We start from the raw sequence: 1153433 nt of genomic DNA on the forward strand, positions 1-1153433 counted from the left end.
TGTAGACAAGATTGCCAGGTGAAAGTTGGGATCATGGGGGTGGCAGTGGGGAGAGAGAAGGGAGAATGGGAGGATTGGGAATAGGGATGAATGAGATTGAGGAAGGATGGATATCGGAGCAGAAAAGAAGATATCACAAGGAAGGGAACCATTTTAGGGTTGGCAAAAGACTTGGCTCTAGAGGGGGTCCCAGGTGCCCTGGAAGATGTCCCTAGCTCTTTCATCTTGCAGCAGATGAGGGTGTCCCTGAACTGGCCTTATTCCATAGCCCTACTGATAAATATCTTGCATATCACCTTAGAACCTTCATCTAGCAATGTATGGAGATAGAGACACTGACACACATTGGAGCACTGGACTTAGTTCCCAATGTTCAGATGAAGATCATAAGGAGAGAGAACATGAGTAAGGGAGTTAGGACCTCAAGAATTGCTTCCACACACAGAGACTATGGGACATATATAATAGAAGCTCAGCAAGTCCAGCTGGACTGATACTGAATGAGTATGTGATCAAACAAGATTCTCTGAATGTGCCTGACACTGAAAACTGACTGAGAAGCCAATGATAATGGTACTGGGTTTTGATTCTACTGCGTGTACTGATTTTTGCACGCCTAGTCTGTTTGGATTCAGACCTTCCTAGACATGGATGGAGTGGGGAAGGCCTCGGACTTCCCACTGGGTAGGGCACTCTGTAATCTCTGAGAACTCCAGAGGGACAGAGAGGGGGATGGCAGAGTGTGAGTGAAATTTGAAGAAGGGAAGTGTAAATTTTCAATAAATAAATTAAATAAAATAATACCATACCAAGAGATACATTTTTATCAGTGGAATTTTCTGCCTACCATTAATAAGATCAAGAGAAATAGGAAAAGATGCTAAAGAAATATATGATAGAGATCTTAGAGAAGAGATGATACATAAGTGATAAAGACAGATGATAATGAAGAGGTCATAGATAAAGAGATGACACAGAGATTAAAGAGCAAGATATGATAGAGCAAAAGATGATAGAAGAAGATATGATAGACAAAGAGATGCTAGAGAAGAGATGCTAGAAAATGTGATGGTAGAGTACGGGATGGTAGTGGAAGAGATGATAGAAGAAAAGATGAGAGAGAATCAGATGATAGAGAAGTGTTAGAGGAAATAATGATAGAGGAAATATGATAGAGGAAGAGATGATAGAAAAAGACATAGTAGAGAAATAGAAGATAGAGAAAGATGACAGAGAAATAATAGAGTAAGAGAAGTTAGAGAGATGGTAGAATAGGAGATGATAGACTGGAGAATGAAATCCTCTTACCACTGCTTTCATACTGTCCCATAGGTTTGAGTATGTAGAGTTTTCATTTTCATTGAATTCAAGAAGGACTTTAATTTCTCTATTTCTTCCTTGATCCAGGAGTTGTTCAGTAGTTGACTGTCCAGTTTCCATGAGTTCGTAGTCTTTCTGGAGGTAGCATTGTTGTTGAATTCTAACTTTAATCGAAGGTAATCTATAAGATACAGGTGGTTGCTAATATTTTTTGTAACTGAGGATGTTTGCTTTATTAATGAGTATGTGGTCAATTTTCGGTTCCATGAGCTGCAGAGAAGTAGGTATATTCTTTCCTATTTGGATGCAATGTTCTATAGATGTCCATTAAGTCCATTTGATTCATTACCTACTTCAATCCTCTTATTTCTCTGTTAGGTTTCTGTCTGATTGACCTGTCCATTGGTGAGAGAGGAGTGTTAACATCTCCTACATTAGTATCTATGGTTTAATGACTGCCTTGAGATTCAGTTATGTTTCTTTTACATGAGTGGGTGCTTTTATATTAGGGGCATAGATATTCAGGATTGAGACTTTGTCCTGATAAATTGTTCCTCTTATGAGTAAAAAATGACCCTCTCCATCTCTTCTGATTGATTTTAGTTTGAAGTCAACTTTGTTAGGAATTAGTATAGTCACACCTCATTGTTTTCTAGGTAAATTTTCTTGATAAATATTTTCCCAGCCCTTTACCCTGAGTAGATGTCTGTCTTTGTGGTTGAGGTGTGTTTCTTGTAAGCAGAGGAATGTTGGACCCTGTTTTCATATCCAATGTCTTAGCCTGTGTCTCTTTATAGGTGAGTTGAGGCCATTAATATTAATTGATATTAATTACCAGTGGTTGTTAACTCTGGCCATTTTTTCTTTCTCTCTTTTTTTACCCTTCTTCGAGTTGTGCTGGTGAAGGGTCATTAGATATCTGAGTTATTGTGGGCATTGTTGGACTCCTTCGGTTTTGATTTTCCTTCAATTACTTTCTGTAAGGCTGGATTTTTGGCTATGTATTGTTTAAATTTGTTTTTATCCTGGAAAATTTTGTTTTCTCCCTTTATATTCTATGAAAGCTTGGATGGGTATAGTAGTCTGGGCTTGCATCCATGGTCTCTTAGTTTCTGCAGTACATCTATCCAGGACCTTCTGGCTTTCATTGATTCCATAGAGAAGTCAGGTGTAATTCTGATAGGTTTACATTTATAAGTAACTTGGCCTTTTCCCTTTGCAGCTCTTAATTTTCTTTCTTTGTTCTGTGTGCTTTGTGTTTTGATTATTATGTGGCGAGGGGATTTTTTTTTTTTTGATCCAGCCTATTCGGTGTTCTGTATGTTACTTGAACCTTCGTAGCTATATCTTTCTTTAGGTTGGGAAAGTTTTCTTCTATAATTTTATTAAATATATTTTCTGGACCGTTGAGCTGCGCTTCTTCCCCTTCTTCTACTCCTATTATTCTTAGGTTTGGTCTTTTTATTTTGTCCTATATTTCCTGAATGTTTTGTGATGAGAGTTTGTTGGCCTTGCTGTTTTCTTTGATCAGCGTGTTTATTTTCTCTATGGTATCTTCAGAATCTGAGATTCTTTCTTCTATCTCTTGTATTCTGTTGGTTATGCTTGTTTCTGTAGTCTCTATTCATTTACCTAGATTTTCCATGTCCAGCCAGCCTTCTGTTTGTGTTTTCTTCTTTGCCTCCATTTCAGTTTTCAAAACTTGAACTGTTCCCATTATCGGTTTGATTGTGTTTCCTTGGTTTCTTAGGGAATCATTCACTGATTTACTCAATTCTTCAAACTTTCTGTTATACTTCTCATTCATTTCTATAAGGGCATTTTTTACATGCTGTTTAAGGGTGTCAAACACTTTCATAAAGTCAATTTTTTCTATTTCTTCATGATTAAGGTGTTCATCTTCTCCTGTTGTGAGGTCGCTGGGTCCTGGTGGTTTAATATTATTTTTCAGAATGTTGGATGAATTCTTGCATTGGTGATTGGCCATCTCTTCCTCTGAATGCTCTCCTATGGATCTTCTTTTACAGGATCAGGTCTCCTTGCCTACTGTTGTACCTTCCCAATGATAGTACTCCCCAGTGATCGTTCTCCTGGTGCTCCAATGATGTCTCTCCTGGTGACAATATCAGATCTCCTTGCCCAACGATGGCTCTCCTGGTGCCAAGATCAGCTCTCCGTGCTGGTTGGGTATTCATAAACAAAGCGCCTACCTTGCTTGTTGCAGGCAGGCCAGTGAAACAAAGGAACTCCTGCCTGCCTGTTTACCCTGAGGATTCAACCCAGCACCCAGACAGGCTGAGCTAGGTGGTGTTATGTGCCCAAAGAAGGAAGGGGGCAGAAGGAAGAAGGGTTCTGGAGCAAGCTGGGTGGGATAGGAACAGAGAGGCAGTCTGCAGGGAGTAGAGTCTCTGCAGGGAGCCCAGGAGGGGTGGTGGGTGAGGAACTTCTGAGTTCCCTGTCTGGGGCTGCTGCCGCGGGTCACAAACTCACCCCAATGATGGCTCTCCTGGTACCGAGCTCAGATCTCCGTGCTAGTTGGGTATTTTGTAAACAATGCGCCTACCTTGCTTGGTGCAGGAAGGCCAGTGAAACAAAGGAACTCCTACTCGCCTGTTTGTCCTGAGGATTCTCCCCCAGTGCCCAGACAGGCTGAGCTAGGTGGTGTTATATGCCCAAAGAAGGAAGGGGGCAGAAGGAAGAAGGGTTCTTGATTCAAGCTGGGTGGGATAGGAACAGAGAGGTAGTCTGTGGGGAGTAGAGTGTCTGCAGGGAGCCCAGGAGGGATGGGCTGATATATGGCTTTACATCTGCATCTTCAATTTGATTCCATTGGTCCACGTGTCTGTTTTTATGACAACACTTCTTCCACCTCTTAACCAAACCCTACCAGCAAGCCCCACCACAAACAGTTAGTTTGGTTTTGGTTTTGTTTGGAGACAGGGTCTCATTAGGTAGGCCTAGCTGACTTGAAACATTCTAGGTAGATTAGGTTGGCCCTGAACTCACAAAGACCAACCTGCCTCTGCCCTCCAAATTCTGGGTTTAAGGATGTACCACCACACCTGTTTGTTTTAATTAAAATAAAATCACATTATTTCCCTTTCCTTCCTCCCTCCATCTATGCACTACCCCAACTAACACCTTTTAAATTCCTGGCCTCCTCCTCTCTAATTGTGCGCTAATGTGTGTGTGTGTATGTGTGTGTATACACAGATAAATATAGAGATGCAATACTATCAGTGTTGATGTACATGATTTCAAGACTGCCACTTGGTTGCCAGGCCATGGTGGCACACATCTTTAATCCCAGCACTCAGCAGGTAGAGACAGACATATCTCTGTGAGTTCGAGGCCAGCCTGGTCTACAAGAGCTAGTTCCAGGACAGGCTCCCAAGCTACAGAGAAACCCTGCATTGAAAAACTAAGAGAGAGAGAGAGGGAGAGAAAGAAGGAGGGGGGGAGAAAAATAAGAAAAGACTGGCCATTTGGTATTGGAGAACTGACTTGGAGGCTCCCATGGGAAAGACTCCTTCTTCCTCTCTCTCTTTCTCAGCATTCCTTAGTTGCTTGTAGTTCTTCTCCAGGGCTGGGGCACCACCTGTTTCCCGCTTCTGCATTAGCTTGCCTATTGTTGTTTTCCTCAATCAGGTCTTGTTTAAGCAGCCATACAGTTGCATTATCACAGGTTTGGTTTCCCTGTGGCTTCTAGGAGACACAAACTCATAGCAGAATTCCTCATCTCTGACTTTTGAAATCTTTCTGAGGCTGTCTTCTGAAATGTTCCCTGAGTCTTGGGTACAGGAGTTGTGTTGTAGATGAATCCACCGGGGTTGGGCACCCATGATCAGTTGTTCTCTATATTTAGGCTACTTGTGTTCTGTAATGGTTACTGTCTGTTGGAAAGAGAAGTTCTTTGGTGAGGTTGGGAGTGACTTATAAAGTATTTAGAAGGCATTTGGAATTATACTGGTTTAATAAAGTAGCAGTAGTACACACTCCTCTATGACCCATAACCTCACTAGCCCAATAGGTGACTAAGTTTCAGTACCAGGCATGCTTTCCCCAACACCCCACCCCAAAGTGGGCTTTAAATCCCAGTAGACAACTTCTGGTTACCAACAAAACATAGAGTGTCATGAATGCACCTTAACAGAGATCTTCTATGCTGGTACTTGCTGTACTTCGTAGGACTATTGGTTGCTTCATTCTCTCATATTTTGAAAAATACCTTCCAGTTCCATGAAAGTTATTCCTCAGGGAGGAGAATTTCAGGGCAGATACAGCTCTGAGTCTAATGTCAAAAGTGCATAGTATATACAGCAATAGAAACTGAGCCCCACCTTCTGATAGCCAAGGCAATGACCATAGCCTGTACTCTTTCAGCAGTCTCTTGGACTACCACACTCAAAAGGGGGCTTTTCGTATTCATTACTGGGGTTCCTTATTAGGTAGTTTATAGCTCTTGAGGGGAAGATGGTCAGTCAAAGTGGCTTAATCTCATTTAAACTATTTCTTTGTTTGTATACACACATTTGTATTATGTGTAATTTTGGGTAAATGAAAAATATGATGCCACGTGGCCTTGTGAAGCATCCTTAGGAACCAGGTTTGGTGGCACATTCATTAGTTCCAGCCCTCAGGAGGCAGAGGTAGGCAGATCTCAATACCAGTATGGAAGTGAGACAGGAGGATCATTGTGAGCTGGACGCTAACACGGGTGTGTGCTGAGTGCCAACTTGGGTGGGAGAGTAGACCCTACTGAAGAGCCAAAGAAAAGAAAGATGAGAGGGAGGGAGAAAGGGAGGAAAGGAAACGAAGGCTAGAGGGAAAGAAAAGGGAGGGAAGAAGGGAAGGAAGGAAAGAAAGAAAGAAAAAGAAGGAAAAAAGAAAGCTACCTATATATCTTGGAGAGAAATTGTGCCACAGAGTGAATGCATTTGTGTGTTATTCTAATGTTCCACTGCTCTAACAATTCATATATCAAAAGCACCTAGAAAAACACATTTATTCTTTTTAAATACAGACTAAAGGTCCCAGCTAATTGCCTTGTTCCCCTGCCCTCTATCCACTCGAACACACAGCAACTGGTGAGTCTCTCTTTTCTGTGTCTTTCTCTGCCTCTGCCTCTGTGTTTGTGTGTTTTTCTTGCACATAAACAACTTTCAGGCAGGTCAGCTGATATGTACACTATCATATCGTCTGCAAATAATGAAAGTTTAATTTCTTCCTTTCCAATTTGAATCCCTTTGATCCCCTTATGTTGTCTTATTGCTATTGCTAGAATTTCAAGCACTATATTAAAGAGGTATGGAGAGAGTGGACAACCTTGTCGTGTTCCTGATTTTAGTGGAATAGCTTTGAGTTTCTCTCCATTTAATTTGACGTTAGCTGTCGGCTTTTATAACTAGCTTTTATTATACTTAGGTATAACCCCTGTATCCCTAATCTCTCTAAGACCTTTATCATAAAGGGATGTTGAATTTTGTAAAATGCTTTTTCAGCTTCTAATGAAATGATCATATGGGTTTTTTCTTTCAGTTTATTTATATGATGGATTACATTGATAGATGTTCGTATGTTAAACCATCCCTGCATCTCTGGGATGAAGCCTACTTGATCATAATGGATAATTTTTCTAATGTGTTCTTGGATTAGGTTTGCCAGTATTTTGTTGAGTATTTTGGCATCGATGTTCATGAGTGAGATTGGCCTGTAATTCTCTTTCTTGGTTATATCTTTGTGTGGTTTTGGTATCAGAGTAACTGCAGCTTCATAAAAGGAATTTGGCAATGAGTTCTCTGTTTTTATATTGTGAAATACATTAAGGGGTATAGGTATTAGGTCTTATTGGAAGTTCTGGTAGAATTCTCCATTGAAGCCGTCTGGACCTGGACATTTTTTTGGTGGAGAGGCTTTTTATAACAACTTCTAATTCTTTGCAACTAACAGGTCTATTTAGATTGTTCACCTGGTCGTGGTTTAACTTTGGTATATGGTACTTATCTAAAAATGTGTCCATTTCTTTTACATTTTCCAATTTTGTGGCATACAGGTTTTTGTAGTAAAATCTAATAATTCTCTGAATTATGTCTGTGTCTGTGGTTATGTCTCCCTTTTCATTTCTGATTTTGTTAATTTGCATATTCTCTCTCCGCCGTTTAATTAGTTTGGATAGGGGTTTATCAATTTTATTGATTTTCTCCAAGAACCAGCTTTTTGTTTCATTGATTCTTTGGATTGTTTTCTGTGTTTCTATTTTGTTGATTTCAGCCCTCAATTTGATTATTTCCAGTCTTCTACTTCTCCTAGGTGAGTCTGCTTCTTTTTTTTCTAAAGCTTTCAGGTGGGATATTAAGTCTCCAATGTGTGCTTTCTCCATGTTCTTTATGTGGGCACTTAATGCTATGAACTTTCCTCTTAGCACTGCTTTCAGAGTGTCCCATAGGTTTGAGTATGTTGAGTCTTTGTTTTCATTGAATTCAAGAAAGACTTTAATTTCTTTCTTTATTTCTTCCTTGATCCAGGTGTGGTTCAGTCGTTGACTGTCTAGTTTCCATGAGTTCATAGGCTTTCTCGGGAGACATTGTTGTTGAAATCTAACTTTATTCCATGGTGTTCTGATAAGACAGAGGTGGTTACCGATATTTTTTTGTAACTGTGTAAGTTTGCTTTCTTACTGAGTATGTGGTCTATTTTTGAGAAGGTTCCATGTGCTGGAGAGAAGAACCTATATTCTTTCCTATTTGAGTGGAATGTTCTATAGATGTCTGTTAAGTCCATTTGATTCATTACCTCCCTTAATCCTCTTATTTCTCTATTAGGTTTCTGTCTGATTGACCTGTCCATTGGTGAGAGAGGACTGTTGAAATCTCCTACTATTAGAGTGTGTGGTTTGATGACTGCCTTGAGTTTTAGTAACGTTTCTTTTACATAAGTGGGTGCTTTTATATTAGGGGCATATATATTCAGCATTGAGACCTCATCCTGAAGAATTGTGACTGTTATGAGTAAAAAATGTCCCTCTCCATCTCTTTTGATTGATTTTAGTTTGAAGTCAACTTTCTTAGAAATTAGTATGGCCACACCTGCTTGTTTCTTAGGTCCATTTGCTTAATAAACCTTTTCCCATCCCGTTCCTCTGACTAGATGTCTGTCTTTGTGGTTGAGGTGAGTTTCTTGTAAGCAGCAGAATGTTGGATCCTGTTTTTGTATTCAATCTCTTAGCCTATGCCTCTTTATAGGTGAGTTGAGTCCATTGATATTAAGTGATATTAATGACCAGTGGTTGTTAACTCCGGTCATTTTTCCTTTCTTTCTTTCTTTCTTTCTTTCTTTCTTTCTTTCTTTCTTTCTTTCTTTCTTTCTTCCTTCCTTTCTTTCTTTCTTTCTTTCTTTCTTTCCTTCCTTCCTTCCTTCTTTCTTTTGGTAGTTGAGTTTGTGTGTTTCCCTTCTTCAAGTTGTACTGGTGAAGGGTCATTAGATATCTGAGTTATTGTGGGCATTGTTGGACTCCTTGGATTGTGATTTTCCTTCTATTATTTTCTGTAACGCTGGATTTGTAGCCACGTATTGTTTAAATTTGTTTTTATCGTGGAAATTTATTTTTCTCCATTTATAGTGAACGAAAGCTTGGCTGGGTATAGTAGTCTGGGCTTGAATCCATGGTCTCTTAGTTTCTGCAGTACATCTATCCAGGACCTTCTGGCTTTTATGGTTTCCATATAGAAGTCAGGTGTTAGTCTGATAGGTTTACCTTTATAGGTAACTTGACCTTTTTCCTTTGCAGCTCTTAATATTCTTTCTTTATTCTGTATATTTGTGTTTTGATTATTATATGACGAGAGGATGTTTTTTTTTTGACCCAGTTGATTTGGTGTTCTGTATGCTTCTTGGACCTTCAAAGGAATATCTTTCTTAAGGTTGGGAAAGTTTTCTACTATAATTTTATTAAGTATATTTTCTGGACCATTGAGCTGTACTTCTTCTCTTTCTTCTATCCCTATAATTCTTAGGTTTGGTCTTTTTATTGTGTCCCAGATTTCCTGAATGTTTTGTGATGAGAATTTGTTGGTTATGCTTTTTTCTTTGAATATAGTATTTATTTTCTCTGTGGTATCCTCAGTGTCTGAGATTCTTTCTTCTATCTCTTGTAATCTGTTGGTAGTACTTGTCTCTGTAGGTCCTGTTCATTTATTCAAATTTTCCATCTCCATCCTTCCCTCAGTTTGTGTTTTCTTTATTACTTCTACTTTATTCTTCAAGTCTTGAACCGCTTCCCTTACCTGTTTGATTACTTTTTCTTGGTTCCTTTGGTTTTCTTGGGTATCTTTGAGGGATTTATTCATTTCCTCTACCTTTTTGTTTGTAATCTCTAATTGATTATGGCAGTTTTTCCCCTCCTGTTTAAGGTCCTCTATTATTTTCATATATTTCACTTTTGAGTCGAATTCTTCTAATTCTTCTGGATTATGGTGTACACTTCTTATTTTGGGATTCCTGGATTCTGATGATGTCACGTTGCCTTTCAAGTTGTTGGGGGAATTCTTGCATTGGCGCCTGCCCATCTCTTCCTTCAAATGGAGCCAGGAGAGGCCTGGTGTCTTGGACCAGTCTTTGCTGTGACTAACTCTCTGGGTGTATCTTCTCAGTGTAGGGGCAGGAACTGTTCCCTTCCAGATGAACTCCTCAACACCAAAACAGGGACACCTTGTATTCCAATGACCCGCGGAAAAAAAGGGCGAATGCATGGTTAGGGCAGGGTCAAGTAGAACACAGGCAACACTGCAGTACAAGCTGGAGGTGCCTGCGCTCCCTTTAGGGGGTTGTTGAGGCCTGCCCACTAGGCAGGCACTCACTGCTCTGGTTGGGTAGCCTTAGTGAAGGGGGGTTGTGCTCTCTACCGGGACAGTGTACTCCAGGATAGCACATACTCACCTGACCAGATGGAATTTCTCAGCACCTACACAGGGACTCCTGGTAGCCCCAATGAGCCAGGGACCAAGGGAAGTAGGAGGCAGGAGGAGCGGGTCCAGGAGAGCACAGCAGACCCAGCAGCCCCAGCAGCAAGGGCCCGCGTTCCCTGTCGGGGACCTTGAGGCCTGCTCTCTTGTCAGGCACTCACTGCTCTGGGTTGGTAGCCTTAGTGAAAGGGCAGGAAACTGTTCCACAGCAAAGGACCTTGCAGACAAGGCAGGCTTGGGGGTGGGGGTGGGGGCGTGTGTGAAGGAAAGAAAGCCCTACAGCAGGACCTGGGGGAGGGGTGTTTGTGCTCTCTACTGGGACAGTCTGCCCCAGGATAGCACACACTCACCCATTCAGATGGAACTTCTCAGCACCTACACAGTGACTCCTGGTAGCCTCAATGAGCCAGGGACCAAGGCAAGTAGGACGCAGGCAGAGCGGGTCCAGGAGAACACAGCAGACACTGCAGCCCCAGCAGCAGGGGCCTGTCTTCACTGGCAGGGACCTTGAGGCCTGCCCTCTAGTCAGGCACTCACTGCTCTCTAGTTCTATCTTCTTATTGGCTAATTCTCACATCTTGATTAACCCATTTCTAATAATCTGTTTAGCACCACAAGGTTGTGGCTTACCGGGAAAGAATCAGCTTGTCTGTCCTGATGTCTGGTTCCATGGCATCTGGCCCAGAGGGAAGAGGCATGGCGATTGCCTCCCTTCCCTCTTCCTCTCAGCATTCTGTCTGTCTACACCATCCACCTAAGTGCTGGCCTATCAAATGGCCAAGGCAATTTCTTTATTAACCAATGAAATCAACACAAAACAGAAGACCCTCCAACATCACACACAGAGTCTTGCCCTCTAAGTCATGCTGGACTGAAACACAGTGTGTATGTAGTCTAGGCTGACTTTATAGTCCTGAAGATACTGCTGCTTCAGGTCCTCCTTAGCTGCACTGAATCACTGTTAGTATTGTGGGTTAATCAAGGACTCATATAGCACAGGCTGGCCACTCTGTAGCCAGCGATGACCTTGAGCAGGATCCTCATCTTCTCAACTCTAACCGCCCACTGCAGGAATTCCTGCTCTCAAGCCACTCTGCCATGTTAAGTAGGAAAACCTCCAGGTCAGGGTAGGCATGGGTGAGTTCCAGGCTGAATGGAAACCTGTCTCCAAAAGAATATGCTAATTCTAAATGTTCTGAAGTATCAAATCTGGACACCAGGGCTGGCGAGATGGGTGGATGGGACTGTGTGGCAACAGGACATGCCAGCATCCTTGTGTCTTCTTCGCCTGCTGGGGAAGGGAGCAGGTGTAGGAACTTTCTAGCCCATATCAGTGAGACACCCTGTCTCCAAGATTAAAGTAGGGAAGCACCCATTTGCCTCAAGATGGGGAGCTAGATGCAGGCAGATCTCTGTGAGTTCAAGGATAGCCTGGTCTAGAGAGCCAGTTCCAGGACAGCCAAGTAAACACAGAGAAACCCTGTCTCAAAAAGAAGCAAAAAGATTTAAGGAATAAAAGCATTTGATGAATATTCCTGGTCTACGTTTGTGCTCAAAGGGTGAGGACACACAGACAGCCACACACAAACAACCACACACAGACTTATGGCCATGCATGTATCATGCACAAACACATATCCACATTTTGTAGAGTTCTTCAACCCTGTCCTTGTCTGTTCCCCTTCACTGCTGACTGTACCTTGTACTCATGGACTTCTTTTTTCTTTGTGAAACCACATGACTCCTAAACCTTACAGTGACATAACTATTAGTTCCTTATAATAAAGCAATTTTTTGAGGGTGTTCACAACAACATTCCAGGAGGGCGTGGTCTATCATACCATATTGGGATCGCTTAAGATCCGCAGGGTGTCATCGTCCCACCTAGCTCAGTCCGTAGAGCATGAGACTCTTAATCTCAGGGTCGTGGGTTCGAGCCCCACGTTGGGCGCCATTCTGTAGTAGGAGCTGCAGGCTGTGCTCCTGCTGCCACAGTTCCTGGTCGCCTGGCTAGCTTATGTCCCAAAATAACAACACACAAACTGTATTCTTTTAAACACTGCTTAGCCTATTATATCTAGCCTCTTCTCTGCTAACTCGCACCTGGACTAGACCATTTCTAATAATGTGTATAGCACCCCAAGGTGCGCTTACCGGGGAGATTTTAGCCTACTTCCATCCTGGGTCGGAGCTTCATCGCATCTTCCCCAGAGAGCAGAGCTAAGTTGTATAAGCTCACTTCCTCTTCCTCCCAGCATTCTGTTCTGTTTACTCCAGCCACCTATATACTAACCTATGAGGGCCAAGCAGTTTCTTTATTTTTTAACCAATGAACTTCCTCCATCAATTATGTATATAGAATTCTACCAGCATGTAATTTTGCATGCTAGAAGGTGGCATGAGATCTCACTAGAGATGGTTGTGAACCACCATGTGGATGCTGGGATTGAACCCATGTCCTCTAGAAGAGCAGTTCGTGCTCTTAACTTCTGAGCAATTTCTCCACCCCTGCATGGCCACGTGGAAAATGCTGTCCTTGAACTTACAGAAATCTGCCTGCCTTTGCTTCTCCAGATGTGATTAAGGCACTTACCAATTATGCCCAGCTGAGAGCTTCTTTAGAGGCTGCGGCATAAAAATACAGCTATACTTCAACCCTTGGCTGAAGAAAGTCAATTATCAGAGAGGGCCATCCTCTTAAGTGCAGATTGAGAAGGTCACACTTAGAACAGTGAGGAAGGAAAAGAACACCTTCCTGGCTAGCCATATCAGCCTGTCAATCTTGTGATCAATGGGGTTATGATGTCACCACCGTATTACCTTCACATCTCAAGTACTAACATTCTTATTCCAAATAAGTTGTGAACTGTAGCTCTGTTTTTCATTTTTCAAATCACATATCTGTATTTCTACTCTTATTTATCACATTATTTAACTAATAGTCATTTCCGTATTTTGCTTGGTGGGTCAGAGCAATTGGCATTCACTCTAATTGTACTTATAATTTTGTTTTTAAAATTTTTACCTTGAATAATAAAATACATTGCCATTTAAAAAATAGCTTTATAGCCATGTGTTCATGCATGTATCCCAGCACTTGGTTGGTGACAGCAGGAAGTCAGGGAGATAAGAGAGTCATCTTTGGCTACATTGCAAGTTCCAGACCAGCCTGTAGTATATGAAACACTATCTTTCAAAAGTAGCTTTACTGAGATATAATTCATATGATAGCATATGATCTACATATTGTTTAAAATGTGTAACTGCCTAGGTGGTGGTGATGCACACCTATAATCCCAGCACTCATGAGGCAGAGGCAGGCAGTTAGTCCCCTGTGGGTTCTTTCATAGCCAGGTCTGTTTCACATACAAACTGTGTCTTGAAAAACCAGAAACAAACAAACAAACAAACAAATAAATGTGTAACTGAGTGGCTTGCATTATATTGGTAGAGTTGTGCAGCAATCACCACAGTCTAATTTAGGACTATTTTACCTTCCCCAAACAAACACATATTCTTTGAGAATCACTGTTCATTATTTGCCTCTCTTCCATGCCATTCTTCCTTTCCTGTTTTGTTTGGTTTTTTCAAGGCTGTTCTTGAATAACTTTGAGCTCTAGATCTTTTTGCCCCACCTCCTAAATGCTGGAATTACAGTTGTGCACCACCACATTCGGTATTCCACTTGCTGCTTTGGACATCTGGCCATGTTGTGTAAATAAATTTATACAGGAATTATTTTTTTGCTACTTACAGAAATGTTTTCAAGGTTTATCCATATGGCTATGTATCTGAATTTATTTCTTTTTATTGCTGAATAAACTCCATTGTATGAATGTACTTGTATCACATTTTTTTGTTCATGAAGGTGATGCATATTTTGATAATTTCGATTTTGGGATTGTTGAGAACAATGTCCTATGTCCTTTTTTTTTGTGTGTGTGTGTGTGTTGACTCATGTTTTCCTTTCTGGTGATTAGAGCAAGCAGTTGTGATCATTGTGCAGCTTCCCTAAGGCAGTCCCAGAATGTTCCAAATTTCCAGTGGTGTAAGGCTGATTTGGTTGTCTGCTTGACTGACATCCCCTTTGCTGAAGGCACTTAGAGCAAGGGAGTGTATAGCAGCTGCCAATTAGAAAATCAGATTACTCCATTCTCCAAGATTTTTACTTATTAAAAAATAGACATCAGAAGAATGTTTCATTTTTATCTTTACTTTTTTTAATTAAGATTTTTTAAAACATACAGTCTCCTCCTTTTACATAACTATCCCCGTTCCCACCCCTTCCTCTCCTCCTGCTTCCCTCACCTTCCCCATTCCACTCCCCCATCCACTCTTCATAAAGGGTAAGGATTCCTGTGGGGAGTCAACAAAGTCTGACAATTCACCTTGAGGCAGGTCCCTCCCCTGAGCAACGTTATCCCTCCAAAAAGAATGTGCTCCTAGATGCCAGTTCAAGTACTAGGGATAAAACCTGGTCCTATAGCCTGTGGCCCCACAGACTGCCCAAGCCTTACACTGTCCCCCATATTCAGTGGGCCTAATTTGGTCTTCTGCAGGTTCCCCCGCTGTCAGTCCAGAGTCAGTGAGCTCTCACTAGCTCAGGTCAGCTGTTTCTGTGGGGTACCGGGCGCGACATTAACCCCAACCAGCCAGCTCCCTCATGCTACACCCGGGTTTAATTCCCAGCACCCACATGGCAGCTCGCAGCTGTCTGTAACTCCAGTTCAAGAGAATCTGACATCGTTATACCAATGCACATGAAACAAAGTTGAATATAGTTAAAAAAAAGATAAGTAATGTTGAAACTATTCTGGCTGGAACATTTATTTCTGACCAAGGAAATAATTTAATTGAAATGTTTGTAACTTATCCTGCTCCAGATGAAGTTTTTTTAAGTGTTTAGATAATTCTCAATAAGTGATTAATAAATTTAAGCATGTAATAGATATTTGTACAACTAATTTAGGACTTTAAAATATAAGCTACATATTGAAACATCTAAGCAGTCTAGAACACAGTTGTTAGCGTCAGTGTTATTTGTTTTGTGTTTTGAGACAGGGTTTTGCTATGTAGTCCTTTCTGGCTACGAACTCAAAGTATCTGCCTGTCTCTGCCTCCAGACTATAGAAGGCATGGGATCAGACACCCAGCTTTAGTGGTTTTTGTAATGGTGCATATAGAGTTAGGACTCTGTAAAGTGCTACATAAGGTTATGTCTTGAAGAGTTAACATGCATCTTGCGTTGTACTACATTTGGTTCTTCATTTAGTTATGTGCTTTGAGAATAGATTGGTGATTATGCAAAAGCTAAACCAGTAATAATAGCCACAAATAGTTCTAAGTATTTGGGTATTTATGTATTTAGCTTATTTATTTATTTATTTATTTATTTATTTATTTATTTATTTTGATAGTCTTACATAGTCTTCTGTGGTCTAAGCTGGCCTGGAACTCATGAAGTTTAGGATGAATCATTCCTGCTGCCAATTCTACCTTAATGCTGTCGTTATGGGTGCACATCACCGAACCTGGAACATTTGAATGTTTTCATTTTTTGGAGTTTAAGAATCTACGTAATTGTTACCTTGTATGTTAGATAAGTAATGATGTTCATTTGTCAAAATGATGTTTAATTAAAGTATTCCTTTATATAAAATTTTAAAAAGTTACGTTTATGTGTGTATGTGTGTGCATATGTTTGTGTGCTTTGATGTGTGTGTAGAATCAGAGTGCAAGTTTGCAGATTCTGTACTCTCTTTCCACCTTTATGTGGATTCTGGTGATTGAATGTATTTAATTAGGCATGTGCAGAAAGTACTTTTACTTGCTAAGTCATTTTGCTGCCCTCACTTTACATAGTTTTCTTTTTTGTTGTTGTTGTTAAAATTGCAGAAGAATAGACTTTATAGACCTGGTTTTGTAGGAGGTTTTATTGGCCTGATATGATCTCAAGCATGTTTGTTGTTCTGGTATTACAGAGTAGAATACCAGTTTCTTCATACATATTACCTGTCTAGTTTCATTCTTTTTATTGGCTGCATCTGTATTATTCTTTTGGGTTTTTTGATGCAGGGTTTCTCTGTGTAGTCCTGGCTGTCCTGGAACTTTGTCTGTAGACCAGGCTGTCCTGGAATGGAGAGATCCACCTGCCTCTGACTCCCAAGTGCTGGGATTAGAGGCTTGTCTCACCACTCCAGGCAGCGTCTGTACTTTTAAAACTTGTATTTTTCTTCTCTTTTGAAAGTTGTGTCTTTACTTGTTTCTTTACATTTGTGCTTGCCATTTTTAAAAATTCTTCCTCCTATTTCCTGTAATTTAGAACTTTGAAACACACATTGTTTGGTGAAATAGTCAAGTAAGTGAGCAACCATCATTGCTGTGAAAACAATGTGTTTCCTGGGGAAGCTTTGATGTAAGTAAACAGTAAACTTCAAAAGGTTCTGTATGGAATGTGATCTTGTCAAGCAATATGGATGTATAAAAATAACAGACTCTGGGCCTGATTGGTTTTCATACGGACTTTGATTTAAGGAGTGGCTTTTATGAAGCACATTTGGTAATAATAGAACCGGCCAAATGTTTGGGTTTGTGTGAGGTGAAGGACTTTATGACATTGGTAAAGAAGGGTGGTCAGTGGAGACCATGAGCCTTGGAGAAACAAAGAAGAAGGTGGGGTGAGAATAGCTCTTGAAGTCCAAAGGAAATATAATTGAAAGCATTCAGATAGTCATGGTGGTGCAAGCCTGTCATCCCAGAACTTGGGAAGTGGAGGCAGGAGAAACTCAAATTTGTATGCAGCCTGGTCTGTGTATCAAGTTCTAAGGTAGTCTGGGGTACACAATGAGAACCGCTGGCAAGAAAATATTTAAAATAGATGTGGATCTGAGTGAATGTATCTTTTAGGATTTGAATCATTTTTAGATGACTATAAATTTGCATGTAGTTGAACAAAATAATACAGGGATTCCTCTGTACTCTTTACTCAGTTTTCCCCATTGATAACATCTTATAAATACTACGATGTCAGGTCCACAGTATTGATATTGTACCTTGATAATTAAATTGACATACTTCATCATCCCAAGGAATGCTCAGGGTACCTTTCTTATAGCTTGGCCCATTTCCCTCTGCCTGTATTTTCTCTTCCAACCTGACAACCAGTCATGTGTTTTGTATCAGGTTTTCAAAGAACCATATCTTATATACCCTACCTAACATTCTAGGATTTACTTTTTCCACTTAGCGCTGAGGTTTATCCTTTTGTTATAATGTAGCAACAGTGTACTTTTTTTTTAATTGCTGAGTAGTTTGCCACAGTATAACTGTACCACCTTTTATCATTTACTCATGAAGACATCTTGGTTGTCTCTGGGTCTTGGCTATTATAAATAAAGCTCTTATATAAACATATACATATAGACTTGTCTTTGAACATATGCTTTTCTTTTCTTTTTTTGAATTTTGTTTTGTTTTGTTCTTTTCGAGACATGGTTTCTCTGTAGCTTTTGGAAACTGTCCTGGAACTACCCCTTGTAGACCAAGCTGGCCTCTAACCCACAGAGATCCGCCTGCCTCTGCCTCATGAGTGGTGGGACTAAAGCTGTGTGCCACCACCGCCTGGCTGAATATCTGTTTTTGATTCTTTTAGCTTATCCTAAATGTTCTAATTCCTTCATATCATTACTAGCATTTGGTGTTGCCATCTTTACAAGTTTGGTTAGTCTCTTATATATGTAACAGTTTTAACTGTAGGTGTTTTGTGTTTTGTTTTTTTCCAACTGGTTCTTAGGTAACTGAGGCTGCTCTTGACATTCTGGTGTTCTCCTGCCTCTATGTGAGCTACTGCATCAGGCTTCATTGTAGTTTTCATTTTAGTTCTTGTTGTTAATGATGTTTAACATTTTACCTGTGCTCATTTGTTTTATATATCACTCAGGGCTTCTTGCACTCAGGTACTTCACCACTGACCTCTACCTACTGCTTTTTTTTCTTTCTTTTTTTTTGGCATGAGCTAAATTGTTTTTTCCTGAAAGTTCGAGGTATTTTTTTTTTAGGAAAATGGTTTAATATAAATAAACACACGCATATGTGTGTATGTGTGTGTGTGTTAAGGAAAGGGGCAGTTGTACACACAGTAGTAAGGGTGGGTATAGACTTCTCAAGATAGAGTTGCCAGCAAGACACTGTTCTTTGCAATAATGTATCAGGATTAGCTTTTCAACTAGAAAACACCATTGTTTTTATTCTTTTTTAATTAATATTTCCACCTGCTCCCCGTTTCCCATTTCACTCCCCTCCTCCCAAATATTGCTCCCTCCCACCAACCCCTTCCTTCTATCCCCACTCCTCTTCTCTGCCCCCCCACCATTCCCCCTCCCTTTCGATACTGAAGAGCAGTCCAAATTCTCTGCCCTGCGGGAAGTCGAAGGTCTTCTATCTACATCCAGGAAGGTGAGCATCTAAAAAGGCTAGGTCCCTCAAAGCAGGTTCATGTATTAGGATCGAAAACTAGTGCCATTGTCCTTGGCTTCTCATCAGCCTTGATTGTCCACCATGCTCAGAGAGTCCAGTTTCAACCCATGCTTATTCAGTCCCAGAAGAGCTGGGCTTGGTAGGCTCCCAATAAATCAGATCCACTGTCACAGTGGGTGGATGCATCCCTCGTGGTCCTGATTTCCTTGCTCATGTTCTCCCTCCTTCTGCTCCTCATTTGGACCTCAAGAGCTCAGACCATTGCTCCAAAATGAGTCTCTGTCTCTACCTCGATCCATTGCCAGATGAAGGTTCTAAGGTGATATGTAAGACATTCATCAGTATAGGATAGGGTCATTTCAGGTTCCCTCTCCTCAGTTGCCCAAGGTACCAGCTGGGGACATCTCCCTGGACACCTGCGAACCCCTCTAGAGTGAAGTCTCTTGCCAACCCTAAGATGGCTCCCTTAGTTAGGATATATACTTTGCTGCTCCCGTAACCTCCCTTCCTATATCCCAACCATCCCAATCCCCCAAGCTCCTCCCATCCTCCCCTTCTCATGTTTCTCATCCCATTTCCCCTTTGCCCCATGCCACCTCACCGGCAAGTTCCCAGTTTTTGCCCTGCAATCTTGTCTACTTCCCCTCTCCAGGCAGGTGACTATACTATTTTCTTTGGGTTCACTTTCTTATTTAGCTTCTCTAGGATCACAAATTATATGCTCAATGTCCTTTATTTATGGCTAGAAACCGATTATGAGTGAGTACATCCCATGTTCCTCTTTTTGGGTCTGGGATACCTCACTCAGGATAGTGTTTTCTATTTCCATCCATTTGCACGCAAAATTCGAGAAGTCATTGTTTTTACTGCTAAGTAGTACTCTAATATGTATATATTCCACACTTTCTTCATCCATTCCTCCACTAAAGGGCATCTAGGTTGTTTCCCTGTTTTGGCTATTACAAACAATGCTGCTATGAACATAGTTGAACAGATACTTTTGTCATTTGATGGTGCATCTCTTGGGTATATTCCCAATAGTGGTATTACTGGATTTTGGGGTAGGTTGTTTCCAAATTTCCTGAGAAATCGCCACACGGATTTCCAAAGTGGTTGCACAAGTTTGCATTCCCACCAGCAACTAATGAGTGTGCCCCTTTCTCCACAACCTCTCCAGCAAAGGCTATCCTTGGTGTTTTTGATTTTAGCCATTCTGACAGGTGTAAGATGGTATCTCAAAGTTGTTTTAATTTGCATTTCCCTTATCGCTAAGGAGGTTGAGCATGACCTTAAGAGTGTTTTGGCCATTTGAATTTCTTCTGTTGAGAATTCTCTGTTCAGTTCAATGCCCTATTTTTAATGGGTTAATTATCATTTTAACATCTAGTTTCTTGAGTTCTTTATATATTTTGGAGATGAGACCTTTGTCTGTTGCAGGGTTGGTGAAGATCATCTCCAGTCAGTGGGTTGCCTTTTTGTCTTAGTGACAGTGTCCTTGCTTTACAGAAGCTACTCAGTTTCAGGAGGTCCCATTTATTCAATGTTGTCCTTAATGTCTGTGCTGCAGGGGATAAACGTAGGAAGTGATTTCCTGTACCCATATGTTGTTGAGTACTTCCCACTTTTTCTTCTATCAGGTTCATTTTTTTTCAGACGAATATTGAGGTCTTTAATCCATTTGAACTTGAGTTTTGTGCATGGTCTATTTTCATTCTTCTACAGGTTGACAACCAGTTCTGCCAGCACAATTTGTTGAAGATGCTCTCATTTTTCCATTGATACTTTTAGCTCATTTATTAAAAATTAGGTGTTCATATGTTTGTGAGTTAAAATCAGGGTCTTCTACTCGGTTCCATTGATGACTTCTCTGTTTTTATGAAAATACCAAGATGTTTTCAATACTGAGGCTCTGTAATAGAGTTTGAGGTCAGTGATGGTAATGCCTCCAGATGATCTTTTATTATGGAACAATGTTTTGGCTATCCTGGGTTTTTTGTTTCTCCATATAAAGTTGATTATTGTCCTCTTAAGATATGTGCAGAATTTTAATGGGATTTTCATGGGGATTGCATTGAATCTATAAATTGCCCTGGGTAGAATTGCCATTTTTACTATGTTGATCCTCCCAATCCAAGAGCAAGGGAGATCCTTCCATTTTCTGGTATCCTCCTCAATTTCTTTCTTAATAGACTTAAAGTTCTTGACAAATAAATCCTTCACTTCCTTGGTTAGAGTTACCCCAAGATATTTTATCCTATTTGTGGCTATCGTGAAGGGTGATGCTTCTCTGATTTTACTCTCTGCTTCCTTATCCTTTGTTTATAGGAGGGCAACTGATTTTTTGGAATTAATCTTGTATCCTGAAAGGCTACTAAAGGTGTTTATCAGCTAAAGGAGTTCTTTGCTGGAGTTTTTGGGGTCGCTTATGTACACTATCATATCGTCTGCAAATAATGAAAGTTTAACTTCTTCCTTTCCAATTTGAATCCCTTTGATCCCCTTATGTTATCTTATTGCTATTGCTAGAATTTCAAGCACTATATTAAAGAGGTATGGAAAGAGTGGACAACCTTGTCGTGTTCCTGATTTTAGTGTAATCGCTTTGAGTTTCTCTCCATTTAATTTGATGTTAGCTGATGGCTTGCTATAAATAGCTTTTATTATACTTAGGTATGACCCTTGTATTCCTAATCTCTCTAAGACCTTTATCCTAAAGGGATGTTGGATTTTTTTGAATGCTTTTTCAGCATCTAATGAAATGATCATATGTTTTTTCTTTTAGTTTATTTATATGATGGAATACATTGATAGATTTCGTATATTGAACCTGCCCTGCATCTCTGTGATGAAGACTACTTGATCATAATGGATAATTTTTCTAATGTGTTCTTGGATATGGTTTGCCAGTGTTTTATTGAGTATTTTTGTGTTGATGTTCATGAGTGAGATTGGCCTGTAGTTCTCTTTCTTGGTTGGGTCTTTGTGTGGTTTTGGTATCAGAATAACTGCAGCTTCAAAAAAGGAATTTGGCAATGAGTTCTCTGTTTCTATATTGTGAAATACATTAAGGGGTATAGGTATTAGGTCTTCTTGGAAGTTCTGGTAGAATTCTGCATTGAAGCCGTCTGTACCTGGGCTTTTTTTGGTGGAGAGGCTTTTTATAACAACTTCTAATTCTTTGCGACTAACAGGTCTATTTAGATTGTTCACCTGGTCGTGGTTTAACTTTGGTATATGGTACTTATCTAAGAAAGTGTCCATTTCTTTTATATTTTCCAATTTTTTGGCATACAGGTTTTTATAGTAAGATCTAATGATTCTCTGAATTTCCTCTGTGTCTGTTGTTTTGTCTCCCTTTTCTTTTCTGATTTTGTTAATTTGCGTATTCTCTCTCCGCCGTTTCATTAGTTTGGATAGGGGTTTATCAATCTTATTGATTTTCTCCATGAACCAGCTTTTTGTTTCCGTGATTCTTTGGATTGTTTTCTGTGTTTCTATTTTGTTGATTTCAGCCCTTAATTTGATTATTTCCAGTTTTCTACTTCTCCTAGGTGAGTCTGTTTCTTTTTTTCTAAAGCTTTCAGGTGGGCTATTAAGTGTCCAATGTGTGCTTTCCCTGTTTTCTTTAAGTGGGCACTTAATGTTATGAACTTTCCTCTTAGCACTGCTTTCAGAGTGTCCCATAGGTTTGAGTATGTTGAGTCTTTGTTTTCATTGAATTCAAGAAAGACTTTAATTTCTTTATTTCTTCCTTGTCCAGGTGTGGTTCAGTAGTTGACTGTCCAGTTTCCATGAATTCATAGGCTTTCAGGGATAGCATTGTTGTTGAATTCTAACTTTAATCCATGGTGTTCTGATAAGATATTTTTGTGTACCTGTGAAAGTTTGCTTTGTTACCGAGTATGTGGTCTATTTTTGAGAGGTCCCATGAGCTTCAGAGAAGAATGTATATTCTTTCCTATTTGAGTGGAATGTTCTATAGATGTCTGTTAAGTCCATTTGATTCATTACCTCCCTTAATCCTCTTATTTCTTTATTAGGTTTCTGTGTGATTGACCTGACCATTGGTGAGAGAGGAGTGTTGAAATCTCCTACTATTAGAGTGTGTGGTTTGATGACTGCCTTGAGTTTTAGTAACGTTTCTTTTACACAAGTGGGTGCTTTTATATTAGGGGCATAGATATTCAGGATTGAGACTTCATCCTGGTGAATTGTTCCTGTTATGAGTAAAAAATGTCCATCTCCATCTCTTTTGATTGATTTTAGTTTGAAGTCAACTTTCTTAGAAATTAGTATGGCCTCACCTGCTTGTTTCTTAGGTTTGTTTGCTTGATAAACCTTTTCCCAGCCCTTTACTCTGAGTAGGTCTCTGTCTTTGTGTTTGAGGTGTGTTTCTTGTAAACAGCAGAATGTTGGATCCTGTTTTCGTATCCAATCTCTTAGCCTGTGCCTCTTTATAGGTGAGTTGAGTCCATTGATATTAAGTGATAGTAATGACCCGTGGTTGTTAACTCCGCTCATTTTTCCTTTCTTTCTTTCTTTCTTTCTTTCTTTCTTTCTTTCTTTCTTTCTTTTGGTAGTAGAGTTTGTGTGTTTCCCTTCTTCAAGTTGTGCTGGTAAAGGATGCTTAGATGTCTGAGTTTTTGTGGGCATTGTTGGGCTCCTTGGTTTGTGAATTTCCTTCTATTACTTTCTGTAAGGCTGGATGTGGGCTATGTATTGTTTAAATTTGTTTTTATCCTAGAAAATTTTGTTTTCTCCATTTATAGTGAATGAAAGCTCAGCTGGGTATAGTAGTCTGGGCTTGCATCCATGGTATCTTAGTTTCTGCTGTACATAATTTGAATACCAGCATAGGAACACCCATACTGCAGGTGAGATATCTGGACATGGGATACTTCTACCCAATTCTCTTCATTTGTGATCAATATTTTGACTCCAAATTCTTCCAGAAACTTCTGGAAGTTTCATTGTCCTTACTTTCTGTCAATAATCTTTAAGATTAGTATTTATGTTGCCCCCCTATTGTTTGCATATTGGTTGCTCATTGCTCTTCTTACAGAAACTGCAGAGAAAAAAGGAAGCACACATTAATATTAGGAGACTTCAACACTCCTCTCTCACCAATGGACAGGTCAATTAGACAGAACCCTAACAGAGAAATAAGAGAATTAATGGAGGTAATGTATCAAATGGATGTAACAAACATCTATAGAATATTCCACCCAAATAGGAAACAATATACCTTCTTCTCTGCAGCTCATGGAACCTTCTCGAAAATTGACAACATACTCGGTAACAAAGCAAACATCCACAGTTACAAAAAAAATCTGTAACCACCTGTATCTTTTCAGATCACCATGGATTAAAGCTAGAATTCAACAACAATGCTACCCCCAGAAAGCCTACAAACTCATGGAAACAGAACAGTCAACTACTGAACCATACCTGGATTAAAGAAGAAATAAAGAAAGAAATTAAAGTCTTCCTTGAATTCAATGAAAATAAAGAAACAACATACTCAAACCTATTGGACACTATGAAAGCAGTCCTGAGAGGAAAGTTCATAGCATTAAGTGCCCACATAAAAAAAACAGAGAAAGCACACATTGGAGACTTAACAGCCCACCAGAAAGTTCTAGAAAAAAAGAAGCAGACTCACCTAGAAGTAGTAGAAGACTGGAAATAATCAAACTAAGTGCTGAAATCAACAAAATAGAGAAACAGAACAATTGAGAGAATCAATGAAACAAAAAGCTGGTTCTTGGAGAAAATCAACAAGATTAATAAACCCCTATCCAAACTAATCAAATGGCAGAGAGAGAATTTGGAAATTAATAAAATCAGAAATGAAAAGGGGGACATAATCACAGACACAGAGGAAATTCAGAGAATCATTAGATCTTACTACAAAAGCCTGTATTCCACAAATTGGAAAATATTAAAGAAATGGACACTTTTTTAGATTAAAAAAAGTCCAGGACCAGATGGTTTCAATGTGGAATTCTACCAGAACTTCCAAGAAGACCCAATACCTATACTCCTAAATGTATTTCACAATATAGTAACAGAAGAGTCATTGCCAATTTCCTTCTATGAAGCTACAGTAACTCTGATACCAAAACCACACAAAGATTCAACCAAGAAAGAGAATTACAGGCCAATCTCACTCATGAACATCGACGCAAAAATCCTCAACAAAATACTGGCAAACCGAATCCAAGAACACATTAGAAAAATTATCCATTGCAGGGCTGGTTTAACATATGCAAATCTATCAATGTCATCCATCATATAAATAAACTGAAAGAAAAAAAACCTATGATAGTTTCATTAGATGCAGAAAAAGCATTTGACAAAATTCAACCTCCCTTTATGATAAAAGTCTTGGAGAGATTAGGGATACAAGGGTCATACCTAAATATAATTAAAGCTATTTACAGCAAGCCGAAGCTAACATCAAATTAAACAGAGAGCAACTTAAAGCCATCCCACTAAAATCAGGAACACCCCAAGGCTGTCCCCTCTCCCCATACCTCTTCAATATAGTTCTTGAAGTCTTAGCAATAGCAATAAGACAAAGTAAGGGGATAAAGGGATTTTGAATTGGAAAGGAAGAAGTTAAACATGCGTTATTTGCAGATGATATACTAGTGTAGTTAAGCGACCCCAAAAACTCCACCAAAGACCTTATACAGCTTATAAATACCTTTAGTAATGTGGCAGGATACAAGATCAACTCCAAAATATCAGTCACGCTCTTATACACAAAGGATATGGAAGCAGAGAGGGAAATCAGAGAATCTTCACCTTTCACGATAGCCACAAACAGCATAAAATATCTTGGGGTAACTCTAACCAATGAAGTGAAAGATCTATTTGACAAGAACTTTAAGTCTTTGAAGAAAGAAATTGAAGATGATACCAGAATATGGAAGGATTTCCCTTGCTCTTGGATTGGGAGGATCAACATAGTAAAAATGGCAATTCTACCAAGGGCAATCTATGGATTCAATGCAATCCCCATCAAGGTCCCATCAAAATTCTTCACAGACCTTGAGAGGACAATAATCAACTTTATATGGAGAAACAAAAAACCCAGGATAGCCAAAACAATCTTATACAATAAACGAACTTCTGGAGGCATTAACATCCCTTACTTCAAACTCAATTACAGTGCTACAGTAAGGAAAACAGCATGGTACTGTCATAAAAACAAAGAAGTCGACCAATGGAATCGTATAGAAGACCCGGATTTTAACGCACAAACCTATGGACACCTCATTTTCGATAAAGGAGCTAAAACTGTACAATGAAAGAAAGAAAGCATCTTAAACAAATGGTGCTGGCTCAACTGGATGTCAAACTGTAGAAGAATGAAAATAGACCCATATCTATCACATACACAAAACTCAAGTCCAAATGGATCAAAGACATCAATATCAATCTGAACACACTCTACCTTATAGAAGAGAAAATGGGAAGTACCCTACAACATATGGGCACAGGAGATCGCTTCCTATGTATAAGCCCAGCAGCAGAGACATTAAGGGCAACATTGAATAAATGGGACCTCCTGAAACTGAGAAGCTTCTGTAAACAAAGGACACTGTCACGAAGACAAAAAGACACCCTACTGACTGGGAGAAGATCTTCACCAACCCTGCAACAGACAAAGGTCTGATCTCCAAAATATATAAAGAACTCAAGAAACTAGACATTAAAATGATAATTAACCCAATTAAAAATTGGGGCACTGAACTGAACAGAGAATTCTCAAAAGAAGAATTTCAAATGGGCAAAAGATACTTAAGGTTATGCTCAACCTCCTTAGCGATCAGAGAAATTCAAATCAAAACAATTTTTAGATACCATCTTACACCTGTCAGAATGGCTAAAATCAAAAAAACCAAGGATAGCCTTTGCTGGAGAGGTTGTGGAGAAAGGGGTACCCTCTTCCATTCCTGGTGGGAATGCAAACTTGTGCAACCACTTTGGAAATCAGTGTAACGGTTTCTCAGAAAAATTGGGATCAACCTACCCCGGGACCCAGCAAAACAACTCTTGGGAATATACCCAAGAGATCCCTTATCATATGACAAAAGCATTTGTTCAACTATGTTCATAGCAGCATTATTTGTAATAGCCAGAACCTGGAAGCATCCTAGATGTCATTCAATGGAAGAATGGATGAAGAAAGTGTGGTATATATAAACATTAGAGTACTACTCTGCAGTAAAAAACAATGACTTCTCGAATTTGGCATGCAAATGGATGGAAATAGAAAATACTATCCTGAGTGAGGTAACTCAGACCCAAAACGAAGATCATGGGATGTACTCACTCATAATTGGTTTCTAACCATGGATAGGGGGCCACTGAGTCTATAATTTGTGGTCCTAAAGAAGCTAAACAAGAGGGCAAACCCAAGGAAAAACATATAGTTATCCTCCTGGCTATGGGAAATAGACAAGATTGCCAGGCAAAAAATTGTAATCTTGGGCGTAGTGTGGTATGGGGTTAAGGGGAGATGGGGAGAGAAAAGTGTGAAGGAGAGGATGAGGGGAACTTGAGGAAACGGGATGATTGGGGATATCGGAAGTTTGGATAGGGGAGTAGGGAAACTCATATCTTAGTTAAGAGAACCACCTCAGGGTTGGCAAGAGACTTGAACTTGGGGTGGCTACCAGATGACCAGGGCAATGTCCCCAGTTAGTTCCTTGGGCACCTGAGGATAGGGAACCTGAAATAAACCTATCCTATAGCCATACTGATGAATATCTTGCATATCACCATAGAATATTCATCTAGCGTTGGATGGAGATAGAGACAGAGACCCACACTGGAGCACCGGACTGAGCTCCCAAGGTCCTAATGAGGAACAGAAGGTGGGAGAACATGTACAACGAAGTCAGGACCACGAGGGGTGCACCCACCCACTGAGACAGTTGGGCGGATTTATTGGGAGCTCACCAAGGCCAGCTGGACTGTGACTGAAAAAGCATGGGATAAAACCGGACTCTCTGAAAATGGCAGACAATGAGAGCTGAAGAGAGCCCAAGGACAATGGCATGGGGTTTTGATCCTACTTCATGTTCTGGCTTTGTGGGAGCCTAGAGAGTTTGGATGTTCAACTTCCTAGATCTGGATGGAGGGGGGACGACCTTGGACTTTCCACAGGGCAGCCAACCCTGACTGATCCTGGGACAGGAGAGGGAGGAGACGAGGGGTGGGGGGAGAGGGAGAGGAGTGGAAGGAGGAGGAGGGAAATGGGAGGCGGGGAGGAGGCGGAAATTTTTTTTTCAATAAAAAAAGGTCATATACCTATGGACATCTGATTTCCAACAAAGAAGCAAAAATTATACTTTGGAAAAATAAAGCATCTTGAACTGGATGTCAGCATGTAGAAGAATGCAAAGAGATCCATATTTATCAGTCTGCACAAAACTCAAGTCCAAGTGATCAAAGACCTCAATATGAAATAAGTATACTGAACCTGATAGAAAATTGGGAAATAATTTCTATTGCATGGTACATGCGGCAACTCCCAGAACAGAATAACAACAGCACAATATACAACACACAATTAATAAATGGGTCCTCATGAAACTGAAGTTTCTGTAAGGCAAAGGACACCATCAATATGTCAAAATGGCAGTGTATAGAATGGGACAAGATCTTTACCAAACCAACATCCGACAGAGGCCTGATGTCCAAAATATATAGAGAACTCAAGAAACTAGGTATCAACCAACCAAATAGTCCAAGTAAAAAAAATGGGGTGCAGATATAAGCAGAAAATTCTCAGCAGAAGAATCTCAAATGACTGAAAAACACTTGAGATGTTTAACATTCTTAGTCATCAGAGAAACACAAATCAAACTGACTCTGAGATTCAATCTTATACCTGTCAGAATGGCTGAGAATAAAAACACAAGGGGCAAGCTGAAGAGTACTTGGAACAAGGGGAACACTCCTCCATTGCTGGTGGAAGTGAAAACTTTTCCAGCCACTTTGGAAGTCAGTGTGGTGATTCCTCAGAAAACTGGGGATCAACCTACCACAAGCCTCAGCTGTACTGCTCTCGGGCATATACCCAGAGGATGCTCAATCATACCACAAGGACACTTGTTTAATTATGTTCATGGCAGTTTTATCTGTAATATTGAAAACCTGGAAACAATCTTCATGTCCCTCTACTGAGGAATGGATGAGGAAAAAGTGGTTCATTTAGACACTGGGATTATTACTCAGCTGTTAAAAACAAGGATACAAGGAAATTTGAAAGCAAGTAGATGGAACTAGAAAAAAAATAATCGGGAGTGAGGTAACCCAGGCTGATAAAGACACACATGGCATGTACTCACACATAGTGAATATTAGCTGTAAAATAAAGGCTAACTATACTAGAACCCACAGACCCATAGAGATGAGTTAACAAGAGAGCTCATGGCGGGTGGAGGGGCTACGGGGGCACATGAATCTCTATGGGAAGGGGAAACAGAAGAGATTTCTTGAGTGCACTGAGAGCAGGTGAAGATGGGAACTTGAGCAATCAGGTTGGGGGAGGTATGAGGAGGGAGAGTGTTGAGGGGGTTGGCTAGGGGTGGCATTTTGGGGTTGGCGCTGATGACTCTTCCAGGAGTCTATGTGGAGGATCCCATCGTAGACTCCTAGCAACAGTGGATAAGTAGCCTGAACTGGCTGTCTCCAGTAACCAGATTAGTGCTTGGCCCAATTGTCATCAGAGAGGTGTTATCAACAACTTATGGAGGCAGATGCAGAGACCCACAGCCAAACATTAGATGGAGTCTGGGAATCCTGCAGAGGAGGAGGAGGAGGAGGAGGAGAAAGATGTGTAGGAGCCAGCGTGTTCAAGGACACCATGGGAATGCTCACCCAGTCAACTAATTTGGGTTCATAAGGGTTCGCAGAGACTGAACCGAAAACCAGGGAGCCTGCATGGGACCTACATTGGCACTCTGCATATTCTACAGTTGTGGGACTCCTAATAGCGGGAACAGGGTCTGTCTCTGACTCTTATACTGGCTTCTGGGATCCAACTTCTCCTACTGGGTCGCCCTGCCCACCCTTAATACAGGGGAGGTGCTCAGTCGTACTGCAACTTGATATGTCATGATTTATTGATAATGCTAGGAGACCCGCTCTTTCCTGGATGGAGACTGAAGAGGAGGGGATTCAGGGGTGGAATGAGGGGTGGAATGAGAGAGAGGACTATGGGGAGAAGGTCAGGATGTAAAATAAATAGATAAAAAAAGAGGTTGAGGCAGAAACTGTCATCCCCTCAAACATAATACATGTTACATTTTGCAAACTGAACACGTTATATTTAGGAATATATATATATATATATATATATATATATGCATGTGATAGCAGTGAAAAGAGAGATCATTTTTTGAAGGAGATGGGGGAGGGGTATATGGGAGGCCTTGAAGGGAGGGAAGGGAAGGGAGAAAACTTGTAATTATATTATAATTTCAAAGGAATAAAAAGAGGTGGAGGCAGGAGGATCTTGAGTTCCAGGGCAACTTGGGCCTCATATTTAGGGGCTGTGGAGAAGCATCAGTTGATAAGAGCATTTATAACCCTTCCAGATAATTGGAGTTCCATTCCCTGCACCACAGAGCTCCTCACAATCATTTGTAGCTCCAATTCCAGGTGATCTGACACCATTTTCTAGCTTCCTTGGGTACCAAGCAAACTTGTAGGGCAAAATACCCATACACATTAAAAAACTGTGAAGAGTTAATATCACTGTCTGATTTAATGTCACTGTATACAGGTGTCATAAAGTGCTCTGTCTATATCAAAGTCGCAGCAATTGGCACAGATCCAACGATTGAAAGGATATAACCCAGCTTGGCGTCACTGAGCAAACTACCAATCCCATGCAGCAGTGCAGGATTCTCGAACGTCACTGGGGGCACGTCCTCCGAGGGCGGGGTCGCTCTGCAGGGTGGTGGGCCAGCAGCCTTGGAACCTAGGCTCAGGGAGCTGGGGGTCCCTGGTGAGCGAGGGCCATGCGGCCTTGCCCTGCAATGGAACAGGCAAAGATGGCGGAGGAGAGCCTGGAGACCGCCGGGGAGCACCAGCAGATCCTGAGAGTGATCGAGAGCACAGACATAGCCTGTATCTGGCCGCTCAGGTACCGGGGCGGGGCCAGGGCCAGCGGGAGCGGGCGGAGTGCAGTGGCTGGCAGAGGGGAGAGCCCCAGGTGTCCCGCATCCTGGACAAGGCTCTGCTGGGAGCCTGTCTGGAGAGAGGGTGAGGCTTGGCTCTGTTGGGCCGCAGCTACTTTCGGACAGTAGCTCTTCAGTCAGGAGCGGGCACCATCTCTGCATGCAGGGATGAGAGCATCCTGGTGATGTCATTCCTGGGGGAGAGTTCTCCCACCTTCTTTCACCTGAGAGCTCGGTTCGTGAGGACGACCTCACCCAACTGCAGCCCCGGGACCTTGCCAGCTCCTGGACCTGCTCCTTCTCCCTGCCCTGCCTCCTTCTCTGAGAGCTTCCACCAGCATTGCCTGTGGACCCATCAGAATGGACCCGGTTAATGACATTGCACTTGTTACACAGAGCGCAAGGCATTGTGCGAATTGCTGTGCTAATACCACTATGGAAGCCATTGAGCAGTCCTACCGCTGGGACACAGTTACTGTTGTCCAGTAGCAGAGGGCTTGGGGAAGTGAAGTGAATTGTCCAAGGTCATGGGGGAAGGAAACCGGGTTTCTAGTTCCCATCCCAGACTCTGCCTCCCTGGTTCTAGTCCTTGTCCTCCTCCTGATCTTCCTAGTCCTCCTTGTCCTTGTCCTCCTCCTCCTCCTTTTTTTGTGGCGCTGGGAATGGAACCCAGTGTGCCAGGCAAGCTCTTTTTAGTTGAACTGTGCCCAGCCCACAGATTCTTCACTACTTTGGTTCTGCCTTAGTTGGGGATTACCATATGCTATACTTCCTGTTGAAAATTGTCCACCAAGACCAATTTTGAATCCCCGCAGTTTCCTGGTGTCCTAGAACCAGTTCCTCCTGGTCCTTTCCTGTGGCGCTTTCTGGTCTCCATTCAGTCTGAATGGAAAATCGCTTTACCAGTCCTTGCACAGCATTGGGTCCACGTTCCTCCCTCCAGAAGGCATCACTAATCATTTCATGGGGAGACTTGTCCCAGGAAAGAGTGACCTAAGGCCCCGGACCTTTGCTTTTAGCTTTACTTGAATAGCTTTCTTCTCCAGGCTCCATTGTTAGTTTCAAGCAAGTTTTCTCAGTGTCCTATCTCCTGGAAATAACTGTCCTAAGTCATCTGTACCTCGATCTCCTTTTCCTTTTTTTTTCTTTTCCTGTGCTAAAGTTTGAACTAGATAAAGCAACAATGCTTTACCACTGAGTTGAATCCCCAGTGGCCTTTTAGCTCTCTGCCCCGCCCTTTTTTCTGCCAGTTCTTTCACACAATTGCCCTGTCCTCTTTGTATCATAATCATGCTCCTCTCATTCCCTGTTTTCTTGTGTTGTGGAAGGCCAGTGATTTTCATTTCATAGGCCTTTATAAAAGCCCAGGGCCCCTCACTAATCCTCTCCTAAATGCGTGGCTATTACTATTTGGCTTTCAGTGACTGGAAATGTTCTGTTCTCGTCTGTTAGGAAATCTGGCTGCTGAATTGAGTATTTAGGACCAAAGTTTAGGCAGGATTCCTTATCAGAGCAGCATCCGTGTTGTCTTGAGTTGCTTGTGGTTTTCAGTTGCTGTTGTTTTATACAATAAATAACTTAGGTAGTACCATAAATTTAGTTTACTGTGATTAATATGTTAATCCTCGGTGTAAAGCATTTTAATTTTTTACATGGGAGATGTAGTTTCCTGTATCCCAGGCTGTGATCATACTTGCCGGCTAGTTGAGAAAACCCTTGAACTTCTCATCCTCATCAAACCCACACTCCTAAGTGCTGGGATTACCGTCTAGGACCACTGTGCTTAGTCTTATGCCATGCTCGGGATTGACCCTACGGCTTGCTGCCTATTAGGTGAACATCCCATTAATTGAGCCACGTGTCTAGCACTAGTAATGTATTTGTAGCAACTGGATTTTGGTGGTTAATTTTCTGGCCTCTTGGCTTTAGTAATGTATATGTTATAATTTAAACATGTTATGCATTCTCCCCAGATTTTTTCATTATTATTACTGAACTCTTTTTCTTCTGGTTCTGTGCTTGTGCATGAATTACGAAGCTTTTTACTTTATGGGAACATTGTTAAGAAGCAACATAAAAGAAAGTTCAGGAACTATCACATGACCCTATATGTTTTAGTTGTTTTTCCTGACTATATTGTTAGTGGGTTTGGATTAAATTTTTTACAATTTATTTCATTTTCATTGGTGTTTTGTCTGCATGTATGTTTGTGTGAGAGTGTCATAAGCCCTGGAACTGGAGTTACAGAAAGGCTTGGGTGCTGGGAATTGAACCTGGGTTCTCTGAAAGAGCAGCCAGTACTCTTTTAAATATTTATTTATTTATTATGTGTAGTAGGAGCTGTGTGCTGTTTTCCTGCCACCCCAGCTCCTGGTCGCCTGGCTAGCTTATGCCCCGAAATAACAACACACAAACTGTATTATTTTAAACACTGCTTGGCCCATTATATCTAGCCTCTTCTCGGCTAACTCTCGCACCTGGACTAGCCCATTTCTAATAATGTGTGTGGCACCCCAAGGTGCGCTTAACGGCAAGATTCTGGCCTACGTCCATCCTGGGTTGGAGCTTAATCGCATCTGCCCCAGAGAGCAGAGCTAAGGTGTATGAGCTCACTTCCTCTTCCTACCAGCATTCTGTTCTGTTTACTCCACCCACCTATGTTCTAACCTATGAGGGCCAAGCAGTTTCTTTGTTTTTAACCAATGACCTTACTCCATCATTTCCCCTTTTTCTGTTTAAACAAAAAAAGGAAGGCTTTAACTTTAACATAGCAAAATTACATATAACAAAACAGTTATCAAGTAAGAATTACAATATTTACATCTATTTTATCTTTATCATAACTAAGGGAAACTATAACTATAACTAACTATTCTTCAACTCCATCAAAGACTCCAGAAAGATACAATATTACCTAAGCAAACAAGAAATAAGCAGCTTTCAAACTCATGAAATGACAGAGACATCTCGCTGCCTTGACAGTCACCCAAAGATTCTCTGTACCATTGGGGCATCCATCCTTGGCCTACAGGCCCTTAGCTTCCAGCAGACATTTCCATGAAGCAGGAAATTTCAAAGGCAGTTCAGTCACTATCTGATATGTCCTACAAGATGTCTTGCAGACTCTTTCATGAATCAGGAAACCTGAGCTCATCTCACCTTTAGGCAAGTTCAGCAGGAATCTCTTTGTGGGTTATTTGTGTCCAGTTTATGCAACAGTCCAGGCAAGAGCAGTTTCTTGCCCAAATGGCTATCAAACTCCATAAGGATCCTCTTTGATGCCCATTTTCTTCTTGAAGTAGATTGGTGCTGCCAGGAGCAGAGTGTCTCATTGTCATTAAAAGTCCTAAGTTATTTAAACATTAAATAGCATATTCTGTAGTCTTTGAAATATATGATGAATGTCTATCTAAAATATATCTATGGACATCTAGAAAATCTAACATGACTACAAACTTTACTATTATAGATAACTATTCATTAACAGCTTATATACATAATATTTTACATGAGCTACACAATCACAATATCTTAATCAATATCAGAAATACATATACATATAACAAATTGACCTTAAATTTAAATCACTGAAGAAAAATCTATATCAATGCAAATTATTCATACCTATATTGTATCCCCTTTTAAATGTAAAAGAACATTTATAAACAATATTTGGGAATATGGATGCAGTTATTTCTCTCCAAACTGCTTACTGCTGAATGGGGCTGCTGTCATTCAGGTCTTTTATGGGAAAACCTGTCTGCTAGTTTCATCTCAGTTGGCAGTTGAGCGAAGCAATTTTTTGAGGGTGTTCACAGCAACCCTTCAGGAGGGCGTGGTCTATCATACCATGTTGGGGTCGAAATAGCAATCCGCAGGGTTTCATCGTCCCGGCTAGCTCAGTTAGTAGACTCTTAATCTCAGGGTCCTGGGGTCGAGCCCCACGTTGGGCGCCATTCAGTGTTGGGACTGCGGGCTGTGTTCCTGCCGCCCCAGTTCCTGGTCGCCTGGCTAGCTTATTCCCCGAAATAACAACACACAAACTGTATTCTTTTAAACACTGCTTGGCCTATTATATCTAGCCTCTTCTTGGCTAACTCACACTTGGACTAGACCATTTCTAATAATGTGTATAGCAGCCCAAGGTGCACTTACTGCGAAGATTTTAGCCTACTTCCATCCTGGGTCGGATCTTCATCTCATCTGTCCCAGAGAGCAGAGCTAAGTTGTATGAGCTCACATCCTCTTCCTCCCAGCATTCTGTTCTCTTTACATCACCCACCTATACTAACCTATGAGCGCCCAGCAGTTTTTTTTAACCAATCACCTTCCTCCATCAATTATGTAGATAGAATTCTGCCTGCATGTATTTTTGCATGCTAGAAGGTGGCATGAGATCTCACTAGAGATGGTTGTGAACCACCATGTGGATGCTGGGATTGAACCCAGGTCCTCTAGAAGAGCAGTCAGTGCTCTTATCTTCTGATCCATTTTTCCTCCCCTGCGTGGCCACATGGATCATGCTGTCCTTGAACTTACAGAAATCTGCCTGCCTTTGCTTCTCCAGATGGGATTAAGGCCTGTACCAATTATTGCTGGCTGAGAGCTTCTTTTGAGGCTGTGGCATAAAAATACAGCTATACTTCAACCCTTGGCTGAAGAAAGTCAATTATCAGAGAGGGCCATCCTCTTCAGTGCAGCTTGAGAAGGTCACACTTAGAACAGTGAGGAGGGAAGGGAAAACCTTCCTAGCTAGCCACATCAGCCTGTCAATCTGGTGATCAATGGGGTTATGATGTCTCTGCCGATTTACCCTCACATCTCAAGTACTAACATTCTTATTCCAAGTAAGTTGTGAACTGTAGCTCTGTTTTTCATTTTTCAACTCCCATGTCTGTATTTCTACACTTATTTATCACATTATTTAACTAATAATCATTTCCGTATTTTGCTTGGTGGGTCAGAGAAATTGGCATTCACTCCAATTGTACTTAAAATTTTGTTTTTAAAATTTTTACCTTGAATAATAAAATACATTGCCATTTAAAAAATAGCTTTATAGCCAAGTGTTCATGCATGTATCCCAGCACTTGGTTGGTGACATCAGGAAGACAGGGAGATAAGAGAGTCATCTTTGGCTACATAGCAAGTTCCAGACTAGCCTGGAGTATATGAAACCCTATCTTTAAGAAGTAGCTTTGCTGAGATATAATTCATATGATCGCATATGATCTACATATTGTTTAAAATGTGTAACTGCATAGGTGTTGGTGATGCACACCTTTAATGCCAGCAATCAGGAGGCAGATACAGGCAGTTAGTTCCCTGTGGATACTTTTATAGCCAGGACTGTTTCACAGAAAAACTTTGTCTTGAAAAACCAGAAATAAATAAATAAACAAACAAAGAAACAAACAAATAAATGTGTAACTGAGTGGCTTGTAGTATATTGGTAGAGTTGTGCAGCAATCTCCACAGTCTAATTTAGGACTATTTTACCTTCCCCAAACAAACACATATTCTTTGAGAATCACTGTTCATTATTTGCCTCTCTTCCATGCCATTCTTCCTTTCCTGTTTTGTTTGGTTTTTTCAAGGCTGTTCTTGAATAACTTTGAGCTCTAGATCTTTTTGCCCCACCTCCTAAATGCTGGAATTACAGTTGTGCACCACCACATTCAGCTTCCCATTTGCAGCTTTGGACATCTGGACACTTTGTGTAAATAGATTTATACAGGAATTATTTTTTTGCTACTTACAGAAATGTTTTCAAGGTTTATCCATATGGCTATGTATCTGACATTATTTCTTTTTATTGCTGAATAAAACTCCATTGTATGAATGTACTTGTATCACATTTTATTTGTTCATGAAGGTGGTGCATATTTTGATCATTTCCATTTAGGATTGTTAAGAACAATGTCCTATGTCCTGTTTGTTTGTGTTTGTGTATGTGCATGGACTCATGTTTTCCTTTCTGGAGATTAGAGCAAGCAGTTGTGATCATTGTGCAGCTTCCCTAAGGCAGTCCTAGAATGTTCCAAATTTCCAGTGGTGTAAGGCTGATTTGGTTGTCTGCTTGACTGACATCCCCTTTGCTGAAGGCACTTAGAGCAAGGGAGTGTATAGCAGCTGCCAATTAGGAAATCAGATTGCTCCATTCTCCAAGATTTTTACTTATTAAAATAGACATCAGAAGAATGTTTCATTTTTATCTTTATTTTATTAATTAAGATTTTTTAAAACATACAGTCTCCTCCTTTTACATAACTATCCCCGTTCCCACCCCTTCCTCTCCTCCTGCTTTCCTCACCTTCCCCATCCCACTCCCCCATCCACTCTTCATAAAGGGTAAGGCATCCCGTGGGGAGTCAACAAAGTCTGACACTTCACCTTGAGGTAGGAACAAGGCCCTCCCCTTAGCAACGTTATCGCTCCAAAAAGAATGTGCTCCTAGATGCCAGTTCAAGTACTAGGGATAAAACCTGGTCCTATAGCCTGTGGCCCCACAGACTGTCCAAGCCTATATTCAGTGGGCCTAATTTGGTCTTCTGCAGGTTCCCCCGCTGTCAGTCCAGTGTCAGTGAGCTCTCACTAGCTCAGGTCAGCTGTTTCTGTGGGGTACCGGGTGCGACATTAACCCCAACCAACCGGACCCCTCATGCTACACCCAGGTTCAATTCCCAGCACCCACATGGCAGCTCGCAGCTGTCTGTAACTCCAGTTCAAGAGAATCTGACATCGTTAACCAATGCACATGAAATAAATTTAAATAAAGCTAAAAAAAAGATAAGTAATGTAGAAACTATTCTGGCTGGAACATTTATTTCTGATTAAGGATATAATTTAATTGAAATGTTTGTAACTTATCCTGCACCAGATGAAGTTTTTTTAAGGGTTTAGATAATTCTCAATAAGTGAGTAATAAATTTAAGCATGTAATAGATATTTGTACAACCAATCCCCCGAACTTGTCCCATCCTCCCCTGCTCATGTTTCTCATCCCATTTTCCCTTTGCCCCTTGCAATCTCACCCACAAGTTCCCATTTTTTGCCCTGCAATCTTGTCTACTTCCCCTCTCCAGGCAGATGACTATACGATTTTCTTTGGGTTCACTTTCTTATTTAGCTTCTCTAGGATCACAAATTATATGCTCAATGTCATTTATTTATGGCTAGAAACCAATTATGAGTGAGTACATCCCATGTTCCTCTTTTTGGGTCTGGGATACCTCACTCAGGATAGTGTTTTCTATTTCCATCCATTTGCAAGCAAAATTCGAGAAGTCATTGTTTTTTAACGCTGAGTAGTACTCTAATATGTATATATTCCACACTTTCTTCATCCATTCCTCCATTGAAAAGCATCTAGGTTGTTTCCAGGTTTTGGCTATTACAAACAATGCTGCTATGAACATAGTTGAACAGATACTTTTGTCATTTGATTGGGCATCTCTTGGGTTTATTCCCAATAGTGGTATTACTGGATCTTGGGGTAGGTTGATCTCAAGTTTCCTGAGAAATCGCCACACTGATTTCCAAAATGGTTGCACAAGTTTGCATTCCCACCAGTAATGAATGAGTGTGCCCCTTTCTCCACAACCTCTCCAGCAAAGGCTGTCATTGCTGTTTTTGATTTTAGCCATTCTGACAGGTTTAAGATGGTATCTCAAAGTTGTTTTAATTTGATTTCCCTTATCGCTAAGGAGGTTGAGCATGACCTTAAGTGTCTTTTGGCCATTTCAATTTCTTCTGTTGAGAATTCTCTGTTTAGATCAGTGCCCCATTTTTTATTGTGTTCATTAGCATTTTAAAGTCTAGTTTCTTGTTTCTAGTTTCAAGTTTCCTGTTACGAGTAAAATATGTCCCTCTAAATCTCTTTTGATTGATTTTAGTTTGAAGTCAACATTCTTAGAAATTAGTATGGCCACACCTGCTTGTTTCTTTGGTCCGTTTGCTTGATAAACCTTTTCCCAGCCCTTTACTCTGAGTAGATGTCTGTCTTTGTGGTTGAGGTGTGTTACTTGTAAGCAGCAGAATGTTGGATCCTGTTTTCGAATCCAATCTCTTAGCCTGTGCCTCTTTATAGGTGAGTTGAGTCCATTGATATTAAGTGATATTAATAACCAGTGGTTTTAACTCCGATCATTTTTCCCTTTCTCTCTTTCTTTATTTTGGTAGTAGAGTTTGTGTGTTTTCCTTCTTCAAGTTGTGCTAGTGAAGGGTCATTTGATGTCTGAGTTATTGTGGGCATTGTTGGACTTCTTGGTTTGTGATTTTCCTTCTATTACTTTCTGTAGGGCTGGATTTGTGGCTACATATTGTTTAAATTTGTTTTAATCCTGGAAAATTTTTTTTCTCCATTTATAGTGAATGAAAGCTTGCCTGGGTATAGTAGTCTGGGCTTGCATCCATGGTCTCTTCGTTTCTGCAGCACATCAATCCAGGACCTTCTGGCTTTCATGTTTTCCATAGAGAAATCAGGTGTAAGTCTGATAGGTTTACCTTTATAGGTAACTTGACCTTTTTCCTTTGCAGCTCTTAATATTCTTTCTTTATTTGAATGTTTTGTGTTTTAATTATTATATGACGAGGAGATGGTTTTTTTTTTTTTTTGATCCAGTCGATTCGGTGTTCTGTATGCTTCTTGGAAACTCAAAGGAATATCTTTCTTAAGTTCGGGAAAGTTTTCTTCTATAATTTTATTAAATATATTTTCTGGACCATTGAGCTGTACTTCTTCTCCTTCTTCTATCCCTATTATTCTTAGGTTTGGTCTTTTTATTGTGTCCCAGATCTCCTGAATGTTTTGTGATGAAAATTTGTTGGTTATGCTGTTTTCTTTGATCAGAGAGTTTATTTTCTCTATGGTATCTTTAGTGTCTGAGATTCTTTCTTCTGTCTCTGGTAATCTGTTGGTGGTACTTTTCTTTGTAGTTCCTGTTCCTTTATCCAAATTTTCCATCTCCATCCTTCCCTCGGTTTGTGTTTTCTTTATTACTTCCACTTCAAGTCTTGAACCGCTTCCCTTACCTGTTTGATTTCTTTCTCTTGTTTCTCTTGGTTTTCTTGGGTATCTTTGAGGGATTTATTCATTTCCTCTACCTTTTTGTTGGTAATCTCTAATTGATTATTGCAGTTTTTCACCTCCTGTTTAAGGTCGTCTATTATTTTCATATAATTCACTTTTGAGTCGAATTCTTCTAATTCTTCTGGATTAGGGTGTACACTTCTCATTTCGGGATTCCTGGATTCTGGTGATGTCACGTTGCTTTTCAAGTTGTTGGGGGAATTTTTGCATTGGCGCCTGCCCATCTTTTCCTTCAAATGGAGCCAGGAGAGGCCTGGTGTCTTGGACCAGTGAATATTTCCATTCTTTTGGAGTTTAAGACTCCATGTAATTGTTACATTGTATGTTAGATAAGTAATGATGTTTGTTTGTCAAAAAGGATGACCTTAATTAAAGTATTGCTTTATATAAAATTTTAAAAAGTTACTTTTTTGTGTGTATGTGTGTGCATACGTTTGTGTGCTTTGTTGTGTGTGTAGAGTCAGAGTGCAAGTTTGCGGAGTATGTTCTCCCGTTCCATCTTCATGTGGATTCTGGTGATTGAATGTAGTTCATTAGGCATGTGCAGCAAGTACTTTTACTTGCTGCCCTCACTTTACATATTTGTTGTTGTTGTTGTTGTTGTTAAAATTGCAGAAGAATAGACTTTATAGACCTGGTTTTGTAGGAGGTTTTATTGACCTGATATGATCTCAAGCATGTTTGTTTTTCTGGTATTACAGAGTGGAATACCAGTTTCTTCATACATATTGCCTGTCTAGTTTCATTCTTTTTATTGGCAGCATCTGTATTATTGTTATTCTTTTGGGTGTCTTTGATGCAGGGTTTCTCTGTATAGTCCTGGCTGTCCTGGAACTTGCTCTGTAGACCAGGCTGTCCTGTAATGCAGAGATCCACCTGCCTCTGACTCCCAATTGCTGGGATTAGAGGCTTGTCTCACCACTCCAGGCAGCATCTGTACTTTTAAAATTTGTATTTTTTTCTATTTTGAAAGTTGTGTCTTTACTTGTTTCTTTACATTTGTGCTTGCCATTTTTAAAAATTCTTCCTCCTATTTACTGTAATTTAGAACTTTAAACACACATTGTTTGGTGAAATAGTCAAGTAAGTGAGCAAGCATCCGTGCTGTGAAAACAATGTGTTTCCTGGGGAAGCTCTGATGTGAGTAAACAGTAAACTTCAAAAGGTTCTGTATGGAATGTGATCTTGTCAAGCAATATGGATGTATAAAAATAACAGACTCTGGGCCTGATTGGTTTTCATATGGACTTTGATTTAAGGAGTGGCTTTTATGGAGCACATTTGGTAATATTAGAGCTGGCCGAATGTTTGGGTTTGTTTGAGGTGAAGGACTTTATGACATTGGTAAAGAAGGGTGGTCAGTGGAGACCATGAGCCTTGGAGAAACAAAGAAGAAGATGGGGTGAGAACATCTCTTGAAGTCCAAAGGAAATATAATTGAAAGCATTCAGATATTCATGGTGGTACAAGTCTGTCATCCCAGAACTTGGGAATTGGAGGCAGGAGAAACTCAAATTTGTATGCAGCCTGGTCTGTGTATCAAGTTCTAAGGTAGTCTGGGGTACACAATGAGAACCGCTGGCAAGAAAACATTTAAAATAGATGTGGATCTGAGTGAATGTATCTTTTAGGATTTGAATACTTTTAGATGACTATAAATTTGCATGTAGTTGAACAAAATAATATAGGGATTCCTCTGTACTCTTTACTCAGTTTTCCCCATTGATAACATCTTATAAAAACTACAATGTCAGGTCCACAGTATTGATATTGTACCCTGATAATCAAATTGACATACTTCATGCTCACAAGGAATGATCAGGGTACCTTTTTTATAGCTTGGGCCATTTCCCTCTGCCTGTATTTTCTCTTTCAACCTGACAACCAGTCATGAGTTTTTGTATCAGGTTTTCAAAGAACCATAACTTATATACCCTACCTAACATTCTAGGATTGACTCTTTCCACTTAGCGCTGAGGTTTATCCTTTTGTTATAATGTAGCAACAGTGTACTTTTTTTAATTGCCAAGTAGCTTGCCACAGTACAACTGTACCACCTTTTATCATTTACTCATGAAGACATCTTGGTTGTCTCTGGGTCTTGGCTATTATAAATAAAGCTCTTATATAAACATATACATATAGATTTGTCTTTGAACATATGCTTTTCTTTTCTTTTTTTAAATTTGTGTTTTTTGTTCTTTTCGAGACATGGTTTCTCTGTAGCTTTTGGAAACTGTCCTGAAACTACCTCTTGTAGACCAAGCTGGCCTCTAACTCACAGAGATCCGCCTGCCTCTGCCTCATGAGTGGTGGGACTAAAGCTGTGTGCCACCACGGCCTGGCTGAACATCTGTTTTTGATTCTTTTAGCTTATCCATGTGTAGAATTGCTAGGGTTATAGTAACCAACTTGCTTGCCAAAAAGTTCTAATTCTTTCATATCATTACTAGCATTTGGCATTGCCATCTTTAGAAATTTGGTTAGTCTTTTATATATGTGACAGTTTTTCATTGTACCTGTTTTGTGTTTTGTTTTTTCCAACTGGTTCTTAGGTAACTGAGGCTGCTCTTGACCTCCTGATGTTCTCCTGCCTCTATTTGAGCTACTGCATCAGGCTTCATTGTAGTTTTCATTTTAGTTCTTGTTGTTAATGATGTTGAACATTTTTCATGTGCTCATTTGTTTTATATATCACTCAGGGCTTCTTGCACTCAGGTACTTCACCACTGACCTCTACCTACTACTTTTTTTTCTTCATTTCTTTTTAAATTAAGGATGAGCAGAATTGTTTTTTCCTGAAAGGTTGGGGTTTTTTTATTTTTTTTATTTTTTGAGGAAATGGTTTAATATCAATAAACACACGCATGTGTGTGTGTGTTTGTGTGTGTTAAGGAAAGGGGCAGTTGTACACACAGTAGTAAGGGTGGGTATAGACTTCTCAAGATAGAGTTGCCTGCAAGACACTGTTCTTTGCAATCATGTATCAGGATTATTTTTTCAACTAGAAAACACCATTTGTATGGAGCAGGGAATTGCTAAATGTTTCTTGCATAATTCTAGAGGAAGAACGTCTTTCTAAGTAAGGGCTTTATTTTGTTTGAAATTTTTAAGTCAGTTTTAAACTATAAGTACTTATATGTGATACTAGTAATGAATCAGAAAGTGGCTTCTTTTTAAAAGTTCTATGAAAAAATACTTGATATCACTAATCATTAGAGTAATGAAAGCAAAACCACAGTGAGATATCATGTTATTGCCTCTTCTATGTTCAGAGGGTCATTGTGGAAAAGACAAAAGAAGTAAAGCTTGTGGTGCACACCTTAATCCCAGCTCTTGGAAGGCTGAAGTGGGAGAACTAGGAGTTAAGCCTAGGTAAGTGTACCGTTGCCTAAATAGTGCATAGTGAGCTCAAGATCACCTTGCAGTATTAACCCCCCCCCCAAAAAAAAAGAATAAAAGAAAAGAAAAAAAAGACAAAGTCATTTTGGTAAAGACATAATAACAATCTCTATAGGCTGTTGGTGGAATTATGGCTTGGTACTGTCATTATGGAAAATAGTATGGAGATCCCTTAGAAAGTTAAAAGTAGAAACAAGATGATCAACAATAGATAACGATAGCATGGTGTTTACAAGCATGCATGTATACACACAGTGGAAGACAACTCATACTTAATGAAGGGAATCCCATCATTTTATGTGATCTAATCTGGAAGACATTATAATAAATGAAATAAGCCTAGAACTGAAAGACATGGACATACTGATTGTTTTAACTTATAAATACAATATAAAAAGTTGAACTCAGAGACAGAGGCTAAAATGGTGGTTATCAGAGGCTGCCTGGGAGAGGAGATAGAAAGATATTATTCCTTAGGGTACAAAGTTTTAGTTAGGCTGAGTATGTTCTAGAGGTCTATTATACATCACAATTGCTATAAACAATAATGTAGCTCTTTAGAAAGGCTCAGTGATTGATGTACCATCACAGTTTGTACAAACTGCCTCTGACAAAACTATGCTGTAATAGATTGGAATAGAAAACCCTTGTAATAGAATTGGTTACTTTCATACAAAGAAGATTGAGAAAACGCCAAAATCTGCATGCGGTGTGTGCCCATTTCATCTTTAAGGGGTTTGTGTGGTGAGATTCATGACACCATCTAAATCAGAATGGTTCAGCAGGGCCTATATTGAATCCATGTATGCTAAATATGTTCATGACAAGATCCAGGATACTTTCCTTATTGAAGATCAGAAATCACTGTAAAAGTATTGTAGCCGAGAATTATAAAGCTAAAAAATGTAGTCTTTTTAAGGAATAAGAGAAACACATACTTGAAAATTGCAAAGAGTGTGGATCTTAAATGTCAGCAATAAAATGTGATAGGTAAGTGAGATGATAGTTGGTTACTTCATCTTAGACATTTTGTAATGTTTATCTGCATTAAGACCTTTACCCTGTAAATTTATCTGTTGGTTATACTTTAATAAAGCTGAGTAAAATTGAAAAAAATGAAAGTATGCACTATCATCATTAGAACAAAAAAAGACATTGACCTCTTTCTATAAGTTAAATTCTGGCAGATTGCTAGCGTAGGAAAATTAAGCCTTTAGTGTTTTATCAGCTGTCAGCTGTCATGCTTTGGACATCATGGCCTAGAATCTGTTCTTGTTATAGGCTTATTAAAGTAAGCTAGGGGTTTATTATTAAAGTTAATTCTGAAAAGAATCTCTTGGGCCATATTTGTATTTTTTTATTAAATATCCTACCCTCGACTTGTTAAGAAATTTTATTTTTTTTACACTACAGTAAACTGGGTCCTGGAAGCTCAGTTTTCTTGCTGCTCAATTTTTTTTTATTTTACAAATTTTTTAGTTTACAAAGTTTGTTGATAAGAGGGGAGAAATTGTCAGGATATATGAGACAGGGTCTCAGAGGGTTCTCATTTCCTTCATTTTCTTCTGTTTACATTTTTATTGATTATTTGGGAATCTCACATTATATGCCTCCATGGTGCTCACCTCCCAGTCTTCCCATGTCTATTTCCTGTCCACCATGATCTCCCCACTTCAAAAAAAAACAAATCAATTTTGTATTGACTGTATATTCACTGAAATGGTAAAATTCTTTGTGGACAAGTTCCCAAAGGAAATGAGTCTTTCTCAGCCTATATCCATGCCAGAAACCATCCATCAGCTGAGGAAACTTTGCAGTGGCTGGGATGGGGCAGGACTAGATGTCCTGCACCCATTCTACTGCCTGTATTGCCTGCACAGAAGGGCAGAGCAGGCTCTCCCATACTCACGGACATTAACATGGCTTCAGACATCAACTCTGACCATGGGCTTCCTCATGGACTTTGGTGGTAACTTGGACCACAGACATCAACCTGGCTGTTGGCCATATCAGAACCCTAGGGACTGCATGGACCGTGTCCCTCACACATGGTCTCAGGTGGTTACACATGCCACTCACACGGGCTTGGTGCACCAAGACAGCAGAGCCTGAGGACATCACCAAGGCATTGGAAAGTAGCACAGACTGTGTAGGTCCATGTGGATCTCAGGCTTCATCTCTGTCTGGGAAAGCAGCATGAACCTCTAACACCAACATAGCCTCTTGTGCTATCGTGGACAACACTGGTCCTTCAAGGAGGTCCAATCCAGAAGATGAATGTTGCCTCACGTCAGGTCTCCATTGGTGCCCAGAGCCAGGAGGAACTGCTGCCTGCCAACAGCTTGAAGGCTGTTGTATATCATGCTGTACTTGAACTTTTTGTGCATACCCTGCCTCCAAACTAAGCATCCCCTGCCTCAGCCTCTCAAATGTTAGGATTATAGATATGACCCTCTATGTCCAACAAAGCAGACTGGATATTTTTCTTCATTTTTAGGGTACAACCTCGATCTTATACATACTAGACAAATTCTTAGCTTCATCTTCAGACCAGAGAACTTGGTTTATTTTATAGATTGATTTTATTTTTATTTTATGTGTGACTGTTTTACCTGGATGTATATTCTGGGTGAAGTGCCCAAAGTGCAGAAGAGGGTACTGGAGCCTCTGGAACTGGAGTGATGATTGCTAGCCTCCATTTGGGTGCTGGGAGCCAAACCAGGGTCCTCTGGAAACGCCATTATGTACTCTTAACCTCTGAGCCATCTCTCCGGCTTCGAAGAAAGGTTCTTTTAATTGAATTTTCTGTGTTTAGTTCATTCACAGGTTAGCAACTCCAAAGTCTTAGAAATGAAAAACTTGCTTTCAGTAGATGACTGTACAGTTTCCATGAGTTTGTAGGCTTTCTGGGGGTAGCATTGTTGTTGAATTCTAGCTTTAATCCATGGTGATCTGATAAGATACAGGTGGTTACCTATATTTTTTTGTAACTGTGGATGTTTGCTTTGTTACCGAGTATGTGGTCAATTTTCGAGAAGGTTCCTTGAGCTGCAGAGAAGAAGGTATATTCTTTCCTATTTTGGGTGGAATATTCTATAGATGTCTGTTAAGTCCAATTGATTTATTACCTCCATTAATTCTCTTATTTCTCTCTTAGTTTTGTGTCTAACTGACCTGTCCATTGGTGAGAGAGGAGTGTTAAAGTCTCCTACTATTAATGTGTTCTGTTTGATTGCTCCCTTGAGTTTTAGCAATGTTTCTTTTACATACATGGGTGCTTTTATATTAGGGGCATAGATATTCAGGATTGAGACTTCATCCTGATGAATTGTTTCTGTTAGGAGTAGAAAATGTCCCTCTCCATCTCTTCTGATTGATTTAAGTTTGAAGTCAACTTTGTTAGAAATTAGTATGGCCACACCTGCTTGTTTGTTAGGTCAATTTACTTGATAAGCCTTATCCAAACCCTTTACTCTGAGTAGGTGTCTGTCTTTGTGGTTGAAGTGTGTTTCTTGTAAACAGCAGAATGTTCGATCCTGTTTTCGTGTCCAATCTCTTAGTCTGTGCCTTTTTATAGGTGAGTTGAGTCCATTGACATTAAGTGATATAAATGACCAGTGGTTGTTAACTCCGTTCATCTTTTAGTAGTAAATTTTCTGTGTTTGCCTTCTTCGAGTTGCGCTGGTGAAAGGTCTCTAGTTGTCAGAGATATTGTGGTCATTGTTGGACTCCTTGGTTAGGTTTTTGCGGTTCCTCCCTGCCTCCTATTTCTCTCCCCCTCCGCCATCCCCTCCCCCTCCCACCACTTCTCTTCTCCTCCCTCTCCAGTCCCAAGAGCAGTCAGGGTTCCCTGCCCTGTGGAAATTCCAAGGTCCTCCCCACTCCATCCAGGTCTAGAAAGGTGATCATCCAAACTGTCTATGCTCCTACAAAGCCAAAACATAAAGTAGGATCAAAACTCCGTGCCACTGTCCTTGGCCTCTAGCATCAACTCTAATTGTCCGCCATGTTCAGATAGTCCTGTTTTATCCCATGCTTTTTCAGTCACAGTCCAGCTGGCCTTGGTGAGCTCCCAATAGATCGGCCCCAATGATTCAGTGGGTGGGTGCACCCCTCGTGGTACTGACATCCTTGCTCATGTTCTTCCTTTTTCTGCTTCTCATTAGGACCTTGGGAGCTCAGTCCAGTGCTCCAGTGTGGGTCTCTGTCTCTCTCTCGATCCATTGCTAGATGAAGTTTCTATGGTGATATGCAAGATATTCACCACTATGGCTATAGGATAGGTTCATTTCAGATTCCCTATCCTCTGGTGCCCAAGGAACTAACTGGGGACATTGCCCTGGGCACCTGGTTGCCACTCCAAGCTCAAGTCTCTTGCCAACCCTTATGTGGTTCCCTTAACTAAGATATGAGTTCCCTGCTCCCAGATACAACCTTCCTATATCCCCAATCATTCCGTTTCCTCAAGTTCCCCTCATCCTCTCCTTCACACTTTTCTCTCCCCATCTCCCCTCACCCCCTTCCCACCCCACCCTCAAGATTCCAAATTTTTGCCCAGCAATCCTGTCTATTTCCCATAGCCAGGAGGATAACTATATGTTTTTCCTTGGGTTTACCCTCTTGTTAGCTTCTTTAGGATCATAAATTATAGACTCAGTGGCCCCTATCCATGGCTATAAACCAATGATGAGTGAGTACATCCCATGATCTTCTTTTTGAGTCTGGGTTACCTCACTCTGGATAGTATTTTCTATTTCCATCCATTTGCATGCAAATTAGAGAAGTAATTGTTTTTTACCGCTGAGTAATACTTTAATGTATATATATTCCACACTTTCTTCATCCATTCTTCCATTGAAGGACATCTAGGATGCTTCCAGGTTCTGGCTATTACAAATAATGCTGCTATGAACATAGTTGAACAAATGCTTTTGTCATATGATAGGGCATCTTTTGTGTATATTGCCAAGAGTGTATTGCTGGGTCCAGGGGTAAGTTAATCCCAATTTTTCTGAGAAACTGCCACACTGATTTCCAAAGTGGTTGCAAAAGTTTGCAGTCCCACCAGCAATGGATGAGGGTACCCCTTTCTCCACAATCTCTCCAGCAAAGGCTATCCTTGGTGTTTTTGATATTAGCCATTCTGACTGGTGTAAGATGATATCTCAAAGTTGTTTTGATTTGCATTTCTCTGATCACTAAGGAGGTTGAGCATGACCTTAAGTATCTTTTGACCATTTAAACTTCTGTTGAGAATTCTCTGTTCAGTTCAGTGCCCCATTTTTTAATTGGGTTAATTATGATTTTAACTTCTAGTTTCTTGAGTTCTTTATATATTTTGGAGATCAGACATTTTCTGTTGCGGGGTTGGTGAAGATCTTCTCCCAGTCAGTAGGCTGCCTTTTTGTCTTAATGACAGTGTCCTTTGCTTTACAGAAGTTTCTCAGTTTCAGGAGGTCCCATTTATTCAGTGTGCCCTCAATGTCTGTGCTGCTGGGGTTATACATCTTGTTGATATTTCTATAATTAGATTAAGAATTTTATTTGTTCTTTTGAGTCACACTAGGTAGGGCTGCTTACTTTTCATAACTTGTACTATTTGGAGTTGTTTCCATAATTAGATTGGGATTATTATTTGTTCTTTTTGAGTCACACTAGGTGGGACTGTTATTTATGATATTTTAAGTATTTATATCTTTTAACTATTATCAGCAAACAGTACATTATTAGGACTTGGCTTTCATTTTTGTACTACTAATAGTACCAAGAGGTGTTTAATAGACCTTTTTTTCCTATATGATGCAGTGTAGATCCAGGCTGTGTGCTGACATAAGCATTTTGTTTACAGCTAATCGCTTTGAAAGGGGAGGTCATCAGGTTTTGTGTTTGTTTTAAAAAGTGTTTTTTTAGCTTTACTTATATCCATTTGTAGGGCTACATCTCTGATTTGACCCAATAGATTCCACTTCAGTATACCTGTGCTATAGCCACAACTTGTTATTTCTGTTTTCTGTAAGTTTATTCCACACAGCATCACTTGAAAGGGAAGTCAGTTGGTTAAGTGAGTTAAGGCGTGGTGGCATGACTAAGACCCTAAGCAATAGAGGTGAGGCGGCCAGATCTTGAGTTGCCCTCTATCCAGAGTCATGATTATCATAAATATCACCATAGAACCTTCATCCAGCAACTAATGGCAAAAGAGGCAGAGATCCACATTGGAGCACTGGACTGAGCTCCCAAAGTCCAGTTGAAGAGTTTAAAGTTGTTTTCTTCTACTTCTTTTGGGTTAGGATTATCAAGTCTTCCTGTTGTGTGACCCCTGGCTTCTGGTGTTACCATGTTGATTTTTAGGTTGTTGGAGGGATTCTTACTTTGGCGCCTACCCATCTAGTCCTTCAAATGAGGCCTGCAGTGTTTTTGTGTCTTGGTCCAGTCCTTGAAGTGGCTGTCTGAGTGTTTGGGAGTCTTTCTTGATATGCTTTACTGTCACTGTCTGTCTCAGAAGCGTCTGAGGTCTCTATACGCCTGCTCTCTAGGTCTTCTTTCCTGGTTTGCTCTCTTGGTGCTCTCTTAATCCCCTCAGTTTTGTAGCAGGCTCTTGTTCCCCTCAGTATTATAGCAAGCTTTCAGCTCTTAGGCAACGTGTGGCTAGTACCTTGGGGGTTGTCCCATGGGTGGGATTGGGTTTGAGGGTATCCTAGCCACAGGAAACTCCCTGCTGGCTGGCTAGAAAAGCCGAGGGAGTTGGGGAGGGGCCTGGAGTTTTGTCCCACTTGGGAGGTCCTAGAGAGTGGGGCGTCCTGCCATGTGACTGTTCACTCACCTCTTAAGTCCCCTCAGTATTGGAACAAGCTGTGTTTTAAAGTCCAACACAAGTTGCAGAAGAATAGCCTTTATTATTTTTTAAAAAGATTATTTTAAAAAGGATTTATTTTATTTTATGTGTGTCTTGAGTATGTACCAGGTATGTGCTGGTGTCTTTTGGCATGGTGAGAAGAGTTCAGATATCCTGCAACTGGAGTTACATGTCCATGAACTTACTCATGGGGCTGCTGTGATCCAAACCCAGGTCTCCTAGAAGAGCAGCAAGTACTCAGTGCAAAGCTATCTTCTCAGCCCCACCTTGAGTACATTGTTTTACAAAAAGTTAAAGTGTAATCTTTACTATGTTGGTAATAAATTAAAGAACTAGGAGTTTTTTACATTTATTTCCATACACAGGTTGGGGGGAGAGAAAGAGAGAAAGAGAGAGAGAGAGAGAGAGAGAGAGAGAGAGAGAGCACGATACCAAGCTAATTTATAAAAGAAAGCATTTTACAGTTTCAGAGGGTTAGTGCATCACTGTGACTCTGGAATCTCCAACATCTTGGATCTTTAGTACAAATCCAAGCATCATGTTCTCAGCTTTATATGATGGCGTCTATGGGCCTGCATGCCACATGCCATCAGGGCTGTAACATTTTTTTCTGAACTAATGAGGAAGATTTCACAACCTCTTAACTCCAGTATTTTGGATTCTAAAGTCAGGCAAGTATTGTTGTACATTTTGGATGGAATATGGCTCTCTCATTGGATTCCATTTGTATAAACTTTGAACTCTTGGTGTTTTCCTTTGTTGAATAAGCTTTACTTTGTTTTTGGAGTAGATTCTCCAGGGATTTTCTTTTTGCAGGTTTCATGGTTAGCTAGGTGGGATCTTTACCTTCATTCCATTTATCTGTACCTCTTTCAGCACAAACCTAGGTGTAGGTATTTTATATCCTGGTCTTCCTTTTTCTCCTCAGATTGTGCATTTGTATTTCTCTTTGCCCTGTTTCCACTTTTCTTTCTTTCTTTCTTTCTTTCTTTCTTTCTTTCTTTCTTTCTGCCTCACTTCCTTTTTTTGGGGGGGACAGTGTTTCTTTGTAGCTTTGGAACCAGTAGTTGGGGTTTTAGGTCAGTGGTAGAACACTTGCTTAGCACTTTTTCATTTTAGAGCTGCATTAAGAATGATTACTAATAACGATGAGTCAATACTGTCTTGAATGAAATCTCTGCCAATAATATTGTTCCAAAACTCTTCAATTTAGCCTCAAGCAGGTTCTTAGGACTAGGGCCAAAAGCAGCCACATTGTTGGCTAAAACATTACAAGAATTGTTTTTATTCCAGTTTCTTTTTAAATATTTTTTTATTTTTTTAAAAATAATACCATTCAAAATTTGCACTTCCTCCCCTCCTCCCATTTCCCTCCTACTTCCCCACTCACTCTCCCCCCTCTCCCCCACACTTGAGAGGGCAGGATACCCTGCCCTTTGGGATGGCCCTCCCCCCCTCCATCCAGGCCTAGGAAGGTGTGCATTCAAACAGACTAGGATCCCCAAAAGCCAGTATATGCAGTAGAGACAAATCTCAGTGCCATTATCATTGGCTTCTCAGTCAGCCCCCATGCCTCCAGCTGGATTTAGCTCAGGCACACTGTCTAAGTGGGTGGACCAACCCCGCCTGGTCCTGATGTCCTTACTCATCTTCTCCCTCCTTCTGCTCTTCAACTGGATCTTAGGAGCTCAGTCTAATGCTCTGATGTGGGTCTCTGTCTCTATCTCCATGCATCGCTGGATGAAGGTTCTATGGTGATATTCAAGATAATCATCAGTGTGAGTATGGGACAAGGCCAGTTCAGGCACCCTCTCATCTACTGCCCAAGGACCTAGCTGGAGATATCCCCGTGGACACCTGAGAATCCTTCTAGAGCCAAGTTTATTGCCAACCCTAAAATGGCTCCCTTAATTATGATATCGTCTTCTCTGCTCCCATATCCACCCTTCCTCCATTGCAACCATCCCACTCTCCCAAGCTCTTCCTAATTCTTCCCTTCTCCCTTCTCTCTCCAACCTCCCCTTCCTCCCACCCTATCCCCACCTTCCCAACTTTTTCCTAGTGCTCTTGTCTGCTTCCAGTTTCCAGGAGGATCTATATGTTTTTCTTTGGGTTCACTTTATTCCAGTTTCTAATACTGTTTCACCCTGAAACTACTTGAACTGGGCCTCTATATTCCACAATGCTCTCAGTACTACTGTCTTCAAAGCTCTTATAGCATTTTTACAGCCCCACTTAAAACATTCAACCACTTCCCTCATGCAGAGTTCCCAAGTCAACATTCCTCTAACAAGCAGCTTGAACAGTCCTGTCACAGCAATACCATGTAACAACTTTATCATAGTTACTTTTTTATTGTAGAGAGACACCATAATGAAGGCAGCTTATAAAAGAAAACATTTAATTGGGGGCTTGCTCATGGTCAGAGAGTGAGTCCATGACCATCACGTCATGGGGCATGGCAGCACACAGGCATGACACTGGAGAGTAGCTGGGAGTTTTAACCTGATTTACAAGTTGGTAGCAGAGGTGGTGGAGGGGGGGGCTGGACCTCTCTTAGGCTTCTGAAATCTCAAAGTCCACCTCCTGTGAAACACCTGTCCAACGAGGTCACATCTAATCTTTCTCAAAATGGTTCCACCAACTAGGGATCAAGCATTTAAATATAGGAGCTTTTATGGAACTATTCTCTTTCAAACCACCACATTAATCAAAATACCATTTTACGACGCAAATTGCTTAATATTATATGATTAAGAAACAGCAAAGCAGATTCGGAGACTACTAGAGAAAAGAAATATATATTATAAGCATTATAAGCAACTTCTAAAACTTGACAGAGATATCTTGCTGCCTGGACAGTAACCCAAAGTTCTTCTGTAACATCGGGAAATCCTTCTTCAGCCTACAGGCCCATAGTATCTGGCAGACTTTTCCATGAAGCAGTGAATTTGAAAGACTGTTTTGCCTCTATTGGCAGTTTGTCAGTCACTTTCTTCTGTGTCCTGCAGAATGTCTGGAACATTTCATGAAGCAGGAACCCTGAAGGACTCAGGAGACATTTTTATGGTGTTGGTTTTCTTCTACTTTATGCAAGTTACAGGGATCAAACTCAGTTTTCCAGGCCTTGGTGGCAAACAACTTTGCCTGTTGAGCCCTCTTATATTTTCATTTATCTTTTTTCTCACACTGGACTAAGAGAATAGACTTCCTCCCTTTCCTGAAGAATCAAAGAAAAGGCCTTTACTTTTAGTGGGGCATGAGAATGTTTGGAGTTGGAGTATGGAAGGATGTTTTGCACACATTTTCTCTGTCTCTTCAGAAAACTGCCCTTGTTGAGGGACCAGGTGTATGCCAAGTTTGCCTGTTTAGTATTGGGAGTGATAAGCCAGAGAAAATGAGGGGGTTGTCTGAGTTTCCTACAGGACTCAGGCATTGAGATCCAGTATGGTGTTTTCCAGCAGTAGTTTCTTTTCAATTCTATTTTGTTTCTAATTGCCGTTTCTTGAGAAGTTTCTTCAGGTACTTAATGGTCTTTGGGCTTCCCCTCCTGGGAAGTACCTCATATGTTTATTATTTGTTTGTTTTAAAGTTTTTCTGAGGTCTATATTTGAACATAATATGCAGCCGAGGCTGGCCTGGGACTCAGGATCCTTTCCCCTCAGTCTCTCATGTGCTAGGATTACAAGCATGTGCCACCAGTGTCTAGCACTGAGCAATACTCTAGCCTGAGATATTTGAACAACATCAACTTTGACCCACTGGGAAGTGTACTTTGTGGTATACTTTTTCCCTCTTGGTAATTGTCTCTTTCTTGTTCTTGGGTGATCTCTTGAGGCCTGAGTGAAACTGGTGTGGTTGAAGACTGAGTCAGAGGAGCTGAGGGGGGATGCCCAGGAGAACTCTTCATCCAAACTGTAAATACCCATTGATGCAGAGTGACAGGGGGAGGACTTGTGTGTTGTAGTGGTGAGCTGAGGGCCTCTACCCACAGCCGGGCTCATGGCTGCCTGGCTAGCTCATGCCCCAAAATAACGACACACAAACTGTATTCTTTAAAACATTGCTTGACCCATTATCTCTAGCCCTTACTGACTAAATCTCATATCCTGCAATGAGTCGGATTCCCATGAGCTCTGTCACTGTGATCTCACATAGATAACTCATTCAGTGTTCACTTCCAGGACATTGAGTTTTAATTTTTGTCCTAATCTGATAAAGAAAAAAAGATGAGGAGAATAGAGGAGCCTTATGTAAGGCCTCAAAATGGGTCATTTGAAAAGGTAAGACTGCCTGCCTCCATGTGTGCTGCCAACCTTTATTAGCAAATCCATCCTTCCATAGATTAGCTATACACAACCCAAGTGTCCAGCAAACTATAAAACACAGGTTGGTACCTAACTGCCTTTAATTTCTGGAGCAATTGCTGTCCCATCAAGGTCTCCTAACAACACAGCGAGTTATGTAACAACGCCCCACCACCACCTTAGAGGAATTTCAGGACCCCAAAGTGGCAGCAAGTTATCTTTATTGGAAATACAAATGTTTCTGCAGGGACAAAATGATGTACATGAAAAAACAGATTGGTGTACTCACTATGATTGTATGTGATATGCCACACACAGGATTTTGTTTCTGAATACTTGGTCACTAGGAGGTTTTTAAGGTTGTGGAGAATCAGAAACTTGCTGGAGAAATTGGTGTCTGGAAGGATTAGCCTTGATTAATCAGGGCATCTTTCTTTGGTCCCCAATGTTTACTGATTTCCTTACAGAGAACAAGAAGCCTCCAACTCATGCTGCAATGGCTTCTGCAACATGAAATTTGAGAACCCCCTCCACACCCTGGTTGTTTTCATCACCAAGAAGGTGTAACTCACAAACAATCTCCCACACCAGTTTAGAATTATGATTCATAAAATGGTTATTTCTTTTAAGGGGAAAAACTTAAAAATTACCATGCCAGACAACAGCCATCTGCAGGATCAGGAGGGGAGCCTAATTGCTGGATGAAAAGGTGCATGAAAGAGAACAAGCTGAAGGCAGTTGCTCCTTATTGAAAGAGAGAGAGAGACCACACCCCAATGGCCTTTATCTCAGTTGCTATAGCCTGAAGGAATAGAAGGAGCTCCTGCAACACACCTATTTGGACATAGCACCATAATTTACAAGTATGTGACAAAACCTATTTTACTTTACTGTTTTCAGTCTTTCAGGATACACGGCAGAGACAGAATCTGCTTCATGCATTTGTGTGACCAATGATTTCCCTGTAAGAAAAAACCCAAAAACACTCCCAACAACATCACCAGCATTCAACAACATGTCCATGATTTCTTTGCTTTGCCTTTGATGGAGTGGTAAATCATGCTGCTAGTTAATCTGTTCAAGCAATGTGAATTTCCCTGTGAATATATAGAGAAAATAGACAGTTTATCTTAAAAATGTCAGGTACAGGACAGAGATAGGATCTGCTTCATGCATTTGTGTGACCAATTATTTCCCTTTAAGGAAAACCCACAAACACTCCCAAGAACATCATCAGCATGACGAAAGGAGATGCAGTGTGTGGAAGAGGACAAGATGGCTGATTAGGAAACAGAGGAGAGTGGCCAAAAAGATGTAGGATCTCAGAGAGGGATAATGCGTGAGGGAAAAACATGTCATATGGAAAGATATGACATCGAGGTGTTGGGACTTAAGAGGATAGAGAGTGATCATGAAGGGTCACAAATGTGTACTCAGAAGCAAAGAAAATTGGGTTTCATTTGATTAATGGTTTAATTCATACCATCTGGAAGTCACTGGGTATATGAACTCCACTGGAGCATGTTGAGTGACCCGGATCCTCCTGCCTAAAGAAAAGTGTCTCCTCTCAGTGGCTCTTCTGCAATGGGGTGGACCTCAGGCTACCTACTTACTTTTGCCAGGCTTCTATCTACTACCTATTTTGTCATGCCTGGATTCTTTCTGTCTTGCACTCTCACAGGTCTTATGCATGCCATTCAACCCCTGTGAGTTCATTTAAACAATTGGCCTGCCTTATCTGTAAAACACTGTTCCCATGTCATTGATCATGTTCTGTGGGATTTGGGCTATAAAACTCATAAACAGACTCACCCGCACCCAGGCTAAACTAGTAGTACATTGAATCACATTGGTGTGTGACATGCACAGATATGATGAATGCACCGAGCTCCATAAAATCAGTTACCTAGGGAATCAGTGATGTTTGGTGAAGTGTGCAAAGACCCCACAAACCCATCAGACCCGAGGATACCAGTATGATATTGATGCCTGACTCCCATCATGCAAGGATCCTGACATCTTTAACAGGGCAGTTTTGGTTCCTTCATCTTCAAAAACTTGGTTAGTAAGGTTGTAGGTGTCAAACTGCCATTCAGGGCCCAGCATGTAGGTCACCTGTGCCAGGTCAGGTGATTTGGCTACAATGTGGGTGAAAACTTGTACGAGGGCATGCTCCTCAACATCATCATCACTCTCCTGGGTGGGTCTAGAGCACAAAGAAGGCAAAATGGACTAAGCTTCCTCCTTAGTGGATAACCTTATCTACCCTCAATTTGGACTGACTTTCAGAGGGCATGCAGCACATTTTATCCTATTAGCCATCTCTTTCATTGGATCACTCACTTATCCAATGAATGATTGAATTTATCCATTCCTCCATGTCTCTATCTTCTTCAATCCCTTCTTCCATTTCCCCATGTCTTGTGTCTACAGGTTGCCAAGATAAATCTACTATGTCTCTTCTGTTCTAGAAACTTTCATTTGTAAAGAACTTGCCCTCTCGGGTGGATTTTTCTGAGTTCTCTGTAGATGGAGACCATACGAGGAGGAACAGAGGAGCAACCATGACAACACCTGCGCAGTAGAGTTAGGCAGATTACAGATTGATGCCTGGCAAGCCTGTACAATGAGTCAGATTCCCATGAGCTCTGTCACTGTGATCTCACATAGATAACTCATTCAGTGTTCACGTCCAGGACATTGCGTTTTAATTTTTGTCCTAATCTGGTAAAGAAAGCAAGATGAGGAGAATAGAGGAGCCTGATGTAAGGCCACAAAATGGGTCATTTGAAAAGGTAAGACTACATGCCTCCATGTGTGCTGCCACCCTTCTTAGGAAATCCATCTTTCCATAGATTAGCTATAGGCAACCCAAGTGTTCAGCACACTGCTAACCACAGGTTTGAACCTAACTGCCTTTGATTTCTGAATCAATTGCTGTCCCGTTAAGGTCTCACAACAACACAGCAAGGTATGTAAGAATGCCCCACCATCACCTTAGAGCATGATCAGGACACCAAAGAGCCAGCAAGTTATCTTTATTGGAAATACAAATGTTTCTGGAAGGACAAAAGGATGTACATAAAAAAAAAAAAAAACGATTGGTGTACTCACTACGATTTTATGTGATATGGCCCACACAGGCTTCTGGTTCTGAATATTTGGACTCAGGAGTTTTTGTAGGTTGTGGAGACCCAGAACCTAGCTGGAGGAATTGCGGTCTGAAAGCTCAAGCCTTGATGTTTCAGGGCATCCTTTCACTGGTCCCCAATGTTTACTGATTTCCTTACAGAGAATGAGAGGCCTCCTACTCCTGCTGCCATGGCTTCTGCAGCATGAACAGTGAGAACCCCCTTCACACCCTGGTTGCTCTCATCACATAGGAAGGTGTAAGTCACAAACAATCTCCCACACCAGTTTAGAATTATGATTCATAAAATGGTTATTTCTTTTAAGGGGCAAACCTTACAGGTTGCCATGCCAGACAACAGCTCTCTGCAGGATGAGGAAAGGAGCCTAGTAGCTGGATGTGGAGATGGATGCAAGAGACCAAGCTGAAGGCAGTTGCTCCATTTTGAAAGAGAGAGACACCACACCCCAATGGCCTTCATATCAGTTGCTATAGCCTGAAGGAGCAGAAAGAGCTCCTGCAACACACATATTTGGACCTAGCAGCAAAATTTACCAGTATGTGCAAAAACCTATTTTAGTTTATTTTTTTCATGCTTTCAGGTACATGGCAGAGACAGGCTCTGCTTCATGCATTTGTGTGACCAATGATTTCCCTTGAAGAAAAAACCCACAAACGCTCCCAACAACATCATCAGCATTCAACAACATGTCCATGATTTCTCTGCTTTGCCTTTGATTGAGTGGTAAATCATGCTGCTAGTTAATCTGTGCAAGCAATGTGAATTTCTCTGTAAATATATAGACAGAATTGACAGGTATCTTAAACATGTCAGGGGGTCACACTGCAATGGAGTGGGTTAATCATCACCATGTGACAGTGACATATTTAAGATCTCTCCTTTGTCATTAAATCTCAGAATTGTCAAGATGTTATGTTTTTGTGCAGACTTCTCAGGGATTTCTCCCATTCATGGTTTCCATGGATGTTTGCTAGTTACGCTTACATGTCTTTTGCCAGATTCTGTCAGTTTTTGCCATGCACTCTCAGCTCCACAACTTCTCCTGCCCTAAGATTCTAGTTCCAGGCATTTTAGACACTTGTGACTGTTGCACGAGTGTCTCATGTTCCGCCTAAATGATTTGGAATGTTATTTAGCCTGAGTTTTAACTTCCATCCCTGAGTTCATTGACTTTCCTTGACCATCTTTCTTGGGCCACTGAGCTGAACTACTAGGGGTTTGCTCCAGTTACTTCTCCATGCTGAGACAGCCTACACTCTCAGTACAACTGTGATAGTGTTTCTGTAGCAAGTATTCTTCTCAAGATAAGAAGAAATTTCAATATTATAATCCATCTGCTGTTATTGTGTCTTAAACACACAAACACACCCCCATAAGTTAATGCACACACACTGTTGGTATCTCAACCTTAGGGTGCCGTTCTGGGGTTAGTAAGAGGCTTCTCTCTAGAGGGGTTCCCAGAAAGCCATGGGGTGACACCAACGAGGACCTTGGGCAGGTGAGATGTGGGTGCCTGCACTGTGCCATGTTCCTAGGCACTACGGGTGCTTTGTCCCATAATTAGACTGATGACTATCTTGAATATCACCATAGAACTGTTGTACGGAAAAGGATGGAGATAAAGACAGGGACCCACATCAGGAAACTAGACTGAGCTACCAAGCTCCAGTTGAAGAGCTGAAGGGGAGAGAATAAGAGCAAAGAACTAAGGAATACAAGGGCTTGGTCCACCCACTGAGACACTGTGTCTGAGCTAATGGGAGATCAACAAAACCAGCTATGCTGGGACTGACAGAGCATGGGATCAAAGTGGAAGCATTGAATGTGGCTGACAATTGGGCAGAAGGAGAACCCAATGATAATGGCACTGGGATTTGTCTGTACTGCACATACAGGCTTTAATCGATCATATTATATGTAGATGCATACCTTCCTCAATCTGGATGGAGGGGGGGCAAGGGCTTCCCACAGGTCAAGGTACCCTGCCCTCTGTTAGGACTGGATTGGGAGTGGAGAGGATTGTTGGTTGCGTGAGTAGTTAGGGGGAGGAGGAAAGGAAGTGGAAATTTGAAATTTATTATTTATGAAGGAAGAAAAAATCAATAGAAGATAACCAATGGAGAGATGGGATCTTAGAAAAAAACATTCATGTGATTTGTTGACTCAGACACCACAGACTTTTTCAGAAAAATAAGATACAGGGATTGAGTTGCTTGGGCAATAGTGTGACTTGAGTAATTGGGAAGATGAGTGGGGGCTTATTTTGGGTCCCCTTGTGGCTGTATACAGCTTTTGAGGAGCTGAATGCTGGATGTTTCTGTGGGTATATAGGGAAGTAACAAGCTTGTGAGGGGATTTCTGACATAAGTAGAGCCTTGGTGATGTCACAAAGCCTTGGTTCGTTGGGTAGCAACTCTGTTCCACTCAAAGCACTAGTCTTCCATGAAGGTGGGTTTATTATCCTCACAGTGCCTGAGGAGGACAGTTCAGCTCCTGGTCTCCACAACTGTTCAACACGCTTTTTGCACCTGAACATTTCCCGAAGATGGAATCTGGAGAGATAGGACATTTTCTTTTCGTAAATATGTTTCCAAAGTAACTAAGACCTATGTAGTACAAAAATGTTTTCCTTCAAATGTCCTGCGGGTCCACCATTTCTGTTGTTACCAGCTCCTATATTTGATAGCTGTGGGGATGGTGAATGCCAGCTATTCTTCCCACTTTATCTTTGCTAACAATATCAAATTCATCAATCCACTAAAATGGCAAAGCTCCTCTTTGTCCATAGGTGTTTTAAAAGATACTAATTATTTCTCAATGGCTGCTGTTGCCCAGAATAATGAGTCTTTCCGGTTGAAGTGGGTCTCACAGTACTCACTTCCACAATGAAGACACAGAATGGCTTTATGTAATATACCTGGGTCTGGATCAGGAGACCCAATACAGAGAGCCAGTGGATTGGAGTGCCATGACCTTGGGCAGGCTGTCTTGTTTGAGCCCCCTACCTATTAGCTTGATCTTGAAGGAGACGTGTGGATGTCCTTCAAATTCTTTTTTATCTGTTCAGATTTTTCTTACTCGTTTCAGGGATAGGCATACCTTCTCCTCTCATTGACTTAGTCAGTCAGAAAGTAGGTTTCTCAGCAGACGTCATTTGCCTTTGGGCAGCAGGAATGTGTCTCTGAGATTGATATACTGAGCTGTAGAGAAAAATTTGCAAATTGTCCTATTTATTTCTTAAGAGAAAATTACAGTTAGGTATGCAAACCTGTTGATCAATATCTTTGTCTCCTGCACCACAGTTCTTCCAGAAAAGAGCCTTGACCTCATAGCCTCCCCTTGTTATCCTTGCAGGCACTCATGGTTGAGGCCACGACTTTGTTTCTGAATTAAACAGAAGGAAAGTTCTTTCAACCTAGAGAGTGGGCAGCTATGAAGCCCAAGCACAGAAAGATATCTAAGAAACAGCGGACCAGGAGGTCAGTGACCTATCTCAGTAAGTCTACAGCCATGATGAAGATGCCTCTTAGTATGAGATGCATGCCACCTGTCAAGAAGAGGAATGGGTCATCTCTCCAGAAGCAAAAACTGAGTGGGCCTTTTGAGGCCCTGGAGAATATTGTCAGCCGCCGAATTTCTCACGGCTGGAAGGAAGCCAATGATCCAGTCACCCAGTGGAAAGCCATCATCCTAGATCAACTGCCAACAAATCTCTCTCTCTATTTGTTGAAGTATGATGGGATAGATTGTGTCTATGGATTGGAGCTTCACAGTGATTTAAGGATTTTAAAGCTTAAGTTCCTGCCTAACAACGTACCATTTCCTCAGGAGACAGACACTCATCTCTCAAACACCATAGTTGGCAGAGCAGTGAAACATACATTTGAGGGCACAAATGGCTCTAAGGATGACTGGAAGGGGATTGTCCTAGAGGAGGTGCCAATCATGAAGACCTGGTTCTATATTACCTACAAGAAAGATCCGGTCTTGTACGTTTACCACCTCCTGGTTGACTACCTTGAAGGCAATCTCCACATCATGCCAGCTCTATGGAAGAGTGTACTGGGGTAGTCCAAGATGAGGTGCATATTATGGAGACCTGTTTCTACATTACCGACAAGAAATATCCAGTTGTGTACCTTTACTACCATCTAGATGACTACATTGAAAGCAACCTCCACATTATGCCAGGATGTCCTCCAATAGGGGTGAATTTGGAATTAGGCAGGGATTCCTTGGCAGGCAAAAGCGTGCAGCACAACGAAAAAGATGGAACCCAAAAGATAGGTAAAATTATTTACCAAGTTCCCACCAAACCTTCCGTGCATTTCATCAAGTTTGATAATGACTTCCATATCTATGTCTATGATTTGATGAAGATCTGTTAAAGAGAAATTCACAAATTTTGGGGGTGAGACTTAAAACTGTGTTTGGGGAACTCTTTTTTTCAAAAATACCTCAGGTCTTCTATTAATCCTGGTATCTTTCCCAATGGAATTTTTTTTTGCTCTAATAATACAATTTGTGAAGGTGTTATGTTGTTTGGTCAATGATGGAGTTTCTGGTGGATGGGACATCACAGAAAGACAGGCCTCAAAACAAAACAGGATTTATGGTCTTTTCCCCTTGGAGAGGGAATGACGAAAGGAGATGCAGTGTGTGGAAGAGGACAAGATGGCTGTTTAGGAAACAGAGGAGAGTGCCCATAAGATGTAGGATCTCAGAGAGGGATAATGCGTGAGGGAAAAGCATGTCATATGTCAGGCTACACTCTCAGTACTATTATGACTCTGTTTCTGTAGCAAATATTCTGCTAAAGAAAAGAAATTTCAATATTACAATCCCTCTATTTTTATTGTTATTTAAACACATATACACACACACAATTTAATGCTCACCAACTGATGAGAGCTCAACTTAGGGGGCCATTCTGTGGTTGGTAAGAGTCTTATATTTAGCGGTGTTCCCATAAGGCCATGGGGTTACTCCAACTAGGACCTTGGGTTGGTGAGGAGAGGGTGCCTGCAGTGTACCATGTCCCTAGGCACTAAGACTGCCTTGTCCCATAATCCGACTGATGACTATATTCAATATCATCACAAATTTTTGTTTGGCAAATGATGGATATAAAGACAGTGATCCATATCAGAAAACTAGACTGAGCTTTCAAGCTCCTGTTGAAGAGAAGAAGGGGGGAGAATATGAGCAAAGAAGTCAGGAATATAAGGCTAAGTCATTCCACTGAGACACTCTGCCTGAGCTATTTGGAGCTCAACAGAACCAGCTCTGCTGCGACTGACAGAGCATGGGGACAAAGTGGAAGTGCTAAATGTGGCTAACAATTGGGGCAGATTGAAAACCCAATGATAATGGCACTGGGATTTGTCTCTACTTCACATACAGGCTTTATGTGATCCTATTATGTGTGAATGCCTACCTTCATCAATCTGCATTGAGGGGGACTACGGTTGTCCCGACTAACGAATCTTTTATTTTGCAGTGGGTCTCACAGAACTCACTTCTTTAAAAAACACACAGAATGACTTTATGTAATATCCTGAGTCTCAATGAGAGGACAAAATACATCCAGTCAGTGGACTGGAGTGCCATGACCTTGGGCAGGTTTTCTTGGATTCAACCACCTAACTATTAGCTCAATGTTGAAGGACAGGCATAGCTGTCCTGCAAATGCTTTTCTATCTGTTCAGATTTTTCTTACTCATTTTGGAGATAGGCATACCTTCTCTTTTCATTGACTCAGTCAGTCAGGAAGTAGGTTTCTCAGCAGAGAACAAAATACATACATCCTTCCCTTCTTATGCTTGCTTGAACTCATAATGGAGACAACGAATTTGTTTCTGACTTAAACAGAAGAGTTTTTTCAACCTAGAGAGTGGGCAGGTAAGAAGCTCAAGCACAGAAAGATAGCCAAAAGACAGCGGACAACTAGTGAACCTGATAGAAGGGATAGAAGGAAGTACTCTACAACATATGGGCACAGGAGAACACTTCCTAAATAAAAACCCAGCAGCACAGACATTAATGGCAACTTTGAATAAATGGGACCTCCTGGAACTGAGAAGCTTCTGTAAAGCAGAGTACACTGTCACTAAGACTAAAAGGCAAACAACTGACTGGAAGAAGATTTTTACCAACCCCTCAACAGACAAAGGTCTGATCTCCAAAATATATAAAGAACTCAAGAAACTCAATGTTAAAATACTAATTAACCCAATTAAAATTGGAGTACTGAACTGAACAGAGAATTTCAACAGAAGAAGTTCAATGGACAGAAGACACTTAAAGTCAGGCTCAACTTCCTTAACAATAAAGGGAAATGCAAATCAAGACAACTTTGAGATATCATCTTACACCTGTCAGAATGGCAAAAATAAAAGACACCAATGATAGCCTTTCCTGGAAAATTGTGGAGAAAGGTGTATACTCATCCATTGCTTTTGGGAATTCAATATGTGCAACCATTTTGAAAAGTAGTGCTTCTGGTTCTGAGGAAATTTTGGATCATCATATCATTTGCTCCAGCAATACCACTCTTGAGAATATACCCAAGAGATGCTGTATCATAAAACAAAAGTATATGCTCAACTCTGTTCATCGCAGCATTTTTTGTTATAGCCAGCACCTGGAAACAACCTAGATGCCTACCAATGGAAGAATGAATGAAGAAAGTATGGAATATATACATGTTAGAGCACTACTTAGGAGTAAAAATAAAACAATGACTTTTTGAATTTTGCATGCAAATGGATGGAAATATAAAACACTATCCTGAGTGAGTTAAGCCAGACCCAAAAAGAGGAACATGGGATGTACTCACTCATATTTGTTTTCTAGTCATAATTAAAGGACATTGATCCTATAATTCATGATCCTAGAGAAGCTAAATAAGCAGGTGAACCTAAAGAAAAACATATAGGCATCCTCCTGAATATTAGCCTTCATTAGGCGATGAAATAAGACAGAGACAGAACCCACATTGGAGCACTGAACTGAAATTTCAAGGTCCAAATCAGGAGCAAAAGAGAAAAGAGCACGAGCAAGGAACTCAGGACCGCGAGGGGTGTACCCACACACTGATGCAATGGGGATGGTCTATCAGAATCTCAGCAAGTCCAGCTGGCATGGTTCTGTAAAAGCATGGGATAAAACAGGACTCGCTGAAAATAGTGGACAATGAGGACTACTGAGAACTCAAGAACAATAGCAATGGGTTTTTGATCGTACTTCACGTACTGGCTTTGTGGGAGTCTAGGCCATTTGGATGCTCACCTTACTAGACCTGGATGGAGGTTGGTGAACCTTGGACTTCCCAAAGGGCAGGGAACCCTGATTGATCTTAGTGCTGAGGAGAGATGTGGACTTTTTTGGGGGTAGACGAGGGAAATGGGAGGCGGTGAGGGGAGGAGGCAGAAATCTTTAATAAATAAATAAATTTTAAAAATTGCTTTGTCTATCCTGGGGTTTTTTGTTTTTCCATATAAAGTTGATTACTTTCCTCTCAAGTTATATGAAGAATTTTGATGTGATTTTAATGGGGATTGCACTGAATCTATAGATTTCTTTTGGGAGAATTGCCATTTTTACTATGTTGATCCTCCCAAACCAAGAGCAAGGAAGATCCTTCCATTTTCTGGTATCCTCTTGAATTTCCTTCTTAAAAGTCTTAGAGATGTTTTCAAATACATCTTTGTCTTCCTTGTTCAGAGTTACCCCGAGATATTTTATGCTATTTGTGGCTATCATGAAGGGTGATGCTTCTGTGAATTCCATCTCTGCATACTTATCTTAGTGTATAGGAGGGCAAGCGATTTTTTTAGAGTTAATCTTGTATCCTGCCACATCACTAAAGGTCTTTATCAGTTTTTGAAGTTCTTTGGTACAGTTTTGGGGTCACTTATGTATCATATCATCAGCAAATAATGAAAGTTTAACTTTTTCCTTTCCAATTTGAATCCACTTGATCTCCTTATGTTGTCTTATTGCTATTGCTAGAACTTCAAGCACTATATTGAAGAGGTAAGGAGAGAGTGGAGTCACTTATCTATCATATCATCAGCAAATAATGAAAGTTTAACTTCTTCCTTTCCAATTTGAATCCACTTGATCTCCTTATGTTGTCTTATTGCTATTGCTAGAACTTCAAGCACTATATTAAAGAGGTAAGGAGAGAGTGGAGTCACTGTCACAAGCCTTTGCAGGGGCTGCATTAACTGAGAAATTAGGGCACTCTTTTGAATATAGTGATCAGAGCTCTAAGGCTCAAGTCCCAGCCTGAGTCCTACCTCTTTGTTGGTCTACATGGTTTTCACATCAGAAGGATGTGGAGTTTATGAGGCAAGTCCCAAGAGGTTTGAAATACTGCAGGAATTGATATGCATGAAGCATCTGGGTGCACAATAAATGCTACTCTTTATCTCATGTAAAGTTGGTGCCTAGCATGTTGTGGTGATGGCTGCTTGGTATAGTGTAAGCATCAAAAGTCTGATCCCCCAGAAACCCACTTGGTGTTCTGGCTAAAGAGTCTGGCCTCACTGTCAATGGATATATTTGTTTAAGAAGTTCTGCATGAATGACTGAGGTTAGAGAATTACTGAGCTTTACTCCCAACATTGATCTCTGTGCTGCTTAATTCATGTTCACACATACATGCATGTGAACCCACACTTGAAGAAACATGCATACACACATATACGCTGTAAGTAAACCACACACAAAATGAATAAAAGGCAAAGAATGCCTAAGTCTCTGTTTGATCCCAGAGTACCCCAGGAAATGGTAATTGGGGTCTTTTATAAACCTCTTACAAATGACTTCAAAGAATGTCTGTCTTCCCAGGCCATGACATTATGTTTCAGTACCTTTAGCATTCCTCATCAGACCACACTGGGATCTGTCCATAGAACACTTGCACAGGACACTCATGTTGAAATGTTACCCAGATAAACTGAGAAGATAGTTAGCATGATCCCCACCTCATCACACAACCTTCATCTAAGGGAAAAGTTCTCATAAGCTCAATAAGCCAGCATTCTTTCACACCTTCCTGACATCAAACACAGACTTACGGTCATATTTCCTTCCATGAACTTTCAGGAGAAAAGCATGGAGAAAAACATCAGATCTAAGGAAACACCTGGCCATGCTTCATTCCCTCAGGACCTTTCTGATCCCTTTGGATATGCCAAAACCTTATTCATCCCTTTAACACTTACTGAGAGCCCTGAATTTGTAAGGTACCATTGAAACTTCTGGGACTGGGAGGTGAAAATAGAGACATATCTATGGCCTTCAGGGAACTCATCTTATATTCTAAAGAGATGTCAGATGGAAAAGTTTGTCCTAGATACTGTGAAATTTTTAGAGTCAGAAGAAATTTCAGCTGTAGCTGATACGAAAGCCCCTGCCTAATTGAGGGTGCAGGAAGAAAGTAGACATTGGAGATGGCCGGAAACCCAGTTCCCTAAGAATTTTCTTGAGTCCTGTGCTAACCCCACTGTATCCTGCAGGCATTTTTTGTAAGCTGGTGCCTCAAGAGTTGTAAAACTCCAATGAGGTATGCTTAGCTAACACAGACACACCATTATAGATACCACCTACATTCTGGACTGTTCTTTATCTGCAAGAGAAGCAAGTGAATTGAGGGAGAGCAGCAACATTCCTATATTTCTTTGGGTTTTACTCTTAGATGATATTGAAGTTTTTGCCTTCAACAAAATCTTAAAGAACATACTGTCCACCAAGTCAGCCACAGGGGGAGAAAATTCATCACTGAGTGAATTATACCCTCCTCCAGGGGCCTCTGATACCAGTTGTCAACTAGGTGCTTTTTGGGTCTGGCACAAACTTCTTACCCTTCCCTCTTATGTAGGACAGGTGAAGGAAGCGATATGCTTACTCCAAGACCAGACAAAACTCTCTGTATTTAAGAATAGTCAGTTAAGCTCAGCAGAGAGACACTACCAAGGAAAAGCACTTCAGTTATTTCCATTTTAATGTCCCTGGTACATTCTAAAGTTTCAGCAAGATAGGTATAAAGTGAATAGTTAAATACCTGTCTCTTCTATACCAAAGAGCCTACATTTACACTTGACTCTCCCTCGACTGTTGACTCCAATATAGACCCAAGCTGTGTGTGTTGTTTAATTTATAACTTTAAAATTTCGGCAGTCCCTGCAGCACAAGTGTAGTGGATGCCACTTGCTAACTTGCTTGCAGCCTCAAACTCAGCTAGGTTTCATACACAGCACATGACCACTTCCAAGGGAATGATGCTACCCACAGTGGACTGGGCTTGATTAACACTTGACTAACAGTCATGCTTACAGACCCACCTGATGAGGCAATTCCTCAACTGAGACTCTTATCTGCTTCTAAGTTGGGTCAGGTTGGCAGTTAAAGCCTAATGTGATAGGGATGATGCGTAATTTTGATAAATTAATATATTGGTAAAACACCTATAATATAAAAAAAGGCTATTTGATTTTCATTAAAATATTTACCTTTCATGGACATCCATTACTGCTCTGAAAATTTGTTAGGACACGTCTGGCAGAGGTTGACCCTCTTGTGTCATATATATCCTTGTCACATATAACCTCTCCCTAGATACACTCCTACGTGGGACTGAATCTTAGATGTGTGTGACTTAGTTGAACTTGGCAGCTTGTTTCAATTCATGCCAATATAGCTGATATCTCCACCTACAATCAAATTACACTTAGGTCAAATAAAAAATACATTTGATATCACGGAATGCCCAGGGAGCACATGTCTAGGAGACAATAATGTATCTGTTGATGTCATGGGTAAGAGCAACCAGATCTGCCCAGGTCTTTGTAAAAAGAACGAGAGCAACAGGTGTTCAAATCATAAAATGGTTGGGAAGGAAGTGCAGGTGCACAGCTCCTGGGAGAATCCAGAGGAATGTAGGTTTGAGCTGGCTCACTCCAAAATTGCCCAGATATCTGCAGAAGTAGTGCCAGGATTCTTATTTCTTAATTAGAAATGTCAAAGATGAAAAGGAACAAATGCTCGGATTGATGTTGGAATTGTAATGAAGTTTACAGAACAAAAGATTGAGAATACAGCAGTGTGTATGCCTGACCAATATATCACAGATCTCCAGCACAAAATGAAACAATAAACATCCAAATTACCAGCAAAAGGAAGGACAGAATTCAGGAACAGCAAGAGCCAAACTGCCTGACAAATTGTTCTTACCTGTATGGCTCCTGGCAATGTGGCGCAGGAAGGAAATTTGTTCCCAAAGATAGACAAAGAGTGGGGCTTTTTTATATAGAATATTTTTTGTGTAAAGCATTGTACATTGCAAGAGGAAAAAAATGGCTTTAAATCTCTGATTTTTTTAGCACTCTCTCCATGTTCTTTCAAGTCAAATTGAAAGAGGCAGGTGGTGGATTTGGGTTTCTGTGTTGTGAAACAATAATGAGAATAATAGTTGCTCATTCCAGAATTCATCCTTTTCCTTTCAAATAGCCCTCTCCCTGTCTCTTACACCTGGCCTGTTCCCATTGCTTGAGGGCTGATGTCAACTCATGTGTCTCCCTGAGGAGCCCTCTCAGAACACACTAGCCTTCCATTTAATCTACTCTGGAAGCCCAACACTTAGGGTGACTTTGATCACACAGCCTACTGTGGTTGCACACACTGACACAATAAAGCTGTTACTGTGGGTCTGGCTCTCATTTCCCATGGAGCTTCAGTGACCAGCTCCTCAAACAGCTCATCAAGCTAGAGAACACTTTATCCTTTTCTGTGTTATTCACTTCGTTGCCTCTTCTCTCCCACAAACCAGCTTCTTCCGAAGCAGGATCCTTGATTGTGGTTAGACTTTAAAATATTATATTTTAATAAAATATTAAATAGACTTTAAAATATTAAGATTGATTAGACTTTCAGGGTTGCATTATTATGAACCAACCTGATACCTATATGTTATGCATGTAATTATGACAGCCTAAAGTTACAGGAGCCATTTTCAAGTTGTGCATGCATTTATATTTATCTCCCCCTGAGTATAACAAGCTGCCCATCATGGGAGATAATAGATTTTACTGGTTAGTTCTGGAATCTATTGGCATAGAACATGTTGTGGTTTGAGTGAGAAATGTCCCCCATAAGCTCCCATATTTGAACATTTTTTCCCAATCAGGTGGTGCTCTTTGAAGTGGTTGCCGGACCTTTAGGAGGCAGAGAATTGCTGGAGGAAGTGGACACTGAAGATAGGCTCTAAGAATCTATAGACTCACCCGACTTCCTGATCTCTCTCTGCTTCTTAATTGTTAATGCAATATGGCCAGCGAGCCTCAGACTCCTGTTGCTCTACCATTTCAATAGCTATTGAAACAATCCCTCTGAAATGCTGGGCAAAATAAAACCTTCTCTCCCTTAAGTTGTTTTTGTGTTGATGTTTTTTGCTGGCTTGTTTATTTGCCACAATGTTTTGCATAGCAGATGGAATGAAACCATTACATTTTGTAAGTACATACATGAGATTAAAACAAAAACAACCCTAAGAAGGACAGATGCCCAAGGATAAAGAATATTTAACATATTGTAATAGCATTTCATTTCCTTTCTCTCAAGATCATTAAAGATTCTATTTAACAAAGGAAAAACCAATCACACAGGGTCACCTAAAATGTAGTGACTCCTGCCAAGTAACACAGTCTTAATCCTGAGAATTTGTAAATACACAGTACAGCAGGAAACCAGGACATAAAAGTGATATATCCAAGTTTTAGCTTCCACTGAGAGGGATCATAATTTAAAAATATTACTTTGCAAATAGAAGCTTAAGATTCACAAAAATGTGTCATCTCAGGATAAGATGGTCTTTAAATTCAATGGCAAACCTCTGTATCAAAAGAGACACAGGGAAACAGTGGTGTGCTCACAAAACAATGGAGACAGTAAGAGAACTGATACATACTGAGGAATATCAAAAGCCAACTTTCCTAGCACATCTTGAGGAAGGAGGGTCCCCACCAACACATTTATTTCAGATCCTGATAATAAACATCAACCCCTTTCAAGTATTTGTTTTATTAGAAAATTTTATACCAGTTCTTGGAATTAATACATTGGACAACGGGTTGGTTTGGGAAGTCCTTCTGTCTATGTTTGCTTTTATTGGTTAATGAATAATGTTGTTTCAGACAGTAGCTTAGCAGAATAGACCTAGGTGGTAAAAGTAAACAATGATAGAAGAAACAGGGTAGGGTCAGTGAAAAGCCACATAGACACCACCATGGAAGAACACCTTCTCTGGAGTTGCCAAAAATTTGTTGGTAAGACATGAACTACTGGTGATACAGATAAATGCAAATAGGTTTGTTTAGAATAAGGGAGGAATCTAGAAATACGTTTAAGCTATTGGCCAAACAGTGTTGTGAATAATATAGGTTTTATGTGATTATTTCAAGTCAAGGTGGTCAGGAAACTAACTAATGAGTGGCCTCCACCAACAAAGGGTATTGCAGATTCATTGACTATCCTGAGATGGCTTGTCTGGGTAAAACCTATGTTGTATGAATAAATTGGCTACACACCAGAGATATGGAACTAACAATAGACAAAGTCTAACTAGGTGAACCAATGAATAATTTTCGGGTTACTTACAGGAAAATCGGTGAGCGAGAACTTACAGTAGAAATGACTCAATAGCAGTTGGTTCAACAAAGCCCACCCCAAGTGATGGAGTGTCTGGTAGATGGGACATCACAGAAAGATATGACTCAATACAATACAGAGTGAGCACGAACAAGGAACTCAGGACGGCGAGGGGTGCACCCACACACTGAGGCAATGGGGATGTTCTATCGGGAACTCACCAAGGCCAGCTGGCCGGGGACTGAAAAAGCAGGGGCAAAACCGGTCTCGCTGAACATAATGGACAATGAGGACTACTGAGAACTGAAGAACAATGGCAATGGGTTCTTGATCCTATTGCACGTAATGAATTTGTGGGATCCCAGGATGTTTGGATGCTCTCCTTAATAGACCTGGATGGAGGTGGGTGGCCCTTAGACCTCCCACAGGGCAGAGAAACCTGCTTGCTCTTTGGGCTGAGGAGGAAGGAAGACTTGATTGGGGGAGGGGGAGGGAATAGGAGGTGGTGGCGGGTCTCTGAGTCTCACTCTTTGGTCAAGGGGAATTGGTCAGCTCCAGGTTCAAAGAAATGATGTATCTTAAACATGACAGAGAGTAACTAAGAAAGACACCCATGGTTAATTCTGGCCTCTGCATGCATGCATACACATTTCCATAAAATGTTACACTCGAGTTTCCTGCCCTTTCACTAAGGCTACCAGCCCAGACCAGTGAGTGCCTGACTAGAGGGCAGGCCTCAAGGTCCCCACCAGGGGAAGCAGGCCCCTGCTGCTGGGGTTGCAGTCTCTGCTTGTGATCTCCTGGACCTGCTCTCCCTGCCCCCTATTTCCCTTGGTCCCGGGCTCATTGGGGCCACCAGGAATCCCTGCATAGGTGCTGAGAAGTCCCATCTGGATGGGTGAGTGTGTGCTATCCTGGGGCGCACTGTCCCGGTAGAGAGCACAAACGCCCCCCCCCCCCCAGCTCCTGCTGCAAGGCTTTCTTTCCTACACACCCGCCCCCCACCCCCACCCCCAAGCCTGCCTTGTCTGCAAGGTCCTTAGCTGTGGAACAGTTTCCTGCCCTTTCACTAAGGCTACCAACCCAGAGCAGTGAGGGCCTGACTAGAGGGCAGGCCTCAAGGTCCCCGCCAGGGAAAGCGGGCCCCCGCTGCTGGGGCTGCAGTCTCTGCTGTGATCTCCTGGACCTGCTCTGCCTGCGCCCTACTTCCCTTTGTCCCTGGCTCATTGGGGCATCCAGGAGTTCCTGTGTAGGTGCCGAGAAGTTTCATCGGGACGGGTGAGTGTGTGCTATCCTGGGGCGGACGGTCCCGGTAGAGAGCACAAACGCCCCTCCCCCAGCTCCTGCTGCAGGGCTTTCTCTCCTACACACCCGCCCCCACCCCCACCCCCAAGCCTGCCTTGTCTGCAAGGTCCTTAGCTGTGGAACAGTTTCCTGCCCTTTCACTAAGGCTACCAGCCCAGACCAGTGAGTGCCTGACTAGAGGGCAGGCCTCAAGGTCCCCACCAGGGGAAGCAGGCCCCTGCTGCTGGGGTTGCAGTCTCTGCTTGTGATCTCCTGGACCTGCTCTCCCTGCCCCCTATTTCCCTTGGTCCCGGGCTCATTGGGGCCACCAGGAATCCCTGCATAGGTGCTGAGAAGTCCCATCTGGATGGGTGAGTGTGTGCTATCCTGGGGCGCACTGTCCCGGTAGAGAGCACAAACGCCCCCCCCCCCCCCCAGCTCCTGCTGCAAGGCTTTCTTTCCTACACACCCGCCCCCCACCCCCACCCCCAAGCCTGCCTTGTCTGCAAGGTCCTTAGCTGTGGAACAGTTTCCTGCCCTTTCACTAAGGCTACCAGCCCAGAGCAGTGAGTGCCTGACTAGAGGGCAGGCCTCAAGGTCCCCGCCAGGGAAAGCGGGCCCCTGCTGCTGGGGCTGCAGTCTCTGCTGTGATCTCCTGGACCTGCTCTGCCTGCACCCTACTTCCCTTTGTCCCTGGCTCATTGTGGCATCCAGGAGTTCCTGTGTAGGTGCCGAGAAGTTTCATCGGGACGGGTGAGTGTGTACTATCCTGGGGCGGACGGTCCCGGTAGAGAGCACAAACGCCCCTACACTAAGGCTACCCAACCAGAGCAGTGAGTGCCTGCCTAGCGGGCAGGCCTCAGCAACCCCCGAAAGGGAGTGCAGGCACCTCCAGCTTGTACTGCAGTGTCGCCTGTGTTCTACTCGACCCCGCCCGACCCCTTGCATTCGGCCTTCTTTACGCGGGTCATTGGAATACCACGCATCCATGTTTTGGTGTTGAGGAGTTCATCTGGAAGGGAACGGTTCCTGCCCCTACACTGAGGAGATACACCTAGAGAGTTAGTCACAGCAAAGACTGGTCCAAGACATCAGGCCTCTCCTGGCTCCATTTGAAGGAAAAGATGGGCAGGCGCCAATGCAAGAATTCCCCCAACAACTTGAAAGGCAACGTGACATCACCAGGATCCAGGAATACCGAAATGAGAAGTGTACACCCTAATCCAGAAGAATTAGAAGAATTCGACTCAAAAGTGAATTTTATGAAAATAATAGAGGACCTTAAACAGGAGGTGAAAAACTGCCACAACCAATTAGAGATTACAAACAAAAAGGTAGAGGAAATGAATAAATCTCTCAAAGATACCCAAGAAAACCAAGAGAAACAAGAAAAAGTAATCAAACAGGTAAGGGAAACGGTTCAAGACTTGAAGAATGAAGTGGAAGTAATAAAGAAAACACAAACCGAGGGAAGGATGGAGATGGAAAATTTGAATAAACGAACAGGAACTACAGAGACAAGTACCACCAACAGATTACAAGAGATAGAAGAAAGAATCTCAGACACTGAAGATACCATAGAGAAAATAAACACTCTCATCAAAGAAAACAGCATAACCAACAAATTCTCATCACAAAACATTCAGGAAATCTGGGACACAATAAAAAGACCAAACCTAAGAATAATAGGGATAGAAGAAGGAGAAGAAGTACAGCTCAATGGTCCAGAAAATATATTTAATAAAATTATAGAAGAAAACTTTCCCAACCTTAAGAAAGATATTCCTTTGAAGGTCCAAGAAGCATACAGAACACCAAATCGACTGGATCAAAAAAAAACATCTCCTCGTCATATAATAATCAAAACACAAAACATACAGAATAAAGAAAGAATATTAAGAGCTGCAAAGGAAAAAGGTCAAGTTACCTATAAAGGTAAACCTATCAGACTTACACCTGATTTCTCTATGGAAACCATGAAAGCCAGAAGGTCCTGGATAGATATACTGCAGAAACTACGAGACCATGGATGCAAGCCCAGACTACTATACCCAGCCAAGCTTTCATTCACTATAAATGGAGAAAACAAAATTTTCCAGGATAAAAACAAATTTAAACAATACGTAGCCACAAATCCAGCCCTTCAGAAAGTAATTGAAGGAAAATCACAAACCAAGGAGTCCAACAATGCCCACAATAACTCAGACATCTAATGACCCTTCACCAGCACAACTTGAAGAAGGGAAACACACAAACTCTACTACCAAAAGAAGGAAAGAAAGAAAGAAAGGAAAAATGACCGGAGTTAACAACCACTGGTCATTAATATCACTTAATATCAATGGACTCAACTCACCTATAAAGAGGCACAGGCTAAGAGATTGGATACGAAAACAGGATCCAACATTCTGTTGCTTACAAGAAACACACCTCAACCACAAAGACAGACATCTACTCAAAGTAAAGGGCTGGGAAAAGGTTTATCAAGCAAATGGACCTAAGAAACAAGCAGGTGTGGCCATACTAATTTCTAAGAAAGTTGACTTCAAACTAAAATCAATCAAAAGAGATGGAGATGGACATTTTTTACTCATAACAGGAACAATTCACCAGGATGAAGTCTCAATCCTGAATATCTATGCCCCTAATATAAAAGCACCCACTTATGTAAAAGAAACGTTACTAAAACTCAAGGCAGTCATCAAACCACACACACTAATAGTAGGAGATTTCAACACTCCTCTCTCACCAATGGACAGGTCAATCAGACAGAAACCTAACAGAGAAATAAGAGGATTAAGGGAGGTAATGAATCAAATGGACTTAACAGACATCTATAGAACATTCCACTCAAATAAGAAAGAATATACCTTCTTCTCTGCAGCTCATGGAACCTTCTCGAAAATAGACCACATACTCGGTAACAAAGCAAACTTACACAGTTACAAAAAAATATCGGTAACCACCTGTGTCTTATCAGATCACCATGGATTAAAGTTAGAATTCAACAACAATGCTATCCCCAGAAAGCCTATGAACTCATGGAAATTGGACAGTCAACTACTGAACCACACCTGGATCAAGGAAGAAATAAAGAAAGAAATTAAAGTCTTTCTTGAATTCAATGAAAACGAAGACTCAACATACTCAAACCTATGGGACACTATGAAAGCAGTGCTAAGAGGAAAGTTCATAGCATTAAGTGCCCACATAAAGAAAACGGAGAAAGCACACATTGGAGACCTAATAGCCCACCTTAAAGCTTTAGAAAGAAAAGAAGCAGACTCACCCAGGAGAAGTAGAAGACTGGAAATAATCAAATTGAGGGCTGAAATCAACAAAATAGAAACACAGAAAACAATCCAAAGAATCAATGAAACAAAAAGCTGGTTCTTGGAGAAAATCAATAAGATTGATAAACCCCTATCCAAACTAATCAAACGGCGGAGAGAGAATACGCAAATTAACAAAATCAGAAACGAAAAGGGAGACATAACCACAGACACAGACGAAATTCAGAGAATCATTAGATCTTACTACAAAAACCTGTATGCCACAAAATTGGAAAATGTAAAAGAAATGGACACTTTTTTAGATAAGTACCATATACCAAAGTTAAACCAGGACCAGGTGAACAATCTAAATAGACCTGTTAGTCGCGAAGAATTAGAAGTTGTTATAAAAAACCTTCCCACCAAAAAAAGCCCAGGTCCAGACGGCTTTAATGCAGAATTCTACCAGAACTTCCAAGAAGACCTAATACCTATACTCCTTAATGTATTTCACAATATTGAAACAGAGAAGTCATTGCCAAATTCCTTTTATGAAGCTGAAGTTACTCTGATACCAAAACCACACAAAGACACAACCAAGAAAGAGAACTACAGGCCAATCTCACTCATGAACATCGACGCAAAAATACTCAATAAAATACTGGCAAACCGAATCCAAGAACACATTAGAAAAATTATCCATTATGATCAAGTAGGCTTCATCCCAGAGATGCAGGGCTGGTTCAACATACGAAAATCTATCAATGTAATCCATCATATAAATAATCTGAAAGAAAAAAACCATATGATCATTTCATTAGATGCGGAAAAAGCATTTGACAAAATTCAACATCCCTTTATGATAAAGGTCTTAGAGAGATTAGGAATACAAGGGTCGTTCCTAAATATAATAAAAGCAATTTATAGCAAGCCGTCAGCTAACATCAAATTAAATGGAGAGAAACTCAAAGCTATTCCACTAAAATCAGGAACACGACAAGGTTGTCCACTCTCTCCATACCTCTTTAATATAGTGCTTGAAATTCTAGCAATAGCAATAAGACAACATAAGGGGATCAAAGGGATTCAAATCGGAAAGGAAGAAGTTAAACTTTCATTATTTGCAGACGATATGATAGTGTACATAAGCGACCCCAAAAACTCCAGCAAAGAACTCCTTCAGCTGATAAACACCTTTAGTAGCGTTGCAGGATACAAGATCAATTCCAAAAAATCAGTTGCCCTCCTATACACAAAGGATAAGGAAGCAGAGATGGAAATCAGAGAAGCATCACCCTTCACGATAGCCACAAATAGCATAAAATATCTTGGGGTAACCCTAACCAAGGAAGTAAAGGATCTATTTGACAAGAACTTTAAGTCAATGAAGAAAGAAATTGAGGAGGATACCAGAAAATGGAAGGATCTCCCTTGCTCTTGGATAGGGAGGATCAACATAGTAAAAATGGCAATTCTACCAAGGGCAATTTATAGATTCAATGCAATCCCCATTAAAATCCCATCAAAATTCTTCACAGATCTTGAGAGGACAATAATCAACTTTATATGGAGAAACAAAAAACCCAGGATAGCCAAAACAATCTTATATAATAAAGGATCGTCTGGAGGCATTACCATCCCTGACCTCAAACTCTATTACAGAGCCTCAGTATTGAAAACAGCTTGGTATTGGTATAAAAACAGAGAAGTTGATCAATGGAACCGAGTAGAAGACCCTGATTTCAACCCACAAACTTATGAACACCTAATTTTTGATAAAGGAGCTAAAAGTATTCAATGGAAAAAAGAGAGCATCTTCAACAAATGGTGCTGGCAGAACTGGTTGTCAACGTGTAGAAGAATGAAAATAGATCCATATCTATCACCATGCACAAAACTCAAGTCCAAATGGATTAAAGACCTCAATATTAGTCTGAACACACTGAACCTGATAGAAGAAAAAGTTGGAAGTACTCTACAACATATGGGTACAGGAGATCACTTCCTACATTTATCCCCAGCAGCACAGACATTAAGGGCAACATTGAATAAATGGGACCTCCTGAAACTGAGTAGCTTCTGTAAAGCAAAGGACACTGTCACTAAGACAAAAAGGCAACCCACTGACTGGGAGAAGATCTTCACCAACCCTGCAACAGACAAAGGTCTGATCACCAAAATATATAAAGAACTCAAGAAACTAAACTTTAAAATGCTAATGAACCCAATAAAAAAATGGGGCACTGATCTGAACAGAGAATTCTCAACAGAAGAAATTCAAATGGCCAAAAGACACCTAAGGTCATGCTCAACCTCCTTAGCGATAAGGGAAATGCAAATTAAAACAACTTTGAGATACCATCTTACACCTGTCAGAATGGCTAAAATCAAGAACACCAATGATAGCCTTTGCTGGAGAGGTTGTGGAGAACGAGGCACACTCATTCATTGCTGGTGGGAATGCAAACTTGTGCAACCACTTTGGAAATCAGTGTGGCGATTTCTCAGGAAATTTGGGATCAACCTACCCCAAGATCCAGTAATACCACTATTGGGAATATACCCAAGAGATGCCACATCAAATGACAAAAGTATCTGTTCAACTATGTTCATAGCAGCATTGTTTGTAATAGCCAAAACCTGGAAACAACCTAGATGCCCTTCAATGGAGGAATGGATAAAGAAAGTGTGGAATATATACATATTAGAGTACTACTCAGCAGTAAAAAACAATGACTTCTCGAATTTTGCGTGCAAATGGATGGAAATAGAAAACACTATCCTGAGTGAGGTATCCCAGACCCAAAAAGAGGAACATGGGATGTACTCACTCATAATCGGTTTCTAGCCATAAATAAAAGACATTAAGCATATAATGTGTGATCCTATAGAAGTTAAATAAGAAAGTGAACCCAAAGAAAATCATATAGTCATCCGCATGGAGAGGGGGAAGTAGACAAGATTGCAGGGCAAAAACTGGGAACTTGCGGGTGAGGTGGCATGGGGCAAAGGGGAAATGGGATGAGAAATATGAGAAGGGGAGGATGGGAGGAGCTCGGGGGATTGGGATGGTTGGGATATAGGAAGGATGGATACGGGAGCAGCGAAGTATATATCCTATCTAAGGGAGCCATCTTAGGGCTGGCAAGAGACTTGACTCTAGAGGGGTTCGCAGGTGTCCAGGAATATGTCCCCAGCTGGTACCTTGGGCAACTAAGGAGAGGGAACCTGAAATGACCCTATCCTATACTGATGAATTTCTTGCATATCACCTTAGAACCTTCATCTGGCGATGGATCGAGGTAGAGACAGATTCTCAATTTGGAGCAACGGTCTGAGCTCTTAAGGTCCAAATGAGGAGCAGAAGGAGGGAGAACAAGAGCAAAAAATCAGGACCACGAGGGATGCACCCACCCACTGTGACAGTGGAACTGATTTATTAGGAGCCCACCAAGGCCAGCTGGTCTGGGACTGAATAAGCATGGGTTGATTCCGGACTCTCTGAGCATGGCGGTCAATGAAGACTGATGAGAAGCCAAGGACAATGGCACTAGGTTTCAATCCTAATACATGAACTGGCTTTGTGGGAGCTTAGCCTGTTTAGAAGCTCACCTTCCTGGACGTAGATAGAAGACCTTCGTCTTCCCGCAGGGCAGAGAATTTGGACTGCTCTTCAGTATCGAGAGGGAGGGGGAATGGTGTGGGGGGAGGAGAAGAGGAGTGGGGATAGGGGGAGGGGAGTGGGGGGAGGGGGCAATATTTGGGAGGAGGGGAGGGAAATGGGAAACGGGGAGCAGGTGGAAATTTTAAAAAAATAAATAAAAGAAAAAAAAAAAAAAAAAAAAAAAAAAAAAAAAAGTAGAAAACATTCTTAGCAGTGCAGCACTGTTTGGAAGCAGAGCAAGGAACCATGAGTGAGACATCAAGTAGTTATGAAGTCACGATTCCACTCTAGTGTGAGTATCGCCTATTTGTTGATCCATGAGGTATCCTACAGACGAAATGTTGATATATTCTTACTTGAAGAGTTTATCAATGTGTCGAGTTTATAAAAAATGAGTAAGCTAAGAACCGGGGTTAGTGTGACTTGAGAGAAAATATTAATGAGAGAGACGGGGGTGGGGACAAACTCAAGAGAAGGACAATGAACACTGCATGAGTTCAGTTCAAGTCTGACAGACTTAGCCTCTCATTTAGGCCGTGAAAGATGGAAAAAATTGTTTGGCTTTTCCTTTCTGCAATCCAGTTGGGTAATAGGGAAGAAAAGGTCAAATAAAAGATACATTTTAAAAGCCCTATCTTAATGTCTGCTTTTTTTGTTGTTAGCAAGAAAAGATGTAAAAATAAATATGCTATTACTTCTATCAATAAAAGATGTAAAATGGATAATTTTAATAAATGCAAGCAAACCGTCAGTGAAAAAAAAAAAAAAAAAAAAAAAAAAAAAAAAAAAAAAAAAAAAAAAAAAATGTTACACTCATCTTTTTAAACAACTGTGTTTCCAATTTATATTATACACATTTCAGTGGCAGAGCTTTGAGCTTAACTTTGACTGCTCTTTGGTGTTATAGGAATGGCAGGCTGCATCCTGCCACCTGTCTCCAGCTCTGGCTAGCTTTTCCAGAAATAATTTTACAGAAACTGTATTCTTTTAAATACTGCTTGACCCATTATTTCTAGCCTCTTATTAGCTAATTCTCACATCTTGATAGAGCCCTTTCAAATAATCTGTGTAGCACCATGAGCTGCTGGCTTACCAGGGAGATTCTTAAGCTGCTTCTGTCTCAGAGAGGGGTGGCATGGCGTCTGTCTTACTCGGCTTCTTTCTCCCAGCATTCTGTTCTGTTTACTCTGCCTATCTAACTTGCTTTCCTATCAAAAGGGCCAAGGCAGTTTCTTTATAAACCTATAGACATACAGCCCTCCTCCATCTCTTTGGCCTGCCTCACACAATGACATTAGAAGAAATCTTTCTATAAGAACCCTGTTCCCTATCTCATTTGGCCTTTTGAATCCTGTCTCCTCTCTTCCTAAGACATAAGGAAGCTAGGCTCAGGCATGTTACACAGTCTAACAAAGTTCCAACAGAAAGGAAGGATGGAATCAAGATCTGAATTTATTGCCAAAGTCTAAAATCTTAACCAAGGAACTCAGTGTATGACCATACTTTTCGTTCCACTGAGAATGAACCCACACTCTGAGGAGCTGAAAGGCAAATTCATATTGCATCTACCCCACATTGGTCCTTGACAGATGTGAAGAACTTTATGATGGCCCCTGATACAATGACATTTTATTCCTCTGGAGTTGACTGGCCAGTTGGCCACCTACCTTACTCAATATTTCCTTCTGTGATTGGATTTCCAGAATCCTCCATCCCTTCACATCATTGCTAAGTCACACACTTCCCAATGCCGCTTTCAGATTTTACATAGACAGACTTTGCCACCAGAGTGATGGGATGAAGTGTAGTATGTGTCCCATTATTTTATAAAAGAGGTGCCCTGAATAATAACCTTTCTATATTCCTGCAAAATCTAAACCAGAAAATCAGCATGTAAATGTGACATCCCTGCACCCCCACAAGGAGTTAAACTGGTGGTGTAGATTGCAGTGAACAGGATTGACATTCCAATGAAGGGGCATCTCTGCCCGACTTAAGAAAAGTCTCATAGGAAGTGAAGTAGATCTGTGGCCATACAACCTTGGAGGATTTTATGAGGTAGAAATACAGATTTCTATATGAATAGACAATATATATTGTTAACTTCCTTAACAATAAAGGGAAATGCAAATCAAGACAACTTTGAGATATCATCTTACACCTGTCAGAATGGCAAAAATAAAAGACACCAATGATAGCCTTTCCTGGAAAATTGTGGAGAAAGGTGTATACTCATCCATTGCTTTTGGGAATTCAATATGTGCAACCATTTTGAAAAGTAGTGCTTCTGGTTCTGAGGAAATTTTGGATCATCATATCATTTGCTCCAGCAATACCACTCTTGAGAATATACCCAAGAGATGCTGTATCATAAAACAAAAGTATATGCTCAACTCTGTTCATCGCAGCATTTTTTGTTATAGCCAGCACCTGGAAACAACCTAGATGCCTACCAATGGAAGAATGAATGAAGAAAGTATGGAATATATACATGTTAGAGCACTACTTAGGAGTAAAAATAAAACAATGACTTTTTGAATTTTGCATGCAAATGGATGGAAATATAAAACACCATCCTGAGTGAGTTAAGCCAGACCCAAAAAGAGGAACATGGGATGTACTCACTCATATTTGTTTTCTAGTCATAATTAAAGGACATTGATCCTATAATTCATGATCCTAGAGAAGCTAAATAAGCAGGTGAACCTAAAGAAAAACATATAGGCATCCTCCTGAATATTAGCCTTCATTAGGCGATGAAATAAGACAGAGACAGAACCCACATTGGAGCACTGAACTGAAATTTCAAGGTCCAAATCAGGAGCAAAAGAGAAAAGAGCACGAGCAAGGAACTCAGGACCGCGAGGGGTGTACCCACACACTGATGCAATGGGGATGGTCTATCAGAATCTCAGCAAGTCCAGCTGGCATGGTTCTGTAAAAGCATGGGATAAAACAGGACTCGCTGAAAATAGTGGACAATGAGGACTACTGAGAACTCAAGAACAATAGCAATGGGTTTTTGATCGTACTTCACGTACTGGCTTTGTGGGAGTCTAGGCCATTTGGATGCTCACCTTACTAGACCTGGATGGAGGTTGGTGAACCTTGGACTTCCCAAAGGGCAGGGAACCCTGATTGATCTTAGTGCTGAGGAGAGATGTGGACTTTTTTGGGGGTAGACGAGGGAAATGGGAGGCGGTGAGGGGAGGAGGCAGAAATCTTTAATAAATAAATAAATTTTAAAAATTGCTTTGTCTATCCTGTGTTTTTTGTTTTTCCATATAAAGTTGATTACTTTCCTCTCAAGTTATATGAAGAATTTTGATGTGATTTTAATGGGGATTGCACTGAATCTATAGATTTCTTTTGGGAGAATTGCCATTTTTACTATGTTGATCCTCCCAAACCAAGAGCAAGGGAGATCCTTCCATTTTCTGGTATCCTCTTGAATTTCCTTCTTAAAAGTCTTAGAGATGTTTTCAAATACATCTTTGTCTTCCTTGTTCAGCGTTACCCCGAGATATTTTATGCTATTTGTGGCTATCATGAAAGGTGATGCTTCTGTGAATTCCATCTCTGCATACTTATCTCAGTGTATAGGAGGGCAAGTGATTTTTTTAGAGTTAATCTTGTATCCTGCCACATCACTAAAAGTCTTTATCAGTTTTTGAAGTTCTTTGGAACAGTTTTGGTGTCACTTATGTATCATATCATCAGCAAATAATGAAAGTTTAACTTCTTCCTTTCCAATTTGAATCCACTTGATCTCCTTATGTTGTCTTACTGCTATTGCTAGAACTTCAAGCACTATATTGAAGAGGTAAGGAGAGAGTGGAGTCACTGTCACAAGCCTTTGCAGGGGCTGCATTAACTGAGAAATTAGGGCACTCTTTTGAATATAGTGATCAGAGCTCTAAGGCTCAAGTCCCAGCCTGAGTCCTACCTCTTTGTTGGTCTACATGGTTTTCACATCAGAAGCATGTGGAGTTTATGAGGCAAGTCCCAAGAGGTTTGAAATACTGCAGGAATTGATATGCATGAAGCATCTGGGTGCACAATAAATGCTAGTCTTTATCTCATGTAAAGTTGGTGCCTAGGATGTTGTGGTGATGGCTGCTTGGTATAGTGTAAGCATCAAAGGTCTGATCCCCCAGAAACCCACTTGGTGTTCTGGCTACAGAGTCTGGCCTCACTGTCAATGGATATATTTGTTTAAGAAGTTCTGCATGAATGACTGAAGTTAGAGAATTACTGAGCTTGACTCCCAACATTGATCTCTGTGCTGCTTAATTCATGTTCACACATACATGCATGTGAACACACACACATGAAGAAACAAGCATACACACATATACTCTGTAAGTAAACCACACACAAAATGAATAAAAGGCAAAGAGTGCCTAAGTCTCTGTTTGATCCCACAGTACCCCAGGAAATGGTAATTGGGGTCTTTTATAAACCTCTTACAAAGGACTTCAAAGAATGTCTGTCTTCCCAGGCCATGACATTATGTTTCAGTACCTTTAGCATTCCTCATCAGACCACACTGGGATCTGTCCAGAGAACACTTGCACAGGACACTCATGTTGATAGGTTACCCAGATAAACTGAGGTGAAGATAGTTAGCATGATCCCCACCTCATCACACAGCCTTCATCTAAGGGAAAAGTGCTCTCCAGCTCAATAAGCCAGCATTCTTTCACACCTTCCTGACATCAAACACAGACTTACAGTCATATTTCCTTCCATGAACTTTCAGGAGAAAAGCATGGAGAAAACCAGCAGACCTAAGGATACACCTGGCCATGCTTCATTCCCTCAGGACCTTTCTGCTCTCTTTGGATATGCCAAAACCTTATTCATCCCTTTAACACTTACTGAGAGCCCTGAATTTGTAAGGTACCATTAAAACTTCTGGGACTGGGAGGTGAAAATTGAGACATATCTATGGCCCTCAGGGAACTCATCTTATATTCCAAAGAGATGTCAGATGGAAAAGTTTGTCCTAGATACTGTGAAATTTTTAGAGTCAGAAGAAATTTCAGCTGTAGCTGATACGAGAGCCCCTGCCTAATTGAGGGTGCTGGAAGAAAGTAGACATTGGAGATGGCTGGAAACCCAGTTCCTAAGAATTTCCTTGAGTCCTGTGCTAACCCCACAGTATCCTGCAGGCATTTTTTGTAAGCTGGTGCCTCAAGAGTTGTAAAACTCCAATGAGGTATGCTTAGCTAACACAGACACACCATTATAGATACCACCTACATTCTGGAGTGTTCTTTATCTGCAAGAGAAGCAAGTGAATTGAGGGAGAGCAGCAACATTCCTATATCTCTTTGGGTTTTACTCTTAGATGATATTGAAGTTTTTGCCTTCAACAAAATCATAAAGAACATAATGTCCACCATGTCAGCCACAGGGGGAGAAAATTCATCACTGAGTGAATTATACCCTCCTCCAGGGGTCTCTGATACCAGTTGTCAACTAGGTGCTTTTTGGGTCTGGCACAAACTTCTGACCTTTCCCTCTTATGTAGGACAGATGAAGGAAGAGATATGCTTACTCCAAGACCAGACAAAACTCTCTGTATTTAAGAATAGTCAGTTAAGCTCAGCAGAGAGACACTACCAAGGAAAAGCACTTCAGTTATTTCCATTTTAATGTCCCTGGTACATTCTAAAGTTTCAGCAAGATAGGTATAAAGTGAATAGTTAAATACCTGTCTCTTCTATACCAAAGAGCCTACATTTACACTTGACTCTCCCTTGACTGTTGACTCCAATATAGACCCAAGCTGTGTGTGTTGTTTAATTTATAACTTTAAAATTTCGGCAGTCCCTGCAGCACAAGTGTAGTGGATGCCACTTGCTAACTTGCTTGCAGCCTCAAACTCAGCTAGGTTTCATACACAGCACATGACCACTTCCAAGGGAATGATGCTACCCACAGTGGACTGGGTTTGATTAACACTTGACTAACAGTCATGCTTACAGACACACCTGATGAGGCAATTCCTCAACTGAGACTCTTATCTGCTTCTAAGTTGGGTCAGGTTGGCAGTTAAAGCCTAATGTGATAGGGATGATGTGTAATTTTGATAAATCAATATATTGGTAAAACACCTATAATATAAAAAAGCCTATCTGATTTTCATTAAAATGTTTACCTTTCATGGACATCCATTACTGCTCTGAAAATTTGTTAGGACACGTCTGGCAGAGGTTGACCCTCTTGTGTCATATATATCCTTGTCACATATAACCTCTCCCTAGATACACTCCTACTTGGGACTGAATCTTACATGTGTGTGACTTAGTTGAACTTGGCAGCTTGTTTCAATTCATGCCAATATAGCTGATATCTCCACCTACAATCAAATTACACTTATGTCAAATGAAAAATACATTTGATATCACGGAATGCCCAGGGAGCACATGTCTAGGAGACAATAATGTATCTGTGGAAGTCATGGGTACAAGCAACCAGATTTGCCCAGGTCTTTGTAAAAAGAACGAGTGCAACAGGTTTTCAAATCATAAAATGGTTGGGAAGGAAGTGCAGGTGCACAGCTCCTGGGAGAATCCAGAGGAATGTAGGTTTGAGCTGGCTCATTCCAAGATTGCCCAGATATATGCAGAAGTAGTGCCAGGATTCTTATTTCTTAATTAGAAATGTCAAAGATGAAAAGGAACAAATGCTCGGATTGATGTTGGAATTGTAATGAAGTTTACAGAACAAAAGACTGAGAATACAGCAGTGTGTATGCCTGACAAATATATCACAGATCTCCAACACAAAATGAAACAATAAACATCCAAATTACCAGCAAAACGAAGGATAGAATTCAGGAACAGCAAGAGCCAAACTGCCTGACAAATTGTTCTTACCTGTATGGCTCCTGGCAATGTGGCGCAGGAAGGAAATTTGTGCCCAAGGATAGACAAAGAGTGGGGCTTTTTTATATAGAATATTTTTTGTGTAAAGCATTGTACATTGCAAGAGGAAAAAAAATGGCTTTAAATCTCTGATTTTTTTAGCACTCTCTCTATGTTCTTTCAAGTCAAATTGAAAGAGGCAGGTGGTGGATTTGGGTTTCTGTGTTGTGAAACAATAATGAGAATAATAGTTGCTCATTCCAGAATTCATCCTTTTTCTTTCAAATAGCCCTCTCCCTGTCTCTTACACCTGGCCTGTTCCCATTGCTTGAGGGCTGATGTCAACTCATGTGTCTCCCTGAGGAGCCCTCTCAGAACACACTAGCCTTCCATTTAATCTACTCTGGAAGCCCAACACTTAGGGTGACTTTGATCACACAGCCTACTGTGGTTGCACACACTGACACAATAAAGCTGTTACAGTGGGTCTTGCTCTCATTTCCCATGGAGCTTCAATGACCAGCTCCTCAAACAGCTCATCAAGCTAGAGAACACTTTATCCTTTTCTGTGTTATTCACGTCGTTGCCTCTTCTCTCCCACAAACCAGCTTCTTCCGAAGCAGGATCCTTGATTGTGGTTAGACTTTAAAATATTATATTTTAATAAAATATTAAATAGACTTTAAAATATTAAGATTGGTTAGACTTTCAAGGTTGCATTATTATGAACCGACCTGATACCTATATGTTATGCATGTAATTATGACAGCCTAAAGTTACAGGAGCCATTTTCAAGTTGTGCATGCATTTATATTTATCTCCTCCTGAGTATAACAAGCTGCCCATCATGGGAGATAATAGATTTTACTGGTTAGTTCTGGAATCTATTGGCATAGAACATGTTGTGGTTTGAGTGAGAAATGTCCCCCATAAGCTCCCATATTTGAACATTTTTTCCCAAACAGGTGGTGCTCTTTGAAGTGGTTGCCGGACCTTTAGGAGGCAGAGAATTGCTGGAGGAAGTGGACACTGAAGATAGGCTCTAAGAATCTATAGACTCACCCAACTTCCTGATCTCTCTCTGCTTCTTAATTGTTAATGCAATGTGGCCAGTGAGCCTCAGACTCCTGTTGCTCTGCCATTTCAATAGCTATTGAAACAATCCCTCTGAAAAGCTGGGCAAAATAGAACCTTCTCTCCCTTAAGTTGTTTTTGTGTTGATGTTTTATGCTGGCTTGTTTATTTGCCACAATGTTTTGCATAGCAGATGGAATGAAACCATTACATTTTGTAAGTACATACATGAGATTAAAACAAAAACAACCCTCAGAAGGACAGATGCCCAAGGATGAAAGAATATTTAACATATTGAAATAGCATCTCATTTCCTTTCTCTCAAGATCATTAAAGATTCTATTTAAGAAAGGAAAAACCAATCACACAGGGTCACCTAAAATGTAGTGACTCCTGCCAAGTAACACAGTCTTAATCCTTAGAATTTGTAAATACACAGTACAGCAAGGAACCACACCATAAAAGTTATATATCCAAGTTTTAGCATCCACTGAGAGGGATCATAATTTAAATATATTACTTTGCAAATAGAAGCTTAAGATTCACAAAAATGTGTCATCTCAGGATAAGATGGTCTTTAAATTCAATGGCAAACCTCTGTATCAAAAGAGACACAGGAAAACAGTGGTGTGCTCACAAAACAATGGAAACAGTATGAGAACTGATACATACTGAGGAATATCAAAAGCCAAATTTCCTAGCACATCTTGAGGAAGTAGGGTCCCCACCAACACATTTATTCCAGATCCTGAGAATAAACATCAACCCCTTTCAAGTATTTGTTTTATTAGAAAATTTTATACCAGTCCTTGGAATTAATACAATGGACAAAGGGTTGGTTTGGGAAGTCCTTCTGTCTATGTTTGCTTTTATTGGTTAATGAATAATGTTGTTTCAGACAGTAGCTTAGCAGAATAGACCTAGGTGGTAAAAGTAAACAATGATAGAAGAAACAGGGCAGGGTCGGTGAGAAGCCAAATAGACACCACCATGGAAGAACACCTTCTCTGGAGTTGCCAAAAATTTGTTGGTAAGACATGAACTACTGGTGATACAGATAAATGCAAATAGGTTTGTTTAGAATAAGGGAGGAATCTAGAAATACGTTTAAGCTATTGGCCAAACAGTGTTGTGAATAATATAGGTTTTATGTGATTATTTCAAGTCAAGGTGGTCAGGAAACTAACTAATGAGTGGCCTCCACCAACAAAGGGTATTGCAGATTCATTGACTATCCTGAGATGGCTTGTCTGGGTAAAACCTATGTTGTATGAATAAATTGGCTACACACCAGAGATATGGAACTAACAATAGACAAAGTCTAACTAGGTGAACCAATGAATAATTTTCGGGTTACTTACAGGAAAATTGATGAGCGAGAACTTACAGTAGAAATGACTCAATAGCAGTTGGTTCAAAAAATCCCACCCCAGCATGGTTAATAGTTCAGTAAGGCTGAGAACCTGAAATTCACTGTGCAGCCTTGAGGCAGATCAGTGATCTGAAGAGTGTTTTTTTTTTTTTTATCTTTGGCTCAGTTGATCTGAGCCTCATCTAAGCATCTCTATTTGTCTGTGATGATTGCTCGGTTATATATTTACTGCCAATATACTCTTTGGAGGACGTTGCCTTGTGAATCTGCTCAGGTTATCAAACTCTCTATAGCTAATTTGAGTTGTTTGCTTCCTATCTAAGTAGCTTTCCTGCAGGATAGAGTCTATCAACCAAAACTACATATTGGCATTAAAGAACTTTATATGTGGAGATGGAAGGGTCAGAGTCAGATAAGAAAGTAAAAGTATGGGTTCACACAGGAGAGATAAAAGAAAAGGAGAGGGAGTATGAGAGCACTACCCTGTAGGATTTCAAAATGGAAGAGGAGACCTGAGCTAAGTAGGAAACAGCCACAGCATTTTCCATAGTCACTACTCCTGTTTAGACCACAAAATCTCCAAGCAGCTAGCTCAAGCATTGGAAGTTTCTACTCTGAGAGGGCCACCTAGGGTGTGGCACAGATGACCTTTTTCCCTGGAGTTATCCTCACCATTGGCATAAGGAGGCATATCTCTCTAGAGTCTCAACAAAAAGTCTCACTGATGTAACAAACGGCTTATGAAGGACCCTTGGGGAAGATTCAAAACTAACATAATTGGGAAAAAATGCATCTTCCAGGATGTTATGATGTCAGTCTACACTGTCACATCTGCCTTTCTTCTGATCATATGAACAGGATGCTTGCTGCTTGGGGAAGCATCTCATCTGGCATTGTAATACCAGGGCATCAAAATGCCCTCTTTGCTCGTCTTCTCCCCCAGAGGAGTCTCTATCTCAGGTACAGTGCATTGAACCACTTGCAGGAATAATAAAAACAGATAGAGCATCCAGCTTGAGATATGACATACATGGCCACAATCACATTGGCAGCAACAAGAAACAGATGAAGAATTCTGAGCATCAATGGAAGCTGAGGACGTAATACCAAAGCTAAGACATGTAACACCATGGGGAGTTGCAGAGTTCCAGAGAATATATTCAGTTACATTCTGGAAGAAGTTAAGACTGCAAAAGATGGCTTTCCTAATCAGAAAGTAGAAAAACTGAGACTATGCAAAATATAGGCAGTGATGAGACAAAGGTGGTAACTGAAAATGAAGAACCCCATGTCCCAATTCCAGGAAGATAATGAAAGCATTTTTAAAGGTTAATGAGCCACAAATCCTGGCAGTCAAAGCTCAGGAGATGGAATGCCATTTCAATCCCATGTAATGAATCTCTGCCTTAAGCATCTAAAATGATGTATCTCTGCCTTGAGCATCTGGAGCAATATTTCTTTGCCTTAAGCATCTATAACAATGCATCTCTGCCTTGAGCATCTGCTGTCATGCCCCTCTAAAATGAGCATCTACAGAAATTAACATCTGCTTTGAAATGCAATATACTACTGGGATAGACCAACCATAGCATGCTACTCTGGATGTACACTTTTATATATTTACACCCTAAATTTGATATCAAGATCTGAGCCCAAACAGACTTCACAGTTCGCCGTTTCCCCATGCTGTGATAATTCAGTGGCCCTCTGGACACATCCACCAGGAGTCTTGAGGGGAGGAAGCAAAGGCATTCATGTTTGAATGTCTCTCATCTCAATCTCCCCAACATTTCTTTTAAAGTCATACCATTCCCTTTTCTGATTCAGAATATTATCTCAGAGCTCAATACTTTTTAACCAACTGTCTTGTTCTTCAGCCATGGCTCAGTCAGTAAGGTGCTTTCCATACAAATGAAGAACATAAGCATCTTCAACAAATTGTGCTGGCAAAACTGGAAGACAATCTGTAGAAGAATGAAAATAGATCCATATCTATCACCATGCACAAAACTCAAGTCCAAATGGATTAAAGACCTCAATATCAGTCCAAACACACTGAACCTGATAGAAGAGAAAGTGGTAAGTACTCTACAACACATGGGCACAGGAGAACACTTCCTATGTATAACCCCAGCAGCACAAACACTAAGGACATCATTGAATAAATGGGACCTCCTGACACTGAGAAGCTTCTGTAAAGCAAAGGACCCTGTCACTAAGACAGAAAGGCAACCCACTGACTGGGAGAAGATCTTCACCAACAGCGCAACTGACAAAGGTCTGATATCCAAAATATACAAAGCACTCAAGAAATTAGACCATAAAAGGTTAATCAATCCAATTATAAAATGGGGCACTGAGCTGAACAGAGACTTTTCAACAAAAGAATTTCAAATGGCCAAAAGACACTTAAAATCGTGCTCAACTTCCTTAGCAATCAGAGAAATGCAAATCAAGACAACCTTAAGATAGCATCTTACACCTGTCAGAATGGCTAAAATCAAAAACACCATTGATAGTCTCTGCTGGAGAGGGTGTGGAGAAAGGGGCACTCTCATCCATTGCTGGTGGGAATGCAAACTTGTGCAACCACTTTGGAAAGCAGTGTGGCGGTTTCTCAGGAAAGTCGGGTTCAACCTACCTCTCGACCCAGCAATACCACTATTGGTAATATACCCAAAAGATGCTCAAACATACAACAAAAGTAAATGCTCAACTATGTTCATAGCAGCATTGTTTGTAATAGCCAGAACATGGAAACAACCTAGATGTCCTTCAATGGAAGAATGGATGAAGAAAGTATGGAATATATACATATTAGAGTACTACTCAGCAGTAAAAAACAATGACTTCTTGAATTTTGCATACAAATGGACGGAAATAGAAAACACTATCCTGAGTGAGGTAAGCCAGACCCAAAAAGAGGAACATGGGATGTACTCACTCATATTTGGTTTCTAGCCATAAATAAAGGACATTGAGACTATAATTTGTGATTCTGGAGAAGCGAAATAAGAAGGTGAATCCAAAGAAAAACATATAAGCATCCCCCTGAATATTAACCTTCATCAGGCGATGAAAGAAGACGTAGACAGAGACCAACATTGGAGCACTGAACTGAATTCTCACGATCCAAAGGAGGAGCAGAAGGAGAGTGAGCACGAGCAAGGAACTCAGGACCGCGAGGGGTGCACCCACACACTGAGGAAATGGGGATGTTCTATCGGGAACTCACCAAGGCCAGCTGGCCGGGGACTGAAAAAGCATGGGACAAAACCGGTCTCGCTGAACATAATGGACAATGAGGACTACTGAGAACTGAAGAACAATGGCAAGGGGTTCTTGATCCTATTTCACGTAATGGATTTGTGGGAGCCCAGGTAGTTTGGATGCTCCTCTAATAGACCTGGATGGAGGTGGGTGGCCCTTGCACCTCCCACAGGGCAGAGAAACCTGCTTGCTCTTTGGGCTGAGGAGGAAGGAAGACTTGATTGGGGGAGGGGGAGGGAATGGGAGATGGTGGCGGGGAAGAGGCAGAAATCTTTAATAATTAAATAAATTAATTAATAAAAACATAAAAAAATTTGATCCCTTCAACTTGTGCAAGAATCTCAGAATTAAAGATAAAAACGCACCACTCAGTTCTGAGGAGAGAGCCCCACCTGGGTCTCTGAGTCTCACTCTTTGGTCAAGGGGAATTGGTCAGCTCCAGGTTCAAAGAAATGATGTATCTTAAACATGACAGAGAGTAACTAAGAAAGACACCCATGGTTAATTCTGGCCTCTGCATGCATGCATACACATTTCCATAAAATGTTACACTCATCTTTTTAAACAACTGTGTTTCCAATTTATATTATACACATTTCAGTGGCAGAGCTTTGAGCTTAACTTTGACTGCTCTTTGGTGTTATAGGAATGGCAGGCTGCATCCTGCCACCTGTCTCCAGCTCTGGCTAGCTTTTCCAGAAATAATTTTACAGAAACTGTATTCTTTTAAATACTGCTTGACCCATTATTTCTAGCCTCTTATTAGCTAATTCTCACATCTTGATAGAGCCCTTTCAAATAATCTGTGTAGCACCATGAGCTGCTGGCTTACCAGGGAGATTCTTAAGCTGCTTCTGTCTCAGAGAGGGGTGGCATGGCGTCTGTCTTACTCGGCTTCTTTCTCCCAGCATTCTGTTCTGTTTACTCTGCCTATCTAACTTGCTTTCCTATCAAAAGGGCCAAGGCAGTTTCTTTATAAACCTATAGACATACAGCCCTCCTCCATCTCTTTGGCCTGCCTCACACAATGACATTAGAAGAAATCTTTCTATAAGAACCCTGTTCCCTATCTCATTTGGCCTTTTGAATCCTGTCTCCTCTCTTCCTAAGACATAAGGAAGCTAGGCTCAGGCATGTTACACAGTCTAACAAAGTTCCAACAGAAAGGAAGGATGGAATCAAGATCTGAATTTATTGCCAAAGTCTAAAATCTTAACCAAGGAACTCAGTGTATGACCATACTTTTCGTTCCACTGAGAATGAACCCACACTCTGAGGAGCTGAAAGGCAAATTCATATTGCATCTACCCCACATTGGTCCTTGACAGATGTGAAGAACTTTATGATGGCCCCTGATACAATGACATTTTATTCCTCTGGAGTTGACTGGCCAGTTGGCCACCTACCTTACTCAATATTTCCTTCTGTGATTGGATTTCCAGAATCCTCCATCCCTTCACATCATTGCTAAGTCACACACTTCCCAATGCCGCTTTCAGATTTTACATAGACAGACTTTGCCACCAGAGTGATGGGATGAAGTGTAGTATGTGTCCCATTATTTTATAAAAGAGGGGCCCTGAATAATAACCTTTCTATATTCCTGCAAAATCTAAACCAGAAAATCAGCATGTAAATGTGACATCCCTGCACCCCCACAAGGAGTTAAACTGGTGGTGTAGATTGCAGTGAACAGGATTGACATTCCAATGAAGGGGCATCTCTGCCCGACTTAAGAAAAGTCTCATAGGAAGTGAAGTAGATCTGTGGCCATACAACCTTGGAGGATTTTATGAGGTAGAAATACAGATTTCTATATGAATAGACAATATATTCATAATGATGGGATGGCTATTCTTAGTTGTCAACTTGACTACATCTAGAGTTAATAAGTATTTTAATGACTGGGCATATTTATGGAGGGGTATTTCTTCTTAATTTCAATTTTGAAGTGGTAAGACACACTCCTAATCTGGATCTTTGAGATAGGACTCTTTTGAGGTGGGAAGAGGCATTTTTGTCTGGGCCACACCATCTTCTGGCAGCTTATATAAAGGAGATGGAAGGAGGAATCTCTTTCTCTGCCTTCTTGCTCTCAAAGGCAAGGCTATTCCCTCACCAGCATTAACACAGAATTCTTTATAATCCTGGTGTGTACCAAAGACTAGCTGACACATTCAGAGTCTCGGACTGAATACCTACTTTGCTTTTGGACATTCCTTTCATAGTGGGATTAACAAGGCCACAACCTATAAACCATTGTGTTAAAACTTTTTCTATGAGTTCTGTTACTCTAGAAAACTATGGCTAATAGAAATGTTACTGAATTAAATAATAGTAACAATAAGTAACTCATGGGCCAGGAAGTTGGCACAGTAGGCAAAACACTTGCCATGAAAGTGAAAGGCACTGTGACTGAATTCTCAGAATCTACTTAAAATCAGGATGTGTACAAGTATCTGCAAGTCCAGTTCTCTTAAGACAAATTGGGAGGTGGAGACAGGAGACTCTTCAGAAGCTAGCTAGTGAACTAGCCTTGAATAAGCAACAAAAACAACAAAGACACCATATCAAACAAAATGGAAGGCCACCACTGATATGCTGGGCTGTCCTCCCCTCTCCTCAAGCCCACATGCTTACTGTGGCAATGCCCACTTGCACTCACATTCATGAATACACACACACACATATATACACACACACAAAGAATGAAACAGCTTCCATATGTATGAAGGCACACATACACATCCTTAGGCGCCTCTGGGCCAAGTCTGGCAGTAAGCTACCTCTCTTTGATCTAGAGTAACCATATCCATACTTATACACCAATTAGACCACCTGTTCTGGAAAAATCAGTAACCATCTGGTTAAATGAGATAACCTGTCTCAAATATATGGCTGTGTGTGTTTCCATGTGTGAAGATATGCATTGTCAGTCTGTCTCATATGTACCTATCTCCTAAACTCAGGTTTTTCTTGACTCCTAATATGGAAGCCCTTACTTTGTTTAATTTGTTATACCTAACGAGCACAAGGATTTCCAGGAGTTCTAAGGCAAGGCCATATTATAAGTATTAAACAAGCCCAGACCCAGAAAACAAAGACCCAGAGAGTGGAAGGAAGAACATGAGTCTAGACAGCTGTCTTGTAACCTCCACATTAACAGATGAATAATGTAAGTTGGAAAAGCCTAAGACCAGGTCTCATTTCACCTCTCAAAAGAAGCAGATAAGATGTGAAGAGGAGGATCTTTGGGTGATTTTAATTATCCTACACTATCTGAGCCAATTGGAACTGGGAGCTCTCTGATTGATTCAAATTTAGAACCTGTTTTCTCTGCAGTTTCTGTAAGAAGAGCAATGAGCAACCAATATGCAAAGAAAAGGGGGGCAACATAAATACTAATTTTTAAGATTCTTGACAGAAAGTAAGGACAATGAAATTTCCAGAAGTTTCTGAAAGAAATTGGAGTCAAAATATTGATCACAAATGAAGAGAATTGGGTAGAAGTATCCCATGTCCAGATATCTCAAATGCAATATGGGTGTTACTTTGCTGGTATTCAAATTAAGCCAGGATGTGCATGATGAGACTTTTTATTTTAATAGTCTTTTATTTTAATGTATATTAATAAAATTTTAACTTATCAAGCTCGTGTGTTTTATTATCTTACACTGACCCCAAAATAGTTTTAAGCCGAAGTAAAGAGGGTTTAATGGTAGGAGACTTCATCCAGATAATGCAGACAGCTGCTGCAGGAAAGTAGAGTACATAAAGAAAGCCGACTCAGTAAATAATTCAACTAGGCATCGCCAGTGGGTAAAACCTTCAATGATGTATTGGTTGCCAAATAAAGGAAGCAGCCCACTTAAGAGTAAGACAGAGAGGAAGGAAGAAGAGGGAAAAGGGAACAGATCATCCGTTGAGACAAAAAACCAGCAAAGGAAACAGAAGCTTCTTTGTTGACCATAATCTCCTCTTCTGTAAGGGCATTTCCCTTCCTTCAAATGACAGACATTCAGACAGAACATGCAAGAGAGAAAAGTGTGAACATGGTGGTGGTGAAGGGAGAGAAAAAGCTGTCTTCTGACCTCCACATAAACAGATGCATAATGTAAGTTGGAAAAGCCTAAGACCAGGTCTCCTTTCACCTCTCAAAAGAAGCAGATGAGATGTGAAGAGCAGGATCTTTGGGTGAATTTCATTTTACTACACTATCTGAGCCAATTGGAACTGGGAGCTCTCTGATTGATTCAAATTTAGAATCCTTTTTCTCTGTGGATTCTGTTAGAAGAGCAATGAGCAACCAATATGCAAAAAATAGTGGGGACAACATAAATACTAATCTTAAATTTTTCTGACAAAAAGTAAGGACAATGAAACATCCAGAAGGTTCCAAAAAAATTTGGAGCCAAAATATTCATCAATCACTAATAAAGAGAATTCGGGAGAAGTGTCCCATGTCCAGATATCTCAACTACAAGCTGAGTGTTCCTTTGCTGGTATTCAAATTAAGCCAGGATGTGCATGATGTGGCTTTTTATTGTTATTTCAATAGCTTTTACTTTAATGTATATTAATAAAATTTTAACACAGCAAGCTTGTGTGTTTTATTATCTTACATTGACCCCAAATTAGTTTTTAAGCCAAAGTAAAGGAGGCTTTAATGATATGAGACTTCATCCAGATAATGCAGACAGCTGCTGCAGGAAAGTAGCGTACATAAAGAAAGACTACTAAGTAAAAAATTCAACTAGGCATTGCCAGTTGGTAAAAACTGCAATGATGTATCGATTGCAAAGTAAAGGAAGCAGCCCTCTTATGAGAAAGACAGAGAGGAAGGAAGAAGAGGATAAAGGGAAGAGATCATTTGTTGAGACCAAAAACCAGCAAAGGAAACAAAAGCTTCTTTGTTGACAATAATCTCCTCTTCTGTAAGGTCATCTCCATTGCTTCAAATGACAGACATTCAGACAGAACATGCATGAGAGAGAAGTGTGAACATGGTGAAGGTGAAGGGAGAGAAAAAGAAAGAATACATTCTGGAGATTTAAAGACAGAGAGAATGAAACACCAGAGCATGAGTGTTTCTCTGGTACCTTCACAAAATCCTTATCAGGCCACTAGCATTCCAGATACTCCAAGACATCCAACACAAAATTTTCTTCTTGAACCCTATGACGTTTCCAGGGAGATTGGTGTTGTTCAAGAGTTCTGTTTCCTAAGCAAGAGAGAAAAGGGCACAAGATAGCAAGCAGGTGACAAGACTGAGAAGGGGAGGGAGGGCGACTGAGTGAGCCACCCACCACCTGGACTCCTGTTAGGACTACAAAATATCCTCCACAGGTTTTAGTGGTTAGGCCTGTTAGGCCTGTTAGTAATTAGGCCTTCCCCTGAAAGGGAACTATCATTCTTGCATGAGAGAGATGGCTCAGCATTTAAGGTCACTTGCTTGTCTTCCAGAGGACCGGGTTTCAATTCCTCCCACTCATACAAACATCTGTAACTCCAGTTATAAAACATCTGACCCTGGCCTACACAAGCACTGAATGCACATGGTGAACACACTAATGTGCAGATAAACTCACACTCATAAAAAGAAATTTAATCATTTCTATTAAAAATAGTAGTCACTCTTTTACTTCAAACAAGCAGGGAACTATATTCAAGAGCACAATGCTCTTACAGAATGGAATTATTCAGTTCTGAGGTAGCATGACTCCCAGTTTCATGAAAAACTGCCACATTGATTTCCCAAGTAGTTGCACTAGTCTGCATTCCCGACAACAAGGGATGGGTGTTCCTCTCCTCTACATCCTGTTCAGAATAGTCTATCATTGGTGTTTTTGATTTTAGCCATTCTGACAGTTGTAACATGGTATAGCAGAGATGTTCTGATTTGCATTTCCCTGATTGCTAAAAAGGCTAAGCATGACATTGTCTTTTGCCCATTTGAAAGTCTTCTGTTGAGAATTCTGTGTTCAGTTAAGTACCCCTTTTTAATTGCAGTAATTTAAGTGTTAATGTCTAGTTTCTGGATTTCTTTACATATTTGGAGATCAGAATTTTGATTACGGACTGGTGAAGATTTTTCACATTCAAAGGGATGCCTTTTTGTCTTAGTGACAATGTCTTTTGCATTACAGAAGCTTCTCACTTTCAGGAGGTGTCACATTTATTCCTCTTTGGTCTCATGGTCTATGCTACTCAGGTTCAACACTGGAAGTGGTCTCCTGGGTCCTGTCATGTTCACCTGCTGTATTTCTCATATAGTTCATTCTGCTCTCCCTCTTACTTCCAGGTCTGATAACGATAATGTGAATTTTTCAACTAATGTACCACACCCCTGATGAGCTGGCTTCTTTTCCCAACCACTCCAAAGCAGCTACAATATATTTAACAGCCAGTAGCAGTGACACTCTTTGAGACCTTATGGAGATGTTAATAGATGGAGTTCTTAAAATGGGATGGGACCCTGGTAGCTGGAAGATTCCAGAAAGTTGAGTGGGGTGAAGATAATTAAGCCACCCAATAGCAAAAATCTCATTATTCCCATTGAAGGGGCACTGTTCAATCATCTTTTCTTGCACAATGACTGACATTGACACAAAAATAATGCCAATTGTATTAACCAATTAGCATTTGTACATCTGCAGTTATGTTGTTTGGAAGGTTATTTGTGTGTGTGTGTGTGTGTGTGTGTGTGTGTCTGTGTGTCTGTGTGTCTGATTTGACCAAAGGACAACTTCAGTGGTCATTCCTCAGAAATCATCTACCATGCTTATTTAGACAGTATCACTTACAGGGACCTAGGATTTTCTGAATAGAAGATGCAGTTCGGCCAGTATGTACCAGAATCCACAGTGTCTGCCTCCCAAGCAGTGACATTACAAGCACACACTGCCACGCTGGAAAGCTTTGAATAAGGTCTCTGGAGTCTGAACTCAGGCCTGTATACACACAGCTGATTTATCACTGACAAAGAAAATCTCTTTTCAGTATGTTAGTCTTAATTTTAGAATCATATAGAAAGTGATTGCTCATTTTTGAATTCACAGCACAGTGACTACAGAATTCCAATGGTGTTCAAATTAAGAAAACAATATCACAAAGTTAAACAGAGTACTGATTATAAATAAAAACTTGTATCCTTCTACTAAGAGTAGTTTGTCAAGCAGAATTAAGGTCAATAATTTAATACCAGTGTTGTCAGAGGCTTTGGTTAACAGACAGATCTTGATCAAAATCTTATGGGCAAAACACAGGGAGAGAGTGGATGGTGGGAACTTTAAAAGGTTATGACTTAATACTGGGAAATAACAGATATGAAAATTGACAAGCACATAGAGAGATTGTAGATAGATAAAAAGTTATATAGATGGAAAATAGATAGAGAATAGATAGATTAATGGACAGAAAGAATTATATAAATGGACATTGATTAATATAATAATCAACATACAGATATATACAGATAGATAGATTGATACATCAATAGAATAATATAGAAACATAGAGGAAACATGTACAGAGGAATAATTATACATATCTTAGAGATACAGAGATAAATACATAGAAAGACTAATAGATACATAGATACACCTAATAGATTGAAAGTGTGATAAATAGGAGTTAACATAGGTAGATAAGTAGATAGATGGATAGATATATGACTGATAGAGTAACAAATATACACATATGTGACAGATAAATTATAGCGCGATGGTAAATAATAATTGATCATCCAAATATAAATGATTAATAGATATGTGGTCGTTTGAATGAAAATGATACTCTATCAGCCTATGGGGAGTGACATTATTGGGAGGTGTGGCCTTGTTGGAGAAAGAGTGTCACCAGAGATACTCTTTGATGTCTGAAGCTCAACATAGGTCCAGTGTCTTATTCTTCATTCCGCTCCCCAAGGGTCTGGATGTAGATCTATTCCCTTCTCCTGCGCCATGTCTCCCTGAAGTCTGGTATAATTCTGCCATGATGTTAATGGTCAGAACGCAATTAAATGCTTTCCTTTATAAGACTGATGGTGGTCATGTTATCTCTTCACAGCAGTAGAAACCATAACTAAGACAAGATAAATAGAAAGATAGATAGACAGAGAGACTGGTGTTAGAAATTTGGTAAACAAATGAGGAATAAATGGATAGATGGAAGGATGGATGGATAGATGAATAATAAGAGAGAGATGATATTAATAGATTAAAAGAAATATAATTAATACATTATTGAAAGTCTCATGGCTTCTAGGACCCAGGAAAAGACAGAGAAGATTCCTTCAGCTGCCTAGTTCTTGATATGCGGAATGAGTAATGTGCCTCCAATGCACAATACTACTAACAGTAGCTGTAAGTAACTTCCTGACACATTGATTATAACTTCTCAGAATAAAGATTCAAATTTACTCTATACACACACACTGAGCCCTGTTTAGATTGTGTCTTTCACAGTCTAGCAGGTGATTTAGCAATAAAACCATATCGGGATACTGAGGAATGAGAGCAACAGCTTTTCCACTAGAAAAGTGAGTCTTAGAATGGAAAGGAGATGCAATGGGAACTCTAAGCACGAAGTAGATCAGGGAGAACAAGTGAGAAAACTCATGTGCTGACCTGTAGGTGTTCACGTGTATACAGTAGTGAGTGTACGTGTGTTTATATAAAAGGCTTTTCCTGATGTTAGTTCTCTGAAAGGCCACAGATGCAAACATCAGACTCATTCAGTATTCATCATTCCAAGTGCTGGGGTTTAACTTCTGATATCATTCCCCGAAGAAGAAGATAACAGCACTCCATGGAGAAATGGTGGATTGATAGGCAGAGGGAAGCAGAAGGCAGAAGCCTAAAATATCTCATGCATCCAGGGAGTAACAAAGTTCTCAAACAACACAAATGTCAAAAGGAAAACATGAGATGGCATGAAGGCTTGTTGGTTGCCGACCAGAGACAATTTAACATCGCAGAAAACAATAATAGCTGCCATTTTAAATCTTTGGAAGAAAATGTTTCTTAATCCCAAGTGCTTTTATTAAAAAAACAGTGGAGGAGAAAACTGGGTCCTTGGGGTGGCATTCCAACTCATAAATGCAAAGGAATCATGAAATTAGAAACCCACCACCTGGCAGCCACCATATATGCCTTAATTGGCTCAGGTAAGAATCGTTAATGGATTCTGCCGCTGACTGGAAGTCTAAGAAAATGGCTATTTGCAAAGTGTCAGCATCTTGATGCAGAAGAAACAACTTTGAAATGAAGCAACTGCAGCTCATCCTGATGATCAAAGATACCATCACTTGTGAAGAAACAGCCTGGATATTTAAAAGGACCCATTGGAAGTACAAACAGAACTTGGAACAAGGACATGAAATAATACCAGCCAGAGGTTGTTCAACAAAGAGAGAATGAATTGTATAAGCGTGTCACAGTCTGAACACAAAGTGTGAGAATGTGCTATGGAATAGGGACAGGTCACATACAGTGTCTTAGACTAAGGCCTCAGTTGGAAAACAGTAATTTGGCTGCAATGAACACAATCAGACTAATAATAAAATGATTAGAAAGCATGGAGTTGAAGTAATCATTTGAAGTAATCTCTCTTTGTACAATTGAGAACCCCAGTGAATCCCTGTGGATAAGTTTTCAGGATAAAATCACAACAGAAAAACAACAACAATAATAAAAGTAACATCAATAACAATAGTAATAATAGTAATAATAATAATAATGTCATTTGTTTGTCTTGAGAAAGAACACTAACCATTGTGGGAATTCTGGAGGAGAAATTTGAGAAAGGAATTTTTTCAGAATCATGAAAGCAATCAAAAGACCAACAGAGCACAGCAAGGAGAAATAATCAATCAGGACTTTAGGTTGAAGTGCCTGATGAATATAAGTAAACACAGATAATGCTTTCTTAAATATTAGATGAGCAGCAGTTAATATGACAAGTGACATCTGTCATTTATTGAAATCTGATCTAAGAGGAAGTGATGAGGCATGTAAGCCATCATGCAGGCAATAAAGAAGGAAGGGCAGAGATGAGAATTGGGGGCTTCTGAGTCCTTGCTTGCATATGACACCTTCCTCCTCCTCATATGCCAGGATGCACCATGCCCCAGCAAAGAATCACCACTTTTGGCTCCTAGTGTTTCCAGTGGGTTTCTGTCACTTGCTGCTCATCACAGTTTGCTTTACCTTTAAACTAGCTATTAACCTTGAGTCATATGGAAAGATGGAACCGTGGCTATCTGAATGGAATAAGTGAATGTCTATGGGGCTATTACTGCTAATTGATACATGACAGTTATACCACTGTGGGTGTTACCTTAGTGCATCCAGAAGCAAGTTGGCCTAGGCAGTATAAGATATTGACTGGAAAGCACATCCTCCATGGCAGCTTCAACTGTCAGTAGTCTATAAGTAAAGTGATAGGGAATAATGCACTTCCTTGATTTCAGATTCAGCTGCCAGTACCTCCCCAATAAATGTCTGGGCCTCTTCTGGCAGTGGTTTTTTTCTTTCTTTTTTTTTCTTTTTAGGACAATCTCATTTTACATACCTGAGTTAAATCAATCCTCTGTCCTTCCACTCCTGCCAACTTCTCCCTTCCCCATCCTCCATCCACTACTCCAATAAGAACTCAGTGTTTGATGAGGCCAGGAAAACATATCTGATGGCAGTTTCAATTGCTAATAGCTCCCCAATAAGAGCTAAGGCCTAGAGCACCTGTCCTCGATGGCCACTTCAACAGGAAAAAGTTCTTCGCTTGGGCATAAGGCCACATATTTTGCCAACAACTTCAAAAGAAACAGGAGGGCTGGAAGAGCATCAAACTCATGATAGCTTCATTTGCCAGCTGTCCCAAGTATGCATATGACCTAAAAGATACTTTCCTAAGACAAAATTGCCAGTCTTACTACCATTAGCTCATAAGTAAGGGAGAAAACCTGGAGAGTTACCCACAGTAACTCCTCCTGTCAGCAACTCTTCAGTAAGAAAAAAAATCATGGAAGTTTACCACACTCTTTGAATCTTTTTCTCCCAGTAGCTCCCCTGGTTGACGAGAGGCTGTTGCTTTGCACAAGAGGCAGAATGGGCTCTCCTAAGTGTTTCTGGTACCACAAAGTCACACCACACATGGTCCAGCCTCTCAAAGGCCATTGGCCAAAGGAGTTTCCACATCACCTCCCCTTTTACCTAATAAGAATGTTCAAAACCAATACAGGACTACATATAATAAGAACAGATATCAAGTATAAAAGTTAGATTTATAGCCAGTATAGGCAATATTTTTCTCATTTTTTTTTATTCTTTTTTAATTAAAATTCCCAACTGCCCCCCGTTTCCCATTTCCCTCCCCCTCCTCCCACATATTGCCCCCTCCCCCGGCTATCCTCCACCTATCCCCACTCATCTTGTTCTCCCCCCAGTCAATTCACCGAGTCCAAATTCCCTGCCCTACAGGAAGACCAAGGTCCTCCCACTTCTATCTAGGTCCAGGAAGGTGAGCATCCAAACAGGCTAAGCTCCCACAAAGCCAGTTAATGTATTAGGATGGAAACCTAGTGCCATTGTCCTTGGCTTCTCATCAGCCTTCATTGTCCGCCATGTTCAGAGAGTCCAGTTTTACCCATGCTTATTCAGTCCCAGTCCAGCTGGCCTTGGAGAGCTCCCAATAGATCAGTGCCACTGTCACAGTAGGTGGGTGCATGCCTCGTGGTCCTGATTTCCTTGCTCATGTTCTCCCTCCTTCTGCTACTCATTTAGACCTTAAGAGCTCAGACGGTTGCTCCAAATTGGGTCTCTGTCTCTCTCTCGATCCATCGCCAGATGAAGGTTCCCGTGCCATTCTCCTTGGCCTCTCGTCAGCTCTCATTGTCCGCCACATTCAAAGAGTCCGGTTTCTTCCCATGTTTTTTCAGTAGCAGTTCAGCTGACCTTGGTGAGCTCCCAATAGATCGGCCCCACTGTCTCAGTGGTTGGGTGCACCCCTCATGGTCCTGACTTCCTTGTTCATGTTCTCTCTCCTTCTGCTCCTCATTATAACCTTGGGAGCTCCGTCCGGTGCTGCAGTGTGGGTCTCTGTCTCTATCTCCATCCATCGCTAGATGAAGGTTCTATGGCGATATGCAAGATATTCATCAGTATGATTATAGGATAGGTTAATTTCAGGTTCCCTTTCCCCAGGTGCCCCAATGAACTACCTGGGGACATTGCCCGGGGCATCTGGTAGCCATTCCAAGTTCAAGTCTCTTGCCAACCCTTAGGTGGCTCCCTTAACTAAGGTATGAGTTTCTCTGCTCCCCTATCCAAACTTCCGATATCCCCAATCACCCTGATTTCCACAGTTCCCCTCATCCTCTCCTTCACACTTTCCTCTCCCCATCACCCCTCATCCCCATCCCACCCCACCCCCAAGATTCCAATTTTTGCCCATCAATCTTGTCTATTTCCCATAGCTGGGAGGATATCTATATGTTTTTCCTTGGGTTTACCCTCTTGTTTAGCTTCTTTAGGGTCAGAAATTATAGACTCAATGGCCACTATCCATGGCTAGAAATCAATTATGAGTGAGTACATCCCATGATCTTTGTTTTGGGTCGGGGTTACCTCACTCAGGATCTTATTTTCTATTTCCATCCATTTGCATGCAAAATTCGAGAAGTCATTGTTTTTTACCGCAGAGTAGTACACTAATGTGTATATATTCCACATTTTCTTCATCCATTCTTCCATTGAAGGGCATCTAGGTTGCTTCCAGGTTCTGGCTATTACAAATAATGCTGCTATGAACATAGTTGGACAAATGCTTTTGTCATATGATCGGGCATCTCTTGGGTATATTCCCAAGAGTGGTAATGCTGGGTCCAGGGGTAGGTTGATCCCAATTTTTCTGAGAAACCACCACACTGATTTCCAAAGTGGTTACAAAAGTTTGCACTCCCACCAGCAATGGATGAGGGTACCCCTTTCTCCACAACCTCTCTAGCAAAGGCTATCCTTGGTGTTTTTGATTTTAGCCATTCTGATAGGTATAAGATGATATCTCAAAGTTGTTTTGATTTGCATTTCTCTGATCACTAAGGAGTTTGAGCATGACCTTAAGTATCTTTTGGCCATTTGAACTTCATCTGTTGAGAATTCTCTGTTCAGTTCGGTGCCCCATTTTTTAATTGGCTTAATTATCCTTTTAAAGTCTAGTTTCTTGAGTTCTTTATATATTTTGGAGATCAGACCTTTGTCTGTTGCAGGGTTGGTGAAGATCTTCTAACAGTCAGTAGGCTGCCTTTTTGTCTTAATGACAGTGTCCTTTGCTTTAGAGAAGCTTCTCGGTCCGGAGGTCCCATTTATTCAATGTTGCCCCTAATGTCTGTGATGCTGGGGTTATACATATTAAGCGATCTCCTGTGCCCACATGTTGTAGGGTACTTCCCATTTTCTCTTCTATCAGGTTCAGTTTGTTCAGATTGATATTGAGGTCTTTGATCCATTTGGACTTGAGTTTTGTGCATGGTGATAGATATGGCTCTATTTTTATTCTTCTACAGGTTGACATCCAATTGTGCCAGCACCATTTGTTGAAGATGCTTTCTTTCTTCCATTGTATACTTTTAGCTCCTTTATCAAAAATCAGTTGTTCATAGGTTTCTGGGTTAAAATCCAGGTCTTCTATAAGATTCCATTGGTCGACTTCTCTGTTTTTATGCCAGTACCACGCTGTTTTCATTACTGTAGCTCTGTAATAGGATTAGAAGTCATGGATGGTAATGCCTCCAGAAGATCCTTTATTGTATAAGATTGTTTTGGCTATCCTGTGTTTTTTGTTTCTCCATATAAAGTTGATTATTTTCCTCTCAAGATCTGTGCAGAATTTTGATGGGATTTTAATGTGGATTGCATTGAATATATAAATTGCCTTTGGTAGAATTGCCATTTTTACTATGTTGATCCTCCCAATCCAGAGCAAGGGAGATCCTTCCATTTTCTGGTATCCTCTTCAATTTCTTACTTCAATGCCTTAAATTTCTTGTCAAACAGATCTTTCACTTCCTTGGTTAGAGTTACCCCAAGATATTTTATGCTTTTTGTGCCTATCGTGAAAGGTGATAATTCTCTTATTTCCCTCTCTGCTTCCATATCCTTTGTGTATAAGAGGGTGCCTGAATTTTGGAATTGATCTTGTATCCTGCCACATTAGTAAAGGCGTTTATCAGCTGTAGGAGTTTTTGGTGGAGTTTTTGGGGTTGCTCATGTACACTATCATATCATCTGCAAATAATGCAAGTTTAACTTCTTCCTTTCCAATTTGAATCCCCTTTATTCCCTTATGTTGTCTTATTGCTATTGCTAAAACTTTGAGACCTATATTGAAGAGGTATGGAGAGAGTGGACAGCCTTGTCGTGTTCCTGATTATGTGGGATGGCTTTAAGTTTCTCTCCATTTAATTTGATATTAGCTGTCGGCTTGCTGTATATAGCTTTAATTAAATTTAGGTATGACCCTTGTATCCCTAATCTCTCCAAGACTTTTATCATAAAGGGATGTTGAATTTTGTCAAATGCTTTTTCAGCATCGAATGAAATGACCATATGGTTTTTTCTTTCAGTTTATTTATATGATGGATTACATTGATAGATTTGTGTATGTTAAACCAGCCCTGCATCTCTGGTGTGAAGCCTACTTGATCATAATGGATCATTTTTCTAATGTGTTCTTGGATTCGGTTTGCCAGTATTTTGTTGAGGATTTTTGCGTCGATGTTCACGAGTGAGATTAGCCTGTAATTCTCTTTCTTTGTTGGGTCCTTGTGTGGTTTTGGTATCAGAGTTACTGTAGCTTGATAAAAGGAATTTGACAATGACTCTTCTGTTTCTATATTGTGAAATACATTAAGGAGTATAGGTATTAGCTCTGCTTGGAAGTTCTGGTAGAATTCCGCATTGAAACCATCTGGTCCTGGACTTGTTTTGGAAGGTAGGTTTTTGATAACAGCTTCTAATTTTTCACAGATAACAGGTCTATTTAGGTTGTTCACCTGGTCCTGGTTTAACTTTGGTATGTGGTATTTATCTAAAAAAGTGTCCATTTCTTTTACATTTTCCAGTTTTGTGGCATACAGGCTTTTGTAGTAAGATCTAATGATTCTCTGAATTTCATCTGTGTCTGTGGTTATGTCCCCCTTTTCATTTCTGAACTTATTAATTTGCAAATTCTATATCTGCTGTTTGATTAGTTTGGATAGGGGTTTATCAATCTTGTTGATTTTCTCTAGGAACCAGCTTTTTGATTCATTGATTCTTTCAATTGTTTTCTGTGTTTCTATTTTGTTGATTTCAGCCCTCAGTTTGATTATTTCCAGTCTTCTACCCCTTCTAGGTGAATCTGCTTCTTTTTTTTCTAGAGCTTTCAGGTGGGCTGTTAAGTCTCCAATGTGTGCTTTCTCTGTTTTCTCTAAGTGGGCAGTTAGTGCTATGAACTTTCCTCTAAGGACTGCTTTCATAGTGTCCCATAGGTTTGAGTATGTTGTTTCTTTATTTTCATTGTCTTCAAGGAAGACTTTAATTTCTTTCTTTATTTCTTCCTTAATCCAGGTATGCTTCAGTAGTTGACTATTCAGTTTCTATGAGTTTGTAGGCTTTCTGGGGGTAGCATTGTTGCTGAATTATAGTTTTAATCCATGGTGATCTGATAGGATACAGGTGGTTATTAATATTTTTTTGTAACTGTGGATGTTGCTTTGTTCCTGAGTATGTGGTCGATTTTTGAGCTGCAGAGATGAAGGTATATTCTTTCCTATTTGGGTGGAATATTCTATAGATATCTGTTAAGTCCATTTGATTCATTACCTCCATTAATTCTCTTATTTCTCTGTTAGGTTTCTGTCTATTTGACGGACATTGGGCCTATAATTCATCATCCTACAGAAGAAAACAAGAAGGAGACCCCAAAGAAAAACATATATTTATCCTCCTAGATACTGGATGTAGACAAGATTGCCAGGTGAAAGTTGGGATCATGGGGGTGGCAGTGGGGAGAGAGAAGGGAGAATGGGAGGATTGGGAATAGGGATGAATGAGATTGAGGAAGGATGGATATCGGAGCAGAAAAGAAGATATCACAAGGAAGGGAACCATTTTAGTGTTGGCAAAAGACTTGGCTCTAGAGGGGGTCCCAGGTGCCCTGGAAGATGTCCCTAGCTCTTTCATCTTGCAGCAGATGAGGGTGTCCCTGAACTGGCCTTATTCCATAGCCCTACTTATAAATATCTTGCATATCACCTTAGAACCTTCATCTAGCAATGTATGGAGATAGAGACACTGACACACATTGGAGCACTGGACTTAGTTCCCAATGTTCAGATGAAGATCATAAGGAGAGAGAACATGACTAAGGGAGTTAGGACCTCAAGAATTGCTTCCACAAACAGAGACTACGGGACATATATAATAGAAGCTCAGCAAGTCCAGCTGGACTGATACTGAATGAGTATGTGATCAAACAAGATTCTCTGAATGTGCCTGACACTGAAAACTGACTGAGAAGCCAATGATAATGGTACTGGATTTTGATTCTACTGCATGTACTGATTTTGCGTGCCTAGTCTGTTTGGATTCAGACCTTCCTAGACATGGATGGAGTGGGGAGGGCCTCGGACTTCCCACTGGGTAGGGCACTCTGTTATCTCTGAGGACTCCAGAGGGACAGAGAGGGGGATGGCAGAGTGTGAGTGAAATTTGAAGAAGGGAAGTGAAAATTTTCAATAAATAAATTAAATAAAATAATACCATACCAAGAGATACATTTTTATCAGTGGAATTTTCTGCCTACCATTAATGAGATCAAGAGAAATAGGAAAAGATGCTAAAGAAATATGTGATAGAGATCTTAGAGAATGAGATGATACATAAGTGATAAATACAGATGATAATGAAGAGGTCATAGAGAAAGAGATGACATAGAGATTAAAGAGCAAGATATGATAGAGCAAAAGATGATAGAAGAAGATATGATAGAGAAAGAGATGCTAGAGAAGAGATGATAAAAAATGCGATGGTAGAGTACGGGATGATAGTGGAAGAGATGATAGAAGAAAAGATGAGAGAGAATCAGATGATAGAGAAGTGTTAGAGGAAATCATGATGGAGGAAATATGATAGAGGAAGAGATGATAGAGAAAGACATATTAGAGAAATAGAAGACAGAGAAAGAGATGGCAGAGAAATGATAGAGTAAGAGAAGTTAGAGAGATGGTAGAATAGGAGAAGATAGACTGGAGAATGAAGTGATGGCAGAAAGAGGTAATTGAGAAATGAATAATAGATGATCGAGAACAAGATGATAGAGTAAGTGATGACAGAGGTATTAGAGAAACTGATGATAGATAATAGACAATACAGAAAGAGATGATAAAGAAAATGATGTCATAGTAAGATACGATAGTAAATGCAATGATAGAGGAAGAGATGATGAGAAAGAGATGAAAGAGGAAGTGATGATAGACAAAGACATGGAGGAAAAAGTGATGATAGGGGAAGTGATGATTGAGCCATGATAGAGAAATAGAAGAGATGATACATGGGATAGAGAAAGGGATGGAAGAGAGACAAGAAAAATAAATGCTGTAGGATAGACATAGAGACAATAGAGAGATGATAGAAAATAAGATGATAATGAGATGACAGAGTGATGATAGAGATGATAAAGAGATGACAAAGAGATTATAGAGAGATGATAGACAATGAGATGAACTAGAGATAATACAGGAAAAGATGATAGTGTAGAAAAAGAAATGATGGAGTATAGAGATGATAGAGAGATGGTGAAAGGTATATGGAAAAAAATCGTGAAATACATACAGAAAGAAGAGCAAATTGTAGATACAGATAGCCCTTTCATTGCTTGGTCACGGAAACCCAAGTTTTCACACAGAAACTACATTAATTACAACCTTGTTTGTCCAGTAGCTCACAGATACGCCTAGCTAGCTCTTATAACTTAAATTAACCCATAGGTCTTATCTAAGATTAGCCTTGTGGTTTGGTAGCTTACTCAGTGCAGCATTCACATCTTGTTTCCAATATATCTGGATGGCGATTGCAGAATGAATATTTTCCTCTTCCCAGGATTCTACTAGTCTGTTTACCCTGCCTATACTACCTGCCTGGATTCTGGCCAATGAACATTTTATTGAACCAACACAAATAACAAATATATACAGGATATAAGAGCATTATTCCACAGTAGTAAACAAAATGTCCCAACACTTCAAGATAACTGAGTTCAAACCTGGCCACTTTTACAATATGGAGCCTTACCCTGGAATTCTGGTCTACTAAGTTACACTGTATCAAGACGCTTTTCCACAAGGTCAGGGCAATCCTTCAAACTATAAGTGGCACAGAGGTAAACTATCTTGGGAGTTCCCTCACTATATACATGAGCCAGCAGAAGCCATAGAAACAAATTTCTTGATACAGAGTCATTCTAGGTCTAAGCAAATGACTCTAAATATTCTGCTAGAAAATTTTTAGATGACCAATATGTGCAGGACTATCAGCTGTTAGCAAGACGAGGGCTCAAGTCTGATGCATAGAGTGTATATATATGACTGAAATTTCAAAACCCATCTATTCATAATTTGGTCTTCTATACTTCGAGACAAAAAGGATGCTTTTCTTTTAATTTCAGAAAGTTTGGCCAAGCTCTCAAACTCTCCAATCTCTGCCAAACTCCAGATAAAGGAACACATTAAATATGAATATTCAACTTCCTTGTGACTAACATGATATGCCTTCTCATTGGCTAAGGCCATTCACACCTATGGACTGCAACTTCTACCTTCAATATATATACTAAAGCTAAACAAATGAAATAAAACAGAGCTCTTTCTTTCAAAGAAAAAAAAGGGGAACTACTGTGGGATAACATTCTTGTAGACTATAAAGATTAGTCACTGGAAAGGTACAGACTTTCCTGTAACTAGGCAGGTAATACAGTTGAGGCTACTACACTAAGTGAAATATGGGAAGGGGATGGCAGAGTGACTTATCAGCTAGAGGCAGAAAAAAAATAATAAGAATGACTTATTGAGAAAAGGTAATAAGCCATGTTTCTAAACATAGATAAGAAATAAGGGTTAATATAAAATTTAACAGCTAGCCAATAATAAGTGTGAGCTAATCGGCCAAATAGTGCATAATTAATATAAGCTGCTGTGTGCTCTTTAGAAGTAAGTCACTCTGGGAATAGGCAGGATAAACTCATCTTTCAACAAGAAGGTAATATGGAGGATCTTAAGTGATGCATGCATGGATAGCCCTGGGAAGTAGAAACAGAAAAGAGCACCCGAAAAAATTGGGAACAGTGGAGGAAGAAAGGTGGGAGGAAGAGGATGGAGATGGAAGAAGGGGAAGGCAAGGAGAAATGAAAGAATGGGATGGTTGAGATTCAAGAAGGTCAGAGATGGAGAAAAATGAAGAAAATATCTCTTATTTATTTATTTATTTATATGTTTGTTAAAGATTTCTGCCACCACCCCACCACCACCTACCATTTCCCTCCCCCAATCAAGTCCCCATCCCTCATCAGCCCTAATAGCAATCAGGGTTCCCTGCCTTGTGGGAAGTCCAAAGACCATCCATCTCCATCCCATCTAGTAGGAGGAGTATCCAAACTGCCTAGGCTCCCACAAAGCCAGTATGTGCAGTAGGATCAAAAACCCATTGCCATTGTTCTTGAGTTCTCAGTAGTCCTCATTGTCTGCTATGTTCAGTGAGTCTGGTTTTATCCCATGCTTTTTCTGACCCAGGCCAGCTGGCCTAGGTGAGTTCCCAATAGAACATCCCCATTATCTCAGTGCACCCCTCACAGTCCTGAGTTCCTTGCTCGTGCTCTCTCTCCTTCTGCTCCTGATTTGGTCCTTGAGATTTCAGTCTGGTGCTCAGTCTGGTGGGTCTTTGTATCTGTCTCCTTTGATCGTGTGATGAAGGTTACTGTTCAGGAGGATGCCTATATGTTTTTCACTGTGTTCACCTTCTTATTTAGCTTCTCGAGAATCACAAATTCTAGGCTCATGTCCTTTATTTATAGTTAGAAACCAAATATGAGTGAGTACATCCCATGTTCCTCTTTTTGGGGCTGGCTTACCTCACTCAGGATACTGTTTTCTATATTTGTCCATTTGCATGTAAAATTCAAGAAGTCATTGTTTTTTACTGCTGGGTAGGACTCTAATATGTATATATTCCATATTTCTTCATCCATTCTTCCATTGAAGGGCATCAAGGTTGTTTCCAGGTTCTGGTTATATAAACAATGCTGCTATGCACATAGTTGAGCATATATTTTGTTGTATGATAAGGCATCTCTTGGGTATATTCCCAAGAGTGGTATTGCTGGGTCCAGAGGTAGGATGATCCCGAATTTCCTGTGGAACCACCACACTGCTTTCCAAAGTGGTTGCACAAGTTTGCATTCCCACCACCAATGGATGAGTGTACCCCTTTCTCCACAACCTCTCCAGCAAAGGATATAATTGGTGCTTTTGATTTTAGCCAATCTGACAGGTGTAAGATGGTATCTTAAAGTTGTCTGGATTGGCATTTCCCTGATCGCTAAGGAAGTTGAGCATGACCTTAAGTGTTTTTTGGCCATTTGAAATTCTTCTGTTGGGAATTCTCTGCTCAACTCAGTGCCAGATTTTATAATTGGGTAATTGGGTTGATTAGCCTTTTACGGTCTAGTTTCTTGAGTTTTTTATATATTTTGGAGATCAGACCTTTGTCAGTTGCAGGGTTGGTGAAGATTTTCTCACAGTCAGTGGGTTCCCTTTTTGTCTAGTGACAGTGTCCTTTGCTTTACAGAAGCTTCTCAATCTCAGGAGGTCCCATTTAATCAATTATGCCCTTAATGTCTGTGCTGTTGTCGTTGTATATAGGAAGTGGTCTCTTGTGCCCATGTGTTGTAGAGTACTTCCCACTTTCTCTTCTATCAGGTTCAGTGTGTCCCGACTGTTAGTGAGGTCTTTAATCCATTTGGACTTAAGTTTGGTGCATGTTGATAGACATGGATCTATTTTCATTCTTCTACAGATTGACATCCAGTTTTGCCAGCACAATTTGTTGAAGATGCTCTCTTTTTTCCATTGTATACTTTTAGCTCCTTTGTCAAAATCAGGTGTTCATAAGTTTATGGGTTAAAGTCAGGGTCTTCTATTAGATTTCATTGGTCAACTTCTCTGTTTTTATGCCAGTACCAAGCTTTTTTCAATACTGTAGCTCTATAATAGAGTTTAAAGTCAGAGAGGGTAATGCCTTCAGACAGTCCTTTATTGTATAAGATTGTTTTGGCTATCCTGGGTTTTTTGCTTTTCCATATAAAGTTGATTATTATCTTCTCCAGATCTGTGAAGAATTTTGATGGGGATTGCATTGAATCTAAAGATTGCTTTGGGTAAAATTGCCATTTTTACTATGTTGATCCTCCCAATCCAAGAGCAAGGGAGATCCTTCCATTTTCTGGTGTCCTCTTCAATTTTTTTCTTCAAAGACTTGAAGGTCTTGTCAAATAGATCTTTCACTTCCTTGGTCAGAGTTACCCCAAGATATTTTATGCTATTTGTGGCTATCGTGAAGGGTGATGCTTCACTGATTTCCTTCTCTGCTTCTTTATCCTTAGTGTATAGGAAGGCAACTGATTTTTTTGAGTTGATATTGTATCCTGCAACATTACTAAAGGTATTTATCAGCTGTAGGAGTTCTTTGCTAGAATATTTGGGGTCGCTTATGTATACTATCATATCATCAGCAAATAATGAATGCTTAACTTCTTCCTTTCCAATACAAATCACCTTGATCCCCTTATGTTGTCTTATTGCTATTGCTAGAACTTCTAGCACTATATTGAAGAGATATGGAGAGAGTGGACATCCTTGTCCTGTTCCTGATCTTAGTGGGATGGCTTTGAGTTTTTCTCCATTTAATTTAATGTTAGCTGTTAGCTTGATTTAAATAGCTTTTATTATATTTAGGTATTAACCTTGTATCCCTAATCTCTCCCAGACCTTTATCATAAAGGGGTGTTGAATTTTGCCGAATGCTTTTTCAGCATCTAATGAAATGATCATATTGTTTTTTTCTTTCAGTTTATTTATATGGTGGATTACACTGATAGATTTTCGTATGTTGAACCAGCCCTGCATCTCTGGGATGAAGCCTACTTGATAATAATGGATAATTTTTCTAATGTGTTCTTGGATTTGGTTTGCCAGTATTTTATTGAGAATTTTTGCGTCAATGTTCATGAATGAGATAGGCCTGTAATTCTCTTTCTTGGTTGGGTCTTTTGTCGTTTTGGTATCAGAGTAACTGTAGATTCATAAAAGGAATTAGGCAATGACTCTTCTGTTTCTATATTGTGAAATACATTAAGGAGTATAGGTATTTGCTCTTCTTGGAAGTTCAAGTATAATTCAGCATTGAAGTTATCTGCTCCTGGACTTTTTTAGGAAAGACTACTTTTTATAAGAATTTCTAATTCTTCGCGACTAACAGGTCTACTAGATCTTTTACCTGTTCTTGGTTTAGCTTTGTTATGTGGTACTTATCTAAAAAAATGTCCATTTCTTTGCATTTTCCAGTTTTGTGGCATATAGGCTTATGTAGTAAGATCTAATGATTCTCTGAATTTCCTCTGTGTCTGTGCTTATGTCCCCCTTTTCATTTCTGATCTTATTTATTTGCGTGTTCTCTCCTGTCGTTTAATTAGTTTGGATAGGGGTTTTTCAATCTTGTTGATTTTCTCCAAGAACCAACTTTTTGTTTCATTGATTCTTTGGACTGTTTTTTGTGTTTCTATTTTGTTGATTTCAACCCTCAGTTTGATCATTTCCAGTCTTCTACTCCTCCTGAGTGAGTCTGCTTCTTTTTTTTTCTAGAGCTTTCCGGTGTGCTGTTAAGTCCCCAATGCATGCTTTCTCCGTTTTCTTTAAGTGGGCACTTAGTGCTATGAACTTTCCTCTTAACACTGCTTTCATCGTGTCCCATAGGTTTGAGTATGTTGTCTCTTTATTTTCATTAAATTCAAGGAAGACTTTAATTTCTTTCTTAATTTCTTCCTTGACCCAGGTGTGGTTCAGTAGATTACTGTTCAGTTTCCATGAGTTTGTTGTCTTTCTTGGGGTAGCATTGTTGTTGCCTTCTAACTTTAATCCATGGTGATCTGATAAGACACAGGTGGACACTGATTTTTTTTTTTGTATCTGTGGAGGTTTCCATTGTTTCCGAGTATGTGGTCAATTTTCGAGAAGGTTCCATGAGCTGCAGAGAAGAAGGTATATTCTTTCCTATTTGGGTGGAGTGTTCTATAGATGTCTGTTAAGCCTTTACCTCCAACAATTCCCTTAATTCTCTATTAGGTTTCTGTCTGATTGACCTGTCCCTTGGTGAGAGAGGTTTGTTGAAGTCTCCTACTACTAGTGTGTGTGGTTTGATGTCTGCCTTAAATTTTAGTAATATTTCTTTTAGATACATGGGTGCTTTTAAATTAGGAGCATAGATATTCAGAGTTGAGACTTCACCCTGATGAATTGTTCCTGTTATGATTATAACATGTCCATCTCGATCTCTTCTGATTGATTTTAGTTTGAAGTCTGTTTTGTTAGAAATTAGTATGGCCACACCTGCTTTTTTTTAGAACCATTTGCTTGAAAATGATTTTCCCAACCCTTTACTCTAAGTAGGTGCCTGTCTTTGTGGTTGAGATGTGTTTCTTGCAAACAGCAGAATGTTGGATCCTGTTTTTGTCTCCAACATCTAAGTCTGTGCCTTTTTATAGGTGAATTGAGACCATTCATATTAAGTGATATTAATGACCTGTGGTTGTTTGATCCAGTTATTCTTATTGTTTGTGGTAGTAGAGTTTGTGTGTCTCCTTTCTTTGAGTTGTGCTGTTGAAGGGCTGCTAGATGCCTGAGTTATTGTAGGCAGTGTTAGCAATGTTGGATTCCTTGGGTTATGATTTTTCTTCTATTACTTTCTGCAGGGCTGGATTTGTGGCTACGTATTGTTTAAATTTGTTCTTACCTGGAATGTCTTTTTTTCTCCATTGATAGTGAATGGTAGCTTGGCTGGGTCTAGTAGTTTGGGTTGGCATTCGTGGTCTCTTAGTTTCTGCAGTTCCTCTATCCAGGACTTTCTGCTTTCATGGTTTCCATAGAGAAGTCAGGTGTAAGTCTGATCGGATTACCTTTATAAGTTACTTGCCCTTTTTCCTTTGCAGCTCTTAATATTCTTTATTTAATCACTATATTTTTGTTTTGAATACTATATGGTGAGGGGATGTTTTTCTTTGATCCAGTCTGTTTGGTGTTTTGGATGCTTCTTGAATATTCAAAGGAATATCTTTCTTTAGTTTGGGAAAGTTTTCTTCCAGAATTTTGTTATAAATATGTTCTGTGCCTTTGAGTTGTGACTCTTCTCCTTCTTCTATACGTATTATTCTTAGCTTTGGTCTTTTTATTGTGTCCCATAATTCCTGAATGTTTTGTGATGAGAATTTGTTGACTTTGCTGTTTACTTTGTTCAGTGCATTTACTTTCTCTATGGTGTCCTCAGAATCTGAGATTCTTTCTTCATCTCTTGTATTCTATTGATTATGCTTGATATTTTTTTTCTTTTTTTTTCTTGCTGATTTTTTTTATTTATTGATTAATTTAATTATTAAAGATTTCTGCCTTTTCCCCGCCAACACCTCCCATTCCCTCCCCCTCCCCCAATCAAGTCTTCCTTCCTCCTCAGCCCAAAGAGCAAGCAGGTTTCTCTGCCCTGTGGGAGGTCCAAGGACCACCCACCTCCATCCAGGTCTATTAAGGTGAGCATCCAAACTACCTGGGCTCCCACAAAGCCATTACATGCAATAGTATCAAGAACCCATTGCCATTGTTCTTCAGTTCTCAGTAGTCCTCATTGTCCATTAGTTCAGCGAGACTGGTTTTGTCCCATGCTTTTTCAGTCCCCGGCCAGCTGGCCTTGGTGAGTTCCCGATAGAACATCCCCATTGCCTCAGTGTGTGGGTGCACCCCTCGCCGTCCTGAGTTCCTTGCTCGTGCTCACTCTCCTTCTGCCCCTCCTTTGGATCGTGAGACTTCAGTCCAGTGCTCCAATGTTGGTCTCTGTCTCTGTCTTCTTTCATCGCCTGATGAAGGTTAATATTCAGGGGGATGCTTATATGTTTTTCTTTGGGTTCACCTTCTTATTTAGCTTCTCTAGAGTCACGAATTATATTCTCAATGTCCTTTATTTATGGCTAGAAACCAAATATGAGTGAGTACATCCCATGTTCCTCTTTTTGGGTCTGGCTTACCTCACTCAGGATAGTGTTTTCAATTTCTGTCCATTTGTATGCAAAATTCAAGAAGTCATTGTTTTTTACTGCTGAGTAGTACTCTAATATGTATATATTCCATACTTTCTTCATCCATTCTTCCATTGAAGGACATCTAGGTTGTTTCCATGTTCTGGCTATTACAAACAATGCTGCTATGAACATAGTTGAGCATATACTTTTGTTGTATGTTTGGGCATCTCTTGGGTATATTCCCAATAGTGGTATTGCTGGGTCAAGAGGTAGGTTGAACCCGACTTTCCTGAGAAACCGCCACAGATTTCCAAAGTGGTTGCACAAGTTTGCATTCCCACCAGTCTCTGCTGGTTGACCTAGATTTTCCATACCGATCTGGTCCTCAGTTTGTGTTTTCTTCCTTCCTTCCATTTCAGTTTTCAATTCTTGAACTGTTTCCATTACTTGTTTAATCGTTTTTTCTTGGTTTCCCAGGGTATCATTCACGTATTTTCCCATTTCTTCAAACCTTTTGTTATATTTCTCATCCAATTCTCTAAGGGCATTTTTTACTTGTAGTTTAAGGGACTCTATTGCTTTCACAAAGTCAATTTTTCCACTACTTCACTTTTAGGGTGTTCAAGTCCTTCTGATATAAGATCATTGGGTTCTGGTGTTTTCATGTTGTTTTCAGATTGTTGGGTGAATTCTTGCTTTGGTGCCTGCCCATCTCCTCCTATCAATGCTATCTAATGGGTCTTTTAAAGCAGGATCAGGTTCCCTGCTGGGCCAGTGGCCTCGCTTACAAAATACCCTTGCTCCGTTTCCTGTCTCCCACCACGGGCAAAGATCCTTCTCACCACTCAGAAGGGTCTTCAGGAACAGGGCCAGGCTCCCCGTTTGCCAGGGATCTCACCAACAAAAGGCCTACCACTCTTTGGGCCAGCCACCAAAACAGAGAATCTCCCACTGCCCTTTGTCCTGAGCTCCTGACCCAGAGCCCAAATAGGCTAAACTGGGTAATCCCATGGCCCTGCCTAAGGGAGGGAGAGTGACGTCGTCCCCTGGGCACAAGCTGGGCCAGGGGGAGAGAGGTCACAGCAGAGGAAGAGCAGCCCCAGCAGAGGGTACCAGCAGAGGGGTCAAGGGGGTCTGGGAATGCCCCTGCTACATTTCCTGTGGCCCGCCGTGGGCCAAGAACACTCTCCCCACCCAGGAGTGTCTTCAGGGCAGGCCAGTGGACCTCGCCAATACAAGGCCTCCCAATCTGCAGGTTAGGCCCCAAGAAACCTACTTGATTTAATAGTAGTGGGGCGATCTGCTCTCAGTGTGGGCTTCACTGTTTCATGCTTAGACTATCCCACCTCTGCTGGTCTCCACAGCATCTGCGCACCTGTCACTGCCGCTTCTGCCCGCAGGTCTCCACCGTGTCTGCATGCCAGTCTCCTGCCGTGTCTGCATAGCTGTCTCTGCCGCATCTGCCCGCTGGTCTCCGCCCGCAGCGTGCGTCTGCCCACTGGTCTCCGCCGGCACGTGCATCTGCCCTGAAAATATATTGATATAGAAAGCAATACTAGGCTTAGAGAGAAAACTGCTGCCAGAAAAATTCTCAGTAATCCATAAAAACAGTCCCAGATAAAAATTCTAGTACTAGTGGAGAGGGTTTTGAACTGGCCTGCATCTGTAATCACATTCTTGACCACTCTAATATCATCATAGAAGTTTTATTCAACCACTGATGGAAAAAGATGCTAAGATCCATAGCTAAACAGTGAGCAAAGCTACTGAGGTCCAGTTGAAGAGAGGCAGAAGAGAGTATACAGGCAATGGAGTCAAGACCACGGTGGGGTAACCCACAGAGACAGCTTACCTGAGCTAGTGGGAGCTCCCAGTCTCGGGGATGACATCTGAGAATACCACATTGAACAAAACTAGGTTGTCTGAATGTGACTGACATGTATATGGCTTGGGCAGACTGTGGGTCCACTGGCAGTAAGACTGGTATGTAATCCTATTTCTTGAATTCGTTTTTTCAACCCCATTTACTTTGGAGGGATGGCTATCATGCTCACACTAGATAAGGGGAGAGGGACTTGATCCTGCATCAAAGTGATGTATCAGACTTTGCTGACTTTCCATGAGAAGACTTTCCATCTCTGAGCAGTGGATGGGAGTTTGGGAGGGTATAAGTTGGGGGGAGTGTACGAAACAGAGGAAGTAAGAACTGGGACTAGTATATAAAATAGATTGTTTTAAAGTAATAAATAAATTAAAAATTTGTTTTTCCCTTACATGAGATCTCGGTCTGGCATATGCAGTGTTCTTTTTGTGTAGTGCATGTACACCAAATGAAAAATTTGGGTACAAATTTTAGTGATCTTGATACTTAGTGTAAAGCATTTTCTTATAATCTTCTTTCACAGTTATGTGCTCAAGAGTTAAGGTTACATTTCTCTGCATCCCGTTCTGCCCTATCCATAATTTTATGCTTTGTATTGAGTATGCTTCAACATAGAAATGCTTCTCTGCCTTTTAGTTGTCAATTCAAGGCTCACTAGAGTGTACTGATATGTTCCAATCAAATGACAATAGAGAACAAGTCTGAATTCATGTAATGAATGACCCTTGCCAAAACAAGCAAGTCACATTATTGTATATTCTTTCATATGCCTTGTTATTTAGATAGGAAAATAAATAAAGTCAGGAGGTGAGGGCAGCCAGGAAGGAATTTTGTTTGTTTCACTGATCTTCAAGCAGCAAGCTAGTCCTCTTATCTGTGAGTTCCCTGAACAGAAGGTGGTCCTGATTCTGAAGAGTAGATCCATCAGCAAGTTGAGTGTGCTCCTGAATGGTTGGCCAATGCTATTAATGGAGCACAGACACCCCCAAACGCCCTAAATTTTGTGGTCATTCTGCAGGAGCTTCTCTCCCCAGTTACTGCCTCTCTTATCCGATTCCATCCCAGCTTGCTCCCAGGAACACATTCCCTTCTGTGAGGCCATAAAATACCCCTGCTCAGACTGTTTGAGGGCTGAGGCTCTGGGATGGTGTGGTGAGTGCAACCGGGCAGGATTTTCTTTGTTTCACTCAGTTTGGAAACAGCAAGCTAGTCCATTTTTCTGAGATGTCCCTGGCCAGCAAGTGGCTCTGATTCTGTACCAGAAGATCCATTAGAAGGCAATGGAAGGAAGAAATGAGAAGACAATTTCCTCCACCAACCTGAAAAGCATGATTACACCAGAATCCAGTAAACGTACAACAGGAAGACGGGAACACACTTATGCAGAAGAAATAGAAAAAATAGACATTATGAAAATGATAGAGTCCCTTAAACAGGATGTGAAAAACTTCGTTAAAGAAATGGATGAGAAGAATAACAAAAAGTTTGAAGAAATGATTCCGAAAAGATACCCTAGGAAACCAAGAAAAACAATCAAACAGATAATGGAAACAGTTCAAGACTTGAAAACTAAAATGAAGGTAATGAAGAAAACAAGAAACAAGGGCCATCTGGATATGGAAAATCTAGGTAAACAAACAGAGATTACAGAGAAAACAAGCATAACCAACAGAATACAAAAGATAGAAAAAACTATCTCAGATGCTGAAGACCATATAGAGAAAATAAACACACTGTTCAACGAAAACAGCATATCTAAAAATATCTCATCACAAATCATCCAGGAAATCAGGGACATAATAAAGAGACCCAACATAAAAATAATAGGGGTAGAAGAAGAAGATAAATTGCAGTTCAAAGGCACAAAAATATATTCAATGAACTTCAAAAAAGGATATTCTTATAATAGTTCAAGAAGCATACAGAATACTGAATAGAATGAATCAAAAACAACCCTCACATTATAATAATCAAACAAAATACATAGAATATAAAGAAAGAATATTAAGAGCTACAAAGGTTACTCTCAAGTAAATTATAAATATAAACCTTTTAAAATTCATCTGACATGTCTATAGAAACAATGAAATCCAGGAGTTTTTGGATAGATTGCTACAGAAAGTAAGAGACCATGGATTCAAGGCCAGACTACTATACCCAGCCAAGGATTAGTTCACCATCAATGTAAAGTCAAACATTCCAAGACAAAAACAAATTTAAATAATATGTAGCCATAAAGACAGCATAACTAAAAGAAATGGAGGGAATATTACAACCGAAGAAATCCAACAACGCTCAAATAACTCAGACATCTAGCATATCTTTACAAATACAACACAAAAAGGGGTAACAAAATACTCTAACACCAAAAATGAAAAAAAAATAACCAGAGTTAACAACCACTGGTCTTAATATCACTTATATCAATGTATTCAATTCACCTATAAAAAAGACAGAGGCAAAGAGATTGGATGCAAAGACAGGAACCAACAATCTGCTGTTTACAAGAAGCACACCTTAACAACAAAGACAGACATCTACTCAGAGTAAAGGGTTGGGAAAGGTTTTTCATTCTAATGAACCTAAGAAACAAACAGGTGTGGCTATACTAATATCTAACAAAACTGACGAAAAACTAAAGTCAATCAGATGAGATGGTGATGGAGACTTTTTACTCATAAGAGGAACAATTCATCAGGATGAAGTCACAATCCTGAATGTCTATGTCCCTAATAAAAAAGCACCCACTTCTTTAGAAGAAAAATTACTAGATCTAAAGGCAGACATCAAAACCCAGAACTAATAGAAGGGATTTCAACACTCCTGTCTTACCAGTGGACAGATCAATCAGACAGAAAACAAATCGCGAAAAAAATAGAATTAAAGGAGGTAATGAAAAAAAAATGGCCTTAACAGACATTTATAGAACATTCAACCTAAAGGGGAAAGAATATACCTAATTCTGAACATCTCATGTTATCTTCTTTAGAACTGACCACATACTATGTAACAAAGCAAACTTCCTTAGATATAAAAAAAATTAGTATCCTCCTGTGTCTTATCAGATCACCATAGAGTAAAGTAAGAATTTAAACATAGTTCTACCCCAAGAAAGCCTAAAACTTATGGAATCTGAACAGTCAACTATTGACCACAACAGGGTCAGGGAAGAAATAAAGAAAGAAATTAATGTCTTCCTTAAATTCAATGAAAATTAGGACACATCATAAACAATCCTATGGGAAGCAATGAAAGCAGTGCTAAGAAGAATGTTCATAGCTTTTATTGCACACATTAAAAAATGGAGAAAGCTCACATTAGAGCCTTAATAACACAGCTGAAAACTCTAGAAAAAAAGAAGCACACTCACCAGGAGTAGTAGAAGACCAGAAATAATCAACCAGAAGGCTGAAATCAATAAAATAGGAACACAGTGAACAATTCAAGGAATCAATGAAACAATGAGCAGGTTCTTTTAGAAAGTCAACAAGATTGACAAACAATTTTTCAAACTAAACAAAAGGTACAGATATAATACCCAAATTGACAAGATCAGGAATGAAAAAGGAGACTTAACAACAGACACTGAGGAAAATCAGAGAATCATTAGGTCATTTTACAAAAGCTTGTATGCCATAAAGTTGGAAAAATAAAAGAAATTGACATATTTTTCGATAAGTACCATTTACCAAAGTTAAATCAAGAACAGGTGACCAATTTAAATAGACCTATAAGTCATGAGGAAATAGAAGCGGTCATAAAAAAGCTCCCAAGCTAATAAAGCTCAGGAGCAGATGATTTCAATGCTGAATTTTATCAGAACTTCTGGGAAAACCTGATACCTATACTCCTTAATGTGTAGCACATAATAGAATCAGAGAGTCATTCCCAAACTCTTTTTTTGAATTGACAGTCACTCTGATTCCAAAACCACACAATGACCAAAACAGGAAAGAGAATTACAGACCAATACCACTCATTAACATTGATGCAAAAATACTCAATAAAATTTCGTCATACAGAATCCAAGAACACATTTAAAAAATTATGCTTTACAATCAAGTAGGCTTGTTTCCTTTTTTGCCTGCTCATGGGCTACCAGGTGTCCCTGTTTAGGTGCTGAGGAGTTCCTTCTGGATGGGTTAGGGTGTGCAATTTAGGTGCTGACTCTCCTGGAAGAGAGCACAAATCACCCTCACCCAGCTCCTGCTGCAGGGCCCCTTTTTTACACATGACCCAGCTCCCATCTACCCCCCAGAAGCCTGCCTTGCTGTCTCTTAAGTTCTCTCCTCAAGAACAGTTTTCCCGTTCCTACACTAAGGTTACCCACCCAGAGCAGTGAGTGCCTGCCTACCAGGCAGGCCAGAAGGTTCCAAACAAGGGACCACAGGAACATTCAGCTTGGGGCTGCAGGGTCTCCTGTGCTTTATTGAGCACTGCCCTCTCTGTAACATTCTCCCTATAGTCCCTGGCTCATTGCGCTACCAGGCATCCCTGTATAGGTGCTGAGAAATTCCATCTGGATGGGTGAGTGTGTGCTATCCAGGGGCTGACTGTCCTGGAATAGAGGACAAACCCCCTCCCCCAGCTCGTGCTGCAGGACTTTCTTTCCTACCCACGATCAGCCCCAAGCCTGCCTTGTATGCAAGGTCCTTTGCTGAGGAACAGTTTCATGCTCCTACACTAAGGCTACCCACTCAGTGTGGTTAGTGCCTGCCTGCCAGACAGGCCTCAAGGACCCCCGAAGGGAGCAAATGAACCTTCAGCTTTGGCTGCAGGGTCTCCTGTGTTCTACTCGATACCACACTACACCCCACATTCGCCATTTTGTCCACAGGTCATTGGACTATCAGGCGTCCATGTTTTGGTGCTGAGGAATCCATCTGGAAAGGAACGGCTCCTGCTCCTACACTCAGATGATACACCCAGGGAGTCAGTCACAGCAAAGACTGGACCAAGACACTAGGCCTCTCCAGGCTCCATCTGAAGGAAGAGATGGGCAGGCAACAATGCAAGAATTCCTCAAAACATCCTGAAAGGCAACATGACATTGCCAGAATCCAGGAATCCTGAAATAAGAAGAATTGTATACCCTACTCCAGAAGAATTAGAAGAATTCGACTCAAAATTGAATTATATGAAAATAATAGAGGACCTTAAACAAGAGGTGAAAACTGCCATAAAAAATTAGATATTACAAACAAAAATGTAGAGGAAATGAATAAATTTCTCAAAATACCCAAGAAAACCAAGAGAAACAAGAAAAAGCAATCAAAGAGGTAAGGGAAACGTTTCAAGACTTGAAGAATGAAATGGAAGTATAGAAGAAAAAAACAAGGTAAGGATGGAGATGGAAAGTCTGGGTAAACAATCAGGAACTACAGAGACAAGTACTACCAACAGATTACAAGAGATTGAAGAAAGAATCTCAGACACTAAAGACACCATAGAGGAAATAAACACACTGATCAAGCAAAACCAACAAATTCTCATCACAAAACATTCAGGAAATCTGGGACACAATAAAAAGACCAAACCTAAGAGTAATAAGGATAGAAGAAGGAGAAGAGTACAGATCAATGGTCAACAAAATATATTTAATAAAATTAAAAAGAAAACTTTCCCTTCCTTAAGAAAGATATTCTTTGAAGGTCCAAGAAGCAATCAGAACACCAAATAGACTGGATAAAAAAAAGTCTCCTCATCATATAATAATCAAAACAAAAATCATACAGAATAAGGAGTGAATATTAAGAGCTGCAAATGAAAAAGGTCAAGTTACTTATAAAGATAAACATATCAAAATTACACCTGACTTCTCTATAGAAACCATGAAAGCCAGAAGGTCCTGGATAGATGCACTGCAGAAACTAAGAGACCATGGATGCAAGCCCAGACTGCCATACCCATCCAAGCTTTCATAGAATATAAAGGGAGAAAACAAAATTTTCCAGGATAAAAACAAATTTAAACAATACATAGCCACAAATCCAGCCTTACAGAAAGTAATTGAAGGAAAATCACAACCCAAGGAGTCCAACAATGCCCACAATAACTCAGATATCTAATGACCCTTCACCAGCACAACTCAAAGAAGGGTAAAAAAAGAAAGAAAGAAAGAAAAAATGGCCAGAGTTAACAACCACTGGTCATTAATATCACTTAATATTAATGGCCTCAACTCACCTATAAAGAGACACAGGCTAAGACATTGGATATGAAAACAGGGTCCAACATTCCTCTGCTTACAAGAAACACACCTCAACCACAAAGACAGACATCTACTCAGGGTAAAGGGCTGGGAAAATGTTTATCAACAAAATGGACCTAGGAAACTAGCAGGTGTGGCTATACTAATTCCTAACAAAGTTGACTTCAAACTAAAATCAATCAGAAGAGATAGAGAGGGTCATTTTTTACTCATAACAAGAACAATTTATCAGGACAAAGTCTCAATCCTGAATATCTATGCCCCTAATATAAAAGCACCCACTCATGTAAAAGAAACATAACTGAATCTCAAGGCAGTCATTAAACCATAGATACTAATGTAGGAGATTTTAACACTCCTCTCTCACCAATGGACAGGTCAATCAGACAGAAACCTAACAGAGAAATAAGAGGATTGAAGTAGGTAATGAATCAAATGGACTTAATGGACATCTATAGAACATTGCATCCAAATAGGAAAGAATATACCTACTTCTCTGCAGCTCATGGAACCGAAAATTGACCACATACTCATTAATAAAGCAAACATCCACAGTTACAAAAAATATTAGCAACCACCTGTATCTTATAGATTACCTTCGATTAAAGTTAGAATTCAACAACAATGCTACCTCCAGAAAGACTACGAACTCATGGAAACTGGACAGTCAACTACTGAACAACTCCTGGATCAAGGAAGAAATAGAGAAATTAAAGTCCTTCTTGAATTCAATGAAAATGAAAACTCTACATACTCAAACCTATGGGACAGTATGAAAGCAGTGGTAAGAGGAAAGTTCATAGCACTAAGTGCCCACTTAAAGAACATGGAGAAAGCACACATTGGAGACTTAATAGGAGGAGTAGACGTCTGGAAATAATCAAACTGGGGGCTGAAATTAACAAAATAGAAAAACATAACACAATCAAAAGAATCAATGAAACAAAATCTTGTTCATGGAGAAAATCAACAAGATTGAAAAACCCATATCCAAACTAATCAAATGGCAGAGAGAGAATACGAAAATTAACAACATCAGAAATGAAAAGGGAGACATAACCACAGACACAGAGGAAATAAAGAGAATCATTAGATCTTACTAGAAAAGCCTATTTGCCACAAATTTGGAAAAGGTAAAAGAAATTGACAATTTTTAGATAAGTTCCATATACCATAGTTAAAATATTACCAGGTGAACAATCTAAATAGACCTGTTAGTCGTGAAAAATTAGAAGATGATATAAAATTCCTCCAAACCAAAAAAGCCCAGGTCCAGATGGCTTCAAGTCAGAATTCTACCAGAACTTCAAAGAAGACCTATTACCTATACTCCTTAATGTAATGTATTTCACAATATAGAAACAGAGAAATCATTGCCAAACTCCTTTTATGAAGCTGCAGTTACTCTGATACCAAAACCACACAAACACCCAACCAAGAAAGAGAACTACAGGCCAATCTCACTCATGAACATGGATGTGAAAATCCTCAATAAAATACTGGCAAAACAAATCCAAGAACACATTAGAAAAATTATCCATTATGATCAAGTAGGCTTCATCCACTGATGCAGGGCTCATTCCAGATATGAAAATCTATCAATGTAATCCATCATGTAAAGAAACTGAAAGAAAAAAACCACATGATCATTTCACTGAATGATGAAAAAGCATTCAAAAAAATTCAACATCCCTTTATGATAAAGGTCTTAGAGAGAATATAGATACAAGGGTCGTACCTAACTATAATAAAAGCTATTCATAGCAAGCCGACAGCTAACATCTAATTAAATGGAGAGAAACTCAATGTCATCCCAGTAAAATCAGGAACACAACAAGGTTGCCCACTCTCTCCATACCTCTTACATATAGTGCTTGAAGTTCTAGAAATAGCAATAAGAAAACATAAGGGGATCAAAGGGATTCAAATTGGAAAGGAAGAATTTAAACTTTCATTATTTTCAGATGATATGATAGTGTATATAAGCGACCCCCAAAACACCTCCAAAAAACTCCTACAGCTGATAAACACCTTAAGTAGAGTGGCAGTATACAAGATCAAATACAATAAATCAGTTGCCCTCCTATACACGAAGGATAAGGAAGCAGAGAGGAAAATCAGAGAAGCATCACCTTTGACGATAGCCACAGGTAGCATAAAATACCTTGGGGTAAATCTAACCAAGGAAGTGAAGGATCTATTTGACAAGAACTTTAAGTCTTTGAAGAAAGAAATTGAGGAGTATACAAGAAAATGGAAGGATCTCCCTTGCTCTTGGATTGGGAGGATCAACATAGTGAAAATGGCAATTCTACCAAGGGCAATTCCTAGATTTAATGCAATCCCCATCAAAATCCCATCAAAATTCTTCACAAACATTGAGAGGACATTATTCAACTTTGTATGGAAAAACAAAAGACCCAGGATAGCCAAAACAATTGTATTCAATATAGGAACTTCTGGAAGCATTACAGTCCCTGACTTCAAACTCTATTACAGAGCTTCAGTATTGAAAACAGCTTGGTATTGGCATCAAAACAGAGAAGTCGACCAATGGAATCAAGTAGAAGACACTGATATTAACCCACAAACCTTTGAACACTGATTTTTGATGAAGTAGCTAAAAGTATTCAATGGAATAAAGAAAGCACCTTCAACAAATGGTGTTGTCAGAACTGGTTGTGAACCTGTAGAAAATGAAAATAGATCCATATCTATCACCATGCACAAAACTCAAGTCCAAATGGATTAAAGACCTCAATATCAGTCTGAACACACTGAACCTGATAGAAGAAAACGTGGGAAGTACTCTACAACACATGGGCACAAGAGAACACTTCCTACGTATAACCACAGCAGCACAAACACTAAGGACATCATTGAATAAATGGGACCTCCTGACACTGAGAAGCTTCTGTAAAGCAAAGGACACTGTCACTAAGACAAAAAGGCAACCCACTGATTGGGAGAAGATATTCACCAATCCGCAACTGACAAAGGTCTGATCTCCAAAATATATATAGAACTCAAGAAATTAGACCATAAAGGTTATTCAATCCAATTATAAAATGGGGCACTGAGCTGAACAAAGACTTTTCAACAGAAGAATTTCAAATGGCCAAAAGACACTTAAGATCATGCCCAAGTTCCTTAGCAATCAGGGAAATGCAAATCAAGACAACCTTAAGATAGCATCCTACACCTGTCAGAATGGCTAAAATAAAAAACACCAATGATAGCCTCTGCTGGAGAGGTTGTGCAGAAAGGGGCACACTCATCCATTGCTGGTGGGAATGCAAACTTGTGCAACCACTTTGGAAAGCAGTGTGGCGGTTTCTTAGGAAAGTCGGGTTCAACCTACCTCTCGACCCAGCAATACCACTTTTGGGAATATACCTAAGAGATGCCCTAACATACAACAAAAGTATATGCTCAACTATGTTCATAGCAGCATTGTTTGTAATAGCCAGAACCTGGAAACAACCTAGATGCCCTTCAATGGAAGAATGGATTAAGAAGTATGGAATATATACATATTAGAGTACTACTCAGCAGTAAAAAACAATGACTTCTTGAATTTGCATACAAATGGACGGAAATTGAAAACACTATCCTGAGTGAGTTAAGCCAGACTCAAAAAGAGGAACATGGGATGTACTCACTCATATTTGGTTTCTAGTCATAAATAAAGGACATTGAGACTATAATTTGTGATTCTAGAGAAGCTAAATAAGAAGGTGAACCCAAAGAAAAACATATAAGCATCCTCCTGAATATTAACCTTCATCAGGCAATGAAAGAAGACAGAGACAGAGACCAACACTGGAGCACTGGACTGAAGTCTCACGATCCAAAGGAGGAGCAGAAGGAGAGAGAGCACGGGCAAGGAACTCAGGACTGCGAGGGCAATGGGAATGTTCTATTGGAAACACACCAAGGCCAGCTGGGCGGGGTCTGAAAAAGCATGGGACAAAACTGGACTCGCTGTACATAGCAGACAATGAGGACTACTGAGAACTGAAGAACAATGGCAATGGGTTTTTAATCCTATTGCACATAATGGCCTTCTGGGAGCCTAGGTAGTTTGGATGCTCACCTTAATAGACCTGGATGGAGGTGGGTGGTCCTTGGACCTCCCACAGGGCAGGGAAACCTGATTGCTCTTTGGGCTGAGGAGGGAGGAAGACTTGATTGGAAGAGTGGGGGGAAATGGGAGGTGGTGGCGGGGAAGAGGCAGAAATCTTTAATAATTAAATTAATTAATTAATTAAATAATTAAATAAAAGATCTTTAACTTAAAAAAAAAACACCAAACCTAAGATTAATAGGGATATAAGGAGAAGAGTCACAGCTCAAAGGCCCAGAACATATTTTTTAACAAAATTATGGAAGAAAATTTTCACAACATAAAGATATTTTTTTGAATATTCAAGAAGCATACAGAACACCAAACAGTCTGGATCAAAAAAAATCCCCTCACCATATAAAAATCAAAACACAAACATACTCATTAAAGAAATAATAGTAAGAGCTGCAAAGGAAAAAGGGCAAGAAACTTATAAAGGTAAATCAATCAGACTTACACCTGACTTCTCTATGGAAACCATGAAAGCAAGAAGGTCCTGGATAGAGGTACTACAGAAACTAGGAGACCGTGAATGCAAGCCCGAGCTACAATACCCAGACAAGCTATCGTTCACTATCAATGGAAAAAACAAACATGTCAGCATAAGAACAAATTCAAACAATACGTATCCACAAATCAAGCCTTACAGTGTATAATAGAAGGAAAATCACAACCCAAGGAATCCAACATTGCCAACACTGCCTACAAGGACTCAGGCATCTAGCAAGCCTTCACCAGCCCACTCAAAGAAGGGAGACATAGAAACTCTACTAACAAAAACAATAAGTATAACTGGAGTAAACAGCTACTGGTAATTAATATCACTTACTATTAATGGACTCAATTCACATATAAAAAGGCACAGGCTGAGAGATTGGATACGAAAACAGGATCCAACATTCTGCTGTTTTACAAGAAACACATCTCAACCACAAAGACAGGCATCTACTCAGATTAAAGGGTTGGGAAAAAGTTTTTCAAGCAAACGGGCCTAAGAATCAAGCAGTAACTGCCCAGTTAAAGAAAACAGAGAAAGCAAACATTGGAGACTTAACAGCCCACCTGAAAGCTCTAGAAAAAAAAGAAGCAGACTCACCTAGAAGGAGTAGAAGACTGGAAATAATCAAACTCAGGGCTGAAATCACCAAAATAGAAAGACAGAAAACAATCCAAAGAATCAATGAAGCAAAAAGTTGGTTCTTGGAGAAAATTAACAAGATTGACAAACCCTTATCCAAACAAACTAAACGACAGAGAGAGAACACTCAAATAAATAAGATCAAAAATGAAAAAATCAAAAAAAAACCACAGACACACAGGAAATTCAGAGAATCATTAGATCTTACTACAAAAGCCTATATGCCGAAAAACTGGAAATGCAAAAGAAATGGACATTTTTTTAGATAAGTACCATATACCAAAGCTAAACCAAGACCACGCGAACAATCTCAATAGATCTGTTAGTCACAAAAAATTAGAAGCTGTTATCAAAAACCTCCCTTCCAAAAAAAGCCCAGGACCAGATGGTTTCAATGTGGAATTCTACAAGAACTTCCAAGAAGACCTAATACCTATACTCCTGAAGGTATTTCACAATATATAAACAGAAGAGTCACTGCCAAATGGCTTTTATGAAGCTACAGTCACCCTGATAACAAAACCTCACAAAGACTTAACCAAGAAAGAGAATTACAGGTCAATCTCACTCCTAAACAGTGATGCTAAAATTCTCAATAAAATACTGGCAAACCAAATCCAAGAATACATGAAAAAAATTATCCATTATGATCAAGTAGGCTTCATTCCAGAGATACAGGGCTCGTTCAACATAGGGAAATCTATCAATGTAATCCATCATATAAATAAACTGAAAGAAGAAAACCATATGATCATTTCATTAGATGCTGAAAAAGCATTCGACAAAATCCAACACCCCTTTATGATAAAGGTCCTGGAGAGATAAGGGATACAAGGGTCATACCTAAATATAATAAAAGCTATTTACAGCAAGCCTACAGCAAACATTAAATTAAAGTGAGAAAAACTCAAAGCCATCACACTAAAATCAGGAACACGACAAGGCTGTCCTTTCTCTCCATACCTCTTCAATATAGTGATTGAAGTTCTAGCAATAGCAATAAGACAACATAAGGGGATCAAGAGGATTCATATTCGAAAGGAAGAAGTGAAAATTTGTTATTTGCAGATGATATGATAGTATACATAAGCGACCACAAAAACACTACCAAAGAACTCCTATAGCAGATAAACACCTTTAGTAATGTGGCAGGATTCAAGATCAACTCCAAGAAAGAAGTGCCTTCCTATACACTAAGGATAAGGAAGAAGAGAGGGAAATCAGAGAAGCATCACCTGTCACGATAGCCACAAATCTGTCACGATAGCCACAAATAGCATAAGATATCTTGGGGTAACTCTGATCAAGAAAGTGAAAGATCTCTTTGACAAGAACTTTAAGTCTTTTAAGAAAGAAATTGAAGAGGACACCAGAAAATGGAAGGATCTCCCTTGTTCTTGGATTGGGAGGATCAACATAGTAAAAATGGCAATTTTACCAAAAGCAATATATAGATTCAATGCAATCCCCATCAAAATCCCATCAAAATTCTTCACAGCCCTTGAGAAGACAATAATCAACTTTATATGGAAAAATAAAAAAACTCAGGATAGCCAAAACAATATTATACAATAAAGGATTGTCTGGAGGCATTACCATCCCTGACTTCAAACTCTATTACAGAGCTACAGTATTGAAAACAGCTTGGTATTGACATAAAAACAGAGAAGTCAACCAACGGAATGTAAAGAAGACCCGGACTTTAACCCACAAACCTATGAACACCTGATTTTCGATAAAGGAGCTAAAAGTATACAATGGATAAAAAAGATCATCTTCAACAAATTATGCTGGCAAAACTCGATGTCAATCTGTAGAAGAATGAAAATAGATCCATGTCTATCACCATGCACTAAACTTAAGTCCAAATGGATTAAAGACCTCAATAAGAGTTAGAACACACTGAACCTGATAGAAGAGAAAATGGGAAGTACTCTACAACAGATGGGCACAGGAGACCACTTCCTACGTATAACCACAACAGCACAGTTATTAAGGGCCTCTTTGAAAACATGGGACCTCCTGAGACTGAGAAGCTTCTGTAAAGCAGAGGACACTGTCACTAAGAAAGAAAGGCAAACCACATACTGGGAAAAGATCTTCACCAACCCCACAATTGACAAAGGTTTGATCTTCAATATATATAAAGAACTCAATAAATTAGACCTTAAAAGGCTAATCAACCCAATTATAAAATGGGGCAATGAACTGAACAGAGAATTCTCAACAGAAGAAGTTCATATGGCCAAAAGACACTTAAGGTCATGCTCAACTTCCTTAGAGATAAGGAGAGTCCAAATCAAGACAACTTTATGATGTCATCTAACACCTGTCAGAATGGCTAAAATCAAAAACACCAATGATAGCCTTTGCTGGAAAAGTCGTAGAAAAAGGGGTATACTCATCCATTGGTGTTGGGAATGCAAACTTGTGAAACCACTTTGGAATGCAGTGTGTCACTTTCTCAGGAAATTTGGGATCAACATACTCCTGACCCAGCAATATCCCTCTTGGGAATATACCCAAGAGATGCCTTATCATACAACAAAAGTATATGCTCAACTATTTTCATAGCAGCATTGTGTGTAATAGCCAGAACCTTGAAACAATCGAAATGCATTTCAATGGAAGAATGGATGAAGAAAGTATGGAATATATCCATATTAGAATACTACTCAGCAGTAAATACAATGACTTCTTGAATTTTGCATGCGAATGGACAGAAATAGAAATACTATCCTGAGTGAGTTTAGCCAGACCCCAAAAAAAGAGGAACATGGGATGTACTCACTCATATTTGGTTTCTAGCCATAAATAAAGGACATTGACTCTATAATTCATGACCCTAGAAAAGCTAAATAAGATGGTGAACACAAAGGAAAACATATAGACATCCTCCTGGATTTTAACCTTCATCAGGCGATGAAAGGTGACAGAGACAGAGTCCCACATTGGAGCACCAGACTACAACCCCAAACCAGGAGCAGAAGGAACAAGGAACTCAGGATTATGAGGGGTGCACCCAAATACTGAGACAAAGGGGATGTTCTTTTGGTAACTCACCATGGCAAGGTGGACTGGGTCTCAAAAAACATGGGATAGTACTGGACTCAATAAACATAGCGGACAATGAGGACTGCTGAGAAGTCAAGAACAATGGCACTGGGTGTTGATCCTACTGCACATACTGGATTTGTGGGAGCCTAGGCTGTTTGGATGTTCACCTTAATAGACCTGGAAGAAGGTGGGATGTCCTTGGACTTCCCACAGGGCAGGAAACCCCGATTGCTCTTAGGACTGATGAGAGAGGGAGACTTGATTGGGGGAGGGGGAGGGTTATGGGAGTCAGTGCCGGGGAAGAGACAGAAATCTTTAATAAAGAAATACATTAATAAAAAAAACTGAAAAAAAGCCAACCGTGATATTGATGGTGAGTAATTTTGATAACATCAATGCATTGGAAAAACACCTATAACATAAAAGAAAGCCTAATCGGTATTCATTTAAAGATTTACCTTTCATGGACATCCATTACTGCTCTGAAAAGTTGTTAGGAAACATATGGCAGAAGTGGTCACTAGCCTTGTCACATATATCCTGTCCCTAGATACACCCCTACTTGGTACTGAATCTTACATATGTGTGACTAAGTTGAACTTGGCAGTTTGTTTCAATTAATTCCAATAAAGCTGATAGTTCCACCCACTATCTAATTACACTTACATCAAATAACAAAATGTATTTGAATCACTTAATTCCCAGGGAGCACATGTACAGCAGACAATAATTGTATCCATGGAAGTCATAGGTACCAGCAACCAGATCTGTCCAGGTCTCTGTCTAGAGAAGGAGAGCAACAGGTATTCAAATCATGTAATGGGTGGGAAGGAAGTGAAGTTACACAACTCCTGAGAGATGCTGGAAGTATGTAGGTTCAAGATGGCTCATTCCAAGATTGCCTAGATAAAGGTAGAAGTAGTGCCAGGATGCTTATTCTTAATTAGACAAAAATTAAAATATGCTCTAATTGATATTGAAAGTGTAATGTGTTGCAGGAGGTCCTTCTGCTCCTCCAGCCAATAGCCGCCGAGATACCAGCCCATTGGGGCATGGTCTGTTTCCCTTTAAAAACAAAGTGGCTACTTCCCTCCTCTCTCTCTTTACTTTCTGCTCCGGTTCCGGCGACTAGACTTCTTCCTAATTTTGTGCACAGAGGGCTGTTGTCTGGGACCGTGATCTGTAAGTTTATTCCCCTTTAAATAAATACCACCCTAATAATCACAATTCCAAACTGGTGTGGGATTGTTTATGACTTGCGCCTTCATCTGGCACCCAACGTTTGGTTTTAGGACCCCTCCTTCCCCCCCCCCCCCCCCGCTCGGCTGCCGGCCGCCAGTTGGGCCACAGCCTGTTCCTTGCGGCTTGTGCCTTGTGTGTGGAGCCAGCAGTTTAACATAAATCATCATGCAGTGGCTTTTCTTGCTGCAGTTTTTTATATTTTCCCTTTAGACACCTCAGATTGACTTCAAGTCTCGACGCAGCTTATCGTTTGCCTTGCTACGTGGATTTAAATTTCACAGGCCCACATAGTCTCTGCCCACGTGGTTTTCTCTTTTCTGAATCACTTTCAAATCTCCCTTGCAAGCGCAGCTCTTAAGCGGAACGAACCAGAGCACGCGGTTACCGGTTGCGGAATGCTGCAACCCCTTGGGACAACTCTGTCACCTGGAGGCATACACGGCTTTCGGGTTACTCTTCTCTACCCCTGGATTCTGGGTTTATGGTTCCATGTACGGAATTGATTTAATTACATTTACTTTGTTGAGCAACTGGCATTTCCCAGTTTTTAACAAATACTAGGCAGACACTGAAACAGGACCCTGTTTTCGTCATGACTTGGGAACAGCGCCACCTGCTGGATAATAGGTAATATGAAAGTTTTCGTTTCCAACATGAATTTTACTGTTTTGACTACCAAAACAATGGGTTTTTTCATGCAAGGTTTATATCACTATGGAGATAACTTAATTTACTGGTTACTAGATTTCAGTATTCTTTTGAATATTCTATTACTTAAGAAAAATATGGTCCTAAGAACCATACAATCTTTAACAGAAACTAATACAGGTCAAGAGATTCAGGATTCAAAAGCTTTGAAATCACAGGTGTAGAATGCGGACAAAAAAATTGATACCTCAGTGAAATCACTAGAAACACATGTAGCTCAGGAGAATCAGGATTTAAGAGAGAAAATGATAAGAAGACTTGAAATGATTGAAGAAATTATTGGAGTTGGTGAACAGAGTGAGAAGGCACAAGGACAGGATACAATGCCACCACCAGCTATTAGATCTGGCTTACCCAGGGTATTAGCGACATACTCTGTAATTCATTCTAATAAAGCGTCTACTTCTAAAGGCTCAAAGGGAGTCAGAGAAGCTAGATGGATGCCAATAGCAATGAATGATCTAAAAGAAATTAAGCAAGTTATTGTTACCTTTGGCTTGCACTCTGCATATATTAAGGAAATGATAAGGACTTGGGCTTCTAATGCTAGAGCTACCCCACACGATTTCCATCAGTTAGTGTCTGCAGTTGTAGATAATGGACCTTCCTTGATGTTCGGAATCTATTTCAGAGAAGAATCCAAACATATGGAACAGCAAGGAAGAGCAAAAGGTGTGGAGGTTTCCCAAGATCAAATTCTTGGTGTAGGACAATATGCTGATCCACAGGTAGAAGCTCTTTATGATGATGAAGTACTGTGTTTATGTCACCAAGCAGCTTTAAATGCTTGGAATAGGCTACAAGATCCAGCAAAAAGGGTTGAATCATATACCAGAATTAGGCAGGGACAGAGAGAACCCTTTATTGACTTTTTGCAAAGATTAATTAAGGCTCTGGACATAGGGCTAACAGACCCAGAAGCTAGACGACTACTTCTTGAATCTCTAGTTTTTGAGAATGCAAACATAGAATGCAAAAAGATAATTGGGCCTTTAAAGTTTAGATCAGCACCTATGGATGAATGGATTCAGCATACAATGAATGTTGAGACGTTTAGCTATAATGATGAAACTTGGGTAGGAGAAGTGATTTCCCAAGCAATGAGGAGACATCAAACTGCCAGGTGTTTTAATTGTGGTAAATTAGGACATCTGAAAAGGGATTGCAGGCAAAGGATTTCTAGGAATAATATCCCTTCTGGGAATGACAAAAATAGGAGACCTCAGCCTTCAGGTATATGTAGGAGATGCGGTAAAGGCCGACATTGGTCCAGCGAATGCAGGTCAACAACAGACAGACAAGGCAACCCGATACCGCTGGGAAACTCCTTGAGGGGCCTCTCGCAGGCCCCCAAGCCAACAGTGGCCCAGTCATTCCCAGTCACAGTAGAGAACGTGCCTCACCAAGAAAATTAAAAGCTCCAATTTCTGCCCTAAAAAATATTACTGGTCTAAATGATGAATTACGCATGGAGGATGAGTCAAAAAACCCAGTAGGACAGAGTAAATGCATATTTTGGCAGACTTCTATTAATGATCAAAGACCAAAGCTAAGAGTCTGTATAAATGGCACTTTTATTGAAGTCTTATTAGACACAGGTGTGTATGTAAGTATCATTACTCCAGAATCTTGGCATCCGAATTGGCCTCTTCAAGAGGTAGATGTTCAGTTCCTGGGAATTGGAACCCTATCTCGGGTAAAACAAAGCACAAGATGGGATCCTTACATGGGGTTAAAAGACTTTAAAGTATTAATATTGATTAGACTTTCAAGGTTGCATTTTTATGAATCTACCTGATGCCTATATGTTGTGCATGTAATTATGACAGCTTAAAGTTACAGGAGCCATCTTCAAGTTGTGCATGAGTTAATATTTATCTCTCCCTGAGTATGAGAAGCTGCCCATCATGGGTGATAATAGTTTTCACAGGTTATTTCTGGAAGCTACTGTCATAGAACTTATTGTGGTTTGAGTGAGAAATGTCCCCCATAAGCTCCCATATTTGAACATTTTATCGGCAACATGTGCTGCTCTTTAAAGAGGTTGCAAAACCTTTAGGAGGCATAGAATTGCTGGAGGAAGTATGCCACTGAAGATAGGCTATAAGAATCTATAGAATCACCCAACTTCCTCTTCTCTCTCTGCCTCCTAACTGTTTAGGCAATGTGGCCAGTCAGCCTCACACTCCTGTTGCTATGCCATTCCCAAAGCTATTGAACCAATCTCTCTGAAATGGTGAACCAAATTAAACCTTTTCTCTCCCTTAAGTTGTTTTTCTCATTATGCTTTTTGATTGCTTGTTTGTCACGATGCTTTGTCACAGCAAACGGAATGAAACCATGACATTTTGCAAGTACACACATGAAATTAACACAAAACCAACCCTCAGAAGGAAAGATGCCCAAGGATTAAGGCATATTTAAGATATTGAAATAGCATTTCTTTTCCTTTCTCTCAAATGCATTAAAGATACTATTTAACAAAGGAAAAACAAATCACACAGGGTTAAGTAAAATGTAGTGCCTCTTGCCAAGTAACATAGTCTTTGTAATGAGAACATCTGAATACACAGTAGAGTAGGGCACCAGGACATAAAAGAGATATACCCAAGTCCTAGTACCCACTAAGAGCATCACCTTTCACGTAGCCACAAACAGCATAAAATATCTTGGGGTAACTCTAACAAAAGAAAGTGAAAGGTCTCTTTGACAAGAACTTTAAGGAATTGAAGGAAGAAATTGAAGAGGATACCAAAAATGGAAGGATTTCCCTTGGTCTTTGATTGGGAGCATCAACATAGTAAAAATGGCAATTCTAACAAAGGCAATTTTTTTTTATTCTTTTTTAATTAAAATTTCCAACTGCTCCCCGTTTCCCATTTCCCTCCCCTCCTCCCACACATTGCCCCCTCCCCCAACTCACCTCCCCCATGCCCACTCCTCTTCTCCTCCCCCCAGTCCATTCTCCCTCCCTCTCGATACTGAAGAGCAGTCCAAATTCAGTGCCCTACAGGAAGACCAAGGTCCTCCCACTTCCATCCAGGCCCAGGAAGGTGAGCATCAAAACAGGCTAAGCTCCCACAAAGCCAGTTCATGTATTAGGATCGATACCTAGTGCCATTGTCCTTGGCTTCTCATCAGCCTTCATTGTCCGCCATGTTCAGAGAGTCCAGTTTCAACCCATGCTTATTCAGTCCCAGTCCAGCTGGCCTTGAAGAGCTCCCAATAGATCAGTTCCACTGTCACAGTGGGTGGGTGCATGCCTCGTGGTCCATATTTCCTTGCTCATATTCTCCCTCCTTTTGCTCCTCATTTGGACCTTAAGAGCTCAGACCGTTGCTCCAATTTGGGTCTCTGTCTCTCTCTCAATCTATCGCCAGTTGAAAGTTCCTGTGCCATTCTCCTTGGCCTCTCGTCAGCTCTCATTGTCTGCCACATTCCGAGAGTCCGGTTTTATCCCATGTTTTTTTTCAGTAGCAGTCCAGCTGACCTTGGTGAGCTCCCAATAGATCGGCCCCACTGTCTCAGTGGTTGTGTGCACCCCTCATGGTCCTGACTTCCTTGTTCATGTTCTCTCTCCTTCTGCTCCTCATTATAACCTTGGGAGCTCAGTCCGGTGCTCCAGTGTGGGTCTCTGGCTCTATCTCCATCCATCGCTAGATGAAGGTTCTATGGGGATATGCAAGATATTCATCAGTATGATTATAGGATAGGTTCATTTCAGGTTCCCTATCCTCAGGTGCCCCAATGAACTAACTGGGGACATTGCCCTGGGCATCTGGTAGCCATTCCAAGTTCAAGTCTCTTGCCACCCCTTAGGTGGCTCCCTTACCTAAGGGATGAGTTTCCCTGTTCCCCTATCCAACCTTCCTTTATCCCCAATCACCCCAATTCCCCCAGTTCCCCTCATCCTCTCCTTCACACTTTTCTCTCCCCATCACCCCTAATCCCCATCCCACCCCACCCCCAAGATTCCAATTTTTTGCCCATCAGTCATGTCTATTTCCCATAGCTGGGAGGATATCTATATGTTTTTCCTTGGGTTTACCCTCTTGTTTAGCTTCTTTAGGATAACAAATTATAGACTCAGTGGCCCCTATCCATGGCTAGAAACCAATTATGAGTGAGTACATCCCATGTTCTTCTTTTTGGGTCTGGGTTACCTCACTCAGGATCGTATTTTCTATTTCCATCCATTTGCATGCAAAATTCGAGAAGTCATTGTTTTTTACCGCAGAGTAGTACTCTAATGTGTATATATTCCACACTTTCTTCATCCATTCTTCCATTGAAGGGCATCTGGGTTGCTTCCAGGTTCTGGCTATTACAAATAATGCTGCTATGAACATAGTTGGACAAATGCTTTTGTCATATGATCGGGCATCTCTTGGGTATATTCCCAAGAGTGCTATTGCTGGGTCCAGGGGTAGGTTGATCCCAGTTTTTCTGAGAAACCGCCACACTGATTTCCAAAGTGGTTGCACAAGTTTGCAGTCCCACCAGCAATGGATGAGGGTACCCCTTTCTCCACAACCTCTCTAGCAAAGGCTATCCTTGGTGTTGTTGATTTTAGCCATTCTGACAGGTGTAAGATGATATCTCAAAGTTGTTTTGATTTGCATTTCTCTGATCGCTAAGGAGGTTGAGCATGACCTTAAGTATCTTTTGGCCATTTGACCTTCTTCAGTTGAGAATTCTCTGTTCAGTTCAGTGCCCCATTTTTTAATTGGGTTAATTATCCTTTTAAAGTCTAGTTTCTTGAGTTCTTTATATATTTTGGAGATCAGACCTTTGTCTGTTGCGGGGTTGGTGAAGATCTTCTCCCAGTCAGTAGGCTGCCTTTTTGTCTTAATGACAGTGTCCTTTGCTTTACAGAAGCTTCTCAGTTTCATGAGGTCCCATTTATTCAATGTTGCCCTTAATGTCTGTGCTGCTGGGGTTATACATAGGAAGCGATCTCCAGTGCCCATATGTTGTAGGGTACTTCCCATTTTCTCTTCTATCAGGTTCAGTGTGTTCAGATTGATATTGAGGTCTTTGATCCATTTGGACTTGAGTTTTGTGCATGGTGATAGATATGGGTCTATTTTCATTCTTCTACAGATTGACTTCCAGTTTTGCCAGCACCATTTGGTGAAGATGCTTTCTTTCTTCCATTGTATACTTTTAGCTCCTTTATCAAAAATCAGTTGTTCATAGGTTTGTGGGTTAAAATCCGGGTCTTCTATACGATTCCATTGGTCGACTTCTCTGTTTTTATGCCAGTACCACGCTGTTTTCATTACTGTAGCTCTGTAATAGAGTTTGAAGTCAGGGATGGTAATGCCTCCAGAAGTTCCTTTATTGTATAAGATTGTTTTGGCTATCCTGGGTTTTTTGTTTCTCCATATAAAGTTTATTATTGTCCTTTCAAGATCTGTTAAGAATTTTGATGGGATTTTAATTGGGACTTCATTGAATCTATAAATTGCCCTTGGTAGAATTGCCATTTTTACTATGTTGATTCTCCCAATCCAAGAGCAAGGGAGATCCTTCCATTTTCTGGTATCCTCTTCAATTTCTTTCTTCAATGCCTTAAAGTTTTTGTCAAATAGATCTTTCACTTCCTTGGTTAGAGTTACCCCAATATTTTATGCTGTTTGTGGCTATCGTGAAAGGTGATGATTCTCTTATTTCTCTCTCTGCTTCCAGATCCTTTGTGTATAAGAGGGCGCCTGATTTTTTGGAGTTGATTTTGTATCCTGCCACATTACTAAAGGCGTTTATCAGCTGTAGGAGTTCTTTGGAGGAGTTTTTGGGGTCTCTCATGTACACTATCATATCATCTGCAAATAATGCAAGTTTAACTTCTTCCTTTCCAATTTGAATCCCCTTTATCCCCTTATGTTGTCTTATTGTTATTGCTAAAACTTCGAGAACTATATTGAAGAGGTATGGAGAGAGTGGACAGCCTTGGCGTGTTCCTGATTTTAGTGGAATGGCTTTAAGTTTCTCTCCATTTAATTTGATATTAGCTGTCGGCTTGCTGTATATAGCTTTAATTATATTTAGGTATGACCCTTGTATCCCTAATCTCTCCAAGACTTTTATCATAAAGGGATGTTGAATTTTGTCAAATGCTTTTTCAGCATCTAATGAAACGATCATATGGTTTTTTTCTTTCAGTTTATTTATATGATGGATTACATTGATAGATTTGCGTATGTTAAACCAACCCTGCATCCCTGGTATGAAGCCTACTTGATCATAATGGATAATTTTTCTAATGTGTTCTTGGATTCGGTTTGCCAGAATTTTGTTGAGGATTTTTGCGTCGATGTTCATGTGTGAGATTGGCCTGTAATTCTCTTTCTTGGTTGGGTCTTTGTGTGGTTTTGGTATCAGAGTTACTGTAGCTTCATAAAAGGAATTTGGCAATGACTCTTCTGTTTCTATATTGTGAAATACATTAAGGAGAATAGGCATTAGGTCTTCTTGGAAGTTCTGGTAGAATTCCGCATTGAAACCATCTGGTCCTGGACTTTTTTTGGAAGGTAGGTTTTTGATAACAGCTTCTAATTTTCAAGACTAACAGGTCTATTTAGGTTGTTCACCTGGTCCTGGTTTAACTTTGGTAAATGGTATTTATCTAAAAAAGCGTCCATTTCTTTTACATTTTCCAGTTTTGTGGCATACAGGCTTTTGTAGTAAAATCTAATGATTCTCTGAATTTCCTCTGTGTCTGTGGTTATGTCTCCCTTATCATTTCTGATCTTATTAATTTGCAAATTCTCTCTCTGCCGTTTGATTAGTTTGGATAGGGGTTTATCAATCTTGTTGATTTTCTCCAGGAACCAGCTTTTTGATTCATTGATTCTTTCAATTGTTTTCTGTGTTTCTATTTTGTTGATTTCAGCCCTCAGTTTGATTATTTCCAGTCTTCTACCACTTCTAGGTGAGTCTGCTTCTTTTTTTTCTAGAGCTTTCAGGTGGGCTGTTAAGTCTCCAATGTGTGCTTTCTCTGTTTTCTTTAAGTGGGCAGTTAGTGCTATGAACTTTCCTCTCAGAACTGCTTTCATAGTGTCCCATAGGTTTGAGTATGTTGTTTCTTTATTTTCATTGTCTTCAAGGAAGAGTTTAATTTCTTTCTTTATTTCTTCCTTAATCCAGGTATGGTTCAGTAGTTGACTATTCAGTTTCCATGAGTTTGTAGGCTTTCTGGGGGTAGCATTGTTGCTGAATTCTAGCTTTAATCCATGGTGATCTGATAAGATACAGGTGGTTATTAATATTTTTTTGTAACTGTGGATGTTTGCTTTGTTACCGAGTATGTGGTCGATTTTTGAGAAGGTTCCATGAGCTGCAGAGAATAAGGTATATTCTTTCCTATTTGGGTGGAATATTCTATAGATGTCTGTTAAGTCCATTTGATTCATTACCTCCATTAATTCTCTTATTTCTCTGTTAGGTTTCTGTCTACTTGACCTGTCCATTGGTGAGAGAGGAGTATTAAAGTCTCCTACTATTAATGTGTGCGGTTTGATGGCTGCCTTGAGTTTTAACAATGTTTCTTTTACGTACGTGGGTGCTTTTATATTAGGGGCATAGATATTCAGGATTGAGACTTCATCCTGATTGTTCCTGTTATGAGTAGAACTTGTCCCTTTCCATCTCTCCTGATTGATTTACGTTTGAAGTCAACTTTGTTAGAAATTAGTATGGCCACCCCTGCTTGTTTCTTAGGTCCATTTACTTGAAAAGCCTTATCCCAACCCTTTACTCTGAGTAAGTGCCTGTCTTTGTGGTTGAGGTGTGTTTCTTGTAAACAGCAGAATGTTGGATCCTGTTTTCGTATCCAATCTCTTAGTCTGTGCCTTTTTATAGGAGAGTTGAGTCCATTGACATTAAGTGATATTAATGACCAGTGGTTGTTAACTCCGGTCATTTTTTAAGTTGTAAATTTTGTGTGTTCCCCTTCTTTGTGTTGTGCTGGTGAAGGGTCTCTAGTTGTCTGAGATATTGTGGTCATTGTTGGACTCCTTGGTTAGTGATTTTCCTTCTATTACTTTCTGTAAGGCTGGATTTGTGGCTACGTATTGTTTAAATTTGTTTTTATCCTGGAAAATTTTGTTTTCTCCATTTATAGTGAACGAAAGCTTGGCTGGGTATAGTAGTCTGGGCTTGCATCCATGGTCTCTTAGTTTCTGCAGTACATCTATCCAGGACCTTCTGGCTTTCATGGTTTCCATAGAGAAGTCAGGTGTAAGTCTGATAGGTTTACCTTTATAAGTAACTTGGCCTTTTTCCTTTGCTGCTCTTAGTATTCTTTCTTTATTCTGTATGCCTTGTGTTTTGATTATTATATGGCGAGAGGATGTTTTTTTTTTGATCCAGCCTATTCGGTGTTCTGTATGCTTCTTGAACCTTCATAGGTATATCTTTCTTTAGGTTGGGAAAGTTTTCTTCTATAATTTTATTAAATATATTTTCTGGACCGTTGAGCTGCGCTTCTTCTCCTTCTTCTATTCCTATTATTCTTAGGTTTGGTCTTTTTATTGTGTTCCATATTTCCTGAATGTTTTGTGATGAGAATTTGTTGGCCTTGCTGTTTTCTTTGATCAGCGTGTTTATTTTCTCTATGGTATCTTCAGAATCTGAGATTCTTTCTTCTATCTCTTGTATTCTGTTGGTTATGCTTGCTTCTGTAGTCTCTATTCGTTTACCTAGATTTTCCCTGTCCAGCTGGCCTACTGTTTGTGTTTTCTTCTTTGCCTCCATTTCAGTTTTTAAGTCTTGAACTGTTTCCATTATCTGTTTGATTGTTTTTCCTTGGTTTCCTAGGGTATCATTCACTGATTTACTCAATTCTTCAAACTTTCTGTTATACTTCTCATCCATTTCTATAAGGGCCTTTTTTACATGTTGTTTAAGGGCATCAATCACTTTCATAATGTCAATTTTATCTACTTCTTCATGATTAAGGTGTTCATGTCCACCTGTTGGGAGGTCGCTGGGTTCTGGTGGTTTCATATTTTTTCAGATTGTTAGGTGAATTCTTGCATTGGCGCCTGCCCATCTCTTTCTCCGAATGCTCCCCTCTGGATGTTCTTTTACCGGATCAGGTCTCCTTGCCTACTGATGTACCTTCCCAGTGATGGCTCTCTGCAGTGCTAGCTCTCCTGTTGTTCTAGTGATGTCTCTCCTTGCTTGTTGCAGACAGGCCAGTGAAACAAAGGAAGTCTCGCCTGCCTACTTGCCTTGAGGATTTGCCCCCAGCGCCAGACAGACTGAGCTGGATGGTGTTATGTGCCCAAAGAGGAAAGGGGGCAGAAGGAAGAAGGGTTCTGGATGCAAGCTGGGTGGGACAAGAAGAGAGAGACAGTATTGGGGGTATAGAGCCCCTGCAGGGAGCCCAGGGAGTATAGGGAGGGGGATGAGGAACTTCAGAGTTCCCTTTCCAGGGCTGCTTCCGCTGCCGCTGGTCACAAACTCACCGCACTGCTGTCTCTCCTGGTGCCGAGATCAGATCTCCATGCAGGTTGGGTAGTTCGTAAACAAAGCGCCTACCTTGTTTGGTGCAGGCGGGCCAGTGAGACAAAGGAGGTCTCGCCTGCCTACTTGCCCTGAGGATTTGCCCCCAGCGCCAGACAGACTGAGCTTGATGGTGTTATGTGCCCAAAGAGGAAAGGGGACAGAAGGAAGAAGGGTTCTGGATGCAAGCTGGGTGGGACAAGAAGAGAGAGGCAGTATGGGGGGGTAGAGCCCCTGCAGGGAGCCCGGGGAGTATAGGGAGGGGGATGAGGAACTTCAGAGTTCCCTGTCCAGTCACAAACTCACCGCACTGCTGTCTCTCCTGGTGCCGAGATCAGATCTCCATGCAGGTTGGGTAGTTCGTAAACAAAGCGCCTACCTTGGTTGGTGCAGGCGGGCCAGTGAGACAAAGGAGGTCTCGCCTGCCTACTTGCCCTGAGGATTTGCCCCCAGCGCCAGACAGACTGAGCTGGATGGTGTTATGTGCCCAAAGAGGAAAGGGGACAGAAGGGAAGAAGGGTTCTGGATGCAAGCTGGGTGGGACCTGAAGAGAGAGGCAGTATGGGGGGGTAGAGCCCCTGCAGGGAGCACGGGGAGTATAGGGAGTGGGATGAGGAACTTCAGAGTTCCCTGTCCAGGGCTGCTTCAGCCTCCGCTGGTCACAAACTCACCACACTGGTGTCTCTCCTGGTGCCGAGATCAGATCTCCATGCAGGTTGGGTAGTTTGTAAACAAAGCGCCTACCTTGGTTGGTGCAGGCGGGCCAGTGAGACAAAGGAGGTCTTGCCTGCCTGCTTGCCCTGAGGATTTGCCCCCAGCGCCAGACAGACTGAGCTGGATGTTGTTATGTGCCCAAAGAGGAAAGGGGACAGAAGGAAGAAGGGTTCTGGATGCAAGCTGGGTGGGACATGAAGAGAGAGGCAGTATGGGGGGGTAGAGCCCCTGCAGGGAGCCCGGGGAGTATAGGGAAGTGGATGAGGAACTTCAGAGTTCCCTGTCCAGTCACAAACTCACCGCACTGGTGTCTCTCCTGGTGCCGAGATCAGATCTCTGTGCAGGTTGGGTAGTTCGTAAACAAAGCGCCTACCTTGGTTGGTGCAGGCGGGCCCATCAAAATTCTTGACAGATATTGAGAGGACATTAATCAAATTTATATGGAAAAACAAAAAATCCTGGATAGCCAAAATAATCTTATACAATAAAAAATGTCTGGAGGCATTACCATTTCTGACTTCAAACACTATTACAGAGCTACAGTAATAAAAACAGCATGGTATTGGCATAAAATCATAGAATTCCACCAATTGAATCATATAAAAGATACTGATTTTAACCCACAAACATCTGAACACCTCATTTTCTATAAAGTGGCTAAAAGTATACAATGGAAGAAAGAAAGCATCTTCAACAAATGGTGCTGGCAGAACTCGATGTCAACCAGTAGAAGAATGAAAATAAACCCATATCTATCACCATGCACAAAACTCAAGTCCAAATGGATCAAAGACCTCAATATCAATCTGAACACACTGAACCTGAGAAGAGAAAGTGGGAAGTACCCTACAACATATGGGCACAGGAGATTGCTTCCTATGTATAACCCCAGCAACACAGATGATAAAGGCAACATTGAATAATTGGGACCTACTTAAACTGATAAGCTTCTGTAAACAAAGGACACTGTCACTAAGACAAAATGGCAACCCACTGACTGGGAGAAGATCTTCACCAACCCTGCAACAGACAAAGGTCTGATCTCCAAAATATATAAAGAAATCAAAAAACTAGACTTTAAAATGCTAATTAACTCAATTAAAACATGGGGCACTGAACTAACAGGGAATTCTCAACAGAAGAAGTTTAATTGGCCAAAAGACACTTAAGGTCATGCTCAACCTCATTAGCGATCAGGGAAATGCAAATCAAAAAAATTTTGAGATATAAACTTACACCTGTCAAAATGGCTAAAATCAAAAACACTAATGATAGCCTTTGCTGGAGAGGTTGTGGAGGAAGGGGTACCCTCATCAAATGCTGGTCAGAATGCAAACTTGTCCAACCACATTGGAAATCAGTGTGGCGGTTTCTCAGGAAATTTGGGATCAACCTAACCAAGGACCAAGCAATACCACACTGGGGAATATACCCAAGAGATTCCCTATCATATTACAAAATCATTTGTTCAACTATGTTCATAGCAGCACTATTTGTAATAGCCAGAATCTGGACACGACCTAGATGCCCTTCGATGTAAGAATAGATGAACAAAGTGTGGAAAATATACAAAGTAGTGTACTACTCAGTGGTAAAAAACAATGACTTCTTGAATTTTGCATGCAAATGCATGGAAATAGAAAACACTTTTCTGAGTGAGGTTTCCCAGACCCGAAAAGATGAAAATGGGATGTACTCAGTCATAATTGGTTTCTAGCTATAAACAAAGAACATTGCATCTATAATTTGTGATTCCAAAGAAGCTATATAAGAAGGTGATCCCAAAGGAAAACATATAGTTATTCTCCTGGATATGAAAGGTAGACCAGATTGTCAAGCAAAAATTTGGGATCTGGGGGGTGGGGTGGGATAGGATAAGAGGGGATTGGAGGAGAAAAGTAAGAAGGAGAGGATGGGGGGAACTTGGAGAATTGGGATGATTGGGATAAAGAAAGGATGGATATGGGAGCAGGGAAGCATATATCTTAATTAAGGTAGCCATCTGAGTGATTTTATTTAAAAAAAGAACTTTGTAAATAGAAGCTTATGATTCTCAAAAATTGGTCATTTCAGGTTAGGATGGTCTTTAAATTCAATGGCAAACCCCTATATCAAAAGAGTCACACAGGAAAACAGTGGTGTGCTCATAAAATAATGAAGACATTAAGAGAAGTGATACAAAATGACGAATATCAAAAGCCAAATTTCCTAGCCCATCTTGAGGAAGTAGGTTCCCCACCAACACATTTATTCCAGATCGTGAGAATTAACATCAACCTCTTTCAAGTACTTCGTTTAATAATAAATTTTTATACCAGTTCTTAGAATTTATACATTGGACAAAGGGTTGGTTTGGGAAGTCCTTCTGTCTATGTTTGTTTTTATTGGTTAATGAATAACATTATTTCAGCCAGTAGCTTAGCAGAATAGACCTAGGTGGTTAAAGTAAACAATGTTGGGAGAAAGGAGGTGGGGTCAGTGAGAAGCCACCTAGACACCACCAGGGAAAAACACCTACTCTGGAGCTACAAAAATTTTTTGGTAAGACATGAACTAGTGGTGATACAGATAAATGCAAATGGGTTAGTTTAGAATGAGGGAGGAATCTAGAAATATGGTTAAGCTATTGGCCAAAGAGTATTGTGAATAATATAGGTTTTATGTGATTATTTCAAGTCAACGTGGTCAGAAAACTAACTAATGAGTGGCCTCCACAAACAAATCAGCTTGTTGAACTGAAGAGTGTTTTTTTTTTTTTTTTAAATCTGTTTGGTCACTTGATCTGGGCTTCATCTAAGCATGTCTATTTGTCTGTGATGATTGCTCGGTTATATATTTACTGCCAATCTATTGTTTGGAGGAAGGGGTCCATTGAATTTGCTCAGTTTAATGGACTCTCTATAATTAATTTGAGTTGGTTACTTTCTATTTTATGTAGTTTCCCTGCAGGATAATGTTTACCAACCAAGACTACATGTTGGCATTAAAGATCTATAAATGGGGAGGTTGAAGGGTCAGAGTCAGATAAAAAGTTGCAATTGTGGACGCAGACAGGAGAGAAAAAAGAGAAGGAAAGGGAGTATGAGATCACTACCCTATAGTCTTTCAAAATGGAGGAGGGGACCTGAGCTAAGAAGGAAACAGCCACAGCTCTTTCCACAGTCACTATTCCTGTCTAGGCCACAATATCTCCAAGCAGCTAAACACAAGCATTGGAAGTTTCTCTTCTGAGAGGGGCAGCCAGAGTGTGCCACATATGACCATTTTCCCTGGAGTTATCCTCATCATGGACAGAAGGAGGCATGTCTCCCTAGAATCTTAACAACAATCTCACAGATGAAAATAAAAAGGCTTATTAAGGACACTTGGAGAAGCATTATAACTAACAGAGTTGGGAGATAATACATCTTCTAGGATGTGATGATGTCAATCTACACAGGCACATCTGCCTCTCTTCTGATCATATGAACAGAATGCCTGCTGGTTTGGGAAGCATCTCATCTGGGATTGTAATACCAGGGCATTAAAATGTCCTCTTTTCTGGTCTTCTACCCCAGAGTGGTCTCTCTCTCAGGTACATTGGGATGAACCATTTGCAGGAATAACAGAAAAATAGGTAGAGCATCCAGAATGAGGTATAACATACTTGGCCACAATTACATATGCAGCAACAAGGAAACAGATGAAGAATTCTGAGCATCAATGGAAGTTGAGGACCTAATACCAAAGCTAAGTCATGTAACACCATGGGTAGTTTCAGAGTTTCAGAGAGTAAATTCAGTTACATTCTCGAAAAAGCTAAGACTGCAAAAGATGGCTTTCATAATCAGAAAGTAGAAAAATTGGGACTGCAAAAAGGAGGCAGTGAGGGAGTCAAGGGTGGTCACTGAGCAATGAAGAACCCCAAGTCCCTATCCCAACATGATACTGATATCATTTTTAAAAGTTATTGAGCCACAAATCTTGGCAGTCAGAGCTCAGGAGCTGAAATTACATCTCAATCCCATGTAATGAATCTCTGCCTTGAGCATCTACAATGATGCATTTCTGTCTTGAGCATCTGGAGCAATATTTCTTTTCCTTAAGCATCTATAGCAATGCACCTCGGCCTTGGGCATCTGCAGTCATACCCCTCTAAAATGATTATCTACAGAAATTAACATCTGCTTTAAAAAGCGATATACTACTGGGATAGACCTACCATTGCATGTTTCCTTTGGATGTACACTTTTATATAACTACACCCTAAATTTGATATCAAGACCTTAGCACAAACAGATTTCACAGTTCACAGTTTTCCCATGCTGTGATAATTCAGTAGGCCTCTGGACACATCCACCAGGAGATTTGAGGGGAGGAAGCAAAGGCATTCACGTTTGAATGTCTCTCATCTCAATCTCGACAGCACTTCTTTTAAAGTTATACCATTCCCTTTTGTGATCCAGAATATTTGCTCACAGCTCAATATTTTTTAACCAACTGTCTTGTTCTTCAGCCATGGCACAGTCAGTAAGGTGCATTCCATACAGATGGAGACCATAAATTTGATCCCTTCAAACTTGTGCAAAAATCTCAGCATTAAAGATATCAACTCATCACTCAGTGCTGAGGAGACACCAACCCCTGGGTCTCTAAGACTCGCTGTTTGGTCAAGGGGAATTGGTCAGCTCCAGGTTCAAAGAGATGACGTATCTTAATCATGACAGAGAGTAATTAAGGAAGACACCCAGGGTTAATTCTGGCCTTTGCATGCATGTATACACATCTCCATAAAAAGTTACACTCATATATTAAACAACTGTCTTTTGAATTTCTAAATATACACATTTCTGTGGTGAAGTTTTGAGCTTAATTTGACTGCTCTTTAGAGTTGTAGGAACAGCTGAATGTTTTCTGCCACCGGGTTCCCGCACTGGCTAGCTTTACCCAAAATAATTACATAGAAACTGTATTATTTTAAATAATACTTTGCCCATTAGGTCTAGCCTGTTAGTTGCTAATTCTCACATCTTGATTAACCCATTTCAAATAATCTGTGAAGCACCATGAGCTTATGAGAATCATAAGCTGCTTCTGTCTCAGGGGCGAGGGGGGCATGGCGTCTGTTGACTAGGCTTCTTTCTCCCAACATTCTGTTGTTTACTCTTCATATCTAACCTGCTGTCCTATCAAAAGGGCAAAGGCAGTTTCTTTATTAACCTATAGACATTTAACCCTCGTCCATTGCTTTGGCCTTCTTCATACAATGACATTAGAAGAAATCTTTCTGTAAGAACCCTCTCCACTATCTCATTTGGCCTCTTGAATCCTCCCTCCTCTCTACCAAAGACAAAAGGAAGCTAGTCTCAGACATGTTACACAGTCTAAAAAAGGAAGGATGGAATCAAGATTTGAATTCATTACCAAAGTCTAAAATCTTAACCAAGGAACTCACTGCACGACCATACTTTATTTTCAACTGAGAATGAACTCACACTCTGAGGAGCTGAAAGGCAAGTTCATACTGCATTAACTTCACCTTGGCCCTTAACAGATATGCCGAGCATTATGATGGACCCCTCACCACTGATACATTGACATCTTATTCCTTTGTATTTAATGGGCCAGTTGGCCACATACCTTATTCAATCTTCCCTTCAGTGATTTGATTTCCAGAATCCTCCATCCCCTCACTTCAATCCTAATTCACACACTCCTCAAAACCCCTTGATGGGAGTCAGGTATCAATATCTTACTGGTATTTTCGGGTCTGATGGGTTTGTGGGGTCTTTTTCACACACCCCCTAACATCACAGATTTCCTAGGTAACTGATTCTAGGGAGCTCAGTGCATTCATCATATGTGTGCATGTCACACACCAATGTACATCAATGTGTACATGTTTAGCCTGGGTGCAGGTGAGTCTGTTCATGACTTTTATAGCCAAGTCCTACAGAACTTGATCCATGAAAAGGGTACAGTGTTTTACAGTTATTGCAGGCCAATTGTTTAAATGAACTCACAAGAGTTGAATGGCATGCATAAGACCTGTGAGTGTGCAAGACAGAAAGAATCCAGGCATGACAAAATAGGTGGCAGACAGAAGCCTGGCAAAAGTAAGTAGGTAGCCTAAGGTCCAACCCACTGCAGAAGAGCCACTGAGAGTAGACACTTTTCTTTAGGCAGGAGGATCCAGGTCACTCAACATGCTCCAGTGGAGATAATATACCCAGGGACTTCCAGATGGTATGAATTAAACCATTAATCAAATGAAAGCTAATTTTATTTGCTTCTGAGTATACATTTGTGATGCTTCACGAACACTCTGTATCCTTTTAAGTACCAACACCTCGATGTCACATCTTTCCATATGACACGCTTTTCCCTCATGGATTATCCCTCTCTGAGATCCTACATCTTTTTGGCCACTCTCCACTGTTTCCAAAACAGCCATCTTGTCCTCTTCCACACACTGCATCTCCTTTTTTCCTTTCCTCTCCAATGGGAAAAGACATAGATATGGAAGTCATTATCAAACATGATGAAATGCACAGAAGGTTTGGTGGGAACTTGGTAAATAATTTTACCTATCTTTTGGGTTCCATCTTTTTCGTTGTGCTGCACGCTTTTGCCTGCCAAGGAATCCCTGCCTAATTCCAAATTCACCCCTACGGAGGACATCCTGGCTTAATATGAAGGTTGCTTTCAATGTAGTAATCTAGACGGTGGTAAAGATACACAACTGGATCTTTCTCATAGGTAATGTAGAAACAGTTCTTCATGGTCTACACCCCATCTGGGACCACCCCACTCCACACTTCCATAGAGCCTGGAATGATGTGGACGTTACCTTCACGGTAGTCAACCAGGAGGTGGCAAATGTACAAGACTGGACCTTTTTTGTAGGTAATATAGAACCAGGTCTTCATGATTGGCACGTACTCTAAACCATCCCCTTCCAGTCATCCTTAGAGCCATTTGTGCCCTGAAATGTTTGTTTCACTGCTCTGCCAACTATGGTGTTTGAGAGATGAGTGTCTGTCTCCTGAGGAAATGGTACGTTGTTAGGCAGGAACAAAGGGTTTAAAATCCTTTCATCACTGTGAGGTTCGAATCCATAGACAAAGCTATCCCATCATACTTCAACAAATAGAGAGATTCATTGGCAGTTGATCTAGAATGATGGATTTCCACTGGGTGACTGGTTGATTTGCTTCCTTCCAGCCTTGAGAAATTCTGTGACAGACAATATTCTCCAGGGCCTCAAAAGGCCTACTCAGTTTTTGCTTCTGGAGAGATGACCCATTCGTCTTCTGCACAGATGGCATGCATCTCATACTAAGAGGCATCTTCATCATGGCTGTAGACTTGCTGAGATAGGCCAATCACCTCCTGGTCTGCTGTTTCTTGGCTATCTTTCTGTGCTTGGGCTTCATAGCTGCCCACTCTCTAGGTTGAAAGAACTTTCCCTCTGTTTAATTCAGAAACAAAGTCATGGCGTCAATAATGAGTGCCTGCAAGGATAAGAAGGGGAGGCTGTGAGGTCAAGGCTCTTTTCTGGAAGAACTTTGGGGCAGGAGACAAAGACAGTACTGAACAGTTTTGCATACGTAACTGTAATATTCTCTTAAAATGAATAGGACAATTAGCAAATTTTTCTCTACAGCTCACTATATCAGTCTCAGAGACAAATTCCTCCTGCCCAAAGGCAAATGAAATCTGCTGAGAAGCCTACTTTCTGACTGACTAAGTCAATGAGAGGAGAAGGTATGCCTATCCCTGAAATGAGTAAGAAAAATCTGAACAGATAACAAAGAATTCGAAGGACATCCACACGTCTCCTTCGACATCAAGCTAATAGGTAGGGGGCTCAATCCAAGACAGCCTGCCCAAGGTCATGGCACTCCAGTCCACTAGCTCTCAGATTTGTGTCTCCTGATCCAGACCCAGGTATATTACATAAAGCCATTCTGTGTCTTCATTGTGGAAGTGAGTGCTGTGAGACCAACTTCAACCAGAAAGACTCATTATTCTAGGCAACAGCAGCAATTGAGAAATAATTAGTATCTTTTAAAACACCTATGGACAAAGTGGGCCTTTGCCATTTTAGTGGATTGATGAATATGATATTGTTAGCAAATATAAAGTGGGAAGAATAGCTGGCATTCACCAACCCACAACTCTCAAATATAGGAGCTGGAAACAACATAAATGGTGGACCCACAGGACATTTGAAAGAAAACTCTTTTGTATTACAGAGGTCTTAGTTGCTTTGTAAACATATTTACCAAAAGAAAATGTCCTAACTCTCCAGATTCCATCTTCCGGAAATGTTCAGGTGCAAAAAGCCTGTTGAACGGTTGTGGAGACCAGGAGCGGAACTGTCCTCTTCAGGCACTCTGAGGATAATAAACCCACCTTCATGGAAGACTAGTGCTTTGAGTGTAACAGAGTTGCTACCATGAACCAAGGCTTTGTGACATCACCAAGGTTCTACTTATGTCAGAAATTTCCACACAAGCCTGCTACTTCCCTATTTACCCACAGAAACGTCCAGCATTCAGCTCCTAAAAAGCTGTATACAGCCAGCAGGAGACCCAAAATAAGCCCCCAGTCATCTTCCCAATTACTCGAGTCACAGTCTTCCCCAAGCAACTCAATCCCTGTATCATATTTTTTCTGAAAAAGTCTTTGGTGTCTGAGTCAACAACTCACATGAAAGTTTTTTTTCTTAACTCGCATCTCTCCGTTGGTTATCTATGATTGATTTTCTCTTCCTTCATAAATAATAAATTCCAAATTTCCACTTCTTTCCTCCTCCCCCTCACTACTCAGGCAACCTCCAATCCTCTCCACTCCTAATCCAGTCCTAATAGAGGGCAGGGTACCTTGACTTGTGGGAAGCCCATGCCCCACTCCATCTAGATTGAGGAAGGTATTAATCCACATATAATAGGACCACATAAATTTCTTCTTATCTTGAGAAGAATACTTCCTACAGAAACACTATCACAGTAGTATTGAGAGTGTAGGCTGTCTCAGCATGGAGAAGTAACTGGAGCAAACCCCTAGTAGTTCAGCTCAGTGGCCCAAGAAAGATGGTCAAGGAAAGTCAATGAACTCAGGGATGGAAGTTAAAACTCAGGCTAAATAACATTGCAAATCATTTAGGCGGAACATGAGACACTCGTGCAACAGTCACAAGATGTCTAAAATGCCTGGAACTAGAGTCTTAGGGCAGGAGAAGTTGTGGAACTGAGAGTGCATGGCAAAAACTGACAGAATCTGTCAAAAGACATGTAAGCATAACTAGCAAACATCCATGGAAACCACGAATGGGAGAAAACCCTGAGAAGTCTGCACAAAAACAGAACATCTGGACATTTCTGAGATTTAATGACAAAGGAGAGATCTTAAATATGTCACTGTCACATGGTGATGATTAACCCACTCCATTGCAGTGTGACCCCCTGACATGTTTAAGATACCTGTCAATTCTGTCTATATATTTACAGAGAAATTCACATTGCTTGCACAGATTAACTAGCAGCATGATTTACCACTCAATCAAAGGCAAAGCAAAGAAATCATGGACATGTTGTTGAATGCTGATGATGTTGTTGGGAGCGTTTGTGGGTTTTTTCTTCAAGGGAAATCATTGGTCACACAAATGCATGAAACAGAGCCTGTCTCTGCCATGTACCTGAAAGCATGAAAAAAATAAACTAAAATCGGTTTTTGTCACATACTGGTAAATTTTGCTGCTATGTCCAAATATGTGTGTTGCAGGAGCTCTTTCTGCTCTTTCAGGCTATAGCAACTGAGATAAAGGCCATTGGGGTGTGGTGTCTCTCTCTTTCAAAATGGAGCAACTGCCTTCAGCTAGCTCTGTTGCATCCACCTCCACATCCAGCTACTAGGCTCCTCTCCTCATCCTGCAGCGGGCTGTTGTCTGGCATGGCAATCTGTAAGGTTTGCCCCTTAAAAGAAATAACCATTTTATGAATCATAATTCTAAACTGGTGTGGGAGATTGTTTGTGACTTACAACTTCCTATGTGATGAGAGCATCCAGGGTGTGGAGGGGGTTCTCACTGTTCATGTTGCAGAAGCCATGGCAGCAGGAGTAGGAGGCCTCTCATTCTCTGTAAGGAAATCAGTAAACATTGGGGACCAGTGAAAGGATGCCCTGAAACATCAAGGCTTGAGCTTTCAGACCGCAATTCCTCCAGCTAGGTTCTGGGTCTCCACAACCTACAAAACCTCCTGAGGACCAAGTATTCAGAACCAGAAGCCTGTGTGGGCCATATCACATAAAATCATAGTGAGTACACCAGTCGTTTTTTTTTTTTTTTTTTAAGGTACATCCTTTTGTCCCTCCAGAAACATTTGTATTTCCAATAAAGATAACTTGCTGCCTCTTTGGGGTCCTGAAATTGCTCTAAGCTGATGGTGGGGCATTCTTACACACCTTGCTGTGTTGTTATGAGACCTTAACTGGACAGCAATTGTTTCAGAAATCAAAGGCAGTTAGGTTCAAACCTGTGGTTAGCAGTGTGCTGGACACTTGGGTTGCCTATAGCTAATCTATGGAAAGATGGATTTACTAAGAAGGGTGGCAGCACACATGGAGGCATGTAGTCTTACCTTTTCAAATGACCCATTTTGTGGCCTTACATCAGGCTCCTCTATTCTCCTCATCTTGGTTTCTTTACCATATTATGACAAAAATTAAAACTCAATGTCCTGGATGTGAACACTGAATGAGTTATCTATGTGAGATCACAGTGACAGAGCTCATGGGAATCTAACTCATTGTACAGGCTTGCCAGGCATCAATCTGTAATCTGCCTAACTCTACTGCGCAAGTGTTGTCATGGTTGCTCCTCTTTTCCTCCTCATATGGTCTCCATCTACAGAGAACTCATAAAAATTCACCCCTGAGATGGCAAGTTCTTTACAAATGAAAGTTTCTAGAACAGAAGAGACATAGTAGATTTATCTTGGCAACCGGTAGACACAAAATATGGGGAAATGGAAGAAGGGATTGAAGAAGATAGAGACATGGAGGAATGGATAAATTCAATCATTCATTCAATAAGTGAGTGATCCAAAGAAAGAGATGGCTAATAGGATAAAATGTGCTGCATGCCCTCTGAAAGTCAGTCCAAATTGAGGGTAGATAAGGTTATCCACTAAGGAGGAAGCTTAGTCCATTTTGCCTTCTTTGTGCTCTAGACCCACCCAGGAGAGTGATGATGATGTTGAGGAGAAGAAGGGGCGAGGGTACCAGCATGCCCTGGTACAAGTTTTCACCCATATTGTAGCCAAATCACCTGACCTGGCACAGTTGACATACATGCTGGGCCCTGAATGGTAGTTTGACACCTACAACCTTACTAACCAAGTTTCTGAAGATGAAGGAACCAAAACTGCCCTGTTAAAGATGTCAGGATCCTTGCATGATGGGAGTCAGGCATCAATATCATACTGGTATCCTCGGATATGATGGGTTTGTGGGGTCTTTGCCACACTTCACCTACCATCACTGATTCCCTAGGTAACTGATTTTACAGAGCTCGGTGCATTCATCATATCTGTGCATGTCACACACCAATTTGATTCAATGTGTACTAGTTTAGCCTGGGTGTGGGTGAGTCTGTTCATGAATTTTATAGCCCAAATCCCACAGTACATGATCAATGACAATGGAACAGTGTTTTACAGTTAAGGCAGGCCAATTGTTTAAATGAACTCACAGGGTTTGAATGGCATGCATAAGAACTGTGAGAGTGCAAGACAGAAAGAATCCAGGCATGACAAAATAGGTGGCAGATAGAAGCCTGGCAAAAGTAAGTAGGTAGCCTGAGGTCCACCCCATTGCAGAAGAGCCACTGAGAGGAGACACTTTTCTTTAGGCAGGAGGATCGTGGTCACTCAACATGCTCCAGTGGAGATAATATACCCAGGGACTTCCAGATGGTATGAATTAAACCATTAATCAAATGAAACCCAATTTTCTTTGCTTCTGAGTATACATTTGTGATGCTTCACGAACACTCTCTATCCTCTTAAGTCCCAACACCTCGATGTCACATCTTTCCATATGACATGCTTTTCCCTCATGCATTATCCCTCTCTGAGATCCTACATCTTTTTGGCCACTCTCCTCTGTTTCCTAAACAGCCATCTTGTCCTCTTCCACACACTGCATGTCGTTTCATCATTCCCTCTCCAAGGGGAAAAGACCATAAGTCCTCTTTTGTTTTGAGGCCTGTCTTTCTGTGATGTCCCATGCACCAGACACTCCATCATTGACCAAACAACATAACATCTTCACAAATTTTTATTTTTAGAGCAAAAAATATTTCCATTTGGAAAGATACCAGGATTAATGGAAGACCTGAGGTATTTCTGAAAAAGAGTTCCCCAAACAGAGTTTTAAGTCTGACCCCCAAAATTTGTGAATTTCACTTTAACACATCTTTATCAAATCATAGACATAGATATGGAAGTCATTATCAAACTTGATGAAATGCACGGAAGGTTTGGTGGGAACTTGGTAAATAATCTTACCTATCTTTTGGGTTCCATCTTTTTCGTTGTGCTGCATGCTTTTGCCTGCCAAGGAATCCCTGCCTAATTCCAAATTCAACCCTATTGGAGGACACCCTGGCATAATGTGGAGGTTGCTTTCAATGTAGTCATCTAGATGGTGGTAAAGGTACACAACTGGATCTTTCTCATAGGTAATGTAGAAACAGGTCTTCATGGTCTGCACCCCATCTTGGACCACCCCAGTCCATTCCTCCATAGAGCCTGGCATGATGTGGAGGTTGCCTTCAAGGTAGTCAACCAGGAGGTGGTAAATGTACAAGACCGGATCTTTCTTCTAGGTAATATAGAACCAGGTCTTCATGATTGGCACCTCCTCTAGGACCATCCCCTTCCAGTCATCCTTAGAGCCATTTGTGCCCTCAAATGTATGTTTCACTGCTCTGCCAACTATGGTGTTTGAGAGATGAGTGTCTGTCTCCTGAGACATGGTACGTTGTTAGGCAGGAACTTAAGGTTTAAAATCCTTTCATCACTGTGAAGCTCCAATCCATAGACACAATCTATTCCATCATACTTCAACAAATAGAGAGAGGGATTTGTTGGCAGTTGATCTAGAATGATGGCTTTCCACTGGGTGACTGGTTCATTGGCTTCCTTCCAGCCGTGAGAAATTCTGCGGCCGACAATATTCTCCAGGGCCTCAAAAGGCCTACTCAGTTTTTGCTTCTGGAGTGATGACCCATTCCTCTTCTGGACAGGTGGCATGCATCTCATACTAAGAGGCATCTTCATCATGGCTGTAGACTTACTGAGATAGGCCACTGACCTCCTGGTCCGCTGTTTCTTGGCTATCTTTCTGTGCTTGGGCTTCATAGCTGCCCACTCTCTAGGTTGAAAGAACTTTCCTTCTGTTTAATTCAGAAACAAAGTCGTGTCCTCAACCATGAGTGCCTGCAAGGATAACAAGGATAGGCTATGAGGTCAAGGCTCTTTTCTGGAAGAACTTTGGTGCAGAAGACAAAGATATTGATCAACAGGTTTCTGACTGACTAAGTCAATGAGAGGAGAAGGTATGCCTATCCCCGAAATGAGTAAGAAAAATCTGAACAGATAACAAAGAATTCGAAGGACATCCACTCGTCTCCTTCGACATCAAGCTAATAGGTAGGGGGCTCAATCCAAAACAGCCTGCCCAATGTCATGGCACTCCAGTCCACTGGCTCTCTGTATTGTGTCTCCTGATCTAGACCCAGGTATATTACATAAAGCCATTCTGTGTCTTCATTGTGGAAATGAGTACTGTGAGACCCACTTCAACCTGAAAGACTCATTATTCTGGGCAACAGCAGCAATTGAGAAATAATTAGTATCTTTTAAAACACTATGGACAAAGTGGAGCTTTGCCATTTTAGTGGATTGATGAATTTGAATTGTTAGCAAAGATAAAGTGGGAAGAATAGCTGGCATTCACTATCCCCAAACCTATCAAATATAGGAGCTGGTAACAACATAAATGGTGGACCCACAGGACATTTGAAGGAAAACTTTTTTGCACTACAGAGGTCTTAGTTGCTTTGGAAACATATTTACCAAAAGAAAATGTCCTAACTCTCCAGATTCCATCTTCCGGAAATGTTCAGGTGCAAAAAGCCTGTTGAACAGTTGTGGAGACCAGGAGCTGAACTGTCCTCCTCAGGCACTGTGAGGAGAATAAACCCACCTTCATGGAAGACTAGTGCTTTGAGTGGAACAGAGTTGCTACCACGAACTAAGGCTTTGTGACATCACCAAGGCTCTACTTATGTCAGAAATCCCCTCACAAGCTTGTTACTTCCCTATTTACCCACCGAAACATCCAGCATTCAGCTCCTCAAAAGCTGTATACAGCCACCAAGGGACCCAAAATAAGCCCCCACTCGTCTTCCCAATTACTCGAGTCACAATCTTGCCCAAGCAACTCAATCCCTGTATCTTATTTTTCTGAAAAAGTCTTTGGTGTCTGAGTCAACAACTCACATGAAAGTTTTTTTTCTTAGATCACATTTCTCCATTGGTTATCTTCTATTGATTTTTTCTTTCTTCATAAATAATAAATTTCTAATTTCCACTACCTTTCTTCCTCCCCCTAACTACCATGCAACCACCAATCCTCTCCACTCCAAATCCAGTCCTCATAGAGGGCAGGGTACCTTGACCTGTGGGAAGCCCTTGTCCCCCCTCCATCCCGTTTGAGGAAGGTATGCATCTACATATAATATGATCGATTAAAGCCTGTATGTGCAGTACAGACAAATCCCAGTGCCATTATCATTGGGTTCTCCTTCTGCCCCAATTGTCAGCCACATTCAATGCTTCCACTTTGATCCCAGGCTCTGTCAGTCCCAGCACAGCTGTTTTGTTGAGCTCCCATTAGCTCAGACACGGTGTCTCAGTGGTCATTACTATCACTTAATATCAATGGGCTCAACTCACCTATAAAGTAGAAATGACTCAATAGCAGTTGGTTCAACAAAGCCCACCCCAGCATGGTTAATAGTTCAGTAAGGCTGAGAACCTGAAATTCACTGTGCAGCCTTGAGGCAGATCAGTGTTCTGAAGAGTGTTTTTTTTAATCTTTGGCTCAGTTGATCTGAGCCTCATCTAAACATCTCTATTTGTCTGTGATTATTGCTCTGTTATATATTTACTACCATTATACTGTTTGGAGGATGTTGCCTTGTGAATCTGCTCAGGTTATCAAACTCTCTATAGCTAATTTGTGTTGTTTACTTCCTATCTAAGTAGGTTTCCTGCAGGATAGAGTCTATCAACCAAAACTACATATTGGCATTAAAGAACTTTATATGTGGAGATGGAAGGGTCAGAGTCAGATAAGAAAGTAAAATTATGGGTTCACACAGGAGAGATAAAAGAAAAGGAGAGGGAGTATGAGAGCACTACCCTGTAGGATTTCAAAATGGAGGAGGAGACCTGAGCTAAGTAGGAAACAGCCACAGCATTTTCCATAGTCACTACTCCTGTCTAGGCCACAAAATCTCCAAGCAGCTAGCCCAAACATTGGAAGTTTCTACTCTGAGAGGGCCAGCTAGAGTGTGGCACAGATGACCTTTTCCCTGGAGTTATCCTCACCATTGGCAGAAGAAGGCATATCTCCCTAGAGTCTCAACAAAAAGTCTCACTGATGTAACAAACGGCTTACGAAGGACCCTTGGGGAAGATTCAAAACTAACATAATTGGGAAAAAATGCATCTTCCAGGATGTTATGATGTCAGTCTACACTGTCACATCTGCCTTTCTTCTGATCATATAAACAGGATGCTTGCTGCTTGAGGAAGCATCTCATCTGGCGTTGTAATACCAGGGCATCAGAATGTCCTCTTTGCTCGTCTTCTCCCCCAGAGGAGTCTCTATCTCAGGTACAGTGCATTGAACCACTTGCAGGAATAATAAAAACAGATAGAGCATCCAGCTTGAGATATGACATACATGGCCACAATCACATTGGCAGCAACAAGAAACAGATGAAGAATTCTGAGCATCAATGGAAGCTGAGGACGTAATACCAAAGCTAAGACATGTAACACCATGGGGAGTTGCAGAGTTCCAGAGAATATATTCAGTTACATTCTGGAAGAAGCTAAGACTGCAAAAGATGGCTTTCCTAATCAGAAAGTAGAAAAACTGAGACTATGCGAAATGTAGGCAGTGATGAGACAAAGGTGGTAACTGAAAATGAAGAACCCCATGTCCCAGTTCCAGGAAGATAATGAAAGCATTTTTAAAGGTTAATGAGCCACAAATCCTCGCTGTCAAAGCTCAGGAGATGGAATGCCATTTCAATCCCATGTAATGAATCTCCGCCTTAAGCATCTAAAATGATGTATCTCTGCCTTGAGCATCTGGAGCAGTATTTCTTTGCCTTAAGCATCTATAACAATGCACCTCTGCCTTGAGCATCTGCTGTCATGCCCCTCTAAAATGAGCATCTACAGAAATTAACATCTGCTTTGAAATGCAATATACTACTGGGATAGACCAACCATAGCATGCTACTCTGGATGTACACTTTTATATATTTACACCCTAAATTTGATATCAAGACCTGAGCCCAAACAGACTTCACAGTTCGCCGTTTCCCCATGCTGTGATAATTCAGTAGCCCTCTGGACACATCCACCAGGAGTCTTGAGGGGAGGAAGCAAAGGCATTCATGTTTGAATGTCTCTCATCTCAATCTCCCCAACATTTCTTTTAAAGTCATACCATTCCCTTTTCTGTTTCAGAATATTAACTCAGAGCTCAATACTTTTTAACCAACTGTCTTGTTCTTCAGCCATGGCTCAGTCATTAAGGTGCTTCCCATACAAATGAAGAACATAAATTTGATCCCTTCAACTTGTGCAAGAATCTCAGGATTAAAGATATAAACCCATCACTCAGTTCTGTGGAGACAGCCACACCTGGGTCTCTGAGTCTCACTCTTTGGTCAAGGGGAATTGGTCAGCTCCAGGTTCAAAGATATGATGTATCTTAAACATGACAGAGAGTAACTAAGGAAGACACCCACAGTTAATTCTGGCCTCTGCATGCATGCATACACATTTCCATAAAATGTTACACTCATCTTTTTAAACAACTGTGTTTCCAATTTATATTATACACATTTCAGTGGCAGCACTTTGAGCTTAACTTTGACTGCTCTTTGGTGTTATAGGAATGGCAGGCTGCATCCTGCCACCTGTCTCTAGCTCTGGCTAGCTTTTCCAGAAATAATTTTACAGAAACTGTATTCTTTTAAATACTGCTTGACCCATTATTTCTAGCCTCTTATTAGCTAGTTCTCACACCGTGATTAAGCCATTTCAAATAATCTGTATAGTACCATGAGCTGCTGGCTTACCAGGGAGATTCTTAAGCTGCTTCTGTCTCAGAGAGGAGTGGCATGGTGTCTGTCTTACTCGGCTTCTTTCTCCCAGCATTCTGTTCTGTTTACTCTGCCTATCTAACCTGCTGTCCTATCAAAAGGGACAGGCAGTTTCTTTATAAACCTGTAGACATACATCCCTCCTCCTTCACTTTGGCCTGCCTCACACAAAACATTAGAAGATATCTTTCTATAAGAACCCTGTCCACTCTCTCATTTGGCCTTTTGAATCCTGTCTCCTCTCTTCTTAAGACATAAGGAAGCTGGGCTTAGACATGTTACACAGTCTAACAAAGTTCCAACAGAAAGGAAGGATGGAATCAAGATCTGAATTCATTGCCAAAGTCTAAAATCTTAACCAAGGAACTCAGTGCATGACCATACTTTTCTTTCCACTGAGAATGAACCCACACTCTGAGGAGCTGAAAGGCAAATTCTCACTGCATCTACCCCACATTGCTCCTTGACAGATGTGAAGAGCATTATGATGGCACCTGATACAATGACATTTTATTCCTCTGGAGTTGACTGGCCAGTTGGCCACCTACCTTACTCAATATTTCCTTCTGTGATTGGATTTCCAGAATCCTCCATCCCTTCACATCATTGCTAAGTCACACACTTCCCAATGCCGCTTTCAGATTTTACATAGACAGACTTTGCCACCAGAGTGTTGGGATGAACTGTAGTATGTGTCCCATTATTTTAAAAAAGAGGGGCCCTGAATAATAACCTTTCTAGATTCCTGCAAAATCTAAACCAGAAAATCAGCATGTAAATGTGACATCCCTGCACCCCTACAAGGTGTTAAACTGGTGGTGTAGATTGCAGTGAACAGGATTGACATTCCAATGAAGGGGAATCTCTGCCCAACTTAAGAAAAGTCTCATAGGAAGTGAAGTAGATCTGTGGCCATACAACCTTGGAGGATTTTATGAGGTAGAAATACAGATTTCTATATGAATAGACAATATATTCATAATGATGGGATGGCTATTCTTAGTTGTCAACTTGACTACATCTAGAGTTAATAAGTATTTTAATGACTGGGCATATTTACGGAGGGGTATTTCTTCTTAATTTCAATTTTGAAGTGGTAAGACACACTCCTAATCTGGATCTTTGAGATAGGACTCTTTTGAGGTAGGAAGAGGCATTTTTGTCTGGGCCACACTATCTGCTTAGAGCTTTTATAATAAAAAAGATGAAAGGAAGAATCTCTTTCTCGGCCTGCTTGCTCTCAAAGGCAAGGCTATTCCCTCACCAGCATTAACACAGAATTCTTTATAATTCTGGTGTGTACCAAAGACTAGCTGAAACATTCAGAGTCTCGGACTGAATACCTACTTTGCTTTTGGACATTCCTATCATAGTGGGATTAACAAGGCCACAACCTATAAACCATTGTGTTAAAACTTTTTCTATAAGTTCTGTTACTCTAGAAAACTATGGCTAATAGAAATGTTACTGAATTTAATAATAGTAACAATAAGTAACTCATGGGCCAGGAAGAGGCAGAAATCTTTAATAATTAAATAAATTAATTAATAAAAAAAAGAAAAAAGAAAAAAAAAGAAAAAAAATAAACAGAAAAAAAAAGAAAGTGAAAGGAACTGTGACTGAATTCTCAGAATCTACTTAAAATCAGGATGTGTACAAGTATCTGCAAGTCCAGTTCTCTTAAGACAAATTGGGAGGTGGAGACAGGAGACTCTTCAGAAGCTAGCTAGTCAACTAGCCTTGAATAAGCAACAAAAACAATAAAGACACCATATCAAACAAAATGGAAAGCAACTACTGATATGCTGGGTTGTCCTCTCCTCTCCTCAAGGCCACATGCTTACTGTGGCAATGCCCACTTACACTCACATTCATGAATACACACACACATATATACACACACACACACAAAGAATGAAACAGCTTCCATATGTATGAAGGCACACATACACATCCTTAGGCCCTTCTCGTCCAAGTCTGGCACTAAGCTACCTCTCTTTGGCTAGAGTCAACCATATCCATACTTATACACCAATTAGACCACCTGTTCTGGAAAAATCAATAACCATCTGGTTCAATGAGGTAACCCGTCTCAAATATATGGCTGTGTGTGTGTTTGTATGTGTGTTTCCATGTGTGAAGGTATGCATTGTCAGTCTGTCTCATATGTACCTATCTCCTAAACTCAGGTTTTTCTTGACTCCTAATATGGAAGCCCTTGCTTTGTTTAATTTGTTTAACCTAACGAGCACAAGGATTGCCAGGAGTTCTAAGGCAAGGCCATATTATAAATAATAAACCAGCCCAGACCCAGGAAACAAAGACCCAGAGAGTGGAAGGAAGAACATGAGTCTAGACAGCTGTCTTGTAACCTCCACATTAACAGATGAATAATGTAAGTTGGAAAAGCCTAAGACCAGGTCTCATTTCACCTCTCAAAAGAAGCAGATGAGATGTGAAGAGCAGGATCTTTGGGTGAATTTAATTTTCCTACACTATCTGAGCCAATTGGAACTGGGAGCTCTCTGATTGATTCAAATTTAGAACCTTTTTTCTCTGCAGTTTCTGTAAGAAGAGCAATGAGCAACCAATATGCAAAGAAAAGGGGGGGGCAACATAAATACTAATTTTAAAGAATTTTGACAGAAAGTAAGGACAATGAAACTTCCAGAAGTTTCTGAAAGAAATTAGAGTCAAAATATTGATCACAAATGAAGAGAATTGGGTAGAAGTATCCCATGTCCAGATATCTCAAATGCAATAAGTGTGTTACTTTGCTGGTATTCAAATTAAGCCAGGATGTGCATGATGAGGCTTTTTATTTTAATAGTCTTTTACTTTAATGTATATTAATAAAATTTTAACTCATCAAGCTCGTGTGTTTTATTATCTTACATTGACCCCAAATTAGTTTTTAAGCCAAAGTAAAGGAGGCTTTAATGGTATGAGACTTCATCCAGATAATGCAGACAGCTGCTGCAGGAAAGTAGGGTACATAAAGAAAGACTACTCAGTAAATAATTCAACTAGGCATCGCCAGTGGGTAAATCCTGCAATGATGTATCGATTGCCAAAATAAAGGAAGCAGCCCACTTAAGAGAAAGACAGAGAGGAAGGAAGAAGAGGGAAAAGGGAACAGATCATCCGTTGAGACCAAAAACCAGCAAAGGAAACAGAAGCTTCTTTGTTGACCATAATCTCCTCTTCTGTAAGGGCATTTCCATTCCTTCAAATGACAGACATTCAGATAGAACATGCAAGAGAGAAAAGTGTGAACATGGTGGTGGTGAAGGGAGAGAAAAAGCTGTCTTCTGACCTCTACATAAACAGATGAGCAACCAATATGCAAAAAATAGTGGGGACAACATAAATGCAAATCTTAAATCTTTCTGACAAAATTAAGGACAATGAAACATTCATAAGTTTCCGAAAAAATTTGGAGCCAAAATATTCATCGATCACTAATAAAGAGAATTCGGGAGAAGTATCCCATTTCCAGATATCTCAACTACAAGCTGGGTGTTCCTTTGCTGGTATTCAAATTAAGCCAGGATGTGCATGATGAGGCTTTTTATTGTTATTTTAATAGCTTTTACTTTAATGTATATTAATAAAATTTTAACACATCAAGCTTGTGTGTTTTATTATCTTACATTGACCCCAAATTAGTTTTTATTTATTTATTTATTTATATATTTATTTATTTATTTATTTTACCATCCTCGGCACCACTGCTCTTTATTTCACTTCTAAATATACTTAAATACCAATATACTATCACCAGCTTTACTTTAACAAGCTAATTAGCTTTATAGAATGTAGAACAACATTTTCAATTTCACATCATTTCTTTGCCTTTTAAGACCTAAATTTCCATGCGATGGCATTTTTCCTTTGGCTTGAAACTTTCATTTAGCATCTCTTATAGTGCTGCAACATTATCAGCAAATTCTCTCCGCTGTCATTTAGCTGAAAAAGTCTTACATCGCCTTAATTTTCTTTTTTTGCAATTCATCTGTTAAATTTATTTATTTTTTTATTCTTTTTTAATTAAAATTTCCACCTGCTCCCCGTTTCCCATTTACCTCCCCTCCTCCCAAATATTGCCCCTTCCCCAACTCTCTTCCCCCTATCCCTAATCCTCTTCTCCTCCCCCCACACCATTCCCCCTCCCTCTCGATACTGAAGAGCAGTCCAAATTCTCTGCCCTGCGGGAAGACAAAGGTCTTCTATCTACATCCAGGAAGTTGAGCGTCTAATCAGCATAAGCTCCCACAAAGCCAGTTCATGTGTTAGGATCAAAACCTAGTGCCATTGTCTTTGGCTTCTCATCTGTCTTCATTGTCCGCCATGCTAAGAGAGTCCAGAATCAACCCATGCATATTCAGTCCCAGACCAGCTGGCCTTGGTGGGCTCCCAATAAATCAGTTTCACTGTCACAGTGGCTGGGTGCATCCCTCGTGGTCCTGATTTCCTTGCTCATGTTCTCCCTCCTTCTGCTCTTCATTTGGACCTTAAGAGCTCAGACCGTTGCTCCAAACTGAGACTCTGTCTCTACCTCGATCCATCGCCAGATGAGAGTTCTAAGGTGATATGCAAGATATTCATCAGTATAGGAGAGGGTCATTTCAGGTTCCCTCTCCTCAGTTGCCCAAGGTACCAGCTGGGGACATATTCCTGGACACCTGCGAACCACTCAAGAACAAGTCTCTTGCCAACCCTAAGATGGCTCCCATAGATAGGATATATACTTCACTGCTCCTGTATCCTCCCTTCCTATATCCCAACTGTCCCAATCCCCCGAGCTCCTCCCATCCTCCCCTTCTCATGTTTCTCATCCCATTTCCCCTTTGCCCCATGCCACCTCACCGGCAAGTTCCCAGTTTTTTTCCTGCAATCTTGTCTACTTCCCCTCTCCATGCAGATGACTATATGATTTTCTTTGGGATCACTTTCTTATTTTACTTCTCTAGGATCACAAATTATATGCTTAATGTCTTTTATTTATTTATTTTTGTTTTTTTTTATTTTTATTCTTTTTTAATTAAAATTTCCACCTGCTCCCCATTTCCCATTTCCCTCCCCTCCTCCCAAATATTGCCCTCCCCCCACTTCCCTCCTCCTATCCCCACTCCTCTTCTCCTCCCCCCACTCCATTCCCCCTCCCTCTCGATACTGAAGAGCAGTCCAAATTCCCTGCCCTGCGGGAAGACCAAGGTCCTTCTATCTACGTCCAGAAAGGTGAGCGTCCAAACAGGCTAAGCTCCCACAAAGCCAGTTCATGTATTAGGATCGAAACCTAGTGCCATTGTCCTTGGCTTCTCATCAGTCTTCATTGACCGCCTTGCTCAGAGAGTCCGGAATCAACCCATGCTTATTCAGTCCCAGACCAGCTGGCCTTGGTGGGCTCCCAATAAATCAGTTCCACTGTCACAGTGGGTGGGTGCATCCCTCGTGGTCCTGATTTTTTGCTCATGTTCTCCCTCCTTCTTCTCCTCATTTGGACCTTAAGAGCTCAGACCGTTTCTCCAAATTGAGACTCTGTCTCTACCTCGATCCATCGCCACATGAAGGTTCTAAGGTGATATGCAAGATATTCATCAGTATAGGATAGGGTCATTTCAGGTTCCCTCTCCTCAGTTGCCCAGGGTACCAGCTGGGGACATATTCCTGGACACCTGCGAACCCCTCAAGAGTCAAGTCTCTTGCCAACCCTAAGATGGCTCCCTTAGATAGGATATATACTTCCCTGCTCCCGTATCCATCCTTCCTATATCCCAACCATCCCAATCCTCTGAGCTCCTCCCATCCTCCCCTTCTCATATTTCTCATCCCATTTCCCCTTTGCCCCATGCCACCTCACCCGCAAGTTCCCAGTTTTTGCCCTGGAATCTTGTCTACTTCCCCCTCTCCATGCGGATGACTATATGATTTTCTTTGGGTTCACTTTCTTATTTAGCTTCTATAGGATCACACATTATATGCTTAATGTCTTTTATTTTATGGCTAGAAACCGATTATGAGTGAGTACATCCCATGTTCCTCTTTTTGAGTCTGGGATACCTCACTCAGGATAGTGTTTTCTATTTCCATCCATTTGCAAGCAAAATTCGAGAAGTCATTGTTTTTTACTGCTGAGTAGTACTCTAATATGTATATATTCCACACTTTCTTCATCCATTCCTCCATTGAAGGGCATCTAGGTTGTTTCCAGGTTTTGGCTATTACAAACAATGCTGCTATGAACATAGTTGAACAGATACTTTTGTCATTTGATGTGGCATCTCTTGGGTATATTCCCAATAGTGGTATTACTGGATCTTGGGGTAGGTTGATCCCAAATTTCCTGAGAAATCGCCACACTGATTTCCAAAGTGGTTGCACAAGTTTGCATTCCCACCAGCAATGAATGAGTGTGTCTGTTTCTCCACAACCTCTCCAGCAAAGGCTATCATTGGTGTTCTTGATTTTAGCCATTTTGACAGGTGTAAGATGGTATCTCAAAGTTGTTTTAATTTGCATTTCCCTTATCGCTAAAGAGGTTGAGCATGACCTTAGGTGTCTTTTGGCCATTTGAATTTCTTCTGTTGAGAATTCTCTGTTCAGATCAGTGCCCCATTTTTTTATTGGGTTCATTAGCATTTTAAAGTTTAGTTTCTTGAGTTCTTTATATATTTTGGTGATCAGACCTTTGTCTGTTGCAGGGTTGGTGAAGATCTTCTCCCAGTCAGTGGGTTGCCTTTTTGTCTTAGTGACAGTGTCCTTTGCTTTACAGAAGCTACTCAGTTTCAGGAGGTCCCATTTATTCAATGTTGCCCTTAATGTCTGTGCTGCTGGGGATAATCGTAGGAAGTGATCTCCTGTACCCATATGTTGTAGAGTACTTCCAACTTTTTCTTCTATCAGGTTCAGTGTGTTCAGACTAATATTGAGGACTTTAATCCATTTGGACTTGAGTTTTGTGCATGGTGATAGATATGGATCTATTTTCATTCTTCTACACGTTGACAACCAGTTCTGCCAGCACCATTTGTTGAAGATGCTCTCTTTTTTCCATTGAATACTTTTAGCTCCTTTATCAAAAATTAGGTGTTCATAAGTTTGTGGGTTAAAATCAGGGTCTTCTACTCGGTTCCATTGGTCGACTTCTCTGTTTTTATGGCAATACCAAACTGTTTTCAATACTGAGGCTCTGTAATAGAGTTTGAGGTCAGGGATGGTAATGCCTCCAGACGATCCTTTATTATATAAGATTGTTTTGGCTATCCTGGGTTTTTTGTTTCTCCATATAAAGTTGATTATTGTCCTCTCAAGGTCTGTGAAGAATTTTGATGGGATTTTGATGGGGATTGCATTGAATCTATAAATTGCCCTTGGTAGAATTGCCATTTTTACTATGTTGATCCTCCCTATCCAAGAGCAAGGGAGATCCTTCCATTTTCTGGTATCCTCCTCAATTTCTTTCTTCATTGACTTAAAGTTCTTGTCAAATAGATTCTTTACTTACTTGGTTAGAGTTACCCCAAGATATTTTATACTATTTGTGGCTATTGTGAAGGGTGATGCTTCTCTGATTTCCATCTCTGCTTCCTTATCCTTTGTGTATAGGAAGGCAACTGATTTTTTGGAATTGATCTTGTATCCTGCAACGCTACTAAAGGTGTTTATCAGCTGAAGGAGTTCTATGCTGGAGTTTTTGGGGTCGCTTATGTACACTATCATATCGTCTGCAAATAATGAAAGTTTAATTTCTTCCTTTCCAATTTGAATCCCTTTGATCCCCTTATGTTGTCTTATTGCTATTGCTAGAATTTCAAGCACTATATTAAAGAGGTATGGAGAGAGTGGACAACCTTGTCGTGTTCCTGATTTTAGTGGAACAGCTTTGAGTTTCTCTCCATTTAATTTGATGTTAGCAGATGGCTTGCTATAAATAGCTTTTATTATACTTAGGAACGACCCTTGTATTCTTAATCTCTCTAAGACCTTTATCACAAAGGGATGTTGAATTTTGTCAAATGCTTTTTCAGCATCTAATAAAATGATCATATGGTTTTTTACTTTTAGTTTATTTATATGATGGATTACATTGATAGATTTTCGTATGTTGAACCAGCCCTGCATCTCTGGGATGAAGCCTACTTGATCATAATGGATAATTTTTCTAATGTGTTCTTGGATTCTGTTTGCAGTATTTTATTGAGTATTTTTGCGTCGATGTTCATGAGTGAGATTGGCCTGTAGTTCTCTTTCTTGGTTGTGTCTTTGTGTGGTTTTGGTATCAGAGTAACTTCAGCTTCATAAAAGGAATTTGGCAATGACTTCTCTTTTTCAATATTGTGAAATACATTAAGGAGTATAGGTATTACGTCTTCTTGGAAGTTCTGGTAGAATTCTGCATTGAAGCCGTCTGGACCTGGGCTTTTTTTGGTTGGGAGGTTTTTTATAGCATCTTCTAATTCTTCATGACTAACAGGTCTATTTAGATTGTTCACCTGATCCTGGTTTAAATGTGGTATATTGTACTTATCTAAAAAAGTGTCCATTTCTATCACATTTTCCAATTTTGTGGCATACAGGTTTATGTAGTAAGATCTAATGATTCTCTGAATTTCCTCTGAGTCTGTGGTTATATCTCCCTTTTCGTTTCTGATTTTGTTAATTTTCATATTCTCTCTCCACCGTTTGATTAGTTTGGATAGGGGTTTATCAATCTTATTGATTTTCTCCATGAACCAGCTTTTGTTTCATTGATTCTTTGGATTGTTTTCTGTGTTTCTATTTTGTTGATTTCAGCCCTCAATTTGATTATTTCCAGTCTTCTACTTCTCCTAGGTGTGTCTGCTTCTTTTTTTTCTAAAGCTTTCAGGTGTGCTATTAAGTCTTCTATGTGTGCTTTCTCCATGTTCTTTAAGTGGGCACTTAATGCTATGAACTTTCCTCTTAGCACTGCTTTCATAGTGTCCCATAGGTTTGAGTATGTTGAGTCTTTGTTTTCATTGAATTCAAGAAAGAATTTAATTTCTTTATTTCTTCCTTGATCCAGGTGTGGTTCAGTAGTTGACTGTCCAGTTTCCATGAGTTCATAGGCTTTCTGGGGATTGCATTGTTGTTGAATTCTAACTTTAATCCATGGTGATCTGATAAGACACAGGTGGTTACAGATATTTTTTTGTAACTGTGTAAGTTTACTTTGTTACCGAGTATGTGGTCTATTTTCGAGAAGGTTCCATGAGCTGCAGAGAAGAAGGTATATTCTTTCTTATTTGAGTGCAATGTTCTATAGATATCTGTTAAGTCCATTTGATTCATTACCTCCCTTAACCCTCTTATTTCTCTGTTAGGTTTCTGTCTGATTGACCTGTCCATTGGTGAGAGAGGACTGTTGAAATCTCCTACTATTAGTGTGTGTGGTTTAATGACTGCCTTGAGTTTTAGTAACGTTTCTTATACATAAGTGGGTGCTTTTATATTAGGCGCATATATATTCAGGATTGAGACTTCATCCTGGTGAATTGTCCCTGTTATGAGTAAAAAATGTCCCTCTCCATCTCTTTTGATTGATTTTACTTTGAAGTCAACTTGGTTAGATTAGTATGGCCACACCTGCTTGTTTCTTTGGTCCGTTTGCTTGATAAACATTTTTTAGTCCTTTACTGTGAGTAGATGTCTGTCTTTGTGGTTGAGGTGTGTTTCTTGTAAGGAGCAGAATGTTGGATCCTGTTTTTGTATCCAATCTCTTAGCCTGTGCCTCTTTATATGTGAGTTGAGCCCATTGATATTAAGTGATAGTAATGACCAGTGGTTATTAACTCCGGTCATTTTTCCTTTCTTTCTTTCTTTCTTTTGGTAATAGAGTTTGTGTGTTTCCCTTCTTCAAGTTGTGCTGGTGAAGGGTCATTAGATGTCTGAGTTAATGTGGGCATTGTTGGACTCCTTGGTTTGTGATTTTCCTTCAATTACTTTCTGAAGGGCTAGATTTGTGGCTATGTATTGTTTAAAATTGTTTTTATCCTGGAAAATTTTGTTTTCTCCATTTATTTTGTTATTTTAATAGCTTTTACTTTAATGTATATTAATAAAATTTTAACGCATCAAGCTTGTGTGTTTTATTATCTTACATTGACCCCAAATTAGTTTTTGAGCCAAAGTAAAGGAGGCTTTATTGGTATGAGACTTCATCTAGATAATGCAGACAGCTGCTGCAGGAAGTAGGGTACATAATGAAAGACTACTCAGTAAATAATTCAACTAGGCATTGCCAGTTGGTAAAACCTGCAATGATGTATCGATTGCCAAAGTAAAGGAAGCAGCCCTCTTATGAGAAAGACAGAGAGGAAGGAAGAAGAGGGAAAAGGGAAGAGATCATTTGTTGAGAGCAAAAACCAGCAAAGGAAACAAAAGCTTCTTTGTTGACAATAATCTCCTCTTCTTTAAGGTCATCTCCATTGATTCAAATGACAGATATTCAGACAGAACATTCATGAGTGAGAAGTGTGAACATGGTGAAGGTGAAGGGAGAGAAAAAGAAAGAAAACATTCTGGAGATTTAAAGACAGAGAGAATGAAACATCAGAGCATGAGTGTTTCTCTGGTACCTTCACAAAATCTTTATCAGGCCAGCAGCATTCCAGATACTCCAAGACATCCAACACAGAATTTTCTTCTTGAACCCTATGATGTTTCCAGTGAGGAAGGTGTTGTTCAAGAGTTCTGTGTCCTAAGCAAGAGAGAAAAGGGCACAAGATAGCAAGCAGGTGACAAGAGTGAGAAGGGGAGGGAGGGCGACTGAGTGAGTCACCCACCACCGGGACTCCTGTTAGGACAACAAAATATCCTCCACAGGTTTTGGTGGTTAGGTCTGTTAGTAATTAGGCCTTCCCCTGAAAGGGAACTATCATTCTTGCATGAGAGAGATGGCTCAGCATTGAAGGTCACTTGCTTGTCTTCCAGAGGACCCGGTTTCAATTCCTCCCACCCATACAAACATCTGTAACTCCAGTAATAGATCATCTGACCCTGGCCAACACAAGCACTGAATGCACATGGTGAACACACTAATGTGCAGATAAACTCACACTCATAAAAACAATTTAATCATTTCTATTAAAAATAGTAGTCACTCTTTTACTTCAAACAAGCACGGAACTGTATTCAAGAGCACAATGCTCTTACAGAGTGGAATTATTCAGTTCTGAGGTAGCATGACTCCCAGTTTCATGAAAAACTGCCACATTGATTTTCCAAGTAGTTGCACTAGTCTGCATTCCCGACAACAAGGGATGGGTGTTCCTCTACTCTACATCCTTTTCAGCATAGTCTATCATTGGTGTTTTTGATTTTAGCCATTCTGACAGTTGTAACATGGTATAGCAGAGATGTTCTGATGTGCATTTCCCTGATTGCTAAAAAGGCTAAGCATGGCATTGTCTTTTGCCCATTTGAAAGTCTTCTGTTGAGAAATCTGTGTTCAGTTAAGTACCCCTTTATAATTGCAGTAACTTGAGTGTTAATGTCTAGTTTCTGGATTTCTTTACATATTTGGAGATCAGAATTTTGATTACAGACTGGTGAAGATTTTTCACATTCAAAAGGATGCCTTTTTGTCTTAGTGACAATGTCTTTTGCATTACAGAAGCTTCTCACTTTCAGGAGGTGTCACATTTATTCCTTTTTGGTCTCATGGTCTATGCTACTCAGGTTCTACACTGGAAGTGGTCTCCTGGGTCCATGTACTGCAGACTCATTTCAACCTCTCATCTATCAAGTTCAGTGTGGTCAGATTAATATTGAGGTCTTTAATCCATTTGTAGTTGCATTTTGTGCATGCTGAACAATATGGATCTATTTTTCTTCTTCTACAGGTTGACACCCATTTATGCTGTCTGTCTTCACAAGTCTTTCTCCATGCTTTAAAGGAAACAAATTCTTCCCATTACAGCTCCTGTCATGTTCACCTGCTGTATTTCTCATATAGTTCATTCTGCTCTCCTCTTACTTCCAGGTCTGATAACGATAATGTGAATTTTTCAACTAATGTACCACACACCTGATGAGCTGGCTTCTTTTCCCAACCACTCCAAAGCAGCTACAATACATTTAACAGCCAGTAGCAGTGACACTCTTTGAGACCTTATGGAGATGTTAATAGATGGAGTTCTTAAAATGGGATGGGACCCTGGTAGCTGGAAGATTCCAGAAAGTTGGGTGGGGTTCTGCCTCACAATGAAGATAATTAAGCCACCCAATAGCTAAAATCTCATTATTCCCATTGGAAGGGGCACTGTTCAACCATCTAATCTTGCACACATGACTGCCACTTTACACAAAAATGATGGCAAGTGTATTAAACAATTAATATTTGTGCATCTGCAGTTATGTGGTTTGGAAGGTTATTTGGTGGCTTTTCCTCTCTCTCTCTCTCTCTCTCTCTCTCTCTCTCTCTCTGTGTGTGTGTGTGTGTGTGTGTGTGTGTGTGTGTGTGTGTGTGATTTGACCAAAGGACAACTTCAGTGGTCATTCCTCAGAAATCAACTACCATGCTAATTAAGACAGTATCACTTACAGGGACCTAGGATTTTCTGAATAGAAGATGCAGTTGGGCCAGTCAGTACCAGAATCCACTGTGTCTGCCTCCCATGCAGTGACATTACAAGCACACACTCCACCTTGGAAAGCTTTGAATAAGGTCTCTGGAGTCTGAACTCAGGCCTGTATACACACAGCTTCTTTATCACTGACAAACAAACTCTCTTTTCAGTATGTTAGTCTTAAATTGAGACTCATATAGGAAGTGATTGCTCATTTTTGAATTCACAGCACAGTGACTACAGAATTCCAATGGTGTTCAAATTAAGAAAACAATATCACAAAGTTAAACAGAGTACTGATTATAAGTAAGCACTTGTATACCCCATCTGCCACATGGACCTTCCTGCCCCTTCCCTTTAGTTCTCCCTGAAACTCTCCTCCAAATCCAGGCATGGGTGGCTTTTCCTGCCTTGCCGTGGCAAACTGTTGGACACTTTATGTTCTATCTTCCTCATTTAGCTAGACCAATATTTTATGGCATAATGTTTTTGTTAGAGTTACCTCAACTGACCACTTTAGGCTTTGTAAAAACTCAAATGACCTTAAAACAGCCAGGTAAAATATCCTAACATTGTGTCCATTATAATGTCAGTAAAAAAAAAATAGAAAGCAAGACCTGCATCCTGGTCAAGATTTTTTAATCACCATTCCAGTCCCCTCTGAAGGTTACTCACTGTCTTTTGATGCCTAGATGAATTTCGGCTTTAACTAAACTTTGCCTTTCCCTAAAGCCAGTTTGAATTGTGTTTTATCACTTGGAACTGAAAAGTCTCCAGCGAGACTAGGGGATATGATGGGCTCTGGAGAATGAAGCCAGCTCAATTATCCCTATATGTCCTAGGGGAGCTGTTAAAGAGACACTGATATTACTACCAGCTTGAGTTTCAAGGGCAAGGATAAGTATCCTATAGCAAATCAAGGCTGTCCCTGAATCACAACCCTGTTGTATATTTCTCAGTTTCACTGTTTCGGTGTTTCCTCTCTTCCTGCAGTTGCTTAGATTTCTGCTCCTTACCATCATCCATGTATATCTATCACTCCCTTCTCTCAGCAAATTGAAAAAGAAATTGCCATGATCAACATCACAGCACTATCATCCACTGCCGAAGATGCAAGGAAATCATCTGTCGGGGGAAATAACTCCTCATCTCCTGATCTGGGAAGGGTTAGACTTCACACTAATATGGGCAGACAGCCTTTCAGAAGTGTATTTCCATGAGTGTTCAACTGAATGATACCACAGAAGATGGCTGGGTAAGATAAGTAGAAAGAAGACTGTATGTCCTTTGAAAGCAACAAAGAAGCTGACAAATACCATGGATAACAATTATTCCAAATGCATATGAGACCCTTTTTTCAAGAATGAAGAATCTGGGCTTTTTAAGCAGAAGGAAACAGAGAACTCAGTGACATTTACAATAAGATCTCTCCTTGTCTCCAGAGCTACAGTGCTCTTAAACATTGTCATCTTACGTTCACAGGAATGCCTATAGTGTAGACACTACCTAATGGGTGCAGCTGGAGATTTTTCAATATCTCATCACAGTTGGACCTGCTTGGCATACTGTGTGAGATCTGAGTCTAGGTTCAGCAAATGTTAAATCCTTCTACTAAGAGTAGTTTTTCAAGCAGAATTAAGGTCAATAATTTAATACCAGTGTTGTCAGAGGCTTTGGTTAACAGACATTATTGGGAGGTGTGGCCTTGTTGGAGAAAGAGTGTCACCAGAGATACTCTTTGATGTCTGAAGCTCAACATAGGTCCAGTGTCTTATTCTTCATTCGTGCTCCCCAAGGGTCTGGATGTAGAACTCTTCCCTTCTCCTACACCGTGTCTCCCTGAAGTCTGGTATAATTCTGCCATGATGTTAATGGACAGAACCCAATTAAATGCTTTCCTTTATAAGTCTGATGGTGGTCATGTTATCTCTTCACAGCAGTAGAAACCATAACTAAGACAAGATAAATAGAAAGATAGATAGACAGAGAGACAGAGAGACAGGTGTTAGATATTCGATATACAAATGAGGAATAAATGGATGGATAGAAGGATGGATGGATAGATGAATAATAAGAGAGAGATGATATTAATAGATTAAAAGAAATATAATTAATACATTATTGAAAGTCTCATTGCTTCTAGGACCCAGGAAAAGACAGAGAAGATTCCTCCAGTTGCCTAGTTCTTGATATGCAGAATGAGTAATGTGCCTCCAATGCACAATACTACTAACAGTAGCTGTAAGTAACTTCCTGACACATTGATTATAACTTCTCAGAATAAAGATTCAAACTTACTCTATACACACACACTGAGCCCTGTTTAGATTGTGTCTTTCACAGTCTAGCAGGTGATTTAGCAATAAAACCATATCGGGATAGTGAGGAATGAGAGCAACAGCTTTTCCACTAGAAAAGTGAGTCTTAAAATGGAAAGGAGATGCAATGGGAACTCTAAGCACGAAGTAGATCAGGGAGAACAAGTGAGAAAACTCATGTGCTGACCTATAGGTTTTCACGTGTATACAGTAGTGAGTGTACGTGTGTTTATATAAAAGGCTTTTCCTGATGTTAGTTCTCTGAAAGGCCACAGATGCAAACATCAGACTCATTCAGTATTCACCATTCCAAGTGCTGGGGTTTAACTTCTGATATCATTCCCCGAAGAAGAAGATAACAGCACTCCATGGGGAAATGGTGGATTGATAGGCAGAGGGAAGCAGAAGGCAGAAGCCGAAAATATCTCATGCATCCAGGGAGTAACTAAGTTCTCAAACAACACAAATGTCAAAAGGAAAACATGAGATGGCATGAAGGCTTGTTGGTTGCCGACCAGGGACAATTTAACATCGCAGAAAACAATAATAGCTGCCATTTTAAATCTTTGGAAGAAAATGTTTGAATCCCAACTGCTTGGACTAAAAAAACAGTGGAGGAGAAAACTTGGTCCTTGGGGTGGCATTCCAACTCATAAATGCAAAGGAATCATGAAATTAGAAATCCACCACCTGGCAGCCACCATATATGCCTTAATTGGCTCAGGTAAGAATCGTTAATGGATTCTGCCGCTGACTGGAAGTCAAAAAAAATGGCTATTTGCAAAGTGTCAGCATCTTGATGCAGAAGAAACAACTTTGAAATGAAGCAACTGCAGCTCATCCTGATGATCAAAGATACCATCACTTGTGAAGAAACAGCCTGGATATTTAAAAGGACCAATTGGAAGTAGAAACAGAACTTGGAACAAGGACATGAAATAATACCAGCCAGAGGTTGTTCAACAAAGAGAGAATGGATTGTATAAGCATGTCACAGTCTGAACACAAAGTGTGGGAATGTGCTATGGAATAGGGACAGGTCACATACAGTGTCTTAGACTAAGGCCTCAGTTGGAAAACAATAATTTGGCTGCAATGAACACAATCAGACAAATAATAGAATGATTAGAAAGCATGGAGTTGAAGTAATCATTTGTAGAAATCTCTCTTTGTACAATTGAGAACCCCAGTGAATCCCTGTGGATAAGTTTTCAGGATAAAATCACAACAGAAAAACAACAAGAATAATAAAAGTAACATCAATAACAATAGTAATAATAGTAATAATAATAATAATGTCATTTTTTTGTCTTGAGAAAGAACACTAACCATTGTGGGAATTCTGGAGGAGAAATTTGAGAAAGGAATTTTTTCAGAATCATGAAAGCAATCAAAAGACCAACAGAGCACAGCAAAGAGAAATAATCAATCAGGACTTGAGGTTGAAGTGTCTGATGAATATAAGTAAACACAGATAATGCTTTCTTAAATATTAGATAAGCAGCAGTTAATATGACAAGTGATATCTGTCATTTATTGAAATCTGATCTAAGAGGAAGTGATGAGGCATGTAAGCCATCATGCAGACAATAAAGAAGGAAGGGCAGAGATGAGAATTGGGGGCTTCTGAGTCCCTGCTTGCATATGACACCTTCCTCCTCCTCATATGCCAGGATGCACCATGCCCCAGCAAAGAATCACCACTTTTGGCTCCTAGTGTTTCCAGTGGGTTTCAGTCACTTGCTGCTCATCACAGTTTGCTTTACCTTTAAACTAGCTATTAACCTTGAGTCATATGGAAAGATGGAACCGTGGCTATCTGAATGGAATAAGTGAATGTCTATGGGGCTATTACTGCTAATTGATACAGAACAGTTATACCACTGTGGGTGTTACCTTAGTGCATCCAGAAGCAAGTTGGCCTAGGCAGTATAAGATATTGCCTGGAAAGCACATCCTCCATGGCAGCTTCAACTGTCAGTAGTCTATAAGTAAAGTGATAGGGAATAATGCACTTCCTTGATTTCAGATTCAGCTGTCAGTACCTCCCCAATAAATGTCTGGGCCTCTTCTGGCAGTGGTTTTTTTCTTTCTTTTTTTTCTTTTTAGGACGATCTCATTTTACATACCCGCGTTAAATCAATCCGCTGTCCTTCCACTCCTGCCAACTTCTCCCTTCCCCATCCTCCATCCACTACTCCAATAAGAACTCAGTGTTTGATAAGGCCAGGAAAACATATCTGATGGCAGTTTCAATTGCTAATAGCTCCCCAATAAGAGCTAAGGCCTAGAGCACCTGTCCTCGATGGCCACTTCAACGGGAAAAAGTTCTTCGCTTGGGCATAAGGCCACATATGGTGCCAACAACTTCAAAAGAAACAGGAGGGCTGGAAGAGCATCAAACTCATGATAGCTTCATTTGCCAGCTGTCCCAAGTAAGCATATGACCTAAAAGATACTTTCCTAATACAGAATTGCCAGTCTTACTACCATTAGCTCATAAGTAAGGGAGAAAACCTGGAGAGTTACCCACAGTAACTCCTCCTGTCAGCAACCCTTCAGTAAGAAAAAAATCATGGAAGTGTACCACACTCTTTGAATCTTTTTCTCCCAGTAGCTCCCCTGGTTGACGAGAGTCTGTTGCTTTGCACAAGAGGCAGAATGGGCTCTCCTAAGTGTTTCTGGTACCACAAAGTCACACCACACATGGTCCAGCCTATCAAAGGCCATTGGCCAAAGGAGTTTCCACATCACCTCCCCTTTTACCTAATAAGAATGTTCAAAACCAATACAGGACTACATATAATAAGAACAGATATCAAGTATAAAAGTTAGATTTATAGCCAGTATAGGCAATATTTTTTCTCATTTTTTTATTCTTTTTTAATTAAAATTCCCAACTGCCCCCCGTTTCCCATTTCCCTCCCCCTCCTCCCATATATTGCCCCTCCCCCTGCTATCCTCCCCCTATCCCCACTCCTCTTGTCCTCCTCCCAGTCAGTTCACCCTCCCTCTCGATACTGAAGAGCAGTCAAAATTCCCTGCCCTACAGGAAGACCAAGGTCCTCCCACTTCTATCTAGGTCCAGGAAGGTGAGCATCCAAACAGGCTAAGCTCCCACAAAGCCAGTTAATGTATTAGGATTGAAACCTAGTGCCATTGTCCTTGGCTTCTCATCAGCCTTCATTGTCCGCCATGTTCAGAGAGTCCAGTTTCAACCCATGCTTATTCAGTCCCAGTCCAGCTGGCCTTGGAGACCTCCCAATAGATCAGTTCCACTGTCACAGTGGGTGGGTGCATGCCTTTTGGTCCTGATTTCCTTGCTCATGTTCTCCCTCCTTCTGCTCCTCATTTAGACCTTAAGAGCTCAGACCGTTGCTCCAAATTGGGTCTCTGTCTCTCTCTCGATCCATCGCCAGATGAAGGTTCCCGTGCCATTCTCCTTGGCCTCTCGTCAGCTCTCATTGTCTGCCACATTCAAAGAGTCAGGTTTCTTCCCATGTTTTTTCAGTAGCAGTTCAGCTGACCTTGGTGAGCTCCCAAAAGATCGGCCCCACTGTCTTAGTGGTTGGGTGCACCCCTCATGGTCCTGACTTCCTTGTTCATGTTCTCTCTCCTTCTGCTCCTCATTATAACCTTGGGAGCTCTGTCCGGTGCTGCAGTGTGGGTCTCTGTCTCTATCTCCATCCATCGCCAAATGAAGGTTCTATGGCGATATGCAAGATATTCATCAGTATGATTATAGGATGGGTTCATTTCAGGTTCCCTATCCTCAGGTGCCCCAATGAACTACCTGGGGACATTGCCCTGGGCATCTGGTAGCCATTCCAAGTTCAAGTCTCTTGCCAACTCTTAGGTGGCTCCCTTAACTAAGGTATGAGTTTCTCTGCTCCCCTATCCAAACTTCCGATATCCCCAATCACCCCGATTTCCACAGTTCCCCTCATCCTCTCCTTCACACTTTCCTCTCCCCATCACCCCTCATCCCCATCCCACCCCACCCCCAAGATTCCAATTTTTTGCCCATCAATCTTGTCTATTTCCCATAGCTGGGAGGATATCTATATGTTTTTCCTTGGGTTTACCCTCTTGTTTAGCTTCTTTAGCATCACAAATTATAGACTCAGTGGCCACTATCCATGGCTAGAAATCAATTATGAGTGAGTACATCCCATGATCTTCGTTTCGGGTCTGGGTTACCTCACTCAGGATCTTATTTTCTATTTCCATCCATTTGCATGCAAAATTCGAGAAGTCATTGTTTTTTACCGCAGAGTAGTACACTAATGTGAATATATTCCACATTTTCTTCATCCATTCTTCCATTGAAGGGCATCTAGGTTGCTTCCAGGTTCTGGCTATTACAAATAATGCTGCTATGAACATAGTTGAACAAATGCTTTTGTCATATGATAGGGCATCTCTTGGGTATATTCCCAAGAGTGGTAATGCTGGGTCCAGGGGTAGGTTGATACCAATTTTTCTGAGAAACCACCACACTGATTTCCAAAGTGGTTGCAAAAGTTTGAGTCCCACCAGCAATGGATGAGGGTACCCCTTTCTCCACAACCTCTCCAGCAAAGGCTATCCTTGGTGTTTTTGATTTTAGCCATTCTGATAGGTATAAGATGATATCTCCAAGTTGTTTTGATTTGCATTTCTCTGATCGCTAAGGAGGTTGAGCATGACCTTAAGTATCTTTTGGCCATTTGAACTTCATCTGTTGAGAATTCTCTGTTTAGTTCGGTGCCCCATTTTTTAATTGGCTTAATTATCCTTTTAAAGTCTAGTTTCTTGAGTTCTTTATATATTTTGGAGATCAGACCTTTGTCTGTTGCAGGGTTGGTGAAGATCTTCTAACAGTCAGTAGGCTGCCTTTTTGTCTTAATGACAGTGTCCTTTGCTTTACAGAAGCTTCTCAGTTTCAGGAGGTCCCATTTATTCAATGTTGCCCTTAATGTCTGTGCTGCTGGTGTTATACATAGGAAGCGATCTCCTGTGCCCACATGTTGTAGGGTACTTCCCATATTCTCTTCTATCAGGTTAGTGTGTTCAGATTGATATTGAGGTCTTTGATCCATTTGGACTTGAGTTTTGTGCATGGTGATAGATATGGCTCTATTTTTATTCTTCTACAGGTTGACATCCAATTGTGACAGCACCTTTTGTTGAAGATGCTTTCTTTCTTCCATTGTATACTTTTAGCTCCTTTATCAAAAATCAGTTGTTCATAGGTTTGTGGGTTAAAATCCGGGTCTTCTATAAGATTCCATTGGTCGACTTCTCTGTTTTTATGCCAGTACCACTCTGTTTTCATTACTGTAGCTCTGTAATAGGATTAGAAGTCATGGATGGTAATGCTTCCAGAAGATCCTTTATTGTATAAGATTGTTTTGGCTATCCTGTGTTTTTTGTTTCTCCATATAAAGTTGATTATTGTCCTCTGAAGATCTGTGAAGAATTTTGATGGGATTTTAATGGGGATTGCATTGAATATATAAATTGGCTTTGGTAGAATTGCCATTTTTACTATGTTGATCCTCCCATTCCAAGAGCAAGGGAGATCCTTCCATTTTCTTGTATCCTCTTCAATTTCTTTCTTTAATGCCTTAAATTTCTTGTCAAACACTTCCTTGGTTAGAGTTACCCCAAGATATTTTATGCTTTTTGTGGCTATCGTGAAAGGTGATGATTCTCTTATTTCCCTCTCTGCTTCCATATCCTTTGTGTATAAGAGGGTGCCTGAATTTTGGAGTTGATCTTCTATCCTGCCACATTACTAAAGGTGTTTATCAGCTGTAGGAGTTCTTTGGTGGAGTTTTTGGGGTTGCTCATGTACACTATCATATCATCTGCAAATAATGCAAGTTTATCTTCTTCCTTACCAATTTGAATCCCCTTTATTCCCTTATGTTGTCTTATTGCTATTGCTAAAACTTTGAGAACTATATTGAAGAGGTATGGAGAGAGTGGACAGCCTTGGCGTGTTCCTGATTTTAGTGGGATGGCTTTAAGTTTCTCTCCATTTAATTTGATATTAGCTGTCGGCTTGCTGTATATAGCTTTAATTAAATTTAGGTATGACCCTTGTATCCCTAATCTCTCCAAGACTTTTATCATAAAGGGATGTTGAATTTTGTCAAATGCTTTTTCAGCATCGAATGAAATGATCATATGGTTTTTTTCTTTCAGTTTATTTATATGATGGATTACATTGATAGATTTGCGTATGTTAAACCAGCCCTTCATCTGTGTGATGAAGCATACTTGATCATAATGGATAATTTTTCTAAAGTGTTCTTGGATTCGGTTTGCCAGAATTTTGTTGAGGATTTTTGCGTCAATGTTCATGAGTGAGATTGGCTTGTAATTCTCTTTCTTGGTTGGGTCTTTGTGTGGTTTTGGTATCAGAGTTACCGTAGCTTCATAAAAGGAATTTGGCAATGACTCTTCTGTTTCTATATTGTGAAATACATTAAGGAGTATAGGTATTAGGTCTTCTTGGAAGTTCTGGTAGAATTCTGCATTGAATCCATCTGGTCCTGGACTTTTTTTGGAAGGTAGGTTTTTGATAACAGCTTCTAATTCTTCACGACTAACAGGTCTATTTAAGTTGTTCACCTGGTTCTGGTTTAACTTTGGTATATGGTATTTATCTTAAAAAGTGTCCATTTCTTTTACATTTTCCAGTTTTGTGGCATACAGTCTTTTGTAGTAAGATCTAATGATTCTCTGAATTTCCTCTGTGTCTGTGGTTATGTCCCCCTTTTCATTTCTGATATTATTACTTTGCAAATTCTCTCTCTGCCGTTTGATTAGTTTGGATAGGGGTTTATCAATCTTGTTGATTTTCTCCAGGAACCAGCTTTTTGATTCATTGATTCTTTCAATTGTTTTCTGTGCTTCTATTTTGTTCATTTCTGCCCCCAGTTTGATTATTTCCAGTCTTCTACCCCTTCTAGGTGAATCTGCTTCTTTTTTTTCTAGAGCTTTCAGGTGGGCTGTTAAGTCTCCAATGTGTGCTTTCTCTGTTTTCTCTAAGTGGGCAGTTAGTGCTATGAACTTTCCTCTCAGGACTGCTTTCATAGTGTCCCATAGGTTTGAGTATGTTGTTTCTTTATTTTCATTGTCTTCAAGGAAGACATTTATTTCTTTTTTATTTCTTCCTTAATCCAGGTATGGTTCAGTAGTTGACTATTCAGTTTCCATGAGTTTGTAGGCTTTCTGGTGGTAGCATTTTTGCTGAATTATACCTATAATCCATGGTGATCTGATAGGATACAGGTGGTTACAGATTTTATTTGTAACTGTGGATGTTTGCTTTGTTCCCGAGTATGTCGTCGATTTTTGAGAAGGTTCCATGAGCTGCAGAGAAGAAAGTATATTCTTTCCTATTTGGGTGGAATATTCTATAGATGTCTGTTAAGTCCATTTGATTCATTACCTCCATTAATTCTCTTATTTCTCTGTTAGGTTTCTGTCTATTTGACCTATCCATTGGCGAGAGCGGAGTATTAAAGTCTCCTACTATTAATGTGTGCGGTTTGATGGCTGCCTTGAGTTTTAACAATGTTTCTTTTACGTACGTGGGTGCTTTTATATTAGGGGCATAGATATTCAGGATTGAGAATTTATCCTGATGAATTGTTCCTGTTATGAGTTTAAAATGTCCCTCTCCATCTCTTCTGATTGATTTAAGTTTGAAGTCAACTTTGTTAGAATTTAGTATGGCCACACATGCTTGTTTCTCAGGTCCATTTACTTGATAAGCCTTATCCCAACCCTTTACTCTGAGTAAGTGCCTGTCTTTGTGGTTGAGGTGTGTTTCTTGTAAACAGCAGAATGTTGGATCCTGTTTTCATATCCAATCTCTTAGTCTGTGCCTATTTATAGGTGTGTTGAGTCCATTGACATTAAGTGATATTAATGACCAGTGGTTGTTAACTCCGGTCACTTTTTTAGTAGTAGATTTTGTGTGTTTCCCTTCTTTGAGTTGTGCTGGTAAAGGGTCTCTAGATGTCTGAGTTATTGTGGCCATGGTTGGACTCCTTGATTAGGGATTTTCCTTCTATTACTTTCTGTAAGGCTGGATTTGTGGCTACGTATTGTTTAAATTTGTTTTTATCCTGGAAATTTTTTTTTCTCCATTTATAGTGAATGAAAGCTTGGCTGGGTATAGTAGTCTGGGCTTTCATCCATGGTCTCTTAGTTTCTGCAGTACATCTACCCAGAACCTTCTGGCTTTCATGGTTTCCATAGAGAAGTCAGGTGTAAGTCTGATAGGTTTACCTTTATAAGTAACTTGGTCTTTTTCCTTTGCTGCCCTTAGTATTCTTTCTTTATTCTGTTTGCTTTGTGTTTTGATTATTATATGGTGAGAGGATGTTTGTTTTTGATCCAGCCTATTCAGTGTTCTGTATGCTTCTTGAACCTTCATAGGTATATCTTTCTTTAGGTTTGGAAATTTTCTTCTATAATTTTATTAAATATATTTTCTGGACCTTTGAGCTGCACTTCTTCTCCTTCTTCTATTCCTATTATTTTTAGGTTTGGTCTTTTTATTGTGTCCCATATTTCCTGAATGTTTTGTGATGAGAATTTGTTGGCCTTGCTGTTTTCTTTAATCAGCGTGTTTTTTTTCTCTATGGTATCTTCCGAATCGGAGATTCTTTCTTCTATCTCTTGTATTCTATTGGTTATGCTTACTTCTGTAGTCTCTATTCGTTTACCTAGATTTTCCCTGTCCAGCCAGCCTTCTCTTTGTGTTTTCTTCTTTGCCTCCACTTCAGTTTTTAAGTCTTGAACTGTTTCCATTATCTGTTTGATTGTTTTTCCTTGGTTTCCTAGGGTGTCATTCACTGATTTACTCAATTCTTCAAACTTTCTGTTATACTTCTCATCCATTTCTATAAGGGCATTTTTTACATGCTGTTTAAGGGTGTAAATCACTTTCATAAAGTCAATTTTATCTACTTCTTCATCATGATTAAGGTGTTCATGTCCTCCTGTTGTGAGGTCGCTGGGTTCTGGTGGTTTCATATAGTTTTTCAGATTGTTGGGTGAATTCTTGCATTGGCACCTGCCCATCTCTTTCTCCGAATGCTCCCCTATGGGTCTTCTTTTACCGGATCAGGTCTCCTTGCCTACTTATGTACCTTCCCATTGATGGCACTCTGCAGTGATAGATCTCCTGGTGCTCCAGTGATGTCTCTCCTGGTACCAATATCAGATCTCCGTGCCCAAAGACGGCTTTCCTGGTGCTGAGATTAGCTCTCCCACTGATGGCTCTCCTGGTGCCAAGATCAAATCCGTGCAGGTTGGGTAGTTTGTAAACAAAGCCCCTACCTTGCTAGTTGCAGGCACGCCAGTGAAACAAGGGAAGTCTCGTCTGCCTACTTGCCCTGAGGATTTGCCCCTAGTGCCAGACAGACTGAGCTGGATGGTGTTATGTGCCCAAAGAGGAAAGGGGGCAGAAGGAAGAAGGGTTCTGGATGCAAGCTGGGTGTGACAAGAAGAGAGAGGCAGTATGCGGGGTGTAGAACCCATGAAGGGAGCCCAGGGAGTATAGGGTGGGGGGTGAGGAACTTCAGAGTTCCCTCTCCAGGGCTGTTTCCGTCTCCGGTCACAAACTCACCCCACTGCTGTCTCTCCTGGTGCCCAGATCAGATATCCGTCCCAGTTGGGTAGTTCGTAAACAAAGCCCCTACCTTGCTTGGTGCAGGCAGGCCAGTGAAACAAAGGAAGTCTCGCCTGCCTACTTGCCCTGAGGATTTGCCCCCTGTGCCAGACAGACTGAGCTGGATGGTGTTATGTGCCCAAACAGGAAAGGGGGCAGAAGGAAGAAGGGTTCTGGATGCAAGTTGGGTGGGACAAGAAGAGAGAGGCAGTATTCGGGGTGTAGAGCCCCTGCAGGGACCCCAGGAAGTATAGGGTGGGGGATGAGGAACTTCAGAGTTCCCTGTCCACGACTGCTTCCTCCACCGTTCACAAACTCACCCCACTGCTGTCTCTCCTGGTGCCGAGATCAGATCTCCATACAGGTTGGGTAGTTCGTAAACAAAGCGCCTACCTTGCTTGGTGCAGGCAGGCCAGTGAAACAAAGGAAGTCTCGCCTGCCTACTTGCCCTGAGGATTTGCCCCCAGCGCCAGACAGACTGAGCTGGATAGTGTTATGTGCCCAAAAAAGAAAAGGGGAAGAAGGGAGAAGGGTTCTGGATGCAAGCTGTGTGGGACAAGAAGAGAGAGGCAGTATGTGGGGTGTAGAGCCCCTGCAGGGAGCCCAGGGAGTATCCAGCATAGGCAATATTGAACAAGAAATATATGCTCAAAGTTTCAATGATTATTTTATTCCTAGGAGTCTTAGTCTTGTATTAGAAATGGGTTGGCTAAACCATAAGAGGAAGTTATCTACAACTATCAAGTCTTCAACCTCCATCAAGGCCTGAGAATTGAGATAGAATATTACTTGAGTAGCCAATAAATGCATTAAAGCTGTTTCCAAAATATCCAGTAGATTACAAAGACATATGTCTACCTGGGAAATCACCCAGTGTCTCATTTGCCATGTTGAAGCAAACCACTTTGGCTAAGTCCTAGAGTAACTGACAGCCCTTTTATAGAGGCAGGAAGATTTTGAAAACAATCTTACCCTATTTTGGCAAGGTTTGACAGTCATTTTTCTTGTATCTTGCTTGTCCAGTCCAGACACCATGCATTTTATCAGTCAAACAAGTGCAATTCCTTCACCAAAGACCAGTTTTGCAAAGAATAGTACAAACTCCATGTACAGTGTCTTTGATGCTCAACATTCTTTCAGGAATAGATCAGTGCTGCAAAGAGCCATTGTGTCTCACATCAACAAAACCCTAAGTTATTTAAATACCAGTTTCTGCAGTTCCTTTAAGTGTTTGATGATTACCTATCTGTACAGAATACAGTCTCTACGTATCATAAGAACCTGATTAGTGTAAATATATGTTTGGAAAACATGGGTGAATATTAACCTATAATACTTACTGCTTTAATATATAACGTAAAGATTATTACTTCATATTACAATATTAAACAATCTTTGAACATATGTGCAACAAATGATGACAACAGCCTCAAAAAGGAAGCAGCTTATAGATACCTTGACAGAAGTAGAGATGTATGATACATTATAATAGAGGAGTCAACCAACCTTGGAGTCCAGTAATTTCAATTTTGCGGAATATATCCAGAGATACCCAATCATACTACAAAAGCATTTGTTCAACTATGTTCATACCAGCACTATTTGTTATAGCCAGAACCTGGAAACAACCTAGGTGCCCCTCAATAGAAGAATGGATAAAGAAGGTGTGGCATATATTCACTTTAGAGATGCACTCAGTGCAATAAAACAATGACATTTTGAATTTTGCATTCAAAGAATGGAAATAGAAAACATTTTACTGAGATAACCTAGATACAAAAAGATGAATAAGTTATGAACTCAATCAGAAGTGGAATCAAGCCATAAGCAACGGACATTGGGCCTATAATTCATGATCCTACAGAAGAAAACAAGAAGGAGAACCCAAAGAAAAACATATATTTATCCTCCTAGATACTGGATGTAGACAAGATTGCCAGGTGAACGTTGGGATCATGGGGGTGGCAGTGGGGAGAGAGAAGGGAGAATGGGAGGATTGGGAATAGGGATGAATGAGATTGAGGAAGGATGGATATCGGAGCAGAAAAGAAGATATCACAAGGAAGGGAACCATTTTAGGGTTGGCAAAAGACTTGGCTCTAGAGGGGGTCCCAGATGCCCTGGAAGATGTCCCTAGCTCTTTCATCTTGCAGCAGATGAGGGTGTCCCTGAACTGGCCATATTCCATAGCCCTACTGATAAATATCTTGCACATCACCTTAGAACCTTCATCTAGCAATGTATGGAGATAGAGACACTGACACACATTGGAGCACTGGACTTAGTTCCCAATGTTCAGATGAAGATCATAAGGAGAGAGAACATGAGTAGGGGAGTTAGGACCTCAAGAATTGCCTTGACAAACAGAGACTACGGGACATATATAATAGAAGCTCAGTAAGTCCAGCTGGACTAATACTGAATGAGTATGTGATCAAACAAGATTCTCTGAATGTGCCTGACACTGAAAACTGACTGAGAAGCCAATGATAATGGTACTGGGTTTTGATTCTACTGCGTGTACTGATTTTTGCACGCCTAGTCTGTTTGGATTCAGACCTTCCTAGACATGGATGGAGTGGGGAGGGCCTCGGACTTCCCACTGGGTAGGGCACTCTGTTATCTCTGAGGATTCCAGAGGGACAGAGAGGGGGATGGCAGAGTGTGAGTGAAATTTGAAGAAGGGAAGTGGAAATTTTCAATAAATAAATTAAATAAAATAATACCATACCAAGAGATACATTTTTATCAGTGGAATTTTCTGCCTACCATTAATGAGATCAAGAGAAATAGGAAAAGATGCTAAAGAAATATGTGATAGAGATCTTAGAGAATGAGATGATACATAAGTGATAAAGACAGATGATAATGAAGAGGTCATAGAGAAAGAGATGACATAGAGATCAAAGAGCAAGATATGATAGAGCAAAAGATGATAGAAGAAGATATGATAGAGAAAGAGATGCTAGAGAAGAGATGCTAAAAATGCGATGGTAGAGTACGGGATGATAGTGGAAGAGATGATAGAAGAAAAGATGAGAGAGAATCAGATGATAGAGAAGTGTTAGAGGAAATCATAATGGAGGAAATATGATAGAGGAAGAGATGATAGAGAAAGACATAGTAGAGATATAGAAGACAGAGAAAGAGATGGCAGAGAAATAATAGAGTAAGTGAAGATAGAGAGATGGTAGAATAGGAGATGATAGACTGGAGAATGAAATGATGGCTGAAAGAGGTAATTGAGAAATGAATAATAGATGATCGAGAACAAGATGATAGAGTACGTGATGACAGAGGTAGTAGAGAAACTGATGATAGATAATAGACTACAGAAAGAGATGATAAAGAAAATGTTATCATAGTAAGATACGATAGTAAATGCAATGATAGAGGAAGAGATGATGAGAAAGAGATGAAAGAGGAAGTGATGATAGACAAAGACATGGAGGAAAAAGTGATGATAGAGGAAGTGATGATTGAGCCATGATAGAGAAATAGAAGAGATGATACATGGGATAGAGAAAGGGATGGAAGAGAGACAAGAAAAATAAATGCTGGAGGATAGACATAGAGACAATAGAGAGATGATAGAAAAGGAGATGATCATGAGATGACAGAGTGATGATAGAGATGATAAAAAGATGACAAAGAGATTATAGAGAGATGATAGACAATGAGATGAACTAGAGATAATACAGGAAAAGATGATAGTATAGTAAAAGAAATAATGGTGTATAGAGATGATAGAGAGATGGTGAAAGGTATATGGAAAAAATCGTGAAATACATACAGAAAGAAGAGCAAATTGTAGATACAGATAGCCCTTTCATTGCTTGGTCACGGAGACCCTGTTTTCACACAGAAACTAAATTAATTACAACCTTGTTTGTCCAGTAGCTCACACATATGCCTAGCTAGCTCTTATAACTTAAATTAACCCATAGGTCTTATCTAAGATTAGCCTTGTGGTTTGGTAGCTTACTCAGTGCAGCATTCACATCTTGTTTCCAATACATCTGGATGGCGATTGCAGAATGAATATTTTCCTCTTCCCAGGATTCTCCTAGTCTGTTTACCCTGCCTATACTACCTGCCTGGATTCTGGCCAATGAACATTTTATTGAACCAACACAAATAACAAATATATACAGGATATAAGAGCATTATTCCACAGTAGTAAACAAAATGTCCCAACACTTCAAGATAACTGAGTTCAAACCTGGCCACTTTTACAATATGGAGCCTTACCCTGGAATTCTGGTCTACTAAGTTACACTGTATCACGATGCTTTTCCACAAGGTCAGGGCAATCCTTCAAACTATAAGAGGCACAGAGGTAAACTAACTTGGGAGTTCCCTCACTATATACATGAGTCAGCAGAAGCCATAAAAACAAATTACTTGATACAGAGTCATTCTAGGTCTAAGCAAATGACTCTAAATATTCTGCTAGAAAATTTTTAGATGACCAATATGTGCAGGACTATCAGCTGTTAGCATGACGAGGGCACAAGGCTGATGCATAGAGTGTATATATAGGACTGAAATTTCAAAACCCATCTATTCATAATTTGGTCTTCTATACTTCGAGACAAAAAGGATGCTTTTCTTTTAATTTCAGAAAGTTTGGCCAAGCTCTCCAACTCTCCAATCTCTGCCAAACTCCAGATAAAGGAACACATTAAATATGAAAATTCAACTTCCTTGTGACTAACATGATATGCCTTCTCATTGGCTAAGGCCATTCACACCTATAGACTGCAACTTCTACCTTCAATATATATACTAAAGCTAAACAAATGAAATAAAACAGAGCTCTTTCTTTCAAAGAAAAAAAAGGGGAACTACTGTGGATAACATTCTTGTAGACTATAAAGATTAGTCACTGGAAAGGTACAGACTTTCCTGTAACTAGGCAGGTAATATAGTTGAGGCTACTACACTAAGTGAAATATGGGAAGGGGATGGCAGAGTGACTTATCAGCTAGAGGCAGAAAAAAAATAATGAGAATGACTTATTGAGAAAAGGTAATAAGCCATGTTTCTAAACATAGATAAGAATTAAGGGTTAATATAAAATGTAACAGCTAGCCCTAGCCAATAATAAGTGTGAGCTAATCGGCCAAATAGTTCATAATTAATATAAGCCTCTGTGTGCTCTTTAGAAGTAAGTCACTCTGGGAATAGGCAGGATAAACTCATCTGTCAACAAGAAGGTAATATGGAGGATCTTAAATGATGCATGCATGGATAGCCCTGGGAAGTAGAAACAGAAAAGAGCACCCGAAAAAATTGGGAACAGTGGAGGAGGAAAGGTGGGAGGAAGAGGATGGAGATGGAAGAAGGGGAAGGCAAGGAGAAATGAAAGAATGGGATGGTTGAGATTCAAGAAGGACAGAGATGGATAAAAATGAAGAAAATATCTCTTATTTATTTATTTATATGTTTGTTAAAGATTTCTGCCTCCACCCCACCACCACCTACCATTTCCCTCCCCCAATCAAGTCCCCATCCCTCATCAGCCCTAATAGCAATCAGGGTTCCCTGCCCTGTGGGAAGTCCAAAGACCATCCACCTCCATCCCATCTAGTAGGAGGAGTATCCAAACTGCCTAGGCTCCCACAAAGCCAGTATGTGCAGTAGGATCAAAAACCCATTGCCATTGTTCTTGAGTTCTCAGTAGTCCTCATTGTCCGCTATGTTCAGTGCGTCTGGTTTTATCCCATGCTTTTTCTGACCCAGGCCAGCTGGCCTAGGTGAGTTCCCAATAGAACATCCCCATTATCTCAGTGCACCCCTCATGGTCCTGAGTTCCTTGCTCGTGCTCTCTCTCCTTCTGCTCCTGATTTGGACCTTGAGATTTCAGTCTGGTGCTCCACTGTGGGTCTTTGTATCTGTCTCCTTTGATCGTGTGATGAAGGTTACTGTTCAGGAGGATGCCTATATGTTTTTCACTGTGTTCACCTTCTTATTTAGCTTCTCGAGAATCACAAATTCTAGGCTCAATGTCCTTTATTTATGGTTAGAAACCAAATATGAGTGAGTACATCCCATGTTCCTCTTTTTGGGGCTGGCTTACCTCACTCAGGATACTGTTTTCTATATTTGTCCATTTGCATGTAAAATTCAAGAAGTCATTGTTTTTTACTGCTGGGTAGGACTCTAATATGTATATATTCCATATTTCTTCATCCATTCTTCAATTGAAGGGCATCAAGGTTGTTTCCAGGTTCTGGTTATTATAAACAATGCTGCTATGCACATAGTTGAGCATATATTGTTGTATGATAAGGCATCTCTTGGGTATATTCCCAAGAGTGGTATTGCTGGGTCCAGAGGTAGGTTGATCCCAAATTTCCTGTGGAACCACCACACTGCTTTCCAAAGTGGTTGCACAAGTTTGCATTCCGACCACCAATGGATGAGTGTACCCCTTTCTCCACAACCTCTCCAGCAAAGGATATAATTGGTGCTTTTGATTTTAGCCAATCTGACAGGTGTAAGATGGTATCTTAAAGTTGTCTTGATTTGCATTTCCCTGATCGCTAAGGAAGTTGAGCATGACCTTAAGTGTTTTTTGGCCATTTAAAATTCTTCCGTTGGGAATTCTCTGCTCAGCTCAGTGCCAGATTTTATAATTGGGTAATTGGGTTGATTAGCCTTTTACGGTCTTAGTTTTTTGAGTGTTTTATATATTTTGGAGATCAGACCTTTGTCAGTTGCAGGGTTGGTGAAGATTTTCTCACAGTCAGTGGGTTCCCATTTTGTCTAGTGACAGTGTCCTTTGCTTTACAGAAGCTTCTCAATCTCAGGAGTTCCCATTTAATCAATGATGCCCTTAATGTCTGTGCTGTTGTCGTTGTATGTAGGAAGTGGTCTCTTGTGCCCATGTGTTGTAGAGTACTTCCCACTTTGTCTTCTATCAGGTTCAGTGTGTTCTGACTGTTAGTGAGGTCTTTAATCCATTTGGACTTAAGTTTGGTGCATGTTGATAGACATGGATCTATTTTCATTCTTCTACAGATTGACATCCAGTTTTGCCAGCTCAATTTGTTGAAGATGCTCTCTTTTTTCCATTGTATACTTTTAGCTCCTTTGTCAAAATCAGGTGTTCATAGGTTTATGGGTTAAAGTCAGGGTCTTCTATTCGATTTCATTGGTCAACTTCTCTGTTTTTATGGCAGTACCAAGCTTTTTTCAATACTGTAGCTCTATAATAGAGTTTAAAGTCAGAGAGGGTAATGCCTTCAGACAGTCCTTTATTGTATAAGATTGTTTTGGCTATCCTGGGTTTTTTGCTTTTCCATATAAAGTTGATTATTGTCTTCTCCAGATCTGTGAAGAATTTTGATGGGATTTTGATGGGGATTGCATTGAATCTAAAGATTGCTTTGGGTAAAATTGCCATTTTTACTATGTTATTCCTCCCAATCCAAGAGCAAGGGAGATCCTTCCATTTTCTGGTGTCCTCTTCAATTTTTTTCTTCAAAGACTTGAAGTTCTTGTCAAATAGATCTTTCACTTCCTTGGTCAGAGTTACCCCAAGATATTTTATGCTATTTGTGGCTATCGTGAAGGGTGATGCTTCACTGATTTCCTTCTCTGCTTCTTTATCCTTAGTGTATAGGAAGGCAACTGATTTTTTTGAGTTGATTTTGTATCCTGCAACATTACTAAAGGTATTTATCAGCTGTAGGAGTTCTTTGGTAGAATTTTTGGGGTCGCTTATGTATACTATCATATCATCAGCAAATAATGAATGCTTAACTTCTTCCTTTCCAATACAAATCACCTTGATCCACTTATGTTGTCTTATTGCTATTGCTAGAACTTCTAGCACTATATTGAAGAGATATGGAGAGAGTGGACATCCTTGTCCTGTTCCTGATCTTAGTTGGATGGCTTTGAGTTTTTCTCCATTTAATTTAATGTTAGCTGTTGTCTTGATTTAAATAGCTTTTATTATATTTAGGTATGAACCTTGTATTCCTAATCTCTCCAAGACCTTTATCATAAAGGGGTGTTGAATTTTGTCGAATGCTTTTCAGTATCTAATGAAATGATCATATGGTTTTTTTCTTTCAGTTTATTTATATGGTGGATTACATTGATAGATTTGCATATGTTGAACCAGCCCTGCATCTCTGGGATGAAGCCTACTTGATAATAATGGATAATTTTTCTAATGTGTTCTTGGATTTGGTTTGCCAGTATTTTATTGAGAATTTTTGCATCAATGTTCATGAATGAGATAGGCCTATAATTCTCTTTCTTGGTTATGTCTTTTGTGGTTTTGTTATCAGAGTAACTGTAGATTCATAAAAAGAATTAGGCAATGACTCTTTTGTTTCTATATTGTTAAATATGTTAAGGAGTATAGGTATTTGCTCTTCTTGGAAGTTCAAGTAGAATTCAGCATTGAAGTCATCTGCTCCTGGACTTCTTTAGGAAGGACTATTTTTTATAACAATTTCTAATTATTTGCGACTAACAGGTCTACTAGATCTTTTACCTGTTCTTGGTTTAGCTTTGGTATGTGGTACTTATCTAAAAAAAAATGTCCATTTCTTTGCATTTTCCAGTTGTGTGGCATATAGGCTTTTGTAGTAAGATCTAATGATTCTCTGAATTTCCTCTGTGTCTGTGGTTATGTCCCCCTTTTCATTTCTGATCTTCTTTATTTGCATGTTCTCTCTCTGTCGTTTAATTAGTTTGGATAGGGGTATGTCAATCTTGTTGATTTTCTCCAAGAACCAACTTTTTGTTTCATTGATTCTTTGGACTGTTTTTTGTGTTTCTATTTTGTTGATTTCTACCCTCAGTTTGATCATTTCCAGTCTTTTACTCCTCCTGAGCGAGTCTGATTCTTTTCTTTCTAGAGCTTTCCAGTGTGCTGTTAAGTCCCCAATGTATGCTTTCTCCGTTTTCTTTAAGTGGGCACTTAGTGCTATGAACTTTCCTCTTAGCACTTCTTTTATCGTGTCCCATAGGTTTGAGTATGTTGTCTCTTTATTTTCATTAAATTCAAGGAAGACTTTAATTTCTTTCTTAATTTCTTCCTTGACCCAGGTGTGGTTCAGTAGATGACTGTTCAGTTTCCATGAGTTTGTTGTCTTTCTTGGGGTAGCATTGTTGTTGCCTTCTAACTTTAATCCATGGTGATCTGATAAGACACAGGTGGAAACTGATTTTTTTTTGTATCTGTGGAGGTTTCCTTTGTTTCCGAGTATGTGGTCAATTTAGGAGAAGGTTCCATGAGCTGCAGAGAAGAAGGTATATTCTTTCCTATTTGGGTGGAGTGTTCTATAGATGTCTGTTAAGCCTTTACCTCCAACAATTCCCTTAATTCTCTATTAGGTTTCTGTCTGATTGACCTGTCCCTTGGTGAGAGAGGTTTGTTGAAGTCTCCTACTACTAGTGTGTGTGGTTTGATGTCTGCCTTAAATTTTAGTAATATTTCTTTTAGATACATGGGTGCTTTTAAATTAGGAGCATAGATATTCCGAATTGAGACTTCACCCTGATGAATTGTTCCTGTTATGATTATAACATGTCCATCTCGATCTCTTCTGATTGATTTTAGTTTGAAGTCTGTTTTGTTAGAAATTAGTATGGCCACACCTGATTTTTTTTAGAACCATTTGCTTGAAAAAGATTTTCCCAACCCTTTACTCTAAGTAGGTGCCTGTTTTTGTGGTTGAGATGTGTTTCTTGCAAAACAGCAGAATGTTGGATCCTGTTTTTGTCTCCAACATCTAAGTCTGTGCCTTTTTATAGGTGAATTGAGACCATTCATATTAAGTGATATAAATGACCAGTGGTTGTTTGCTCCAGTTATTCTTATTGTTTTTGGTAGTAGAGTTTGTGTGTCTCCTTTCTTTGAGTTGTGCTGTTGAAGGGTTGCTAGATGCCTGAGTTATTGTAGGCAGTGTTAGCAATGTTGGATTCCTTGGGTTGTGATTTTCCTTCTATTACTTTCTGCAGGGCTGGATTTGTGGCTACGTATTGTTTAAATTTGTTCTTACCTAGAATGTCTTGTATTCTCCATTGATAGTGAATGATAGCTGGGCTGGGTCTAGTAGTTTGGGTTGGCATCCGTGGTCTCTTAGTTTCTGCAGTTCCTCTATCCAGGACCTCTGGCTTTCATGGTTTCCATAGAGAAGTCAGGTGTAAGTCTGATTGGATTACCTTTATAAGTTACTTGACCTTTTTCCTTTGCAGCTCTTAATATTCTTTATTTAATCACTATATTTTGTGTTTTGAATATTATATTGTGAGGGGATGTTTTTCTTTGATCCAGTCTGTTTGGTGTTTTGGATGCTTCTTGAATATTCAAAGGAATATCTTTCTTTAGGGACTCTATTGCTTTCATAAAGTCAATTTTTTCACTACTTCTGTTTTAGGGTGTTCAAGTCCTTCTGATGTAAGTCATTGGGTTCTGGAAAGTTTTCTTCCAGAATTTTCTTAAAAATATGTTCTGTGCCTTTGAGTTGTGACTCTTCTCCTTCTTCTATACCTATTATTCTTAGGTTTGGTCTTTTTATTGTGTCCCATAATTCCTGAATGTTTTGTGATGAGAATTTGTTGACTTTGCTGTTTACTTTGATCAGTGCATTTACTTTCTCTATGATGTCCTCAGAATCTGAGATTCTTTCTTCATCTCTTGTATTCTATTGATTATGCTTGATATTTTAGTCTCTGCTGGTTGACCTAGAATTTCCATACCGAGCTGGTCTTCAGTTTGTGTTTTCTTCCTTGCTTCCATTTCAGTTTTCAATTCTTGAACTGTTTCCATTACTTGTTTGATCGTTTTTTCTTGGTTTCCCAGGGTATCATTCACGTATTTACCCATTTCTTCAAACCTTTTGTTATATTTCTCATCCATTTCTATAAGGGCATTTTTTATGTAGTTTAGGGGACTCTATTGTTTCATAAAGTCAATTTTTCCACTACTTCTGTTTTAGGGTGTTCAAGTCCTTCTGATGTAAGATCATTGGGTTCTGGTGTTTTCATGTTGTTTTCAGATTGTTGGGTGAATTCTTTCCTTGGTACCTGTCCATCTCCTCCTATCAATGTGATCTAATGGGTCTTTTAAGGCAGGATCAGGTTCCCTGCTGGGCCAGTGGCCTCGCTTACAAAATGCCCTTGCTTCGTTTCCTGTCTCCCACCACGGGCAAAGATCCTTCTCACCACTCAGAAGGGTCTTCAGGAACAGGGCCAGGCTCCCCGTTTGCCAGGGATCTCACCAAAAAAAGGCCTACCACTCTGTGGGCTAGCCACCAAAACAGAGAATCTCCCACTGCCCTTTGTCCTGAGCGCCTGACCCAGAGCCCAAATAAGCTAAACTGGGTGATCCCATGGCCCTGCTTAAGGGAGGGAGAGTGATGGCGTCCCCTGGGCGCAAGCTGGGCCAGGGGGAGAGAGGTCACAGCAGAGGAAGAGCAGCCCCAGCAGAGGGTACCATCCCTCATACACTAACTGAGGGGTCAAGGGGGTCTGGGAATGCCCCTGCTACATTTCCTGTGTCCCGCCCTGGGCCAAGAACACTCTCCCCACCCAGGAGTGTCTTCAGGGCAGGCCAGTGGATCTCGCCAATACAAGGCCTCCCAATCTGTAGGTTAGGCACCAAGAAACCTACTTGATTTAATAGTAGTGGGGTGATCTGCTCTCAGTGTGGGCTTCACTGTTTCATGCTTAGACTATCCCACCTCTGCCGGTCTCCGCCGCATCTGCGCACCTGTCACTGCCACTTCTACCCGCAGGTCTCCACCATGTCTGTGTGCCAGTCTCCTGCCGCGTCTGCATGCCTGTCTCTGCCGCTTCTGCCCGCTGGTCTCCACCCGCAGCGTGCGTCTGCCCACTGGTCTCCCCGAGCACGTGCGTCTGCCCTGAAAATATCTTGATATAGAAAGCAATACTAGGCTTAGAGAGAAAACTGCTGCCAGAAAAATTCTCAGTAATCCATAAAAACAGTCCCAGATAAAAATTCTAGTACTAGTGGAGAGGGTTTTGAACTGGCCTGCATCTGTAATCACATTCTTGACCACTCTAATATCATCGTAGAATTTTTATTCAACCACTGATGGAAAAAGATGCTAAGATCCATAGCTAAACAGTGAGCAAAGCTACTGAGGTCCAGTTGAAGAGAGGCAGAAGAGAGTATACAGGCAATGGAGTCAAGACCATGGTGGGGTAACCCACAGAGACAGCTTACCTGAGCTAGTGGGAGCTCACTGACTCAGGGATGACATCTGAGAATACCACATTGAACAAAACTAGGTTGTCTGAATGTGACTGACATGTATATGGCTTGGGCAGACTGTGGGTCCACTGGCAGTAAGACTGGTATGTAATCCTATTTCTTGAATTCGTTTTTTCAACCCCATTTACTATGGAGGGATGGCTATCATGCTCACACTAGATAAGGGGAGAGGGACTTGATCCTGCATCAAAGTGATGTATCAGACTTTGCTGACTTTCCATGAGAAGACTTTCCATCTCTGAGCAGTGGATGGGAGTTTGGGAGGGTATAAGTTTGGGGGGAGTGTACGAAACAGAGGAAGTAAGAACTGGGACTAGTATATAAAATAGATTGTTTTAAAGTAATAAATAAATTAAAAATTTGTTTTTCCCTTACATGAGATCTCGGTCTGGCATATGCAGTGTTCTTTTTGTGTAGTGCATGTACACCAAATGAAAAATTTGGGTACAAATTTTAGTGATCTTGATACTTAGTGTAAAGCATTTTCTTATAATCTTCTTTCACAGTTATGTGCTCAAGAGTTAAGGTTACATTTCTCTGCATCCCGTTCTGCCCTATCCATAATTTTATGCTTTGTATTGAGTATGCTTCAACATAGAAATGCTTCTCTGCCTTTTAGTTGTCAATTCAAGGCTCACTAGAGTGTACTGATATGTTCCAATCAAATGACAATAGAGAACAAGTCTGAATTTATGTAATGAATGACCCTTGCCAAAACAAGCAAGTCACATTATTGTATATTCTTTCATATGCCTTGTTATTTAGATAGGAAAATAAATAAAGTCAGGAGGTGAGGGCAGCCAGGAAGGAATTTTGTTTGTTTCACTGATCTTCAAGCAGCAAGCTAGTCCTCTTATCTGTGAGTTCCCTGAACAGAAGGTGGTCCTGATTCTGAAGAGTAGATCCATCAGCAAGTTGAGTGTGTTCCTGAATGGTTGGCCGATGCTATTAATGGAGCACAGACACCCCCAAACGCCCTAAATTTTGTGGTCATTCTGCAGGAGCTTCTCTCCCCAGTTACTGCCTCTCTTATCCGATTCCATTCCAGCTTGCTCCCAGGAACACATTCCCTTCTGTGAGGCCATAAAATACCCCTGCTCAGACTGTTTGAGGGCTGAGGCTCTGGGATGGTGTGGTGAGTGCAACCGGGCAGGATTTTCTTTGTTTCACTCAGTTTGGAAACAGCAAGCTAGTCCATTTTTCTTAGATGTCCCTGGCCAGCAAGTGGCTCTGATTCTGTACCAGAAGATCCATCAGAAGGCAATGGAAGGAAGAAATGAGAAGACAATTTCCTCCACCAACCTGAAAAGCATGATTACACCAGAATCCAATAAACGTTTAACAGGAAGACTGGAACACACTTATGCCGAAGAAATAGAAAAAATAGACATTATGAAAATGATAGAGTCCCTTAAACAGGATGTGAAAAACTCCGTTAAAGAAATGGATGAGAAGAATAACAAAAAGTTTGAAGAAATGATTCCGAAAAGATACCCTAGGAAACCAAGAAAAAACAATGAACAGATAATGGAAACAGTTCAAGATTTGAAAACTAAAATGAAGGTAATGAAGAAAACAAGAAACAAGGGCCATCTGGATATGGAAAATCTAGGTAAACAAACAGAGATTACAGAGAAAAGCAAGCATAACCAACAGAATACAAAAGATAGAAGAAGCTATCTCAGATGCTGAAGACCATATAGAGAAAATAAACACACTGTTCAACGAAAACAGCATATCTAAAAATATCTCATCACAAATCATCCAGGAAATCAGGGACACAATAAAGAGACCCAACATAAAAATAATAGGGTTAGAAGAAGAAGATAAATTGCAGCTCAAAGGCCCAAAAATATATTCAATGAACTTCAGAAAAGGATATTCTTATAATAGTTCAAGAAGCATAGAGAATACCGAATAGAATGAGTCAAAAAAAAAACCCTCACATTATAATAATCATTGGGAATAAAAATATATTCCCAATAGTGGTATTACTGGATCTTGGATCGAGGTAGAGACAGATTCTCAATTTGGAGCAACGGTCTGAGCTCTTAAGGTCCAAATGAGGAGCAGAAGGAGGGAGAACAAGAGCAAAAAATCAGGACCACGAGGGATGCACCCACCCACTGTGACAGTGGAACTGATTTATTAGGAGCCCACCAAGGCCAGCTGGTCTGGGACTGAATAAGCATGGGTTGATTCCGGACTCTCTGAGTATGGCGGTCAATGAAGACTGATGAGAAGCCAAGGACAATGGCACTAGGTTTCAATCCTAATACATGAACTGGCTTTGTTTAGAAGCTCACCTTCCTGGACGTAGATAGAGGACCTTCGGCTTCCCGCAGGGCAGAGAATTTGGACTGCTCTTCAGTATCGAGAGGGAGGGGGAATGGTGTGGGGGTAGGAGAAGAGGAGTGGGGATAGGGGAAGGGGAGTGGGGGGAGGGGGCAATATTTGGGAGGAGGGGAGGGAAATGGGAAACGGGGAGCAGGTGGAAATTTTAATTAAAAAAAATAAAAAATAAATAAAAGAAAAAAAAGAAAAAAAAAGGCACAGGCTGAGATATTGGATACGAAAATAGGATCCAACATTCTGCTGTTTTACAAGAAACACATCTCAACCACAAAGACAGGCATCTACTCAGACTAGAGGGTTGGGAAAAAGTTTTTCAAGCAAACGGGCCTAAGAATCAAGCAGGAGTGGCCATACTAATTTCTAACAAAACTGACTTCAAACAAAATCAATCAGAAGAGGTTGAGACTTTTTATACTCATAACAGGAAAATTCATCAGGATGAAGTCTCAATCCTAAATATCTATGCCCATAATATAAAAGCACCCACTTATGTAAAAGAATTATTACTAAAACTCAAGGCAGACATCAAACCACACACACACTAGTTGTAGGAGACATCAACACACCTCTCTCATCAATGGACAGGTCAATCAGACAGAAACCTAATAGAGAATAAGAGAATTATTGGAGGTAATGAAGCAAATGGACTTAACAGACATCTATAGATCACTCTACTCACATAGGAAAGACTACACCTTCTTCTCATGGAATCTTCTTGAAATTAAACAAATACTTGGTAACTAAGAAAACCTCCACAGATACAAAAAAAATCAGTGTCCACCCGTGTCTTATCAGATCAGCATGGATTAAATTTAGAAGGCAACAACAATGTTACCCCCAGAAAGCCGACCAACTCATGGAAACTGAATAGTCAACTACTGAACCACACCTGGGTCAAGAAAGAAATTAAGAAAAACATAAAAATCTTCCGTGAATTTAATAAAATTGAAGAGACAACATACTCAAATCTATGGGAAAGTATGAAAGCAGTGCTAAGAGGAAAGTTCATAGCACTAAGTGCCCACATAAGAAAACAGAAAAACCATACAATGGGGACTTAACAGCACACCTTAAAGCTCTAGAAAAAAAAAAGAAGCAGACACACCCAGGAGGAGTAGAAGACTGGAAATAATCAAACTCAGGGCTGAAATCACCAAAATAGAAAGACAGAAAACAATCCAAAGAATCAATGAAGCAAAAAGTTGGTTCTTGGAGAAAATTAAAAAGATCGACAAACCCTTATCCAAACTAACTAAACGACAGAGAGAGAACACTCAAATAAATAAGATCAAAAATGAAAAAGGGGACATAACCACAGACACACAGGAAATTCAGAGAATCATTAGATCTTACTACAAAAGCCTGTATGCCAAAAAACTGGAAATGCAAAAGAAATGGACATTTTTTTAGATAAGTACCATATACCAAAGCTAAACCAAGACCAGGCGAACAATCTCAATAGATCTGTTAGTCGCAAAAAATTAGAAGCTGTTATCCAAAACCTCCCTTCCAAAAAAAGCCCAGGACCAGATGGTTTCAATGTGGAATTCTACAAGAACTTCCAAGAAGACCTAATACCTATACTCCTGAAGGTATTTCACAATATAGAAACAGAAGAGTCACTGCCAAATTGCTTTTATGAAGCTACAGTCACCCTGATACCAAAACCTCACAAAGACTTAACCAAGAAAGAGAATTACAGGTCAATCTCACTCCTAAACAGTGATGCTAAAATTCTCAATAAAATACTGGCAAACCAAATCCAAGAACACATGAAAAAAAATTATCCATTATGATCAAGTAGGCTTCATTCCAGAGATACAGGGCTCATTCAACATAGGGAAATCTATCAATGTAATCCATCATATAATAAACTGAAAGAAAAAAACCATATGATCATTTCATTAGATGCTGAAAAAGCATTCGACAAAATCCAACACCCCTTTATGATAAAGGTCCTGGAGAGATTAGGGATACAAGGGTCATACCTAAATATAATAAAAGCTATTTACAGCAAGCCAACAGCAAACATTAAATTAAAGTGAGAAAAACTCAAAGCCATCACACTAAAATCAGGAACACGACAAGGCTGTCCTTTCTCTCCATACCTCTTCAATATAGTGCTTGAAGTTCTAGCAATAGCAAAAAGACAACATAAGGGGATCAAGAGGATTTATATTCGAAAGGAAGAAGTGAAAATTTGTTATTTGCAGATGATATGATAGTATACATAAGCGACCACAAAAACGCTACCAAAGAACTCCTATAGCAGATAAACACCTTTAGTAATGTGGCAGGATTCAAGATCAACTCCAAGAAAGAGGTGCCTTCCTATACACTAAGGATAAGGAAGAAGAGAGGGAAATCAGAGAAGCATCACCTGTCACGATAGCCACAAATCTGTCACGATAGCCACAAATAGCATAAGATATCTTGGGGTAACTCTGATCAAGAAAGTGAAAGATCTCTTTGACAAGAACTTTAAGTCTTTTAAGAAAGAAATTGAAGAGGACACCAGAAAATGGATGGATCTCACTTGTTCTTGGATTGGGAGGATCAATCTAGTAAAAATGGCAATTTTACCAAAAGCAATATATAGATTCAATGCAATCCCCATCAAAATCCCATCAAAATTCTTCACAGCCCTTGAGAAGAAAATAATCAACTTTATATGGAAAAATAAAAAACTCAGGATAGCCAAAACAATCTTATACAATAAAGGATTGTCTGGAGGCATTACCATCCCTGACTTCAAACTCTATTACAGAGCTAGAGTATTGAAAACAGCTTGGTATTGACATAAAAACAGAGAAGTCAACCAACGGAATGTAAAGAAGACCCAGACTTTAACCCACAAACCTATGAACACCTGATTTTCGATAAAGGAGCTAAAAGCATACAATGGATAAAAAAGATCATCTTCAACAAATTATGCTGGCAAAACTGGATGTCAATCTGTAGAAGAATGAAAATAGATCCATGTCTATCACCATGCACAAAACTTAAGTCCAAATGGATTAAAGACCTCAATAAGAGTCAGAACACACTGAACCTGATAGAAGAGAAAGTGGGAAGTACTCTACAACAGATGGGCACAGGAGACCACTTCCTACGTATAACCACAACAGGACAGTTATTAAGGGCCTCTTTGAAAATATGGGACCTCCTGAGACTGAGAAGCTTCTGTAAAGCAGAGGACACTGTCAATAAGACAGAAAGGCAACCCACATACTGGGAGAAGATCTTCACCAACCCCACAATTGACAAAGGTTTGATCTTCAATATATATAAAGAACTCAATAAATTAGACCGTAAAAGGCTAATCAACCCAATTATAAAATGGGGCAATGAACTGAACAGAGAATTCTCAACAGAAGAAGTTCATATGTCCAAAAGACACTTAAGGTCATGCTCAACTTCCTTAGAGATAAGGAGAATCCAAATCAAGACAACTTTATGATGTCATCTAACACCTGTCAGAATGGCTAAAATCAAAAACACCAATGATAGCCTTTGCTGGAAAAGTTGTAGAAAAAGGGGTATACTCATCCATTGCTGTTGGAAAAGCAAACTTGTGCAACCACTTTGGAATGCAGTGTGGCACTTTCTCAGGAAATTCGGGATCAACATACTCCTGAACCAGCAATATCACTCTTGGGAATATACCCAAGAGATGCCCTATCATACAACAAAAGTATATGCTCAACTATTTTCATAGCATCATTGTGTGTAATAGCCAGAACCTGGAAACAATCGAAATGCCTTTCAATGGAAGAATGGATGAAGAAAGTATGGAATATATCCATATTAGAATATTATTCAGCAGTAAAACAATGACTTCTTGAATTTTGCATTCAAATGGACAGAAATAGAAATACTATCCCGAGTGAGGTTAGCCAGACCCCCAAAAAAAGAGGAACATGGGATGTACTCACTCATATTTGGTTTCTAGCCATAAATAAAGGACATTGACTCTATAATTTATGACCCTAGGAAAGCTAAATAAGATGGTGAACACAAAGGAAAACATATAGACATCCTCCTGGATTTTAACCTTCATCAGGCGATGAAAGGTGACAGAGACAGAGTCCCACATTGGAGCAACAGACTACAACCCCAAACCAGGAGCAGAAGGAGAGAGAGCATGAACAAGGAACTCAGGACTACGAGGGGTGCACCCACATACTGAGACAAAGGGGATGTTCTTTTGGAAACTCACCATGGCCAGGTGGACTGGGTCTCAAAAAACATGGGATAGTACTGGACTCAATAAACATAGCGGACAATGAGGACTGCTGAGAAGTCAAGAACAATGGCACTGGGTGTTGATCCTACTGCACATACTGGCTTTGTGGGAGCCTAGGCTGTTTGGATGTTCACCTTAATAGACCTGGAAGAAGGTGGGATGTCCTTGAACTTCCCACAGGGCAGGAAACCCCGATTGCTCTTAGGACTGATGGGGGAGGGGGAAGGTTATGGGAGGCAGTGCCAGGGAAGAGACAGAAATCTTTAATAAAGAAATAAATTAATAAAAAAAAAACTGAAAAAAGTCAACTGTGATATTGATGGTGAGTAATTTTGATAACATCAATGCATTGGAAAAACACCTATAACATAAAAGAAAGCCTATCCGGTATTCATTTAAAGATTTACCTTTCATGGACATCCATTACTGCTCTGAAAAGTTGTTAGGAAACATATGGCAGAAGTGGTCACTAGCCTTGTCACATATATCCTGTCCCTAGATACACCCCTACTTGGGACTGAATCTTACATGTGTGTGACTAAGTTGAACTTGGCAGTTTGTTTCAATTAATTCCAATAAAGCTGATAGTTCCACCCACTATCTAATTACACTTACATCAAATAACAAAATGTATTTGAATCACTTAATTCCCAGGGAGCACATGTACAGCAGACAATAATTGTATCCATGGAAGTCATAGGTACCAGCAACCAGATCTGCCCAGGTCTCTGTCTAGAGAAGGAGAGCAACAGGTATTCAAATCATGTAATGGGTGGGAAGGAAGTGAAGTTGCACAACTCCTGAGAGATGCTGGAAGTATGTAGGTTCAAGATGGCTCATTCCAAGATTGCCTAGATAAAGGTAGAAGTAGTGCCAGGATGCTTATTCTTAATTAGACAAAAATTAAAATATGCTCTAATTGATATTGAAAGTGTAATGTGTTGCAGGAGGTCCTTCTGCTCCTCCAGCCAATAGCCACCGAGATACCAGCCCATTGGGGCGTGGTCTTTTTCCCTTTAAAAACAAAGTGGCTACTTCCCTCCTCTCTCTCTTTACTTTCTGCTCCGGTTCCGGCGACTAGACTTCTTCCTAATTGTGTGCACAGAGGGCTGTTGTCTGGGACGGTGATCTGTAAGTTTATTCCCCTTTAAATAAATACCACCCTAATAATCACAATTCCAAACTGGTGTGGGATTGTTTATGACTTGCGTCTTCATCTGGCACCCAACGTTTGGTTTTAGGACCCCTCCTTCCCCCCGCTCGGCTGCCGGCCGCCAGTTCGGCCATGGCCTGTTCCTTGCGGCCTGTGCCTTGTGCGTGGAGCCAGCAGTTTAACATAAATCATCATGCAGTTGCTTTTCTTGCTGCAGTTTTTTATATTTTCCCTTTAGACACCTCAGATTGACTTCAAGTCTCAACGCAGCTTATCGTTTGCCTCGCTATGTGGATTTAAATTTCACAGGCCTGCATAGTCTCTGCCCACATGGTTTTCTCTTTTCTGTATCACTTTCAAATCTCCCTTGCAAGCGCAGCTCTTAAGCGGAACTAACCAGAGCACGCGGTTACCGGTTGCGGAAAGCTGCAACCCCTTGGGACAACTCTGTCACCTGGAGGCATACACGGCTTCTGGGTTACTCTTCTCTACCCCTGGATTCTGGGTTTATGGTTCCATGTACGGAATTGATTTAATTACATTTACTTTGTTGAGCAACTGGCATTTAACAAATACTAGGCGGACACTGAAACAGGACCCTGTTTTCGTCGCGACTTGGGAACAGCGCCACCTGCTGGATAATAGGTAATATGAAAGTTCTCGTTTCCAACATGAATTTTACTGTTTTGACTACCAAAACAATGGGTTTTTTCATGCAAGGTTTATATCACTATGGAGATAACTTAATTTACTGGTTAGTAGATTTCAGTATTCTTTTGAATATTCTATTACTTAGGAAAAATATGGTCCTAAGAACCATACAATCATTAACAGAAACTAATACAGGTCAGGAGATTCAGGATTCAAAAGCTTTGAAATCACAGGTGCAGAATGCGGACAAAAAAATTGATACCTCAGTGAAATCACTAGAAACACATGTAGCTCAGGAGATTCAGGATTTAAGAGAGAAAATGATAAGAAGACTTGAAATGATTGAAGAAATTATTGGAGTTGGTGAACAGAGTGAGAAGTCACAAAGACAGGATACAATGCCACCACCAGCTATTAGATCTGGCTTACCCAGGGTATTAGCGACATACCCTGTAATTCATTCTAATAAAGCGTCAACTTCTAAAGGCTCAAAGGGAGTCAGAGAAGCTAGATGGATGCCAATAGCAATGAATGATCTAAAAAAAATTAAGCAAGTTATTGTTACCTTTGGCTTGCACTCTGCATATATTAAGGAAATGATAAGGACTTGGGCTTCTAATGCTAGAGCTACCCCCCACGATTTCCATCAGTTAGTGTCTGCAGTTTTAGATAATGGACCTTCCTTGATGTTTGGAATCTATTTCAGAGAAGAATCCAAACATATGGAACAGCAAGGAAGAGCAAAAGGTGTGGAGGTTTCCCAAGATCAAATTCTTGGTGTAGGACAATATGCTGATCCACAGGTAGAAGCTCTTTATGATGATGAAGTACTGTGTTTATGTCACCAAGCAGCTTTAAATGCTTGGAATAGGCTACAAGATCCAGCAAAAAGGGTTGAATCATATACCAGAATTAGGCAGGGACAGAGAGAACCCTTTATTGACTTTTTGCAAAGATTAATAAGGCTCTGGACATAGGGCTAATAGACCCAGAAGCTAGACGACTACTTCTTGAATCTCTAGTTTTTGAGAATGCAAACATAGAATGCAAAAAGATAATTAGGCCTTTAAAGTTTAGATCAGCACCTATGGATGAATGGATTCAGCATACAATGAATGTTGAGACGTTTAGCTATAATGATGAAACTTGGGTAGGAGAAGCGAATTCCCAAGCAATGAGGAGACATCAAACTGCCAGGTGTTTTAATTGTGGTAAATTAGGACATCTGAAAAGGGATTGCAGGCAAAGGATTTCTAGGAATAATATCCCTTCTGGGAATGACAAAAATAGGAGACCTCTGCCTTCAGGTATATGTAGGAGATGCGGTAAAGGCCAACATTGGTCCAGCGAATGCAGGACAACAACAGACAGACAAGGCAACCCGATACCGCCGGGAAACTCCTTGAGGGGCCTCTCGCAGGCCCCCAAGCCAACAGTGGCCCAGTCATTCCCAGTCACAGTAGAGAACGTGCCTCACCAAGAAAATTAAAAGCTCCAATTTCTGCCCTAAAAAATATTACTGGTCTAAATGATGAATTACGCATGGAGGATGAGTCAAAAAACCCAGTAGGACAGAGTAAACGCATATTTTGGCAGACTTCTATTAATGATCAAAGACCAAAGCTAAGAGTCTGTATAAATGGCACTTTTATTGAAGTCTTATTAGACACAGGTGTGTATGTAAGTATCATTACTCCAGAATCTTGGCATCCGAATTGGCCTCTTCAAGAGGTAGATGTTCAGTTCCTGGGAATTGGAACCCTATCTCGTGTAAAACAAAGCACAAGATGGGTTGAATGCATAGGGCCTGAAGGGCAAATAGGAAGACTAAGGCCATATATTGCCAATATCGCAATAAATTTCTGGGGCCGCGACCTGCTACAGCAATGGAATACCCAGATTAACATTCCTGTAGTTCCAGGAACTCATAATTCTGGGAAGGACATGATGAGATATTATGGGAAAACGTCACCAGCCATTCAGGCTGTACAAGAACATACAGCAAATACCGAACCTTTAGAGGTACCAACAGCCCTACCTTTAAAATGGCTAACTGAGAAGCCAATATGGATAAAACAGTGGCCTCTAGCTGAAGATAAATTACAGGCATTGGAACAGCTGGTGCAAGAGCAACTAGATGCTCACCATATTGAAGAATCAACCAGCCCTTGGAATTCTCCTGTGTTTGTTGTAAAAAAAAGAAATCCGGTAAATGGAGAATGGTGACAGATTTAAGAGCTGTCAACAAGGTAATTCAACCTATGGGCCCACTACAATCTGGAATTTCTTTGCCTTCTCTATTACCAAAAGGATGGCTTCTTATAGTTATTGATTTGAAAGATTGTTTTTTCACCATACCATTACAAGAAAATGATAGAGAAAAAATTGCCTTCACAGTGCCTACTTATAATAATTCTCAGCCTAATAGGAGATATCAATGGACTGTCCTCCCACAGGGTATGCTCAATAGTCCTACATTGTGCCAATATTTTGTAAGTAAGCCATTGGAAATAATTCGTAAACAATTCCCCAAGTCCGTAATTTACCATTACATGGATGACATCTTGTTATCTGATTCAAATAAAGATACTTTAGAAAGGATGTTTGAAGAAGTAAAGAAAGTCTTGCCTAGGTGGGGATTACAAATTGCCCCTGAAAAGATTCAAAGAGGAAATTCTATTAATTACCTAGGTTACAGAATAGGGTTAGAGAAAATTAAAACACAAAAGGCACAAATTAGGAGAGACCGGTTAAAGACTCTTAATGACTTCCAAAGATTGTTAGGAGACATTTCCAGTCTACGACCAGCTGTTGGCATAACACCTGATCTAATAGTTCATTTAAACAAAACCTTAGATGGTGATAAAGATTTGAATAGTCCAAGAAAACTGACAGCTGAAACAGAAAAGGAACTGACAATGATTGAGGAAAAATTACAGGAGGCACATGTGGATAGGATGAACCCAAATCTTAGCTGCATCCTAGTCATATTACCTTCCAGAATTTCTCCTACAGGGATTCTAATGCAGAGGGAAGATATTATTTTAGAGTGGATATTTATACCTAATAAACCAAGTAAAAAATTAAAAACTTATGTGGAAAAAGTCTCTGAATTAATTATAAAAGGTAAACTGAGACTTCATCAACTAGCAGGTATAGACCCAGCAGAAATTATAGTGCCTTTTACTACTGAAGAAATAAAAAAGTTATGGGAAGACAATGAACCATGGCAAAGAGCTTGTGCTAATTTTTTGGGAGAAATTAATAGCAACTATCCCAAAAGTGGTAGACTTAACCTCATAAAGAGAACTTCTTGGATTCTTCCTAGAATTGTACGTGATGCTCCAATAACTGGAGCCTGTACGTTCTATACTGATGCAAATAAATCAGGGAAAGCAGGTTATAAGTCAGATTAATTGAGTAAGGTGGAACAAAGCCCTTATAATTCTGTCCAGAAGGCAGAATTATATGCCATTCTTATGGTGCTAAGGGATTTTAAAGAACCTCTTAATATAGTTACAGATTCACAATATGCAGAAAGAGTTATCTTGCATATTGAAACCACTGAATTTATACCAGATGACACATAGTTGACTTCATTGTTTATCCAGGTACAAGACATAATCAGGAACAGGCTTTGTCCAATGTACATAACACACATCCGGTCCCATACAGGTCTGCCTGGTCCTCTAACACAAGGCAATGCTGAGATTGATCAATTATTGATTGGAAGCATGTTTCAGGCCTCAGAATTTCATAAGAAGCATCATGTCAATAGTAAAGGCCTAAAGAAAGAATTTTCCATTACATGGGAACAAGCTAAGGACATTATAAAGAGATGTCCTACTTGTTCCTTCTATAATCAAACACCGTTGCCTGCAGGGAGTAACCCAAAGGGTACTAAGAGAAATGAAATCTGGCAGATGGATGTGTTCCACTTTATGGAATTTGGTAAATTAAAATATGTACACCACACCATAGACACGTATTCAGGTTTTCAATGGGCTACTTCCCTGAGCTCAGAAAAGGCTGATTCAGTAATCACACATCTATTGGAAGTTATGGCCATCATGGGAATACCTGCACAAATAAAGACAGATAATGGTCCAGCATATGTATCTAAGAAAATGAAATGCTTTTTTGCTTATTATAATATAAAACACATTACAGGTATACCACATAATCCCACAGGTCAGGCAGTTATAGAAAGATCAAATTGTACTATAAACGATATGCTGAACAAACAGAAAGGGACCAAAAATACTCCCAGAAATAGATTACATAATGCTTTATTGACCTTGAAATTTCTTAACGCTAATGAGAAAGGAACGGCAGCAGCAGAAAGACATTGGATAATGGAAAAGTCTGCTGAACTAAATCAACCAATTTACTTCAAAAATGTCCTGACCTCTCAATGAAAGCCAGGAGATGTGCTACGTTGGAGAAGGGGTTTTGCTCTGGTTTCCACAGGAGAAGAAAAATTGTGGGTACCATCAAAATTAATAAAGGTTTGATTTGAAGAGAAGAAACCTCTTGGAAAGGAGAAATGACAACTCATCCACAATGATGATATTCCTACAGGTGGTAAGAAAAACATATAGAATGGGGGCAGGGTTCTGTTCTTATCTCCACAGGAAAACACTCATCTTTGAAAAATTCAAGGGATCCTGGATGTTTGGATACTGACAGATGGAAAAATACCTGCCCAATAGGAACTATCAAGAAAACTGAATAAGTTGTGTAAGTAAAATATACTAAACCATATTTCTAAATTTATAGAGCTGGTTTTGAAGGTGGACTCTGGCTCAGTCCCTCTCCAATTCCAAGCCTGTTGGTAAGAGAAAAACCCAGAGTTTCTGGAGTTTCTGTCTATTGTCAAGAGCCATGATAGGTGATAGAAAGAAATATGAGTTTAGAAAACATCTTGGCTTTTCTTAATATCTATCATACTTTTCATTGAATATATCTATCATTCCTTTCATTGAATATATATGTGTGTGTGTGTGTGTGTGTCTATATGATTAATGTTTAAGTTTTTCACAATGAACAATGAGTTTTTCCTGAAGTGACATTTAAAGTTTCCAGGAAGAAGATGGGGCCCCATAACAACGACTACACCTGGTTGATATGACGTCATGATACTGATAGAGCTACTACAAGACCTGTTTTGGGTACCAGCTGCACAAGATGATCCCAACTTGGTTAGCTGAAATGGTGCACCTCTTATACAACATTCTGGCCAGACTTGCACAATATGTCAGAGACGACTTGCAATTTTAAAAGACATCGATCTTGAAATTTAACCATCATTTTAATTTCACAGGATCCCCCAGAAAGTACGTCGCCCCCATGACAGCTAGAAGTAACTCTAGAGGACGACGTCCCCTCTCCCAGTAAAGTTTGCCCTTGGGTTTAGGGACATCATTTAGGGGTTGATTATAAATTGGTATATGGTTGAGGGTTGGGGAAAAAATTTTATAAGCTCGGGGATCATTTGGGAAAAAAAAAGAGGGATAATAGATTGGTACTTGTTGGTACTTGTGAGTTATTGTTTTGAGACAAATGAATTGGTATCGATTCTTATATATTGATACAAAGTGAAATTATATTGACTATTGTATGCATGCATGTTTCTACCTCTGTTTAAAAACATTTTTTATGTATTGACATATATTGTATTGATATATATTGTATATATTTACCATATTGCAGTGTACATTTCTACCTCTGATTAAGATACTTACATTTTGCTTGTGTATTGATATATATTTACCATACTGCAATGTATATTTGTACATTGCTTATATTTGGAGGTCATTATCCTCATTTGTTTCACAGTTGTTTATTGTCTTAGTCTTTAAGTTAGATAGGTATTGAGAATTATATAGATCAATAGTATTCTAAGTTTGTCATTTATAATTAGACTAATCAGGTTCTTTAGATACATAGAGATTATACTCAGTATAGATAGATAATCTTCAACCTCTTCAAAGAGCTGTAGAAAATGTCTTTTAATCTAACTCAGAGTTTTGTGGTAGTGAGACACAATTGCTCCTGGCAACACCGCTCTATTCCCGAGAGAATGTTGAGCACCAAAGACACTCCACCTGGAGCCTTTCTTCTTGGCTGAACTGGCCTTTGGGTAAAGAAATGCTCATACCTCAACCACTGACAGAAATACAGAGTATCTGTGAATGGAAAAAACAGGACTGTCATATCCTGCCAAGACAGGGTAAGATAGTTTTGACAAGTTTCTTGACGTTGAAAATGGTGTGTCAGTTATGCTAGGCCTTAGCCAAAGTTGGTTGCTTCAACACTGCAAAAGTGACCTTGGGTGATTGTCCAGGTAGCTAGTTGTCTCTGTGATTTGTTGCATGTTTTGGAAGGTGTTTGATTGCACTTTCTAATTACTCAGGAAACATTATTTCCCTTCACAGATCTTCGATGGGGTTGAAGACTATATAAATGTTGTTACTTTCGACTCATGACTTAGCCCAGCTATTTATTATATAAGACCTAAGCTAGTTAGATTCGGATATTTTTACTTATTGTATATAATTTCATAGTAGGTTTAGAACTCTCTTACTTAAACAAAAGGGGGGGGTGTTGTGGGACGTCCTTCTGCTCCTCCAGCCAATAGCCACCGAGATACCAGCCCATTGGGGCATGGTCTCTTTCCCTTTAAAAAAACAAGTGGCTACTTCCCTCCTCTCTCTCTTTACTTCCTGCTCTGGTTCTGGCGACTAGACTTCTTCCTAATTGCGTGCGCAGAGGGCTGTTGTCTGGGATGGTGATTTGTAAGTTTATTCCCCTTTAAATAAATACCACCCTATTAATCACAATTCCAAACTGGTGTGGGATTGTTTATGACTTGCGCCTTCAGTAATGAAGTTTCAGAAAAAAAAGATTGAGAATACACAGTGTATATGCCTGAACAATATATCACACATCTCCAACACGAAATGAAACAAAAAGTTTCCAAAGTACCAGCAAAATGACCAAGAGCCAAACTGCCTGACAACTTTTTCTTAGCTGTGTGGCTCCTGGCAATGATGGAAAAGAAGGAAATTTGTGCCCAGAAATAGACAAAGAGTTGGGCTTTATTATATAGTATTTTTTTGTGTGAAGCATTGTACATTAAAAGAGGAAAAGAAATGGCTTTGTCTCTTTGATTTTTTAGAATTCTCTCTATGTTCTTTCAAGTCAAATTGAAAGAGGCAGATTTATTTGGGTTTCTATGATGTCAAAATACAATGGAAATAATAGTTGCTCATTCCAGAATTCATCCTTGTCCTGTCAAATCCCCCTCTCCCTGTCTGTTACACCTGGCCTGTTCCCACTGCTTGAGGGATGATGTCAACTCCTGTGTCTCTCTGAGGAGCCCTCTCAGAACACACTTGACTTCCATTTAATCTACTCTGGAAGCCCAAATACTTAGGGAGACTTCGATCAAACAGCCTACTGTGCTGGCACACACTGATCCAATAAAGCTGCTACTGTGGGGCTTGTGCTCATTTCCCATGGAGCTTCACTGACCAGCTCCTCAAACAGCTGATCAAGCTAGAGAACATTTTATCCTTTTCCCTGTAATTCAACTTGTCGCCTCTTCTTCTATCACAGACCAGCTTCTTCAAAGAAGGATCCTTACATGGGGTTAAAAGACTTTAAAGTATTAATATTGATTAGACTTTCAAGGTTGCATTTTTATGAATCTACCTGATGCCTATACATTGTGCATGTAATTATGACAGCTTAAAGTTACAAGAGCAATCTTTAGGTTGTGCATGAGTTAATATTTATCTCTCCCTGAGTATGAGAAGCTGCCCTTCATCGGTGATAATAGTTTTCACTGGTTATTTCTGGAAGCTACTGTCATAGAACTTATTGTGGTTTGAGTGAGAAATGTCCCCCATAAGCTCCCATATTTGAACATTTTATCGGCAACATGTGCTGCTCTTTAAAGAGGTTGCAAAACCTTTAGGAGGCATAGAATTGCTGGAGGAAGTATGCCACTGAAGATAGGCTCTAAGAATCTATAGAATCACCCAACTTCCTCTTCTCTCTCTGCCTCCTAACTGTTTAGGCAATGTGGCCAGTCAGCCTCACACTCCTGTTGCTATGCTATTCCCAAAGCTATTGAACCAATCCCTCTGAAATGGTGAACCAAATTAAACCTTTTCTCTCCCTTAAGTTGTTTTTCTCATGATGCTTTTTGATTGCTTGTTTGTCACGATGCTTTGTCACAGCAAACGGAATGAAACCATGACATTTTGCAAGTACACACATGAAATTAACACAAAACCAACCCTCAGAAAGAAAGATGACCAAGGATTAAGGCATATTTAAGATATTGAAATAGCATTTCTTTTCCTTTCTCTCAAATACATTAAAGATACTATTTAACAAAGGAAAAACAAATCACACAGGGTTAAGTAAAATGTAGTGCCTCTTGCCAAGTAACATAGTCTTTGTAATGAGAACATGTGAATACACAGTAGAGTAGGGAACCAGGACATAAAAGAGATATACCCAAGTCCTAGTTCCCACTAAGAGCATCATCTTTCTCGTAGCCACAAACAGCATAAAATATCTTGGGGTAACTCTAACAAAAGAAAGTGAAAGGTCTCTTTGACAAGAACTTTAAGAAATTGAAGGAAGAAATTGAAGAGGATACCAAAATGGAAGGACCTCCCTTGGTCTTTGATTGGGAGCATCAATATAGTAAAAATGGCAATTCTAGCAAAGGCAATTTCTTTTTTTTTCTTTTTTCTTTTTTTTTTTTTTGGTTTTTCGAGACAGGGTTTCTCTGTGGCTTTGGAGCCGGTCCTGGAACTAGCTCTGTAGACCAGGTTGGTCTCGAACTCACAGAGATCCACCTGCCTCTGCCTCCCAAGTGCTGGGATTAAAGGCATGCGCCACCATCGCCCGGCCCATCAAAATTCTTGACAGATATTGAGAGGACATTAATCAAATTTATATGGAAAAACAAAAAATCCTGGATAGCCAAAATAATCTTATACAATAAAAAAATGTCTGGAGGCATTACCATTCCTGACTTCAAACTCTATTACAGAACTACAGTAATAAAAACAGCATGGTATTGGCATAAAATCATAGAATTCGACCAATTGAATCATATAGAAGATACTGATTTTAACCCACAAACATCTGAACACCTCATTTTCTATAAAGTGGCTAAAAGTATACAATGGAAGAAAGAAAGCATGTTCAACAAATGGTACTGGCAGAACTCGATGTCAACCTGTAGAAGAATGAAAATAAATGCATATCTATCACCATGCACAAAACTCAAGTCCAAATGGATCAAAGACCTCAATATCAATCTGAACACACTAAACCTGAGAAGAGAAAGTGGGAAGTACCCTACAACATATGGGCACAGGAGATTGCTTTATATGTATAACCCCAGCAACACAGATGATAAAGGCAACATTGAATAATTGGGACCTACTTAAACTGATAAGCTTCTGTAAACAAAGGACACTGTCACTAAGACAAAATGGCAACCCACTGACTGGGAGAAGATCTTCACCAACCCTGCAACAGACAAAGGTCTGATCTCCAAAATATATAAAGAAATCAAAAAACTAGACTTTAAAATGCTAATTAACTCAATTAAAACATGGGGCACTGAACTAACAGGGAATTCTCAACAGAAGAAGTTTAATTGGACAAAAGACACTTAAGGTCATGCTCAAACTCATTAGCAATCAGGGAAATGCAAATCAAAACAATTTTGAGATATCATCTTACACCTGTCAAAATGGCTAAAATCAAAAACACTAATGATAGCCTTTGCTGGAGAGGTTGTGGAGGAAGGGGTACCCTCATCAAATGCTGGTCAGAATGCAAACTTGTCCAACCACATTGGAAATCAGTGTGGCGGTTTCTCAGGAAATTTGGGATCAACCTAACCAAGGACAAAGCAATACCACACTGGAGAATATACCCAAGAGATTCCCTATCATATTACAAAATCATTTGTTCAACTATGTTCATAGCAGCATTATTTGTAATAGCCAGAATCTGGACATGACCTAGATGCCCTTCCATGTAAGAATGGATGAACAAAGTGTGGAAAATATACACAGTAGTGCACTAGTCAGTGGTAAAAAACAATGACTTCTTGAATCTTGCATGCAAATGCATGGAAATAGAAAACACTTTTCTGAGTGAGGTGTCCCAGACCCGAAAAGATGAAAATGGGATGTACTCAGTCATAATTGGTTTCTAGCTATAAACAAAGAACATTGCATCTATAATTTGTGATCCCAAAGAAGCTATATAAGAAGGTGAACCCAAAGAAAAACATATAGTTATTGTCCTGGATATGAAAGGTAGACCAGATTCTCAAGCAAAAATTTGGGATCTGGGGGGTGGGGTGGGATAGGATAAGAGGGGATGGGAGGAGAAAAGTAAGAAGGAGAGGATGGGGGGAACTTGGGGAATTGGGATGATTGGGAAAAAGTAAGTATGAATATGGGAGCAGGGAAGCATATATCTTAATTAAGGTAGCCATCTGAGGGATTTTATTTAAAAAAAGAACTTGGTAAATAGAAGCTTAAGATTCTCAAAATTGGTCATTTCAGGTTAGGATGGTCTTTAAATTCAATGGCAAACCCCTATATCAAAAGAGTCACACAGGAAAACAGTGGTGTGCTCATAAAATAATGAAGACATTAAGAGAAGTGATACAAAATGATGAATATCAAAAGCCAAATTTCCTAGCCCATCTTGAGGAAGTAGGTTCCCCACCAACACATTAATTCCAGATCGTGAGAATAAACATCAACCTCTTTCAAGTACTTCATTTAATAATAAATTTTTATACCAGTTCTTGGAATTTATACTTTGGACAAAGGGTTGGTTTGGGAAGTCCTTCTGACTATGTTTGTTTTTATTGGTTAATGAATAACATTATTTCAGCCAGTAGCTTAGCAGAATAGACCTAGGTGGTAAAAGTAAACAATGTTGGGAGAAAGGAGGTGGGGTCAGTGAGAAGCCACCTAGACACCACCAGGCAAAATCACCTACTCTGGAGCTACAAAAATTTGTTGGTAAGACATGAACTAGTGGTGATACAGATAAATGCAAATGGGTTAGTTTAGAATGAGGGAGGAATCTAGAAATATGGTTAAGCTATTGGCCAAAGACTATTGTGAATAATATAGGTTTTATGTGATTATTTCAAATCAACGTGGTCAGAAAACTAACTAATTGAGTGGCCTCCACAAACAAATCAGCTTGTTGAACTGAAGAGTGTTTTTTTTTTTTTAAATCTGTTTGGTCACTTGATCTGGGCTTCATCTAAGCATGTCTATTTGTCTGTGATGATTGCTCGGTTATATATTTACTGCCAAAATATTGTTTGGAGGAAGGGGTCTATTGAATCTGCTCAGTTTAATGGACTCTCTATAATTAATTTGAGTTGGTTACTTTCTATCTTATGTAGTTTCCCTGCAGGATAGTGTTTACCAACCAAGACTACATGTTGGCATTAAAGATCTATAAATGGGGAGGTTGAGGGTCAGAGTCAGATAAGAAGTTGCAATTGTGGACGCAGACAGGAGAGAGAAAAGAGAAGGAAAGGGAGTATGAGATCACTACCCTATAGTCTCAAAATGGAGGAGGGGACCTGAGCTAAGAAGGAAACAGCCACAGCTCTTTCCACAGTCACTATTCCTGTCTAGGCCACAATATCTCCAAGCAGCTAGCACAAGCATTGGAAGTTTCTCTTCTGAGAGGGGCAGCCAGAGTGTGCCACATATGACCATTTTCCCTGGAGTTATCCTCATCATGGACAGAAGGAGGCATGTCTCCCTAGAATCTCAACAACAATCTCACAGATGAAAATAAAAAGGCTTATTAAGGACACTTGGAGAAGCATTATAACTAACAGAGTTGGGAGATAATACATCTTCTAGGATGTGATGATGTCAATCTACACAGGCACATCTGCCTGTCTACTGATCATATGAACAGAATGCCTGCTGGTTTGGGAAGCATCTCATCTGGGATTGTAATACCAGGGCATTAAAATGTCCTCTTTGCTTGTCTTCTACCTCAGAGTGTTCTCTCTCTCAGGTACATTGGGATGAACCATTTGCAGGAATAACAGAAAAATAGGTAGAGCATCCAGAATGAGGTATAACATACATGGCCACAATTACATATGCAGCAACAAGGAAACAGATGAAGAATTCTGAGCATCAATGGAAGTTGAGGACCTAATACCAAAGCTAAGTCATGTAACACCATGGGTAGTTTCAGAGTTTCAGAGAGTAAATTCAGTTACATTCTGGAAAAAGCTAAGACTGCAAAAGATGGCTTTCATAATCAGAAAGTAGAAAAATTGGGAATGCAAAAAGGAGGCAGTGAGGGAGTCAAGGGTGGTCACTGAGCAATGAAGAACCCCAAGTCCCTATCCCAACATGATACTGATATCATTTTTAAAAGTTATTGAGCCACAAATCTTGGCAGTCAGAGCTCAGGAGCTGAAATTACATCTCAATCCCATGTAATGAATCTCTGCCTTGAGCATCTACAATGATGCATTTCTGTCTTGAGCATCTGGAGCAATATTTCTTTTCCTTAAGCATCTATAGCAATGCACCTCGGCCTTGAGCATCTGCTGTCATACCCCTCTAAAATGATTATCTACAGAAATTAACATCTGCTTTAAAAAGCGATATACTACTGGGATAGACCTACCATTGCATGTTTCCTTTGGATGTACACTTTTATATAACTACACCCTAAATTTGATATCAAGACCTGAGCACAAACAGATTTCACGGTTCCCAGTTTTCTCATGCTGTGATAATTCAGTAGGCCTCTGGACACATCCACCAGGAGACTTGAGGGGAGGAAGCAAAGGCATTCACGTTTGAATGTCTCTCATCTCAATCTCGACAGCACTTCTTTTAAAGTTATACCATTCCCTTTTGTGATCCAGAATATTTGCTCACAGCTCAATATTTTTTAACCAACTGTCTTGTTCTTCAGCCATGGCACAGTCAGTAAGGTGCATTCCATACAGATGGAGACCATAAATTTGATCCCTTCAAACTTGTGCAAAAATCTCAGCATTAAAGATATCAACTCATCACTCAGTGCTGAGGAGACAGCAACACCTGGGTCTCTAAGACTCGCTGTTTGGTCAAGGGGAATTGGTCAGCTCCAGGTTCAAAGAGATGACGTATCTTAATCATGACAGAGTGTAATTAAGGAAGACACCCACGGTTAATTCTGGCCTTTGCATGCATGTATACACATCTCCATAAAAAGTTACACTCATATATTAATCAACTGTCTTTTGAATTTCTAAATATACACATTTCTGTGGTGAAGTTTTGAGCTTAATTTTGACTGCTCTTTTGAGTTGTAGGAACAGCTGAATGTTTTCTGCCACCAGGTTCCCACACTGGCTAGCTTTACCCAAAATAATTACATAGAAACTGTATTATTTTAAATAATACTTTACCCATTAGGACTAGCCATTTAGTTGCTAATTCTCACATCTTGATTAACCCATATCAAATAATCTGTGAAGCACCATGAGCTTATGAGAATCATAAGCTGCTTCTGTCTGGGGGGGGTGAGGGGGGCATGGCGTCTGTTGACTAGGCTTCTTTCTCCCAGCATTCTGTGTTTTCTCTGCATATCTAACCTGCTGTCCTATCAAAAGGGCCAAGGCAGTTTCTTTATTAACCTATAGACATTTAACCCTCATCCATCACTTTGGCCTTCCTCATACAATGACATTAGAAAAAATCTTTCTGTAAGAACCCTCTCCACTATCTCATTTGGCCTCTTGAATCCTCCCTCCTCTCTTCCAAAGACAAAAGGAAGCTAGTCTTAGACATGTTACACAGTCTAAAAAAGGAAGGATGGAATCAAGATTTGAATTCATTACCAAAGTCTAAAATCTTAACCAAGGAACTCACTGCACGACCATACTTTTTTTTCAACTGAGAATGAACTCACACTCTGAGGAGCTGAAAGGCAAGTTCATACTGCATTAACTTCACATTGGCCCTAGACAGATATGCACAGCATTATGTTGGACAACTCACCACTGATATATTGACATCTTATTCCTTTGTATTTAATGGGCCAGTTGGCCACATACCTTACTCAATCTTTCCTTCAGTGATTTGATTTCCAGAATCCTCCATCCCCTCACTTCAATCCTAATTGACACACTCCCCAAAACCCCTTGATGGGAGTCAGGTATCAATATCGTACTGGTATTTTCGGATCTGATGGGTTTGTGGGATCTTTTCCACACTCCTCTTAACATCACAGATTCCCTAGGTAACAGATTCTAGGGAGCTCGGTGCATTCATCATATGTGTGCATGTCACACAAAAATGTACATCAATGTGTACATGTTTAGCCTGGGTGCAGGTGAGTCTGTTAATGACATTTATAGCCAAGTCCCACAGAACTTGATCCATGAAAAGGGTACAGTGTTTTAGAGTTATTTTAGGACAATTGTTTAAATGAACTCACAAAGGTTGAATGGCATGCATAAGACCTGTGAGAGTGCAAGACAGAAAGAATCCAGGAATGAAAAAATAGGTAGCAGACAGAAGCCTATTGGAGGACACCCTGGCATAATGTGGAGGTTGCTTTCAATGTAGTCATCTAGATGGTGGTAAAGGTACACAACTGGATCTTTCTTGTAGGTAATGTAGAAACAGGTCTTCATGGTCTGCACCTCATCTTGGACCACCCCAGTCCACTCCTCCATAGAGCCTGGCATGATGTGGAGGTTGCCTTCAAGGTAGTCAACCAGGAGGTGGTAAACGTACAAGACCGGATCTTTCTTGTAGGTAATACAGAACCAGGTCTTCATGATTGGCACCTCCTCTAGGACCATCCCCTTCCAGTCATCCTTAGAGCCATTGGTGCCCTCAAATGTATGTTTCACTGCTCTGCCAACTATGGTGTTTGAGAGATGAGTGTCTGTCTCCTGAGGAAATGGTACGTTGTTAGGCAGGAACTTAAGGTTTAAAATCCTTTAATCACTGTGAAGCTCCAATCCATAGACACAATCTATCCCATCATACTTCAACAAATAGAGAGAGGGATTTGTTGGCAGTTGATCTAGAATGATGGCTTTCCACTGGGTGACTGGTTCATTGGCTTCCTTCCAGCCGTGAGAAATTCTGCGGCCGACAATATTCTCCAGGGCCTCAAAAGGCCTCCTCAGTTTTTGCTTCTGGAGAGATGACCCATGCCTCTTCTGGACAGGTGGCATGCATCTCATACTAAGAGGCATCTTATCATGGCTGTAGACTTACTGAGATAGGCCACTGACCTCCTGGTCCGCTGTTTCTTGGCTATCTTTCTGTGCTTGGGCTTCATAGCTGCCCACTCTCTAGGTTGAAAGAAATTTCCTTCTGTTTAATTCAGAAACCAAGTCGTGGCCTCAACCATGAGTGCCTGCAAGGACAACAAGGGGAGGCTATGAGGTCAAGGCTCTTTTCTGGAAGAACTGTGGTGCAGGAGACAAAGATATTGATCAACAGGTTTGCATACCTAACTGTAATTTTCTCTTAAGAAATAAATAGGACAATTTGCAAATTTTTCTCTACAGCTCAGTATATCAAGCTCAGAGACACATTCCTGCTGCCCAAAGGCAAATGACCTCTGCTGAGAAACCTACTTTCTGACTGACTAAGTCAATGAGAGGAGAAGGTATGCCTATCCCCGAAATGAGTAAGAAAAATCTGAACAGATAAAAAAGAATTCGAAGGATATCCACACGTCTCCTTCGACATCAAGCTAATAGGTAGGGGGCTCAATCCAAGACAGCCTGCCCAAGGTCATGGCACTCCAATCCACTGGCTCTCTGTATTGGGTCTCCTGATCCAGACCCAGGTCTATTACATAAAGCCATTCTGTGTCTTCATTGTGGAAGTGAGTACTGTGAGACCCACTTCAACCTGAAAGACTCATTATTCTGGGCAACAGCAGCCATTGAGAAATAATTAGTATCTTTTAAAACACCAATGGACAAAGAGGAGCTTTGCCATTTTAGTGGATAGATGAATTTGATATTGTTAGCAAAGATAAAGTGGGAAGAATAGCTGGCATTCACCATCCCCACAGCTATCAAATATAGGAGCTGGTAACAACAGAATTGGTGGACCCGCAGGACATTTGAAGGAAAACTTTTTTGTACGACAGAGGTCTTAGTTGCTTTGGAAACATATTTACCAAAAGAAAATGTCCTACCTCTCCAGATTCCATCTTCCGGAAATGTTGAACAGTTCTGGAGACCAGGAGCTGAACTGTCCTCCTCAGGCACTGTGAGGATAATAAACCCACCTTCATGGAAGACTAGTGCTTTGAGTGGAACAGAGTTGCTACCCAACGAACCAAGGCTTTGTGACATCACCAAGGCTCTACTTATGTCAGAAATCCCCTCACAAGCTTGTTACTTCCCTATTTACCCACAGAAACATCCAGCATTCAGCTCCTCAAAAGCTGTATACAGCCACCAGGGGACCCAAAATAAGCGCCCACTCATCTTCCCAATTACTCAAGTCACACTCTTGCCCAAGCAACTCAATCACTGTATCTTATTTTTCTGAAAAAGTCTTTGGTGTCTGAGTCAAAATATCACATGAAAGTTTTTTTCTTAGATCCCATCTCTCCATTGGTTATCTTCTATTGATTTTTTCTTCCTTCATAAATAATAAATTTCAAATTTCCACTTCCTTTCCTCCTCCCCCTAACTACTCACGCAACCACCAATCCTCTCCACACCAATCCAGTCCTAATAGAGGGCAGGGTACCTTGACCTGTGGGAAACCCTTGCCCCCCCTCCATCCAGATTGAGGAAGGTATGCATCTACATATAATATGATCGATTAAAGCCTGTATGTGCAGTACAGACAAATCCCAGTGCCATTATCATTGGCTTCTCCTTCTGCCCCAATTGTCAGCCACATTCAATGCTTCCACTTTGATCCCATGCTCTGTCAGTCCCAGCATAGCTGGTTTTGTTGATCTCTCATTAGCTCAGACACAGTGTCTCAGTGGGTGGACCAAGCCCTTGTATTCCTTAGTTCTTTGCTCTTATTCTCTCCCCTTCAGCTCTTCAACTGGAGCTTGGTAGCTCAGTCTAGTTTTCTGATGTGGGTCCCTGTCTTTATCTCCATCCTTTTCTGTACAACAGTTCTATGGTGATATTCAAGATAGTCATCAGTCTGATTATGGGACAAAGCACCCGTAGTGCCTAGGGACATGGCACAGTGCAGGCACCCACAGCTCACCTGCCCAAGGTCCTCGTTGGTGTCACCCCATGGCTTTCTGGGAACACCTCTAGAGAGAAGCCTCTTACTAACCCCAGAACGGCACCCTAAGTTGAGATATCAACAGTGTGTGTGCATTAACTTATGGGGGTGTGTTTGTGTGTTTAAGACACAATAACAGCAGATGGATTATAATATTGAAATTTCTTCTTATCTTGAGAAGAATACTTGCTACAGAAACAATATCACAGTAGTACTGAGAGTGTAGGCTGTCTCAGCATGGAGAAGTAACTGGAGCAAACCCCTAGTAGTTCAGCTCAGTGGCCCAAGAAAGATGGTCAAGGAAAGTCAATGAACTCAGGGATGGAAGTTAAAACTCAGGCTAAATAACATTCCAAATCATTTAGGCTGAACATGAGGCTCTTGTGCAACAGTCAAAAGATGTCTAAAATGCCTGGAACTAGAATCTTAGGGCAGGAGAAGTTGTGGAGCTGAGAGTGCATGGCAAAAACTGACAGAATCTGGCAAAAGACATGTAAGCGTAACTAGCAAACATCCATGGAAACCATGATATGGAGAAAACATTGAGAAGTCTGTACAAAAACATAACATCTTGACAATTCTGAGATTTAATGACAAAGGAGAGATCTTAAATATGTCACTGTCACATGGTGATGATTAACCCACTCCATTGCAGTGTGACCCCCTGACATGTTTAAGATACCTGTCAATTCTGTCTATATATTTACAGAGAAATTCACATTGCTTGCACAGATTAACTAGCAGCATGATTTACCACTCAATCAAAGGCAAAGCAAAGAAATCATGGACATGTTGTTGAATGCTGATGATGTTGTTGGGAGCGTTTGTGGGTTTTTTCTTAAAGGGAAATCATTGGTCACACAAATGCATGAAGCAGAGCCTGTCTCTGCCATGTACCTGAAAGCATGAAAAAAATGAACTAAAATAGGTTTTTGTCACATACTGGTAAATTTTGCTGCTATGTCCAAATATATGTGTTGCAGGAGCTCTTTCTGCTCCTTCAGGCTATAGCAACTGAGATAAAGGCCATTGGGGTGTGGTGTCTCTCTCTTTCAAAATGGAGCAACTGCCTTCAGCTTGGTCTCTTGCATCCATCTCCACATCCAGCTACTAGGCTCCTCTCCTCATCCTGCATAGGGCTGTTGTCTGGCATGGCAATCTGTAAGGTTTGCCCCTTAAAAGAAATAACCATTTTATGAATCATAATTCTAAACTGTTGTGGTAGATGGTTTGTGACTTACACCTTCCTATGTGATGAGAGCAACCAGGGTGTGAAGGGGGTTCTCACTGTTCATGTTGCAGAAGCCATGGCAGCAGGAGTAGGAGGCCTCTCATTCTCTGTAAGGAAATCAGTAAACATTGGGGACCAGTGAAAGGATGCCCTGAAACATCAAGGCTTGAGCTTTCAGACCGCAATTCCTCCAGCAAGGTTCTGGGTCTCCACAAACTACAAAACCTCCTGAGGACCAAGTATTCAGAACCAGAAGCCTGTGTGGGCCATATCACATAAAATCGTAGTGAGTACACCAATCGTTTTTTTTTTTTTTTTTTGTACATCCTTTTGTCCCTCCAGAAACATTTGTATTTCCAATAAAGATAAATTGCTGCCTATTTGGTTTCCTGAACATGCTCTAAGGTGATGGTGGGGCATTCTTACATACCTTGCTGTGTTGTTGTGAAACCTTAACGGGACAGCAATTGTTTCAGAAATCAAAGGCAGGTAGGTTCAAACCTGTGGTTAGCAGTGTGCTGGACACTTGGGTTGCCTATAGCTAATCTATGGAAAGATGGATTTCCTAAGAAGGGTGGCAGCACACATGGAGGCATGTAGTCTTACCTTTTCAAATGACCCATTTTGTGGCCTTACATCAGGCTCCTCTATTCTCCTCATCTTGGTTTCTTTACAAGATTAGGACAAAAATTAAAACTCAATGTCCTGGACGTGAACACCGAATGAGTTATCTATGTGAGATCACAGTGACAGAGCTCATGGGAATCTGACTCATTGTACAGGCTTGCCAGGCATCAATCTGTAATCTGCCTAACTCTACTGCGCAAGTGTTGTCAAGATTTCTCCTCTGTTCCTCCTCATATGGTCTCCATCTACAGAGAACTCAGAAAAATCCACCCCTGAGAGGGCAAGTTCTTTACAAATGAAAGTTTCTAGAACAGAAGAGACATAGTAGATTTATCTTGGCAACCTGTAGACACAAGACATGGGGAAATGGAAGAAGGGATTGAAGAAGATAGAGACATGGAGGAATGGATAAATTCAATCATTCATTGGATAAGTGAGTGATCCAATGAAAGAGTTGGCTAATAGGATAAAATGTGCTGCATGCCCTCTGATAGTCAGTCCAAATTGAGGGTAGATAAGGTTATCCACTAAGGAGGAAGCTTAGTCCATTTTGCCTTCTTTGTGCTCTAGACCCACCCAGGAGAGTGATGATGATGTTGAGGAGAAGAAGGGGCGAGGGTACCAGCATGCCCTGGTACAAGTTTTCACCCACATTGTAGCCAAATCACCTGACCTGGCACAGGTGATCTACATGCTGGGTCCTGAATGGCAGTTTGACACCTACAACCTTACTAACCAAGTTTTTGAAGATGAAGGGACCAAAACTGCCCTGTTAATGATGTCAGGATCCTTGCATGATGGGAGTCAGGCATCAATATCATACTGGTATCCTCGGGTCTGATGGGTTTGTGGGGTCTTTGCCACACTTCACCTAACATCACTGATTCCCTCGGTAACTGATTTTATGGAGCTCGGTGCATTCATCATACCTGTGCATGTCACACACCAATGTGATTCAATGTACTACTAGTTTAGCCTGGGTGCGGGTGAGTCTGTTTATGAGTTTTATAGCCCAAATCCCACAGAACATGATCAATGACAAGGGAACAGTGTTTTACAGTTAAGGCAGGCCAATTGTTTCAATGAACTCACAGGGGTTGAATGGCATGCATAAGACCTGTGAGAGTGCAAGACAGAAAGAATCCAGGCATGACAAAATAGGTAGTAGATAGAAGCCTGGCAAAAGTAAGTAGGTAGCCTGAGGTCCACCCCATTGCAGAAGAGCCACTGAGAGGAGACACTTTTCTTTAGGCAGGAGGATGCGGGTCACTCAACATGCTCCAGTGGAGTTCATATACCCAGTGACTTCCAGATGGTATGAATTAAACCATTAATCAAATGAAACCCAATTTTCTTTGCTTCTGAGTACACATTTGTGACCCTTCATGATCACTCTCTATCCTCTTAAGTCCCAACACCTCGATGTCACATCTTTCCATATGACATGTTTTTCCCTCCCGCATTTTCCCTCTCTGAGATCCTACATCTTTTTGGCCACTCTCCTCTGTTTCCTAAACAGCCATCTTGTCCTCTTCCACACACTGCATCTCCTTTCGTCATTCACTCTCCAGGGGGAAAAGACCATAAGTCCTGTTTTGTTTTGAGGCCTGTCTTTCTGTGATGTCCCATCCACCAGAACAAACAACATAACACCTTCACAAATTTTATTTTTAGAGTAAAAAATAATTCCATTGGGAAAGATACCAGGATTAATAGAAGACCTGAGATATTTCTGAAAAAAAGAGTTCCCCAAACACAGTTTTAAGTCTGACCGCAAAATTTGTGAATTTCACTTTAACAGATCTTCATCAAATCATAGACATAGATATGGAAGTCATTATCAAACTTGATGAAATGCACGGAAGGTTTGGTGGGAACTTGGTAAATCATTTTACCTATCTTTTGGGTTCCATCTTTTTCGTTGTGCTGCACGCTTTTGCCTGCCAAGGAATCCCTGCCTAATTCCAAATTCACCCCTATTGGAGGACATCCTGGCATAATGTGGAGGTTGCTTTCAATGTAGTCATCTAGATGGTGGTAAAGGTACACAACTGGATCTTTCTTGTAGGTAATGTAGAAACAGGTCTTCATGGTCTGCACCTCATCTTGGACCACCCCAGTCCACTCCTCCATAGAGCCTGGCATGATGTGGAGGTTGCCTTCAAGGTAGTCAACCAGGAGGTGGTAAACGTACAAGACAGGACCTTTCTTGTAGGTAATATAGAACCAGGTCTTCATGATTGGCACCTCCTCTAGGACCATCCCCTTCCAGTCATCCTTAGAGCCATTTGTGCCCTCAAATGTATGTTTCACTGCTCTGCCAACTATGGTGTTTGAGAGATGAGTGTCTGTCTCCTGAGGAAATGGTACATTGTTAGGCAGGAACTTAAGGTTTAAAATCCTTTAATCACTGTGAAGCTCCAATCCATAGACACAATCTATCCCATCATACTTCAACAAATAGAGAGAGGGATTTGTTGGCAGTTGATCTAGAATGATGGCTTTCCACTGGGTGACTGGTTCATTGGCTTCCTTCCAGCCGTGAGAAATTCTGCGGCCGACAATATTCTCCAGGGCCTCAAAAGGCCTCCTCAGTTTTTGCTTCTGGAGAGATGACCCATGCCTCTTCTGGACAGGTGGCATGCATCTCATACTAAGAGGCATCTTCATCATGGCTGTAGACTTACTGAGATAGGCCACTGACCTCCTGGTCCGCTGTTTCTTGGCTATCTTTCTGTGCTTGGGCTTCATAGCTGCCCACTCTCTAGGTTGAAAGAAATTTCCTTCTGTTTAATTCAGAAACCAAGTCGTGGCCTCAACCATGAGTGCCTGCAAGGACAACAAGGGGAGGCTATGAGGTCAAGGCTCTTTTCTGGAAGAACTGTGGTGCAGGAGACAAAGATATTGATCAACAGGTTTGCATACCTAACTGTAATTTTCTCTTAAGAAATAAATAGGACAATTTGCAAATTTTTCTCTACAGCTCAGTATATCAAGCTCAGAGACACATTCCTGCTGCCCAAAGGCAAATGACCTCTGCTGAGAAACCTACTTTCTGACTGACTAAGTCAATGAGAGGAGAAGGTATGCCTATCCCCGAAATGAGTAAGAAAAATCTGAACAGATAAAAAAGAATTCGAAGGATATCCACACGTCTCCTTCGACATCAAGCTAATAGGTAGGGGGCTCAATCCAAGACAGCCTGCCCAAGGTCATGGCACTCCAATCCACTGGCTCTCTGTATTGGGTCTCCTGATCCAGACCCAGGTCTATTACATAAAGCCATTCTGTGTCTTCATTGTGGAAGTGAGTACTGTGAGACTCACTTCAACCTGAAAGACTCATTATTCTGGGCAACAGCAGCCATTGAGAAATAATTAGTATCTTTTAAAACACCTATGGACAAAGAGGAGCTTTGCCATTTTAGTGGATTGATGAATTTGATATTGTTAGCAAAGATAAAGTGGGAAGAATAGCTGGCATTCACCATCCCCACAGCTATCAAATATAGGAGCTGGTAACAACAGAAATGGTGGACCCGCAGGACATTTGAAGGAAAACTTTTTTGTACGACAGAGGTCTTAGTTGCTTTGGAAACATATTTACCAAAAGAAAATGTCCTACCTCTCCAGATTCCATCTTCCGGAAATGTTGAACAGTTCTGGAGACCAGGAGCTGAACTGTCCTCCTCAGGCACTGTGAGGATAATAAACCCACCTTCATGGAAGACTAGTGCTTTGAGTGGAACAGAGTTGCTACCCAACGAACCAAGGCTTTGTGACATCACCAAGGCTCTACTTATGTCTGAAATCCCCTCACAAGCTTGTTACTTCCCTATTTACCCACAGAAACATCCAGCATTCAGCTCCTCAAAAGCTGTATACAGCCACCAGGGGACCCAAAATAAGCCCCCACTCATCTTACCAATTACTCAAGTCACACACTTGCCCAAGCAACTCAATCACTGTATCTTATTTTTCTGAAAAAGTCTTTGGTGTCTGAGTCAAAAAATCATATGAAAGTTTTTTTTTCTTAGATCGCATCTCTCCATTGGTTATCTTCTATTGATTTTTTCTTCCTTCATAAATAATAAATTTCAAATTTCCACTTCCTTTCCTCCTCCCCCTAACTACTCACGCAACCACCAATCCTCTCCACACCAGTCCAGTCCTAATAGAGGGCAGGGTACCTTGACCTGTGGGAAGCCCTTGCCCCCCCTCCATCCAGATTGAGGAAGGTATGCATCTACATATAATATGATCGATTAAACCCTGTATGTGCAGTACAGACAAATCGCAGTGCCATTATCATTGGGTTCTCCTTCTGCCCCAATTGTCAGCCACATTCAATGCCTCCACTTTGATCCCATGCTCTGTCAGTCCCAGCATAGCTGGTTTTGTTGATCTCCCATTAGCTCAGACACAGTGTCTCAGTGGGTGGACCAAGCCCTTGTATTCCTTAGTTCTTTGCTCTTTTTCTCTCCCCTTCAGCTCTTCAACTGGAGCTTGGTAGCTCAGTCTAGTTTTCTGATGTGGGTCCCTGTCTTTATCTCCATCCTTTTCTGTACAACAGTTCTATGGTGATATTCAAGATAGTCATCAGTCTGATTATGGGACAAAGCACCCTTAGTGCCTAGGTACATGGCACAGTGCAGGCACCCACAGCTCACCTGCCCAAGGTCCTCGTTGGTGTCACCCTATGGCTTTCTGGGAACCCCTCTAGAGAGAAGCCTCTTACTAACCCCAGAATGGCACCCTAAGTTGAGATATCAACAGTGTGTGTGCATTAACTTATGGGGGTGTGTTTGTGTGTTTAAGATACAATAACAGCAGATGGATTATAATATTGAAATTTCTTCTTATCTTGAGAAGAATACTTGCTACAGAAACACTATCACAGTAGTACTGAGAGTGTAGGCTGTCTCAGCATGGAGAAGTAACTGGAGCAAACCCCTAGTAGTTCAGCTCAGTGGCCCAAGAAAGATGGTCAAGGAAAGTCAATGAACTCAGGGATGGAAGTTAAAACTCAGGCTAAATAACATTCCAAATCATTTAGGCGGAACATGAAACACCGTGCAACAGTCAAAAGATGTCTAAAATGCCTGGAACTAGAATCTTAGGGCAGGAGAAGTTGTGGAGCTGAGAGTGCATGGCAAAAACTGACAGAATCCGGCAAAAGACATGTAAGCGTAACTAGCAAACATCCATGGAAACCATGAATGGGAGAACACGCTGAGAAGTCTGCACAAAAACATAACATCTTGACAATTCTGAGATTTAATGACAAAGGAGAGATCTTAAGTATGTCACTGTCACATGGTGATGATTAACCAACTCCATTGCTGTGTGACCCCCTGACATGTTTAAGATACCTGTCAATTCTGTCTATATATTTACAGAGAAATTCACATTGCTTGCACAGATTAACTAGCAGCATGATTTACCACTCAATCAAAGGCAAAGCAAAGAAATCATGGACATGTAGTTGAATGCTGATGATGTTGTTGGGAGCGTTTGTGGGTTTTTTCTTAAAGGGAAATCATTGGTCACACAAATGCATGAAGCAGAGCCTGTCTCTGCCATGTACCTGAAAGCATGAAAAAAAATAAACTAAAATAGGTTTTTGTCACATAGTGGTAAATTTTGCTGCTATGTCCAAATATGTGTTTTGCAGGAGCTCTTTCTGCTCCTTCAGGCTATAGCAACTGAGATAAAGGCCATTGGGGTGTGGTGTCTCTCTCTTTGAAAATGTAGCAACTGCCTTCAGCTTGCTCTCTTGCATCCATCTCCACATCCAGCTACTAGGCTCCTCTCCTCATCCTGCAGAGGGCTGTTGTCTGGCATGGCAATCTGTAAGGTTTGCCACTTATAAGAAATAACCATTTTATGAATCATAATTTTAAACTAGTGTGGGAGATTGTTTGTGACTTACACCTTCCTATGTGATGAGAGCAACCAGGGTGTGAAGGGGGTTCTCACTGTTCATGTTGCAGAAGCCATGGCAGCAGGAGTAGGAGGCCTCTCATTCTCTGTAAGGAAATCAGTAAACATTGGGGACCAGTGAAAGAATGCCCTGAAACATCAAGGCTTGAGCTTTCAGACCGCAATTCCTCCAGCTAGGTTCTGGGTCTGCACAACCTACAAAACCTCCTGAGGACCAAGTATTCAGAACCAGAAGCCTGTGTGGGCCATATCACATAAAATCGTAGTGAGTACACCAATCGTTTTTTTTTTTTTTTCTGTACATCCTTTTGTCCCTACAGAAACATTTGTATTTCCAATAAAGATAACTTGCTGCCTCTTTGGTGTCCTGAACATGCTCTAAGGTGATGGTGGGGCATTCTTACATACCTTGCTGTGTTGTTGTGAGACCTTAACGGGACAGCAATTGTTTCAGAAATCAAAGGCAGTTAGGTTCAAACCTGTGGTTAGCAGTGTGCTGGAGACTTGGGTTGCCTATACCTAATCTAAGGAAAGATGGATTTCCTAAGAAGGGTGGCAGCACACATGGAGGCATGTAGTCTTACCTTTTCAAATGACCCATTTTGTTGCCTTACATCAGGCTCCTCTATTCTCCTCATCTTGGTTTCTTTACCAGATTAGGACAAAAATTAAAACGCAATGTCCTGGACGTTATCACTGAATGAGTTATCTATGTGAGATCACAGTGACAGAGCTCATGGGAATCTGACTCATTGTACATGCTTGCCAGGCATCGATCTGTAATCTGCCTAACTCTAATGCGCAAGTGTTGTCATGGTTGCTCCTCTGTTCCTCCTCATATGGTCTCCATCTACAGAGAACTCAGAAAAATCCACCCCTGAGAGGGCAAGTTCTTTACAAATGAAAGTTTCTAGAACAGAAGAGACATAGTAGATTTATCTTGGCAACCTGTAGACACAAGACATGGGGAAATGGAAGAAGGGATTGAAGAAGATAGAGACATGGAGGAATGGATAAATTCAATCATTCATTGGATAAGTGAGTGATCCAATGAAAGAGTTGGCTAATAGGATAAAATGTGCTGCATGCCCTCTGAAAGTCAGTCCAAATTGAGGGTAGATAAGGTTATCCACTAAGGAGGAAGCTTAGTCCATTTTGCCTTCTTTGTGCTCTAGACCCACCCAGTAGAGTGATGATGATGTTGAGGAGAAGAAGGGGCGAGGGTACCAGCATGCCCTGGTACAAGTTTTCACCCACATTGTAGCCAAACCACCTGAATTGGCACAGGTGACCTACATGCTGGGCCCTGAATGGCAGTTTGACACCTACAACCTTACTAACAAAGATTTGAAGATGAAGGAACCAAAACTGCCCTGTTAAAGATGTCAGGATCCTTCCATGATGGGAGTCAGGAATCAATATCATACTGGTATCCTCCGGTCTGATGGGTTTGTGGGGTCTTTGCCACACTTCACCTAACATGACTGATTCCCTAGGTAACTGATTTTATGGAGCTCGGTGCAGTCATCATATCTGTGCATGTCACACACCAATGTGATTCAATGTACTACTAGTTTAGCCTGGGTGCTGGTGAGTCTGTTTATAAGTTTTATAGCCCAAATCCCACAGAAAATGATCAATGACAAGGGAACAGTGTTTTACAGTTAAGGCAGGCCATTGTTTAAATGAACTCACAGGGGTTGAATGGCATGCATAAGACCTGTGAGAGTGCAAGACAGAAAGAATCCAGGCATGACAAAATAGGTAGTAGATAGAAGCCTGGCAAAAGTAAGTAGGTAGCCTGAGGTCCACCCCATTGAGGAAGAGCCACTGAGAGGAGACACTTTTCTTTAGGCAGGAGGATCCGGGTCACTAAACATCCTCCAGTGGAGTTCATATACCCAGTGACTTCCAGATGGTATGAATTAAACCATTAATCAAATGAAACCCAATTTTCTTTGCTTCTGAGTACACATTTGTGACCCTTCATGATCACTCTCTATCCTCTTAAGTCCCAACACCTCGATGTCACATCTTTCCATATGACATGTTTTTCCCTCCCGCATTTTCCCTCTCTGAGATCCTACATCTTTTTGGCCACTCTCCTCTGTTTCCTAAACAGCCATCTTGTCCTCTTCCACACACTGCATCTCCTTTCGTCATTCACTCTCCAGGGGGAAAAGACCATAAGTCCTGTTTTGTTTTGAGGCCTGTCTTTCTGTGATGTCCCATCCACCAGAAACTCCATCATTGACCAAACAACATAAGACCTTCACAAATTTTATTATTAGAGCAAAAAAAAAATTCCATTGGGAAAGATACCAGGATTAATAGAAGACCTGAGGTATTTCTGAAAAAAAGAGTTCCCCAAACACAGTTTTAAGTCTGACAACCAAAATTTGTGAATTTCACTTTAACAGATCTTCATCAAATCATAGACATAGATATGGAAGTCATTATCAAACTTGATGAAATGCACGGAAGGTTTGGTGGGAACTTGGTAAATCATTTTACCTATCTTTTGGGTTCCATCTTTTTCGTTGTGATGTACGCTTTTGCCTGCCAAGGAATCCCTGCCTAATTCCAAATTCACCCCTATTGGAGGACATCCTGGCATAATGTGGAGGTTGCTTTCAATGTAGTCATCTAGATGGTGGTAAAGGTACACAACTGGATCTTTCTTGTAGGTAATGTAGAAACAGGTCTTCATGGTCTGCACCTCATCTTGGACCACCCCAGTCCACTCCTCCATAGAGCCTGGCATGATGTGGAGGTTGCCTTCAAGGTAGTCAACCAGGAGGTGGTAAACGTACAAGACCGGATCTTTCTTGTAGGTAATATAGAACCAGGTCTTCATGATTGGCACCTCCTCTAGGACCATCCCCTTCCAGTCATCCTTAGAGCCATTTGTGCCCTCAAATGTATGTTTCACTGCTCTGCCAACTATGGTGTTTGAGAGATGAGTGTCTGTCTCCTGAGGAAATGGTACGTTGTTAGGCAGGAACTTAAGGTTTATAATCCTTTAATCACTGTGAAGCTCCAATCCATTGACACAATCTATCCCTTCATACTTCAACAAATAGAGAGAGGGATTTGTTGGCAGTTGATCTAGAATGATGGCTTTCCACTGGGTGACTGGTACATTGGCTTCCTTCCAGCCGTGAGAAATTCTGCGGCTGACAATATTCTCCAGGGCCTCAAAAGGCCTCCTCAGTTTTTGCTTCTGGAGAGATGACCCATTCCTCTTCTGGACAGGTGGCATGCATCTCATACTAAGAGGCATCTTATCATGGCTGTAGACTTACTGAGATAGGCCACTGACCTCCTGGTCCGCTGTTTCTTGGCTATCTTTCTGTGCTTGGGCTTCATAGCTGCCCACTCTCTAGGTTGAAAGAAATTTCCTTCTGTTTAATTCAGAAACCAAGTCGTGGCCTCAACCATGAGTGCCTGCAAGGACAACAAGGGGAGGCTATGAGGTCAAGGCTCTTTTCTGGAAGAACTGTGGTGCAGGAGACAAAGATATTGATCAACAGGTTTGCATACCTAACTGTAATTTTCTCTTAAGAAATAAATAGGACAATTTGCAAATTTTTCTCTACAGCTCAGTATATCAAGCTCAGAGACACATTCCTGCTGCCCAAAGGCAAATGACCTCTGCTGAGAAACCTACTTTCTGACTGACTAAGTCAATGAGAGGAGAAGGTATGCCTATCCCCGAAACGAGTAAGAAAAATCTGAACAGATAACAAAGAATTCGAAGGACATCCACACGTCTCCTTCAACATCAAGCTAATAGGTAGGGGGCTCAATCCAAGACAGCCTGCCCAAGGTCATGGCACTCCAATCCACTGGCTCTCTGTATTGGGTCTCCTGATCCAGACCCAGGTCTATTACATAAAGCCATTCTGTGTCTTCATTGTGGAAGTGAGTACTGTGAGACCCACTTCAACCTGAAAGACTCATTTTTCTGGGCAACAGCAGCCATTGAGAAATAATTAGTATCTTTTAAAACACCTATGGACAAAGAGGAGCTTTGCCATTTTAGTGGATTGATGAATTTGATATTGTTAGCAAAGATAAAGTGGGAAGAATAGCTGGCATTCACCATCCCCACAGCTATCAAATATAGGAGCTGGTAACAACAGAAATGGTGGACCCGCAGGACATTTGAAGGAAAACTTTTTTGTACGACAGAGGTCTTAGTTGCTTTGGAAACATATTTACCAAAAGAAAATGTCCTACCTCTCCAGATTCCATCTTCCGGAAATGTTGAACAGTTCTGGAGACCAGGAGCTGAACTGTCCTCCTCAGGCACTGTGAGGATAATAAACCCACCTTCATGGAAGACTAGTGCTTTGAGTGGAACAGAGTTGCTACCCAACGAACCAAGGCTTTGTGACATCACCAAGGCTCTACTTATGTCAGAAATAACCTCACAAGCTTGTTACTTCCCTATTTACCCACACAAACATCCAGCATTCAGCTCCTCAAAAGCTGTATACAGCCACCAGGGGACCCAAAATAAGCCCCCACTCATCTTACTAATTACTCAAGTCACACACTTGCCCAAGCAACTCAATCCCTGTATCTTATTTTTCTGAAAAAGTCTTTGGTGTCTGAGTCAACAAATCACATGAAAGTTTTTTTTTCTTAGATCCCATCTCTCCATTGGTTATCTTCTATTAATTTTTTCTTCCTTCATAAATTTCCACTTCCTTTCCTCCTCCCCCTAACTACTCACGCAACCACCAATCCTCTCCACACCAATCCAGTCCTAATAGAGGGCAGGGTACCTTGACCTGTGGGAAGCCCTTGCCCCCCCTCCATCCAGATTGAGGAAGGTATGCATCTACATATAATATGATCGATTAAAGCCTGTATGTGCAGTACAGACAAATCCCAGTGACATTATCATTGGGTTCTCCTTCTGCCCCAATTGTCAGCCACATTCAATGCTTCCACTTTGATCCCATGCTCTGTCAGTCCCAGCATAGCTGGTTTTGTTGATCTCCCATTAGCTCAGACACAGTGTCTCAGTGGGTGGACCAAGCCCTTGTATTCCTTAGTTCTTTGCTCTTATTCTCTCCCCTTCAGCTCTTCAACTGGAGCTTGGTAGCTCAGTCTAGTTTTCTGATGTGGGTCCCTGTCTTTATTTCCATCCTTTTCTGTACAACAGTTCTATGGTGATATTCAAGATAGTCATCAGTCTGATTATGGGACAAAGCACCCGTAGTGCCTAGGGACATGGCACAGTGCAGGCACCCACAGCTCACCTGCCCAAGGTCCTCGTTGGTGTCACCCCATGGCTTTCTGGGAACACCTCTAGAGAGAAGCCTCTTACTAACCCCAGAACGGCACCCTAAGTTGAGATATCAACAGTGTGTGTGCATTAACTTATGGGGGTGTGTTTGTGTGTTTAAGACACAATAACAGCAGATGGATTATAATATTGAAATTTCTTCTTATCTTGAGAAGAATACTTGCTACAGAAACACTATCACAGTAGTACTGAGAGTGTAGGCTGTCTCAGCATGGAGAAGTAACTGGAGCAAACCCCTAGTAGTTCAGCTCAGTGGCCCAAGAAAGATGGTCAAGGAAAGTCAATGAACTCAGGGATGGAAGTTAAAACTCAGGCTAAATAACATTCCAAATCATTTAGGCGGAACATGAGACACTCGTGCAACAGTCACAAGTGTCTAAAATGCCTGGAACTAGAATCTTAGGGCAGGAGAAGTTGTGGAGCTGAGAGTGCATGCCAAAAACTGACAGAATCTGGCAAAAGACATGTAAGCGTAACTAGCAAACATCCATGGAAACCATGAATGGGAGAAAACCCTGAGAAGTCTGCACAAAAACATAACATCTTGACAATTCTGAGATTTAATGACAAAGGAGAGATCTTAAATATGTCACTGTCACATGGTGATGATTAACCCACTCCATTGCAGTGTGACCCCATGACATGTTTAAGATACCTGTCAATTCTGTCTATATATTTACAGAGAAATTCACATTGCTTGCACAGATTAACTAGCAGCATGATTTACCACTCAATCAAAGGCAAAGCAAAGAAATCATGGACATGTTGTTGAATGCTGATGATGTTGTTGGGAGCGTTTGTGGGTTTTTTCTTAAAGGGAAATCATTGGTCACACAAATGCATGAAGCAGAGCCTGTCTCTGCCATGTACCTGAAAGCATGAAAAAATAAACTAAAATAGGTTTTTGTCACATAGTGGTAAATTTTGCTGCTATGTCCAAATATGTGTGTTGCAGGAGCTCTTTCTGCTCCTTCAGGCTATAGCAACTGAGATAAAGGCCATTGGGGTGTGGTGTCTCTCTCTTTCAAAATGGAGCAACTGCCTTCAGCTTGGTCTCTTGCATCCATCTCCACATCCAGCTACTAGGCTCCTCTCCTCATCCTGCAGAGGGCTGTTGTCTGGCATGGCAATCTGTAAGGTTTGCCCCTTAAAAGTAATAACCATTTTATGAATCATAATTCTAAACTAGTGTGGGAGATTGTTTGTGACTTACACCTTCCTATGTGATGAGAGCAACCAGGGTGTGAAGGGGGTTCTCATTGTTCAGGTTGCCGAAGCCATGGCAGCAGGAGTAGGAGGCCTCTCATTCTCTGTAAGGAAATCAGTAAACATTGGGGACCAGTGAAAGGATGCCCTGAAACATCAAGGCTTGAGCTTTCAGACCGCAATTCCTCCAGCTAGGTTCTGGGTCTCCACAACCTACAAAACTTCCTGAGGACCAAGTATTCAGAACCAGAAGCCTGTGTGGGCCATATCACATAAAATCGTAGTGAGTACACCAATCGTTTTTTTTTTTTTTTTTTTTTTTTTTTTTTTTTTGTACATCCTTTTGTCCCTCCAGAAACATTTGTATTTCCAATAAAGATAACTTGCTGGCTCTTTGGTGTCCTGAAATTGCTCTAAGGTGATGGTGGGGCATTCTTACATACCTTGCTGTGTTGTTGTGAGACCTTAACGGGACAGCAATTTTTTCAGAAATCAAAGGCAGTTAGGTTCAAACCTGTGGTTAGCAGTGTGCTGGATACTTGGGTTGCCTATACCTAATCTAAGGAAAGATGGATTTCCTAAGAAGGGTGGCAGCACACATGGAGGCATGTAGTCTTACCTTTTCAAATGACCCATTTTGTGTCCTTACATCAGGCTCCTCTATTCTCCTCATCTTGGTTTCTTTACCAGATTAGGACAAAAATTAAAACTCAATGTCCTGGACGTGAACACTGAATGAGTTATCTATGTGAGATCACAGTGACAGAGCTCATGGGAATCTGACTCATTGTACAGGCTTGCCAGGCATCAATCTGTAATCTGCCTAACTCTACTGCGCAAGTGTTGTCATGGTTGCTCCTCTGTTCCTCCTCATATGGTCTCCATCTACAGAGAACTCAGAAAAATCCACCCCTGAGAGGGCAAGTTCTTTACAAATGAAAGTTTCTAGAACAGAAGAGACATAGTAGATTTATCTTGGCAACCTGTAGACACGAGACATGGGGAAATGGAATAAGGGATTGAAGAAGATAGAGACATGGAGGAATGGATAAATTCAATCATTCATTGGATAAGTGAGTGATCTAATGAAAGAGATGGCTAATAGGATAAAATGTGCTGCATGCCCTCTGAAAGTCAGTCCAAATTGAGGGTAGATAAGGTTATCCACTAAGGAGGAAGCTTAGTCCATTTTGCCTTCTTTGTGCTCAAGACCCACCCAGGAGAGTGATGATGATGTTGAGGAGAAGAAGGGGCGAGGGTACCAGCATGCCCTGGTACAAGTTTTCACCCACATTGTAGCCAAATCACCTGACCTGGCACAGGTGACCTACATGCTGGGCCCTGAATGGCAGTTTGACAACTCCAACCTTACTAACCAAGTTTTTGAAGATGAAGGAACCAAAACTGCCCTGTTAATGATGTCAGGATCCTTGCATGATGGGAGTCAGGCATCAATATCATACTGGTATCCTCAGGTCTGATGGGTTTGTGGGGTCTTTGCCACACTTCACCTAACATCACTGATTCCCTAGGTAACTGATTTTATGGAGCTCGGTGCATTCATCATATCTGTGCATGTCACACACCAATGTGATTCAATGTGTACTAGTTTAGCCTGGGTGCGGGTGAGTCTGGTCATGAGTTTTATAGCCCAAATCCCACAGAACATGATCAATGACATGGGAAGAATGTTTTACAGTTAAGGCAGGCCAATTGTTTAAATGAACTCACAGGGGTTGAATGGCATGCATAAGACCTGTGAGAGTGCAAGACAGAAAGAATCAAGGCATGACAAAATAGGTAGTAGATAGAAGCCTGGCAAAAGTAAGTAGGTAGCCTGAGGTCCACCCCATTGAGGAAGAGCCACTGAGAGGAGACACTTTTCTTTAGGCAGGAGGATCCGGGTCACTAAACATCCTCCAGTGGAGTTCATATACCCAGTGACTTCCAGATGGTATGAATTAAACCATTAATCAAATGAAACCCAATTTTCTTTGCTTCTGAGTACACATTTGTGACCCTTCATGATCACTCTCTATCCTCTTAAGTCCCAACACCTCGATGTCACATCTTTCCATATGACATGTTTTTCCCTCCCGCATTTTCCCTCTCTGAGATCCTACATCTTTTTGGCCACTCTCCTCTGTTTCCTAAACAGCCATCTTGTCCTCTTCCACACACTGCATCTCCTTTCATCATTCCCTCTCCAAGGGGAAAAGACCATAAGTCCTGTTCTGTTTTGAGGCCTGTCTTTCTGTGATGTCCCATCCACCAGAAACTCCATCGTTGACCAAACAACATAACACATTCACAAATTTTATTTTTAGAGCAAAAAAAAATTCCATTGGGAAAGATACCAGGATTAATAGAAGACCTGAGGTATTTCTGAAAAAAAGAGTTCCCCAAACACAGTTTTAAGTCTGACCCCCAAAATTTGTGAATTTCACTTTAAGAGATCTTCATCAAATCATAGACATAGATATGGAAGTCATTATCACACTTGATGAAATGCACGGAAGGTTTGGTGGGAACTTGGTAAATAATTTTACCTATCTTTTGGGTTCCATCTTTTTCGTTGTGCTGCAAGCTTTTGCCTGCCAAGGAATCCCTGCCTAATTCCAAATTCACCCCTATTGGAGGACATCCTGGCATAATGTGGAGGTTGCTTTCAATGTAGTCATCTAGATGGTGGTAAAGGTACACAACTGGATCTTTCTTGTAGGTAATGTAGAAACAGGTCTTCATGGTCTGCACCTCATCTTGGACCACCCCAGTCCACTCCTCCATAGAGCCTGGCATCATGTGGAGGTTGCCTTCAAGGTAGTCAACCAGGAGGTGGTAAACGTACAAGACCGGATCTTTCTTGTAGGTAATATAGAACCAGGTCTTCATGATTGGCACCTCCTCTAGGACCATCACCTTCCAGTCATCCTTAGAGCCATTTGTGCCCTCAAATGTATGTTTCACTGCTCTGCCAACTATGGTGTTTGAGAGATGAGTGTCTGTCTCCTGAGGAAATGGTACGTTGTTAGGCAGGAACTTAAGGTTTATAATCCTTTCATCACTGTGAAGCTCCAATCCATAGACACAATCTATCCCATCATACTTCAACAAATAGAGAGAGGGATTTGTTGGCAGTTGATCTAGAATGATGGCTTTCCACTGGGTGACTGGTTCATTGGCTTCCTTCCAGCCGTGAGAAATTCTGCGGCCGACAATATTCTCCAGGGCCTCAAAAGGCCTCCTCAGTTTTTGCTTCTGGAGAGATGACCCATTCCTCTTCTGGACAGGTGGCATGCATCTCATACTAAGAGGCATCTTCATCATGGCTGTAGACTTACTGAGATAGGCCACTGACCTCCTGGTCCGCTGTTTCTTGGCTATCTTTCTGTGCTTGGGCTTCATAGCTGCCCACTTTCTAGGTTGAAAGAAATTTCCTTCTGTTTAATTCAGAAACCAAGTCGTGGCCTCAACCATGAGTGCCTGCAAGGACAACAAGGGGAGGCTATGAGGTCAAGGCTCTTTTCTGGAAGAACTGTGGTGCAGGAGACAAAGATATTGATCAACAGGTTTGCATACCTAACTGTAATTTTCTCTTAAGAAATAAATAGGACAATTTGCAAATTTTTCTCTACAGCTCAGTATATCAATCTCAGAGACACATTCCTGCTGCCCAAAGGCAAATGACCTCTGCTGAGAAACCTACTTTCTGACTGACTAAGTCAATGAGAGGAGAAGGTATGCCTATCCCCGAAACGAGTAAGAAAAATCTGAACAGATAACAAAGAATTCGAAGGACATCCACAAGTCTCCTTCGACATCAAGCTAATAGGTAGGGGGCTCAATCCAAGACAGCCTGCCCAAGGTCATGGCACTCCAATCCACTGGCTCTCTGCATTGGGTCTCCTGATCCATACCCAGGTCTATTACATAAAGCCATTCTGTGTCTTCATTGTGGAAGTGAGTACTGTGAGACCACTTCAACCTGAAAGACTCATTATTCTGGGCAACAGCAGCCATTGAGAAATAATTAGTATCTTTTAAAACACCTATGGACAAAGAGGAGCTTTTCCATTTTAGTGGATTGATGAATTTGATATTGTTAGCAAAGATAAAGTGGGAAGAATAGCTGGCATTCACCATCCCCACAGCTATCAAATATAGGAGCTGGTAACAACAGAAATGGTGGACCCGCAGGACATTTGAAGGAAAACTTTTTTGTACGACAGAGGTCTTAGTTGCTTTGGAAACATATTTACCAAAAGAAAATGTCCTACCTCTCCAGATTCCATCTTCCGGAAATGTTGAACAGTTCTGGAGACCAGGAGCTGAACTGTCCTCCTCAGGCACTGTGAGGATAATAAACCCACCTTCATGGAAGACTAGTGCTTTGAGTGGAACAGAGTTGCTACCCAACGAACCAAGGCTTTGTGACATCACCAAGGCTCTACTTATGTCAGAAATCCCCTCACAAGCTTGTTACTTCCCTATTTACCCAGAGAAACATCCAACATTCAGCTCCTCAAAAGCTGTATACAGCCACCAGGGGACCCAAAATAAGCCCCCACTCATCTTCCCAATTACTCAAGTCACACTCTTGCCCAAGCAACTCAATCCCTGTATCTTATTTTTCTGAAAAATCTTTGGTGTCTGAGTCAACAACTCACATGAAAGTTTTTTTTCTTACACCCCATCTCTCCATTGGTTATCTTCTATTGATTTTTTCTTCCTTCGTATATAATAAATTTCAAATTTCCACTACCTTTCTTCCTCCCCCTAACTACCATGCAACCACCAATCCTCTCCACTCCAAATCCAGTCCTCATAGAGGGCAGGGTACCTTGACCTGTGGGAAGCCCTTTCCCCCCCTCCATCCCTTTTGAGGAAGGTATGCATCTACATATAATATGATCGATTAAAGCCTGTATGTGCAGTACAGACAAATCCCAGTGCCATTATCATTTGGTTCTCCTTCTGCCCCAATTGTCAGCCACATACAATGCTTCCACTTTGATCCCAGGCTCTGTCAGTTCCAGCACAGCTGTTTTGTTGAGCTCCCATTAGCTCAGACACAGTGTCTCAGTGGTCATTACTATCACTTAATATCAATGGGCTCAACTCACCTATAAATTAGAAATGACTCAATAGCAGTTGGTTCAACAAAGCCCACCCCAGCATGGTTAATAGTTCAGTAAGGCTGAGAACCTGAAATTCACTGTGCAGCCTTGAGGCAGATCAGTGATCTGAAGAGTGTTTTTTTTAATCTTGGCTCAGTTGATCTGAGCCTCATCTAAACATCTCTATTTGTCTGTGATGATTGCTCGGTTATATATTTACTGCCAATATACTGTTTGGAGGATGTTGCCTTGTGAATCTGCTCAGGTTATCATACTCTCTATAACTAATTTGAGTTGTTTTTTTCCTATCTAAGTAGCTTTCCTGCAGGATAGAGTCTATCAACCAAAACTACATATTGGCATTAAAAAACTTTATATGTGGAGATGGAAGGGTCAGAGTCAGATAAGAAAGTAAAATTATGGGTTCACACAGGAGAGATAAAAGAAAAGGAGAGGGAGTATGAGAGCACTACCCTGTAGGATTTCAAAATGGAGGAGGAGACCTGAGCTAAGTAGGAAACAGCCACAGCATTTTCCATAGTCACTACTCCTGTCTAGGCCACAAAATCTCCAAGCAGCTAGCCCAAGCATTGGAAGTTTCTACTCTGAGAGGGTCAGCTAGAGTGTGGCACAGTTGACCTTTTTCCCTGGAGTTATCCTCACCATTGGCAGAAGGAGGCATATCTCACTAGAGTCTCAACCAAAAGTCTCAGTGATATAACAAACGGCTTATGAAGGACCCTTGGGGAAGATTCAAAACTAACATAATTGGGAAAAAAATGCATCTTCCAGGATGTTATGATGTCAGTCTACACTGTCACATCTGCCTTTCTTCTGATCATATAAACAGGATGCTTGATGCTTGAGGAAGCATCTCATCAGGCGTTGTAATACCAGGGCATCAAAATGTCCTCTTTGCTCGTCTTCTCCCCCAGAGGAGTCTCTATCTCAGGTACAGTGCATTGAACCACTTGCAGGAATAATAAAAACAGATAGAGCATCCAGCTTGAGATATGACATACATGGCCACAATCACATTGGCAGCAACAAGAAACAGATGAAGAATTCTGAGCATCAATGGAAGCAGAGGACGTAATACCAAAGCTAAGACATGTAACACCATGGGGAGTTGCAGAGTTCCAGAGAATATATTCAGTTACATTCTGGAAGAAGCTAAGACTGCAAAAGATGGCTTTTCTAATCAGAAAGTATAAAAAACTGAGAATATGCGAAATATAGGCAGTGATGAGACAAAGGTGGTAACTGAAAATGAAGAACCCCATGTCCCAGTTCCAGGAAGATAATGAAAGCATTTTTAAAGGTTAATGAGCCACAAATCCTGGCAGTCAAAGCTCAGGAGATGGAATGCCATTTCAATCCCATGTAATGAATCTCTGCCTTAAGCATCTAAAATGATGTATCTCTGCCTTGAGCATCTGGAGCAATATTTCTTTGCCTTAAGCATCTATAACAATGCACCTCTGCCTTGAGCATCTGCTGTCATGCCCCTCTAAAATGAGCATCTACAGAAATTAACATCTGCTTTCAAATGAAATATACTACTGGGATAGACCAACCATAGCATGCTACTCTGGATGTACACTTTTATATTTTTACACCCTAAATTTGATATCAAGACCTGAGCCCAAACAGACGTCACAGTTCGCCGTTTCCCCATGCTGTGATAATTCAGTAGCCCTCTGGACACATCCACCAGGAGTCTTGAGGGGAGGAAGCAACTGCATTCATGTTTTAATGTCTCTCATCTCAATCTCCCCAACATTTCTTTTAAAGTCATACCATTCCCTTTTCTGTTTCAGAATATTAACTCAGAGCTCAATACTTTTTAACCAACTGTCTTGTTCTTCAGCCATGGCTCAGTCATTAAGGTGCTTGCCATACAAATGAAGAACATAAATTTGATCCCTTCAACTTGTGCAAGAATCTCAGAATTAAAGATATAAACCCATCACTCAGTTCTGTGGAGACAGCCACACCTGGGTCTCTGAGTCTCACTCTTTGGTCAAGGGGAATTGGACAGCTCCAGGTTCAAAGATATGATGTATCTTAAACATGACAGAGAGTAAGTAAGGAAGACACCCACAGTTAATTCTGGCCTCTGCATGCATGCATACACATTTCCATAAAATGTTACACTCATCTTTTTAAACAACTGTGTTTCCAATTTATATTATACACATTTCAGTGGCAGTGCTTTGAGCTTAACTTTGACTGCTCTTTGGTGTTATAGGAATGGCAGGCTGCATCCTGCCAGCTGTCTCTAGCTCTGGCTAGCTTTTCCAGAAATAATTTTACAGAAACTGTATTCTTTTAAATACTGCTTGACCCATTATTTCTAGCCTCTTATTAGCTAGTTCTCACATCGTGATTAAGCCATTTCAAATAATCTGTATAGTACCATGAGCTGCTGGCTTACCAGGGAGATTCTTAAGCTGCTTCTGTCTCAGAGAGGAGTGGCATGGTGTCTGTCTTACTCAGCTTCTTTCTCCCAGCATTCTGTTCTGTTTACTCTGCCTATCTAACCTGCTGTCCTATCAAAAGTGCCAGGCAGTTTCTTTATAAACCTATAGACATACAGCCCTCCTCCATCACTTTGGCCTGCCTCACACAATGACATTAGAAGAAATCTTTCTATAAGAACACTGTCCACTCTCTCATTTGGCCTTTTGAATCCTGTCTCCTCTCTTCCTAAGACATAAGGAAGCTAGGCTTAGACATGTTACACAGTCTAACAAAGTTCCAACAGAAAAGAAGGATGGAATCAAGATCTGAATTCATTGCCAAAGTCTAAAATCTTAACCAAGGAACTCAGTGCATGACCATACTTTTCTTTCCACTGAGAATGAACCCACACTCTGAAGAGCTGAAAGGCAAATTCACACTGCATCTACCCCACATTGCTCCTTGACAGATGTGAAGAGCATTATGATGGCCCCTGATACAATGACATTTTATTCCTCTGGAGTTGACTGGCCAGTTGGCCACCTACCTTACTCAATATTTCTTTCTGTGATTGGATTTCCAGAATCCTCCATCCCTTCACATCATTGCTAAGTCACACACTTCCCAATGCCGCTTTCAGATTTTACATAGACAGACTTTGCCACCAGAGTGTTGGGATGAACTGTAGTATGTGTCCCATTATTTTAAAAAAGAGGGGCCCTGAATAATAACCTTTCTAGATTCCTGCAAAATCTAAACCAGAAAATCAGCATGTAAATGTGACATCCCTGCACCCCTACAAGTTGTTAAACTGGTGGTGTAGATTGCAGTGAACAGGATTGACATTCCAATGAAGGGGCATCTCTGCCCGACTTAAGAAAAGTCTCATAGGAAGTGAAGTAGATCTGTGGCCATACAACCTTGGAGGATTTTATGAGGTAGAAATACAGATTTCTATATGAATAGACAATATATTCATAATGATGGGATGGCTATTCTTAGTTGTCAACTTGACTACATTTAGAGTTAATAAGTATTTTAATGCCTGGGCATATTTATGGAGGGGTATTTCTTCTTAATTTCAATTTTGAAGTGGTAAGACACACTCCTAATCTGGATCTTTGAGATAGGACTCTTTTGAGGTAGGAAGAGGCATTTTTGTCTGGGCCACACCATCTGCTTGCAGCTTTTATTAAAAAAAAGATGAAAGGAGGAATCTCTTTCTCGGCCTGCTTGCTCTCAAAGGCAAGGCTATTCCCTCACCAGCATTAACACAGAATTCTTTATAATTCTTGTGTGTACAAAAGACTAGCTGACACATTCAGAGTCTCGGACTGAATACCTACTTTGCTTTTGGACATTCCTTTCATAGTGGGATTAACAAGGCCACAACCTATAAACCATTGTGTTAAAAATTTTTCTATAAGTTCTGTTACTATAGAAAACTATGGCTAATAGAAATGTTACTGAATTAAATAATAGTAACATTAATTAACTCATGGGCCAGGAAGTTGCCACAGTAGGCAAAACACTTGCCATGAAAGTGAAAGGCACTGTGACTGAATTCTCAGAATCAACGTAAAATCAGGATGTGTACAAGTATCTGCAAGTCCAGTTCTCTTAAGACAAATTGGGTGGTGGAGACAGGAGACTCTTCAGAAGCTAGCTAGTCAACTAGCCTTGAATAAGCAACAAAAACAATAAAGACACCATATCAAACAAAATGGAAAGCAACTACTGATATGCTGGGTTGTCCTCTCCTCTCCTCAAGCCCACATGCTTACTGTGGCAATGCCCACTTACACTCACATTCATGAATACACACACACATATATACACACACACAAAGAATGAAACAGCTTCCATATGTATGAAGGCACACATACACATCCTTAGGCACTTCTCGGCCAAGTCTGGCACTAAGCTACCTCTCTTTGATCTAGAGCCAACCATATCCATACTTATACACCAATTAGACCACCTGTTCTGGAAAAATGAATAACCATCTGGTTCAATGAGGTAACCCGTCTCAAATATATGGCTGTGTGTGTGTGTGTTTGTATGTGTGTTTCCATGTGTGAAGATATGCATTGTCAGTCTGTCTCATATGTACCTATCTCCTAAACTCAGGTTTTTATTGACTCCTAATATGGAAGCCCTTGCTTTGTTTAATTTGTTTAACCTAACGAGCACAAGGATTGCCAGGAGTTCTAAGGCAAGGCCATATTATAAGTATTAAACCAGCCCAGACCCAGGAAACAAAGACCCAGAGAGTGGAAGGAAGAACATGAGTCTAGACAGCTGTCTTGTAACCTCCACATTAACAGATGAATAATGTAAGTTGGAAAAGCCTAAGACCAGGTCTCATTTCACCTCTCAAAAGAAGCAGATGAGATGTGAAGAGCAGGATCTTTGGGTGAATTTAATTTTCCTACACTATCTGAGCCAATTGGAACTGGGAGCTCTCTGATTGATTCAAATTTAGAACCTTTTTTCTCTGCAGTTTCTGTAAGAAGAGCAATGAGCAACCAATATGCAAAGAAAAGGGGGGGGCAACATAAATACTAATTTTAAAGAATTTTGACAGAAAGTAAGGACAATGAAACATCCAGAAGTTTCTGAAAGAAATTGGAGTCAAAATATTGATCACAAATGAAGAGAATTGGGTAGAAGTGTCCCATGTCCAGATATCTCAAATGCAATAAGGGTGTTACTTTGCTGGTATTCAAATTAAGCCAGGATGTGCATGATGAGGCTTTTTATTTTAATAGTCTTTTACTTTAATGTATATTAATAAAATTTTAACTCATCAAGCTCGTGTGTTTTATTATCTTACATTTACCCCAAATTAGTTTTTAAGCCAAAGTAAAGGAGGCTTTAATGGTATGAGACTTCATCCAGATAATGCAGACAGCTGCTGCAGGAAAGTAGGGTACATAAAGAAAGACTACTCAGTAAATAATTCAACTAGGCATCGCCAGTGGGTAAATCCTGCAATGATGTATCGATTGCCAAAATAAAGGAAGCAGCCCACTTAAGAGAAAGACAGAGAGGAAGGAAGAAGAGGGAAAAGGGAACAGATCATCCGTTGAGACAAAAAACCAGCAAAGGAAACAGAAGCTTCTTTGTTGACAATAATCTCCTCTTCTGTAAGGGCATTTCCATTCCTTCAAATGACAGACATTCAGACAGAACATGCAAGAGAGAAAAGTGTGAACATGGTGGTGGTGAAGGGAGAGAAAAAGCTGTCTTCTGACCTCTACATAAACAGATGTATAATGTAAGTTGGAAAAGCCTAAGACCAGGTCTCCTTTCACCTCTCAAAAGAAGCAGATGAGATCTGAAGAGCAGGATCTTTGGGTGAATTTCCTACACTATCTGAGCCAATTGGAACTGGGAGCTCTCTGATTGATTCAAATTTAGAATCCTTTTTCTCTGTGGATTCTGTTAGAAGAGCAATGAGCAACCAATATGCAAAAAATAGTGGGGACAACATAAATACAAATCTTAAATCTTTCTGACAAAATTAAGGACAATGAAACATCCATAAGGTTCCGAAAAAATTTGGAGCCAAAATATTCATCGATCACTAATAAAGAGAATTCGGGAGAAGTATCCCATTTCCAGATATCTCAACTACAAGCTGGGTGTTCCTTTGCTGGTATTCAAATTAAGCCAGGATGTGCATGATGAGGCTTTTTATTGTTATTTTAATAGCTTTTACTTTAATGTATATTAATAAAATTTTAACACATCAAGCTTGTGTGTTTTATTATCTTACATTGACCCCAAATTAGTTTTTATTTATTTATTTATTTATTTATTTTACCATCCTCGGCACCACTGCTCTTTATTTCACTTCTAAATATACTTAAATCCCAATATACTATCACCAGCTTTACTTTAACAAGCTAATTAGCTTTATAGAATGTAGAACAACATTTTCAATTTCACATCATTTCTTTGCCTTTTAAGACCTAAATTTCCATGCGATGGCATTTTTCCTTTGGCTTGAAACTTTCATTTAGCATCTCTTATAGTGCTGCAACATTATCAGCAAATTCTCTCCGCTGTCATTTAGCTGAAAATGTCTTACATCGCCTTAATTTTCTTTTTTTCTTTTTTTGCAATTCATCTGTTAACTTTTCTTTATTTTTTTATTCATTTTAAATTAAAATTTCCACCTACTCCCCGTTTCCCATTTACCTCCCCTCCTCCCAAATATTGCCCCTTCCCCAACTCTCTTCCCCCTATCCCTAATCCTCTTCTCCTCCCCCCACACCATTCCCCCGCCCTCTCAATACTGAAGAGCAGTCCAAATTCTCTGCCCTGCGGGAAGAGGAAGGTCTTCTATCTACGTCCAGGAAGTTGAGCGTCTAATCAGCATAAGCTCCCACAAAGCCAGTTCATGTATTAGGATCAAAACCTAGTGCCATTGTCCTTGGTTTCTCATCTGTCTTCATTGTCCTCCATGCTAAGAGAGTCCAGAATCAACCCATGAATATTCAGTCCCAGACCAGCTGGCCTTGGTGGGCTCCCAATAAATCAGTTCCACTGTCACAGTGGCTGGGTGCATCCCTCGTGGTCCTGATTTCCTTGCTCATGTTCTCCCTCCTTCTGCTCCTCATTCGGACCTTAAGAGCTCAGACCGTTGCTGCAAACTGAGACTCTGTCACTACCTCGATCCATTGCCAGATGAGGGTTCTAAGGTGATATGCAAGATATTCATCAGTATAGGAGAGGGTCATTTCAGGTTCCCTCTCCTCAGTTGCCCAAGGTACCAGCTGGGGACATATTCCTGGACACCTGCGAACCACTCAAGATTCAAGTCTCTTGCCAACCCTAAGATGGCTCCCTTAGATAGGATATATACTTCGCTACTCCTGTATCCTCCCTTCCTATATCCCAACCGTCCCAATCCCCCGAGCTCCTCCCATCCTCCCCTTCTCATGTTTCTCATCCCATTTCCCCTTTGCCCCATGCCACCTCACTGGCAAGTTCCCAGTTTTTGCCCTGCAATCTTGTCTACTTCCCATCTCCATGCAGATGACTATATGATTTTCTTTGGGTTCACTTTCTTATTTTACTTCTCTAGGATCACAAATTATATGCTTAATGTCTTTTATTTATGGCTAGAAAACTATTATAAGTGAGTACATCGCATGTTCCTCTTTTTGGGTCTGGGATACCTCACTCAGGATAGTGTTTTCTATTTCCATCCATTTGCACACAAAATTCGAGAAGTCATTGTTTTTACTGCTGAGTAGTACTCTAATATGTATATATTCCACACTTTCTTCATCCATTCCTCCATTGAAGGGCATCTAGGTTGTTTCCAGGTTTTGGCTATTACAAACAATGCTGCTATGAACATAGTTGAACAGATACTTTTGTCATTTGATGGGGTATCTCTTGGGTTTATTCCCAATAGTGGTATTACTGGATCTTGGGGTAGGTTGATCCCAAATTTCCTGAGAAATCGCCACACTGATTTCCAAAGTGGTTGCACATGTTTGCATTCCCACCAACAATGAGTGAGTGTGCCTCTTTCTCCACAACTTCTCCAGCAAAGGCTATCATTGGTGTTTTTGATTTTAGCCATTCTGACAGGTGTAAGATGGTATCTCAAAGTTGTTTCAATTTGCATTTCCCTTATCGCTAAGGAGGTTGAGCATGACCTTAAGTGTCTTTTGGCCATTTGAATTTCTTCTGTTGAAAATTCTCTGTTCAGATCAGTGCCGCATTTTTTATTGGATTAATTAGCATTTTAAAGTCTAGTTTCTTGAGTTTTTTATATATTTTGGAGATCAGACCTTTGTCTGTTGCAGGGTTGGTGAAGAACTTCTCCCAGTCAGTGGGTTGCCTTTTTGTCTTAGTGACAATGTCCTTTGCTTTACAGAAGCTACTCAGTTTCAGGAGGTCCCATTTATTCAATGTTGTCCTTAATGTCTGTGCTGCAGGGGATAAACGTAGGAAGTGATCTCCTGTACCCATATGTTGTAGAGTACTTCCCACTTTTTCTTCTCTCAGGTTCAGATTGTTCAGACTAATATTGAAATCTTTAATCCATTTGGACTTGAGTTTTGTGCATGGTGATAGATATGGATCTATTTTCATTCTTCTACACGTTGACAACCAGTTCTGCCAGCACCATTTGTTGAAGATGCTCTCTTTTTTTCCATTGAATAATTTTACCTCTTTATCAAAAATTAGGTGTTCATAAGTTTGTGGGTTAAAATCAGGGTCTTCTACTCGGTTCCATTGATCGACTTCTCTGTTTTTATGCCAATATCAAGCTGTTTTCAATACTGAGGCTCTGTAATAGAGTTTGAGGTCAGGGATGGTAACGCCTCCAGACGATCTTTATTATATAAGATTGTTTTGGCTATCCTGGGTTTTTTGTTTCTCCATATAAAGTTGAGTATTGTCCTCTCAAGATCTGTGAAGAATTTTTTTGGGATTTTAATGGGGATTGCTTTGAATCTATAAATTGCCCTTGGTAGAATTGCCATTTTTACTATGATGATCCTCCCAATCCAAGAGCAAGGGAGATCCTTCCATTTTCTGGTATCCTCCTCAATTTCTTTCTTCATTGACTTAAAGTTCTTGTCAAATAGATCCTTTACTTCCTTGGTTATAGTTACCCCAAGATATTTTATACTATTTGTGGCTATCGTGAAGGGTGATGCTTCTCTGATTTCCATCTCTGCTTCCTTATCCTTTGTGTATAGGAAGGCAACTGATTTTTTGGAATTGATCTTGTATCCTGCAACGCTACTAAAGGTGTTTATCAGCTGAAGGAGTTCTATGCTGGAGTTTTTGGGGTCACTTATGTACACTATCATATCGTCTGCAAATAATGAAAGTTTAACTTCTTCCTTTCCAATTTGAATCCCTTTGATCCCCTCATGTTGTCTTATTGCTATTGCTAGAATTTCAAGCACTATATTGAAGAGGTATGGAGAGAGTGGACAACCTTGTCATGTTCCTGATTTTAGTGGAATAGCTTTGAGTTTCTCTCCATTTAATTTGATGTTAGCAGATGGCTTGCTATAAATAGCTTTTATTATACTTAGGAACGACCCTTGTATTCTTAATCTCTCTAAGACCTTTATCACAAATGATGTTGAATTTTGTCAAATGCTTTTTCAGCATCTAATGAAATGATCATATGGTTTTTTACTTTTAGTTTATTTATATGATGGATTACATTGATAGATTTTCGTATGTTGAACCAGCCCTGCATCTCTGGGATGAAGCCTACTTGATCATAATGGATAATTTTTCTAATGTGTTCTTGGATTCTGTTTGCCAGTATTTTATTGAGTATTTTTGCGTCGATGTTCATGAGTGAGATTGGCCTGTAGTTCTCTTTCTTGGTTGTGTCTTTGTGTGGTTTTGGTATCAGAGTAACTTCAGCTTCATAAAAGGATTTTGGCATTGACTTCTCTTTTTCAATACTGTGAAATACATTAAGGAGTATAGGTATTATGTCTTCTTGGAAGTTCTGGTAGAATTCTGCATTGAAGCCGTCTGGACCTGGGCTTTTTTTGGTCGGGAGGTTTTTTATAGCAACTTCTAATTCTTCATGACTAACAGGTCTATTTAGATTGTTCACCTGATCCTGGTTTAAATGTAGTATATTGTACTTATCTAAAAAAGTGTCCATTTCTATCACATTTTCCAATTTTGTGGCATACAGGTTTTTGTAGTAAGATCTAATGATTCTCTGAATTTCCTCTGAGTCTGTGGTTATGTCTCCCTTTTCGTTTCTGATTTTGTTAATTTGCATATTCTCTCTCCGCCGTTTGATTAGTTTGGATAGGGGTTTATCAATCTTATTGATTTTCTCCATGAACCAGCTTTTGTTTCATTGATTCTTTGGATTGTTTTCTGTGTTTCTATTTTGTTGATTTCAGCCCTCAATTTGATTATTTCCAGTCTTCTACTTCTCCTAGGTGTGTCTGCTTCTTTTTTTCTAAAGCTTTCAGGTGTGCTATTAAGTCTCCTATGTGTGCTTTCTCCGTGTTCTTTAAGTGGGCACTTAATGCTATGAACTTTCCTCTTAGCACTGCTTTCATAGTGTCCCATAGGTTTGAGTATGTTGATTCTTTCTTTTCATTGAATTCAAGAAAGACTTTAATTTCTTTATTTCTTCCTTGATCCAGGTGTGGTTCAGTAGTTGACTGTCCAGTTTCCATGAGTTCATAGGCTTTCTGGGGATTGCATTGTTGTTGAATTCTAACTTTAATCCATGGTGATCTGATAAGACACAGGTGGTTACCGATATTTTTTTGTAACTGTGTAAGTTTGCTTTGTTACCGAGTATGTGATCTATTTTCGAGAAGGTTCCATGAGCTGCAGAGAAGAAGGTATATTCTTTCTTATTTGATTGCAATGTTCTATAGATATCTGTTAAGTCCATTTGATTCATTACCTCCCTTAATCCTCTTATTTCTCTATTAGGTTTCTGTCTGATTGACCTGTCCATTGGTGAGAGAGGAGTGTTGAAATCTCCTACTATTAGTGTGTGTGGTTTGATGACTGCCTTGAGTTTTAGTAACGTTTCTTTTACAAAAGTGGGTGCTTTTATATTAGGCGCATATATATTCAGGATTGAGACTTCATCCTGGTGAATTGTCCCTGTTATGAGTAAAAAATGTCCATCTCCATCTCTTTTGATTGATTTTAGTTTGAAGTCAACTTGGTTAGAAATTAGTATGGCCACACCTGCTTGTTTCTTTGGTCCGTTTGCTTGATAAACATTTTTTAGTCCTTTACTCTGAGTAGATGTCTGTCTTTGTGGTTGAGGTGTGTTTCTTGTAAGGAGCAGAATGTTGGATCCTGTTTTTGTATCCAATCTCTTAGCCTGTGCCTCTTTATAGGTGAGTTGAGTCCATTGATATTAAGTGATAGTAATGACCAGTGGTTATTAACTCCGGCCATTTTTCCTTTCTTTCTTTCTTTCTTTTGGTAGTATAGTTTGTGTGTTTCCCTTCTTCAAGTTGTGCTTGTCAAGGGTCATTAGAAGTCTGAGTTAATGTGGGCATTGTTGGACTCCTTGGTTTGTGATTTTCCTTCAATTACTTTCTGAAGGGCTAGATTTGTGGCTATGTATTGTTTAAAATTGTTTTTATCCTGGAAAATTTTGTTTTCTCCATTTATTTTGTTATTTTAATAGTTTTTACTTTAATGTATATTAATAAAATTTTAACGCATCAAGCTTGTGTGTTTTATTATCTTACATTGACCCCAAATTAGTTTTTGAGCCAAAGTAAAGGAGGCTTTATTGGTATGAGACTTCATCTAGATAATGCAGACAGCTGCTGCATGAAGTAGGGTACATAATGAAAGACTACTCAGTAAATAATTCAACTAGGCATTGCCAGTTGGTCAAACCTGCAATGATGTATCGATTGCCAAAGTAAAGGAAGCAGCCCTCTTATGAGAAAGACAGAGAGGAAGGAAGAAGAGGGAAAAGGGAAGAGATCATTTGTTGAGACCAAAAACCAGCAAAGGAAACAAAAGCTTCTTTGTTGACAATAATCTCCTCTTCTGTAAGGTCATCTCCAATGATTCAAATGACAGATATTCAGACAGAACATGTATGAGTGAGAAGTGTGAACATGGTGAAGGTGAAGGGAGAGAAAAAGAAAGAAAACATTCTGGAGATTTAAAGACAGAGAGAATGAAACATCAGAGCATGAGTGTTTCTCTGGTACCTTCACAAAATCTTTATCAGGCCAGCAGCATTCCAGATACTCCAAGACATCCAACACAGAATTTTCTTCTTGAACCCTATGATGTTTCCAGTGAGGATGGTGTTGTTCAAGAGTTCTGTGTCCTAAGCAAGAGAGAAAAGGGCACAAGTTAGCAAGCAGGTGACAAGAGTGAGAAGGGGAGGGAGGGCGAATGAGTGAGTCACCCACCACCTGGACTCCTGTTAGGACAACAAAATATCCTCCACAGGTTTTGGTGGTTAGGTCTGTTAGTAATTAGGCCTTCCCCTGAAAGGGAACTATCATTCTTGCATGAGAGAGATGGCTCAGCATTTAAGGTCACTTGCTTGTCTTCCAGAGGACCCGGTTTCAATTCCTCCCACCCATACAAACATCTGTAACTCCAGTAATAGAACATCTGACCCTGGCCAACACAAGCACTGAATGCACATGGTGAACACACTAATGTGCAGATAAACTCACACTCATAAAAAAAATTTAATCATTTCTATTAAAAATAGTAGTCACTCTTTTACTTCAAACAAGCACGGAACTGTATTCAAGAGCACAATGCTCTTACAGAGTGGAATTCTTCTGTTCTGAGGTAGCATGACTCCCAGTTTCATGAAAAACTGCCACATTGATTTTCCAAGTAGTTTCACTAGTCTGCATTCCCGACAACAAGGGATGGGTGTTCCTCTACTCTACATCCTTTTCAGCATAGTCTATCATTGGTGTTTTTGATTTTAGCCATTCTGACAGTTGTAACATGGTATAGCAGAGATGTTCTGATGTGCATTTCCCTGATTGCTAAAAAGACTAAGCATGGCATTGTCTTTTGCCCATTTGAAAGTCTTCTGTTGAGAAATCTGTGTTCAGTTAAGTACCCCTTTTTAATTGCAGTAACTTGAGTGTTAATGTCTAGTTTCTGGATTTCTTTACATATTTGGAGATCAGAATTTTGATTACAAACTGGTGAAGATTTTTCACATTCAAAAGGATGCCTTTTTGTCTTAGTGACAATGTATTTTGCATTACAGAAGCTTCTCACTTTCAGGAGGTGTCACATTTATTCCTTTTTGGTCTCATGGTCTATGCTACTCAGGTTCTACACTGGAAGTGGTCTCCTGGGTCCATGTATTGCAGACTCATTTCAACTTCTCATCTATCAAGTTCAGTGTGGTCAGATTAATATTGAGGTCTTTAATCTATTTGTAGTTGCATTTTGTGCATGATGAACAATATGGATCTATTTTTCTTCTTCTACAGGTTGACACCCATTTATGCTGTCTGTCTTCACAAGTCTTTCTCCATGCTTTAAAGGAAACAAATTCTTCCCATTACAGCTCCTGTCATGTTCACCTGCTGTATTTCTCATATAGTTCATTCTGCTCTCCCTCTTACTTCCAGGTCTGATAACGATAATGTGAATTTTTCAACTAAAGTACCACACACCTGATGAGCTGGCTTCTTTCCCCAACCACTCCAAAGCAGCTACAATATATTTAACAGCCAGTAGCAGTGACACTCTTTGAGACCTTATGGAGATGTTAATAGATGGAGTTCTTAAAATGGGATGGGACCCTGGTAGCTGGAAGATTCAGGAAGTTGGGTGGGGTTCTGCCTCACAATGAAGAAAATTAAGCCACCCAATAGCTAAAATCTCATTCCCATTGGAAGGGGCACTGTTCAACCATCTAATCTTGCACACATGACTGCCACTTGACACAAAAATGATGGCAAGTGTATTAAACAATTAGCATTTGTGCATCTGCAGTTATGTGGTTTGGAAGGTTATTTGGTGGCTTTTCCTCTCTCTCTCACTCTCTCTCTCTCTCTCTCTCTCTCTCTCTCTCTCTCTCTCTCTCTCTCTCTGTGTGTGTGTGTGTGTGTGTGTGTGTGATTTGACCAAAGGACAACTTCAGTGGTCATTCCTCAGAAATCAACTACCATGCTAATTAAGACAGTATCACTTACAGGGACCTAGGATTTCCTGAATAGAAGATGCAGTTGGGCCAGACAGTACCAGAATCCACTGTGTCTGCCTCCCATGCAGTGACATTACAAGCACACACTCCACCTTGGAAAGCTTTGAATAAGGTCTCTGGAGTCTGAACTCAGGCCTGTATACACACAGCTTCTTTATCACTGACAAACAAACTCTCTTTTCAGTATGTTAGTCTTAAATTGATTCTCATATAGAAAGTGATTGCTCATTTTTGAATTCACAGCACAGTGACTACAGAATTCCAATGGTGTTCAAATTAAGAAAACAATATCACAAAGTTAAACAGAGTACTGATTATAAGTAAGCACTTGTATACCCCATCTGCCACATGGACCTTCCTGCCCCTTCCCTTTAGTTCTCCCTGAAACTCTCCTCCAAATCCAGGCATGGGTGGCTTTTCCTGCCTTGCCGTGGCAAACTGTTGGACACTGTATGTTCTATCTTCCTCATTTAGCTAGACCAGTCATTTTATGGCATAATGTTTTTGTTAGAGTTACCTCAACTGACCACTTTAGGCTTTTTAAAACTCAAATGACCTTAAAACAGCCAGGTAAAATATCCTAACATTGTGTCCATTATAATGTCAGTAAAAAAAAAAAAATAGAAAGCAAGACCTGCATCCTGGTCAAGATATTTTAATCACGATTCCAGTCCCATCTGAAGGTTACTCACTGTCTTTTGATGCCTAGATGAATTTCGGCTTTAACTAAACTTTGCCTTTCCCTAAAGCCAGTTTGAATTGTGTTTTATCACTTGGAACTGAAAAGTCTCCTGCGAGACTAGGGGATATGATGGGCTCTGGAGAATGAAGCCAGCTCAATTATCCCTATATGTCCTAGGGGAGCTGTTAAAGAGATACTGACATTTCTACCAGCTTGAGTTTCAAGTGCAAGGATAAGTGTCCTATAGCAAATCAAGGCTGTCCCTGAATCACAATCCTGTTGTATGTTTCTCAGTGTCGCTGTTTCCATGTTTCCTCTCTTCCTGCAGTTGCTTAGATTTCTGCTCCTTACCATCATCCATGTATATCTATCACTCCCTTCTCTCAGCAAATTGAAAAAGAAATTGCCATGATCAACATCACAGCACTATCATCCACTGCCTAAGATGTACGGAAATCATCTGTCGGGGGAAATAACTCCTCATCTCCTGATCTGGGAAGGGTTAGACTTCACACTAATATGGGCAGACAGCCTTTCAGAAGTGTATTTCCATGAGTGTTCAACTGAATGATACCACAGAAGATGGCTGGGTAAGATAAATAGAAAGAAGATTGTATGTCCTTTGAAAGCAACAAAGAAGCTGACAAATACCATGGATAACAATTATTCCAAATGCATATGGGACCCTTTTTTCAAGAATGCAGAATCTGGGCTTTTTAAGCAGAAGGAAACAGAGAACTCAGTGACAATACCCTAAGATCTCTCCTTGTCTTCAGAGCTACAGTGCTCTTAAACATTGTCACCTTACCTTCACAGGAATGCCTATAGTGTAGACACTACCTAATGGGTGCAGCTGGAGATTTTTCAATATCTCGTCACAGTTGGACCTGCTTGGCATACTGTGTGAGATCTGAGTCTAGGTTCAGCAAATGTTAAATCCTTCTATTAAGAGTAGTTTGTCAAGCAGAATTAAGGTCAATAATTTAATACCAGTGTTGTCAGAGGCTTTGGTTAACAGACATTATTGGGAGGTGTGGCCTTGTTGGAGAAAGAGTGTCACCAGAGATACTCTTTGATGTCTGAAGCTCAACATAGGTCCAGTGTCTTATTCTTCATTCGTGCTCCCCAAGGGTCTGGATGTAGAACTCTTCCCTTCTCCTACACCGTGTCTCCCTGAAGTCTGGTATAATTCTGCCATGATGTTAATGGACAGAACCCAATTAAATGCTTTCCTTTATAAGTCTGATGGTGGTCATGTTATCTCTTCACAGCAGTAGAAACCATAACTAAGACAAGATAAATAGAAAGATAGATAGACAGAGAGACAGAGAGACAGGTATTAGATATTTGATATACAAATGAGGAATAAATGGATAGATGGAAGGATGGATGGATAGATGAATAATAAGAGAGAGATGATATTAATAGATTAAAAGAAATATAATTAATACATTATTGAAAGTCTCATGGCTTCTAGGACCCAGGAAAAGACAGAGAAGATTCCTCCAGTTGCCTAGTTCTTGATATGCAAAATGAGTAATGTGCCTCCAATGCACAATACTACTAACAGTAGCTGTAAGTAACTTCCTGACACATTGATTATAACTTCTCAGAATAAAGATTCAAATTTACTCTATACACACACACTGAGCCCTGTTTAGATTGTGTCTTTTACAGTCTAGCAGGTGATTTAGCAATAAAACCATATCGGGATAGTGAGGAATGAGAGCAACAGCTTTTCCACTAGAAAAGTGAGTCTTAAAATGGAAAGGAGATGCAATGGGAACTCTAAGCACGAAGTAGATCAGGGAGAACAAGTGAGAAAACTCATGTGCTGACCTATAGGTTTTCACGTGTATACAGTAGTGAGTGTACGTGTGTTTATATAAAAGGCTTTTCCTGATGTTAGTTCTCTGAAAGGCCACAGATGCAAACATCAGACTCATTCAGTATTCACCATTCCAAGTGCTGGGGTTTAACTTCTGATATTATTCCCCGAAGAAGAAGATAACAGCACTCCATGGAGAAATGGTGGATTGATAGGCAGAGGGAAGCAGAAGGCAGAAGCCGAAAATATCTCATGCATCCAGGGAGTAACTAAGTTCTCAAACAACACAAATGTCAAAAGGAAAACATGAGATGGCATGAAGGCTTGTTGGTTGCCGACCAGGGACAATTTAACATCGCAGAAAACAATAATAGCTGCCATTTTAAATCTTTGGAAGAAAATGTTTGAATCCCAACTGCTTGGACTAAAAAAACAGTGGAGGAGAAAACTGGGTCCTTGGGGTGGCATTCCAACTCATAAATGCAAAGGAATCATGAAATTAGAAATCCACCACCTGGCAGCCACCATATATGCCTTAATTGGCTCAGGTAAGAATCGTTAATGGATTCTGCCGCTGACTGGAAGTCTAAGAAAATGGCTATTTGCAAAGTGTCAGCATCTTGATGCAGAAGAAACAACTTTGAAATGAAGCAACTGCAGCTCATCCTGATGATCAAAGATACCATCACTTGTGAAGAAACAGCATGGATATTTAAAAGGACCCATTGGAAGTACAAACAGAACTTGGAACAAGGACATGAAATAATACCAGCCAGAGGTTGTTCAACAAAGAGAGAATGGATTGTATAAGCATGTCACAGTCTGAACACAAAGTGTGGGAATGTGCTATGGAATAGGGACAGGTCACATACAGTGTCTTAGACTAAGGACTAATTGGAAAACAATAATTTGGCTGCAATGAACACAATCAGACAAATAATAAAATGATTAGAAAGCATGGATTTGAAGTAATCATTTGTAGAAATGTCTCTTTGTACAATTGAGAACCCCAGTGAATCCCTGTGGATAAGTTTTCAGGATAAAATCACAGCAGAAAAACAACAACAATAATAAAAGTAACATCAATAACAATAGTAATAATAGTAATAATAATAATAATGTCATTTGTTTGTCTTGAGAAAGAACACTAACCATTGTGGGAATTCTGGAGAAGAAATTTGAGAAAGGAATTTTTCAGAATCATGAAAGCAATCAAAAGACCAACAGAGCACAGCAAGGAGAAATAATCAATCAGGACTTGAGGTTGAAGTGCCTGATGAATATAAGTAAACACAGATAATGCTTTCTTAAATATTCGATAAGCAGCAGTTAATATGACAAGTGATATCTGTCATTTATTGAAATCTAATCTAAGAGGGAGTGATGAGGCATATAAGCCATCATGCAGGCAATAAAGAAGGAATGGCAGAGATGAGAATTGGGGGCTTCTCAGTCCTTGCTTGCATATGACACCTTCCTCCTCCTCATATGCCAGGATGCACCATGCCCAGCAAAGAATCAACACTTTTGGCTCCTAGTGTTTCCAGTGGGTTTCTGTCACTTGCTGCTCATCACAGTTTGCTTTACCTTTAAACTAGCTATTAACCTTGAGTCATATGGAAAGATGGAACCTTGGCTATCTGAATGGAATAAGTGAATGTCTATGGGGCTAACAATTACTGCTAATTGATACATGACAGTAATACCACTGTGGGTGTTACCTTAGTGCATCCAGTAGCAAGTGGGCCTAGGCAATATAAGATATTGCCTGGAAAGCACATCCTCCATGGCAGCCTCAACTGTCAGTAGCCTATAAGTAAAGTGATAGGGAATAATGCACTTCCTTGATTTCAGATTCAGCTGCCAGTACGTCCCCAATAAATGTCTGGGCCTCTTCTGGTAGTGGTTTTTTTTTTCTTTCTTTTTTTTTTCTTTTTAGGACAATCTCATTTTACATACCCGAGTTAAATCAATCCACTGTCCTTCCACTCCTGCCAACTTCTCCCTTCCCCATCCTCCATCTACTCCTCCAATAAGAACTCAGTGTTTGATGAGGCCAGGAAAACATATCTGATGGCAGTTTCAATTGCTAATAGCTCCCCAATAAGAGCTAAGGCCTAGAGGACCTGTCCTCAATGGCCACTTCATGGGAAAAAGTTCTTGGCTTAGGCATAAGGCCGCGTATGTTACCAACAACTTAAAAAGAAACAGGAGGGCTGGAAGAGCATCAAATTCATGATAGCTTCATTTGCCAGCTGTCCCAAGTAAAAATATGACCTAAAAGATACTTTCCTAAGACAGAATTGCCAGTCTTACTACCATTAGCTTAAGTAAGGGAGAAAACCTGGAGAGTTACCCACAGTAACTCCTCCTGTCAGCAACTCTTCAGTAAGAAAAAAATCATTGAAGTTTACCACACTCTTGGAATCTTTTTCTCCCAGTAGCTCCCCAGGTTGACGAGAGGCTGTTGCTTTGCACAAGACACAGAATGGGCTCTCCTAAGTGTTTCTGGTACCACAAAGTCACACCACACAAGGTCCAGCCTCTCAAAGGCCATTGGCCAAAGGAGTTTCCACATCACCTCCTCTTTTACCTAATAAGAATGTTCAAAACCAATACAGGACTACATATAATAAGAACAGATATCAAGTATAAAAGTTAGATTGATAGCCAGTATAGGCAATATTGAGCAAGAAATATATGCTCAAAGTTTCAATGATTATTTTATTCCCAGGAGTCTTAGTCTTGTATTAGAAATGGGTTGGCTAGACCATAAGAGGAAGTTATCTACAACTATCAAGTCTTCAACCTCCATCAAGGCCTGAGAATTGAGATAGAATATTACTTGAGTAGCCAATAAATGGAATAAAGCTGTTTCCAAAATGTACAGTAGATTACAGAGACATATGTCTACCTGGGAAATCACCCAGTGTCTCATTTGCAATGTTGAAGCAAACCACTTTGGCTAAGGCCTAGAGTAACTGACAGCCCTTTTATAGAGGCAGGAAGATTTTGAAAACAATCTTACCCTATTTTGGCAAGGTTTGACAGTCATTTTTCTTGTATCTTGCTTTCCAGTCCAGACACCATGCATTTTATCAGTCAAACAAGTGCAATTCATTCATCAAAGCCCAGTTTTACAAAGAATAGTACAAACTCCAAGTACAGTGTCTTTGATGCTCAACATTCTTTCAGGAATAGATCAGTGCTGCAAAGAGCCATTGTGTCTCACATCAAAAAAACCTAAGTTATTTAAATCCCAGTTTCTGCAGTTCCTTTAAGTGTTTGATGATTACCTATCTGTACAGAATACAGTCTCTATGTATCATGAGAACCTGATTAGTGTAAATATAAGTATGGAAAACATGGGTGAATATTAACCTATAATACTTACTACTTTAATATATAACGTAAAGACTATTACTTCATATTACAATATTAAACAATCTTTGAACAAATGTGCAACAAATGATGACAACAGCCTCAAAATGGAAGCAGCTTATAGATACCTTGATCAGAAGTAGAGATGTATGATACATTATAATAGAGGAGTCAACCAACCTTGGAATCCAGTAATTTCAATTTTGGGGAATACATCCAGAGATACCCAATCATACTACAAAAGCATTTGTTCAACTATGTTCATACCAGCACTATTTGTTATAGCCAGAACCTAAAAACAACCTAGGTGCCCCTCAATAGAAAAATGGATAAAGAAGGTGTGGCATATATTCACTTTAGAGATGCACTCAGTACAATAAAACAATGACATCTTGAATTTTGCATTCAAAGAATGGAAATAGAAAATATTTTACTGAGATAACCTAGATACAAAAAGATGAATAAGTTATGAACTCCATCAGAAGTGGATTCAAGCCATAAGCCACGGACATTGGGCCTATAATTCATGATCCTACAGAAGAAAACAAGAAGGAGAACCCAAAGAAAAACATATATTTATCCTCCTAGTTACTGGATGTAGACAAGTATGCCAGGTGAAAGTTGGGATCATGGGGGTGGCAGTGGGGAGAGAGAAGGGAGAATGGGAGGATTGGGAATAGGGATGAATGAGATTGAGGAAGGATGGATATCGGAGCAGAAAAGAAGATATCACAAGGAAGGGAACCAGTTTAGGTTTGGCAAAAGACTTGGCTCTAGAGGGGGTCCCAGGTGCCTTGGAAGATGTCCCTAGCTCTTTCATCTTGCAGCAGATGAGGGTGTCCCTGAACTGGCCTTATTCCATAGCCCTACTGATAAAAATCTTGCATATCACCTTAGAACCTTCATCTAGCAATGTATGGAGATAGAGACACTGACACACATTGGAGCACTGGACTTAGTTCCCAATGTTCAGATGAAGATCATAAGGAGAGAGAACATGAGTAAGGGAGTTAGGACCTCAAGAATTGCTTCCACACACAGAGACTATGGGACATATATAATAGAAGCTCAGCAAGTCCAGCTGGACTGATACTGAATGAGTATGTGATCAAACAAGATTCTCTGAATGTGCCTGACACTGAAAACTGACTGAGAAGCCAATGATAATGGTACTGGGTTTTGATTCTACTGCGTGTACTGATTTTTGCACGCCTAGTCTGTTTGGATTCAGACCTTCCTAGACATGGATGGAGTGGGGAAGGCCTCGGACTTCCCACTGGGTAGGGCACTCTGTTATCTCTGAGAACTCCAGAGGGACAGAGAGGGGGATGGCAGAGTGTGAGTGAAATTTGAAAAAGGGAAGTGGAAATTTTCAATAAATAAATTAAATAAAATAATACCATACCAAGAGATACATTTTTATCAGTGGAATTTTCTGCCTACCATTAATAAGATCAAGAGAAATAGGAAAAGATGCTAAAAAAATATGTGATAGAGATCTTATAGAAGAGATGATACATATGTGATAAAGACAGATGATAATGAAGAGGTCATAGATAAAGAGATGACATAGAGATTAAAGAGCAAGAGATGATAGAGCAAAAGATGATAGAAGAAGATATGATAGAGAAAGAGATGCTAGAGAAGAGATGCTAGAAAATGTGATGGTAGAGTACGGGATGGTAGTGGAAGAGATGATAGAAGAAAAGATGAGAGAGAATCAGATGATAGAGAAGTGTTAGAGGAAATCATGATAGAGGAAATATGATAGAGGAAGAGATGATAGAAAAAGACATAGTAGAGAAATAGAAGATAGAGAAAGATGACAGAGAAATAATAGAGTAAGAGAAGATAGAGAGATGGTAGAATAGGAGATGATAGACTGGAGAATGAAATGATGGCAGAAAGAGGTAATTGAGAAATGAATAATAGATGATTGAGAACAAGATGATAGAGTAAGTGATGACAGAGGTATTAGAGAAACTGATGATAGAAAATAGACAATACAGAAAGAGATGATAAAGAAAATGTTATCATAGTAAGATATGATAGTAAATGCAATGATAGAGGAAGAGATGATAGAGAAAGAGATGAAAGAGGTAGTGATGATAGACAAAGACATGGAGGATAAAGTGATGATAGAGGAAGTGATGATTGAGCCATGATAGAGAAATAGAAACGATGATACATGGGATAGAGAAAGGGATGGAAGAGAGACAAAAAAAATAAATGCTGGAGGATAGACATAGAGACAATAGAGAGATGATAGAAAATGAGATGATAATGAGATGACAGAGTGATGATAGAGATGATAAAGAGATGACAAAGAGATTATAGTGAGATGATAGACAATGAGATGACCTAGAGATAATACAGGAAAAGATGATAGTATAGAAAAATAAATGATGGAGTATAGAGATGATAGAGAGATGGTGAAAGGTATATGGAAAGAAATCATGAAATACATACAGAAAGAAGAGCAAATTGTAGATACAGATAGCCCTTTCATTACTTGGTCACGGAGACCCAAGTTTTCACACAGAAACTACATTAATTACAACATTGTTTGTCCAGTAGCTCACACATATACCTAGCTAGGTCTTATACCTTAAATTAACCCATAAGTCTTATCTAAGATTAGCCTTGTGGTTTGGTAGCTTACTCAGTGCAGCATTCACATCTTGTTTCCAATACATCTGGATGGCGATTGTAGAATGAATATTTTCCTCTTCCCAGGATTCTCCTAGTCTGTTTACCCTGCCTATACTACCTGCCTGGATTCTGGCCAATGAACATTTTATTGAACCAACACAAATAACAAATATATACAGGATATAAGAGCTTTATTCCACAGTAGTAAACAAAATGTCCCAACACTTCAAGAAAACTGAGTTCAAACCTGGCCACTTTTGCAATATGGAGCCTTACCCTGGAATTCTGGTCTACTAAGTTACACTGTATCAAGACACTTTTCCACAAGGTCAGGACAATCCCTCAAACTATAGGAGGCACACAGGTAAACTAACTTGGGAGTTCCCTCACTATATACATGAGTCAGCAGAAGCCATAGAAACAAATTACTTGATACAGAGTCATTCTAGGTCTAAGCAAATGACTCTAAATATTCTGCTAGAAAATTTTTAGATGACCAATATGTGCAGGACTATCAGCTCTTAGCATGACGAGGGCTCAAGGCTGATGCATAGAGTGTATATATAGGACTGAAATTTCAAAACCCATATATTCATAATTTGGTCTTCTATACTTTGAGACAAAAAGGATGCTTTTCTTTTAATTTCAGAAAGTTTGGCCAAGCTCTCAAACTCTCCAATCTCTGCCAAACTCCAGATAAAGGAACACATTAAATATGAAATTTCAACTGCCTTGTGACTAACATGATATGCCTTTTCATTGGCTAAGGCCATTCACACCTATAGACTGCAACTTCTAACTTCAATATATATACTAAAGCTAAACAAATGAAATCAAACAGAGCTCTTTGTATTAAAGAAAAAAGGGGAACTACTGTGGGATAACATTCTTGTAGACTATAAAGATTAGTCACTGGAAAGGTACAGACTTTCCTGTAACTAGGCAGGTAATACAGTTGAGGCTACTACACTAAGTGAAATATGGGAAGGGGATGGCAGAGTGACTTATCAGCTAGAGGCAGAAAAAAATAATGAGAATGACTTATTGAGAAAAGGTAATAAGCCATGTTTCTAAACATAGATAAGAATTAAGGGTTAATATAAAATGTAACAGTTAGCCAATAATAAGTGTGAGCTAATCGGCCAAATATTTCATAATTAATATAAGCCTCTGTGTGCTCTTTAGAAGTAAGTCACTCTGGGAATAGGCAGGATAAACTCATCTGTCAACTTAGTGCTATGAACTTTCCTCTTAGCACTGCTTTCATACTGTCCCATAGGTTTGAGTATGTTGAGTTTTCATTTTCATTGAATTCAAGAAGGACTTTAATTTCTTTATTTCTTCCTTGATCCAGGAGTTGTTCAGTAGTTGACTGTCCAGTTTCCATGCGTTCGTCGTCTTTCTGGAGGTAGCATTGTTGTTGAATTCTAACTTTAATCCAAAGTAATCTATAAGATACAGGTGGTTGCTAATATTTTTTTAACTGTGGATGTTTGCTTTATTACTGAGTATGTGGTCAATTTTTGGTTCCATGAGCTGCAGAGAAGTAGGTAGATTCTTTCCTATTTGGATGCAGTGTTCTATAGATGTCCATTAAGTCCATTTGCTTCATTACCTACTTTAATCCTCTTATTTCCCTGTTAGGTTTCTGTCTGATTGACCTTTCCATTGGTGAGAGAGGAGTGTTAAAATCTCCTACATTAGTGTGTATGGTTTGATGACTGCCTTGAGATTTAATTATGTTTCTTTTACATGAGTGGGTGCTTTTATATTAGGGGCATAGATATTCAGGATTGAGACTTTGTCCTGATAAATTGTTCCTGTTATGAGTAAAAAATGACCCTCTCCATCTCTTCTGATTGATTTTAGTTTGAAGTCAACTTTGTTAGGAATTAGTATAGTCACACCTCATTGTTTCCTAGGTAAATTTTCTTGATAAATATTTTCCCAGCCCTTTACCCTGAGTAGATGTCTGTCTTTGTGGTTGAGGTGTGTTTCTTGTAAGCAGAGGAATGTTGGACCCTGTTTTCATATCCAATGTCTTAGCCTGTGTCACTTTATAGGTGAGTTGAGGCCATTAATATTAAGTGATATTAATGACCAGTGGTTGTTAACTCTGGCCAGTTTTTCTTTCTCTCTTTTTTACCCTTCTTTGAGTTGTGCTGGTGAAGGGTCATTAGATATCTGAGTTATCGTGGGCATTGTTGGACTCCTTGGGTTGTGATTTTCCTTCAATTACTTTCTGTAAGGCTGGATTTTTGGCTATGTATTGTTTAAATTTGTTTTTATCCTGGAAAATTTTGTTTTCTCCCTTTATATTCTATGAAAGCTTGGATGGGTATAGTAGTCTGGGCTTGCATCCATGGTCTCTTAGTTTCTTCAGTACATCTATCAAGGACCTTCTGGCTTTCATTGATTCCATAGAGAAGTCAGGTGTAATTCTGATAGGTTTACATTTATAAGTAACTTGGCCTTTTTCCTTTGCAGCTCTTAATTTTCTTTCTTTGTTCTGTGTGCTTTGTGTTTTGATTATTATATGGCGAGGGGATTTTTTTTTGATCCAGCCTATTCGGTGTTCTCTATGTTACTTGAACCTTTGTAGGTATATCTTTCTTTAGGTTGGGAAAGTTTTCTTCTATAATTTTATTAAATATATTTTCTGGACCGTTGAGCTGTGCTTCTTCCCCTTCTTCTACTCCTATTATTCTTAGGTTTGGTCTTTTTATTTTGTCCTATATTTCCTGAATGTTTTGTGATGAGAGTTTGTTGGCCTTGCTGTTTTCTTTGATCAGCGTGTTTATTTTCTCTATGGTATCATCAGAATCTGAGATTCTTTCTTCTATCTCTTGTATTCTGTTGGTTATGCTTGTTTCTGTAGTCTCTATTCATTTACCTAGATTTTCCATGTCCAGCCAGCCTTCTGTTTGTGTTTTCTTCTTTGCCTCAATTTCAGTTTTCAAAACTTGAACTGTTCCCATTATCTGTTTGATTGTGTTTCCTTGGTTTCTTAGGGTATCATTCACTGATTTACTCAATTCTTCAAACTTTCTGTTATACTTCTCATCCATTTCTATAAGGGCATTTTTTACATGCTGTTTAAGGGTGTCAAACACTTTCATAAAGTCATTTTTTCTACTTCTTCATGATTAAGGTGTTCATGTTCTCCTGTTGTGTTTTCGCTGGGTCCTGGTGGTTTAATATTATTTTTCAGAATGTTGGATGAATTCTTGCATTGGTGATTGGCCATCTCTTCCTCTGAATGCTCTCCTATGGATCTTCTTTTACAGGATCAGGTCTCCTTGCCTACTGTTGTACCTTCCCAATGATAGTACTCCCCAGTGATCGTTCTCCTGGTGCTCCAATGATGTCTCTCCTGGTGACAATATCAGATCTCCTTGCCCAACGATGGCTCTCCTGGTGCCAAGATCAGCTCTCTGTGCTGGTTGGGTATTTTATAAACAAAGCGCCTACCTTTGTGCTGCTGCCATGGTTCAGAAACTCACCCCAATGATGGCTCTCCTGGTACCAAGCTCAGTTTTCCATGCTGGTTGGGTATTCATAAACAAAGCGCCTACGTTGCTTGGTGCAGGCAGGCCAGTGAAACAAAGGAACTCCTGCCTGCCTGTTTACCCTGAGGATTCGACCCAGCACCCAGACAGGCTGAGCTAGGTGGTGTCATGTGCCCAAAGAAGGAAGGGGGCAGAAGGAAGAAGGGTTCTGGAGCAAGCTGGGTGGGATAGGAACAGAGAGGCAGTCTGCAGGGAGTAGAGTCTCTGCAGGGAGCCCAGGAGGGGTGGTGGGTGAGGAACTTCTGAGTTCCCTGTCTGGGGCTGCTGCTGTGGGTCACAAACTCACCCCAATGATGGCTCTCCTGGTACCGAGCTCAGATCTCCATGCTAGTTGGGTATTTTGTAAACAATGCGCCTACCTTGCTTGGTACAGGCAGGCCAGTGAAACAAAGGAACTCCTACTCGCCTGTTTGTCCTGAGGATTCTCCCCCAGTGCCCAGACAGGCTGAGCTAGGTGGTGTTATATGCCCAAAGAAGGAAGAGGGCAGAAGGAAGAAGGGTTCTTGATGCAAGCTGGGTGGGATAGGAACAGAGAGGTAGTCTGTGGGGAGTAGAGTGTCTGCAGGGAGCCCAGGAGGGATGGGCTGATATATGGCTTTACATCTGCATCTTCAATTTGATTCCATTGGTCCACGTGTCTGTTTTTATGACAACACTTCTTCCACCTCTTAACCAAACCCTACCAGCAAGCCCCACCACAAACAGTTAGTTTGGTTTTGGTTTTGTTTGGAGACAGGGTCTCATTAGGTAGGCCTAGCTGACCTGAAACATTCTAGGTAGATTAGGTTGGCCCTGAACTCACAAAGACCAACCTGCCTCTGCCCTCCAAATTCTGGGTTTAAGGATGTACCACCACACCTGTTTGTTTTAATTAAAATAAAATCACATTATTTCCCTTTCCTTCCTCCCTCCATCTATGCACTACCCCAACTAACACCTTTTAAATTCCTGGCCTCCTCCTCTCTAATTGTGTGCTAATGTGTGTGTGTGTGTGTGTGTGTGTATGTGTGTGTATACACAGATAAATATAGAGATGCAATACTATCAGTGTTGATGTACATGATTTCAAGACTGCCACTTGGTTGCCAGGCCATGGTGGCACACATCTTTAATCCCAGCACTCAGCAGGTAGAGACAGACATATCTCTGTGAGTTCAAGGCCAGCCTGGTCTACAAGAGCTAGTTCCAGGACAGGCTCCCAAGCTACAGAGAAACCCTGTCTTGAAAAACTAAAAGAGAGAGAGAGAGAGAGAGAGAGAGAGAGAGAGAGAGAGAGAGAGAGAGAGAGAAGGAGGGGGGAGAAAAATAAGAAAAGACTGGCCATTTGGTATTGGAGAACTGACTTGGAGGCTCCCATGGGAAAGACTCCTTCTCCCTCTCTCTCTTTCTCAGCATTCCTTAGTTGCTTGTAGTTCTTCTCCAGGGCTGGGGCACCACCTGTTTCCCGCTTCTGCATTAGCTTGCCTATTGTTGTTTTCCTCAATCAGGTCTTGTTTAAGCAGCCATACAGTTGCATTATCACAGGTTTAGTTTCCCTGTGGCTTCTAGGAGACACAAACTCATAGCAGAATTCCTCATCTCTGACTTTTGAAATCTTTCTGAGGTTGTCTTCTGAAATGTTCCCTGAGTCTTGGGTACAGGAGTTGTGTTGTAGATGAATCCACCGGGGTTGGGCACCCATGATCAGTTGTTCTCTATATTTAGGCTACTTGTGTTCTGTAATGGTTACTGTCTGTTGGAAAGAGAAGTTCTTTGGTGAGGTTGGGAGTGACTTATAAAGTATTTAGAAGGCATTTGGAATTATACTGGTTTAATAAAGTAGCAGTAGTACACACTCCTCTATGACCCATAACCTCACTAGCCCAATAGGTGACTAAGTTTCAGTACCAGGCATGCTTTCCCCAACACCCCACCCCAAAGTGGGCTTTAAATCCCAGTAGACAACTTCTGGTTACCAACAAAACATAGAGTGTCATGAATGCACCTTAACAGAGATCTTCTATGCTGGTGCTTGCTGTACTTCGTAGGACTATTGGTTGCTTCATTCTCTCATATTTTGAAAAATACCTTCCAGTTCCATGAAAGTTATTCCTCAGGGAGGAGAATTTCAGGGGAGATACAGCTCTGAGTCTAATGTCAAAAGTGCATAGTATATACAGCAATAGAAACTGAGCCCCACCTTCTGATAGCCAAGGCAATGACCATAGCCTGTACTCTTTCAGCAGTCTCTTGGACTACCTGAACTAACACTCAAAAGGGGGCTTTTCGTATTCGTTACTGGGGTTCCTTATTAGGTAGTTTATAGCTCTTGAGGGGAAGATGGTCAGTCAAAGTGGCTTAATCTCATTTAAACTATTTCTTTGTTTGTATACACACATTTGTATTATGTGTAATTTTGGGTAAATGAAAAATATGATGCCACGTGGCCTTGTGAAGCATCCTTAGGAACCAGGTTTGGTGGCACATTCATTAGTTCCAGCCCTCAGGAGGCAGAGGTAGGCAGATCTCAATACCAGTATGGAAGTGAGACAGGAGGATCATTGTGAGCTGGAAGCTAATACGGGTGTGTGCTGAGTGCCAACTTGGGTGGGAGAGTATACCCTACTGAAGAGACAAAGGAAAAGAAAGATGAGAGGGAGAGAGAAAGGGAGGAAAGGAAACGAAGGCTAGAGGGAAAGAAAAGGGAGGGAAGAAGGAAAGGAAGGAAGGAAAGAAAGAAAGAAAAAGAAGGAAAAAAGAAAGCTACCTATATATCTTGGAGAGAAATTGTGCCACAGAGTGATTGCATTTGTGTGTTATTCTAAAGTTCCACTGCTCTAACAGTTCATATATCAGAAGCACCTAGAAAAACGCATTTATTCTTTTTAAATACAGACTAAAGGTCCCAGCTAATTGCCTTGTTCCCCTGCCCTCTATCCACTCGAACACACAGCCACTGGTGAGTCTCTCTTTTCTGTGTCTTTCTCTGCCTCTGCCTCTGTGTTTGTGTGTTTTTCTTGCACATAAACAACTTTCAGGCAGGTCAGCTGCTCTGTCATATGTTAAACCCCCAGGGAATCACCAAGCACTGAAGATGGCCATAAACAGCAATAATAATGCAAATACAATATAAAAATTTCAATTGGTTTAATAGACACAGAAAATTAAAACAAATAAACTGACATAATACCTTGAGTGACCCACCCTAAAAATTACACACCCACAGAAATATACTAAGGGAACACATTCTATCTGCAATCATAGATGAGAATTGGCTCTCATTCCCTGACAGGTATATTAAGTGTTAGGTGTGCATAGGAGGGCACCTGATTTTTGGAATTGATCTTGTATCCTAAAACGCTACTAAAGGTGTTTATAAGCTGAAGGAATTCTTTGGTGGAGTTTTTGGGGTCGCTTATGTACCCTATCATATTGTCTGCAAATAATGGAAGTTTAACTTCTTCCTTTCCAATTTGAATCCCTTTGATCCCTTTATGTTGTCTTATTGCTATTGCTAGATTTTCAAGCACTATATTAAAGAGGTATGGAGAGCGTGGACAACCTTGTCGTGTTCCTGATTTTAGTGGAATAGCTTTGAGTTTCTCTCCATTTAATTTGACGTTAGCTGTCGGCTTTTATAACTAGCTTTTATTATAATTAGGTATAACCCCTGTATTCCTAATCTCTCTAAGACCTTTATCATAAAGGGATGTTGAATTTTGTAAAATGCTTTTTCAGCTTCTAATGAAATGATCATATGGGTTTTTTCTTTCAGTTTATTTATATGATGGATTACATTGATAGATGTTCGTATGTTAAACCAGCCCTGCATCTCTGGGATGAAGCCTACTTGATCATAATGGATAATTTTTCTAATGTGTTCTTGGATTAGGTTTGCCAGTATTTTATTGAGTATTTTGGCGTCGATGTTCATGAGTGAGATTGGCCTGTAATTCTCTTTCTTGGTTATGTCTTTGTGTGGTTTTGGTATCAGAGTAACTGCAGCTTCATAAAAGGAATTTGGCAATGAGTTCTCTGTTTTTATATTGTGAAATACATTAAGGGGTATAGGTATTAGGTCTTATTGGAAGTTCTGGTAGAATTCTGCATTGAAGCCGTCTGGACCTGGACTTTTTTTTGGTGGAGAGGCTTTTTATAACAACTTCTAATTCTTTGCGAATAACAGGTCTATTTAGATTGTTCACCTGGTCGTGGTTTAACTTTGGTATATGGTACTTATCTAAAAATGTGTCCATTTCTTTTACATTTTCCAATTTTGTGGCATACAGGTTTTTGTAGTAAAATCTAATAATTCTCTGAATTTCGTCTGTGTCTGTGGTTATGTCTCCCTTTTCATTTCTGATTTTGTTAATTTGCATATTCTCTCTCCGCCGTTTAATTAGTTTGGATAGGGGTTTATCAATTTTATTGATTTTCTCCAAGAACCAGCTTTTTGTTTCATTGATTCTTTGGATTGTTTTCTGTGTTTCTATTTTGTTGATTTCAGCCCTCAATTTGATTATTTCCAGTCTTCTACTTCTCCTAGGTGAGTCTGCTTCTTTTTTTTCTAAAGCTTTCAGGTGGGATATTAAGTCTCCAATGTGTGCCTTCTCCATGTTCTTTATGTGGGCACTTAATGCTATGAACTTTCCTCTTAGCACTGCTTTCATAGTGTCCCATAGGTTTGAGTATGTTGAGTCTTTGTTTTCATTGAATTCAAGAAAGACTTTAATTTCTTTCTTTATTTCTTCGTTGATCCAGGAGTGGTTCAGTCGTTGACTGTCTAGTTTTCATGAGTTCATAGGCTTTCTGGGGAGAGCATTGTTGTTGAAATCTAACTTTATTCCATGGTGTTCTGATAAGACAGAGGTGGTTACCGATATTTTTTTTTTAACTGTGTAAGTTTGCTTTCTTACTGAGTATGTGGACTATTTTTGAGAAGGTTCCATGTGCTGGAGAGAAGAACGTATATTCTTTCCTATTTGAGTGGAATGTTCTATAGATGTCTGTTAAGTCCATTTGATTCATTACCTCCCTTAATCCTCTTATTTCTCTATTAGGTTTCTGTCTGATTGACCTGTCCATTGGTGAGAGAGGAGTGTTGAAAGCTCCTACTATTAGAGTGTGTGGTTTGATGACTGCCTTGAGTTTTAGTAACGTTTCTTTTACATAAGTGGGTGCTTTTATATTAGGGGCATATATATTCAGGATTGAGACCTCATCCTGAAGAATTGTTCCTGTTATGAGTAAAAAATGTCCCTCTCCATCTCTTTTGATTGATTTTAGTTTGAAGTCAACATTCTTAGAAATTAGTATGGCCACACCTGCTTGTTTCTTAGGTCCGTTTGCTTAATAAAACTTTTCCCATCCCGTTCCTCTGACTAGATGTCTGTCTTTGTGGTTGAGGTGAGTTTCTTGTAAGCAGCAGAATGTTGGATCCTGTTTTTGTATTCAATCTCTTAGCCTATGCCTCTTTATAGGTGAGTTGAGTCCATTGATATTAAGTGATATTAATGACCAGTGGTTGTTAACTCCGGTCATTTTTCCTTTCTTTCTTTCTTTCTTTCTTTCTTTCTTTCTTTCTTTCTTTCTTTCTTTCCTTCCTTCTTTCTTTTGGTAGTTGAGTTTGTGTGTTTCCCTTCTTCAAGTTGTACTGGTGAAGGGTCATTAGATATCTGAGTTATTGTGGGCATTGTTGGACTCCTTGGATTGTGATTTTCCTTCTATTATTTTCTGTAATGCTGGATTTGTAGCCACGTATTGTTTAAATTTGTTTTTATTGTTGGAAATTTATTTTTCTCCATTTATAGTGAACGAAAGCTTGGCTGGGTATAGTAGTCTGGGCTTGAATCCATGGTCTCTTAGTTTCTGCAGTACATCTATCCAGGAACTTCTGGCTTTTATGGTTTCCATATAGAAGTCAGGTGTTAGTCTGATAGGTTTACCTTTATAGGTAACTTGACCTTTTTCCTTTGCAGCTCTTAATATTCTTTCTTTATTCTGTATATTTGTGTTTTGATTATTATATGACGAGGAGATGTTTTTTTTTTTTTTTGATCCAGTTGATTTGGTGTTCTGTATGCTTCTTGGACCTTCAAAGGAATATCTTTCTTAAGGTTGGGAAAGTTTTCTTCTATAATTTTATTAAGAATATTTTCTAGACCATTGAGCTGTACTTCTTCTCTTTCTTCTATCCCTATAATTCTTAGGTTTGGTCTTTTTATTGTGTCCCAGATTTCCTGAATGTTTTGTGATGAGAATTTGTTGGTTATGCTTTTTTCTTTGAATATAGTATTTATTTTCTCTGTGGTATCCTCAGTGTCTGAGATTCTTTCTTCTATCTCTTGTAATTTGTTGGTAGTACTTGTCTCTGTAGGTCCTGTTCATTTATTCAAATTTTCCATCTCCATCCTTCCCTCGGTTTGTGTTTTCTTTATTACTTCTAGTTTATTCTTCAAGTCTTGAACTGCTTCCCTTACCTGTTTGATTTCTTTCTCTTGTTTCTCTTGGTTTTCTTGGGTATCTTTGAGGGATTTATTCATTTCCTCTACCTTTTTGTTTGTAATCTCTAATTGATTATGGCAGTTTTTCCCCTCCTGTTTAAGGACCTCTATTATTTTCATATAATTCACTTTTGAGTCGAATTCTTCTAATTCTTCTGGATTAGGGTGTACACTTCTTATTTTGGGATTCCTGGATTCTGATGATGTCACGTTGCCTTTCAAGTTGTTGGGGGAATTCTTGCATTGGCGCCTGCCCATCTCTTCCTTCAAATGGAGCCAGGAGAGGCCTGGTGTCTTGGACCAGTCTTTGCTGTGACTAACTCTCTGGGTGTATCTTCTCAGTGTAGGGGCAGGAACTGTTCCCTTCCAGATGAACTCCTCAACACCAAAACAGGGACACCTTGTATTCCAATGACCCGCGGAAAAAAAGGGCGAATGCATGGTTAGGGCAGGGTCAAGTAGAACACAGGCAACACTGCAGTACAAGCTGGAGGTGCCTGCGCTCCCTTTAGGGGGTTGTTGAGGCCTGCCCACTAGGCAGGCACTCACTGCTCTGGTTGGGTAGCCTTAGTGAAGGGGGGTTTGTGCTCTCTACCGGGACAGTGTACTCCAGGATAGCACATACTCACCTGACCAGATGGAATTTCTCAGCACCTACACAGGGACTCCTGGTAGCCCCAATGAGCCAGGGACCAAGGGAAGTAGGAGGCAGGAGGAGCGGGTCCAGGAGAGCACAGCAGACCCAGCAGCCCCAGGAGCAGGGGCCCGCGTTCCCTGTCGGGGACCTTGAGGCCTGCTCTCTTGTCAGGCACTCACTGCTCTGGGTTGGTAGCCTTAGTGAAAGGGCAGGAAGCTGTTCCACAGCAAAGGACCTTGCAGACAAGGCAGGCTTGGGGGTTGGCGTGGGGGCGTGTGTGAAGGAAAGAAAGCCCTACAGCAGGACCTGGGGGAGGGGTGTTTGTGCTCTCTACTGGGACAGTCTGCCCCAGGATAGCACACACTCACCCGTTCAGATGGAACTTCTCAGCACCTACACAGTGACTCCTGGTAGCCCCAATGAGCCAGGGACCAAGGCAAGTAGGAGGCAGGCAGAGCATGTCCAGGAGAACACAACAGACAATGCAGCCCCAGCAGCAGGGGCCCGTCTTCACTGGCGGGGACCTTGAGGCCTGCCCTCTAGTCAGGCACTCACTGCTCTCTAGTTCTATCTTCTTATTGGCTAATTCTCACATCTTGATTAACCCATTTCTAATAATCTGTTTAGCACCACGAGGTTGTGGCTTACCGGGAAAGAATCAGCGTGTCTGTCCTGATGTCTGGTTCCATGGCATCTGGCCCAGAGGGAAGAGGCATGGCGATTGCCTCCCTTCCCTCTTCCTCTCAGCATTCTGTTCTGTCTACACCATCCACCTAAGTGCTGGCCTATCAAATGGCCAAGGCAATTTCTTTATTAACCAATGAAATCAACACAAAACAGAAGACCCTCCAACATCACACACAGAGTCTTGCCCTCTAAGTCGTGCTGGACTGAAACACAGTGTGTATGTAGTCTAGGCTGACTTTATAGTCCTGAAGATGCTGCTGCTTCAGGTCCTCCATAGCTGCACTGAATCACTGTTAGTTTGTGGGTTAATCAAGGACTCATATAGCCCAGGCTGGCCACTCTGTAGCCAGCGATGACCTTGAGCAGGATCCTCATCTTCTCACCTCTAACCGCCCACTGCAGGAATTCCTGCTCTCGAGCCACTCTGCCATGTTAAGTAGGAAAACCTCCAGGTCAGGGTAGGCATGGGTGAGTTCCAGGCTGAATGGAAACCTGTCTCCAAAAGAATATGCAAATTCTAAATGTTCTGAAGTATCAAATCTGGAGACCAGGGCTGGCGAGATGGGTGGACGGGACTGTGTGGCAACAGGACATGCCAGCATCCTTGTGTCTTCTTCGCCTGCTGGGGAAGGGAGCAGGTATGGGAACTTGCTAGCCCATATCAGTGAGACACCCTGTCTCCAAGATTAAAGTAGGGAAGCACCCATTTGCCTCAAGATGGGGAGCTAGATGCAGGCAGATCTCTGTGAGTTCAAGGATAGCCTGGTCTAGAGAGCCAGTTCCAGGACAGCCAAGTAAACACAGAGAAACCCTGTCTCAAAAAACAAGCAAAAAGATTTAAGGAATAAAAGCATTTGATGAATATTCCTGGTCTAAGTTTGTGCTCAAAGGGTGAGGACACACAGACAGCCACAAACAAACAACCACACACAGACTTATGGCCATGCATGTATCATGCACAAACACATATACACATTTTGTAGAGTTCTTCAACCCTGTCCTTGTCTGTTCCCGTTCACTGCTGACTGTACCTTGTACTCATGGACTTCTTTTTTCTTTGTGAAACCACATGACTCCTAAACCTTACAGTGACATAACTATTAGTTCCTTATAATAAAGCAATTTTTTGAGGGTGTTCACAACAACATTCCAGGAGGGCATGGTCTATCATACCATATTGGGATCGCTTAATATCCGCAGGGTGTCATCGTCCCACCTAGCTCAGTCAGTAGAGCATGAGACTCTTAATCTCAGGGTCGTGGGTTCGAGCCCCACATTGGGCGCCATTCTGTAGTAGGAGCTGCAGGCTGTGCTCCTGCTGCCACAGTTCCTGGTCGCCTGGCTAGCTTATGTCCCAAAATAACAACACACAAACTGTATTCTTTTAAACACTGCTTAGCCTATTATATCTAGCCTCTCCTCTGCTAACTCGCACCTGGACTAGACCATTTCTAATAATGTGTATAGCACCCCAAGGTGCGCTTAACGGGAAGATTTTAGCCTACTTCCATCCTGGGTCGGAGCTTCATCGCATCTGCCCCAGAGAGCAGAGCTAAGTTGTATAAGCTCACTTCCTCTTCCTCCCAGCATTCTGTTCTGTTTACTCCAGCCACCTATATACTAACCTATGAGGGCCAAGCAGTTTCTTTATTTTTTAACCAATGAACTTCCTCCATCAATTATGTATATAGAATTCTACCTGCATGTAATTTTGCATGCTAGAAGGTGGCATGAGATCTCACTAGAGATGGTTGTGAACCACCATGTGGATGCTGGGATTGAACCCATGTCCTCTAGAAGAGCAGTCAGTGCTCTTAACTTCTGAGCAATTTCTCCACCCCTGCATGGCCACGTGGAAAATGCTGTCCTTGAACTTACAGAAATCTGCCTGCCTTTGCTTCTCCAGATGGGATTAAGGCACTTACCAATTATGCCCAGCTGAGAGCTTCTTTAGAGGCTGCGAAATAAAAATACAGCTATACTTCAACCCTTGGCTGAAGAAAGTCAATTATCATAGAGGGCCATCCTCTTAAGTGCAGATTGAGAAGGTCACACTTAGAACAGTGAGGAAGGAAAAGAACACCTTCCTGGCTAGCCATATCAGCCTGTCAATCTTGTGATCAATGGGGTTATGATGTCACCACCGTATTACCTTCACATCTCAAGTGCTTACATTCATATTCCAAATAAGTTGTGAACTGTAGCTCTGTTTTTCATTTTTCAAATCACATATCTGTATTTCTAATGTAATTTATCACATTATTAAACTAATAGTCATTTCCGTATTTTGCTTGGTGGGTCAGAGCAATTGGCATTCACTCTAATTGTATTAAAATTTTGTTTTTAAAATGTTTACCTTGAATAATAAAATACATTGCCATTTAAAAAATAGCTTTATACCCAAGTGTTCATGCATGTATCCCAGCACTTGGTTGGTGACAGCAGGAAGTCAGGGAGATAAGAGAGTCATCTTTGGCTACATTGCAAGTTCCAGACCAGCCTGTAGTATATGAAACACTATCTTTCAAAAGTAGCTTTACTGAGATATAATTCATATGATAGCATATGATCTACATATTGTTTAAAATGTGTAACTGCCTAGGTGGTGGTGATGCACACCTATAATCCCAGCACTCATGAGGCAGAGGCGGGCAGTTAGTCCCCTGTGGGTTCTTTCATAGCCAGGTCTGTTTCACATACAAACCGTGTCTTGAAAAACCAGAAACAAACAAACAAACAAACAAACAAATAAATGTGTAACTGAGTGGCTTGCATTATATTGGTAGAGTTGTGCAGCAATCACCACAGTCTAATTTAGGACTATTTTACCTTCCACAAACAAACACATATTCTTTGAGAAACACTGTTCATTATTTGCCTCTCTTCCATGCCATTCTTCCTTTCCTGTTTTGTTTAGTTTTTTTCAAGGCTGTTCTTGAATAACTTTGAGCTCTAGATCTTTTTGCCCCACCTCCTAAATGCTGGAATTACAGTTGTGCATCACCACATTCGGTATCCCACTTGCTGCTTTGGACATCTGGCCATGTTGTGTAAATAAATTTATACAGGAATTATTTTTTTGCTACTTACAGAAAGGTTTTCAAGGTTTATCCATATGGCTATGTATCTGAATTTATTTCTTTTTATTGCTGAATAAACTCCATTGTATGAATGTACATGTATCACATTTTTTTTTTCATGAAGGTGATGCATAATTTGATAATTTCCATTTTGGGATTGTTGAGAACAATGACCTATGTCCTGTTTTTTTTTGTGTGTGTGTGTGTGTGTTGACTCATGTTTTCCTTTCTGGTGATTAGAACAAGCAGTTGTGATCATTGTGCAGCTTCCCTAAGGCAGTCTCAGAATGTTCCAAATTTCCAGTGGTGTAAGGGTGATTTGGTTGTCTGCTTGACTGACATCCCCTTTGCTGAAGGCACTTAGAGCAAGGGAGTGTATAGCAGCTGCCAATTAGAAAATCAGATTGCTCCATTCTCCAAGATTTTTACTTATTAAAAAATAGACATCAGAAGAATGTTTCATTTTTATCTTTATTTTTTTAATTAAGATTTTTTAAAACATACAGTCTCCTCCTTTTACATAACTATCCCCGTTCCCACCCCTTCCTCTCCTCCTGCTTCCCTCACCTTCCCCATCCCACTCCCCCATCCAGTCTTCATAAAGGGTAAGGCATCCTGTGGGGAGTCAACAAAGTCTGACACTTCAACTTGAGGCAGGAACAAGGCCCTCCCCTTAGCAACGTTATCGCTCCAAAAAGAATGTGCTCCTAGATGCCAGTTCAAGTACTAGGGATAAAACCTGGTCCTATAGCCTGTGGCCCCACAGACTGCCCAAGCCTTACACTGTCCCCCATATTCAGTGGGCCTAATTTGGTCTTCTGCAGGTTTTCCCGCTGTCAGTCCAGAGTCAGTGAGCTCTCACTAGCTCAGGTCAGCTGTTTCTGTGGGGTACCGGGCGCGACATTAACCCCAACCAGCCAGCTCACTCATGCTACACCCTGGTTTAATTCCCAGCACCCACCAGGCAGCTCGCAGCTGTCTGTAACTCCAGTTCAAGAGAATCTGACATCGTAGGATTTGAATCATTTTTAGATGACTATAAATTTGCATGTAGTTGAACAAAATAATACAGGGATTCCTCTGTACTCTTTACTCAGTTTTCCCCATTGATAACATCTTATAAATACTACGATGTCAGGTCCACAGTATTGATATTGTACCTTGATAATTAAATTGACATACTTCATCATCACAAGGAATGCTCAGGGTACCTTTCTTATAGCTTGGCCCATTTCCCTCTGCCTGTATTTTCTCTTCCAACCTGACAACCAGTCATGTGTTTTGTATCAGGTTTTCAAAGAACCATATCTTATATACCCTACCTAACATTCTAGGACTGACTTTTTCCACTTAGCGCTGAGGTTTATCCTTTTGTTATAATGTAGCAACAGTGTACTTTTTTTAATTGCCGAGTAGTTTGCCGCAGTTTAACTGTACCACCTTTTATCATTTACTCATGAAGACATCTTGGTTGTCTCTGGGTCTTGGCTATTATAAATAAAGCTCTTATATAAACATATACATATAGACTTGTCTTTGTACATATGCTTTTCTTTTCTTTTTTTTAAATTTTGTTTTGTTTTGTTCTTTTCGAGACATGGTTTCTCTGTAGCTTTTGGAAACTGTCCTGGAACTACCTCTTGTAGACCAAGCTGGCCTCTAACTCACAGAGATCCGCCTGCCTCTGCCTCATGAGTGGTGGGACTAAAGCTGTGTGCCACAACCGCCTGGCTGAACATCTACTTTTGATTCTTTTAGCTTATCCATGAGTAGAATTGCTAGTGTTATAGTAACTAACTTGATTGCCAAAATGTTCTAATTCCTTCATATCATTACTAGCATTTGGTGTTGCCATCTTTACAAGTTTGGTTATTCTCTTATATATGTAACAGTTTTAACTGTAGGTGTTTTGTGTTTTGTTTTTTTCCAACTGGTTCTTAGGTAACTGAGGCTGCTCTTGACATTCTGGTGTTCTCCTGCCTCTATGTGAGCTACTGCATCAGGCTTCATTGTAGTTTTCATTTTAATTATTGTTGTTAATGATGTTTAACATTTTACATGTGCTCATTTGTTTTATATATCACTCAGGGCTTCTTGCACTCAGGTACTTCACCACTGACCTCTACCTACTGCTTTTTTTTCTTTCTTTCTTTTTTTTTTGGCATGAGCTAAATTGTTTTTTCCTGAAAGTTCGAGGTATTTTTTTTAAGAAAATGGTTTAATATAAATAAACACACGCATATGTGTGTATGTGTGTGTGTGTTAAGGAAAGGGGCAGTTGTACACACAGTAGTAAGGGTGGGTATAGACTTCTCAAGATAGAGTTGCCAGCAAGACACTGTTCTATGCAATAATGTATCAGGATTAGCTTTTCAACTAGAAAACACCATTGTTTTTATTCTTTTTTAATTAATATTTCCACCTGCTTCCCTTTTCCCATTTCACTCCCCTCCTCCCAAATATTGCTCCCTCCCCCCAACCCTTCCTTCTATCCCCACTCCTCTTCTCTGCCCCCCCACCATTCCCCCTCCCTTTCGATACTGAAGAGCAGTCCAAATTCTCTGCCCTGCGGGAAGACGATGGTCTTCTATCTACGTCCAGGAAGGTGAGCATCTAAAAAGGCTAGGTCCCACTAAGCAGGTTCATGTATTAGGATCGAAACCTAGTGCCATTGTCCTTGGCTTCTCATCAGCCTTGATTGTCCACCATGCTCAGAGAGTCCAGTTTCAACCCATGCTTATTCAGTCCCAGACCAGCTGGGCTTGGTGGGCTCACAATAAATAAGTTCCACTGTCACAGTGGGTGGGTGCATCCCTCGTGGTCCTGATTTCCTTGCTCATGTTCTCCCTCCTTCTGCTCCTCATTTGGACCTCAAGAGCTCAGACCATTGCTCCAAAATGAGTCTCTGTCTCTAACTCGATCCATTGCCAGATGAAGGTTCTAAGGTGATAAGTAAGACATTCATCAGTATAGGATAGGGTCATTTCAGGTTCCCTCTCATCAGTTCCCCAAGGTACCAGCTGGGGACATCTCCCTGGACACCTGCGAACCCCTCTAGAGTCAAGTCTCTTGCCAACCCTAAGATGGCTCCCTTAGTTAGGATATATACTTTGTTGCTCCCGTAACCTCCCTTCCTATATCCCAACCATCCCAATCCCGCAAGCTCCTCCCATCCTCCCCTTCTCATGTTTCTCATCCCATTTCCCCTTTGCCCCATGCCACCTCACCGGCAAGTTCCCAGTTTTTGCCCTGCAATCTTGTCTACTTCCCCTCTCCAGGCAGGTGACTATACGATTTTCTTTGGGTTCACTTTCTTATTTAGCTTCTCTAGGATCACAAATTATATGCTCAATGTCCTTTATTTATGGCTAGAAACCGATTATGAGTGGGTACATCCCATGTTCCTCTTTTTGGGTCTAGGATACCTCACTCAGGATAGTGTTTTCTATTTCCATCCATTTGCACGGAAAATTCGAGAAGTCATTGTTTTTACTGCTTAGTAGTACTCTAATATGTATATATTCCAGTTTGTAAACAAAGGCCTTACCTTGCTTGGTGCAGGCAGGCTGGAGAAACAAAGGAAGTCTCGCCTGCCTACTTGCCCTGAGGATTTGCCACCAGCACCAGACAGACTGAGCTGGATGGTGTTATGTGCCCAAAGAGGAAAGGGGGCAGAAGGAAGAAGGGTTCTGGATGCAAACTGGGTGGGACAAGAAGATTAAGCAGTATGCAGGGTGTAGAGCCCCTACAGGGAGCCCAGGGAGTATAGGGTGGGGGATGAGGAACTTCAGAGTTCCCTGTCCAGGGCTGCTTCTGCCGCCGCCGGTCAGGTCACAAACTCACCCCGCTGCTGTCTCTCCTCGTACCTAGATCAGATCTCCATGCAGGTTGGGTAGTTTGTAAACAAAGGCCTTACCTTGATTGGTGCAGGCAGGCTGGAGAAACAAAGGAAGTCTCGCCTGCCTACTTGCCCTGAGGATTTGCCCCCAGCACCAGACAGACTGAGCTGGATGGTGTTACGTGCCCAAAGAGGAAAGGGGGCAGAAGGAAGAAGGGTTCTGGGTGCAAGCTGGGTGGGACAAGAAGAGAGAGGCAGTATGCAGGGTGTAGAGCCCCTGCAGGGAGCCCAGGGAGTATAGGGTGGGGGATGAGGAACTTCAGAGTTCCCTGTCCAGGGCTGCTTCCGCCGCCGCTGGTCAGGTCACCAATGAAAATGAAATAAATTGTAAAAAATTTAATCCAAATCCTCTAACAATATAGTCACGAAAAACAACTAAAACATATAGGGTCATGTGATAGTTCCTGAACTTTCTTTTATGTTGCTACTTAACAATGTTCCCATAAAATAAAAGGCTTCGTAATTCATGCACAAGCACAGAACCAGAAGAAAAAGTGTTCAGTAATAATAATGAGAAAATCTGGGGAGTATGCATAACATGTTTAAATTATAACATATACATTACTAAAGCCAAGAGGCCAGAAAATTAAACATCAAAATCCAGTTGCTACAAATACATTACTAGTGCTAGACACGTGGCTCAATTAATGGGATGTTCACCTAATAGGCAGCAAGCCGTAGGTACAAACCCGAGCATGGCATAAGACTAAGCACAGTGGTCCTAGACGGTAATCCCGGCACTTAGGAAGTGTGCGTTTGATGAAGTTGAGAAGTTCAAGGGTTTTCTCAACTATCCGGCAAGTATGATCACAGCCTGAGATACAGGAAACTACATCTACCATGTAAAAAATTAAAATGTTTTACACCGAGAATTAACATATTAATCACAGTAAACTAAATTTATGGTACTAACTAAGTTATTTATTGTATAAAACAACAGCAACTGAAAACCACAAGCAACTCAAAACAACACGGATGCTGCTTTGATAAGGAATCCTGCCTAAACTTTGGTCCTAAATACTCAATTCAGCAGCCAGATTTCCTAACAGACGAGAACAGAACATTTCCCGTCACTAAAAGCCAAACAGTAATAGCCACACATTTAGGAGAGGATTAGTGAGGGTCCCTGGGCTTTTATAAAGGACTATGAAATGAAAATCACTGGCCTTCCACAACACAAGAAAACAGGGAATGAGAGGAGCATGATTATGATACAAAGAGGACAGGGGAGCAATTGTGTGAAAGAACTGGCAAAAAAAAAGGGCGGGGCGGAGAGCTAAAAGGCCACTGGGGATTCAACTCAGTGGTAAAGCATTGTTGCTTTATGTAGTTCAAACTTTAGCACCGGAAAAGAGAAAAAAAAAGGTAAAGGAGAGCGAGGTACAGATGACTAAGGACAGTTATTTCCAGGAGATAGGACACTGAGAAAACTTGCTTGAAACTAACAATGGAGCCTGGAGAAGAAAGCTGTGCAAGTAAAGCTAAAAGCAAAGGTCCCAGGCCTTCGGTCACTCTTTCCTGGGACAAGTCTCCCCATGAAATGATTAGTGATGCCTTCTGGAGGGAGGAATGCGGACCCAATGCTGTGCAAGGACTGGTAAAGCAATTTTCCATTCAGACTGAAGGGAGACCCGAAAGCGCCACAGGAAAGGACCAGGAGGAACTGGTTCTAGGACACCAGGAAACTGTGGGGATTCAAAATTGGTCTTGGTGGACAATTTTCAACAGGAAGTATAGCATATGGTAATCCCCAACTAAGGCAGAACCAAAGTAGTGAAGAATCTGTGGGCTGGGCACAGTTCAGTGGAAAAGAGCTTGCCTGGCACACTGGGTTCTATTCCCAGTGCCACAAAAAAAGGAAGAGGAGGAGGAGGAGAAGGAGGAGGAGGAGGAGGAGAAGGAGGAGGAGGAGGAGGTGGACAAAGACAAGGAGGACTAGGAATACTAGGAGGAGGACAAGGACTAGGACCAGGGAGGCAGAGTCTGGGATGGGAACTAGAAACCCGGTTTCCCTCCCCCGTGACCTTGGACAAGTCACTTCACTTCCCCAAGACCTCTGCTACTGGACAACAGTAACTGTGTCCCAGCGGTAGGACTGCTCAATGGCTTCCATAGTGGTATTAGCACAGCAATTCGCACAATGCCTTCTGCTCTGTGTAACAAGTGCAAGGTAATTAACCAGGTCCATTCTGATGGGTCCACAGGCAATGCTGGTGGAAGCTCTCAGAGAAGGAGGCAGGGCAGGGAGAAGGAGCAGGTCCAGGAGCTGGCAAGGTCCCGGGGCTACAGTTGGGTGAGGTCGTCCTCACGAACTGAGCTCTCAGGTGAAAGAAGGTGGGAGAACTCTCCCCCAGGAATGACATCACCAGGATGCTCTCATCCCTGCATGCAGAGATGGCGCCCGCACCTGACTGAAGAGCTACTGCCTGAAAGTAGCTGTGGCCCAACAGAGCCAAGCCTCACCCTCTCTCCAGACAGGCTCCCAGCAGAGCCTAGCCCAGGATGCCGGACACCTGGGGCTCTCCCCTCTGCCAGCTGCTGCACCCCGCCTGCTCCCGCTGGCCCTGGCCCCGCCCCTGTACCTGAGCATGGGCCAGATACAGGCCATGTCTGTGCTCTAGATGTCCCTCAGGATCTGCTCATGCACCGCGGTGGTCTCCAGGCTCTCCTCCGCCATCTTTGCCTGTTCCATCGCATGGCAAGGCCGCATGGCCCTCGCTCACCAGGGACCCCCAGCTCCCTGAGCCTAGGTTCCATGGCTGCAGGCCCACCCTCCTGCAGAGCGACCCCGCCCTCGGAGGACACGCCCCCAGTCATCACTCTGAGTGCGAGAATCCTGCACTGCTGCATGGGATTGGTAGTTCGCTCAGTGACGCCAAGCTGGGTTCTATCCTTTCAATCATTGGATCTGTGCCAATTGCTGCGACTTTGATATAGACATAGCACTTTACGACACCTGTATACAGTGACATTAAATCAGATAGTGATATTAACTCTTCACAGTTTTTTTAATGTGTATGGGTATTTTGCCTTACAAGTTTGCTTGGTACCCCAGGAAGCTAGAAAAGGGTGTCAGATCACCTGGAATTGGAGCTACAAATGATTGTGAGGCACCCTGTGGTGCAGGGAATGAAACTCCAATCGTCTGGAAGGGTTCTAAATGCTCTTATCAACTGATGCTTCTCCACAGCCCCTAAATATGAGGCCCAAGTCGCCCTGGAACTCAAGATCCTCCTGCCTCCACCTCTTTTTATTCCTTTGAAATTATAATATAATTACAAGTTTTCTCCCTTCCCTGCCACCCTTCAAAGCCTCCCATATACCCTCCCCAGTCTCCTTCAAAAAATGGTCTCTCTTTTCACCGCTATTATATATATATATATATATATATATATATATATATATATATATATATATATTCCTAAATATAACGTGTTCAGTTTGCAAAATGTAACATGTCTCGACCTCTTTTTTTATCTATTTATTTTACATCCTGACCTTCTCCCCATAGTCCTCTCTCTCATTCCACCCCTCATTCCACCCCTGAATCCCCTCCTCTTCAGTCTCCATCCAGGAAAGAGCAGGTCTCCTAGCATTATCAATAAAACATGACATATCAAGTTGCAGTTCGACTGAGCATCTCCCCTGTATTAAGGGTGGGCAGGGCGACCCAGTATGAGAAGTAGGATCCCAGAAGCCAGTATAAGAGTCGGAGACAGACCCTGTTCCCGCTATTAGGAGTCCCACAACTGTAGAATATGCAGAGTGCCAATGTAGGTCCCATGCAGGCTCCCTGGTTGTCGGTTCAGTCTCTGTGAACCCTTATGAACCCAAATTAGTTGACTGGGTGAGCATTCCCATGGTGTCCTTGATCATGCTGGCTCCTACACATCTTTCTCCTCCTCCTCTGCAGGATTCCCAGACTCCATCTAATGTTTGGCTGTGGGTCTCTGCATCTGCCTCCATAAGTTGATGATAACACCTCTCTGATGACAATTGGGCCAAGCACTAATCTGGTCACTGGAGACAGCCAGTTCAGGCTACTTATCCACTGTTGCTAGGAGTCTACGATGGGATCCTCCACATAGATTCTGGGAGAGTCATCAGCGCCAACACCAAAATGCCACCCCTAGCCAACCCCTTCAGCACTCTCCCTCCTCATACCTCCCCCAACCTGATTGCTCAAGTTCCCATCTTCACCTGCTCTTAGTGCACTCAAGAAATCTCTTCTGTTTCCCCTTCCCAGGGAAATTCATGTGCCCCCATAGCCCCTCCACCCGCCATGAGCTCTCTTGTTAACTAGTCTCTATGGGTCTGTGGGTTCTAGTATAGTTAGCCTTTATTTTACAGCTAATATTCACTATGTGTGAGTACATGCCATGTGTGTCTTTATCAGACTGGGTTACCTCACTCCCAATGATCTTTTTTCTAGTTTCATCTACTTGCTTTCAAATTTCCTTGTATCCTTGTTTTTAACAGCTGAGTAATAATCCCAGTGTCTAAATGAACCACATTTTCCTCATCCATTCCTCAGTAGATGGACATGAAGATTGTTTCCAGGTTTTCAATATTACAGATAAAACTGCCATGAACATAATTAAACAAGTGTCCTTGTGGTATGATTAGCATCCTCTGGGTATATGCCCAAGAGCAGTACAGCTGAGGCTTGTGGTAGGTTGATCCCCAGTTTTCTGAGGAATCACCACACTGACTTCCAAAGTGGCTAGAAAAGTTCTCACTCCCACCAGCAATGGAGGAGTGTTCCCTTGTTCCACGTCCTCTTCAGCTTGCCCCTTGTGTTTTTATTCTCAGCCATTCTGACAGGTATAAGATTGAATCTCAGAGTCAGTTTGATTTGTGTTTCTCTGATGACTAAGAATGTTAAACATCTCAAGTGTTTTTCAGTCATTTGAGATTCTTCTGTTGAGAATTTTCTGCTTATATCTGCACCCCATTTTTTTACTTGGACTATTTGGTTGGTTGATACCTAGTTTCTTGAGTTCTCTATATATTTTGGACATCAGGCCTCTGTCGGATGTTGGTTTGGTGAAGATCTTGTCCCATTCTATACACTGCCATTTTGACCTATTGATGGTATCCTTTGCCTTAGAGAAACTTCAGTTTCATGAGGACCCATTTATTAATTGAGTGTTGTATATTGTGCTGTTGTTATTCTGTTCTGGGAGTTGCCGCATGTACCATGCAATAGAAATTATTTTCCACTTTTCTATCAGGTTCAGTATACTTGTTTCATATTGAGGTCTTTGATCACTTGGACTTGAGTTTTGTGCAGGGTGATAAATATGGATCTCTTTGCATTCTTCTACATGCTGACATCCAGTTCAAGATGCTTTATTTTTCCAATGTATAATTTTTGCTTCTTTGTTGGAAATCAGATGTCCATAGGTATATGACCTTTTTTTATTGAAGAAAAAATTTCTGCCTCCTCCCCGCCTCCCATTTCCCTGCTCCTTCCACCCCTCTCCCTCTCCCCCCACCACTCGTCTCCTCCCTCTCCTGTCCCAGGAGCAGTCAGCGTTTCCAGCCCTGTGGAAAGTCCAAGGTCCTCCCCCCTCCATCCAGATCTAGGAAGTTGAACACCCAAACTCTCTAGGCTCCCACAAACCCAGAACATGAAGTAGGATCAAAACCTCATGCCATTGTCCTTGGTCTGTCGTCAGCTCTCATTATCTGCCATGTTCAGAGAGTTCAGTTTTATCCCATGGTTTTTCAGTCACATTCCAGCTGGCCTTGGTGAGTTCCCAATAGATCGGCCCAACTGTCTCAGTGGGTGGGTGCACCCCTCGTGGTCCTGACTCGTTGTACATGTTTTCCACCTTCTGCTCCTCATTAGGACCTTGGGAGCACAGTCTGGTGCTCCAGTGTGGGTCTCTGTCTCTATCTCCATCCATCGCTAGATGAATGTTGTATGGTGATATGCAAGATATTCATCAGTATGGCTATAGGATAGGTTTATTTCAGGTTCCCTATCCTCAGGTGCCAAACGAACTAACTGGGGTCATTGCCCTGGTCATCTGGTAGTCACCCCAATTTCAAGTCTCTTGCCAACCCTTATGTGGTTCCCTTATCTAAGATATGAGTTTCCCTGCTCCCCTATCCAAACTTCCGATATCCCCAATCATCCCGTTTCCCCAAGTTACCCTCATCCTCTCCTTCACACTTTTCTCTCCCCATCTCCCCTTAAACCCATACGACACTACCCCCAAGATTCCAAATTTTTGCCCGGCAATCTTGTCTATTTCTACCAAACCTGCACGGAGATCTGATCTAGGCACCAGGAGAGACAGCACCGGGGTGAGTTTGTGACCTGACTGGCGGCAGTGGAAGCAGCCCTGGACAGGGAACTCTGAAGTTCCTCATCCCCCACCCTATACTCCCTGGGCTCCCTGCAGGGGATCTACACCCTGCATACTGCCTCTCTCTTCTTGTCCCACCCAGCTTGCACCCAGAACCCTTCTTCCTTCTGCCCCCTTTCTTCTTTGGGCACATAACACCACCCAGCCCAGTCTGTCTGGCGCTGGGGGCAAATCCTCAGGGCTGAAACAAAAAGTTGGTTCTTGGAGAAAATCAACAAGATTGACAAACCCCTATCCAAACTAATTAAACGACATAGAGAGAACACGCAAATAAATAAGATCAGAAATGAAAAGGGGGACATAACCACAGACACAGAGGAAATTCAGAGAATCATTAGATCTTACTACATAAGCCTATATGCCACAAAACTGGAAAATGCAAAGAAATGGACATTTTTTTTAGATAAGTACCACATACCAAAGCTAAACCAAGAACAGGTAAAAGATCTAGTAGACCTGTTAGTCGTGAAGAATTAGAAATTGTTATAAAAAGTAGTCTTTCCTAAAAAAGTCCAGGAGCAGATAACTTCAATGATGAATTCTACTTGAACTTCCAAGAAGAGCAAATACCTATACTCCTTAATGTATTTCACAATATAGAAACAGAAGAGTCATTGCCTAATTCTTTTTATGAATCTACAGTTACTCTGATACCAAAACCACAAAAGACATAACCAAGAAAGAGAATTATAGGCCTATCTCATTCATGAACATTGACGCAAAAATTCTCAATAAAATACTGGCAAACCAAATCCAAGAACACATCAGAAAAATTATCCATTATTATCAAGTAGGCTTCATCCCAGAGATGCAGAGCTGGTTCAACATATGCAAATCTATCAATGTAATCACCATATAAATAAACTGAAAGAAAAAAACCATATGATCATTTCATTAGATACTGAAAAAGCATTCGACAAAATTCAACACCCCTTTATGATAAAGGTCTTGGAGAGATTAGGAATACAAGGTTCATACCTAAATATAATAAAAGCTATTTAAATCAAGCCAACAGCTAACATGAAATTAAATGGAGAAAAACTCAAAGCCATCCCACTAAGATCAGGAATAGGACAAGGATGTCCACTCTCTCCATATCTCTTCAATATGGTGCTAGAAGTTCTAGCAATAGCAATAAGACAACATAAGGGGATCAAGGTGATTTGTATTGGAAAGGAAGAAGTTAAGCATTCATTATTTGCTGATGATATGATAGTATACATAAGCGACCCCAAAAATTCTACCAAAGAACTCCTACAGCTGATAAATACCTTTAGTAATGTTGCAGGATACAATATCAACTCAAAAAAATCAGTTGCCTTCCTATACACTAAGGATAAAGAAGCAGAGAAGGAAATCAGTGAAGCATCACCCTTCACGATAGCCACAAATACCATAAAATATCTTGGGGTAACTCTGACCAAGGAAGTGAAAGATCTATTTGACAAGACCTTCAAGTCTTTGAAGAAAAAAATTGAAGAGGACACCAGAAAATGGAAGGATCTCCCTTGCTCTTGGATTGGGAGGATCAACATAGTAAAAATGGCAATTTTACCCAAAGCAATCTTTAGAGTCAATGCAATCCCCATCAAAATTCTTCACAGATCTGGAGAAGGCAATAATCAACTTTATATGGAAAAGCAAAAAACCCAGGATAGCCAAAACAATCTTATACAATAAAGGACTGTCTGATGGCATTACCCTCTCTGACTTTAAACTCTATTATAGAGCTACAGTATTGAAAAAAGCTTGGTAGGCATAAAAACAGAGAAGTTGACCAATGAAATCGAATAGAAGACCCTGACTTTAACCCATAAACCTATGAACACCTGATTTTGACAAAGGAGCTAAAAGTATACAATGGAAAAAAGAGAGCATCTTCAACAAATTGTGCTGGCAAAACTGGATGTCAATCTGTAGAAGAATGAAAATAGATCCATGTCTATCAACATGCACCAAACTTAAGTCCAAATGGATTAAAGACCTCACTAACAGTCGGGACACACTGAACCTGATAGAAGAGAAAGTGGGAAGTACTCTACAACACATGGGCATAAGAGACCACTTCCTATATACAACGACAACAGCACAGACATTAAGGGCATCATTGATTAAATGGGACCTCCTGAGATTGAGAAGCTTCTGTAAAGCAAAGGACACTGTCACTAGACAAAAAGGGAACCCACTGACTGTGAGAAAATCTTCACCAACCCTGCAACTGACAAAGGTCTGATCTCCAAAATATATAAAAAACTCAAGAAACTAGACCATAAAAGGCTAATCAACCCAATTACCCAATTATAAAATCTGGCACTGAGCTGAGCAGAGAATTCCCAACAGAAGAATTTCAAATGGCCAAAAAACACTTAAGGTCATGCTCAACTTCCTTAGCGATCAGGGAAATGCAAATCAAGACAACTTTAAGATACCATCTTACACCTGTCAGATTGGCTAAAATCAAAAGCACCAATTATATCCTTTGCTGGAGAGGTTGTGGAGAAAGGGGTACACTCATCCATTGGTGGTGGGAATGCAAACTTGTGCAACCACTTTGGAAAGCAGTGTGGTGGTTCCACAGGAAATTCGGGATCAACCTACCTCTGGACCCAGCAATACCACTCTTGGGAATATACCCAAGAGATGCCTTATCATACAACAAAATATATGCTCAACTATGTGCATAGCAGCATTGTTTATATAACCAGAACCTGGAAACAACCTTGATGCCCTTCAATGGAAGAATGGATGAAGAAATATGGAATATATACATATTAGAGTCCTACCCAGCAGTAAAAAACAATGACTTCTTGAATTTTACATGCAAATGGACAAATATAGAAAACAGTATCCTGAGTGAGGTAAGCCAGCCCCAAAAAGAGGAACATGGGATGTACTCACTCATATTTGGTTTCTAACCATAAATAAAGGACATTGCGCCTAGAATTTGTGATTCTCGAGAAGCTAAATAAGAAGGTGAACACAGCGAAAAACATATAGGCATCCTCCTGAACAGTAACCTTCATCACACGATCAAAGGAGACAGATACAATGACCCACAGTGGAGCACCAGACTGAAATCTCAAGGTCCAAATCAGGAGCAGAAGGAGAGAGAGCACGAGCAAGGAACTCAGGACCGTGAGGGGTGCACTGAGATAATGGGGATGTTCTATTGGGAACTCACCTAGGCCAGCTGGCCTGGGTCAGAAAAAGCATGGGATAAAACCAGACTCAGTGAACATTGCAGACAATGAGGACTACTGAGAACTCAAGAACAATGGCAATGGGTTTTTGATCCTACTGCACATACTGGCTTTGTGGGAGCCTAGGCAGTTTGGATACTCCTCCTACTAGATGGGATGGAGATGGATGGTCTTTGGACTTCCCACAAGGCAGGGAACCCTGATTGCTATTAGGGCTGATGAGGGATGGGGACTTGATTGGGGGAGGGAAATGGTAGGTGGTGGTGGGGTGGAGGCAGAAATCTTTAACAAACATATAAATAAATAAATAAATAAATAAAAAGATATTTTCTTCATTTTTCTCCATCTCTGACCTTCTTGAATCTCAACCATCCCATTCTTTCATTTCTCCTTGCATTCCCCTTCTTCCATCTCCATCCTCTTCCTCCCACCATTCTTCCTCCACTGTTCCCAATTTTTTCGGGTGCTCTTTTCTGTTTCTACTTCCCAGGGCTATCCATGCATGCATCACTTAAGATCCTCCATATTACCTTCTTGTTGACAGATGAGTTTATCCTGCCTATTCCCAGAGTGACTTACTTCTAAAGAGCACACAGAGGCTTATATTAATTATGCACTCTTTGGCCGATTAGCTCACACTTATTATTGGCTAGCTGTTACATTTTATATTAACCCTTAATTCTTATCTATGTTTAGAAACATGGCTTATTACCTTTTCTCAATAAGTCATTCTCATTATTTTTTTTCTGCCTCTAGCTGATCAGTCACTCTGCCATCCCCTTCCCATATTTCACTTAGTGTAGTAGCCTCAACTGTATTACCTGCCTAGTTACAGGAAAGTCTGTACCTTTCCAGTGACTAATCTTTATAGTCTACAAGAATGTTATCCCACAGTAGTTCCCCCTTTTTTTTTCTTTGAAAGAAAGAGCTCTGTTTTATTTCATTTGTTTAGCTTTAGTATATATATTGAAGGTAGAAGTTGCAGTCTATAGGTGTGAATGGCCTTAGCCAATGAGACGGCATATAATGTTAGTCACAAGGAAGTTGAATTTCATATTTAATGTGTTCCTTTATCTGGAGTTTGGCAGAGATTGGAGAGTTTGAGAGCTTGGCCAAACTTTCTGAAATTAAAAGAAAAGCATCCTTTTTGTCTCGAAGTATAGAAGACCAAATTATGAATAGATGGGTTTTGAAATTTCAGTCCTATATATACACTCTATGCATCAGACTTGAGCCCTCGTCTTGCTAACAGCTGATAGTCCTGCACATATTGGTCATCTAAAAATTTTCTAGCAGAATATTTAGAGTCATTTGCTTAGACCTAGAATGACTCTGTATCAAGTAATTTGTTTCTATGGCTTCTGCTGAATCATGTATATAGTGAGGGAACTCCCAAGTTAGTTTACCTCTGTGCCTCTTATAGTTTGAAGGATTGCCCTGACCTTGTGGAAAAGCGTCTTGATACAGTGTAACTTAGTAGACCAGAATTCCAGGGTAAGGCTCCATATTGTAAAAGTGGCCAGGTTTGAACTCAGTTATCTTGAAGTGTTGGAACATTTTGTTTACTACTGTGGAATAATGCTCTTATATCTTGTATATATTTGTTATTTGTGTTGGTTCAATAAAATGTTCATTGGCCAGAATCCAGGCAGGTAGTATAGGCAGGGTAAACAGACTAGGAGAATCCTGGGAAGAGGAAAATATTCATTCTGCAATCGCCATCCAGATGTATTGGAAACAAGATGTGAATGCTGCACTGAGTAAGCTACCAAACCACAAGGCTAATCTTAGATAAGACCTATGGGTTAATTTAAGTTATAAGAGCTAGCTAGGCATATGTGTGAGCTACTGGACAAACAATGTTGTAATTAATGTAGTTTCTGTGTGAAAACTTGGGTCTCCGTAACCAAGCAATGAAAGGGCTATCTGTATCTACAATTTGCTCTTCTTTCTGTATGTATTTCACGATTTTTTTTCCATATACCTTTCACCATCTCTCTATCATCTCTATACTCCATCATTTCTTTTTCTACACTATCATCTTTTCCTGTATTATCTCTAGTTCATCTCATTGTCTATCATCTCTCTATAATCTCTTTGTCATCTCTTTATCATCTCTATCATCACTCTGTCATCTCATTATCATCTCATTTTCTATCATCTCTCTATTATCTCTATGTCTATCCTACAGCATTTATTTTTCTTGTCTCTCTTCCATCCCTTTCTCTATCCCATGTATCATCTCTTCTATTTCTCTATCATGGCTCAATCATCACTTCCTCTATCATCACTTTTTCCTCCATATCTTTGTCTATCATCACTTCCTCTTTCATCTCTTTCTCATCATCTCTTCCGCTATCATTGCATTTACTATCGTATCTTACTATGACAACATTTTCTTTATCATCTCATTCTGTATTGTCTATTATCTATCATCAGTTTCTCTAATACCTCTGTCATCACTTACTCTATCATCTTGTTCTCGATCATCTATTATTCATTTCTCAATTACCTCTTTCTGCCATCACTTCATTCTCCAGTCTATCTTCTCCTATTCTACCATCTCTCTATCTTCTCTTACTCTATCATTTCTCTGCCATCTTTTTCTCTGTCTTCTATTTCTCTAATATGTCTTTCTCTATCATCTCTTCCTCTATCATATTTCCTCCATCATGATTTCCTCTAACACTTCTCTATCATCTGATTCTCTCTCATCTTTTCTTCTATCATCTCTTCCACTATCATCCCGTACTCTACCATCGCATTTTTTAGCATCTCTTCTCGAGCATCTCTTTCTCTATCATATCTTCTTCTATCATCTTTTGCTCTATCATCTCTTGCTCTTTAATCTCTATGTCATCTCTTTCTCTATGACCTCTTCATTATCATCTGTCTTTATCACTTATGTATCATCTCATTCTCTAATATCTCTACCACATATTTCTTTAGCATCTTTTCCTATTTCTCTTGATCTCATTAATGGTAGGCAGAAAATTCCACTGATAAAAATGTATCTCTTGGTATGGTATTATTTTATTTAATTTATTTATTGAAAATTTCCACTTCCCTTCTTCAAATTTCACTAACACTCTGCCATCCCCCTCTCTGTCCCTCTGGAGTCCTCAGAGATAACAGAGTGCCCTACCCAGTGGGAAGTCCGAGGCCCTGCCCACTCCATCCATGTCTAGGAAGGTCTGAATCCAAACAGACTAGGCACGCAAAATCAGTACATGCAGTAGAATCAAAACCCAGTACCATTATCATTGGCTTCTCAGTCAGTTTTCAGTGTCAGGCACATTCAGAGAATCTTGTTTGATCACATACTCATTCAGTATCAGTCCAGCTGGACTTGCTGAGCTTCTATTATATATGTCCCGTAGTCTCTGTTTGTGGAAGCAATTCTTGAGGTCCTAACTCCCTTACTCATGTTCTCTCTCCTTATGATCTTCATCTGAACATTGGGAACTAAGTCCAGTGCTCCAATGTGTGTCAGTATCTCTATCTCCATACATTGCTAGATGAAGGTTCTAAGGTGATATGCAAGATATTTATCAGTAGGGCTATGGAATAAGGCCAGTTCAGGGACACCCTCATCTGCTGCAAGATGAAAGAGCTAGGGACATCTTCCAGGGCACCTGGGACCCCCTCTAGAGCCAAGTCTTTTGCCAACCCTAAAATGGTTCCCTTCCTTGTGATATCTTCTTTTCTGCTCCGATATCCATCCTTCCTCAATCTCATTCATCCATATCCCCAATCCTTCCATTCTCCCTTCTCTCTCCCCACTGCCACCCCCATGATCCCAATTTTCACCTGGCAATCTTGTCTACATCCAGTATCTAGGAGGATAAATATATGTTTTTCTTTGGGTTCTCCTTCTTGTTTTCTTCTGTAGGATGATGAATTATAGGCCCAATATCTGTCAAATAGACAGAAACCTAACAGAGAAATAAGAGAATTAATGGAGGTAATGAATCAAATGGACTTAACAGATATCTATAGAATATTCCACCCAAATAGGAAAGAATATACCTTCTTCTCTGCAGCTCAAAAATCGACCACACACTCAGGAACAAAGCAACATCCACAGTTACAAAAAAATATTAATAACCACCTGTATCCTATCAGATCACCATGGATTAAAACTATAATTCAGCAACAATGCTACCCCCAGAAAGCCTACAAACTCATGGAAACTGAATAGTCAACTACTGAACCATACCTGGATTAAGGAAGAAATAAAGAAAGAAATTAAAGTCTTCCTTGAAGACAATGAAAATAAAGAAACAACATACTCAAACCTATGGGACACTATGAAAGCAGTCCTTAGAGGAAAGTTCATAGCACTAACTGCCCACTTAGAGAAAACAGAGAAAGCACACATTGGAGAATTAACAGCCCACCTGAAAGCTCTAGAGAAAAAAGAAGCAGATTCACCTAGAAGGGGTAGAAGACTGGAAATAATCAAACTGAGGGCTGAAATAAACAAAATAGAAACACAGAAAACAATTGAAAGAATCAATGAATCAAAAAGCTGGTTCCTGGAGAAAATCAACAAGATTGATAAACCCCTATCCAAACTAATCAAACGGCAGATAAAGAATTTGCAAATTAATAAGTTCAGAAATGAAAAGGGGGACATAACCACAGACACAGAGGAAATTCAGAGAATCATTAGATCTTACTACAAAAGCCTGTATGCCACAAAACTGGAAAATGTAAAAGAAATGGACACTATTTTAGATAAATACCACATACCAAAGTTAAACCAGGACCAGGTGAACAACCTAAATAGACCTGTTAGGTGTGAAGAATTAGAAGCTGTTATCAAAAACCTACCTTCCAAAACAAGTCCAGGACCAGATGGTTTCAATGCGGAATTCTACCAGAACTTCCAAGCAGAGCTAATACCTATACTCCTTAATGTATTTCACAATATAGAAACAGAAGAGTCATTGCCAAATTCCTTTTATCAAGCTACAGTAACTCTGATACCAAAACCACACAAGGACCCAACAAAGAAAGAGAATTACAGGCCAATCTCACTCATGAACATCGACGCAAAAATCCTAAACAAAATACTGGCAAACCGAATCCAAGAACACATTAGAAAAATTATCCATTATGATCAAGTAGGCTTCACACCAGAGATGCAGGGCTGGTTTAACATACGCAAATCTATCAATGTAATCCATCATATAAATAAACTGAAAGAAAAAAAACATATGATCATTTCATTCGATGCTGAAAAAGCATTTCACAAAATTCAACATCCCTTTATGATAAAAGTCTTGGAGAGATTAGGGATACAAGGGTCATACAAAATTTAATTAAAGCTATATACAGCAAGCCAACAGCTTATATCAAATTAAATGGAGAGAAACTTAAAACCATCCCACTAAAATCAGGAACACGCCAAGGCTGTCCACTCTCTCCATACCTCTTCAATATAGTTCTCGAAGTTTTAGCAATAGCAATAAGACAACATAAGGGAATAAAGGGGATTCAAATTGGAAAGGAAGAAGTTAAACTTGCATTATTTGCAGATGATATGATAGTGTACATGAGCAACCCCAAAAACTCCACCAAAAACTCCTACAGCTGATAAACGCCTTTAGTAATGTGGCAGGATACAAGATCAATTCCAAAATTCAGGCACCCTCTTATACACAAAGGAAATGGAAGCAGAGAGAGAAATAAGAGAATCATCACCTTTCACGATAGCCACAAAAAGCATAAAATATCTTGGGGTAACTCTAACCAAGGAAGTGAAAGATCTGTTTGACTAGAAATTTAAGGCATTAAAGAAAGAAATTGAAGAGGATACCAGAAAATGGAAGGATCTCCCTTGCTCTGGATTGGGAGGATCAACAGAGTAAAAATGGCAATTCTACCAAAGGCAATTTATATATTCAATGCAATCCCCATTAAAATCCCATCAAAATTCTGCACAGATCTTGAGAGGAAAATAATCAACTTTATATGGAGAAACAAAAAAAACAGGATAGCCAAAACAATCTTATACAATAAAGGATCTTCTGGAGGCATTACCATCCCTGACTTCTAATCCTATTACAGAGCTACAGTAATGAAAACAGAGTGGTACTGGCATAAAAACAGAGAAGTCGACCAATGGAATCTTATAGAAGACCCGGATTTTAACCCACAAACCTATGAACAACTGATTTTTGATAAAGGAGCTAAAAGTATACAATGGAAGAAAGAAAGCATCTTCAACAAATGGTGCTGGCATAATTGGATGTCAACCTGTAGAAGAATAAAAATAGACCCATATCTATCACCATGCACAAAACTCAAGTCCAAATGGATCAAAGACCTCAATATCAATCTGAACAAGCTGAACCTGATAGAAGAGAAAATGGGAAGTACCCTACAACATGTGGGCACAGGAGATCGCTTACTATGTATAACCCCAGCATCACAGACATTAAGGGCAACATTGAATAAATGGGACCTCCTGAAACTGAGAAGCTTCTGTAAAGCAAAGGACACTGTCATTAAGACAAAAAGGCAGCCTACTGACTGTTAGAAGATCTTCACCAACCTTGCAACAGACAAAGGTCTGATCTCCAAAATATATAAAGAACTCAAGAAACTAGACTTTAAAAGGATAATTAACCCAATTAAAAAATGGGGCACCGAACTGAACAGAGAATTCTCAACAGATGAAGTTCAAATGGCCAAAAGATACTTAAGGTCATGCTCAAACTCCTTAGCGATCAGAGAAATGCAAATCAAAACAACTTTGAGATATCATCTTATACCTATCAGAATGGCTAAAATCAAAAACACCAAGGATAGCCTTTGCTAGAGAGGTTGTAGAGAAAGGGGTACCCACATCCATTGCTGGTGGGACTGCAAACTTTTGTAACCACTTTGGAAATGAGTGTGGCAGTTTCTCAGAAAAATTGGGATCAACCTACCCCTGGACCCAGCATTACCACTCTTGGGAATATACCCAAGAGATGCCCTATCATATGACAAAAGCATTTGTCCAACTATGTTCATAGCAGCATTATTTGTTATAGCCAGAACCTGGAAGCAACCTAGATGCCCTTCAATGGAAGAATGGATGAAGAAAATGTGGAATATATACACATTAGTGTACTAATCTGCGGTAAAAAACAATGACTTCTCGAATTTTGCATGCAAATGGATGGAAATAGAAAATAAGATCCTGAGTGAGGTAACCCCGACCCGAAACAAAGATCATGGGATGTACTCACTCATAATTGATTTCTAGCCATGGATAGTGGCCACTGAGTCCATAATTTCTGACCCTAAAGAAGCTAAACAAGAGGGTAAACCCAAGGAAAAACATATAGATATCCCCCAGCTATGGGAAATAGACAAGATTGATGGGCAAAAAATTGGAATCTTGGGGGTGGGGTGGGATGGGGATGAGGGGTGATGGGGAGAGGAAAGTGTGAAGGAGAGGATGAGGGGAACTGTGGAAATCGGGGTGATTGGGGATATCGGAAGTTTGGATAGGGGAGCAGAGAAACTCATACCTTAGTTAAGGGAGACACCTAAGGGTTGGCAAGAGACTTGAACTTGGAATGGCTACCAGATGCCCCGGGCAATGTCCCCAGGTAGTTCATTGGGGCACCTGGGGATAGGGAACCTGAAATGAACCTATCCTATAATCATACTGCTGAATATCTTGCATATCGCCATAGAACCTTCATCTAGTGTTGGATGGAGATAGAGACAGAGACCCACACTGCAGCACCGGACGGAGCTCCCAAGGTTATAATGAGGAGCAGAAGGAGAGAGAATATGAACAAGGAAGTCAGGACCATGAGGGGTGCACCCAACCACTGAGACAGTGGGGCCAATCTATTGGGAGCTCACCAAGGTCAGCTGAACTGCTACTGAAAAAACATGGGAAGAGACCGGACTCTTTGAATGTGGCAGACAATGAGAGCTGACGAGAGGCCAAGGAGAATGGCACGGGAACCTTCATCTGGCGATGGATCGAGAGAGATACAGAGACCCAATTTGGAGCAACCGTCTGAGCTCTTAAGGTCTAAATGAGGAGCACAAGGAGGGAGAACATGAGCAAGGAAATCAGGACCACGAGGCATGCACCCACCCACTGTGACAGTGGAACTGATCTATTGGGAGCTCTCCAAGGCCAGCTGGACTGGGACTGAATAAGCATGGGTTGAAACTGGACTCCATGAACATGGCGGACAATGAAGGCTGATGAGAAGCCAAGGACAATGGCACTAGGTTTCAATCCTAATACATTAACTGGCTTTGTCGGAGCTTAGCCTGTTTGGATGCTCACCTCCCTGGACCTAGATAGAAGTGGGAGGACCTTGGTCTTCCTGTAGGGCAGGGAATTTGGACTCTCTTCAGTATCGAGAAGGAGGGTGAATTGACTGGGGGGAGGACAAGAGGAGTGGGGATAGGTGGATGATAGCGGGGGGAGGGGGCAATATGTTGGAGGAGGGGGAGGGAAATGGGAAACGGGGGGCAGTTGGGAATTTTAATTAAAAAAGAATAAAAAAAATGAGAAAAAATATTGCCTATACTGGCTATAAATCTAACTTTTATACTTGATATCTGTTTTTATTATATGTAGTCCTGTATTGGTTTTGAACATTCTTATTAGGTAAAAGGGGAGGTGATGTGGAAACTCCTTTGGCCAATGGCCTTTGAGAGGCTGGACCATGTGTGGTGTGACTTTGTGGTACCAGAAACACTTAGGAGAGCCCATTCTGCCTCTTGTGCAAAGCAACAGACTCTCGTCAACCAGGGGAGCTACTGGGAGAAAAAGATTCAAAGAGTGTGGTAAACTTCCATGATTTTTTTCTTACTGAAGAGTTGCTGACAGGAGGAGTTACTGTGGGTAACTCTCCAGGTTTTCTCCCTTACTTATGAGCTAATTGTAGTAAGACTGGCAATTTTGTCTTAGGAAAGTATCTTTTAGGTCATATGCTTACTTGGGACAGCTGGCAAATGAAGCTATCATGAGTTTGATGCTCTTCCAGCCCTCCTGTTTCTTTTGAAGTTGTTGGCAAAATATGTGGCCTTATGCCCAAGCGAAGAACTTTTTCCCGTTGAAGTGGCCTTCGAGGACAGGTCCTCTATGCCTTAGCTCTTATTGGGGAGCTATTAGCAATTGAAACTGCCATCAGATATGTTTTCCTGGCCTCATCAAACACTGAGTTCTTATTGGAGTAGTGGATGGAGGATGGGGAAGGGAGAAGTTGGCAGGAGTGGAAGGACAGAGGATTGATTTAACTCGGGTATGTAAAATGAGATTGTCCTAAAAAGAAAAAAAAGAAAGAAAAAAACCACTGCCAGAAGAGGCCCAGACATTTATTGGGGAGGTACTGGCAGATGAATCTGAAATCAAGGAAGTGCATTATTCCCTATCACTTTACTTATAGACTACTGACAGTTTAAGCTGCCATGGAGGATGTGCTTTCCAGGCAATATCTTATACTGCCTAGGCCAACTTGCTTCTGGATACACTAAGGTAACATCCACAGTGGTATAACTGTCATGTATCAATTAGCAGTAATATCCCCATAGACATTCACTTATTCCATTCAGATAGCCACGGTTCCATCTTTCCATATGACTCAAGGTTAATAGCTAGTTTAAAGGTAAAGCAAACTGTGATGAGCAGCAAGTGACAGAAACCCACTGGAAACACTAGGAGCCAAAAGTGGTGATTCTTTGCTGGGGCATGGTGCATCCTGGCATATGAGGAGGAGGAAGGTGTCATATGCAAGCAAGGACTCAGAAGCCCCCAATTCTCATCTCTGCCCTTCCTTCTTTATTGCCTGCATGATGGCTTACATGCCTCATCACTTCCTCTTAGATCAGATTTCAATAAATGACAGATGTCACTTGTCATATTAACTGCTGCTTATCTAATATTTAAGAAAGCATTATCTCTGTTTACTTATATTCATCAGGCACTTCAACCTCAAGTCCTGATTGATTATTTCTCCTTGCTGTGCTCTGTTGGTCTTTTGATTGCTTTCATGATTCTGAAAAAATTCCTTTCTCAAATTTCTCCTCCAGAATTCCCACAATGGTTAGTGTTCTTTCTCAAGACAAACAAATGACATTATTATTATTATTACTATTATTACTATTGTTATTGATGTTACTTTTATTATTGTTGTTGTTTTTCTGTTGTGATTTTATCCTGAAAACTTATCCACAGGGATTCACTGGGGTTCTCAATTGTACAAAGAGAGATTTCTTCAAATGATTACTTCAACTCCATGCTTTCTAATCATTTTATTATTTGTCTGATTGTGTTCATTGCAGCCAAATTACTGTTTTCCAACTGAGGCCTTAGTCTAAGACACTGTATGTGACCTGTCCCTATTCCATAGCACATTCTCACACTTTGTGTTCAGACTGTGACACGCTTATACAATTCATTCTCTCTTTGTTGAACAACCTCTGGCTGGTATTATTTCATGTCCTTGTTCCAAGTTCTGTTTGTACTTCCAATGTGTCCTTTTAAATATCCAGGCTGTTTCTTCACAAGTGATGGTATCTTTGATCATCAGGATGAGCTGCAGTTGCTTCATTTCAAAGTTGTTTCTTCTGCATCAAGATGCTGACACTTTGCAAATAGCCATTTTCTTAGACTTCCAGTCAGCGGCAGAATCCATTAACGATTCTTACCTGAGCCAATTAAGGCATATATGGTGGCTGCCAGGTGGTGGATTTCTAATTTCATGATTCCTTTGTGTTTATGAGTTGGAATGCCACCCCAAGGACCCAGTTTTCTCCTCCACTGTTTTTTTAATAATAGCAGTTGGGATTAAGAAACATTTTCTTCCAAAGATTTAAAATGGCAGCTATTATTGTTTTCTGCGATGTAAAATTGTCTCTGGTCGGCAACCAACAAGCCTTCATGCCATCTCATGTTTTCCTTTGACATTTGTGTTGTTTGAGAACTTAGTTACTCCCTGGATGCATGAGATATTTTAGGCTTCTGCCTTCTGCTTCCCTCTGCCTATCAATCCACCATTTCTCCATGGAGTGCTGTTATCTTCTTCTTCGGGGAATGATATCAGAAGTTAAACCCCAGCACTTGGAATGATGAATACTGAATGAGTCTGATGTTTGCATCTGTGGCCTTTCAGAGAACTAACATCAGGAAAAGCCTTTTATATAAACACACGTACACTCACTACTGTATACACGTGAACACCTATAGGTCAGCACATGAGTTTTCTCACTTGTTCTCCCTGATCTACTTCGTGCTTAGAGTTCCCATTGCATCTCCTTTCCATTTTAAGACTCACTTTTCTAGTGGAAAAGCTGTTGCTCTCATTCCTCACTATCCCGATATGGTTTTATTGCTAAATCACCTGCTAGACTGTGAAAGACACAATCTAAACAGGGCTCAGTGTGTGTGTATAGAGTAAGTTTGAATCTTTATTCTGAGAAGTTGTAATCAATGTGTCAGGAAGTTACTTACAGCTACTGTTAGTAGTATTGTGCATTGGAGGCACATTACTCATTCCGCATATCAAGAACTAGGCAGTTGAAGGAATCTTCTCTGTCTTTTCCTGGGTCCTAGAATCCATGAGACATTCAATAATGTATTAATTATATTTCTTTTAATCTATTAATATCATCTCTCTCTTATTATTCATCTATCCATCCATCCTTCCATCTATCCATTTATTCCTCATTTGTTTACCGAATATCTAACACCAGTCTCTCTGTCTATCTATCTTTCTATTTATCTTGTCTTAGTTATGGTTTCTACTGCTGTGAAGAGATAACATGATCACCATCAGTCTTATAAAGGAAAGCATTTAATTGGGTTCTGACCATTAACATCATGGCAGAATTATACCAGACTTCAGGGAGACATGTCGCAGGAGATGGGAATAGATCTACATCCAGACCCTTGGGGAGCAGGAATGAAGAATTAGACACTGGACCTATGTTGAGCTTCAGACATCAAAGAGTATCTCTGGTGACACTCTTTCTCCAACAAGGCCACACCTCCCAATAATGTCACTCCCCATAGGCTGATAGAGTATCATTTTTATTCAAATGACCACATATCTATTAATCATTTATATTTGGATGATCAATTATTATTTACCATTATTTATCTGTCACATATGTGTATATTTGTTACTCTATCAGTCATATATCTATCCATCTATCTACTTATCTACCTATGTTAACTCCTATTTATCACACTTTGAATCTATTAGGTGTATCTATGTATCTATTAGTCTTTCTATGTATTTATCTCTGTATCTCTAAGATATGTATAATTATTCCTCTGTACATGTTTCCTCTATGTTTCTATATTATTCTATTGATGTATCAATCTATCTATCTGTATATATCTGTATGATGATTATTATATTAATCAATGTCCATTTATATAATTCTTTCTGTCCATTAATCTATCTATTCTCTATCTATTTTCCATCTATATAACTTTTTATCTATCTACAATCTCTCTATGTGCTTGTCAATTTTCATATCTGTTATTTCCCAGTATTAAGTCATAACCTTTTAAAGTTCCCACCATCCACTCTCTCCCTGTGTTTTGCCCATAAGATTTTGATCAAGATCTGTCTGTTAACCAAAGCCTCTGACAACACTGGTATTAAATTATTGACCTTAATTCTGCTTGACAAACTACTCTTAGTAGAAGGATACAAGTGCTTATTTATAATCAGTACTCTGTTTAACTTTGTGATATTGCTTTCTTAATTTGAACACCATTGGAATTCTGTAGTCACTGTGCTGTGAATTCAAAAATGAGCAATCACTTTCTATATGATTCTAAAATTAAGACTAACATACTGAAAAGAGATTTTCTTTGTCAGTGATAAATCAGCTGTGTGTATACAGGCCTGAGTTCAGACTCCAGAGACCTTATTCAAAGCTTTCCAGCGTGGTAGTGTGTGCTTGTAATGTCACTGCTTGGGAGGCAGACACTGTGGATTCTGGTACTGACTGGCCAAACTGCATCTTCTATTCAGAATATCCTAGGTCCCTGTAAGTGATACTGTCTAAATAAGCATGGTAGATGATTTCTGAGGAATGACCACTGAAGTTGTCCTTTGGTCAAATCAGACACACAGACACACACACACACACACACACACACACACACACACACAAATAACCTTCCAAACCACATAACTGCAGATGTACAAATGCTAATTTGTTAATACAATTGGCATTATTTTTGTGTCAATGTCAGTCATTTGTGCAAGATTAGATGATTGAACAGTGCCAATTCAATGGGAATAATGAGATTTTTGCTATTGGGTGGCTTAATTATCTTCACCCCACTCAACTTTCTGGAATCTTCCAGCTACCAGGGTCCCATCCCATTTTAAGAACTCCATCTATTAACATCTCCATAAGGTCTCAAAGAGTGTCACTGCTACTGGCTGTTAAATATATTGGAGCTGCTTTGGAGTGGTTGGGAAAAGAAGCCAGCTCATCAGGGGTGTGGTACATTAGTTGAAAAATTCACATTATCATTATCAGACCTGGAAGTAAGAGGGAGAGCAGAATGAACTATATGAGAAATACAGCAGGTGAACATGACAGGAGCTGTAATGGGAAGAATTTGTTTCCTTTAAAGCATGGAGAAAGACTTGTGAAGACAGACAGCATAAATGGGTGTCAACCTGTAGAAGAAGAAAAATAGATCCATATTGTTCAGCATGCACAAAATGTAACTACAAATGGATTAAAGACCTCAATATTAATCTGACCACACTGAACTTGATAGACGAGAAGTTGAAATGAATCTGCAATACATGGACCCAGGAGACTACTTCCAGTGTAGAACCTGAGTAGCATAGACAATGAGACCAAAAAGGAATAAATGTGACACCTCCTGAAAGTGAGAGGCTTCTGTAATGCAAAAGACATTGTCACTAAACAAAAAGGCATCCCTTTGAATGTGAAAAATCTTCACCAGTCCGTAATCAAAATTCTGATCTCCAAATATGTAAAGAAATCCAGAAACTAGACATTAACACTTAAATTACTACAATTAAAAAGGGGTACTTAACTGAACAGAGAATTCTCAACAGAAGACTTTCAAATGGGCAAAAGACAATGTCATGCTTAGCCTTTTTAGCAATCAGGGAAATGCAAATGAGAACATCTCTGCTATACCATGTTACAACTGTCAGAATGGCGAAAATCAAAAACACCAATGATAGACTATGCTGAAAAGGATGTAGAGTAGAGGAACACCCATCCCTTGTTGTCGGGAATGCAGACTAGTGAAACTACTTGGAAAATCAATGTGGCAGTTTTTCATGAAACTGGGAGTCATGCTACCTCAGAACTGAATAATTCCATTCTGTAAGAGCATTGTGCTCTTGAATATAGTTCCCTGCTTGTTTGAAGTAAAAGAGTGACTACTATTTTTAATAGAAATGATTAAATTTCTTTTTATGAGTGTGAGTTTATCTGCACATTAGTGTGTTCACCATGTGCATTCAGTGCTTGTGTTGGCCAGGGTCAGATGTTTTATAACTGGAGTTACAGATGTTTGTATGAGTGGGAAGAATTGAAACCCGGTCCTCTGGAAGACAAGCAAGTGACCTTAAATGCTGAGCCATCTCTCTCATGCAAGAATGATAGTTCCCTTTCAGGGGAAGGCCTGATTACTAACAGGCCTAACAGGCCTAACCACCAAAACATGTGGAGGATATTTTGTAGTCGTAACAGGAGTCCAGGTGGTGGGTGACTCACTCAGTTGCCCTCCCTCCCCTTCTCACTCTTGTCACCTGCTTGCTATCTTGTGCCCTTTTCTCTCTTGCTTAGGACACAGAACTCTTGAACAACACCATCCTCCCTGGAAACGTCATAGGGTTCAAGAAGAAAATTTTGTGTTGGATGTCTTGGAGTATCTGGAATGCTGGTGGCCTGATAAGGATTTTGTGAAGGTACCAGAGAAACACTCATGCTCTGGTGTTTCATTCTCTCTGTCTTTAAATCTCCAGAATGTATTCTTTCTTTTTCTCTCCCTTCACCTTCACCATGTTCACACTTCTCTCTCATGCATGTTCTGTCTGAATGTCTGTCATTTGAAGCAATGGAGATGACCTTACAGAAGAGGAGATTATTGTCAACAAAGAAGCTTTTGTTTCCTTTGCTGGTTTTTGGTCTCAACAAATGATCTCTTCCCTTTTTCCTCTTCTTCCTTCCTCTCTGTCTTTCTCATAAGAGGGCTGCTTCCTTTACTTTGCAATCGATACATCATTGCAGGTTTTACCAACTGGCAATGCCTAGTTGAATTATTTACTGAGTAGTCTTTCTTTATGTACCCTACTTTCCTGCAGCAGCTGTCTGCATTATCTGGATGAAGTCTCATATCATTAAAGCCTCCTTTACTTTGGCTTAAAAACAAATTTGGGGTCAATGTAAGATAATAAAACACACAAGCTTGATGTGTTAAAATTTTATTAATATACATTAAAGTAAAAGCTATTGAAATAACAATAAAAAGCCACATCATGCACATCCTGGCTTAATTTGAATACCAGCAAAGGAACACTCAGCTTGTAGTTGAGATATCTGGACATGGGATACTTCTCCCGAATTCTCTTTATTAGTGATCGATGAATATTTTGGCTCCAAATTTTTTTGGAACATTCTGGATGTTTCATTGTCCTTACTTTTTGTCAGAAAGATTTAAGATTAGTATTTATGTTGTCCCCACTATTTTTTGCATATTGGTTGCTCATTGCTCTTCTAACAGAATCCACAGAGAAAAAGAATTCTAAATTTGAATCAATCAGAGAGCTCCCAGTTCCAATTGGCTCAGATAGTGTAGGAAAATGAAATTCACCCAAAGATCCTGCTCTTCACATCTCATCTGCTTCTTTTGAGAGGTGAAAGGAGACCTGTTCTTAGGCTTTTCCAACTTACATTATGCATCTGTTTATGTGGAGGTCAGAAGACAGCTTTTTCTCTCCCTTCACCACCACCATGTTCACACTTTTCTCTCTTGCATGTTCTGTCTGAATGTCTGTCATTTGAAGGAATGGAAATGCCCTTACAGAAGAGGAGATTATGGTCAACAAAGAAGCTTCTGTTTCCTTTGCTGGTTTTTGGTCTCAACGGATGATCTGTTCCCTTTTCCCTCTTCTTCCTTCCTCTCTGTCTTACTCTTAAGGGGGCTGCTTCCTTTATTTTGGCAACCAATACATCATTGCAGGTTTTACCTACTGGCGATGCCTAGTTGAATTATTTACTGAGTAGTCTTTCTTTATGTACCCTACTTTCCTGCAGCAGCTGTCTGCATTATCTGGATGAAGTCTCATACCATTAAACCCTCTTTACTTCGGCTTAAAACTATTTTCGGGTCAGTGTAAGATAATAAAACACACGAGCTTGATAAGTTAAAATTTTATTAACATACATTAAAATAAAAGACTATTAAAATAAAAAGTCTCATCATGCACATCCTGGCTTAATTTGAATACCAGCAAAGTAACACCCATATTGCATTTGAGATATCTGGACATGGGATACTTCTACCCAATTCTCTTCATTTGTGATCAATATTTTGACTCCAATTTCTTTCAGAAACTTCTGGAAATTTCATTGTCCTTACTTTCTGTCAAGAATCTTAAAAATTAGTATTTATGTTGCCCCCTCTTTTCTTTGTATATTGGTTGCTCATTGCTCTTCTTACAGAAACTGCAGAGAAAACAGGTTCTAAATTTGAATCAATCAGAGAGCTCCCAGTTCCAATTGGCTCAGATAGTGTAGGATAATTAAATTCACCCAAAGATCCTCCTCTTCATATCTTATCTGCTTCTTTTGAGAGGTGAAATGAGACCTGATCTTAGGCTTTTCCAACTTACATTATTCATCTGTTAATGTGGAGGTTACAAGACAGCTGTCTAGACTCATGTTCTTCCTTCCACTCTCTGGGTCTTTGTCTTCTGGGTCTGGGCTTGTTTAATACTTATAATATGGCCTTGCCTTAGAACTCCTGGAAATCCTTGTGCTCGTTAGGTATAACAAATTAAACAAAGTAAGGGCTTCCATATTAGGAGTCAAGAAAAACCTGAGTTTAGGAGATAGGTACATATGAGACAGACTGACAATGCATATCTTCACACATGGAAACACACACAGCCATATATTTGAGACACGTTATCTCATTGAACCAGATGGTTACTGATTTTTCCAGAACAGGTGGTCTAATTGGTGTATTAGTATGGATATGGTTGACTCTAGATCAAAGAGAGGTAGCTTACTGCCAGACTTGGCCCAGAGGCGCCTAAGGATATGTATGTGTGCCTTCATACATATGGAAGATGTTTCATTCTTTGTGTGTGTGTATATATGTGTGTGTGTGTATTCATGAATGTGAGTGCAAGTGGGCATTGCCACAGTAAGCATGTGGGCTTGAGGAGAGGGGAGGACAGCCCAGCATATCAGTGGTTGCCTTCCATTTTGTTTGATATGGTGTCTTTGTTGTTTTTATTGCTTATTCAAGGCTAGTTCACTAGCTAGCTTCTGAAGAGTCTCCTGTCTCCACCTCCCAATTTGTCTTAAGAGAACTGGACTTGCAGATACTTGTACACATCCTGATTTTAAGTAGATTCTGAGAATTCAGTCACAGTGCCTTTCACTTTCATGGCAAGTGTTTTGCCTACTGTGCCAACTTCCTGGCCCATGAGTTACTTATTGTTACTATTATTTAATTCAGTAACATTTCTATTAGCCATAGTTTTCTAGAGTAACAGAACTCATAGAAAAAGTTTTAACACAATGGTTTATAGGTTGTGGCCTTGTTAATCCCACTATGAAAGGAATGTCCAAAAGCAAAGTAGGTATTCAGTCCGAGACTCTGAATGTGTCAGCTAGTCTTTGGTACACACCAGAATTATAAAGAATTCTGTGTTAATGCTGGTGAGGGAATAGCCTTGCCTTTGAGAGCAAGCAGGCAGAGAAAGAGATTCCTCCTTCCATCTCCTTTATATAAGCTGCCAGAAGATGGTGTGGCCCAGACAAAAATGCCTCTTACCACCTCAAAAGAGTCCTATCTCAAAGATCCAGATTAGGAGTGTGTCTTACCACTTCAAAATTGAAATTAAGAAGAAATACCCCTCCATAAATATGCCCAGTCATTAAAATACTTATTAACTCTAGATGTAGTCAAGTTGACAACTAAGAATAGCCATCCCATCATTATGAATATATTATCTATTCATATAGAAATCTGTATTTCTACCTCATAAAATCCTCCAAGGTTGTATGGCCACAGATCTACTTCACTTCCTATGAGACTTTTCTTAAGTCGGGCAGAGATGCCCCTTCATTGGAATGTCAATCCTGTTCACTGCAATCTACACCACCAGTTTAACTCCTTGTGGGGGTTCAGGGATATCACATTTTCATGCTGATTTTCTGGTTTAGATTTTGCAGGAATATAGAAAGGTTATTATTCAGGGCCCCTCTTTTATAAAATAATGGGACACATACTACAGTTCATCCCATCACTCTGGTGGCAAAGTCTGTCTATGTAAAATCTGAAAGCGGCATTGGGAAGTGTGTGACTTAGCAATGATGTGAAGGGATGGAGGATTCTGGAAATCCAATCACAGAAGGAAATATTGAGTAAGGTAGGTGGCCAACTGGCCAGTCAACTCCAGAGGAATAAAATGTCATTGTATCAGGGGCCATCATAAAGTTCTTCACATCTGTCAAGGACCAATGTGGGGTAGATGCAGTATGAATTTGCCTTTCAGCTCCTCAGAGTGTGGGTTCATTCTCAGGGGAAAGAAAAGTATGGTCATGCACTGAGTTCCTTGGTTAAGATTTTAGACTTTGGCAATAAATTCAGATCTTGATTCCATCCTTCCTTTCTGTTGGAACTTTGTTAGACTGTGTCACATGTCTGAGCCTAGCTTCCTTATGTCTTAGGAAGAGAGGAGACAGGATTCAAAAGGCCAAATGAGATAGTGAACAGGGTTCTTATAGAAAGATTTCTTCTAATGTCATTGTGTGAGGCAGGCCAAAGAGATGGAGGAGGGCTGTATGTCTATAGGTTTATAAAGAAACTTCCTTGGCCCTTTTGATAGGAAAGCAGGTTAGATAGGCAGAGTAAACAGAACAGAATGCTGGGAGAAAGAAGCTGAGTAAGACAGACGCCATGCCACCCCTCTCTGAGACAGAAGCAGCTTAAGAATCTCCCTGGTAAGCCAGCAGCTCATGGTGCTACACAGATTATTTGAAATGGCTTAATCAAGATGTGAGAATTAGCTAATAAGAGGCTAGAAATAATGGGTCAAGCAGTATTTAAAATAATACAGTTTCTGTAAAATTATTTCTGAAAAGCTAGCCAGAGCTGGAGACAGGTGGCAGGATGCAGCCTGCCATTCCTATAACACCAAAGAGCAGTCAAAGTTAAGGTCAAAGCTCTGCCACTGAAATGTGTATAATATAAATTGGAAACACAGTTGTTTAAAAAGATGAGTGTAACATTTTATGGAAATGTGTATGCATGCATGCAGAGGCCAGATTTAACCATGGGTGTCTTTCTTAGTTACTCTCTGTCATGTTTAAGATACATCATTTCTTTGAACCTGGAGCTGACCAATTCCCCTTGACCAAAGAGTGAGACTCAGAGACCCGCCACCACCTCCTATTCCCTCCCCTCCCCCAATCAAGTCTTCCTTCCTCCTCAGCCCAAAGAGCAAGCAGGTTTCTCTGCCCTGTGGGAGGTCCAAGGGCCACCCACCTCCATCCAGGTCTATTAGGAGAGCATCCAAACATCCTGGGCTCCCACAAATCCATTACGTGCAATAGGATCAAGAACCCATTGCCATTGTTCTTCAGTTCTCAGTAGTCCTCATTGTCCATTATGTTCAGCGAGACTGGTTTTGTCCCATGCTTTTTCAGTCCCCGACCAGCTGGCCTTGGTGAGTTCCCAATAGAACATCCCCATTGCCTCAGTGTGTGGGTGCACCCCTCGCGGTCCTGAGTTCCTTGCTCGTGCTCACTCTCCTTCTGCTCCTCCTTTGGATCATGAGACTTCAGTCCAGTGCTCCAATGTTGGTCTCTGTCTCTGTCTTCTTTCATCGCCTGATGAAGGTTAATATTCAGGGGGAAGCTTATATGTTTTTCTTTGGGTTCACCTTCTTATTTAGCTTCTCTAGAATCACGAATTATAGTCTCAATGTCCTTATTTATGGCTAGAAACCAAATATGAGTGAGTACATCCCATGTTCCTCTTTTTGGGTCTGGCTTACCTCACTCAGGATAGTGTTTTCTATTTCCGTCCATTTGTATGCAAAATTCAAGAAGTCATTGTTTTTTACTGCTGAGTAGTACTCTAATATGTATATATTCCATACTTTCTTCATCCGTTCTTCCATTGAAGGACATCTAGGTTGTTTCCATGTTCTGGCTATTACAAACAATGCTGCTATGAACATAGTTGAGCATATACTTTTGTTGTACGTTTGGGCATCTTTTGGGTATATTCCCAATAGTGGTATTGCTGGGTCGAGAGGTAGGTTGAACCCGACTTTCCTGAGAAACTGCCACACTGCTTTCCAAAGTGGTTGCACAAGTTTGCATTCCCACCAGCAATGGATGAGAGTGCCCCTTTCTCCACACCCTCTCCAGCAGAGGCTATCAATGGTGTTTTTGATTTTAGCCATTCTGACAGGTGTAAGATGCTATATTAAGGTTGTCTTGATTTGCATTTCTCTGATTGCTAAGGAAGTTGAGCACGATTTTAAGTGTCTTTTGGCCATTTCAACTTCTTTTGTTGAAAAGTCTCTGTTCAGCTCAGTGCCCCATTTTATAATTGGATTGATTAACCTTTTATGGTCTAATTTCTTGAGTTCTTTGTATATTTTGGATATCAGACAATTGTCAGTTGTGGGGTTGGTGAAGATCTTCTCCCAGTCAGTGGGTTGCCTTTCTGTCTTAGTGACAGTGTCCTTTGCTTTACAGAAGCTTCTCAGTGTCAGGAGGTCCCATTTATTCAATGATGTCCTTAGTGTTTGTGCTGCTGGGGTTATACATAGGAAGTGTTCCCCTGTGCGCATGTGTTGTAGAGTACTTCCCACTTTCTCTTCTATCAGGTTCAGTGTGTTTGGACTGATATTGAGGTCTTTAATCCATTTGGACTTGAGTTTTGTGCATGGTGATAGATATGGATCTATTTTCATTCTTCTACAGATTGACTTCCAGTTTTGCCAGCACAATTTGTTGAAGATGCTTATGTTCTTCATTTGTATGGAAAGCACCTTACTGACTGAGCCATGGCTGAAGAACAAGACAGTTGGTTAAAAAGTATTGAGGTCTGAGATAATATTCTGAATCAGAAAAGGGAATGGTATGATTTTAAAAGAAATGTTGGGGAGATTGAGATGAGAGACATTCAATCATGAATGCCTTTGCTTCCTCCCCTCAAGACTCCTGGTGGATGTGTCCAGAGGGCTACTGAATTATCACAGCATGGGGAAACGGCGAACTGTGACGTCTGTTTGGGCTCAGGTCTTGATATCAAATTTAGGGTGTAAATATATAAAAGTGTACATCCAGAGTAGCATGCTATGGTTGGTCTATCCCAGTAGTATATTGCATTTCAAAGCAGATGTTAATTTCTGCTCATTTTAGAGGGGCATGACAGCAGATGCTCAAGGCAGAGATGCATTGTTATAGATGCTTAAGGCAAAGAAATATTGCTCCAGATGCTCAAGGCAGAGATACATCATTTTAGATGCTTAAGGCAGAGATTCATTACATGGGATTGAAATGGCATTCCATCTCCTGAGCTTTGACTGCCAGGATTTGTGGCTCATTAACCTTTAAAAATGCTTTCATTATCTTCCTGGAATTGGGAAATGGGGTTCTTCATTTTCAGTTACCACCTTTGTCTCATCACTGCTTATATTTCGCATAGTCTCAGTTTTTATACTTTCTGATTAGGAAAGCCATCTTTTGCAGTCTTAGCTTCTTCCAGAATGTAACTGAATATATTCTCTGGAACTCTGCAACTCCCCATGGTGTTACATGTCTTAGCTTTGGTATTACGTCCTCAGCTTCCATTGATGCTCAGAATTCTTCATCTGTTTCTTGTTGCTGCCAGTGTGATTGTGGCCATGTATGTCATATCTCAAGCTGGATGCTCTATCTGTTTTTATTATTCCTGCAAGTGGTTCAATGCACTGTACCTGAGATAGAGACTCCTCTGGGGGAGAAGACAAGCAAAGAGGACATTTTGATGCCCTGGTATTACAATGCCAGATGAGATGCTTCCCCAAGCAGCAAGCATCCTGTTCATATGATCAGAAGAAAGGCAGATGTGACAGTGTAGACTGACATCATAACATCCTGGAAGATGCATTTTTTCCCAATTATGTTAGTTTTGAATCTTCCCCATGGGTCCTTCATAAGCCGTTTGTTACATCAGTGAGACTTTTTGTTGAGACTCTAGAGAGATATGCCTCCTTCTGCCAATGGTGAGGATAACTCCAGGGAAAAAGGTCATCTGTGCCACACTCTAGCTGGCCCTCTCAGAGTAGAAACTTCCAATGCTTGGGCTAGCTGCTTGGAGATTTTGTGGCCTAAACAGGAGTAGTGACTATGGAAAACGCTGTGGCTGTTTCCTACTTAGCCAGGTCTCCTCTTCCATTTTGAAATCCTACAGGGTAGTGCTCTCATGCTCCCTCTCCTTTTCTTTTATCTCTCCTGTGTGAACCCATAATTTTACTTTCTTATCTGACTCTGACCCTTCCATCTCCACATATAAAGTTCTTTAATGCCAATATGTAGTTTTGGTTGATAGACTCTATCCTGCAGAAAAGCTACTTAGATAGGAAGCAAACAACTCAAATTAGCTATAGAGAGTTTGATAACCTGAGCATATTCACAAGGCAACGTCCTCCAAACAGTATATTGGCAGTAAATATATAACCGAGCAATCATCACAGACAAATAGAGATGCTTAGATGAGGCTCAGATCAACTGAGCCAAAGATTAAAAAAAAAAACACTCTTCAGATCACTGATCTGCCTCAAGGCTGCACAGTGAATTTCAGGTTCTCAGCCTTACTGAACTATTAACCATGCTGGGGTGGGCTTTGTTGAACCAACTGCTATTGAGTCATTTCTACTGTAAGTGCTCGCTCACCAATTTTCCTGTAAGTAACCTGAAAATTATTCATTGGTTCACCTAGTTAGACTTTGTCTATTGTTAGTTCCATATCTCTGGTGTGTAGCCAATTTATTCATACAACATAGGTTTTACCCAGACAAGCCATCTCAGGATAGTCAATGAATCTGCAATACCCTTTGTTGGTGGAGGCCACTCATTAGTTAGTTTCCTGACCACCTTGACTTGAAATAATCACATAAACCTATATTATTCACAACACTGTTTGGCCAATAGCTTAATCGTATTTCTAGATTCCTCCTTTATTCTAAACAAACCTATTTGCATTTATCTGTATCACCAGTAGTTCATGTCTTACCAACAAATTTTTGGCAACTCCAGAGAAGGTGTTCTTCCATGGTGGTGTCTATGTGGCTTCTCACTGACCCTACCCAGTTTCTCCTATCATTGTTTACTTTTACCACCTAGGTCTATTCTGCTAAGGTACTGTCTGAAACAACATTATTCATTAACCAATAAAAGCAAACATAGACAGAAGGACTTCCCAAACCAACCCTTTGTCCAATGTATTAATTCCAAGAACTGGTATAAAATTTTCTAATAAAACAAATATTTGAAAGGGGTTGATGTTTATTCTCAGGATCTGGAATAAATGTGTTGGTGGGGACCCTACTTCCTCAAGATGTGCTAGGAAAGTTGGCTTTTAATATTCCTCTGTATGTATCAGTTCTCTTACTGTCTCCATTGTTTTGTGAGCACACCACTGTTTCCCTGTGTCTCTTTTGATACAGAGGTTTGCCATTGAATTTAAAGACCATCTTATCCTGAGATGACACATTTTTGTGAATCTTAAGCTTCTATTTGCAAAGTAATATTTTTAAATTATGATCCCTCTCAGTGGAAGCTAAAACTTGGATATATCACTTTTATGTCCTGGTTTCCTGCTGTACTGTGTATTTACAAATTCTCAGGATTAAGACTGTGTTACTTGGCAGGAGTCACTACATTTTAGGTGACCCTGTGTGATTGGTTTTTCCTTTGTTAAATAGAATCTTTAATGATCTTGAGAGAAAGGAAATGAAATGCTATTACAATATTTTAAATATTCTTTATCCTTGGGCATCTGTCCTTCTGAGGGTTGTTTTTGTTTTAATCTCATGTATGTACTTACAAAATGTAATGGTTTCATTCCATCTGCTATGCAAAACATTGTGGCATATAAACAAGCCAGCAAAAAACATCAACACAAAAACAACTTAAGGGAGAGAAGGTTTTATTTTGCCCAGAATTTCAGAGGGATTGTTTCAATAGCTATTGAAATGGCAGAGCAACAGGAGTCTGAGGCTCGCTGGCCACATTGCATTAGCAATTAAGAAGCAGAGAGAGATCAGGAAGTCGGGTGAGTCTATAGATTCTTAGAGCCTATCTTCAGTGTCCACTTCTTCCAGCAATTCTCTGCCTCCTAAAGGTCCGGCAACCACTTCAAAGAGCACCACCTGTTTGGGAAAAAATGTTCAAATATGGGAGCTTATGGGGGACATTTCTCACTCAAACCACAACATGTTCTATGCCAATAGATTCCAGAACTAACCAGTAAAATCTATTATCACCCATGATGGGCAGCTTGTTATACTCAGGTGGAGATAAATATAAACGCATGCACAACTTGAAAATGGCTCCTGTAACTTTAGGCTGTCATAATTACATGCATAACATATAGGTATCAGGTCGGTTCATAATAATGCAACCCTGAAAGTCTAATCAATCTTAATATTTTAAAGTCTATTTAATATTTCATTAAAATATAATATTTTAAAGTCTAACCACAATCAAGGATCCTGCTTCGGAAGAAGCTGGTTTGTGGGAGAGAAGAGGCAACGAAGTGAATAACACAGAAAAGGATAAAGTGTTCTCTAGCTTGATGAGCTGTTTGAGGAGCTGGTCATTGAAGCTCCATGGGAAATGAGAGCAAGACCCACAGTAACAGCTTTATTGTGTCAGTGTGTGCAACCACAGTAGGCTGTGTGATCAAAGTCAGCCTAAGTGTTGGGCTTCCAGAGTAGATTAAATGGAAGGCTAGTGTGTTCTGAGAGGGCTCCTCAGGGAGACACATGAGTTGACATCAGCCCTCAAGCAATGGGAACAGGCCAGGTGTAAGAGACAGGGAGAGGGCTATTTGAAAGAAAAAGGATGAATTCTGGAATGAGCAACTATTATTCTCATTATTGTTTCACAACACAGAAACCCAAATCCACCACCTGCCTCTTTCAATTTGACTTGAAAGAACATGGAGAGAGTGCTAAAAAAATCAGAGATTTAAAGCCATTTTTTTCCTCTTGCAATGTACAATGCTTTACACAAAAAATATTCTATATAAAAAAGCCCCACTCTTTGTCTATCTTTGGGCACAAATTTCCTTCCTGCCCCACATTGCCAGGAGCCATACAGGTAAGAACAATTTGTCAGGCAGTTTGGCTGTTGCTGTTCCTGAATTCTGTCCTTCTTTTTGCTGGTAATTTGGATGTTTATTGTTTCTTTTTGTGTTGGAGATCTGTGATATATTGGTCAGGCTTACACACTGCTGTATTCTCAATCTTTTGTTCTGTAAACTTCATTACAATTCCAACATCAATCCGAGCATTTGTTCCTTTTCATCTTTGACATTTCTAATTAAGAAATAAGAATCCTGGCACTACTTCTGCATATATCTGGGCAATCTTGGAGTGAGCCAGCTCAAACCTACATTCCTCTGGATTCTCCCAGGAGCTGTGCACCTGCACTTCCTTCCCAACCATTTTATGATTTGAACACCTGTTGCTCTCCTTCTTTTTACAAAGACCTGGGCAGATCTGGTTGCTGGTACCCATGACTTCCACAGATACATTATTGTCTCCTAGACATGTGCTCCCTGGGCATTCCGTGATATCAAATGTATTTTTTATTTGACCTAAGTGTAATTTGATTGTAGGTGGAGATATCAGCTATATTGGCATGAATTGAAACAAGCTGCCAAGTTCAACTAAGTCACACACATGTAAGATTCAGTCCCAAGTAGGAGTGTATCTAGGGAGCAGTTATATGTGACAAGGATATATATGACACAAGAGGGTCAACCTCTGCCAGACGTGTCCTAACAAATTTTCAGAGCAGTAATGGATGTCCATGAAAGGTAAATATTTTAAGGAAAATCAGATAGGCTTTTTTATATTATAGGTGTTTTACCAATATATTAATTTATCAAAATTATGCATCATCCCTATCACATTAGGCTTTAACTGCCAACCTGACGCAACTTAGAAGCAGATAAGAGTATCAGTTGAGGAATTGCCTCATCAGGTGGGTCTGTAAGCATGACTGTTAGTCAAGTGTTAATCAAGCCCAGTCCACTGTGGGTAGCATCATTCCCTTGGAAGTGGTCATGTGCTGTGTATGAAACATAGCTGAGTTTGAGGCTGCAAGCAAGTTAGCAAGTGGCATCCACTACACTTGTGCTGCAGGGACTGCCGAAATTTTAAAGTTATAAATTAAACAACACACACAGCTTGGGTCTATATTGGAGTCAACAGTCGAGGTAGAGTCAAGTGTAAATGTAGGCTCTTTGGTATAGAAGAGACAGGTATTTAACTCTTCACTTTAGACCTATCTTGCTGAAACTTTAGAATGTACCAGGGACATTAAAATGGAAATAACTGAAGTGCTTTTCCTTGGTAGTGTCTCTCTGCTGAGCTTAACTGACTATTCTTAAATACAGAGAGTTTTGTCTGGTCTTGGAGTAAGCATATCTCTTCTTTCACCTGTCCTACATAAGAGGGAAAGGTCAGAAGTTTGTGCCAGACCCAAAAAGCACCTAGTTGACAACTGGTATCAGAGGCCCCTGGAGGAGGGTATAATTCACTCAGTGATGAATTTTCTCCCCCTGTGGCTGACTTGGTGGACTGTATGTTCTTTAAGATTTTATTGAAGGCAAAAACTTCAATATCATCTAAGAGTATAACCCAAAGAAATATAGGAATGTTGCTGCTCTCCCTCAATTCACTTGCTTCTCTTGCAGATAAAGAACACTCCAGAATGTAGGTGGTATCTATAATGGTGTGTCTGTGTTAGCTAAGCATACCTAATTGGAGTTTTACAACTCTTGAGGCACCAGCTTACAAAAAATGCCTGCAGGATACAGTGGGGTTAGCACAGGACTCAAGAAAATTCTTAGGGAACTGGGTTTCCGGCCATCTCCAATGTCTACTTTCTTCCAGCACCCTCAATTAGGCAGGGGCTTTCGTATCAGCTACAGCTGAAATTTCTTCTGACTCTAAAAATTTCACAGTATCTAGGACAAACTTTTCCATCTGACATCTCTTTGGAATATAAGATGTGTTCCCTGAAGGCCATAGATATGTCTCAATTTTCACCTCCCAGTCCCAGAAGTTTCAATGGTACCTTACAAATTCAGGGCTCTCAGTAAGTGTTAAAGGGATGAATAAGGTTTTGGCATATCCAAAGGGATCAGAAAGGTCCTGAGGGAATGAAGCATGGCCAGGTGTTTCCTTAGATCTGCTGTTTTTCTCCATGCTTTGCTCCTGAAAGTTCATGGAAGGAAATATGACTGTAAGTCTGTGTTTGATGTCAGGAAGGTGTGAAAGAATGCTGGCTTATTGAGCTTGTGAGAACTTTTCCCTTAGATGAAGGCTGTGTGATGAGGTGGGGATCATGCTAACTATCTTCTCAGTTTATCTGGGTAACCTTTCAACATGAGTGTCCTGTGCAAGTGTTCTATGGACAGATCCCAGTGTGGTCTGATGAGGAATGCTAAAGGTACTGAAACATAATGTCATGGCCTGGGAAGACAGACATTCTTTGAAGTCCTTTGTAAGAGGTTTATAAAAGACCCCAATTACCATTTCCTGGGGTACTGTGGGATCAAACAGAGAATTAGGCACTCTTTGCCTTTTATTCATTTTGTGTGGTTTACTTACAGCGTATATGGGTGTATGCATGTTTCTTCATGTGTGTGGGTTCACATGCATGTATGTGTGAACATGAATTAAGCAGCACAGAGATCAATGTTGGGAGTAAAGCTCAGTAATTCTCTAACCTCAGTCATTCATGCAGAACTTCTTAAACAAATATATCCATTGACAATGAGGCCAGACTCTTTAGCCAGAACACCAAGTGGGTTTCTGGGGGATCAGACCTTTGATGCTTACACTATACCAAGCAGCCATCACCACAACATGCTAGGCACCAACTTTACATGAGAAAAAGACTAGTATTTATTGTGCACCCAGATGCTTCATGCATATCAATTCCTGCAGTATTTCAAACCTCTTGGGACTTGCCTCATAAACTCCACATCCTTCTGATGTGAAAACCATGTAGACCAACAAAGAGGTAGGACTCAGGCTGGGACTTGAGCCTTAGAGCTCTGATCACTATATTCAAAAGAGTGCCCTAATTTCTCAGTTAATGCAGCCCCTGCAAAGGCTTGTGACAGAGACTCCACTCTCTCCTTACCTCTTCAATATAGTGCATGAAGTTCTAGCAATAGCAATAAGACAACATAAGGAGATCAAGTGGATTCAAATTGAAAGGAAGAAGTTAAACTTTCATTATTTGCTGATGATATGATAGATAAGTGACTCCACTCTCTCCTTACCTCTTCAATATAGTGCTTGAAGTTCTAGCAATAGCAATAAGACAACATAAGGAGATCAAGTGGATTCAAATTGGAAAGGAAAAAGTTAAACTTTCATTATTTGCTGAAGATATGATACATAAGTGACCCCAAAACTGTACCAAAGAACTTCAAAAACTGATAAAGACCTTTAGTGATGTGGCAGGATACAAGATTTACTCTAAAAAATCACTTGCCCTCCTATATACTGAGATAAGTATGCAGAGATGGAATTCACAGAAGCATCACCGTTCATGATAGCCACAAATAGCATAAAATATCTCGGGGTAACGCTGAACAAGGAAGACAAAGATGTATTTGAAAACATCTCTAAGACTTTTAAGAAGGAAATTCAAGAGGATACCAGAAAATGGAAGGATCTCCCTTGCTCTTGGTTTGGGAGGATCTAGTAAAAATGCAATTCTCCCAAAAGAAATCTATAGATTCAGTGCAATCCCCATTAAAATCACATCAAAATTCTTCATATAACTTGAGAGGAAAGTAATCAACTCTATATGGAAAAACAAAAAAACCCAGGATAGCCAAAGCAATTTTTAAAATTTATTTATTTATAAAAGATTTCTGCCTCCTCCCCTCACCGCCTCCCATTTCCCTCGCCTACTCCCAAAAAAGTCCACATCTCTCCTCAGCACTAAGATCAATCAGGGTTCCCTGCCCTTTGGGAAGTCCAAGGTTCACCAACCTCCATCCAGGTCTAGTAAGGTGAGCATCCAAATGGCCTAGACTCCCACAAAGCCAGTACGTGAAGTACGATCAAAAACCCATTGCCATTGTTCTTGAGTTCTCAGTAGTCCTCATTGTCCACTATTCTCAGCGAGTCCTGTTTTATCCCATGCTTTTACAGAACCATGCCAGCTGGACTTGCTGAGATTCTGATAGACCATCCCCATTGCATCAGTGTGTGGGTACACCCCTCGCGGTCCTGAGTTCCTTGCTCGTGCTCTTTTCTCTTTTGCTCCTGATTTGGACCTTGAAATTTCAGTTCAGTGCTCCAATGTGGGTTCTGTCTCTGTCTTATTTCATCGCCTAATGAAGGCTAATATTCAGGAGGATGCCTATATGTTTTTCTTTAGGTTCACCTGCTTATTTAGCTTCTCTAGGATCATGAATTATAGGATCAATGTCCTTTAATTATGACTAGAAAACAAATATGAGTGAGTACATCCCATGTTCCTCTTTTTGGGTCTGGCTTAACTCACTCAGGATAGTGTTTTATATTTCCATCCATTTGCATGCAAAATTCAAAAAGTCATTGTTTTATTTTTACTCCTAAGTAGTGCTCTAAAATGTATATATTCCATACTTTCTTCATTCATTCTTCCATTGGTAGGCATCTAGGTTGTTTCCAGGTGCTGGCTATAACAAACAATGCTGCCATGAACATAGTTGAGCATACACTTTTGTTTTATGATAGGGCATCTCTTGGGTATATTCTCAAGAGTGGTATTGCTGGAGCAAAAGATATGATGATCCAAAATTTCCTCAGAAACCGAAGCACTACTTTTCAAAATGGTTGCACATGTTGAATTCCCAACAGCAATGGATGAGTATACCCATTTCTCCACAATTTTCCAAAAAGGCTATCATTGGTGTTTTTTATTTTTGCCATCTGACAGGTGTAAGATGATATCTCAAAGTTGTCTTGATTTGCATTTCCCTTTATTGTTAAAGAAGTTGAGCCTGACTTTAAGTGTCTTTTGTCCAATTGAACTTCTTCTGTTGAGAATTCTCTGTTCAGTTCAGTACCCCAATTTTTAATTGGGTTAATTAGTATTTTAACATTGAGTTTCTTGAGTTCTTTATATATTTTGGAGATCAGACATTTGTCTGTGAGGGGTTGGTGAAAATCTTCTTCCAGTCAGTTGTTTGCCTTTTAGTCTTAGTGACAGTGTACTCTGCTTTACAGAAGCTTATCAGTTCCAGCAGGTCCCATTTATTCAAAGTTGCCATTAATGTCTGTGCTGCTGGGTTTTTATTTAGGAAGTGTTCTCCTGTGACCATATGTTGAAGAGTACTTCCTTCTATCCCTTCTATCAGGTTCACTAGTGGTCTGCTGTCTTTTAGCTATCTTTCTGTGCTTGAGCTTCTTACCTGCCCACTCTCTAGGTTGAAAAAAAACTCTTATGTTTAAGTCAGAAACAAATTCGTTGTCTCCATTATGAGTTCAAGCAAGCATAAGAAGGGAAGGATGTATGTATTTTGCTCTCTGCTGAGAAACCTACTTCCTGACTGACTGTGTCAATGAAAAGAGAAGGTATGCCTATCTCCAAAATGAGTAAGAAAAGTCTGAACAGATAGAAAAGCATTTGCAGGACAGCTACACCTGTCCTTCAACACTGAGTTAATAGTTAGGTGGTTAAATACAAGAAAACCTGCCCAAGGTCATGGCACTCCAGTCCACTGACTGTCTGCATTTTGTCCTCTCATTGAGACTCAGGATATTACATAAAGTCATTCTGTGTGTTTTTTAAAGAAGTGAGTTCTGTGAGACCCATTGCAAAATAAAAGATTCATTATCGGGACAACCCTAGTCCCCCTCAATGCAGATTGATGAAGGTAGGCATTCACACATATTAGGATCACATAAAGCCTGTATGAGAAGTAGAGACAAATCCCAGTGCGATTATCATTGGGTTTTCAATCTGCCCCAATTTTTAGCCACATTTAGATCTTCCACTTTGATCCCATGCTCTGTCAGTCCCAGCACAGCTGGTTCTGTTGAGCTCCAAATAGCTCAGGCAGAGTGTCTCAGAAGATGGACTTAGCCTTATATTCCTGACTTCTTTGCTCCTATTCTCCCCCGTTCTGCTCTTCAACAGGAGCTTGAAAGCTCAGTCTAGTTTTCTGATATGGATCACTGTCTTTATATCCATCCTTTGCCGAACAAAACTTTTGTGATGATATTGAAGATAGTCATCAGTCGGATTATGGGACAAGGCAGTCTTAGTGCCTAGGGACATGGTACACTGCAGGCACCCTCTCCTCACCAGCCCAAGGTCCTAGTTGGAGTAACACCATGGCCTTATGGGAACACCGCTAAAGATAAGTCTCTTACCAACCCCAGAATGGCCCACTAAGTTGAGCTCTCATCAGTTGGTGAGCATTAACTTGTGTGTGTATATGTGTTTAATAACAATAAAAATAGAGGGATTGTAAAATTGAAATTTCTTATGTTGAGAAGAATATTTGCTAAAGAAACAGAGTCATAATAGTACTGAGAGTGTAGCTTGACATATGACATCATTTCCCTCATGCATTATCCCTCTGAGATCCTACATCTTTTTGGTCACTCTCCTCAGTTTCCTAAACAGCCATCTTGTCCTCTTCCACACACTGGATCTCCTTTCATCATTCCCTCTCCAAGGAGAAAAGACGATAAGTCCTGTTTTGTTTTGAGGCCTGTCTTTCTGTGATGTCCCATCTACCAGACACTCCATCATTGACCAAACAACATAACATCTTCACAAATTTTTATTTTTAGAGCAAAAAAAATTCCATTGGGAAAGATACCAGGATTAATAGAAGACCTGAGGTATTTCTGAAAAAAAGAGTTCTCCAAACACAGTTTAAATCTGACCCCCAAAATTTGTGAATTTCCCTTTAACACATCTTCATTAAATCATAAACATAGATATGGAAGTCATTATCAAACTTGATGAAATGCACGGAAGGTTTGGTGGGAACTTGGTAAATCATTTTACCTATCTTTTGGGTTCCATCTTTTTCGTTGTGCTGCATGCTTTTGCCTGCCAAGGAATCCCTGCCTAATTCCAAATTCACCCCTATGGGAGGACATCCTGGCATAATGTGGAGGTTGCTTTCAATGTAGTCATCTAGATGGTGGTAAAGGTCCACAACTGGATCTTTCTTGTAGGTAATGTAGAAACAGGTCTTCATGGTCTGCACCTCAGCTGGGACCACCCCAGTCCACTCCTGCATAGAGCCTGGAATGATGTGGAGGTTGCCTTCAAGGTAGTCAACCAGGAGGTGTTAAATGTACAAGACCAATCTTTCTTGTAGGTAATATAGAAACAGGTCTTCATGATTGGCACCTCTTCTAGGACCATCCCCTTCCAGTCATCCTTAGAGCCATTTGTGCCCTCAAATGTATGTTTCACTGCCCTGCCAACTATGGTGTTTGAGAGATGAGTGTCTGTCACCTGAGGAAATGGTACGTTGTTAGGCAGGAACTTAAGGTTTAAAATCCTTTCATCACTGTGAAGCTCCAATCCATAGACACAATCTATCCCATCATACTTCAACAAATAGAGAGAGGGATTTGTTGGTAGTTGATCTAGAATGATGGCTTTCCACTGGGTGACTGGTTCATTGGCTTCCTTCCAGCCGTGAGAAATTCTGCGGCCGACAATATTCTCCAGGGCCTCAAAAGGCCTACTCAGTGTTTGCTTCTGGAGAGATGACCCATTCCTCTTCTGGACAGGTGGCATGCATCTCATACTAAGAGGCATCTTCATCATGGCTGTAGACTTACTGAGATATGCCACAGACCTCCTGGTCCGCTGTTTCTTGGCTATCTTTCTGTGCTTGGGCTTCATAACTGCACACTCTCTAGGTTGAAAGAATCTTCCTTCTGTTTAATTCAGAAACAAAGTCGTGGCCTCAACCATGAGTGCCTGCAAGGATAACAAGGGGAGGCCGTCAGGTCAAGGCTCTTTTCTGGAAGAACTTTGGTGCAGGAGACAAAGATATTGATCAACACGTTTGTATACCTAACTGTAATTTTCTCTTAAGAATTGAATAGGACAATTAGCAAATTTTCCTCTAGAGTTCAGTATATCAATCTCAGAGACACATTACTGCTGCCCAAAGGCAAATGACCTCTCCTGAGAAACCTACTTTCTGACTGACTAAGTCAATGAGAGGAGAAGGTATGCCTATCCCCAAAATGAGTAAGAAAAATCTGAACAGATAACAAAGAATTCGAAGGATATCCACACGTCTCCTTCGACATCAAGCTAATAGGTAGGTTGCTCAATCCAAGACAGCCTGCCCAATGTCATGGCACTCCAGTCCACTGGCTCTCTGATTTGTGTCTCCTGATCCAGACCCAGGTATATTACATAAATCCATTCTGTGTCTTCATTGTGGAAGTGAGTACTGTGAGACCCACTTCAACCTGAAAGAATCATTATTCTGGGCAACAGCAGCCATTGAGAAATTATTAGTATTATTAATACACCTATGGACAAAGAGGAGCTTTGCCATTTTAGTGGATTGATGAATTTGATACTGTTAGCAAGGATAACGTGGGAAGAATAGCTGGCATTCACCATCCCCACAGCTATCAAATATAGGAGCTGGTAACAACAGAAATGGTGGACCCGCAGGACATTTGAAGGAAAACTTATTTGTACTACAGAGGTCTTAGTTGCTTTGGAAACATATTTACCAAAAGAAAATGTCCTACCTCTCCAGATTTCATCTTCCGGAAATGTTCAGGTGCAAAAAGCCTGTTGAACAGTTGTGGAGACCAGGAGCTGAACTGTCCTCCTCAGGCACTGTGAGGATAATAAACCCACCTTCATGCAAGACTAGTGCTTTGAGTGGAACAGAGTTGCTACCCAACGAACCAAGGCTTTGTGACATCACCAAGGCTCTACTTATGTCAGAAATCCCCTCACAAGCTTGTTACTTCCCTATTTACCCACAGAAACATCCAGCATTCAGCTCCTCAAAAGCTGTATACAGCCACCAGGGGACCCAAAATAAGCCCCCACTCATCTTCCCAATTACTCAAGTCACACTCTTACCCAAGCAACTCAGTCCCTGTATCTTATTTTTCTGAAAAAGTTTTTGGTGTCTGAGTCAACAACTCACATGCAAGTTTTTTTTTCTTAGATCCCATCTCTCCATTGGTTATCTTCTATTGATTTTTTTCTTATTTCATAAATAATAAATTTCAAATTTCCACTTCCTTTCCTCCTCCCCCTAACTACTCACGCAACCACCAATCCTCTCCACTCAAACCAGTCCTAATACAGGGCAGGGTACCTTGACCTGTGGGAATCCCATCCCCCCCCTCCATCCAGATTGAGGAAGGTATGCATCTATATATAATGCTTCCACTTTGATCCCATGCTCTGTCAGTCCCAGCACAGCTGGGTTTGTTGACCTCCCATTAGCTCAGACACAGTGTCTCAGTGGGTGGACCAAGCCCTTGTATTCCTATGTTCTTTGCTCTTATTCTCTCCCCTTCAGCTCTTCAACTGGAGCTTGGAAGCTCAGTCTAGTTTTCTGATGTGGGTCCCTGTCTTTATCTCCATCCTTTTCTGTACAACAGTTCTATGGTGATATTCAAGATAGTCATCAGTCTGATTATGGGACAATACACCCGTAGTGCCTAGGGAAATGGCACAGTGCAGGCACCCACAGCTCACCTGCCCAAGGTCCTCGTTGGGGTCACCCCAAGGCTTTCTGGGAACCACTCTAGAGATCAGATCCTGTCTCCGGAACGATAAACTAAAATAGGTTTTTGTCACATACTGGTAAATTTTGCTGCTATTTCCAAATAGGTGTGTTGCAGGAGCCCCTTAAAAGAAATAACCATTTTATGAATCATAATTCTAAACTGGTGTGTTACATTGCTTCTGACTTACACCTTCTTATGTGATGAAAACAACCCGGGTGTGGAGGAAGTTCTCACTGTTCATGTTGCAGAAGCCATGGCAGCAGGAGTTGGAGGCTTCTAGTTCCCTGTAAGGAAATCAGTAAACATTGGGGACCAATGAAAGATGCCCTGATACATCAAGGCTAATCCTTTCAGACACCAATTCCTCCAGCAAGGTTCTGGTTCTCCACAACCTCAAAAACCTCCTGAGGAGCAAGTATTCAGAACCAAAATCCTGTGTGCGTCATATCACATACAATCGTAGTGAGTACACCAATCTGTTTTTTAATGTACATCATTTTGTCCCTGCAGAAACATTTGTATTTCCTATAAAGATAACTTGCTGCCTCTTTGGGGTCCTGAAATTCCTTTAAGGGGGTGTGTGGGGCATTCTTACATACCTTGCTGTGTAGTTATGAGACATAGATGGGACAGCAATTGTTCCAGAAATCAAAAGCAGTTAGGTTTAAACTGTGGTTTGTAGTGTGCTGGACACTTGGGTTGTGTATAGCTAATATATGGAAGGATGGATTTGCTAATAAAGGTTGGAAGCACACATGGAGGCAGGCAGTCTTACTTTTCAAATGATCCATTTTGACTCCTTACATCAGGCTCCTCTACTCTCCTCATCTTTTTTTCTTTATCAGATTAGGACAAAAATTAAAACTCAATGTCCTGGACGTGAACACTGAATAGGTTATCAATATGAGATCACAGTGACAGAGCTCATGGGAACTGACTCATTGCAGGATATGAGATTTAGCCAGTAACGGCTAGAGCTAATGGACCAAGCAGTGTTTAAAAGAATACTGTGTGTGTGTCGTTATTTTGGGGCATGAGCTAGCCAGGCAGCCATGAGCCCCCCTGTGGGAAGAGGCCCGCAGCTCACCACTACAATACACAAGTCCTCCCCCTGTCACTCTGTATCAATGGGTATTTACAGTTTGGTTGAAGAGTTCTTCTGGGCATCCCCCCTCAGCTCCTCTGACTCAGTCTTCAACCACACCAGTTTCACCAGTTTCACAAGAGATCACCCATGAACAAGAAGGAGACAATTACCAAGAGGGAAAAAGTATACCACAAAGTACACTTCCCAGTGGATCAAAGTTGATGTTGTTCAAATACATCTCAGGCTAGAGTATTGCTCAGCACTGGACACTGGTGGCAAATGCTTGTAATCCTAGCACTTGAGAGACTGAGGGGAAAGGATCTTGAGTCCCAGGCCAGCATGGGCTGCATATTAAGTTCAAATATAGACCTCAGAAAAACTTTAAGATAAACAAATAATAAACATATAAAGTACTTCTCCGGAGGGGAAGCCCAAAGAGCATTAAGTACCTGAAGAGACCTCTTATGAAACGGCAATTAGAAACAAAATAGAATTGAAAAGAAACTTCTGCTGGAAAACACCATACTGGATCTCAATGCCTGAGTCCGGTAGGAAACTCAGACAACCCCCTCATTTTCTCTGGCTTATCATTCCCAATACTAAATAGGCAAACTTGGCATACACCTGGTCCCTCAACAAGGGTAGTTTTCTGAAGAGACAGAGACAGCGAAAATGTGTGCACAACATCCTTCCATACTCCAACTGCAAACATTCTCATGCCCCACTAAGAAAAAGGCCCTTTCTGTGGTTCTTCAGAATAAGGGAGGAAGTCTATTCCCTTATTCCAGTGAAAATATAAGAGGGCTCAAAAGGCAAAGGTTTTTGCCACCAAGGCGTGGCAATCTGAGTTTGATCCCTGTAACATGCATAAAGTAGAAGAAAACCAACACCATAAAAATGTCTCCTGAGTCCTTCAGGGTTCCTGCTTCATGAAATGTTCCAGACATTCTGCAGGACACAGAAGAAAGTGACTGACAAACTGCCAATAGAGGCAAAACAGCATTTCAAATTCACTGCTTCATGGAAAAGTCTGCCAGATACAATGGGCCTGTAGGCTGAAGAAAAATTTCCCGATGTTACAGAAGAACTTTGGGTTACTGTCCAGGCAGCAAGATATCTCTGTCAAGTTTTAGAAGTTGCTTATAATGCTTATAATATATATTTCTTTTCTCTAGTAGTCTCTGAATCTGCTTTGCTGTTTCTTAATCATATAATATTGAGCAATTTGGGTCCTAAAATAGTATTTTGATTAATGTGTTGGTTTGAAAGAGAATGGTCCCATAAAAGCTCCTATATTTAAATGCTTGATCCCTAGTTGGTGGAACCATTTTGAGAAAGATTAGATGTGATATCATTGGACAGGTGTTTCACAGGAGGTGGAGTTTGAGATTTCAGAAGCCTAAGACAGGTCCAGCCCCTCCCTCTACCACCTCTGCTACCAACTTGTAAATCAGGTTAAAACTCCCAGCTACTCTCCAGTGTCATGCCTGTGTGCTGCCATGCCCCATGACGTGATGGTCATGGACTCACTCTCTGACCATGAGCAAGCCCCCAATTAAATGTTTTCTTTTATAAGCTGCCTTCATCATGGTGTCTCTTTACAATAGAAAAGTAACTATGATAACGTTGTTACATGGTATTGCTGTGATAGGACTGTTCAAGCTGCTTGTTAGTGGAATGTTGACTTGGGAACTTTGCATGAGGGAAGTGGTTGAATGTTTTAAGTGGGACTTAAAAATGCTACAAGAGCTTTGAAGACAGTAGTACTGAGAGCAATGTGGATTATAGAGTCCCAGTTCAAGAAGTTTCAGGGTGAAACAGTATTAGAAACTGGAATAAAGTGAATCCAAAGAAAAACATATAGATCCTCCTGGAAACTGGAAGCAGACAAGAGCACTGGGCAAAAGTTGGGAACGTGGGGATGGGGTGGGATGAAGGGGAGGGGAGAGAGAGAAGGGAGTAGGGAAGAATTAGGAAGAGCTTGGGAGAGTGGGATGGTTGCAATGGAGGAAGTGTAGATATGGGAGCATATAGCCATAGTGGTGAATATCTTCCATATCACCATCTAACCTTCATCTAGCAATGGATGGAGAGAGAGACAGAGACACACGCTGGAGCGCTGGACTGAGCTCCCAAGGTCCTAATGAGGAGCAGAAAGACTGAGATCATGAGCAAGGATTTCAGGACCACGAGGGGTGCACCCACCCACTGAGACAGTGGGGCCGATCTATTGGGATCTCACCAAGGCCAGCTGGACTGTGACTGAAAAAGCATGGGATAAAACCGGACTTTCTGAACATGGCAGACAATGAGAGTTGATGTTAGTGGCCAAGGACAGTGGCACGAGATTTTGATCCTACTTCAGGTTTGGCTTTGTAGGAGCCTAGTCAGTTTTGATGTTCACCTTCCTAAACCTGGATAGTGTGGGGAGGACCTTGGAATTTCCACAGGGCAGGGAACCCTGACTGCTCTTGGGACTGGAGAGGGAGGAGAAGAGAAGTGGTGGGAGGTGGAGGGGGACGGGCAGAGGCAGAGGGAAATGGGAGGCAGAGGGGAAGCGAAAAAACCTAACCAAGGAGTCCAACAATGACCACAATATCTCTGACAACTAAGGACCCTTCACCAGCGCAACTCGAAGAAGGCAAACACACAAATTTTTTTTTAAAGAAATGGTGCAAATATTTATTTTATATTTCGATTACTGAACATTTCCAGATTGTGTAATTGGGATATTTTGACTTTACATTGTTAATAAATGCCATTCAGCAAATCAACAGTTATGACTTTATTTCCAACTAAGCAAACATCCACAGTTACAAAAAATATCTGTAACCACCTGTATCTTATCAGATCACCATGGATTAAAGCTAGAATTCAAGAACAATGCTACCCCCAGAAAGCCTACAAACTCATGGAAACTGTACAGTCATCTACTGAAAGCAAGTTTTTCATTTCTAAGACTTTGGAGTTGCTAACCTGTGCATGAAATAAACAGAAAATTCAATTAAAAGAACCTTTCTTCGAAGCCGGAGAGATGGCTCAGAGGTTAAGACTACATAATGGCATTTCCAGAGGACCCTGGTTTGGCTCTCAGCACCCAAATGGAGGCTAGCAATCATCACTCCAGTTCCAAAGGCTCCAGTACCCTCTTCTGCACTTTGGGCACTTCACCCAGAATATACATCCAGGTAAAACAGTCACATATAAAATAAAAATAAAATCAATCTATAAAATAAACCAAGTTCTCTGGTCTGAGGATGAAGCTAAGAATTTGTCTAGTATGTATAAGATCGAGGTTCTACCCTAAAAATGAAGAAAAAATTGCCAGTCTACTTTGTTGGACATGGTGGGTCATATCTATAATCCTAATATTTGAGAGGCTGAGGCAGGGGATGCTTAGTTTGGAGGCAGGGTAGGCACAAAAGGTTCAAGTACAGCATGATATACAACAGCCTTCAAGCTGTTGCCAGGCAGCAGTTCCTCCTGGCTCTGGGCAACAATGGAGGCCTGACGTGAGGCAACATTCATCTTCTGGATTGGACCTCCTCGAAGGACCAGTGTGGTCCACGATAGCACAAGAGGCTGTGTTGGTGTTAGAGGTTCATGCTGCTTTCCCAGACAGAGATGAAGCCTGAGATCCACATGGACCTACACAGTCTGTGCTACTGTCCAATGCCTTGGTGATGTCCTCAGGCTCTGCTGTCTTGGTGCACCAAGCCTGTGTGAGTGGCATGTGTAACCACCTGAGACCATGTTTTAGGGACATGGTCCATGCAGTCCCTAGGGTTCTGATATGGCCAACACCCAGGTTGATGTCTGTGGTCCAAGTTTACCACCAAAGACCATGAGGAAGCCCATGGTCAGAGTTGATGTCTGAAGCCATGTTAATGTCTGTGAGTATGGGAGAGCCTGCTCTGCCCCTCAGTGCAGGCAATACAGGCAGTAGCATGGGTGCAGGACATCTAGTCCAGCCCCATCCCAGCCACTGCAAAGCTTTGCTCAGCTGATGAATGGTTTCAGGCATGGATATAGGCTGAGAAAGACTCATTACCTTTGGAAACTTGGCCACTAAGAATTTTACCATTTCAGTGAATATACATTCAATACACAATAGACTTGCCTTTTTTGAAGTGGGGAGATAATGGTGGACAGGAAGTAGACATGGGAAGACTGGGAGGTGAGCACCATGGAGGCACATAATGTGATATTCCCAAATAATCAATAAAAATGTAAACAGAAGAAAAAGAAGGAAATGAGAACCCTCTGAGACTCTGTCTCAAATATCCTGACAATTTCTCCCCTCTTATGAACATACATTGTAAATTAAAAAATTTGTAAAATAAAAACAATTGAGCAGCAGGAAAACTGAGCTTCCAGGGCCCAGTTTACTGTCGTGTAAAAAAAATAAAATTCCTTAACAAGCCGAGGGTAGGATATTTAATAAAAAATACAAAGATGGCCCAAGAGATTCTTTCCAGAATTCACTTTAATAATAAACCCCTAGCTTACTTTAATAAGCCTATAACAAGAACAGATTCTAGGCTATGATGTCCAAAGCATGACAGCTGACAGCTGATAAAACACTAAAGGCTTAATTTTCCTACCATAGCAATCTGCCAGAATTTAACTTATTGAAAGAGGCCAATGTCTTTTCTTGTTCTAATGATGGTAGTGCATACTTTCATTTTTTCAATTTTACTCAGCTTTATTAAAGTATAACCAACAGATAAATTTACAGGGTAAATGTCTTAATGCAGATAAACATTACAGAATGTCTAAGTTGAGGTAACCAACTATCATCTCACTTACCTATCACATTTCATTGCTGACATTTCCCTGTAATTCAACTTGTCGCCTCTTCTTCTCCCACAGACCAACTTCTTCAAAGAAGGATCCTTACATGGGGTTAAAAGACTTTAAAGTATTAATATTGATTAGACTTTCAAGGTTGCATTTTTATGAATCTACCTGATGCCTATACATTGTGCATGTAATTATGACAGCTTAAAGTTACAGGAGCCATCTTTAGGTTGTGCATGAGTTAATATTTATCTCTCCCTGAGTATGAGAAGCTGCCCATCATGGGTGATAATAGTTTTCACTGGTTATTTCTGGAAGCTACTGTCATAGAACTTATTGTGGTTTGAGTGAGAAATGTCCCACATAAGCTCCCATATTTGAACATTTTATCGGCAACATGTGCTGCTCTTTAAAGAGGTTGCAAAACCTTTACGAGGCATAGAATTGCTAAAGGAAGTATGCCACTGAAGATAGGCTCTAAAAATCTATAGAATCACCCAACTTCCTCTTCTCTCTCTGCCTCCTAACTGTTTAGGCAATGTGGCCAGTCAGCCTCACACTCCTGTTGCTATGCTATTCCCAAAGCTATTGAACCAATCCCTCTGAAATGGTGAACCAAATTAAACCTTTTCTCTCCCTTAAGTTGTTTTTCTCATGATGCTTTTTGATTGCTTGTTTGTCACGATGCTTTGTCACAGCAAACGGAATGAAACCATGACATTTTGCAAGTACACACCTGAAATTAACACAAAACCAACCCTCAGAAAGAAAGATGACCAAGGATTAAGGCATATTTAAGATATTGAAATAGCATTTCATTTCCTTTCTTTCAAATACATTAAAGATACTATTTAACAATGGAAAAACAAATCACACAGGGTTAACTAAAATGTAGTGCCTTTTGCCAAGTAACATAGTCTTTGTAATGAGAACATGTGAATACACAGTAGAGTAGGGAACCAGGACATAAAAGAGAGATACCCAAGTCCTAGTTCCCACTAAGAGCATCATCTTTCTCGTAGCCACAAACAGCATAAAATATCTTGGGGTAACTCTAACAAAAGAAAGTGAAAGGTCTCTTTGACAAGAACTTTAAGAAATTGAAGGAAGAAATTGAAGAGGATACCAAAATGGAAGGACCTCCCTTGGTCTTTTATTGGGAGCATCAACATAGTAAAAATGGCAATTCTAGCAAAGGCAATTTCTTTTTATTATTTTTTATTTTTTTTTGGTTTTTCAAGACAGGGTTTCTCTGTGGCTTTGGAGCCTGTCCTGGAAGTAGCTCTGTAAACCAGGTTGGTCTCGAACTCACAGAGATCCGCCTGCCTCTGCCTCCCAAGTGCTAGGATTAAAGGCGTGCGCCACCATCGCCCGGCCCATCAAAATTCTTGACAGATATTGAGAGGACATTAATCAAATTTATATGGAAAAACAAAAAATCCTGGATAGCCAAAATAATCTTATACAATAAAAAAATGTCTGGAGGCATTACCATTCCTGACTTCAAACTCTATTACAGAGCTACAGTAATAAAAACAGCATGGTATTGGCATAAAATCATAGAATTCGACCAATTGAATCATATAGAAGATACTTATTTTAACCCACAAACATCTGAACACCTCATTTTCTATAAAGTGGCTAAAAGTATACAATGGAAGAAAGAAAGCATATTCAACAAATGGTGCTGGCAGAACTCGATGTCAACCAGTAGAAGAATGAAAATAAACCCATATCTATCACCATGCACAAAACTCAAGTCCAAATGGATCAAAGACCTCAATATCAATCTGAACACACTGAACCTGAGAAGAGAAAGTGGGAAGTACCCTACAACATATGGGCACAGGAGATTGCTTCCTATGTATAACCCCAACAACACAGATGATAAAGGCAACATTGAATAATTGGGACCTCCTTAAACTGATAGGCTTCTGTAAACAAAGGACACTGTCACTAAGAAAAAATGGCAACCCACTGACTGGGAGAAGCTCACACCAACCCTGCAACAGACAAAGATCTGATCTCCAAAATATATAAAGAAATCAAAAACCTAGACTTTAAAATGCTAATTAACTCAAATAAAACATGGGGCCCTGAACTAACAGGGAATTCTCAACAGAAGAAGTTTAATTGGCCAAAAGACACTTAAGGTCCTGCTCAACCTCATTAGCAATCAGGGAAATGCAAATCAAAACAATTTTGAGATATCATCTTACACCTGTCAAAATGGCTAAAATCAAAAACACTAATGATAGCCTTTGCTGGAGAGGTTGTGGAGGAAGGGGTACCCTCATCAAATGCTGGTCAGAATGCAAACTTGTCCAACCACATTGGAAATCAGTGTGGCGGTTTCTCAGGAAATTTGGGATCAACCTAACCAAGGACCAAGCCATACCACACTGGGGAATATACCCAAGAGATTCCCTATCATATTACAAAATCATTTGTTCAACTATGTTCATAGCAGCATTATTTGTAATAGCCAGAATCTGGACACGACCTAGATGCCCTTCCATGTAAGAATGGATGAACAAAGTGTGGAAAATATACACAGTAGTGCACTACTCAGTGGTAAAAAACAATGACTTCTTGAATTTTGCATGCAAATGCATGGAAATAGAAAACACTTTTCTGAGTGAGGTTTCCCAGACCCGAAAAGATGAAAATAGGATGTACTCAGTCATAATTGGTTTCTAGCTATAAACAAAGACCATTGCATCTATAATTTGTGATCCCAAAGAAGCTATATAAGAAGGTGAACCCAAAGAAAACATATAGTTATTCTCCTGGATATGAAAGGTAGACCAAATTCTCAAGCAAAAATTTGGGATCTGGGGGGTGGGGTGGGATAGGATAAGAGGGGATTGGAGGAGAAAAGTAAGAAGGAGAGGATGGGGGGAACTTGGAGAATTGGGATGATTGGGATAAAGTAAGGATGGATATGGGAGCAGGGAAGCATATATCTTAATTAAGGTAGCCATCTGAGAGATTTTATTTAAAAAATGAACTTGGTAAATAGAAGCTTATGATTCTCAAAAATTGGTCATTTCAGGTTAGGATGGTCTTTAAATTCAATGGCAAACCCCTATATCAAAAAGTCACACAGGAAAACAGTGGTGTGCTCATAAAATAATGAAGACATTAAGAGAAGTGATACAAAATGACGAATATCAAAAGCCAAATTTCCTAGCCCATCTTGAGGAAGTAGGTTCCCCACCAACACATTTATTCCAGATCGTGAGAATTAACATCAACCTCTTTCAAGTACTTCGTTTAATAATAAATTTTTATACCAGTTCTTGGAATTTATATATTGGACAAAGGGTTGGTTTGGGAAGTCCTTCTGTCTATGTTTGTTTTTATTGGTTAATGAATAACATTATTTCAGCCAGTAGCTTAGCAGAATAGACCTAGGTGGTAAAAGTAAACATTGTTGGGAGAAAGGAGGTGGGGTCAGTGAGAAGCCACCTAGACACCACCAGGGAAAAACACCTACTCTGGAGCTACAAAAATTTGTTGGTAAGACATGAACTAGTGGTGATACAGATAAATGCAAATGTGTTAGTTTAGAATGAGGGAGGAATCTAGAAATATGGTTAAGCTATTGGCCAAAGAGTATTGTGAATAATATAGGTTTTATGTGATTATTTCAAGTCAAGGTGGTCAGAAAACTAACTAATGAGTGACCTCCACAAACAAATCAGCTTGTTGAACTGAAGAGTGTTTTTTTTTTTTTAAAAAAATCTGTTTGCTCACTTGATCTGGGCTTCATCTAAGCATGTCTATTTGTCTGTGATGATTGCTCGGTTATATATTTACTGCCAATATATTGTTTGGAGGAAGGGGTCTATTGAATCTGCTCAGTTTAATGGACACTCTATAATTAATTTCAGTTGATTACTTTCTATTTTATGTAGTTTCCCTGCAGGATAGTGTTTACAAACCAAGACTACATGTTGGCATTAAAGATCTTTAAATGGGGAGATTGAAGGGCCAGAGTCAGATAAGAAGTTGCAATTATGGACACAGACAGGAGAGAGAAAAAAGAAGGAAAGGGAGTATGAGATCACTACCCTATAGTCTTTCAAAATGGAGGAGGGGACCTGAGCTAAGAAGGAAACAGCCACAGCTCTTTCCACAGTCACTATTCCTGTCTAGGCCACAATATCTCCAAGCAGCTAGCACAAGCATTGGAAGTTTCTCTTCTGAGAGGGGCAGCCAGAGTGTGCCACATATGACCATTTTCCCTGGAGTTATCGTCATCATGGACAGAAGGAGGCATGTCTCCCTAAAATCTCAACAACAATCTCATAGATGAAAATAAAAAGGCTTATTAAGGACACTTGGAGAAGCATTATAACTAACAGAGTTGGGAGATAATACATCTTCTAGGATGTGATGATGTCAATCTACACAGGCACATCTGCCTCTCTTCTGATCATATGAACAGAATGCCTGCTGGTTTGGGAAGCATCTCATCTGGGATTGTAATACCAGGGCATTAAAATGTCCTCTTTGCTGGTCTTCTACCCGAGAGTGGTCTCTCTCTCAGGTACATTGGGATGAATCATTTGAAGGAATAACAGAAAAATTTGTAGAGCATCCAGAATGAGGTATAACATACATGGCCACAATTACATATGCAGCAACAAGGAAACAGATGAAGAAGTCTGAGCATTAGTGGAAGTTGAGGACCTAATACCAAAGCTAAGTCATGTAACACCATGGGTAGTTTCAGAGTTTCAGAGAGTAAATTCAGTTACATTCTGGAAAAAGCTAAGACTGCAAAAGATGGCTTTCATAATCAGAAAGTAGAAAAATTGGGACTGCAAAAAGGAGGCAGTGAGGGAGTCAAGGGTGGTCACAGAGCAATGAAGAACCCCAAGTCCCTATCCCAACATGATACTGATATCATTTTTAAAAGTAATTGAGCCACAAATCTTGGCAGTCAGAGCTCAGGAGTTGAAATTACATTTCAATCCCATGTAATAAATCTCTGCCTTGAGCATCTACAATGATGCATTTCTGTCTTGAGCATCTGGAGCAATATTTCTTTTCCTTAAGCATCTATAGCAATGCACCTCGGCCTTGAGCATCTGCTGTCATACCCCTTAAAATGATTATCTACAGAAATTAACATCTGCTTTAAAAAGCGATATACTACTGGGATAGACCTACCATTGCATGTTTCCTTTGGATGTACACTTTTATATAACTACACCCTAAATTTGATATCAAGACCTGAGCACAAACAGATTTCACAGTTCACAGTTTCCCCATGCTGTGATAATTCAGTAGGCCTCTGGACACATCCACCAAAGACTTGAGGGGAGGAAGCAAAGGCATTCACGTTTGAATGTCTCTCATCTCAATCTCCACAGCACTTCTTTTAAAGTTATACGATTCCCTTTTGTGATCCAGAATATTTGCTCACAGCTCAATATTTTTTAACCAACTGTCTTGTTCTTCAGCCATGGCACAGTCAGTAAGGAGCATTCCATACAGATGGAGACCATAAATTTGATCCCTTCAAACTTGTGCAAAAATCTCGGCATTAAAGATATCAACTCATCACTCAGTGCTGAGGAGACAGCAACACCTGGGTCTCTAAGACTCGCTGTGTGGTCAAGGGGAATTGGTCGGCTCCAGGGTCAAAGAGATGACATATCTTAATCATGACAGAGAGTAATTAAGGAGAAACCCATGGTTAATTATGGCCTTTGCATGCATGTATACACATCTCCATAAAAAGTTACACTCATATATTAAACAACTGTCTTTTGAATTTCTAAATATACACATTTCTGTGGTGAAGTTTTGAGCTTAATTTTGACTGCTCTTTTGAGTTGTAGGAACAGCTGAATGTTTTCTGCCACCAGGTTCCCGCACTGGCTAGCTTTACCCAAAATAATTACATAGAAACTGTATTATTTTAAATAATACTTTGCCCTTTAGGTCTAGCCTGTTAGTTGCTAATTCACACATCTTGATTAACCCATTTCAAATAATCTGTGAAGCACCATGAGCTTATGAGAATCATAAGCTGCTTCTGTCTCGGGGTGAGGGGGGCATGGCGTCTGTTGACTAGGCTTCTTTCTCCCAGCATTCTGTTGTTTACTCTGCATATCTAACCTGCTGTCCTATCAAAAGGGCCAAGGCAGTTTCTTTATTAACCTATAGACATTTAACCCTCGTCCATCACTTTGGCCTTCCTCATACAATGACATTAGAAGAAATCTTTCTGTAAGAACCCTCTCCACTATCTCATTTGGCCTCTTGAATCCTCCCTCCTCTCTACCAAAGACAAAAGGAAGCTAGTCTCAGACATGTTACACAGTCTAAAAAAGGAAGGATGGAATCAAGATTTGAATTCCTCACCAAAGTCTAAAACCTTAAACAAGGAACTCACTGCACCACCATACTTTTTTTTCAACTGAGAATGAACTCACACTCCGAGGAGCTGAAAGGCAAGTTCATACTGCATTAACTTCACATGGGCCCTTGACAGATATGCACAGCATTATGATGGACACCTCACCACTGATATATTGACATCTTATTCCTTTGTATTTAACGGGTCATTTGGCCACATACCTTACTCAATCTTTCCTTCAGTGATTTGATTTCCAGAAACCTCCATCCCCTCACTTCAATCCTAATTCATACACTCCCCAAAACCCCTTGATGGGAGTCAGGTATCAATATCGTACTGGTATTTTCGGGTCTGATGGGTTTGTGGGGTCATTTCCACAAACCCATCAGTCCAACAGAACATTATCCATAAAAAGGGTACAGTGTTTTACAGTTATTGCAGGCCAATTGATTAAATGAACTCACAAGGGTGGAATGGCATGCATAAGACCTGTGAGAGTGCAAGACAGAAAGAATCAAGGCATGACAAAATAGGTGGCAGACAGAAGCCTGGCAAAAGTAAGTAGGTAGCCTAAGATTCAAACCATTGCAGAAGAGCCACTGAGAGTGGAAAATTTTCTTTAGGCAGGAGGATCCTGGTCACTCAACATGCTCCAGTGGAGATAATATACCCAGGGACTTCCAGATGGTATGAATTAAACCATTAATCAAATGAAACCTAATTTTCTTTGCTTCTGAGTATACATTTGTGACCCTTCATGATCACTCTGTATCCTCTTAAGTCCCAACACCTCGATGTCACATCTTTCCATATGACACGCTTTTCTCTCATGCATTATCCCTCTCTGAGATCCTACGTCTTTTTGGCCACTCTCCTCTGTTTCCTAATCAGCCATCTTGTCCTCTTCCACACACTGCATCTCCTTTCTTCCTTTTATCTCCAAGGGGAAAAGACCATAAGTTCTGTTTTGTTTTGAGGCATATCTTTCTGTGATGTCCCATCCACCAGACACTCCATCATTCACCAAAAAACATAACATCTTCACAAATTTTATTTTTAGAGCAAAAAAAAATTCCATTGGGAAAGATACCAGGATTAATAGAAGAACTGAGGTATTTCTGAAAAAAAGAGTTCCCCAAACACAGTTTTAAGTCTGACCCCCAAAATTTGTGAATTTCACTTTAACACATCTTCATCAAATCATAGACATAGATATGGAAGTCATAATCAAACTTGTTGAAATACACGGAAGGTTTGGTGGGAACTTGGTAAATAATTTTACCTATCTTTTGGGTTCCATCTTTTTCATTGTGCTGCACATTCTTACTTGCCAAGGAATCCCTGCCTAATTCCATATTCACCCCTATTTGAGGACATCCTGGCATAATATGAAGGTTGCTTTCAATGTAGTAAACTAGACGGTGGTAAAGATACATAACTGGATCTTTCTCATAGGTAATGTAGAAACAGTTCTTCATGGTCTACACCTCATCTGGGACCACCCCACTCCACTCTTCCTTAGAGCCTGGCATGATGTGGAGGTTACCTTCAAGGTAGTCAACAAGGAGGTGGCAAATGTACAAGACCGAAACTTTTTTGTAGGTAATATATAACCAGGTCTTCATGATTGGCACCTCCTCTAGGACCATCCCCTTCCAGTCATCCTTAGAGCCATTTGTGCACTGAAATATTTGTTTCACTGCTCTGCCAACTAAGGTGTTTGAGAGATGAGTGTCTGTCTCCTGAGGAAATGGTACGTTGTTAGGCAGGAACAAAGGGTTTAAAATCCTTTCATTACTGTGAGGTTCCAATCCATAGACAAAGCTATCCCATCATACTTCAACACATAGAGAGAGGGATTTGTTGGCATTTGATCTAGAATGATGGCTTTCCACTGCTTGACTGGTTCATTGGTTCCTTCCAGCCGTGAGAAATTCTGCGGCCGACAATATTCTCCAGGGCCTCAAAAGGCCAATGCAGTTTTTGCTTCTGAAAAGATAACCCATTCCTCTTCTGGAGAGGTGGTATGCATCTCATACTAAGAGGCATCTTCATCATGGCTGTAGACTTGCTGAGATAGGCCACTGACATCCTGGTCCGCTGTTTCTTGGCTATCTTCCTGTGCTTGGGCTTCATAGCTGCCCACTCTCTAGGTTGAAAGACCATTCCCTCTGTTTAAATCAGAAACAAAGTTGTGGCCTCAACCATGAGTGCCTGCAAGGATAACAAGGGGAGGCTATGAGGTCAAGGCTCTTTTCTGGAAGAACTGTGGTGCAGGAGACAAAGATATTGATCAACAGGTTTGCATACCTAACTCTAATTTTCTCTTAAGAAATAAATAGGACAATTTGCAAATTTTTCTCTACAGCTCAGTATATCAATCTCAGAGATACATTCCTGCTGCCCGAAGGCAAATGACCTCTGCTGAGAAACCTACTTTCTGACTGACTAAGTCAATGAGAGGAGAAGGTATGCCTATCCCCGAAACGAGTAAGAAAAATCTGAACAGATAACAAAGAATTCGAAGGACATCCACACGTCTCCTTCGACATCAAGCTAATAGGTAGGGGGCTCAATCCAAGACAGCCAGCCAAAGTTCATGGCACTCCAGTCCACTGGCTCTCTGATTTTTGACTCCTGATCCAGACCCAGGTCTATTACATAAAGCCAATCTGTGTCTTCATTGTGGAAGTGAGTACTGTGAGACCCACTTCAACCTGAAAGACTCATTATTCTAGGCAACAGCAGCAATTGAGAAATAATTAGTATCTTTTAAAACACCTATGGACAAAGAGCAGCTTTGACATTTTAGTGGATTGATGAATATGATATTGTTAGCAAAGATAAAGTGGGAAGAATAGCTGGCATTCACCAACCCACAACTATCAAATATAGGAGCTGGTAACAACGTAAATGGTGGACCCGCAGGACAATTTAAGGAAAACTTTTTTGTATTACAGAGGTCTTAGTTGCTTTGGAAACATATTTACCAAAAGAAAATGTCCTGCCTCTCCAGATTCAATCTTCCGGAAATGTTCAGGTGCAAAAAGCCTGTTGAACGGCTGTGGAGACAAGGAGCTGAACTGTCCTCCTCAGGCACTGTGAGGATAATAAACCCACCTTCATTGAAGACTAGTGCTTTGAGTGGAATAGAGTTGCTACCCAACGAACCAAGGCTTTGTGACATCACCAAGGCTCTACTTATGTCAGAAATCCCCACACAAGCCTGTTACTTCCCTATTTACCCACAGAAACATCCAGCATTCAGCTCCTCAAAAGCTGTATACAGCTACCAGGAGACCCAAAATAAGCCCCCACTCATCTTCCCCATCGCTCGATTCACACTCTTGCCCAAGCAACTCAATCCCTGTATCTTATTTTTCTGAAAAAGTCTTTGGTGTCTGAGTCAACAACTCATATGAAAGTTTTTTTTTCTTAACTCGCATCTCTCCGTTGGTTATCTTTGATTGATTTTTTCTTCCTTCATATATATTATATTTCAAATTTCCACTTCCTTTCCTCCTCCTCCTCACTACTCAGGCAACCACCAATCCTCTCCACTTCAAATCCATTCCTAATAGAGGGCAGGGTACCTTGACCTGTGGGAAGCCCATGCCCCAATCCATCCAGATTGAGGAGGGTATGCATCTAAATATAATAGGACCACATAAATTTCTTCTTATCTTGAGAAGAATACTTGCTACAGAAACACTATCAGAGTAGTACTGAGAGTGTAGGCTGTCTCAGCATGGAGAAGTAACTGGAGCAAACCCCTAGTAGTTCAGCTCAGTGGCCCAAGAAAGATGGTCAAGGAAAGTCAATGAACTCAGGGATGGAAGTTAAAACTCAGGCTAAATAACATTCCAAATCATTTAGGCAGGACATGAGACACTTGTGTAACAGTCACAAGATGTCTAAAATGCCTGGAACTAGAATCTTAGGGCAGGAGAAGTTGTGGAGCTGAGAGTGCATGGCAAAAAGTGACAGAATCTGGCAAAAGACATGTAAGCGTAACTAGCAAACATCCATGGAAACCATGAATGGGAGAAAACTCTGAGAAGTCTGCACAAAAACATAACATCTTGACAATTCTGAGATTTAAAGACAGGAGAGATCTTAAATATGTCACTATCACATGATGATGATTTATCCACTCCATAGCAGTGTGACCTCCTGATATTTTTAAGATAAACTGTCTATTCTCTCTATATATTTACGGGGAAATTCACATTGCTTGCACAGATTAACTAGCAGCATGAGTTACCACTCCATCAAAGGCAAAGCAAAGCAATCATGGACATGTTGTTGAATGCTGATGATGTTGTTGGGAGTGTTTGTGGGTTTTTTCTTAAAGGGTAATCATTGGTCACACAAATGCATGAAGCATATCCTGTCTCTGCCATGTATCATGAAAGATGAAAACAATAAACAAAAATAGGTTTTTGTCACATACTGGTAAATTATGCTGCTATGTCCAAATAGGTGTGTTGCAGGAGCTCCTTCTGCTCCTTCAGGCTATAGCAACTGAGATAAAGGCCATTGGGGTGTGGTCTCTCTCTCTTTCAATGAGGAGCAACTGCCTCAGCTTGCTCTCATTCATCCACCTTTTCATCCAGTTACTAGGCTCCCTTCCTGATCCTGCAAAGGGATGTTGCCTGGCATGGCAATCTGTAAGTTTTGCCCCTTAAAAAAATATCCATTTAATGAATCATAATTCTAAACTGGTGTGGGAGATTGCTTGTGACTTACACCTTCTTATGTGATGAAAACAACCAGGGTATGGAGGGGGTTTTCACAGTTCATGTTGCAGAAGACATGGCAGCAGGATTTGGAGGCTTCTTGTTCTCTGTAAGGAAATCAGTAAACAATTGCGACCAATGAAAATATGCCCTGATACATCAAGGCTAATCCTTTCAGACACCAATTCCTCCAGCAAGGTTCTGGTTCTCCACAACCTCAAAAACCTCCTGAGGGCCAAGTATTCAGAACCAATATCCTGTGTGCATCATATCACATACAATCGTAGTGAGTACACCAATCTGTTTTTTAAAGTACATCATTTTGTCCTTGCAGAAACATTTATATTTCCAATAAAGATAACTTGCGGCTTCTTTGGGGTCCTCAAATTCCTCTAAGGTGGTGATTGGGCATTCTTACATACTTTTCTGTGTTGTTATGAGACCTTGATGGGACAGCAATTGTTTCAGAAATCAAAGGCAGTTAGGTTCATACCTGTGGTTAGCAGTGTGCTGCACACTTGGGTTGCGTATACCTATTCTATGAAAGGATGGATTTGCTAATAACGGTTGGCAGCACACGTGGAGGCAGGCAGTGTTACCTTTTCAAATGACCCATTTTGAAGCCTTACATCAGGCTCCTCTATTCTCCTCATCTTTTTTTCTTTATCAGATTAGGACAAAAATTAAAACTCAATGTCCTGGACGTGAACACTGAATGAGTTATCTATGTGAGATCACAGTGACAGAGCTCATGGGAATCTGACTCATTGCAGGATATAAGATTTAGCCTGTAACGGCTAGAGCTAATGGACCAAGCAGTGTTTAAAAGAATACCGTGTGTGTGTCATTATTTTGGGGCATGAGCTAGCCAGGCAGCCATGAGCCCGGCTGTGGGAAGAGGCCCGCAGCTCACCACTACAATACACCAGTCTTCCCCCTGTCACTCTGCATCAATGGGTATTTACAGTTTGAATGAAGAGTTCTCCTGGGCATCCCCCTCAGCTCCTCTGACTCAGTCTTCAACCACACCAGTTTCACTCAGCCTCAAGAGATCACCCATGAACAAGAAGGAGACAATTACCAAGAGGGAAAAAGTATACCACAAAGTACACTTCCCAGTGGATCAAAGTTGATGTTGTTCAAATACATCTCAGGCTAGAGTATTGCTCAGCACTGGACACTGGTGGCAAATGCTTGTAATCCTAGCACTTGAGAGACTGAGGGGAAAGGCTCCTGAGTCCCATGCCAGCCTGGGTTGCATATTAAGTTCAAATATAGACCTCAGAAAAACTTTAAGATAAACAAATAATAAACATATAAAGTACTTCTCCGGAGGGGAAGCCCAAAGAGCATTAAGTACCTGAAGAGACCTCTTATGAAACGGCAATTAGAAACAAAATCGAATTGAAAAGAAACTTCTGCTGGAAAACACCATACTGGATCTCAATGCCTGAGTCCCGTAGGAAACTCAGACAACCCGCTCATTTTCTCTGGCTTATCACTCCCAATAATAAATAGGCAAACTTGGCATACACCTGGTCCCTCAACAAGGGCAGTTTTCTGAAGAGACAGAGACAGAGAAAATGTGTGCAAAACATCCTTCCATACTCCAACTGCAAACATTCTCATGGCTCACTAAAAGAAAAAGGCCTTTTCTATGGTTCTTCAGAATAAGGGAGGAAGTCTATTCTCTTATTCCAGTGTGAGAAAAAAGATAAATGAAAATATAAGAGGGCTCAAAAGGCAAAGGTTTTTGCCACCAAAGCGTGGCAACCTGAGTTTGATCCCTGTAACTTGCATAAAGTAGAAGAAAACCAACACCATAAAAATGTCTCCTGAGTCCTTCAGGGTTCCTGCTTCATGAAATGTTCCAGACATTCTGCAGGACACAGAAGAAAGTGACTGACAAACTGCCAATAGAGGTCAAACAGCCTTAAAAATTCACTGCTTCATGGAAAAGTCTGCCAGATACAATGGGCCTGTAGGCTGAAGAAGGATTTCCCGATGTTACAGAAGAACTTTGGGTTACTGTCCAGGCAGCAAGGTATCTCTGTCAAGTTTTAGAAGTTGCTTATAATGCTTATAATATATATTTCTTTTCTCTAGTAGTCTCCGAATCTGCTTTGCTGTTTCTTAATCATATAATATTGAGCAATTTGGGTCCTAAAATAGTATTTTGATTAATGTGTTGGTTTGAAAGAGAATGGTCCCATAAAAGCTCCTATATTTAAATGCTTGATCCCTAGTTGGTGGAACCATTTTGAGAAAGATTAGATGTGACCTCGTTGGACAGGTGTTTCACAGAAGATGGACTTTGAGATTTCAGAAGCCTAAGACAGGTCCAGCCCCTCCCTCCACCACCTCTGCTACCAACTTGTAAATCAGGTTAAAACTCCCAGCTACTCTCCAGTATCATGCCTGTGTGCTGCCATGGCCCATGACGTGATGGTTATGGACTCACTCTCTGACCATGTGCAAGCCCCCAATTAAATGTTTTCTTTTATAAGCTGCCTTCATCATGGTGTCTCTTTACAATACAAAAGTAACTATGATAACGTTGTTACATGGTATTGCTGTGTCAGACTTGTCAAGCTGCTTGTTAGAGGAATGTTGACTTAGGAACTTTGCATGAGGGAAGTGGTTGAATGTTTTAACTGGGTCTAAATAGTTATAAGAGCTTTGAAGACAATAGTACTGAGAGCAATGTGGACTATAGAGGTCCAGTTCAAGAAGTTTCAGGGTGAAACAGTATTATAAACTGGAATAAAGTGAACCCAAAGAAAAACATATAGATCCTACTGGAAACTGGAACCAGAAAAGAGCACTGGGTAAAAGTTGGGAAGGTGGTAATGGGGTGGGAGGAAGGGGAGGCAGGAGAGAGAAGGGAGAAGGGAAGAATTAAGAAGAGCTTGGGAGAGTGGGATGGTTGCAATGGAGGAAGGGTGGATATGGGTGCAGGTAAGACGATATCTTAATTAAAGGAGCCATTTTAGGGTTGGCAAGAAACTTGGCTCTAGAAGGATTCTCAGGTGTCCATGGGGATATCTCCAGCTAGGTCCTTGGGCAGTAGATGAGAGGGTGCCTGAACTGGCCTTGTCCCATACTCACACTGATGATTATCTTGAATATCACCATAGAACCATCGTCCAGCGATGCATGGAGATAGAGACAGAGACCCACATCAGAGCATTAGACTGAGCTCCTAAGATCCAGTTGAAGAGCAGAAGGAGGGAGAAGATGAGTAAGGACATCAGGACCAGGCGGGTTGGTCCACCCACTGAGAGAGTGTGCCTGAGCTAAATCCAGCTGGAGGCATGGGGGCTGACTGACAAGCCAATGATAATGGCACTGAGATTTGTCTCTACTGCATATACTGGCTTTTGGGGATCCTAGTCTGTTTGAATGCACACCTTCCTAGGCCTGGATGGAGGGGAGGAGGGCCTAACCAAAGGACAGGGTACACTGCCCTCTTAGGATTGGGGGAGAGGGGGCAGAGTGAGTGGGGGAATAGGAGGGAAATGGGAGGAGCAGAGGAAGTGCAAATTTTGAATGGTATTATTTATAAAAAAAATTAAAAAGAAACTGGAATAAAAACAATTCTTGTAATGTTTTAGACAACAATGTGGCTGCTTTTGGCCCTTGTCCTAAGAACTTGCTTGAGGCTAAAGTGAAGAGTTTTGAAACAATATTATTGGCAGGTATTTCATTCAAGACAGTATTGACTCATGGTTATTAGTAATCATTCTTAATGCAGCTCTATAATAAAAAAAAGTGCTAAGCAAGTGTTCTACCACTGAGCTAAAACCCCAACTACTGGCTCCAAAGCTACAAAAAACACTGTCCCCCAAAATAAAGAAGGAAGGGAGGAAGAAAGAAAGAAAGAAAGAAAGAAAGAAAGAAAGAAAGAAAGAAAGAAAAGTGCAAACAGGGCAAGGAGAAATACAAATGCACAATCTGAGGAGAAAAAGGAAGACCGGGAAATAAAATGCCTATACCTAGGTTTGTGCTGAAAGAGGTACAGAGAATTGGAATGAAGGTAAAGATCCCACCTAGCTAACCATGAAACCTGTAAAAAGAAAATCCCTAGAGAATCTACTCCAAAAACAAAGTAAAGCTTATTCAACAAAGGAAAACACCAAGAGTTCAGAGTTTATACAAATGGAATCCAATGAGAGAGCCATATTCCATCCAAAATGTACAACAATACTTGCCTGACTTTAGAATCCAAAATACTGGAGTTAAGAGGTTGTGAAATCTTCCTCATTAGTTCAGAAAAAAATGTTACAGCCCTGATGGCATGTGGCATGCAGGCCCATAGAGGCCATCATATAAAGGTGAGAACATGATGCTTGGATTTGTACTAAAGATCCAAAATGTTGGAGACTCCAGAGTCACAGTGATGCACTAACCCTCTGAAACTGTAAAATGCTTTCTTTTATAAGTTAGCTTGGTATCGTGCTCTCTCTCTCTCTCTCTCTCTGTCTCTCTCTCTGTTTCTCTCTCTCTGTCTCTCTGTCTCTCTCTCTTTCTCTCCCCCACCCCATGTGTGGAAATAAATGTAAAAAACTTCTAGTTCTTTAATTTATTACCAACATAGTAAAGAAAGTTAAAGTTACAGTTTAACTTTTTGTAAAACAATGTACTCAAGGTGGGGCTGAGAAGATAGCATTGCACTGAGTACTTGCTGCTCTTCTAGGAGACCTGGGTTTGGATCACAGCAGCCCCATGAGTAAGTTCATGGACATGTAACTCCAGTTCCAGGATATCTGAAGTCTTCTCACCATGCCAAAAGACACCAGCACACACCTGGTACATACTCAAGACACACATACAAATAAAATAAATTTTTTTTTAAAATAATCTTTTTAAAAAATAAGAAAGGCTACCCTCCTGCAACTTGGGTTGGACTTTAAAACACAGCTTGCTCCAATACTGAAGGGACTTAAGAGGTGAGTGAACAGTCACATGGCAGGACGCCCCACTCTCTAGGACCTCCCCAGTGGGACAAAACTCCAGGCCCCTCCCCAACTCCCTCAGCTTTTCTAGCCAGCCAGCAGGGAGTTTCCTGTGGCTAGGATCCCCTCAAACCCAATCCCACCCATGGGACACCCCCCAAGGTACTAGCCACAACCTGCCTAAGAGCTGAAAGCTTGCTATAATACTGAGGGGACCAAGAGCTTGCTACAACACTGAGGGGATTAAGAGAGCACCAAGAGAGCAAACCAGGAAAGAAGACCAAGAGAGCAGGCGTATAGAGACCTCAGAAGCTTCTGAAACAGACAGTGACAGTAAAGCATATCAAGAAAAACTCCCAAACACTCAGACAGCCACTTCAAGGACTGGACCAAGACACAAAAACACTGCAGGCCTCATTTGAAGGACTAGATGGGTAGGCGCCAAAGTAGGAATCCCTCCAACAACCTAAAAAGGAACATGGTAACACCAGAACCCAGGGGTCACACAACAGGAAGACTTGATAATCCTAACCCAAAAGAAGTAGAAGAAAACAACTTTAAACTCTTCAACTGGACTTTGGGAGCTCAGTCCAGTGCTCCAATGTGGATCTCTGCCTCTGTTGCCATTAGTTGCTGGATGAAGGTTCTATGGTGATATTTACGATAATCATGAGTCTGGTTAGAGTGCAAATCAAGATCTGGCCGCCTCACCTCTATTTCTTAGGGTCTTAGGCATGCCACCACGCCTTAACTCACTTAACAAACTGACTTCCCTTTCAAGTGATGCTGTGTGGTATAAACTTACAGAAAACAGAAATAACAAGTTGTGGCTATAGCACAGGTATACTGAAGTAAAAACTATTGGATCAAATCAGAGAAGTAGCCCTACAAATGGAAAATAAGTAAAGCTAAAAAACCACTTCTTAAAACAAACACAAAACCTGATGACCTCCCCTTGCAAGTGATTAGCTGTAAACAAAACGCTTATGTCAGCACACAGCTTGGATCTACACTGCATCATGTAGGAAAAAAGGTCTATTAAACACCTCTTGGCTTCTTCCTTCTGTCCCCTTTCCTCTTTGGGCACATAACACCATCCAGCTCAGTCTGTCTGGCGCTGGGGGCAAATCCTCAGGGCAAGCAGGCAGGCAAGACCTCCTTTGTCTCACTGGCCCGCCTGCACCAATCAAGGTAGGCGCTTTGTTTACGAACTACCCAACCTGCAAGGAGATCTGATCTCAGCACCAGGAGAGACAGCAGTGAGGTGAGTTTGTGACCAGCGGAGGCGGAAGCAGCCCTGGACAGGGAACTCTGAAGTTCCTCATCCCCCTCCCTATACTCCCCGGGCTCCCTGCAGGGGCTCTACCCCCCATACTGCCTCTCTCTTCTTGTCCCACCCAGCTTGCATCCAGAACCCTTCTTCCTTCTGTCCCCTTTCCTCTTTGGGCACATAACACCATCCAGCTCAGTCTGTCTGACGCTGGGGGCAAATCCTCAGGGCAAATAGGCAGGCGAGACCTCCTTTGTCTCACTGGCCCGCCTGCACCAACCAAGGTAGGCGCTTTGTTTATGAACTACCCAACCTGCATGGAGATCTGATCTCGGCACCAGGAGAGACAGCAGTGCAGTGAGTTTGTGACCAGTGGCAGCGGAAGCAGCCCTGGAAAGGGAACTCTGAAGTTCCTCATCCCCCTCCCTATACCCCCTGGGCTCCCTGCAGGGGCTCTATACCCCGCATACTGCCTCTCTCTTCTTGTCCCACCCAGCTTGCATCCAGAACCCTTCTTCCTTCTGCCCCCTTTCCTCTTTGGGCACATAACACCATCCAGCTCAGTCTGTCTGGCACTGGGGGCAAATCCTCAGGGCAAGTAGGGAGGCGAGACTTCCTTTGTTTCACTGGCCTGCCTGCAACAAGCAAGGAGAGACATCACTAGAACACCAGGAGAGCTAGCACTGCAGAGAGCCATCACTGGGAAGGTACATCAGTAGGCAAGGAGACCTGATCCGGTAAAAGAACATCCAGAGGGGAGCATTCGGAGAAAGAGATGGGCAGGCGCCAATGCAAGAATTCACCTAACAATCTGAAAAACTATATGAAACCACCAGAACCCAGTGACCTCCCAACAGGTGGACATGAACACCTTAATCATGAAGAGGTAGATAAAATTGACTTTATGAAAGTGATTGACGCCCTTAAACAACATGCAAAAAATGCCCTTATAGAAATGGATGAGAAGTATAACAGAAGGTTTGAAGAATTGAGTAAATCAGTGAATGATACCCTAGGAAACCAAGGGAAAACAATCAAACAGATAATGGAAACAGTTCAAGACTTAAAAACTGAAATGGAGGCAAAGAAGAAAACACAAACAGAAGGCCAGCTGGACAGGGAAAATCTAGGTAAACGAATAGAGACTACAGAAGCAAGCATACCCAACAGAATACAAGAGATAGAAGAAAGAATCTCAGATTCTGAGAATACCATAGAGAAAATAAACACGCTGATCAAAGAAAACAGCAAGGCCAACAAATTCTCATCACAAAACATTCAGGAAATATGGGACACAATAATAAGACCAAACCTAAGAATAATAGGAATAGAAGAAGGAGAAGAAGCGCAGCTCAATGGTCCAGAAAATATATTTAATAAAATTATAGAAGAAAACTTTCCCAACCTAAAGAAAGATATACCTATGAAGGTTCAAGAAGCATACAGAACACCGAATAGGCTGGATCAAAAAAAAAACATCCTCTCTCCATATAATAATCAAAACACAAAGCATACAGAATAAAGAAAGAAAACTAAGAGCAGCAAAGGAAAAAGGCCAAGTTACTTATAAAGGTAAACCTATCAGACTTACACCTGACTTCTCTATGGAAACCATGAAAGCCAGAAGGTCCTGGATAGATGTACTGCAGAAACTAAGAGACCATGGATGCAAGCCCAGACTACTATACCCAGCCAAGATTTCATTCACTATAAATGGAGAAAACAAAATTTTCCAGGATAAAAACAAATTTAAACAATACGTAGCCACAAATCCAGCCTTACAGAAAGTAATAGAAGGAAAATCACTAACCAAGGAGTCCAACAATGACCACAATATCTCTGACAACTAGAGACCCTTCACCAGCGCAACACAAAGAAGGGGAACACACAAAATTTACAACTTAAAAAATGACCGGAGTTAACAACCACTGGTCATTAATATCACTTAATGTCAATGGACTCAACTCTCCTATAAAAAGGCACAGACTAAGAGATTGGATACGAAAACAGGATCCAACATTCTGCTGTTTACAAGAAACACACCTCAACCACAAAGACAGGCACTTACTCAGAGTAAAGGGTTGGGATAAGGCTTATCAAGTAAATGGACCTAAGAAACAAGCAGGGGTGGCCATACTAATTTCTAACAAAGTTGACTTCAAACTTAAATCAATCAGAAGAGATGGAGAGGGACATTTTCTACTCATAACAGGAACAATTCATCAGGATGAAGTCTCAATCCTGAATATCTATGCCCCTAATATAAAAGCACCCACGTACGTAAAAGAAACATTGTTAAAACTCAAGGCAGCACACATTAATAGTAGGAGACTTTAATATCCTCTCTCACCAATGGACAGGTCAAGTAGAGAGAAACCTAACAGAGAAATAAGAGAATTAATGGAGGTAATGAATCAAATGGACTTAACAGACATCTATAGAATATTCCACCCAAATAGGAAAGAATATACCTTCTTCTCTGCAGCTCATGGAACCTTCTCAAAAATCGACCACATACTCGGTAACAAAGCAAACATCCACAGTTACAAAAAAATATTAATAACCACCTGTATCTTATCAGATCACCATGGATTAAAGCTAGAATTCAGCAACAATGCTACCCCCAGAAGCCTACAAACTCATGGAAACTGAATAGTCAACTACTGAACCATACCTGGATTAAGGAAGAAATAAAGAAAGAAATTAAACTCTTCCTTGAAGACAATGAAAATAAAGAAACAACATACTCAAACCTATGGGACACTATGAAAGCAGTTCTGAGAGGAAAGTTCATAGCACTAACTGCCCACTTAAAGAAAACAGAGAAAGCACACATTGGAGACTTAACAGCCCACCTGAAAGCTCTAGGAAAAAAAGAAGCAGACTCACCTAGAAGGGGTAGAAGACTGGAAATAATCAAACTGAGGGCTGAAATCAACAAAATAGAGACACAGAAAACAATTGAAAGAATCAATGAATCAAAAAGCTGGTTCCTGGAGAAAATCAACAAGATTGATAAACCCCTGTCCAAACTAATCAAACGGCAGAGAGAGAATTTGCAAATTAATAAGATCGGAAATGAAAAGGGAGACATAACCACAGACACAGAGGAAATTCAGAGAATCATTAGATCTTACTACAAAAGCCTGTATGCCACAAAACTGGAAAATGTAAAAGAAATGGACGCTTTTTTAGATAAATACCATTTACCAAAGTTAAACCAGGACCACGTGAACAACCTAAATAGACCTGTTAGTCGTGAAGAATTAGAAGCTGTTATCAAAAACCTCCTTTCCAAAAAAAGTCCAGGACCAGACGGTTTCAATGCGGAATTCTACCAGAACTTCCAAGAAGACCTAATACCTATTCTCCTTAATGTATTTCACAATATAGAAACAGAAGAGTCATTGCCAAATTCCTTTTATGAAGCTACAGTAACTCTGATACCAAAACCACACAAAGACCCAACCAAGAAAGAGAATTACAGGCCAATCTCACTCATGAACATCGACGCAAAAATCCTCAACAAAATTCTGGCCAACCGAATCCAAGAACACATTAGAAAAATTATCCATTATGATCAAGTAGGCTTCATACCAGAGATGCAGGGATGGTTTAACATACGCAAATCTATCAATGTAATCCATCATATAAATAAACTGAAAGAAAAAAACCATATGATCGTTTCATTAGATGCTGAAAAAGCATTTGACAAAATTCAACATCTCTTTATGATAAAAGTCTTAGAGAGATTAGGGATACAAGGGTCATACCTAAATATAATTAAAGATATATACAGCAAGCCGACAGCTAATATCAAATTAAATGGAGAGAAACTTAAAGCCATTCCACTAAAATCAGGAACACGCCAAGGCTGTCCACTCTCTCCATACCTCTTCAATATAGTTCTCGAAGTTTTAGCAATAGCAATAAGACAACATAAGTGGATAAAGGGGATTCAAATTGAAAAGGAAGAAGTTAAACTTGCATTATTTTCAGATGATATGATAGTGTACATGAGCGACCCCAAAACTCCACCAAAGAACTCCTACAGCTGATAAACGCCTTTAGTAATGTGGCAGGATACAAGATCAACTCCAAAATATCAGTGGCCCTCTTATGCACAAAGGATCTGGAAGCAGAGAGAGAAATAAGAGAATCATCACCTTTCACGATAGCCACAAACAGCATAAAATATCTTGGGGTAACTCTAACAAAGGAAGTGAAAGATCTATTTGACAAAAACTTTAAGGCATTGAAGAAAGAAATTGAATAGGATACCAGAAAATGGAAGGATCTCCCTTGCTCTTGGATTGGGAGAATCAACATAGTAAAAATGGCAATTCTACCAAGGGCAATTTATAGATTCAATGCAATCCCCATTAAAATCCCATCAAAATTCTTCACAGATCTTGAAAGGACAATAATCAACTTTATATGGAGAAACAAAAAACCCAGGATAGCCAAAACAATCTTATACAATAAAGGAACTTCTGGAGGCATTAACATCCCTGACTTCAAACTCTATTACAGAGCTACAGTAATGAAAACAGCGTGGTACTGGCATAAAAACAGAGAAGTCGACCAATGGAATCGTATAGAAGACCCGGATTTTAACCCACAAACCTATGAACAACTGATTTTTGATAAAGGAGCTAAAAGTATACAATGGAAGAAAGAAAGCATCTTCAACAAATGGTGCTGGCACAATTGGATGTCAACCTGTAGAAGAATGAAAATAGACCCATATCTATCACCATGCACAAAACTCAAGTCCAAATGGATCAAAACCTCAATATCAATGTGAACACACTGAACCTGATAGAAGAGAAAATGGGAAGAACCCTACAACATATGGGCACTGGAGATGGCTTCCTATGTATAACCCCAGCAGCACAGACATTAAGGGCAACATTGAATAAATGGGACCTCCTGAAACTGAGAAGCTTCTGTAAAGCAAAGGACACTGTCATTAAGACAAAAAGGCAGCCTACTGACTGGGAGAAGATCTTCACCAACCCTGCAACAGACAAAGGTCTGATCTCCAAAATATATAAAGAACTCAAGAAACTAGACTTTAAAAGGATAATTAACCCAATTAAAAAATGGGGCACTGAACTGAACAGTGAATTCTGAACAGAAGAAGTTAAAATGGCCAAAAGATACTTAAGGTCATGCTCAACCTCCTTAGTGATCAGAGAAATGCAAATCAAAACAACTTTGAGATATCATCTTACACCTGTCAGGATGGCTAAAATCAAAAACACCAAGGATAGCCTTTGCTGGAGAGGTTGTGGAGAAAGGTGTACCCTCATCCATTGCTGGTGGGACTGCAAACTTGTGCAACCACTTTGGAAATCACGGTGGCGGTTTCTCAGAAAAATTGGGATCAACCTACCCCGGGACCCAGCAATACCACTCTTGGGAATATACCCAAGAGATGCCCCATCATATGACAAAAGCATTTCTCCAACTATGTTCATAGCAGCATTATTTGTAATAGCCAGAACCTGGAAGCAACCTAGATGCCCTTAAATGGAAGAATGGATGAAGAAATTGTGGAATATATACACATTAGAGTACTACTCTGCGGTAAAAAACAATGACTTCTCGAATTTTGCATGCAAATGGATGGAAATAGAAAATACGATCCTTAGTGAGGTAACCCAGACCCAAAAAGAAGAACATGGGATGTACTCACTCATAATTGGTTTCTAGCCATGGATAGGGGCCACTGAATCTATAATTTGTGATCCTAAAGAAGCTAAACAAGAGGGTAAACCCAATGAAAAACATATAGATATCCTCCCAGCTATGGGAAATAGACATGACTGATGGGCAAAAAATTGGAATCTTGGGGGTGGGGTGGGATGGGGATGAGGGGTGATGGGGAGAGAAAAGTGTGAAGGAGAGGATGAGGGGAACTGGGGGAATCGGGGTGATTGGGGATAAAGGAAGTTTGGATAGGGGAGCAGGGAAACTCATACCTTAGGTAAGGGAGCCACCTAAGGGGTGGCAAGAGACTTGAAATTGGAATGGCTACCAGATGCCCAGGGCAATGTCCCCAGTTAGTTCATTGTGGCACCTGAGGATAGGGAACCTGAAATGAACCTATCCTATAATCATACTGATGAATATCTTGCATATCGCCATAGAACCTTCATCTAGCGATGGATGGAGATAGAGACAGAGACCCACACTGGAGCACCGGACTGAGCTCCCAAGGTTATAATGAGGAGCAGAAGGAGAGACAACATGAACAAGGAAGTCAGGACCATGAGGGGTGCACCCAACCACTGAGACAGTGGGGCCGACCTATTGGGAGCTCACCAAGGTCAGCTGGACTGCTACTGAAAAAACATGGGATAAAACCGGACTCCCGGAATGTGGCGGACAATGAGAGCTGACGAGAGGCCAAGGAGAATGGCACAGGAACTTTCAACTGGCGAAAGATCGAGAGAGAGACAGAGACCCAAATTGGAGCAAAGGTCTGAGCTCTTAAGGTCCAAATGAGGAGCAGAAGGAGAGAGAACATGACCAAGGAAATCAGGACCACGAGGCGTGCACCCACCCACTGTGACAGTGGAACTGATATATTGGGAGCTCTTCAAGGCCAGCTGGACTGGGACTGAATAAGCATGGGTTGAAACTGGACTCTCTGAACATGGCGGACAATGAAGGCTGATGAGAAGCCAAGGACAATGGCACTAGGTTTCGATCCTAATACATGAACTGGCTTTGTAGGAGCTTAGCCTGTTTTGATGCTCACCTTCCTGGGCCTGGATGGAAGTGGGAGGACCAAATTCCTGTAGGGCAGGGAATTTGGACTGCTCTTCAGTATCGAGAGGGAGGGGGAATGGACTGGGGGGAGGAGAAGAGGAGTGGGAATGGGGGAGGGGAGTGGGGGGAGGGGGCAATGTGTGGGAGGAGGGGAGGGAAATGGGAAACGGGGAGCAGTTGGAAATTTTAATTAAAAAAGAATAAAAAAAAAAAACCTCTTGGTACTATTAGTAATACAAAAATGAAAGCCAAGTCCTAATAATGTACTGTTTGCTGATAATAGTTAAAAGAGATAAATACTTAAAATATCATAAATAACAGTCCCACCTAGTGTGACTCAAAAAGAACAACTAATATTCCCAATCAAATTATGGAAACATCTCCAAATAATACAAGTTATGAAAAGTAAGCAGCCCTACCTAGGGTGACTCAAAAGAACAAATAAAATTCTTAACCTAATTATAGAAATATCCCCAAGATGTATAACCCCAGCAGCACAGACATTGAGGGCACACTGAATAAATGGGACCTCCTGAAACTGAGAAGCTTCTGTAAAGCAAAGGACACTGTCATTAAGACAAAAAGGCAGCCTACTGACTGGGAGAAGATCTTCACCAACCCCGCAACAGACAAAGGTCTGATCTCCAAAATATTTAAAGAACTCAAGAAACTAGAAGTTAAAATGATAATTAACCCATTTAAAAAATAGGGCACTGAACTGAACAGACAATTCTGAAGAGAAGAATTTCAAATGGCCAAAAGATACTTAAGGTCATGCTCAATCTCCTTAGTGATCAGAGAAATGCAAATCAAAACAACTTTGAGATATCATCTTACACCTGTCAGGATGGCTAAAATCAAATACACCAAGGATAGCCTTTGCTGGAGAGGTTGTGGAGAAAGTGGTATCCTCATCCATTTCTGGTGGGACTGCAAACTTGTGCAACCACTTTGGAAATCAGTGTGGCGGTTTCTCAGAAAAATTAGGATTAACTTACCCCAGGACCCAGCAATACCACTCTTGGCAATATACCCAAAAGATGCTCTATCATATGACAAAAGCATTTGTTCAACTATGTTCATAGCAGCATTATTTGTAATAGCCAGAACCTGGAAGCATCCTAGATGTCCTTCAATGGAAAAATGGATGAAGAAAGTGTGGAATATATATACATTAAAGTATTACTCAGAGGTTAAAAACTATTACTTCTCGAATTTTGCATGCAAATGGATTGAAATAGAAAATACTATCCAGAGTGACTTAACCCAGACCCAAAAAGAAGATCATGGGATGTACTCACTCATCATTGGTTTCTAGCCATGGATAGGGGACACTGAGTCTATAATTTGTGATCCTAAAGAAGCTAACAAGAGGGTAAACCCAAGGAAAAACATAGTTATCCTCCTGGCTAATGGAAAAAATGGGAATCTTGGGGATGGAGTGGGATGGTGGTGAGGGCAGATGGGGAGAGAAAAGTGTGAAGGAGAGGATGAGGGGAACTTGAGGAAACGGGATGATTGGGGATATAGGAAGTTTGGATAGGGGAACAGGGAACTCATATCTTAGTTAATGGAACCACATAAGGGTTGACAAGAGACTTGAGCTTGGAGTGGCAACCAGGTGCCCAGGGCAATGTCCCCAGTTAGTTCCTTGGGCACCTGAGGATAGGGAACCTGAAATGAACCTATCCTATAGCCATAGTGGTGAATATCTTCCATATCAACATCTAACCTTCATCTAGCAATGGATGGAGAGAGAGACAGAGACACACACTGGAGCGCTGGACTGAGTTCCCAAGGTCCTAATGAGGAGCAGAAAGACTGAGATCATGAGCAAGGAAGTCAGGACCACGAGGGTGCACCCACCCACTGAGACAGTGGGGCCGATCTATTGGGAGCTCACCAAGGCCAGCTGGACTGTGACTGAAAAAGCATGGGATAAAACAGGACTCTCTGAACATGGCAGACAATGAGAGTTGATGCCTGAGGCCAAGTACAGTGGCACAGGCTTGTGATCCCTTTGGCTTTGTAGGAGCCTAGACAGTTTTGATGTTCACCTTCCTAGACCTGGATGGAGTGGGGAGGACCTTGGAATTTCCACAGGGCAGGGAACCCTGACTGCTTTTGGGACTGGTGAGGGAGGAAAAGAGAGTGGTGGGAGGGGGAGGGGGATGGGAAAAGGGGGAGGGAAATGGGAGTCATGGAGGAAGCGAAAAAACATAACAAGGAGTCCAACAATGACCACAATATCTCTGACAACTAGAGACCCTTCACCAGCGCAACTCGAAGAAGGCAAACACACAAAATTTACTACTAAAAAAATGACCAGAATTAACAACCACTGGTCATTAATATCACTTAATGTCAATGGACTCAACTCTCCTATAAAAAGGCACAGACTAAGAGATTGGACATGAAAACAGGAACCAACATTCTGTTGTTTACAAGAAACACACCTCAACCACAAAGACAGACACCTACTCAGAGTAAAGGGTTGGGATAAGGCTTATGAAGTAAATGGACCTTAGAAACAAGCAGGTGTGGCCATACTAATTTCTAACAAAGTTGACTTCAAATTTAAATCAATCAGAAGAGATTTAGAGGGACATTTTCTACTCCTAACAGAAACAATTCATCAGGAAGAAGTCTCAATCCTGAATAACTATGCCCCTAATATAAAAGCACCCACGTACGTAAAAGAAACATTGCTAAAACTCAAGGCAGCAATCTAACCGCACACATTAATAGTAGGAGACCTTAACACTCCTATCTCACCAATGGACAGGTCAATTAGACAGAAACCTAAAAGAGAAATAAGAGAATTAATGGAGGTAATGAATCAAATGGACTTAACAGACATCTATAGAAAATTCCACCCAAAATATGAAAGAATATACCTTCTTCTCTGCAGCTCAAGGAACCTTCTCGAAAATTGACCACATACTCGGTAACAAAGCAAACATCCACAGTTACAAAAAAATATCTGTAACCACCTGTATCTTTCAGATCACCATGGATTAAAGCTAGAATTCAACAACAATGCTACCCCCAGAAAGCCTACAAACTCATGGAAACAGAACAGTCAACTACTGAACCATACCTGGATTAAAGAAGAAATAAAGAAAGAAATTAAAGTCTTCCTTGAATTCAATGAAAATAAAGAAACAACATATTCAAACCTATTGGACACTATGAAAGCAGTCCTGAGAGGAAAGTTCATTGCATTAAGTGCCCACTTAAAGAAAACAGAGAAAGCACACATTGGAGACTTAACAGCCCACAAGAAAGTTCTAGAAGAAAAAGAAGCAGACTAACCTAGAAGTAGTAGAAGACTGGCAATAATCAAACTTAGGGCTGAAAGAACAAAATAAAGACACAGAAACAATTGAGAGTACCAATGAAACCAAAAGCTGGTTCTTGGAGAAAATCAACAAGATTAATAAACCGATATCCAAACTAATTAAATGGCAGAGACAGAATTTGGAAATTAATAAAATCAGAAATGAAAAGAGGGACATAACCACAGACACAGAGGAAATTCAGAGAATCATTAGATCTTTCTACAAAAGCCTGTATGCCACAAAACTGGAAAATGTTAAAGAAATTGACACTTTTTTAGATAAAAAAAGTCCAGGACCAGATGGTTTCAATGCGGAATTCTACCAGAACTTCCAAGAAGACCAAATACCTATACTCCTGAATGTATTTCACAATATAGTAACAGAAGAGTCATTGCCAATTTCCTTCTATGAAGCTACAGTAACTCTGATAGCAAAACCACACAAAGACTCAACCAAGAAAGAGAATTACAGGCCAATCTCACTCATGAACATCAACTTAAAAATCTTCAACAAAGTACTGGCAAATTGAATCCAAGAACACATTAGTAAAACTATCCATTATGATCAAGTAGGCTTCATACCAGAGATGCAGGGCAGGTTTAACATACGCAAATCTATCAATGTAATCCATCATATAAATAAACTGAAAGAAAAAAAACATGATAGTTTAATTAGATGCTGAAAAAGCATTTGACAAAATTCAACATCCCTTTATGATAAAAGTGTTGGAGAGATTAGGGATACAATGGTCATACCTAAATATAATTAAAGCTATTTACAGCAAGCCGACAACTAACATCAAATTAAACGGAGAGCAACTTATAGCCATCCCACTAAAATCAGGAACACCCCAAGGCTGTCCACTCTCCCCATACCTCTTCAATATAGTTCGTGAAGTCTTAGCCATAGCAATAAGGCAACATAAGGGATTAAAGGGGATTCGAATTGGAAAGGAAGAAGTTAAACTTGCATTATTTGCAGATGATATAATAGTGTACTTAAGTGACCCCAAAAACTCCACCAAAGAACTTCTACAGCTGATAAATACCTTTAGTAATGTGGCAGGATACAAGATCAACTCCAAAAAATCAGTCATGCTCTTATACACAAAGGATATGGAAGCAGAGAGGGAAATCAGAGAATCATCACCTTTCACGATAGCCACAAACAGCATAAAATATCTTGGGGTAACTCTAACCAAGGAAGTGAAAGATCTATTTGACTAGATCTTTAAGGCATTGAAGAAAGAAATTGAAGAGGATACCAGAAAATGGAAGGATCTTCCTTGCTCTTGGATTGGGAGGATCAACATAGTAAAACTGGCAATTCTACCAAAGGCAATCTATAGATTCAATGCAATCCCCATCAAGGTCCCTTCAAAATTCTTCACAGATTGAGAGGACAATAATCAACTTTATATGGAGAAACAAAAAACCCAGGATAGCCAAAACAATCTTATACAATAAACGAAATTCTGGAGGCATTACTATCCCTGATTTCAAACTCAATTGCAGTGCTACAGTAATGAAAACGGCATGGTACTGGCAAAAAAACGAAGAAGTCGACCAATGGAATCGTATAAAAGACCCAGATTTTAACGCAAAAACCTATGGACACCTCATTTTCGATAAAGGAGCTAAAACTGTACAATGAAAGAAAGAAAGCATCTTAAACAAATGGTGCTGGCTCAACTGGATGTCAACCTGTAGAAGAATGAAAATAGACCCAGATCTATCACCATACACAAAACTCAAGTCCAAATGGATCAAAGACCTCAATATAATTCTAAACGCACTCAACTTGATAGAAGAGAAAATGGGAAGTAACCTACAACATATGGGCACAGGAGATCGCTTCCTATGTATAAGCCCAGCAGAACAGACATTAAGGGCAACATTGAATAAATGAGACCTCCTGAAACTGAGAAGCTTCTGTAAAGCAAAGGACACTGTCACTATGACAAAAAGGCAGCCTACTGACTGGGAGAAGATCTTCACCAACCCCACAACAGACAAAGGTCTGATCTCCAAAATATATAAAGAACTCAAGAAACTAGATGTTAAAATGATAATTAACCCAATTAAAAAATGGGGCACTGAACTGAACAGAGAATTCTCAACAGAAGAATTTCAAATGGCCACAAGATACTTAAGGTCATGCTCAACCTCCTTAGCTATCAGAGAAATGCAAATCAAAATAACTTTGAGATAACATCTTACACCTGTCAGAATGGCTAAAATCAAAAACACCAAGGATAGCCTTTGCTGGAGAGGTTGTGGAGAAAAGGGTACCCTCATCCATAGCTGGTGGGACTGCAAACTTGTGCAACCACTTTGGAAATCAGTGTGGCGGTTTCTCAGAAAAATTGGGATCAACCTACCCCTGGACCCAGCAATAGCACTCTTGGGAATATACCCAAGAGATGCCCTAGCATATGACAAAAGCATTTGTTCAACTATGTTCATAGCAGCATTATTTGTAATAGCCAGAACCTGGAAGCAACCTAGATGCCCTTCAATAGAAGAATGGATGAAGAAAGTGTGGAATATATATACATTAGTGTACTACTCTGCGGTAAAAAAACAATGACTTCTCGAATTTTGCATGCAAATGGATGGAAATAGAAAATACGATCCTGAGTGAGGTAACCCAGACCCAAAAAGAAGATCATGGGATGTACTCACTCATAATTGGTTTCTAGCCATGGATAGGGGGCCACTGAGTCTATAATTTATGATCATAAAGAAGCTAAACAAGAGGGTAAACCCAAGGAAAAACATATAGTTATCCTCCCAGCTATGGGAAATAGACAAGATTGATGGGCAAAAAAATGGGAATATTGGGGGGTGGGGTGGGATGGGGATGAGGGGAGATGGGGATAGAAAAGTGTGAAGGAGAGGTTGAGGGTAACTGGGGGAATCGGGGTGATTGTGGGTAAAGGAAGGTTGGATGGGGGTGCAGGGAAACTCATACCTTAGTTAAGGGAGCCACCTAAGGGTTGGCAAGAGACTTGAACCTGGAATGGCTACCGGAAGCCCAGGGCAATGTCCCCAGTTAGTTCATTGGGGCACCTGAGGATAGGGAACCTGAAATGAACCTATCCTATAATCATACTGATGAATATCTTGCATATCGCCATAGAACCTTCATCTAGCGATGGATGTAGATAGAGACAGAGACCCACACTGGAGCACCGGACTGAGCTCCCAAGTTTATAATGAGGAGCAGAAGAAGAGAGACATGAGCAAGGAAGTCAGGACCATGGGGGGTGCACCGAACCACTGAGACAGGGGGGCCGATCTATTGGGAGCTCACCAAGGCCAACATGGGATAAAACCGGACTCTCTGAATGTGGTGGACAATGAGAGCTGACGAGAGGCCAAGGAGAATGGCACGGGAACTTTCACCTGGCGATGGATCGAGAGAGAGACAGAGACCCAATTTGGATCAACCGTCTGAGCTGTTAAGGTCCAAATGAGGAGCAGAAGGAGGGAGAACATGAGCAAAGAAATCAGGACCACGGGGCGTGCACCCACCCACTGTGACAGTGGAACTGATCTATTGGGAGCTCTCCAAGGCCAGCTGGACTGGGACTGAATAAGCATGGGTTGAAACTGGACTCTCTGAACAAGGCGGACAATGAAGGCTGATGAGAAGCCAAGGACAATGGCACTAGGTTTCGATCCTAATACATGAACTGGCTTTGTGGGAGTGTAGCCTGTTTGGATGCTCACCTTCCTGGACCTAGATAGAAGTGGGAGGAACTTGGTCTTCCTGTAGAGCAGGGATTTGGACTGCTCTTCAGTATTGAGAGGGAGGGGGAGTGGACTAGGGGGAGGAGAAGTAGAGTAGGGATAGGGGGATGGGAGCAGGGGAGGGGGCAATATGTGGGAGGAGGGGAAGGGAAATGGGAAACGGGGAGTAGTTGGAAATTTTAAGTAAAAAAGAATAAAAAAAATTACAATTTATTTCATTTTCATTGGTGTTTTGTCTGCATGTATGTTTGTGTGACAGAGTCATAAGCCCTGGAACTGGAGTTACAGACAGGCTTGGGTGCTGGGAATTTAACCTGGGTTCTCTGAAAGAGCAGGCAGTACTCTTTTAAATATTTATTTATTTATTATGTGTAGTAGGAGCTGTGGGCTGTGTTGCTGCCGCCCTAGCTCCTGGTCACCTGGCTAGCTTATGCCCCGAAATAACAACACACAAACTGTATTCTTTTAAACACTTCTTGGCCCATTATATATAGCCTCTTCTCGGCTAACTCTCGCACCTGGACTAGCCCATTTCTAATAATGTGTGTAGCACCCCAAGGTGCGCTTACCGGGAATATTCCAGGCTACGTCCATCCTGGGGTAGAGCTTCATCGCATCTGCCCCAGAGAGCAGAGCTAAAGTGTATGAGCTCACTTCCTCTTCCTCCCAGCATTCTGTTCTGTTTACACCAACGACCTATGTTCTAACCTATGTAGGCCAAGCAGTTTCTTTGTTTTTAACCAATGACCTTACTCCATCATTTCCCCTTTTTCTGTTTAAACAAAAACAAAGGAAGGCTTTAACTTTAACTAGCTAAATTACATATAACAAAACAGTTATCAAGTAAGCATTACAATATTTACATCTATTTTATCTTTATCATAACTAAGGAAAACTATAACTATAACTAACTATTCTTCAACTCCATCAAAGACTCCAGAAAGATACAATATTACCTAATCAACCAAGAAATAAACAGCTTTCAAACTCTAGAAATGACAGACATCTCGCTGCCTTGATAGTCACCCAAAGTTTCTCTGTATCATTGGGGCATCCGTCTTTGGCCTACAGGCCCATAGCTTCCAGCAGACATTTCCATGAAGCAGGAAATTTCAAAGGCAGTTCAGTCACTATCTGCTATGTCCTACAGGATGTCTCGCAGACTCTTTCATGAATCAGGAACCCTGAAAGCTCATCTCACCTTTAGGCAAGTTCAGCAGGCATCTCTCTGCAGGTTATTTGTGTCCAGTTTATGCAACAGTCCAGGCAAGAGCAGTTTCTTGCCGAAATGGCTATCAAACACCATAAGGATCCTCTTCGATGCCCATTTTCTTCTTGAAGTAGATTGGTGCTGCCAGTAGCAGAGTGTCTCATTGTCATGAAAAGTCCTAAGTTATTTAAACATTAAATAGCATATTCTGTAGTCTTTGAAATATATGAAGAATGTCAATCTAAAATATATCTATGTACATCTAGAAAATCTAACATGACTACAAACTTTACTATTATAGATAACTATTCATTAACAGCTTATATACATAACATTTTTACATGAGCTACACAATCACAACACCTTAATCAATATCAGAAATAAATATACATATAACAAATTGACCTTAAATTTAAATCACTGAAGCAAAATCCATATCAATGCAAATTATTCATACTTATATTGTATCCCCCTTTAAATGTAAAAGAACATTTAAAAACAATATTTGGGAATATGGACGCAGTTATTTCTCTCCAAACTGCTTCCTGCTGAATGGGGCCGCTGTCATTCAGGTCTTTTACGGGATAACCTGTCTGCTAGTTTCATCTCAGTTGGCATTTGAGCGAAGCAATTTTTTGAGGGTATTCACAGCAACCATTCAGGAGGGCGTGGTCTATCATACCATGTTGGGGTCGAATAAGCAATTCGCAGGGTGTCATCATCCCGGCTAGCTCAGTTAATAGAGCATGAGATTCTTAATCTCAGGGTCTTGGGTTTGAGCCCCACTTTGGGCGCCATTCTGTAGTAGGAGCTGTGGGCTGTGTTCCTGCCGCCCCAGTTTCTGGTCGCCTGGCTAGTTTATTCCCCGAAATAACAACACACAAACTGTATTCTTTTAAACACTGCTTGGCCTATTATATCTAGCCTCTTCTCGGCTCACTCACACCTGGACTAGACCATTTCTAATAATGTGTATAGGACCCCAAGGTGCGCTTACCGGCAAGATTTTAGCCTACTTCCATCCTGGGTCGAGCTTCATTGTATCTGCCCCAGAGAGCAGAGCTAAGGTGTATGAGCTCACATCCTCTTCCTCCCAGCATTCTGTTCTGTTTACTCCACCCACCTATGTACTAACCTATGAGCGCCCAGCAGTTTTTTTTTTATTTTTTAACCAATGACCTTCCTCCATCAATTATGTATACAGAATTCTGCCTGCATGTATTTTTGCATGCTAGAAGGTGGCATGAGATCTCACTAGAGATGGTTGTGAACCACCATGTAGATGCTGGGATTGAACCCAGGTCATCTAGAAGAGCAGTCAGTGCTCTTATCTTCTGAGCCATTTCTCCTCCTGTGCGTGGCCACATGGATCATGCTGTCCTTGAACTTCCAGAAATCTGCCTGCCTTTGCTTCTCCAGATGGGATTAAGGCCTGTACCAATTATTCCTGGCTGAGAGCTTCTTTTGAGGCTGTGGCATAAAAATACAGCTATACTTCAACTCTTGGCTGAAGAAAGTCAATTATCAGAGAGGGCCATCTTCTTCAGTGCAGCTTGAGAAGGTCACACTTAGGACAGTGAGGAGGGAAGGGAAAACCTTCCTAGCTAGCCATATCAGCCTGTCAATCTGGTGATCAATGGGATTATGATGTCTCTGCGGAATTACCCTAACATCTCAAGTACTAACATTCTTTTTCCAAGTAAGTTGTGAACAGTAGCTCTGTTTTTCATTTTTCAAATCCCATGTCTCTATTTCTATGACCAATGACCTTCTTATTTACCACATTATTTAACTAATAATCATTTCCGTATTTTGCTTGGTGGGTCAGAGCAATTGGCATTCACTCTAATTGTACTTAAAATTTTGTTTTTAAAATTTTTACCTTGAATAATAAAATACATTGCCATTTAAAAAATAGCTTTATACCCAAGTGTTCATGCATGTATCCCAGCATTTGGTTGGTGACAGCAGGAAGACAGGGAGTTAAGAGAGTCATCTTTGGCTACATAGCAAGATCCAGACCAGCCTGGAGTATATGAAACCCTATCTTTAAGGAGTAGCTTTACTGAGATATAATTCATATGATAGCATATGATCTACATATTGTTTAAAATGTGTAACTACCTAGGTGGTGGTGATGCACCCCTTTAATCCCAGCACTCAGGAGGCAGAGGCAGGCAGTTAGTTTCCTGTGGATTCTTTTATAGCCAGGATTATTTCACAGACAAACCGTTACTTGAAAAACCAGAAATAAATAAATAAACAAAGAAACAAACAAATAAATGTGTAACTGAGTGGCTTGCAGTATATTGGTAGAGTTGTGCAGCAATCACCACAGTCTAATTTAGGACTATTTTACCTTCCCCAAACAAACACATATTCTTTGAGAATCACTGTCCATTATTTGTCTCTCTTCCATGCCATTCTTCCTTTCCTGTTTTGTTTATTATTTTCAAGGCTCTTCTTGAATAACTTTGAGCTCTAGATCTTTTTGCCCCACCTCCTAAATGCTGTAATTACAGTTGTGCACCACCACATTCAGCTTCACACTTGCTGCTGTGGACATCTGGACAATTTGTGTAAATAGATTTATACAGGAATTAATTTTTTGCTACTTACAGAAATGTTTTCAAGGTTTATCCATATGGCTATGTATCTGAATTTATTTCTTTTTATTGTTGAATAAAACTCCATTGTATGAATGTACTTGTATCACATTTTATTTGTTCATGAAGGTGGTGCATATTTTGATCATTTCCATTTGGGGATTGTTAAGAACAATGTCCTATGTCCTGTTTTTTTTTGTGTGTCTGTGTGTGTTGACTCATGTTTTCCTTTCTGGAGATTAGAGCAAGCAGTTGAGATCATTGTGCAGCTTCCCTAAGGCAGTCCCAGAATGTTCCAAATTTCCAGTGGTGTAAGGCTGATTTGGTTGTCTGCTTGACTGACATCCCCTTTGCTGAAGGCACTTAGAGCAATGGAGTGTATAGCAGCTGCCAATTAGGAAATCAGATTGCTTCATTCTCCAAGATTTTTACTTATAAAAAAATAGACATCAGAAGAATGTTTAATTTTTATCTTTACTTTTTTTAATTAAGATTTTTTAAAACATACAGTCTCCTCCTTTTACATAACTATCCCCATTCCCACCCCTTCTTCTCTTCCTGCTTCCCTCACCTTCTCCATCCCACTGCCCCATTCACTCTTCATAAAGGATAAGGCTTCCTGTGGTGAGTCAACAAAGTCTGACACTTCTCCTTGAGGCAGGACCAAGGCTCTCCCCTGAGCAACGTTATCCCTCCAAAAAGAATGTGCTCCTAGATGCCAGTTTAAGTACTAGGGATAAAACCTGGTCCTATAGCCTGTGGCCCCACAGACTGCCCAAGCCTTACACTGTCCCCCATATTCAGTGGGCCTAATTTGGTCTTCTGCTGGTTCCCCCGCTGTCAGTCCAGAGTCAGTGAGCTCTCACTAGCTCAGGTCAGCTGTTTCTGTGGGGTACCGGGCGCGACATTATCCCCAACCAACCAGACCCCTCACGCTACACCCGGGTTTAATTCCCAGCACCTTATTGGAAGCTCGCAGCTTTCTGTAACTCCAGTTCAAGAGAATCTGACATCGTTATATCAATACGCATGAAATAAAGTTAAATAAAGTTAAAAAAGATAAGTAATGTAGAAACTATGTTGGCTGGAACATTTATTTCTGACTAAGGAAATAATTTAATTGAAATGTCTGTAACTTATCCTGCTCCAGACGAAGATTTTTTTTAAGAGTTTAGATAATTCTCAATAAGTGAGTGATAAATTTAAGCATGTAAGAGATATTTTTACAACTAATTTAGGACTTTAAAATATAAACTACATATTGAAACATCTAAGCATCTCAAAGGATTTGCCTGTCTCTGCCTCCAGACTATTGAAGGCATGGTATCAGACACCCAGCTTTAGTGGTTTTTGTAATGGTGCACATAGAGTTAGTACTCTGTAAATTGCTACCTACCGTTATGTCTTGAAGAGTTAACATGCATCTTGCATTGTACTACATTTGGTTCTTCATTTAGTTATGTGCTTTGAGAATAGATTGGTGATTATGCAAAAGCTAAACCAGTAATAATAGCCACAAATAGTTCTAAGTATTTGGGTATTTGTGTATTTAGCTTATTTATTTATTTATTTATTTATTTATTTATTTATTTTTTCGAAAGTCTTACATAGTCTTCTGTAGTCCAAGCTGGCCTAGAACTCATGCAGTTTAGGATGATGCTTACTACTGCTGCCAATTCCACCTTAATGCTGGGGTTATGGGTGCACATCACCAAACCTGGGACATTTGAATATTTCCATTCTTTTGGAGTTTAAAAATCCATGTAATTGTTACATTGTATGTTAGATAAGTAATGATGTTCGTTTGTCAAAAAGGATGACTTTAATTAAAGTATTGCTTTATATAAAATTTTATAAATTTACTTTGTTGTGTGTATGTGTGTGCATACGTTTGTGTGCTTTGTTGTGTGTGTAGAGTCAGAGTGCAAGTTTGCGGATATGTTCTCCCGTTCCACCTTCATGTGGATTCAGGTGATTGAATGTAGTTCATTAGGCGTGTGCAGCAAGTACTTTTACTTGCTAAGTCATTTTGCTTCCCTCAATTTACATAGTTTTTTATTGTTGTTGTTGTTGTTAAAATTGCAGAAGAATAGACTTTATAGACCTGGTTTTGTAGGAAGTTTTATTGGCCTGATATGATCTCAAGCATGTTTGTTGTTCTGGCATTACAGAGTAGAATACCAGTTTCTTCATACATATTCCCTGTCTAGTTTCATTCTTTTTATTGGCAGCATCTGTATTATTGTTATTCTTTTGGATTTTTTGATGCAGGGTTTCTCTGTGTAGTCCTGGCTCTCCTGGAACTTGCTCTGTAGACCAGGATCTCCTGGAATGCAGAGATCCACCTGCCTCTGACTCCCAAGTGCTGGGATTAGAGGCTTGTCTCACCACTCCGGGCAGCATCTGTACTTTTAAAATTTGTATTTTTTTTCTATTTTGAAAGTTGTGTCTTTACTTGTTTCTTTACATTTGTGCTTGCCATTTTTAAAAATTCTTCCTCCTATTTCCTGTAATTTAGAACTTTGAAACACACATTGTTTGGTGAAATAGTCAAGTAAGTGAGCAAGCATCATAGCTGTGAAAACAATGTGTTTCCTGGGGAAGCTCTGCTGCGAGTAAACAGTAAACTTCGAAAGATTCTGTATGGAATGTGATCTTGTCAAGAAATATGGATGTATAAAAATAACAGACTCTGGACCTGATTGGTTTTCATATGGACTTTGATTTAAGGAGTGGCTTTTATGGAGCACATTTGGTAATAATAGAGCTGGCCAAATGTTTGGGTTTGTGTGAGGTGAAGGACTTTATGACATTGGTAAAGAAGGGCGGTCAGTGGAGACCATGAGCCTTGAAGAAACAAAGAAGAAGGTGGGGTGAGAATAGCTCTTGAAGTCCAAAGGAAATATAATTGATAGCATTCAGATAGTCATGGTGGTGCAAGCCTGTCATCCCAGAACTTGGGAAGTGGAGGCAGGAGAAACTCAAATTTGTATGCAGCCTGGTCTGTGTATCAAGTTCTAAGGTAGTCTGGGGTACACAATGAGAACCGCTGGCAAGAAAACATTTAAAATACATGTGGATCTGAGTGAATGTATCTTTTAGGTTTTGAATCATTTTTAGATGACTATAAATTTGCATGTAGTTGAACAAAATAATACAGGGATTCCTCTGTACTCTTTACTCAGTTTTCCCCATTGATAACATCTTATAAATACTACGATGTCAGGTCCACAGTATTGATATTGTACCTTGATAATTAAATTGACATACTTCATCATCACAAGGAATGCTCAGGGTACCTTTCTTATAGCTTGGCCCATTTCCCTCTGCCTGTATTTTCTCTTCCAACCTGACAACCAGTCATGTGTTTTGTATCAGGTTTTCAAAGAACCATATCTTATATACCCTACCTAACATTCTAGGACTGACTTTTTCCACTTAGCGCTGAGGTTTATCCTTTTGTTATAATGTAGCAACAGTGTACTTTTTTTTAATTGCCGAGTAGTTTGCCGCAGTATAACTGTACCACAATTTATCATTTACTCATGAAGACATCTTGGTTGTCTCTGGGTCTTGGTTATTATAAATAAAGCTCTTATATAAACATATACATATAGATTTGTCTTTGAACATATGCTTTTCTTTTCTTTTTTTTTGAATTTTGTTTTGTTTTGTTCTTTTTGAGACATGGTTTCTCTGTAGCTTATGGAAACTGTCCTGGAACTACCTCTTGTAGACCAAGCCGGCCTCTAAATCACAGAGATCCGCCTGCCCCTGCCTCATGAGTGGTGGGACTAAAGCTGTGTGCCACCACCGCCCAGCTTAACATCTGCTTTTGATTCTTTTAGCTTATCCATGAGTAGAATTGCTAGTGTTATAGTAACTAACTTGCTTGCCAAAATGTTCTAATTCCTTCATATCATTACTAGCATTTGGTGTTGCCATCTTTACAAGTTTGGTTAGTCTCTTATATATGTAACAGTTTTAACTGTAGGTGTTTTGTGTTTTGTTTTTTCCAACTGGTTCTTAGGTAACTGAGGCTGCTCTTGACATTCTGGTGTTCTCCTGTCTATTTGAGCTACTGCATCAGGCTTCATTGTAGTTTTCCTTTTAATTCTTGTTGTTAATGATGTTTAACATTTTACATGTGCTCATTTGTTTTATATATCACTCAGGGCTTCTTGCACTCAGGTACTTCACCACTGACCTCTACCTACTGCTTTTTTTTCTTTCTTTTTTTTTTGGCATGAGCAGAATTGTTTTTTCCTGAAAGTTCGAGGTATTTTTTTTAAGAAAATGGTTTAATATAAATAAAGACACGCATATGTGTGTATGTGTGTGTGTTAAGGAAAGGGGCAGTTGTACACACAGTAGTAAGGGTGGGTACAGACTTCTCAAGATAGAGTTGCCAGCAAGACACTGTTCTTTGCAATAATGTATCAGGATTAGCTTTTCAACTAGAAAACACCATTGTTTGTATTCTTTTTTAATTAATATTTCCACCTGCTCCCCGTTTCCCATTTCACTCCCCTCCTCTCAAATATTGCTCCCTCCCGTCACCCCCTCCCTCTATCCCCACTCCTCTTCTCTGCCCCCACACCATTCCCCCTCCCTTTCGATACTGAAGAGCAGTCCAAATTCTCTGCCCTGCGGGAAGACGAAGGTCTTCTATCTACGTCCAGGAAGGTGAGCATCTAAAAAGGCTAAGCTCCCACAAAGCAGGTTCATGTATTAGGATCGAAACCTAGTGCCATTGTCCTTGGCTTCTCATCAGCCTTGATTGTCCACCATGCTCAGAGTCCAGTTTCAACCCATGCTTATTCAGTCCCAGACGAGCTGGGCTTGGTAGGCTCCCAATAAATCTTATCCACTGTCACAGTGGGTGGGTGCATCCCTCGTGGTCCTGATTTCCTTGCTCATGTTCTCCTTCCTTCTGCTCCTCATTTGGACCTCAAGAGCTCAGACCATTGCTCCAAAATGAGTCTCTGTCTCTACCTCGATCCATTGCCAGATGAAGGTTCTAAGGTGATATGTAAGACATTCATCAGTATAGGATAAGGTCATTTCAGGTTCCCTCTCCTCAGTTGCCCAAGGTACCAGCTGGGGACATCTCCCTGGACACCTGCGACCCCTCTAGAGTCAAGTCTCTTGCCAACCCTAAGATGGCTCCCTTAGTTAGGATATATACTTCGCTGCTCCCGTAACCTCCCTTCCTATATCCCAACCATCCCAATCCCCCAAGCTCCTCCCATCCTCCCCTTCTCATGTTTCTCATCCCATTTCCCCTTTGCCCCATGCCACCTCACCGGCAAGTTCCCAGTTTTTGCCCTGCAATCTTGTCTACTTCCCCTCTCCAGGCGGATGACTATACGATTTTCTTTGGGTTCACTTTCTTATTTATCTTCTCTAGGATCACAAATTATATGCTCAATGTCCTTTATTTATGGCTAGACACCTATTATGAGTGAGTACATCCCATGTTCCTCTTTTTGGGTCTGGGATACCTCACTCAGGATAGTGTTTTCTATTTCCATCCATTTGCACGCAAAATTCGAGAAGTTATTGTTTACTGCTGAGTAGTACTCTAAATTGTATATATTCCACACTTTCTTCATCCATTCCTCCATTAAAGGGCATCTAGGTTGTTTCCCAGTTTTGGCTATTACAAACAATGCTGCTATGAACATAGTTGAACAGATACTTTTGTCATTTGATGGTGCATCTCTTGGGTATATTCCCAATAGTGGTATTACTGGATCTTGGGGTAGGTTGTTTCCAAATTTCCTGAGAAATCGCCACACGGATTTCCAAAGTGGTTGCACAAGTTTGCATTCCCACCAGCAACAAATGAGTGTGCCTCTTTCTCCACAACCTCTCCAGCAAAGGCTATCCTTGGTGTTTTTGATTTTAGCCATTCTGACAGGTGTAAGATGGTATCTCAAAGTTGTTTTAATTTGCATTTCCCTTATCGCTAAGGAGGTTGAGCATGACCTTAAGAGTCTTTTGGTAGCCGGGCGGTGGTGGCGCAGGCCTTTAATCCCAGCACTTGGGAGGCAGAGGCAGGTGGAGCTCTGTGAGTTCGAGACCATCCTGGTCTACAAGAGCCAGTTCCAGGACAGGCTCCAAAACCACAGAGAAACCCTGTCTCGAAAAACCAAAAAAAAAAAAAAAAAAAAAAAAAAAGAGTCTTTTGGCCATTTGAATTTCTTCTGTTGAGAATTCTCTGTTCAGTTCAATGCCCCATTTTTAATGGGTTAATTATCATTTTAACGTCTAGTTTCTTGAGTTCTTTATATATTTTGGAGATCAGAACTTGTCTGTTGCAGGGTTGGTGAAGATCTTCTCCAGTCAGTGGGTTGCCTTTTTATCTTAGTGACAGTGTACTTGCTTTACAGAAGCTACTCAGTTTCAGGAGGTCCCATTTACTCAATGTTGTCCTTAATGTCTGTGCTGCAGGGGATAAACGTAGGAAGTGATCTCATGTACCCATATGTTGTTGAGTACTTCCCACTTTTTCTTCTATCAAGTTCAGTTTTTTCAGGCAATTATTGAGGTCTTTAATCCATTTGGACTTGAGTTTTGTGCATGGTCTATTTTCATTCTTCTACAGGTTGACAACCAGTTCTGCCAGCACAATTTGTTGAAGATGCTCTCATTTTTCCATTAATACTTTTAGCTCCTTTATCAAAAATTAGGTGTTCATATGTTTGTGAGTTAAAATCAGGGTCTTCTACTCGGTTCCATTGATCGACTTCTCTGTTTTTATGAAAATACCAAGATGTTTTCAATACTGAGGCTCTGTAATAGAGTTTGAGGTCTGGGATGGTAATGCCTCCAGATGATCCTTTATTATGTAAGAATGTTTTGGCTATCCTGGGTTTTTTGTTTCTCCATATAAAGTTGATTATTGTCCTCTTAAGATCTGTGCAGAATTTTAATGGGATTTTAATGGGGATTGCATTGAATCTATAAATTGCCCTGGGTAGAATTGCCATTTTTACTATGTTGATCCTCCCAATCCAAGAGCAAGGGAGATCCTTCCATTTTCTGGTATCCTCCTCAATTTCTTTCTTAATAGACTTAAAGTTCTTGACAAATAAATCCTTCATTTCCTTGGTAAGAGTTACCCCAAGATATTTTATGCTATTTGTGGCTATCGTGAAGGGTGATGCTTCTCTGATTTTCCTCTCTGCTTCCTTATCCTTTGCTTATAGGAGGGCAACTGATTTTATGGAATTAATCTTGTATCCTGAAAGGCTACTAAAGGTGTTTATCAGCTAAAGGAGTTCTTTGCTGGAGTTTTTGGGGTCACTTATGTACACTATCATATCGTCTGCAAATAATGAAAGTTTAACTTCTTCCTTTCCAATTTGAATCCCTTTGATCCCCTTATGTTGTCTTATTGCTATTGCTAGAATTTCAAGCACTATATTAAAGAGGTATGGAGAGAGTGGACAACCTTGTTGTGTTCCTGATTTTAGTGGAATAGCTTTGAGTTTCTCTCCATTTAATTTGATGTTAGCTGATGGCTTGCTATAAATAGCTTTTATTATACTTAGGTATGACCCTTGTATTCCTAATCTCTCTAAGACCTTTATCCTAAAGGGATGTTGGATTTTTTGAATGCTTTTTCAGCATCTAATGAAATGATCATATGGTTTTATAATTTAGTTTATTTATATGATGGAATACAATGATAGATTTTGTATGTTGAACCAGCCCTGCATCTCTGTGATGAAGCCTTCTTGATCATAATGGATAATTTTTCTAATGTGTTCTTGGATACGGTTTGCCAGTGTTTTATTGAGTATTTTTGTGTTGATGTTCATGAGTGAGATTGGCCTGTAGTTCTCTTTCATGGTTGTGTCTTTGTGTGGGTTTGGTATCAGAGTAACTGCAGCTTCAAAAAAGGAATTTGGCAATGAGTTCTCTGTTTCTATATTGTGAAATACATTAAGGGGTATAGGTATTAGGTCTTCTTGGAAGTTCTGGTAGAATTCTGCATTGAAGCCGTCTGTACCTGCGCTTTTTTTGGTGGGGAGGCTTTTTATAACAACTTCTAATTCTTCATGACTAACAGGTCTATTTAGATTGTTCACCTGGTCGTGGTTTAACTTTGGTATATGGTACTTATCTAAGAAAGAGTCCATTCTTTTATATTTTCCAATTTTGTGGCATACAGGTTTTTATAGTAAGATCTAATGATTCTCTAAATTTCCGCTGTGTCTGTTGTTATGTCTCCCTTTTCTTTTCTGAGTTTGTTAATTTGCGTATTCTCTCTCCGCCATTTGATTAGTTTGGATAGGGGTTTATCAATCTTATTGATTTTCTCCATGAACCAGCTTTTTGTTTCATTGATTCTTTGGATTGTTTTCTGTGTTTCTATTTTGTTGATTTCAGCCCATAATTTGATTATTTCCAGTTTTCTACTTCTCCTAGGTGAGTCTGCTTCTTTTTTTTCTAAAGCTTTCAAGTGGGCTATTAAGTCTCCAATGTGTGCTTTCTCTGTTTTCTTTAAGTGGGCACTTAATGTTATGAACTTTCCTCTTAGCACTGCTTTCATAGTGTCCCATAGGTTTGAGTATGTTGAGTCTTTGTTTTCAGTGAATTCAAGAAAGACTTTAATTTCTTTATTTCTTCCTTATCCAGGTGTGGTTCAGTAGTTGACTGTCCAGTTTCCATGAATTCATAGGCTTTCAGGGATAGCATTGTTGTTGAATTCTAACTTTAATCCATGGTTTTCTGATAAGATATTTTTGTGTAGCTGTGAAAGTTTGCTTTGTTACCGAGTATGTGGTCTATTTTCGAGAGGTTCCATGAGCTTCAGAGAAGCAGGTATATTCTTTCCTATTTGAGTGGAATGTTCTACAGATGTCTGTTAAGTCCATTTGATTCATTACCTCCCTTAATCCTCTTATTTCTCTGTTAGGTTTCTGTCTGATTGACCTGACCATTGGTGAGAGAGGAGTGTTGAAATCTCCTACTATTAGAGTGTGTGGTTTGATGACTGCCTTGAGTTTTAGTAACGTTTCTTTTACACAAGTGGGTGCTTTTATATTAGGGGCATAGATATTCAGGATTGAGACTTCATCCTGGTGAATTGTTCCTGTTATGAGTAAAAAATGTCCATCTCCATCTCTTTTGATTGATTTTACTTTGAAGTCAACTTTCTTAGAAATTAGTATGGCCACACCTGCTTGTTTCTTAGGTCTGTTTGCTTGATAAACCTTTTCCCAGCCCTTTACTCTGAGTAGGTGTCTGTCTTTGTGTTTGAGGTGTGTTTCTTGGAAACAGCAAAATGTTGGATCCTGTTTTCGTATCCAATCTCTTAGCCTGAGCCTCTTTATAGGTGATTTGAGTCCATTGATATTAAGTGATAGTAATGACCATTGGTTGTTAACTCCGCTCATTTTTTCTTTCTTTCTTTCTTTCTTTCTTTCTTTCTTTCTTTCTTTTTGTAGTAGAGTTTGTGTGTTTCCCTTCTTCAATTTGTTCTGGTGAAGGGTCCTTAGATGTCTGAGTTTTTGTGGGCATTGTTGGGCTCCTTGGTTTGTGATTTTCCTTCTATTACTTTCTGTAAGGCTGGATGTGTGGCTAGGTATTGTTTAAATTTGTTTTTCTCCTAGAAAATTTTGTTTTCTCCATTTATAGTGAACGAAGCTCGGCTGGGTATAGTAGTCTGGGCTTGCATCCATGGTCTCTTAGTTTCTGCTGTACATAATTTGAATACCAGCAAAGGAACACCCATACTGCAGTTGAGATATCTGGACATGGGATACTTCTACCCAATTCTCTTCATTTGTGATCAATATTTTGACTCCAAATTCTTCCAGAAACTTTTGGAAGTTTCATTGTCCTTACTTTATGTCAAAAATCATTAATATTAGTATTTATGTTGCCTCCCCCCATTCTTTGCATATTGGTTGCTCATTGCTCTTCTTACAGAAACTGCAGAGAAAAAAGGAAGCACACATTAATATTGGGAGACTTCAACACTCCTCTCTACCTATGGACAGGTCAATTAGACAGAACCCTAACAGAGAAATAAGAGAATTAATGGAGGTAATGTATCAAATGTACATAACAGACATCTATAGAATATTCCACCCAAATAGGAAACAATATACCTTCTTCTCTGCAGCTCATGGAACCTTCTCGAAAATTGACCACATACTCGGTAACAAAGCAAACATCCACAGTTACAAAAAAATCTGCAACCACCTGTATCTTATCAGATCACCATGGATTAAAGCTAGAATTCAACAGCAATGCTACCCCCAGAAAGCCTACAAACTCATGGAAACAGAACAGTCAACTACTGAACCATACCTGGATTAAAGAAGAAATAAAGAAAGAAACTAAAGTCTTCCTTGAATTCAATGAAAATAAAAAAACAACATACTCAAACCTATTGGACACTATGAAATCAGTCCTGAGAGGAAAGTTCATTGCATTAAGTGCCCACATAAAGAAAACAGAGAAAGCACATATTGGAGACTTAACAGCCCACCAGAAAGTTCTAGAAAAAAAGAAGCAGACTCACCTAGAAGTAGTAGAAGATTGGAAACAATCAACTAAGGGCTGAAATCAACAAAATAGAGACACAGAACAATTGAGAGAATCAATGAAACAAAAAGCTGGTTCTTGGAGAAAATCAACAAGATTAATAAACCCGTATCCAAACAAATCAAATGGCAGAGAGAGAATTTGGAAATTAATAAAATCAGAAATGAAAAGGGGGACATAACCACAGACACAGAGGAAATTCAGAGAATCATTAGATCTTACTACAAAAGCCTGTATTCCACAAAACTGGAAAATGTTAAAGAAATGGACCCTTTTTTAGATTAAAAAAAAGTAAAGGACCAGATGGTTTCAATGCGGAATTCTCCCAGAACTTCCAAGAAGACCTAATACCTATACTCCTAAATGAATTTCACAATATAGTAACAGAAGAGTCATTGCCAATTTCGTTCTATGAAGCTACAGTAACTCTGATACCAAAACCACACAAAGACTCAACGAAGAAAGAGAATTACAGGCCAATCTCACTCATGAACATCGACGCAAAAATCCTCAACAAAATACTGGCAAACCGAATCCAAGAACACATTAGAAAAATTATCCATTGCAGGGCTGGTTCAACATATGCAAATCTATCAATGTAATCCATCATATAAATAAACTGAAAGAAAAAATCCTATGATACTTTCATTAGATGCTGAAAAAGCATTTGAGAAAGGTCAACATCCCTTTATGATAAAAGTCTTGGAGAGATTAGGGATACAAGGGTCATACATAAATATAATTAAAGCTATTTACAGCAAGCCAACAGCTAACATCAAATTAAACAGAGAGCAACTTAAAGCCATCCCACTAAAATCAGGAACACCCCAAGGCTGTCCACTCTCCCCATACCTCTTCAATATAGTTCTTGAAGTCTTAGCAATAGCAATAAGACAACATAAGGGGATAAAGGGATTTCGAATTGGAAAGGAAGAAGTTAAACATGCGTTATTTGCAGATGATATACTAGAGTAGTTAAGCGACCCCAAAAACTTCACCAAAGAACTTATACAGCTTATAAATACCTTTAGTAATGTGGCAGGATACAAGATCAACTCCAAAAAAACAGTCACGCTCTTATACACAAAGGATATAGAAGCAGAGAGGGAAATAAGAGAATCATCACCTTTCACGATAGCCACAAACAGCATAAAATATCTTGGGGTAACTCTAACCAAGGAAGTGAAAGATCTATTTGACAAGAACTTTAAGTTTTTGAAGAAAGAAATTAAAGACGATACCAGAAAATGGAAAAATTTCCCTTGCACTTGGATTGGGAGGATCAACATCGTAAAAATGGCAATTCTACCAAAGGCAATCTATAGATTCAATGCAATCCCCATCAAGGTCCCATCAAAATTCTTCACAGACCTTGAGAGGACAATAATCAACTTTATATGGAGAAACAAAAAACCCAGGATAGCCAAAACAATCTTATACAATAAACGAACTTCTGGAGGCATTACCATCCCTGATTTCAAACTCAATTACAGTGCTACAGTAAGGAAAACAGCATGGTACTGTCATAAAAACAAAGAAGTCAACCAATGGAATCATATAGAAGACCCGGATTTTAACGCACAAACTTATGGACACCTCATTTTCGATAAAGGAGCTAAAACTGTACAATGAAAGAAAGAAAGCATCTTAAACAAGTGGTGCTGGCTCAACTGGATGTCAAACTGTAGAAGAATGAAAATAGACCCATATCTATCACCATACACAAAACTCAAGTCCAAATGGATCAAAGACATCTATATCAATCTGAACACACTCAACCTTACAGAAGAGAAACTGGAAAGTACCCTACAACATATGGGCACAGGAGATCGCTTCCTATGTATAAGCCCAGCAGAACAGACATTAAGGGCAACATTGAATAAATGGGACCTCCTGAAACTGAGAAGCTTCTGTAAACAAAGCACACTGTCACGAAGACAAAAAGACACCCTACTGACTGGGAGAAGATCTTCACCAACCCCGCAACAGACAAAGGTCTGATCTCCAAAATATATAAAGAACTCAAGAAACTAGACATTAAACGATAATTAACCCAATTAAAAATTGGGGCACTGAACTGAACAGAGAATTCTCAACAGAAGAATTTCAAATGGGCAAAAGATACTTAAGATCATGCTCAACCTCCTTAGCGATCAGAGAAATGCAAATCAAAACAATTTTTAGATACCATCTTACACCTGTCATAATGACTAAAATCAAAAACCCCAAGGATAGCCTTTGCTGGAGAGGTTGTGGAGAAAGGGGTACCCTCTTCCATTGCTGGTGGGAATGCAAACTTGTGCAACCACTTTGAAAATCAGTGTGGCGGTTTCTCAGAAAAATTGGGATCAACCTACCCCGGGACCCAGCAAAACAACTCTTGGGAATATACCCAAGAAATCCCTTATCATATGACAAAACATTTGTTCAACTATGTTCATAGCAGCATTATTTGTAATAGCCAGAACCTGGAAGCATCCTAGATGTCCTTCAATGGAAGAACGGATGAAGAAAGTGTGGTATATATAAACATTAGAGTACTGCTCTGCAGTAAAAAACAATGACTTCTCGATTTTGGCATGCAAATGGATGGAAATAGAAAATACTATCCAGAGTGAGGTAACCCAGACCCAAAACGAAGATCATGGAATGTACTCACTCATAATTGGTTTCTAACCATGGATAGGGGGCCACTGAGTCTATAATTTGTGGTCCTAAAGAAGCTAAACAAGAAGGCAAATCCAAGGAAAAACATATAGTTATCCTCCTGGCTATGGGAAATAGACAAGATTGCCGGGCAAAAAATTGTAATCTTGGTGGTAGTGTGGTATGGGTTTAAGGGGAGATGGGGAGAGAAAAGTGTGAAGGAGAGGATGAGGGTAACTTGGGGAAACAGGATGATTGGGGATATCGGAAGTTTGGATAGGGGAGCAGGGAAACTAATATCTTAGTTAAGGGAACCACCTCAGGGTTGGCAAGAGACTTGAAATTGGGGTGGCTACCAGATGACCAGGGCAATGTCCCCAGTTAGTTCCTTGGGCACCTGAGGATAGGGAACCTGAAATAAACCTATCCTATAGCCATACTGATGAATATCTTGCATATCACCATAGAACATTCATCTAGCGTTGGATGGAGATAGAGACAGAGACCCACACTGGAGCATCGGACTGAGCTCCCAAGGTTATAATGAGGAGTAGAAGGTGGGAGAACATGTACAACGAAGTCAGGACCACGAGGGGTGCACCCAACCACTGAGACAGTTGGGCCGATCTATTGGGAACTCACCAAGGCCAGCTGGACTGTGACTGAAAAAGCATGGGATAAAACCGGACTCTCTGAACATGGCAGACAATGAGAGCTGGCGAGAGCCCAAGGACAATGGCATGGGGTTTTGATCCTACTTCATGTTCTGGGTTTGTGGGAGCCTAGAGAGTTTGGATGTTCAACTTCCTAGATCTGGATGGAGGGCGGAGGACCTTGGACTTTCCACAGGGCAGCGAACCCTGACTGCTCCTGGGACAGGAGAGGGAGGAGACGAGGGGTTGGGGGAGTGGGAGAGGGGTGGAAGGAGGAGGGAAATGGGAGGTGGGGAGGAGGCTGAAATTTTTTTTTTAATAAAAAAAAAGGTCATATTCCTATGGACATCTGATTTCCAACAAAGAAGCAAAAATTATACTTTGGAAAAATAAAGCATCTTGAACTGGATGTCAGCATGTAGAAGAATGCAAAGAGATCCATATTTATCACTCTGCACAAAACTCAAGTCCAAGTGATCAAAGACCTCAATATGAAATAAGTATACTGAACCTGATAGAAAATTGGAAAATAATTTCTATTGCATGGTACATGCAGCAACTCCCAGAACAGAATAACAACAGCACAATGTACAACACACAATTAATAAATGGGTCTGCATGAAACTGAAGTTTCTGTAAGGCAAAGGACACCATCAATAGGTCAAATTGGCAGTTTATAGAATGGGACAAGATCTTCACCAAACCAACATCCGACAGAGGCCTGATGTCCAAAATATATAGAGAACTCAAGAAACTAGGTATCAACCAACCAAATAGTCCAAGTAAAAAAATGGGGTGCAGATATAAGCAGAAAATTCTCAACAGAAGAATCTCAAATGACTGAAAAACACTTGAGATGTTTAACATTCTTAGTCATCAGAGAAATACAAATCAAACTGACTCTGAGATTCAATCTTATACCTGTCAGAATGGCTGAGAATAAAAACACAAGGGGCAAGCTGAAGAGGACGTGGAAAAAGGGGAACACTCCTCCATTGCTGGTGGGAGTGAGAACTTTTCCAGCCACTTTGGAAGTCAGTGTGGTGATTCCTCAGAAAACTGGGGATCAACCTACCACAAGCCTCAGCTGTATTGCTCTCGCGCATATACCCAGAGGATGCACAATCATACCACAAGGACACTTGTTTAATTATGTTCATGGCAGTTTTATCTGTAATATTGAAAACCTGGAAACAATCTTCATGTCCCTCTACTGAGGAATGAATGAAGAAAATGTGGTTCATTTAGACACTGGGATTATTACTCAGCTGTTAAAAACAAGGATACAAGGAAATTTGAAAGCAAGTAGATGGAACTAGAAAAAAAAATCATCGGGAGTGTGGTAACCCAGGCTGATAAAGACACACATGGCATGTACTCACACATAGTGAATATTAGCTGTAAAATAAAGGCTAACTATACTAGAACCCACAGACCCATAGAGACTAGTTAACAAGAGAGCTCATGGCGGGTGGAGGGGCTACGGGGGCACATGAATCTCCATGGGAAGGGGAAACAGAAGAGATTTCTTGAGTGCACTGAGAGCAGGTGAAGATGGGAACTTGAGCAATCAGGTTGGGGGAGGTATGAGGAGGGAGAGTGTTGAGGGGGTTGGCTAGGGGTGGCATTTTTGGGTTGGCGCTGATGACTCTTCCAGGAGTCTATGTGGAGGATCCCATCATAGACTCCTAGCAACAGTGGATAAGTAGCCTGAACTGGCTGTCTCCAGTAACCAGATTAGTGCTTGGCCCAATTGTCATCAGAGAGGTGTTATCAACAACTTATGGAGGCAGATGCAGAGAACCACAGCCAAACATTAGATGGAGTCTGGGAATCCTGCAGAGGAGGAGGAGGAGGACACAGATGTGTAGGAGCCAGCGTGATCAAGGACACCATGGGAATGCTCACCCAGTCAACTAATTTGGGTTCATAAGGGTTCGCAGAGACTGAACCGACAACCAGGGAGCCTGCATGGGACCTACATTGGCACTCTGCATATTCTACAGTTGTGGGACTCCTAATAGCGGGAACAGGGTCTGTCTCAGACTCTTATACTGGCTTCTGGGATCCTACTTCTCATACTGGGTCGCCCTGCCCACCCTTAATACAGGGGAGGTGCTCAGTTGTACTGTAACTTGATATGTCATGATTTATTGATAATGCTAGGAGACCTGCTCTTTCCTGGATGGAGACTGAAGAGGAGGGGATTCAGGGGTGGAATGAGGGGTGGAATGAGAGAGAGGACTATGGGGAGAAAGTCAGGATGTAAAATAAACAGATAAAAAAAGAGGTCGAGGCAGAAACTGTCATCCCCTCAAACATAATACATGTTACATTTTGCAAACTGACATATATATATATATATATATATGCATGTGATAGCAGTGAAAAGAGAGATCATTTTTTGAAGGAGACTGGGGAGCGGTATATGGGAGGCTTTGAAGGGAGGGAAGGGAAGGGAGAAAACTTGTAATTATATTATAATTTCAAAGGAATAAAAAGAGGTGGAGGCAGGAGGATCTTGAGTTCCAGGGCGACTTTGGCCTCATATTTAGGGTCTGTGGAGAAGCATCAGTTGATAAGAGCATTTATAACCCTTCCAGACGATTGGAGTTTCATTCCCTGCACCACAGGGCACCTCACAATCATTTATAGCTCCAATTCCAGGTGATCTGACACCCTTTTCTAGCTTCCTTTGGTACCAAGCAAACTTGTAGGGCAAAATACCCATACACATTAAAAAAAACTGTGAAGAGTTAATATCACTGTCTGATTTAATGTCACTGTATACATGTGTCGTAAAGTGCTCTGTCTATATCAAAGTCGCAGCAATTGGCACAGATCCAACGATTGAAAGGATAGAACCCAGGCCATTTCACTAAGGCTACCAATCCAGAGCAGTGAGTCCCTGACCAGAGGGCAGGCCTCAAGGTCCCCGCCAGGGAAAGCGGGCCCCTGCTGCTGGGGCTGCAGTCTCTGCTGTGATCTGCTGGACCTGCTCTGCCTGCGCCCTACTTCCATTAGTCCCTGGCTCATTGGGGCATCCAGGAGTTCCTGTGTAGGTGCCAAGAAGTTTCATCGGGACGGGTGAGTGTGTGCTATCCTGGGGCGGACGGTCCCGGTAGAGAGCACAAACGCCCCTACACTAAGGCTACCCAACCAGAGCAGCGGGCAGGCCTCAGCAACCCCCGAAAGGGAGCGCAGGCACCTCCAGCTTGTACTGCAGTGTCGCCTGTGTTCTACTGGACCCCGCCCGACCCCTTGCATTCGGCCTTCTTTACGCGGGTCATTGGAATACCACGCATCCATGTTTTGGTGTTGAGGAGTTCACCTGGAAGGGAACGGTTCCTGCCCCTACACTGAGGAGATACACCTAGAGAGTTAGTCACAGCACAGACTGGTCCAAGACATCAGGCCTCTCCTGGCTCCATTTGAAGGAAAAGATGGGCAGGCGCCAATGCAAGAATTCCCCCAACAACTTGAAAGGCAACGTGACATCACCAGGATCCAGGAATCCCGAAACTCATACCTTAGTTAAGGGAGCCACCTAAGGGTTGGCAAGAGACTTGAACTTGGAATGGCTACCAGATGCCCAGGGCAATGTCCTCAGGTAGTTCATTGGGGCACCTGAGGATAGGGAACCTGAAATGAACCTATCCTATAATCATACTGATGAATATCTTGCATATCGCCATAGAACCTTCATCTAGCGATGGATGGAGATAGAGACAGAGACCCACACTGCAGCACCGGACGGAGCTCCCAAGGTTATAATGAGGAGCAGAAGGAGAGAGAACATGAACAAGGAAGTCAGGACCATGAGGGGTGCACCCAACCACTGAGACAGTGGGGCCGATCTATTGGGAGCTCACCAAGGCCAGCTGGACTGCTACTGAAAAAACATGGGATGAAACCGGACACTTTGAATGTGGCGGAAAATGAGAGCTGACGAGAATCCAAGGAGAATGGCATGGGAACCTTCATCTGGCGATGGATCAAGAGAGAGACAGAGACCCAATTTGGAGCAACCGTCTGAGCTCTTAAGGTCTAAATGAGGAGCAGAAGGAGGGAGAACATGAGCAAGGAAATCAGGACCACGAGGCGTGCACCCACCCACTGTGACAGTGGAACTGATTTATTGGGAGCCCACCAAGGCCAGCTGGTCTGGGACTGAATAAGCATGGGTTGATTCCGGACTCTCTGAGCATGGCGGTCAATGAAGACTGATGAGAAGCCAAGGACAATGGCACTAGGTTTCGATCCTAATACATGAACTGGCTTTGTGGGAGCTTAGCCTGTTTGGATGCTCACCTTTATGGATGTAGATAGAAGGACCTTGGTCTTCCCGCAGGGCAGGGAATTTGGACTGCTCTTCAGTATCGAGAGGGAGGGGGAATGGAGTGGGGGGAGGAGAAGAGGAGTGGGGATAGGGGGAGGGAAGTGGGGGGAGGGCAATATTTGGGAGGAGGGGAGGGAAATGGGATATGGGGAGCAGGTGGAAATTTTAATTAAAAAAGAATAAAAATAAATAAATAAGTAAAAAAAAAAAAAAAAGAAAGGATAGAACCCAGCTTGGCGTCACTGAGAGAACTACCAATCCCATGCGGCAGTGCAGGATTCTGGCACTCAGAGTGACGACTGGGGGCGTCTCCTCCGAGGGCGGGGTCGCTCTGCAGGGTGCTGAGCCAGCAGCCACAGAACCTAGGCTCAGGGAGCTGGGGGTCCCTGGTGAGTGAGGGCCATGAGGCCTTGCCATGCGATGGAACAGGCAAAGATGGCGGAGGAGAGCCTGGAGACCACCACGGAGCACGAGCAGATCCTGAGGCAGTTCGAGAGCACAGACATGGCCTGTATCTGGCCCATGCTCAGGTACCAGGGCGGGGTCAGGGCCAGTGTGAGCGGGCGGAGTGCAGCCGCTGGCAGAGGGGAGAGCCCCAGTTTTCCCGCATCCTGGGCGATGCTGTGCTGGGAGCCTGTCTTGAGAGAGGGTGAGGCTTGCCTCTGTTGGGCCTCAGCTCCTTTCGGGCAGTAGCTCCTCAGTCAGGAGAGGGCACCATCTCTGCATGCAGGGATGAGAGCATCCTGGTGATGTCATTCCTGGGGCAGAGTTCTCCCACCTTCTTTCACCTGAGAGCTCTGTTCGTGAGGACGACCTCACCCAACTGCAGCCCTGGGACCTTTCCAGCTCCTGGACCTGCTCCTTCTCCCTGCCCTGCCTCCTTCTCTGAGAGCTTCCACCAGCATTGCCTGTGGACCCATCAAATGGACCTGGTTAATTACTTTGCACTTGTTACACAGAGCAGAAGGCATTGTGCGAATTGCTGTGCTAATACCACTATGGAAGCCATTGAGCAGTCCTTCCGCTGGGACACTGTTGTAATAGGAGCGGCAGGGCTGCGTCCCCGGCACCCGGCCGCCCGCATGGCTTATGCCCCGAAATAATTACACGGAAACTGTATTCTTTTGAACCCTGCCTGGCCCATTAGTTCCAGCCTCTTATTGGCTAGCTCTTACATATTGATCTAACCCATTTCTAATATTCTGTGTAGCCCACGAGCTGCCTTACCAGGAAAGATCTTAACCTGCGTCTGTCTGGAGAGAGAGAATCATGGCGACTCCTGACTCGGCTTCTTTCTCCCAGCATTCTGTCTGTTTACTCCACCCACCTAAGGGCTGGCCTATAAATGTACCTAGGCAGTTTCTTTATTATTTAACCAATGACCTTCCTCCATCAGGACACAGTTACTGTTGTCCAGTAGCAGAGGGCGTGGGGAAGTGAAGTGACTTGTCCAAGGTCACGGGGGAGGGAAACCGGGTTTCTAGTTCCCATCCAAGACTCTGCCTCCCTGGTCCTAGTCTTTGTCCTCCTCCTATTCTTCCTAGTCCTCCTTGTCCTTGTCCTCCTCCTCCTCCTCCTTCTCCTCCTCCTCCTCTTCCTTTTTTTGTGGCACTGGGAATAGAACCCAGTGTGCCAGGCAAGCTCTTTTCCACTGAACTGTGCCCAGCCCACAGATTCTTCACTACTTTGGTTCTGCCCTAGTTGGGGATTACCATATGCTCTACTTCCTGTTGAAAATTGTCCACCAAGACCAATTTTGAATCCCCGCAGTTTCCTGGTGTCCTAGAACCAGTTCCTTCTGGTCCTTTCCTGTGGCGCTTTTGGGTCTCCCTTCAATCTGAATGGAAAATCGCTTTACCAGTCCTTGCACAGCATTGGGTCCGCGTTCCTCCCTCCAGAAGGCGTCACTAACATTTCATTGGGAAATTTGTCCCAGGAAAGAGTGACCAAAGGCCTGGGACCTTTGCTTTTAGCTTTACTTGCACAGCTTTCTTCTCCAGGCTCCATTGTTAGTGTCAAGCAAGTTTTCTCAGTGTCCTATCTCCTGGAAATAACTGTCCTTAGTCATCTGTACCTCGCTCTCCTTTTCCTTTTTTTTTTCTTTTCCGGTGCTAAAGTTTGAACTAGATAAAGCAACAATGCTTTACCATTGAGTTGAATCACCAGTGGCCTTTTAGCTCTCTGCCCCGCCCTTTTTTCTGCCCGTTCTTTCACACAATTTCTCCCCTGTCCTCTTTGTATCATAATCACGCTCCTCTCATTCCCTGTTTTCTTGTGTTGTGGAAGGCCAGTGATTTTCATTTCATAGTCCTTTATAAAAGCCCAGGGCCCCTCACTAATCCTCTCCTAAATGTGTGGCTATTACTGTTTGGCTTTCAGTGACTGGAAATGTTCTGTTCTCGTCTGTTAGGAAATCTGGCTGCTGAATTGAGTATTTAGGACCAAAGTTTAGGCAGGATTCCTTATCAGAGCAGCATCCGTGTTGTCTTGAGTTGCTTGTGGTTTTCAGTTGCTGTTGTTTTATACAATAAATAACTTAGGTAGTACCATAAATTTAGTTTACTGTGATTAATATGTTAATCCTCAGTGTAAGACATTTTAATTTTTTACATGGTAGATGTAGTTTCCTGTATCCCAGGCTGTGATCATACTTGCCGGCTAGTTGAGAAAACCCTTGAACTTCTCATCCTCATCAAACCCACACTTCCTAAGTGCCGGGATTACCGTCTAGGACACACTGTGCTTAGTCTTATGCCATGCTCGGGATTGTACCTACGGCTTGCTACCTATTAGGTGAACATCCCATTAATTGAGCCACGTGTCTAGCACTAGTAATGTATTTGTACAACTGGATTTTGGTGTTTAATTTTCTGGCCTCTTGGCTTTAGTAATGTATATGTTATAATTTAAACATGTTATGCATCCTCCCCAGATTTTCTCATTATTATTACTGAACACTTTTTCTTCTGGTTCTGTGCTTGTGCATGAATTACGAAGCCTTTTACTTTATGGGAACATTGTTAAGTAGCAACATAAAAGAAAGTTCAGGAACTATCACATGACCCTATATGTTTTAGTTGTTTTTCCTGACTAAATTGTTAGAGGATTTGGATTAAATTTTTTTACAATTTATTTCATTTTCATTGGTGTTTTGTCTGCATGTATGTTTATGTGAGAGTGTCATAAGCCCTGGAACTGGAGTTACAGACAGGCTTGGGTGCTGGGATTTGAACCTGGGTTCTCTGAAAGAGCAGCCAGTACTCTTTTAAATATTTATTTATTTATTATGTGTAGTAGGAGCTGTGGGCTGTGTTGCTGCCGCCCCAGCTCCTGGTCGCCTGGCTAGCTTATGCCCCGAAATAACAACACACAAACTGTATTCTTTTAAACACTTCTGGGCCCATTATATCTAGCCTCTTCTCGGCTAACTCTCGCACCTGGACTAGCCCATTTCTCATAATGTGTGAAGCACCCCAAGGTGCGCTTACCGGCAAGATTCTAGCCTACGTCCATCCTGGGGTGGAGCTTCATCGCATCTGCCCCAGAGAGCAGAGCTAAAGTGTATGAGCTCACTTCCTCTTCCTCCCAGCATTCTGTTCTGTTTACTCCAACGACCTATGTTCCAACCTATGAGGGCCAAGCAGTTTCTTTGTTTTTAACCAATGACCTTACTCCATCATTTCCCCTTTTTCTGATTAAACAAAAAAAAAGGAAGGCTTTAACTTTAACATAGGTAAATTACATATAACAAAACAGTTATCAAGTAAGCATTACAATATTTACATCTATTTTATCTTTATCATAACTAAGGAAAACTATAACTATAACTAACTATTCTTCAACTCCATCAAAGACTCCAGAAAGATACAATATTACCTAAGCAAACAAGAAATAAGCAGCTTTCAAAATCTAGAAATGACAGAGACATCTCGCTGCCTTGACAGTCACCCAAAGATTCTCTGTACCATTGGGGCATCCGTCTTTGGCCTACAGGCCCATAGCTTCCAGCAGACATTTCCATGAAGCAGGAAATTTCAAAGGCAGTTCAGTCACTATCTGCTATGTCCTACAGGATGTCTCGCAGACTCTTTCATGAATCAGGAACCCTGAAAGCTCATCTCACCTTTAGGCAGGTTCAGCAGGCATCTCTCTGTGGGTTATTTGTGTCCAGTTTATGCAACAGTCCAGGCAAGAACAGTTTCTTGCCGAAATGGCTATCAAACTCCATAAGGATCCTCTTTGATGCCCATTTTCTTCTTGAAGTAGATTGGTGCTGCCAGGAGTAGAGTGTCTCATTGTTATGAAAAGACCTAAGTTATTTAAACATTAAATAGCATATTCTGTAGTCTTTGAAATATATGAAGAATGTCAATCTAAAATATATCTATGTACATCTAGAAAATCTAACATGACTACAAACTTTACTATTATAGATAACTATTCATTAACAGCTTATATACATAACATTTTTACATGAGCTACACAATCACAATACCTTAATCAATATCAGAAATACATATAACAAATTGACCTTAAATTTAAATCACTGAAGCAAAATCCATATCAATGCAAATGATTTATACCTATATTGTATCCCCCTTTAAATGTAAAAGAACATTTAAAAACAATATTTGGGAATATGGACGTAGTTATTTCTCTCCAAACTGCTTCCTGCTGAATGGGGCCGCTGTCATTCAGGTCTTTTACGGGATAACCTGTCTGCTAGTTTCATCTCAGTTGGCAGTTGAGCGAAGCAATTTTTTGAGGGTATTCACAGCAACCCTTCAGGAGGCCATGGTCTATCATACCATATTGGGGTCGAATAAGCAATTCGCAGGGTGTCATCATCCCGGCTAGCTCAGTTAGTAGAGTATGAGACTCTTAATCTCAGGGTCCTGGGTTCGATCCCCACATTGGGCGCCATTCTGTAGTAGGAGCTGTGGGCTGTGTTCCTGCCGCCCCAGTTCCTTGTCGCCTGGCTAGCTTATTCCCCGAAATAACAACAGACAAACTGTATTCTTTTAAACACTGCTTGGCCTATTATATCTAGCCTCTTCTTGGCTAACTCACACCTGGACTAGACCATTTCTAATAATGTGTATAGGACCTCAAGGTGCGCTTACCGGCAAGATTTTAGCCTAATTCCATCCTGGGTCGGCGCTTCATTGCATCTGTCCCAGAGAGCAGAGCTAAGTTGTATGAGCTCACATCCTCTTCAACCCAGCATTCTGTTCTGTTTACTCCACCCACCTATGTACTAACCTATGAGCGCCCAGCAGTTTTTTTTTTATTTTTTAACCAATGACCTTCCTCCATCAATTATGTATACAGAATTCTGCCTGCATGTATTTTTGCATGCTAGAAGGTGGTATGAGATCTCACTAGAGATGGTTGTGAACCACCATGTAGATGCTGGGATTGAACCCAGGTCATCTAGAAGAGCAGTCAGTGCTCTTATCTTCTGAGCCATTTCTCCTCCTGTGCGTGGCCACATGGATCATGCTGTCCTTGAACTTCCAGAAATCTGCCTGCCTTTGCTTCTCCATATGGGATTAAGGCCTGTACCAATTTATCCTGGCTGAGAGCTTCTTTTGAGGCTGTGGCATAAAAATACAGCTATACTTCAACTCTTGGCTGAAGAAAGTCAATTATCAGAGAGGGCCATCTTCTTCAGTGCAGCTTGAGAAGGTCACACTTAGGACAGTGAGGAGGGAAGGGAAAACCTTCCTAGCTAGCCATATCAGCCTGTCAATTTGGTGATCAATAGGATTATGATATCTCTGCCGAATTACCCTCACATCTCAAGTATTGACATTCTTATTCCAAGTAAGTTGTGAACAGTAGCTCTGTTTTTCATTTTTCAAATCCCATGTCTCTATTTCTATGACCAATGACCTTCTTATTTACCACATTATTTAACTAATAATCATTTCCGTATTTTGCTTGGTGGGTCAGAGCAATTGGCATTCACTCTAATTGTACTTAAAATTTTGTTTTTAAAATTTTTACCTTGAATAATAAAATACATTGCCATTTAAAAAATAGCTTTATACCCAAGTGTTCATGCAAGTATCCCAGCACTTGGTTGGTGACAGCAGGAAGACAGGGAGTTAAGAGAGTCATCTTTGGCTACATAGCAAGATCCAGACCAGCCTGGAGTATATGAAACCCTATCTTTAAGGAGTAGCTTTACTGAGATATAATTCATATGATAGCATATGATCTACATATTGTTTAAAATGTGTAACTACCTAGGTGGTGGTGATGCACCCCTTTAATCCCAGCACTCAGGAGGCAGAGGCAGGCAGTTAGTTTCCTGTGGATTCTTTTATAGCCAGGATTATTTCACAGACAAACCGTTACTTGAAAAACCAGAAATAAATAAATAAACAAAGAAACAAACAAATAAATGTGTAACTGAGTGGCTTGCAGTATATTGGTAGAGTTGTGCAGCAATCACCACAGTCTAATTTAGGACTATTTTACCTTCCCCAAACAAACACATATTCTTTGAGAATCACTGTCCATTATTTGTCTCTCTTCCATGCCATTCTTCCTTTCCTGTTTTGTTTATTATTTTCAAGGCTCTTCTTGAATAACTTTGAGCTCTAGATCTTTTTGCCCCACCTCCTAAATGCTGTAATTACAGTTGTGCACCACCACATTCAGCTTCACACTTGCTGCTGTGGACATCTGGACATTTTGTGTAAATAGATTTATACAATTATTTTTTTGCTACTTACAGAAATGTTTTCAAGGTTTATCCATATGGCTATGTATCTGAATTTATTTCTTTTTATTGCTGAATAAACTCCATTATATGAATGTACTTGTATCACATTTTATTTGTTCATGAAGGTGGTGCATATTTTGATCATTTCCATTTTGGGATTGTTAAGAACAATGTCCTATGTCCTGTTTTTTTGTGTGTCTGTGTGTGTTGACTCATGTTTTCCTTTCTGGAGATTAGAGCAAGCAGTTGTGATCATTGTGCAGCTTCCCTAAGGCAGTCCCAGAATGTTCCAAATTTCCAGTGGTGTAAGGCTGATTTGGTTGTCTGCTTGACTGACATCCCCTTTGCTGAAGGCACTTAGAGCAAGGGAGTGTATAGCAGCTGCCAATTAGGAAATCAGATTGCTTCATTCTCCAAGATTTTTACTTATAAAAAAGTAGACATCAGAAGAATGTTTAATTTTTATCTTTACTTTTTTTAATTAAGATTTTTTAAAACATACAGTCTCCTCCTTTTACATAACTATCCGCATTCCCACCCCTTCTTCTCCTCCTGCTTCCCTCACCTTCTCCATCCCACTCCCCCATCCACTCTTCATAAAGGATAAGGCTTCCTGTGGGGAGTCAACAAAGTCTGACACTTCACCTTGAGGCAGGTCCGTCACCTGAGCAACGTTATCCCTCCAAAAAGAATGTGCTCCTAGATGCCAGTTCAAGTACTAGGGATAAAACCTGGTCCTATAGCCTGTGGCCCCACAGACTGCCCAAGCCTTACACTGTCCCCCATATTCAATGGGCCTAATTTGGTCTTCTGCAGGTTCCCCCGCTGTCAGTCCAGAGTCAGTGAGCTCTCACTAGCTCAGGTCAGCTGTTTCTGTGGGGTACCGGGCGCGACATTATCCCCAACCAACTGGACCCCTCACGCTACACCCGGGTTTAATTCCCAGCACCCACATGGCAGCTCGCAGCTGTCTGTAACTCCAGTTCAAGAGAATCTGACATCGTTATACCAATGCACATGAAATAAAGTTAAATAAAGTTAAAAAAGATAAGTAATGTAGAAACTATGCTGGCTGGAACATTTATTTCTGACCAAGGAAATAATTTAATTGAAATGTCTGTAACTTATCCTGCTCCAGATGAAGTTTTTTTTTTAAGAGTTTAGATAATTCTCAATAAGTGAGTGATAAATTTAAGCATGTAAGAGATATTTGTACAACTAATTTAGGACTTTAAAATATAAACTACATATTGAAACATCTAAGCAGTCTAGAACACAGTTGTTAGCATCAGTGTTATTTGTTTTGTGTTTTGAGACAGGGTTTTGCTATGTAGTCCTTTCTGGCTACGATCTCAAAGGATCTGCCTGTCTCTGCCTCCAGACTATTGAAGGCATGGGATCAGACACCCAGCTTTAGTGTTTTTTGTAATGGTGCACATAGAGTTAGGGCTCTGTAAATTGCTACCTACTGTTATGTCTTGAAGAGTTAACATGCATCTTGCATTGTACTACATTTGGTCCTCAGTTAGTTATGTGCTTTGAGAATAGATTGGTGATTATGCAAAAGCTAAACCAGTAATAATAGCCACAAATATTTCTAAGTATTTGGGTATTTATGTATTTAGCTTAATTATTTATTTATTTATTTATTTATTTATTTTTGTCGATAGTCTTACGTAGTCTTCTCTAGTCTAAGCTGGCCTAGAACTCATGCAGTTTAGGATGATGCTTATTACTGCTGCCAATTCCACCTTAATGCTGGGGTTATGGGTGCACATCACCAAACCTGGGACATTTGAATATTTCCATTCTTTTGGAGTTTAAGACTCCATGTAATTGTTACATTGTATGTTAGATAAGTAATGATGTTCGTTTGTCAAAAAGGATGACTTTAATTAAAGTATTGCTTTATATAAAATTTTAAAAATTTACCTTTTTGTGTGTATGTGTGTGTATACGTTTGTGTACTTTGTTGTGTGTGTAGAGTCAGAGTTCAAGTTTGCGGATGTGTTCTCCTGTTCCACCTTTATGTGTATTCTGGTTATTGAATGTAATTTATTAGGCATGTGCAGCAAGTACCTTTACTTGATAAGTCATTTTGCTGCCCTCAGTTTACATAGTTTTTTTTATTGTTGTTGTTGTTGTTAAAATTGCAGAAGAATAGACTTTATAGACCTGGTTTTGTAGGAAGTTTTGTTGGCCTGATATGATCTCAAGCATGTTTGTTGTTCTGGCATTACAGAGTAGAATACCAGTTTCTTCATACATATTCCCTGTCTAGTTTCATTCTTTTTATTGGCAGCATCTGTATTATTGTTATTCTTTTGGGTTTTTTGATGCAGGGTTTCTCTGTGTAGTCCTGGCTCTCCTGGAACTTGCTCTGTAGACCAAGCTCTTCTGGAATGCAGAGATCCACCTGCCTCTGACTCCCAAGTGCTGGGATTAGAGGCTTGTCTCACCACTCCGGGCAGCATCTGTACTTTTAAAATTTGTATTTTTTTCTATTTTGAAAGTTGTGTCTTTACTTGTTTCTTTACATTTGTGCTTGCCATTTTTAAAAATTCTTCCTCCTATTTCCTGTAATTTAGAACTTTGAAACACACATTGTTTGGTGAAATAGTCAAGTAAGAGAGCAAGCATCATTGCTGTGAAAACAATGTGTTTCCTGGGGAATCTCTGCTGCGAGTAAACAGTAAACTTCGAAAGTTTCTGTATGGAATGTGATCTTGTCAAGCAATATGGATGTATAAAAATAACAGACTCTGGACCTGATTGGTTTTCATATGGACTTTGATTTAAGGAGTGGCTTTTATGGAGCACATTTGGTAATAATAGAGCTGGCCAAATGTTTGGGTTTGTGTGAGGTGAAGGACTTTATGACATTGGTAAAGAAGGGTGGTCAGTGGAGAACATGAGCCTTGGAGAAACAAAGAAGAAGGTGGGGTGAGAACAGCTTTGAGGTCCAAAGGAAATATAATTGAACGCATTCAGATAGTCATGGTGGTGCAAGCCTGTCATCCAAGAACTTGGGAAGTGGAGGCAGGAGAAACTCAAATTTGTATGCAGCCTGGTCTGTGTATCAAGTTCTAAGGTAGTCTGGGGTACACAATGAGTCCCGCTGACAAGAAAAACATTTAAAATAGATGTGGATCTGAGTGAATGTATCTTTTAGGTTTTGAATCATTTTTAGATGACTATAAATTTGCATGTAGTTGAACAAAATAATACAGGGATTCCTCTGTACTCTTTACTCAGTTTTCCCCATTGATAACATCTTATAAAACTACAATGTCAGGTCCACAGTATTGAAATTGTACCCTGAGAGTCAAATTGACATACTTCATCCTCACAAGGAATGCTCAGGGTACCTTTTTTATATCTTGGCCCATTTCCCTCTGCCTGTATTTTCTCTTCCAACCTGACAACCAGTCATGTGTTTTTGTATCAGGCTTTCAAAGAACCATAACTTATATACCCTACCTAACATTCTAGAATTGACTTTTTCCACTTAGGGCTGAGGTTTATCCTTTTGTTATAATGTAGCAACAGTGTACTTTTTTTTAATTGCCGAGTAGTTTGCCACAATATAACTGTACCACAATTTATCATTTATTCATGAAGACATCTTGGTTGTCTCTGGGTCTTGGCTATTATGAATAAAGCTCTTATATAAACATATACATATAGACTTGTCATTGAGCATATGCTTTTCTATTTTTTTTTTTTTTTCATTTTTTTTTTATTTTTTATTCTTTTTTAATTAAAATTTCCACCTGCTCCCCGTTTCCCATTTCCCTCCCCTCCTCCCAAATATTGCCCCCTCCCCCCACTCCCCTCCCCCTATCCCCACTCCTCTTCTCCTCCCCCCACACCATTCCCCCTCCCTCTCGATACTGAAGAGCAGTCCAAATTCTCTGCCCTGCGGGAAGACGAAGGTCTTCTATCTACGTCCAGGAAGGTGAGCTTCTAAACAGGCTAAGCTCCCACAAAGCCAGTTCATGTATTAGGATTGAAACCTAGTGCCATTGTCCTTGGCTTCTCATCAGTCTTCGTTGACTGCCATGCTCAGAGAGTCCGGAATCAACCCATGCTTATTCAGTCCCAGACCAGCTGGCCTTGGTGGGCTCCTAATAAATCAGTTCCACTGTCACAGTGGGTGGGTGCATCCCTCGTGGTCCTGATTTTTTGCTCTTGTTCTCCCTCCTTCTGCTCCTCATTTGGACCTTAAGAGCTCAGACCGTTGCTCCAAATTGAGACTCTGTCTCTACCTTGATCCATCGCCAGATGAAGGTTCTAAGGTGATATGCAAGATATTCATCAGTATAGGATAGGGTCATTTCAGGTTCCCTCTCCTTAGTTGCCCAAGGTACCAGCTGGGGACATATTCCTGGACACCTGCGAACCCCTCTAGAGTCAAGTCTCTTGCCAACCCTAAGATGGCTCCCTTAGATAGGATATATACTTCGCTGCTCCCGTATCCATCCTTCCTATATCCCAACCATCCCAATCCCCCGAGCTCCTCCCATCCTCCCCTTCTCATATTTCTCATCCCATTTCCCCTTTGCCCCATGCCACCTCACCCGCAAGTTCCCATTTTTTGCCCTGCAATCTTGTCTACTTCCCCCTCTCCATGCGGATGACTATATGATTTTCTTTGGGTTCACTTTCTTATTTAACTTCTATAGGATCACACATTATATGCTTAATGTCTTTTACTTATGGCTAGAAACCGATTATGAGTGAGTACATCCCATGTTCCTCTTTTTGGGTCTGGGATACCTCACTCAGGATAGTGTTTTCTATTTCCATCCATTTGCACGCAAAATTCGAGAAGTCATTGTTTTTTACTGCTGAGTAGTACTCTAATATGTATATATTCCACACTTTCTTCATCCATTCCTCCATTGAAGGGCATCTAGGTTGTTTCCAGGTTTTGGCTATTACAAACAATGCTGCTATGAACATAGTTGAACAGATACTTTTGTCATTTGATGTGGCATCTCTTGGGTATATTCCCAATAGTGGTATTACTGGATCTTGGGGTAGGTTGATCCCTAATTTCCTGAGAAATCGCCACACTGATTTCCAAAGTGGTTGCACAAGTTTGCATTCCCACCAGCAATGAATGAGTGTGCCTCTTTCTCCACAACCTCTCCAGCAAAGGCTATCATTGGTGTTTTTGATTTTAGCCATTCTGACAGGTGTAAGATGGTATCTCAAAGTTGTTTTAATTTACATTTCCCTTATCGCTAAGGAGGTTGAGCATGACCTTAGGTGTCTTTTGGCCATTTGAATTTCTTCTGTTGAGAATTCTCTGTTCAGATCAGTGCCCCATTTTTTTATTGGGTTCATTAGCATTTTAAAGTTTAGTTTCTTGAGTTCTTTATATATTTTGGTGATCAGACCTTTGTCTGTTGCAGGGTTGGTGAAGATCTTCTCCCAGTCAGTGGGTTGCCTTTTTGTCTTAGTGACAGTGTCCTTTGCTTTACAGAAGCTACTCAGTTTCAGGAGGTCCCATTTATTCAATGTTGCCCTTAATGTCTGTGCTGCTGGGGATAAACGTAGGAAGTGATCTCCTGTACCCATATGTTGTAGAGTACTTCCCACTTTTTCTTCTATCAGGTTCAGTGTGTTCAGACTAATATTGAGGTCTTTAATCCATTTGGACTTGAGTTTTGTGCATGGTGATAGATATGGATCTATTTTCATTCTTCTACACGTTGACAACCAGTTCTGCCAGCACCATTTGTTGAAGATGCTCTCTTTTTTCCATTGAATACTTTTAGCTCCTTTATCAAAAATTAGGTGTTCATAAGTTTGTGGGTTAAAATCAGGGTCTTCTACTCGGTTCCATTGATCGACTTCTCTGTTTTTATGCCAATACCAAGCTGTTTTCAATACTGAGGCTCTGTAATAGAGTTTGAGGTCAGGGATGGTAATGCCTCCAGACGATCCTTTATTATATAAGATTGTTTTGGCTATCCTGGGTTTTTTGTTTCTCCATATAAAGTTGATTATTGTCCTCTCAAGATCTGTGAAGAATTTTGATGGGATTTTAATGGGGATTGCATTGAATCTATAAATTGCCCTTGGTAGAATTGCCATTTTTACTATGTTGATCCTCCCTATCCAAGAGCAAGGGAGATCCTTCCATTTTCTGGTATCCTCCTCAATTTCTTTCTTCATTGACTTAAAGTTCTTGTCAAATAGATCCTTTACTTCCTTGGTTAGGGTTACCCCAAGATATTTTATGCTATTTGTGGCTATCGTGAAGGGTGATGCTTCTCTGATTTCCATCTCTGCTTCCTTATCCTTTGTGTATAGGAGGGCAACTGATTTTTTGGAATTGATCTTGTATCCTGCAACGCTACTAAAGGTGTTTATCAGCTGAAGGAGTTCTTTGCTGGAGTTTTTGGGGTCGCTTATGTACACTATCATATCGTCTGCAAATAATGAAAGTTTAACTTCTTCCTTTCCGATTTGAATCCCTTTGATCCCCTTATGTTGTCTTATTGCTATTGCTAGAATTTCAAGCACTATATTAAAGAGGTATGGAGAGAGTGGACAACCTTGTCGTGTTCCTGATTTTAGTGGAATAGCTTTGAGTTTCTCTCCATTTAATTTGATGTTAGCTGACGGCTTGCTATAAATAGCTTTTATTATATTTAGGAACGACCCTTGTATTCCTAATCTCTCTAAGACCTTTATCATAAAGGGATGTTGAATTTTGTCAAATGCTTTTTCCGCATCTAATGAAATGATCATATGGTTTTTTTCTTTCAGATTATTTATATGATGGATTACATTGATAGATTTTCGTATGTTGAACCAGCCCTGCATCTCTGGGATGAAGCCTACTTGATCATAATGGATAATTTTTCTAATGTGTTCTTGGATTCGGTTTGCCAGTATTTTATTGAGTATTTTTGCGTCGATGTTCATGAGTGAGATTGGCCTGTAGTTCTCTTTCTTGGTTGTGTCTTTGTGTGGTTTTGGTATCAGAGTAACTTCAGCTTCATAAAAGGAATTTGGCAATGACTTCTCTGTTTCAATATTGTGAAATACATTAAGGAGTATAGGTATTAGGTCTTCTTGGAAGTTCTGGTAGAATTCTGCATTAAAGCCGTCTGGACCTGGGCTTTTTTTGGTGGGAAGGTTTTTTATAACAACTTCTAATTCTTCGCGACTAACGGGTCTATTTAGATTGTTCACCTGGTCCTGGTTTAACTTTGGTATATGGTACTTATCTAAAAAAGTGTCCATTTCTTTTACATTTTCCAATTTTGTGGCATACAGGTTTTTGTAGTAAGATCTAATGATTCTCTGAATTTCGTCTGTGTCTGTGGTTATGTCTCCCTTTTCGTTTCTGATTTTGTTAATTTGCGTATTCTCTCTCCGCCGTTTGATTAGTTTGGATAGGGGTTTATCAATCTTATTGATTTTCTCCAAGAACCAGCTTTTTGTTTCATTGATTCTTTGGATTGTTTTCTGTGTTTCTATTTTGTTGATTTCAGCCCTCAATTTGATTATTTCCAGTCTTCTACTTCTCCTAGGTGAGTCTGCTTCTTTTCTTTCTAAAGCTTTAAGGTGGGCTATTAGGTCTCCAATGTGTGCTTTCTCCGTTTTCTTTATGTGGGCACTTAATGCTATGAACTTTCCTCTTAGCACTGCTTTCATAGTGTCCCATAGGTTTGAGTATGATGAGTCTTCGTTTTCATTGAATTCAAGAAAGACTTTAATTTCTTTCTTTATTTCTTCCTTGATCCAGGTGTGGTTCAGTAGTTGACTGTCCAATTTCCATGAGTTCATAGGCTTTCTGGGGATAGCATTGTTGTTGAATTCTAACTTTAATCCATGGTGATCTGATAAGACACAGGTGGTTACCGATATTTTTTTGTAACTATGTAAGTTTGCTTTGTTACCGAGTATGTGGTCTATTTTCGAGAAGGTTCCATGAGCTGCAGAGAAGAAGGTATATTCTTTCTTATTTGAGTGGAATGTTCTATAGATGTCTGTTAAGTCCATTTGATTCATTACCTCCCTTAATCCTCTTATTTCTCTGTTAGGTTTCTGTCTGATTGACCTGTCCATTGGTGAGAGAGGAGTGTTGAAATCTCCTACTATTAGTGTGTGTGGTTTGATGACTGCCTTGAGTTTTAGTAACGTTTCTTTTACATAAGTGGGTGCTTTTATATTAGGGGCATAGATATTCAGGATTGAGACTTCATCCTGGTGAATTGTTCCTGTTATGAGTAAAAAATGTCCATCTCCATCTCTTTTGATTGATTTTAGTTTGAAGTCAACTTTCTTAGAAATTAGTATGGCCACACCTGCTTGTTTCTTAGGTCCGTTTGCTTGATAAACCTTTTCCCAGCCCTTTACTCTGAGTAGATGTCTGTCTTTGTGGTTGAGGTGTGTTTCTTGTAAGCAGCAGAATGTTGGATCCTGTTTTCGTATCCAATCTCTTAGCCTGTGCCTCTTTATAGGTGAGTTGAGTCCATTGATATTAAGTGATATTAATGACCAGTGGTTGTTAACTCCAGTCATTTTTCCTTTCTTTCCTTCTTTCCTTTGGTAGTAGAGTTTGTGTGTTTCCCTTCTTCAAGTTGTGCTGGTGAAGGGTCATTAGATGTCTGAGTTATTGTGGGCATTGTTGGACTCCTTGGTTTGTGATTTTCCTTCAATTACTTTCTGAAGGGCTGGATTTGTGGCTACGTATTGTTTAAATTTGTTTTTATCCTGGAAAATTTTGTTTTCTCCATTTATAGTGAACGAAAGCTTGGCTGGGTATAGAAGTCTGGGCTTGCATCCATGGTCTCGTAGTTTCTGCAGTATATCTATCCAGGACCTTCTGGCTTTCATGGTTTCCATAGAGAAATCAGGTGTAAGTCTGATAGGTTTACCTTTATAGGTAACTTGACCTTTTTCCTTTGCAGCTCTTAATATTCTTTCTTTATTCTGTATGTTTTGTGTTTTGATTATTATATGACGAGGAGATGTTTTTTTTTGATCCAGTCGATTTGGTGTTCTGTATGCTTCTTGGACCTTCAAAGGAATATCTTTCTTAAGGTTGGGAAAGTTTTCTTCTATAATTTTATTAAATATATTTTCTGGACCATTGAGCTGTACTTCTTCTCCTTCTTCTATCCCTATTATTCTTAGGTTTGGTCTTTTTATTGTGTCCCAGATTTCCTGAATGTTTTGTGATGAGAATTTGTTGGTTATGCTGTTTTCTTTGATGAGAGTGTTTATTTTCTCTATGGTATCTTCAGTGTCTGAGATTCTTTCTTCTATCTCTTGTAATCTGTTGGTGGTACTTGTCTCTGTAGTTCCTGTTCGTTTATTCAAATTTTCCATCTCCATCCTTCCCTCGGTTTGTGTTTTCTTTATTACTTCCACTTCATTCTTCAAGTCTTGAACCGTTTCCCTTACCTGTTTGATTACTTTTTCTTGTTTCTCTTGGTTTTCTTGGGTATCTTTGAGAGATTTATTCATTTCCTCTACCTTTTTGTTTGTAATCTCTAATTGGTTGTGGCAGTTTTTCACCTCCTGTTTAAGGTCCTCTATTATTTTCATAAAATTCACTTTTGAGTCGAATTCTTCTAATTCTTCTGGATTAGGGTGTACACTTCTCATTTCGGGATTCCTGCATCCTGGTGATGTCACGTTGCCTTTCAAGTTGTTGGGGGAATTCTTGCATTGGCGCCTGCCCATCTTTTCCTTCAAATGGAGCCAGGAGAGGCCTGATGTCTTGGACCAGTCTTTGCTGTGACTAACTCTCTAGGTGTATCTCCTCAGTGTAGGGGCAGGAACCGTTCCCTTCCAGGTGAACTCCTCAACACCAAAACATGGATGCGTGGTATTCCAATGACCCGCGTAAAGAAGGCCGAATGCAAGGGGTCGGGCGGGGTCAAGTAGAACACAGGCGACACTGCAGTACAAGCTGGAGGTGCCTGCGCTCCCTTTCGGGGGTTGCTGAGGCCTGCCCGCTAGGCAGGCACTCACTGCTCTGGTTGAGTATCCTTAGTGTAGGGGCGTTTGTGCTCTCTACCGGGACCGTCCGCCCCAGGATAGTACACACTCACCCGTCCCGATGAAACTTCTGGCACCTACACAGGAACTCCTGGATGCCCCAATGAGCCAGGGACTAAGGGAAGTAGGGCGCAGGCAGAGCAGGTCCAGGAGATCACAGCAGAGACTGCAGCCCCAGCAGCAGGGGCCCGCTTTCCCTGGCGGGGACCTTGAGGCCTGCCCTCTAGTCAGGCACTCACTGGTCTGGGCTGGTAGCCTTAGTGAAAGGGCAGGAAACTGTTCCACAGCTAAGGACCTTGCAGACAAGGCAGGCTTGGGGGTGGGGGTGGGGGCGGGTGTGTAGGAGAGAAAGCCTTGCAGCAGGAGCTGGGGGAGGGGCGTATGTGCTCTCTACCGGGACCGTCTGCCCCAGGATAGCACACACTCACCCGTCCCGATGAAACTTCTCGGCACCTACACAGGAACTCCTGGATGCCCCAATGAGCCAGGGACAAAGGGAAGTAGGGCGCAGGCAGAGCAGGTCCAGGAGATCACAGCAGAGACTGCAGCCCCAGCAGCGGGGGCCCGCTTTCCCTGGCGGGGACCTTGAGGCCTGCCCTCTAGTCAGGCCCTCACTACTCTGGGTTGGTAGCCTCAGTGAAAGGGCAGGAAACTGTTCCACAGTAAAGGACCTTGCAGACCTGCTTTTCTATTTTTTAAATTTAGTTTTTTTGTTCTTTTCGAGACATGGTTTCTATGTAGCTTTTGGAAACTGTCCTGGAACTACCTCTTGTAGACCAAGCTGGCCTCTAACTCACAGAGATCCGCCTGCCTCTGCCTTATGAGTGGTGGGACTAAAGCTGTGTACCACAACTGCCCGGCTGAACATCTGTTTTTGATTCTTTTAGCTTATCCATGAGTAGAATTGCTAGTGTTATTGTAACTAACTTGCTTGCCAAAATGTTCTAATTCCTTCATATCATTACTAGCATTTGGTGTTGCCATTTATCGAAATTTGGTTAGTCTGTATTATATATGTAACAGTTTTAACTGTAGGTGTTTTGTGTTATGTTTTTTTCCAACTAGTTCTTAGGTAACTGAGGCTTCTCTTGACCTCCTGGTGTTCTCCTGCCTCTATTTGAGCTACTGCATCAGGCTTCATTGTAGTTTTCATTTTAGTTCTTGTTGTTAATGATGTTTAACATTTTTCATGTGCTCATTTGTTTTATATATCACTCAGGGCTTCTTGCATTCAGGTACTCACCACTGACCTCTACCTACTACTTTTTTTTCTTCAATTCTTATTAAATTAAGGATGAGCAGAATTGTTTTTTCCTGAAAGGTTGAGGTTTTTTTTATTTTATTATTTTTTGAGGAAATGGTTTAATATACAGAAGCACATGCATGTGTGTGTGTGTGTGTGTTAAGGAAAGTGGCAGTTGTACACACAGTAGTAAGGGTGGCTATAGACTTCTCAAGATAGAGTTGCCTGCAAGACAGTGTTCTTTGCAATCATGTATCAAGATTAGCTTTTCAACTAGAAAAGACCATTTTTATTGAGCAGGGAATTGCCAAATGTTTCTTGCATAATTCTACAGGAAGAACGTCTTTCTAAGTAAGGGCTCTATTTTGCTTGAAGTTTTTAAGTCAGTTTTAAACTATAAGTACTTATATGTGATACTAGTAATGAATCAGAAAGTGGCTTCTTTTTAAAAGTTCTATGAAAAAATACTTGATATCACTAATCATTAGAGTAATGAAAGCAAAACCACAGTGAGATATCATAATATTACCTCTTCTCTGTTCAGATGGTCATTGTGGAAAAGACAAAAGAAGCAAAGCTTGTGGTGCACACCTTAATCCCAGCTCTTGGAAGGCTGAAGTGGGAGAACTAGGAGTTCAACCTAGGTAAGTGCACCCTTGGCTATATAGTGCATAGTGAACTCAAGATCACCTTGCAGTATTACCCCCCCCCAAAAAAAAGAATAATAGAAAAGAAAAAAAAAAAGAAAAAAAGACAAAGTCATTTTGGTAAAGACATAATAAAAATCTCTATAGGCTGTTGGTGGAATTATGGCTTGGTACAGTCATTATGGAAAATAGTATGGAGATCCCTCAGAAAGTTAAAAGTAGAAACAAGATGATCAGCAATAGAAAACGATAGCATGGTGTTTACAAGCATGCATGTATACACACAGTGGAAGACAACTCATACTTAATGAAGGGAATCCCATCATTTTATGTGATCTAATCTGGAAGACAGTATAATAAATGAAATAAGCCTAGAACTGAAAGACATGGAAATACTGATTGTTTTAACTTGTAAATACAATATAAAAAGTTGAACTCAGAGACAGAGGCTAAAATGGTGGTTATCAGAGGCTGCCTGGGGAGAGGAGATAGGGAGATATTCTTCCTAGGGTACAAAGTTTTAGTTAGGCTGAGTATGTTCTAGAGGTCTATTATACATCACAATTGCTATAAACAATAATGTAGCTCTTTAGAATGGCTCAGTGATTGATGTACCATCACAGTTTCTAGAAAATGCCTCTGACAAAACTATGCTGTAATAGATTGGAATAGAAAACCCTTGTAATAGAATTGTTTACTTTCATACAAAGAAGATTGAGAAAACACCAAAATCTGCATGCGGTGTGTGCCCATTTCATCTTTAACGGGTTTGTGTGGTGAGATTCATGACACCATCAGAATCAGAATGGTTCAGCGGGGCCTATGATGAATCCATGTATGCTAAATACGTTCATGACAAGATCCAGCATACTTTCCTTATTGAAGATCAGAAATCACTGTAAAATTATTGTAGCCCAGAATTATAAAGCTAAATAAATGTTGTCTTTTTAAGGAATAAGAGAAACACATACTTGAAAATTGCAAAGAGTGTGGATCTTAAATGTCAGCAATAAAATGTGATAGGTAAGTGAGATGATAGTTGGTTACTTCAACTTAGACATTTTGTAATGTTTATCTGCATTAGGACATTTACTCTGTAAATTTATCTGTTGGTTATACTTTAATAAAGCTGAGTAAAATTGAAAAATGAAAGTATGCACTATCATCATTAGAACAAAAAAAGACATTGGCCTCTTTCAATAAGTTAAATTCTGGCAGATTGCTAGAGTAGGAAAATTAAGCCTTTAGTGTTTTATCAGCTGTCAGCTGTCATGCTTTGGACATCATGGTCTAGAATCTGTTCTTGTTATAGGCTTATTAAAGTAAGCTAGGGGTTTATTATTAAAGTGAATTCTGAAAAGAATCTCTTGGGCCATCTTTGTATTTTTTATAAATATCCTACCCTCGGCTTGTTAAGGAATTTTATTTTTGTTACACAACAGTAAACTGGGTCCTGGAAGCTCAGCTTTCCTGATGCTCAATTTTTTTATTTTACAAATTTTGTAATTTACAGAGTTTGTTGATAAGAGGGGAGAAATTGTTAGGATATAAAGACAGAGTCTCAGAGGGTTCTCATTTCCTTCTTTTTCTTCTGTTTACATTTTTATTGATTATTTGGGAATCTCACATTATGTGCCTCCATGGTGCTCACCTCCCAGTCTTCCCATTTCTACTTCCTGTCCACCATGATCTCCCCACTTCAAAAAAGACAAGTCTATTTTGTATTGACTGTATATTCACTGAAATGGTAAAATTCTTAGTGGAAAAGTTCCCAAAGGGAATGAGTCTTTCTCAGCCTAATCCATGCCAGAAACCATCCATCAGCTGAGCAAAGCTTTGCAGTGGCTGGGATGGGGCTGGACTAGAAGTCCTGCACCCATGCTACTGCCTGTATTGCCTGCACTGAGGGCAGAGCAGGCTCTCCCATACTCACAGACATTAACATGGCTTCAGACATCAACTCTGACCATGGGCTTCCTCATGGACTTTGGTGGTAACTTGGACCACAGACATCAACCTGGCTGTTGGCCATATCAGAACCATATGGGCTGCATGTACCGTGTCCCTCAAACATGGTCTCAGGTGGTTACACATGCCACTCACACAGGCTTGGTACACCAAGACAGCAGAGCCTGAGGACATCAGCAAGGCATTGGACAGTAGCACAGACTCTGTAGGTCCATGTGGATCTCAGGCTTCATCTCTGTCTGGGATAGCAGCATGAACCTCTAACACCAACACAGCCTCTTGCGCTATCGTGGACCACACTGGTCCTTGGAGGAGGTCCAATCCAGAAGATGAATGTTGCCTCACATCAGGCCTCCACTGTGGCCCAGAGCCAGGAGGAACTGCTGCCTGGCAACAGCTTCAAGGCTGTTGTATATCATGCTGTACTTGAACCTTTTGTGCCTACCCTGCCTCCAAACTAAGCATCCCCTGCCTCAGCCTCTCAAATGTTAGGATTATAGATATGACCCACCATGTCCAACAAAGCATACTGGAAATTTTTTCTTCATTTTTAGGGTAGAACCTCGATCTTATACACACTAGACAAATTCTTAGCTTCATCCTCAGACCAGAGAACTTGGTTTATTTTATAGATTGATTTTATTTTTATTTTATGTGTGACTGTTTTACCTGGATGTATATTCTGGGTGACGTGCCCAAAGTGCAGAAGAGGGTACTGGAGCCTCTGGAACTGGAGTGATGATTGCTAGCCTCCATTTGGGTGCTGGGATCCAAACCAGGGTCCTCTAGAAAAGCCATTATGTACTCTTAAACTCTGAGCAATCTCTCCGGCTTCGAAGAAAGGTTCTTTTAATTGAATTTTCTGTGTTTAGTTCATTCACAGGTTAGCAACTCCAAAGTCTTAGAAATGAAAAACTTGCTTTCAGTAGATGACTGTACAGTTTCCATGAGTTTGTAGGCTTTCTAGGAGTTGCATTGTTCTTGAATTCTAGCTTTAATCCATGGTGATCTGATAAGATACAGGTGGTTACAGATATTTTTGGGAACTGTGGATGTTTGCTTTGTTACCAAGTATGTGGTCAATTTTCGATAAGGTTTCTTGAGCTGCAGAGAAGAAGGTATATTCTTTCCTATTTTGGTTGGAATATTCTATAGATGTCTGTTAAGTCCATTTGATTCATTACCTCCATTAATTCTCTTATTTCTCTTTTAGGTTTCTGTCTAATTGACCTGTCCATTGGTGAGAGAGGAGTGTTAAAGTCTCCTACTATTAATGTGTGCGGTTTGATTGCTGCCTTGAGGTTTAGCAATGTTTCTTTTACATACGTGGGTGCTTTTATATTAGGGGCATAGGTATTCAGAATTGAGAATTCATCCTGATGAATTGTTTCTGTTAGGAGTAGAAAATGTCCCTCTCCATCTCTTCTGATTGATTTAAGTTTGAAGTCAACTTTGTTAGAAATTAGTATGTCCACACCTGCTTGTTTCTTAGGTCCATTTACTTGATAAGCCTTATCCCAACCCTTTACTCTGAGTAGGTGTCTGTCTTTGTGGTTGAGGTGTGTTTCTTGTAAACAGCAGAATGTTGGATCCTGTTTTCGTGTCCAATCTCTTAGTCTGTGCCTTTTTATAGGTGAGTTGAGTCCATTGACATTAAGTGATATTAATGACCAGTGGTTGTTAACTCCGTTCATTTTTTAGTAGTAAATTTTGTGTGTTTGCCTTCTTCGAGTGGCGCTGGTGAAGGGTCTCTAATTGTCAGAGACATTGTGGTCATTGTTGGACTCCTTGGTTAGGTTTTTTCGCTTCCTCCCTGAATCCCATTTCCCTCCGCCTCTGCCCGCCACCCTCCCGCTCCCACCACTTCTCTTCTCCTTCCTCTCCAGTCCCAAAAGCAGTCAGGTTTCCCAGCCCTGTGGAAATTCCAAGGTCCTCCCCACTCCATCCAGGTCTAGGAAGGTGAACTTCCAAACTGACTAGGCTCCTACAAAGCCAAAACATCAAGTAGGATCAACCCCGTGCCACTGTCCTTGGACTCTAGCATCAACTCTCATTGTCTGCCATGTTCAGAGAGTCCTGTTTTATCCCATGCTTTTTCAGTCACAGTCCAGCTGGCCTTGGTGAGCTACCAATAGATCGGCCCCACTGTCTCAGTGGGTGGGTGCACCCCTCGTGGTCCTGACTTCCTTGCTCATGATCTCAGTCCTTCTGCTCCTCATTAGGACCTTGGGAGCTCAGTCTGGTGCTCCAGTGTGTGTCTCTGTCTCTCTCTCCATCCATCACTAGATGAAGTTTCTATGGTGATATGCAACATACTCACCACTATGGCTATAGGATAGGTTCATTTCAGGTTCCCTATCCTCAGGTGCCCAAGGAACTAACTGGGGACATTGCCCAGGGCACCTGGTTGCCACTCCAAGTTCAAGTCTCTTGCCAACCCTTATGTGGTTCCCTTAACTAAGATATGAGTTCCCTGTTCCCCTATCCAACCTTCCTATACCCCCAATCATACCGTTTCCTCAAGTTCCCCTCATCCTCTCCTTCACACTTTTCTCTCCCCATCTCCCCTCACCCCCATCTCTCTATTTCCCATAGCCAGGAGGATAACTATGTTTTTCATTGGGTGTACACACTTGTTAGCTTCTTTAGGATCACAAATTATAGACTCAGTGGCCGCTATCCATGAATAGAAACCAATGATGAGTGAGTACATCCTATGATCTTCTTTTTGGGTCTGGGTTACCTCACTCTGGATAGTATTTTCTATTTCCATCCATTTGCATGCAAAATTCAAGAAGTCATTGTTTTTTACCGCTGAGTAATACTTTAATGTATATATATTCCACACTTTCTTCATCCATTCTTCCATTGAAGGACATCTAGGATGCTTCAAGGTTCTGGCTATTACAAATAATGCTGCTATGAACATAGTTGAACAAATGCTTTTGTCATATGATAGGGAATCTCTTGGGTATATTGCCAAGAGTGGTATTGCTGGGTCCAGGGGTAAGTTAATCCCAATTTTTCTGAGAAACTGCCACACTGATTTCCAAAGTGGTTGCAAAAGTTTGCAGTCCCACCAGCAATGGATGAGGGTACCCTTTTCTCCACAACATCTCCAGCAAAGGCTATCCTTGGTGGTTTTGATTTTAGTCATTCTGACATGTGTAAGATGATATCTCAAAATTGTTTTGATTTGCATTTCTCTGATCACTAAGGAGGTTGAGCATGACCTTAAGTATCTTTTGGCCATTTGAAACTCTTCTGTTGAGAATTCTCTGTTCAGTTCAGTGCCCCATTTTTTAATTGGGTTAATTATCATTTTAACGTCTAGTTTCTTGAGTTCTTTATATATTTTGGAGATCAGACCTTTGTCTGTTGCGGGGTTTGTGAAGATCTTCTCCCAGTCAGTAGGCTGCCTTTTTGTCTTAATGACAGTGTCCTTTGCTTTACAGAAGCTTCTCAGTTTCAGGAGGTCCCATTTATTCAGTGTGCCCTCAATGTCTGTGCTGCTGGGGTTATACATCTTGGGGATATTTCTATAATTAGGTTAAGAATTTTATTTGTTCTTTTGAGTCACACTAGGTAGGGCTGCTTACTTTTCATGACTTGTACTATTTGGAGATGTTTCCATAATTAGATTGGGAATATTATTTGTTCTTTTTGAGTCACACTAGGTGGGACTATTATTTTTGATATTTTAAGTATTTATCTCTTTTAACTATTATCAGCAAACAGTACATTATTAGGACTTGGCTTTCATTTTTGTACTACTAATAGTACCAAGAGGTGTTTAGTAGACTTTTTTTCCTACATGATGCAGTGTAGATCCAGGCTGTGTGCTGAAATAAGTGTTTTGTTTACAGCTAATCACTTTGCAAGGGGAGGTCATCAGGTTTTGTGTTTGTTTTAAAAAGTAGTTTTTTAGCTTTACTTATTTTCCATTTGTAGGGCTACATCTCTGATTTGACCCAATAGTTTCTACTTCAGTATACCTGTGCTATAGCCACAACTTGTTATTTCTGTTTTCTGTAAGTTTATTCCACACAGCATCACTTGAAAGGGAAGTCAGTTTGTTAAGTGAGTTAAGGCGTGGTGGGCATGCCTATGACCCTAAGCAATAGAGGTGAGGTGGCCAGATCTTGTCTTGATATGCTTTACTGTCACAGTCTGTCTCAGAAGTTTCTGAGGTCTCTATATGCCTGCTCTCTCAGTCTTCTTTTTGTTGTGTTCACTTCATGCTCTCTTAATCCCCTCAGTGTTGTAGCAAGCTCTTGGTCCCCTCAGTATTATAGCAAGCTTTCAGCTCTTAGGCAGCGTGTGGCTAGTACCTTTGGGGGGTGTACCATGGGTGGCATTAGGTTTGAGGGGATCCTAGCCACAGGAAACTTTCTGCTGGCTGGCTCGAAAATCTGAGGGAGTTGGGGAGGGACCTGGAGTTTTGTCCCACTGGGGAGGTCCTAGAGAGTGGGGCGTCCTGCCATGTGACTGTTCACTCACCTCTTAAGTCCCCTCAGTATTGGAGCAAGCTGTGTTTTAAAGTCCAACCCAAGTTGCAGGAGGGTAGCCTTTATTATTTTTTAAAAAGATTATTTTAAAAAAGATTTATTTTATTTGTATGTGTGTCTTGAGTATGTACCAGGTGTGTGCTGGTGTCTTTTGGCATGGTGAGAAGAGTTCAGATATCCTGGAACTGGAGTTACATGTCCATGAACTTACTCATGGGGCTGCTGTGATCCAAACCCAGGTCTCCTAGAAGAGCAGCAAGTACTCAGTGCAAAGCAATCTTCTCAGCCCCACCTTCAGTACATTGTTTTACAAAAAGTTAAACTGTAATCTTTACTATGTTGGTTATAAATTAAAGAACTAGAAGTTTTTTTTATTTATTTCCACACACGGGGTGGAGGAAGAGAAAGAGAGAGAGAGAGAGAGAGAGAGAGAGAGAGAGAGAGAGAGAGAGATACCAAGCTAATTTACAAAAGAAAGCATTTTACAGTTTCAGAGGGTTAGTGCATCACTGTGACTCTGGAGTCTCCAACATCTTGGATCTTTAGTACAAATCCAAGCTTCTTGTTCTCAGCTTTATATTATGGCTCTATGGGCCTGCAAGCCACATGCCATCAGGGCTGTAACATTTTTTTCTGAACTAATGAGGAAGATTTCACAACCTCTTAACTCCAGTATTTTGGATTCTAAAGTCAGGCAAGTATTGTTGTACATTTTGGATGGAATATGGCTCTCTCATTGGATTCCATTTGTATAAACTTTGAACTCTTGGTGTTTTCCTTTGTTGAATAAGCTTTACTTTGTTTTTGGAGTAGATTCTCTAGGGATTTTCTTTTTACAGGTTTCATGGTTAGCTAGGTGGGATCGTTACCTTCATTCCAATTCTCTGTACCTCTTTCAGCACAAACCTAGGTGTAGGCATTTTATTTCCCGGTCTTCCTTTTTCTCCTCAGATTGTGCATTTGTATTTCTCTTTTCCTGTTTGCATTTTTTTTCTTTCTTTCTTTCTTTCTTTCTTCCTACCTTCCTTCCTTTTTTGGGAGGTACAGTGTTTCTTTGTGGCTTTTGAGCCAGTAGTTGGGGTTTTAGCTCAGTGGTAGAACACTTGCTTAGCACTTTTACATTTTAGAGCTGCATTAAGAATGATTACTAATAACCATGAGTCAATACAGTCTTGAATGAAATCTCTGCCAATAATATTGTTCCAAAACTCTTCAATTTAGCCTCAAGCAGGTTCTTAGGACTAGGGCCAAAAGCAGCCACATTGTTGGCTAAAACATTACAAGAATTGTCTTTATTCTAGTTTCTTTTTAATTTTTTTTATTTTTTATAAATAATACCATTCAAAATTTGCACTTCCTCCCCTCCTCCCATTTCCCTGTTACTCCCCCACTCACTCTTCCCCTGCTCTACCAATCCTAAGAGGGCAGGGTACCCTGCCCTTTGCGAAGGCCCTCCCCCCTCCAACCAGGCCTAGGAAGGTGTGCATTCAAACAGACTAGGATCCCCAAAAGCCAGTATATGCAGTAGAGACAAATCTCAGTGCCATTATCATTGGCTTCTCAGTCAGCCCCCATGCCTCCAGCTGGATTTAGCTCAGGCACACTGTCTCAGTGGGTGGACCAACCCCGCCTGGTCCTGATGTCCTTACTCATCTTCTCCCTCCTTCTGCTCTTCAACTGGATCTTAGGAGCTCAGTATAATGCTCTGCTGTGGGTCTCTGTCTCTATCTCCATGCATCGCTGGACGATGGTTCTATGGTGATATTCAAGATAATCATCAGTGTGAGTATGGGACAAGGCCAGTTCAGGCACCCTCTCATCTACTGCCCAAGGACCTAGCTGGAGATATCCCCGTGGACACCTGAGAATCCTTCTAGAGCCAAGTTTCTTGCCAACCCTAAAATGGCTCCCTTAATTAAGATATCGTCTTCTCTGCTCCCATATCCACCCTTCCTCCATCGCAACCATCCCACTTTCCAAAGCTCTCCCGAATTCTTCCCTTCTCCCCTCTCTATCCCCCCTCCCCTTCATCCCACCCCATCCCCACCTTCCCAACTTTTGCCCAGTGCCTTTGTCTGCTTCCAGTTTCCAGGAGGATATATATGTTTTTCTTTGTGTTCACTTTATTCCAGTTTCTAATACTGTTTCACCCTGAAACCTCTTGAACTGGGCCTCTATATTCCACATTGCTCTTAGTACTACTGTCTTCAAAGCTCTTGTATCATTTTTAAGCCCCACTTAAAACATTCAACCACTTTCCTCATGCAGAGTTCCCAAGTCAACATTCCTCTAACAAGCAGCTTGACCAGTCCTGTCACAGCAATACCATGTAACAACTTTATCATAGTTACTTATCTATTGTAAAGAGACACCATAATGAAGGCAGCTTATAAAAGAAAACATTTAATTGGGGGCTTGCTCATGGTCAGAGAATGAGTCCATGACCATCACGTCATGGGGTATGGAAACACACAGGCATGACACTGGAGAGTAGCTGGGAGTTTTAACCTGATTTACAAGTTGGTAGCAGAGGTGGTGGAGGGAGGGGCTGGACCTGTCTTAGGTTCTGAAATCTCAAAGTCCACCTCCTGTGAAACACCTGTCCAACGAGGTCACATCTAATCTTTCTCAAAATGGTTCCACCAACTAGGGATTAAGCATTTAAATATAGGAGCTTTTCTGGGACCATTCTCTTTCAAACAACCACATTAATCAAAATACTATTTTAGGACCCAAATTGCTCAATATTATATGATTAAGAAACAGCAAAGCAGATTCAGAGACTACTAGAGAAAAGAAATATATATTATAAGCATTATAAGCAACTTCTAAAACTTGACAGAGATATCTTGCTGCCTGGACAGTAAACCAAAGTTCTTCTGTAACATTGGGAAATCCTTCTTCAGCCTACAGGCCCATAGTATCTGGCAGACTTTTCCATGAAGCAGTGAATTTGAAAGGCTGTTTTGCCTCTATTGGCAGTTTGTCAGTCACTTTCTTCTGTGTCCTGCAGAATGTCTGGAACATTTCATGAAGCAGGAACCCTGAAGGACTCAGGAGACATTTTTATGGTGTTGGTTTTCTTCTACTTTATGCAAGTTACAGGGATCAAACTCAGGTTGCCACGCCTTGGTGGCAAAAACCTTTGCCTTTTGAGCCCTCTTATATTTTCACTGGAATAAGAGAATAGACTTCCTCCCTTATTCTGAAGAACCACAGAAAAGGCCTTTTTCTTTTAGTGGGGCATGAGAATGTTTGCAGTTGGAGTATGGAAGGATGATTTGCACACATTTTCTCAGTACTGTACCTTTACCACCATCTAGATGACTACATTGAAAGCAACCTCCACATTATGCCAGGATGTCCTCCAATAGGGGTGAATTTGGAATTAGGCAGGGATTCCTTAGCAGGCAAAAGCGTGCAGCACAACGAAAAAGATGGAACCCAAAAGATAGGTAAAATTATTTACCAAGTTCCCACCAAACCTTCCATGCATTTCATCAAGTTTGATAGTGACTTCCATATCTATGTCTATGATTTGATGAAGATGTGTTAAAGTGAAATTCTCAAATTTTGGGGGTCTCACTTATCCTATTAGCCATCTCTTTCATTGGATCACTCACTTATCCAATGAATGATTGAATTTATCCATTCCTCCATGTCTCTATCTTCTTCTATCCCTTCTTCAATTTCCCCTTGTCTTGTGTCTACAGGTTGCCAAGATAAATCTACTAAGTCTCTTCTGTTCTAGAAACTTTCATTTGTAAAGAACTTGCCCTCTCAGGGGTGGATTTTTCTGAGTTCTCTGTAGATGGAGACCATATGAGGAGGAACAGAGGAGCAACCATGACAACACTTGCGCAGTAGAGTTAGGCAGATTACAGATTGATGCCAGGCAAGCCGGTACAATGAGTCAGATTCCCATGAGCTCTTTCACTGTGATCTCACATAGATAACTCATTCAGTGTTCACGTCCAGGACATTGAGTTTTAATTTTTGTCCTAATCTGGTAAAGAAACCAAGATGAGGAGAATAGAGGAGCCTGATGTAAGGCCACAAAATGGGTCATTTGAAAAGGTAAGACTACATGCCTCCATGTGTGCTGCCACGCTTTTAGGAAATCCATCTTTCCATAGATTAGCTATAGGCAACCCAAGTGTCCAGTACACTGCAAACCACAGGTTTGAACCTAACTGCCTTTGATTTCTGAAACAATTCCTGTCCCGTTAAGGTCTCATAACAACACAGCCAGGTTGTAAGAATGCCCCACCATCAGCTTAGCGCAATTTCAGGACACCAAAGAGGCAGCAAGTTATCTTTATTGGAAATACAAATATTTCTGGGGGGACAAAAGGATGTACATTAAAAAAAAAAAACGATTGGTGTACTCACTACGATTTTATGTGATATGGCCCACACAGGCTTCTGGTACTGAATACTTGGTCCTCAGGAAGTTTTGTAGGTTGTGGAGACCCAGAACCTAGCTGGAGGAATTGCGGTCTGAAAGCTCAAGCCTTGATGTTTCAGAGCATCCTTTCACTGGTACCTAATGTTTACTGATTTCCTTAGAGAGTATGAGAGGCCTCCTAGTCCTGCTGCCATGGCTTCTGCAACATGAACAGTGAGAACCCCCTTCACACCCTGGTTGCTCTCATCACATAGGAAGGTGTAAGTCACAAACAATCTCCCACACCAGTTTAGAAGTATGATTCATAAAATGGTTATTTCTTTTAAGGGGCAAACCTTACAGATTGCCATGCCAGACAAGAGCCCTCTGCTGGATGAGGAGAGGAGCCTAGGAGCTGGATGTGGAGATGGATGCAAAAGAGCAAGCTGAAGGCAGTTGCTCCATTTTGAAAGAGAGAGAAACCACACCCCATTGGACATTATCTCAGTTGCTATATCCTGAAGGAACAGAAAGAGCTCCTGCAACACACATATTTGGACATAGCAGCAAAATTTACCAGTATGTGACAAAAACCTATTTTAGTTTATTTTTTTCATGCTTTCAGGTACATGGCAGAGACAGGCTCTGCTTCATGCATTTTTGTGACCAATGATTTCCCTTTAAGAAAAAACCCACAAACGCTCCCAACAACATCATGAGCATTCAACAACATGTCCATGATTTCTTTGCTTTGCCTTTGATTGAGCGGTAAATCATGCTGCTAGTTAATCTGTGCAAGCAATGTGAATTTCTCTGTAAATATATAGACAGAATTGACAGGTATCTTAAACATGTCAGGGGGTCACACTGCAATGGAGTGGGTTAATCATCACCATGTGACAGTGACATATTTAAGATCTCTCCTTTGTCATTATATCTCAGAATTGTCAAGATGTTATGTTTTTGTGCAGACTTCTCAGGGTTTTCTCCCATTCATGGTTTCCATAGATGTTTGCTAGTTACACTTACATGTCTTTTGCAAGATTCTGTCAGTTTTTGCCATGCACTCTCAGCTCCACAACTTCTCCTGCCCTAAGATTCTAGTTCCAGGCATTTTAGACATCTTGTGACTGTTGCACGAGTGTCTCATGTTCCGCCTAAATGATTGGAATGTAATTTAGCCTGAGTTTTAACTTCCATCACTGAGTTCATTGACTTTCCTTGACCATCTTTCTTGGGCCACTGAGCTGAACTACTAGGGGTTTGCTCCAGTTACTTCTCCATGCTGAGTCAGCCTACACTCTCAGTACCACTGTGATAGTGTTTCTGTAGCAAGTAATCTTCTCAAGATAAGAAGAAATTTCAATATTATAATCCATCTGCTGTTATTGTGTCTTAAAAACACAAACACACCCCCATAAGTTAATGCACACACACTGTTGATATCTCAACTTAGGGTGCCGTTCTGGGGTTAGAAAGAGGCTTCTCTCTAGAGGGGTTCCCAGAAAGCCATGGGGTGACACCAACGAGGACCTTGGGCAGGTGAGCTGTGGGTGCCTGCACTGTGCCATGTCCCTAGGCACTACGGGGCTTTGTCCCATAATCAGACTGTTGACTATCTTGAATATCACCATAGAACTGTTGTACCGAAAAGGATGGAGATAAAGACAGGGACCCATATCAGAAAACTAGACTGAGCTACCAAGCTCCAGTTGAAGAGCTGAAGGGGAGAGAATAAGAGCAAAGAACTAAGGAATACAAGGGCTTGGTCCACAATGTGTATGAGCTAATGGGAGATCAACAGAACCAGCTATGCTGGGACTGACAGAGCATGGGATCAAAGTGGAAGCATTGAATGTGGCTGACAATTGAGGCAGAAGGAGAAGCCAATGATAATGGCACTGGGATTTGCCTGTACTGCACATACAGGCTTTAATCGATCATATTATATGTAGATGCATACCTTCCTCAATCTGGATGGAAGGCAGGCAAGGGCTTCCCACAGGTCAAGGTACCCTGCCCTCTATTAGAACTGGATTGGGAGTGGAGAGGATTGGTGGTTGCGTGAGTAGTTAGGGGGAGGAGGAAAGGAAGTGGAAATTTGAAATTTATTATTTATGAAGGAAGAAAAAATCAATAGAAGATAACTAATGGAGAGATGGGATCTAAGAAAAAAAAAAACTTTCATGTGATTTGTTGACTCAGACACCAAAGACTTTTTCATAAAAATAAGATACAGGGATTGAGTTGCTTGGGCAAGAGTGTGACTTGAGTAATTGGGAAGATGAGTGGGGCCTTATTTTGGGTCCCCTGGTGGCTGTATACAGCTTTTGAGGAGCTGAATGCTGGATGTTTCTGTGGGTAAATAGGGAAGTAACAAGCTTGTGAGGGGATTTCTGACATAAGTAGAGCCTTGGTGATGTCACAAAGCCTTGGTTCGTGGTAGCAACTCTGTTCCACTCAAAGCACTAGTCTTCCATGAAGGTGGGTTTATTATCCTCACAGTGCCAGAGGAGGACAGTTCAGCTACTGGTCTCCACAGCAGTTCAACAGGCTTTTTGCACCTGAACATTTTCGGAAGATGGAATCTGGAGAGGTAGGACATTTTCTTTTGGTAAATATGTTTCCAAAGCAACAAAGACCTCTGTCGTACAAAAAAGTTTTTCTTCAAATGTGTTGCGGGTCCACCATTTCTGTTGTTACCAGCTCCTATATTTGATAGCTGTGGGTATGGTGAATGCCAGCTATTCTTCCCACTTTATCTTTGCTAACAATATCAAATTCATCAATCCACTAAAATGGCAAAGCTCCTCTTTGTCCATAGTGTTTAAAAAGATACTAATTATTTCTCAATGGCTGCTGTTGTCCAGAATAATGATTCTTTCAGGTTGAAGTGGGTCTCACAGTACTCACTTCCACAATGAAGATACAGAATGGCTTTATGTAATAGAACTGGGTCTGGATCAGGAGACCCAATACAGAGAGACAGTAGACTGGAGTGCCATGACCTTGGGCAGGCTGTCTTGGATTGAGGCCCCTAACTATTAGCTTGATGTCGAAGGAGACATGTGGATGTCCTTCGAATTCTTTTTTATCTGTTCAGATTTTTCTTACTCGTTTCGGGGATAGGCATACCTTCTCCTCTCATTGACTTAGTCAGTCAGAAAGTAGGTTTCTTAGCAGAGGTCATTTGCCTTTGGGCAGCAGGAATGTGTCTCTGAGATTGATATACTGAGCTGTAGAGAAAAATTTGCAAATTGTCCTATTTATTTCTTAAGAGAAAATTACAGTTAGGTATGCAAAGCTGTTGATCAATATCTTTGTCTCCTGCACCACAGTTCTTCCAGAAAAGAGCCTTGACCTCATAGCCTCCCCTTGTTATCCTTGCAGGCACTCATGGTTGAGGCCACGACTTTGTTTCTGAATTAAACAGAAGGAAAGTTCTTTCAACCTAGAGAGTGGGCAGCTATGAAGCCCAAGCACAGAAAGATATCCAAGAAACAGCGGACCAGGAGGTCAGTGGCCTACCTCAGTAAGTCTACGGCCATGATGAAGTTGCCTCTTAGTATGAGATGCATGCCACCTCTCCTGAAGGGGAATGGGTCATCTCTCCAGAAGCAAACACTGAGTAGGGCTTTTGAGGCCCTGGAATATTGTCGGCCGCAGAATTTCTCACGGCTGGAAGGAAGCCAATGAACCAGTCACCCAGAGGAAAGCCATCATTCTAGATCAACTGCCAACAAATCCCTTTTTCTATTTGTTGAAGTATGATGGGATAGATTGTGTCTATGGATTGGAGCTTCACAGTGATGCAAGGATTTTAAACCTTAAGTTCCTGCCTAACAACGTACCATTTCCTCAGGAGACAGACACTCATCTCTCAAACACCATAGTTGGCAGGGCAGTGAAACATACATTTGAGGGCACAAATGGCTGTAAGGATGACTGGAAGGTGATGGTCCTAGAGGAGGGCCAATCATGAAGACCTGGTTCTATATTAGCTACAAGAAAGATCCGGCCTTGTACATTTACCACCTCCTGGTTGACTACCTTGAAGTCAACCTCCACATCATGCCAGGCTCTATGGAGGAGTGGACTGGGGTGGTCCAAGATGAGGTACAGACCATGAAGACCTGTTTCTACATTACGAACAAGAAAGATCCAGTTGTGTACCTTTACCACCATCTAGATGACTACATTGAAAGCAACATCCACATTATGCCAGGATGTCCTCCAATAGGGGTGAATTTGGAATTAGGCAGGGATTCCTTGGCAGGCAAAAGCATGCAGCACAACGAAAAAGATGGAACCCAAAAGATAGGTAAAATTATTGACCAAGTTCCCACCAAACCTTCCGTGCATTTCATCAAGTTTGATAATGACTTCCATATCTATGTCTATGATTTGATGAAGATCTGTTAAAGTGAAATTCACAAATTTTGGGGGTCAGACTTAAAACTGTGTTTGTGGAACTCTTTTTTTCAGAAATACCTCAGGTCTTCTATTAATCCTGGTATCTTTCCCAATGGAATTATTTTTGCTCTAAAAATAAAATTTGTGAAGGTGTTATGTTGTTTGGTCAATGATGGAGTTTCTGGTGGATGCGACATCACAGAAAGACAGGCCTCAAAACAAAACAGGACTTATGGTCTTTTCCCCTTGGAGAGGGAATGACGAAAGGAGATGCAGTGTGTGGAAGAGGACAAGATGGCTGTTTAGGAAAAAGAGGAGAGTGGCCAAAAAGATGTAGGATCTCAGAGAGGGAAAATGCGGGAGGGAAAAACATGTCATATGGAAAGATGTGACATCGAGGTGTTGGGACTTAAGAGGATAGAGAGTGATCATGAAGGGTCACAAATGTGTACTCAGAAGCAAAGAAAATTGGGTTTCATTTGATTAATGGTTTAATTCATACCATCTGGAAGTCACTGGGTATATGAACTCCACTGGAGCATGTTGAGTGACCCGGATCCTCCTGCCTAAAGAAAAGTGTCTCCTCTCAGTGGCTCTTCTGCAATGGGGTGGACCACAGGCTACCTACTTACTTTTGCCAGGCTTCTATCTACTACCTATTTTGTCATGCCTGGATTCTTTCTGTCTTGCACTCTCACAGGTCTTATGCATGCCATTCAACCCCTGTGAGTTCATTGAAACAATTGGCCTGCCTTAACTGTAAAACACTGTTCCCTTGTCATTGATCATGTTCTGTGGGATTTGGGCTATAAAACTCATAAACAGACTCACCCGCACCCAGGCTAAACTAGTAGTACATTGAATCACATTGGTTTGTGACATGCACAGATATGATGAATGCACCGAGCTCCATAAAATCAGTTACCTAGGGAATCAGTGATGTTAGGTGAAGTGTGGCAAAGACCCCACAAACCCATCAGACCCGAGGATACCAGTATGATATTGATGCCTGACTCCCATCATGCAAGGATCCTGACATCTTTAACAGGGCAGTTTTGGTTCCTTCATCTTCAAAAACTTGGTTAGTAAGGTTGTAGGTGTCAAACTGCCATTCAGGGCCCAGCATGTAGGTCACCTGTGCCAGGTCAGGTGATTTGGCTACAATGTGGGTGAAAACTTGTACCAGGGCATGCTGGTACCCTCGCCCCTTCTTCTCCTCAACATCATCATCACTCTCCTGGGTGGGCCTAGAGCACAAAGAAGGCAAAATGGACTAAGCTTCCTCCTTAGTGGATAACCTTATCTACCCTCAATTTGGACTGACTTTCAGAGGGCATGCAGCACATTTTATCCTATTAGCCATCTCTTTCATAGGATCACTCAATTATCCAATGAATGATTGAATTTATCCATTCCTCCATGTCTCTATCTTCTTCAATCCCTTCTTCCATTTCCCCATGTCTTGTGTCTACAGGTTGCCAAGATAAATCTACTATGTCTCTTCTGTTCTAGAAACTTTCGTTTGTAAAGAACTTGCCCTCTCAGGGGTGGATTTTTCTTAGTTCTCTGTAGATGGAGACCATATGAGGAGGAACAAAGGAGCAACCATAACAACACTTGCGCAGTAGAGTTAGGCAGATTACAGATTGATGCCTGGCAAGCCTGTACAATGAGTCAGATTCCCATGAGCTCTGTCACTGTGATCTCACATAGATAACTCATTCAGTGTTCACGTCCAGGACATTGAGTTTGAATTTTTGTCCTGATCTGGTAAAGAAACCAAGATGAGGAGAATAGAGGAGCCTGATGTAAGGCCACAAAATGGGTCATTTGAAAAGGTAAGACGACATGCCTCCATGTGTGCTGCCACGCTTTTAGGAAATCCATCTTTCCATAGATTAGCTATAGGCAACCCAAGTGTCCAGCACACTGCTAAACACAGGTTTGAACCTAACTGCCTTTGATTTCTGAAACAATTCCTGTCCCGTTAAGGTCTCACAACAACACAGCAAGGTATGTAAGAATGCCCCACCATCACCTTAGAGCATGTTCAGGACACCAAAGAGGCAGCAAGTTATCTTTATTGGAAATACAAATGTTTCTGGAGGGACAAAAAGATGTACATAAAAAAAAAAAAAAACGATTCGTGTACTCACTACGATTTTATGTGATATGGCCCACACAGGCTTCTGGTTCTGAATACTTGGTCCTCAGGAGGTTTTGTAGGTTGTGGAGACCCAGAACCTAGCTGGAGGAATTGCGGTCTGAAAGCTCAAGCCTTGATGTTTCAGGGCATCCTTTCACTGGTCCCCAATGTTTACTGATTTCCTTAGAGAGTATGAGAGGCCTCCTAGTCCTGCTGCCATGGCTTCTGCAACATGAACAGTGAGAACCCCCTTCACACCCTGGTTGCTCTCATCACATAGGAAGGTGTAAGTCACAAACAATCTCCCACACCAGTTTAGAAGTATGATTCATAAAATGGTTATTTCTTTTAAGGGGCAAACCTTACAGATTGCCATGCCAGACAACAGCCCTCTGCAGGATGAGGAGAGGAGCCTAGGAGCTGGATGTGGAGATGGATGCAAGAGAGCAAGCTGAAGGCAGTTGCTCCATTTTGAAAGAGAGAGATACCACACCCCAATGGCCTTTATCTCAGTTGCTATAGCCTGAAGGAGCAGAAAGAGCTCCTGCAACACACATATTTGGACATAGCAGCAAAATTTACCAGTATGTGACAAAAATCTATTTTAGTTTATTTTTTTCATGCTTTCAGGTACATGGCAGAGACAGGCTCTGCTTCATGCATTTGTGTGACCAATGATTTCCCTTTAAGAAAAAACCCACAAACGCTCCCAACAACATCATCAGCATTCAACAACATGTCCATGATTTCTTTGCTTTGCCTTTGATTGAGTGGTAAATCATGCTGCTAGTTAATCTGTGCAAGCAACGTGAATTTCTCTGTAAATATATAGACAGAATTGACAATTATCTTAAACATGTCAGGGGGTCACACTGCAATGGAGTGGGTTAATCATCACCATGTGACAGTGACATATTTAAGATCTCTCCTTTGTCATTAAATCTCAGAATTGTCAAGATGTTATGTTTTTGTGCAGACTTCTCAGGGTTTTCTCCCATTCATGGTTTCCATGGATGTTTGCTAGTTATGCTTACATGGCTTTTGCCAGATTCTCTCAGTTTTTGCCATGCACTCTCAGCTCCACAACTTCTCCTGGCCTAAGATTCTAGTTCCAGGCATTTAGACACTTGTGACTGTTGCACGAGTGTCTCATGTTCCGCCTAAATGATTTGGAATGTTATTTAGCCTGAGTTTTAACTTCCATCCCTGAGTTCATTGACTTTCCTTGACCATCTTTCTTGGGCCACTGAGCTGAACTACTAGGGGTTTGCTCCAGTTACTTCTCCATGCTGAGACAGCCTACCCACTCAGTACTACTGTGATACTGTTTCTGTAGCAAGTATTCTTCTCAAGATAAGAAGAAATTTCAATATTATAATCCATCTGCTGTTATTGTGTCTTAAAAACACAAACACACCCCCATAAGTTAATGCACACACACTGTTGATATCTCAACTTAGGGTGCCGTTCTGGGGTTAGTAAGAGGCTTCTCTCTAGAGGGGTTCCCAGAAAGCCATTGGGTGACACAAACGAGGACCTTGGGCAGGTGAGCTGTGGGTGCCTGCACTGTGCCATGTCCCTAGGCACTACGGGTGCTTTGTCTCATAATCAGAATGATGACTATCTTGAATATCACCATAGAACTCTTGTACGGAAAAGGATGGAGATAAAGACAGGGACCCACATCAGAAAACTAGACTGAGCTACCAAGCTCCAGTTGAAGTGCTGAAGGGGAGAGAATAAGACAAAGAACTAAGGAATACAAGGACTTGGTCCACACACTGAGACACTGTGTCTGAGCTAATGGGAGATCAACAAAACCAGCTATGCCAGGACTGACAGAGCATGGGATCAAAATGGAAGCATTGAATGTGGCTGGCAATTGGGGCAGAAGGAGAACCCAATGATAATGGCATTGGGATTTGTCTGTACTGCACATACAGGCTTTAATCGATCATATTATATGTAGATGCATACCTTCCTCAATCTGGATGGAGGGGAGGCAAGGGCTTCCCACAGGTCAAGGTACCCTGCCCTCTATAGGGACTGGAATTGGAGTGGAGAGGATTGGTGGTTGCGTGAGTAGTTAGGGGGAGGAGGAAAGGAAGTGGAAATTTGAAATTTATTATTTATGAAGGAAGAATAAATCAGTAGAATATAACCAATGGAGAGATGGGATCTAAGAAAAAAAACTTTCATGTGATTTGTTGACTCAGACACCAAAGACTTTTTCATAAAAATAAGATACAGGGATTGAGTTACTTGGGCAAGAGTGTGACATGAGTAATTGGGAAGATGAGTGGGGGCTTATTTTGGGTCCCCTGGTGGCTGTATACAGCTTTTGAGGAGCTGAATGCTGGATGTTTCTGTGGGTAAATAGGGAAGTAACAAGCTTGTGAGGGGATTTCTGACATAAGTAGAGCCTTGGTGATGTCACAAAGCCTTGGTTCGTTGGGTAGCAACTCTGTTCCACTCAAAGCATGAGTCTTCCATGAAGGTGGGTTTATTATCCTCACAGTGCCTGAGGAGGACAGTTCAGCTCCTGGTCTCCACAACTGTTCAACAGGCTTTCTGCACCTGAACATTTCTGGAAGATGGAATCTGGAGAGGTAGGACATTTTCTTTTGGTAAATATGTTTCCAAAGCAACTAAGACCTCTGTAGTGCAAAAAAGTTTTCCTTCAACTGTCCTGCGGGTCCACCATTTCTGTTGTTACCAGCTTCTATATTTGATAGCTGTGGGGATGGTGAATGCCAGCTATTCTTCCCACTTTATCTTTGCTAACAATATCAAATTCATCAATCCACTAAAATGGCAAAGCTTCTCTTTGTCCATAGGTGTTTAAAAAGATACTAATTATTTCTCAATGGCTGCTGTTGCCCAGAATAATGATTCTTTCAGGTTGAAGTGGGTCTCAAAGTACTCACTTCCACAATGAAGAGACAGAATGGCTTTATGTAATAGACCTGGGTCTGGATCAGTAGACCCAATACATAGAGCCATTGGACTGGAGTGCCATGACCTTGGGCAGGCTGTCTTGGATTGAGCCCCCTACCTATTAGATTGATGTCGAAGGAGACGTGTGGATGTCCTTCGAATTCTTTGTTATCTGTTCAGATTTTTCTTACTCGTTTCGGGGATAGGCATACCTTCTCCTCTCATTGACTTAGTCAGTCAAAAAGTAGGTTTCTCAGCAGAGGTCATTTGCCTTTGGGCATCAGGAATGTGTCTCTGAGATTGATATACTGAGCTGTAGAGAAAAATTTGCAAATTGTCCTATTTATTTCTTAAGAGAAAATTACAGTTAGGTATGCAAACCTGTTGATCAATATCTTTGTCTCCTGCACCACAGTTCTTCCAGAAAAGAGCCTTGACCTCATAGCCTCCCCTTGTTATCCTTGCAGGCACTCATGGTTGAGGCCACGACTTGGTTTTTGAATTAAACAGAAGGAAAGTTCTTTCAACCTAGAGAGTGGGCAGCTATGAAGCCCAAGCACAGAAAGATAGCCAGGAAACAGTGGAACATGAGGTCAGTGGCCTATCTCAGTAAGTCTACAGCCATGATGAAGATGCCTCTTAGTATGAGATGCATGCCACCTGTCCAGAAGAGGAATGGGTCATCTCTCCAGAAGCCAAAACTGAGTAGGCCTTTTGAGGCCCTGGAGAATATTGTCGGCCGCAGAATTTCTCAAGGCTGGAAGGAAGCCAATGAACCAGTCACCTAGTGGAAAGCCATCATTCTAGATCAACTGCCAACAAATCCCTCTCTCTATTTGTTGAAGTATGATGGGATAGATTGTGTCTATGGATTGGAGCTTCACAGTGATGCAAGGATTTTAAACCTTAAGTTCCTGCCTAACAACGTACCATTTCCTCAGGAGACAGACACTCATCTCTCAAACACCATAGTTGGCAGAGCAGTGAAACATACATTTGAGGGCACAAATGGCTCTAAGGATGACTGGAAGTGGATGGTCCTAGAGGAGGTGCCAATCATGAAGACCTGGTTCTATATTACCTACAAGAAAGATCCTGTCTTGTACATTACCACCTCCTGGTTGACTACCTTGAAGGCAACCTCCACATCATGCCAGGCTTTATGGAGAAGTGGACTGGGTTGGTCCAAGATGAGGTGCAGACCATGAAGACCTGTTTCTACATTACCTACAAGAAAGATCCAGTTGTGTACCTTTACCACCATCTAGATGACTACATTGAAAGCAACCTCCACATTATGCCAGGATGTCCTCCAATAGGCTTCTGTCTGCCACCTATTTTGTCATTCCTGGATTCTTTCTCTCTTGCACTCTCACAGGTCTTATGCATGCCATTCAACCCTTGTGAGTTCATTTAAACTATTGGCCTGCAATAACTCTAAAACACTTTACCCTTTTCATGGATCAAGTTCTGTGGGACTTGGCTATAAAAGTCATTAACAGACTCACCTGCACCCAGGCTAAACATGTACACATTGATGTACATTGTTGTGTGACATGCACACATATGATGAATGCACCGAGCTCCCTAGAATCTGTTACCTAGGGAATCTGTGATGTTAAGAGGAGTGTGGAAAAGATCCCACAAACCCATCAGACCCGAAAATACCAGTACGATATTGATACCTGACTCCCATCAAGGGGTTTTGGAGAGTGTGTGATTTAGGATTGAAGTGAGGGGATGGAGGATTCTGGAAATCACATCACTGAAGGAAAGATTGAGTAAGGTATGTGGCCAACTGGCCCATTAAATACAAAGGAATAAGATGTCAATATATCAGTGGTGAGGTGTCCATCATAATGCTGTGCATATCTGTCTAGGGCCAATGTGAAGGTAATGCAGTATGAACTTGCCTTTCAGCTCCTCAGAGTGTGAGTTCATTCTCAGTTGAATAAAAAGTATGTTCGTGCAGTGAGTTCCTTGGTTAAGATTTTAGACTTTGGTAATGAATTCAAATCTTGATTTCATCCTTCCTTTTTTAGACTGTGTAACATGTCTGAGACTAGCTTCCTTTTATCTTTGGAAGAGAGGAGGGAGGATTCAAGAGGCCAAATGAGATAGTGGAGAGGGTTCTTACAGAAAGATTTTTTCTAATGTCATTGTATGAGGAAGGCCAAAGTGATGGATGAGGGTTAAATGTCTATAGGTTAATAAAGAAACTGCCTTGGCCCTTTTGATAGGACAGCAGGTTAGATATGCAGAGAAAACACAGAATGCTTGGAGAAAGAAGCCTAGTCAACAGACACCATGCCCCCCTCCCCCCCGAGACAGAAGCAGCTTATGATTCTCATAAGCTCATGGTGCTTCACAGATTATTTGAAATGGGTTAATCAAGATGTGAGAATTAGCAACTAACAGGCTAGTCCTAATGGGCAAAGTATTATTTAAAATAATACAGTTTCTATGTAATTATTTTGGGTAAAGCTATCCAGTGTGGGAACCTGGTGGCAGAAAACATTCAGCTGTTCCTACAACTCAAAAGAGCAGTCAAAATTAAGCTCAAAACTTCACCACAGAAATGTGTATATTTAGAAATTCAAAAGACAGTTGTTTAATATATGAGTGTAACTTTTTATGGAGATGTGTATACATGCATGCAAAGGCCAGAATTAACCCTGGGTGTCTTCCTTAATTACTCTCTGTCATGATTAAGATACGTCATCTCTTTGAACCTGGAGCTGACCAATTACCCTTGACCAAACAACGAGTCTTAGAGACCAAGGGGTTGCTGTCTCCTCAGCTCTGAGTGATGAGTTGATATCTTTAATGCCGAGATTTTTGCACAAGTTTGAAGGGATCAAATTTATGGTCTCCATCTGTATGGAATGCACCTTACTGACTGTGCCATGGCTGAAGTACAAGACAGTTGGTTAAAAAATATTGAGCTGTGAGCAAATATTCTGGATCACAAAAGGGAATCGTATAACTTTAAAAGAAGTGCTGTGGAGATTGAGATGGGAGACATTCAAACGTGAATGCCTTTGTTTCCTCCCCTCAAGTCTCCTGGTGGATGTGTCCAGAGGCCTACTGAATTATCACAGCATGGGGAAACTGCGAACTGTGAAATCTGTTTGGGCTCAGGTCTTGATATCAAATTTAGGGTGTAATTATATAAAAGTGTACATCCAAAGGAAACATGCAATGGTAGGTCTATCCCAGTAGTATATCGCTTTTTAAAGCAGATGTTAATTTCTGTAGATAATCATTTTAGAGGGGTATGACAGCAGATGCTCAAGGCCGAGGTGCATTGCTATAGATGCTTAAGGAAAAGAAATATTGCTCCAGATGCTCAAGACAGAAATGCATCATTGTAGATGCTCAAGGCAGAGATTCATTACATGGGATTGAGATGTAATTTCAGCTCCTGAGCTCTGACTGCCAAGATTTGTGGCTCAATAACTTTTAAAAATGATATCAGTATCATGTTGGGATAGGGACTTGGGGTTCTTCATTGCTCAGTGACCACCCTTGACTCCCTCACTGCCTCCTTTTTGCAGTCCCAATTTTTCTACTTTCTGATTATGAAAGCCATCTTTTGCAGTCTTAGCTTTTTCCAGAATGTAACTGAATTTACTCTCTGAAACTCTGAAACTACCCATGGTGTTACATGACTTAGCTTTGGTATTAGGTCCTCAACTTCCATTGATGCTCAGAATTCTTCATCTGTTTCCTTGTTGCTGCATATGTAATTGTGGCCATGTATGTTATACCTCATTCTGGATGCTCTACCTATTTTTCTGTTATTCCTGCAAATGGTTCATCCCAATGTACCTGAGAGAGAGACCACTCTGAGGTAGAAGACCAGCAAAGAGGACATTTTAATGCCCTGGTATTACAATCTCAGATGAGATGCTTGCCAAACCAGCAGACATTCTGTTCATATGATCAGAAGACAGGCAGATGTGCCTGTGTAGATTGACATCATCACATCCTAGAAGATGTATTATCTCCCAACTCTGTTAGTTATAATGCTTCTCCAAGTGTCCTTAATAAGCCTTTTTATTTTCATCTGTGAGATTGTTGTTGAGATTCTAGGGAGACATGCCTCCTTCTGTCCATGATGAGGATAACTCCAGGGAAAATGGTCATATGTGGCACACTCTGGCTGCCCCTCTCAGAAGAGAAACTTCCAATGCTTGTGCTAGCTGCTTGGAGATATTGTGGCCTAGACAGGAATAGTGACTGTGGAAAGAGCTGTGGCTGTTTCCTTCTTAGCTCAGGTCCCCTCCTCCATTTTGAAAGACTATAGGGTAGTGATCTCATACTCCCTTTCCTTCTCTTTTCTCTCTCCTGTCTGCGTCCACAATTGCAACTTCTTATCTGACTCTGACCCTTCAACCTCCCCATTTATAGATCTTTAATGCCAACATGTAGTCTTGGTTGGTAAACACTATCCTGCAGGGAAACTACATAAGATAGAAAGTAACCAACTCAAATTAATTATAGAGAGTCCATTAAACTGAGCAGATTCAATAGACCCCTTCCTCCAAACAATATTTTGGCAGTAAATATATAACCGAGCAATCATCACAGACAAATAGACATGCTTAGATGAAGCCCAGATCAAGTGAGCAAACAGATTTTTAAAAAAAAATCACTCTTCAGTTCAACAAGCTGATTTGTTTGTGGAGGCCATTCATTAGTTAGTTTTCTGACCACGTTGATTTGAAATAATCACATAAAACCTATATTATTCACAATAGTCTTTGGCCAATAGCTTAACCATATTTCTAGATTCCTCCCTCATTCTAAACTAACCCATTTGCATTTATCTGTATCACCACTAGTTCATGTCTTACCAACAAATTTTTGTAGCTCCAGAGTAGGTGATTTTCCCTGGTGGTGTCTAGGTGGCTTCTCACTGACCCCACCTCCTTTCTCCCAACATTGTTTACTTTTACCACCTAGGTCTATTCTGCTAAGCTACTGGCTGAAATAATGTTATTCATTAACCAATAAAAACAAACATAGACAGAAGGACTTCCCAAACCAACCCTTTGTCCAATGTATAAATTCCAAGAACTGGTATAAAAATTTATTATTAAATGAAGTACTTGAAAGAGGTTGATGTTTATTCTCACGATCTGGAATTAATGTGTTGGTGGGGAACCTACTTCCTCAAGATGGGCTAGGAAATTTGGCTTTTGATATTCGTCATTTTGTATCACTTCTCTTAATGTCTTCATTATTTTATGAGCACACCACTGTTTTCCTGTGTGACTCTTTTGATATAGGGGTTTGCCATTGAATTTAAAGACCATCCTAACCTGAAATGACCAATTTTGAGAATCTTAAGCTTCTATTTACCAAGTTCTTTTTTTAAATAAAATCCCTCAGATGGCTACCTTAATTAAGATATATGCTTCCCTGCTCCCATATTCATACTTACTTTTTCCCAATCATCCCAATTCCCCAAGTTCCCCCCATCCTCTCCTTCTTACTTTTCTCCACCCATCCCCTCTTATCCTATCCCACCCCACCCCCCAGATCCCAAATTTTTGCTTGAGAATCGGTCTACCTTTCATATCCAGGAGAATAACTATATGTTTTTCTTTGGTTTCACCTTCTTATATAGCTTCTTTGGGATCACAAATTATAGATGCAATGGTCTTTGTTTATAGCTAGAAACCAATTATGACTGAGTACATCCCATTTTCATCTTTTCGTGTCTGGGACACCTCACTCAGAAAAGTGTTTTCTATTTCCATGCATTTGCATGCAAAATTCAAGAAGTCATTGTTTTTTACCACTGAGTAGTGCACTACTGTGTATATTTTCCACACTTTGTTCATCCATTCTTACATGGAAGGGCATCTAGGTCATGTCCAGATTCTGGCTATTACAAATAATGCTGCTATGAACATAGTTGAACAAATGATTTTGTAATATGATAGGGAATCTCTTGGGTATATTCCCCAGTGTGGTATTGCTTGGTCCTTGGTTAGGTTGATCCCAAATTTCCTGAGAAACCGCCACACTGATTTCCAATGTGGTTGGACAAGTTTGCATTCTGACCAGCATTTGATGAGGGTACCCCTTCCTCCACAACCTCTCCAGCAAAGGCTATCATTAGTGTTTTTGATTTTAGCCATTTTGACAGGTGTAAGATGATATCTCAAAATTGTTTTGATTTGCATTTCCCTGATCGCTAATGAGTTTGATCATGACCTTAAGTGTCTTTTGGCCAATTAAACTTCTTCTGTTGAGAATTCCCTGTTAGTTCAGTGCCCCATGTTTTATTTGAGTTAATTAGCATTTTAAAGTCTAGTTTTTTGATTTCTTTATATATTTTGGAGATCAGACCTTTGTCTGTTGCAGGGTTGGTGAAGATCTTCTCCCAGTCAGTGGGTTGCCATTTTGTCTTAGTGACAGTGTCCTTTGTTTACAGAAGCTTATCAGTTTAAGTAGGTCCCAATTATTCAATGTTGCCTTTATCATATGTGTTGCTGGGGTTATACATATAAAGCAATCTCCTGTGCCCATATGTTGTAGGGTACTTCCCACTTTCTCTTCTCAGGTTTAGTGTGTTCAGATTGATATTGAGGTCTTTGATCCATTTGGACTTGAGTTTTTTGCATGGTGATAGATATGCATTTATTTTCATTCTTCTACAGGTTGAAATCGAGTTTTGCCAGTACCATTTGTTGAAGATGCTTTCTTTCTTCCATTGTATACTTTTAGCCACTTTATAGAAAATGAGGTGTTCAGATGTTTGTGGGTTAAAATCAGTATCTTCTATATGATTTAATTGGTCAAATTCTTTGATTTTATGCCAATACCATGCTGTTTTTATTACTGTAGTTCTGTAATAGAGTTTGAAGTCAGGAATGGTAATGCCTCCAGACATTTTTTTATTGTATAAGATTATTTTGGCTATCCAGGATTTTTTGTTTTTCCATATAAATTTGATTAATGTCCTCTCAATATCTGTCAAGAATTTTGATGGGCTGGGCGATGGTGGCGCATGCCTTTAATCCCAGCACTTGGGAGGCAGAGGCAGGTGGATCTCTGTGAGTTCGAGACCAACCTGGTCTACAGAGCTAGTTCCAGGACCGGCTCCAAAGCCACAGAGAAACCCTGTCTCGAAAAACCAAAAAAAAAAAAAAAAAAAAAAGAAATTGCCTTTGCTAGAATTGCCATTTTTACTATGTTGATTGTCCCAATCAAAGACCAAGGGAGGTCCTTCCATTTTGGTATCCTCTTCAATTTTCAATTTCTTCCTTCAATTTCTTAAAGTTCTTGTCAAAGAGACCTTTCACTTTCTTTTGTTAGAGTTACCCCAAGATTTTTATGCTGTTTGTGGCTAAGAGAAAGATGATGCTCTTAATGGGAACTAGGACTTGGGTATATCTCTTTTATGTCCTGGTTCCCTACTCTACTGTGTATTCACATGTTCTCATTACAAAGAATATGTTACTTGGCAAGAGGCACTACATTTTACTTAACCCTGTGTGATTTGTTTTTCCTTTGTTAAATAGTATCTTTAATGTATTTGAGAGAAAGGAAATGAAATGCTATTTCAATATCTTAAATATGCCTTAATCCTTGGTCATCTTTCTTTCTGAGGGTTGGTTTTGTGTTAATTTCAGGTGTGTACTTGCAAAATGTCATGGTTTCATTCCGTTTGCTGAGACAAAGCATCGTGACAAACAAGCAATCAAAAAGCATCATGAGAAAAACAACTTAAGGGAGAGAAAAGGTTTAATTTGGTTCACCATTTCAGAGGGATTGGTTCAATAGCTTTGGGAATAGCATAGCGACAGGAGTGTGAGGCTGACTGGCCACATTGCCTAAACAGTTAGGAGGCAGAGAGAGAAGAGGAAGTTGGGTGATTCTATAGATTCTTAGAGCCTATCTTCAGTGGCATACTTCCTCCAGCAATTCTATGCCTCCTAAAGGTTTTGCAACCTCTTTAAAGAGCAGCACATGTTGCCGATAAAATGTTCAAATATGGGAGCTTATGGGGGACATTTCTCACTCAAACCACAATAAGTTCTATGACAGTAGCTTCCAGAAATAACCAGTGAAAACTATTATCACCCATGATGGGCAGCTTCTCATACTCAGGGAGAGATAAATATTAACTCATGCACAACCTAAAGATGGCTCCTGTAACTTTAAACTGTCATAATTACATGCACAATGTATAGGCATCAGGTAGATTCATAAAAATGCAACCTTGAAAGTCTATTCAATATTAATACTTTAAAGTCTTTTAACACCATGTAAGGATCCTTCTTTGAAGAAGCTGGTCTGTGGGAGAAGAAGAGGCGACAAGTTGAATTACAGGGAAAAGGATAAAATGTTCTCTAGCTTGATCAGCTGTTTGAGGAGCTGGTCAGTGAAGCTCAATGGGAAATGAGCACAAGCCCCTCAGTAGCAGCTTTATTGGATCAGTGTGTGCCAGCACAGTAGGCTGTTTGATCGAAGTCTCCCTAAGTATTTGGGCTTCCAGAGTAGATTAAATCGAAGTCAAGTGTGTTCTGAGAGGGCTCCTCAGAGAGACACACGAGTTGACATCATCCCTCAAGCAGTGGGAACAGGCCAGGTGTAACAGACAGGGAGAGGGGGATTTGACAGGACGAATGAATTCTGGAATGAGTAACTATTATTTTCATTGTATTTTGACATCACAGAAACCCAAATAAACCTGCCTCTTTCAATTTGACTTGAAAGAACATAGAGATAATTCTAAAAAATCAAAGAGACAAAGCCATTTCTTTTCCTCTTTTAATGTACAATGCTTCACACAAAAAAATACTATATAATAAAGCCCCACTCTTTGTCTATTTCTGGGCACAAATTTCCTTCTTTTCCATCATTGCCAGGAGCAACACAGCTAAGAAAAAGTTGTCAGGCAGTTTGGCTCTTGGTCATTTTGCTGGTACTTTGGAAATTTTTTGTTTCATTTCGTGTTGGAGATGTGTGATATATTGTTCAGGCATATACACTGTGTATTCTCAATCTTTTTTTTCTGAAACGTCATTACTGAAGGCGCAAGTCATAAACAATCCCACACCAGTTTGGAATTGTGATTAATAGGGTGGTATTTATTTAAAGGGGAATAAACTTACAGATCACCATCCCAGACAACAGCCCTCTGCGCGCGAAATTAGGAAGAAGTCTAGTCGCCAGAACCAGAGCAGGAAGTAAAGAGAGAGAGGAGGGAAGTAGCCACTTGTTTTTTTAAAGGGAAAGAGACCACGCCCCAATGGGCTGGTATCTCAGTGGCTATTGGCTGGAGGAGCAGAAGGACGTCCCACAACACCTCCCGCTTTTGTTTAAGTAAGAGAGTTCCAAACCTACTATGAAATTATATACAATAAGTACAAATATCCTATTCTAACTAGCTTAGGTCTTATATAATAAATAGCTGGGCTAAGTCATGAGTCGAAAGTAACAACATTTATATAGTCTTCAACCCCATCGAAGATCTGTGAAGGGAAATAATGTTTCCTGAGTAATTAGAAAGTGCAATCAAACACCTTCCAAAACATGCAACAAATCACAGAGACAACTAGCTACCTGGGCAATCACCCAAGGTCACGTTTGCAGTGTTGAAGCAACCAACTTTGGCTAAGGCCTAGCATAACTGACACACCATTTTCAAAGTCAAGAAACTTGTCAAAACTATCTTACCCTGTCTTGGCAGGATATGACAGTCCTGTTTTTTCCATTCACAGATACTCTGTATTTCTGTCAGTGGTTGAGGTATGAGCATTTCTTTACACATAGGCCAGTTCAGCCAAGAAGAAAGGCTCCAGGTGGAGTGTCTTTGGTGCTCAACATTCTCTCGGGAATAGAGCAGTGTTGCCAGGAGCAATTGTGTCTCACTACCACAAAACTCTGAGTTAGATTAAAAGACATTTTCTACAGCTCTTTGAAGAGGTTGCAGATTATCTATCTATACTGAGTATAATCTCTATGTATCTAAAGAACCTGATTAGTCTAATTAGAAATGACAAACTTAGAAGACTATTAATCTATATAATTCTCAATACCTATCTAACTTAAAGACTAAGACAATAAACAACTGTGAAACAAATGAGGATAATGACCTCCAAATATAAGCAATGTACAAATATACATTGCAGTATGGTAAATATATATCAATACACAAGCAAAATGTAAGTATCTTAATCAGAGGTAGAAATGTACACTGCAATATGGTAAATATATACAATATATATCAATACAATATATGTCAATACATAAAAAATGTTTTTAAACAGAAGTAGAAACATGCATGCATACAATAGTCAATATAATTTCACTTTGTATCAATATATAAGAATCGATACCAATACATTTGTCTCAAAACAATAACTCACAAGTACCAACAAGTACCAATCTATTATCCCTCTTTTTTTTCCCAAATGATCCCCGAGCTTATAAAATTTTTTCCCCAACCCTCAACCATATACCAATTTATAATCAACCCATAAATGATGTCCCTAAACCCAAAAACTTTACTCGGAGAGGGGACGTCGTCCTCTAGAGTTACTTCCAGCTGTCATGGGGGCAACGTTCTTTCTGGGGGATCCTGTGAAAGTAAAATGATGGTTAAATTTCAAGATCGATGTCTTTTAAAATTGCAAATAGTCTCTGATATATTGTGCAAGTCTGGTCAGAATGTTGTATAAGAGGTGCACCATTTCAGCTAACCAAGTTGGGATCATCTTGTGCAGCTGGTACCCAAAACAGGTCTTGTAGTAGCTCTATCAGTATCATGACGTCATATCAACCAGGTGTAGTCGTTGTTATGGGGCCCCATCTTCTTCCTGGAAACTTTAAATGTCACTTCAGGAAAAACTCATTGTTCATGGTGAAAAACTTAAACATTAATCATATAGACATACACACACACACACACACACACATATATTCAATGAAAGGAATGATAGATATATTCAATGAAAAGTATGATAGATATGAAGAAAAGCAAAGATGTTTTCTAAACTCATATTTCTTTCTGTCCCCTATCATGGCTCTTGACAATAGACAGAAACTCCAGAAACTCTGGGTTTTTCTCTTACCAACAGGCTTGGAATTGGAGAGGGACTGAGCCAGAGTCCACCTTCAAAACCAGCTCTATAAATTTAGAAATATGGTTTAGTATATTTTACTTACACCACTTATTTAGTTTTCTTGATAGTTCCTATTGGGCAGGTATTTTTCCATCTGTCAGTATCCAAACATCCAGGATCCCTTGAATTTTTCAAAGATGATTGTTTTCCTGTGGAGATAAGAACAGAACCCTGCCCCCATTCTATATGTTTTTCTTACCACCTGTAGGAATATCATCATTGTGGATGAGTTGTCATTTCTCCTTTCCAAGAGGTTTCTTCTCTTCAAATCAAACCTTTATTAATTTTGATGGTACCCACAATTTTTCTTCTCCTGTGGAAACCAGAGCAAAACCCCTTCTCCAACGTAGCACATCTCCTGGCTTTCATTGAGAGGTCAGGACATTTTTGAAGTAAATTGGTTGATTTAGTTCAGCAGACTTTTCCATTATCCAATGTCTTTCTGCTGCTGCCGTTCCTTTCTCATTAGCGTTAAGAAATTTCAAGGTCAGCTACTTCCCTTAGTCCCTGGCTCATTGGGGCATCCAGGAGTTCCTGTGTAGGTGCCAAGAAGTTTCATCGGGACGGGTGAGTGTGTGCTATCCTGGGGCGGACTGTCCCGGTAGAGAGCACAAACACCCCTCCCCCAGCTCCTGCTGCAGGGCTTGCTCTCCTACACACCCGCCCCCACCCCCACCCCCAAACCTGCCTTGTCTGCAAGGTCCTTAGCTGTGGAACAGTTTCCTGCCATTTCACTAAGGCTACCAACCCAGAGCAGTGAGTCCCTGACTAGAGGGCAGGCCTCAAGGTCCCCGCCTGGGGAAGCGGGCCCCTGCTGCTGGGGCTGCAGTCTCTGCTGTGATCTGCTGGACCTGCTCTGCCTGCGCCCTACTTCCATTAGTCCCTGGCTCATTGGGGCATCCAGGAGTTCCTGTGTAGGTGCCAAGAAGTTTCATCGGGACGGGTGAGTGTGTACTATCCTGGGGCGGACGGTCCCGGTAGAGAGCACAAACGCCCCTACACTAAGGCTACCCAACGAGAGCAGCGGGCAGGCCTCAACAACCCCCGAAAGGGAGCGCAGGCACCTCCAGCTTGTACTGCAGTGTCGCCTGTGTTCTACTGGACCCCGCCCGACCCCTTGCATTCGGCCTTCTTTACGCGGGTCATTGGAATACCACGCATCCATGTTTTGGTGTTGAGGAGTTCACCTGGAAGGGAACGGTTCCTGCCCCTACACTGAGGAGATACACCTAGAGAGTTAGTCACAGCAAAGACTGGTCCAAGACATCAGGCCTCTCCTGGCCCCATTTGAAGGAAAAGATGGGCAGGCGCCAATGCAAGAATTCCCCCAACAACTTGAAAGGCAACGTGACATCACCAGGATCCAGGAATCCCGAAATGAGAAGTCTAAACCCTAATACAGAAGAATTAGAAGAATTCGACTCAAAAGTGAATTTTATGAAAATAATAGAGGACCTTAAACAGGAGGTGAAAAACTGCCACAACCAATTAGAGATTACAAACAAAAAGGTAGAGGAAATGAATAAATCTCTCAAAGATACCCAAGAAAACCAAGAGAAACAAGAAAAAGTAATCAAACAGGTAAGGGAAACGGTTCAAGACTTGAAGAACGAAGTGGAAGTAATAAAGAAAACACAAACCGAGGGAAGGATGGAGATGGAAAATTTGAATAAAGGAACAGGAACTACAGAGACAAGTACCACCAACAGATTACAAGAGATAGAAGAAAGAATCTCAGACACTGAAGATACCATAGAGAAAATAAACACTCTCATCAAAGAAAACAGCATAACCAACAAATTCTCATCACAAAACATTCAGGAAATCTGGGACACAATAAAAAGACCAAACCTAAGAATAATAGGGATAGAAGAAGGAGAAGAAGTACAGCTCAATGGTCCAGAAAATATATTTAATAAAATTATAGAAGAAAACTTTCCCAACCTTAAGAAAGATATTCCTTTGAAGGTCCAAGAAGCATACAGAACACCAAATCGACTGGATCAAAAAAAAACATCTCCTCGTCATATAATAATCAAAACACAAAACATACAGAATAAAGAAAGAATATTAAGAGCTGCAAAGGAAAAAGGTCAAGTTACCTATAAAGGTAAACCTATCAGACTTACACCTGATTTCTCTATGGAAACCATGAAAGCCAGAAGGTCCTGGATAGATGTACTGCAGAAACTACGAGACCATGGATGCAAGCCCAGACTACTATACCCAGCCAAGCTTTCGTTCACTATAAATGGAGAAAACAAAGTTTTCCAGGATAAAAACAAATTTAAACAATACGTAGCCACAAATCCAGCCCTTCAGAAAGTAATTGAAGGAAAATCACAAACCAAGGAGTCCAACAATGCCCACAATAACTCAGACATCTAAAGACCCTTCACCAGCACAACTTGAAGAAGGGAAACACACAAACTCTACTACCAAAGAAAAGAAAGAAAGAAAGGAAAAATGACCGGAGTTAACAACCACTGGTCATTAATATCACTTAATATCAATGGACTCAACTCACCTATAAAGAGGCACAGGCTAAGAGATTGGATACGAAAACAGGATCCAACATTCTGCTGCTTACAAGAAACACACCTCAACCACAAAGACAGACATCTACTCAGAGTAAAGGGCTGGGAAAAGGTTTATCAAGCAAACGGACCTAAGAAACAAGCAGGTGTGGCCATACTAATTTCTAAGAAAGTTGACTTCAAACTAAAATCAATCAAAAGAGATGGAGATGGACATTTTTTACTCATAACAGGAACAATTCACCAGGATGAAATCTCAATCCTGAATATATATGCCCCTAATATAAAAGCACCCACATATGTAAAAGAAACGTTACTAAAACTCAAGGCAGTCATCAAACCACACACACTAATAGTAGGAGATTTCAACACTCCTCTCTCACCAATGGACAGGTCAATCAAACAGAAACCTAACAGAGAAATAAGAGGATTAAGGGAGGTAATGAATCAAATGGACTTAACAGACATCTATAGAACATTCCACCCAAATAGGAAAGAATATACCTTCTTCTCTGCAGCTCATGGAACCTTCTCGAAAATAGACCACATACTCGGTAACAAAGCAAACTTACACAGTTACAAAAAAATATCGGTAACCACCTGTGTCTTATCAGATCACCATGGATTAAAGTTAGAATTCAACAACAATGCTATCCCCAGAAAGCCTATGAACTCATGGAAACTGGACAGTCAACTACTGAACCTCACCTGGATAAAGGAAGAAATAAAGAAAGAAATTAAAGTCTTTCTTGAATTCAATGAAAACGAAGACTCAACATACTCAAACCTATGGGACACTATGAAAGCAGTGCTAAGAGGAAAATTCATAGCATTAAGTGCCCACTTAAAGAAAACGGAGAAAGCACACATTGGAGACTTAATAGCCCACCTGAAAGCTTTAGAAAAAAAAGAAGCAGACTCACCTAGGAGAAGTAGAAGACTGGAAATAATCAAATTGAGGGCTGAAATCAACAAAATAGAAACACAGAAAACAATCCAAAGAATCAATGAAACAAAAAGCTGGTTCATGGAGAAAATCAATAAGATTGATAAACCCCTATCCAAACTAATCAAACAGCGGAGAGAGAATACGCAAATTAACAAAATCAGAAACGAAAAGGGAGACATAACCACAGACTCAGAGGAAATTCAGAGAATCATTAGATCTTACTACAAAAATCTGTATGCCACAAAATTGGAAAATGTTATAGAAATGGACACTTTTTTAGATAAGTACCATATACCAAAGTTAAACCAGGACCAGGTGAACAATCTAAATAGACCTGTTAGTCGCGAAGAATTAGAAGTTGTTATAAAAAACCTCCCCACCAAAAAAAGCCCAGGTCCAGATGGCTTCAATGCAGAATTCTACCAGAACTTCCAAGAAGACCTAATACCTATACTCCTTAATGTATTTCACAATATTGAAACAGAGAAGTCATTGCCAAATTCCTTTTATGAAGCTGAAGTTACTCTGATACCAAAACCACACAAAGACACAACCAAGAAAGAGAACTACAGGCCAATCTCACTCATGAACATCGACGCAAAAATACTCAATAAAATACTGGCAAACCGAATCCAAGAACACATCAGAAAAATTATCCATTATGATCAAGTAGGCTTCATCCCAGAGATGCAGGGCTGGTTCAACATACGAAAATCTATCAATGTAATCCATCATATAAATAAACTGAAAGAAAAAAACCATATGATCATTTCATTAGATGCTGAAAAAGCATTTGACAAAATTCAACATCCCTTTATGATAAAGGTCTTAGAGAGATTAGGAATACAAGGGTCGTTCCTAACTATAATAAAAGCTATTTATAGCAAGCCGTCAGCTAACATCAAATTAAATGGAGAGAAACTCAAAGCTATTCCACTAAAATCAGGAACACGACAAGGTTGTCCACTCTCTCCATACCTCTTTAATATAGTGCTTGAAATTCTAGCAATAGCAATAAGACAACATAAGGGGATCAAAGGGATTCAAATCGGAAAGGAAGAAGTTAAACTTTCATTATTTGCAGACGATATGATAGTGTACATAAGCGACCCCAAAAACTCCAGCAAAGAACTCCTTCAGCTGATAAACATCTTTAGTAGCGTTGCAGGATACAAGGTCAATTCCAAAAAATCAGTTGCCCTCCTATACACAAAGGATAAGGAAGCAGAGATGGAAATCAGAGAAGCATCACCCTTCACGATAGCCACAAATAGCATAAAATATCTTGGGGTAACCCTAACCAAGGAAGTAAAGGATCTATTTGACAAGAACTTTAAGTCAATGAAGAAAGAAATTGAGGAGGATACCAGAAAATGGAAGGATCTCCCTTGCTCTTGGATAGGGAGGATCAACATAGTAAAAATGGCAATTCTACCAAGGGCAATTTATAGATTCAATGCAATCCCCATCAAAATCCCATCAAAATTCTTCACAGATCTTGAGAGGACAATAATCAACTTTATATGGAGAAACAAAAAACCCAGGATAGCCAAATCAATCTTATATAATAAAGGATCGTCTGGAGGCATTACCATCCCTGACCTCAAACTCTATTACAGAGCCTCAGTATTGAAAACAGTTTGGTATTGGCATAAAAACAGAGAAGTCGACCAATGGAACCGAGTAGAAGACCCTGATTTTAACCCACAAACTTATGAACACCTAATTTTTGATAAAGGAGCTAAAAGTATTCAATGGAAAAAAGAGAGCATCTTCAACAAATGGTGCTGGCAGAACTGGTTGTCAACGTGTAGAAGAATGAAAATAGATCCATATCTATCACCATGCACAAAACTCAAGTCCAAATGGATTAAAGACCTCAATATTAGTCTGAACACACTGAACCTGATAGAAGAAAAAGTTGGAAGTACTCTACAACATATGGGTACAGGAGATCACTTCCTACGTTTATCCCCAGCAGCACAGACATTAAGGGCAACATTGAATAAATGGGACCTCCTGAAACTGAGTAGCTTCTGTAAAGCAAAGGACACTGTCACTAAGACAAAAAGGCAACCCACTGACTGGGAGAAGATCTTCACCAACTCTGCAACAGACAAAGGTCTGATCACCAAAATATATAAAGAACTCAAGAAACTAAACTTTAAAATGCTAATGAACCCAATAAAAAAATGGGGCACTGATCTGAACAGAGAATTCTCAACAGAAGAAATTCAAATGGCCAAAAGACACCTAAGGTCATGCTCAACCTCCTTAGCGATAAGGGAAATGCAAATTAAAACAACTTTGAGATACCATCTTACACCTGTCAGAATGGCTAAAATCAAGAACACCAATGATAGCCTTTGCTGGAGAGGTTGTGGAGAAAGAGGCACACTCATTCATTGCTGGTGGGAATGCAAACTTGTGCAACCCTTTGGAAATCAGTGTGGCGATTTCTCAGGAAATTTGGGATCAACCTACCCCAAGATCCAGTAATACCACTATTGGGAATATACCCAAGAGATGCCACATCAAATGACAAAAGTATCTGTTCAACTATGTTCATAGCAGCATTGTTTGTAATAGCCAAAACCTGGAAACAACCTAGATGCCCTTCAATGGAGGAATGGATGAAGAAAGTGTGGAATATATACATATTAGAGTACTACTCAGCAGTAAAAAACAATGACTTCTCGAATTTTGCGTGCAAATGGATGGAAATAGAAAACACTATCCTGAGTGAGGTATCCCAGACTCAAAAAGAGGAACATGGGATGTACTCACTCATAATCGGTTTCTAGCCATAAAATAAAAGACATTAAGCATATAATGTGTGATCCTATAGAAGCTAAATAAGAAAGTGAACCCAAAGAAAATCATATAGTCATCCGCATGGAGAGGGGGAAGTAGACAAGATTCCAGGGCAAAAACTGGGAACTTGCGGGTGAGGTGGCATGGGGCAAAGGGGAAATGGGATGAGAAATATGAGAAGGGGAGGATGGGAGGAGCTCGGAGGATTGGGATGGTTGGGATATAAGAAGGATGGATACGGGAGCAGCGAAGTATATATCCTATCTAAGGGAGCCATCTTAGGGTTGGCAAGAGACTTGACTCTTGAGGGGTTCGCAGGTGTCCAGGAATATGTCCCCAGCTGGTACCTTGGGCAACTAAGGAGAGGGAACCTGAAATGACCCTATCCTATACTGATGAATATCTTGCATATCACCTTAGAACCTTCATCTGGCGATGGATCGAGGTAGAGACAGAGTCTCAATTTGGAGCAACGGTCTGAGCTCTTAAGGTCCAAATGAGGAGCAGAAGGAGGGAGAACATGAGCAAAAAATCAGGACCACGAGGGATGCACCCACCCACTGTGACAGTGGAACTGATTTATTGGGAGCCCACCAAGGCCAGCTGGTCTGGGACTGAATAAGCATGGGTTGATTCCGGACTCTCTGAGCATGGCGGTCAATGAAGACTGATGAGAAGCCAAGGACAATGGCACTAGGTTTCGATCCTAATACATGAACTGGCTTTGTGGGAGCTTAGCCTGTTTGGACGCTCACCTTTCTGGACGTAGATAGAAGGACCTTGGTCTTCCCGCAGGGCAGGGAATTTGGACTGCTCTTCAGTAACGAGAGGGAGGGGGAATGGAGTGGGGGGAGGAGAAGAGGAGTGGGGATAGGGGGAGGGAAGTGGGGGGAGGGCAATATTTGGGAGGAGGGGAGGGAAATGGGAAATGGGGAGCAGGTGGAAATTTTAATTAAAAAAGAATAAAAATAAATAAATAAGTAAAAAAAAAAAAAAGAAATTTCAAGGTCAATAAAGCATTATGTAATCTATTTCTGGGAGTATTTTTGGTCCCTTTCTGTTTGTTCAGCATATCGTTTATAGTACAATTTGATCTTTCTATAACTGCCTGACCTGTGGGATATGTGGTATACCTGTAATGTGTTTTATATTATAATAAGCAAAAAAGCATTTCATTTTCTTAGATACATATGCTGGACCATTATCTGTCTTTATTTGTGCAGGTATTCCCATGATGGCCATAACTTCCAATAGATGTGTGATTACTGAATCAGCCTTTTCTGAGCTCAGGGCAGTAGCCCATTGAAAACCTGAATACGTGTCTATGGTGTGGTGTACATATTTTAATTTACCAAATTCCATAAAGTGGAACACATCCATCTGCCAGATTTCATTTCTCTTAGTACCCTTTGGGTTACTCCCTGCAGGCAACGGTGTTTGATTATAGAAAGAACAAGTAGGACATCTCTTTATAATGTCCTTAGCTTGTTGCCATGTAATGGAAAATTCTTTCTTTAGGCCTTTACTATTGACATGATGCTTCTTATGAAAATCTGAGGCCTGCAACACGCTTCCAATCAATAATTGATCAATCTCAGCATTGCCTTGTGTTAGAGGAACAGGCAGACCTGTATGGGACCGGATGTGTGTTATGTACATTGGACAAAGCCTGTTCCTGATTATGTCTTGTACGTGGATAAACAATGAAGTCAACTCTGTGTCATCTGGTATAAATTCAGTGGTTTCAATATGCAAGATAACTCTTTCTGCATATTGTGAATCTGTAACTATATTAAGAGGTTCTTTAAAATCCCTTAGCACCATAAGAATGGCATATAATTCTGCCTTCTGGACAGAATTATAAGGGCTTTGTTCCACCTTACTCAATTCATCTGAGTTATAACCTGCTTTCCCTGATTTATTTGCATCAGTATAGAACATACAGGCTCCAGTTATTGGAGCATCACGTACAATTCTAGGAAAAATCCAAGAAGTTCTCTTTATGAGGTTAAGTCTACCACTTTTGGGATAGTTGCTATTAATTTCTCCCAAAAAATTAGCACAAGCTCTTTGCCATGGTTCATTGTCTTCCCATAACTTTTTTATTTCTTCAGTAGTAAAAGGCACTATAATTTCTGCTGGGTCTATACCTGCTAGTTGACGAAGTCTCAGTTTACCTTTTATAATTAATTCAGAGACTTTTTCCACATAAGTTTTTAATTTTTTACTTGGTTTATTAGGTATAAATATCCACTCTAAAATAATATCTTCCCTCTGCATTAGAATCCCTGTAGGAGAAATTCTGGAAGGTAATATGACTAGGATGCAGCTAAGATTTGGGTTCATCCTATCCACATGTGCCTCCTGTAATTTTTCCTCAATCATTGTCAGTTACTTTTCTGTTTCAGCTGTCAGTTTTCTTGGACTATTCAAATCTTTATCACCATCTAAGGTTTTGTTTAAATGAACTATTAGATCAGGTGTTATCCCAACAGCTGGTCGTAGACTGGAAATGTCTCCTAACAATCTTTGGAAGTCATTAAGAGTCTTTAACTGGTCTCGCCTAATTTGTGCCTTTTGCATTTTAATTTTCTCTAACCCTATTCTGTAACCTAGGTAATTAATAGAATTTCCTCTTTGAATCTTTTCAGGGGCAATTTGTAATCCCCACCTAGGCAAGACTTTCTTTACTTCTTCAAACATCCTTTCTAAAGTATCTTTATTTGAATCAGATAACAAGATGTCATCCATGTAATGGTAAATTACGGACTTGGGGAATTGTTTACGAATTATTTCCAATGGCTTACTTACAAAATATTGGCACAATGTAGGACTATTGAGCATACCCTGTGGGAGGATAGTCCATTGATATCTCCTATTAGGCTGAGAATTATTATAAGTAGGCACTGTGAAGGCAATTTTTTCTCTATCATTTTCTTGTAATGGTATGGTGAAAAAACAATCTTTCAAATCAATAACTATAAGAGGCCATCCTTTTGGTAATAGAGAAGGCAAAGAAATTCCAGATTGTAGTGGGCCCATAGGTTGAATTACCTTGTTGACAGCTCTTAAATCTGTCACCATTCTCCATTTACCGGATTTCTTTTTTACAACAAACACAGGAGAATTCCAAGGGCTGGTTGATTCTTCAATATGGTGAGCATCTAGTTGCTCTTGCACCAGCTGTTCCAATGCCTGTAATTTATCTTCAGCTAGAGGCCACTGTTTGATCCATATTGGCTTCTCAGTTAGCCATTTTAAAGGTAGGGCTGTTGGTACCTCTAAAGGTTCGGTATTTGCTGTATGTTCTTGTACAGCCTGAATGGCTGGTGACGTTTTCCCATAATATCTCATCATGTCCTTCCCAGAATTATGAGTTCCTGGAAATACAGGAATGCTAATCTGGGTATTCCATTGCTGTAGCAGGTCGCGGCCCCAGAAATTTATTGCGATATTGGCAATATATGGCCTTAGTCTTCCTATTTACCCTTCAGGCCCTATGCATTCAACCCATCTTGTGTTTTGTTTTACACGAGATAGGGTTCCAATTCCCAGGAACTGAACATCTACCTCTTGAAGAGGCCAATTCAGATGCCAAGATTCTGGAGTAATGATACTTACATACACACCTGTGTCTAATAAGACTTCAATAAAAGTGCCATTTATACAGACTCTTAGCTTTGGTCTTTGATCATTAATAGAAGTCTGCCAAAATATGCGTTTACTCTGTCCTACTGGGTTTTTTGACTCATCCTCCATGCGTAATTCATCATTTAGACCAGTAATATTTTTTTAGGGCAGAAATTGGAGCTTTTAATTTTCTTGGTGAGGCACGTTCTCTACTGTGACTGGGAATGACTGGGCCACTGTTGGCTTGGGGGCCTGCGAGAGGCCCCTCAAGGAGTTTCCCAATGGCATCGGGTTGCCTTGTCTGTCTGTTGTTGACCTGCATTCGTTGGACCAATGTCGGCCTTTACCGCATCTCCTACATATACCTGAAGGCCGAGGTCTCCTATTTTTGTCATTCCCAGAAGGGATATTATTCCTAGAAATCCTTTGCCTGCAATCCCTTTTCAGATGTCCTAATTTACCACAATTAAAACACCTGGCAGTTTGATGTCTCCTCATTGGTTGGGAAATCACTTCTCCTACCCAAGATTCATCATTATAGCTAAACGTCTCAACATTCATTGTATGCTGAATCCATTCATCCATAGGTGCTGATCTAAACTTTAAAGTCCGAATTATCTTTTTGTATTCTATGTTTGCATTCTCAAAAACTAGAGATTCAAGAAGTAGTCGTCTAGCTTCTGGGTCTGTTAGCCCTATGTCCAGAGCCTTAATTAATCTTTGCAAAAAGTCAATAAAGGGTTCTCTCTGTCCCTGCCTAATTCTGGTATATGATTCAACCCTTTTTGCTGGATCTTGTAGCCTATTCCAAGCATTTAAAGCTGCTTGGTGACAAAAACCATAAAGAGCTTGGATCTGTGGATCAGCATATTGTCCTACACCAAGAATTTGATCTTGGGAAACCTCCACACCTTTTGCTCTTCCTTGCTGTTCCATATGTTTAGATTCTTCTCTGAAAAAGATTCCAAACATCAAGGAAGGTCCATTATCTAAAACTGCAGACACTAACTGATGGAAATCGTGGGGCTTAGCTCTAGCATTAGAAGCCCAAGTCTTTATCATTTCCTTAATATATGCAGAGTGCAAGCCAAAGGTAACAATAACTTGCTTAATTTCTTTTAGATTATTCATTGCTATTGCCATCCATCTAGCTTCTCTGACTCCCTTTGAGCCTTTAGAAGTTGACGCTTTGTCAGAATGAATTACAGGGTATGTCGCTAAAACCCTGGGTAAGCCAGATCTAATAGCTGGTGGTGGCATTGTATCCTGTCCTTGTGCCTTCTCACTCTGTTCACCAGCTCCAATAATTTCTTCAATCATTTCAAGTCTTTTTATCATTTTCTCTCTTAAATCCTGAATCTCCTGAGCTACATGTGTTTCTAGTGATTTCACTGAGGTATCAATTTTTTTGTCCGCATTCTGCACCTGTGATTTCAAAGCTTTTGAATCCTGAATCTCCTGACCTGTATTAGTTTCTGTTAAAGATTGTATGGTTCTTAGGACCATATTTTTCCTAAATAATAGAATATTCAAAAGAATACTGAAATCTAGTAACCAGTAAATTAAGTTATCTCCATAGTGATATAAACCTTGCATGAAAAAACCCATTGTTTTGGTAGTCAAAACAGTAAAATTCATGTTGGAAATGAAAACTTTCATATTACCTATTATCCAGCAGGTGGCGCTGTTCCCAAGTCGTGACGAAAACAGGGTCCTGTTTCAGTGTCCGCCTAGTATTTGTTAAAAACTGGGAAATGTAAGTTGCTCAACAAAGTAAATGTAATTAAATCAATTCCGTACACGGAACCATAAACCCAGAATCCAGGGGTAGAGAAGAGTAACCCGGAAGCCGTGTATGCCTCACGTGACAGAGTTGTCCCAAGGGGTTGCAGCTTTCCACAACCGGTAACCGCGTGCTCTGGTTCATTCCGCTTAAGAGCTGCGCTTGCAAGGGAGATTTCAAAATGATTCAGAAAAGAGCATACCACGTGGGCAAAGACTATGCGGGCCTGTGGAATTTAAATCCACATAGCGAGGCAAATGATAGGCTGCGTCGGGACTTGAAGTCAATCTGAGGTGTCTAACGGGAAAATATAAAAAACTGCAGCAAAAAAAGCCACTGCATGATGATTTATGTTAAACTGCTGGCTCCACGCACAAGGCACAGGCCGCAAGTAACAGGCCGTGGCCGAACTGGCGGCCAGCAGCCGAGCGGGGGGGCGGGGGGAAGGAGGGGTCCTAAAACCAAACTTTGGGTGCCAGATGAAGGCGCAATTCATAAACAATCCCACACCAGTTTGGAATTGTGATTATTAGGGTGGTATTTATTTAAAGGGGAATAAACTTACAGATCACTGTCCCAGACAACAGCCCTCTGTGCATGCAATTAGGAAGAAGTCTAGTCGCCGGAACCGGAGCAGAAAGTAAAGAGAGAGAGGAGGGAAGTAGCCACTTTGTTTTTAAAGGAAAACAGACCACGCCCCATTGGGCTGGTATCTCAGCGGCTATTGGCTGGAAGAGCAGAAGGACCTCCCGCAACACATTACACTTTCAATATCAATTAGAGCATATTTTAAGTTTTGCCTTTGGCATGTCTAATTAAGAATAAGCATCCTGGCACTACTTCTAACTTTATCTAGGCAATCTTGGAATGAGCCATCTTGAACCTACATACATCCAGCATCTCCTAGGAGTTGTGCAACTTCACTTCCTTCCCACCCATTACATGATTTGAATACCTGTTGCTCTCCTTCTCTAGACAGAGACCTGGGCAGATCTGGTTGCTGGTACCTATGACTTCCATGGATACAATTATTGTCTGCTGTACATGTGCTCCCTGGGAATTAAGTGATTCAAATACATTTTGTTATTTGATGTAAGTGTAATTAAAAGTGGGTGGAACTATCAGCTTTATTGGAATTAATTGAAACAAACTGCCAAGTTCAACTTAGTCACACACATGTAAGATTCAGTCCCAAGTAGGGGTGTATCTAGGGACAGGATATATGTGACAAGGCTAGTGACCACTTCTGCCATATGTTTCCTAACAACTTTTCAGAGCAGTAATGGATGTCCATGAAAGGTAAATCTTTAAATGAATACCGGATAGGCTTTCTTTTATGTTATAGGTGTTTTTCCAATGCATTGATGTTATCAAAATTACTCACCATCAATATCACAGTTGACTTTTTTCAGTTTTTTTTATTAATTTATTTCTTTATTAAAGATTTCTGTCTCTTCCCCGGCACTGCCTCCCATAACCTTCCCCCTCCCCCAACAGTCCTAAGAGCAATCGGGGTTTCCTGCCCTGTGGGAAGTTCAAGGACATCCCACCTTCTTCCAGGTTTATTAAGGTGAACATCCAAACAGCCTAGGCTCCCACAAAGCCAGTATGTGCAGTAGGATCAACACCCAGTGCCATTGTTCTTGTCTTCTCAGCAGTCCTCATTGTCTGCTATGTTTATTGAGTCCAGTACTATCCCATGTTTTTTGAGACCCAGTCCACCTGGCCATGGTGAGTTTCCAAAAGAACATCCCCTTTGTCTCAGTATGTGGGTGCACCCCTCGTAGTCCTGAGTTCCTTGTTCATGCTCTCTCTCCTTCTGCTCCTGGTTTGGGGTTGTAGTCTGGTGCTCCAATGTGGGACTCTGTCTCTGTCACCTTTCATGGCCTGATGAAGGTTAAAATCCAGGAGGATGTCTATATGTTTTCCTTTGTGTTCACCATCTTATTTAGCTTTCCTAGGGTCATAAATTATAGAGTCAATGTCCTTTATTTATGGCTAGAAACCAAATATGAGTGAGTACATCCCATGTTCCTCTTTTTTTGGGGGTCTGGCTAACCTCACTCGGGATAGTATTTCTATTTCTGTCCATTTGAATGCAAAATTCAAGAAGTCATTGTTTTTATTGCTGAATAGTATTCTAATATGGATATATTCCATACATTCTTCATCCATTCTTCCATTGAAAGGCATTTCGATTGTTTCCAGGTTCTGGCTATTACACACAATGCTGCTATGAAAATAGTTGAGCATAAACTTTTGTTGTATGATAGGGCATCTCTTGGGTATATTCCCAAGAGTGATATTGCTGGGTCAGGAGTATGTTGATCCCGAATTTCCTGAGAAAGTGCCACACTGCATTCCAAAGTGGTTGCACAAGTTTGCATTCCCAACAGCAATGGATGAGTATACCCCTTTTTCTACAACTTTTCCAGCAAAGGCTATCATTGGTGTTTTTGATTTTAGCCATTCTGACAGGTGTTAGATGACATCATAAAGTTGTCTTGATTTGGATTCTCCTTATCGCTAAGGAAGTTGAGCATGACCTTAAGTGTCTTTTGGCCATATGAACTTCTTCTGTTGAGTATTCTCTGTTCAGTTCATTGCCCCATTTTATAATTGGGTTGATTAGCCTTTTACGGTCTAATTTATTGAGTTCTTTATATATATATTGAAGATCAAACCTTTGTCAATTGTGGGTTGGTGAAGATCTTCTCCCAGTATGTGGGTTGCCTTTCTGTCTTAGTGACAGTGTCCTCTGCTTTAAAGAAGCTTCTCAGTCTCAGGAGGTCCCATATTTTCAAAGAGGCCCTTAATAACTGTCCTGTTGTGATTATACGTAGGAAGTGGTCTCCTGTGCCCATCTGTTGTAGAGTACTTCCCACTTTCTCTTCTATCAGGTTCAGTGTGTTCTGACTCTTATTGAGGTCTTTAATCCATTTGGACTTAAGTTTTGTGCATGGTGATAGACATGGATCTATTTTCATTCTTCTACAGATTGACATCCAGTTTTGCCAGCATAATTTGTTGAAGATGATCTTTTTTATCCATTGTATGCTTTTAGCTCCTTTATCGAAAATCAGGTGTTCATAGGTTTGTGGGTTAAAGTCCGGGTCTTCTTTACATTCCGTTGGTTGACTTCTCTGTTTTTATGTCAATACCAAGCTGTTTTCAATACTGTAGCTCTGTAATAGAGTTTGAAGTCAGGGATGGTAATGCCTCCAGACAATCCTTTATTGTATAAGATTGTTTGGGCTATCCTGAGTTTTTTATTTTTCCATATAAAGTTGATTATTTTCTTCTCAAGGGCTGTGAAGAATTTTGATGGGATTTTGATGGGAATTGCATTGAATCTATATATTGCTTTTGGTAAAATTGCCATTTTTACTATGTTGATCCTCCCAATCCAAGAACAAGTGAGATCCTTCCATTTTCTGGTGTCCTCTTCAATTTCTTTCTTAAAAGACTTAAAGTTCTTGTCAAAGAGATCTTTCACTTTCTTGATCAGAGTTACCCCAAGATATCTTATGCTATTTGTGGCTATCGTGACAGATTTGTGGCTATCGTGACAGGTGATGCTTCTCTGATTTCCCTCTCTTCTTCCTTATCCTTAGTGTATAGGAAGGCACCTCTTTCTTAGAGTTGATCTTGAATCCTGCCACATTACTAAAGGTGTTTATCTGCTATAGGAGTTCTTTGGTAGCGTTTTTGTGGTCGCTTATGTATACTATCATATCATCTGCAAATAACAAATTTTCACTTCTTCCTTTCGAATATAAATCATCTTGATCCCCTTATGTTGTCTTATTGCTATTGCTAGAACTTCAAGCACTACATTGAAGAGGTATGGAGAGAAAGGACAGCCTTGTCGTGTTCCTGATTTTAGTGTGATGGCTTTGAGTTTTTCTCACTTTAATTTAATGTTTGCTGTTGGCTTGCTGTAAATAGCTTTTATTATATTTAGGTATGACCCTTGTATCCCTAATCTCTCCAGGACCTTTATCATAAAGGGGTGTTGGATTTTGTCGAATGCTTTTTCAGCATCTAATGAAATGATCATATGGTTTTTTTCTTTCAGTTTATTATATGATGGATTACATTGATAGATTTCCCTATGTTGAACAAGCCCTGTATCTCTGGAATGAAGCCTACTTGATCATAATGGATCATTTTTTTTCATGTATTCTTGGATTTGGTTTGCCAGTATTTTTTGAGAATTTTAGCATCACTGTTTAGGAGTGAGATTGACCTGTAATTCTCTTTCTTGGTTAAGTCTTTGTGAGGTTTTGGTATCAGGGTGACTGTAGCTTCATAAAAGCAATTTGGCAGTGACTCTTCTGTTTCTATATTGTGAAATACCTTCAGGAGTATAGGTATTAGGTCTTCTTGGAAGTTCTTGTAGAATTCCACATTGAAACCATCTGGTCCTGGGCTATTTTTGGAAGGGAGGTTTTGGATAACAGCTTCTAATTTTTTGCAACTAACAGATCTATTGAGATTGTTCGCCTGGTCTTGGTTTAGCTTTGGTATATGGTACTTATCTAAAAAAATGTCCATTTCTTTTGCATTTCCAATTTTTTGGCATATAGGCTTTTGTAGTAAGATCTAATGATTCTCTGAATTTCCTGTGTGTCTGTGGTTATGTCCCCTTTTTCATTTTTGATCTTATTTATTTGAGTGTTCTCTCTCTGTCGTTTAGTTAGTTTGGATAAGGGTTTGTCGATCTTGTTAATTTTCTCCAAGAACCAACTTTTTGCTTCATTGATTCTTTGGATTGTTTTCTGTCTTTCTATTTTGGTGATTTCAGCCCTGAGTTTGATTATTTCCAGTCTTCTACTCCTCCTGGGTGCGTCTGCTTCTTTTTTTTTTCTAGAGCTTTAAGGTGTGCTGTTAAGTCCCCATTGTATGGTTTCTCTGTTTTCTTATGTGGGCACTTAGTGCTATGAACTTTCCTCTTAACACTGCTTTCATACTTTCCCATAGATTTGAGTATGTTGTCTCTTCAATTTTATTAAATTCACGGAAGATTTTTATGTTTTTCTTAATTTCTTTCTTGACCCAGGTGTGGTTCAGTAGTTGACTATTCAATTTCCATGAGTTGGTCGGCTTTCTGGGGGTAACATTGTTGTTGCCTTCTAATTTTAATCCATGCTGATCTGATAAGACACGGGTGGACACTGATTTTTTTTTTGTATCTGTGGAGGTTTTCTTAGTTACCAAGTATTTGTTTAATTTCAAGAAGGTTCCATGAGAAGAAGGTGTAGTCTTTCCTATGTGAGTGGAGTGATCTAGAGATGTCTGTTAAGTCCATTTGCTTCATTACCTCTAATAATTCTCTTATTCTCTATTAGGTTTCTGTCTGATTGACCTGTCCATTGATGAGAGAGATGTGTTGATGTCTCCTACAACTAGTGTGTGTGTGGTTTGATGTCTGCCTTGAGTTTTAGCAATAATTCTTTTACATAAGTGGGTGCTTTTATATTATGGGCATAGATATTTAGGATTGAGACTTCATCCTGATGAATTTTCCTGTTATGAGTATAAAAAGTCTCAACCTCTTCTGATTGATTTTGTTTGAAGTCAGTTTTGTTAGAAATTAGTATGGCCACTCCTGCTTGATTCTTAGGCCCGTTTGCTTGAAAAACTTTTTCCCAACCCTCTAGTCTGAGTAGATGCCTGTCTTTGTGGTTGAGATGTGTTTCTTGTAAAACAGCACAATGTTGGATCCTATTTTCGTATCCAATATCTCAGCCTGTGCCTTTTTTTTTTCTTTTTTTTTTCTTTTATTTATTTTTTATTCTTTTTTAATTAAAATTTCCACCTGCTCCCCGTTTCCCATTTCCCTCCCCTCCTCCAAAATATTGCCCCCACCCCCCACTCCCCTCCCCCTATCCCCACTCCTCTTCTCCTACCCCCACACCATTCCCCCTCCCTCTCGATACTGAAGAGCAGTCCAAATTCTCTGCCCTGCGGGAAGACGAAGGTCTTCTATCTACGTCCAGGAAGGTTAGCTTCTAAACAGGCTAAGCTCCCACAAAGCCAGTTCATGTATTAGGATTGAAACCTAGTGCCATTGTCCTTGGCTTCTCATCAGTCTTCATTGACCGCCATGCTCAGAGAGTCCGGAATCAACCCATGCTTATTCAGTCCCAGACTAGCTGGCCTTGTTGGGCTCCTAATAAATCAGTTCCACTGTCACAGTGGGTGGGTGCATCCCTCGTGGTCCTGATTTTTTGCTCTTGTTCTCCCTCCTTCTGCTCCTCATTTGGACCTTAAGAGCTCAGACCGTTGCTCCAAATTGAGAATCTGTCTCTACCTCGATCCAAGATCCAGTAATACCACTATTGGGAATATATTATTATTCCCAATGATTATTATAATGTGAGGGTTTTTTTTGACTCATTCTATTCGGTATTCTCTATGCTTCTTGAACTATTATAAGAATATCCTTTTCTGAAGTTCATTGAATATATTTTTGGGCCTTTGAGCTGCAATTTATCTTCTTCTTCTAACCCTATTATTTTTATGTTGGGTCTCTTTATTGTGTCCCTGATTTCCTAGATGATTTGTGATGAGATATTTTTAGATATGCTGTTTTCGTTGAACAGTGTGTTTATTTTCTCTATATTGTCTTCAGCATCTGAGATAGTTTCTTCTATCTTTTGTATTCTGTTGGTTATGCTTGCTTTTCTCTGTAATCTCTGTTTGTTTACCTAGATTTTCCATATCCAGATGGCCCTTGTTTCTTGTTTTCTTCATTACCTTCATTTTAGTTTTCAAGTCTTGAACTGTTTCCATTATCTGTTTGATTGTTTTTTCTTGGTTTCCTAGGGTATCTTTTCGGAATCATTTCTTCAAACTTTTTGTTATTCTTCTCATCCATTTCTTTAACGGAGTTTTTCACATCCTGTTTAAGGGACTCTATCATTTTCATAATGTCTATTTTTTCTATTTATTCTGCATAAGTGTGTTCCAGTCTTCCTGTTGTACGTTTATTGGATTCTGGTGTAATCATGCTTTTCAGGTTGGTGGAGGAAATTGTCTTCTCATTTCTTCCTTCCATTGCCTTCTGATGGATCTTCTGGTACAGAATCAGAGCCACTTGCTGGCCAGGAACATCTCAGAAAAATGGACTAGCTTGCTGTTTCCAAACTGAGTGAAACAAAGAAAATCCTGCCCGGTTGCACTCACCACACCATCCCAGAGCCTCAGCCCTCAAACAGTCTGAGCAGGGGTATTTTATGGCCTCACAGAAGGGAATGTGTTCCTGGGAGCAAGCTGGGATGGAATCGGATAAGAGAGGCAGTAACTGGGGAGAGAAGCTCCTGCAGAATGACCACAAAGTTTAGGGCGTTTGGTGGTGTCTGTGCTCCATTAATAGCATCGTCAACCATTCAGGAACACACTCAACTTGCTGATGGATCTACTCTTCAGAATCAGGACCACCTTCTGTTCAGGGAACTCACAGATAAGAGGACTAGCTTGCTGCTTGAAGATCAGTGAAACAAACAAAATTCCTTCCTGGCTGCCCTCACCTCCTGACTTTATTTCTTTTTTTTTTTTTTTTTTTTTACTTATTTATTTATTTTTATTCTTTTTTTATTAAAATTTCCAACTGCTCCCAATTTCCCATTTCCCTCCCCTCCTCCCAAATATTGCCCTCCCCCCACTTCCCTCCCCCTATCCCCACTCCTCTTCTCCTCCCCCCACTCCATTCCCCCTCCCTCTCGATACTGAAGAGCAGTCCAAATTCCCTGCCCTGCGGGAAGACCAAGGTCCTTCTATCTACGTCCAGAAAGGTGACCGTCCAAACAGGCTAAGCTCCCACAAAGCCAGTTCATGTATTAGGATCGAAACCTAGTGCCATTGTCCTTGGCTTCTCATCAGTCTTCATTGACCGCCATGCTCAGAGAGTCCGGAATCAACCCATGCTTATTCAGTCCCAGACCAGCTGGCCTTGGTGGGCTCCCAATAAATCAGTTCCACTGTCACAGTGGGTGGGTGCATCCCTCGTGGTCCTGATTTTTTGCTCATGTTCTCCCTCCTTCTGCTCCTCATTTGGGCCTTAAGAGCTCAGACCGTTGCTCCAAATTGCGACTCTGTCTCTACCTCGATCCATCGCCAGATGAAGGTTCTAAGGTGATATGCAAGATATTCATCAGTATAGGATAGGGTCATTTCAGGTTCCCTCTCCTTAGTTGCCCAAGGTACAAGCTGGGGACATATTCCTCTACACCTGCGAACCCCTCAAGAGTCAAGTCTCTTGCCAACCCTAAGATGGCTCCCTTAGATAGGATATATACTTCGCTGCTCCCGTATCCATCCTTCCTATATCCCAACCATCCCAATCCTCCGAGCTCCTCCCATCCTCCCCTTCTCATATTTCTCATCCCATTTCCCCTTTGCCCCATGCCACCTCACCCGCAAGTTCCCAGTTTTTGCCCTGGAATCTTGTCTACTTCCCCCTCTCCATGCGGATGACTATATGATTTTCTTTGGGTTCACTTTCTTATTTAGCTTCTATAGGATCACACATTATATGCTTAATGTCTTTTGTTTTATGGCTAGAAACCGATTATGAGAGAGTACATCCCATGTTACTCTTTTTGAGTCTGGGATACCTCACTCAGGATAGTGTTTTCTATTTCCATCCATTTGCATGCAAAATTCGAGAAGTCATTGTTTTTTACTGCTGAGTAGTACTCTAATATGTATATATTCCACACTTTCTTCATCCATTCCTCCATTGAAGGGCATCTAGGTTGTTTCCAGGTTTTGGCTATTACAAACAATGCTGCTATGAACATAGTTGAACAGATACTTTTGTCATTTGATGTGGCATCTCTTGGGTATATTCCCAATAGTGGTATTACTGGATCTTGGGGTAGGTTGATCCCAAATTTCCTGAGAAATCGCCACACTGATTTCCAAAGTGGTTGCACATGTTTGCATTCCCACCAGCAATGAATGAGTGTGCCTCTTTCTCCACAACCTCTCCAGCAAAGGCTATCATTGGTGTTCTTGATTTTAGCCATTCTGACAGGTGTAAGATGGTATCTCAAAGTTGTTTTAATTTGCATTTCCCTTATCGCTAAGGACGTTGAGCATGACCTTAGGTGTCTTTTGGCCATTTGAATTTCTTCTGTTGAGAATTCTCTGTTCAGATCAGTGCCCCATTTTTTTATTGGGTTCATTAGCATTTTAAAGTTTAGTTTCTTGAGTTCTTTATATATTTTGGTGATCAGACCTTTGTCTGTTGCAGGGTTGGTGAAGATCTTCTCCCAGTCAGTGGGTTGCCTTTTTGTCTTAGTGACAGTGTCCTTTGCTTTACAGAAGCTACTCAGTTTCAGGAGGTCCCATTTATTCAATGTTGCCCTTAATGTCTGTGCTGCTGGGGATAAACGTAGGAAGTGATCTCCTGTACCCATATGTTGTAGAGTACTTCCCACTTTTTCTTCTATCAGGTTCAGTGTGTTCAGACTAATATTGAGGTCTTTAATCCATTTGGACTTGAGTTTGGTGCATGGTGATAGATATGGATCTATTTTCATTCTTCTACACGTTGACAACCAGTTCTGCCAGCACCATTTGTTGAAGATGCTCTCTTTTTTCCATTGAATACTTTTAGCTCCTTTATCAAAAATTAGGTGTTCATAAGTTTGTGGGTTAAAATCAGGGTCTTCTACTCAGTTCCATTGGTCGACTTCTCTGTTTTTATGCCAATACCAAACTGTTTTCAATACTGAGGCTCTGTAATAGAGTTTGAGGTCAGGGATGGTAATGCCTCCAGACGATCCTTTATTATATAAGATTGTTTTGGCTAATCTGGGTTTTTTGTTTCTCCATATAAAGTTGATTATTGTTCTCTCAAGATCTGTGAAGAATTTTGATGGGATTTTAATGGGGATTGCATTGAATCTATAAATTGCCCTTGGTAGAATTGCCATTTTTACTATGTTGATCCTCCCAATCCAAGAGCAAGGGAGATCCTTCCATTTTCTGGTATCCTCCTCAATTTCTTTCTTCATTGACTTAAAGTTCTTGTCAAATAGATCCTTTACTTCCTTGGTTAGGGTTACCCCAAGATATTTTATGCTATTTGTGGCTATCGTGAAGGGTGATGCTTCTCTGATTTCCATCTCTGCTTCCTTATCCTTTGTGTATAGGAGGGCAACTGATTTTTTGGAATTGATCTTGTATCCTGCAACGCTACTAAAGGTGTTTATCAGCTGAAGGAGTTCTTTGCTGGAGTTTTTTGGGTCGCTTATGTACACTATCATATCGTCTGCAAATAATGAAAGTTTAACTTCTTCCTTTCCGATTTGAATCCCTTTGATCCCCTTATGTTGTCTTATTGCTATTGCTAGAATTTCAAGCACTATATTAAAGAGGTATGGAGAGAGTGGACAACCTTGTCGTGTTCCTGATTTTAGTGGAATAGCTTTGAGTTTCTCTCCATTTAATTTGATGTTAGCTGACGGCTTGCTATAAATAGCTTTTATTATAGTTAGGAACGACCCTTGTATTCCTAATCTCTCTAAGACCTTTATCATAAAGGGATGTTGAATTTTGTCAAATGCTTTTTTAGCATCTAGTGAAATGATCATATGGTTTTTTTCTTTCAGTTTATTTATATGATGGATTACATTGATAGATTTTCGTATGTTGAACCAGCCCTGCATCTCTGGGATGAAGCCTACTTGATCATAATGGATAATTTTTCTGATGTGTTCTTGGATTCGGTTTGCCAGTATTTTATTGAGTATTTTTGCGTCGATGTTCATGAGTGAGATTGGCCTGTAGTTCTCTTTCTTGGTTGTGTCTTTGTGTGGTTTTGGTATCAGAGTAACTTCAGCTTCATAAAAGGAATTTGGCAATGACTTCTCTGTTTCAATATTGTGAAATACATTAAGGAGTATAGGTATTACGTCTTCTTGGAAGTTCTGGTAGAATTCTGCATTGAAGCCATCTGGACCTGGGCTTTTTTTGGTGGGGAGGTTTTTTATAACAACTTCTAATTCTTCGCGACTAACAGGTCTATTTAGATTGTTCACCTGGTCCTGGTTTAACTTTGGTATATGGTACTTATCTAAAAAAGTGTCCATTTCTATAACATTTTCCAATTTTGTGGCATACAGATTTTTGTAGTAAGATCTAATGATTCTCTGAATTTCCTCTGAGTCTGTGGTTATGTCTCCCTTTTCGTTTCTGATTTTGTTAATTTGCGTATTCTCTCTCCGCCGTTTGATTAGTTTGGATAGGGGTTTATCAATCTTATTGATTTTCTCCATGAACCAGCTTTTTGTTTCATTGATTCTTTGGATTGTTTTCTGTGTTTCTATTTTGTTGATTTCAGCCCTCAATTTGATTATTTCCAGTCTTCTACTTCTCCTAGGTGAGTCTGCTTCTTTTTTTTCTAAAGCTTTCAGGTGGGCTATTAAGTCTCCAATGTGTGCTTTCTCCATGTTCTTTAAGTGGGCACTTAATGCTATGAACTTTCCTCTTAGCACTGCTTTCATAGTGTCCCATAGGTTTGAGTATGTTGAGTCTTCGTTTTCATTGAATTCAAGAAAGACTTTAATTTCTTTCTTTATTTCTTCCTTGATCCAGGTGAGGTTCAGTAGTTGACTGTCCAGTTTCCATGAGTTCGTAGGCTTTCTGGGGATAGCATTGTTGTTGAATTCTAACTTTAATCCATGGTGATCTGATAAGACACAGGTGGTTACCGATATTTTTTTGTAACTGTGTAAGTTTGCTTTGTTACCGAGTATGTGGTCTATTTTCGAGAAGGTTCCATGAGCTGCAGAGAAGAAGGTATATTCTTTCTATTTGGGTGGAATGTTCTATAGATGTCTGTTAAGTCCATTTGATTCATTACCTCCCTTAATCCTCTTATTTCTCTGTTAGGTTTCTGTTTGATTGACCTGTCCATTGGTAAGAGAGGAGTGTTGAAATCTCCTACTATTAGTGTGTGTGGTTTGATGACTGCCTTGAGTTTTAGTAACGTTTCTTTTACATAAGTGGGTGCTTTTATATTAGGGGCATATATATTCAGGATTGAGATTTCATCCTGGTGAATTGTTCCTGTTATGAGTAAAAAATGTCCATCTCCATCTCTTTTGATTGATTTTAGTTTGAAGTCAACTTTCTTAGAAATTAGTATGGCCACACCTGCTTGTTTCTTAGGTCCGTTTGCTTGATAAACCTTTTCCCAGCCCTTTACTCTGAGTAGATGTCTGTCTTTGTGGTTGAGGTGTGTTTCTTGTAAGCAGCAGAATGTTGGATCCTGTTTTCGTATCCAATCTCTTAGCCTGTGCCTCTTTATAGGTGAGTTGAGTCCATTGATATTAAGTGATATTAATGACCAGTGGTTGTTAACTCCGGTCATTTTTCCTTTCTTTCTTTCTTTTCTTTGGTAGTAGAGTTTGTGTGTTTCCCTTCTTGAAGTTGTGCTGGTGAAGGGTCTTTAGATGTCTGAGTTATTGTGGGCATTGTTGGACTCCTTGGTTTGTGATTTTCCTTCAATTACTTTCTGAAGGGCTGGATTTGTGGCTACGTATTGTTTAAATTTGTTTTTATCCTGGAAAACTTTGTTTTCTCCATTTATAGTGAACGAAAGCTTGGCTGGGTAATTTACTTGAGAGTTACCTTTGTAGCTCTTAATATTCTTTCTTTATATTCTATGTATTGTGTTTGATTATTATAATGTGAGGGTTTTTTTTGATTCATTCTATTCGGTATTCTCTATGCTTCTTGAACTATTATAAGAATATCCTTTTTTGAAGTTCATTGAATATATTTTTGGGCCTTTGAGCTGCACTTTATCTTCTTCTTCTAACCCTATTATTTTTATGTTGGGTCTCTTTATTGTGTCCCTGATTTCCTGGATGATTTGTGATGAGACATTTTTAGATATGCTGTTTTCGTTGAACAGTGTGTTTATTTTCTCTATAGTGTCTTCAGCATCTGAGATAGTTTCTTCTATCTTTTGTATTCTGTTGGTTATGCTTGCTTTTCTCTGTAATCTCTGTTTGTTTACCTAGATTTTCCATATCCAGATGGCCCTTTTTTCTTGTTTTCTTCGTTACCTTCATTTTAGTTTTCAAGTCTTGAACTGTTTCCATTATCTGTTTGATTGTTTTTTCTTGGTTTCCTAGGGTATCTTTTCGGAATCATTTCTTCAAACTTTTTGTTATTCTTCTCATCCATTTCTTTAACGAAGTTTTTCACATCCTGTTTAAGGGACTCTATCATTTTCATAATGTCTATTTTTTCTATTTATTCTGCATAAGTGTGTTCCAGTCTTCCTGTTGTACATTTATTGGATTCTGGTGTAATCATGCTTTTCAGGTTGGTGGAGGAAATTGTCTTCTCATTTCTTCCTTCCATTGCCTTCTGATGGATCTTCTGGTACAGAATCAGAGCCACTTGCTGGCCAGGAACATCTCAGAAAAATGGACTAGCTTGCTGTTTCCAAACTGAGTGAAACAAAGAAAATCCTGCCCGGTTGCACTCACCACACCATCCCAGAGCCTCAGCCCTCAAACAGTCTGAGCAGGGGTATTTTATGGCCTCACAGAAGGGAATGTGTTCCTGGGAGCAAGCTGGGATGGAATCGGATAAGAGAGGCAGTAACTGGGGAGAGAAGCTCCTGCAGAATGACCACAAAGTTTAGGGCGTTTGGGGGTGTCTGTGCTCCATTAATAGCATCGTCAACCATTCAGGAACACACTCAACTTGCTGATGGATCTACTCTTCAGAATCAGGACCACCTTCTGTTCAGGGAACTCACAGATAAGAGGACTAGCTTGCTGCTTGAAGATCAGTGAAACAAACAAAATTCCTTCCTGGCTGCCCTCACCTCCTGACTTTATTTCTTTTCCTATCTAAATAACAAGGCATATGAAAGAATATACAATAATGTGACTTGCTTGTTTTGGCAAGGGTCATTCATTACATAAATTCAGACTTGTTCTCTATTGTCATTTGATTGGAACATATCAGTACACTCTAGTGAGCCTTGAATTGACAACTAAAAGGCAGAGAAGCATTTCTATGTTGAAGCATACTCAATACAAAGCATAAAATTATGGATAGGGCAGAACGGGATGCAGAGAAATGTAACCTTAACTCTTGAGCACATAACTGTGAAAGAAGATTATAAGAAAATGCTTTACACTAAGTATCAAGATCACTAAAATTTGTACCCAAATTTTTCATTTGGTGTACATGCACTACACAAAAAGAACACTGCATATGCCAGACCGAGATCTCATGTAAGGGAAAAACAAATTTTTAATTTATTTATTACTTTAAAACAATCTATTTTATATACTAGTCCCAGTTCTTACTTCCTCTGTTTCGTACACTCCCCCCAACTTATACCCTCCCAAACTCCCATCCACTGCTCAGAGATGGAAAGTCTTCTCATGGAAAGTCAGCAAAGTCTGATACATCACTTTGATGCAGGATCAAGTCCCTCTCCCCTTATCTAGTGTGAGCATGATAGCCATCCCTCCAAAGTAAATGGGGTTGAAAAAACTAATTCAAGAAATAGGATTACATACCAGTCTTACTGCCAGTGGACCCACAGTCTGCCCAAGCCATATACATGTCAGTCACATTCAGACAACCTAGTTTTGTTCAATGTGGTATTATCAGATGTCATCCCTGAGTCAGTGAGCTCCCACTAGCTCAGGTAAGCTGTCTCTGTGGGTTACCCCACCATGGTCTTGACTCCATTGCCTGTATACTCTCTTCTGCCTCTCTTCAACTGGACCTCAGTAGCTTCGCTCACTGTTTAGCTATGGATCTTAGCATCTTTTTCCATCAGTGGTTGAATAAAACTTCTATGATGATATTAGAGTGGTCAAGAATGTGATTACAGATGCAGGCCAGTTCAAAACCCTCTCCACTAGTACTAGAATTTTTATCTGGGACTGTTTTTATGGATTACTGAGAATTTTTCTGGCAGCAGTTTTCTCTCTAAGCCTAGTATTGCTTTCTATATCAAGATATTTTCAGGGCAGACGCACGTGCCGGGGGAGACCAGTGGGCAGACGCACGCTGCGGGTGGAGACCAGCGGGCAGAATCGGCAGAGACAGGCATGCAGACGCGGCAGGAGACTGGCACACAGACATGGTGGAGACCTGCGGGCAGAAGCGGCAGTGACAGGTGCGCAGATGCGGCGGAGACTGGCAGAGGTGGGATAGTCTAAGCATGAAACAGTGAAGCCCACACTGAGAGCAGATCGCCCCACTACTATTAAATCAAGTAGGTTTCTTGGTGCCTAACCTACAGATTGGGAGGCCTTGTATTGGCGAGATCCACTGGCCTGCCCTGAAGACACTCCTGGGTGGGGAGAGTGTTCTTGGCCCACGGCGGGCCACAGGAAATGTAGCAGGGGCATTCCCAGACCCCCTTGACCCCTCAGTTAGTGTGTGAGGGCTGGTACCCTCTGCTGGGGCTGCTCTTCCTCTGCTGTGACCTATCTCCCCCTGGCCCAGCTTGCGCCCAGGGGACGCCATCACTCTCCCTCCCTTACACAGGGCCATGGGATCACCCAGTTTAGCCTATTTGGGCTCTGGGTCAGGCGCTCAGGACAAAGATAGTGGGAGATTCTCTGTTTTGGTGGCTGGCCCACAGAGTGGTAGGCCTTTTTTTGTGAGATCCCTGGCAAACGGGGAGCCTGGCCCTGTTCCTGAAGACCCTTCTGAGTGGTGAGAAGGATCTTTGCCCCTGGTGGGAGACAGGAAACGAAGCAAGGGCATTTTGTAAGCGAGGCCACTGGCCCAGCAGGGAACCTGATCCTGCCTTAAAAGACCCATTAGATCACATTGATAGGAGGAGATGAACAGGTACCAAGGAAAGAATTCACCCAACAATCTGAAAACAACATGAAAACACCAGAACCCAATGATCTTACATCAGAAGGACGTGAACACCCTAAAACAGAAGTAGTGGAAAAATTGACTTTATGAAACAATAGAGTCCCTTAAACTACATGAAAAATGCCCTTATAGAAATGGATGAGAAATATAACAAAAGGTTTGAAGAAATGGGTAAATACGTGAATGATACCCTGGGAAACCAAGAAAAAACGATCAAACAAGTAATGGAAACAGTTCAAGAATTGAAAACTGAAATGGAAGCAAGGAAGAAAACACAAACTGAAGACCAGCTCGGTATGGAAAATCTAGGTCAACCAGCAGAGACTAAAATATCAAGCATAATCAATAGAATACAAGAGATGAAGAAAGAATCTCAGATTCTGAGGACATCATAGAGAAAGTAAATGCACTGATCAAAGTAAACAGCAAAGTCAACAAATTCTCATCACAAAACATTCAGGAATTATGGGACACAATAAAAAGACCAAACCTAAGAATAATAGGTATAGAAGAAGGAGAAGAGTCACAACTCAAAGGCACAGAACATATTTTTAAAAAAATTCTGAAAGAAAACTTTCCAGAACCCAATGACTTACATCAGAAGGACTTGAACACCCTAAAACAGAAGTAGTGGAAAAATTGACTTTATGAAAGCAATAGAGTCCCTAAAGAAAGATATTCCTTTGAATATTCAAGAAGCATCCAAAACACCAAACAGACTGGATCAAAGAAAAACATCCCCTCACAATATAATAATCAAAACACAAAATATAGTGATTAAATAAAGAATATTAAGAGCTGCAAAGGAAAAAGGTCAAGTAACTTATAGAGGTAATCCAATCAGACTTACACCTGACTTCTCTATGGAAACCATGAAAGCCAGAAGGTCCTGGATAGAGGAACTACAGAAACTAAGAGACCACGGATGCCAACCCAAACTACTAGACCCAGCCAAGCTATCGTTCACTATCAATGGAGAATACAAGACATTCCAGGTAAGAACAAATTTAAACAATACGTAGCCACAAATCCAGCCCTGCAGAAAGTAATAGAAGGAAAATCACAACCCAAGGAATCCAACATTGCTAACACTGCCTACAATAACTCAGGCATCTAGCAACCCTTCAACAGCACAACTCAAAGAAAGGAGACACACAAACTCTACTACCAAAAACAATAAGAATAACTGGAGCAAACAACCACTGGTCATTAATATCACTTAATATGAATGGTCTCAATTCACCTATAAAAAGGCACAGACTTAGATGTTGGAGACAAAAACAGGATCCAACATTCTGCTGTTTTGCAAGAAACACATCTCAACCACAAAGACAGGCACCTACTTAGAGTAAAGGGTTGGGAAAATCTTTTTCAAGCAAATGGTTCTAAAAAAAATCAGGTGTGGCCATACTAATTTCTAACAAAACAGACTTCAAACTAAAATCAATCAGAAGAGATCGAGATGGACATGTTATAATCATAACAGGAACAATTCATCAGGGTGAAGTCTCAATTCGGAATATCTATGCTCCTAATTTAAAAGCACCCATGTATCTAAAAGAAATATTACTAAAATTTAAGGCAGACATCAAACCACACACACTAGTAGTAGGAGACTTCAACAAAACTCTCTCACCAAGGGACAGGTCAATCAGACAGAAACCTAATAGAGAATTAAGGGAATTGTTGGAGGTAAAGGCTTAACAGACATCTATAGAACACTCCACCCAAATAGGAAAGAATATACCTTCTTCTCTGCAGCTCATGGAACCTTCTCAAAAATTGACCACATACTCGGAAACAAAGGAAACCTCCACAGACACAAAAAAAAAATCAGTTTCCACCTGTGTCTTATCAGATCACCATGGATTAAAGTTAGAAGGCAACAACAATGCTACCCCAAGAAAGACAACAAAGTCATGGAAACTGAACAGTCATCTACTGAACCACACCTGGGTCAAGGAAGAAATTAAGAAAGAAATTAAAGTCTTCCTTGAATTTAATGAAAATAAAGAGACAACATACTCAAACCTATGGGACACGATGAAAGAAGTGCTAAGAGGAAAGTTCATAACACTAAGTGCCCACTTAAAGAAAACGGAGAAAGAATACATTGGGGACTTAACAGCACACTGGAAAGCTCTAGAAAGAAAAGAAACAGACTCGCTCAGGAGGAGTAAAAGACTGGAAATGATCAAACTGAGGGTAGAAATCAACAAAATAGAAACACAAAAAACAGTCCAAAGAATCAATGAAACAAAAAGTTGGTTCTTGGAGAAAATCAACAAGATTGACAAACCCCTATCCAAACTAATTAAATGACAGAGAGAGAACATGCAAATAAAGAAGATCAGAAATGAAAAGGGGGACATAACCACAGACACAGAGGAAATTCAGAGAATCATTAGATCCTACTACAAAAGCCTATATGCCACAAAACTGGAAAATGCAAAGAAATGGACATTTTTTTAGATAAGTACCACATACCAAAGCTAAACCAAGAACAGGTTAAAGATCCAGTAGACCTGTTAGTCGCGAAGAATTAGAAATTGTTATAAAAAATAGTCCTTCCTAAAAAAGTCCAGGAGCAGATGACTTCAATGCTGAATTCTACTTGAACTTCCAAGAAGAGCAAATACCTATACTCCTTAACGTATTTAACAATATAGAAACAAAAGAGTCATTGCCTAATTCTTTTTATGAATCTACAGTTACTCTGATAACAAAACCACAAAAGACATAACCAAGAAAGAGAATTATAGGCCTATCTCATTCATGAACATTGACGCAAAAATTCTCAATAAAATACTGGCAATCCAAATCCAAGAACACATTAGAAAAATTATCCATTATTATCAAGTAGGCTTCATCCCAGAGATGCAGGGCTGGTTCAACATATGCAAATCTATCAATGTAATCCACCATATAAATAAACTGAAAGAAAAAAACCATATGATCATTTCATTAGATACTGAAAAGCATTCGACAAAATTCAACATCCCTTTATGATAAAGGTCTTGGAGAGATTAGGAATACAAGGTTCATACCTAAATATAATAAAAGCTATTTAAATCAAGCCAACAGCTAACATTAAATTAAATGGAGAAAAACTCAAAGCCATCCCACTAAGATCAGGAACAGGACAAGGATGTCCACTCTCTCCATATCTCTTCAATATAGTGCTAGAAGTTCTAGCAATAGCAATAAGACAACATAAGGGGATCAAGGTGATTTGTATTGGAAAGGAAGAAGTTAAGCATTCATTATTTGCTGATGATATGATAGTATACATAAGTGACCCCAAAAATTCTACCAAAGAACTCCTACAGCTGATAAATACCTTTAGTAATGTTGCAGGATACAAAATCAACTCAAAAAAATCAGTTGCCTTCCAATACACTAAGGATAAAGAAGCAGAGAAGGAAATCAGTGAAGCATCACCCTTCACGATAGCCACAAATAGCATAAAATATCTTGGGGTAACTCTGACCAAGGAAGTGAAAGATCTATTTGACAAGAACTTCAAGTCTTTGAAGAAAAAAATTGAAGAGGACACCAGAAAATGGAAGGATCTCCCTTGCTCTTGGATTGGGAGGATCAACATAGTAAAAATGGCAATTTTACCCAAAGCAATCTTTAGATTCAATGCAATCCCCATCAAAATCCCATCAAAATTCTTCACAGATCTGGAGAAGACAATAATCAACTTTATATGGAAAAGCAAAAAACCCAGGATAGCCAAAACAATCTTATACAATAAAGGACTGTCTGAAGGCATTACCGTCTCTGACTTTAAACTCTATTATAGAGCTACAGTATTGAAAAAAGCTTGGTACTGGCATAAAAACAGAGAAGTTGACCAATGAAATCGATAGAAGACCCTGACTTTAACTCATAAACCTATGAACACCTGATTTTGACAAAGGAGCTAAAAGTATACAATGGAAAAAAGAGAGCATCTTCAACAAATTGTGCTGGCAAAACTGGATGTCAATCTGTAGAAGAATGAAAATAGATCCATGTCTATCAACATGCACCAAACTTAAGTCCAAATGGATTAAAGACCTCACTAACAGTCAGAACAAACTGAACCTGATAGAAGAGAAAGTGGGAAGTACTCTACAACACATGGGCACAAGAGACCACTTCCTACATACAACGACAACAGCACAGACATTAAGGGCATCATTGATTAAATGGGAACTCCTGAGATTGAGAAGCTTCTGTAAAGCAAAGGACACTGTCACTAGACAAAAAGGGAACCCACTGACTGTGAGAAAATCTTCACCAACCCTGGAACTGACAAAGGTCTGATCTCCAAATTATATAAAAAAACTCAAGAAACTAAGACCGTAAAAGGCTAATCAACCCAATTACCCAATTATAAAATCTGGCACTGAGCTGAGCAGAGAATTCCCAACAGAAGAATTTTAAATGGCCAAAAAACACTTAAGGTCATGCTCAACTTCCTTAGTGATCTGGGAAATGCAAATCAAGACAACTTTAAGATACCATCTTACACCTGTCAGATTGGCTAAAATCAAAAGCACCAATTATATCCTTTGCTGGAGAGGTTGTGGAGAAAGGGGTACACTCATCCATTGGTGGTGGGAATGCAAACTTGTGCAACCACTTTGGAAAGCAGTGTGGTGGTTCCACAGGAAATTTGGGATCAACCTACCTCTGGACCCAGCAATACCACTCTTGGGAATATACCCAAGAGATGCCTTATCATACAACAATATATGCTCAACTATGTGCATAGCAGCATTGTTTATAATAACCAGAACCTGGAAACAACCTTGATGCACTTCAATTGAAGAATGGATGAAGAAATATGGAATATATACATATTAGAGTCCTACGCAGCAGTGAAAAACAATGACTTCTTGAATTTTACATGCAAATGGACAAATATAGAAAACAGTATCCTGAGTGAGGTAAGCCAGCCCCAAAAAGAGGAACATGGGATGTACTCACTCATATTTGGTTTCTAACCATAAATAAAGGACATTGCGCCTAGAATTTGTGATTCTCGAGAAGCTAAATAAGAAGGTGAACACAGTGAAAAACATATAGGCATCCTCCTGAACAGTAACCTTCATCACACGATCAAAGGAGACAGATACAAAGACCCACAGTGGAGCACCAGACTGAAATCTCAAGGTCCAAATCAGGAGCAGAAGGAGAGAGAGCACAAGCAAGGAACTCAGGACCATGAGGTGTGCACTGAGATAATGGGGATATTCTATTGGGAACTCACCTAGGCCAGCTGGCCTGGGTCAGAAAAAGCATGGGATAAAACCAGACGCACTGAACATAGCGGACAAAGAGGACTACTGAGAACTCAAGAACAATGGTAATGGGTTTTTGATCCTACTGCACATACTGGCTTTGTGGGAGCCTAGGCAGTTTGGATACTCCTCCTACTAGATGGGATGGAGGTGGATGGTCTTTGGACTTCCCACAGGGCAGGGAACCCTGATTGCTATTAGGGCTGATGAGGGATGGGGACTTGATTGGGGGAGGGAAATGGTAGGTGGTGGTGGGGTGGAGGCAGAAATCTTTAACAAACATAGAAATAAATAAATAAGAGATATTTTCTTCATTTTTCTCCATCTCTGTCCTTCTTGAATCTCAACCATCCCATTCTTTCATTTCTCCTTGCCTTCCCCTTCTTCCATCTCCATCCTCTTCCTCCCACCTTTCCTCCTCCACTGTTCCCAATTTTTTCGGGTGCTCTTTTCTGTTTCTACTTCCCAGGGCTATCCATGCATGCATCATTTAAGATCCTCCATATTACCTTCTTGTTGACAGATGAGTTTATCCTGCCTATTCCCAGAGTGACTTACTTCTAAAGAGCACACAGAGGCTTATATTAATTATGAACTATTTGGCCGATTAGCTCACACTTATTATTGGCTAGGGCTAGCTGTTACATTTTATATTAACCCTTAATTCTTATCTATGTTTAGAAACATGGCTTATTACCTTTTCTCAATAAGTCATTCTCATTATTTTTTTTCTGCCTCTAGCTGATAAGTCACTCTGCCATCCCCTTCCCATATTTCACTTAGTGTAGTAGCCTCAACTATATTACCTGCCTAGTTACAGGAAAGTCTGTACCTTTCCAGTGACTAATCTTTATAGTCTACAAGAATGATATCCCACAGTAGTTCCCCTTTTTTCTTTAAAACAAAGAGCTCTGTTTTATTTCATTTGTTTAGCTTTAGTATATATTTTGAAGGTATAAGTTGCAGTCTATTGTGTGAATGGCCTTAGCCAATGAGAAGGCATATCATGTTAGTCACAAGGAAGTTGAATTTTCATATTTAATGTGTTCCTTTATCTGGAGTTTGGGAGAGATTGGAGAGTTTGAGAGCTTGGCCAAACTTTCTGAAATTAAAAGAAAAGCATCCTTTTTGTCTCGAAGTATAAAGACCAAATTATGAATAGATGGGTTTTGAAATTTCAGTCCTATATATACACTCTATGCATCAGCCTTGCGCCCTCGTCATGCTAACAGCTGATAGTCCTGCACATATTGGTCATCTAAAAATTTTCTAGCAGAATATTTAGAGTCATTTGCTTAGACCTAGAATGACTCTGTATCAAGTAATTTGTTTCTATGGCTTCTGCTGACTCATGTATATAGTGAGGGAACTCCCAAGTTAGTTTACCTCTGTGCCTCTTATAGTTTGAAGGATTGCCCTGACCTTGTGGAAAAGCGTCTTGATACAGTGTAACTTAGTAGACCAGAATTCCAGGGTAAGGCTCCATATTGTAAAAGTGGCCAGGTTTGAACTCAGTTATCTTGAAGTGTTGGGACATTTTGTTTACTACTGTGGAATAATGCTCTTATATCCTGTATATATTTGTTATTTGTGTTGGTTCAATAAAATGTTCATTGGCCAGAATCCAGGCAGGTAGTATAGGCAGGGTAAACAGACTAGGAGAATCCTGGGAAGAGGAAAATATTCATTCTGCAATCGCCATCCAGATGTATTGGAAACAAGATGTGAATGCTGCACTGAGTAAGCTACCAAACCACAAGGCTAATCTTAGATAAGACCTATGGGTTAATTTAAGTTATAAGAGCTAGCTAGGCATATGTGTGAGCTACTGGAGAAACAAGGTTGTAATTAATGTAGTTTCTGTGTGAAAACTTGGGTCTCCGTGACCAAGCAATGAAAGGGCTATCTGTATCTACAATTTGCTCTTCTTTCTGTATGTATTTCACGATTTTTTTCCATATACCTTTCACCATCTCTCTATCATCTCTATACTCCATCATTTCTTTTTCTATACTATCATCTTTTCCTGTATTATCTCTAGTTCATCTCATTGTCTATCATCTCTCTATAATCTCTTTGTCATCTCTTTATCATCTCTATCATCACTCTGTCATCTCATTATCATCTCCTTTTCTATCATCTCTCTATTGTCCCTATGTCTATCCTCCAGCAATTATTTTTCTTGTCTCTCTTCCATCCCTTTCTCTATCACATGTATCATCTCTTCTATTTCTCATCATGGCTCAATCATCACTTCCTCTATCATCACTTTTTCCTCCATGTCTTTGTCTATCATCACTTCCTCTTTCATCTCTTTCTCATCATCTCTTCCTCTATCATTGCATTTACTATCGTATCTTACTATGATAACATTTTCTTTATCATCTCTTTCTGTATTGTCTATTATCTATCATCAGTTTCTCTAATACCTCTGTCATCACTTACTCTATCATCTTGTTCTCGATCATCTATTATTCATTTCTCAATTACCTCTATCTGCCATCATTTCATTCTCCAGTCTATCTTCCCCTATTCTACCATCTCTCTATCTTCTCTTACTCTATTATTTCTCTGCCATCTCTTTCTCTGTCTTCTATTTCTCTACTATGTCTTTCTCTATCATCTCTTCCTCTATCATATTTCCTCCATCATGATTTCCTCTAACACTTCTCTATCATCTGATTCTCTCTCATCTTTTCTTCTATCATCTCTTCCACTATCATCCCGTAATCTACCATCACATTTTTTAGCATCTCTTCTCTAGCATCTCTTTCTCTATCATATCTTCTTCTATCATCTTTTGCTCTATCATATCTTGCTCTTTAATCTCTATGTCATCTCTTTCTCTATGACCTCTTCATTATCATCTGTCTTTATCACTTATGTATCATCTCATCCTCTAAGATCTCTATCACATATTTCTTTAGCATCTTTTCCTATTTCTCTTGATCTCATTAATGGTAGGCAGAAAATTCCACTGATAAAAATGTATCTCTTGGTATGGTATTATTTTATTTAATTTATTTATTAAAAATTTTCACTTCCCTTCTTCAAATTTCACTCACACTCTGCCATCCCCCTCTCTGTCCCTCTGCAGTCCTCAGAGATAACAGAGTGCCCTACCCAGTGGGAAGTCCGAGGCCCTCCCCACTCCATCCATGTCTAGGAAGGTCTGAATCCAAACAGACTAGGCGTGCAAAAATCAGTACACGCAGTAGAATCAAAACCCAGTACCATTATCATTGGCTTCTCAGTCAGTTTTCAGTGTCAGGCACATTCAGAGAATCTTGTTTGATCACATACTCATTCAGTATCAGTCCAGCTGGACTTGCTGAGCTTCTATTAGATATGTCCCGTAGTCTCTGTTGGTGGAAGCAATTCTTGAGGTCCTAACTCCCCTACTCATGTTCTCTCTCCTTATGATCTTCATTTGAACATTGGGAACTAAGTCCAGTGCTCCAATGTGTGTCAGTGTCTCTATCTCCATACATTGCTAGATGAAGGTTCTAAGGTGATATGCAAGATATTTATCAGTAGGGCTATGGAATAAGGCCAGTTCAGGGACACCCTCATCTGCTGCAAGATGTAAGAGCTATGGACATCTTCCAGGGCACCTGGGACCCCCTCTAGAGCCAAGTCTTTTGCCATCCCTAAATTGGTTCCCTTCCTTGTGATATCTTCTTTTCTGCTCCGATATCCATCCTTCCTCAATCTCATTCATCCCTATTCCCAATCCTCCCATTCTACCTTCTCTCTCCCCACTGCCACCCCCATGATCCCAACTTTCATCTGGCAATCTTGTCTACATCCAGTATCTAGGAAGATAAATATATGTTTTTCTTTGGGTTCTCCTTCTTGTTTTCTTCTGTAGGATCATGAATTATAGGCCCAATGTCCGTTGCTTATGACTTGAATCCACTTCTGATTGAGTTCATAACTTATTCATCTTTTTGTATCTAGGTTATCTCAGTAAAATGTTTTCTATTTCCATTCTTTGAATGCAAAATTCAAAATGTCATTGTTTTATTGCACTGAGTGCATCTCTAAAGTGAATATATGCCACACCTTCTTTATCCATTCTTCTATTGAGGGGCACCTAGGTTGTTTCCAGGTTCTGGCTATAACAAATAGTGCTGGTATGAACATAGTTGAACAAATGCTTTTGTAGTATGATTGGGTATCTCTGGATATATTCCACAAAATTGAAATTACTGGATTCCAAGGTTGGTTGACTCCTCTATTATACTGTATCATACATCTCTACTTCTGTCAAGGTATCTATAAGCTGCTTCCATTTTGAGGCTGTTGTCATCATTTGTTGCACATATGTTCAAAGATTGTTTAATATTGTAATATGAAGTAATAGTCTTTACGTTATATATTAAAGCAGTAAGTATTATAGGTTAATATTCACCCATGTTTTCCAAACATATATTTACAATAATCAGGTTCTTATGATACATAGAGACTGTATTCTGTACAGATAGGTAATCATCAAACACTTAAAGGAACTGCAGAAACTGGTATTTAAATAACTTAGGGTTTTGTTGATGTGAGACACAATGGCTCTTTGCAGCACTGATCTATTCCTGAAAGAATGTTGAGCATCAAAGACACTGTACTTGGAGTTTGTACTATTCTTTGGAAAACTGGGCTTTGGTGAAGGAATTGCACTTGTTTGACTGATAAAATGCATGGTGTCTGGACTGGACAAGCAAGATACAAGAAAAATGACTGTCAAACCTTGCCAAAATAGGGTAAGATTGTTTTCAAAATCTTCCTGCCTCTATAAAAGGGCTGTCAGTTACTCTAGGACTTAGCCAAAGTGGTTTGCTTCTACATGGCAAATGAGACACTGGGTGATTTCCCAGGTAGACATATGTCTTTGTAATCTACTGGATATTTTGGAAACAGCTTTAATGCATTTATTGGCTACTCAAGTAATATTCTATCTCAATTCTCAGGCCTTGATGGAGGTTGAAGACTTGATAGTTGTAGATAACTTCCTCTTATGGTCTAGCCAACCCATTTCTAATACAAGACTAAGACTCCTAGGAATAAAATAATCATTGAAACTTTGAGCATATATTTCTTGTTCAATATTGCCTATACTGGATACTCCATGGGCTCCCTGCAGGGGCTCTACACCCCGCATACTGCCTCTCTCATCTTGTCCCACCCAACTTGCATCCAGAACCCTTCTCCCTTCTGCCCCTTTTCTTATTTGGGCACATAACACCATCCAGCTCAGTCTGTCTGGTGCTGGGGGCAAATCCTCAGGGCAAGTAGGCAGGTGAGACCTCCTTTGTTTCAGTGGCCTGCCTGCACCAAGCAAGGTAGGTGTTTTGATTACGAACTACCCAACCTGTAAGGAGATCTGATCTCGGCACCAGGAGAGACAGCAGTGGGGTGAGTTTGTGAACGGCGGAGGAAGCAGTCGTGGACAGGGAACTCTGAAGTTCCTCATCCCCCACCCTATACTCCCTGGGGTCCCTGCAGGGGCTCTACACCCCGAATACTGCCTCTCTCTTCTTGTCCCACCCAACTTGCATCCAGAACCCTTCTTCCTTCTGCCCCCTTTCCTGTTTGGGCACATAACACCATCCAGCTCAGTCTGTCTGGCACTGGGGGCAAATCCTCAGGGCAAGTAGGCAGACGAGACTTCCCTTGTTTCACTGGCCTGCCTGCAACTAGCAAGGTAGGGGCTTTGTTTACAAACTACCCAACATGCATGGATTTGATCTTGGCACCAGGAGAGCCATCAGTGGGAGAGCTAATCTCGGTACCAGGAAAGCCGTCTTTGGGCACGGAGATCTGATATTGGTACCAGGAGAGACATCACTGGAGCACCAGGAGAGCTATCACTGCAGAGTGCCATCAATGGGAAGGTACATAAGTAGTCAAGGAGACCTGATCCGGTAAAAGAAGACCCATAGGGGAGCATTCGGAGAAAAGAGATGGGCAGGTGCCAATGCAAGAATTCACCCAACAATCTGAAAAACTATATGAAACCACCAGAACCCAGCGACCTCACAACAGGAGGACATGAACACCTTAATCATGATGAAGAAGTAGATAAAATTAACTTTATGAAAGTGATTGACACCCTTAAACAGCATGTAAAAAATACCCTTATAGAAATGGATGAGAAGTATAACAGAAAGTTTGAAGAATTGAGTGTATCAGTGAATGACACCCTAGGAAACCAAGGAAAAACAATCAAACAAATAATGGAAACAGTTCAAGACTTAAAAACTGAAATGGAGGCAAAGAAGAAAACACAAATAGAAGGCAAGCTGGACAGGGAAAATCTAGGTAAACGAATAGAGACTACAGAAGTAAGCATAACCAATAGAATACAAGAGATAGAAGAAAGAATCTCAGATTCTGAAGATACCATAGAGAAAATGAACATGCTGATGAAACAAAACAGCAAGGCCAACAAATTCTCATCACAAAACATTCAGGAAATATGGGACACAATAAAAAGACCAAACCTAAGAATAATAGGAATAGAAGAAGGAGAAGAAGCGCAGCTCAACGGTCCAGAAAATATATTTAATAAAATTATAGAAGAAAACTTTCCCAACATAAAGAAAGATATACCTATGAAGGTTTAAGAAGCATACAGAACACCGAATAGGCTGGATCAAAAAAAATCCTCTTGCCATATAATAATCAAAACACAAAGCATACAGAATAAAGAAAGAATACTAAGAGCAGCAAAGGAAAAAGGCCAAGTTACTTTTAAAGGTAAACCTATCAGACTTACACCTGACTTCTCTATGGAAACCACGAAAGCCAGAAGGTCCTGGATAGATGTACTGCAGAAACTAAGAGACCATGGATGCAAGCCCAGACTACTATACCCAGCCAAGCTATTGTTCACTATAAATGGAGAAAACAAAATTTTCCAGGATAAAAACAAATTTAAACAATAAATAGCCACAAATCCAGCCTTACAGAAAGTAATAGAGGGAAAATCACCTATCAAGGAGTCCAACAATGACCACAATAACTCAGATATCTAGAGACCCTTTACCAGCGCAATTCAAAGAAGGGAAACACACAAAATCTTCTACTAAAAAAGTGACCGGAGTTAACAACCACTGGTCATTAATATCACTTAATGTCAATGGACTCAACTCACCTATAAAAAGGCACAGACTAAGAGATTGGATACGAAAACAGGATCCAACATTCTGCTGTTTACAAGAAACACACCTCAACCACAAAGACAGGCACCTACTCACATTAAAGAGTTGGGATAAGGCTTATGAAGTAAATGGACCTTAGAAACAAGCAGGTGTGGCCATACTAATTTCTAACAAAGTTGACTTGAAACTTAAATCAATCAGAAGAGATGGAGAGGGACATTTTCTACTCATAACAGGAACAATTCAGCAGGATGAAGTCTCAATCCTGAATATCTCTGCCCCTAATATAAAAGCACCCAAGTAGTTTAAAGAAACATTGTTAAAACTCAAGGCAGCCATCAAACCGCACACATTAATAGTCGGAGACTTTAATACTCCACTCTCACCAATGGACAGGTCAAATAGACAGAAACCTAACAGAGAAAAAGAGAATTAATGGAGGTAATGAATCAAATGGACTTAACAGACATCTATAGAATATTCCACCCAAATAGGAAAGAATATAACTTCTTCTCTGCAGCTCATGGAACCTTCTCAAAAATCGACCACATACTCAGGAACAAAGCAAACATCCACAGTTACAAAAAAATATTAATAACCACCTGTATCCTATCAGATCACCATGGATTAAAACTATAATTCAGCAACAATGCTACCCCCAGAAAGCATACAAACTCATGGAAACTGAATAGTCAACTACTTAACCATACCTGGATTAAGGAAGAAATAAAGAAAGAAATAAAAGTCTTCCTTGAAGACAATGAAAATAAAGAAACAACATACTCAAACCTATGGGACACTATAAAAGCAGTCCTTAGAGGAAAGTTCATAGTACTAACTGCCCACTTAGAGAAAACAGAGAAATCACACATTGGAGACTTAACAGCCCACCTGAAAGCTCAAGAAAAAAAAGAAGCAGATTCACCTAGAAGGGGTAGAAGACTGGAAATAATCAAACTGAGGGCTGAAATGAACAAAATAGAAGCACAGAAAACAATTGAAAGAATCAATGAATCAAAAAGCTGGTTCCTGGAGAAAATCAACAAGATTGATAAACCCCTATCCAAACTAATCAAACGGCAGAGAGAGAATTTGCAAATTAATAAGTTCAGAAATGAAAAGGAGGACATAACCACAGACACAGAGGAAATTCAGAGAATCATTAGATCTTACTACAAAAGCCTGTATGCCACAAAACTGGAAATGTAAAAGAAATGGACACTTTTTTAGATAAATACCACATACCAAAGTTAAACCAGGACCAGGTGAACAACCTAAATAGACCTGTTAGTCGTGAAGAATTAGAAGCTGTTATCAAAAACTTACCTTCCAAAACAAGTCCAGGACCAGATGGTTTCAATGCGGAATTCTACAAGAACTTCCAAGCAGAGCTAATACCTATACTCCTTAATGTATTTCACAATATAGAAACAGAAGAGTCATTGCCAAATTCCTTTTATGAAGCTACAGTAACTCTGATACCAAAACCAAACAAGGACCAAACAAAGAAAGGGAATTACAGGCCAATCTCACTCATGAACATCGACGCAAAAATCCTCAACAAAATACTCGCAAACCGAATCCAAGAACACATTAGAAAAATTATCCATTATGATCAAGTAGGCTTCACACCAGAGATGCAGGGCTGGTTTAACATACGCAAATCTATCAATGTAATCCATCATATAAATAAACTGAAAGAAAAAACCATATGATCATTTCATTCGATGCTGAAAAAGCATTTGACAAAATTCAACATCCCTTTATGATAAAAGTCTTGGAGAGATTAGGGATACAAGGGTCATACCTAAATTTAATTAAAGCTATATACAGCAAGCCGACAGCTAATATCAAATTAAATGGAGAGAAACTTAAAGCCATCCCACTAAAATCAGGAACACGACAGGCTGTCCACTCTCTCCATACCTCTTCAATATAGTTCTCAAAGTTTTAGCAATAGCAATAAGACAACATAAGGGAATAAAGGGGATTCAAATTGGAAAGGAAGAAGATAAACTTGCATTATTTGCAGATGATATGATAGTGTACATGAGCAACCCCAAAAACTCCACCAAAGAACTCCTACAACTGATAAACGCCTTTACTAATGTGGCAGGATACAAGATCAACTCCAAAATTCAGGCACCCTCTTATACACAAAGGATATGGAAGCAGAGAGGGAAATAAGAGAATCATCACCTTTCACGATAGCCACAAAAAGCATAAAATATCTTGGGGTAACTCTAACCAAGGAAGTGTTTGACAAGAAATTTAAGGCATTGAAGAAAGAAATTGAAGAGGATACAAGAAAATGGAAGGATCTCCCTTGCTCTTGGAATGGGAGGATCAACATAGTAAAAATGGCAATTCTACCAAAGGCAATTTATATATTCAATGCAATCCCCATTAAAATCCCATCAAAATTCTTCACAGATCTTGAGAGGACAATAATCAACTTTATATGGAGAAACAAAAAACACAGGATAGCCAAAACAATCTTATACAATAAAGGATGTTCTGGAGGCATTACCATCCATGACTTCTAATCCTATTACAGAGCTACAGTAATGAAAACAGAGTGGTACTGGCATAAAAACAGAGAAGTCGACCAATGGAATCTTATAGAAGACCCGGATTTTAACCCACAAACCTATGAACAACTGATTTTTGATAAAGGAGCTAAAAGTATACAATGGAAGAAAGAAAGCCTCTTCAACAAATGGTGCTGTCACAATTGGATGTCAACCTGTAGAAGAATAAAAATAGACCCATATCTATCACCATGCACAAAACTCAAGTCCAAATGGATCAAAGACCTCAATATCAATCTGAACACACTAACCTGATAGAAGAGAATATGGGAAGTACCCTACAACATGTGGGCAGAGGAGATCGCTTCCTATGTATAACCCCAGCATCACAGACATTAAGGGCAACATTGAATAAATGGGACCTCCTGAAACTGAGAAGCTTCTGTAAAGCAAAGGACACTGTCATTAAGACAAAAAGGCAGCCTACTGACTGTTAGAAGATCTTCACCAACCCTGCAACAGACAAAGGTCTGATCTCCAAAATATATATAGAACTCAAGAAACTAGACTTTAAAAGGATAATTAAGCCAATTAAAAAATGGGGCACCGAACTAAACAGAGAATTCTCAACAGATGAAGTTCAAATGGCCAAAAGATATTTAAGGTCATGTTCAACCTCCTTAGCGATCAGAGAAATGCAAATCAAAACAACTTGGAGATATCATCTTATACCTATCAGAATGGCTAAAATCAAAAACACCAAGGATAGCCTTTGCTGGAGAGGTTGTGGAGAAAGGGGTACCCTCATCCATTGCTGGTGGGACTCAAACTTTTGCAACCACTTTGGAAATCAGTGTGGCGGTTTCTCAGAAAAATTGGGATCAACCTACCCCTGGACCCAGCATTACCACTCTTGGGAATATACCCAAGAGATGCCTTATCATATGACAAAAGCATTTGTTCAACTATGTTCATAGCAGCATTATTTGTAATAGCCAGAACCTGGAAGCAACCTAGATGCCCTTCAATGGAAAAATGGATGAAGAAAATGTGGAATATATACACATTAGTGTACTACTCTGCGGTAAAAAACAATGACTTCTCGAATTTTGCATGCAAATGGATGGAAATAGAAAATAAGATCCTGAGTGAGGTAACCCAGACCCGAAACGAAGATCATGGGATGTACTCACTCATAATTGATTTCTAGCCATGGATAGTGGCCACTGAGTCTATAATTTCTGATCCTAAAGAAGCTAAACAAGAGGGTAAACCCAAGGAAAAACATATAGATATCCTCCCAGCTATGGGAAATAGACAAGATTGATGGGCAAAAAATTGGAATCTTGGGGGTGGGGTGGGATGGGGATGAGGGGTGATGGGGAGAGGAAAGTGTGAAGGAGAGGATGAGGGGAACTGTGGAAATCGGGGTGATTCGGGATATCGGAAGTTTGGATAGGGGAGCAGAGAAACTCATACCTTAGTTAAGGGAGCCACCTAAGGGTTGGCAAGAGACTTGAACTTGGAATGGCTACCAGATGCCCAGGGCAATGTCCCCAGGTAGTTCATTGGGGCACCTGAGGATAGCGAACCTGAAATGAACCTATCCTATAATCATACTGATGAATATCTTGCATATCGCCATAGAACCTTCATCTAGCGATGGATGGAGATAGAGACAGAGACCCACACTGCAGCACCGGACGGAGCTCCCAAGGTTATAATGAGGAGCAGAAGGAGAGAGAACTTGAACAAGGAAGTCAGGACCATGAGGGGTGCACCCAACCACTAAGACAGTGGGGCCGATCTATTGGGAGCTCACCAAGGTCAGCTGAACTGCTACTGAAAAAACATGGGAAGAGACCGGACTCTTTGAATGTGGCAGACAATGAGAGCTGACGAGAGGCCAAGGAGAATGGCACGGGAACCTTCATCTGGCGATGGATCGAGAGAGAGACAGAGACCCAATTTGGAGCAACGGTCTGAGCTCTTAAGGTCTAAATGAGGAGCAGAAGGAGGGAGAACATGAGCAAGGAAATCAGGACCACGAGGCATGCACCCACCCACTGTGACAGTGGAACTGATCTATTGGGAGCTCTCCAAGGCCAGCTGGACTGGGACTGAATAAGCATGTGTTGAAACTGGACTCTCTGAACATGGCGGACAATGAAGGCTGATGAGAAGCCAAGGAAAATGGCACTAGGTTTCAATCCTAATACATTAACTGGCTTTGTGGGAGCTTAGCCTGTTTGGATGCTCACCTTCCTGGACCTAGATAGAAGTGGGAGGACCTTGGTCTTCCTGTAGGGCAGGGAATTTGGACTGCTCTTCAGTATCGAGAGGGAGGGTGAATTGACTGGGGGGAGGACAAGAGGACTGGAGATAGGGGGAGGATAGCAGGTGGAGGGGGCAATATATGGGAGGAGAGGGAGGGAAATGGGAAACGGGGGGCAGTTGGGTATTTTAATTAAAAAAGAATAAAAAAATGAGAAAAAATATTGCCAATACTGGCTATAAATCTAACTTTTATACTTGATATCTGTTCTTATTATATGTAGTCCTGTATTGGTTTTGAACATTCTTATTAGGTAAAAGGGGAGGTGATGTGGAAACTCCTTTGGCCAATGGCCTTTGAGAAGCTGGACCATGTGTGGTGTGACTTTGTGGTACCAGAAACACTTAGTAGAGCCCATTCTGCCTCTTGTGCAAAGCAACAGACTCTCGTCAACCAGGGGAGCTACTGGGAGAAAAAGATTCAAAGAGTGTGGTACACTTCCATGATTTTTTTCTTACTGAAGGGTTGCTGACAGGAGGAGTTACTGTGGGTAACTCTCCAGGTTTTCTCCCTTACTTATGAGCTAATGGTAGTAAGACTGGCAATTCTGTCTTAGGAAAGTATCTTTTAGGTCATATGCTTACTTGGGACAGCTGGCAAATGAAGCTATCATGAGTTTGATGCTCTTCCAGCCCTCCTGTTTCTTTTGAAGTTGTTGGCAACATATGTGGCCTTATGCCCAAGCGAAGAACTTTTTCCCGTTGAAGTGGCCATCGAGTACAGGTGCGCTAGGCCTTAGCTCTTATTGGGGAGCTATTAGCAATTGAAACAGCCATCAGATATGTTTTCCTGGCCTCATCAAACACTGAGTTCTTATTGGAGTAGTGGATGGAGGATGGGGAAGGGAGAAGTTGGCAGGAGTGGAAGGACAGCGGATTAACTCGGGTATGTAACATGAGATCGTCCTAAAAAGAAAAAAAAGAAAGAAAAAAACCACTGCCAGAAGAGGCCCAGACATTTATTGGGGAGGAACTGACAGCTGAATCTGAAATCAAGGAAGTGCATTATTCCCTATCACTTTACTTATAGACTACTGACAGTTGAAGCTGCCATGGAGGATGTGCTTTCAAGGCAATATCTTATACTGCCTAGGCCCACTTGCTTCTGGATGCACTAAGGTAACACCCACAGTGGTATAACTGTTCTGTATCAATTAGCAGTAATAGCCCGATAGACATTCACTTATTCCATTCAGATAGCCACCGTTCCATCTTTCCATATGACTCAAGGTTAATAGCTAGTTTAAAGGTAAAGCAAACTGTGATGAGCAGCAAGTGACAGAAACCCACTGGAAACACTAGGAGCCAAAAGTGGTGATTCTTTGCTGGGGCATGGTGCATCCTGGCATATGAGGAGGAGGAAGGTGTCATATGCAAGCAAGGACTCAGAAGCCCCCAATTCTCATCTCTGCCCTTCCTTCTTTATTGCCTGCATGATGGCTTACATGCCTCATCACTTCCTCTTAGATCAGATTTCAATAAATGACAGATGTCACTTGTCATATTAACTGCTGCTTATCTAATATTTAAGAAAGCATTATCTGTGTTTACTTATATTCATCAGGCACTTCAACCTCAAGTCCTGATTGATTATTTCTCCTTGCTGTGCTCTGTTGGTCTTTTGATTGCTTTCATGATTCTGAAAAAATTCCTTTCTCAAATTTCTTCTCCAGAATTCCCACAATGGTTAGTGTTCTTTCTCAAGACAAACAAATGACATTATTATTATTATTACTATTATTACTATTGTTATTGATGTTACTTTTATTATTGTTGTTGTTTTTCTGTTGTGATTTTATCCTGAAAACTTATCCACAGGGATTCACTGGGGTTCTCAATTGTACAAAGAGATTTCTACAAATGATTACTTCAACTCCATGCTTTCTAACCTTTTTATTATTTGTCTGATTGTGTTCATTGCAGCCAAATTACTGTTTTCCAACTGAGGCCTTAGTCTAAGACACTGTATGTGACCTGTCCCTATTCCATAGCACATTCCCACACTTTGTGTTCAGACTGTGACACGCTTATACAATTCATTTTCTCTTTGTTGAACAACCTCTGGCTGGTATTATTTCATGTCCTTGTTACAAGTTCTGTTTGTACTTCCAATGGGTCCTTTTAAATATCCAGGCTGTTTCTTCACAAGTGATGGTATCTTTGATCATCAGGATGAGCTGCAGTTGCTTCATTTCAAAGTTGTTTCTTCTGCATCAAGATGCTGACACTTTGCAAATAGCCATTTTCTTAGACTTCCATTCACCGGCAGAATCCATTAACAATTCTTACCTGAGCCAATTAAGGCATATATGGTGGCTGCCAGGTGGTGGGGTTCTAATTTCATGATTCCTTTGTGTTTATGAGTTGGAATGCCACCCCAAGGACCCAGTTTTCTCCTCCACTGTTTTTTTAATAAAAGCAGTTGGGATTAAGAAACATTTTCTTCCAAAGATTTAAAATGGCAGCTATTATTGTTTTCTGCGATGTTAAATTGTCCCTGGTCAGCAACCAACAAGCCTTCATGCCATCTCATGTTTTCCTTTGACATTTGTGATATTTGAGAACTTAGTTACTCCCTGGATGCATGAGATATTTTAGGCTTCTGCCTTCTGCTTCCCTCTGCCTATCAATCCACCATTTCTCCATGGAGTGCTGTTATCTTCTTCTTCGGGGAATGATATCAGAAGTTAAACCCCAGCACTTGGAATGATGAATACTGAATGAGTCTGATGTTTGCATCTGTGGCCTTTCAGAGAACTAACATCAGGAAAAGCCTTTTATATAAACACACGTACACTCACTACTGTATACACGTGAACACTTATAGGTCAGCACATGAGTTTTTTCACTTGTTTTCCCTGATCTACTTTATGCTTAGAGTTCCCTTTGCATCTCCTTTCCATTTTAAGACTCACTTTTCTAGTGGAAAAGCTGTTGCTCTCATTCCTCACTATCCCGATATGGTTTTATTGCTAAATCACCTGCTAGACTGTGAAAGACACAATCTAAACAGGGCTCAGTGTGTGTGTATAGAGTAAGTTTGAATCTTTATTCTGAGAAGTTATAATCAATGTGTCAGGAAGTTACTTACAGCTACTGTTAGTAGTATTGTGCATTGGAGGCACATTACTCATTCCGCATATCAAGAACTAGGCAGCTGAAGGAATCTTCTCTGTCTTTTCCTGGGTCCTAGAAGCCATGAGACTTTCAATAATGTATTAATTATATTTCTTTTAATCTATTAATATCATCTCTCTCATTATTCATCTATCCATCCATCCTTCCATCTATCCATTTATTCCTCATTTGTTTACCAAATATCTAACACCAGTCTCTCTGTCTATCTATCTTTCTATTTATCTTTTCTTAGTTATGGTTTCTACTGCTGTGAAGAGATAACATGACCACCATCAGTCTTATAAAGGAAAGCATTTAATTGGGTTCTGACCATTAACATCATGGCAGAATTATACCAGACTTCAGGGAGACATGGCGCAGGAGAAGGGAAGAGATCTACATCCAGACCCTTGGGGAGCAGGAAGGAAGAATAAGACACTGGACCTATGTTGAGCTTCAGACATCAAAGAGTATCTCTGGTGACACTCTTTCTCCAACAAGGCCACAACTCCCAATAATGTCACTCCCCATAGGCTGATAGAGTATCATTTTTATTCAAACCACCACATATCTATTAATCATTTATATTTGGATGATCAATTATTATTTACCATCGCGCTATAATTTATCTGTCACATATGTGTATATTTGTTACTCTGTCAGTCATATATCTATCCATCTATCTACTTATCTACCTATGTTAACTCCTATTTAATCACACTTTCAATCTATTAGGTGTATCTATGTATCTATTAGTCTTTCTATGTATTTATCTCTGTATCTCTAAGATATGTATAATTATTCCTCTGTACATGTTTCCTCTATGTTTCTATATTATTCTATTGATGTATCAATCTATCTATCTGTATATATCTGTATGTTGATTATTATATTAATCAATGTCCATTTATATAATTCTTTCTGTCCATTAATCTATCTATTCTCTATCTATTTTCCATCTATATAACTTTTTATCTATCTACAATCGCTCTATGTGCTTGTCAATTTTCATATCTGTTATTTCCCAGTATTAAGTCATAACCTTTTAAAGTTCCCACCATCCACTCTTTCCCTGTGTTTTGCCCATAAGATTTTGATCAAGATCTTTCTGTTAACCAAAGCCTCTGACAACACTGGTATTAAATTATTGACCTTAATTCTGCTTGACAAACTACTCTTAGTAGAAGGATTTAACATCTGCTGAACCTAGACTCAGATCTCACACAGTATGCAAAGCAGATCCAACTGTGATGAGATATTGAAAAATCTCCAGCTGCACCCATTGGGTAGTGTCTACACTATAGGCATTCCTGTGAACGTAAGATGACAATGATTAAGAGCACTCTAGCTCCAGAGACAAGGAGAGATCTTAGGGTAAATGTCACTGAGTTCTCTGTTTCCTTCGGCTTAAAAAGCCCAGATTCTGCATTCTTGAAAAAAGGGTCCCATATGCATTTGGAATAATTGTGATCCATGGTATTTGTCAGCTTCTATGTTGCTTTCAAAGGACATACAATCTTCTTTCTACTTATCTTACCCAGCCATCTATTGTGGTATCATTCAGTTGAACACTCATAGAAATACACTTCTGAAAGACTGTTTCCCCACATTAGTGTGAAGTCTAGCCCTTCCCAGATCAGGAGATGAAGAGTTATTTCCCCCGACAGATGATTTCCGTGCATCTTCGGCAGTGTATGATAGTGCTGTGAGATCATGGCAATTTCTTTTTCAATTTTCTGAGAGAAGGGAGTGATAGATATACATGGATGATGGTAAGGAGCAGAAATCTAAGCAACTGCAGGAAGAGAGGAAACACGGAAACAGCGACAGTGAGAAAAATACAACAGGGTTGTGAGTCAGGGACAGCCTTGATTTGCTATAGGATACTTATCCTTGCACTTGAAACTCAAGCTGGTAGAAATGTCAGTGTCTCTTTAACAGCTCCCCTAGGACATAAAGGGATGCATGAGCTGGCTTCATTCTCCAGAGCCGATCATATACCCTAGTCTCACAGGAGACTTTTCAGTTCCAAGTGATAAAACACAATTCAAACTGGCTTTAGGGAAAGCCAAAGTTTAGTTAAAACAAAAATTCATCTAGGCATCAAAAGACAGTGAGTAACCTCAGATGGAACTGGAATGGTGATTAAAAAGTCTTGACCAGGATGCAGGTCTTGATTTCTAATTTTTTTACTGACATTATAATGGACACAATGTTAAGATGTTTTCCCTGGCTGTTTTAAGGTCATTTGAGTTTTTCCAAAGCCTAAAGTGGTCAGTTGAGGTAACTCTAACAAAAACATTATGCCATAAAATGACTGGTCTAGCTAAATGAGGAAGATAGAACATACAGTGTCCAACAGTTTGCCACGGCAAGGCAGGAAAAGCCACCCATGCCTGGATTTGGAGGAGAGTTTCAGAGAGAACTAAAGGGAAGGGGCAGGAAGGTCCATGTGGCAGATGGGGTATACAAGTGCTTATTTATAATCAGTACTCTGTTTAACTTTGTGATATTGTTTTCTTAATTTGAACACCATTGGAATTCTGTAGTCACTGTGCTGTGAATTCAAAAATGAGTAATCACTTTCTATATGAGTCTAAAGTTAAGACTAACATACTGAAAAGAGATTTTCTTTGTCAGTGATAAATCAGCTGTGTGTATACAGGCCTGAGTTCAGACTCCAGAGACCTTATTCAAAGCTTCCCAGCATGGTAGTGTGTGCTTGTAATGTCACTGCTTGAGAGGCAGACACTGTGGATTCTGGTACTGACTGGCCAAACTGCATCTTCTATTCAGAATATCCTAGGTCCCTGTAAGTGATACTGTCTAAATAAGCATGGTAGATGATTTCTGAGGAATGACCACTGAAGTTGTCCTTTGGTCAAATCACACACAGAGACACACAAGCACACACACACACACACACACACACACAGAGGAAAAGCCACCAAATAACCTTCCAAACCATATAACTGCAGATGTACAAATGCTAATTGGTTAATACAATTGGCATTATTTTTGTGTCAATGTCAGTCATTTGTGCAAGATTAGATGATTGAACAGTGCCCGTTCCAATGGGAATAATGAGATTTTTGCTATTGGGTGGCTTAATTATCTTCACCCCAATCAACTTTCTGGAATCTTCCAGCTACCAGGGTCCCATCCCATTTTAAGAACTCCATCTATTAACATCTCCATAAGGTCTCAAAGAGTGTCACTGCTACTGGCTGTTAAATATATTGGAGCTGCTTTGGAGTGGTTGGGAAAAGAAGGCAGCTCATCAGGTGTGTGGTATATTAGTTGAAAAATTCACATTATCGTTATCAGACCTGGAAGTAAGAGGGAGAGCAGAATGAACTATATGAGAAATACAGCAGGTGAACATGACAGGAGCTGTAATGGGAAGAATTTGTTTCCTTTAAAGCATGGAGAAAGACTTGTGAAGACAGACAGCATAAATGGGTGTCAACCTGTAGAAGAAGAAAAATAGATCCATATTGTTCAGCACGCACAAAATGCAACTACAAATGGATTAAATATTAATCTGACCACATTGAACTTGATAGACGAGAAGTTGAAATGAATCTGCAATACATGGACCCAGGAGACTACTTCCAGTGTTGAACCTGAGTAGCATAGACAATGAGACCAAAAAGGAATAAATGTGACACCTCCTGAAAGTGAGAAGCTTCTGTAATGCAAAAGACATTGTCACTAAGACAAAAAGGCATCCCTTTGAATGTGAAAAATCTTCACCAGTCCGTAATCAAAATTCTGATCTCCAAATATGTAAAGAAATCCAGAAACTAGACATTAACACTTAAATTACTACAATTAAAAAGGGGTACTTAACTGAACAGAGAATTCTCAACAGAAGACTTTCAAATGAAGGCGCAAGTCATAAACAATCCCACACCAGTTTGGAATTGTGATTAATAGGGTGGTATTTATTTAAAAGGGAATAAACTTACAAATCACCGTCCCAGACAACAGCCCTCTAGGCACGCAATTAGGAAGAAGTCTAGTCGCCGGAACCGGAGCAGGAAGTAAAGAGAGAGAGGAGGGAAGTGGCCGCTTTTTTTAAAGGGAAAGATACCACGCCCCAATGGGCTGGTATCTTGGCGGCTATTGGCTGGAGGAGCGGAAGGACCTCCCGCAACACCTCCCCCTTTTATTTAAGTAAGAGAGTTCTAAACCTACTATGAAATTATATACAATAAGTACAAATATCCTATTCTAACTATCTTAGGTCTTATATAATAAATAGCTTGGCTAAGTCATGAGTCGAAAGTAACTACATTTATATAGTCTTCAACCCCATCGAAGATCTGAGAAGGGAAATAATGTTACCTGAGTAATTAGGAAGTGCAATCAAACAACTTCTAAAACATGCAACAAATCACAGAGACAACTAGCTACCTGGGCAATCACCCAAGGTCACGTTTGCAGCGTTGAAGCAACCAACTTTGGCTAAGGCCTAACATGACTGACACACCATTTTCAAAGGCAAGAAACTTGTCAAAACTATCTTACCCTGTCTTGGCAGGATATGACAGTCCTGTTTTTTCCATTCACAGATACTCTGTATTTCTGTCAGTGGTTGAGGTATGGGCATTTCTTTACCCAAAGGCCAGTTCAGCCAAGAAGAAAGGCTCCGGGTGGAGTGTCTTTGGTGCTCAACATTCTCTCGGGAATAGAGCGGTGTTGCCAGGAGCAATTGTGTCTCACTACCACAAAACTCTGAGTTAGATTAAAGGCCATTTTCTACAGCTCTTTGAAGAGGTTGAAGATTATCTATCTATACTGAGTATAATCTCTATGTATCTAAAGAACCTGATTAGTCTAATTATAAATGACAAACTTAGAATACTATTGATCTATATAATTCTCAATACCTATCTAACTTAAAGACTAAGACAATAAATAACTGTGAAACAAATGAGGACAATGACCTCCAAATATAAGCAATGTACAAATATACATTGCAGTATGGTAAATATATATCAATACACAAGCAATATGTAAATATCTTAATCAGAGGTAGAAATGTACACTGCAATATGGTAAATATATACAATATATATCAATACAATATATGTCAATACATAAAAAATGTTTTTAAACAGAGGTAGAAACATGCATGCATACAATAGTCAATATAATTTCACTTTGTATCAATATATAAGAATCGATACCAATACATTTGTCTCAAAACAATAACTCACAAGTACCAACAAGTACCAATCTATTATCCCTCTTTTTTTTTTTTTTCAAATGATCCCTGAGCTTATTATAAAATTCCTTCCCCAACCCTCAACCATATACCAATTTATAATCAACCCCTAAATGATGTCCCTAAACCCAAGGGCAAACTTTACTGGGAGAGGGGACGTCGTCCTCTAGAGTTACTTCCAGCTGTCATGGGGGCGACGTTCTTTCTGGGGGATCCTGTGAAAGTAAAATGATGGTTAAATTTCAAGATCGATGTCTTTTAAAATTGCAAATAGTCTCTGAGTATTTTGTGCAGGTCTGGCCAGAATGTTGTAAAGATGTGCACCATTTCAGCTAACCAAGTTGGAACTGTCTTGTGCAGCTGGTATCCAAAACAGGTCTTGTAGTAGCTCTATCAGTATCATGACATCATATCAACCAGGTGGAGTTGTTGTTGTGGGGCCCCATCTTCTTCCTGGAAACTTCAAATGTCACTTCAGGAAAAACTCATTGTTCATTGTGAAAAACTTAAACATCAATCATATAGACATACACACACACACATACACACACACACACACATATATATTCAATGAAAGGAATGATAGATATATTCAATGAAAAATATGATAGATATGAAGAAAAGCAAAGATGTTTTCTAAACTCATATTTCTTTCTGTCCCCTATCATGGCTCTTGACATGAGACAGAAACTCCAGAAACTCTGGGTTTTTCTCTTACCAACAGGCTTGGAATTGGAGAGGGACTGAGCCAGAGTCCAACTTCAAAACCAGCTCTATAAATTTAGAAATATGGTTTAGTATATTTTACTTACACAACTTATTCAGTTTTCTTAATAGTTCCTATTGGGCAAGTATTTTTCCATCTGTCAGTATCCAAACATCCAGGATCCCTTAAATTTTTCAAAGATGAGTGTTTTCCTGTGGAGATAAGAACAGAACCCTGCCCCCATTCTATATGTTTTTCTTACCACCTGTAGGAATATCATCATTGTGGATGAGCTGTCATTTCTCCTTTCCAAGAGGTTTCTCCTCTTCAAATCGAACCTTTATTAATTTTGATGGTACCCACAATTTTTCTTCTCCTGTGGAAACAAGAGCAAAACCCCTTCCCCAACGTAGCACATCTCCTGGCTTCCATTGAGAGGTCAGCACATCTTTGAAATAAATTGGTTGATTTAGTTCAGCAGACTTTTCCATTATCCAATGTCTTTCTGCTGCTGTCGTTCCTTTCTCATTAGCGTTAAGAAAATTCAAGGTCAATAAAGCATTATGTAATCTATTTCTGGGGGTATTTTCGGTCCCTTTCTGTTTGTTCAGCATATCCTTTATAGTACGATTTGATCTTTCTATAACTGCCTGACCTGTGGGATTATGTGGTATACCTGTAATGTGTTTTATATTATAATAAGCAAAAAAGCGTTTCATTTTCTTAGATACATATGCTGGACCATTGTCTGTCTTTATTTGTGCAGGTATTCCCATGATGGCCATAACTTCCAATAGATGTGTGATTACTGAATCAGCCTTTTCTGAGCTCAGGGCAGTAGCCCATTGAAAACCTGAATACGTGTCTATGGTGTGGTGTACATATTTTAATTTACCAAATTCCATAAAGTGGAACACATCCATCTGCCAGATTTCATTTCTCTTAGTACCCTTTGGGTTACTCCCTGCAGGCAACGGTGTTTGATTATAGAAGGAACAAGTAGGACATCTCTTTATAATGTCCTTAGCTTGTTGCCATGTAATGGAAAATTCTTTCTTTAGGCCTTTACTATTGACATGATGCTTCTTATGAAATTCTGAGGCCTGCAACACGCTTCCAATCAATAATTGATCAATCTCAGCGTTGCCTTGTGCTAGAGGACCAGGCAGACCTGTATGGGACCGGATGTGTGTTATGTACATCGGACAAAGCCTGTTCCTGATTATGTCTTGTACCTGGATAAACAATGAAGTCAACTCTGTGTCATCTGGTATAAATTCAGCAGTTTCAATATGCAAGATAACTCTTTCTGCATATTGTGAATCTGTAACTATATTAAGAGGTTCTTTAAAATCCCTTAGCACCATAAGAATGGCATATAATTCTGCCTTCTGGACAGAATTATAAGGGCTTTGTTCCACCTTACTCAATTCATCTGACTTATAACCTGCTTTCCCTGATTTATTTGCATCAGTATAGAATGTACGGGCTCCAGTTATTGGAGCATCACGTACAATTCTAGGAAGAATCCAAGAAGTTCTCTTTATTAGGTTAAGTCTACCACTTTTGGGATAGTTGCTATTAATTTCTCCCAAAAAATTAGCACAAGCTCTTTGCCATGGTTCATTGTCTTCCCATAACTTTTTTATTTCTTCAGTAGTAAAAGGCACTATAATTTCTGCTGGGTCTATACCTGCTAGTTGACGAAGTCTCAGTTTACCCTTTATAATTAATTCAGAGACTTTTTCCACATAAGTTTTTAATTTTTTACTTGGTTTATTAGGTATAAATATCCACTCTAAAATAATATCTTCCCTCTGCATTAGAATCCCTGTAGGAGAAATTCTGGAAGGCAATATGACTAGGATGCAGCTAAGATTTGGGTTCACCCTATCCACATGTGCCTCCTGTAATTTTTCCTCAATCATTGTCAGTTCCTTTTCTGCTTCAGCTGTCAGTTTTCTTGGACTATTCAAATCTTTATCACCATCTAAGGTTTTGTTTAAATGAATTATTAGATCAGGTGTTATCCCAACAGCTGGTCGTAGACTAGAAATGTCTCCTAACAATCTTTGGAAATCATTAAGAGTCTTTAACCTGTCTCTCCTTATTTGTGCCTTTTGTGTTTTAATTTTCTCTAACCCTATTCTGTAACCTAGGTAATTAATAGAATTTCCTCTTTGAATCTTTTCAGGGGCAATTTGTAATCCCCACCTAGGCAAGATTTTCTTTACTTCTTCAAACATCCTTTCTAAAGTATCTTTATTTGAATCAGATAACAAGATGTCATCCATGTAATGGTAAATTATGGACTTGGGGAATTGTTTACGAATTATTTCCAATGGCTTATTTACAAAATATTGGCACAATGTAGGACTATTGAGCATACCCTGTGGGAGGACAGTCCATTGATATCTCCTATTAGGCTGAGAATTATTATAAGTAGGCACTGTGAAGGCAAATTTTTCTCTATCCTTTTCTTGTAACGGTATGGTGAAAAAACAATCTTTCAAATCAATAACTATAAGAGGCCATCCTTTTGGTAATAGAGAAGGCAAAGGAATTCCAGATTGTAGTGGGCCCATAGGTTGAATTACCTTGTTGACAGCTCTTAAATCTGTCACCATTCTCCATTTACCGGATTTCTTTTTTACAACAAACACAGGAGAATTCCAAGGGCTGGTTGATTCTTCAATATGTTGAGCATCTAGTTGCTCTTGCACCAGCTGTTCCAATGCCTGTAATTTATCTTCAGCTAGAGGCCACTGTTTGATCCATATTGGCTTCTCAGTTAGCCATTTTAAAGGTAGGGCTGTTGGTACCTCTAAAGGTTTGGTATTTGCTGTATGTTCTTGTACAGCCTGAATGGTTGGTGACCTTTTCCCATAATACCTCATCATATCCTTCCCAGAATTATGAGTTCCTGGAACTACAGGAATGTTAATCTGGGTATTCCATTGCTGTAGCAGGTCGCGGCCCCATAAATTTATTGCGATATTCGCAATATATGGCCTTAGTCTTCCTATTTGCCCTTCAGGCCCTATGCATTCAACCCATCTTGTGCTTTGTTTTACACGAGATAGGGTTCCAATTCCCAGGAACTGAACATCTACCTCTTGAAGAGGCCAATTCGGATGCCAAGATTCTGGGGTAATGATACTTACATCCGCACCTGTGTCTAATAAGCCTTCAATAAAAGTGCCATTTATACAGACTCTTAGCTTTGGTCTTTGATCATTAATAGAAGTCTGCCAAAATATACGTTTACTCTGTCCTACTGGGTTTTTTGACTCATCCTCCATGTGTAATTCATCATTTAGACCAGTAATATTTTTTACAGCAGAAATTGGAGCTTTTAATTTTCTTGGTGAGGCACGTTCTCTACGGTGACTGGGAATGACTGGGCCACTGTTGGCTTGGGGGCCTGCGAGAGGCCCCTCAAGGAGTTTCCCGACTGTATCGGGTTGCCTTGTCTGTCTGTTGTTGACCTGCATTCGTTGGACCAGTGTCGGCCTTTACCGCATCTCCTACATATACCTGAAGGCCGAGGTCTCCTATTTTTGTCATTCCCAGACGGGATATTATTCCTAGAAATCCTTTGCCTGCAATCCCTTTTCAGATGTCCTAATTTACCACAATTAAAACACCTAGCAGTTTGATGTCTCCTCATTGCTTTGGAAATCGCTTCTCCTACCCAAGATTCATCATTATAGCTAAACGTCTCGACATTCATTGTATGCTGAATCCATTCATCCATAGGTGCTGATCTAAACTTTAAAGGCCCAATTATCTTTTTGCATTCTATGTTTGCATTCTCAAAAGCTAGAGATTCAAGAAGTAGTCGTCTAGCTTCTGGGTCTGTTACCCCTATGTCCAGAGCCTTAATTAATCTTTGCAAAAAGTCAATAAAGGGTTCTCTCTGTCCCTGCCTAATTCTGGTATATGATTCAACCCTTTTTGCTGGATCTTGTAGCCTATTCCAAGCATTTAAAGCTGCTTGGTGACATAAACACAGTACTTCATCATCATAAAGAGCTTGGACCTGTGGGTCAGCATATTCTCCTACACCAAGAATTTGATCTTGGGAAACCTCCACACCTTTTGCTCTTCCTTGCTGTTCCATATGTTTGGATTCTTCTCTGAAATAGATTCCAAACATCAAGGAAGGTCCATTATCTAAGACTGCAGACACTAACTGATGGAAATCGTGGGGGGTAGCTCTAGCATTAGAAGCCCAAGTCCTTATCATTTCCTTAACATATGCAGAGTGCAAGCCAAAGGTAACAATTGCCTGCTTAATTTCTTTTAGATCATTCATTGCTATTGGCATCCATCTAGCTTCTCTGACTCCCTTTGAGCCTTTAGAAGTTGACGCTTTGTCAGAATGAATTACAGGGTATGTCGCTAAAACCCTGGGTAAGCCAGATCTAATAGCTGGTGGTGGCATTGTATCCTGTCCTTGTGCCTTCTTACTCTGTTCACCAGCTCCAATAATTTCTTCAATCATTTCAAGTCTTTTTATCATTGTCTCTCTTAAATCCTGAATCTCCTGAGCTACATGTGTTTCTAGTGATTTCACTGAGGTATCAATTTTTTGGTCCCCATTCTGCACCTGTGATTTCAAAGCTTTTGAATCCTGAATCTCCTGACCTGTATTAGTTTCTGGTAAAGATTGTATGGTTCTTAGGACCATATTTTTCCTAAATAATAGAATATTCAAAAGAATACTGAAACCTAGTAACCAGTAAATTAAGTTATCTCCATAGTCGTATAAACCTTGCATGAAAAAACCTATTGTTTTGGTAGTCAAAATAGTAAAATTCATGTTGGAAACGAAAACTGCCATATTACCTATTATCCAGCAGGTGGCGCTGTTCCCAAGTCGCGACGAAAACGGGGTCCTGTTTCAGTGTCCGCCTAGTATTTGTTAAAAACTGGGAAATGCAAGTTGCTCAACAAAGTAAATGTAATTAAATCAATTCCGTACACGGAACCATAAACCCAGAATCCAGGGGTAGAGAAGAGTAACCCGGAAGCCGTGTATGCCTCCACGTGACAGTGTCGTCCCAAGGGGTTGCAGCTTTCCGCAACCGGTAACCGCGTGCTCTGGTTCGCTCCGCTTAAGAGCTGCGCTTGCAAGGGAGATTTGAAAACGATTCAGAAAAGAGCAAACCACGTGGGTAGAGACTACGCGGGCCTGTGGAATTTAAATCCAAGTAGCGAGGCAAACGATAGGCTGCGTGGGGACTTGAAGTCAATCTGAGGTGTCTAAAGGGAAAATATAAAGAACTGCAGCAAGAAAAGCCACTGCGTGATGATTTATGTTAAACTGCTGGCTCCACGCACAAGGCACAGGCCGCAAGGCACAGGCCGCGGCCGGCCGAACTGGCGGCCGGCAGCCGAGCGGGGGAAGGAGGGGTTCTAAAACCAAACGTTGGGCGCCAGATGAAGGCGCAAGTCATAAACAATCCCACACCAGTTTGGAATTGTGATTAATAGGGTGGTATTTATTTAAAAGGGAATAAACTTACAAATCACCGTCCCAGACAACAGCCCTCTAGGCACGCAATTAGGAAGAAGTCTAGTCGCCGGAACCGGAGCAGGAAGTAAAGAGAGAGAGGAGGGAAGTGGCCGCTTTTTTTAAAGGGAAAGATACCACGCCCCAATGGGCTGGTATCTTGGCGGCTATTGGCTGGAGGAGCGGAAGGACCTCCCGCAACATTCAAATGGGCAAAAGACAATGTCATGCTTAGCCTTTTTAGCAATCAGGGAAATGCAAATCAGAACATCTCTGCTATACCATGTTACAACTGTCAGAATGGCTAAAATCAAAAACACCAATGATAGACTATGCTGAAATGGATGTAGAGTAGAGAAACACCCATCCCTTGTTGTCGGGAATGCAGACTAGTGCAACTACTTGGGAAATCAATGTGGCAGTTTTTCATGAAACTGGGAGTCATGCTACCTCAGAACTGAATAATTCCATTCAGTAAGAGCATTGTGCTCTTGAATATAGTTCCCTGCTTGTTTGAAGTAAAATAGTGACTACTATTTTTAATAGAAATGATTAAATTTCTTTTTATGAGTGTGAGTTTATCTGCACATTAGTGTGTTCACCATGTGCATTCAGTGCTTGTGTTGGCCAGGGTCAGATGTTTTATAACTGGAGTTACAGATGTTTGTATGAGGGGGAGGAATTGAAACTCTGTCCTCTGGAAGACAAGCAAGTGACCTTAAATGCTGATCCATCTCTCTCATGCAAGAATGATAGTTCCCTTTCAGGGGAAGGCCTAATTACTAACAGGCCTAACCACCAAAACCTGTGGAGGATATTTTGTAGTCCTAACAGGAGTCCAGGTGGTGGGTGACTCACTCAGTCGCCCTCCCTCCCCTTCTCACTCTTGTCACCTGCTTGCTATCTTGTGCCCTTTTCTCTCTTGCTTAGGACACAGAACTCTTGAACAACACCATCCTCCCTGGAAACGTCATAGGGTTCAAGAAGAAAATTTTGTGTTGGATATCTTGGAGTATCTGGAATCCTGGTGGCCTGATAAAGATTTTGTGAAGGTACCAGAGAAACACTCATGTTCTGGTGTTTCATTCTCTCTGTCTTTAAATCTCCAGAATGTTTTCTTTCTTTTTCTCTCCCTTCACCTTCGCTATGTTCACACTTCTCTCTCATGCATGTTCTGTCTGAATGTCTGTCATTTGAAGCAATGGAGATGACCTTACAGAAGAGGAGATTATTGTCAACAAAGAAGCTTTTGTTTCCTTTGCTGGTTTTTGGACTCAACAAATGATCTCTTCCCTTTTCCCTCTTCTTCCTTCCTCTCTGTCTTTCTCATAAGAGGGCTGCTTCTTTTACTTTGGCAATCGACACATCATTGCAGGTTTTACAAACTGGCAATGCCTAGTTGAATTATTTACTGAGTAGTCTTTCTTTATGTACCCTACTTTCCTGCAGCAGCTGTCTGCATTATCTGGATGAAGTCTCATATCATTAAAGCCTCCTTTACTTTGGCTTAAAAACTAATTTGGGGTCAATGTAAGATAATAAAACACACAAGCTTGATGTGTTAAAATTTTATTAATATACATTAAAGTAAAAGCTATTGAAATAAAAATAAAAAGCAACATCATGCACATCCTGGCTTAATTTGAATACCAGCAAAGGAACACTCAGCGTGTAGTTGAGATATCTGGACATGGGATACTTCTCCTGAATTCTCTTTATTAGTGATCGATGAATATTTTGGCTCCAAATTTTTTTGGAACCTTATGGATGTTTCATTGTCCTTACTTTTTGTCAGAAAGATTTAAGATTAGTATTTATGTTGTCCCCACTATTTTTTGCATATTGGTTGCTCATTGCTCTTCTAATAGAATCCACAGAGAAAAAGGATTCTAAATTTGAATCAATCAGAGAGCTCCCAGTTCCAATTGGCTCAGGTAGTGTAGGAAAATGAAATTCACCCAAAGATCCTGCTCTTCACATCTCATCTGCTTCTTTTGAGAGGTGAAAGGAGACCTGGTCTTAGGCTTTTCCAACTTACATTATGCATCTGTTTATGTAGAGGTCAGAAGACAACTTTTTCTCTCCCGTCACCACCACCATGTTCACACTTTTCTCTCTTGCATGTTCTGTCTGAATTTCTGTCATTTGAAGGAATGGAAATGCCCTTACAGAAGAGGAGATTATTGTCAACAAAGAAGCTTCTGTTTCCTTTGCTGGTGTTTTGTCTCAATGGATGATCTTCTTTCTTCCTCTCTGTCTTTCTCTTAAGTGGGCTGCTTCCTTTATTTTGGCAACCAATACATCATTGCAGGTTTTACCCACTGGCGATACCTAGTTGAATTATTTACTGAGTCAGCTTTCTTTATGTACCCTACTTTCCTGCAGCAGCTGTCTGCATTATCTGGATGAAGTCTCATACCATTAAACCCTCTTTACTTTGGCTTAAAACTAATTTGGGGTCAATGTAAGATAATAAAACACACGAGCTTGATGAGTTAAAATTTTATTAATATACATTAAAATAAAAGACTATTAAAATAAAAAGTCTCATCATGCACATCCTGGCTTAATTTGAATACCAGCAAAGTAACACCCATATTGCATTTGAGATATCTGGACATGGGATACTTCTACCCAATTCTCTTCATTTGTGATCAAGATTTTGACTCCAATTTCTTTCAGAAACTTCTGGAAATTTCATTGTCCTTACTTTCTGTCAAGAATCTTAAAAATTAGTATTTATGTTGCCCCCCCTTTTCTTTGCATATTGGTTGCTCATTGCTCTTCTTACAGAAACTGCAGAGAAAACAGGTTCTAAATTTTAATCAATCAGAGAGCTCCCAGTTCCAATTGGCTCAGATAGTGTAGGATAATTAAATTCACCCAAAGATCCTGCTCTTCACATCTCATCTGCTTCTTTTGAGAGGTGAAATGAGACCTGGTCTTAGGCTTTTCCAACTTACATTATTCATCTCTTAATGTGGAGGTTACAAGACAGCTGTCTAGACTCATGTTCTTCCTTCCACTCTCTGGGTCTTTGTTTTCTGGGTCTGGGCTGGTTTAATACTTATAATATGGCCTTGCCTTAGAACTCCTGGCAATCCTTGTGCTCGTTAGGTATAACAAATTAAACAAAGTAAGGGCTTCCATATTAGGAGTCAAGAAAAACCTGAGTTTAGGAGATAGGTACATATGAGACAGACTGACAATGCATATCTTCACACATGGAAACACACACAGCCATATATTTGAGACAGGTTATCTCATTGAACCAGATGGTTACTGATTTTTCCAGAACAGGTGGTCAAATTGGTGTATAAGTATGGATATGGTTGACTCTAGATCAAAGAGAGGTAGCTTACTGCCAGACTTGGCCCAGAAGCGCCTAAGGATGTGTATGTGTGCCTTCATACATATGGAAGCTCTTTCATTCTTTGTGTGTGTGTATATATGTGTGTGTGTGTTCATGAATGTGAGTGCAAGTGGGCATTGCCACAGTAAGCATGTGGGCTTGAGGAGAGGGGAGGACAACCCAGCATATCAGTGGTTGCCTTCCATTTTGTTTGATATGGTGTCTTTGTTGTTTTTGTTGCTTATTCAAGGCTAGTTCGCTAGCAAGCTTCTGAAGAGTCTCCTGTCTCCAACTCCCAATTCGTCTTAAGAGAACTGGACTTGCAGATACTTGTACACATCCTGATTTTAAGTAGATTCTGAGAATTCAGTCACAGTGCCTTTCACTTTCATGGCAAGTGTTTTGCCTACTGTGCCAACTTCCTGGCCCATGAGTTACTTATTGTTACTATTGTTTAATTCAGTAACATTTCTATTAGCCATAGTTTTCTAGAGTAACAGAACTCATAGAAAAAGTTTTAACACAATGGTTTATAGGTTGTGGCCTTGTTAATCCCACTATGAAAGGAATGTCCAAAAGCAAAGTAGGTATTCAGTCCGAGACTCTGAATGTGTCAGCTAGTCTTTGGTACACACCAGAATTATAAAGAATTCTGTGTTAATGCTGGTGAGGGAATAGCCTTGCCTTTGAGAGCAAGCAGGCAGAGAAAGAGATTCCTCCTTCCATCTCCTTTATATAAGCTGCCAGAAGATGGTGTGGCCCAGACAAAAATGCCTCTTCCCACCTCAAAAGAGTCCTATCTCAAAGATCCAGATTAGGAGTGTGTCTTACCACTTCAAAATTGAAATTAAGAAGAAATACCCCTCCATAAATATGCCCAGTCTTTAAAATACTTTTTAACTCTAAATGTAGTCAAGTTGACAACTAAGAATAGCCATCCCATCATTATGAATATATTGTCTATTCATATAGAAATTTGTATTTCTACCTCATAAAATCCTCCAGGTTGTATGGCCACAGATCTACTTCACTTCCTATGAGACTTTTCTTAAGTCGGGCAGAGATGCCCCTTCATTGGAATGTCAATCCTGTTCACTGCAATCTACACCACCAGTTTAACTCCTTGTGGGGGTGCAGGGATATCACATTTCCATGCTGATTTTCTGGTTTAGATTTTGCAGGAATATAGAAAGGTTATTATTCAGGGCCCCTCTTTTATAAAATAATGGGACACATACTACAGTTCATCCCATCACTCTGGTGGCAAAGTCTGTCTATGTAAAATCTGAAAGCGGCATTGGGAAGTGTGTGACTTAGCAATGATGTGAAGGGATGGAGGATTCTGGAAATCCAATCACAGAAGGAAATATTGAGTAAGGTAGGTGGCCAACTGGCCAGTCAACTCCAGAGGAATAAAATGTCATTGTATCAGGGGCCATCATAATGCTCTTCACATCTGTCAAGGACCAATGTGGGGTAGATGCAGTATGAATTTGCCTTTCAGCTCCTCAGAGTGTGGGTTCATTCTCAGTGGAAAGAAAAGTATGGTCATGCACTGAGTTCCTTGGTTAAGATTTTAGACTTTGGCAATAAATTCAGATCTTGATTCCATCCTTCCTTTCTGTTGGAACTTTGTTAGACTGTGTAACATGCCTGAGCCTAGCTTCCTTATGTCTTAGGAAGAGAGGAGACAGGATTCAAAAGGCCAAATGAGATAGTGGACAGGGTTCTTATAGAAAGATTTCTTCTAATGTCATTGTGTGAGGCAGGCCAAATTGATGGAGGAGGGCTGTATGTCTATAGGTTTATAAAGAAACTGCCTTGGCCCTTTTGATAGGAAAGCAGGTTAGATAGGCAGAGTAAACAGAACAGAATGCTGGGAGAAAGAAGCTGAGTAAGACAGACGCCATGCCACCCCTCTCTGAGACAGAAGCAGCTTAAGAATCTCCCTGGTAAGCCAGCAGCTCATGGTGCTACACAGATTATTTGAAATGGCTCTATCAAGATGTGAGAATTAGCTAATAAGAGGCTAGAAATAATGGGTCAAGCAGTATTTAAAAGAATACAGTTTCTGTAAAATTATTTCTGGAAAAGCTAGTCAGAGCTGGAGACAGGTGGCAGGATGCAGCCTGCCATTCCTATAACACCAAAGAGCAGTCAAAGTTAAGGTCAAAGCTCTGCCACTGAAATGTGTATAATATAAATTGGAAACACAGTTGTTTAAAAAGATGAGTGTAACATTTTATGGAAATGTGTATGCATGCATGCAGAGGCCAGAATTAACCATGGGTGTCTTTCTTAGTTACTCTCTGTCATGTTTAAGATACATCATTTCTTTGAACCTGGAGCTGACCAATTCCCCTTGACCAAAGAGTGAGACTCAGAGACCCAGGTGGGGCTCTCTCCTCAGAACTGAGTGGTGCGTTTTTATCTTTAATTCTGAGATTCTTGCACAAGTTGAAGGGATCAAATTTTTTTATGTTTTTATTAATTTATTTATTTAATTATTAAAGATTTCTGCCTCTTCCCCGTCACCACCTCCCATTCCCTCCCCCTCCCCCAATCAAGTCTTCCTTCCTCCTCAGCCCAAAGAGCAAGCAGGTTTCTCTGCCCTGTGGGAGGTGCAAGGGCCACCCACCTCCATCCAGGTCTAATAAGGAGAGCATCCAAACTACCTGGGCTCCCACAAATCCATTACGTGCAATAGGATAAAGAACCCCTTCCCATTGTTCTTCAGTTCTCAGTAGTCCTCATTGTCCATTATGTTCAGCGAGACCGGTTTTGTCTCATGCTTTCTCAGTCCCCGGCCAGCTGGCCTTGGTGCGTTCCCAATAGAACATCCCCATTTCCTCAGTGTGTGGGTGCACCCCTCGTGGTCCTGAGTTCCTTGCTCGTGCTCACTCTCCTTCTGCTCCTCCTTTGGATCGTGAGACTTCAGTCCTGTGCTCCAATGTTGGTCTCTGTCTCCGTCTTCTTTCATCGCCTGATGAAGGTTAATATTCAGGGGGATGCTTATATGTTTTTCTTTGGGTTCACCTTCTTATTTCGCTTCTCTAGAATCACAAATTATAGTCTCAATGTCCTTTATTTATGGCTAGAAACCAAATATGAGTGAGTACATCCCATGTTCCTCTTTTTGGGTCTGGCTTACCTCACTCAGGATAGTGTTTTCTATTTCCGTCCATTTGTATGCAAAATTCAAGAAGTCATTGTTTTTTACTGCTGAGTAGTACTCTAATATGTATATATTCCATACTTTTTCATCCATTCTTCCATTGAAGGACATCTAGGTTTTTTCATGTTCTGGCTATTACAAACAATGCTGCTATGAACATAGTTGAGCATATACTTTTGTTGTACGTTTGGGCATCTTTTGGGTATATTCCCAATAGTGGTATTGCTGGGTCGAGAGGTAGGTTGAACCCGACTTTCCTGAGAAACCGCCACACTGCTTTCCAAAGTGGTTGCACAAGTTTGCATTCCCACCAGCAATGGATGAGAGTGCCCCTTTCTCCACACCCTCTCCAGCAGAGGCTATCAATGGTGTTTTTGATTTTAGCCATTCTGACAGGTGTAAGATGCTATATTAAGGTTGTCTTGATTTGCATTTCTCTGATTGCTAAGGAAGTTGAGCACGATTTTAAGTGTCTTTTGGCCATTTGAACTTCTTTTGTTGAAAAGTCTCTGTTCAGCTCAGTGCCCCATTTTATAATTGGATTGATTAACCTTTTATGGTCTGATTTCTTGAGTGCTTTGTATATTTTGGATATCAGACCTTTGTCAGTTGTGGGGTTGGTGAAGATCTTCTCCCAGTCAGTGGGTTGCCTTTCTGTCTTAATGACAGTGTCCTTTGCTTTACAGAAGCTTCTCAGTGTCAGGAGGTCCCATTTATTCAATGATGTCCTTAGTGTTTGTGCTGCTGGGGTTATACATAGGAAGTGTTCTCCTGTGCCCATGTGTTGTAGAGTACTTACCACTTTCTCTTCCATCTCAGTACCAGGAAAGCCGTCTTTGGGCACGGAGATCTGATATTGGTACCAGGAGAGACATCACTGGAGCACCAGGAGAGCTATCACTGCAGAGTGCCATCAATGGGAAGGTACATAAGTAGGCAAGGAGACCTGATCCGGTAAAAGAAGACCCATAGGGGAGCATTCGGAGAAAGAGATGGGCAGGTGCCAATGCAAGAATTCACCCAACAATCTGAAAAACTATATGAAAGCACCAGAACCCAGCGACCTCACAACAGGAGGACATGAACAATTTAATCATGATGAAGAAGTAGATAAAATTGACTTTATGAAAGTGATTTACACCCTTAAACAGCATGTAAAAAATGCCCTTATAGAAATGGATGAGAAGTATAACAGAAAGTTTGAAGAATTGAGTAAATCAGTGAATGACACCCTAGGAAACCAAGGAAAAACAATCAAACAGATAATGGAAACAGTTCAAGACTTAAAAACTGAAGTGGAGGCAAAGAAGAAAACACAAACAGAAGGCTATCTGGACAGGGAAAATCTAGGTAAACGAATAGAGACTACAGAAGTAAGCATAACCAATAGAATACAAGAGATAGAAGAAAGAATCTCAGATTCGGAAGATACCATAGAGAAAATAAACACGCTGATTAAAGAAAAATGCAAGGCCAACAAATTCTCACCACAAAACATTCAGGAAATATGGGACACAATAAAAAGACCAAACCTAAAAATAATAGGAATAGAAGAAGGAGAAGAAGCGCAGCTCAACGGTCCAGAAAATATATTTAATAAAATTATAGAAGAAAACTTTCCAAACCTAAAGAAGGATATACCTATGAAGGTTCAAGAAGCATACAGAACACTGAATAGGCTGGATCAAAAACAAACATCCTCTCACCATATAATAATCAAAACACAAAGCAAACAGAATAAAGAAAGAATACTAAGGGCAGCAAAGGAAAAAGACCAAGTTACTTATAAAGGTAAACCTATCAGACTTACACCTGACTTCTCTATGGAAACCATGAAAGCCAGAAGGTTATGGGTACATGTACTGCAGAAACTAAGAGACCATGGATGCAAGCCCAGACTACTATACCCAGCCAAGCTTTCATAGAATATAAAGGGAGAAAACAAAATTTTCCAGGATAAAAACAAATTTAAACAATACGTAGCCACAAATCCAGCCTTACAGAAAGTAATAGAAGGAAAATCCCTAATCAAGAAGTCCAACAATGGCCACAATAACTCAGACATCTAGAGACCCTTTACCAGCACAACTCAAAGAAGGGAAACACACAAAATCTACTACTAAAAAAGTGACCGGAGTTAACAACCACTGGTCATTAATATCACTTAATGTCAATGGACTCAACACACCTATGAATAGGCACAGACTAAGAGATTGGATATGAAAACAGGATCCAACATTCTGCTGTTTACAAGAAACACACCTCAACCACAAAGACAGGCACCTACTCAGAGTAATGGGTTGGGATAAGGCTTATCAATAAATGGACCTGAGAAACAAGCAGGTGTGGCCATACTAAATTCTAACAAAGTTGACTTCAAACTTAAATCAATCAGAAGGGATGGAGAGGGACATTTTCTACTCATAACAGGAACAATTCATCAGGATAAATTCTCAATCCTGAATATCTATGCCCCTAATATAAAAGCACCCACGTACGTAAAAGAAACATTGTTAAAACTAAAGGCAGCCATCAAACCGCACACATTAATAGTAGGAGACTTTAATACTCCGCTCTCGCCAATGGATAGGTCAAATAGACAGAAACCTAAAGAGAAATAAGAGAATTAATGGAGGTAATGAATCAAATGGACTTAACAGACATCTATAGAATATTCCACCCAAATAGGAAAGAATATACCTTCTTCTCTGCAGCTCATGGAACCTTCTCAAAAATCGACGACATACTCGGGAACAAAGCAAACATCCACAGTTACAAAAAAAATCTGTAACCACCTGTATCCTATCAGATCACCATGGATTAAAGGTATAATTCAGCAAAAATGCTACCACCAGAAAGCCTACAAACTCATGGAAACTGAATAGTCAACTACTGAACCATACCTGGATTAAGGAAGAAATAAAAAAGAAATAAATGTCTTCCTTGAAGACAATGAAAATAAAGAAACAACATACTCAAACCTATGGGACACTATGAAAGCAGTCCTGAGAGGAAAGTTCATAGCACTAACTGCCCACTTAGAGAAAACAGAGAAAGCACACATTGGAGACTTAACAGCCCACCTGAAAGCTCTAGGAAAAAAAGAAGCAGATTCACCTAGAAGGGGTAGAAGACTGGAAATAATCAAACTGGGGGCAGAAATGAACAAAATAGAAGCACAGAAAACAATTGAAAGAATCAATGAATCAAAAAGCTGGTTCCTGGAGAAAATCAACAAGATTGATAAACCCCTATCCAAACTAATCAAACGGCAGAGAGAGAATTTGCAAAGTAATAAGATCAGAAATGAAAAGGGGGACATAACCACAGACACAGAGGAAATTCAGAGAATCATTAGATCTTACTACAAAAGACTGTATGCCACAAAACTGGAAAATGTAAAAGAAATGGACACTTTTTAAGATAAATACCATATACCAAAGTTAAACCAGAACCAGGTGAACAACTTAAATAGACCTGTTAGTCGTGAAGAATTAGAAGCTGTTATCAAAAACCTACCTTCCAAAAAAAGTCCAGGACCAGATGGAATCAATGCAGAATTCTACCAGAACTTCCAAGAAGACCTAATACCTATGCTCCTTAATGTATTTCACAATATAGAAACAGAAGAGTCATTGCCAAATTCCTTTTATGAAGCTACGGTAACTCTGATACCAAAACCACACAAAGACCCAACCAAGAAAGAGAATTACAGGCCAATCTCACTCATGAACATTGACGCAAAAATCCTCAACAAAATTCTGGCAAACTGAATCCAAGAACACTTTAGAAAAATTATCCATTATGATCAAGTATGCTTCATCACACAGATGAAGGGCTGGTTTAACATATGCAAATCTATCAATGTAATCCATCATATTAATAAACTGAAAGAAAAAACCATATGATCATTTCATTCGATGATGAAAAAGCATTTGACAAAATTCAACATCCCTTTATGATAAAAGTCTTGGAGAGATTAGGGATACAAGGGTCATACCTAAATTTAATTAAAGCTATATACAGCAAGCCGACAGCTAATATCAAATTAAATGTAGAGAAACTTAAAGCCATCCCACTAAAATCAGGAACACGACAAGGCTGTCCACTCTCTCCATACCTCTTCAATATAGTTCTCAAAGTTTTAGCAATAGCAATAAGACAACATAAGGGAATAAAGCGGATTCAAATTGGAAAGGAAGAGGATAAACTTGCATTATTTGCAGATGATATGATAGTGTACATGAGCAACCCCAAAAACTCCACCAAAGAACTCCTACAGCTGATAAATGCCTTTAGTAATGTGGCAGGATACAAGATCAACTCCAAAATTTAGACACCCTCTTATACACAAAGGATATGGAAGCAGAGAGGGAAATAAGAGAATCATCACCTTTCACGATAGCCACAAAAAGCATAAAATATCTTGGGGTAACTCTAACCAAGGAAGTGTTTGACAAGAAATTTAAGGCATTGAAGAAAGAAATTGAAGAGGATACAAGAAAATGGAAGGATCTCCCTTGCTCTTGGAATGGGGGGATCAACATAGTAAAAATGGCAATTCTACCAAAGCCAATTTATATATTCAATGCAATCCCCATTAAAATCCCATCAAAATTCTTCACAGATCTTGAGAGGACAATAATCAACTTAATATGGAGAAACAAAAAACACAGGATAGCCAAAACAATCTTATACAATAAAGGATCTTCTGGAGGCTTTACCATCCATGACTTCTAATCCTATTACAGAGCTACAGTAATGAAAACAGAGTGGTACTGGCATAAAAACAGAGAAGTCGACCAATGGAATCTTATAGAAGACCCGTATTTTAACCCACAAACCTATGAACAACTGATTTTTGATAAAGGAGCTAAAAGTATACAATGGAAGAAAGAAAGCCTCTTCAACAAATGGTGCTGTCACAATTGGATGTCAACCTGTAGAAGAATAAAAATAGACCCATATCTATCACCATGCACAAAACTCAAGTCCAAATGGATCAAAGACCTCAATATCAATCTGAACACACTGAACCTGATAGAAGAGAATATGGGAAGTACCCTACAACATGTGGGCACAGGAGATCGCTTCCAATGTATAACCCCAGCATCACAGACATTAAGGGCAACATTGAATAAATGGGACCTCCTGAAACTGAGAAGCTTCTGTAAAGCAAAGGACACTGTCATTAAGACAAAAAGGGAGCCTACTGACTGTTAGAAGATCTTCACCAACCCTGAAACAGACAAAGGACTGATCTCCAAAATATATAAAGAACTCAAGAAACTAGACTTTAAAAGGATAATTAAGCCAATTAAAAAATGGGGCACTGAACTAAACAGAGAATTCTCAACAGATGAAGTTCAAATGGCCAAAAGATACTTAAGGTCATGCTCAACCTCCTTAGCGATCAGAGAAATGCAAATCAGAACAACTTGGAGATATCATCTTATACCTATCAGACTGGCTAAAATCAAAAACACCATGGATAGCCTTTGCTGGAGAGGTTGTGGAGAAAGGGGTACCCTCATCCATTGCTGGTGGGACTCAAACTTTTGCAACCACTTTGGAAATCAGTGTGGCGGTTTCTCAGAAAAATTGGGATCAACCTACCCCTGGACCCAGCATTACCACTCTTGGGAATATACCCAAGAGATGCCCTATCATATGACAAAAGCATTTGTTCAACTATGTTCATAGCAGCATTATTTGTAATAGCCAGAACCTGGAAGCAACCTAGATGCCCTTCAATGGAAGAATGGATGAAGAAAATGTGGAATATATACACATTAGTGTACTACTCTGCGGTAAAAAACAATGACTTCTCGAATTTTGCATGCAAATGGATGGAAATAGAAAATAAGATCCTGAGTGAGGTAACCCAGACCCGAAACGAAGATCATGGGATGTACTCACTCATAATTGATTTCTAGCCATGGATAGTGGCCACTGAGTCTATAATTTCTGATCCTAAAGAAGCTAAACAAGAGGGTAAACCCAAGGAAAAACATATAGATATCCTCCCAGCTATGGGAAATAGACAAGATTGATGGGCAAAAAATTGGAATCTTGGGGGTGGGGTGGGATGGGGATGAGGGGTGATGGGGAGAGGAAAGTGTGAAGGAGAGGATGAGGGGAACTGTGGAAATCGGGTGATTCGGGATATCGGAAGTTTGGATAGGGGAGCAGAGAAACTCATACCTTAGTTAAGGGAGCCACCTATGGGTTGGCAAGAGACTTGAACTTGGAATTGCTACCAGATGCCCAGGGCAATGTCCCCAGGTAGTTCATTGGGGCACCTGAGGATAGGGAACCTGAAATGAACCTATCCTATAATCATACTGATGAATATCTTGCATATCGCCATAGAACCTTCATCTAGCGATGGATGGAGATAGAGACAGAGACCCACACTGCAGCACCGGACGGAGCTCCCAAGGTTATAATGAGGAGCAGAAGGAGAGAGAACATGAACAAGGAAGTCAGGACCATGAGGGGTGCACCCAACCACTAAGACAGTGGGGCCGATCTATTGGGAGCTCACCAAGGTCAGCTGAACTGCTACTGAAAAAACATGGGAAGAGACCAGACTCTTTGAATGTGGCAGACAATGAGAGCTGACGAGAGGCCAAGGAGAATGGCACGGGAACCTTCATCTGGCGATGGATCGAGAGAGAGACAGAGACCCAATTTGGAGCAACGGTCTGAGCTCTTAAGGTCTAAATGAGGAGCAGAAGGAGGGAGAACATGAGCAAGGAAATCAGGACCACGAGGCATGCACCCACCCACTGTGACAGTGGAACTGATCTATTGGGAGCTCTCCAAGGCCAGCTGGACTGGGACTGAATAAGCATGTGTTGAAACTGGACTCTCTGAACATGGCGGACAATGAAGGCTGATGAGAAGCCAAGGAAAATGGCACTAGGTTTCAATCCTAATACATTAACTGGCTTTGTGGGAGCTTAGCCTGTTTGGATGCTCACCTTCCTGGACCTAGATAGAAGTGGGAGGACCTTGGTCTTCCTGTAGGGCAGGGAATTTTGACTGCTCTTCAGTATTGAGAGGGAGGGTGAATTGACTGGGGGGAGGACAAGAGGAGTGGGGATAAGGGGAGGATAGCAGGGGGAGGGGCAATATATAGGAGGAGAGGGAGGGAAATGGGAAACGGGGGGCAGTTGGGAATTTTAATTAAAAAAGAATAAAAAAAATGAGAAAAAATATTGCCAATACTGGCTATAAATCTAACTTTTATACTTGATATCTGTTCTTATTATATGTAGTCCTGTATTGGTTTTGAACATTCTTATTAGGTAAAAGGGGAGGTGATGTGGAAACTCCTTTGGCCAATGGCCTTTGAGAGGCTGGACCATGTGTGGTGTGACTTTGTGGTACCAGAAACACTTAGGAGAGCCCATTCTGCCTCTTGTGCAAAGCAACAGACTTTGTCAACCAGGGGAGCTACTGGGAGAAAAAGAATCAAAGAGTTGGTACACTTCCATGATTTTTTTCTTACTGAAGGGTTGCTGACAGGAGGAGTTACTGTGGGTAACTCTCCAGGTTTTCTCCCTTACTTATGAGCTAATGGTAGTAAGACTGGCAATTCTGTCTTAGGAAAGTATCTTTTAGGTCATATGCTTACTTGGGACAGCTGGCAAATGAAGCTATCATGAGTTTGATGCTCTTCCAGCCCTCCTGTTTCTTTTGAAGTTGTTGGCAACATATGTGGCCTTATGCCCAAGCGAAGAACTTTTTCCCGTTGAAGTGGCCATCGAGGACAGGTGCTCTAGGCCTTAGCTCTTATTGGGGAGCTATTAGCAATTGAAACTGCCATCATACTTGTTTTCCTGGCCTTATCAAACACTGAGTTCTTATTGGAGTAGTGGATGGAGGATGAGGAAGGGAGAAGTTGGCAGGAGTGGAAGGCAGCGGATTGATTTAACTCAGGTATGTAAAATGAGATCGTCCTAAAAAGAAAAAAAAGAAAGAAAAAAACCACTGCCAGAAGAGGCCCAGACATTTATTGGGGAGGTACTGACAGCTGAATCTGAAATCAAGGAAGTGCATTATTCCCTATCACTTTACTTATAGACTACTGACAGTTGAAGCTGCCATGGAGGATGTGCTTTCCTGGCAATATCTTATACTGCCTAGGCCAACTTGCTTCTGGATGCACTAAGGTAACACCCACAGTGGTATAACTGTTCTGTATCAATTAGCAGTAATAGCCCCATAGACATTCACTTATTCCATTCAGATAGCCACGGTTCCATCTTTCCATATGACTCAAGGTTAATAGCTAGTTTAAAGGTAAAGCAAACTGTGATGAGCAGCAAGTGACTGAAACCCACTGGAAACACTAGGAGCCAAAAGTGGTGATTCTTTGCTGGGGCATGGTGCATCCTGGCATATGAGGAGGAGGAAGGTGTCATATGCAAGCAAGGACTCAGAAGCCCCCAATTCTCATCTCTGCCCTTCCTTCTTTATTGTCTGCATGATGGCTTACATGCCTCATCACTTCCTCTTAGATCAGATTTCAATAAATGACAGATGTCACTTGTCATATTAACTGCTGCTTATCTAATATTTAAGAAAGCATTATCTGTGTTTACTTATATTCATCAGGCACTTCAACCTCAAGTCCTGATTGATTATTTCTCTTTGCTGTGCTCTGTTGTTCTTTTGATTGCTTTCATGATTCTGAAAAATTCCTTTCTCAAATTTCTCCTCCAGAATTCCCTCAATGGTTAGTGTTCTTTCTCAAGACAAACAAATGACATTATTATTATTATTACTATTATTACTATTGTTATTGATGTTACTTTTATTATTGTTGTTGTTTTTCTGTTGTGATTTTATCCTGAAAACTTATCCACAGGGATTCACTGGGGTTCTCAATTGTACAAAGAGATTTCTACAAATGATTACTTCAACTCCATGCTTTCTAATCATTTTATTATTTGTCTGATTGTGTTCATTGCAGCCAAATTACTGTTTTCCAACTGAGGCCTTAGTCTAAGACACTGTATGTGACCTGTCCCTATTCCGTAGCACATTCCCACACTTTTTGTTCAGACTGTGACACGCTTATACAATTCATTTTCTCTTTGTTGAACAACCTCTGGCTGGTATTATTTCATGTCCTTGTTCCAAGTTCTGTTTGTACTTCCAATGGGTCCTTTTAAATATCCAGGCTGTTTCTTCACAAGTGATGGTATCTTTGATCATCAGGATGAGCTGCAGTTGCTTCATTTCAAAGTTGTTTCTTCTGCATCAAGATGCTGACACTTTGCAAATAGCCATTTTCTTAGACTTCCAGTCAGCGGCAGAATCCATTAACGATTCTTACCTGAGCCAATTAAGGCATATATGGTGGCTGCCAGGTGGTGGGGTTCTAATTTCATGATTCCTTTGCGTTTATGAGTTGGAATGCCACCCCAAGGACCCAGTTTTCTCCTCCACTGTTTTTTTAATCAAAGCAGTTGGGATTAAGAAACATTTTCTTCCAAAGATTTAAAATGGCAGCTATTATTGTTTTCTGCGATGTTAAATTGTCCCTGGTCAGCAAAGAACAAGCCTTCATGCCATCTCATGTTTTCCTTTGTCATTTGTGATGTTTGAGAACTTAGTTACTCCATGGATGCATGAGATATTTTAGGCTTCTGCCTTCTGCTTCCCTCTGCCTATCAATCCACCATTTCTCCATGGAGTGCTGTTATCTTCTTCTTCGGGGAATGATATCAGAAGTTAAACCCCAGCACTTGGAATGATGAATACTGAATGAGTCTGATGTTTGCATCTGTGGCCTTTCAGAGAACTAACATCAGGAAAAGCCTTTTATATAAACACACGTACACTCACTACTGTATACAGGTGAACACCTATAGGTCAGCACATGAGTTTTCTCACTTGTTCTCCCTGATCTACTTCATGCTTAGAGTTCCCATTGCATCTCCTTTCCATTTTAAGACTCACTTTTCTAGTGGAAAAGCTGTTGCTCTCATTCCTCAGTATCCCGATATGGTTTTATTGCTAAATCACCTGCTAGACTGTGAAAGACACAATCTAAACAGGGCTCAGTGTGTGTGTATAGAGTAAGTTTGAATCTTTATTCTGAGAAGTTATAATCAATGTGTCAGGAAGTTACTTACAGCTACTGTTAGTAGTATTGTGCATTGGAGGCACATTACTCATTCCGCATATCAAGAACTAGGCAGCTGAAGGAATCTTCGCTGTCTTTTCCTGGGTCCTAGAAGCCATGAGACTTTCAATAATGTATTAATTATATTTCTTTTAATTTATTAATGTCATCTCTCTCATTATTCATCTATCCATCCATCCTTCCATCTATCCATTTATTCCTCATTTGTTTACCAAATATCTAACACCAGTCTCTCTGTCTATCTTTCTATTTATCTTTTCTTAGTTATGGTTTCTACTGCTGTGAAGAGATAACATGACCACCTTTGTCTTATAAAGGAAAGCATTTAATTGGGTTCTGACCATTAACATCATGGCAGAATTATACCAGACTTCAGGGAGACATGGCACAGGAGAAGGGAAGAGATCTACATCCAGACCCTTGGGGAGCAGGAAGGAAGAATAAGACACTGGACCTATGTTGAGCTTCAGATATCAAAGAGTATCTCTGGTGACACTCTTTCTCCAACAAGGCCACACCTCCCAATAATGTCACTCCCCATAGGCTTATAGAGTATCATTTTTATTCAAACCACCACATATCTATTAATCATTTATATTTGGATGATCAATTATTATTTATCATCGCGCTATAATTTATCTGTCACATATGTGTATATTTGTTACTCTGTCAGTCATATATCTATCCATCTATCTACTTATCTACCTATGTTAACTCCTATTTAATCACACTTTCAATCTATTAGGTGTATCTATGTATCTATTAGTCTTTCTATGTATTTATCTCTGTATCTCTAAGATATGTATAATTATTCCTCTGTACATGTTTCCTCTATGTTTCTATATTATTCTATTGATGTATCAATCTATCTATCTGTATATATCTGTATGTTGATTATTGTATTAATCAATGTCAATTTATATAATTCTTTCTGTCCATTAATCTATCTATTCTCTATCTATTTTCCATCTATATAACTTTTTATCTATCTAAAATCGCTCTATGTGCTTGTCAATTTTCATATCTGTTATTTCCCAGTATTAAGTCATAACCTTTTAAAGTTCCCACCATCCACTCTCTCCCTGTGTTTTGCCCATAAGATTTTGATCAAGAACTTTCTGTTAACCAAAGCCTCTGACAACACTGGTATTAAATTATTGACCTTAATTCTGCTTGACCAACTACTCTTAGTAGAAGGATTTAACATTTGCTGAACCTAGACTCAGATCTCACACAGTATGCAAAGCAGATCCAACTGTGATGAGATATTGAAAAATCTCCAGCTGCACCCATTGGGTAGTGTCTACACTATAGGCATTCCTGTGAACGTAAGATGACAATGATTAAGAGCACTCTAGCTCCGGAGACAAGGAGAGATCTTAGTGTAAATGTCACTGAGTTCTCTGTTTCCTTCTGCTTAAAAAGGCCAGATTCTGCATTCTTGAAAAAAGGGTCCCATATGCATTTGGAATAATTGTGATCCATGGTATTTGTCAGCTTCTTTGTTGCTTTCAAAGGACATACAATCTTCTTTCTACTTATCTTACCCAGCCATCTATTGTGGTATCATTCAGTTGAACACTCATAGAAATACACTTCTGAAAGACTGTCTGCCCACATTAGTGTGAAGTCTAGCCCTTCCCAGATCAGGAGATGAAGAGTTATTTCCCCCGACAGATGATTTCCGTGCATCTTAGGCAGTGGATGATAGTGCTGTGATGTTGATCATGGCAATTTCTTTTTCAATTTTCTGAGAGAAGGGAGTGATAGATATACATGGATGATGGTAAGGAGCAGAAATCTAAGCAACTGCAGGAAGAGAGGAAACACGGAAACAGCGACACTGAGAAACATACAACAGGGTTGTGAATCAGGGACAGCCTTGATTTGCTATAGGATACTTATCCTTGCACTTGAAACTCAAGCTGGTAGAAATGTCAGTGTCTCTTTAACAGCTCCCCTAGGACATAAAGGGATGCATGAGCTGGCTTCATTCTCCAGAGCCAATCATATACCCTAGTCTCACAGGAGACTTTTCAGTTCCAAGTGATAAAACACAATTCAAACTGGCTTTAGGGAAAGCCAAAGTTTAGTTAAAACAAAAATTCATCTAGGCATCAAAAGACAGTGAGTAACCTCAGATGGAACTGGAATGGTGATTAAAAAGTCTTGACCAGGATGCAGGTCTTGATTTCTAATTTTTTTTTACTGACATTATAATGGACACAATGTTAAGATGTTTTCCCTGGCTGTTTTAAGGTCATTTGAGTTTTTCCAAAGCCTAAAGTGGTCAGTTGAGGTAACTCTAACAAAAACATTATGCCATAAAATGACTGGTCTAGCTAAATGAGGAAGATAGAACATACAGTGTCCAACAGTTTGCCACGGCAAGGCAGGAAAAGCCACCCATGCCTGGATTTGGAGGAGAGTTTCAGAGAGAACTAAAGGGAAGGGGCAGGAAGGTCCATGTGGCAGATGGGGTATACAAGTGCTTATTTATAATCAGTACTCTGTTTAACTTTGTGATATTGTTTTCTTAATTTGAACACCATTGGAATTCTGTAGTCACTGTGCTGTGAATTCATAAATGAGCAATCACTTTCTATATGAGTCTAAAGTTAAGACTAACATACTGAAAAGAGATTTTCTTTGTCAGTGATAAATCAGCTGTGTGTATACAGGCCTGAGTTCAGACTCCAGAGACCTTATTCAAAGCTTCCCAGCGTGGTAGTGTGTGCTTGTAATGTCACTGCTTGAGAGGCAGACACTGTGGATTCTGGTACTGACTGGCCAAACTGCATCTTCTATTCAGAATATCCTAGGTCCCTGTAAGTGATTCTGTCTAAATAAGCATGGTAGATGATTTCTGAGGAATGACCACTGAAGTTGTCCTTTGGTCAAATCACACACAGAGACACACAAGCACACACACACACACACAGAGGAAAAGCCACCAAATAACCTTCCAAACCATATAACTGCAGATGTACAAATGCTAATTGGTTAATACTATTGGCATTATTTTTGTGTCTATGTCAGTCATTTGTGCAAGATTAGATGATTGAACAGTGCCCCTTCCAATGGGAATAATGAGATTTTTGCTATTGGGTGGCTTAATTATCTTCACCCCAATCAACTTTCTGGAATATTCCAGCTACCAGGGTCCCATCCCATTTTAAGAACTCCATCTATTAACATCTCCATAAGGTCTCAAAGAGTGTCACTGCTTGGCTGTTAAATATATTGTAGCTGCTTTGGAGTGGTTGGGAAAAGAAGCCAGCTCATCAGGGGTGTGGTACATTAGTTGAAAAATTCACATTATCGTTATCAGACCTGGAAGTAAGAGGGAGAGCAGAATGAACTATATGAGAAATACAGCAGGTGAACATGACAGGAGCTGTAATGGGAAGAATTTGTTTCCTTTAAAGCATGGAGAAAGACTTGTGAAGACAGACAGCATAAATGGGTGTCAACTTGTAGAAGAAGAAAAATAGATCCATATTGTTCAGCATGCACAAAATGCAACTACAAACGGATTAAAGACCTCAATATTAATCTGACCACATTGAACTTGATAGACGAGAAGTTGAAATGAATCTGCAATACATGGACCCAGGAGACTACTTCCAGTGTTGAACCTGAGTAGCATAGACAATGAGACCAAAAAGGAATAAATGTGACACCTCCTGAAAGTGAGAAGCTTCTGTAATGCAAAAGACATTGTCACTAAGACAAAAAGGCATCCCTTTGAATGGGAAAAATCTTCACCAGTCCGTAATCAAAATTGTGATCTCCAAATATGTAAAGAAATCCAGAAACTAGACATTAACACTTAAATTACTACAATTAAAAAGGGGTACTTAACTGAACAGAGAATTCTCAACAGAAGACTTTCAAATGGGCAAAAGACAATGTCATGCTTAGCCTTTTTAGCAATCAGGGAAATGCAAATCAGAACATCTCTGCTATACCATGTTACAACTGTCAGAATGGCGAAAATCACAAACACCAAAGATAGACTATGCTGAAAAGGATGTAGAGTAGAGGAACACCCATCCCTTGTTGTCGGGAATGCAGACTAGTGCAACTACTTGGGAAATCAATGTGGCAGTTTTTCATGAAACTGGGAGTCATGCTACCTCAGAACTGAATAATTCCATTCTGTAAGAGCATTGTGCTCTTGAATATAGTTCCCTGCTTGTTTGAAGTAAAAGAGTGACTACTATTTTTAACAGAAATGATTAATTTTTTTATGAGTGTGAGTTTATCTGCACATTAGTGTGTTCACCATGTGCATTCAGTGCTTGTGTTGGCCATGGTCAGATGTTTTATAACTGGAGTTACAGATGTTTGTATGAGGGGGAGGAATTGAAACCCTGTCCTCTGGAATACAAGCAAGTGACCTTAAATGCTGAGCCATCTCTCTCATGCAAGAATGATAGTTCCCTTTCAGGGGAAGGCCTAATTACTAACAGGCCTAACCACCAAAACCTGTGGAGGATATTTTGTAGTCCTAACAGGAGTCCAGGTGGTGGGTGACTCACTCAGTCGCCCTCCCTCCCCTTCTCACTCTTGTCACCTGCTTGCTATCTTGTGCCCTTTTCTCTCTTGCTTAGGACACAGAACTCTTGAACAACACCATCCTCCCTGGAAACGTCATAGGGTTCAAGAAGAAAATTTTGTGTTGGATGTCTTGGAGTATCTGGAATGCTGGTGGCCTGATAAGGATTTTGTGAAGGTACCAGAGAAACACTCATGTCTGGTGTTTCATTCTATCTGTCTTTAAATCTCCAGAATGTTTTCTTTCTTTTTCTCTCCCTTCACCTTCACCATGTTCACACTTCTCTCTCATGCATGTTCTGTCTGAATGTCTGTCATTTGAAGCAATGGAGATGACCTTACAGAAGAGGAGATTATTGTCACAAAGAAGCTTTTGTTTCCTTTGCTGGTTTTTGGTCTCAACAAATGATCTCTTCCCTTTTCCCTCTTCTTCCTTCCTCTCTGTCTTTCTCTTAAGTGGGCTGCTTCCTTTATTTTGGCAACCAATACAGCATTGCAGGTTTTACCCACTGGCGATACCTAGTTGAATTATTTACTGAGTCAGCTTTCTTTATGTACCCTACTTTCCTGCAGCAGCTGTCTGCATTATCTGGATGAAGTCTCATACCATTAAACCCTCTTTACTTTGGCTTAAAACTATTTTGGGGTCAATGTAAGATAATAAAACACACGAGCTTGATGAGTTAAAATTTTATTAATATACATTAAAATAAAAGACTATTAAAATAAAAAGTCTCATCATGCACATCCTGGCTTAATTTGAATACCAGCAAAGTAACACCCATATTGCATTTGAGATATCTGGACATGGGATACTTCTACCCAATTCTCTTCATTTGTGATCAAGATTTTGACTCCAATTTCTTTCAGAAACTTCTGGAAATTTCATTGTCCTTACTTTCTGTCAAGAATCTTAAAAATTAGTATTTATGTTGCCCCCCTTTTCTTTGCATATTGGTTGCTCATTGCTCTTCTTACAGAAACTGCAGAGAAAACAGGTTCTAAATTTTAATCAATCAGAGAGCTCCCAGTTCCAATTGGCTCAGATAGTGTAGGATAATTAAATTCACCCAAAGATCCTGCTCTTCACATCTCATCTGCTTCTTTTGAGAGGTGAAATGAGACCTGGTCTTAGGCTTTTCCAACTTACATTATTCATCTCTTAATGTGGAGGTTACAAGACAGCTGTCTAGACTCATGTTCTTCCTTCCACTCTCTGGGTCTTTGTTTTCTGGGTCTGGGCTTGTTTAATACTTATAATATGGCCTTGCCTTAGAACTCCTGGAAATCCTTGTGCTCGTTAGGTATAACAAATTAAACAAAGTAAGGGCTTCCATATTAGGAGTCAAGAAAAACCTGAGTTTAGGAGATAGGTACATATAAGACAGACTGACAATGCATATCTTCACACATGGAAACACACACAGCCATATATTTGAGACACGTTATCTCATTGAACCAGATGGTTACTGATTTTTCCAGAACAGGTGGTCTAATTGGTGTATAAGTATGGATATGGTTGACTCTAGATCAAAGAGAGGTAGCTTACTGCCAGACTTGGCCCAGAAGCGCCTAAGGATGTGTATGTGTGCCTTCATACATATGGAAGCTGTTTCATTCTTTGTGTGTGTGTATATATGTGTGTGTGTATTCATGAATGTGAGTGCAAGTGGGCATTGCCACAGTAAGCATGTGGGCTTGAGGAGAGGGGAGGACAACCCAGCATATCAGTGGTTGCCTTCCATTTTGTTTGATATGGTGTCTTTGTTGTTTTGTTGCTTATTCAAGGCTAGTTCACTAGCAAGCTTCTGAAGAGTCTCCTGTCTCCACCTCCCAATTCGTCTTAAGAGAACTGGACTTGCAGATACTTGTACACATCCTGATTTTAAGTAGATTCTGAGAATTCAGTCACAGTGCCTTTCACTTTCATGGCAAGTGTTTTGCCTACTGTGCCAACTTCCTGGCCCATGAGTTACTTATTGTTACTATTGTTTAATTCAGTAACATTTCTATTAGCCATAGTTTTCTAGAGTAACAGAACTCATAGAAAAAGTTTTAACACAATGGTTTATAGGTTGTGGCCTTGTTAATCCCACTATGAAAGGAATGTCCAAAAGCAAAGTAGGTATTCAGTCCGAGACTCTGAATGTGTCAGCTAGTCTTTGGTACACACCAGAATTATAAAGAATTCTGTGTTAATGCTGGTGAGGGAATAGCCTTGCCTTTGAGAGCAAGCAGGCAGAGAAAGAGATTCCTCCTTCCATCTCCTTTATATAAGCTGCCAGAAGATGGTGTGGCCCAGACAAAAATGCCTCTTCCCACCTCAAAAGAGTCCTATCTCAAAGATCCAGATTAGGAGTGTGTCTTACCACTTCAAAATTGAAATTAAGAAGAAATACCCCTCCATAAATATGCCCAGTCTTTAAAATACTTATTAACTCTAAATGTAGTCAAGTTGACAACTAAAATAGCCATCCCATCATTATGAATATATTGTCTATTCATATAGAAATCTGTATTTCTACCTCATAAAATCCTCCAAGGTTGTATGGCCACAGATCTACTTCACTTCCTATGAGACTTTTCTTAAGTCGGGCAGAGATGCCCCTTCATTGGAATGTCAATCCTGTTCACTGCAATCTACACCACCAGTTTAACTCCTTGTGGGGGTGCCGGGATATCACATTTCCATGCTGATTTTCTGGTTTAGATTTTGCAGGAATATAGAAAGGTTATTATTCAGGGCCCCTCTTTTATAAAATAATGGGACACATACTACAGTTCATCCCATCACTCTGGTGGCAAAGTCTGTCTATGTAAAATCTGAAAGCGGCATTGGGAAGTGTGTGACTTAGCAATGATGTGAAGGGATGGAGGATTCTGGAAATCCAATCACAGAAGGAAATATTGAGTAAGGTAGGTGGCCAACTGGCCAGTCAACTCCAGAGGAATAAAATGTCATTGTATCAGGTGCCATCATAATGCTCTTCACATCTGTCAAGGACCAATGTGGGGTAGATGCAGTATGAATTTGCCTTTCAGCTCCTCAGAGTGTGGGTTCATTCTCAGTGGAAAGAAAAGTATGGACATGCACTGAGTTCCTTGGTTAAGATTTTAGACTTTGGCAATAAATTCAGATCTTGATTCCATCCTTCCTTTCTGTTGGAACTTTGTTAGACTGTGTAACATGCCTGAGCCTAGCTTCCTTATGTCTTAGGAAGAGAGGAGACAGGATTCAAAAGGCCAAATGAGATAGTGGACAGGGTTCTTATAGAAAGATTTCTTCTAATGTCATTGTGTGAGGCAGGCCAAATTGATGGAGGAGGGCTGTATGTCTATAGGTTTATAAAGAAACTGCCTTGGCCCTTTTGATAGGAAAGCAAGTTAGATAGGCAGAGTAAACAGAACAGAATGCTGGGAGAAAGAAGCTGAGTAAGACAGACGCCATGCCACCCCTCTCTGAGACAGAAGCAGCTTAAGAATCTCCCTGGTAAGCCAGCAGCTCATGGTGCTACACAGATTATTTGAAAGGGCTCTATCAAGATGTGAGAATTAGCTAATAAGAGGCTAGAAATAATGGGTCAAGCAGTATTTAAAAGAATACAGTTTCTGTAAAATTATTTCTGGAAAAGCTAGCCAGAGCTGGAGACAGGTGGCAGGATGCAGCCGGCCATTCCTATAACACCAAAGAGCAGTCAAAGTTAAGGTCAAAGCTCTGCCACTGAAATGTGTATAATATAAATTGGAAACACAGTTGTGTAAAAAGATGAGTGTAACATTTTATGGAAATGTGTATGCATGCATGCAGAGGCCAGAATTAACCATGGGTGTCTTTCTTAGTTACTCTCTGTCATGTTTAAGATACATCATATCTTTGAACCTGGAGCTGACCAATTCCCCTTGACCAAAGAGTGAGACTCAGAGACCCAGGTGGGGTTCTCTCCTCAGAACTGAGTGGTGCGTTTTTATCTTTAATTCTGAGATTCTTGCACAAGTTGAAGGGATCAAATTTTTTTATGTTTTTATTAATTTATTTATTTAATTATTAAAGATTTCTGCCTCTTCCCCGCCACCATCTCCCATTCCCTCCCCCTCCCCCAATCAAGTCTTCCTTCCTCCTCAGCCCAAAGAGCAAGCAGGTTTCTCTGCCCTGTGGGAGGTGCAAGGGCCACCCACCTCCATCCAGGTCTAATAAGGAGAGCATCCAAACTACCTGGGCTCCCACAAATCCATTACGTGCAATAGGATCAAGAACCCCTTGCCATTGTTCTTCAGTTTTCAGTAGTCCTCATTGTCCATTATGTTCAGCGAGACCGGTTTTGTCCCATGCTTTTTCAGTCCCCGACCAGCTGGCCTTGGTGAGTTCCCGATAGAACATCCCCATTTCCTCAGTGTGTGGGTGCACCCCTCGCGGTCCTGAGTTCCTTGCTCGTGCTCACTCTCCTTCTGCTCCTCCTTTGGATCGTGAGACTTCAGTCCAGTGCTGCAATGTTGCTCTCTGTCTCCGTCTTCTTTCATCGCCTGATGAAGGTTAATATTCAGGGGGATGCTTATATGTTTTTCTTTGGATTCACCTTCTTATTTCGCTTCTCTAGAATCACAAATTATAGTCTCAATGTCCTTTATTTATGGCTAGAAACCAAATATGAGTGAGTACATCCCATGTTCCTCTTTTTGGGTCTGGCTTACCTCACTCAGGATAGTGTTTTCTATTTCCGTCCATTTGTATGCAAAATTCAAGAAGTCATTGTTTTTTACTGCTGAGTAGTACTCTAATATGTATATATTCCATACTTTCTTCATCCATTCTTCCATTGAAGGACATCTAGGTTGTTTCCATGTTCTGGCTATTACAAACAATGCTGCTATGAACATAGTTGAGCATATACTTTTGTTGTATGTTTGGGCATCTTTTGGGTATATTCCCAATAGTGGTATTGCTGGGTTGAGAGGTAGGTTGAACCCGACTTTCCTGAGAAACCGCCAAACTGCTTTCCAAAGTGGTTGCACAAGTTTGCATTCCCACCAGCAATGGATGAGAGTGCCCCTTTCTCCACACCCTCTCCAGCAGAGACTATCAATGGTGTTTTTGATTTTAGCCATTCTGACAGGTGTAAGATGCTATCTTAAGGTTGTCTTGATTTGCATTTCTCTGATTGCTAAGGAAGTTGAGCACGATTTTAAGTGTCTTTTGGCCATTTGAACTTCTTTTGTTGAAAAGTCTCTGTTCAGCTCAGTGCCCCATTTTATAATTGGATTGATTAACCTTTTATGGTCTAATTTCTTGAGTGCTTTGTATATTTTGGATATCAGACCTTTGTCAGTTGTGGGGTTGGTGAAGATCTTCTCCCAGTCAGTGGGTTGCCTTTCTGTCTTAGTGACAGGGTCCTTTGCTTTACAGAAGCTTCTCAGTGTCAGGAGGTCCCATTTATTCAATGATGTCCTTAGTGTTTGTGCTGCTGGGGTTATACATAGGAAGTGTTCTCCTGTGCCCATGTGTTGTAGAGTACTTACCACTTTCTCTTCTATCAGGTTCAGTGTGTTTGGACTGATATTGAGGTCTTTAATCCATTTGGACTTGAGTTTTGTGCATGGTGATAGATATGGATCTATTTTCATTCTTCTACAGATTGAATTCCAGTTTTGCCAGCACAATTTGTTGAAGATGCTTATGTTCTTCATTTGTATGGAAAGCACCTTACTGACTGAGCCATGGCTGAAGAACAAGACAGTTGGTTAAAAAGTATTGAGGTCTGAGATAATATTCTGAATCAGAAAAGGGAATGGTATGACTTTAAAAGAAATGTTGGGGAGATTGAGATGAGAGACATTCAATCATGAATGCCTTTGCTTCCTCCCCTCAAGACTCCTGGTGGATGTGTCCAGAGGGCTACTGAATTATCACAGCATGGGGAAAAGCCGAAATGTGAAGTCTGTTTGGGCTCAGGTCTTGATATCAAATTTAGGGTGTAAATATATAAAAGTGTACATCCAGAGTAGCATGCTATGGTTGGTCTATCCCAGTAGTATATTGCATTTCAAAGCAGATCTTAATTTCTGCTCATTTTAGAGGGGCATGACAGCAGATGCTCAAGGCAGAGATGCATTGTTATAGATGCTTAAGGCAAAGAAATATTGCTCCAGATGCTCAAGGCAGAGATACATCATTTTAGATGCTTAAGGCAGAGATTCATTACATGGGATTGAAATGGCATTCCATCTCCTGAGCTTTGACTGCCAGGATTTGTGGCTCATTAACCTTTAAAAATGCTTTCATTATCTTCCTGGAATTGGGAAATGGGGTTCTTCATTTTCAGTTACCACCTTTGTCTCATCACTGCCTATATTTCGCATAGTCTCAGTTTTTCTACTTTCTGATTAGGAAAGCCATCTTTTGCAGTCTTAGCTTCTTCCAGAATGTAACTGAATATATTCTCTGGAACTCTGCAACTCCCCATGGTGTTACATGTCTTAGCTTTGGTATTACGTCCTCAGCTTCCATTGATGCTCAGAATTCTTCATCTGTTTCTTGTTGCTGCCAATGTGATTGTGGCCATGTATGTCATATCTCAAGCTGGATGCTCTATCTGTTTTTATTATTCCTGCAAGTGGTTCAATGCACTGTACCTGAGATAGAGACTCTTCTGGGGGAGAAGACGAGCAAAGAGGGCATTTTATTGCCCTGGTATTACAATGCCAGATGAGATGCTTCCCCAAGCAGCAAGCATCCTGTTCATATGATCAGAAGAAAGGCAGATGTGACAGTGTAGACTGACATCATAACATCCTGGAATATGCATTTTTTCCCAATTATGTTAGTTTTGAATCTTCCCCAAGGGTCCATCATAAGCCGTTTGTTACATCACTGAGACTTTTTGTTGAGACTCTAGGGAGATATGCCTCCTTCTGCCAATGGTGAGGATAACTCCAGGGAAAAAGGTCATCTGTGCCACACTCTAGCTGGCCCTCTCAGAGTAGAAACTTCCAATGCTTGAGCTAGCTGCTTGGAGATTTTGTGGCCTAAACAGGAGTAGTGACTATGGAAAATGCTGTGGCTGTTTCCTACTTAGCTCAGGTCTCCTCTTCCATTTTGAAATCCTACAGGGTTTCTCTCTCATACTCCCTCTCCTTTTCTTTTATCTCTCCTGTGTGAACCCATAATTTTACTTTGTTATCTGACTCTGACCCTTCCATCTCCACATATAAAGTTCTTTAATGCCAATATGTAGTTTTGGTTGATAGACTCTATCCTGCAGGAAAGCTACTTAGATAGGAAGCAAACAACTCAAATTAGCTATAGAGAGTTTGATAACCTGAGCAGATTCACAAGGCAACGTCCTCCAAACAGTATATTGGCAGAAAATATATAACCGAGCAATCATCACAGACAAATAGAGATGCTTAGATGAGGCTCAGATCAACTGAGCCAAAGATAAAAAAAAAAAAACACTCTTCAGATCACTGATCTGCCTCAAGGCTGCACAGTGAATTTCAGGTTCTCAGCCTTAGTGAACTATTAACCATGCTGGGGTCAGCTTTGTTGAACCAACTGCTATTGAGGCATTTCTACTGTAAGTTCTCGCTCACCAATTTTCCTGTAAGTAACCCGAAAATTATTCATTGGTTCACCTAGTTAGACTTTGTCTATTGTTAGTTCCATATCTCTGGTGTGTAGCCAATTTATTCATACAACATAGGTTTTACCCAGACATGCCATCTCAGGATAGTCAATGAATCTGCAATACCCTTTGTTGGTGGAGGCCACTCATTAGTTAGTTTCCTGACCACCTTGACTTGAAATAATCACATAAAACCTATATTATTCACAACACTGTTTGGCCAATAGCTTAAACGTATTTCTAGATTCCTCCCTTATTCTAAACAAACCTATTTGCATTTATCTGTATCACCAGTAGTTCATGTCTTACCAACAAATTTTTGGCAACTCCAGAGAAGGTGTTCTTCCTTGGTGGTGTCTATTTGGCTTCTCAGCGACCCTACCCTGTTTCTCCTATCATTGTTTACTTTTACCACCTAGGTCTATTCTGCTAAGCTACTGTCTGAAACAACATTATTCATTAACCAATAAAAGCAAACATAGACAGAAGGACTTCCCAAACCAACTCTTTGTCCAATGTATTAATTCCAAGGACTGGTATAAAATTTTCTAATAAAACAAATACTTGAAAGGGGTTGATGTTTATTCTCAGGATCTGGAATAAATGTGTTGGTGGGGACCCTACTTCCTCAAGATGTTTTAGGAAATTTGGCTTTTGATATTCCTCAGTATGTATCAGTTCTCTTACTGTTTCCATTGTTTTGTGAGCACACCACTGTTTCCCTGTGTCTCTTTTGATACAGAGGTTTGCCATTGAATTTAAAGACCATCTTATCCTGAGATGACACATTTTTGTGAATCTTAAGCTTCTATTTGCAAAGTAATATTTTTAAATTATGATCCCTCTCAGTGGAAGCTAAAACTTGGATATATAACTTTTATGGTGTGGTTCCTTATGAAAAAATGTTCAAATATGGGAGCTTATGGGGGACATTTCTCACTCAAACCACAACATGTTCTATGCCAATAGATTCCAGAACTAACCAGTAAAATCTATTATCACCCATGATGGGCAGCTTGTTATACTCAGGAGGAGATAAATATAAATGCATGCACAACTTGAAAATGGCTCCTGTAACTTTAGGCTGTCATAATTACATGCATAACATATAGGTATCAGGTCGGTTCATAATAATGCAACCTTGAAAGTCTAATCAATCTTAATATTTTAAAGTCTATTTAATATTTCATTAAAATATAATATTTTAAAGTCTAACCACAATCAAGGATCCTGCTTCGGAAGAAGCTGGTTTGTGGGAGAGAAGAGGCAACGACGTGAATAACACAGAAAAGGATAAAGTGTTCTCTAGCTTGATGAGCTGTTTGAGGAGATGGTCATTGAAGCTCCATGGGAAATGAGAGCAAGACCCACTGTAACAGCTTTATTGTGTCAGTGTGTGCAACCACAGTAGGCTGTGTGATCAAAGTCACCCTAAGTGTTGGGCTTCCAGAGTAGATTAAATGGAAGGCTAGTGTGTTCTGAGAGGGCTCCTCAGGGAGACACATGAGTTGACATCAGCCCTCAAGCAATGGGAATAGGCCAGGTGTAAGAGACAGGGTGAGGGCTATTTGAAAGAAAAAGGATGAATTCTGGAATGAGCAACTATTATTCTCATTATTGTTAAACAACACAGAAACCCAAATCCACCACCTGCCTCTTTCAATTTGACTTGAAAGAACATAGAGAGAGTGTTAAAAAAATCAGAGATTTAAAGCCATTTTTTTCCTCTTGCAATGTACAATGCTTTACACAAAAAATATTCTATATAAAAAAGCCCCACTCTTTGTCTATCTTTGGGCACAAAGTTCCTTCCTGCCCCACATTGCCAGGAGCCATACAGGTAAGAACAATTTGTCAGGCAGTTTGGCTCTTGCTGTTCCTGAATTCTGTCCTTCTTTTTGCTGGTAATTTGGATGTTTATTGTTTCATTTTGTGTTGGAGATCTGTGATATATTTGTCAGGCATACACACTGCTGTATTCTCAATCTTTTGTTCTGTAAACTTCATTACAATTCCAACATCAATCTGAGCATTTGTTCCTTTTCATCTTTGACATTTCTAATTAAGAAATAAGAATCCTGGCACTACTTCTGCATATATCTGGGCAATCTTGGAGTGAGCCAGCTCAAACCTACATTCCTCTGGATTCTCCCAGGAGCTGTGCACCTGCACTTCCTTCCCAACCATTTTATGATTTGAACACCTGTTGCTCTCCTTCTTTTTACAAAGACCTGGGCAGATCTGGTTGCTTGTACCCATGACTTCCAAAGATACATTATTGTCTCCTAGACATGTGCTCCCTGGGCATTCCATGATATCAAATGTATTTTTTATTTGACATAAGTGTAATTTGATTGTAGGTGGAGATATCAGCTATATTGGCATGAATTGAAACAAGCTGCCAAGTTCAACTAAGTCACACACATGTAAGATTCAGTCCCATGTAGGAGTGTAACTAGGGAGAGGTTATATGTGACAAGGATATATATGACACAAGAGGGTCAACCTCTGCCAGACGTGTCCTAACAAATTTTCAGAGCAGTAATGGATGTCCATGAAAGGTAAACATTTTAATGAAAATCAGATAGGCTTTTTTATATTATAGGTGTTTTACCAATATATTTATTTATCAAAATTACGCATCATCCCTATCACATTAGGCTTTAACTGCCAACCTGACCCAACTTAGAAGCAGATAAGAGTCTCAGTTGAGGAATTGCCTCATCAGGTGTGTCTGTAAGCATGACTGTTAGTCAAGTGTTAATCAAACCCAGTCCACTGTGGGTAGCATCATTCCCTTGGAAGTGGTCATGTGCTGTGTATGAAACCTAGCTGAGTTTGAGGCTGCAAGCAAGTTAGCAAGTGGCATCCACTACACTTGTGCTGCAGGGACTGCCGAAATTTTAAAGTTATAAATTAAACAACACACACAGCTTGGGTCTATATTGGAGTCAACAGTCGAGGGTGAGTCAAGTGTAAATGTAGGCTGTTTGGTATAGAAGAGAGACAGATATTTGACTCTTCATTTTAGACCTATCTTGCTGAAACTTTAGAATGTATCAGGGACATTAAAATGGAAATAACTGAAGTGCTTTTCTTGGTAGTGACTCTCTGCTGAGCTTAACTGACTATTCTTAAATACAGAGAGTTTTGTCTGGTCTTGGAGTAAGCATATCTCTTCCTTCATCTGTCCTACATAAGAGGGAAGGGTCAGAAGTTTGTGCCAGACCCAAAAAGCACCTAGTTGACAACTGGTATCAGAGACCCCTGGAGGAGGGTATAATTCACTCAGTGATGAATTTTCTCCCCCTGTGGCTGACTTGGTGGACATTATGTTCTTTATGGTTTTGTTGAAGGCAAAAACTTCAATATCATCTAAGAGTAAAACCCAAAGAGATATAGGAATGTTGCTGCTCTCCCTCAATTCACTTGCTTCTCTTGCAGATAAAGAACACTCCAGAATGTAGGTGGTATCTATAACGGTGTGTCTGTGTTAACTAAGCATACCTCATTGGAGTTTTACAACTATTGAGGAACCAGCTTACAAAAAATGCCTGCAGGATACTGTGGGGTTAGCACAGGACTCAAGGAAATTCTTAGGGAACTGGGTTTCCGGCCATCTCCAATGTCTACTTTCTTCCAGCACCCTCAATTAGGCAGGGGCTCTCGTATCAGCTACAGCTGAAATTTCTTCTGACTCTAAAAATTTCACAGTATCTAGGACAAACTTTTCCATCTGACATCTCTTTGGAATATAAGATGAGTTCCCTGAGGGCCATAGATATGTCTCAATTTTCACCTCCCAGTCCCAGAAGTTTTAATGGTACCTTACAAATTCAGGGCTCTCAGTAAGTGTTAAAGGGATGAATAAGGTTTTGGCATATCCAAAGAGAGCAGAAAGGTCCTGAGGGAATGAAGCATGGCCAGGGGTTTCCTTAGATCTGCTGTTTTTCTCCATGCTTTTCTCCTGAAAGTTCATGGAAGGAAATATGACTGTAAGTCTGTGTTTGATGTCAGGAAGGTGTGAAAGAATGCTGGCTTATTGAGCTGGAGAGCACTTTTCCCTTAGATGAAGGCTGTGTGATGAGGTGGGGATCATGCTAACTATCTTCACCTCAGTTTATCTGGGTAACCTATCAACATGAGTGTCCTGTGCAAGTGTTCTATGGACAGATCCCAGTGTGGTCTGATGAGGAATGCTAAAGGTCCTGAAACATAATGTCATGGCCTGGGAAGACAGACATTCTTTGAAGTCCTTTGTAAGAGGTTTATAAAAGACCCCAATTACCATTTCCTGGGGTACTGTGGGATCAAGCAGAGACTTAGGCACTCTTTGCCTTTTATTCATTTTGTGTGTGGTTTACTTACAGAGTATATGTGTGTATGCTTGTTTCTTCATGTGTGTGGGTTCACATGCATGTATGTGTGAACATGAATTAAGCAGCACAGAGATCAATGTTGGGAGTCAATCTCAGTAATTCTCTAACTTCAGTCATTCATGCAGAACTTCTTAAACAAATATATCTATTGACAGTGAGGCCAGACTCTTTAGCCAGAACACCAAGTGGGTTTCTGGGGGATCAGACCTTTGATGCTTACACTATACAAAGCAGCCATCACCACAACATCCTAGGCACCAACTTTACATGAGATAAAGACTAGCATTTATTGTGCACCCAGATGCTTCATGCATATCAATTCCTGCAGTATTTCAAACCTCTGGGACTTGCCTCATAAACTCCACATGCTTCTGATGTGAAAACCATGTAGACCAACAAAGAGGTAGGACTCAGGCTGGGACTTGAGCCTTAGAGTTCTGATCACTATATTCAAAAGAGTGCCCTAATTTCTCAGTTAATGCAGCCCCTGCAAAGGCTTGTGACAGTGACTCCACTCTCTCCTTACCTCTTCAATATAGTGCTTGAAGTTCTAGCAATAGCAATAAGACAACATAAGGAGATCAAGTGGATTCAAATTGGAAAGGAAGAAGTTAAACTTTCATTATTTGCTGATGATATGATAGATAAGTGACTCCACTCTCTCCTTACCTCTTCAATAATGTGCTTGAAGTTCTATCAATAGCAATAAGACAACATAAGGAGATCAAGTGGATTCAAATTGGAAAGGAAGAAGTTAAACTTTCATTATTTGCTGATGATATGATACATAAGTGACACCAAAACTGTTCCAAAGAACTTCAAAAACTGATAAAGACCTTTAGTGATGTGGCAGGATACAAGATTAACTCTAAAAAAATCACTTGCCCTCCTATACACTGAGATAAGTATGCAGAGATGTAATTCACAGAAGCATCACCGTTCATGATAGCCACAAATAGCATAAAATATCTCGGGGTAACTCTGAACAAGGAAGACAAAGATGTATTTGAAAACATCTCTAAGACTTTTAAGAAGGAAATTCAAGAGGATACCAGAAAATGGAAGGATCTCCCTTGCTCTTGGTTTGGGAGGATCAACATAGTAAAAATGGCAATTCTCCCAAAAGAAATCTATAGATTCAGTGCAATCCCCATTAAAATCACATCAAAATTCTTCATATAACTTGAGAGGAAAGTAATCAACTTTATATGGAAAAACAAAAAACACAGGATAGACAAAGCAATTTTTAAAATTTATTTATTTATTAAAGATTTCTGCCTCCTCCCCTCACCGCCTCCCATTTCCCTCACCTACCCCCAAAAAAGTCCACATCTCTCCTCAGCACTAAGATCAATCAGGGTTCCCTGCCCTTTGGGAAGTCCAAGGTTCACCAACCTCCATCCAGGTCTAGTAAGGTGAGCATCCAAATGGCCTAGACTCCCACAAATCCAGTACGTGAAGTACGATCAAATACCCATTGCCATTGTTCTTGAGTTCTCAGTAGTCCTCATTGTCCACTATTTTCAGCGAGTCCTGTTTTATCCCATGCTTTTACAGAACCATGCCAGCTGGACTTGCTGAGATTCTGATAGACCATCCCCATTGCATCAGTGTGTGGGTACACCCCTCGCGGTCCTGAGTTCCTTGCTCGTGCTCTTTTCTCTTTTGCTCCTGATTTGGACCTTGAAATTTCAGTCCAGTGCTCCAATGTGGGTTCTGTCTCTGTCTTATTTCATCGCCTAATGAAGGCTAATATTCAGGAGGATGCCTATATGTTTTTCTTTAGGTTCACCTGCTTATTTAGCTTCTCTAGGATCATGAATTATAGGATCAATGTCCTTTAATTATGACTAGAAAACAAATATGAGTGAGTACATCCCATGTTCCTCTTTTTGGGTCTGGCTTAACTCACTCAGGATAGTGTTTTATATTTCCATCCATTTGCATGCAAAATTCAAAAAGTCATTGTTTTATTTTTACTCCTAAGTAGTGCTCTAACATGTATATATTCCATACTTTCTTCATTCATTCTTCCATCGGTAGGCATCTAGGTTGTTTCCAGGTGCTGGCTATAACAAACAATGCTGCGATGAACATATTTGAGCATATACTTTTGTTTTATGATAGGGCATCTCTTGTGTATATTCTCAAGAGTGGTATTGCTTGAGCAAAGGATATGATGATCCAAAATTTCCTCAGAACCCGAAGCACTACTTTTCAAAATGGTTGCACATATTGAATTCCCAACAGCAATGGATGAGTATACCCCTTTCTCCACAATTTTCCAGCAAAGGCTATCATTGGTGTCTTTTATTTTTGCCATTCTGACAGGTGTAAGATGATATCTCAAAGTTGTCTTGATTTGCATTTCCCTTTATTGTTAAGGAAGTTGAGCCTGACTTTAAGTGTCTTTTGTCCATTGAACTTCTTCTGTTGAAATTCTCTGTTCAGTTCAGTACTCCAATTTTAATTGGGTTAATTAGTATTTTAACATTGAGTTTCTTGAGTTCTTTATATATTTTGGAGATCAGACCTTAGTCTGTTGAGGGGTTGGTAAAAATCTTCTTCCAGTCAGTTGTTTGCCTTTTAGTCTTAGTGACAGTGTACTCTGCTTTACAGAAGCTTCTCAGTTCCAGGAGGTCCCATTCATTCAAAGTTGCCATTAATGTCTGTGCTGCTGGGTTTTTATTTAGGAAGTGTTCTCCTGTGCCCATATGTTGTAGAGTACTTCCTTCTATCCCTTCTATCAGGTTCACTAGTGGTCCGCTGTCTTTTGGCTATCTTCTGTGCTTGAGCTTCTTACCTGCCCACTCTCTAGGTTGAAAAAACTCTTCTGTTTAAGTCAGAAACAAATTCGTTGTCTCCATTATGAGTTCAAGCAAGCATAAGAAGGGAAGGATGTATGTATTTTGTTCTCTGCTGAGAAACCTACTTCCTGACTGACTGAGTCAATGAAAAGAGAAGGTATGCCTATCTCCAAAATGAGTAAGAAAAATCTGAACAGATAGAAAAGCATTTGCAGGACAGCTACACCTGTCCTTCAACATTGAGCTAATAGTTAGGTGGTTGAATCCAAGAAAACCTGCCCAAGGTCATGGCACTCCAGTCCACTGACTGTCAGTATGTTGTCCTCTCATTGAGACTCAGGATATTACATAAAGTCATTCTGTGTGTTTTTTTAAAGAAGTGAGTTCTGTGAGACCCACTGCAAAACAAAAGATTCGTTAGTCGGGACAACCGTAGTCCCCCTCAATGCAGATTGATGAAGGTAGGCATTCAGACATAATAGGATCACATAAAGCCTGTATGTGAAGTAGAGACAAATCCCAGTGCCATTATCATTGGGTTTTCAATCTGCCCCAATTGTTAGCCACATTTAGAACTTCCACTTTGATCCCATGCTCTGTCAGTCGCAGCAGAGCTGGTTCTGTTGATCTCCAAATAGCTCAGGCAGAGTGTCTCAGTGGAATGACTTAGCCTTACATTCCTGACTTCTTTGCTCATATTCTCCCCCCTTCTGCTCTTCAACAGGAGCTTGAAAACTCAGTCTAGTTTTCTGATATGGATCACTGTCTTTATATCCATCATTTGCCAAACAAAACTTTTGTGATGATATTGAAGATAGTCATCAGTCGGACTATGGGATAAGGCAGTCTTAGTGCCTAGGGACATGGTACACTGAAGGCACCCTCTCCACACCAGTCCAAAGTCCTAGTTTGAGTAACCCCATGGCCTTATGGGAACACCGCTAAAGATAAGACTCTTACCAACCCCAGAAAGGCCCCCTAAGTTGAGCTCTCATCAGTTGGTGAGCATTAACTTGTGAGTGTGTATATGTGTCTAATATTGTAATATTGAAATTTCTTATCTATAGAAGAATATTTGCTACAGAAACAGAGTCATAATAGGACTGAGAGTGTAGCCTGACATATGACATGATTTTCTCTCATGCATTATCCCTCTCTGAGATCATACATCTTTTTGGCCACTCTCCTCTGTTTCCTAAACAGCCATCTTCTCCTCTTCCCCACACTGCATCTACTTTCATCATTTCCTCTCCAAGGAGAAAAGACCATAAGTCCTGTTTTGTTTTGAGGCCTGTCTTTCTGTGATGTCCCATCCTCCAGACACTCCATCATTGACCAAACAACCTAACACCTTGACAAATTTTTATTTTTAGAGCAAAAAAAAGTTCCATTGAGAAAGATACCAGGATTAATAGAAGACCTGAGGTATTTCTGAAAAAAAGAGTTCCCCAAACACAGTTTTAAGTCTGACCGCAAAATTTGTGAATTTCACTTTAACAGATCTTCATCAAATCAAAGACATAGATATGGAAGTCATTATCAAACTTGATGAAACGCAGGGAAAGTTTGGTGGGAACTTGGTAAATAATTTAACCTATCTTTTGGGTTCCATCTTTTTCGTTGTGCTGCACGCTTTTGCCTGCCAAGGAATCCCTGCCTAATTCCAAATTCACCCCTATTGGAGGACATCCTGGCATAATGTGGAGGTTGCTTTCAATGTAGTCATCTAGATGGTGGTAAAGGTTCACAACTGGATCTTTCTTGTAGGTAATGTAGAAACAGGTCTTCATGGTCTGCACCTCATCTTGGACCACCCCAGTCCACTCCTCCATAGAGCCTGGCATGATGTGGAGGTTGCCTTCAAGGTAGTCAACCAGGAGGTGGTAAACGTACAAGACCGGATCTTTCTTGTAGGTAATATAGAACCAGGTCTTCATGATTGGCACCTCCTCTAGGACCATCCCCTTCCAGTCATCCTTAGAGCCATTTGTGCCCTCAAATGTATGTTTCACTGCTCTGCCAACTATGGTGTTTGAGAGATGAGTGTCTGTCTCCTGAGGAAATGGTACGTTGTTAGGCAGGAACTTAAGGTTTAAAATCCTTTCTTCACTGTGAAGCTCCAATTCATAGACACAATCTATCCCATCATACTTCAACAAATAGAGAGAGGGATTTGTTGGCAGTTGATCTAGAATGATGGCTTTCCACTGGGTGACTGGTTCATTGGCTTCCTTCCAGCTGTGAGAAATTCTGCGGCTGACAATATTCTCCAGGGCCTCAAAAGGCCTCCTTAGTTTTTGCTTCTGGAGAGATGACCCATTCCTCTTCTGGACAGGTGGCATGCATCTCATACTAAGAGGCATCTTCATCATGGCTGTAGACTTACTGAGATAGGCCACTGATTCCTGGTCTGCTGTTTCTTGGATATCTTTCTGTGTTTGGGCTTCATAGCTGCCCACTCTCTAGGTTTAAAGAACTTTCCTTCTGTTTAATTCAGAAACAAAGTCGTGGCCTCAACCATGAGTGCCTGCAAGGACAACAAGGGGAGGCTATGAGGTCAATGCTCTTTTCTGGAAGAACTGTGGTGCAGGAGACAAAGATATTGATCAACAGGTTTGCATACCTAACTCTAATTTTCTCTTAAGAAATAAATAGGACAATTTGCAAATTTAACTCTACAGCTCAGTATATCAATCTCAGAGACATATTCCTGCTGCCCAAAGGCAAATGACCTCTGCTAAGAAACCTACTTTCTGACTGACTAAGTCAATGAGAGGAGAAGTTATGCCTATCCCCGAAACGAGTAAGAAAAATCTGAACAGATAACAAAGAATTCGAAGGACATCCACACGTCTCCTTCGACATCAAGCTAATAGGTAGGGGGCTCAATCCAAGACAGCCTGCCCAAGGTCATGGCACTCCAATCCACTGGCTCTCTGTATTGGGTCTCCTGATCCAGACCCAGGTCTATTACATAAAGCCATTCTGTGTCTTCATTGTGGAAGTGAGTACTGTGAGACCCACTTCAACCCGAAAGACTCATTATTCTGGGCAACAGCAGCCATTGAGAAATAATTAGTATCTTTTAAAACACCTATGGACAAAGAGGAGCTTTGCCATTTTAGTGGATTGATGAATTTGATATTGTTAGCAAAGATAAAGTGGGAAGAATAGCTGGCATTCACCATCCCCACAGCTATCAAATATAGGAGCTGGTAACAACAGAAATGGTGGACCCGCAGGACATTTGAAGGAAAACTTTTTTGTATGACAGAGGTCTTAGTTGCTTTGGAAACATATTTACCAAAAGAAAATGTCCTACCTCTCCAGATTCCATCTTCGGGAAATGTTCAGGTGCAAAAAGCCTGTTGAACAGTTGTGGAGACCAGGAGCTGAACTGTCCTCCTCAGGCACTGTGAGGATAATAAACCCACCTTCATGGAAGACTAGTGCTTTGAGTGGAACAGAGTTGCTACCCAACGAACCAAGGCTTTGTGACATCACCAAGGCTCTACTTATGTCAGGAATCCCCTCACAAGCTTGTTACTTCCCTATTTACCCACAGAAACATCCAGCATTCAGCTCCTCAAAAGCTGTATACAGCCACCAGGGGACCCAAAATAAGCCCCCACTCATCTTCCCAATTACTCAAGTCACACTCTTGCCCAAGCAACTCAATCCCTGTATCTTATTTTTCTGAAAAAGTCTTTGGTGTCTGAGTCAACAAATCACATGAAAGTTTTTTTTCTTAGATCCCATCTCTCCATTGGTTATCTTCTATTGATTTTTTCTTCCTTCATAAATAATAAATTTCAAATTTCCACTTCCTTTCCTCCTCCCCCTAACTACTCACGCAACCACCAATCCTCTCCACACCAATCCAGTCCTAATAGAGGGCAGGGTACCTTGACCTGTGGGAAGCCCTTGCCCCCCCTCCATCCAGATTGAGGAAGGTATGCATCTACATATAATATGATCGATTAAAGCCTGTATGTGCAGTACAGACAAATCCCAGTGCCATTATCATTGGGTTCTCCTTCTGCCCCAATTGTCAGCCACATTCAATGCTTCCACTTTGATCCCATGCTCTGTCAGTCCCAGCATAGCTGGTTTTGTTGATCTCCCATTAGCTCAGACACAGTGTCTCAGTGGGTGGACCAAGCCCTTGTATTCCTTAGTTCTTTGCTCTTATTCTCTCCCCTTCAGCTCTTCAACTGGAGCTTGGTAGCTCAGTCTAGTTTTCTGATGTGGGTCCCTGTCTTTATCTCCATCCTTTTCCGTACAACAGTTCTATGGTGATATTCAAGATAGTCATCAGTCTGATTATGGGACAAAGCACCCGTAGTGCCTAGGGACATGGCACAGTGCAGGCACCCACAGCTCACCTGCCCAAGGTCCTCGTTGGTGTCACCCCATGGCTTTCTGGGAACCCCTCTAGAGAGAAGCCTCTTACTAACCCCAGAACGGCACCCTAAGGTTGAGATATCAACAGTGTGTGTGCATTAACTTATGGGGGTGTGTTTGTGTGTTTAAGACACAAAAACAGCAGATGGATTATAATATTGAAATTTCTTCTTATCTTGAGAAGAATACTTGCTACAGAAACACTATCACAGTAGTACTGAGAGTGTAGGCTGTCTCAGCATGGAGAAGTAACTGGAGCAAACCCCTAGTAGTTCAGCTCAGTGGCCCAAGAAAGATGGTCAAGGAAAGTCAATGAACTCAGGGATGGAAGTTAAAACTCAGGCTAAATAACATTCCAAATCATTTAGGCAGGACATGAGACACTTGTGCAACAGTCACAAGATGTCTAAAATGCCTGGAACTAGAATCTTAGGGCAGGAGAAGTTGTGGAGCTGAGAGTGCATGGCAAAAACTGACAGAATCTGGCAAAAGACATGTAAGTGTAACTAGCAAACATCCATGGAAACCATGAATGGGAGAAAACCCTGAGAAGTCTGCACAAAAACATAACATCTTGACAATTCTGAGATTTAATGACAAAGGAGAGATCTTAAATATGTCACTGTCACATGGTGATGATTAACCCACTCCATCTTTCCATATGACATGTTTTTTCCTCATGCATTATCCCTCTCTGAGATCCTACATCTTTCTGGCCACTCTCCTCTGTTTCCTAAACAGCCATCTTGTCCTCTTCCACACACTGCATCTCCTTTCGTCATGCTGATGATGTTCTTGGGAGTGTTTGTGGGTTTTCCTTAAAGGGAAATCATTGGTCACGCAAAGGCATCAAGCAGATTCTATCTCTGTCCTGTACCTGACATTTTTAAGATAAACTGTCTATTCTCTCTATATATTCACAGGGAAATTCACATTGCTTGCACAGATTAACTAGCAGCATGATTTACCACTCCATCAAAGGCAAAGCAAAGAAATCATGGACATGTTGTTGAATGCTGGTGATATTATTGGGAGTGTTTTTGGGTTTTTTCTTACAGGGAAATCATTGGTCACACAAATGCATGAATCAGATTCTGTCTCTGCCGTGTATCCTGAAAGACTGAAAACAGTAAAGTAAAATAGGTTTTGTCACATACTGGTAAATTATGGTGCTATGTCCAAATAGGTGTGTTGCAGGAGCTCCTTCTATTCCTTCAGGCTATAGCAACTGAGATAAAGGCCATTGGGGTATGGTCTCTCTCTCTTTCGATAAGGAGCAACTGCCTTCAGCTTGTTCTCTTTCATGCACCTTTTCATCCAGCAACTAGGCTCCCCTCCTGATCCTGCAGATGGCTGTTGTCTGGCATGTTAATTTGTAAGTTTTTCCCCTTAAAAGAAATAACCATTTTATGAATCATAATTCTAAACTGGTGTGGGAGATTGTTTGTGTGTTACACCTTCTTGGTGATGAAAACAACCAGGGTGTGGAGGGGGTTCTCAAATTTCATGTTGCAGAAGCCATTGCAGCATGAGTTGGAGGCTTCTTGTTCTCTGTAAGGAAATCAGTAAACATTGGGGACCAAAGAAAGATGCCCTGATTAATCAAGGCTAATCCTTTCAGACACCAATTTCTCCAGCAAGTTTCTGATTCTCCACAACCTTAAAAACCTCCTAGTGACCAAGTATTCAGAACCAAAATCCTGTGTGTGGCATATCACATACAATCATAGTGAGTACACCAATCGGTTTTTTCATGTACATCATTTTTGTCCCTGCAGAAACATTTGTATTTCCAATAAAGATAACTTGCTGCCACTTTGGGGTCCTGAAATTCCTCTAAGGTGGTGGTGGGGCATTGTTACATAACTCGATGTGTTGTTAGGAGACCTTGATGGGACAGCAATTGCTCCAGAAATTAAAGGCAGTTAGGTACCAACCTGTGTTTTATAGTTTGCTGGACACTTGGGTTGTGTATAGCTAATCTATGGAAGGATGGATTTGCTAATAAAGGTTGGCAGCACACATGGAGGCAGGCAGTCATACCTTTTCAAATGACCCATTTTGAGGCCTTACATAAGGCTCCTCTATTCTCCTCATCTTTTTTTCTTTATCAGATTAGGACAAAAATTAAAACTCAATGTCCTGGAAGTGAACACTGAATGAGTTATCTATGTGAGATCACAGTGACAGAGCTCATGGGAATCCGACTCATTGCAGGATATGAGATTTAGTCAGTAAGGGCTAGAGATAATGGGTCAAGCAATGTTTTAAAGAATACAGTTTGTGTGTCGTTATTTTGGGGCATGAGCTAGCCAGGCAGCCATGCGCCCGGCTGTGGGTAGAGGCCCTCAGCTCACCACTACAACACACAAGTCCTCCCCCTGTCACTCTGCATCAATGGGTATTTACAGTTTGGATGAAGAGTTCTCCTGGGCATCCCCCCTCAGCTCCTCTGACTCAGTCTTCAACCACACCAGTTTCACTCAGGCCTCAAGAGATCACCCAAGAACAAGAAAGAGACAATTACCAAGAGGGAAAAAGTATACCACAAAGTACACTTCCCAGTGGGTCAAAGTTGATGTTGTTCAAATATCTCAGGCTAGAGTATTGCTCAGTGCTAGACACTGGTGGCACATGCTTGTAATCCTAGCACTTGAGAGACTGAGGGGAAAGGATCCTGAGTCCCAGGCCAGCCTCGGCTGCATATTATGTTCAAATATAGACCTCAGAAAAACTTTAAAACAAACAAATAATAAACATATGAGGTACTTCTCAGGAGGGGAAGCCCAAAGACCATTAAGTACCTGAAGAAACTTCTCAAGAAACGGCAATTAGAAACAAAATAGAATTGAAAATAAACTACTGCTGGAAAACCCCATACTGGATCTCAATGCCTGAGTCCTGTAGGAAACTCAGACAACCCCCTCATTTTCTCTGGCTTATCACTCCCAATACTAAAAAGGCAAACTTGGCATACACCTGGTCCCTCAACAAGGGCAGTTTTCTGAAGAGACAGAGAAAATGTGTGCAAAACATCCTTCCATATTCCAACTCCAAACATTCTCATGCCCCACTAAAAGAAAAAGGCCTTTTCTTTGATTCTTCAGGAAAGGGAGGAAGTCTATTCTCTTAGTCCAGTGTGAGTAAAAAGATAAATGAAAATATAAGAGGGCTCAACAGGCAAAGTTGTTTACCACCAAGGCCTGGCAAACTGAGTTTGATCCCTGTAACTTGCATAAAGTAGTAGAAAACCAACACCATAAAAATGTCTCCTGAGTCCTTCAGGGTTCCTGCTTCATGAAATGTTCCAGACATTCTGCAGGACACAGAAGAAAGTGACTGACAAACTGCCAATAGAGGCAAAACAGTCTTTCAAATTCACTGCTTCATGGAAAAGTCTGCCAGATACTATGGGCCTGTAGGCTGAAGAAGGATTTCTCGATGTTACAGAAGAACTTTGGGTTACTGTCCAGGCAGCAAGATATCTCTGTCAAGTTTTAGAAGTTGCTTATAATGCTTATAATATATATTTCTTTTCTCTAGTAGTCTCCGAATCTGCTTTGCTGTTTCTTAATCATATAATATTAAGCAATTTGGGTCGTAAAATGGTATTTTGATTAATGTGGTGGTTTGAAAGAGAATAGTTCCATAAAAGCTCCTATATTTAAATGCTTGATCCCTAGTTGGTGGAACCATTTTGAGAAAGATTAGATGTGACCTCGTTGGACAGGTGTTTCACAGGAGGTGGACTTTGAGATTTCAGAAGCCTAAGAGAGGTCCAACCCCACCCTCCACCACCTCTGCTACCAACTTGTAAATCAGGTTAAAACTCCCAGCTACTCTCCAGTGTCATGCCTGTGTGCTGCCATGCCCCATGACGTGATGGTCATGGACTCACTCTCTGACCATGAGCAAGCCCCCAATTAAATGTTTTCTTTTATAAGCTGCCTTCATTATGGTGTCTCTCTACAATAAAAAAGTAACTATGATAAAGTTGTTACATGGTATTGCTGTGACAGGACAGGTCAAGCTGCTTGTTAGAGAAATGTTGACTTGGGAACTCTGCATGAGGGAAGTGGTTGAATGTTTTAAGTGGGGCCGTAAAAATGCTATAAGAGCTTTGAAGACAGTAGTACTGAGAGCATTGTGGAATATAGAGGCCCAGTTCAAGTAGTTTCAGGGTGAAACAGTATTAGAAACTGGAATAAAGTGAACCCAAAGAAAAACATATAGATCCTCCTGGAAACTGGAAGCAGACAAGAGCACTAGGAAAAAGTTGGGAAGATGGGGATAAGGTGGGAGGAAGGGGAGGTTGGAGAGAGAAGGGAGAAGGGAAGAATTAGGGAGAGCTTGGGAGAGTGGGATGGTTGCAATGGAGGAAGGGTGGATATGGGAGCAGAGAAGACGATATCATAATTAAGGGAGCCATTTTAGGGTTGGCAAGAAACTTGGCTCTAGAAGGATTCTCAGGTGTCCACGGGGATATCTCCAGCTAGGTCCTTGGGCAGTAGATGAGAGGGTGCCTGAACTGGCCTTGTCCCATACTCACACTGATGATTATCTTGAATATCACCATAGAACCTTCATCCAGCGATGCATGGAGATAGAGACAGAGACCCACATCAGAGCATTAGACTTAGCTCCTAAGATCCAGTTGAAGAGCAGAAGGAGGGAGAAGATGAGTAAGGACATCACGACCAGGTGGGGTTGGTCCACCCACTGAGACAGTGTGCCTGAGCTAAATCCAGCTGGAGGCATGGGGGCTGACTGACAAGCCAATGATAATGGCACTGAGATTTGTCTCTACTGCGTATACTGGCTTTTGGGGATCCTAGTCTGGTTGAATGCACACCTTCCTAGGCCTGGATGGATGGGGGGAGGGCCTTCCCAAAGGGCAGGGTATCCTGCCCTCTCAGGTGTGGGGGAGAGGGGGGAGAGTGAGTGGGGAAGTAGGAGGGAAATGGGAGGAGGGGAGGAAGTGCAAATTTTGAATGGTATTATTTTTAAAAAAATAAAAAAAATATTTAAAAAGAAACTGGAATAAAAACAATTCTTGTAATGTTTTAGAAAACAATGTGGCTGCTTTTGGCCCTAGTCCTAAGAACCTGCTTGAGGCTAAATTGAAGAGTTTTGGAACAATATTATTGGCAGAGATTTCATTCAAGACAGTATTGACTCATGGTTATTAGTATTCATTCTTAATGCAGCTCTAAAATGAAAAAGTGCTAAGCAAGTGTTCTACCACTGACCTAAAACCTCAACTACTGACTCCAAAGCTACAAAGAAACACCGTCCCCCCAAAAAAAAGGAAGTAAGTAAGGAAGAAAGAAAGAAAGAAAGAAAGAAAGAAAAGTGCAAACAGGGCAAAGAGAAATACAAATGCACAATCTGAGGAGAAAAAGGAAGACCAGGGAATAAAATGCCTACACCTAGGTTTGTGCTGAAAGAGGTACAGAGAAATGGAATGAAGGTAAAGATCCCACCTAGCTAACCATGAAACCTGCAAAAAGAAAATCCCTAGAGAATCAACTCCAAAACAAAGTAAAGCTTATTCAACAAAGGAAAACACCAAGAGTTCAAAGTTTATACAAATGGAATCCAATGAGAGAGCCATATTCCATCCAAAATGTACAACAATACTTGCCTGACTTTAGAATCCAAAATACTGGAGTTAAGAAGTTGTGAAATCTTCCTCATTAGTTCAGAAAAAAATGTTACAGCCCTGATGGCATGTGGCATGCAGGCCCATAGAGGCCATCATATAAAGCTGAGAACATGATGCTTGGATTTGTACTAAAGATCCAAGATGTTGGAGACTCCAGAGTCACAGTGATGCACTAACCCTCTGAAACTGTAAAATGCTTTCTTTTATAAGTTAGCTTGGTATCGTGCTCTCTCTCTCTCTCTCTCTCTCTCTCTCTCTCTCTCTCTCTCTCCCCCCCCACCCCGTGTGTGGAAATAAATGTAAAAAACTTCTAGTTCTTTAATTTATTACCAACATAGTAAAGATTACAGTTTAAGTTTTTGTAAAACAATGTACTCAAGGTGGGGCTGAGAAGATAGCTTTGCACTGAGTACTTGCTGCTCTTCTAGGAGACCTATGTTTGGATCACAGCAGCCCCATGAGTAAGTTCATGGACATGTAACTCCAGTTCCAGGATATCTGAACTCTTCTCACCATGCCAAAAGACACCAGCACATACCTGGTACATACTCAAGACACACATACAAATAAAATAAATCTTTTTTAAAATAATCTTTTTCAAAAATAATAAAGGCTATTCTTCTGCAACTTGTGTTGGACTTTAAAACACAGCTTGCTCCAATACTGAGGGGACTTAAGAGGTGAGTGAACAGTCACATGGCAGGACGCCCCACTCTCTAGGACCTCCCAAGTGGGACAAAACTCCAAGCCCCTCCCCAACTCCCTCGGCTTTTCTAGCCAGCCAGCAGGGAGTTTGCTGTGGCTAGGATCCCCTCAAACACAATCCCACCCATGGGACACCCCCCAAGGTACTAGCCACACGCTGCCTAAGAGCTGAAAGCTTGCTATAATACTGAGGGGACCAAGAGCCTGCTACAACACTGAGGGGATTAAGAGAGCACCAAGAGAGCAAATCAGGAAAGAAGACCTAGAGAGCAGGCGTATAGAGACCTCAGAAGCTTCTGAGACAGACAGTGACAGTAAAGCATATCAAGAAAAACTCCCAAACACTCAGACAGCCACTTCAAGGACTGGACCAAGACACAAAAACACTGCAGGCCTCATTTGAACGACTAGATGTGTAGGCGCCAAAGTAAGTATCCCTCCAACAACATAAAAAACAACATGGTAACACCAGAACCCAGGGGTCACACAACAGGAAGACTTGATAATCCTAACCCAAAAGAAGTAGAGAAAACAACTTTAAACTCTTCAACTGGACTTTGGGAGCTCAGTCCAGTGCTCCAATGTGGATCTCTGCCTCTGTTGCCATTAGTTGCTGGATGAAGGTTCTATGGTGATATTTATGATAATCATGAGTCTGGATAGAGGGCAACTCAAGATCTGGCTGCCTCACCTCTATTGCTTAGGGTCTTAGTCATGCCACCACGCCTTAGCTCACTTAACCAACTGACTTCCCTTTCAAGTGATGCTGTGTGGAATAAACTTACAGAAAACAGAAATAACAAGTTGTGGCTATAGCACAGGTATACTGAAGTAGAATCTAATGTGTCAAATCAGAGATGTAGCCCTAAAAATGGATATAAGTAAAGCTAAAAAACCACTTTTTAAAACAAACCCAAAACCTGATGCCCTCCCCTTGCAAAGTGATTAGCTGTAAACAAAACGCTTTTGTCAGCACTCAGCCTGGATCTACACTGCATCATGTAGGAAAAAAGGTCTATTAAACACCTCTTGGTACTATTAGTAGTACAAAAATGAAAGCCAAGTCCTAATAATGTACTGTTTGCTGATAATAGTTAAAAGAGATAAATACTTAAAATATCATAAATAACAGTCCCACCTAGTGTGACTCAAAAAGAACAAATAATATTCCCAATCTAATTATGGAAACATCTCCAAATAGTACAAGTCATGAAAAGTAAGCAGCCCTACCTAGTGTGACTCAAAAAAAACAAATAAAATTCTAATCTAATTATAGAAATATCAACAAGATGTATAACCCCAGCAGCACAGACATTGAGGGCACACTGAATAAATGGGACCTCCTGAAACTGAGAAGCTTCTGTAAAGCAAAGGACACTGTCATTAAGACAAAAAGGCAGCCTACTGACTGAGAGAATATCTTCACCAACCCAGCAACAGACAAATGTCTGATCTCCAAAATATATAAAGAACTCAAGAAACTAGAAGTTAAATATAATTAACCCAATTAGAAAATGCGGCACTGAGCTGAACAGAGAATTCTCAACAGAAGTTTAAATGGCCAAAAGATACTTAAGGTCATGCTCAACCTCCTTAGTGATCAGAGAATTGCAAATCAAAACAACTTTGAGATATCATCTTACACCAGTCAGAATGGCTAATATCAAAAACACCAAGGATAGCCTTTGCTGGAGAGATTGTGGAGAAAGGGGTACCCTCATCCATTGCTGGTGGGACTGCAAACTTTTGCAACCACTTTGGAAATCAGTGTGGCGGTTTCTCAGAAAAATTGGGATTAACTTACCCCTGGACCCAGAAATACCACTCTTGGCAATATACACAAAAGATGCCCTATCATATGACTAAAGCATTTGTTCAAGACAAAAGCATTTGTTCAACTATGTTCATAGCAGCATTATTTGTAATAGCCAGAACCTGGAAGCATCCTAGATGTCCTTCAATGGAAGAATGGATGAAGAAAGTGTGGAATATATATACATTAAAGTATTACTCAGCGGTAAAAAACAATTACTTCTCTAATTTTGCATGCAAATGGATGGAAATAGAAAATACTATCCAGAGTGAGGTAACCCAGACTCAAAAAGAAGATCATGGGATGTACTCACTCATCATTGGTTTATAGCCATGGATAGGGGCCACTGAGTCTATAATTTATGATCCTAAAGAAGCTAACAAGAGGGTAAACCCAAGGAAAAACATATAGTTATGCTCCTGGCTATGGGAAATAGACAGGATTGTGGGGCAAAAATTTGGAATCTTGGGGGTGGGGTGGGATGGGGGTGAGGGGAGATGGGGAGAGAAAAGTGTGAAGGAGAAGATGCGGGGAACTTGAGGAAACGGAATGATTGGGGATATAGGAAGTTTGTATCGGGGAGCAGGGAACTCATATCTTAGTTAAGGGAACCACATAAGTGTTGGCAAGAGACTTGAGCTTGGAGTGGCAACCAGGTGTCCAGGGCAATGTCCCCAGTTAGTTCCTTGGGCACCAGAGGATAGGGAATCTGAAATGAACCTATCCTATAACCATAGTGGTGAATATCTTGCATATCACCATAGAAACTTCATCTAGCAATGGATCGAGAGAGAGACAGAGACCCACACTGGAGCACTGGACTGAGCTCCCAAGGTCCTAATGAGAAGCAGAAAAAGGAAGTACATGAGCAAGAAAGTCAGTACCACGAGGGGTGCACCCACCCACTGAGACAGTGGGGCCGATCTATTGGGAGCTCACCAAGGCCAGCTGACTGTGACTGAAAAAGCATGGGATAAAACAGGACTCTCTGAACATAGCGGACAATGAGAGTTGATGCTAGAGGCCAAGGACAGTGGCACGGAGTTTTGATCCTACTTTATGTTTTGGCTTTGTCAACCTGTAGAAGAATAAAAATAGACCCATATCTATCACCATGCACAAAACTCAAGTCCAAATGGATCAAAGACCTCAATATCAATCTGAACAAGCTGAACCTGATAGAAGAGAAAATGGGAAGTACACTACAACATGTGGGCACAGGAGATCGCTTACTATGTATAACCCCAGCATCACAGACATTAAGGGCAACATTGAATAAATGGGACCTCCTGAAACTGAGAAGCTTCTGTAAAGCAAAGGACACTGTCATTAAGACAAAAAGGCAGCCTACTGACTGTTAGAAGATCTTCACCAACCCTGCAACAGACAAAGGTCTGATCTCCAAAATATATAAAGAACTCAAGAAACTAGACTTTAAAAGGATAATTAACCCAATTAAAAAATGGGGCACCGAACTGAACAGAGAATTCTCAACAGATGAAGTTCAAATGGCCAAAAGATACTTAAGGTCATGCTCAAATTCCTTAGCGATCAGAGAAATGCAAATCAAAACAACTTTGAGATATCATCTTATACCTATCAGAATGGCTAAAATCAAAAACACCAAGGATAGCCTTTGCTAGAGAGGTTGTGGAGAAAAGGGTACCCTCATCCATTGCTGGTGGGAGTGCAACTTTTGTAACCACTTTGGAAATCAGTGTGGCGGTTTCTCAGAAAAATTGGGATCAACCTACCCCTGGACCCAGCATTACCACTCTTGGGAATATACCCAAGAGATGCCCTATCATATGACAAAAGCATTTGTCCAACTATGTTCATAGCAGCATTATTTGTAATAGCCAGAACCTGGAAGCAACCTAGATGCTCTTCTATGGAATAATGGATGAAGAAAATGTGGAATATATACACATTAGTGTACTACTCTGCGGTAAAAAACAATGACTTCTCGAATTTTGCATCCAAATGGATGGAAATAGAAAATAAGATCCTGAGTGAGGTAACCCCGACCCGAAACAAAGATCATGGGATGTACTCACTCATAATTGATTTCTAGCCATGGATAGTGGCCACTGAGTCTATAATTTCTGACCCTAAAGAAGCTAAACAAGAGGGTAAACCCAAGGAAAAACATATAGATATCCTCCCAGCTATGGGAAATAGACAAGATTGATGGGCAAAAAATTGGAATCTTGGGGGTGGGGTGGGATGGGGATGAGGGGTGATTGGGAGAGGAAAGTGTGAAGGAGAGGATGAGGGGAACTGTGGAAATCGGGGTGATTGGGGATAACGGAATTTTGGATAGGGGAGCAGAGAAACTCATACCTTAGTTAAGGGAGCCACCTAAGGGTTGGCAAGAGACTTGAACATGGAATGGCTACCACATGCCCCGGGCAATGTCCCCAGGTAGTTCATTGGGGCACCTGGGTATAGGGAACCTGAAATGAACCTATCCTATAATCATACTGATGAATATCTTGCATATCTCCATAGAACCTTCATCTAGCGATGGATGGAGATAGAGACAGAGACCCACACTGCAGCACCGGACGGAGCTCCCAAGGTTATAATGAGGAGCAGAAGGAGAGAGAACATGAACAAGGAAGTCAGACCATGAGGGGTGCACCCAACCACTGAGACAGTGGGGCCGATCTATTGGGAGCTCACCAAGGTCAGCTGAACTGCTACTGAAAAAACATGGGAAGAGACCGGACTCTTTGAATGTGGCCGACAATGAGAGCTGACAAGAGGCCAAGGAGAATGGCACAGGAACCTTCATCTGGCGATGGATCGAGAGAGAGACAGAGACCCAATTTGGAGCAACTGTCTGAGCTCTTAAGGTCTAAATGAGGAGCAGAAGGATGGAGAACATGAGCAAGGAAATCAGGACCACGAGGCATGCACCCACCCACTGTAACAGGGGAACTGATCTATTGGGAGATCTCCAAGGCCAGCTGGACTGGGACTGAATAAGCATGGGTTGAAACTGGATTCTCTGAACATGGCGGACAATGAAGGCTGATGAGAAGCCAAGGACAATGGCACTAGGTTTCCATCCTAATACATTAACTGGCTTTGTGGGAGCTTAGCCTGTTTGGATGCTCACCTTCCTGGACCTAGATAGAAGTGGGAGGACCTTGGTCTTCCTGTAGGGCAGGGAATTTGGACTCTCTTCAGTATCGAGAAGGAGGGTGAATTGACTGGGGGGAGGACAAGAGGAGTGGGGATAGGTGGAGGATAGCGGGGGGAGGGGGTAATATGTGGGAGGAGGGGGAGGGAAATGGGAAACTAGGGGCTGTTGGGAATTTTAATTAAAAAAGAATAAAAAAAAGAGAAAAAATATTGCCTATACTGGCTATAAATCTAACTTTTATACTTGATATCTGTGCTTATTATATGTAGTCCTGCATTGGTTTTGAACATTCTTATTAGGTAAAAGGGGAGGTGATGTGGAAACTCCTTTGGCCAATGGCCTTTGAGAGGCTGGACCATGTGTGGTGTGACTTTGTGGTACCAGAAACACTTAGGAGAGCCCATTCTGCCTCTTGTTCAAAGCAACAGACTCTCGTCAACCAGGGGAGCTACTGGGAGAAAAAGAATCAAAGAGTGTGGTAAACTTCCATGATTTTTTTCTTACTGAAGAGTTGCTGACAGGAGGAGTTACTGTGGGTAACTCTCCAGGTTTTCTCCCTTACTTATGAGCTAATGGTAGTAAGACAGGCAATTTTGTCTTAGGAAAGTATCTTTTAGGTCATATGCTTACTTGGGACAGCTGGCAAATGAAGCTATCATGAGTTTGATGCTCTTCCAGCACTCCTGTTTCTTTTGAAGTTGTTGGCAACATATGTGGCCTTATGCCCAAGCGAAGAACTTTTTCCCGTTGAAGTGGCCATCAAGGACAGGTGCTCTAGGCCTTAGCTCTTATTGGGGAGCTATTAGCAATTGAAACTGCCATCAGATATGTTTTCCTGGCCTCATCAAACACTGAGTTCTTATTGGAGTAGTGGATGGAGGATGGGGAAGGGATAAGTTGGCAGGAGTGGAAGGACAGAGGATTGATTTAACTCGGGTATGTAAAATGAGATTGTCCTAAAAAGAAAAAAAAAAGAAAGAATAAAACCACTGCCAGAAGAGGCCCAGACATTTATTGGGGAGGTACTGGCAGCTGAATCTGAAATCAAGGAAGTGCATTATTCCCTATCACTTTACTTATAGACTACTGACAGTTGAAGCTGCCATGGAGGATGTGCTTTCCAGGCAATATCTTATACTGCCTAGGCCAACTTGCTTCTGGATGCACTAAGGTAACACCCACAGTGGTATAACTGTTCTGTATCAATTAGCAGTAATAGCCCCATAGACATTCACTTATTCCATTCAGATAGCCACGGTTCCATCTTTCCATATGACTCAAGGTTAATAGCTAGTTTAAAGGTAAAGCAAACTGTGATGAGCAGCAAGTGACAGAAACCCACTGGAAACACTAGGAGCCAAAAGTGGTGATTCTTTGCTGGGGCATGGTGCATCCTGGCATATGAGGAGGAGGAAGGTGTCATATGCAAGCAAGGACTCAGAAGCCCCCAATTCTCATCTCTGCCCTTCTTTCTTTATTGTCTGCATGATGGCTTACATGCCTCATCACTTCCTCTTAGATCAGATTTCAATAAATGACAGATGTCACTGTCATATTAACTGCTGCTTATCTAATATTTAAGAAAGCATTATCTGTGTTTACTTATATTCATCAGGCACTTCAACCTCAAGTCCTGATTGATTATTTCTCTTTGCTGTGCTCTGTTGGTCTTTTGATTGCTTTCATGATTCTGAAAAAATTCCTTTCTCAAATTTCTCCTCCAGAATTCCCACAATGGTTAGTGTTCTTTCTCAAGACAAACAAATGACATTATTATTATTATTACTATTATTACTATTGTTATTGATGTTACTTTTATTATTGTTGTTGTTTTTCTGTTGTGATTTTATCCTGAAAACTTATCCACAGGGATTCACTGGGGTTCTCAATTGTACAAAGAGACATTTCTACAAATGATTACTTCAACTCCATGCTTTCTAATCATTTTATTATTTGTCTGATTGTGTTCATTGCAGCCAAATTACTGTTTTCAAAACTGAGGCCTTAGTCTAAGACACTGTATGTGACCTGTCCCTATTCCATAGCACATTCCCACACTTTGTGTTCAGACTGTGACACGCTTATACAATTCATTCTCTCTTTGTTGAACAACCTCTGGCTGGTATTATTTCATGTCCTTGTTCCAAGTTCTGTTTGTACGTCCAATGGGTCCTTTTAAATATCCAGGCTGTTTCTTCACAAGTGATGGTATCTTTGATCATCAGGATGAGCTGCAGTTGCTTCATTTCAAAGTTGTTTCTTCTGCATCAAGATGCTGACACTTTGCAAATAGCCATTTTCTTAGACTTCCAGTCAGCGGCAGAATCCATTAACGATTCTTACCTGAGCCAATTAAGGCATATATGGTGGCTGCCAGGTGGTGGGGTTCTAATTTCATGATTCCTTTGCGTTTATGAGTTGGAATGCCACCCCAAGGACCCAGTTTTCTCCTCCACTGTTTTTTTAATCAAAGCAGTTGGGATTAAGAAACATTTTCTTCCAAAGATTTAAAATGGCAGCTATTATTGTTTTCTGCGATGTTAAATTGTCTCTGGTCGGCAACCAACAAGCCTTCATGCCATCTCATGTTTTCCTTTTGACATTTGTGTCGTTTGCGAACTTAGTTACTCCCTGGATGCATGAGATATTTTAGGCTTCTGCCTTCTGCTTCCCTCTGCCTATCAATCCACCATTTCTCCATGGAGTGCTGTTATCTTCTTCTTCGGGGAATGATATCAGAAGTTAAACCCCAGCACTTGGAATGATGAATACTGAATGAGTCTGATGTTTGCATCTGTGGCCTTTCAGAGAACTAACATCAGGAAAAGCCTTTTATATAAACACACGTACACTCACTACTGTATACACGTGAACACCTATAGGTCAGCACATGAGTTTTCTCACTTGTTCTCCCTGATCTACTTCGTGCTTAGAGTTCCCATTGCATCTCCTTTCCATTTTAAGACTCACTTTTCTAGTGGAAAAGCTGTTGCTCTCATTCCTCACTATCCCGATATGGTTTTATTGCTAAATCACCTGCTAGACTGTGAAAGACACAATCTAAACAGGGCTCAGTGTGTATGTATAGAGTAAGTTTGAATCTTTATTCTGAGAAGTTATAATCAATGTGTCAGGAAGTTACTTACAGCTACTGTTAGTAGTATTGTGCATTGGAGGCACATTACTCATTCCGCATATCAAGAACTAGGCAGCTGAAGGAATCTTCTCTGTCTTTTCCTGGGTCCTAGAAGCCATGAGACTTTCAATAATGTATTAATTATATTTCTTTTAATCTATTAATATCATCTCTCTCTTATTATTTATCTATCCATCCATCCTTCCATCTATCCATTTATTCCTCATTTGTTTACCAAATATCTAAAACCAGTCTCTCTGTCTATCTATCTTTCTATTTATCTTGTCTTAGTTATGGTTTCTACTGCTGTGAAGAGATAACATGACCACCATCAGTCTTATAAAGGAAAGCATTTAATTGGGTTCTGACCATTAACATCATGGCAGAATTATACCAGACTTCAGGGAGACATGGCGCAGGAGAAGGGAAGAGATCTACATCCAGACCCTTGGGGAGCAGGAAGGAAGAATAAGAGACTGGACCTATGTTGAGCTTCAGACATCAAAGAGTATCTCTGGTGACACTCTTTCTCCAACAAGGCCACACCTCCCAATAATGTCACTCCCCATAGGCTGATAGAGTATCATTTTCATTCAAACGACCACATATCTATTAATCATTTATATTTGGATGATCAATTATTATTTACCATCGCGCTATAATTTATCTGTCACATATGTGTATATTTGTTACTCTATCAGTCATATATCTATCCATCTATCTACTTATCTACCTATGTTAACTCCTATTTATCACACTTTCAATCTATTAGGTGTATCTATGTATCTATTAGTCTTTCTATGTATTTATCTCTGTATCTCTAAGATATGTATAATTATTCCTCTGTACATGTTTCCTCTATGTTTCTATATTATTCTATTGATGTATCAATCTATCTATCTGTATATATCTGTATGTTGATTATTATATTAATAAATGTCCATTTATATAATTCTTTCTGTCCATTAATCTATCTATTCTCTATCTATTTTCCATCTATATAACTTTTTATCTATCTACAATCTCTCTATGTGCTTGTCAATTTTCATATCTGTTATTTCCCAGTATTAAGTCATAACCTTTTAAAGTTCCCACCATCCACTCTCTCCCTGTGTTTTGCCCATAAGATTTTGATCAAGATCTGTCTGTTAACCAAAGCCTCTGACAACACTGGTATTAAATTATTGACCTTAATTCTGCTTGACAAACTACTCTTAGTAGAAGGATACAAGTGCTTATTTATAATCAGTACTCTGTTTAACTTTGTGATATTGTGTTCTTAATTTGAACACCATTGGAATTCTGTAGTCACTGTGCTGTGAATTCAAAAATGAGCAATCACTTTCTATATGATTCTAAAGTTAAGACTAACATACTGAAAAGAGATTTTCTTTGTCAGTGATAAGTCAGCTGTGTGTATACAGGCCTGAGTTCAGACTCCAGAGACCTTATTCAAAGCTTCCCAGCGTGCTAGTGTGTGCTTGTAATGTCACTGCTTGGGAGGCAGACACTGTGGATTCTGGTACATACTGGCCAAACTGCATCTTCTATTCAGAATATCCTAGGTCCCTGTAAGTGATACTGTCTAAATAAGCATGGTAGATGATTTCTGAGGAATGACCACTGAAGTTGTCCTTTGGTCAAATCAGACACACAGACACACAAACACACACACACACAAATAACCTTTCAAACCACATAACTGCAGATGTACAAATGCTAATTGGTTAATACAATTGGCATTATTTTTGTGTCAATGTCAGTCATTTGTGCAAGATTAGATGATTGAACAATACCCATTCAATGGGAATAATGAGATTTTTGCTATTGGGTGACTTAATTATCTTCACCCCACTCAACTTTTTGGAATCTTCCAGCTACCAGGGTCCCATCCCATTTTAAGAACTCCATCTATTAACATCTCCATAAGGTCTCAAAGAGTGTCACTGCTACTGGCTGTTAAATATATTGTAGCTGCTTTGGAGTGGTTGGGAAAAGAAGCCAGCTCATCAGGGGTGTGGTACATTAGTTGAAAAATTCACAGTATAGTTATCAGACCTGGAAGTAAGAGGGAGAGCAGAATGAACTATATGAGAAATACAGCAGGTGAACATGACAGGAGCTGTAATGGGAAGAATTTGTTTCCTTTAAAGCATGGAGAAAGACTTGTGAAGACAGACAGCATAAATGGGTGTCAACCTGTAGAAGAAGAAAAATAGATCCATATTGTTCAGCATGCACAAAATGCAACTACAAATGGATTAAAGACCTCAATATTAATCTGACCACACTGAACTTGATAGATGAGAAGTTGAAATGAATCTGCAATACATGGACCCAGGAGACTACTTCCAGTGTAGAACCTGAGTAGCATAGACAATGAGACCAAAAAGGAATAAATGTGACACCTCCTGAAAGTGATAAGCTTCTGTAATGCAAAAGACATTGTCACTAAGACAAAAAGGCATCCCTTTGAATGTGAAAAATCTTCACCAGTCCGTAATCAAAATTCTGATCTCCAAATATGTAAAGAAATCCAGAAACTAGACATTAACACTTAAATTACTACAATTAAAAACGGTTACTTAACTGAACACAGAATTCTCAACAGAAGACTTTCAAATGGGCAAAAGACAATGTCATGCTTAGCCTTTTTAGCAATCAGGGAAATGCAAATCAGAACATCTCTGCTATACCATGTTACAACTGTCAGAATGGCGAAAATCACAAACACCAAAGATAGACTATGCTGAAAAGGATGTAGAGTAGAGGAACACCCATCCCTTGTTGTCGGGAATGCAGACTAGTGCAACTACTTGGGAAATCAATGTGGCAGTTTTTCATGAAACTGGGAGTCATGCTACCTCAGAACTGAATAATTCCATTCTGTAAGAGCATTGTGCTCTTGAATATAGTTCCCTGCTTGTTTGAAGTAAAAGAGTGACTACTATTTTTAACAGAAATGATTAATTTTTTTTATGAGTGTGAGTTTATCTGCACATTAGTGTGTTCACCATGTGCATTCAGTGCTTGTGTTGGCCAGGGTCAGATGTTTTATAACTGGAGTTACAGATGTTTGTATGAGTGGGAGGAATTGAAACCCGGTCCTCTGGAAGACAAGCAAGTGACCTTAAATGCTGAGCCATCTCTCTCATGCAAGAATGATAGTTCCCTTTCAGGGGAAGGCCTAATTACTAACAGGCCTAACAGGCCTAACCACCAAAACCTGTGGAGGATATTTTGTAGTCCTAACAGGAGTCCAGGTGGTGGGTGACTCACTCAGTCACCCTCCCTCCCCTTCTCACTCTTGTCACCTGCTTGCTATCTTGTGCCCTTTTCTCTCTTGCTTAGGACACAGAACTCTTGAACAACACAATCCTCCCTGGAAACGTCATAGGGTTCAAGAAGAAAATTTTGTGTTTGATGTCTTGGAGTATCTGGAATGCTGGTGGCCCCATAAGGATTTTGTGAAGGTACCAGAGAAACTCTCATGCTCTGGTGTTTCATTCTCTCTGTCTTTAAATCTCCAGAATGTTTTCTTTCTTTTTCTCTCCCTTCACCTTCACCATGGTCACACTTCTCTCTCATGCATGTTCTGTCTGAATGTCTGTCATTTGAAGCAATGGAGATGACCTTACAGAAGAGGAGATTATTGTCAACAAAGAAGCTTTTGTTTCCTTTGCTGGTTTTTGGTCTCAACAAATGATCTCTTCCCTTTTTCCTCTTCTTCCTTCCTCTCTGTCTTTCTCATAAGTGGGCTGCTTCCTTTACTTTGGCAATCGACACATCATTGCAGGTTTTACCAACAGGCAATGCCTATTTGAATTATTTACTGAGTAGTCTTTCTTTATGTACCCTACTTTCTGCAGCAGCTGTCTGCATTATCTGGATGTAGTCTCATATCATTAAAGCCTCCTTTACTTGGCTTAAAAACGAATTTGGGGTCAATGTAAGATAATAAAACACAAGCTTGATGTCTTAAAATTTTATTAATATACATTAAAGTAAAAGCTATTGAAATAACAATAAAAAGCCTCATCATGCACATCCTGGGTTAATTTGAATACCAGCAAAGGAACACTCAGCTTGTAGTTGAGATATCTGGACATGGGATACTTCTCCCGAATTCTCTTTATTAGTGATCGATGAATATTTTGGCTCCAAATTTTTTTGGAACCTTCTGGATGTTTCATTGTCCTTACTTTTTGCCAGAAAGATTTAAGATTAGTATTTATGTTGTCCCCACTATTTTTTGCATATTGGTTGCTCATTGCTCTTCTAACAGAATCCACAGAGAAAAAGGATTCTAAATTTGAATCAATCAGATAGCTCCCAGTTCCAATTGGCTCAGATAGTGTAGGAAAATGAAATTCACCCAAAGATCCTGCTCTTCACATCTCATCTGCTTCTTTTGAGAGGTGAAAGGAGACCTGGTCTTAGGCTTTTCCAACTTACATTATGCATCTGTTTATGTGGAGGTCAGAAGACAGCTTTTTCTCTCCCTTCACCACCACCATGTTCACACTTTTCTATCTTGCATGTTCTGTCTGAATGTCTGTCATTTGAAGTAAGGGAAATGCCCTTACAGAAGAGGAGATTATTGTCAACAAAGAAGCTTCTGTTTCCTTTGCTGGTTTTTTGTCTCAAAGGATGATCTGTTCCCTTTTCCCTCTTCTTCCTTCCTCTCTGTCTTTCTCTTAAGTGGGCTGCTTCCTTTATTTTGGCAACCAATACATCATTGCAGGTTTTACCCACTGGAGATGCCTAGTTGAATTATTTACTGAGTCGGCTTTCTTTATGTACCCTACTTTCCTGCAGCAGCTGTCTGCATTATCTGGATGAAGTCTCATACCATTAAACCCTCTTTACTTTGGCTTAAAACTATTTTGGGGTCAGTGTAAGATAATAAAACACACGAGCTTGATAAGTTGAAATTTTATTAATATACATTAAAATAAAAGACTATTAAAATAAAAAGTCTCATCATGCACATCCTGGCTTAATTTGAATACCAGCAAAGTAACACCCATATTGCATTTGAGATATCTGGACATGGGATACTTCTACCCAATTCTCTTCATTTGTGATCAAGATTTTGACTAAAATTTCTTTCAGAAACTTCTGGAAATTTCATTGTCCTTACTTTCTGTCAAGAATCTTAAAAATTAGTATTTATGTTGCCCCCCCTTTTCTTTGCATATTGGTTGCTCATTGCTCTTCTTACAGAAACTGCAGAGAAAACAGGTTCTAAATTTTAATCAATCAGAGAGCTCCCAGTTCCAATTGGCTCAGATAGTGTAGGATAATTAAATTCACCCAAAGATCCTGCTCTTCACATTTCATCTGCTTCTTTTGAGAGGTGAAATGAGACCTGGTCTTAGGCTTTTCCAACTTACATTATTCATCTGTTAATGTGGAGGTTACAAGACAGCTGTCTAGACTCATGTTCTTCCTTCCACTCTCTGGGTCTTTCTTTTCTGGGTCTGGGCTTGTTTAATACTTATAATATGGCCTTGCCTTACAACTCCTGGAAATCCTTGTGCTCTTTAGGTATAACAAATTAAACAAAGCAAGGGCTTCCATATTAGGAGTCAAGAAAAACCTGAGTTTAGGAGATAGGTACATATGAGACAGACTGACAATGCATATCTTCACACATGGAAACACACACAGCCATATATTTGAGACAGGTTATCTCATTGAACCAGATGGTTACTGATTTTTCCAGAACAGGTGGTCTAATTGGTGTATAAGTATGGATATGGTTGACTCTAGATCAAAGAGAGGTAGCTTACTGCCAGACTTGGCCCAGAGGACCTAAGGATGTGTATGTGTGCCTTCATACATATGGAAGCTGTTTCATTCTTTGTGTGTGTATATATATGTGTGTGTGGGTATTCATGAATGTGAGTGCAAGTGGGCATTGCCACAGTAAGCATGTGGGCTTGAGGAGAGGGGAGGACAGCCCAGCATATCAGTGGTGGCCTTCCATTTTGTTTGATATGGTGTCTTTGTTGTTTTTGTTGCTTATTCAAGGCTAGTTCACTAGCTAGCTTCTGAAGAGTCTCCTGTCTCCACCTCCCAATTTGTCTTAAGAGAACTGGACTTGCAGATACTTGCACACATCCTGATTTTAAGTAGATTCTGAGAATTCAGTCACAGTGCCTTTCACTTTCATGGCAAGTGTTTTGCCTACTGTGCCAACTTCCTGGCCCATGAGTTACTTATTGTTACTATTATTTAATTCAGTAACATTTCTATTAGCCATAGTTTTCTAGAGTAACAGAACTCATAGAAAAAGTTTTAACACAATGGTTTATAGGTTGTGGCCTTGTTAATCCCACTATGAAAGGAATGTCCAAAAGCAAAGTAGGTATTCAGTCCGAGACTCTGAATGTGTCAGCTAGTCTTTGGTACACACCAGAATTATAAAGAATTCTGTGTTAATGCTGGTGAGGGAATAGCCTTGCCTTTGAGAGCAAGCAGGCAGAGAAAGAGATTCCTCCTTCCATCTCCTTTATATAAGCTGCCAGAAGATGGTGTGGCCCAGACAAAAATGCCTCTTCCCACCTCAAAAGAGTCCTATCTCAAAGATCCAGATTAGGAGTGTGTCTTACCACTTCAAAATTGAAATTAAGAAGAAATACCCCTCCATAAATATGCCCAGTCTTTAAAATACTTATTAACTCTAGATGTAGTCAAGTTGCCAGCTAAGAATAGCCATCCCATCATTATGAATATATTGTCTATTCATATAGAAATCTGTATTTCTACCTCATAAAATCCTCCAAGGTTGTATGGCCACAGATCTACTTCACTTCCTATGAGACTTTTCTTAAGTCGGGCAGAGATGCCCCTTCATTGGAATGTCAATCCTGTTCACTGCAATCTACACCACCAGTTTAACTCCTTGTGGGGGTGCAGGGATATCACATTTACATGCTGATTTTCTGGTTTAGATTTTGCAGGAATATAGAAAGGTTATTATTCAGGGCCCCTCTTTTATAAAATAATGGGACACATACTACAGTTCATCCCATCACTCTGGTGGCAAAGTCTGTCTATGTAAAATCTGAAAGCGGCATTGGGAAGTGTGTGACTTAGCAATGATGTGAAGGGATGGAGGATTCTGGAAATCCAATCACAGAAGGAAATATTGAGTAAGGTAGGTGGCCAACTGGCCAGTCAACTCCAGAGGAATAAAATGTCATTGTATCAGGGACCATCATAATGCTCTTCACATCTGTCAAGGACCAATGTGGGGTAGATGCAGTATGAATTTGCCTTTCAGCTCCTCAGAGTGTGGGTTCATTCTCAGTGGAAAGAAAAGTATGGTCATGCACTGAGTTCCTTGGTTAAGATTTTAGACTTTGGCAATAAATTCAGATCTTGATTCCATCCTTCCTTTCTGTTGGAACTTTGTTAGACTGTGTAACATGCCTGAGCCTAGCTTCCTTATGTCTTAGGAAGAGAGGAGACAGGATTCAAAAGGCCAAATGAGATAGTGAACAGGGTTCTTATAGAAAGATTTCTTCTAATGTCATTGTGTGAGGCAGGCCAAAGAGATAGAGGAGGGCTGTATGTCTATAGGTTTATAAAGAAACTGCCTTGGCCCTTTTGATAGGAAAGCAGGTTAGATAGGCAGAGTAAACAGAACAGAATGCTGGGAGAAAGAAGCCGAGTAAGACAGATGCCATGCCACCCCTCTCTGAGACAGAAGCAGCTTAAGAATCTCCCTGGTAAGCCAGCATCTCATGGTGCTACACAGATTATTTGAAATGGCTTAATCAAGATGTGAGAATTAGCTAATAAGAGGCTAGAAATAATGGGTCAAGCAGTATTTAAAAGAATACAGTTTCTGTAAAATTATTTCTGGAAAAACTAGCCAGAGCTGGAGACAGGTGGCAGGATGCAGCCTGCCATTCCTATAACACCAAAGAGCAGTCAAAGTTAAGCTCAAAGCTCTGCCACTGAAATGTGTATAATATAAATTGGAAACACAGTTGTTTAAAAAGATGAGTGTAACATTTTATGGAAATGTGTATGCATGCATGCAGAGGCCAGAATTAACCATGGGTGTCTTTCTTAGTTACTCTCTGTCATGTTTAAGATACATCATTTCTTTGAACCTGGAGCTGACCAATTCCCCTTGACCAAAGAGTGAGACTCAGAGACCCGACACCACCTCCTATTCCCTCCCCCTCCCCCAATCAAGTCTTCCTTCCTCCTCAGCCCAAAGAGCAAGCAGGTTTCTCTGCCCTGTGGGAGGTCCAAGGGCCACCCACCTCCATCCAGGTCTATTAAGGAGAGCATCCAAACATCCTGGGCTCCCACAAATCCATTACATGCAATAGGATCAAGAACCCATTGCCATTGTTCTTCAGTTCTCAGTAGTCCTCATTGTCCATTATGTTCAGCGAGACCGGTTTTGTCCCATGCTTTTTCAGTCCTCGGCCAGCTGGCCTTGGTGAGTTCCCGATAGAACATCCCCATTGCCTTAGTGTGTGGGTACACCCCTCGCGGTCCTGAGTTCCTTGCTCATGCTCACTCTCCTTCTGCTCCTCCTTTGGATCGTGAGACTTCAGTCCAGTGCTCCAATGTTGGTCTCTGTCTCTGTCTTCTTTCATCGCCTGATGAAGGTTAATATTCAGGGGGAAGCTTATATGTTTTTCTTTGGGTTCACCTTCTTATTTAGCTTCTCTAGAATCACGAATTATAGTCTCAATGTCCTTATTTATGGCTAGAAACCAAATATGAGTGAGTACATCCCATGTTCCTCTTTTTGGGTCTGGCTTACCTCACTCAGGATAGTGTTTTCTATTTCCGTCCATTTGTATGCAAAATTCAAGAAGTCATTGTTTTTTACTGCTGAGTAGTACTCTAATATGTATATATTCCATACTTTCTTCATCCATTCTTCCATTGAAGGACATCTAGGTTGTTTCCATGTTCTGGCTATTACAAACAATGCTGCTATGAACATAGTTGAGCATATACTTTTGTTGTGCGTTTGGGCATCTTTTGGGTATATTCCCAATAGTGGTATTGCTGGGTCCAGAGGTAGGTTGAACCCGACTTTCCTGAGAAACCGCCACACTGCTTTCCAAAGTGGTTGCACAAGTTTGCATTCCCACCAGCAATGGATGAGAGTGCCCCTTTCTCCACACACTCTCCAGCAGAGACTATCAATGGTGTTTTTGATTTTAGCCATTATGACAGGTGTAAGATGCTACCTTAAAGTTGTCTTGATTTGCATTTCTCTGATTGCTAAGGAATTTGAGCATGATTTTAAGTGTCTTTTGGCCATTTGAACTTCTTTTGTTGAAAAGTCTCTGTTCAGCTCAGTGCCCCATTTTATAATTGGATTGATTAACCTTTTATGGTCTAATTTCTTGAGTTCTTTGTATATTTTGGATATCAGACCTTTGTCAGTTGTGGGGTTGGTGAAGATCTTCTCCCAGTCAGTGGGTTGCCTTTCTGTCTTAGTGACAGGGTCCTTTGCTTTACAGAAGCTTCTCAGTGTCAGGAGGTCCCATTTATTCAATGATGTCCTTAGTGTTTGTGCTGCTGGGGTTATACATAGGAAGTGTTCTCCTGTGCCCATGTGTTGTAGAGTACTTCCCACTTTCTCTTCTATCAGGTTCAGTGTGTTTGGACTGATATTGAGGTCTTTAATCCATTTGGACTTGAGTTTTGTGCATGGTGATAGATATGGATCTATTTTCATTCTTCTACAGATTGAATTCCAGTTTTGCCAGCACAATTTGTTGAAGATGCTTATGTTCTTCATTTGTATGGAAAGCACCTTACTGACTGAGCCATGGCTGAAGAACAAGACAGTTGGTTAAAAAGTATTGAGGTCTGAGATAATATTCTGAATCAGAAAAGGGAATGGTATGACTTTAAAAGAAATGTTGGGGAGATTGAGATGAGAGACATTCAATCATGAATGCCTTTGCTTCCTCCCCTCAAGACTCCTGGTGGATGTGTCCAGAGGGCTACTGAATTATCACAGCATGGGGAAACGGCGAAATGTGAAGTCTGTTTGGGCTCAGGTCTTGATATCAAATTTAGGGTGTAAATATATAAAAGTGTACATCCAGAGTAGCATGCTATGGTTGGTCTATCCCAGTAGTATATTGCATTTCAAAGCAGATCTTAATTTCTGCTCATTTTAGAGGGGCATGACAGCAGATGCTCAAGGCAGAGATGCATTGTTATAGATGCTTAAGGCAAAGAAATATTGCTCCAGATGCTCAAGGCAGAGATACATCATTTTAGATGCTTAAGGCAGAGATTCATTACATGGGATTGAAATGGCATTCCATCTCCTGAGCTTTGACTGCCAGGATTTGTGGCTCATTAACCTTTAAAAATGCTTTCATTATCTTCCTGGAATTGGGAAATGGGGTTCTTCATTTTCAGTTACCACCTTTGTCTCATCACTGCTTATATTTCGCATAGTCTGTTTTTCTACTTTCTGATTAGGAAAGCCATCTTTTGCAGTCTTAGCTTCTTCCAGAATGTAACTGAATATATTCTCTGGAACTCTGCAACTCCCCATGGTGTTACATGTCTTAGCTTTGGTATTATGTCCTCAGCTTCCATTGATGCTCAGAATTCTTCATCTGTTTCTTGTTGCTGCCAATGTGATTGTGGCCATGTATGTCATATCTCAAGCTGGATGCTCTACCTGTTTTTATTATTCCTGCAAGTGGTTCAATGCACTGTACCTGAGATAGAGACTCCTCTGGGGGAGAAGACGAGCAAAGAGGACATTTTGATGCCCTGGTATTACAACGCCAGATGAGATGCTTCCCCAAGCAGCAAGCATCCTGTTCATATGATCAGAAGAAAGGCAGATATGACAGTGTACACTGACATCATAACATCCTGGAAGATGCATTTTTTCCCAATTATGTTAGTTTTGAATCTTCCCCAAGGGTCCTTCATAAGCCGTTTGTTACATCAGTGAGACTTTTTGTTGAGACTTTAGAGAGATATGCCTCCTTCTGCCAATGGTGAGGATAACTCCAGGGAAAAAGGTCATCTGTGCCACACTCTAGCTGGCCCTCTCAGAGTAGAAACTTCCAATGCTTGGGCTAGCTGCTTGGAGATTTTGTGGCCTAAACAGGAGTAGTGACTATGGAAAACGCTGTGGCTGTTTCCTACTTAGCTCAGGTCTCCTCTTACATTTTGAAATCCTACAGGGTAGTGCTCTCATGCTCCCTCTCCTTTTCTTTTATCTCTCCTGTGTGAACCCATAATTTTACTTTCTTATCTGACTCTGACCCTTCCATCTCCACATATAAAGTTCTTTAATGCCAATATGTAGTTTTGGTTGATAGAATCTATCCTGCAGGAAAGCTACTTAGATAGGAATCAAACAACTCAAATTAGCTATAGAGAGTTTGATAACCTGAGCAGATTCACAAGGCAACGTCCTCCAAACAGTATATTGGCAGAAAATATATAACCGAGCAACCATCACAGACAAATAGAGATGCTTAGATGAGGCTCAGATCAACTGAGCCAAAGATTTAAAAAAAAGCCACTCTTCAGATCACTGATCTGCCTCAAGGCTGCACAGTGAATTTCAGGTTCTCAGCCTTAGTGAACTATTAACCATGCTGATGTGGGCTTTGTTGAACCAACTGGTATTGAGTCATTTCTACTGTAAGTGCTCGCTCACCAATTTTCCTGTAAGTAACCCGAAAATTATTCATTGGTTCACCTAGTTAGACTTTGTCTATTGTTAGTTCCATATCTCTGGTGTGTAGCCAATTTATTCATACAACATAGGTTTTACCCAGACAAGCCATCTCAGGATAGTCAATGAATCTGCAATACCCTTTGTTGGTGGAGGCCACTCATTTGTTAGTTTCCTGACCACCTTGACTTGAAATAATCACATAAAACCTATATTATTCACAACACTGTTTGGCCAATAGCTTAAACGTATTTCTAGATTCCTCCCTTATTCTAAACAAACCTATTTGCATTTATCTGTATCACCAGTAGTTCATGTCTTACCAACAAATTTTTGGCAACTCCAGAGAAGGTGTTCTTCCATGGTGGTGTCTATGTGGCTTCTCAATGACCCTACGCTGTTTCTCCTATCATTGTTTACTTTTACTACCTAGGTCTATTCTGTTAAGCTACTGTCTGAAACAACATTATTCATTAACCAATAAAAGCAAACATAGACAGAAGGACTTCCCAAACCAACCCTTTGTCCAATGTATTAATTCCAAGAACTGGTATAAAATTTTCTAATAAAACAAATACTTGAAAGGGGTTGATGTTTATTCTCAGGATCTGGAATAAATGTGTTGGTGGGGACCCTACTTCCTCAAGATGTGCTAGGAAAGTTGGCTTTTAATATTCCTCAGTATGTATCAGTTCTCTTACTGTCTCCATTGTTTTGTGAGCACACCACTGTTTCCCTGTGTCTCTTTTGATACAGAGGTTTGCCATTGAATTTAAAGACCATCTTATCCTGAGATGACACATTTTTGTGAATCTTAAGCTTCTATTTGCAAAGTAATATTTTTAAATTATGATCCCTCTCAGTGGAAGCTAAAACTTGGATATATCACTTTTATGTCCTGGTTTCCTGCTGTATTGTGTATTTACAAATTCTCAGGATTAAGACTGTGTTACTTGGCAGGAGTCACTACATTTTAGGTGACCCTGTGTGATTGGTTTTTCCTTTGTTAAATAGAATCTTTAATGATCTTGAGAGAAAGGAAATGAAATGCTATTACAATATGTTAAATATTCTTTATCCTTGGGCATCTGTCCTTCTGAGGGTTGTTTTTGTTTTAATCTCATGTATGTACTTACAAAATGTAATGGTTTCATTCCATCTGCTATGCAAAACATTGTGGCAAATAAACAAGCCAGCAAAAAACATCAACACAAAAACAACTTAAGGGAGAGAAGGTTTTATTTTGCCCAGCATTTCAGAGGGATTGTTTCAATAGCTATTGAAATGGCAGAGCAACAGGAGTCTGAGGCTCGCTGGCCACATTGCATTAACAATTAAGAAGCAGAGAGAGATCAGGATGTCGGGTGAGTCTATAGATTCTTAGAGCCTATCTTCAGTGTCCACTTCCTCCAGCAATTCTCTGCCTCCTAAAGGTCCGGCAAACACTTCAAAGAGCACCGCCTGTTTGGGAAAAAATGTTCAAATATGGGAGCTTATGGGGGACATTTCTCACTCAAGCCACAACATGTTCTATGCCAATAGATTCCAGAACTAACCAGTAAAATCTGTTATCACCCATGATGGGCAGCTTGTTATACTCAGGGGGAGATAAATATAAACGCATGCACAACTTGAAAATGGCTCCAGTAACTTAAGCTGTCATAATTACATGCATAACATATAGGTATAAGGTCGGTTCATAATAATGCAACCCTGGAAGTCTAATCAATCTTAATATTTTAAAGACTATTTAATATTTTATTAAAATATAATATTTTAAAGTCTAACCACAATCAAGGATCCTGCTTCGGAAGAAGCTGGTTTGTGGGAGAGAAGAGGCAACGAAGTGAATAACACAGAAAAGGATAAAGTGTTCTCTAGCTTGATGAGCTGTTTGAGGAGCTGGTCATTGAAGCTCCATGGGAAATGAGAGCAAGACCCACAGTAACAGCTTTATTGTGTCAGTGTGTGCAACCACAGTAGGCTGTGTGATCAAAGTCACCCTAAGTGTTGGGCTTCCAGAGTAGATTAAATGGAAGGCTAGTGTGTTCTGAGAGGGCTCCTCAGGGAGACACATGAGTTGACATCAGCCCTCAAGCAATGGGAACAGGCCAGGTGTAAGAGACAGGGAGAGGGCTATTTGAAAGAAAAAGGATGAATTCTGGAATGAGCAACTATTATTCTCATTATTGTTTCACAACACAGAAACCCAAATCCACCACCTGCCTCTTTCAATTTGACTTGAAAGAACATGGAGAGAGTGCTAAAAAAATCAGAGATTTAAAACCATTTTTTTCCTCTTGCAATGTACAATGCTTTACACAAAAAATATTCTATATAAAAAAGCCCCACTCTTTGTCTATCTTTGGGCACAAATTTCCTTCCTGCCCCACATTGCCAGGAGCCATACAGGTAAGAACAATTTGTCAGGCAGTTTGGCTGTTGCTGTTCCTGAATTCTGTCCTTCTTTTTGCTGGTAATTTGGATGTTTATTGTTTCATTTTGTGTTGGAGATCTGTGATATATTGGTCAGGCATACACACTGCTGTATTCTCAATCTTTTGTTCTGTAAACTTCATTACAATTCCAACATCAATCCGAGCATTTGTTCCTTTTCATCTTTGACATTTCTAATTAAGAAATAAGAATCCTGGCACTACTTCTGCATATATCTGGGCAATCTTGGAGTGAGCCAGCTCAAACCTACATTCCTCTGGATTCTCCTAGGAGCTGTGCACCTGCACTTCCTTCCCAACCATTTTATGATTTGAACATCTGTTGCTCTCCTTCTTTTTACAAAGACCTGGGCAGATCTTGTTGCTGGTACCCATGACTTCCACAGATACATTATTGTCTCCTAGACATGTGCTCCCTGGGCATTCCGTGATATCAAATGTATTTTTTATTTGACCTAAGTGTAATTTGATTGTAGGTGGAGATATCAGCTATATTGGCATGAATTGAAACAAGCTGCCAAGTTCAACTAAGTCACACACATGTAAGATTCAGTCCCATGTAGGAGTGTATCTAGGGAGAGGTTATATGTGACAAGGATATATATGACACAAGAGGTTCAACCTCTGCCAGACGTGTACTAACAAATTTTCAGAGCAGTAATGGATGTCCATGAAAGGTAAATATTTTAATGAAAATAAGATAGGCTTTTTTATATTATAGGTGTTTTACCAATATATTAATTTATCAAAATTACGCATCATCCCTATCACATTAGGCTTTAAATGCCAACCTGACCCAACTTAGAAGCATATAAGAGTCTCAGTTGAGGAATTGCCTCATCAGGTGGGTCTGTAAGCATGACTGTTAGTCAAGTGTTAATCAAACCAGTCCACTGTAGGTAGCATCATTCCCTTGGAAGTGGTCATGTGCTGTGTATGAAACCTAGCTGAGTTTGTGGCTGCAAGCAAGTTAACAAGTGGCATCCACTACACTTGTGCTGCAGGGACTGCCGAAATTTTAAAGTTATAAATTAAACAACACACACAGCTTGGGTCTATATTGGAGTCAACAGTCGAGGGTGAGTCAAGTGTAAATGTAGGCTCTTTGGTATAGAAGAGACAGGTATTTAACTCTTCACTTTAGACCTATCTTGCTGAAACTTTAGAATGTACCAGGGACATTAAAATGGAAATAACTGAAGTGCTTTTCCTTGGTAGTGTCTCTCTGCTGAGCTTAACTGACTATTCTTAAATACAGAGAGTTTGGTCTGGTCTTTGAGTAAGCATATCACTTCCTTCACCTGTCCTACATAAGAGGGAAGGGTCAGAAGTTTGTGCCAGACCCAAAAAGCACCTAGTTGACAACTGGTATCAGAGGCCCCTGGAGGAGGGTATAATTCACTCAGTGATGAATTTTCTCCCCCTGTGGCTGACTTGGCGGACAGTATGTTCTTTAAGATTTTGTTGAAGGCAAAAACTTCAATATCATCTAAGAGTAAAACCCAAAGAAATATAGGAATGTTGCTGCTCTCCCTCAATTCATTTGCTTCTCTTGCAGATAAAGAACACTCCAGAATGTAGGTGGTATCTAATGGTGTGTCTGTGTTAGCTAAGCATAACTCATTGGAGTTTTACAACTCTTGAGGCACCAGCTTACAAAAAATGCCTGCAGGATACAGTGGGGTTAGCACAGGACTCAAGGAAATTCTTAGGGAACTGGGTTTCCGGCCATCTCCAATGTCTACTTTCTTCCAGCACCCTCAATTAGGCAGGGGCTTTTGTATCAGCTACAGCTGAAATTTCTTCTGACTCTAAAAATTTCACAGTATCTAGGACAAACTTTTCCATCTGACATCTCTTTGGAATATAAGATGAGTTCCCTGAAGGCCATAGATATGTCTCAATTTTCACCTCCCAGTCCCAGAAGTTTCAATGGTACCTTACAAATTCAGGGCTCTCAGTAAGTGTTAAAGGGATGAATAAGGTTTTGGCATATCCAAAGGGATCAGAAAGGTCCTGAGGGAATGAAGCATGGCCAGGTGTTTCCTTAGATCTGCTGTTTTTCTCCATGCTTTTCTCCTGAAAGTTTATGGAAGGAAATATGACTGTAAGTCTGTGTTTGATGTCAGGAAGGTGTGAAATAATGCTGGCTTATTGAGCTTGTGAGAACTTTTCCCTTAGATGAAGGCTGTGTGATGAGGTGAGGATCATGCTAACTATCTTCTCAGTTTATCTGGGTAACCTATCAACATGAGTGTCCTGTGCAAGTGTTCTATGGACAGATCCCAGTGTGGTCTGATGAGGAATGCTAAAGGTACTGAAACATAATGTCATGGCCTGGGAAGACAGACATTCTTTGAAGTCCTTTGTAAGAGGTTTATAATAGACCCCAATTACCATTTCCTGGGGTACTGTGGGATCAAACAGAGACTTAGGCATTCTTTGCCTTTTATTCATTTTGTGTGTGGTTTACTTACAGCGTATATGTGTGTATGCATGTTTCTTCATGTGTGGGTTCACATGCATGTATGTGTGAACATGAATTAAGCAGCACAGAGATCAATGTTGGGAGTAAAGCTCGGTAATTCTCTAACCTCAGTCATGCATGCAGAACTTCTTAAACAAATATATCCATTGACAGTGAGGCCAGACTCTTTAGCCAGAACACCAAGTGGGTTTCTGGGGGATCAGACCTTTGATGCTTACACTATACCAACCAGCCATCACCACAACATGCTAGGCACCAACTTTACATAAGATAAAGAGTAGCATTTATTGTGCACCCAGATGCTTCATGCATATCAATTCCTGCAGTATTTCAAAACTCTTGGGACTTGCCTCATAAACTCCACATCCTTCTGATGTGAAAACCATGTAGACCAACAAAGAGGTAGGACTCAGGCTGGGACTTGAGCCTTAGAGCTCTGATCACTATATTCAAAAGAGTGCCCTAATTTCTCAGTTAATGCAGCCCCTGCAAAGGCTTGTGACAGTGACTCCACTCTCTCCTTACCTCTTCAATATAGTGCTTGAAGTTCTAGCAATAGCAATAAGACAACATAAGGAGATCAAGTGGATTCAAATTGGAAAGGAAGAAGTTAAACATTCATTATTTGCTGATGATATGATAGATAAGTGACTCCACTCTCTCCTTACCTCTTCAATATAGTGCTTGAAGTTCTAGCAACAGCAATAAGACAACATAAGGAGATCAAGTGGATTCAAATTGGAAAGGGAGAAGTTAAACTTTCATTATTTGCTGATGATATGATACATAAGTGACCCCAAAACTGAACTTCAAAAACTGATAAAGACCTTTAGTGATGTGGCAGGATACAAGATTAACTCTAAAAAAATCACTTGCCCTCCTATACACTAAGATAATTATGCAGAGATGGAATTCACAGAAGCATCACCCTTCATGATAGCCACAAATAGCATAAAATATCTCGGGGTAACGCTGAACAAGGAAGACAAAGATGTATTTGAAAACATCTCTAAGACTTTTAAGAAGGAAATTCAAGAGGATACCAGAAAATGGAAGGATCTCCCTTGCTCTTGGTTTGGGAGGATCTAAAAAAAATGGCAATTCTCCCAAAAGAAATCTATAGATTCAGTGCAATCCCCATTAAAATCACATCAAAATTCTTCATATAACTTGAGAGGAAAGTAATCAACTCTATATGGAAAAACAAAAAAACCAAGGATAGCCAAAGCAATTTTTAAAATTTATTTATTTATTAAAGATTTCTGCCTCCTCCCCTCACCGCCTCCCATTTCCCTCGCCTACCCCCAAAAAAGTCCACATCTCTCCTCAGCACTAAGATCAATCAGGGTTCCCTGCCCTTTGGGAAGTCCAAGGTTCACCAACCTCCATCCAGGTCTAGTAAGGTGAGCATCCAAATGGCCTAGACTCCCACAAAGCCAGTACGTGAAGTACGATCAAAAACCCATTGCCATTGTTCTTGAGTTCTCAGTAGTCCTCATTGTCCACTATTTTCAGCGAGTCCTGTTTTATCCCATGCTTTTACAGAACCATGCCAGCTGGACTTGCTGAGATTCTGATAGACCATCCCCATTGCATCAGTGTGTGGGTACACCCCTCGCGGTCCTGAGTTCCTTGCTCGTGCTCTTTTCTCTTTTGCTCCTGATTTGGACCTTGAAATTTCAGTCCAGTGCTCCAATGTGGGTTCTGTCTCTGTCTTATTTCATTGCCTAATGAAGGCTAATATTCAGGAGGATGCCTATATGTTTTTCTTTAGGTTCACCTGCTTATTTAGCTTCTCTAGGATAATGAATTATAGGATCAATGTCCTTTAATTATGACTAGAAAACAAATATGAGTGAGTACATCCCATGTTCCTCTTTTTGGGTCTGGCTTAACTCACTCAGGATAGTGTTTTATATTTCCATCCATTTGCATGCAAAATTCAAAAAGTCATTGTTTTATTTTTACTCCTAAGTAGTGCTCTAACATGTATATATTCCATACTTTCTTCATTCATTCTTCCATTGGTAGGCATCTAGGTTGTTTCCAGGTGCTGGCTATAACAAAAAATGCTGCGATGAACAGAGTTGAGCATATACTTTTGTTTTATGATACGGCATCTCTTGGGTATATTCTCCAGAGTGGTATTGCTGGAGCAAAGGATATGATGATCCAAAATTTCCTCAGAACCAGAAGCACTACTTTTCAAAATGGTTGCACATATTGAATTTCCAACAGTAATGGATGAGTATACCCCTTTCTCCACATTTTCCAGCAAAGGCTATCATTGGTGTCTTTTATTTTTGCCATTCTGACAGGTGTAAGATGATATCTCAAAGTTGTCTTGATTTGCATTTCCCTTTATTGTTAAGGAAGTTGAGCCTGACTTTAAGTGTCTTTTGTCCATTGAACTTCTTCTGTTGAAGTTCTCTGTTCAGTTCAGTACTCCAATTTTAATTGGGTTAATTAGTATTTTAACATTGAGTTTCTTGAGTTCTTTATATATTTTGGAGATCAGACCTTAGTCTGTTGAGGGGTTGGTAAAAATCTTCTTCCAGTCAGTTGTTTGCCTTTTAGTCTTAGTGACAGTGTACTCTGCTTTACAAAAGCTTCTCAGTTCCAGGAGGTCCCATTTATTCAAAGTTGCCATTAATGTCTGTGCTGCTGGGTTTTTATTAAGGAAGTGTTCTCCTGTGCCCATATGTAGTAGAGTACTTCCTTCTATCCCTTCTATCAGGTTCACTAGTGGTCCGCTGCCTTTTGTCTACCTTTCTGTGCTTGAGCTTCTTACCTGCCCACTCTCTAGGTTGAAAAAACTCTTCTGTTTAAGTCAGAAACAAATTCGTTGTCTCCATTATGAGTTCAAGCAAGCATAAGAAGGGAAGGATGTATGTATTTTGTTCTCTGCTGAGAAACCTACTTCCTGACTGACTGAGTCAATGAAAAGAGAAGGTATGCCTATCTCCAAAATGAGTAAGAAAAATCTGAACAGATAGAAAAGCATTTGCAGGACAGCTACGCCTGTCCTTCAACATTGAGCTAATAGTTAGGTGGTTGAATCCAAGAAAACCTGCTCAAGGTCATGGCACTCCAGTCCACTGACTGGATGTATTTTGTCCTCTCATTGAGACTCAGGATATTACATAAAGTCATTCTGTGTGTTTTTTAAAGAAGTGAGTTCTGTGAGAACCACTGCAAAACAAAAGATTCGTTAGTCGGGACAACCGTAGTCCCCCTCAATGCAGATTGATGAAGGTAGGCATTCACACATAATAGGATCACATAAAGCCTGTATGTGAAGTAGAGACAAATCCCAGTGCCATTATCATTGGGTTTTCAATCTGCCCCAATTGTTAGCCACATTTAGCACTTCCACTTTGTCCCCATGCTCTGTCAGTCGCAGCAGAGCTGGTTCTGTTGAGCTCCAAATAGCTCAGGCAGAGTGTCTCAGTGGAATGACTTAGCCTTATATTCCTGACTTCTTTGCTCATATTCTCCCCCCTTCTTCTCTTCAACAGGAGCTTGAAAGCTCAGTCTAGTTTTCTGATATGGATCACTGTCTTTATATCCATCATTTGCCAAACAAAAATTTGTGATGATATTGAATATAGGCATCAGTCGGATTATGGGACAAGGCAGTCTTAGTGGCTAGGGACATGGTACACAGAAGGCACCCTCTCCTCACCAGCCCAAAGTCCTAGTTTGAGTAACCCTATGGCCGTATGGGAACACCACTAAAGATAAGACTCTTACCAACCCCAGAATGGCCCCCTAAGTTGAGCTCTCATCAGTTCGTGAGCATTAAGTTGTGTGTGTGTATACGTGTTTAAATAACAATAAAAATAGAGGGATTGTAATATTGAAATTTCTTATCTTTAGAAGAATATTTGCTACAGAAACAGAGTCATAATAGTACTGAGAGTGTAGCCTGACATATGACATGCTTTTCCCTCACGCATTATCCCTCTCTGAGATCCGACATCTTTTTGGCCACTCTCCTCTGTTTCCTAAACAGCCATCTTGTCCTCTTCCACACACTGCATCTCCTTTCGTCATTCCCTCTCAAAGGAGAAAAGACCATAAGTCCTGTTTTGTTTTGAGCCCTGTCTTTCTATGATGTCCCATCCTCCAGACACTCCATCATTGACCAAACAGCATAACACCTTCACAATTTTTATTTTTAGAGCAAAAAAAAAGTTCCATTGAGAAAGATACCAGGATTAATAAAGACCTGAGGTATTTCTGAAAAAAAGAGTTCCACAAACACAGTTTTAAGTCTGACCCCAAAATTTGTGAATTTCACTTTAACACATCTTCATCAAATCATAGACATAGATATGGAAGTCATTATCAAACTTGATGAAATGCACGGAAGGTTTGGTGGGAACTTGGTAAATAATTTTACCTATCTTTTGGGTTCCATCTTTTTCATTGTGCTGCACGCTTTTGCCTGCCAAGGAATCCCTGCCTAATTCCAAATTCACCCCTATTGGAGGACATCCTGGCATAATGTGGAGGTTGCTTTCAATGTAGTCATCTAGATGGTGGTAAAGGTACACAACTGGATCTTTCTTGTAGGTAATGTAGAAACAGGTCTTCATGGTATGCACTTCATCTTGGACCACCCCAGTCCACTCCTCCATAGAGCCTGGCATGATGTGGAGGTTGCCTTCAAGGTAGTCAACCAGGAGGTGGTAAATGTACAAGACCGGATCTTTCTTGTAGGTAATATAAAACCAGGTCTTCATGATTGGCACCTCCTCTAGGACCATCCCCTAGCAGTCATCCTTAGAGCCATTTGTGCCCTGAAATGTATGTTTCACTGCTCTGCCAACTATGGTGTTTGAGAGATGAGTGTCTGTCTCCTGAGGAAATGGTACGTTGTTAGGCAGGAACTTAAGGTTTAAAATCCTTTCATCACTGTGAAGTTCCAATCCATAGACACAATCTATCCCATCATACTTCAACAAATAGAGAGAGGGATTTGTTGGCAGTTGATCTAGAATGATGGCTTTCTACTGGGTGACTGGTTCATTGGCTTCCTTCCAGCCATGAAAAATTCTGTGGCCGACAATATTCTCCAGGGCCTCAAAAGGCCTACTCAGTTTTGGCTTCTGGAGAGAAGACCCATTCCTCTTCTGGACAGGTGGCATGCATCTCATACTAAGAGGCATCTTCATCATGGCTGTAGACTTACTGAGATAGGCCACTGACCTCCTGGTCCGCTGTTTCTTGGCTATCTTTCTGTGCTTGGGCTTCATAGCTGCCCACTCTCTAGGTTGAAAGAACTTTCCTTCTGTTTAATTCAGAAACAAAGTCGTGGCCTCAACCAAGAGTGCCTGCAAGGATAACAAGGGGAGGCTATGAGGTTAAGGCTCTTTTCTGGAAGAACTGTGGTGCAGGAGACAAAGATATTGATCAACAGGTTTGCATACCTAACTCTAATTTTCTCTTAAGAAATAAATAGGACAATTTGCAAATTTAACTCTACAGCTCAGTATATCAATCTCAGAGACATATTCCTGCTGCCCAAAGGCAAATGACCTCTGCTGAGAAACCTATTTTCTCACTGACTAAGTCAATGAGAGGAGAAGGTATGCCTATCCCCGAAACGAGTAAGAAAAATCTGAACAGATAACAAAGAATTTGAAGGACATCCACACGTCTGCTTTGACATCAAGCTAATAGGTAGGGGGCTCAATCCAAGACAGCCTGCCCAAGGTCATGGCACTCCAGTCCACTGGCTCTCTGTATTGGGTCTCCTGATCCAGACCCAGGTATATTACATAAAGCCATTCTGTGTCTTCATTGTGGAAGTGAGTACTGTGAGACCCACTTCAACCTGAAAGACTCATTATTCTGGGCAACAGCAGCCATTGAGAAATAATTAGTATCTTTTAAAACACCTATGGACAAAGAGGAGCTTTGCCATTTAGTGGATTGATGAATTTGATATTGTTAGCAAAGTTAAAGTGGGAAGAATAGCTTGCATTCACCATCCCCACAGCTATCAAATATAGGAGCTGGTAACAACAGAAATGGTGGACCCGCAGGACAGTTGAAGGAAAACTTTTTTGTACTACAGAGGTCGTAGTTGCTTTGGAAACATATTTACCAAAAGAAAATGCCCTAACTCTCCAGATTCCATCTTCCGGAAATGTTCAGGTGCAAAAAGCCTGTTGAACAGTTGTGGAGACCAGGAGCTGAACTGTCCTCCTCAGGCACTGTGAGGATAATAAACCCACCTTCATGGAAGACAAGTGCTTTGAGTGGAACAGAGTTGCTACCCAACGAACTAAGGCTTTGTGACATCACCAAGGCTCTACTTATGTCAGAAATCCCCTCACAAGCTTGTTACTTCCCTATTTACCCACAGAAACATCCAGCATTCAGCTCCTCAAAAGCTGTATACAGCCACCAGGGGACCCAAATTAAGCCCCCACTCATCTTCCCAATTACTCAAGTCACACTCTTGCCCAAGCAACTCAATCCCTGTATCTTATTTTTCTGAAAAAGTCTTTGGTGTCTGAGTCAACAAATCACATGAAAGTTTTTTTTTCTTAGGTCCCATCTCTCCATTGGTTATCTTCTATTGATTTTTTCTTCCTTCATAAATAATAAATTTCAAATTTCCACTTCCTTTCCTCCTCCCCCTAATTACTCACACAACCACCAATCCTCTCCACTCCCAATCCAGTTCTAATAGAGGGCAGGTTACCTTGACCTGTGGGAAGCCCTTGCCCTCCTCCATCCAGATTGAGGAAGGTATGCATCTACATATAATATGATCGATTAAAGCCTGTATGTGCAGTACAGACATATCCCACTGCCATTATCATTGGGTTCTCCTTATGCCCCAATTTTCAGCCAAATTCAATGCTTCCACTTTGATCCCATGCTCTGTCAGTCCCAGCATAGCTGGTTTTGTTGATCTCCCATTAGCTCAGACACAGTGTCTCAGTGGGTGGACCAAGCCCTTGTATTCCTTAGTTCTTTGCTCTTATTCTCTCCCCTTCAGCTCTTCAACCTGAGCTTGGTAGCTCAGTCTAGTTTTCTGATGTGGTTCCCTGTCTCTATCTCCATCCTTTTCCGTACAACAGTTCTATGGTGATATTCAAGATAGTCATCAACCTGATTATGGAACAAAGCACCAGTAGTGCCTAGGGACATGGCACAGTGCAGGCACCCACAGCTCACCTGCCCAAGGTCCTCGTTGGTGTCACCCCATGGCTTTCTGGAAACCCCTCTAGAGAGAAGCCTCTTACTAACCCCAGAACAGCACCCTAAGTTGAGATATCAACAGTGTGTGTGCATTAAATTAAGGGGGTGTGTTTGTGTGTTTAAGACACAATAACTGCAGATGGATTATAATATTGAAATTTCTTCTTATCTTGAGAAGAATACTTGCTACAGAAACACTATCACAGTAGTACTGAGAGTGTAGGCTGTCTCAGCATGGAGAAGTAACTGGAGAAAACCCCTAGTAGTTCAGCTCAGTGGCACAAGAAAGATGGTCAAGGAAAGTCAATGAACTCAGGGATGGAAGTTAAAACTCAGGCTAAATAACATTCCAAATCATTTAGGCGGAACATGAGACACTCGTGCAACAGTCACAAGATGTCTAAAATGTCTGGAACTAGAATCTTAGGGCAGGAGAAGTTGTGGAGCTGAGAGTGCATGGCAAAAACTGACAGAATCTGGAAAAAGACATGTAAGCGTAACTAGCAAACATCCATGGAAACCATGAATGGGAGAAAACCCTGAGAAGTCTGCACAAAAACATAACATCTTGACAATTCTGAGATTTAATGACAAAGGAGAGATCTTAAATATGTCACTGTCACATGGTGATGATTAACCCACTCCATTGCAGTGTGACCCCCTGACATGTTTGAGATACCTGTCAATTCTGTCTATATATTTACAGAGAAATTCACATTGCTTGCACAGATTAACTAGCAGCATGATTTACCGCTCAATCAAAGGCAAAGCAAAGAAATCATGGACATGTTGTTGAATGCTTATTATGTTGTTGGGAGCGGTTGTGGGTTTTTTTTAAAGGGAAATCATTGGTCACACAAATGCATGAAGCAGATCCTGTCTCTGCCATGTACCTGAAAGCATGTACAAAATAAACTAAAATAGGTTTTTGTCACATACTGGTAAATTTTGCTGCTATGTCCAAATATGTGTGTTGCAGGAGCTCTTTCTGAATTTTCAGGCTATAGCAACTGAGATAAAGGCCATTGGGGTGCAGTGTCTCTCTCTTTCAAAATGGAGCAACTGCCTTCAGCTTGCTCTCTTGCATCCACCTCCACATCCAGCTACTAGACTCCTCTCCTCTACCTGCAGAGGGCTGTTGTCTGGCATGGAAATCTGTAAGGTTTGCCCCTTAAAAGTAATAACCATTTTATGAATCATAATTCTAAACTGGTGTGGGAGATTGTTTGTGACTTACACCGTCCTATGTGATAAGAGCAACCAGGCTGTGAAGGGGGTTCTCACTGTTCATGTTGCAGAAGCCATGGCAGCAGGAGTAGGAGGCCTCTCATTCTCTGTAAGGAAATCAGTAAACATTGGGGACCAGTGAAAGGATGCCCTGAAACATCAAGGCTTGGCTTTCAGACCGCAATTCCTCCAGCTAGGTTCTGGGTCACCACAACCTACAAAACCTCCTGAGGACCAAGTATTCAGAACCAGAAGCCTGTGTGGGCCATATCACATAAAATCGTAGTGAGTACACCAATCGTTTTTTTTTTTTTTTATGTAAATCCTTTTGTCCCTCCAGAAACATTTGTATTTCCAATAAAGATAACTTGCTGCCTCTTTGGTGTCCTGAAATTGCTCTAAGGTGATGGTGGGGCATTCTTACATACCTTGCTGTGTTGTTATGAGACCTTAACGGGACAGCAATTGTTTCAGAAATCAAAGGCAGTTAGGTTCAAACCTGTGGTTAGCAGTGTGCTGGACACTTGGGTTGCCTATAGCTAATCTATGGAAAGATGGATTTCTAAAGAAGGGTAGCAAGACAAATGGAGGCATGTAGTCTTACCTTTTCAAATGACCCATTTTGTGGCCTTACATCAGGCTCCTCTATTCTCCTCATCTTGGTTTCTTTACCAGATTAGGACAAAAATTAAAACTCAATGTCCTGGACGTGAACACTGAATGAGTTATCTATGTGAGATCACAGTGTCAGAGCTCATGGGAATCTGACTCATTGTACAGGCTTGCCAGGCATCAATCTGTAATCTGCCTAACTGTACTGCACAAGTGTTGTCATGGTTGCTCCTCTGAACCTCCTCATATGGTCTCCATCTACAGAGAACTCAGAAAAATCCACCGCTGAGAGGGCAAGTTCTTTACAAATGAAAGTTTCTAGAACAGAAGAGACATAGTAGATTTATCTTGGCAACCTGTAGACACAAGACATGGGGAAATGGAAGAAGGGATTGAAGAAGATAGAGACATGGAGGAATGGATAAATTCAATCATTCACTGGATAAGTGAGTGATCCAATGAAAGAGATGGCTAATAGGATAAAATGTGCTGCATGCCCTCTGAAAGTCAGTCCAAATTGAGGGTAGATAAGGTTATCCACTAAGGAGGAAGCTTAGTCCATTTTGCCTTCTTTGTGCTCTAGACCCACCCAGGAGAGTGATGATGATGTTGAGGAGAAGAAGGGGCGAGGGTACCAGCATGCCCTGGTACAAGTTTTCACCCACATTGTAGCCAAATCACCTGACCTGGCACAGGTGACCTACATGCTGGGCCCTGAATGGCAGTTTGACACCTACAACCTTACTAACCAAGTTTTTGAAGATGAAGGAACCAAAACTGCCCTGTTAAAGATGTCAGGATCCTTGCATGATGGGAGTCAGGCATCAATATCATACTGGTATCCTCGGGTCTGATGGGTTTGTGGGGTCTTTGCCACACTTCACCTAACATCACTGATTCCCTAGGTAACTGATTTTATGGAGCTCGGTGCAGTCATCATATCTGTGCATGTCACAAGCCAATGTGATTCAATGTACTACTAGTTTAGCCTGGGTGCGCGTGAGTCTGTTTGTGAGTTTTATAGCCCAAATCCCAAAGAACATGATCAATGACAAGGGAACAGTGTTTTACAGTTAAGGCAGGCCAATTGTTTAAATGAACTCACAGGGGTTGAATGACATGCATAAGACCTTTGAGAGTGCAAGACAGAAAGAATCCAGGCATGACAAAATAGGTAGCAGATCAAGCCTGGCAAAAGTAAGTCCGTAGCCTGAGGTCCACTCCATTGCAGAAGAGCCACTGAGAGTAGACACTTTTTTTAGGCCGGAGGATCCGGGTCACTCAACATGCTCCAGTGGAGTTAATATACCCAGTGACTTCCAGATGGTATGAATTAAACCATTAATCAAATGAAACCCAATTTTCTTTGCTTCTGAGTACACATTTGTGAACCTTCATGATCACTCTCTATCCTCTTAAGTCCCAACACCTCGATGTCACATCTTCCCATATGACATGTTTTTCCCTCCCGCATTTTCCCTCTCTGAGATCCTACATCTTTTTGGCCACTCTCCTCTGTTTCCTAAACAGCCATCTTGTCCTCTTCCACACATTGCATCTCCTTTCGTCATTCCCTCTCCAAGGGGAAAAGACCATAAGTCCTGTGTTGTTTTGAGGCCTGTCTTTCTGTGATGTCCCATCCACCAGAAACTCCATCATTCACCAAACAACATAACACCTTCACAAATTTTATTTTTACAGCAAAAAAAATTCCATTGGGAAATATACCAGGATAAATAGAAGACCTGAGGTATTTCTGAAAAAAAGAGTTCCCCAAACACAGTTTAAAGTCTGACCCCCAAAATTTGTGAATTTCACTTTAACAGATCTTCATCAAATCATAGACATAGAAATGGAATTCATTATCAAACTTGATGAAATGCACAGAAGGTTTGGTGGGAACTTGGTAAATAATTTTACCTATCTTTTGGGTTCCATCTTTTTCGTTGTGCTGCACGCTTTTGCCTGCCAAGGAATCCCTGCCTAATTCCAAATTCACCCCTATTGGAGGACATCCTGGCATAATGTGGAGATTGCTTTCAATGTAGTCATCTAGATGGTGGTAAAGGTTCACAACTGGATCTTTCTTGTAGGTAATGTAGAAACAGGTCTTCATGGTCTGCACCTCATCTTGGACCACCCAAGTCCACTCCTCCATAGAGCCTGGCATGATGTGGAGGTTGCCTTCAAGGTAGTCAACCAGGAGGTGATAAACGTACAAGACCGGATCTTTCTTGTAGGTAATATAGAACCAGGTCTTCATGATTGGCACCTCCTCTAGGACAATCCCCTTCCATTCATCCTTAGAGCCATTTGTGCCCTCAAATGTATGTTTCACTGCTCTGCCAACTATGGTGTTTGAGAGATGAGTGTCTGTCTCCTGAGGAAATGGTACGTTGTTAGGCAGGAACTTAAGGTTTAAAATCCTTGCATCACTGTGAAGCTCCAATCCATAGACACAATCTATCCCATCATACTTCAACAAATAGAGAGAGGGATTTGTTGGCAGTTGATCTAGAATGATGGCTTTCTACTGGGTGACTGGTTCATTGGCTTCCTTCCAGCCATGAAAAATTCTGTGGCCGACAATATTCTCCAGGGCCTCAAAAGGCCTACTCAGTTTTGGCTTCTGGAGAGAAGACCCATTCCTCTTCTGGACAGGTGGCATGCATCTCATACTAAGAGGCATCTTCATCATGGCTGTAGACTTACTGAGATAGGCCACTGACCTCCTGGTCCACTGTTTCTTGGCTATCTTTCTGTGCTTGGGCTTCATAGCTGCCCACTCTCTAGGTTGAAAGAACTTTCCTTCTGTTTAATTCAGAAACAAAGTCGTGGCCTCAACCAAGAGTGCCTGCAAGGATAACAAGGGGAGGCTATGAGGTTAAGGCTCTTTTCTGGAAGAACTGTGGTGCAAGAGACAAAGATATTGATCAACAGGTTTGCATACCTAACTCTAATTTTCTCTTAAGAAATAAATAGGACAATTTGCAAATTTAACTCTACAGCTCAGTATATCAATCTCAGAGACATATTCCTGCTGCCCAAAGGCAAATGACCTCTGCTGAGAAACCTATTTTCTCACTGACTAAGTCAATGAGAGGAGAAGGTATGCCTATCCCCGAAACGAGTAAGAAAAATCTGAACAGATAACAAAGAATTTGAAGGACATCCACACGTCTGCTTTGACATCAAGCTAATAGGTAGGGGGCTCAATCCAAGACAGCCTGCCCAAGGTCATGGCACTCCAGTCCACTGGCTCTCTGTATTGGGTCTCCTGATCCAGACCCAGGTATATTACATAAAGCCATTCTGTGTCTTCATTGTGGAAGTGAGTACTGTGAGACCCACTTCAACCTGAAAGACTCATTATTCTGGGCAACAGCAGCCATTGAGAAATAATTAGTATCTTTTAAAACACCTATGGACAAAGAGGAGCTTTGCCATTTAGTGGATTGATGAATTTGATATTGTTAGCAAAGTTAAAGTGGGAAGAATAGCTTGCATTCACCATCCCCACAGCTATCAAATATAGGAGCTGGTAACAACAGAAATGGTGGACCCGCAGGACAGTTGAAGGAAAACTTTTTTGTACTACAGAGGTCTTAGTTGCTTTGGAAACATATTTACCAAAAGAAAATGTCCTACCTCTCCAGATTCCATCTTCGGGAAATGTTCAGGTGCAAAAAGCCTGTTGAACAGTTGTGGAGACCAGGAGCTGAACTGTCCTCCTCAGGCACTGTGAGGATAATAAACCCACCTTCATGGAAGACAAGTGCTTTGAGTGGAACAGAGTTGCTACCCAACGAACTAAGGCTTTGTGACATCACCAAGGCTCTACTTATGTCAGAAATCCCCTCACAAGCTTGTTACTTCCCTATTTACCCACAGAAACATCCAGCATTCAGCTCCTCAAAAGCTGTATACAGCCACCAGGGGACCCAAATTAAGCCCCCACTCATCTTCCCAATTACTCAAGTCACACTCTTGCCCAAGCAACTCAATCCCTGTATCTTATTTTTCTGAAAAAGTCTTTGGTGTCTGAGTCAACAAATCACATGAAAGTTTTTTTTTCTTAGGTCCCATCTCTCCATTGGTTATCTTCTATTGATTTTTTCTTCCTTCATAAATAATAAATTTCAAATTTCCACTTCCTTTCCTCCTCCCCCTAATTACTCACACAACCACCAATCCTCTCCACTCCCAATCCAGTTCTAATAGAGGGCAGGTTACCTTGACCTGTGGGAAGCCCTTGCCCTCCTCCATCCAGATTGAGGAAGGTATGCATCTACATATAATATGATCGATTAAAGCCTGTATGTGCAGTACAGACATATCCCACTGCCATTATCATTGGGTTCTCCTTATGCCCCAATTTTCAGCCAAATTCAATGCTTCCACTTTGATCCCATGCTCTGTCAGTCCCAGCATAGCTGGTTTTGTTGATCTCCCATTAGCTCAGACACAGTGTCTCAGTGGGTGGACCAAGCCCTTGTATTCCTTAGTTCTTTGCTCTTATTCTCTCCCCTTCAGCTCTTCAACCTGAGCTTGGTAGCTCAGTCTAGTTTTCTGATGTGGTTCCCTGTCTCTATCTCCATCCTTTTCCGTACAACAGTTCTATGGTGATATTCAAGATAGTCATCAACCTGATTATGGAACAAAGCACCAGTAGTGCCTAGGGACATGGCACAGTGCAGGCACCCACAGCTCACCTGCCCAAGGTCCTCGTTGGTGTCACCCCATGGCTTTCTGGAAACCCCTCTAGAGAGAAGCCTCTTACTAACCCCAGAACAGCACCCTAAGTTGAGATATCAACAGTGTGTGTGCATTAAATTAAGGGGGTGTGTTTGTGTGTTTAAGACACAATAACTGCAGATGGATTATAATATTGAAATTTCTTCTTATCTTGAGAAGAATACTTGCTACAGAAACACTATCACAGTAGTACTGAGAGTGTAGGCTGTCTCAGCATGGAGAAGTAACTGGAGAAAACCCCTAGTAGTTCAGCTCAGTGGCACAAGAAAGATGGTCAAGGAAAGTCAATGAACTCAGGGATGGAAGTTAAAACTCAGGCTAAATAACATTCCAAATCATTTAGGCGGAACATGAGACACTCGTGCAACAGTCACAAGATGTCTAAAATGTCTGGAACTAGAATCTTAGGGCAGGAGAAGTTGTGGAGCTGAGAGTGCATGGCAAAAACTGACAGAATCTGGAAAAAGACATGTAAGCGTAACTAGCAAACATCCATGGAAACCACGAATGGGAGAAAACCCTGAGAAGTCTGCACAAAAACATAACATCTTGACAATTCTGAGATTTAATGACAAAGGAGAGATCTTAAATATGTCACTGTCACATGGTGATGATTAACCCACTCCATTGCAGTGTGACCCCCTGACATGTTTGAGATACCTGTCAATTCTGTCTATATATTTACAGAGAAATTCACATTGCTTGCACAGATTAACTAGCAGCATGATTTACCGCTCAATCAAAGGCAAAGCAAAGAAATCATGGACATGTTGTTGAATGCTTATTATGTTGTTGGGAGCGGTTGTGGGTTTTTTTTAAAGGGAAATCATTGGTCACACAAATGCATGAAGCAGATCCTGTCTCTGCCATGTACCTGAAAGCATGTACAAAATAAACTAAAATAGGTTTTTGTCACATACTGGTAAATTTTGCTGCTATGTCCAAATATGTGTGTTGCAGGAGCTCTTTCTGAATTTTCAGGCTATAGCAACTGAGATAAAGGCCATTGGGGTGCAGTGTCTCTCTCTTTCAAAATGGAGCAACTGCCTTCAGCTTGCTCTCTTGCATCCACCTCCACATCCAGCTACTAGACTCCTCTCCTCTACCTGCAGAGGGCTGTTGTCTGGCATGGAAATCTGTAAGGTTTGCCCCTTAAAAGTAATAACCATTTTATGAATCATAATTCTAAACTGGTGTGGGAGATTGTTTGTGACTTACACCGTCCTATGTGATAAGAGCAACCAGGCTGTGAAGGGGGTTCTCACTGTTCATGTTGCAGAAGCCATGGCAGCAGGAGTAGGAGGCCTCTCATTCTCTGTAAGGAAATCAGTAAACATTGGGGACCAGTGAAAGGATGCCCTGAAACATCAAGGCTTGGCTTTCAGACCGCAATTCCTCCAGCTAGGTTCTGGGTCACCACAACCTACAAAACCTCCTGAGGACCAAGTATTCAGAACCAGAAGCCTGTGTGGGCCATATCACATAAAATCGTAGTGAGTACACCAATCGTTTTTTTTTTTTTTTATGTAAATCCTTTTGTCCCTCCAGAAACATTTGTATTTCCAATAAAGATAACTTGCTGCCTCTTTGGTGTCCTGAAATTGCTCTAAGGTGATGGTGGGGCATTCTTACATACCTTGCTGTGTTGTTATGAGTCCTTAACAGGACAGCAATTGTTTCAGAAATCAAAGGCAGTTAGGTTCAAACCTGTGGTTAGCAGTGTGCTGGACACTTGGGTTGCCTATAGCTAATCTATGGAAAGATGGATTTCTAAAGAAGGGTAGCAAGACAAATGGAGGCATGTAGTCTTACCTTTTCAAATGACCCATTTTGTGGCCTTACATCAGGCTCCTCTATTCTCCTCATCTTGGTTTCTTTACCAGATTAGGACAAAAATTAAAACTCAATGTCCTGGACGTGAACACTGAATGAGTTATCTATGTGAGATCACAGTGTCAGAGCTCATGGGAATCTGACTCATTGTACAGGCTTGCCAGGCATCAATCTGTAATCTGCCTAACTGTACTGCACAAGTGTTGTCATGGTTGCTCCTCTGAACCTCCTCATATGGTCTCCATCTACAGAGAACTCAGAAAAATCCACCGCTGAGAGGGCAAGTTCTTTACAAATGAAAGTTTCTAGAACAGAAGAGACATAGTAGATTTATCTTGGCAACCTGTAGACACAAGACATGGGGAAATGGAAGAAGGGATTGAAGAAGATAGAGACATGGAGGAATGGATAAATTCAATCATTCACTGGATAAGTGAGTGATCCAATGAAAGAGATGGCTAATAGGATAAAATGTGCTGCATGCCCTCTGAAAGTCAGTCCAAATTGAGGGTAGATAAGGTTATCCACTAAGGAGGAAGCTTAGTCCATTTTGCCTTCTTTGTGCTCTAGACCCACCCAGGAGAGTGATGATGATGTTGAGGAGAAGAAGGGGCGAGGGTACCAGCATGCCCTGGTACAAGTTTTCACCCACATTGTAGCCAAATCACCTGACCTGGCACAGGTGACCTACATGCTGGGCCCTGAATGGCAGTTTGACACCTACAACCTTACTAACCAAGTTTTTGAAGATGAAGGAACCAAAACTGCCCTGTTAAAGATGTCAGGATCCTTGCATGATGGGAGTCAGGCATCAATATCATACTGGTATCCTCGGGTCTGATGGGTTTGTGGGGTCTTTGCCACACTTCACCTAACATCACTGATTCCCTAGGTAACTGATTTTATGGAGCTCGGTGCAGTCATCATATCTGTGCATGTCACAAGCCAATGTGATTCAATGTACTACTAGTTTAGCCTGGGTGCGCGTGAGTCTGTTTGTGAGTTTTATAGCCCAAATCCCAAAGAACATGATCAATGACAAGGGAACAGTGTTTTACAGTTAAGGCAGGCCAATTGTTTAAATGAACTCACAGGGGTTGAATGACATGCATAAGACCTTTGAGAGTGCAAGACAGAAAGAATCCAGGCATGACAAAATAGGTAGCAGATCAAGCCTGGCAAAAGTAAGTCCGTAGCCTGAGGTCCACTCCATTGCAGAAGAGCCACTGAGAGTAGACACTTTTTTTAGGCCGGAGGATCCGGGTCACTCAACATGCTCCAGTGGAGTTAATATACCCAGTGACTTCCAGATGGTATGAATTAAACCATTAATCAAATGAAACCCAATTTTCTTTGCTTCTGAGTACACATTTGTGAACCTTCATGATCACTCTCTATCCTCTTAAGTCCCAACACCTCGATGTCACATCTTCCCATATGACATGTTTTTCCCTCCCGCATTTTCCCTCTCTGAGATCCTACATCTTTTTGGCCACTCTCCTCTGTTTCCTAAACAGCCATCTTGTCCTCTTCCACACATTGCATCTCCTTTCGTCATTCCCTCTCCAAGGGGAAAAGACCATAAGTCCTGTGTTGTTTTGAGGCCTGTCTTTCTGTGATGTCCCATCCACCAGAAACTCCATCATTCACCAAACAACATAACACCTTCACAAATTTTATTTTTACAGCAAAAAAAATTCCATTGGGAAATATACCAGGATAAATAGAAGACCTGAGGTATTTCTGAAAAAAAGAGTTCCCCAAACACAGTTTAAAGTCTGACCCCCAAAATTTGTGAATTTCACTTTAACAGATCTTCATCAAATCATAGACATAGAAATGGAATTCATTATCAAACTTGATGAAATGCACGGAAGGTTTGGTGGGAACTTGGTAAATAATTTTACCTATCTTTTGGGTTCCATCTTTTTCGTTGTGCTGCACGCTTTTGCCTGCCAAGGAATCCCTGCCTAATTCCAAATTCACCCCTATTGGAGGACATCCTGGCATAATGTGGAGATTGCTTTCAATGTAGTCATCTAGATGGTGGTAAAGGTTCACAACTGGATCTTTCTTGTAGGTAATGTAGAAACAGGTCTTCATGGTCTGCACCTCATCTTGGACCACCCAAGTCCACTCCTCCATAGAGCCTGGCATGATGTGGAGGTTGCCTTCAAGGTAGTCAACCAGGAGGTGATAAACGTACAAGACCGGATCTTTCTTGTAGGTAATATAGAACCAGGTCTTCATGATTGGCACCTCCTCTAGGACAATCCCCTTCCATTCATCCTTAGAGCCATTTGTGCCCTCAAATGTATGTTTCACTGCTCTGCCAACTATGGTGTTTGAGAGATGAGTGTCTGTCTCCTGAGGAAATGGTACGTTGTTAGGCAGGAACTTAAGGTTTAAAATCCTTGCATCACTGTGAAGCTCCAATCCATAGACACAATCTATCCCATCATACTTCAACAAATAGAGAGAGGGATTTGTTGGCAGTTGATCTAGAATGATGGCTTTCTACTGGGTGACTGGTTCATTGGCTTCCTTCCAGCCATGAAAAATTCTGTGGCCGACAATATTCTCCAGGGCCTCAAAAGGCCTACTCAGTTTTGGCTTCTGGAGAGAAGACCCATTCCTCTTCTGGACAGGTGGCATGCATCTCATACTAAGAGGCATCTTCATCATGGCTGTAGACTTACTGAGATAGGCCACTGACCTCCTGGTCCACTGTTTCTTGGCTATCTTTCTGTGCTTGGGCTTCATAGCTGCCCACTCTCTAGGTTGAAAGAACTTTCCTTCTGTTTAATTCAGAAACAAAGTCGTGGCCTCAACCAAGAGTGCCTGCAAGGATAACAAGGGGAGGCTATGAGGTTAAGGCTCTTTTCTGGAAGAACTGTGGTGCAAGAGACAAAGATATTGATCAACAGGTTTGCATACCTAACTCTAATTTTCTCTTAAGAAATAAATAGGACAATTTGCAAATTTAACTCTACAGCTCAGTATATCAATCTCAGAGACATATTCCTGCTGCCCAAAGGCAAATGACCTCTGCTGAGAAACCTATTTTCTCACTGACTAAGTCAATGAGAGGAGAAGGTATGCCTATCCCCGAAACGAGTAAGAAAAATCTGAACAGATAACAAAGAATTTGAAGGACATCCACACGTCTGCTTTGACATCAAGCTAATAGGTAGGGGGCTCAATCCAAGACAGCCTGCCCAAGGTCATGGCACTCCAGTCCACTGGCTCTCTGTATTGGGTCTCCTGATCCAGACCCAGGTATATTACATAAAGCCATTCTGTGTCTTCATTGTGGAAGTGAGTACTGTGAGACCCACTTCAACCTGAAAGACTCATTATTCTGGGCAACAGCAGCCATTGAGAAATAATTAGTATCTTTTAAAACACCTATGGACAAAGAGGAGCTTTGCCATTTAGTGGATTGATGAATTTGATATTGTTAGCAAAGTTAAAGTGGGAAGAATAGCTTGCATTCACCATCCCCACAGCTATCAAATATAGGAGCTGGTAACAACAGAAATGGTGGACCCGCAGGACAGTTGAAGGAAAACTTTTTTGTACTACAGAGGTCTTAGTTGCTTTGGAAACATATTTACCAAAAGAAAATGTCCTACCTCTCCAGATTCCATCTTCGGGAAATGTTCAGGTGCAAAAAGCCTGTTGAACAGTTGTGGAGACCAGGAGCTGAACTGTCCTCCTCAGGCACTGTGAGGATAATAAACCCACCTTCATGGAAGACAAGTGCTTTGAGTGGAACAGAGTTGCTACCCAACGAACTAAGGCTTTGTGACATCACCAAGGCTCTACTTATGTCAGAAATCCCCTCACAAGCTTGTTACTTCCCTATTTACCCACAGAAACATCCAGCATTCAGCTCCTCAAAAGCTGTATACAGCCACCAGGGGACCCAAATTAAGCCCCCACTCATCTTCCCAATTACTCAAGTCACACTCTTGCCCAAGCAACTCAATCCCTGTATCTTATTTTTCTGAAAAAGTCTTTGGTGTCTGAGTCAACAAATCACATGAAAGTTTTTTTTTCTTAGGTCCCATCTCTCCATTGGTTATCTTCTATTGATTTTTTCTTCCTTCATAAATAATAAATTTCAAATTTCCACTTCCTTTCCTCCTCCCCCTAATTACTCACACAACCACCAATCCTCTCCACTCCCAATCCAGTTCTAATAGAGGGCAGGTTACCTTGACCTGTGGGAAGCCCTTGCCCTCCTCCATCCAGATTGAGGAAGGTATGCATCTACATATAATATGATCGATTAAAGCCTGTATGTGCAGTACAGACATATCCCACTGCCATTATCATTGGGTTCTCCTTATGCCCCAATTTTCAGCCAAATTCAATGCTTCCACTTTGATCCCATGCTCTGTCAGTCCCAGCATAGCTGGTTTTGTTGATCTCCCATTAGCTCAGACACAGTGTCTCAGTGGGTGGACCAAGCCCTTGTATTCCTTAGTTCTTTGCTCTTATTCTCTCCCCTTCAGCTCTTCAACCTGAGCTTGGTAGCTCAGTCTAGTTTTCTGATGTGGTTCCCTGTCTCTATCTCCATCCTTTTCCGTACAACAGTTCTATGGTGATATTCAAGATAGTCATCAGTCTGATTATGGGGCAAAGCACCAGTAGTGCCTAGGGACATGGCACAGTGCAGGCACCCACAGCTCACCTGCCCAAGGTCCTCGTTGGTGTCACCCCATGGCTTTCTGGAAACCCCTCTAGAGAGAAGCCTCTTACTAACCCCAGAACAGCACCCTAAGTTGAGATATCAACAGTGTGTGTGCATTAAATTATGGGGGTGTGTTTGTGTGTTTAAGACACAATAACTGCAGATGGATTATAATATTGAAATTTCTTCTTATCTTGAGAAGAATACTTGCTACAGAAACACTATCACAGTAGTACTGAGAGTGTAGGCTGTCTCAGCATGGAGAAGTAACTGGAGAAAACCCCTAGTAGTTCAGCTCAGTGGCACAAGAAAGATGGTCAAGGAAAGTCAATGAACTCAGGGATGGAAGTTAAAACTCAGGCTAAATAACATTCCAAATCATTTAGGCGGAACATGAGACACTCGTGCAACAGTCACAAGATGTCTAAAATGTCTGGAACTAGAATCTTAGGGCAGGAGAAGTTGTGGAGCTGAGAGTGCATGGCAAAAACTGACAGAATCTGGAAAAAGACATGTAAGCGTAACTAGCAAACATCCATGGAAACCACGAATGGGAGAAAACCCTGAGAAGTCTGCACAAAAACATAACATCTTGACAATTCTGAGATTTAATGACAAAGGAGAGATCTTAAATATGTCACTGTCACATGGTGATGATTAACCCACTCCATTGCAGTGTGACCCCCTGACATGTTTGAGATACCTGTCAATTCTGTCTATATATTTACAGAGAAATTCACATTGCTTGCACAGATTAACTAGCAGCATGATTTACCGCTCAATCAAAGGCAAAGCAAAGAAATCATGGACATGTTGTTGAATGCTTATTATGTTGTTGGGAGCGGTTGTGGGTTTTTTTTAAAGGGAAATCATTGGTCACACAAATGCATGAAGCAGATCCTGTCTCTGCCATGTACCTGAAAGCATGTACAAAATAAACTAAAATAGGTTTTTGTCACATACTGGTAAATTTTGCTGCTATGTCCAAATATGTGTGTTGCAGGAGCTCTTTCTGAATTTTCAGGCTATAGCAACTGAGATAAAGGCCATTGGGGTGCAGTGTCTCTCTCTTTCAAAATGGAGCAACTGCCTTCAGCTTGCTCTCTTGCATCCACCTCCACATCCAGCTACTAGACTCCTCTCCTCTACCTGCAGAGGGCTGTTGTCTGGCATGGAAATCTGTAAGGTTTGCCCCTTAAAAGTAATAACCATTTTATGAATCATAATTCTAAACTGGTGTGGGAGATTGTTTGTGACTTACACCGTCCTATGTGATAAGAGCAACCAGGCTGTGAAGGGGGTTCTCACTGTTCATGTTGCAGAAGCCATGGCAGCAGGAGTAGGAGGCCTCTCATTCTCTGTAAGGAAATCAGTAAACATTGGGGACCAGTGAAAGGATGCCCTGAAACATCAAGGCTTGGCTTTCAGACCGCAATTCCTCCAGCTAGGTTCTGGGTCACCACAACCTACAAAACCTCCTGAGGACCAAGTATTCAGAACCAGAAGCCTGTGTGGGCCATATCACATAAAATCGTAGTGAGTACACCAATCGTTTTTTTTTTTTTTTTATGTAAATCCTTTTGTCCCTCCAGAAACATTTGTATTTCCAATAAAGATAACTTGCTGCCTCTTTGGTGTCCTGAAATTGCTCTAAGGTGATGGTGGGGCATTCTTACATACCTTGCTGTGTTGTTATGAGACCTTAACAGGACAGCAATTGTTTCAGAAATCAAAGGCAGTTAGGTTCAAACCTGTGGTTAGCAGTGTGCTGGACACTTGGGTTGCCTATAGCTAATCTATGGAAAGATGGATTTCTAAAGAAGGGTAGCAAGACAAATGGAGGCATGTAGTCTTACCTTTTCAAATGACCCATTTTGTGGCCTTACATCAGGCTCCTCTATTCTCCTCATCTTGGTTTCTTTACCAGATTAGGACAAAAATTAAAACTCAATGTCCTGGACGTGAACACTGAATGAGTTATCTATGTGAGATCACAGTGTCAGAGCTCATGGGAATCTGACTCATTGTACAGGCTTGCCAGGCATCAATCTGTAATCTGCCTAACTGTACTGCGCAAGTGTTGTCATGGTTGCTCCTCTGAACCTCCTCATATGGTCTCCATCTACAGAGAACTCAGAAAAATCCACCGCTGAGAGGGCAAGTTCTTTACAAATGAAAGTTTCTAGAACAGAAGAGACATAGTAGATTTATCTTGGCAACCTGTAGACACAAGACATGGGGAAATGGAAGAAGGGATTGAAGAAGATAGAGACATGGAGGAATGGATAAATTCAATCATTCACTGGATAAGTGAGTGATCCAATGAAAGAGATGGCTAATAGGATAAAATGTGCTGCATGCCCTCTGAAAGTCAGTCCAAATTGAGGGTAGATAAGGTTATCCACTAAGGAGGAAGCTTAGTCCATTTTGCCTTCTTTGTGCTCTAGACCCACCCAGGAGAGTGATGATGATGTTGAGGAGAAGAAGGGGCGAGGGTACCAGCATGCCCTGGTACAAGTTTTCACCCACATTGTAGCCAAATCACCTGACCTGGCACAGGTGACCTACATGCTGGGCCCTGAATGGCAGTTTGACACCTACAACCTTACTAACCAAGTTTTTGAAGATGAAGGAACCAAAACTGCCCTGTTAAAGATGTCAGGATCCTTGCATGATGGGAGTCAGGCATCAATATCATACTGGTATCCTCGGGTCTGATGGGTTTGTGGGGTCTTTGCCACACTTCACCTAACATCACTGATTCCCTAGGTAACTGATTTTATGGAGCTCGGTGCAGTCATCATATCTGTGCATGTCACAAGCCAATGTGATTCAATGTACTACTAGTTTAGCCTGGGTGCGCGTGAGTCTGTTTGTGAGTTTTATAGCCCAAATCCCAAAGAACATGATCAATGACAAGGGAACAGTGTTTTACAGTTAAGGCAGGCCAATTGTTTAAATGAACTCACAGGGGTTGAATGACATGCATAAGACCTTTGAGAGTGCAAGACAGAAAGAATCCAGGCATGACAAAATAGGTAGCAGATCAAGCCTGGCAAAAGTAAGTCCGTAGCCTGAGGTCCACTCCATTGCAGAAGAGCCACTGAGAGTAGACACTTTTTTTAGGCCGGAGGATCCGGGTCACTCAACATGCTCCAGTGGAGTTAATATACCCAGTGACTTCCAGATGGTATGAATTAAACCATTAATCAAATGAAACCCAATTTTCTTTGCTTCTGAGTACACATTTGTGAACCTTCATGATCACTCTCTATCCTCTTAAGTCCCAACACCTCGATGTCACATCTTCCCATATGACATGTTTTTCCCTCCCGCATTTTCCCTCTCTGAGATCCTACATCTTTTTGGCCACTCTCCTCTGTTTCCTAAACAGCCATCTTGTCCTCTTCCACACACTGCATCTCCTTTCGTCATTCCCTCTCCAAGGGGAAAAGACCATAAGTCCTGTGTTGTTTTGAGGCCTGTCTTTCTGTGATGTCCCATCCACCAGAAACTCCATCATTCACCAAACAACATAACACCTTCACAAATTTTATTTTTACAGCAAAAAAAATTCCATTGGGAAATATACCAGGATAAATAGAAGACCTGAGGTATTTCTGAAAAAAAGAGTTCCCCAAACACAGTTTTAAGTCTGACCCCCAAAATTTGTGAATTTCACTTTAACAGATCTTCATCAAATCATAGACATAGAAATGGAATTCATTATCAAACTTGATGAAATGCACGGAAGGTTTGGTGGGAACTTGGTAAATAATTTTACCTATCTTTTGGGTTCCATCTTTTTCGTTGTGCTGCACGCTTTTGCCTGCCAAGGAATCCCTGCCTAATTCCAAATTCACCCCTATTGGAGGACATCCTGGCATAATGTGGAGATTGCTTTCAATGTAGTCATCTAGATGGTGGTAAAGGTTCACAACTGGATCTTTCTTGTAGGTAATGTAGAAACAGGTCTTCATGGTCTGCACCTCATCTTGGACCACCCAAGTCCACTCCTCCATAGAGCCTGGCATGATGTGGAGGTTGCCTTCAAGGTAGTCAACCAGGAGGTGATAAACGTACAAGACCGGATCTTTCTTGTAGGTAATATAGAACCAGGTCTTCATGATTGGCACCTCCTCTAGGACAATCCCCTTCCATTCATCCTTAGAGCCATTTGTGCCCTCAAATGTATGTTTCACTGCTCTGCCAACTATGGTGTTTGAGAGATGAGTGTCTGTCTCCTGAGGAAATGGTACGTTGTTAGGCAGGAACTTAAGGTTTAAAATCCTTGCATCACTGTGAAGCTCCAATCCATAGACACAATCTATCCCATCATACTTCAACAAATAGAGAGAGGGATTTGTTGGCAGTTGATCTAGAATGATGGCTTTCTACTGGGTGACTGGTTCATTGGCTTCCTTCCAGCCATGAAAAATTCTGTGGCCGACAATATTCTCCAGGGCCTCAAAAGGCCTACTCAGTTTTGGCTTCTGGAGAGAAGACCCATTCCTCTTCTGGACAGGTGGCATGCATCTCATACTAAGAGGCATCTTCATCATGGCTGTAGACTTACTGAGATAGGCCACTGACCTCCTGGTCCACTGTTTCTTGGCTATCTTTCTGTGCTTGGGCTTCATAGCTGCCCACTCTCTAGTTTGAAAGAACTTTCCTTCTGTTTAATTCAGAAACAAAGTCGTGGCCTCAACCAAGAGTGCCTGCAAGGATAACAAGGGGAGGCTATGAGGTTAAGTCTCTTTTCTGGAAGAACTGTGGTGCAAGAGACAAAGATATTGATCAACAGGTTTGCATACCTAACTCTAATTTTCTCTTAAGAAATAAATAGGACAATTTGCAAATTTAACTCTACAGCTCAGTATATCAATCTCAGAGACATATTCCTGCTGCCCAAAGGCAAATGACCTCTGCTGAGAAACCTATTTTCTCACTGACTAAGTCAATGAGAGGAGAAGGTATGCCTATCCCCGAAACGAGTAAGAAAAATCTGAACAGATAACAAAGAATTTGAAGGACATCCACACGTCTGCTTTGACATCAAGCTAATAGGTAGGGGGCTCAATCCAAGACAGCCTGCCCAAGGTCATGGCACTCCAGTCCACTGGCTCTCTGTATTGGGTCTCCTGATCCAGACCCAGGTATATTACATAAAGCCATTCTGTGTCTTCATTGTGGAAGTGAGTACTGTGAGACCCACTTCAACCTGAAAGACTCATTATTCTGGGCAACAGCAGCCATTGAGAAATAATTAGTATCTTTTAAAACACCTATGGACAAAGAGGAGCTTTGCCATTTAGTGGATTGATGAATTTGATATTGTTAGCAAAGTTAAAGTGGGAAGAATAGCTTGCATTCACCATCCCCACAGCTATCAAATATAGGAGCTGGTAACAACAGAAATGGTGGACCCGCAGGACAGTTGAAGGAAAACTTTTTTGTACTACAGAGGTCTTAGTTGCTTTGGAAACATATTTACCAAAAGAAAATGTCCTACCTCTCCAGATTCCATCTTCGGGAAATGTTCAGGTGCAAAAAGCCTGTTGAACAGTTGTGGAGACCAGGAGCTGAACTGTCCTCCTCAGGCACTGTGAGGATAATAAACCCACCTTCATGGAAGACAAGTGCTTTGAGTGGAACAGAGTTGCTACCCAACGAACTAAGGCTTTGTGACATCACCAAGGCTCTACTTATGTCAGAAATCCCCTCACAAGCTTGTTACTTCCCTATTTACCCACAGAAACATCCAGCATTCAGCTCCTCAAAAGCTGTATACAGCCACCAGGGGACCCAAATTAAGCCCCCACTCATCTTCCCAATTACTCAAGTCACACTCTTGCCCAAGCAACTCAATCCCTGTATCTTATTTTTCTGAAAAAGTCTTTGGTGTCTGAGTCAACAAATCACATGAAAGTTTTTTTTTCTTAGGTCCCATCTCTCCATTGGTTATCTTCTATTGATTTTTTCTTCCTTCATAAATAATAAATTTCAAATTTCCACTTCCTTTCCTCCTCCCCCTAATTACTCACACAACCACCAATCCTCTCCACTCCCAATCCAGTTCTAATAGAGGGCAGGTTACCTTGACCTGTGGGAAGCCCTTGCCCTCCTCCATCCAGATTGAGGAAGGTATGCATCTACATATAATATGATCGATTAAAGCCTGTATGTGCAGTACAGACATATCCCACTGCCATTATCATTGGGTTCTCCTTATGCCCCAATTTTCAGCCAAATTCAATGCTTCCACTTTGATCCCATGCTCTGTCAGTCCCAGCATAGCTGGTTTTGTTGATCTCCCATTAGCTCAGACACAGTGTCTCAGTGGGTGGACCAAGCCCTTGTATTCCTTAGTTCTTTGCTCTTATTCTCTCCCCTTCAGCTCTTCAACCTGAGCTTGGTAGCTCAGTCTAGTTTTCTGATGTGGTTCCCTGTCTCTATCTCCATCCTTTTCCGTACAACAGTTCTATGGTGATATTCAAGATAGTCATCAGTCTGATTATGGGGCAAAGCACCAGTAGTGCCTAGGGACATGGCACAGTGCAGGCACCCACAGCTCACCTGCCCAAGGTCCTCGTTGGTGTCACCCCATGGCTTTCTGGAAACCCCTCTAGAGAGAAGCCTCTTACTAACCCCAGAACAGCACCCTAAGTTGAGATATCAACAGTGTGTGTGCATTAAATTATGGGGGTGTGTTTGTGTGTTTAAGACACAATAACTGCAGATGGATTATAATATTGAAATTTCTTCTTATCTTGAGAAGAATACTTGCTACAGAAACACTATCACAGTAGTACTGAGAGTGTAGGCTGTCTCAGCATGGAGAAGTAACTGGAGAAAACCCCTAGTAGTTCAGCTCAGTGGCACAAGAAAGATGGTCAAGGAAAGTCAATGAACTCAGGGATGGAAGTTAAAACTCAGGCTAAATAACATTCCAAATCATTTAGGCGGAACATGAGACACTCGTGCAACAGTCACAAGATGTCTAAAATGTCTGGAACTAGAATCTTAGGGCAGGAGAAGTTGTGGAGCTGAGAGTGCATGGCAAAAACTGACAGAATCTGGAAAAAGACATGTAAGCGTAACTAGCAAACATCCATGGAAACCATGAATGGGAGAAAACCCTGAGAAGTCTGCACAAAAACATAACATCTTGACAATTCTGAGATTTAATGACAAAGGAGAGATCTTAAATATGTCACTGTCACATGGTGATGATTAACCCACTCCATTGCAGTGTGACCCCCTGACATGTTTGAGATACCTGTCAATTCTGTCTATATATTTACAGAGAAATTCACATTGCTTGCACAGATTAACTAGCAGCATGATTTACCGCTCAATCAAAGGCAAAGCAAAGAAATCATGGACATGTTGTTGAATGCTTATTATGTTGTTGGGAGCGGTTGTGGGTTTTTTTTAAAGGGAAATCATTGGTCACACAAATGCATGAAGCAGATCCTGTCTCTGCCATGTACCTGAAAGCATGTACAAAATAAACTAAAATAGGTTTTTGTCACATACTGGTAAATTTTGCTGCTATGTCCAAATATGTGTGTTGCAGGAGCTCTTTCTGAATTTTCAGGCTATAGCAACTGAGATAAAGGCCATTGGGGTGCAGTGTCTCTCTCTTTCAAAATGGAGCAACTGCCTTCAGCTTGCTCTCTTGCATCCACCTCCACATCCAGCTACTAGACTCCTCTCCTCTACCTGCAGAGGGCTGTTGTCTGGCATGGAAATCTGTAAGGTTTGCCCCTTAAAAGTAATAACCATTTTATGAATCATAATTCTAAACTGGTGTGGGAGATTGTTTGTGACTTACACCGTCCTATGTGATAAGAGCAACCAGGCTGTGAAGGGGGTTCTCACTGTTCATGTTGCAGAAGCCATGGCAGCAGGAGTAGGAGGCCTCTCATTCTCTGTAAGGAAATCAGTAAACATTGGGGACCAGTGAAAGGATGCCCTGAAACATCAAGGCTTGGCTTTCAGACCGCAATTCCTCCAGCTAGGTTCTGGGTCACCACAACCTACAAAACCTCCTGAGGACCAAGTATTCAGAACCAGAAGCCTGTGTGGGCCATATCACATAAAATCGTAGTGAGTACACCAATCGTTTTTTTTTTTTTTTATGTAAATCCTTTTGTCCCTCCAGAAACATTTGTATTTCCAATAAAGATAACTTGCTGCCTCTTTGGTGTCCTGAAATTGCTCTAAGGTGATGGTGGGGCATTCTTACATACCTTGCTGTGTTGTTATGAGACCTTAACAGGACAGCAATTGTTTCAGAAATCAAAGGCAGTTAGGTTCAAACCTGTGGTTAGCAGTGTGCTGGACACTTGGGTTGCCTATAGCTAATCTATGGAAAGATGGATTTCTAAAGAAGGGTAGCAAGACAAATGGAGGCATGTAGTCTTACCTTTTCAAATGACCCATTTTGTGGCCTTACATCAGGCTCCTCTATTCTCCTCATCTTGGTTTCTTTACCAGATTAGGACAAAAATTAAAACTCAATGTCCTGGACGTGAACACTGAATGAGTTATCTATGTGAGATCACAGTGTCAGAGCTCATGGGAATCTGACTCATTGTACAGGCTTGCCAGGCATCAATCTGTAATCTGCCTAACTGTACTGCGCAAGTGTTGTCATGGTTGCTCCTCTGAACCTCCTCATATGGTCTCCATCTACAGAGAACTCAGAAAAATCCACCGCTGAGAGGGCAAGTTCTTTACAAATGAAAGTTTCTAGAACAGAAGAGACATAGTAGATTTATCTTGGCAACCTGTAGACACAAGACATGGGGAAATGGAAGAAGGGATTGAAGAAGATAGAGACATGGAGGAATGGATAAATTCAATCATTCACTGGATAAGTGAGTGATCCAATGAAAGAGATGGCTAATAGGATAAAATGTGCTGCATGCCCTCTGAAAGTCAGTCCAAATTGAGGGTAGATAAGGTTATCCACTAAGGAGGAAGCTTAGTCCATTTTGCCTTCTTTGTGCTCTAGACCCACCCAGGAGAGTGATGATGATGTTGAGGAGAAGAAGGGGCGAGGGTACCAGCATGCCCTGGTACAAGTTTTCACCCACATTGTAGCCAAATCACCTGACCTGGCACAGGTGACCTACATGCTGGGCCCTGAATGGCAGTTTGACACCTACAACCTTACTAACCAAGTTTTTGAAGATGAAGGAACCAAAACTGCCCTGTTAAAGATGTCAGGATCCTTGCATGATGGGAGTCAGGCATCAATATCATACTGGTATCCTCGGGTCTGATGGGTTTGTGGGGTCTTTGCCACACTTCACCTAACATCACTGATTCCCTAGGTAACTGATTTTATGGAGCTCGGTGCAGTCATCATATCTGTGCATGTCACAAGCCAATGTGATTCAATGTACTACTAGTTTAGCCTGGGTGCGCGTGAGTCTGTTTGTGAGTTTTATAGCCCAAATCCCAAAGAACATGATCAATGACAAGGGAACAGTGTTTTACAGTTAAGGCAGGCCAATTGTTTAAATGAACTCACAGGGGTTGAATGACATGCATAAGACCTTTGAGAGTGCAAGACAGAAAGAATCCAGGCATGACAAAATAGGTAGCAGATCAAGCCTGGCAAAAGTAAGTCCGTAGCCTGAGGTCCACTCCATTGCAGAAGAGCCACTGAGAGTAGACACTTTTTTTAGGCCGGAGGATCCGGGTCACTCAACATGCTCCAGTGGAGTTAATATACCCAGTGACTTCCAGATGGTATGAATTAAACCATTAATCAAATGAAACCCAATTTTCTTTGCTTCTGAGTACACATTTGTGAACCTTCATGATCACTCTCTATCCTCTTAAGTCCCAACACCTCGATGTCACATCTTCCCATATGACATGTTTTTCCCTCCCGCATTTTCCCTCTCTGAGATCCTACATCTTTTTGGCCACTCTCCTCTGTTTCCTAAACAGCCATCTTGTCCTCTTCCACACACTGCATCTCCTTTCGTCATTCCCTCTCCAAGGGGAAAAGACCATAAGTCCTGTGTTGTTTTGAGGCCTGTCTTTCTGTGATGTCCCATCCACCAGAAACTCCATCATTCACCAAACAACATAACACCTTCACAAATTTTATTTTTACAGCAAAAAAAATTCCATTGGGAAATATACCAGGATAAATAGAAGACCTGAGGTATTTCTGAAAAAAAGAGTTCCCCAAACACAGTTTTAAGTCTGACCCCCAAAATTTGTGAATTTCACTTTAACAGATCTTCATCAAATCATAGACATAGAAATGGAATTCATTATCAAACTTGATGAAATGCACGGAAGGTTTGGTGGGAACTTGGTAAATAATTTTACCTATCTTTTGGGTTCCATCTTTTTCGTTGTGCTGCACGCTTTTGCCTGCCAAGGAATCCCTGCCTAATTCCAAATTCACCCCTATTGGAGGACATCCTGGCATAATGTGGAGATTGCTTTCAATGTAGTCATCTAGATGGTGGTAAAGGTTCACAACTGGATCTTTCTTGTAGGTAATGTAGAAACAGGTCTTCATGGTCTGCACCTCATCTTGGACCACCCAAGTCCACTCCTCCATAGAGCCTGGCATGATGTGGAGGTTGCCTTCAAGGTAGTCAACCAGGAGGTGATAAACGTACAAGACCGGATCTTTCTTGTAGGTAATATAGAACCAGGTCTTCATGATTGGCACCTCCTCTAGGACAATCCCCTTCCATTCATCCTTAGAGCCATTTGTGCCCTCAAATGTATGTTTCACTGCTCTGCCAACTATGGTGTTTGAGAGATGAGTGTCTGTCTCCTGAGGAAATGGTACGTTGTTAGGCAGGAACTTAAGGTTTAAAATCCTTGCATCACTGTGAAGCTCCAATCCATAGACACAATCTATCCCATCATACTTCAACAAATAGAGAGAGGGATTTGTTGGCAGTTGATCTAGAATGATGGCTTTCTACTGGGTGACTGGTTCATTGGCTTCCTTCCAGCCATGAAAAATTCTGTGGCCGACAATATTCTCCAGGGCCTCAAAAGGCCTACTCAGTTTTGGCTTCTGGAGAGAAGACCCATTCCTCTTCTGGACAGGTGGCATGCATCTCATACTAAGAGGCATCTTCATCATGGCTGTAGACTTACTGAGATAGGCCACTGACCTCCTGGTCCACTGTTTCTTGGCTATCTTTCTGTGCTTGGGCTTCATAGCTGCCCACTCTCTAGTTTGAAAGAACTTTCCTTCTGTTTAATTCAGAAACAAAGTCGTGGCCTCAACCAAGAGTGCCTGCAAGGATAACAAGGGGAGGCTATGAGGTTAAGGCTCTTTTCTGGAAGAACTGTGGTGCAAGAGACAAAGATATTGATCAACAGGTTTGCATACCTAACTCTAATTTTCTCTTAAGAAATAAATAGGACAATTTGCAAATTTAACTCTACAGCTCAGTATATCAATCTCAGAGACATATTCCTGCTGCCCAAAGGCAAATGACCTCTGCTGAGAAACCTATTTTCTCACTGACTAAGTCAATGAGAGGAGAAGGTATGCCTATCCCCGAAACGAGTAAGAAAAATCTGAACAGATAACAAAGAATTTGAAGGACATCCACACGTCTGCTTTGACATCAAGCTAATAGGTAGGGGGCTCAATCCAAGACAGCCTGCCCAAGGTCATGGCACTCCAGTCCACTGGCTCTCTGTATTGGGTCTCCTGATCCAGACCCAGGTATATTACATAAAGCCATTCTGTGTCTTCATTGTGGAAGTGAGTACTGTGAGACCCACTTCAACCTGAAAGACTCATTATTCTGGGCAACAGCAGCCATTGAGAAATAATTAGTATCTTTTAAAACACCTATGGACAAAGAGGAGCTTTGCCATTTAGTGGATTGATGAATTTGATATTGTTAGCAAAGTTAAAGTGGGAAGAATAGCTTGCATTCACCATCCCCACAGCTATCAAATATAGGAGCTGGTAACAACAGAAATGGTGGACCCGCAGGACAGTTGAAGGAAAACATTTTTTACTACAGAGGTCTTAGTTGCTTTGGAAACATATTTACCAAAAGAAAATGTCCTACCTCTCCAGATTCCATCTTCGGGAAATGTTCAGGTGCAAAAAGCCTGTTGAACAGTTGTGGAGACCAGGAGCTGAACTGTCCTCCTCAGGCACTGTGAGGATAATAAACCCACCTTCATGGAAGACTAGTGCTTTGAGTGGAACAGAGTTGCTACCCAACGAATCAAGGCGTTGTGACATCACCAAGGCTCTACTTATGTCAGAAATCCCCTCACAAGCTTGTTACTTCCCTATTTACCCACAGAAACTTCCAGCATTCAGCTCCTCAAAAGCTGTATACAGCCACCAGGGGACCCAAAATAAGCCCCCACTCATCTTCCTAATTACTCAATTCACACTCTTGCCAAAGCAACTCAATCCCTGTATCTTATTTTTCTGAAAAAGTCCTTGGTGTCTGAGTCAACAAATCACACGAAAGTTTTTTTTTCTTAGATCCCATCTCTCCATTTGTTATCTTGTATTGAATTTTTCTTCCTTCATAAATAAAAAATTTCAAATTTCCACTTCCTTTCCTCCTCCCCCTAACACCTCACGCAACCACCAATCCTCTCCACTCCCAATCCAGTCCTAATAGAGGGCAGGGTACCTTGACCTGTGGGAAGCCCATGCCCCCCCTCCATACATATTGAGTAAGGTATGCATCTACATATATATGATCGATTAAAGCCTGTATGTGCAGTACAGACAAATCCCAGGGCCATTATTATTGGCTTCTCCTTCTGCCCCAATTGTCAGCCACACTCAATGCTTCCACTTTGATCCCATGCTCTGTCAGTCCCAGCATAGCTGGTTTTGTTGATCTCGCATTAGCTCAGACAAAGTGTCTCAGTGGGTGGACCAAGCCCTTGTATTCCTTAGTTCTTTGCTCTTATTCTCTCCCCTTCAGCTCTTCAACTGGAGCTTGGTAGCTCAGTCTAGTTTTCTGATGTGGGTCCCTGTCTTTATCTCCATCCTTTTCCGTACAACAGTTCTATGGTGATATTCAAGATAGTCATCAGTCTGATTATGCGACAAAGCACCCGTAGTGCCTAGGGACATGGCACAGTGCAGGCACCCACAGCTCACCTGCACAAGGTACTCGTTGGTGTCACCCAATGGCTTTCTGGGAACCCCTCTAGAGAGAAGCCTCTTACTAACCCCAGAACGGCACCCTAAGTTTGAGATATCAACAGTGTGTGTGCATTAAATTATGGGGGTGTGTTTGTGTGTTTAAGACACAATAACAGCAGATGGATTATAATATTGAAATTTCTTCTTATCTTGAGAAGAATACTTGCTACAGAAACACTATCACAGTAGTACTGAGAGTGTAGGCTGTCTCAGCATGGAGAAGTAACTGGAGAAAACCCCTAGTAGTTCAGCTCAGTGGCACAAGAAAGATGGTCAAGGAAAGTCAATGAACTCAGGGTTGGAAGTTAAAACTCAGGCTAAATAACATTCCAAATCATTTAGGCGGAACATGAGACACTCGTGCAACAGTCACAAGTGTCTAAAATGCCTGGAACTAGAATCTTAGGGCAGGAGAAGTTGTGGAGCTGAGAGTGCATGGCAAAAACTGAGATAATCTGCCAAAACACATGTAAGCGTAACTAGCAAACATCCATGGAAACCATGAATGGGAGAAAACCCTGAGAAGTCTGCACAAAAACATAACATCTTGACAATTCTGAGATTTAATGACAAAGGAGAGATCTTAAATATGTCACTGTCACATGGTGATGATTAACCCACTCCATTGCAGTGTGACCCCCTGACATGTTTGAGATACCTGTCAATTCTGTCTATATATTTACAGAGAAATTCACATTGCTTGCACAGATTAACTAGCAGCATGATTTACCGCTCAATCAAAGGCAAAGCAAAGAAATCATGGACATGTTCTTGAATGCTGATGATGTTGTTGGGAGCGTTTGAGGGTTTTTTCTTTTTTTTTTTTCCTTGCTGATTTTTTTTATTAATTAATTAATTTAATTATTAAAGATTTCTGCCTCTTCCCCGCCACCACCTCCCGTTCCCTGCCCCTCCCCCAATCAAGTCTTCCTTCCTCCTCATCCCAAAGAGCAAGCAGTTTTCTCTGCCCTGTGGGAGGTCCAAGGACCACCCACCTCCATCCAGGTCTATTAAGGTGAGCATCCAAACTACCTGGGCTCCCACAAATCCATTACATGCAATAGGATCAAGAACCCATTGCCATTGTTCTTCAGTTCTCAGTAGTCCTCATTGTCCATTATGTTCAGCGAGACCGGTTTTGTCCCATGCTTTTTCAGTCCCCGGCCAGCTGGCCTTGGTGAGTTCCCGATAGATCATCCCCATTGCCTCAGTGTGTGGGTGCACCCCTCGCCGTCCTGAGTTCCTTGCTCGTGCTCACTCTCCTTCTGCTCCTCCTTTGGATCGTGAGACTTCAGTCCAGTGCTCCAATGTTGGTCTCTGTCTCTGTCTTCTTTCATCGCCTGATGAAGGTTAATATTCAGGGGGATGCTTATATGTTTTTCTTTGGGTTCACCTTCTTATTTAGCTTCTCTAGAGTCACGAATTACAGTCTCAATGTCCTTTATTTATGGCTAGAAACCAAATATGAGTGAGTACATCCCATGTTCCTCTTTTTGGGTCTGGCTTACCTCACTCAGGATAATGTTTTCAATTTCCGTCCATTTTTATGCAAAATTCAAGAAGTCATTGTTTTTTACTGCTGAGTAGTACTCTAATATGTATATATTCCATACTTTCTTCATCCATTCTTCCACTGAAGGACATCTAGGTTGTTTCCAGGTTCTTGCAATTACAAACAATGCTGCTATGAACATAGTTGAGCATATACTTTTGTTGTATGTTTGGGCATCTCTTGGGTATATTCCCAATAGTGGTATTGCTGGGTCAAGAGGTAGGTTGAACCCGACTATCCTGAGAAACCGCCACACTGCTTTCCAAAGTTGTTGCACAAGTTTGCATTCCCACCAGCAATGGATGAGAGTGCCCCTTTCTCCACAACCTCTCCAGCAGAGGCTATCATTGGTGTTTTTGATTTTAGCCATTCTGACCGGTGTAAGATGGTATCTTAATATTGTCTTGATTTGCATTTCCCTGATTGCTAAGGAAGTTGAGCATGATCTCAAGTGACTTTTGGCTATTTGAACTTCTTCTGTTGAAAAGTCTCTGTTCAGCTCAGTGCCCCATTTTATAATTGGATTGATTAACCTTTTACGGTCTAATTTCTTGAGTTCTTTGTATATTTTGGATATCAGACCTTTGTCAGTTGTGGGGTTGGTGAAGATCTTCTCCCAGTCAGTGGGTTGCCTTTCTGTCTTAGTGACAGTGTCCTTTGCTTTACAGAAGCTTCTCAGTCTCAGGAGGTCCCATTATTCAATGATGTCCTTAGTGTTTGTGCTGCTGGGGTTGTACGTAGGAAGTGTTCTCCTGTGCCCATGTGTTGTAGAGTACTTCCCACTTTCTCTTCTATCAGATTCAGTGTGTTTGGACTGATATTGAGGTCTTTAATCCATTTGGACTTGAGTTTTGTGCATGGTGATATATATGGATCTATTTTCATTCTTCTACAGATTGACTTCCAGTTTTGCCAGCACAATTTGTTGAAGATGCTCTCTTTTTTCCATTGTATACTTTTAGCTCCTTTATCGAAAATCAGATGTTCATAGGTTTGTGGGCTAAAGTCAGGGTCTTCTATTCTATTCCATTGGTCGACTTCTCTGTTTTTATGCCAGTACCAAGCCGTTTTCAGTACTGTAGCTCTGTAATAGAGTTTGAAGTCAGGGATGGTAATGCCTCCAGACAATCCTTTATTGTATAAGATTGTTTTGGCTCTCCTGGGTTTTTTGTTTTTCCATATAAAGTTGATTATTGTCATCTCCAGATCTGTGAAGAATTTTGATGGGATTTTGATGGGGATTGCGTTGAATCTATAGATTGCTTTTGGTAGAATTGCCATTTTTACTATGTTGATCCTCCCAATACAAGAGCAAGGGAGGTCCTTCCATTTTCTGGTGTCCTCTTCAATTTCTTTCTTCAAAGACTTAAAGTTCTTGCCAAATAGATCTTTCACTTCCTTGGTCAGAGTTACCCCAAGGTATTTTATGCTATTTGTGGCTATCGTGAAAGGTGATGCTTCTCTGATTTCCCTCTCTGCTTCCTTATCCTTAGTGTATAGGAAGGCAACTGATTTTTTGGAGTTGATCTTGTATCCTGCCACATTACCAAAGGTGTTTATCAGCTGTAGGAGTTCTTTGGTAGAGTTTTTGGGGTCGGTTATGTATACTATCATATCATCTGCAAATAATGAAAGCTTAACTTCTTCCTTTCCAATACGGATCCCCTTGATCCCCTTATGTTGTCTTATTGCTATTGCTAGAACTTCAAGCACTATATTGAAGAGGTATGGAGAGAGTGGACATCCTTGTCGTGTTCCTGATTTTAGTGGGATGGCTTTGAGTTTTTCTCCATTTAATTTAATGTTATCTGTCGGCTTGCTGTAAATAGCTTTTATTATATTTAGGTATGCCCCTTGTATCCCTAATCTCTCCAAGACCTTTATCATAAAGGAGTGTTGAATTTTGTCGAATGCTTTTTCAGCATCTAATGAAATGATCATATGGTTTTTTTCTTTCAGTTTATTTATATGGTTGATTACATTGATAGATTTGCGTATGTTGAACCAGCCCTGCATCTCTGGAATGAAGCCTACTTGATCATAATGGATAACTTTTCTAATGTGTTCTTGGATTCGGTTTGCCAGTATTTTATTGAGAATTTTTGCGTCGATGTTCATGAGTGAGATAGGCCTGTAATTCTCTTTCTTGGTTGGGTCTTTGTGTGGTTTTGGTATCAGGGTAACTGTAGCTTCATAAAAGGAATTTGGCAATGACTCTTCTGTTTCTATATTGTGAAATACATTAAGGAGTATAGGTATTAGCTCTTCTTGGAAGTTCTGGTAGAATTCTGCATTGAAACCATCTGGCCCTGGGCTTTTTTTGGAAGGGAGATTTTTGATAACTGTTTCTAATTCTTCACGACTAACAGGTCTATTTAGATCGTTCACCTGGTCTTGGTTTAGGTTTGGTATATGGTACTTATCTAAAAAAGTGTCCATTTCTTTTGCATTTTCCAATTTTGTGGCATACAGGCTTTTGTAGTAAGATCTAATGATTCTCTGAATTTCCTCTGTGTCTGTGGTTATGTCCCTCTTTTCATTTCTGATCTTATTTATTTGCGTGTTCTCTCTTTGTCGTTTAATTAGTTTGGATAGAGGTTTGTCAATCTTGTTGATTTTCTCCAAGAACCAACTTTTTGTTTCATTGATTCTTTGGACTGTTTTCTGTGTTTCTATTTTGTTGATTTCTGCCCTCAGTTTGATTATTTCCAGTCTTCTACTCCTCCTGGGTGTGTCTGCTTCTTTTTTTTCTAGAGCTTTCAGGTGTGCTGTTAAGTCCCCAATGTATGCTTTCTCCGTTTTCTTTAAGTGGGCACTTAGTGCTATGAACTTTCCTCTTAGCACTGCTTTCATCGTGTCCCATAGGTTTGAGTATGTTGTCTCTTTGTTTTCATTAAATTCAAGGAAGACTTTAATTTCTTTCTTAATTTCTTCCTTGACCCAGGTGTGGTTCAGTATTTGACTGTTCAGTTTCCATGAGTTTGCCAGCTTTCTGGGAGTAGCTTTGTTGGTGGCTTCTAACTTTAATCCGTGGTGATCTGATAAGACACAGGTGGACACTGATATTTTTTTGTATCTGTGGAGGTTTCCTTTGTTTCCAAGTATGTGGTCAATTTTCGAGAAGGTTCCATGAGCTGCAGAGAAGAAGGTGTATTCTTTCCTATTTTGGTGGAGTGTTCTATAGATGTCTGTTAAGTCCATTTGGTTCATTACCTCCAACAATTCTCTTAATTCTCTATTAGTTTTCTGTCTGATTGACCTGTCCATTGGTGAGAGAGGTGTGTTGAAGTCTCCTACTACTAGTGTGTGTGATTTGATGTCTGCCTTGAGTTTTAGCAGTATTTCTTTTACATACGTGGGTGCTTTTATATTAGGGGCATAGATATTCAGGATTGAGACTTCATCCTGCTGTATCGTTCCTGTTATGAGTATAAAGTGTCCCTGTCGATCTCTTCTGATTGATTTTAGTTTGAAGTCAGTTTTGTTAGAAATTAGTATGGCCACACCTGCTTTTTTCTTAGGACCATTTGCTTGAAAAACCTTTTCCCAACCCTTTACTCTGAGTAGATGCCTGTCTTTGTGGTTGAGATGAGTTTCTTGCAAACAGCAGACTGTTGGATCCTGTTTTCGTATCCAATCTCTTAGCCTGTGCCTTTTTATTGGTGAATTGAGACCATTAATATTAAGTGATATTAATGACCAGTGGTTGTTAACTCTGGTTATTCTTACTGATTTTGGTAGAAGAGTTTGTGTGTCTCCCTTCTTTGAGTTGTGCTGTTGAAAGGTCGCTAGATGCCTGGGTTATTGTAGGCAGTGTTGGCAATGTTGGATTCCTTGGGTTGTGATTTTCCTTCTATTACTTTCTGTAGGGCTGGATTTGTGGCAACGTATTGTTTAAATTTGTTCTTATCCTGGAATGTCTTGTTTTCTCCATTGATAGTGAACGATAGCTTGGCTGGGTATAGTAGTTTGGGTTTGCATCCATGGTCTCTTAGTTTCTGTAGTACCTCTATCCAGGACCTTCTGGCTTTCATGGTTTCCATAGAGAAGTCAGGTGTAAGTCTGATCGGTTTACCTTTATAAGTTACTTGGCCTTTTTCCTTTGCAGCTCTTAATATTCTTTCTTTAATCTGTATATTTTGTGTTTTGATTATTATATGGCGAGGGGACGTTTTTTTTTTGATCCAGTCTGTTTGGTGTTCTGTATGCTTCTTGAATATTCAAAGGAATATCTTTCTTTATGTTGGGGAAGTTTTCTTCCATAATTTTGTTAAAAATGTTTTCTGGACCTTTGAGCTGTGCCTCTTCTCCTTCTTCTATCCCTATTATTCTTAGGTTTGGTCTTTTTATTGTGTCCCATATTTCCTGAATGTTTTGTGATGAGAATTTGTTGGTTTTGGTGTTTTCTTTGATCAGTCCGTTTATTTTCTCTATGTTGTCTTCAGAATCTGAGATTCTTTCTTCTATCTCTTGTATTCTATTGATTATGCTTGTTTCTGTAGTCTCTGCTCGTTGACCTATATTTGCCATATCCAGCTGGTCCTCAGTTTGTGTTTTCTTCCTTGCTTCCATTTCAGTTTTCAATTCTTGGACTGTTTCCATTACCTGTTTGATCGTTTTTTTCTTGGCTTCCCAGGGTATCATTTACGTATTTACTCATTTCTTCAAACTTTTTGTTATACTTCTCATCCATTTCTATGAGGGCGTTTTTTACATGTTGTTTAAGGGACTCTATTGCTTTCAAAAAGTCAGTTTTTTCCTCTTCTCCTGTGATAGGGTGTTCAAGTCCTTGTGTTGTAAGATCATTGGGTTCTGGTGTTTTCATGTTGTTTTTCAGATTGTTGGGTGAATTCTTGCCTTGGTGTCTGCCCATCTCCTCTTACCGATGCTATCTATTGGGTTTGATTTAATTGTAGCGGGGCAATCTGTTCTCAGTGCAGGCTTCACTGTTTCTTGCCTGCACTATCCTGTATCCAGTGCCTCCGCCTCCCGGGCCCGCCTGCCGGTGCCACCGCCGCCCGGAATTGTCTGTGCACCGGTGTTTCCGCCGCCTAGGCCTGCCTGCCGGTGCCTATGCCACCTGGGCCTGCCTGCGCGCTGGTGCTTCCGCCCCCTAGGCCTGCCTGCCGGGCCTGACTGTCGTTGCCTCCGCCACCCGGGCCTGCCTGCACGCCGGTGCCTCTGCCGCCCGGACTTGCCTGCGTGCTGGTGCCTCCGCCGCCCGGGCCTGTCTGTGCGCCGGTGCTTCCGCTGCCTAGTCCTGCCTGCCGGGCCTGACTGCCGATGCCTCCGCCACCCGGGCCTGCCTGCACGCCGGTGCTTCTGCCGCCAGGACTTACCTGCGTGCTGGTGCCTCCGCTGCCCGGGCCTGCCTGCGAGCCATTGCTTCCGCCGCCTAGGCCTGCCTGCAGGTGACTCCGCCGGCCGGAACTGTCTGTGCGCCGGTGCTTCCGACACCTAGGCCTGCCTGCCGGTGCCTCCGCCACCTGGGCCTGCCTGTGCGCCGGTGCTTCCGCCGCCTAGGCCTGCGTGCCGGGGCCTCCGCCACCTGGGCCTGCCTGCGCGCCGGTGCTTTCGCCGCCTAGGCCTGCGTGCCGGGCCTGACTGCCGGTGCCTCCGCCACCCGGGCCTGCCTGCTTGCTGGTGCCTCCGCTGCCCGGGCCTCGAGGGTTTTTTCTTAAAGGGAAATCATTGGTCACACAAATGCATGAAGCAGATCCTATCTCTCCCCTTTACCTGAAAGCATGAAAAAAATAAACTAAAATAGGTTTTTGATACATACTGGTAAATTTTGCTGCTATGTCCAAATATATGTGTTGCAGGAGCACTTTCTGCTCCTTCAGGCTATAGCAACTGAGATAAAGGCCATTGGGGTGTGGTGTCTCTCTCTTTCAAAATGGAGCAACTGCCTTCAGCTTGCTCTCTTGCATCCATATCCACATCCAGGTACTAGGCTACTCTCCTCATCCTGCAGAGGGCTGTTGTCTGGCATGGCAATCTGTAAGGTTTGCCCCTTAAAAGAAATAACCATTTTATGAATCATAATTCTAAACTGGTGTGGGAGATTGTTTGTGACTTACACCTTCTTATGTGATGAGAGCAACCAGGGTGTGAAGGGGGTTCTCACTGTTCATGTTGCAGAAGCCATGGCAGCAGGAGTAGGAGGCCTCTCATTCTCTGTAAGGAAATCAGTAAACATTGGGGACCAGTGAAAAGATGCCCTGAAACATCAAGGCTTGGGCTTTCAGACCGCAATTCCTCCAGCTAGGTTCTGGGTCACCACAACCTACAAAACCTCCTGAGGACCAAGTATTCAGAACCAGAAGCCTGTGTGTGCCATATCACATAAAATCGTAGTGAGTACACCAATCTTTTTTTTTTAAATGTACATCCTTTTGTCCCTCCAGAAACATTTGTATTTCCAATAAAGATAACTTGCTGCCTCTTTGGTGTCCTGAAATTGCTCTAAGGTGATGGTGGGGCATTCTTACATACCTTGCTGTGTTGTTATGAGACCTTAACGGGACAGCAATTGTTTCAGAAATCAAAGGCAGTTAGGTTCAAACCTGTGGTTAGCAGTGTGCTGGACACTTGGGTTGCCTATAGCTAATCTATGGAAAGATGGATTTCCTAAGAAGGGTAGCAGCACACATGGAGGCATGTAGTCTTACCTTTCCAAATGACCCATTTTGTGGCCTTACATCAGGCTCCTCTATTCTCCTCATCTTGGTTTCTTTACCAGATTAGGACAAAAATTAAAACTCAATGTCCTGGACGTGAACACTGAATGAGTTATTTATGTGAGATCACAGTGACAGAGCTCATGGGAATCTGACTCATTGTACAGGCTTGCCAGGCATCAATCTGTAATCTGCCTAACTCTACTGCGCAAGTGTTGTCATGGTTGCTCCTCTGTTCCTCCTCATATGGTCTCCATCTACAGAGAACTCAGAAAAATCCACCGCTGAGAGGGCAAGTTCTTTACAAATGAAAGTTTCTAGAACAGAAGAGAAATAGTAGATTTATCTTGGCAACCTGTAGACACAAGACATGGGGAAATGGAAGAAGGAATTGAAGAAGATAGAGACATGGAGGAATGGATAAATTCAATCATTCACTGGATAAGTGAGTGATCCAATAAAAGAGATGGCTAATAGGATAAAATGTGCTGCATGCCCTCTGAAAGTCAGTCCAAATTGAGGGTAGATAAGGTTATCCACTAAGGAGGAAGCTTAGTCCATTTTGCCTTCTTTGTGCTCTAGACCCACCCAGGAGAGTGATGATGATGTTGAGGAGAAGAAGGGGCGAGGGTACCAGCATGCCCTGGTACAAGTTTTCACCCACATTGTAGCCAAATCACCTGACCTGGCACAGGTGACCTACATGCTGGGCCCTGAATGGCAGTTTGACACCTACAACCTTACTAACCAAGTTTTTGAAGATGAAGGAACCAAAACTGCCCTGTTAAAGATGTCAGGATCCTTGCATGATGGGAGTCAGGCATCAATATCATACTGGTATCCTCGGGTCTGATGGGTTTGTGGGGTCTTTGCCACACTTCACCTAACATCACTGATTCCCTACATAACTGATTTTATGGATCTCGGTGCATTCATCATATCTGTGCATGTCACACACCAATGTGATTCAATGTACTACTAGTTTAGCCTAGGTGCGGGTGAATCTGTTTATGCGTTTTATAGCCCAAATCCCACAGAATATTATCAATGACAAGGGAACAGTGTTTTAGAGTTAAGGCAGGCCAATTGTTTCAATGAACTCACAGGGGTTGAATGGCATGCATAAGACCTGTGAGAGTGCAAGACAGAAAGAATCCAGGCATGACAAAATAGGTAGCAGATCAAGCCTGGCAAAAGTAAGTAGGTAGCCTGAGGTCCACCCCATTGCAGAAGAGCCACTGAGAGGAGACACTTTTCTTTAGGCAGGAGGATCCGGGTCACTCAACATGCTCCAGTGAAGTTAATATACCCAGTGACTTCCAGATGGTATGAATTAAACCATTAATCAAATGAAACCCAATTTTCTTTGCTTCTGAGTACACATTTGTGACCCTTCATGATCACTCTCTATCCTCTTAAGTCCCAACACCTCGATGTCACATCTTTCCATATGACATGTTTTTCCCTCACACGTTATCCCTCTCTGAGATCCTACATCTTTTTGGCCACTCTCCTCTGTTTCCTAAACAGCCATCTTGTCCTCTTCCACACACTGCATCTCCTTTCGTCATTCCCTCTCCAAGGGGAAAAGACCATAAGTCCTGTGTTGTTTTGAGGCCTGTCTTTCTGTGATGTCCCATCCACCAGAAACTCCATCATTCACCAAACAACATAACACCTTCACAAATTTTATTTTTAGAGCAAAAAAAAAAAATCCATCAGGAAAGATACCAGGATTAACAGAAGACCTGAGGTATTTCTGAAAAAAAGAGTTCCCCAAACACAGTTTTAAGTCTGACCCCCAAAATTTGTGAATTTCACTTTAACAGATCTTCATCAAATCATAGACATAGATATGGAAGTCATTATCAAACTTGATGAAATGCACGGAAGGTTTGGTGGGATCTTGGTAAATAATTTTACCTATCTTTTGGGTTCCATCTTTTTCGTTGTGCTGCACGCTTTTGCCTACCAAGGAATCCCTGCCTAATTCCAAATTCACCCCTATTGGAGGACATCCTGGCATAATGTGGAGGTTGCTTTCAATGTAGTCATCTAGATGGTGGTAAAGGTACACAACTGGATCTTTCTTGTAGGTAATGTAGAAACAGGTCTTCATGGTCTGCACCTCATCTTGGACCACCCAAGTCCACTCCTCCATAGAGCCTGGCATGATGTGGAGGTTGCCTTCAAGGTAGTCAACCAAGAAGTGGTAAATGTACAAGACCGGATCTTTCTTGTAGGTAATATAGAACCAGGTCTTCATGTTTGGCACCTCCTCTAGGACCATCCCCTAGCAGTCATCCTTAGAGCCATTTGTGCCCTCAAATATATGTTTCACTGCTCTGCCAACTATGGTGTTTGAGAGATGAGTGTCTGTCTCCTGAGGAAATGGTACGTTGTTAGGCAGGAACTTAAGGTTTAAAATCCTTTCATCCCTGTGAAACTCCAATCCATAGACACAATCTATCCCATCATACTTCAACAAATAGAGAGAGGGATTTGTTGGCAGTTGATCTAGAATGATGGCTTTCCACTGGGTGACTGGTTCATTGGCTTCCTTCCAGCCGTGAGAAATTCTGCGGCCGACAATATTCTCCAGGGCCTCAAAAGGCCTACTCAGTTTTTGCTTCTGGAGAGATGACCCATTGCTTTTCTGGACAGGTGGCATGCATCTCATACTAAGAGGCATCTTCATCATGGCTGTAGACTTACTGAGATAGGCCACTAACCTCCTGGTTTGCTGTTTCTTGGCTATCTTTCTGTGCTGGGCTTCATAGCTGCCCACTCTCTAGTTTGAAAGAACTTTCCTTCTGTTTAATTCAGAAACAAAGTCGTGGCCTCCACCATGAGTGCCTGCAAGGATAACAAGGGGAGGCTATGAGGTCAAGGGTCTTTTCTGGAAGAACTGTGGTGCAGGAGACAAAGATATTGATCATCAGGTTTGCATACCTAACTGTAATTTTCTCTTTAGAAATAAATAGGACAATTTGCAAATTTTTTTCTATATCTCAGTATATCAATCTCAGAGACACATTCCTGCTGCCCTAAGGCAAATGACCTCTGCTGAGAAACCTACTTTCTGACTGACTAAGTCAATGAGAGATGAAGGTATGCCTATCCCCGAAACGAGTAAGAAAAATCTGAACAGATAACAAAGAATTCGAAGGACATCTACACGTCGCCTTCGACATCAAGCTAATAGGTAGGGGTCTCAATCCAAGACAGTCTGCCCAAGGTCATGGCACTCCAATCCACTGGCTCTCTGTATTGGGTCTCCTGATCCAGACCCAGGTATATTACATAAAGCCTTTCTGTGTCTTCATTGTGGAAGTGCGTACTGTGAGACCCACTTCAACCTGAAAGACTCATTATTCTGGGCAACAGCAGCCATTGAGAAATAATTAGTATCTTTTAAAAAACTATGGACAAAGAGGAGCTTTGCCATTTTAGTGGACTGATGTATTTGATATTGTTAGCAAAGATAAAGTGGGAAGAATAGCTGGCATTCACCATCCCCACAGCTATCAAATATAGGAGCTGGTAACAACAGAAATGGTGGACCCGCAACACATTTGAAGGAAAACTTTTTTGTACTATAGAGGTCTTAGTTGCTTTGGAAACATATTTACCTAAAGAAAATTTCCTACCTCTCCAGATTCCATCTTCCGGAAATGTTCAGGATCAAAAAGCCTGTTGAACAGTTGTGGAGACCAGGAGCTGAACTGTCCTCCTCAGGCACTGTGAGGATAATAAACCCACCTTCCTGGAAGACTAGTGCTTTGAGTGCAACAGAGTTGCTACCATGAACCAAGGCTTTGTGACATTACCAAGGCTCTGCTTATGTCAGAAATCCCCTCACAATCTTGTTACTTCCCTATTTACCCACCGAAACATCCAGCATTCAGCTCCTCAAAAGCTGTATACAGCCACCAGGGGACCCAAAATAAGCCCCCACTCATCTTCCCAATTACTCAAGTCACACTATTGCCCAAGCAACTCAATCCCTGTATCTTATTTTTCTGAAAAAGTTTTTGGTGTCTGAGTCAACAACTCACATGAAAGTTTTTTTTTTCTTAGATCCATCTCGCCATTGGTTATATTCTATTGATTTTTTCTTCCTTCATAAATAATAAATTTCATATTTCCACTTCCTTTCCTCTTCCCCCTAACTACTCACGCAACGACCAATCCTCTCCACTCCCAATCCAGTCATAATAGAGGGCAGGGTACCTTGACCTGTGGAACGCCCTTCCTCACCTTCCATCCAGATTGAGGTAGGTATGCATCTACATATAATATGATCGATTAAAGCCTGTATGTGCAGTACAGACAAATCCCAGTGCCATTATCATTGGCTTCTTCTTCTGCCCCATTTGTCAGCCACATTCAATGCTTCCACTTGATCCCATGCTCTGTCAGTCCCAGCATAGCTGGTTTTGTTGATCTCCCATTAGCTCAGACACAGTGTGGACAAGCCCTTGTTTTCCTTAGTTCTTTGCTCTTATTCTCTCCCCTTCAGCTCTTCAACTGGAATCTTGGTAGCTCAGTCTACTTTTCTGATGTGGGTCCCTGTCTTTATCTCCATCGTTTTCCATACAACAGTTCTATGGTGATATTCAAGATAGTCATCAGTCTGATTATGGGACAAAGCACCCGTAGTGCCTAGGGACATGGCACAGTGCAGGCACCCACAGCTCACCTGCCCAAGGTCCTCGTTGGTGTCACCCCATGGCTTTCTGTGAACCCCTCTAGAGAGAAGCCTCTTCCTAACCCCAGAATGGCACCCTAAGTTGAGATATCAACAGTGTGTGTGCATTAACTTATGGGGGTGTGTTTGCGTGTTTAAGACACAATAACAGCAGATGGATTATAATATTGAAATTTCTTCTTATCTTGAGAAGAATACTTGCTACAGAAACACTATCACAGTAGTACTGAGAGTGTAGGCTGTCTCAGCATGGAGAAGTAACTGGAGCAAACCCCTAGTAGTTCAGCTCAGTGGCACAAGAAAGATGGTCAAGGAAAGTCAATGAACTCAGGGATGGAAGTTAAAACTCAGGATAAATAACATTCCAAATCATTTAGGCGGAACATGAGACACTCGTGCAACAGTCACAAGTGTCTAAAATGCCTGGAACTAGAATCTTAGGGCAGGAGAAGTTGTGGAGCTGAGAGTGCATGGCAAAAACTGAGAGAATCTGCCAAAACACATGTAAGCGTAACTAGCAAACATCCATGGAAACCATGAATGGGAGAAAACCCTGAGAAGTCTGCACAAAAACATAATATCTTGACAATTCTGAGATTTAATGACAAAGGAGAGATCTTAAATATGTCACTGTCACATGGTGATGATTAACCCACTCCATTGCAGTGTGACCCCCTGACATGTTTGAGATACCTGTCAATTCTGTCTATATATTTACAGAGAAATTCACATTGCTTGCACAGATTAACTAGCAGCATGATTTACCGCTCAATCAAAGGCAAAGCAAAGAAATCATGGACATGTTGTTCAATGCTGATGATGTTGTTGGGAGCGTTTGTGGGTTTTTCTTAAAGGGAAATCATTGGTCACACAAATGCATGAAGCAGATCCTGTCTCTGCCATGTACCTGAAAGCATGAAAAAAATAAACTAAAATAGGTTTTTGTCACATACTGGTAAATTTTGCTGCTATGTCCAAATATGTGTGTTGCAGGAGCTCTTTCTGCTCCTTCAAGGCTATAGCAACGGAGATAAAAGCCATTGGGGTGTGGTGTCTGTCTCTTTCAAAATGGAGCAACTGCCTTCAGCTTGCTCTCTTGCATCCATCTCCACATCCAGCTACTAGGCTCCTCTCCTCATCCTGCAGAGGGCTGTTGTCTGGCATGGCAATCTGTTAGGTTTGCCCCTTAAAAGATATAACCATTTTATGAATCATAATTCTAAACTGGTGTGGGAGATTGTTTGTGACTTACACCTTTCTATGTGATGAGAGCAACCAGGGTGTGGAGGGGGTTATCACTGTTCATGTTGCAGAAGCCATGGCAGCAGGAGTAGGACGCCTCTCATACTCTCTAGTGAAATCAGTAAACATTGGGGACCAGTGAAAGGATGCCCTGAAACATCAAGGCTTGAGCTTTCAGACCGCAATTCCTCCAGCTAGGTTCTGGGTCTCCACAACCTACAAAACCTCCTGAGGACCAAGTATTCAGAACCAGAAGCCTGTGTGTGCCATATCATATAAAATCGTAGTGAGTACACCAATCGTTTTTTTTTTTTTTAATGTACATCCTTTTGTCCCTCCAGAAACAATTGTATTTCCAATAAAGATAACTTGCTGCCTCTTTGGTGTCCTGAAATTGCTCTAAGGTGATGGTGGGGCATTCTTACATACCTTGCTGTGTTGTTATGAGACCTTAACGGGACAGCAATTGTTTCAGAAATCAAAGGCAGTTAGGTTCAAACCTGTGGTTAGCAGTGTGCTGGACACTTGGGTTGCCTATAGCTAATCTATGGTAAGATGGATTTCCTAAAAGGGTGGCAGCACACATGGAGGCATGTAGTCTTACCTTTTCAAATGACCCATTTTGTGGCCTTACATCAGGCTCCTCTATTCTCCTCATCTTGGTTTCTTTACCAGATTAGGACAAATTTAAAACTCAATGTTCTGGACATGAACACTGAATGAGTTATCTATGTGAGATCACAGTGACAGAGCTCATGGGAATCTGACTCATTGTACAGGCTTGCCAGACATCAATCTGTAATCTGCCTAACTCTACTGCGCAAGTGTTGTCATGGTTGCTCCTCTGTTCCTCCTCATATGGTCTCCATCTACAGAGAACTCAGAAAAATCCACCCCTGAGAGGGCAAGTTCTTTACAAATGAAAGTTTCTAGAACAGAAGAGACATAGTAGATTTATCTTGGCAACCTGTAGACACAAGACATGGGGAAATGGAAGAAGGGATTGAAGAAGATAGAGACATGGAGGAATGGATAAATTCAATCATTCACTGGATAAGTGAGTGATCCAATGAAAGAGATGGCTAATAGGATAAATCAGACCCCCAAAAGTTGAGAATTTCACTTTAACACATCTTCCTCAAATCATAGACATAGATATGGAAGTCACTCTCAAACTTGATGAAATGCATGGAAGGTTTGGTGGGAACTTGGTAAATAATTTTACCTATCTTTTGGGTTCCATCTTTTTCGTTGTGCTGCACGCTTTTGCGTGCCAAGGAATCCCTGCCTAATTCCAAATTCACCCCTATTGGAGGACATCCTGGCATAATGTGGAGGTTGCTTTCAATGTAGTCATCTAGATGGTGGTAAAGGTACACAACTGAGAAAATGTGTGCAAAACATCCTTCCATACTCCAACTGCAAACATTCTCATGCCCCACTAAAAGAAAAAGGCCTTTTCTGTGGTTTTTCAGAAATAGGGAGGAAGTCTATTCCCTTATTCCAGTGAAAATATTAGAGGGCTCAAAAGGCAAAGGTTTTTGCCACCACGGCCTGGCAAACCTGAGTTTGATCCCTGTAACTTGCATAAAGTAGAAGAAAACCAACACCATAAAAATGTCTCCTGAGTCCTTCAGGGTTCCTGCTTCAAGAAATGTTCCAGACATTCTGCAGGACAGAGAAGAAAGTGACTGACAAACTGCCAATAGAGGCAAAACAGCCTTTCAAATTCACTGCTTCATGGAAAAGTCTGCGAGATACTATGGGCCTGTAGGCTGAAGAAGGATTTCCCGATGTTTCAGAAGAACTTTGGTTTACTGTCCAGGCATCAAGATATCTCTGTCAAGTTTTCTTTTTTTTAATTATTTTTATTCTTTTTTAATTAAAATTTCCACCTGCTCCCCGTTTCTCATTTCCCTCCCCTCCTCCCAAATATTGCCCCCTCCCCCCACACCCCTCCCCCTATCCCCACTCCTCCTCCCCCCACACCATTCCCCCTCCCTCACAATACTGGAGAGCAGTCCAAATTCTCTGCCCTGCGGGAAGACGAAGGTCTTCTATCTATGTCCTGGAAGGTGAGCATCTAAACAGGCTAAGCACCCACAAAGGCAGTTCATGTATTAGGATCGAAACCTAATGCCATTGTCCTTGGCTTGTCATCAGCCTTCATTGTCCGCGATGCTCAGAGAGTCCAGTTTCAACCCATGCTTATTCAGTCCCAGACCAGCTGGACTTGGTGGGCTCACAATAAATCAGTTCCACTGTCACAGTGGGTGGGTGCATCCCTCGTGGTCCTGATTTCCTTGCTCATGTTCTCCCTCCTTCTGCTCCTCATTTGGACCTTAAGAGCTCAGACCATTGCTCCAAATTGAGTCTCTGTCTCTACCTCGATCCATCGCCAGATGAAGGTTCTAAGGTGATATGTAAGATATTTATCAGTATAGGATAGGGTCATTTCAGGTTCCCTCTCCTCAGTTGCCCAAGGTACCAGCTGGGGACATCTCCCTGGACACCTGCGAACCCCTCTAGAGTCAAGTTTCTTTCCAACCCTAAGATGGCTCCCTTAGTTAGGATATATACTTCGCTGCTCCCGTAACCTCCCTTCCTATATCCCAACCATCCCAATCCCCCGAGCTCATCCCATCCTCCACTTCTCATGTTTCTCATCCAATTTCCCCTTTGCCCCTTGCCACCTCACCCGCAAGTTCCCAGTTATTGCCCTGCAATCTTGTCTACTTCACCTCTCCAGGCGGATGACTATATGATTTTCTTTGGGTTCACTGTCTTATTTAGCTTCTCTAGGATCACAAATTATAAGCTCAATGTCCTTTATTTATGGCTAGAAACCGATTATGAGTGAGTACATCCCATGTTCCTCTTTTTGGGTCTGGGATACCTCACTCAGGATAGTGTTTTCTATTTCCATCCATTTGCATGCAAAATTTGAGAAGTCATTGTTTTTTACCGCTGAGTAGTACTCTAATATGTATATATTCCACACTTTCTTCATCCATTCCTCAATTGAAGGGCATCTAGGTTTTTTCCAGGTTTTGGCTATTACAAACAATGCTGCTATGAACATAGTTGAACAGATACTTTTGTCATTTGATGTGGCATCTCTTGGGTATATTCCCAATAGTGGTATAACTGGATCTTGGGGTAGGTTGATCCCAAATTTCCTGAGAAATCGCCACACTGATTTCCAAAGTGGTTGCACAAGTTTGCATTCCCACCAGCAATGAATGAGTGTGCCCCTTTCTCCACAACCTCTCCAGCAAAGGCTATCCTTGGTGTTTTTGATTTTAGCCATTCTGACAGGTGTAAGATGGTATCTCAAAGTTGTTTTAATTTGCATTTCCCTTATCGCTAAGGAGGTTGAGCATGACCTTAAGTGTCTTTTGGCCATTTGAATTTCTTCTGTTGAGAATTCTCTGTTCAGTTCAGTGCCCCATTTTTTATTGGGTTAATTAGCATTTTAAAGTCTAGTTTCTTGAGTTCTTTATATATTTTGGAGATCAGACCTTTGTCTGTTGCAGGGTTGGTGAAGATCTTCTCCCAGTCAGTGGGTTGCCTTTTTGTCTTAGTGACAGTGTCCTTTGCTTTACAGAAGCTACTCATTTTCAGGAGGTCCCATTTATTCAATGTTGTCCTTAATGTCTGTGCTGCTGGGAATAAACGTAGGAAGTGATCTCCTGTACCCATATGTTGTAGAGTACTTCCCACTTTTTCTTCTATCAGGTTCAGTGTGTTCAGACTAATATTGAGGTCTTTAATCCATTTGGACTTGAGTTTTGTGCATGGTGATAGATATGTATCTATTTTCATTCTTCTACACGTTGACAACCAGTTCTGCCAGCACCATTTGTTGAAGATGCTCTCTTTTTTCAATTGAATACTTTTAGCTCCTTTATCAAAAATTAGGTGTTCATATGTTTGTGGGTTAAAATCAGGGTCTTCTACTCGGTTCCATTGATCGACTTCTCTGTTTTTATGCCAATACCAAGCTGTTTTCAATACTGAGGCTCTGTAATAGAGTTTGAGATCAGGGATGGTAATGCCTCCAGACGATCCTTTATTATATAAGATTGTTTTGGCTATCCTGGGTTTTTTGTTTCTCCATATAAAGTTGATTATTGTCCTCTCAAGATCTCTGAAGAATTTTGATGGGATTTTAATGGGGATTGCATTGAATCTATAAATTGCCCTTGGTAGAATTGCCATTTTTACTATGATGATCCTCCCCATCCAAGAGCAAGGGAGATCCTTCCATTTTCTGGTGTCCTCCTCAATTTCTTTCTTCATAGACTTAAAGTTCTTGTCAAATAGATCCTTTACTTCCTTGGTTAGAGTTACCCCAAGATATTTTATGCTATTTGTGGCTATCGTGAAGGGTGATGCTTCTCTGATTTCCATCTCTGTTTCCTTATCCTTTGTGTATAGGAGGGCAATTGATTTTTTGGAATTGATCTTGTATCCTGCAACGCTGCTAAAGGTGTTTATCAGCTGAAGGAGTTCTTTGCTGGAGTTTTTGGGGTCGCTTATGTACACTATCATATCGTCTGCAAATAATGAAAGTTTAACTTCTTCCTTTCCAATTTGAATCCCTTTGATCCCCTTATGTTGTCTTATTGCTATTGCTAGAATTTCAAGCACTATATTAAAGAGGTATGGAGAGAGTGGACAACCTTGTCGTGTTCCTGATTTTAGTGGAGTAGGTTTGAGTTTCTCTCCATTTAATTTGATGTTAGCTGACGGCTTGCTATAAATAGCTTTTATTATACTTAGGAATTACCCTTGTATTCCTAATCTCTCTAAGACCTTTATCATAAAGGGATGTTGAATTTTGTCAAATGCTTTTTCCGCATCTAATGAAATGATCATATGGTTTTTTTCTTTCAGATTATTTATATGATGGATTACATTGATAGATTTTCGTATGTTGAACCAGCCCTGAATCTCTGGGATGAAGCCTACTTGATCATAATGGATAATTTTTCTAATGTGTTCTTGGATTCGTTTTGCCAGTATTTTATTGAGTATTTTGGCGTCGATGTTCATGAGTGAGATTGGCCTGTAGTTCTCTTTCTTGGTTGGTTCTTTGTGTGGTTTTGGTATCAGAGTAACTTCAGCTTCATAAAAAGAATTTGGCAATGACTTCTCTGTTTCAATATTGTGGAATACATTAAGGAGTATAGGTATTAGGTCTTCTTGGAAGTTCTGGTAGAATTCTGCATTGAAGCCGTCTGGACCTGGGCTTTTTTTGGTGGGGAGGTTTTTTATAACAACTTCTAATTCTTCACGACTAACAGGTCTATTTAGATTGTTCACCTGGTCCTGGTTTAACTTTGGTATATGGTACTTATCTAAAAAAGTTTCCATTTCTTTTACATTTTCCAATTTTGTGGCATACAGGTTTTTATAGTAAGATCTAATGATTCTCTGAATTTCCTCTGTGTCTGTGGTTATGTCTCCCTTTTCGTTTCTAATTTTGTTAATTTGCATATTCTCTCTCCGCCGTTTGATTAGTTTGGATAGGGGTTTATCAATCTTATTGATTTTCTCCAAGAACCAGCTTTTTGTTTCATTGTTTCTTTGGATAGATTTCTTTGTTTCTATTTTGTTGATTTCAGCCCTCAATTTGATTATTTCCAGTCTTCTACTTCTCCTAGGTGAGTCTGCTTCTTTTTTTTCTAAAGCTTTCAGGTGGGCTATTAAGTCTCCAATGTGTGCTTTCTCCGTTTTCTTTAAGTGGGCACTTAATGCTATGAACTTTCCTCTTAGCACTGCTTTCATAGTGTCCCATAGGTTTGAGTATGTTGAGTCTTCGTTTTCATTGAATTCAAGAAAGACTATAATTTCTTTCTTTATTTCTTCCTTGATCCAGGTGTGGTTCAGTAGTTGACTGTCCAGTTTCCATGAGTTCATAGGCTTTCTGGGGATGGCATTGTTGTTGAATTCTAACTTTAATCCATGGTGATCTGATAAGACACAGGTGGTTACCGATATCTTTTTGTAACTGTGTAAGTTTGCTTTGTTACCGAGTATGTGGTCTATTTTCGAGAAGGTTCCATGAGCTGCAGAGAAGAAGGTATATTCTTTCTTATTTGAGTGGAATATTCTATAGATGTCTGCTAAGTCCATTTGATTCATTACCTCCCTTAATCCTCTTATTTCTCTGTTAGGTTTCTGTCTGATTGACCTGTCCATTGGTGAGAGAGGAGTGTTGAAATCTCCTACTATTAGTGTGTGTGGTTTGATGACTGCCTTGAGATTTAGTAACGTTTCCTTTACATAAGTGGGTGCTTTTATATTAGGGGCATATATATTCAGGATTGAGACTTCATCCTGGTGAATTGTTCCTGTTATGAGTAAAAAATGTCCATCTCCATCTCTTTTGATTGATTTTAGTTTGAAGTCAACTTTCTTAGAAATTAGTATGGCCACACCTGCTTGTTTCTTAGGTCCGTTTGCTTGATAAACCTTTTCCCAGCCCTTTACTCTGAGTAGATGTCTGTCTTTGTGGTTGAGGTGTGTTTCTTGTAAGCAGCAGAATGTTGGATCCTGTTTTCGTATCCAATCTCTTAGCCTGTGCCTCTTTATAGGTGAGTTGAGTCCATTGATATTAAGTGATATTAATGACCAGTGGTTGTTAACTCCAGTCATTTTTCCTTTCTTTCCTTCTTTCCTTTGGTAGTAGAGTTTGTGTGTTTCCCTTCTTCAAGTTGTGCTGGTGAAGGGTCATTAGATGTCTGAGTTATTGTGGGCATTGTTGGACTCCTTGGTTTGTGATTTTCCTTCAATTACTTTCTGAAGGGCTGGATTTGTGGCTACGTATTGTTTAAATTTGTTTTTATCCTGGAAAATTTTGTTTTCTCCATTTATAGTGAACGAAAGCTTGGCTGGGTATAGAAGTCTGGGCTTGCATCCATGGTCTCGTAGTTTCTGCAGTATATCTATCCAGGACCTTCTGGCTTTCATGGTTTCCATAGAGAAATCAGGTGTAAGTCTGATAGCTTTACCTTTATAGGTAACTTGACCTTTTTCCTTTGCAGCTCTTAATATTCTTTCTTTATTCTGTATGTTTTGTGTTTTGATTATTATATGACGAGGAGATGTTTTTTTTTGATCCAGTCGATTTGGTGTTTTGTATGCTTCTTGGACCTTCAAAGGAATATCTTTCTTAAGGTTGGGAAAGTTTTCTTCTATAATTTTATTAAATATATTTTCTGGACCATTGAGCTGTACTTCTTCTCCTTCTTCTATCCCTATTATTCTTAGGTTTGGTCTTTTTATTGTGTCCCAGATTTCCTGAATGTTTTGTGATGAGAATTTGTTGGTTATGCTGTTTTCTTTGATCAGAGAGTTTATTTTCTCTATGGTATCTTCAGTGTCTGAGATTCTTTCTTCTATCTCTTGTAATCTGTTGGTGGTACTTGTCTCTGTAGTTCCTGTTCGTTTATCCAAATTTTCCATCTCTATCTTTCCCTTGGTTTGTGTTTTCTTTATTACTTCCACTTCATTCTTCAAGTCTTGAACTGTTTCCCTTACCTGTTTGATTAATTTTTCTTGTTTCTCTTGGTTTTCTTGGGTATCTTTGAGATATTTATTCATTTCCTCTACCTTTTTGTTTGTAATCTCTAATTGATTATGGCAGTTTTTCACCTCTTGTTTAAGGTCCTCTATTATTTTCATATAATTCACTTTTGTGTCGAATTCTTCTAATTCTTCTGGATTAGCGTGTACACTTCTCATTTCAGGATTACTGGATTCTGGTGATGTCACGTTGCTTTTCAAGTTGTTGGGGGAATTCTTGCATTGGCGCCTGCCCATCTTTTCCTTCAAATGGAGCCAGGAGAGGCCTGGTGTCTTGGATCAGTCTTTGCTGTGACTAACTCTCTGGGTGTATCTCCTCAGTGTAGGGGCAGGAACCGTTCCCTTGCAGATGAACTCCTCAACACCAAAACAGGGATGCCTAGTAGTCCAATGACCCGCGGAAAGAAGGCCAAATGCAAGGTGTAGGGCGGGGTCGAGTAGAACACAGGCTACACTGCAGTACAAGCTGGAGGTGCCTGCCCTCCCTTTCGGGGGGGTTACTGAGGCCTGCCCGCTAGGCAGGCACTCACTGCTCTTGTTGGGTAGCCTTAGTGTAGGGGGGTTTGTGCTCTCTACTGGGACAGTCCGCCCCAGGATAGTACACACTTACCAGTCCAGATGGAACTTCTCAGCACCTGCACAGGGACTCCTGGTAGCCCCGATGAGCCAGGGGCCAAGGGAAATGGGGGGCAGGCAGATCCGTTCCAGGAGAGCACAGCGGACACTGCAGCCCCTGCGGCAGGGACCCGAGTTCCCTGGCGGGGACCTTGCGGCCTGCCCTCTAATCAGGCACTCACTGCTCTGGGTTGGTAGCCTTAGTGAAAGGGCAGGAAACTGTTCTACAGCAAAGGACCTTGCAGACAAGGCAGGCTTGGGGGTGGGGGTGGGGGCTCGTGTGTAGGAAAGAAAGCCCTGCAGCAGGTGCTGGGGGAGGGGCGTTTGTTCTCTCTACTGGGACAGTCCACCCCAGGATAGCGCACACTCACCCTTCCAGATGGGACTTCTCAGCACCTACAGAGGGACTCCTGGTAGCCCTGATGAGCCAGGGGCCAAGGGAAATGGGGGGCAGGCAGAGCCGGTCCAGGAGAGCACAGCGGACACTGCAGCCCCAGCAGCAATAGCCGGAGTTCCCTGGCGGGGACCTTGAGGCCTGCCCTCTAGTCAGGCTCTCACTGCTCTGGGTTGGGCAGGAAACTGTCCACAGCAAAGGACCTTGCAGACAAGGCAGGCTTGGGGGTGGGGGTGGGGGCACGAGTGTAGGGAAGACAGCCCTGCAGCAGGAGCTGGGGGAGGGGCGTTTGTGCTCTCTACCGGGACAGTCCGCCCCATGATAGCACACACTCACCCATCCGGATGGGAATTCTCAGCACCTACAGACGGACTCCTGGTAGCCCCGATGAGCCAGTAGCCAAGGGAAATGGGGGGCAGGCTGAGCCGGTCCAGGAGAGCACAGCAGACACTGAAGCCCCAGCAGCAGGGGCCCGAGTTCCCTGGCGGGGACCTTGAGGCCTGCCCTCTAATCAGGCACTCACTGCTCTGGGTTGGTAGCCTTAGTGAAAGGGCAGGAAACTGTTCTACAGCAAAGGACCTTGCAGACAAGACAGGCATGGGGGTTGTGGTGGGGGCGCATGTGTAGGAAAGAAAGCCCTGCAGCAGGTGCTGGGGGAGGGGCGTTTGTGCTCTCTACTGGGACAGTCCACCCCAGGATAGCGCACACTCACCCTTCCAGATGGAACTTCTCAGCACCTACAGAGGGACTCCCCAATTAGCCAGGGGCCAAGGGAAATGGGGGGCAGGCAGAGCCGGTCAAGGAGAGCACAGTGGACACTGCAGCCCCAGCAGCAGGAGACCGCGTTCCCTCTCTGTCAAGTTATAGAAGTTGCTTATAATGCTTATAATATATATTTCTTTTCTCTAGTAGTCTCTGAATCTGCTTTGCTGTTTCTTAATCATATAATATTGAGCAATTTGGGTCCTAAAATAGTATTTTGATTAATGTGATCGTTTGAAAGAGAATGGTACCATAAAAGCTCCTATATTTAAATGCTTGACCCCTAGTTGATGGAACCATTTTGAGAAAGATTAGATGTGACCTCGTTGGATAGGTGTTTCACAGGAGGTGGTCTTTGAGATTTCAGAAGCCTAAGACAGGTCCAGCCCCTCCCTCCATCACCTCTGCTACCAACTTGTAAATCAGGTTAAAACTCCCAGCTACTCTCCAGTGTCATGCCTGTGTGTTGCCATGCCCCATGACGTGATGGTCATGGACTCACTCTCTGACCATGAGCAAGCCCCCAATTAAATGTTTTCTTTTATAAGCTGCCTTCATCATGGTGTCTCTTTACAATAGAAAAGTAACTATGATAAAGTTGTTACATGGTATTGCTGTGACAGGACTTGTAAAGCAGCTTGTTAGAGGAATGTTGACTTGGGAACTTTGCATGAGGGAAGTGGTTGAATGTTTTAAGTGGGGCTTAAAAATGCTACAAGAGCTTTGAAGACAGTAGTACTAAGAGCAATGTGGAATATAGAGGCCCAGTTCAAGAGGTTTCAGGGTGAAACAGTATTAGAAACTGGAATAAAGTGAACACAAAGAAAAACATATAGATCCTCCTGGAAACTGGAAGCAGACAAGAGCACTGGGCAGAAGTTGGGCAGGTGGGGATTGGGTGGGATGAAGGGGAGGGGGCATAGAGAGGGGAGAAGGGAAGAATTAGGGAGAGCTTGGGAGAGTGGGATGGTTGCGATGGAGGAAGGGTGGATATGGGAGTAGAGAAGACGATATCTTAATTAAGGGAGCCATTTTAGGGTTGGCAAGAAACTTGGCTCTAGAAGGATTCTCAGGTGTCCACGGGGATATCTCCAGCTAGGTCCTTGGGCAGTAGATGAGAGGGTGCCTGAACTGGCCTTGTCCCATACTCACACTGATGATTATCTTGAATATCACCATAGAACCTTCGTCCAGCAATACATGGAGATAGAGACAGAGACCCACAGCAGAGCATTAGACTGAGCCCCTAAGATCCAGTTCAAGAGCAGAAGGAGGGAGAAGATGAGTAAGGACATCAGGACAAGGCGGGGTTGGTCCACCCACTGAGACAGTGTGCCTGAGCTGAATCCAGCTGGAGGCATGGGGGCTGACTGAGAAGCCAATGATAATGGCACTGAGATTTGTCTCTACTGCATATACTGGCTTTTGTGGATCCTAGTCTGTTTGAATGCACACCTTCCTAGGCCTGGTTGGAGGGGGGAGGGCCTTCCCAAAGGGCAGGGTACCTTGCCCTCTTAGGATTGGTAGAGAAGGGGAAGAGTGAGTGGGGGAGTAACAGGGAAATGGGAGGAGGGGAGGAAGTGCAAATTTTGAATGGTATTATTTATAAAAAATAAAAAAAAATTAAAAAGAAACTGGAATAAAGACAATTCTTGTAATGTTTTAGCAAACAATGTGGCTGCTTTTGGCCCTTGTCCTAAGAACCTGCTTGAGGCTAAATTGAAGAGTTTTGGAACAATAATATTGGCAGAGATTTCATTCAAGACAGTATTGACTCATGGTTATTAGTAATCATTCTTAAGGCATCTCTAAAATGAAAAAGTGCTAAGCAAGGGTTCTACCACTGAGATAAAACCCCAACAACTGGCTCAAAAGCTACAAAGAAACACTGTCCCCACAAAAAAAAAGGAAGGAAGGAAGGATGGTAGGAAGAAAGAAAGAAAGAAAGAAAGAAAGAAAGAAAGAAAGAAAAGTGCAAACAGGGCAAAGAGAAATACAAATGCACAATCTGAGAGGAAAAAGGAAGACCAGGAAATAAAATGCCTACACCTAGGTTTGTGCTGAAAGAGGTACAGAGAATTGGAATGAAGGTAAAGATCCCACCTAGCTAACCATGAAACCTGTAAAAAGAAAATCCCTAGAGAATCTACTCCAAAAACAAAGTAAAGCTTATTCAACAAAGGAAAACACCAAGAGATCAAAGTTTATACAAATGGAATCCAATGAGAGAGCCATATTCCATCCAAAATGTACAACAATACTTGCCTGAATTTAGAATCCAAAATACTGGAGTTAAGAGGTTGTGAAATCTTCCTCATTAGTTAAGAAAAAAATGTTACAGCCCTGATGGCATGTGGCTTGCAGGTCCATAGAGGCCATCATATAAAGCTGAGAACAAGAAGCTTGGATTTGTACTAAAGATCCAAGATGTTGGAGACTCCAGAGTCACAGTGATGCACTAACCCTCTGAAACTGTAAAATGCTTTCTTTTATAAATTAGCTTGGTATCGTGCTATCTCTCTCTCTAACTCTCACTCTCTCTCTCTCTCTCTCTCTCTCTCTCTCTCTCTATCTCTCTCTCTCTCTCTTTCTCTCCCTCCACCCCGTGTGTGGAAATAAATGAAAAAAACTTCTAGTTCTTTAATTTATAACCAACATAGTAAAGATTACAGTTTAACTTTTTGTAAAACAATGTACTGAAGGTGGGGCTGAGAAGATTGCTTTGCACTGAGTACTTGCTGCTCTTCTAGGAGACCTGGGTTTGGATCACAGCAGCCCCATGAGTAAGTTCATGGACATGTAACTCCAGTTCCAGGATATCTGAACTCTTCTCACCATGCCAAAAGACACCAGCACACACCTGGTACATACTCAAGACACACATACAAATAAAATAAATCTTTTTTTAAAATAATCTTTTAAAAAAATAATAAAGGCTACCCTCCTGCAACTTGGGTTGGACTCTAAACACATCTTGCTCCAATACTGAGGGGACTTAAGAGGTGAGTGAACAGTCACATGGCAGGACGCCCCACTCTCTAGGACCTCCCCAGTGGGACAAAACTCCAGGTCCCTCCCCAACTCCCTCAGATTTTCTAGCCAGACATCAGGGAGTTTCCTGTGGCTAGGATCCCCTCAAACCTAATCCCACCCATGGGACACCCCCCCAAGGTACTGGCCACACGCTGCCTAAGAGCTGAAAGCTTGGTATAATACTGAGGGGACCAAGAGCTTGCTACAACACTGAGGGGATTAAGAGAGCACCAAGAGAACACAACAGGAAAGAAGACTGAGAGAGCAGGCATATAGAGACCTCAGAAACTTCTGAGACAGACAGTGACAGTAAAGCATATCAAGAAAAACTCCCAAACACTCAGACAGCCACTTCAAGGACTGGACCAAGACATAAAAACACTGCAGGCCTCATTTGAAGGACTAGATGGGTAGGCGCCAAAGTAAGAATCCCTCCAACAACCTAAAAAGCAACATGGTAACACCAGAAACCAGTGGTCACACAACAGGAAGACTTGATAATCCTAACCCAAAAGAAGTAGAGAAAACAACTTTAAACTCTTCAACTGGACTTTGGGAGCTCAGTCCAGTGCTCCAATGTGGATCTCTGCCTCTGTTGCCATTAGTTGCTGGATGAAGGTTCTATGGTGATATTTATGATAATCATGAGTCTGGATAGAGGGCAACTCAAGATCTGGCTGCCTCACCTCTATTGCTTAGGGTCTTAGTCATGCCACCACGCCTTAACTCACTTAACCAACTGACTTCCCTTTCAAGTGATGCTGTGTGGAATAAACTTACAGAAAACAGAAATAACAAGTTGTGGCTATAGCACAGGTATACTGAAGTAGAAAGTATTGGGTCAAATCAGAGATGCAGCCCTACAAATGGAAAATAAGTAAAGCTAAAAAACTACTTTTTAAAACAAACACAAAACCTGATGACCTCCCCTTGCAAAGTGATTAGCTGTAAACAAAACACTTATTTCAGCACACAGCCTGGATCTACACTGCATCATTAGGAAAAAAAGTCTACTAAACACCTCTTGGTACTATTAGTAGTACAAAAATGAAAGCCAAGTCCTAATAATGTACTGTTTGCTGATAATAGTTAAAAGAGATAAATACTTAAAATATCATAAATAACAGTCCCACCTAGTGTGACTCAAAAAGAACAAATAATATTCCCAATCTAATAATGGAAACATCTCCAAATAGTACAAGTCATGAAAAGTAAGCAGCCATACCTAGTGTGACTCAAAAGAACAAATAAATTTCTTAACATAATTATAGAAATATCCCCAAGATGTATAACCCCAGCAGCACATACATTGAGGACACACTGAATAAATGGGACCTCCTGAAACTGAGAAGCTTCTGTAAAGCAAAGGACACTGTCATTAAGACAAAAAGACAGCCTACTGACTGGGAGAAGATCTTCACCAACCCCGCAACAGACAAAGGTCTGATCTCCAAAATATGTAAAGAACTCAAGAAACTAGACGTTAAAATGATAATTAACCCAATTAAAAAATGGGGCACTGAACTGAACAGAGAATTCTCAACAGAAGAGTTTCAAATGGCCAAAAGATACTTAATGTCATGCTCAACCTCCTTAGTGATCGAAGAATTGCAAATCAAAACAATTTTGAGATATTATCTTACACCTGTCAGAATGACTAAAACCAAAACCCCAACGGATAGCCTTTGCTGGAGAGGTTGTGGAGAAAAGGGTACCCTCATCCATTGCTGGTGGGACTGCAAACTTGTGCAACCACTTTGGAAATCAGTGTGGCAGTTTCTCAGAAAAATTGAGATTAACTTACCCCTGGACCCAGCAATACCACTCTTGGCAATATACCCAAGAGATTCCCTCTCATATGACAAAAGCATTTGTTCAACTATGTTCATAGCAGCATTATTTGTAATAGCCAGAACCTTGAAGCATCCTAGATGTCCTTCAATGGAAGAATGGATGAAGAAAGTGTGGAATATATATACATTAAAGTATTACTCAGCGGTAAAAAACAATGACTTCTTGAATTTTGCATGAAAATGGATGGAAATAGAAAATACTATCCAGAGTGAGGTAACCCAGACCCAAAAAGAAGACCATGGGATGTACTCACTCATCATTGGTTTCTAGCCATGGATAGGGGCCACTGAGTCTATAATTTGTAATCCTAAAGAAGCTAACAAGTGTGTACACCCAATGAAAAACATAGTTATCCTCCTGGCTATGGGAAATAGAGAGGATTGCCGGGCAAAAATTTAAAATCTTGAGAGTGGGGTGGGATGGGGGTGAGGGGAGATGGGGAGAGAAAAGTGTGAAGGAGAGGATGAAGGGAACTTGAGGAAACGGTATGATTGGGGGTATAGGAAGGTTGGATATGGGAACAGGGAACTCATATCTTAGTTAAGGGAACCACATAAGGGTTGGCAAGAGACTTGAGCTTGGAGTGGCAACCAGGTGCCCAGGGCAATGTCCCCAGTTAGTTCCTTGGGCAGCTGAGGATAGGGAACCTGAAATGAACCTATCCTATAGCCATAGTGGTGAATATGTTGCATATCACCATAGAAACTTCTTCTAGTGATGGATGGAGAGAGAGACAGAGACACACACTGGAGCACCAGACTGAGCTTCCAAGGTCCTAATGAGGAGCAGAAGGACTGAGAACATGAGCAAGGATGTCAGGACCATGAGGGGTGGACCCACCCACTGAGACAGTGGGGCCGATCTATTGGGAGCTCACCAAGGCCAGCTGGACTGTGACTGAAAAAGCATGGGATAAAACCAGACTCTCTGAACATGGCAGCCAATGAGAGTTGATGCTAGAGGCCAAGGACAGTGGCACGGGGTTTTGATCCTACTTCATGTTTTGGCTTTGTAGGAGCCTAGTCAGTTTGGAAGTTTACCTTCCTAGACCTGAATGGAGTGGGGATGACCTTGGAATTTCCACAGGGCTGGGAAACCTGACTGCTCTTGGGACTGGAGAGGGAGGAGAAGAGAAGTGGTGGGAGCGGGAGGGTGGCGGGCAGAGGCGGAGGGAAATGGGAGGCAGGGAGGAAGAGAAAAAACCTAACCAAGGAGTCCAACAATGACCACAATATCTCTGACAATTAGAGACCCTTCACCAGCGCAACTCGAAGAAGGCAAACACACAAAATTTACTACTAAAAAATGAACGGAGTTAACAACCACTGGTGATTAATATCACTTAATGTCAATGGACTCAACTCACCTATAAAAAGGCACAGACTAAGAGATTGGACACGAAAACAGGATCCAACATTCTGCTGTTTACAAGAAACACACCTCAACCACAAAGACAGACACCTACTCAGAGTAAAGGGTTGGGATAAGGCTTATCAAGTAAATGGACCTAAGAAACAAGCAGGTGTGGCCATACTAATTTCTAACAAAGTTGACGTCAAACTTAAATCAATCAGAAGAGATGGAGAGTGACATTTTCTACTCCTAACAGAAAGAATTCATCAGGATGAAGTCTCAATTCTGAATACCTATGCCCCTAATATAAAAGCACCCACGTATGTAAAAGAAACATTGCTAAAACTCAAGGCAGCAATCAAACCGCACACATTAATAGTAGGAGACTTTAACACTCCTCTCTCACCAATGGACAGGTCAATTAGACATAAACCTAAAAGAGAAATAAGAGAATTAATGGACGTAATGAATCAAATGGACTTAACAGACATCTACAGAATATTCCACCCAAAATAGGAAAGAATATACCTTCTTCTCTGCAGCTCAAGGAACCTTATCGAAAATTGACCACATACTTGGTAACAAAGCAAACATCCACAGTTCCAAAAAATATCTGTAACCACCTGTATCTTTTCAGATCACCATGGATTAAAGCTAGAATTCAAGAACAATGCAACCCCCAGAAAGCCTACAAACTCATAGAAACTTTACAGTCATCTACTGAAAGCAAGTTTTTCATTTCTAAGACTTTGGAGTTGCTAACCTGTGAATGAACTAAACACAGAAAATTCAATTAAAAGAACCTTTCTTCGAAGCCGGAGAGATTGCTCAGAGGTTAAGAGTACATAATGGCATTTCTAGAGGACCCTGGTTTGGCTCCCAGCACCCAAATGGAGGCTAGCAATCATCACTCCAGTTCCAGAGGCTCCAGTACCCTCTTCTGCCCTTTGGGCACTTCACCCAGAATATATATCCAGGTAAAACAGTCACACATAAAATAAAAATAAAATCAATCTATAAAATAAACCAAGTTTTCTGGTCTGAGGATGAAGCTAAGAATTTGTCTAGTGTGTATAAGATCGAGGTTCTACCCTAAAAATGAAGAAAAAATTTCCAGTATGCTTTGTTGGACATGGTGGGTCATATCTATAATCCTAACATTTGAGAGGCTGAGGCAGGGAATGCTTAGTTTGGAGGCAGGGTAGGCACAAAAGGTTCAAGTACAGCATGATATACAACAGCCTTCAAGCTGTTGCCAGGCAGCAGTTCCTCCTGGCTCTGGGCAACATTGGAGGCCTGACGTGAGGCAACATTCATCTTCTGGATTGGACCTCCTCGAAGGACCAGTGTGGTCCACGATAGCACAAGAGGCTGTGTTGGTGTTAGAGGTCCATGCTGCTTTCCCAGACAGAGATGAAGCCTGAGATCCACATGGACCTACAGAGTCTGTGCTACTGTCCAATGCCTTTGTGATGTCCTCAGGCTCTGCTGTCTTGGTGTACCAAGCCTGTGTGAGTGGCATGTGTAACCACCTGAGACCATGTTTGAGGGACACGGTCCATGCAGTCCCTAGGGTTCTGATATGGCCAACAGCCAGGTTGATGTCTGTGGTCCAAGTTACCACCAAAGTCCATGAGGAAGCCCATGGTCAGAGTTGATGTCTGAAGCCATGTTAATGTCTGTAAGTATGGGAGAGCCTGCTCTGCCCCTCAGTGCAGGCAATACAGGCAGTAGCATGGGTGCAGGACATCTAGTCCCGCCCCATCCCAGCCACTGCAAAGCTTTCCTCAGCTGATGGATGGTTTCTGGCATGGATATAGGCTGAGAAAGACTCATTCCCTTTGGGAACTTGACCACTAAGAATTTTACCATTTCAGTGAATATACAGTCAATACAAAATAGACTTGTCTTTTTTGAAGAGGGGAGATCATGGTGGACAGGAAGTAGAAATGGGAAGACTGGGAGGTGAGCACCATGGAGGCACATAATGTGAGATTCCCAAATAATCAATAAAAATGTAAACAGAAGAAAAAGAAGGAAATGAGAACCCTCTGAGACTCTGTCTCAAATATCCTGACAATTTCTCCCCTCTTATCAACAAACTTTGTAAATTACAAAATTTGTAAAATAAAAAAATTGAGCATCAGGAAAGCTGAGCTTCCAGGACCCTGTTGTGTAACAAAAATAAAATTCCTTAACAAGCCGAGGGTAGGATATTTATTAAAAAATACAAAGATGGCCCAAGAGATTCTTTTCAGAATTCACTTTTATAATAAACCCTAGCTTACTTTAATAAGCCTATAACAAGAACAGATTCTAGGCCATGATGTCCAAAGCATGACAGCTGACAGCTGATAAAACACTAAAGGCTTAATTTTCCTACCCTAGCAATCTGCCAGAATTTAACTTATTGAAAGAGGCCAATGTCTTTTTTTGTTCTAATGATGATAGTGCATACTTTCATTTTTTTCAATTTTACTCAGCTTTATTAAAGTATAACCAACAGATAAATTTACAGGGTAAATGTCTTAATGCAGATAAACATTACAAAATGTCTAAGTTGAAGTAACCAACTATCATCTCACTTACCTATCACATTTTATTGCTGACATTTAAGATCCACACTCTTTGCAATTTTCAAGTATGTGTTTCTCTTATTCCTTAAAATGACTACATTTATTTAGCTTTATAATTCTGGGCTACAATACATTTACAGCGATTTCTGATCTTCAATAAGGAAAGTATGCTGGATCTTGTCATGAACGTATTTAGCATACATGGATTCAACATAGGCCCCGCTGAACCATTCTGATTCTGATGGTGTCATGAATCTCACCACACAACCACACCGCATGCAGATTTTGGTGTTTTCTCAATCTTCTTTGTATGAAAGTAAACAATTCTATTACAAGGGTTTTCTATTCCAATCTATTACAGCATAGTTTTGTCAGAGGCATTTTCTAGAAACTGTGATGGTACATCAATCACTGAGCCATTCTAGGGAGCTACATTATTGTTTATAGCAATTGTGATGAATAATAGACCTCTAGAACATACTCAGCCTAACTAAAACTTTGTACCCTAGGAATAATATCTCCCTATCTCCTCTCCCCAGGCAGCCTCTGATAACCACCATTTTAGCCTCTGTCTCTGAGTTCAACTTTTATATTGTATTTATAAGTTAAAACAATCAGTATTTCCATGTCTTTCAGTTCTAGGCTTATTTCATTTATTATACTGTCTTCCAGATTAGATCACATAAAATGATGGGATTCCCTTCATTAAGTATGAGTTGTCTTCCACTGTGTGTATACATGCATGCTTGTAAACACCATGCTATCATTTTCTATTGCTGATCATCTTGTTTCTACTTTTAACTTTCTGAGGGATCTCCATACTATTTTCCATAATGACTGTACCAAGCCATAATTCCACCAACAGCCTATAGAGATTTTTATTATGTCTTTACCAAAATGACTTTGTCTTTTTTTCTTTTTTTTTCTTTTCTATTATTCTTTTTTTTTGGAGGGGGGGTAATACTGCAAGGTGATCTTGAGTTCACTATGCACTATGTAGCCAAGGGTGCCCTTACCTAGGTTGAACTCCTAGTTCTCCCACTTCAGCCTTCCAAGAGCTGGAATTAAGGTGTGCACCACAAGCTTTGCTTCTTTTGTCTTTTCCACAATGACCATCTGAACAGAGAAGAGGTAATAATATGATATCTCACTGTGGTTTTGCTTTCATTACTCTAATGATTAGTGATATCAAGTATTTTTTCATAGAACTATTAAAAAGAAGCCACTTTCTGATTCATTACTAATATCACATATAAGTACTTATAGTTTAAAACTGACTTAAAAACTTCAAGCAAAATAAAGCCCTTACTTAGAAAGACATTCTTCCTCTAGAATTATGCAAGAAACATTTGGCAATTCCCTGCTCCATAAAAATGGTCTTTTCTAGTTGAAAAGCTAATCCTGATACATGATTGCAAAGAACACTGTCTTGCAAGCAACTCTATCTTGAGAAGTCTATAGCCACCCTTACTACTGTGTGTACAACTCCCACTTTCCTTAACACACACACACACACACACACACACATGCGTGTGCTTCTGTATATTAAACCATTTCCTCAAAAAATAAAAAAAATAAAAAAAGACCTCAACCTTTCAGGAAAAAACAATTCTGCTTCTCCTTAATAAAAAAAGAAAGGAAGAAAAAAAATTAGTAGGTAGAGGTCAGTGGTGAAGTACCTGAGTGCAAGAAGCCCTGAGTAATATATAAAAAAAATGAGCACATGTAAAATGTTAAACATCATTAACAAGAACTAAAATGAAAACTACAATGAAGCCTGATGCAGTAGCTCAAATAGAGGCAGGAGAACACCAGGAGGTCAAGAGCAGCCTCAGTTACCTAAGAACCAGTTGGAAAAAAACAAAACACAAAACACCTACAGTTAAAACTGTTACATATATAATACAGACTAACCAAATTTCTATAAATGGCAATACCAAATGCTAGTAATGATATGAAGGAATTAGAACATTTTGGCAAGCAAGTTAGTTACAATAACACAAGCCATTCTACTCATGGATAAGCTAAAAGAATCAAAAACAGATGTTCAGCCGGGCAGTGGTGGTACACAGCTTTAGTCCCACCACTCATGAGGCAGAGGAAGGCAGATCTCTGTGAGTTAGAGGCCAGCTTGGTCTACAAGAGGTAGTTCCAGGACAGTTTCCAAAAGCTACATAGAAACCATGTCTCGAAAAGAACAAAAAAACTAAATTTAAAAAAAAGAAAAGCATATGTTCTAAGACAAGTCTATATGTATATGTTTATATAAGAGCTTTATTTATAATAGCCAAGACCCAGAGACAACCAAGATGTCTTCATGAATAAATGATAAATTGCGGTACAGTTATATTGTGGCAAACTACTCAGCAATTAAAAATTGTACACTGTTCCTACATTATAACAAAAGGATAAACCACAGCGCTAAGTGGAAAAAGTCAGTCCTAGACTGTTAGGTAGGGTATATAAGTTATGGTTCTTTGAAAACCTGATACAAAAACACATGACTGGTTGTCAGGTTGGAAGAGAAAATACAGGCAGAGGGAAATGGGCCAAGCTATAAAAAAGGTACCCTGAGCATTCCTTGTGAGGATGAAGTATGTCAATTTGACTATCAATTACAATTTCAATACTTTGGACCTGACATTGTAGTTTTATAAGATGTTATCAATGGGGAAACTGAGTAAAGAGTACAGAGGAATCCCTGTATTATTTTGTTCAACTACATGCAAATTTATAGTCATCTAAAAATGATTCAAAACCTAAAAGATACATTCACTCAGATCCACATCTATTTTAAATGTTTTTCTTGTCAGCGGGACTCATTGTGTACCACAGACTACCTTAGAACTTGATACACAGACCAGGCTGCATACAAATTTGAGTTTCTCCTGCCTCCACTTCCCAAGTTCTGGGATGACAGGCTTGCACCACCATGACTATCTGAATGCTTTCAATTATATTTCCTTTGGACCTCAAAGCTGTTCTCACCCCACCTTCTTCTTTGTTTCTCCAAGGCTAACGGTCTCCACTGACCGCCCTTCTTTACCAATGTCATAAAGTCCTTCACCTCACACAAACCCAAACATTTGGCCAGCTCTATTATTACCAAATGTGCTCCATAAAAGCCACTCCTTATATCAAAGTCCATATGAAAACCAATCAGGTCCAGAGTCTGTTATTTTTATACATCCATATTGCTTTACAAGATCACATTCCATACAAAACCTTTCGAAGTTTACTGTTTACTCGCAGCAGAGCTTCCCCAGGAAACACATTGTTTTCACAGCAATGATGCTTGCTCACTTACTTGACTATTTCACCAAACAATGTGTGTTTCAGAGTTCTAAATTACAGGAAATAGGAGGAAGAATTTTTAAAAATGGCAAGCACAAATGTAAAGAAACAAGTAAAGACACAACTTTCAAAATAGAAAAAAATACAAATTTTAAAACTACAGATGCTGCCTGGAGTGGTGAGACAAGCCTCTAATCCCAGCACTTGGGAGTCAGAGGCAGGTGGATCTCTGCATTCCAGGAGAGCCTGGTCTACAGAGCAAGTTCCAGGAGAGCCTGGACTACACAGAGAAACCCTGCATCAAAAAACCCAAAAGAATAACAATAATACAGATGCTGCCAATAAAAAGAATGAAACTAGACAGGGAATATGTATGAAGAAACCGGTATTCTACTCTGTAATGCCAGAACAACAAACATGCTTGAGATCATATCAGGCCAATAAAACTTCCTACAAAACCAGGTCTATAAAGTCTATTCTTCTGCAATTTTAACAACAACAACAACAATAAAAAAAATCTATGTAAACTGAGGGCAGCAAAATGACTTATAAAGTAAAAGTACTTGCTGCACATGCCTAATAAACTACATTCAATCACCAGAATCCACATGAAGGTGGAACGGGAGAACATATCCGCAAACTTGCACTCTGACTCTACACACACAACAAAGCACACACGTATGCACACACATACACACAAAAAGGTAAATTTTTAAAATTTTATATAAAGCAATACTTTAATTAAAGTCATCCTTTTTGACACATGAACATCATTACTTATCTAACATACAATGTAACAATTAAATGGAGTCTTAAACTCCAAAAGAATGGAAATATTCAATTGTCCCAGGTTTGGTGATGTGCACCCATAACCCCAGCATTAAGGTGGAATTGGCAGCAGTAATAAGCGTCATCCTAAACTGCATGAGTTCTAGGCCAGCTTAGACTACAGAAGACTACGTAAGACTATCGACAGAAATAAATAAATAAATAAATAAATAAATAATTAAGCTAAATACATAAATACCCAAATACTTAGAACTATTTGTGGCTATTATTACTGGTTTAGCTTTTGCATAATCACCAATCTATTCTCAAAGCACATAACTAAATGAAGAACCAAATGTAGTACAATGCAAGATGCATGTTAACTCTTCAAGACATAACGGTAGGTAGCACTTTACAGAGTCCTAACTCTATGTGCACCATTACAAAAAACACTAAAGCTGGGTGTCTGATCCCATGCCTTCTATAGTCTGGAGGCAGAGACAGGCAGATCTTTGAGTTCGTAGCCAGAAAGGACTACATAGCAAAACCCTGTCTCAAAACACAAAACAAATAACACTGACGCTAACAACTGTGTTCTAGACTGCTTAGATGTTTCAATATGTAGTTTATATTTTAAAGTCCTAAATTAGTTGTACAAATATCTCTTACATGCTTAAATTTATCACTCACTTATTGAGAATTATCTAAACTCTTAAAAAAAAACTTCATCTGGAGCAGGATAAGTGACAGACATTTCAATTAAATTATTTCCTTAGTCAGAAATAAATGTTCCAGCCAGCATAGTTTCTACATTACTTATCATTTTAACTTTATTTAACTTTATTTCATGTGCATTGGTATAACGATGTCAGATTCTCTTGAACTGGAGTTACAGACAGCTGCGAGCTGCCATGTGGGTGCTGGGAATTAAACCCGGGTGTAGCGTGAGGGGTCTGGTAGGTTGGGGATAATGTCGCGCCTGGTACCCCACAGAAACAGCTGACCTGAGCTAGTGAGAGCTCACTGACTCTGGAGTGACAGCGGGGGAACCTGCAGAAGACCAAATTAGGCCCACTGAATATGGGGGACAGTGTAAGGCTTGGGCAGTCTGTGGGGTCACATGCTATAGACCAGGTTTTATCCCTAGTACTTGAACTGGCATCTAGGAGCACATTCCTTTTGGAGGGATAACGTTGCTCAGGGGAGGGTCTTGGTCCTGCCTCAAGGAGAAGTGTCAGACTTTGTTGACTCCCCACAGGAAGCCTTACCCTTTATGAAGAGTGGATGGGGGAGTGGGATGGGGAAGGTAAGGGAAGCAGGAGGAGAGGAAGGGGTGGGAATGGGGATAGTTATGTAAAAGGAGGAGACTGTATGTTTTAAAAAATCTTAATTAAAAAAAGTAAAGATAAAAATGAAACATTCTTCTGATGTCTATTTTTTTACAAGTAAAAATCTTGGAGAATGGAGCAATCTGATTTCCTAATTGGCAGCTGCTATACACTCCCTTGCTCTCAGTTCCTTCAGCAAAGGGGATGTCAGTCAAGCAGACAACCAAATCACCTTTACACCACTGGAAATTTGGAACATTCTGGGACTGCCTTAGGGAAGCTGCACAATGATCACAACTGCTTGCTCTAATCTCCAGAAAGGAAAACATGAGTCAACACACACAGACACACAAAAAAAAACAGGACATAGGACATTGTTCTTAACAATCCCAAAATAGAAATGATCAAAATATGCACCACCTTCATGAACAAATAAAATGTGATACAAGTACATTCATACAATGGAGTTTTATTCAGCAATAAAAATAAATAAATTCAGATACATAGCCATATGGATAAACCTTGAATACATTTCTGTAAGTAGCAAAAAAATAATTCCTGTATAAATCTATTTACACAAAATGTCAAGATGTCCACAGCAGTAAGTGTGAAGCTGAATGTGGCGGTGCACAACTGTAATTCCAGCATTTAGGAGGTGGGGCAAAAAGATCTAGAGCTTAAAGTTATTCAAGAAGAGCCTTGAAAAAAATAAACAAAACAGGAAAGGAAGAATGGCATGGAAGAGAGACAAATAATGAACAGTGATTCTCAAAGTATATGTGTTTGTTTGGGGAAGGTAAAATAGTCCCAAATTAGACTGTGGTGATTGCTGCACAACTCTACAAATATACTGCAAGCCACTCAGTTACACATTTATTTGTTTGTTTCTTTGTTTATTTATTTATTTCTGGTTTTTCAAGAAAAGGTTTGTCTGTGAAACAGTCCTGGCTATAAAAGAATCCACAGGGAACTAACTGCCTGCCTCTGCCTCCTGAGTGCTGGGATTAAAGGTGTGCATCACCACCACCTAGGTAGTTACACATTGTAAACAATATGTAGATCATATGCTATCATATGAATTATATCTCAGTGAAGCTACTCCTTAAAGATAGGGTTTTATATACTCCAGGCTGGTCTGGAACTTGCTATGTAGCCAAAGATGACTCTCTTAACTCCCTGATTTCCTGCTGTCACCAACCAAGTGCTGGGATACATGCATAAACACTTGGCTATAAAGCTATTTTTAAATGGCAATGTATTTTATTATTCAAGGTAAAAATTTTAAAAACAAAATTTTAAGTACAATTAGAGTGAATGCCAATTGCTCTGACCCACCAAGCAAAATACAGAAATGATTATTAGTTAAATAATGTGGTAAATAAGAAGGTCATTGGTCATAGAAATAGAGCCATGGGATTTGAAAAATGAAAAACAGAGCTACTGTTCACAACTTACTTGGAATAAGAATGTTAGTACTTGAGATGTGAGGGTAATTCGGCAGAGACATCCTAATCCCATTGATCACCGGATTGACAGGCTGATATGGCTAGCTAGGAAGGTTTTCCCTTCCCTCCTCACTGTTCTAAGTGTGACCTTCTCAAGCTGCACTGAAGAGGATGGCCCTCTCTGATAATTGACTTTCTTCAGCCAAGAGTTGAAGTATAGCTGTATTGTTATGCCACAGCCTAAAAACAAGCTCTCAGCCGGGAATAATTGGTACAGGCCTTAATCCCGTCTGGAGAAGCAAAGGCAGGCAGATTTTTGGAAGTTCAAGGACAGCATGATCCATGTTGCCACGCAGGGGAGGAGAAATGGCTTAGAAGATAAGAGCACTGACGGCTCTTCTAGATGACCTGGGTTCAATCCCAGCATCTACATGGTGGTTCACAACCATCTCTAGTGAGATCTCATACCACGTTCTAGCATGCAAAAATACATGCAGGCAGAATTCTGTATACATAATTGATGGAGGAAGGTCATTGGTTAAAAAATAAAAAAAAAAACTGCTGGGCGCTCATAGGTTAGTACTAGGTGGATGGAGTAAACAGAACAGAATGCTGGGAGGAAGAGGATGTGAGCTCATACACCTTAGCTCTGCTCTCTGAGACAGATGCGATGAAGCTCCGACCCAGGATGGAAGTAGGCTAAAATCGTCCTGGTAAGCGCACGTTGGGGTGCTATACACATTATTAGAAATGGTCTAGTCCAGGTGTGAGTTAGCCAAGAAGAGGCTAGATATAATAGGCCAAGCAGTGTTTAAAAGAATACAGTTTGTGTGTTGTTATTTCAGGGAATAAGCTAGCCAGGCAACCAGGAACTGGGGCGGCAGAAACACAGCCCACAGCTCCTACTACAGAATGGCGCACAACGTGGGGCTCGAACCCAGGACCCTGAGATTAAGAGTCTCATGCTCTACTAACTGAGCTAGCCGGGATGATGACACCCTGCGGATTGCTTATTCGACCCCAATATGGTATGAGAGACCACGCCATCCTGAAGGGTTGCTGTGAATACCCTCAAAAAATTGCTTCGCTCAACTGCCAACTGAGATGAAACTAGCAGACAGGTTATCCCGTAAAAGACCTGAATGACAGTGGCACCATTCAGCAGGAAGCAATTTGGAGAGAAATAACTTCGTCCATTTTCCCAAATATTGTTTTTAAATGTTCTTTTACATTTAAAGGGGGATACAATATAGGTATGAATAATTTGCATTGATATGGATTTTGCTTCAGTGATTTAAATTTAAGGTCAATTTGTTATATGTATATGTATTTCTGATATTGATTAAGGTATTGTGATTGTGTAGCTCATGTAAAAATGTTATGTATATAAGCTGTTAATGAATAGTTATCTATAATAGTAAAGTTTGTAGTCATGTTAGATTTTCTAGATGTACATAGATATATTTTAGATTGACATTCTTCATATATTTCAAAGACTACAGAATATGCTATTTAATGTTTAAATAACTTAGGACTTTTCATGACAATGAGACACTCTGCAGGCACCCACAGCTCACCTGCCCAAGGTCCTCGTTGCTGTCACCCCATGGATTTCTAGGAACCCCTCTAGAGAGAAGCCTCTTACTAACCCCAGAACGGCACCCTGAATTGAGATATCAACAGTGTGTGTGCATTAACTTATGGAGGTGTGTTTGTGTGTTTAAGACACAATAACAGCAGATGGATTATAATATTGAAATTTCTTCTTATCTTGAGAAGAATACTTGCTACAGAAACACTATCACAGTAGTACTGAGAGTGTAGGCTGTCTCAGCATGGAGAAGTAACTGGAGCAAACCCCTTGTAGTTCAGCTCAGTGGCCCAAGAAATATGGTCAAGGAAAGTCAATGAACTCAGGGATGGAAGTTAAAACTCAGGCTAAATAACATTCCAAATCATTTAGGCGGAACATGAGACACTCGTGCAACAGTCACAAGATGTCTAAAATGCCTGGAACTAGAATCTTAGGGCAGGAGAAGTTGGGGAGCTGAGAGTGCATGGCAAAAACTGACAGAATCTGACAAAAGACATGTAAGCGTAACTAGCAAACATCCATGGAAACCATGAATGGGAGAAAACCCTGAGAAGTCTGCACAGAGACATAACATCTTGACAATTCTGAGATTTAAAGACAAAGGAGAGATCTTAAATATGTCACTGTCACATGGTGATGATTTACCCACTCCATTGCAGTGTGAACCCCTGACATGTTTGAGATACCTGTCAATTCTGTCTATATATTTACAGAGAAATTCACATTGCTTGCACATATTAACTAGCAGCATGATTTACCGCTCAATCAAAGGCAAAGCAAAGAAATCATGGACATGTTGTTGAATGCTGATGATGTTGTTGGGAGCGTTTGTGGGTTTTTTCTTAAAGGGAAATCATTGGACACAGAAATGCATGAAGCAGATCCTGTCTCTGCCATGTACCTGAAAGCATGAACAAAATAAACTAAAATAGGTTTTTGTCACATACTGGTAAATTTTGCTGCTATGTCCAAATATGTGTGTTGCAGTAGCTCTTTCTGCTCCTTCAGGCTATAGCAACTGAGTTAAAGGCCATTGGGGTGTGGTGTCTCTCTCTTTCAAAATGTAGTAACTGTCTTCAGCTTGCTCTTGTTGTAATAAGAGCGGCAGGGCTGTGTCCCCGGTACCCGGCCACCCGCATGGCTAGCTTATGCCCCGAAATAATTACACCGGAATCTGTATTCTTTTAATCACTGCCTGGCCGCTTAGTTCCAGCCTCTTATTGGCTAGCTCTTACATATTGATCTACCCATTTCTAATATTCTGTGTAGTACCATGAGCTGGCTTACCAGGAAAGATCTTAACCTGCATCTGTCTGGAGTGGGAGAATCATGGCGACTCCTTACTGGGCTTCTTTCTCCCAACATTCTGTCTCTTTACTCCACACACATAAGGGCTGGCCTATAAATGGGCCAAGCCAGTTTCTTATTAGTTAACCAATGACCTTCCTCCATCAAGCTTTCATGCATCCACCTCCACATCCAGCTACTAGGCTCCACTCCTCATCCTGCAAAAGACTGTTGTCTGGCATGGAAATCTGTAAGGTTTACCCCTTAAAAGAAATAACCATTTTATGAATCATAATTCTAAACTGGTGTGGGAGATTGTTTGTGACTTACACCTTCCTATGTGATGAGAGCAACCAGGCTGTGGAGGGGGGTCTCACTGTTCATGTTGCAGAAGCCATGGCAGCAGGAGTAGGAGGCCTCTCGTTCTCTGTAAGGAAATCAGTAAACATTGGGGACCAGTGAAAGGATGCCCTGAAACATCAAGGCTTGAGCTTTCAGACCGCAATTCCTCCAGCTAGGTTCTGGGTCTCTACAACCTACAAAACCTCCTGAGGACCAAGTATTCAGAACCAGAAGCCTGTGTGGGCCATATCACATAAAATCGTAGTGAGTACACCAATCGTTTTTTTTTAATGTACATCCTTTTGTCCCTCCAGAAACAATTGTATTTTCAATAAAGATAACTTGCTGCCTCTTTGGGGTCCTGAAATTGCTCTAAGCTGATGGTGGGGCATTCTTACATACCTTGCTGTGTTGTTATGAGAGCTTAACGGGACAGCATTTGTTTCAGAAATCAAAGGCAGTTAGTTTCAAACCTGTGGTTAGCAGTGTGCTGGACACTTGGGTTGCCTATAGCTAATCTATGGAAAGATGGATTTCCTAAGAAGGGTAGCAGCACACATGGAGGCATGTAGTCTTACCTTTTCAAATGACCCATTTTGTGGCCTTACATCAGGCTCCTCTATTCTCCTCATCTTGGTTTCTTTACCAGATTAGGACAAATATTAAAACTCAATGTCCTGGACGTGAACACTGAATGAGTTATCTATGTGAGATCACAGTGACAGAGCTCATGGGAATCTGACTCATTGTACAGGCTTGCCAGGCATCCATCTGTAATCTGCCTAACTCTACTGCGCAAGTGTTGTCATAGTTGCTCCTCTGTTCCTCCTCATATGGTCTCCATCTACAGAGAACTCAGAAAAATCCACCCCTGAGAGGGCAAGTTCTTTACAAATGAAAGTTTCTAGAACAGAAGAGACATAGTAGATTTATCTTGGCAACCTGTAGACACAAGACATGGGGAAATGGAAGAAGGGATTGAAGAAGATAGAGACATGGAGGAATGGATAAATTCAATCATTCATTGGATAAGTGAGTGATCCAATGAAAGAGATGGCTAATAGGATAAAATGTGCTGCATGCCCTCTGAAAGTCAGTCCAAATTGAGGGTAGATAAGGTTATCCACTAAGGAGGAAGCTTAGTCCATTTTGCCTTCTTTGTGCTCTAGACCCACCCAGGAGAGTGATGATGATGTTGAGGAGAAGAAGGGGCGAGGGTACCAGCATGCCCTGGTACAAGTTTTCACCCACATTGTAGCCAAATCACCTGACCTGGCACAGGTGACCTACATGCTGGGTTCTGAATGGCAGTTTGACACCTACAACCTTACTAACCAAGTTTTTGAAGATGAAGGAACCAAAACTGCCCTGTTAAAGATGTCAGGATCCTTGCATGATGGGAGTCAGGCATCAATATCATACTGGTATCCTCGGGTCTGATGGGTTTGTGGGGTCTTTGCCACACTTCACCTAACCTCACTGATTCCCTAGGTAACTGATTTTATAGAGCTCGGTGCATTCATCATATCTGTGCATGTCACACACCAATGTGATTCAATGTACTACTAGTTTAGCCTGGGTGCGCGTGACTCTGTTTGTGAGTTTTATAGCCCAAATCCCACAGAACATGATCAATGACAAGGGAACAGTGTTTTACAGTTAAGGCAGGCCAATTGTTTAAATGAACTCACAGGGGTTGAATGGCATGCATAAGACCTGTGAGAGTGCAAGACAGAAAGAATCCAGGCATGACAAAATAGGTAGCAGATCAAGCCTGGCAAAAGTAAGTAGGTAGCCTGAGGTCCACCCCATTGCAGAAGAGATACTGATAGGTGACACTTTTCTTTAGGCAGGAGGATCCGGGTCACTCAACATGCTCCAGTGGAGTTAATATACGCAGTGACTTCCAGATGGTATGAATTAAATCATTAATCAAATGAAACCCAATTTTCTTTGCTTCTGAGTACACATTTGTGACCCTTCATGATCACTCTCTATCCTCTTAAGTCCCAACACCTCGATGTCACATCTTTCCATATGACATGTTTTTCCCTCCCGCATTATCCCTCTCTGAGATCCTACATCTTTTTGGCCACTCTCCTCTGTTTCCTAAACAGCCATCTTGTCCTCTTCCACACACTGCATCTCCTTTCGTCATTCCCTCTCCTAGGGGAAAAGACCATAAGTCCTGTTTTGTTTTGAGGCCTGTCTTTCTGTGATGTCCCATCCACCAGAAACTCCATCATTCACCAAACAACATAACAACTTCACAAATTTTATTTTTAGAGCAAAAAAAAATTCCATTGGGAAAGATACCAGGATTAATAGAAGACCTGAGGTATTTCTGAAAAAAAGAGTTCCCCAAACACAGTTTTAAGTCTGACCCCCAAAATTTGTGAATTTCACTTTAACAGATCTTCATCAAATCATAGACATAGATATGGAAGTCATTATCAAACTTGATGAAATGCACGGAAGGTTTGGTGGGAACTTGGTAAATAATTTTACCTATCTTTTGGGTTCCATCTTTTTCGTTGTGCTGCACGCTTTTGCCTGCCAAGGAATCCCTGCCTAATTCCAAATTCACCCCTATTGGAGGACATCCTGGCATAATGTGGAGGTTGCTTTCAATGTAGTCATCTAGATGGTGGTAAAGGTACACAACTGGATCTTTCTTGTAGGTAATGTAGAAACAGGTCTTCATGGTCTGCACCTCATCTTGGACAACCCCAGTCCACTCCTCCATAGAGCATGGCATGATGTGGAGGTTGCCTTCAAGGTAGTCAACCAGGAGGTGGTAAACGTACAAGACCGGATCTTTCTTGTAGGTAATATAGAACCAGGTCTTCATGATTGGCACCTCCTCTAGGACCATCCCCTTCCAGTCATCCTTAGAGCCATTTGTGCCCTCAAATGTATGTTTCACTGCTCTGCCAACTATGGTGTTTGAGAGATGAGTGTCTGTCTCCTGAGGAAATGGTATGTTGTTAGGCAGGAACAAAGGGTTTAAAATCCTTTCATCACTGTGAAGCTCCAAACCATAGACACAATCTATCCCATCATACTTCAACAAATAGAGAGAGGGATTTGTTGGCAGTTGATCTAGAATGATGGCTTTCCACTGGGTGACTGGTTCATTAGCTTCCTTCCAGCCGTGAGAAATTCTGCGGCCAACAATATTCTCCAGGGCCTCAAAAGGCCTACTCAGTTTTGGCTTCTGGAGAGATGACCCATTCTGCTTCTGGACAGGTGGCATGCATCTCACACTAAGAGGCATCTTCATCATGGCTGTAGACTTACTGAGATAGGCCACTGACCTCTTGGTCCGCTGTTCTTGGCTATCTTTCAGTGCTTGGGCTCCATAGCTGCCCACTCTCTAGGTTGAAAGAACTTTCCTTTTGTTTAATTCAGAAACAAAGTCTTTGCCTCAACCATGAGTGTCTGCAAGGATAACAAGCGGAGTCTATGAGGTCAAGGCTCTTTTCTGGAAGAACTGTGGTGCAGGAGACAAAGATATTGATCAACAGGCTTGCATACCTAACTCTAATTTTCTCTTAAGAAATAAATAGGACAATTAGGAAATTTTTCTCTACAGCTCAGTATATCAATCTCAGAGACACATTCCTTCTGCCCAAAGGCAAAAGACCTCTGCTGAGAAACCTACTTTCTGACTAAGTCAATGAGAGGAGAAGGTATGCCTATCCCCGAAACGAGTAAGAAATATCTGAACAGATAACAAAGAATTCGAAGGACAGCTGCACGTCTCCTTCGACATCAAGCTAATAGGTAGGGGGCTCAATCCAAGACAGCCTGCCCAAGGTCATGGCACTCCAGTCCACTGGCTCTCTGTATTGGGTCTCCTGATCCAGACCCAGGTAAATTACATAAAGCCATTCTGTGTCTTCATTGTGGAAGTGAGTACTGTGAGAACCACTTCAACCCGAAAGACTCATTATTCTGGGCAACAGCAGCCATTGAGAAATAATTAGTATCTTTTAAAACACCTATGAACAAAGAGGAGCTTTGCCATTTTAGTGGATTGATGAATTTGATATTGTTAGCAAAGATAAAGTGGGAAGAATAGCTGGCATTCACCATCCCCACAGCTATCAAATATAGGAGCTGGTAACAACAGAAATGGTGGACCCGCAGGAAAACTTTTTTGTACTACAGAGGTCTTAGTTGCTTTGGAAACATATTTACCAAAAGAAAATGTCCTACCTCTCCAGATTCCATCTTCCGGAAATGTTCAGGTGCAAAAAGCCTGTTGAACACTTGTGGAGACCAGGAGCTGAACGGTCCTCCTCAGGCACTGTGAGGATAATAAACCCACCTTCATGGAAGACTAGTGCTTTGAGTGGAACAGAGTTGCTACCCAATGAATCAAGGCTTTGTGACCTCACCAAGGCTCTACTTATGTCAGAAATCCCCTCACAAGCTTGTTACTTCCCTATTTACCCACAGAAACATCAAGCATTCAGCTCCTCAAAAGATGTATTCAGCCACCAGGGGACCCAAATTAAGCCCCCACTCATCTTCCCAATTACTCAAGTCACACTCTTGCCCAAGCAACTCAGTCCCTGTATCTTATTTTTCTGAAAAAGTTTTTGGTGTCTGAGTCAACAACTCACATGAAAGTTTTTTTTTCTTAGATCCCATCTCTCCATTGGTTATCTTCTATTGATTTTTTCTTCCTTCATAAATAATAAATTTCAAATTTCCACTTCCTTTCCTCCTCCCCCTAACTACTCACGCAACCACCAATCCTCTCCACTCCAAATCCTGTCCTAATACAGGGCAGGGTACCTTGACCTGTTGGAATCCCATGCCCCCCCTCCATCCAGATTGAGGAAGGTATGCATCTATATACAATGCTTTCACTTTGATCCCATGCTCTGTCAGTCCCAGCACTTCTGGTTTTGTTGACCTCCCATTAGCTCAGACACAGTGTCTCAGTGCGTGGACCAAGCCCTTGTATTCCTTAGTTCTTTGCTCTTATTCTCTCCCCTTCAGCTCTTCAACTGGAGCTTGGAAGCTCAGGTTAGTTTTCTGATGTGGGTCCCTGTCTATATCTCCATCCTTTTCTGTACATCAGTTCTATGGTGATATTCAAGATAGTCATCAGTCTGATTATGGGACAATACACGCGTAGTTTCTAGGGACATGGCACAGTGCAGGCACCCACAGCTCACCTGCCCAAGGTCCTCGTTGGGGTCACCCCAAGGCTTTCTGGGACCCCCTCTAGAGATCAGATCCTGTCTCCAGAAAGACTGAAAACAATAAACTAAAATAGGTTTTTGTCACATACTGGTAAATTTTGCTGCTATTTCCAAATAGGTGTGTTGCAGGAGCCCCTTAAAAGAAATAACCATTTTATGAATCATAACTCTAAACTGGTGTGGTAGATTGCTTTTGACTTACACATTCTTATTTGATGAAAACAACCCGGGTGTGGAGGAAGTTCTCACTGTTCATGTTGCAGAAGCCATGGCAGCAGGAGTTGGAGGCTTCTCGTTCTCTGTAAGGAAATCAGTAAACATTGGGGACCAATGAAAGATGCCCTGATACATCAAGGCTAATCCTTTCAGACACCAATTCCTCCAGCAAGGTTCTGGTTCTCCACAACCTCAAAAACTTCCTGAGGAGCAAGTATTCAGAACCAAAATCCTGTGTGCGTCATATCACATACAATCGTAGTGAGTACACCAATCTGTTTTTTAATGTACCTCATTTTGTCCCTGCAGAAACATTTTTATTTCCTATAAAGATAACTTGCTGCCTCTTTGGGGTTTTGAAATTCCTCTAAGGGGGTGTGTGGGGCATTCTTACATACCTTGCTGTGTTGTTATTATACATTGATGGGACAGCAATTGTTCCAGAAATCAAAAGCAGTTAGGTTTAAACTGTGGTTTGTAGTGTGCTGGACACTTGGGTTGTGTATAGCTAATCTATGGAAGGATGGATTTGCTAATAAAGGTTGGAAGCACACGTGGAGGCAGGCAGTCTTACTTTTCAAATGATCCATTTTGAGGCCTTACATCAGGCTCCTCTATTCTCCTCATCTTTTTTCTTTATCAGATTAGGACAAAAATTAAAACTCAATGTCCTGGACGTGAACACTGAATAGGTTATCTATGTGAGATCACAGTGACAGAGCTCATCTAAATCTGACTCATTGCAGGATATGAGATTTAGCCAGTAACGGCTAGAGCTAATGGACCAAGCAGTGTTTAAAAGAATATAGTGTGTGTGTCGTTATTTTGGGGCATGAGCTAGCCAGGCAGCCATGAGCCCGGCTGTGGGAAGAGGCCCGCAGCTCACCACTACAATACACAAGTCCTCCCCCTGTCACTCTGCATCAATGGGTATTTACAGTTTGGATGAAGAGTTCTCCTGGGCATCCCCCCTCAGCTCCTCTGACTCAGTCTTCAACCACACCAGTTTCACTCAGCCTCAAGAGATCACCCATGAACAAGAAGGAGACAATTACCAAGAGGGAAAAAGTATACCACAAAGTACACTTCCCAGTGGATCAAAGTTGATGTTGTTCAAATACATCTCAGGATAGAGTATTGCTCAGCATTGGACACTGGTGGCAAATGCTTGTAATCCTAGCACTTGAGAGACTGAGGGGAAAGGATCCTGAGTCCCAGGCCAGCATGGGCTGCATATTAAGTTCAAATATAGACCGCAGAAAAACTTTAAGATATACAAATAATAAACATATAAAGTACTTCTCAGGAGAGGAAGCCCAAAGAGCATTAAGTACCTGAAGAGACCTCTTAGGAAACGGCAATAAGAAACAAAATAGAATTGAAAAGAAATTTCTGCTGGAAAACACCATACTGGACCTCAATGCCGGAGTCTGGTAGGAAACTCAGACAACCCCCTCATTTTCTCTGGCTTATCACTCCCAATACTAAATAGGCAAACTTGGCATACACCTGGTCCCTCAACAAGGGCAGTTTTCTGAAGAGACAGAGACAGAGAAAATGTGTGCAAAACATCCTTCCATACTCCAACTGCAAACATTCTCATGCCCCACTAAAAGAAAAAGGTGTTTTCTGTGGTTCTTCAGAATGAGGGAGGAAGTCTATTCCCTTATTCCAGTGAAAATATAAGAGGGCTCAAAAGGCAAAGGTTTTTGCCACCAAGGCGTGGCAACCTGAGTTTGATCCCTGTAACTTGCATAAAGTAGAAGAAATCCAACACCATAAAAATGTCTCCTGAGTCCTCAGGGTTCCTGCTTCATGAAATGTTCCAGACATTCTGCAGGACACAGAAGAAAGTGACTGACAAACTGCCAATAGAGGCAAAACAGCCTTTCAAATTCACTGCTTCATGGAAAAGTCTGCCAGATACTATGGGCCTGTAGGCTGAAGAAAAATTTTCCGATGTTACAGAAGAACTTTGGGTTACTGTCCAGGCAGCAATATATCTCTGTCAAGTTTTAGAAGTTGCTTATAATGCTTATAATATATATTTCTTTTCTCTAGTAGTCTCTGAATCTGCGTTGCTGTTTCTTAATCATATATTATTGAGCAATTTGGGTCCTAAAATAGTATTTTGATTAATGTGGTTGTTTGAAAGAGAATGGTCCCATAAAAGCTCCTATATTTAAATGCTTGATCCCTAGTTGGTGGAACCATTTTGAGAAAGATTAGATGTGACCTCGTTGGACAGGTGTTTCACACGATGTGGACTTTGAGATTTAAGAAGCCTAAGACAGGTCCAGCCCCCCCTCTACCAACTCTGCTACCAACTTGTAAATCAGGTTAAAACTCCCAGCTACTCTCCAGTGTCATGCCTGTGTGCTCCATGCCCCATGACGTGATGGTCATGGACTCACTCTATGACCATGAGCAAGCCCCCAATTAAATGTTTTCTTTTATAAGCTACCTTCATCATGGTGTCTCTTTACAATAGAAAAGTAACTATGATAACGTTGTTACATGGTATTGCTGTGACAGGACTGGTCAAGCTGCTTGTTAGAGGAATGTTGACTTGGGAACTTTGTATGAGGGAAGTGGTTGAATGTTTTAAGTGGGGCTTAAAAATGCTACAAGAGCTTTGAAGACAGTAGTACTGAGAGCAATGTGGATTATAGAGGCCCAGTTCACGAAGTTTCAGGGTGAAACAGTATTAGAAACTGGAATAAAGTGAATCCAAAGAAAAACATATAGATCCTCCTGGAAACTAGAAGCAGACAAGAGCACTGGGCAAAAGTTGGGAACTTGGGGATGGGGTAGGATGAAGGGGAGGGGGGAGAGAGAAGGGAGAAGGGAACAATTAGGGAGAGCTTGGGAGAGTGGGATGGTTGCGATGGAGGAAGGGGGGATATGGGAGCAGAGAAGACGATATCTTAATTAAGGGAGCCATTTTAGCGTTGGCAAGAAACTTGGCTCTAGAAGGATTCTCAGGTGTCCACGGGGATATCTCCAGCTAGATCCTTGGGCAGTAGATGAGAGGGTGCCTGAACTGGCCTTGTCCCATACTCACACTGATGATTATCTTGAATATCACCATAGAACCTTCATGGAGATAGAGACAGAGACCCACAGCAGAGCATTAGACTGAGCTCCTAAGATCCAGTTGAAGAGCAGAAGGAGGGAGAAGATGAGTAAGGACATCAGGACCAGGCAGGGTAGGTCCACCCACTGAGACAGTGTGCCTGAGCTAAATCCAGCTGGAGGCATGGGGGCTGACTGAGAAGCCAATGATAATGGCACTGAGATTTGTCTCTACTGCATATACTGGCTTTTGTGGATCCTAGTCTGTTTGAATGCACACCTCCTAGGCCTGGATGGAGGGGGGAGGGCCTTCCCAAAGGGCAGGGTACCCTGCACTCTTAGGATTGGCAGAGAAGGGGAAGAGTGAGTGGGGGAGTAGGAGGGAAATGGGAGGAGGGGAGGAAGTGCAAATTTTGAATGGTATTATTTATAAAAAATAAAAAAAAATTAAAAAGAAACTGGAATAAAGACAATTCTTGTAATGTTTTAGCCAACAATGTGGCTGCTTTTGGCCCTTGTCCTAAGAACCTGCTTGAGGCTAAATTGAAGAGTTTTGGAACAATATTATTGGCAGAGATTTCATTCAACACAGTATTGACTCATGGTTATTAGTAATCATTCTTAATGCAGCTCTAAAATGAAAAACTGCTAAGCAAGTGTTCTACCACTGAGTTAAAACCCCAAATACTGGCTCCAAAGCTACAAAGAAACACTGTCCCCCCCCCCAAAAAAAAGGAAGGAAGGAAGGAAGAAAGAAAGAAAGAAGGAAAGAAAGAAAGAAAGAAAGAAAAGTGCAAACCGAGCAAAGAGAAATACAAATGCACAATCTGAGGAGAAAAAGGAAGAACAGGAAATAAAATGCCTACACCTAGGTTTGTGCTGAAAGAGGTACAGAGAAATGGAATGAAGGTAAAGATCCCACCTAGATGACCATGAAACATGTAAAAAGAAAATCCCTAGAGAATCTACTCCAAAAACAAAGTAAAGCTTATTCAACGAAGGAAAACACCAAGAGTTCAAAGTTTATACAAATGGAATCCAATGAGAGAGCCATATTCCATCCAAAATGTACAACAATACTTGCCTGAATTTAGAATCCAAAATACTGGAGTTAAGAGGTTGTGAAATCTTCCTCATTAGTTCTGAGAAAAATGTTACAGCCCTGATGTCATGTGGCTTGAAGGCCCATAGAGGCCATCATATAAAGCTGAGAACAAGAAGCTTGGATTTGTACTAAAGATCCAAGATGTTGGAGACTCCAGAGTCACAGTGATGCACTAACCCTCTGAAACTGTAAAATGCTTTCTTTTATAAATTAGCTTGGTATCGTGCTATCTCTCTCTCTGTCTCTCTCTCTCTCTTTCTCTCCCCCCACCCTGTGTGTGGAAATAAATGTAAAAAACTTCTAGTTCTTTAATTTATTACCAACATAGTAAAGATTACAGTTTAACTTTTTGTAAAACAATGTACTCAAGGTGGGGCTGAGAAGATAGCTTTGCACTGAGTACTTGCTGCTCTTCTAGGAGACCTGGGTTTGGATCACAGCAGCCCCATGAGTAAGTTCATGGACATGTAACTCCAGTTCCAGGATATCTGAACTCTTCTCACCATGCCAAAAGACACCAGCACACACCTGGTACATACTCAAGACACACATACAAATAAAATAAATCTTTTTTAAAATAATCTTTTTAAAAAATAATAAAGGCTATCCTCCTGCACCTTGGGTTGTACTTTAAACACAGCTTGCTCCAATACGGAGGGGACTTAAGAGGTGAGTGAACATGGCAGGACGCCCCACTCTCTAGGACCTCCCCAGTGGGACAAAACTCCAGGCCCCTCCCCAACTCCCTCAGCTTTTCTTGAAAGCCAGCAGGGAGTTTCCTGTGGCTAAGATCCCCTCAAACCCAATCCCACCCATGGGACACCCCCTAAGGTACTAGCCACACCCTGCCTAAGAGCTGAAAGCTTGCTATAATACTGAGGGGACCAAGAGCTTGCTCCAACACTGAGGGGATTAAGAGAGCACAAAGAGAGCAAACCAGGAAAGAAGAGTGAGAGAGCAGGCATATAGAGACCTCAGAAACTTCTGAGACAGACAGTGATAGTAAAGCATATCAAGAAAAACTCCCAAACACTCAGACAGCCACTTCAAGGACTGGACCAAGACACAAAAACACTGCAGGCCTCATTTGAAGGACTAGATGGGTAGGTGCCAAAGTAAGAATCCCTCCAACAACCTAAAAAGCAACATGGTAACACCAGAACCCAGTGGTCACACAACAGGAAGACTTGATAATCCTAACCCAAAAGAAGTAGAAGAAAACAACTTTAAACTCTTCAACTGGACTTTGGGAGCTCAGTCCAGTGCTCCAATGTGGATCTCTGCCTCTGTTGCCATTAGTTGCTGGATGAAGGTTCTATGGTGATATTTACGATAATCATGAGTCTGGTTAGAGGGCAAGACAAGATCTGGCCGCCTCACCTCTATTGCTTATTGTCTTAGGCATGCCACCACTCCTTAACTCACTTAACCAACTGACTTCCCTTTCAAGTGATGCTGTGTGGTATAAACTTACAGAAAACAGAAATAACAAGTTGTGGCTATAGCACAGGTATACTGAAGTAGAAAGTATTGGGTCAAATCAGAGATGTAGCCCTACAAATGGAAAATAAGTAAAGCTAAAAAACCACTTTTTAAAACAAACACAAAACCTGATGACCTCCCCTTGCAAAGTGATTAGCTGTAAACAAAACACTTATGTCAGCACACAGCCTGGATCTACACTACATCATGTAGTAAAAAAGGTCTATTAAACACCTCTTGGTACTATTAGTAGTACAAAAATGAAAGCCAAGTCCTAATAATGTACTGTTTGCTGATAATAGTTAAAAGAGATAAATACTTAAAATATCATAAATAACAGTCCCACCTAGTGTGACTCAAAAAGAACAAATAATATTCCCAATCTAATTATGGAAACATCTCCAAATAGTACAAGTCATGAAAAGTAAGCAGCCGTACCTAGTGTGACTCAAAAGAACAAATAAAATTCTTAACCTAATTATAGAAATATCCCCAAGATGTATAACCCCAGCAGCACATACATTGAGGGCACACTGAATAAATGGGACCTCCTGAAACTGAGAAGCTTCTGTAAAGCAAAGGACACTGTCATTAAGACAAAAAGGCAGCCTACTGACTGGGAGAAGATCTTCACCAACCCCGCAACAGACAAAGGTCTGATCTCCAAAATATATAAATAACTCAAAAAACTAGATGTTAAAACGATAATTACCCAATTAAAAATTGGGACACTGAACTGAACAGAGAATTCTCAACAGAAGAAGGTCAAATGGCCAAAAGAAACTTAATGTCATGCTCAACCTCCTTAGCGATCAGAGAAATGCAAATCAAAACAACTTTGAGATATCATCTTACACCTGTCAGAATGGCTTAAATCAAAAACACCAAGGATAGCCTTTGCTGGAGAGGTTGTGGAGAAAAGGGTACCCTCATCCATTGCTGGTGGGACTGCAAACTTGTGCAACCACTTTGGAAATCAGTGTGGCAGTTTCTCAGAAAAATTGGGATTAACTTACCCCTGGACCCAGCAATACCACTCTTGGCAATATACCTAAGAGATGCCCTATCATATGACAAAAGCATTTGTTCAACTCTGTTCATAGCAGCATTATTTGTAATAGCCAGAACCTTGAAGCATCCTAGATGTCCTTCAATGGAAGAATAGATGAAGAAAGTGTGGAATATATATACATTAAAGTATTACTCAGCGGTAAAAAACAATGACTTCTCAAATTTGGCATGCAAATGGATGGAAATTGAAAATACTATCAAGATTGAGGTAACCCAGACCAAAAAAGAAGATCATGGGATGTACTCACTCATCATTGGTTTCTAGCCATGGATAGGGGCCACTGTGTCTATAATTTGTGATCCTAAAGAAGCTAACAAGTGGGTAAACCCAATGAAAATCATATAGTTATCCTCCTGGCTAGGGGAAATAGACAGGATTGCCGGGCAAAAATTTAAAATCTTGGGGGTGGGGTGGGATGGGGGTGCGGGGAGATGGGGAGAGAAAAGTGTGAAGGAGAGGATGAGGGGATCTTGATGAAACGGGATATTGGGGATATAGGAAGTTTGGATAGGGGAACAGGGAACTCATATCTTAGTTAAGAGAACCACATAAGGGTTGGCAAGAGACTTGAACTTTGAGTGGCAACCAGGTGCCCAGGGCAATGTCCCCAGTTAGTTCCTTGGGCACCTGAGGATAGGGAACCTGAAATGAACCTATCCTATAGCCATAGTGGTGAATATCTTGCATATCACCATAGAAACTTCTTCTAGCGATGGATGGAGAGAGAGACAGAGACACACACTGGAGCACCAGACTGAGCTCCCAAGGTCCTAATGAGGAGCAGAAAGACTGAGAACATGAACAAGGAAGTCAGGACCACGAGGGGTGGACCCACCCACTGAGACAGTGGGGCCAATCTATTGGGAGCTCACCAAAGCCAGCTGGACTGTGACTGAAAAAGCATGGGATAAAACCGGACTCTCTGAACATGGCAGACAATGAGAGTTGATGCTAGTGTCCAAGGACAGTGGCACGGGATTTTGATCCTACTTCATGTTTTGGCTTTATAGGAGCCTAGTCAGTTTGGATGTTCACCTTCCTAGACCTGGATAGTGTGGGGAGGACCTTGGAATTTCCACAGGGCAGGGAACCCTGACTGCTCTTGGGACTGGAGAGGGAGGAGAAGAAAAGTGGTGGGAGGAGGAGGGGGGCAGGCAGAGGCGGAGGGAAATGGGAGGCAGGGAGGAAGCGAAAAAACCTAACCAAGGAGTCCAACAATGACCACAATATCTCTGACAATTAGAGACACTTCACCAGCGCAACTCGAAGAAGGCAAACACACAAATTTTTTTTAAAGAAATGGTGCAATTATTTATTTTATATTTTGATTACTGAACATTTCCAGATTAAGTAATTGGGATATTTTGACTTTACATTGTTAATGAATGCCATTCAGCAAATCAACAGTTATGACTTTACTTCCAAAAAAGCAAACATCCACAGTTACAAAAAAATATCTGTAACCACCTGTATCTTATCAGATCACCATGGATTAAAGCTAGAATTCAAGAACAATGCTACCCCCATAAAGCCTACAAACTCATGGAAACTGTACAGTCATCTACTGAAAGCAAGTTTTTCATTTCTAAGACTTTGGAGTTGCTAACCTGTGAATGAACTAAACACAGAAAATTCAATTATAAGAACCTTTCTTCGAAGCCGGAGAGATGGCTCAGAGGTTAAGAGTACATAATGGCATTTCCAGAGGACCCTGGTTTCGCTCCCAGCACCCAAATGGAGGCTAGCAATCATCACTCCAGTTCCAAAGGCTCCAGTACCCTCTTCTGCACTTTGTGCACTTCACCCTGAATATATATCCAGGTAAAACAGTCACACATAAAATAAAAATAAAATCAATCTATAAAATAAACCAAGTTTTCTGGTCTGAGCATGAAGCTAAGAATTTGTCTAGTATGTATAAGATCGAGGTTCTACCCTAAAAATGAAGAAAAAAAATGGCCAGTCTGCTTTGTTGGACATAGAGGGTCATATCTATAATCCTAACATTTGAGAGGCTGAGGCAGGGGATGCTTAGTTTGGAGGCAGGGTAGGCACAAAGGTTCAAGTACAGCATGATATACAACAGCCTTCAAGCTGTTGCCAGGCAGCAGTTCCTCCTGGCTCTGGGCAACAATGGAGGCCTGACGAGAGGCAACATTCATCTTCTGGATTGGACCTCCTCGAAGGACCAGTGTGGTCCACGATAGCACAAGAGGCTGTGTTGGTGTTAGAGGTTCATGCTGCTTTCCAGACAGAGATGAAGCCTGAGATCCACATGAACCTACACAGTCTGTGCTACTGTCCAATGCCTTTGTGATGTCCTCAGGCTCTGCTGTATTGGTGCACCAAGCCTGTGTGAGTGGCATGTGTAACCACCTGAGACCATGTTTGAGGGACATGGTCCATGCAGTCCCTTGGGTTCTGATATGGCCAACAGCCAGGTTGATGTCTGTGGTCCAAGTTTACCACCAAAGACCATGAGGAAGCCCATGGTCAGAGTTGATGTCTGAAGCCATGTTAATGCCCATGAGTATGGGAGAGCCTTCTCTGCCCCTCAGTGCAGGCAATACAGGCAGTAGCATGGGTGCAGGACATCTATTCCCACCCCATCCCAGCCACTGCAAAGCTTTGCTCAGCTGATGGATGGTTTCTGGCATGGATATAGGCTGAGAAAGACTCATTCCCGTTGGGAACTTGGCCACTAAGAATTTTACCATTTCAGTGAATATACAGTCAATACACAATAGACTTTTCTTTTTTGAAGTGGGGAGATCATGGTGGACAGGAAGTAGACATGGGAAGACTGGGAGGTGAGCACCATGGAGGCACATAATGTGAGATTCCCAAATAATCAATAAAAATGTAAACAGAAAGAAAAGAAGGAAATGAGAACCCTCTGAGACTCTGTCTCAAATACCCTGACAATTTCTCCCCTCTTATGAACAAACATTGTAAATTAAAAAATTTGTAAAATATTTGGTATCAGGGTAACTGTAGCTTCATAAAAGGAATTTGGCAAAGACTCTTCTGTTTCTATATTGTGAAATACATTAAGAAGTATAGGTATTACCTCTTCTTGGAAGTTCTGGTAGAATTCTGCATTGAAACCATCTGGCCCTGGGCTTTTTTTGGAAGGGAGATTTTTGATAACTGTTTCTAATTCTTCGCGACTAACAGGTCTATTTAGATCGTTCACCTGGTCTTGGTTTAGGTTTGGTATATTGTACTTATCTAAAAAAGTGTCCATTTCTTTTGTATTTTCCAGTTTTGTGGCATACAGGCTTTTGTAGTAAGATCTAATGATTCTCTGAATTTCCTCTGTGTCTGTGATTATGTCCCCCTTTTCATTTCTGATCTTATTTATTTGTGTGTTCTCTCTCTGTCGTTTAATTAGTTTGGATAGAGGTTTGTCAATCTTGTTGATTTTCTCCTAGAACCAACTTTTTGTTTCATTGATTCTTTGGACTGTTTTTTGTGTTTCTATTTTGTTGATTTCAACCCTCAGTTTGATCATTTCCAGTCTTCTACTCCTCCTGGGCGCATCTGCTTCTTTTTTTTTTTTAGAGCTTTCAGGTGTGCTGTTAAATCCCCAATGTATGCTTTCACCATTTTCTTTAAGTGGGCACTTAGTGCTATGAACTTTCCTCTTAGCACTGCTTTCATCATGTCCCTTAGGTTTGAGTATGTTGTCTCTTTGTTTTCATTAAATTCAAGGAAGACTTTAATTTCTTTCTTAATTTCTTCCTTGACCCAGGTGTGGTTCAGTAGTTGACTGTTGAGTTTCCATGAGTTTGTCAGCTTTCTGGGGGTAGCATTGTTGGTGGCTTCTAACTTTAGTCCGTGGTGATCTGATAAGACACAGGTGGACACTGATTTTTTTTGTATCTGTGGAGGTTTCCTTTATTTCCAAGTATGTGGTCAATTTTCGAGAAGGTTCCATGAGCTGCAGAGAAGAAGGTGTATTCTTTCCTATTTGGTGGAGTTTTCTATAGATGTCTGTTAAGTCCATTTGATTCATTACCTCCAACAATTCTCTTAATTCTCTATTAGTTTTCTGTCTGATTGACCTGTCCATTGGTGAGAGAGGTGTGTTGAAGTCTCCTACTACTAGTGTGTGTGATTTGATGTCTGCCTTGAGTTTTAGCAATATTTCTTTTACATAAGTGGGTGCTTTTATATTAGGGGCGTAGATATTCAGGATTGAGACTTCACCCTGCTGAATCATTCCTGATATGAGTATAAAGTGTCCCTGTCGATCTCTTCTGATTGATTTTAGTTTGAAGTCAGTTTTGTTAGAAATTAGTATGGCCACACCCGCTTTTTTCTTAGGACCATTTGCTTGAAAAACCTTTTCCCAACCCTTTACTCTGAGTAGATGCCTGTCTTTGTGGTTGAGATGAGTTTCTTGCAAACAGCAGACTGTTGGATCCTGTTTTCGTATCCAATCTCTTAGCCTGTGCCTTTTTATTGGTGAATTGAGACCATTAATATTAAGTGATATTAATGACCAGTGGTTGTTAACTCCGGTTATTCTTACTGCTTTTGGTAGAAGAGTTTGTGTGTCTCCCTTCTTTGAATTGTGCTGTTGAAGGGTCGCTAGATGCCTGGGTTATTGTAGGCAGTGTTGGCAATGTTGGATTCCTTGGGTTGTGATTTTCCTTCTATTACTTTCTGTAGGGCTGGATTTGTGGCAACGTATTGTTTAATATTGTTCTTATCCTGGAATGTCTTGTTTTCTCCATTGATAGTGAACGATAGCTTGGCTGGGTATAGTAGTTTGGGTTTGCATCCATGGTCTCTTAGTTTCTGTAGTACCTCTATCCAGGACCTTCTGGCTTTCATGGTTTCCTTATTGAAGTCAGGTGTAAGTCTGATCGGTTTACCTTTATAAGTTACTTGGCCTTTTTCCTTTGCAGCTCTTAATATTCTTTCTTCAATCTGTATATTTTGTGTTTTGATTATTATATGGCGAGGGGACGTTTTTTTTTGATCCAGTCTGTTTGGTGTTCTGTATGCTTCTTGAATATTTAAAGGAATATCTTTCTTTATGTTGGGGAAGTTTTCTTCCATAATTTTGTTAAAAATGTTTTCTGGACCTTTGAGCTGTGCCTCTTCTCCTTCTTCTATCCCTATTATTCTTAGGTTTGGTCTTTTTATTGTGTCCCATATTTCCTGAATGTTTTGTGATGAGAATTTGTTGGTTTTGGTGTTTTCTTTGATCAGTCCCTTTATTTTCTCTATGTTGTCTTCAGAATCTGAGATTCTTTCTTCTATCTCTTGTATTCTATTGATTATGCTTGTTTCTGTAGTCTCTGCTCATTGACCTATAATTACCATATCCAGCTGGTCCTCAGTTGTGTTTTCTTCCTTGCTTCCATTTCAGTTTTCAATTCTTGGACTTTTTCCATTACCTGTTTGATCATTTTTTCTTGGCTTCCCAGGGTATCATGTATGTATTTACTCATTTCTTCAGACTTTTTGTTATACTTCTCATCCATTTCTATGAGGGCGTTTTTTACATGTTGTTTAAGGGACTCTATTGCTTTCAAAAAGTCAGTTTTTTCCTCTTCTCCTGTGTTAGGGTGTTCAAGTCCTTGTGTTGTAAGATCATTCGGTTCTGGTGTTTTCATGTTGTTTTTCTGATTGTTGGGTGAATTCTTGCCTTGGCTTCTGCCCATCTCCTCTTACCGATGCTATCTATTGGGTTTGATTTAATTGTAGCGGGGCAATCTGCTCTCAGAGCAGGCTTCACTGTTTCTTGCCCGCACTATCCTGCATCCAGTGCCTCCACCGCCCGGGCCTGCCTGCCGGTGCCTCCGCCGCCCGGAACTGTCTGTGCGCCAGTGCTTCCGCCGCCTAGGCCTGCCTGCCTGTGCCTCCGCCACCCGGGCCTGCCTGCGCGCTGGTGCTTCCACCGCCTGGGCCTGCCTGACTATGCCTCCGCTGCCCGACCTTCCTGTGCTCTGGTGCTTCCTCCGCCTAGGCGTGCCTGCTGGTACCTCCGCCACCAGGGCCTGCCTGCCGGTGCCTCCGCCGCCCGGAATTGTCTGTGAGCCGGTGCTTCTGCTGCCTAGGCCTGCCTGCCGGTGCCTCCGACACCTGGGCCTGCCTGCCGGTGCCTCCACCACCTGGGGCTGTCTGCGCGCCGGTGCTTCCGCCGCCTAGGCCTGCCTGCCAGTGCCTCCGCCGCCTAGGCCTGCCTGCCTAGCTTACTTTAATAAGCCTATAACAAGAACAGATTCTAGGCCATGATGTCCAAAGCATGACAGCTGACAGCTGATAAAACACTAAAGGCTTAATTTTCCTACCCTAGCAATCTGCCAGAATTTAACTTATTGAAAGAGGCCAATGTCTTTTTTTGTTCTAATGATGATAGTGCATACTTTCAGTTTTTCAATTTTACTCAGCTTTATTAAAGTATAACCAACAGATAAATTTACAGGGTAAATGTCTTGATGCAGATAAACATTACAAAATGTCTAAGTTGAGGTAACCAACTATCATCTCACTTACCTATCACATTTCATTGCTGACATTTAAGATCCACACTCTTTGCAATTTTCAAGTATGTGTTTCTCTTATTCCTTAAAAAGACTACATTTATTTAGCTTTATAATTCTGGGCTACAATACTTTTACAGTGATTTCTGATCTTCAATAAAGGAAAGTATGCTGGATCTTGTCATGAAAGTATTTAGCATACATAGATTCAACACAGGCCCTGCTGAACCATTCTGATTCTGATGGTGTCATGAATCTCGCCACAAAATCCCCTTAAAGATGAAATGGGCACACACCGCATGCAGATTTTGGTGTTTTCTCAATCTTCTTTGTATGAAAGTAAACAATTCTATTACAAGGGTTTTCTATTCCAATCTATTACAGCATAGTTTTGTTGAGGCAGTTTCTAGAAACTGTGATGGTACATCAATCACTGAGCCATTTTAAAGAGCTACATTATTGTTTATAGCAATTGTGATGAATAATAGACCTCTAGAACATACTCAGCCTAACTAAAACTTTGTACCCTAGGAATAATATCTCCCTATCTCCTCTCCCCAGGCAGCCTCTGATAACCACCATTTTAGCCTCTGTCTCTGAGTTCAACTTTTTATATTGTATTTATAAGTTAAAACAATCAGTATTTCCATGTCTTTCAGTTCTAGGCTTATTTCATTTATTATACTGTCTTCCAGTTTAGAAAAATGATTAAGTATGAGTTGTCTTCCACTGTGTGTATACATGCATGCTTGTAAACACCATGCTATCGTTTTCTATTGCTGATCATCTTGTTTCTACTTTTAACTTTCTGAGGGATCTCCATACTATTTTCCATAATGACTGTACCAAGCCATAATTCCACCAACAGCCTATAGAGATTTTTATTATGTCTTTACCAAAATGACTTTGTCTTTTTTTCTTTTTTTTTCTTTTCTATTATTCTTTTTGGGGGGGTAATACTGCAAGGTGATCTTGAGTTCACTATGCACTATGTAGCCAAGGGTGCCCTTACCTAGGTTGAACTCCTAGTTCTCCCACTTCAGCCTTCCAAGAGCTGGGATTAAGGTGTGCACCACAAGCTTTGCTTCTTTTGTCTTTTCCACAATGACCATCTGAACAGAGAAGAGGTAATAATATGATATCTCACTGTGGTTTTGCTTTCATTACTCTAATGATTAGTGATATCAAGTATTTTTTCATAGAACTATTAAAAAGAAGCCACTTTCTGATTCATTACTAGTATCACATATAAGTACTTATAGTTTAAAACTGACTTAAAAACTTCAAGCAAAATAAAGCCCTTACTTAGAAAAACGTTCTTCCTCTAGAATTATGCAAGAAACATTTGGCAATTCCCGGCTCCAAAAAAATGGTCTTTTCTAGTTGAAAAGCTAATCCTGATACATGATTGCAAAGAACACTGTCTTGCAGACAACTCTATCTTGAGAAGTCTATAGCCACCCTTACTACTGTGTGTACAACTGCCCCTTTCCTTAACACACACACACACACACACACATGCGTGTGCTTATTGATATGAAACCATTTCCTCAAAAGCTAAAAAAAAATTAAAAAAAACCTCATCCTTTCAGGAAAAAACAATTCTGCTCATCCTTAATAAAAAAAGAAAGGAAGAAAAAAAGTAGTAGGTAGAGGTCAGTGGTGAAGTAACTGAGTGCAAAAAGCCCTGAGTGATATATAAAAAAATGAGCACATGAAAAATATTCAACATCATTACCAACAAGAACTAAAATGAAAACTACAATGAAGCCTGATGCAGTAGCTCAAATAGAGGCAGGAGAACATCAGGAGGTCAAGAGCAGCCACAGTTACCTAAGAACCAGTTGGAAAAATCAAAACACAAAATACGTACAATGAAAAACTGTCACATACATAAAAGACTAACCAAATTTCTAAAGATGGCAACGCCAAATGCTAGTAATGATATGAAAGAATTAGAACTTTTTGGCAAGCAAGTTGGTTACTATAACACTAGCAATTCTACTTATGGATAAGCTAAAAGAATCAAAAACAGATGATCAGCCGGGCAGTGGTGGTACACAGCTTTAGTCCCACCACTCAAGAGGCAGAGGCAGGCAGATCTCCGTGAGTTAGAGGCCAGCTTGGTCTACAAGAGGTAGTTCCAGGACAGTTTCCAAAAGCTACATAGAAACCATGTCTCGAAAAGAACAAAAAAACTAAATTTAAAAAAAAAGAAAAGAAAGCATATGTTCAAAGACAAATCTATATGTATATGTTTATATAAGAGCTTTATTTATAATAGCCAGGACCCAGAGACCACAAAGATGTCTTCATGAGTAAATGATAAATTGTGGTACTGTTATACTGTGGCAAACTACTCGGCAATTAAAAAAAGTACACTGTTGCTACATTATAGCAAAAGGATAAACATCAGCGCTAAGTGGATAAAGTCAATCCTAGAATGTTAAGTAGGGTATATAAGTTTTGGTTCTTTGAAAACCTGATACAAAAACACAAGAATGGTTGTCAGGTTGGAAGAGAAAATACAGGCAGAGGGAAATGGGCCAAGATATAAAAATGGTACCCTGAGCATTCCTTGTGAGGATGAAGTATGTCAATTTGACTATCAGAGTACAATATCAATACTGTGGACCTGACATTGTAGTTTTTATAAGATGTTATCAATGGGGAAAACTGAGTAAATGTAGGGACATAGCCCCACCCATTGGGGGCGTGTTCGCCTCGGGCTAATGTTTACGGATAAATCTGCCGGGCGTGAGCCCAGCAGCCCTTTTTTGTCTTTTGCTCCGCCGCGGGAACCTGTGGTCCTGTAAGTCTATTTCCTTATTAAAGCTGTATATATCTATATAATCTGTCTACATTCATTTGCTCCGCCACATTTGGCATCCCAACGTCGGGCTATTTTGCCCCCGACCCGGCACAGGGGGGGCGCAAGCTCCACCTTTCCCGGCTAGTTGCCTGAGCTCAGGAAGGCAATTTACAGCGTGCTCCCTGCTCGCTTTCCCTTCCCCCACTCCAGGCCACTACGGTCGCAGAGCAGCAACCCCCACAGAGCAGTTAATAGCTCCCTGTTTCTTCCAAACCTTCACTGCCTGATTTAAGTGAAGCACCCGCGGTTTTGAAGTAAAAGCCACCAACCCCTTTCCTTAACAGGCAGTACAATAATTTTTGTTTTGAGTTAATTGTTTCAGACCGGCTCTGGCTTAGACCACGTGGACTCAGGTGCATTTCTTTAGCCACCACTGGCAGGAAAACTTCATTACAGGTACATAATTTTCTTTTATAAATAAGAAAAATGTCTGAAAACATTACCATTCAAGACTTTAACAGCCTTTTCAGTTGTACCATGTGGGAGATTTTACAAGAAGTGTCTGTCAGCCCACAGATATGGATCTTTCTGGGATTCGTAGTTTTCCTTGGTACTGTATGGTTTGATAATAGAAATATGATAAAGTCTTTACGAGACGAGGTTGAACGCTTAAAAATAATTGAGAATGACAACAATCTTCTCAAAAATCAGTTTGAAGTTCTCCAGACAGAGAACAGATCTTTGTTTAACACAACTCGACAAACTGAAAAACGCTTAAAAACAATTGAGAATGACAACAATCTTCTCAAAAATCAGTTTGAAGTTCTCCAGGCAGAGAACAGATCTTTGTTTAACACAACTCGACAAACTGAAAAAAATTTAGAAGAGGTACAGGCTGATGTTAAGGAGAAATTCATTACTATGGAAGAGGGAACAGCTGATTTGAGTTGTAAGCTTCAGTCCCTTTCAGTAGGAACTGAAATATTAACGGCTGATATTAAGGAGAAATTCATTACTATGGAAGAAGGAACAGCTGATTTGGATCGTAAGCTACAGTCCCTTTCAGTAGGAACAGAAACATTAACTGAGAGAATCAAAACTGCTGAATGTGACAATCGGATTTTGTCTAAAGCTTATGACAGATTGACAGAAAGATTATCTGTACAAGAAGGCACGGTATATGCTATAAAACTTATGTCCAAAGATGAGACATTATCTCTAATGGACAAACTTCATACTTTAGAATCCTCAATGAAGGCTTTAGAACATAATTCTGGACAGGAGATTCAGACATTAAAGAAGGCAATGGTGAATAGAATTGAAATGATTGAGGAATTTCTAAATTCTGAGGAAGAAGAGCAAGAGGTAGAAAAGCATATTTTAACTAAATCTGTGGGTAAATCCCTCCGGGACAATTCCCACAAAGCTCTACCTACAGTTCTACCTGCCTTTCCAGTTGTAACAACTGAGAAAGTAGTTGGTTCCAGAAACCCTAGGTTCATCAAGGAAGATACATGGGAACCTGTCCGTATGAATGATCTCAAAGAAATTAAACAGGCTGTAATGACTTTTGGAATGAATGCCTCCTTTGTTAAAGAGATGCTAAGGTCTTGGGCCACCACGAATAAGGTCACGCCCTCTGACTGGCTTCAGCTGAGCTCTGCTGTCCTTGAGAGTGGAACGCAATTAAAATGGAAATGCTTATTCAGGCAAGAGGCTAGACTTTTAGAACAGCAAGAAAGAGCAAAGGGAACTGAGATTTCCATAGATCAAATTTTGGGAGAGGGGCTATTTTCTGAGCCTCAGGAACAAGCTAATTTGGATGAAAACATACTCTCCGTGTGTACTACAGCAGCCTTAAGGGCTTGGGACAGGGTGCAAGACCCAGGACAGAGGATGGAATCATTTGTCAGAGTTAAACAGGGTCAGAGAGAACCCTTTAGTGACTTTTTACAAAGAATAACTAAAGCTGTACAAATAGGGATATCTGACCCAGAAGTAAGACGTATAATGATCGAGACTTTGGCTTATGAAAATGCAAATGTGGAATGCAAAAGGATTTTGGGACCTTTAAAGCTCAGATCAGCGCCATTAGAAGAATGGGTCTTGCATACACTAGATGTTGATACATTTGACTATGGCACTGAAGCATGGGTAGAAGAAGCAATTTCCAATGGTAAAAGGAGACATCAGAATACCAAATGTTTTAATTGTGGCAAAATGGGTCATATGAAAAGGAATTGTAGACAACGGATTTTCAGGAATAATAATAATGCATCTTCTAGAAATAACAGAAATAGGAGGACTCAGCCTTCAGGTTTATGTAGAAGATGTGGAAAGGGCAGACACTGGACGAATGAGTGCAGGTCTACAAGAGATAGACAAGGCAACCTGATACAGACGGGAAACATGAGAGGGGGGGCCTCACAGGCCCCCATGGCAAACATGGTTCAGTCATTTCCAGTTACTACAGAGAACGTGACTCGTCAGGACAATTAGAAAGCCCCATGCCTACTGTTACAAGCAATAATGATCAGAAAGATGAGTTCCGTGTGTTTTGGCAAACTTCTATAAATGACCAAAGACCAAAGCTGAGAGTGTGTGTAAATGGCATTTTTATTACTGGCCTGCTGGACACAGGTGCGGATGTAAGTATCATTACCCCAGAATCTTGGCATCCATATTGGCCTCTTCAGAATGTAAATGTTCAGCTCCTGGGAATTGGAACCCTATCTCGAGTAAGGCAGAGCACAAGATGGGTTGAATGTATAGGTCCAGAGGGACAAATAGGAAAATTAAGGCCATATGTAGCCAATATTGCAATGAATTTATGGGGTCGTGACCTATTACAACAATGGAATACCCAAATTAACATCCCTGCTACTTCTAGAGCCTATATTTCTGGGGATAATATTAAAAGATATTACAAACGGAGAAAACCGGCCATTCGGGCTGTACAAGAACAAGCAATTGATGTCCCTTCAGAGATACCAACAGCTTTGCCTTTAAAATGGTTGACTGAGAAACCAATATGGACAAAGCAATGGCCTTTAGCTGAGGAAAAGTTACAGGCTTTAGAACAGTTGGTACAAGAGCAATTAGATGCTGGACATATAGAAGAATCTACCAGCCCTTGGAATTCTCCTGTATTTGTGGTTAAGAAAAAATCAGGTAAATGGAGAATGGTGACAGATCTCAGGGCTATCAACAAGGTTATTCAACCTATGGGCCCTCTGCAATCTGGAATTCCTTTGCCCTCTTTATTGCCAAAAGGATGGCCTCTCATAGTTATTGATTTAAAGGATTGTTTTTTCACTATACCTTTACAAAAAGAAGATAGAGAAAAATTTGCCTTCACAGTGCCTACTTATAATAATTCTCAACCTTCGAGGAGGTACCACTGGACCGTCCTCCCCCAGGGTATGTTAAATAGCCCCTCCCTGTGCCAATATTTTGTGAATCAACCATTGCAAATAATACGCAAGAAATTTCCCAAATCGATAGTATATCACTACATGGACGACATTTTGTTATCCGATTCAAACATGGATACCTTGAACAGACTGTTTGAAGAAATAAAAATACTTTTACCAAAATGGGGATTGCAAATTGCTCCTGAAAAGATTCAGAAGGGAGATTCTGTTAATTATTTAGGTTATAAAATAGGTTTACAAAAAATTAAGACACAAAAGGCACAAATTCGGAGAGATCGCCTACGGACTCTTAATGACTTTCAAAGACTATTAGGGGACATTTCCAGTCTACGGCCAGCTATTGGGATAACACCTGATCTAATAATTCATTTGAACAAAACCTTGGATGGTGACAAAGATTTAAACAGTCCCAGAGAATTAACAGCTGAAGCAGAAAAGGAACTGACAATGATTGAGGAAAAATTACAACAGGCGCATGTGGACAGGGTAAATCCAGAGCTCGACTGTATTCTCGTCATACTACCATCAAAAATTTCCCCTACAGGAATTTTAATGCAGAGAGATGATATTATCTTGGAATGGATCTTTTTACCACATAAACCAAGTAAGAAACTGAAAACTTATGTAGAAAAAGTCTCTGAGTTAATTATAAAAGGCAAGTTGAGACTTCGTCAACTAGCAGGCATAGACCCAGCAGAAATTATAGTGCCTTTCACTGCTGATGAACTAAAGAAATTATGGGAAGATAATGAACCATGGCAAAGAGCTTGTGCTAATTTCTTGGGAGACATTAATAACAACTATCCAAAAAGCAAGAGGCTTAACTTCATAAAGAGAACTTCTTGGATCCTTCCTCGAATCATCCGTGATACTCCAATAACTGGAGCCCGTACGTTCTATACTGATGCCAATAAATCAGGGAAGGCAGGTTACAAATCAGAAGACTTGGGTAAGGTGGAACAAAGTCCTTATGATTCTGTTCAGAAGGCAGAATTATATGCCATTCTTATGGTGCTAAGGGATTTTAAAGAACCTATTAATATAGTTACTGATTCACAATATGCAGAAAGAGTTATTTTACATATTGAAACTGCTGAATTTATACCTGATGATACAGAACTAACCTCTTTGTTTATCCAGGTGCAAGATTTGATTAGGAACAGGCTTTGCCCTATGTACATAACACACATCCGATCCCATACGGGTCTGCCAGGTCCTCTAGCACAAGGTAATGCAGAAATTGATCAATTATTGATTGGTAGTGTGCTACAAGCCTCTGAATTTCATAAAAAACATCATGTTAATAGCAAAGGTTTGAAGAAAGAGTTTTCTATTACATGGCAACAAGCTAGGGAGATTGTAAAGAAATGCCCTACTTGCTCTTTCTATAACCAAACGCCACTGCCTGCAGGGGCTAATCCAAAGGGCACCCAAAGGAATGAAATCTGGCAGATGGATGTGTTCCACTTTGCAGAATTTGGCAAATTAAAATATGTTCATCACACCATTGACACGTATTCAGGCTTTCAGTGGGCAACGGCTTTAAGTTCAGAAAAAGCTGATTCAGTTATCACTCATTTATTAGAAGTCATGGCTATTATGGGTATACCTACACAAATAAAGACAGATAATGGTCCTGCTTATGTCTCTAGAAAAATGAAACGGTTTTTTGATTATTACAATATCAAGCATGTTACAGGTATACCATACAATCCTACAGGTCAAGCAGTCATAGAAAGATCAAATCGAACTATAAAGGATATGTTGAACAAACAGAAAGGGGTGGAAAACACCCCCAGAAATAGGTTACATAATGCTTTGTTAACCTTGAATTTCCTCAACGCTAATGAGAAGGGAACATCGGCTGCAGAAAGACATTGGATAATGGAAAAGTCTACTGAACTAAATCAACCAGTTTATTTCAAGGATGTGCTGACCTCACAAAGGAAGCCAGGAGATGTGCTGCGTTGGGGAAGGGGATTTGCTCTTGTCTCCACAGGTGAGGAAAAATTGTGGATTCCAACAAAATTGATAAAGGTTCGTTTTGATGAAGAGAAGCCAGTTGGGAAAGATAAATAACAATTCAATCACATGGATGGCAATCATACTGATGGTAAGTAATACAAATAGGTTGGGGGCAGGGTTCTCTTCTTATCTCCACAGGAAAATACCCATCTTCAAAGAATTTAAGGTACCCCTAATATTTAATTACTGATGGAGGGACTTGTTCTGTAAGTATTAATTTATATATATATATATATATATATATATATATATATATATATATATGTCTTAAACTTTCTTTGCTTTTCCTCATATCTGTGTCTTTCTTTATATGTCAGTATATGTCCTTGTTGTTAATGTTTAAATTTCCCATAACAAGCAACAAATTTTCCTACAGTAATCTTTGAAGTTTCCAGGATGAAGATGGGGCCCCACAACATCAACTCCATCTGGTTTTTATGACGTCATGATTTTTTTTTTAAAAAAAGCGCTAATATTAGACCTGTTTTTTGGTACCAACTACAAGAGACAATTTCGAATGGTGCACATTTTTGACAACACTCTGGTCGGACCTTCTCAAAATGCTCTGAGACTAGTTACAATTTTCTTAGGTCAAAGGTTAATTTGGGAATTTTACCATCATTTGCTTTCACAGGACCCCCTAAGAAGAACGTCGCCCCCATGTCAGCTAGAAGCAATCTTAGAGGACGACGTCCCCTCTCCCAACAGAGTTTGCCCTCAGGGTTGGGGACATCTTTTAGTGGTTGGTTTAGGGTTGAGGGGATGGGGTGATAATTTTTTGAAAAAAAAAAACAAAAAAAAAAGAGAGAAGAGGAAGAAGAAGGGGGATTAACTGGTTTTTTGGGATGATTGGTATTTGTGAATTACTGTTTATAGAAAATTGTACTGGTACTGTTTCTTGTATACTGATATGTTGAATATTGAATGTGAGTGTTCCTACCTCTATTTTTGTATGAGTATGCTTATAACTTTGTCTATATTGTATTGATACTTCTACCATATTACATTGTACATTTCTACCTCTGATACTATGACATTGTTTACAGTTGAACATCATTGTCTTCATATATTGCACAGTTGTTTATTCTTTTAGTCTTCAAAGTTAGATAGGTATTGAGAATTATATGTTTGTCATATTTATTTTTAAGTTTATCAGGTCTTTTAGTTACATAGAGATTATATTTAGTATAGATAGTATGATCTTCAGCCTCTTCGAAGAGCTGTAGAAAATGGCCTTTAATCTAACCTAAAATTTCTATGCCAAAGAGACACAATTACTCCTGGCAACACCACTCTACTCCCGAGAGAACGTTGAGCACCAAAGACACTCCACTGGGAGTTTGTCTTCTTGGCAGAACTGGCCTTTGGGTTAAGAAAAGCCCATACCTCAACTTCTGACAAAGATACAGAATATCCCTAAGTGGATGAAACAGGATTGTCTTATCTTGCCAAGACAGGGTAGGATAGTCCTAAGAAAGTTCCTTGCCTTTAATAATGGTATGCCAGTTATGTTAGGCCTTAGCCAAAGTTGGTTGACTCAACATTGCAAACGAGACCTTGGGTGATTGCCCAGGTAGTCAGTTGTCTCTGTCAATTGTTGCACATTTTGGATATCTCTCGATTGTTAAGTAATCTTTATTCCCTTCTCAGATCTTTGACGGAGTTGAAGATTATATAATTGTAGTTACTCTCTATGTTATTTAGACTCCTTGAGATAGAATGTTTAGCAAAAGTTTTGTTCTCAATATTGTTTGTTATATTTATTATTTGTTATTATTGTATATAGTTGTATTTGGTTTGGTTCTATCTTATTTAGACAAAAGGGGGAGATGTAGGGACATAGCCCCACCCATTGGGGGCGTGTTCGCCTCGGGCTAATGTTTACGGATAAATCTGCCGGGCGTGAGCCCAGCAGCCCTTTTTTGTCTTTTGCTCCGCCGCGGGAACCTGTGGTCCTGTAAGTCTATTTCCTTATTAAAGCTGTATATATCTATATAATCTGTCTACATTCATTTGCTCCGCCACAAGTAAAGAGTACAGAGGAATCCCTGTATTATTTTATTCAACTACATGCAAATTTATAGTCATCTAAAAATGATTCAAAACCTAAAAGATACATTCACTCAGATCCACATCTATTTTAAATGTTTTTCTTGCCAGCGGTTCTCATTGTGTATCCCAGACTACCTTAGAACTTGATACACAGACCAGGCTGCATACAAATTTGAGTTTCTCCTGCCTCCACTTCCCAAGTTCTGGGATGACAGGCTTGCACCACAATGAATATCTGAATGCTTTCAATTATATTTCCTTTGGACTTCAAGAGCTGTTCTCACCCCACCTTCTTCTTTGTTTCTTCAAGGCTCATGGTCTCCACTGACCACCCTTCTTTACCAATGTCATTAAGTCCTTCACCTCACACAAACCCAAACATTTGGCCGGCTCTATTATTACCAAATGTGCTCCATAAAAGCCAATCTTAAATCAAAGTCCATATGAAAACCAATCAGGTCCAGAGTCTGTTATTTTTATACATCCATATTGCTTGACAAGATCACATTCCATACAGAACCTTTCGAAGTTTACTGTTTACTCGCAGCAGAGCTTCCCCAGGAAACACATTGTTTTCACAGCAATGATGCTGCTCACTTACTTGACTATTTCACCAAACAATGTGTGTTTCAAAGTTCTAAATTACAGGAAATAGGAGGAAGAATTTTTAAAAATGGCAAGCACAAATGTAAAGAAACAAGTAAAGACACAACTTTCAAAATAGAAAAAAATACAAATTTTAAAACTACAGATGCTGCCTGGAGTGGTGAGACAAGCCTCTAATCCCAGCACTTGGGAGTCAGATGCAGGTGGATCTCTGCATTTCAGGACAAACTGGTCTACAGAGCAAGTTCCAGGACAGCCAGGACTACACATAGAAACCCTGCATCAACAAACCCAAAAGAATAACAATAATACAGATGGTGCCAATAAAAAGAATGAAACTAGACAGGCAATATGTAGGAAGAAACTGGTATTCTACTCTGTTATACCAGAACAACAAACATGCTTGAGATCATATCAGGCCAATAAAACCTCCTACAAAACCAGGTCTATAAAGACTATTCTTCTGCAATTTTAACAACAACAACAACAAAAAAGAACTATGTAAAGTGAGGCAGCAAAATGACTTAGCAAGTAAAAGTACTTGCTGCACATGCCTAATGAACTACATACAATCCCCAGAATCCACATGAAGGTGTAACCGGAGAACATACTCCGCAAACTTGCACTCTGACTCTACACACACAACAAAGCACACAAATGTATGCACACACATACACACAAAAAAGTAACTTTTTGAAATTTTATATAAAGCAATACTTTAATTAAAGTCATCATTTTTGACAAATGAACATTATTACTTATCTAACATACAATGTAACAATTACATGGATTCTTAAACTCCAAAAGAATGGAAATATTCAAATGTCCCAGGTTCGGTGATGTGTACCCATAACCCCAGCATTAAGGTGGAATTGGCAGCAGGAATATGAGTCATCCTAAACTGCATGAGTTCCAGGCCAGCTTAGACTACAGAAGACTACGTAAGACTATAGAAAAACAAACAAATAAATAAATAAATAAATAAGCTAAATACATAAATACCCAAATACTTAGAACTATTTGTGGCTATTATTACTGGTTTAGCTTTTGCATAATCACCAATTTATTCTCAAAGCACATAACTAAATGAAGAAACAAATATAGTACAACGCAAGATGCATGTTAACTCTTCAAGACATAACAGTATGTAGCACTTTACAGAGTCCTAACTCTATATGCACCATTACAAAAACCACTAAAGCTGGGTGTCTGATCCCATCCCTTCAATACTCTGGAGGCAGAGACAGGCAGATCCTTTGAGTTCGTAGCCAGAAAGGACTACATAGCAAAACCCTGTCTCAAAACACAAAACAAATAACACTGACGCTAACAACTGTGTTCTAGACTGCTTAGATGTTTCAATATGTAGCTTATATTTTAAAGTCCTAAATTAGTTGTACAAATATCTATTACATGCTTAAATTTATTACTCACTTATTGAGAATTATCTAAACTCTTAAAAAAAACTTCATCTGGAGCAGGATAAGTTACAGACATTTCAATTAAATTATTTCCTTGGTCAGAAATAAATGTTCCAGCCAGCATAGTTTCTACATTACTTATCTTTTTTTTAGCTTTATTTAACTTTATTTCATGTGTATTGGTATAACAATGTCAGATTCTCTTGAACTGGAGTTACAGACAGCTGCGAGCTGCCATGTGGGTGCTAGGAATTAAACCCGGGTGTAGCATGAGGGGTCTGGTTGGTTGGGGTTAATATCGCGCCCGGTACCCCACAGAAACAGCTGACCTGAGCTAGTGAGAGCTCACTGACTCTGGACTGACAGCGGGGAACGTGCAGAAGACCAAATTAGGCCCACTGAATATGGGCTTGGGCAGTCAGTGGGGCCACAGGCTATAGGACCAGGTTTTATCCCTAGTACTTCAACTGGCATCTAGGAGCACATTCTTTTTGGAGGGATAACCTTGCTCAGGGGAGGGCCTTGGTCCTGCCTCAAGGTTAAGTGTCAGACTTTGTTGACTCCCCACAGGATGCCTTACCCTTTATGAAGACAGGATGGGGGAGTGGGATGGGGAAGGTGAGGAAAGCAGGAGGAGAGGAAGGGGTGGGAACGGGGATAGTTATGTAAAAGGAGGAGAGTGTATGCTTTAAAAAATCTTAATTAAAAAAAATAAATATAAAAATGAAACATTCTTCTGATGTCTATTTTTTAATAAGTAAAAATCTTGGAGAATGGAGCCATCTGATTTCCTAATTGGCAGCTGCTATACACTCCCTTGCTCTAAGTGCCTTCAGCAAAGGCGATGTCAGTCAAGCAGACAACCAAATCACCCTTACAGCACTGGAAATTTGGAACATTCTGGGACTGCCTTAGGGAAGCTGCACAATGATCACAACTGCTTGCTCTAATCTCCAGAAAGGAAAACATGAGTCCACACACATACACAAACACAAAAAAACAGGACATAGGATATTGTTCTTAACAATCCCAAAATGGAAATGATCAAAATATGCACCACCTTCATGAACAAATAAAATGTGATACAAGTACATTCATACAATGGAGTTTTATTCAGCAATAAAAAGAAATAAAGTCAGATACATAGCCATATGGATAAACCTTGAAAACATTTCTGTAAGTAGGAAAGAAATAATTTGTTGTAATAAGAGCGGCAGGGCTGCGTCCCCAGCACCCGGCTGTCTACATGGCTAGCTTATGCCCCCAAATAATTACACGGAAACTGTATTCTTTTAACCACTGCCTGGCCCATTAGTTCCAGCCTCTTATTGAATAGCCCTTACATATTAATCTAACCCATTTCTAATATTCTGTGTAGCACCATGAGCTGGATTACCAGGAAAGATCTTAACCTGCGTCTGTCTGGAGTGGGAGAATCATGGCGACTCCTGACTCGGCTTCTTTCTCCCAGCATTCTGTCTGTTTACTCTACCCACCTAAGGGCTGGCCTATAAATGGGCCAAGGCAGTTTCTTTATTAAATGAAAGTAAGTCCTCCATCATTTCCCCTTTTTTTGTTTAAACAAAAAAGAAAGACTTTAACTTTACCATAGTAAAATTACATATAACAAAATGGTTATCAAGTAAGAATTACAGTTATAATATTTATATCTATTATATCTTTTATCATAACTAAGGAAAACTATAACTATCTATCCATTTTTAACTCCATCAAAGACTCCAGAAGGATATAATATTACCTAAGTAAACAAGAAATCCAAAACTCTAAAAATGACAGAGACATTTTACTGCCTGGACAAGTCATTTAAAGTTCCTCTGTACCGTTGGGGCATCCATCTTTAGTCTTTAGGCCCATAGTATCCAGTAGACATTTTTATCAAGCAGGAAATTTTAAAGACAGTTTAGTCACTTTCTGTTGTGTCCTGTAGAATGTCTCATAGACTCTTTTATGAATCAGGAACCCTGAAAGATCATCTCACATTTAGGCAAGTTCAGCAGTCCTCTTTCTGCGGGTTTTTTGTTTAACAGTCCAGGTAATTGCAGTTTCTTGCCCAAATGGCTATCAAACTCCATAAGGAGCCTCTTTGATGCCCATCTTCCTCTTGAAGTAGCTGGTGCTGCCAGGAGCAGACGTGTCTCATTGTCATGAAATGCCCTAAGTTATTAAAATATTTTAAATGCCATAGTCTGCAGTCTTTGAAAGATATGAAGAATGTCTATCTAACTGAAATATATCTCTATATATCTAGAAAATCTAACTAACATGACTACAAGCTTGACTATTGATGATTATCCATTAGCAACCTATATTTTCTAATTATACAGTACATTTTTAAGTGAACTACACAATCACAATACCTTAATCAAGAGCAGAAATACATATACATATGACAAAATTGACCTTAAAATCCATACCAATGCAAATATATTTTTTGTATATCTTTGTCCTGGAATAACTCTTTAGACCAGGCTGTCCTTGAACTCACAGAGATCTGTCTGTCTCTGCCTCCCAGGCAGTGGGATTAAAGGCGTGTGTTACCACACCTTGAAGTCTTAGAGGTCAATCTCCCTCTGTTTCCTAACTGGTGGGATTAAAGGTGTGTACTACCACACCCAACTACTCTCTTTTTTTTATTTTACTTTTAAGAACTTTAATTTTTAGCCTGTATATATTTTTAAACACACTGTAAATCATTTAAAGTTTTTTTTGTCTTTGAATCTCTTTTTACTGTATATCTCTCTTTTTTGACCACCTGAGTCTTTAATTTACCAAGCAATATCAGTAGGACGAAAGCCGTGGCTTTGACGGCTGGATTCAGCCCATTTCTTAGCTTTCCAGCCTCATGGCGGAGGTACCGGCTGTAGCCATGTTTATCACCACAACTCTGTGGTGTTTTAAGGTCCTTGCCAGTAAACAAGGTACAACACTCAAATGCTCTCTCTGTAGCTGACCTTCTGCCTCAAAGAGTCAGAGTTTGCCTTGGCAGAACGGACCAGAATGTCAGCATTTTAAAACAGCACAACTTTTTTCCTGCTACGGCTGAAAACAAACAAGCATGCAGTCAGCTTTTATCAATACCATTTAAGTGTTTTGTGGCAGGAACTCTTAATGAGCTGTAGGATTTTGCAGCTAAAGCTGAGTCAGGAAGCCTCTCTTAGATGAGAGTGCTTCCTTGCCTCTAGCAAGCAGAGCAAACCCAAGAAATTGTTGTTACCAAGAAAACATGCTTTACTCTATTCTTTCCCAAGCTTTCTCAAGCTTTCTGTAGTTTCAGTGCCCCATGTCTGGGCGCCATCTGTAGTAGGGAGCTGCGGGCCTCTTCCCACAGCTCGGCTCATGGCTGCCTGGCTAGCTTATGCCCCAAAATAATGACACACAAACTGTATTCTTTTAAACACTGCTTGGCCCATTTCTATTCATGTGTGTAGCACCCCAAGGTGCGCTTACCGGGAAGATTCTAGCCTACGTCCATCTTGGGTCAGAGCTTCATCGTGTCTGCTGGGGAGAGGGGAGCATGGCGTCTGCTCCAGAGAGCAGAGCTGTCGAGTCTGAGCTCACTTCCTCTTCCTCCCAGCATTCTGTTCTGTTTACTCCACCCACCTATGTTTTAACCTATGAGGGCCAAGCAGTTTCTTTATTACTTAACCAATGAAATCAACAGATTGATATATGACACTCCCACATCAATAATTCCTGTATAAATCTATTTACACAAAATGTCCAGATGTCCAAAGAAGCAAGTGGGAAGCTGAATGTGGTGGTGCACAACTGTAATTCCAGCATTTAGGAGGTGGGGTAAAAAGATCTAAAGCTCAAAGTTAGTTCAAGAACTGCCTTGAAAAATATAAACAAAACAGAAAAGGAAGAATGGCATGGAAGAGAAGCAAATAATGAACAGTGATTCTCAAAGAATATGTGTTTGTTTGGGGAAGGTAAAATAGTCCTAAATTAGAGTGTGGTGATTGCTGCACAACTTTACCAATATACTGCAAGCCACTCAGTTACACATTTATTTGTTTGTTTGTTTGTTTGTTTGTTTATTTCTGGTTTTTCAAGACATGGTTTGTCTGTGAAAGAGACCTGGCTGTAAAAGAACCCACAGGGGACTAACTGCCTGCATCTGCCTCCTGAGTGCTGGGAGTAAAGGTGTGCATCACCACCACTTATGCAGTTACACATTTTAAACACTATGTAGATCATATGCTATCATATGAATTATATCTCAGAAAAGCTACTTTTTAAGATATTGTTTCATATACTCCAGGCTGGTCTGGATCTTGCTATGTAGACAAAGATGACCCTCTTAACTCCCTGTCCTCCTGCTGTCACCAACCAAGTGCTGGGATACATGCATGAACACTTGGCTATAAAGCTATTTTTTAAATGGCAATGTATTTTATTATTCAAGGTAAAAATTTTAAAAACAAAATTTTAAGTACAATTAGAGTGAATGCCAATTGCTCTGACCCACCAAGCAAAATACGGAAATGAATATTAGTTAAATAATGTGATAAATAAGAATAGAAATACAGACATGGGATTTGAAAAATGAAAAACAGAGCTACTGTTCACAACTTATTTGGAATAAGAATGTTAGTACTTGAGATGAGAAGGTAATTCGGCAGAGACATCATAACCCCATTGATCACAAGATTGACAGGCTGATATGGCTAGCCAGGAAGGTGTTCCCTTCCTTCCTCACTGTTCTAAGTGTGACCTTCTCAAGGTGCACTGAAGAGGATGGCCCTCTATGATAATTGAATTTCTTCAGCCAAGGGTTGAAGTATAGCTGTACTTTCATGTCACAGTCTCTAAAGAAGCTCTCAGCTGGGCATAATTGGTACAGGCCTTAATCCCATCTGGAGAAGCAAAGGCAGGCAGATTTCTGTAAGTTCAAAGACAGCATGATCCACGTGGCCATGCAGGGGTGGAGAAATTGCTCAGAAGTTAAGAGCACTGACTGCTCTTCTAGAGGACCTGATTTCAATCCCAGCATCCACATGGTGGTTCACAACCATCTCTAGTGAGACCTCATGCCATCTTCTAGCATGCAAAAATACATGCAGGCAGAATTCTATATACATAATTGATGGAGTAAGGTCATTGGTTAAAAACAAAGAAACTGCTTGGCCCTCATAGGTTAGTATATAGGTGGCTGGAGTAAACACAACAGAATGCTGGGAGGAAGAGGTAGTGAGCTCATACACCTTAGCTCTGCTCTCTGGGGCAGATGCGATGAAGCTCCGACCCAGGATGGACGTAGGCTAGAATCTTGCCAGTAAGCGCACCTTGGGTGCTACACACATTATTAGAAATGGTCTAGTCCAGGTGCGAGGGTTAGCCAAGAAGAGGCTAGATATAATGGGCCAAGCAGTGTTTAAAAGAATACAGTTTGTGTGTTGTTATTTCGGGGCATAAGCTAGCCAGGCGACCAGGAGCAAGGGTGGCAGGAATACAGCCCACAGCTCCTACTACAAACAATAAATAAATAAGTATTTAAAAGAGTACTGGCTGCTCTTTCAGAGAACCCAAGTTCAATTCCCAGCACCCAAGCCTGTCTGTAACTCCAGTTCCAGGGCTTTGACACTCTCACACAAACATACATGCAGACAAAACACCAATGAAAATGAAATAAATTGTAAAAAAATTAATCCAAATCCACTAACAATATAGTCAGGAAAAACAACTAAAACATATAGGGTCATGTGATAGTTTTTGAACTTTCTTTTATGTTGCTACTTAACAAAATTCCCATAAAGTAAAAGGCTTCGTAATTCATGCACAAGCACAGAACCAGAAGAAAAAGAGTTCAGTAATAATAATGAGAAAATCTGGGGAGAATGCATAACATGTCTAAATTATAACATATACATTACTAAAGCCAAGAGGCCAGAAAATTAAACACCAAAATCCAGTTGCTACAAATACATTACTATTGCTCACGTGGCTCAATTAATGGGATGTTCATCTAATAGACAGCAAGCCGTAGGTTCAATACCGAGCATGGCATAAGACTAAGCACAGTGGTCCTAGACGGTAAACCCGGCACTTAGGAAGTGTGGGTTTGATGAGGATGAGAAGTTCAAGGGTTTTCTCAACTAGCCGGCAAGTATGATCACAGCCTGGGATACAGGAAACTACATCTACCATGTAAAAAATTAAAATGTTTTACACCGAGGATTAACATATTAATCACAGTAAACTAAATTTATGGTACTACCTAAGTTATTTATTGTATAAAACAATAGCAACTGAAATCCATAAGCAACTCAAGACAACACAGATGCTGCTCTGATAAGGAATCCTGCCTAAATTTTGGTCCTAAATACTCAATTCAGCAGCCAGATTTCCTAACAGACGAGAACAGAACATTTCCAGTCACTGAAAGCCAAACAGTAATAGCCACACATTTAGGAGAGGATTAGTGAGGGGCCCTGGACTTTTATAAAGGACTATGAAATGCAAATCACTGGCCTTCCACAACACAAGAAAACAGGAAATGAGAGGAGCATGATTATGATACAAAGAGGACAGGGGAGAAATTGTGTGAAAGAACTGGCAGAAAAAAGGGCGGGGCGAAGAGCTAAAAGGCCACTGGTGACTCAACTCAGTGGTAAAGCATTGTTGCTTTATCTAGTTCAAACTTTAGCACCGGAAAAGAAAAAAAAAGGAAAAGGAGAACTAGGTACAGATGACTAAGGACAGTTATTTCCAGGAGATAGGACACTGAGAAAACTTGCTTGAAACTAACAATGTCTATGATTTGATGAAGATCTGTTAAAGTGAAATTCACCAATTTTGGGGGTCAGACTTAAAACTTGTTTGGGAAACTCTTTTTTTCAGAAATACCTCAGGTCTTCTATTAATCCTGGTATCTTTCCCAATGGAATTTTTTTTGCTGTAAAAATAAAATTTGTGAAGGTGTTATGTTGTTTGGTGAATGATGGAGTTTCTGGTGGATGGGACATCACAGAAAGACAGGCCTCAAAACAAAACAGGACTTATGGTCTTTTCCCCTTGGAGAGGGAATGACGAAAGGAGATGCAGTGTGTGGAAGAGGACAAGATGGCTGTTTAGGAAACAGAGGAGAGTGGCCAAAAAGATGTAGGATCTCAGAGAGGGATAATGCGTGAGGGAAAAACATGTCATATGGAAAGATGTGACATCGAGGTGTTGGGACTTAAGAGGATAGAGAGTGATCATGAAGGGTCACAAATGTGTACTCAGAAGCAAAGAAAATTGGGTTTCATTTGATTAATGGTTTAATTCATACCATCTGGAAGTCACTGCGTATATTAACTCCACTGGAGCATGTTGAGTGACCCGGATCCTCCTGCCTAAAGAAAAGTGTCTCCTCTCATTGGCTCTTCTGCAATGGGGTGTACCTAAGGCTACCTACTTACTTTTGCCAGGCTTGATCTGCTACCTATTTTGTCATGCCTGGATTCTTTCTGTCTTGCACTCTCACAGGTCTTTTGCATGCCATTCAACCCCCGTAAGTTCATTTAAACGATTGGCCTGCCTTAACTGTAAAACACTGTTCCCTTTTCATTGATCATGTTCTGTGGGATTTTGGCTATAAAACTCATGAAAAGACTCACCCGCACCCAGGCTAAACTAGTAGTACATTGAATCACATTGGTTTGTGACATGCACATATATGATGAATGCACGGAGCTCCATAAAATCAGTTACCTAGGGAATCAGTGATGTTAGGTGAAGTTTGGCAAAGACCCCAAAAACCCATCAGACCCGAGGATACCAGTATGATATTGATGCCTGACTCCCATCATGCAAGGATCCTGACATCTTTAACAGGGCAGTTTTGGTTCCTTCATCTTCAAAAACTTGGTTAGTAAGGTTGTAGGTGTCAAACTGCCATTCAGGGCCCAGCATGTAGGTCACCTGTGCCAGGTCAGGTGATTTGGCTACAATGTGGGTGTAAACTTGTAACAGGGCAAACTGGTACCCTCGCCCCTTCTTCTCCTCAACATCATCATCACTCTCCTGGGTGGGTCTAGAGCACAAAGAAGGCAAAATGGACTAAGCTTCCTCCTTAGTGGATAACCTTATCTACCCTCAATTTGGACTGACTTTCAGAGGGCATGCAGCACATTTTTTCCTATTAGCCATCTCTTTCATTGGATCACTCACTTATCCAATGAATGATTGAATTTATCCATTCCTCCATGTCTCTATCATCTTCAATCCCTTCTTCCATTTCCCCATGTCCTGTGTCTACAGGTTGCCAAGATAAATCTACTATGTCTCTTCTGTTCTAGAAACTTTCATTTGTAAAGAACTTGCCCTCTCAGGGGTGGATTTTTCTGAGTTCTCTGTAGATGAAGACCATATGAGGAGGAACAGAGGAGCAACCATGACAACACTTGCGCAGTAGAGTTAGGCAGATTACAGATTGATGCCTGGCAAGCCTGTACAATGAGTCAGATTCCCATGAGCTCTGTCACTGTGATCTCACATAGATAGCTCATTCAGTGTTCACGTCCAGGACATTGAGTTTTAATTTTTGTCCTAATCTGGTAAAGAAACCAAGATGAGGAGAATAGAGGAGCCTGATGTAAGGCCACAAAATGGGTCATTTGAAAAGGTAAGACTACATGCCTCCATGTGTGCTGCTACCCTTCTTAGGAAATCCATCTTTCCATAGATTAGCTATAGGCAACCCGTGTCCAGCACACTGCTAACCACAGGTTTGAACCTAACTGCCTTTGATTTCTGAAACAATTGCTGTCCCGTTAAGCTCTCATAACAACACAGCCAGGTATGTAAGAATGCCCCACCATAACCTTAGAGCAATTTCAGGACACCAAAGAGGCAGCAAGTTATCTTTATTGGAAATACAAATGTTTCTGGAGGGACAAAAGGATGTACATTTAAAAAAAAAACCATTGGTGTACTCACTACGATTTTATGTGATATGGCCCACACAGGCTTCTGGTTTGAATACTTGGTCCTCGGGAGGTTTTGTAGGTTGTGGAGTCCCAGAACCTAGCTGGAGGAATTGCGGTCTGAAAGCTCAAGCCTTGATGTTTCAGGGCATCCTTTCACTGGTCCCCAATGTTTACTGATTTCCTTACAGAGAATGAGAGGCCTCCTACTCCTGCTGCCATGGCTTCTGCAACAAGAACAGTGAGAACCCCCTTCACACCCTGTATGCTCTCATCACATAGGAAGGTGTAAGTCACAAACAATCTCCACACCAATTTAGAATTATGATTCATAAAATAGTTATTTCTTTTAAGGGGCAAACCTTACAGATTGCCATGCCAGACAACAGCCCTCTGCAGGATGAGGAGAGGAGCCTAGTAGCTGGATGTGGAGGTGGATGCAAGAGAGCAAGCTGAAGGCAGTTGCTCCATTTTGAAAGAGAGAGACACCACACCCCAATGGCCTTTATCTCAGTTGCTATAGCCTGAAGGAGCAGAAAGAGCTCCTGCAACACACATATTTGGACATAGCAGCAAAATTTACCAGTATGTGACAAAAACCTATTTTAGTTTATTTTTTTCATGCTTTCAGGTACATGGCAGAGACAGGATCTGCTTCATGCATTTGTGTGACCAATGATTTCCCTTTAAGAAAAAAACCACAAACGCTCCCAACAACATCATCAGCATTCAACAACATGTCCATGATTTCATTGCTTTGTCTTTGATTGAGCGGTAAATAATGCTCCTAGTTAATCTGTGCAAGCAATGTGAATTTCTCTGTAAATATATAGACAGAATTGACAGGTATCTTAAACATGTCAGGGGGTCACACTGCAATGGAGTGGGTTAATCATCACCATGTGACAGTGACATATTTAAGATCTCTCCTTTGTCTTTAAATCTCAGAATTGTCAAGATGTTATGTTTTTGTGCAGACTTCTCAGGGTTTTCTCCCATTCATGGTTTCCATGGATGTTTGCTAGTTACACTTACATGTCTTTTGCCAGATTCTGTCAGTTTTTGCCATGCACTCTCAGCTCCACAACTTCTCCTGCCCTAAGATTCTAGTTCCAGGCATTTTAGACACTTGTGACTGTTGCACGAGTGTCTCATGTTCCGCCTAAATGATTTGGAATGTTATTTATCCTGAGTTTTAACTTCCATCCCTGAGTTCATTGACTTTCCTTGACCATCTTTCTTGTGCCACTGAGCTGAACTACTAGGGGTTTGCTCCAGTTACTTCTCCATCCTGAGACAGCCTACACTCTCAGTACTACTGTGATAGTGTTTCTGTAGCAAGTATTCTTCTCAAGATAAGAAGAAATTTCAATATTATAATCCATCTGCTGTTATTGTGTCTTAAACACACAAACACACCCCCATAAGTTAATGCACACACACTGTTGATATCTCAACTTAGGGTGCCATTCTGGGGTTAGTAAGAGGCTTCTCTCTAGAGGGCTTTCTAGAAAGCCATGGGGTGACACCAACGAGGACCTTGGGCAGGTGAGCTGTTGTTGCCTGCACTGTGCCATGTCCCTAGGCACTACGGGTGCTTTGTCCCATAATCAGACTGATGACTATCTTGAATATCACCATAGAACTGTTGTACGGAAAAGGATGGAGATAAAGACAGGGACCCACATCAGAAAACTAGACTGAGCTTCCAAGCTCCAGTTGAAGAGCTGAAGGAGAGAGAATAAGAGCAAAAAACTAAGGAATACAAGGGCTTGGTCCACCCACTGAGACACTGTGTCTGAGCTAATGGGAGATCAACAAAACGAGCTATGCTGGGACTGACAGAGCATGGGATCAAAGTGGAAGCATTGAATGTGGTTGACAATTGGGGCAGAAGAGGAACCCAATGATAATGGCACTGGGATTTGTCTGTACTGCATATAGAGGCTTTAATCGATCATATTATATGTAGATGCATACCTTCCTCAATCTGGATGGAGGGGGGGCAAGGGCTTCCCACTGGTCAAGGTAACCGGCCCTCTATTAGGACTGGATTGGGAGTGGAGAGGATTGGTGGTTGCGTGAGTAGTTAGGGGGAGGAGGAAAGGAAGTGGAAATTTGTAATTTATTATTTATGAGGAAGAAAAAATCAATAGAAGATACCCAATGGAGAAATGGGATCTAAGAAAAAAAAAACTTTCATGTGAGTTGTTGACTCAGACACCAAAGACTTTTTCAGAAAAATAAGATACAGGGATTGAGTTGCTTGGGCAAGAGTGTGACTTGAGTAATTGGGAAGATGAGTGGGGGCTTATTTTGGGTCCCCTGGTGGCAGTATACATCTTTTGAGGAGCTGAATGCTGGATGTTTCTGTGGGTATATAGGGAAGTAACAAGCTTGTGAGGGGATTTCTGACATAAGTAGAGCCTTGGTGATGTCACAAAGCCTTGGTTCGTTGGGTAGCAACTCTGTTCCACTCAAAGCACTAGTCTTCCATGAAGGTGGGTTTATTATCCTCACAGTGCCTGAGGAGGACAGGTCAGCTCCTAGTCTCCACAACTGTTCAACAGGCTTTTTGCACCTGAACATTTCCGGAAAATGGAATCTGGAGAGGTAGGATATTTTCTTTTGGTAAATATGTTTCCAAAGCAACTAAGACCTCTGTAGTACAAAAAAGTTTTCCTTCAACTGTCCTGCGGGTCCACCATTTCTGTTGTTACCAGCTCCTATATTTGATAGCTGAGGGGATGATGAATGCAAGCTATACTTCCCACTTTATCTTTGCTAACAATATCAAATTCATCAATCCACTAAAATGGCAAAGCTCCTCTTTGTCCATAGTTGTTTTAAAAGATACTAATTATTTCTCAATGGCTGCTGTTGCTCAGAATAATGAGTCTTTCAGGTTGAAGTGGTTCTCACAGTACTCACTTCCACAATGAAGACACAGAATGGCTTTATGTAATATACCTGGGTCTGGATCAGGAGACCCAATACAGAGAGCCAGTGGACTGGAGTGCCATGACATTGGGCAGGCTGTCTTGGATTGAGCCCCCTACCTATTAGCTTGACGTCGAAGGAGACGTGTGGATGTCCATCGAATTCTTTGTTATCTGTTCAGATATTTCTTACTCGTTTTGGGGATAGGCATACCTTCTCCTCTCATTGACTTAGTCAGTCAGAGAGTAGGTTTCTCAGCAGAGTTCACTTGCCTTAGCGCAGCAGGATTGTGTCTCTGAGATTGATATACTGAGATGTAGAGAAAAATTTGCAAATTGTCCTATTTATTTCTTAAGAGAAAATTACCGTTAGGTATGCAAACCTGTTGATCAATATCTTTGTCTCCTGCACCACAGTTCTTCCAGAAAAGAGCCTTGACCTCATAGCCTCCCCTTGTTATCCTTGCAGGCACTCATGGTGGAGGCCACGACTTTGTTTCTGAATTAAACCGAAGGAAAGTTCTTTCAACCTATAGAGTGGGAGGTATGAAGCCCAAGCACAGAAATATAGCCAAGAAACAGTGGACTAGGAGGACAGTGGCCTATCTCAGTAAGTCTACAGCTATGATGAAGATGCCTCTTAGTATGAGATGCATGCCACCTGTCCAGAAGAGGAATGGGTCATCTCTCCAGAAGCCAAAACTGAGTAGGCCTTTTGAGGCCCTGGAGAATATTTTCGGCCGCAGAATTTCTCACGGCTGGAAGGAAGCCCATGAACCAGTCACCCAGTGGAAAGCCATCATTCTAGATCAACTGCCAACAAATCCCTCTCTCTATTTGTTGAAGTATGATGGGATACATTGTGTCTATGGATTGGAGCTTCACAGTGATGAAAGGATTTTAAACCTTAAGTTCCTGCCTAACAACGTACCATTTCCTCAGGAGACAGACACTCATCTCTCAAACACCATAGTTGGCAGAGCAGTGAAACATACATTTGAGGGCACAAATGGCTCTAAGGATGAATGGAAGGGGATGGTCCTAGAGGAGGTGCCAATCATGAAGACCTGGTTCTATATTACCTACAAGAAAGATCCGGTCTTGTAAGTTTACCACCTCCTGGTTGACTACCTTGAAGGCAACCTCCACATCATGCCAGGCTGTATGGAGGAGTGGACTTGGGTGGTCCAAGATGAGGTGCATACCATGAAGACCTGTTTCTACATTACCTACAAGAAAGATCCAGTTGTGTACCTTTACCACCATCTAGATGACTACATTGAAAGCAACCTCCACATTATGCCAGGATGTCCTCCAATAGGGGTGAATTTGGAATTAGGCAGGGATTCCTTGGCAGGCAAAAGCGTGCAGCACAACGAAAAAGATGGAACCCAAAAGATAGGTAAAATTATTTACCAAGTTCCCACCAAACCTTCCGTGCATTTCATCAAGTTTGATAATGACTTCCATATCTATGTCTATGATTTGATGAAGATCTGTTAAAGTGAAATTCACAAATTTTGGGGGTCAGACTTAAAACTGTGTTTGGGGAACTCTTTTTTTCAGAAATACCTCAGGTCTTCTATTAATCCTGGTATCTTTCCCAATGGAATTTTTTTTTGCTCTAAAAATAAAATTTGTGAAGTTGTTATGTTGTTTGGTGAATGATGGAGTTTCTGGTGGATGGGACATCACAGAAAGACAGGCCTCAAAACAAAACAGGACTTATGGTCTTTTCCCCTTGGAGAGGGAATGACGAAAGGAGATGCAGTGTGTGGAAGAGGACAAGATGGCTGTTTAGGAAACAGAGGAGAGTGGCCAAAAAGATGTAGGATCTCAGAGAGGGATAATGCGTGAGGGAAAAGCATGTCATATGGAAAGATGTGACATCGAGGTGTTGGGACTTAAGAGGATAGAGAGTGATCATGAAGGGTCACAAATGTGTACTCAGAAGCAAAGAAAATTGGGTTTCATTTGATTTATGGTTTAATTCCTACCATCAGGAAGTCACTGGTATATTATCTCCACTGGAGCATGTTGATTGACCAGGATGGCTGCTTGGTATAGTGTAAGCATCAAAGGTCTGATCCCCCAGAAATGCACTTCTTGTTCTGGCTAAAGGGTCTGGCCTCACTGTCCATGGATATATTTGTTTATCAAGTCTGCTTGAATGACTGCGGTTAGAGAATTCCTGAGCTAGACTCCCAACATTGATCACTGTGCTGCTTAATTCATGTTCACACATACATGCATGTGAACCCACACACATGAAGAAATAAGCATACACACATATACGCTGTAAGTTAACCACACACAAAATGAATAAAAGGCAAAGAGTGCCTAAGTCTCTGTTTGATCCCACAGTACCCCAGGAAATGGTAATTCGGGTCTTTTATAAACCTCTTACAAAGGACTTCAAAGAATGTCTGTCTTCCCAGGCCATGACATTATGTTTCAGTACCTTTAGCAATCCTCATCAGACCACACTGGGATCTGTCCATAGAACACTTGCACAGGACACTCATGTTGATAGGTGACCCAGATTAACTGAGAAGATAGTTAGCATGATCCCCACCTCATCACACAGCCTTCATCTAAGGGAAAAGTGCTCACAAGCTCAATAAGCCAGCATTTTTTCACACCTTCCTGATATCAAACACAGACTTACAGTCATATTTCCTTCCATGAACTTTCAGGAGAAAAGCATGGAGAAAAACAGCAGATCTAAGGAAACCCCTGGCCATGCTTCATTCCCTCAGGACCTTTCTGCTCTCTTTTTATATGCCAAAACCTTACTCATCCCTTTAACCTTACTAAGAGCCCTGAATTTGTAAGGTACCATTGAAACTTCTGGGAGTGGGAGGTGAAAATTGAGACATATCTATGGCCCTCAGGGAACTCATACTATATTCCAAAGAGATGTCAGATGGAAAAGTTTGTCCTAGATACTGTGAAATTTTTAGAGTCAGAAGAAATTTCAGCTGTAGCTGATACAAAAGCCCCTGCCTATTTGAGGGTGCTGGAAGAAAGTAGACGTTGGAGATGGCCAGAAACCCAGTTCCCTAAGAATTTCCTTGATTCCTGTGCTAACCCCACAGTATCCTGCAGGCATTTTTTGTAAGCTGGTTCCTCAATAGTTGTAAAACTCCAATGAGGTATGCTTAGTTAACACAGACACACCGTTATAGATACCACCTACATTCTGGAGTGTTCTTTATCTGCAAGAGAAGCAAGTGAATTAAGGGAGAGCAGCAACATTCCTATGTCTCTTTGGGTTTTACTCTTAGATGATATTGAAGTTTTTGCCATCAACAAAATCTTAAAGAACACACTGTCCACTAAGTCAGCCACAGGGGAGAAAATTCATCACTGAGTGAATTATACCCTCCTCCAGGGGCCTCTGATACCAGTTGTCAACTAGACGCTTTTTGGGTCTGGCACAAACTTCTGACCCTTCCTTCTTATGTAGGTCAGATGAAGGAAGAGATATGCTTACTCCAAGACCAGACAAAACTCTCTGTATTTAAGAATAGTCAGTTAAGCTCAGCAGAGAGACACTACCAAGGAAAAGCACTTCAGTTATTTCCATTTTAATGTCCCTGATACATTCTAAAGTTTCAGCAAGACAGGTCTAAAGTGAAGAGTCAAATACCTGTCTCTCTTCTATACCAAAGAGCCTACATTTACACTTGACTCTCCCTCGACTGTTGACTCCAATATAGACCCAAGCTGTGTGTGTTGTTTAATTTATAACTTTAAAATTTCGGCAGTCCCTGCAGCACAAGTGTAGTGGATGCCACTTGCTAACTTGCTTGCAGCCTCAAACTCAGCTAGGTTTCATACACAGCACATGACCACTTCTAAGGGAAGGATGCTACCCACAGTGGACTGGGCTTGATTAACACTTGACAACAGTCATGCTTACAGACCCAACTGAGACTTTTATCTGCTTCTAAGTTGGGTCAGGTTGTCAGTTAAAGCCTAATGTGATAGGGATGATGCGTAATTTTGATAAATCAATATATTGGTAAAACACCTATAATATAAAAAAGCCTATCCGATTTTCATTAAAATATTTACCTTTCATGGACATCCATTACTGCTCTGAAAATTTGTTAGGACACGTCTGGCAGAGGTTGACCCTCTTGTGTCATATATATCCTTGTCACATATAACCTCTCCCTAGATACACTCCTACTTGGGAATGAATCTTACATGCGTGTGACTTAGTTGAACTTGGCAGCTTGTTTCAATTCATGCCAATATAGCTGATATCTCCACCTACAATCAAATTACACTTATGTCAAATAAAAAATACATTTGATATCACTGAATGCCCAGGGAGCACATGTCTAGGAGACAATAATGTATCTGTGGAAGTCATGGGTACCAGCAACAAGATCTGCCCAGGTCTCTGTAAAGAGAAGGAGAGCAACAGGTGTTCAAATCATAAAATGGTTGGGAAGGAAGTGCAGGTGCACAGCTCCTGGGAGAATCAAGAGGAATGTAGGTTTGAGCTGGCTCACTCCAAGATTGCCCAGATATATGCAGAAGTAGTTCCAGGATTCTTATTTCTTAATTAGAAATGTCAAAGACGAAAAGGAACAAATGCTCGGATTGATGTTGGAATTGTAATGAAGTTTACAGAACAAAAGATTGAGAATACAGCAGTGTGTATGCCTGACCAATATATCACAGATCTCCAACACAAAATGAAACAATAAACATCCAAATTACCAGCAAAAAGAAGGACAGAATTCAGGAACAGCAACAGCCAAACTGCCTGACAAATTGTTCTTACCTGTATGGCTCCTGGCAATGTGGGGCAGAAAGGAAATTTGTGCCCAAAAATAGACAAAGAGGGGGCTTTTTTATATAGAATATTTTTGTGCCCCCTTCCCCTACTCCCCTCCCCCATCCCCACTCCTCTTCTCCTCCCCCCAGTCCATTCCCCCTCCCTCTCGATTTGTGTGAAGCATTGTACATTGCAAGAGAAAAAGAAATGGCTTTAAATCTCTGATTTTTTTTAACACTCTCTCCATGTTCTTTCAAGTCAAATTGAAAGTGGCAGGTGGTGGATTTGGGTTTCTGTGTTGTGAAACAATAATGAGAATAATAGTTGCTCATTCCAGAGTTCATCCGTTTTCTTTCAAATAGCCCTCTCCCTATCACTTACACCTGGCCTGTTCCCATTTCTTGAGGGCTGATGTCAACTCATGTGTCACCCTGAGGAGCCCTCTCAGAACACACTAGCCTTCCATTTAATCTACTCTGGAAGCCCAACACTTAGGGTGACTTTGATCACACAGCCTACTGTGGTTGCACACACTGACACAATAAAGCTGTTACTGTGGGTCTTGCTCTCATTTCCCATGGAGCTTCAAAGACCAGCTCCTCAAACAGCTCATCAAGCTAGAGAACACTTTATCTTTTTCTGTATTATTCACGTCGTTGCCTCTTCTCTCCCACAAACCAGCTTCTTCCGAAGCAGGATCCTTGATTGTGGTTAGACATTAAAATATTATATTTTAATAAAATATTAAATAGACTTTAAAATATTAAGATTGATTAGACTTTCAAGGTTGCATTATTATAAACCGATCTGATACCTATATATTATGCATGTAATTATAACAGCCTAAAGTTACAGGAGCCATTTTCAAGTTGTGCATGCGTTTATATTTATCTCCCCCTGAGTATAACAAGCTGCCCATCGTAGGTGATAATAGTTTTTACTGGTTAGTTCTGGAATCTATTGGCATAGAACATGTTGTGGTTTGAGTGAGAAATGTCCCCCATAAGCTCCCATATTTGAACATTTTTCCCAAACAGGTGGTGCTCTTTGAAGTGGTTGCCAGACCTTTAGGAGGCAGAGAATTGCTGGAGGAAGTGGACACTGAAGATAGGCTCTAAGAATCTATAGAATCACTCGACTTCCTGATCTCTCTCTGCTTCTTAATTGTTAATGCAATGTGGCCAGCGAGCCTCAGACTCCTGTTGCTCTGCCATTTCAATAGCTATTGAAACAATCCCTCTGAAATGCAGGGCAAAATAAAACCTCTCCCTTAAGTTCTTTTTGTGTTGATGCTTTTTGCTTGCTTGTTTATTTGCCACAATGTTTTGCATAGCAGATGGAGTGAAACCATTACATTTTGTAGTACATACATGAGATTAAAACAAAAACAACCCTCAGAAGGACAGATGCCCAAGGATGAAAGAATATTTAACATATTGAAATAGCATTTCATTTCCTTTCTCTCAAGATCATTAAAGATTCTATTCAACAAAGGAAAAACCAATCACACAGGGTCACCTAAAATGTAGTGACTCCTGCCAAGTAACACAGTCTTAATCCTGAGAATTTGTAAATACACAGTACAGCAGGAAACCACACCATAAAAGTGATATATCCAAGTTTTAGCCCACACTGAGAGGGATCATAATTTAAAAATATTACTTTGCAAATAGAAGCTTAAGATTCACAAAAATGTGTCATCTCAGGATAAGATGGTCTTTAAATTCAATGGCAAACCTCTGTATCAAAAGAGACACAGGAAAACAGTGGTGTGCTCACAAAACAATGGAGACAGTAAGAGAACTGATACATACTGAGGAATATCAAAAGTCAACTTTCCTAGCACATCTTGACGAAGTAGGGTCCCAACAACACATTTATTCCAGATCCTGAGAATAAACATCAACCCCTTTCAAGTATTTGTTTTATTAGAAAATTTTATACCAGTTCTTGGAATTAATACATTGGACAAAGGGTTGGTTTGGGAAGTCCTTCTGTCTATGTTTGCTTTTATTGGTTAATGAATAATGTTGTTTCAGACAGTAGCTTAGCAGAATAGACCTAGGTGGTAAAAGTAAACAATGATAGGAGAAACAGCGTACGGTCAGTGAGAAGCCACATAGACACCACCATGGAAGAACACCTTCTCTGGAGTTGCCAAAAATTTGTTGGTAAGACATGAACTACTGGTGATACAGATAAATGCAAATAGGTTTGTTTAGAATAAGGGAGGAATCTAGAAATACGTTTAAGTTATTGGCCAAACAGTGTTGTGAATAATATAGGTTTTATGTGATTATTTCAAGTCAAGGTGGTCGGGAAACTAACTAATGAGTGGCCTCCACCAACAAAGGGTATTGCAGATTCATTGACTATCCTGAGATGGCTTGTCTGGGTAAAACCTATGTTGTATGAATAAATTGGCTACACACAAGAGATATGGAACTATCAATAGACAAAGTCTAACTAAGTGAACCAATGAATAATTTTCGGGTTACTTACAGGAAAATTGGTGAGCGAGCACTTAGAGTAGAAATGACACAATAGCAGTTGGTTCAACAAAGCCCACCCCAGCATGGTTAATAGTTCAGTAAGGCTGAGAACCTGAAATTCACTGTGCAGCCTTGAGGCAAATCAGTGATCTGAAGAGTGTTTTTTTTTTTAATCTTTGGCTCAGTTGATCTGAGCCTCATCTAAGCATCTCTATTTGTCTGGAATGATTGCTCGGTTATATATTTACTGCCAATATACTGTTTGGAGGAGGTTGCCTTGTGAATCTGCTCAGGTTATCAAACTCTCTATAGCTAATTTGAGTTGTTTGCTTCCTATCTAAGGAGCTTTCCTGCAGGATAGAGTCTATCAACCAAAACTACATATTGGCATTAAAGAACTTTATATGTGGAGATGGAAGGGTCAGAGTCAGATAAGAAAGTAAAATTATGGGTTCACACAGGAGAGATAAAAAAAGGAGAGGGAGTATGAGAGCACTACCCTGTAGGATTTCAAAATGGAAGAGGAGTCCTGAGCTAAGTAGGAAACAGCCACAGCATATTCCATAGTCACTACTCCTGTCTAGGCCACAAAATCTCCAAGCAGCTAGCCCAAGCATAGGAAGTTTCTACACTGAGAGGGCCAGCTAGAGTGTGGCACAGATGACCGTTTTCCCTGGAGTTATCCTCACCATTGGCAGAAGGAGGCAAATCTCCCTAGAGTCTCAACAAAAAGTCTCACTGATGTAACAAACGGCTTATGAAGGACCCTTGGGGAAGATTCAAAACTAACATAATTGGGAAAAATGCATATTCCAGGATGTCATGATGTCAGTCTACACTGTCATATCTGCCTTTCTTCTGATCATATGAACAGGATGCTTGCTTCTTGGGGAAGCATCTCATCTGGCATTGTAATACCAGGGCATCAAAATGTCCTCTTTGCTCGTCTTCTCCCCCAGAGGACTCTCTATCTCAGGTACAGTGCATTGAACCACTTGCAGGAATAATAAAAACAGATAGAACATCCAGCTTGAGATATGACATACATGGCCACAATCACATTGGCAGCAACAAGAAACAGATGAAGAATTCTGAGCATCAATGGAAGCTGAGGACGTAACACCAAAGCTAAGACATGTAACACCATGGGGAGTTGCAGAGTTCCAGAGAATATATTCAGTTACATTCTGGAAGAAGCTAAGACTGCAAAAGATGGCTTTCCTAATCAGAAAGTAGAAAAACTGAGACTATGCGACATATAGGCAGTGATGAGACAAAGGTGGTAACTGAAAATGAAGAACCCCATGTCCCAATTCCAGGAAGATAATGAAAGCATTTTTAAAGGTTAATGAGCCACAAATCCTGGCAGTCAAAGCTCAGGAGATTGAATGCCATTTCAATCCCATGTAATGGATCTCTGCCTTAAGCATCTATAACAATGCACCTCTGCCTTGAGCATCTGCTGTCATGCCCCTCTAAAATGAGCATCTACAGAAATTACCATCTGCTTTCAAATGAAATATACTACTGGGATAGACCAACCATAGCATGCTACTCTGGATATACACTTTTATATATTTACACCCTAAATTTGATATCAAGACCTGAGCCCAAACAGAGGTCACAGTTCGCCGTTTCCCCAAGCTGTGATAATTCAGTAGCCCTCTGGACACATCCACCAGGAGTCTTGAGGGGAGGAAGCAAAGGCATTCATGTTTGAATGTCTCTCATCTCAATCTCCCCAACATTTATTTAAGGTCACACCATTCCCTTTTCTGATTCAGAATATTTACTCAGAGCTCAATACTTTTTAACCAACTGTCTTGTTCTTCAGAAATGGCTCAGTCAGTAAGGTGCTTTCCATACAAATGAAGAACATAAATTTGATCCCTTCAACTTGTGCAAGAATCTCAGAATTAAAGATATAAACCCATCACTCAGTTCTGAGGAGACAGCCACACCTGGGTCTCTTAGTCTCACTCTTTGGTCAAGGGGAATTGGTAAGCTCCAGGTTCAAAGAAATGATGTATCTTAAACATGACAGAGAGTAACTAAGAAAGACACCCATGGTAAATTCTGGCGTCTGCATGCATGCATACACATTTCCATAAAATGTTACACTCATCTTTTTAAACAACTGTGTTTCCAATTTATATTATACACATTTCAGTGGCAGAGCTTTGAGCTTAACTTTGACTGCTCTTTGGTGTTATAGGAATGGCAGGCTGCATCCTGCCACCTGTCTCCAGCTCTGGCTAGCTTTTCCAAAATAATTTTACAGAAACTGTATTCTTTTAAATACTGCTTGACCCATTATTTCTAGCCTCTTATTAGCTAATTCTCAAATCTTGATTAAGCCATTTCAAATAATCTGTGTAGCACCATAAGCTGCTGGCGTACCAGGGAGATTCTTAAGCTGCTTCTGTCTCAGAGAGGGGTGGCATGGCGTCTGTATACTCGGCTTCTTTCTCCCAGCATTCTGTTCTGTTTACTCTGCCTATCTAACCTGCTGTCCTATCAAAAGAGCAAAGGCAGTTTCTCTATAAACCTATAGACATACAGTCCTCCTCCATCACTTTGGCCTGCCTCACACAATGACATTAGAAGAAATCTTTCTATAAGAACCCTGTCCACTATCTCATTTGGCCTTTTGAATCCTGTCTCCTCTCTTCCTAAGACATAAGGAAGCTAGGCTCAGACATGTGACACAGTCTAACAAAGTTCCAACAGAAAGGAAGGATGGAATCAAGATCTGAATTTATTGCCAAAGTCTAAAATCTTAACCAAGGAACTCAGTGCATGACCATACTTTTCTTTCCACTGAGAATGAACCCACACTCTGAGGAGCTGAAAGGCAAATTCACACTGCATCTACCCCACATTGGTCCATGACAGATGTGAGGAGCATTATGATGGCCCCTGATACAATGACATTTTATTCCTCTGGAGTTGACTGGCCAGTTGGCCACCTACCTTACTCAATATTTCCTTCTGTGATTGGATTTCCAGAATCCTCCATCCCTTCACATCATTGCTAAGTCACACACTTCCCAATGCCGCTTTCAGATTTTACATAGACAGACTTTGCCACCAGAGTGATGGGATGAACTGTAGTATGTGTCCCATTATTTTATAAAAGAGGGGCCCTGAATAATAACCTTTCTATATTCCTGCAAAATCTAAACCAGAAAATCAGCATGTAAATGTGACATCCCTGCACCCCCACAAGGAGTTAAACTGGTGGTGTAGATTGCAGTGAACAGAATTGACATTCCAATGAAGGGGCATCTCTGCCCAACTTAAGAAAAGTCTCATAGGAAGTGAAGTAGATCTGTGGCCATACAACCTTGGAGGATTTTATGAGGGAGAAATACAGATTTCTATATGAATAGATAATATATTCATAATGATGGGATGGCTATTCTTAGTTGTCAACTTGACTACATCTAGAGTTAATAAGTATTTTAATGACTGGGCATATTTATGGAGGGGTATTTCTTCTTAATTTCAATTTTGAAGTGGTAAGACACACTCCTAATCTGGATCTTTGAGATAGGACTCTTTTGAGGTAGGAAGAGGCATTTTTGTCTGGGCCACACCATCTGCTGGCAGCTTATATAAAGGAAATGGAAGGAGGAATCACTTTCTCTGCCTGCTTGCTCTCAAAGGCGAGGCTATTCCCTCACCAGCATTAACACAGAATTCTTTATAGTTCTGGTGTGTACCAAAGACTAGCTGACACATTCAGAGTCTCGGACTGAATACCTACTTTGCTTTTGGACATTCCTTTCATAGTGGGATTAACAAGGCCACAACCTATGAACCATTGTGTTAAAACATTTTCTATAAGTTCTGTTACTCTAGAAAACTATAGCTAATAGAAATGTTACTGAATTAAATAATAGTAACAATAAGTAACTCCTGGGCCAGGAAGTTGGCACAGTAGGCAAAACACTTGCCATGAAAGTGAAAGGCACTGTGACTGAATGCTCAGAATCTACTTAAAGTCAGGATGTGTACAAGTATCTGCAAGTCCAGTTCTCTTAAGATGAATTGGGAGGTGGAGACAGGAGACTCTTCAGAAGCTAGCTAGTCAAGTAGCCTTGAATAAGCAACAAAAACAACAAAGACACCATATCAAACAAAATGGAAGGCAACTACTAATATGCTGGGTTGTCCTCCCCTCTCCTCAAGCCCACATGCTTACTGTGGCAATGCCCACTTGCACTCACATTCATGAATACACACACACACATATATACACACACACAAAGAATGAAACAGCTTCCATATGTATGAAGGCACACATACACATCCTTAGGCCCTTCTCGGCCAAGTCTGGCACTAAGCTACCTCTCTTTGATCTAGAGTCAACCATATCCATACTTATATACCAATTAGACCACCTGTTCTGGAAAAATCAGTAACCATCTGGTTCAATGAGATAACCTGTCTCAAATATATGGCTGTGTGTGTGTGTGTGTTTGTATGTGTGTTTCCATGTGTGAAGATATGCATTGTCAGTCTGTCTCATATGTGCCTATCTCCTAAACTCAGGTTTTTCTTGACTCCTAATGTGGAAGCCCTTACTTTGTTTAATTTGTTATACCTAACGAACACAAGGATTGCCAGGAGTTCTAAGGCAAGGCCATATTATAAGTATTAAACAAGCCCAGACCCAGGAAACAAAGACCCAGAGAGTGGAAGGAACAACATGAGTCTAGACAGCTGTCTTGTAACCTCCACATTAACAGATGAATAATGGCATCGCCAGTGAATAAAACCTGCAATGATGTATCAGTTGCCAAAATAAAGGAAGCAGCCCACTTAAGAGAAAACAGAGAGGAAGAAAGAAGAGGGAAAAGGGAACAGATCATCCATTGAGACAAAAAACCAGCAAAGGAAACAAAAGCTTCTTTGTTGACAATAATCTCCTCTTCTGTAAGGGCATTTCCATTCCTTCAAATGACAGACATTCAGACAGAACATGCAAGATAGAAAAGTGTGAACATGGTGGTGGTGAAGGGAGAGAAAAAGCTGTCTTCTGACCTCCACATAAACAGATGCATAATGTAAGTTGGAAAAGCCTAAGACCAGGTCTCCTTTCACCTCTCAAAAGAAGCAGATGAGATGTGAAGAGCAGGATCTTTGGGTGAATTTCATTTTCCTACACTATCTGAGCCAATTGGAACTGGGAACTCTCTGATTGATTCAAATTTAGAATCCCTTTTCTCTGTGGATTCTGTTAGAAGAGCAATGAGCAACCAATATGCAAAAAATAGTGGGGACAACATAAATACTAATCTTAAATCTTTCTGACAAAAAGTAAGGACAGTGAAACATCCAGAAGGTTCCGAAAAAATTTGGAGCCAAAACATTCATCGATCACTAATAAAGAGAATTCAGGAGAAGTATCCCTTGTCCAGATATCTCAACTACAAGCTGGGTGTTCCTTTGCTGGTATTCAAATTAAGCCAGGATGTGCATGATGAGGCTTTTTATTGTTATTTTAATAGCTTTTACTTAATGTATATTAATAAAATTTTAACACATCAAGCTTGTGTGTTTTATTATCTTACATTGACCCCAAATTAGTTTTTAAGCCAAAGTAAAGGAGGCTTTATTGGTATGAGACTTCATCTAGATAATGCAGACAGCTGCTGCAGGAAAGTAGGGTACATAAAGAAAGACTACTCAGTAAATAATTCAACTAGGCATCGCCAGTGGGTAAATCCTGCAATGATGTATCGATTGCCAAAATAAAGGAAGCAGCCCTCTTATGAGAAAGACAGAGAGGAAGGAAGAAGAGGAAAAAGGGAAGAGATCATTTGTTGAGACCAAAAACCAGCAAAGGAAACAAAAGCTTCTTTCTTGACAATAATGTCCTCTTCTGTAAGGTCATCTCCATTGCTTCAAATGACAGACATTCAGACAGAACATGCATGAGAGAGAAGTGTGACCATGGTGAAGGTGAAGGGAGAGAAAAAGAAAGAAAACATTCTGGAGATTTAAAGACAGAGAGAATGAACACCAGAGCATGAGTGTTTCTCTGGTACCTTCACAAAATCCTTATCAGGCCAGCAGCATTCCAGATACTCCAAGACATCCAACACAGAATTTTCTTCTTGAACCCTATGATGTTTCCAGGGAGATTGGTGTTGTTCAAGAGTTCTGTGTCCTAAGCAAGAGAGAAAAGGGCACAAGATAGCAAGCAGGTGACAAGAGTGAGAAGGGGAGGGACGGTGACTGAGTGAGTCACCCACCACCTGGATGCCTGTTAGGACTACAAAATATCCTCCACAGGTTTTGGTGGTTAGGCCTGTTAGTAATTAGGCCTTCCCCTGAAAGGGAACTATCATTCTTGCATGAGAGAGATGGCTCAGCATTTAAGGTCACTTGCTTGTCTTCCAGAGGACCGGGTTTCAATTCCTCCCACCCATACAAACATCTGTAACTCCAGTTATAGAACATCTGACCCTGGCCAACACAAGCACTGAATGCACATGGTGAACACACTAATGTGCAGATAAACTCAAACTCATAAAAAAAATTAATCATTTCTATTAAAAATAGTAGTCACTCTTTTACTTCAAACAAGCAGGGAACTATATTCAAGAGCACAATGCTCTTACAGAATGGAATTATTCAGTTCTGAGGTAGCATGACTCCCAGTTTCATGAAAAACTGCCACATTGATTTCCCAAGTAGTTGCACTAGTCTGCATTCCCGACAACAAGGGATGGGTATTCCTCTACTCTACATCCATTTCAGCATAGTCTATCATTGGTGTTTTTGGTTTTAGCCATTCTGACAGTTGTAACATGGTATAGCAGAGATGTTCTCATTTGCATTTCCCTGATTGCTAAAAAGGCTAAGCATGACATTGTCTTTTGCCCATTTGAAAGTCTTCTGTTGAGAATTCTGTGTTCAGTTAAGTAACCGTTTTTAATTGTAGTAATTTAAGTGTTAATGTCTAGTTTCTGGATTTCTTTACATATTTGGAGATCATAATTTTGATTACGGACTGGTGAAGATTTTTCACATTCAAAAGGATGCCTTTTTGACTTAGTCACAAATTCTTTTGCATTACAGAAGCTTCTCACTTTCAGGAGGTGTCACATTTATTCGTTTTTGGTCTCATGGTCTATGCTACTCAGGTTCTACACTGAGGTTGTCTCCTGGGTCCATGTATTGCAGATTCATTTCAACTTCTCATCTATCAAGTTCAGTGTGGTCAGATTAATATTGAGGTCATTAAATCCATTTGTATTTTCATTTTGTGCATGCTGGACAATATGGATCTATTTTTCTTCTTCTACAGGTTGACACCCATTTATGCTGTCTGTCTTCACAAGTCTTTCTCCATGCTTTAAAGGAAACAAATTCTTCCCATTACAGCTCCTGTCATGTTCACCTGCTGTATTTCTCATATAGTTCATTCTGCTCTCCCTCTTACTTCCAGGTCTGATAATGATAATGTGAATTTTTCAACTAATGTACCACACACCTGATGAGCTGGCTTCTTTTCCCAACCACTCCAAAGCAGCTACAATATATTTAACAGCCAGTAGCAGTGACACTCTTTGAGACCTTATGGAGATGTTAATAAATGGAGTTCTTAAAATGGGATGGGACCCTGGTAGCTGGAAGATTCCAGAAAGTTTGGTGGGGTGCTGCCTCACAATGAAGATATTTAAGCCACCCAATAGCTAAAATCTCATTATTCCCATTGGAAGGGGCACTGTTCAATCATCTAATCTTGCACACATGACTGACATTGACACAAAAATAATGCCAATTGTATTAACCAATTATCATTTGTACATCTGCAGTTATGTGGTTTGGAAGGTTATTTGGTAGCTTTTCCTCTGTGTGTGTGTGTTTGTGTGTGTCTGTGTCTGTGTGTGTGATTTGACCAAAGGACAACTTCAGTGGTCATTCCTCAGAAATCATCTACCATGCTTATTTAGACAGTATCACTTACAGGGACCTAGGATTTTCTGAATAGAAGATACAGTTTGGCCAGTCAGTACCAGAATCCACTGTGTCTGCATCCCAAGCAGTGACATTACAAGCACACACTACCACGCTGGGAAGCTTTGAATAAGGTCTCTGGAGTCTGAACTCAGGCCTGTATACACACAGCTGATTTATCACTGACAAAGAAAATCTCTTTTCAGTATGTTAGTCTTAACTTTAGTCTCATATAGAAAGTGATTGCTCATTTATGAATTCACAGCACAGTGACTACAGAATTCCAATGGTGTTCAAATTAAGAAAACAATATCACAAAGTTAAACAAAGTACTGATTATAAGTAAGCACTTGTATACCCCATCTGCCACATGGACCTTCCTGCCCCTTCCCTTTAGTTCTCTCTGAAACTCTCCTCCAAATCCAGGCATGGGTGGCTTTTCCTGCCTTGCCGTGGCAAACTGTTGGACACTGTATGTTCTATCTTCCTCATTTAGCTAGACCAGTCATTTTATGGCATAATGTTTTTGTTAGAGTTACCTCAACTGACCACTTTAGGCTTTGTAAAAACTCAAATGACCTTAAAACAGCCAGGGAAAAGATCTTAACATTGTGTCCATTATAATGTCAGTAAAAAAAATTAGAAATCAAGACCTGCATCCTGGTCAAGATTTTTTAATCACCATTCCAGTTCCATCTGAAGGCTACTCACTGTCTTTTGATGCCTAGATGAATTTTTGCTTTAACTAAACTTTGGCTTTCCCTAAAGCCAGTTTGAATTGTGTTTTATCACTTGGAACTGAAAAGTCTCCTGTGAGACTAGGGGATATGATGGGCTCTGGAGAATGAAGCCAGCTCAATCATCCCTATATGTCCTAGGGGAGCTGTTAAAGAGACACTGACATTTCTACCAGCTTGAGTTTCAAGTGCAAGGATAAGTATCCTATAGCAAGTCAAGGCTGTCCCTGACTCACAGCCCTGTTGTATGTTTCTCAGTGTCGCTGTTTCCGTGTTTCCTCTCTTCCTGCAGTTGCTTAGATTTCTGCTCCTTACCATCATCCATGTATATCTATCACTCGCTTCTCTCAGAAAATTGAAAAAGAAATTGCCATGATCAACATCACAGCACTATCATCCACTGACGAAGATGCAAGGAAATCATCTGTCGGGGGAAATAACTCCTCATCTCCTGATCTGGGAAGGGTTAGACTTCACACTAACGTGGGAGGACAGTCTTCCAGAAGTGTATTTCCATGAGTGTTCAACTGAATGATATCACAGAAGATGGCTGTGTAAGATAAGTAGAAAGAAGATTGTATGTCCTTTAAAGCAACAAAGAAGCTGACAAATACCATGGATAACAATTATTCCAAATGCATATGGGACCCTTTTTTCAAGAATGCAGAATCTGGGCTTTCTAAGTAGAAGGAAACAGAGAACTCAGTGACATTTACCCTAAGATCTCTCCTTGTCTCCGGAGCTACAGTGCTCTTAAACATTGTCATCTTACGTTCACAGGAATGCCTATAGTGTAGACACTACCCAATGGGTGCAGCTGGAGATTTTTCAATATCTCGTCACAGTTGGACGTGCTTGGCATACTGTGTGAGATCTGAGTCTAGGTTCAGCAAATGTTAAATCCTTCTACTAAGAGTAGTTTGTCAAGCAGAATTAAGGTCAATAATTTAATAAGTGTTGTCAGAGGCTTTGGTTAACAGACAGTTCTTGATCAAAATCTTATGGGCAAAACACAGGGAGAGAGTGGGTGGTGGGAACTTTAAAAGGTTATGACTTAATACTGGGAAATAACAGATATGAAAATTGACAAGCACATAGAGAGATTGTAGATAGATATAAAGTTATATAGATGGAAAATAGATAGAGAATAGATAGATTAATGGACAGAAAGAATTATATAAATGGACATTGATTAATATAATAATCAACGTACAGATATATACAGATAGATAGATTGATACGTCAATAGAATAATATAGAAACATAGAGGAAACATGTACAGAGGAATAATTATACGTATCTTAGAGATACAGAGATAAATACATAGAAAGACTTATAGATACATAGATACACCTAGTAGATTGAAAGTGTGGTAAATACGAGTTAACATAGGTAGATAAGTAGATAGATGGATAGATATATGACTGATAGAGTAACAAATATACCCATATGTAACAGATAAATTATAGAGTGATGGTAAATAATAATTGATCATCCAAATATAAATGATTAATAGATATGTGGTGGTTTGAATATAAATGATACTCTATCAGCCTATGGGGAGTGACATTACTGGGCGGTGTGGCCTTGTTGGAGAAAGAGTGTCACCAGAGATACTTTTTGATGTCTGAAGCTCAACATAGGTCCAGTGTCTTATTCTTCCTTCCTGCTCCCCAAGGGTCTGGATGTAGATATCTTCCCTTCTCCTGTGCCATGTCTCCCTGAAGTCTGGTATAATTCTGCCATGATGTTAATGGTCAGAACCCAATTAAATGCTTTCCTTTATAAGACTGATGGTGGTCATGTTATCTCTTCACAGCAGTAGAAACCATAACTAAGACAAGATAAATAGAAAGATAGATAGACAGAGAGACTGGTGTTAGATATTTGGTAAACAAATGAGGAATAAATGGATAGATGGAAGGATGGATGGATAGATAAATAATAAGAGAGAGATGATATTAATAGATTAAAAGAAATATAATTAATACATTATTGAAAGTCTCATGGCTTCTAGGACCCAGGAAAAGACAGAGAATATTCCTCCAGCTGCCTAGTTCTTGATATGCAGATGAGTAATGTGCCTCCAATGTGCAATACTACTAACAGTAGCTGTAAGTAACTTCCAGACACATTGATTATAACTTCTCAGAATAAAGATTCAAACTTACTCTATACACACACACTGAGCCCTGTTTAAATTGTGTCTTTCACAGTCTAGCAGGTGATTTAGCAATAAAACCATATCGGGATAGTGAGGAATGAGAGCAACAGCTTTTCCACTAGAAAAGTGAGTCCTAATATGGAAAGGAGATGCAATAGGAACTCTAAGCACGAAGTAGATCAGGGAGAACAAGTGAGAAAACTCATGTGCTGACCTATAGGTGTTCACGTGTATACAGTAGTGAGTGTACATGTGTTTATATAAAAGGCTTTTCCTGATGTTAGTTCTCTGAAAGGCCACAGATGCAAACATCAGACTCATTCAGTATTCATCATTCCAAGTGCTGGGGTTTAACTTCTGATATCATTCCCCGAAGAAGAAGATAACAGCACTCCATGGAGAAATGGTGGATTGATAGGCAGAGGGAAGCAGAAGGCAGAAGCCTAAAATATCTCATGCATCCAGGGAGTTACTAAGTTCTCAAACAACACAAATGTCAAAAGGAAAACATGAGATGGCATGAAGGCTTATTGGTTGCCAACCAGGGACAATTTAACATCACAGAAAACAATAATAGCTGCCATTTTATATCTTTGGAAGAAAATGTTTCTGAATCCCAACTGCTTTGATTAAAAAAAACAGTGGAGGAGAAAACTGGGTCCTTGGGGTGGCATTCCAACTCATAAATGCAAAGGAATCATGAAATTAGAACCCCACCACCTGGCAGCCACCATATATGCCTTAATTGGCTCAGGTAAGAATCGTTAATGGATTCTGCTGCTGACTGGAAGTCTAAGAAAATGGCTTTTTGAAACGTGTCAGCATCTTGATGCAGAAGAAACAACTTTGAAATGAAGCAACTGCAGCTCATCCTGATGATCAAAGATACCATCACTTGTGAAGAAACAGCCTGGATATTTAAAAGGACCCATTGGAAGTACAAACAGAACTTGGAACAAGGACATGAAATAATACCAGCCAGAGGTTGTTCAACAAAGGGAGAATGGATTGTATAAGCATGTCACAGTCTGAACACAAAGTGTGGGAATGTGCTATGGAATAGGGACAGGTCACATACAGTGTCTTAGACTAAGGCCTCAGTTGGAAAACAGGAATTTGGCTGCAATGAACACAATCAGACAAATAATAAAATGATTAGAAGCATGGAGTTGAAGTAATCATTGTAGAAATGTCTCTTTGTACAATTGAGAACCCAAGTGAATCCCTGTGGATAAGTTTTCAGGATAAAATCATAACAGAAAAACAACAACAATAATAAAAGTAACATCAATAACAATAGTAATAATAGTAATAATAATAATAATGTCATTTGTTTGTCTTGAGAAAGAACACTAACCATTGTGGGAATTCTGGAGGAGAAATTTGAGAAAGGAATTTTTTCAGAATCATGAAAGCAATCAAAAGACCAACAGAGCACAGCAAGGAGAAATAATCAATCAGGACTTGAGGTTGAAGTGCCTGATGAATATAAGTAAACACAGATAATGCTTTCTTAAATATTCGATAAGCAGCAGTTAATATGACAAGTGATATCTGTCATTGAAATCTGATCTAAGAGGAAGTGATGAGGCATGTAAGCCATCATGCAGGGAACAAAGAAGGAAGGGCAGAGATGAGAATTTGGGGCTTCTGAGTCCTTGCTTGCATATGACACCTTCCTCCTCCTCATATGCCAGGATGCACCATGCCCCAGCAAAGAATCACCACTTTTGGCTCCTAGTGTTTCCAGTGGGTTTCTGTCACTTGCTGCTCATCACAGTTTGCTTTACCTTTAAACTAGCTATTAACCTTGAGTCATATGGAAAGATGGAACCGTGGCTATCTGAATGGAATAAGTGAATGTCTATGGGGCTATTACTGCTAATTGATACAGAACAGTTATACAACTGTGGGTGTTACCTTAATCCATCCAGAAGCAAGTGGGCCTAAGCAGTATAAGATATTGCCAGGAAAGCACATCCTCCATGGCAGCCTCAACTGTCAGTAGTCTATAAGTAAAGGTTTAGGGAATAATGCACTTCCTTGATTTCAGATTCAGCTGCCAGTACCTCCACAATAAATGTCTGGGCCTCTACTGGCAGTGGTTTTTTTCTTTCTTTTTTTTTCTTTTTAAGACAATCTCATTTTACATACCCGAGTTAAATCAATCCGCTGTCCTTCCACTCCTGCCAACTTCTCCCTTCCCCATCCTCCATCCACTCCTCCAATAAGAACTCAGTGTTTGATGAGGCCAGGAAAACATATCTGATGGCAGTTTCAATTGCTAATAGCTCCCCAATAAGATCTAAGGCCTAGAGCACCTGTCCTCGATGGCCACTTCAACGGGAAAAAGTTCTTGGCTTAGGCATAAGGCCACATATGTTGCCAACAACTTCAAAAGAAATAGGAGGGCTGCAAGAGCATCAAACTCATGATAGCTTCATTTGCCAGCTGTCCCAAGTAAGCATATGACCTAAAAGATACTTTCCTAAGACAGAATTGCCAGTCTTACTACCATTAGCTCATAAGTAAGGGAGAAAACCTGGAGAGTTACCCACAGTAACTCCTCCTGTCAGCAACTCTTCATTAAGAAAAAAATCATGGAAGTTTACCACACTCTTGGAATCTTTTTCTCCCAGTAGCTCCCCAGGTTGACGAGAGTCTGTTGCTTTGCACAAGAGGCAGAATGGCTCTCCTAAGTGTTTCTGGAACCACAAAGTCACACCACACAAGGTCCCGCCTCTCAAAGGTCATTGGTCAAAGGAGTTTCCACATCACCTCCCCTTCCTCCTCAATCCTAATAAGAATGTTCAAAACCAATACAGGACTACATATAATAAGAACAGATATCAAGTATAAAAGTTAGATTGATAGCCAGTATAGGCAATATTTTTTTATCATTTTTTTATTCTTTTTTAATTAAAATTTCCAACTGCCCCCCGTTTCCCATTTCCCTCCACCTCCTCCCACATATTGCCCCCTCCCCCCGCTATCCTCACCCTATCCCCACTCCTCTTGTCCTCCCCCCAGTCAATTTCCCATCCCTCTCGATACTGAAGAGCAGTCCAAATTCCCTGCCCTACAGGAAGACCAAGGTCCTCCCACTTCTATCTAGGTCCAGGAAGGTGAGCATCCAAACAGGCTAAGTTCCCACAAAGCCAGTTCATGTATTAGGATCGAAAACTAGTGCCATTTTCCTTGGCTTCTCATCAGCCTTCATTGTCCGCCATGTTCAGAGAGTCCAGTTTCAACCCATGCTTATTCAGTCCCAGTCCAGCTGGCCTTGGAGAGCTCCCAATAGATCAGTTCCACTGTCACAGTGGGTGGGTGCACGCCTCGTGGTCCTGATTTCCTTGCTCATGTTCTCCCTCCTTCTGCTCCTCATTTAGACCTTAAGAGCTCAGACGGTTGCTCCAAATTGGGTCTCTGTCTCTCTCTTGATCCATCGCCAGATGAAGGTTCCCATGCCATTCTCCTTGGATTCTCGTCAGCTCTCATTTTCCGCCACATTCAAAGTGTCCGGTTTCATCCCATGTTTTTTCAGTAGCAGTCCAGCTGGCCTTGGTGAGCTCCCAATAGATCGGCCCCACTGTCTCAGTGGTTGGGTGCACCCCTCATGGTCCTGACTTCCTTGTTCATGTTCTCTCTCCTTCTGCTCCTCATTATAACCTTGGGAGCTCCGTCCGGTGCTGCAGTGTGGGTCTCTGTCTCTATCTCCATCCATCGCTAGATGAAGGTTCTATGGCGATATGCAAGATATTCATCAGTATGATTATAGGATAGGTTCATTTCAGGTTCCCTATCCTCAGGTGCCCCAATGAACTACCTGAGGACATTGCCCTGGGCATCTGGTAGCCATTCCAAGTTCAAGTCTCTTGCCAACCCTTAGGTGGCTCCCTTAACTAAGGTATGAGTTTCCCTGCTCCCCTATCCAACCTTCCAATATCCCCAATCACCCCGATTCCCCCAGTTCCCCTCATCCTCTCCTTCACACTTTCCTCTCCCCATCACCCCTCATCGCCATCCCACAGCACCCCCAAGATTCCAATTTTTTCCCATCAATCTTGTCTATTTCAGATAGCTGGGAGGATATCTATATGTTTTTCCTTGGGTTTACCCTCTTGTTTAGCTTCTTTAGGATCAGAAATTATACACTCAGTGGCCAATATCCATGGCTAAAAACCAATTATGAGTGAGAACATCCCATGATCTTCTTTTTGGGTCTGGGTTACCTCACTCAGGATCTTATTTTCTATTTCCATCCATTTGCATGCAAAATTCGAGAAGTCATTGTTTTTTACCGCAGAGTAGTACTCTAATGTGTATATATTCCACATTTTCTTCATCCATTATTCCATTGAAGGGCATCTAGGTTGCTTCCAGGTTCTGGCTATTACAAATAATGCTTCTATGAAAATAGTTGGACAAATGCTTTTGTCATATGATAGGGCATCTCTTGGGTATATTCCCAAGAGTGGTAATGCTGGGTCCAGGGGTAGGTTGATCCCAATTTTTCTGAGAAACAGCCACACTGATTTCCAAAGTGGTTGCACAAGTTTGCAGTCCCACCAGCAATGGATGAGGGTACCCCTTTCTCCACAACCTCTCCATCAAAGGCTATCCTTGGTGTTTTTGATTTTAGCCATTCTGAAAGGTGTAAGATGATATCTCAAAGTTGTGTTGATTTGCATTTCTCTGATCGCTAAGGAGGTTGAGCATGACCTTACGTATCTTTTGGGCATTTGAACTACATCTGTTGAGAATTCTCTGTTCAGTTCAGTGCCCCATTTTTTAATTGGGTTAATAATCCTTTTAAAGTCTAGTTTCTTGAGTTCTTTATATATTTTGGAGATCAGACCTTTGCCTGTTGCAGGGTTGGTAAAGATCTTGTAACAGTCAGTAGGCTGCCTTTTTGTCTTAATGACAGTGTCCTTTGCTTTACAGAAGCTTCTCAGTTTCAGGAGGTCCCATTTATTCAATGATGCCCTTAAGGTCTGTGCTGCGGGGGTTATACATAGGAAGCGATCTCCTGTGCCCATATGTTGTAGGGTACTTCCCATTTTCTCTTCTATCAAGTTCATTGTGTTCAGATTGATAATGAGGTCTTTGGTCCATTTGTACTTGAGATTTGTGTATGGTGATAGATATGGGTCTATTTTCATTCTTCTACAGGTTGACATCCAATTGTGCCAGCACCATTTGTTGAAGATGCTTTCTTTCTTCCATTGTATACTTTTAGCTCCTTTATCAAAAATCAGTTGTTCATAGGTTTGTGGGTTAAAATCCAGGTTTTCTATAAGATTCCATTGGTCGACTTCTCTGTTTTTATGCCAGTACCACGCTGTTTTCTTTACTGTAGCACTGTAATAGGATTTGAAGTCAGGGATGGTAATGCCTCCAGAAGTTCCTTTATTGTATAAGATTGTTTTGGCCATCCTGGGTATTTTGTTTCTCCATATAAAGTTGATTATTGTCCTTTCAAGATCTGTGCAGAATTTTGATGAGATTTTAATGGGGATTGCATTGAATATATAAATTGCCCTTGGTAGAATTGCCATTTTTACTATGTTGATCCTCCCAATCCAGGAGCAAGGGAGATCCTTCCATTTTCTGTTATCCTCTTCAATTTCTTTCTTAAATGCCTTAAAGTTCTTGTCAAATAGATCTTTCACTTCCTTGGTTAGAGTTACCCCAAGATATTTTATGCTTGTTTTGGCTACCGTGAAAGGTGATGATTCTCTTATTTCCCTCTCTGCTTCCAAATCCTTTGTGTATAAGAGGGTGCCTGAATTTTGGAGTTGATCTTGTATCCTGCCACATTACTAAAGGTGTTTATCAGCTGTAGGAGTTCTTTGGTGGAGTTTTTGGGGTCGCTCATGTACACTATTATATCATCTGCAAATAATGCAAGTTTAACTTCTTCCTTTCCAATATGAATCCCCTTTATCCCCTTATGTTGTCTTATTGCTATTGCTAAAACTTCGAGAACTATATTGAAGAGGTATGGAGAGAGTGGACAGCCTTGGCGTGTTCCTGATTTTAGTGGGATGGCTTTAAGTTTCTCTCCATTTAATTTGATATTAGCTGTCGGCTTGCTGTATATAGCTTTAATTAAATTTATGTATGACCCTTGTATCCCTAATCTCTCCAAGACTTTTATCATAAAGGAATGTTGAATTTTGTCAAGTGCTTTTTCAGCATCGAATGAAACGATCATATGGTTTTTTCTTTCAGTTTATTTATATGATGGATTACATTGATAGATTTGTGTATGTTAAACCAGTCCTGCATCTCTGGTATGAAGCCTACTTGATCATAATGGATAATTTTTCTAATGTGTTCTTGGATTTGGTTTGCCAGTATTTTGTTGAGGATTTTTGCGTCGATGTTCATGAGTGAGATTGGCCTGTAATTCTCTTTCTTTGTTGGGTCCTTGTCTGGTTTTGGTATCATAGTTACTGGAGCTTCATAAAAGGAATTTGGCAATTACTCTTCTCTTTCTATATTGTGAAATACATTAAGGAGTATAGGTATTAGCTCTTCTTGGAAGTTCTGGTAGAATTCTGCAATGAAACCATCTGGTCCTGGACTTTTTTTGGAAGGTAGGTTTTTGATAACAGCTTCTAATTCTTCACGACTAACAGGTCTATTTAGGTTGTACACCTGCTCCTGGTTTAACTTTGGTATATGGTATTTATCTAAAAAAGTGTCCATTTCTTTTACATTTTCCAGTTTTGTGGCATACAGGCTTTTGTAGTAAGATCTAATGATTCTCTGAATTTCCTCTGTGTCTGTGGTTATGTCCCCCTTTTCATTTCTGAACTTATTAATTTGCAAATTCTCTCTCTGCCGTTTGATTAGTTTGGATAGGGGTTTATCAATCTTGTTGATTTTCTCCAGGAACCAGCTTTTTGATTCATTGATTCTTTCAATTGTTTTCTGTGTTTCTATTTTGTTTATTTCAGCCCTCAGTTTGATTATTTCCAGTCTTCTACACCTTCTAGGTGAATCTGCTTCTTTTTTTCTAGAGCTTTCAGGTGGGCTGTTAAGTCTCCAATGTGTGCTTTCTCTGTTTTCTCTAAGTGGGCAGTTAGTGCTATGAACTTTTGTCTCAGGACTGCTTTCATAGTGTCCCATAGGTTTGAGTATATTGTTTCTTTATTTTCAATGTCTCAAGGAAGACTTTTATTTCTTTCTTTATTTCTTCTTTAATCCAGGTATGGTTCAGTAGTTGACTATTCAGTTTCCATGAGTTTGTAGGCTTTCTGGGGGTAGTATTGTTGCTGAATTATAGCTTTAATCCATGGTGATCTGATAGGATACAGGTGGTTATTGATATTTTTTTGTAACTGTGGATGTTTGCTTTGTTACCGAGTTTGTGGTCAATTTTTGGGAAGGTTCCATGAGCTGCAGAGAAGAAGGTATATTCTTTCCTATTTGGGTGGAATATTCTATAGATGTCTGTTAAGTCCATTTGATTCATTACCTCCATTAATTCTCTTATTTCTCTGTTAAGTTTCTGTCTATTTGACCTGTCCATTGGTGAGAGCAGAGTATTAAAGTCTCCTACTATTAATGTGTGTGGTTTGATGGCTGCCTTGAGTTTTAACAATGTTTCTTTTACGTACGTGCGTGCTTTTATATTAGGGGCAAGATATTCAGGATTGAGACTTCATCCTGATGAATTGTTCCTGTTATGAGTAGAAAATGTCCCTCTCCATCTCTTCTGATTGATTTAAGTTTGAAGTCAACTTTGTTAGAAATTAGTATGTCCACACCTGCTTGTTTCTCAGGTCCATTTACTTGATAAGCCTTATCCCAACCCTTTACTCTGAGTAGGTGCCTGTATTTGTGGTTGAGGTGTTTTTCTTGTAAACAGAAGAATGTTGGATCCTGTTTTCGTATCCAATCTCTTAGTCTGTACCTTTTTATGGTGAGTTTAGTCCATTGACATTAAGTGATATTAAAGACCAGTGGTTGTTAACTCTGGTCACATTTTTAGTAGTAGATTTTGTGTTTTTCCCTTCTTTGAGTTGCACTGGTAAAGGGTCTCTAGATGTCTGAGTTATTGTGGTCATTGTTGGACTCCTTGATTAGTGATTTTCCTTCTATTACTTTCTGTAAGGCTGGATTTGTGGCTACGTATTGTTTAAATTTGTTTTTATCCTGGAAAATTTTGTTTTCTCCATTTATAGTGAACAAAAGCTTGGCTGGGTATAGTAGTCTGGGCTTGCAACCATGGTCTCTCAGTTTCTGCAGTACATCTACCCAGGACCTTTTGGCTTTCATGCTTTCCATAGAGAAGTCAGGTGTAAGTCTGATAGGTGTACCTTTATAAGTAACTTGGTCTTTTTCCTTTGCTGCTCTTAGTATTCTTTCTTTATTCTGTTTGCTTTGTGTTTTGATTATTATATGGCGAGAGGATTTTTTTTTTTTTTGATCCAGCCTATTCGGTGTTCTGTATGCTTCTTGAACCTTCATAGGTATATCTTTCTTTAGGTTGGGAAAGTTTTCTTCTATAATTTTATTAAATATATTTTCTGGACCGTTGAGCTGCGCTTCTTCTCCTTCTTCTATTCCTATTATTCTTAGGTTTGGTCTTTTTATTGTGTCCCATATTTCCTGAATGTTTTGTGATGAGAATTTGTTGGCCTCACTGTTTTCTTTGATCAGCGTGTTTATTTTCTCTATGGTATCTTCAGAATCTGAGATTCTTTCTTCTATCTCTTGTATTCTATTGGTTATGCTTACTTCTGTAGTCTCTATTCGTTTACCTAGATTTTCCCTGTCCAGCTGGCCTTCTGTTTCTGTTTTCTTCTTTTCCTCCACTTCAGTTTTTAAGTCTTGAACTGTTTCCATTATCTGTTTGATTGTTTTTCCTTGGTTTCCTAGGGTTTCATTCACTGATTTACTCAATTCTTCAAACTTTCTGTTATACTTCTCATCCATTTCTATAAGGGCATTTTTTACATGCTGTTTAAGGGTGTCAATCACTTTCATAAAGTCGATTTTATCTACTTCTTCATGATTAAGGTGTTCATGTCCTCCTGTTGTGAGGTCGCTGGGTTCTGGTGGTTTCATATAGTTTTTCAGATTGTTGGGTGAATTCTTGCATTGGCGCCTGCCCATCTCTTTCTCTGAATGCTCCCCTATGGGTCTTCTTTTACCATATCAGGTCTCCTTGCCTACTTATGTACCTTCCCATTGATAGCACTCTGCAGTGATAGCTCTCCTGGTGCTCCAGTGATGTCTCTCCTGGTACCAATATCAGATCTCCGTGCCCAAAGACGGCTTTCCTGGTACCGAGATTAGCTCTTCCACTGATGGCTCTCCTGGTGCCAAGATCAAATCTCAGTGCAGGTTGGGTAGTTTGTAAACAAAGCCCCTACCTTGCTAGTTGCAGGCAGGCCAGTGAAACAAAGGGAGTCTCGTCTGCCTACTTGCCCTGAGGATTTGCCCCCAGTGCCAGACAGACTGAGCTGGATGGTGTTATGTGCCCAAGAGGAAAGTGGGCAAAAGGAAGAAGGATTCTGGATGCAAGCTGGGTGGGACAAGAAGAGAGAGGCAGTATGTGGGGTGTAGAGCCCATGAAGGGAGCCCAGGGACTATAGGGTGGGGGGTGAGGAACTTCAGAGTTCCCTGTCCAGGGCTGCTTCCGCCCCCGGTAACCAACTCACCCCACAGCTGTCTCTCCTGGTGCCAAGATCAGATATCCGTGCAGGTTGGGTAGTTCGTAAACAAAGCCCCTACCTTGCTAGTTGTAGGCAGGCCAGTGAAACAAAGGAAGTCTCGCCTGCCTACTTGCCCTGAGGATTTGTCCCCTGTTCCAGACAGACTGAGCTGGATGGTGTTATGTGCCCAAAGAGGAAAGGGGGCAGAAGGAAGAAGGGTTCTGGTTGCAAGTTGGGTGGGACAAGAAGAGAGAGGCAGTATGTGGGGTGTAGAGCCCCTGCAGGGACACCAGGGATTATAGGGTTGGGGATGAGGAACTTCAGAGTTCCCTGTCGAGGGCTGCTTCTGCCGCCAGTCACAAACTCACCCCACTGCTGTCTCTCCTGGTGCCGAGATCAGATCTCCGTGCAGGTTGGGTAGTTCGTAAACAAAGCCCCTACCTTGCTTGGTGCAGGCAGGCCAGTGAAACAAAGGAAGTCTCACCTGCCTACTTGCCCTGAGGCTTTGCCCCCTGTTCCAGACAGACTGAGCTGGATGGTGTTATGTGCCCAAAGAGGAAAGGGGGCAGAAGGGAGAAGGGTTCTGGATGCAAGCTGGGTGGGACAAGAAGAGAGAGGAAGTATGCGGGGTGTAGAGCCCCTGCAGGGAGCCCAGGGAGTATCCAGTATAGGCAATATTGAGCAAGAAATATATGCTCAAAGTTTCAATGATTATTTTATTCCTAGGAGTCTTAGAATTGTATTAGAAATGGGTTGGCTAAACCATAAGAGGAAGTTATCTACAACTATCAAGTCTTCAACCTCCATCAAGGCCTGAGAATTGAGATAGAATATTACTTGAGTAGCCAATAAATGCATTAAAGCTGTTTCCAAAATGTACAGTAGATTACAAAGACATATGTCTACCTGGGAAATCACCCAGTGTCTCATTTGCAATGTTGAAGCAAACCACTATGGCTAAGGCCTAGAGTAACTGACAGCCCTTTTATAGAGGCAGGAAGATTTTATAAACAATCTTACCCTATTTTGGCAAGGTTTGACAGTCATTTTTCTTGTATCTTGCTTGTCCAGTCCAGACACCATGCATTTTATCAGTCAAACAAGTGCAATTCCAAGTACAGTGTCTTTAATGCTCAACATTTTTTTCAGGAATAGATCAGTGCTGCAAAGAGCCATTGTGTCTCACATCAACAAAACCCTAAGTTATTTAAATCCCAGTTTCTGCAGTTCCTTTATGTGTTTGATGATTACCTATCTGTACAGAATACAGTCTCTATGTATCTTAAGAACCTGATTAGTGTAAATATAAGTTTGGAAAACATGGGTGAATATTAACTTATAATAATTACTGCTTTAATATATAACGTAAACACTATTACTTCATATTACAATATTAAACAATCTTTGAACATATGTGCAACAAATATGACAACATCTTCAAAATGGAAGCAGCTTATAGACACCTTGATCAGAAGTAGAGATGTATGATACATTATAATAGAGGAGTCAACCAACCTTGGAATCCAGTAATTTCAATTTTGGGGAATATATCCAGAGATACCCAATCATACTACAAAAGCATTTGTTCAACTATGTTCATACCAGCACTATTTGTTATAGCCAGGACCTGGAAACAACCTAGGTGCCCCTCAATAGAAGAATGGATAAAGAAGTTGTGGCATATATTCACTTTAGAGATGCACTCAGTGCAATAAAACAATGACATCTTGAATTTTGTATTCAAAGAATGGAAATAGAAAATATTTTACTGAGATAACCTAGATACAAAAAGACGAATAAGTTATGAACTCCATCACAAGTGGATTCAAGCCATAAGCAATGGACATTGGGCCTATAATTCATGATCCTAAGAAGAAAACAAGAAGGAGAACCCAAAGAAAAACATATATTTATCCTCCTAGATACTGAATGTAGACAAGATTGCCAGGTGAAATTTGGGATCATGGGGGTGGCAGTGGGGAGAGAGAAGGGAGAATGGGAGGCTTGGGAATAGGGATGAATGAGATTGAGGAAGGATGGATATTGGAGCAGAAAAGAAGATATCACAAGGAAGGGAACCATTTTAGGTTTGGCAAAAGACTTGGCTCTAGAGGGGGTCCCAGGTGCCCTGGAAGATGTCCCTAGCCCTTTCATCTTGCAGCAGATGAGGGTGTCCCTGAACTGGCTTTATTCCATAGCCCTACTGATAAATATCTTGCATATCACCTTAGAACCTTCATCTAGCAATGTATGGAGATAGAGACACTGACACACATTGGAGCACTGGACTTAGTTCCCAATGTTCAGATGAAGATCATAAGGAGAGAGAACATGAGAAAGGAAGTTAGGACCTCAAGAATTGCTTCCACCCACAGAGACTATGGGACATATATAATAGAAGCTCAGCAAGTCCAGCTGAACTGATACTGAATGAGTATGTGATCAAACAAGGTTCTCTGAATGTGCCTGACTGAGAAGCCAATGATAATGGTACTGGGTTTTGATTCTACTGCATGTACTGATTTTTGCGTGCCTAGTCTGTTTGGATTCAGACCTTCCTAGACATGGATGGAGTGGGGAGGGCCTCGGACTTCACACTGGGTAGGGCACTCTGTTATCTCTGAGGACTCCAGAGGGACAGAGAGGGGGATGGCAGAGTGTGAGTGAAATTTCTACAAGGGAAGTGGAAATTTTCAATAAATAAATTAAATAAAATAATACCATACCAAGAGATACATTTTTATCAATGCAATTTTCTGCCTACCATTAATGAGATCAAGAGAAATAGGAAAAGATGCTAAAGATATATGTGATAGAGATCTTAGAGAATGAGATGATACATAAGTGATAAAGACAGATGATAATGAAGAGGTCATAGAGAAAGTGATGACATAGAGATTAAAGAGCAAGAGATGATAGAGCAAAAGATGATAGAAGAAGATATGATAGAGAAAGAGATGCTAGAGAAGAGATGCTAGAAAATGCGATGGTAGAGTACGGGATGATAGTGGAAGAGATGATAGAAGAAAAGATGAGAGAGAATCAGATGATAGAGAAGTGTTAGAGGAAATCATGATGGAGGAAATATGATAGAGGAAGAGATGATAGAGAAAGACATAGCAGAGAAATAGAAGACAGAGAAAGAGATAGCAGAGAAATAATAGAGTAAGAGAAGATAGAGAGATGGTAGAATAAGAGAAGGTAGACTGGAGAATGAAATGATGGCAGATAGAGGTAATTGAAAAATGAATAATAGATGATTGAGAACAAGATGATAGAGTAAGTGATGACAGAGGTATTAGAGAAACTGATGATAGAAAATAGACAATACAGAAAGAGATGATAAAGAAAATGTTATCATAGTAAGATACGATAGTAAATGCAATTATAGAGGAAGAGATGATGACAAAGAGATGAAAGAGGAAGTGATGATAGACAAAGACATGGAGGAAAAAGTGATGATAGAAGAAGTGATGATTGAGCCATGATAGAGAAATAGAAGAGATGATACATGGGATAGAGAAATGGATGGAAGAGAGACAAGAAAAATAAATGCTGGAGGATAGACATAGAGACAATAGAGAGATGATAGAAAATGAGATGATAATGAGATGACAGAGTGATGTTAGAGATGATAAAGAGATGACAAAGAGATTATAGAGAGATGATAGACAATGAGATGAACTAGAGATAATACCGGAAAAGATGATAGTATAGAAAAAGAAATGATGGAGTATAGAGATGATAGAGAGATGGTGAAAGGTATATGGAAAGAAATCGTGAAATACATACAGAAAGAAGAGCAAATTGTAGATACAGATAGCCCTTTCATTACTTGGTCACAGAGACCCAAGTTTTGACACAGAAACTACATTAATTACAACCTTGTTTGTCTAGTAGCTCACACATATGCCTAGCTAGCTCTTATAACTTAAATTAACCCATAGGTCTTATCTAAGATTAGCCTTGTGGTTTGGTAGCTTACTCAGTGCAGCATTCATATCTTGTTTCCAATACATCTGGATGGAGATTGCAGAATGAATATTTTCCTCTTCCCAGGATTCTCCTAGTCTGTTTACCCTGCCTATACTACCTGCCTGGATTCTGGCCAATGAACATTTTATTGAACCAACACAAATAACAAATATATACAGGATATAAGAGCATTATTCCACAGTAGTAAACAAAATGTCCCAACACTTCAAGATAACTGAGTTCAAACCTGGCCACTTTTGCAATATGGAGCCTTACCCTGGAATTCTGGTCTACTAAGTTACACTGTATCAAGACGCTTTTGCACAAGGTCAGGGCAATCCCTCAAACTATAGGAGGCACACAGGTAAACTAACTTTGGAGTTCCCTCACTATATACATGAGTCAGCAGAAGCCATAAAAACAAATTACTTGATACAGAGTCATTCTAGGTCGAAGCAAATGACTCTAAACATTCTGCTAGAAAATTTTTAGATGACCAATATGTGCAGGACTATCAGCTGTTAGCATGACGAGGGCTCAAGGCTGATGCATAGAGTGTATATACAGGACTGAAATTTCAAAACCCATCTATTCATAATTTGGTCTTCTATACTTCGAGACAAAAAGGATGCTTTTCTTTTAATTTCAGAAAGTTTGGCCAAGCTCTCAAACTCTCCAATCTCTGCCAAACTCCAGATAAGGGAACACATTAAATATGAAAATTCAACTTCCTTGTGACTAACATGATATGCCTTCTCATTGGCTAAGGCCATTCACACCTATAGACTGCAACTTCTACCTTCAATATATATACTAAAGCTAAACAAATGAAATAAAACAGAGCTCTTTCTTTCAAAGAAAAAAAAAGGGAACTACTGTGGGATAACATTCATGTAGACTATAAAGATTAGTCACTGGAAAGGTACAGACTTTCCTGTAAATAGGCAGGTAATACAGTTGAGGCTACTACACTAAGTGAAATATGGGAAGGGGATGGCAGAGTGACTTATCAGCTAGAGGCAGAAAAAAATAATGAGAATGACTTATTGAGAAAAGGTAATAAGCCATGTTTCTAAACATAGATAAGAATTAAGGGTTAATATAAAATGTAACAGTAAGCCAATAATAAGTGTGAGCTAATCGGCCAAATAGTTCATAATTAATATAAGCCTCTGTGTGCTCGTTAGAAGTAAGTCACTCTGGGAATAGGCAGGATAAACTCATCTGTCAACAAGAAGGTAATATGGAGGATCTTAAGTGATGCATGCATGGATAGCCCTGGGAAGTAGAAACAGAAAAGAGCACCCGAAAAAATTGGGAACAGTGGAGGAGGAAAGGTGGGAGGAAGAGGATGGAGATGGAAGAAGGGGAAGGCAAGGAGAAATGAAAGAATGGGATGGTTGAGATTCAAGAAGGACAGAGATGGAGAAAAATGAAGAAAATATCTCTTATTTATTTATGTATTTATATGTTTGTTAAGATTTCTGCCTCCACCCCACCACCACCTACCATTTCCCTCCCCCAATCAAGTCCCCATCCCTCGTCAGCACTAATAGCAATCAGGGTTCCCTGCCTTGTGGGAAGTCCAAAGACCATCCACCTCCATCCCATCTAGTAGGAGGAGTATCCAAACTGCCTAGGCTCCCACAAAGCCAGTATGTGCAGTAGGATCAAAAACCCATTGCCATTGTTCTTGAGTTCTCAGTAGTCCTCATTGTACTCTATGTTCAGTGAGTCTGGTTTTATCCCATGCTTTTTCTGACCCAGACCAGCTGGCCTAAGTGAGTTCCCAATAAAACATCCCCATTATCTCAGTGCACCCCTCATTGTCCTGAGTTCCTTGCTCGTGCTCTCTCTCCTTCTGCTCCTGATTTGGACCTTGAGATTTCAGTCTGGTGCTCCACTGTGGGTCTTTGTATCTGTCTCCTTTGATCGTGTGATGAAGGTTACTGTTCAGGAGGATGCCTATATGTTTTTCACTGTGTTCACCTTCTTATTTAGCTTCTCGAGGATCACAAATTCTAGGCTCAATATCCTTTATTTATGGTTAGAATTCAAATATGAGTGAGTACATCCCATGTTCCTCTTTTTGGGGCTGGCTTTCCTCACTCAGGATACTGTTTTCTATATCTGTCCACTTGCATGCAATATTCAAGAAGTCATTGTTTTTTACTGCTGAGTAGTACTCTAATATGTATATTCCATATTTCTTCATCCATTCTTCCATTGAAGGGCATCAAGGTTGTTTCCAGGTTCTGGTTATTATAAACAATGCTGCTATGCACATAGTTGAGCATATATTTTGTGGTATGATAAGGCATCTCTTGGGTATATTCCCAAGAGTGGTATTGCTGGGTCCAGAGGTAGGTTGATCCCGAATTTACTGTGGAACCACCACACTGCTTTCCAAAGTGGTTGCATAAGTTTGCATTCCCACCACCAATGGATGAGTGTACCCCTTTCTCCACAACCTCTCCAGCAAAGGATATAATTGGTGCTTTTGATTTTAGCCAATCTGACAGGTGTAAGATGGTATCTTAAAGTTGTCTTGATTTTCATTTCCCTGATCACTAAGGAAGTTGAGCATGACCTTAAGTGTTTTTTGGCCATTTGAAATTCTTCTGTTGGGAATTCTCTGCTCCGCTTAGTGCCCCATTTTATAATTGGGTTGATTAGCCTTTTACGGTCTAGTTTCTTGAGTTTTTTATATATTTTGGAGATCAGACCTTTGTCAGTTGCAGGGTTGGTGAAGATTTTCTCACAGTCAGTGGGTTCCCTTTTTGTCTAGTGACAGTGTCCTTTGCTTTACAGAAGCTTCTCAATCTCAGGAGGTCTCATTTAATCAATGATGCCCTTAATGTCTGTGCTGCTGTCGTTGTACGTAGGAAGTGGTCTCTTGTGCCCATGTGTTGTAGAGTACTTCCACTTTCTCTTCTATCAGGTTCAGTGTGTTCCGACTGTTAGTGAGGTCTTTAATCCATTTGGACTAAGTTTGGTGCATGTTGATAGACATGGATCTATTTTCATTCTTCTACAGATTGACATCCAGTTTTGCCAGCACAATTTGTTGAAGATGCTCTCTTTTTTCCATTGAATACTTTTAGCTCCTTTGTCAAAATCAGGTGTTCATAGGTTTATGGGTTAAAGTCAGGGTCTTCTATTCGATTTCATTGGTCAACTTCTCTGTTTTTATGCCAGTACCAAGCTTTTTTCAATACTGTAGCTCTATAATAGAGTTTAAAGTCAGAGAGGGTAATGCCTTCAGACAGTCCTTTATTGTATAAGATTGTTTTGGCTATCCTGGGTTTTTTGCTTTTCCATATAAAGTTGATTATTGTCTTCTCCAGATCTGTGAAGAATTTTGATGGGTTTTGATGGGGATTGCATTGAATCTAAAGATTGCTTTGGGTAAAATTGTCATTTTTACTATGTTGATCCTCCCAATCCAAGAGCAAGGGAGATCCTTCCAATTTCTGGTGTCCTCTTCAATTTTTTTTCTTCAAAGACTTAAAGTTCTTGTCAAATAGATCTTTCACTTCCTTGGTCAGAGTTACCCCAAGATATTTTATGCTATTTGTGGCTATCGTGAAGGGTGATGCTTCACTGATTTCCTTCTCTGCTTCTTTATCCTTAGTGTATAGGAAGGCAACTGATTTTTTTGAGTTGATATTGTATCCTGCAACATTACTAAAGGTATTTATCAGCTGTAGGAGTTCTTTGGTAGAATTTTTGGGGTCGCTTATGTATACTATCATATCATCAGCAAATAATGAATGCTTAACTTCTTCCTTTCCAATACAAATCACCTTGATCCCCTTATGTTGTCTTATTGCTATTGCTAGAACTTCTAGCACGATATTGAAGAGATATAAGGAGAGAGTGGACATCCTTGTCCTGTTCCTGATCTTAGTGGGATGTCTTTGAGTTTTTCTCCATTTAATTTAATGTTAGCTGTTGGCTTGATTTAAATAGCTTTTATTATATTTAGGTATGAACCTTATATCCCTAATCTCTCCAAGACCTTTATCATAAAGGAGTGTTGAATTTTGTTTAATGCTTTTTCAGCATCTAGTGAAATGATCATATGGTTTTTTTCTTTCAGTTTATTTATATTGTGGATTACATTGATAGATTTGCGTATGTTGAACCAGCCCTGCATCTCTGGGATGAAGCCTACTTGATAATAATGGATAATTTTTCTAATGTGTTCTTGGATTTGGTTTGCCAGTATTTGATTGAGAATTTTTGCGTCAATGTTCATGAATGAGATATGCCTGTAATTCTCTTTCTTGGTTGGGTCTTTTGTGGTTTTGGTATCAGAGTAACTGTAGATTCATAAAAGGAATTAGGCAATGACTCTTCTGTTTCTATATTGTGAAATATGTTAAGGAGTATAGGTATTTGCTCTTCTTGGAAGTTCAAGTAGAATTCAGCATTGAAGTCATCTGCTCCTGGACTTTTTTAGGAAGGACTATTTTTTATAACAATTTCTAATTCTTCACGACTAACAGGTCTACTAGATCTTTTACCTGTTCTTGGTTTAGCTTTGTTATGTGGTACTTATCTAAAAAAATATCCATTTCTTTGCATTTTCCAGTTTTGTGGCATATAGGCTTTTGTAGTAAGATCTAATGATTCTCTGAATTTCCTCTGTGTCTGTGGTTATGTCCCCCTTTTCATTTCTGATCTTATTTATTTGCGTGTTCTCTCCTGTCGTTTAATTAGTTTGGATAGGGGTTTGTCAATCTTGTTGATTTTCTCCAAGAACCAACTTTTTGTTTCATTGATTCTTTGGACTGTTTTTTGTGTTTCTATTTTGTTGATTTCTACCCTCAGTTTGATCATTTCCAGTCTTCTACTCCTCTTGAGCGAGTCTGCTTCTTTTCTTTCTAGAGCTTTCCAGTGTGCTGTTAAGTCCCCAATGTATGCTTTCTCCATTTTCTTTAAGTGGGCACTTAGTTCTATGAACTTTCCTCTTAGCACTGTTTCATCGTGTCCCATAGGTTTGAGTATGTTGTCTCTTTATTTTCATTAAATTCAAGGAAGACTTTAATTTCTTTCTTTTTTTTTTTTTACCTTTGTAATGAGCTGCAGAGAAGAAGTTATATTCTTTCCTATTTGGGTGGAGTGTTCTATAGATGTCTGTTAAGCCTTTACCTCCAACAATTCCCTTAATTCTCTATTAGGTTTCTGTCTGATTGACCTGTCCCTTGGTGAGAGAGGTTTGTTGAAGTCTCCTACTACTAGTGTGTGGTTTGATGTCTGCCTTAAATTTTAGTAATATTTCTTTTAGATACATGGGTGCTTTTAAATTAGGAGCATAGATATTCAGAACTGAGACTTCACCCTGATGAATTGTTCCTGTTATGATTATAACATGTCCATCTTGATATCTTCTGATTGATTTTAGTTTTAAGTCTGTTTTGTTAGAAATTAGTATGGCCACACCTGCTTTTTTTTAGAACCATTTGCTTGAAAAAGATTTTCCCAACCCTTTACTCTAAGTAGGTGCCTGTCTTTGTGGTTGAGATGTGTTTCTTGCAAACAGCAGAATGTTGGATCCTGTTTTTGTCTCCAACATCTAAGTCTGTGCCTTTTTATAGGTTAATTGAGACCATTCATATTAAGTGATATTAATGTCCAGTGGTTGTTTGCTCCAGTTATTCTTATTGTTTTTGGTAGTAGAGTTTGTGTGTCTCCTTTCTTTGAGTTGTGCTGTTAAAGGGTTGCTAGATGCCTGAGTTATTGTAGGCAGTGTTAGCAATGTTGGATTCCTTGGGTTGTGATTTTCCTTCTATTACTTTCTGCAGTGCTGGATTTGTGGCTACGTATTGTTTAAATTTGTTCTTACCAGGAATATCTTGTTTTCTCCATTGATAGTGAATGATAGCTTGGCTGGGTCTAGTAGTTTGGGTTGGCATCCGTGGTCTCTTAGTTTCTGCAGTTCCTCTATCCAGGACCTTCTGGCTTTCATGGTTTCCATAGAGAAGTCAGGTGTAAGTCTGATCGGATTACCTTTATAAGTTACTTGCCCTTTTTCCTTTGCAGCTCTTAATATTCTTTATTTAATCACTATATTTTTGTTTTGAATACTATATGGTGAGGGGATGTTTTTCTTTGATACAGTCTGTTTGGTGTTTTGGATGCTTCTTGAATATTTAAAGGAATATCTTTCTTTAGGTTGGGAAAGTTTTCTTCCAGAATTTTGTTAAAAATATATTCTGTGCATTTGAGTTGTGACTATTCTCCTTCTTCTATACCTATTATTCTTAGGTTTGGTCTTTTTATTGTGTCCCATAATTCCTGAATGTTTTGTGATGAGAATTTGTTGACTTTGCTATTTACTTTGATCAGTGCATTTACTTTCTCTATGGTGTCCTCAGAATCTGAGATTCTTTCTTCATCTCTTGTATTCTATTGATTATGCTTGATATTTTATTCTCTGCTGGTTGACCTACATTTTCAATACCGAGCTGGTCCTCAGTTTGTGTTTTCTTCCTTGCTTCCATTTCAGTTTTCAATTCTTGAACTGTTTCCATTACTTGTTTGATCGTTTTTTCTTGGTTTCCCAGGGTATCATTCACGTATTTACCCATTTCTTCAAACCTTTTGTTATATTTCTCATCCATTTCTATAAGGGCATTTTTTACATGTAGTTTAAGGGACTCTATTGCTTTCATAAAGTCAATTTTTCCACTACTTCTGTTTTAGGGTGTTCAAGTCCTTCTGATGTAAGATCATTGGGTTCTGGTGTTTTCATGTTTTTTTCAGATTGTTTGGTGAATTCTTGCCTTGGTGCCTGCCCATCTCCTCCTATCAATGCTATCTAATGGGTCTTTTAAAGCAGGATCAGGTTCCCTGCTGGGCCAGTGGTCTCGCTTACAAAATGCCCTTGCTCCATGTCCTGTCTCCCACCACAGACAAAGATCCTTCTCACCACTCAGAAGGGTCTTCAGGAACAGGGCCAGGCTCCCCATTTGCCAGGGATCTCACCAACAAAAGGCCTACTACTCTGTGGGCCAGCCACCAAAACAGAGAATCTCCCACTGCCCTTTGTCCTGAGCTCCTGACCCAGAGCCCAAATAGGCTAAACTGGGTGATCCCATGGCCCAGCATAAGGGAGGGAGAGTGATGGCATCCCCGGGGCGCAAGCTGGGCCAGGGGGAGAGAGGTCACAGCAGAGGAAGAGCAGCCCCAGCTGAGGGTACCAGCCCTCACACACTAACCGAGGGGCCAAGGGGGTCTGGGAATTCCCCTGCTACATTTCCTGTGACCCGCCGTGGGCCAAGAACACTCTCCCCACCCAGGAGTGTCTTCAGGGCAGGCCAGTGGATCTCGCCAATACAAGGCCTCCCAATCTGCAGGTTAGGTCCCAAGAAACCTACTTGATTTAATAGTAGTGGGGCGATCTGCTCTCAGTGTGGGCTTCACTGTTTCATGCTTAGACTATCCCACCTCTGCCAGTCTCCGCCGCGTCTGAGCGCCAGTCTCCTGCCGCGTCTGCATGCCTGTCTCTGCCGCATCTGCCTGCTGGTCTCCGCCCGCAGCGTGCATCTGCCCACTGGTCTCCCCTGGCACGTGCGTCTGCCCTGAAAATATCTTGATATAGAATGCAATACTAGGCTTAGAGAGAAAACTGCTGCCAGAAAAATTCTCAGTAATCCATAAAAACAGTCCCAGATAAAAATTCTAGTACTAGTGGAGAGGGTTTTGAACTGGCCTGCATCTGTAATCACATTCTTGACCACTCTAATATCATCATAGAAGTTTTATTCAACAACTAATGGAAAAAGATGCTAAGATCCATAGCTAAACAGTGAGCGAAGCAACTGAGGTCCAGTTGAAGAGAGGCAGGTGAGAGTATACAGGCAACGAAGTCAAGACCACAGTGGGGTAATGCACAGAGACAGCTTACCTGAGCTAGTGGGAGCTCACTGACTCAGGGATGACATCTGAGAATACCACATTGAACAAAACTAGGTTGTCTGAATGTGACTGACATGTATATGGCTTGGGCAGACTGTGGGTCCACTGCAGTAAGACTGGTATGTAATCCTATTTCTTGAATTCGTTTTTTCAACCCCATTTACTCTGGAGGGATGGCTATCATGCTCACACTAGATAAGGGGAGAGGGACTTGATCCTGCATCAAAGTGATGTATCAGACTAGGCTGACTTTCCATGAGAAGACTTTCCATCTCTGAGCAGTGAGTGGGAGTTTGGGAGGGTATAAGTTGGGGGGAGTGTACGAAACAGAGGAAGTAAGAACTGGGACTAGTATATAAAATAGATTGTTTTAAAGTAATAAATAAATTAAAAATTTGTTTTTCCCTTACATGAGATCTCGGTCTGGCATATGCAGTGTTCTTTTTGTGTAGTGCATGTACACCAAATGAAAAATTTGGGTACAAATTTTAGTGATCTTGATACTTAGTGTAAAGCATTTTCTTATAATCTTCTTTCACAGTTATGTGCTCAAGAGTTAAGGTTACATTTCTCTGCATCCCGTTCTGCCCTATCCATAATTTTATGCTTTGTATTGAGTATGCTTCAACATAGAAATGCTTCTCTGCCTTTTAGTTGTCAATTCAAGGCTCACTAGAGTGTACTGATATGTTCCAATCAAATGACAATAGAGAACAAGTCTGAATTTATGTAATGAATGACCCTTGCCAAAACAAGCAAGTCACATTATTGTATATTCTTTCATATGCCTTGTTATTTAGATAGGAAAAGAAATAAAGTCAGGAGGTGAGGGCAGCCAGGAAGGAATTTTGTTTGTTTCACTGATATTCAAACAGCAAGCTAGTCCTCTTATCTGTGAGTTCCCTGAACAGAAGGTGGTCCTGATTCTGAAGAGTAGATCCATCAGCAAGTTGAGTTGTTCCTGAATGGTTGACGATGCTATTAATGGAGCACAGACACCCCCAAATGCCCTAAACTTTGTGGTCATTCTGCAGGAGCTTCTCTCCCCACTTACTGCCTCTCTTATCCGATTCCATCCCAGCTTGCTCCCAGGAACACATTCCCTTCTGTGAGGCCATAAAATACCCCTGCTCAGACTGTTTGAGGGCTGAGGCTCTGGGATGGTGTGGTGAGTGCAACCGGGCAGGATTTTCTTTGTTTCACTCAGTTTGGAAACAGCAAGCTAGTTCATTTTTCTGAGATGTTCCTGGCCAGCAAGTGGCTCTGATTCTGTACCAGAAGATCCATCAGAAGGCAATGGAAGGAAGAAATGAGAAGACAATTTCCTCCACCAACCTGAAAAGCATGATTACACCAGAATCCAATAAATGTACAACAGGAAGACTGGAACACACTTATGCAGAAGAAATAGAAAAAATAGACATTATGAAAATGATAGAGTCCCATAAACAGGATGTGAAAAACTTCGTTAAAGAAATGGATGAGAAGAATAACAAAAATTTTGAAGAAATGATTCCGAAAAGATACCCTAGGAAACCAAGAAAAAACAATCAAACAGATAATGGAAACAGTTCAAGACTTGAAAACTAAAATGAAGGTAATGAAGAAAACAAGAAACAAGGGCCATCTGGATATGGAAAATCTAGGTAAACAAACAGAGATTACAGAGAAAAGCAAGCATAACCAACAGAATACAAAAGATAGAAGAAACTATCTCAGATGCTGAAGACACTATAGAGAAAATAAACACACTGTTCAACGAAAACAGCATATCTAAAAATATCTCATCACAAATCATCCAGGAAATCAGGGACACAATAAAGAGACCCAACATAAAAATAATAGGGTTAGAAGAAGAAGATAAATTGCAGCTCAAAGGCCCAAAAATATATTCAATGAACTTCAAAAAAGGATATTCTTATAATAGTTCAAGAAGCATAGAGAATACCGAATAGAATGAATCAAAAAACCCCTCACATTATAATAATCAAACACAATACATAGAATATAAAGAAAGAATATTAAGAGCTACAAAGGTAACTCTTAAGTAAATTATAAATATAAACCTTTTAGAATTCATCTGACATGTCTATAGAAAAAATGAAAGCCAGGAGTTTTTGGATAGATTGCTACAGAAAGTAAGAGACCATGGATTCAAGGCCAGATTACTATACCCAGCCAAGGTTTAGTTCACCATCAATGTAAAGTCAAACATTCCAGGACAAAAACAAATTTAAATAATATGTAGCCATAAAGACGGCATAACTAAAAGAAATGGAGGGAATATCACAACCGAAGAAATCCAACAATGCCCAAATAACTCAGACATCTAGCAAATCTTTACAAATACAACACAAAAAGGGGTAACAAAATACTCTAACACCAAAATGAAAAAAAAATAACCAGAGTTAACAACCACTGGTCTTTAATATCACTTATATCAATGTATTCAATTCACCTATAAAAAAGACAGAGGCAAAGAGATTGGATGCAAAGACAGGAGCCAACAATCTGCTGTTTACAAGAAGCACACCTTAACCACAAAGACAGACATCTACTCAGAGTAAAGGGTTGGGAAAGGTTTTTCATTCTAATGAACCTAAGAAACAAACAGGTGTGGCTATACTAATATCTAACAAAACTGACAAAAAACTAAAGTCAATCAGATGAGATGGTGATGGAGACTTTTTACTCATAAGAGGAACAATTCATCAGGATGAAGTCACAATCCTGAATGTCTATGTCCCTAATAAAAAAGCACCCACTTCTTTAGAAGAAAAATTACTAGATCTAAAGGCAGACATCAAAACCCAGAACTAATAGAAGGGATTTCAACACTCCTGTCTTACCAGTGGACAGATCAATCAGACAGAAAACAAATCACAAAAAAATAGAATTAAAGGAGGTAATGAAAAAAATGGCCTTAACAGACATTTATAGAACATTCAACCTAAAGGGGAAAGAATATACCTAATTCTGAACATCTCATGTTATCTTCTTTAGAACTGACCACATACTATGTAACAAAGCAAACTTCCTTAGATATAAAAAAAATTAGTATCCTCCTGTGTCTTATCAGATCACCATGGAGTAAAGTAAGAATTTAAACATAGTTCTACACCAAGAAAGCCTAAAACTTATGGAAGCTGAACAGTCAACTATTGACCACAACAGGGTCATGGAAGAAATAAAGAAAGAAATTAAAGTCTTCCTTAAATTCAATGAAAATTAAGACACACCATAAACAATCCTATGGGAAGCAATGAAAGCAGTGCTAAGAAGAATGTTCATAGCTTTTATTGCACACATTAAAAAATGGAGAAAGCTCACATTAGAGCCTTAACAACACAGCTGAAAACTCTAAAAAAAAAGAAGCACACTCACCCAGGAGTAGTAGAAGACCAGAAATAATCAACCAGAAGGCTGAAATCAATAAAATAGGAACACAGTGAACAATTCAAGGAATCAATGAAACAATGAGCAGGTTCTTTTAGAAAGTCAACAAGATTGACAAACAATTTTTCAAACTAAACAAAAGGTACAGATATAATACCCAAATTAACAAGATCAGGAATGAAAAAGGAGACTTAACAACAGACACTGAGGAAATTCAGAGAATCATTAGGTCATTTTACAAAAGCTTGTATGCCATAAAGTTGGAAAAATAAAAGAAATTAACATACTTTTTGATAAGTACCATTTACCAAAGTTAAATCAAGAACAGGTGAACAATTTAAATAGACCTATAAGTCATGAGGAAATAGAAGCTAATAAAGCTCAGGAGCAGATGATTTCAATGCTGAATTTTATCAGAACTTCTGGGAAAAGCTGATACCTATAATCCTTAATGTGTTGCACATAATAGAATCTGAGAGTCATTCCCAAACTCTTCTTTTGAATTGACAGTCACTCTGATTCCAAAACCACACAATGACCAAAACAGGAAAGAGAATTACCGACCAATATCACTCATTAACATTGATGCAAAAATTCTCAATAAAATTTTGCCATATAGAATCCAAGAACACATTTAAAAATTATGCTTACAATCAAGTAGGCTTGTTTCCTTTTTTTGCCTGCTCACGGGTTACCAGGCGTCCCTGTTTAGGTACTGAGGAGTTCCTTCTGGATGGGTAAGGGTGTGCAATTTAGGTGCTGACTCTCCTGGAAGAGAGCACAAATCACCCTCCCCCAGCTCCTGCTGCAGGGCCCCTTTTCTTACACATGACCCAGCCCACATATCCCTCCCAGAAGCCTGCCTTGCTGTCTCTTAAGTTCTCTCCTCAAGAACAGTTTTCCCGTTCCTACACTAAGGTTACCCACCCAGAGCAGTGAGTGCCTGCCTACCAGGCAGGCCAGAAGGTTCCAAACAAGGAACCACAGGAACATTCAGCTTGGGGCTGCAGGGTCTCCTGTGCTCTATTGAGCACCACCCTCTCTGTCACATTGTCCCTATTGTCCCTGGCTCATTGGGCTACCAGGCATCCCTGTATAGGTGCTGAGGAATTCCATCTGGATGGGTGAGTGTGTGCTATCCGGGGGCTGACTGTCCTGGAATAGAGCACAAACCCCCTCCCCCAGCTCGTGCTGCAGGACTTTCTTTCCTACCCAGATCATCCCCAAGCCTGCCTTGTCTGCAAGGTCCTTTGCTGAGGAACAGTTTCATGCTCCTACACTAAGGCTACCCACTCAGAGTGGTGAGTGCCTGCCTGCCAGACAGGCCTCAAGGACCCCCGAAGGGAGCAAATGAACCTTCAGCTTTGGCTGCAGGGTCTCCTGTGTTCTACTTGATACCACACTACACCCCACATTCGCCATTTTGTCCACGGGTCATTGGACTATCAGGCGTCCATGTTTTGGTGCTGAGGAATCCATCTGGAAAGGAACGGCTCCTGCTCCTACACTGAGGTGATACACCCAGGGAGTCAGTCACAGCAAAGAATGGACCAAGACACCACGCCTCTCCAGGCTCCATCTGAAGGAAGAGATGGGCAGGCACCAATGCAAGAATTCCTCAAAACATCCTGAAAGGCAACATGACATTGCCAGAATCCAGGAATCCTAAAATAAGAAGAATTGTATACCCTACTCCAGAAGAATTAGAAGAATTCGACTCAAAATTGAATTATATGAAAATAATAGAGGACCTTAAACAAGAGGTGAAAAACTGCCATAAAAAATTAGATATTACAAACAAAAATGTAGAGGAAATGAATAAATTTCTCAAAGATACCCAAGAAAACCAAGAGAAACAAGAAAAAGCAATCAAAGAGGTAAGGGAAACGTTTCAAGACTTGAAGAATGAAATGGAAGTATAGAAGAAAAAAAACAAGGTAAGGATGGAAATGGAAAGTCTGGGTAAACAAACAGGAACTACAGAGACAAGTACTACCAACAGATTACAAGAGATTTAAGAAAGAATCTCAGACACTAAAGACACCATAGAGGAAATAAACACACTGATCAAGCAAAACCAACAAATTCTCATCACAAAACATTCAGGAAATATGGGACACTATAAAAAGACCAAAGCTAAGAGTAATAAGGATAGAAGAAGGAGAAGAGTACAGCTCAATGGTCGACAAAATATATTTAATAAAATTAAAAAGAAAACTTTCCCTTCTTTAAGAAAGATATTCTCTTGAAGGTCCAAGAAGCATACAGAACACCAAATAGACTGGATAAAAAAAGTCTCCTCATCATATAACAATCAAAACAAAAAACATAGAGAATAAGGAGTGAATATTAAGAGCTGCAAATGAAAAAGGTCAATTTACTTATAAAGGTAAACATATCAGAATTACACCTGACTTCTCTATAGAAACCATGAAAGCCAGAAGGTCCTGGATAGATGCACTGCAGAAACTAAGAGACCATGGATGCAAGCCCAGACTGCCATACCCATCCAAACTTTCATAGAATATAAAGGGAGAAAACAAAATTTTCCAGGATAAAAACAAATTTAAACAATACATAGCCACAAATCCAGCCTTACAGAAAGTAATTGAAGGAAAATCACAACCCAAGCAGTCCAACAATGCCCACAATAACTCAGATATCTAATGACCCTTCACCAGCACCAATCGAAGAAGGGTAAAAAAAGAAAGAAAGAAAAAATGGCCAGAGTTAACAACCACTGGTCATTAATATCACTTAATATTAATGGCCTCAACTCACCTATAAAGAGACACAGGCTAAGACATTGGATATGAAAACAGGGTCCAACATTCCTCTGCTTACAAGAAACACACCCCAACCTCAAAGACAAACATCTACTCAGGGTAAAGGGCTGGGAAAATATTTATCAAGAAAATGGACCTAGGAAACAAGCAGTTGTGGCTATACTAATTCCTAACAAAGTTGACTTCAAACTAAAATCAATCAGAAGAGATAGAGAGGATCATTTTTTACTCATAACAGGAACAATTTATCAGGACAAAGTCTCAATCCTGAATATCTATGCCCCTAATATAAAAGCACCCACTCATGTAAAAGAAACATAACTGAATCTCAAGGCAGTCATTAAACCATAGACACTAATGTAGGAGATTTTAACACTCCTCTCTCACCAATGGACAGGTCAATCAGAGAGAAACCTAACAGAGAAATAAGAGGATTGAAGTAGGTAATGAATCAAATGGACTTAATGGACATCTATAGAACATTGCATCCAAATAGGAAAGAATATACCTACTTCTCTGCAGCTCATGGAACCGAAAATTGACCACATACTCAGTAATAAAGCAAACATCCACAGTTACAAAAAAATATTAGCAACCAACTGTATCTTATAGATCACCTTGGATTAAAGTTAGAATTCAACAACAATGCTACCTCCAGAAAGACTACGAACTCATGGAAACTGGACAGTCAACTACTGAACAACTCCTGGATCAAGGAAGAAATAAATAAATTAAAGTCCTTCTTGAATTCAATGAAAATGAAAACTCAACATACTCAAACCTATGGGACAGTATGAAAGCAGTGGTAAGAGGAAAGTTCATAGCACTAAGTGCCCACTTAAAGAAAATGGAGAAAGCACACATTGGAGACTTAATAGGAGGAGTAGAAGTCTGGAAATAATCAAACTGGGGGCTGAAATTAACAAAATAGAAAAACATAACACAATCAAAAGAATCAATGAAACAAAAGCTTGTTCTTGGAGAAAATCAACAAGATTGACAAACCCCTATCCAAACTAATCAAATGGCAGAGAGAGAATACAAAAATTAACAACATCAGAAATGAAAAGGGAGACATAACCACAGACACAGAGGAAATAAAGAGAATCATTAAATCTTACTAGAAAAGCCTATTTGCCACAAATTTGGAAAAGGTAAAAGAAATGGAGAATTTTTAGATAAGTACCATATACCAGAGTTAAAATATTACCAGGTGAACAATCTAAATAGACCTGTTAGTCGTGAAAAATTAGAAGATGATATAAAAATCCTCCCAACCAAAAAAGCCCAGGTCCAGATGGCTTCAAGTCAGAATTCTACCAGAACTTCAAAGAAGACCTATTACCTATACTCCTTAATGTAATGTATTTCACAATATAGAAACAGAGAAATCATTGCCAAACTCCTTTTATGAAGCTGCAGTTACTCTGATACCAAAACCACACAAAGACACAACCAAGAAAGACAACTACAGGCCAATTTCACTCATGAACATCGATGCGAAAATCCTCAATAAAATACTGGCAAACCAAATCCAAGAACACATTAGAAAAATTATCCATTATGATCAAGTAGGCTTCATGCACGGATGCAGGGCTCATTCCACATATGAAAATCTATCAATGTAATCCATCATGTAAAGAAACTGAAAGAAAAAAACCACATGATCATTTCACTGGATAATGAAAAAGCATTTGCAAAATTCAACATCCCTTTATGATAAAGGTCTTAGAGAGATTAGAGATACAAGGGTCGTACCTAACTATAATAAAAGCTATTCATAGCAAGCCGACAGCTAACATCTAATTAAATGGAGAGAAACTCAATGTCATCCCAGTAAAATCAGGAACAAAACAAGGTTGCCCACTCTCTCCATACCTCTTACATATAGTGCTTGAAGTTCTAGAAATAGCAATAAGAAAACATAAGGGGATCAAAGGGATTCAAATTGGAAAGGAAGAAGTTAAACTTTCATTATTTTCAGATGATATGATAGTGTGCTTAAGCGACCCCCAAAACACCTCCAAAAAACTCCTACAGCTGATAAACACCTTAAGTAGAGTGGCAGTATACAAGATCAAATACAATAAATCAGTTGCCCTCCTATACACAAAGGATAAGGAAGCAGAGAGGAAAATCAGAGAAGCATCACCTTTGAGGATAGCCACAGATAGCATAGAATAGCTTGGGGTAAATCTAACCAAGGAAGTGAAGGATCTATTTGACAAGAACTTTAAGTCTTTGAAGAAAGAAATTGAGGAGGATACCAGAAAATGGAAGGATCTCCCTTGCTCTTGGATTGGGAGGATCAACATAGTGAAAATGGCAATTCTACCAAGGGCAATTCCTAGATTTAATGCAATCCCCATCAAAATCCCATCAAAATTCTTCACAAACATTGAGAGGACATTATTCAACTTTGTATGGAAAAACAAAAGACCCAGGATAGCCAAAACAATTGTATTCAATAAAGGAACTTCTGGAGGCATTACCGTCCCTGACTTCAAACTCTATTACAGAGCTTCAGTATTGAAAACAGCTTGGTATTGACATCAAAACAGAGAAGTCGACCAATGGAATCAAGTAGAAGACACTGATATTAACCCACAAACCTATGAACACTGATCTTTGATGAAGTAGCTAAAAGTATTCAATGGAATAAAGAAAGCACCTTCAACAAATGGTGTTGTCAGAACTGGTTGTCAACGTGTAGAAGAATGAAAATAGATCCATATCTATCACCATGCACAAAACTCAAGTCCAAATGGATTAAAGACCTCAATATCAGTCTGAACACACTGAACCTGATAAAAGAAAATGTGGGAAGTACTCTACAACACATGGGCACAGGAGAACACTTCCTACATATAACCCCAGCAGCACAAACACTAAGGACATCATTGAATAAATGGGACCTCCTGACACTGAGAAGCTTCTGTAAAGCAAAGGACACTGTCACTAAGACAAAAAGGCAACCCACTAATTGGGAGAAGATATTCACCAATCCGCAACTGACAAAGGTCTATCTCCAAAATATATATAGAAATCAAGAAATTAGACCGTAAAAGGTTATTCAATCCAATTATAAAATGGGGCACTGAGCTGAACGAAGACTTTTCAATAGAAGAATTTCAAATGCCCAAAACACACTTAATATCATGCCCAAGTTCCTTAGCGATCAGGGAAATGCAAATCAAGACAACCTTAAGATAGCATCTTACACCTGTCAGAATGGCTAAAATAAAAAACACCATTGATAGCCTCTGCTGGAGAGGTTGTGCAAAAAGGGGCACACTCATCCATTGCTGGTGGGAATGCAAACTTGTGCAACCACTTTGGAAAGCAGTGTGGCGGTTTCTCAGGAAAGTCGGGTTCAACCTACCTCTCGACCCAGCAATACCACTTTTGGGAATATACCTAAGAGATGCCCTAACATACAACAAAAGTATATGTTCAACTATGTTCATAGCAGCATTGTTTGTAATAGCCAGAACCTGGAAACAACCTAGATGCCATTCAATGGAAGAATGGATTAAGAAGTATGGAATATATACATATTAGAGTACTACTCAGCAGTAAAAAACAATGACTTCTTGAATTTGCATACAAATGGACGGGAATTGAAAACACTATCATGAGTGAGTTAAGCCAGACTCAAAAAGAGGAACATGGGATGGATGTACTCACTCATATTTGGTTTCTAGCCATAAATAAAGGACATTGAGACTATAATTTGTGATTCTAGAGAAGCTAAATAAGAAGGTGAACCCAAAGAAAAATATATAAGCATCCTCCTGAATATTAACCTTCATCAGGCAATGAAAGAAGACAGAGACAGAGACCAACATTGGAGCACTGGACTGAAGTCTCACGATCCAAAGGAGGAGCAGAAGGAGAAAGAGTACGGGCAAGGAACTCAGGACTGTGAGGGCAATGGGAATGTTCTATCGGAAACACACCAAGACCAGCTGGGCGGGGTCTGAAAAAGCATGGGACAAAACTGGACTCGCTGAACATAGCAGACAATGAGGACTACTGAGAACTGAAGAACAATGGCAATGGGTTTTTAATCCTATTGCACATAATGGCTTGTGGGAGCCTAGGTACTTTGGATGCTCACCTTAATAGACCTGGATGGAGGTGGGTGGTCCTTGGACCTCCCACAGGGCAGGGAAACCTGATTGATCTTTGGGCTGAGGAGGGAGGAAGACTTGATTGGAAGAGTGGGGGGAAATGGGAGTTGGTGGCGGGGAAGAGGCAGAAATCTTTAATAATTAAATTAATTAATTAATTAAATAATTAAATAAAAGATCTTTAACTTAAAAAAAAGACCAAACCTAAGAATAATAGGGATATATGGAGAAGAGTCATAGCTCAAAGGCCCAGAACATATTTTAACAAAATTATGGAAGAAAATTTTCCCAACATAAAGAAAGATATTCCTTTGAATATTCAAGAAGCATACAGAACACCAAACAGTCTGGATCAAAAAAAAATCCCCTCACCATATAAAAATCAAAACACAAAACATACAGATTAAAGAAATAATAGTAAGAGCTGCAAATGAAAAAGGGCAAGTAACTAATAAAGGTAAACCAATCAGACATACACCTGACTTCTCTATGGAAACCATGAAAGCAAGAAGGTCCTGGATAGAGGTACTACAGAAACTAAGAGACCGTGAATGCAAGCCCAAGCTACAATACCCAGACAAGCTATCGTTCACTATCAATGGAAAAAACAAACATGTCAGCATAAGAACAAATTCAAACAATACGTAGCCACAAATCCAGCCTTACAGTGTGTAATAGAAGGAAAATCACAACCCAAGGAATCCAACATTGCCAACACTGCCTACAAGGACTCAGGCATCTAGCAAGCCTTCACCAGCCCACTCAAAGAAGGGAGACATAGAAACTCTACTAACAAAACCAATAAGTATAACTGGAGTAAACAGCTACTGGTAATTAATATCACTTACTATTAATGGACTCAATTCACATATAAAAAGGCACAGGCTGAGATATTGGATACGAAAATAGGATCCAACATTCTGCTGTTTTACAAGAAACACATCTCAACCACAAAGACAGGCATCTACTCAGACTAGAGGGTTGGGAAAAAGTTTTTCAAGCAAACGGGCCTAAGAATCAAGCAGGAGTGGCCATACTAATTTCTAACAAAACTGACTTCAAACTAAAATCAATCAGAAGGGGTTGAGACTTTTTATACTCATAACAGGAAAATTCATCAGGATGAAGTCTCAATCCTACATATCTATGCCCATAATATAAAAGCACCCACTTATGTAAAAGAATTATTACTAAAACTCAAGGCAGACATTAAACGACACACACACTAGTTGTAGGAGACATCAACACACTTCTCTCATCAATGGACAGGTCAATTAGACAGAAACCTAATAGAGAATAAGAGAATTTTGGAGGTAATGAAGCAAATGGACTTAACAGACATCTATAGATCACTCCACTCACATAGGAAAGACTACACCTTCTTCTCATGGAACCTTCTTGAAATTAAACAAATACTTGGTAACTAAGAAAACCTCCACAGATACAAAAAAAAATCAGTGTCCACCCGTGTCTTATCAGATCAGCATGGATTAAAATTAGAAGGCAACAACAATGTTACCCCCAGAAAGCTGACCAACTCATGGAAACTGAATAGTCAACTACTGAACCACACCTGGGTCAAGAAAGAAATTAAGAAAAACATAAAAATCTTCCGTGAATTTAATAAAAAATGAAGAGACAACATACTCAAATCTATGGGAAAGTATGAAAGAAGTGCTAAGAGGAAAGTTCATAGCACTAAGTGGCCACATAGGAAAACAGAGAAACCATACAATGGGGACTTAACAGCACACCTTAAAGCTCTAGAAAAAAAAAGAGGCAGACGCACCCAGGAGGAGTAAAAGACTGGAAATAATCAAACTCAGGGCTGAAATCACCAAAATAGAAAGACAGAAAACAATCCAAAGAATCAATGAAACAAAAAGTTGGTTCTTGGAGAAAATTAACAAGATCGACAAACCCTTATCCAAACTAACTAAACGACAGAGAGAGAACACTCAAATAAATAAGATCAAAAATGAAAAAGGGGACATAACCACAGACACAGAGGAAATTCAGAGAATCATTAGATCTTACTACAAAAGCGTATATGCCAAAAAACTGGAAATGCAAAAGAATTGGACATTTTTTTAGATAAGTACCATATACCAAGCTAAACCAAGACCAGGCAAACAATCTCAATAGATCTGTTAGTCGCAAAAAATTAGAAGCTGTTATCCAAAACCTCCCTTCCAAAAAAAGCCCAGGACCAGATGGTTTCAATGTGGAATTCTACAAGAACTTCCAAGAAGACCTAATACCTATACTCCTGAAGGTATTTCACAATATAGAAACAGAAGAGTCACTGCCAATTTGCTTTTATGAAGCTACAGTCACCCTGATACCAAAACCTCACAAAGACTTAACCAAGAAAGAGAATTACAGGTCAATCTCACTCCTAAACAGTGATGCTAAAATTCTCAATAAAAGACTGGCAAACCAAATCCAAGAATACATGAAAAAAATTATCCATTATGATCAAGTAGGCTTCATTCCAGAGATACAGGGCTCGTTCAACATAGGGAAATCTATCAATGTAATCCATCATATAAATAAACTGAAAGAAAAAAACCATATGATCATTTCATTAGATACTGAAAAAGCATTCGACAAAATCCAACACCCCTTTATGATAAAGGTCCTGGAGAGATTAGGGATACAAGGGTCATACCTAAATATAATAAAAGCTATTTACAGCAAGCCAACAGCAAACATTAAATTAAAGTGAGAAAAACTCAAAGCCATCACACTAAAATCAGGAACACGACAAGGCTGTCCTTTCTCTCCATACCTCTTCAATATAGTGCTTGAAGTTCTAGCAATAGCAATAAGACAACATAAGGGGATCAAGAGGATACATATTTGAAAGGAAGAAGTGAAAATTTGTTATTTGCAGATGATATGATAGTATACATAAGCGACCACAAAAACACTACCAAAGAACTCCTATAGCAGATAAACACCTTTAGTAATGTGGCAGGATTCAAGATCAACTTCAAGAAAGAGGTGCCTTCCTATACACTAAGGATAAGGAAGAAGAGAGGGAAATCAGAGAAGCATCACCTGTCACGATAGCCACAAATCTGTCACGATAGCCACAAATAGCATAAGATATCTTGGGGTAACTCTGATCAAGAAAGTGAAAGATCTATTTGACAAGAACTTTAAGTCTTTTAAGAAAGAAATTGAAGAGGACACCAGAAAATGGAAGGATCTCCCTTGTTCTTGGATTGGGAGGATCAACATAGTAAAAATGGCAATTTTACCAAAAGCAATATATAGATTCAATGCAATCCCCATCAAAATCCCATCAAAATTCTTCACAGCCCTTGAGAAGAAAATAATCAACTTTATATGGAAAAATAAAAAACTCAGGATAGCCAAAACAATCTTATACAATAAAGGATTGTCTGGAGGCATTACCATCCCTGACTTCAAACTCTATTACAGAGCTAAAGTATCGAAAACAGCTTGGTATTGACATAAAAACAGAGAAGTCAACCAACGGAATGTAAAGAAGACCCGGACTTTAACCCACAAACCTATGAACACCTGATTTTCGATAAACGAGCTAAAAGCATAAAATGGATAAAAAAGATCATCTTTGACAAATTATGCTGGCAAAACTGGATGTCAATCTGTAGAAGAATGAAAATAGATCCATGTCTATCACCATGCACAAAACTTAAGTCCAAATGGATTAAAGACTTCAATAAGAGTCAGAACACACTGAAACTGATAGAAGAGAAAGTGGGAAGTATTCTACAACAGATGGGCACAAGAGACCACTTCCTACGTATAACCACAACAGCACAGTTATTAGGGCCTCTTTGAAAATATGGGACCTCCTGAGACTGAGAAGCTTCTGAAAAGCAGAGGACACTGTCACTAAGACAGAAAGGCAAACCACATACTGGGAGAAGATCTTCACCAACCCCACAATTGACAAAGGTTTGAACTTCAATATATATAAAGAACTCAATAAATTAGACCGTAAAAGGCTAATCAACCCAATTATAAAATGGGGCAATGAACTGAACAGAGAATTCTGAACAGAAGAAGTTCATATGGCCAAAAGACACTTAAGGTCATGCTCAACTTCCTTAGAGATAAGGAGAATCCAAATCAAGACAACTTTATGATGTCATCTAACACCTGTCAGAATGGCTAAAATCAAAAACACCAATGATAGCCTTTGCTGGAAAAGTTGTAGAAAAAGGGGTATACTCATCCATTGCTGTTGGGAATGCAAACTTGTGCAACCACTTTGGAATGCAGTGTGGCACTTTCTCAGGAAATTCGGGATCAACATACTCCTGACCCAGCAATATCACTCTTGGGAATATACCCAAGAGATGCCCTATCATACAACAAAAGTATATGCTCAACTATTTTCATAGCAGCATTGTGTGTAATAGCCAGAACATGGAAACAATCGAAATGCCTTTCAATGGAAGAATGGATGAAGAAAGTATGGAATATATCCATATTAGAATACTACTCAGCAGTAAAAACAATGACTTCTTGAATTTTGCATGCAAATGGACAGAAATAGAAATACTATCCTGAGTGAGGTTAGCCAGACCCCCCCCAAAAAAAGAGGAACATGGGATGTACTCACTCATATTTGGTTTCTAGCCATAAATAAAGGACATTGACTCTATAATTCATGACCCTAGAAAAGCTAAATAAGATGGTGAACACAAAGGAAAACATATAGACATCCTCCTGGATTTTAACCTTCATCAGTCGATGAAAGGTGACAGAGACAGAGTCCCACATTGGAGCACCAGACTACAACCCCAAACCAGGAGCAGAAGGAGAGAGAGCATGAACAAGAAACTCAGGACTACGAGGGGTGCACCCACATACTGAGACAAAGGGGATGTTCTTTTGGAAACTCACCATTGCCAGGTGGACTGGGTCTCAAAAAACATGGGATAGTACTGGACTCAATAAACATAGCGGACAATGAGGACTGCTGAGAAGTCAAGAACAATGGCACTGGGTGTTGATCCTACTGCACATACTGGCTTTGTGGGAGCCTAGGCTGTTTGGATGTTCACCTTAATATACCTGGAAGAAGGTGGGATGTCCTTGGACTTCCCACAGGGCAGGAAACCCCGATTGCTCTTAGGACTGATGGGGGAGGGTGAAGGTTATGGGAGGCAGTGCCGGGGAAGAGACAGAAATATTTAATAAAGAAATAAATTAATAAAAAAAACTGAAAAAAAGTCAACTGTGATATTGATGGTGAGTAAATTGATAACATCAATGCATTGGAAAAACACCTATAACATAAAAGAAAGCCTATCCGGCATTCATTTAAAGATTTACCTTTCATGGACATCCATTACTGCTCTGAAAAGTTGTTAGGAAACATATGGCAGAAGTGGTCACTAGCCTTGTCACATATATCCTGTCCCTAGATACACCCCTACTTGGGACTGAATCTTACATAAGTTGAACTTGGCAGTTTGTTTCAATTAATTCCAATAAAGCTGATAGTTCCACCCACTATCTAATTACACTTACATCAAATAACAAAATGTATTTGAATCACTTAATTCCCAGGGAGCACATGTACAGCAGACAATAATTGTATCCATGGAAGTCATAGGTACCAGCAACCAGATCTGCCCAGGTCGCTGTCTAGAGAAGGAGAGCAACAGGTATTCAAATCATGTAATGGGTGGGAAGGAAGTGAAGTTGCACAACTCCTGAGAGATGCTGGAAGTATGTAGGTTCAAGATGGCTCATTCCAAGATTGCCTAGATAAAGGTAGAAGTAGTGCCAGGATGCTTATTCTTAATTAGACATACCAAAGGCAAAAATTAAAATATGCTCTAATTGATATTGAAAGTGTAATGTGTTGCAGGAGGTCCTTCTGCTCTTCCAGCCAATAGACGCCGAGATACCAGCCCATTGGGGCGTGGTCTCTTTCCCTTTAAAAACAAAGTGGCTACTTCCCTCCTCTCTCTCTTTACTTTCTGCTCCAGTTCCAGCGACTAGACTTCTTCCTAATTGCGTGCACAGAGGGCTGTTGTCTGGGACGGTGATCTGTAAGTTTATTCCCCTTTAAATAAATACAACCCTAATAATCACATTTCCAAACTGGTGTGGGATTGTTTATGACTTGCGCCTTCATCTGGCACCCAAAGTTTGGTTTTAGGACCCCTCCTACCCCCCCCCGCTCGGCTGCCGGCCGCCAGTTCGGCCACGGCCTGTTCCTTGCGGCCTGTGCCTTGTGCGTGGAGCCAGCAGTTTAACATAAATCATCATGCAGTGGCTTTTCTTGCTGCAGTTTTTATATTTTCCCTTTAGACACCTCAGATTGACTTCAAGTCCCGACGCAGCCTATCGTTTGCCTCGCTACGTGGATTTAAATTTCACAGGCCTGCATAGTCTCTGCCCACGTGGTTTTCTCTTTTCTGAATCACTTTCAAATCTCCCTTGCAAGCGCAGCTCTTAAGTGGAACGAACCAGAGCACGCGGTTACCGGTTGCGGAAAGCTGCAACCCCTTGGGACAACTCTGTCACCTGGAGGCATACACGGCTTCCGGGTTACTCTTCTCTACCCCTGGATTCTGGGTTTATGGTTCCGTGTATGGAATTGATCTAATTACATTTACTTTGTTGAGCAACTTGCATTTCCCAGTTTTTAACAAATACTAGGCGGACACTGAAACAGGACCCTGTTTTCGTCGCGACTTGGGAACAGCGCCACCTGCTGGATAATAGGTAATATGAAAGTTTTCATTTCCAACATGAATTTTACTGTTTTGACTACCAAAACAATAGGTTTTCTCATGCAAGGTTTATATCACTATGGAGATAACTTAATTTACTGGTTACTAGATTTCAGTATTCTTTTGAATATTCTATTATTTAGGAAAAATATGGTCCTAAGAACCATACGATCTTTACCAGAAACTAATACAGGTAAGGAGATTCAGGAGTCAAAAGCTTTGAAATCACAGGTGCAGAATGCGGACAAAAAAATTGATACCTCAGTGAAATCACTAGAAACACATGTAGCTCAGGAGATTCAGGATTTAAGAGAGAAAATGATAAAAAGACTTGAAATGATTGAAGAAATTATTGGAGCTGGTGAACAGAGTGAGAAGGCACAAGGACAGGATACAATGCCACCACCAGCTATTAGATCTGGCTTACCCAGGGTATTAGCGACATACCCTGTAATTCATTCTGACAAAGCGTCAACTTCTAAAGGCTCAAAGGGAGTCAGAGAAGCTAGATGGATGCCAATAGCAATGAATAATCTAAAAGAAATTAAGCAAGTTATTGTTACCTTTGGCTTGCACTCTGCATATATTAAGGAAATGATAAGGACTTGGGCTTCTAATGCTAGAGCTACCCCCCACGATTTCCATCAGTTAGTGTCTGCAGTTGTAGATAATGGACCTTCCTTGATGTTTGGAATCTATTTCAGAGAAGAATCCAAACATATGGAACAGCAAGGAAGAGCAAAAGGTGTGGATGTTTCCCAAGATCAAATTCTTGGTGTAGGACAATATGCTGATCCACAGGTACAAGCTCTTTATGATGATGAAGTACTGTGTTTATGTCACCAAGCAGCTTTAAATGCTTGGAATAGGCTACAAGATCCAGCAAAAAGGGTTGAATCATATACCAGAATTAGGCAGGGACAGAGAGATCCCTTTACTGCCTTTTTGCAAAGATTAATTAAGGCTCTGGACATAGGGCTAACAGACCCAGAAGCTAGACGACTACTTCTTGAATCACTAGTTTTTGAGAATGCAAACATAGAATACAAAAAGATAATTGGGCCTTTAAGGTTTAGATCAGCACCTATGGATGAATTGATTCAGCATACAATGAATGTTGAGACGTTTAGCTATAATGATGAATCTTGGGTAGGAGAAGTGATTTCCCAAGCAATGAGGAGACATCAAACTGCCAGGAGTTTTAATTGTGGTAAATTAGGACATCTGAAAAGGGATTGCAGGCAAAGGATTTCTAGGAATAATATCCCTTCTGGGAATGACAAAATTAGGAGACCATGGCCTTCAGGTATATGTAGGAGGTGCGGTAAAGGCCGACATTCGTCCAACAAATGCAGATCAACAACAGACAGACAAGGCAACCCAATACCATTGGGAAACTCCTTGAGGGGCCTCTCGCAGGCCCCCAAGCCAACAGTGGCCCAGTCATTCCCAGTCACAGGAGAGAACGTGCCTCACCAAGAAAATTAAAAGCTCCAATATCTGCCCTAAAAAATATTACTGGTCTAAATGATGAATTACGCATGGAGGATGAGTCAAAAAACCCAGTAAGACAGATTAAACGCATATTTTGTCAGACTTCTATTAATGATTAAAGACCAAAGCTAAGAGTCTGTATAAATGGCACTTTTATTGAAGTCTTATTAGACACAGGTGTGTATGTAAGTATCATTACTCCAGAATCTTGGCATCCGAATTGGCCTCTTCAAGAGGTAGATGTTCAGTTCCTGGGAATTGGAACCCTATCTTGTGTAAAACAAAGCACAAGATGGGTTGAATGCATAGGGCCTGAAGGGCAAATAGGAAGACTAAGGCCATATATTGCCAATATCGCAATAAATTTCTGGGGCCGCGACCTGTTACAGCAATGGAATACCCAGATTAACATTCCTGTAGTTCCAGGAACTCATAATTCTGGGAAGGACATGATGAGATATTATGGGAAAATGTCACCAGCCATTCAGGCTGTACAAGAACATACAGCAAATACCGAACCTTTAGAGGTACCAACAGCCCTACCTTTAAAATGGCTAACTGAGAAGCCAATATGGATCAAACAGTGGCCTCTAGCTGAAGATAAATTACAGGCATTGGAACAGCTGGTGCAAGAGCAACTAGATGCTCACCATATTGAAGAATCAACCAGCCCTTGGAATTCTCCTGTGTTTGTTGTAAAAAAAGAAATCCGGTAAATGGAGAATGGTGACAGATTTAAGAGCTGTCAACAAGGTAATTCAACCTATGGGCCCACTACAATCTGGAATTTCTTTGCCTTCTCTATTACCAAAAGGATGGCCTCTTATAGTTATTGATTTGAAAGATTGTTTTTTCTCCATACCATTACAAGAAAAGGATAGAGAAAGAATTGCCTTCACAATGCCTACTTATAATAATTCTCAGCCTAATAGGAGATATCAATGGACTATCCTCCCACAGGGTATGCTCAATAGTCCTACATTGTGCCAATATTTTGTAAGTAAGCCATTGGAAATAATTCGTAAACAATTCCCCAAGTCCATAATTTACCATTACATGGATGACATCTTGTTATCTGATTCAAATAAAGATACTTTAGAAAGGATGTTTGAAGAAGTAAAGAAAGTCTTGCCTAGGTGGGGATTACATATTGCCCCTGAAAAGATTCAAAGAGGAAATTATGTTAATTACCTAGGTTACAGAATAGGGTTAGAGAACATTAAAATGCAAAAGGCACAAATTAGGTGGGACCAGTTAAAGACTCTTAATGACTTCCAAAGATTGTTAGGAGACATTTCCAGTCTACGACCAGCTTTTGGGATAACACCTGATCTAATAGTTCATTTAAACAAAACCTTAGATGGTGATAAAGATTTGAATAGTCCAAGAAAACTGACAGCTGAAGCAGAAAAGGAACTGACAATGATTGAGGAAAAATTACAGGAGGCACATGTGGATAGGGTAAACCCAAATCTTAGCTGCATCCAAGTCATATTACCTTCCAGAATTTCTCCTACAGGGATTCTAATGCAGAGGGAAGATATTATTTTAGAGTGGATATTTATACCTAATAAACCAAGTAAAAAATTAAAAACTTATGTGGAAAAAGTCTCTGAATTAATTATAAATAACTGGAGTCTGTACGTTCTATACTGATGCAAATAAATCAGGGAAAGCAGGTTATAAGTCAGATGAATTGAGTAAGGTGGAACAAAGCCCTTATAATTCTGTCCAGAAGGCAGAATTATATGCCATTCTTTAGTGCTAAGGGATTTTAAAGAACCTCTTAATATAGTTACAGATTCACAATATGCAGAAAGAGTTATCTTGCATATTGAAACCACTGAATTTATACCAGATGACAGAGAGTTGAATTCATTGCTTATCCAGGTACAAGACATAATCAGGAACAGGCTTTGTCCAATGTACATAACACACATCCGGTCCCATACAGGTCTGCCTGGTCCTCTAACACAAGGCACGCTGAGATTGATCAATTAGTGATTGGCAGCGTGTTGCAGGCCTCAGAATTTCATAAGAAGCATCATGTCAATAGTAAAGGCCTAAAGAAAGAATTTTCCATTACATGGCAACAAGCTAAGGACATTATAAAGAGATGTCCTACTTGTTCTTTCTATAATCAAACACCGTTGCCTGCAGGGAGTAACCCAAAGGGTATTAAGAGAAATGAAATCTGGCAGATGGATGTGTTCCACTTTATGGAATTTGGTAAATTAAAATATGTACACCACACCATAGACACGTATTCAGGTTTTCAATGGGCTACTTCCCTGAGCTCAGAAAAGGCTGATTCAGTAATCACACATCTATTGGAAGTTATGGCCATCATGGGAATACCTGCACAAATAAAGACAGACAATGGTCCAGTATATGTATCTAAGAAAATGAAATGCTTTTTTGCTTATTATAATATAAAACACATTACAGGTATACCACATAATACCACAGGTCAGGCAGTTATAGAAAGATCAAATTGTACTATAAAGTATATGCTGAACAAACAGAAAGGGACCAAAAATACCCCCAGAAATAGATTACATAATGGTTAATTGACCTTGAAATTTCTTAACGCTAATGAGTAAGGAACTACAGCAGCAGAAAGACATTGGATAATGGAAAAGTCTGCTGAACTAAATCAACCAATTTATTTCAAAGATGTGCTGACCTCTCAATGGAAGCCAGGAGATGTGCTACGTTGGGGAAGGGGTTTTGCTCTTGTTTCCACAGGAGAATAAAAATTGTGGGTACCATCAAAATTAATAAAGGTTTGATTTGAAGAGGAGAAACCTCTTGGAAAGGAGAAATGACAACTCATCCACAATGATGATATTCCTACAGGTGGTAAGAACAACATATAGAATGGGGGCAGGGTTCTGTTCTTATCTCCACAGAAAAACACTCATCTTTAAAAAATTCAAGGGATCCTGGATGTTTGGATACTGACAGATGGAAAAATAGCTGCCCAATAGGAACTATCAAGAAAACTGAATAAGTTGTGTAAGTAAAATATACTAAACCATATTTCTAAATTTATAGAGCTGGTTTTGAAGGTGGACTCTGGCTCGGTCCCTCTCCAATTATAAGCCTGTTGGTAAGAGAAAAACCCAGAGTTTCTGGAGTTTCTGTCTCATGTCAAGTGCCATGATAGGGGACAGAAAGAAATATGAGTTTAGAAAACATCTTTGCTTTTCTTCATATCTATCATATTTTTCATTGAATATATCTATCATTCCTTTCATTGAATATATATATATATATGTGTGTGTGTGTGTGTGTATATATATATATATATATATATATATATATATGTCTATATGATTAATGTTTAAGTTTTTCACAATGAACAATGAGTTTTTCCTGAAGTGACATTTAAAGTTTCCAGGAAGAAGATGGGGCCCCATAACAATGACTCCACCTGGTTGATATGATATCATGATACTGATAGCGCTATTAGAAGACCTGTTTTGGGTACCAGCTGCACAAGACGATCCCAACTTGGTTAGCTGAAATGGTGCACCTCTTATACAACATTCTGGCCAGACCTGCACAAAATACTCAGAGACTATTTGCAATTTTAAAAGACATCGATCTTGAAATTTTACCATCATTTTACTTTCACAAGATCCCCCAGAAAGAACATCGCCCCCATGACAGCTGGAAGTAACTCTAGAGGACGACGTCCCCTCTCCCAGTAAAGTTTGCCCTTGGGTTTAGGGACATCATTTAGGGGTTGATTATAAATTGGTATATGGTTGAGGTTTGGGGAAAAAATTTTATAAGCTCGGGGATCATTTGGGGAAAAAAAAGAGGGATCATAGATTGGTACTTGTTGGTACTTGTGAGTTATTGTTTTGAGACAAATGTATTGGTATCGATTCTTATATATTGATACAAAGTGAAATTATATTGACTATTGTATGCATGCATGTTTCTACCTCGTTTAAAAACATTTGTTATGTATTGACATATATTGTATTGATATATATTGTATATATTTACCATATTGCAGTGTACATTTCTACCTCTGATTAAGATACTTACATTTTGTTTGTGTTTTGATATATATTTACCATACTGCAATGTATATTTGTACATTGCTTATATTTGGAGATCATTATCCTCATTTGTTTCACAGTTGTGTATTGTCTTAATCTTTAAGTTAGATAGATATTGAGAATTATATAGATCAATAGTATTCTAAGTTTGTCATTTATAATTAGACTAATCAGGTTCTTTAGATACATAGAGATTATACTCAGTATAGATAGATAATCTTCAACCTCTTCAAAGAGCTGTAGAAAATGTCTTTTAATCTAACTCAGAGTTTTGTGGTAGTGAGACACAATTGCTCCTGGCAACACTGCTCTATTCCCGAGAGAATGTTGAGCACCAAAGACACTCCACCTGGAGCCTTTCTTCTTGGCTGAACTGGCCTTTGGGTAAAGAAATGCTCATACCTCAACCACTGACAGAAATACAGAGTATCTGTGAATGGAAAACACAGGACTGTCATATCCTGCCAAGACAGGGTAAGATAGTTTTTGCAAGTTTCTTGACTTTGAAAATGGTGTGTCAGTTATTCTAGGCCTTAGCCAAAGTTGGTTGCTTCAACACTGCAAACGTGACCTTGGGTGATTGCCCAGGTAGCTAGTTGTCTCTGTGATTTGTTGCATGTTTTGGAAGGTGTTTGATTGCACTTCCTAATTACTCAGGAAACATTATTTCCCTTCACAGATCTTCGATGGGGTTGAAGACTATATAAATGTAGTTACTTTCGACTCATGACTTAGCCCAGCTATTTATTATATAAGACCTAAGCTAGTTAGAATAGGCTATTTGTACTTATTGTATATAATTTCATAGTAGGTTTAGAACTCTCTTACTTAAACAAAAGGGGGAGGTGTTGTGGGAGGTCCTTCTGCTCCTCCAGCCAATAGTCACTGAGATACAAGCCCATTGGGGCGTGGTCTCTTTCCCTTTAAAAAAACAAGTGGCTACTTCCCTCCTCTCTCTCTTTACTTCCTGCTCTGGTTCTGGCGACTAGATTTCTTCCTAATTGCGTGCGCAGAGGGCTGTTGTCTGGGATGGTGATCTGTAAGTTTATTCCCCTTTAAATAAATACCACCCTATTAATCACAATTCCAAACTGGTGTGGGATTGTTTATGACTTGCGCCTTCAGTAATGAAGTTTCAGAAAAAAAAGATTGAGAATACACAGTGTATATGCCTGAACAATATATCACACATCTCCAACACGAAATGAAACAAAAAATTTCCAAAGTTCCAGCAAAAAGGACCAAGAGCCAAACTGCCTGACAACTTGTTCTTAGCTGTGTGGCTCCTGGCAATGATGGAAAAGAAGGAAATTTGTGCCCAGAAATAGACAAAGAGTGGGGCTTTATTATATAGTATTTTTTTGTGTGAAGCATTGTACATTAAAAGAGGAAAAGAAATGGCTTTGTCTCTTTGATTTTTTAGAATTCTCTCTATGTTCTTTCAAGTCAAATTGAAAGAGGCAGGTTTATTTGGGTTTCTGTGATGTCAAAATACAATGAAAATAATAGTTACTCATTCCAGAATTCATCCTCGTCCTGTCAAATCCCCCTCTCCCTGTCTGTTACACCTGGCCTGTTCCCACTGCTTGAGGGATGATGTCAACTCATGTGTCTCTCTGAGGAGCCCTCTCAGAACACACTTGACTTCCATTTAATCTACTCTGGAAGCCCAAATACTTAGGGAGACTTCGATCAAACAGCCTACTGTGCTGGCACACACTGATCCAATAAAGCTGCTACTGTGGGGCTTGTGCTCATTTCCCATGGAGCTTCACTGACCAGCTCCTCAAACAGCTGATCAAGCTAGAGAACATTTTATCCTTTTCCCTGTAATTCAACTTGTCGCCTCTTCTTCTCCCACAGACCAGCTTCTTCAAAGAAGGATCCTTACATGGGGTTAAAAGACTTTAAAGTATTAATATTGATTAGACTTTCAAGGTTGCATTTTTATGAATCTACCTGATGCCTATACGTTGTGCATGTAATTATGACAGCTTAAAGTTACAGGAGCCATCTTCAAGTTGTGCATGAGTTAATATTTATCTCTCCCTGAGTATGAGAAGCTGCCCATCATGGGTGATAATAGTTTTCACTGGTTATTTCTGGAAGCTACTGTCATAGAACTTATTGTGGTTTGAGTGAGAAATGTCCCCATATGCTCCCATATTTGAACATTTTATCTACAACATGTGCTGCTCTTTAAAGAGGTTGCAAAACCTTTAGGAGGCATAGAATTGCTGGAAGAAGTATGCCACTGAAGATAGGCTCTAAGAATCTATAGAATCACCCAACTTCCTCTTCTCTCTCTGCCTACTAACTGTTTAGGCAATGTGGCCAGTCAGCCTCACAGTCCTGTTGCTATGCTATTCCCAAAGCTATTGAACCAATCCCTCTGAAATGGTGAACCAAATTAAACCTTTTCTCTCCCTTAAGTTGTTTTTCTCATGATGCTTTTTGATTGCTTGTTTGTCACGATGCTTTGTCACAGCAAACGGAATGAAACCATGACATTTTGCAAGTACACACATGAAATTAACACAAAACCAACCCTCAGAAGGAAAGATGACCAAGGATTAAGGCATATTTAAGATATTGAAATAGCATTTCATTTCCTTTCTCTCAAATACATTAAAGATACTATTTAACAAAGGAAAAACAAATCACACAGGGTTAACTAAAATGTAGTGCCTCTTGCCAAGTAACATAGTCTTTGTAATGAGAACATGTGAATACACAGTAGAGTAGGTAACCAGGACATAAAAGAGATATACCCAAATCCTAGTTCCCAATAAGAGCATCATCTTTCACGTAGCCACAAACAGCATAAAATATCTTGGGGTAACTCTAACAAAAGAAAGTGAAAGGTCTCTTTGACAAGAACTTTAAGAAATTGAATGAAGAAATTGAAAATTGAAGAGGATACCAAAATGGAAGGACCTCCCTTGGTCTTTGATTGGGAGCATCAACATAGTAAAAATGGCAATTCTAGCAAAGGCAATTTCTTTTTTTTTTTTTTTTTTGGTTTTTCGAGACAGGGTTTCTCTGTGGCTTAGGAGCCGGTCCTGGAACTAGCTCTGTAGACCAGGTTGGTCTCGAACTCACAGAGATCCACCTGCCTCTGCCTCCCAAGTGCTGGGATTAAAGGCATGCGCCACCATCGCCTGGCCCATCAAAATTCTTGACAGATATTGAGAGGACATTAATCAAATTTATATGGAAAAACAAAAAATCCTGGATAGCAAAAATAATCTTATACAATAAAAAAATGTCTGGAGGCATTACCATTCCTGACTTCAAACTCTATTACAGAGCTACAGTAATAAAAACAGCATGGTATTGGCATAAAATTATAGAATTTGACCAATTGAATCATATAGAAGATACTGATTTTAACCCACAAACATCTGAACACCTCATTTTCTATAAAGTGGCTAAAAGTATACAATGGAAGAAAGAAAGCATGTTCAACAAATGGTGCTGGCAGAACTCGATGTCAACCTGTAGAAGAATGAAAATAAATGCATATCTATCACCATGCACAAAACTCAAGTCCAAATGGATCAAAGACCTCAATATCAATCTGAACACACTAAACCTGAGAAGAGAAAGTGGGAAGTACCCTACAACATATGGGCACAGGAGATTGCTTTATATGTATAACCCCAGCAACGCAGATGATAAAGGCAACATTGAATAATTGGGACCTACTTAAACTGATAAGCTTCTGTAAACAAAGGACACTGTCACTAAGACAAAATGGCAACCCACTGACTGGGAGAAGATCTTCACTAACCCTGCAACAGACAAAGGTCTGATCTCAAAAATATATAAAGAAATCAAAAAACTAGACTTTAAAATGCTAATTAACTCAATTAAAACATGGGGCACTGAACTAACAGGGAATTCTCAACAGAAGAAGTTTAATTGGCCAAAAGACACTTAAGGTCATGCTCAACCTCATTAGCGATCAGGGAAATGCAAATCAAAACAATTTTGAGATATCATCTTACACCTGTCAAAATGGCTAAAATCAAAAACACTAATGATAGCCTTTGCTGGAGAGGTTGTGGAGGAAGGGGTACCCTCATCAAATGCTGGTCAGAATGCAAACTTGTCCAACCACATTGGAAATCAGTGTGGCGGTTTCTCAGGAAATTTGGGATCAACCTAACCAAGGACCAAGCGATACTACACTGGGGAATATACCCAAGAGATTCCCTATCATATTACAAAATCATTTGTTCAACTATGTTCATAGCAGCATTATTTGTAATAGCCAGAATCCGGACATGACCTAGATGCCCTTTCATGTAAGAATGGATGAACAAAGTGTGGAAAATATACACAGTAGTGCACTACTCAGTGGTAAAAAACAATGACTTCTTGAATTTTGCATGCAAATGCATGGAAATAGAAAACGCTTTTCTGAGTGAGGTGTCCCAGACCCAAAAAGATGAAAATGGGTTGTACTCAGTCATAATTGGTTTCTAGCTATAAACAAAGAACATTGCATCTATAATTTGTGATCCCAAAGAAGCTATATAAGAAGGTGAACCCAAAGAAAAACCTATAGTTATTCTCCTGGATATGAAAGGTAGACCAGATTGTCAAGCAAAAATTTGGGATCTGGGGGATGGGGTGGGATAGGATAAGAGGGGATGGGAGGAGAAAATTAAGAAGGAGCGGATGGGGGGAACTTGGGGAATTGGGATGATTGGGATAAAGTAAGGATGGATATGGGAGCAGGGAAGCATATATCTTAATTAAGGTAGCCATCTGAGGGATTTTATTTAAAAAAGAACTTGGTAAATAGAAACTTAAGATTCTCAAAAATTGGTCATTTCAGGTTAGGATGGTCTTTAAATTCAATGGCAAACCCCTATATCAAAAGAGTCACACAGGAAAACAGTGGTGTGCTCATAAAATAATGAAGACATTAAGAGAAGTGATACAAAATGACGAATATCAAAAGCCAAATTTCCTAGCCCATCTTGAGGAAGTAGGTTCCCCACCAACACATTTATTCCAGATCGTGAGAATAAACATCAACCTCTTTCAAGTACTTCATTTAATAATAAATTTTTATACCAGTTCTTGGAATTTATACATTGGACAAAGGGTTGGTTTGGGAAGTCCTTCTGTCTATGTTTGTTTTTATTGGTTAATGAATAACATTATTTCAGCTAGTAGCTTAGCAGAATAGACCTAGGTGGTAAAAGTAAACAATGTTGGGAGAAAGGAGGTGGGGTCAGTGAGAAGGCACCTAGACACCACCAGGGAAAAACACCTACTCTGGAGCTACAAAAATTTGTTGGTAAGACATGAACTAGTGGTGATACAGATAAATGCAAATGGGTTAGTTTAGAATGAGGGAGGAATCTAGAAATATGGTTAAGCTATTGGCCAAAGACTATTGTGAATAATATAGGTTTTATGTGATTATTTCAAGTCTCTATAATTAATTTGAGTTGGTTACTTTCTATCTTATGTAGTTTCCCTGCAGGATAGTGTTTACCAACCACGACTACATGTTGGCATTAAAGATCTATAAATGGGGAGGTTGTGGGTCAGAGTCTGATAAGAAGTTGCAATTGTGGACGCAGACAGGAGAGAGAAAAGAGAAGGAAAGGGAGTATGAGATCACTACCCTATAGTCTTTCATAATGGAGGAGGGGAACTGAGCTAAGAAGGAAACAGCCACAGCTCTTTCCACAGTCACTATTCCTGTCTAGGCCACAATATCTCCAAGCAGCTAGCACAAGCATTGGAAGTTTCTCTTCTGAGAGGGGCAGCCAGAGTGTGCCACATATGACCATTTTCCCTCGAGTTATCCTCATCATGGACAGAAGGAGGCATGTCTCCCTAGAATCTCAACAACAATCTCACAGATGAAAATAAAAAGGCTTATTAAGGACACTTGGAGAAGCATTATAACTAACAGAGTTGGGAGATAATACATCTTCTAGGATGTGATGATGTCAATCTACACAGGCACATCTGCCTCTCTTCTGATCATATGAACAGAATGCCTGCTGGTTTGGGAAGCATCTCATCTGGGATTGTAATACCAGGGTATTAAAATGTCCTCTTTGCTGGTCTTCTACCTCAGAGTGGTCTCTCTCTCAGGTACATTGGGATGAACCATTTGCAGGAATAACAGAAAAATAGGTAGAGCATCCAGAATGAGGTATAACATACATGGCCACAATTACATATGCAGCAACAAGGAAACAGATGAAGAATTCTGAGCATTAATGGAAGTTGAGGACCTAATACCAAAGCTAAGTCATGTAACACGATGTGTAGTTTCAGAGTTTCAGAGAGTAAATTCAGTTACATTCTGGAAAAAGCTAAGACTGCAAAGATAGCTTTCATAATCAGAAAGTAGAAAAATTGGGACTGCAAAAAGGAGGCAGTGAGGGAGTCAAGGGTGGTCACTGAGCAATGAAGAACCCCAAGTCCCTATCCCAACATGATACTGATATCATTTTTAAAAGTTATTGAGCCACAAATCTTGGCAGTCAGAGCTCAGGAGCTGAAATTATATCTCAATCCCATGTAATGAATCTCTGCCCTGAGCATCTACAATGATGCATTTCTGTCTTGAGCATCTGGAGCAATATTTCTTTTCCTTAAGCATCTATAGCAATGCACCTCGGCCTTGAGCATCTGCTGTCATACCCCTCTAAAATGATTATCTACAGAAATTAACATCTGCTTTAAAAAGCGATATACTACTGGGATAGACCTACCATTGCATGTTTCCTTTGGATGTACACTTTTATATAACTTCACCCTAAATTTGATATCAACACCTGAGCACAAACAGATTTCACAGTTCACAGTTTCCCCGTGCTGTGATAATACAGTAGGCCTCTGGACACATCCACCAGGAGACTTGAGGGGAGGAAGCAAAGGCATTCACGTTTGAATGTCTCTCATCTCAATCTCCACAGCACTTCTTTTAAAGTTATACCATTCCCTTTTGTGATCCAGAATATTTGCTCACAGCTCAATATTTTTTAACCAACTGTCTTGTTCTTCAGCCATGGCACAGTCAGTAAGGTGCATTCCATACAGATGGAAACCATAAATTTGATCCCTTCAAACTTGTGCAAAAATCTCGGCATGAAAGATATCAACTCATCACTCAGTGCTGAGGAGACACCAATCCCTGGGTCTCTAAGACTCGCTGTTTGGTCAAGGGGAATTGGTCAGCTCCAGGTTCAAAGAGATGACGTATCTTAATCATGACAGAGAGTAATTAAGGAAGACACCCAGGGTTAATTCTAGCCTTTGCATGCATGTATACACATCTCCATAAAAAGTTACACTCATATATTAAACAACTGTCTTTTGAATTTCTAAATATACACATTTCTGTGGTGAAGTTTTGAGCTTAATTTTGACTGCTCTTTTGAGTTGTAGGAACAGCTGAATGTTTTCTGCCACCAGGTTCCCACACTGGCTAGCAGTACCCAAAATAATTACATAGAAACTGTATTATTTTAAATAATACTTTGCCCATTAGGTCTAGTCTGTTAGTTGCTAATTCTCACATCTTGATTAACCCATTTCAAATAATCTCTGAAGCACCATGAGCTTATGAGAATCATAAGCTGCTTCTGTCTCGGGGGGTTAGGGGGGCATGGCGTCTGTTGACTAGGCTTCTTTCTCCCAGCATTCTGTGTTTTCTCTGCATATCTAACCTGCTGTCCTATCAAAAGGGCCAAGGCAGTTTCTTTATTAACCTATAGACATTTAACCCTAATCCATCACTTTGGCCTTCCTCATACAATGACATTAGAAGAAATCTTTCTGTAAGAACCCTCTCCACTATCTCATTTGGCCTCTTGAATCCTCCCTCCTCTCTTCCAAAGACAAAACGAAGCTAGTCTCAGACATGTTACACAGTCTAAAAAAGGAAGGATGGAATCAAGATTTGAATTCATTACCAAAGTCTAAACTCTTAACCAAGGAACTCACTGCACGACCATACTTTTTTTTCAACTGAGAATGAACTCACACTCTGAGGAGCTGAAAGGCAAGTTCATACTGCATTAACTTCACATAGGCCCTTGACAGATATGCACAGCATTATGATGGACACCTCACCACTGATATATTGACATCTTATTCCTTTGTATTTAACGGGCCATTTGGCCACATACCTTACTCAATCTTTCCTTCAGTGATTTGATTTCCAGAATCCTCCATCCCCTCACTTCAATCCTAATTCACACACTCCCCAAAACCCCTTGATAGGAGTCAGGTATCAATATCGTACTGTTATTTTCGGGTCTGATGGGTTTGTGGGATCATTTCCACACTCCCCTTAACATCACAGATTCCCTAGGTAACTGATTCTAGGGAGCTCGGTGCATTCACATATGTGTGCATGTCACACACCAATGTACATCAATGTGTATATGTTTAGCCTGGGTGCAGGTGAGTCTGTTCATGACTTTTATAGCCAAGTCCCACAGAACTTGATCATTGAAAGGGTACAGTGTTTTAGAGTTATTGCAGGCCAATTGTTTAAATGAACTCACAATGGTTGAATGGCATGCATAAGACCTGTGAGAGTGCAAGACAGAAAGAATCCAGGCATGACAAAATAGGTGGCAGACAGAAGCCTGGCAAAAGTAAGTACGTAGCCTAAGATCCAACACATTGCAGAAGAGCCACTGAGAGTAGACACTTTTCTTTAGGCAGGAGGATCCTGGTCACTCAACATGCTCCAGTGGATATTATATACCCAGGGACTTCCAGATGGTATAAATTAAACCATTAATCAAATGAAACCTAATTTTCTTTGCTTCTGAGTATACATTTGTGACCCTTCACGATCACTCTCTATCCTCTTAAATCCCAACACCTCGATGTCACATCTTTCCATATGACACGCTTTTCCCTCATGGATTATCCCTCTCTGGGATCCTACGTCTTTTTGGCCACTCTCCTCTGTTTCCTAAACAGCCATCTTGTCCTCTTCCACACACTGCATCTCCTTTCTTCCTTTCCTCTCCAAGGAAAAAAGACCATAAGTTCTGTTTTGTATTGAGTCATACCTTTCTGTGATGTCCCATCTACCAGACACTCCATCATTGACCAAACAACATAACATCTTCACAAATTTTTATTTTTAGAGCAAAAATAAAATTCCATTGGGAAAGATATCAGGATTAATAGAAGACCTGAGATTATTCTGAAAAAACAGTTCCCCAAACACAGTTTTAAGTCTGACCCCCAAAATTTGTGAATTTCACTTTAACACATCTTCATCAAATCATAGACATAGATATGGAAGTCATTATAAAACTTGATGAAATACACGGAGGTTTTGGTGGGAACTTGGTAAATAATTTTACTTATCTTTTGTGTTCCATGTTTTTCGTTGTGCTGCACGCTTTTGCCTGCCATGGAATCCCTGCCTAATTCCAAATTCACCCCTATTGGAGGACATCCTGGCATAATATGAAGGTTGCTTTCAATGTAGTAATCTAGACGGTGGTAAAGATACAAAACTGGATCTTTCTCATAGGTAATGTAGAAACAGGTCTTCATGGTTTGCACCTCATCTGGGACCACCCCACTCCACACTTCCATAGACCCTGGCATGATGTGGATGTTACCTTCAAGGTAGTCAACCAGGAGGTGGCAGATGTACAAGACCGGACTTTTTTGTAGGTAATATAAAACCAGGTCTTCATGATTGGCACCTCCTCTAGGACCATCCCCTTCCAGTCATTCTTAGAGCCATTTGTGCCCTGAAATATTTGTTTCACTGCTCTGAAAACTATTGTGTTTGAGACACGAGTGTCTGTCTCCTGAGGAAATGGTACGTTGTTAGGCAGGAACAAAGGGTTTAAAATCCTTTCATCACTGTGAGCTTTCAATCCATAGACAAACCTATCCCATCATACATCAACAAATAGAGAGAGAGATTTGTTGGCAGTTGATCTAGAATGATGGCTTTCACTAGGTGACTAGTTCATTGGCTTCCTTCCAGCCGTGAGAAATTCTGCGGCATACTATAAACTCCAGGGCCTCAAAAGGCCTACTCAGTTTTTGCTATTGGAGAAATGACCCATTCGTCTTCTGGAGAGGTGGCATGCATCTCATACTAAGAGGCATCTTCATCATGGCTGTAGACTTACTGAGATAGACCACAGACCTCCTGGTCCGCAGTTTCTTGGCTATCTTTCTGTGTTTGGGCTTCATAGCTGCCCACTCTCTAGGTTGAAAGAACTTTCCCTCTGTTTAATTCAGAAACAAAATCGTGGCCTCAATAATGAGTGCCTGCAAGGATAAGAATGGTAGGCTGTGAGGTCAAGGTCTTTTCTGGAAGAACTTTGGGGCAGGAGACAAAGACAGTGCTGAACAGTTTTGCATACCTAACTGTAATTTTCTCTTAAGAAATGAATAGGACAATTAGCAAATTTTACTCTACAACTCACTATATCAGTCTCGGAGACAAATTCCTGCTGCCGACAGGCAAATGACCTCTGCTGAGAAACCTACTTTCTGACTGACTAAGTCAATGAGAGGAGAAGGTATGCCTATCCCCGAAACGAGTAAGAAAAATCTGAACAGATAACAAAGAATTCGAAGGACATCCACACGTCTCCTTCAACATCAAGCTAATAGGTAGGGGGCTCAATCCAAGACAGCCTGCCCAAGTTCATGGCATTCCAGTCCACTGGCTGTCTAATTTGTGTCTCCTGATCCAGACCCTGGTATACTACATAAAGCCATTCTGTGTCTTCATTGTGGAAGTGAATACTGTGAGACCAACTTCAACTTGAAAGACTCATTATTCTAGGCAACAGCAGCAATTGAGAAATAATTAGTATCTTTTAAAACACCTATGGAAAAAGAGGAGCTTTGCCATTTTAGTGGATTGATGAATATGCTATTGTTAGCAAAGATAAAGTGGGAAGAATAGCTGGCATTCACGAACCCATAACTATCAAATATAGGAGCTGGTAACAACAGAAATGGTGGACCCGCAAGACATTTGAAGGAAACCTTTTTTGTACTACAGAGGTCTTAGTTGCTTTGGAAACATATTTACCAAAAGAAAATGTCCTACCTCTCCAGATTCCATCTTCCGGAAATGTTCAGGTGTTAAAGCCTGTTGAACTGTCGTGGAGTCCAAGAGCTGAACTGTCCTCCTCAGGCACTGTGAGGAAAATAAACCCACCTTCACGGAAGACGAGTGTTTTGAGTGGAACAGAGTTGCTACCATGAACCAAGGCTTTGTGACATCAAAAACGCTCTACTTATGTCAGAAATCCCCACGCAAGTTTGTTACTTCCCTATTTACTCACAGAAACATCCAGCATTCATCTCCTAAAATGCTGTATACAGCCACCAGCATTCCCAAAATAAGCCCCCACTCATCTTCCCAATTACTCGAGTCACACACTTCCCCAAGCAACTCAATCTCTGTATCTTATTTTTCTGAAAAAGTCTTTGGTGTCTGGTCAACAACTCACATGAAAGATTTTTTTCTTAACTCGCATCTCTCCATTGGTTATCTTTGATTGATTTTTCTTCCTTCATAAATAATAAATTTCAAATTTCCACTTCCTTTCCTTCTCCCCCTCACTACTCAGGCAACCACCAATCCTCTCCACTCCTAATCCAGTCCTAATAGAGGGCAGGGTACCTTGACATGTGGGAAGTCCATGCCACACTCCATCCAGATTGAGGAAGGTATGCATCTACATATAATAGGACCACATAAATTTTTTCTTATCTCGAGAAGAATACTTGCTACAGAAACACTATCACAGTAATACTGAGAATATAGGCTGTCATAGCATGGAGAAGTAACTGGAGCAAACCCCTAGTAGTTCAGCTCCGTGGCCCAAGAAAGATGGTCAAGGAAAGTCAATGAAATCATGGTTGGAAGTTAAAACTCAGGCTAAATAACATTCCAAATCATTTAGGCAGAACATGAGACACTCATGCAACAGTCACAAGATGTCTAAAATGCCTGGAACTAGAATCTTTGGGCAGGAGAAGTTGTGGAGCTGTGAGTGCATGGCAAAAACTGACACAATCTGGCAAAAGACATGTTAGCGTAACTAACAAACATCCACGGAAACCATGAATGGGAGAAAACCCAGAGAAGTCTGCACAAAATCATAACATCTTGACAATTCTGAGATTTAAAGACAAAGGAGAGATCTTAAATATGTCACTGTCACATGGTGATGATTAACCCACTCCATTGCAGTGTGACCCCCTGACATGTTTAAGATACCTGTCAATCCTGGTCCGCTGTTTCTTGGATATCTTTCTGTGCTTGGGCTTCATAGCTGCCCACTCTCTAGGTTGAAAGAACTGTCCTGTTTAATTCAGAAACCAAGTCGTGGCCTCAACCATGAGTGCCTGCAAGGACAACAAGGGGAGGCTATGAGGTCAAGGCTCTTTTCTGGAAGAACTGTGGTGCAGGAGACAAAGATCTTGATCAACAGGTTTGCATACCTAACTGTAATTTTCTCTTAAGAAATAAATAGGACAATTTGCAAATTTTTCTCTACAGCTCAGTATATCAATCTCAGAGACACATTCCTGCTGCCCAAAGGCAAATGACCTCTGCTGAGAAACCTACTTTCTGACTGACTAAGTCAATGAGAGGAGAAGGTATGCCTATCCCCGAAACGAGTAAGAAAAATCTGAACATATAACAAAGAATTCGAAGGACATCCACACGTCTCCTTAGACATCAAGCTAATAGGTAGGGGGCTCAATCCAAGACAGCCTGCCCAAGGTCATGACACTCCAATCCACTGGCTCTCTGTATTGGGTCTCCTGATTCAGACCCAGGTCTATTACATAAAGCCATTCTGTGTCTTCATTGTGGAAGTGAGTACTGTGAGACCCACTTCAACCTGAAAGACTCATTATTCTGGGAACAGCAGCCATTGAGAAATAATTAGTATCTTTTAAAACACCTATGGACAAAGAGGAGCTTTGCCATTTTAGTGGATTGATGAATTTGATATTGTTAGCAAAGATAAAATGGGAAGAATAGCTGGCATTCACCATCCCCACAGCTATCAAATATAGGAGCTTGTAACAACAGAAATGGTGGACCCGCAGGACATTTGAAGGAAAACTTTATTGTACGACAGAGGTCTTAGTTGCTTTGGAAATATATTTACCAAAGGAAAATGTCCTACCTCTCCAGATTCCATCTTCCGGAAATGTTCAGGTGCAAAAAGCCTGTTGAACAGTTGTGGAGACCAGGAGCTGAACTGTCCTCCTCAGGCACTGTGAGGATAATAAAACCACCTTCATGGAAGACTAGTGCTTTGAGTGGAACAGAGTTGCTACCCAACGAACCAAGGCTTTGTGACATCACCAAGGCTCTACTTATGTCAGAAATCCCCTCACAAGCTTGTAACTTCCCTATTTACCCACAGAAACATCCAGCATTCAGCTCCTCAAAAGCTGTATACAGCCACCAGGGGACCCATAATAAGAACCCCAACTCATCTTCCCAATTACTCAAGTCACACTCTTGCCCAAGCAACTCAATCCCTGTATCTTATTTTTCTGAAAAAGTCTTTAGTGTCTGAGTCAACAAATCACATGAAAGTTTTTTTTCTTAGATCCCATCTCTCCATTGGTTATCTTCTATTGATTTTTTCTTCCTTCATAAATAATAAATTTCAAATTTCCACTTCCTTTCCTCATCCCCCTAACTACTCACGCAACCACCAATCCTCTCCACTCCCAATCCAGTCCTAATAGAGGGCAGGGTACCATGACCTGTGGGAAGCCCTTGCCCCCCCTCCATCCAGATTGAGGAAGGTATGCATCTACATATAATATGATCGATTAAAGCCTGTATGTGCCGTACAGACAAATCCCAGTGCCATTATCATTGGGTTCTCCTTCTGCCCCAATTTTCAGCCACATTCAATGCTTCCACTTTGATCCCATGCTCTGTCAGTCCCAGCATAGCTGGTTTTGTTGATCTCCCATTAGCTCAGACACAGTGTCTCAGTGGGTGGACCAAGCCCTTGTATTCCTTAGTTCTTTGCTCTTATTCTCTCCCCTTCAGCTCTTCAACTGGAGCTTGGTAGCTCAGTCTAGTTTTCTGATGTGGGTCCCTGTCTTTATCTCCATCCTTTTCCGTACAACAGTTCTATTGTGATATTCAAGATAGTCATCAGTCTGATTATGGGGCAAAGCACCCGTAGTGCCTAGGAACATGGCACAGTGCAGGCACCCACAGCTCACCTGCCCAAGGTCCTCGTTGGTGTCACCCCATGGCTTTCTGGGAACCTCTCTAGAGAGAAGCCTCTTACTAACCCCAAAATGGCACCCTAAGGTGAGATATCAACAGTGTGTGTGCATTAACTTATGGGGGTGTGTTTGTGTGTTTAAGACACAATAACAGCAGATGGATTATAATATTGAAATTTCTTCTTATCTTGAGAAGAATACTTGCTACAGAAACACTATCACAGTAGTACTGAGAGTGTAGGCTGTCTCAGCATGGAGAAGTAACTGGAGCAAACCCCTAGTAGTTCAGCTCAGTGGCACAAGAAAGGTGGTCAAGGAAAGTCAATGAACTCAGGGATGGAAGTTAAAACTCAGGCTAAATAACATTCCAAATCATTTAGGCGGAACATGAGACACTCGTGCAACAGTCACAAGTGTCTAAAATGCCTGGAACTAGAATCTTAGGGCAGGAGAAGTTGTGGAGCTGAGAGTGCATGGCAAAAACTGAGAGAATCTGGCAAAAGACATGTAAGCGTAACTAGCAAACATCCATGGAAACCATGAATGGGAGAAAACCCTGAGAAGTCTGCACAAAAACATAACATCTTGACAATTCTGAGATTTAAAGACAAAGGAGAGATCTTAAATATGTCACGGTCACATGGTGATGATTAACCCACTCCATTGCAGTGTGACCCCCTGACATGTTTAAGATACCTGTCAATTCTGTCTATATATTTACAGAGAAATTCACATTGCTTGCACAGATTAACTAGCAGCATGATTTACCGCTCAATCAAAGGCAAAGCAAAGAAATCCTGGACATGTTGTTGAATGCTGATGATGTTGTTGGGAGCATTTGTGGGTTTTTTCTTAAAGGGAAATCATTGGTCACACAAATGCATGAAGCAGATCCTGTCTCTGCCATGTACCTGAAAGCATGAAAAAATAAACTAAAATAGGTTTTTGTCACATACTGGTAAATTTTGCTGCTATGTCCAAATATGTGTGTTGCAGGAGCTCTTTCTGCTCCTTCACGCTATAGCAACTGAGATAAAGGCCATTGGGGTGTGTGGTCCCTCTCTTTCAAAATGGAGCAACTGCCTTCAGCTTGCTCTCTTGCATCCATCTCCACATCCAGCTACTAGGCTCCTCTCCTCTACCTGCAGAGGGCTGTTGTCTGGTATGGCAATCTGTAAGGTGTGCCCCTTAAAAGAAATAACCATTTTATGAATCATAATTCTAAACTGGTGTGGGAGATTGTTTGTGACTTACACCTTCCTATGTGATGAGAGCAACCAGGGTGTGAAGGGGTTTCTCACTGTTCATGTTGCAGAAGCCATGGCAGCAGGAGTAGGAGGCCTCTCATTCTCTGTAAGGAAATCAGTAAACATTGGGGACCAGTGAAAGGATGCCCTGAAACATCAAGGCTTGAGCTTTCAGACCGCAATTCCTCCGGCTAGGTTCTGGGTCTCCACAACCTACAAAACCTCCTGAGGACCAAGTATTCAGAATCAGGAGCCTGTGTGGGCCATATAACATAAAATCGTAGTGAGTACACCAATCGTTTTTTTTTTTTTTATGTACATCCTTTTGTCCCTCCAGAAACATTTGTATTTCCAATAAAGATAACTTGCTGCCTCTTTGGTGTCCTGAAATTGCTCTAAGGTGATGGTGGGGCATTCTTACATACCTTGCTGTATTGTTATGAGACCTTAACGGGACAGCAATTGTTTCAGAAATCAAAGGCAGTTAGGTTCAAACCTGTGGTTAGCAGTGTGCTGGACACTTGGGTTGCCTATAGATAATCTATGGAAAGATGGATTTCCTAAGAAGGGTAGCAGCACACATGGAGGCATGTAGTCTTACCTTTTCAAATGACCCATTTTGCGGTTTACATCAGGCTCCTCTATTCTCCTCATCTTGGTTTCTTTACCAGATTATGACAAAAATTAAAACTCAATGTCCTGGACGTGAACACTGAATGAGTTATCTATGTGAGATCACAGTGACAGAGCTCATGGGAATCTAACTCTTTGTACAGGCTTGCCAGGCATCAATCTGTAATCTGCCTAACTCTACTGCGCAAGTGTTGTCATGGTTGCTCCTCTGTTCCTCCTCATATGGTCTCCTTCTACAGAGAACTCAAAAAAATCCACCCCTGAGAGGGCAAGTTCTTTACAAATGAAAGTTTCTAGAACAGAAGAGACATAGTAGATTTACCTGGCAACCTGTAGACACAAGACATGGGGAAATGGAAGAAGGGATTGAAGAAGATAGAGACATGGAGGAATGGATAAATTCAATCATTCATTGGATAAGTGAGTGATCCAATGAAAGAGATGGCTAATAGAATAAAATGTGCTGCATGCCCTCTGTAAGTCAGTCCAAATTGAGGGTAGATAAGGTTATCCACTATGGAGGAAACTTAGTTCATTTTGCCTTCTTTGTGCTCTAGACCCACCCAGGAGAGTGATGATGATATTGAGGAGAAGAAGGGGCGAGGGTACCAGCATGCCCTGGTACAAGTTTTCACCCACATTGTAGCCAAATCACCTGACCTGGCACAGGTGACCTACATGCTGGACCCTGAATGGCAGTTTGACACCTACAACCTTACTAACCAAGTTTTTGAAGATGAAGGAACCAAAACTGCCCTGTTAAAGATGTCAGGATCCTTGCATGATGGGAGTCAGGCATCAATATCATACTGGTATCCTCGGGTCTGATGCGTTTGTGGGGTCTTTGCCACACTTCACCTAACATCACTGATTCCCTACATAACTGATTTTATGGAGCTCGGTGCATTCATCATATCTGTGCATGTCACACACCAATGTGATTCAATGTTCTACTAGTTTAGCCTAGGTGCGGGTGAGTCTGTTTGTGAGTTTTATAGCCCAAATCCCACAGAACATGATCAATGACAAGGGAACAGTGTTTTACAGTTAAGGCAGGCCAATTGTTTAAATGAACTCACAGGGGTTGAATGGCATGCATAAGGCCTGTGAGAGTGCAAGACAGAAAGAATCCAGGCATGACAAAATAGGCAGTAGATAGAAGCCTGGCAAAAGTAAGTAGGTAGCCTGAGGTCCACCTCATTGCAGAAGAGCCACTAAGAGGAGACACTTTTCTTTAGGCAGGAGGATCCGGGTCACTCAACATGCTCCAGTGGAGTTAATATACCAAGTGACTTCCAGATAGTATGAATTAAACCATTAATCAAATGAAACCCAATTTTCTTTGCTTCTGAGTACACATTTGTGACCCTTCATGATCACTCTCTATCCTCTTAAGTCCCAACACCTCGATGTCACATCTTTCCATATGACATGTTTTTCCCTCAGGCATTATCCCTCTCTGAGATCCTACATCTTTTTGGCCACTCTCCTCTGTTTCCTAAACAGCCATCTTGTCCTCTTCCACACACTGCATCTCCTTTCGTCATTCCCTCTACAAGAGGAAAAGACCATAAGTCCTGTTTTGTTTTGAGGCCTGTCTTTCTGTGATGTCCCATCCACCAGAAACTCCAGCATTGTCCAAACAACATAACGCATTCACAAATTGTATTTTTAGAGCAAAAAAAATTCCATTGGGAAAGATACCAGGATTAATAAAAGACCTGAGGTATTTCTGAAAAAAAGAGTTTCCCAAACACAGTTTTAAGTCTGACCCCCAAAATTTGTGAATTTCACTTTAACACATCTTCATCAAATCATAGACATAGATATGGAAGTCATTATCAAACTTGATGAAATGCACAGAAGGTTTGGTGGGAACTTGGTAAATAATTTTACCTATCTTTTGGGTTCCATCTTTTTCGTTGTGCTGCACGCTTTTGCCTGCCAAGGAATCCCTGCCTAATTCCAAATTCACCCCTATTGGAGGACATCCTGGCATAATGTGGAGGTTGCTTTCAATGTAGTCATCTAGATGGTGGTAAAGGTACACAACTGGATCTTTCTTGTAGGTAATGTAGAAACAGGTCTCCATGGTATGCACCTCATCTTGGACCACCCCAGTCCACTCTTCCATAGAGCCTGGCATGATGTGGAGGTTGCCTTCAAGGTAGTCAACCAGGAGGGGGTAAATGTACAAGACCGGATCTTTCTTGTAGGTAATATAGAACCAGGTCTTCATGATTGGCACCTCCTCTAGGACCATCCCCTTCCAGTCATTCTTAGAGCCATTTTGTGCCCTCAAATGTATGTTTCACTGCTCTGCCAACTATGGTGTTTGAGAGATGAGTGTCTGTCTCCTGAGGAAATGGTACGTTGTTAGGCAGGAACTTAAGGTTTAAAATCCTTTCATCACCGTGAAGCTCCAATCCATAGACACAATCTATCCCATCATACTTCAACAAATAGAGAGAGGGATTTGTTGGCAGTTGATCTAGAATGATGGCTTTCCACTGGGTGACTGGTTCATTGGCTTCCTTCCAGCCGTGAGAAATTCTGCGGCCGACAATATTCTCCAGGGCCTCAAAAGGCCTCCTCAGTTTTTGCTTCTGGAGAGATGACCCATTCCTCTTCTGGACAGGTGGTTTGCATCTCATACTAAGAGGCATCTTCATCATGGCTGTAGACTTACTGAGATAGGCCACTGACCTCCTGGTCCGCTGTTTCTTGGATATCTTTCTGTGCTTGGGCTTCATAGCTGCCCACTCTCTAGGTTGAAAGAACTTTCCTTCTGTTTAATTCAGAAACCAAGTTGTGGCCTCAACCATGATTGCCTGCAAGGACAACAAGGGGAGGCTATGAGGTCAAGGCTCTTTTCTGGAAGAACTGTGGTGCAGGAGACAAAGATATTGATCAACAGGTTTGCATACCGAACTGTAATTTTCTCTTAAGAAATAAATAGGACAATTTGCAAATTTTTCTCTACAGCTCAGTATATCAATCTCAGAGACACATTCCTGCTGCCCAAAGGCAAATGACCTCTGCTGAGAAACCTACTTTCTGACTGACTAAGTCAATGAGAGGAGAAGGTATTTCTATCCCCGAAACGAGTAAGAAAAATCTGAACATATAACAAAGAATTCGAAGGACATCCACACGTCTCCTTAGACATCAAGCTAATAGGTAGGGGGCTCAATCCAAGACAGCCTGCCCAAGGTCATGACACTCCAATCCACTGGCTCTCTGTATTGGGTCTCCTGATTCAGACCCAGGTCTATTACATAAAGCCATTCTGTGTCTTCATTGTGGAAATGAGTACTGTGAGACCCACTTCAACCTGAAAGACTCATTATTCTGGGCAACAGCAGCCATTGAGAAATAATTAGTATCTTTTAAAACACCTATGGACAAAGAGGAGCTTTGCCATTTTAGTGGATTGATGAATTTGATATTGTTAGCAAAGATAAAGTGGGAAGAATAGCTGGCATTCACCATCCCCACAGCTATTAAATATAGGAGCTTGTAACAACAGAAATGGTGGACCCGCAGGACATTTGAAGGAAAACTTTATTGTACGACAGAGGTCTTAGTTGCTTTGGAAACATATTTACCAAAAGAAAATGTCCTACCTCTCCAGATTCCATCTTCCGGAAATGTTCAGGTGCAAAAAGCCTGTTGAACAGTTGTGGAGACCAGGAGCTGAACTGTCCTCCTCAGGCACTGTGAGGATAATAAACCCACCTTCATGGAAGACTAGTGCTTTGAGTGGAACAGAGTTGCTACCCAACGAACTAAGGCTTTCTGACATCACCAAGGCTCTACTTATGTCAGAAATCCCCTCACAAGCTTGTTACTTCCCTATTTACCCACAGAAACATCCAGCATTCAGCTCCTCAAAAGCTGTATACAGCCACCAGGAAACCCAAAATAAGCCTCCAACTCATCTTCCCAATTTCTCAAGTCACACTCTTGCCCAAGCAACTCAATCCCTGTATCTTATTTTTCTGAAAAAGTCTTTGGTGTCTGAGTCAACAAATCACATGAAAGTTTTTTTTTTCTTAGATCTCATCTCTCCATTGGTTATCTTCTATTGATTTTTTCTTCCTTCATAAATAATAAATTTCAAATTTCCACTTCCTTTCCTCCTCCCCCTAACTACTCACGCAACCACCAATCCTCTCCACTCCCAATCCAGTCCTAATAGAGGGCAGGGTACCTTGACCTGTGGGAAGCCCTTGCCCCCCCTCCATCCAGATTGAGGAAGGTATGCATCTACATATAATATTATCAATTAAAGCCTGTATGTGCCGTACAGACAAATCCCAGTGCCACTATCATTGGGTTCTCCTTCTGCCCCAATTGTCAGCCACATTCAATGCTTCCACTTTGATCCCATGCTCTGTCAGTCCCAGCATAGCTGGTTTTGTTGATCTCCCATTAGCTCAGACACAGTGTCTCAGTGGGTGGAGCAAGCCCTTGTATTCCTTAGTTCTTTGCTCTTATTTTCTCCCCTTCAGCTCTTCAACTGGAGCTTGGTAGCTCAGTCGAGTTTTCTGATGTGTGTCCCTGTCTTTATCTCCATCCTTTTCCGTACAACAGTTCTATGGTGATATTCAAGATAGTCATCAGTCTGATTATGGGACAAAGCACCCGTAGTGCCTAGGGACATGCCACAGTGCAGGCACCCACAGCTCACCTGCCCAAGGTCCTCGTTGGTGTCACCCCATGGCTTTCTGGGAACCCCTCTAGAGAGAAGCCTCTTACTAACCCCAGAACGGCACCCTAAGTTGAGATATCAACAGTGTGTGTGCATTAACTTATGGGGGTGTGTTTGTGTGTTTAAGACACAATAACAGCAGATGGATTATAATATTGAAATTTCTTCTTATCTAGAGAAGAATACTTGCTACAGAAACACTATCACAGTAGTACTGAGAGTGTAGGCTGTCTCAGCATGGAGAAGTAACAGGAGCAAACCTCTAGTAGTTCAGCTCAGTGGCCCAAGAAAGATGGTCAAGGAAAGTCAATGAACTCAGGGACAGAAGTTAAAACTCAGGCTAAATAACATTCCAAATCATTTAGGCAGAACATGAGACACTCGTGCAACAGTCACAAGATGTCTAAAATGCCTGGAACTAGAATCTTAGGGCAGGAGAAGTTGTGGAGCTGAGAGTGCATGGCAAAACTGACAGAATCTGGCAAAAGACATGTAAGCGTAACTAGCAAACATCCATGGAAACCATGAATGGGAGAAAACCCTGAGAAGTCTGCACAAAAGCATAACATCTTGACAATTCTGAGATTTAAAGACAAAGGAGAGATCTTAAATATGTCACTGTCACATGGTGATGATTAACCCACTCCATTGCAGTGTGACTCCCTGACATGTTTAAGATACCTGTCAATTCTGTCTATACATTTACAGAGAAATTCACATTGCTTCTTTTCTTTGCTCTTGAGTACACATTTGTGACCCTTCATGATCTCTCTCTATCCTCTTAAGTCCCAACACCTCGATGTCACATCTTTCAATATGACATGCTTTTCCCTCACGCATTATCCCTCTCTGTGATCCTACATCTTTTTGGCCACTCTCCTCTGTTTCCTAAACAGCCATCTTGTCCTCTTCCACACACTGCATCTCCTTTCATCATGCTGATGATGTTCGTGGGAGTGTTTGTGGGTTTTCCGTAAAGGGAAATAATTTTTCACACAAATGCATGAAGCAGGTCCTGTCTCTGCCATGTACCTGACATTTTTAAGATAAACTGTCTATTCTCTCTATATATTCACAGGGAAATTCACATTGCTTGCACAGATTAACTAGCAGTATGATTTACCACTCCATCAAAGGCAAAGCAAATAAATCATGGACGTGTTGTTGAATGCTACTGATGTTGTTGGGAGTGTTTTTGGGTTTTTTCTTACAGGGAAATCATTGGTCACACAAATGCATGAAGCAGATACTGTCTCTGCCATGTATCCTGAAAGACTGAAAACAGTAAAGTAAAATAGGTTTTGTCACATACTGGTAAATTATGGTGCTATGTCCAAATAGGTGTGTTGCATGAGCTCCTTCTATTCCTTCAGGCTATAGCAACTGAGATAAAGGCCATTGGGGTGTGGTCTCTCTCTATTTCAATAAGGAGCAACTGCCTTCAGCTTGTTCTCTTTCATGCACCTTTTCATCCAGCAACTAGGCTCCCCTCCTGATCCTGCAGATGGCTGTTTTCTGGCATGGTAATTTGTAAGTTTTTCCCCTTAAAAGAAATAACCATTTTATGAATCATAATTCTAAACTGGTGTGGGAGATTGTTTGTGAGTTACACCTTCTTTGGTGATGAAAACAACCAGGGTGTGGAGGGGGTTCTCACATTTCATATTGCAGAAGCCATTGCAGCATGAGTTGGAGGCTTCTTGTTCTCTGTAAGGAAATCAGTAAACATTGGGGACCAAAGAAAGATGCCCTGAATAATCAAGGCTAATCCTTTCAGACACCAATTTCTCCAGCAAGGTTCTGATTCTCCACAACCTTAAAAACCTCCTAGTGACCAAGTATTCAGAACCAAAATCCTGTGTGTGTCATATTACATACAATCAGAGTGAGTACACAATCTCTTTTTTCATGTACATCATTTTGTCCCTGCAGAAACATTTGTATTTCCAATAAAGATAACTTGCTGCCTCTTTGGGGTCCTGAAATTCCTCTAAGGTGGTGGTGGGGCATTCTTACATAACTCGCTGTGTTGTTAGGAGACCTTGATGGGACAGCAATTGCTCCAGAAATTAAAGGCAGTTAGGTACCAACCTTTGTTTTATAGTGTGCTGGACACTTGGGTTGTGTATAGCTAATCTATGGAAGGATGGATTTGCTAATAAAGGTTGGCAGCACACATGGAGGCAGGCAGTCTTACCTTTTCAAATGACCCATTTTGAGGCCTTACATCAGGCTCCTCTATTCTCCTCATCTTTTTTTCTTTATCAGATTAGGACAAAAATTAAAACTCAATGTCCTGGAAGTGAACACTGAATGAGTTATCTATGTGAGATCACAGTGACAGAGCTCATGGGAATCCGACTCATTGCAGGATATGAGATTTAGTCAGTAAGGGCTAGAGATAATGGGTCAAGCAATGTTTTAAAGAATACAGTTTGTGTGTCGTTATTTTGGGGCATGAGCTAGCCAGGCAGCCATGAGCCCGGCTGTGGGTAGAGGCCCTCAGCTCACCACTACAACACACAAGTCCTCCCCCGTCACTCTGCATCAATGGGTATTTACAGTTTGGATGAAGAGTTCTCCTGGGCATCCCCGCTCAGCTCCTCTGACTCAGTCTTCAACCACACCAGTTTCACTCAGCCTCAAGAGATCACCCAAGAACAAGAAAGAGACAATTACCAAGAGGGAAAAAGTATACCAAAAAGTACACTTCCCAGTGGGTCAAAGTTGATGTTGTTCAAATATCTCAGGCTAGAGTATTGCTCAGCATTGGACACTGGTGGCACATGCTTGTAATCCTAGCACTTGAGAGACTGAGGGGAATGGATCCTGAGTCCCAGGCCAGCCTCGGCTGCATATTATGTTCAAATATAGACCTCAGAAAAACTTTAAAACAAACAAATAATAAACATATGAGGTACTTCTCAGGAGGGGAACCCCAAAGACCATTAAGTACCTGAAGAAACTTCTCAAGAAATGGCAATTAGAAACAAAATAGAATTGAAAAGAAACTACTGCTGGAAAACACCATACTGGATCTCAATGCCTGAGTCCGGTAGGAAACTCAGACAACCCCCTCATTTTCTCTGGCTTATCACTCCCAATACTAAACAGGCAAACTTGGCATACACCTGGTCCCTCAACAAGGGCAGTTTTCTGAAGAGACAGAGAAAATGTGTGCAAAACATCCTGCCATACTCCAACTGCAAACATTCTCATGGCCCACTAAAAGAAAAAGGCCTTTTCTTTGATTCTTCTGGAAAGGGAGGAAGTCTATTCTCTTAGTCCAGTGTGAGAAAAAAGATAAATGAAAATATAAGAGGGCTCAACAGGCAAAGTTGTTTGCCACCAAGGCCTGGCAAACTGAGTTTGATCCCTGTAACTTGCATAAACTTAGAAGAAAACCAACACCATAAAAATGTCTCCTGAGTCCTTCAGGGTTCCTGCTTCATGAAATGTTCCAGACATTGCGCAGGACACAGAAGAAAGTGACTGACAAACTGCCAATAGAGGCAAAACAGTCTTTCAAATTCACTGCTTCATGGAAAAGTCTGCCAGATACTATGGGCCTGTAGGCTGAAGAAGGATTTCCTGATGTTACAGAAGAACTTTGGGTTACTGTCCAGGCAGCAAGATATCTCTGTCAAGTTTTAGAAGTTGATTATAATGCTTATAATATATATTTCTTTTCTCTAGTAGTCTCCGAATCTACTTTGCTGTTTCTTAATCATATAATATTGAGCAATTTGGGTCCTAAAATGGTATTTTGATTAATGTGGTGGTTTGAAAGAGAATAGTTCCATAAAAGCTCCTATATTTAAATGCTTGATCCCTAGTTGGTGGAACCATTTTGAGAAAGATTAGATGTGACCTCGTTGGACAGGTGTTTCACAGGAGGTGGACTTTGAGATTTCAGAAGCCTAAGACAGGTCCAGCCCCACCCTCCACCACCTCTGCTACCAACTTGTAAATCCGGTTAAAACTCCCAGCTACTCTACAGTGTCATGCCTGTGTGCTGCCATGCCCCATGACGTGATTGTCATGTACTCACTCTCTGACCATGAGCAAGCCCCCAATTAAATGTTTTCTTTTATAAGCTGCCTTCATCATGGTGTCTCTTTACAATAGAAAAGTAACTATGATAAAGTTGTTACATGGTATTGCTGTGACAGGACTTGTCAAGCTGCTTGTTAGAGGAATGTTGACTTGGGAACTCTGCATGAGGGAAGTGGTTGAATGTTTTAAGTGGGGCTGTAAAAATGCTATAAGAGCTTTGAAGACAGTAGTACTGAGAGCATTGTGGAGTATAGAGGCCCAGTTCAAGTAGTTTCAGGGTGAAACAGTATTAGAAACTGGAATAAAGTGAACCCAAAGAAAAACATATAGATCCTCCTGGAAACTGGAAGCAGACAAGAGCACTGGGCAAAAGTTGGGAAGGTGGGGATGGGGTGGGAGGAAGGGGAGGTTGGAGAAAGAAGAGAGAAGGGAAGAATTAGGGAGAGCTTGGGAGAGTGGGATGGTTGCAATGGAGGAAGGGTGGATATGGGAGCAGAGAAGACGATATCTTAATTAAGGGAGCCATTTTAGGGTTGGCAATAAACTTGGCTCTAGAAGGATTCTCAGGTGTCCACGGGGATATCTCCAGCTAGGTCCTTGGGCAGTAGATGAGAGGGTGCCTGAACTGGCCTTGTCCCATAATCACACTGATGATTATCGTGAATATCACCATAGAACCTTCATCCAGCGATGCATTAAGATAGAGACAGAGACCCACAGCAGAGCATTAGACTGAGCTCCTAAGATCCAGTTGAAGAGCAGAAGGAGGGAGAAGATGAGTAAGGACATCAGGACCAGGCGGGGTTGGTCCACCCACTGAGACAGTGTGCCTGAGCTAAATCCAGCTGGAGGCATGGGGGCTGACTGAGAAGCCAATGATAATGGCACTGAGATTTGTCTCTACTGCATATACTGGCTTTTGGGGATCCTAGTCTGTTTGAATGCACACCTTCCTAGGCCTGGATGGAGGGGGGGAGGGCCTTCCCAAAGGGCAGGGTACCCTGCCCTCTTAGGTGTGGGGGAGAGGGGGCAGAGTGAGTGGGGAAGTAGGAGGGAAATGGGAGGAGGGGAGGAAGTGCAAATTTTGAATGGTATTTTTTTAAAAAAATAAAAAAATATTTAAAAAGAAACTGGAATAAAAACAATTCTTGTAATGTTTTAGCCAACAATGTGGCTGCTTTTGGCCCTTGTCCTAAGAACCTGTTTGAGGCTAAATTGAAGAGTTTTGGAACAATATTATTGGCAGAGATTTCATTCAAGACAGTTTTGACTCATGGTTATAAGTAATCATTCTTAATGCAGCTCTAAAATGAAAAAGTGCTAAGCAAGTGTTCTACCACTGACCTAAAACCCTAACTACTGGTTCCAAAGCTAAAAAGAAACACTGTCCCCCAAAAAAAAGGAAGTGAGGAAGAAAGAAAGAAAGAAAGAAAGAAAGAAAGAAAGAAAGAAAGAAAGAAAGAAAAGTGCAAACAGGGCAAAGAGAAATACAAATGCACAATCTGAGGAGAAAAAGGAAGACCAGGATATAAAATACCTACACCTAGGTTTGTGCTGAAAGAGGTACAGATAAATGGAATGAAGGTAAAGATCCCACCTAGCTAACCATGAAACCTGCAAAAAGAAAATCCCTGGAGAATCTACTCCAAAAACAAAGTAAAGCTTATTCAACAAAGGAAAACACCAAGAGTTCAAAGTTTATACAAATGAATCCAATGAGAGAGCCATATTCCATCCAAAATGTACAACAATACTTGCCTGACTTTAGAATCCAAAATACTGGAGTTAAGAGGTTGTGAAATCTTCCTCATTAGTTCAGAAAAAAATGTTACAGCCCTGATGGCATGTGGCATGCAGGCCCATAGACGCCATCATATAAAGCTGAGAACATGATGCTTGGATTTGTACTAAAGTTCCAAGATGTTGGAGATTCCAGAGTCACAGTGATGCACTAACCCTCTGAAACTGTAAAATGCTTTCTTTTATAAATTAGCTTGGTATCGTGCTCTCTCTCTCTCTCTCTCTCTCTCTCTCTCTCTTTCTCTCTTTCTCTCTTTCTCTCCCCCCAACCTGTGTATGGAAATAAATGTAAAAAACTCCTAGTTCTTTAATTTATTACCAACATAGTAAAGATTACACTTTAACTTTTTGTAAAACAATGTACTCAAGGTGGGGCTGAGAAGATAGCTTTGCACTGAGTACTTGCTGCTCTTCTAGGAGACCTGGGTTTGGATCACAGCAGCCCCATGAGTAAGTTCATGGACATGTAACTCCAGTTCCAGGATATCTGAACTCTTCTCACCATGCCAAAAGACACTAGCACATACCTGGTACATACTCAAGACACACATACAAATAAAATAAATCCTTTTTAAAATAATCTTTTTAAAAAATAATAAAGGCTATTCTTCTGCAACTTGTGTTGGACTTTAAAACACAGCTTGTTCCAATACTGAGGGGACTTAAGAGGTGAGTGAACAGTCACATGGCAGGACGCCCCACTCTCTAGGACCTCCCAAGTGGGACAAAACTCCAGGCCCCTCCCCAACTCCCTCGGCTTTTCTAGCCAGCCAGCAGGGAGTTTCCTGTGGCTAGGATCCCCTCAAACCCAATACCACCCATGGGACAACCCCCAAGGTACTAGCCACACGCTGCCTAAGAGCTGAAAGCTTGCTATAATACTGAGGGGAACAAGAGCCTGCTACAAAACTGAGGGGATTAAGAGAGCACCAAGAGAGCAAACCAGGAAAGAAGACATAGAGAGCAGGCATATAGAGACCTCAGAAACTTCTGAGACAGACAGTGACAGTAAAGCATATCAAGAAAAACTCCCAAACACTCAGACAGCCACTTCAAGGACTGGACCAAGACACAAAAACACTGCAGGCCTCATTTGAAGGACTAGATGGGTAGGCGCCAAAGTAAGAATCCCTCCAACAACCTAAAAATCAACATGGTAACACCAGAAGCCAGGGGTCACACAACAGGAAGACTTGGTAATCCTAACCCAAAAGAAGTAGAAGAAAACAACTTTAAACTCTTCAACTGGACTTTGGGAGCTCAGTCCAGTGCTCTAATGTGGATCTCTGCCTCTTTTGCCATTAGTTGCTGGATGAAGGTTCTATGGTGATATTTATGATAATCATGACTCTGGATAGAGGGCAACTCAAGATCTGGCCGCCTCACCTCTATTGCTTATGGTCTTAGTCATGCCACCACTACTTAACTCACTTAACCAACTGACTTCCCTTTCAAGTGATGCTGTGTGGAATAAACTTACAGAAAACAGAAATAACAAGTTGTGGCTATAGCACAGGTATACTGAAGTAGAATCTATTGGGTCAAATCAGAGATGTAGCCCTACAAATGGATATAAGTAAAGCTAAAAAACCACTTTTTAAAACAAACACAAAACCTGATGACCTCCCCTTTCAAAGTGATTACCTGTAAACAAAATGCTTATGTCAGCACACAGCCTGGATCTACACTGCATCATATAGGAAAAAAAGGTCTATTAAACACCTCTTGGTACTATTAGTAGTACAAAAATGAAAGCCAAGTCCTAATAATGTACTGTTTGCTGATAATAGTTAAAAGATATAAATACTTAAAATATCATAAATAACAGTCCCACCTAGTGTGACTCAAAAAGAACAAATAATAATCCCAATCTAATTATGGAAACAACTCCAAATAGTACAAGTTATGAAAAGTAAGCAGCCGTACCTAGTGTGACTCAAAAGAACAAATAAAATTCTTAATCTAATTATAGAAATATCAACAAGATGTATAACCCCAGCAGCACAGACATTGAGGGCACACTGAATAAATGGGACCTCCTGAAACTGAGAAGCTTCTGTAAAGCAAAGGACACTGTCATTAAGACAAAAAGGCAGCCTACTGACTGGGAGAAGATCTTCACCAACCCCGCAACAAACAAATGTCTGATCTCCAAAATATATAAAGAACTCAAGAAAGTAGAAGTTAAAATCATAATTAACCCAATTAAAAAATGGGGCACTGAACTGAACAGAGAATTCTCAACAGAAGTTTAAATGGCCAAAAAATACTTAAGGTCATGCTTAACCTCCTTAGTGATCAGAGAAATGCAAATCAAAACAACTTTGAGATATCATCTTACACCAGTCAGAATGGCTAATATCAAAAACACCAAGGATAGCCTTGGTGGAGAGATTGTGGAGAAAGGGGTACCCTCATCCATTGCTGGTGGGACTGCAAACTTTTGCCACCACTTTGGAAATCAGTGTGGCAGTTTCTCAGAAAAATTGGGATTAACTTACCCCTGGACCCAGCAATACCACTCTTGGCAATATACACAAAAGATGCCCTATCATATGACAAAAGCATTTGTTCAACTATGTTCATAGCAGCATTATTTGTAATAGCCAGAACCTGGAAGCATCCTAGATGTCCTTCAATGGAAGAATGGATGAAGAAAGTTTGGAATATATATACATTAAAGTATTACTCAGCGGTAAAAAACAATTACTTCTCTAATTTGCATGCAAATGGATGGAAATAGAAAATACTATCCAGAGTGAGGTAACCCAGACTCAAAAAGAAGATCATGGGATGTACTCACTCATCATTGGTTTATAGCCATGGATAGGGGCCACTGAGTCTATAATTTATGATCCTAAAGAAGCTAACAAGAGGGTAAACCCAAGGAAAAACATATAGTTATCCTCCTGGCTATGGGAAAAAGACAGGATTGCTGGGCAAAAATTTGGAATCTTGAGGGTGGGGTGGGAAGGGGGTGAGGGGAGATGGGGAGAGAAAAGTGTGAAGGAGAGGATGAGGGGAACTTGAGGAAACGGAATGATTGGGGATATAGGAAGGTTGTATCGGGGAGCAGGGAACTCATATCTTAGTTAAGGGAACCACATAAGGGTTGGCAAGAGACTTGAGCTTGGAGTGGCAACCAGGTGCCCAGGGCAATGTCCCCAGTTAGTTCCTTGGGCACCAGAGGATAGGGAATCTGAAATGAACCTATCCTATAGCCATAGTGGTGAATATCTTGCATATCACCATAGAAACTTCATCTAGTAATGGATCGAGAGAGAGACAGAGACCCACACTGGAGCACTGGACTGAGCTCCCAAGGTCCTAATGAGAAGCAGAAAAAGGAAGAACATGAGCAAGGAAGTCAGTACCACGAGGGGTGCACCCACCCACTGAATCAGTGGGGCCGATCTATTGGGAGCTCACCAAGGCCAGCTGGACTGTGACTGAAAAAGCATGGGATAAAACAGGACTCTCTGAACATGGCGGACAATGAGAGTTGATGCTAGAGGCCAAGGACAGTGGCACGGAGTTTTGATCCTACTTTATGTTTTGGCTTTGTAGGAGCATAGACAGTTTGGATGATCACCTTTCTAGACCTGGATGGAGTGGGGAGGACCTTGGAATTTCCACAGGGCAGGGAACCCTGACTGCTTTTGGGACTGGAGAGGGACGAGAAGAGAAGTGGTGGGAGGGGGAGGGGATGGCGGAGGGGGAGAGAAATAGGAGGCAGGGAGGAACCGAAAAAACCTAACCAAGTAGTCCAACAATGACCACAATATCTCTGACAACTAGAGACCTTTCACCAGCGCAACTCGAAGAAGGCAAACACAGAAAATTTACTACTAAAAGATGAACGGAGTTAACAACCACTGGTCATTAATATCACTTAATGTCAATGGACTCAACTCACCTATAAAAAGGCACAGACTAAGAGATTGGATACGAAAACAGGATCGAACATTCTGCTGTTTACAAGAAACACACTTCAACCACAAAGACAGACACCTACTCAGAGTAAAGGGTTGGGATAAGGCTTATCAAGTAAATTGACCTAACAAACAAGCAGGTTTGGCCATACTAATTTCTAACAAAGTTGACTTCAAACTTAAATCAATCAGAAGAGATGGAGAGAGACATTTTCTACTCCTAACAGAAACAATTCATCAGGATGAAGTCTCAATCCTGAATATCTATGCCCCTAATATTAAAGCACCCATGTATGTAAAAGAAACATTGCTAAAACTCAAGGCAGCAATCAAACAGAACACATTAATAGTAGGAGACATTAACACTCCTCTCTCACCAATGGACAGGTCAGTTAGACAGAAAACTAAGAGAGAAATAAGAGAATTAATGGAGGTAATAAATCAAATGGACTTAACAGACATCTATAGAATATTCCACCCAAAATAGGAAAGAATATACCTTCTTCTCTGCAGCTCAAGTAACCTTCTCGAAAATTGACCACATACTCGATAACAAAGCAAACATCCACAGTTACAAACAAATATCTGTAACCACCTGTATCTTATCAGATCACCATGGATTAAAGCTAGAATTCAACAACAATGCTACCCCCAGAAAGCCTACAAACTCATGGAAACTGTACAGTCATCTACTGAAAGCAAGTTTTTCATTTCTAAGACTTTGGAGTTACTAACCTGGGAATGAACTAAACACAGAAAATTCAATTAAAAGAACCTTTCTTCGAAGCCGGAGAGATGGCTCAGAGGTTAAGAGTACATAATGGCGTTTCCAGAGGACCCTGGTTTGGCTCCCAGCACCCAAATGGAGGCTAGCAATCATCACTCCAGTTCCAGAGGCTCCAGTACCCTCTTCTGCACTTTGGGCACTTCACCCAGAATATACATCCAGGTAAAACAGTCACACATAAAATAAAAATAAAATCAATCTATAAAATAAACCAAGTTCTCTGGTCTGAAGATGAAGCTAAGAATTTGTCTAGTATGTATCAGATCGAGGTTCTACCCTAAAAATGAAGAAAAATATCCAGTCTGCTTTGTTGGACATAGAGGGTCATATCTATAATCCTAACATTTGAGAGGCTGAGGCAGGGGATGCTTAGTTTGGAGGCATGGTATGCACAAAAGGTTCAAGTACAGCATGATATACAACAGCCTTCAAGCTGTTGGCAGGCAGCAGTTCCTCTTGGCTCTGGGCACCAATGGAGACCTGACGTGAGGCAACATTCATCTTCTGGATTGGACCTCCTTGAAGGACCAGTGTTGTCCACGATAGCACAAGAGGCTATGTTGGTGTTAGAGGTTCATGCTGCTTTCCCAGACAGAGATGAAGCCTGAGATCCACATGGACCTACACAGTCTGTGCTACTTTCCAATGCCTTGGTGATGTCCTCAGGCTCTGCTGTCTTGGTGCACCAAGCCCGTGTGAGTGGCATGTGTAACCACCTGAGACCATGTGTGAGGGACACGGTCCATGCAGTCCCTAGGGTTCTGATATGGCCAACAGCCAGGTTGATGTCTGTGGTCCAAGTTACCACCAAAGTCCATGAGGAAGCCCATGGTCAGAGTTGATGTCTGAAGCCATGTTAATGTCTGTGAGTATGGGAGAGCCTGCTCTGCCCTTCTGTGCAGGCAATACAGGCAGTAGAATGGGTGCAGGACATCTAGTCCTCCCCCATCCCAGCCACTGCAAAGTTTCCTCAGCTGATGGATGGTTTCAGGCATGTATATAGGCTGAGAAAGACTCATTTCCTTTGGGAACTTGGCCACAAATAATTTTACCATTTCAGTGAATATACAGTCAATACAAAATAGATGTCTTTTTTGAAGTGGGGAGATCATGGTGGACAGGAAATAGACATGGGAAGACTGGGAGGTGAGCACCATGGAGGCATATAATGTGAGATTCCCAAATAATCAATAAAAATGTAAACAGAAGAAAAAGAAGGAAATGAGAACCCTCTGAGACTCTGTCTTTATATCCTGACAATTTCTCCCCTCTTATCAACAAACTTTGTAAATTAAAAAATTTGTAAAATAAAAAAAAAATTGAGCAGCAAGAAAACTGAGCTTCCAGGACCCAGTTTACTGTAGTGTAAAAAAAGTAAAATTTCTTAACAAGTCGAGGGTAGGATATTTAATAAAAAAATACAAAGATGGCCCAAGAGATTCTTTTCAGAATTCACTTTAATAATAAACCCCTAGCTTACTTTAATAAGCCTATAACAAGAACAGATTCTAGGCCATGATGTCCAAAGCATGACAGCTGACAGCTGATAAAACACTAAAGGCTTAATTTTCCTACCCTAGCAATCTGCCAGAATTTAACTTATAGAAAGAGGTCAATGTCTTTTTTTGTTCTAATGATGATAGTGCATACTTTCATTTTTTTCAATTTTACTCAGCTTTATTAAAGTATAACCAACAGATAAATTAACAGGGTAAAGGTCTTAATGCAGATAAACATTACAAAATGTCTAAGATGAAGTAACCAACTATCATCTCATTTACCTATCACATTTTATTGCTGACATTTAAGATCCACACTCTTTGCAATTTTCAAGTATGTGTTTCTCTTATTCCTTAAAAAGACTACATTTTTTAGCTTTATAATTCTCGGCTACAATACTTTTACAGTGATTTCTGATCTTCAATAAGGAAAGTATCCAGGATCTAGTCATGAACATATTTAGCATACATGGATTCAATATAGGCCCTGCTGAACCATTCTGATTTAGATGGTGTCATGAATCTCACCACACAAACCCCTTAAAGATGAAATGGGCACACACCGCATGCAGATTTTGGCGTTTTCTCAATCTTCTTTATATGAAAGTAAACAATTCTATTACAAGGGTTTTCTATTCCAATTTATTACAGCATAGTTTTGTCAGAGGCAGTTTGTACAAACTGTGATGGTACATCAATCACTGAGCCTTTCTAAAGAGGTACATTATTGTTTATAGCAATTGTGATGTATAATAGACCTCTAGAACATACTCAGCCTAACTAAAACTTTGTACCCTAGGAATAATATCTTTCTATCTCCTCTCCCAGACAGCCTCTGATAACCACCATTTTAGCCTCTGTCTCTGAGTTCAACTTTTTATATTGTATTTATAAGTTAAAACAATCAGTATTTCCATGTCTTTCAGTTCTAGGCTTATTTCATTTATTATAATGTCTTCCAGATTAGATCACATAAAATGATGGGATTCCCTTCATTAAGTATGAGTTGTCTTCCACTGTGTGCATACATGCATGCTTGTAAACACCATGCTATCGTTATCTATTGCTGATCATCTTGTTTCTACTTTTAACTTTCTAAGGGATCTCCATACTATTTTCCATAATGACTGTACCAAGCCATAATTCCACCAACAGCCTATAGAGATTGTTATATGTCTTTACCAAAATGACTTTGTCTTTTTTTTTCTTTTCTTTTATTTTTTTTTGGGGGGGGTTAATACTGCAAGGTGATCTTGAGCTCACTATGCACTATTTAGGCAACGGTACACTTACCTAGGCTTAACTCCTAGTTCTCCCACTTCAGCCTTCCAAGAGCTGGGATTAAGGTGTGCACCACAAGCTTTACTTCTTTTGTCTTTTCCACAATGACCCTCTGAACATAGAAGAGGCAATAACATGATATCTCACTGTGGTTTTGCTTTCATTACTCTAATGATTAGTGATATCAAGTATTTTTTCATAGAACTTTTAAAAAGAAGCCACTTTCTGATTCATTACTAGTATCACATATAAGTACTTATAGTTTAAAACTGACTTAAAAATTTCAAACAAAATAAAGCCCTTACTTAGAAAGATGTTCTTCCTCTAGAATTATGCAAGAAACATTTGGCAATTCCCTGCTCCATACAAATGGTGTTTTCTAGTTGAAAAAATAATCCTGATACATGATTGCAAAGAACAGTGTCTTGCAGGCAACTCTATCTTGAGAAGTCTATACCCACCCTTACTACTGTGTGTACAACTGCCCCTTTCCTTAACACACACAAACACACACACACATGCGTGTGTTTATTGATATTAAACCATTTCCTCAAAAAATAAAAAAAATAAAAAAACCCCAACCTTTCAGGAAAAAACAATTCTGCTCATCCTTAATTTAAAAAGAAATGAAGAAAAAAAAGTAGTAGGTAGAGGTCAGTGGTGAAGTACCTGAGTGCAAGAAGCCCTGAGTGATATATGAAACAAATGAGCACATGAAAAATGTTCAACATCATTAACAACAAGAACTAAAATGAAAACTACAATGAAGCCTGATGCAGTAGCTCAAATAGATGCAGGAGAACATCAGGAGGTCAAGAGCAGCCTCAGTTACCTAAGAACCAGTTGGAAAAAACAAAACACAAAACAGGTACAATGAAAAACTGTCACATATATAAAAGACTAACCAAATTTCTAAAGATGGCAACGCCAAATGCTAGTAATGATATGAAAGAATTAGAACTTTTTGGCAAGCAAGTTGGTTACTATAACACTAGCAATTCTACACATGGATAAGCTAAAAGAATCAAAAACAGATGTTCAGCCAGGCGGTGGTGGCACACAGCTTTAGTCCCACCACTCATGAGGCAGAGGCAGGCGGATCTCTGTGAGTTAGAGGCCAGCTTGGTCTACAAGAGGTAGTTTCAGGACAGTTTCCAAAAGCTACAGAGAAACCATGTCGCGAAAAGAACAACAAAAAAAAAAAATTTAAAAAAAGAAAAGAAAAGCATATGTTCAAAGACAAATCTATATGTATATGTTTATATAAGAGCTTTATTTATAATAGCCAAGACACAGAGACAACCAAGATGTCTTCATGAGTAAATGATAAAAAGTGGTACAGTTGTACTGTGGCAAGCTACTTGGCAATTAAAAAAAGTACACTGTTGCTACATTATAACAAAAGGATAAACCTCAGCGCTAAGTGGAAAAAGGCAATCCTAGAATGTTAGGTAGGGTATATAAGTTATGGTTCTTTGAAAACCTGATACAAAAACTCATGACTGGTTGTCAGGTTGAAAGAGAAAATACAGGCAGAGGGAAATGGCCCAAGCTATAAAAAAGGTACCCTAAGCATTCCTTGTGAGCATGAAGTATGTCAATTTGATTATCAGGGTACAATATCAATACTGTGGACCTGACATTGTAGTTTGTATAAGATGTTATCAATGGGGAAAACTGAGTAAAGAGTACAGAGGAATCCCTATATTATTTTGTTCAACTACATGCAAATTTATAGTCATCTAAAAATGATTCAAATCCTAAAAGATACATTCACTCAGATCCACATCTATTTTAAATGTTTTCTTGCCAGCGGGACTCATTGTGTACCCCAGACTACCTTAGAACTTGATACACAGACCAGGCTGCATACAAATTTGAGTTTCTCCTGCCTCCAATTCCCAAGTTCTGGGATGACAGACTTGCACCACCATGAATATCTGAATGCTTTCAATAGTATTTCCTTTGGACTTCAAGAGATGTTCTCACCCCATCTTCTTCTTTGTTTCTCCAAGGCTCATGGTCTCCACTGACCACCCTTCTTTACCGATGTCATAAAGTCCTTCACCTCAAACAAACCCAAACATTTGGCCAGCTCTATTATTACCAAATGTGCTCCATAAAAGCCACTCCTTAAATCAAAGTCCATATGAAAACCAATCAGGTCCAGAGTCTGTTATTTTTATACATCCATATTGCTTGACAAGATCACATTCCATACAGAACCTTTTGAAGTTTACTGTTTATTCCCATCAGAGCTTCCTCAGGAAACACATTGTTTTCACAGCAAGGATGCTTGCTCACTTACTTGACTATTTCACCAAACAATGTGTATTTAAAGTTCTAAATTACAGGAAATAGGAGGAAGAACTTTTAAAAATGGCAAGCACAAATGTAAAGAAACAAGTAAAGACACAACTTTCAAAATAGAAAAAAATACAAATTTTAAAAGTACAGATGCTGCCTGGAGTGGTGAGACAAGCCTCTAATCCCAGCAATTGGGAGTCAGAGGCAGGTGGATCTCTGCATTCCAGGACAGCCTGGTCTACAGAGCAAGTTCCAGGACAGCCAGGACTATACAGAGAAACCCTGCATCAAAGACACCCAAAAGAATAACAATAATACAGATGCTGCCAATAAAAAGAATGAAACTAGACAGGCAATATGTATGAAGAAACTGGTATTCTACTCTGTAATACCAGAAAAACAAACATGCTTGAGATCATATCAGGTCAATAAAACCTCCTACAAAACCAGGTCTATAAAGTCTATTCTTCTGCAATTTTAACAACAACAACAACAAAAAAAATATGTAAAGTGAGGGCAGCAAGTAAAAGTACTTTCTGCACATGCCTCATGAACTACATTCAATCACCAGAATCCACATGAAGATGGAACGGGAGAACATACTCCGCAAACTTGCACTCTGACTCTACACACACAACAAAGCACACAAACGTATGCACACACATACACACAAAAAAGTAACTTTTTAAAATTTTATATAAAGCAATACTTTAATTAAAGTCATCCCTTTTGACAAACAAACATCATTACTTATCTAACATACAATGTAACAATTACATGGAGTCTTAAACTCCAAAAGAATGGAAATATTCACTGGTCCAAGACACCAGGCCTCTCCTGGCTCCATTTGAAGGAAAAGATGGGCAGGCGCCAATGCAAGAATTCCCCCAACAACTTGAAAAGCAACGTGACATCACCAGAATCCAGGAATCCCGAAATGAGAAGTGTACACCCTAATCCAGAAGAATTAGAAGAATTCGACTCAAAAGTGAATTATATGAAAATAATAGACGACCTTAAACAGGAGGTGAAAAACTGCAATAATCAATTAGAGATTACCAACAAAAAGGTAGAGAAAATGAATAAATCCCTCAAAGATACCCAAGAAAACCAAGAGAAACAAGAGAAAGAAATCAAACAGGTAAGGGAAACAGTTCAAGACTTGAAGTGGAAGTAATAAAGAAAACACAAACCGAGGGAAGGATGGAGATGGAAAATTTGGATAAAGGAACAGGAACTACAGAGACAAGTACCACCAACAGATTACCAGAGACAGAAGAAAGAATCTCAGACACTAAAGATACCATAGAGAAAATAAACTCTCTGATCAAAGAAAACAGCATAACCAACAAATTTTCATCACAAAACATTCAGGAGATCTGAGACACAATAAAAAGACCAAACCTAAGAATAATAGGGATAGAAGAAGGAGAAGAAGTACAGCTCAATGGTCCAGAAAATATATTTAATAAAATTATAGAAGAAAACTTTCCCGACCTTAAGAAAGATATTCCTTTGAGTATCCAAGAAGCATACAGAACACCGAATCGACTGGATCAAAAAAAAAAAAAACCATCTTCTCGTCATATAATAATTAAAACACAAAACATTCAGAATAAAGAAAGAATATTAAGAGCTGCAAAGGAAAAAGGTCAAGTTACCTATAAAGGTAAACCTATCAGACTTACACCTGATTTCTCTATGGAAAACATGAAAGCCAGAAGGTCCTGGATAGATGTGCTGCAGAAACGAAGAGACCATGGATGCAAGCCCAGACTACTATACCCAGGCAAGCTTTCATTCACTATAAATGGAGAAAAAAAAATTTCCAGGATTAAAACAAATTTAAACAATATGTAGCCACAAATCCAGCCCTACAGAAAGTAATAGAAGGAAAATCACAAACCAAGAAGTCCAACAATGCCCACAATAACTCAGACATCAAATGACCCTTCACCAGCACAACTTGAAGAAGGAAAACACACAAACTCTACTACCAAAATAAAGAAAGAGAGAAAGGGAAAAATGACTGGAGTTAAAACCACTGGTTATTAATATCACTTAATATCAATGGACTCAACTCACCTATAAAGAGGCACAGGCTAAGAGATTGGATTCGAAAACAGGATCCAACATTCTGCTGCTTACAAGTAACACACCTCAACCACAAAGACAGACATCTACTCAGAGTAAAGGGCTGGGAAAAGGTTTATCAAGCAAACGGACCAAAGAAACAAGCAGGTGTGGCCATACTAATTTCTAAGAATGTTGACTTCAAACTAAAATCAATCAAAAGAGATGGAGAGGGACATTTTTTACTCGTAACAGGAAACTAGAAACTAGAAACAAGAAACTAGACTTTAAATGCTAATGAACACAATAAAAAATGGGGCACTGATCTAAACAGAGAATTCTCAACAGAAGAAATTGAAATGGCCAAAAGACACTTAAGGTCATGCTCAACCTCCTTAGCGATAAGGGAAATGCAAATTAAAACAACTTTGAGATACCATCTTAAACCTGTCAGAATGGCTAAAATCAAAAACAGCAATGACAGCCTTTGCTGGAGAGGTTGTGGAGAAAGGGGCACACTCATTCATTACTGGTGGGAATGCAAACTTGTGCAACCACTTTGGAAATCCGTGTGGCGATTTCTCAGGAAACTTGGGATCAACCTACCCCAAGATCCAGTAATACCACTATTGGGAATATACCCAAGAGATGCCCCATCAAATGACAAAAGTATCTGTTCAACTATGTTCATAGCAGCATTGTTTGTAAGAGCCAAAACCTGGAAACAACCTAGATGCTTTTCAATGGAGGAATGGATGAAGAAAGTGTGGAATATATACATTTTAGAGTACTACTCAGCGTTAAAAAACAATGACTTCTCGAATTTTGCTTGCAAATGGATGGAAATAGAAAACACTATCCTGAGTCAGGTATCCCAGACCCAAAAAGAGGAACATGAGATGTACTCACTCATAATTGGTTTCTAGCCATAAATAAATGACATTGAGCATATAATTTGTGATCCTAGAGAAGCTAAATAAGAAAGTGAACCCAAAGAAAATCGTATAGTCATCTGCCTGGAGAGGGGAAGTAGACAAGATTGCAGGGCAAAAAATGGGAACTTGTGGGTGAGGTTGCAAGGGGCAAAGGGGAAATGGGATGAGAAACATGAGCAGGGGAGGATGGGACGAGTTCGGGGGATTGGTTGTACAAATATCTATTACATGCTTAAATTTATTACTCACTCATTGAGAATTATCTAAACCCTTAAAAAAACTTCATCTGGTGCAGGATAAGTTACAAACATTTCAATTAAATTATATCCTTAATCAGAAATAAATGTTCCAGCCAGAATAGTTTCTACATTACTTATCTTTTTTTTAGCTTTATTTAAATTTATTTCATGTGCATTGGTTAACGATGTCAGATTCTCTTGAACTGGAGTTACAGACAGCTGCGAGCTGCCATGTGGGTGCTGGGAATTGAACCTGGGTGTAGCATGAGGGGTCCGGTTGGTTGGGGTTAATGTCGTGCCCGGTACCCCACAGAAACAGCTGACCTGAGCTAGTGAGAGCTCACTGACACTGGACAGACAGCGGGGGAACCTGCAGAAGACCAAATTAGGCCCACTGAATATGGGCTTGGACAGTCTGTGGGGCCACAGGCTATAGGACCAGGTTTTATCCCTAGTACTTGAACTGGCATCTAGGAGCACATTCTTTTTGGAGTGATAACGTTGCTAAGGGGAGGGCCTTGTTCCTGCCTCAAGGTGAAGTGTCAGACTTTGTTGACTCCCCACGGTATGCCTTACCCTTTATGAAGAGTGGATGGGGGAGTGGGATGGGGAAGGTGAGGAAAGCAGGAGGAGAGGAAGGGGTGGGAACAGGGATAGTTATGTAAAAGGAGGAGACTGTATGTTTTAAAAAATCTTAATTAAAAAAATAAAGATAAAAATGAAACATTCTTCTGATGTCTATTTTAATAAGTAAAAATCTTGGAGAATGGAGCAATCTGATTTCCTAATTGGCAGCTGCTATACACTCCCTTGCTCTAAGTGCCTTCAGCAAAGGGGATGTCAGTCAAGCAGACAACCAAATCAGCCTTACACCACTGGAAATTTGGAACATTCTGGGACTGCCTTAGGGAAGCTGCACAATGATCACAACTGCTTGCTCTAATCTCCAGAAAGGAAAACATGAGTCCACACACATACACAAACACAAACAAACAGGACATAGGACATTGTTCTTAACAATCCTAAATGGAAATGATCAAAATATGCACCACCTTCATGAACAAATAAAATGTGATACAAGTACATTCATACAATGGAGTTTTATTCAGCAATAAAAAGAAATAATGTCAGATACATAGCCATATGGATAAACCTTGAAAACATTTCTGTAAGTAGCAAAAAAATAATTCCTGTATAAATCTATTTACACAAAGTGTCCAGATGTCCAAAGCAGCAAATGGGAAGCTGAATATGGTGGTGCACAACTGTAATTCCAGCATTTAGGAGGTGGGGCAAAAAGATCTAGAGCTCAAAGTTATTCAAGAACAGCCTTGAAAAAACCAAACAAAACAGGAAAGGAAGAATGGCATGGAAGAGAGGCAAATAATGAACAGTGATTCTCAAAGAATATGTGTTTGTTTGGGGAAGGTAAAATAGTCCTAAATTAGACTGTGGAGATTGCTGCACAACTCTACCAATATACTACAAGCCACTCAGTGACACATTTATTTGTTTGTTTCTTTGTTTGTTTATTTATTTATTTCTGGTTTTTCAAGACACAGTTTTTCTGTGAAACAGTCCTGGCTATAAAAGAATCCACAGGGAACTAACTGCCTGTATCTGCCTCCTGATTGCTGGCATTAAAGGTGTGCATCACCACCACCTATGCAGTTACACATTTTAAACAATATGTAGATCATATGCTATCATATGAATTATATCTCAGCAAAGCTACTTCTTAAAGATAGGGTTTCATATACTCCAGGCTAGTCTGGAACTTGCTATGTAGCCAAAGATGACTCTCTTATCTCCCTGTCTTCCTGCTGTCACCAACCAAGTGCTGGGATACATGCATGAACACTTGGCTATAAAGCTATTTTTTAAATGGCAATGTATTTTATTATTCAAGGTAAAAATTTTAAAAACAAAATTTTAAGTACAATTGGAGTGAATGCCAAATTCTCTGACCCACCAAGCAAAATACGGAAATGATTATTAGTTAAATAATGTGATAAATAAGTGTAGAAATACAGACATGGGAGTTGAAAAATGAAAAACAGAGCTACAGTTCACAACTTACTTGGAATAAGAATGTTAGTACTTGAGATGTGAGGGTAAATCGGCAGAGACATCATAACCCCATTGATCACCAGATTGACAGGCTGATATGGCTAGCTAGGAAGGTTTTCCCTTCCCTCCTCACTGTTCTAAGTGTGACCTTCTCAATCTGCACTTAAGAGGATGGCCCTCTATGATAATTGACTTTCTTCAGCCAAGGGTTGAAGTATAGCTGTATTTTTATGCCACAGCCTCAAAAGAAGCTCTCAGCCAGCAATAATTGGTACAGGCTTTAATCCCATCTGGAGAAGCAAAGGCAGGCAGATTTCTGTAAGTTCAAGGACAGCATGATCCATGTGGCCACGCAGGGGAGGAGAAATGGCTCAGAAGATAAGAGCACTGACTGCTCTTCTAGAGGACATGGGTTCAATCCCAGCATCCACATGGTGGTTCACAACCATCTCTAGTGAGATCTCATGCCACCTTCTAGCATGCAAAAATACATGCAGGCAGAATTCTATATACATAATTGATGGAGGAAGGTGATTGGTTAAAAAAAAACTGCTGGGCGCTCATAGGTTAGTATAGGTGGGTGATGTAAACAGAACAGAATGCTGGGAGGAAGAGGATGTGAGCTCATACAACTTAGCTCTGTTCTCTGGGACAGATGAGATGAAGATCCGACCCAGGATGGAAGTAGGCTAAAATCTTCGCAGTAAGTGCACCTTGGGCTGCTATACACATTATTAGAAATGGTCTAGTCCAGGTGTGAGTTAGCCAAGAAGAGGCTAGATATAATAGGCCAAGCAGTGTTTAAAAGAATACAGTTTGTGTGTTGTTATTTCGGGGAATAAGCTAGCCAGGCGACCAGGAACTGGGGCGGCAGGAACACAGCCCGCAGTCCCAACACTGAATGGCGCCCAACGTGGGGCTCGAACCCAGGACCCTGAGATTAAGAGTCTCATGCTCTACTAACTGAGCTAGTCGGGATGATGAAACCCTGCGGATTGCTATTTCGACCCCAACATGGTGTGATAGACCACGCCCTCCTGAAGGGTTGCTGTGAACACCCTCAAAAAATTGCTTCGCTCAACTGCCAACTGAGATGAAACTAGCAGACAGGTTATCCCATAAAAGACCTGAATGACAGCAGCCCCATTCAGCAGGAAGCAATTTGGAGAGAAATAACTGCGTCCATATTCCCAAATATTGTTTATAAATGTTCTTTTACATTTAAAGGGGGATACAATATAGGTATGAATAATTTGCATTGATATAGATTTTGCTTCAGTGATTTAAATTTAAGGTCAATTTGTTATATGTATATGTATTTCTGATATTGATTAAGATATTGTGATTGTGTAGCTCATGTAAAAATATTATGTGTATAAGCTGTTAATGAATAGTTATCTATAATAGTAAAGTTTGTAGTCATGTTAGATTTTCTAGATGTACATAGATATATTTTAGATAGACATTCATCATATATTTCAAAGACTACAGAATATGCTATTTAATGTTTAAATAACTTAGGACTTTTAATGACAATGAGACACTCTGCTCCTGGCAGCACCAATCTACTTCAAGAAGAAAATGGGCATCGAAGAGGATCCTTATGGAGTTTGATAGCCATTTGGGCAAGAAACTGCTCTTGCCTGGACTGTTGCATAAACTGGACACAAATAACCCACAAAGAGATTCCTGCTGAACTTGCCTAAAGGTGAGATGAGCTCAGGGTTCCTGATTCATGAAAGAGTCTGCGAGACATCTTGTAGGACATATCAGATAGTGACTGAACTGCCTTTGAAATTTCCTGCTTCATGGAAATGTCTGCTGGAAGCTAAGGGCCTGTAGGCCAAGGATGGATGCCCCAATGGTACAGAGAATCTTTGGGTGACTGTCAAGGCAGCGAGATGTCTCTGTCATTTCATGAGTTTGAAAGCCGCTTATTTCTTGTTTGCTTAGGTAATATTGTATCTTTCTGGAGTCTTTGATGGAGTTGAAGAATAGTTAGTTATAGTTATAGTTTTCCTTAGTTATGATAAAGATAAAATAGATGTAAATATTGTAATTCTTACTTGATAACTGTTTTGTTATATGTAATTTTGCTATGTTAAAGTTAAAGCCTTCCTTTTTTTTGTTTAAACAGAAAAAGGGGAAATGATGGAGTAAGGTCATTGGTTAAAAACAAAGAAACTGCTTGGCCCTCATAGGTTAGAACATAGGTGGGTGGAGTAAACAGAACAGAATGCTGGTAGGAAGAGGAAGTGAGCTCATACACCTTAGCTCTGCTCTCTGGGGCAGATGCGATTAAGCTCCAACCCAGGATGGACGTAGGCCAGAATCTTGCCGTTAAGCGCACCTTGGGGTGCCACACACATTATTAGAAGTGGGCTAGTCCAGGTGCGAGAGTTAGCCGAGAAGAGGCTAGATATAATGGGCCAAGCAGTGTTTAAAAGAATACAGTTTTTGTGTTGTTATTTCGGGGCATAAGCTAGCCAGGCGACCAGGAGCTGGGGTGGCAGGAAAACAGCCCACAGCTCCTACTACACATAATAAATAAATAAATATTTAAAAGAGTACTGGCTGCTCTTTCAGAGAACCCAGGTTCAATTCCCAGCACCCAAGCCTTTCCAGTTCCAGGGCTTATGACACTCTCACATAAACATACATGCAGACAAAACACCAATGAAAATGAAATAAATTGTAAAAAATTTAATCCAAACCCACTAACAATATAGTCAGGAAAAACAACTAAAACATATAGGGTCATGTGATAGTTCCTGAACTTTCTTTTATGTTGCTACTTAACAATGTTCCCATAAAGTAAAAGGCTTCGTAATTCATGCACAAGCACAGAACCAGAAGAAAAAGAGTTCAGTAATAATAATGAGAAATTGGGGAGAATGCATAACATGTTTAAATTATAACATATACATTACTAAAGCCAAGAGGCCAGAAAATTAACCACCAAAATCCAGTTGCTACAAATACATTACTAGTGCTAGACACGTGGCTCAATTAATGGGATGTTCACCTAATACGCAGCAAGCCGTAGGGTCAATCCCGAGCATGGCATAAGACTAAGCACAGTGGTCCTAGACGGTAATCCCAGCACTTAGGAAGTGTGGGTTTGATGAGGATGAGAAGTTCAAGGGTTTTCTCAACTAGCCGGCAAGTATGATCACAGCCTGGGATACAGGAAACTACATCTCCCATGTAAAAAATTAAAATGCTTTACACCGAGGATTAACATATTAATCACAGTAAACTAAATTTATGGTACTACCTAAGTTATTTATTGTATAAAACAACAGCAACTGAAAACCACAAGCAACTCAAGACAACACGGATGCTGCTCTGATAAGGAATCCTGCCTAAACTTTGGTCCTAAATACTCAATTCAGCAGCCAGATTTCCTAACAGACGAGAACAGAACATTTCCAGTCACTGAAAGCCAAATAGTAATAGCCACGCATTTAGGAGAGGATTAGTGAGGGGCCCTGGGCTTTTATAAAGGACTATGAAATGAAAATCACTGGCCTTCCACAACACAAGAAAACAGGGAATGAGAGGAGCATGATTATGATACAAAGAGGACAGGGGAGCAATTGTGTGAAAGAACTCGCAGAAAAAAGGGCGGGATGGAGAGCTAAAAGGCCACTGGGGATTCAACTCAGTGGTAAAGCATTGTTGCTTTATCTAGTTCAAACTTTAGCACCGGAAAAGAAAAAAAAAAGGAAAAGGAGATCGAGGTACAGATGACTAAGGACAGTTATTTCCAGGAGATAGGACACTGAGAAAACTTGCTTGAAACTAACAATGGAGCCTGGAGAAGAAAGCTATTCAAGTAAAGCTAAAAGCAAAGGTCCCGGGCCTTAGGTCACTCTTTCCTGGGACAAGTCTCCCCATGAAATGATTAGTGATGCCTTCTGGAGGGAGGAACGTGGACCCAATGCTGTTCAAGGACTAGTAAAGCGATTTTCCATTCAGACTGAATGGAGACCAGAAAGCGCCACAGGAAAGGACCAGGAGGAACTGGTTCTAGGACACCAGGAAACTGCGGGGATTCAAAATTGGTCTTGGTGGACAATTTTCAACAGGAAGTATAGCATATGGTAATCCCCAACTAAGGCAGAACCAAAGTAGTGAAGAATCTGTGGGCTGGGCACAGTTCAACGAAAAAGAGCTTGCCTGGCACACTGGGTTCCATTCCCAGCGCCACAAAAAAAAAGGAGGAGGAGGAGGACAAGGACAAGGAGGACTAGGAAGATTAGGAGGAGGACAAGGACTAGAACCAGGGAGGCAGAGTCTGGGATGGGAACTAGAAACCCGGTTTCCTTCCCCCGTGACCTTGGACAATTCACTTCACTTCCCCAAGCCCTCTGCTACTGGACAACAGTAACTGTTTCCCAGCGGTAGGACTGCTCAATGGCTTCCATAGTGGTATTAGCACAGCAATTTGCACAATGCCTTGCGCTCTGTGTAACAAGTGCAATGTCATTAACCGGGTCCATTCTGATGGGTCCACAGGCAATGCTGGTGGAAGCTCTCAGAGAAGGAGGCAGGGCAGGGAGAAGGAGCAGGTCCAGGAGCTGGCAAGGTCCCGGGGCTGCAGTTGGGTGAGGTCGTCCTCAGGAACCGAGCTCTCAGGTGAAAGAAGGTGGGAGAACTCTCCCCCAGGAATGACATCACCAGGATGCTCTCATCCCTGCATGCAGAGATGGTGCCCGCTGCTGACTGAAGAGCTACTGCCCGAAAGTAGCTGCGGCCCAACAGAGCCAAGCCTCACACTCTCTCCAGACAGGCTCCCAGCAGAGCCTTGTCCAGGATGCGGGACACCTGTGGCTCTCCCCTCTGCCAGCCACTGCACTCTGCCCGCTCCCGCTGGCCCTGGCCCCGCCCCGGTACCTGAGCGTGGGCCAGATAAGGCTATGTCTGTGCTCTAGATCACTCTCAGGATCTGCTGGTGCTCCCCGGCGGTCTCCAGGCTCTCCTCCGCCATCTTTGCCTGTTCCATTGCACGGCAAGGCCGCATGGCCCTCGCTCACCAGGGACCCCCAGCTCCCTGAGCCTAGGTTCCAAGGCTGCTGGCCCACCACCCTGCAGAGCGACCCCGCCCACGGAGGACGTGCCCCCAGTCGTCACTCTGAGTTCGAGAATCCTGCACTGCTGCATGGGATTGGTAGTTTGCTCAGTGACGCCAAGCTGGGTTATATCCTTTCAATCGTTGGATCTGTGCCAATTGCTGCGACTTTGATATAGACAGAGCACTTTACGACACCTGTATACAGTGACATTAAATCAGACAGTGATATTAACTCTTCACAGTTTTTTAATGTGTATGGGTATTTTGCCCTACAAGTTTGCTTGGTACCCAAGGAAGCTAGAAAATGGTGTCAGATCACCTGGAATTGGAGCTACAAATGATTGTGAGGCGCTCTGTGGTGCAGGGAATGGAACTCCAATCATCTGGAAGGGTTATAAATGCTCTTATCAACTGATGCTTCTCCACAGCCCCTAAATATGAGGCCCAAGTTGCCCTGGAACTCAAGATCCTCCTGCCTCCACCTCTTTTTATTCCTTTGAAATTATAATATAATTACAAGTTTTCTCCCTTCCCTTCCCTCCCTTCAAGGCCTCCCATATACCCCTCCCCCATCTCCTTCAAAAAATGATCTCTCTTTTCACTGCTATCACATGCATATATATATATATTCCTAAATATAACGTGTTCAGTTTGCAAAATGTAACATGTATTATGTTTGAGGGGATGACAGTTTCTGCCTCAACCTCTTTTTTTATCTATTTATTTTACATCCTGACCTTCTCCCCATAGTCCTCTCTCTCATTCCACCCCTCATTCCACCCCTGAATCCCCTCCTCTTCAGTCTCCATCCAGGAAAGAGCGGGTCTCCTAGCATTATCAATAAATCATGACATATCAAGTTGCAGTACGACTGAGCACCTCCCCTGTATTAAGGGTGGGCAGGGCGACCCAGTAGGAGAAGTTGGATCCCAGAAGCCAGTATAAGAGTCAGAGACAGACCCTGTTCCCGCTATTAGGAGTCCCACAACTGTAGAATATGCAGAGTGTCAATGTAGGTCCCATGCAGGCTCCCTGGTTGTCGGTTCAGTCTCTGCGAACCCTTATGAACCCAAATTAGTTGACTGGGTGAGCATTCCCATGGTGTCCTTGATCACGCTGGCTCCTACACATCTTTCTCCTCCTCCTCCTCCTCCTCTGCAGGATTCCCAGATTCCATCTAATGTTTGGCTGTGGGTCTCTGCATCTGCCTCCATAAGTTGTTGATAACACCTCTCTGATGACAATTGGGCCAAGCACTAATCTGGTTACTGGAGACAGCCAGTTCAGGCTACTTATCCACTGTTGCTAGGAGTCTACGATGGGATCCTCCACATAGACTCCTGGAAGAGTCATCAGCGCCAACCCCAAAATGCCACCCCTAGCCAACCCCCTCAACACTCTCCCTCCTCATACCTCCCCCAACCTGATTGCTCAAGTTCCCATCTTCACCTGCTCTCAGTGCACTCAAGAAATCTCTTCTGTTTCCCTTTCCCATGGAGATTCATGTGCCCCCGTAGCCCCTCCACCCGCCATGAGCTCTCTTGTTAACTCATCTCTATGGGTCTGTGGGTTCTAGTATAGTTAGCCTTTATTTTACAGCTAATATTCACTATGTGTGAGTACATGCCATGTGTGTCTTTATCAGCCTGGGTTACCTCACTCCCGATGATTTTTTTTCTAGTTCCATCTACTTGCTTTCAAATTTCCTTGTATCCTTGTTTTTAACAGCTGAGTAATAATCCCAGTGTCTAAATGAACCACTTTTTCTTCATCCTTTCCTCAGTAGAGGGACATGAAGATTGTTTCCAGGTTTTCAATATTACAGATAAAACTGCCATGAACATAATTAAACAAGTGTCCTTGTGGTATGATTGAGCATCCTCTGGGTATATGCCCGAGAGCAGTACAGCTGAGGCTTGTGGTAGGTTGATCCCCAGTTTTCTGAGGAATCACCACACTGACTTCCAAAGTGGCTGGAAAAGTTTTCACTCCCACCAGCAATGGAGGAGTGTTCCCCTTGTTCCAAGTACTCTTCAGCTTGCCCCTTGTGTTTTTGTTCTCAGCCATTCTGACAGGTATAAGATTGAATCTCAGAGTCAGTTTGATTTGTGTTTCTCTGATGACTAAGAATGTTAAACATCTCAAGTGTTTTTCAGTCATTTGAGATTCTTCTGTTGAGAATTTTCTGCTTATATCTGCACCCCATTTTTTTACTTGGACTATTGGTTGGTTGATACCTAGTTTCTTGAGTTCTCTATATATTTTGGACATCAGGCCTCTGTCGGATGTTGGTTTGGTAAAGATCTTGTCCCATTCTATACACTGCCATTTTGACATATTGATGGTGTCCTTTGCCTTACAGAAACTTCAGTTTCATGAGGACCCATTTATTAATTGTGTGTTGTATATTGTGCTGTTGTTATTCTGTTCTGGGAGTTGCCGCATGTACCATGCAATAGAAATTATTTCCCAATTTTCTATCAGGTTCAGTATACTTATTTCATATTGAGGTCTTTGATCACTTGGACTTGAGTTTTGTGCAGAGTGATAAATATGGATCTCTTTGCATTCTTCTACATGCTGACATCCAGTTCAAGATGCTTTATTTTTCCAAAGTATAATTTTTGCTTCTTTGTTGGAAATCAGATGTCCATAGGTATATGACCTTTTTTTATTGAAAAAAAAATTTCCGCCTCCTCCCCGCCTCCCATTTTCCTCCTCCTCCTTCCACTCCTCTCTCTCTCCCCCCACCCCTCGTCTCCTCCCTCTCCTGTCCCAGGAGCAGTCAGGGTTCGCTGCCCTGTGGAAAGTCCAAGGTCCTCCCCCCTCCATCCAGATCTAGGAAGTTGAACATCCAAACTCTCTAGGCTCCCACAAAGCCAGAACATGAAGTAGGATCAAAACCCCATGCCATTGTCCTTGGGCTCTCGTCAGCTCTCATTGTCTGCCATTTTCAGAGAGTCCGGTTTTATCCCATGCTTTTTCAGTCACAGTCCAGCTGGCCTTGGTGAGCTCCCAATAAATCGGCCCAACTGTCTCAGTGGGTGGGTGCACCCCTCGTGGTCCTGACTTCGTTGTACATGTTCTCCCACCTTCTGTTCCTCATTAGGACCTTGGGAACTCAGTCCGGTGCTCCAGTCTGGGTCTCTGTCTCTATCTCCATCCAACGCTAGATGAATGTTCTATGGTGATATGCAAGATATTCATCAGTATGGCTATAAGATAGGTTTATTTCAGGTTCCCTATCCTCAGGTGCCCAAGGAACTAACTGCGGACATTGCCCTGGTCATCTGGTAGCCACCCCAAGTTCAAGTCTCTTGCCATCCCTGAGGTGGTTCCCTTAACTATGATATGAGTTTCCCTACTCCCCTATCCAAACATCCGATATCCCCAATCATCCCGTTTCCCCAAGTTCCCCTCATCCTCTCCTTCACACTTTTCTCTCCCCATCTCCCCTTAATCCCATACCACACTACCCCCAAGATTACAATTTTTTGCCTGGCAATCTTGTCTATTTCCCATAGCCAGGAGGATAACTATATGTTTTTCCTTGGGTTTGCCCTCTTGTTTAGCTTCTTTAGGACCACAAATTATAGACTCAGTGGCCCCCTATCCATGGTTAGAAACCAATTATGAGTGAGTACATGCCATGATCTTCGTTTTGGGTCTGGGTTACCTCACTCAGGATAGTATTTTCTATTTCCATCCATTTGCATGCCAAATTCGAGAAGTCATTGTTTTTTACTGCAGAGTAGTACTCTAATGTTTATATATACCACACTTTCTTCATCCATTCTTCCATTGAAGGACATCTATGATGCTTCCAGGTTCTGGCTATTACAAATAATGCTGCTATGAACATAGTTGAACAAATGCTTTTGTCATATGATAAGGGATCTCTTGGGTATATTCCCAAGAGTTGTTTTGCTGGGTCCCGGGGTAGGTTGATCCCAATTTTTCTGAGAAACCGCCACACTGATTTCCAAAGTGGTTGCACAAGTTTGCAGTCCCACCAGGAATGGAAGAGGGTACCCCTTTCTCCACAACCTCTCCAGCAAAGGCTATCCTTGGTGTTTTTGATTTTAGCCATTCTGACAGGTGTAAGATGGTATCTAAAAATTGTTTTTATTTGCATTTCTTGATCGCTAAGGAGGTTGAGCATAACCTTAAGTATCTTTTGCCCATTTGAAATTCTACTTTTGAGAATTCTCTGTTCAGTTCAGTGCCCCAATTTTTAATTGGGTTAATTATCATTTTAACATCTAGTTTCTTGAGTTCTTTATATATTTTGGAGATCAGACCTTTGTCTGTTGCAGGGTTGGTGAAGATCTTCTCCCAGTCAGTAGGGTGTCTTTTGGTCTTCGTGACAGTGTCCTTTGTTTACAGAAGCTTCTCAGTTTCAGGAGGTCCCATTTATTCAATGTTGCCCTTAATGTCTGTTCTGCTGGGCTTATACATAGGAAGCGATCTCCTGTGCCCATATGTTGTAGGGTACTTCCCATTTTCTCTTCTATAAGGTAGAGTGTGTTCAGATTGATATTGATGTCTTTGATCCATTTGGACTTGAGTTTTGTGTATGGTGATAGATATGGGTCTATTTTCATTCTTCTACAGTTTGACATCCAGTTGAGCCAGCACCATTTGTTTAAGATGCTTTCTTTCTTTCATTGTACAGTTTTAGCTCCTTTATCGAAAATGAGGTGTCCATAGGTTTGTGCGTTAAAATCCGGGTCTTCTATACGATTCCATTGGTCGACTTCTTTATTTTTATGACAGTACCATGCTGTTTTCCTTACTGTAGCTCTGTAATTGAGTTTGAAGTCAGGGATGGTAATGCCTCCAGAAGTTCATTTATTGTATAAGATTGTTTTGGCTATCCTGGGTTTTTTGTTTCTCCATATAAAGTTGATTATTGTCCTCTCAAGGTCTGTGAAGAATTTTGATGGGACCTTGATGGGGATTGCATTGAATCTATAGATTGCCCTTGGTAGAATTGCCATTTTTACTATGTTGATCCTCCCAATCCAAGAGCAAGGGAAATCCTTCCATATTCTGGTATCGTCTTCAATTTCTTTCTTCAAAGACTTAAAGTTCTTGTCAAATAGATCTTTAACTTCCTTGGTTAGAGTTACCCCAAGATATTTTATGCTGTTTGTGGCTATCGTGAAAGGTGGAGATTCTCTGATTTCCCTCTCTGCTTCCATATCCTTTGTGTATAAGAGCGTGACTGATATTTTGGAGTTGATCTTGTATCCTGCCACATTACTAAAGGTATTTATAAGCTGTATAAGGTCTTTGGTGGAGTTTTTGGGGTCGCTTAACTACACTAGTATATCATCTGCAAATAACACATATTTAACTTCTTCCTTTCCAATTCAAAATCCCTTTATCCCCTTACTTTGTCTTATTGCTATTGCTAAGACTTCAAGAACTATATTAAAGAGGTATGGGGAGAGTGGACAGCCTTGGGGTGTTCCTGATTTTAGTGGGATGGCTTTAAGTTGCTCTCTGTTTAATTTGATGTTAGCTGTCGGCTTGCTGTAAATAGCTTTAATTATATTTAGGTATGACCCTTGTATCCCTAGTCTCTCCAAGACTTTTATCATAAAGGGAGGTTGAATTTTGTCAAATGCTTTTTCTGCATCTAATGAAACTATCATAGGTTTTTTTTCTTTCAGTTTATTTATATGATGGATTACATTGATAGATTTGCATATGTTAAACCAGCCCTGCAATGGATAATTTTTCTAATGTGTTCTTGGTTTCGGTTTGCCAGTATTTTGTTGAGGATTTTTGCGTCGATGTTCATGAGTGAGATTGGCCTGTAATTCTCTTTCTTGGTTGAATCTTTGTGTGGTTTTGGTATCAGAGTTACTGTAGCTTCATAGAAGGAAATTGGCAATGACTCTTCTGTTACTATATTGTGAAATACATTTAGGAGTATAGGTATTGGGTCTTCTTGGAAGTTCTGCTAGAATTCCACATTGAAACCATCTGGTCCTGGACTTTTTTTAATCTAAAAAAGTGTCCATTTCTTTAATATTTTCCAATTTGTGGAATACAGGCTTTTGTAGTAAGATCTAATGATTCTCTGAATTTCCTCTGTGTCTGTGGTTATGTCCCCCTTTTCATTTCTGATTTTATTAATTTCCAAATTCTCTCTCTGCCATTTGACTAGTTTGGATAGGGGTTTATTAATCTTGTTGATTTTCTCCAAGAACCAGCTTTTTGTTTCATCAATTCTCTCAATTGTTCTGTGTCTCTATTTTGTTGATTTCAGCACTTAGTTTGATTATTTCCAGTCTTCTACTACTTCTAGGTGAGTCTGCTTCTTTTTTTCTAGAACTTTCTGGTGGGCTGTTAAGTCTCCAATGTGTGCTTTCTCTGTTTTTTTTTTATGTGGGCACTTAATGCTATGAACTTTCCTCTCAGGATTGCTTTCATAGTGTCCAATAGGTTTGAGTATGTTGTTTCTTTATTTTCATTGAATTCAAGGAAGACTTTAATTACTTTCTTTATTTCTTCTTTAATCCAGGTATGTTTCAGTAGTGGATTGTTCTGTTTCCATGAGTTTGTAGGCTTTCTGGGGGTAGCATTGTTGTTGAATTCTAGCTTTAATCCATGGTGATCTGATAAGATACAGGTGGTTACAGATTTTTTTGTAACTGTGGATGTTTGCTTTGTTACCGAGTATGTTGTCAATTTTCGAGAAGGTTCCATGAGCTGCAGAGAAGAAGGTATATTGTTTCCTATTTGCGTGGAATATTCTATAGATGTTTGTTACATCCATTTGATACATTACCTCCATTAATTCTCTTATTTCTCTGTTAGGGTTCTGTCTAATTGACCTGTCCATTGGTGAGAGAGGAGTGTTGAAGTCTCCTAATATTAATGTGTGCTTCCTTTTTTCTCTGCAGTTTCTGTATGAAGAGCAATGAGCAACCAATATGCAAACAATAGGGGGGGCAACATAAATACTAATCTTAAAGATTATTGACAGAAAGTAAGGACAATGAAACATCCAGAAGTTTCTGGAAGAATTTGGAGTCAAAATATTGATCACAAATGAAGAGAATTGGGTAGAAGTATCCCATGTCCAGATATCTCACCTGCAGTAGGGGTGTTCCTATGCTGGTATTCAAATTATGTACAGCAGAAACTAAGAGACCATGGATGCAAGCCCAGACTACTATACCCAGCCGAGCTTTCATTCACCATAAATGGAGAAAACAAAATTTTCTAGGATAAAAACAAATTTAAACAATACGTAGCCCACATCCAGCGTTACAGAAAGTAATAGAAGGAAATTCACAAACGAAGGAGCCCAACAATGCCCACAAAAACTCAGACATCTAAGGATCCTTCACCAGCACAACTTGAAGAAGGGAAACACACAAACTCTACTACCAAAAGAAAGAAAGAAAGAAAGAAAGAAAGAAAGAAAGAAAGAAAGAAAGGAAAAATGAGAGGAGTTAACAACCACGGGTCATTACTATCACTTAATATCAATGGACTCAACTCACCTATAAAGAGGCACAGGCTAAGAGATTGGATACGAAAACAGGATCCAACATTCTGCTGTTTACAAGAAACACACCTCAAACACAAAGACAGACACCTACTCAGAGTAAAGGGCTGGGAAAAGGTTTATCAAGCAAACAAACCTAAGAAACAAGCAGGTGTGGCCATACTAATTTCTAAGAAAGTTGACTTCAAACTAAAATCAATCAAAAGAGATGGAGATGGACATTTTTTACTCATAACAGGAACAATTCACCAGGATGAAGTCTCAATCCTGAATATCTATGCCCCTAATATAAAAGCACCCACTTGTGTAAAAGAAACGTTACTAAAACTCAAGGCAGTCATCAAACCACACACTCTAATAGTAGGAGATTTCAACACTCCTCTCTCACCAATGGTCAGGTCAATCAGACAGAAACCTAATAGAGAAATAAGAGGATTAAGGGAGGTAATGAATCAAATGGACTTAACAGACATCTATAGAACATTCCACTCAAATAGGAAAGAATATACATTCTTCTCTGAAGCTCATGGAAGCTCTCAAAAATAGACCACATACTCGGTAACAAAGCAAACTTTCACAGCTACACAAAAATATCTTATCAGAACACCATGGATTAAAGTTAGAATTCAACAACAATGCTATCCCTGAAAGCCTATGAATTCATGGAAACTGGACAGTAAACTACTGAACCACACCTGGACAAGGAAGAAATAAAGAAAGAAATTAAAGTCTTTCTTGAATTCAATGAAAACGAAGACTCAACATACTCAAACCTATGGGACACTCTGAAAGCAGTGCTAAGAGGAAAGTTCATAACATTAAGTGCCCACTTAAAGAAAACAGAGAAAGCACACATTGGAGACTTATTAGCCCACCTGAAAGCTTTAGAAAAAAAGAAACAGACTCACCTAGGAGAAGTAGAAAACTGGAAATAATCAAATTAAGGGCTGAAATCAACAAAATAGTAACACAGAAAACAATCCAAAGAATCACAGAAACAAAAAGCTGGTTCATGGAGAAAATCAATAAGATTGATAAACCCCTATCCAAACTAATGAAACGGCGGAGAGAGAATACACAAATTAACAAAATCAGAAAAGAAAAGGGAGACATAACAACAGACACAGAGGAAATTCAGAGAATCATTAGATCTTACTATAAAAACCTGTATGCCACAAAATTGGAAAATATAAAAGAAATGGACACTTTCTTAGATAAGTACCATATACCAAAGTGAAACCACGACCAGGTGAACAATCTAAATAGACCTGTTAGTCGCAAAGAATTAGAAGTTGTTATAAAAAGCCTCTCCACCAAAAAAAGCCCAGGTCCAGACGGCTTCAATGCAGAATTCTACCAGAACTTCCAATAAGACCTAATACCTATACCCCTTAATGTATTTCACAATATAGAAACAGAGAACTCATTGCCAAATTCCTTTTTTGAAGCTGCAGTTATTCTGATACCAAAACCACACAAAGACACAACCAAGAAAGAGAACTACAGGCCAATCTCACTCATGAACATCAACACAAAAATACTCAATAAAACACTGGCAAACCGAATCCAAGAACACATTAGAAAAATTATCCATTATGATCAAGTAGTCTTCATCAGAGAGATGCAGGGCAGGTTCAATATACAAAATCTATCAATGTATTCCATCATATAAATAAACTAAAAGAAAAAACATATGATCATTTCATTAGATGCTGAAAAAGCATTCAAAAAAATCCAACATCCCTTTAGGATAAAGGTCTTAGAGAGATTAGGAATACAAGGGTCATACCTAAGTATAATAAAAGCTATTTATAGCAAGCCATCAGCTAACATCAAATTAAATGGAGAGAAACTCAAAGCTATTCCACTAAAATCAGGAACATGACAAGGTTGTCCACTCTCTCCATACCTCTTTAATATAGTGCTTGAAATTCTAGCAATAGCAATAAGATAACATAAGGGGATCAAAGGGATTCAAATTGGAAAGGAAGAAGTTAAACTTTCATTATTTGCAGACGATATGATAGTGTACATAAGCGACCCCAAAAACTCCAGCAAAGAACTCCTTTAGCTGATAAACACCTTTAGTAGCCTTTCAGGATACAAGATTAATTCCAAAAAATCAGTTGCCCTCCTATAAACAAAGGATAAGGAAGCAGAGAGTAAAATCAGAGAAGCATCACCCTTCACGATAGCCACAAATAGCATAAAATATCTTGGGGTAACTCTAACCAAGGAAGTGAAGGATTTATTTGTCAAGAACTTTAAGTCTATTAAGAAAGAAATTGAGGAGGATACCAGAAAATGGAAGGATCTCCCTTGCTCTTGGATTGGGAGGATCAACATAGTAAAAATGGCAATTCTACCCAGGGCAATTTATAGATTCAATGCAATTCCCATTAAAATCCCATTAAAATTCTGCACAGATCTTAAGAGGACAATAATCAACTTCATATGGAGAAACAAAAAACCCAGGATAGCCAAAACATTCTTACATAATAAAGGATCATCTGGAGGCATTACCATCCCTGACCTCAAACTCTATTACAGAGCCTCAGTATTGAAAACATCTTGGTATTTTCATAAAAACAGAGAAGTCGATCAATGGAACCGAGTAGAAGACCCTGATTTTAACTCACAAACATATGAACACCTAATTTTTGATAAATGAGCTAAAAGTATCAATGGAAAAATGAGAGCATCTTCAACAAATTGTGCTGGCAGAACTGGTTGTCAACCTGTAGAAGAATGAAAATAGACCATGCACAAAACTCACGTTCAAATGGATTAAAGACCTCAATATTCGTCTGAAAAAAATGAACCTGATAGAAGAAAAAGTGGGAAGTACTCAACAACATATGGGTAGAGGAGATCACTTCCTACGTTTATCCCCTGCAGCACAGACATTAAGGACAACATTGAATAAATGGGACCTCCTGAAACTGAGTAGCTTCTGTAAAGCAAGGACACTGTCACTAAGACAAAAAGGCAACCCACTGACTGGAGATGATCTTCACCAACCCTGCAACAGACAAAGGTCTGATCTCCAAAATATATAAAGAACTCAAGAAACTAGATGTTAAAATGATAATTAACCCATTAAAAATGGGGCATTGAACTGAACAGAGAATTCTCAACAGAAGAAATTCAAATGGCCAAAAGACTCTTAAGGTCATGCTCAACCTCCTTAGCGATAAGGGAAATGCAAATTAAAACAACTTTGAGATACCATCTTACACCTGTCAGAATGGCTAAAATCAAAAACACCAAGGATAGCCTTTGCTGGAGAGGTTGTGGAGAAAGGGGCACACTCATTAGTTGCTGGCGGGAATGCAAACTTGTGCAACCACTTTGGAAATCCGTGTGGCAATTTCTCAGGAAATTTGGAAACAACCTACCCCAAAATCCAGTAATACCACTATTGGGAATATACCCAACAGATGCCCCATCAAATGACAAAAGTATCTGTTCAACTATGTTCATAGCAGCATTGTTTGTAATAGCCAAAACCGGGAAACAACCTAGATGCCCTTTAGTGGAGGAATGGATGAAGAAAGTGTGGAATATATACATATTAGAGTACTACTCAGCAGTAAAAACAATGACTTCTTGAATTTTGCGTGCAAATGGATGGAAATAGAAAACACTATCCTGAGTGAGGTATCCCAGACCCAAAAAGAGGAACATGGGATGTACTCACTCATAATCGGTTTCTAGCCATAAATAAAGGACATTGAGCATATAATTTGTGATCCTAGAGAAGCTAAATAAGAAAGTGAACCCAAATAAAATCGTATAGTCACCTGCCTGGAGAGGGGAAGTAGACAAGATTGCAGGGCAAAAACTGGGAACTTGCCGGTGAGGTGGCATGGGGCAAAGGGGAAATGGGATGAGAAACATGAGAAGGGGAGGATGGGAGGAGCTTGGGGGATTGGGATGGTTGGGATATAGGAAGGGAGGTTACGGGAGCAGCAAAGTATATATCCTAACTAAGGGAGCCATCTTAGGGTTGGCAAGAGACTTCACTCTAGAGGGGTTCGCAGGTGTCCAGGGAGATGTCCCCAGCTGGTACCTTGAGCAACTGAGGAGAGGGAACCTGAAATGACCCTATCCTATACTGATGAATGTCTTACATATCACCTTAGAACCTTCATCTGGCAATGGATCGAGGTAGAGACAGAGACTCATTTTGGAGCAATGGTCTGAGCTCTTGAGGTCCAAATGAGGAGCAGAAGGAGGGAGAACATGAGCAAGGAAATCAGGACCACGAGGGATGCACCCACCCACTGTGAAAGTGAATCTGATTTATTGGGAGCCTACCAAGCCCAGCTCATCTGGGACTGAATAAGCATGGGTTGAAACTGGACTCTCTGAGCATGGTGGACAATCAAGGCTGATGAGAAGCCAAGGACAATGGCACTAGTTTTCGATCCTAATACATGAACCTGCTTTGAGGGACCTAGCCTTTTTAGATGCTCACCTTCCTGGACGTAGATAGAAGACCTTCGTCTTCCCGCAGGGCAGAGAATTTGGACTGCTCTTCAGTATCGAAAGGGAGGGGGAATGGTGGGGGGGCCGAGAAGAGGAGTGGGGATAGAAGGAAGGGGTTGGCGGGAGGGAGCAATATTTGGGAGGAGGGGAGTGATATGGGAAACGGGGAGCAGGTGGAAATATTAATTAAAAAAGAATAAAAACAATGGTGTTTTCTAGTTGAAAAGCTAATCCTGATACATTATTGCAAAGAACAGTGTCTTGCTGGCAACTCTATCTTGAGAAGTCTATACCCACCCTTACTACTGTGTGTACAACTGCCCCTTTCCTTAACACACACACACATACACACATATGCGTGTGTTTATTTATATTAAACCATTTTCTTAAAAAAAATACCTCGAACTTTCAGGAAAAAACAATTTAGCTCATGCCAAAAAAAAAGAAAGAAAAAAAAGCAGTAGGTAGAGGTCAGTGGTGCAGTACCTGAGTGCAAGAAGCCCTGAGTGATATATAAAACAAATGAGCACATGTAAAATGTTAAACATCATTAACAACAAGAATTAAAATTAAAACTACAATGAAGCCTGATGCAGTAGCTCACATAGAAGCAGGAGAACACCAGAATGTCAAGAGCAGCCTCAGTTACCTAAGAACCAGTTGGAAAAAAACAAAACACAAAACACCTACAGGTAAAACTGTTACATATATAAGACACTAACCAAACTTGTAAAGATGGCAATGCCAAATGCTAGTAATGACATGAAGGAATTAGAACATTTTGGCAATCAAGTTAGTTACTATAACATAGCAATTCTACTCATGGATAAGCTAAAAGAATCAAAAGTAGATGTTCAGCCAGGCGGTGGTGGCACACAGCTTTAGTCCCACCACTCATGAGGCAGAGGCAGGCGGATCTCTGTGAGTTAGAGGCCAGCTTGGTCTACAAGAGGTAGTTCCAGGACAGTTTCCAAAAGCTACAGAGAAACCATGTCTCGAAAAGAACAAAACAAAACAAAATTTAAAAAAAAGAAAAGAAAAGCATATGTTCAAAGACAAGTCTATATGTATATGTTTATATAAGAGCTTTATTTATAATAGCCAAGACCCAGAGACAACCAAGATGTCTTCATGAGTAAATGATAAAAGGTGGTACAGTTATACTGTGGCAAACTACTCAGCAATTAAAAAAAAAGTACACTGTTGCTACATTATAACAAAAGGATAAACCTCAGCGCTAAGTGGAAAAAGTAAATCCTAGTATGTTATGTATGGTATATAAGATATGGTTCTTTGAAAACCTGATACAAAACACATGACTGGTTGTCAGGTTGGAAGAGAAAATACAGGCAGAGGGAAATGGGCCAAGCTATAAGAAAGGTACCCTGAGCATTCCTTGTGATGATGAAGTATGTCAATTTAATTATCAAGGTACAATATCAATACTGTGGACCTGACATCGTAGTATTTATAAGATGTTATCAATGGGGAAAACTGAGTAAAGAGTACAGAGGAATCCCTGTATTATTTTGTTCAAATACATGCAAATTTATAGTCATCTAAAAATGATTCAAATCCTAAAAGATACATTCACTCAGATTCACATCTATTTTAAATGTTTTCTTGCCAGCGGGTCTCATTGTGTACCCCAGACTACCTTAGAACTTGATACACAGACCAGGCTGCATACAAATTTGAGTTTCTCCTGCCTCTACTTCCCAAGTTCTGGGATGACTGGCTTGCACCACCATGACTATCTGAATGCTTTCAATTATATTTCCTTTGGACTTCAAGAGCTATTCTCACCCCACCTTCTTCTTTGTTTCTCCAAGGCTCATGGTCTCCACTGACCACCCTTCTTTACCGATGTCATAAAGTCCTTCACCTCACACAAACCCAAACATTTGGCCGGTTCTGTTATTACCAATTGTGCTCCATAAAAGCCACTCCTTAAATCAAAGTCCATATGAAAACCAATCAGGTCCAGAGTCTGTTATTTTTATACATCCATATTGCTTGACAAGATCACATTCCATACAGAACCTTTTTAAGTTTACTGTTTACTCACATCAGAGCTTCCCCAGCAAACAAATTGTTTTCACAGCAATGATGGTTGCTCACTTACTTGACTATTTCACCAAACAATGTGTGTTTCAAAGTTCTAAATTACAGGAAATAGGAGGAAGAACTTTTAAAAATGGCAAGCACAAATGTAAAGAAACAAGTAAAGACACAACTTTCAAAAGAGAAGAAAAATACAAGTTTTAAATGTACAGATGATGCCTGGAGTGGTGAGACAAGCCTCTAATCCCAGCACTTGGGAGTCAGATGCAGGTGGATCTCTCCATTCCAGGACAGCCTGGTCTACAGACAAAGTTCCAGGACAGCCAGGACTACACACAGAAACCCTGCATCAAAAAACACAAAAGAATAATACAGATGCAGCCAATAAAAAGAATGAAACTAGACAGGGAATATGTATGAAGAAACTGGTATTCTACTCTGTAATACCAGAACAACAAACATGCTTGAGATCATATCAGGCGAATAAAACCTCCTACAAAACCAGGTCTATAAAGTCTATTCTTCTGCAATTTTAACAACAACAACAAAAAAGAAAACTATGTAAAGTGAGGGCAGCAAAATGACTTAGCAAGTAAAAGTACTTTCTGCACATGCCTAATGAACTACATTCAATCACCAGAATCCACATAAAGGTGGAAATAGAGTACAGAATCTGCAAACTTGCACTCTGATTTTACACACACATCAAAGCACACAAACATATGCACACACATACACACAAAAACGTAACTTTTTAAAATTTTATATAAAGCAATACTTTAATTAAACATCATTTTGACAAATGAACATCATTACTTATCTAACATACAATGTAACAATTACGTAGATTCTTAAACTCCAAAAAATGAAAACATTCAAATGTCCCAGGTTCGGTGATGTGCACCCATAACGACAGCATTAAGGTAGAATTGGCAGCAGGAATGTTTCATCCTAAACTTCATGAGTTCCAGGCCAGCTTAGACTACAGAAGACTATGTAAGACTATCAAAATAAATAAACAAACAAACAAATAAATAAATAAATAAGCTAAATACATAAATACCCAAATACTTAGAACTATTTGTGGCTATTATTACTGGTTTAGCTTTTGCATAATCACCAATCTATTCTCAAAGCACATAACTAAATGAAGAACCAAATGTAGTACAACGCAAGATGCATGTTAACTCTTCAAGACATAACCTTATGTAGCACTTTACAGAGTCCTAACTCTATATGCACCATTACAAAAACCACTAAAGCTGGGTGTCTGATCCCATGCCTTCAATAGTCTAGAGGCAGAGACAGGCAGATCCTTTGAGTTCGTAGCCAGAAAGGACTACATAGCAAAACCCTGTCTCAAAACACAAAACAAATAACACTGACGCTAACAACTGTGTTCTAGACTGCTTAGATGTTTCAATATGTAGCTTATATTTTAAAGTCCTAAATTAGTTGTACAAATATCTATTACATGCTTAAATTTATTACTCACTTATTGAGAATTATCTAAACACTTAAAAAAACCTTCATCTGGAGCAGGATAAGTTACAGACATTTCAATTAAATTATTTCCTTGGTCAGAAATAAATGTTCCAGCCAGAATAGTTTCTACATTACTTATCTTTTTTTTTTAACTTTATTTAACTTTGTTTCATGTGCATTGGTATAACGATGTCAGATTCTCTTGAACTGGAGTTACAGACAGCTGCGAGCTGCCATGTGGGTGCTGGGAATTAAACCCGGGTGTAGCATGAGGGAGCTGGCTGGTTGGGGTTAATGTCGCGCCCGGTACCCCACAGAAACAGCTGACCTGAGCTAGTGAGAGCTCACTGACTCTGGACTGACAGCGGGGGAACCTGCAGAAGACCAAATTAGGCCCACTGAATATGGGGTACAGTGTAAGGCTTGGGCAGTCTGTGGGGCCACAGCCTATAGGACCAGGTTTTATCCCTAGTATTTGAACTGGCATCTAGGAGCACATTCTTTTTGGAGGGATAACGTTGCTCAGGGGAGGGACCTGCCTCAAGGTGAATTGTCAGACTTTGATGACTCCCCACAGGAATCCTTACCCTTTATGAAGAGTGGATGGGGGAGTGGGATGGGGAAGGTGAGGGAAGCAGGAGGAGAGGAAGGGGTGGGAACGGGGATAGTTATGTAAAAGGAGGAGACTGTATGTTTTAAAAAATCTTAATTAAAAAAAGTAAAGATAAAAATGAAACATTCTTCTGATGTCTATTTTTTAATAAGTAAAAATCTTGGAGAATGGAGTAATCTGATTTTCTAATTGGCAGCTGCTATACACTCCCTTGCTCTAAGTGCCTTCAGCAAAGGGGATGTCAGTCAAGCAGACAACCAAATCAGCCTTACACCACTGGAAATTTGGAACATTCTGGGACTGCCTTAGGGAAGCTGCACAATGATCACAACTGCTTGCTCTAATCACCAGAAAGGAAAACATGAGTCAACACACACACACAAAAAAAAAAAACAGGACATAGGACATTGTTCTCAACAATCCCAAAATCGAAATTATCAAAATATGCATCACCTTCATGAACAAAAAAATGTGAAACAAGTACATTCATACAATGGAGTTTATTCAGCAATAAAAAGAAATAAATTCAGATACATAGCCATATGGATAAACCTTGAAAACATTTCTGTAAGTAGCAAAAAAATAATTCCTGTATAAATTTATTTACACAACATGGCCAGATGTCCAAAGCAGCAAGTGGGATACCGAATGTGGTGGTGCACAACTGTAATTCCAGCATTTAGGAGGTGGGGCAAAAAGATCTAGAGCTCAAAGTTATTCAAGAACAGCCTTGAAAAAACTAAACAAAACAGGAAAGGAAGAATGGCATGGAAGAGAGGCAAATAATGAACAGTGATTCTCAAAGAATATGTGTTTGTTTGGGGAAGGTAAAATAGTCCTAAATTAGACTGTGGTGATTGCTGCACAACTCTACCAATATAATGCAAGCCACTCAGTTACACATTTATTTGTTTGTTTGTTTGTTTGTTTGTTTCTGGTTTTTCAAGACACGGTTTGTATGTGAAACAGACCTGGCTATGAAAGAACCCACAGGGGACTAACTGCCTGCCTCTGCCTCATGAGTGCTGGGATTATAGGTGTGCATCATCACCACCTATGCAGTTACACATTTTAAACAATATGTAGATCATATGCTATCATATGAATTATATCTCAGTAAAGCTACTTTTGAAAGATAGTGTTTCATATACTACATGCTGGTCTGGAACTTGCAATGTAGCCAAAGATGACTCTCTTATCTCCCTGACTTCCTGCTGTCACCAACCAAGTGCTGGGATACATGCATGAACACTTGGGTATAAAGCTATTTTTTAAATGGCAATGTATTTTATTATTCAAGGTAAACATTTTAAAAACAAAATTATAAGTACAATTAGAGTGAATGCCAATTGCTCTGACCCACCAAGCAAAATACGGAAATGACTATTAGTTAAATAATGTGATAAATAAGTGTAGAAATACAGATATGTGATTTGAAAAATGAAAAACAGAGCTACAGTTCACAACTTATTTGGAATAAGAATGTTAGTACTTGAGATGTGAAGGTAATACGGTGGTGACATCATAACCCCATTGATCACAAGATTGACAGGCTGATATGGCTAGCCAGGAAGGTGTTCTTTTCCTTCCTCACTGTTCTAAGTGTGACCTTCTCAATCTGCACTTAAGAGGATGGCCCTCTCTGATAATTGACTTTCTTCAGCCAAGGGTTGAAGTATAGCTGTATTTTTATGCCGCAGCCTCTAAAGAAGCTCTCAGCTGGGCATAATTGGTAAGTGCCTTAATCCCATCTGGAGAAGCAAAGGCAGGCAGATTTCTGTAAGTTCAAGGACAGCATTTTCCACGTGGCCATGCAGGGGTGGAGAAATTGCTCAGATGTTAAGAGCACTGACTGCTCTTCTACAGGACATGGGTTCAATCCCAGCATCCACATGGTGGTTCACAACCATCTCTAGTGAGATCTCATGCCACCTTCTAGCATGCAAAATTACATGCAGGTAGAATTCTATATACATAATTGATGGAGGAAGTTCATTGGTTAAAAAATAAAGAAACTGCTTGGCCCTCATAGGTTAGTATATAGGTGGCTGGAGTAAACAGAACAGAATGCTGGGAGGAAGAGGAAGTGAGCTTATACAACTTATCTCTGCTCTCTGGGGCAGATGCGATGAAGCTCCGACCCAGGATGGAAGTAGGCTAAAATCTTCCCGGTAAGCGCACCTTGGGGTGCTATACACATTATTAGAAATGGTCTAGTCCAGGTGCGAGTTAGCAGAGAAGAGGCTAGATATAATAGGCTAAGCAGTGTTTAAAAGAATACAGTTTATGTGTTGTTATTTTGGGACATAAGCTAGCCAGGCGACCAGGAACTGTGGCAGCAGGAGCACAGCCTGCAGCTCCTACTACAGAATGGCGCCCAACGTGGGGCTCGAACCCACGACCCTGAGATTAAGAGTCTCATGCTCTACTGACTGAGCTAGGTGGGACGATGACACCCTGCGGATCTTAAGCGATCCCAATGTGGTATGATAGACCACGCCCTCCTGGAATGTTGTTGTGAACACCCTCAAAAAATTGCTTTATTATAAGGAACTAATAGTTATGTCACTGTAAGGTTTAGGAGTCATGTGGTTTCACAAAGAAAAAAGAAGTCCATGAGTACAAGGTACAGTCAGCAGTGAAGGGGAACAGACAAGGACAGGGTTGAAGAACTCTACAAAATGTGTATATGTGTTTGTGCATGATACATGCATGACCATAAGTCTGTGTGTGGTTGTTTGTGTGTGGCTGTCTGTGTGTCCTCACCCTTTGAGCACAAACGTAGACCATGAATATTCATCAAATGCTTTTATTCCTTAAATTTTTTTGCTTCTTTTTGAGACAGGGTTTCTCTGTGTTTACTTGGCTGTCCTGGAACTGGCTCTCTAGACCAGGCTATCCTTGAACTCACAGAGATCTGCCTGCATCTAGCTCCCCATCTTGAGGCAAATGGGTGCTTCCCTACTTTAATCTTGGAGACAGGGTGTCTCACTGATATGGGCTAGCAAGTTCCCACACCTGCTCCCTTCCCCAGCAGGCGAAGAAGACACAAGGATGCTGTCATGTCCTGTTGCAACACAGTCCCGTCCACCCATCTCGCCAGCCCTGGTCTCCAGATTTGATACTTCAGAACATTTAGAATTTGCATATTCTTTTGGAGACAGGTTTCCATTCAGCCTGGAACTTACCCATGCCTACCCTGACCTGGAGGTTTTCCTACTTAACATGGCAGAGTGGCTTGAGAGCAGGAATTCCTGCAGTGGGCGGTTAGAGTTGAGTTGATGAGGATCCTGCTCAAGGTCATCGCTGGCTACAGAGTGGCCAGCCTGTGCTATATGAGTCCTTGATTAACCCACAATACTAACAGTGATTCAGTGCAGCTAAGGAGGACCTGAAGCAGCAGCATCTTCAGGACTATAAAGTCAGCCTAGACTACATACACACTGTGTTTCAGTCCAGCATGACTTAGAGGGCAAGACTCTGTGTGTGATGTTGGAGGGTCTTCTGTTTTGTGTTGATTTCATTGGTTAATAAAGAAATTGCCTTGGCCATTTGATAGGCCAGCACTTAGGTGGATGGTGTAGACAGAACAGAATGCTGAGAGGAAGAGGGAAGGGAGGCAATCGCCATGCCTCTTCCCTCTGGGCCAGATGCCATGGAACCAGACATCAGGACAGACACGCTGATTCTTTCCCGGTCAGCCACAACCTCGTGGTGCTAAACAGATTATTAGAAATGGGTTAATCAAGATGTGAGAATTAGCCAATAAGAGATAGAACTAGAGAGCAGTGAGTGCCTGACTAGAGGGCAGGCCTCAAGGTCCCCGCCAGTGAAGACGGGCCCCTGCTGCTGGGGCTGCAGTGTCTGCTGTGTTCTCCTGGACCCGCTCTGCCTGCCTCCTACTTGCCTTGGTCCCTGGCTCATTGGGGCTACCAGGAGTCACTGTGCAGGTGCTGAGAAGTTCCATCTGAACGGGTGAGTGTGTGCTATCCTGGGGCAGACTGTCCCAGTAGAGAGCACAAACACCCCTCCCCCAGGTCCTGCTGTAGGGCTTTCTTTCCTTCACACAAGCCCCCACCCCCACCCCCAAGCCTGCCTTGTCTGCAAGGTCCTTTGCTGTGGAACAGCTTCCTGCCCTTTCACTAAGGCTACCAACCCAGAGCAGTGAGTGCCTGACAAGAGAGCAGGCCTCAAGGTCCCCGACAGGGAATGCGGGCCCCTGCTGCTGGGGCTGCTGGGTCTGCTGTGCTCTCCTGGACCCGCTCCTCCTGCCTCCTATTTCCCTTGGTCCCTGGCTCATTGGGGCTACCAGGAGTCACTGTGTAGGTGCTGAGAAGTTCCATCTGAACGGGAGAGTGTGTGCTATCCTGGGGCAGACTGTCCCAGTAGAGAGCACAAACACCCCTCCCCCAGGTCCTGCTGTAGGGCTTTCTTTCCTTCACACACGCCCCCACCCCCACCCCCAAGCCTGCCTTGTCTGCAAGGTCCTTTGCTGTGGAACAGCTTCCTGCCCTTTCACTAAGGCTACCAACCCAGAGCAGTGAGTGCCTGACAAGAGAGCAGGCCTCAAGGTCCCCAACAGGGAACTCGGGCCCCTGCTGCTGGGGCTGCTGGGTCTGCTGTGCTCTCCTGGACTCGCTCCTCCTGCCTCCTACTTCCCTTGGTCCCTGGCTCATTGGGGCTACCAGGAGTCCCTGTGTAGGTGCTGACAAATTCCATCTGGTCAGGTGAGTTTGTGCTATCCTGGAGTACACTGTCCCGGTAGAGAGCACAAACCCCCCTTCACTAAGGCTACCCAACCAGAGCAGTGAGTGCCTGCCTAGTGGGCAGGCCTCAACAACCCCCGAAAGGGAGCGCAGGCACCTCCAGCTTGTAGTGCAGTGTTGCCTGTGTTCTACTTGACCCTGCCCTAACCATGCATTCGCCCTTTTTTTCCGCGGGTCATTGGAATACAAGGTGTCCCTGTTTTGGTGTTGAGGAGTTCATCTGGAAGGGCACAGTTCCTGCCCCTACACTGAGAAGATACACCCAGAGAGTTAGTCACAGCAAAGACTGGTCCAAGACACCAGGCCTCTCCTGGCTCCATTTGAAGGAAGAGATGGGCAGGCGCCAATGCAAGAATTCCCCCAACAACTTGAAAGGCAACGTGACATCATCAGAATCCAGGAATCCCAAAATAAGAAGTGTACACCCTAATCCAGAAGAATTAGAAGAATTCGAAACAAAAGTGAATTATATGAAAATAATAGAGGACCTTAAACAGGAGGGGAAAAACTGCCATAATCAATTAGAGATTACAAACAAAAAGGTAGAGGAAATGAATAAATCCCTCAAAGATACCCAAGAAAACCAAAGGAACCAAGAAAAAGTAATCAAACAGGTAAGGGAAGCGGTTCAAGACTTGAAGAATAAAGTAGAAGTAATAAAGAAAACACAAACTGAGGGAAGGATGGAGATGGAAAATTTGAATAAATGAACAGGACCTACAGAGACAAGTACTACCAACAGATTACAAGAGATAGAAGAAAGAATCTCAGACACTGAGGATACCACAGAGAAAATAAATACTATATTCAAAGAAAAAAGCATAACCAACAAATTCTCATCACAAAACATTCAGGAAATCTGGGACACAATAAAAAGACCAAACCTAAGAATTATAGGGATAGAAGAAAGAGAAGAAGTACAGCTCAATGGTCCAGAAAATATACTTAATAAAATTATAGAAGAAAACTTTCCCAACCTTAAGAAAGATATTCCTTTGAAGGTCCAAGAAGCATACAGAACACCAAATCAACTGGATCAAAAGAAAACATCTCCTCGTCATATAATAATCAAAACACAAATATACAGAATAAAGAAAGAATATTAAGAGCTGCAAAGGAAAAAGGTCAAGTTACCTATAAAGGTAAACCTATCAGACTAACACCTGACTTCTATATGGAAACCATAAAAGCCAGAAGGTCCTGGATAGATGTACTGCAGAAACTAAGAGACCATGGATTCAAGCCCAGACTACTATACCCAGCCAAGCTTTCGTTCACTATAAATAGAGAAAAATAAATTTCCACGATAAAAACAAATTTAAACAATACGTAGCTACAAATCCAGCGTTACAGAAAATAATAGAAGGAAAATCACAATCCAAGGAGTCCAACAATGCCCACAATAACTCAGATATCTAATGACCCTTCACCAGTACAACTTGAAGAAGGGAAACACACAAACTCAACTACCAAAAGAAAGAAGGAAGGAAGGAAAGAAAGAAAGAAAGAAAGAAAGAAAGAAAGAAAGAAAGAAAGAAAGAAAGAAAAAATGACCGGAGTTAACAACCACTGGTCATTAATATCACTTAATATCAATGGACTCAACTCACCTATAAAGAGGCATAGGCTAAGAGATTGAATACAAAAACAGGATCCAACATTCTGCTGCTTACAAGAAACTAACCTCAACCACAAAGACAGACATCTAGTCAGAGGAACGGGATGGAAAAAGGATTATTAAGCAAATGGACCTAAGAAACAAGTCGGTGTGGCCATACTAATTTCTAAGAAAGTTGACTTCAAACTAAAATCAATCAAAAGAGATGGAGAGGGACATTTTTTACTCATAACAGGAACAATTCTTCAGGATGAGGTCTCAATCCTGAATGTATATGCCCCTAATATAAAAGCACCCACTTATGTAAAAGAAACGTTACTAAAACTCAAGGCAGTCATCAAACTACACACTCAAATACTAGGAGATTTCAACACTCCTCTCTCACCAATGGACAGGTCAATCAGACAGAAACCTAATAGAGAAATAAGAGGATTAAGGGAGGTAATGAATCAAATGGACTTAACAGACATCTATAGAACATTCCACTCAAATAGGAAAGAATATACGTTCTTCTCTTCAACACATGGAACCTTCTCAAAATTAGACCACATACTCAGTAACAAAGCAAACTTACACAGTTAAAAAAAATATCGGTAACCACCTCTGTCTTATCAGACCACCATGGATTAAAGTTAGATTTCAACAACAATGCTCTCCCCAGAAAGCCTATGAACTCATGGAAACTAGATAGTCAACGACTGAACCACACCTGGATCAAGGAAGAAATAAAGAAAGAAATTAAAGTCTTTCTTGAATTCAATGAAAACAAAGACTCAACATACTCAAACCTATGGGACACTATGAAAGCAGTGCTAAGAGGAAAGTTCATAGCATTAAGTGCCCACATAAAGAACATGGAGAAAGCACACATTGGAGACTTAATATCCCACCTGAAAGCTTTAGAAAAAAAAGAAGCAGACTCACCTAGGAGAAGTAGAAGACTGGAAATAATCAAATTGAGGGCTGAAATCAACAAAATAGAAACACAGAAAACAAACCAAAGAATCAATGAAACAAAAAGCTGGTTCTTGGAGAAAATCAATAAAATTGATAAACCCCTATCCAAACTAATTAAACGGCGGAGAGAGAATATGCAAATTAACAAAATCAGAAATGAAAAGGGAGACATAACCACAGACACAGACGAAAATCAGAGAATTATTAGATTTTACTACAAAAACCTGTATGCCACAAAATTGGAAAATGTAAAAGAAATGGACACATTTTTAGATAAGTACCATATACCAAAGTTAAACCAGGATCAGGTGAACAATCTAAATAGACCTGTTAGTCGCAAAGAATTAGAAGTTGTTAGAAAAAGCCTCTCCACCAAAAAAAAGTCCAGGTCCAGACGGCTTCAATGGAGAATTCTACCAGAACTTCCGATAAGACCTAATACCTATACCCTTAATGTATTTCACAATATAAAAACAGAGAACTCATTGCCAAATTCCTTTTATGAAGCTGCAGTTACTCTGATACCAAAACCACACAAAGACATAACCAAGAAAGAGAATTACAGGCCAATCTCACTCATGAACATCGATGCCAAAATACTCAACAAAATACTGGCAAACCTAATCCAAGAACACATTAGAAAAATTATCCATTATGATCAAGTAGGCTTCATCCCAGAGATGCAGGGCTGGTTTAACATACGAACATCTATCAATGTAATCCATCATATAAATAAACTGAAAGAAAAAACCCATATGATCATTTCATTAGAAGCTGAAAAAGCATTTTACAAAATTCAACATCCCTTTATGATAAAGGTCTTAGAGAGATTAGGGATACAGGGGTTATACCTAAGTATAATAAAAGCTAGTTATAAAAGCTGACAGCTAACGTCAAATTAAATGGAGAGAAACTCAAAGCTATTCCACTAAAATCAGGAACACGACAAGGTTGTCCACGCTCTCCATACCTCTTTAATATAGTGCTTGAAAATCTAGCAATAGCAATAAGACAACATAAAGGGATCAAAGGGATTCAAATTGGAAAGGAAGAAGTTAAACTTCCATTATTTGCAGACAATATGATAGGGTACATAAGCGACCCCAAAAACTCCACCAAAGAATTCCTTCAGCTTATAAACAACTTTAGTAGCGTTTTAGGATACAAGATCAATTCCAAAAATCAGGTGCCCTCCTATGCACACCTAACACTTAATACACCTGTCAGGGAATGAGAGCCAATTCTCATCTATGATTGCAGATAGAATGTGTTCCCTTAGTTTATTTCTGTGGGTGTGTAATTTTTAGGGTGGGTCACTCAAGGTATTATGTCAGTTTATTTGTTTTAATTTTCTGTGTCTATTAAACCAATTGAAATTTTTATATTGTATTTGCATTATTATTGCTGTTTATGGCCATCTTCAGTGCTTGATGATTCCCTGGGGGTTTAACATATGACAGAGCAGCTGACCTGCCTGAAAGTTGTTTATGTGCAAGAAAAACACACAAACACAGAAGCAGAGGCAGAGAAAGACACAGAAAAGAGAGAGACTCACCAGTGGCTGTGTGTTCGAGTGGATAGAGGGCAGGGGAACAAGGCAATTAGCTGGGACCTTTAGTCTGTATTTAAAAAGAATAAATGTGTTTTTCTAGGTGCTTTTGATATATGAACTGTTAGAGCAGTGGAACTTTAGAATAACACACAAATGCATTCACTCTGTGGCACAATTTCTCTCCAAGATATATAGGTAGCTTTCTTTTTTCCTTCTTTTTCTTTCTTTCTTTCCTTCCTTCCCTTCTTCCCTCCCTTTTCTTTCCCTCTAGCCTTCGTTTCCTTTCCTCCCTTTCTCCCTCCCTCTCATCTTTCTTTTCTTTGGCTCTTCAGTAGGGTCTACTCTCCCACCCAAGTTGGCACTCAGCACACACCCGTGTTAGCTTCCAGCTCACAATGATCCTCCTGTCTCACTTCCATACTGGTATTGAGATCTGCCTACCTCTGCCTCCTGAGGGCTGGAACTAATGAATGTGCCACCAAACCTGGTTCCTAAGGATGCTTCACAAGGCCACGTGGCATCATATTTTTCATTTACCCAAAATTACACATAATACAAATGTGTGTATACAAACAAAGAAATAGTTTAAATGAGATTAAGCCACTTTGACTGACCATCTTCCCCTCAAGAGCTATAAACTACCTAATAAGGAACCCCAGTAACGAATACGAAAAGCCCCCTTTTGAGTGTTAGTTCAGGTAGTCCAAGAGACTGCTGAAAGAGTACAGGCTATGGTCATTGCCTTGGCTATCAGAAGGTGGGGCTCAGTTTCTATTGCTGTATATACTATGCACTTTTGACATTAGACTCAGAGCTGTATCTGCCCTGAAATTCTCCTCCCTGAGGAATAACTTTCATGGAACTGGAAGGTATTTTTCAAAATATGAGAGAATGAAGCAACCAATAGTCCTACGAAGTACAGCAAGTACCAGCATAGAAGATCTCTGTTAAGGTGCATTCATGACACTCTATGTTTTGGTGGTAACCAGAAGTTGTCTACTGGGATTTAAAGCCCACTTTGGGGTGGGGTGTTGGGGAAAGCATGCCTGGTACTGAAACTTAGTCACCTATTGGGCTAGTGAGGTTATGGGTCATAGAGGAGTGTGTACTACTGCTACTTTATTAAACCAGTATAATTCCAAATGCCTTCTAAATACTTTATAAGTCACTCCCAACCTCACTAAAGAACTTCTCTTTCCAACAGACAGTAACCATTACAGAACACAAGTAGCCTAAATATAGAGAACAACTGATCATGGGTGCCCAACCCCGGTGGATTCATCTACAACACAACTCCTGTACCCAAGACTCAGGGAACATTTCAGAAGACAGCCTCAGAAAGATTTCAAAAGTCAGAGATGAGGAATTCTGCTATGAGTTTGTGTCTCCTAGAAGCCACAGGGAAACTAAACCTGTGATAATGCAACTGTATGGCTGCTTAAACAAGACCTGATTGAGGAAAACAACAATAGGCAAGCTAATGCAGAAGCGGGAAACAGGTGGTGCCCCAGCCCTGGAGAAGAACTACAAGCAACTAAGGAATGCTGAGAAAGAGAGAGAGGAAGAAGGAGTCTTTCCCATGGGAGCCTCCAAGTCAGTTCTCCAATACCAAATGGCCAGTCTTTTCTTATTTTTCTCCCCCCCTCCTTCTTTCTTCTCTCTCTCTCTCTCTCTCTCTCTCTCTCTCTCTCTCTCTCTCTCTCTTAGTTTTTCAAGACAGGGTTTCTCTGTAGCTTGGGAGCCTGTCCTGGAACTAGCTCTTGTAGACCAGGCTGGCCTCGAACTCACAGAGATATGTCTGTCTCTACCTGCTGAGTGCTGGGATTAAAGATGTGTGCCACCATGGCCTGGCAACCAAGTGGCAGTCTTGAAATCATGTACATCAACACTGATAGTATTGCATCTCTATATTTATTTGTGTATACACACACACACACACACACACATTAGCGCACAATTAGAGAGGAGGAGGCCAGGAATTTAAAAGGTGTTAGTTGGGGTAGTGCATAGATGGAGGGAGGAAGGAAAGGGAAATAATGTGATTTTATTTTAATTAAAACAAACAGGTGTGGTGGTACATCCTTAAACCCAGAATTTGGAGGGCAGAGGCAGGTTGGTCTTTGTGAGTTCAGGGCCAACCTAATCTACCTAGAGTGTTTCAAGTCAGCTAGGCCTACCTAATGAGACCCTGTCTCCAAACAAAACCAAAACCAAACTAACTGTTTGTGGTGGGGCTTGCTGGTAGGGTTTGGTTAAGAGGTGGAAGAAGTGTTGTCATAAAAACAGACACGTGGACCAATGGAATCAAATTGAAGATGCAGATGTAAAGCCATATATCAGCCCATCCCTCCTGGGCTCCCTGCAGACACTCTACTCCCCACAGACTACCTCTCTGTTCCTATCCCACCCAGCTTGCATCAAGAACCCTTCTTCCTTCTGCCTCCTTCCTTCTTTGGGCATATAACACCACCTAGCTCAGCCTGTCTGGGGACTGGGGTAGAATCCTCAGGACAAACAGGCGAGTAGGAGTTCCTTTGTTTCACTGGACTGCCTGCACAAAGCAAGGTAGGTGCATTGTTTACAAAATACCCAACTAGCACGGAGATCTGAGCTCGGTACCAGGAGAGCCATCATTGGGGTGAGTTTGTGACCCGCGGCAGCAGCCCCAGACAGGGAACTCAGAAGTTCCTCACCCACCACCCCTCCTGGGCTCCCTGCAGAGACTCTACTCCCTGCAGACTTCCTCTCTGTTCCTATCCCACCCAGCTTGCTCCAGAACCCTTCTTCCTTCTGCCCCCTTCCTTCTTTGGGCACATAACACCACCTAGCTCAGCCTGTCTGGGTGCTGGGTCGAATCCTCAGGGTAAACAGGCAGGCAGGAGTTCCTTTGTTTCACTGGCCTGCCTGCAACAAGCAAGGTAGGCGCTTTGTTTATGAATACCCAACCAGCATGGAGATCTGAGCTTGGTACCAGGAGAGCCATCATTGGGGTGAGTTTCTGAACCATGGCAGCAGCACAATGGTAGGCGCTTTGTTTATAAAATACCCAACCAGCACGGAGAGCTGATCTTGGCACCAGGAGAGCCATCGTTGGGCAAGGAGATCTGATATTGTCACCAGGAGAGACATCATTGGAGCACCAGGAGAATGATCACTGGGGAGTACTATCATTGGGAAGGTACAACAGTAGTCAAGGAGACCTGATCCTGTAAAAGAAGATCCATAGGAGAGCATTCAGAGGAAGAGATGGCCAATCACCAATGCAAGAATTCATCCAACATTCTGAAAAATAATATTAAACCACCAGGACCCAGCGACCTCACAACAGGAGAACATGAACACCTTAATCAGGAAGAAGTAGAAAAAATTGACTTTATGAAAGTGTTTGACACCCTTAAACAGCATGTAAAAAATGCCCTTATAGAAATGGATGATAAGTATAACAGAAAGTTTGAAGAATTGAGTAAATCAGTGAATGATTCCCTAAGAAACCAAGGAAAGACAATCAAACAGATAATGGGAACAGTTCAAGTTTTGAAAACTGAAATTGAGGCAAGGAAGAAAACACAAACAGAAGGCTGGCTGGACATGGAAAATCTAGGTAAATGAATAGAGACTACAGAAACAAGCATAACCAACAGAATACAAGAGATAGAAGAAAGAATCTCAGATTCTGAAGATACCATAGAGAAAATAAACACGCTGATCAAAGAAAACAGCAAGGCCAACAAACTCTCATCACAAAACATTCAGGAAATATAGGACAAAATAAAAAGACCAAACCTAAGAATAATAGGAGTAGAAGAAGGGGAAGAAGCGCAGCTCAACGGTCCAGAAAATATATTTAATAAAATTATAGAAGAAAACTTTCCCAAACTAAAGAAAGATATACCTACGAAGGTTCAAGTAACATACAGAACACCGAATAGGCTGGATCAAAAAAAAAAAAAAATCCCCTCGCCATATAATAATCAAAACACAAAGCACACAGAACAAAGAAAGAAAATTAAGAGCTGCAAAGGAAAAAGGCCAAGTTACTTATAAATGTAAACCTATCAGAATTACACCTGACTTCTCTATGGAATCAATGAAAGCCAGAAGGTCCTGGATAGATGTACTGCAGAAACTAAGAGACCATGGATGCAAGCCCAGACTACTATACCCATCAAAGCTTTCATAGAATATAAAGGGAGAAAACAAAATTTTCCAGGATAAAAACAAATTTAAACAATACATAGCCACAAATCCAGCCTTACAGAAAGTAATTGAAGGAAAATCACAACCCAAGGTGTCCAACAATGCCCACAATACTCAGATATCTAATGACCCTTCACCAGCACAACTCGAAGAAGGGTAAAAAAAGAGAGAAAGAAAAAATGGCCAGAGTTAACAACCACTGGTCATTAATATCACTTAATATTAATGGCCTCAACTCACCTATAAAGAGACACAGGCTAAGACATTGGATATGAAAACAGGGTCCAACATTCCTCTGCTTACAAGAAACACACCTCAACCACAAAGACAGACATCTACTCAGGGTAAAGGGCTGGGAAAATATTTATCAAGAAAATTTACCTAGAAAACAATGAGGTGTGACTATACTAATTCCTAACAAAGTTGACTTCAAACTAAAATCAATCAGAAGAGATGGAGAGGGTCATTTTTTACTCATAACAGGAACAATTTATCAGGACAAAGTCTCAATCCTGAATATCTATGCCCCTAATATAAAAGCACCCACTCATGTAAAAGAAACATAACTGAATCTCAAGGCAGTCATTAAACCATAGACACTAACGTAGGAGATTTTAACACTCCTCTCTCACCAATGGACAGGTCAATCAGACAGAAACCTAACAGGGAAATAAGAGGATTAAAGTAGGTAATGAATCAAATGGACTTAATGGACATCTATAGAACATTGCATCCAAATAGGAAAGAATATACCTACTTCTCTGCAGCTCATGGAACCAAAAATTGACCACATACTCAGTAATAAAGCAAACATCCACAGTTACAAAAAATATTAGCAACCACCTGTATCTTATAGATTACCTTGGATTAAAGTTAGAATTCAACAACAATGCTACCTCCAGAAAGAAGACGAACGCATGGAAACTGGACAGTCAACTACTGAACAACTCCTGGATCAAGGAAGAAATAAAGAAATTAAAGTCCTTCTTGAATTCAATGAAAATGAAAACTCAACATACTCAAACCTATGGGACAGTATGAAAGCAGTGCTAAGAGGAAAGTTCATAGCACTAAGTTGACAGATGAGTTTATCCTGCCTATTCCCAGAGTGACTTACTTCTAAAGAGCACACAGAGGCTTATATTAATTATGAAATATTTGGCCGATTAGCTCACACTTATTATTGGCTAGCTGTTACATTTTATATTAACCCTTAATTCTTATCTATGTTTAGAAACATGGCTTATTACCTTTTCTCAATAAGTCATTCTCATTATTTTTTTCTGCCTCTAGCTGATAAGTCACTCTGCCATCCCCTTCCCATATTTCACTTAGTGTAGTAGCCTCAACTGTATTACCTGCCTAGTTACAGGAAAGTCTGTACCTTTCCAGTGACTAATCTTTATAGTCTACAAGAATGTTATCCCACAGTAGTTCCCCTTTTTTCTTTAAAACAAAGAGCTCTGTTTTATTTCATTTGTTTAGCTTTAGTATATATATTGAAGGTAGAAGTTGCAGTCTATAGGTGTGAATGGCCTTAGCCAATGAAAAGGCATATCATGTTAGTCACAAGGCATTTGAAATTTCATATTTAATGTGTTCCTTTATCTGGAGTTTGGCAGAGATTGGAGAGTTTGAGAGCTTGGCCAAACTTTCTGAAATTAAAAGAAAAGCATCCTTTTTGTCTCAAAGTATAGAAGACCAAATTATGAATAAATGGGTTTTGAAATTTCAGTCCTATATATACACTCTATGCATCAGCCTTGAGCCCTCGTCATGCTAACAGCTGATAGTCCTGCACATATTGTTCATCTAAAAATTTTCTAGCAGAATATTTAGAGTCATTTGCTTAGACCTAGAATGACTCTGTATCAAGTAATTTGTTTCTGTGGCTTCTGCTGACTCATGTATATAGTGAGGGAACTCCCAAGTTAGTTTACCTGTGTGCCTCCTATAGTTTGAGGGATTGCCCTGACCTTGTGGAAAAGTGTCTTGATACAGTGTAACTTAGTAGACCAGAATTCCAGGGTAAGGCTCCATATTGCAAAAGTGGCCAGGTTTGAACTCAGTTATCTTGAAGTGTTGGGACATTTTGTTTACTACTGTGGAATAAAGCTCTTATATCCTGTATATATTTGTTATTTGTGTTGGTTCAATAAAATGTTCATTGGCCAGAATCCAGGCAGGTAGTATAGGCAGGGTAAACAGACTAGGAGAATCCTGGGAAGAGGAAAATATTCATTCTGCAATCGCCATCCAGATGTATTGGAAACAAGATGTGAATGCTGCACTGAGTAAGCTACCAAACCACAAGGCTAATCTTAGATAAGACTTATGGGTTAATTTAAGTATAACAGCTAGCTAGGCATATGTGTGAGCTACTGGACAAACAAGGTTGTAATTAATGTAGTTTCTGTGTGAAAACTTGGGTCTCCGTGACCAAGTAATGAAAGGGCTATCTGTATCTACAATTTGCTCTTCTTTCTGTATGTATTTCACTATTTCTTTCCATATACCTTTCACCATCTCTCTATCATCTCTATACTCCATCATTTATTTTTCTATACTATCATCTTTTCCTGTATTATCTCTAGGTCATCTCATTGTCTACCATCTCTCTATAATCTCTTTGTCATCTCTTTATCATCTCTATCATCACTCTGTCATCTCATTATCAGCTAATTTTCTATCATCTCTATATTGTCTCTATGTCTATCCTCCAGCATTTATTTTTTTGTCTCTCTTCCATCCATTTCTCTATCCCATGTATCATCTCTTCTATTTCTCTATCATGGCTCAATCATCACTTCCTCTATCATCCCTTTATCCTCCATGTCTTTGTCTATCATCACTACCTCTTTCATCTCTTTCTCTATCATCTCTTCCTGTATCATTGCATTTACTATCGTATCTTACTATGATAACATTTTCTTTATCATCTCTTTCTGTATTGTCTATTTTCTATCATCAGTTTCTCTAATACCTCTGTCATCACTTACTCTATCATCTTGTTCTTGATCATCTATTATTCATTTCTCAATTACCTCTATCTGCCATCATTTCATTCTCCAGTCTATCATCTCCTATTCTACCATCTCTCTAACTTCTCTTACTCTATTATTTCTCTGTCATCTTTCTCTATCTTCTATTTCTCTACTATGTCTTTTTCTATCATCTCTTCCTCTATCATATTTCCTCTATCATTATTTCCTCTAACACTTCTCTATCATCTGATTCTCTCTCATCTTTTCTTCTATCATCTCTTCCACTACCATCCCGTACTCTACCATCACATTTTCTAGCATCTCTTCTCTAGCATCTCTTTCTCTATCATATCTTCTTCTATCATCTTTTGCTCTATCATCTCTTGCTCTTTAATCTCTGTGTCATCTCTTTATCTATGACCTCTTCATTATCATCTGTCTTTATCACTTATGTATCATCTCTTCTCTAAGATCTCTATCATATATTTCTTTAGCATCTTTTCCTATTTCTCTTGATCTTATTAATGGTAGGCAGAAAATTCCACTGATAAAAATGTATCTCTTGGTATGGTATTATTTTATTTAATTTATTTATTGAAAATTTCCATTTCCCTTCTTCAAATTTCACTCACACTCTGCCATCCCCCTCTCTGTCCCTCTGGAGTTCTCAGAGATAACAGAGTGCCCTACCCAGTGGGAAGTCCGAGGCCTTCCCCACTCCATCCATGTCTACGAAGGTCTGAATCCAAACAGACTAGGCGTGCAAAAATCAGTACACGCAGTAGAATCAAAACCCAGTACCATTATCATTGGCTTCTCAGTCAGTTTTCAGTGTCAGGCACATTCAGAGAATCTTGTTTGATCACATACTCATTCAGTATCAGTCCAGCTGGACTTGCTGAGCTTCTATTATATATGTCCCATAGTCTCTGTTTGTGGAAGCAATTCTTGAGGTCCTAACTCCCTTACTCATGTTCTCTCTCCTTATGATCTTCATCTGAACATTGGGAACTAAGTCCAGTGCTCCAATGTGTGTCAGTGTCAATATCTCCATACATTGCTAGATGAAGGTTCTAAGGTGATATGCAAGATATTTATCAGTAGGGCTATGGAATAAGGCCAGTTCAGGGACACCCTCATCTGCTGCAAGATGAAAGAGCTAGGGACATCTTCCAGGGCACCTGGGACCCCCTCTAGAGCCAAGTTTTTTGCCAACCCTAAAATGGTTCCCTTCCTTGTGATATCTTCTTTTCTGCTCCGATATCCATCCTTCCTCAATCTCATTCATCCCTATTCCCAATCCTCCCATTCTCCCTTCTCTCTCCCCACTGCCACCCCCATGATCCCAACTTTCACCTGGCAATCTTGTCTACATCCAGTATCTAGGAGGATAAATATATGTTTTTCTTTAGGTTCTCCTTCTTGTTTTCTTCTGTAGGATCATGAATTATAGGCCCAATGTCCGTGGCTTATGGCTTGAATCCACTTGTGATGGAGTTCATAACTTATTCATCTTTTTGTATCTAGGTTATCTCAGTAAAATATTTTCTATTTCCATTCTTTGAATGCAAAATTCAAGATGTCATTGTTTTATTGTACTGAGTGCATCTCTAAAGTGAATATATGCCACACCTTCTTTATCCATTCTTCTATTGAGGGGCACCTAGGTTGTTTTTAGGTTCTGGCTATAACAAATAGTGCTGGTATGAACATAGTTGAACAAATGCTTGTAGTATGATTGGGTATCTCTGGATGTATTCCCCAAAATTGAAATTACTGGATTCCAAGGTTGGTTGACTCCTCTATTATAATGTATCATACATCTCTACTTCTGATCAAGGTATCTATAAGCTGCTTCCATTTTGAGGCTGTTGTCATCATTTGTTGCACATTTGTTCAAAGATTGTTTAATATTGTAATATGAAGTAATAGTCTTTATGTTATATATTAAAGTAGTAAGTGTTATAGGTTAATATTCACCCATGTTTTCCATACTTATATTTACACTAATCAGGTTCTCATGATACATAGAGACTGTATTCTGTACAGATAGGTAATCATCAAACACTTAAAGGAACTGCAGAAACTGGGATTTAAATAATTTAGGTTTTTTTGATGTGAGACACAATGGCTCTTTGTAGCACTGATCTATTCCTGAAAGAATGTTGAGCATCAAAGACACTGTACTTGGAGTTTGTACTATTCTTTGTAAAACTGGGCTTTGATGAAGGAATTGCACTTGTTTGACTGATAAAATGCATGGTGTCTGGACTGGACAAGCAAGATACAAGAAAAATGACTGTCAAACCTTGCCAAAATAGGGTAAGATAGTTTTCAAAATCTTCCTGCCTCGATAAAAGGGCTGTCAGTTACTCTAGGCCTTAGCCAAAGTGGTTTGCTTCAACATTGCAAATGAGACACTGGGTGATTTCCCAGGTAGACATATGTCTCTGTAATCTACTGTACATTTTGGAAACAGCTTTATTCCATTTATTGGCTACTCAAGTAATATTCTATCTCAATTCTCAGGCCTTGATGGAGGTTGAAGACTTGATAGTTGTAGATAACTTCCTCTTATGGTCTAGCCAACCCATTTCTAATACAAGACTAAGATTCCTGGGAATAAAATAATCATTGAAACTTTGAGCATATATTTCTTGCTCAATATTGCCTATACTGGCTATCAATCTAACTTTTATACTTGATATCTGTTCTTATTATATGTAGTCCTGTATTGGTTTTGAACATTCTTATTAGGTAAAAGGGGAGGTGATGTGGAAACTCCTTTGGCCAATGGCCTTTTAGAGGCTGGACCTTGTGTGGTGTGACTTTGTGGTACCAGAAACACTTAGGAGAGCCCATTCTGCCTCTTGTGCAAAGCAACAGACTCTCGTCAACCTGGGGAGCTACTGGGAGAAAAAGATTCCAAGAGTGTGGTAAACTTCCATGATTTTTTTCTTACTGAAGAGTTGCTGACAGGAGGAGTTACTGTGGGTAACTCTCCAGGTTTTCTCCCTTACTTATGAGCTAATGGTAGTAAGACTGGCAATTCTGTCTTAGGAAAGTATCTTTTAGGTCATATTTTTACTTGGGACAGCTGGCAAATGAAGCTATCATGAATTTGATGCTCTTCCAGCCCTCCTGTTTCTTTTGAAGTTGTTGGCAACATACGTGGCCTTATGCCTAAGCCAAGAACATTTTCCCGTTGAAGTGGCCATTGAGGACAGGTCCTCTAGGCCTTAGCTCTTATTGGGGAGCTATTAGCAATTGAAACTGCCATCAGGTATGTTTTCCTGGCCTCATCAATCATTGAGTTCTTATTGGAGGAGTAGATGGAGGATGGGGAAGGGAGAAGTTGGCAGGAGTGGAAGGACAGCGGATTGATTTAACTCGGGTATGTAAAATGAGATTGTCCTAAAAAGAAAAAAAAAGAAAGAAAAAAAACCACTACCAGAAGAGGCCCAGACATTTATTGGGGAGGTACTGGCAGCTGAATCTGAAATCATGGAAGTGCATTATTCCCTATCACTTTACTTATAGGCTACTGACAGTTGAGGCTGCCATGGAGGATGTGCTTTCCAGGCAATATCTTATATTGCCTAGGCCCACTTGCTTCTGGATGCACTAAGGTAACACCCACAGTGGTATAACTGTCATGTATCAATTAGTAGTAATTGTTAGTCCCATAGACATTCACTTATTCCATTCAGACAGCCACGGTTCCATCTTTCCATATGACTCAAGGTTAATAGCTAGTTTAAAGGTAAAGCAAACTGTGATGAGCAGCAAGTGACAGAAACCCACTGGAAACACTAGGAGCCAAAAGTGGTGATTCTTTGCTGGGGCATGGTGCATCCTGGCATATGAGGAGGAGGAAGGTGTCATATGCAAGCAAGGACTGAGAAGCCCCCAATTCTCATCTCTGCCATTCCTTCTTTATTGCCTGCATGATGGCTTATATGCCTCATCACTCCCTCTTAGATTAGATTTCAATAAATGACAGATATCACTTGTCATATTAACTGCTGCTTATCGAATATTTAAGAAAGCATTATCTGTGTTTACTTATATTCATCAGGCACTTCAACCTCAAGTCCTGATTGATTATTTCTCCTTGCTGTGCTCTGTTGGTCTTTTGATTGCTTTCATGATTCTGAAAAATTCCTTTCTCAAATTTCTTCTCCAGAATTCCCACAATGGTTAGTGTTCTTTCTCAAGACAAACAAATGACATTACTATTAATATTATTACTATTATTACTATTGTTATTGATGTTACTTTTATTATTGTTGTTGTTTTTCTGTTGTGATTTTATCCTGAAAACTTATCCACAGGGATTCACTGGGGTTCTCAATTGTACAAAGAGATATTTCTACAAATGATTACTTCAACTCCATGCTTTCTAATCATTTTATTATTTGTCTGATTGTGTTCATTGCAGCCAAATTATTGTTTTCCAACTGAGGCCTTAGTCTAAGACACTGTATGTGACCTGTCCCTATTCCATAGCACATTCCCACACTTTGTGTTCAGACTGTGACATGCTTATACAATCCATTCTCTCTTTGTTGAACAACCTCTGGCTGGTATTATTTCATGTCCTTGTTCCAAGTTCTGTTTCTACTTCCAATGGGTCCTTTTAAATATCCAGGCTGTTTCTTCACAAGTGATGGTATCTTTGATCATCAGGATGAGCTGCAGTTGCTTCATTTCAAAGTTGTTTCTTCTGCATCAAGATGCTGACACTTTGCAAATAGCCATTTTCTTAGACTTCCAGTCAGCGGCAGAATCCATTAACGATTCTTACCTGAGCCAATTAAGGCATATATGGTGGCTTCCAGGTGGTGAATTTCTAATTTCATGATTCCTTTGTGTTTATGAGTTGGAATGCCACCCCAAGGACCCAATTTTCTCCTCCACTGTTTTTTTAGTCCAAGCAGTTGGGATTCAAACATTTTCTTCCAAAGATTTAAAATGGCAGCTATTATTGTTTTCTGCGATGTTAAATTGTCCCTGGTCGGCAACCAACAAGCCTTCATGCCATCTCATGTTTTCCTTTTGACATTTGTGTTGTTTGAGAACTTAGTTACTCCCTGGATGCATGAGATATTTTAGGCTTCTGCCTTCTGCTTCCCTCTGCCTATCAATCCACCATTTCCCCATGGATCGCTGTTATCTTCTTCTTCGGGGAATGATATCAGAAGTTAAACCCCAGCACTTGGAATGATGAATACTGAATGAGTCTGATGTTTGCATCTGTGGCCTTTCAGAGAACTAACATCAGGAAAAGCCTTTTATATAAACACACGTACACTCACTACTGTATACACGTGAAAACCTATAGGTCAGCACATGAGTTTTCTCACTTGTTCTCCCTGATCTACTTCGTGCTTAGAGTTCCCATTGTATCTCCTTTCCATTTTAAGACTCACTTTTCTAGTGGAAAAGCTGTTGCTCTCATTCCTCACTATCCCGATATGGTTTTATTGCTAAATCACCTGCTAGACTGTGAAAGACACAATCTAAACAGGGCTCAGTGTGTGTGTATAGAGTAAATTTGAATCTTTATTCTGAGAAGTTATAATCAATGTGTCAGGAAGTTACTTACAGCTACTGTTAGTAGTATTGTGCATTGGAGGCACATTACTCATTCTGCATATCAAGAACTAGGCAACTGGAGGAATCTTCTCTGTCTTTTCCTGGGACCTAGAAGCCATGAGACTTTCAATAATGTATTAATTATATTTCTTTTAATCTATTAATAAAATCTCTCTCTTATTATTCATCTATCCATCCATCCTTCTATCTATCCATTTATTCCTCATTTGTATATCGAATATCTAATACCTGTCTCTGTTTCTCTCTGTCTATCTATCTTTCTATTTATCTTGTCTTAGTTATGGTTTCTACTGCTGTGAAGAGATAACATGACCACCATCAGACTTATAAAGCAAAGCATTTAATTGGGTTCTGTCCATTAACATCATGGCAGAATTATACCAGACTTCAGGGAGACACGGTGTAGGAGAAGGGAAGAGTTCTACATCCAGACCCTTGGGGAGCACGAATGAAGAATAAGACACTGGACCTATGTTGAGCTTCAGACATCAAAGAGTATCTCTGGTGACACTCTTTCTCCAACAAGGCCACACCTCCCAATAATGTCTGTTAACCAAAGCCTCTGACAACACTGGTATTAAATTATTGACCTTAATTCTGCTTGACAAACTACTCTTAGTAGAAGGATTTAACATTTGCTGAACCTAGACTCAGATCTCACACAGTATGCCAAGCAGGTCCAACTGTGACGAGATATTGAAAAATCTCCAGCTGCACCCATTAGGTAGTGTCTACACTATAGGCATTCCTGTGAAGGTAAGATGACAATGTTTAAGAGCACTGTAGCTCTGGAGACAAGGAGAGATCTTAGGGTAAATGTCACTGAGTTCTCTGTTTCCTTCTGCTTAAAAAGCCCAGATTCTGCATTCTTGAAAAAAGGGTCCCATATGCATTTGGAATAATTGTTATCCGTGGTCTTTGTCAGCTTCTTTGTTGCTTTCAAAGGACATACAATCTTCTTTCTACTTATCTTACCCAGCCATCTTCTGTGGTATCATTCAGTTGAACACTCATGGAAATACACTTCTGAAAGGCTGTCTGCCCATATTAGTGTGAAGTCTAACCCTTCCCAGATCAGGAGATGAGGAGTTATTTCCCCCGACAGATGATTTCCTTGCATCTTCGGCAGTGGATGATAGTGCTGTGATGTTGATCATGGCAATTTCTTTTTCAATTTTCTGAGAGAAGGGAGTGATAGATATACATGGATGATGGTAAGGAGCAGAAATCTAAGCAACTGCAGGAAGAGAGGAAACACGGAAACAGTGACACTGAGAAACATACAACAGGGTTGTGAGTCAGGGACAGCCTTGATTTGCTATAGGATACTTATCCTTGCCCTTGAAACTCAAGCTGGTAGAAATGTCAGTGTCTCTTTAACAGCTCCCCTAGGACATATAGGGATAATTGAGCTGGCTTCATTCTCCAGAGCCCATCATATCCTCTAGTCTCGCAGGAGACTTTTCAGTTCCAAGTGATAAAACACAATTCAAACTGGCTTTAGGGAAAGGCAAAGTTTAGTTAAAGCCGAAATTTATCTAGGCATCAAAAGACAGTGAGTAACCTTCAGATGGGACTGGAATGGTGATTAAAAAATCTTGACCAGGATGCAGGTCTTGCTTTCTATTTTTTTTTTTTACTGACATTATAATGGACACAATGTTAGGATATTTTACCTGGCTGTTTTAAGGTCATTTGAGTTTTTACAAAGCCTAAAGTGGTCAGTTGAGGTAACTCTAACAAAAACATTATGCCATAAAATGACTGGTCTAGCTAAATGAGGAAGATAGAACATACAGTGTCCAACAGTTTGCCACGGCAAGGCAGGAAAAGCCACCCATGCCTGGATTTGGAGGAGAGTTTCAGGGAGAACTAAAAGGAAGGGGCAGGAAGGTCCATGTGGCAGATGGGGTATACAAGTGCTTATTTATAATCAGTACTCTGTTTAACTTTGTGATATTGTTTTCTTAATTTGAACACCATTGGAATTCTGTAGTTACTGTGGTGTGAATTCAAAAATGAGCAATCACTTTCTATATGAGTCTCAATTTAAGACTAACATACTGAAAAGAGAGTTTCTTTGTCAGTGATAAAGAAGCTGTGTGTATACAGGCCAGAGTTCAGACTCCAGAGACCTTATTCAAAGTTTTCCAAGGTGGAGTGTGTGCTTGTAATGTCACTGCATGGGAGGCAGACACAGTGGATTCTGGTACTGACTGGCCCAACTGCATCTTCTATTCAGGAAATCCTAGGTCCCTGTAAGTGATACTGTCTTAATTAGCATGGTAGTTGATTTCTGAGGAATGATCACTGAAGTTGTCCTTTGGTCAAATCACACACACACACACACACACACACACACACACACACAGAGAGAGAGAGAGAGAGAGAGAGAGAGAGAGAGAGAGAGAGAGAGAGAGAGAGGAAAAGCCACCAAATAACCTTCCAAACCACATAACTGCAGATGCACAAATGCTAATTGTTTAATACACTTGGCATCATTTTTGTGTCAAGTGGCAGTCATGTGTGCAAGATTAGAAGGTTGAACAGTGCCCCTTCCAATGGGAATAATGAGATTTTAGCTATTGGGTGGCTTAATTATCTTCATTGTGAGGCAGAACCCCACCCAACTTTCTGGAATCTTCCAGCTACCAGGGTCCCATCCCATTTTAAGAACTCCATCTATTAACATCTCCATAAGGTCTCAAAGAGTGTCACTGCTACTGGCTGTTAAATGTATTGTAGCTGCTTTGGAGTGGTTGGGAAAAGAAGCCAGCTCATCAGGTGTGTGGTACATTAGTTGAAAAATCCACATTATCGTTATCAGACCTGGAAGTAAGAGGAGAGCAGAATGAACTATATGAGAAATAGAGCAGGTGAACATGACAGGAGCTGTAATGGGAAGAATTTGTTTCCTTTAAAGCATGGAGAAAGACTTGTGAAGACAGACAGCATAAATGGGTGTCAACCTGTAGAAGAAGAAAAATAGATCCATATTGTTCAGCATGCACAAAATGCAACTACAAATGGATTAAAGACCTCAATATTAATCCGACCACACTGAACTTGATAGATGAGAGGTTGAAATGAGTCTGCAATACATGGACCCAGGAGACCACTTCCAGTGTAGAACCTGAGTAGCATAGACCATGAGACCAAAAAGGAATAAATGTGACACCTCCTGAAAGTGAGAAGCTTCTGTAATGCAAAAGACATTGTCACTAAGACAAAAAGGCATCCTTTTGAATGTGAAAAATCTTCACCAGTCTGTAATCAAAATTCTGATCTCCAAATATGTAAAGAAATCCAGAAACTAGACATTAACACTCAAGTTACTGCAATTAAAAAGGGGTACTTAACTGAACACAGATTTCTCAACAGAAAACTTTCAAATGGGCAAAAGACAATGCCATGCTTAGCCTTTTTAGCAATCAGGGAAATGCACATCAGAACATCTCTGCTATACCATGTTACAACTGTCAGAATCAAAAACACCAATGATAGACTATGCTGAAAAGGATGTAGAGTAGAGGAACACCCATCCCTTGTTGTCGGGAATGCAGACTAGTGCAACTACTTGGAAAATCAATGTGGCAGTTTTTCATGAAACTGGGAGTCATGCTACCTCAGAACTGAATAATTCCACTCTGTAAGAGCATTGTGCTCTTGAATACAGTTCCGTGCTTGTTTGAAGTAAAAGAGTGACTACTATTTTTAATAGAAATGATTAAATTTTTTTTATGAGTGTGAGTTTATCTGCACATTAGTGTGTTCACCATGTGCATTCAGTGCTTGTGTTGGCCAGGGTCAGATGTTCTATTACTGGAGTTACAGATGTTTGTATGGGTGGGAGGAATTGAAACCGGGTCCTCTGGAAGACAAGCAAGTGACCTTCAATGCTGAGCCATCTCTCTCATGCAAGAATAATAGTTCCCTTTCAGGGGAAGGCCTAATTACTAACAGACCTACCCACCAAAACCTGTGGAGGATATTTTGTTGTCCTAACAGGAGTCCCGGTGGTGGGTGACTCACTCAGTCGCCCTCCCTCCCCTTCTCACTCTTGTCACCTGCTTGCTATCTTGTGCCCTTTTCTCTCTTGCTTAGGACACAGAACTCTTGAACAACACCATCCTCACTGGAAACATCATAGGGTTCAAGAAGAAAATTCTATGTTGGATGTCTTGGAGTATCTGGAATGCTGCTGGCCTGATAAAGATTTTGTGAAGGTACCAGAGAAACACTCATGCTCTGATGTTTCATTCTCTCTGTCTTTAAATCTCCAGAATGTTTTCTTTCTTTTTCTCTCCCTTCACCTTCACCATGTTCACACTTCTCACTCATGCATGTTCTGTCTGAATATCTGTCATTTGAATCAATGGAGATGACCTTACAGAAGAGGAGATTATTGTCAACAAAGAAGCTTTTGTTTCCTTTGCTGGTTTTTTGTCTCAATAGATGATCTGTTCCCTTTTCCCTCTTCTTCCTTCCTCTCTGTCTTTCTCATAAGAGGGCTGCTTCCTTTACTTTGGCAATCGATACATCATTGCAGGTTTTACCAACTGGCAATGCCTAGTTGAATTATTTACTGAGTAGTCTTTCATTATGTACCCTACTTCCTGCAGCAGCTGTCTGCATTATCTAGATGAAGTCTCATACCAATAAAGCCTCCTTTACTTTGGCTCAAAAACTAATTTGGGGTCAATGTAAGATAATAAAACACACAAGCTTGATGCCTTAAAATTTTATTAATATACATTAAAGTGAAAGCTATTAAAATAACAATATAAATGGAGAAAACAAAATTTTCCAGGATAAAAACAATTTTAAACAATACATAGCCACAAATCTAGCCCTTCAGAAAGTAATTGAAGGAAAATCACAAACCAAGGAGTCCAACAATGCCCACATTAACTCAGACATCTAATGACCCTTCACCAGCACAACTTGAAGAAGGGAAACACACAAACTCTATTACCAAAAGAAAGAAAGAAAGAAAGAAAGAAAGAAAGAAAGAAAGAAAGGAAAAATGACCGGAGTTAATAACCACTGGTCATTACTATCACTTAATATCAATGGGCTCAACTCACCTATAAAGAGGCACAGGCTAAGAGATTGGATACAAAAACAGGATCCAACATTCTGCTCCTTACAAGAAACACACCTCAACCACAAAGACAGACATCTACTCAGAGTAAAGGACTAAAAAATGTTTATCAAGCTAATGGACCAAAGAAACAAGCAGGTGTGGCCATACTAATTTCTAACCAAGTTGACTTCAAACTCAAATCAATCAAAAGAGATGGAGAGGGACATTTTTTACTCATAACAGGGACAATTCACCAGGATGAAGTCTCAATCCTAAATATATATGCGCCTAATATAAAAGCACCCACTTATGTAAAAGAAACGTTACTAAAACTCAAGGCCGTCATCAAACCACACACACTAATAGTAGGAAATTTCAACACTCCTCTCTCACCAATGGACAGGTCAATCAGACAGAAACCTACCAGAGAAATAAGAGGATTAAGGGAGGTAATGAATCAAATGGACTTAACAGATATCTATAGAACATTGCACTCAAATAAGAAAGAATATACCTTCTTCTCTGCAGCTCATGGAACCTTCTCGAAAATAGACCACATACTCGGTAACAAAGTAAACTTACACAGTTACAAAAAAATATCTGTAACCACCTGTGTCTTATCAGATCACCATGGATTAAAGTTAGAATTCAACAACAATGCAATCCCCAGAAAGCCTATGAACTCATGGAAACTGGACAGTCAACTACTGAACCACACCTGGATCAAGGAAGAAATAAAGAAATTAAAGTCTTTCTTGAATTCAATGAAAACAAAGACTCAACATACTCAAACCTATGGGACACTATGAAAGCAGTGCTAAGAGGAAAGTTCATAGCATTAAGTGCCCACTTAAAGAACACGGAGAAAGCACACATAGAAGACTTAATAGCACACCTGAAAGCTTTAGAAAAAAAAGAAGCAGACACACCTAGGAGAAGTAGAAGACTGGAAATAAGCAAATTGAGGGCTGAAATCAACAAAATAGAAACACAGAAAACAATCCAAAGAATCAATGAAACAAAAGCTGGTTCATGGAGAAAATCAATAAGATTGATAAACCCCTATCCAAACTAATCAAACGGTGGAGAGAGAATATGCAAATTAACAAAATCAGAAACGAAAAGGGAGACATAACCACAGACTCAGAGGAAATTCAGAGAATCATTAGATCTTACTACAAAAACCTGTATGCCACAAAATTGGAAAATGTGATAGAAATGGACACTTTTTTAGATAAGTACAATATACCACATTTAAACCAGGATCAGGTGAACAATCTAAATAGACCTGTTAGTCATGAAGAATTAGAAGTTGCTATAAAAAACCTCCCGAACAAAAAAAGCCCAGGTCCAGACGGCTTCAATGCAGAATTCTACCAGAACTTCCAAGAAGACGTAATACCTATACTCCTTAATGTATTTCACAATATTGAAAAAGAGAAGTCATTGCCAAATTCCTTTTATGAAGCTGAAGTTACTCTGATACCAAAACCACACAAAGACACAACCAAGAAAGAGAACTACAGGCCAATCTCACTCATGAACATCGACGCAAAAATACTCAATAAAATACTGCAAACAGAATCCAAGAACACATCAGAAAAATTATCCATTATGATCAAGTAGGCTTCATCCCAGAGATGCAGGGCTGGTTCAACATACGAAAATCTATCAATGTAATCCATCATATAAATAAACTAAAAGTAAAAAACCATATGATCATTTTATTAGATGCTGAAAAAGCATTTGACAAAATTCAACATCCCTTTGTGATAAAGGTCTTAGAGAGATTAAGAATACAAGGGTCGTTCCTAAGTATAATAAAAGCTATTTATAGCAAGCCATCTGCTAACATCAAATTAAATGGAGAGAAACTCAAAGCTGTTCCACTAAAATCAGGAACACGACAAGGTTGTCCACTCTCTCCATACCTCTTTAATATAGTGCTTGAAATCCTAGCAATAGCAATAAGACAACATAAGGGGATCAAAGGGATTCAAATTGGAAAGGAAGAAGTTAAACTTTCATTATTTGCAGACGATATGATAGTGTACATAAGCGACCCCAAAAACTCCAGCAAAGAACTCCTTCAGCTGATAAACACCTTTAGTAGCGTTGCAGGATACAAGATCAATTCCAAAAAATCAGTTGCCCTCCTATACACAAAGGATAAGGAAGCAGAGATGGAAATCAGAGAAGCATCACCCTTCACGATAGCCACAAATAGTATAAAATATCTTGGGGTAACTCTAACCAAGGAAGTAAAGAATCTATTTGACAAGAACTTTAAGTCAATGAAGAAAGAAATTGAGGAGGATACCAGAAAATGGAAGGATCTCCCTTGCTCTTGGATTGGGAGGATCATCATAGTAAAAATGGCAATTCTACCAAGGGCAATTTATAGATTCAAAGCAATCCCCATTAAAATCCCAAAAAAATTCTACAGAGATCTTGAGAGGACAATAATCAACTTTATATGGAGAAACAAAAAACCCAGGATAGCCAAAACAATCTTATATAATAAAGGATCATCTGGAGGCGTTACCAGCCCTGACCTCAAACTCTATTACAGAGCCTCAGTATTGAAAACAGCTTGGTATTGGCATAAAAACAGAGAAGTCGACCAATGGAACCGAGTAGAAGACCCTGATTTTAACCCACAAACTTATGAACACCTAATTTTTGATAAAGAGGTAAAATTATTCAATGGAAAAAAAGAGAGCATCTTCAACAAATGGTGCTGGCAGAACTGGTTGTCAACGTGTAGAAGAATGAAAATAGATCCATATCTATCACCATGCACAAAACTCAAGTCCAAATGGATTAAAGACCTCAATATTAGTCTGAACACACTGAACCTGATAGAAGAAAAAATGGGAAGTACTCTACAACATAGGGGTACAGGAGATCACTTCCTACGTTTATCCCCTGCAGCACAGACATTAAGGACAACATTGAATAAATGGGACCTCCTGAAACTGAGTAGCTTCTGTAAAGCAAAGGACACTGTCACTAAGACAAAAAGGCAACCCACTGACTGGGAGAAGTTCTTCACCAACCCTGAAACAGACAAAGGTCTGATCTCCAAAATATATAAAGAACTCAAGAAACTAGACTTTAAAAGGCTAATGAACCCATTAAAAAAATGCGGCACTGATCTGAACAGAGAATTTTCAACAGAAGAAATTCAAATGGCCAAAAGACAATTAAGGTCATGCTCAACCTCCTTAGCGATAAGGGAAATGCAAATTAAGACAGCTTTGAGATACCATCTTACACCTGTCAGAATGGCTAAAATCAAGAACACCAATGATAGCCTTTGCTGGAGAAGTTGTGGAGAAAGAGGCACACTCATTCATTGTTGGTGGGAATTCAAACAGGTGCAACCACTTTGGAAATCAGTGTGGCAATTTATTCAGGAAATTTGGGATCAACCTACCCCAAGATCCAGTAATACCACTATTGGGAATAAACCCAAGAGATACCCCATCAAATGACAAAAGTATCTGTTCAACTATGTTCATAGCAGCATTGTTTGTAATAGCCAAAACCTGGAAACAACCTAGATGCCCTTCAATGGAGGAATGGATGAAGAAAGTGTGGAATATATACATATTAGAGTACTACTCAGCAGTAAAAAACAGTGTCTTCTCGAATTTTGCGTGCAAATGGATGGAAATAGAAAACACTATCCTGAGTGAGGTATCCCAGACCCAAAAAGAGGAACATGGGATGTACTCACTTATAATAGTTTTCTAGCCATAAATAAAAGACATTAAGCATATAATTTGTGATCCTAGAGAAGTAAAATAAGAAAGTGAACCCAAAGAAAATCATATAGTCATCTGCATGGAGAGGGGAAGTAGACAAGATTGCAGGGCAAAAACTGGGAACTTGCCGGTGAGGTGGCATGGGGCAAAGGGGAAATGGGATGAGAAACATGAGAAGGGGAGGATGGGAGGAGCTCGGGGGATTGGGACGGTTGGGATATAGGAAGGGAGGATACAGGAGCAGTGAAGTATATATCCTATCTAAGGGAGCCATCTTAGGGTTGGCAAGAGACTTGACTCTTGAGTGGTTCGCAGGTGTCCAGGAATATGTCCCCAGCTGGTACCTTGGGCAACTGAGGAGAGGGAACCTGAAATGACCCTCTCCTATAATGATGAATATCTTGCATATCACCTTAGAACCTTCATCTGGCAATGGATCGAGGTAGAGACAGAGTCTCAGTTTGGAGCAACGGTCTGAGCACTTAAGGTCCGAATGAGGAGCAGAAGGAGGGAGAACATGAGCAAGGAAATCAGGACCACGAGGGATGCACCCACCCACTGTGACAGTGGAACTGATTTATTGGGAGCCCACCAAGGCCAGCTGGTCTGGGACTGAATATGCATGGGTTGAAACTGGACTCTCTTAGCATGGTGGACAATGAAGACAGATGAGAAGCCAAGGACAATGGCACTAGGTTTTGATCCTAATACATGAACTGGCTTTGTGGGAGCTTATGCTGATTAGACGCTCAACTTCCTGGACGTAGATAGAAGACCTTCGTCTTCCCGCAGGGCAGAGAATTTGGACTGCTCTTCAGTATCGAGAGGGAGGGGGAATGGTGTGGGGGGAGGAGAAGAGGATTAGGGATAGAGGGAAGAGAGTTGGGGAAGGGGCAATATTTGGGAGGAGGGGAGGTAAATGGGAAACGAGGAGCAGGTGGAAATTTTAATTAAAAAAGAATAAAAAAATAAATAAAAGTTAACAGATGAATTGCAAAAAAAGAAAATTAAGGCGATGTAAGACATTTTCAGCTAAATGACAGCGGAGAGAATTTGCTTATAATGTTGCAGCACTATAAGAGATGCTAAATGAAAGTTTCAAGCCAAAGGAAAAATGCCATCGCATGGAAATTTAGGTCTTAAAGGCAAAGAAATGATGTGAAATTGAAAATGTTGTTCTACATTCTATAGAGCTAATTAGCTTGTTAAAGTAAAGCTGGTGATAGTATATTGGGATTTAAGTATATTTAGAAGTGAAATAAAGAGCAATGGTGCCGAGGATGGTAAAATAAATAAATAAATAAATAAATAAATAAATAAATAAATAAATAAAAACTAATTTGGGGTCAATGTAAGATAATAAAACATACAAGCTTGATGTGTTAAAATTTTATTAATATACATTAAAGTAAAAGCTATTAAAATAACAATAAAAAGCCTCATCATGCACATCCTGGCTTAATTTGAATACCAGCAAAGGAACACCCAGCTTGTAGTTGAGATATCTGGAAATGGGATACTTCTCCCGAATTCTCTTTATTAGTGATTGATGAATATTTTGGCTCCAAATTTTTTCGGAAACTTATGAATGTTTCATTGTCCTTAATTTTGTCAGAAAGATTTAAGAATTGCATTTATGTTGTCCCCACTATTTTTTGCATATTGGTTGCTCATCTGTTTATGTAGAGGTCAGAAGACAGCTTTTTCTCTCCCTTCACCACCACCATGTTCACACTTTTCTCTCTTGCATGTTCTATCTGAATGTCTGTCATTTGAAGGAATGGAAATGCCCTTTCAGAAGAGGAGATTATGGTCAACAAAGAAGCTTCTGTTTCCTTTGCTGGTTTTTTGTCTCAACGGATGATCTGTTCCCTTTTCCCTCTTCTTCCTTCCTCTCTGTCTTTCTCTTAAGTGGGCTGCTTCCTTTATGTTGGCAATCGATACATCATTGCAGGATTTACCCACTGGCGATGCCTAGTTGAATTATTTACTGAGTAGTCTTTCTTTATGTACCCTACTTTCCTGCAGCAGCTGTCTGCATTATCTGGATGAAGTCTCATACCATTAAAGCCTCCTTTACTTTGGCTTAAAAACTAATTTGGGGTCAATGTAAGATAATAAAACACACGAGCTTGATAAGTTAAAATTTTATTAATATACATTAAAGTAAAAGACTATTAAAATAAAAAGCCTCATCATGCACATCCTGGCTTAATTTGAATACCAGCAAAGTAACACCCTTATTGCATTTGAGATATCTGGACATGGGATACTTCTACCCAATTCTCTTCATTTGTGATCAATATTTTGACTCCAATTTCTTTCAGAAACTTCTGGAAGTTTCATTGTCCTTACTTTCTGTCAAAATTCTTTAAAATTAGTATTTATGTTGCCCCCCCTTTTCTTTGCATATTGGTTGCTCATTGCTCTTCTTACAGAAACTGCAGAGAAAAAAGGTTCTAAATTTGAATCAATCAGAGAGCTCCCAGTTCCAATTGGCTCAGATAGTGTAGGAAAATTAAATTCACCCAAAGATCCTGCTCTTCACATCTCATCTGCTTCTTTTGAGAGGTGAAATGAGACCTGGTCTTAGGCTTTTCCAACTTACATTATTCATCTGTTAATGTGGAGGTTACAAGACAGCTGTCTAGACTCATGTTCTTCCTTCCACTCTCTGGTTCTTTGTTTCCTGGGTCTGGGCTGGTTTAATACTTATAATATGGCCTTGCCTTAGAACTCCTGGCAATCCTTGTGCTCGTTAGGTTAAACAAATTAAACAAAGCAAGGGCTTCCATATTAGGAGTCAAGAAAAACCTGAGTTTAGGAGATAGGTACATATGAGACAGACTGACAATGCATATCTTCACACATGGAAACACACATACAAACACACACACAGCCATATATTTGAGACGGGTTACCTCATTGAACCAGATGGTTATTGATTTTTCCAGAACAGGTGGTCTAATTGGTGTAAAAGTATGGATATGGTTGACTCTAGATCAAAGAGAGGTAGCTTAGTGCCAGACTTGGCCGAGAAGGGCCTAAGGATGTGTATGTGTGCCTTCATACATATGGAAGCTGTTTCATTCTTTGTGTGTGTGTATATATGTGTGTGTGTGTTCATGAATGTGAGTGTAAGTGGGCATTGCCACAGTAAGCATGTGGCCTTGAGGAGAGGAGAGGACAACCCAGCATATCAGTAGTTGCTTTCCATTTTGTTTGATATGGTGTCTTTATTGTTTTTTTGCTTATTCAAGGCTAGTTGACTAGCTAGCTTCTGAAGAGTCTCCTGTCTCCACCTCCCAATTTGTCTTAAGAGAACTGGACTTGCAGATACTTGTACACATCCTGATTTTAAGTAGATTCTGAGAATTCAGTCACAGTGCCTTTCACTTTCTTTTTTTTTCTGTTTATTTTTTTTCTTTTTTTTTTCTTTTTTCTTTTTTTTATTAATTAATTTATTTAATTATTAAAGATTTCTGCCTCTTCCTGGCCCATGAGTTACTTATTGTTACTATTATTTAATTCAGTAACATTTCTATTAGCCATAGTTTTCTTTTCTTTTTTTTTTTACTTATTTATTTATTTTTATTCTTTTTTAATTAAAATTTCCACCTGCTCCCCATATCCCATTTCCCTCCCCTCCTCCCAAATATTGCCCTCCCCCCACTTCCCTCCCCCTATCCCCACTCCTCTTCTCCTCCCCCCACTCCATTCCCCCTCCCTCTCGATACTGAAGAGCAGTCCAAATTCCCTGCCCTGCGGGAAGACCAAGGTCCTTCTATCTACGTCCAGAAAGGTGAGCGTCCAAACAGGCTAAGCTACAACAAAGCCAGTTCATGTATTAGGATCGAAACCTAGTGCCAGCCATTGTCCTTGGCTTCTCATCAGTCTTCATTGACCGCCATGCTCAGAGAGTCCGGAATCAACCCATGCTTATTCAGTCCCAGACCAGCTGGCCTTGGTGGGCTCCCAATAAATCAGTTCCACTGTCACAGTGGGTGGGTGCATCCCTCGTGGTCCTGATTTTTTGCTCATGTTCTCCCTCCTTCTGCTCCTCATTTGGACCTTAAGAGCTCAGACCGTTGCTCCAAATTGAGACTCTGTCTCTACCTCGATCCATCGCCAGATGAAGGTTCTAAGGTGATATGCAAGATATTCATCAGTATAGGATAGGGTCATTTCAGGTTCCCTCTCCTTAGTTGCCCAAGGTACCAGCTGGGGACATATTCCTGGACACCTGCGAACCCCTCAAGAGTCAAGTCTCTTGCCAACCCTAAGATGGCTCCCTTAGATAGGATATATACTTCGCTGCTCCCGTATCCATCCTTCCTATATCCCAACCATCCCAATCCTCCGAGCTCCTCCCATCCTCCCCTTCTCATATTTCTCATCCCATTTCCCCTTTGCCCCATGCCACCTCACCCGCAAGTTCCCAGTTTTTGCCCTGGAATCTTGTCTACTTCCCCCTCTCCATGCGGATGACTATATGATTTTCTTTGGGTTCACTTTCTTATTTAGCTTCTATAGGATCACACATTATATGCTTAATGTCTTTTATTTTATGGCTAGAAACCGATTATGAGTGAGTACATCCCATGTTCCTCTTTTTGAGTCTGGGATACCTCACTCAGGATAGTGTTTTCTATTTCCATCCATTTGCACGCAAAATTCGAGAAGTCATTGTTTTTTACTGCTGAGTAGTACTCTAATATGTATATATTCCACACTTTCTTCATCCATTCCTCTATTGAAGGGCATCTAGGTTGTTTCCAGGTTTTGGCTATTACAAACAATGCTGCTATGAACATAGTTGAACAGATACTTTTGTCATTTGATGTGGCATCTCTTGGGTATATTCCCAATAGTGATATTACTGGATCTTGGGGTAGGTTGATCCCAAATTTCCTGAGAAATCGCCACACTGATTTCCAAAGTGGTTGCACAAGGTTGCATTCCCACCAGCAATGAATGAGTGTGCCTCTTTCTCCACAACCTCTCCAGCAAAGGCTATCATTGGTGTTCTTGATTTTAGCCATTCTGACAGGTGTAAGATGGTATCTCAAAGTTGTTTTAATTTGCATTTCCCTTATCGCTAAGGAGGTTGAGCATGACCTTAGGTGTCTTTTGGCCATTTGAATTTCTTCTGTTGAGAATTCTCTGTTCAGATCAGTGCCCCATTTTTTAATTGGGTTCATTAGCATTTTAAAGTTTAGTTTCTTGAGTTCTTTATATATTTTGGTGATCAGACCTTTGTCTGTTGCAGGGTTGGTGATGATCTTCTCCCAGTCAGTGGGTTGCCTTTTTGTCTTAGTGACAGTGTCCTTTGCTTTACAGAAGCTACTCAGTTTCAGGAGGTCCCATTTATTCAATGTTGCCCTTAATGTCTGTGCTGCTGGGGATAAACGTAGGAAGTGATCTCCTGTACCCATATGTTGTAGAGTAGTTCCAACTTTTTCTTCTATCAGGTTCAGTGTGTTCAGACTAATATTGAGGTCTTTAATCCATTTGGACTTGAGTTTTGTGCATGGTGATAGATATGGATCTATTTTCATTCTTCTACACGTTGACAACCAGTTCTGCCAGCACCATTTGTTGAAGATGCTCTCTTTTTTCCATTGAATACTTTTAGCTCCTTTATCAAAAATTAGGTGTTCATAAGTTTGTGGGTTAAAATCAGGGTCTTCTACTCGGTTCCATTGGTCGACTTCTCTGTTTTTATGCCAATACCAAACTGTTTTCAATACTGAGGCTCTGTAATAGAGTTTGAGGTCAGGGATGGTAATGCCTCCAGATGATCCTTTATTATATAAGATTGTTTTGGCTATCCTGGGTTTTCTCTTTCTCCATATAAAGTTGATTATTGTCCTCTCAAGATCTGTGAAGAATTTTGCTGGGATTTTAATGGGGATTGCATTGAATCTATAAATTGCCCTTGGTAGAATTGCCATTTTTACTATGTTGATTCTCCCAATCCAAGAGCAAGGGAGATCCTTCCATTTTCTGGTATCCTCCTCAATTTATTTCTTCATTGACTTAAAGTTCTTGTCAAATAGATCCTTTACTTCCTTGGTTAGGGTTACCCCAAGATATTTTATGCTATTTGTGGCTATCGTGAAGGGTGATGCTTCTCTGATTTCCATCTCTGCTTCCTTATCCTTTGTGTATAGGAGGGCAACTGATTTTTTGGAATTGATCTTGATCCTGCAACGCTACTAAAGGTGTTTATCAGCTGAAGGAGTTCTTTGCTGGAGTTTTTGGGGTCGCTTATGTACACTATCATATCGTCTGCAAATAATGAAAGTTTAACTTCTTCCTTTCCAATTTGAATCCCTTTGATCCCCTTATGTTGTCTTATTGCTATTGCTAGAATTTCAAGCACTATATTAAAGAGGTATGGAGAGAGTGGACAACCTTGTCGTGTTCCTGATTTTAGTGGAATAGCTTTGAGTTTCTCTCCATTTAATTTGATGTTAGCTGACGGCTTGCTATAAATAGCTTTTATTATAGTTAGGAACGACCCTTGTATTCCTAATCTCTCTAAGACCTTTATCATAAAGGGATGTTGAATTTTGTCAAATGCTTTTTCAGAATCTAATGAAATGATCATATGGTTTTTTTCTTTCAGTTTATTTATATGATGGATTACATTGATAGATTTTCGTATGTTGAACCAGCCCTGCATCTCTGGGATGAAGCCTACTTGATCATAATGGATAATTTTTCTGATGTGTTCTTGGATTCGGTTTGCCAGTATTTTATTGAGTATTTTTGCGTCGATGTTCATGAGTGAGATTGGCCTGTAGTTCTCTTTCTTGGTTGTGTCTTTGTGTGGTTTTGGTATCAGAGTAACTTCAGCTTCATAAAAGGAATTTGCAATGACTTCTCTGTTTCAATATTGTGAAATACATTAAGGAGTATAGGTATTAGGTCTTCTTGGAAGTTCTGGTAGAATTCTGCATTGAAGCCATCTGGACCTGGGCTTTTTTTGGTGGGGAGGTTTTTTATAACAACTTCTAATTCTTCGCGACTAACAGGTCTATTTAGATTGTTCACCTGGTCCTGGTTTAACTTTGGTATATGGTACTTATCTAAAAAAGTGTCCATTTCTATAACATTTTCCAATTTTGTGGCATACAGATTTTTGTAGTAAGATCTAATGATTCTCTGAATTTCCTCTGAGTCTGTGGTTATGTCTCCCTTTTCGTTTCTGATTTTGTTAATTTGCGTATTCTCTCTCCGCCGTTTGATTAGTTTGGATAGGGGTTTATCAATCTTATTGATTTTCTCCATGAACCAGCTTTTTGTTTCATTGATTCTTTGGATTGTTTTCTGTGTTTCTATTTTGTTGATTACAGCCCTCAATTTGATTATTTCCCGTCTTCTACTTCTCCTAGGTGAGTCTGCTTCTTTTTTTTCTAAAGCTTTCAGGTGGGATATTAAGTCTCCAATGTGTGCTTTCTCCGTTTTCTTTAAGTGGGCACTTAATGCTATGAATTTTCCTCTTAGCACTGCTTTCATAGTGTCCCATAGGTTTGAGTATGTTGAGTCTTCGTTTTCATTGAATTCAAGAAAGACTTTAATTTCTTTCTTTATTTCTTCCTTGTCCAGGTGAGGTTCAGTAGTTGACTGTCCAGTTTCCATGAGTTCATAGGCTTTCTGGGGATAGCATTGTTGTTGAATTCTAACTTTAATCCATGGTGATCCGATAAGACACAGGTGGTTACCGATATTTTTTTGTAACTGTGTAAGTTTGCTTTGTTACTGAGTATGTGGTCTATTTTCGAGAAGGTTCCATGAGCTGCAGAGAAGAAGGTATATTCTTTCCTATTTGGGTGGAATGTTCTATAGATGTCTGTTAAGTCCATTTGATTCATTACCTCCCTTAATCCTCTTATTTCTCTGTTAGGTTTCTGTTTGATTGACCTGTCCATTGGTGAGAGAGGAGTGTTGAAATCTCCTACTATTAGTGTATGTGGTTTGATGACTGCCTTGAGTTTTAGTAACGTTTCTTTTACATAAGTGGGTGCTTTTATATTAGGGGCATATATATTCAGGATTGAGATTTCATCCTGGTGAATTGTTCCTGTTATGAGTAAAAAATGTCCATCTCCATCTCTTTTGATTGATTTTAGTTTGAAGTCAACTTTCTTAGAAATTAGTATGGCCACACCTGCTTGTTTCTTAGGTCCGTTTGCTTGATAAACCTTTTCCCAGCCCTTTACTCTGAGTAGATGTCTGTCTTTGTGGTTGAGGTGTGTTTCCTGTAAGCAGCAGAATGTTGGATCCTGTTTTCGTATCCAATCTCTTAGCCTGTGCCTCTTTATAGGTGAGTTGAGTCCATTGATATTTAGTGATATTAATGACCAGTGGTTGTTAACTCCGGTCATTTTTCCTTTCTTTCTTTCTTTCCTTTGGTAGTAGAGTTTGTGTGTTTCCCTTCTTCATGTTGTGCTGGTGAAGGGTCTTAGATGTCTGAGTTATTGTGGGCATTGTTGGACTCCTTGGTTTGTGATTTTCCTTCAATTACTTTCTGAAGGGCTGGATTTGTGGCTACGTATTGTTTAAATTTGTTTTTATCCTGGAAAACTTTGTTTTCTCCATTTATAATGAATGAAAGCTTGGCTGGGTATAGTAGTCTGGGCTTGCATCCATGGTCTCGTAGTTTCTGCAGTATATCTATCCAGGACCTTCTGGCTTTCATGGTTTCCATAGAGAAATCAGGTGTAAGTCTGATAGGTTTACCTTTATAGGTAAGTTGACCTTTTTCCTTTGCAGCTCTTAATATTCTTTCTTTATTCTGTATGTTTTGTGTTTTGATTATTATATGACGAGGAGATGTTTTTTTTTGATCCAGTCGATTTGGTGTTCTGTATGCTTCTTGGACCTTCAAAGGAATATCTTTCTTAAGGTTGGGAAAGTTTTCTTCTATAATTTTATTAAATATATTTTCTGGACCATTGAGCTGTACTTCTTCTCCTTCTTCTATCCCTATTATTCTTAGGTTTGGTCTTTTTATTGTGTCCCAGATTTCCTGAATGTTTTGTGATGAGAATTTGTTGGTTATGCTGTTTTCTTTGATGAGAGTGTTTATTTTCTCTATGGTATCTTCAGTGTCTGAGATTCTTTCTTCTATCTCTTGTAATCTGTTGGTGGTACTTGTCTCTGTAGTTCCTGTTCCTTTATTCAAATTTTCCATCTCCATCTTTCCCTCGGTTTGTGTTTTCTTTATTACTTCCACTTCGTTCTTCAAGTCTTGAACCGTTTCCCTTACCTGTTTGATTACTTTTTCTTGTTTCTCTTGGTTTTCTTGGGTATCTTTGAGATATTTATTCATTTCCTCTACCTTTTTGTTTGTAATCTCTAATTGGTTGTGGCAGTTTTTCACCTCCTGTTTAAGGTCCTCTATTATTTTCATAAAATTCACTTTTGAGTCGAATTCTTCTAATTCTTCTGTATTAGGGTTTAGACTTCTCATTTCGGGATTCCTGGATCCTGGTGATGTCACGTTGCCTTTCAAGTTGTTGGGGGAATTCTTGCATTGGCGCCTGCCCATCTTTTCCTTCAAATGGAGCCAGGAGAGGCCTGATGTCTTGGACCAGTCTTTGCTGTGACTAACTCTCTAGGTGTATCTCCTCAGTGTAGGGGCAGGAACCGTTCCCTTCCAGGTGAACTCCTCAACACCAAAACATGGATGCGTGGTATTCCAATGACCCGTGTAAAGAAGGCCGAATGCAAGGGGTCGGGCGGGGTCCAGTAGAACACAGGCGACACTGCAGTACAAGCTGGAGGTGCCTGCGCTCCCTTTCGGGGGTTGCTGAGGCCTGCCCGCTGCTCTGGTTGGGTAGCCTTAGTGTAGGGGCGTTTGTGCTCTCTACCGGGACCGTCCGCCCCAGGATAGCACACACTCACCCGTCCAGATGAAACTTCTTGGCACCTACACAGGAACTCCTGGATGCCCCAATGAGCCAGGGACTAATGGAAGTAGGGCGCAGGCAGAGCAGGTCCAGCAGATCACAGCAGAGACTGCAGCCCCAGCAGCAGGGGCCCGCTTTCCCTGGCGGGGACCTTGAGGCCTGCCCTCTGGTCAGGGACTCACTGCTCTGGGTTGGTAGCCTTAGTGAAATGGCAGGAAACTGTTCCACAGCTAAGGACCTTGCAGACAAGGCAGGTTTGGGGGTGGGGGTGGGGGCGGGTGTGTAGGAGAGCAAGCCCTGCAGCAGGAGCTGGGGGAGGGGTGTTTGTGCTCTCTACCGGGACAGTCCGCCCCAGGATAGCACACACTCACCCGTCCCGATGAAACTTCTCGGCACCTACACAGGAACTCCTGGATGCCCCAATGAGCCAGGGACTAATGGAAGTAGGGCGCAGGCAGAGCAGGTCCAGCAGATCACAGCAGAGACTGCAGCCCCAGCAGCAGGGGCCCGCTTTCCCTGGCGGGGACCTTGAGGCCTGCCCTCTGGTCAGGGACTCACTGCTCTGGGTTGGTAGCCTTAGTGAAATGGCAGGAAACTGTTCCACAGCTAAGGACCTTGCAGACAAGGCAGGTTTGGGGGTGGGGGTGGGGGCGGGTGTGTAGGAGAGCAAGCCCTGCAGCAGGAGCTGGGGGAGGGGTGTTTGTGCTCTCTACCGGGACAGTCCGCCCCAGGATAGCACACACTCACCCGTCCCGATGAAACTTCTCGGCACCTACACAGGAACTCCTGGATGCCCCAATGAGCCAGGGACTAATGGAAGTAGGGCGCAGGCAGAGCAGGTCCAGCAGATCACAGCAGAGACTGCAGCCCCAGCAGCAGGGGCCCGCTTTCCCTGGCGGGGACCTTGAGGCCTGCCCTCTGGTCAGGGACTCACTGCTCTGGGTTGGTAGCCTTAGTGAAATGGCAGGAAACTGTTCCACAGCTAAGGACCTTGCAGACAAGGCAGGTTTGGGGGTGGGGGTGGGGGCGGGTGTGTAGGAGAGCAAGCCCTGCAGCAGGAGCTGGGGGAGGGGTGTTTGTGCTCTCTACCGGGACAGTCCACCCCAGGATAGCACACACTCACCCATCCCGATGAAACTTCTCGGCACCTACACAGGAACTCCTGGATGCCCCCCTAGCCATAGTTTTCTAGAGTAACAGAACTTATAGAAAAAGTTTTAACACAATGGTTTATAGGTTGTGGCCTTGTTAATCCCACTATGATAGGAATGTCCAAAAGCAAAGTAGGTATTCAGTCCGAGACTCTGAATGTGTCAGCTAGTCTTTTGTACACACCAGAATTATAAAGAATTCTGTGTTAATGCTGGTGAGGGAATAGCCTTGCCTTTGAGAGCAAGCAGGCCGAGAAAGAGATTCCTCCTTTCATCTTTTTTATTATAAAAGCTCTAAGCAGATGGTGTGGCCCAGACAAAAATGCCTCTTCCTACCTCAAAAGAGTCCTATCTCAAAGATCAAGATTAGGAGTGTGTCTTACCACTTCAAAATTGAAATTAAGAAGAAATACCCCTCCGTAAATATGCCCAGTCATTAAATTACTTATTAACTCTAGATGTAGTCAAGTTGACAACTAAGAATAGCCATCCCATCATTATGAATATATTGTCTATTCATATAGAAATCTGTATTTCTACCTCATAAAATCCTCCAAGGTTGTATGGCCACAGATCTACTTCACTTCCTATGAGACTTTTCTTAAGTCGGGCAGAGATGCCCCTTCATTGGAATGTCAATCCTGTTCACTGCAATCTACACCACCAGTTTAACACCTTGTAGGGGTGCAGGGATGTCACATTTACATGCTGATTTTCTGGTTTAGATTTTGCAGGAATATAGAAAGGTTATTATTCAGGGCCCCTCTTTTATAAAATAATGGGACACATACTACAGTTCATCCCAACACTCTGGTGGCAAAGTCTGTCTATGTAAAATCTGAAAGCGGCATTGGGAAGTGTGTGACTTAGCAATGATGTGAAGGGATGGAGGATTCTGGAAATCCAATCACAGAAGGAAATATTGAGTAAGGTAGGTGGCCAACTGGCCAGTCAACTCCAGAGGAATAAAATGTCATTGTATCAGGGGCCATCATAATGTTCTTCACATCTGTCAAGGAGCAATGTGGGGTAGATGCAGTGAGAATTTGCCTTTCAGCTCCTCAGAGTGTGGGTTCATTCTCAGTGGAAAGAAAAGTATGGTCATGCACTGAGTTCCTTGGTTAAGATTTTAGACTTTGGCAATGAATTCAGATCTTGATTCCATCCTTCCTTTCTGTTGGAACTTTGTTAGTCTGTGTAACATGTCTAAGACTAGCTTCCTTATGTCTTAGGAAGAGAGGAGACAGGATTCAAAAGGCCAAATGAGAGAGTGGACAGGGTTCTTATAGAAAGATTTCTTCTAATATCATTGTGTGAGGCAGGCCAAAGTGATGGAGGAGGGCTGTATGTCTACAGGTTTATAAAGAAACTGCCTGTCCCTTTTGATAGGAAAGCAGGTTAGATAGGCAGAGTAAACAGAACAGAATGCTGGGAGAAATAAGCCGAGTAAGACAGACACCATGCCACTGCTCTCTGAGACAGAAGCAGCTTAAGAATCTCCCTGGTAAGCCAGCAGCTCATGGTACTATACAGATTATTTGAAATGGCTTAATCACAATGTGAGAACTAGCTAATAAGAGGCTAGAAATAATGGGTCAAGCAGTATTTAAAAGAATACAGTTTCTGTAAAATTATTTCTGGAAAAGCTAGCCAGAGCTGGAGACAGGTGGCAGGATGCAGCCGGCCATTCCTATAACACCAAAGAGCAGTCAAAGTTAAGGTCAAAGCTCTGCCACTGAAATGTGTATAATATAAATTGGAAACACAGTTGTTTAAAAAGATGAGTGTAACATTTTATGGAAATGTGTATGCATGCATGCAGAGGCCAGAATTAACTGTGGGTGTCTTCCTTAGTTACTCTCTGTCATGTTTAAGATACATCATATCTTTGAACCTGGAGCTGATCAATTCCCCTTGACCAAAGAGTGAGACTCAGAGACCCAGGTGTGGCTGTCTCCACAGAACTGAGTTATGGGTTTATATCTTTAATTCTGAGATTCTTGCACAAGTTGAAGGGATCAAATTTATGTTCTTCATTTGTATGGGAATCACCTTAATGACTGAGCCATGGCTGAAGAACAAGACAGTTGGTTAAAAAGTTTTGAGCTCTGAGTTAATATTCTGAAACAGAAAAGGGAATGGTATGACTTTAAAAGAAATGTTGGGGAGATTGAGATGAGAGACATTCAAACATGAATGCCTTTGCTTCCTCCCCTCAAGACTCCTGGTGGATGTGTCCAGAGGGCTACTGAATTATTACAGCATGGGGAAACGGCGAACTGTGACGTCTGTTTGGGCTCAGGTCTTGATATCAAATTTAGGGTGTAAATATATAAAAGTGTACATCCAGAGTAGCATGCTATGGTTGGTCTATCCCAGTAGTATATTGCATTTCAAAGCAGATGTTAATTTCTGTAGATGCTCATTTTAGAGGGGCATGACAGCAGATGCTCAAGGCAGAGGTGCATTGTTATAGATGCTTAAGGCAAAGAAATATTGCTCCAGATGCTCAAGGCAGAGATACATCATTTTAGATGCTCTAGGCAGAGATACATCATTTTAGATGCTCTAGGCAGAGATTCATTACATGGGATTGAAATGGCATTCCATCTCCTGAGCGTTGACTGCCAGGATTTGTGGCTCATTAACCTTTAAAAATGCTTTCATTATCTTCCTGGAACTGGGACATGGGGTTCTTCATTTTCAGTTACCACCTTTGTCTCATCACTGCCTACATTTCGCATAGTCTCAGTTTTTCTACTTTCTGATTAGGAAAGCCATCTTTTGCAGTCTTAGCTTCTTCCAGAATGTAACTGAATATATTCTCTAGAACTCTGCAACTCCCCATGGTGTTACATGTCTTAGCTTTGGTATTACGTCCTCAGCTTCCATTGATGCTCAGAATTCTTCATCTGTTTCTTGTTGCTGCCAATGTGATTGTGGCCATGTATGTCATATCTCAAGCTGGATGCTCTATCTGTTTTTATTATTCCTGCAAGTGGTTCAATGCACTGTACCTGAGATAGAGACTCCTCTGGGGTAGAAGACGAGCAAAGAGGACATTTTGATGCCCTGGTATTACAACGCCAGATGAGATGCTTCCTCAAGCAGCAAACATCCTGTTTATATGATCAGAAGAAAGGCAGATGTGACAGTGTAGACTGTCATCATAACATCCTGGAAGATGCATTTTTTCCCAATTATGTTAGTTTTGAATCTTCCCCAAGGGTCCTTCATAAGCCGTTTGTTACATCACTGAGACTTTTTGTTGAGACTCTAGGGAGATATGCCTCCTTCTACCAATGGTGAGGATAACTCCAGGGAAAAGGTCATCTGTGCCACACTCTAGCTGGCCCTCTCAGAGTAGAAACTTCCAATGCTTGGGCTAGCTGCTTGGAGATTTTGTGGCCTAGACAGGAGTAGTGACTATGGAAAATGCTGTGGCTCTTTCCTACTTAGCTCAGGTCTCCTCCTCCATTTTGAAATCCTACAGGGTAGTGCTCTCATACTCCCTCTCCTTTTCTTTTATCTCTCCTGTGTGAACCCATAATTTTACTTTCTTATCTGACTCTGACCCTTCCATCTCCACATATAAAGTTCTTTAATGCCAATATGTAGTTTTGGTTGATAGACTCTATCCTGCAGGAAACCTACTTAGATAGGAAGTAAACAACTCAAATTAGCTATAGAGAGTTTGATAACCTGAGCAGATTCACAAGGCAACATCCTCCAAACAGTATATTGGTAGTAAATATATAACAGAGCAATAATAACAGACAAATAGAGATGTTTAGATGAGGCTCAGATCAACTGAGCCAAAGATTAAAAAAAACACTCTTCAGATCACTGATCTGCCTCAAGGCTGCACAGTGAATTTCAGGTTCTCAGCCTTACTGAACTATTAACCATGCTGGGGTGGGCTTTGTTGAACCAACTGCTATTGAGTCATTTCTACTTTATAGGTGAGTTGAGCCCATTGATATTAAGTGATAGTAATGACCACTGAGACACTGTGTCTGAGCTAATGGGAGCTCAACAAAACAGCTGTGCTGGGACTGACAGAGCCTGGGATCAAAGTGGAAGCATTGAATGTGGCTGACAATTGGGGCAGAAGGAGAACCCAATAATAATGGCACTGGGATTTGCCTGTACTGCACATATTATATGTAGATGCATACCTTCCTCAAACGGGATGGAGGGGGGGCAAGGGCTTCCCACAGGTCAAGGTACCCTGCCCTCTATGAGGACTGAATTTGGAGTGGAGAGGATTGGAGGTTGCATGGTAGTTAGGGGGAGGAAGAAAGGTAGTGGAAATTAGAAATTTATTATTTATGAAGAAAGAAAAAATCAATAGAAGATAACCAATGGAGAAATGGGATCTAAGAAAAAAAGTTTCATGTGATAAGATACAGGGATTGAGTTCCTTGGGCAAGATTGTGACTCGAGTAATTGGGAAGATGAGTGGGGGCTTATTTTGGGTCCCTTGGTGGCTGTATACAGCTTTTGAGGAGCTGAATGCTGGATGTTTCTGTGTGTAAATAGGGAAGTAACAAGCTTGTGAGGGGATTTCTGACATAAGTAGAGCCTTGGTGATGTCACAAAGCCTTGGTTCGTGGTAGCAACTCTGTTCCACTCAAAGCACTAGTCTTCCATGAAGGTGGGTTTATTCTCCTCACAGTGCCTGAGGAGGACAGTTCAGCTCCTGGTCTCCACAACTGTTCAACAGGCTTTTTGCACCTGAACATTTCCGGAAGATGGAATCTGGAGAGGTAGGACATTTTCTTTTGGTAAATATGTTTCCAAAGCAACTAAGACCTCTGTAGTGCAAAAAAGTTTTCCTTCAAATGTCCTGTGGGTCCACCATTTATGTTGTTACCAGCTCCTATATTTGATAGCTTTGGGGATAGTGAATGCCAGCTATTCTTCCCACTTTATCTTTGCTAACAATATCAAATTCATCAATCCACTAAATGGCAAAGCTCCTCTATGTCCATAGTGTTTTAAAAGATACTAATTATTTCTCAATTGCTGCTCTTGCCCAGAATAATGAGTCTTTCAGGTTGAAGTGGGCCTCACAGTACTCATTTCCACAATGAAGACACAGAATGGCTTTATGTAATATACCTGGGTCTAGATCAGGAGACACAATACAGAGAGCCAGTCGACTGGAGTGCCATGACATTGGGCAGGCTGTCTTGGATTGAGCCCCCTACCTATTAGCTTGATGTCGAAGGAGACGTGTGGATGTCCTTCGAATTCTTTGTTATCTGTTCAGATTTTTCTTACTCATGTCGGGGATAGGCATACGTTCTCCTCTCATTGACTTAGTCAGTCAGAAAGTAGGTTTCTCAGCAGAGGTCATTTGCCTTTGGGCAGGAGGAATGTGTCTCTGAGATTGATATACTGAGCTGTAGAGAAAAATATGCAAATTGTCCTATTTATTTCTTAAGAGAAAATTACAGTTCGGTATGCAAACCTGTTGATCAATATCTTTGTCTCCTGTACCAAAGTTCATCCAGAAAAGAGCCTTGACCTCATAGCCTAACCTTGTTATCCTTGCAGGCACTCATGGTTGAGGACACGACTTTGTTTCTGAATTAAACAGAAGGAAAGTTCTTTCAACCTAGAGAGTGGGCAGCTATGAAGCCCAAGCACAGAAAGATAGCCAAGAAACAGTGGACCAGGAGGTCAGTGGCCTATCTCAGTAAGTCTACAGCCATGATGAAGATGCCTCTTAGTATGAGATGCATGCCACCTGTCCAGAAGAGGAATGGGTCATCTCTCCAGAAGCAAAAACTGAGTAGGCCTTTTGAGGCCCTGGAGAATATTGTCGGCCACAGAATTTCTCACGGCTGGAAGGAAGCCAATGAACCAGTCACCCAGTGGAAAGCCATCATTCTAGATAAACTGCCAAAAAATCCCTCTCTCTATTTGTTGAAGTATGATGGGATAGATTGTGTCTATGGATTGGAGCTTCACAGTGATGAAAGGATTTTAAACCTTAAGTTCCTGCCTAACAACGTACCACGTCTCAGGAGACAGACACTCATCTCTCAAACACCATAGTTGGCAGAGCAGTGAAACATACATTTGAGGGCACAAATGGCTCTAAGGATGACTGGAAGGGGATGGTCCTAGAGGAGGTGCCAATCATGAAGACCTGGTTCTATATTACCTAGAAGAAAGATCCGGTCTTGTACATTTACCACCTCCTGGTTGACTACCTTGAAGGCAACCTCCACATCATGCCAGGCTCTATGGAGGAATGGACTGGGGTGGTCCAAGATGAGGTGCAGACCATGAAGACCTGTTTCTACATTACCTATGAGAAAGATCCAGTTGTGTACCTTTACCACCATCTAGATGACTACATTGAAAGCAACCTCCACATTATGCCAGGGTGTCCTCCAATAGGGTTGAATTTGGAATTAGGCAGGGATTCCTTGGCAGGCAAAAGCGTGCAGCACAACAAAAAAGATGGAACCCAAAAGATAGGTAAAATTATTTACCAAGTTCCCACCAAACCTTCCGTGCATTTCATCAAGTTTGATAATGATTTCCATATCTATGTCTATGATTTGATAAAGATGCGTTAAAGTGAAATTCACAAACTTTGGGGGTCAGACTTAAAACTGTGTTTGGGAACTCTTTTTCAGAAATACCTCAGGTCTTCCATTAATCCTGGTATCTTTCCAAATGGAAATATTTTTTGCTCTAAAAATAAAAATTTGTGAAGATGTTATGTTGTTTGGTCAATGATGGAGTGTCTGGTGCATGGGACATCACAGAAAGACAGGCCTCAAAACAAAAGAGGTCTTATGGTCTTTTCCCCTTGGAGAGGGAATGATGAAACGAGATGCAGTGTGTGGAAGAGGACAAGATGGCTGTTTAGGAAACAGAGGAAAGTGGCCAAAAAGATGTAGGATCTCAGAGAGGGATAATGCATGAGGGAAAAGCATGTCATATGGAAAGATGTGACATAGAGGTGTTGGGACTTAAGAGGATAGAGAGTGTTCGTGAAGCATCACAAATGTATACTCAGAAGCAAAGAAAATTGGGTTTCATTTGATTAATGGTTTAATTCATACCATCTGGAAGTCCCTGGGTATATTATCTCCACTGGAGCATGTTGAGTGACCAGGATCCTCCTGCCTAAAGAAAAGTGTCTCCTCTCAGTGGCTCTTCTGCAATGGGGTGGACCTCAGGCTACCTACTTACTTTTGCCAGGCTTCTATCTGCCACCTATTTTGTCATGCCTGGATTCTTTCTGTCTTGCACTCTCACTGTTCTTATGCATGCCATTCAACCCCTGTGAGTTCATTTAAACAATTGGCCTGTCTTAACTGTAAAACACTCTTCCCTTGTCATTGATCATGTACTGTGGGATTTGGGCTATAAAATTCATGAACAGACTCACACACACCCAGGCTAAACTAGTACACATTGAATCAAATTGGTGTGTGACATGCACAGATATGATGAATGCACCGAGCTCTGTAAAATCAGTTACCTAGGGAATCAGTGATGGTAGGTGAAGTGTGGCAAAGACCCCACAAACCCATCAGACCCGAGGATACCAGTATGATATTGATGCCTGACTCCCATCATGCAAGGATCCTGACATCTTTAACAGGGCAGTTTTGGTTCCTTCATCTTCAGAAACTTGATTAGTAAGGTTGTAGGTGTCAAACTACCATTCAGGGCCCAGCATGTATGTCAACTGTGCCAGGTCAGGTAATTTTGCTACAATGTGGGTGAAAACTTGTACCAGGGCATGCTGGTACCCTCGCCCCTTCTTCTCCTCAACATCATCATCACTCTCCTGGGTGGGTCTAGAGCACAAAGAAGGCAAAATGGACTAAGCTTCCTCCTTAGTGGATAACCTTATCTACCCTCAATTTGGACTGACTTTCAGAGGGCATGCAGCACATTTTATCCTATTAGCCATCTCTTTCATTGGATCACTCACTTATCCAATGAATGATTGAATTTATCCATTCCTCCATGTCTCTATCTTCTTCAATCCCTTCTTCCATTTCCCCATATTTTGTGTCTACTGGTTGCCAAGATAAATCTACTATGTCTCTTCTGTTCTAGAAACTTTCATTTGTAAAGAACTTGCCGTCTCAGGGGTGAATTTTTATGAGTTCTCTGTAGATAGAGACCATATGAGGAGGAAAAGAGGAGCAACCATGACAACACTTGAGCAGTAGAGTTAGGCAGATTACAGATTGATGCCTGGCAAGCCTGTACAATGAGTTAGATTCCCATGAGCTCTGTCACTGTGATCTCACATAGATAACTCATTCAGTGTTCATGTCCAGGACATTGAGTTTTAATTTTTGTCCTACTCTGGTAAAGAAACCAAGATGAGGAGAATAGAGGAGCCTGATGTAAGGCCACAAAATGGGTCATTTGAAAAGGTAAGACTACATGCCTCCATGTGTGCTGCCACCCTTCGTAGTAAATCCATCTTTCCATAGATTAGCTATAGGCAACCCAAGTGTCCAGGACACTGCTAACCACAGGTTTGAACCTAACTGCCTTTGATTTCTGAAACAATTGCTGTCCAGTTAAGGTCTCATAACAACACAGCAAGGTATGTAAGAATGCCCCACCATCAGCTTAGAGCAATTTCAGGACCCCAATGAGGCAACAAGTTATCTTTATTGGAAATACAAATGTTTCTGGAGGGACAAAAGGATGTACCTTAAAAAAAAAAGACTGGTGTACTCACTATGATTTTATGTGATATGGCTCACACAGGCTTCTGGTTCTGAATACTTGGTCCTCAGGAGGTTTTGTAGGTTGTGGAGACCCAGAACCTAGCTGGAGGAATTGCGGTCTGAAAGCTCAAGCCTTGATGTTTCAGGGCATCCTTTCACTGCTCCCCAATGTTTACTGATTTCCTTACAGAGAATGAGAGGCCTCCTAGTCCTGCTGCCATGGCTTCTGCAACATGAACAGTGAGAACCCCCTCCACACCCTGGTTGCTCTCATCACATAGGAAGTTGTAAGTCACAAACAATCTCCCACACCAGTTTAGAATTATGATTCATAAAATGGTTATTTCTTTTAAGGGGAAAACCTTACAGATTGCCATGCTAGACAACAGCCCTCTGCAGGATGAGGAGAGGAGCCTAGTAGCTGGATGTGGAGGTGGATGCAACAGAGCAAGCTGAAGGCAGTTGCTCCATTTTGAAAGAGAGAGACACCACACCCCAATGGCCTTTATCTCAGTTGCTATAGCCTGAAAGAGCAGAAAGAGCTCCTGCAACACACATATTTGGACATAGCAGCAAAATTTACCAGTATGTGACAAAAACCTATTTTAGTTTATTTTGTTCATGCTTTCAGGTACATGGGAGAGACAGGATCTGCTTCATGCGTTTGTGTGACCAATGATTTCCCTTTAAGAAAAAACCCACAAACGCTCCCAACAACATCATCAGCATTCAACAACATGTCCAGGATTTCTTTGCTTTGCCTTTGATTGAGCAGTAAATCATGCTGCTAGTTAATCTGTGCAAGCAATGTGAATTTCTCTGTAAATATATAGACAGAATTGACAGGTATCTTAAACATGTCAGGGGGTCACACTGCAATGGAGTGGGTTAATCATCACCATGTGACAGTTACATATTTAAGATCTCTCCTTTGTCATTAAATCTCAGAATTGTCAAGATGTTATGTTTTTGTGCAGACTTCTCAGGGTTTTCTCCCATTCGTGGTTTCCATGGTTGTTTGCTAGTTATGCTTACATGTCTTTTGCCAGATTCTGTCAGTTTTTGCCATGCACTCTCAGCTCCACAACTTCTCCTGCCCTAAGATTCTAGTTCCAGGCATTTTAGACATCTTGTGACTGTTGCAGGAGTGTCTCATGTTCCGCCTAAATGATTTGGAATGTTATTTAGCCTGAGTTTTAACTTCCATCCCTGAGTTCATTGACTTTCCTTGACCATCTTTCTTGGGCCACTGAGCTGAACTACTAGGGGTTTGCTCCAGTTATTTCTCCATGCTATGACAGCCTACACTCTCAATACTACTGTGATAGTGTTTCTGTAGCAAGTATTCTTCTCAAGATAAGAAGAAATTTATGTGGTCCTATTATATGTGGATGAATACCTTCCTCAATCTGGATGGAGTGGGGCATGGGCTTCCCACAAGTCAAGGTACCCTGCCCTCTATTAGGACTGGATTAGGAGTGGAGAGGATTGGTGGTTGCCTGAGTAGTGAGGGGGAGGAGGAAAGAAGTGGAAATTTGGAATTTATTATTTATGAAGGAAGAAAAAATCAATCATAGATAACCAACGGAGAGATGCGAGTTAAGAAAAAAAAAACTTTCATATGAGTTGTTGACTCAGACAACAAAGACTTTTTCAGAAAAATAAGATCCAGGGATTGAGTTGCTTGGGGAAGAGTATGACTCGAGTAATTGGGAAGATGACTGGGGGCTTATTTTGGGTCTCCTGCTGGCTGTATACAGCTTTTTAGGAGCTGAATGCTGGATGTTTCTGTGGGTAAATAGGGAAGTAGCAAGCTTGTGTGGAAATTGCTGACATAAGAAGAACCTTGGTGATGTCACAAAGCCTTGGTTCATGGTAGCAACTCTGTTACACTCAAAGCACTAGTCTTCCATGAAGGTGGGTTTATTATCCTCAGAGTGCCTGAAGAGGACAGTTCAGCTCCTGGTCTCCACAACTGTTCAACAGGCTTTTTGCACCTGAACATTTCCGGAAGATGGAATCTGGAGAGTTAGGACATTTTCTTTTGGTAAATATGTTTACAAAGCAACTAAGACCTCGGTAATACAAAAGAGTTTTCTTTCAAATGTCCTGTGGGTCCACCATTTATGTTGTTTCCAGCTGCTATATTTGAGAGTTGTGGGTTGGTGAATGCCAGCTATTCTTCCCACTTTATCTTTGCTAACAATATCATATTCATCAATCCACTAAAATGGCAAAGGCCCAATTTGTCCATAGTGTTTTAAAAGATACTAATTATTTCTCAATTGATGCTGTTGCCTAGAATAGTCTTTCTGGTTGAAGTTGGTCTCACAGCACTCACTTCCACAATGAAGACACAGAATGGCTTTATGTAATATAACTGGGTCTGGATCAGGAGACACAAATCTGAGAGCCAGTGGACTGGAGTGCCATGACCTTGGGCAGGCTGTCTTGGATTGAGCCCCCTACCTATTAGCTTGATGTCGAAGGAGACGTGTGGATGTCCTTCGAATTCTTTGTTATCTGTTCAGATTTTTTTACTCATTTCGGGGATAGGCATACCTTCTCCTCTCATTGACTTAGTCAGTCAGAATGTAGGCTTCTCAGCAGAGGTCATTTGCCTTTGGGCAGGAGGAATTTGTCTCTGAGACTGATATAGTGAGCTGTAGAGAAAAATTTGCTAATTGTCCTATTCATTTTAAGAGAATATTACAGTTATGTATGCAAAACTGTTCAGCACTGTCTTTGTCTCCTGCCCCAAAGTTCTTCCAGAAAAGAGCCATGACCTCACAGCCTCCCCTTCTTATCCTTGCAGGCACTCATTATTGACGCCATGACTTTGTTTCTGAATTAAACAGAGGGAAAGTTCTTTCAACTTAGAGAGTGGGCAGCTATGAAGCCCAAGCACAGAAAGATAGCCAAGAAACAGCAGACCAGGAGGTGATTGGCCTATCTCAGCAAGTCTACAGCCATGATGAAGATGCCTCTTAGTATGAGATGCATACCACCTCTCCAGAAGAGTAATGGGTCATCTCTCCAGAAGCAAAAACTGAGTAGGCCTTTTGAGGCCCTGGAGAATATTGTCTGTCACAGAATTTCTCAAGGCTGGAAGGAAGCCAATGAACCAGTCACCCAGTGGAAAGCCATCATTCTAGATCAACTGCCAATGAATCTCTCTATTTGTTGAAGTATGATGGGATAGCTTTGTCTATGGATTCGAACCTCACAGTGATGAAAGGATTTTAAACCCTTTGTTCCTGCCTAACAACGTACCATTTCCTCAGGAGACAGACACTCATCTCTCAAACACCATAGTTGGCAGAGCAGTGAAACAAACATTTCAGGGCACAAATGTCTCTAAGGATGACTGGAAGGGGATGGTCTTAGAGGACGTGCCAATCATGAAGACCTGGTTCTATATTACCTACAAAAAAGGTTCGGTCTTGTACATTTGCCACCTCCTGGTTGACTACCGTGAAGGTAACCTCCACATCATGCCAGGCTCTATGGAAATGTGGAGTGGGGTGGTCCCAGATGGGGTGTAGACCATGAAGAACTGTTTCTACATTACCTATGAGAAAGATCCAGTTGTGTATCTTTACCACCGTCTAGATTACTACATTGAAAGCAACCTTCATATTAAGCCAGGATGTCCTCCAATAGGGGTGAATTTAGAATTAGGCAGGGATTCCTTGGCAGGCAAAAGCGTGCAGCACAACGAAAAAGATGGAACCCAAAAGATAGGTAAAATTATTTACCAAGTTCCCACCAAACCTTCCGTGCATTTCATCAAGTTTGATAATGACTTCCATATCTATGTCTTTTCCCATTGGAGAGGAAAGGAAAAAAGGAGATGCAGTGTGTGGAAGAGGACAAGATGGCTGTTTTGGAAACAGAGGAGAGTGGCCAAAAAGACGTAGGATCTCAGAGAGGGATAATCCATGAGGGAAAAGCGTGTCATATGGAAAGATGTGACATCGAGGTGTTGGTACTTAAGAGGATACAGAGTGTTCGTGAAGCATCACAAATGTATACTCAGAAGCAAAGAAAATTAGGTTTCATTTGATTAATGGTTTAATTCATACCATCTGTAAGTCCCTGGGTATATTATCTCCACTGGAGCATGTTGAGTGACCAGGATCCTCCTGCCTAAAGAAAAGTGTCTACTCTCAGTGGCTCTTCTGCAGTGGGTTGGACCTTAGGCTACCTACTTACTTTTGCCAGGCTTATGTCTGCCACCTATTTTGTCATGCCTGGATTCTTTCTGTCTTGCACTCTCACAGGTCTTATGCATGCCATTCAACTCTTGTGAGTTCATTTAAACAATTGTCCTGCAATAACTGTAAAACACTGTACCCTTTTCATGGATCAAGTTCTGTAGGACTTGGCTATAAAAGTCATGAACAGACTCACCTGCACCCAGGCTAAACATGTACACATTGATGTACATTGGTGTGTGACATGCACACATATGATGAATGCACTGAGCTCCCTAGAATCAGTTACCTAGGAAATCTGTGATGTTAGGAGAGGTGTGAAAAAGACCCCACAAACCCATCAGACCTATAGCCTGAAGGAGCAGAAGGAGCTCCTGCAACACACCTATTTGGACATAGCAGCATAATTTACCAGTATGTGACAAAAACCTATTTTTGTTTATTGTTTTCAGTCTTTCATGATACATGGCAGAGATAGGATATGCTTCATGCATTTGTGTGACCAATGATTACCCTTTAAGAAAAAACCCACAAACACTCCCAACAACATCATCAGCATTCAACAACATGTCCATGATTGCTTTGCTTTGCCTTTGATGGAGTGGTAACTCATGCTGCTAGTTAATCTGTGCAAGCAATGTGAATTTCCCTGTAAATATATAGAGAGAATAGACAGTTTATCATAAAATATCAGGAGGTCACACTGCTATGGAGTGGGTAAATCATCACCATGTGATAGTGACATATTTAAGATCTCTCCTGTCTTTAAATCTCAGAATTGTCAAGATGTTATGTTTTTGTGCAGACTTCTCAGAGTTTTCTCCCATTCATGGTTTCCATGGATGTTTGCTAGTTACACTTACATGTCTTTTGCCAGATTCTGTCAGTTTTTCCCATGCACTCTCAGCTCCACAACTTCTCCTGCCCTAAGATTCTAGTTCCAGGCATTTTAGACATCTTGTGACTGTTGCACAAGTGTCTCATGTTCCACCTAAATGATTTGGAATGTTATTTAGCCTGAGTTTTAACTTCCATCCCTGAGTTCATTGACTTTCCTTGACCATCTTTCTTGGGCCACTGAGCTGAACTACTAGGGGTTTGCTCCAGTTACTTCTCCATGCTGAGACAGCCTACACTCTCAGTACTACTGTGATAGTGTTTCTGTAGCAAGTATTCTTCTCAAGATAAGAAGAAATTTATGTGGTCCTATTATATTTAGATGCATACCCTCCTCAATCTGGATGGATTGGGGCATGGGCTTCCCACAGGTCAAGGTACCCTGCCCTCTATTAGGACTGGATTTGAAGGGGAGAGGATTGGTGGTTGCCTGAGTAGTGAGGGGGAGGAGGAAAGGAAGTGGAAATTTGAAATATATTATTTATGAAGGAAGAAAAAATCAATCAAAGATAACCAACGGAGAGATGCGAGTTAAGAAAAATAAAACTTTCATGTGAGTTGTTTACTCAGACACCAAAGACTTTTTCAGAAAAAAAGATACATGGATTGAGTTGCTTGGGCAAGAGTGTGAATCGAGTGATGGGGAAGATGAGTGGGGGCTTATTTTGGGTCCCCTGGTGGCTGTATACAGCTTTTGAGGAGCTGAATGCTGGATGTTTCTGTGGGTAAATAGGGAAGTAACAGGCTTGTGTGGGGATTTCTGACATAAGTAGAGCCTTGGTGATGTCACAAAGCCTTGGTTCGTTGGGTAGCAACTCTGTTCCACTCAAAGCACTAGTCTTCAATGAAGGTGGGTTTATTATCCTCACAGTGCCTGAGGAGGACAGTTCAGCTCCTTGTCTCCACAGCCGTTCAACAGGCTTTTTGCACCTGAACATTTCCGGAAGATGGAATCTGGAGAGTTAGGACATTTTCTTTTGGTAAATATGTTTACAAAGCAACTAAGACCTCGGTAATACAAAAGAGTTTTCTTTCAAATGTCCTGTGGGTCCACCATTTATGTTGTTTCCAGCTGCTATATTTGAGAGTTGTGGGTTGGTGAATACCAGCTATTCTTCCCACTTTATCTTTGCTAACAATATCATATTCATCAATCCACTAAAATGGCAAAGGCCCAATTTGTCCATAGTGTTTTAAAAGATACTAATTATTTCTCAATTGATGCTGTTGCCTAGAATAGTCTTTCTGGTTGAAGTTGGTCTCACAGCACTCACTTCCACAATGAAGACACAGAATGGCTTTATGTAATATAACTGGGTCTGGATCAGGAGACACAAATCTGAGAGCCAGTGGACTGGAGTGCCATGACCTTGGGCAGGCTGTCTTGGATTGAGCCCCCTACCTATTAGCTTGATGTCGAAGGAGACGTGTGGATGTCCTTCGAATTCTTTGTTATCTGTTCAGATTTTTTTACTCATTTCGGGGATAGGCATACCTTCTCCTCTCATTGACTTAGTCAGTCAGAATGTAGGCTTCTCAGCAGAGGTCATTTGCCTTTGGGCAGGAGGAATTTGTCTCTGAGACTGATATAGTGAGCTGTAGAGAAAAATTTGCTAATTGTCCTATTCATTTTAAGAGAATATTACAGTTATGTATGCAAAACTGTTCAGCACTGTCTTTGTCTCCTGCCCCAAAGTTCTTCCAGAAAAGAGCCATGACCTCACAGCCTCCCCTTCTTATCCTTGCAGGCACTCATTATTGACGCCATGACTTTGTTTCTGAATTAAACAGAGGGAAAGTTCTTTCAACTTAGAGAGTGGGCAGCTATGAAGCCCAAGCACAGAAAGATAGCCAAGAAACAGCAGACCAGGAGGTGATTGGCCTATCTCAGCAAGTCTACAGCCATGATGAAGATGCCTCTTAGTATGAGATGCATACCACCTCTCCAGAAGAGTAATGGGTCATCTCTCCAGAAGCAAAAACTGAGTAGGCCTTTTGAGGCCCTGGAGAATATTGTCTGTCACAGAATTTCTCAAGGCTGGAAGGAAGCCAATGAACCAGTCACCCAGTGGAAAGCCATCATTCTAGATCAACTGCCAATGAATCTCTCTATTTGTTGAAGTATGATGGGATAGCTTTGTCTATGGATTCGAACCTCACAGTGATGAAAGGATTTTAAACCCTTTGTTCCTGCCTAACAACGTACCATTTCCTCAGGAGACAGACACTCATCTCTCAAACACCATAGTTGGCAGAGCAGTGAAACAAACATTTCAGGGCACAAATGTCTCTAAGGATGACTGGAAGGGGATGGTCTTAGAGGACGTGCCAATCATGAAGACCTGGTTCTATATTACCTACAAAAAAGGTTCGGTCTTGTACATTTGCCACCTCCTGGTTGACTACCGTGAAGGTAACCTCCACATCATGCCAGGCTCTATGGAAATGTGGAGTGGGGTGGTCCCAGATGGGGTGTAGACCATGAAGAACTGTTTCTACATTACCTATGAGAAAGATCCAGTTGTGTATCTTTACCACCGTCTAGATTACTACATTGAAAGCAACCTTCATATTAAGCCAGGATGTCCTCCAATAGGGGTGAATTTAGAATTAGGCAGGGATTCCTTGGCAGGCAAAAGCGTGCAGCACAACGAAAAAGATGGAACCCAAAAGATAGGTAAAATTATTTACCAAGTTCCCACCAAACCTTCCGTGCATTTCATCAAGTTTGATAATGACTTCCATATCTATGTCTTTTCCCATTGGAGAGGAAAGGAAAAAAGGAGATGCAGTGTGTGGAAGAGGACAAGATGGCTGTTTTGGAAACAGAGGAGAGTGGCCAAAAAGACGTAGGATCTCAGAGAGGGATAATCCATGAGGGAAAAGCGTGTCATATGGAAAGATGTGACATCGAGGTGTTGGTACTTAAGAGGATACAGAGTGTTCGTGAAGCATCACAAATGTATACTCAGAAGCAAAGAAAATTAGGTTTCATTTGATTAATGGTTTAATTCATACCATCTGTATGTCCCTGGGTATATTATCTCCACTGGAGCATGTTGAGTGACCAGGATCCTCCTGCCTAAAGAAAAGTGTCTACTCTCAGTGGCTCTTCTGCAGTGGGTTGGACCTTAGGCTACCTACTTACTTTTGTCAGGCTTATGTCTGCCACCTATTTTGTCATGCCTGGATTCTTTCTGTCTTGCACTCTCACAGGTCTTATGCATGCCATTCAACTCTTGTGAGTTCATTTAAACAATTGTCCTGCAATAACTGTAAAACACTGTACCCTTTTCATGGATCAAGTTCTGTAGGACTTGGCTATAAAAGTCATGAACAGACTCACCTGCACCCAGGCTAAACATGTACACATTGATGTACATTGGTGTGTGACATGCACACATATGATGAATGCACTGAGCTCCCTAGAATCAGTTACCTAGGAAATCTGTGATGTTAGGAGAGGTGTGAAAAAGACCCCACAAACCCATCAGACCTATAGCCTGAAGGAGCAGAAGGAGCTCCTGCAACACACCTATTTGGACATAGCAGCATAATTTACCAGTATGTGACAAAAACCTATTTTTGTTTATTGTTTTCAGTCTTTCATGATACATGGCAGAGATAGGATATGCTTCATGCATTTGTGTGACCAATGATTACCCTTTAAGAAAAAACCCACAAACACTCCCAACAACATCATCAGCATTCAACAACATGTCCATGATTGCTTTGCTTTGCCTTTGATGGAGTGGTAACTCATGCTGCTAGTTAATCTGTGCAAGCAATGTGAATTTCCCTGTAAATATATAGAGAGAATAGACAGTTTATCATAAAATATCAGGAGGTCACACTGCTATGGAGTGGGTAAATCATCACCATGTGATAGTGACATATTTAAGATCTCTCCTGTCTTTAAATCTCAGAATTGTCAAGATGTTATGTTTTTGTGCAGACTTCTCAGAGTTTTCTCCCATTCATGGTTTCCATGGATGTTTGCTAGTTACACTTACATGTCTTTTGCCAGATTCTGTCAGTTTTTCCCATGCACTCTCAGCTCCACAACTTCTCCTGCCCTAAGATTCTAGTTCCAGGCATTTTAGACATCTTGTGACTGTTGCACAAGTGTCTCATGTTCCACCTAAATGATTTGGAATGTTATTTAGCCTGAGTTTTAACTTCCATCCCTGAGTTCATTGACTTTCCTTGACCATCTTTCTTGGGCCACTGAGCTGAACTACTAGGGGTTTGCTCCAGTTACTTCTCCATGCTGAGACAGCCTACACTCTCAGTACTACTGTGATAGTGTTTCTGTAGCAAGTATTCTTCTCAAGATAAGAAGAAATTTATGTGGTCCTATTATATTTAGATGCATACCCTCCTCAATCTGGATGGATTGGGGCATGGGCTTCCCACAGGTCAAGGTACCCTGCCCTCTATTAGGACTGGATTTGAAGGGGAGAGGATTGGTGGTTGCCTGAGTAGTGAGGGGGAGGAGGAAAGGAAGTGGAAATTTGAAATATATTATTTATGAAGGAAGAAAAAATCAATCAAAGATAACCAACGGAGAGATGCGAGTTAAGAAAAATAAAACTTTCATGTGAGTTGTTTACTCAGACACCAAAGACTTTTTCAGAAAAAAAGATACATGGATTGAGTTGCTTGGGCAAGAGTGTGAATCGAGTGATGGGGAAGATGAGTGGGGGCTTATTTTGGGTCCCCTGGTGGCTGTATACAGCTTTTGAGGAGCTGAATGCTGGATGTTTCTGTGGGTAAATAGGGAAGTAACAGGCTTGTGTGGGGATTTCTGACATAAGTAGAGCCTTGGTGATGTCACAAAGCCTTGGTTCGTTGGGTAGCAACTCTGTTCCACTCAAAGCACTAGTCTTCAATGAAGGTGGGTTTATTATCCTCACAGTGCCTGAGGAGGACAGTTCAGCTCCTTGTCTCCACAGCCGTTCAACAGGCTTTTTGCACCTGAACATTTCCGGAAGATGGAATCTGGAGAGTTAGGACATTTTCTTTTGGTAAATATGTTTACAAAGCAACTAAGACCTCGGTAATACAAAAGAGTTTTCTTTCAAATGTCCTGTGGGTCCACCATTTATGTTGTTTCCAGCTGCTATATTTGAGAGTTGTGGGTTGGTGAATACCAGCTATTCTTCCCACTTTATCTTTGCTAACAATATCATATTCATCAATCCACTAAAATGGCAAAGGCCCAATTTGTCCATAGTGTTTTAAAAGATACTAATTATTTCTCAATTGATGCTGTTGCCTAGAATAGTCTTTCTGGTTGAAGTTGGTCTCACAGCACTCACTTCCACAATGAAGACACAGAATGGCTTTATGTAATATAACTGGGTCTGGATCAGGAGACACAAATCTGAGAGCCAGTGGACTGGAGTGCCATGACCTTGGGCAGGCTGTCTTGGATTGAGCCCCCTACCTATTAGCTTGATGTCGAAGGAGACGTGTGGATGTCCTTCGAATTCTTTGTTATCTGTTCAGATTTTTTTACTCATTTCGGGGATAGGCATACCTTCTCCTCTCATTGACTTAGTCAGTCAGAATGTAGGCTTCTCAGCAGAGGTCATTTGCCTTTGGGCAGGAGGAATTTGTCTCTGAGACTGATATAGTGAGCTGTAGAGAAAAATTTGCTAATTGTCCTATTCATTTTAAGAGAATATTACAGTTATGTATGCAAAACTGTTCAGCACTGTCTTTGTCTCCTGCCCCAAAGTTCTTCCAGAAAAGAGCCATGACCTCACAGCCTCCCCTTCTTATCCTTGCAGGCACTCATTATTGACGCCATGACTTTGTTTCTGAATTAAACAGAGGGAAAGTTCTTTCAACTTAGAGAGTGGGCAGCTATGAAGCCCAAGCACAGAAAGATAGCCAAGAAACAGCAGACCAGGAGGTGATTGGCCTATCTCAGCAAGTCTACAGCCATGATGAAGATGCCTCTTAGTATGAGATGCATACCACCTCTCCAGAAGAGTAATGGGTCATCTCTCCAGAAGCAAAAACTGAGTAGGCCTTTTGAGGCCCTGGAGAATATTGTCTGTCACAGAATTTCTCAAGGCTGGAAGGAAGCCAATGAACCAGTCACCCAGTGGAAAGCCATCATTCTAGATCAACTGCCAATGAATCTCTCTATTTGTTGAAGTATGATGGGATAGCTTTGTCTATGGATTCGAACCTCACAGTGATGAAAGGATTTTAAACCCTTTGTTCCTGCCTAACAACGTACCATTTCCTCAGGAGACAGACACTCATCTCTCAAACACCATAGTTGGCAGAGCAGTGAAACAAACATTTCAGGGCACAAATGTCTCTAAGGATGACTGGAAGGGGATGGTCTTAGAGGACGTGCCAATCATGAAGACCTGGTTCTATATTACCTACAAAAAAGGTTCGGTCTTGTACATTTGCCACCTCCTGGTTGACTACCGTGAAGGTAACCTCCACATCATGCCAGGCTCTATGGAAATGTGGAGTGGGGTGGTCCCAGATGGGGTGTAGACCATGAAGAACTGTTTCTACATTACCTATGAGAAAGATCCAGTTGTGTATCTTTACCACCGTCTAGATTACTACATTGAAAGCAACCTTCATATTAAGCCAGGATGTCCTCCAATAGGGGTGAATTTAGAATTAGGCAGGGATTCCTTGGCAGGCAAAAGCGTGCAGCACAACGAAAAAGATGGAACCCAAAAGATAGGTAAAATTATTTACCAAGTTCCCACCAAACCTTCCGTGCATTTCATCAAGTTTGATAATGACTTCCATATCTATGTCTTTTCCCATTGGAGAGGAAAGGAAAAAAGGAGATGCAGTGTGTGGAAGAGGACAAGATGGCTGTTTTGGAAACAGAGGAGAGTGGCCAAAAAGACGTAGGATCTCAGAGAGGGATAATCCATGAGGGAAAAGCGTGTCATATGGAAAGATGTGACATCGAGGTGTTGGTACTTAAGAGGATACAGAGTGTTCGTGAAGCATCACAAATGTATACTCAGAAGCAAAGAAAATTAGGTTTCATTTGATTAATGGTTTAATTCATACCATCTGTAAGTCCCTGGGTATATTATCTCCACTGGAGCATGTTGAGTGACCAGGATCCTCCTGCCTAAAGAAAAGTGTCTACTCTCAGTGGCTCTTCTGCAGTGGGTTGGACCTTAGGCTACCTACTTACTTTTGCCAGGCTTATGTCTGCCACCTATTTTGTCATGCCTGGATTCTTTCTGTCTTGCACTCTCACAGGTCTTATGCATGCCATTCAACTCTTGTGAGTTCATTTAAACAATTGTCCTGCAATAACTGTAAAACACTGTACCCTTTTCATGGATCAAGTTCTGTAGGACTTGGCTATAAAAGTCATGAACAGACTCACCTGCACCCAGGCTAAACATGTACACATTGATGTACATTGGTGTGTGACATGCACACATATGATGAATGCACTGAGCTCCCTAGAATCAGTTACCTAGGAAATCTGTGATGTTAGGAGAGGTGTGAAAAAGACCCCACAAACCCATCAGACCTATAGCCTGAAGGAGCAGAAGGAGCTCCTGCAACACACCTATTTGGACATAGCAGCATAATTTACCAGTATGTGACAAAAACCTATTTTTGTTTATTGTTTTCAGTCTTTCATGATACATGGCAGAGATAGGATATGCTTCATGCATTTGTGTGACCAATGATTACCCTTTAAGAAAAAACCCACAAACACTCCCAACAACATCATCAGCATTCAACAACATGTCCATGATTGCTTTGCTTTGCCTTTGATGGAGTGGTAACTCATGCTGCTAGTTAATCTGTGCAAGCAATGTGAATTTCCCTGTAAATATATAGAGAGAATAGACAGTTTATCATAAAATATCAGGAGGTCACACTGCTATGGAGTGGGTAAATCATCACCATGTGATAGTGACATATTTAAGATCTCTCCTGTCTTTAAATCTCAGAATTGTCAAGATGTTATGTTTTTGTGCAGACTTCTCAGAGTTTTCTCCCATTCATGGTTTCCATGGATGTTTGCTAGTTACACTTACATGTCTTTTGCCAGATTCTGTCAGTTTTTCCCATGCACTCTCAGCTCCACAACTTCTCCTGCCCTAAGATTCTAGTTCCAGGCATTTTAGACATCTTGTGACTGTTGCACAAGTGTCTCATGTTCCACCTAAATGATTTGGAATGTTATTTAGCCTGAGTTTTAACTTCCATCCCTGAGTTCATTGACTTTCCTTGACCATCTTTCTTGGGCCACTGAGCTGAACTACTAGGGGTTTGCTCCAGTTACTTCTCCATGCTGAGACAGCCTACACTCTCAGTACTACTGTGATAGTGTTTCTGTAGCAAGTATTCTTCTCAAGATAAGAAGAAATTTATGTGGTCCTATTATATTTAGATGCATACCCTCCTCAATCTGGATGGATTGGGGCATGGGCTTCCCACAGGTCAAGGTACCCTGCCCTCTATTAGGACTGGATTTGAAGGGGAGAGGATTGGTGGTTGCCTGAGTAGTGAGGGGGAGGAGGAAAGGAAGTGGAAATTTGAAATATATTATTTATGAAGGAAGAAAAAATCAATCAAAGATAACCAACGGAGAGATGCGAGTTAAGAAAAATAAAACTTTCATGTGAGTTGTTTACTCAGACACCAAAGACTTTTTCAGAAAAAAAGATACATGGATTGAGTTGCTTGGGCAAGAGTGTGAATCGAGTGATGGGGAAGATGAGTGGGGGCTTATTTTGGGTCCCCTGGTGGCTGTATACAGCTTTTGAGGAGCTGAATGCTGGATGTTTCTGTGGGTAAATAGGGAAGTAACAGGCTTGTGTGGGGATTTCTGACATAAGTAGAGCCTTGGTGATGTCACAAAGCCTTGGTTCGTTGGGTAGCAACTCTGTTCCACTCAAAGCACTAGTCTTCAATGAAGGTGGGTTTATTATCCTCACAGTGCCTGAGGAGGACAGTTCAGCTCCTTGTCTCCACAGCCGTTCAACAGGCTTTTTGCACCTGAACATTTCCGGAAGATGGAATCTGGAGAGTTAGGACATTTTCTTTTGGTAAATATGTTTACAAAGCAACTAAGACCTCGGTAATACAAAAGAGTTTTCTTTCAAATGTCCTGTGGGTCCACCATTTATGTTGTTTCCAGCTGCTATATTTGAGAGTTGTGGGTTGGTGAATACCAGCTATTCTTCCCACTTTATCTTTGCTAACAATATCATATTCATCAATCCACTAAAATGGCAAAGGCCCAATTTGTCCATAGTGTTTTAAAAGATACTAATTATTTCTCAATTGATGCTGTTGCCTAGAATAGTCTTTCTGGTTGAAGTTGGTCTCACAGCACTCACTTCCACAATGAAGACACAGAATGGCTTTATGTAATATAACTGGGTCTGGATCAGGAGACACAAATCTGAGAGCCAGTGGACTGGAGTGCCATGACCTTGGGCAGGCTGTCTTGGATTGAGCCCCCTACCTATTAGCTTGATGTCGAAGGAGACGTGTGGATGTCCTTCGAATTCTTTGTTATCTGTTCAGATTTTTTTACTCATTTCGGGGATAGGCATACCTTCTCCTCTCATTGACTTAGTCAGTCAGAATGTAGGCTTCTCAGCAGAGGTCATTTGCCTTTGGGCAGGAGGAATTTGTCTCTGAGACTGATATAGTGAGCTGTAGAGAAAAATTTGCTAATTGTCCTATTCATTTTAAGAGAATATTACAGTTATGTATGCAAAACTGTTCAGCACTGTCTTTGTCTCCTGCCCCAAAGTTCTTCCAGAAAAGAGCCATGACCTCACAGCCTCCCCTTCTTATCCTTGCAGGCACTCATTATTGACGCCATGACTTTGTTTCTGAATTAAACAGAGGGAAAGTTCTTTCAACTTAGAGAGTGGGCAGCTATGAAGCCCAAGCACAGAAAGATAGCCAAGAAACAGCAGACCAGGAGGTGATTGGCCTATCTCAGCAAGTCTACAGCCATGATGAAGATGCCTCTTAGTATGAGATGCATACCACCTCTCCAGAAGAGTAATGGGTCATCTCTCCAGAAGCAAAAACTGAGTAGGCCTTTTGAGGCCCTGGAGAATATTGTCTGTCACAGAATTTCTCAAGGCTGGAAGGAAGCCAATGAACCAGTCACCCAGTGGAAAGCCATCATTCTAGATCAACTGCCAATGAATCTCTCTATTTGTTGAAGTATGATGGGATAGCTTTGTCTATGGATTCGAACCTCACAGTGATGAAAGGATTTTAAACCCTTTGTTCCTGCCTAACAACGTACCATTTCCTCAGGAGACAGACACTCATCTCTCAAACACCATAGTTGGCAGAGCAGTGAAACAAACATTTCAGGGCACAAATGTCTCTAAGGATGACTGGAAGGGGATGGTCTTAGAGGACGTGCCAATCATGAAGACCTGGTTCTATATTACCTACAAAAAAGGTTCGGTCTTGTACATTTGCCACCTCCTGGTTGACTACCGTGAAGGTAACCTCCACATCATGCCAGGCTCTATGGAAATGTGGAGTGGGGTGGTCCCAGATGGGGTGTAGACCATGAAGAACTGTTTCTACATTACCTATGAGAAAGATCCAGTTGTGTATCTTTACCACCGTCTAGATTACTACATTGAAAGCAACCTTCATATTAAGCCAGGATGTCCTCCAATAGGGGTGAATTTAGAATTAGGCAGGGATTCCTTGGCAGGCAAAAGCGTGCAGCACAACGAAAAAGATGGAACCCAAAAGATAGGTAAAATTATTTACCAAGTTCCCACCAAACCTTCCGTGCATTTCATCAAGTTTGATAATGACTTCCATATCTATGTCTTTTCCCATTGGAGAGGAAAGGAAAAAAGGAGATGCAGTGTGTGGAAGAGGACAAGATGGCTGTTTTGGAAACAGAGGAGAGTGGCCAAAAAGACGTAGGATCTCAGAGAGGGATAATCCATGAGGGAAAAGCGTGTCATATGGAAAGATGTGACATCGAGGTGTTGGTACTTAAGAGGATACAGAGTGTTCGTGAAGCATCACAAATGTATACTCAGAAGCAAAGAAAATTAGGTTTCATTTGATTAATGGTTTAATTCATACCATCTGTAAGTCCCTGGGTATATTATCTCCACTGGAGCATGTTGAGTGACCAGGATCCTCCTGCCTAAAGAAAAGTGTCTACTCTCAGTGGCTCTTCTGCAGTGGGTTGGACCTTAGGCTACCTACTTACTTTTGCCAGGCTTATGTCTGCCACCTATTTTGTCATGCCTGGATTCTTTCTGTCTTGCACTCTCACAGGTCTTATGCATGCCATTCAACTCTTGTGAGTTCATTTAAACAATTGTCCTGCAATAACTGTAAAACACTGTACCCTTTTCATGGATCAAGTTCTGTAGGACTTGGCTATAAAAGTCATGAACAGACTCACCTGCACCCAGGCTAAACATGTACACATTGATGTACATTGGTGTGTGACATGCACACATATGATGAATGCACTGAGCTCCCTAGAATCAGTTACCTAGGAAATCTGTGATGTTAGGAGAGGTGTGAAAAAGACCCCACAAACCCATCAGACCTATAGCCTGAAGGAGCAGAAGGAGCTCCTGCAACACACCTATTTGGACATAGCAGCATAATTTACCAGTATGTGACAAAAACCTATTTTTGTTTATTGTTTTCAGTCTTTCATGATACATGGCAGAGATAGGATATGCTTCATGCATTTGTGTGACCAATGATTACCCTTTAAGAAAAAACCCACAAACACTCCCAACAACATCATCAGCATTCAACAACATGTCCATGATTGCTTTGCTTTGCCTTTGATGGAGTGGTAACTCATGCTGCTAGTTAATCTGTGCAAGCAATGTGAATTTCCCTGTAAATATATAGAGAGAATAGACAGTTTATCATAAAATATCAGGAGGTCACACTGCTATGGAGTGGGTAAATCATCACCATGTGATAGTGACATATTTAAGATCTCTCCTGTCTTTAAATCTCAGAATTGTCAAGATGTTATGTTTTTGTGCAGACTTCTCAGAGTTTTCTCCCATTCATGGTTTCCATGGATGTTTGCTAGTTACACTTACATGTCTTTTGCCAGATTCTGTCAGTTTTTCCCATGCACTCTCAGCTCCACAACTTCTCCTGCCCTAAGATTCTAGTTCCAGGCATTTTAGACATCTTGTGACTGTTGCACAAGTGTCTCATGTTCCACCTAAATGATTTGGAATGTTATTTAGCCTGAGTTTTAACTTCCATCCCTGAGTTCATTGACTTTCCTTGACCATCTTTCTTGGGCCACTGAGCTGAACTACTAGGGGTTTGCTCCAGTTACTTCTCCATGCTGAGACAGCCTACACTCTCAGTACTACTGTGATAGTGTTTCTGTAGCAAGTATTCTTCTCAAGATAAGAAGAAATTTATGTGGTCCTATTATATTTAGATGCATACCCTCCTCAATCTGGATGGATTGGGGCATGGGCTTCCCACAGGTCAAGGTACCCTGCCCTCTATTAGGACTGGATTTGAAGGGGAGAGGATTGGTGGTTGCCTGAGTAGTGAGGGGGAGGAGGAAAGGAAGTGGAAATTTGAAATATATTATTTATGAAGGAAGAAAAAATCAATCAAAGATAACCAACGGAGAGATGCGAGTTAAGAAAAATAAAACTTTCATGTGAGTTGTTTACTCAGACACCAAAGACTTTTTCAGAAAAAAAGATACATGGATTGAGTTGCTTGGGCAAGAGTGTGAATCGAGTGATGGGGAAGATGAGTGGGGGCTTATTTTGGGTCCCCTGGTGGCTGTATACAGCTTTTGAGGAGCTGAATGCTGGATGTTTCTGTGGGTAAATAGGGAAGTAACAGGCTTGTGTGGGGATTTCTGACATAAGTAGAGCCTTGGTGATGTCACAAAGCCTTGGTTCGTTGGGTAGCAACTCTGTTCCACTCAAAGCACTAGTCTTCAATGAAGGTGGGTTTATTATCCTCACAGTGCCTGAGGAGGACAGTTCAGCTCCTTGTCTCCACAGCCGTTCAACAGGCTTTTTGCACCTGAACATTTCCGGAAGATGGAATCTGGAGAGTTAGGACATTTTCTTTTGGTAAATATGTTTACAAAGCAACTAAGACCTCGGTAATACAAAAGAGTTTTCTTTCAAATGTCCTGTGGGTCCACCATTTATGTTGTTTCCAGCTGCTATATTTGAGAGTTGTGGGTTGGTGAATACCAGCTATTCTTCCCACTTTATCTTTGCTAACAATATCATATTCATCAATCCACTAAAATGGCAAAGGCCCAATTTGTCCATAGTGTTTTAAAAGATACTAATTATTTCTCAATTGATGCTGTTGCCTAGAATAGTCTTTCTGGTTGAAGTTGGTCTCACAGCACTCACTTCCACAATGAAGACACAGAATGGCTTTATGTAATATAACTGGGTCTGGATCAGGAGACACAAATCTGAGAGCCAGTGGACTGGAGTGCCATGACCTTGGGCAGGCTGTCTTGGATTGAGCCCCCTACCTATTAGCTTGATGTCGAAGGAGACGTGTGGATGTCCTTCGAATTCTTTGTTATCTGTTCAGATTTTTTTACTCATTTCGGGGATAGGCATACCTTCTCCTCTCATTGACTTAGTCAGTCAGAATGTAGGCTTCTCAGCAGAGGTCATTTGCCTTTGGGCAGGAGGAATTTGTCTCTGAGACTGATATAGTGAGCTGTAGAGAAAAATTTGCTAATTGTCCTATTCATTTTAAGAGAATATTACAGTTATGTATGCAAAACTGTTCAGCACTGTCTTTGTCTCCTGCCCCAAAGTTCTTCCAGAAAAGAGCCATGACCTCACAGCCTCCCCTTCTTATCCTTGCAGGCACTCATTATTGACGCCATGACTTTGTTTCTGAATTAAACAGAGGGAAAGTTCTTTCAACTTAGAGAGTGGGCAGCTATGAAGCCCAAGCACAGAAAGATAGCCAAGAAACAGCAGACCAGGAGGTGATTGGCCTATCTCAGCAAGTCTACAGCCATGATGAAGATGCCTCTTAGTATGAGATGCATACCACCTCTCCAGAAGAGTAATGGGTCATCTCTCCAGAAGCAAAAACTGAGTAGGCCTTTTGAGGCCCTGGAGAATATTGTCTGTCACAGAATTTCTCAAGGCTGGAAGGAAGCCAATGAACCAGTCACCCAGTGGAAAGCCATCATTCTAGATCAACTGCCAATGAATCTCTCTATTTGTTGAAGTATGATGGGATAGCTTTGTCTATGGATTCGAACCTCACAGTGATGAAAGGATTTTAAACCCTTTGTTCCTGCCTAACAACGTACCATTTCCTCAGGAGACAGACACTCATCTCTCAAACACCATAGTTGGCAGAGCAGTGAAACAAACATTTCAGGGCACAAATGTCTCTAAGGATGACTGGAAGGGGATGGTCTTAGAGGACGTGCCAATCATGAAGACCTGGTTCTATATTACCTACAAAAAAGGTTCGGTCTTGTACATTTGCCACCTCCTGGTTGACTACCGTGAAGGTAACCTCCACATCATGCCAGGCTCTATGGAAATGTGGAGTGGGGTGGTCCCAGATGGGGTGTAGACCATGAAGAACTGTTTCTACATTACCTATGAGAAAGATCCAGTTGTGTATCTTTACCACCGTCTAGATTACTACATTGAAAGCAACCTTCATATTAAGCCAGGATGTCCTCCAATAGGGGTGAATTTAGAATTAGGCAGGGATTCCTTGGCAGGCAAAAGCGTGCAGCACAACGAAAAAGATGGAACCCAAAAGATAGGTAAAATTATTTACCAAGTTCCCACCAAACCTTCCGTGCATTTCATCAAGTTTGATAATGACTTCCATATCTATGTCTTTTCCCATTGGAGAGGAAAGGAAAAAAGGAGATGCAGTGTGTGGAAGAGGACAAGATGGCTGTTTTGGAAACAGAGGAGAGTGGCCAAAAAGACGTAGGATCTCAGAGAGGGATAATCCATGAGGGAAAAGCGTGTCATATGGAAAGATGTGACATCGAGGTGTTGGTACTTAAGAGGATACAGAGTGTTCGTGAAGCATCACAAATGTATACTCAGAAGCAAAGAAAATTAGGTTTCATTTGATTAATGGTTTAATTCATACCATCTGTAAGTCCCTGGGTATATTATCTCCACTGGAGCATGTTGAGTGACCAGGATCCTCCTGCCTAAAGAAAAGTGTCTACTCTCAGTGGCTCTTCTGCAGTGGGTTGGACCTTAGGCTACCTACTTACTTTTGCCAGGCTTATGTCTGCCACCTATTTTGTCATGCCTGGATTCTTTCTGTCTTGCACTCTCACAGGTCTTATGCATGCCATTCAACTCTTGTGAGTTCATTTAAACAATTGTCCTGCAATAACTGTAAAACACTGTACCCTTTTCATGGATCAAGTTCTGTAGGACTTGGCTATAAAAGTCATGAACAGACTCACCTGCACCCAGGCTAAACATGTACACATTGATGTACATTGGTGTGTGACATGCACACATATGATGAATGCACTGAGCTCCCTAGAATCAGTTACCTAGGAAATCTGTGATGTTAGGAGAGGTGTGAAAAAGACCCCACAAACCCATCAGACCTATAGCCTGAAGGAGCAGAAGGAGCTCCTGCAACACACCTATTTGGACATAGCAGCATAATTTACCAGTATGTGACAAAAACCTATTTTTGTTTATTGTTTTCAGTCTTTCATGATACATGGCAGAGATAGGATATGCTTCATGCATTTGTGTGACCAATGATTACCCTTTAAGAAAAAACCCACAAACACTCCCAACAACATCATCAGCATTCAACAACATGTCCATGATTGCTTTGCTTTGCCTTTGATGGAGTGGTAACTCATGCTGCTAGTTAATCTGTGCAAGCAATGTGAATTTCCCTGTAAATATATAGAGAGAATAGACAGTTTATCATAAAATATCAGGAGGTCACACTGCTATGGAGTGGGTAAATCATCACCATGTGATAGTGACATATTTAAGATCTCTCCTGTCTTTAAATCTCAGAATTGTCAAGATGTTATGTTTTTGTGCAGACTTCTCAGAGTTTTCTCCCATTCATGGTTTCCATGGATGTTTGCTAGTTACACTTACATGTCTTTTGCCAGATTCTGTCAGTTTTTCCCATGCACTCTCAGCTCCACAACTTCTCCTGCCCTAAGATTCTAGTTCCAGGCATTTTAGACATCTTGTGACTGTTGCACAAGTGTCTCATGTTCCACCTAAATGATTTGGAATGTTATTTAGCCTGAGTTTTAACTTCCATCCCTGAGTTCATTGACTTTCCTTGACCATCTTTCTTGGGCCACTGAGCTGAACTACTAGGGGTTTGCTCCAGTTACTTCTCCATGCTGAGACAGCCTACACTCTCAGTACTACTGTGATAGTGTTTCTGTAGCAAGTATTCTTCTCAAGATAAGAAGAAATTTATGTGGTCCTATTATATTTAGATGCATACCCTCCTCAATCTGGATGGATTGGGGCATGGGCTTCCCACAGGTCAAGGTACCCTGCCCTCTATTAGGACTGGATTTGAAGGGGAGAGGATTGGTGGTTGCCTGAGTAGTGAGGGGGAGGAGGAAAGGAAGTGGAAATTTGAAATATATTATTTATGAAGGAAGAAAAAATCAATCAAAGATAACCAACGGAGAGATGCGAGTTAAGAAAAATAAAACTTTCATGTGAGTTGTTTACTCAGACACCAAAGACTTTTTCAGAAAAAAAGATACATGGATTGAGTTGCTTGGGCAAGAGTGTGAATCGAGTGATGGGGAAGATGAGTGGGGGCTTATTTTGGGTCCCCTGGTGGCTGTATACAGCTTTTGAGGAGCTGAATGCTGGATGTTTCTGTGGGTAAATAGGGAAGTAACAGGCTTGTGTGGGGATTTCTGACATAAGTAGAGCCTTGGTGATGTCACAAAGCCTTGGTTCGTTGGGTAGCAACTCTGTTCCACTCAAAGCACTAGTCTTCAATGAAGGTGGGTTTATTATCCTCACAGTGCCTGAGGAGGACAGTTCAGCTCCTTGTCTCCACAGCCGTTCAACAGGCTTTTTGCACCTGAACATTTCCGGAAGATGGAATCTGGAGAGTTAGGACATTTTCTTTTGGTAAATATGTTTACAAAGCAACTAAGACCTCGGTAATACAAAAGAGTTTTCTTTCAAATGTCCTGTGGGTCCACCATTTATGTTGTTTCCAGCTGCTATATTTGAGAGTTGTGGGTTGGTGAATACCAGCTATTCTTCCCACTTTATCTTTGCTAACAATATCATATTCATCAATCCACTAAAATGGCAAAGGCCCAATTTGTCCATAGTGTTTTAAAAGATACTAATTATTTCTCAATTGATGCTGTTGCCTAGAATAGTCTTTCTGGTTGAAGTTGGTCTCACAGCACTCACTTCCACAATGAAGACACAGAATGGCTTTATGTAATATAACTGGGTCTGGATCAGGAGACACAAATCTGAGAGCCAGTGGACTGGAGTGCCATGACCTTGGGCAGGCTGTCTTGGATTGAGCCCCCTACCTATTAGCTTGATGTCGAAGGAGACGTGTGGATGTCCTTCGAATTCTTTGTTATCTGTTCAGATTTTTTTACTCATTTCGGGGATAGGCATACCTTCTCCTCTCATTGACTTAGTCAGTCAGAATGTAGGCTTCTCAGCAGAGGTCATTTGCCTTTGGGCAGGAGGAATTTGTCTCTGAGACTGATATAGTGAGCTGTAGAGAAAAATTTGCTAATTGTCCTATTCATTTTAAGAGAATATTACAGTTATGTATGCAAAACTGTTCAGCACTGTCTTTGTCTCCTGCCCCAAAGTTCTTCCAGAAAAGAGCCATGACCTCACAGCCTCCCCTTCTTATCCTTGCAGGCACTCATTATTGACGCCATGACTTTGTTTCTGAATTAAACAGAGGGAAAGTTCTTTCAACTTAGAGAGTGGGCAGCTATGAAGCCCAAGCACAGAAAGATAGCCAAGAAACAGCAGACCAGGAGGTGATTGGCCTATCTCAGCAAGTCTACAGCCATGATGAAGATGCCTCTTAGTATGAGATGCATACCACCTCTCCAGAAGAGTAATGGGTCATCTCTCCAGAAGCAAAAACTGAGTAGGCCTTTTGAGGCCCTGGAGAATATTGTCTGTCACAGAATTTCTCAAGGCTGGAAGGAAGCCAATGAACCAGTCACCCAGTGGAAAGCCATCATTCTAGATCAACTGCCAATGAATCTCTCTATTTGTTGAAGTATGATGGGATAGCTTTGTCTATGGATTCGAACCTCACAGTGATGAAAGGATTTTAAACCCTTTGTTCCTGCCTAACAACGTACCATTTCCTCAGGAGACAGACACTCATCTCTCAAACACCATAGTTGGCAGAGCAGTGAAACAAACATTTCAGGGCACAAATGTCTCTAAGGATGACTGGAAGGGGATGGTCTTAGAGGACGTGCCAATCATGAAGACCTGGTTCTATATTACCTACAAAAAAGGTTCGGTCTTGTACATTTGCCACCTCCTGGTTGACTACCGTGAAGGTAACCTCCACATCATGCCAGGCTCTATGGAAATGTGGAGTGGGGTGGTCCCAGATGGGGTGTAGACCATGAAGAACTGTTTCTACATTACCTATGAGAAAGATCCAGTTGTGTATCTTTACCACCGTCTAGATTACTACATTGAAAGCAACCTTCATATTAAGCCAGGATGTCCTCCAATAGGGGTGAATTTAGAATTAGGCAGGGATTCCTTGGCAGGCAAAAGCGTGCAGCACAACGAAAAAGATGGAACCCAAAAGATAGGTAAAATTATTTACCAAGTTCCCACCAAACCTTCCGTGCATTTCATCAAGTTTGATAATGACTTCCATATCTATGTCTTTTCCCATTGGAGAGGAAAGGAAAAAAGGAGATGCAGTGTGTGGAAGAGGACAAGATGGCTGTTTTGGAAACAGAGGAGAGTGGCCAAAAAGACGTAGGATCTCAGAGAGGGATAATCCATGAGGGAAAAGCGTGTCATATGGAAAGATGTGACATCGAGGTGTTGGTACTTAAGAGGATACAGAGTGTTCGTGAAGCATCACAAATGTATACTCAGAAGCAAAGAAAATTAGGTTTCATTTGATTAATGGTTTAATTCATACCATCTGTATGTCCCTGGGTATATTATCTCCACTGGAGCATGTTGAGTGACCAGGATCCTCCTGCCTAAAGAAAAGTGTCTACTCTCAGTGGCTCTTCTGCAGTGGGTTGGACCTTAGGCTACCTACTTACTTTTGCCAGGCTTATGTCTGCCACCTATTTTGTCATGCCTGGATTCTTTCTGTCTTGCACTCTCACAGGTCTTATGCATGCCATTCAACTCTTGTGAGTTCATTTAAACAATTGTCCTGCAATAACTGTAAAACACTGTACCCTTTTCATGGATCAAGTTCTGTAGGACTTGGCTATAAAAGTCATGAACAGACTCACCTGCACCCAGGCTAAACATGTACACATTGATGTACATTGGTGTGTGACATGCACACATATGATGAATGCACTGAGCTCCCTAGAATCAGTTACCTAGGAAATCTGTGATGTTAGGAGAGGTGTGAAAAAGACCCCACAAACCCATCAGACCTATAGCCTGAAGGAGCAGAAGGAGCTCCTGCAACACACCTATTTGGACATAGCAGCATAATTTACCAGTATGTGACAAAAACCTATTTTTGTTTATTGTTTTCAGTCTTTCATGATACATGGCAGAGATAGGATATGCTTCATGCATTTGTGTGACCAATGATTACCCTTTAAGAAAAAACCCACAAACACTCCCAACAACATCATCAGCATTCAACAACATGTCCATGATTGCTTTGCTTTGCCTTTGATGGAGTGGTAACTCATGCTGCTAGTTAATCTGTGCAAGCAATGTGAATTTCCCTGTAAATATATAGAGAGAATAGACAGTTTATCATAAAATATCAGGAGGTCACACTGCTATGGAGTGGGTAAATCATCACCATGTGATAGTGACATATTTAAGATCTCTCCTGTCTTTAAATCTCAGAATTGTCAAGATGTTATGTTTTTGTGCAGACTTCTCAGAGTTTTCTCCCATTCATGGTTTCCATGGATGTTTGCTAGTTACACTTACATGTCTTTTGCCAGATTCTGTCAGTTTTTCCCATGCACTCTCAGCTCCACAACTTCTCCTGCCCTAAGATTCTAGTTCCAGGCATTTTAGACATCTTGTGACTGTTGCACAAGTGTCTCATGTTCCACCTAAATGATTTGGAATGTTATTTAGCCTGAGTTTTAACTTCCATCCCTGAGTTCATTGACTTTCCTTGACCATCTTTCTTGGGCCACTGAGCTGAACTACTAGGGGTTTGCTCCAGTTACTTCTCCATGCTGAGACAGCCTACACTCTCAGTACTACTGTGATAGTGTTTCTGTAGCAAGTATTCTTCTCAAGATAAGAAGAAATTTATGTGGTCCTATTATATTTAGATGCATACCCTCCTCAATCTGGATGGATTGGGGCATGGGCTTCCCACAGGTCAAGGTACCCTGCCCTCTATTAGGACTGGATTTGAAGGGGAGAGGATTGGTGGTTGCCTGAGTAGTGAGGGGGAGGAGGAAAGGAAGTGGAAATTTGAAATATATTATTTATGAAGGAAGAAAAAATCAATCAAAGATAACCAACGGAGAGATGCGAGTTAAGAAAAATAAAACTTTCATGTGAGTTGTTTACTCAGACACCAAAGACTTTTTCAGAAAAAAAGATACATGGATTGAGTTGCTTGGGCAAGAGTGTGAATCGAGTGATGGGGAAGATGAGTGGGGGCTTATTTTGGGTCCCCTGGTGGCTGTATACAGCTTTTGAGGAGCTGAATGCTGGATGTTTCTGTGGGTAAATAGGGAAGTAACAGGCTTGTGTGGGGATTTCTGACATAAGTAGAGCCTTGGTGATGTCACAAAGCCTTGGTTCGTTGGGTAGCAACTCTGTTCCACTCAAAGCACTAGTCTTCAATGAAGGTGGGTTTATTATCCTCACAGTGCCTGAGGAGGACAGTTCAGCTCCTTGTCTCCACAGCCGTTCAACAGGCTTTTTGCACCTGAACATTTCCGGAAGATTGAATCTGGAGAGGCAGGACATTTTCTTTTGGTAAATATGTTTCCAAAGCAACTAAGACCTCTGTAATACAAAAAAGTTTTCCTTCAATTGTCCTGCGGGTCCACCATTTACGTTGTTACTAGCTCCTATATTTGATAGTTGTGGGTTGGTGAATGCCAGCTATTCTTCCCACTTTATCTTTGCTAACAATATCATATTCATCAATCCACTAAAATGGAAAAGCTCCTCTTAGTCCATAGGTGTTTTAAAAGATACTAATTATTTCTCAATTGCTGCTGTTGCCTTGAATAATGAGTCTTTCAGGTTGAAGTGGGTCTCACAGTACTCACTTCCACAATGAAGACACAGAATGGCTTTATGTAATATACCTGGGTCTGGATCAGGAGTCACAAATCAGAGAGCCAGTGGACTGGAGTGCCATGACCTTGGGCAGGCTGTCTTGGATTGAGCCCCCTACCTATTAGCTTGATGTCGAAGGAGACGTGTGGATGTCCTTCGAATTCTTTGTTATCTGTTCAGATTTTTCTTACTCATTTCGGGGATAGGCATACCTTCTCCTCTCATTGACTTAGTCAGTCAGAAAGTAGGTTTCTCAGCAGAGGTCATTTGCCTTTGGGCAGCAGGAATGTGTCTTTGAGATTGATATACTGAGCTGTAGAGAAAAATTTGCAAATTGTCCTATTTATTTCTTAAGAGAAAATTACAGTTCGGTATGCAAACCTGTTGATCAATATCTTTATCTCCTGCACCACAGTTCTTCCAGAAAAGAGCCTTGACCTCATAGCCTCCCCTTGTTATCCTTGCAGGCACTCATGGTTGAGGCCACAACTTTGATTCTGAATTAAACAGAGGGAACGTTCTTTCAACCTAGAGAGTGGGCAGCAATGAAGCCCAAGCACTGGAAGATAGCCAAGAAACAGCGGACCAGGAGGTCAGTGGCCTATCTCAGCAAGTCTACAGCCATGATGAAGATACCTCTTAGTATGAGATGGATGCCACCTCTCCAGAAGAGGAATGGGTCATCTCTTCAGAAGCAAAAACTGCATTGGCCTTTGAGGCCCTGGAGAATATTGTCGGCCGCAGAATTTCTCAAGGCTGGAAGGAACCAATGAACCAGTCACCTAGTGAAAGCCATCATTCTAGATCAAATGCCAACAAATCCCTCTCTCTATGTGTTGAAGTATGATGGGATAGCTTTGTCTATGGATTGGAACCTCACCGTAATGAAAGGATTTTAAACCCTTTGTTCCTGCCTAACAACATACCATTTCCTCTGGAGACAGACACTCATCTCTCAAACACCATAGTTGGCAGAGCAGTGAAACAAACATTTCAGGGCACAAATGTCTCTAAAGATGACTGGAAGGGGATGGTCCTAGAGGAGGTGCCAATCATGAAGACCTGGTTATATATTACCTACAAAAAAGGTTCGGTCTTGTACATTTGCCACATCCTTGTTGACTACCTTAAAGGTAACTTCCACATCATGCCAGGCTCTAAGGAAGAGTCGAGTGGGGTGGTCCCAGATGAGGTGTAGACCATGAAGAACTGTTTCTACATTACCTATGAGAAAGATCCAGTTATGTATCTTTACCACCGTCTAGTTTACTACATTGAAAGCAACCTTCATATTATGCCAGGATGTCCTCAAATAGGGGTGAATTTGGAATTAGGCAGGGATTCCTTGGCAGGTAAGAATGTGCAGCACAATGAAAAAGATGGAACCCAAAAGATAGGTAAAATTATTTACCAAGTTCCCACCAAACCTTCTGAGCCTTTCATCAAGTTTGATAATGACTTCCATATCTATGTCTATGATTTGATGAAGATCTGTTAAAGTGAAATTCACAAATTTTGGGGGTCAGACTTAAAGCTTGTTTGGGGAACTCTTTTTTTTTTTCAGAAATACCTTAGGTCTTCTATTAATCCTGGTATCTTTCCCAATGGAATTTTTTTTTGCTCTAAAAATAAAATTTGTGAAGATGTTATGTTTTTTGGTCAATGATGGAGTGTCTGGTGGATGGGACATCACAGAAAGATATGCCTCAAAACAAAACAGAACTTATGGTCTTTTCCCCTTGGAGAGGAAAGGAAGAAAGGAGATGCAGTGTGTGGAAGGACAAGATGGCTGATTAGGAAACAGAGGAGAGTGGCCAAAAAGACGTAGGATCTCAGAGAGGGATAATGCATGAGAAAAAAGCGTCTTATATGGAAAGATGTGACATCGAGGTGTTGGGACTTAAGAGGATACAGAGTGATTGTGAAGGGTCACAAATGTATACTCAGAAGCAAAGAAAATTAGGTTTCATTTGATTAATGGTTTAATTCATACCATCTGGAAGTTCCTGGGTATATTATCTCCACTGGAGCATGTTGAGTGACCAGGATCCTCCTGCCTAAAGAAAAGTTTCCACTCTCAGTGGCTCTTCTGCAATGGGTTGGATCTTAGGCTACCTACTTACTTTTGCCAGGCTTATGTCTGCCACCTATTTTGTCATGCCTTGATTCTTTCTGTCTTGCACTCTCACAGGTCTTGTGCATGCCATTCCACCCTTGTGAGTTCATTTAATCAATTGGCCTGCAATAACTGTAAAACACTGTACCCTTTTCATGGATAATGTTCTGTGGGACTTCGCTATAAAAGTCATGAACAGACTCACCTGCACCCAGGCTATTCATGTACACATTGATGTACATTGGTGTGTGACATGCACACATATGATGAATGCACCGAGCTCTGTAGAATCAGTTACCTAGGGAATCTGTGATGTTAGGAGGAGTGTGGAAATGACCCCACAAACCCATCAGACCCGAAAATACCAGTACGATATTGATACCTGACTCCCATCAAGGGGTTTTGGGGAGTGTGTGAATTAGGATTGAAGTGAGGGGATGGAGGATTCTGGAAATCAAATCACTGAAGGAAAGATTGAGTAAGGTATGTGGCCAACTGGCCCGTTAAATACAAAGGAATAAGATGTCAATGTATCAGTGGTGAGGGGTCCATCATAATGCTCTGCATATCTGTCAAGGGCCAGAATGCTCGGAGAAAGAAGCCTAGTCAACAGACACCATGCCCCCCTGCCCCCCGAGACAGAAGCAGCTTATGATTCTCATAAGCTCATGGTGCTTCACAGATTATTTGAAATGGGTTAATCAAGATGTGCGAATTAGCAACTAAGAGGCTAGACCTAATGGGCAAAGTATTATTTAAAATAATACAGTTTCTATGTAATTATTTTGGGTAAAGCTAGCCAGTGCGGGAACCTGGTGGCAGAAAACATTCAGCTGTTCCTACAACTCAAAAGAGCAGTCAAAATTAAGCTCAAAACTTCACCACAGAAATGTGTATATTTAGAAATTCAAAAGACAGTTGTTTAATATATGAGTGTAACTTTTTATGGAGATGTGTATACATGCATGCAAAGGCCATAATTAACCGTGGGTTTCTCCTTAATTACTCTCTGTCATGATTAAGATATGTCATCTCTTTGAACCTGGAGCTGACCAATTCCCTTTGACCAAATAGCGAGTCTTAGAGACCCAGGTGTTGCTGTCTGCTCAGCACTGAGTGATGAGTTGATATCTTTAATGCCGAGATTTTTGCACAAGTTTGAAGGGATCAAATTTATGGTCTCCGTCTGTATGGAATGCACCTTACTGACTGTGCCATGGCTGAAGAACAAGACAGTTGGTTAAAAAATATTGAGCTATGAGCAAATATTCTGGATCACAAAAGGGAATCGTATAACTTTAAAAGAAGTGCTGTGGAGATTGAGATGAGAGACATTCAAACGTGAATGCCTTTGCTTCCTCCCCTCAAGTCTCTTGGTGGATGTGTCCAGAGGCGTACTGATTATCACAGCATGGGGAAACTGTGAACTGTGAAATCTGTTTGTGCTCAGGTCTTGATATCAAATTTAAGGTGTAGTCATATAAAAGTGTACATCCAAAGGAAACATGCAATGGTAGGTCTATCCCAGTAGTATATCGCTTTTTAAAGCAGATGTTAATTTCTGTAGATAATCATTTTAGAGGGGTATGACAGCAGATGCTCAAGGCCGAGGTGCATTGCTATAGATGCTTAAGGAAAAGAAATATTGCTCCAGATGCTCAAGACAGAAATGCATCATTGTAGATGCTCAAGGCAGAGATTTATTACATGGAATTAACATGTAATTTCAACTCCTGAGCTCTGACTGCCAAGATTTGTGGCTCAATAACTTTTAAAAATGATATCAGTATCATGTTGGGATAGGGACTTGGGGTTCTTCATTGCTCTGTGACCACCCTTGACTCCCTCACTGCCTCCTTTTTGCAGTCCCAATTTTTCTACTTTCTGATTATGAAAGCCATCTTTTGCAGTCTTAGCTTTTTCCAGAATGTAACTGAATTTACTCTCTGAAACTCTGAAACTACCCATGGTATTACATGACTTAGCTTTGGTATTAGGTCCTCAACTTCCACTGATGCTCAGACTTCTTCATCTGTTTCCTTGTTGCTGCATATGTAATTGTGGCCATGTATGTTATACCTCATTCTGGATGCTCTACCTATTTTTCTGTTATCCTGCAAATGATTCATCCCAATGTACCTGAGAGAGAGACCACTCTCGGGTAGAAGACCAGCAAAGAGGACATTTTAATTCCTGGTATTACAATCCCAGATGAGATGCTTCCCAAACCAGCAGGCATTCTGTTCATATGATCAGAAGAGAGGCAGATGTGCCTGTGTAGATTGACATCATCACATCCTAGAAGATGTATTATCTCCCAACTCTGTTAGTTATAATGCTTCTCCAAGTGTCCTTAATAAGCCTTTTTATTTTCATCTGTGAGATTGTTGTTGAGATTCTAGGGAGACATGCCTCCTTCTGTCCATGATGAGGATAACTCCAGGGAAAATGGTCATATGTGGCACACTCTGGCTGCCCCTCTCAGAAGAGAAACTTCCAATGCGTGTGCTAGCTGCTTGGAGATATTGTGGCCTAGACAGGAATAGTGACTGTGGAAAGAGCTGTGGCTGTTTCCTTCTTAGCTCAAGTCCCCTCCTCCATTTTGAAAGACTATAGGGTAGTGATCTCATACTCCCTTTCCTTCTCTTTTCTCTCTCCTGTCTGCGTCCACAATTGCAACTTCTTATCAGACTCTGACCCTCAACCTCCCCATTTATAGATCTTTAATGCCTACATGTAGTCTTGGTTGGTAAACACTATCCTGCAGGGAAACTACATAAGATAGAAAGTAACCAACTCAAATTAATTATAGAGTCTTGAAATAATCACATAAAACCTATATTATTCACAATAGTCTTTGGCCAATCAACTCAAATTAATTATAGAGAGTCCATTAAACTGAGCAGATTCAATAGACCCCTTCCTCCAAACAATATATTGGCAGTAAATATATAACCGAGCAATCATCACAGACAAATAGACATGCTTAGATGAAGCCCAGATCAAGTGAGCAAACAGATTTTTTTTAAAAAAAAACACTCTTCAGTTCAACAAGCTGATTTGTTTGTGGAGGCCACTCATTAGTTAGTTTTCTGACCACCTTGACTTGAAATAATCACATAAAACCTATATTATTCACAATACTCTTTGGCCAATAGCTTAACCATATTTCTAGATTCCTCCCTCATTCTAAACTAACACATTTGCATTTATTTGTATCACCACTAGTTCATGTCTTACCAACAAATTTTTGTAGCTCCAGAGTAGGTGTTTTTCCCTGGTGGTGTCTATGTGGCTTCTCACTGACCCCACCTCCTTTCTCCCAACATTGTTTACTTTTACCACCTAGGTCTATTCTGCTAAGCTACTGGCTGAAATAATGTTATTCATTAACCAATAAAAACAAACATAGACAGAAGGACTTCCCAAACCAACCCTTTGTCCAATGTATAAATTCTAAGAACTGGTATAAAAATTTATTATTAAACGAAGTACTTGAAAGAGGTTGATGTTAATTCTCACGATCTGGAATAAATGTGTTGGTGGGGAACCTACTTCCTCAAGATGGGCTAGGAAATTTGGCTTTTGATATTCGTCATTTTGTATCACTTCTCTTAATGTCTTCATTATTTTATGAGCACACCACTGTTTTCCTGTGTGACTCTTTTGATATAGGGGTTTGCCATTGAATTTAAAGACCATCCTAACCTGAAATGACCAATTTTTGAGAATCATAAGCTTCTATTTACAAAGTTCTTTTTTTAAATAAAATCCCTCAGATGGCTACCTTAATTAAGATATATGCTTCCCTGCTCCCATATCCATCCTTACTTTATCCCAATCATCCCAATTCCCCAAGTTCCCCCCATCCTCTCCTTCTTACTTTTCTCCTCCAATCCCCTCTTATCCTATCCCACCCCACCCCCCAGATCCCAAATTTTTGCTTGACAATCTGGACTACCTTTCATATCCAGGAGAATAACTATATGTTTTCCTTTGGGATCACCTTCTTATATAGCTTCTTTGGAATCACAAATTATAGATGCAATGTTCTTTGTTTATAGCTAGAAACCAATTATGACTGAGTACATCCCATTTTCATCTTTTCGGGTCTGGGAAACCTCACTCAGAAAAGTGTTTTCTATTTCCATGCATTTGCATACAAAATTCAAGAAGTCATTGTTTTTTACCACTGAGTAGTGCACTACTGTGTATATTTTCCACACTTTGTTCATCTATTCTTACATGGAAGGGCATCTAGGTCGTGTCCAGATTCTGGCTATTACAAATAATGCTGCTATGAACATAGTTGAACAAATGATTTTGTAATATGATAGGGAATCTCTTGGGTATATTCCCCAGTGTGGTATTGCTTGGTCCTTGGTTAGGTTGATCCCAAATTTCCTGAGAAACCGCCACACTGATTTCCAATGTGGTTGGACAAGTTTGCATTCTGCCCAGCATTTGATGAGGGTACCCCTTCCTCCACAACCTCTCCAGCAAAGGCTATCATTAGTGTTTTTGATTTTAGCCATTTTGACAGGTGTAAGTTTATATCTCAAAATTGTTATGATTTGCATTTCCCTGATCGCTAATGAGGTTGAGCATGACCTTAAGTGTCTTTTGGCCAATTAAACTTCTTCTGTTGAGAATTCCCTGATAGTTCAGTGCCCCATGTTTTAATTGAGTTAATTAGCATTTTAAAGTCTAGTTTTTTGATTTCTTTATATATTTTTGAGATCAGACCTTTGTCTGTTGCAGGGTTGGTGAAGATCTTCTCCCAGTCAGTGGGTTGCCACTTTGTCTTAGTGACAGTGTCCTTTGTTTACAGAAGCTTATCAGTTTAAGTAGGTCCCAATTATTCAATGTTGCCTTTATCATCTGTGTTGCTGGGGTTATACATAGGAAGCAATCTCCTGTGCCCATATGTTGTAGGGTACTTCCCACTTTCTCTTCTCAGGTTCAGTGTGTTCAGATTGATATTAAGGTCTTTGATCCATTTGGACTTGAGTTTTGTGCATGGTGATAGATATGGGTTTATTTTCATTCTTCTACTGGTTGACATCGAGTACTGCCAGCACCATTTGTTGAAGATGCTTTCTTCCATTGTATACTTTTAGCCACTTTATAGAAAATGAGGTGTTCAGATGTTTGTGGGTTAAAATCAGTATCTTTTATATGATTCAATTGGTGGAATTCTATGATTTTATGCTAATACCATGCTGTTTTTATTACTGTAGCTCTGTAATAGTGTTTGAAGTCAGAAATGGTAATGCCTCCAGACATTTTTTATTGTATAAGATTATTTTGGCTATCCAGGATTTTTTGTTTTTCCATATAAATTTGATTAATGTCCTCTCAATATCTGTCAAGAATTTTGATGGGCCCGCCTGCACCAACCAAGGTAGGCGCTTTGTTTACGAACTACCCAACCTGCACAGAGATCTGATCTCGGCACCAGGAGAGACAGCAGTGCGGTGAGTTTGTGACTGGACAGGGAACTCTGAAGTTCCTCATCCCCCTCCCTATACTCCCCGGGCTCCCTGCAGGGGCTCTACCCCCCCATACTGCCTCTCTCTTCTTGTCCCACCCAGCTTGCATCCAGAACCCTTCTTCCTTCTGTCCCCTCTCCTCTTTGGGCACATAACAACATCCAGCTCAGTCTGTCTGGCGCTGGGGGCAAATCCTCAGGGCAAGCAGGCAGGCGAGACCTCCTTTGTCTCACTGGCCCGCCTGCACCAACCAAGGTAGGTGCTTTGTTTACAAACTACCCAACCTGCACGGAGATCTGATCTCGGCACCAGGAGAGACACCAGTGCGGTGAGTTTGTGACCAGCGGAGGCGGAAGCAGCCCTGGACAGGGAACTCTGAAGTTCCTCTTCCCCCTCCCTATACTCCCCGGGCTCCCTGCAGGGGCTCTACCCCCCCATACTGCCTCTCTCTTCTTGTCCCACCCAGCTTGCATCCAGAACCCTTCTTCCTTCTGTCCCCTTTCCTCTTTGGGCACATAACACCATCCATCTCAGTCTGTCTGGTGCTGGGGGCAATTCCTCAGGGCAAGTAGGCAGGCGAGACCTCCTTTGTCTCACTGGCCCGCCTGCACCAAACAAGGTAGGTGCTTTGTTTACGAACTACCCAACCTGCATGGAGATCTGATCTCGGCACCAGGAGAGACAGCAGTGCGGTGAGTTTGTGACCAGCGGCAGCGGAAGCAGCCCTGGAAAGGGAACTCTGAAGTTCCTCATCCCCCTCCCTATACTCCCTGGGCTCCCTGCAGGGGCTCTATACCCCCCATACTGCCTCTCTCTTCTTGTCCCACCCAGCTTGCATCCAGAACCCTTCTTCCTTCTGCCCCCTTTCCTCTTTGGGCACATAACACCATCCAGCTCAGTCTGTCTGGCGCTGGGGGCAAATCCTCAAGGCAAGTAGGCAGGCGAGACTTCCTTTGTTTCACTGGCCTGTCTGCAACAAGCAAGGAGAGACATCACTAGAACAACAGGAGAGCTAGCACTGCAGAGAGCCATCACTGGGAAGGTACATTTGTAGGCAAGGAGACCTGATCCGGTAAAAGAACATCCAGAGGGGAGCATTCGGAGAAAGAGATGGGCAGGCGCCAATGCCAGAATTCACCTAACAATCTGAAAAACTATATGGAACCACCAGAACCCAGCGACCTCCCAACAGGTGGACATGAACACCTTAATCATGAAGAAGTAGATAAAATTGACTTTATGAAAGTGATTGATGCCCTTAAACAACATGTAAAAAAGGCCCTTATAGAAATGGATGAGAAGTATAACAGAAAGTTTGAAGAATTGAGTAAATCAGTGAATGATACCCTAGGAAACCAAGGAAAAACAATCAAACAGATAATGGAAACAGTTCAAGACTTAAAAACTGAAATGGAGGCAAAGAAGAAAACACAAACAGAAGGCCAGCTGGACAGGGAAAATCTAGGTAAACGAATAGAGACTACAGACGCAAGCATAAGCAATAGAATACAAGAGATAGAAGAAAGAATCTCAGATTCTGAAGATACCATAGAGAAAATAAACACGCTGATCAAAGAAAACAGCAAGGCCAACAAATTCTCATCACAAAACATTCAGGAAATATGGGACACAATAAAAAGACCAAACCTAAGAATAATAGGAATAGAAGAAGGAGAAGAAGCGCAGCTCAATGGTCCAGAAAATATACTTAATAATATTATAGAAGAAAACTTTCCCAACCTAAAGAAAGATATACCTATGAAGGTTCAAGAAGCATACAGAACACCGAATAGGCTGGATCAAAAAAAACATCCTCTCGCCATATAATAATCAAAACACAAAGCATACAGAATAAAGAAAGAATACTAAGAGCAGCAAAGGAAAAAGGCCAAGTTACTTATAAAGGTAAACCTATCAGACTTACACCTGACTTCTCTATGGAAACCATGAAAGCCAGAAGGTCCTGGATAGATGTACTGCAGAAACTAAGAGACCATGGATGCAAGCCCAGACTACTATACCCAGCCAAGCTTTCGTTCACTATAAATGGAGAAAACAAAATTTTCCAGGATAAAAACAAATTTAAACAATACGTAGCCACAAATCCAGCCTTACAGAAAGTAATAGAAGGAAAATCACTAACCAAGGAGTCCAACAATGACCACAATATCTCAGACAACTAGAGACCCTTCACCAGCACAACACAAAGAAGGGGAACACACAAAATTTACAACTTAAAAAATGACCGGAGTTAACAACCACTGGTCATTAATATCACTTAATGTCAATGGACTCAACTCTCCTATAAAAAGGCACAGACTAAGAGATTGGATACGAAAACAGGATCCAAAATTCTGCTGTTTACAAGAAACACACCTCAACCACAAAGACAGGCACTTACTCAGAGTAAAGGGTTGGGATAAGGCTTTTCAAGTAAATGGACCTAAGAAACAAGCAGGGGTGGCCATACTAATTTCTAACAAAGTTGACTTCAAACTTAAATCAATCAGGAGAGATGGAGAGGGACAAGTTCTACTCATAACAGGAACAATTCATCAGGATGAAGACTCAATCCTGAATATCTATGCCCCTAATATAAAAGCACCCACGTACGTAAAAGAAACATTGTTAAAACTCAAGGCAGCCATCAAACAGCACACATTAATAGTAGGAGACTTTAATACTCCTCTCTCACCAATGGACAGGTCAAGTAGACAGAAACCTAACAGAGAAATAAGAGAATTAATGGAGGTAATGAATCAAATGGACTTAACAGACATCTATAGAATATTCCACCCAAATAGGAAAGAATATACCTTCTTCTCTGCAGCTCATGGAACCTTCTCAAAAATCGACCACATACTCGGTAACAAAGCAAACATCCACAGTTACAAAAAAATATTAATAACCACCTGTATCTTATCATATCACCATGGATTAAAGCTAGAATTCAGCAACAATGCTACCCCCAGAAAGCCTACAAACTCATGGAAACTGAATAGTCAACTACTGAACCATACCTGGATTAAGGAAGAAATAAAGAAAGAAATTAAACTCTTCCTTGAAGACAATGAAAATGAAACAACATACTCAAACCTATGGGACACTATGAAAGCAGTTCTGAGAGGAAAGTTCATAGCACTAACTGCCCACTTAAAGAAAACAGAGAAAGCACACATTGGAGACTTAACAGCCCACCTGAAAGCTCTAGAAAAAAAAAGAAGCAGACTCACCTAGAAGGGGTAGAAGACTGGAAATAATCAAACTGAGGGCTGAAATCAACAAAATAGAAACACAGAAAACAATTGAAAGAATCAATGAATCAAAAAGCTGGTTCCTGGAGAAAATCAACAAGATTGATAAACCCCTATCCAAACTAATCAAACGGCAGAGAGAGAATTTGCAAATTAATAAGATCAGAAATGAAAAGGGAGACATAACCACAGACACAGAGGAAATTCAGAGAATCATTAGATTTTACTACAAAAGCCTGTATGCCACAAAACTGGAAAATGTAAAAGAAATGGACGCTTTTTTAGATAAATACCATTTACCAAAGTTAAAGCAGGACCAGGTGAACAACCTAAATAGACCTGTTAGTCGTGAAAATTAGAAGCTGTTATCAAAAACCTCCTTTCCAAAAAAAGTCCAGGACCAGATGGTTTCAATGCGGAATTCTACCAGAACTTCCAAGAAGACCTAATACCTATTCTCCTTAATGTATTTCACAATATAGAAACAGAAGAGTCATTGCCAAATTCCTTTTATGAAGGTACAGTAACTCTGATACCAAAACCACACAAAGACCCAACCAAGAAAGAGAATTACAGGCCAATCTCACACATGAACATCGACGCAAAAATCCTCAACAAAATTCTGGCAAACCGAATCCAAGAACATATTAGAAAAATTATCCATTATGATCAAGTAGGCTTCATACCAGAGATGCAGGGCTAGTTTAACATACTCAAATCTATCAATGTAATCCATCATATAAATAAACTGAAAGAAAAAAACCATATGATCCTTTCATTCGATGCTGAAAAAGCATTTGACAAAATTCAACATCCCTTTATGATAAAAGTCTTGGAGAGATTAGGGATACAAGGGTCATACCTAAATATAATTAAAGCTATATACAGCAAGCCGACAGCTAATATCAAATTAAATGGAGAGAAACTTAAAGCCATTCCACTAAAATCAGGAACACGCCAAGGCTGTCCACTCTCTCCATACCTCTTCAATATAGTTCTCGAAGTTTTAGCAATAACAATAAGACAACATAAGGTGATAAAGGGGATTCAAATTGGAAAGGGAGAAGTTAAACTTGCATTATTTGCAGATGATATGATAGTGTACATGAGCGACCCCATAACTCCTCCAAAGAACTCCTACAGCTGATAAACGCCTTTAGTAATGTGGCAGGATACAAAATCAACTCCAAAAAATCAGGCGCCCTCTTATACACAAAGGATCTGGAAGCAGAGAGAGAAATAAGAGAATAATCACCTTTCACGATAGCCACAAACAGCATAAAATATCTTGGGGTAACTCTAACCAAGGAAGTGAAAGATCTATTTGACAAAAACTTTAAGGCATTGAAGAAAGAAATTGAAGAGGATACCAGAAAATGGAAGGATCTCCCTTGCTCTTGGATTGGGAGAATCAACATAGTAAAAATGGCAATTCTACCAAGGGCAATTTATAGATTCAATGCAGTCCCAATTAAAATCCCATCAAAATTCTTCACAGATCTTGAAAGGACAATAATCAACTTTATATGGAGAAACAAAAAACCCAGGATAGCCAAAACAATCTTATACAATAAAGGAACTTCTGGAGGCATTACCATCCCTGACTTCAAACTCTATTACAGAGCTACAGTAATGAAAACAGCGTGGTACTGTCATAAAAACTGAGAAGTCGACCAATGGAATCATATAGAAGACCCGGATTTTAACCCACAAATCTATGAACAACTGATTTTTGATAAAGGAGCTAAAAGTATACAATGGAAGAAAGAAAGCATCTTCAACAAATGGTGCTGGCACAATTGGATGTCAACCTGTAGAAGAATGAAAATAGACCCATATCTATCACCATGCACAAAACTCAAGTCCAAATGGATCAAAGACCTCAATATCAATCTGAACACACTGAACCTGATAGAAGAGAAAATGGGAAGTACCCTACAACATATGGGCACTGGAGATCGCTTCCTATGTATAACCCCAGCATCACAGACATTAAGGGCAACATTGAATAAATGGGACCTCCTGAAACTGAGAAGCTTCTGTAAAGCAAAGGACACTGTCATTAAGACAAAAAGGCAGCCTACTGACTGGGAGAAGATCTTCACCAACCCCGCAACAGACAAAGGTCTGATCTCCAAAATATATAAAGAACACAAGAAACTAGACTTTAAAAGGATAATTAACCGAATTAAAAAATGGGGCACTGAACTGAACAGAGAATTCTCAACAGAAGAAGTTAAAATGGCCAAAAGATACTTAAGGTCATGCTCAACCTCCTTAGCGATCAGAGAAATCAAAACAACTTTGAGATATCATCTTACACTTGTCAGAATGGCTAAAATCAAAAACACCAAGGATAGCCTTTGCTGGAGAGGTTGTGGAGAAAGGGGTACCCTCATCCATTGCTGGTGGGACTGCAAACTTGTGCAACCACTTTGGAAATCAGTGTGGCGGTTTCTCAGAAAAATTGGGATCAACCTACCCCTGGACCCAGCAATACCACTCTTGGGAATATACCCAAGAGATGCCCGATCATATGACAAAAGCATTTGTCCAACTATGTTCATAGCAGCATTATTTGTAATAGCTAGAACCTGGAAGCAACCCAGATGCCCTTCAATGGAAGAATGGATGAAGAAAGTGTGGAATATATACACATTAGAGTACTACTCTGCGGTAAAAAACAATGACTTCTCGAATTTCGCATGCAAATGGATGGAAATAGAAAATATGATCCTTAGTGAGGTAACCCAGACCCAAAAAGAAGAACATGGGATGTACTCACTCATAATTGGTTTCTAGCCATGGATAGGGGCCACTGAGTCTATAATTTGTGATCCTAAAGAAGCTAAACAAGAGGGTAAACCCACGGAAAAACATATAGATATCCTCCCAGCTATGGGAGATAGACATGACTGATGGGCAAAAAATTGGAATCTTGGGGGTGGGGTGGGATGGGGATGAGGGGTGATGGGGAGAGAAAAGTGTGAAGGAGAGGATGAGGGGAACTGGGGGAATTGGGGTGATTGGGGATAAAGGAAGTTTGGATAGGGGAGCAGGGAAACTCATACCTTAGGTAAGGGAGCCACCTAAGGGGTGGCAAGAGACTTGAACTTGGAATGGCTACCAGATGCCCAGGGCAATGTCCCCAGTTAGTTCATTGGGGCACCTGAGGATAGGGAACCTGAAATGAACCTATCCTATAATCATACTGATGAATATCTTGCATATCGCCAAAGAACCTTCATTTAGCGATGGATGGAGATAGAGCCAGAGACCCACACTGGAGCACCGGACTGAGCTCCCAAGGTTATAATGAGGAGCAGAAGGAGAGAGAACATGAACAAGGAAGTCAGGACCATGAGGGGTGCACCCAACCACTGAGACAGTGGGGCCGATCTATTGGGAGCTCACCAAGGTCAGCTGGACTGCTACTGAAAAAAAACATGGGATAAAACCGGACTCTCGGAATGTGGTGGACAATGAGAGCTGACGAGAGGCCAAGGAGAATGGCACAGGAACTTTCAACTGGCGATAGATTGAGAGAGAGACAGAGACCCAAATTGGAGCAACGGTCTGAGCTCTTAAGGTCCAAATGAGGAGCAAAAGGAGGGAGAACATGAGCAAGGAAATCAGGACCACGAGGCATGCACCCACCCACTGTGACAGTGGAACTGATCTATTGGGAGCTCTTCAAGGCCAGCTGGACTGGGACTGAATAAGCATGGGTTGAAACTGGACTCTCTGAACATGGCGGACAAGGAAGGCTGATGAGAAGCCAAGGACAATGGCACTAGGTTTCGATCCTAATACATGAACTGGCTTTGTGGGAGCTTAGCCTGTTTTGATGCTCACCTTCCTGGGCCTGGATGGAAGTGGGAGGACCTTGGTCTTCCTGTAGGGCAGGGAATTTGGACTGCTCTTCAGTATCGAGAGGGAGGGGGAATGGACTGGGGGGAGGAGAAGAGGAGTGGGGATGGGGGTGGGGAGTGGGGGGAGGGGGCAATGTGTGGGAGGAGGGGAGGGAAATGGGAAACGGGGAGCAGTTGGAAATTTTAATTAAAAAAGAATAAAAAAAAATTGCCTTTGTTAGAATTGCCATTTTTACTATGTTGATGCTCCCAATCAAAGACCAAGGGAGATCTTTCCATTTTTGGTATCCTCTTCAATTTCTTCCTTCAATTCCTTAAAGTTCTTGTCAAAGAGACCTTTCACTTTCTTTTGTTAGAGTTACCCCAAGATATTTTATACTGTTTGTGGCTACGTGAAAGGTGATGCTCTTAGTGGGTACTAGGACTTGGGTATATCTCTTTTATGTCCTGGTTCCCTACTCTACTGTGTATTCACATGTTCTCATTACAAAGACTATGTTACTTGGCAAGAGGCACTACATTTTAGGTAACCCTGTGTGATTTGTTTTTCCTTTGTTAAATAGTATCTTTAATGCATTTGAGAGAAAGGAAATGAAATGCTATTTCAATGTCCTAAATGTGCTTTAATCCTTGGGCATCTTTCCTTCTGAGGGTTGGTTTTGTTTTAATTTCATGTGTGTACTTGCAAAATGTCATGGTTTCATTCCGTTTGTGGTGACAAAGCATCGTGACAAACAAGCAAGCAAAAAGCATCATGAGAAAAACAACTTAAGGGAGAGAAAAGGTTTAATTTGGTTCACCATTTCAGAGGGATTGGTTCAATAGCTTTGGGAATGGCAGAGTAACGGGAGTGTGAGGCTGACTGGCCACATTGCCTAAACAGTTAGGAGGCAGAGAGAGAAGAGGAAGTTGGGTGATTCTATAGATTCTTATAGCCTATCTTCAGTGGCATACTTCCTCCAGCAATTCTATGCCTCCTAAAGGTTTTGCAACCTCTTTAAGAGCAGCACATGTTGCCGATAAAATGTTCAAATATGGGAGCTTATGGGGGACATTTCTCACTCAAACCACAATAAGTTCTATGACAGTAGCTTCCAGAAATAACCAGTGAAAACTATTATCACCCATGATGGGCAGCTTCTCATACTCAGGGAGAGATAAATATTAACTCATGCACAACTTGAAGATGGCTCCTGTAACTTTAAGCTGTCATAATTACATGCTCAACATATAGGCATCAGGTAGATTCATAAAAATGCAACCTTGAAAGTCTAATCAATATTAATACTTTAAAGTCTTTTAACCACATGTAAGGATCCCATCTTGTGCTTCGTTTTACACGAGATAGGGTTCCAATTCCCAGGAACTGAACATCTACCTCTTGAAGATGCCAATTCGGATGCCAAGATTCCGGAGTAATGATACTTATATACACACCTGTGTCTAATAAGACTTCAATAAAAGTGCCATTTATACAGACTCTTAGCTTTGGTCTTTGATCATTAATAGAAATCTGCCAAAATATGCGTTTACTCTGTCCTACTGGGTTTTTTTTACTCATCCTCCATGCGTAATTCATCATTTAGACCAGTAATATTTTTTAGGGCAGAAATTGGAGCTTTTAATTTTCTTGTTGAGGCACGTTCTCTCCTGTGACTGGGAGTGACTGGGCCACTGTTGGCTTGGGGGCCTGCGAGAGGCCCCTCAAGGAGTTTCCCGGCGGTATCGGGTTGCCTTGTCTGTCTGTTGTTGACCTGCATTCGCTGGACCAATGTCGGCCTTTACCGCATCTCCTACATATACCTGAAGGCAGAGGTCTCCTATTTTTGTCATTCCCAGAAGGGATATTATTCCTAGAAATCCTTTGCCTGCAATCCCTTTTCAGATGTCCTAATTTACCACAATTAAAACACCTGGCAGTTTGATGTCTCCTCATTGCTTGGGAAATCGCTTCTCCTACCCAAGTTTCATCATTATAGCTAAACGTCTCAACATTCATTGTATGCTGAATCCATTCATCCATAGGTGCTGATCTAAACTTTAAAGGCCCAATTATCTTTTTGCATTCTATGTTTGCATTCTCAAAAACTAGAGATTCAAGAAGTAGTCGTCTAGCTTCTGGGTCTGTTAGCCCTATGTCCAGAGCCTTAATTAATCTTTGCAAAAAGTCAATAAAGGGTTCTCTCTGTCCCTGCCTAATTCTGGTATATGATTCAAACCTTTTTGTTGGATCTTGTAGCCTATTCCAAGCATTTAAAGCTGCTTGGTGACATAAACACAGTACTTCATCATCATAAAGAGCTTCTACCTGTGGATCAGCATATTGTCCTACACCAAGAATTTGATCTTGGGAAACCTCCACACCTTTTGCTCTTCCTTGCTGTTCCATATGTTTGGATTCTTCTCTGAAATAGATTCCAAACATCAAGGAAGGTCCATTATCTACAACTGCAGACACTAACTGATGGAAATCGTGGGGGGTAGCTCTAGCATTAGAAGCCCAAGTCCTTATCATTTCCTTAACATATGCAGAGTGCAAGCCAAAGGTAACAAAAACTTGCTTAATTTCTTTTAGATCATTCATTGCTATTGGCATCCATCTAGCTTCTCTGACTCCCTTTGAGCCTTTAGAAGTAGACGCTTTATTAGAATGAATTACAGGGTATGTCGCTAATACCCTGGGTAAGCCAGATCTAATAGCTGGTGGTGGCATTGTATCCTGTCCTTGTGCCTTCTCACTCTGTTCACCAACTCCAATAATTTCTTCAATCATTTCAAGTCTTCTTATCATTTTCTCTCTTCAATCCTGATTCTCCTGAGCTACATGTGTTTCTAGTGATTTCACTGAGGTATCAATTTTTTTGTCCGCATTCTGCACCTGTGATTTCAAAGCTTTTGAATCCTGAATCTCCTGACCTGTATTAGTTTCTGTTAAAGATTGTATGGTTCTTAGGACCATATTTTTCTTAAGTAATAGAATATTCAAAAGAATACTGAAATCTAGTAACCAGTAAATTAAGTTATCTCCATAGTGATATAAACCTTGCATGAAAAAACCCATTGTTTTGGTAGTCAAAACAGTAAAATTCATGTTGGAAACGAAAACTTTCATATTACCTATTATCCAGCAGGTGGCGCTGTTCCCAAGTCATGACGAAAACAGGGTCCTGTTTCAGTGTCTGCCTAGTATTTGTTAAAAACTGGGAAATGCCAGTTGCTCAACAAAGTAAATGTAATTAAATCAATTCCGTACATGGAACCATAAACCCAGAATCCAGGGGTAGAGAAGAGTAACCCGGAAGCCGTGTATGCCTCCAGGTGACAGAGTTGTCCCAAGGGGTTGCAGCTTTCCGCAACCGGTAACCGCGTGCTCTGGTTCGTTCCGCTTAAGAGCTGCGCTTGCAAGGGAGATTTGAAAGTGATTCAAAAAGAGAAAACCACGTGGGCAGAGACTATGTGGGCCTGTGAAATTTAAATCCACGTAGCAAGGCAAACGATAAGCTGCGTCGAGACTTGAAGTCAATCTGAGGTGTCTAAAGGGAAAATATAAAAAACTGCAGCAAGAAAAGCCACTGCATGATGATTTATGTTAAACTGCTGGCTCCATGCACAAGGCACAGGCCGCAAGGAACAGGCCGTGTCCGAAACTGGCGGCCGGCAGCCGAGCGGGGGGGAAGGAGGGGTCCTAAAACCAAACGTTGGGTGCCAGATGAAGGCGCAAGTCATAAACAATCCCACTCCAGTTTGGAATTGTGATTATTAGGGTGGTATTTATTTAAAGGGGAATAAACTTACAGATCACTGTCCCAGACAACAGCCCTCTGTGCACACAATTAGGAAGAAGTCTAGTCGCCGGAACCGGAGCAGAAAGTAAAGAGAGAGAGGAGGGAAGTAGCCACTTTGTTTTTAAAGGGAAACAGACCATGCCCCAATGGGCTGGTATCTCGGCGGCAATTGGCTGGAGGAGCAGAAGGACCTCCTGCAACACATTACACTTTCAATATCAATTAGAGCATATTTTAATTTTTGTCTGATTAAGAATAAGCATCCTGGCACTACTTCTACCTTTATCTAGGCAATCTTGGAATGAGCCATCTTGAACCTACATACTTCCAGCATCTCTCAGGAGTTGTGCAAATTCACTTCCTTCCCACCCATTACATGATTTGAATACCTGTTGCTCTCCTTCTCTAGACAGAGACCTGGACAGATCTGGTTGCTGGTACCTATGACTTCCATGGATACAATTATTGTCTGCTGTACATGTGCTCCCTGGGAATTAAGTGATTCAAATACATTTTGTTATTTGATGTAAGTGTAATTAGATAGTGGGTGGAACTATCAGCTTTATTGGAATTAATTGAAACAAACTGCCAAGTTCAACTTAGTTACACACATGTAAGATTCAGTACCAAGTAGGGGTGTATCTAGGGACAGGATATATGTGACAAGGCTAGTGACCACTTCTGCCATATGTTTCCTAACAACTTTTCAGAGCAGTAATGGATGTCCATGAAAGGTAAATCTTTAAATGAATACCGGATAGGCTTTCTTTTATGTTATAGGTGTTTTTCCAATGCATTGATGTTATCAAAATTACTCACCATCAATATCACGGTTGGCTTTTTTTCAGTTTTTTTTATTAATTTATTTCTTTATTAAATATTTCTGTCTCTTTCCCGGCACTGCCTCCCATAACCCTCCCCCTCCCCCAATCAAGTCTCCCTCTCTCATCAGTCCTAAGAGCAATCGGGGTTTCCTGCCCTGTGGGAAGTCCAAGGACATCCCACCTTCTTCCAGGTCTATTAAGGTGAACATCCAAACAGCCTAGGCTCCCACAAAGCCAGTATGTGCAGTAGGATCAACACCCAGTGCCATTGTTCTTGACTTCTCAGCAGTCCTCATTGTCTGCTATGTTTATTGAGTCCAGTACTATCCCATGTTTTTTGAGACCCAGTCCACCTGGCCATGGTGAGTTTCCAAAAGAACATCCCCTTTGTCTCAGTATGTGGGTGCACCCCTCATAGTCCTGAGTTCCTTGTTCATGCTCTCTCTCCTTCTGCTCCTGGTTTGGGGTTGTAGTCTGGTGCTCCAATGTGGGACTCTGTCTCTGTCACCTTTCATCGCCTGATGAAGGTTAAAATCCAGGAGGAAGTCTATATGTTTTCCTTTGTGTTCACCATCTTATTTAGCTGTTCTAGGGTCATGAATTATAGAGTCAATGTCCTTTATTTATGGCTAGAAACCAAATATGAGTGAGTACATCCCATGTTCCTCTTTTTTTTTGAGTCTGGCTAAACTCACTCAGGATAGTATTTCTATTTCTGTCCATTTGCATGCAAAATTCAAGAAGTCATTGTATTTACTGCTGAGTAGTATTCTAATATGGATATATTCCATACTTTCTTCATCCATTCTTCCATTGAAATGCATTTCGATTGTTTCAAGGTTCTGGCTATTACACACAATGCTGCTATGAAAATAGTTGAGCATATACTTTTGTTGTATGATAAGGCATCTCTTCGGTATATCCCAAGAGGGATATTGCTGGGTCAGGAGTATGTTGATCCCGAATTTCCTGAGAAAGTGCCACACTACATTCCAAAGTGGTTTCACAAGTTTGCATTCCCAACAGCAATGGATGAGTATACCTCTTTTTCTACGCCTTTTCCAGCAAAGGCTATTATTGGTGTTTTTGATTTTAGCCATTCTGACAGGTGTTAGATGACATCATAAAGTTGTCTTGATTTGGATTCTCCTTATCTCTAAGGAAGTTGAGCATGACCTTAAGTGTCTTTTGGCCATATGAACTTCTTCTGTTCAGAATTCTCTGTTCAGTTCATTGCCCCATTTTATAATTGGGTTGATTAGCCTTTTACGGTCTAATTTATTGAGTTCTTTATATATATTGAAGATCAAACCTTTGTCAATTGTGGGGTTGGTGAAGATCTTCTCCCAGTATGTGGTTTGCCTTTCTGTCTTAGTGACAGTGTCCTCTGCTTTACAGAAGCTTCTCAGTCTCAGGAGGTCCCATATTTTCAAAGAGGCCCTTAATAACTGTGCTGTTGTGGTTATACGTAGGAAATGGTCTCCTGTACCCATCTGTTGTAGAGTACTTCCCATTTTCTCTTCTATCAGGTTCAGTGTGTTCTGACTCTTATTGAGGTCTTTAATCCATTTGGACTTAAGTTTAATGCATGGTGATAGACATGGATCTATTTTCATTCTTCTACAGATTGACATCCAGTTTTGCCAGCATAATTTGTTGAAGATGATCTTTTTTATCCATTGTATACTTTTAGCTCTTTTATCGAAAATCAGGTGTTCATAGGTTTGTGGGTTAAAGTCCGGGTCTTCTTTACATTCCGTTGGTTGACTTCTCTGTTTTTATGTCAATACCAAGCTGTTTTCAATACTGTAGCTCTGTAATAGAGTTTGAAGTCAGGGATGGTAATGCCTCCAGACAATCCTTTATTGTATAATATTGTTTTGGCTATCCCTTTTTTTTATTTTTCCATATAAAGTTGATTATTGTTTTCTCAAGGGCTGTGAAGAATTTTGATGGGATTTTGATGGGGATTGCATTGAATCTTTATATTGCTTTTGGTAAAATTGCCATTTTTACTATGTTGATCCTCCCAATCCAAGAACAAGGGAGATCCTTCCATTTTCTGGTGTCCTCTTCAATTTCTTTCTTAAAAGACTTAAAGTTCTTGTCAAAGAGATCTTTCACTTTCTTGATCAGAGTTACCCCAAGATATCTTATGCTATTTGTGGCTATCGTGACAGATTTGTGGCTATCGTGACAGGTGATGCTTCTCTGATTTCCCTCTCTTCTTCCTTATCCTTAGTGTATAGGAAGGCACTTCTTTCATGGAGTTGATATTGAATCCTGCCACATTACTAAAGGTGTTTATCTGCTATAGGAGTTCTTTGGTAGTGTTTTTGTGGTCGCTTATGTATACTATCATATCATCTGCAAATAACAAATTTTCACTTCTTCCTTTCGAATATGAATCCTCTTGATCCCCTTATGTTGTCTTATTGCTATTGCTAGAACTTCAAGCACTATATTGAAGAGGTATGGAGAGAAAGGACAGCCTTGTGGTGTTCCTGATTTTAGTGTGATGGCTTTGAGTTTTTCTCACTTTAATTTAATGTTTGCTGTAGGCTTGCTGTAAATAGCTTTTATTATATTTAGGTATGACCCTTGTATCCCTAATCTCTCCAGGACCTTTATCATAAAGGGGTGTTGGATTTTGTCGAATGCTTTTTCAGCATCTAATGAAATGATCATATGGTTTTTTTCTTTCAGTTTATTTATATGATGGATTACATTGATAGATTTCCCTATGTTGAACGAGCCCTGTATCTCTGGAATGAAGCCTACTTGATCATAATGGATAATTTTTTCATGTATTCTTGGATTTGGTTTGCCAGTATTTTATTGAGAATTTTAGCATCACTGTTTAGGAGTGAGATTGACCTGTAATTCTCTTTCTTGGTTAAATCTTTGTGAGGTTTTGTTATCAGGGTGACTGTAGCTTCATAAAAGCAATTTGGCAGTGACTCTTCTGTTTCTATATTGTGAAATACCTTCAGGAGTATAGGTATTAGGTCTTCTTGGAAGTTCTTGTAGAATTCCACATTGAAACCATCTGGTCCTGGGCTTTTTTTGGAAGGGAGGTTTTTGATAACAGCTTCTAATTTTTTGTGACTAACAGATCTATTGAGATTGTTCGCCTGGTCTTGGTTTAGCTTTGGTATATGGTACTTATCTAAAAAAATGTCCATTTCTTTTGCATTTCCAGTTTTTTGGCATATAGGCTTTTGTAGTAAGATCTAATGATTCTCTGAATTTCCTGTGTGTCTGTGGTTATGTCCCCTTTTTCATTTTTGATCTTATTTATTTGAGTGTTCTCTGTCTGTGGTTTAGTTAGTTTGGATAAGGGTTTGTCAATCTTGTTAATTTTCTCCAAGAACCAACTTTTTGCTTCATTGATTCTTTGGATTGTTTTCTGTCTTTCTATTTTGGTGATTTCAGCCCTGAGTTTGATTATTTCCATTCTTCTACTCCTTCTAGGTGAGTCTGCTTCTTTTTTTTCTAGAGCTTTCAGGTGGGCTGTTAAGTCTCCAATGTGTGCTTTCTCTGTTTTCTTTAACTGGGCAGTTACTGCTTGATTCTTAAGCCCGTTTGCTTGAAAAACTTTTTCCCAACCCTCTAGTCTGAGTAGATGCCTGTCTTTGTGGTTGAGATGTGTTTCTTGTAAAACAGCAGAATGTTGGATCCTGTTTTCGTATCCAATCTCTCAGCCTGTGCCTTTTTATATGTGAATTGAGTCCATTAATAGTAAGTGATATTAATTACCAGTAGCTGTTTACTCCAGTTATACTTATTGTTTTTGTTAGTAGAGTTTCTATGTCTCCCTTCTTTGAGTGGGCTGGTGAAGGCTTGCTAGATGCCTGAGTCCTTGTAGGCAGTCTTGGCAATGTTGGATTCCTTGGGTTGTGATTTTCCTTCTATTATACACTGTAAGGCTTGATTTGTGGATACGTATTGTTTGAATTTGTTCTTATGCTGACATGTTTGTTTTTTCCATTGATAGTGAACGATAGCTTGTCTGGGTATTGTAGCTTGGGCTTGCATTCACAGTCTCTGAGTTTCTGTAGTACCTCTATCGAGGACCTTCTTGCTTTCATGGTTTCCATAGAGAAGTCAGGTGTAAGTCTGATTGATTTACCTTTATAAGTTTCTTGCCCTTTTTCCTTTGCAGCTCTTACTATTATTTCTTTAATGAGTATGTTTTTGTTCTGATTTTTATATGGTGAGGGGATTTTTTTTGATCCAGACTGTTTGGTGTTCTGTATGCTTCTTGAATATTCAAAAAATATCTTTATGTTGTGAAAATTTTCTTCCATAATTTTGTTAAAAAATATGTTCTGGGCCTTTGAGCTGTGACTCTTCTCCTTATATCCCTATTAATCTTAGGTTTGGTGTTTTTTTTAAGTTAAAGATCTTTTATTTAATTATTTAATTAATTAATTAATTAATTTAATTATTAAAGATTTCTGCCTCTTCCCCGCCACCACCTCCCATTTCCCCCCACTCTTCCAATCAAGTCTTCCTCCCTCCTCAGCCCAAAGAGCAATCAGGTTTCCCTGCCCTGTGGGAGGTCCAAGGACCACCCACCTCCATCCAGGTCTATTAAGGTGAGCATCCAAACTACCTAGGCTCCCAGAAGGCCATTATGTGCAATAGGATTAAAAACCCATTGCCATTGTTCTTCAGTTCTCAGTAGTCCTCATTGTCTGCTATGTTCAGCGAGTCCAGTTTTGTCCCATGCTTTCTCAGACCCCGCCCAGCTGGCCTTGGTGTGTTTCCGATAGAACATTCCCATTGCCCTCGCAGTCCTGAGTTCCTTGCCCGTGCTCTCTCTCCTTCTGCTCCTCCTTTGGATCGTGAGACTTCAGTCCAGTGCTCCAGTGTTGGTCTCTGTCTCTGTCTTCTTTCATTGCCTGATGAAGGTTAATATTCAGGAGGATGCTTATATGTTTTTCTTTGGGTTCACCTTCTTATTTAGCTTCTCTAGAATCACAAATTATAGTCTCAATGTCCTTTATTTATGGCTAGAAACCAAATATGAGTGAGTACATCCCATGTTCCTCCTTTTGAGTCTGGCTTAACTCACTCAGGATAGTGTTTTCAATTTCCGACCATTTGTATGCAAATTCAAGAAGTCATTGTTTTTTACTGCTGAGTAGTACTCTAATATGTATATATTCCATACTTCTTAATCCATTCTTCCATTGAAGGGCATCTAGGTTGCTTCCAGGTTCTGGCTATTACAAACAATGCTGCTATGAACATAGTTGAGCATATACTTTTGTTGTATGTTAGGGCATCTCTTAGGTATATTCCCAAAAGTGGTATTGCTGGGTCGAGAGGTAGGTTGAACCCGACTTTCCTGAGAAACCGCCACACTGCTTTCCAAAATGGTTTCACAAGTTTGCATTCCCACCAGCAATGGATGAGTGTGCCCCTTTCTCCACAACCTCTCCAGCAGAGGCTATCATTGGTGTTTTTTATTTTAGTCATTCTGACAGGTGTAGGATGCTATCTTAAGGTTGTCTTGATTTGCATTTCCCTGATTGCTAAGGAACTTGGGCATGATCTTAAGTGTCTTTTGGCCATTTGAAATTCTTCTGTTGAAAAGTCTTTGTTCAGCTCAGTGCCCCATTTTATAATTGGATTGAATAACCTTTATGGTCTAATTTCTTGAGTTCTATATATATTTTGGAGATCAGACCTTTGTCAGTTGCGGATTGGTGAATATCTTCTCCCAATCAGTGGGTTGCCTTTTTGTCTTAGTGAGAGTGTCCTTTGCTTTACAGAAGCTTCTCAGTGTCAGGAGGTCCCATTTATTCAATGATGTCCTTATTGTTTGTGCTGCTGGGGTTATACGTAGGAAGTGTTCTCCTGTGCCCATGTGTTGTAGAGTACTTCCCACGTTTTCTTCTATCAGGTTCAGTGTGTTCAAACTGATATTGAGGTCTTTAATCCATTTGGACTTGAGTTTTGTGCATGGTGATAGATATGGATCTATTTTCATTCTTCTACAGGTTCACAACCAGTTCTGACAACACCATTTGTTGAAGGTGCTTTCTTTATTCCATTGAATATTTTTAGCTACTTCATCAAAGATCAGTGTTCAAAGGTTTGTGGGTTAATATCAGTGTCTTCTACTTGATTCCATTGGTCGACTTCTCTGTTTTGATGCCAATAACAAGCTGTTTTCAATACTGAAGCTCTGTAATAGAGTTTGAAGTCAGGGATGTAATGCTTCCAGAAGTTCCTTTATTGAATACAATTGTTTTGGCTATCCTGGGTCTTTTGTTTTTCCATACAAAGTTGAATAATGTCCTCTCAATGTTTGTGACGAATTTTGATGGGATTTTGATGGGGATTGCATTAAATCTAGGAATTGCCCTTGGTAGAATTGCCATTTTCACTATGTTGATCCTCCCAATCCAAGAGCAAGGGAGATCCTTCCATTTTCTGGTATCCTCCTCAATTTCTTTCTTCAAAGACTTAAAGTTCTTGTCAAATAGATCCTTCACTTCCTTGGTTAGATTTACCCCAAGGTATTTTATGCTACCTGTGGCTATCGTCAAAGGTGATGCTTCTCTGATTTTCCTCTCTTCTTGCTTTTCCTTCGTGTATAGGAGGGCAACTGATTTATTGTATTTGATCTTGTATACTGCCACTCTACTTAAGGTGTTTATCAGCTGTAGGAGTTTTTTGGAGGTGTTTTGGGGGTCGCTTATGTACACTATCATATCATCTGAAAATAATGAAAGTTTAACTTCTTCCTTTCCAATTTGAATCCCTTTGATCCCCTTATGTTTTCTTATTGCTATTTCTAGAACTTCAAGCACTATATGTAAGATGTATGGAGAGAGTGGGCAACCATGTTGTGTTCCTGATTTTACTGGGATGACATTGAGTTTCTCTCCATTTAATTAGATGTTAGCTGTCGGCTTGCTATGAATAGCTTTTATTATAGTTAGGTACGACCCTTGTATCTCTACTCTCTCTAAGACCTTTATCATAAAGGGATGTCGAACTTTTTTGAATGCTTTTTCATCATCCAGTGAAATGATCATGTGGTTTTTTTCTTTCAGTTTCTTTACATGATGGATTACATTGATAGATTTTCATATGTGGAATGAGCCCTGCATCAGTGGAAGAAGCCTACTTGATCATAATGGATAATTTTTCTAATGTGTTCTTGGATTTGGTTTGCCAGTATTTTATTGAGGATTTTCACATCGATGTTCATGAGTGAGATTGGCCTGTAGTTCTCTTTCTTGGTTGGGTGTTTGTGTGGTTTTGGTATCAGAGTAACTGCAGCTTCATAAAAGGAGTTTGGCAATGATTTCTCTGTTTCTATATTGTGAAATACATTACATTAAGGAGTATAGGTAATAGGTCTTCTTTGAAGTTCTGGTAGAATTCTGACTTGAAGCCATCTGGACCTGGGCTTTTTTGGTTGGGAGGATTTTTATATCATCTTCTAATTTTTCACGACTAACAGGTCTATTTAGATTGTTCACCTGGTAATATTTTAACTCTGGTATATGGTACTTATCTAAAAATTGTCCATTTCTTTTACCTTTTCCAAATTTGTGGCAAATAGGCTTTTCTAGTAAGATCTAATGATTCTCTTTATTTCCTCTGTGTCTGTGGTTATGTCTCCCTTTTCATTTCTGATGTTGTTAATTTTCGTATTCTCTCTCTGCCATTTGATTAGTTTGGATAGGGGTTTTTCAATCTTGTTGATTTTCTCCAAGAACAAGATTTTGTTTCATTGATTCTTTTGATTGTGTTATGTTTTTCTGTTTTGTTAATTTCAGCCCCCAGTTTGATTATTTCCAGACTTCTACTCCTCCTATTAAGTCTCCAATGTGTGCTTTCTCCATGTTCTTTAAGTGGGCACTTAGTGCTATGAACTTTCCTCTTACCACTGCTTTCATACTGTCCCATAGGTTTGAGTATGTAGAGTTTTCATTTTCATTGAATTCAAGAAGGACTTTAATTTCTCTATTTCTTCCTTGATCCAGGAGTTGTTCAGTAGTTGACTGTCCAGTTTCCATGAGTTCGTAGTCTTTCTGGAGGTAGCATTGTTGTTGAATTCTAACTTTAATCCAAGGTAATCTATAAGATACAGGTGGTTGCTAATATTTTTTGTAACTGTGGATGTTTGCTTTATTAATGAGTATGTGGTCAATTTTTGGTTCCATGAGCTGCAGAGAAGTAGGTATATTCTTTCCTATTTGGATGCAATGTTCTATAGATGTCCATTAAGTCCATTTGATTCATTACCTACTTTAATCCTCTTATTTCCCTGTTAGGTTTCTGTCTGATTGACCTGTCCATTGGTGAGAGAGGAGTGTTAAAATCTCCTACATTAGTATCTATGGTTTAATGACTGCCTTGAGATTCAGTTATGTTTCTTTTACATGAGTGGGTGCTTTTATATTAGGGGCATAGATATTCAGGATTGAGACTTTGTCCTGATAAATTGTTCCTGTTATGAGTAGAAAATGTCCCTCTCCATCTCTTTTGATTGATTTTAGTTTGAAGTCAACTTTCTTAGAAATTAGTATGGCCACACCTGCCTGTTTCTTAGGTCCATTTGCTTGAAAAACTTTTTCCCAACCCTCTAGTCTGAGTAGATGCCTGTCTTTGTGGTTGAGATGTGTTTCTTGTAAAACAGCAGAATGTTGGATCCTATTTTCGTATCCAATATCTCAGCCTGTGCCTTTTTATATGTGAATTGAGTCCATTAATAGTAAGTGATATTAATTACCAGTAGCTGTTTACTCCAGTTATACTTATTGTTTTTGTTAGTAGAGTTTCTATGTCTCCCTTCTTTGAGTGGGCTGGTGAAGGCTTGCTAGATGCCTGAGTCCTTGTAGGCAGTCTTGGCAATGTTGGATTCATTGGGTTGTGATTTTCCTTCTATTACACACTGTAAGGCTTGATTTGTGGATACGTATTGTTTGAATTTGTTCTTATGCTGACATGTTTGTTTTTTCCATTGATAGTGAACGATAGCTTGTCTCGGTATTGTAGCTTGGGCTTACATTCACGGTCTCTTAGTTTCTGTAGTACCTCTATCCAGGACCTTCTTGCTTTCATGGTTTCCATAGAGAAGTCAGGTGTAAGTCTGATTGATTTACCTTTATAAGTTACTTGCCCTTTTTCCTTTGCAGCTCTTACTATTATTTCTTTAATCAGTATGTTTTGTGTTTTGATTTTTATATGGTGAGGTGATTTTTTTTGATCCAGACTGTTTGGTGTTCTGTATGCTTCTTGAATATTCAAAAAAATATCTTTATGTTGTGAAAATTTTCTTCCATAATTTTGTTAAAAAATATGTTCTGGGCCTTTGAGCTGTGACTCTTCTCCTTATATCCCTATTAATCTTAGGTTTGGTGTTTTTTTTAAGTTAAAGAACTTTTATTTAATTAATTAATTAATTAATTAATTAATTTAATTATTAAAGATTTCTGCCTCTTCCCCGCCACCACCTCCCATTTCCCCCCACTCTTCCAATCAAGTCTTCCTCCCTCCTCAGCCCAAAGAGCAATCAGGTTTCCCTGCCCTGTGGGAGGTCCAAGGACCACCCACCTCCATCCAGGTCTATTAAGGTGAGCATCCAAACTACCTAGGCTCCCAGAAGGCCATTATGTGCAATAGGATTAAAAACCCATTGCCATTGTTCTTCAGTTCTCAGTAGTCCTCATTGTCTGCTATGTTCAGCGAGTCCAGTTTTGTCCCATACTTTTTCAGACCCCGCCCAGCTGGGCTTGGTGTGTTTCCGATAGAACATTCCCATTGCCCTCGCAGTCCTGAGTTCCTTGCCCGTGCTCTCTCTCCTTCTGCTCCTCCTTTGGATCGTGAGACTTCAGTCCAGTGCTCCAGTGTTGGTCTCTGTCTCTGTCTTCTTTCATTGCCTGATGAAGGTTAATATTCAGGAGGATGCTTATATGTTTTTCTTTGGGTTCACCTTCTTATTTAGCTTCTCTAGAATCACAAATTATAGTCTCAATGTCCTTTATTTATGGCTAGAAACCAAATATGAGTGAGTACATCCCATGTTCCTCTTTTTAGTCTGGCTTAACTCACTCATTATAGTGTTTTCAATTTCCGTCCATTTGTATGCAAATTCAAGAAGTCATTGTTTTTTACTGCTGAGTAGTACTCTAATACGTATATATTCCATACTTCTTAATCCATTCTTCCATTGAAGGGCATCTAGGTTGTTTCCAGGTTCTGGCTATTACAAACAATGCTGCTATGAACATAGTTGAGCATATACTTTTGTTGTATGTTAGGGCATCTCTTAGGTATATTCCCAAAAGTGGTATTGCTGGGTCGAGTGGTAGGTTGAACCCGACTTTCCTGAGAAACCGCCACACTGCTTTCCAAAGTGGTTGCACAAGTTTGCATTCCCACCAGCAATGGATGAGAGTGCCCCTTTCTCCACAACCTCTCCAGCAGAGGCTATCATTGGTGTTTTTTATTTTAGCCGTTCTGACATGTGTAAGATGCTATCTTAAGGTTGTCTTGATTTGCATTTCCCTGATTGCTAAGGAACTTGGGCATGATCTTAAGTGTCTTTTGGCCATTTGAAATTCTTCTGTTGAAAAGTCTTCGTTCAGCTCAGTGCCCCATTTTATAATTGGATTGAATAACCTTTATGGTCTAATTTCTTGAGTTCTATATATATTTTGGAGATCAGACCTTTGTCAGTTGCGGATTGGTGAATATCTTCTCCCAATCAGTGGGTTGCCTTTTTGTCTTAGTGAGAGTGTCCTTTGCTTTACAGAATCTTCTCAGTGTCAGGAGGTCCCATTTATTCAATGATGTCCTTATTGTTTGTGCTGCTGGGGTTATACGTAGGAAGTGTTCTCCTGTGCCCATGTGTTTTAGACTACTTCCCACGTTTTCTTCTATCAGGTTCAGTGTGTTCAGACTGATATTGAGGTCTTTAATCCATTTGGACTTGAGTTTTGTGCATGGTGATAGATATGGATCTATTTTCATTCTTCTACAGGTTCACAACCAGTTCTGACAACACCATTTGTTGAAGGTGCTTTCTTTATTCCATTGAATACTTTTAGCTACTTCATCAAAGATCAGTGTTCATAGGTTTGTGGGTTAATATCAGTGTCTTCTACTTGATTCCATTGGTCGACTTCTCTGTTTTGATGTCAATACCAAGCTGTTTTCAATACTGAAGCTCTGTAATAGAGTTTGAAGTCAGGGACTGTAAAGCTTCCAGAAGTTCCTTTATTGAATACAATTGTTTTGGCTATCCTGGGTCTTTTGTTTTTCCATACAAAGTTGAATAATGTCCTCTCAATGTTTGTGACGAATTTTGATGGGATTTTGATGGGGATTGCATTAAATCTAGGAATTGCCCTTGGTAGAATTGCCATTTTCACTATGTTGATCCTCCCAATCCAAGAGCAAGGGAGATCCTTCCATTTTCTGGTATCCTCCTCAATTTCTTTCTTCAAAGACTTAAAGTTCTTGTCAAATAGATCCTTCACTTCCTTGGTTAGATTTACCCCAAGGTATTTTATGCTACCTGTGGCTATCGTCAAAGGTGATGCTTCTCTGATTTTCCTCTCTTCTTGCTTATCCTTCGTGTATAGGAGGGCAACTGATTTACTGTATTTGATCTTGTATACTGCCACTCTACTTAAGGTGTTTATCAGCTGTAGGAGTTTTTTGGAGGTGTTTTGGGGGTCGCTTATGTACACTATCATATCATCTGAAAATAATGAAAGTTTAACTTCTTCCTTTCCAATTTGAATCCCTTTGATCCCCTTATGTTTTCTTTTTGCTATTTCTAGAACTTCAAGCACTATATGTAAGATGTATGGAGAGAGTGGGCAACCATGTTGTGTTCCTGATTTTACTGGGATGACATTGAGTTTCTCTCCATTTAATTAGATGTTAGCTGTCGGCTTGCTATGAATAGCTTTTATTATAGTTAGGTACGACCCTTGTATCTCTACTCTCTCTAAGACCTTTATCATAAAGGGATGTCGAACTTTTTTGAATGCTTTTTCATCATCCAGTGAAATGATCATGTGGTTTTTTTCTTTCAGTTTCTTTACATGATGGATTACATTGATAGATTTTCATATGTGGAATGAGCCCTGCATCAGTGGAAGAAGCCTACTTGATCATAATGGATAATTTTTCTAATGTGTTCTTGGATTTGGTTTGCCAGTATTTTATTGAGGATTTTCACATCGATGTTCATGAGTGAGATTGGCCTGTAGTTCTCTTTCTTGGTTGGGTGTTTGTGTGGTTTTGGTATCAGAGTAACTGCAGCTTCATAAAAGGAGTTTGGCAATGATTTCTCTGTTTCTATATTGTGAAATACATTACATTAAGGAGTATAGGTAATAGGTCTTCTTTGAAGTTCTGGTAGAATTCTGACTTGAAGCCATCTGGACCTGGGCTTTTTTGGTTGGGAGGATTTTTATATCATCTTCTAATTTTTCACGACTAACAGGTCTATTTAGATTGTTCACCTGGTAATATTTTAACTCTGGTATATGGTACTTATCTAAAAATTGTCCATTTCTTTTACCTTTTCCAAATTTGTGGCAAATAGGCTTTTCTAGTAAGATCTAATGATTCTCTTTATTTCCTCTGTGTCTGTGGTTATGTCTCCCTTTTCATTTCTGATGTTGTTAATTTTCGTATTCTCTCTCTGCCATTTGATTAGTTTGGATAGGGGTTTTTCAATCTTGTTGATTTTCTCCAAGAACAAGATTTTGTTTCATTGATTCTTTTGATTGTGTTATGTTTTTCTGTTTTGTTAATTTCAGCCCCCAGTTTGATTATTTCCAGACTTCTACTCCTCCTATTAAGTCTCCAATGTGTGCTTTCTCCATGTTCTTTAAGTGGGCACTTAGTGCTATGAACTTTCCTCTTACCACTGCTTTCATACTGTCCCATAGGTTTGAGTATGTAGAGTTTTCATTTTCATTGAATTCAAGAAGGACTTTAATTTCTCTATTTCTTCCTTGATCCAGGAGTTGTTCAGTAGTTGACTGTCCAGTTTCCATGAGTTCGTAGTCTTTCTGGAGGTAGCATTGTTGTTGAATTCTAACTTTAATCCAAGGTAATCTATAAGATACAGGTGGTTGCTAATATTTTTTGTAACTGTGGATGTTTGCTTTATTAATGAGTATGTGGTCAATTTTTGGTTCCATGAGCTGCAGAGAAGTAGGTATATTCTTTCCTATTTGGATGCAATGTTCTATAGATGTCCATTAAGTCCATTTGATTCATTACCTACTTTAATCCTCTTATTTCCCTGTTAGGTTTCTGTCTGATTGACCTGTCCATTGGTGAGAGAGGAGTGTTAAAATCTCCTACATTAGTATCTATGGTTTAATGACTGCCTTGAGATTCAGTTATGTTTCTTTTACATGAGTGGGTGCTTTTATATTAGGGGCATAGATATTCAGGATTGAGACTTTGTCCTGATAAATTGTTCCTGTTATGAGTAGAAAATGTCCCTCTCCATCTCTTTTGATTGATTTTAGTTTGAAGTCAACTTTCTTAGAAATTAGTATGGCCACACCTGCCTGTTTCTTAGGTCCATTTGCTTGAAAAACTTTTTCCCAACCCTCTAGTCTGAGTAGATGCCTGTCTTTGTGGTTGAGATGTGTTTCTTGTAAAACAGCAGAATGTTGGATCCTATTTTCGTATCCAATATCTCAGCCTGTGCCTTTTTATATGTGAATTGAGTCCATTAATAGTAAGTGATATTAATTACCAGTAGCTGTTTACTCCAGTTATACTTATTGTTTTTGTTAGTAGAGTTTCTATGTCTCCCTTCTTTGAGTGGGCTGGTGAAGGCTTGCTAGATGCCTGAGTCCTTGTAGGCAGTCTTGGCAATGTTGGATTCATTGGGTTGTGATTTTCCTTCTATTACACACTGTAAGGCTTGATTTGTGGATACGTATTGTTTGAATTTGTTCTTATGCTGACATGTTTGTTTTTTCCATTGATAGTGAACGATAGCTTGTCTCGGTATTGTAGCTTGGGCTTACATTCACGGTCTCTTAGTTTCTGTAGTACCTCTATCCAGGACCTTCTTGCTTTCATGGTTTCCATAGAGAAGTCAGGTGTAAGTCTGATTGATTTACCTTTATAAGTTACTTGCCCTTTTTCCTTTGCAGCTCTTACTATTATTTCTTTAATCAGTATGTTTTGTGTTTTGATTTTTATATGGTGAGGTGATTTTTTTTGATCCAGACTGTTTGGTGTTCTGTATGCTTCTTGAATATTCAAAAAAATATCTTTATGTTGTGAAAATTTTCTTCCATAATTTTGTTAAAAAATATGTTCTGGGCCTTTGAGCTGTGACTCTTCTCCTTATATCCCTATTAATCTTAGGTTTGGTGTTTTTTTTAAGTTAAAGAACTTTTATTTAATTAATTAATTAATTAATTAATTAATTTAATTATTAAAGATTTCTGCCTCTTCCCCGCCACCACCTCCCATTTCCCCCCACTCTTCCAATCAAGTCTTCCTCCCTCCTCAGCCCAAAGAGCAATCAGGTTTCCCTGCCCTGTGGGAGGTCCAAGGACCACCCACCTCCATCCAGGTCTATTAAGGTGAGCATCCAAACTACCTAGGCTCCCAGAAGGCCATTATGTGCAATAGGATTAAAAACCCATTGCCATTGTTCTTCAGTTCTCAGTAGTCCTCATTGTCTGCTATGTTCAGCGAGTCCAGTTTTGTCCCATACTTTTTCAGACCCCGCCCAGCTGGGCTTGGTGTGTTTCCGATAGAACATTCCCATTGCCCTCGCAGTCCTGAGTTCCTTGCCCGTGCTCTCTCTCCTTCTGCTCCTCCTTTGGATCGTGAGACTTCAGTCCAGTGCTCCAGTGTTGGTCTCTGTCTCTGTCTTCTTTCATTGCCTGATGAAGGTTAATATTCAGGAGGATGCTTATATGTTTTTCTTTGGGTTCACCTTCTTATTTAGCTTCTCTAGAATCACAAATTATAGTCTCAATGTCCTTTATTTATGGCTAGAAACCAAATATGAGTGAGTACATCCCATGTTCCTCTTTTTAGTCTGGCTTAACTCACTCATTATAGTGTTTTCAATTTCCGTCCATTTGTATGCAAATTCAAGAAGTCATTGTTTTTTACTGCTGAGTAGTACTCTAATACGTATATATTCCATACTTCTTAATCCATTCTTCCATTGAAGGGCATCTAGGTTGTTTCCAGGTTCTGGCTATTACAAACAATGCTGCTATGAACATAGTTGAGCATATACTTTTGTTGTATGTTAGGGCATCTCTTAGGTATATTCCCAAAAGTGGTATTGCTGGGTCGAGTGGTAGGTTGAACCCGACTTTCCTGAGAAACCGCCACACTGCTTTCCAAAGTGGTTGCACAAGTTTGCATTCCCACCAGCAATGGATGAGAGTGCCCCTTTCTCCACAACCTCTCCAGCAGAGGCTATCATTGGTGTTTTTTATTTTAGCCGTTCTGACATGTGTAAGATGCTATCTTAAGGTTGTCTTGATTTGCATTTCCCTGATTGCTAAGGAACTTGGGCATGATCTTAAGTGTCTTTTGGCCATTTGAAATTCTTCTGTTGAAAAGTCTTCGTTCAGCTCAGTGCCCCATTTTATAATTGGATTGAATAACCTTTATGGTCTAATTTCTTGAGTTCTATATATATTTTGGAGATCAGACCTTTGTCAGTTGCGGATTGGTGAATATCTTCTCCCAATCAGTGGGTTGCCTTTTTGTCTTAGTGAGAGTGTCCTTTGCTTTACAGAATCTTCTCAGTGTCAGGAGGTCCCATTTATTCAATGATGTCCTTATTGTTTGTGCTGCTGGGGTTATACGTAGGAAGTGTTCTCCTGTGCCCATGTGTTTTAGACTACTTCCCACGTTTTCTTCTATCAGGTTCAGTGTGTTCAGACTGATATTGAGGTCTTTAATCCATTTGGACTTGAGTTTTGTGCATGGTGATAGATATGGATCTATTTTCATTCTTCTACAGGTTCACAACCAGTTCTGACAACACCATTTGTTGAAGGTGCTTTCTTTATTCCATTGAATACTTTTAGCTACTTCATCAAAGATCAGTGTTCATAGGTTTGTGGGTTAATATCAGTGTCTTCTACTTGATTCCATTGGTCGACTTCTCTGTTTTGATGCCAATAACAAGCTGTTTTCAATACTGAAGCTCTGTAATAGAGTTTGAAGTCAGGGATGTAATGCTTCCAGAAGTTCCTTTATTGAATACAATTGTTTTGGCTATCCTGGGTCTTTTGTTTTTCCATACAAAGTTGAATAATGTCCTCTCAATGTTTGTGACGAATTTTGATGGGATTTTGATGGGGATTGCATTAAATCTAGGAATTGCCCTTGGTAGAATTGCCATTTTCACTATGTTGATCCTCCCAATCCAAGAGCAAGGGAGATCCTTCCATTTTCTGGTATCCTCCTCAATTTCTTTCTTCAAAGACTTAAAGTTCTTGTCAAATAGATCCTTCACTTCCTTGGTTAGATTTACCCCAAGGTATTTTATGCTACCTGTGGCTATCGTCAAAGGTGATGCTTCTCTGATTTTCCTCTCTTCTTGCTTTTCCTTCGTGTATAGGAGGGCAACTGATTTATTGTATTTGATCTTGTATACTGCCACTCTACTTAAGGTGTTTATCAGCTGTAGGAGTTTTTTGGAGGTGTTTTGGGGGTCGCTTATGTACACTATCATATCATCTGAAAATAATGAAAGTTTAACTTCTTCCTTTCCAATTTGAATCCCTTTGATCCCCTTATGTTTTCTTATTGCTATTTCTAGAACTTCAAGCACTATATGTAAGATGTATGGAGAGAGTGGGCAACCATGTTGTGTTCCTGATTTTACTGGGATGACATTGAGTTTCTCTCCATTTAATTAGATGTTAGCTGTCGGCTTGCTATGAATAGCTTTTATTATAGTTAGGTACGACCCTTGTATCTCTACTCTCTCTAAGACCTTTATCATAAAGGGATGTCGAACTTTTTTGAATGCTTTTTCATCATCCAGTGAAATGATCATGTGGTTTTTTTCTTTCAGTTTCTTTACATGATGGATTACATTGATAGATTTTCATATGTGGAATGAGCCCTGCATCAGTGGAAGAAGCCTACTTGATCATAATGGATAATTTTTCTAATGTGTTCTTGGATTTGGTTTGCCAGTATTTTATTGAGGATTTTCACATCGATGTTCATGAGTGAGATTGGCCTGTAGTTCTCTTTCTTGGTTGGGTGTTTGTGTGGTTTTGGTATCAGAGTAACTGCAGCTTCATAAAAGGAGTTTGGCAATGATTTCTCTGTTTCTATATTGTGAAATACATTACATTAAGGAGTATAGGTAATAGGTCTTCTTTGAAGTTCTGGTAGAATTCTGACTTGAAGCCATCTGGACCTGGGCTTTTTTGGTTGGGAGGATTTTTATATCATCTTCTAATTTTTCACGACTAACAGGTCTATTTAGATTGTTCACCTGGTAATATTTTAACTCTGGTATATGGTACTTATCTAAAAATTGTCCATTTCTTTTACCTTTTCCAAATTTGTGGCAAATAGGCTTTTCTAGTAAGATCTAATGATTCTCTTTATTTCCTCTGTGTCTGTGGTTATGTCTCCCTTTTCATTTCTGATGTTGTTAATTTTCGTATTCTCTCTCTGCCATTTGATTAGTTTGGATAGGGGTTTTTCAATCTTGTTGATTTTCTCCAAGAACAAGATTTTGTTTCATTGATTCTTTTGATTGTGTTATGTTTTTCTGTTTTGTTAATTTCAGCCCCCAGTTTGATTATTTCCAGACTTCTACTCCTCCTATTAAGTCTCCAATGTGTGCTTTCTCCATGTTCTTTAAGTGGGCACTTAGTGCTATGAACTTTCCTCTTACCACTGCTTTCATACTGTCCCATAGGTTTGAGTATGTAGAGTTTTCATTTTCATTGAATTCAAGAAGGACTTTAATTTCTCTATTTCTTCCTTGATCCAGGAGTTGTTCAGTAGTTGACTGTCCAGTTTCCATGAGTTCGTAGTCTTTCTGGAGGTAGCATTGTTGTTGAATTCTAACTTTAATCCAAGGTAATCTATAAGATACAGGTGGTTGCTAATATTTTTTGTAACTGTGGATGTTTGCTTTATTAATGAGTATGTGGTCAATTTTTGGTTCCATGAGCTGCAGAGAAGTAGGTATATTCTTTCCTATTTGGATGCAATGTTCTATAGATGTCCATTAAGTCCATTTGATTCATTACCTACTTTAATCCTCTTATTTCCCTGTTAGGTTTCTGTCTGATTGACCTGTCCATTGGTGAGAGAGGAGTGTTAAAATCTCCTACATTAGTATCTATGGTTTAATGACTGCCTTGAGATTCAGTTATGTTTCTTTTACATGAGTGGGTGCTTTTATATTAGGGGCATAGATATTCAGGATTGAGACTTTGTCCTGATAAATTGTTCCTGTTATGAGTAGAAAATGTCCCTCTCCATCTCTTTTGATTGATTTTAGTTTGAAGTCAACTTTCTTAGAAATTAGTATGGCCACACCTGCCTGTTTCTTAGGTCCATTTGCTTGAAAAACTTTTTCCCAACCCTCTAGTCTGAGTAGATGCCTGTCTTTGTGGTTGAGATGTGTTTCTTGTAAAACAGCAGAATGTTGGATCCTATTTTCGTATCCAATATCTCAGCCTGTGCCTTTTTATATGTGAATTGAGTCCATTAATAGTAAGTGATATTAATTACCAGTAGCTGTTTACTCCAGTTATACTTATTGTTTTTGTTAGTAGAGTTTCTATGTCTCCCTTCTTTGAGTGGGCTGGTGAAGGCTTGCTAGATGCCTGAGTCCTTGTAGGCAGTCTTGGCAATGTTGGATTCATTGGGTTGTGATTTTCCTTCTATTACACACTGTAAGGCTTGATTTGTGGATACGTATTGTTTGAATTTGTTCTTATGCTGACATGTTTGTTTTTTCCATTGATAGTGAACGATAGCTTGTCTCGGTATTGTAGCTTGGGCTTACATTCACGGTCTCTTAGTTTCTGTAGTACCTCTATCCAGGACCTTCTTGCTTTCATGGTTTCCATAGAGAAGTCAGGTGTAAGTCTGATTGATTTACCTTTATAAGTTACTTGCCCTTTTTCCTTTGCAGCTCTTACTATTATTTCTTTAATCAGTATGTTTTGTGTTTTGATTTTTATATGGTGAGGTGATTTTTTTTGATCCAGACTGTTTGGTGTTCTGTATGCTTCTTGAATATTCAAAAAAATATCTTTATGTTGTGAAAATTTTCTTCCATAATTTTGTTAAAAAATATGTTCTGGGCCTTTGAGCTGTGACTCTTCTCCTTATATCCCTATTAATCTTAGGTTTGGTGTTTTTTTTAAGTTAAAGAACTTTTATTTAATTAATTAATTAATTAATTAATTAATTTAATTATTAAAGATTTCTGCCTCTTCCCCGCCACCACCTCCCATTTCCCCCCACTCTTCCAATCAAGTCTTCCTCCCTCCTCAGCCCAAAGAGCAATCAGGTTTCCCTGCCCTGTGGGAGGTCCAAGGACCACCCACCTCCATCCAGGTCTATTAAGGTGAGCATCCAAACTACCTAGGCTCCCAGAAGGCCATTATGTGCAATAGGATTAAAAACCCATTGCCATTGTTCTTCAGTTCTCAGTAGTCCTCATTGTCTGCTATGTTCAGCGAGTCCAGTTTTGTCCCATACTTTTTCAGACCCCGCCCAGCTGGGCTTGGTGTGTTTCCGATAGAACATTCCCATTGCCCTCGCAGTCCTGAGTTCCTTGCCCGTGCTCTCTCTCCTTCTGCTCCTCCTTTGGATCGTGAGACTTCAGTCCAGTGCTCCAGTGTTGGTCTCTGTCTCTGTCTTCTTTCATTGCCTGATGAAGGTTAATATTCAGGAGGATGCTTATATGTTTTTCTTTGGGTTCACCTTCTTATTTAGCTTCTCTAGAATCACAAATTATAGTCTCAATGTCCTTTATTTATGGCTAGAAACCAAATATGAGTGAGTACATCCCATGTTCCTCTTTTTAGTCTGGCTTAACTCACTCATTATAGTGTTTTCAATTTCCGTCCATTTGTATGCAAATTCAAGAAGTCATTGTTTTTTACTGCTGAGTAGTACTCTAATACGTATATATTCCATACTTCTTAATCCATTCTTCCATTGAAGGGCATCTAGGTTGTTTCCAGGTTCTGGCTATTACAAACAATGCTGCTATGAACATAGTTGAGCATATACTTTTGTTGTATGTTAGGGCATCTCTTAGGTATATTCCCAAAAGTGGTATTGCTGGGTCGAGTGGTAGGTTGAACCCGACTTTCCTGAGAAACCGCCACACTGCTTTCCAAAGTGGTTGCACAAGTTTGCATTCCCACCAGCAATGGATGAGAGTGCCCCTTTCTCCACAACCTCTCCAGCAGAGGCTATCATTGGTGTTTTTTATTTTAGCCGTTCTGACATGTGTAAGATGCTATCTTAAGGTTGTCTTGATTTGCATTTCCCTGATTGCTAAGGAACTTGGGCATGATCTTAAGTGTCTTTTGGCCATTTGAAATTCTTCTGTTGAAAAGTCTTCGTTCAGCTCAGTGCCCCATTTTATAATTGGATTGAATAACCTTTATGGTCTAATTTCTTGAGTTCTATATATATTTTGGAGATCAGACCTTTGTCAGTTGCGGATTGGTGAATATCTTCTCCCAATCAGTGGGTTGCCTTTTTGTCTTAGTGAGAGTGTCCTTTGCTTTACAGAATCTTCTCAGTGTCAGGAGGTCCCATTTATTCAATGATGTCCTTATTGTTTGTGCTGCTGGGGTTATACGTAGGAAGTGTTCTCCTGTGCCCATGTGTTTTAGACTACTTCCCACGTTTTCTTCTATCAGGTTCAGTGTGTTCAGACTGATATTGAGGTCTTTAATCCATTTGGACTTGAGTTTTGTGCATGGTGATAGATATGGATCTATTTTCATTCTTCTACAGGTTCACAACCAGTTCTGACAACACCATTTGTTGAAGGTGCTTTCTTTATTCCATTGAATACTTTTAGCTACTTCATCAAAGATCAGTGTTCATAGGTTTGTGGGTTAATATCAGTGTCTTCTACTTGATTCCATTGGTCGACTTCTCTGTTTTGATGTCAATACCAAGCTGTTTTCAATACTGAAGCTCTGTAATAGAGTTTGAAGTCAGGGACTGTAAAGCTTCCAGAAGTTCCTTTATTGAATACAATTGTTTTGGCTATCCTGGGTCTTTTGTTTTTCCATACAAAGTTGAATAATGTCCTCTCAATGTTTGTGACGAATTTTGATGGGATTTTGATGGGGATTGCATTAAATCTAGGAATTGCCCTTGGTAGAATTGCCATTTTCACTATGTTGATCCTCCCAATCCAAGAGCAAGGGAGATCCTTCCATTTTCTGGTATCCTCCTCAATTTCTTTCTTCAAAGACTTAAAGTTCTTGTCAAATAGATCCTTCACTTCCTTGGTTAGATTTACCCCAAGGTATTTTATGCTACCTGTGGCTATCGTCAAAGGTGATGCTTCTCTGATTTTCCTCTCTTCTTGCTTATCCTTCGTGTATAGGAGGGCAACTGATTTACTGTATTTGATCTTGTATACTGCCACTCTACTTAAGGTGTTTATCAGCTGTAGGAGTTTTTTGGAGGTGTTTTGGGGGTCGCTTATGTACACTATCATATCATCTGAAAATAATGAAAGTTTAACTTCTTCCTTTCCAATTTGAATCCCTTTGATCCCCTTATGTTTTCTTTTTGCTATTTCTAGAACTTCAAGCACTATATGTAAGATGTATGGAGAGAGTGGGCAACCATGTTGTGTTCCTGATTTTACTGGGATGACATTGAGTTTCTCTCCATTTAATTAGATGTTAGCTGTCGGCTTGCTATGAATAGCTTTTATTATAGTTAGGTACGACCCTTGTATCTCTACTCTCTCTAAGACCTTTATCATAAAGGGATGTCGAACTTTTTTGAATGCTTTTTCATCATCCAGTGAAATGATCATGTGGTTTTTTTCTTTCAGTTTCTTTACATGATGGATTACATTGATAGATTTTCATATGTGGAATGAGCCCTGCATCAGTGGAAGAAGCCTACTTGATCATAATGGATAATTTTTCTAATGTGTTCTTGGATTTGGTTTGCCAGTATTTTATTGAGGATTTTCACATCGATGTTCATGAGTGAGATTGGCCTGTAGTTCTCTTTCTTGGTTGGGTGTTTGTGTGGTTTTGGTATCAGAGTAACTGCAGCTTCATAAAAGGAGTTTGGCAATGATTCTCTGTTTCTATATTGTGAAATACATTACATTAAGGAGTATAGGTAATAGGTCTTCTTTGAAGTTCTGGTAGAATTCTGACTTGAAGCCATCTGGACCTGAGCTTTTTTGGTTGGGAGGATTTTTATATCATCTTCTAATTTTTCACGACTAACAGGTCTATTTAGATTGTTCACCTGGTAATATTTTAACTCTGGTATATGGTACTTATCTAAAAATTGTCCATTTCTTTTACCTTTTCCAAATTTGTGGCAAATAGGCTTTTCTAGTAAGATCTAATGATTCTCTTTATTTCCTCTGTGTCTGTGGTTATGTCTCCCTTTTCATTTCTGATGTTGTTAATTTTCGTATTCTCTCTCTGCCATTTGATTAGTTTGGATAGGGGTTTTTCAATCTTGTTGATTTTCTCCAAGAACAAGATTTTGTTTCATTGATTCTTTTGATTGTGTTATGTTTTTCTGTTTTGTTAATTTCAGCCCCCAGTTTGATTATTTCCAGACTTCTACTCCTCCTATTAAGTCTCCAATGTGTGCTTTCTCCATGTTCTTTAAGTGGGCACTTAGTGCTATGAACTTTCCTCTTACCACTGCTTTCATACTGTCCCATAGGTTTGAGTATGTAGAGTTTTCATTTTCATTGAATTCAAGAAGGACTTTAATTTCTCTATTTCTTCCTTGATCCAGGAGTTGTTCAGTAGTTGACTGTCCAGTTTCCATGAGTTCGTAGTCTTTCTGGAGGTAGCATTGTTGTTGAATTCTAACTTTAATCCAAGGTAATCTATAAGATACAGGTGGTTGCTAATATTTTTTGTAACTGTGGATGTTTGCTTTATTAATGAGTATGTGGTCAATTTTTGGTTCCATGAGCTGCAGAGAAGTAGGTATATTCTTTCCTATTTGGATGCAATGTTCTATAGATGTCCATTAAGTCCATTTGATTCATTACCTACTTTAATCCTCTTATTTCCCTGTTAGGTTTCTGTCTGATTGACCTGTCCATTGGTGAGAGAGGAGTGTTAAAATCTCCTACATTAGTATCTATGGTTTAATGACTGCCTTGAGATTCAGTTATGTTTCTTTTACATGAGTGGGTGCTTTTATATTAGGGGCATAGATATTCAGGATTGAGACTTTGTCCTGATAAATTGTTCCTGTTATGAGTAGAAAATGTCCCTCTCCATCTCTTTTGATTGATTTTAGTTTGAAGTCAACTTTCTTAGAAATTAGTATGGCCACACCTGCCTGTTTCTTAGGTCCATTTGCTTGAAAAACTTTTTCCCAACCCTCTAGTCTGAGTAGATGCCTGTCTTTGTGGTTGAGATGTGTTTCTTGTAAAACAGCAGAATGTTGGATCCTATTTTCGTATCCAATATCTCAGCCTGTGCCTTTTTATATGTGAATTGAGTCCATTAATAGTAAGTGATATTAATTACCAGTAGCTGTTTACTCCAGTTATACTTATTGTTTTTGTTAGTAGAGTTTCTATGTCTCCCTTCTTTGAGTGGGCTGGTGAAGGCTTGCTAGATGCCTGAGTCCTTGTAGGCAGTCTTGGCAATGTTGGATTCATTGGGTTGTGATTTTCCTTCTATTACACACTGTAAGGCTTGATTTGTGGATACGTATTGTTTGAATTTGTTCTTATGCTGACATGTTTGTTTTTTCCATTGATAGTGAACGATAGCTTGTCTCAGTATTGTAGCTTGGGCTTACATTCACGGTCTCTTAGTTTCTGTAGTACCTCTATCCAGGACCTTCTTGCTTTCATGGTTTCCATAGAGAAGTCAGGTGTAAGTCTGATTGATTTACCTTTATAAGTTACTTGCCCTTTTTCCTTTGCAGCTCTTACTATTATTTCTTTAATCAGTATGTTTTGTGTTTTGATTTTTATATGGTGAGGGGATTTTTTTTTGATCCAGACTGTTTGGTGTTCTGTATGCTTCTTGAATATTCAAAAAAATATCTTTATGTTGTGAAAATTTTCTTCCATAATTTTGTTAAAAAATATGTTCTGGGCCTTTGAGCTGTGACTCTTCTCCTTATATCCCTATTAATCTTAGGTTTGGTGTTTTTTTTAAGTTAAAGATCTTTTATTTAATTATTTAATTAATTAATTTAATTATTAAAGATTTCTGCCTCTTCCCCGCCACCACCTCCCATTTCCCCCCACTCTTCCAATCAAGTCTTCCTCCCTCCTCAGCCCAAAGAGCAATCAGGTTTCCCTGCCCTGTGGGAGGTCCAAGGACCACCCACCTCCATCCAGGTCTATTAAGGTGAGCATCCAAACTACCTAGGCTCCCAGAAGGCCATTATGTGCAATAGGATTAAAAACCCATTGCCATTGTTCTTCAGTTCTCAGTAGTCCTCATTGTCTGCTATGTTCAGCGAGTCCAGTTTTGTCCCATACTTTTTCAGACCCCGCCCAGCTGGGCTTGGTGTGTTTCCGATAGAACATTCCCATTGCCCTCGCAGTCCTGAGTTCCTTGCCCGTGCTCTCTCTCCTTCTGCTCCTCCTTTGGATCGTGAGACTTCAGTCCAGTGCTCCAGTGTTGGTCTCTGTCTCTGTCTTCTTTCATTGCCTGATGAAGGTTAATATTCAGGAGGATGCTTATATGTTTTTCTTTGGGTTCACCTTCTTATTTAGCTTCTCTAGAATCACAAATTATAGTCTCAATGTCCTTTATTTATGGCTAGAAACCAAATATGAGTGAGTACATCCCATGTTCCTCATTTTAGTCTGGCTTAACTCACTCATTATAGTGTTTTCAATTTCCGTCCATTTGTATGCAAATTCAAGAAGTCATTGTTTTTTACTGCTGAGTAGTACTCTAATACGTATATATTCCATACTTCTTAATCCATTCTTCCATTGAAGGGCATCTAGGTTGTTTCCAGGTTCTGGCTATTACAAACAATGCTGCTATGAACATAGTTGAGCATATACTTTTGTTGTATGTTAGGGCATCTCTTAGGTATATTCCCAAAAGTGGTATTGCTGGGTCGAGTGGTAGGTTGAACCCGACTTTCCTGAGAAACCGCCACACTGCTTTCCAAAGTGGTTGCACAAGTTTGCATTCCCACCAGCAATGGATGAGAGTGCCCCTTTCTCCACAACCTCTCCAGCAGAGGCTATCATTGGTGTTTTTTATTTTAGCCATTCTGACATGTGTAAGATGCTATCTTAAGGTTGTCTTGATTTGCATTTCCCTGATTGCTAAGGAACTTGGGCATGATCTTAAGTGTCTTTTGGCCATTTGAAATTCTTCTGTTGAAAAGTCTTCGTTCAGCTCAGTGCCCCATTTTATAATTGGATTGAATAACCTTTATGGTCTAATTTCTTGAGTTCTATATATATTTTGGAGATCAGACCTTTGTCAGTTGCGGATTGGTGAATATCTTCTCCCAATCAGTGGGTTGCCTTTTTGTCTTAGTGAGAGTGTCCTTTGCTTTACAGAATCTTCTCAGTGTCAGGAGGTCCCATTTATTCAATGATGTCCTTATTGTTTGTGCTGCTGGGGTTATACGTAGGAAGTGTTCTCCTGTGCCCATGTGTTTTAGACTACTTCCCACGTTTTCTTCTATCAGGTTCAGTGTGTTCAGACTGATATTGAGGTCTTTAATCCATTTGGACTTGAGTTTTGTGCATGGTGATAGATATGGATCTATTTTCATTCTTCTACAGGTTCACAACCAGTTCTGACAACACCATTTGTTGAAGGTGCTTTCTTTATTCCATTGAATACTTTTAGCTACTTCATCAAAGATCAGTGTTCATAGGTTTGTGGGTTAATATCAGTGTCTTCTACTTGATTCCATTGGTCGACTTCTCTGTTTTGATGTCAATACCAAGCTGTTTTCAATACTGAAGCTCTGTAATAGAGTTTGAAGTCAGGGACTGTAAAGCTTCCAGAAGTTCCTTTATTGAATACAATTGTTTTGGCTATCCTGGGTCTTTTGTTTTTCCATACAAAGTTGAATAATGTCCTCTCAATGTTTGTGACGAATTTTGATGGGATTTTGATGGGGATTGCATTAAATCTAGGAATTGCCCTTGGTAGAATTGCCATTTTCACTATGTTGATCCTCCCAATCCAAGAGCAAGGGAGATCCTTCCATTTTCTGGTATCCTCCTCAATTTCTTTCTTCAAAGACTTAAAGTTCTTGTCAAATAGATCCTTCACTTCCTTGGTTAGATTTACCCCAAGGTATTTTATGCTACCTGTGGCTATCGTCAAAGGTGATGCTTCTCTGATTTTCCTCTCTTCTTGCTTATCCTTCGTGTATAGGAGGGCAACTGATTTACTGTATTTGATCTTGTATACTGCCACTCTACTTAAGGTGTTTATCAGCTGTAGGAGTTTTTTGGAGGTGTTTTGGGGGTCGCTTATGTACACTATCATATCATCTGAAAATAATGAAAGTTTAACTTCTTCCTTTCCAATTTGAATCCCTTTGATCCCCTTATGTTTTCTTATTGCTATTTCTAGAACTTCAAGCACTATATGTAAGATGTATGGAGAGAGTGGGCAACCATGTTGTGTTCCTGATTTTACTGGGATGACATTGAGTTTCTCTCCATTTAATTAGATGTTAGCTGTCGGCTTGCTATGAATAGCTTTTATTATAGTTAGGTACGACCCTTGTATCTCTACTCTCTCTAAGACCTTTATCATAAAGGGATGTCGAACTTTTTTGAATGCTTTTTCATCATCCAGTGAAATGATCATGTGGTTTTTTTCTTTCAGTTTCTTTACATGATGGATTACATTGATAGATTTTCATATGTGGAATGAGCCCTGCATCAGTGGAAGAAGCCTACTTGATCATAATGGATAATTTTTCTAATGTGTTCTTGGATTTGGTTTGCCAGTATTTTATTGAGGATTTTCACATCGATGTTCATGAGTGAGATTGGCCTGTAGTTCTCTTTCTTGGTTGGGTGTTTGTGTGGTTTTGGTATCAGAGTAACTGCAGCTTCATAAAAGGAGTTTGGCAATGATTTCTCTGTTTCTATATTGTGAAATACATTACATTAAGGAGTATAGGTAATAGGTCTTCTTTGAAGTTCTGGTAGAATTCTGACTTGAAGCCATCTGGACCTGGGCTTTTTTGGTTGGGAGGATTTTTATATCATCTTCTAATTTTTCACGACTAACAGGTCTATTTAGATTGTTCACCTGGTAATATTTTAACTCTGGTATATGGTACTTATCTAAAAATTGTCCATTTCTTTTACCTTTTCCAAATTTGTGGCAAATAGGCTTTTCTAGTAAGATCTAATGATTCTCTTTATTTCCTCTGTGTCTGTGGTTATGTCTCCCTTTTCATTTCTGATGTTGTTAATTTTCGTATTCTCTCTCTGCCATTTGATTAGTTTGGATAGGGGTTTTTCAATCTTGTTGATTTTCTCCAAGAACAAGATTTTGTTTCATTGATTCTTTTGATTGTGTTATGTTTTTCTGTTTTGTTAATTTCAGCCCCCAGTTTGATTATTTCCAGACTTCTACTCCTCCTATTAAGTCTCCAATGTGTGCTTTCTCCATGTTCTTTAAGTGGGCACTTAGTGCGATGAACTTTCCTCTTACCACTTCTTTCATACTGTCCCATAGGTTTGAGTATGTAGAGTTTTCATTTTAATTGAATTCAAGAAGGACTTTAATTTCTCTATTTCTTCCTTGATCCAGGAGTTGTTCAGTAGTTGACTGTCCAGTTTCCATGAGTTCGTAGTCTTTCTGGAGGTAGCATTGTTGTTGAATTCTAACTTTATTCCAGGTAATCTATAAGATACAGGTGGTTGCTAATATTTTTTGTAACTGTGGATGTTTGCTTTATTAATGAGTATGTGGTCAATTTTCGGTTCCATGAGCTGCAGAGAAGTAGGTATATTCTTTCCTATTTGGATGCAATGTTCTATAGATGTCCATTAAGTCCATTTGATTCATTACCTACTTCAATCCTCTTATTTCTCTGTTAGGTTTCTGTCTGATTGACCTGTCCATTGGTGAGAGAGGAGTGTTAAAATCTCCAACATTAGTGTCTATGGTTTAATGACTGCCTTGAGATTCAGTTATGTTTCTTTTACATGAGTGGGTGCTTTTATATTAGGGGCATAGATATTCAGGATTGAGACTTTGTCCTGATAAATTGTTCCTGTTATGAGTAAAAAATGACCCTCTCTATCTCTTCTGATTGATTTTAGTTTGAAGTCAACTTTGTTAGGAATTAGTATAGCCACAACTGCTTGTTTCCTAGGTCCATTTTCTTGATAAACATTTTCCCAGCCCTTTACCCTGAGTAGATGTCTGTCTTTGAGGTTGGGGTGTGTTTCTTGTAAGCAGAGGAATGTTGGACCCTGTTTTCATATCCAATGTCTTAGCCTGTGTCTCTTTATAGGTGAGTTGAGGCCATTAATATTAAGTGATATTAATGACCAGTGGTTGTTAACTCTGGCCATTTTTTCTTTCTCTCTTTCTTTTTTTACCCTTCTTCGAGTTGTGCTGGTGAAGGGTCATTAGATATCTGAGTTATTGTGGGCATTGTTGGACTCCTTGGGTTGTGATTTTCCTTCAATTACTTTCTGTAAGGCTGGATTTGTGGCTATGTATTGTTTAAATTTGTTTTTATCCTGGAATATATTGTTTTCTCCCTTTATATTCTATGAAAGCTTGGATGGGTATGGCAGTCTGGGCTTGCATCCATGGTCTCTTAGTTTCTGCAGTGCATCTATCCAGGACCTTCTGTCTTTCATGGTTTCTATAGAGAAGTCAGGTGTAATTTTGATATGTTTACCTTTATAAGTAACTTGACATTTTTCATCTGCAGCTCTTAATATTCACTCCTTATTCTGTATGATTTGTGTTTTGATTATTATATGATGAGGAGACTTTTTTTTATCCAGTCTATTTGGTGTTCTGATTGCTTCTTGGACCTTCAAAGAATATCTTTCTAAAGGAAGGGAAAGTTTTCTTTTTAATTTTATTAAATATATTTTGTTGACCAATGAGCTGTACTCTTCTCCTTCTTCTATCCTTATTACTCTTAGGTTTGGTCTTTTTATTGTGTCCCAGATTTCCTGAATGTTTTGTGATGAGAATTTGTTGGTTTTGCTTGATCAGTGTGTTTATTTCCTCTATGGTGTCTTTAGTGTCTGAGATTCTTTCTTCAATCTTTTGTAATCTGTTGGTAGTACTTGTCTTTGTAGTTCCTGATTGTTTACCCAGATTCCATCTCCATCCTTACCTTGTTTTTTTTCTTCTATACTTCCATTTCATTCTTCAAGTCTTGAACCGTTTCCCTTACCTCTTTGATTGCTTTTTCTTGTTTCTCTTGGTTTTCTTGGGTATTTTGAGAAATTTATTCATTTCCTCTACATTTTTGTTTGTAATATCTAATTTTTTATGGCAGTTTTCACCTCTTGTTTAAGGTCCTCTATTATTTTCATATAATTCAATTTTGAGTCGAATTCTTCTAATTCTTCTGGAGTAGGGTATACAATTCTTCTTATTTTAGGATTCCTGGATTCTGGCAATGTCATGTTGCCTTTCAGGATGTTTTGAGGAATTCTTGCATTGGTGCCTGCGCATCTCTTCCTTCAGATGGAGCCTGGAGAGGCCTAGTGTCTTGGTCCAGTCTTTGCTGTGACTGACTCCCTGGGTGTATCATCTGAGTGTAGGAGCAGGAGCCGTTCCTTTCCAGATGGATTCCTCAGCACCAAAACATGGACGCCTGATAGTCCAATGACCTGTGGACAAAATGGCGAATGTGGGGTGTAGTGTGGTATCGAGTAGAACACAGGAGACCCTGCAGCCAAAGCTGAAGGTTCATTTGCTCCCTTCGGGGGTCCTTGAGGCCTGTCTGGCAGGCAGGCACTCACCACTCTGAGTGGGTAGCCTTAGTGTAGGAGCATGAAACTGTTCCTCAGCAAAGGACCTTGCAGACAAGGCAGGCTTGGGGATGATCTGGGTAGGAAAGAAAGTCCTGCAGCACGAGCTGGGGGAGGGGGTTTGTGCTCTATTCCAGGACAGTCAGCCCCCGGATAGCACACACTCACCCATCCAGATGGAATTCCTCAGCACCTATACAGGGATGCCTGGTAGCCCAATGAGCCAGGGACAATAGGGACAATGTGACAGAGAGGGTGGTGCTCAATAGAGCACAGGAGACCCTGCAGCCCCAAGCTGAATGTTCCTGTGGTCCCTTGTTTGGAACCTTCTGGCCTGCCTGGTAGGCAGGCACTCACTGCTCTGGGTGGGTAACCTTAGTGTAGGAACGGGAAAACTGTTCTTGAGGAGAGAACTTAAGAGACAGCAAGGCAGGCTTCTGGGAGGGATATGTGGGCTGGGTCATGTGTAAGAAAAGGGGCCCTGCAGCAGGAGCTGGGGGAGGGTGATTTGTGCTCTCTTCCAGTAGAGTCAGCACCTAAATTGCACACCCTTACCCATCCAGAAGGAACTCCTCAGTACCTAAACAGGGACGCCTGGTAACCCGTGAGCAGGCAAAAAAAGGAAACAAGCCTACTTGATTGTAAGCATAATTTTTAAATGTGTTCTTGGATTCTATATGGCAAAATTTTATTGAGAATTTTTGCATCAATGTTAATGAGTGATATTGGTCGGTAATTCTCTTTCCTGTTTTGGTCATTGTGTGGTTTTGGAATCAGAGTGACTGTCAATTCAAAAGAAGAGTTTGGGAATGACTCTCAGATTCTATTATGTGCAACACATTAAGGATTATAGGTATCAGCTTTTCCCAGAAGTTCTGATAAAATTCAGCATTGAAATCATCTGCTCCTGAGCTTTATTAGCTTCTATTTCCTCATGACTTATAGGTCTATTTAAATTGTTCACCTGTTCTTGATTTAACTTTGGTAAATGGTACTTATCAAAAAGTATGTTAATTTCTTTTATTTTTCCAACTTTATGGCATACAAGCTTTTGTAAAATGACCTAATGATTCTCTGAATTTCCTCAGTGTCTGTTGTTAAGTCTCCTTTTTCATTCCTGATCTTGTTAATTTGGGTATTATATCTGTACCTTTTGTTTAGTTTGAAAAATTGTTTGTCAATATTGTTGACTTTCTAAAAGAACCTGCTCATTGTTTCATTGATTCCTTGAATTGTTCACTGTGTTCCTATTTTATTGATTTCAGCCTTCTGGTTGATTATTTCTGGTCTTCTACTACTCCTGGGTGAGTGTGCTTCTTTTTTTTTAGAGTTTTCAGCTGTGTTGTTAAGGCTCTAATGTGAGCTTTCTCCATTTTTTAATGTGTGCAATAAAAGCTATGAACATTCTTCTTAGCACTGCTTTCATTGCTTCCCATAGGATTGTTTATGGTGTGTCTTAATTTTCATTGAATTTAAGGAAGACTTTAATTTCTTTCTTTATTTCTTCCATGACCCTGTTGTGGTCAATAGTTGACTGTTCAGCTTCCATAAGTTTTAGGCTTTCTTGGTGTAGAACTATGTTTAAATTCTTACTTTACTCCATGGTGATCTGATAAGACACAGGAGGATACTAATTTTTTTTATATCTAAGGAAGTTTGCTTTGTTACATAGTATGTGGTCAGTTCTAAAGAAGATAACATGAGATGTTCAGAATTAGGTATATTCTTTCCCCTTTAGGTTGAATGTTCTATAAATGTCTGTTAAGGCCATTTTTTTCATTACCTCCTTTAATTCTATTTTTTTGTGATTTGTTTTCTGTCTGATTGATCTGTCCACTGGTAAGACAGGAGTGTTGAAATCCCTTCTATTAGTTCTGGGTTTTGATGTCTGCCTTTAGATCTAGTAATTTTTCTTCTAAAGAAGTGGGTGCTTTTTTATTAGGGACATAGACATTCAGGATTGTGACTTCATCCTGATGAATTGTTCCTCTTATGAGTAAAAAGTCTCCATCACCATCTCATCTGATTGACTTTAGTTTTTTGTCAGTTTTGTTAGATATTAGTATAGCCACACCTGTTTGTTTCTTAGGTTCATTAGAATGAAAAACCTTTCCCAACCCTTTACTCTGAGTAGATGTCTGTCTTTGTGGTTAAGGTGTGCTTCTTGTAAACAGCAGATTGTTGGTTCCTGTCTTTGCATCCAATCTCTTTGCCTCTGTCTTTTTTATAGGTGAATTGAATACATTGATATAAGTGATATTAAAGACCAGTGGTTGTTAACTCTGGTTATTTTTTTTTCATTTTGGTGTTAGAGTATTTTGTTACCCCTTTTTGTGTTGTATTTGTAAAGATTTGCTAGATGTCTGAGTTATTTGGGCATTGTTGGATTTCTTCGGTTGTGATATTCCCTCCATTTCTTTTAGTTATGCCGTCTTTATGGCTACATATTATTTAAATTTGTTTTTGTCCTGGAATGTTTGACTTTACATTGATGGTGAACTAAACCTTGGCTGGGTATAGTAATCTGGCCTTGAATCCATGGTCTCTTACTTTCTGTAGCAATCTATCCAAAAACTCCTGGCTTTCATTTTTTCTATAGACATGTCAGATGAATTCTAAAAGGTTTATATTTATAATTTACTTAAGAGTTACCTTTGTAGCTCTTAATATTCTTTCTTTATATTCTATGTATTGTGTTTGATTATTATAATGTGAGGGGTTTTTTGATTCATTCTATTCGGTATTCTCTATGCTTCTTGAACTATTATAAGAATATCCTTTTTTGAAGTTCATTGAATATATTTTTGGGCCTTTGAGCTGCAATTTATCTTCTTCTTCTAACCCTATTATTTTTATGTTGGGTCTCTTTATTGTGTCCCTGATTTCCTGGATGATTTGTGATGAGATATTTTTAGATATGCTGTTTTCGTTGAACAGTGTGTTTATTTTCTCTATAGTGTCTTCAGCATCTGAGATAGTTTCTTCTATCTTTTGTATTCTGTTGGTTATGCTTGCTTTTCTCTGTAATCTCTGTTTGTTTACCTAGATTTTCCATATCCAGATGGCCCTTTTTTCTTGTTTTCTTCATTACCTTCATTTTAGTTTTCAAGTCTTGAACTGTTTCCATTATCTGTTTGATTGTTTTTTCTTGGTTTCCTAGGGTATCTTTTCGGAATCATTTCTTCAAACTTTTTGTTATTCTTCTCATCCATTTCTTTAACGAAGTTTTTCACATCCTGTTTATGGGACTCTATCATTTTCATAATGTCTATTTTTTCTATTTATTCTGCATAAGTGTGTTCCAGTCTTCCTGTTGAACATTTATTGGATTCTGGTGTAATCATGCTTTTCAGGTTGGTGGAGGAAATTGTCTTCTCATTTCTTCCTTCCATTGCCTTCTGATGGATCTTCTGGTACAGAATCAGAGCCACTTGCTGGCCAGGAACATCTCAGAAAAATGAACTAGCTTGCTGTTTCCAAACTGAGTGAAACAAAGAAAATCCTGCCCGGTTGCACTCACCACACCATCCCAGAGCCTCAGCCCTCAAACAGTCTGAGCAGGGGTATTTTATGGCCTCACAGAAGGGAATGTGTTCCTGGGAGCAAGCTGGGATGGAATCGGATAAGAGAGGCAGTAAGTGGGGAGAGAAGCTCCTGCAGAATGACCACAAAGTTTAGGGCATTTGGGGGTGTCTGTGCTCCATTAATAGCATCGTCAACCATTCAGGAACAACTCAACTTGCTGATGGATCTACTCTTCAGAATCAGGACCACCTTCTGTTCAGGGAACTCACAGATAAGAGGACTAGCTTGCTGTTTGAATATCAGTGAAACAAACAAAATTCCTTCCTGGCTGCCCTCACCTCCTGACTTTATTTCTTTTCCTATCTAAATAACAAGGCATATGAAAGAATATACAATAATGTGACTTGCTTGTTTTGGCAAGGGTCATTCATTACATAAATTCAGACTTGTTCTCTATTGTCATTTGATTGGAACATATCAGTACACTCTAGTGAGCCTTGAATTGACAACTAAAAGGCAGAGAAGCATTTCTATGTTGAAGCATACTCAATACAAAGCATAAAATTATGGATAGGGCAGAACGGGATGCAGAGAAATGTAACCTTAACTCTTGAGCACATAACTGTGAAAGAAGATTATAAGAAAATGCTTTACACTAAGTATCAAGATCACTAAAATTTGTACCCAAATTTTTCATTTGGTGTACATGCACTACACAAAAAGAACACTGCATATGCCAGACCGAGATCTCATGTAAGGGAAAAACAAATTTTTAATTTATTTATTACTTTAAAACAATCTATTTTATATACTAGTCCCAGTTCTTACTTCCTCTGTTTCGTACACTCCCCCCAACTTATACCCTCCCAAACTCCCACTCACTGCTCAGAGATGGAAAGTCTTCTCATGGAAAGTCAGCCTAGTCTGATACATCACTTTGATGCAGGATCAAGTCCCTCTCCCCTTATCTAGTGTGAGCATGATAGCCATCCCTCCAGAGTAAATGGGGTTGAAAAAACGAATTCAAGAAATAGGATTACATACCAGTCTTACTGCAGTGGACCCACAGTCTGCCCAAGCCATATACATGTCAGTCACATTCAGACAACCTAGTTTTGTTCAATGTGGTATTCTCAGATGTCATCCCTGAGTCAGTGAGCTCCCACTATCTCAGGTAAGCTGTCTCTGTGCATTACCCCACTGTGGTCTTGACTTCGTTGCCTGTATACTCTCACCTGCCTCTCTTCAACTGGACCTCAGTTGCTTCGCTCACTGTTTAGCTATGGATCTTAGCATCTTTTTCCATTAGTTGTTGAATAAAACTTCTATGATGATATTAGAGTGGTCAAGAATGTGATTACAGATGCAGGCCAGTTCAAAACCCTCTCCACTAGTACTAGAATTTTTATCTGGGACTGTTTTTATGGATTACTGAGAATTTTTCTGGCAGCAGTTTTCTCTCTAAGCCTAGTATTGCATTCTATATCAAGATATTTTCAGGGCAGACGCACGTGCCAGGGGAGACCAGTGGGCAGATGCACGCTGCGGGCGGAGACCAGCAGGCAGATGCGGCAGAGACAGGCATGCAGACGCGGCAGGAGACTGGCGCTCAGACGCGGCGGAGACTGGCAGAGGTGGGATAGTCTAAGCATGAAACAGTGAAGCCCACACTGAGAGCAGATCGCCCCACTACTATTAAATCAAGTAGGTTTCTTGGGACCTAACCTGCAGATTGGGAGGCCTTGTATTGGCGAGATCCACTGGCCTGCCCTGAAGACACTCCTGGGTGGGGAGAGTGTTCTTGGCCCACGGCGGGTCACAGGAAATGTAGCAGGGGAATTCCCAGACCCCCTTGGCCCCTCGGTTAGTGTGTGAGGGCTGGTACCCTCTGCTGGGGCTGCTCTTCCTCTGCTGTGACCTCTCTCCCCCTGGCCCAGCTTGCGCCCCGGGGATGCCATCACTCTCCCTCCCTTATGCTGGGCCATGGGATCACCCAGTTTAGCCTATTTGGGCTCTGGGTCAGGAGCTCAGGACAAATGGCAGTGGGAGATTCTCTGTTTTGGTGGCTGGCCCACAGAGTAGTAGGCCTTTTGTTGGTGAGATCCCTGGCAAACGGGGAGCCTGGCCCTGTTCCTGAAGACCCTTCTGAGTGGTGAGAAGGATCTTTGTCTGTGGTGGGAGACAGGACATGGAGCAAGGGCATTTTGTAAGCGAGACCACTGGCCCAGCAGGGAACCTGATCCTGCTTTAAAAGACCCATTAGATAGCATTGATAGGAGGAGATGGGCAGGCACCAAGGCAAGAATTCACCCAACAATCTGAAAAAAACATGAAAACACCAGAACCCAATGATCTTACATCAGAAGGACTTGAACACCCTAAAACAGAAGTAGTGGAAAAATTGACTTTATGAAAGCAATAGAGTCCCTTAAACTACATGTAAAAAATGCCCTTATAGAAATGGATGAGAAATATAACAAAAGGTTTGAAGAAATGGGTAAATACGTGAATGATACCCTGGGAAACCAAGAAAAAACGATCAAACAAGTAATGGAAACAGTTCAAGAATTGAAAACTGAAATGAAAGCAAGGAAGAAAACACAAACTGAGGACCAGCTCGGTATTGAAAATGTAGGTCAACCAGCAGAGAATAAAATATCAAGCATAATCAATAGAATACAAGAGATGAAGAAAGAATCTCAGATTCTGAGGACACCATAGAGAAAGTAAATGCACTGATCAAAGTAAATAGCAAAGTCAACAAATTCTCATCACAAAACATTCAGGAATTATGGGACACAATAAAAAGACCAAACCTAAGAATAATAGGTATAGAAGAAGGAGAATAGTCACAACTCAAATGCACAGAATATATTTTTAACAAAATTCTGGAAGAAAACTTTCCCAACCTAAAGAAAGATATTCCTTTAAATATTCAAGAAGCATCCAAAACACCAAACAGACTGTATCAAAGAAAAACATCCCCTCACCATATAGTATTCAAAACAAAAATATAGTGATTAAATAAAGAATATTAAGAGCTGCAAAGGAAAAAGGGCAAGTAACTTATAAAGGTAATCCGATCAGACTTACACCTGACTTCTCTATGGAAACCATGAAAGCCAGAAGGTCCTGGATAGAGGAACTGCAGAAACTAAGAGACCACGGATGCCAACCCAAACTACTAGACCCAGCCAAGCTATCATTCACTATCAATGGAGAAAACAAGATATTCCTGGTAAGAACAAATTTAAACAATACGTAGCCACAAATCCAGCACTGCAGAAAGTAATAGAAGGAAAATCACAACCCAAGAAATCCAACATTGCTAACACTGCCTACAATAACTCAGGCATCTAGCAACCCTTTAACAGCACAACTCAAAGAAAGGAGACACACAAACTCTACTACCAAAAACAATAAGAATAACTGGAGCAAACAACCACTGGACATTAATATCACTTAATATGAATGGTCTCAATTCACCTATAAAAAGGCACAGACTTAGATGTTGGAGACAAAAACAGGATCCAACATTCTGCTGTTTGCAAGAAACACATCTCAACCACAAAGACAGGCACCTACTTAGAGTAAAGGGTTGGGAAAATCTTTTTCAAGCAAATGGTTCTAAAAAAAAGCAGGTGTGGCCATACTAATTTCTAACAAAACAGACTTAAAACTAAAATCAATCAGAAGATATCGAGATGGACATGTTATAATCATAACAGGAACAATTCATCAGGGTGAAGTCTCAGTTCTGAATATCTATGCTCCTAATTTAAAAGCACCCATGTATCTAAAAGAAATATTACTAAAATTTAAGGCAGACATCAAACCACACACTAGTAGTAGGAGACTTCAACAAACCTCTCTCACCAAGGGACAGGTCAATCAGACAGAAACCTAATAGAGAATTAAGGGAATTGTTGGAGGTAAAGGCTTAACAGACATCTATAGAACACTCCACCCAAATAGGAAAGAATATAACTTCTTCTCTGCAGCTCATTACAAAGGTAAAAAAAAAAAAGAAAGAAATTAAAGTCTTCCTTGAATTTAATGAAAATAAAGAGACAACATACTCAAACCTATGGGACACGATGAAACAGTGCTAAGAGGAAAGTTCATAGAACTAAGTGCCCACTTAAAGAAAATGGAGAAAGCATACATTGGGGACTTAACAGCACACTGGAAAGCTCTAGAAAGAAAAGAAGCAGACTCGCTCAAGAGGAGTAGAAGACTGGAAATGATCAAACTGAGGGTAGAAATCAACAAAATAGAAACACAAAAAACAGTCCAAAGAATCAATGAAACAAAAAGTTGGTTCTTGGAGAAAATCAACAAGATTGACAAACCCCTATCCAAACTAATTAAACGACAGGAGAGAACACGCAAATAAATAAGATCAGAAATGAAAAGGGGGACATAACCACAGACACAGAGGAAATTCAGAGAATCATTAGATCTTACTACAAAAGCCTATATGCCACAAAACTGGAAAATGCAAAGAAATGGATATTTTTTTAGATAAGTACCACATAACAAAGCTAAACCAAGAACAGGTAAAAGATCTAGTAGACCTGTTAGTCGTGAAGAATTAGAAATTGTTATAAAAAATAGTCCTTCCTAAAAAAGTCCAGGAGCAGATGACTTCAATGCTGAATTCTACTTGAACTTCCAAGAAGAGCAAATACCTATACTCCTTAACGTATTTCACAATATAGAAACAGAAGAGTCATTGCCTAATTCCTTTTATGAATCTACAGTTACTCTGATACCAAAACCACAAAAGACCCAACCAAGAAAGAGAATTACAGGCATATCTCATTCATGAACATTGACGCAAAAATTCTCAATCAAATACTGGCAAACCAAATCCAAGAACACATTAGAAAAATTATCCATTATTATCAAGTAGGCTTCATCCCAGAGATGCAGGGCTGGTTCAACATACGCAAATCTATCAATGTAATCCACAATATAAATAAACTGAAAGAAAAAAACCATATGATCATTTCACTAGATGCTGAAAAAGCATTAAACAAAATTCAACACTCCTTTATGATAAAGGTCTTGGAGAGATTAGGGATATAAGGTTCATACCTAAATATAATAAAAGCTATTTAAATCAAGCCAACAGCTAACATTAAATTAAATGGAGAAAAACTCAAAGACATCCCACTAAGATCAGGAACAGGACAAGGATGTCCACTCTCTCCTTATATCTCTTCAATATCGTGCTAGAAGTTCTAGCAATAGCAATAAGACAACATAAGGGGATCAAGGTGATTTGTATTGGAAAGGAAGAAGTTAAGCATTCATTATTTGCTGATGATATGATAGTATACATAAGCGACCCCAAAAATTCTACCAAAGAACTCCTACAGCTGATAAATACCTTTAGTAATGTTGCAGGATACAATATCAACTCAAAAAAATCAGTTGCCTTCCTATACACTAAGGATAAAGAAGCAGAGAAGGAAATCAGTGAAGCATCACCCTTCACGATAGCCACAAATAGCATAAAATATCTTGGGGTAACTCTGACCAAGGAAGTGAAAGATCTATTTGACAAGAACTTTAAGTCTTTGAAGAAAAAAAAATGAAGAGGACACCAGAAATTGGAAGGATCTCCCTTGCTCTTGGATTGGGAGGATCAACATAGTAAAAATGACAATTTTACCCAAAGCAATCTTTAGATTCAATGCAATCCCCATCAAAACCCATCAAAATTCTTCACAGATCTGGAGAAGACAATAATCAACTTTATATGGAAAAGCAAAAAACCCAGGATAGCCAAAACAATCTTATACAATAAAGGATTTTTTGTCTGAAGGCATTACCCTCTCTGACTTTAAACTCTATTATAGAGCTACAGTATTGAAAAAAGCTTGGTACTGGCATAAAAACAGAGAAGTTGACCAATGAAATCGAATAGAAGACCCTGACTTTAACCCATAAACCTATGAACACCTGATTTTGACAAAGGAGCTAAAAGTATTCAATGGAAAAAAGAGAGCATCTTCAACAAATTGTGCTGGCAAAACTGGATGTCAATCTGTAGAAGAATGAAAATAGATCCATGTCTATCAACATGCACCAAACTTAGTCCAAATGGATTAAAGACCTCACTAACAGTCGGAACACACTGAACCTGATAGAAGAGAAAGTGGAAGTACTCTACAACACATGGGCACAAGAGACCACTTCCTACGTACAACGACAGCAGCACAGACATTAAGGGCATCATTGATTAAATGAGACCTCCTGAGATTGAGAAGCTTCTGTAAAGCAAAGGACACTGTCACTAGACAAAAAGGGAACCCACTGACTGTGAGAAAATCTTCACCAACCCTGCAACTGACAAAGGTCTGATCTCCAAAATATATAAAGAACTCAAGAAACTAGACCGTAAAAGGCTAATCAACCCAATTATAAAATGGGGCACTGAGCTGAGCAGAGAATTCCCAACAGAAGAATTTCAAATGGCCAAAAAACACTTAAGGTCATGCTCAACTTCCTTAGTGATCAGGGAAATGAAAATCAAGACAACTTTAAGATACCATCTTACACCTGTCAGATTGGCTAAAATCAAAAGCACCAATTATATCCTTTGCTGGAGAGGTTGTGGAGAAAGGGGTACACTCATCCATTGGTGGTGGGAATGCAAACTTATGCAACCACTTTGGAAAGCAGTGTGGTGGTTCCACAGTAAATTCGGGATCAACCTACCTCTGGACCCAGCAATACCACTCTTGGGAATATACCCAAGAGATGCCTTATCATACCACAAAATATATGCTCAACTATGTGCATAGCAGCATTGTTTATAATAACCAGAACCTGGAAACAACCTTGATGCCCTTCAATGGAAGAATGGATGAAGAAATATGGAATATACATATTAGAGTACTACTCAGCAGTAAAAAACAATGACTTCTTGAATATTGCATGCAAGTGGACAGATATAGAAAACAGTATCCTGAGTGAGGAAAGCCAGCCCCAAAAAGAGGAACATGGGATGTACTCACTCATATTTGAATTCTAACCATAAATAAAGGATATTGAGCCTAGAATTTGTGATCCTCGAGAAGCTAAATAAGAAGGTGAACACAGTGAAAAACATATAGGCATCCTCCTGAACAGTAACCTTCATCACACGATCAAAGGAGACAGATACAAAGACCCACAGTGGAGCACCAGACTGAAATCTCAAGGTCCAAATCAGGAGCAGAAGGAGAGAGAGCACGAGCAAGGAACTCAGGACAATGAGGGGTGCACTGAGATAATGGGGATGTTTTATTGGGAACTCACTTAGGCCAGCTGGTCTGGGTCAGAAAAAGCATGGGATAAAACCAGACTCACTGAACATAGAGTACAATGAGGACTACTGAGAACTCAAGAACAATGGCAATGGGTTTTTGATCCTACTGCACATACTGGCTTTGTGGGAGCCTAGGCAGTTTGGATACTCCTCCTACTAGATGGGATGGAGGTGGATGGTCTTTGGACTTCCCACAAGGCAGGGAACCCTGATTGCTATTAGTGCTGACGAGGGATGGGGACTTGATTGGGGGAGGGAAATGGTAGGTGGTGGTGGGGTGGAGGCAGAAATCTTAACAAACATATAAATACATAAATAAATAAGAGATATTTTCTTCATTTTTCTCCATCTCTGTCCTTCTTGAATCTCAACCATCCCATTCTTTCATTTCTCCTTGCCTTCCCCTTCTTCCATCTCCATCCTCTTCCTCCCACCTTTCCTCCTCCACTGTTCCCAATTTTTTCGGGTGCTCTTTTCTGTTTCTACTTCCCAGGGCTATCCATGCATGCATCACTTAAGATCCTCCATATTACCTTCTTGTTGACAGATGAGTTTATCCTGCCTATTCCCAGAGTGACTTACTTCTAACGAGCACACAGAGGCTTATATTAATTATGAACTATTTGGCCGATTAGCTCACACTTATTATTGGCTTACTGTTACATTTTATATTAACCCTTAATTCTTATCTATGTTTAGAAACATGGCTTATTACCTTTTCTCAATAAGTCATTCTCATTATTTTTTTCTGCCTCTAGCTGATAAGTCACTCTGCCATCCCCTTCCCATATTTCACTTAGTGTAGTAGCCTCAACTGTATTACCTGCCTATTTACAGGAAAGTCTGTACCTTTCCAGTGACTAATCTTTATAGTCTACATGAATGTTATCCCACAGTAGTTCCCTTTTTTTTTCTTTGAAAGAAAGAGCTCTGTTTTATTTCATTTGTTTAGCTTTAGTATATATATTGAAGGTAGAAGTTGCAGTCTATAGGTGTGAATGGCCTTAGCCAATGAGAAGGCATATCATGTTAGTCACAAGGAAGTTGAATTTTCATATTTAATGTGTTCCCTTATCTGGAGTTTGGCAGAGATTGGAGAGTTTGAGAGCTTGGCCAAACTTTCTGAAATTAAAAGAAAAGCATCCTTTTTGTCTCGAAGTATAGAAGACCAAATTATGAATAGATGGGTTTTGAAATTTCAGTCCTGTATATACACTCTATGCATCAGCCTTGAGCCCTCGTCATGCTAACAGCTGATAGTCCTGCACATATTGGTCATCTAAAAATTTTCTAGCAGAATGTTTAGAGTCATTTGCTTCGACCTAGAATGACTCTGTATCAAGTAATTTGTTTTTATGGCTTCTGCTGACTCATGTATATAGTGAGGGAACTCCCAAGTTAGTTTACCTGTGTGCCTCCTATAGTTTGAGGGATTGCCCTGACCTTGTGCAAAAGCGTCTTGATACAGTGTAACTTAGTAGACCAGAATTCCAGGGTAAGGCTCCATATTGCAAAAGTGGCCAGGTTTGAACTCAGTTATCTTGAAGTGTTGGGACATTTTGTTTACTACTGTGGAATAATGCTCTTATATCCTGTATATATTTGTTATTTGTGTTGGTTCAATAAAATGTTCATTGGCCAGAATCCAGGCAGGTAGTATAGGCAGGGTAAACAGACTAGGAGAATCCTGGGAAGAGGAAAATATTCATTCTGCAATCTCCATCCAGATGTATTGGAAACAAGATATGAATGCTGCACTGAGTAAGCTACCAAACCACAAGGCTAATCTTAGATAAGACCTATGGGTTAATTTAAGTTATAAGAGCTAGCTAGGCATATGTGTGAGCTACTAGACAAACAAGGTTGTAATTAATGTAGTTTCTGTGTCAAAACTTGGGTCTCCGTGACCAAGTAATGAAAGGGCTATCTGTATCTACAATTTGCTCTTCTTTCTGTATGTATTTCACGATTTCTTTCCATATACCTTTCACCATCTCTCTATCATCTCTATACTCCATCATTTCTTTTTCTATACTATCATCTTTTCCGGTATTATCTCTAGTTCATCTCATTGTCTATCATCTCTCTATAATCTCTTTGTCATCTCTTTATCATCTCTATCATCACTCTGTCATCTCATTATCATCTCATTTTCTATCATCTCTCTATTGTCTCTATGTCTATCCTCCAGCATTTATTTTTCTTGTCTCTCTTCCATCCATTTCTCTATCCCATGTATCATCTCTTCTATTTCTCTATCATGGCTCAATCATCACTTCTTCTATCATCACTTTTTCCTCCATGTCTTTGTCTATCATCACTTCCTCTTTCATCTCTTTCTCATCATCTCTTCCTCTATAATTGCATTTACTATCGTATCTTACTATGATAACATTTTCTTTATCATCTCTTTCTGTATTGTCTATTTTCTATCATCAGTTTCTCTAATACCTCTGTCATCACTTACTCTATCATCTTGTTCTCAATCATCTATTATTCATTTTTCAATTACCTCTATCTGCCATCATTTCATTCTCCAGTCTACCTTTTCTTATTCTACCATCTCTCTATCTTCTCTTACTCTATTATTTCTCTGCTATCTCTTTCTCTGTCTTCTATTTCTCTGCTATGTCTTTCTCTATCATCTCTTCCTCTATCATATTTCCTCCATCATGATTTCCTCTAACACTTCTCTATCATCTGATTCTCTCTCATCTTTTCTTCTATCATCTCTTCCACTATCATCCCGTACTCTACCATCGCATTTTCTAGCATCTCTTCTCTAGCATCTCTTTCTCTATCATATCTTCTTCTATCATCTTTTGCTCTATCATCTCTTGCTCTTTAATCTCTATGTCATCACTTTCTCTATGACCTCTTCATTATCATCTGTCTTTATCACTTATGTATCATCTCATTGTCTAAGATCTCTATCACATATATCTTTCGCATCTTTTCCTATTTCTCTTGATCTCATTAATGGTAGGCAGAAAATTGCATTGATAAAAATGTATCTCTTGGTATGGTATTATTTTATTTAATTTATTTATTGAAAATTTCCACTTCCCTTGTAGAAATTTCACTCACACTCTGCCATCCCCCTCTCTGTCCCTCTGGAGTCCTCAGAGATAACAGAGTGCCCTACCCAGTGTGAAGTCCGAGGCCCTCCCCACTCCATCCATGTCTAGGAAGGTCTGAATCCAAACAGACTAGGCACGCAAAAATCAGTACATGCAGTAGAATCAAAACCCAGTACCATTATCATTGGCTTCTCAGTCAGGCACATTCAGAGAACCTTGTTTGATCACATACTCATTCAGTATCAGTTCAGCTGGACTTGCTGAGCTTCTATTATATATGTCCCATAGTCTCTGTGGGTGGAAGCAATTCTTGAGGTCCTAACTTCCTTTCTCATGTTCTCTCTCCTTATGATCTTCATCTGAACATTGGGAACTAAGTCCAGTGCTCCAATGTGTGTCAGTGTCTCTATCTCCATACATTGCTAGATGAAGGTTCTAAGGTGATATGCAAGATATTTATCAGTAGGGCTATGGAATAAGGCCAGTTCAGGGACACCCTCATCTGCTGCAAGATGAAAGGGCTAGGGACATCTTCCAGGGCACCTGGGACCCCCTCTAGAGCCAAGTCTTTTGCCAAACCTAAAATGGTTCCCTTCCTTGTGATATCTTCTTTTCTGCTCCAATATCCATCCTTCCTCAATCTCATTCATCCCTATTCCCAAGCCTCCCATTCTCCCTTCTCTCTCCCCACTGCCACCCCCATGATCCCAAATTTCACCTGGCAATCTTGTCTACATTCAGTATCTAGGAGGATAAATATATGTTTTTCTTTGGGTTCTCCTTCTTGTTTTCTTCTTAGGATCATGAATTATAGGCCCAATGTCCATTGCTTATGGCTTGAATCCACTTGTGATGGAGTTCATAACTTATTCGTCTTTTTGTATCTAGGTTATCTCAGTAAAATATTTTCTATTTCCATTCTTTGAATACAAAATTCAAGATGTCATTGTTTTATTGCACTGAGTGCATCTCTAAAGTGAATATATGCCACAACTTCTTTATCCATTCTTCTATTGAGGGGCACCTAGGTTGTTTCCAGGTCCTGGCTATAACAAATAGTGCTGGTATGAACATAGTTGAACAAATGCTTTTGTAGTATGATTGGGTATCTCTGGATATATTCCCCAAAATTGAAATTACTGGATTTCAAGGTTGGTTGACTCCTCTATTATAATGTATCATACATCTCTACTTCTGATCAAGGTGTCTATAAGCTGCTTCCATTTTGAAGATGTTGTCATATTTGTTGCACATATGTTCAAAGATTGTTTAATATTGTAATATGAAGTAATAGTCTTTACGTTATATATTAAAGCAGTAATTATTATAAGTTAATATTCACCCATGTTTTCCAAACTTATATTTACACTAATCAGGTTCTTAAGATACATAGAGACTGTATTCTGTACAGATAGGTAATCATCAAACACATAAAGGAACTGCAGAAACTGGGATTTAAATAACTTAGGGTTTTGTTGATGTGAGACACAATGGCTCTTTGCAGCACTGATCTATTCCTGAAAAAAATGTTGAGCATTAAAGACACTGTACTTGGAATTGCACTTGTTTGACTGATAAAATGCATGGTGTCTGGACTGGACAAGCAAGATACAAGAAAAATGACTGTCAAATCTTGCCAAAATAGGGTAAGATTGTTTATAAAATCTTCCTGCCTCTATAAAAGGGCTGTCAGTTACTCTAGGCCTTAGCCATAGTGGTTTGCTTCAACATTGCAAATGAGACACTGGGTGATTTCCCAGGTAGACATATGTCTTTGTAATCTACTGTACATTTTGGAAACAGCTTTAATGCATTTATTGGCTACTCAAGTAATATTCTATCTCAATTCTCAGGCCTTGATGGAGGTTGAAGACTTGATAGTTGTAGATAACTTCCTCTTATGGTTTAGCCAACCCATTTCTAATACAATTCTAAGACTCCTAGGAATAAAATAATCATTGAAACTTTGAGCATATATTTCTTGCTCAATATTGCCTATACTGGATACTCCCTGGGCTCCCTGCAGGGGCTCTACACCCCGCATACTTCCTCTCTCTTCTTGTCCCACCCAGCTTGCATCCAGAACCCTTCTCCCTTCTGCCCCCTTTCCTCTTTGGGCACATAACACCATCCAGCTCAGTCTGTCTGGAACAGGGGGCAAAGCCTCAGGGCAAGTAGGCAGGTGAGACTTCCTTTGTTTCACTGGCCTGCCTGCACCAAGCAAGGTAGGGGCTTTGTTTACGAACTACCCAACCTGCACGGAGATCTGATCTCGGCACCAGGAGAGACAGCAGTGGGGTGAGTTTGTGACTGGCGGCAGAAGCAGCCCTCGACAGGGAACTCTGAAGTTCCTCATCCCCAACCCTATAATCCCTGGTGTCCCTGCAGGGGCTCTACACCCCGCATACTGCCTCTCTCTTCTTGTCCCACCCAACTTGCAACCAGAACCCTTCTTCCTTCTGCCCCCTTTCCTCTTTGGGCACATAACACCATCCAGCTCAGTCTGTCTGGAACAGGGGGCAAATCCTCAGGGCAAGTAGGCAGGCGAGACTTCCTTTGTTTCACTGGCCTGCCTACAACTAGCAAGGTAGGGGCTTTGTTTACGAACTACCCAACCTGCACGGATATCTGATCTTGGCACCAGGAGAGACAGCTGTGGGGTGAGTTGGTTACCGGGGGCGGAAGCAGCCCTGGACAGGGAACTCTGAAGTTCCTCACCCCCCAGCCTATAGTCCCTGGGCTCCCTTCATGGGCTCTACACCCCGCATACTGCCTCTCTCTTCTTGTCCCACCCAGCTTGCATCCAGAATCCTTCTTCCTTTTGCCCACTTTCCTCTTTGCGCACATAACACCATCCAGCTCAGTCTGTCTGGCACTGGGGGCAAATCCTCAGGGCAAGTAGGCAGACTAGACTCCCTTTGTTTCACTGGCCTGCCTGCAACTAGCAAGGTAGGGGCTTTGTTTACAAACTACCCAACCTGCACTGAGATTTGATCTTGGCACCAGGAGAGCCATCAGTGGAAGAGCTAATCTCGGTACCAGGAAAGCCGTCTTTGGGCACGGAGATCTGATATTGGTACCAGGAGAGACATCACTGGAGCACCAGGAGAGCTATCACTGCAGAGTGCTATCAATGGGAAGGTACATAAGTAGGCAAGGAGACCTGATCTGGTAAAAGAAGACCCATAGGGGAGCATTCGGAGAAAGAGATGGGCAGGCGCCAATGCAAGAATTCACCCAACAATCTGAAAAACTATATGAAACCACCAGAACCCAGCGACCTCACAACAGGAGGACATGAACACCTTAATCATGAAGAAGTAGATAAAATCGACTTTATGAAAGTGATTGACATCCTTAAACAGCATGTAAAAAATGCCCTTATAGAAATGGATGAGAAGTATAACAGAAAGTTTGAAGAATTGAATAAATCAGTGAATGACACCCTAGGAAACCAAGGAAAAACAATCAAACAGATAATGGAAACAGTTCAAGACTTAAAAACTGAAGTGGAGGAAAAGAAGAAAACAGAAACAGAAGGCCAGCTGGACAGGGAAAATCTAGGTAAACGAATAGAGACTACAGAAGTAAGCATAACCAATAGAATACAAGAGATAGAAGAAAGAATCTCAGATTCTGAAGATACCATAGAGAAAATAAACACGCTGATCAAAGAAAACAGCGAGGCCAACAAATTCTCATCACAAAACATTCAGGAAATATGGGACACAATAAAAAGACCAAACCTAAGAATAATAGGAATAGAAGAAGGAGAAGAAGCGCAGCTCAACGGTCCAGAAAATATATTTAATAAAATTATAGAAGAAAACTTTCCCAACCTAAAAAAAGATATACCTATGAAGGTTCAAGAAGCATACAGAACACCGAATAGGCTGGATCAAAAAAAAAAAATCCTCTCGCCATATAATAATCAAAACACAAAGCAAACAGAATAAAGAAAGAATACTAAGAGCAGCAAAGGAAAAAGACCAAGTTACTTATAAAGGTACACCTATCAGACTTACACCTGACTTCTCTATGGAAAGCATGAAAGCCAAAAGGTCCTGGGTAGATGTACTGCAGAAACTGAGAGACCATGTTTGCAAGCCCAGACTACTATACCCAGCCAAGCTTTTGTTCACTATAAATGGAGAAAACAAAATTTTCCAGGATAAAAACAAATTTAAACAATACGTATTCACAAATCCAGCCTTACAGAAAGTAATAGAAGGAAAATCACTAATCAAGGAGACCAACAATGACCACAATAACTCAGACATCTAGAGACGCTTTACCAGTGCAACTCAAAGAAGGGAAAAACACAAAATCTACTACTAAAAATGTGACCAGAGTTAACAACCACTGGTCTTTAATATCACTTAATGTCAATGGACTAAACTCACCATAAAAAGGTACAGACTAAGAGATTGGATACGAAAACAGGATCCAACATTCTTCTGTTTACAAGAAAAACACCTCAACCACAAATACAGGCACCTACTCAGAGTAAAGGGTTGGGATAAGGCTTATCAAGTAAATGGACCTGAGAAACAAGCAGGTGTGGCCATACTAATTTCTAACAAAGTTGACTTCAAACTTAAATCAATCAGAAGAGATGGAGAGGGACATTTTCTACTCATAACAGGAACAATTCATCAGGATGAAGTCTCAATCCTGAATATCTTGCCCCTAATATAAAAGCACGCACGTACGTAAAAGAAACATTGTTAAAACTCAAGGCAGCCATCAAACCGCACACATTAATAGTAGGAGACTTTAATACTCTGCTCTCACCAATGGACAGGTCAAATAGACAGAAACTTAACAGAGAAATAAGAGAATTAATGGAGGTAATGAATCAAATGGACTTAACAGACATCTATAGAATATTCCACCCAAATAGGAAAGAATATACCTTCTTCTCTGCAGCTCATGGAACCTTCCCAAAAATTGACCACAAACTCGGTAACAAAGCAAACATCCACAGTTACAAAAAAATATCAATAACCACCTGTATCCTATCAGATCACCATGGATTAAAGCTATAATTCAGCAACAATACTACCCCCAGAAAGCCTACAAACTCATGGAAACTGAATAGTCAACTACTGAACCATACCTGGATTAAAGAAGAAATAAAGAAAGAAATAAAAGTCTTCCTTGAGACATTGAAAATAAAGAAACAATATACTCAAACCTATGGGACACTATGAAAGCAGTCCTGAGACAAAAGTTCATAGCACTAACTGCCCACTTAGAGAAAACAGAGAAAGCACACATTGGAGACTTAACAGCCCACCTGAAAGCTCTAGAAAAAAAGAAGCAGATTCACCTAGAAGGTGTAGAAGACTGGAAATAATCAAACTGAGGGCTGAAATAAACAAAATAGAAACACAGAAAACAATTGAAAGAATCAATGAATCAAAAAGCTGGTTCCTGGAGAAAATCAACAAGATTGATAAACCCCTATCCAAACTAATCAAACGGCAGAGAGAGAATTTGCAAATTAATAAGTTCAGAAATGAAAAGGGGGACATAACCACAGACACAGAGGAAATTCAGAGAATCATTAGATCTTACTACAAAAGCCTGTATGCCACAAAACTGGAAAATGTAAAAGAAATGGACACTTTTTTAGATAAATACCATATACCAAAGTTAAACCAGGAGCAGGTGTACAACCTAAATAGACCTGTTAGTCGTGAAGAATTAGAAGCTGTTATCAAAAACCTACCTTCCAAAAAAAGTCCAGGACCAGATGGTTTCATTGCAGAATTCTACCAGAACTTCCAAGAAGAGCTAATACCTATACTCCTTAATGTATTTCACAATATAGAAAGAGAAGAGTAATTGCCAAATTCCTTTTATGAAGCTCCAGTAACTATGATACCAAAACCAGACAAGGACCCAACAAAGAAAGAGAATTACAGGCCAATCTCACTCATGAACATCGACGCAAAAATCCTCAACAAAATACTGGCAAACCAAATCCAAGAACACATTAGAAAAATTATCCATTATGATCAAGTAGGCTTCATACCAGAGATGCAGGACTGGTTTAACATACACAAATCTATCAATGTAATCCATCATATAAATAAACTGAAAGAAAAAACCATATGATCGTTTCATTCGATGCTGAAAAAGCACTTGACAAAATTCAACATTCCTTTATGATAAAAGTCTTGGAGAGATTAGGGATACAAGGGTCATACATAAATTTAATTAAAGCTATATACAGCAAGCCGACAGCTAATATCAAATTAAATGGAGAGAAACTTAAAGCCATCCCACTAAAATCAGGAACACGCCAAGGCTGTCCACTCTCTCCATACCTCTTCAATATAGTTCTCGAAGTTTTAGCAATAGCAATAAGACAACATAAGGGGATAAAGGGGATTCATATTGGAAAGGAAGAAGTTAAACTTGCATTATTTGCAGATGATATAATAGTGTACATGAGCGACCCCAAAAACTCCACCAAAGAACTCCTACAGCTGATAAACACCTTTAGTAATGTGGCAGGATACAAGATCAACTCCAAAATTCAGGCACCCTCTTATACACAAAGGATTTGGAAGCAGAGAGGGAAATAAGAGAATCATCACCTTTCACGGTAGCCAAAACAAGCATAAAATATCTTGGGGTAACTCTAACCAAGGAAGTGAAAGATCTATTTGACAAGAACTTTAAGGCATTTAAGAAAGAAATTGAAGAGGATAACAGAAAATGGAAGGATCTCCCTTGCTCTTGGATTGGGAGGATCAACATAGTAAAAATGGCAAATTTACCCAAAGCAATCTTTAGATTCAATGCAATCCCCATCAAAATTCTTCACATATCTGGAGAAGACAATAATCAACTTTATATGGAAAAGCAAAAAACCCAGGATAGCCAAAACAATCTTATACAATAAAGGGCTGTCTGAAGGCATTACCCTCTCTGACTTTAAACTCTATTATAGAGCTACAGTATTGAAAAAAGCTTGGTACTGGCATATAAACAGAGAAGTTGACCAATGAAATCGAATAGAAGACCCTGACTTTAACCCATAAACCTATGAACACCTGATTTTGACAAAGGAGCTAAAAGTATACAATGGAAAAAAGAGAGCATCTTCAACAAATTGTGCTGGCAAAACTGGATGTCAATCTGTAGAAGAATGAAAATAGATCCATGTCTATCAACATGCACCAAACTTAAGTCCAAATGGATTAAAGACCTCACTAACAGTCGGGACACACTGAACCTGATAGAAGAGAAAGTAGGAAGTAGTCTAAAACACATGGGCACAAGAGACCACTTCCTATATACAACGACAACAGCACAGACATTAAGGGCATCATTGATTAAATGGGACCTCCTGAGATTGAGAAGCTTCTGTAAAGCAAAGGATACTGTCACTAGACAAAAAGGGAACCCACTGACTGTGAGAAAATCTTCACCAACCCTGCAACTGACAAAGGTCTGATCTTCAAAATATATAAAAAACTCAAGAAACTAGACCTTAAATGGCTAATCAACCCAATCATAAAATGGGGCACTAAGCGGAGCAGAGAATTCCCAACAGAAGAATTTCAAATGGCCAAAAAACCCTTAAGGTCATGCTCAACTTCCTTAGCGATCAGGGAAATGAAAATCAAGACAACTTTAAGATACCATCTTACACCTGTCAGATTGGCTAAAATCAAAAGCACCAATTATATCCTTTGCTGGAGAGGTTGTGGAGAAGGGGTACACTCATCCATTGGTGGTGGGAATGCAAACTTGTGCAACCACTTTGGAAAGCAGTGTGGTGGTTCCACAGGAAATTCGGGATCAACCTACCTCTGGACCCAGCAATACCACTCTTGGGAATATACCCAAGAGATGTCTTATCATACAACAAAATATATGCTCAACTATGTGCATAGCCGCATTGTTTATAATAACCAGAACCTGGAAACAAACTTGATGCCCTTCAATGGAAGAATGGATGAAGAAATATGGAATATAAACATATTAGAGTTCTACCCAGCAGTAAAAAACAATGACTTCTTGAATTTTGCATGCAAATGGACAGATATAGAAAACAGTATCCTGAGTGAGTTAAGCCAGCCCCAAAAAAAAAGAACATGGGATGTACTCACTCATATTTGGTTTCTAACCATAAATAAAGGACATTGAGCATAGAATTTGTGATCCTCGAGAAGCTAAATAAGAAGGTAAACACAATGAAAAACATATAGGCATCCTCCTGAACAGTAACCTTCATCACACGATCAAAGGAGACAGATACAAAGACCCACAGTGGAGCACGAGACTGAAATCTTAAGGTCCAAATCAGGAGCAGAATGAGAGAGAGCACGAGCAAGGAACTCAGGCCGTGAGGGGTGCACTGAGATAATGGGGATGTTCTATTGGGAACTCACCTAGGCCAGCTGGCCTGGGTCAGAAAAAGCATGGGATAAAACCAGACTCAGTGAACATAGCAGACAATGAGGACAACTGAGAACTCAAGAACAATGGCAATGGGTTTTTGATCCTACTGCACATACTGGCTTTGTGGGAGCCTAGGCAGTTTGGATACTCCTTCTACTAGATGGGATGGAGGTGGATGGTCTTTGGACTTCCCACAGGGCAGGGAACCCTGATTGCTATTAGGGCTGACGAGGGATGGGTACTTGATTGGGGGAGGGAAATGGTGGGTGGTGGTGGGGTGGAGGCAGAAATCTTTAACAAACATATAAATAAATAAATAAATAAATAAATAAATAAGAGATATTTTCTTCATTTTTCTCCATCTCTGTCCTTCTTGAATCTCAACCAGCCCATTTCATTTCTCCTTGCCTTCCCCTTCTTCCATCTCCATCCTCTTCCTACCACCTTTCTTCCTCCACTGTTCCCAATTTTTTCGGGTGCTCTTTTCTGTTTCTACTTCCCAGGGCTATCCATGCATGCATCACTTAAGATCCTCCATATTACCTTCTTGTTGACAGATGAGTTTATCCTGCCTATTCCCAGAATGGCTTACATCTAAAGAGCACACAGAGACTTATATTAATTATGAACGATTTGGCCGATTAGCTCACACTTATTATTGGCTAGCTGTTACATTTTATATTACCCCTTAATTCTTATCTATGTTTACAAACATGGCTTATTACCTTTTCTCAATAAGTCATTCTCATTATTTTTTTTCTGCCTATAGCTGATAAGTCACTCTGCCATCCCCTTCCCATATTTCACTTAGTGTAGTAGCCTCAACTGTATTACCTGCCTAGTTACAGGAAAGTCTGTACCTTTCCAGTGACTAATCTTTATAGTCTACAAGAATGTTATCCCACAGTAGTTCCCTTTTTTTTTCTTTGAAAGAAAGAGCTCTGTTTTATTTCATTTGTTTAGCTTTAGTATATATATTGAAGGTAGAATTTGCAGTCTATAGGTGTGAATGGCATTAGCCAATGAAAAGGCATATCATGTTAGTCACAAGGAAGTTGAATTTTCATATTTAATGTGTTCCTTTATCTGGAGTTTGGCAGAGATTGGAGAGTTTGAGAGCTTGGCCAAACTTTCTGAAATTAAAAGAAAAGCATCCTTTTGTCTCGAAGTATAGAAGACCAAATTATGAATAGATGGGTTTTGAAATTTCAGTCCTATATATACACTCTATGCATCAGACTTGAGCCCTCGTCATGCTAACAGCTGATAGTCCTGCACATATTGGTCATCTAAAAATTTTCTAGCAGAATATTTAGATTCATTTGCTTAGACCTAGAATGACTCTGTATCAAATAATTTGTTTCTATGGCTTCTGCTGAATCATGTATATAGTGAGGGAACTCCCAAGTTAGTTTACCTGTGTGCCTCTTATAGTTTGAGGGATTGCCCTGACCTTGTGCAAAAGCGTCTTGATACAGTGTAACTTAGTAGACCAGAATTCCAGGGTAAGGCTCCATATTGCTAAAGTGGCCAGGTTTGAACTCAGTTATCTTGAAGTGTTGGGACATTTTGTTTACTACTGTGGAATAATGCTCTTATATCCTGTATATATTTGTTATTTGTGTTGGTTCAATAAAATGTTCATTGGCCAGAATCCAGGCAGGTAGTATATGCAGGGTAAACAGACTAGGAGAATCCTGGGAAGAGGAAAATATTCATTCTGCAATCGCCATCCATATGTATTGGGTACAAGATGTGAATGCTGCACTGAGTAAGCTAACAAACCACAAGGCTAATCTTAGATAAGACCTATGGGTTAATTTAAGTTATAAGAGCTAGCTAGGCATATGTGTGAGCTACTAGACAAACAAGGTTGTAATTAATGTAGTTTCTGTGTGAAAACTTGGGTCTCCGTGACCAAGTAATGAAAGGGCTATCTGTATCTACAATTTGCTCTTCTTTCTGTATGTATTTCACGATTTCTTTCCATATACCTTTCACCATCTCTCTATCATCTCTATACTCCATCATTTATTTTTCTATACTATCATCTTTTCCTGTATTATCTCTAGTTCATCTCATTGTCTATCATCTCTCTATAATCTCTTTGTCATCTCTTTATCATCTCTATCATCACTCTGTCATCTCATTATCATACCATTTTCTATCATCTCTCTATTGTCTCTATGTCTATCCTCCAGCATTTATTTTTCTTGTCTCTCTTCCATCCATTTCTCTATCCCATGTATCATCTCTTCAATTTCTCTATCATGGCTCAATCATCACTTCCTCTATCATCACTTTTTCCTCCATGTCTTTGTCTATCATCACTTCCTCTTTCATCTCTTTCTCATCATCTCTTCCTCTATCATTGCATTTACTATCGTATCTTACCATGATAACATTATTTATCATCTCTTTCTGTATTGTCTATTTTCTATCATCAGTTTCTGTAATACCTCTGTCATCACTTACTCTATCATCTTGTTCTCGATCATCTATTATTCATTTCTCAATTACCTCTATCTGCCATCATTTCATTCTCCAGTCTATCTTCTCCTATTCTACCATCTCTCTATCTTCTCTTACTCTATTATTTCTCTGCCATCTCTTTCTCTGTATTCTATTTCTCTACTATGTCTTTCTCTATCATTTCTTCCTCTATCATATTTCCTCCATTATTATTTCCTCTAACACTTCTCTATCATCTGATTCTCTCTCATCTTTTCTTCTATCTTCTCTTCCACTATCATCCCGTACTCCACCATCGCATTTTCTAGCATCTCTTCTCTAGCATCTCTTTCTCTATCATATCTTCTTTTATCAACCTTTGCTCTATCATCTCTTGCTCTTTAATCTCTATGTCATCTCTTTCTCTATGACCTCTTCACTATCATCTGTCTTTATCACTTATGTATCATCTCATTCTCTAAGATCTCTATCACATATATCTTTAGCATCTTTTCCTATTTCTCTTGATCTCATTAATGGTAGGCAGAAAATTGCATTGATAAAAATGTATCTCTTGGTATGGTATTATTTTATTTAATTTATTTATTGAAAATTTCCACTTCCCTTCTTCAAATTTCACTCACACTCTGCCATCCCCCTCTCTGTCCTTCTCGAGTCCTCAGAGATAACAGAGTGCCCTACCCAGTGGGAAGTCCGAGGCCCTCCCCACTCCATCCATGTCTAGGAAGGTCTGAATCCAAACAGACTAGGCACGCAAAAATCAGTACATGCAGAAGAATCAAAACCCAGTACCATTATCATTGGCTTCTCAGTCAGTTTTCAGTGTCAGGCACATTCAGAGAATCTTGTTTGATCACATACTCATTCAGTATCAGTCCAGCTTTACTTGCTGAGCTTCTATTATATATGTCCCATAGTCTCTGTGTGTGGAAGCAATTCTTGAGGTCCTAACTCACTCATGTTCTCTCTCCTTATGATCTTCATTTGAACATTGGGAACTAAGTCCAGTGCTCCAATGTGTGTCAGTGTCTCTATCTCCATACATTGCTAGATGAAGGTTCTAAGGTGATATGCAAGATATTTATAAGTAGGGCTATGGAATAAGGCCAGTTCAGGGACACCCTCATCTGCTGCAAGATGAAAGAGCTAGGGACATCTTCCAGGGCACCTGGGACCCCCTCTAGAGCCAAGTCTTTTGCCAACCCTAAAATGGTTCCCTTCCTTGTGATATCTTCTTTTCTGCTCCGATATCCATCCTTCCTCAATCTCATTCATCCCTATTCCAATCCTTCCATTCTCCCTTCTCTCTCCCCACTGCCACCCCCATGATCCCAACTTTCACCTGGCAGTCTTGTCTACATCCAGTATCTAGGAGGATAAATATATGTTTTTCTTTGGGTTCTCCTTCTTGTTTTCTTCTGTAGGATCATGAATTATAGGCCCAATGTCCGTTGCTTATGGTTTGAATCCACTTCTGATGGAGTTCATAACTTATTCATCTTTTTGTATCTAGGTTATCTCAGTAAAATGTTTTCTATTTCCATCCTTTGAATGCAAAATTCAAGATGTCATTGTTTTATTGCACTGAGTGCATCTCTAAAGTGAATATATGCCGCACCTTCTTTATCCATTCTTCTATTGAGGGGCACCTAGGTTGTTTCCAGGTTCTGGCTATAACAAATAGTGCTGGTATGAAAATAGTTGAACAAATGCTTTTGTAGTATGATTGGGTATCTCTGGATATATTCAGCAAAATTGAAATTACTGGATTCCAAGGTTGGTTGACTCCTCTATTATAATGTATCATACATCTCTACTTCTGATCAAGGTATCTATAAGCTGCTTCCATTTTGAGGCTGTTGTCATCATTTGTTGCACATATGTTCAAAGATTGTTTAATATTGTAATATGAAGTAATAGTCTTTACGTTATATATTAAAGCAGTAAGTATTATAGGTTAATATTCACCCATGTTTTCCAAACTCATATTTACACTAATCAGGTTCTTATGATACATAGAGACTGTATTCTGTACAGATAGGTAATCATCAAACACTTAAAGGAACTGCAGAAACTGGGATTTAAATAACTTAGGGTTTTGTTGATGTGAGACACAATGGCTCTTTGCAGCACTGATCTATTCCTGAATGAATGTTGAGCATCAAAGATACTGTACTTGGAGTTTGTACTATTCTTTGTAAAACTGGGCTTTGGTGAAGGAATTGCACTTGTTTGACTGATAAAATGCATGGTGTCTGGACTGGACAAGAAAGATACAAGAAAAATGACTGTCAAACCTTGCCAAAATAGGGTAAGATTGTTTTCAAAATCTTCCTGCCTCTATAAAAGAGCTGTCAGTTACTCTAGGCCTTAGCCAAAGTGGTTTGCTTCAACATTGCAAATGAGACACTGGGTGATTTCCCAGGTAGACATATGTCTTTGTAATCTACTGTACATTTTGGAAACATCTTTAATGCATTTATTGGCTACTCAAGTAATATTCTGTCTCAATTTTCAGGCCTTGATGGAGGTTGAAGACTTGATAGTTGTAGATAACTTCCTCTTATGGTCTAGCCAACCCATTTCTAATACAAGACTAAGACTCCTAGGAATAAAATAATCATTGAAATTTTGAGTATATATTTCTTGCTCAATATTGCCTATACTGGATACACCCTTGGCTCCCTACAGGGGCTCTACAACCCGCAAACTGCCTCTCTCTTCTTGTCCCATCCAGCTTGGACCCAAAACCCTTCTCCCTTCTGCCTCATTGGGCACATAACACCATCCAGCTCAGTCTGTCTGGTGCTGGGGGCAAATCCTCAAGGTAAGTAGGGAGGCAAGACTTCCTTTGTTTCACTGGCCTGCCTGCCCCAAACAAGGTAGGCGCTTTGTTTACGAACTACCCAACCTGCACGGAGATCTGATCTCAGCACCAAAGTGACAGCAGTGGGGTGAGTTTGTGACCGGCGGCGGAAGCAGCCCTGGACAGGGAACTCTGAAGTTCCTCATCCCCCACCCTATACTCCCTGGGGTCCCTGCAGGGGCTCTACACACTGAATAATGCCTCTCTCTTCTTGTCCCACCCAACTTGCAACCAGAACCATTCTTCCTTCTGCCAACTTTCCTCTTTGGGCACATAACACCATCCAGCTCAGTCTGTCTGGCACAGGGGGCAAATCCTCAGGGCAAGTAGGCAGGCAAGACTTCCTTTGTTTCACTGGCCTACCTGCACCAAGCAAGGTAGGGGCTTTGTTTACGAACTACCCAACCTGCATGAATATCTGATCTGGGCACCAGGAGAGACAGCAGTGGGGTGAGTTTTTGACCGGGGGCAGAAGCAGCCCTGGACAGGGAACTTTGAAGTTCCTCACCCCCCACCCTATATTCCCTGGGCTCCCTTCATGGGCTCTACACCCCTCATACTGCCTCTCTCTTCTTGTCCCACCCAGCTTGCCTCCAGAACGCTTCTTCCTTCTGCCCCCTTTCCTCTTTGGGCACATAACACCATCCAGCTCAGTCTGTCTGGCACTGGGGGCAAATCTTCAGGGCAAGTAGGCAGACGAGACTTCCTTTGTTTCACTGGCCTGCCTACAACTAGCAAGGTAGGGGCTTTGTTTACGAACTACACAACCTGCATGGAGATTTGATCTTGGCACCAGGAGAGCCAACAGTGGGAGAGCTAATCTCAGTACCAGGAAAGCCATCTTTGAGCACAGAGATCTGATATTGGTACCAGGAGAGACATCAATGGAGCACCAGGAAACCTATCACTGCAGAGTGCCATCAATGGGAAGGTACATAAGTAGGCAAGGAGACCTGATCCGGTAAAAGAAGACCCATAGGGGAGCATTCGGAGAAAGATATGGGCAGGCGCCAATGCAAGAATTCACCCAACAATCTTAAAAACTATATGAAACCACCAGAACCCAGCGACCTCACAACAGGAGGACATGAACACCTTAATCATGATGAAGAAGTAGATAAAATTGACTTTATGAAAGTGATTGACACCCTTAAACAGCATGTAAAAAATGCCCTTATAGAAATGGATGAGAAGTATAACAGAAAGTTTGAAGAATTGAGTAAATCAGTGAATGACACCCTAGGAAACCAAGGAAAAACAATCAAACAGATAATGGAAACAGTTCAAGACTTAAAAACTGAAGTGGAGGCAAAGAAGAAAACACAAACAGAAGGCCAGCTGGACAGGGAAAATCTAGGTAAATGAATAGAGACTACAGAAGTAAGCATAACCAATAGAATACAAGAGATAGAAGAAAGAATCTCAGATTCTGAAGATACCATAGAGAAAATAAACACGCTGATCAAAGAAAACAGCGAGGCCAACAAATTCTCATCACAAAACATTCAGGACATATGGGACACAATAAAAAGACCAAACCTAAGAATAATAGGAATAGAAGAAGAAGAAGAAGCACAGCTCAATGGTCCAGAAAATATATTTAATAAAATTATAGAAGAAAACTTTCCAAACCTAAAAAAAGATATACCTATGAAGGTTCAAGAAGCATACAGAACACCGAATAGGCTGGATCAAAAACAAACATCCTCTCACCATATAATAATCAAAACACAAAGCAAACAGAATAAAGAAAGAATACTAAGAGCAGCAAAGGAAAAAGACCAAGTTACTTATAAAGGTAAACCTATCAGACTTACACCTGACTTCTCTATGGAAACCATGAAAGCCAGAAGGTCCTGGGTACATGTACTGCAGAAACTAAGAGACCATGGATGCAAGCCCAGACTACTATACCCAGCCAAGCTTTCATAGAATATAAAGGGAGAAAACAAAATTTTCCAGGATAAAAACAAATTTAAACAATACGTAGCCACAAATCCAGCCTTACAGAAAGTAATAGAAGGAAAATCACTAATCAAGGAGTCCAACAATGGCCACAATAACTCAGACATCTAGAGACCCTTTACCAGCACAACTCAAAGAAGGGAAACTCACAAAATCTACTACTAAAAAAGTGACCGGAGTTAACAACCACTGGTCATTAATATCACTTAATGTCAATGGACTCAACACACCTATAAAAAGGCACAGACTAAGAGATTGGATATGAAAACAGGATCCAACATTCTGCTGTTTACAAGAAACACACATCAACCACAAAGACAGGCACCTACTCAGAGTAAAGGGTTGGGATAAGGCTTATCAAGTAAATGTACCTGAGAAACGAGCAGGTGTGGCCATACTAAATTCTAACAAAGTTGACTTCAAACTTAAATCAATCAGAAGAGATGGAGAGGGACATTTTCTACTCATAACAGGAACAATTCATCAGGATGAAGTCTCAATCCTGAATATCTATGCCCCTAATATAAAAGCACCCATGGACGTAAAAGAAACATTGTTAAAACTCAAGGCAGCCATCAAACCGCACACATTAATAGTAGGAGACTTTAATACTCCGCTCTCACCAATGGACAGGTCAAATAGACAGAAACCTAACAGAGAAATAAGAGAATTAATGGAGGTAATGAATCAAATGGACTCCACAGACATCTATAGAATATTCCACCCAAATAGGAAAGAATATACTTTCTTCTCTGCAGCTCATGGAACCTTCTCAAAAATCGACGATATACTCGGGAACAAAGCAAACATCCACCGTTACAAAAAACATATCTGTAACCACCTGTATCTTATCAGATCACCATGGATTAAAGGTATAATTCAGCAAAAATGCTACCCCCAGTAAGCCTACAAACTCATGGAAACTGAATAGTCAACTACTGAACCATGCCTGGATTAAGGAAGAAATAAGAAAAAATTAAAGTCTTCCTTGAAGACTATGAAAATAAAGAAACAACATACTCAAACCTATGGGACACTATGAAAGCAGTCCTGAGAGGAAAGTTCATAGCACTAACTGCCCACTTAGAGAAAACAGAGAAAGCACACATTGGAGACTTAACAGCCCACCTGAAAGCTCTAGAAAAAAAAGAAGCAGATTCCCCTGAAGGGGTAGAAGACTGAAAATAATCAAACTGAGGGCTGAAATAAACAAAATAGAAACACAGATAACAATTGAAAGAATCAATGAATCAAAAAGCTGGTTCCTGGAGAAAATCAACAAGATTGATAAACCCCTATCCAAACTAATCAAACGGCAGAGAGAGAATTTGCAAAGTAATAAGATCAGAAATGAAAAGGGGGACATAACCACAGACACAGAGGAAATTCAGAGAATCATTAGATCTTACTACAACAGACTGTATGTCACAAAACTGGAAAATGTAAAAGAAATGGACACTTTTTAAGATAAATACCATATACCAAAGTTAAACCAGAAAAAGGTGAACAACTTAAATAGACCTGTTAGTCGTGAAGAATTAGAAGCTGTTATCAAAAACCTACCTTCCAAAACAAGTCCAGGACCAGATGGATTCAATGCAGAATTCTACCAGAACTTCCAAGAAGACCTAATACCTATACTCCTTAATGTATTTCACAATATAGAAACAGAAGAGTCATTGCCTAATTCCTTTTATGAAGCTACGGTAACTCTGATACCAAAACCACACAAAGACCCAACCAAGAAAGAGAATTACAGGCCAATCTCATTCATGAACATTGACACAAAAATCCTCAACAAAATTCTGGCAAACCGAATCCAAGAACACATTAGAAAAATTATCCATTATGATCAAGTATGCTTCATCACACAGATGAAGGGCTGGTTTAACATACGCAAATCTATCAATGTAATCCATCATATAAATAAACTGACAGAAAAAAACCATATGATCGTTTCATTAGATACTGAAAATGCATTTGACAAAATTCAACATCATTTATGATAAAAGTCTTGGAGAGATTATGGATACAAGGGTCATACATAAATTTAATTAAAGCTATATACAGCAAGCTGACAGCTATTATCAAACTAAATGGAGAGAAACTTAAAGCCATCCCACTAAAATCAGGAACACGCCAAGGCTGTCCACTCTCTCCATACCTCTTCAATATAGTTCTTGAATTTTAGCAATAGCAATAAGACAACATAAGGGGATAAAGGAGATTCAAATTGGAAAGGAAGAAGTTAAACTTGCTTTATTTGCAGATGATATGATACTGTACATGAGCGACCCCAAAAACTTCACCAAAGAACTCCTACAGCTGATAAACGCCTTTAGTAATGTGGCAGGATACAAGATCAACTCCAAAAAATCAGTCGCCCTTTTATACACAAAGTATATGGAAGCAGAGAGGGAAATAAGAGAATCATCACCTTTCACGATAGCCACAAAAGCATAAAATATCTTGGGGCACTCTAACCAAGGAAGTGAAAGATCTATTTTGCAAGAACTTTAAGGCATTGAAGAAAGAAATTGAAGAGGATACCAGAAAATGGAAGGATCTTCCTTGCTCTTGGATTGGGAGGATCAACATAGTAAAAATGGCAATTCTACCAAGGGCAATTTATAGATTCAATGCAATCCCCATTAAAATCCCATCAAAATTCTTCACAGATCTTGAAAGGACAATAATCAACTTTATATGGAGAAACAAAAAACCCAGGATAGCCAAAACAATCTTATACAATAAAGGAACTTCTGGAGGCATTACCATCCCTGACTTCAAACTCTATTACAGAGCTACAGTAATGAAAACAGCGTGGTACTTGCATAAAAACAGAGAAGTCGACCAATGGAAATGTATATAAGACCTGGATTTTAACCCACAAACAGAGGAACAACTGATTTTCCATAAAGGAGTTAAAAGTATACAATGGAAGAAAGAAAGCATCTTCAACAAATGGTGCTGGCACAATTGGATGTCAACCTGTAGAAGAATGAAAATAGACCCATATCTATCACCATACACAAAACTCAAGTCCAAGTGGACCAAAGAACTCAATATCAATCTGAACACACTGAACCTGATAGAAGAGAAAATGGGAAGTACCCTACAACATATGGGCACAGGAGATCGCTTCCTATGTATAACCCCAGCAGCACAGACATTAAGGGCAACATTGAATAAATGGGACCTCCTGAAACTGAGAAGCTTCTGTAAAGCAAAGGACACTGTCATTAAGACAAAAAGGCAGCCTACTGACTGGGAGAAGATCTTCACCAACCCCGCAACAGACAAAGGTCTGATCTCCAAAATATATAAAGAACACAAGAAACTAGACTTTAAAAGGATAATTAACTCAATTAAAAAATGGGGCACTGAACTGAACAGAGAATTCTCAACAGAAGAAGGTCAAATGGCCAAAAGATACTTAAGGTCATGCTCAAACTCCTTAGCGATCAGAGAAATGCAAATCAAAACAACTTTGAGATATCATTTTACACCTGTCAGAATGGCTAAAATCAAAGACACCAAGGATAACCTTTGCTGGAGAGGTTGTGGAGAAACGGGTACCCTCATCCATTGCTGGTGGGACTGCAAACTTGTGCAACCACTTTGGAAATCAGTGTGGCGGTTTCTCAGAAAAATTGGGATCAACCTACCCCTGGACCCAGCAATAGCACTCTTGGGAATATACCCAAGAGATGCCCTATCATATGACAAAAGCATTTGTCCAACTATGTTCATAGCAGCATTATTTGTAATAGCCAGAACCTGGAAGCAACCTAGATGCCCTTCAATAGACGAATGGATGAAGAAAGTGTGCAATATATATACATTAGTGTACTACTCTGCGGTAAAAAACAATGACTTCTCGAATTTTGCATGCAAATGAATGGAAATAGAAAATACTATCCAGAGTGAGGTACCCCAGACCCAAAAAGAAGATCATGGGATGTACTCACTCATAATTGGTTTCTAGCCATGGATAGCGGCCACTGAGTCTATAATTTGTGATCCTAAAGAAGCTAAACAAGAGGGTAAACCCGAGGAAAAACATATAGATATCCTCCCAGCTATGGGAGATAGACGAGATTGATGGGCAAAATATTGGAATCTTGGGGGTGGGGTGGGATGGGGATGAGGGGTGATGGGTAGAGAAAAGTGTGAAGGAGAGGATGAGGGGAACTGCGGGAAACTGGTGACGTGGGATAAAGCAAGCTGGGATAGGGGAGCAGGGAAACTCATACCTTAGTTAAGGGAGCCACCTAAGGGTTGGCAAGAGACTTGAACTTGGAAGGGCTACCAGATGCCCAGGGCAATGACCCCAGTTAGTTCATTGGGGCACCTGAGGATAGGGAACCTGAAATGAACCTATCCTATAATCATACTGATGAATATCTTGCATATCACCATAGAACCTTCATCTAGTGATGGATGGAGATAGAGACAGAGACCCACACTGCAGCACCGGACTGAGCTCCCAAGGTTATAATGGGGAGTGAAGGAGAGAGAACATGAACAAGGAAGTCAGGACCATGAGGGGTGCATCCAACCACTGACACAATGGGGCCGATCTATTGGGAGCTCCCCAAGGCCAGCTGGACTGCTACTGAAAAAAACATGGGATAAAACCAGATTCTCTGAATGTGGGAGAAATGAGAGCTGACGAGAGGCTAAGGAGAATGGCACGGGAACTTTCATCTGGCGATGGATCGAGAGAGAGACAGATACCCAATTTGGAGCAACGGTCTGAGCTCTTAAGGTCCAAATGAGGAGCAGAAAGAGGGAGAACATGAGCAAGGAAATCAGGACCACGAGGCGTGCACCCACCCACTGTGACAGTGGAACTGATCTATTGGGAGGTCTCCAAGGCCAGCTGGACTGGGAAGAATAAGCATGGGTTGAAACTGGACTCTCTGAACATGGCGGACAATGAAGGCTGATGAGAAGCCAAGGACAATGGCACTAGGTTTTGATCCTAATACATGAACTGGCTTTGTGGGAGCTTAGCCTGTTTGGATGCTCACCTTCCTGGACCTAGATAGAAGTGGGAGGACCTTGGTCTTCCTGTAGGGCAGGGAATTTGGACTGCTCTTCAGTATCGAGAGGGAGGGGGAATTGACTGGGGTAGGACAAGAGGAGTGGGGTGGGGGAGGATAGCGGGGGGAGGGTGCAATATGTGGGAGGAGGGGGAGGGAAATGGGAAACGGGGGGCAGTAGGAAATTTTAATTAAAAAAGAATTAAAAAATGAGAAAAAAATTGCCTATACTGGCTATAAATCTAACTTTTATACTTGATATCTGTTCTTATTATATGTAGTCCTGTATTGGTTTTGAACATTCTTATTAGGTAAAAGGGGAGGTGATGTGGAAACTCCTTTGGCCAATTGCCTTTGAGAGGCTGGACCTTGTGTGGTGTGACTTTGTGGTTCCAGAAACACTTAGGAGAGCCATTCTACCTCTTCTTCAAAGCAACAGACTCTCGTCAACCTGGGGAGCTACTGGGAGAAAAAGATTCCAAGAGTGTGGTAAACTTCCATGATTTTTTTCTTACTGAGGAGTTGCTGACAGGAGGAGTTACTGTGGGTAACTCTCCAAGTTATCTCCCTTACTTATGAGCTAATAATGGTAGTAAGACTGGCAATTCTGTCTTAGGAAAGTATCTTTTAGGTCATATTCTTATTTGGGACAGCTGTCAAATGAAGCTATCATGAGTTTGATGTTCTTCCAGCCCTCCGGTTTCTTTTGAAGTTGTTGGCAACATATGTGGCCTTATGCCTAAGCCAAGAACTTTTTCCCGTTGAAGTGGCCATCGAGGACAGGTGCTCTAGGCCTTAGCTCTGATTGGGGAGCTATTAGCAATTGAAACAGCCATCAGATATGTTTTCCTGGCCTCATCAAACACTGAGTTTTTATTGGAGGAGTGGATGGAGGATGGGGAAGGGAGAAGTTGGCAGGAGTGGAAAGACAGCGGATTAACTCGGGTATGTAACATGAGATTGTCCTAAAAAGAAAAAAAAAAGAAAGAAAGAAAAAAAACCACTGCCAGAAGAGGCCCAGACATTTATTGGGGAGGTACTGGCAGCTGAATCTGAAATCAAGGATGTGCATTATTCCCTATCACTTTACTTATAGGCTACTGACAGTTGAAGCTGCCATGGAGGATGTGCTTTCCAGGCAATATCTTATATTGCCTAGGCCCACTTGCTTCTGGATGGACTAAGGTAATACCCACAGTGGTATAACTGTTCTGTATCAATTAGCAGTAATAGCCCCATAGACATTCACTTATCCCATTCAGATAGCCACGGTTCCATCTTTCCATATGACTCAAGGTTAATAGCTAGTTTAAAGGTAAAGCAAACTGTGATGAGCAGCAAGTGACAGAAACCCACTGGAAACACTAGGAGCCAAAAGTGGTGATTCTTTGCTGGGGCATGGTGCATCCTGGCATATGAGGAGAAGGAAGGTGTCATATGCAAGCAAGGACTCAGAAGCCCCTAATTCTCATCTCTGCCCTTCCTTCTTTATTGCCTGCATGATGGCTTACATGCCTCATCACTTCCTCTTAGATCAGATTTCAATAAATGACAGATATCACTTGTCATATTAACTGCTGCTTATCGAATATTTAAGAAAGCATTATATGTGTTTACTTATATTCATCAGGCACTTCAACCTCAAGTCCTGATTGATTACTTCTCCTTGTTGTGCTCTGTTGATCTTTTGATTGCTTTCATGATTCTGAAATATTTCCTTTCTCAAATTTCTCCTCCAGAATTCCCACAATGGTTAGTGTTCTTTCTCAAGACAAACAAATGACATTATTATTATTATTACTATTATTACTATTGTTATTGATGTTACTTTTATTGTTGTTGTTGTTTTTCTGTTGTGATTTTATCCTGAAAACTTATCCACAGGGATTCACTGGGGTTCTCAATTGTACAAAGAGACATTTCTACAAATGATTACTTCAACTCCATGCTTCTAATCATTTTATTATTTGTCTGATTGTGTTCATTGCAGCCAAATTACTGTTTTCCAACTGAGGCCTTAGTCTAAGACACTGTATGTGACCTGTCCCTATTCCATAGCATATTCCCACACTTTGTATTCAGACTTTGACATGCTTATACAATCCATTCTCTCTTTGTTGAACAACCTCTGGCTGGTATTATTTCATGTCCTTGTTCCAAGTTCTGTTTGTACTTCCAATGGGTCCTTTTAAATATCCAGGCTGTTTCTTCACAAGTGATGGTATCTTTGATCATCAGGATGAGCTGCAGTTGCTTCATTTCAAAGTTGTTTCTTCTGCATCAAGATGCTGACACTTTGCAAATAGCCATTTTCTTAGACTTCCAGTCAGCGGCAGAATCCATTAACGATTCTTACCTTTGCCAATTAAGGCATATATGGTGGCTGCCAGGTGGTGGGGTTCCAATTTCATGATTCCTTTGCGTTGATGAGTTGGAATGCCACCCCAAAGACCCAGTTTTCTCCTCCACTGTTTTTTTTAATCAAAGCAGTTGGGATTCAGAAACATTTTCTTCCAAAGATTTAAAATGGCAGCTATTATTGTTTTCTGCGATGTTAAATTGTCCCTGGTTGGCAACCAACAAGCCTTCATGCCATCTCAAGTTTTCCTTTTGACATTTGTGTTGTTTGAGAACTTAGTTACTCCCTGGATGCATGAGATATTTTAGGCTTCTGCCTTCTGCTTCCCTCTGCGTATCAATCCACCATTTCTCCATGGAGTGCTGTTATCATCTTCTTCGGGGAATGATATCAGAAGTTAAACCCCAGCACTTGGAATGATGAATACTGAATGAGTCTGATGTTTGCATCTGTGGCCTTTCAGAGAACTAACATCAGGAAAAGCCTTTTATATAAACACATGTACACTACTGTATACACGTGAACACCTATAGGTCAGCACATGAGTTTTCTCACTTGTTTTCCCTGATCTACTTCATGCTTAGAGGTCCTATTGCATCTCCTTTCCATTTTAAGACTCACTTTTCTAGTGGAAAAGCTGTTGCTCTCATTCCTCACTATCCCGATATGGTTTTATTGCTAAATCACCTGCTAGACTGTGAAAGACACAATCTAAACAGGGCTCAGTGTGTGTGTATAGAGTAAGTTTGAATCTTTATTCTGAGAAGTTATAATCAATGTGTCAGGAAGTTACTTAAAGCTACTGTTAGTAGTATTGCGCATTGGAGGCACATTACTCATTCTGCATATCAAGAACTAGGCAGCTGGAGGAATCTTCTCTGTCTTTTCCTGGGTCCTAGAAGCCATGAGACTTTCAATAATGTATTAATTATATATCTTTTAATCTATTAATATCATCTCTCTCTTATTATTCATCTATCCATCCATCCTTCTATCTATCCATTTATTCCTCATTTGTTTACCAAATATCTAACACCAGTCTCTCTGTCTATCTATCTTTCTATTTATCTTGTCTTAGTTGTGGTTTCTACTGCTGTGAAGAGATAACATGACCACCATCAGTCTTATAAAGGAGAGCATTTAATTGGGTTCTGACCATTAACATCATGGCAGAATTATTCCAGACTTCAGGGAGACATGGCACAGGAGAAGGGAAGAGATCTACATCCAGACCCTTGGGGAGCAGGAAGGAAGAATAAGACACTGGACCTATGTTGAGCTTCAGACATCAAAGAGTATCTCTGGTGACACTCTTTCTCCAACAAGGCCACACCTCCCAATAATGTCACTCTCCATAGGATGATAGAGTATCATTTTTATTCAAACCACCACATATATATTAATCATTTATATTTGGATGATCAATTATTATTTACCATCACTCTATAATTTATCTGTCATATATGTGTATATTTGTTACTCTATCAGTCATAAATCTATCCATCTATCTACTTAACTACCTATGTTAACTCCTATTTATCACACTTTCAATCTATTAGGTGTATCTATGTATCTATTAGTCTTTCTATGTATTTATCTCTGTATCTCTAAGATATGTATAATTATTCCTCTGTACATGTTTCCTCTATGTTTCTATATTATTCTATTGATGTATCAATCTATCTATCTGTGTATATCTGTATGTTGATTATTATATTAATCAATGTCCATTTATATAATTCTTTCTGTCCATTAATCTATCTATTCTCTATCTATTTTCCATCTATATAACTTTTTATCTATCTACAATCTCTCTATGTGCTTGTCAATTTTCATATCTGTTATTTCCCAGTATTAAGTCATAACCTTTTAAGTTCCCACCATCCACTCACTCCCTGTGTTTTGCCCATAAGATTTTGATCAAGAGCTGTCTGTTAACCAAAGACTCTGACAACACTGGTATTAAATTATTGACCTTAATTCTGCTTGACAAACTACTCTTAGTAGAAGGATTTAACATTTGCTGAACCTAGACTCAGATCTCACACAGTATGCCAAGGAGGTCCAACTGTGATGAGATATTGAAAAATCTCCAGCTGCACCCATTGGGTAGTGTCTACACTATAGGCATTCCTGTGAACGTAAGATGACAATGTTTAAGAGCACTCTAGCTCTGGAGACAAGGAGAGAACTTAGGGTAAATGTCACTGAGTTTTCTGTTTCCTTCTGCTTAAAAAGCCCAGATTCTGCATTCTTGAAAAAAAGGGTCCCATATGAATTTGGAATAATTGTTACCCATGGTATTTGTCAGCTTCTTTGTTGCTTTCAAAGGACATACAATCTTCTTTCTACTTATCTTACCCAGCCATCTTTTGTGGTATCATTCATTTGAACACTCATGGAAATACACTTCTGAAAGACTGTCTGCCCACGTTAGTGTGAAGTCTAACCCTTCCCAGATCAGGAGATGAAGAGTTATTTCCCCCGACAGATGATTTCCGTGCATCTTCTGTAGTGGATGATAGTGCTGTGATGTTGATCATGGCAATTTCTTTTTCAATTTGCTGAGAGAAGGGAGTGATAGATATACATGGATGATGGTAAGGACCAGAAATCTAAGCAACTGCAGGAAGAGAGGAAACATGGAAACAGCGACACTGAGAAACATACAACAGGGTTGTGAGTCAGGGACAGCCTTGATTTGCTATAGGATACTTATCCTTGCACTTGAAACTCAAGCTGGTAGAAATGTCAGTGTCTCTTTAACAGCTCCCCTAGGACATAAAGGATGCAGGAGCTGGCTTCATTCTCCAGAACCCATCATATCCCCTAGTCTCGCAGGAGACTTTTCAGTTCCAAGTTTAGTTAAAGCAAAAATTCATCTAGGCATCAAAAGACAGTGAGTAACCTCAGATGGAACTGGAATGGTGATTAAAAAATCTTGACCAGGATGCAGGTCTTGATTTCTAATTTTTTTTACTGACATTACAATGGACACAATGTTAAGATGTTTTCCCTGGCTGTTTTAAGGTCATTTGAGTTTTTCCAAAGCCTAAAGTGGTCAGTTGAGGTAACTCTAACAAAAACATTATGCCATAAAATGACTGGTCTAGCTAAATGGGGAAGATAGAACATACAGTGTCCAACAGTTTGCCACGGCAAGGCAGGGAAAGCCACCCATGCCTGGATTTGGAGGAGAGTTTCAGGGAGAACTAATGGGAATGGGCAGGAAGGTCCATGTGGCAGATGGGGTATACAAGTGCTTATTTATAATCAGTACTCTGTTTAACTTTGTGATATTGTTTTCATAATTTGAACACCATTGGAATTCTGTAGTCATTGTGCTGTGAATTCAAAAATGAGCAATCACTCTCTATATGAGTCTAAAATTAAGACTAACATACTGAAAAGAGATTTTCTTTGTCAGTGATAAATCAGCTGTGTGTATACAGGCCTGAGTTCAGACTCCAGAGACCTTATTCAAAGCTTTCCAATGTGGTAGTGTGTGCTTGTAATGTCACTGCTTGGGAGGCAGACACTGTGCATTCTGGTACTGACTAGCCAAACTGCATCTTCTATTCAGAAAATCCTAGGTCCCTGTAAGTGATACTGTCTAAATAAGCATGGTAGATGATTTTTGAGGAATGACCACTGAAGTTGTCCTTTGGTCAAATCAAACACACACACACACACACAAACACACACACACACAGAGTAAAAGCCACCAAATAACCTTCCAAACCACAAAACTGAGGATGTACAAATGTTAATTGGTTAATACGATTGTCATTATTTTTTTTGTCAATGTCAGTCATTTGTGCAAGATTAGATGATTGAACAGTGCCCCTTCCAATGGGAATAATGAGATTTTAGCTATTGGGTGGCTTAATTATCTTCATTGTGAGGCAGCACCCCACCCAATTTTCTGGAATCTTCCAGCTACCAGGGTCCCATCCCATTTTAAGAACTCCATCTATTAACATCTCCATAAGGTCTCATTGAGTGTCACTGCCACTGGCTGTTAAATATATTGGAGCTGCTTTGGAGTGGTTGGGAAAAGAAGCCAGCTCATCAGGGGTGTGGTACATTAGTTGAAAAATTCACATTATCGTTATCAGACCTGGAAGTAAGAGGGAGAGCAGAATGAACTATATGAGAAATACAGCAGGTGAACATGACAGGAGCTGTAATGGGAAGAATTTGTTTCCTTTAAAGCATGGAGAAAGACTTGTGAAGACAGACAGCATAAATGGGTGTCAACCTGTAGAAGAAGAAAAATAGATCCATATTGTTCAGCATGCACAAAATGCAACTACAAATGGATTAAAGACCTCAATATTAATCTGACCACACTGAACTTGATAGACTAGAAGTTGAAATGAATCTGCAATACATGGACCCAGGAGACCACTTCCAGTGTAGAACCTGAGTAGCATAGACCATGAGACCAAAAAGGAATAAATGTGACACCTCCTGAAAGTGAGAAGCTTCTGTAATGCAAAAGACATTGTCACTAAGACAAAAAGGCATCCTTTTGAATGTGAAAAGTCTTCACCAGTCCGTAATCAAAATTCTGATCTCCAAATATGTAAAGAAATCCAGAAACTAGACATTAACACTTAAATTACTGCAATTAAAAAGGGGTACTTAACTGAACACAGAATTCTCAACAGAAGACTTTCAAATGGGCAAAAGACAATGTCTTGCTTAGCCTTTTTAGCAATCAGGGAAATGCAAATCAGAACATCTCTGCTATACCATGTTACAACTGTCAGAATGGCTAAAACCAAAAACACCAATGATAGACTATGCTGAAAAGGATGTAGAGTAGAGGAACACCCATCCCTTGTTGTCGGGAATGCAGACTAGTGCAACTACTTGGGAAATCAATGTGGCAGTTTTTCATGAAACTGGGAGTCATGCTACCTCAGAACTGAATAATTCCATTCTGTAAGTGCATTGTGCTCTTGAATATAGTTCCCTGCTTGTTTGAAGTAAAAGAGTGACTACTATTTTCAATAGAAATGATTAAATTTCTTTTTATGAGTGTGAGTTTATCTGCACATTAGTGTGTTCACCATGTGCATTCAGTGCTTGTGTTGGCCAGGGTCAGATGTTCTATAACTGGTGTTACAGATGTTTGTATGGGTGGGAGGAATTGAAACCCGGTCCTCTGGAAGACAAGCAAGTGACCTTAAATGCTGAGACATCTCTCTCATGCAAGAATGATAGTTCCCTTTCAGGGGAAGGCCTAATTACTAACAGGCCTAACCACCAAAACCTGTGGAGGATATTTTGTAGTCCTAACAGGAGTCCAGGTGGTGGGTGACTCACTCAGTCGCCCTCCCTCCCCTTCTCACTCTTGTCACCTGCTTGCTATCTTGTGCCCTTTTCTCTCTTGCTTAGGACACAGAACTCTTGAACAACACCAATCTCCCTGGAAACGTCATAGGGTTCAAGAAGAAAATTCTGTGTTGGATGTCTTGGAGTATCTGGAATGCTGCTGGCCTGATAAGGATTTTGTGAAGGTACCAGAGAAACACTCATGCTCTGGTGTTTCATTCTCTCTGTCTTTAAATCTCCAATAATGTTTTCTTTCTTTTTCTCTCCCTTCACCTTCACCATGTTCACACTTCTCTCTCATGCATGTTCTGTCTGAATGTCTGTCATTTGAAGCAATGGAGATGACCTTACAGAAGAGGAGATTATTGTCATCAAAGAAGCTTTTGTTTCCTTTGCTGGTTTTTGGTCTCAACAAATGATCTCTTCCCTTTTTCCTCTTCTTCCTTCCTCTCTGTCTTTCTCATAAGAGGGCGGCTTCCTTTACTTTGGCAATCGATACATCATTGCAGGTTTTACCAACTGGCAATGCCTAGTTGAATTATTTACTGAGTAGTCTTTCTTTATGTACCCTACTTTCCTGCAGCAGTTGTCTGCATTATCAAGATGAAGTCTCATACCATTAAATCCTCCTTTACTTTGGCTTAAAAACTAATTTGGGGTCAATGTAAGGTAATAAAACACACAAGCTTGATGCGTTAAAATTTTATTAATATACATTAAAGTAAAAGCTATTAAAATAACAATAAAGAGCCTCATCATGCACATCCTGGCTTAATTTGAATACCAGTAAAGGAACACCCAGCTTGTAGTTGAGATATCTTTACATGAGATACTTCTCCCGAATTCTCTTTATTAGTGATCGATGAATATTTTGGCTCCAATTTTTTTCGGACCTTCTGGATGTTTCATTGTCCTTACTTTTTGGCAGAAAGATTTAAGATTAGTATTTATGTTGTCCCCACTATTTTTTGCATATTGGTTGCTCATTGCTCTTCTAACAGAATCCACAGAGAAAAAGGATTCTAAATTTGAATCAATCAGTTAGCTCCCAGTTCCAATTGGCTCTGATAGTGTAGGAAAATGAAATTCACCCAAATATCCTGCTGTTCACATCTCATCTGCTTCTTTTGAGAGGTGAAAGGATACCTGGTCTTAGGCTTTTCCAACTTACATTATGCATCTGTTTATGTGGAGGTCAGAAGGCAGCTTTTTCTCTGCCTTCACCACCAACATGTTCACACTTTTCTCTCTTGCATGTTCTGTCTGAATGTCTGTCATTTGAAGGAATGGAAATGCCCTTACAGAAGAGGAGATTATTGTCAACAAAGAAGCTTTTGTTTCCTTTGCTGGTTTTTTGTCTCAACGGATGATCTGTTCCCTTTTCCCTCTTCTTCCTTCCTCTCTGTCTTTCTCTTAAGTGGGCTGCTTCCTTTATTTTGGCAATCGATACATCATTGCAGGTTTTACCCACTGGCGATGCCTAGTTGAATTATTTACTGAGTCGGCTTTCTTTATGTACCCTACTTTCCTGCAGCAGCTGTCTGCATTATCTGGATGAAGACTCATACCATTAAACCCTCTTTACTTTGGCTTAAAAACTAATTTGGGGTCAATGTATAATAGTAAAACACACGAGCTTGATGAGTTAAAATTTTATTAATATACATTAAAGTAAAAGACTATTAAAATAAAAAGTCTCATCATGCACATCCTGGCTTAATTTGAATACCAGCAAAGTAACACCCATATTGCATTTGAGATATCTGGACATGGGATACTTCTACCCAATTCTCTTCATTTGTGATCAATATTTTGACTCTAATTTCTTTCAGAAACTTCTGGAAGTTTCATTGTTCATACTTTCTGTCAAAAATCTTTAAAATTAGTATTTATGTTGCCCCCCTTTTCTTTGCATATTGGTTGCTCATTGCTCTTCTTACAGAAACTGCAGAGAAAACAGGTTCTATATTTGAATCAATCAGAGAGCTCCCAGTTCCAATTGGCTCAGATAGTGTAGGAAAATTAAATTCACCCACAGATCCTGCTCTTCACATCTCATCTGCTTCAGTTGAGAGGTGAAATGAGACCTGGTCTTAGGCTTTTCCAACTTACATTATTCATCTGTTAATGTGGAGGTTACAAGACAGCTGTCTAGACTCATGTTCTTCCTTCCACTCTCTGGGTCTTTGTTTCCTGGGTCTGGGCTGGTTTAATACTTATAATATGGCCTTGCCTTAGAACACACACACACAGCCTTATATTTGAGACAGGTTATCTCACTGAACCAGATGGTTACTGATTTTTCCAGAACAGGTGGTCTAATTGGTGTATAAGTATGGATATGGTTGACTCTAGATCAAAGAGAGGTATGTGTATGTGTGCCTTCATACATATGGAAGCTGTTTCATTCTTTGTGTGTGTGTATATATGTGTGTGTGTATTCATGAATGTGAGTGCAAGTGGGCATTGCCACAGTAAGCATGTGGGCTTGAGGAGAGAGGAGGACAACCCAGCATATCAGTAGTTGCCTCCCATTTTGTTTGATATGGTGTCTTTATTGTTTTTGTTGCTTATTCAAGGCTAGTTGACTAGCTAGCTTCTGAAGAGTCTCCTGTCTCCACATCCCAATTCGTCTTAAGAGAACTGGACTTACAGATACTTGTACACATCCTGAGTTTAAGTAGATTCTGAGAATTCAGTCACAGTGCCTTTCACTTTCATGGCAAGTGTTTTGCCTACTGTGCCAACTTCCTGGCCCATGAGTTACTTATTGTTACTATTATTTAATTCAGTAACATTTCTATTAGCCATAGTTTTCTAGAGTAACAGAACTTATAGAAAATGTTTTAACACAATGGTTTACAGGTTGTGGCCTTGTTAATCCCTCTATGAAAGGAATGTCCAAAAGCAAAGTAGGTATTCAGTCCGAGACTCTGAATGTGTCAGCTAGTCTTTGGTACACACCATAATTATAAAGAATTCTGTGTTAATGCTGGTGAGGGAATAGCCTTGCCTTTGAGAGCAAGCAGGCAGAGAAAGTGGTTCCTCCTTCCATCTCCTTTATATAAGCTGCCAGAAGATGATGTGGCCCAGACAAAAATGCCTCTTCCTACCTCAAAAGAGTCCTATCTCAAAGATCCAGATTAGGAGTGTATCTTACCACTTCAAAATTGAAATTAAGAAGAAATACCCCTCCATAAATATGCCCAGTCATGAAAATACTTATTAACTCTAGATGTAGTCAAGTTGACAACTAAGAATAGCCATCCCATCATTATGAATATATTGTCTATTCATATAGAAATCTGTATTTCTACCTCATAAAATCCTCCAAGGTTGTATGGCCACAGATCTACTTCACTTCCTATGAGACTTTTCTTAAGTCGGGCAGAGATGCCCCTTCATTGGAATGTCAATCCTGTTCACTGCAATCTACACCACCAGTTTAACTCCTTGTGGGGGTGCAGGGATGTCACATTTACATGCTGATTTTCTGGTTTAGATTTTGCAGGAATATAGAAAGGTTATTATTCAGGGCCCCTCTTTTATAAAATAATGGGACACATACTACAGTTCATCCCATCACTCTGGTGGCAAAGTCTGTCTATGTAAAATCTGAAAGCGGCATTGGGAAGTGTGTGACTTAGCAATGATGTGAAGGGATGGAGGATTCTGGAAATCCAATCACAGAGGAAATATTGAGTAAGGTAGGTGGCCAACTGGCCAGTCAACTCCAGAAGAATAAAATGTCATTGTATCAGGGGCCATCATCATGCTCTTCACATCTGTCAAGGACCAATGTGGGGTAGATGCAGTATGAATTTGCCTTTCAGCTCCTCAGAGTGTGGGTTCATTCTCAGTGGAAAGAAAAGTATGGTCATGCACTGAGTTCCTTGGTTAAGATTTTAGATTTTGGCAATAAATTCAGATCTTGATTCCATCTTTCCTTTCTGTTGGAACTTTGTTAGACTGTGTAACATGTCTGAGCCTAGCTTTCTTATGTCTTAGGAAGAGAGGAGACAGGATTCAAAAGGCCAAATGAGATAGTGGACAGGGTTCTTATAGAAAGATTTCTTCTAATGTCATTGTGTGAGGCAGGCCAAAGTGATGGAGGAGGGCTGTATGTATATAGGTTTATAAAGAAACTGCCTTGGCCCTTTTGATAGGAAAGCAGGTTAGATAGGCAGAGTAAACAGAACAGAATGCTGGGAGAAAGAAGCTGAGTATGACAGACGCCATTCCACCCCTCTCTGAGACAGAAGCAGCTTAAGAATCTCCCTGGTAAGCCAGCAGCTCATGGTGCTACACAGATTATTTGAAATGGCTTAATCAAGATGTGAGAATTAGCTAATAAGAGGCTAGAAATAATGGGTCAAGCAGTATTTAAAAGAATACAGTTTCTGTAAAATTATTTCTGGAAAAGCTAGCCAGAGCTGGAGACAGGTGGCAGGATGCAGCCGGCCATTCCTATAACACCAAAGAGCAGTCAAAGTTAAGCTCAAAGCTCTGCCACTGAAATGTGTATAATATAAATTGGAAACACAGTTGTTTAAAAAGATGAGTGTAACATTTTATGGAAATGTGTATGCATGCATGCAGAGGCCAGAATTAACCGTGGGTGTCTTCCTTAGTTACTCTCTGTCATGTTTAAGATACATCATTTCTTTGAACCTGGAGCTTACCAATTCCCCTTGACCAAAGAGTGAGACTCAGAGACCCAGGTGTGGCTGTCTCCACAGAACTGAGTGATGGGTTTATATCTTTAATTCTGAGATTCTTGCACAAGTTGAAGGGATCAAATTTATGTTCTTCATTTGTATGGAAAGCACCTTACTGACTGAGCCATGGCTGAAGAACAAGACAGTTGGTTAAAAAGTATTGAGCTCTGAGTTAATATTCTGAATCAGAAAAGGGAATGGTATGACTTTAAAAGAAATGTTGGGGAGATTGAGATGAGAGACATTCAAACATGAATGCCTTTGCTTCCTCCCCTAAGACTCCTGGTGGATGTGTCCAGAGGGCTACTGAATTATCACAGCATGGGGAAACGGCGAATTGTGAAGTCTGTTTGGGCTCAGGTCTTGATATCAAATTTAGGGTGTAAATATATAAAAGTGTACTTCCAGAGTAGCATGCTATGGTTGGTCTATCCCAGTAGTATATTGCATTTAAAAGCAGATGTTAATTTCTGCTCATTTTAGAGGGGCATGACAGCAGATGCTCAAGGCAGAGGTGCATTGTTATAAATGCTTAAGGCAAAGAAATATTGCTCCAGATGCTCAAGGCAGAGATACATCATTTTAGATGCTTAAGGCAGAGATTCATTACATGGGATTGAAATGGCATTCCATCTCCTGAGCTTTGACTGCCAGGATTTGTGGCTCATTAACCCTTAAAAATGCTTTCATTATCTTCCTGGAATTGGGACATGGGGTTCTTCATTTTCAGTTACCACCTTTGTCTCATCACTGCCTATATTTCGCTTAGTCTCAGTTTTTCTACTTTCTGATTAGGAAAGCCATCTTTTGCAGTCTTAGCTTCTTCCAGAACGTAACTGAATATATTCTCTGGAACTCTGCAACTCCCCATGGTGTTACATGTCTTAGCTTTGGTGTTACGTCCTCAGCCTCCATTGATGCTCAGAATTCTTCATCTGTTTCTTGTTGCTGCCAATGTGATTGTGGCCATGTATGTCATATCTCAAGCTGGATGTTCTATCTGTTTTTATTATTCCTGCAAGTGGTTCAATGCACTGTACCTGAGATAGAGACTCCTCTGGGGGAGAAGACGAGCAAAGAGGACATTTTGATGCCCTGGTATTACAACGCCAGATGAGATGCTTCCCCAAGCAGCAAGCATCCTGTTCATATGATCAGAAGAAAGGCAGATGTGACAGTGTAGACTGACATCATAACATCCTGGAAGATGCATTTTTTCCCAATTATGTTAGTTTTGAATTTTCCCCAAGGGTCTTTCATAAGCCGTTTGTTACATCAGTGAGACTTTTTGTTGAGACTCTAGGGAGATATGCCTCCTTCTGCCAATGGTGAGGATAACTCCCGGGAAAAAGGTCATCTGTGCCACACTCTAGCTGGCCCTCTCAGAGTAGAAACTTCCAATGCTTGGGCTAGCTGCTTGGAGATTTTGTGGCCTAGACAGGAGTAGTGACTATGGAAAACGCTGTGGCTGTTTCCTTCTTAGCTCAGGTCTCCTCTTCCATTTTGAAATCCTACAGGGTAGTGCTCTCATACTCCCTCTCCTTTTCTTTTATCTCTCCTGTGTGAACCCATAATTTTATTTTCTTATCTGACTCTGACCCTTCCATCTCCACATATAAAGTTCTTTAATGCCAATATGTAGTTTTGGTTGATAGATTCTATACTGCAGGAAAGCTACTTAGATAGGAAGCAAACAACTCAAATTAGCTATAGAGAGTTTGATAACCTGAGCATATTCACAAGGCAACGTCCTCCAAACAGTATATTGGCAGTAAATATATAACCAAGCCATCATCACAGACAAATAGAGATGCTTAGATGAGGCTCAGATGAACTGTGCCAAAGATTTAAAAAAAACACTCTTCAGATCACTGATCTGACTCAAGGCTGCACAGTAAATTTCAGGTTCTCAGCCTTACTGAACTATTAACCATGCTGGGGTGGGCTTTGTTGAACCAACTGCTATTGAGTCATTTCTACTGTAAGTGCTCGCTCACCATTTTTCCTGTAAGTAACCCGAAAATTATTCTTTGGTTCGCCTAGTTAGACTTTGTCTATTGTTAGTTCCATATCTCTTGTGTGTAGCCAATTTATTCATACAACATTGGTTTTACCCAGACAAGCCATCTCAGGATAGTCAATGAATCTGCAATACCCTTTGTTGGTGGAGGTCACTCTTTAGTTAGTTTTCCGACCACCTTGACTTAAAATAATCACATAAAACCTATATTATTCACAACACTGTTTGGCCAATAGCTTAAACATATTTCTAGTTTCCTCCCTTATTCTAAACAAACCCATTTGCATTTAACTGTATCACCAGTAGTTCATGTCTTACCAACAAATTTTTGGCAACTCCAGAGAAGGTGTTCTTCCATGGTGGTGTCTATGTGGCTTCTCACTGACCCTACCCTGTTTCTCCTATCATTGTTTACTTTTACCACCTAGGTCTATTCTGCTAAGCTACTGTCTGAAACATTATTCATTAACCAATAAAAGCAAACATAGACAGAAGGACTTCCCAAACCAACCCTTTGTCCAATGTATTAATTCCAAGAACTGGTATAAAATTTTCTAATAAAACAAATACTTGAAAGGGGTTGATGTTTATTCTCAGGATCTGGAATAAATGTGTTGGTGGGGACCCTACTTCATCAAGATGTGCTAGTAAAGTTGGCTTTTGATATTCCTCAGTATGTATCAGTTCTCTTATTGTCTCCACTGTTTTGTGAGCACACCACTGTTTTCCTGTGTCTCTTTTGATACAGAGGTTTGCCATTGAATTTAAAGACCATCTTATCCTAAGATGACACATTTTTGTGAATCTTAAGCTTCAATTTGCAAAGTAATATTTTTAAATTATGATCCCTCTCAGTGGGGCCTAAAACTTGGGTATATCACTTTTATGGTGTGGTTTCCTGCTGTACTGTGTATTTACAAATTCTCAGGAGTAAGACTGTGTTACTTGGCAGGAGTCACTACATTTTAGGTGACCCTGTGTGATTGGTTTTTCCTTTGTTAAATAGAATCTTTAAGATCTTGAGAGAAAGGAAATGAAATGCTATTTCAATATGTTAAATATTCTTTCATCCTTGGGCATCTGTCCTTCTGAAGTTTGTTTTTGTTTTAATCTCATGTATGTACTTACAAAATGTAATGGTTTCATTCCATCTGCTATGCAAAACATTGTGGCAAATAAACAAGCAAGCAAAAAGCATCAACACAAAAACGACTTAAGGGAGAGAAAGTTTTATTTTGCCCAGCATTTCAGAGGGATTGTTTCAATAGCTATTGAAATGGCAGAGCAACAGGAGTCTGAGGCTTGCTGGCCACATTGCATTAACAATTAAGAAGCAGAGAGAGATCAGGAAGTCGGGTGACTCTATAGATTCTTAGAGCCTATCTTCAGTGTCCACTTCCTCCAGTAATTCTCTGCCTCCTAAAGGTCGGCAACCACTTCAAAGAGCACCACCTGTTTGGGAAAAAATGTTCAAATATGGGAGCTTATGGGGGACATTTCTCACTCAAACCACAACATGTTCTATGCCAATAGATTCCAGAACTAACCAGTAAAAACTATTATCACCCATGATGGGCAGCTTGTTATACTCAGGGGGAGATAAATATAAATGCATGCACAACTTGAAAATGGCTCCTGTAACTTTAGGCTGTCATAATTACATGCATAACCAATAGGTATCAGGTCGGTTCATAATAATGCAACCTTGAAAGTCTAATCAATCTTAATATTTTAAAATCTATTTAATATTTTATTAAAATATAATATTTTAAAGTCTAACCACAATCAATGATCCTGCTTTGGAAGAAGCTGGTTTGTGGGAGAGAAGAGGCAACGATGTGAATAACACATAAAAGGAGAAAGTGTTCTCTTGCTTGATGAGCTGTTTGAGGAGCTGGTCATTGAAGCTCCATGGGAAATGAGAGCAAGACCCACAGTAACAGCTTTATTGTGTCAGTGTGTGCAACCACAGTAGGCTGTGTGATCAAAGTCACACTAAGTGTTGGGCTTCCAGAGTAGATTAAATGGAAGGCTAGTGTGTTCTGACAGGGCTCCTCAGGGAGACACATGAGTTGACATCAGCCCTCAAGAAATGGGAACAGGCCAGGTGTAAGAGACAGGGAGAGGGCTATTTGAAAGAAAAAAGGATGAATTCTGGAATGAGCAACTATTATTCTCATTATTGTTTCACATCACAGAAACCCAAATCCACCACCTGCCTCTTTCAATTTGACTTGAAAGAACATGGAGAGAGTATTTAAAAAATCAGAGATTTAAAGCCATTTCTTTTCCTCTTGCAATGTACAATGCTTCACACAAAAAATATTCTATATAAAAAAGCCCCACTCTTTGTCTATCTTTGGGCACAAATTTCCTTCCTGCCCCACATTGCCAGGAGCCATACAGGTAAGAACAATTTGTCAGGCAGTTTGGCTCTTGCTGTTCCTGAATTCTGTCCTTCTTTTTGCTGGTAATTTGGATGTTTATTGTTTCATTTTGTGTTGGAGATCTGTGATATATTGGTCAGGCATACACACTGCTGTATTCTCAATCTTTTGTTCTGTAAACTTCATTACAATTCCAATATCAATCTGAGCATTTGTTCCTTTTCGTCTTTGACATTTCTAATTAAGAAATAAGAATCCTGGAACTACTTCTGCATATATCTGGGCAATCTTGGAGTGAGCCAGCTCAAACCTACATTCCTCTGGATTCTCCCAGGAGCTGTGCACCTGCACTTCCTTCCCAACCATTTTATGATTTGAACACCTGTTGCTCTCCTTCTCTTTACAGAGACGTGGGCATATCTGTTTGCTGGTACCCATGACTTCCAGAGATACATTATTGTCTCCTAGACATGTGCTCCCTGGGCATTCCATGATATCAAATGTTTTTTTTTATTTGACCTAAGTGTAATTTGATTGTAGGTGGAGATATCAGCTATATTGGTATGAATTGAAACAAGCTGCCAAGTTCAACTAAGTCATACACATGTAAGATTCAGTCCCAAGTAGGAGTGTATCTAGGGAGAGGTTATATGTGACAAGGATATATATGACACAAGAGGGTCAACCTCTGCCAGACGTGTCCTAACAAATTTTCAGAGCAGTAATGGATGTCCATGAAAGGTAAATATTTTAATGAAAATTGGATAGGATTTTTTTATATTATAGGTGTTTTACCAATATATTGATTTATCAAAATTATGCATCATCCCTATCACATTAGGCTTTAACTGCCAACCTGACCCAACTTAGAAGCAGATAAGAGTCTCAGTTGAGGAAATGCCTCATCAGGTGGGTCTGTAAGCATGACTGTTAGTCAAGTGTTAATCAAGCCCAGTCCACTGTGGGTAGCATCATTCCCTTGGAAGTGGTCATGTGCTGTGTATGAAACCTAGCTGAGTTTGAGGCTGCAAGCAAGTTAGCAAGTGGCATCCACTACAATTGTGCTGCAGGGACTGCCGAAATTTTAAAGTTATAAATTAAACAACACACACAGCTTGGGTCTATATTGGAGTCAACAGTCGAGGGAGAGTCATGTGTAAATGTAGGCTGTTTGGTATAGAAGAGAGACAGGTATTTGACTCTTCACTTTAGACCTGACTTGCTGAAACTTTAGAATGTATCAGGGACATTAAAATGGAAATAACTGAAGTGCTTTTCCTTGGTAGTGTCTCTCTGCTGAGCTTAACTGACTATTCTTAAATACAGAGAGTTTTGTCTGGTCTTGGGGTAAGCATATCTCTTCCTTCATCTGTCCTACATAAGAGGGAAGGGTCAGAAATTTGTGCCAGACCCAAAAAGCGCCTAGTTGACAACTGGTATCAGAGGCCCCTGGAGGAGGGTATAATTCACCCAGTGATGAATTTTCTACCCCTGTGGCTGACTTGGTGGACAGTATGTTCTTTAAGATTTTGTTGAAGGCAAAAACTTCAATATCATCTAAGAGTAAAACCCAAAGAGACATAGGAATGTTGCTGCTCTCCCTTAATTCACTTGCTTCTCTTGCAGATAAAGAACACTCCAGAATGTAGGTGGTATCTATAACGGTGTGTCTGTGTTAGCTAAGCATACCTCATTGGAGTTTTACAACTCTTGAGGCACCAGCTTACAAAAAATGCCTGCAGGATACTGTGGGGTTAACACAGGACTCAAGGAAATTCTTAGGGAACTGGGTTTCCGGCCATCTCCAATGTCTACATTCTTCCAGCACCCTCAATTAGGCAGGGGCTTTCATATCAGCTACAGCTGAAATTTCTTCTGACTCTAAAAATTTCACAGTATCTAGGACAAACTTTTCCATCTGACATCTCTTTGGAATATAAGATGAGTTCCCTGAGGGCCATAGATATGTCTTAATTTTCACCTCCCAGTTTCAGAAGTTTCAATGGTACCTTACAAATTCAGGGCTCTCAGTAAGTGTTAAAGGGATGAATAAGGTTTTGGCATATAAAAAGAGAGCAGAAAGGTCCTGAGGGAATGAAGCATGGCCAGGGGTTTCCTTAGATCTGCTGTTTTTCTCCATGCTTTTCTCCTGAAAGTTCATGGAAGGAAATATGACTGTAAGTCTGTGTTTGATGTCAGGAAGGTGTGAAAGAATTCTGGCTTATTGAGCTGGAGAGCACTTTTCCCTTAGATGAAGGCTGTGTGATGAGGTGGGGATCATGCTAACTATCTTCTCAGTTTATCTGGGTAACCTATCAACATGAGTGTCCTGTGCAAGTGTTCTATGGACAGATCCCAGTGTGGTCTGATGAGGAATGCTAAAGGTACTGAAACATAATGTCATGGCCTAGGAAGACAGACATTCTTTGAAGTCCTTTGTAAGAGGTTTATAAAAGACCCCAATTACCATTTCCTGGGGTACTGTGGGATCAAACAGAGACTTAGGCACTCTTTGCCTTTTATTCATTTTGTGTGTGGTTTATTTACAGCGTATATGTGTGTATGCATGTTTCCTCATGTGTGTGGGTTCACATGCATGTATGTGTGAACATGAATTAAGCAGCACAGTGATCAATGTTGGGAGTCAAGCTCAGTAATTCTCTAACCTCAGTCATTCAAGCAGAACTTGTTAAACAAATATATCCATTGACAGTGAGGCCAGACTCTTTAACCAGAACACCTAGTGGGTTTCTGTGGGATCAGACCTTTGATGCTAACACTATACCAAGCAGCCATCACCACAACATCCTAGGCACCAACTTTACATGTGATAAGGAGTAGCATTTATTGTGCACACAGATGCTTCATGCATATCAATTCCTGCAGTATTTCAAACCTCTTGGGGCTTGCCTCATAAACTCCACATCCTTCTGATGTGAAAACCATGTAGACCAACAAAGAGGTAGGACTCAGGCTGGGACTTGAGCCTTCCTTAGAGCTCTGATCACTATATTCAAAAGAGTGCCCTAATTTCTCAGTTAATGTAGCCCCTGCAAAGGCTTGTGACAGGGACTCCACTCTCTCCTTACCTCTTCAATATAGTGCATGAAGTTCTAGCAATAGCAATAAGACAACATAAGGAGATCAAGTGGATTCAAATTGGAAAGGAAGAAGTTAAACTTTCATTATTTGCTGATGATATGATAGTATACATAAGTGACCCCAAAACTGTACCAAAGAACTTCAACAACTGATAAAGACCTTTAGTGATGTGGCAGGATACAAGATTAACTCAAAAAAATCACTTGCCCTCCTATACAATAAGATAAGTATGCAGAGATGGAATTCACAGAAGCATCACCCTTCATGATAGCCACAAATAGCATAAAATATCTTGGGGTAACTCTGACCAAGAAAATCAAAGTTGTATTTGAAAACATCTCTAAGACTTTTAAGAAGGAAATTCAAGAGGATACCAGAAAATGGAAGGATCTCCCTTGCTCTTGGTTTGGGAGGATCAACATAGTAAAAATGGCAATTCTCCCAAAAGAAATCTATAGATTCAGTGCAATCCCCATTAAAATCACATCAAAATTCTTCATATAACTTGAGAGGAAAGTAATCAACTTTATATGGAAAAACGAAAAACCCAGGATAGCCAAAGCAATTTTTAAATTTTATTTATTTATTAAAGATTTCTGCCTCCTCCCCTCACCGCCTCCCATTTCCCTCACCTACCCCCCAAAAATTCCACATCTCTCCTCAGCACTAAGAACAATCAGGGTTCCCTGCCCTTTGGGAAGTCCAAGTTTCACCAACCTCCATCCAGGTCTAGTAAGGTGAGCATCCAAATGGCCTAGACTCCCACAAAGCCAGTACGTGAAGTACGATCAAAAACCCTTTGCCATTGTTCTTGCTTTCTCAGTCGTCCTCATTGTCCACTATTTTCAGCGAGTCCTGTTTTATCCCATGCTTTTACAGAACCATGCCAGCTGGAGTTGCTGAGATTCTGATAGACCATCCCCATTGCATCAGTGTGTGGGTACACCCCTCGCGGTCCTGAGTTCCTTGCTCGTGCTCTTTTCTCTTTTGCTCCTGATTTGGACCTTGAAATTTCAGTCCAGTGCTCCAATGTGGGTTCTGTCTCTGTCTTATTTCATCGCCTAATGGAGGCTAATATTCAGGATGATGCCTATATGTTTTTCTTTAGGTTCACCTGCTTATTTAGCTTCTCTAGGATCATGAATTATAGGATCAATGTCCTTTAATTATGACTAGAAACCAAATATGAGTGAGTACATCCCATGTTCCTCTTTTTGGGTCTGGCTTAACTCACTCAGGATAGTGTTTTATATTTCCATCCATTTGCATGCAAAATTCAAAAAGTCATTGTTTTATTTTTATCTCCTAAGTAGTGCTCTAAAATGTATATATTCCATACTTTCTTCATTCATTCTTCCATTGGTAGGCATCTAGGTTGTTTCCAGGTGCTGGCTATAACAAACAATGCTGCCATGAACATAGTTGAGCATACACTTTTGTTTTATGATAGGGCATCTCTTGGGTATATTCTCAAGAGTGGTATTGCTGGAGCAAAGGATATGATGATCCAAAATTTCCTCAGAAACCGAAGCACTACTTTTAAAAATGGTTGCACTTGTTGAATTCCCAACAGCAATGGATGAGTATACCCCTTTCTCCACAATTTTCCAGCAAAGGCTATCATTGGTGTTTTTTATTTTTGCCATTCTGACAGGTGTAAGATGATATCTCAAAGTTGTCTTGATTTGCATTTCCCTTTATTGTTAAAGAAGTTGAGCCTGACTTTAAGTGTCTTTTGTCCAATTGAAGTTCTTCTGTTGAGAATTCTCTGTTCAGTTCAGTACCCCAATTTTTAATTGGGTTAATTAGTATTTTAACATTGAGTTTCTTGAGTTCTTTATATATTTTGGAGATCAGACATTTGTCTGTGAGGGGTTGGTGAAAATCTTCTTCCAGTCAGTTGTTTGCCTTTTAGTCTTAGTGACAGTGTACTTTGCTTTACAGAAGCTTCTCAGTTCCAGGAGGTCCCATTTATGCAAAGTTGCCATTAATGTCTGTGCTGCTGGGTTTTTATTTAGGAAGTGTTCTCCTGTGACCATATGTTGTAGAGTACTTCCTTCTATCCCTTCTATCAGGTTCACTAGTGGTCTGCTGTCTTTTGGCTATCTTTCTGTGCTTGAGCTTCTTACCTGCCCACTCTCTAGGTTGAAAAAACTCTTATGTTTAAGTCAGAAACAAATTCGTTGTCTCCATTATGAGTTCAAGCAAGCATAAGAAGGGAAGGATGTATGTATTTTGCTCTCTGCTGAGAAACCTACTTCCTGACTGACTGAGTCAATGAAAAGAGAAGGTATGCCTATCTCCAAAATGAGTAAGAAAAGTCTGAACAGATAGAAAAGCATTTGCAGGACAGCTACACCTGTCCTTCAACACTGAGTTAATAGTTAGGTGGTTGAATCCAAGAAAACCTGCCCAAGGTCATGGCACTCCAGTCCACTGACTGTCTGTATTTTGTCCTCTCATTGAGACTCAGGATATTACATAAAGTCATTCTGTGTGTTTTTTAAAGAAGTGAGTTCTGTGAGACCCACTGCAAAATAAAAGATTCATTATCGGGACAACCCTATTCCCCCTCAATGCAGATTGATGAAGGTAGGCATTCACACATATTAGGATCACATAAAGCCTGTATGAGAAGTAGAGACAAATCCCAGTGCGATTATCATTGGGTTTTCAATCTGCCCCAATTGTTAGCCACATTTAGATCTTCCACTTTGATCCCATGCTCTGTCAGTCCCAGCACAGCTGGTTCTGTTGAGCTCCAAATAGCTCAGGCAGAGTGTCTCAGAAGATGGACTTAGCCTTATATTCCTGACTTCTTTGCTCATATTCTCCCCCCTTCTGCTCTTCAACAGGAGCTTGAAAGCTCAGTCTAGATTTCTGATATGGATCACTGTCTTTATATCCATCCTTTGCACAACAAAACTTTTGTGATCATATTGAAGATAGTCATCAGTTGGATTATGGGACAAGGCAGTCTTAGTGCCTAGGGACATGGTACACTACAGGCACCCTCTCCTCACCAGCCCACGGTCCTAGTTGGAGTAACACCATGGCCTTATAGGAACACCGCTAAAGATAAGTCTCTTACCAACCCCAGAATGGCCCACTAAGTTGAGCTCTCATCAGTTGGTGAGCATTAACTTGTGTGTGTGTATATGTGTTTAATAACAATAAAAATAGAGGGATTGTAAAATTGAAATTTCTTTTATTTATTTATTTATTTATTTTTTTCTTGCTGATTTTTTTTATTAATTAATTAATTTAATTATTAAAGATTTCTGCCTCTTCCCCGCCACCACCTCCCATTCCCTCCCCCTCCCCCAATCAAGTCTTCCTTCCTCCTCAGCCCAAAGAGCAAGCAGGTTTCTCTGCCCTGTAGGAGGTCCAAGGACCACCCACCTCCATCCAGGTCTATTAAGGTGAGCATCCAAACTACCTGGGCTCCCACAAAGCCATTACGTGCAATAGGATCAAGAACCCATTGCCATTGTTCTTCAGATCTCAGTAGTCCTCATTGTCCATTATGTTCAGCGAGACAGGTTTTGTCCCATGCTTTTTCAGTCCCCGGCCAGCTGGCCTTGGTGAGTTCCCGATAGATCATCCCCATTGCCTCAGTGTGTGGGTGCACACCTCGCCGTCCTGAGTTCCTTGCTCGTGCTCACTCTCCTTCTGCTCCCCCTTTGGATCGTGAGACTTCAGTCCAGTGCTCCAAAGTTGGTCTCTGTCTCTGTCTTCTTTCATCGCCTGATGAAGGTTAATATTCAGGGGGATGCTTATATGTTTTTCTTTGGGTTGACCTTCTTATTTAGCTTCTCTAGAGTCACGAATTATAGTCTCAATGTCCTTTATTTATGGCTAGAAACCAAATATGAGTGAGTACATCCCATGTTCCTCTTTTTGGGTCTGGCTTACCTCACTCAGGATAGTGTTTTCAATTTCCGTCCATTTGTATGCAAAATTCAGGAAGTCATTGTTTTTTACTGCTGAGTAGTACTCTAATATGTATATATTCCATACTTTCTTCATCCATTCTTCCATTGAAGGACATCTAGGTTGTTTCCAGGTTCTGGCTATTACAAACAATGCTGCTATGAACATAGTTGAGCATATACTTTTGTTGTATGTTTGGGCATCTCTTGGGTATATTCCCAATAGTGGTATTGCTGGGTCAAGAGGTAGGTTGAACCCGACTTTCCTGAGAAACCGCCACTCTGCTTTCCAAAGTGGTTGCACAAGTTTGCATTCCCACCAGCAATGGATGAGAGTGCCCCTTTCTCCACAACCTCTCCAGCAGAGGCTATCATTGGTGTTTTTGCTATTAGCCATTCTGACCGGTGTAAGATGGTATCTTAATGTTGTCTTGATTTGCATTTCCCTGATTGCTAAGGAAGTTGAGCATGATCTTAAGTGACTTTTGGCCATTTGAACTTCTTCTGTTGAAAAGTCTCTGTTCAGCTCAGTGCCCCATTTTATAATTGGATTGATTAACCTTTTACGGTCTAATTTCTTGAGTTCTTTGTATATTTTGGATATCAGACCTTTGTCAGTTGCGGGGTTGGTGAAGATCTTCTCCCAGTCAGTGGGTTGCCTTTCTGTCTTAGTGACAGTGTCCTATGCTTTACAGAAGCTTCTCAGTATCAGGAGGTCCCATTTATTCAATGATGTCCTTAGTGTTTGTGCTGCTGGGGTTATACGTAGGAAGTGTTCTCCTGTGCCCATGTGTTGTAGAGTACTTCCCACTTTCTCTTCTATCAGGTTCAGTGTGTTTGGACTGATATTGAGGTCTTTAATCCATTTGGACTTGAGTTTTGTGCATGGTGATAGTTATGGATCTATTTTCATTCTTCTACAGGTTGACTTCCAGTTTTGCCAGCACAATTTGTTGAAGATGCTCTCTTTTTTCCATTACTCCTACAGCTGATAAAAACCTTTGGTAATGTGGCAGGATACAAAATCAACTCCAAAAAATCAGTTGCCTTCCTATACACTAAGGATAAGGAAGCAGAGAGGGAAATCAGAGAAGCATCATCTTTCACGATAGCCACAAATAGCATAAAATACCTTGGGGTAACTCTGACCAAGGAAGTGAAAGATCTATTTGGCAAGAACTTTAAGTCTTTGAAGAAAGAAATTGAAGAGGACACCAGAAAATGGAAGGACCTCCCTTGCTCTTGGATTGGGAGGATCAACATAGTAAAAATGGCAATTCTACCAAAAGCAATCTATAGATTCAACGCAATCCCCATCAAAATCCCATCAAAATTCTTCACAGATCTGGAGAAGACAATAATCAACTTTATATGGAAAAACAAAAAACCCAGTTTAGCCAAAACAATCTTATACAATAAAGGATTGTCTGGAGGCATTACCATCCCTGACTTCAAACTCTATTACAGAGCTACAGTACTGAAAACGGCTTGGTACTGGCATAAAAACAGAGAAGTCGACCAATGGAATAGAATAGAAGACCCTGACTTTAGCCCACAAACCTATGAACACCTGATTTTCGATAAAGGAGCTAAAATTGAAATTTCTTATGTTGAGAAGAATATTTGCTAAAGAAATAGAGTCATAATAGTACTGAGAGTGTAGCCTGACATATGACATCATTTCCCTCATGCATTATCCCTCTGAGATTCTACATCTTTTTGGCCACTCTCCTCAGTTTCCTAAACAGCCATCTTGTCCTCTTCCACACACTGGATCTCCTTTCATCATTCCCTCTCCAAGGAGAAAAGACCATAAATCCTGTTTTGTTTTGAGGCCTGTCTTTCTGTGATGTCCCATCCTCCAGACACTCCAACATTGACCAAACAACATAACATCTTCACAACTTTTTATTTTTAGATCAAAAAAAAATTCCATTGGGAAAGATACCAGGATTAATAGAAGACCTGAGGTATTTCTGAAAAAAAGAGTTCTCCAACACAGTTTTAAGTCTGACCCCCAAAATTTGTGAATTTCACTTTAACACATCTTCATTAAATCATAAACATAGATATGGAAGTCATTATAAAACTTGATCAAATGCAAGGAAGGTTTGGTGGGAACTTGGTAAATAATTTTACCTATCTTTTGGGTTCCATCTTTTTCGTTGTGCTGCACGCTTTTGCCTGCCAAGGAATCCCTGCCTAATTCCAAATTCACCCCTATGGGAGGACATCCTGGCATAATGTGGATGTTGCTTTCAATGTAGTCATCTAGATGGTGGTAAAGGTCCACAACTGGATCTTTCTCGTAGGTAATGTAGAAACAGGTCTTCATGGTCTGCACCTCAGCTTGGACCACCCCAGTCCACACCTCCATAGAGCCTGGAATGATGTGGAGGTTGCCTTCAAGGTAATCAACCAGGAGGTGTTAAATGTACAAGACCGGATCTTTCTTGTAGGTAATATAGAAACAGGTCTTCATGATAGGCACCTCCTCTAGGACCATCCCCTTCCAGTCATCCTTAGAGCCATTTGTGCCCTCAAATGTATGTTTCACTGCTCTGCCAACTATGGTGTTTGAGAGATGAGTGTCTGTCTCCTGAGGAAATGGTACGTTGTTAGGCAGGAACTTAAGGTTTAAAATCCTTTCATCACTGTGAAGCTCCAATCCATAGACACAATCTATCCCATCATAATTGAACAAATAGAGAGAGGGATTTGTTGGCAGTTGATCTAGAATAATTGCTTTCCACTGGGTGACTGGTTCATTGGCTTCCTTCCAGCCGTGAGAAATTCTGCAGCCGACAATATTCTCCAGGGCCTCAAAAGGCCTACTCAGTGTTTGCTTCTGGAGAGATGACCCATTACTCTTCTGGAGAGGTGGCATGCATCTCGTACTAAGAGGCATCTTCATCATGGCTGTAGACTTAGTGAGATAGGCCACTGACCTCCTGGTCTGCTGTTTTTTGTCTATCTTTCTGTGCCTGGGCTTCATAACTGCACACTCTCTAGGTTGAAAGAATCTTCCGTCTGTTTAATTCAGAAACAAAGTCGTGGCCTCAACCATGAAGATAACAAGGGGAGGCCGTCAGGTCAAGGCTCTTTTCTGGAAGAACATTGGTGCAGGAGACAAAGATATTGATCAACACGTTTGCATACCTAACTGTAATTTTCTCTTAAGAAATGAAAAGACAATTAGCAAATTTTCCTCTAGAGCTCAGTATATCAATCTCAGAGACACATTCAGGCTGCCCAAAGGCAAATGACCTCTGCTGAGAAACCTACTTTCTGACTGACTAAGTCAATGAGGGGAGAAGGTATGCCTATCCCCGAAATGAGTAAGAAAAATCTGAACAGATAACAAAGAATTCGAAGGATATCCACACGTCTCCTTCGACATCAAGCTAATAGGTAGGTTGCTCAATCCAAGACAGCCTGCCCAAGGTCATGGCACTCCAATCCACTGGCTCTCTGATTTGTGTCTCCTGATCCAGACCCAGGTATATTACATAAAGCCATTCTGTGTCTTCATTGTGGAAGTGAGTACTGTGAGACCCACTTCAACCTGAAAGAATCATTATTCTGGGCAACAGCAGCCATTGAGAAATAATTAGTATCTTTTAAAACACCTATGGACAAAGAGGAGCTTTGCCATTTTAGTGGATTGATGAATTTGATATTGTTAGCAAGGATAAAGTGGGAAGAATAGCTGGCATTCACCATCCCCACAGCTATCAAATATAGGAGCTGGTAACAACAGAAATGGTGGACCCGCAGGACATTTGAAGGAAAACTTATTTGTACTACAGAGGTCTTAGTTGCTTTGGAAACATATTTACCAAAAGAAAATGTCCTACCTCTCCAGATTCCATCTTCCGGAAATATTCAGGTGCAAAAAGCCTGTTGAACAGTTGTGGAGACCAGGAGCTGAACTGTCCTCCTCAGGCACTGTGAGGATAATAAACCCACCTTCATGGAAGACTAGTGCTTTGAGTGGAACAGAGTTGCTACCATGGACCAAGGCTTTGTGACATCACCAAGGCTCTACTTATGTCAGAAATCCCCTCACAAGCTTGTTACTTCCCTATTTACCCACAGAAACATCCAGCATTCAGCTCCTCAAAAGCTGTATACAGCCACCAGGGGACCCAAAATAAGCCCCCACTCATCTTCCCAATTACTCAAGTCACACTCTTACCCAAGCAACTCAATCCATGTATCTTATATTTCTGAAAAAGTTTTTGGTGTGTGAGTCAACAACTCACATGAAAGTTTTTTTTTCTTCGATCCCATCTCTCCATTGGTTATCTTCTATTGATTTTTTTCTTACTTCATAAATAATAAATTTCAAATTTCCACTTCCTTTCCTCCTCCCCCTAAATACTCACGCAACCACCAATCCTCTCCACTCAAATCCAGTCCTAATACAGGGCAGGGTACCTTGACTTGTGGGAATCCCATGCACCCCCTCCATCCAGATTGAGGAAGGTATGCATCTATATATAATTCTTCCACTTTGATCCCATGCTCTGTCAGTCCCAGCACAGCTGGTTTTGTTGACCTCTCATTAGCTCAGACACAGTGTCTCAGTGGGTGGCCCATCCCTTGTATTCCTATGTTCTTTGCTCTTATTCTCTCCCCTTCAGCTCTTCAACTGGAGCTTGGAAGCTCAGTCTAGTTTTCTGATGTGGGTTCCTGTCTTTATCTCCATCCTTTTCTGTACAACAGTTCTATGGTGATATTCAAGATAGTCATCAGTCTGATTATGGGACAATACACCCGTAGTGCCTAGGGTAATGGCACAGTTCAGGCACCCACAGCTCACCTGTCCAAGGTCCTCGTTGGGGTCACCCCAAGGCTTTCTGGGAACCACTCTAGAGATCAGATCCTGTCTCCGGAAAGACTGAAAACAATAAACTAAAATAGGTTTTTGTCACATACCGGTAAATTTTGCTGCTATTTCCAAATAGGTGTGTTGCAGGAGCCCCTTAAATGAAATAACCATTTTATGAATCATAATTCTAAACTGGTGTGTTAGATTGCTTCTGCCTTACACCTTCTTATATGATGAAAACAACCCGGGTGTGGAGGAAGTTCTCACTGTTCATGTTGCAGAAGCCATGGCAGCAGGAGTTGGAGGCTTCTAGTTCCCTGTAAGGAAATCAGTAAACATTGGGGACCAATGAAAGATGCCCTGATACATGAAGGCTAATCCTTTCAGACACCAATTCCTCCAGCAAGGTTCTGGTTCTCCACAACCTCAAAAACCTCCTGAGGAGCAAGTATTCAGAACCAAAATCCTGAGTGCGTCATATCACATACAATCGTAGTGAGTACACCAATCTGTTTTTTAATATACATCATTTTGTCCCTGCAGAAACATTTGTATTTCCTATAAAGATAACTTGCTGCCTCTTTGGGGTCCTGAAATTCCTCTAAGGGGGTGTGTGGGGCATTCTTACATACCTTGCTGTGTTGTTATGAGACATAGATGGGACAGCAATTGTTCCAGAAATCAAAAGCAGTTAGGTTTAAACTGTGGTTTGTAGTGTGCTGGACACTTGGGTTGTGTATAGCTAATATATGGAAGGATGGATTTGCTAATAAAGGTTGGAAGCACACATGGAGGCAGGCAGTCTTACTTTTCAAATGATCCTTTTTGAGGCCTTACGTCAGGCTCCTCTATTCTCCTCATCTTTTTTCTTTATCAGATTAGGACAAAAATTAAAACTCAATGTCCTGGACGTGAACACTGAATAGGTTATCTATGTGAGATCACAGTGACAGAGCTCATCTAAATCTGACTCATTGCAGGATATGAGATTTAGCCAGTAACGGCTAGAGCTAATGGACCAAGCAGTGTTTAAAAGAATACAGTGTGAGTGTCGTTATTTTGGGGCATGAGCTAGCCAGGCAGCCATGAGCCTGGCTGTGGGAAGAGGCCCTCAGCTCACCACTACAATACACAAGTCCTCCCCCAGTCACTCTGCATCAATGGGTATTTACAGTTTGGATGAAGAGTTCTCCTGGGCATCCCCCCTCAGCTCCTCTGACTCAGTCTTCAACCACACCAGTTTCACTCAGCCTCAAGAGATCACCCATGAACAAGAAGGAGACAATTACCAAGAGGGAAAAAGTATACCACAAAGTACACTTCCCAGTGGATCAAAGTTGATGTTGTTCAAATACATCTCAGGCTAGAGTATTGCTCAGCACTGGACACTGGTGGCAAATGCTTGTAATCCTAGCACTTGAGAGACTGAGGGGAAAGGCTCCTGAGTCCCAGGCCAGCATGGGCTGCATATTAAGTTCAAATATAGACCTCAGAAAAACTTTAAGATAAACAAATAATAAACATATAAAGTACTTCTCCGGAGGGGAAGCCCAAAGAGCATTAAGTACCTGAAGAGACCTCTTATGAAATGTCAATTAGAAACAAAATAGAATTGAAAAGAAACTTCTGCTGGAAAACACCATACTGGATCTCAATGCCTGAGTCCCGTAGGAAACTCAGACAAGCCCTCATTTTCTCTGGCTTATCACTCCCAATACTAAATAGGCAAACTTGGCATACACCTGGTCCCTCAACAAGGGTAGTTTTCTGAAGAGACAGAGACAGAGAAAATGTGTGCAAAACATCCTTCCATACTCCAACTGCAAACATTCTCATGCCCCACTAAGAAAAAGGCCTTTTCTGTGGTTCTTCAGAATAAGGGAGGAAGTCTATTCCCTTATTCTAGTGAAAATATAAGAGGGCTCAAAAGGAAAAGGTTTTTGCCACCAAGGCGTGGCAACCTGAGTTTGATCCCTGTAACTTGCATAAAGTAGAAGAAAACCAACACCATAAAAATGTCTCCTGAGTCCTTAAGGGTTCCTGCTTCATGAAATGTTCCAGACATTCTGCAGGACACAGAAGAAAGTGACTGACAAACTGCCAATAGAGGCAAAACAGCATTTCAAATTCACTGCTTCATGGAAAAGTCTGCCAGATACTATGGGCCTGTAGGCTGAAGAAAAATTTCCCAATGTTTCAGAAGAACTTTGGGTTACTGTCCAGACAGCAAGATATCTCTGTAAAGTTTTAGAAGTTGCTTATAATGCTTATAATATATATTTCTTTTCTCTAGTAGTCTCTGAATCTGCTTTGCTGTTTCTTAATCATATAATATTGAGCAATTTGGGTCTTAAAATAGTTTTTTGATTATGTGTTGGTTTGAAAGAGAATGGTCCCATAAAAGCTCCTATATTTAAATGCTTGATCCCTAGTTGGTGGAACCATTTTGAGAAAGATTAGATGTGACCTCGTTGGACAGGTGTTTCACAGGAGGTGGACTTTGAGATTTCAGAAGCCTAAGACAGGTCCAGCCCCTCCCTCTACCACCTCTGCAACCAACTTGTAAATCAGGTTAAAACTCCCAGCTACTCTCCAGTGTCATGCCTGTGTGCTGCCATGCCCCATGACGTGATGGTCATGGACTCACTCTATGACCATGAGCAAGCCCCCAATTAAATGTTTTCTTTTATAAGCTGCCTTCATCATGGTGTCTCTTTACAATAGAAAAGTAACTATGATAACGTTGTTACATGGTATTGCTGTGACAGGACTGGTCAAGCTGCTTGTTAGAGGAATGTTGACTTGGGAACTTTGCATGAGGGAAGTGGTTGAATGTTTTAAGTGGGGCTTAAAAATGCTACAAGAGCTTTGAAGACAGTAGTACTGAGAGAAATGTGGATTATAGAGGCCCAGTTCAAGAAGTTTCATTGTGAAACAGTATTAGAAACTGGAATAAAGTGAATCCAAAGAAAAACATATAGATCCTCCTGGAAACTGGAAGCAGACAAGAGCACTGGGCAATAGTTGGGAACATGGGGATGGGGTGGGATGAAGGGGAGGGGGGAGAGAGAAGGGAGAAGGGAAGAATTAGGGAGAGCTTGGGAGAGTGGGATGGTTGCGATGCAGGAAGGGTGGATATGGGAGCAGAGAAGACGATATCTTAATTAAGGGAGCCATTTTAGGGTTGGCATGAAACTTGGCTCTAGAAGGATTCTCAGGTGTCCACGGGGATATCTCCAGATAGGTTCTTCGGCAGTAGATGAGAGGGTGCCTGAACTGGCCTTGTCCCATACTCACACTGATGATTATCGTGAATATCACCATAGAACCTTTCCAGAGATGCATGGAGATAGAGACAGAGACCCACAGCAGAGCATTAGACTGAGCTCCAAAGATCCAGTTGAAGAGCAGAAGGAGGGAGAAGATGAGTAAGGACATCAGGAACAGGCAGGGTTGGTCCACCCACTGAGACAGTGTGCCTGAACTAAATCCAGCTGGATGCATGGGGGCTGACTGAGAAGCCAATGATAATGGCACTGAGATTTGTCTCTACTGCATATACTGGCTTTTGGGGATCCTAGTCTGTTTGAATGCACACCTTCCTAGGCCTGGTTGGAGGGGGGAGGGCCTTCCCAAAGGGCAGGGTACCCTGCCCTCTTAGGATTGGTAGAGAAGGGGAAGAGTGAGTGGGGGAGTAGGAGGGAAATGGGAGGAGGGGAGGAAGTGCAAATTTTGAATAGTATTATTTATAAAAAAATAAAAAAAATTAAAAAGAAACTGGAATAAAGACAATTCTTGTAATGTTTTAGCCATCAATATGGCTGCTTTTGGCCCTTGTCCTAAGAACCTGCTTGAGGCTAAATTGAAGAGTTTTGGAACAATATTATTGGCAGAGATTTCATTCAAGACTGTATTGACTCATGATTATTAGTAATCATTCTTAATGCAGCTCTAAAATGAAAAACTGCTAAGCAAGTGTTCTACCACTGAGCTAAAACCCCAACTACTGGCTCCAAACTACAAAGAAACACTGTCCCCCCCCAAAAAAAAAGGAAGGAAAGAAGGAAGGAAGGAAGAAAGAAAGAAAGAAAGAAAGAAAGAAAGAAAGAAAAGTGCAAACAGAGCAAAGAGAAATACAAATGTACAATCTGAGGAGAAAAAGGAAGAACGGGAAATAAAATGCCTACACCTAGGTTTGTGCTGAAAGAGGTACAGAGAAATGGAATGAAGGTAAAGATCCCACCTAGATAACCATGAAACATGTAAAAAGAAAATCCCTAGAGAATCTACTCCAAAAACAAAGTAAAGCTTATTCAACAAAGGAAAACACCAAGAGTTCAAAGTTTATACAAATGGAATCCAATGAGAGAGCCATATTCCTTCCAAAATGTACAACAATACTTGCCTGACTTTAGAATCCAAAATACTGGAGTTAAGAGGTTGTGAAATCTTCCTCATTAGTTGAGAGAAAAATGTTACAGCCCTGATGGCATGTGGCTTGCAGGCTCAGAGAGGCCATCATATAAAGCTGAGAACAAGAAGCTTGGATTTGTACTAAAGATACAAGATGTTGGAGACTCCAGAGTCACAGTGATGCACTAACCCTCTGAAACTGTAAAATGCTTTCTTTTATAAATTAGCTTGGTATCGTGCTCTCTCTCTCTCTCTCTCTCTCTCTCTCTCTCTCTCTCTCTCTCTCTCTCTTTCTCTCCCCCCAACCTGTGTATGGAAATAAATGTAAAAAACTCCTAGTTCTTTAATTTATTACCAACATAGTAAAGATTACACTTTAACTTTTTGTAAAACAATGTACTCAAGGTGGGGCTGAGAAGATAGCTTTGCACTGAGTACTTGCTGCTCTTCTAGGAGACCTGGGTTTGGATCACAGCAGCCCCATGAATAAGTTCATGGACATGTAACTCCAGTTCCAGGATATCTGAACTCTTCTCACCATGCCAAAAGACACCAGCACACACCTGGTACATACTCAAGACACACATACAAATAAAATAAATCTTTTTTAAAATAATCTTTTTAAAAAATCATAAAGGCTATCCTCCCGCAACTTGGGTTGGACTTTAAAACACAGCTTGCTCCAATACTGAGGGGACTTAAGAGGTGAGTGAACAGTCACATGGCAGGATGCCCTACTCTCTAGGACCTCCCCAGTGGGACAAAACTCCAAGCCCCGCCCCAACTCCCTCGGCTTTTCTAGCCAGCCAGCAGGGAGTTTCCTGTGGCTAGGATCCCCTCAAACCCAATCCCACCCATGGGACACCCCCCAAGGTACTAGCCACACGCTGCCTAAGAGCTGAAAGCTTGCTATAATACTGAGGGGACCAAGAGCCTGCTACAACACTGAGGGGATTAAGAGAGCACCAAGAGAGCAAACCAGGAAAGAAGACTGAGAGAGCAGGCATATAGAGACCTCAGAAACTTCTGAGACAGACAGTGACAGTAAAGCATATCAAGAAAAACTCCCAAACACTCAGACAGCCACTTCAAGGACTGGACCAAGACACAAAAACACTGCAGGCCTCATTTGAAGGACTAGATAGGTAGGTGCCAAAGTAAGAATCCCTCCAACAACCTAAAAAGCAACATGGTAACACCAGAACCCAGTGGTCACACAACAGGAAGACTTGATAATCCTAACCCAAAAGAAGTAGAAGAAAACAACTTTAAACTCTTCAACTGGACTTTGGGAGCTCAGTCCAGTGCTCCAATATGGATCTCTGCCTCTGTTGCCATTAATTGCTGGATGAAGGTTCTATGGTGATATTTATGATAATCATGAGTCTGGTTAGAGGGCAAGTCAAGATCTGGCCGCCTCACCTCTATTGCTTAGGGTCTTAGGCATGCCACCACTACTTAACTCACTTAACCAACTGACTTCCCTTTCAAGTGATGCTGTGTGGAATAAACTTACAGAAAACAGAAATAACAAGTTGTGGCTATAGCACAGGTATACTGAAGTAGAATCTATTGGGTCAAATAAGAGATGTAGCCCTACAAATGGAATTTAAGTAAAGCTAAAAAACCACTTTTTAAAACAAACACAAAACCTGATGACCTCCCCTTGCAAAGTGATTAGCTGTAAACAAAACGCTTATGTCAGCACACAGCCTGGATCTACAATGCATCATGTAGGTAAAAAGGTCTATTAAACACATCTTGGTACTATTAGTAGTACAAAAATGAATGCCAAGTCCTAATAATGTACTGTTTGCTGATAATAGTTAAAAGAGATAAATACTTAAAATATCATAAATAACAGTCCCACCTAGTGTGACTCAAAAAGAACAAATAATATTCCCAATCTAATTATGGAAACATCTCCAAATAGTTCAAGTCATGAAAAGTAAGCAGCCCTACCTACTGTGACTCAAAAGTACAAATAAAATTCTTAACCTAATTATAGAAATATCCCCAAGATGTATAACCCCAGCAGCACAGACATTGAGGGCACACTGAATAAATGGGACCTCCTGAAACTGAGAAGCTTCTGTAAAGCAAAGGACACTGTCATTAAGACAAAAAGGCAGCCTACTGACTGGGAGAAGATCTTCACCAATCCCTCAACAGACAAAGGTCTGATCTCCAAAATATATAAAGAACTCAAGAAACTAGAAGTTAAAATGATAATTAACCCAATTAAAAAATGGGGCACTGAACTGAACAGAGAATTCTGAAGAGAAGAATTTCAAATGGCCAAAAGATACTTAAGGTCATGCTCAACCTCCTTAGCGATCAGAGAAATGCAAATCAAAACAACTTTGAGATATCATCTTACACCTGTCAGAATGGCTAAAATCAAAAACACCAAGGATAGCCTTTGCTGGAGAGATTGTGGAGAAAGGGGTACCCTCATCCATTGCTGGTGGGACTGCAAACTTTTGCAACCACTTTGGAAATCAGTGTGGCGGTTTCTCAGAAAAATTGGGATTAACTTACCCCTGGACCCAGCAATACCACTCTTGGCAATATACACAAAAGGTGCCCTATCATATGACAAAAGCATTTGTTCAAGACAAAAGCATTTGTTCAACTATGTTCATAGCAGCATTATTTGTAATAGCCAGAAACTTGAAGCATCCTATATGTCCTTCAATGGAAGAATGGATGAAGAAAGTGTGGAATATATATACATTAAAGTATTACTCAGTGGTAAAAAAAAAATGACTTCTCAAATTTTGCATGCAAATGGATGGAAATAGAAAATACTATCCAGAGTGAGGTAACCCAGACCCAAAAAGAAGATCATGGGATGTACTCACTCATCATTGGTTTCTAGCCATTGATAGGGGCCAATGAGTCTATAATTTGTGATCCTAAAGAAGCTAACAAGTGGGTAAACCCAAGGAAAATCATATAGTTATCCTCCTGGCTATGGGAAATAGACAGGATTGCCGGGCAAAAATTTAAAATCTTGGGGGTGGGGTGGGATGGGGGTGAGGGGAGATGGGGAGAGAAAAGTGTGAAGGAGAGGATGAGGGTATCTTGAGGAAACGGGATGATTGGGGATATAGGAAGTTTGGATAGGGGAACAGGGAACTCATATCTTAGTTAAGAGAACCACATAAGGGTTGGCAAGAGACTTGAACTTGCCAGTGCCCAGGGCAATGTCCCCAGTTATTTCCTTGGGCACCTGAGGATAGGGAACCTGAAATGAACCTATCCTATAGCCATAGTGGTGAATATCTTGCATATCACCATAGAAACTTCATCTAGCGATGGATGGAGAGAGAGACAGAGACACACACTGGAGCACCAGACTGAGCTCCCAAGGTCCTAATGAGGAGCAGAAGGACTGAGAACATGAACAAGGAAGTCAGGACCATGAGGGGTGCACCCACCCACTGAGACAGTGGGGCCAATCTATTGGGATCTCACCAAGGCCAGCTGGACTGTGACTGAAAAAGCATGGGATAAAACCGGACTTTCTGAACATGGCAGACAATGAGAGTTAATGTTAGTGGCCACGGACAGTGGCACGATATTTTGATCCTACTTCAGGTTTGGCTTTGTAGGAGCCTAATCGGTTTGGATTTTCTTCTTCCTAAACCTGGATAGTGTGGGGAGGACCTTGGAATTTCCACAGGGCAGGGAACCCTGACTGCTCTTGGGATTGGAGAGGGAGGAGAAGAGAAGTGGTGAGAGGTGGAGGGGGGAGGGCAGAGGCGGAGGGAAATGGGAGGCAGGGAGGAAGCGAAAAAACCTAACCAAGGAGTCCAACAATGACCACAATATCTCTGACAACTAGAGACCCTTCACCAGCGCAACTCGAAGAAGGGAAACACACTAATTTTTTTTTTAAAGAAATGGTGCAAATATTTATTTTATATTTTGATTACTGAACATTTCCAGATTGTGTAATTGGGATATTTTGACTTTACATTGTTAATAAATGCCATTCAGCAAATCAACAGTTATGACTTTACTTCCAACTAAGCAAACATCCACAGTTACAAAAAATATCTGTAACCACCTGTATCTCATCAGATCACCATGGATTAAAGCTAGAATTCAAGAACAATGCTACCCCCATAAAGCCTACAAACTCATGGAAACTGTACAGTCATCTACTGAAAGCAAGTTTTTCATTTCTAAGACTTTGGATTTACTAACCTGTGCATGAAATAAACAGAAAATTCATTTAAAAGAACCTTTCTTCGAAGCCGGAGAGATGGCTCAGAGGTTAAGAGTACATAATGGCATTTCCAGAGGACCCTGGTTTGGCTCTCAGCACCCAAATGGAGGCTAGCAATCATCACTCCAGTTCCAAAGGCTCCAGTACCCTCTTCTGCACTTTGGGCACTTCACCCAGAATATACATCCAGGTAAAACAGTCACACATAAAATAAAAATAAAATCAATCTATAAAATAAACCAAGTTCTCTGGTCTGAGGATGAAGCTAAGAATTTGTCTAGTATGTGTAAGATCGAGGTTCTACCCTAAAAATGAAGAAAAAATGGCCAGTCTGCTTTGTTGGACATGGTGGGTCATATCTATAATCCTAACATTTGAGAGGCTGAGGCAGGGGATGCTTAGTTTGGAGGCAGGGTAGGCACAAAAGGTTCAAGTACAGCATGATATACAACAGCCTTGAAGCTGTTGCCAGGCAGCAGTTCCTCCTGGCTCTGGGCAACAATGGAGGCCTGACGTGAGGCAACATTCATTTTCTGGATTGGACCTCCTCGAAGGACCAGTGTGGTCCACGATAGCACAAGAGGCTGTGTTGGTGTTAGAGGTTCATGCTGCTTTCCCAGACAGAGATGAAGCCTGAGATCCACATGAACCTACACAGTCTGTGCTACTGTCCAATGCCTTGGTGATGTCCTCAGGCTCTGCTGTCTTGGTGCACCAAGCCTGTGTGAGTGGCATGTGTAACCACCTGAGACCATGTTTGAGGGACATGGTCCATGCAGTCCCTAGGGTTCTGATATGGCCAACACCAGCTTGTTGTTTGTGGTCCAAGTTTACCACCAAAGACCATGAGGAAGCCCATGGTCAGAGTTGATGTCTGAAGCCATGTTAATGCCCGTGAGTATGGGAGAGCCTGCTCTGCCCCTCAGTGCAGGCAATACAGGCAGTAGCATGGGTGCAGGACATCTAGTCCCACCCCATCCCAGCCACTGCAAAGCTTTGCTCAGCTGATGGATGGTTTCAGGCATGGATATAGGCTGAGAAAGACTCATTCCCTTTGGGAACTTGGCTACTAAGAATTTTACTATTTCAGTGAATATACATTCAATACACAATAGACTTGTCTTTTTGAAGTGGGGAGATCATGGTGGACAGGAAGTAGACATGGGAAGACTGGGAGGTGAGCACCATGGAGGCACATAATGTGAGATTCCCAAATAATCAATAAAAATGTAAACAGAAGAAAAAGAAGGAAATGAGAACCCTCTGAGACTCTGTCTCAAATATACTGACAATTTCTCCCCTCTTATGAACAAACATTGTAAATTAAAAAATTTGTAAAATAAAAACAATTGAGCAGTAGGAAAACTGAGCTTCCAGGGCCCAGTTTACTGTCGTGTAAAAAAAATAAAATTCCTTAACAAGCCGAGTGTAGGATATTTAATAAAAAATACAAAGATGGCCCAAGAGATTCTTTCCAGAATTCACTTTAATAATAAACCCCTAGCTTACTTTAATAAGCCTATAACAAGAACAGATTCTAGGCCATGATGTCCAAAGCATGACAGCTGACAGCTGATAAAACACTAAAGGCTTAATTTTCCTACCATAACAATCTGCCAGAATTTAACTTATTGAAAGAGGCCAATGTCTTTTTTTGTTCTAATGATGATAGTGCATACTTTCATTTTTTCAATTTTACTCAGCTTTATTAAAGTATAACCAACAGATAAATTTACAGGGTAAATGTCTTAATGCAGATAAACATTACAAAATGTCTAAGTTGAGGTAACCAACTATCATCTCACTTGCCTATCACATTTCATTGCTGACATTTTCCTGTAATTCAACTTGTCGCCTCTTCTTCTCCCACAGACCAGCTTCTTCAAAGAAGGATCCTTACATGGGGTTAAAAGACTTTAAAGTATTAATATTGATTAGACTTTCAAGGTTGCATTTTTATGAATCTACCTGATGCCTATATGTTGTGCATGTAATTATGACAGCTTAAAGTTACAGGAGCCATCTTCAATTTGTGCATGAGTTAATATTTATCTCTCCCTGAGTATGAGAAGCTGCCCATCATGGGTGATAATAGTTTTCACTGGTTATTTTTTAGAAGCTACTGTCATAGAACTTATTGTGGTTTGAGTGAGAAATGTCCCCCATAAGCTTCCATATTTGAACATTTTATGGGCAACATGTGCTGCTATTTAAAGAGGTTGCAAAATTTTTAGGAGGCATAGAATTGTTGGAGGAAGTATGCCACTGAAGATAGGCTCTAAGAATCTATAGAACCACCCAACTTCCTCTTCTCTCTCTGCCTCCTAACTGTTGAGGCAATGTGGCCAGTCAGCCTCACACTCCTGTTGCTATGCCATTCCCAAAGCTATTGAACCAATCCCTCTGAAATGGTGAACCAAATTAAATCTTTTCTCTCCCTTAAGTTGTTTTTCTCATGATGCTTTTTGCTTGCTTGTTTGTCACGATGCTTTGTCACAGCAAACGGAATGAAACCATGACATTTTGCAAGTACACACATGAAATTAACACAAAACCAACCCTCAGAAGGAAAGATGACCAAGGATTAAGGCATATTTAAGATATTGAAATAGCATTTCCTTTCCTTTCTCTCAAATGCATTAAAGATACCATTTAACAAAGGAAAAACAAATATCACATGGTTACCTAAAATGCAGTGCCTCTTGCTAAGTAACATAGTCTTTGTAATGAGAACATGTGAAAACACTGTAGAGTAGGGAACCAGGACATAAAAAGATATACCTAAGTCCTAGTACCCACTAAGAGCATCACCTTTCACGTAGCCACAAACAGCATAAAATATCTTGGGGTAACTCTAACAAAAGAAAGTGAAAGGTCTCTTTGACAAGAACTTTAAGGAATTGAAGGAAGAAATTGAAGAGGATACCAAAAATGGAAGGATCTCCCTTGGTCTTTGATTGGGAGCATGAACATAGTAAAAATGGCAATTCCACCAAAGGCAATTCATAGATTCAATGCAATCCCCATCGTAATCCCATCAAAATACTTTTTTTTTTTTTTTTTGGTTTTTCGAGACAGGGTTTCTCTGTGGCTTTGGAGCCTGTCCTGGAACTAGTTCTGTAAACCAGGTTGGTCTCGAACTCACAGAGATCCGCCTGCCTCTGCCTCCCAAGTGCTGGGATTAAAGGCATGCGCCACCATCGCCCGGCCCATCAAAATTCTTGACAGATATTGAGAGGACATTAATCAAATTTATATGGAAAAACAAAAAATCCTGGATAGCCAAAATAATCTTATACAATAAAAAAATGTCTGGAGGCATTACCATTCCTGACTTCAAACTCTATTACAGAGCTACAGTAATAAAAACAGCATGGTATTGGCATAAAATCATAGAATTCGACCAATTGAATCATATAGAAGATACTGATTTTAACCCACAAACATCTGAACACCTCATTTTCTATAAAGTGGCTAAAGTATACAATGGAAGAAAGAAAGCATCTTCAACAAATTAACTCGATGTCAAAACCAGTAGAAGAATGAAAATAAACCCATATCTATCACCATGCACAAAACTCAAGTCCAAATGGATCAAAGACCTCAATATCAATCTGAACACACTGAACCTGAGAAGAGAAAGTGGGAAGTGCCCTACAACATATGGGCACAGGAGATTGCTTCCTATGTATAACCCCAGCAACACAGATGATAAAGGCAACATTGAATAATTGGGACCTCCTTAAACTGATAAGCTTCTGTAAACAAAGGACACTGTCACTAAGACAAAATGGCAACCCACTGACTGGGGGAAGATCTTCACCAACCCTGCAACAGAAAAAGATCTGATCTCCAAAATATATAAAGAAATCAAAAACCTAGACTTTAAAATGCTAATTAACTCAAATAAAACATGGGGCACTGAACTAACAGGGAATTCTCAACAGAAGAAATTTAATTGGCCAAAAGACACTTAAGGTCCTGCTCAACCTCATTAGCAATCAGGGAAATGCAAATCAAAACAACTTTGAGATATCATCTTACACCTGTCAAAATGGCTAAAATTAAAAACACTAATGATAGCCTTTCCTGGAGAGGTTGTGGAGGAAGGGGTACCCCCATCAAATGCTGGTCAGATAGCAAAGATGTCCAACCACATTGGAAATCAGTGTGGCGGTTTCTCAGGAAATTTGGGATCAACCTAACCAAGGACCAAGCAATACCACACTGGGGAATATACCCAAGAGATTCCCTATCATATTACAAAATCATTTGTTCAACTATGTTCATAGCAGCATTATTTGTAATAGCCAGAATCTGGACACGACCTAGATGCCCTTCCATGTAAGAATAGATGAACAAAGTGTGGAAAATATACACAGTAGTGCACTACTCAGTGGTTAAAAACAATGACTTCTTGAATTTTGCATGCAAATGCATGGAAATAGAAAACGCTTTTCTGAGTGAGGTTTCCCAGACCCGAAAAGATGAAAATAGGATGTACTCAGTCATAATTGGTTTCTAGCTATAAACAAAGAACATTGCATCTATAATTTGTGATCCCAAAGAAGCTATATAAGAAGGTGAACCCAAAGAAAAACATATAGTTATTCTCCTGGATATGAAAGGTAGACCAGATTCTCAAGCAAAAATTTGGGATCTGAAGGGTGGGGTGGGATAGAATAAGAGGGGATGGGAGGAGAAAAGTAAGAAGGAGAGGATGGGGGTAACTTGGGGAATTGGGATGATTGGGATAAAGTAAGTATGGATATGGGAGCAGGGAAGCATATATCTTAATTAAGGTAGCCATCTGAGGGATTATATTTTAAAAAAAGAACTTTGTAAATAGAAGCTTAAGATTCTCAAAAATTGGTCATTTCAGGTTAGGATGGTCTTTAAATTCAATGGCAAACCCCTATATCAAAAGAGTAACACAGGAAAACAGTGGTGTGCTCATAAAATAATGAAGACATTAAGAGAAGTGATACAAAATGACGAATATCAAAAGCCAAATTTCCTAGCCCATCCTGAGGAAGTAGGTTCCCCACCAACACATTTATTCCAGATCGTGAGAATTAACATCAACCTCTTTCAAGTACTTCATTTAATAATAAATTTTTATACCAGTTCTTAGAATTTATACATTGGACAAAGGGTTGGTTTGGGAAGTCCTTCTGTCTATGTTTGTTTTTATTGGTTAATGAATAACATTATTTCAGCTAGTAGCTTAGCAGAATAGACCTAGGTGTTTAAAGTAAACAATGTTGGGATAAAGGAGGTGGGGTCAGTGAGAAGCCACCTAGACACCACCAGGGAAAAACACCTACTCTGGAGCTACAAAAATTTGTTGGTAAGACATGAACTAGTGGTGATACAAATAAATGCAAATGTGTTAGTTTAGAATGAGGGAGGAATCTAGAAATATGGTTAAGCTATTGGCCAAAGAGTATTGTGAATAATATAGGTTTTATGTGATTATTTCAAGTCAAGGTGGTCAGAAAACTAACTAATGAGTGGCCTCCACAAACAAATCAGCTTGTTGAACTGAAGAGTGTTTTTTTTTTTTAAAAAAAATCTGTTTGCTCACTTTATCTGGGCTTCATCTAAGCATGTCTATTTGTCTGTGATGATTGCTCGGTTATATATTTACTGCCAATATATTGTTTGGAGGAAGGGGTCTATTGAATCTGCTCAGTTTAATGGACTCTCTATAATTAATTTGAGTTGATTACTTTCTATTTTATGTAGTTTCCCTTCAGGATAGTGTTTACAAACCAAGACTACATGTTGGCATTAAAGATCTTTAAATGGGGAGGTTGAAGGGTCAGAGTCAGATAAGAAGTTGCAATTGTGGACACAGACAGGAGAGAGAAAAAAGAAGGAAAGGGAGTATGAGATCACTACCCTATAGTCTTTCAAAATGGAGGAGGGGACCTGAGCTAAGAAGGAAACAGCCACAGCTCTTTCCACAGTCACTATTCCTGTCTAGGCCACAATATCTCCAAGCAGCTAGCACAAGCATTGGAAGTTTCTCTTCTGAGAGGGGCAGCCAGAGTGTGCCACATATGACCATTTTCCCTGGAGTTATCCTCATCATGGACAGAAGGAGGCATGTCTCCCTAGAATCTCAACAACAATCTCACAGATGAAAATAAAAAGGCTTATTAAGGACACTTGGAGAAGCATTATAACTAACAGAGTTGGGAGATAATACATCTTCTAGGATGTGATGATGTCAATCTACACAGGCACATCTGCCTCTCTTCTGATCATATGAACAGAATGCCTGCTGGTTTGGGAAGCATCTCATCTGGGATTGTAATACCAGGGCATTAAAATGTCCTCTTTGCTGGTCTTCTACCCGAGAGTGGTCTCTCTCTCAGGTACATTGGGATGAATCATTTGCAGGATAACAGAAAAATAGGTAGAGCATCCAGAATGAGGTATAACATACATGGCCACAATTACATATGCAGCAACAAGGAAACAGATGAAGAAGTCTGAGCATCAGTGGAAGTTGAGGACCTAATACCAAAGCTAAGTCATGTAACACCATGGGTAGTTTCAGAGTTTCAGAGAGTAAATTCAGTTACATTCTGGAAAAAGCTAAGACTGCAAAAGATGGCTTTCATAATCAGAAAGTAGAAAAATTGGGACTGCAAAAAGGAGGCAGTGAGGGAGTCATGGGTGGTCACTGAGCAATGAAGAACCCCAAGTCCCTATCCCAACATGATACTGATATCATTTTTAAAAGTTATTGAGCCACAAATCTTGGCAGTCAGAGCTCAGGAGTTGAAATTACATGTTAATCCCATGTAATAAATCTCTGCCTTGAGCATCTACAATGATGCATTTCTGTCTTGAGCATCTGGAGCAATATTTCTTTTCCTTAAGCATCTATAGCAATGCACCTCGGCCTTGAGCATCTGCTGTCATACCCCTCTAAAATGATTATCTACAGAAATTAACATCTGCTTTAAAAAGCGATATAATACTGGGATAGACCTACCATTGCATGTTTCCTTTGGATGTACACTTTTATATAACTACACCTTAAATTTGATATCAAGACCTGAGCACAAACAGATTTCACAGTTCACAGTTTCCCCATGCTGTGATAATCAGTACGCCTCTGGACACATCCACAAAGAGACTTGAGGGGAGGAAGCAAAGGCATTCACGTTTGAATGTCTCTCATCTCAATCTCCACAGCACTTCTTTTAAAGTTATATGATTCCCTTTTGTGATCCAGAATATTTGCTCATAGCTCAATATTTTTTAACCAACTGTCTTGTTCTTCAGCCATGGCACAGTCAGTAAGGTGCATTCCATACAGACTGAGACCATAAATTTGATCCCTTCAAACTTGTGCAAAAATCTCGGCATTAAAGATATCAACTCATCACTCAGTGCTGAGCAGACAGCAACACCTGGGTCTCTAAGACTCGCTGTTTGGTCAAAGGGAATTGGTCAGCTCCAGGTTCAAAGAGATGACATATCTTAATCATGACAGAGAGTAATTAAGGAGAAACCCATGGTTAATTATGGCCTTTGCATGCATGTATACACATCTCCATAAAAAGTTACACTCATATATTAAACAACTGTCTTTTGAATTTCTAAATACACACATTTCTGTGGTGAAGTTTTGAGCTTAATTTTGACTGCTCTTTTGAGTTGTAGGAACAGCTGAATGTTTTCTGCCACCAGGTTCCCGCACTGGCTAGATTTACCCAAAATAATTACATAGAAACTGTATTATTTTAAATAATACTTTGCCCATTAGGTCTAGCCTCTTAGTTGCTAATTCGCACATCTTGATTAACCCATTTCAAATAATCTGTGAAGCACCATGAGCTTATGAGAATAATAAGCTGCTTCTGTCTCGGGGGGCAGGGGGGCATGGTGTCTGTTGACTAGGCTTCTTTCTCCGAGCATTCTGTTGTTTACTCTGCATATCTAACATGCTCTCCTATCAAAAGGGCCAAGGCAGTTTCTTTATTAACCTATAGACATTTAAACCTTGTCCATTACTTTGGCCTTCCTCATACAATGACATTAGAAGAAATCTTTCTGTAAGAACCCTCTCCACTATCTCATTTGGCCTCTTGAATCCTCCCTCCTCTCTTCCAAAGACAAAAGGAAGCTAGTCTCAGACATGTTACACAGTCTAAAAAAGGAAGGATGGAATCAAGATTTGAATTCCTCACCAAAGTCTAAAATCATAACCAAGGAACTCACTGCACCACCATACTTTTTTTTCAACTGAGAATGAACTCACACTCTGAGGAGCTGAAAGGCAAGTTCATACTGCATTAACTTCACATTGGCCCTTGACAGATATGCAGAGCATTATGATGGACCCCTCACCACTGATACATTGACATCTTATTCCTTTGTATTTAACGGGCCAGTTGGCCACATACCTTACTCAATCTTTCCTTCAGTGATTTGATTTCCAGAATCCTCCATCCCCTCACTTCAATCCTAATTCACACACTCCCCAAAACCCCTTGATGGGAGTCAGGTATCAATATCGTACTGGTATTTTCGGGTCTGATGGGTTTGTGGGGTCATTTTCACACTCCTCCTAACATCACAGATTCCCTAGGTAACTGATTCTAGAGAGCTCGGTGCATTCATCATATGTGTGCATGTCACACACCAATGTACATCAATGTGTACATGAATAGCCTGGGTGCAGGTGAGTCTGTTCATGACTTTTATAGTGAAGTCCCACAGAACATTATCCATGAAAAGGGTACAGTGTTTTACAGTTATTGCAGGCCAATTGATTAAATGAACTCACAAGGGTGGAATGGCATGCACAAGACCTGTGAGAGTGCAAGACAGAAAGAATCAAGGCATGACAAAATAGGTGGCAGACAGAAGCCTGGCAAAAGTAAGTAGGTAGCCTAAGATCCAACCCATTGCAGAAGAGCCACTGAGAGTGGAAACTTTTCTTTAGGCAGGAGGATCCTGGTCACTCAACATGCTCCAGTGGAGATAATATACCCAGCAACTTCCAGATGGTATGAATTAAACCATTAATCAAATGAAACCTAATATTCTTTGCTTCTGAGTATACATTCGTGACCCTTCACGATCACTCTGTATCCTCTTAAGTCCCAACACCTCGATGTCACATCTTTCCATATAACACGCTTTTCTCTCATGCATTATCCCTCTCTGAGATCCTACGTCTTTTTGGCCACTCTCCTCTGTTTCCTAATCAGCCATCTTGTCCTCTTCCACACACTGCATCTCCTTTCTTCCTTTCCTCTCCAAGGGGAAAAGACCATAAGTTCTGTTTTGTTTTGAGGCATATCTTTCTGTGATGTCCCATCCACCAGACACTCCATCATTGACCAAAAAACATAACATCTTCACAAATTTTATTTTTAGAGCAAAAAAAAATTCCATTGGGAAAGATATCAGGATTAATAGAAGACCTGAGGTATTTCTGAAAAAAAAAAAGAGTTCCCCAAACAAGCTTTAAGTCTGACCCCCAAAATTTGTGAATTTCATTTTAACAGATCTTCATCAAATCATAGACATAGATATGGAAGTCATTATCAAACTTGATGAAAGGCTCGGAAGGTTTGGTGGGAACTTGGTAAATAATTTTACCTATCTTTTGGGTTCCATCTTTTTCATTGTGCTGCACATTCTTACCTGCCAAAGAATCCCTGCCTAATTCCAAATTCACCCCTATTTGAGGACATCCTGGCATAATATGAAGGTTGCTTTCAATGTAGTAAACTAGGCGGTGGTAAAGATACATAACTGGATCTTTCTCATAGGTAATGTAGAAACAGTTCTTCATGGTCTACACCTCATCTGGGACCACCCCAATCCACTCTTCCTTAGAGCCTGGCATGATGTGGAAGTTACCTTTAAGGTAGTCAACAAGGAGGTGGCAAATGTACAAGACCGAACCTTTTTTGTAGGTAATATATAACCAGGTCTTCATGATTGGCACCTCCTCTAGGACCATCCCCTTCCAGTCATCCTTAGAGTCATTTGTGCCCTGAAATGTTTGTTTCACTGCTCTGCCAACTATGGTGTTTGAGAGATAAGTGTCTGTCTCCTGAGGAAATGGTATGTTGTTAGGCAGGAACAAAGGGTTTAAAATCCTTTCATTACTGTGAGATTCCAATCCATAGACAAAGCTATCCCATCATACTTCAACACATAGAGAGAGGGATTTGTTGGCATTTGATCTAGAATGATGGCTTTCCACTGCGTGACTGGTTCATTGGTTCCTTCCAGCCTTGAGAAATTCTGCGGCCGACAATATTCTCCAGGGCCTCAAAAGGCCAATGCAGTTTTTGCTTCTGAAGAGATGACCCATTCCTCTTCTGGAGAGGTGGCATGCATCTCATACTAAGAGGCATCTTCATCATGGCTGTAGACTTGCTGAGATAGGCCACTGACCTCCTGGTCCGCTGTTTCTTGGCTATCTTCCAGTGCTTGGGCTTCATTGCTGCCCACTCTCTAGGTTGAAAGAACGTTCCCTCTGTTTAATTCAGAAACAAAGTTGTGGCCTCAACCATGAGTGCCTGCAAGGATAACAAGGGGAGGCTATGAGGTCAAGGCTCTTTTCTGGAAGAACTGTGGTGCAGGAGACAAAGATATTGATCAACAGGTTTGCATACCGAACTGTAATTTTCTCTTAAGAAATAAATAGGACAATTTGCAAATTTTTCTCTACAGCTCAGTATATCAATCTCAAGGACACATTCCTGCTGCCCAAAGGCAAATGACCTCTGCCGAGAAACCTACTTTCTGACTGACTAAGTCAATGAGAGGAGAAGGTATGCCTATCCCCGAAATGAGTAAGAAAAATCTGAACAGATAACAAAGAATTCGAAGGACATCCACACGTCTCCTTCGACATCAAGCTAATAGGTAGGGGGCTCAATCCAAGACAGCCTGCCCAAGGTCATGGCACTCCAGTCCACTGGCTCTCTGATTTGTGACTCCTGATCCAGACCCAGGTATATTACATAAAGCCATTCTGTGTCTTCATTGTGGAAGTGAGTACTGTGAGACCCACTTCAACCTGAAAGACTCATTATTCAAGGCAACAGCAGCAATTGAGAAATAATTAGTATCTTTTAAAACACCTATGGACAAAGAGGAGCTTTTCCATTTTAGTGGATTGATGAATATGATATTGTTAGCAAAGATAAAGTGGGAAGAATATCTGGCATTCACCAACCCACAACTATCAAATATAGGAGCTAGTAACAACGTAAATGGTGGACCCTCAGGACATTTGAAGGAAAACTTTTTTGTATTGCAGAGGTCTTAGTTGCTTTGGAAATATATTTACCAAAAGAAAATGTCCTGCCTCTCCAGATTCAATCTTCCGGAAATGTTCAGGTGCAAAAAGCCTGTTGAACGGCTGTGGAGACAAGGAGCTGAACTGTCCTCCTCAGGCACTGTGAGGATAATAAACCCACCTTCATTGAAGACTAGTGCTTTGAGTGGAACAGAGTTGCTACCCAACGAACCAAGGCTTTGTGACATCACCAAGGCTCTACTTATGTCAGAAATCCCCACACAAGCCTGTTACTTCCCTATTTACCCACAGAAACATCCAGCATTCAGCTCCTCAAAAGCTGTATACAGCCACCAGGGGACCCAAAATAAGCCCCCACTCATCTTCCCCATCACTCGATTCACACTCTTGCCCAAGCAACTCAATCCATGTATCTTTTTTTCTGAAAAAGTCTTTGGTGTCTGAGTAAACAACTCACATGAAAGTTTTATTTTTCTTAACTCGCATCTCTCCGTTGGTTATCTTTGATTGATTTTTTCTTCCTTCATAAATAATATATTTCAAATTTCCACTTCCTTTCCTCCTCCCCCTCACTACTCAGGCAACCACCAATCCTCTCCACTTCAAATCCAGTCCTAATAGAGGGCAGGGTACCTTGACCTGTGGGAAGCCCATGCCCCAATCCATCCAGATTGAGGAGGGTATGCATCTAAATATAATAGGACCACATAAATTTCTTCTTATCTTGAGAAGAATACTTGCTACAGAAACACTATCACAGTAGTACTGAGAGTGTAGGCTGTCTCAGCATGGAGAAGTAACTGGAGCAAACCCCTAGTAGTTCAGCTCAGTGGCCCAAGAAAGATGGTCAAGGAAAGTCAATGAACTCAGGGATGGAAGTTAAAACTCGGGCTAAATAACATTCCAAATCATTTAGGCGGAACATGAGACACTTGTGCAACAGTCACAAGATGTCTAAAATGCCTGGAACTAGAATCTTAGGGCAGGAGAAGTTGTGGAGCTGAGAGTGCATGGCAAAAACTGACAGAATCTGGCAAAAGACATGTAAGCGTAACTAGCAAACATCCATGGAAACCATGAATGGGAGAAAACTCTGAGAAGTCTGCACAAAAACATAACATCTTGACAATTCTGAGATTTAAAGACAGGAGAGATCTTAAATATGTCACTATCACATGGTGATGATTTACCCACTCCATAGCAGTGTGACCTCCTGATACTTTTAAGATAAACTGTCTATTCTCTCTATATATTTACAGGGAAATTCACATTGCTTGCACAGATTAACTAGCAGCATGAGTTACCACTTCATCAAAGGCAAAGCAAAGCAATCATGGACATGTTGTTGAATGCTGATGATGTTGTTGGGAGTGTTTGTGGGTTTTTTCTTAAAGGGTAATCATTGGTCACACAAATGCATGAAGCATATCCTGTCTCTGCCATGTATCATGAAAGACTGAAAACAATAAACAAAAATAGGTTTTTGTCACATACTGGTAAATTATGCTGCTATGTCCAAATAGGTGTGTTGCAGGAGCTCCTTCTGCTCCTTCAGGCTATAGCAACTGAGATAAAGACCATTGGGGTGTGGTCTCTCTCTCTTTCAATAAGGAGCAACTGCCTTCAGCTTGCTCTCATTCATCCACCTTTTCATCCAGCTACTAGGCTCCCTTCCTGATCCTGCAAAAGGATGTTGTCTGGCATGGCAATCTGTAAGTTTTGCCCCTTAAAAAAATAACCATTTAATGAATCATAATTCTAAACTGGTGTGGGAGATTGCTTTTGACTTACACCTTCTTATGTGATGAAAACAACCAGGGTGTGGAGGGGGTTTTCACAGTTCATGTTGCAGAAGACATGGCAGCAGGATTTGGAGGCTTCTTGTTCTCTGTAAGGAAATCAGTAAACATTGGGGACCAATGAAAAAATGCCCTGATACATCAAGGCTAATCCTTTCAGACACCAATTCCTCCAGCAAGGTTCTGGTTCTCCACAACCTCAAAAACCTCCTGAGGACCAAGTATTCAGAACCAATATCCTGTGTGCATCTTATCACATACAATCGTAGTGAGTACACCAATCTGTTTTTTAATGTACATCATTTTGTCCCTGCAGAAACATTTATATTTCCAATAAAGATAACTTGCTGCTTCTTTGGGGTCCTCAAATTCCTCTAAGGTGGTGATTGGGCATTCTTACATACTTTTCTGTGTTGTTATGAGACCTTGATGGGACAGCAATTGTTTCAGAAATCAAAGGCAGTTAGGTTCATACCTGTGGTTAGCAGTGTGCTGCACACTTGGGTTGCTTATACCTAATCTATGAAAGGATGGATTTGCTAATAACGGTTGGCAGCACACGTGGAGGCAGGCAGTGTTACCTTTTCAAATGACCCATTTTGAAGCCTTACATCAGGCTCCTCTATTCTCCTCATCTTTTTTTCTTTATCAGATTACGACAAAAATTAAAACTCAATGTCCTGGACGTGAACACTGAATGAGTTATCTATGTGAGATCACAGTGACAGAGCTCATGGGAATCTGACTCATTGCACGATGTAAGATTTAGCCAGTAACGGCTAGAGCTAATGGACCAAGCAGTGTTTAAAAGAATACAGTGTGTGTGTCGTTATTTTGGGGCATGAGCTAGCCAGGCAGCCATGAGCCCGGCTGTGGGAAGAGGCCCGCAGCTCACCACTACAATACACCAGTCTTCCCCCTGTCACTCTGTATCAATGGATATTTACAGTTTGGTTGAAGAGTTCTCCTGGGCATCCCCCCTCAGCTCCTCTGACTCAGTCTTCAACCACACCAGTTTCACTCAGCCTCAAGAGATCTCCCATGAACAAGAAGGAGACAATTACTAAGAGGGAAAAAGTATACCACAAAGTACACTTCCCAGTGGATCAAAGTTGATGTTGTTCAAATACATCTCAGGCTAGAGTATTGCTCAGCACTGGACACTGGTGGCAAATGCTTGTAATCCTAGCACTTGAGAGACTGAGGGGAAAGGCTCCTGAGTCCCAGGCCAGCATGGGCTGCATATTAAGTTCAAATATAGACCTCAGAAAAACTTTAAGATAAACAAATAATAAACATATAAAGTACTTCTCCGGAGGGGAAGCCCAAAGAGCATTAAGTACCTGAAGAGACCTCTTATGAAATGTCAATTAGAAACAAAATAGAATTGAAAAGAAACTTCTGCTGGAAAACACCATACTGGATCTCAATGCCTGAGTCCCGTAGGAAACTCAGACAAGCCCTCATTTTCTCTGGCTTATCACTCCCAATACTAAATAGGCAAACTTGGCATACACCTGGTCCCTCAACAAGGGCAGTTTTCTGAAGAGACAGAGACAGAGAAAATGTGTGCAAAACATCCTTCCATACTCCAACTGCAAACATTCTCATGCCCCACTAAAAGAAAAAGGTCTTTTCTATGGTTCTTCAGAATAAGGGACGAAGTCTATTCTCTTATTCCAGTGTGAGAAAAATATAAATGAAAATATAAGAGGGCTCAAAAGGCAAAGGTTTTTGCCACCAAGGCGTGGCAACCTGAGTTTGATCCCTGTAACTTGCATAAAGTAGAAGAAAACCAACACCATAAAAATGTCTCCTGAGTCCTTCAGGGTTCCTGCTTCATGAAATGTTCCAGACATTCTGCAGGACACAGAAGAAAGTGACTGACAAACTGCCAATAGAGGTCAAACAGCCTTAAAAATTCACTGCTTCATGGAAAAGTCTGCCAGATACTATGGGCCTGTAGGCTGAAGAAGGATTTCCCGATGTTACAGAAGAACTTTGGGTTACTGTCCAGGCAGCAAGATATCTCTGTCAAGTTTTAGAAGTTGCTTATAATGCTTATAATATATATTTCTTTTCTCTAGTAGTCTCCGAATCTGCTTTGCTGTTTCTTAATCATATAATTGAGCAATTTGGGTCCTAAAATTGTATTTTGATTAATGTGTTGGTTTGAAAGAGAATGGTCCCATAAAATCTCCTATATTTAAATGCTTGATCCCTAGTTGGTGGAACCATTTTGATAAAGATTAGATGTGACCTCGTTGGACAGGTGTTTCACAGGAGGTGGACTTTGAGATTTCAGAAGCCTAAGACAGGTCCAGCCCCTCCCTCCACCACCTCTGCTACCAACTTGTAAATCAGGTTAAAACTCCCAGCTACTCTCCAGTGTCATGCCTGTGTGCTGCCATGCCCCATGAAGTGATGGTTATGGACTCACTCTCTGACCATGAGCAAGCCCCCAATTAAATGTTTTCTTTTATAAGGTGCCTTCATCATGGAGTCTCTTTACAATACAAAAGTAACTATGATAACGTTGTTACATGGTATTGCTGTGTCAGACTGGTCAAGCTGCTTGTTAGAGGAATGTTGACTTAGGAACTTTGCATGAGGAAAGTGGTTGAATGTTTTAAGTGGGGCTAAATAGTTATAAGAGCTTTGAAGACAATAGTACTGAGAGCAATGTGGACTATAGAGGCCCAGTTCAAGAAGTTTCAGGGTGAAACAGTATTAGAAACTGGAATAAAGTGAACCCAAAGAAAAACATATAGATCCTCCTGGAAACTGGAACCAGACAAGAGCACTGGGTAAAAGTTGGGAAGGTGGTGATGGGGTGGGAGGAAGGGGAGGCAGGAGAGAGAAGGGAGAAGGGAAGAATTAGGAAGAGATTGGGAGAGTGGGATGGTTGCAATGGAGGAAGGGTAGATATGGGAGCAGGTAAGACGATATCTTAATTATGGGAGCCATTTTAGGGTTTGCAAGAAACTTGGCTCTAGAAGGATTCTCAGGTGTCCACGGGGATATCTCCAGCTAGGTCCTTGGGCAGTAGATGAGAGGGTGCCTGAACTGGCCTTGTCCCATACTCACACTGATGATTATCTTGAATATCACCATAGAACCTTTGTCCAGCGATGCATGGAGATAGAGACAGAGACCCACATCAGAGCATTAGACTGAGCTCCTAAGATCCAGTTGAAGAGCAGAAGGAGGGAGAAGATGAGTAAGGACATCAGGACCAGGCGGGTTGGTCCACCCACTGAGAGAGTGTGCCTGAGCTAAATCAAGCTGGAGGCATGGGGGCTGACTGAGAAGCCAATGATAATGGCACTGAGATTTGTCTCTACTGCATATACTGGCTTTTGGGGATCCTAGTCTGTTTGAATGCACACCTTCCTAGGCCTGGATGGAGGGGAGGAGGGCCTAACCAAAGGACAGGTTACCCTGCCCTCTTAGGATTGGGGGAGAGGGGGCAGAGTGAGTGGGCGAATAGGAGGGAAATGGGAGGAGCAGAGGAAGTGCAAATTTTGAATGGTGTTATTTATAAAAAAAAATTAAAAAGAAACTGGAATAAAGACAATTCTTGTAATGTTTTAGACAACAATGTGGCTGCTTTTGGCCCTTGTCCTAAGAACTTGCTTGAGGCTAAATTGAAGAGTTTTGAAACAATATTATTGGCAGAGATTTCATTCAAGACAGTATTGACTCATGGTTATTAGTAATCATTCTTAATGCAGCTCTATAATAAAAAAAGTGCTAAGCAAGTGTTCTACCACTGAGCTAAAACCCCAACTACTGGCGCCAAAGCTACAAAAAACACTGTCCCCCAAAATAAAGAAGGAAGGGAGGAAGAAAGAAAGAAAGAAAGAAAGAAAAGCGCAAACAGGGCAAAGAGAAATACAAATGCACAATCTGAGGAGAAAAAGGAAGACCGGGAAATAAATTGCCTATACATAGGTTTGTGCTGAAAGAGGTACAGAGAATTGGAATGAAGGTAAAGATCCCACCTAGCTAACCATGAAACCTGTAAAAAGAAAATTCCTAGAGAATCTACTCCAAAAACAAAGTAAAGCTTATTCAACAAAGGAAAACACCAAGAGTTCAAAGTTTATACAAATGGAATCCAATGAGAGAGCCATATTCCATCCAAAATGTACAACAATACTTGCCTGACTTTAGAATCCAAAATACTGGAGTTAAGAGGTTGTGAAATCTTCCTCATTAGTTGAGAAAAAAATGTTACAGCCCTGATGGCATGTGGCATGCAGGCCCATAGAGGCCGTCATATAAAGCTGAGAACATGATGCTTGGATTTGTACTAAAGATCCAAGATGTTGGAGACTCCAGAGTCACAGTGATGCACTAACCCTCTGAAACTGTAAAATGCTTTCTTTTATAAGTTAGCTTGGTATCGTGCTCTCTCTCTCTCTCTGTCTCTCTCTCTCTCTCTCTCTGTCTCTCTCTCTTTATCTCCCCCACCTCATGTGTGGAAATAAATGTAAAAAACTTCTAGTTCTTTAATTTATTACCAACATAGTAAAGATTACAGTTTAACTTTTTGTAAAACAATGTACTCAAGTTGGGGCTGAGAAGATAGCATTGCACTGAGTACTTGCTGCTCTTCTAGGAGACCTGGGTTTGGATCACAGCAGCCCCATGAGTAAGTTCATGGACATGTAACTCCAGTTCCAGGATATCTGAACTCTTCTCACCATGCCAAAAGACACCAGCACACACCTGGTACATACTCAAGACACACATACAAATAAAATAAATCTTTTTTTAAAATAATCTTTTTAAAAAATAATAAAGGCTATCCTCCTGCAACTTGGGTTGGACTTTAAAACACAGCTTGCTCCAATACTGAGGGGACTTAAGAGGTGAGTGAACAGTCACATGGCAGGACGCCCCACTCTCTAGGACCTCCCCAGTGGGACAAAACTCCAGGCCCCTCCCCAACTCCCTCGGCTTTTCTAGCCAGCCAGCAAGGAGTTTCCTGTGGCTAGGATCCCCTCAAACCAAATCCCACCCATGGGACACCCCCCAAGGTACTAGCCACACCCTGCCTAAGAGCTGAAAGCTTGCTATAATACTGAGGGGACCAAGAGCTTACTACAACACTGAGGGGATTAAGTGAGCACCAAGAGAGCAAACCAGGAAAGAAGACCGAGAGAGCAGGCGTATAGAGACCTCAGAAGCTTCTGAGACAGACAGTGATAGTAAAGCATATCAAGAAAACTCCCAAACACTCAGACAGCCACTTCAAGGACTGGACCAAGACACAAAAACACTGCAGGCCTCATTTGAAGGACTAGATGGGTAGGCGCCAAAGTAGGAATCCCTCCAACAACCAAAAAAGGAACATGCTAACACCAGAACCCAGTGGTCACACAACAGGAAGACTTGATAATCCTAACCCAAAAGAAGTAGAAGAAAACAACTTTAACTCTTCAACTGGACTTTGGGAGCTCAGTCCAGTGCTCCAATGTGGATCTCTGCCTCTGTTGCCATTAGTTGCTGGATGAAGGTTCTATGGTGATATTTATGATAATCATGAGTCTGGTTAGAGTGCAAATCAAGATCTGGCCACCTCACCTCTATTTCTTAGGGTCTTAGGCATGCCACCACGCCTTAACTCACTTAACCAACTGACATCCCTTTCAAGTGATGCTGTGTGGTATAAACTTACAGAAAACAGAAATAACAAGTTGTGGCTATAGCACAGGTATACTGAAGTAAAAACTATTGGGTCAAATCAGAGAAGTAGCCCTACAAATGGAAAATAAGTAAAGCTAAAAAACCACTTTTTAAAACAAACACAAAACCTGATGACTTCCCCTTGCAAAGTGATTAGCTGTAAACAAAACGCTTATGTCAGCACACAGCTTTGATCTACACTGCATCATGTAGGAAAAAAGGTCTTTTAAACACCTCTTGGTACTATTAGTTATACAAAAATAAAGCCAAGTCCTAATAATGTACTGTTTGCTGATAATAGTTAAAAGAGATAAATACTTAAAATATCATAAATAACAGTCCCACCTAGTGTGACTCAAAAAGAACAACTAATGTTCCCAATCAAATTATGGAAACATCTCCAAATAATACAAGTTATGAAAAGTAAGCAGCCCTACCTAGTGTGACTCAAAAGAACAAATAAAATTCTTAACCTAATTATAGAAATATCCCCAAGATGTATAACCCCAGCAGCACAGACATTGAGGGCACACTGAATAAATGGGACCTCCTGAAACTGAGAAGCTTCTGTAAAGCAAAGGACACTGTCATTAAGACAAAAAGGCAGCCTACTGACTGGGAGAAGATCTTCACCAACCCCGCAACGACAAAGGTCTGATCTCCAAAATATTTAAAGAACTCAAGAAACTAGAAGTTAAAATGATAATTAACCCAATTAAAAAATAGGGCACTGAACTGAACAGAGAATTCTGAAGAGAAGTGAGGAGCAGAAGGAGGGAGAACATGAGCAAGGAAATCAGGACCACGAGGCATGCACCCACCCACTGTGACAGTGGAACTGATCTATTGGGAGCTCTCCAAGGCCAGCTGGACTGGGACTGAATAAATCAAGAACAGGTGAACAATTTAAATAGACCTATAAGTAATGAGGAAATAGAAGCGGTCATAAAAAAGCTCCCAAGCTAATAAAGCTCAGGAGCAGATGATTTCAATGCTGAATTTTATCAGAACTTCTGGGAAAAGCTGATACCTATACTCCTTAATGTGTTGCACATAATAGAATCTGAGAGTCATTCCCAAACTCTTCTTTTGAATTGACAGTCACTCTGATTCCAAAACCACACAATGACCAAAACAGGAAAGAGAATTACCGACCAATATCACTCATTAACATTGATGCAAAAATTCTCAATAAAATTTTGCCATACAGAATCCAAGAACACATTTAAAAAATTATGCTTTACAATCAAGTATGCTTGTTTCCTTTTTTTGCCTGCTCCTGGGTTACCAGGCGTCCCTGTTTAGGTACTGAGGAGTTCCTTCTGGATGGGTTAGGGTGTGCAATTTAGGTGCTGACTCTCCTGGAAGAGAGCACAAATCACCCTCCCCCAGCTCCTGCTGCAGGGCCCCTTTTCTTACACATGACCCAGCCCCCATCTACCCCCCAGAAGCCTGCCTTGCTGTCTCTTAAGTTCTCTCTTCAAGAACAGTTTTCCCATTTCTACACTAAGGTTACCCACCCAGAGCAGTGAGTGCCTGCCTACCAGGCAGGCCAGAAGGTTCCAAACAAGGGACCACAGGAACATTCAGCTTGGGGCTGCAGGGTCTCCTGTGCTCTATTGAGCACCACCCTCTCTGTCACATTCTCCCTATTGTCCCTGGCTCATTGGGCTACCAGGCATCCCTGTATAGGTGCTGAGGAATTCCATCTGGACGGGTGAGTGTGTGCTATCCAGGGGCTGACTGTCCTGGAATAGAGCACAAACCCCCGCCCCCAGCTCGTGCTGCAGGACTTTCTTTCCTACCAACGATCATCCCCAATCCTGCCTTGTCTGCAAGGTCCTTTGCTGAGGAAGAGTAAAGACCCAACCAAGAAAGAGAATTACAGGCCTATCTCATTCATGAACATTGACGCAAAAATTCTCAATAAAATACTGGCAAACCAAATCCAAGAACACATTAGAAAAATTATCCATTATTATCAAGTAGGCTTCATCCCAGAGATGCAGGGCTGGTTCAACATACGCAAATCTATCAATGTAATCCACAATATAAATAAACTGAAAGAAAAAAACCATATGATCATTTCACTAGATGCTGAAAAAGCATTCAACAAAATTCAACACTCCTTTATGATAAAGGTCTTGGAGAGATTAGGGATATAAGGTTCATACCTAAATATAATATAAGCTATTTAAATCAAGCCAACAGCTAACATTAAATTAAATGGAGAAAAACTCAAAGACATCCCACTAAGATCAGGAACAGGACAAGGATGTCCACTCTCTCCTTATATCTCTTCAATATCGTGCTAGAAGTTCTAGCAATAGCAATAAGACAACATAAGGGGATCAAGGTGATTTGTATTGGAAAGGAAGAAGTTAAGCATTCATTATTTGCTGATGATATGATAGTATACATAAGCGACCCCAAAAATTCTACCAAAGAACTCCTACAGCTGATAAATACCTTTAGTAATGTTGCAGGATACAATATCAACTCAAAAAAATCAGTTGCATTCCTATACACTAAGGATAAAGAAGCAGAGAAGGAAATCAGTGAAGCATCACCCTTCACGATAGCCACAAATAGCATAAAATATCTTGGGGTAACTCTGACCAAGGAAGTGAAAGATCTATTTGACAAGAACTTTAAGTCTTTGAAGAAATAAATTGAAGAGGACACCAGAAATTGGAAGGATCTCCCTTGCTCTTGGATTGGGAGGATCAACATAGTAAAAATGACAATTTTACCCAAAGCAATCTTTAGATTCAATGCAATCCCCATCAAAATCCCATCAAAATTCTTCACAGATCTGGAGAAGACAATAATCAACTTTATATGGAAAAGCAAAAAACCCAGGATAGCCAAAACAATCTTATACAATAAAGGGCTGTCTGAAGGCATTACCCTCTCTGACTTTAAACTCTATTATAGAGCTACAGTATTGAAAAAAGCTTGGTACTGGCATAAAAACAGAGAAGTTGACCAATGAAATCGAATAGAAGACCCTGACTTTAACCCATAAACCTATGAACACCTGATTTTGACAAAGGAGCTAAAAGTATTCAATGGAAAAAAGAGAGCATCTTCAACAAACTGTGCTGGCAAAACTGGATGTCAATCTGTAGAAGAATGAAAATAGATCCATGTCTATCAACATGCACCAAACTTAGTCCAAATGGATTAAAGACCTCACTAACAGTCGGAACACACTGAACCTGATAGAAGAGAAAGTGGAAGTACTCTACAACACATGGGCACAAGAGACCACTTCCTACGTACAACGACAGCAGCACAGACATTAAGGGCATCATTGATTAAATGAGACCTCCTGAGATTGAAAAGCTTCTGTAAAGCAAAGGACACTGTCACTAGACAAAAAGGGAACCCACTGACTGTGAGAAAATCTTCACCAACCCTGCAACTGACAAAGGTCTGATCTCCAAAATATATAAAGAACTCAAGAAACTAGACTGTAAAAGGCTAATCAACCCAATTATAAAATGGGGCACTGAGCTGAGCAGAGAATTCCCAACAGAAGAATTTCAAATGGCCAAAAAACACTTAAGGTCATGCTCAACTTCCTTAGTGATCAGGGAAATGAAAATCAAGACAACTTTAAGATACCATCTTACACCTATCAGATTGGCTAAAATCAAAAGCACCAATTATATCATTTGCTGGAGAGGTTCTGGAGAAAGGGGTACACTCATCCATTGGGGGTGGGAATGAAAAATTGGGCAACCACTTTGGAAAGCAGTGTGTTGGTTCCACAGGAAATTCGGGATCAACCTACCTCTGGACCCAGCAATACCAATCTTGGGAATATACCCAAGGGATGCCTTATCATACCACAAAATATATGCTCAACTATGTGCATAGCAGCATTGTTTATAATAACCAGAACCTGGAAACAACCTTGATGCCCTTCAATGGAAGAATGGATAAAGAAATATGGAATATATATATATTAGAGTACTACTCAGCAGTAAAAAACAATGACTTCTTGAATTTTGCATGCAAATGGACAGATATAGAAAACAGTATCCTGAGTGAGGAAAGCCAGCCCCAAAAAGAGGAACATGGGATGTACTCACTCATATTTGAATTCTAACCATAAATAAAGGATATTGAGCCTAGAATTTGTGATCCTCGAGAAGCTAAATAAGAAGGTGAACACAGTGAAAAACATATAGGCATCCTCCTGAACAGTAACCTTCATCACACGATCAAAGGAGACAGATACAAAGACGCACAGTGGAGCACCAGACTGAAATCTCAAGGTCCAAATCAGGAGCAGAAGGAGAGAGAGCACGAGCAAGGAACTCAGGACCGTGAGGGGTGCACTGAGATAATGGGGATGTTCTATTGGGAACTCACTTAGGCCAGCTGGCCTGGGTCAGAAAAAGCATGGGATAAAACCAGACTCACTGAACATAGAGTACAATGAGGACTACTGAGAACTCCAGAACAATGGCAATGGGTTTTTGATCCTACTGCACATACTGGCTTTGTGGGAGCCTAGGCAGTTTGGATACTCCTCCTACTAGATGGGATGGAGGTGGATGGTCTTTGGACTTCCCACAAGGCAGGGAACCCTGATTGCTATTAGGGCTGATTAGGGATGGGGACTTGATTGGGGGAGGGAAATGGTAGGTGGTGGTGGGGGGGAGGCAGAAATCTTAACAAACATATAAAAACATAAATAAATAAGAGATATTTTCTTCATTTTTCTCCATCTCTGTCCTTCTTGAATCTCAACCATCCCATTCTTTCATTTCTCCTTGCCTTCCCCTTCTTCCATCTCCATCCTCTTCCTTCCACCTTTCCTCCTCCACTGTTCCCAATTTTTTCGGGTGCTCTTTTCTGTTTCTACTTCCCAGGGCTATCCATGCATGCATCACTTAAGATCCTCCATATTACCTTCTTGTTGACAGATGAGTTTATCCTGCCTATTCCCAGAGTGACTTACTTCTAACGAGCACACAGAGGCTTATATTAATTATGAACTATTTGGCCGATTAGCTCACACTTATTATTGGCTAACTGTTACATTTTATATTAACCCTTAATTCTTATCTATGTTTAGAAACATGGCTTATTACCTTTTCTCAATAAGTAATTCTCATTATTTTTTTTCTGCCTCTAGATGATAAGTCACTCTGCCATCCCCTTCCCATATTTCACTTAGTGTAGTAGCCTCAACTGTATTACCTGCCTAGTTACAGGAAAGTCTGTACCTTTCCAGTGACTAATCTTTATAGTCTACAAGAATGTTATCCCACAGTAGTTCCCTTTTTTTTCTTTGAAAGAAAGAGCTCTGTTTTATTTCATTTGTTTAGATTTAGTATATATATTGAAGATAGAAGTTGCAGTCTATAGGTGTGAATGGCCTTAGCCAATGAGAAGGCATATCATGTTAGTCACAAGGAAGTTGAATTTTCATATTTAATATGTTCCCTTATCTGGAGTTTGGCAGAGATTGGAGAGTTTGAGAGCTTGGCCAAACTTTCTGAAATTAAAAGAAAAGCATCCTTTTTGTCTCGAAGTATAGAAGACCAAATTATGAATAGATGGGTTTTGAAATTTCAGTCCTGTATATACACTCTATGCATCAGCCTTGAGCCCTCGTCATGCTAACAGCTGATAGTCCTGCACATATTGGTCATCTAAAAATTTTCTAGCAGAATGTTTAGAGTCATTTGCTTAGACCTAGAATGACTCTGTATCAAGTAATTTGTTTTTATGGCTTCTGCTGACTCATGTATATAGTGAGGGAACTCCCAAGTTAGTTTACCTCTGTGCCTCTTATAGTTTGAGGGAATGCCCTGACCTTGTGCAAAAGCGTCTTGATACAGTGTAACTTAGTAGACCAGAATTCCAGGGTAAGGCTCCATATTACAAAAGTGGCCAGGTTTGAACTCAGTTATCTTGAAGTGTTGGGACATTTTGTTTACTACTGTGGAATAATGCTCTTATATCCTGTATATATTTGTTATTTGTGTTGGTTCAATAAAATGTTCATTGGCCAGAATCCAGGAAGGTAGTATAGGCAGGGTAAACAGACTAGGAGAATCCTGGGAAGAGGAAAATATTCATTCTGCAATCTCCATCCAGATGTATTGGAAACAAGATGTGAATGCTGCACTGAGTAAGCTACCAAACCACAAGGCTAATCTTAGATAAGACCTATGGGTTAATTTAAGTTATAAGAGCTAGCTAGGCATATGTGTGAGCTACTGGACAAACAAGGTTGTAATTAATGTAGTTTCTGTGTGAAAACTTGGGTCTCCGTGACCAATTAATGAAAGGGCTATCTGTATCTACAATTTGCTCTTCTTTCTGTATGTATTTCACAATTTCTTTCCATATACCTTTCACCATCTCTCTATCATCTCTATACTCCATCATTTCTTTTTCTATACTATCATCTTTTCCGGTATTATCTCTAGTTCATCTCATTGTCTATCATCTCTCTACAATCTCTTTGTCATCTCTTTATCATCTCTATCATCACTCTGTCATCTCATTATCATCTCCTTTTCTATCATCTCTCTATTGTCTCTATGTCTATCCTCCAGCATTTATTTTTCTTGTCTCTCTTCCATCCCTTTCTCTATCCCATGTATCATCTCTTCTATTTCTCTATCATGGCTCAATCATCACTTCTACTATCATCACTTTTTCCTCCATGTCTTTGTCTATCATCACTTCCTCTTTCATCTCTTTCTCATCATCTCTTCCTCTATCATTGCATTTACTATCGTATCTTACTATGATAACATTTTCTTTATCATCTCTTTCTGTATTGTCTATTTTCTATCATCAGTTTCTCTAATACCTCTGTCATCACTTCCTCTATCATCTTGTTCTCAATCATCTATTATTCATTTTTCAATTACCTCTATCTGCCATCATTTCATTCTCCAGTCTATCTTCTCTTATTCTACCATCTCTCTATCTTATCTTACTCTATTATTTCTCTGCTATCTCTTTCTCTGTCTTCTATTTCTCTGCTATGTGTTTCTCTATCATCTCTTCCTCTATCATATTTCCTCCATCATGATTTCCTCTAACACTTCTCTATTATCTGATTCTCTCTCATCTTTTCTTCTATCATCTCTTCCACTATCATCCCGTACTCTACCATCGCATTTTCTAGCATCTCTTCTCTAGCATCTCTTTCTCTATCATATCTTCTTCTATCATCTTTGGCTCTATCATCTCTTGCTCTTTAATCTCTATGTCATCTCTTTCTCTATGACCTCTTCATTATCATCTGTCTTTATCACTTATGTATCATCTCATTCTCTAAGATCTCTATCACATATATCTTTAGCATCTTTTCCTATTTCTCTTGATCTCATTAATGGTAGGCAGAAAATTGCATTGATAAAAATGTATCTCTTGGTATGGTATTATTTTATTTAATTTATTTATTGAAAATTTCCACTTCCCTTCTTCAATTTCACTCACAATCTGCCATCCCCCTCTCTGTCCCTCTGGAGTCCTCAGAGATAACAGAGTGCCCTACCCAGTGGGAAGTCCGAGGCCCTCCCCACTCCATCCATGTCTAGATAGGTCTGAATCCAAACAGACTAGGCACGCAAAAATCAGTACATGCAGTAGAATCAAAACCCAGTACCATTATCATTGGCTTCTCAGTCAGGCACATTCAGAGAATCTTGTTTGATCACATACTCATTCAGTATCAGTTCAGCTGGACTTGCTGAGCTTCTATTATATATGTCCCATAGTCTCTGTTGGTGGAAGCAATTCTTGAGGTCCTATCTTCCTTTCTCATGTTCTCTCTCCTTATGATCTTCATCTGAACATTGGGAACTAAGTCCAGTGCTCCAATGTGTGTCAGTGTCTCTATCTCCATACATTGCTAGATGAAGGTTCTAAGGTGATATGCAAGATATTTATCAGTAGGGCTATGGAATAAGGCCAGTTCAGGGACACCCTCATCTGCTGCAAGATGAAAGGGCTAGGGACATCTTCCAGGGCACCTGGGACCCCCTCTAGAGCCAAGTCTTTTGCCAACCCTAAAATGGTTCCCTTCCTTGTGATATCTTCTTTTCTGCTCCAGTATCCATCCTTCCTCAATCTCATTCATCCCTATTCCCAAGCCTCCCATTCTCCCTTCTCTCTCCCCACTGCCACCCCCATGATCCCAAATTTCACCTGGCAATCTTGTCTACATTCAGTATCTAGGAGGATAAATATATGTTTTTCTTTGGGTTCTCCTTCTTGCTTTCTTCTTAGGATCATGAATTATAGGCCCAATGTCCGTTGCTTATGGCTTGAATCCACTTCTGATGGAGTTCATAACTTATTCATCTTTTTGTATCTAGGTTATCTCAGTAAAATGTTTTCTATTTCCATTCTTTGAATACAAAATTCAAGATGTCATTGTTTTATTGCACTGAGTGCATCTCTAAAGTGAATAGATGCCACAACTTCTTTATCCATTCTTCTATTGAGGGGCACCTAGGTTGTTTCCAGGTTCTGGCTATAACAAATAGTGCTGGTATGAACATAGTTGAACAAATGCTTTTGTAGTATGATTGGGTATCTCTGGATATATTCCCCAAAATTGAAATTACTGGATTCCAAGGTTGGTTGACTCCTCTATTATAATGTATCATACATGTCTACTTCTGATCAAGGTGTCTATAAGCTGCTTCCATTTTGAGGATGTTGTCATATTTGTTGCACATATGTTCAAAGATTGTTTAATATTGTAATATGAAGTAATAGTCTTTACGTTATATATTAAAGCAGTAATTATTATAAGTTAATATTCACCCATGTTTTCCAAACTTATATTTACACTAATCAGGTTCTTAAGATACATAGAGACTGTATTCTGTACAGATAGGTAATCATCAAACACATAAAGGAACTGCAGAAACTGGGATTTAAATAACTTAGGGTTTTGTTGATGTGAGACACAATGGCTCTTTGCAGCACTGATCTATTCCTGAAAAAATGTTGAGCATTAAAGACACTGTACTTGGAGTTTGTACTATTCTTTGGAAAACTGGGCTTTGGTGAAGGAATGGCACTTGTTTGACTGATAAAATGCATGGTGTCCAGACTGGACAAGCAAGATACAAGAAAAATGACTGTCAAACCTTGCCAAAATAGGGTAAGATTGTTTTTAAAATCTTCCTGCCTCTATAAAAGGGCTGTCAGTTACTCTAGGCCTTAGCCATAGTGGTTTGCTTCAACATTGCAAATGAGACACTGGGTGATTTCCCAGGTAGACATATGTCTTTGTAATCTACTGGATATTTTGGAAACAGCTTTAATGCATTTATTGGCTACTCAAGTAATATTCTATCTCAATTCTCAGGCCTTGATGGAGGTTGAAGACTTGATAGTTGTAGATAACTTCCTCTTATGGTTTAGCCAACCCATTTCTAATACAAGACTAAGACTCCTAGGAATAAAATAATCATTGAAACTTTGAGCATATATTTCTTGCTCAATATTGCCTATACTGGATACTCCCTGGGCTCCCTGCAGGGGCTCTAGACCCCGCATACTTCCTCTCTCTTCTTGTCCCACCCAGCTTGCATCCAGAACCCTTCTCCCTTCTGCCCCCTTTCCTCTTTGGGCACATAACACCATCCAGCTCTGTCTGTCTGGAACAGGGGGCAAAGCCTCAGGGCAAGTAGGCAGGTGAGACTTCCTTTGTTTCACTGGCCTGCCTGCACCAAGCAAGGTAGGGGCTTTGTTTACGAACTACCCAACCTGCATGGAGATCTGATCTCGGCACCAGGAGAGACAGCAGTGGGGTGAGTTTGTGACTGGCGGCAGAAGCAGCCCTGGACAGGGAACTCTGAAGTTCCTCATCCCCAACCCTATAATCCCTGGTGTCCCTGCAGGGGCTCTACACCCCGCATACTGCCTCTCTCTTCTTGTCCCACCCAACTTACAACCAGAACCCTTCTTCCTTCTGCCCCCTTTCCTCTTTGGGCACATAACACCATCCAGCTCAATCTGTCTGGAACAGGGGGCAAATCCTCAGGGCAAGTAGGCAGGTGAGACTTCCTTTGTTTCACTGGCCTGCCTGCAACTAGCAAGGTGGGGGCTTTGTTTACGAACTACCCAACCTGCAAGGATATCTGATCTTGGCACCAGGAGAGACAGCTGTGGGGTGAGTTTGTGACCGGGGGCGGAAGCAGCCCTGGACAGGGAACTCTGAAGTTCCTCACCCCCACCCTATAGTCCCTGGGCTCCCTTCATGGGCTCTACACCCCGCATAAAGCCTCTCTCTTCTTGTCCCACCCAGCTTGCATCCAGAACCCTTCTTCCTTTTGCCCACTTTCCTCTTTGGGCACATAACACCATCCAGCTCAGTCTGTCTGGCACTGGGGGCAAATCCTCAGGGCAAGTAGGCAGACGAGACTTCCTTTGTTTCACTGGCCTGCATGCAACTAGCAAGGTAGGGGCTTTGTTTACAAACTACCCAACCTGCACTAAGATTTGATCTTGGCACCAGGAGAGCCATCAGTGGAAGAGCTAATCTCGGTACCAGGAAAGCCGTCTTTGGGCACGGAGATCTGATATTGGTACCAGGAGAGACATCACTGGAACACCAGGAGAGCTATCACTGCAGAGTGCCATCATTGGGAAGGTACATAAGTAGGCAAGGAGACCTGATCCGGTAAAAGAAGACCCATAGGGGAGCATTCGGAGAAAGAGATGGGCAGGCGCCAATGAAAGAATTCACCCAACAATCTGAAAAACTATATGAAACCACCAGAACCCAGCGACCTCACAACAGGAGGACATGAACACCTTAATCATGAAGAAGTAGATAAAATCGACTTTATGAAAGTGATTGACACCCTTAAACAGCATGTAAAAATGCCCTTATAGAAATGGATGAGAAGTATAACAGAAAGTTTGAAGAATTGAGTAAATCAGTGAATGACACCCTAGGAAACCAAGGAAAAACAATCAAACAGATAATGGAAACAGTTCAAGACTTAAAAACTGAAGTGGAGGCAAAGAAGAAAACACAAACAGAAGGCCAGCTGGACAGGGAAAATCTAGGTAAACGAATAGAGACTACAGAAGTAAGCATAAGCAATAGAATACAAGAGATAGAAGAAAGAATCTCAGATTCTGAAGATACCATAGAGAAAATAAACACGCTGATCAAAGAAAACAGCAAGGCCAACAAATTCTCATCACAAAACATTCAGGAAATATGGGACACAATAAAAAGACCAAACCAAAGAATAATAGGAATAGAAGAAGGAGAAGAAGCGCAGCTCAACGGTCCAGAAAATATATTTAATAAAATTATAGAAGAAAACTTTCCCAACCTAAAGAAAGATATACCTATGAAGGTTCAAGAATCATACAGAACACCGAATAGGCTGGATCCAAAAAAAAAAAATCCTCTCGCCATATAATAATCAAAACACAAAGCAAACAGAATAAAGAAAGAATACTAAGAGCAGCAAAGGAAAAAGACCAAGATACTTATAAAGGTACACCTATCAGATTTACACCTGACTTCTCTATGGAAAGCATGAAAGCCAAAAGGTCCTGGGTACATGTACTGCAGAAACTAAGAGACCATGGATGCAAGCCCAGACTACTAAACCCAGCCAAGCTTTTGTTCACTATAAATGGAGAAAACAAAATTTTCCAGGATAAAAACAAATTTAAACAATACGTATTCACAAATCCAGCCTTACAGAAAGTAATAGAAGGAAAATCACTAATCAAGGAGACCAACAATGACCACAATAACTCAGACATCTAGAGACCCTTTACCAGTGCAACTCAAAGAAGGGAAAAACACAAAATCTACTACTAAAAATGTGACCAGAGTTAACAACCACTGGTCTTTAATACCTCTTAATGTCAATGGACTCAACTCACCATAAAAAGGTACAGACTAAGAGATTGGATACGAAAACAGGATCCAACATTCTTCTCTTTACAAGAAAAACACCTCAACCACAAATACAGGCACCTACTCAGAGTAAAGGGTTGGGATAAGGCTTATCAAGTAAATGGACCTGAGAAACAAGCAGGTGTTTGTTTCTAACAAAGTTGACTTCAAACTTAAATCAATCAGAAGAGATGGAGAGGGACATTTTCTACTCATAACAGGAACAATTCATCAGGATGAAGTCTCAATCCTGAATATCTATGCCCCTAATATAAAAGCACGCACGTACATAAAAGAAACATTGTTAAAACTCAAGACAGCCATCAAACCGCACACATTAATAATAGGAGACTTTAATACTCCGCTCTCACCAATGGACAGGTCAAATAGACAGAAACTTAACAGAGAAATAAGAGAATTAATGGAGGTAATGAATCAAATGGACTTAACAGACATCTATAGAATATTCCACCCAAATAGGAAAGAATATACCTTCTTCTCTGCAGCTCATGGAACCTTCCCAAAAATTGACCACATACTCGGTAACAAAGCAAACATCCACAGTTACAAAAAAATATCAATAACCACCTGTATCCTATCAGATCACCATGGATTAAACCTATAATTCAGCAACAATACTACCCCCAGAAAGCCTACAATCTCATGGAAACTGAATAGTCAACTACTGAACCATACCTGGATTAAAGAAGAAATAAAGAAAGAAATAAAAGTCTTCCTTGAGACATTGAAAATAAAGAAACAATATACTCAAACCTATGGGACACTATGAAAGCAGTCCTGAGAGAAAAGTTCATAGCACTAACTGCCCACTTAGAGAAAACAGAGAAAGAACACATTGGAGACTTAACAGCCCACCTGAAAGCTCTAGGAAAAAAAGAAGCAGATTCACCTAGAAGGTGTAGAAGACTGGAAATAATCAAACTGAGGGCTGAAATAAACAAAATAGAAACACAGATAACAATTGAAAGAATCAATGAATCAAAAAGCTGGTTCCTGGAGAAAATCAACAAGATTGATAAACCCCTATCCAAACTAATCAAACGGCAGAGAGAGAATTTGCAAATTAATAAGTTCAGAAATGAAAAGGGGGACATAACCACAGACACAGAGGAAATTCAGAGAATCATTAGATCTTACTACAAAAGCCTGTATGCCACAAAACTGGAAAATGTAAAAGAAATGGACGCTTTTTTAGATAAATACCATATACCAAAGTTAAACCAGGAGCAGGTGTACAACCTAAATAGACCTGTTAGTCGTGAAGAATTAGAAGCTGTTATCAAAAACCTCCCTTCCAAAAAAAGTCCAGGACCAGATGGTTTCATTGCAGAATTATACAAGAACTTCCAAGAAGAGCTAATACCTATACTCCTTAATGTATTTCACAATATAGAAAGAGAAGAGTCATTGCCAAATTCCTTTTATGAAGCTCCAGTAACTCTGATACCAAAACCACACAAGGACCCAACAAAGAAAGAGAATTACAGGCCAATCTCACTCATGAACATCGAAGCAAATATCCTCAACAATATACTGGCAAACCGAATCCAAGAACACATTAGAAAATTAACCATTATGATCAAGTAGGCTTCATACCAGAGATGCAGGACTGGTTTAACATACACAAATCTATCAATGTAATCCATCATATAAATAAACTGAAAGAAAAAAACCATATGATCGTTTCATTCGATGCTGAAAAAGCATTTGACAAAATTCAACATTCCTTTATGATAAAAGTCTTGGAGAGATTTGGGATACAAGGGTCATACCTAAATTTAATTAAAGCTATATACAGCAAGCCGACAGCTAATATCAAATTAAATGGAGAGAAACTTAAAGTCATCCCACTAAAATCAGGAACACGCCAAGGCTGTCCACTCTCTCCATACCTCTTCAATATAGTTCTCGAAGTTTTAGCAATAGCAATAAGACAACATAAGGGGATAAAGGGGATTCATATTGGAAAGGAAGAAGTTAAACTTGCATTATTTGCAGATGATATAATAGTGTACATGAGCGACCCCAAAAACTCCACCAAAGAACTCCTACAGCTGATAAACCCCTTTAGTAATGTGGCAGGATACAAGATCAACTCCAAAATTCAGGCACCCTCTTATACACAAAGGATATGGAAGCAGAGAGGGAAATAAGAGAATCATCACCTTTCACGATAGCCAAAAAAAGCATAAAATATCTTGGGGTAACTCTAACCAAGGAAGTGAAAGATCTATTTGACAAGAACTTTAAGGCATTTAAGAAAGAAATTGAAGAGGATACCAGAAAATGGAAGGATCTCCCTTGCTCCTGGATTGGGAGGATCAACATAGTAAAAATGGCAATTCTACCAAGGGCAATTTATATATTCAATGCAATCCCCATTAAAATCCCATCAAAATTCTTCACAGATCTTGAAAGGACAATAATCAACTTTATATGGAGAAACAAAATACCCAGGATAGCCTAAACAATCTTATACAATAAAGGAACTTCTAGAGGCAATACCATCCCTGACTTCAAATCCTATTACAGTGCTACAGTAAAGAAAACAGCGTGGTAGGTACTGGCATAAAAACAGAGAAGTCGACCAATGGAATCTTATAGAAAACCTAGATTTTAACCCACAAACCTATGAACAACTGATTTTTGATAAAGGAGCTAAAAGTATACAATGGAAGAAAGAAAGCATCTTCAACAAATGGTGCTGGCACAATTGGATGTCAACCTGTAGAAGAATGAAAATAGACCCATATCTATCACCATACACAAAACTCAAGTACAAATGGACCAAAGACCTCATTATCAATCTGAACACACTGAACCTGATAGAAGAGAAAATGGGAAGTACCCTACAACATATGGGCACAGGAGATCGCTTCCTATATATAACCCAAGCAGCACAGACATTAAGGTCATCATTGAATAAATGGGACCTCCTGAAACTGAGAAGCTTCTGTAAAGGAAAGGACACTGTCATTAAGAAAAAAAAGGCAGCCTACTGACTGTTACAAGATCTTTACCAACCCTGCAACAGGCAAAGGTCTGATCTCCAAAATATATAAAGAACTCAAGAAACTAGACTTTAAAGGATAATTAACCCAATTAAAAAATGGGGCACTGAACTGAACAGAGAATTCTCAACAGATGAAGTTCAAATGCCCAAAAGATACGTAAGGTCATGCTCAACCTCCTTAGCGATCAGAGAAATGCAAATCAAAACAACTTTGAGATATCATCTTACACCTTTCAGAATGGCTAAAATCAAAAACACCAAGGATAGCCTTTGATGGAGAGGTTGTGGAGAAAGGGGTACCCTCATCCATTGCTGGTGGGACTGCAAACTTGTGCAACTACTTTGAAAATCAGTATGGCTGTTTCTCAGAAAAATTGGGATCAACCTACCCCTGGACCCAGCATTACCACTCTTGGGAATATACCCAAGAGATGCCCTATCATATGACAAAAGCATTTGTCCAACTATTTTCATTATTTGTAATAATGAATAAATGGGACCTCCTGAAACTGAGAAGCTTCTGTAAAGCAAAGGACACTGTCATTAATACAAAAAGGCAGCCTACTGACTGTTACAAGATCTTTACCAACCCTGCAACAGGCAAAGGTCTGATCTCCAAAATATATAAAGAACTCAAGAAACTAGACTTTAAAAGGATAATTAACCCAATTAAAAAATGGGGCACTGAACTGAACAGAGAATTCTCAACAGATGAAGTTCAAATGCCCAAAAGATACGTAAGGTCATGCTCAACCATTATTTGTAATAGCCAGAACCTGGAAGCAACCTAGATGCCCTTCAATGGAATAATGGATGAAGAAAATGTGGAATATATACACATTAGAGTACTACTCTGCGGTAAAAAACAATGACTTCTCGAATTTTGCATGCAAATGGATGGAAATAGAAAATAAGATCCTGAGTGAGGTAACCCAGACCCAAAAAGAAGATCATGGGATGTTCTCACTCATAATTGGTTTTTAGCCATGGATAGTGGCCACTGAGTGTATAATTTCTGATCCTAAAGAAGTTAAACAAGAGGGTAAACCAAAGGAAAAACATATAGATATCCTCCCAGCTATGGGAAATAGACAAGATTGATGGGAAAAAAATTAGAATCTTGGGGGTGCTGTGGAATGGCGATGAGGGTGATGGGGACAGGAAAGTGTGAAGGAGAGGATGAGGGGAACTGGGGGAATCGGGGTGATTGGGGATATTGGAAGGTTGGATAGGGGAGCAGGGAAACTCATACCTTAGTTAAGGGAGCCACCTAAGGGGTGGCAAGAGACTTGAACTTGGAATGGCTACCAGATGCCCAGGGCAATGTCCTCAGGTAGTTCATTGGGGCACCTGAGGATAGGGAACCTGAAATGAACCTATCCTATAATCATACTGATGAATATCTTGCATATCGCCATAGAACCTTCATCTAGTGATGGATGGAGATAGAGACAGAGACCCACACTGCAGCACCGGACGGAGCTCTCAAGGTTATAATGAGGAGCAGAAGGAGAGAGAACATGAACAAGGAAGTCAGGACCATGAGGGGTGCACCCAACCACTGAGACAGTGGGGCCGATCTATTGGGAGCTAACCAAGCCCAGCTGGACTGCTACTGAAAAAACATGGGATGAAACCGGACACTTTGAATGTGGCGGAAAATGAGAGCTGACGAGAGTCCAAGGAGAATGGCACGGGAACCTTCATCTGGAGATGGATCGAGAGAGAGACAGAGACCCAATTTGGAGCAACCGTCTGAGCTCTTAAGGTCTAAATGAGGAGCAGAAGGAGGGAGTACATGAGCAAGGAAATCAGGACCACGAGGCGTGCACCCACCCACTGTGACAGTGGAACTGATCTATTGGGAGCTCTCCAAGGCCAGCTGGACTGGGACTGAATAAGCATGGGTTGAAACTGGACTCTCTGAACATGGCGGACAATGAAGGCTGATGAGAAGCCAAGGACAATGGCACTAGGTTTCGATCCTAATACATGAACTGGCTTTGTGGGAACTTAGCCTGTTTGGATGCTCACCTTCCTGGACCTAGATAGAAGTGGGAGGACCTTGGTCTTCCTGTAGGGCAGGGAATTTGGACTGCTCTTCAGTATCGAGTGGGATGGGAAATTGACTGGGGGGAGGACCAGAGGAGTGGGGATAGGGTGAGGATAGCGTGGGAGGGGCAATATGTGGGAGGAGGGGGAGGGAAATGGGAAACGGGGGGCAATTGGAAATTTTAATTAAAAAAGAATAAAAAAATGATCAAAAAATATTGCCTATACTGGCTATCAATCTAACTTTTATACTTGATATCTGTTCTTATTATATGTAGTCCTGTATTGGTTTTGAACATTCTTATTAGGTAAAAGGGGAGGTGATGTGGAAACTCCTTTGGCCAATGACCTTTGAGAGGCTGGATCTTGTGTGGTGTGACTTTGTGGTACCAGAAACACTTAGGAGAGCCCATTCTGCCTCTTGGGCAAAGCAACAGACTCTCGTCAACCTGGGGAGCTACTGGGAGAAAAAGATTCCAAGAGTGTGGTAAACTTCCATGATTTTTTTCTTAATGAAGAGTTGCTGACAGGAGGAGTTACTGTGGGTAACTCTCCAGGTTTTCTCCCTTACTTATGAGCTAATGGTAGTAAGACTGGCAATTCTTTCTTAGGAAAGTATCTTTTAGGTCATATGCTTACTTGGGACAGCTGGCAAATGAAGCTATCATGAGTTTGATGCTCTTGCAGCCCTCCTATTTCTTTTGAAGTTGTTGGCAACATATGTGGCCTTATGCCTAAGCCAAGAACTTTTTCCCGTTGAAGTGGCCATCGAGGACAGGTGCTCTAGGCCTTAGATCTTATTGGGGAGCTATTAGCAATTGAAACTGCCATCAGATATGTTTTCCTGGCCTCATCAAACACTGAGTTCTTATTGGAGGAGTGGATGGAGGATGGGGAAGGGAGAAGTTGGCAGGAGTGGAAGGACAGCGGATTGATTTAACTCAATTTTCTGAGAGAAGGGAGTGATAGATATACATGGATGATGGTAAGGAGCAGAAATCTAAGCAACTGCAGGAAGAGAGGAAACACGGAAACAGCGACACTGAGAAACATACAACAGGGTTGTTAGTCAGGGACAGCCTTGATTTGCTATAGGATACTTATCCTTGCCCTTGAAACTCAAGCTGGTAGAAATGTCAGTGTCTCTTTAACAGCTCCCCTAGGACATATAGGGATGATTGAGCTGGCTTCATTCTCCAGAGCCCATCATATCCCCTAGTCTCGCAGGAGACTTTTCAGTTCCAAGTGATAAAACACAATTCAAACTGGCTTTAGGGAAAGCCAAAGTTTAGTTAAAGCAAAAATTCATCTAGGCATCAAAAGACAGTGAGTAACCTTCAGATGGAACTGGAATGGTGATTAAAAATCTTGACCAGGATGCAGGTCTTGATTTCTAATTTTTTTTTACTGACATTAAATGGACACAATGTTAAGATCTTTTCCCTGGCTGTTTTAAGGTCATTTGAGTTTTTACAAAGCCTAAAGTGGTCAGTTGAGGTAACTCTAACAAAAACATTATGCCATAAAATGACTGGTCTAGCTAAATGAGGAAGATAGAACATACAGTGTCCAACAGTTTGCCACGGCAAGGCAGGAAAAGCCACCCATGCCTGGATTTGGAGGAGAGTTTCAGGGAGAACTAAAGGGAAGGGGCAGGAAGGTCCATGTGGCAGATGGGGTATACAAGTGCTTACTTATAATCAGTACTTTGTTTAACTTTGTGATATTGTTTTCTTAATTTGAACACCATTGGAATTCTGTAGTCACTGTGCTGTGAATTCAAAAATGAGCAATCACTTTCTATATGAGTCTAAAGTTAAGACTAACATACTGAAAAGAGATTTTCTTTGTCAGTGATAAATCAGCTGTGTGTATACAGGCCTGAGTTCAGACTCCAGAGACCTTATTCAAAGCTTTCCAACGTGGTAGTGTGTGCTTGTAATGTCACTCTTTGGGAGGCAGACACAGTGGATTCTGGTACTGACTGGCCAAACAGTATCTTCTATTCAGAAAATCCTAGGTCCCTGTAAGTGATACTGTCTAAAGAAGCATGGTAGATGATTTCTGAGGAATGACCACTGAAGTTGTCCTTTGGTCAAATCACACACACAGACACAGACACACACAAACACACACACACAGAGGAAAAGCCACCAAATAACCTTCCAAACCACATAACTGCAGATGTACAAATGATAATTGGTTAATACAATTGGCATTATTTTTGTGTCAATGTCAGTCATTTGTGCAAGATTAGATGATTGAACAGTGCCCCTTCCAATGGGAATAATGAGATTTTAGCTATTGGGTGGCTTAAATATCTTCATTGTGAGGCAGCACCCCACCCAACTTTCTGGAATCTTCCAGCTACCAGGGTCCCATCCCATTTTAAGAACTCCATCTATTAACATTTCCATAAGGTCTCAAAGAGTGTCACTGCTACTGGCTGTTAAATATATTGGAGCTGCTTTGAAGTGGTTGGGAAAAGAAGCCAGCTCATCAGGTGTGTGGTACATTAGTTGAAAAATTCACATTATCGTTATCAGACCTGGAAGTAAGAGGGAGAGCAGAATGAACTATATGAGAAATACAGCAGGTGAACATGACAGGAGCTGTAATGGGAAGAATTTGTTACCTTTAAAGCATGGAGAAAGACTTGTGAAGACAGACAGCATAAATGGGTGTCAACCTGTAGAAGAAGAAAAATAGATCCATATTGTTCAGCATGCACAAAATGCAAATACAAATGGATTTAATGACCTCAATATTAATCTGACCACACTGAACTTGATAGACGAGAAGTTGAAATGAATCTGCAATACATGGACCCAGGAGACCACCTAAGTGTAGAACCTGAGTAGCATAGACAATGAGACCAAAAAGGAACAAATGTGACACCTCCTGAAAGTGAGAAGCTTCTGTAATGCAAAAGAATTTGTCACTAAAACAAAAAGGCATCCTTTTGAATGTGAAAAATCTTCACCAGTCCGTAATCAAAATTATGATCTCCAAATATGTAAAGAAATCCAGAAACTAGACATTAACACTTAAATTACTGCAATTAAAAAGGGGTACTTAACTGAACACAGAATTCTCAACAGAAAACTTTCAAATGGGCAAAAGACAATGTTATGCTTAGCCTTTTTAGCAATCAGGGAAATGCAAATCAGAACATCTCTGCTATACCATGTTACAACTGTCAGAATGGCTAAAATCAAAAACACCAATGATAGACTATGCTGAAATGGATGTAGAGTAGAGGAATACCCATCCCTTGTTGTCGGGAATGCAGACTAGTGCAACTGCTTGGGAAATCAATGTGGCAGTTTTTCATGAAACTGGGAGTCATGCTACCTCAGAACTGAATAATTCCATTCTGTAAGAGCATTGTGCTCTTGAATATAGATCCCTGCTTGTTTGAAGTAAAAGAGTGACTACTATTTTTTATAGAAATGATTAATTTTTTTTATGAGTGTGGGTTTATCTGCACATTAGTGTGTTCACCATGTGCATTCAGTGCTTGTGTTGGCCAGGGTCAGATGTTCTATAACTGGAGTTACAGATGTTTGTATGGGTGGGAGGAATTGAAACCCGGTCCTCTGGAAGACAAGCAAGTGACCTTAAATGCTGAGCCATCTCTCTCATGCAAGAATGATAGTTCCCTTTCAGGGGAAGGCCTAATTACTAACAGGCCTAACCACCAAAACCTGTGGAGGATATTTTGTAGTCCTAACAGGCATCCAGGTGGTGGGTGACTCACTCAGTCACCCTCCCTCCCCTTCTCACTCTTGTCACCTGCTTGCTATCTTGTGCCCTTTTCTCTCTTGCTTAGGACACAGAACTCTTGAACAACACCAATCTCCCTGGAAACATCATAGGGTTCAAGAAGAAAATTTTGTGTTGGATGTCTTGGAGTATCTGGAATGCTGCTGGCCTGATAAGGATTTTGTGAAGGTACCAGAGAAACACTCATGCTCTGGTGTTTCATTCTCTCTGTCTTTAAATCTCCAGAATGTTTTCTTTCTTTTTCTCTCCCTTCACCTTCACCATGGTCACACTTCTCTCTCATGCATGTTCTGTCTGAATGTCTGTCATTTGAAGCAATGGAGATGACCTTACAGAAGAGGACATTATTGTCAAGAAAGAAGCTTTTGTTTCCTTTGCTGGTTTTTGGTCTCAACAAATGATCTCTTCCCTTTTTCCTCTTCTTCCTTCCTCTCTGTCTTTCTCATAAGAGGGCTGCTTCCTTTACTTTGCAATCGATACATCATTGCAGGTTTTACCAACTGGCAATGCCTAGTTGAATTATTTACTGAGTAGTCTTTCTTCTTTTTTTTTTTCATTCTCACTAGCATTTTGAATTCACTTTATTCTGTAATAGAGGACCGTATTCAGGAATCACAAAAGGGTCACATGAAATAGTCACTAATGTGCCTCTCAAAGTCTTTCATCATCAGCTTTTTCTAAGGAATCTTTAGTCAATCTTTCTTACCTGTTTTTTTTAATTCTTTTTTACTTAAAATTTCCAACTGCTCCCCGTTTCCCATTTCCCTCCCCCTCTTCCCACATATTGCCCCCTCCCCCTGTTCCCCTCCCCCATCCCCACTCCACTTCTTCTCCCCCTAGTCCACTCCCCCTCCCTCTCGATACTGAAGAGCAGTCCAAATTCCCTGCTCTACATGAAGACCAAGGTCCTCCCACTTCTATCTAGGTCCAGGAAGGTGAGCATCCAAACAGGCTACGCTCCCACAAAGCCAGTTCATGTATTAGGATCGAAACCTAAAGCCATTGTCCTTGGCTTCTCATCAGCCTTCATTGTCCGCCTTGTTCAGAGAGTCCAGTTTCAACCCATGCTTATTCAGTCCCAGTCCAGCTGGCCTTGGAGAGCTCCCAATAGATCAGTTCCACTGTCACAGTGGGTGGGTGCACGCCTCGTGGTCCTGATTTCCTTGCTCATGTTCTCCCTCCTTCTGCTCCTCATTTGGACCTTAAGAGCTCAGACGGTTGAACCAAATTGGGTCTCTGTCTCTCTCTCGATCCATCGCCAGATGAAAGTTCCTGTGCCATTCTCCTTGGCCTCTCGTCAGCTCTCATTGTCCACCACATTAAGAGAGTCCGGTTTTATCCCATGTTTTTTTCAGTAGCAGTCCAGCTGGCCTTGGTGAGCTCCCAATAAATCGCCCCCCCTGTCTCAGTGGTTGGGTGCACCTCTCATGGTCCTGACTTCCTTGTTCATGTTCTCTCTCCTTCTGCTCCTCATTATAACCTTGGGAGCTCAGTCCGGTGCTCCAGTGTGGTTCTCTGTCTCTATCTCCATCCATTGCTAGATGAAGGTTCTATGGCGATATGCAAGATATTCATCAGTATGATTATAGGATAGGTTCATTTCAGGTTCCCTATCCTCAGGTGCCCCAATGAGCTAACTGGGGACATTGCCCTGGGCTTCTGGTAGCCATTCCAGGTTCAAGTCTCTTGCCAACCCTTAGGTGGCTCCCTTAACTAAGGTATGAGTTTCCCTGCTCCCCCATCCAACCTTCCTTTACCCCCAATCACCCCGATTCCCCCAGTTCCCCTCATCCTCTCCTTCACACTTTTCTCTCCCCATCTCCCCTCATCCCATCCCACCCCACCCCCCAAGATTCCCATTTTTTGCCCATCAATCTTGTCTATTTCCCATAGCTGGGAGGATATCTATATGTTTTTCCTTGGGTTTACCCTCTTGTTTAGCTTCTTTAGGATCACAAATTATAGACTCAGTGGCCCCTATCCATGGCAAGAAAACAATTATGAGTGAGTACTTCCCATGATCTTCTTTTTGGGTCTGGGTTACCTCACTCAGGATCGTATTTTCTATTTCCATCCATTTGCATGCAAAATTCGAGAAGTCATTGTTTTTTACCGCAGAGTAGTACACTAATGTATATATATTCCACACTTTCTTATCCATTCTTCTATTGAAGGGCATCTAGGTTGCTTCCAAGTTCTGGCTATTACAAATAATGCTGCTATGAACATAGTTGGACAAATGCTTTTGTCATATGATAGGGCATCTCTTGGGTATATTCCCAAGAGTGCTATTGCTCGGTCCAGGGGTAGGTTGATCCCAATTTTTCTGAGAAACCGCCACACTCATTTCCAAATTGGTTGCACAAGTTTGCAGTCCCACCAGAGTAAAGCTGGTGATAGTGTATTGGGATTTAAGTATATTTAGAAGTGAAATAAAGAGCAGTGGTGCCTAGGATGGTAAAATAAATAAATAAATAAATAAACAAATAAATAAATAAATAAAAACTAATTTGGGGTCAATGTAAGATAATAAAACACACAAGCTTGATGTGTTAAAATTTTATTAATATACATTAAGTAAAAGCTATTAAAATAACAATAAAAAGCCTCATCATGCACATCCTGGCTTAATTTGAATACCAGCAAAGGAACACCCAGCTTGTAGTTGAGATATCTGTACATTGGATACTTCTCCCGAATTCTCTTTATTAGTGATCGATGAATATTTTGGCTCCAAATTTTTTCGGAACCTTCTGGATGTTTCACTGTCCTTACTTTTTGTCAGAAAGATTTAAGATTAGTATTTATGTTGTCCCCACTATTTTTTGCATATTGGTTGCTCATTGCTCTTCTAACAGAATCCACAGAGAAAAAGGATTCTAAATTTGAATCAATCAGAGAGTTCCCAGTTCCAATTGGCTCAGATAGTGTAGGAAAATGAAATTCACCCAAAGATCCTGCTCTTCACATCTCATCTGCTTCTTTTGAGAGGTGAAAGGAGACCTAGTCTTAGGCTTTTCCAACTTACATTATGCATCTGTTTATGTGGAGGTCAGAAGACAGCTTTTTCTCTCCCTTCACCACCACCATGTTCACACTTTTCTCTCTTGCATGTTCTGTCTGAATGTCTGTCATTTGAAGGAATGGAAATGCCCTTACAGAAGAGGAGATTATTGTCAACAAAGAAGCTTTTGTTTCCTTTGCTGGTTTTTTGTCTCAATGGATGATCTGTTCCCTTTTCCCTCTTCTTTCTTCCTCTCTGTCTTTCTCTTAAGTGGGCTGCTTCCTTTATTTTGGCAACCGATACATCATTGCAGGTTTTATTCACTGGCAATGCCATTATTCATCTGTTAATGTGGAGGTTACAAGACAGCTGTCTAGACTCATGTTCTTCCTTCCACTCTCTGGGTCTTTGTTTCCTGGGTCTGGGCTTGTTTAATACTTATAATATGGCCTTGCCTTAGAACTCCTGGCAATCCTTGTGCTCGTTAGATATAACAAATTAAAGAAAGTAAGGGCTTCCACATTAGGAGTCAAGAAAAACCTGAGTTTAGGAGATAGGCACATATGAGACAGACTGACAATGCATATCTTCACACATGGAAACACACATACAAACACACACACACACATCCATATATTTGAGACAGGTTATCTCATTGAACCAGATGGTTACTGATTTTTCCAGAACAGGTGGTCTAATTGGTATATAAGTATGGATATGGTTGACTCTAGATCAAAGAGAGGTAGCTTAGTGCCAGACTTGGCCGAGAAGGGCCTAAGGATTTGTATGTGTGCATTCATACATATGGAAGCTGTTTCATTCTTTGTGTGTGTGTATATATGTGTATGTGTATTCATGAATGTGAGTGCAAGTGGGCATTGCCACAGTAAGCATGTGGGCTTGAGGAGAGGGGAGGAAAACCCAGCATATCAGTAGTTGCCTTCCATTTTGTTTGATATGGTGTCTTTGTTGTTTTTGTTGCTTATTCAAGGCTACTTGACTAGGTAGCTTCTGAAGAGTCTCCTGTCTCCAACTCCCAATTCATCTTAAGAGAACTGGACTTGCAGATACTTGTACACATCCTGACTTTAAGTAGATTCTGAGCATTCAGTCACAGTGCCTTTCACTTTCATGGCAAGTGTTTTGCCTACTGTGCCAACTTCCTGGCCCAGGAGTTACTTATTGTTACTATTATTTAATTCAGTAACATTTCTATTAGCTATAGTTTTCTAGAGTAACAGAACTTATAGAAAAAGTTTTAACACAATGGTTTATAGGTTGTGGCCTTGTTAATCCCACTATGAAAGGAATGTCCAAAAGCAAAGTAGGTATTCAGTCCGAGACTCTGAATGTGTCAGCTAGTCTTTGGTACACACCAGAACTATAAAGAATTCTGTGTTAATGCTGGTGAGGGAATAGCCTCTCCTTTGAGAGCAAGCAGGCAGAGAAAGTGATTCCTCCTTCCATTTCCTTTATATAAGCTGCCAGCAGATGGTGTGGCCCAGACAAAAATGCCTCTTCCCACCTCAAAAGAGTCCTATCTCAAAGATCCAGATTAGGAGTGTGTCTTACCACTTCAAAATTGAAATTAAGAAGAAATACCCCTCCATAAATATGCCCAGTCATTAAAATACTTATTAACTCTAGATGTAGTCAAGTTGACAACTAAGAATAGCCATCCCATCATTATGAATATACTATCTATTCATATAGAAATCTGTATTTCTACCTCATAAAATCCTCCAAGGTTGTATGGCCACAGATCTACTTCACTTCCTATGAGACTTTTCTTAAGTCGGGCAGAGATGCCCCTTCATTGGAATGTCAATCCTGTTCACTGCAATCTACACCACCAGTTTAACTCCTTGTGGGGGTGCAGGGATGTCACATTTACATGCTGATTTTCTGGTTTAGATTTTGCAGGAATATAGAAAGGTTATTATTCAGGGCCCCTCTTTTATAAAATAATGGGACACATACTACAGTTCATCCCATCACTCTGGTGGCAAAGTCTGTCTATGTAAAATCTGAAAGCGGCATTGGGAAGTTTGTGACTTAGCAATGATGTGAAGGGATGGAGGATTCTGGAAATCCAATCACAGAAGGAAATATTGAGTAAGGTAGGTGGCCAACTGGCCAGTCAACTCCAGAGGAATAAAATGTCATTGTATCAGGGGCCATCATAATGCTCTTCACATCTGTCATGGACCAATGTGGGGTAGATGCAGTGTGAATTTGCCTTTCAGCTCCTCAGAGTGTGGGTTCATTCTCAGTGGAAAGAAAAGTATGGTCATGCACTGAGTTCCTTGGTTAAGATTTTAGACTTTGGCAATAAATTCAGATCTTGATTCCATCCTTCCTTTCTGTTGGAACTTTGTTAGACTGTGTCACATGTCTGAGCCTAGCTTCCTTATGTCTTAGGAAGAGAGGAGACAGGATTCAAAAGGCCAAATGAGATAGTGGACAGGGTTCTTATAGAAAGATTTCTTCTAATGTCATTGTGTGAGGCAGGCCAAAGTGATGGAGGAGGACTGTATGTCTATAGGTTTATAAAGAAACTGCCTTGGCTCTTTGGATAGGACAGCAGGTTAGATAGGCAGAGTAAACAGAACAGAATGCTGGGAGAAAGAAGCCGAGTATACAGACGCCATGCCACCCCTCTCTGAGACAGAAGCAGCTTAAGAATCTCCCTGGTAAGCCAGCAGCTCATGGTGCTACACAGATTATTTGAAATGGCTTAATCAAGATGTGAGAATTAGCTAATAAGAGGCTAGAAATAATGGGTCAAGCAGTATTTAAAAGAATACAGTTTCTGTAAAATTATTTTGGAAAAGCTAGCCAGAGCTGGAGACAGGTGGCAGGATGCAGCCTGCCATTCCTATAACACCAAAGAGCAGTCAAAGTTAAGCTCAAAGCTCTGCCACTGAAATGTGTATAATATAAATTGGAAACACAGTTGTTTAAAACGATGAGTGTAACATTTTATGGAAATGTGTATGCATGCATGCAGAGGCCAGAATTTACCATGGGTGTCTTTCTTAGTTACTCTCTGTCATGTTTAAGATACATCATTTCTTTGAACATGGAGCTTACCAATTCCCCTTTACCAAAGAGTGAGACTCAGAGACCCAGGTGTGGCTGTCTCCTCAGAACTGAGTGATGGGTTTATATCTTTAATTCTGAGATTCTTGCACAAGTTGAAGGGATCAAATTTATGTTCTTCATTTGTATGGAAAGCACCTTACTGACTGAGCCATGGCTGAAGAACAAGACAGTTGGTTAAAAAGTATTGAGCTCTGAGTTAATATTCTGAATCAGAAAAGGGAATGGTGTGACCTTAAATAAATGTTGGAGAGATTGAGATGAGAGACATTCAAACATGAATGCCTTTGCTTCCTCCCCTCAAGACTCCTGGTGTATGTGTCCAGAGGGCTACTGAATTATCACAGCTTGGGGAAACGGCGAACTGTGACGTCTGTTTGGGCTCAGGTCTTGATATCAAATTTAGGGTGTAAATATATAAAAGTGTACATCCAGAGTAGCATGCTATGGTTGGTCTATCCCAGTAGTATATTTCATTTGAAAGCAGATGTTAATTTCTGTAGATGCTCATTTTAGAGGGGCATGACAGCAGATGCTCAAGGCAGAGGTGCATTGTTATAGATGCTTAAGGCAGAGATTCATTACATGGGATTGAAATGGCATTCCATCTCCTGAGCTTTGACTGCCAGGATTTGTGGCTCATTAACCTTTAAAAATGCTTTCATTATCTTCCTGGAATTGGGACATGGGGTTCTTCATTTTCAGTTACCACCTTTGTCTCATCACTGCCTATATGTCGCATAGTCTCAGTTTTTCTACTTTCTGATTAGGACAGCCATCTTTTGCAGTCTTAGCTTCTACCAGAATGTAACTGAATATATTCTCTGGAACTCTGCAACTCCCCATGGTGTTACATGTCTTAGCTTTGGTGTTACGTCCTCAGCTTCCATTGATGCTCAGAATTCTTCATCTGTTTCTTGTTGCTGCCAATGTGATTGTGGCCATGTATGTCATATCTCAAGCTGGATGTTCTATCTGTTTTTATTATTCCTGCAAGTGGTTCAATGCACTGTACCTGAGATAGAGACTCCTCTGGGGGAGAAGACGAGCAAAGAGGACATTTTGATGCCCAGATGAGATGCTTCCCCAAGAAGCAAGCATCCTGTTCATATGATCAGAAGAAAGGCAGATGTGACAGTGTAGACTGACATTATGACATCCTGGAATATGCATTTTTTCCCAAGTATGTTAGTTTTGAATCTTCCCCAAGGGTCCTTCATAAGCCGTTTGTTACATCAGTGAGACTTTTTGTTGAGACTCTAGGGAGATTTGCCTCCTTCTGCCAATGGTGAGGATAACTCCAGGGAAAACGGTCATCTGTGCCACACTCTAGCTGACCCTCTCAGTGTAGAAACTTCCAATGCTTGGGCTAGCTGCTTGGAGATTTTGTGGCCTAGACAGGAGTAATGACTATGGAATATGCTGTGGCTGTTTCCTACTTAGCTCAGGTCTCCTCTTCCATTTTGAAATCCTACAGGGTAGTGCTCTCATACTCCCTCTCCTTTTCTTTTATCTCTCCTGTGTGAGCCCATAATTTTACTTTCTTATCTGACTCTGACCCTTCCATCTCCACATATAAAGTTCTTTAATGCCAATATGTAGTTTTGGTTGATAGACTCTATCCTGCAGGAAAGCTCCTTAGATAGGAAGCAAACAACTCAAATTAGCTATAGAGAGTTTGATAACCTGAGCAGATTCACAAGGCAACCTCCTCCAAACAGTATATTGGCAGTAAATATATAACCGAGCAATCATCACAGACAAATAGAGATGCTTAGATGAGGCTCAGATCAACTGAGCTAAAGATTAAAAAAAATAAAACACTCTTCAGATCACTGATTTGCCTCAAGGCTGCGCAGTGAATTTCAGGTTCTCAGCCTTACTGAACTATTAACCATGCTGGGGTGGGCTTTGTTGAACCAACTGCTATTTTGTCATTTCTACTCTAAGTGCTCACTCACCAATTTTCCTGCGAGTAACCCGAAAATTATTCATTGGTTCACCTAGTTAGACTTTGTCTATTGTTAGTTCCATATCTCTGGTGTATAGCCAATTTATTCATACAACATAGGTTTTACCCAGACAAGCCATCTCAGGATAGTCAATGAATCTGCAATACCCTTTGTTGGTGGAGGCCACTCATTAGTTAGTTTCCCGACCACCTTGACTTGAAATAATCACATAAAACCTATATTATTCACAACACTGTTTGGCCAATAACTTAAACGTATTTCTAGATTCCTCCCTTATTCTAAACAAACCTATTTGCATTTATCTGTATCACCAGTAGTTCATGTCTTACCAACAAATTTTTGGCAACTCCAGAGAAGGTGTTCTTCCATGGTGGTGTCTATGTGGCTTCTCACTGACCCTACGCTGTTTCTCCTATCATTGTTTACTTTTACCACCTAGGTCTATTCTGCTAAGCTACTGTCTGAAACAACATTATTCATTAACCAATAAAAGCAAACATAGACAGAAGGACTTCCCAAACCAACCCTTTGTCCAATGTATTAATTCCAAGAACTGGTATAAAATTTTCTAATAAAACAAATACTTTTTTATATACTTTTTTAATTAAAAATTCCAACTGCTCCCCGTTTCCCATTTCCCTCCCCTCCATCCACATATTGCCCCCTCCCCCCACTCCCCTCCCCCATCCCCACTCCTCTTCTCCTCCCCCCAGTCCATTCCCCCTCCCTCTCGATACTGAAGAGCAGTCAAAATTCCCTGCCCTACAGAAAGACCAAGGTCCTCCCACTTCCATCCAGGCCCAGGAAGGTGAGCATCAAAACAGGCTAAGCTCCCACAAAGCCAGTTCATGTATTATGATGGAAACCTAGTGCCATTGTCCTTGGCTTCTCATCAGCCTTCATTGTCCGCCATGTTCAGAGAGTCCAGTTTCAACCCATGCTTATTCAGTCCCAGTCCAGCTGGCCTTGAAGAGCTCCCAATAGATCAGTTCCACTGTCACAGTGGGTGGGTGCACGCCTCGTGGTCCTGATTTCCTTGCTCATGTTCTCCCTCCTTTTGCTCCTCATTTGGACCTTAAGAGCTCAGACCGTTGCTCCAATTTGGGTCTCTGTCTCTCTCTCGATCTATCGCCAGTTGAAAGTTCCTGTGCCATTCTCCTTGGCCTCTCGTAGGCTCTCATTGTCCGCCACATTCCGAGAGTCCGGTTTTATCCCATGTTTTTTTTCAGTAGTAGTCCAGCTGACCTTGGTGAGCTCCCAATAGATCGGCCCCACTGTCTCAGTGATTGGGTGCACCCCTCATGGTCCTGACTTCTTTGTTCATGTTCTCTCTCCTTCTGCTCCTCATTATAAACTTGGGAGCTCAGTCCGGTGCTCCAGTGTGGGTCTCTGGCTCTATCTCCATCCATCGCTAGATGAAGGTTCTATGGCGATATGCAAGATATTCATCAGTATGATTATAGGATAGGTTCATTTCAGGTTCCCTATCCTCAGGTGCCCCAATGAACTAACTGGGGACATTGCCTTGGGCATCTGGTAGCCATTCCAAGTTCAAGTCTCTTGCCAACCCTTAGGTGGCTCCGTTACCTAAGGTATGAGTTTCCCTGCTCCCCTATCCAACCTTCCTTTATCCCCAATCACCCCACTTCCCCCAGTTCCCCTCATCCTCTCCTTCACACTTTTCTCTCCCCATCACCCCTCATCCCCATCCCACCCCACCCCCAAGATTCCAATTTTTTTCCCATCAGTCATGTCTATTTCCCATAGCTGGGAGGATATCTATATGTTTTTTCTTGGGTTTACCCTCTTGTTTAGCTTCTTTAGGATCACAAATTATAGACTCAGTGGCCCCTATCTATGGCTAGAAACCAATTATGAGTGAGTACATCCCATGTTCTTCTTTTTGGGTCTGGGTTACCTCACTAAGGATCGTATTTTCTATTTCCATCCATTTGCATGCAAAATTTGAGAAGTCATTGTTTTTTACCGCAGAGTAGTACTCTAATGTGTATATATTCCACACTTTCTTCATCCATTCTTCCATTGAAGGTTATCTAGGTTGCTTCCAGGTTCTGGCTATTACAAATAATGCTGCTATGAACATAGTTGGACAAATGCTTTTGTCATATGATAGGGCATCTCTTGGGTATATTCCCAAGAGTGCTATTGCTGGGTCCAGGGGTAGGTTGATCCCAATTTTTCTGAGAAACCGCCACACTGATTTCCAAAGTGGTTGCACAAGTTTGCAGTCCCACCAGCAATGGATGAGGGTACCCCTTTCTCCACAACCTCTCCAGCAAAGGCTATCCTTTGTGTTTTTGATTTTAGCCATTCTGACAGTTGTAAGATGATATCTCAAAGTTGTTTTGATTTGCATTTCTCTGATCGCTAAGGAGGTTGAGCATGACCTTAAGTATCTTTTGGCCATTTTAACTTCTTCTGTTGAGAATTCTCTGTTCAGTTCAGTGCCCCATTTTTTAATTGGGTTAATTATACTTTTAAAGTCTAGTTTCTTGAGTTCTTTATATATTTTGGAGATCAGACCTTTGTCTGTTGCGGGGTTGGTGAAGATCTTCTCCCAGTCAGTAGGCTGCCTTTTTGTCTTAATGACAGTGTCCTTTGCTTTACAGAAGCTTCTCAGTTTCAGGAGGTCTGTGCTGCTGGGGTTATACATAGGAAGCGATCTCCAGTGCCCATATGTTGTAGGGTACTTCCCATTTTCTCTTCTATCAGGTTCAGTGTGTTCAGATTGATATTGAGGTCTTTGATCCATTTGGACTTGAGTTTTGTGCATGGTGATAGATATGGGTCTATTTTCATTCTTCTACAAGTTGACATCCAATTGTGCCAGCACCATTTGTTGAAGATGCTTTCTTTCTTCCATTGTATACATTTAGCTCCTTTATCAAAAATCAGTTGTTCATAGGTTTGTGGGTTAAAATCCTGGTCTTCTATACGATTCCATTGTTCGACTTCTCTGTTTTTATGCCAGTACCACGCTGTTTTCATTACTGTAGCTCTGTAACAGAGTTTGAAGTCAGGGATGGTAATGCCTCCAGAAGTTCCTTTATTGTATATGATTGTTTTGGCTATCCTGGGTTTTTTGTTTCTCCATATAAAGTTGATTATTGTCCTTTCAAGATCTGTGAAGAATTTTGATGGGATTTTAATGGGGATTGCATTGAATCTATAAATTGCCCTTGGTAGAATTGCCATTTTTACTATGTTGATTCTCCCAATCCAAGAGCAAGGGAGATCCTTCCATTTTCTGGTATCCTCTTCAATTTCTTTCTTCAATGCCTTAAAGTTTTTGTCAAATAGATCTTTCACATCCTTGGTTAGAGTTACCCCAAGATATTTTATGCTGTTTGTGGCTATCGTGAAAGGTGATGATTCTCTTATTTCTCTCTCTGCTTCCAGATCCTTTGTGTATAAGAGGGTGACTGATTTTTTGGAGTTGATCTTGTATCCTGCCACATTACTAAAGGCGTTTATTAGCTGTAGGAGTTCTTTGGAGGAGTTTTTGGGGTCGCTCATGTACACTATCATATCATCTGCAAATAATGCAAGTTTAACTTCTTCCTTTCAATATGAATCACCTTTATCCCCTTATGTTGTCTTATTGTTATTGCTAAAACTTCAAGAACTATATTGAAGAGGTATGGAGAGAGTGGACAGCCTTGGCGTGTTCCTGATTTTAGTGGAATGGCTTTAAGTTTCTCTCCATTTAATTTGATATTAGCTGTCGGCTTGCTGTATATAGCTTTAATTAAATTTAGGTATGACCCTTGTATCCCTAATCTCTCCAAGACTTTTATCATAAAGGGATGTTGAATTTTGTCAAATGCTTTTTCAGCATCTAATGAAACGATCATATGGTTTTTTTTCTTTCAGTTTATTTATATGATGGATTAAATTGACAGATTTGCGTATGTTAAACCAGCCCTGCATCTCTGGTATGAAGCCTACTTGATCATAATGGATAATTTTTCTAAAGTGTTCTTGGATTCGGTTTGCCAGAATTTTGTTGAGGATTTTTGCGTCGATGTTCATGAGTGAGATTGGCCTGTAATTCTCTTTCTTGGTTGGGTCTTTGTGTGGTTTTGGTATCAGAGGTACTGTAGGTTCATAAAAGGAATTTGGCAATGACTCTTCTCTTTCTATATTGTGAAATACATTAAGGAGAATAGGTATTAGGTCTTCTTGGAAGTTCTGGTAGAATTCCGCATTGAAACCATCTGGTCCTGGACTTTTTTTGGAAGGGAGGTTTTTGATAACAGCTTCTAATTCTTCACGACTAACAGGTCTATTTAGGTTGTTCACCTGGTCCTGGTTTAACTTTGGTAAATGGTATTTATCTAAAAAAGCGTCCATTTCTTTTACATTTTCCAGTTTTGTGGCATACAGGCTTTTGTAGTAAGATCTAATGATTCTCTGAATTTTCTCTGTGTCTGTGGTTATGTCTCCCTTTTCATTTCTGATCTTATTAATTTGCAAATTCTCTCTCTGCCGTTTGATTAGTTTGGATAGGGGTTTATCAATCTTGTTGATTTTCTCCAGGAACCAGCTTTTTGATTCATTGATTCTTTCAATTGTTTTCTGTGTTTCTATTTTGTTGATTTCAGCCCTCAGTTTGATTATTTCCAGTCTTCTACCCCTTCTAGGTGAGTCTGCTTCTTTTTTTCCTAGAGCTTTCAGGTGGGCTGTTAAGTCTCCAATGTGTGCTTTCTCTGTTTTCTTTAAGTGGGCAGTTAGTGCTATGAACTTTCCTCTCAGAACTGCTTTCATAGTGTCCCATAGGTTTGAGTATGTTGTTTCTTTATTTTCATTGTCTTCAAGGAAGACTTTAATTTCTTTCTTTATTTCTTCCTTAATCCAGGTATGGTTCAGTAGTTGACTATTCAGTTTCCATGAGTTTGTAGGCTTTCTGGGGGTAGCATTGTTGCTGAATTCTAGCTTTAATCCATGGTGATCTGATAAGATACAGGTGGTTATTAATATTTTTTTGTAACTGTGGATGTTTGCTTTGTTACCGAGTATGTGGTCGATTTTTGAGAAGGTTCCATGAGCTGCAGAGAAGAAGGTATATTCTTTCCTATTTGGGTGGAATATTCTATAGATGTCTGTTAAGTCCATTTGATTCATTACCTCCATTAATTCTCTTATTTCTCTGTTAGGTTTCTGTCTACTTGACCTGTCCATTGGCGAGAGAGGAGTATTAAAGTCTCCTACTATTAATGTGTGCGGTTTGATGGCTGCCTTGAGTTTTAACAATGTTTCTTTTACGTACGTGGGTGCTTTTATATTAGGGGCATAGATATTCAGGATTGAGACTTCATCCTGATGAATTGTTCCTGTTATGAGTAGAAAATGTCCCTCTCCATCTCTCCTGATTGATTTAAGTTTGAAGTCAACTTTGTTAGAAATTAGTATGGCCACCCCTGCTTGTTTCTTAGGTCCATTTACTTGAAAAGCCTTATCCCAACCCTTTACTCTGAGTAAGTGCCTGTCTTTGGGGTTGAGGTGTGTTTCTTGTAAACAGCAGAATGTTGGATCCTGTTTTCGTATCCAATCTCTTAGTCTGTGCCTTTTTATAGGAGAGTTGAGTCCATTGACATTAAGTGATATTAATGACCAGTGGTTGTTAACTCCGGTCATTTTTTAAGTTGTAAATTATGTGTGTTCCCCTTCTTTGTGTTGCGCCTGTGAAGGGTCTCTAGTTGTCTGAGATATTGTGGTCATTGTTGGACTCCTGGGTTAGTGATTTTCCTTCTATTACTTTCTGTAAGGCTGGATTTGTGGCTACGTATTGTTTAAATTTGTTTTTATCCTGGAAAATTTTGTTTTCTCCATTTATAGTGAACGAAAGCTTGGCTGGGTATAGTAGTCTGGGCTTGCATCCATGGTCTCTTAGTTTCTGCAGTACATCTATCCAGGACCTTCTGGCTTTCATGGTTTCCATAGAGAAGTCAGGTGTAAGTCTGATAGGTTTACCTTTATAAGTAACTTGGCCTTTTTCCTTTGCTGCTCTTAGTATTCTTTCTTTATTCTGTATGCTTTGTGTTTTGATTATTATATGGCGAGAGGATTTTTTTTTTGGTCCAGCCTATTCGGTGTTCTGTATGCTTCTTGAACCTTCATAGGTATATCTTTCTTTAGGTTGGGAAAGTTTTCTTCTATAATTTTATTAAATATATTTTCTGGACCCTTGAGCTGCGCTTCTTCTCCTTCTTCTATTCCGATTATTCTTAGGTTTGGTCTTTTTTTTGTGTCCCATATTTCCTGAATGTTTTGTGATGAGAATTTGTTGGCCTTGCTGTTTTCTTTGATCAGCGTGTTTATTTTCTCTATGGTATCTTCAGAATCTGAGATTCTTTCTTCTATCTCTTGTATTCTGTTGGTTATGCTTGCTTCTGTAGTCTCTATTCGTTTACCTAGATTTTCCCTGTCCAGCTGGCCTTCTGTTTGTGTTTTCTTCTTTGCCTCCATTTCAGTTTTTAAATCTTGAACTGTTTCCATTATCTGTTTGATTGTTTTTCCTTGGTTTCCTAGGGTATCATTCACTGATTTACTCAATTCTTCAAACTTTCTGTTATACTTCTCATCCATTTCTATAAGGGCATTTTTTACATGTTGTTTAAGGGCGTCAATCACTTTCATAAAGTCAATTTTATCTACTTCTTCATGATTAAGGTGTTCATGTCCACCTGTTGGGAGGTCGCTGGGTTCTGGTGGTTTCATATAGTTTTTCAGATTGTTAGGTGAATTCTTGCATTGGCGCCTGCCCATCTCTTTCTCCGAATGCTCCCCTCTGGATGTTCTTTTACCAGATCAGGTCTCCTTTCCTACTGATGTACCCTCCCAGTGATGGCTCTCTGCAGTGCTAGCTCTCCTGTTGTTCTAGTGATGTCTCTCCTTGCTTGTTGCAGACAGGCCAGTGAAACAAAGGAAGTCTCGCCTGCCTACTTGCCTTGAGGATTTGCCCCCAGCGCCAGACAGACTGAGCTGGATGGTGTTATGTGCCCAAAGCGGAAAGGGGGCAGAAGGAAGAAGGGTTCTGGATGCAAGCTGGGTGAGACAAGAAGAGAGAGGCAGTATGGGGGGTATAGAGCCCCTGCAGGGAGCCCAGGGAGTATAGGGAGGGGGATGAGGAACTTCAGAGTTCCCTTTCCAGGGCTGCTTCCGCTGCCGCTGGTCACAAACTCACCACACTGCTGTCTCTCCTGGTGCCGAGATCAGATCTCCATGCAGGTTGGGTAGTTCGTAAACAAAGCGCCTTCCTTGGTTGGTGCAGGCGGGCCAGTGAGACAAAGGAGGTCTCGCTTGCCTACTTGCCCTGAGGATTTGCCCCCAGCGCCAGACAGACTGAGCTGGATGGTGTTATGTGCCCAAAGAGGAAAGGGGACAGAAGGAAGAAGGGTTCTGGATGCAAGCTGGGTGGGACAAGAAGAGAGAGGCAGTATGTCTGGGTAGAGCCCCTGCAGGGAGCCCGGGGATTATAGGGAGGGGGATGAGGAACTTCAGAGTTCCCTGTCCAGTCACAAACTCACCGCACTGCAGTCTCTCCTGGTGCCGAGATCAGATCTCCATGCAGGTTGGGTAGTTCGTAAACAAAGCGCCTACCTTGGTTGGTGCAGGCGGGCCAGTGAGACAAAGGAGGTCTCGCTTGCCTACTTGCCCTGAGGATTTGCCCCCAGTGCCAGACAGACTGAGCTGGATGGTGTTATGTGCCCAAAGAGGAAAGGGGACAGAAGGGAAGAAGGGTTCTGGATGCAAGCTGGGTGAGACAAGAAGAGAGAGGCAGTATGGGGGGGTAGAGCCCCTGCAGGGAGCCCGGGGATTATAGGGAGGGGGATGAGGAACTTCAGAGTTCCCTGTCCAGGGCTGCTTCCGCCTCTGCTGGTCACAAACTCACCGCACTGGTGTCTCTCCTGGTGCCGAGATCAGATCTCCGTGCAGTTTGGGTAGTTTGTAAACAAAGCGCCTACCGCACTGCTGTCTCTCCTGGTGCCGAGATCAGATCTCATAAAACAAATACTTGAAAGGGGTTGATGTTTATTCTCAGGATCTGGAATAAATGTGTTGGTGGGGACCCTACTTCGTCAAGATGTGCTAGGAAAATTGACTTTTGATATTCCTCAGTATGTATCAGTTCTCTTACTGTCTCCATTGTTTTGTGAGCACACCACTGTTTTCCTGTGTCTCTTTTGATACAGAGGTTTGCCATTGAATTTAAAGACCATCTTATCCTGAGATGACACATTTTTGTGAATCTTAAGCTTCTATTTGCAAAGTAATATTTTTAAATTATGATCCCTCACAGTGTGGGCTAAAACTTGGATATATCACTTTTATGGTGTGGTTTCCTGCTGTACTGTGTATTTACAAATTCTCAGGATTAAGACTGTGTTACCTGGCAGGAGTCACTACATTTTAGGTGACCCTGTGTGATTGGTTTTTCCTTTGTTGAATAGAATCTTTAATGATCTTGAGAGAAAGGAAATGAAATGCTATTTCAATATGTTAAATATTCTTTATCCTTGGGCATCTGTCCTTCTGAGGGTTGTTTTTGTTTTAATCTCATGTATGTACTTACAAAATGTAATGGTTTCATTCCATCTGCTATGCAAAACATTGTGGCAAATAAACAAGCAAGCAAAAAGCATCAACACAAAAAGAACTTAAGGGAGAGAAGGTTTTATTTTGCCCAGCATTTCAGAGGGATTGTTTCAATAGCTATTGAAATGGCAGAGCAACAGGAGTCTGAGGCTCGCTGGCCACATTGCATTAACAATTAAGAAGCAGAGAGAGATCAGGAAGGCGAGTGATTCTATAGATTCTTAGAGCCTATCTTCAGTGTCCACTTCCTCCAGAAATTCTCTGCCTCCTAAAGGTCCAGCAACCACTTCAAAGAGCACCACCTGTTTGGGAAAAATGTTCAAATATGGGAGCTTATGGGGGACATTTCTCACTCAAACCACAACATGTTCTATGCCAATAGATTCCAGAACTAACCAGTAAAAACTATTATCACCCACGGTGGGCAGCTTGTTATACTCAGGGGGAGATAAATATAAACGCATGCACAACTTGAAAATGGCTCCTGTAACTTTAGGCTGTTATAATTACATGCATAATATATAGGTATCAGGTCGGTTTATAATAATGCAACCTTGAAAGTTTAATCAATCTTAATATTTTAAGGTCTATTTAATATTTTATTAAAATATAATATTTTAAAGTCTAACCACAATCAAGGATCCTGCTTCGGAAGAAGCTGGTTTGTGGGAGAGAAGAGGCAACGACGTGAATAATACTGAAAAAGATACAGTGTTCTCTAGCTTGATGAACTGTTTGAGGAGCTGGTCATTGAAGCTCCATGGGAAATGAGAGCAAGACCCACAGTAACAGCTTTATTGTGTCAGTGTGTGCAACCACAGTAGGCTGTGTGATCAAAGTCACCCTAAGTGTTGGGCTTCCAGAGTAGATTAAATGGAAGGCTAGTGTGTTCTGAGAGGGCTCCTCAGGGTGACACATGAGTTGACATCAGCCCTCAAGCAATGGGAACAGGCCAGGTGTAAGAGATAGGGAGAGGGCTATTTGAAAGAAAACGGATGAACTCTGGAATGAGCAACTATTATTCTCATTATTGTTTCACAACACAGAAACCCAAATCCACCACCTGCCTCTTTCAATTTGACTTGAAAGAACATGGGTAGAGTGTTAAAAAAAATCAGAGATTTAAAGCCATTTCTTTTCCTCTTGCAATGTACAATGCTTCACACAAAAAATATTCTATATAAAAAAGCCCTACTCTTTGTCTATCTTTGGGCACAAATTTCCTTCCTGCCCCACATTGCCAGGAGCCATACAGGTAAGAACAATTTGTCAGGCACTTTGGCTGTTGCTGTTCCTGAATTCTGTCCTTCTTTTTGCTGGTAATTTGGATGTTTATTGTTTCATTTTGTGTTGGAGATCTGTGATATATTTGTCAGGCATACACACTGCTGTATTCTCAATCTTTTGTTCTGTAAACTTCATTACAATTCCAACATCAATCCGAGCATTTGTTCCTTTTCGTCTTTGACATTTCTAATTAAGAAATTAGAATCCTGGAACTACTTCTGCATATATCTGGGCAATCTTGGAGTGAGCCAGCTCAAACCTACATTCCTCTGGATTCTCCCAGGAGCTGTGCACCTGCACTTCCTTCCCAACCATTTTATGATTTGAACACCTGTTGCTCTCCTTCTCTTTACAGAGACCTGGGCAGATCTGGTTGCTGGTACCCATGACTTCCACAGATACATTATTGTCTCCTAGACATGTGCTCCCTGGGCATTCCGTGATATCAAATGTATTTTTTATTTGACATAAGTGTAATTTGATTGTAGGTGGAGATATCAGCTATATTGGCATGAATTGAAACAAGCTGCCAAGTTCAACTAAGTCACACGCATGTAAGATTCATTCCCAAGTAGGAGTGTATCTAGGGAGAGGTTATATGTGACAAGGATATATATGACACAAGAGGGTCAACCTCTGCCAGACGTGTCTTAACAAATTTTCAGAGCAGTAATGGATGTCCATGAAAGGTAAATATTTTAATGAAAATCGGATAGGCTTTTTTATATTATAGTTGTTTTACCAATATAATGATTTATCAAAATTACGCATCATCCCTATCACATTAGGCTTTAACTGACAACCTGACCCAACTTAGAAGCAGATAAAAGTCTCAGTTGGGTCTGTAAGCATGACTGTTGTCAAGTGTTAATCAAGCCCAGTCCACTGTGGGTAGCATCCTTCCCTTAGAAGTGGTCATGTGCTGTGTATGAAACCTAGCTGAGTTTGAGGCTGCAAGCAAGTTAGCAAGTGGCATCCACTACACTTGTGCTGCAGGGACTGCCGAAATTTTAAAGTTATAAATTAAACAACACACACAGCTTGGGTCTATATTGGAGTCAACAGTCGAGGGAGAGTCAAGTGTAAATGTAGGCTCTTTGGTATAGAAGAGAGACAGGTATTTGATTCTTCACTTTAGACCTGTCTTGCTGAAACTTTAGAATGTATCAGGGACATTAAAATGGAAATAACTGAAGTGCTTTTCCTTGGTAGTGTCTCTCTGCTGAGCTTAACTGACTATTCTTAAATACAGAGAGTTTTGTCTGGTCTTGGAGTAAGCATATCTCTTCCTTCATCTGACCTACATAAGAGGGAAGGGTCAGAAGTTTGTGCCAGACCCAAAAAGCGTCTAGTTGACAACTGGTATCAGAGGCCCATGGAGGAGGGTATAATTCACTCAGTGATGAATTTTCTCCCCCTGTGGCTGACTTGGTGGACAGTGTGTTCTTTAAGATTTTGTTGATGGCAAAAACTTCAATATCATCTAAGAGTAAAACCCAAAGAGACATAGGAATGTTGCTGCTCTCCCTTAATTCACTTGCTTCTCTTGCAGATAAAGAACACTCCAGAATGTAGGTGGTATCTATAACGGTGTGTCTGTGTTAACTAAGCATACCTCATTGGAGTTTTACAACTATTGAGGCACCAGCTTACAAAAAATGCCTGCAGGATACTGTGGGGTTAGCATAGGAATCAAGGAAATTCTTAGGGAACTGGGTTTCTGGCCATCTCCAATGTCTACTTTCTTCCAGCACCCTCAAATAGGCAGGGGCTTTCATATCAGCTACAGCTGAAATTTCTTCTGACTCTAAAAATTTCACAGTATCTAGGACAAACTTTTCCATCTGACATCTCTTTGGAATATAAGATGAGTTCCCTGAAGGCCATAGATATGTCTCAATTTTCACCTCCCAGTCCCAGAAGTTTCAATGGTACCTTACAAATTCAGGGCTCTTAGTAAGGTTAAAGGGATGAATAAGGTTTTGGCATATCCAAAGAGAGCAGAAAGGTCCTGAGGGAATGAAGCATGGCCAGGGGTTTCCTTAGATCTGCTGTTTTTCTCCATGCTTTGCTCCTGAAAGTTCATGGAAGGAAATATGACTGTAAGTCTGTGTTTGATATCAGGAAGGTGTGAAAAAATGCTGGCTTATTGAGCTTGTGAGCACTTTTCCCTTAGATGAAGGCTGTGTGATGAGGTGGGGATCATGCTAACTATCTTCTCAGTTAATCTGGGTCACCTATCAACATGAGTGTCCTGTGCAAGTGTTCTATGGACAGATCCCAGTGTGGTCTGATGAGGAATGCTAAAGGTACTGAAACATAATGTCATGGCCTGGGAAGACAGACATTCTTTGAAGTCCTTTGTAAGAGGTTTATAAAAGACCCGAATTACCATTTCCTGGGGTACTGTGGGATCAAACAGAGACTTAGGCACTCTTTGCCTTTTATTCATTTTGTGTGTGGTTAACTTACAGCGTATATGTGTGTATGCTTATTTCTTCATGTGTGTGGGTTCACATGCATGTATGTGTTAACATGAATTAAGCAGCACAGTGATCATTGTTGGGAGTCAAGCTCAGTAATTCTCTAACCTCAGTCATTCAAGCAGACTTGATAAACAAATATATCCATGGACAGTGAGGCCAGACTCTTTAGCCAGAACACCAAGTGTGTTTCTGGGGGATCAGACCTTTGATGCTTACACTATACCAAGCAGCCATCCTGGTCACTCAACATGCTCCAGTGGAGATAATATACCCAGTGACTTCCTGATGGTAGGAATTAAACCATTAATCAAATGAAACCCAATTTTCTTTGCTTCTGAGTACACATTTGTGACCCTTCCTGATCACTCTCTATCCTCTTAAGTCCCGACACCTCGATGTCACATCTTTCCATATGACATGCTTTTCCCTCACGCATTATCCCTCTCTGAGATCCTACATCTTTTTGGCCACTCTCCTCTGTTTCCTAAACAGCCATCTTGTCCTCTTCCACACACTGCATCTCCTTTTGTCATTCCCTCTCCAAGGGGAAAAGACCATAAGTCCTGTTTTGTTTTGAGGCCTGTCTTTCTGTGATGTCCCATCCACCAGAAACTCCATCATTGACCAAACAACATAACATCTTCACAAATTTTTATTTTTAGAGCAAAAAAAAGATCCATTGGGAAAGATACCAGGATTAATAGAAGACCTGAGGTATTTCTGAAAAAAAGAGTTCCCCAAACACAGTTTTAAGTCTCACCCCCAAAATTTGTGAATTTCACTTTAACAGATCTTCATCAAATCATAGACATAGATATGGAAGTCATTATCAAACTTGATGAAATGCACGAAAGGTTTGGTGGGGACTTGGTAAATAATTTTACCTATCTTTGGGTTCCATCTTTTTCGTTGTGCTGCACGCTTTTGCCTGCCAAGGAATCCCTGCCTAATTCCAAATTCACCCCTATTGGAGGACATCCTGGCATAATGTGGAGGTTGCTTTCAATGTAGCCATCTAGACGGTTGTAAACGTACACAACTGGATCTTTCTCGTAGGTAATGTAAAAGCAAGTCTTCATGGTCTGCACCTCATCTTGGACCACCCCACTCCACTCCTCCATAGAGCCTGGCATGATGTGGAGGTTGCCTTCAAGGTAGTCAACCAGGAGATGGTAAATGTACAAGACCGGATCTTTCTTGTAGGTAATATAGAACCAGGTCTTCATGATTGGCACCTCCTCTAGGACCATCCCCTTCCAGTCATCCTTAGAGCCATTTGTGCCCTCAAATGTATGTTTCACTGCTCTGCCAACTATGGTGTTTGAGAGATGAGTGTCTGTCTCCTGAGGAAATGGTATGTTGTTAGGCAGGAACTTGAGGTTTAAAATCCTTTCATCACTGTGAATCTCCAATCCATAGACACAATCTATCCCATCATACTTCAACAAATAGAGAGAGGGATTTGTTGGCAGTTGATCTAGAATGATGGCTTTCCACTGGGTGACTGGTTCATTGGCTTCCTTCCAGCCGTGAGAAATTCTGCATCCGACAATATTCTCCAAGGCCTCAAAAGGCCTACTCAGTTTTGGCATCTGGAGAGATGACCTATTCCTCTTCTGGACAGGTGGCATACATCTCATACTAAGAGGCATCTTCATCATGGCTGTAGACTTACTGAGATAGGCCACTGACCTCCTGGTCCGCTGTTTCTTGGCTATCTTTCTGTGCTTGGGCTTCATACCTCCCACTCTCTAGGTTGAAAGAACTTTCCTTCTGTTTAATTCAGAAACAAAGTCGTGGCCTAACCATGAGTGCCTGCAAGGATAAAAAGGGGAGGCTATGAGGTCAAGGCTCTTTTCTGGAAGAACTTTGGTGCAGGAGACAAAGATATTGATCAACAGGTTTGCATACCTAACTGTATTTTTCTCTTAAGAAATATATAGGACAATTTGCAAATTTTTCTCTACAGCTCAGTATAGCAATCTCAGAGACAAATTCCTGCTGCCCAAAGGCAAATGACCTCTGCTGAGAACCTACTTTCTGATTGACTAAGTTAATGAGAGGAGAAGGTATGCCTATCCGCGAAATGAGTAAGAAAAATCTGAACAGAGAACAAAGAATTCGAAGGACATCAACATGTCTCCTTCGACATCAAGCTAATAGGTAGGGGGCTCAATCCAAGACAGCCTGCGCAAGGTCATGGCACTCCAGTCCACTGGCTCTCTGTATTGTGTCTCCTGATCCAGACCCAGGTCTATTACATAAAGCCATTCTGTGTCTTCATTGTGGAAGTGAGTACTGTGAGACCCACTTCAACCTGAAAGACTCATTATTCTGGGCAACAGCAGCCATTGATAAATAATTAGTATCTTTTAAAACACCTATGGACAAAGAGGAGCTTTGCCATTTTAGTGGATTGATGAATTTGATATTGTTAGCAAAGAGAAAGTGGGAAGAATAGGTGGCATTCACCATCCCCACAGCTATCAAATATAGGAACTGGTAACAACAGAAATGGTGGACCCGCAGGACATTTGAAGGAAAACGTTTTTGTACTACAGAGGTCTTAGTTGCTTTGGAAACATATTTACCAAAAGAAAATGTCCTACCTCTCCAGATTCCATCTTCCGGAAATGTTCAGGTGCAAAAAGCCTGTTGAACAGTTGTGGAGACCATGAGCTGAACTGTCCTCCTCAGGCACTGTGAGGATAATAAACCCACGTTCATGGAAGACTAGTGCTTTGAGTGGAACAGAGTTGCTACCACGAACCAAGGCTTTGTGACATCACCAAGGCTCTACTTATGTCAGAAATCCCCTCACAAGCTTGTTACTTCCCTATTTACCCACAGAAACATCCAGCATTCAGCTCCTCAAAAGCTGTATACAGCCACCAGGGGACCCAAAATAAGCCCCCACTCATCTTCCCAATTACTCAAGTCACACTCTTGCCCAAGCAACTCAATCCCTGTATCTTATTTTTCTGAAAAAGTCTTTGGTGTCTGAGTCAACAAATAACATGAAGGTTTTTTTTCTTAGATCTCATCTCTCCATTGGTTATCTAGTATTGATTTTTTCTTCCTTCATAAATAATAAATTTCAAATTTCCTCTTCCTTTCCTCCTCCCCCTAACTACTCACGTAACCACCAATCCTCTCCACTCCCAATCTAGTCCTAATAGAGGGCAGGGTACCTTGACCTGTGGGAAGCCCTTGCCCCCCCTCCATCCAGATTGAGGAAGGTATGCATCTACATATAATATGATTGATTAAAGCCTGTATGTGCAGTACAGACAAATCCCAGTGCCATTATCATTGGGTTCTCTTTCTGCCCCAATTATCAGCCACATTCAATGCTTCCACTTGATCCCATGCTCTGTCATTCCCAGCATAGCTGGTTTTGTTGATCTCCCATTAGCTCAGACACAGTGTCTCAGTGGGTGGAACAAGCCCTTGTATTCCTTAGTTCTTTGCTCTTATTCTCTCCCCTTCAGCTCTTCAACTGGAGCTTGGTAGCTCAGTCTAGTTTTCTGATGTGGGTCCCTGCCTTTATCTCCATCCTTTTCCGTACAACAGTTCTATGGTGATATTCAAGATAGACATCAGTCTGATTATAGGACAAAGCACCCTTAGTGCCTAGGGACATGGCACAGTGCAGGCACCCACAGCTCACCTGCCCAAGGTCCTTGTTGGTGTCACCCCATGGCTTTCTGGGAACCCCTTCAGAGAGAAGCCTCTTACTAACCCCAGAACGGCACCCTAAGTTGAGATATCAACAGTGTGTGTGCATTAACTTATGGGGGTGTGTTTGTGTGTTTAAGACACAATAACAGCAGATGGATTATAATATTGAAATTTCTTCTTATCTTGAGAAGAATACTTGCTACAGAAACACTATCACAGTAGTACTGAGAGTGTAGGCTGTCTCAGCATGGAGAAGTAACTGGAGCAAACCCCTAGTAGTTCAGCTCAGTGGCCCAAGAAAGATGGTAAAGAAAAGTCAATGAACTCAGGGATGGAAGTTAAAACTCAGGCTAAATAACATTCCAAATCATTTAGGAGGAACATGAGACACTCGTGCAACAGTCACAAGATGTCTAAAATGCCTGGAACTAGAATCTTAGGGCAGGAGAAGTTGTGGAGCTGAGAGTGCATGGCAAAAACTGACAGAATCTGGCAAAACACATGTAAGCGTAACTAGCAAACATCCATGGAAACCATTAATGGGAGAAAACCCTGAGAAGTCTGCACAAAAACATAACATCTTGACAATTCTGAGATTTAAAGACAAAGGAGAGATCTTAAATATGTCACTGTCAGATGGTGATGATTAACCCACTCCATTGCAGTGTGACGCCCTGACATGTTTAAGATACCTGTCAATTCTGTCTATATATTTACAGAGAAATTCACATTGCTTGCACAGATTTACTAGCAGCATGATTTACCGCTCAATCAAAGGCAAAGCAAAGAAATCATGGACATGTTGTTGAATGCTGATGATGTTGTTGGGAGCGTTTGTGGGTTTTTTCTTAAAGGGAAATCATTGGTCACACAAATGCATGAAGCAGATCCTGTCTCTGCCATGTACCTGAAAGCATGAAAAAAATAAACTAAATTAGGTTTTTGTCACATACTGGTAAATTTTGCTGCTATGTCCAAATATGTGTGTTGCAGGAGCTCTTTCTGCTCCTTCAGGCTATAGCAACTGAGATAAAGGCCATTGAGGTGTGGTGTCTCTCTCTTTCAAAATGGAACAACTGCCTTCAGCTTGCTCTCTTTCATACACCTCCACATCCAGCTACTAGGCTCCTCTCCTCATCCTGCAGAGGGCTGTTGTCTGGCATGGCAATCTGTAAGGTTTGCCCCTTAAAAGAAATAACCATTTTATGAATCATAATTCTAAACTGGTGTGGGAGATTGTTTGTGACTTACACCTTCCTATGTGATGAGAGCAACCAGGGTGTGGAGGGGGTTCTCACTGTTCATGTTGCAGAAGCCATGGCAGCAGGAGTAGGAGGCCTCTCATTCTCTGTAAGGAAATCAGTAAACATTGGGAACCAGTGAAAGGATGCCCTGAAACATCAAGGCTTGAGCTTTCAGACCGCAATTCCTCCTGCTAGGTTCTGGGTCTCCACAACCTACAAAACCTCCTGAGGACCAAGTATTCAGAACCAGAAGCCTGTGTGGGCCATATCACATAAAATCGTACTGAGTACGCCAATCTTTTTTTTTTAATGTACATCCTTTGTCCCTCCAGAAACATTTGTATTTCCAATAAAGATAACTTGCTGCCTCTTTGGTGTCCTGAAATTGCTCTAAGGTAATGGTGGGGCATTCTTACATACATGGCTGTGTTGTTATGAGACCTTAACGGGACAGCAATTGTTTCAGAAATCAAAGGCAGTTAGGTTCAAACTTGTGGTTAGCAGTGTGCTGGACACTTGGGTTGCCTATAGCTAATCTATGGAAAGATGGATTTCCTAAGAAGGGTAGCAGCACACATGGAGGCATGTAGTCTTACCTTTTCAAATGACCCATTTTGTGGCCTTACATCAGGCTCCTCTATTCTCCTCATCTTGGTTTCTTTACCAGATTAGGACAAAAATTAAAACTCAATGTCCTGGACGTGAACACTGAATGAGTTATCTATGTGAGATCACAGTGACAGAGCTCATGGGAATCTGACTCATTGTACAGGCTTGACAGGCATCAATCTGTAATCTGCCTAACTCTACTGCGCAAGTGTTGTCATGGATGCTCCTCTGTTCCTCCTCATATGGTCTCCATCTAGAGAGAACTCAGAAAAATCCACCCCTGAGAGGGCAAGTTCTTTACAAATGAATGTTTCTAGAACAGAAGAGACATAGTAGATTTATCTTGGCAACCTGTAGACACAGGACATGGGGAAATGGAAGAAGGGATTGAAGAAGATAGAGACATGGTGGAATGGATAAATTCAATCATTCATTCGATAAGTGAGTGATCCAATGAAAGAGATGGCTAATAGGATAAAATGTGCTGCATGCCCTCTGAAAGTCAGTCCAAATTGAGAGTAGATAAGGTTATCCACTAAGGAGGAAGCTTAGTCCATTTTGCCTTCTTTGTGCTCTAGACCCACCCAGGAGAGTGATGATGATGTTGAGGGGAAGAAGGGGCGAGGGTACCAGTATGCCCTGTTACAAGTTTTCACCCACATTGTAGCCAAATCACCTGACCTGGCACAGGTGACCTACATGCTGGACCCTGAATGGCAGTTTGACACCTACAACTTTACTAACCAAGTTTTGAAGATGAAGGAACCAAAACTTCCCTGATAAAGATGTCAGGATCCTTGCATGATGGGAGTCAGGCATCAATATCATACTGGTATCCTCGGGTCTGATGGGTTTGTGGGGTCTTTGCCACACTTCACCTAACATCACTGATTCCCTAGGTAACTGATTTTATGGAGCTCGGTGCATTCATCATATATGTGCATGTCACAAACCAATGTGATTCAATGTACTACTAGTTTAGCCTGGGTACGGGTGAGTCTTTTCATGAGTTTTATAGCCCAAATCCCACAGATCATGATCAATGAAAAGGGAACAGTGTTTTACAGTTAAGGCAGGCCAATTGTTTAAATGAACTCACGGGGGTTGAATGGCATGCATAAGACCTGTGAGAGTGCAAGACAGAAAGAATCCAGGCATGACAAAATAGGTAGCAGATAGAAGCCTGGCAAAAGTAAGTAGGTAGCCTGAGGTACACCCCATTGCAGAAGAGCCACTGAGAGGAGACACTTTTCTTTAGGCAGGAGGATCCGGGTCACTCAACATGCTCCAGTGGAGTTAATATACGCAGTGACTTCCAGATGGTATGAATTAAACCATTAATCAAATGAAACCCAATTTTCTTTGCTTCTGAGTACACATTTGTGACCCTTCATGATCACTCTCTATCCTCTTAAGTCCCAACACCTCGATGTCACATCTTTCCATATGACATGTTTTTCCCTCACGCATTATCCCTCTCTGAGATCCTACATCTTTTTGGCCACTCTCCTCTGTTTCCTAAACAGCCATCTTGTCCTCTTCCAAACACTGCATCTCCATTCGTCATTCCCTCTCCAAGGGGAAAAGACCATAAGTCCTGTTTTGTTTTGAGGCCTGTCTTTCTGTGATGTCCCATCCACCAGAAACTCCATCATTGACCAAACAACATAACAGCTTCACAAATTTTATTTTTAGAGCAAAAAAAAATTCCATTGGGAAAGATACCAGGATTAATAGAAGACCTGAGGTATTTCTGAAAAAAAGAGTTCCCCAAACACAGTTTTAAGTCTGACCCCCAAAATTTGTGAATTTCACTTTAACAGATCTTCATCAAATCATAGACATTGTTAGTTTCAAGCAAGTTTTCTCAGTGTCCTATCTCCTGGAAATAACTGTCCTTAGTCATCTGTACCTCGCTCTCCTTTTCCCTTTTTTTTTCTTTTCCGGTGCTAAAGTTTGAACTAGATAAAGCAACAATGCTTTACCACTGAGTTGAGTCACCAGTGGCCTTTTAGCTCTCCGCCCCGCCCTTTTTTCTGCCAGTTCTTTCACACAATTGCTCCCCTGTCCTCTTTGTATCATAATCATGCTCCTCTCATTTCCTGTTTTCTTGTGTTGTGGAAGGCCAGTGATTTGCATTTCATAGTCCTTTATAAAAGTCCAGGGCCCCTCACTAATCCTCTCCTAAATGTGTGGCTATTACTGTTTGGCTTTCAGTGACTGGAAATGTTCTGTTCTTGTCTCTTAGGAAATCTGGCTGCTGAATTGAGTATTTAGGACCAAAGTTTAGGCAGGATTCCTTATCAGAGCAGCATCTGTGTTGTCTTGAGTTGCTTATGGTTTTCAGTTGCTGTTGTTTTATACAATAAATAACTTAGGTAGTACCATAAATTTAGTTTACTGTGATTAATAAGTTAATCCTCGGTGTAAAACATTTTAATTTTTTACATGGGAGATGTAGCTTCCTGTATCCCAGGCTGTGATCATACTTGCCGGCTAGTTGAGAAAACCCTTGAACCTCTCATCCTCATCAAACCCACACTTCCTAAGTGCCGGGTTTACCGTCTAGGACCACTGTGCTTAGTCTTATGCCATGCTCGGGATTGAACCTACGGCTTGCTGCCTATTAGATGAACATCCCATTAATTGAGCCACGTGAGCACTAGTAATGTATTTGTAGCAACTGCATTTTGGTGTTTAATTTTCTGGCCTCTTGGCTTTAATAATGTATATGTTATAATTTAGACATGTTATGCATTCTCCCCAGATTTTCTCATTATTATTACTGAACTCTTTTTCTTCTGGTTCTGTGCTTGTGCATGAATTACGAAGCCTTTTAATTTATGGGAATTTTGTTAAGTAGCAACATAAAAGAAAGTTCAAAAACTATCACATGACCCTATATGTTTTAGTTGTTTTTCCTGACTATATTGTTAGTGGATTTGGATTAAATTTTTTACAATTTATTTCATTTTCATTGGTGTTTTGTCTGCATGTATGTTTGTGTGAGAGTGTCAAAGCCCTGGAACTGGAGTTACAGACAGGCTTGGGTGCTGGGAATTGAACCTGGGTTCTCTGAAAGAGCAGCCAGTACTCTTTTAAATACTTATTTATTTATTATGTGTAGTAGGAGCTGTGGGCTGTATTCCTGCCACCCTGGCTCCTGGTCGCCTGGCTAGCTTATGCCCCGAAATAACAACACACAAACTGTATTCTTTTAAACACTGCTTGGCCCATTATATCTAGCCTCTTCTTGGCTAACTCTCGCACCTGGACTAGCCCATTTCTAATAATGTGTGTAGCACCCAAGGTGCACTTACTGGCAAGATTCTAGCCTACGTCCATCATGGGTCGGAGCTTCATCGCATCTGCCCCAGAGAGCAGAGCTAAGGTGTATGAGCTCACTACCTCTTCCTCCCAGCATTCTGTTGTGTTTACTCCAGCCTCCTATATACTAACCTATGAGGGCCAAGCAGTTTCTTTGTTTTTAACCAATGACCTTACTCCATCAATTATGTATATAGAATTCTGCCTGCATGTATTTTTGCATGCTAGAAGGTGGCATGAGATCTCACTAGAGATGGTTGTGAACCACCATGTGGATGCTGGGATTGAAATCAGGTCCTCTAGAAGAGCAGTCAGTGCTCTTAACTTCTGAGCAATTTCTCCACCCCTGCATGGCCACGTGGATCATGCTGTCTTTGAACTTACAGAAATCTGCCTGCCTTTGCTTCTCCAGATGGGATTAAGGCCTGTACCAATTATGCCCAGCTGAGAGCTTCTTTAGAGACTGTGACATGAAAGTACAGCTATACTTCAACCCTTGGCTGAAGAAAGTCAATTATCATAGAGGGCCATCCTCTTCAGTGCACCTTGAGAAGGTCACACTTAGAACAGTGAGGAAGGAAGGGAACACCTTCCTGGCTAGCCATATCAGCCTGTCAATCTTGTGATCAATGGGGTTATGATGTCACTGCCGAATTACCTTCTCATCTCAAGTACTAACATTCTTATTCCAAATAAGTTGTGAACAGTAGCTCTGTTTTTCATTTTTCAAATCCCATGTCTGTATTTCTATTCTTATTTATCACATTATTTAACTAATATTCATTTCCGTATTTTGCTTGGTGGGTCAGAGCAATTGGCATTCACTCTAATTGTACTTAAAATTTTGTTTTTAAATTTTTACCTTGAATAATAAAATACATTGCCATTTAAAAAATAGCTTTATAGCCAAGTGTTCATGCATGTATCCCAGCACTTGGTTGGTGACAGCAGGAAGACAGGGAGTTAAGAGAGTCATCTTTGGCTATGTAGCAAGTTCCAGACCAGCCTGTAGTATATGAAACCCTATCTTTAAGGAGTAGCTTTACTGAGATATAATTCATATGATAGCATATGATCTACATAGTGTTTAAAATGTGTAACTGCGTAAGTGGTGGTGATGCACACCTTTACTCCCAGCACTCAGGAGGCAGATGCAGGCAGTTAGTCCCCTGTGGGTTCTTTTACAGCCAGGTCTCTTTCACAGACAAACCATGTCTTGAAAAACCAGAAACAAACAAACAAAAAAACAAACAAATAAATGTGTAACTGAGTGGCTTGCAGTATATTGGTAAAGTTGTGCAGCAATCACCACACTCTAATTTAGGACTATTTTACCTTCCCCAAACAAACACATATTCTTTGAGAATCACTGTTCATTATTTGCTTGTCTTCCATGCCATTCTTCCTTTTCTGTTTTGTTTATTTTTTTCAAGGCAGTTCTTGAACTAACTTTGAGCTTTAGATCTTTTTACCCCACCTCCTAAATGCTGGAATTACAGTTGTGCACCACCACATTCAGCTTCCCACTTGCTTCTTTGGACATCTGGACATTTTGTGTAAATAGATTTATACAGGAATTATTGATGTGGGAGTGTCATATATCAATCTGTTGATTTCATTGGTTAAGTAATAAAGAAACTGCTTGGCCCTCATAGGTTAAAACATAGGTGGGTGGAGTAAACAGAACAGAATGCTGGGAGGAAGAGGAAGTGAGGTCAGACTCGACAGCTCTGCGCTCTGGAGCAGACGCCATGCTCCCCTCTCCCCAGCAGACACGATGAAGCTCTGACCCAAGATGGACGTAGGCTAGAATCTTCCCGGTAAGCGCTCCTTGGGGTGCTACACACATGAATAGAAATGGGCCAAGCAGTATTTAAAAGAATACAGTTTGTGTGTCATTATTTTGGGGCATAAGCTTGCCAGGCAGCCATGAGCCGAGCTGTGGGAAGAGGCCCGCAGCTCCCTACTACAGATGGCGCCCAGACATGGGGCACTGAAACTACAGAAAGCTTGAGAAAGCTTGGGAAAGAATAGAGTAAAGCATGTTTTCTTGGTAACAACAATTTCTTGGGTTTGCTCTGCTTGCTAGAGGCAAGGAAGCACTCTCATCTAAGAGAGGCTTCCTGACTCAGCTTTAGCTGCAAAATCCTACAGCTCATTAAGAGTTCCTGCCACAAAACACTTAAATGGTATTGATAAAAGCTGACTGCATTCTTGTTTGTTTTCAGCCGTAGCAGGAAAAAAGTTGTGCTCTTTTAAAATGCTGACATTCTGGTCCGTTCTGCCAAGGCAAACTCTGACTCTTTGAGGCAGAAGGTCAGCTACAGAGAGAGCATTTGAGTGTTGTACCTTGTTTACTGGCAAGGACCTTAAAACACCACAGAGTTGTGGTGATAAACATGGCTACAGCCGGTACCTCCGCCATGAGGCTGGAAAGCTAAGAAATGGGCTGAATCCAGCCGTCAAATCCACGGCTTTCGTCCTACTGATATTGCTTGGTAAATTAAAGACTCAGGTGGTCAAAAAAGAGAGATATACAGTAAAAAGAGATTCAAAGACAAAAAAAACTTTAAATGATTTTCAGTGTGTTTAAAAATATATACAGGCTAAAAATTAAAGTTCTTAAAAGTAAAATAAAAAAAAGAGAGTAGTTGGGTGTGGTAGTACACACCTTTAATCCCAACAGTTAGGAAACAGAGGGAGATTGACCTCTAAGACTTCAAGGTGTGGTAACACACGCCTTTAATCCCACTGCCTGGGAGGCAGAGACAGACAGATCTCTGTGAGTTCAAGGACAGCCTGGTCTAAAGAGTTATTCCAGGACAAAGATATACAAAAAATATATTTGCATTGGTATGGATTTTAAGGTCAATTTTGTTATATGTATATGTATTTCTGCTCTTGATTAAGGTATTGTGATTGTGTAGTTCACTTAAAAATGTAATGTATAATTAGAAAATATAGGTTGCTAATGGATAATCATCAATAGTCAAGCTTGTAGTCATGTTAGTTAGATTTTCTAGATATATAGAGATATATTTCAGTTAGATAGACATTCTTCATATCTTTGAAAGACTGCAGACTATGGCATTTAAAATATTTTAATAACTTAGGGCATTTCATGACAATGAGACACGTCTGCTCCTGGCAGCACCGGCTACTTCAAGAGGAAGATGGGCATCAAAGAGGCTCCTTATGGAGTTTGATAGCCATTTGGGCAAGAAACTGCAATTACCTGGACTGTTAAACAAAAAACCCGCAGAAAGAGGACTGCTGAACTTGCCTAAATGTGAGATGATCTTTCAGGGTTCCTGATTCATAAAAGAGTCTATGAGACATTCTACAGGACACAACAGAAAGTGACTAAACTGTCTTTAAAATTTCCTGCTTGATAAAAATGTCTACTGGATACTATGGGCCTAAAGACTAAAGATGGATGCCCCAACGGTACAGAGGAACTTTAAATGACTTGTCCAGGCAGTAAAATGTCTCTGTCATTTTTAGAGTTTTGGATTTCTTGTTTACTTAGGTAATATTATATCCTTCTGGAGTCTTTGATGGAGTTAAAAATGGATAGATAGTTATAGTTTTCCTTAGTTATGATAAAAGATATAATAGATATAAATATTATAACTGTAATTCTTACTTGATAACCATATTGTTATATGTAATTTTACTATGTTAAAGTTAAAGTCTTTCTTTTTTGTTTAAACAAAAAAAGGGGAAATGATGGAGGAGTTACTTTCATTTAATAAAGAAACTGCCTTGGCCCATTTATAGGCCAGCCCTTAGGTGGGTAGAGTAAACAGACAGAATGCTGGGAGAAAGAAGCCGAGTCAGGAGTCGCCATGATTCTCCCACTCCAAACAGACGCAGGTTAAGATCTTTCCTGGTAAGCCAGCTCATGGTGCTACACAGAATATTAGAAATGGGTTAGATTAATATGTAAGAGCTATCCAATAAGAGGCTAGAACTAATGGGCCAGGCAGTGATTAAAAGAATACAGTTTCCGTGTAATTATTTGGGGGCATAAGCTAGCCATGTAGACAGCCGGGTGCTGGGGACGCAGCCCTGCCGCTCTTATTACAACAAATTATTCTTTTGCTACTTACAGAAATGTTTTCAAGGTTTATCCATATGGCTATGTACATGACTTTATTTCTTTTTATTGCTGAATAAAACTCCATTGTATGAATGTACTTGTATCACATTTTATTTGTTCATGAAGGTGGTGCATATTTTGATCATTTCCATTTTGGGATTGTTAAGAACAATATCCTATGTCCTGTTTTTTTGTGTTTGTGTATGTATGTGGACTCATGTTTTTATTTCTGGAGATTAGAGCAAGCAGTTGTGATCATTGTGCAGCTTCCCTAAGGCAGTCCCAGAATGTTCCAAATTTCCAGTGGTGTAAGGGTGATTTGGTTGTCTGCTTGACTGACATCCGCTTTGCTGAAGGCACTTAGAGCAAGGGAGTGTATAGCAGCTGCCAATTAGGAAATCAGATGGCTCCATTCTCCAAGATTTTTACTTATTAAAAAATAGACATCAGAAGAATGTTTCATTTTTATCTTTATTTTTTTTAATTAAGATTTTTTAAAGCATACACTCTCCTCCTTTTACATAACTATCCCCGTTCCCACCCCTTCCTCTCCTCCTGCTTTCCTCACCTTCCCCATCCCACTCCCCCATCCTGTCTTCATAAAGGGTAAGGCATCCTGTGGGGAGTCAACAAAGTCTGACACTTCACCTTGAGGCAGGACCAAGGCCCTCCCCTGAGCAACATTATCCCTCCAAAAAGAATGTGCTCCTAGATGCCAGTTCAAGTACTAGAGATAAAACCTGGTCCTATAGCCTGTGGCCCCACAGACTGCCCAAGCCCATATTCAGTGGGCTTAATTTGGTCTTCTGCACATTCCCCGCTGTCAGTCCAGAGTCAGTGAGCTCTCACTAGCTCAGGTCAGCTGTTTCTGTGGGGTACCGGGCGCGACATTAACCCCAACCAACCGGACCCCTCATGCTACACCCGGGTTTAATTCCTAGCACCCACATGGCAGCTCGCAGCTGTCTGCAACTCCAGTTCAAGAGAATCTGACATTGTTATACCAATACACATGAAATAAAGTTAAATAAAGCTAAAAAAAAAAGATAAGTAATGTAGAAACTATGCTGGCTGGAACATTTATTTCTGACTAAGGAAATAATTTAATTGAAATGTCTGTAACTTATCCTGCTCCAGATGAAGTTTTTTTAAGAGTTTAGATAATTCTCAATAAGTGAGTAATAAATTTAAGCATGTAATAGATATTTGTACAACTAATTTAGGACTTTAAAATATAAGCTACATATTGAAACATCTAAGCAGTCTAGAACACAGTTGTTAGCGTCAGTGTTATTTGTTTTGTGTTTTGAGACAGGGTTTTGCTATGTAGTCCTTTCTGGCTACGAACTCAAAGGATCTGCCTGTCTCTGCCTCCAGAGTATTGAAGGGATGGGATCAGACACCCAGCTTTAGTGGTTTTTGTAATGGTGCATATAGAGTTAGGACTCTGTAAAGTGCTACATACTGTTATGTCTTGAAGAGTTAACATGCATCTTGCGTTGTACTATATTTGTTTCTTCATTTAGTTATGTGCTTTGAGAATAAAATGGTGATTATGCAAAAGCTAAACCAGTAATAATAGCCACAAATAGTTCTAAGTATTTGGGTATTTATGTATTTAGCTTATTTATTTATTTATTTATTTGTTTGTTTTTCTATAGTCTTACGTAGTCTTCTGTAGTCTAAGCTGGCCTGGAACTCATGCAGTTTAGGATGACTCATATTCCTGCTGCCAATTCCACCTTAATGCTGGGGTTATGGGTACACATCACCGAACCTGGGACATTTGAATATTTCCATTCTTTTGGAGTTTAAGAATCCATGTAATTGTTACATTGTATGTTAGATAAGTAATAATGTTCATTTGTCATAAATGATGACTTTAATTAAAGTATTGCTTTATATAAAATTTCAAAAAGTTACTTTTTTGTGTGTATGTGTGTGCATACATTTGTGTGCTTTGTTGTGTGTGTAGAGTCAGAGTGCAAGTTTGCGGAGTATGTTCTCCGGTTACAATTTCATGTGGATTCTGGGGATTGTATGTAGTTCATTAGGCATGTGCAGCAAGTACTTTTACTTGCTAAGTCATTTTGCTGCCTCACTTTACATAGTTCTTTTTTGTTTTTGTTGTTGTTGTTAAAATTGCAGAAGAATAGTCTTTATAGACTTGGTTTTGTAGGAGGTTTTATTGGCCTGATATGATCTCAAGCATGTTTGTTGTTCTGGTATAACAGAGTAGAATACCAGTTTCTTCATACATATTGCCTGTCTAGTTTCATTCTTTTTATTGGCAGCATCTGTATTATTGTTATTCTTTTGGGTTTGTTGATGCAGGGTTTCTATGTGTAGTCCTGGCTGTCCTGGAACTTGCTCTGTAGACCAGGTTGTCCTGAAATGCAGAGATCCACCTGCATCTGACTCCCAAGTGCTGGGATTAGAGGCTTGTCTCACCACTCCAGGCAGCATCTGTACTTTTAAAATTTGTATTTTTCTTCTCTTTTGAAAGTTGTGTCTTTACTTGTTTCTTTACATTTGTGCTTGCCATTTTTTAAAATTCTTCCTCCTATTTCCTGTATTTTAGAACTTTGAAACACACATTGTTTGGTGAAATAGTCAAGTAAGTGAGCAAGCATCATTGCTGTGAAAACAATGTGTTTCCTGGGGAAGCTCTGCTGCGAGTAAACAGTAAACTTCGAAAGGTTCTGTATGGAATGTGATCTTGTCAAGCAATATGGATGTATAAAAATAACAGACTCTGGACCTAATTGGTTTTCATATGGACTTTGATTTAAGAAGTGGCTTTTATGGAGCACATTTGGTAATAATAGAGCCGGCCAAATGTTTGGGTTTGTGTGAGGTGAAGGACTTAATGACATTGGTAAAGAAGGGTGGTCAGTGGAGACCATGAGCCTTGAAGAAACAAAGAAGAAGGTGGGGTGAGAACAGCTCTTGAAGTCCAAAGGAAATATAATTGAAAGCATTCAGATATTCATTGTGGTGCAAGCCTGTCATCCCAGAACTTGAGAAGTGGAGGCAGGAGAAACTCAAATTTGTATGCAGCCTGGTCTGTGTATCAAGTTCTAAGGTAGTCTGGGGTACACAATGAGAACCGCTGGCAAGAAAATACATTTAAAATAGATGTGGATCTGAGTGAATGTATCTTTTAGGTTTTGAATCATTTTTAGATGACCATAAATTTGCATGTAGTTGAATAAAATAATACAGGGATTCCTCTGTACTCTTTACTCAGTTTTCCCCATTGATAACATCTTATACAAACTACAATGTCAGGTCCACAGTATTGATATTGTACTCTGATAGTCAAATTGACATACTTCATCCTCACAAGGAATGCTCAGGGTACCATTTTTATAGCTTGGCCCATTTCCCTCTGCCTGTATTTTCTCTTCCAACCTGACAACCATTCTTGTGTTTTTGTATCAGGTTTTCAAAGAACCATAACTTATATACCCTACTTAACATTCTAGGATTGACTTTTTCCACTTAGTTCTGATGTTTATCCTTTTGCTATAATGTAGCAACAGTGTACTTTTTTTTAATTGCCGAGTAGTTTGCCACAGTATAACAGTACCACAATTTATCATTTACTCATGAAGACATCTTTGTGGTCTCTGGGTCCTGGCTATTATAAATAAAGCTCTTATATAAACATATACATATAGATTTGTCTTTGTACATATGCTTTCTTTTCTTTTTTTTTTAAATTTAGTTTTTTTGTTCTTTTCGAGACATGGTTTCTATGTAGCTTTTGGAAACTGTCCTGGAACTACCTCTTGTAGACCAAGCTGGCCTCTAACTCACAGAGATCTGCCTGCCTCTGCCTCTTGAGTGGTGGGACTAAAGCTGTGTACCACCACTGCCCGGCTGATCATCTGTTTTTGATTCTTTTAGCTTATCCATGAGTAGAATTGCTAGTGTTATAGTAACCAACTTGCTTGCCAAAAAGTTCTAATTCTTTCATATCATTACTAGCATTTGGCGTTGCCATCTTTAGAAATTTGGTTAGTCTTTTATGTATGTGACAGTTTTTCATTGTACGTATTTTGTGTTTTGATTTTTCCAACTGGTTCTTAGGTAACTGTGGCTGCTCTTGACCTCCTGATATTCTCCTGCCTCTATTTTAGCTACTGCATCAGGCTTCATTGTAGTTTTCATTTTAGTTCTTGTTGGTAATGATGTTGAACATTTTTCATGTGCTCATTTGTTTTATATATCACTCAGGGCTTTTTGCACTCAGTTACTTCACCACTGACCTCTACCTACTACTTTTTTTTCTTCCTTTCTTTTTTTATTAAGGATGAGCAGAATTGTTTTTTCCTGAAAGGTTGAGGTTTTTTTTTAATTTTTTTTTAGTTTTTGAGGAAATGGTTTCATATTAATAAGCACACGCATGTGTGTGTGTGTGTGTGTGTGTGTGTGTGTGTTAAGGAAAGGGGCAGTTGTACACACAGTAGTAAGGGTGGGTATAGACTTCTCAAGATAGAGTTGCCTGCAAGACAGTGTTCTTTGCAATCATGTATCAGGATTAGCTTTTCAACTAGAAAAGACCATTTTTATGGAGCAGGGAATTGCCAAATGTTTCTTGCATAATTCTAGAGGAAGAACGTTTTTCTAAGTAAGGGCTTTATTTTGCTTGAAGTTTTTAAGTCAGTTTTAAACTATAAGTACTTATATGTGATACTAGTAATGAATCAGAAAGTGGCTTCTTTTTAATAGTTCAATGAAAAAATACTTGATATCACTAATCATTAGAGTAATGAAAGCAAAACCACAGTGAGATATCATATTATTACCTCTTCTCTGTTCAGATGGTCATTGTGGAAAAGACAAAAGAAGCAAAGCTTGTGGTGCACACCTTAATCCCAGCTCTTGGAAGGCTGAAGTGGGAGAACTAGGAGTTCAACCTAGGTAAGGGCACCCTTGGCTACATAGTGCATAGTGAACTCAAGATCACCTTGCAGTATTACCCCCCCCAAAAAAAAGAATAATAGAAAAGAAAAAAAAAGAAAAAAAGACAAAATCATTTTGGTAAAGACATAATAAAAATCTCTATAGGCTGTTGGTGGAATTATGGCTTGGTACAGTCATTATGGAAAATAGTATGGAGATCCCTCAGAAAGTTAAAAGTAGAAACAAGATGATCAGCAATAGAATACGATAGCATGGTGTTTACAAGCATGCATGTATACACACAGTGGAAGACAACTCATACTTAATCATTTTTCTAATCTGGAAGACATTATAATAAATGAAATAAGCCTAGAACTGAAAGACATGGAAATACTGATTGTTTTAACTTATAAATACAATATAAAAAGTTGAACTCAGAGACAGAGGCTAAAATGGTGGTTATCAGAGGCTGCCTGGGGAGAGGAGATAGGGAGATATTATTCCTAGGGTACAAAGTTTTAGTTAGGCTGAGTATGTTCTAGAGGTCTATTATACATCACAATTGCTATAAACAATAATGTAGCTCTTTAGAATGGCTCAGTGATTGATGTACCATCACAGTTTCTAGAAACTGCCTCAACAAAACTATGCTGTAATAGATTGGAATAGAAAACCCTTGTAATAGAATTGTTTACTTTCATACAAAGAAGATTGAGAAAACACCAAAATCTGCATGCGGTGTGTGCCCATTTCATCTTTAAGGGGTTTGTGTGGCGAGATTCATGACACCATCAGAATCAGAATGGTTCAGCAGGGCCTGTGTTGAATCTATGAATGCTAAATACTTTCATGACAAGATCCAGCATACTTTCCTTATTGAAGATCAGAAATCACTGTAAAAGTATTGTAGCCCAGAATTATAAAGCTAAATAAATGTAGTCTTTTTAAGGAATAAGAGAAACACATACTTGAAAATTGCAAAGAGTGTGGATCTTAAATGTCAGCAATGAAATGTGATAGGTAAGTGAGATGATAGTTGGTTACCTCAACTTAGACATTTTGTAATGTTTATCTGCATCAAGACATTTACCCTGTAAATTTATCTGCTGGTTATACTTTAATAAAGCTGAGTAAAATTGAAAAAATGAAAGTATGCACTATCATCATTAGAACAAAAATAGACATTGGCCTCTTTCAATAAGTTAAATTCTGGCAGATTGCTAGGGTAGGAAAATTAAGCCTTTAGTGTTTTATCAGCTGTCAGCTGTCATGCTTTGGACATCATGGCCTAGAATCTGTTCTTGTTATAGGCTTATTAAAGTAAGGTACGGGTTTATTATTAAAGTGAATTCTGAAAAGAATCTCTTGGGCCAACTTTGTATTTTTTATTAAATATCCTACCCTCGGCTTGTTAAGGAATTTTATTTTTTTTGCACGACAGTAAACTGGGCCCTGGAAGCTCAGTTTTCCTGCTGCTCAATTGTTTTTATTTTACATTTTTTTTTCTTTTTTTTTATTAATTAATTAATTTAATTATTAAAGATTTCTGCCTCTTCCTGCCACCACCTCCCATTCTCCCCCTCCCCCAATCAAGTCTTTCTTCCTCCTCAGCCCAAAGAGCAACAGGTTTCTCTGCCCTGTGTGAGGTCCAAGGACCATCCACCTCCATCCAGGTCTATTAAGGTGAGCATCCAAACTACCTGGGCTCCCACAAAGCCATTAAGTGCAATAGGATCAAGAACCCATTGCCATTGTTCTTCAGTTCTCAGTAGTCCTCATTGTCCATTATGTTCAACGAGACCGGTTTTGTCCCATGCTTTTTCAGTCCCCGGCCAGCTGGCCTTGGTGAGTTCCCGATGGAACATCCCCATTGCCTCAGTGTGTGGGTGCACCCTTCGCAGTCCTGAGGTCCTTGCTCGTGCTCACTCTCCTTCTGCTCCTCCTTTGGATCGTGAGACTTCAGTCCAGTGCTCCAATGTTGGTCTCTGTCTCTGTCTTCTTTCATCGCCTGATGAAGGTTAATGTTCAAGGGGATTCTTATATGTTTTCCTTTGGGTTCATCTTCTTATTTAGCTTCTCTAGAATCACAAATTATTATTTGGGTTCACCTTCTTATTTAGCTTCTCTAGAATCACAAATTATTATTATTTATTATTTAGCTTCTCTAGAATCACAGACCCGGGCAGCGGAGGCACAGGTGCGCAGGCAAGTCCGGGTGGCGGAGGCACCAGCGTGCAGGCAGGCCCGGGTGGCGGAGGCACCTGCAGTCAGGCCCAGGCGGCAGAGGCATCAGCAGGCAGGCCTAGGCAGCTGAAGCACCGGCGCGCAGGCAGGCTCAGGTGGCGGAGGCACCGGCAGGCAGGCCCAGGTGGCAGAGGCACAGGCAGGCAGGCCTAGGCGGCGGAAGCACTGGCGCACAGACAGTTCTGGGTGGCGGAGGCACCGGCAGGCAGGCCCGGGCGGTGGAGGCACTGGATGCAGGATAGTGCGGGCAAGAAACAGTGAAGCCTGCTCTGAGAGCAGATTGCCCCGCTACAATTAAATCAAACCCAATAGATAGCATCGGTAAGAGGAGATGGGCAGAAGCCAAGGCAAGAATTCACCCAACAATCAGAAAAACATGAAAACACCAGAACCCAATGATCTTACAACACAAGGACTTGAACACCCTAACACAGGAGAAGAGGAAAAAACTGACTTTTTGAAAGCAATAGAGTCCCTTAAACAACATGTAAAAAAACGCCTCATAGAAATGGATGAGAAGTATAACAAAAAGTCTGAAGAAATGAGTAAATACATACATGATACCCTGGGAAGCCAAGAAAAAATGATCAAACAGGTAATGGAAAAAGTCCAAGAATTGAAAACTGAAATGGAAGCAAGGAAGAAAACACAAACTGAGGACCAGCTGGATATGGTAATTATAGGTCAATGAGCAGAGACTACAGAAACAAGCATAATCAATAGAATACAAGAGAAAGAAGAAAGAATCTCAGATTCTGAAGACAACATAGAGAAAATAAAGGGACTGATCAAAGAAAACACCAAAACCAACAAATTCTCATCACAAAACATTCAGGAAATATGGGACACAATAAAAAGACCAAACCTAGGAATAATAGGGATAGAAGAAGGAGAAGAGGCACAGCTCAAAGGTCCAGAAAACATTTTTAACAAAATTATGGAAGAAAACTTCCCCAACATAAAGAAAGATATTCCTTTGAATATTCAAGAAGCATACAGACCACCAAACAGACTGGATCAAAAAAAAACGTCCCCTCGCCATATAATAATCAAAACACAAAATATACAGATTAAAGAAAGAATATTAAGAGCTGCAAAGGAAAAAGGCCAAGTAACTTATAAAGGTAAACCGATCAGACTTACACCTGACTTCAATATGGAAACGATGAAAGCCAGAAGGTCCTGGATAGATGTACTACAGAAACTAAGAGACCATGGATGCAAACCCAAACTACTATACCCAGCCAAGCTATCGTTCACTATCAATGGAGAAAACAAGACATTCCAGGATAAGAACAATATTAAACAATACGTTTCCACAAATCCAGCCCTACAGAAAGTAATAGAAGGAAAATCACAACCCAAGGAATCCAACATTGCCAACACTGCCTACAATAACCCAGGCATCTAGTGACCCTTCAACAGCACAACTCAAAGAAGGGAGACACACAAACTCTTCTACCAAAAGCAGTAAGAATAACCGGAGTTAACAACCACTGGTCATTAATATCACTTAATATTAATGGTCTCAATTCACCAATAAAAAGGCACAGGCTAAGAGATTGGATACGAAAACAGGATCCAACAGTCTGCTGTTTGCAAGAAACTCATCTCAACCACAAAGACAGGCATCTACTCAGAGTAAAGGGTTGGGAAAAGGTTTTTCAAGCAAATGGTCCTAAGAAAAAAGCAGGTGTGGCCATACTAATTTCTAACAAAACTGACTTCAAACTAAAATCAATCAGAAGAGATCGACAGGGACACTTTATACTCATATCAGGAATGATTCAGCAGGGTGAAGTCTCAATCCTGAATATCTACGCCCCTAATATAAAAGCACCCACTTATGTAAAAGAAATATTGCTAAAACTCAAGGCAGACATCAAATCACACACACTAGTAGTAGGAGACTTCAACACACCTCTCTCACCAATGGACAGGTCAATCAGACAGAAAACTAATAGAGAATTAAGAGAATTGTTGGAGGTAATGAATCAAATGGACTTAACAGACATCTATAGAAAACTCCACCAAATAGGAAAGAATACACCTTCTTCTCTGCAGCTCATGGAACCTTCTCGAAAATTGACCACATACTTGGAAATAAAGGAAACCTCCACAGATACAAAAAAATATCAGTGTCCACCTGTGTCTTATCAGATCACCACGGATTAAAGTTAGAAGCCACCAACAATGCTACCCCCAGAAAGCTGACAAACTCATGGAAACTCAACAGTCAACTACTGAACCACACCTGGGTCAAGGAAGAAATTAAGAAAGAAATTAAAGTCTTCCTTGAATTTAATGAAAACAAAGAGAAAACATACTCAAACCTATGGGACACGATGAAAGCAGTGCTAAGAGGAAAGTTCATAGCACTAAGTGCCCACTTAAAGAAAATGGTGAAAGCATACATTGGGGATTTAACAGCACACCTGAAAGCTCTAAAAAAAAAAAGAAGCAGACGCGCCCAGGAGGAGTAGAAGACGGGAAATGATCAAACTGAGGGTTGAAATCAACAAAATAGAAACACAAAAAACAGTCCAAAGAATCAATGAAACAAAAAGTTGGTTCTTGGAGAAAATCAACAAGATTGACAAACCCCTATCCAAACTAATTAAACGACAGAGAGAGAACACACAAATAAATAAGATCAGAAATGAAAAGGGGGACATAATCACAGACACAGAGGAAATTCAGAGAATCATTAGATCTTACTACAAAAGCCTGTATGCCACAAAACTGGAAAATACAAAAGAAATGGACACTTTTTAGATAAGTACAATATACCAAACCTAAACCAAGACCAGGTGAACGATCTAAATAGACCTGTTAGTCGCGAAGAATTAGAAACAGTTATCAAAAATCTCCCTTCCAAAAAAAGCCCAGGGCCAGATGGTTTCAATGCAGAATTCTACCAGAACTTCCAAGAAGAGGTAATACCTGTACTTCTTAATGTATTTCACAATATAGAAACAGAAGAGTCATTGCCAAATTCCTTTTATGAAGTTACAGTTACCCTGATACCAAATATTTTACAAATTTTTTAATTTACAATGTTTGTTCATAACAGGGGAGAAATTGTCAGGGTATTTGAGACAGAGTCTCAGAGGGTTCTCATTTCCTTCTTTTTCTTCTGTTTACATTTTTATTGATTATTTGGGAATCTCACATTATGTGCCTCCATGGTGCTCACCTCCCAGTCTTCCCATGTCTACTTCCTGTCCACCATGATCTCCCCACTTCAAAAAAGACAAGTCTATTGTATATTGACTGTATATTCACTGAAATGGTAAAATTCTTAGTGGCCAAGTTCCCAATGGGAATGAGTCTTTCTCAGCCTATATCCATGCCAGAAACCATCCATCAGCTGAGGAAAGCTTTGCAGTGGCTGGGATGGGGCGGGAATAGATGTCCTGCACCCATGCTACTGCCTGTATTGCCTGCACTGAGGGGCAGAGCAGGCTCTCCCATACTCACGGGCATTAACATGGCTTCAGACATCAACTCTGACCATGGGCTTCCTCATGGTCTTTGGTGGTAAACTTGGACCACAGACATCAACCTGGGTGTTGGCCATATCAGAACCCTAGGGACTGCATGGACCATGTCCCTCAAACATGGTCTCAGGTGGTTACACATGCCACTCACACAGGCTTGGTCCACCAAGACAGCAGAGCCTGAGGACATCACAAAGGCATTGGACAGTAGCACAGACTGTGTAGGTTCATGTGGATCTCAGGATTCATCTCTGTCTGGAAAGCAGCATGAACCTCTAACACCAACACAGCCTCTTGTGCTATCGTGGACCACACTGGTCCTTCGAGGAGGTCCAATCCAGAAGATGAATGTTGCCTCTCATCAGGCCTCCATTGTTGCCCAGAGCCAGGAGGAACTGCTGCCTGGCAACAGCTTGAAGGCTGTTGTATATCATGCTGTACTTGAACCTTTTGTGCCTACCCTGCCTCCAAACTAAGCATCCCGTGCCTCAGCCTCTCAAATGTTAGGATTATAGATATGACCCACTATGTCCAACAAAGCAGACTGGTCATTTTTTTCTTCATTTTTAGGGTAGAACCTCGATCTTATACATACTAGACAAATTCTTAGCTTCATCCTCAGACCAGAAAACTTGGTTTATTTTATAGATTGATTTTATTTTTATTTTATGTGTGACTGTTTATCCTGGATATATATTCAGGGTGAAGTGCACAAAGTGCAGAAGAGGGTACTGGAGCCTTTGGAACTGGAGTGATGATTGCTAGCCTCCATTTGGGTGCTGGGAGCCAAACCAGGGTCCTCTGGAAATGCCATTATGTACTCTTAACCTCTGAGCCATCTCTCCGGCTTCGAAGAAAGGTTCTTATAATTGAATTTTCTGTGTTTAGTTCATTCACAGGTTAGCAACTCCAAAATCTTAGAAATGAAAACCTTGCTTTCAGTAGATGACTGTACAGTTTCCATGAGTTTGTAGGCTTTCTGGGGGTAGCATTGTTCTTGAATTCTAGCTTTAATCCATGGTGATCTGATAAGATACAGGTGGTTACAGATATTTTTTTGTAACTGTGGATGTTTGCTTTGTTGGAAGTAAAGTCATAACTGTTGATTTGCTGAATGGCATTTATTAACAATGTAAAGTCAAAATATCCCAATTACTTAATCTGGAAATGTTCAGTAATCGAAATATAAAATAAATATTTGCACCATTTCTTTAAAAAAAAATTTGTGTGTTTGCCTTCTTCGAGTTGCGCTGAAGGGTCTCTAATTGTCAGAGATATTGAGGTCATTGTTGGACTCCTTGGTTAGGTTTTTTCGCTTCCTCCCTGCCTCCCATTTCCCTCCACCTCTGCCTGCCCCCCTCCCCCTCCCACCACTTCTCTTCTCCTCCCTCTACAGTCCCAAGAGCAGTCAGGTTTCCCAGCCCTGTGGAAATTCCAAGGTCCTCCCCACACTATCCAGGTCTAGGAAGGTGAAAATCCAAAATGACTAGGCACCTATAAAGCCAAAACATGAAGTAGGATCAAAATCCCGTGCCACTGTCCTTGGACACTAGCATCAACTCTCATTGTCTGCCATGTTCAGAGAGTCCTGTTTTATCCCATGCTTTTTCAGTCACAGTCCTGCTGGCCATGGTGAGCTCCCAATAGATTGGCCCCACTGTCTCAGTGGGTGGGTGCACCCCTCGTGGTCCTGACTTCCTTGTTCATGTTCTGAGTCTTTCTGCTCCTCATTAGGACCTAGCTCAGTCTGGTGCTCCAGTGTGTGTCTCTGTCTCTCTCTCCATCCATCGCTAGATGAAGTTTCTATGGTGATATGCAAGATATTCACCACTATGGCTATAGGATAGGTTCATTTCAGGTTCCCTATCCTCAGGTGCCCAAGGAACTAACTGGGGACATTACCTGGGCACCTGGTTGCCACTCAAAGTTCAAGTCTCTTGCCAACCCTTATGTGGTTCTCTTAACTAAGATATGAATTCCCTGTTCCCCTATCCAAACTTCCTATATCCCCAATCATCCCGTTTCCTCAAGATCCCCTCATCCTCTCCTTCACACTTTTCTCTCCCCATCTCCCCTCACTCCCATCCCACCCCACCCCCAAGATTTTAAATTTTTGCCCGACAATCCTGTCTATTTCCCCTAGCCAGGAGGATAACTATATGATTTTCATTGGGTTTACCCACTTGTTAGCTTCTTTAGGATCACAAATTATAGACTCAGTGGCCCCTATCCATGGCTAGAAACCAATGATGAGTGAGTTCATCCCATGATCTTCTTTTTGGGTCTGGGTTACCTCAATCTTGATAGTATTTTCTATTTCCATCCATTTGCATGCAAAATTTGAGAAGTCATTGTTTTTACCGCTGAGTAATACTTTAATGTATATATATTCCACACTTTCTTCATCTATTCTTCCAATGAAGGACATCTAGGATGCTTCAAGATTCTGGCTATTACAAATAATGCTGCTATGAACAGAGTTGAACAAATGCTTTTGTCATATGATAGGGCATCTCTTGGGTATATTCCCAAGAGTGCTATTGCTGGGTCCAGGGGTAAGTTAATCCCAATTTTTCTGAGAAACTGCCACACTGATTTCCAAAGTGGTTGCACAAGTTTGCAGTCCCACCAGCAATGGATGAGGGTACCCTTTTCTCCACAACCTCTCCAGCAAAGGCTATCCTTGGTGTTTTTGATTTTAGTAATTCTGACAGGTGTAAGATGATATCTCAAAGTTGTTTTGATTTGCATTTCTCTGATCGCTAAGGAGGTTGAGCATGACATTAAGTTTCTTTTGGCCATTTGACCTTCTTCTGTTGAGAATTCTCTGTTCAGTTCAGTGTCCCATTTTTTAATTGGGTTAATTATCGTTTTAACATCTAGTTTTTTGAGTTATTTATATATTTTGTAGATCAGACCTTTGTCTGTAGCGGGGTTGGTGAAGATCTTCTCCCTGTCAGTAGGCTGCCTTTTTGTCTTAATGACAGTGTCCTTTGCTTTACAGAAGCTTCTCAGTTTCAGGAGGTCCCATTTTTTCAGTGTGCCCTCAATGTCTGTGCTGCTGGGGTTATACTTCTTGGGGACATTTCTATAATTAGGTTAAGAATTTTATTTGTTCTTTTGAGTCACACTAAGTACGGCTGCTTACTTTTCATGACTTGTACTATTTGGAGATGTTTCCATAATTAGATTGGGAATATTATTTGTTCTTTTTGAGTCACACTAGGTGGGACTGTTATTTATGATATTTTAAGTATTTATCTCTTTTAACTATTATCAGCAAACACTACATTATTAGGACTTGGCTTTCATTTTTGTACTACTAATAGTACCAAGAGGTGTTTAATAGACCTTTTTTCCTACATGATGCAGTGTAGATCCAGGCTGTGTGCAGACATAAGTGTTTTGTTTACAGCTAATCACTTTGCAAGGGGAGGTCATCAGGTTTTGTGTTTGTTTTAAAAAGTGTTTATTAGCTTTACTTATTTTCCATTTGTAGGGCTACATCTCTGATTTGACCCAATAGTTTCTACTTCAGTATACCTGTGCTATAGCCACAACTTGTTATTTCTGTTTTCTGTAAGTTTATTCCACACAGCATCACTTGAAAGGGAAGTCAGTTGGTTAAGTGAGTTAAGGCGTGGTGGCATGCCTAAGACAATAAGCAATAGAGGTGAGGCGGCCAGATCTTGTCTTGCCCTCTAACCAGACTCATGATTATCGTAAATATCACCATAGAACCTTCATCCAGCAACTAATGGCAACAGAGGCAGAGATCCACATTGGAGCACTGGACTGAGCTCCGAAAGTCCAGTTGAAGAGTTTAAAGTTGTTTTCTTCTACTTCTTTTGGGTTAGGATTATCAAGTCTTCCTGTTGTGTGACCACTGGTTTCTGGTGTTACCATGTTGCTTTTTAGGTTGTTGGAGGGATTCTTACTTTGGCGCCTACCCATCTAGTCCTTCAAATGAGGCCTGCAGTGTTTTTGTGTCTTGGTCCAGTCCTTGAAGTGGCTGTCTGAGTGTTTGGGAGTTTTTCTTGATATGCTTTACTGTCCCTGTCTGTCTCAGAAGCTTCTGAGGTCTCTATACGCCTGCTCTCTCTGTCTTCTTTCCTATTGTATTCTCTTGGTGCTCTCTTAATCCCCTCAGTGTTGTAGCAAGCTCTTGGTCCCCTCAGTATTATAGCAAGCTTTCAGCTCTTAGGCAGCGTGTGGCTAGTACCTTGGGGGATGTCCCATGGGTGGGATTGGGTTTGAGGGGATCCTAGCCACAGGAAACTCCCTGCTGGCTGGCAAGAAAAGCTGAGGGAGTTAGGGAGGGGCCTGGAGTTTTGTCCGACTGGGGAGGTCCTAGAGAGTGGGGCGTCCTGCCATGTGACTGTTCACTCACCTCTTAAGTCCCCTCAGTATTGGAGCAAGCTGTGTTTTAAAGTCCATCCCAAGTTGCAGGAGGATAGCCTTTATTATTTTTTAAAAAGATTATTCTAAAAAAGATTTATTTTATTTGTATGTGTGTCTTGAGTAAGTACCAGGTGTGTGCTGGTGTCTTTTGGCATGGTGAGAAGAGTTCAGATATCCTGGAACTGGTGTTACATGTCCATGAACTTACTCATGGGGCTGCTGTGATCCAAACCCAGGTCTCCTAGAAGAGCAGCAAGTACTCAGTGCAAAGCTATCTTCTCAGCACCACCTTGAGTACATTGTTTTACAAAAAGTTAAACTGTAATCTTTACTATGTTGGTAATAAATTAAAGAACTAGAAGTTTTTTACATTTATTTCCACACACAGGGTGGGGGGAGAAAAAGAGAGAGAGAGAGACAGAGAGAGATAGCACGATACCAAGCTAATTTATAAAAGAAAGCATTTTACAGTTTCAGAGGGTTAGTGCATCACCGTGACTCTGGAGTCTCCAACATCTTGGATCTTTAGTACAAATCCAAGCTTCTTTTTCTCAGCTTTATATGATGGCCTCTATGGGCCTTCAAGCCACATGCCATCAGGGCTGTAACATTTTTCTCTGAACTAATGAGGAAGATTTCACAACCTCTTAACTCCAGTATTTTGGATTCTAAAGTCAGGCAAGTATTGTTGTACATTTTGGATGGAATATGGCTCTCTCATTGGATTCCATTTGTATAAACTTTGAACTCTTGGTGTTTTCCTTCGTTGAATAAGCTTTACTTTGTTTTTGGAGTAGATTCTCTAGGGATTTTCTTTTTACAGGTTTCATGGTTAGCTAGGTGGGATCTTTACCTTCATTCCATTTCTCTGTACCTCTTTCAGCACAAACCTAGGTGTAGGCATTTTATTTCCTGTTCTTCCTTTTTCTCCTTAGATTGTGCATTTGTATTTCTCTTTGCTCGGTTTGCACTTTTCTTTCTTTCTTTCTTTCCTTCTTTCTTTCTTTCTTCCTTCCTTCCTTTTTTTGGGGGGAGGGGACAGTGTTTCTTTGTAGCTTTGGAGCCAGTAGTTGGGGTTTTAGCTCAGTGGTAGAACACTTGCTTAGCAGTTTTTCATTTTAGAGCTGCATTAATAATGATTACTAATAACCATGAGTCAATACTGTGTTGAATGAAATCTCTGCCAATAATATTGTTCCAAAACTCTTCAATTTAGCCTCAAGCAGGTTCTTAGGACAAGGGCCAAAAGCAGCCACATTGTTGGCTAAAACATTACAAGAATTGTCTTTATTCCAGTTTCTTTTTAATTTTTTTTTATTTTTTATAAATAATACCATTCAAAATTTGCACTTCCTCCCCTCCTCCCATTTCCCTCCTACTCCCCCACTCACTCTTCCCCTTCTCTGCCAATCCTAAGAGTGCAGGGTACCCTGCCCTTTGGAAGGCCCTCCCTGCTCCATCCAGGCCTAGGAATGTGTGCATTCAAACAGACTAGGATCCCCAAAAGACAGTATATGCAGTAGAGACAAATCTCAGTGCCATTATCATTGGCTTCTCAGTCAGCCCCCATGCCTCCAGCTGGATTTAGCTCAGGCACACTGTCTCAGTGGGTGGACCAACCCTTCCTGGTCCTGATGTCCTTACTCATCTTCTCCCTCCTTCTGCTCTTCAACTGGATCTTAGGAGCTCAGTCTAATGCTCTGCTGTGGGTCTCTGTCTCTATCTCCATGAAGGTTCTATGGTGATATTCAAGATAATCATCAGTGTGAGTATGGGACAAGGCCAGTTCAGGCACCATCTCATCTACTGCCCAAGGATCTAGCTGGAGATATCCCCGTGGACACCTGAGAATCCTTCTAGAGCCAAGTTTCTTGCCAACCCTAAAATGGCTCCCTTAATTAAGATATCGTCTTCTCTGCTCCCATATCCACCCTTCCTCCATCGCAACCATCCCACTCTCCCAAGCTCTCCCTAATTCTTCCCTTCTCCCTTCTCTCTCCCCCCTCCCCTTCAACCCACCCCATCCCCACGTTCCCAACTTTTGCCCAGTGCTCTTGTCTGCTTCTAGTTTCCAGGAGGATCTATATGTTTTTCTTTGGATTCACTTTATTCCAGTTTCTAATACTGTTTCACCCTGAAACTTCTTGAACTGGGCCTCTATAATCAACATTGCTCTCAGTACTACCATCTTCAAAGCTCTTGTAGCATTTTTAAGCCCCACTTAAAACATTCAACCACTTCCCTCATGCAAAGTTCCCAAGTCAACATTCCTCTAACAAGCAGCTTGACCAGTCCTGTCACAGCAATACCATGTAACAACGTTATCATAGTTACTTTTCTATTGTAAAGAGACACCATTATGAAGGCAGCTTATAAAAGAAAACATTTAATTGGGGGCTTGCTCATGGTCAGAGAGTGAGTCCATGACCATCACATCATAGGGCATGGCAGCACACAGGCATGACACTGGAGAGTAGCTGGGAGTTTTAACCTGATTTACAAGTTGGTAGCAGAGTTGGTAGACGGGGGGGCTGGACCTGTCTTAGGCTTCTGAAATCTCAAAGTCCACATCCTGTGAAACACCTGTCCAACGAGGTCACATCTAATCTTTCTCAAAATGGTTCCACCAACTAGGGATCAAGCATTTAAATATAGGAGCTTTTATGGGACCATTCTCTTTCAAACCACCACATTAATCAAAATACTATTTTAGGACCCAAATTGCTCAATATTATATGATTAAGAAACAGCAAAGCAGATTCAGAGACTACTAGAGAAAAGAAATATATATTATAAGCATTATAAGCAACTTCTAAAACTTGACAGAGATATATTGCTGCCTGGACAGTAACCCAAATTTCTTCTGTAACATCGGGAAATCCTTCTTCAGCCTACAGGCCCATAGTATCTGGCAGACTTTTCCATGAAGCAGTGAATTTGAAAGGCTGTTTTGCCTCTATTGGCAGTTTGTCAGTCACTTTCTTCTGTGTCCTGCAGAATGTCTGGAACATTTCATGAAGCAGGAACCCTGAGGACTCAGGAGACATTTTTATGGTGTTGGTTTTCTTCTACTTTATGCAAGTTACAGGGATCAAACTCAGGTTGCCACGCCTTGGTGGCAAAAACCTTTGCCTTTTGAGCCCTCTTATATTTTCACTGGAATAAGGGAATAGACTTCCTCCCTCATTCTGAAGAACCACAGAAAACGCCTATTTCTTTTAGTGGTTCATGAGAATGTTTGCAGTTGGAGTATGGAAGGATGTTTTGCACACATTTTCTCTGTCTCTGTCTCTTCAGAAAACTGCCCTTGTTGAGGGACCAGGTGTATGCCAAGTTTGCCTATTTAGTATTGGGAGTGATAAGTCAGAGAAATTGAGGGCGTTGTCTGAGTTTCCTACCAGACTCAGGTTTGAGGTCCAGTATGGTGTTTTCCAGCAGAAATTTCTTTTCAATTCTATTTTGTTTCTTATTGCCGTTTCCTAAGAGGTCTATTCAGGTACTTAATGCTCTTTGGGCTTCCTCTCCTGAGAAGTACTTTATATGTTTATTATTTGTATATCTTAAAGTTTTTCTGCGGTCTATATTTGAACTTAATATGCAGCCCATGCTGGCCTGGGACTCAGGATCCTTTCCCCTCAGTCTCTCAAGTGCTAGGATTACAAGCATTTGCCACCAGTGTCCAGTGCTGAGCAATACTCTAGCCTGAGATGTATTTGAACAACATCAACTTTGATCCACTGGGAAGTGTACTTTGTGGTATACTTTTTCCCTCTTGGTAATTGTCTCCTTCTTGTTCATGGGTGATCTCTTGAGGCTGAGTGAAACTGGTGCGGTTGAAGACTGAGTCAGAGGAGCTGAGGGGGGATGCCCAGGAGAACTCTTCATCCAAACTGTAAATACCCATTGATGCAGAGTGACAGGGGGAGGACTTGTGTATTGTAGTGTTGAGCTGCGGGCCTCTTAACACAGCCGGGCTCATGGCTGCCTGGCTAGCTCATGCCCCAAAATAACGACACACACACTGTATTCTTTTAAACATTGCTTGGTCCATTAGCTCTAGCCGTTACTGGCTAAATCTCATATCCTGCAATGAGTCAGATTTAGATGAGCTCTGTCACTGTGATCTCACATAGATAACCTATTCAGTGTTCACATCCAGGACATTGAGTTTTAATTTTTGTCCTAATCTGATAAAGAAAAAAGATGAGGAGAATAGAGGAGCCTGATGTAAGGCCTCAAAATGGATCATTTGAAAAGTAAGACTGCCTGCCTCCACGTGTGCTTCCAACCTGTATTAGCAAATCCATCCTTCCATAGATTAGCTATACACAACCCAAGTGTCCAGCGCACTACAAACCACAGTTTAAACCTAACTGCTTTTGATTTCTGGAACAATTGCTGTCCCATCAATGTCTCATAACAACACAGCAAGGTATGTAAGAATGCCCCACACACCCCCTTAGAGGAATTTCAGGAACCCAAAGAGGCAGCAAGTTATCTTTATAGGAAATAAAAATGTTTCTGCAGGGACAAAATGATGTACATTAAAAAACAGATTGGTGTACTCACTACGATTGTATGTGATATGACGCACACAGGATTTTGGTTCTGAATACTTGCTCCTCAGGAAGTTTTTGAGGTTGTGGAGAACCAGAACCTTGCTGGAGGAATTGGTGTCTGAAAGGATTAGCCTTGATGTATCAGGGCATCTTTCATTGGTCCCCAATGTTTACTGATTTCCTTACAGAGAACGAGAAGCCTCCAACTCCTGCTGCCATGGCTTCTGCAACATGAACAGTGAGAACTTCCTCCACACCCGGGTTGTTTTCATCAAATAAAAATGTGTAAGTCAAAAGCAATCTACCATACCAGTTTAGAATTATGATTCATAAAATGGTTATTTATTTTAAGGGGCTACTGCAACACACCTATTTGGAAATAGCAGCAAAATTTACCAGTATGTGACAAAAACCTATTTTAGTTTATTGTTTTCAGTCTTTCAGGAGACAAGATCTGATCTCTAGAGGGGTTCCCAGAAAGCCTTGGGGTGACCCCAACGAGGACCTTGGGCAGGTGAGCTGTGGGTGCCTGCACTGTGCCATGTCCCTAGAAACTACGCGTGTATTGTCCCATAATCAGACTGATGACTATCTTGAATATCACCATAGAACTGATGTACAGAAAAGGATGGAGATATAGACAGGGACCCACATCAGAAAACTAGACTGAGCTTCCAAGCTCCAGTTGAAGAGCTGAATGGGAGAGAATAAGAGCAAAGAACTAAGGAATACAAGGGCTTGGTCCACCCACTGAGACACTGTGTCTGAGCTAATGGGAGGTCAACAAAACCAGCTGTGCTGGGACTGACAGAGCATGGGATCAAAGTGGAAGCATTATATATAGATGCATACCTTCCTCAATCTGGATGGAGGGGGGGCATGGGATTCCAACAGGTCAAGGTACCCTGCCCTGTATTAGGACTGGATTTGGAGTGGAGAGGATTGGTGGTTGCGTGAGTAGTTAGGGGGAGAAGGAAAGGAAGTGGAAATTTGAAATTTATTATTTATGAAGGAAGAAAAAATCAATAGAAGATAACCAATGGAAAGATGGGATCTAAGAAAAAAAACTTTCGTGTGAGTTGTTGACTCAGACACCAAAAACTTTTTCAGAAAAATAAGATACAGGGACTGAGTTGCTTGGGCAAGAGTGTGACTTGAGTAATTGGGAAGATGAGTGGGGGCTTATTTTGGGTCCCCTGGTGGCTGTATACATCTTTTGAGGAGCTGAATGCTGGATGTTTCTGTGGGTAAATAGGGAAGTAACAAGCTTGTGAGGGGATTTCTGACATAAGTAGAGCCTTGGTGATGTCACAAAGCCTTGATTCATTGGGTAGCAACTCTATTCCACTCAAAGCACTAGTCTTCCATGAAGGTGGGTTTATTATCCTCACAGTGGCTGAGGAGGACAGTTCAGCTCCTGGTCTCCACAACTGTTCAACAGGCTTTTTGCACCTGAACATTTCCGGAAGATGGAATCTGGAGAGGTAGGACATTTTCTTTTGGTAAATATGTTTCCAAAGCAACTAAGACCTCTATCGTACAAAAAAGTTTTCCTTCAAATGTCCTGCGGGTTCACCATTTCTGTTGTTACCAGCTCCTATAATTGATAGCTGTGTGGATGGTGAATGCCAGCTATTCTTCCCACTTTATCTTTGCTAACAATATCAAATTCATCAATCCACTAAAATGGCAAAGCTCCTCTTTGTCCATAGGTGTTTTAAAAGATACTAATTATTTCTCAATGGCTGCTGTTGCCCAGAATAATGAGTCTTTCCGGTTGAAGTGGGTCTCACAGTACTCACTTCCACAATGAAGACACAGAATGGCTTTATGTAATATACCTGGGTCTGGATCAGGAGACCCAATACAGAGAGCCAGTGGATTGGAGTGCCATGACCTTGGGCAGGCTGTCTTGGATTGAGCCCCCTACCTATTAGCTTGATGTCGAAGGAGACGTGTGGATGTCCTTCGAATTCTTTGTTATCTGTTCAGATTTTTCTTACTCGTTTCGGGGATAGGCATACCTTCTCCTCTCATTGACTTAGTCAGTCAGAAAATAGGTTTCTCAGCAGAGGTCATTTGCCTTTGGGCAGCAGGAATGTGTCTCTGAGATTGATATACTGAGCTGTAGAGAAAAATTTGCAAATTGTCCTATTTATTTCTTAAGAGAAAATGACAGTTAGGTATGCAAACCTGTTGATCAATATCTTTGTCTCCTGCACCACAGTTCTTCCAGAAAAGAGCCTTGACCGCATAGACTCCGCTTGTTATCCTTGCAGACACTCATGGTTGAGGCCAAGACTTTGTTTCTGAATTAAACAGAAGGAAAGTTCTTTCAACCTAGAGAGTGGGCAGCTATGGAGCCCAAGCACAGAAAGATAGCCAAGAAACAGCGGACCAAGAGGTCAGTGGCCTATCTCAGTAAGTCTACAGCCATGATGAAGATGCCTCTTAGTATGAAATGCATGCCACCTGTCCAGAAGAGGAATGGGTCATCTCTCCAGATGCCAAAACTGAGTAGGCCTTTTGAGGCCCTGGAGAATTTTGTCGGCCGCAGAATTTCTCATGGCTGGAAGGAAGCTAATGAACCAGTCACCCAGTGGAAAGCCATCATTCTAGATCAACTGCCAACAAATCCCTCTCTATTTGTTGAAATATGATGGGATAGATTGTGTCTATGGATTGGAGCTTCACAGTGATGAAAGGATTTTAAACCTTAAGTTCCTGCCTAACAACATACCATTTCCTCAGGAGACAGACACTCATCTCTCAAACACCATAGTTGGCAGAGCAGTGAAACATACATTTGAGGGCACAAATGGCTCTAAGGATGACTGGAAGGGGATGGTCCTAGAGGAGGTGCCAATCATGAAGACCTGGTTCTATATTACCTACAAGAAAGATCCGGTCTTGTAAGTTTACCACCTCCTGGTTGACTACCTTGAAGGCAACCTCCACATCATGCCAGGCTCTATGGAGGAGTGGACTGGGGTGGTCCAAGATGAGGTGCAGACCATGAAGACCTGTTTCTACATTACCTACAAGAAAGATCCAGTTGTGTACCTTTACCACCATCTAGATGACTACATTGAAAGCAACCTCCACATTATGCCAGGATGTCCTCCAATAGGGGTGAATTTGGAATTAGGCAGGGATTCCTTGGCAGGCAAAAGCGTGCAGCACAACGAAAAAGATGGAACCCAAAAGATAGGTAAATTATTTACCAAGTTCCCACCAAACCTTCCGTGCATTTCATCAAGTTTGATAATGACTTCCATATCTATGTCTATGATTTGATGAAGATGTGTTAAAATGAAATTCACAAATTTTGGGTGTCAGACTTAAAACTGTGTTTGGGGAACTCTTTTTTTCAGAAATACCTCAGGTCTTCTATTAATCCTGGTATCTTTCCCAATGGAATTTTTTTTTGCTCTAAAAATAAAATTTGTGAAGCTGTTATGTTGTTTGGTCAATGATGGAGTTTCTGGTGGATGGGACATCACAGAAAGACAGGCCTCAAAACAAAACAGGACTTATCGTCTTTTCCCCTAGGAGAGGGAATGACAAAAGGAGATGCAGTGTGTGGAAGAGGACAAGATGGCTGTTTAAGAAACAGAGGAGAGTGGCCAAAAAGATGTAGCATCTCAGAGAGGGATAATGTGTGAGGGAAAAACATGTCATATGGAAAGATGTGACATCGAGGTGTTGGGACTTAAGAGGATAGAGAGTGATAATGAAGGGTCACAAATGTGTACTCAGAAGCAAAGAAAATTGGGTTTCATTTGATTAATGATTTAATTCATACCTTCTGGAAGTCACTGCGTATATTAACTCCACTGGAGCATGTTGAGTGACCCGGATCCTCCTGCCTAAAGAAAAGTGTTTCCTCTCAGTGGCTCTTCTGCAATGGGGTGGACCTCAGGCTACCTACTTACTTTTGCCAGGCTTGATCTGCTACCTATTTTGTCATGCCTGGATTCTTTCTGTCTTGCACTCTCACAGGTCTTATGCATGCCATTCAACCCCTGTGAGTTCATTGAAACAATTCGCCTGCCTTAACTGTAAAAGACTGTTCCCTTGTCATTGATCATGTTCTGTGGGATTTGGGCTATAAAACTCACAAACAGACTCACCCGCACCCAGGCTAAACTAGTAGTACATTGAATCACATTGGTGTGTGACATGCACAGATATGATGAATGCACCGAGCTCCATAAAATCAATTACCTAGGGAATCAGTGATGTTAGGTGAAGTGTGGCAAAGACCCCACAAACCCATCAGACCCGAGGATACCAGTATGATATTGATGCCTGACTCCCATCATGCAAGGATCCTAACATCTTTAACAGGGCAGTTTTGGTTCCTTCATCTTCAAAAACTTGGTTAGTAAGGTTGTAGGTGTCAAACTGCCATTCAGGGCCCAGCATGTAGGTCACCTGTGCCAGGTCAGGTGATTTGGCTACAATGTGGGTGAAATCTTGCACCAGGGCATGCTGGTACCCTCGCCCCTTCTTCTCCTCAACATCATCATCACTCTCCTGTGTGGGTCTAGAGCACAAAGAAGGCAAAATGGACTAAGCTTCCTCCTTAGTGGATAACCTTATCTACCCTCAATTTGGACTGACTTTCAGAGGGCATGCAGCACATTTTATCCTATTAGCCATCTCTTTCATTGGATCACTCACTTATCCAATGAATGATTGAATTTATCCATTCCTCCATGTCTATATCTTCTTCAATCCCTTCTTCCATTTCCCCATGTCTTGTGTCTACAGGTTGCCAAGATAAATTTACTATGTCTCTTCTGTTCTAGAAACTTTCATTTGTAAAGAACTTGCCCTCTCAGGGGTGGATTTTTCTGAGTTCTCTGTAGATGGAGACCATATGAGGAGGAACAGAGGAGCAACTATGACAACACTTGCGCAGTAGAGTTAGGCAGATTACAGATGGATGCCTGGCAAGCCTGTACAATGAGTCAGATTCCCATGAGCTCTGTCACTGTGATCTCACATAGATAACTCATTCAGTGTTCACGTCCAGGACATTGAGTTTTAATATTTGTCCTAATCTGGTAAAGAAAGCAAGATGAGGAGAATAGAGGAGCCTGATGTAAGGCCACAAAATGGGTCATTTGAAAAGGAAAGACTACATGCCTCCATGTGTGCTGCCACCCTTCTTAGGAAATCCATCTTTCCATAGATTAGCTATAGGCAACCCAAGTGTCCAGCACACTGCTAACCACAGGTTTGAACCTAACTGCCTTTGATTTCTGAAACAAATGCTGTCCCGTTAAGGTCTCATAACAACATAGCAAGGTATGTAAGAATGCCCCACCATCAGCTTAGAGCAATTTCAGGACCCCAAAGAGGCAGCAAGTTATCTTTATTGGAAATACAAATGTTTCTGGAGGGACAAAAGGATGTACATTAAAAAAAACGATTGGTGTACTCACTACGATTTTATGTGATATGGCCCACACAGGCTTCTGGTTCTTAATACTTGGTCCTCAGGAGGTTTTGTAGGTTGTGGAGACCCAGAACCTAGCTGGAGGAATTGCGGTCTGAAAGCTCAAGCCTTGATGTTTCAGGGCATCCTTTCACTGGTCCCCAATGTTTACTGATTTCCTTAGAGAGAACGAGAGGCCTCCTACTTCTGCTGCCATGGCTTCTGCAACATGAACTGTAAGAACCCCCTCCACACCCTGGTTGCTCCCATCACATAGGAAGGTGTAAGTCACAAACAATCTCCCACACCAGTTTAGAATTATGATTCATAAAATGGTTATTTCTTTTAAGGCCAAACCTTACAGATTGCCATGCCAGACAACAGCCTTTTGCAGGATGAGGAGAGGAGCCTAGTAGCTGGATGTGGAGGTGGATGCATGAGAGCTTGATGGAGGAAGGTCATTGGTTAACTAATAAAGAAACTGCCTTGGCCCATTTATAGGCCAGCCCTTAGGCGGTGGAGTAAACAGACAGAATGTTGGGAGAAAGAAGCCCAGTAAGGAGTCGCCATGATTCTCCCACTCCAGACAGATGCAGGTTAAGATCTTTCCTGGTAATCCAGCTCATGGTACTACACAGAATATTAGAAATGGGTTAGATCAATATGTAAGAGCTAGCCAATAAGAGGCTGGAACTAAGGGGCCAGGCAGTGATTAAAAGAATACAGATTCTGGTGTAATTATTTCGGGGCATAAGCTAGCCATGCAGGTGGCCAGGTACCGGGGACGCAACCCTGCTGCTCTTATTACAACAGAGTGGCACCCAACGTGCTAATGAACTCCACATAAAACCTGAGAGGGATTGAAAAGGAGAGAGAGAGAGAATTTAAGACAGCTTTTTGTTGTGCCACAAAGAAATTGTCCTGACTCAGCAGCAGGAAAAAACTGGCTGTTTTAAAATGCTGGCTTTCTGGGCTGTGCCGTCATCCCGATCTCTGTCTGGCTCCTGCAGGAGACAGAGCTTTTGAATGGAGCATTTGTAGTAAAGTGCTACGACTTGCTTGATGGCAATGTGGACTGCTGTGTGCCTGGAACTGTGTGTGGCTCAGGGGCACCAAATGGCTCTGAGGCAGGAGTGGCTCAACTCCGACATGTTGAACTGTGCTGTTCTCAGGCAGAAACTACCGTAATTACCATAATAACAGCTCAGTTAAGGTTTAGACTGGGCAGGACACAGTTGGTACCGTATTACTTGTACATGTTGCAACTTAAGTTTTTAAGAAGTGCTTAACATTTTAAGAAATGCTCCTGGCTAGTAAAAAAATTAGAGATTCACAATAAAACAGATTCAGACATAAAAGACCACAGTGTTGGTGACTGTACATAGGCTTGCGACAGAGAAAAAACAAATATAGAAATAAAGTTAATGATTTAAAAAAAAGGGTAAATTCTTTAAAAAGACAGAGTACAGATAGTTGTAGATTAAAAGAAATAAAGAAAAATAAGCCATGTAAAAATGGAAAATTCACAGAGTCTGGATTCTTTATATTATTGTGTTTTCTTTAAAATTTTTGACTGTGAAGGAGCTAAGTACAGAGAGACATTTCATTACATGGGCTGCCAAGCTAAACCAGAATGGATATAAGGGTATTATGATTTCAAAATTTGGGTCTAAGGATATGATGCTTTGGAGAGGGTCTTCTTTTGTTTTCACAGAGGATGAGACTCTGTGGATTGCGTCTATCCCAATATGGTATGATAGACCACGCCCTCCTGAAAGGTTGCTGTGAACACCTTCAGAAAATTAATTCACTCAACTGCCTACCGAGATGACCCTGACACACAGGTTACACCATGAAAGATCTGAATACAGCGCCCCCATTCAGCAGGAAGCAGTTTGGAGAGAAAAACTGTGCCCATGTTCCCAAATATGGTTTATAAATATTCTTTTACATTTAAAGGGGGATATGATATAGATATGAATAATTTGCATTTGTATAGATTTTAAGGTCAATTTTGTTATATGTATATGTATTTCTGATCTTGATTAAGGTATTGTGATTGTGTAGTTCATTTAAAAATGTAATGTATAATTAGGAAATATAGGTTGCTAATGGATAATCATAAATAATAGTCAAGCTTGTTGTCATGTTAGTTAGATTTTCTAGATGTGCATAGATATATTTCAGATAGGCATTCTTCATATGTTTCAAAGGCTACAGAATATGGTATTTAATGTTTTAATGACTTAGGGTTTTTCATGACAATGAGACACGTCTGCTCCTGGCAGCACCAATCTACTTCAAGGGGATGATGGGCATCGAAGAGGCTCCTTATGGAGTTTGATAGCCATTTGGGCAAGAAACTGTTCTTGCCTGGACTGTTGCATAAACAGGACACAAAGAACCCGCAGAAAGAGGACTGCTGAACTTGCCTAAAGGTGAGATGGTCTTTTGGGGTTCCTGGTTTATGAAAGAGTCTACGAGACATTCTGCAGGACACAGCAGAAAGTGACTGAACTGTCTTTGGAATTTTCCTGATTCATGGAAATGTCTGCTGAAAACTGTGGGCCTGTAGGCTGAAGATGGATCCCCCAATGGTACAGAGGAACTTTGGGTGACTGTCCAGGCAGCGAGATGTCTCTGTCATTTCTAGAATTTTCTTATTTCTTGTTTACTTAGGTAATATTATATCCTTCTGGAGTCTTTGATGGAGTTGAAGAATAAATAGATAGTTATAGTTTTCCTTAGTTATGATAAGAGATAAAATAGATATAAATATTGTAACTAATTCTTGCTTGATAACCATTTTGTTATATGTAATTTTACTATGTTAAAGTTAAAGCCTTTCTTTTTTGTTTAAACAGAAAAAGGGGAAATGATGGAGGAAGGTCATTGGTTAACTAATAAAGAAACTGCCTTGGCCCATTTATAGGCCAGCCCTTAGGTGGGTGGAGTAAACAGACAGAATGTTGGGAGAAAGAAGCCCAGTAAGGAGTCGCCATGATTCTCCCACTCCAGACAGACGCAGGTTAAGATCTTTCCTGGTAAGCCAGCTCATGGTACTACACATAATATTAGAAATGGGTTAGATCAATATGTAAGAGCTAGCCAATAAGAGGCTGGAACTAAGCGGCCAGGCAGTGATTAAAAGAATACAGATTCCGGTGTAATTATTTCGGGGCATAAGCTAGCCATGCGGGTGGCCGGGTACCGGGGACGCAGCCCTGCCGCTCTTATTACAACAAGAGCAAGCTGAAGGCAGTTACTACATTTTGAAAGAGAGAGACACCACACCCCAATGGCCTTTATCTCAGTTGCTATAGCCTGAAGGAGCAGAAAGAGCTCCTGCAACACACATATTTGGACATAGCAGCAAAATTTACCAGTATGTGACAAAAACCTATTTTAGTTTATTTTTTTCATGCTTTCAGGTACATGGCAGAGACAGGATCTGCTTCATGCATTTCTGTGTCCAATGATTTCCCTTTAAGAAAAAACCCACAAACGCTCGCAACAACATCATCAGCATTCAACAACATGTCCATGATTTCTTTGCTTTGCCTTTGATTGAGCAGTAAATCGTGCTGCTAGTTAATCTGTGCAAGCAATGTGAATTTCTCTGTAATTATATAGACAGAATTGACAGGTATCTTAAACATGTCAGGGGGTCACACTGCAATGGTGTGGGTTAATCATCACCATGTGACAGTGACATATTTAAGATCTCTCCTTTGTCTTTAACTCTCAGAATTGTCAAGATGTTATGTTTCTGTGCAGACTTCTCAGGGTTTTCTCCCATTCATGGTTTCCATGGATGTTTGCTAGTTACACTTACATGTCTTTTGTCAGATTCTGTCAGTTTTTGCCATGCACTCTCAGCTCCCCAACTTCTCCTGCCCTAAGATTCTAGTTCCAGGCATTTTAGACATCTTGTGACTGTTGCACGAGTCTCTCATGTTCTGCCTAAATGATTTGGAATGTTATTTAGCCTGAGTTTTAACTTCCATCCCTGATTTCATTGACTTTCCTTGACCATCTTTCTTGGGCCACTGAGCTGAACTACAAGGGGTTTTCTCCAGTTACTTCTCCATGCTGAGACAGCCTACACTCTCAGAACTACTGTGATAGTGTTTCTGTAGCAAGTATTCTTCTCAAGATAAGAAGAAATTTCAATATTATAATTCATCTGCTGTTATTGTGTCTTAAACACACAAACACACCTCCATAAGTTAATGCACACACACTGTTGATATCTCAATTCAGGGTGCCGTTCTGGGGTTAGTAAGAGGCTTCTCTCTAGAGGGGTTCCTAGAAATCCATGGGGTGACACCAACGAGGACCTTGGGCAGGTGAGCTGTGGGTGCCTGCAGAGTGTCTTATTGTCATGAAAAGTCCTAAGTTATTTAAACATTAAATAGCATATTCTGTAGTCTTTGAAATATATGAAGAATGTCAATCTAAAATATATCTATGTACATCTAGAAAATCTAACATGACTACAAACTTTACTATTATAGACAACTATTCATTAACAGCTTATATACATAACATTTTTACATGAGCTACACAATACAATACCTTAATCAATATCAGAAATACATATACATATAACAAATTGACCTTAAATTTAAATCACTGAAGCAAAATCCATATCAATGCAAATTATTCATACCTATATTGTATCCCCCTTTAAATGTAAAAGAACATTTAAAAACAATATTTGGGAAAATGGACGCAGTTATTTCTCTACAAACTGCTTCCTGCTGAATGGTGCCACTGTCATTCAGGTCTTTTACGGGATAACCTGTCTGCTAGTTTCATCTCAGTTGGCAGTTGAGCGAAGCAATTTTTTGAGGGTATTCACAGCAACCCTTCAGGAGGGCGTGGTCTATCATACCATATTGGGGTTGAATAAGCAATCCGCAGGGTGTCATCATCCCGGCTAGCTCAGTTAGTAGAGCATGAGACTCATAATCTCAGGGTCCTGGGTTCGAGCCCCACGTTGGGCGCCATTCTGTAGTAGGAGCTGTGGGCTGTGTTTCTGCCGCCCCAATCCCTGGCCGCCTGGCTAGCTTATTCCCTGAAATAACAACACACAAACTGTATTCTTTTAAACACTGCTTGGCCTATTATATCTAGCCTCTTCTCGGCTAACTCACACCTGGACTAGACCATTTCTAATAATGTGTATAGCACCCCAAGGTGCGCTTACCGGGAAGATTTTAGCCTACTTCCATCCTGGGTCGGAGCTTCATCGCATCTGTCCCAGAGAGCAGAGCTAAGGTGTATGAGCTCACATCCTCTTCCTCCCAGCATTCTGTTCTGTTTACTCCATCCACCTATGTACTAACCTATGATCGCCCAGCAGTTTTTTTTTTATTTTTTAACCAATGACCTTCCTCCATCAATTATGTATACAGAATTCTGCCTGCATGTATTTTTGCATGCTAGAACGTGGTATGAGATCTCACTAGAGATGGTTGTGAATCACCATGTAGATGCTGGGATTGAACCCAGGTCATCTAGAAGAGCCGTCAGTGCTCTTATCTTCTAAGCCATTTCTCCTCCCCTGCGTGGCAACATGGATCATGCTGTCCTTGAACTTCCAAAAATCTGCCTGCCTTTGCTTCTCCAGACGGGATTAAGGCCTGTACCAATTATTCCCGGCTGAGAGCTTGTTTTTAGGCTGTGACATAACAATACAGCTATACTTCAACTCTTGGCTGAAGAAAGTCAATTATCAGAGAGGGCCATCCTCTTCAGTGCAGCTTGAGAAGGTCACAGTTAGAACAGTGAGGAGGGAAGGGAAAACCTTCCTAGCTAGCCATATCAGCCTGTCAATCTGGTGATCAATGGGATTAGGATGTCTCTGCCGAATTACCCTCACATCTCAAGTACTAACATTCTTATTCCAAGTAAGTTGTGAACAGTAGCTCTGTTTTTCATTTTTCAAATCCCATGTCTCTATTTCTATGACCAATGACCTTCTTATTTACCACATTATTTAACTAATAATCATTTCTGTATTTTGCTTGGTGGGTCAGAGCAATTGGCATTCACTCTAATTGTACTTAAAATTTTGTTTTTAAAATTTTTACCTTGAATAATAAAATACATTGCCATTTAAAAAATAGCTTTATAGCCAAGTGTTTATGCATGTATCCCAGCACTTGGTTGGTGACAGCAGGACATCAGGGAGTTAAGAGAGTCATCTTTGGCTACATAGCAAGTTCCAGACCAGCCTGGAGTATATGAAACCCTATCTTTAAGGAGTAGCTTCACTGAGATATAATTCATATGATAGCATATGATCTACATATTGTTTACAATGTGTAACTACCTAGGTGGTGGTGATGCACAACTTTAATCCCAGCTCTCAGGAGGCAGAGGCAGGCAGTTAGTTCCCTGTGGATTCTTTTATAGCCAGGACTGTTTCACAGACAACCCGTTTCTTGAAAAACCAGAAATAAATAAATAAACAAAGAAACAAACAAATTAATGTGTAACTGAGTGGCTTGCAGTATATTGTTAGAGTTGTGCAGCAATCACCACAGTCTAATTTAGGACTATTTTACCTTCCCCAAACAAACACATATACTTTGAGAATCACTGTTCATTATTTGTCTCTCTTCCATGCCATTCTTCCTTTCCTGTTTTGTTTATTTTTTTCAAGGCTCTTCTTGAATAACTTTGAGCTCTAGATCTTTTTGCCCCACCTCCTAAATGCTGGAATTACAGTTGTGCACCACCACATTCAGCTTCACACTTACTGCTGTGGACATCTTGACATTTTGTGTAAATAGATTTATACAGGAATTATTTTTTTGCTACTTACAGAAATGTTTTCAAGGTTTATCCATATGGCTATGTATCTGAATTTATTTCTTTTTATTGCTGAATAAAACTCCATTGTATGAATGTACTTGTATCACATTTTATTTGTTCATGAAGGTGGTGCATATTTTGATCATTTCCATTTTGGGATTGTTAAGAACAATGTCCTATGTCCTGTTTTTTTTGTGTTTCTGTGTGTGTTGACTCATGTTTTCCTTTCTGGAGATTAGAGCAAGCAGTTGTGATCATTGTGCAGCTTCCCTAAGGCAGTCCCAGAATGTTCGAAATTTCCAGTGGTGTAAAGGTGATTTGGTTGTCTGCTTGACTGACATCCCCTTTGCTGAAGGAACTGAGAGCAAGGGAGTGTATAGCAGCTGCCAATTAGGAAATCAGATTGCTCCATTCTCCAAGATTTTTACTTGTAAAAAAATAGACATCAGAAGAATGTTTCATTTTTATCTTTACTTTTTTTAATTAAGATTTTTTAAAACATACAGTCTCCTCCTTTTACATAACTATCCCCATTCCCACCCCTTCCTCTCCTCCTGCTTCCCTTACCTTCCCCATCCCACTCCCCCATCCACTCTTCATAAAGGGTAAGGCTTCCTGTGGGGAGTCAACAAAGTCTGACACTTCTCCTTGAGGCAGGACCAAGGCCCTCCCCTGAGCAACGTTATCCCTCCAAAAGGAATGTGCTCCTAGATGCCAGTTCAAGTACTAGCGATAAAACCTGGTCCTATAACCTGTGGCCCCACAGACTGCCCAAGCCTTACACTGTCCCCCATATTCAGTGGGCCTAATTTGGTCTTCTGCAGGTTCCCCCGCTGTCAGTCCAGAGTCAGTGAGCTCTCACTAGCTCAGGTCAGCTGTTTCTGTGGGGTACCGGGCGCGACATTATCCCCAACCAACCGGACCCCTCACGCTACACCCGGGTTTAATTCCCAGCACCCACATGGCAGCTCGCAGCTGTCTGTAACTCCAGTTCAAGAGAATCTGACATCGTTATACCAATGCACATGAAATAAAGTTAAATAAAGTTAAAAAAGATAAGTAATGTAGAAACTATGCTGGCTGGAACATTTATTTCTGACTAAGGAAATAATTTAATTGAAATGTCTGTAACTTATCCTGCTCCAGATGAAGTTTTTTTTAAGAGTTTAGATAATTCTCAATAAGTGAGTGATAAATTTAAGCATGTAAGAGATATTTGTACAACTAATTTAGGACTTTAAAATATAAACTACATATTGAAACATCTAAGCAGTCTAGAACACAGTTGTTAGCGTCAGTGTTATTTGTTTTGTGTTTTGAGACAGGGTTTTGCTATGTAGTCCTTTCTGGCTACGAACTCAAAGATCTGCCTGTCTCTGCCTCCAGACTATAGAAGGCATGGGATCAGACACCCAGCTTTAGTGTTTTTTGTAATAGTGCACATAGAGTTAGGACTCTGTAAATTGCTACCTACCGTTATGCCTTGAAGAGTTAACATGCATCTTGCATTGTACTACATTTGGTTCTTCATTTAGTTATGTGCTTTGAGAATAGATTGGTGATTATGCAAAAGCTAAACCAGTAATAATAGCCACAAATAGTCCTAAGTATTTGGGTATTTATGTATTTAGCTTATTTATTTATTTATTTATTTATTTATTTATTTATTTATTTCTGTCGATAGTCTTACGTAGGCTTCTGTAGTCTAAGCTGGCCTAGAACTCATGCAGTTTAGGATGAGGCTTATTACTGCTGCCAATTCCACCTTAATGCTGGGGTTATGGGTGCACATCACCAAACCTGGGACATTTGAATATTTCCATTCTTTTGGAGTTTAAGACTCCATTTAATTGTTACATTGTATGTTAGATAAGTAATGATGTTCGTTTGTCAAAAAAATGACTTTAATTAAAGTATTGCTTTATATAAAATTTTAAAAATTTACCTTTTTGTGTGTATGTGTGTGCATACGTTTGAGTGCTTTGTTGTGTGTGTAGAGTCAGAGTGCAAGTTTGTGGATATGTTCTCCCGTTCCACCTTCATGTGGATTCTGGTGATTGAATGTAGTTTATTAGGCATGTGCAGCAAGTACTTTTACTTGATAAGTCGTTTTGCTGCCCTCAGTTTACATAGTTTTTTTTTTTTATTGTTGTTGTTGTTGTTAAAATTGCAGAAGAATAGACTTTATAGACCTGGTTTTGTAGGAAGTTTTATTTGCCTGATATGATCTCAAGCATGTTTGTTGTTCTGGCATTACAGAGTAGAATACCGGTTTCTTCATACATATTCCCTGTCTAGTTTCATTCTTTTTATTGGCAGCATCTGTATTATTGTTATTCTTTTGGGTTTGTTGATGCAGGGTTTCTCTGTGTAGTCCAGGCTCTCCTGGAACTTGCTCTGAGACCAGGCTCTCCTGGAATGCAGAGATCCACCTGCATCTGACTCCCAAGTGCTGGGATTAGAGGCTTGTCTCACCACTCCGGGCAGCATCTGTAGTTTTAAAATTTGTATTTTTTTCTATTTTGAAAGTTGTGTCTTTGTTTCTTTACATTTGTGCTTGCCATTTTTTAAAATTCTTCCTCCTATTTCCTGTAATTTAGAACTTTGAAACACACATTGTTTGGTGAAATAGTCAAGTAAGTGAGCAAGCATCATTGCTGTGAAAACAATGTGTTTCCTGGGGAAGCTCTGCTGCGAGTAAACAGTAAACTTCGAAAGGTTTTGTATGGAATGTGATCTTGTAAAGCAATATGGATGTATAAAAATAACAGACTCTGGACCTGATTGGTTTTCATATGGACTTTGATTTAAGGAGTGGCTTTTATGGAGCACATTTGGTAATAATAGAGCTGGCCAAATGTTTGGGTTTGTGTGAGGTGAAGGACTTTATGACATTGGTAAAGAAGGGTGGTCAGTGGAGACCGTTAGCCTTGGAGCAACAAAGAAGAAGGTGGGGTGAGAACAGCTTTGAGGTCCAAAGGAAATATAATTGAAAGCATTCAGATAGTCATGGTGGTGCAAGCCTGTCATCCCAGAACTTGGGAAGTGGAGGCAGGAGAAACTCAAATTTGTATGCAGCCTGGTCTGTGTATCAAGTTCTAAGGTAGTCTGTGGTACACAATGAGTCCCGCTGACAAGAAAAACATTTAAAATAGATGTGGATCTGAGTGAATGTATCTTTTAGGTCTTGAATCATTTTTAGATGACTATAAATTTGCATGTAGTTGAACAAAATAATACAGGGATTCCTCTGTACTCTTTACTCAGTTTCCCCATTGATAACATCTTATAAAACTACAATGTCAGGTCCACAGTATTGAAATTGTACCCTGATAGTCAAATTGACATACTTCCTCCTCACAAGGAATGCTCAGGGTACCTTTTTTATAGCTTGGCCCATTTCCCTCTGCCTGTATTTTCTCTTCCAACCTGACAACCAGTCATGTGTTTTTGTATCAGGTTTTCAAAGAACCATAACTTATATACCCTACCTAACATTCTAGGACTGACTTTTTCCACTTAGCGCTGAGGTTTATCCTTTTGTTATAATGTAGCAACAGTGTACATTTTTAATTGCCGAGTAGTTTGCCACAATATAACTGTACCACAATTTATCATTTATTCATGAAGACATCTTGGTTGTCTCTGGGTCTTGGCTATTATAAATAAAGCTCTTATATAAACATATACATATAGACTTGTCTTTGAACATATGCTTTTCTTTTTTTTTAATTTAGTTTTTTTGTTCTTTTCGAGACATAGTTTCTATGTAGCTTTTGGAAACTGTCCTGGAACTACCTCTTGTAGACCAAGCTGGCCTCTAACTCACAGAGATCCGCCTGCCTCTGCCTCATGAGTGGTGGGACTAAAGCTGTGTACCACCACTGCCGGGCTGAACATCTGTTTTTGATTCTTTTAGCTTATCCATGAGTAGAATTGCTAGTGTTATTGTAACTAACTTGCTTGCCAAAATGTTCTAATTCCTTCATAGCATTACTAGCATTTGGTATTGACATTTATAGAAATTTGGTTGGTCGGTCTGTATTATATATGTAACAGTTTTAACTGTAGGTGTTTTGTGTTTTGTTTTTTTCCAACTGGTTCTTAGGTAAATGAGGCTGCTCTTGACCTCCTGGTGTTCTCCTGCCTCTATTTGAGCTACTGCATCAGGCTTCATTGTAGTTTTCATTTTAGTTCTTGTTGTTAATGATGTTTAACATTTTTCATGTGCTCATTTGTTTTATATATCACTCAGGGCTTCTTGCACTCAGGTACTCACCACTGACCTCTACCTACTACATTTTTTTTTCAATTCTTATTAAATTAAGGATGAGCAGAATTGTTTTTTCCTGAAAGGTTGAGGTTTTTTTTTATTTTTTCTATTTTTTGAGGAAATGGTTTAATATACAGAAGCACACGCATGTGTGTGTGTGTGTGTGTGTTAAGGAAAGTGGGAGTTGTACACACAGTAGTAAGGGTGGCTATAGACTTCTCAAGATAGAGTTGCTTGCAAGACAGTGTTCTTTGCAATCATGTATCAGGATTAGCTTTTCAACTAGAAAAGACCATTTTTATGGAGCAGGGAATTGCCAAATGTTTCTTGCATAATTCTAGAGGAAGAACGTCTTTCTAAGTAAGGGCTTTATTTTGCTTGAAGCTTTTAAGTCAGTTTTAAACTATAAGTACTTATATGTGATATTAGTAATGAATCAGAAAGTGGCTTCTTTTTAATAGTTCTATGAAAAAATACTTGATATCACTAATCATTAGAGTAATGAAAGCAAAACCACAGTGAGATAACATATTATTACCTCTTCTCTGTTCAGATGGTCATTGTGGAAAAAACAAAAGAAGCAAAGCTTGTGGTGCACACCTTAATCCCAGCTCTTCGAAGGCTGAAGTGGGAGAACTAGGAGTTCAACCTAGTTAAGGGCACCCTTGGCTACATAGTGCATAGTGAACTCAAGATCACCTTGCAGTATTACCCCCCCTCCAAAAAAAAAGAATAATAGAAAAAAAAAAGAAAAAAAGACAAAGTCATTTTGGTAAAGACATAATAAAAATCTCTATAGGCTGTTGGTGGAATTATGGCTTGGTACAGTCATTATGGAAAATAGTATGGAGATCCCTCAGAAAGTTAAAAGTAGAAACAAGATGATCAGCAATAGAAAACGATAGCATGGTGTTTACATGCATGCATGTATACACACAGTGGAAGACAACTCATACTTAATGAAGGGAATCCCATCATTTTATGTGATCTAATCTGGAAGACAGTATAATAAATGAAATAAGCCTAGAACTGAAAGACATGGACATACTGATTGTTTTAACTTATAAATACAATATAAAAAGTTGAACTCAGAGACAGAGGCTAAAATGGTGGTTATCAGAGGCTGCCTGGGGAGAGGAGATAGGGAGATATTCTTCCTAGGGTACAAAGTTTTAGTTAGGCTGAGTATGTTCTAGAGGTCTATTTTACATCACAATTGCTATAAACAATAATGTAGCTCTTTAGAATGGCTCAGTGATTGATGTACCATCACAGTTTCTAGAAAATGCCTCTTACAAAACTATGCTGTAATAGATTGGAATAGAAAACCCTTGTAATAGAATTGTTTACTTTCATACAAAGAAGATTGAGAAAACACCAAAATCTGCATGCGGTGTGTGCCCATTTCATCTTTAACGGGTTTGTGTGTTGAGATTCATGACACCATCAGAATCAGAATGGTTCAGCGGGGCCTATGTTGAATCCATGAATGCTAAATACGTTCATGACAAGACCCAGCATACTTTCCTTATTGAAGATCAGAAATCGCTGTAAAAGTATTGTAGCCCAGAATTATAAAGCTAAATAAATGTAGTCATTTTAAGGAATAAGAGAAACACATACTTGAAAATTGCAAAGAGTGTGGATCTTAAATGTCAACAATAAAATGGATAGGTAAGTGAGATGATAGTTGGTTACTTCAACTTAGACATTTTGTAATGTTTATCTGCATTAAGACATTTACCCTGTAAATTTATCTGTTTGTTATACTTTAATAAAGCTGAGTAAAATTGAAAAAAATGAAAGTATGCACTATCATCATTAGAACAAAAAAAGACATTGGCCTCTTTCAATAAGTTAAATTCTGGCACATTGCTAGGGTAGGAAAATTAAGCCTTTAGTGTTTTATCAGCTGTCAGCTGTCATGCTTTGGACATCATGGCCTAGAATCTGTTCTTGTTATAGGCTTATTAAAGTAAGCTAGGGGTTTATTATTAAAGTGAATTCTGAAAAGAATCTCTTGGGCCATCTTTGTATTTTTTAATAAATATCCTACCCTCGGCTTGTTAAGGAATTTTATTTTTGTTACACAACAGTAAACTGGGTCCTGGAAGCTCAGCTTTCCTGATGCTCAATTTTTTTATTTTACAAATTTTGTAATTTACAAAGTTTGTTGATAAGAGGGGAGAAATTGTCAGGATATTTGAAACAGAGTCTCAGAGGGTTCTCATTTCCTTCTTTTTCTTCTGTTTACATTTTTATTGATTATTTGGGAATCTCACATTATGTGCCTCCATGGTGCTCACCTCCCAGTCTTCCCATTTCTACTTCCTGTCCACCATGATCTCCCCTCTTCAAAAAAGACAAGTCTATTTTGTATTGACTGTATATTCACTGAAATGGTAAAATTCTTAGTGGTCAAGTTCCCAAAGGGAATGAGTCTTTCTCAGCCAATATCCATGCCAGAAACCATCCATCAGCTGAGGAAAGCTTTGCAGTGGCTGGGATGGGGCGGGAATAGATGTCCTGCACCCATGCTACTGCCTGTATTGCCTGCACTGAGGGGCAGAGCAGGCTCTCCCATACTCACGGGCATTAACATGGCTTCAGACATCAACTCTGACCATGGGCTTCCTCATGGACTTTGGTGGTAACTTGGACCACAGACATCAACCTGGCTGTTGGCAATATCAGAACCCTAGGGGCTGCATGGACCGTGTCCCTCAAACATGGTCTCAGGTGGTTACACATGCCACTCACACAGGCTTGGTGCACCAAGACGGCAGAGCCTGAGGACATCACAAAGGCATTGGACAGTAGCACAGACTGTGTAGGTTCATGTGGATCTCAAGCTTCATCTCTGTCTGGAAAGCAGCATGAACCTCTAACACCAACATAGCCTCTTGTGCTATCGTGGACCACACTGGTCCTTCGAGGAGGTCCAATCCAGAAGATGAATGTTGCCTCTCGTCAGGCCTCCATTGTTGCCCAGAGCCAGGAGGAACTGCTGCCTGGCAACAGCTTGAAGGCTGTTGTATATCATGCTGTACTTGAACATTTGTGCCTACCCTGCCTCCAAACTAAGCATCCCGTGCCTCAGCCTCTCAAATGTTAGGATTATAGATATGACCCTCTATGTCCAACAAAGCAGACTGGATATTTTTCTTCATTTTTAGGGTAGAACCTCGATCTTATACATACTAGACAAATTCTTAGCTTCATCTTCAGACCAGAGAACTTGGTTTATTTTATAGATTGATTTTATTTTTATTTTATGTGTGACTGTTTTACCTGGATGTATATTCTGGGTGAAGTGCCCAAAGTGCATAAGAGGGTACTGGAGCCTCTGGAACTGGAGTGATGATTGCTAGCCTCCATTTGGGTGCTGGGAGCCAAACCAGGGTCCTGTAGAAATGCCATTATGTACTCTTAACCTCTGAGCAATCTCTCCGGCTTTGAAGAAAGGTTCTTTTAATTGAATTTTCTGTGTTTAGTTCATTCACAGGTTAGCAACTCCAAAGTCTTAGAAATGAAAAACTTGCTTTCAGTAGATGACTGTACAGTTTCCATGAGTTTGTAGGCTTTGTGGGGGTTGCAGTGTTCTAGAATTCTAGCTTTAATCCATGGTGATCTGATAAGATACAGGTGGTTACAGATATTTTTTGGAGCTGTGGATGTTTGCTTTGTTACCAAGTATGTGGTCAATTTTCGATAAGGTTCCTTGAGCTGCAGAGAAGAAGGTATATTCTTTCCTATTTTGGGTGGAATATTCTATAGATGTCTGTTAAATCCATTTGATTCATTACCTCCATTAGTTCTTTTATTTCTCTTTTAGCTTTATGTCTAATTGACCTGTCCATTGGTGAGAGAGGAGTGTTAAAGTCTCCTACTATTAATGTGTGCGGTTTGTTTGCTGCCTTGAGTTTTAGCAATGTTTCTTTTACATACGTGGGTGATTTTATATTAGGGGCATAGGTATTCAGAATTGAGACTTCATCCTGATGAATTCTTTCTGTTAGGAGTAGAAAATGTCCCTCTCCATCACTTCTGATTGATTTAAGTTTGAAGTCAACTTTGTTAGAAATTAGTATGGCCACACCTGCTTGTTTCTTAGGTCCATTTACTTGATAAGCCTTATCCCAACCCTTTACTCTGAGTAGGTGTCTGTCTTTGTGGTTGAGGTGTGTTTCTTGTAAACAGCAGAATGTTGGATCCTGTTTTCGTGTCCAATCTCTTAGTCTGTGCCTTTTTATAGGTGAGTTGAGTCCATTGACATTAAGTGATATTAATGACCAGTGGTTGTTAACTCCATTAATTTTTTTAGTAGTAAATTTTGTGTGTTTGCCTTCTTCGAGTTGCGCTGGTGAAGGGTCTCTAAATGTCAGAGATATTGTGGTCATTGTTGGACTCCTTGGTTAGGTTTTTTCTCTTCCTCCCTGCCTCCCATTTCCCTCCACCTCTGCCCGCCACTCTCCCGCTCCCACCACTTCTCTTCTCCTCCCTCTACAGTCCCAAGAGCAGTCAGGTTTCCCAGCCCTGTGGAAATTCCAAGGTCCTCCCCACTCCATTCAGGTCTAGGAAGGTGAACTTCCAAACTGACTAGGCTCCTACAAAGCCAGAACATGAAGTAGGATCAAAACCCCATGCCACTGTCCTTGGCCTCTAGCATCAACTCTCATTGTCTGCCATGTTCAGAGAGTCCGGTTTTATCCCATGCTTTTTCAGTCACAGTCCAGCTGGCCTTGGTGAGCTCCCAATAGATCGGCCCCACTGTCTCAGTGGGTGGGTGCACCCCTCATGGTCCTGACTTCCTTGTTCATGTTCTCAGTCCTTCTGCTCCTCATTAGGACCTTGGGAGCTCAGTCTGGTGCTCCAGTGTGTGTCTCTGTCTCTCTCTCCATCCATCACTATATGAAGTTTCTATGGTGATATGCAAGATATTCACCACTATGGCTATAGGATAGGTTCATTTCAGGTTCCCTATCCTCAGGTGCCCAAGAAACTAACTGGGGACATTGCCCTGGGCACCTGGTTGCCACTCCAAGTTCAAGTCTCTTGCCAACCCTTATGTGGTTCCCTTAACTAAGATATGAGTTCCCTGTTCCTCTATCCAACCTTCCTATACCCCCAATCATACCGTTTCCTCAAGTTCCCTTCATCCTCTCCTTCACACTTTTCTCTACCCATCTCCCCTCACCCTCATCCCACCCCACTCTCAAGATTTTAAATCTTTTCCCGGCAATCCTCTCTATTTCCCATAGCCAGGAGGATAACTATGTTTTTCATTGGGTGTACACACTTGTTAGCTTCTTTAGGATCACAAATTATAGACTCAGTGGCCCCTATCCATGGCTAGAAACCAATGATGAGTGAGTACATCTCATGATCTTCTTTTTGGGTCTGGGTTACCTCAATCTTGATAGTATTTTCTATTTCCATCCATTTTCATGCAAAATTCAAGAAGTCATTGTTTTTTTACAGCTGAGTAATACTTTAATGTATATATATTCCACACTTTCTTCATCCATTCTTCCATTGAAGGACATCTAGGATGCTTCAAGGTTCTGGCTATTACAAATAATGCTGCTATGCACATAGTTGAACAAATGCTTTTGTCATATGAGAGGGAAACTCTTGGGTATATTGCCAAGAGTGGTATTGCTGGGTCCAGGGGTAAGTTAATCTCAATTTTTCTGAGAAACTGCCACACTGATTTCCAAAGTTGTTGCACAAGTTTGCAGTCCCACCAGCAATGGATGAGGGTACCCTTTTCTCCACAACCTCTCCAGCAAAGGCTATCCTTTGTGGTTTTGATTTTAGTAATTCTGACAGGTGTAAGATAATATCTCAAAATTGTTTTGATTTGCAATTCTTCGATCACTAAGGAGGTTGAGCATGACATTAAGTATCTTTTGGCCATTTGAAACTCTTCTGTTGAGAATTCTCTGTTCAGTTCAGTGCCCCATTTTTAATTGGGTTAATTATCATTTTAAAGTCTCGTTTCTTGAGTTCTTTATATATTTTGGAGATCAGACCTTTGTCTGTTGCGGGGTTGGTGAAGATCTTCTCCCAGTCAGAAGGCTGCCTTTTTGTCTTAATGACAGTGTCCTTTGCTTTACAGAAGCTTCTCAGTTTCAGGAGGTCCCATTTATTCAGTGTGCCCTCAATGTCTGTGCTGCTGGGGTTATACATCTTGGGGATATTTCTATAATTAGGTTAAGAATTTTATTTGTTCTTTTGAGTCACACTAGGTACGGCTGCTTACTTTTCATGACTTGTACTATTTGGAGATGTTTCCATAATTAGATTGGGAATATTATTTGTTCTTTTTGAGTCACACTAGGTGGGACTGTTATTTATGATATTTTAAGTATTTATCTCTTTTAACTATTATCAGCAAACAGTACATTATTAGGACTTGGCTTTCATTTTTGTACTACTAATAGTACCAAGAGGTGTTTAATAGACTTTTTTTCCTACGTGATGCAGTGTAGATCCAGGCTGTGTGCTGAAATAAGTGTTTTGTTTACAGCTAATCACTTTGCAAGGGGAGGTCATCAGGTTTTGTGTTTGTTTTAAAAAGTAGTTTTTTAGCTTTACTTATTTTCCATTTGTAGGGCTGCATCTCTGATTTGACCCAATAGTTTCTACTTCAGTATACCTGTGCTATAGCCACAACTTGTTATTTCTGTTTTCTGTAAGTTTATTCCACACAGCATCACTTGAAAGGGAAGTCAGTTGGTTAAGTGAGTTAAGGCGTGGTGGCATGCCTAAGACCCTAAGCAATAGAGGTGAGGTGGCCAGATCTTGACTTGCCCTCTAACCAGACTCATGATTATCGTAAATATCACCATAGAACCTTCATCCAGCAACTAATGGCAACAGAGGCAGAGATCCACATTGGAGCACTGGACTGAGCTGCCAAAGTCCAGTTGAAGAGTTTAAAGTTGTTTTCTCTACTTCTTTTGGGTTAGGATTATCAAGTCTTCCTGTTGTGTGACCACTGGTTTCTGGTGTTACCATGTTGCTTTTTAGGTTGTTGGAGGGATTCTTACTTTGGCGCCTACCCATCTAGTCCTTCAAATGAGGCCTGCAGTGTTTTTATGTCTTGGTCCAGTCCTTGAAGTGGCTGTCTGAGTGTTTGGGAGGTTTTCTTGATATGCTTTACTGTCACTGTCTGTCTCAGAAGTTTCTGAGGTCTCTATATGCCTGCTCTCTCAGTCTTCTTTCCTGTTGTGTTCACTTCGTGCTCTCTTAATCCCCTCAGTGTTGTAGCAAGCTCTTGGTCCCCTCAGTATTATAGCAAGCTTTCAGCTCTTAGGCAGCGTGTGGCTAGTACCTTGGGGGGGTGTCCCATGGGTGGGATTAGGTTTGAGGGGATCCTAGCCACAGGAAACTCCCTGATGTCTGGCTAGAAAAGCTGAGGGAGTTTGGGAGGGACCTAGAGTTTTGTCCCACTGGGGAGGTCCTAGAGAGTGGGGCGTCCTGCCATGTGACTGTTCACTCACCTCTTAAGTCCCCTCAGTATTGGAGCAAGCTGTGTTTTAAAGTCCAACCCAAGTTGCAGGAGGGTAGCCTTTATTATTTTTTTAAAAGATTATTTATAAAAAAGATTTATTTTATTTGTATGTGTGTCTTGAGTATGTACCAGGTGTGTGCTGGTGTCTTTTGGCATGGTGAGAAAAGTTCAGATATCCTGGAACTGGAGTTACATGTCCATGAACTTACTCATGGGGCTGCTGTGATCCAAACCCAGGTCTCCTAGAAGAGCAGCAAGTACTCAGTGCAAAGCAATCTTCTCAGGCCCACCTTCAGTACATTGTTTTACAAAAAGTTAAACTGTAATCTTTACTATGTTGGTTATAAATTAAAGAACTAGAAGTTTTTTTCATTTATTTCCACACACGGGGTGGAGGGAGAGAAAGAGAGAGAGAGAGATAGAGAGAGAGAGAGAGAGAGAGAGAGAGAGAGAGATAGCACGATACCAAGCTAATTTATAAAAGAAAGCATTTTACAGTTTCAGAGGGTTAGTGCATCACTGTGACTCTGGAGTCTCCAACATTTTGGATCTTTAGTACAAATCCAAGCTTCTTGTTCTCAGCTTTATATGATGGCCTCTATGGGCCTTCAAGCCACATGCCATCAGGGCTGTAACATTTTTTCTGAACTAATGAGGAAGATTTCACAACCTCTTAACTCCAGTATTTTGGATTCTAAATTCAGGCAAGTATTGTTGTACATTTTGGATGGAATATGGCTCTCTCATTGGATTCCATTTGTATAAACTTTGAACTCTTGGTGTTTTCCTTCGTTGAATAAGCTTTACTTTGTTTTTGGAGTAGATTCTCTAGGGATTTTCTTTTTACAGGTTTCATGGTTAGCTAGGTGGGATCTTTACCTTCATTCCAATTCTCTGTACCTCTTTCAGCACAAACCTAGGTGTAGGCATTTTATTTCCTGGTCTTCCTTTTTCCTCTCAGATTGTGCATTTGTATTTCTCTTTGCCCTGTTTGCACCTTTCTTTCTTTCTTTCTTTCTTTCTTTCTTTCTTCCTACCATCCTTCCTTCCTTCCTTCCTTTTTTTTGTGGGGACAGTGTTTCTTTGTAGCTTTTGAGCCAGTTGTTGGGGTTTTATCTCAGTGGTAGAACACTTGCTTAGCACTTTTTCATTTTAGAGCTGCATTAAGAATGATTACTAATAACCATGAGTCAATACTGTCTTGAATGAAATCTCTGCCAATAATATTGTTCCAAAACTCTTCAATTTAGCCTCAAGCAGGTTCTTAGGACAAGGGCCAAAAGCAGCCATATTGTTGGCTAAAACATTACAAGAATTGTCTTTATTCCAGTTTCTTTTTAATTTTTTTTATTTTTTATAAATAATACCATTCAAAATTTGCACTTCCTCCCCTCCTCCCATTTCCCTGTTACTCCCCCACTCACTCTTCCCCTTCTCTACCAATCCTAAGAGAGCAAGGTACCCTGCCCTTTGGGAAGGCCCTCCCCCCTCCAACCAGGCCTAGGAAGGTGTGCATTCAAACAGACTAGGATCCCCAAAAGACAGTATATGCAGTAGAGACAAATCTCAGTGCCATTATCATTGGCTTCTCAGTCAGCCCCCATGCCTCCAGCTGGATTTAGCTGAGGCACACTGTCTCAGTGGGTGGACCAACCCCGCCTTGTCCTGAGTCCTTACTCATCTTCTCCCTCCTTCTGCTCTTCAACTGGATCTTAGGGGCTCAGTCTAATGCTCTGCTGTGGGTCTCTGTCTCTATCTCCCTGTATTGCTGGACGAAGGTTCTATGGTGATATTCAAGATAATCATCAGTGTGAGTATGGGACAAGGCCAGTTCAGGCACCCTCTCATCTACTGCCCAAGGACCTAGCTGGAGATATCCCCGTGTACACCTGAGAATCTTTCTAGAGCCAAGTTTCTTGCCAACCCTAAAATGGCTCCCTTAATTAAGATATCGTCTTCTCTGCTCCCATATCCACCCTTCCTCCATCGCAACCATCCCACTCTCCCAAGCTCTCCCTAATTCTTCCCTTCTCCCTTCTCTCTCCCCCCTCCCCTTCATCCCACCCAATCCCCACCTTGCCAACTTTTGCCCAGTGCTCTTGTCTGCTTCCAGTTTCCAGGAGGGTCTATATGTTTTTCTTTGTGTTCACTTTATTCCAGTATCTAATACTGTTTCACCCTGAAACCTCTTGAACTGGGCCTCTATATTCCACATTGCTCTTAGTACTACTGTCTTCAAAGCTCTTGTAGCATTTTTAAGCCCCACTTAAAACATTCAACCACTTCCCTCATGCAAAGTTCCCAAGTCAACATTCCTCTAACAAGCAGCTTGACAAGTCCTGTCACAGCAATACCATGTAACAACGTTATCATAGTTACTTTTCTATTGTAAAGAGACACCATGATGAAGGCAGCTTATAAAAGAAAACATTTAATTGGGGGCTTGCTCATGGTCAGAGAGTGAGTCCATGACCATCACGTCATGGGGCATGGCAACACACAGGCATGACACTGGAGAGTAGCTGGGAGTTTTAACCTGATTTACAAGTTGGTAGCAAAGGTGGTGGAGGGAGGGGCTGGACCTGTCTTAGGCTTCTGAAATCTCAAAGACCACCTCCTGTGAAACACCTATCCAACGAGGTCACATCTAATCTTTCTCAAAATGGTTCCACCAACTAGGGGTCAAGCATTTAAATATAGGAGTTTTTATGGGACCATTCTCTTTCAAACGATCACATTAATCAAAATACTATTTTAGGACCCAAATTGCTCAATATTATATGATTAAGAAACAGCAAAGCAGATTCAGAGACTACTAGAGAAAAGAAATATATATTATAAGCATTATAAGCAACTTCTAAAACTTGACAGAGAGGGAACGCGGGCTCCTGCTGCTGGGGCTGCAGTGTCCCCTGTGCTCTCCTTGACCGGCTCTGCCTGCCCCCCATTTCCCTTGGCCCCTGGCTCATCAGGGCTACCAGGAGTCCGTCTGTAGGTGCTGAGAAGTCCCATCTGGATGGGTGAGTGTGTGCTATCCTGGGGCGGACTGTCCCGGTAGAGAGCACCAACGCCCCTCCCCCAGCTCCTGCTGCAGGGCTGTCTTCCCTACACTCACGCCCCCACCCCCAACCCCAAGACTGCCTTGTCTGCAAGGTCCTTTGCTGTGGACAGTTTCCTGCCCAACCCAGAGCAGTGAGAGCATGACTAGAGGGCAGGCCTCAAGGTCCCCGCCAGGGACTCGGGCTATTGCTGCTGGGGCTGCAGTGTCCGCTGTGCTCTCCTGGACCGGCTCTGCCTGCCCCCCATTTCCCTTGGCCCCTGGCTCATCGGGGCTACCAGCAGTCCCTCTGTACGTGCTGAGAAGTCCCATCTGGAAGGGTGAGTGTGCGCTATCCTGGGGTGGACTGTCCAAGTAGAGAGAACAAATGCCCTCCCCCAGCACCTGCTGCAGGGCTTTCTTTCCTACACACGAGCCCCCACCCCCACCCCCAAGCCTGCCTTGTCTGCAAGGTCCTTTGCTGTAGAACAGTTTCCTGCCCTTTCACTAAGGCTACCAACCCAGAGCAGTGAGTGCCTGATTAGAGGGCAGGCCACAAGGTCCCTGCCAGGGAACTCGGGCCCCTGCTGCTGGGGCTGCAGTGTCTGCTGTGCTCTCTGGAATGGCTCTGCCTGCCCCCCATTTCCCTTGGCCCCTGGCTCATCGGTGCTACCAGGAGTCCCTGTGCAGGAGCTGAGAAGTTCCATCTGGACTGGTAAGTGTGTATTATCCTGGGGCGGACTGTCCCAGTAGAGAGCACAAAGCCCCCTACACTAAGGCTACCCAACCAGAGCAGTGAGTGCCTGCCTAGCAGGCAGGCCTCAGTAACCCCCCCGAAATGGAGCGCAGGCACCTCCAGCTTGTACTGCAGTGTCCCCTGTGTTCTACTCGACCCCGCCCTACACCTTGCATTCGGCCTTCTTTCCACGGGTCATTGGACTACTAGGCATCCCTGTTTTGGTGTTGAGGAGTTCATCTGTAAGGGAACGGTTCCTGCCCCTACACTGAGGAGATACACCCAGAGAGTTAGTCACAGCAAAGACTGATCCAAGACACCAGGCCTCTCCTGGCTCCATTTGAAGGAAAAGATGGGCAGGCGCCAATGCAAGAATTCCCCCAACAACTTGAAAAGCAACGTGACATCACCAGAATCCAGGAATCCTGAAATGAGAAGTGTACACGCTAATCCAGAAGAATTAGAAGAATTCGACTCAAAAGTGAATTATATGAAAATAATAGAGGACCTTAAACAAGAGGTGAAAAACTGCCATAATCAGAGATTACAAACAAAAAGGTAGAGGAAATGAATAAATATCTCAAAGATACCAAAGAAAACCAAGAGAAACAAGAAAAAGCAATCAAACAGGTAAGGGAAACAGTTCAAGACTTGAAGAATGAAGTTGAAGTAATAAAGAAAACACAAACCTAGGGAAGGATAGAGATGGAAAATTTGGATAAACGAACAGGAACTACAGAGACAAGTACCACCAACAGATTACAAGAGATAGAAGAAAGAATCTCAGACACTGAAGATACCATAGAGAAAATAAACTCTCTGATCAAAGAAAACAACATAACCAACAAATTCTCATCACAAAACATTCAGGAAATCTGGGACACAATAAAAAGACCAAACCTACGAATAATAGGGATAGAAGAAGGAGAAGAAGTACAGCTCAATGGTCCAGAAAATATTTTTAATAAAATTATAGAAGAAAACTTTCCCAACCTTAAGAAAGATATTCCTTTGAAGGTCCAAGAAGCATACAGAACACCGAATCGACTGGATCAAAAAAAAAACCATTTCCTCGTCATATAATAATCAAAACACAAAACATACAGAATAAAGAAAGAATATTAAGAGCTGCAAAGGAAAAAGGTCAAGTTACCTATAAAGGTAAACCTATCAGACTTACACCTGATTTCTCTATGGAAACCATGAAAGCCAGAAGGTCCTGGATAGATGTGCTGCAGAAACTAAGAGACCATGGATGCAAGCCCAGACTACTGTACCCAGCCAAGCGTTCATTCACTATAAATGGATAAAACAAAATTTTCCAGGATAAAAACAAATTTAAACAATACGTAGCCACAAATCCAGCCATACAGAAAAAATAGAAGGAAAATCACAAACCAAGGAGTCCAACAATGCCCACAATAACTCAGACATCTAATGACCCTTCACCAGCACAACTTGAAGAAGGGAAACACACAAACTCTACTACCAAAAGAAAGAAAGAGAGAAAGGAAAAATGACCGGAGTTAACAACCACTGGTCATTAATATCACTTAATATCAATGGACTAAACTCACCTATAAAGAGGCACAGGCTAAGAGATTGGATTCGAAAACAGGATCCAACATTCTGCTGCTTACAAGAAACACACCTCAACCACAAAGACAGACATCTACTCAGAGTAAAGGGCTGGGAAAAGGTTTATCAAGCAAACGGACCTAAGAAACAGGCAGGTGTGGCCATACTAATTTCTAAGAAAGTTGACTTCAAAGTAAAATCAATCAGAAGAGATGGAGAGGGACATTTTTTACTCATAACAGGAACAATTCACCAGGATGAAGTCTCAATCCTGAATATATATGCCCCTAATATAAAAGCACCCACTTATGTAAAGGAAACGTTACTAAATCTCAAGGCAGTCATCAAACCACACACACTAATAGTAGGAGATTTCAACACTCCTCTCTCACCAATGGACAGGTCAATCAGACAGAAACCTAACAGAGAAATAAGAGGATTAAGGGAGGTAATGAATCAAATGGACTTAACAGACATCTATAGAATATTCCACTCAAATAAGAAAGAATATACCTTCTTCTCTGCAGCTCATGGAACCTTCTCGAAAATAGACCACATACTCGGTAACAAAGCAAACTTACACAGTTACAAAAAGATATCGGTAACCACCTGTGTCTTATCAGATCACCATGGACTAAAGTTAGAATTCAACAACAATGCTATCCCCAGAAAGCCTATGAACTCATGAAAATTGGACAGTCAACTACTGAACCACACCTGGATCAAGGAAGAAATAAAGAAAGAAATTAAAGTCTTTCTTGAATTCAATGAAAACGAAGACTCAACATACTCAAACCTATGGGACACTATGAAAGCAGTGCTAAGAGGAAAGTTCATAGCATTAAGTGCCCACTTAAAGAAAACGGAGAAAGCACACATTGGAGACTTAATAGCCCACCTGAAAGCTTTAGAAAAAAAAGAAGCAGACTCACCTAGGAGAAGTAGAAGACTGGAAATAATCAAATTGAGGGCTGAAATCAACAAAATAGAAACACAGAAAACTATCCAAAGAAACAATGAAACAAAAAGCTGGTTCTTGGAGAAAATCAATAAGATTGATAAACCCCTATCCAAACTAATCAAACGGCGGAGAGAGAATACGCAAATTAACAAAATTAGAAACGAAAAGGGAGACATAACCACAGACACAGAGGAAATTCAGAAAATCATTAGATCTTACTACAAAAAACCTGTATGCCACAAAATTGGAAAATGTAAAAGAAATGGACACTTTTTTAGATAAGTACCATATACCAAAGTTAAATTGTTCACCTGGTCCTGGTGAACAATCTAAATAGACCTGTTAGTCGCGAAGAATTAGAAGTTGTTATAAAAAACCTCCCCACCAAAAAAAGCCCAGGTCCAGACGGCTTCAATGCAGAATTCTACCAGAACTTCCAAGAAGACCTAATACCTATACTCCTTAATGTATTCCACAATATTGAAACAGAGAAGTCATTGTCAAATTCTGTTTATGAAGCTGAAGTTACTCTGATACCAAACCACACAAAGACACAACCAAGAAAGAGAACTACAGGCCAATCTCACTCATGAACATCGACGCAAAAATACTCAATAAAATACTGGCAAACCGAATCCAAGAACACATTAGAAAAATTATCCATTATGATCAAGTAGGCTTCATTCCAGAGATGCAGGGCTGGTTTAACATACGAAAATCTATCAATGTAATCCATCATATAAATAATCTGAAAGAAAAAACCATATGATCATTTCATTAGATGCGGAAAAAGCATTTGACAAAATTCAACATCCCTTTATGATAAAGGTCTTAGAGAGATTAGGAATACAAGGGTCATTCCTTAGTATAATAAAAGCTATTTATAGCAAGCCGTCAGCTAACATCAAATTAAATGGAGAGAAACTCAAAGCTATTCCAATAAAATCAGGAACACGACAAGGTTGTCCACTCTCTCCATACCTCTTTAATATAGTGCTTGAAATTCTAGCAATAGCAATAAGACAACATAAGGGGATCAAAGGGATTCAAATGGAAAGGAAGAAGTTAAACTTTCATTATTTGCAGACGATATGATAGTGTACATAAGCGACCCCAAAAACTCCAGCAAAGAACTCCTTCAGCTGATAAACACCTTTAGCAGCGTTGCAGGATACAAGATCAATTCCAAAAAATCAATTGCCCTCCTATACACAAAGGATAAGGAAACAGAGATGGAAATCAGAGAAGCATCACCCTTCACGATAGCAACAAATAGCATAAAATATCTTGGGGTAACTCTAACCAAGGAAGTAAAGGATCTATTTGACAAGAACTTTAAGTCTATGAAGAAAGAAATTGAGGAGGATACCAGAAAATGGAAGGATCTCCCTTGCTCCTGGATTGGGAGGATCATCATAGTAAAAATGGCAATTCTACCAAGGGCAATTTATAGATTCAATGCAATCCCCATTAAAATCCCATCAAAATTCTTCACAGATCTTGAGGGGACAATAATCAACTTTATATGGAGAAACAAAAAACCCAGGATAGCCAAAACAATCTTATATAATAAAGGATCGTCTGGAGGCATTACCATCCCTGACCTCAAACTCTATTACAGAGCCTCAGTATTGAAAACAGCTTGGTATTGGCATAAAAACAGAGAAGTCGATCAATGGAACCGAGTAGAAGACCCTGATTTTAACCCACAAACATATGAACACCTAATTTTTGATAAAGGAGCTAAAAGTATTCAATGGAAAAAAGAGAGCATCTTCAACAAATGGTGCTGGCAGAACTGGTTGTCAACGTGTAGAAGAATGAAAATAGATCCATATCTATCACCATGCACAAAACTCAAGTCCAAATGGATTAAAGACCTCAATATTAGTCTGAACACACTGAACCTGATAGAAGAAAAATGGGAAGTACTCTACAACATATGGGTACAGGAGATCATTTCCTACGTTTATCCCCAGCAGCACAGACATTAAGGACAACATTGAGTAAATGGGACCTCCTGAAAATGAGTCGCTTCTGTAAAGCAAAGGACACTGTCACTAAGACCAAAAGGCAACCCACTGACTGGGAGAAGATCTTCACCAACCCTGCAACAGACAAAGGTCTGATCTCCAAAATATATAAAGAACTCAAGAAACTAGACTTTAAAATGCTAATTAACCCAATAAAAAAATGGGGCACTGAACTGAACAGAGAATTCTCAACAGAAGAAATTCAAATGGCCAAAAGACACTTAAGGTCATGCTCAACCTCCTTAGCGATAAGGGAAATGCAAATTAAAACAACTTTCAGATACCATCCTACACCTGTCAGAATGGCTAAAATAAAAACACCAATGATAGCCTTTGCTGGAGAGGTTGTGGAGAAAGGGGCACCCTCATTCATTGCTGGTGGGAATGCAAACTTGTGCAACCACTTTGGAAATCAGTGTGGCGATTTCTCAGGAAATTTGGGATCAACCTACCCCAAGATCCAGTAATACCACTATTGGGAATATACCCAAGAGATGCCACATCAAATGACAAAAGTATCTGTTCAACTATGTTCATAGCAGCATTGTTTGTAATAGCCAAAACCTGGAAAAAACCTATATGCCCTTCAATTGAGGAATGGATGAAGAAAGTGTGGAATATATACATATTAGAGTAGTACTCAGCGGTAAAAAACAATGACTTCTCGAATTTTGCATGCAAATGGATGGAAATAGAAAACACTATCCTGAGTGAGGTATCCCAGACCCAAAAAGAGGAACATGGGATGTACTAACTCATAATCGGTTTCTAGCCATAAATAAAGGACATTGAGCTTATAATTTGTGATCCTAGAGAAGCTAAATAAGACAGTGAACCCAAAGAAAATCATATAGTCATCTGCCTGGAGAGGGGAAGTAGACAAGATTGCAGGGCAATAACTGGGAACTTGCGGGTGAGGTGGCAAGGGGCAAAGGGGAAATGGGATGAGAAACATGAGAAGTGGAGGATGGGAGGAGCTCGGGGGATTGGGATGGTTGGGATATAGGAAAGGAGGATACGGGAGCAGCGAAGTATATATCCTAAATTAGGGACCCATCTTAGGGTTGGAAAGAAACTTGACTCTAGAGGGGTTCGCAGGTGTCCAGGGAGATGTCCCCAGCTGGTACCTTGGGCAACTGAGGAGAGAGAACCTGAAATGACCCTATCCTATACTGATAAATATCTTACATATCACCTTAGAACCTTCATCTGGCGATGGATCGAGGTAGAGACAGAGACTCAATTTGGAGCAACGGTCTGAGCTCTTAAGGTCCAAATGAGGAGCAGAAGGAGGGAGAACATGAGCAAGGAAATCAGGACCACAAGGGATGCACCCACCCACTGTGACAGTGGAACTGATTTATTGTGAGCCCACCAAGCCCAGCTGGTCTGGGACTGAATAAGCATGGGTTGAAACTGGACTCTCTGAGCATCACGGACAATGAAGGCTGATGACAAGCCAAGGACAATGGCATTAGGTTTCGATCCTAATACATGAACTGGCTATGTGGGTGCTTAGCCTGTTTAGATGCTCACCTTCCTGGACATAGATAGAAGACCTTCGTCTTCCCGCAGGGCAGAGAATTTGGACTGCTCTCCAGTATCGAGAGGGAGGGGGAATGGTGTGGGGGGAGGAGAAGAGGAGTAGCGATAGGGGGAGGGGTGTGGAGGGAGGGGGCAATATTTGGGAGGAGGGAGGGAAATGGGAAACGGGGAGCAGGTGGAAATTTTAATTAAAAAAGAATAAAAAAAATTAAAAAAAAAAGAAAAAAATAAAACTTGACAGAGATATCTTGATGCCTGGACAGTAAACCAAAGTTCTTCTGTAACATCGGGAAATCCTTCTTCAGCCTACAGGCCCATAGTATCTGGCAGACTTTTCCATGAAGCAGTGAATTTGAAAGGCTGTTTTGCCTCTATTGGCAGTTTGTCAGTCACTTTCTTCTCTGTCCTGCAGAATGTCTGGAATATTTCTTGAAGCAGGAACCCTGAAGGACTCAGGAGACATTTTTATGGTGTTGGTTTTCTTCTACTTTATGCAAGTTACAGGGATCAAACTCAGGTTGCCAGGCCTTGGTGGCAAAAACCTTTGCCTTTTGAGCCCTCTTATATTTTCACTGGAATAAGGAAATAGACTTCCTCCCTTATTCTGAAAAACCACAGAAAAGGCCTTTTTCTTTTAGTGGGGCATGAGAATGTTTGCAGCTGGAGTATGGAAGGATGTTTTGCACACATTTTCTCAGTTGTGTACCTTTACCACCATCTAGATGACTATATTGAAAGCAACCTCCACATTATGTCAGGATGTCCTCCAATAGGGGTGAATTTGGAATTAGGCACGGATTCCTTGGCAGGCAAAAGCTTGCAGCACAACGAAAAAGATGGAACCCAAAAGATAGGTAAAATTATTTACCAAATTACCACCAAACCTTTCATGCATTTCATCAAGTTTGAGAGTGACTTCCATATCTATGTCTATGATTTGAGGAAGATGTGTTAAAGTGAAATTCTCAAATTTTGGGGGTCTGACTTATCCTATTAGCCATCTCTTTCATTGGATCACTCACTTATCCAGTGAATGATTGAATTTATCCATTCCTCCATGTCTATATCTTCTTCAATCCCTTCTTCCATTTCCCCATGTCTTGTGTCTACAGGTTGCCAAGATAAATCTACTATGTCTCTTCTGTTCTAGAAACTTTCATTTGTAAAGAACTTGCCCTCTCAGGGGTGGATTTTTCTGAGTTCTCTGTAGATGGAGACCATATGAGGAGGAACAGAGGAGCAACCGTGACAACACTTGTGCAGTAGAGTTAGGCAGATTACAGATTGATGCCTGGCAAGCCTGTACAATGAGTCAGATTCCCATGAGCTCTGTCACTGTGATCTCACATAGATAACTCATTCAGTGTTCATGTCCAGGACATTGAGTTTTAAATTTGTCCTAATCTGGTAAAGAAACCAAGATGAGGAAAATAGAGGAGCCTGATGTAAGGCCAAAAAATGGGTCATTTGAAAAGGTAAGACTACATGCCTCCATGTGTGCTGCCACCCTTTTAGGAAATCCATCTTACCATAGATTAGCTATAGGCAACCCAAGTGTCCAGCACACTGCTAACCACAGGTTTGAACCTAACTGCCTTTGATTTCTGAAACAATTGCTGTCCTGTTAAGGTCTCATACCAACACAGCCATGTATGTAAGAATGCCCCCCCCATCACCTTAGAGCAATTTCAGGACACCAAAGAGGCAGCAAGTTATCTTTATTGGAAATACAATTGTTTCTGGAGGGACAAAAGGATGTACATTAAAAAAAATACGATTGGTGTACTCACTACGATTTTATGTGATATGGCAAACACAGGCTTCTGGTTCTGAATACTTGGTTCTCAGGAGGTTTTGTAGGTTGTGGAGACCCAGAACCTAGCTGGAGGAATTGCGGTCTGAAAGCTCAAGCCTTTATGTTTCAGGGCATCCTTTCACTGGTCCCCAATGTTTACTGATTTCATTAGAGAGTATGAGAGGCGTCCTACTCCTGCTGCCATGGCTTCTGCAACATGAACAGTGATAACCCCCTCCACACCCTGGTTGGTCTCATCACATCGAAAGGTTTAAGTCACAAACAATCTCCCACAGCAGTTTAGAATTATGATTCATAAAATGGTTATTTCTTTTAGGGGCAAACCTAACAGATTGCCATGCCAGAAAACAGCCCTCTGCAGGATGAGGAGAGGAGGCTAGTAGCTGGATGTGGAGATGGATGCAAGAGAGCAAGCTGAAGGCAGTTGCTACATTTTGAAAGAGAGAGACACCACACCCCAATGGCCTTTATCTCAGTTGCTATAGCCTGAAGGAGCAGAAAGAGCTCGTGCAACACATATATTTGGACATAGCAGCAAAATTTACCAGTATGTGACAAAAACCTATTTCAGTTTATTTTTTTCATGCTTTCAGGTACATGGCAGAGACAGGATCTGCTTCATTCATTTGTGTGACCAATGATTTCCCTTTAAGAAAAACCCACAAACGCTCCCAATAACATCATCAGCATTCAACAACATGTCCATGATTTCTTTGCTTTGCCTTTGATTGAGCGGTAAATCATGCTGCTAGTTAAGCTGTGCAAGCAATGTGAATTTCTCTGTAAATATATAGACAGAATTGACAGGTATCTTAAACATGTCAGGGGGTCATACTGCAATGGAGTGGGTTAATCATCACCATGTGACAGTGACATATTTAAGATCTCTCCTTTGTCATTAAATCTCAGAATTGTCAAGATGTTATGTTTTTGTGAAGACTTCTCAGGGTTTTCTCCCATTCATGGTTTCCATGGATGTTTGCTAGTTACACTGACATGTCTTTTGCCAGATTCTGTCAGTTTTTGCCATGCACTCTCAGCTCCACAACTTCTCCTGCCCTAAGATTCTAGTTCCAGGCATTTTAGACACTTGTGACTGTTGCACGGGTGTCTCATGTTCCGCCTAAATGATTTGGAATGTTATTTAGCCTGAGTTTTAACTTCCATCCCTGAGTTCATTGACTTTCCTTGACCATCTTTCTTGGGCCACTGAGCTGAACTACTAGGGGTTTGCCCCAGTTACTTCTCCATGCTGAGACAGCCTACACTCTCAGTACTACTGTGATAGTGTTTTTGTAGCAAGTATTCTTCTCAAGATAAGAAGAAATTTAAATATTATAATCCATCTGCTGTTATTGTGTCTTAAACACACAAACACACCCACATAAGTTAATGCACACACACTGTTGATATCTCAACTTAGGGTGCCGTTCTGGGGTTAGTAAGAGGCTTCTTTCTAGAGGGGTTCCCAGAAAGCCATGGGGTGATACAAACAAGGACCTTGGGCAGGTGGGCTGTGGGTGCCTGCACTGTGTCATGTCCCTAGGCACTACGGGCGCTTTGTCCCATAGTCAGACTGATGACTATCTTGAATATCACCATAGAACTGTTGTACGGAAAAGGATGGAGATAAAGACAGGGACCCACATCAGAAAACTAGACTGAGCTACCAAGCTCCAGTTGAAGAGCTGAAGGGGAGAGAATAAGAGCAAAGAACTAAGGAATACAAGGCCTTGGTCCAGCCACTGGGACACTGTGTCTGAGCTAATGGGAGATCAACAAAACCAGCTATGCTGGGACTGACAGAGCATGGGATCAAAGTGGAAGCATTGAGTGTGGCTGACAATTGGGGCAGAAGGAGAAGCCAATGATAATGGCCCTGGGATTTTTCTGTACTGCACATACAGGCTTTAATCGATCATATACATGTAGATGCATACCTTCCTCAATATGTATGGAGAGGGGGCAAGGGCTTCCCACAGGTCAAGGTACCCTGCCCTCTATTATGACTGGATTGGGAGTGGAGAGGATTGGTGGTTGCGTGAGTTGTTAGGGGGAGGGGGAAAGGAAGAGGAAATTTGAAATTTTTTATAATGAAGGAAGAAAAATTCAATACAAGATAACCAATGGAGTGATGGGATCTAAGAAAAAAAAACTTTCGTGTGATTTGTTGACTCAGACACCAAAGACTTTTTCAGAAAAATAAGATACAGGGATTGAGTTGCTTGGGCAAGAGTGTGACTTGAGTAATTGGGAAGATGAGTGGACGCTTATTTTGGGTCCCGTGGTGGCTGTATACAGCTTTTGAGGAGCTGAATGCTGGATGTTTCTGTGGGTAAATAGGGAAGTAACAAGCTTGTGAGGGGATTTCTGACATAAGTAGAGCCTTGGTGATGTCACAAAGCCTTGATTCGTTGGGTAGCAACTCTGTTCCACTCAAAGCACTAGACTTCCATGATGGTGGGTTTATTATCCTCACAGTGCCTGAGGAGGACAGTTCAGCTCCTGATCTCCACAACTGTACAACAGGCTTTTTGCACCTGAACATTTCCGGAAGATGGAATCTGGAGAAGTAGGACATTTTCTTTTGGTAAATATGTTTCCAAAGCAAGTAAGACCTCTGTAGTACAAAAAAAGTTTTCCTTCAACTGTCCTGCAGGTCCACCATTTCTGTTGTTACCAGCTCCTATATTTGATAGCTGTGGGGATGGTGAATGCCAGCTATTCTTCCCACTTTATCTTTGCTAACAATATCAAATTCATCAATCCACTAAAATGGCAAAGCTCCTCTTTGTCCATAGGTGTATTAAAAGATACTAATTATTTCCAAATGGCTGCTGTGGCCCAGAATAATGAGTCTTTCCGGTTGAAGTGGGTCTCACAGTACTCACTTCCACAATGAAGACACAGAATGGCTTTATGTAATATACCTGGGTCTGGATCAGGAGACCCAATACAGAGAGCCAGTGGACTGGAGTGCCATGACCTTGGGCAGGCTATCTTGGATTGAGCCCCCTACCTATTAGCTTGATGTCAAAGGAAACATGTGGATGTCCTTAGAATTCTTTGTTATCTGTTCAGATTTTTCTTACTCGTTTCAGGGATAGGCATACCTTCTCCTCTCATTGACTTAGTCAGTCAGAAAGTAGGTTTCTCAGCTGAGGTCATTTGCCTTTGGGCAGCAGGAATGTGTCTCTGAGATTGCTATACTGAGCTGTAGAGAAAAATATGCAAATTGTCCTATTTATTTCTTAAGAGAAAATTACAGTTAGGTATGCAAACCTGTTGATCAATATCTTTGTCTCCTGCACCACAGTTCTTCCAGAAAAGAGCCTTGACCTCATAGCCTCCCCTTGTTATCCTTGCAGGCACTCATGGTTGAGGCCACAACTTTGTTTCTGAATTAAACAGAAGGAAAGGTCTTTCAACCTAGAGAGTGGGCAGCTATGAAGCCCAAGCACAGAAAGATAGCCAAGAAACAGCGGACCAGGAGGCCAGTGGCCTATCTCAGTAAGTCTACAGCCAAGATGAAGATGCCTCTTAGTATGAGAATCATGCCACCTGTCCAAAAGAGGAATGGGTCATCTCTCCAGAAGCCAAAACTGAGTAGGCCTTTTGAGGCCCTGGAGAATATTGTCGGCCGCAGAATTTCTCACGGCTGGAAGGAAGCCAATTAAACAGTCACCCAGTGGAAGGCCATCATTCTAGATCAACTGCCAACAAATCCCTCTCTCTATTTGTTGAAGTATGATGGGATAGATTGAGTCTATGGATAGAAGCTTCACAGTGATGAAAGGATTTTAAACCTTAAGTTCCTGCCTAACAACGTACCATTTCCTCAGGAGACAGACACTCATCTCTCTAACTCCATAGTTGGCAGAGCAGTGAAACATACATTTGAGGGCACAAATGGCTCTAAGGATGACTGGAAGGGGATGGTCCTAGAGGAGGTGCCAATCATGAAATCCTGGTTCTATATTACCTACAAGAAAGATCCGGTCTTGTACGTTTACCACCTCCTGGTTGACTACCTTGAAGGCAACCTCCACATCATGCCAGGCTCTATGGAGGAGGTGACTGGGGTGGTCCAAGATGAGGTGCAGACCATGAAGACCTGTTTCTACATTACCTACAAGAAAGATCCAGTTGTGTACCTTTACCACCATTAGATGACTACATTGAAAGCAACCTCCACATTATGCCAAGATGTCCTCCCATAGGGGTGAATTTGGAATTAGGCAGGGATTCCTTGGCAGGCAAAAGCATGCACCACAACTAAAAAGATGGAACCCAAAAGATAGGTAAAATTATTTACCAAGTTCCCACCAAACCTTCCGTGCATTTCATCAAGTTTGATAATGACTTCCATATCTATGTCTATGATTTGATGAAGATCTGTTAAAGTGAAATTCACAAATTTTGGGGGTGAGACTTAAAACTGTGTTTGGGGAACTCTTTTTTTCAGAAATACCTCAGGTCTTCTATTAATCCTGGTATCTTTCCCAATGGAATTTTTTTTTTGCTCTAAAAATAAAATTTCTGAAGGTGTTATTTTGTTTGGTGAATGATGGAGTTTCTGGTGGATGGGACATCACAGAAAGACAGGCCTCAAAGCAAAACAGGACTTATGGTCTTTCCACTTGGAGAGGGAATGACGAAAGGAGATGCAGTGTGTGGAAGAGGACAAGATGGCTGTTTAGGAAACAGAGGAGAGTGGCCAAAAAGATGTAGGATCTCAGAGAGGGATAATGCGTGAGGGAGAAACATGTCATATGGAAAGATGTGACATCGAGGTGTTGGGACTTAAGAGGATAGAGAGTGATCATGAAGGGTCACAAATGTGTACTCAGAAGCAAAGAAAATTGGGTTTCATTTGATTAATGGTTTAATTCATACTATCTGGAAGTCACTGGGTATATTAACTCCACTGGAGCATGTTGAGTGACCCGGATCCTCCTGCCTAAAGAAAAGTGTCTCCTCTCAGTGGCTCTTCTGCAATGGGGTGGACCTCAGGCTACCTACTTACTTTTGCCAGGCTTCTATCAACTACCTATTTTGTCATGCCTGGATTCTTTCTGTCTTGCACTCTCACAGGTCTTATGCATGCCATTCAACCCCTGTGAGTTCATTTAAAAAATTGGCCTGCCTTAACTGTAAAACACTGTTCCCTTGTCATTGATCATGTTCTGTGGGATTTGGGCTATAAAACTCACAAACCGACTCACGGGCACCCAGGCTAAACTAGTAGTACATTGAATCACATTGGTGTGTGACATACACAGATATGATGAATGCACCGAGCTCCATAAAATCAGTTACCTAGGGAATCAGTGATGTTAGGTGATGTGTGTCAAAGACCGCACAAACCAATCAGACCCGAGAACACCAGTATGATATTGATGCCTGACTCCCATCATGCAAGGATCCTGACATCTTTAACAGGGCAGTTTTGGTTCCTTCATCTTAAAAAACTTGGTTAGTAAGGTTGTAGGTGTCAAACTGCCATTCAGGGCCCAGCATGTAGGTCACCTGTGCCAGGTCAGGTGATTTGGCTACAATGTGGGTGAAAACTTGTACCAGGGCATGCTGGTACCCTCGCCCCTTCTTCTCCTCAACATCATCATCACTCTCCTGTGTGGGTCTAGAGCACAAAGAAGGCAAAATGGACTAAGCTTCCTCCTTAGTGGATAACCTTATCTACCCTCAATTTGGACTGACTTTCAGAGGGCATGCAGCACATTTTATCCTATTAGCAATCTCTTTCATTGGATCACTCACTTATCCAATGAATGATTGAATTTATCCATTCCTCCATGTCTCTATCTTCTTCAATCCCTTCTTCCATTTCCCCATGTCTTGTGTCTACAGGTTGCCCAGATAAATCTACTATGTCTCTTCTGTTCTAGAAACTTTCATTTGTAAGGAACTTGCCCTCTCAGGGGTGGATTTTTCTGAGTTCTCTGTAGATGGAGACCATATGAGAAGGAACAGAGGAGCTTCCGTGACAACACTTGCGCAGTAGAGTTAGGCAGATTACAGATTGATGCCTGGCAAGCCTGTACAATGAGTCAGATTCCCATGAGCTCTGTCACTGTGATCTCACATAGATAACTCATTCAGTGTTCACGTCCAGGACATTGAGTTTTAATTTTTGTCCTAATCTGGTAAAGAAACCAAGATGAGGAGAATAGAGGAGCCTGATGTAAGGTCACAAAATGGGTCATTTGAAAAGGTAAGACTACATGCCTCCATGTGTGCTGCTACCCTTCTTAGGAAATCCATCTTTCCATAGATTAGCTATAGCCAACCCGTGTCCAGCACACTGCTAACCACAGGTTTGAACCTAACTGCCTTTGATTTCTGAAACAATTGCTGTCCCGTTAAGGTCTCATAACAACACAGCAAGGTATGTAAGAATGCCCCACCATCACCTTAGAGCAATTTCAGGACACCAAAGAGGCAGCAAGTTATCTTTATTGGAAATACAAATGTTTCTGGAGGGACAAAAGGATGTACATTAAAAAAAAAAAACGATTGGTGTACTCACTACGATTTTATGTGATATGGCCCACACAGGCTTGTGGTTCTGAATACTTGGTCCTCAGGAGGTTTTGTAGGTTGTGGAGACCCAGAAGCTAGCTGGAGGAATTGCGGTCTGAAAGCTCAAGCCTTGATGTTTCAGGGCATCCTTTCACTGGTCCCCAATGTTTACTGATTTCCTTACAGAGAATGAGAGGCCTCCTACTCCTGCTGCCATGGCTTCTGCATCATGAACAGTGAGAACCCCCTTCACACCCTGGTTGCTCTCATCACATAGGAAGGTGTAAGTTACAAACAATCTCCCACATCAGTTTAGAATTATGATTCATAAAATGGTTATTTCTTTTAAGGGGCACACCTTACAGATTGCCATGCCAGACAACAGCCCTCTGCAGGATGAGGAGAGGAGCCTAGTAGCTGGATGTGGAGATGGATGCAAGAGACCAAGCTGAAGGCAGTTGCTCCATTTTGAAAGAGAGAGACACCACACCCCAATGGCCTTTATCTCAGTTGCTATAGCCTGAAGGAGCAAAAAGAGCTCCTGCAACACAATATTTGGTCATAGCAGCAAAATTTACCAGCATGTAACAAAAACCTATTTTAGTTTATTTTTTCATGCTTTCAGGTACATGGCAGAGACAGGATCTGCTTCATGCATTTGTGTGACCAATGATTTCCCTTTAAGAAAAAACCCACAAACGCTCACAACAACATCATCAGCATTCAACAACATGTCAATGATTTCTTTGCTTTGCCTTTGATTGAGCGGTAAATCATGCTGCTAGTTAATCTGTGCAAGCAACGTGAATTTCTCTGTAAATATATAGACAGAATTGACAGGTATCTTAAACATGTCAGGGGGTCACTCTGCAATGGAGTGGGTTAATCATCACCATGTGACAGTGACATATTTAAGATCTCTCCTTTGTCTTTTAATCTCAGAATTGTCAAGATGTTATGTTTTTGTGCAGACTTCTCAGGGTTTTCTCCCATTCATGGTTTCCATGGATGTTTGCTAGTTACGCTTACATGTCTTTTGTCAGAATCTGTCAGTTTTGCCATGCACTCTCAGCTCCACAACTTCTCCTGCCCTAAGATTCTAGTTCCAGGCATTTTAGACATCTTGTGACTGTTGCACAAGAGTCTCATGTTCCGCCTAAATGATTTGGAATGTTATTTAGCCTGAGTTTTAACTTCCATCCCTGAGTTCATTGACTTTCCTTGACCATCTTTCTTGGGCCACTGAGCTGAACTACTAGGGGTTTGCTCCAGTTACTTCTCCATGCTGAGACAGCCTACACTCTCAGTACTACTGTGATAGTGTTTCTGTAGCAAGTATACTTCTCAAGATAAGAAGAAATTTCAATATTATAATCCATCTGCTGTTATTGTGTCTTAAACACACAAACACACCCCCATAAGTTAATGCACACACACTGTTGATATCTCAACTTAGGGTGCCGTTCTGGGGTTAGTAAGAGGCTTCTCTCTAGAGGGGTTCCCAGAAAGCCATGGCGTGAAACCAACGAAGACCTTGGGCAGGTGAGGTGTGTGTGCCTGCACTCTGCCATGTCCCTAGGCACTACGGGTGCTTTGTCCCATAATCAGACTGATGACTATCTTGAATATCACCATAGAACTGTTGTATGGAACAGGATGGAGATAAAGACAGGGACCCACATCAGAAAATTAGACTGAGCTACCAAGCTCCAGTTGAAGAGCTGAAGGGGAGAGAATAAGAGCAAAGAACTAAGGAATACAAGGGCTTGGTCCACCCACTGAGACACTGTGTCTGAGCTAATGGGAGATCAACAAAACCAGCTATGCTGGGACTGACAGAGCATGGGATCAAAGTGGAAGCATTGAATGTGGCTGACAATTGGGCAGAAGGAGAACCCAATGATAATGGCACTGGGATTTGTCTGTACTGCACAAGCAGGCTTTAATCGATCATATTATATGTAGATGCATACCTTTCTCAATCTGGATGGAAGGGGGGCAAGGGCTTCCCACAGGTCAAGGTACCCTGCCCTCTGTTAGGACTGGATTGGGAGTGGAGAGGATTGTTGGTTGCGTGAGTAGTTAGGGGGAGGAGGAAAGGAAGTGGAAATTTGAAATTTATTATTTATGAAGGAAGAAAAATCAATAGAAGATAACCAATGGAGAGATGGGATCTTAGAAAAAAACATTCATGTGATTTGTTGACTCAGACACCACAGACTTTTTCAGAAGATAAGATACAGGGATTGAGTTGCTTGGGCAATAGTGTGACTTGAGTAATTGGGAAGATGAGTGGGGGCTTATTTTGGGTCCCCTGGTGGCTGTATACAGCTTTTCAGAAGCTGAATGCTGGATGTTTCTGTGGGTATATAGGGAAGTAACAAGCTTGTGAGGGGATTTCTGACATAAGTAGAGCCTTGGTGATGTCACAAAGCCTTGGTTCGTTGGGTAGCAACTCTGTTCCACTCAAAGCACTAGTCTTCCATGAAGGTGGGTTTATTATCCTCACAGTGCCTGAGGAGGACAGTTCAGCTCCTGGTCTCCACAACTGTTCAACACGCTTTTTGCACCTGAACATTTCCCGAAGATGGAATCTGGAGAGATAGGACATTTTCTTTTCGTAAATATGTTTCCAAAGTAACTAAGACCTATGTAGTACAAAAATGTTTTCCTTCAACTGTCCTGCGGGTCCACCATTTCTGTTGTTACCAGCTCCTATATTTGATAGCTGTGGGGATGGTGAATGCCACCTATTCTTCCCACTTTATCTTTGCTAACAATATCAAATTCATCAATCCACTAAAATGGCAAAGCTCCTCTTTGTCCATAGGTGTTTTAAAAGATACTAATTATTTCTCAATGGCTGCTGTTGCCCAGAATAATGAGTCTTTCAAGTTGAAATGGGTCTCACAGTACTCACTTCCACAATGAAGACACAGAATGGCTTTATGTAATATACCTGGGTCTGGATCAGGAGACCCAATACAGAGAGCCAGTGGACTGGAGTGCCATGACTTGGGCAGGCTGTCTTGTTTGAGCCCCCTACCTATTAGCTTGATCTCGAAGGAGACGTGTGGATGTCCTTCAAATTCTTTTTTATCTGTTCAGATTTTTCTTACTCGTTTCGGGGATAGGCATACCTTCTCCTCTCATTGACTTAGTCAGTCAGAAAGTAGGTTTCTCAGCAGACGTCATTTGCCTTTGGGCAGCAGGAATGTGTCTCTGAGATTGGTATACTGAGCTGTAGAGAAAAATTTGCAAATTGTCCTATTCATTTCTTAAGAGAAAATTACAGTTAGGTATGCAAACCTGTTGATCAATATCTTTGTCTCCTGCACCACAGTTCTTCCAGAAAAGAGCCTTGACCTCATAGCCTCCCCTTGTTATCCTTGCAGGCACTCATGGTTGAGGCCACGACTTTGTTTCTGAATTAAACAGAAGGAAAGTTCTTTCAACCTAGAGAGTGGGCAGCTATGAAGCCCAAGCACAGAAAGATAGCCAAGAAACAGGGAACCAGGAGGTCAGTGACCTATCTCAGTAAGTCTACAGCCATGATGAAGATGCCTCTTAGTATGAGATGCATGCCACCTGTCCAGAAGAGGAATGGGTCATCTCT

At 40.6% G+C, this 1153433-nt stretch overlaps 1 non-coding gene across 1 annotated transcript; it reads left to right on the forward strand.

The window, feature by feature from the left end:
• Positions 1–1117890: 1117890 nt before the first annotated feature.
• Positions 1117891–1117963, forward strand: Trnam-cau (transfer RNA methionine (anticodon CAU)). Its single transcript has one exon. It is a non-coding gene; the product is annotated as a tRNA-Met (tRNA).
• The last annotated feature ends 35470 nt before the right edge of the window (positions 1117964–1153433 follow it).

This window comes from Chionomys nivalis, unplaced genomic scaffold (assembly GCF_950005125.1).
Source record: "Chionomys nivalis unplaced genomic scaffold, mChiNiv1.1 scaffold_44, whole genome shotgun sequence".
NCBI classification, from domain to species: Eukaryota; Metazoa; Chordata; class Mammalia; order Rodentia; family Cricetidae; genus Chionomys; species Chionomys nivalis.